The following is a 1,002,425-nucleotide window of genomic DNA, read 5'->3' on the forward strand; positions in this document are numbered from 1 at the left end:
TGTGATGGACATTTGAAAGTCACCCTGCCTTTGACTGTCAACCGCAGTGCTTTGAGGAAGTCTTGGGAAGGCTAGTCTTCAGAGCACAACAGCAGGCCAGAAATCTGTGTACTTGAACCTCTCCTATGTCCTTCCCCAACAGCAGAGGCGCTGGCACGTCACATGGAACGTGCCACATGGCAAACAAAGAAACACAGAGACCAAACTTGATGAAAGTAGGAAATGTATAAGAACAGAGAGAAGTTGTTGAACTCAGTTTGACTCAATCTAACAGAAAATTCTGGTCTTTACACTTCGATGTGGATTTCCCCCTAGATTAGCCTGTTCCCTTTTCACTCTGGTCCTTGGGGTAAAATCAGCTCCAGGTAGAATTGCCCTCCTAACAGCTGTGGGAATGTGGATACAGGTGTGGATTCCCTCTACAATCCACTGCAGCACCTCCTTCCAGAGTTCTCCTTCCCTCAAATCTATTTGTGTAACAAAAACCTTCTTCTGAGGCTGCTGCCTGTTCTAACAACTGTGGGTTTTGTTTTGTTTTTATAATTGTCTTCACTGTGGACAGTTGTATCTGCCTTTCTGTCTGCCGTAACCTGTTCCCTCTCTTTCAACATGGATCAAATGATTTTTTGCGATCCTGGTCTTCTCAGCAGTATATTCAAATAAAAATTTTGTGAACACATTACCTTAAAATTAGACCCTGCTTCATAAAAAATATTAATGTATTTTATATCATTTAGGGTTTTATTGGAGAAGAAAAATCAGGTTAGGTGACATGGACTAAGAGGATTTTAAGGATTTTTTTTTTTAATAAATTTATTTATTTATTTTTGGCTGTGTTGGGTCTTCGTTTCTGTGCGAGGGCTTTCTCTAGTTGCGGCAAGTGGGGGCCACTCTTCATCGCGGTGCGCGGGCCTCTCACTATCGCGGCCTCTCTTGTTGCGGGGCACAGGCTCCAGACGCGCAGGCTCAGTAGTTGTGGCTCACGGGCCCAGTTGCTCCGCGGCATGTGGGATCTTCCCAGACCAGGGCTCGAACCCGCGTCCCCTGCATCGGCAGGCAGATTCCCAACCACTGCGCCACCAGGGAAGCCCCAAGGATTTTAAGGATTTGACATCATGCAGTTGTAGTGCGGAGCTGGTGAAGAGCTCGATGGAAGGCTGCTGCTTCTGCATCAGTGGTGGTAGGTCTGAAGTCACGGTGAGTCAGTGGGGCTGGTGGCCAGGAGAGAAAGCTGGGTGTGAGGCACGGAAGAGCAAGGACAAACTAGGACCCATGAGAACAAAATTCGCAACTAGCTTTTGCTACCTCCAAACTCCATAGCTCATGTGACATAAAAAAGAAGCTAGTGTCCTTCACCATGGAGATGCATGTGCATCTGACCCAGGACTCAGCGAAGCTGAAGAGGACATCTGATGGGAACTGGAAGATGGAAGACTGTGGACCTGCCGCTGCCCACACCAGCATGGTGAGCAGGAGATCAGGCTTCAGTGGTACCTGTTGCCTACTCCTTCTGAACTTAATGACTGTTGCTTCACTCCCACCTTCCAAATCTCATGAAAAGATCTCCTGTGGTCAAAATTAACCTATAATCCTATGAGAGAGGGGATTCTGAGAAACAGTTCCAGCGAAGCTAAACTGATGTAGTGCGAAGCCACTCCACTGGAGTAGAACTTAATGCTCACCAGTAGTGACGCTCCTCCTCGTACTGGACACACAAAGGACACATTTCCCAGCGCCCATTGCAGTTTGGTGGAAACACACGACTAGTTCTTTTTTTTTTTTAGATTTTTTTAAGGGTTTGTATTTTTTTAAGGGTTTTTTTCTGTTTGTTTGTTTGCTGGCCACACAGTGTGGCATGCAAGATCTTAGTTCCATGACGAGGGATCTAACCCGTGCCCCCTGCGGTGGAAGTGTGGAATCTTAACCACTGGACCACCAGGGAATTCCCTAGATTTATTTATTATTGAGGTAACTTTGGTTATAACATTATATGCGTTTCATGTGTACAACATTATATTTCTATTTCTGTATACCCTACAGCCTACCCACCACCAAAAATTTAGTTTCCGTCCATCACCATGCAGTTGATCCCTTTTACCCATTTCACCCCTCTGGTAACCACTACTCTGTTCTCTGTATCTACATGTTTGTTTTTGTTTGGTTTGGTTTGTCCATTTATTCTGTTTGTTTGTTTTTTATATTCCACATATCAGTAAAATCATACTATATTTGTCTTTCTCCATATGACTTATTTCACTTAGTATAGTACCCTCAGGTACTATGTTGTCACAAATGGCAAGATTTCATCTTTTTAATGGTCATTAGTATTCCACTGTGTATCTATACATACCACATATTCTTTATCCATTCATCCATTGATGGCCATTTAGGTTGTTTCCATATCTTGGCTATTGTAAATAATGCCATGATGAACATAAGGGTGCTTATATCTTTTCAAATTAGTGTATTCATATTCTTTGGATAAATGCCCAGAAGTAGGATGGCTGGATCATATGGTAGCTCTAGTCTTAACTTATTGAGGAATCTCCATACTGTTTTCCATAGTGGCTGCACCAATTTACAGTCCCACCAACAGTGTACCAGGGTTCCCTTTCCTCCACATTGTTTCCAACATTTGTTATTCCTTGTATTTTGATGATAGCCATTCTAACAGGTGTGAGGTGATACCTCACTGTGGTTTTGATTTGCATTTCCCTGATAACTAGTGATGTTGAACACCTTTTCATGTGCCTGTTGACCATTTATATTTCTTTAGAAACATTTTTAATCGGGTTGTTTGTTTTTTTGTTGTTGAGTTGATATGAGTTATTTATATATTTTGGATCTTAACCTCTTATCAGGTATAGGATTTGCAAATATCATCTCCCATTCAGTAAGTTGTCTTTTCATTTTGATGATGGTTTTCTTTGCTGTGCAGAAGCTCTCTAGTTTGATGTAGTCCCATTTGTTTATTTTTGCTTTTGTTTTTCTTGCCTGAGGAGATATATCTAGAAAGATATTGCTAAGACCAGTGTCAAAGTTCATACTGCCTATGTTTTCTTCTAGGAGTTTTATAGTTTCAGACCTTACATTCAAGTCTTTAATCCATTTTGAGTTGAATTTTGTGTATGGTGTGAGACAGTGGTCCTAAGTTTCATTTTTTCGCATATGGCTGATATGACTAGTTCTGATTAGTGGATTGGGAGTGCAGTTGATAAGCAGGGGTGGTAGAAAAAAAGTCCCTGTACAACCTCAAGTTCTTTCCCCACCACATTAATCATGGAGGCCAAGATGGAACCAGCCTGAATCCCCAAGTCACTGCTTTGAAGGGAACTACCATGGAGATCCTTGATACACACAGCAGAATTGATATGAGTGAGAAATAAACTTTTGTGTGTTAAGCCATTGAAATTTAAGGGTTTTTTGTTTTTTGTTAAATAAATGAGATTGGGGTATGTGTGATTGTTGCTGTAGCATAACCCAGCCCACCTGACTAATCCAGATATATGTATTAGGCACCAGAAAATTGACCCAAATATACAACTTCTGGGAGGTGTGCAAGAAAAATATAAAGAAAAATCTATGTAGGCAAAATCTAATTATTTATCATTTAAAAACTGAATGTAGTCCAAAGGTCCAGTAAGTTTGGGTGTGTTTTAAAATTTATGATTCAATCATAGGATGGAATGTTATGAATCTATGAGAAGTATGTAAACTGAGGCAACATTTGAAAACAGGCAGGATAAACTTTAAAAATGCTTACAAATTATATGTACACTATTAACTATAGAAAAGCATGTTTCTCAAAAAGACTTAAACAAAATACTCTATAATGGTATTTGTTTTAAAACAGCTATAAGATTATACACTATTTTCCTTTTTTATTTTCTAAGCTTTCTATAGTTTTAAAAATTGCTTTTATAGTATAATAACATTTTTTAAAAAGAAATGAAAGTTGTATTAAATCCAGCAAGTGTTTTCTAGGAACAAGTTTTCCCAAACTCATTTACATTTGTATAGGATCATTGGAATTGTAGATTAAATAAATACAATAGCCACAGTTTATACTGATTTCAACAAGACATTTAAGAAAAGTTGCATGATATTCCTTTGGACAAGATAGAAAATTTGTCCTTGATTAGAGTAGAGTTCTACAAATATGCATGCAAGTGAACAATTTTACCTAACATGAGATTAGGGTAAAATATCCTTGGCCTGTTGTTAGATCTCTGTCCTTGGCCTTTTCCTGACCAACCTTTATTCCAATGTCTGGAATAAAAAAATAGCAAAATTATAAAATGTGGAGATGACATAAAGTGATGACAAAGTAACAATACAGTCCGAAAACTAGAATAGTGAACAAAGCTATTGTGATGAACTTTAACTGGGAGAAATGTAAAGTTTAGCTCTAAAGAGCTCAGTTACATAAATATAGGGTAGAGAAGACAAACATTCATGTAAAAATCAAACAGACCTTGAGATTTTTAATAACTTCTGGCTCTATATTTATATATTCATTTACTTCAACATATGTTTATTTAGTGTCTATTATATTTAAGGAATATTGCAGAAGTCCAGGCAAGATATGATGAGGGTTTTATCTCAAAGAGTAAGCATTGGGGATAGAAAGGCGGGTTGGTTGAATACAAGAAATGTTCAAAAGGGAGAATGTACAGAAGGTGGTGCCCAACTGGGTACTCAAGAAGGAGGAATCCAGAATGATTCTTGGAGGGACTTCCCTGGTGGTCCAGTGGTTAAGACTCCACACTCCCAGTGCATGAATGGGGAAATAGTGATGCTGTTCATTGAGCTGGGGAATACTGAAGGAGTAGGCTATAGGGGGGGAGTAAAAGATAAGTTTATTCTTGTACATACTGAGTTTTAGTTCTTTAAGAGGCATCTGGGAAAGAGTATCTGTTAGACAGTTGGATATAAGGCTCTAGAGTCCATGAAAGATGTCAGGGCTAGAGATAGAAGATGTAAGAGTCATCAAGACATAACATGACAGAGAGACCAAAGAAGTAAATAAATGCTGAAAGACAGAGAATAGACATTAAGAAGAGAAGAAGATCAAGGGTAGAGCCCCAAAGAACATCTAGCAAGAGAAGCCAAAAAGAAGTGAAAAAGAAAAATCAGAGAGCTAATGTGAGAACAAAAAAAGAATGATGTTTCAGAAGTCAAGGGAGGAGAGAGATTCAAAAAGGTACAGAATTTCCTATCAAGTATGTTAGTAGACTGTCAGAGCCTCATACAGCCCCTAACTTTATATTTGTAAACATAAAAACTAGAGAGTAATGCCATACCTAATAATACAATATAGAAACAAAATTCCATCATCACACATAAACTAGATAATACCATTATTAAAGCAAAGAAAAGTCTATTAAGGAATTTTTCTAACTGCATCTGGGCCACTCCCTTGACATGCCATTCTCAGAATCAGTTTGTGGACAGCCTAACGTAAGAAACTAGGGGAAAACTTTGACTCACTCTCACAGTTTGTCCTTACACCAGGATATGGGCTGCTCTCATCTGGAAAAACGGGTGACCATCCCCTTTTACATGAGAGCTATGCTCTGAGTCAGTCAGTCCCCATGTCAACCTTCCCCTTCTCCCTTCTGTTCCCATCAAATCTTCTCATTCTTCCTCTATAGGTAAACGTCCTGTATATAACTCTACAGGAAGTAGAATGGGGCAGGCGAGAAGCAAGGTTCATCTTGGCATGTCTACTCAGTGGAGGAAAACTGTTGTGAGTCTGGACAGGAAGGTTGCTGGGAGTAATACATATATTGCTGCATCTAGAGAATCTAGAATTAGTGTAGAAAGAACGCACTTCTACGAAAATTGCTTGCTAGGCACTGCAATTTGGGCTGCTAGCATGCATATCGACCTGCTCAAGCAAGAGAAGTAAAGTGGGAATGAAGAAAATGTTCTTCTACCAAAGGGAGCTCCATGTTCTCCTTCCTCCAGCATGGCTGATTGAGGGCAGCTAGGAGGGTAGCACCAAATAGGCTCAGTGTAGCACAGGACACCCTACGGAACCAAGTCCTGGCCTCCCTTTCAAGTCAACCTTCACATGGTAGAGATATAACTGAATGCTGAATTAAAAAGGACGTGGCAGCAGAGCCTTCTCTGCATCTGAATTTTTTTAATTGAAGTCTAGTTGATTTACAGTGTTGTGATCATTTCTGCTGTACAGCAAAGTGATTCAGTTATACACATATATATATTCTTTTTCTAATATTCTTTTCCATTATGGTTTATCATAGGATATTGAACATAGTTCTCTGTGCTATGCAGTAGGGCCTTGTTGTTTATCCATTCTATGTATAATAGCTACATCTGCTAACCCCAAACTCCCACTCCATCCCTCCCCGAAACCCCTCCTTAATTTGGTTACATGAAGAATTACAGACAAGTATAAGCTCAGGAAATTTTAAATGAGAAGCATCTTTCTATCACCAGTTCAAACTCACTTCATAATTGCAGGGCCCAGTTTTCTGGCTTCAAGATACCCAACACATGACAATTTACCTGCTTTTCAGTAGTTTCAACATTGTGCTATTGGTTTGACCTGTACCTTGTGGTATGTGCCTTCTCTTGGTTTAAAATAATCCAGCGATGTGTGGACATGCATATAGACAAACACACAAATATTGGATGTACTATTCTACGAAGTTGAGACTGACCTTGTGCCCCACACGATCTTGTTCCTCTAGTGTCACCTTTAAAGACCCTGGGCTGGCTCAGTGAGTGAGCTATGCGGGCAGCCAATCCAACACAGTGTGATGGCCTATTCTGTGAAGGCCATGCCCATCCGTGATTGTCCAGACTCTACTGTCTATCTGATTTAAACTGTCCGTGACTCAATAATCACTTCTTTAAGTTAAAAATAATTGTAAAAAATAAATTTAAATAAATTTAAAAATAAAATAAAAACAAAATAAAAAATTTTTTTTAATTAAGAAAATAATTGTGCTGTGTCTGGAGGATGGGAGATAAAGTGGAACATGCTCTGTAAAAAAGAACTCATGGGAGGGGAAAGGTTAGCTAAGAGAGGTATTCTATGGAGCCCAGAAGAAGGAGCTTGGAGGAGAAAGGAGAGGAGTGCACAGTTGGAGCACTCACAGCTGAGCTAATACTAGTAGCATCTAACATTCCCTGAATGTGCACCAACGGATACTACATGCTGCACATGTTTTAACTTTTAATCTTCCTGTAACGCTATGATATATTTTAATTATCTCTAGTCTAAAGATGAGGAAACTGAGGCATGAAAAAGTTAAGCAATTTGCCCAAAATCCCACAGCTTATACGATCTGAACCAACACAGTCTGATTCTAAAATCCATCCTCTCAGCCCATGGGCTATCCCGTGCACTGAAAAACAAACAGAAGATGTAGGACAAGTCATGCTGGAGGAGAGATGGAAATGTAGCAGTGTCGTTAAATAATTAAAGTAGAAGTAGGAGAGGCAGAGGCAGGAGGAAAGCTAGGCAGCTCTCAGAAGATGAAGATCTAGGACAAATGCCTGAGGGATGGGAGAAAATGAAGACAAGCTCTGCCTCTTCCTACATTTATGTATCCATAAAACATCTGTCAAGGTCACACACTCGTTCAAGCACTGAACTGGGCACTGGAGATACAAAGACAAAATATAACCACTATTCTTGAGAAGCTCACACTTCCAGAGTGAGATGGACCAATGTATATTTCAACACAATGTAGTAAATACTAGGGTTAAAGTATGGAAGGTTCCATGTCCAAAGTGTGGAAAGAGGTTGCACAGAGGAAACGGCATTGAAGAACTGAATGGGAAGTTAGAAGTGGCCGAGGAAAGGGCTCAGGGAGAATAAGCATTTGAAATCTCAGGCAGAGTGAAGGCAAACAAAGAGAGACAAGAAAAAAGGAACTGTGTTCATGGAATGGCCAAAGTTGCAGTGGCTGGTGTGTCCCGGAGGAGTAGTAAGAGCCAGGCCATGAAACTGTCCATGTTATTATCTTAAGAGCAATGGGAGGCCAGCAAAAGCTTTTACAGGAAGCAGAACATGATCATGTTTCGTTTCAGAAAAGTAACTAGAGGCAGAGTGAGGGCTGGATTGGAGAGGAAGAAGTTATCAACAGGAAGGCCAGTTCAGTTAGGTTGCTGCAAATATCCACCCAAGAGAAGGCCTGTGTCAGGGCACTGGTGGTCTACAAAGAAGCATGGACAGCCCAAGAGACATTACTGAGTTAGAGGTCCAGGATTTTAGACCAATACAGGGAGAGTTATTAAGGATTATCTCAAGATTCTAATTTGGAAGAGAGGGTAGATGTCCATTAGCAGGGAGGGAAAATTCTTCACAGTGAGTATGTTTGTGACCTGTCGAGTTTGAGGAAACTACCAGGCATCCAGATGAATATTATAGTAGACTCTATAATTGTTGAGGCAAAATAATATCATCATTGTGATCTCCTAACACCTTATTTTCAATGCCGATAGCTTCCCTATAAAAACATTAGTAACGGATTGTAGATGGTTGGCAACCGAATCAGTTGCCTGAAAGCTATAGATGGAGATGCAATAATCGTAGTGTATTTTGAGTTTAGTTAAGAAGAACCAAGATTTGCATCAAGTTTTACAATGCTTTAACATATGGTATTACTTTTAATCCCCCTAGTAATCCTAAAGGTAGGTATTTAATATCCTTCCAAGGTAATATTTAATATCCTTTCAATTTTGAGGAATTGAAGTCAGTTGTGTTAGTGATCACAGTTAGTTAGCAGTGGAACTACAACTGGACCACCTCCTTCTACCTTTGCCTGTAGAGAGAAACCATCCTCATGAGACTGCAAAGCCACTGAGGTCAGAACTGGTCTTGTTAATTCTTATGATTCTGATGTTTATCACAATGCCCAGAGTATGGTAGCACCGAATCACTGGATTTATTCGTTTGTGGAATGAAGATATGGATGACACACATCTAACATTCTAGAATTCTTTACTTTGTTAAAATAACACGATTACATTCCTGAGTAAATATTTTCTTGGAAATGAAAAATTAAAGATATTAGGCAGGTGTTACTTCTTGTGACAAAGTTTGGGAGAAAGGGTAGATTCCATTAGCTAAAATAACACTGTGGGAGGGGGTAATATTATAAAGAGAATATATAGAAAGAGATATTTCCATATAATCTAATTCATTTCCCATGCTGCTGGCAGGAAGACCCTTTCCTGAATCCCACCTGAACAAGCCTTTTCATTGCTGTCTTTCCAAGGGTGTGCCTATACACCGACTTCTCGTCTTCTCTGCCTGCCTCTCTCTATTTTATTACAGGACATTTTCACTGAGCTATCGAAATTGGATGTGTCAGACACATTAAAAGCAATGGCAGTTGTGGCAAGTTAGTTGATATATTTTAAAATAAACCAAGAGGGCCATGTTGATGTCAGGGGAATAAATTGCTCTATTTAGCAACAAGTGATTTATTTAACGGCAGTAGACAGGGTCCAAGGGATGCCAAGCTGCATACATTTGGGGAAGAGCTGAGCTGTTTTCTCAGAAATCTCTCATATGGGACCAAAATAAGAGCCAGAGAAGTTTGTGAGAAAATTAATTAAATTCTTGATTTGGAAATGACCCCAAGGAATGAATTTTATTTCCCATGTGCTGCAAAATTGACCTCGTAGCATCTCTGAAGGTGAGACACATTCTAGAAGCATCAGGTATGAGCACTGACCCAGACTTCATGGGTTTTCCTCAAACTGCAGCAGCAGCATTTTCCTGGCTCACCTCTGAGGACAAAGCGTGATGTTGCCAAAAGTGTGGGAAGCTGAGAGGCAGAAGTCTGGGACTTCACTCTTTCTTCCTCTCCCCATTCAACCTTGGTTGGTGGCTGCTAGATACAAGGTAATCACTACATGTGAATTGACTGAAATCTAAAGTTGCAGAAGTACAGCACAGCAGCTAAAAGCACGGGCCCCCATTCTAGAAGGCCCTGATTGGCCTCCTGGTCTGCCTCTTATTCACTGGCTGACCATGAACAAGTTTCTGGCCTTTCTGTGCCTCATTTTTCTCATCCATAGATGAAGATAGTAGTAGTACTGATCACATACAGTTAATGTGATGTTAAATGAGTTACTACAATTACAGAGAGGACCACCTGCGATTGTCCCTTCTCTTATCATCGACAATTCCCTCTCCATTGGTTAATTCCCCTCAGCAACACATCTACTGTAATAGCTCCCTTGAAAGAGAATCCTTGATCTTACATCCTTCTCTAGTTTTGACCTTATTTCTTTTCTCTCATTCACATAAAAACTCCTGGAAAGGATTGTACACTTGCTCTTTGATCCATTCCATTCAGACATTTATCTTTACTATTCCAATGAAATTGTTCATTAGAATCACCGGTGACCTCCATCTTGCCTAATCTGAAGGTCAATTCTAAAGGTTCTCTCATGGGATACAACGTTCAGCAGCATTTGACCCATCCTGGATTCCCTCGTTCTGCAACACAACTCTTTCTTGGTTCTTTTCTTACTCCACTTGGCCACTCTTCCTTAGTCTTCTTTGCAGGCACTTCCTCACTGGACTGCCCCAGGGGTCAGTCTCTGGAACTTCTCTGTCCTTTTTCTATGCCCCCTGGATGATTTCATTCAGTCTTCCACTAACTACAGATATAGATTTAAATACATGGCAATGACTCCCAAATCAATACCTGCAGCCCCAGTGTTTCCCCTGGAATCCCCCAGAATCCAACTCTTTTTTCACATCTCCACGGGGATGAACAATAGGTCTCTTAATCTTAATTCAGTCAACCCTCATTGTTCGAGGATTCCATATTTGCAAATTTGTCTATTTGCTAACATTTATTTGTGACTCCCCAAATCAATAGTCATGGTGCCTTCTCAATCATTTGTAGACATGTGCAAAGCTGCAAAAAATTTGAGTCATCCAACATGCACGTTCCAACTAAGGTCACATGGCAACACTCTGGCTTCTTGTATCAGCTCCCACAATGCAAATAAGCATCCTTTAGTGATCTCTTTAATACCACATTTTTTAAATTTGTGGGCTTTTCTTGGTAATTTCACTGTTTAAAATGATTCCTAAGCACTGTGCTGAAGCACTGTCTAGCATTGCTCTGTTCCGCAAGAATGGGGTGATGAGCTCTATGGAGAAAACACATGTGTTACATAAGCTTCATTCAGGAATGAGTGATCATGCTGTTGGCAATGAGTTCAATGATAATGAATAAACAACATATATTAAGTAAGGTATCTTTTTTTTTTTTTAACTTGAGGAAATTAAAGAAGTTTTGAAGTAGATACATGTCATTTTAGATAGCTAAAAAGTGATCCGCTTTTCTACTACATGAGTCTTGGTATCAGGCAAAGGCTACCACTTACTCTAGAAATCAAAAGATCCAGAAACTCACTTTCCCATCCCCTTTGCACCTAGAGTGAGGGGACTTGAACTAGGTTTGAGCATTCAAGCTCAGCAACACTGAATTTGTAATATGGAGTGGAAACAAAGGGACAGGGAAAAAAGAATTTTGGTTGCAAAGTCAGCCAAGGCAGCCATATCAAGACTGCAGCAAATGTATCCTGAATCTGCACCAACTGCATTGTGACCGTGAGCTGTGGCATCCAAAGTTCAGCAGCAGTGATAGGAGCTCATTTTGAGCAAGTGTGGGGATTTGATTTTGCCTGTTGTCTCACTGTATTGCTTTCTTCTATTCCTGCCCATTTTTCAGCTGATTCCTCCAATCTCCCTGGACTTTCTATGTTATTGTCACTTTCCATGCAACCGACTGTTACAAACAAGTGCCCTGGCTTTAAGCAAAGCGATATAAGGGAGAGACCAGAAGGATATACTGGGCAGAGTGATCAGAGAAGCAGAAGGGAGACAGGAGAGTTGAGTGTTGTGGACATAAAGAGACAAAAGACACAACGACATAATGAAATGCAGCACCAACTGGCAAAACGAATGCTGTGGTAGAACCATGAGTGAACAGAGATCACTGAGTATGGGAAATAAGAGATTTTAGTGCCTTTAGTGGGAGTGGTTTCCAATTTAAGATAGAGTTGATGCCAGAGAATAGTGTGAAATGAAAGGGAAGCATGGTGCACAACATGAGGTGTCTTTAAACAGAAGCATAGGTCATGTATTGGTCCATTGACAAAAAGATTGTAATCAAGGTCATGTTTTGATCAGTTGACAAAAATATTGTAATCAGGGGCTCGCTGGAAGCCAACTCTATATTCTCCCTAGGAGCAAGGGTTCAGTATTCACTAATTCAGTGTTCATGATGACTTTGTAGAATATAGCTATTGTGAATGACAATCCATTGTATATCCAAAGCTTATCTGTGAATTCCTCCCACCCCATTCTTAATCTCTGAAAATAACTTCATTCCTCTAGCTGCTTGGGCCAATCAGTTACCTTTGTTCATCTTTTCCTCTTGCCTCCAACATGCAATCAGCCAGTCCTTTCATATCTTCCTTTGAAATTGCTCCACTTCTTACACCTTCATTCTTTCAAGCCTGGTCCAAACCATGATCACTATGATGATGGCAATAGCATCCTAATTGGTTACCCTGCTCCCATCCATCACCATGCCCACCCTTCACATTCAGGTAAGTCAGATCGTGTCATTCCTCCACTGAGAACCTTCCAATGGTTTCTCTTCTTATTCAGAGCAAAGGCCAAAGTCCTCACCATGGCTTTCAGCTACACTGTTACCTCTCTTGATCCTCTAACACATCATGACATGCACGCCCCTTAAAACCTTGCACTTTCTCTCTTTTCTTCAAACATTCGTCCTGCAAGGATTCACATGTCTCACTTCCTCGTCGCCTTTGTGTCTCTCCTCAAATGTCAGCTTATCAGAGAAAGCTCCCCTCGGTACTACTCCATGTAGAGTTGCACCTCCCTCAATCTCTCTGTCCTTTCCCCGCCTGATTTTTCTTCATATCAATTATCACTCAATATATTATATATCTGTTTAATGTTTCCTCTCAATAGAATGTAAGCTTTTCGAGGGCAAGAACTTTACCTGTTTATGTTCACTGCTGTTTCCCCAGTGCCTAAAACGGTACCTGACACAAAGTAAATGCTAAATAAATTAGTATTCTGATTGATTATTTGATTTCTTTTACGTGAAATAGAGATAATATTATTCCTATTTCACACTGTGATTTATCCGTAACAATGTTAAAATATACTTCCGACTGCCTTCCCTCTTTACTGGGCATGCCCCTGGGCCATCTTCAACAAGTTTGCTTAGGGAAAGCACATGCTCACTGCTGCCCTAAGCAACGCATCCCAAGCCAGGTATCAGGAATGGTGAGGTTATCTACTGCCCCGGCCTCTTGGCTTTGGTAAAGGGGATTAAGAATGATGGTGTTGGTTCAGAATATCATCTTGAAAACTCTATGGATCCTGGGCTCTGATTGTCCCATAAATTACCTGTTTTCTTCCCAGCATGAATTATGGAGGAGACAGCTTTCTTCTCAAAGGAAGATGTGCCATTTGAAAAGTTTTGTTCCCACGCAGGGTGCATCACAATGAGATTACCATCCAGCCAACCGTGGAATTGTGACTCAGGACATTTCGTGTAGATTTGATGCTTAAGAAGTTAGCTGCATGATTCCCAGTTGTTAAGGCCCCTGACCAAGAATGTTTGCTTAACTTTGAAAGAAAGGTTTCCTTTGGAACATAACTTCCTGGTGAACAGGATCAGGTATTGCTTAATATATATTAAATGGATACAGAGTAAACCATGGGCTTATGCAGGGTAATTAACTGCTTAGGCAAACTCACTCTTCAGTTTTGGTCAGCAAGCCAAAATTTTAGGCAGTCAGGGCTGGAAGCCACGTGCATTGAGGATCTGTGAAACCACCCACAGAGTCATCATTCTTCCAGGCTCAGGCTCCTCAAACAAAAATCCCACTCTGTTCCCAGGCCGGAGAGCCTCCAGGGCTGGAATTGCTCAAGTCTCAGTTCACAGACATGTCACTGTATTCATTTGCTCCATAGGTATGCGTGCAGGTTGGCCCCATACACGACAGTCCCAGTTAATAGAGACTCAGGGAATTGATGTTTATGGCAAAAAGAACACATGTTCATTGTGAAAAATTTGGAACCTACAGGAAACATCATGAATAAAAAAGGGACTCATAATTCTAAGGCCCAGAAACTAAACTGTTAACAATTTAGTGTATATCCTTCCAGCCATTTATTATATGTGTGGCAGTATGTATAGTTTTAAATAAGTTGGATTATTCTCACATTTTTTCATAATCCTTTTCTACTTACTATTTTATTGTGGACATTTTCCCAGGTCATTAATTATTCTGCTATAGTGATTTTTTGAATAGCTGTCCACTATTCCAACATATAGACGTACTGTATTTTATTTAATAATGCTTTATGGCTTAACATTTAGATAATTTCCAGTTTTCCATTATTAAAGACAATGTTGTGATGAACATTGTTGAACATAAAGTTTGTGTACATCTCTGATTATTTTCTAAGAATAAATTCACTGGAGGAAAATCATACAATCAAAATGTATGAATAGTTATAAGGCTTCAAAAAGTTTTTGGCCAGTATATACTCTTACTCACAGAGGAGGCAAGGGTCCCCTTTCCAGAGGTGGCTTTTAGATGAGGCTACCCTGAGAGTCCCTCTCAGGGTCTCCCTGCCCCTAATGGATCTAACCTGTACCCCCAGAAGCTGCCCCAGGGAAGTAGTGTGCAGAAGGCTGTCTCTGCCCCTCAGGGCCTTCCGGGCTGCATTTATTCATCTCTACAGCTGGGCCAGCTGAAGCATGTGGAGGTCAGGTGATGTGCGTGGGGTCATGCAGCCAGCGGTGACTCAGCCAAACCGCTCCAGCTCCTGAACCTTGCTCAGATCACAAGGTTGAGAGCACTTGCTTCCCTGAGGCGCATTATTCCCAAATAATTAAAAGAGGCCACTTGCACTTGAGTTTGTGCATATTCAGTTTGGGAATGACTGGTCCAGCCCCGTGACTTTGCTAATTGGTGACACTAAATGCTGTACAATCCTGTTTTCCTTTTCCTTTTTGGAACCAGTCAGAGAATGAATTGTAGAGTTTCCCTCCACAACATAATTTGCAGTCCAGCTGTGCGATGGGTGTCTCCAGGTGTCCACCTGAAACTCTCAGACTCAGAGGCATAACTGCTGAACTGGATCAGAACAAAATTCTGATTCATTATGATTCACACATAAAACCCAAGCTGCCTAGTAAGGCACCAGAACACCCTTAGCAACATAAGAAAACCTCTGGTGACACAGATTGGCCCTAAAATGGAGGCCTCTTGTCTACTTAATCCTTCATCCATTAAGGTGGATTAAATTCAGGTGACCCATAAGTCAGCAGCCCTAGTAAGACTGAGTCTTTGCAGATGATTGGGCCAGTATGAGGGATGACTGCATCTGATTCACGATGGGTCCATGCTTCCAATGGTTTGCTGTCCCTGGATTACCCCCTGGAATGGTGCCTATGAATTCAGGGTCCTCCATGGACATTGTGCTTTGTTCTGATATTCAATACTTAGCCATAGACAGTGGGAGTTGAAACCCAGATGTTCCTCTAGTTGCTGGCACCACTTGCACAAGGGGTAAGAGAAAGTGGAAAAGATCAATTCAATTTTTTAAGTAGATATAAGCCTATTCAGATTGCCTATTTCTTCTTGTGTGAGTTTTGGCAGATTGTACGTTTCAAGGAATTGGTCCGTTTCATCTAGGTTATCAAACTTGTGCTCATAGAGTTGTTCATGGTATTTTTGATTATCCTTTTAAGGTCCATGAGATCTGTGGTGATGTCCTTTTTTCATTTATGTTTTTCATTTCTGTGTCCTCTCTCTTTTTTTCTCAGTTAGCCTGGCTACAGGGTTGTTGATTTTATCGATCATTTCAAAGAACTGGCTTTTGATTTCATTGTTTTTCTCTATTGATTTCCTCTTTTCAGTTTCATTGATTTTTGCTTCACTTTTTACCATTTCTTTTCTTCTGCTTCTTTGGATTTAATTTCCTCTTCTTTTTCTAGCTTACTAAGATGGAATCCTAGATGGTTGATTTTAGATCTTTTTTCTTTACTAATATATGCATTCAATGCTATAAATTTCACTCTAAGCACCACTTTCACTGCATCCCACAAATTTTGATAAATTGAGGTTTCATTTTCATTTAGTTAAAAATTTTTTAAAATTTCCCTTAAGATTTCTTCTTTGACACATGTTTTATTTAGAAATGTGTTGTTTAATCATTAGGGAGTATTTTGGAGTTTTCAGTTATTGATTTCTAGTTTAATTCCATTGTGGTCTGATAACAGGCTTGTATGATTTCTAATCTTGTAAATTTGTTAAGGTATAGTTTATGTCCCAGAATGTGGCCTATCTTGGTCAATGTTCCACGTGAACTTGAGAAGAATGTGTATTCTGCCGTTGTTGGATGATGTAGTCTATAGAAGTCAATTATATCCAGTTGATTGATGATATTTGTTGAGTTCAAGAATGTCCTTACTCATTTTCTGCCTGCTGGATCCATCCATTTCTAATAGAGGGTTCTTGAGGTCTCCAACTATATTAGTGGACTCATCTAATTCTCCCTGCAGTTCTATCAGATTTTGCCTCACATATTTTGATGCTCTGTTGTTAAGCACAGAACACACTAAGGATTTTATTCTTGAAGAACTGATACCTTTATCATTATGTAATGTCTTTCTTGACCCATGATGACTTTCCTGGCTCTGAAGTGTGCTCTGTCTGAAATTAGTATGGCTAGTCCCACTTTCTTTTGATTAGTTTTGGCATAGTATATCTTTGTCCATCCATTTACTTTTCATCTGCATGTGTCTTTATATTTAATGTGGGCTTCATATAGGCAGTTATATAGTTGGGTCTTGACTTTTGATCCACTATGACAATCTCAGTCTTCGAACATAAATTTTTATGTGTATTTCTGATGAAATTCATATACATATAACAACATATTTAATATTGTGCCTATCCACTTAAAATCAAATTTATCTTGTTATAAGTTGTATATTAGTACTATTCACATATGTAAGTATATAATCTGATGACTTTTTATAAATATATACAACGTGTAATAACCTCCCCAACCAAGATGTAGGATATTTCCATCTCCTTGGAAAATTCCCTTGTACTACTTTACAATCTCTCTCCCCTCCTTATGACTCTCCAACAATCATTGATGTGATTTCTCTCACCATAGATTAATTTTGCCAATTCTAAAATTTTGTAGAAATGGAATGATACAGTATATAATCTTTTGTACCTGGATGATGTCACTTAGGGTAATGTATTTGAGATTTATTCATGTTGTTGTCTGTATCAGTGTGTTCCTTTCCATTGCTAAGATTCCATTTTATGAATATGCTCCAATATATTTACTCATTTTACTGTAGATGGTAATTTGGGTTGTTTTCCAAGATTTTACAAATAAAACTGCTGTGATTATTTCAATATGTCTTTTTATAGACATGTGCTTCGTTTCTCTTGAGTAGATACCTAGGAGTGAGTGAAATTTCTGGATGGTTTGATAAGTTTGTATTTAAATAAGAAACTGCCAAACTGTTTTCCAAGTTGCTGTACCATTTCGCACTCCCACCACCAAGAGTTCCCGTTGTTCTACATTTTCACCAACACTTGGAATTTTTAGTCCTTTTAATTTTAGCCATTCTAGTGGGTATGAGATATCATCGTGGTATTAATTTTCATATCCCCAATGACTAGTGATAAGTACCTTTTCATGTACTTATTGGCCATTTATAGATCTTTTTTAAAATTATTATTATACACTTCAGGTGCACAACATTATAGTTCAACATCTGTATACACTGCAGAGTGATCAGCCCCACAAATCTAGTTACCATCCATCACCATACATTGACCCCCTTCATCCATTTTGCCCATACCTCAACCCCTTTCCCCTTTGGTAACCACCAATTTATTCTCTGTATCTATGAATTTACTTTTTTATTTTGTTTGTTGGTTGGTTTTGTTTAGTTTTTTTTTTTTTAATTCCACATATGAGTGAAATCATATGGTATTTGTCTTTCTCCATCTGACTTATTTCACTTAGCATACTACACTCAAGGTCCATCCATGTTGTCACAAATGACAGAATTTCATTCTTTTTTATGGCTGATCGCATTTCATTGTATATAGATATACCATATCTTCTTTATCCTTTCATCCATCAGTGGACACTTAGGTTGTTTCCTATCTTGGCTATTGTAAATAATGCTGCAATGGACATAAGGGTGCATACATCTTTTCAAATTAGTGTTTTCATGTTCTTCAGATAAATACCCAGAAGTGGAATAGCTGGGACATATGGAAGTTCTATTTTAAATTTTTGAGGAATCTCCATACTGTTTTCCATAGTGGCTGCACCAATTTACATTCCCACCAACAGTTTACCAGGGCTCCCTTTCTTCCACATCCTTTCCAACATTTGTTATTTCTTGTATTTTTGATAATAGTCATTCTAACAGGTGTGAGTTGCTATCTCACTGTGGTTTTGATTTGCATTTCCCTGATAACTAGTGATGTTGAACACCTTTTCATGTGCCTGTTGGCCATCTGCATGTCTTCTTTGGGAAAATGTCTATTCAGCTCCTCTGCCCACTCTTTAATCAGGTTGTTCAGTTTTTTTGTTGTTTAGTTGTGTGAGTTATTTATATATTTTGGATATTACATCTCTTTGAATATATGATTTGTAAATATCTTCTCCCATTCAGTGGGTTGCCTTTTTGTTTTGATGATGGTTTCCTTCATTGTGCAGAATATTTTTAGTTTGATGTAATCCCGTTTGTTTATTTTTGCTTTTGTCTCCCTTGCCTTCAGGGTGAGATCCACAAAACGTTGCTAAAGCCAACGTCATGAGGTTACTGCCCATGTTTTTTCTAGGAATTTTATGATTTTGGGTCTTACATTCAAGTCTTTAATCCATTTTTATTTAATTTTTGTGTATAGAGTAAGATAGTGGAAAGTATTATTCTTTTGCATGTGTCCATCCAGAGTTCCCAACACCATTTATTGAAGAGACTGTCCTTTCTCCATTGTATGTTTTTTGCTCCTTTGTATTAGATTAATTGTCCATATACATATGGGTTTATTTCTGGGATCTCAATTCTGTTTCATTGAGCTATATGTCTGTTTTTGTGCCAGTACCATTCTGTTTTGATTACTATAGCTTTGTAGTATAGTTTGAAATCAGGGAGCATTATACCTCAAGCTTTGTTCACCTTTCTCAAGATTATTTTGGCTGTTCAGAGTCTTTTGTGGTGCCATACAAACTTTAGAATTATTTTTTCTAGTTCTGTGAGACATACCATTTGCATTTTGATAGGGATTGCATTGAATCTGTAGATTGCTTTGGGTCATATGGGCATTATAACAATATTAATTCTTCCAGTCTATAAGCACAGAATATCTTTGCATTTTTTTGGTATTTTCTTCCATTCCTTTCATCAGTGTCTTAAGGTTTTCAGTGTAAAGGTCTTCACCTCCTTGATGAAATTGGGATTGTTTTCTTACTTTCTCTTTCTGATGATATGTTTTTAGTGTATCGAAACATCACAGATCTCTACTGGTTTTTTTATTCTGTGACTTTACTGAATTCATTTACTAGTTCTGTCTGTTTTTTTTTGTTTTGTTTTTGGTTTTCTATATATAGTATCATGTCATCTGCAAATAGTGGTGGTTTTGCTTCTTCTTTCCAATTTGGATGCCTTTTATTTCTCTTTCTTGCCTACTTGCTGTGGCTAGGACTTTCAATACTATGTTGATTAAAAAAGTGGCAAGAGTGAGTATCTTTGTCTTGTTCCTGATTTTAGAGGAAAATTTTCAGCTTTTCACTACTGAGTATAATGTTAGCTGAGAGTTTGTCACATCTGGCCTTTCTCATGTTGAAGTACATTCCCTCTGTATCAACTTTGTTGAGTTTTTATCATAAATTGATGTTGAATTTTGTCAAATGCTTTTCCTGCATCTACTGAGATGATCATATTTTTAATCCTTCATTTTGTTAATGTGATGTATCACACTTGTTGATTTGCAGATGTGGAACCATCCTTGCATCACTGGAATAAATCTGACTTGATGGTGGTGTATGAGCTGTTAAATGTATTGTTGAATTTGGTTTGCTAATATTTTGTCGAGGATTTTTGCATCTTTGTTCATCAAGGATATTGGCCTATAATTTTCTTTTTTGTGGTGTCCTTGTCTGGTTTTGGTATCAGGGTAATGCTGGCTTTGTTTCCCTTCTCCTCAGTTTTTTGAAAGAGTTTAGAAGGATAGGTATTAATTCTTCTTTGAATATTTTGTAAAATTCACCAGTGAAGCTGTCTGGTTCTGGGTTTTTATTTGTTGGATTACTGTTTCAGTCTCCTTACTAGTAATTGGCCTATTCAGATTTTCTATTTCTTCATGATTCAACCTTGGAAGATTACATGTTTCTAGAAATTTATCCATTTCTTCTAAGTTGTCCAGTATATTGGCATATAATTGTGTGCAGTAGTCTCTTATGATCCTTTGTACTTCTGTGGTATCATTTGTAATTTCTTCTCTTTCAGTTATGATTTTATTTATTTGAGTTTTCTCTCTTTTTTCTTGATTAGTCTTGTTAATGGCTTGTCATTTTTGTTTATCTTTTCAAAGAACCACCTCTGAGTTTCATTGATTATTTTTATTTTTTAGTCTCTATTTCATTTATTTCCTCTCTGATCTTTATTATTTGTTTCCTTCTACTGATTTGGGGCTTCATATGTTCTTCTTTTTCTAGTTCCTTTAGGTGTAAATTTAGACTGTTTATTTGGGATTTTTCTTGTTTCATGAGGTAGGCCTGTGTTGCTATGATCTTCCCCTCTCAGACTGCTTTTTCTACATCCTATACGTTTTGGTATGTTATATTTCTGTTCACATTTGTCTCTAGGTATTTTTGATTTCCCCTTTGTTTTCTTTGATGACCCTTTGGTTATTCAGTAGCATGTGGTTTAATCTCCATGTTTTTGTGGTTTTTTCCCCCTTTTTTCCTTGTGCTTCATTTCTGGTTTCATACCATTGTGGTCAGAGAAGATGCCTGATATGATTTCAGTCTTCTTGAATTTATTGAGACTTGTTTTGTGGCCTAGTATATGGTCTATCCTAGAGAATGTTCCATGTTAACTTGAGAAGAATATGTATTCTGCTGCTTTTGGATGCAGTGTTCTGTTTATATCTATTAAGTTCATCTAGTTTAATGTGTTACTTAAGGTCAGTGTTTCCTTATTGATTTTTTGCCTGGATTATCTATCCACTGATGTAAGTGGAGTAGTAAAGTCTCTGAATATTATTGTATTGTTTTCAGTTTCTCCTTTTAAATAGTTAATAATTTGCTTTATATATCTTGCTATATATATAACATTGGTGCTCCAATGTTTGGTGCATGTACATGTATAGATGTTATATCATCTGCTAAGTTGACACTTTTATCATTATATAATGCTCTTCTTTGTGTTTTATTAGTCTTTATTTTAAAGTCTATTTTGTCTGATATGAGTATAGTTATTCCAGCTTTCTTTTCATTTCCATTTGCATGGAATATCTTTTCCTTCAGTCATTGTGTATCCTTACTTCTGAAATGAGTCTCTTGTGGGCAGCATTTAGATGGGTCTTATTTTATCATCCATTCAGCCACTCCATGTCTTTTCATTGGCAAATTTAGTTTATTTACATTTAAAGTAATTGTTGATAGATATGTACTTATTGCCATTATATTAATTATTTTCTGGCTGTTTTTGTGGTTCCTCTCTGCTCCTTTATTCTTCTCTTTTTTCTATTCCCTTGTGTTTTGGTGGTTTTCTTTAGCGTTGTGTTTAGATTTCTTTCTCATTTCCTTTCGTGTGTTTACCAGATTCTTCCTGTGGCTACTGTGAGGTTCACATGTAACATTCTATGTAAATAACAGTCTGTTTTAAGTTGGTAGCAACTTAAATTGAACACACCCCAAATTTTTACTCCCCCGCCCCACATTTTAAACTTGTAATGACATGCTGTATCTTTTTATTTTATATCCCTTAACTGATTATTGTAAGTTTAGTTAGTTTTACTACTTTTGTCTTTTAAGCTTCATGCTTTTTTTTTTTTGACACAAAACTTAATTTAATAGAAATTTCATTTGTAGTTCTTACATTCTCAGTATGAGCCAAGCTAGAACCCCCTGCCCCACTCGGAACTGGCCCAGTCCTGGGGGTAGGGGAGAAAGGAGAGAGGGAGGTCAGAGCTCAGGCCTTAGGAGCCCCATTCTTTCTCAGTGCTGGGGAGCTGGTGATGCCACCCTCTTCTCCTACCCCCCTGTGGGATCCAGGAAGGAGAGCAGATGGAATCTTGGGCCTGGGACTTCTCCTCCATGCCACACCCCACCCTGAGTCCCCAAGTTGGAGGGGAACTAAGGGATCTGGGGAGATGAGGGGACAGCAGAAAGCAAAGATGTCAAATCAAGAAAGATGAAGGCCAGGGGTGAGGGGTGAAGGAGAATCAGAGACAAAACACCAGTTAAAAAAAAACAAAAAACAAAAAAAACTTAAAAAAAAAAAAGGGAGGGGGAGAACAAAAACAAAATCTACCCCAAATTGGAACCTGCCTGGAAAAAAATGAAAGTTCTCCAGTCTCATAGAGCCATTATTTGGCGCTGCTGGCTCTACAGCAGGAGCACTCAGGCCTCAGTCCAGCCCTGGAGGCGGCAGTGTGGCCCCTACAGCTCATCCTTGGCCTGGCCAGCGGCAGCATCTTCCTCCTCCTCTTCCTCTTTCTCGCTTCTCCTCCTCCTCCTTTAGCCTCTGCTCTTCGTCTTGCTTGTCCTTCATTTGTAATTGATCCACTACTTTAATTATATATTTACCCTTTCCTGTGAGATTTCTACTTTTGCAGGTTTTTCTTAATATTAATTAATGCTATTTCTTTTTATTTTAAAAAAATCCCTTTAACATTTCTTATAGGGCTGGTTTAGTGTTGGTGAACTCCTTAAACTTTTGCTTATCTGGGAAACTCTTATTCTTTCCTTCCATTCTAAATGATAACGTTGCCGGGTAGAGAATTCTTGTTTGGAAGTTTTTTACTTTCAGCACTTTGAATATGTCATTCCACTCCATTCTGACCTGTAAGGTTTCTGCCGAAAAATCTGATGATAGTCTTTTGGGGTTTCTCTTGTATGTAATGAGTTGTGGTGGTTGTTGTTTTCTTGCTGCTTTTAGGATTCTTTCTTTATCCTTAACTTTTACCATTTTAATTATAATTTAATTATAGTGTGTCTTGATGTGTGTCTCTTTGGCTTTATCTTTCTATAAATCTCTGGGCTTCTTGGACCTGGAATTCTGCTTCCCCAGATTAGAGACATTTTCAGACAGTATTCAAAAAAATTTTCTGGACGTTTCTCACTCTCATCTCCTTGTGGGACCCCTATAATGTGAATGTTACTCCATTTGATGTCTGAAATGTCCCTTAAGATATCTTCACTTTTTTATTTTTTATTTTTTTTATTGGAGTAAAATTGCTTTACAATGTTGTGTTAGTTTTGGCTGTACAATGAAGTGAATCAGCTATATGTATACTTATATCCCCTCCCTCTTGGATCTCTCCCACTCCCACCCCCCATCCCACCCATCTAGGTTGTCAGAGAGCACCGACCTGAGCTCCCTGTGCTATACAGCAGGTTCCCACTACCTATCTATTTTACACATGGTAGTGTATTTATGTCAAACCTAATCTCCCAATTCGTTCCACCCTCCCCTTCCCCCCTGTGTCCACATGTCCGTTCTCTACGTCTACGTCTCTATTCCTGCCCTACAACTAGGTTCATCTGTACCATTTTTCTAGATTCCACATATGTGCATTAATATACGATATTTATTTTTCTCTTTCTGGCTTACTTCACTCTGTATGACAGACTCTAGGCCCATCCACATCTCTACAAATGACCCAATTTCATTCCTTTTTATGGCTGAGTAATATTCTATTGTATATATGTACCACATCTTCTTTATCCATTCATCTATCGTTGGACATTTAGGTTGTTTCCATGCCCTGGCTATTGTAAATAGTGCTGCAATGAACATTGGGGTGTTGCGTCCTTTCGAATTATGGTTTTCTCAGGGTATATGCCCAGTAGTGGGATTGTTGGGTCACATGGTAGTTCTATTTTTATTTTTTTAAGGCATCGCCATACTGTTCTCCATAGTGGCAGTATCAATTTACATTCCCACCAACAGTGCAAAAGGGTTCCCTTTTCTCTGCACCCTCTCCAGCATTTATTGTTTGTAGATTTTTATGGCCTTCATTCTGACCGGTGTGAGGTGATACATCATTGTAGTTTTGATTTGCATTTCTCTAATAATTAGTGATGTTGAGCATCTTTTCATGTGCCCCTTGGCCATCTGTATGTCTTCTTTGGTGAAATGTCTATTTAGGTCTTCTGCCCATTTTTGGATTAAGTTGTTTGTTTTATTGATATTGAGCTCCATGAGATGTTTGTATATTTTGGAGATTAATCCTTTGTCCGTTGCTTCATTTGCAAATATTTTCTCCCATTCTGAGGGTTGTCTCTGTGTCTTGTTTATGGTTTCCTTTGCTGTGCAAAAGCTTTTAAGGGTAATTTGGTCCCATTAGTTTATTTTTGTTTTTATTTTCGTTACTCTAGGAGGTAGGTCAAAAAAGATCTTGCTGTGGTTTATGTCAAAGAGTGTTCTTCCTATGGTTTCCTCTAAGAGTTTTATAGTGTCTGGTCTTACATTTAGGTCTTTAATCCATTTTAAGTTTATTTTTGTGTATAGTGTTAGGTAGTGTTTTAGTTTCATTCTTTTACATGTAGCTGTCCAGTTTTCCCAGCACCACTTATTGAAGAGACTGTCTTTTCTCCATTGTATATCCTTGCCTCCTTTGTCATAGATTAGTTAACCATAGGTGCGTGGGTTTATCTCTGGGCTTTCTATCCTGTTCCATTGATCTATATTTCTGTTTTTGTGTCGGTGCCATACTGTCTTGATTACTGTAGCTTTGTAGTACAGTTTGAAGTCAGGGAGCCTGATTCCTCCAGCTCTTTTTCTTTCTCAAGATTGCTTTGGCTATTCGGGGTCTTTTGTGTTTCCATACAAATCGTAAAATTTTTTGTTCTACTTCTGTGAAGAATGCTATTGGTAGTTCAATAGGGATTGCACTGAATCTGTAGATTGCTTTGGGTAGTATAGTCATTTTCACAATATTGATTCTTCCAATCCAAGAACATGGTATATTTCTCCATCGGTTTATGTCATCTTTGATTTCTTTCATCAGTGTTTTATATATAGTTTTCTGAGTACAAGTCTTTTGCCTCCTTAGGTAGGTTTATTCCTAGGTATTTTATTCTTTTTGTTGCTATGGTAAATGGGATTGTTTCCCTAATTTCTCTTTCTGATTTTTCATTATTAGTGTAGGAGAATGTAAGAGATTTCTATGCATTAATTTTGTATCCTTCAACCTCACCAAATTCTTTGATTAGTTCTAGTAGTTTTCTAGTGGCATCTTTAGGATTTTCTACGCATAGAATCATGTCATCTGCAAACAGTGACAGTTTGATTTATTCTTTTCCAATTTGTATTTCTTTTATTTCTTTTTCTTCTCTGATTGCCATGGCTAGGACTTCCAAAACTATGTTGAATAAGAGTGGCGAGATTGGACACCCTTTTCTTGTTCCTGATCTTAGTTGAAATGCTTTCAGTTTTTCACCATTGAGTATGATGTTTGCTGTGGGTTTGTCATATATGGCCTCTATTATGTTGAGGTAGGTTCCCTCTATGCCCACTCCCTGGAGAGGTTTTATCATAAATGGATGTTGAATTTTGTCAAAAGCTTTTTCTGCATCTATTGAGATCATCTATTCCTTAATTTGTTAATATGGTTTATCACATTGATTGACTTGCATATATTGAAGAATCTTTGCATTCCTGGGATAAATCCCACTTGATCATGGTGTACGATCCTTTTAATGTGTTGTTAGATACTGTTTCCTTGTATTTTGTTCAGGATTTTTGCATCCATGTTCGTCAATGATATTGGTCTGTAATTTTCTTGTTTTGTGATATCTTTGTCTGGTTTTGGTATCAGGGTGATGGTGGCCTCATAGAATGAATTTGGGAGTGTTCCTCCCTCTGCAACTTTTTGGAAGAGTTTGAGAAGGATAGGTGTTAGCTCTTCTCTAAATGTTTGATAGAATTCCCCTGTGAATCCATCTGGTTCTGGACTTTTGTTTGTTGGAAGATTTTTAATTACAGTTTCAATTTCATTACTTGTGATAGGTCTGTTTATATTCTCTAAATCTTCCTGGTTCGGTCTTGGAAAATTGTACGTTTCCAAGAATTTATCCATTTCTTCGTGGTTGTCCATTTTATTGACATATAGTTGTTTGTAGCAGTCTCTTATAATCCTATGTATTTCTGTGGTGTCAGTGTGATTTCTCCTTTTTCATTTCTAATTTTATTGATTTGCGTCCTCTCCCTTTTTTTCTTGATGAGTCTGGCTAAAAGTTTATCATTTTGTTTATCTTCTCAAAGAATCAACTTTTAGTTTTGTTGACATTTGTTATTGTTTTCTTCGTTTCTGTTTCATTTATTTCTGCTATGATCTTTATGATTTCTTTCCTTCCACTGACTTTGGGTTTTCTTTGTTCTTCTTTTTCTAGTTGCTTTAGGCGTAAGGTTTATTTGAGATTTTTCTTGTTTCTTGAGGTGAGATTGAATTGCTATAAACTTCCCTCTTAGAGCTGCTTTTGCTGTGTCCCATAGGCTTTGGGTCTTTGTGTTTTCGTTGTCATTTTTTTCTATGTATTTTTAAATTTCTTCTTTGATTTCTTCAGTGATCTCTTGGTTATTTAGTAGTGCACTGTTTAGCCTCCATGTATTTGATTTTTTTTTTTTTTTTTACAGATTTTTTCCTGTAATTGATTTCCAATCTCATAGTTTTGTGGTCAGAAAAGATGCTTGATACGATTTCAATTTTCTTAAATTTTCCGAAGCTTGATTTGTGACCCAAGATGTGATCTTTCCTGGAGAATGTTCGATGTGCACTTGAGAAAAAAGTGTATTCTGCCACTTTCAGGTGGAATGTTCTATAAATACCAATTAAATCTATCTGGTCTATAGTGTCATTTAAAGCTTGTGTTTCCTTATTTATTTTCTGTTTAGATGATCTGTCCATTGGTGTAAGTGGGGTGTTAAAGTCCCCTACTATTATTGTGTTACTGTTGATTTCCCCTTTTATGGTTGTTAGCATTTGCCTTATATATTGAGGTGCTAGCATTTGCCTTATATATTGAGGTGCTCCTATGTTAGGTGCATGAATATTTATACTTGTTATATCTTCTTCTTGGATTGACCCCTTGATCATTATGTAGTGTCCTTCCTTATCTCTTGTAACAGTCTTTATTTTAAAGTCTATTTTATCTGATACGAGTATTGCTACTCCAGCTTTCTTTTGATTTCCATTTGCATGGAATATCTTTTTCCATCCCTTCACTTTCAGTCTGTATGTGTTCTTAGGTGTGAAGTGGGTCTCTTCTAGATAGCATATATATGGGTCTTGTTTTTTTTTTTTTTTTTTTTTTAAACATCTTTATTGAAGTATAATTGCTTTACAATGGTGTGCTAGCTTCTGCTTTACAACAAAGTGAATCAGTTACACATATACATATGTTGCTATATCTCTTCCCTCTTGCATCTCCCTCCCTCCCACCCTCCCTATCCCACCCCTCTAGGTGGTCACAAAGCACCGAGCTGATCTCCCTGTGCTATGCGGCTGCTTCCCACTAGTTATCTATTTTACATTTGGTAGTGTATATATGTCCATGACACTCTCTCACCCTGTCACATCTCACCCCTCCCCCTCCCCATATCCTCAAGTCCATTCTCTAGTAGGTCTGTGTCTTTATTCCCATCTTGCCACTAGGTTCTTCATGACCTCTTTTTTTTTTTTTTTTTTTTTTCCCTTAGATTCCATATATATGTGTTAGCATACTGTATTTGTTTTTCTCTTTCTGACTTACTTCACTCTGTATGACAGACTCTAACTCCATCCACCTCATTACAAACACCTCCATTTCATTTCTTTTTATGGCTGAGTAATATTCCATTGTATATATGTGCCACATCTTCTTTATCCATTCATCCGATGATGGACACCTAGGTTGCTTCCATGTCCTGGCTATTGTAAACAGAGCTGCAATGAATATTTTGGTACATGACTCTTTCTGAATTATGGTTTTCTCAGGGTATATGCCCAGTAGTGGGATTGCTGGGTCATATGGTAGTTCTATTTTTAGTTTTTTAAGGAACCTCCATACTGTTCTCCATAGTGGCTGTATCAATTTACATTCCCACCAACAGTGCAAGAGTGTTCCCTTTTCTCCACACCCTCTCCAGCATTTATTGTTTCTAGATTTTTTGATGATGGCCATTCTGACCGGTGTGAGATGATACCTCATTGTAGTTTTGATTTGCATTTCTCTAATGATTAATGATGTTGAGCATTCTTTCATGTGTCTGTTGGCAATCTGTATATCTTCTTTGGAGAAATGTCTATTTAGGTCTTCTGCCCATTTTTGGATTGGGTTGTTTGTTTTTTTGTTATTGAGCTGCATGAGCTGCTTGTAAATCTTGGAGATTAATCCTTTGTCCGTTGCTTCATTTGCAAATATTTTCTCCCATTCTGAGGGTTGTCTTTTGGTCTTGTTTATGGTTTCCTTTGCTGTGCAAAAGCTTTTAAGTTTCATTAGGTCCCATTTGTTTATTTGTGTTTTTATTTCCATTTCTCTAGGACCTGGGTCAAAAAGGATCTTGCTGTGACTTATGTCATACAGTGTTCTGCCTATGTTTTCCTCTAAGAGTTTGATAGTGTCTGGCCTTACACTTAGGTCTTTAATCCATTTTGAGTTTATTTTTGTGTATGGTGTTAGGGAGTGTTCTAATTTCATACTTTTACATGTAGCTGTCCAGTTTTCCCAGCACCACTTATTGAAGAGGCTGTCTTTTCTCCACTGTATATGCTTGCCTCCTTTATCAAAGATAAGGTGACCATATGTGCGTGGGCTTATCTCTGGGCTTTCTATCCTGTTCCATTGATCTATATTTCTGTTTTTGTGCCAGTACCAAACTGTCTTGATTACTGTAGCTTTGTAATATAGTCTGAAGTCAGGGAGCCTGATTCCTCCAGCTCCATTTTTCGTTCTCAAGATTGCTTTGGCTATTTGGGGTCTTTTGTGTTTCCATACAAATTGTGAAATTTTTTGTTCTAGTTCTGTGAAAAATGCCAGTGGTAGTTTGATAGGGATTGCATTGAATCTGTAGATTGCTTTGGGTAGCAGAGTCATTTTCACAATGTTGATTCTTCCAATCCAAGAACATGGTATATCTCTCCATCTATTTGTATCATCTTTAATTTCTTTCATCAGTGTCCTATAATTTTCTGCATACAGGTCTTTTGTCTCCTTAGGTAGGTTTATTCCTAGGTATTTTATTCTTTTTGTTGCAATGGTAAACGGGAGTGTTTTCTTAATTTCACTTTCAGATTTTTCATCATTAGTATACAGGAATGCAAGAGATTTCTGTGCATTAATTTTGTATCCTGCTACTTTACCAAATTCATTGATTAGCTCTAGTAGTTTTCTGGTAGCATCTTTTGGATTCTCTATGTATAGTATCATGTCATCTGCAAACAGTGACAGCTTTACTTCTTCTTTTCCGATTTGGATTCCTTTTATTTCTTTTTCGTCTCTGATTGCTGTGGCTAACACTTCCAAAACTATGTTGAATAATAGTGGTGAGAGTGGGCAACCTTGTCTTGTTCCTGATCTTAGTGGAAATGGTTTCAGTTTTTCACCATTGAGGACAATGTTGGCTGTGGGTTTGTCATATACGGCCTTTATTATGTTGAGGAAAGTTCCCTCTATGCCTACTTTCTGCAGGACTTTTATCATAAATGGGTGTTGAATTTTGTCGAAAGCTTTCTCTGCATCTATTGAGATGATCATATGGTTTTTCTCCTTCAATTTGTTAATATGATGTATCACGTTGATTGTTTTGCGTATATTGAAGAATCCTTGCATTCCTGGAATAAACCCCACTTGATCATGGTGTATGATCCTTTTAATGTGCTGTTGGATTCTGTTTGCTAGTATTTTGTTGAGGATTTTTGCATCTATGTTCATCAGTGATATTGGCCTGTAGTTTTCTTTCTTTGTGACATCTCTGCCTGGTGTTGGTATCAGGGTGATGGTGGCCTCGTAGAATGAGTTGGGGAGTGTTCCTCCCTCTGCAATATTTTGGAAGAGTTTGAGGGGTCTTGTTTTTGTATCCATTCAGCCTGTGTCTTTTGGTTGGGACATTTAATCCACTTACATTCAAGGTTATTATCAATACGTATGTTCCTATTACCATTTTCTTAATTGTTTTGGGTTTGTTTTTGTGGGTCCTTTTCTTCTCTTGTGTTTCCTGACTAGAGAAGTTCCTTTAACATTTGTTGTAGAGCTGGTTTGGTGATGCTGAATTATCTTAGCTTTTGCTTGTCTGAAAAGCTTTTGATTTCTCTGTAGAATCTGAATGAGATCCTTGCTGGGTAGAGTAATCTTGGTTGTAGGTTTTTCTCTTTTATCACTTTAAATATGTCCTGCTACTCCCTTCTGGTCTGCAGATTTTCTGCTGAAAAATCAGCTGATAACCTAATGGGGATGCCTTTTTATGTTATTTTTTCCTTTTCCCTTGCTGCTTTTAATATTTTCTCTTTGAATTTAATTTTTGTTACTTTCATTAATATGTGTCTTGGTGTGTTTCTCCTGGGGTTTATCCTGTATGGGCCTCTCTGTGCTTTCTGGGCTTGGGTGACTATTTCCTTTCCAATGTTAGGGAAGTTTTCCACTATAATCTTTTCAAATATGTTCTCAGACCATTTCTTTTTCTCTTCTTCTTCTGGGACCCCTATAATTCGAATAGTGGTGCATTTAGTGTTGTCCCAGAAGTCTCTGAGATTGTCTTCAATTCTTGTCATTCTTTTTTCTTTATTCTGCTTCTCAGCAGTTATTTCCACCATTCTGTCTTTCAGCTCACTTATTCGTTCTTCTGCCTCAGTTATTATGTTACTGATTCCTTCTATTGTATTTTTCATTTCAGTCATTGTATTGTTCATCTCTGTTTGTTTGTTCTTTAGTTCTTCTAGATCTTTGTTAAACATTTCTTGTATTTTCTCAATTTGTACCTCCATTCTTTTTCCGAGATTCTGGATCATTTTTACTATCATTACTCTGAATCCTTTTTCAGGTAAGTTACCTATTTTCTCTTCATTTATTTGGTTTTTTAGTTTTTCACCTTGCTCTTTCATCTGTGACATATTTTTTTGTTGTCCCACTTTTTTTTTTTTTTTTTCTGATGGGTGGGATTGTGTTCCTGTCTTACTGGTTGTTTGGCCTGAAGCTTCCAGCACTGGAATTTGTAGGCTTTTGGGTAGAGATGGGTCTTGGTGCCAAGATGAGGACCTCTGGGAGACCTCACTCTGATGAATATTCCCTGGGGTCTGAGGTTCTCTGCTGATCCAGTGGTTTGGACTCGGAGCTCCCACCGCAGGAGCTCTGGCCTGACCCCTGGCTCATGAACCAAGATCCTGCAAGCAGCAGGATCAGTTCAGTTATAACTTCTGTTTGGTATTTTCTTATATTTTCTATCTCTGTGTTGAAGTTCTCACTGTTTTCATACATTTTTCTCCCAAGTTCAGTGAACATCTTTATGACCATTATTTTATTTTATTTTATTATTTTTTTGGAGTATAATTGCTTTACAATGTTGTGTTAGTTAGTTTCTGCTGTATAACAAAGTAAATCAGCTATACATATACATATATCCCCATATCCCCTCCCTCTTGCATCTCCCTCCCACCCTCCCTATCCCACCCCTCTAGGTGGTCACAAAGCACTGAGCTGATCTCCCTGTGCTATGCAGCTGCTTCCCACTAGCTATCTATTTTACATTTGATAGTGTGTATATGTCATTTCTACTCTCTCACTTCATCCCAGCTTACTCTTCCCCCTCCCCATGTCCTCAAGTCCATTCTCTACATCTGCATGACCATTATTTTAAATTGTTTATCAGGTAGGCTGCTTATCTCTGTTTCTTCAGTTCTTTTTCTGAGGTTTTGAACTTTTTCTTTTGATTAGAACATTTTCCTCTGACTCCTCATTTTGCCTAATTCTCTGTGTTTGTTTCTGTGTATTAAGTAAATCATCTACGTCTCCCATTCTTGATGGAGTGGCCTTACGTAGGAGATGTCTTGGGGAGCTCAGAAGCACAATTCCCCCTGACCACCAGAGTCAGGTGCTCAAAGGGTGTCCCCTATGTAGACCGTATGTGCACTATCTAGTTGTGGCCAGGCCATGGCTGTTGCTATGACATGCTGACGGGTGCAGCTGGCTCCCAGAATGGCAGCAGAGCCTAGATGTGGCAGCTGCTGTGTGCTGGTGTGTTGGGCTGATACTCAAATGGCTGTGGGGTCTGGCCACAGTGGCTGCTGGGTGCTGGAGGGAAGGTTATTGCCCAGTGTGCTGTGATGCCCAGCTGAGTTTCAGGGGTGAGGTATGCCCAGTGGAACTGACAGATTAGATGGAAATTTCCAAAATGGTGCCCTCCAGCACCTCCAATACCTCCAGTATTAGCAAGGTAGCCTGAGGTCACAAAGATGATTCCCTCAAGCATCTCAGTTCTCAGGGAGCATCTCAACTGGTTCCTGCCTCTCTAGCAGATGCTTCAAGATGAGTAAGTGGCTCTCCTTCACCTATTGCCCATGAGCTTTTCAATCTGGTATTTTTGTGCTGGTTTTCAGGTCAAGTGAGCCTACACACAAGGCTCTACCAGTGGATTTTTTGTTCTCCTTAGTTCTATAGTTTTCCTAGACATATTCCTTGTTGATTTTCAAAACCAGGTGTTTTGGGGCCTCATCTCCCCTGTGCATTATTTAAGGGTTGGGGCCCCTGGTGTGGAGCCCAAATCCCTCATTCTTCAGAGAGAGGATCTGTATCTTTATGACCCTTCTGATTGTGGATCACCACATCTGGGGTGTGGTCTTTTTCCTTGGTACGATCATATCTCTGTATCTGTGTTTCTCCTATCCATCTCAGTGCTGTCCTTTTACCCTTTGTTGTGGAGACTCTGTTCATTCAATTTTCAAACCTTTTTCAGAGGGAATTATTCCATATGTAGTTGTAGATTTGTTGTGTTCGTGGGAGGAGGTGACTTCAGGAACTTCCTATGCTGCCATCTGTAGCTCTCTCGTAGATCTTTTTTTGTGAACTTTCTGTTCACATCTCACCCATATTTATTTGTGTTACTTCTTACTATTGAGTTACAGGAGTTTTATTATTCTGGGTTCAAGTTATTTTCCAGATACATGTATTGAAAATATTTTTCCCAGTTTGCCTTTTATTTTCTTTTTTTGAAAAGCAGGTTTTAACTTTATAAAGTCCAATTTATCGATTTTTTTCTTCTACAGCTAATAAAATTAATATTTTGTATGAAATTAGGAAAAAGTATTTATCTATTTTTAACACTCTGAATAGTCTAACGTTTACCATTGACCAAGTTCTATATGATAATGAGCAAAGGACAAAGCAAGCAAGCAAGCAAGCAAACTTTTCTTTCAAAAGTTTAACTACAAAGCAACTTAATGCAAAAAGTCTGAGGTTTAGTAAAAGGATCAGAGGTCATAATTAATCATTTTCCAAAGCAGAATATAGCACAATAATATCCACCTGTTGTATACATGTTGCCATGCACTTACAGTCTTGAAAAGGACTCTCTCGTTTAGCTTTCTTGTTTAGCTTTTTCTTCTGCCTGTTGACTCCTTTAAAGGAGGGAATTTGGAACCCATTCTGCTCCCAGAGTCTGTTTCCTTGTGACTGAGGCTATAGAATAACAAAGTAACTACAGGTTTTGTTTGTATTTATTTGAAAATACAATTGAATGGCAGTTTTGCAAATAATGTAGAAACATATAGAAAAGTGGTCTTCTACCTCTTTCATGTTGGACAAAAGCATGGTGCTCATCTAGGCCTTGCTATTGCATAGACTGATTAAGGACAGACAGTGTAACGGATGCCACAAGTTCCGCTGGCTATAAACATCATCAGTTTCCTGCAGAAGCTGAAAGCTCTCCATTAGTGAGTGGACAGGATACTTCCCTTGGGTTAGAACTCAGCTTTCTTTGACTTTCAGCAAATAAATTACCTTTTCTGAGGCTCTGGATTTTCCTTTTTAAAATAGGGATGCTACCTTACATGGTTGTTATAATCATTAAATGATATTACACTTGTGGGAACATCTAAGACAACACCCTGTGTTATCTAACAGGGAAGGTACTCAATAGAGTATGTTTAATCTGAATGAGTTGCATATTCAAGGTTGCTATTTAAACCAAAGGATTCTATTAAGCTACCACAGGCCATTAGCACCTTATTTCAAGGTAGCTTTTCAGATTTGCCTGTTTTCTAGCAAAGACCTTATGGGAATGCACCACTAGACAGTCACTTTTGAGCAGGGAAAAAAGTCATATCCAAGAATGAAGAAGAAAATGTCAAAGACATAGGTATTTCCCAAAGTGGTTTTCATTTCTCGAGTGGGGTTTCACCTTTTGACTGAGGTTTCACACTAGGGCAGCCAGAGTGGATTATGTTGACTGGGTGCCCTGGGAGGGAGAAAAGAAAGCCATAAAGGGCACAGTAAATAGAAGGAAGCAGAATGCAAGATCACCAAGTCAGTGTTTTCTTATTTCACATTTAGCCCTTATCTTAAATCATTTATTATTTCAACAGATCTTTTTCAAATCACAATGGACCTAACATTCTGCCAGATACTATAGATAATTCGAAAACCAGTGCCCATATTCTCCAATAAGTAAACCATATAGATATAAAGTAGTGATTCAAGGCCAAAATTATTGGCACAGACTGTGGTGGTTAAATATCCTTCTAGTGGTATCAAGGTAGGGATTGTAGTAGAGTCGTCATGGGGATTAGAACATAGGCTTATGTCATAACAAACTTGTGCCAAGAGCTATCTGTGATTCACCTTCCACCATCAATGGTCTCCTCACTGCCAGCCAGCAGTCAAAACATAATTTCTGCCTATGTTATAGGACCACTCCTAGGTTGGGTTCCCCAGAAAGAGACATGGAGACAGAGTTTGGCATCAAGATATGCATTAGGGATGAACACCTATAAAGGAAGTATAAAGGAGCAGGATTAGGGAGAGAAATTTGAATGTGGTAGGGAGCCCAAGAGCTAGGATTGCTCATCAGTCATCCTGCAGGGGGGTGAACTAGCTGGGACTTTGTTTTTGCTTTCCTCAGTTATAGATGTGGGCCACTCTTGTAAGGATGTGAGGTCAGGCAAGGCAACTCTCTGCAGCTGAAACAGACTCTGAAGGAGCTGACACTGAAGATTGTTACAGATAACATTGCCCACAGCTGGGCAACAAATCATTCCTTCAAGGGGGATCTGGACAATGTATCTCCAAGTCTACCACAAGACCTGAGCCAAGATGGATACCATGAGGTGTTTTAGATAGATAGATTGATAGATGTATTCAGACACACACACACAAACACACACACACACACACACACACACACACAAGGGGAGAGAGAGAGAGAGAAGAAGGAAGAAGGGGAAGAATTATGAAACAGAGTTAGTATTTTCTATAAATTAAAAAGGCAAATTAATTTGTGAAGATCAAGGATGGCGTGGCTGGATATTTGAAGAAGATGGAGCATTTGGAAATGTCAACTAGGAGGAATGTTTTAAGTCTTCTGACAGAATTTTTAAATTGCCCTACAGTTCAGGTGAAGTTTATAGTGTAAATTTGCAGAAGACAAATCCTATAAGATTTTGAATCTTTATTCCATGGTCTCAAATTGACAAGGGTAGCTCCAGAGAACATAGTGGGTGTAGACTACAGTTTGGGGTTGGCATGATGGACTTGGCAAAATGCCAAATGGATAAAGGCATCTAGGATAATGGGAGCAATGTTATAATAGCTGACTATGGAGCCCAAGCTGAGTGAAGCATCCAGAGGAGTTAGAAGGGCTCCTAGGTGTTGGTGTTGTAGAAAGAATAATAAGTAATTGAAGCTAGCATAAGGGTAGAAGAGGACTTTTAGTTCTTGTGAGTGAATGAAAGAGAGACTAGATGAAGAGGTTGCAATAGAGAAATGAAAGGACCAATTTGAGATCTTGGTTGGGAAATTTCTCATGAAGAGACTCAGGATGTAGCTATGCAGGTAGAAAGTTGGCATGGACTGGAAATGAAGGCTCCTAAAGTCATATAAGGCAGGTGAATGTGAGGTCAACAAGTTGTCATCATCCTTGTCATTAAGAAGATTTTAGTAAAGGCTGGAATAATCAGATTTGAATGTTAGGTGCTGCACAGGGCAAGGTAATAGTTACCATGTCCAACCACTAGGAATTTATCATCAGAAACTCCGGAATGGAGGTGAAAACCAATTTCTCCATTCCTGAAGAAAAGTCCTCACTTGCTTTTTCCAAACTGAGAGGAAACAGAAGAATGTTTTGGTGAAAAGTATTAGGTCTAAAATGCAAAAATATGTTGAAATCTACTTTAGTGGATTGAGGGTCAGAACACACTTTTTAAAAAACAGACATTGAATGGCCTCTTCTTTCACTTTCTGCCACAGTGTCTGCTAGGCAAGGAAAATGACTCATTAATACATTTAATGCCAGAGGCCTGACTCATTCAGAAATCTCTTAACAACCACATCACCAATCTTACTATACTTTAGCTAATGATATTCTGCAGCTCAGGCTGTCAGAATTATGCCTCACACGTGGGTAATGGGTTTTATAGTTTGTACCAGAAGTAGGCTAGTAGTATTAATTTCTATTTTAATGATGTAGAAGCTGAGTTAAGTGAGTCACCTTAGGCTAGACATTGAACAGAGGCTGAAACTGTACTTCTTCTTACCATCAAAATTAGCAAAGTGTCCACAGCAAAACACTGACTTCTAGAGCAGACACTTCAGGTATTGTTTGAGGTCTAAACCCAGTGACTGCACAGAAATAACTGCTACCACATTTGAAGAAGTGACAACATGTCTACTAATGAGAAAGTCAAGGGCAGGAATAATTTTTTATCCAACTTTCTATTTCCTGGGCCTAGCACAGAGCTTGGTAATAAGTATTCAAAAAACATGTCAGATGAATGAAGGAAATATCTTAAATATCAATTTTGTGATTACTGTCTTTCCTGAGAAGACTATAATAAAATGCATGCTTTGTCTCTGAGACAAACTTTGTAGTTCGCAGCAGTGAATTGTACTCAAGTGCAAGTATCAAAGAAAAAGATCTATTGCATTACAGAATTTTCTGTCTCCTTGGTCTTACTCTTTTGATCAGAGTTTGATGCTAATACACATGCAGTCCTGAGCCAGAGGTAGAGAAGGAGCACATGATTCCAAACAGACCTCCAGCTTTCTGGGCTTAGGGTCTCCAAAGCCTTATAATTTTTAATTTTATCATCTGAAACTTAGAAATTTCCATTGCATTTTCTGTGCTCATGAAGTAGAGAATGTAGTGACTCTCAGAGAAGTCAAATCCAATCAATAAATATTTACTGACATCTACAAGAGAGTCATTTGGGGGTTACAGTATGGAAGATATTAGCTTTCTCTCAAGCTGTTTGCCATCTACTTGGGGAGAAAAGATATAAAAAATATGAAAAGGTGACAATAAAAGGGATAAATAGTCAATTCAAGATAATGAACATTGTCACAGGACAGCCTGTGACTATGCAACATTCATCTTCCCCTTCTTGATTCCTACCAGCAGCTCAACTTTATTGAAGTATCCACTCATCCCAGGTGCCAGAGAGGAAGATGACCTTCTCCCCAGACCCGGTTTAGGTCCTAATTAGTAAAGACAATTAACGTGACATTCCCTTTGCTACTGTTATTGGTCCAACAGTGGACATGTGACCAACGCTGGCTCAAGCCAACTGAGGGAAACTGATAGCCACTGCTCGGGGAGAGGGTTCCCATTCTCTGCCACTAGATGTGAACAAAGAAGAGAGTGTAGCCCCAGCTGCATTTGGCAGCCCTCTTATGACCACGAAGAAACCAGACATGGGATGGCAGAGTGGAGAAAATTTGGGTCTCCAATGATGTATTTGAGTCCCTGAATCAACCTCGGAGCCTCTCTTAACTCAAGGCTTCCTGCTACATGAGATAATAAATCTCCTTATTGCTTAAGCTGGCTTGGTGGGGGATTTGTTTCTGAAAGGATCTCAAGGAGACAATGACCAATTGCCAAATGCGTGGGCAGATAATAATTACTGTGAGAGTTCAGAATGGGGAGAGTTCACATCAGGCCAGAGTGGTCAGGACAGTATTCAGAGAAACAGAGCCTTTAAAAATGAATAGAATTGTACAGAAGGAGAGGCCAGAGAAAGACCTTCCAGGCAAAAACCAGGAGATGAAAGGAATTTGAAGAGCAATAAAGGAGTAGAGGGTGCAAAGTGAGAAAGGAAAGGTCAGATCAGACTTTAGAAGACCTTGAGGATCAAGTTAAAGTACCACGGACTCTGATATTTAGGCACAAGGCTACAATAAAGATTTTTGAACAAGCAAATTGTCCCTGCCTGAGCATTTGAAATCAGGTCCACCTACCACCACATTATACTCCTGCTGGTCCATAAAAACAGTTTCAGACATTCATGGGTGTTTTAAGCAAATGGCCCACCGCACCCCACCGTCCCTTCACCTTGACCTGCCCATAATTTGGTCTCATTTTTCTGGCTCCACACTTGTGGCTCTGAGATTCTGACTTTGATCCTATGTCTTTGGCCTCTGCAGATTAATCTCTCATCCTGTTCACCCCATCATTTAGTCTTTGTTTCTTCTGTCTCATGAACTCTGGGGTACTGTGCCTTCTGCATTGGAGCCCCACTGTGTTCTTGTGGGATGCTGTACTTCCTCCCAGACCAATCTCCAACTCAGGTACTCAGGAGAGAAGAGGGGGGAAGATTCAGGTAGAAATGACAGTGCAGAAGTGAGCTGGACAAGGTTGTGCCCATGGTTAGAACCAAGATTGTTTTAAGGGAACTCATGAGGATTTAATATAATGCTATACAAATAGCTCTTAGAAGTTGACAAGAAAGATACAAGCAACCCAGTAGAAAAATGAGTAAATGGCTAACCGACCTGAAAGTGTGCTTGAATTCCTTAAAATGATGGGAGTGCAAATTAAAGAAAAAATGCAATATCACTTTACTAATACCTATTACTTTGGCAAAAGTAAAAAAGAGCTCTACTACCTACTGTTGGTGAGAATGTATGGAAAAGTGCACTCATACATTACTGGAGGAAATATGAAGACTTAAGCCTTATTGGTGAGGGCAAAATGGCAGCATCTTAACATTAAAAATACATGTAGACTCAAATCCAGCAATCTGCTCCTGTTTTAATCTCATAGAAATAAAAGCAGCAATACAAAACACATAAGTACACATAAATACATATTGCAGTGTTATTTGTATGAGGGGGAAAATACTGGAACAAAGAGAATACTCATGAAACGAAGAGGAACTGAGTAAATTATAGAATATTATACAGCCATTACAGTCAATTAGTGCTCTGCCGGTTGACATGGACAGAATTACATGAGGAATAATAATGGCCCTGATTTATCTCGTGCTTACTAAATGCTAGGCACAGTTCTAAGTGCTTCACATGTATGAACTCATTGATCCTCATAAAAATCCTATGAACTAGGTATTATCATAGAGAAGTTGAGTAACTTGTCCAAGGATGCACAGTTAGTAAGTGGCAGAGCTGACATTTGAACCCCTAGGGGTGCAGAGCTGCTGAAATGAGTGGAGTAGGGAGAATAAGAGGGGAAATCCAAGGTTAAAAAAGGAAAAGAAACACGTCAGACTTTAAAAAAAAAAAAAAAAACAGCAGGTATGACATAATAGCATTCATGCATTATAAAACCATATAGTTGTGTGTATAAAGAAACTTGACTTTTTAAAAATGAGAAGTCATGGAATCATAGAACCTTATGGTTGGATGGGGAATATAAAAATCATGTAACACAATCACCCATCTGAGACTTGGAGCACATAGTATCTGTGCTCAGTAGTTGGCTGACATACCAGGATGAGAAACTTAATTATTTTTCACATAACCCTATTTTGAGTCTCTGATTTTTATCAACTAGCCCTTGTTCTATCACTTGGATGTCATACAGAATAAGCCTGTTTTCTCTTCCACAAGGGAGCCCACCAGGTGTTTTAGGAAAGGTATTGTATCACTTCTAGGTATTCCCTTTTCCAAGTGCTGAGTTTCTTCACTGAGGCTTCAACATGGTTTTGAGTTTCCATTAAATTGATCATCCCTTTACAAATATAATCTGGTTTCTCTATATCTCTTTTTCAAGGGTGGTACTCACAGTTGGACACAACACTATAGGTATGGCTGAGACACGTGGTTACCATTCAAGATTCTGACCCTATGTTGATGTAAACCAAAATCATTTTAGTTTTTGTGATCACTGAACCATGCTGTTGGTTCTAAATGGGCTTACTGTCAACTAAAACCACTGTCTTCATCACTGCAAAGCTCTCTGACACACACTTTAAGTCAAGAGTTGTTTTTCAGATGCAAGTGACATAATGGAACAATCTTTGTAGAGAGACTGACCTGGTTTGAATCTTGGCTCTATCGTATCCTATGAGACTTCAGGAAAGTCAATTACTTTATCTAATCTCAGTTTCCTCAACAGTAAGTATAAGGATTCCACTAATGAGTTGCTTTAAGGGTTAGAAGTAAGGTATATTGAAGCTAGTCCATATAAGTACACAATTAAAAAATAGATTTTTTTAAACCAATTTATTGCCATTAGTAGATTTAGGTCACTGTAACAACATTTGAGGGCCATTTGGGATGGAGATTATAGCCTCTTTATGTTAACCCTTCACCACTGCTTTCTGTCAGTTGCCACCAGAAATATCTTCTGATTAATCTTCATCCTTTGGATAAGGTCAGCAACTATTCATGTTTCCATCTAATTATCCTTTTCTCCAGTAGTTCTTTGGCTATTTTGCAGAGAAAGAAGGTAGCTTCTTTCTTGAAGTCAGAACCCTTACCTATTGCCAACATTATTTTATTTTTTCACAGTTCCACAAAAATCACCAATATTGAATTCAGTGATCTCATGAACCAGGAGAGTTGAGCTCATTTACAGCAGATAAGGGAATCATACCGCTTTCTCTCTAAATTCCCATCAATTTCACTTTCACCAAGACATTCTTCCTTGTTAAAGTAGAAGCTGTCCCTGTCTCTGCCTCCACTTACTGACTGATGATTCTGTCAGTAAGACAAGAATTTGTCAGATGCTCTACTTTTAGCCAAATGAGATTCCCTGCAGGTGCCCTCTTGGTTAGAGTAGCCGTCTAAGCTGTGTTGAGATCTGGGTCAGGAAAGTATCCTCTCAGCCCGCTGGGCCCAAGTATGTTCTTCTTGAAACCACCCATATGCCTGTGTGGTGTCCTCATCCTCAAATTTATACATTTCTACACTTTTACAGAGGTGTACAACTTCTTGACAGGTGGCTAAACTGCATCCCCTCCTATAGGGTTAGATATTTTTAAATCTATTGAGCCTAGAAAAGTTTCACTATCCATCAGTCCCCTTCATGTCCCCACTTCCCTCCTTAGTGAGCTTAAATTCCATCATTAAAATAACTGAACAAGCATCTCAGATCTCTTCCTCTTTTTCCCTTCATCATACTCACCTGGTTAAACTCTGGTCCTGACTACATCCTATATTGTGCCCACATCCTTAAATCTTAACGTTCCTGGAAAAAAATCACAGAACCATGCTGAGTAGTCTCACTTAAATTCATGACCACAAACCTCAAATGGGCACACAGCACTGCTTGCCACACCACATCATTTCTCTAGTAGTAGATTTGTCACTCTCCTAAGTTGACTTTTTTCATACAGCTCTTTACTCCTCAAATACCCAGCATCCACCCCTCCTCCCTCCCGCTGACCTTCTACATACTAATGCCCTTTCTGTTTATTTGTATTTGTTGTTGCCCTGCCTTGAATGTTTCTCCCCTGACCCTCTTAACTTCATGATTTACTCCTTCATTTCATTCATGTCTTCGTTCAGGTCTTCCCTAAACAACTTAGCCAGGAGGGCACTCTCCATCACCAACGCTCTTTTTCCTTCATAGTATTTATTTTTACCTGAATTGTTTTATATACGTATTTTCTCTACTGTTAGCTGAAAAAATTTTTTTTAATTTCACTTCCATAATTTGCATATGCATATTCTTAATTTTTTCTGGATGCTCCATCACATTACCATCTATAGTATCTACCCTATTGAGTTTGGATACCTGTCTCCTAAGCCCCCCATCCTGCCGTTTCAAACTATACAGATTGTTCTCAGTGTAGGTTGTGTAGTTATTATCCTAAGTCTTCACCATCTCCTAAGTTGAATCCACCCTTTTCTAGATAACATGTTTTGCTCTTTCACAGTTTACTCGTTCTTTGTGCTGGAGCACATCTTCTGGGAACTAGGGCCTCCAGACTCACAGAGCCCAGAGTTGTAGGGACAGGAAGCACACATTTCCCAAATGGGTCACTGGGAATGATGGTAAGAAGGACCACTCCTACTTTCCCCCTTATTTTCTAGACCCATTTATTCTACCTATTGGAGGCACAGCACAATGTAATGGTCATTGATTTATGGCAGCTATTCTTAACAAGGATTCTCCATGATAATCAAGCCCTAATGCCCTAATGCATCCGTTATATATTATGAATTAACTTTCCTCCTAAGAGCTATGGATCATCCTTGACAAAATTGAGAAAATAGTCAGTCCAGTAATTTTGGGTGTGGCTTAAATCTCTCATGGAATTCTGATTGAGAAAGACTGAGGGTATATCCTCTACCCCAGAGGATGGCATATCTACACAAGGTAGTATCTCCAAGCAGGCACTGTATTTTCAAAAGACCATTTCTTCTTGGTGGTACAGTATGTGATACAACCAGTAGATATTATGGTCAGATGCCCAATGCCACATCTTCTTTGCTATTAAAAAAGTAGTTCTCAAACATTAGTGTACATTAGAATCATTTGGAGGGCTTTTTAAAACACAGACTTCTGGACCCTACCTCAGTCTCATTTAAATCCTTGGGTGGGATCCAAGAAATTGCATTTCTAATAAGTTCCCAGGTGATGATGATGTTCAGGAACCACACTTTGAGAACCACTGCTGTAAAATGAGTTTGTAGATCCAATGTATTGTTATGTAAGATCCCAAATCAATGGATCAGATACTCTATAAACTTTTCAATAGCAGTGCAAGCTGAAGCCCTGGGAAAGACAAACCCACACCCAGAATACATGCCACTCTCCTTTCCAGGTGGAGGGGACCCAATGTAATCAACTTGCCATCAAGCGGCTGGTTGATTCCTTGAGGGATGAGATCATATCATGGGCTTAGAATTGGTTTCTGTTGGTAGCAGATTGGACATTTGGCAGTAGGAGTATCTATATCAGCCTTGGTGAGTGGAAGTCCCTGTTATTGAGTCCATGAATAGCCTCCAACCATGCTACCATGGTACTCCATTCACACACCCATTGTGCCAGCACTGGAATGACTAATGACAGAGGTTTGCTGATGTCAACTAGTTAAGTCATTCTGTCTACTTGATATTTTATGCTTTGTTTGTGGTTGATGCTATCTGGTATGTAGGTAATATGTAATACCAAGATATTCACACTTTGTGTTCACTCCCATACATCCATCCAAATCATTTTCTTGAATTTGTTAAGACTTGTTTTGTGGCCTAATATAAGATCTAGTCTAGAAAATGTTCTCTGTGTGCTTGAGAAGAATGTGTATCCTGCTGCTATTTTATGAAATATTCTGTTTATGTCTGTTATGTACATTTGTTCTATAGTGTGGTTCAAACCCACTGCTTCCTTATTTATTCTCAGTCTGGGTGAGCTGTCGATTGTTGAGAGTGAGGTAGTAAAGTCTCCAACTATTATTTCATTGCTGTTTATTTACCCTTTTATTTCTGTTAGTATTTGCTTTATATATTTAGGTGCTCAAGTTGGGTGCATAAATATTTATAATTGTTATATCTTATGGATGAATTGACACCTTTATCATAGTATAATGACCTTCTTTGTCTCTCATGACCATTTTTAGCTTAAAATCTATTCTGACTCATATAGGTATAGCTACTTCTGCTTTCCTTTGGTTATCGTTTGCTTTGACTATGTCTTTCATTTCTTCAACTTCAGCCTAAGTGTGTCTTTAAGGCTAAGTATAGGCAGCATATTGTTGTATCTTGTTGTTTTTTTGCTTTCCTTTTAGTCATTCAGCCATTGTACATCTTTTGATCAAATAATTTAACTGATTTACATTTAAAGTAATTATTTATAGGTAAGGACTTACTATTGCCATTTTGTTCATTGTTTTCTGATTGGTAGTTTCTTTGTTACTTCCTTCTTTTCTTGCTCTCTTCATTTATGATTTGATGACTTTTTGTGGCAGTATGCTTGATTCCCTTATCATAATCCTTTGTGTATCTACTACAGGTTTTTCCTTTTTGGTTATAGTGAAATTTATATAAAATATCTTATAGTTATAAAATCCTATTTTAAGCTGATAGCAACATAACTTTGATAGCATACTGAAACACTATGCTTTTACTTTTCCTCCCCTCACATTTTAGGTTACTGATGTTACAATTTAAATCATTTCTATACTGTGTGTCTACTAACAGATTACTATAGTTATATTTATTTTTAATGTGTTTCTTTTTTAACTTTTCAATTAAAATTGTAAGTGATTTGCACATCACCATTACAAGATTAGAAAATCTAACTTTGACTATCTATTTACTTTCACTGGTGAGTTTTACACATTCATATGTTTTTATGATGTTGATTAGCATCCTTTCATTTCAGCTTGAAAAATGCCTTTAGCATTTCTTTTAAGGCAGGTCTAGTGGTGATGAACTCTTTCAGCATTTGTGTGTTTGGGAAAGTCTTTATGTTTCCTTCATTTCTGCAGAACGACTTTGCCAGGTATAGTATTCTTGGTTTACAAATTTTTCTTTCAATATTTCAAATATGTCATCCCACTTTCTTCCGGCCTGCAAAATTTCTGCTGAGAAATCCACTGATAGTCTTATGGGGGTCCAACGGCTTCCTATTATACTTAGATAGAAATCCAAATTCCTCACCATTACTCTCAAATATTTGCATGATCAGGCCCTGTCTACCTTTCCAACCTCTTACGATCCTCCAGTTACCTGGCTTATTTTCTGTTTGAAACTTTCCAGGTAGGGTTCTCCTTCGGGGCCATTGTGAATGTGGTTCCTTCTGCTTGGATCATTCTGTGACCACCTCCCCATCCAGGTTGACTGCCCACCACACTACATCTCCACTGGCAGTCTTTCAATCTTCTTTTTTTTTTTTTTTTTTTTGATATGGACCATTTTTAAAGTCTTTATTGAATCTGTTACAACACTCCTTTTGTTTTATGTTTTGGTTTTTTGGCCACGAGGCATGTGGGATCTTAGCTCCCCGACCAGGGATCAAACCGCACCCCCTGCAATGGAAGGTGAAGTCTTAACCACTGCACCGCCAGGGAAGTCTCAGTTTCTCAGTCTTATCACTTTTTTTTTCATAGTACAAATCACCATGTGAAATACTCTTATTAACTGAATTACTATCCTGTTTATGTTTTGTCTCTTTCCCTCCCATTTTTTAGTTAAGCTCCATCATTGAAGGGCTCTTGCCTCTTTCATTCAGTGCTCTATCCTCAGCTCCCCAATAAAGTAGGCACTCGGTTCATATTTGTTGAATAAATAACTCAGTAAGAAACTCTACCCAGTTTTATTAATGTGTATGAAATTAAGCCCACAGGTGTATTTTTGGCACAGCCATAGGCCTTTTAACAAGCTAACCTCCACTCATCACCTCCTAAGCATATACATTAGTCAGTCTGAATAACCCTTTGCAACCTGGAAAAGATCCAGCCTACTTCTTGAACCCAGTCACTACAACCCACTCTGGGATCAAATTCACAAACTCTTTCTGCCTCACTGCCTCCTGACCTCTTGCCTTACTCCCCACCTAAGCTGTGCCCTTGCTTTGAAGTTTCCACAGACCCCCTTGACAGAGGACCAGATCCCCGCATCATCATCTCCAGCTCCCCTTGTGAACTCCTCACACTCTATGCACTGATATGGAAGGCTGCTCCCCATCACACTTGTGACTCACCATGCCTTTTCCTTCTCGATTTCTTCTTTCCATGTTTCTACCTGCCACCCTCCGTGGTAACTGTTTTCCCAGGTTTATCTGTTTTTCTCCTTCCCCCACTATATTGAGTTAAAAGCCTTCTAGTTCTGTCAGTCTAGTCTCTAGGCAGACACATTCTTTCTGTGCCTGTGAAATGTGAACCACCCGTGGCCAAGAACTCAGTATTCCAGTATCTTAAGCCAATGGGTCCCCAATCCAAATCTAGTTCGTCAACACTATCTGGACAGGCAATCACTGATCTCTTAGCTCTTTCTCTTTCATCTCAAATCCATACTCTCAGTAGAATTAAGTGATAAAAATAGCACCTGTATCCCAAGTAATTTGTAGTTGTTGTTCAAGAGTTTATATTCTCTAAAGACTCTTCCCTGAGAGCTTCAGATTTTCTCTGTTTTCAGACTCAAATGCTGCCTCTCTGTTTTCTCTTTGCTGCAGCAGCCAGGTTTCCTGTGGGCAGGTCTGGGCTTTGAGCATCTCTTTACAATCAATTTTGATGCAGGCCAACAATTTCTTTGTCCCCATACTTTCGTATACCTCAGAGATCTTTCCATCAGATATACCAGAACTCTTCATGCTTTAAAATGTAGTTCCTTATAGAGTGAAAATCCCAGAGTCAGGAGATCTGCAGGAGAGCTGAGGGAGAATGAGCAGGTGAACACAAAAAAGAAATGATAGAGGAAAATGAGCCCAATTCCTAGGCAAGAATTATGATGCCCATGGATTATCTGAAAACTTTTAAAACATCCAAATGAAAATGGAAGAATCAATGAGGTCAGCTCATATTGTACTTTTTTGCCTTTTATCTCATACCATAAACCTTGCAGAATAATCTGCCTCTGAATCAAAAATTTTGTTGGAACATCTGCCCCATTTAAGTTATAGCTACAATATTAAACAATAATAACTACAGTACTGGGGAGATGGAACATCAAGCTCTTTTCCAAATTGATTAGTCAGTTTATTTATGTAATTATGAATGCAGCTAATGTTTCAAGCTATAAAGCTACAGCATAAAGTGTCTGAAGAAATAAGTCATTCAAATTATTCCCCCACCAAGAGAATAAAATCCAGCAGCACCATGGGGTTTAGAATCAGACCTAGATTTAAATATCAGGTCTATCAGTTATTAGCCTGTGGCACTTAATCTCTCTGGACTTTCCTATACTCATATATAAGAATGGAAGAGAAGAATCCTTTCTGGGTTGTTCTAAGGATTTAATGACACAATCTATAGGAAAAAGCACCAGCATGGTGCTTGACACCTGATTACTCAATAAGTGTTTACTCTTCTTCCTACCAGAAGACCAGCCCAAACTCTGAGATTTTAGACCCCATATAAATATTAGACATTCATAGCTCTTCCCCTTTAAAAAGGGGGAAAAAAGTAGCTTTGTTCCACCTCCCTAAGAGGTCATTGGTTAGAACAACCCTTCTATGCCTATTCAATAGTGTTTGGAAAGGAGAATCTCAAGTTTTACTGCCAGTGGATGTTTGATGTTGGAACATAGGGAGTGTCATGGTATCAATGTTTCAGCCTAGTGGGAATTTCAATTCCAACTTGAAACCAGAAAAATCTTAATCCTATCCAAAAAGTGTGTACAAAGAAGAGGAACAACAGAAGTAGATGAATCAAAACTCAGTGAGAACAAAATAATTAGGTACACTGATTTTGTTTATTGGATTAGTGATGAAAATCTGGACATTCATGTCAAATCTCACCCCAGGTCCTTAATTTGCTGCGGACAATTTTGTTTAAATTAATGTAAAGTAAAATGTAAAACTAGGGTCTCATTTCAAATCATGGTCTCAGTCATTCTTGGCAAAATATTTAGTTGTCTCATGAAGTTAATGAAGCAAAACCTCAGGAAGGAGAAACCATGGCCATGGCCAGTGTGCCTTCAGTCTCCCCTCCTGTTCCCACAGCAGACATCACACCATGTCACTTATTCCTACTGACCTTGGATGTGGTCTCAGAATTGCAGCCAAAGTTGCAGAGCCCAGGACAAGTGAAGGCAGGTGAGCAGCTCTGGTTACGGGTCTCCTGTCTGTCTAGGTGTTCTATGTTGGTCATGGGTGGAGTTGTCTTCTCAAGGATGAGGAGAAGCAGGCTCTATCAGAGGATGCCAACCCATATTTGCTCCTGATTGGCCCCAAAGAGCTTGCTTCTCTGTTTCTACTCATTTGGCTTGGACTTTTGACCTTACCTCCTTGGCTGTCACTGCCTTTGCTCCTGCTTTTCTGAGGGCCAGGCCTGCCCCTGTGAGGCACCCAGCTCTGCTTCTTCCCCAGCACACACTTAGCTCCAGACCTCACTCCAGATGTTCACTTGGTGCTGCTTTTTCTCACTGAAGAGAGGCCTCAGGACTTCTCCGGCAACCCACTGCTTTCTGCTACTCCTACTGGGCCGAGCCTGCTGTGGCCTTAGCGGGCGGCCACTCTCCGCTGTCCTCACCTCGTCTGATTAACCCAGTTCTGGGAAGCTGCTCTGTGGGACCCAGCCTGGCCCGCCCTGGCCTTGTCCGGCCTTGGCATGGGGGGGGGGTGGTCTTCAGAACCCACATCTTTCCTCAAGGGACAGCCTGTACCTGAGTCAGCCCACGCCAAAAAGGCGGCCTCTTCTTCCTTTTCGGGGTTTGTGGTTCACTCGTTACTCCTCAAGCCTACCACAGTTGCCTTGGCAGCAACACACCCTGGGGCCCGCTGGGAAAATTCCACACTCCGATTTGGCACCTGTCGCTGGTAGCAGACAGGCCTGAACTGCTGGGGAGGGACAGAGCCATGATGAATTAGATATTGAACCGATTGGGGCAGCGGTGGAGTCCCTTTCTATGACAGTGGACGGCAAAGCAGCGTTAGGGAAATGGCTTCTTTTCTTTCTTCTGTTAGCAATCAATCCTTGCGCCCCAGGACGGCCTCAGCTTGGCAGGTTGACACCCAGATGATTTCTGATGGCCTACGTGCCGACCACAAGGCAAGCTTGAGTGCTGCCAACTCAGCCCCACAGAGAATCCCTTCTCTGGGGATGAGAGGTGCCGTTCCAAACCCCAGCAAGCTGGAATGCATCCACTCCTATCCCTTGCATGCAGCTACAGTGAACAGTGGTCAGCCGAAGCAGAAGAGCAGAGGCATGGCCTGTCTGTGTGGGAAATGTTAGTCTATGCTCTGAAATCTGAGACGTGAAGGGAAATTTGGCCATGGAAGAGCTGTGGTTCCAAAACTGATAAAAATGTTCCAAAATCTTGCTCTGTCATATGCTTGATTACACCACTACTCAGGATGACAAATGAGCTTCCATCTTAATTATAGCTTGGGGAAGGATGTATAGACAGTTCTTTGACTTCTGTTTTATTCTGTCCATTCCAAATAGCTACTTCCAAAAGCAGGAGTGTAGCAGAAGAGACATAAATAACACTCCATGGACTGTCTCATTTGCTCTGGAAAATCCCCTAAAAGGTTAATGTTGCATCTCATGCTTCTGGGCATGTGTGGGTCACATGCTGGGAGCTGGGAAGCAGCTCCTGACTCCTGCTGTGGTGATGCCCAACCAGGCGGATAGGGAAGGACACCAGGCAGCACAGACACAAGCTCTGGTAAACCAGTGTTGACTTCAGGATTACATCCATGACTAGAAATCACATGAGGAGAGAACTCTCAGTTTCCTTCCCTGGGAGAAGGATGGAGCAAGAGAGGAAAGGGCACAGTGATTTAACACTTTCAAGGTGTCGAGAAGGGAGAAAACCCCTCAGACAATGTGGAGACAGAAGCCACTCTCTCCAGAAGCTTCCAGAAGATGCTGGAAGCATCTGGATTCCCGAGGACAAAGGACACCTTAATTCCTGGTTGGCACATGAAGAATCTCCAGTGCCAAGTATCCTGACCGAGGCATTCTGTGGCAAGGAGAAAGGAGAGGAGGAAAGAGATCAAATCCCACTGGAGACTGTCTCATGGGGAAAAGCCAAATAGCTGAGTTACTCTATTTCCCTGTAGTCTAAGAGTCCTCACACTTAAGGCAGGGAACCCAAGCCTCACACAACTTCACAGGCAATAGGATGCCAGGGGACCTGGCCAGAGTTGCTTTTCTATGGGGGAGAAAGTGGCTCCATCCTGCTGGAAGGTTTGGGATTCCTTCGGTGACGATGTCAGTGGAGAAGGTATAGAAGTCACCCCCAAAAGAGTTAGAGATGGAGGGTGCCTGTGAAAGTGAGGCGGGGAATGCAGCTGGAGCAGGTTAAAGACAAATATGGCTGTAAATGCAGCTGCCTTAGGCAGGCTAATGGAGAAATGGACCAAGGCCTCTGAGAGCAAGAAAAGCAAGAAGATGCTGTGAGCTTGGCACCATGATGGCCTGGGCGTGAGAACTCACCTCCCCCCATCCCACCTTCTCCTGCCACCTCCCAGCCTCATGCAGTTCTCAGGTTCCAGCGGAGGCGCTTGGATCCATATGAAATCTGCCCCCACTGGTGTGGGAGGCGGGCCGCGTGCCCGGATGCCCTATGACTCACCTGCAGCAGGAGGAGATCATCACTCTCCCATCTGCTGCCCCTGCTCTCAACCTCCAAGTAGAGCTGGCAGCTGGGAAGAGGTCCGGGATCCCAGCCTTCTCCCTCTCTCCTGCCCCGTTCACCAGAAGTGGTGGGCCTCGACCGCTAACCTTACTGCTCTCTGGCTGTCCGGGGTGGGACCGTTGTAGCTGCCGGAGACCCCCAGCAGATGCAATTGCTTGTGAATGATGTTCGAATGAGTCCCTGGAAATAAGGAAGTAAACAATCTGTCTGGGGACTCCAGGACCAGCCCCTCATGGATCAGGAGAGCCTCATCTGCGCTCCTGGCGTAGATGGCCGGGGATGTAGCACAGGCATGGCCATCTGAAGGAGTCTGGTTTTGTCTCTTTGTTTGTTTGTTTGTTCTTAGCCATTTGGGAGGGGCAGACTGTAGCAAATTCTTGTTGTGCTTTTGATTCTGTTAATATTCTTCAACGTGACCACATTTATTTAGGGAATCAGGGACCTCCTGGGGGTCTTCTGGCCAGGTCTCTTGCTGCCAGGGAGGTCTGTGCCATGAAATCAAGACAGACGAGGAATGATTTTTAGCAGTAAAGATTTGTCCTCCTCCCACCTCCAGCATCTGCCAGATGCCCCGAAAATTTCACAGATCAAAGAGTCTCTCTATTAACAATAATATGTACGAAATAAAATTTATAGTGGAAGGTTGGATCGATCTCTTTTAAAAAAAGTTATTGATTGCTTAGTATATACCAGGCACCAATGAGACTAAGGCTTAGAGAGATTTATTAACTTCCATGTAGACATAGGTGGTACGAAGGAGGATCAGGGCTGGAAGCCACATCTTCTCAACTCCCAGTCCAGTGTTCTTACCATAACGCCATAAAGAAGGGAAGGAAATAAGATGTCTGATCTTTAAAATATTAACTATGGAATTTCTTTTAAACAATACAGTTTGCAAAAAATATTTGCAAAAAATATTTTTGCCAGTTAAATTCATAAGAGATCTAAATCGTGTATAATCAGTGCTTCTAAAACTTAAGAAAGCAACATTTTCACAAACAAGGTGAGCCTGGTCCTGATAATTTGGTCTTCTGATACTGTGCTTAGCAAAACCCTTTCTCCTGACCACTCCCGTCTTAATGAGAAAGAAGCCAAATGAGTGGGATCCTGAGGAAGGACGGTCATGGCCTCTCTCATGGTGAGGTAAGCTGGCTATACGGCCATGTGATCCACTGACACACTTTCTTTAAGAATCAGAAAGCAGGAATTCCCTGGCGGTCCAGTGGTTAGGACTCTGTGCTTTCACTGCTGGGGGAACTAAGATCCTACAAGTTACATGGGCTCAGCAAAAAAAAAAAAAAAACGGATCAGAAAACACTTATAATTTCCCCGGCTGAAGCTTTTGAGAGATGGGATCAAAGGCTCTTTCCCAGTTGGTCCTTCTCAGCGCATCTCCTACCTCAGAGTTGGCAAACTTGGTAAAGGTAGGCTGGTACTCTCCCATCCCTCACCCATGACAGTCATAGCTGGCATGGCTGTCTTTCCCACTGACCTTTGGGGTGACACAGAATCCTTCTCAACACAGCACTCAAGACAGCAGCTGTCAACAGAGAGAAGTGACATGTGAACTGACACCTGATTGCCAGCAAGGTTTTACCGGCTCCTTTTCACTCAGAGGGGTGCCAGATGTTCCCACTTTTCTCTGCAGTTTGCTCTTTGCTTCCATTCGACTGTGGTAGGGTTACAAATTTACTTAGGGTACACTGAGATGTGTAGATAAAAAGTAGTTTCATATTGTGCTGTAGTTGCTGTAGTCGCTGTTACTGGACAATGGGGAAGGGACAGAGAAGGATTCTGTAATTTAGACCAGTGCATCTCAAACTTTTATGTGCATCCAAATGAATTATCTAGGGATCTACTTAAAATTCAGATTCTAATTCATGAGGTCTGAAAGGCGTCCTGAGTTCTACATTTCTAATGAGCTCCCAGCTGAAGCTGTTGATTTGGGGCCCACACTTTGGGTAGTAAGGCTTTTAGACACTGCAATAAACTTAGTCTGATATTAAATTTCAATAGTCTCCTTATGTAGCTCTTTGGTCTCTCTTACATTAAATACTTAGTCCATCAGAGGTCCGTTAGATCTCATGGTGGAATGGGAAAATGGTACCTATGAATCCACATGGAATCCTCTGGATCATCCCTAGCCTCTGTTATGCAGTGGCTGGTCTGGACTGCTCTACAGACTGGTGACCACTAAGGTTTAACTAGTCTCTTCTCTGGGCCTGATTGTTTTCAGACTCTCAGAAGCAAATCTGAAAAACTGATCTTGTGAAGATACTATGAATGGTATAGACTTCCTGTGCTGACACAGAGAATCTGTGACCATTTAGTGAATTGTAAACAAGATGGCAGGCTAAAGTTTGGGGTGGGGGGTTTTCAATGCTCTCAAATCACAGGTAGCTACCTAGGGATAAGACCACATTAAAGGCTCAATGTCTCCAAGCCTTAGTTTCTTCTTCTGTAAATCATACCCATACCATAGGGTTTTTGCCATACACAAACTGTACTTGTCAGTGTTTTCCCACAGCTGCAAGGAAGCACAGTGAATCTACTTTTGGTTTCACCTCAATCCAAGCGAAACTTGAACTCTGCTGAAGAGAATGTAAGTTAACATCAAGTATGCCTGAGGATCCTAAACCCCAAATCTTGAGAATTCCAGAGCAAGGGTGAAACTTAACGGCAGGTGATTTTCTACTAACCAAGATTTAGCCATCCATGCATCCATCTCTCTGGCCAGAAACATTCGTTAAGCATTTAAATGTGACACAGGCAGAGCCGTGCACTGAATGTGAGTCCATCGTTTGCAGTAACTGAACATATCACATTCAAGGCCACAATTCAAAGAAACAAATTTCAAGTTGCCTTAATTTAAAAAAGGAATATAGCATAATTTCATTCCTACATAAAACTTGCTTCAAAATGGTCTTAAGTCTTTTTGAAAGCCACTCTAAGTAACACTCTGAAGAGTCCCTGACATTTTCTCTGGATGCTGCAAACCAGAAGCTTTTAGAATGCTCTGCAGATTGCTGATGAGAACTCCCATTTACTTGCAAATTCTCTAGACTATCACAAGTGAAATGCGGAGAGGAGCCAAAGTCTTATAAATAGAAAGCGGTCATTATTGCACTGAAGGAACCAAGTTGCTCAGACCTTTCTACCAAACTAATGAATTCTCCCTGCTCCTTTTTGGGTTGTTTCACATTTTGGAAAGAAGGAGCAGACAGATTGGATGACTTGCCCAAGGCCAGAGAATGTGCCACCACCGGACTTTGGAATGAGACGTATCATTCTTGGCTCTCCGGACCTTTCCCTGACAGCCTTACCTCTTTTTGGCTCCAGGGATACTGGGGTTGCTGTGAAGAGTAAAAGAAATGAGTTAGAAAGAGTCCTGCAGCTGTATTATTTTTATAGTCCTATTGTATGTGACATCTGCCCCTTGTGAATTTGCTCAGTAGCTGAGGAATGCTAAGGATTTCATTATTCAGACAGCAAATAAGGCCTGGCCACCAGTCCTGGAACTGAGGGGAGGGCTGCCAGGCCTTGAGTCTTTGAAAAGGGAATGCCGGTGGGCCTTCCCTGCAAGCCTATCTTGGCTTGAGCCAACTGGGTCAAAGGCAGGCAGCTTAGCCCTCTAGTACAGAGCAGGGAATTAACTCGTGGTGTCAGTAGTCCCAATTTTGGAGGTGTGAGCGGGTGACACACTGTGAATGAGCAAGTGTGTCTCATCCTCAGCACCCCTGCCTCTCCCAAAATGTTGACCCAGTTCACAAAATGAAAATGAGTTGTCTTGCCCAGCACCTTCGTAACCCACTAGAACGGGAAGACAGTCCTAAGGCTCACATCCCTTAGCTGGCTCTCACTAACTCCCAGCCCTTGGCATCCAAGGGCGCTGGATGGATTCTGTTCTTCAGTCAGTCAACACCTGGCTGGATCTGGGACTGGAAGGGACAGTCCAGCCCAAGCCATGCTGCTCTTCACGTCCCTGCACATCACCCAGGGGTTGGAATTCCCCTAGGGAGCCCAGCCTGAGGGATGGCCTCTCCCTGGCAGAGTAAGTTATGTAGGCTCCCTTCCCAGGGCTGTACATCAGCTGCCTGGAGAAATGGCCTTGATGACCTCATGAATGTAACATGCACAGAACCACCCTTAGATCTGGCAGCTGGGCCCCTGCCTCTATCCTGTGCTTTAGAGGTCCCCGCTCTGACCCTTACCCAGATGAGTGAGCGTCCACAGGTCCCACCCAGCACACATACTGTCTATTCTGACCACTCTCCAGGGCACTGGAATTCCTTCCAACAGCTCAAGGCCCATTTTCAGGACCAGCCTTGGGTCTTTTCCCCAGGTTCACCCCTGAATAGTGGACGATAAGTGCTGTGTATGGAGAGAGTGGTGGAGATTGGGGGTTGTACACAAGGGGCTGGGATCTCCACACATATGTACATGAGGCCCCTCCTGAAGTGGCTTTAGAGCCTCTGTGTGCATTCCTGCCCAGGGGCCCATGCAGGCCAGGGCATAAGAAATCCCCAAATATTCTTTTCTGGAATAATTTTCTACTCCCCATCTACTAGGTCAGTTCATCAATTCCCATGGGCTATACCAGCTTCATGCTAATGACATCTTAATTTATATTTTTTCTTTGCTGAACTCTAGAATATCTACTTGGTATTCCCAGTTAGATATATCTGATGTCTCAAACTTAACATGGTTAACACAGATTTCTTGGGTTTTTTTCCCCCCAAGTATTGTGCTCCCATTGTGCTTTTTCATCTTAGTAAATGGTGTCACTATCCACCCAGTTGCTCAAACTAAAGACCTAGGAGCATCCTTACTGGATCTCTCCCCTTCCCCCTCACCCATGTCAAATCCATTGGCAAATTCTATTGGTTCTACCTCAGATCTCTTTCTTCTCTCCCTTTTCACTGCCATCCCTTTGGCCCAAGCCACCAACACCTCTTGCCTGGACAACTGAACTAACTTCCTAACTGGTTTTTCTGCTCCTATTCTTGTCCTCCTACAGTCCATTCTCCTGAGTGACAAAAATGCTCTTCTTTCCATGTAAGTTAGATCATGCCTTCTCACCTGGCCCCTGTGCAAAAGGGGAAAATGTCTTCTCACGCCTTATGGATGTAGCCCTTGCCTATGCCTCCATCCTTGTCTCATGCGTCTCTCCTTCTCTTTCACTGCCTACTCAGGCCCTTCAGTTCCTCCAGCGCCCTCTGCTTTCCCACACCTTATACAGCCAGCAACATCTCCTCATGAGGGTCTCAGCTTAAATGTCACCTCCTCTGAGAGCCCTCCTGGAGACATCCAGCTAAAAATGGTCCCGATCCCTTGCCTCCTGCATTGATTCTCCTTCTTAGCCCTTATTTGTTCCCTGCATAACACATATTTGAAAGTATTATTTTATGTGATTGTTTTCTAGTCCTTCTATCCTACTAGTCTCTAAGCTCTTTAAAGGCAGGGCCATGTCTGTCTTGTTCACAGTTCGGTCCCCTGTGACCAAGACAGTTCAAGGCAAATAGTCAGTGCTGGGGAAACATTTGTTGTACGTATAATGAAGGTGGGGACAGGACTGATGCGTGTGGAAAACATATAAGTAAGAATAGCATCTTTTGCATCCCTCTGGGATCCAGGCCTAGTCATTTTCCCACAGTCCAAGGGTCAACCGCCGATGTCGGAAGATCCCTTTTCTCCTGATCGCTCATGTTGGTTTCTAGATCCTCTGTATGTGTTCTCAGAGGGCCCCTTCTAATCTATAGAAAGAATGTAAGACCCTGGCTAAAGCTGAAGCTGAGAAATTCCGCTGGGCCTCAGAGATCGAGAGAAAGCCATCCCCACCCTGAGAGTGACAGGTCATAGCTCTGCTCACGGGGCAGCCCGGTCCTGAGAGCCTGGTGGGGTTGCTTGGGCGCAGAGATTACAGAAAGCCTCTCTGTTTGGGGTGGGTTTCCTTCGCTTTGTTTCTTTGTGTGCTCCACGGCTTGTTCCTAACTCATGGCCAATCACCACACTGCCAGATGGTGCGAAAGATTTACTGGAATTTCGTTTTCAAATAAACCACAAGCTTGGATGAGTTAATGTTGTTCCACATAAAAAAGCCACAAAACTGGACAAATTAGCGTTGTTTCAAGAAAAGAAACTTGTCCAAGCCGTCAGCTCTGCCCTTCTCAAAGGGCTCTGATAGCTGCACGAAGACACTGGGGGTGGGTCATTCTCGTGTGAGGCCACCACACCAAAGGGTGGGTGGGGAGGGAGCACCCCTCCCGCTCCCGCTGACTCCGCAGAATGACTTGGCAGAGCCGTGGGGAATTTCATTCTCCCGTGGAACTGGATCGTGTCTGTCAAGTTCGTCTCAGTTACACCAAGAGCCCAAGGATGGCAACGGCCTCTTCCAGCCTGTCAGCAGTGGCTGCAGTCCCCCCTCAAACACAGACTGGCTGCGAGCTTTCCTGGACGGCGAGTCACCTGACAGCTGACCAGCAGGGATGTGAGGACAAATGATTTATATGCCACATTTATATGCTGCCGGGGGTGTTCCACGTAGCATCCCCTCCCCAGCAGTAATGGCAATATAGCCTGGTAGACAATGCTTCCAAGTTCAAAACCTAGGTTCTAACCCCAGCTGCACCGCTTACAGCTGTAGGGTCATGGGCAGATTGCAGTTCTCTAAGGAACAATGTTTTCTCGTCCTTTAGATAGAGGTAATAATCCTAAAACGACAGGGTCATCTTAAGAATAAAACTGAGATAAAAATCCTTTGCACTGTGCCTGACATATAGTAAGAGCTCCCTAAATGTGGGAGCTGTATGGGCTGATGATGATGATGGTGTCAGTTTTGTGGCCGCCCGCCAACCCCATCCTTAGAGCACTCAGAGCCAGTCTCAGAGGAGGTGTGTCATCTGCTTCCTGTGGTCAAAATACCATGAAGTAAGTCAAGCCAAGAAAGCAATCAATATAGCTCAACCGAAAGAGCCCTTCTTAAAGAATCTAAAACATCGCCTTTTCTTTTCTTGACCACACATCAGATTAGGTCCCTTCTGACCTTTGTGTTAAATTAGAATTCTACCGTTTGCCTCCTTTTGGAAATTTTATATCATAAGTCTATGTAGAAATACTCTAAAGGGATGTCTGTGATCTGTGTCTTGGAACTTCATTTTGTTACATGGGATAAAGAAATCTGGAACTTATTTGAGCAGAGATTCAGGTTCACGAACTTAATAATAATAACCAAAGTATCTACCATGGATTGAGTACTTTCCAAGCTAAAAAACTTTATATCCTTTATTCTAGTGAATCTCCACTATAAATCTGCAATATTTCCCCCATTTTACAGATGAAAATACTAGAGAAAAATTGTACTAGTTGTAAAAAGCCCAGATCTGCTTCACCGTAAGGTCTGCTCATGCTGTTCTACTTGCTTTTTGGGGTAGAAGTCACTAGAGAGGAACAAAATAACAAAGATAATAATGGTAACGATAATATCACTGTCATTATCATTACTGAATGTTTAAAAACCATTTAAAATGCCTTAGAAGTTTTGCCTCAGAACTCACAACCACCCTATAAGGTGGAGACTCTCATTGTCTCCATTTCACAGATGAGGGAACCCAACAGAGAAGCTAATGGCACATCAAAGCCACTTAGCTGGTGGTAGGTAGCAGAGCTGGGATTGAAGCCCAGGCAGTTTGACCTTGACCTCTGTGCCATGTGACTTCCCAAGGGCAGAGCTTGAAGCCTCCTGAAGCTTTGTGCACTGAGGAAAACGTTCCCAACATCATTCATCAAGCCAGACGCCCTGCCGCATCCCCACAGCATAAGGTAGACCCACCGACTCTGTAAGGGATCCCTGTGTAAGCACGCAGATTTGGGTTGTGACTTGCTAAAGAGGCACAGTAAAGGCTGGGAAAAAGCATCTCAGGGGGCGGGGAAAGGGGTCACGAGAAATCATTTCCTGATGCGAAAACTCTACAAAGTTTGACTGGATTTCTTAGAAACATGAAGAGGGACAAATAATTTTTGGTCCATTTTCTTACAGGGCTTAATTTCGTTTCCTCAGGCTCTTGTTTGTTTTACCTCAGAATGTGATCATCAATAGCATATCTTAATTTCTTTCTTCTTTCTGGCTGAAAGCAAAGCTTTTAACTTCTCAGTTGATAGAAATATGCCCCTCCTCCCACCTCTCAGATTTGGTTCATTTCTTAGGGTTCAGATGAGGTTTGGAGAAAGCTCTGTTCGTTTTGAAGCCTCATGTCTGGGGCCTGGAAGAAGGCTACAACTGCCCAAGATAGGAAATCCCCTGTCAAGTCAGCCACAGGCCTAAATAAACAGTGAATCTCCTCACAGAGTGCCCAGCCGAGCTTCAAATGCCCCCAAGTCCCTTCAGCAGCTCCACATGCAAGTCTGGTGGGAGGCTGCGTTTCAGGGCCCTCTGGGGTGCTTTCCCTTCCCAAGGCTGACGTCCCCAGCCACTGACTCACCGCTCATCCTCCTTTACTAGAAGTTCTGGAGGAAGCAATGCAGGGGAGAAATTCACTGTTTCTGCTCCCTAAATCTGACCATGACTCATTATTCAGCAAACACCAAATGGTTCCACATCCTCCTCCTGAGGAGGAGGGGCCGGGCGGTTACATAAGCAGCCGTGTATGGCTGCTCTTGGGTAATTGAAAGTGAAGCCCTTCTGACTGGAAGCCTGGTTGGCAGGGACGTGACTCTTTCCTCACCCCACGACACCAGTCTTGACGAGGGGAGAAACCTCTCCGGGAGAGGGCCCCCAAAGCCAAGGTGTACCGCGGGGGGGGGGGGTTGTTTTTTGCACAGTAGGCCTGATGGTTGGCATAGCCGGTATTTTCTGCCTTGTCAAAACAGGGCCCTGCCACAGTGTCTCTGATCTTATCTCTTGACAAGCTGGAGCTCAGCTTTGTGAGCAGACTCTACCCGGCACGCTGAACAGAGGAGGAAGAGCGGCGAGGGGCTTCTGTGCCCAGGGGCCAACCAAGAAGGGCCACCCGGGAAGGATCATCTGAGGGAGAGGATTCGCAAGGGCTGCTTTTGTGTAATAAGCTCAGGGCTGTGATCATAGAAAATAGAGTTGAATTGCAAAGCTCAGAGTACAGGAGACAGTTGTTTTTCTGGTTCAGGGAGAAGAGAAGTGACTTTAAATTGCTCTTCGAAAGATACAGAGGGGTTAGACGGATCTTCGCTAGGCTCAGTAATTCCGTGCTCCTTTCCAGCCTGCATTACCAAGGAATGACTTTTGAGGAGCGGTGGGAAGCAAAACAAAATCTGAACATCCATTTCTGGAACCTGCTACACACAGAGAAGTCCTGCTTATAGACACCACAGGAAGTTCCAGCTGATGAAGGGAAAGCTATCTTTTTGAATGCCATCCCTGAGGGGCTTGCGGGTGTATATACCTGGCTTCTTGGACAAGACCACGGTTCTCCTTAACTGGGCGTGGTTGTCTGCTTGAGCGGAGCTGGGCAGGGCCTGCAGGGGAGGGGCGGTGGCTGAGGGAACACAGTGGCCTCCAGCTTGGCAAGGCTGCCATCCTCAAGAGGAATGTTCCAGGAAATGTCCCCAACGCACAGAGAAATGAGATCCTGGAGAAGACTAGCCTAAAGAGCTCAGGAAGGCCAGTAAAACTGGAGCATTTGGTAAGAGATAGAGATGGAATGGCATTGTTGGGTTATCTAAATGTGGTGTGTCGCCATGAGTGGGGGGCTGCCTTGAGGTTCCCAGCCATAGACATGGTATCATAGTATGGTATACTATGATATGATATATGGTATAGACATGGCATCATAGTATGGTATACTATGATTGATACGATATAAGGTATAGACATGGCACCAAAGCATGGCGCACTATGATACGACCTACGGCGTAGACATGGCACCATAGCATGGCACACTGTGATACGACACATTGCGTAGACATGGCACCATAGGCTGAGTTATGTGTCCCCACCCCACCACCAAATTGATATGTTGAAATCCTAACCCACCCGCACCCCTGCCCCAATATCGCAGGACGTGACTATATTTGAGATAGGGCCTTTAAAGAGATAATTAAGTTAAATTGAGGTCATAGGTGGGCCCCACTCCAATATGACCAGCTTCCTTATAAGAAGAGACGATTAGGGCATAGACACAGGCAGAAGGAAGCCCATGGGAAAATACAGCCTGTCCCTTTTATGGGTGGTTCTCGGAAGATAAGCTAAGGCAGATAGAGAGAGAGGGCTTCCTGCCCCCATTACAGTCCTGAGTATAAATGGAGCCGTGGAGACTGGGTTCCTGAGCGTTTTGAGGAAAATTACGAAGGCTCGTACACCCTGGTACAGGGAAGTCAAGAGTCTCCGAGGCCCTGGTGAGGAGACGCGGTGCTGTGGGCCTCCTTCTCCAGGTCGTTCTAACCAGCACTGTCTCAGCAGCGTGCTCAACCCAGGGGCAGCCTCCTCAAGCCCCGCTTTCCCACCCCTGTACCTGGAGCCCGGCCAGGCCCTCCAGCAGCCCCATCTCAGTTAGGGACCTGCCAAAGGAATGGTTTATCCACGTGCCTCGTGTATATCAAGGGAAAGTAATCCTAGGCTCTGGCTGAGAGGGTCTTAGTGGACCCTTCAGGAAGGAAGCCTGCCCGATAACACAGGGTTAGACAGCTGGCTGTTTGCTTTGCTAGAGCTTAGTTTTGTGTTCTCTCTTCTGAGAGGCAGGGGTTGGACACCAGCATGAACAGGATAAAACCCCCGAAGGATTAACGACTGGGTCCCTCCCCCGCTCTCCCACCACCTCCTTCTCAATTATTCCAATTTTAGTCTTTTCTCACCTTCCCTAAATCTGATATTTTAACTAAACATTCTGGTTTTGCCTTCTTCCTTCCTTCCTTTATTCCTTTTTAAAAGTCTATTTTAATGAAATGCCCTCTGGCTCCCAGCAAAGCTCACCTCCACTGTGAGTGCCCCTGGAGTGGGCAGGAAAGGATGAGTCCTAGCTGCCTTTCAAGGCCCCCCATCCCTTCCCCCTTCCACACCGCCCACGCCTACATGAGGATGAGGACAATAGGGCACCAGTGTCTCAGGACGGTTCCCCAGAGCCACTTCCCCTAATACTGCTCTTCCCTCGGGGCTGGCAGCTGTGGGTGGGGCCTGAGAGAAGCTTCTAGCCTCATCATTTTCTTTGAGACAAAATTTAGAGAAGCGTTAAGAAGCAAACAGAGCATAAACCAATGTCTTAGCAAGTGCTGCCATTCAGAGATGAAGTGTATTTAGGAGGAAAAATGCAACCCTGGACCCATAGGTAAGAGCTAAATCCCGACATAAATACCTCATAAACTTGGAACTTCCAACCCAGCCCTGAGAATGCCATGCTCTCCCACGCACTGACGGCAGGCCTGGTCCTCGTCCAGGGAGTTCAGTTGCAAAGCTGGAAACTCCCTGACTTAAAACAATGTCTGGGTGTTTTCTGCTTCCTAGGAGCTTGGAAGGAGAGCAAAAAGTTTAATAAATGTGTTGCTTAATTTGACTTCTCCCACCCTGCATACCTATTGTTTCATCCGGGTTCATTAGATGCGCCAGCCATAAAAGGTGAGCTGTAGAAAACTCGGTGAGGCAAATGAAGATATTACTTCATGGCTCCTGCCCAGTGTGTAGCAGTGTGCTCGGGTATCGTGTAAGACAAGCACCTCCACCCGCAAATAATAGGACGTAGTCCCTGCATTCTTGAACTTGATAAACCAAGGAGTCCAGAGAGATGGCTGATCAACCCTTCAGATGCCTATTTCTTCAAAAAATTTATTTTTCTTTTCCATTATGGTTTATTACAGAATATTGAATATAATTCCCTGTGCTAGGAACTTGTTGTTTATCAATTCTCTATATAATTGTTTGCATCTGCTGGTCCCAAACTCCCAATCCATCCCTCCCCTGTACCCCCTCCCCCTTGGCAACCACCAGTCTGTTCTCTATGTCTGTGAGTATGTTTCTGTTTCACAGATAAGTTCATTTGTGTCATATTTTAGATTCCACATATAAGTGATATCACATGGTATTTGTCTTTCTTTTTCTGACTTACTTCGCTTAGTATGATAATCTCTAGGTCCATTCATATAGCTGCAAATGGCATTCTTTCATTCTTTTTATGGCTAATATTCCTTTGTGTGTGTGTGTGTATATATATACCTACACACACATACATATATATATATATACATATACTACATCTTCTTTTATCCATTCATCTGTCGATGGACATTCAGGTTGTTTCCATGTTTTGGCTATTGTGAATAGTGCTGCTATGAACATAGGGGTGCATGCAGATACGTATTTCTAATACCCGTTTTCTTTTTCTGCTTCACCTGCTTCTTCCTCTTCTTATTTTCCCTATCCTTTAACCTCCCCCTCCCCTTCATCCATTCCTTGCCCTTTCCTCATCCAGGTCCTCCTTTACTGGGCTAGAAGTGAAGAGCACAACAGCTCTCTCATTGCTCTCAGCATCAAGGGTAAAAGGAAGTGACCTGGAGTTGTCTTACCTTCTCAACCCAACTTCTCTTGGCTGAAGTTAGCTTTTAGGAGGAGTAAAATAAGAAGGGAAGAGCAATAGAAGTGGGAACACTTCGTCAAAAATTATTTGCAGGCAGGGAAGCATATAGGTGAATACATAAATGGTAAATCACAGAATTACAGAGAAGGAAGAGGACTTTGAGCCTTGAAAACTTACTCCCTCACTTTACAGATAAGGAAAATGAGACCCAGAAGGTTGGTGATCTTCACAAAAAGGGAGCATTATCATAAAAGGGTCTAAGACTCAGGCCTTCTTGTTTCTAAATCAATGCTCCTTCCCTGGGTAGATTTCCTCCTAGAAGCCAGATAAATATATGTGATTGGGGAGGCCATCCGTGGGCCTAATCCTACCCCACCTTCACCTTTGCCTGCAAGTTCTCTCATCCCATCACATTAAATGAAACTGCCCGGGGATGTCATGTTAAGCTCTTATCTATCCACTATGTCTCCATGTAAATGAGTAATGTGAGAATGGTGGTTTGGAGAGAACACTGAGTTAGGACCACAAGTCCCAACCTGTCTCCTATGATCTGGGCAGAACAATCTGGATCAGTGCTATCCAACAGAGTTATAACATGAGCCACGAGGGAGAACCACTTGTGTAATTTTGAATTTTCTAGTAGTCACATTAAAAAAAAGTAAAATGAAACAGGTGAGATTCATTTTATTTTATTTTTTAAAAAATATTTATTTATTTATTTTGGTTGCACCTGGGTCTTAGTTGTGGGATCTTTTAGTTGTGGCATTCAGACTCCTTAGTTGTGGCATGCGGACTCTTAGTTGCGGCATGCATGTGGGATCTAGTTCCCCGACCAGGGATCGAATCTGGGCTCCCTGCATTGGAAGCATGGAGTCTTACCCACTGGAGCACCAGGGAAGTCTTGAGATTCATTTTAATATATTTTATTGGACCTAATCTATCTTAAATATCATACTAATGGACCATCAATTTAAAAAATGTATCAATGAGATATTTTACATTCTTTTGTTTTGGTACCAAGTCCTTGGCATTTTGTGTGTGTGTTGCACTTACAGCATCTTCAGTTTGGACTAGCCATTTCAAAAGCTCTGTGGCCACACGTTCCTAGTGGTTACCACATTGGACAGGGCAGATCTAGACCTCTTTTCTCATCTGTAAAATAAGAAGCTAAGACCATCAGGGATTTTCAAACTTCTCTACTTAGAGTCCTAGGAATTCTTTAGAGGAGCCTCAGGGAGTGTGTGTGTGTGTGTGTGTGTGTGTGTGTGTGATGGATTTGGGAGGGGTGGAGACAGCTAGCTTTGGATCATCTACTTCCACTTCATGCCAAATACTTCCAGCATTAACTGTTTTAAATATTTGCCTTTGGTGTGAGATTTTGTTGTGAGAAGATGTTCCACAGCTAAATAAAGATGCTAAAAATCCTTGAATAGCATAACCTGTTAATTTCACCGAGTACCCCAGCCTAGCTTCTGGAAGAATGGAAAAGGAGCAAATAGTTACCTGCCAGGAAAGAAAAGGGCTGGGTGACAAGTGTGGGAGTAGCCCAACACTCCAGCTGGTTGTAAAAGTTATGGCTGTGGCCTGTAAACTAGTGTGTCAGGCACAGACTGTCTCCCACCTGGTCAGGTTAATGGATAACAGTTTGAGTTATCAACTTGGGTTTTGTCTGCTAGAGCTGTCCTGGGGCCCTAGCCTTTTCCATAGGCCAGACTGTCTGCAATCTGGGCTGACTGATACACAGAGGTCACAGACGGACAGGCTTTTTGTGGAACACAGTACCTTGGTTCTCTTGCTCCATAAGCACCCCAGCTTGACGACACCCTGCCCATGGAGGCTCCACATGTGGCTCCAAAGATTTTATCCTGTTCTCTTCATTTTAAACTGGAATATACAAGAAAATACACACAGCAGCAGAACAGCTGCAAGATTCAAACAGCTATACCAGCAAAGGATGCAGTGTTGGAGGATATCAGTAAATCCAGGTTCACGGCCAGCGGCCAGCCCACCCACTCACTTCCCAGGGCCACGCCAGGATGAGATGGAGCTCGTGGCCACAGTCCTTTGAAACTCAACTGCTCAGGAAATTCACACATTTTTGTTAGATTATTATTCTTCATTTAATGGGTTATTAAGTAGCCCCACTGAGTTCAGTTAGACACATGGTCCCCACCCTTCTGGAATTTCTTAAATATTATGGTAAAATGAAGATGTCCTTCTCTTCAGTTGGCTAAAAATTCCCAGAATCTTAAGCAAGTTAGAGATGAAAAAATATATAGCAGTCCATGACATGTTTACATTACCAAGGAGACAATTAAAAACATAGCCTGAAAAGGCTATTTCCTCAAAAAATTAAAAATAGAGCTACCATATGATCTAGCAATTCCACTTCTGAGTATTCATCCAAAGGAAATGAAAAGTCTAACCCAAAAAAATATCTGCACCCCCATGTTCACTGCAGCTTTATTTACAATAGCCAAGATATGGAAACACACACACACAATGGAACATTATTCAGCCATAAAAAAGGAGGAAATCTTGCCATTTGCAATGTCATGGATGGACCTTGAGGGTATTATGCTAAATGAAATAAGTCAGACAAAGAAAGACAAATACTGTATGATCTCACTTATATGTGGAATCTTAAAAAAACAACAAATAATGAATTCATGGATTCAAAGAACAAATTGGTGGTTGCCAGAGGTGAGGAGTGGGGAGTGGGCAAAATGAACGTGGTCAAAAGCTACAAACTTCCCGTTATAAGATAAATAAGTAAATAAGTTCTTGGGATGTAATGTACAGCATGGTGACTATGGTCAATAATACTGTGTGGTATATTTGGAGGTTGTTAAGAGAGTAGATTCTAAAAGTTCTCATCATAAGAAAAAAGAAATTTTTAACTTTGTGTGGTGATGGATGTTAACTAGACTTATTGTGACCATCATTTTGCAATACAGGCATATATTAAATCATTATGTTGTGTACCTGAAACTAATATAATGCTATATGTCAGTCATATCTCAATTTTTTAAAAAGTGAGATCTAGTCCCAGATCTATCCCTTAAAAGAACACTTATAATAAAGATGTTTCTAAGAAAAACAAACAAACAAACAAAACATAGCTTGCACATTTCCCACTTTCCAACTCTTCTCCATTTACTTACCTCTCTTTAGTGGTATCTGCTTCTTTGGATCGAGTATAAACAGAAATCCTCTAGATGTTTCTTCAGGTACAAGGGAAGATATGGCCTAAGTATCTAGCAACATACGAACAATAATAGTAGCCATTTATGTGCCAGACATAGTGTTGCACATTTACCCTGACAGGTTGCTTCATTTGATTTTACAATAACCTTCATCAGCCCATGATTTATGAAAGAGAGACTGGCTCAGTGAGGATCAGAGGCTTCCCTGGCATCACAAAGTTAAGGTAGAACTGGGGTTCTAACTCAAGATTAAAGTATATGCCAGAGCCTCTGTGCCTTATGTACAGCAGTCTCTTGTCATCCGATACGTGGCCCAATCTGTGCATTTTTTAAAAAGACAATTCTAGAAAATTTATTAGCCACAGTTGTACAAAAGAGGACAACTAAATATGTTCCTGCTCAGTATTTATTAATTTTGGAGGGGATATTAACTAAATGACATATATTTAGGTTTGATAGACACAGAGAAGGCCCCCATAATCGTTAACTATAATTATTGGTCTGGAAAAACTTACCTCCTGTAGGAAGCCGCTTTCCTCCTTTCTAAGAACAAATGTCTTTCCTTACCCCACTCTTTGATTCCTGCCTAAGGCTTGGACTTATGTCATATTTCTATAGGGGAAAAAAAATGGGCCAAGTGGGTTGAGGAATTATTTTTCTAATATGTGGATTTAATTATATTAAATCTTGCAAAGATTTTCAAATGAATTACACTCAGTTCTACGTTAACAACTTACTTTTCTTGAAGAAAAATAAAATGAAGTAAAACTTAGATTTCCCAGGAAAAAGAGAGTAAAAGCATCATGACCTGAAGGAGCTCACTCCCAGCAGTCTGACAACTCAGACACCTTCTGATACGAATGTGTTACACAAGAAAGCCCGCTGAACAGCACTTGGGCTTCTAAGTATCTGCATTTTAATAGGGTCCTCTTGAAAATCAAACTTTTCTAGATCCCGGTAATGGGACTGTAATGATGGGCTGACCTGTGGTTGAGCGAATGTTTTGGATAATAGTCCTCATTTTCCTAGATGTTCATTTCACAACTTTGCTCTCCTCAAAGCTCCAGTACTTCTTCTGTCCTTCTCTTTCAGCTTATGACTTTTTTCCAATTTCACTGAGAAAAGAGAAGCAATCAGAAAAGAACTTCCACAAATGTCAACCACATCTCCCCACATAATTGCATCTATCACCATATATCCTGCCTTCCTCCATTTACCAAGAGATGAATTGTCTCTGCTTCTATCTAACCCAAGCCCTGTACTTTATCATCCTCTCTCATCAGCTCACTAACATCATTTAATCTCCTCTCTCCTGTATCAACATTTTTTTCCTTTTCTACTGGACCGTTTCCATCTGCATACAACTATGCCATAATTTCACCCATCTTTAAAACAAAAGAAAACAACAACCCTCCCCCAAAAAACCCTCTATTGACTTTATCGATACTCTTCTCTGACTATTGCCATATTTCTCTATTCCTCTTTAAAGGAAACGTCTCAAAAGAGTTCTGTTTATTCATCATTTCCTATACTCCTCCTCCTATTTTTTCTTGACCCCATTTGCACTACAACTTTCATCACTACCACTCAATGAAATAGCTCTTTTCAAAGTAAGCAATGGATAAGTTCTCAGCTCTCTCTTCCTGGACCAAGCTGCGGCACTGAACACAGTTTCTCACCCTCTCCTCCTTTGCTGTCTTCACTTGGCTTCCAGGATGCCAAGCTTTTTGGCTATTGCTCTGTCTTCTTTGATACTTCATCCTCATATCCTCGTTAATACTGGATGCCCTCAAGCTTGGTGCTTGGCCGTCTTCTCTGCTGGATCTCTACTAGAGATGTCATCAAGTTTCGGGGTTTTAAATGCCATCTTTACACTGAGTGTATATCTCCAGACCAGATCACTCTCCTTAACTCCAGTCTTGCGTAACCAACCACCCACTTGGCATCTTCACACAGTTGTTTCAGTCTTCTCAACCATAACATATCAACTTGAACCTGCTCTACACATAGTCTTCCCTCTCTCAGTCTTCCCTCTCTTCCCCTTTATCCTCCCAGCTTCTCAGAGCCAAAACCTTGAAGGCAGGAAAAGGAGGACAAAAATAGTACTTATCTCATGAGCCTATTGCAAAGATTAAATGAGTCAATATTTGTCAAGAAAGTGGAACAGTGCCTGGCATATAATTAGTACTACATAAACTTCTGTTAAATAATTAAAATAAATCATCATCTTTGGCTTTTCTCTTTCTTTCACACCCTGTATCTAATCATCAGCTAATCGTGTTGTCTCTTCCTTAGAAATATGTATAAAACATGGTCTCTTCTCATCTCTCCCATTGCTCATACCCTGATCTAAGCCACCATCACCCCTTGCCAGGATTATTGCAATAGTGTCTTAACTGGTCTCCCAGCTTCTGCCTTTGCCCTACTACAGTCAATCTCAACATAGCAGCCAGAGTAATCCCTTTAAAACAGAAGTCAGATCGTATCACTTCTTTGCTCAAAATCCTTCAGTAGCTCCCCTTTCACTCAAAGTAAAATCAAAGGTCTTAAAATGCCCCGCAAGGCCCTTAATGCTCTACAAGCCACACCACCTCTACCACTCTGAACTAATCTCCATCATGTACCCGCCTCCACTCCGTGCCATACCCACGCACATGCCCTTCCTTCTCTTACATGAATATACCCAGAGTACTCCTGCCTACAATCCCTTGTATATTGTGTTTTCTCTCTGCCTGGGTTGCTTTTTCCCAAGGGAGCTGCATGATTTTTCCCCCCTCCCTTGTTTCCTACAGAGGTACTAAATGTCATCTTGGTAGAAAAGCTTTGGGCGTCCACTCCGCATACAATGGTGACTGCCACCTCCACCATTCCCATTTCTCCCTTTTCTGCTTTTCAGGGTTTTCCAAAGCCCTTACAGATCAAACATCAGTAATTATTTGTTTAGTGGTTATCTCTCTCCCAACTACAGACCCCACGAGGGCAGGAACTTTGTTTTGTATACTGCTGCACTTCCAATATCTAGAACAGCGCTTGGCACAAAGCAGTTGCTCAATAAATATTGGTTGAAGAATTAATGAATGAAGCCCCATTACTAGTGCAGCTGCCCACTTGCTCCCTCATAAGACTGGCTTTTGTGTGCATACAGCCCAAGGAACCCACATTTTGGAAAAGTTCTGAAACATGAGATCCTTCATATTCAACATTTGCTGAGGAAAAGAAAAAGATTTATTCTATGAGTGTGAGTTAAATTTGTCTAAGCATACCTGATAAAGGCCCTCTTCAGCTTGTGACTACCCAACTAACAAATGGCCTGTTTAAATAACGCATTTTCCTCTTTCAAACTACCCTGAGGTCTTTTGATTAGCAATGAAGCTACAAGTGCCAAAAGTACCACCTAGTGGATGAAAGGCACAGCATGAGCAAAAGCTCAGAGATGAGAAATGGGTACAAAAACCTGCTTTGAGGGAAACAGAGTAGAGAGTAGAGAATAAGTTGTAGCAAAGACATGTAATAACTTGAATGCCAGGCTATAGGTTGTATAGTCCACGGAACATGGTTAGTTTTTAAAATCTCAATTGAGTAAACTACTAAAGATTGATTGAGCAATCTTAACGAGCTGTGCTCCAAAGAGAACATAGTAAAGGTACACTTTTGGCCTATAGCAGCTTCTACTGATAAGAATTAAACACCTTAGGCATTTTTTGTTTTTTTATAATAGCTACACTGAGGTATAATTTGTGTATGATAAAATTTATCACAATTAGATGACTGCAGTAAATTTAGAGAATTCAGAAAGCATCACTACATCCACAGGTTGGAGAAATTCCCTTCTATTCTTTGTGTGTTGCGAGTTTTTAATCATGAATGAATACGATGTTTTGTCAAATGCTTTTTCTGTATCTATTGAGATGATCATGTGGTGTTTGTCCTTCATATTTTAGGTTCATTTTCAGATCTTGAACCAACTTTGCATTCTTGGAATGAATCCTACCTTGTCTTCACTTTTTATGTTGCTGGATTCAATTAGCTAAAATTGTCTTAATTATTACTGTGTCTGTATTTATAAAGGTTATTGGTCTGTAGTTTTCTTTTCCTGTGATGTCTTTGTTTGACTTTGGTATCAGAGTAATACTGGCCTCCTAAAATGAGTTGGGAAGTGCTTCCACTTTTACTTTCTGGAAGATTTTTTGAAGGATTGTGATGACTTCTGTAAATATTAGATAGAATTCACCAGTGAAACTCTCTGGGCCTGAACTTCTCTTTGTGGGAAGATTTTTAATTACCAATTCAGTTTCTTTACTTATTGTAGATCTATTTCAATTTTCTATTTCTTCCTGAGTCAGTTTTGGTAATTTGTGCCTTTCTAGGAATTTGTCCATTTCACCTAAGTTGTTGAAATTATTGGCATACAGTTATTCATAAAATTCCCTTTTAATCCTTTTAATTTCTCAGGGAAGAGAATTAGCTCTCAGCTTAAACTTCTCTGTACCATTTGATTTTTTAACTTCTGTTAAAAACATGTATTATGTTGTATTATGTTGACATAAAAAATGTCTAAGAGTTTATAGTTTTTTCAACAAGTGAAGAATCAATGCTTTCTATATGGTTAGTACTAAAGTTGTACCAGCCAATATGACCTAGATATTATCCATTTTTCTTTGAAGAAGTTGTGTGTACTAAGCAATGAAATAAGTACTGTGCTTTACTCCTCTGATACAGAAATCAGATAATTTTCAATGCTGCTTCATTAAAAAAAAATTTTTCCTGCCCCCTCACAGCTATTTTTACTCCTTTTAAGATGTCAGTGTGTGTTAATTCAGAATGCCTTTTTGCATTGGTTTCCTATGGCTGCTGTAACAAATTACCACAAACTGGGTGGCTTAAAACAATAGGGATTTATTCTCTCACAGTTTGGGAGTCCAGAAGTCCAAATCAGTTTCACCTTACCAAAACCAAGGTATGGGCAAGGCTGCAGCCCCCTCCAGAGGCTCTCAGGAAGAGCCCATCCCTTGACTCTTTCAGCTCCAGTGGCTGCTGGCAATCCTTAGCTTGTGGCCACATCACACCAACCTCTGCCTCAGTGCTCACACTGTCTTATCCTCCTCTGTGTCAATCCCCCCTCTCCTCTCTCTTATAAAAATACGTGTAATTATGTTTAGGGCTCACCTGGATAATCCAGGATAACCTCCCCATCTCAAGATCCTTCACTTAATCACATCTGCAAAGTCCTTTTTTGCCCTATAAGATAACATTCAGAGGATCCAGGGATTAGAACATGGATATCTATTGGGGGGCCAATGTTCAGTCTCCCATACTTCTTTAGATTTTTAGTCATTGAGTTAACTTCCAATGTCTATTCAAATGAAGGAACTATCTCTGAGGTAAAAATGAAATTTAAAAATCTAACTTATTTAGGGCTCCGAATCACTGTGAAAATAAAATATGTGATGGCAGAAAGTGTCCACATTTTTCAGAGTTAAGTATTTTGCTTAATTAGAGTAGCTTTTCCTACTCTTTTATGTATACTCTCCTTTTTTTACTCTCTTAAAATATTTTGTCTTTCATTATGTCTTTAAGTTGGCAAAGGATTAATGTGATGAACTGAATAAAAATATATCTACAAGTAATTCATGTTTTCATTTATTCTTTGTTAATAACTACTCTGCCCAAGTCCATCATAATTTTTCTTCAGACATTAACTTTGTTATGTAAAAAATTATGTGTTTGACTTTTGTACATATTTGCTTTAGACAACAAGAAATTCTGTGGGTATGCAGTCTCTGCTTACTTGTAGTCTGAAAAATGCCTCTAATCACTAGGTGTTTAAAACTTCATCCTTTTACAAGAATAGTGTTATGTAATTTTAGCCATGTTAGACATAATCACAGTTCGTAATAAAAATCATCTTCCTTTTCTCTCAGATTTTCCTTTCCTTTCCTTAAAATTCTTGAGGAAGAAAGAAAAAGAAAGAAAGAAAGAAAGAAAGAAAAAGAAAAAGAAAGAAAGAAAGAAAGAAAAAGAGAAAGGAAGGAAGGAAGGAGGGAAGAAAAAAGAAAAGAAAGGAAGGAGGAAGGAAAAGAAGGGAAGAAAGAAAGAAAGCAACATAGTAAAGGAATATTTGAAGGAGTTTCATAGGTAAGCACCCCAAAACATTTACTGTACTTGTTCAAGTCCTTTCATTGACTGGGTCTTCCAGCTTGGTGCCAATGTCCTGGAACAAAGAGAAACCACTGTGGTTAAACAAGTGAGTAAAGCTGAAGGTTCTCGTCTGGGTCTCAGACAGAGACCTGGTACTCTCTGCAAATATGGATAAACCACGCCACTTGTAAATTACTGGTTATTGGTTTCTTAAACCAAGTCGTGCCTTCTCTTAAGGGATATGTAAGCCCTGGGGACTTAATGAGAGAGCCGTCTAGCTTTCTCTTCCCTGTTGTGTCCCTGTTCTAGTCATAACAAAATATCTTAAGAGTGGTCATTGAAAGATTAATGTCCCCCATGACTTGTGTGTGGATGGCTCCATTCCATTTCAGGTATTAATTTTACAAAAAGGCCTCAAGGAAACATTTGCCTTATTTTCCAACATAGCCCTTCCTCTTGCATTTCTGAGAAAGCGTTCAACCTTCTAAATATCAAATCTAAAGTAACATCCAATTATAAATATGGAAAACATTTTCAAAATCTAAACTCAGTTTCTACCCTATGTATCTTCCCTGTGTGTGTGTGTATGTGTGTACGTGTCATATGTGGGAATGGGAAACAGAGAGGTAAAGTTCCTGTGAATACACTGCTTACAAACACTCCAGTGGCTCCCAAACTCTTTTCCCTGGCCTACAAATACCTCTGACATCTGACCCCAACTTACCTCCTCACCCCCATCTGGTAGCAGCCTGCCCCTCTGACACTCTGATCAAGCTTCCTTCATCTTCTTTCTCTTTCTCTGACTGCCTAACCTCATTCCTGGGCATGAACTCTTGCTGTTCCTTCTGCCTGGAATGCTTTTCCCCCCAGATCATTGCATGGCTCATTCCTTCTCATTACTGAGGTGCCAGATCAAATGGTATGTCCTGAAAGTGGTCTTCCCTTACCATCTCAGTGTTACCCTGCCCCTTCGCTCTCTCCCATAAGACTCTGTTCTTCATAATACCTACTGCTATCAAAAATGTTCTATTTATTTGCTTATATTTTGATTGTCTGTTTCTCCTGCATGAATATAAGCTTTGTTAACCTCTACACATCCAGCTCCTAGAATGATGACTAACACAAAGTAAGTATTCAATAAACACATATTGGAGAATTGAATCTTTTACATTTCTTTTTCCTCTTGCCCTTGTTTTTTTATCCTGTGACCAAGAGGCACAGGTGTTCTGGAAAAGCTCAGAGCATTCAAAGATCTATGGATCCAGTTATAATAAAAGGCACCTTGGGGCAGAAGACCAGTTATGGGCTTGGAGTGCTAAGATCTTGAACACTGGGGGATTTGGCGATGAGAGATGATACCCACCCTTCTACCCACCACATTCCCATCCATCCACCCCCATCTCAGCTGGCCTAGCACAGCCAAGAAGTATCTTCCTGGTCACCTCTTCCCCAAAAGACACTTGGAATATGGAGTACAAAAATAATTTAATGATCCAGGTGCTACTGGCCATTTCTAGTAGATGAGCTTTGGGAGAGCGAGAATAAGCAAGCTGGAAAGATGGCACACACGTCCACAGCCACATTACAAGCTCCCTGCCCTGTTCCCACCCTGCAAGTGGTTGCTTGGCTGAGTCACTCTGGGTGGGGGTAAGGCTAGGGCAGAGGAGCCAGCTGCAGGGACAGCCTCCTTCTGGAGCTGTGCTTTTCTTGTCTCAGAGGAGGAGAGCTGGAATGGAAACGTCTAGCTAAATAAAATTGGAGGGTAGGGAGCAAGGATAGTGGTGGTCCTGTCTTTCTGCCCCAGGCTGAATTACTTTCATTCTTGCTCAATTTGAGTTAGGCTAAAAGCAGACAGATTGTCTTTTCAGCCTTTTTTCTCCCTTCAGTAGGTATCCAAAAGCCTAGAAATTGATATAATTTAAAGTTAATGAAAAGAAAGTTCAGCAGCTGCATCGTATTTCATGCCATTCTTTCCTTCTCCTTGGTCAGGCCTCTCCCAGCTCCCGCAGTCTTCTGTTGTGTGGCCAAGGGCACCGCACTGAGCGGAGTAGCCTGTTTGGAGGCCGTGGCAGGCTTCCCCGTGGCTGATTTCATATTAGTCACTTACTTGGCAGGAGATAAGCAGGAGCCGGGTCATTTTTTCACGTTGAGCAGGTGAAGAATCTTTCTAGCTGTTCTGGTGGCATTGACCAATGATGGTGCTTGTTTCTGTTTTACCTACTGCCTCCAAAGTCCAATGTTTTTTAGCTTTAAGTTGCATATTTGATTTCTCTGTCAAATGCAGTGGGGAGGGATAATCCTGAGTGCTTTGGAAGGAGTTTACGGAATTCACCAGCTTCTCCAGTCATTGGGCATGTTGTGTGTTTGCATTGGTGATTGTACACAAGACATAGATGAAAAAGCAGAAACAGTGGAAGGTTCTCTAGCAGCATGGTTCCATTAGCATCATCAGGGATTCCCAGATCACTGTTTTTCTTCCTAGCATAAAATGGCCTTCAGAATCTTCTGGTGTCAGGCCAATTAATTGCCATTGGAAATTTTCTTTACCTCCCCTCCTTACTTTTTTTTGTATTATGTGATATTTCCTGAGAGGTCCACTGCAACCCCACTAAAGGCAAAAGGATTGACACAACACTAGAAAGATTGATGATTTGATGAAGGAGAGAAATGTCTCATTATTTGCACACCAAACCTCTTCATGCATCTAGAAGGGCTGGCTCCAAAATCCTGGCGCTTTTTAGAAGTATCAGCAGGTATCACCCCAGAGGACAAGTCCAGCTTTGAAAAGGACATCACCAAAGGCACAGGAAGGTGACTCGGAAGAAGCAGCTACTGCTTATTGACAAGGAGCACTTGGAGCAGTCTGAAAGTAACCCCGCGTATGAAGACTTGAGGTTGGTGGGACTGTCATTCTCTTTGTAGATCTCATTCCACATTGAGAAAACCCAGTGCATATTAGATACAGAGAGGCTTGCTAAACCAACCAGAGGCCAGACTTTAATCTAAATGTTTGGAGCCTACCAGAAAGTCCTCTAAGAAAGCATGTTTTGGAAACTGCTCTCTGTTTTGCATGTTAATTGTGAGCAAGTATGCCTTGATGGTTACAGCTGGGTTTAGGGATAGAAGAAAGGGTTCCTCCTTGTCCAGTCAAGATATGACTGCGTTGTTTTCCTGAGCACCTCGTTAAACATAATAGAACATTTCCTCTCCTCTTCCATCTCTGGCTTTTATTTTCAGATTTAAAGTGGGGCTGGGAATCAGGGTTCATAATAGGTAATGATAATAATAAGCATAGATTGAGCCCTTAGAATGTTCCAGGCACTGTTTCCAGCACATTACAAACTCTTGCAATCTTCACAATGACCTTGTGAGGTAGGTGCTGTTATTACTCCCATTTTATGGATGAAGGAATGTAGGCACAGAGTAGTTGAGGAATTTGTCCCAAGTGTCTGTAGCTAGTAAATGGTAGAAAAACCTAGACTTGGACCTTTAGCAATCTGACTGGCTCTGGAGTCTGTGTCTTTAATTGAGGCCGACAGCAGCTCCCTCAAGGATTCCAGTCACCAGCATCATCTAATCAGTACCAAGTGCACAATCGCAGAGGGGCTGCTTGGTCTGCCCCTCGGTATTCCCCAGCCACTCAGAGTTACTCCTCTTCAAGTGGGCTCTTGGGTCCCCCTGAATCACCCTTTCCTTTCCTCCACTCACCCGGGGTCATTGAGGTTGGGAGCAGATGAGTAACTTTTATTTTATTACTTTTTTTTTTTTTTTTAACATCTTTATTGCAGTATAATTGCTTTACAATGGTGTGTTAGTTTCTGCTTTATAACAAAGTGAATCAGTTGTACATATACATATGTTCCCATATCTCTTCCCTCTTGCATCTCCCTCCCTCCCACCCTCCCTATCCCACCCCTCTAGGTGGTCACAAAGCACAGAGCTGATCTCCCTGTGCTATGTGGTTGCTTCCCACTAGCTATCTATTTTACGTTTGGTAGTGTATATATGTCCATGCCACTCTCTCACTTTGTCACAGTTTACCCTTCCCCCTCCCCATATCCTCAAGTTCAGTCTCTAGTAGGTCTGTGTCTTTATTCCCGTCTTGCCACTAGGTTCTTCATGACCTTTTTTTTTTTTTCCTTAGATTCCATATATATGTGTTAGCATACTGTATTTGTTTTTCTCTTTCTGACTTACTTCACTCTGTATGACAGACTCTAACTCCATCCACCTCACTACAAATAACTCAATTTCGTTTCTTTTTATGGCTGAGTAATATTCCTTATTTGATTCTAAAAATAAGTTTAGAAGAAATGTCCTGGAATATGTTAGCAAAATGAAGGTGGGGTTTTCACTCTGTCCCAGAAAAATACGAAACCATGCTTAGTCTCCTTGGGCATATTGAGCAGGGATTTCCAATTTGTTGAAGTCAGAGTGTGTGTTACTGCAGGTCCCAATATGGCAAAGAGTAAAGAAAAAAAAAAAAAAACAGAAAGAGAAACTTATGCCAAGACTTATGTTAAATAGAGAAAAAGAGAGAGAGATTGAGCCGAGTAAACTTGAGCAAGTCACTTACCCTCATTTGGCCTCAGTTTGCTTTTCTGTAAAAGGAAGTATGTTGGACGAGAGGCTTCCTACCCCATGAATGCAACAATTTTAAGATAAGACGTAAATGCTAAGGAGAAAGATTTGGGAGTAAACTAAAGAAATTGTAAAACGTTTTCTTTTCCCTTTTCATATTTTTTCCTTATTACAATAAAACAAATGTAATAAATAACTGATCCTGTAAATAACAAGACAATATTTAGAACTTGAGAGCAGACAAACATTTCTCCTTTTTGATTTATGTCAAGGGCCCTGACTGCACTTGGAGAAAAATACAAGGATGTAGAGTTTGGAAGGGAGTATAATCTGGGAGTCAAAGAAGAGAAATACTATTTCTAAAAAACATTTTAAAATCTGATAATTTCATTAAAAAACAAAAACACCTGAAGCCTAAATCCTCTTGCAAAAGGGTACATGGACCTTCAGTAAATCCCAGGTTTCCATAGAACATAGTATAAAAAATCCTGGTGCTTCTGAGTCCCTCACATGTTTATTCACTCTTACCTTCCAACTCTTTTCCATCCAGAACTGCTTTTGTGTTACAGGAGGAAAGAATACAAAACTCTGCAGGCAAATATCCTATCCCCACTCCCAGCCCTGCCCCGCTGTGTTGTGTCTTACCCTGCGTGAAAGAAAAGCAGGCAGACTAGAGTGAACTTGGGGCAGAAGGGGAGGTGATTTGAGGTCAAGGGTAGTATTGGCTGTGTCCTAGTTCTACAACTGTCGGAGTAATGGATGTGGCTTGGAGTGTCTGCTGGTGGTCAGATGAAATCTCACCACATTTCTCCTAAAGGCAAGGGAGGTACCTCCCCCCAACAGGGTAGCTTGCTCATGTCTGTATATAATTTCTATTTTTAATGCACAGGCATGCTGTGAATCTAAATCTCATCTCTCTTAGCTCTTCAGAGTACCCAAGATGTCAATTTATAGAACTCTGCCTACTTCTGGCACCAGCCCCTGGGGCCTCTGGGGCAGGCGAGGTGGCCTGGTAAGAACAGCTTTGAAAAAGTCCTCTGCAGATTTTATCTCTTGGATTCTAGGGCTGACCTTGGCTATCTAGACATGGATCCAAAAAGTTCAAAGATCCCAGTCTGCTATGAGCCATCTTACTGTCACACAGAGGTCCCTACTAGGGCTTAGTCCAGGTCCTGTCCCTGTGTAGAGCCTGGCGCTGGGCAGGGACTCAGCTGATGCATGGGTAGGAAGAAAACAATTCTGCCAGCTAGGTTTGAAGAAAGAAGTCAATGTATCTGTGCAAACACTTAATTCATAAACTCACCAGTGTCTCCAAAGCAGAGATGGTGGGTTGCCCTTCCCAGTGGGTAGTGCCCATGGTTGGAAGCTCTCTGTGACTTTTTCCTCCTTCAAAGGCTACATGAGGTGTTTCTTATCACCTGGGGTCCCCTGTATCTATGGGAGTAGTGGAGTGGCCCACGGTGTGGCTCTGGGCTCTAAAAGTCTTACTCTGGCCCTGGTATGTCATCCAGTGAGGTCAGTGAGCCTCAGGCTTCCCAGGTGCCAGGACTTTAAAGCCCTAATCCAGTCTGCCCACTGAGTAGAGATCATGGCTGGGAAATAAACACAAAAATATCATCTGAATTGCACTTCCAGTGTTCGCAAGGGATAGAGGGATCACTGTTTCGTACTTAGGCTCCAGAAGATGGAAACTATTAATTTGTATGTTTCTGCACCGTGCTTTGCTGTAGGAATTACAGGTGCTACCACTGTTTTCCTGCTTTCCTGATGCACCCCTGAATTTCAATTTGTTGCAGTTTATACTCATCAACATCATCACCATCACTTACACAGCATTGACCATAGGCACTGTTCTAAATCTATTACAAATAATCATTCATTCATTTACTCACTGGTTTATTCTTCACAAAAGCCCTATAATTACCCTTCAGATGAGGAAACTGAGGCAGAGAGGCACAGAAAGGGTAGTTGGCTTGCCCAAGGCCACACACTGGAATTCAAATCCAGGCTAGAACCATGTTCTTAATGACCATAGTATATATATATATATATATATATATATATATATATATATAGCCTCTCAAATGCATATAAACACTGAATTCAAAGAGTCCTTAAAATAGCATTCTGGGATTACCCAAATCTAGTTAAACAGAACTGTGTTTTTGCATATTATTTTCATGTATATACTTAAAATATGTAACCTAAGCTTAAGGATTTTTTTCATTAAATTTTATTTTTATGGCTGCCTTAAAATAATAATTTGATATTTCAAATCTACTCCTATCTCTTGTCCCTTAAATTCCCTACTTTTGACTGTGTCTCCAAAATTCCCCAAGCCAGAAGTATTTTTAGAGATACAAGAGACCAGGAGACAAATAAAAAGGGAGAGTGACAACATTAGAAATCTGTTGGTTTGGTAAATTCCCATGATTTACAGTTGAAGGAATTTTTTTCTTATAAACTTGGGGTAGGATTTGAATGAAGACATTCTAGAAAAAGAATTGTGTACTATTTTATTAATAATCTTCAGATAAGATTATTTAATATTCTGGAGGGATTGGGATTCTACAGTAATTCCTTTGGTAATTTCTTCCATATCTTACACATTCATAGTTAGGAATGTCATTCTAATATGTATTCTAAATCCTTCCTACACAGCAAGGTAGAATTAAAAAGGAAGATGAATTTGTAATGACACTTCCATTAGCTATGATGAGTTGCCTTTTGAGTTGTTCTTGCAGTAAAAGTAGCCCTCACCCATTTTTGGATGCAGGTTGCGTACAAATAAAATGGAAACTATCAGGTTTTCTTACTTGAGGCGGACTTGAACTCCACTTTGTCTCCTGGAAATCAGAAACCATAAGAAGCAAAATTTTTTTCTTATTATTTTAAGGTTGGTTGCGATTTTCAAATTATGTGCCCTAAAATTTTTCCCTGCAATGTAGGCAAGTAGCTCCCACTACTTGTGGGAGCTTGGGCTGCAGAGATCCTTGTGGAAATCACTCTTGTTAAGCCAGAAGGGAAGCCCCCTTCTACTCTCAGCTTTTGCTAACACAGCGAGCTGAAGGTGATGAGAACTGGAGCCATGTTTGCACACGAGACCCAGCACAGCAAAATTTCTTACATGCTTAGATTGGCTGCTGCTGTCCAGAGACCCATGCATTGCACTTGGTAGACTGGTACCTGATACAGAGGCGTTGAGGAAATGGCAGGGGGCAGCTGGCACAGGGGGAAGCAGCCCCTCACCTCTTCTCTCCAGGGTGCCCGCGTATGCTTCACGAGGCAGTTGGAGAGGGCTGCCCTCCACCAAGTTCAGGGAGGGATCCTTTCTGAAAGCTGGGCTGAGGGTTCACACGTCACTGAGCAGGGACAGAAATGTGCCTCCATCTGAAACTAATCACATAGCTTGTCCCAGGTGAGACTATGTCTGCTGCAGGAAGAAATGAGTAAGAGCCTTGAGAGATCCTTGAAAGACTGTGAGGTCCGTGGGGAAGAGAGAGCAGGCTGAAGCAGGCTGTCTCCCCTGTCTCTCCAGCTCCTCTCCCCAGGGCTGCTCTGGCAGTAGAACCAGATGGAAATCTCACCTAATGCAGAGTGTTTTATTTGTCCTGGTCTACACTCCTGCCTTATGCAGTGAAAGCTCCTTGGCCACCCCATGCAGAGGTTCTTCTCGTTTTTAATTGAATCCCGAAGTATATTTTTTTTTCTAGATGTGCCAGCTTAAAGTAATTACTAGAATTCCCAGCAGGGCTCATCAGAGATTCACAGAAAATAAAGATGGAGGAGAAGACCTTACCCAATGGGTTTCTGCCATTCTGCTCAGAAGGTTCTTGCCATCCAGGGCAGGGATCACAGTTCTTGGCATGGTGGGCTATTAATAGGAGCCCTGAAATAAATCCCTGCCCAGCGAGATAAGAGAAACTGATTTCACCACCTGGGTATCTCTCCTCTGGTGACCAGACACCTTCCATTTTCATCAGCTGTTTATCAAAATCAGATTAGTAAGAGAATCATCAGATCAGAATTGTTTATGCCTGTCTCGATCTTGAATTACAAATGACTTTCCTGTGCTGCTTGAGCGAAAAACCATGACCTACAGATGAACCAGGCTTTGTATTTCCTGCACCTTGTCCTGAACTTATAATTCTCCAAAGACCACAGTTGTGAAGTCTCGTTGGTGATCATTGTTCTAAGGCAGGTGAGGCTTGCTCTGTGGGGCTGTGGCTATGTGGGTGATAGATTCCATCTTTGTGATAAGTCATAAGTCACTAATGGGTTATTTTGAGCTCTCCCAAGTGGAAGACAATGGAGCATTTAGTAAGCTGGCAGTTACGTAAGACATCTCTTTCCAAACAAAGAGGAGGCAGGACACCCAGCCAAAGGGTTGAGCACAGGAGGCTGTGTGGTCTGGTGGTTCCAGGGGGAGACGTGGGGTCAGGGCTTCCTGGGTTCAGCTACCAGCCGGGGCTCTGACTCAAGGGGAGCAGAGCCAAGTCTCTTGGCTTGAGGCAGAGAGACTGTAAAACCCAAGAGAGAAAACCACAGGTCTATGCTCAAGGACTCTGGGGGAAAAGCACATTTTGGAAATGAAAAAAAAAAAAAATCACCCTGTTAAGTTACAATTTGGGCCTTTTTCAATAAGACGTGAGCATTTTTTTCCTGTTTATTGCCTGACACATCCTTCTCCAGGCAGCAGCGTGAAGCCAAGCCAGGCTCCGAGGATGTTCTGTGTGGGATGAATAGAGGAGCCCGGAGGTCCGAGCAAATGCAGTCCACCTGGTTGCGTTGTCACCGGCGGTGCTCAGGGAGCCGGGCCCTGGCGGCAACGAGGTTCTGCATGGATTCTTCCCTTTGCCTCCCCATTCTGCCTTCCACAATCAAGCCCTCTCAGATGCTGGAGGAGAGAGCCCTTCCCACAGACTCTGCGCGTTTCCCTTCCACGAGTCTCAGCCGGCGTTTGGTCAGCTGTAATCAGCAGCCCGAGCCTCCGCAGACCCACGCGGGTTCCCAAGCCACAGCCCGAGCCGAGGCCCAGGGCAAATGTTCTCCACGTCCCGCCATCTCTGAAACTCTGTTTCCTCTGCCCAGACAGGGTAGGTGGCTGCCTACAGGGTTGGGTTGGAAGGACAACTGGGCAAGGCTCCCCTCCCGGGCATCACACCTCCTTTCTCTGGACCAGAGACGTTTTCTGATCTTTAGGAATCACTTATGGAAATGAAAACCATACTTATAGGGATCTCTGTATTTAAGGTCTTCACCCCCAGCACAGGAGTTAACAACACCTTAGTTGAGTCTCATAGACATGGGCCAGGGCATGAAGGAGGGGGAGGTTTGGCTGTGGAATGAGGTGGTGGGGAGAGCAGTCTCTTCTCTGGAAGAGAGGGATATGCATCCTAGAAGTGGAGGTGGCCTTCTTGGTCACTTGACCCAGAGCTGTCTGGGCAACGTGGAAATCTGGCAGCGGTGGCTGTGAGGGTTGGAACAGGATGGTTGCTCTTACTCTAAGCCAAGCTAGGCCAAATGGGGTCCAGGTTCCCACTCGTGGTCCACTCATCCACCCCCAGATACACTCAAGATGTCACTTCTCCCTACGTTTGTCCAAGGGGACGTTCCCAGCCACTGGCTACGTATAGCCAAGCTCCCTGTCCCACATTCTAAACTTCTCTATATTAAAATAACTAAGCTTTCTCTCTCCTTTCAGTTGTATAACCATCCTTTGGTCACTTTTGTTGCAATCTAGAAAAAAGTTTTAATAAAAAATTTTAAGTCTACTCTTACCCATAAAGGTATCTGTGGGAACATTGCCTATTTTGTAAGAATATGTGAATTCTATCCTGACTGAAAGAGAAGTAAAAATAATCCATTGAGGCTAGTGACAACTTTAATCCCATAATTTTCAGACTCTGGTCCCTCTACTTGACAGTTCACTCTGGCTGGCACACCACTTTCACACCCGCCCTGGGTACCAATAGTCTATTAAACACATGCCTAGGAAGATGTAAGGAGAAGAGCTGGGGGTGGGTTTCATGAGATTACAATCATCTTCTCTGGTCACAAGTGCCACTGCTTCCTGTGGTCCTTGAGAATCATCCTCTTGCTCTCTACAAGGACACCTGGTCAGAAAGACAACACACTGAGTTTCTGGGGAGAAGGGTCTGGGTAGAAAGCCAAACAGAGTAGACAGTGCACCCCACCCAGAGAGAGATGTCTCCAAAGTGTCCAGGTTCAGAGACCCCAAAGTGCCCACTGACATCTCATTGTTTAGCCCTTCCTCAGGCACTGTCCAAGCCTCCTCCGTAATTCCTGGAGGAGCATCCCGGGGACCCCTGCCTCCTTCTCCAGCAAGATCCATGTGGAAGAGGAAGAAGCAGCACAGGTCCCACAAATGAATCTCCAGACCTCCCCACCCCCCATCCCCCCACCCCTCGCCCCAATCACAGGGTCTTGTTAAACAAAAGGCTTCATGTCTCAGTTGCAATCGTGTATTTGGATTCTTGCCCTAGTATCTGCTTTTCCCCAAGAATAACAGCTGAGTATACATCCCACGGGATCTTTCTGATGACCTTTCCAAACAAGAAAAGACTTCCTCTAAAACCCATGCTTTGGGAGGGATCAATAAACATATAAATATCTGTTGGAAAGAAATAGAAGAATGACTTGTTGTCTCCAAGCTGGCATCATCCCAATGGATTAGTTTTATTTTCATTTGCTTACAATCTGAATTTTAAAAGTGCAATAGCTGATATTAGTCCTGCACTTCATAAATACTAACTTATTAAAGATGAATCTGTCAAATGAAAAAATAATTTATAATAATTTGTCATGAACTACAAAGATAGATAGACCCTGTCAAGGGAAAAAGTAGATTTCTGGCTGTAGTGTTTTAATAATTAAATTTGCCACCAATTTAAAAATTCATATGAGTGTTTTCCTATCCAGCCTGGAGAATGACGTTCCAGCTGGTATTTTCTTACTATACTCAAAAGGAAACCCTTTTATGATTCTTGGATGAGAATCAGTGATCCACAGAGTCAAGCACATTAAAGGTGCTTGATGGTTGGTTTTTAAATAAATGAGGGATTGTATGTTACAACCTAACATGCAGTAGACCGGTAATGTACCAAAGCTCAATAAAGTTTCACTTTTAAAAGTTGGGGTTAAACACGCTTCTGTTACATTAAATTCAAAGGGCTATGAAAATCAGGAGAAATGTCTCCGCTTCTACTTCTGCCTGAGAGAAGGTGGCCACATTCAAGAAACATCCAGATGTGTAAACCAACAAATAGGGATCCAGCCAGCACATGATTCCATGCACATCGTCAGTAAGATTGGTACTATCTTATTTTAAAAGCAGAATTTCTCTTTGAGGCCCATTTGATAGAGTTTCTGGCTTATAAAAAGGAAGTCCCAGAAGGGGAGAGCAATGCAGAGACACTTTTCTAGTTGGATGTGGGGACTGGAGCCGGCATCGAGAAGGCTATGTAGAACCCAGCTGGAAGGAGGAAACCAAATATTTATCAAGCCACTGTTATGAGCCACTTCGCTAAGTGTTATTTCATTTAACCTTTCCCATGAGGCTGTGAGGCAGTTACACTTTTCTCCACTTTACAAATAAGGAAACTAAAGACTAAATGGTTTGTCCAAAGTCACATAGCTAGAAAGTGGCAGTCAGATTTCCAACCCTAGGACCTGCAGCCTTAGGACAAAGGATAGGAAGTCCAGCTCAGACCATGTGTCCTAAATCGTTATCCCTTTCCTTTGGCACTCTACAAGCTTTTCTAACTAAATTAGAGAAAAAGAACCACTGCATTTTACAGTATAATCAACTATTTAAATTGTCTCAGAGTTGGTAAGAAGGAGCCCTTGTTTTCAGATTTGAAATGGAATAGGCTGTCTGTTTTTCCATATAATTCAATGTCGAATAGGATTGCGCCTGTAACATTCGACATGTATCCCATTCTTTAGGCCAAGCTTTAGTTGATATTAATAGGTGTAAATGAAGATCAGCATTCGAAGCATCTTCTGCAAAATTTTTTTTCCAGCTCAGGCTCCCTTTGCCTGGGGAGCATTTACAACCTTGACTTTGACAATGTACCAAAAGAGAGACAGCCCCTGGAACAAAGGAGTCAAAATGCATATTGGTCCTTGTCTATTCCAAGCCCAGATTTTTGCTGTAAACACTAAGTTGAGAGATTTTATGTAGACCAGTTCATGTGCAACGTACCATCACCTTAAAACACATCCAAACAAGGAGTTTTCAGAGATTATGAAAATTTTATTAACAAAGAAAATCTTCAGTATACACACCCCCTTAAAAACAACCACCTCAAACGTGCAGGAAACACTTTGTTTTCTACTCATTATACCCTCAATGCCAGAAGAACAAAACTGCAACACCAAAGTACAGACCAATATTTTCGAAGGGGATAATTGTTTGAGATAATAAAATACTAGAAAATTAGAAGAAACCAATCAAGGTATTCATTTCACAGGCTGAACCACTGAACCTTTATCCAAATGAATGTTTCCACTGTGAGTCAATATATGTAGCCATCGGCTCTTTGTAACACTACCCTGAAAACACAGCGTACATCTAAAAACATGATCAAGTTCTTTGAGTACAGTAAGAACTGAGGGCCAGCCTGATTCACAGGCTGTGTGTATGGCTGCACAGCAATGGTTCAGCGACAATCACTAGAAAATGTAAAGGTATGCTTCATGATAGGATGCAATTAGTTTTTCAGGGCAACTTTTCAGTTCCTTTCTGATCATCATTAACCGATCCACCACTGTCCCATGGAATCTCCCTCGGATACCCTCTACCCCACCCTTTACTAAACAAACCTATAAACATATTCCAGATATACTGCATGCAAGAGAGGAAGTATGAGAATATGAACAGATTCTAATGTCCTGGATACAAATAGGAAACACATAACGGGTTCTTGCTGTCAGAACACACTGATGTCTGCAGCTGAAAGCCCCTCAAAAGAGATTTTATGGAGGTTTAACTCAAGGAAGAAAAAAAGTTAGGCCTGTTACTTGACTACAGTTTCTAGGGCCTGGTGTAGCTATATTTTTAGGAATGGCTCCAGGGATCTGCCTGCACAAATTTGGATGGAGCGAGGGAGGCACAGATGGTGGTCACGTGAAGGCACAGACCGATTGGGTGGGCTCAGTTACAAAGTCTGCACATTTAGGCTGCTGTATTCCTCCTATTTCAAGTGCTGCCAAGTCCCGGCTGTTCGCCTTCTTTCCAAAGTCTTGATTCATTTAATTCTCCTAAAGGAGTGGAAGAGAAGGAGGATTGTGCAAATCTTACTATTTTATGGTTTAGAAGAGACAGTCACCATCTTGGCACCTTGTCAGATTTTAAATGTAACATTTTGCTAAGTGTAAAGCTCGGTATCTGTTCCTTTTCTGTTGCCATTACTGTAACTTCAATATTTGCAAAACACAACCTCAAAATACTTCAAATCCAGCCCAAAGCAGTTTGTTATTCATGCAACACAATTCTCACATGTATCAATACACAGTGAATTTGCAGCACAGAAATCTTTTCTTTCTTTCCTTTTTAATTTTTTAATTTTATTTTTTGTTTCTCCTTCACTTATGGATTTTTTTCTCTCTTTAGGGATTTAAGAATGATTCAAGCACACAATAGCAAAATCCCCATTATATATATATAATGTGTATATATATACACACATTATATATATATATACACATTATATATATGTGTGTGTGTGTATATATATATATATATATATATATATATATATATATATATATATATATATCTCCTGATTATTACCACGCTTATCACCATGTCAGTTCTTACCGGTTGCATTATTTAGAAAAAGGAAGCACATAAGCCAGAGTTATTCTACCATTTGAAATACCCTGTGAATCGCTTGTAAAGCATAGAGCACCTTAGTGTTGCGTAGAATTTAATTTTCTGATAGAAAAGTTTGTAGTGTTTGCTATAAAAAATTGTTTAAGGTATTCAGGGTGTGATTCCAATGATGCCTTATTCATAGTCATTAGCATTAAAGCACTGGTTTCTCACTCTTCAAAAAAGAGCCCACAGATTATCAGTCATTTTCTTTTGTAGGAAACTGTCAAAATCAAAATGGATTCAGTTACTGGAATTTTTTTAACAGGGTACAAAGTATTTTTTTAGGTCATCATCAGGAGGCTTGGTGTGTGTTGATGTAATTTTTGTGTATCAAACCTCTGCTCCAGAGTCATCCATTAAGCCCCCGATGTGCATTTTGGGCCTGAGCTAGTGTGTAGGAAGGCCATTTTTAAAGCAAGTCAATACATAAAAAGGTTTTAACATCTGTTAATCAGGTGTTTTATCTGGAGGGCATAAAATATATTTACAATCCTCCAACTAACTTAACATTTCCCTTTTTATTTGGATATTCATATCATGTAATAATCGACACTATTGTCACAACCGATGGAATTATTCATATACCTCTTAAGGCAAACAAGGACATGATTTTTTTAGAGTAGGATTTAATGATTAGTAAAATATATCAATAGGCAATGTGGAGAAGCAAATTAAGCTCAATTATCTTGAATTTCTGCTTTCAACAGTGCATACTAATAGAGAAAGTTTTTGGTAACATTTATGCTACACGAATTTGCATTCTGAGCTCCTTCCTTAAAACATTGATATTGTTCCAAATTCAATGATAACAATAACTAGAGAGAAAAGTCTCCCACCATAGGGTAGCTGTGCTCTTTTAAGTTGCAGTCACTTCAAAACAAAACCAAAAACTACCCTCCAAGTCAACGGCCAAATGTTCAAATAAGGACCTCAGAAAACATTAGTTTAAGGCTCTAGTTGACTGTGCATACAAATCAATAATAAGATTACATATCAAATATAATTTCATGAATGGGACACTTCAGCATTACTCAATCTTCGTCAAAAGTACTTAGCTGCCAAGAGAGATACTTTACAACATATCACAAATGTGCTAATTGTATAAACATTTCCCATTACAAATGTTCTTGTTTTCATTTAAATGAGTATTTTTAACCTGAGCTATTAATTAAAAAAAAAATTTTTTTTTTCTCCCTTGTAAAGCTTGGCTTTCAGAAGAAAGAATCTTTAAGCCTTCTCTCTTGTGAGAGTAATTTCTCCAAATACCGACAGTGCCATGTAAGTACAGCCAGGGCTCATTAAATAGACTTCTGAGCATAATTATAATTAACAATTAGCTAGAAATTAGTTTTAATGATTTGTTTTAGATAACAGAATAGAAGCATAATGTAATTATTTTTAAACCTTCCATATCATTAAGAATACAACTACCACCAGCTTTCAATTACTGAGAAGCAGACAATCACCCAAAGCATTCACTAAGTGATCTATTTACAGATCCAAAATAAGGGAGCAGAGGAAAAAGGCCAGGGGCCTCAACCCAGGTGTTTGTAATTATTTAGCCTTTTGCAAAGTCTCTTCCTTTTCTACTCTGCTCTTTTAAGCTGTTTCATGCCTTGAAGACATCTCTACCTGGGAAAATAGAGAAAGACACTCTGGCTGTTCAGCTCTCCCCCTCCTCCTGCCCCCTGCCTTTCTCTGAGTCGTAGTGCGGATCACGGCGGGAGGGGGGAAAGGCCTGAAGGAAGATCCTACAAAATTTAGCAAGTGGGTCTGAAACTGTCCAAATCAAACTGGACTAACAGGAAAGAAGATTATATCAGTAATAGATAAAATGAGTATTAGGAATAGACTCCAGACTTTAAAGACAGAGCTATACCGTTCTTTCCCTGTACCGTGTTCTTTTAATATCCCAAAGTCAGTTTAGATCTTAAGAATTAAAAAAAAAAAATACTATGGAAACCTGAAGAAATGCTCTTTCATTTCCTGAAAAATATAAAAATATTCATTTAGAACAGTGAATATTAGTTATGGTCAAATTTCATTTTTTCTTTCCCTTTTTTTCCTTTTTAAAAAAATCTCAGCTAGTCAGGGTGCTGTTTTCTCTCCCATCTGAGAGCAAGAATGTTAGACCTTTGGCTGCTGACCTTCGGAAGTTGTCAGGGAACACACCCTGACACCCACGTAAAAGACCTGGTACCTGTGTTTCCACATCACAAAGCAGGCCAACAAGCACACAAGGCCGCAGACCAAGTTCAGAATCATCTGGATGAGTAAGAACAGTTTGAAAGTGCCAGTGATGCTGGTACAGTCAGTCACATCCCGGTATACAAAGGTCCTGCTGAGGGGCTCGGAGGAGGGCAGTTTGCACTGGCAGGCGTCGAGCGTGGTTCCACAGGTAAACTGTGTGAGCTGTGCATAGTGGTGAGCGGCGAACGCCACGGCCAGCACACAGACCGTCAGGCCAAGGGCGCTCAGCAGAAAGTACAAGAGCTGCAAGAAAACAGAAGAAAACATTTCCAGTTACGGAGAGCGTTGGATGACTATTGACAAAGCTAATAAAGAAAAGCTCTTCTTCTTCTCTCCCAAGAAGTTCCCTGATGGAGGGGCTGTCTCTCCTCAGAAACGTGGTACCCAAGACATGGCAATGGCTCGTTATGGACTGTTAGTGAGCAATCTGATCACAATCTGAAAAACGCTGATCATATTTTCATTCGTCGTACAGATGTCGGGTGTTTTTCATGAATTGAGCCAACAATATTAGCTTGATTTGGGGATGTTTGTATATGGATGTAGCAGGCAGCTTAGATGACTCCCAAACAAAAGAGCCATCCCTGAAAGGCATACTGTGCTTGTTTTGACCTTAACAACTGCTGATATAAAGACTGAAACAAGACTAGGAAGTAGAGAACAAATTTCTTCAATGTAAACACTGTGTTGGCCAAAATTGGCAATGATTGGTCAACTAGCAACATGGGTTAATAAAAAAGACTATATTCAATGGAGTGGTTGCCAAACTATGTCCAGGAAGGCCAGGATCCCCAGTGAGAGGTTGCTGGGAGAAAAAAAAATTATGGTTCCAGAAGGTAGGTGACTTGATCACCTACAAGTCTCATCCCAAGTCCACCTATAACCATGTAGTTTCTGAGCATAAAAATAAGCTGTAAATGGTCCCTCGGCCACCAAGGTTCTGAACACCGTTGGCTTATGTGTTAGCCTTGGAATGGAAAAGTCTGGTTAAAGTTCTAACTCTGCTACTAAAGAACCATGGAATCCCTGAACAACTCAGACATTTACCCTACACCTGAAATATTTTGATCAAAAATTGTGGGTGCTTGTTGACACTGCCACAATGTAAACCATTTTACAGAACAAGAAATCTTGTGATTGGACTTCCCTACTGAAAACCTTTCTCTTAATGGCCCAACCTACTGAGGATCTAGATAAGGAACAGAGTACCCAGCTGTTGGGACTGGTGTACTGAACCCAGTTCTTAGTGCAAGATTTACATTCCCATAGTCAGAAATTGCTCATAGAGCAATTCCGCTGAATGTGAACTCTTCAAAGGAAGATTAGTCACGTCCAGGTCCAGATGAAAGTTGCTCTGAAAAGATTATGCCCTCCCCCCCGCCTCCAACTAACTGCAACTCAAAATAAAAACATGTATGCAAGATTATAAAATATGTGTGCATAAGTCCTCCAGATGAGTGATTTTGCACACAGGGACAATTTCAAATGTTTTCAAGTCTTAAATATAGAATACTTAAAATTTTATTTTTTCTTTCTTGACTGGTGTGTGTGTGTGTGTGTGTGTTGGTGCCCTGAGCATGTGTCTGGTTTGCTTGGAAGCTTCACTGCGGACACAGGAAAAGAGTGGACCCGTTTCATCTTCCTATGGCTGCACGAGCAAAGAGTGCAGGGGTTCTTTGGATCTTCTCATCAAAAATATCTTAAACACACACTCTCTTTTTCATTTTCAAGTCATACGAAGGATCGTCAAATACAACGCACATTTCTTCATCTGTGAAACAGTTTATGGAAACATCTATCTCAGGTACATAACAAGGACAACTCATACTGAACACGTGTAGCCTCCCTTGGAGGAAGGGAACCAGAAAAACACACAGTGGCACCGTTTCAAAAATTTAAGAGGAAATATTTAATCGGTGCTATTGAATGCATCACCTTGGTCCTGCCTGTCGCCCAAATTTTCAGTGGCCATATTTTCTGCAAAAAAAAAAAAAAAGTAGTTCTTGGGCTAAAAAGTATGGATTTATTTTGTGGGGCCATTGGGGCAGAATATTTGAATTATTCTGGGTTGTTTTGAAATATTCAGGCTTGACGACTGACTTCAAACTCTTGATGCCAAGGGCCAAATTAAATTGTGCTGGCCGTGTCGTGCGTGCCTGCCCATGGCAGCTGCATTTCCAGTGCCGGCGTCAGGGAACTGGGAACTATTTGCTCTGGGAACACAGAGACATGAGTGACTATACCAGCAGGGAGGGCCCAAATTAAGGGATAATTTTTCACCTGAGAGTCATCTGCTTAGCAGAATAGCCCCAGTTGGAGTTTTCTTCATACACTTTATTGCCATCAGTGGATGGGACTACGGAGGTCCTGTCATAACTCTCTCCCACACACTGATCCTTAAGATAGAGAATTTCTATAACATCCACCGGGGCATTATCTTGAAACAATGACAAAAATCCGTTTGCTGAAATGAGAGTTTTGTCTCTTCTTGAAAGATAACTTTTGGGCCCAAAGAGCAAAAGATTTGCCCAAGACTTCTACCAAGTACACAGCAGTGCCTGGTGATGGTTACAGGCATGGACTGGGGAGCAGACAGCCTGAGTTAGAATCCCGGTTCTCCCCTCCATAACTATGAACCTTGGGCAAATTAAATCAATCCCATGGGTACCTTTGTTTCTTCATCTAGCACCTAAGTCACAGGATGACTCTAAGGATCAAAAGAATTGATACATGTAAAGGGCTTAGAACAGTGGCTGGTAGGCAGTAGCACTATTTAAGTATTCTTGAAATGAATAAACACATTAGTAGCCCTGGAAAGAGCTGCCAGTTCTCAGGACTTTTAGGATATCAACCCTATACTGGCTTTGTGTTATTCTATGTCACGTGGGAATAACAACACACCCTTGGCTTGTAGAAAGGACGTGAACACTTACACAAGCACAGAGACTGCTCACTTTTAATTGAGCATCTTAAATATGCTAGAAGCCTCAAGAGCACAAACAAAAGCCATGCCCCTCAGCTCCTTTAAATATGAATACATTTTCATTGGTGCATTAGCTCACACATTGTGACTCTGCCTCTCCCACTGCAGGAAAGCATCAGGCCAAGTAAGCAAGAGTGAGCCACAGAATCAAGTTTCTTATCCATTTCAAGACATAAATACAGACTTGATCGGCCAAGGCCTGTGGGCTACATCTGCAGCGCTGTAGCATTTTTCCTTCGCGGCTTTTAACTCAGCTGACAGCAACAAGCTTCTGGGTCAGAATCTGTAATTTAAAATCAAGTGGCTTGTTTTACCTATACGGCACGAATAACTATCAATAAGAGTGTTTACGATGACCTTGGGAAGGCCAGCAAATATATTTTGATACCAGCGGGGCTCGGGACGCATCTGTCTTGCCTGTGTCAGTCCGGGCGGCCGGCACTGCGCAGCGGGCGGAGGCGGGCGCCCCCGGCGCTTATGTAACCACAGCGCCCGGGCGCGCCCCGCGCTCGCCGCCTCTAATTGGTACCCGGCCGCCGCTTCAACGTTCAGAGGCTTCGGGAGGAGGGCGGTTCGGCTTCGATTTAATTACCTTCCCGGTGGCAGGCATGGTAAAGCCCCTCTGCTCCTCGATGTGCAGGAGGAGGCTGCGGAGGTAGCCCGGGGGCCTCCTGGATGTGGGCCCCGGGCCACTGCGCCTGCAATGCCCTCGTGGGGAATGTGCCCGGGAGTGTTTTTGCACGCACACGAACCAGACACGTTTCTGAAAATCATCAAGGTGAGCCCCGAGAAAACAGGGCCAAGAGGATAGGCAGGAGGCCCAATCAGCGGCCGGATGACCCGCCGAGCCCAGGAGCAGAACTTGGGAGCAGAGCCCGGGGAGAAAGATGGAAGGCGCCGGCGGCTTATAGGGCTTGCCAAAGGGCCGCCAGAGAAGACTGTGCTAGCTTGAGATGAAAAGACAAGCCCCCGTGGCCACCGTCTGTAAGGAAAAGGGAAGTGTGTGGGCGTGTGTGGGGGTGTGGGGGTGTGTGTGTGCACGCGCGCGCGCGCGCGCTAGCGCAGGCTGCAGTAAGCGCGGGCATCACCCCTGTATTGCTTGTCCTGACTATCTGGGCGTTCAACAGAAGGACATAAATTCGCCACCAAAGCTTGGTCCAGGGTTATCAACACGTAAGCACTAAAATGCGGTTTTGCTAGTGAGAAACACCTCATGAAGATGCATTTTATTCCTTCTCCCCCAAATGATGTGAGGAGCACAAGGGAAGTCCGCTGTAACCTGCTGTGCCTTTGGAAAACCTGGAGATTGACGGAGCTCATTTTCGACCTGAAGGTAATATAGCGGGCACCTTAGAGAGCTGGCAGCAAGCATCACTAAAGGTCACATTCAGGAGAAGAGACAAGTACCTCTGTATTTGTCAGTGTCTGTCACAGGTGAAAAAAGAAAGATAGTTAATGAGATCTTCCTAGTGGTGAATTCTCAATCTGGCTGACATTGGCAGTGACTTTTTTATTTTTTAATTTTTTTGTCCTTGCTCCTTATTTTAAATGCAGACGTTGAGATGGCTTTAGGGGCCTCTGTGAAGATGTTTCTGCTGTTTGCTGGGATCATGGTGGAGAGGGGGATGAGGGCATTTCACAGAAACTGGTGAACCTAGTTTAGAGCCCTTTTTACCTAATGAATGAAATTCCCATAATTTAACAGATCATTTCTTACTAGGCTTTCAAAAAAAAAATCATCACTAAGCCTTGCAGTTTATTCAGACTTCTACCAAAAAAGTAAACATGCACTGATGTCTGCTCTATCTGGCCTTCTTTTAAGGGACACCCTCAGACAGAAAAAGTAAAATTTCCAAGGTCGGGGGGGGGGGGCATATCCACCAAAATTCTAACTCTATCAATTTTTAAAATAGCATCCATTAAATTTTTAAATTAGAAGAGTTACATCTAACTATTGAAGAACATCTCAAAATTGAAGAAAAAGACTACACAATGTAGGTATTATCCCACCATTCAGAGAAACTATTTTTTCTATGCACATAAGAGCTTTTTGTTTAATTTCCGTAGGATCATAGCATACATTTTGTGTAGCCAGTTTCTTTTTGCTAGTTAAAATAATTTGAATATTTTATTCACTAATTACTCTTTTATGACATGACTTAAATATATATATATATGTATGTATATATGAGCACATTGCTCTTTTATGTCAATAGCTTTTATATCAATTTACTAGAATATACTAACATCTTACAAAGGAGTATCCAGTTTTTATATGTTTTCTTATAGAAGAAAAGAGACAATGTGACTAGACCCCAAAAACAAAACAAAACAAAACAAAACCAACATTACAGAAAGCTTTTTGTTCTCTGCTACAGGAGTTGAAAGAAAATGTAGGAATTTGATTTCTACTAACTCTGATTTCTGAGTGGGGTGTTTATCTCCCTAAACTCTGAAAGGGTGTGTCTGTGTTTCCCTTTGGAGCAGATTCTACTGTGCAGTGAAAATGCTGTGTACTTGAATTGGCTCCAACCAAACGCAGTGTCTCTAAAAAAAAAAGGCACTCAAGGAAAGGCACACACACTTGTTAAACCAAGCATACCCCAACCTCCTGCCTTTGCCCTCAGATTCTTGGCACAGGTCATTTGGATGCACCCAATGTACTTTTTCTGTCTCAGTGATCCCACCTACCAAGGGAAATACACTTAGACTGCTTCATTATTAAAACATTCTAAAAAAAACCCCCAATATGGGGAAGTGGGCACTGATATAGACACTTTTTCCCTGGCCAAGTGTTTTGCTGAACTGATGAATTTTCAATTTTCCTTTTAAGGGCATTGGAGGGCACTTCATATGCTCCGTGCCAATCCAGTTCATGGAAATTAAGACTTAAAAAAAAAAAAATCAGCATTACCTTTGGGGCCTGGATGAATGCCCTCCTAAAACATTTTTTGGCCTGTCTAAAAATGCAATTTCTAGAATAATCAGATATACAACCCCTTAAAAAAGTCCTCCTTAATTTTGTACTCGTGTTTCCTTCTATGTGATGATAAAAGAGAAAGAAAAATGACAACTTACTTTCATGGCAAACTGGATACATGTCCGTTCGTCAACTTGATAGGAGACACAAAGCATAAACAAACCAAGATAGGCCACTAAGCAGACCTGCAATGGAGAACAGGGATGAAAGGTTGTTATCAAGGAAAGCTGTGCATTCTAATGACATCAATCTCAGTGTCTTTCACCAGTAACATCCTTGTTATCAAGGTGTTCATTTCATTTGCTTATCTTTATGTGCTATTTTTCCTCAGCTTGTGGAACAGAGTTTTAAAACTAGGAAAATCAATTTATTTCAATTTAGCCAGTATTTATTAAGTCCTTTTGATGTGCCAGGTGCTGTACAAGGTCCTTCAGCGCATACAATGATGAACAAAATTTCCTCAACCTCAGTAACTGTACGGTCCAGGCCAGGCCACGATAAGTGCACACACTATTCTAAGGCAGGGCATTCTGTGTCAAATGCTATTCAGAGAAGTACAAAAAGAAGAAAAAAATAACATTGAATTGGGCAATTAAAAAAGCCTTCACTAAAGAGGTGGATTTGAAGTGGTCCTTGAAAGGGATGATGATAATAATAATGATCACTACCAGTTACTGAATCCTTGCTTTGTGCTGGGGCTCTTCGAAGGCCTTTGTATGGATTTCTTCAAGTAATCAGCACAAACCCCTATGAAGTAGGTGCTATTATGACCCTCATATTATAAATGAGGAAACAGAAGCACAAAGCTAGTAAATGATGGAACCAGCCCTCAAACCAGGTAGCTTGGGTGAAACAGTATGAGCGCAGGCGGACGCAGGACTGTGTGTGGAAAGAATAGCAAACATGTATCTACAGTTGAAATAACAAAATATAGAGCAGAAAATGTAGGTGGAAAGTCTGGGGATGTAGAACAGATTTAGGAAGTAGTGGGCTTCCCTTGAACATTTCTGAGCAGGGGAATGACATGATTCAAGACATGTTTCTGGAAAATGAGCAGTGGTGTTGGGTGGGTTGGCGATGAGAACATCAGAATCTTATTTTACTAATCTAAGCAAGATTAATCTATCAGGTGAGCCAGAGCTCAGAGGGTGGTGGACAAAGTCAGAGAAAGAGGTGAGAGGAAATGTGTAGTAAAAGTAAAATGTATACATCTTGGCTATTGCATGACCAGTGGGAGGACACTGGAGTGGGAGAAATAGAAAGCCATCTCCAAGTTCTTGAATGTCAGTGATGGAAAGAGTGGGGGGGTGCACCTGACCCAAAGAAGGCTGGCAGGAGGCATGGCAACTTTGAGAGAAAACATACTCAATTTTTAAAACAATTTTTTAAATCGAAGTGTAGTTAATTTACAATGTTGCGTTAGCTTCAGGTGTACAGCAAAGTGATTCAGTTATATATATATTTAGGTTCTTTTCCGTTATAGATTATTACAAGACATTGAATATAGTTCCCTATGTGATACAATAGGTCCTTGTTGTTTACCTACTTTATATACAGTAGTGTGTATCTGCTAATCCCAAACTCCTAGTTTATCTAACCCCCACCCCCCGCTATCCCCTCTGGTAACCATAAGTTTGTTTTCTATGTCTGTGAGTCTATTTCTGGTTTGTAAATAAGTTCATTTATATCATCTTTAAGAGTCCACATATAAGTCATATCATATGATATTTCACTTTCTCTGTCTGACTTACTTCACTTAATGTGATAATCTCTAGATCCATCCATTGTTGCAAATGGCATTATTTCATTCCTTTTTATGGCTGAATAATGTTCCATTATATATATATATATATATATATATATATATATATATATATATATCCAGAGAAAACACTAATTCGAAAAGATACACGCACCCCAATGTTCATAGCAGCACTATTTACAATGGCCAAGACATGGAAGCAACCTAAGTGTCCAGCGACAGATGAATGGATAAACAAGATGTGGTATATAAAACCTACTCGATTTGACTTTCTTTTTAGTGGTGCATTGGAGTTTCTTAAACTGTGATTTAGAGTTTCTAATCAAAGCATACCTATTCACACTCAACTTTGGAAACCTTAAAAGGTTGCTAAGTTCTACTTTAGGATGAAAAACATAAGCAAGAGAATTGCATTTTCTGATAAGCACAATTTTCCTAGAGACGATGTTGGAAGGGTGGCTGAGAGTCACCCAGCAAGTCATTAGATGGCTGGTTTGGTGATACTCATAACTCCTACCCCCAGGGCCAGCTTTGAACCTCGGACCTGCTAGGGTGGTAGAGCTGTTTATTTACAAAGCCAACACAACATTTTAAGGTAGCACCTCTATCCTATTCTCCCCTTGATTACAAAATCAATAAGTGGCTTGTGCCCTCACTGGTTCCCAAGTTGCAGGTTTAGGTTTCCACTGGACTGTGAAGCCAAAAGCCAAGCCTTCCTTGAGTACAGGCTGTTTTCAGGGTTTTCCACCATTAGGACAGGCTGATGGTTAAAAGCAGAGGTGACATTCCTAGTTCCAGAGACACAGCGTGGGCTGGAGAGGGCTGGGTAGAAAACAAAGCAGATAGGACCCACAGAGACAGCTTTTCAGCAGAGCACCAGCAGATGTGGAGGTAATGACACTGAAGTTGTTTGTGTAACCCACAACGTGGCCATATTTCCAAGGCAGGGATGAAGTTCCTTTTCAAAACTCTTTTAAAAATATATCTAATTGAGGTATAAGTTTGATAAGGCCTGTAATGGCTTACTATGTATTTTCAAATTAAGAATTTACGGAACTAGGGACTTCCCAGTGGTAAAGAATCCACCTTCCAATGCAGGGGACACGGGTTCGATCCCTGGTCAGGGAACTAAGATCCCACATGCTGCGGGGCAACTAAGTCCGCACGCCACGACTGCTGAGCTTGCGCGCCTCAACGAGAGAGCCCACGTGCCGCAAACTACAGAGCCCACACACTCTGGAACCCACGAGCCACAACTAGAGAGAGAAACCCGCCCGCCACAACTAGAAAGAAGCCTGCATGCCACAACAGAGAGTCCACGCCGCAATGAGAAGATCCCGCGTGTCTCATCGAAGACCCCTCGAGCTGCAACTAAGACCCGAAGCAGCCAAAAATATAAAGAAAATAAATAAGTAAAAATTTTAAAATGCTTTAAAAAAAAGAATTTGCAGAACTAAAACAATGGAAGAAAGACTTTTTTTGTTTATTGGCAAGAAACCCAATGGAAGCTTCTAAACTTGCTTGTGGGGATGGTTAGATCCCTAAGTACGTGCCTGGGCTCACTTGTTAGCATCTGTCTGCAGGTGCACGGGGTCAGGCTGTCTCCTACATAACTGTCTTTGTCCCTAGAGGCTATTGTGAAGTTGGCAATTGCCAAAACTCTCCCCTTTGTCTTCATGAGAGACACATTCCAACAATCGAGCCTAAATGACCAGTATCTTAAAAATCTGACTCTGCCTTCCTTGAACAAATTTTTCTACTTCAGTAGTGTCTACTTCTGTGAAGCCTTAATTTAGCCTGGCTTCCAGCAAGAAGTTGCACAAGAACATATAACCTCACTCTAGAGTATTTCACTTAGTCAGTCGACAGAACTCTTTTTGAGGCCAGACTCTTTTAACAGCTCCAGGAACTGAGCGGTGAAAAACCAGTCTCAGCCTTCAAGGAGCTCTCAGTTCAGTGGGAAAGGGAGGAGAGTGAGGTTACAATACCATGTAAGTTTTAGGACCGTGTCTGCTGTAATACACTGAAGGGGTGATTAACCTGAAGGCAACTTGAAGAAACTTCCTGGAGGAAGATGGATTTTGAAAGGTAAGCAGAAATTAAGCAGAAGGATGTTAGGAAGAGTAGAGCAAGTACTAGTGGGTACAAAAGCATGGAGAAGTGCAGAGGAAACATTGAGGTCTCCCAGAGCTCTGGTGCAGAGGATGGGAGAAGAAAAAGCCAAAGGTGAGCTTGTAGAGATGGGCAGGAAGTAGGTCACAAGGAACTTTTATTTCAATCTAGGACATTTGAAGAAAGGGAATCATGTGATCATCGTTGCCTTTTAGAATGGTCTTTCCGGCTGTGAAGAATGGATTGGGAAGGAAGACCAGCTGGGAGGCTGTTCTCCATCTATGGAGAAATGATGAGTGCCTGAGCTCAGGTAGCAGTAGGGACCGAGAGTAGGTGTGTTTGAGTGATGTTAAGGAAGCAGAATCCAGGGCTCTAAGAACTGATTAGATGTGAGGGCTGAAGGAGAGGGAGGAGTAAGCAAGGTGCTCAGCTACCTGACTTGAGCTGCCAGGTGGATGGAGTTCACGTTTAGTAAGGCACAAGATACAAGGGGAAGAGCAGAATGGGAATGGAAACCGATAATGCCCACATGAACTCAAATCGCAGACACGTGGGCCTAGAACTCAGGAAAGGGGTCTTAGCTGAACATAAGCCCTTAAAGCAATGGAAACCATCAGAAATGCTGGATCACCCAGAAACAGTCTAGGGAAAACTAAAAAAGGCCAAGGAAGTTACCCAGTTATGAAGAACCACTGAATAGTTTGAACAGAAAGCATCTCAAATACACTTCGTATAACTTTGGTTGTACATCATGACATGTCTAAATACTATGAAACTGATCATCCTTCTGGATTTTTGAAAGTTTCACTTCTAGGTCCTAGTGTAGGATATTTGCTATAAAGCCTGGATCAATCCAACATATTTTATTTTATTTTAATATTTATTATTTATTTGGTTGCGCCGGGTCTTAGTTTTGGCAGGTGGGCTCCTTCGTTGTGGCTTGCAAACTGTTAGTTGCGGCATGCATGTGGGATCTAGTTCCCTGACCAGGGATCAAACCCAGGCCCCCTGCATTGGGAACGAGGAGTCTTAACCACTGCGCCACCAGGGAAGTCCCAATCCAACATATTTTAATTTCTTGGCCTTCTGATAGGGCTCAGTCGGCCCTGGGAGGGGGTGGGGAGTTCATTTTCTTACCTACAGATTTGCAGATTAGACCAATACTTCTTTATCGGAGAGTTTATTGGAGTTTAGAATGCAAGCACTTTATAGAAGAGTAGTATTTATTGAACACTTAAAACTGAAGGCTTTATGGCCACGGGGAGGAAACCAGATTTCTCATGCCAGACTAAGGGTCCTGTTTTCTGAGTGGGCAGGACGTGGGCGCACCAGGAAGACAGGGTGTTCTGGCTTCCCAGGGCGGGGAAGGAGGAGCTCTTGTTAATGAGTAGTGATACTCGCCAGGCCTCTCTGGAACAACATTCTTGGATTCTGCGCCAGGGCTTCCATTGGATATGGTGAGGTGAGGCCCATGGAAGAGGAAAAAGGCAGTTACATAAGATTTTCAAGAAGGCACCCATTGGACCAGGGGCAGACAGGTGGTATCACTGAACACAAAACCAGACAAGACGTGGGTGGCACTGGGAAAACTAGTGCTGAAAGGGCAGCTAGCCCTGAAGAGCTTGTGAACATTTAGTTCATGTACAGATGGATAATTATGTTGATAAGAAAAGCTTGAAAAGATTTTTTAGTGGAAAAAAGAAAAAAATCCCATCATTTTAAACCTGTTTTTGGATGCATGTTTCTGCAATCTGTTTAGCAAGAAGAGGAAACCTAAGTCGCAAACTCCACATTCTGTCTAAAGATGTTCTTTGTCTGCTCAGAGTGAAGACTGCATTCTCTCTTGAGAGTTAGAAAGTTAAGCAGAGTTGAAATGTTCTCTGAATGTTAAATCCATTTCTAGATGTATGAGTCCTGAGTCTTGTCACACTTTGTGTTATTCCTGCAGTGGTACCTTTTGAGGATTGGCTTATTATGAATAAAAAGTGAATGGTGGATGGACCCAGGTCTTGGAGATTTACCTACATATCATTTTTTTCCTTTTCATTTTGGCATGGCTAGAAGGTATCACCCTAAAACATTTTGTGAGAATGCGAATTATTGGTATTTACTTCGCTCCATGTCATATTTATATTCTGGTCTTGTGACATTCACACAACCTCCAATTTATTTGTTTTCTTCTTTTTGTTGTTGACAGAGCTGCTTGACAGGGCTATCTGGAGGATACAACCTCCCCTATCACATGTCTTTCAAGGTTTCTCTCCTCCTTCCATCCCCCCCTTTCATTTGTGTACCTGAAATGTGACTCTATTTCTGTTAATCAATGTTTACCTTTGTATTTAAAGTGCTTTATTTCAGTCAATATAGTAACAAGATGAACTCTCCTCTCATATTTGCACAGCCAATTGATCAACAAGAGATGTAGCAGAACTGTACATATTTCTCTGGATGTTTCTTAAGAGAATTTCTATGGGTTTTCACCTATTTAATAGAATTTAAGGTAGAGTATTAGAAATAATTTTCAACAAATGATAGATATATTGCAATATGTCAAATGAATGCAGTCTCACTCAGGAGAATTGCTTATTAATACATAGTTTATCAGAGATTTAAATAATATACAAAAGAATATTTCATGAGAATCTATTAAAGGATGTTTATTGGATCAAGATTTCAGAAGAATGGGATAGAATATTTTAGCATAACTTAAGCATTTTTACTAGATTCTCATTGCCACTGCCTCTGGTAAGACAATGTCTAAGCTAGTGGTTCAGAGTTACTTGGAGGACTTGGTGAAAACTCCCTTATCTCCAGAATTTCTGATCCAATAGGTCTGGGGTGGAGACCGAGAATTTGCATTTCTAATAAATAAGGCCACACTTTGAGAACCACTAGTCTAAGCTAAAAACATAGTCTTCTAAATGCTGATGCCTAGTATGGGTTTTATCTGAACGGTTAGGGGTTAGGAGTTATACACTGACTAGTGGAGTTTCCTATAGAAGAGTTGTTTATTATAAGTAATAATGGGATGTAACAACAATAGTTTCCCCATAAATAAATTTAGTCATGGTTATCATAGCAAAATTCCTTAAAATTGGAAGGAAAAATCCTTCGTCTTCATCACTTCTTAAATATGACCTCATTCTAGAGCCCGTGGCCTCAGCGAGTGTGGTTGATGGTTTGGGAGCATCTCTAAATCATCACTTAGTGTGATGTGGCACTCTGCTACTGTTGACAGGCAAAGCCCACTCCACTGCAAGCCAAAGCAAAGCAATCATCCAAAACTGGACCATCTCTCCATCGGTGTGCTGGTAAAACGTTTAACAACCAGCTGTAGGGGTGGGAGCTGCTATTTGTAGCACTTGCTAATTTCCATGGTATAAATACTTCTACCAGTGCTGCTTTCAAGCTACCGATGTGAAGTCACTGAGCACAGGGTTGGGAAGAGATGTGCACAATCAGCTTTCACAAGCCCATCAGAGGTGCCCTAGGCACCCCGCACCCCTACCACACTGTCTGCCCATTGGAGTCCCTCCTCTTATTTTAGAAGCATCTGGTTACCAGGTGGGATTAGTTTGTAACTAAAGAGTAAAGTTTGGCACATTACTCTTTATTAGTTGTTTGGAATCCCTGAAACCAGTCTACAGAATCAGTATAAAGGTGCAGGGGAGTGAGCCAGGGAGAAATCCTAGCACTCATTTCCTAATTTGTGAAAATGGAGTAAGAATCGTGGCAACGTAATCTTTGAGATCTTGTTATTCACGGCCACCCCAGTGAAGGTATCACTCCCCAGCTGAGTCGAGCTCAACAACTTTTATTGTGGTAGGCGCTAGGAATATGCAGAATAAGATATGGTCATTGCTCTTTAGAAATTTACAGTTTAAGCCCCACTTTGCAGAGAAACTGAAGCACAGGAAAATTGATTGCCATGGGTAATGCCATCTGACCAGGCTAGGCCAGGTGTAAAAATGAGCAGCCCACAGCAGCTCATTCAAAGCCCCCTTCCTGGTCACTCATCAAAATCTATCATGCTTTCTATAATGTAAGGGACATTGAATCAACTGTGATTTTTTTTCCCTGCTGTGCATTACTTTTTAAAGACAACAAAAAGTTTGGTGTTAATCAGATAGGATTTAAATATGGTAGAATGACGAAGTCATCCCTCCTCACATTTATTATTATTATTAATTATTATTATTTTAAATTGCATTTTAAGGTAAAAGCAAGATAATAGGATTAAAAAATAATCAGATGAGGTAAGAAAGGTAAAAATAACTCTCAAAAGCATGAAACATCAAGTAACAGTTCATTCAACTGGTGGTTACTGCTTCTTTAGTTTTGTTAAAACCAAGTCTAGAACTACAATCAAGGAGACAGTGTTGCATAGTGGAAAAAATGTGGGCTTTAGAGCCTGAATCTTGACCTGCTGCTTTACTAGCTAAATGATCTTGGACAAAGCAATTTAATTCTTCTTAGCCTTGGTTTCCTTATCTATGAAATGGAAACAACAATGCTTTCTTTTGATGGTTAATTCAAGGATTAATGATAATGCAAGTAAAGGGTCTAGTATAATACCTTAACAAATAGCTGGAGAATAACTGGCAGTGATTACTACCATAATTATTATTGCAATTAGAGTCACTCATACATTTATTACAGTAGGCCAAATTTAGAGTATATTTCAGGGGTCAGAAATGTATCACCAACTTAAGCAGGTTTAGAATTGATAACACACATACTGTCTTGGTTACAAATATCGCATAGTCTACTTTTTATTAGCACCAATGGATACTTGGTGTGGTCTTTATATTTATGAAAGAAAAACTAATTAACAAGTCTAGATGGTTTGACATTTTAATGCTAATATTGAGCAGTTTTACGTGCCAGGCATTAAACTAAGCTCTCTTTGTAAATTATCCCATTTGGTCTTCATAAAAATCCTTGACGTAGCCGCTGTTATTAGCCCATTTTATAGATGATGAAACTAAAGCTCAGAAAGGTTTTATGCTCGAGGTCACATAGCAAATACAGAACTCTAAGCTGTACGTGTCCGAGTACAGAGCCTGGCTCTTAACCATTACACATCCCGGTCGCCTCCCTGGAGGAATCTGGACAGCCCTATAAGTGAAGTGTGAACTGCAGAAATTTGGATAACTTTCCATCATCTGCTCCTCTCCTGTGTGGGGTGGCAGGAAGCCCTGGTCCTGAGGTGTCATGCGAAGACCAGTCTTTGAGATCCAGACACTGTCCAAGCTGAGGGAATGGGACACAGCCTTTGAGACTCAGTCTCATCATGTATAAAATAGAAAAAATAATACTTTATAATTTAAGGATCATAAGTAATGTGCCTGGAACAGTAGTAGGTATTATTTTTTTCCATCTCATATGACCTCAAACTGTGCCAGTACAACTTACTCTGAAATTTGAGCTGAAATGAGTAATATATATAAATGTAGCCCTCTCTCACATCTTAGAAATAATCTCATTCTCTTCATTTAACAAGTTTTCATTGTGTATCTACCATGTGCCAGAAACTCTTTGAGACTCTGGAGATACCACAGTTAACAGAAGAGACAAAAGTCGCTGCCTTGATAGCACCAATGCTTTAAAGTGGAGAGGCAGACCGTAAACAAACGAATAAGTAGAAATAGAATGTATCAGTCGTTGAGAAGAGTTATGGAGAGCATAGCACTTACCATCATAGCTTCTTTTTCACACAAACATGACATATAGTAAATAGCAAAATACAAACAATAAATCCTTAAAGTGATATGTTCTCCCTAAAAAATGAATTGGTAATCCTAGCAACCCCTTAAGAAAAGACGGTAGACTCAAGACTGTTTTTTATGAGAACCTTGTTGATTGTTATTCCAACAACACATATCCACTATAAGCTGTCTAAGACCTCACAGGCTCTATAAAAGAGAACACATCCGTGACCCCAGAGAAGGGGCAACAGAGGGTAACTACAAAAATGTTTACAGCAAAATGGGCTGCATCCAAAGGATAGAAACTGAGGCAGTATATCTTAGCTCTGGATCTGACAGACCTAGGTTCAGAACCCACCTCCACCACTTTTTTGCTTTTGGCCTTGGACAAGTTAACCTCTTTGAGCCTCAGTTTCATCATCTGTGGGATGATGACCACAGTGCCTACTTCATAAATTGCTGTGAAGATTATATAAGACAGCATGTGTAGAAGGCTTATTATAGTACCAGCACATATGAAGCAGTCAATACTGATTTGTCAAATAAACGAATCCATTCATTGAGAGACTTGGGCTACTTTTGCTTTCATAGCAAGGACCCACTTTTCAAAAATCTCTCTAATAATGTTAACATAAACAGATTGCAAACACCTGAGAGTTATAAAACTTCTTTTTCTGCGTCTTTTCCTTTCTGCTACAAGACTGTTTATTATCTACTACTCAGGAAATGCCAATCTTGGTAAACATACCAAGCTGTATATGTTTCTCTGATAACACTATTGTTGCTTTACAAAGATAAGCATTTAATTTCTGAAAACAAAATGCCATTCAGCTAAAAATATTTTCTATCCATAACAGATCCAAAATTAATATTACTTTTTTAAAAAAAGTGAAATTGTTTCAGCCAAACTTAGTGCACAGATATTAATAGGAAGTTCCCAAAGTGATAGGCATGTAAAAGTAAAGGTTCCAAATCAACCAGAGTTTGTGGCAGAATTGAACATCAGGATGAGAGAGTAACGTACTTATGGTCAATTAATCTACAACAAAAGAGGCAAGAATATACAATGGAGAAAAGACAGTCTCTTCAATAAGTGGTGCCAGGAAAACTGGACAGCTACATGTAAAAGAATGAAATTAGAACACTCCCTAACACCATATACGAAAATAAGCTGAAAATGGATTAAAGACCTAAATGTAAGACCAGAAACCATAAAACTCCTAGAGGAAAACATAGGCAGAACACTCTTTGACATAAATCGTAGCAATATTTTTTTGGATCTGTCTCCTAAAGCAAAGGAAATAAAAGCAAAAATGAACAAATGGCACCTAATCAAACTTAAAAGCTTTTGCACAACGAAGAAACCATTTACAAAATGAAAAGACAACCTGCTTAATGGGAGAAAATATTTGCAAATGATATGGTGGATAAGGGGTTAATATCCAAAATACATAAACAGCTCATACAACTTAACATCAAAAAAACAAACAACCCGATCAAAAAATGGACAGAAGACCTGAATAGACATTTTTCCAAAGAGGAAATGCAGATGGCCAACAGGCACATAAGAAGATGCTTAACATTGCTAATTATCAGGGAAATGCAAATCAAAACCACAATGATGTATCACCTCACACCTGTCAGAATGGCTGTCATCAAAGAGAACACAGATAACAAATGTTGGCAAGGATGTAGAGAAAAGGGAGCTCTCCTACACTGCTGGTGGGAATGTAAATTGGTGCAGCCACTGTGGAAAACAGTATGGAGGTTTCTCAAAAAACTAAAAATAGAACTACCACATGATCCAGCAATTCCACTCCTGGGTATGTATACATGAAAAAAACAAAAACACTAATTTGAAAAGATACATGCACCCCAGTGTTCACAGCAGCATTAAATACAATTGCCAAGATATGGAAGCAACCTAAGTGTCCATCAACAGATGAATGGTTAAAGAAGATGTAATATAGAATACACACACACACACACACACACCCCCCCACACACACACACAATGGAATACTACTCAGCCATAAAAAAGAATGAAGTTTTGTCATTTGCAGCAACATGGATGGGCTTGGAGGGTATTATGCTAGGTGAAATAAGTCAGACAGAGAAAGACAAATACTATATGATAATCACTTATATGTGGAATCTAAATACAACAAACTAGTGAATATAACAAAAAGGAAGCAGACTCACAGATATAGAGAACAAACTACTGGTCACCAGTGGCGAGGCGGGGAGGGGGCAATCTGGGGGTAGGGGATTAAGATGTACACACTATTATGTATAAAATCAGCTACAAGGATATATTGTACAACACAGGGAATATAGCCAATATTTTATAATAACTATAACCTTTAAAAGTTGTGAATCACTATTTTGTACACCTGTAACTTATGTAATATTGTACATCACCTATACTTCAATAAAAATAAATTTCAACAAGAAAAAAAAAGATGAGGGGTAAACTGTAACTATCTGTTTCTAAACACTACAAACATCAGTATAAGCATTAAAACCTAGAACACTAATCATAATTTTGAAAAAATGTTTCTTCTTGGTTTTTATTAAACTAAGCTCAAAATAGCAGCTTCTTTTCTACTACAAATAAAACTATAGCTAGCAACAACTTTTTATAGATAGTAAGTTTTGCTAAGGAGTGTTTTATTTGGTCTATAATATATTAGGAAGATATTCAATGCCTTTCCATCTGCCTTAGGAATCTACAATCCCGGAGCTTCATTGCTCTACTCTTTCTATTTTTATTTTTCCATTAGAGTAAAAGTTGCCAATGAAGAGCTGTAGTACAGAAATACTCTCTTCATCTAAGGGTTAAATTCCGCCTGGCCCAGGAAGAGTTTGGGTTATGACACACATCCCCATCTGTGCATTTCTACATATTTCTTGGAGGGAACAATTTGGAATCTTTAGTTTGCAAGTTAAGATTATTTTCTAAAGAAGCTGGTAGAGATCCAGGTCAAAATTTCTCAGCAAAAAGGTAATTCTAGATGACGAATTCTCTCACAGAAAATTATTTCTTTGCAGAGACTAAAGAGAAAAGACACTTGCCGAACCGCACCTAAGTTGAGCTCATCTATAACATCCCCTCAATCTTTTTCTTCTCCTTTGTTATTATCATTGTCCTTTTGCCTGAGGAGTTGATACCTGAGAGATCTCTGTCTAATTACTGTAACTTTATGGACTTTTCATATATGAATATGCAAAGACATTCCAACTGAATCAAAATTAACGATTTATGTGCTAATTAATTAAATTAAAAAACAAAAGCAGGCCTATCATCACCTAGAATTATCTTAAATCTAGATCGCTTTGGAAAATAAATTGTAGAAATAAAATTTCTAAGAACTTATGAGGCAACTTCAGGAACTTCAGGAAATTATTGCTCATGCAATTGCCAGCAGCAGAGGATGGATTCACCTGCTTTGCTGTGACAAAAGGTCTGATTGGTTGGTCAAGAAGTATGGAGTGTTAAGAAGCACTTACATACCAGACCGAAGTCCTTTGTTTGGTAAAATACATCCTTTCTAATTCCAAGTGGTGGGTTTTATCATGATTTGAAACTACCCAATAACCAGAATTTTTTATCTATATCTTTATTTTGATATTAATATAGCTATATATCTTTATATATAATCTATCTTTACATATAGAAAGATTATATATGTATAATTCATGATATATAGAAAGATAGACTTTATATATGTATTTAAAAAAATTTTTTAACCAATGTTGCATTGTACTTTGCATTGCTGTGTAGTTTAGGCAGATCTGTTGTACAAACACAAAAAGAGTGCGAAGGACAAAGTGACTGCCCTATTTCTTAGCACACATTGTGTTTTGCAGATGTTCACTTATACCTCTTATGTTGCTTTAGAAGATACTAGAAAACTATCCTGATGGAACTGATAAAAAGGAGTTGGAACTTGTGACCAGCGGCTGGATGAAGGGAGCCTGAATTCCTCAAATCCTGTGGATATAGTGCGCTTTCCTTGATGTTCCTGCCAAAATAAGGCTGGAAAGCTAAGGAGATCTGCAAGAAATGTGCCAGCACAAAGTTGCTACAATTCCTAAGTTCCAAAAACCTTGCTTGAAAATGATTGCAAATAGCTCATAATTTTAAACCAATGAATCTCACAACTGAGTGTTTCATCAAATCACTTACAGAAAACAGAGAGAAAAATCCGACAACTATCCTAGTGCGTGACTTATCATGCAGACATTCAAGTAGAATCTCTTTAGTTTGGGTTTTACTTTAATATTACAATGCAGATTTGCGTATCTGTGCTAAGATACATATTTTACAGGAACTGCTGGGAATTTTGCAGTTACACCCTCAAAAGACTGAATTAGCACAAACAAAAGAATTGTGGAGCAATGAAGTTGGTTATGGATAAAAATTGGGCTTAATAGTCATAGGACAAGAATTGTGCCTTTGAGCTAAAATGTCCTTTTACTTCTTTATCATCCTGGTATAGTACTCTTCCTTCAACCATTTTGAATCCAGTAATATTCATTCTTCAAACTCTGCTCAAAGATCTTCTCTACCCAGAAAGGGTACCCTTTTTGCATTACCCACTTTGTATACATTAGCTCATTTATTCCCTAAAACAGTGTAATAAGAAAAAAAATTTACCTCATTTTATAGAACACTGTCACTTAGAGAGGTTAAGAAACTTTCAAGTTGATCCAAAGAAGATTTTTTAAAGCATCAAGAGGTTCCATTTCTGCATAATATTAAGGACTAAATTATATGAAACCCTTCTCCCAAAAAACACTTTCAAATGCACTGAGCTTCTATAGGCTAAGGGTGGAACCAAGTCCATGGCATAAATGTAGGCCCCTAAGTGGCTACACCCTTAAACTGCTATACCCTAAATGGCTACTAGAAAATAATTAATCCACTAGCACTAAAATTCATCAAGAAAATTGTTCTGTCTCAGCTGATGAGGTGGGGTAGAGATTTTGAGAGTTTTCTGCTACTTGCACAGTCCTGGCAACTATGAAGATGAGAAAGTAGAAAGTAACATGAAAGTGACCCTGAAAAAAACAACAACTGTTTTTTTCAACAAATAAATTGTAAGAGGGAGAGGGAGGGAAGGATGGAGGGAAGAAGAGAGAGAGGGAAGAGAGAAAAGGTAAATCTTTGAGAAAAGGAGATATAAGAAATATATGAACCAATTGCAGTTCGTGGATCTTATTGGGATCCTTATTTTGACAAACTGTGAAGAAATATTCATGAGTTAATCATGAATATTTGAACTCTGATTTGAACCTATTAAGAAATTGTAAACTTGTTAGGTGTGATTGCTATTTTGATTATTTTTTAGTCTTCATCTTTTGACTTACATAGTGAAATATTTATAGATGAAATGATATAATATCCAGGATTTACTTCAAAATAATCCAGTGTGTGGTGTGTGAGTATGGAAGGAGTACAGGAATATACAAATGAAGCAACATTGATCATCACTTAATAATTATTGAAGCTGAGTGATGGGACCATAGGCATTCATTATACTATTTTATCTACTTTTGAGTATGCTTGAAATTTTCCATAATAAATAGGTAAATTTTAAAAAAAGTGGCTCTTGGATCATGATACCATTGGGACACTTGGCAAGACAAACCATCTGGAAGGGTTACATCCTCAAATAGCCCACACCGAATTATCACATATAAAGCCTCTTAGAAAATGAACTCACAGACCAATTATAGCAAACATATGAAAAATCAATTCATTAGTGAAGGCCAGCACTCACATGCATATAAGTTTGTATGCATGTACACACACACATTCTCTCTCTCTCTCTCTCTCTCTGAATTAAAGCCACATGAATTTCAAATAGCAGAACTAACAAATAGAGCCTATAAAAGTACATTCAATATATAACTATATTATTTGTTTACAAAATGATTTTATATTATATATGTGATTTGTAACTATTTTTTTACATAACCATCTACTGTGAACATATTTGAATAAATAACTAAACATATTAAAAAGTACCTTCAAAATAAACAGATGTGAAAGAAGGAATTGAAAACACGAATAAAGAGCAGGGCACTTTTGAAGATACCAGGAATATATTAAAAAACCAACAATAACAACAAAATAGGAGTTCTAGAAATGAAAAATAAAATCATTGGAATTAAAAACTCCTGGACAGGTAACAGGCAGATTAAAGTCAACTGAAAAGGGGAATAGTAAACTAGAAGGTATATCTGAGGAAATAACCTAAAATACAGCACAGAGAGACACAGGGAGATGAAACATAATAGAGGGACTTCCCTGGTGGCACAGTGGTTAAGACTTCACGCTCTCAGTGCAGGGGACCCGGGTTCAATCCCTGGTCAGGGAACTAGATCCCACATGCATGCCGCAAATAAGAGTTCGCATGCCACAACTGAGGAGCCGGCAAGCCACAACTGAGGAGCCAGCATGCCGCAACTAAGGAGCCCCCCTGCCGCAACTAAGACCCAGCACAATCAAATAAATAAATAAAATAAATATTTAAAAAAAAGAAAAGAAACATAATAGAGAGGTTGAGAAATAAGGAAAGTAAAACAAGAATGTCCACACGTACATCTGATAGCAGTTCCAGGCAAAGTGACTAAAGAGAAGAGGGAAACAATATTGGAAAAAATAAATAATGGCTGAATTTTTTTCTAAGTTGATGAAAGACACAAAAATCTTAGATTCAGGAAACATATAATCAAATCCACATGTAGGCACATTGTAGCTAAACTACAACACCCTCAAAAACAAAAAGAAAATCAGAAAAGCAACCAGAGGAAAGAGGCATGTTATCTATAAAGGAACAACAATCAGATATTTACCAAACTGCTTAGCAGCAATAACTGAAGTCAGGAGACAATGGAATGATATATTTTTTTAATGGGAGAAAATAGCTATTAACCTAAGACTAAAGAAATATTTTATAATCATTATCTGGTACGTAGTTATTAAGTAGATTAAAAATGTTTAATGAAAATGGGAAGAAAACAAGGAGAAATAGATTCATCTAATGTTGGGAAATCTGAATACACATCTCTCAGTAATCTTTAGATCAAGCTGAAAAATATTAGTAAGGATGTAGAAAATTAAACAACATGATTAAAAATCTTGATTTTTAAATTGAATACAGAACTGTAAATTTCAAAATGAGAGAATCCACATTTTTTTTCCAAGCGTAAGTGGAATGTTTATAAAAATTAGTCACATACTAGATCACAAAGTAAGTCTCATATAATATCAAAGAATTGATAGTATGAAAAGCACATGAACTGAGCACAAAGCAGTTCAGCTGAAATCAATAATCAAAAGATAAGCAAAAAGGACATTAGAGAAAACCCAAATAACTGGTGAGGTATTCTTTGCTTGCATAGAAAGTACAAACTGAATGAAAATACCAGAAGTATTTTTCTTGGAACTTGAGAAGCCAATTCTAAACTATATAGAATTTATATTCTTCCCTGGCGGTCTAGTGGTTAAGACTTCGCCTTCCCGTGCAGGGGGTACGGGGAAGATGGGGGTCGGGGGGGGCGAGCTGCTTATGCCATCACCTTTATAACAAGATGCATTATAGTGCTATTTTAATGCAGACAGTGTGATATCAGCAGAGTGACAGAGAAAACAATGGGATTGGAGAGGATCACAGACACACTCCTCAAATCTAATATGGAAACTTGATAGATGATAAATGGAAAGAGCAGATCAGTGTGAAAGTACTGAGCATTTACGGTACTAAGACAATTAACACTCCAAAAATAAAATCTGGACATTATCTCACATCCATATGCAAAAAGTAGACCACTTAGATTAAAGATATAAATACAAAAGCAAACCTTCAACATTTTCAGAAAACAATATAGAAAAATATCTTTTTGACCTCAGAGTAGGGGGAGATTTCTTTAAAATATATCAAAGCATATACCATAAAAAGATTCATATAGGTAAATACATTAAAATTAAATCTTTTCCTCAACAAAGCCACCATAAACAAAAGTAAAAGACATGATACCAACTAGGAGAAGATATCTGCAGTACCTAAAACCACAAAGGCTAAGTAACAAAGATAATAAATCTTATAAATCAATAAGTAGGAGAAAAACAACTCATAGAAAACATTTGTTGAATAAATAAAGGATAGAAAACATAATTAAATGGTCAATAAACATATATGTTCAACTCCAGCAGTAATCAGAAAAATATAAATTAAAATAAGATATCATTGCATACAAATAAGATAGGCAAAAACTAAAATTGTCTGCTACTTGGCCATAAGAAATAATGAAATTTTGCCACTTGCAGCAACATGGATGGACTTGAGGGGCATTATGCTAAGTGAAATAAGTCAAACAGAGAAAGACAAAAGACAAATACTGTATGATATCACTTACATGTGGAATCTAAGAAATACAACAAACTAATGAATATAACAAAAAAGAAGCAGTCACAGATAGAACAAACTAGTGGTTACCAGTGTGGGTCAAGGGGCAATATGGGAGGGGGTTGGGAGGCACAAACTATTAGGTGTAAGATAGGCTCCAGGATGTATTGTACAACACGGGGAATATAGCCTGTATTTTTTAGTAAATGGAAAGTAACCTTTTAAAATTGTACTAAAATTTGTTAATTAAAAAAATTAAAGATTTTTTAAAAATTAAAATTGTCTGACAGTAACAAAAGTTGGCATATACGTAGATCAGTGGAAATTCTGACTTGCTGGAGTGTAGATTTGTACAACTTTGGGTTTGCGGTACTGATTTGGCAATATCTAATAAGTTGAAAATGCCTATATCTTAAGACCCAATCATTCAATTCCTAGGAATGTTCCTTTAAAAACTTTGAAATACATGCATAGAGAGCCATGGAATAGAATGTCCATTGTATCACTGTTTGTAATTGCAAGAAAAAAATAATCTTTTGAAAACAACCTAAATTTTCATCAACAGGAGAATGAATAAATTAATTGTTGTATATTCCTATAATGAAATATAGTATAGCAAAAATGAATGAATGATATCCATGAACTATTATAAATAAATCGCAAAAACAATATTGAAAAAAAGATATTATGCTACCATTTATATAAAATTTAAAATATTGAAAACAACATTAATTATTGGTTATGGATATATACATATAAAAAGTATGAAAACATTCATAGGCATGACAGATATCAAATTCAGGATAGTAGATACTTCTGGAAAAGGAGGACGGGGTAGGAGAATATGATTAAGAAAGGAAACAGGTGACTTCAATATACTGCAATGTTTTCTTTCTTAAAAAAATGAAAACAATTATGACAAAATATTAAAACTTGATGAACCTGAGGCTGCTTTATTATTCTGTCTATGCTATTATATACTTAGAAATTTTCATAATTAAAATCATAGGATTGTATAGAATTACCAATACTTGTTCAAACTCACACAAAAATAAAAATAAAAATCATAACCTAAATTTTTTGAAAATGGTAGATCTGGGATTCTACCCACATTTGTTTTATTCCAAAGTTGAAGCCCCTCCTGCAGTTTCAGGCCCCCTCTCCTTGCCTTTTCTGATCCTCCCCGGACAGGATGAATCACACCTTCCTCTCTGCCACCTTCTTTAGAGCACCAACTTAACACTTGGTTTTTCAACTGTATCGTAGCTGGTTGTGTGTATGTGTGCCCTCTCCCAGACACAGCTCCTGGGGGTAACGCAGTTGGCATATGCAAAGACACAGGGAGAATGGCTAGATGTGAAAGGTTTCTGTTTTACAAGTAGGTACTCTTTTGTTGATAGGCTTCTGTTCTGTTGCTTATCAACCACCTAACTCACTCTTGTGGTAACTTATCAGAAACTAATCATCAATAGGTTCTATAAGTACCTACTTTTGCAAAATAATCCATTTTCAAAGAATATAAGAGAAACAAAATTGTGTTTCAGCATTTCTCATGAATCGACACGAGGGGTAGAAGTGCTACCTATTTGTGGGAAAAATAAACTACTACAATTCATTTGTTTCACTTAAAAAATTTTCAAATCCTCAGAAGGGAAAGGAATCTTATAAATGTGGATTTAGCCTACTCCAGAGGTATAGAGATAGGCTGAATTTTATGATTCAGGCATAATTAAGTAGGTTCTCAAATTAGGTCCCACTTCAGAAATGATTGTGCAGATAATTCTACGTTAATACTCCTGGGTCCATCTATTTGAAACAGTACAATAAATAGAATTTGATGAAATGGTACAGTATATAGAAATTATACAGTAAATCAATATAAATTCAATTATAGCAGGAGCGTAAATGAGAGAACCATCCTGTTCAATCTTTAAAAAATATTATCAAATGGCTTTTCTAATTAAGAGCACTTTTTACCAAAAAAAAAAAAAAAAAAACCACACACACACACACAGGATATAATGGAACATTAAGTAATATATAGTAACATTACTTCTTTAAAAAGTTTTTTGTCCTTTTCATCATGAGGTTAGTGTCCCCAGGCAGCCTGCAGCCTCTCCCGCATTTCCTCTCTTCCCTTCCATGGCAACATGGGTTAGCTAGACACTGAGCTTTTTGTGATGTGTGTGTGAGGACGGGGAGAAGGGGAGCGAGCCTTCAGGGAGGTCTCCAGGTGGAAAAGTTTGTGACGCACTAGATTCGGTGACTGAATGAGTATTTATCGAGGGTTCTCGAACACAATAGTTACGGTCACCCTATGTTCATTTTTAAAATTATGTTTGGTCTCAGAGCCCTTAACTCAGAGGGAAACCCTTTCATAGGCATCCCAAACCACTTGTTCATGAAAAGATGATGCGACAAAGCCAACCTGCGTGGGTTTGATCCTTCTGTTTCAGAATCTGAGTATCGAGCGCATGAGAGACAATGCATAAGCTTACTGAACGTGGAACATGTGCACTAAAATGGTTGAATTCTGTCTTTCATCAGTATGCAGTCATGGAGAAGTGATTTTGCATTGGTTATAAAGCGTGTCCACCTTACGGAGACCTCGTTTGCCCTCTTGCTGCCTCTGAAGCTCCACCCCTTCCCTGAGACCGGGATAGTCGCCCTGTGTCCGTCTCCATAGCTGAGCAACCTCCACCCTCCAACAGAAAGGATGAAGGCTGAAATGCTGTTTCCCTTATCTTGGAAAAGTCCCCTTTTATAGCTTTCCTGGCACAGCTAAATGGCGCAGGTAATGGCCTGATAGGTGTGCCACACCTGATACTTTAGAAGGAAGCTGGTAAGTGTTCTGTTTTTCCCTAGCAATAAAGCGAAAATTCTCTCCCTAGTTAGGGTCTAGTTAACACATTAGCAAGTCCTCTTCTTTTCTCCTCACCTGTCATTATCTTCCACACAAGAGAGAGGTCTTGATAACAACCTATCTTAATGGGATTTTAATGACTCATTACAGTGAATGCTGAATCCAACACTTTCACAACAACAGTTGAGTGGGATGCTGATAAAACAGCATCCTCGAGGTTTCTGCAGCCTCTCCCAGGCAGGGGGAGTTGCTCATTTTCTGCAACAACAGAAGCAGCCCCAACCGAACTTCTTCAGCAGAACGTGAGAATGCTTATTTGTGAACAAACCATTTGCTTTCTAACATGCAGTCACTTACCAGCCTTTTGCCAGAGTGAGGAAACACAGCACTGAAACACTCACATTCAGGACTGTGTTAGGCAGTGGATGTTGCTTAGCAACCTTAGATCAGAGAGCATCAACTTTAAATATGCTCAAAAATCAAACCAGCGATATTCCAGCATGTGTCTGGAACCATGGCCTTGCCTTTTGTTTGCTACTCATTTTGGACTCGGATGGGACCAAAAGGTGGCGTATTGGATGGTTCTACTCAGTCTTCTCTAGTTTTTCCCTCTGGGATGGTTTGGATTTGTGCAGCACTTGTTAAAGTAAAGCAGAGACCCTTAGAATTTTTAGGGTTTTTAAGCTGGACAAACAGGATCAAACGAGAAGCCCTGACAGTGTACCTAAGGAGGATCCACCAGGAGCTGCACGCTCGTCCTGGAAGCTGTGACAGCATGAGGCCCCAGGTGGGAGCACCTTCAGGGTTTTATTTTGACCCATTCCACAGAACAAAGAGTGTTCATCTAATTTTCAGAATCATCATCAAAAATGAAAGCATCAGCTGCATATTATACAGAAGACCTGAGAGCTGGCTTCCCTTGAGTTCTAGAAAGACCAAGCCTGAGATCACTGCTCCCAGAGGCCAGAGGGCTCATCTAATTGCTGAAAATCTGAGCATCCGCCACCAGCAGGGCTCAGTCAGCCACCCTCATTTTCTTGCCTCAGAGGCCAAGGTGTCATGTAGCTAGATCCTGATAGCCACTCACTCCCGGAGCAGCCAAGAAAGGCAGAGATTTACTAAATGGTGGGTCCTAAGCCTTAAAGCTAAGGCAACAAATGAAACGCCTAAGCTACCCTTAGAATTGTAGGCACCGGCTACATCTACTTGATTTTATTTTTACTGAAATTTGACAAAAGAAGCAATCCGTAAATGCATTGAAAACACCCTCCTCCATATGTTCCACTACTGACATGAGCCTGAGCCACACCACCCCGCTGCACTGCCAAGTGCCAGCTTACTGGTTCAGAACACTCATCAGAAACATTCAGACTTCTAGCTGTTCCATGAAAGCCACAGGGCCTTCCTGAAGAAGCTGAGAAACACACTTAAGAATCACTGAGGTGGCTGTACAAACTGATATTCCTCACTGAAAAGGCTATGGATTGAATTATGCACACCCGCCCCCAATTCATATGTTAAAGCCTTAACCCTCAATGTGACTGTGTTTGGAGACAGGGCTTTTAGGAGGTAATTAAGGTTAAATGAGGTTGTAAGGGGGAGGTCCTAATCCTACAAGACCGGTGACCTTAGAAGTAGAGGAAGAGAGCGAGATCCCTCCCTCTCTCCAGGCACATGCACCGAGGAAGGACCACGTGAGCACATAGTGAGAAGGTGGCCATCTGCAAGCCGAGAAGAGAGCCCCTCACCAGAACCCACTGTACTGGAGCAGGCTAAGACAGAAAGGAAAATGTATTTTAGTTATTGCCGTATGTGGAAGCGTACACATATGAATTTTAAAATCTACCAGGGTGATCGAGTGAGCTGCCTCTCTCAGTCATCTAACAGTTACTCCTGCCAAATTTTATCTCAATACACTGAGATCTGAGGTAGCATCCAAACCATCTGAAAGACGACATGCCTCTGAAATAGGCTTTTATATAGTTTATGCTACAAATACTGTTCCCAACATCCATTTTTTAAAAGAAGATCACCTTCAGCTTATGAACTCATCATTGTAATAAACCTAGACTTGAATAAACCTAGACTTGAATCCAACCCTGGATCTTAATGGGCTCTTTTGAGCAGCATTTCTCTAGTTTGCCAGGATCTAAGTCCTAAAAATGAACTGTACTTTGCAGTGAAATGGTATCTAATTAAAGTTTAATGACTAGATTCCATTCCTATCCTACAGCAACATAGAAATATGCACACTGAACTCTTCACATTATCTTGTGTGTATCCTTTAATGTTGATGCCAACCCTTCAGGGTACAACACGGGCAAGTGGACCCAGTTAAAGAACACCCTTAATAGAAATGTCATGGACAAGGTTAATGGGAAGAAAAAGTCCAGAAAATATCCATTTCCTCAGACCAAACTGAAAGTGGACATCATAATGGCAATCTATAAAACTATTGGACCAAATATTAGGGAAACCTATGCCATTGCTTTCTTTGTAGAAGGTAAGGATGGTAATATTGGCATCTAGCATTCAGCCACATCAATCCTAATTTGTCCTAATTTATTCAAGTTAGGGGAATGCAAAATAAGTCACATGACTTCTTTCTTTTTTAGATCCTGCAGTCATTTTATAACATGAAATAAAATATCTCAATAATGCTAAGTTAACATGTTCTGAATATTTCTGGAACCCAAGGGCCCACAATGGAGTAATAACACACTCCTTATTATCACCTCTTACTTCTTTTCAACATTATCAATAAACTTAAATTTTTCTATATTGGAAAATACAACTGTATGTTATTTCTCAAACCATAGTTTAAAAATGGATATATGTAAGTTCAAACAGAAACTCTAATAATGGCAAATATGGAATAGAGTTCGGTTTAACACATTGGATACCGTTATGTGTCAGGGATAAATAATGGCCCCATGGACACATAATATACTTAAAGAGAATTAATTGCTTTACTTTTTATTTGATTATCGCCGAATTCTATGCACTACTCTTTCTACCATAAAAAAATAAAACCAAAATGATAATTGTCAATATTAAAAGTTTCTAGAGATTGAATATATCCATAATACAGGTTGAAAAATATCAGAAGCTGTCCCTTTTCCTCCTTTTTTAAAAAGAGAAAGGAAATTCAGGGATAATTTCCTCATTGTATAAGCATTCCCTTGGCCTTTGCATATCTGGCTTAGTATGAAGCTAGCAATAGAAGTGAAAATACATTCTCCTAATGATTCTAAGCATCTAATGATTTTGTTCCAACTTTACTTATTCTTTTTTAATTTTTTTTGTTGTTTTATTATTAACTTTACTTATTCTTTATTCAGTATTCCTAAAATTCTTTCAGAGAGCATGTCACCAAATTCTTGAATATTCCCTTTTGTGTTCATACACTTATTAAAATTAATTTTTTTCCAAATTAATCCAATTACATTCCATTTCTAGACTTACTACAACAACTTCATGTACCTATAAGATAATTATCCTCTCATTACTTATTATACATACTCAGTGGAGACTGAGTTAGGCCATGGGATTGTCACTCCTCAGTTCCTAACTATCCTGTGACAGTTGCTATAATCAAAATTATTTCCCAGTGGTGCTAGAGATGCAATTTTAAGTTTTGGAAGCATATTAAAGCCCCAATATGAAAAATAATGTACTACTATGCAATGTGTTCCTAAAAATATAATTCCAGATTAAATTCTCAAATGTCAATACACATATATAGAAAATTGACATCATTTTTTTGCTTCTTGACTTGTTTAGGGTCTATCCAAAACCCCAGTGCCAAATCTTTCTCACTTCCAGTTTTTCTTCATAACCATGATCAAATCATTTAGGCAAACCATCATGTCGCAGTCTCTCCACTTATAAATTCCGGATAGTAACAATACCTGTTCCTTACTTGCTATATGTCATATATCTACTTGTGAATTTCAGGGTGTATTCTTTTTTAAAATAAATAACCACCCAATTTTCCCTTCCATTAAGTCAAGATTAAAAATAGATTTAAAAAATCTGAATACACCTGCATTTTGAATTCCTTAGAGTAAGTTAACATATGAAAACTGTTATTGAAATTCTTGACAGTACTCTTAATCATTACAGATTCATACGATAAGTTTTATGAATGACATTAAGGAAAGGAAATATTCTTCCCTTTAAGCTCTTTCCTTAAACTTTCTATTGTGATTACTGTAGTATATATCTCAGGGATTTTATTCCAGGGGGATGGGGTATGGGAGGCAATGGAGCAAGAGTGAGGAAAACTAAAAAAGCACAATAAGGCAAATAAATTCCCACTTTCCATGGGAATATTCCCTACAAGGGCCAAGAAACTAACAAACACTAAACACCCCCATTGGGGAAGAGAAGCAAGAGTTTGCTCTTAAATTGACTTCAGATAGAGATGCCAAAGCAAATAAATCACGGTAAGTGAAATACTTTGAAAGGTAAATGGACTTCAAAAATATTTGCGTAGGTTAAATTTTTTAATCGGAAGTATTCATTACTGTCAGATAAGATAAGGCCACATGTCCATCAGGATCTCTGGAGATCTCCTCCTTGTATATGATTCATTATTTTTAGACCAATGCCTAGCTCGTCAGACATCCCCAACAAACGTTGCCAAATGAAAAAAATAAGCCAAAGTTCAAACATGTTATGCTTCACCTAAACCAAAATTGTACTAATTTGAGTAAGAAGTAAGTGAAGGCCCCAAAGTTCTTAGATTTCTTCAATCCTTACACAGTTTTTCATCAATAAGAATTCTGGAATGACGCGCAAACTTGAATGTCTATTCGACCCAGCTACTCAAGCCATTAACAGAATAAAATGCAAACTTCTGTTTCCTAGGATCCCTTGCCCCTAGCCAAGTTCATCCTCAAAGACCCTGTTTCACTTTGTGTTGTCCTTGTGGAGTGACTTGCAACCCTCAAGCCATGTAGAAAGAATTTTGAGAGAAGAATGGCACTTTCACAGGTTACGTGGTGTCCAGAGCAGCTCCATTCTTTTTTTTTTTCCTTTACGGGAATCTTTTGTAATTGAAGTAAAAAGACTTCAGTCATGTCTCTGATGGAGAGTGAGAGGAGTCATATTTACAGGTAGGTAAGAAATAACCTATTTGTTTTTCTAAAATTCCTCTGGACATAAATCTCTGATTGGAGACTACCAATGGCTTTTTTTATAACTAGAATTTCACTGAATATTCATCAAGCCACCCAGATATTGGTCAAGAAAAAGTTGCCTAAGTGAATTTATCCGTATACCTAGATTCTATCATGGGACTGGTGATACCCAAATCCCAAAGTAATGCGATAGCAAACCTTGTAAAATGAAGTAAGTGTCACATGATCAGAGGCAACCAATATAAACAGAAATAGAAGAGTGAAGCAGGTCAAACTGTCGATGGGGCGAGTGCCTCAGTCTGGGGGCCCTGTTTGAATTCAGCGTAAATTCCGGAAACAGGTTTGACTCTGCCTCAGCCTCAGGGATTGACCTGTACTGCTTTGGTCTAACAGGTCTGCTAAATAGGGCAAACTTTCCAGTATTCCCTGGGGGATATACCAGACTAGAATCATTCCACGTCCCTAGGGAAAATGACCCTGAGGAGGCCCTTTTCCCCCAAGTTAATTTTTATAATCCTCCAGAAAGATTCAGAAAGTACTGGACTCATCTAATACCGCTAAGACTGCTAACAGTAACTTGGCTCGCATCAGAGAAAGGTGAGATGGCCAAACTGATATAGCTTCTTCAGGGTTCAAACTGGTCTGGGAAGTGGAGCAAGTCCAAAGTGACTGTTCTGCGTGATTAGAGATAAAATAGAGCCACTGCTACTTCGAAGAGCGCCACTACCAATGACTGCTCCACTCATCGCTAAGAAAAAGGGCGAACTCACTGAACGCTTACCGTGAGCCAGCACTGCTCTAAGTATTAGAACATGTATTCATTTATTTATTCCACAGGACAACCCTAAGAGATAGGAATTATTATTACCATTCTGATTTCATCAACGAAGACACAGAAGCCTAGAGAAGTTAAGTAACTTGCCCCAAGTTATTCAGTGAATAATGGCCGGGCGGGAGCTCAACACCAGGTGCAGTGTTTCCGCTTCTGTACTTCACCACCCGGCCTCCCTGCCTTTTCCCTTCCTTGAAAGCTTGGAAGAGCGCCCCAGGACCAACCACAGACAGCCCGAGGAGAACAACAAGCACGGAGTCTGTGGGAGACGGCGACAAGTTGCCTGCAGCTCTGGCCCAGCTGGGATGAGATTTTCCTTGCCCGGCTCCTCAGGGCCCCTCCTCACTTGTCTCAGGCCATCCCCACTAACTGCTCTGCATATGCTCTCTGTTGAAAGACAAGACTACAGATATCATCAATACAGATGTCACTACAAGAAAACTTCGAGTGGATCCCAGATTATAACTGAGAAAACTGGAAAAAATAGAGAACTGGCTGCAGATAATGCTCTTTGCACCATATCCAGGGAACTTCCAAGGGCAACTAGGAGCATGGGATGCTCCTACAAGGAGCTCATGAAATTTCAGAGTTGCAAGGTTTGTACGTTCCTGTCTTAAACATTAAGACAAATTTTCCCCACCTAATTTGCTTTTTTCGTACTGGACTTTCTAAAGTTGAAATAAACAAAGGTTAGAAAACACATTTGTAAATGATATTCAAAACCACTGAATGAGAAGTTTCGTTCCTTTCTTCTTTGAATTCACCTAGCCTTGAAGAACAGACATTTTTTTCCCTCTGAGTATGTTAACAGTCATTGAAGTGACTAAAATACCCAGTATATCTTAGTGAAAAGCTATTTTTAAAATCACTTGATTTAGAAAACTCCAATCATGATAATTTCATGGGAATTCTCAGTACACAAATTAAAAGTTTTAAATTACTCTGCAAGAATTTGGAGTTCGAATAATCTTAAATAGAAAATACCCGCATCAATGCATACTTAATCAGGTGTTTTTAACATCTGTCCCTGATCCAAAATTATTTTGAGGGTTGTTTTATAAGGTACAGTTCTTGTGGTAATAGCAGTAATGATGCAATGTGAGACTAGGAGCCAGAGGTGTCGATTCTGGTCTCACCTGACTCCACCACTTTTCACCTCTGGGCTTTGAGAATGCCATTTAACTTCTCTTAGCCTGTTTCCTCGTGTCCCCAGATGATTAACAGTTCCCACCTCAAAAGTGTTGCTTCAGGGACCAAATGAAATAATGCACGTGAAAGAGATTTTAGTAAGCCCGAGGCACTATAATAATAAAATTACAAACTAAATGTGGGAGCAGCATGGCCCAATGAGGAAAACGCAGATGTAGTCTGGTGCTAAAAGGAATCAACTTGGCTGATTTGCCAACTTTGCCAACTCATGACCTTCAGTGGGTTTGCGCTTGGTTCTCTCATTTGAGAAATGGAAGGATGATAACTATCCCATAAGGCTGATGTGGGGATTAGAAATAATACGTGTAAGGCCTCTAGCAGGACAGGCCCACAGTAGGTGCTCAATAAATGGCACCCGTTTCATATCAGAGAATCCGTTTAATTAAGACAAGTATGCTGTGTCCAAACACTCACTCACAACAGCTGAGCGGTGTTCTGCTTAGACCAGTACATTCATTAGCAGAGTCCCAAATAAGACTCCTGCCGCGGCCAGCACCCTGGGCTTATCCCACTTTAGATTCCAGTGGATTAAGGCTGTGCTTGCTGTATTCACATTTCCTGCCTTCAACCACTGTTTTATAAACTTACTACCGGAACCTCAGATTTAAAAAATAAAATCAATTCTACCCAATGTGGCCACTCCAAGTACAGGATTTTTCCTAACTTGCTTTTACAGGATGAACTTATTCACTTTTTTGCTACTTCTGCAGGGACGAGGGTGGGGTCCGCGGGCGAGGAGAAGGAAAAAACCGAAGTGAATCTGCTGTTGTTACTGAGGCTGTTCAATGTGACCAAAGTAAGCAGCCCGTGCCTCGCCTCCCCAGCTCCAGCGCGTGAGGGTCAGGCCTGTCGGAGGCGGAGGCGTTCGGAGCCACAAGCAGGACAAGGGCACGAGCCCCGCCGCGCCCGGCCCGAGCAGACCCGGGGCGGCGGGCATCGGTCACCAAGCAGAAGGCGAGTTAGAGGCGTGGAGCCGGGGAAGGGCGCATGCAGGTGGGTTAGTGGTAACTCGACCATGCGGCGTGGCATTCCTGTCTGGCAAACGCGCTCAGGCAAAACAGACTCGATGCTTACAATGATCCCAGCCCAAAATGGAGTGTCTCTGACTAGCAGGGAGGAGCTGATGCCGGCCATGAGAAAGCCCACCACGGTCACGGCGACGCCCAGCGCCAGCTGCAGCAGCGCGAGCAGCAGCGGGAACCGGCAGCCGCAGCACGTCCGGGCCTCCTCCTCCCCGCACTCCTTGGGGGCCCCCGCGCCCCTCTTCGGCCCCATGTCCTCGGGCCCCGCGGCGTCGGCGGCCGGCGGTCCCCCCTGGCTCCGCGCGCCGCGGCCCGGCCGCTCCCTGCCCATGGCGGCTGCGGGGGCGACGGCGAGGGCGGCGCGGGGCGGGCCGCGCTGGCCCTGCTCGGCGAGTTACGGAGGCTGAACAAATATGGCAAACATTTGGAGCGACTCGCCGAGCCTCCGAAGGCCACGGGGAGCCCGCGGCGGCGGGGGAGTCGAGGGGGGTCGCCAACTGCCAACTCGCCGGGCGGGACACAGCGCCCGCCGGCTCGGGCAGGGTGGCCCCGCGCCTCCTAAACCCCAGCGCACTTTAGACAGGCTGCGTGTGCGCGCGCCTGTGTGTATGTGTGCGCGCACGTCTGTGTACGCGGCTGTGTGTGTGTGTGTGGGTGTGTGTGTGTGGTGTATGTCTCCCACTCCAAACCCCAGGATTTTTTCGGTTTTGTTTTTGTTTTCTGAGAGGTGCAGTGCAAGGTGATGAATGTTTAAATCATTTGAGTTTAATTAGCAGAAAATTTAATCCGAAAGAGGCGTTGCTAGGCTCCAAGCTGTGAAGTTCCAGAAGTTAAATTGTTCTTTATTTTCCAAAAAAGGCACGGGCTCTTTCTTTTTAAATTCTGCAATCCTGCTGACAAATCAAGGCATTTTTCCCATTGAGTTATTTGCTTTTGAAATTACTATTTATACAGATGCTGGGCTAATTGGGAACTCTCTCACATGTTTTTTTTTTTTTTTTTTTAACATCTTTATTGGAGTATAACTGCTTTACAGTGGTGTGTTAGTTTCTGCTGTATAACAAAGTGAATCAGATATATGTATACATATATCCCCATATCCCCTCCCTCTTGCGTCTCCCTCCCACCCTCCCTATCCCACCCCCCTAGGTGGTCACAAAGTAAGGAGCTGATCTCCCTGTGCTATGCAGCTGCTTCCCACAAGCATCTATTTTACATTTGGTAGTGTATATATGTCAATGCTACTCTCTCACTTCGTCCCAGCTTACCCTTCCCACTCCCCGTGTCCTCAAGTCCATTCTCTATGTCTGCGTCTTTATTCCTGTCCTGCCCCTAGGTTCATCAGAACCTTTTTTTTTTTTAGATTCCATATATATGTGTTAGCATACGGTGTTTGTTTTTCTCTTTCTGACTTACTTCACTCTGTATGACAGACTCTAGGTCCATCCACCTCACTACAAATAACTCAATTTCATTTTTTTATGGCTGAGTAATATTCCATTTTGTACATGTGCCACATCTTCTTTATCCATTCATCTGTCTATGGACCCTATTTGTTTTTCAAAGCTCTTTTAATCATTTATATAAAGTCCCTAGCCAGTCTTCGCTAATCTCCACAACGGTGCCTACGAGGATTATTACACACTTTGGACGTGGAGGATTTAACTCAGTCCCCGTTTGAGATATTTTTAATGCACCTACAGTGTGCTAGAAAATAAGGATGCTCAAGGTAGATTTGGTCCCTTCCAAAAGTCACCGAACAAATCAATAAAACCGATTATTCTTATTCCCACATACCTCTCCTCAGTAGCACTTAGAGCAAATTTCAGTGAAACCACTCAGAAATGATCCCATCACTTTAGAGTATTTATATCTACTTTGGTATGGTCATTTTAGCATTCAGAAAGCTTTATTTTAAAAAAAAATGATGTTGCCAAGATGCTAGGATAAAGCCTACTCCTAGATTGTTTGCTATCAGCTAATTTAAAGAAAAGCTAACTCCCTGCTTTGTCTCCAAAGAATTAGAAACTAATCATCATCAGCTCTCCCTGGGTACCTTTGAAGGTATAAAATATATTCTTATTTTATGAACTTCAGTGTTTTCCTTATACCTTCCTTCTGGATCAGTGAGAAAAATATGGTCCATGGAACAAATGCAGTAGCTTAAAAAGCAGGAACCAAACTGCACATCCCAGCGCTCCCCCTAGAAGCAGTAGAAACAGCGCTCACTCTCACGAGAGGAGCGGAGGGGCTGAGGAAAGGTCATTGTCAGCTTTGGGGCCATTACACCATTAGGATTTCTAGTGAGAACAAATAATAGCTGGTGTTACATCAAGGTACCCATGTGACTTGTGCCTGATTGAGAACAACCCAAATGACAAAAGAGAACAATACTTGGTTTTTCTACATAAACCAAGAAAACATTTTTAGGAAGCTGAGTACATGGAAGTAATTATTTGTTCTTACGAATAATACAGCTACCAGTTACTGAGTATCTATCTATTCTGTAACAAGCACATGCTAGGTACTTTACATTCTTGACAGTTACTCGTTGTAATTATAGTTTCTTCTTTTAAAGATGAAAAAATGGAGTAGCAGAATCATTAAGTAGCCAGATTATTGGGCCACTCGCCTAGTTAGGGATGTGTGAGGGGAACCAAATGTAAACTCTTGTGGATTACCTGTTTTGTTAATTACTTCTTGTAGGCAAATAAGTGGATGGACTGATTTAAATCATTTGTGATTTTAAACAATTTAATGATCATAGGTGGTACTTCATCTATCACTGAATTAGCTATTAGCCTTGAATCTAAGAGTATTTGAGTACTTTACAAAAATATCTTGATCCAGCACCATAATGTATGTGATAGTTGACTGAGACTGTTATTTCTGTTAATAATTTATAGCTAGATACAAGCTCTATTTGCTGACCATACTGCTGGGCTGTCAGTTAGTTAAGAATAAAATACTCTTAGCCTTTCCCTCAATATCTTAAATTAGATGTTAAGTTAGAATAGGTAAACAAAATAATAGGGTATTCCTGTAGGTTTGTCTTCTAAGTTTCAGAACTAGTGTGGCTTACAGTTGCACATAAATTCTTATAATGAAGGCTTACTTTTAACTGCCTAGGTGAGACAAGTTACAAATGAAACTAGTAGCAGTGAACAACAGCCCAGATAAATTGTAATCCTTCTAGTCTGATTACAATTTTCAGCTTCCAGCAGAGGAAGGCAGTAGTAGTATGGGGAGCCTTACACCTGCTCAGATTCCCAACCACATGCGTGAATCTGTGTCTGAGGGGGCCTGGTCTTTGGCAATACCACAAGGTGATAGTGATGAGGATGGTATTTTCACTTACTTAATGTGAGGAAGTAGAAACAAAGAAGAGGATGACAAGAGTTGTCAGAAGGTTAGTGATGAAGAGTAATCAAGGCTAAAATGGTATCAAAGGGTCTTTAAGGACAACAACAAAAAAGGTCTTCCTTTAATATGTCCTTTCCACAGGAAACATCACCATTTCCAGCTCATCACGTAGTTTAACAGAAATGAACAGGATTTTTTTAGTATTCATAAGTTATAATGTCTCTGTTTTATAGGTTAAGCAATAACCTCTTCAGATATTTATATTACCGGGAAAAAAGGCAAAGTAGAAACAAAGTGTTTTCAGATACTCTACTGGCTGCTCCCATAACTCAAAACTGACAGAGATGGTAACTTAGAAATTACAGGAGAGTAGTTAATATAAGGTTTGAGATTATTTTGATCCTGTGAGGAAAATAACAAAAATAAGCTTAGTATTTCTGTGTTTGCTGCATTTCAAATTCAACATTATTTGGACATATTTATGCTTCAGAAATTCAGAACTGGGGAAAAAAATTAGTGTCATTAACAAGATGTCCTTAGGAAATACGACTAGAAATAATCTCTAAACCAACTTATTTCTGAACACATCATCTTAGATTCAGCAAGAACAAAGAAGATTTCATAGGAAAAATTATTACAGTTTCAAGGTCTGTGTCAAGTCTCTTTAATATGTAATGACATATATTTTAAATGTTCAATTAGATTTGATTTAAGGAAGTATCAAATATTCTACAGAGAACAATTGAGAACTCATTTATGATATGCAGCACCATTGGTCTCCATATCTAAAATAACTCTAGGGATATTGCTGACATGCGTGTGTGTACAACAAATAAAAGAAAATCTAATTTTTTTGTATTTTCTTTATTTATATATCATTAATTCTAAATATTTCTTTTGGCTCAAGTTTTTCTCCAAAGAACTGACCCATTTATGATCTTTGTATGGCAGTTTGTCTCTTCAAGTTAAATGTCATATGTGCAGTGTATTCTCTATGGTTCACATAGGGCTTATAACTTTCTCATTCTATAGAGTGTCCGTAGCAATGCTAACTATGAATCCTTTCCTAATGCATTCCACCTATTTATATGATGTTATTTATAATATCAAATTTTTCTACATGCAATTTGTACATGTATTTTTGTCTATATAATTTCGATGTGTGCACTGCATATGATAAGGTAGAAATAACTAAACTTATTATAATTAAGAAATATAGGGAGAAGAATGGATAAAAAATTGTGGTATATTCATACAGTGAATACTACTTGCTAATAAGAAGGAATGAACCATTGATATAGTCAATGACTTGAATGAGTGAAAGAAATTAGACACAAAAAATAAATACTGCATAATTCCATTTATGTAAGAATAAAAATAAAAAGGTAAAAATCTATGATAACTGAATTTAAAAAGTGGTTGTAGAGTTGGGATGAGAGAATTGACCAGAAAGGAGCAGGACGGGATTCTCTGGGGTGATGGAAGTCTTATATATCTTGGTTTGGGTGGTGGTTACGTGGTATAAACCACTGTGAAAAACTCATTGAACGACACTTAAGATCTGTGCCTATTATTGTATGTAACGATATCTCAATTTTTGAAATGTAATAAGAGGAGAAATACAGGACGTCATTGTATATCCATCAGTTATTAACAATAGAAAAAGTAAAGTTTCTTGTTTTTAATCTAAATTATCTTACTAAACTCTCTTCATTTCTCTCCTGCCATTCTGATTCCTCTGTATTAATTATCTATTGCTGCATAATAAATCACCCAAAGCTTAGTGGTTTGGAATAACAGTAGTTCTTTATTATTTCATAATTTCTGTGGGTCAAATATTCAAATAGGGTATAGCAGGGATCATTTGTTTCTTCACATTTTCTGGGGTCTCAGCTGAAATACTTAAAGACGGGGGCCTGGAACCATCTGAAGTTTTGACTGAGGCAGAAAGATTTGCTTTCAAGGTGGTTCACTCATCTGGCTGGTAGCCTGGCTCCTTTCCATGTGGCCTCTCCGTGCATTGGCCTCTCCACAGGGTTGTTTGAGTGTTCTCACAACATGGTGGCTGACTTCAACAAGAACAAGAGATTCAGAGATTGAGAGAACAAGACAAAAGCTATCCTTTTAATGACGCAGCCTCAGAAGTCACTTAGCAACACTTGAGCCACACTCTATTCTTTAGAAGCGAGTCACTAAATCCAGCCCACATTCAAGGGGAAAAGAATTAAGATCCATGTATTGAAAGAAAGAATATTAAAGAATCAAAGAGTATCAAAAGCATATTTTAAAACCACCACATTTAGGTATCACCACATTGAGATATGACTGATATACAAAAAATTGCACAAATTTAATGTATATATCTTGATGAATTGGATTTTTTATTGCATAGGGAAAGGGCATGTATGCTATACATTCCATGGCTTCATCAAAGACTCCAAAATCTAAGGAATCCAGACTTCTTTCCTTAGCTCTAGATCTGAAAATGTAAATACCTACTTACAACTCCTTTTGAATATCCCAAATGTACCTCAAATTCACCCTATCCTTGAACTCCACAGAGAAATCAAGTAAGATAAACACAAAGTGTACATAGACTTTAGTGGCAAGGTGGTCATTGGTTGCCCTTGCCAAGAGCAATCCATATAGAGTTTCAAGATTCCAGTGAGTTTAAGAGTGAGTGGGAGGTGATGAAGGGGGGAGAAAATTATCTATGGAAAAGCTTAGCTGTGAAGGGAAAGAAAGAGGAAAAGCTATAGCTAAAGGGATAATATAAAGTTGAGGAAAAGTGTGCCTCTCTTTTTTTGGACAATTGATCAGATAAATTCCTTGAGGTGGGAGAATTAGTCAGAAGGAAAGTTCCTTCACAGGCTGAGATAGAAGGAAAGAATGTAAGATTAGATAAAATACAATTAAGTTTGCAGGTGTGTGAGGAAGGCAGTTGAGGGAATTCATATCTTCTGGCCTCCTCTAGGATGTATACACAACAAATATAGTACCAACATTCTCCTAAATGATGCAGATTTTAGATACAGAGCCAGTCTACTTCCATAGCCTATCCCACAGCACATTTTATTGCTATATCTCATAAGTATAGATTTAATGAAACTATATCATTTTCTGAAAAATTTCTCTAAAATAACAAAAACATGATTTTCTGTAAATTACAATAATAATGATGTCTGGAATGTGTATTTGTGTATATATATATATATATATATATATATATATATATATATATATATATATATACACACATACATACATATATTTTATAGGTTACAAAGTACTCAAATTATTACTCTCTAAATCTAACCAAAACCCTATGAAGTCGAAATTTCTTCAGTGGTTAAGTGACTTGCTCAAGGCTACATTTTTTTAACCATTTTTAAAAATTGAAGTATAGTTAATTTACAATGTTGTTAGTTTCAGGTGTACAGCAAAGTGATTCTGTTTTATATATATAATATATATATGTATGTGTATATATATATATATTTATATATATAATATATATATGTATGTATATATATATATATATATGTATTCTTCTTCAGATTCTTTTCCATTAACGGTTATTACAGGATATTGACTATAGTTCACTGTGCTATACAGTAGGTTCTTGTTGTTTATCTGTTTTATATTCAATAGTATGTATATGTTCATCCCAAACTCCTAATTTATCTCCCCCTACCCCCACTATCCCTTTTGAAGGCTACAAGACCTAAGCTCTAAGTTCTCTGCTCTTGCCATTTATATTTTAGCTGAATGACTTGGATTTTTTAGCTTTATTGCGATATGATTGGTACACCACACAAAAATTGCACAAAGTTACTGTATATATCTTGATGAGTTGGATTTTTATTGCATAGAGACATGGCATTAATACATTGCACGCATAAGCAGTCATCTGTGGTAAGGGCAAATGTGTGCTAATATACACGTTAAACATGTTAACATATATGTTAAACATGCATGTTTAGGGCTATGCTCTCAATTCCAATGTGTGGGTTTTCTCCCCACACCACCAAGCAGTTCTCCAACACCACCTGGGTGTCCTACAATTCAACTCAATTCTGACACTATCTAGCCAGAGACAGCATCAGATTCTAGGTGTTGAGGGCTTGGTGCCACAAGACTGCCCCTACTTCAGATATAAATCGCGAGTCCAGATGGTTATCTGTGCTCCTGACCCATTGGTTATAAATCAGAGGTTTCTGCAACCCTTTCCTTGGGCTTGATTAACTTAGGACTCAGGAAACTATTTTACTTACTAAATTGCCTGTTTATTACAAAGGATGTTAACAGACACGAATCAACAGCCAGAGAAAGAGATACATAGGGCAAGGTCCCAAACAAAGGAGCTTCTGTCCTCATGGAGCTTGGGGCTGTGCACGGTGGCATGTGGAAGTGTTCTGGTTCACCAACCTGGAAGCTCTCCGAATTCAGTTTTTTGTTTTTGGTTTTTATGGAGGCTTCATTACATAGGCATGATTGATTAAATCAATGACCACTGGTGATTGGTTCAGCCTGGGGTGGAGGCTCTCTCCTCCCTGGGTGTCTGGAGGGTGGGACTGAGAATTGCAACCCTCTAATCACGCGGTTGGTTCTCCTGGCGGCCAGCCCACACCCTTAGGTGTGTTCCAAAAGTCATCTCGTTAGCATAACAGAAGACACCTTTGTCACTTTCCTCACTTAGGAAATTCCAAGGATTTTAGGAGGTCTGTGCCAGAAATGGGGACAAAGACCAAATATATATCTTTTGTTATAAATCACAGTATCACAAGGGCATAAGTGCTTGGTGCATAGATATCCCTGCCGAGTCCCAGGGTAGTGAGAACAGATGCTGTGTAGAATCTGGACCATAAGCACCGTGAGGACAGACATCTTGCTTTTCTTAATCGTCATTGTTTCCACAGTACCCAGCACAGTGCAAAGAACATTGCATGGCTTTAATAAATATTTATAGATCCTAAATAGTCATACAAGTTACACACAAGATTCATCTGGATTCAGATATTTCTGATATAAACAATATATCTTTAAAATCCTTGAATGCGTATTTTGTTCGTCCATTTTTCTTTTTCTTTTAACAGTTGTCTTTAGGAATAACTCAACCGAGACACTTTGGATGAATTATAATCAGGTTTTCTAAATAATAACATTGAAAACACCATAAAGTCATTTTAAATATCCTATGTGTTATAAGCAAACTATACGATTTTCAATTTGACCACTACTCTTCCTCTTTAGAGTAAGTGAGTCACTGTCTGACTCCAAGCCAGAATGACATCTTTTTTCATTTTCATAATATGCAGGTTTCCATAGACTTACAACTCCCTGCATTTGGTTCCATATCCAGTCATCACCTCCTTTAAAGACATCTTTGGCCCTAAGACAAATATTTATAGGCTGTGTTCTTTTCCTCCTACCATTTTTCTATAAACTCTCTCTCATTTTTAGTGCATCGGTGAGCGCAAACATCGGACTCAGTCCGCCTGTGTTCCAATCCCAGCTCCAATTCTTACCAGCTGTATGATGTGGACATGTTCCCTCGCCTCTCTAAGCCTTGATTTCCTATCTGTGAAATGTGAATATTAAAAGTACTTATCTCAGAAGGTCTCTATGAAGTATAAATACAATAGTTCATTAAGACATGGAGGACATTTCCTAGCATGGATAAGTAATCAGTAACTGTTAAGCTATTATCCTAGCTTATCATTCTTGGCCTACACAAGAGGCTCAATCAGTATTTGCTGAATGGTTAAATAAATAAACAAGTCAACAGATATTCCTTTTGTTTAATTACTTCTATCCCTTGAAACTGAAGGTACCCTGACCAATGCTCCCACCCAGGTGAATCTCAGCACTGCCACAAGCACCCTCGTCTATGCAACAATAGACCTGCTCTTGTCTAAGAAAACCATATTGGAGTGACAAGTGAGTGGTGAGTGGTTTTGTTTTTTTTTTTTTTCTGTCAAATTGTATCAGAAGATATGAAGCCGTTGTAGGGCAGGATAGATATTTTATAAAGTTTCTATTTACAATACTTTTGCAATGTAGCATATAGGGAAATGCCAAGTGCTATTTTATAATCCACACCACTTTCAGCTTAGGTGTATTTGTATGAGCATTATGCTCAACTAGCTAATTATAACTGGAAATTTTGTTGCTCTTTTACTAGCCTAAATCATAAAAGTAAGTAGTAGGTTAGCAGATACTTGTATGCACTGCTTTTTAAGCCAGGGTTGCAGGTCAGAATCACCTGTAGAGTATTTGATACATGTGTTTGTTTTTAATGTCTGACTTAATTATATTTTAGGTGGAGTCTAGGCAGTTAGTACGTATGGGATGTACCCCTGTGATTAAGTCCCACTCTGAAAACCTGCCCAGGACACACTCCCAGCTAAGCTCAACACTCTTGCCATCCCCTAAGGCAGTAAGAAACATTCCTTTGTCAAAGACTGACTGTAACTTTATCATTTTATTTCTTCTTGGTACCTTTTTCTCAGGAGTGAGTGCCTGTACAGCATTCTTTCTTGAGTTCATTCAATAAACATTTAATGAGTGCCTAAGATGGCCAAGTAAGCCAGCAGGCACTGATGGTAAAAGGCAGCAGGTTCCTGCTCTCAAGGAGCCCACATTCAACTGGAGGGAGACAGACACATAAACAGGGAAGTGTAATAAAGTGTTACGTGTGCGAGGACAGAATTGTGTGTGAGGTACAGCAAGGCATGAAGGCACCGTGACTCTACTAGAGAGTGTCACAATCAGTGTCATATGCCTGCATTCCTGGGAAACATGTGGCATAGCAGAGTAATTATTCATGCCTTGTGGGTTTTTATCTATGGGGTGACTCTGGAGAGTGTCAGCTTGGACCTGCTGCTTCAGACTTACAGCACCATGTGTCCCAGCCAACAGCTCCTTCCCTGTGCCTAGTCCTTGGAGAAAAACCTTCCTAGTTTCACTTTTTTGCTCCTCCACCTCAGGGTAGCAAAGGTATAATCAGACCAGGACAAGGCGAGAGGAGGTGACCGACTCTCAATACCCAAGCATATTGCTGGCCCCTAGGAGGATAGCCCTCTCTCAACTCCCCTGAAGACTGAAGAACCAAGGTCTTGCTGGAGTTCATGAACCCCATGCCTGTCAATCATTTTCAACTTTCTTCAACATCTATTTTTTTACTTAGTCATATTTTTTTATCCCTAAGCAATCTGTAATAAACATGTAGTACACCATGCAGATTTTGGGAAAGGGCATTTTTTCAATGTCATGCATTATTTTTTGTCCTGTTCCTAAAAGCCTAAACAATCCATATTTTAAATAAAAAATAACTTAATTTTCTTGTGCATCCTGTTTAGAGAGAGTAGGGGAAGCATGTGAAATGCTTATGGAAGGAAGTTGCTTGAGGTTTAATAAGAATGAAACTAGCACCTAGAAAAAAACTCATCAAGATGCTAAAAGCAGTTGCTTGGGGGCAGTGGGACATGGATAATGTTTTCCTCTTCTTCCTATTTTTCTGTTGTCCTCGAACGGGCACATTACATTATGATGTAACCAAAACAAAACACAAAACAAAACAAACCAAACACCCCCCAAAACCCTTAGTTTTCAAAAGAAACTCACTTCAGTAGAGATTGGGTCTTAGATTTATTTTAGAGTCACCTAAACAATGGAGAATTAGGTACATAATGGATGCTCAATTAAAAAGATATTACACTTGGTAGATTGAGAAATTCTCTCTGGATTGAATCTTCATATATTAATTGAATTTAGTTCCAATAATGAGATGCTGCTAAGATAATATTTTTAAAAGAAAGTTTGTGAAAAGAAGAGATAAGTATAATACACTAAGGTAAAGGCAAAAATTTCTGAAAGTATGAGGGATTATAATAAGCCAGTGGTTCTTATCCCTGACTGTGTATCAGAATCACCCATGATACTCTTTTTAAATGTCTGTGACCTAGACCTTCCTCTAGAAACTCTAATTCAGGAAGTGGGTTGACATACAGCATCTGCACTTTTCAAAGGCTCCATAGATAATCTTGATGCAGAGGTAGGATTGTAAGCCATTATTCCAAATGAAATGAATCAATCAATCCAGGCACCAACTAATGCATCTGAAATGACCTGGGTCCTTCAACTTTGTCAATTAAAAGAAGTTAAACTTTTACTTAGTAAAGCTATAGTTGCTCAAACACTTGGCATTTTTCTTTGGGAAATTTCATCAAAGATGATTTAAGAGCCGCCCAAGATAATCATCCTTATTACTTAATGCTTGTGTAAACCTAGCCTGCTAATTTTATTTTATTAAAGATTGATTACCAGCTTGGGACAGAAATGTAAAGGCAGAGGTAATCACCTTATCCCTCCATTCCCATTATCTGCTACCCCCAGTGAATGCTCGATTAGCCTCTGATGAATGAATGAATGAATGGTTCTTCTTCTTCATTTTCACAGATGAGCCTCCGAGCAGTCGTGCCACTTGCCCACGGACTCACTACTAGTTGATGGCAGTGCTGGGACTCAAAATCAAGAAAGCCCATTCTCAGGTTCTCGAGTCCTCCCATGCTGCCACATGATTTACTCACCTCCAAACAACTGTTGATTGTCCCAAAAGTTAAATCCATCCTTCAAGAATGCTATTAGCTTCCATAGAGAGCATTACAAATAATGTACCACAATTCTATAAACATAATTGACAAAAATACTTAGAGCAGCAGTAACACCGTGTGAGTGGAACGCCTTCCAAAGTGACTACTTCAAAAGAGACACGATCTCTACATGTAAGTTCTGGTTCTTAAAACTCGTAAAATAGATCGCTAGTGGGAAGCAACCGCATAGCACAGGGAGATCAGCTGGGTGCTTTGTGACCACCTAGAGGGGTGGGATAGGGAGGGTGGGAGGGAGGGAGACGCAAGAGGGAAGAGATATGGGAACATATGTATATGTATAACTGATTCACTTTGTTATAAAGCAGAAACTAACACACCATTGTAAAGCAATTATACTCCAATAAAGATGTTAAAAAAACAAACAAAAAAACCCCCTCAGTCTTTGATTTCTAAGTTGCACAATGTACCCTCCACTTATATATTGTTCCAATGAGGGGCATCAATGTGCCAGGTTTAGTTATTAGTTTCCTTCAGGCCAGTATATCACTGGAAAAATTTGGCTCAGATCACCTTACCAAAAAAAAAAGCTAAACTTTGATCTGTAATTAATTGGTGCCTCTGTTTTCACAACTGTACATTTTTAGATAAGACTGCCAGATTGCCTCCCTAATTGGCTTGTGTAAACTGTCCTGTAGAACCAAGAGAAACTGTAGGGGTTTTTTTTAATGCATTTTCACCACATCCCTTTTTTAAGCCACCATTGGGGAAAAAAATTATAACAATAAGACAGGACAAGAGGGCTACCATTGTTGACCAATCTCCCTCCAACAATAAGAATGTTGGAGGAGGACTTTGGTCTTAAATAATAACTTTTGTTTTACAACATAATTTTTGCTGCTATCATGTCTTCAAACAGAAGGTAACACAGAATTCGGATAAACAAAGAAGTGGATAAAATTAAAGTTGCCCCAACTATAATGAGAACAGCTTCTTTGGATAAAAAGGGGGGGGGGGACTGAGTATTAAAGTCTAGGAAAGGAAAAAGATTTTCACAAAGATCACAGTTTTTTACTGATATGACCAAAGTGAGAAAGAAAATAGATCCTCATTAAGCAAAAGTAAAACTTGCATGAGATTCTGTGCAGTGTAAGGGAATCATTCTGGTTTTTGTTAAGCCTGCTTCTTGTCTTCAAACAGTATCTTCCCTGGAGCACAGCCAAACCAGCAAGGATTATGGTGGGTACATCAGTGCGTACATCTGAAAGGACTGGCAGACAATAGAGATTGTTTGCCCCTTGCAAATTTTTAATCCTTCCTTCGAAACCTATAAATTCTGCTACATATCCCTCCAGTTTTATTCTCACCATCAGGATGCTCTATGTGTGCAAACAATCCTTGATAGATGTTTAGCTTAGAGCTGAACTCAACATTTGAGTCCCTTACTTGTATGAGATGCTATACAATTCAGGAGAAAATGAAAAGACAAAACAAATCTAATTTCCTCTCCATTCCTCTCAAAAGATCTCAAACACCTTTCAAGTTTTCTTGTATCTTAAAGTAGTGTTTCTTTCACACCAGAATATCTCTCTGGACTAAAATTATTTAGTTATTAAACCATGAACTTTAAAGTTAAATTTTAGATCCGGGAAAAATATGCTGTGTACCCAGAACATCCAGGGGACTGTTAAATGGGAGGAATCGAATTTCTTAAGTTTAGAGGTGCAGTTTATATTTTGTAGCATGAGATTGTGTATGTCATGTTTTATGATGGTGGGGCTATCTGAGGTGACGTGGGAGGTGAAGTAGAAAGTCCCTTCCCTTGTTGTTGCCTCTGACGAGGTTCTGCAAGCACCCTAGTGTCTAAAGGCGTCGGGACACTCGGTTCATTGTGTCAAGAAAAGAAACCTCACCGCTCTGTGCACGATCGTGTGAATGAATATTCAGCACCTCCAACTCAGATTCACGGCTAATGATCTAGATTCTGAATTTTCAAGGGCCGATTGTGTGGCCTCCTTCTTGCATGCTGCCTTTCTTTTTTTAGTAGTTTCATTATTTGTTCACACCTCCAGGAGAAGAAGTGGAGAAAGAAGATGAAACATAAATTCATCAACTTTTTTCAACTACGTCCTCATTGCCAAACTTCTCTGGTTCCAAGAGGGCTTGTGGGAGAGCACAGAACAGTTGGGGGAGCAATCTTTTGCTGTGCCAACAAAAATGTAACACAGGGCACACTTCCTCACATCAGGACCAACTGAATCCTCTTCAAACAGAAAGACAGCATCCGAAGTTAATATTTGACTATGGCACTGAAAGAAAAAAAAAAAAAAAAAAGCCTGGCTAAACCCAGGATCCAACCATCTGAAGGTTTCAATTACCCAGGTGCTGACCTGAGCAGAGAGACTGCAGCACCGTGTGTGTGTGTGCGTGTGTGTGCGTGTGTGTGCGTGACACATACAGAGTGTACATAGTTGAAAACGGATTGGCTCTGTTGCCTCCTTCCACAGGTAGCCTTAAACTAAGAGGCATGAGATTTAGTTTGTTTGTTTGTTCTTGATGACTTTCATATAGTTTGCTGGCACCATTTTGTAAGCCCTCTTCGGAGGCATTTGGAACTAAGGCCATACACAGGACAGCCAGTGTTTCTGATGCCGTTATGGGTACAGTCATGAGAAACTGAAAGTTCGCCCATGCGGAGCTTTTGTTTATTGGTGATGGTTTGAGGAATACAGAGCCCACAAGCAAAATTGTGAAGTCGAGGGGACTTCTCTTGACACAGGCCTGCCTCTCTTTTGAATCCTCCTGTGTCCTGATGGTACCACCCCTCACCCCCACCCCCATCATAGTGCCTGGCTCCTGTCCCCAGCAAAACAGGAGAGGACGATCCATCAGGACGAGTGAGATCCAGTCCGTAAGTGACAAGCTTAATCTCGTCCACCCCTTCGCATTACCCTCAGTATAAAAGTGCAGACCTCTCAGCCTGACTCCCTTGCTGCCCGCTCCGCCCTCCCCTTCTCTCCTCTGTCTCGTCTACAGCCACACGAGGGTCCCTTCCTTCCACAAGCTCTGCTCCCTTCTTGCTGCTGGGCCTTTGAACACTCTGTTCTCCATGCCAAGAACACTCTCCTTCCCGCTCCCCCAGCCATCTCCCAGGAAGCCGGCCTTGACCCTGCAGCCTTGCTCAGCTCTGCCCCTCAAGCCCTTTCCTAGATTACCCGTGCTTCTCCTTTGAAAGTCCCCATGTCAGGGTTGGTCTTTCATGTCATGTTGTGTTCCCTCCTCAGTTGTCAGCCTGTGAGTGTCTGAGCTCTTACGTGTGTACTGCCGCAGTCCCAGCACAGAGCATGGCCCACAGCAAGTGCCAAATAAACATCTGCCGTGCTCTTAACTACACTTTATTGTTTCCCATGTGTTAGGGATACCCATTGCCCTGACCACATCAATTTCTGCAGGAGTCCTCTTTCTTGGTCCCTCCTCAATGCGCATCAAAGCATGTGACCTTGCATTTCATGGCGTAAAGTAATTGGACAACTGCTAAATAGCTGACACAGGAGATTTGATCCATAGGCCAACAGTGAACTGAGACTTGGGGCCTTGTTCAAATGACAATATGGACCAATCAGATTCCTCTCTGGAAAGTCTGGAATTGGGATATGAGCATTAGTCCCGTCATTAGTGGCTATCAGAGATAGCCAGTCCTGATATACATGATATATAGAGAATTGGATGGGGCCGTGTGCGGTCTTGTACGGTTACTAAAGTAGAGAGCTGGTTGAAGCAGAAGAGCAGAACATATAGTCAGAAACAGACGTGAGAGAGACCATGTGTCACTTAAGACTGAGAGAGACCAACTCCAGCTCCTGATTTTTCTAGTTCCCAGTTTCTGGGATTTCTGTTCCTTGTAACCAAAGGATTTGTGATTAGAACCCATTGCCTCAAGATTTCTAGGCCCCAAGGACCCCAGTTAGTCCTTCCAGGTGAACCCAAGAGGAAAAACAAGCAACACGTGTTGCCTCCCCTCTTTGATGGGAGGGGAAGCAACGGGTGGTACTGATCCCTGGGGGGCTTCTGTTACCTCCACAGTCCCTCCCCGGGGATGACCCTGACTGAGTACCCACATGGCAGCATGACTGCTCAAAGCTGAGCACCTCTAATGACTGGGGATGCAAGCAAAGGTGCCCAGTGGTACAGCTTTGATCTGAGTGTTCAGAGCCATGTAGCAACCAACCCCATATGCCAGGGTTTCACGAGCCTAGGCTGGCATAGCAAGCCACTTAAAAGTGAAGTTCTGGTATTCAGTAATGCCAAAGATTCACTGAGAGACAGAAAGGAATAATACTAATATAATGATGGCGTTGAAATAACGTTTTATGTTTCATGAAACGCTTTTACTTAAACCACCTCATTGGATTCTTGCTGCAATCCTCTATCTATTCGGTCACTGAGCTTTGCTAATTTTATATTCTGAACTTCCTTTGATTCTGTCTCCCTCTGTTCTTGTATTCTTATTTCCTTAAGAATAAAGTTCAATGTGAAGAGCCTTGCAAAGTCACGCTAAGAATTTTGGACTTTATTCTTAAGGTAATGTAAAGCTCTGGCCAAGATTTGAGCAGGACAGTAATGTGTTTAGATTTATATTTTGAATGCATCACGGGGCTGCAGTGTGGATAATGGACTAATGGAGGGGAAGAATGGAAGCAGGCACATCGGCAGCAAGGCTGCTGCAAGCACCCAGCAGAAAGACACCAGTGGCTTGGACAAGGTAGAGAACTGGGTATGCGGGCGGAAAGAAAAGTGCCCAAGGTGGGGATGGTGTTTCCATGATAGAGGATTAAGTGACTTCCAAAGAATATCTAAATCATACAACTTCAATTACTTTTGAAGGAATATCTACTTTTATTCTGATGATTTTATGGGTGTATACATATGTCCAAACTTATTAAATTGTACATTTTAAATATGTGCAATTTATTATATGTCAGTCAAACCTCAAAAAAGCTGTTAAAAATGGGAGAAAAAAATACATGTGGTCAGTATTTGTGGTCTAAGTAGAACCTGAAGAAAAATCAATGTTTAACCAAGATAGTATTTAAAGATCAGGTGTGTAAATAAGTTAGTGATGATGCCCTGGAGTGTGAGTTTGACCTTCAAATGTCTAACATTTTTTTGTGGCTACTGTGAGGAAGTTTCCTGATTTATTTTTACTTCGTTTTTACTAGGTTGTAAACAAGGTGTATTATGTTCTTGGTGACCAATGAAACCCTGGCCATTTCCTCCCTAGGGTACTTTTAACCATGAGAGTTCTGCCTTCCATGTTTTAGGATGTTCCACTAAAATTTATGAACTTAATACAGAAATCGTATGTGTCACATATTTCATTTGAGTTTTTGATAGTCGCAAATGAAATTTTCCTTATCTACCAGTTTTATGATATTAAATAAATCTCCACTTCATCATTCATCCTTGAAGGCACTATTTAAGCTTAATTATCCACATACATGGGCCACAGTCAACATAATAACAAAAAGAAATAAGAAAAATGATCAGGGCAATATATTTTAATGTACCGGGATTTAGCTTCCACATTTCTTGAAACATAAGATTTGAAGGTATAATGGCTAGTCCATCAATCCTTAAAATAGCTTTTTAAGAAAAATACTATGAAGACAATGCTCAGAATGGGAGAAAATATTTGCAAACAAAGCAACTGACAAAGGATTAATCTCCAGAATATACAAGCAGCTCATGCAGCTCAATATCAAAAAACAAACAACCTAATTCAAAAAAAATGGGTGGAAGACCTAAATAGACATTTCTCCAAAGAAGACATACACATAGCCAACAAACACATGAAAAGATGCTCAACATCACTAATTATTAGAGAAATGCAAATCAAAACCACAATGAGAAGAAGAAGAAGGAGGAGGAGGAGAAGGAGAAGGAAAAGGAAAAGAAGAAGGAGAAGGAGGAGGAGAAGAGGAAGAGGAAGAAGAAGAGGAAGAAGAAGAAGAAGAAGGAGAAGGAGAAGAAGAGGAAGAGGAAGAAGAAGAGGAAGAAGAAGGAGGAGGAGGAGGAGGAGAGGAAGAGGAAGAAGAAGAAGAAGAAGAAGGAGAAGGAGAAGAAGAGGAAGAGGAAGAAGAAGAGGAAGAAGAAGAAGAAGGAGGAGGAGGAGGAGAAGAAAAGAATAAGGATATAAGAGTAAAGAGGAAGGGAAGGAGTCATCAGCATACAAAGGAGATCAACAAATATCTGGACATTGGGAAGAGGAAGGGAGCATGTTGACAGGAGAAGCATCCCTGATTATCCCCCAAAAGAAGGGTTCCAGAGTCAGGGTTCTCAGGAGAGCCCTAGGGAGGCTCTGGGCTCTGAATCTTCAGGAAGAGAAGGCAAAGCTCAGAGGAGGACCTGAAAACTGGGGACCTAATTAAAAATCTCTTTAGAGAACAGCTGCACTCACCATCCCTATCTCCACCTCCACTCTTCAATGCAGAACTGCATCCTTACACACCACCCTGACATTTACCCCCATGCTCTTTTCTAAAGAAATGAAATAAATTGAGATTCCTAGTTAGCAGGTCATGCCCCAGAGTAAAGTTTCCCCAATTCTGGAAGTTGGAAGTCACCTGCCAGTCATTATACCATATCCCTTTGTCTAAGCATGAACAGGCAACCAAGGATCACAGAATGTGTAAATAAAATCAACAGCACAAAACAGAAGGATCAAAATGAACAGCCCTCAAAAGGAACAGGGAGAATTGGGGAAACAGAAGAGGACTAGTTAAAATTTTTCATCAGTGTCCTCAGGCTATCAATGAAGATATTGCACCCATAAAATAAGAATTGGAAGCTACCAAAATAGCAGATTGGAACAAGAGGTCAGATGATTCAGAGAGAAAATGAGAGAGATCTCTGTAAAGGAAGTAGATTTCTTATAACTAATGATTAAAAATCAGGATATTTTTGAGTATATGCTGAAAACACATTTGCCTGTTAGGCTGGAAACCTTCTCCAAACCTTCAGCTGTTCAGTGACAGTTCAATCAATAAACAGACAAAATGTAGGAAGAATAACTTGATACAGGACAAAAATGCTATCAGCTTTGACAATGTGAAATATACACTGTCAGAAATAGGGAAGCAGAAGAGAAGGATAAAGATTGAGGTAAGGCTAAGAAAGTTGTACCTTCTTTCATAGGGTAGAGTCATGAGACTGTCTAAAAAGGTAATGGAGTAAAAGAGGGAAAAGAGGTAGTGGGGGAGCAAGTAGAGCCCTAATTATCTTATTTATATTTAAAATACTATATTAGCATCTAATTAGGGATAATACAATATACTGAGCTATAGCCCCATCTTTCACAGCAGGGACCTTTTAGATACTGCCTAACATTTCCAATCAAAGTAGGGGCGTAACCCTGTTATTTAGAGTTGTGATGGGAACTACCCCTGGAACTGGAAACAGCAATGGATAAGAGCAGATATTTACCTCTGGAGAGTGGGAGTGATAAGACCAGGAGATATTTTGCCCACAACAATCCTTCTGGAATATTTGGATTTTTACCATGTTCTTGAATTATTTGCACACATATTTAAAAAATTCTAAAGTGAGTGTATAGATTTCACACTGAAATAAGAAGGATCTATTGCCCATCAAATATTATGAGTGACTCATGGGATCTGGGGCAATTTCACATATTTTATCTTATTTGATCTATAACTAGTGAGGAAGGAGGTGCTGCTTTCTTGTAGCAGGGAGAAACCAAGACTTGGTACATTTAGTTGGCTCCCCCCATGCACCAAGGTGATAAGTGGCAGAGGTAAAGCCTGAGCTGAAGTCCTCTGATGCCACCTTCAATATTCTTTCTTCTGTACCAGTGGTCCTCAAACGTTTGGTTTCCGCATTCCTTTATACTTTTTTTTTTTTGCAATATTCCTAAGATTTATATTTACCAAATTTTAAAATCAAATATATAATATAAATTTAGGGTGAAAACATTTAAGTGTATATGCTCAATGTAAATTAGATCTATGAAATCATATACCAGGGTGTAAACTCATGTATTAAACCTGAATATGAAACAATGACAAACTAGTGTCATGGCAGTTAATCAGTATAGAACCTTGCTGACTTTTCTTTTTTTTTTTTAATTTTTTAACATTTTTATTGGAGTATAATTGCTTTACAATGGTGTGTTAGTTTCTTCTGTATAACAAAGTGAATCAGCTATATATATACATATATCCCCATATCTCCTCCCTCTTGCATCTCCCCCCCACCCGCCCTATCTCACCCCTCTAGGTGGTCACAAAGCAAGGAGCTGATCTCCCTGTGCTATGTGGCTGCTTCCCACTAGCTATCTATTTTACATTTGGTAGTGTATATATGTCCAAGCCACTCTCTCACTTCGTCCCAGCTTACCCTTCCCCCTCCCCGTGTCCTCAAGTCTATTCTCTACGTCTGCGTCTTTATTCCTGTCCTGCCCCTAGGTTCATCAGAACCTTTTTTTTTTTTTTTAGATTTCATATATATGTGTTAACATACGGTATTTGTTTTTCTCTTTCTGACTTAACTTCACTCTGTATGACAGACTCTAACTCCATCCACCTCACTACAAATAACTCAGTTTCGTTTCTTTTTATGGCTGAGTAATATTCCATTGTATATATGTGCCACATCTTCTTTATCCATTCATCTGTTGATGGATACTTAGGTTGCTTCCATGACCTGGCTATTGTAAATAGAGCTGCAATGAACATTGTGGTAAATGACTCTTTTTGAAGTATAGTTTTCTCAGGGTATATGCCCAGTAGTGGGATTGCTGGGTCGTATGGTAGTTCTATTTTTAGTTTTTTAAGGAACCTCCATACTGATCTCCATAGTGGCTGTATCAGTTTACATTCCCACCAACAGTGCAAGAGGGTTCCCTTTTCTCCACACCCTCTCCAGCATTTATCGTTTGTAGATTTTTTGATGATGGCCATTCTGACTGGTGTGAGGTGATACCTCATTGTAGTTTTGATTTGTATTTCTCTAACGATTAGTGATGTTGAGCATCCTTTCATGCATTTGTTGGCAATCTGTATATCTTCTTTGGAGAAATGTCTGTTTAGGTCTTCTGGCCATTTTTGGACTGGGTTGTTTGGTTTTTTGATATTGAGCTGCATGAGCTGCTTGTAAATTTTGGAAATTAATCCTTTGTCAGTTTCTTCCTTTGCAAATATTTTCTCCCATTCTGAGGGTTGTCTTCTAGTCTTGTTTATGGTTTCCTTTGCTGTGCAAAAGCTTTTAAGTTTCATTAGGTCCCATTTGTTTATTTTTGTTTTTATTTCCATTTCTCTAGGAGATGGGTCACAAAGGACCTTGCTGCGATATATGTCATAGAGTGTTCTGCCTATGTTTTCCTCGAAGAGTTCTATAGTGTCCTGCCTTACACTTAGGTCTTTAATCCATTTTGAGTTTATTTTTGTGTATGGTGTTAGGGAGTGTTCTAATTTCATTCTTTTACATGTAGCTGTCCAGTTTTCCCAGCACCACTTATTGAAGAGTGTGTCTTTTCTCCATTGTATATTCTTGCCTCCTTTATCAAAAATAAGGTGACCATAGGTGCGTGGGTTTATCTCTGGGCTTTCTATCCTTTTCCATTGATCTATATTTCTGTTTTTGTGCCAGTACCATACTGTCTTGATTACTGTAGCTTTGTAGTAGAGTCTGAAGCCAGGGAGGCTGATTCCTCCAGCTCTGTTTTTTTTCTCAAGATTGCTTTGGCTATTCGGGGTCTTTTGTGTTTCCATACAAATTGTGAAATTTTTTGTTCTAGTTCTGTGAAAAATGCCATTCATAGTTTGATAGGGATTGCATTGAATCTGTAGATTGCTTTGGGTAGTATAGTCATTTTCACAATGTTGATTCTTCCAATCCAAGAACATGGTATATCTCTCCATCTGTTTGTATCATCTTTAATTTTTTTCATCAGTGTCTTATTGTTTTCTGCATACAGGTGTTTTACCTCCTTAGGTAGGTTTATTCCTAGGTATTTTATTCTTCTTGTTGCAATGGTAAATGGGAGTGTTTCCTTAATTTCTCTTTCAGATTTTTCATCATTAGTGTATAGGAATGCAAGAGGTTTCTGTGCATTAATTTTGTATCCTGTTACTTTATCAAATTCATTGATTAGCTCTAGTAGTTTTCTGGTAGCATCTTTAGGATTCTCTTTGTATAGTATCATGTCATCTGCAAACAGTGACAGCTTTACTTCTTCTTTTCTGATTTGGATTCCTTTTATATCTTTTTCTTCTCTGGTTGCTGTGGCTAAAACTTCCAAAACTATATTGAATAACAGTGGTGAGAGTGGACAACCTTGTCTTGTTCCTGATTTTAGAGGAAATGGTTTCAGTTTTTCACCATTGAGAACGATGTTGGCTGCGGGTTTGTCATATATGGCCTTTATTATGTTGAGGTAAGTTCCCTCTATGCGTACTTTCTGGAGAGTTTTTATCATAATGGGTGTTGAATTTTGTCAAAAGCTTTTTCTGCATCTATTGAGATGATCATATGGTTTTCTCCTTCAATTTGTTAATATGGTGTATCACGTTGATAGATTTCCGTGTATTGTAGAATCCTTGCATTCCTGGGATAAACCCCACTTGACCTTTATACTCTTAAAAATTATTAAGAAGCCCAAAGACATTTTGTTTAAGTGGATCACACCTACTGATGTTTACTGTATTAAAAGTTCAAACTGAGATCTTTTAAAATATTTATTTATTAATCCATTTAAAAACAAAATAAACACCCATATAGTAACATATATATTTTAATAAATATAACTATAATTTCCAAAACAAAACATAGTGAAAATGGGGACATGTTTTTAAATATTTGTAAATCTCTGGATTGATGGAAAACAGCTGGGTTCTCATAACTGCTCTGCACTCATTGTGTTGTGATAGCACGCATCAAGTAGCCTCTGGGAAGACTCCACTGTACAGATAAAAAGGGCAAATAATATCTTAGTATAATTAAGAAAATAGTTTTGAGTTTATAACACCCCTGAAAAGGCTTCATGGACCTCCAGACTCTACTTGGGATTCCACTTTTTCAGGAAGTTTTCCTTGGTCTCCCCAGGAAGAATTCAATCAGCTTCAGTGTTGTTCCCACAGTTCATCCCTTGAGCCTCAAGTTAGTCCTAATGTTTGTATAATAGTTGTTGACAAATCCACGTCCTTTACTAAGCTGTGAACTCATCTCTGGTTCGGTCCCCACCCAGTGCCTAATACAGGGGGATATAGTAGGAAATAATCACTGTGGGATAAATAAATAAACGAAGCCCAACACAATGCACCAAAATACCACAATAGTATGAGCTAGAGTGTTCCGGTAGAGAAGTAGGGCAACCAAGCTAGAATACAGTGGCATTGTTAAGAAGAGCTAGCAAGTTAAATGAATGGGTTTGATTTGCATCTCTGCCACTTACTAGCTGTCTGACTTTTGAGCAAGATAGTACATCTCAGTTTCTTCATCTGTAAAATAAGGATAAAAATAATTCTGACTTGTAAAGTTATTGTGATGGTGACATAATAATTTATGTAAAGTTATTATCTTTATAATGCCTGACAAATTATGAGCACTTTTACATTTATTATTACATCTATCACTGAACGGGCAAAGCTGGCACTCTATCTCCACCCTTTGACTAATAAGTGGGGCAAAAAAGGGGGAAAAATACCTCACTGGGAAGAAGATCTTGCTCAGTGACTATTTATTCAATGAATTTCAAAATATAAAATATCAGATTTTGAACTGAAGCAAATTTCCTCTGGCTTACTTGGAATTAGCAAATCATAGACCACAGGGGAAGATTAGAGTAATGACAATAGATGATTAGAGAATAAGAGGTGAGACATACAATTCATGGATGTTTGTATAGATTTTTCATAGCACTTTGTTACTTTGAAAGGATTTCAATAGTGGTAATCAGTCCACTTGTTTGGATCCTAGTAAATACATGAAAACTCAAATTAGGTCTATATTCTGAAGTCTCCTTTAAGGTCATTGGAGGAAGATGGTCTGATAATGGCTTAGGACAGTTCTTACTTAGAGCAATTGGAAATAATGCCATACATTTTGAAGGCAAGTTTCTTAGTTCAGCTTTATCCTATACTTATTGAGTCACAATGAGAATAATTTATTGCAGTCAATCCTCATTTAACTCCTAATTTTAATGATGTGTAGTAGCACTGAATGTTCACTTACATGGTGTACACTCAGATGTACCAAAAAATGCAGTTTCTTTATTTCATTATAACTTTTCAGATTTCTTAAGTCCCCACATCTTTGGGGGTTGGAGAGTGTGTGGGTGGCCAGTGGGTACATATTTTGTTTAATCTGGAGATGTTAATGCTACCCAAACATTTGCACTATCTCTTCAGATAACTCAGCTTCTGCTTGGATGACTTCAGGTAAGTGCTCAGCCATTCAGAAGTCGCCTCCCTCCTCTGTTCTTCTCTTTGAAAGCTTCTGGGTGTAGAAAAGGGGGCTGAGGCTTTGCAACCTTATAGGAGGAGCTTAGGGGAGATGCAGGGGGCACTGATCCTTGGACTGGTGACTGCTGAGGTGTGACAGGTGCTGTCTGACTTTCGAAGGTGAAATCTTAGTTCCCAACACTGGAATCTGGTTCAGATTATTTGACTCTAAGTCTTCAACTCTTTAGCTTCCCCTCTCCATACCTAAGCCTCTGCTGGTCTATAGGCTCTTTCTGCACCCCTGGGACCCTTCAAGGAGAGTCCCCTTTAAGGTCACATATGTGAGCAGGAGGAAGCAGTTGCTCACCTCTTGACCCGTGTTGTCCTCTGCCCCGATGCCATCTCCTTCACGCCATCTTTGATGTGTATCAAGCCACAGGCTGGAGCTTTTTCTAGGGGCCACAGCCTCTTCTACACTAACCTCAGAAAAGTAAGACATTAGTCCAAATGTCCTTCAGCTTCCATATACCTATCTGGGTGTTTCTAAAACCTTACTTACTGAGCTTTCAACCTCACGTGGGAGATAGGAGTGTGAGTTTGATTATCTGACATCCATCAAACTTCTTGTCTTCCTTCCCTTGGACCAGAAAGGGCAGGATTCAGCCTTTCTGCTTCCTCTGTGTCATATCCTCTTTTCTCCTCCCTCAGCCATCCTCATAGCTTAACTCTCTTAAGGGGGAAGAGCTATCCTCTCTGCACTATGGAAGAAAACCTATGATTTGAATTATCATGGCTTAGTCTTGATAGTTAAAGAAATTTAGAAAGTTCTTTCTTTCTGGGCAAAATCTGGCTTAAATGACTATTGTCTTTTTGAAAATCCTATTTTAATGTCAGAGGCTAAATACTAACCCTAGGAAAGCCCTTCGCATTCATTCCTTCCATAACATTCTTAAATCCTCTCAAGACAAATGGATGCTTCTGGAAGAAATAGGAAAATATATGAGAAAATCTAATTAATATATTTCAAAAATATCCCCCATTATGAGTGATTGTCATTACTCCAAATCCAGGCAATATTATTGGACAACATTAATTTGCATATTAACTGAGAGCTTTCCAACTGCTTTTGAAAGGCTGAAACAGCCAAAATTGTTAGTAGAAAGCAGAATCAATTCTTTGGGAGTTTCAAAACTAATGCTTGCTGAATATAGGAAAACTTTTCAAAAGTTCCCCTAGAATTCCCTAATTCCTGTCAGCTAACGAGACATTTGATGTTGGATGACTCACCATTATCTTGAATTATTTTTTCTAAAACTAGGCTCAGAATCTTTCTTTTAAAAAATCTAGCTTGCTTTCTTTATCTTTTAATCTTGTTAATGGTACAAGATGGTCGTTGGAGAAATGGTACATTTCTCCCAACCTGACAATCATCTTCAGCGCATTTCATTCAAACCACATTTGAATCAGTTATACATATACATAACTGATTCACTTTGTTATAAAGCAGAAACTAACACACCATTGTAAAGCAATTATACTCCAATAAAGATGTTTAAAAAAAAAAAAAGAATAAATTAAAAAAAAACCAAAAAACAAACCACATTTCAATGGCAGGTACCAAGTTAGCCACTGTGGTTTGTCTAGGGCACAAACTCCACCCTCAGGGAAACTTCTATATAACATCCTCTATCTAATCAATCACTAAGTCATACAGATTTTTCCTTGGAAATGCGTCTCATGTTTCCTCTTGTCTCTCTTTTCTACTGTCACCATGTCCTCACATCTGAATCACAGCCATGGCAGTTTGATGGCCACCCCCTCCACACCACCTTCCTCTTGCCGCCCAGAACACATCATCTTCTGATACTTCTTAACCTCACTGTTGTTGGTGCTCAATAAATACTTCTTAGATTTAATTCAGTTTTCCAATCCGCGCACAGATGACTCTGACCAGCATAAGAACTGCATCCAGAGGTAAGGAGAGAGGACGGTCTGTAATGTCAATGTGATTTCATTCATATGGAGCAACCATCCATGCCTGCCCCCTCCTCCCACCGGGTGGTCCACTACTGCCTCAGGATACTGGGTCAGACGGATTCCTCTTTGGATCATTCTGGCATTTTTTGAACTTCTTTTCTTTGTCTTTCTATGGATGCCTTATTGCATAATAATTTCTTAGTGCCTCTTTCTTCAGTGTTTTGTGTCAGCCACAAATTTAATCCTATGAATATGTTTTCCTTGCTATCATTTCATTCTTACTGTCTCAGAATATTGAACCGCAGTGTTAAGGAATGGTGATACTATTGTCTTAAAGACTGCAATGCAATGTGATTAATGGCTATGTTCGTCACTGGGGAAAGAGGGGAAAGAGCAGGGTGTTTGGTATCTAGATTCCAGAACCACTTCCACTTCAGAAAAACTCCCACTTCCCCTTGCTCCCGTGTGAGTTCTTAGATCATCATGAAAAACACAGAATACCACTACATCTCTTCAGAGAAAAACTTGCAGTTTTCTCAGATGGTACGACTGTTGGTAAATAAGCTTATCTTTTTTGAACGGAGGGAAAGTCTTTCATGCCTATTGGCTCCTTGGGTTGGTGGGGGTAGAAAGCAGAGATTTTTTAAAGGAAAGCCTGCTCTTTTCTTTAATAAAGAGAAATATGGTAAATGAGGAGATAAAGACTGAGAAGTTGCTGGAGCACAACAAGCCACAGACACCAATATCAAGGGTCCTCTGCAAACCCCACCAGGCAGTTTCAGTCTTACAGAGAGCTGTTCATTGTCCTTTTGTGTATCCTGATGATTTTCCCAATCTTTTTTGATAAGATTTTTAATATGTAAGTAACATAAACATCATACAGAAAAAAATCAAAATAGAGATGAGAAAAAAAAATCAACAAATACAACTTTTTCTACATATAAATGCTTTCCAGTTTTTTTTCCTCTCATGTATATACCTCAGTAATATTCTAGCCTCCAATAAATGTTTGTTGGATAACTAAACTAATTGAATGACTAAAGGCTATAATCATACAGTTATACAAGTTGGTGCTCTGATTTTTTTTTTCCACTTTAATTAACATAACCATTTTATTTTTCAATATTGTTAGTCATTGCCTTCCTTTGAGTGGATATGACACAACTTACTTAATAATTTCTATATACTTGGGGAACATTTGCATTTTTTCTCAGTTTTTCTATTATAGATAACACTATGATGACAAGAGTATTCCACATTTTGTGGGCCACTTCTTCTGGATAGATTCTCTAGGTCAGGAGTAGGCAAACTTTTCTTGTAAAGGGCCAGATAGTAAATTTGTTTGGCTTTCTAGGCCATATGGTCTCTGTCTCAGCCACTCAGCTCTGCTGATATAATGCAAAAGCAGTCATAAATAATACATAAATGAATGAGCATGTCTGTGTTCAGATAAAACTTTATACATGTGCAATGAAATTTGAATTTATTTAGTTTTCAATGGGTCATGAAATATTAGAGTTTTTAAATTTTGCTTCAACCATGTAAAAACTGTAAAAGACATTCTTAGTCCACAAGCTGTACAAAAATAGGCAGCAGGCTAGATATGGCCAGATGGCCTATAGTTTGCTCTAGAGTCCAGGGATACTGAGTCAAAGGATACACAACCAGCCAGGTCCTTGCTGGTAATTTTGATGGCTACCTTCAACCATATTTCTTGGTTGTTAAACTTCTAAGTTTAGGTATTTAAATAAATAGTCAATGTTTTCATCCTGGACCACATAATTATTAAGAGGCTGTGCAAAAGAGCCATCCTTGCAGTTTGTTACCTCTAGCCAGTAACCATTTTCTTGAAATTGACTTAGAGTGATGAGAATGTATGAGAGATCATCTGGTCCAACCTTCTGCAGTGGCCATCTGAAGCAAGAAAAGCCCTAGTTAAAGGATGCCCAGCAGGAGCATTCCAGAATTTCAGCATCTAACCTTAACCTTCCCAGTTCAAACACATTTCATTCTAATTCTTCAGCTGAACCTGAGAACACCTGGCCAGCTGCCACCTTCAAACACTAAGACAATTATTAACTTAATAATCCCTTTGCATTTCTTTCTCTATCCTGGGTTGATAATGATGAACAAGAACTATTTCCTTTTCTGGATTGTGAAACTGAAGTATAAAAGTACCTGGTTTCTGATTGCATGGTGATTCAGAGAAAAGGAAAACCACATTCCCTGCTTCTAGGGCTAACTGTCATGGTCATAAATTAAAATTTATTAAGCATCTACTGCTTACATTCCATTGTGTGAGGCAAAATGCCAATTAGTCCCATTCATTACAGTACATTTTTTCAGTTTTTTCAATTTATTAAATTGTATCCTGGATGATTAGATTGCTTCAGGCCATAAGTACAAAATTGAAAATATTTCATTAGGACGCATGTAACAAAGCAGCAGCAATTAAAACCTGGTGCATTAAAATATCAGCTTGACAGTTACTATTCTCAAAATCCAGAAGGGGCAAATTTACAAGATGTCCTGAGGGCCAAAGGACTTGGTCAGACCAAGAAAGACAGTGAACTCTTTACAAAGAGGAAACCTTTTCCCCAGAGTTCTCTATAGACCGAATTTGGGGCCCAAGATTTGTGATGGCTTATCTTCCAGAGCTTTTCTAAGTTATTTCTTAAAGATATGAAGAAGGTATTTATTCTTATTCCAACTAGAAGAATCTTTCAAATAAAAATACTCATTCAAGAACTCTTCTTTATATAACCGCCCCCCCCATGCTCTAAGTATTTTTTTTATGAGATGTTTGTATAAACCAGGCCATAAACTACATACAAAGAAAACAGCATTTCTCTTTATGGGAATGTCACAAAAGTTAAGACCAAAGTTACTCATGGCTGAGGATCACTAATGGGTAGAGTGGTATTCCACAGAAATCAGTTTGAAGAGAAGAGTTAGGAGGGGGTTTGCTTATCTGTATCTTTACAAATAAAAGAAGAAATAAAATGTGAGCTTAGTAAATATGTTACTGGTTGTAAATCATATTGAACTGGTGATAAATACTACAGAGAAAAGAGGTAATTTCAAAATAGCTTTAAAAAAATAAATAGCTTTGATTAGACATTTTTGAAGATCAAAATGATGAAACTTAATAGGGACATTTAATAGGATGGAATCCAATAGGAACAAATATAAAAGGATATACCTACAGAGCAATAAAAGTCAACCAAGAATACAAATGCAATATACGAAAGAACTGGTTAAGTCTCCACATGATAGAAAAGAACTCGGGCTCATATTTGACAATGAACTGAATTAAATTAATAATAGAGTGTTATTAGGAGATAAGGCAATATAAATTTAGGATATTTTGATGTTTGTCACCATGTCATAAGTTCAGATGTGTAAAACTCATTCTGTGTTAAACCCAAACAGCATGATTCTGAAACAATGCCTGAGAACTACCTGGAGATTCTTTAAAACAAAGACTCCAGCACCCAACACTGCAAATATGACATAGTAAGTTCTTGAGAAGGGTCTCAAGAATCTGTATTTTAAACAAGCTTGAAACATGATTCGTATGCAGGTTAGTCTCTGGACAAGGCTTTCAGAAGCATTACTCTAGAGGGTGATCAATTCTTTTTTAGTCACTCTGCCTGCAGTTCAGGTATCTACCCTTGGTATGTGGTGCTGATGTGACTTTCAGTTGAGTGATCTGCTTACTGGGCTTTGTACAGACCTGAGAATTAAGGCTATCTACAAGTGATCCACTTCTGTTTTTTATTTTTTTAAAACACAACTCTTTATTAAAACAACTGCTCAAATGATATACACTATGATCAGAATATTCCTCTGTCCTCTGAGCTTCTTGAAAGCAGCGACTGTTTTTGTTCACCCTGGTGGCGTTAGTGCTTAGCACAGTGGAGTTCAATTATATTTTTTGTAGAATGTTAAGCACAATGGTATTGATTTATTAATGTTATAAGATATGCTATATGATATATAACATATCAGTATTAAAGAAATATAAATCTTTAACTGAGTAAAAGAGGTTTCCACTTATATTCAAGCTTTATCACTATGGAAAACTTTTTCTCACTTATTCTTGTACTCCACATTCACTCATTTCTCCAGCTCTGGCTGAGGGCTTCAGAGCCATTTTAGATTACCTTAACAACTGATTATAATTTATCATAAAAAGGTATTGAATGCCTTCTTAAGAACAACACCGTGTCTCACTAGCCTCCCTACAATTAATTCTCAGTCCATTCAGGTCTAAACCTGCCCTCTCAAGAAAAACTTCTTTCCTTGCCCTGCAGGTGGGCTTGGCCTGGCCTGGCACTCCCCCACAGCCCTGCCCTGCCAAACCCAGAAGGCGTGCAGTGCACATAGGGGACACCCCTTGAACATCTGGCTCTGGTGGCCAGGGAACTTGCATTTCTGGGCCCCACAGGGCTGAAGCAATCAGAGGGACAATTCTTGGCAGGCTGCCACCCCAGGGCACTGCACAGACAGCAGACTGAAACACAACACCGGTGTTCCTGTGACCACTCCTTCAAGACGGGAAGAGGTAGCTGCTTCATCTAATACATAGAAACAAACAGAGAGTCAAGAAAAATGAGAGTCAAGAATATGTTGCAAAGGAAAGAACAAGACAAAATCCTGGGGGGCGGGGGGTAACTTAGTGAAATAGAGATAAGTAATTTACCTGATAAAGAGTTCAAAGTAATGGTCATTAAGATACTTACCAATCTTGGGAGAAGAATGGGTGAACACAGAGAGAACTTTAACAAAGAGATAGAAAATATAAGAAAATACCAAACAGAAGTCATAGAGCTGAAGAATATAATAACTGAACTGAAAAGTACACTAGAGGAGTTCAACAGAAGAGACCAGATGAAATTGGAGAAAGGATCAGTGATCTGGAAGACAGGGCAGTGGAACTCACCCAAACACAGCATCAAGAAGAAAAGAGAATTTTTAAAAATCCCCTTAAGGGACCTATGGGACAACATCAAGCAGACCAACATTTGTATTACGGGATCCCAGAAGGAGAAGAGATAGAAAAGGGACAGAAAAGCTATGTGAAGAAATAATGGCTGAAAACTTCATTAACCTGGAGAAGGAAACAGATATCTAGATTCAGAAATCTCACTGAGTTCCAAATAAGTTGAACCCAAAGAGATCCTCACCAAGACACATTATAGGTAAAATGTCAAAAGTTAAAGAGAGAATCCTAAAAGCAGCAAGAGAGAAACAACTTGTTACATACAAGGGAACCCCCAGATTTTTCAGCAGAGACTTTGCAGACCAGATGGGAGTCACATGATATATTCAAGTGCTGAAAGCAAAATAACTTCCAACCAAGAATACTCTACCCTGCAAGGTTATCATTCAGAACTGAAGGAGAGATAAAGAGTCCTCCAGATGAGCAAAAACTAAAGGAGTTCACCACCACTAAACTGGTCTTACAAGAAATGTTAAAGGAACTTCTTTAAGCTGAAAAGAAAGGGTACTAGTTAGTAACAAGAAAACATATGAAAGGAAAAATCTCACTAGTAAAAGGAAATATACAGTAAAGGTAGTGGAGTAATCACTTATAAAGTGAGTATGAAGGTTAAAAGACAAAAGTAGTAAAAATAACCGTAACTACAATAATTAGTTAAAGGATCCACAAAATAAAAAAGATGTAAAATGTGACATCAGAAACTTATAACATGTGGTGGAGGGAGTAAAAATGTAGAGTTTTAAAATGCATTCAAGGGACTTCCCTGGTGGCGCAGTGGTTAAGAATCCGCCTGCCAATGCAGGGAACACGGGTTTGACCCCTGGTCCAGGAAGATCCCACATGCCGTGGAGCAACTAAGCCCCTTCACCACAACTACTGAGCCTGAGCTCTAGAGCTCACAAGCCACAACTACTGAGCCCGTGAGCCACAACTACTGAGCCTGTGTGCCACAACTACTGAAGCCTGCGCACCTAGAGCCCGTGCTCCACAACAAGAGAAGCCACCACAATGAGAAGCCTGCACACTGCAAAAAGGAGTAGCCCCCACTCACCACAACTAGAGAAAGCCCATGCACAGCAATGAAGACCCAATGCAGCCCAAAAAAATAAATAAATTTATTTAAAAAAATGTACTCAAATGTAACTTAGTATCAACTTAAACTAAACTGGTATATATATATATATATATATATATATGCCTCATGGTAGCCACAAAGCAAAAGCCTATAGTAGATACAAAAAACAATAATGAGGATGGAATCTAAACATAACACTAAAGAAAGCCATCAAACCACAAGGAAAGAGAACAAAAGAAGAAAGAAACAGAGAGAAACCACAAAAACAGCCAGAAAACAATTAACAAAATGGCAATAAGTACATCGCTATCTATAATTACTTTAAATGTAAATGATAATAAGTATAGACCTATCTATAATTAATTTAAATGTAAATGGGCTAAATTCTCCAATCAAAAGACATAGAGTAGCTGAATGTTTAAAATATGCTGCCTAAAGAGATTCACTTCAGATGTAAGAACACACACAGACAGAAAGTGAAGTGCTGGAAAAAGATGTTTCATGCAAAAGGAAGCCAAAAAAAGCTGGGGTAGCTATACATATATCAGACAAAATAGAATTTAAAACAAAAATTGTAATAAAAGACAAAGATGGGCACTACATAAATGATAAAGGGTCAATCCAACAAGAAGATATAACATTTGTAAATATTTATGCACCCAACATAAAATCACCTAAATATATAAAGCAAATATTAACAGACCTAAAGAAAGAAATTCACAAATACAATAATAATAGGAGACTTTAATACTCCACTTAATCAATGGATAGATCATCCAACAGAAAATCAATAAGGAAACATTGGCCTTAAATGACACATTAGACCAGATGGACTTTATATATATAACCCCCCCCACACACACACGCAAAAACACACACACATATATATAGAACATTACAAATCATATATGTGATAAGGGGTTAATATCCAAAATATATAAAGAACTCATACAACTCAATAACAAAAATACAAACAATGTGATTAAAAAACAGATCGAGGGTATGAATAGACATTTTTCCAAAGAAGACATACAGATGGCCAACAGACACATGAAAAGGTGCTTAACATCACTAATCATTAGGGAAATGCAAATCAAAACCACAATAAGATACCATATCACACCTGTTAGAATGGCAAGGATGTGGAGAAAAGAGAATCCTTGTGCACTATTGGTGGGAATGTAAATTAGTGCAGCCACTACTGAAAACAGTAGGGAGGTTCCTCAAAAAACTAAAAATAGGAGTACCATATGATCCAGCAATTCCACTCCTAAGTATATAGCCAAAGAAAATGAAAACACTAATTTAAAAAGATACATGCACCCCTATGTTCATAACAGCACTATTTATAATAGCCAAGATATGGAAGCAACCCACCGGTCCATCAACAGATGAATGGACAAAGAAGATGTGGTATATATGTACAATTAAATATTACTCAGCCCTAAAAAAGAATGAAACCTTGCCGTTTCCAACAACATGGGTGGACCTTGAGGGTATTACACTAAGTTGGACAACAAAAGACAAATACCATATGATTTCACTTATATGTGAAATCTAAAAATACAAAACAATCAAACAATCAAAACAAACAAAACTCATAATAGGTACAGAGAAAAGACTGGTGGTTGCCAGAAGGGAGGAGGTTGGAGTGTGGGCAAAATGGGTGAAAGGGTCAAGAGGTACAAACTTCCAGTCATAAAAAAAGTCAGGATATAATGTGCAGCATGGTGATTAGAGTCAATAATATTGTATTACATATTTTGTAACTTTGTATGGTGACAGGAGGAAACTAGACAAATCATTATGTTGTACGCCTGAAACTAATATAATGTTATATGTCATTATACCTCAATTTGAAAAAGAAGGAAGGAAGGGAGGGAGGGAGGGAGGGAGGGAGGGAGGGAGGAAGGAAGGAAGGAAGGAAGGAAGGAAGAAAGGAAGAAAGAAAGAAAGAAAGAAAAGACTGCTTTCAATTTCTTCGTGCTGTGATGCTGTGGTTATATTTGTATTCCAAGTTCCAAGGTCCCAGACCTCATGCTTTCTTGTTCTGTTGGTTAGCACTCCCTCCTCCCCACCCCACGCCCCCGCACACGTTGAAACATACAGTGTTTGATTCTGGTTAATCTTCTTTGCCTAACCTCTCTTGTCCACTCTAGGTAAACTTCCTCCTACCCACTTACCAACTTCATTTGGGTGTCATTCTGTATAACTTGTTTTCAGATAACATATTAACTCATCTTCCCAAGCTTTCAGATCATTACGAAGTTGTATCTTTCTTTTTCCCCCTCCCCATGCCACACGGTATGTGGGATCTTAGTGCCCCGACCAGAAATGGAACCCGCGTCCCCTGCATTGGGAGCGTGGAGTTTTAACCACTGGACAGCCAGAGAAGTCCCTAAAGTTGTATCTTAATGGGATTTCTCCTACCATGAATATTTTAGTGTTTAAACCAAACAAAACTCTTTTAAGACAAGTTTTACTGTGGTTTTCTCATAAAGGCATCCTTGCTCACCACTGAAGTCTGAGCTTTAGTCAACTGTTGTAGTCAGTAAATCATTGTGAAATATACTTGTTAAAGTGGCATGTTTTCAGAAAAAAATTATGTCCCCTGGAGAAGGATTAATGATATTGTTCGGTAGACTAGAATGCTGAGGGTTAGATTTACTTTCTTCAGCTACATGAAGGGCTTCTTGGGAAGAGATGTCTAGTGACTAGTTTTCCATGTATGGAGAGAATAAAGAAGAAATTCAGGGCTTAAGTTAAAGCAAGAGAGCCACAAGTTTAACAGCAGGAGGAACTCAGCTGCAGCAGTCAACTGAGAACAGCAAATTCATTGGATTTTCACTTGCCTAAAAGCAGGACCTGGCTGAGAAGTTCTCTTTAAGCCTTATGGAACTGGATGAATGATAAAAAGAAAGCACAACTACATGGGTGAATATGGAAATGATTTTTCTCAACTTAAAACAAAAAAAAGGAGAATTTGATACCATTGCATGCAAGATGATCAAATGAGATAGCAACAGGTACCCAAAGGACAAATGGGGTGATGACTGAAAGAACTGGCCAGTGACATGTTACACAGAAGGGTGACAAAGGTTTGAACAAACTAATGTGCACCACAATATTCATTTGCTCACTCATTCATTCCACAATATGTACTGGGTACCTACTACATGACAAATATTGTTCTAGGCACTTGAACAAAATATAGATCCCTGTCTTTGTGCAGTTTACATGCTATTAGAGGGACACTAAAAGTAAGTAATAAATATAATACATAAGTAAATCATAAGGTACATTAAGACAAGAAAGAAAGGAAAAAGTAGAGCAGGTTAAGGTGGATTGTTGCTGAACCAAACTTGGGTCCAACTTGCCCGAGCACAGTAAAGTCAATCTACTGACTTGGGGTTATGGTGAAGGAAAGTGCAGCATTTATTGCAGGGTGCCAAACAAGGAATCCAGGGCAGCTAGTGCTTAAAACACCTGAACTGCACAACGGCTTTCAGGAAAGCATTTTTAAAGGCAAGGTGAGGGAGGAGGAGTCCCCAGGGTATGCGATCAGCTCGTGCACAATTCTCTGATTGGTTGATGGTGAGGTAACAGGGCTGTGTCACAGAGGTTCACATTATCAATCCCTAGGCACCAGTCAGTCTGGGGGCTATGTGCTCAGGGTCATCGAGTAGTTAATTTGTTCCACTCGGTGGTGGTTTTAGCATCTGTAAAACAACACAGAAAATGTGCATCAGATACTATTATCTAGGTGCTCCAGAGAGGAGCTAAAGCAGAGGATTTGGAAGAGGGGTCTGTCCTGAGAAGGCCCCATAGTGTCCTGCTAGGTTACAGGATCAGGTGTGGAGAGGTGCGTGCTAAGTTGCAGAATTAGAGAGGTCAGGGCAGGCCTCGCTGAGAACAAAGATTTGAGTAAAGATTTGCAGAAGAGAGGGAGTGAGCCCAATGTCTGTCATTGGGGAAGACTGTCCCAGGCTGAGGGAAGAGCTAACGCAAGGGTTTTAAGGCACAAAGCACTTGAGGGGTTCCAGGAACAGTATGGAGGCCACGTGGCTGGAAGGGAGTGAGAGAAGAGAAAAAAGAGGAGGTTAGAGGTAAGAGGGGTGAAAACAGCTCATGAAGGGCTCTGTAGACCTTGCTCAATGCTTTGAATTTTACTGTGAGTGAAACAGGAGCCATGGCAAGGTTTTAAGCAGAGGAGTGACAGGATGTGACTTTACTTAAAAATGCTCACTCAGACTGCTGTGTTGGGAACAGGCAGAAGCAGAGTGACCTTCCCGGGGCTCTTGCAGTAAAACCACAGGTGGCAGCGGCTCCGATAAGTGAGGGGGAACCAACGTGATAGCAGGTTAGAAAGAAGGAAGAAAAATGGCCCAAGAGCTGCCATCGACAAGTTGTACCTATAAAGGAAAACTTCACACATTCCTTTCTTTTATCAAGGAGACAAAATAAACCACTGCATGTTTACGTTGAATGTTGCTGCTTGCATAATTTCTCAAAATAACTGACAGCATTTGATGTAAAGATGGGTTTGCTCTGGCAGTTATCGTAGAATAGCAGAGTAATTTCTCTTACAACCTAAAACACCGATGTTATTTGTGTTTAGGTGGCAGTGATTACTGCCAGAGACAGAGGTCTGCAAACAAAGTATACTGACTTAAAAATAAATTGGAAATAAAAATAAAAAATAAATTTGAAAGTAGAAAACCATTGGGGGGCAGGGGAAAATGAGAAATATAAAATGAGTGTCCATTTGTATTATACACTATATTGGCAGGAGGGGGTGGTCAATGTCATGCCCATGGTATGAGAACAATCTTTCTTTTTTATTTTTTAATTTCATGATTTATCAAAAATGTGGGTGCTTGTATTGTGTTCTCTTTTTCTCCACTACCCAAAATGAGATGAGAAAACTGAGAACAAAGTAAAACCATTTACTGTGAACAATTAGATAATACAGATAAGGTCGGGGGAAACCCAAATAATACAAATCAGCAAAAGTCCCACTAATAATCACTTTGAACATTTTGGCTTCTACAGTTCCAGCTCTCTCCTATGCTCAAGTATACAGAGTATCTTTTACATATACTTACATAAATAAAATTATATACATACAATTTGAGAAAAGTCTTGTGACAGCATTCAGCTGGGATTCACAGCACCTGGCTTTAAAGGGGCCACTACGTGACAGTGGGCAAATCAGAGCGTCCTAGACATTAAAACTAAATGGGATCCTAATGGTCTGCTTTGGCAGCAGCCCTTCCTGCTGGGGCTCCTCAGCTCTCTTTGTTTAGCTACCTTCCATCCAGCTTCCCTCAGCTAGGACCTTATCTGCCTCTTCTGGTTACAGCAAGAATTGCCAGGGCCCTTCAGAGTCAATGAGCACAGTCAGAGGAACTTCCTGCAGATCTGTGATGCAGGTGGTAAGGAGCTCTGTCATTCAGAGCCTGAAGGTGCTACAACTAAGCTGTTAAACCGTCTCCATCCTGACCAGTTTGTTGCCTGGGGATGTTAGATGTGGCCAGGAAGTTACAGAACCCGGACAGCGTGGCCTCATACACGGTCATGTCCTGGGAAAGAGGAGGTCTAGAACAGGAAACAGGTAAGGATGTACAAATACAGAAAAACTAAAAACAAAAGGAAGAAAGGAGACAGAGTGAGAGGAGGGAAAGGAAGAAGGGAGGAGGGAAGAAGGAGAGAGAGGGGAAGGGAAGGAGGGAAAGAGGGGAAAAGAGAGAGAAGGAAAGAAACGACAAAAGGGAGGGAGGGAGGAAGGAAATACAGCGAGGTGAGGAAGAGACTGAACGGTGAATAGGGATTAGCACTTAATCTTCTCCCACATCAATCTACACTGATCAATATCCCACTTCTGTCTTTTGTGATATTAAAACAAACATGTTTTCTACCTTCTAAAACAAAACTTATTCTCCATTTCTAGTTGCCTTGGATTTGAGATTTTGAGCAAAGAAAAAAGATAAAGTAACTACCCTTTTAGGATGACTTTACCACAGCTCAGAAGGTAGATAATGAGATTTGCGTGCTTTTTCTTGTAAAAATACTTTGAATCCTGAACAAACCGTGTCAAAAGGAGAAATAATCAAGCACATCACCCATCTGGACTCAGGAGATAGCTGATTCTTCATGAAGAGGCTGGCTAGTGGTCAAGGCATTGATTTTTGTCCCCTGATTTGGAGTTGCCATGCTGCCAGTGAGCCACTTAATCTTATTGATACCAGAGAATATTTATTTTATCCAAATGGAATAAAGCAGGGGCGTAGGATATAGGCACGAAGTGTCTAGAAACATTCAACAGTAAACTTTAAAATCACTTTGACTACAATTTCTAGTGTCTCCTACTCATCCTAGTACAGAAACTGGGGCAGGAAAGCTGGGCATTCTCCCAGATTTCCTTGAAGAAGGAGCAAAAATAGTAATCTGAACAGCCAAGAGTGTCAGCATGCATTGATAATTGTGAGTATATCCAATATAAAGTTTTGTGGGCCAAAATGAGTTGATTCTCTTCTAAACGGGCCAGAGTTAATTCAGTCCATTTTACTCAGACATGCTTAAGTGTGAAACAAAGACTCCAGGGTCGGGGAGGGGATGCAGGTCGGGGGTGGCCGTGGTGTATTTCCCAGCTGTCAGTTTACTTCTGTGAATAACATTTAGCTGGCCATCAAAGAATTGCTTTCAGAGGATCACTGTATCCTGGACGGCTGCAAACAAAAGGACCTGCAGTCAAATCCTCAATCACTTTGTGAAGTCAGCGTCCACCTTTGTTAATTATTAGCCCATACAAGGTTAAGGTTCTATATGAATCTGCACCTGGAAAACACTACCACAACCAAACACAGCACTAACAAGACCGAGCTGAATGTCATTTTCATCTGGAAAACTAGGTTGTTTGTATTAAGAACCAGATCATTTTTTAAAAAGAGCTACCGGTATAGCAGAAAGTAAAGAGTCCTGCTCAAGAATATTTCCCCCATTATCTGAATCTCCAAATTCACCATTAGAAACATATTTCTTTAAATTACAAATGGTTCAGTATTAGGCACACTTGATTTAGAGTCTGACATCTACAGTCTAACACTTAGGCACCTCGGGCAAGTCCTCAGACTCTGTGGGCCACAGTTTCCTTCTATGCAAAACGGTGATAATAAAACCTACCTTACCAACTTTGTAGGGTTGTTTTTCATCCCCAGCTATGTGGCTCTCTATCCTATACAGTAACCACACTTCCTGCCAACCACCTCTACAGAGTGTGTCTTCCTGAGCTCCCCTCTGTGTTTATCCCTTTTTAAAATTTTTGTTTTCTCTGAAGCATCTGTTGCAGTCGGCAGTATGTCAGTCAGTATGTCCAACGTCTGGAATCTTTCTTGTCACAGTTTGGGGTTTCTCCAAATCACGTGTTTAACAACTCTTAACGTTTCATGCGATGACCCATGTTGGCCCTTTTGAGCCACTCGGTTGCTTTGTTTGTCACTCAGGGCCTTGAAAAGAGACCTCTTTGACCAAAGGAAAAACAGGTGGTGTGAGCTTAATTATCACCCTGTGGTCCTCCCTTTCTCATTTCCTTTTTTTGTCTTTCTAGTCATGCTTTATTTGCATTTTTTGCCCCACCATTCGAAGGAGATGCCATTTCTGCTCTCTCACACCCAGCCTCAGCGCTTCCTTTCCCAAGGCAGCTGTTCGAATGGAAATACTGTGGGCTTTCTAACGCTGCCGACAGCGGTTCTAATCCTGGCTATGGTATTTAAGAACTCAGTGATTAACGGTGACTTCTCTGCACTTCGATCCCCTCATCTGTGTAAACGGAAATCATGTCTATTTCAAGAGTTCTTGGGTGATGAAGGGAGATTGTATATGTGCTCCTGAGTCCACAAGGTGATCAATAAATATGAATTAAATGTTTTCTTCTTTGCTGTGTCTTACTTTCATTCTAAAATTCTTTAGCATCAAAGTTCTTGGGGCTTCCCTGGTGGTGCAGTTGTTAAGACTCCAACTACCAATGCAGGGGACACAGGTTTGAGCCCTGGTCCGGGAAGATCCCACATGCCATGGAGCAACTAAGCCCATGTGCCACAACTACTGAGCCTGTGCTCTAGAGCCCAGGAGCCACAACTGCTGAACCTGCGTGCTACAACTACTGAAGCCCATGTACCTAGATCCTGTGCTCCACAACAAAGAGTAGCCCCCGCTCACCGCAACTAGAGAAAGCCCGTGTGCAGCAACAAAGACCCAACGCAGCCAAAAATAAATAAATAAAAAATAAATAAAATTAAAAAAAAAAAAGTTCTTTGTAACTCCCTTCCTGGTCCTTTCCCAATCTTCATCATCTTCTCTCAGCTCTTTGGGTGCTGTGGAGGAGCTTTTGTCTCGGAGACCCTAGATGTAAAACTCAGATCTCCTGCCTCCCAGATCCATCTCCACAAAGTTACCAAGTTACCCTGTTAAATGGGGCTAACCAAGGACTTATCTTATGGGTCGTTGTGATTCAGTGCGGTGGTACATGTAAAAAGCTTGTCATGGTGGGCTTCATGTGTGGTAAGTACACGGTTACTACAGTAGTGTTAGCTCTAATCTTTGTCCCCCTGATTCATTATTAAACCTTGCTCTTTCCTTTACATTCATCATGAATGATCTGCTTTCCTGTTCTTCTAACCTCAGATTTCCTCTTTCAGATGAACTCTTCCCCTTTCTGCCAAATCACTCTCTTGCCTACACACCTATCCCAAAACCATTCAAGGGGCATCAGTCTATTACTGGGCCAGGAGACACTTTCTTAAATGTTAAGGTATTTTTCCTTTGAGGTCTTAAAATTGTATGCTATAGCCATTTAGGGATAAAGCCTGGGTCATCTTTACATTTTGAAGGCTTGCTTCTCTCTCATTTTTCCCCTCTACCCCCAATCATGTCCTTCTATTTCAGATACCTGCTCCTATTCCCTTTTTCTGTGGCCCTCTTCTGTGTTCACAATTATTTTTTCTTTAATTTTTCCCCACTTATCTAGTGATTCACCTCTCCTTGATCAATCTGAACCAGTAACTTTAACTCATGATTCACTCTCTATTATTTGACCTATCCAATATTAGAAGAAACAGAAGTCATCCAGTGGCCTGGCTTTATATGATGAATACGCTAGTCATTCATTTAAAAACAGCCAACTGCCAAGTTGTTCTAATTCAATGGTCTTAGAACATGGTTTTGCTTTTTTTTTTCCTCTAAAAAAATAGATATTCAGTGAAGAATAGAGATTCTCCAGTAGTTTGATAGATATCCAGATACCATTCCTAATAAAATTTTCCATCTATGAAAATTGAACTATTCCTGGGTTTTCTCTGTCATTCTATTGTCATGAGCAACCTTCTCACTCACACCTACCATCATGGTGCCCCAATCTCCAGGCCCAAACTCCACTTCTTCCTAACACAATTCTGGCCCAGGATCTGTTATGACTCTGTGTTATTGGACCCAGTTCTATGGTGCTCTAGACATACCCCTGCCCCCTAATCTGCTTGCTGATAATATGCAAATGAACAACACTCTACAGCTTCTAGTAATTGAACTCATAGTAGGTACCAAATTCTGGGCTAAAATGTTTCCATAATCTTTCTCAGTTAATCCTCATAGGTACAATTTTTATTCCTATTTTATAGATTAGAAAACTCAGAGAGTTTAACACCCTATGAGGAAAGTATTACAGTTCTTTCCATTAAACAAATTACAAAGTTGAGGCCTAAAAAGGCTAAGTAATTTGCTTGAGTTCATGGGAATGAGGTAATGTGACAGAGAGTGGTGATATGGGGAGTGGGAGCTACTTTAGATAAAATCGTCAGGGAAGACTCTCCTAGGACATTATATTAGTCAGAGTTCTCCAAAGAAACAAAACCAATACAGGAGATAGAGAGAGAGAGAGAGAGAGAGAGAGAGAGAGAGAGAGAGATGAAAGATGAAGAGTGAAAGATTTATTATAAGGTATTGACTCGTGTGATTATGAAGGCTGAGAAATCTCACCATCTGCCTTGTGCAAGCTGGAGACCCAAGAAAGCCAATGGTATAGTTCAAAGCCTGAGAGCCAGAGAGCGAGTCCAAGTCTGAAGGCCTGAAACCAGGAGCCAAGGATCAGGAGAAGATCCATGTCCTAGCTCCAGCAGTCAGGTGAAGACTGAATTTCTCTGCCTTTTCATTCCATTCAGGCCCTCAAAGGATTGGATGAGGAGCACCCACACTGGGGAGGGCCATCTGCCTCACTTAGTCCACCGATTTCAAATGCTAATCTCTTCCAGAAACACTCTCGCAGACACAGCCAGAAATAATGTTTAACCAGATATCTGGGCATCCTACGGTCCAGTCAAGTTGACACATAATATTAACTATCACAAGTCCACCCCTTGTCAATCTGGCAGCATACACATCTTCAGCCATACTTAATCTCCGAATAAAGACAATAACAAAGTCATAACTCCACTTAACATGATCAACCTATCCTGCGTACAACCTAAAACTTTCTAACCTCTTCCTCAGAAGAAGAGGTAAAGCCCTTGAGTAATGTTGACTCTCCTCCTTGATTTCTCATAACTTAAATACTATGATGTAAAATTAACAGTACTTAAATACTATGATATAAAATCAATACATCTTATGTTACACGATAAGAGAATAAGAGAGGAAAACAAACGAAGATACTTGATACACACACGTATTCATAACTAACTAAGGAGGAAATGCTCATTATAATAACAGCCCTCATTTCGGTGACTGGTCACAGGGTATTTATAACTACCTGCTTCCGCTACTCACTCCATATCCCCCTTGCCTTCAGTAAGCACCAAGCAAAGTAACAACCAGAAGCACCGCTCGAAGTTCTGCCCCCTGAGAGGATTTCCCTTCACCACCGTCCTTCAGGGATGTCCCAGAAAGGGGCTGTAGTGCTGCAGCGGTCCACTTTCCGGTGCTGCCTGCATATCATGCAAAACCATGCAACGATACACCAGGCCTGAGCCTTCTCTCTTCCTCTGTGAACCGATCTTACGGAACTCCCCATGAGGCCTCAGGTACAGTCTGGGAGAGAGAAGCCAGTGCAGCAGGAGTGGGGACCATGGGCATTTGGGCCACTTCTTCATGCAACTTACTTGTGTCTTCAGAGCCTGCTTGGGCCTGATCAGAGATACTCAACTTCCATTTGAGGATGGAGTGCTGCTGTACGGCTTGGTGGGTCAGACAACACCCAGTTCATGATGGGCAGCTCAGGCTGCCTGGTAACTTAGTGGCCCATGGCTAAATGTTCAGTCTCTACTAAGACCCAGGAGCAGGTCAACAACTGTTTTTCAAAAGGAGAGTAATTATCTACAGAGAATGGCAGGGTTTTGCTCTAAAGGATCCGCGCTATGATTCTCCTATAGCGGCTGCTAAATGCCCCAAAGAGCATCCCTATCTGCCACTGACACTTCAAGGACCACTGGATCTGCTGGATCATATGGCCCAAGCAGCTTGCATAGCAGCCTGGACCAGTGGCAGAGTCATCTTTTGTTCCGGGTCCCACTTCAAAACTAGCAGCTTTTCAGATCACTCAGTAAATCGGCCACAGTAAGACACCCCAGATGAGGAATATGTCGTCTCCAAAATCCAAAGAGACCCACTAGGCGCTGTGCCTCTTTTTCACTTGTAGGAGGGGCCAGATGCAACAACTTATCCTTCACCTTAGAAGGGATATCTTGACATGCCCCACACCACTGGACCCCTAGAAATTTCACTGAAAAAATTCGTCTGAATTTTTGTCAGATTTATTTCCTACCCTCTGGCATGCAAATGTCTTACTAATAAGTTTAGAGTAGTTGCTGCTTCTTGCTCACTAGGTCCAATCAACATAATGTCCTCAATTTAATGGACCAGTATGATATCTTGTGGAAGAGAAAGGTGATACAGATTCACCCAAATTAAATTAAGATGTATGGCTGGAGAATTGATATACCCCTGAGGTAGGACAGTGAAGGTATATTGCTGACCTTGCCAGCTGAAAGTAAACTGCTTTTGGTGGACCTTATGGACAAGGTTGGAGAAAAAGGCATTTGCCAGATCAGTAGCTGCATACCAGGCCAAAGGGAAGGTGTTAATTTGCTCAAGCAATGAAACTTCATCTGGTAAAGCAGCTACAATTGGCATCACCACCTGGTTACGTTTACAGCAATCCACTGTCATTCCTCAAGTTTCATCTGCCTTCTGCACAGGCCAAATTGGTGAATTTAATGGAGAGGTAGTGGGAATTAACACCCTTGCATCCTTCAAGTCCGTGATGGTGGCATTAATCTCAGCAATCCCTCCAAGTATTGCTTTCAGCTTACTTTTTTCCTAGATAGAGGGTGTTTTTAGTTTTTAGTTTTAGTGGCACATGGCCTTTCCCACCATCATAGCTGTCACTCCACAGGTCAGGGAACCAATGTGGGAATTCTGCCAGCCTCTGAGTATATCTATTCCAATTACGTATTGTGGAACTAGGGAAATGACCCTAGTTCAGGTCATTTCCCACTGTGGGAAGGACCTGAGCTAAAAATCCATTGGTCTCCTGAACTTCATCAGTCCCTATTCTGACTAGGACCACAATAACTTTTTGGGTCTCCTGGAATTAGTGGCAGTTGAGAGCCAATGTCCAACAGGTTCTGAAAGGTCTGATTATTTCCTTTCCCCCAATGCACAGTTACCTTGGTAAAAGGCCATAGGTCCTTTTGGGGAAGGCTAGGAGAAAGGTTAACACAATAAATTTTTGGTAGTGTACTGGGGTCCTTCCTTGACTTAGTCAGTTTGGGCTGCTATAACAAGAATACCGCAGACTGGGTGGCGTAAACAACAAACATCTATTTCTCACAGTTCTGGAGTCTAGGAAGTCCAAGATTAAGGTGTCAGAAAATCCTGTGTCTCCTGAGGCATTCCAACAGTTTGCAGATGGCTGTCTTCTCTCTGTATCCTCACATGTTGAAGAGCAGAGAGAGGGAGCAAACTATCTTGTATCTCATCTTGTAAGGACACTAATCCCGTTCATGAAGGCTAATTATCTCCCAAAGGCCCCATCTCAAAATACCATTACATTAGAGATTAGGGTTCAACATACAAATTTGAGTGGGACAGAAACATTCAGTCCATAGCATTCCTCAAGGGAACCCAGCCTCCGCTTCATTCAAGAGGCTTTGGGTCTGTAAACTGGCTCAAGTCTGGGATTTGATTAAAGGGCCATGACCCTGTTCAGGTTAGACTTCAGTTCACTTGACCTAGAACTTTCTTGCTTATAAAAAAAGAATTTAGTAGGCATCCTATCTATTGATTTCTAGAAACACCATGATCAACACCATAGCCAACTCCACAGGTCTGCATGAGTCAGTCTATTCTGATTGCTGCTTTGATTCTACTACTCATTACAGTGACCACGCTCACCTTGCCATTGGTGTTGAGTGCCACCACTTGGCCCCGGCCACCATGGGATCCAATAAATCCCACTGCATTTCAGTTTCTCAGTTCAGTGACTACAGTTCTCACTGTGAGGACTGGCCTGCAGAGAACAATCACAGGGCTCTTTAAGGATGTCAGGGTTCCCCTCACAAATTGATTTCTCACGGTATTGGTGAAAGGTGTGTCTTCTGGATTCTCCCAGTATGGGTGAGTGGGTCTTAAATGACAAATCCACTCTAACATTTCAGTATCCCTAAGCCTTTCAATCCCTTCCTCTACTTTAAACCAAGGCAAGGGGGCTTCCCTGGTGGCGCAGTGGTTAAGAATCTGCCTGCCAATGCAGGGGACACGGGTTCGAGCCCTGGTCTTGGAAGATCCCACATGCCGCGGAGCAACTAGGCCCGTGAGCCACAACTACTGAGCCTGCGCATCTGGAGCCCGTGCTCCGCAACGGGAGAGGCCGCAACAGTGAGAGGCCCGCGCACCGTGACGAAGAGTGGCCCCCGCTCGCCACAACTGGAGAAAGCCCTCGCACAGAAACGAAGACCCAACACAGCCAAAAATAAATTAATTAATTAATTAATTTTTTAAAAAAAAGAAAACCAAGGCAAGTTGGGCATTTTCAATTCATTCACTTGGGCCACTTTTTCATCTATGTTTCAGCCAACCAACCAAACTTTCTAACTTCCTGAGCGATAACATTAATTGCAGAGTCTCTGCTTAGTGGTCCATATCAATAATTTCAGTCTGATGCAACCTTGTGTTCCTTTCTCCATTATCCCACATTCTTAGTATCCATTCCAACACATGTTCTCTGGGTTTTTATCTGTATAAATCAGAAAACTCAAGTAGTTCTTTTGGACTACAGCGTACTTCCCTGTGGGTCACGCTTTGTACCTAACATTTAGGGGCCTGCTGGGACCCAAGTCTAGTTATAGGTCTAGAAGCAAAGCAGGTGGTAGGGGTGGGTCCTGAGGAGAAGCAACGTTGTCTTGCATGGCAGCTGCTTCAGGAGAGGCCTTTACAAATTCTCAGGCAATACAGGGTTAACCCCCTCAGACGGGAGTAGAAAGGCCAATACCACTGGGGGCGGGGATGCTGTTGCCAGTGGGGATGAGGACACCACTTCTACTGGGGGCGGGGAGGTTACTCCCACCGGGGTGGGCAGATCACATATACTCGGAGTGGGGAGATCTCTTCCACTGGCAAAGAGGACTAATCAGAATTTAGGAGCTCAATGTCTCCAGCTTCATTAGGGTCTCTCCCAGCTTCATCAGTGTTTTCCCGCATGTCCCCATCCCAGCTTAGAGGATCCAATTCTTTCCCAATCAATGCCCTTACTTTTATGGTAGACACCTTGCAAAGGTGGAAGTTCAACGTACGTTGTAATTCAGCCAGTCACAGGATGAGATTCTGCATTTGATTTTCAGCAATCTCAGCTCTGCATCTCTAAGGGTCTCATAAAGGCACACAGAGAAGCTTTCGGGTCATTTGTACAGCATTTGAGCTGGGAATTCAAATCCCTGAGCTCATCCTCTTCTTTTACCACTTTGTCCAAAGACATTAGGAGCTGCCCACCAATGTCATTATATTTGTTAGTTTTCCAAAAATGTTCAAAAGCATTACATACACAGTCATTCAGCTCTTTGCTTCTTATAAGTTGTTGATTAGGAGTATCCAGGGCAGGTATTTTGCATACCTCTATTACGAAGTCCACTCCATTAACTACCAGTGCTTTCTTTACTATTGGAAATAAAGTCATTAGGGTCTTTAAATCTAAATAGATGAGAAGGCCAATTTCAGAAACCCCAGAACCAACTCATCCATAAAATGCTATTCCCCTAGAACCATTCAGTACCCAAATCTGTATTAGTCAGGGTTCTCCAGAGAAAGGGAACCAACAGGAGATGTATATATATATAAAATATGTAAATATGTTTATATAAATATATAAATATTATATTAATATAATATTTATAATATATACTATAATAATATAATATAAATATATAAATATATTTATATGTTTATATTTATATATATATATATTTATTATCAGGACTTCCCTGGTGGTCCAGTGGTTAAGACTCTGCACATCCATCACAGGAGGCATGGGTTCGATCCCTAGTTGGGGAACTAAGATCCCACATGCCGTGCAGCACGGCCAGAAAAAAAAAAGAAAACAACAACAACAAAAAGATTTATTATAAAGTATTGGCTTATAGAATTATGGAGGCTGAGAAATCTCACAATCTACCACCTGCAAGCTGGAGGCTCAGGGAAGCCAGTGGTACTACTGTTCAACGACCAGGGAAGCAGAGATGCTAGTCTGAGTCTGAAGGCCTGAGAACCAGAGCACCAAAGGCAGGAGGAGCCTGATGTCTCAGCTCCAGCGGTCAGGAAGAGAGTAAATTAATCCTTTTTGGCCTTTTTATTCTATTCAGGCTCTCAATGGACTGGATGAGGCCCACTCACATTGGGGAGGGCAATTGACTTTACTCAGTCAATCAATTCAGATGCTAATTTCTTTGGGAAAATCCTCATATATACACCCAGAAATAATGTTTAGCCAGATATCTGGGCATCCTATGGTCCAGTCAAGTTGACACATAAAATTAACCATCACAGAGTGATTTCACGGAAACCTAATGAGAAGGAGCCAGGACTTGAATGTTGTGAAGGAAGAAGAGCGTTCCCAGCAGAGGGAACAAGGGCCAAAGCCCTGAGGTCAGTACGTTTTAGAAAAGGAAAGGCCAGTGTGGCTGGCATGTAGTGCTTGAGTAGGACAACGGGCAAGATGAAGTTGTAAGGCAGGCTGTAGCCAGATGATGTAGGGTCTTACTGGGCGTCATAAGAGCTTGGGTTTTCTTCTAAGGACAACGGGGAAATGTTAAAGAGTTGAAGATGGGAAGTGATACTGATACAATGTGATGTACATGTAAGAAATATGACTGGCTACTGTAAGGAGAATGGACTGCAGGTATGTGGTGGCAGAGAGAGCAGTCAGGAGGTTTTGCAGGAACACAGGTGAGACGTGCTGGTGATGAGAACTGTAATGGGAGCAGGGAAGGGAGCGATTCAAGGTATGTTTTAGAGGGAGAGTCAACATGATCTGCTGTTGGACTGAAGGAGAGTGATAAGGAAATTAAAGAGATTATTTATGATTTACTATGGTTTTGGCCTGACATAGTGACTTGTGAGAGTCAATGGTTAAATTTTTAGGAATTCTGTAAGCCAGTTGTTAAACATAGCCATTATTAAAAGTTAAATTATATAAATTTATAATTAAATTATATTAAATTTTTAAAAGGTAATAAACTCTCAAAATTCATCACTTCCTAATTGTTTTATTTCTACTACATGTTTACTTATCTAGGATCTTGAAGTCATCTATGGCTACATATCTGTTTGGTGGAAATAGTACGTAATGATGAGCTATTGCACATCTTTTCTACATTCAGTGACATCACATTGGTAGCTTGAAATCAACCACGGTCAGAGTATTTACACCATGGAAATCATAAATTCTGTAATCAGATCTTGACTTACTGTTTTGTTGATTGTCTAAACTTACGAAAATAATGGGGAAAATGTTAGTAATGTCAGTTAGACTTAAAAGTGTGTTGTATCTGTAGTATTGAATTATGAATAGCACAAAATATTGAGAAAATAGTCTTCCAGCATCCAGAAGTATTATCTGATGCAGCACTTCTTCTTTCAATCTAGAGACTAAGCATTACCCAAAAACAATAGTTAAATTGTTGCACTGGAGGAGAAAAAAATCTAGCTGTTTTGTTTTGTTTTGTTTTGTTTTCATTTTCGTTTTCTACCGGGCAGGGGCACATAAGGAAGATTAGATCAGGTATAGACAAATTTTAAAAAATATTTATTTTCTCCATGTCTGAGTGTAATGTGTTAGTGAATTTGCAGACACACTACAAGCAATTTGTAATCGACCCCCTTGGGCCACAGGGATCCTTTAAACATGTTGAAATCTGGGTCTTGTCATGCACAGATATGTTAGATGCTCTGTGTGAGCTAAATTGCAAGGTCCATGGGGGCAGGGAGATTTGTCTGTCCACCGATGTATCCTGAGAACTTTGAACAGCTCCCAATACACACTAGGCATTTAATAAATATGTGTTGAATTTTTTAATTGTGATCGTGAAACTTTATATGAAAAAGTGCCTCCAAACAGAAGTTTAGAGACTCAGCTGAGGATCTTAAGAAGCAGTCATGCAGGGTAACAGCACGAAAAAAATTAACACAATGTATGTGACTATTTTTTTCGTGGTTGAGAAGAGATCTAAATAGGAAAATAATGCCAATACTAATCTGAATATACCAGAATTAACTTTATTTCCTTTACTTTCTCTCCTTGCTCTCATCTTACATCTCCAAAAGGATTTGGTAAAGTTTGATGGTTTCACTTGGGTATTTTAACAAAAGCTGATCTCATGCTGGCATTAAAGCATGATTGTTTTTCCAAAAAACCTGTTCAAAAGACTAACAGGCACTTCAAAGTTCTCTGAGAGAAAGAACGCTCACGGAGATTTTTAAACATATACTAGCCCTTTATTTCCAAGTCCCACCTGAAAACTCCACCAAGATTTGTCTTTCCAGGGCTTGAAAAGCAATGAAGAAGAATTTCTGTATCTTAACAAATTGTGAAGATGACTGTTAGAGCAAATCATTTCTCAACCACTGTCCACACTGGCCAATGAATAGCATTCTTGAGTTCTCTAGTGAGCAGAGCCAAACAAGTGACTTCAGACTTGAGAATCCCAGGAGTGATTTTGGCCTGACTCTGACTTTCCCAGAGGCAAAATTATCCTCATGCAGAATACATCACAAATCCCAATGATGACTCTCTTTCCAGGTTTTAAGAAGGGTCTGAAAAAACAAAAGCCCTATGCCTCCTTCCAAAATCCACTCGCATTTGTAGCACTGGGCCTTATGCTCATTTATTACAAAGTGTCCTGGGCTCAGGGGTCTCAAGGGTCTCCCTTAATACTTTTTTTTAGTAGGCAAGGAGATTATAATGATTTCGATGACTCTCCAAATTAAAAATATACAGGGATTTGCACAAAAAGAAAAAATATGACTTTTCACTTGACTTTTTTTTTTTAAAGGACACATAAACAAGTCCTTTTTGAAGCAGATTTAAACTCTATGCCTAGGAGAAAGAAACAACTTAGTCATTCCTGGGAAAATAAAATCAGTAGCTTAAGTGAAAAAATTATTAAACCAGTTTTATAGCATCAGTATGTAAAACTATAACTGGTCAATAGACTAAAATGTGAGGGTGACATTTTGGGGAGAGCGTCATATAGACATTAACAAAAGCTTTCACAGAAATGTGTTGTTCAGTGTTAGAATATTTACCTCTGTGATGTTACCACAGTGCTTTGTGTGAAGTGTACTGTGTGTGAGATGGGTAAGACAATCACAGCACCCCTGTGCTGCCCCAGAGTCAAATCCACATTTTGCTCTTCCCAAGTGCTTTCTTTCTTTGGGTGAGCTTGGCCTTGAGCCCTCCTGACACAATAAAGAGTGAGCTATAAACCATGGGTGCCCTAGGTTAAGACGGTGTTCAGTCAGCTGGAATTGTCTTCAAGTTTGAGGCAGTGTACCATATAGCATAGTTATGTGCCCATGTTTCTTCCTACATTTGAGAAGACCTGAGACAGTATTGACCTTGGGAATATATGTATCCTAATATAGGAGGATTTAAATTCTAGGACCTCTCCTTAAAAACTTCAGGTGCAGTACGTATGGACTTGTGTGTGTGTGTGTGTGTGTGTGTGTGTGTGTGTGCGCGCGCACCTGTACCTGTGTGCATAGCTACTACATAACCCGCAGAATAAAAGGTATAGTAATTGAGTCATAGGGTATCACATTAGTTGGTTAATAAAGATTACAACACACGCCCCACATAGAATAACACATATTTCCAAAGTATTATTATTATTGCCATTGCTGTTGTTGACAATAGCAAGAGGCAACATTTACTGAGTACAAATTATGTGCCAGACAAGCCATTATGTGTTGGCTTGCTTAATTCTCACAAGAAACTTATGAGCTATATGTGATTATCAGTGAAAGAGAGAGGAGGAAAATGAGGCTGAGAGGTGAAATAACTTGCCCAAGGTCAGAACTAGAAAAAGATGAAGCTGGGCTTCAAGTCTGATGTTTGACTTCTCCAAAGCCTTTTTTTTTATGCTAAAATAAAATGAATTCATTAGGAACAAAATTTATTCTTTCTTTGATGATTTTTTAAAAAGCCCTATTGTCCCAGTGCCTCTGAATCACCAAATTTGGTCACAAATTACCACATACAGTAACTGTATAAAAAATGGAAAGCATTAGGATTTCCAATCCTGAGAATTACAAATGAGTAAACTTCTACTGGATGCTTATGAATACAGCAACACAAGCGAACAGAAATAGTACTTTTGAGGTGGAATTTATAAACGGCTTCACATTTATAGCTAATTTAAAAATAGTTTTTATACACCAAGTAAAGTAGTAAGTCCTGTATTCATCAATTTATACTAAGTGATTCTCCACAAAAGATAAATGTTCCAGAAGGAAAATCTACCACTACTTTATTTATTTATTTAACATTTTATTGGAGTATAATTTCTTTACAATGGTGTGTCCGTTTCTGCTTTATAACAAAGCGAATCAGCTATACGTATACGTATATCCCCATATCTCCTCCCTCTTGCGTGTCCCTCCCACCCTCCCTATCCCACCCCTCTAGGTGGTCACAAAGCACCAAGCTGATCTCCTTGTGCTATGTGGCTGCTTCCCACTAGCTATCTATTTTACATTTGGTAGAGTATATATGTCCATGCCACTCTCTCACTTCGTCCCAGCTTCCTCTTCCCCTTCCCTGTATCCTCAAGTCCATTCTCTATCTCTGCGTCTTTATTCCTGTCCTGCCCCTGGGTTCATCAGAACCTTTTTTTAAATTTAGATTCCATATATATGTGTTAGCATACGGTATTTGTTTTTCTCTTTCTGACTTAACTTCACTCTGTATGACAGACTCTAGGTCCATCCACCTCACTACAAAAAACTCAGTTTCGTTTCTTTTTATGGCTGAGTAATATTCCATTGTATATATGTGCCACATCTTCTTTATCCATTCATCTGTTGATGGACACTTATGTTGCTTTCATGTCCTGGCTACTGTAAATAGTGCTGCAATAAATATTATGGTACATGACTATTTTGTAATTATGGTTTTCTCAGGGTATATGCCCAGTAGTGGGATTGCTGGATCATATGGTAATTCTATTTTTAGTTTTTTAAGGAACCTCCAAAATGTGCTCCATAGTGGCTGTATCAATTTACATTCCCACCAACAGTGCAGGAGGGTTCCCTTTCCTCCACACCCTCTCCAGCATTTATTGTTTGTAGATTTTTTGATGATGGCCATTCTGACCCGTGTGAGGTGATACCTCATTGTAGTTTTGATTTGCATTTCTCTAATGATTAGTGATGTTGAGCATCCTTTCATGTGTTTGTTGCCAATCTGTATATCTTCTTTGGAGAAATGTCTATTTGGGTCTTCTGCCCATTTTTGGATTGGGTTGTTGGTTTTTTTGATATTGAGCTGCATGAGCTGCTTGTAAATATTGGAGATTAATCCTTTGTCAGTTGCTTCATTTGCAAATATTTTCTCCTATTCTGAAGGTGGTTTTTTTGCCTTGTTTATGGTCTCCTTTGCTGTGCAAAAGCTTTTAAGCTTCATTAGGTCCCATTTGTTCATTTTTGTTTTTATTTCCATTTCTCTAGGAGATGGGTCAAAAAGGATCTTGCTGTGATTTATGTCATAGAGTGTTCTGCCTATGTTTTCCTCTAAGAGTTTGATAGTGTCTGGCCTTACACTTAGGTCTTTAATCCATTTTGAGTTTGTTTTTGTGTATGGCATTAGGGAGTGTTCTAATTTCATTCTTTTACATTCTTTTAGCTGTCCAGTTTTCCCAGCACCACTTAATGAAGAGGCTGTCTTTTCTCCATTGTATATTCTTGCCTCCTTTATCAAAAATAAGGTGCACATAGGTGTGTGGGTTTATCTCTGGGCTTTCTATCCTGTTCCATTGATCTATATTTCTGTTTTTGTGCCAGTACCATACTGTTGATAACTGTGGCTTTGTAGTAGAGTCTGAAGTCCGGGAGCCTGATTCCTCCAGCTCCGTTTTTCTTTCTCTAGATTGTTTTGGCTATTCGGGGGTCTTTTGTGTTTCCATACAAATTGTGAAATTTTTTGTTCTAGTTCTGTTAAAATGCCATTGGTGGTTTAATAGGGATTGCATTAAATCTGTAGATTGCTTTGGGTAGTATAGTCATTTTCACAAGCTTGATTCTTCCAATCCAAGAACATAGTATATCTCTCCATCTGTTTGTATCATCTTTAATTTCTTTCATCTGTGTCTTATAGTTTTCTGCATACAGGTCTTTTGTCTCCTTAGGTAGGTTTATCCCTAGGTATTTTAGTCTTTTTGTTGCAATGGTAAATGGGAGTGTTTCCTTAATTTCTCTTTCAGATTTTTCATCATTAGTGTATAGGAATGCAAGAGATTTCTGTGCATTAATTTTGTATCCTGCTACTTTACCAAATTCATTGATTAGCTCTAGAAGTTTTCTGGTAGCATCTTTAGGATTCTCTATGTATAGCATCATATCATCTGCAAACAGTTACAGTTTTACTTCTTCTTTTCCGATTTGGATTCCTTTTATTTATTTTTCTTATCTGATTGCTGTGGCTAAAACTTCCAAAACTTTGTTGAATAATAGTGGTGAGAGTGGGCAACCTTGTCTTGTTCCTGACATTAGAGGAAATGATATCAGTTTTTCACCATTCAGAACGATGTTGGCTGTGGGTTTGTCATATATGGGCTTTATTATGTTGAGGTAACTTCCCTCTATGCCTTCTTTCTGGAGAGTTTTTATCATGAATGGGTGTTGAATTTTGTCGAAAGCTTTCTCTGCATCTATTGAGATGATCATATGGCTTTTCTCCTTCAGTTTGTTAATATGGTGTATCACATTGATTGATTTGAGTATATTGAAGAATCCTTGCATTCCTGGAATAAACCCCACTTGATCATGGTGTATAATCCTTTTAATGTGCTGTTGGATTCTGTTTGCTAGTATTTTGTTGAGGATTTTTGCATCTATGTTCATCAGTGATATTGGCCTGTAATTTTCTGTCTTTGTGACATCTTTGTCTGGTTTTGGTATCAGGGTGATGGTGGCCTCGTAGAATGAGTTTGGGAGTGTTCCTTTCTCTGCTACATTTTGGAAGACTTTGAGAAGGATAGGTGTTAGCTCTTCTCTAAATGTTTGATAGAATTCGCCTGTGAAGACATCTGGTCCTGGGCTTTTGTTTGTTGGAAGATTTTTAATCACTGTTTCAATTTCAGTGCTTGTGATGGGTCTGTTTGTATTTTCTATTTCTTCCTGGTTCAGTCTTGGAAGGTTGTGCTTTTCTAAGAATCTATTTCTTCCAGGTTGTCCATTTTATTGGCATAGAGTTGCTTGTAGTAGTCTCTCATGATCCTTTGTATTTCTGCTGTGTCAGGTGTTACTTCTCCTTTTTCATTTCTAATTCTGTTGATTTGAGTCTTCTCCCTTTTTTTCTTGATGAGTCTGGCTAATGGTTTATCAATTTTGTTTATCTTCTCAAAGAACCAGCTTTTAATTTTATTGACCTTGCTATTGTTTCTTTCATTTCTTTTTCATTTATTTCTGATCTGATATTTATGATTTGTTTCCTTCTTCTGACTGGGGTTTTTTTGTTCTTCCTCTAATTGCTTTAGGTGTAAGATTAGGTTGTTTATTTGAGATTTTTCTTATTTCTTGAGGTAGGATTGTATTGCTATAATCTTCCCTCTTAAAACTGCTTTTGCTGCATCCCATAGGTTTTGGGTCCTCGTGTTTTCATAGTCATTTGTTTCTAAGTATTCTTTGATTTCCTCTTTGATTTCTTCAGTGATCTCTTGGTTATTTGTAGTGTATTGTTTAGCCTCCAAGTGTTTGTATTTTTTACAGTTTTTTTCCTGTAATTGATATCTAGACTCATAGCGTTTTGGTTGGAAAAGATACTTGATACGATTTCAATTTTCTTAAATTTGGTTGTAAGTTTTTCCCTTTCATCACTTTAAATATGTCCTGCCACTCCCTTCTAGCTTGCAGAGTTTCTGCTGAAAGATCAGCTGTTAACCTTATGGGGATTCCCTTGTATGTTATTTGTTGTTTTGCCCTTGCTGCTTTTAATATTTTTTCTTTGCATTTAATTTTTGATAGTTTGATTAATATGTGTCTTGGCATGTTTCTCCTTGGATTTATCCTGTATGGGACTCTCTGTGCTTCCTGGGCTTGACTGACTATTTCCATTCCCATATTAGGGAATTTTTCAACTACAATCTCTTCAAATATTTTCTCAGTCCCTTTTTCTTTCTCTTCTTCTCCTGGACCCCTATAATTCGAATGTTGGTACATTTATGGTTGTCCCAAAGGTCTCTGAGGCTCTCCTCAAGTCTTTTCATTCTTTTTTCTTTATTCTGCTCTGCAGAAGTTATTTCCACTATTTTATCTTCCAGGTCACTTATCCGTTCTTCTGCCTCAGTTATTCTGCTCTTGATTCCTTCTAGAGAATTTTAAGTTTCATTTATTGTGTTGTTCATCATTGGCTGTTTGCTCTTTAGTTCTTCTAGGTCCTTGTTAAACATTTCTTGTATTTTCTCCATTCTCTTTCCAAGATTTTGGATCATCTTTACTATCATTACTCTGAATTCTTTTTCAGGTAGACTGCCTATTTTCTCTTCATTTGTTTGGTCTGTGGGTTTTTACATTGCTCCTTCATCTGCTGTGTGTTTTTCTGTCTTCTCATCTTGCTTAACTTACTGTGTTTGGGGTCTCCTTTTCGCAGGCTGCAGGTTCATAGTTACCGTTGTTTTTGGCGTCTGCCCCCTGTGGGTAAGGTTGGTTCAGTGGGTTGTGTAGGCTTCCTGGTGGAGGGGACTGGTGCCTGTGTTCTGGTGGATGAGGCTGGATCTCGTCTTTCTGGTGGGCAGGACCGTGTCCGGTGGTGTGTTTTGGGGTGTCTGTGACCTTATTATGATTTTAGGCAGCCTCTCTGCTAATGGGCGGAGTTGTGTTCCTGTCTTGCTAGTTGTTTGGCATGGAGTGTCTAGCACTGTAGCTTGCTGGTTGTTGAGTGGAGCTGGGTCTTAGCGTTGAGATGGAGATCTCTGCGAGAGCTTTCGCCATTTGATATTACTTGGAGCCAGAGGTCTCTGGTGGACCAATGTCCTGAACTCAGCTCTCCCACCTCAGAGGCACAGGCCTGACATGCAGCTGGAGCACCAAAACCCTGTCAGCCACATGGCATATCAGTGTGGACTTGACCAGCTGTGTGCAGTGAGGCACAAGGGGCCTCTCTGTCTTCACGGGGAGTCGTGGTCCAAGGCTGGGGTCTGCAGCAATGGTCAGTGCCAAATGTGTCTCTGTGGGACATCATGAGAACAGCTGAATGACATGGTACAGGTTTCTTAACCTCTCTGCAGCCCTGCTTTCTCACCTTCCCTGCAGGGATGAAGAGAGCAGCAGAGGAGTCTTTACTTTTCTCCCTGCACTGGGTACTTAGAAAACTGGAAGGGCATTCAACCTCTACCAGTACTTTAAAATACAAGATAGCTTGACGGTGTTCTAATTGCAAACCTTAAACAGGAATAATGCTTGATGGGGAACAGAGAGAATTTCTGATTTAAAAAAAAAATTCAGGCATTTGCGTGGGGCACCCAGCAGGTCTGAGCGTGTAACAATACAGATGAGAATGGTAATTGCACTAAGATCAGCCAGTAATGAAAGGACAGACACAGCATTTTGTCCACTGTGATTCCTGTAAAGTCTTCATTTATTTTCAAGACATTTCTGAATGCAAGTGTCACCTAAGAGCACAACTGAGAGAATCTCATAAGATAAAGTAAGCTTTTTTAAAAAGAAAAATTCACCATGTTACAATCCTTTGGGTACATGTGTTCACTTCATGTACACACAGTTTAGAAAGCCATGCTTGAAACAAGGTGGAATTGAGTTGAAATAGTATAGAATATGAGGTGCCAAAAACATAAAACCAGAAGTAGAGGAACTATAGCTTGCTTCAACCCCCCAAATTTTCACTTACCTAAACTCTACAAAGCAGCACATCACGTTGGTCTATTTTTTATCATCACACAAGCCTACAGTGTTCATATTTATCTCACAAAGTCAGTTCTAAAGCATTCAACAGGATTACTCACTGTCTTGATTTTATTCAGAACGATTTAGGGTTTCCTCCCCATCAGTGCCCAAAACAAAAACACAAACTAGGCAGTATCTTATTTTATTTACTCCACGATAGCATAAACCTAGGCCATTCCACCTAATTAGAATCTGGGGAAGAAGGCTGGTGACTCCTCAAAGTAAGGCTGAGACACACAAAGCCACAGAGATAACCTGACATTCAGCGAATAAAAAGAAGGGTAGTAAGAGAATGGAAAAGGAGCCAGGGCCAGATCAATACAGGTCCGTAAGAAGTAGACCATATTAATTTATGGGTTGTTATCCACAGATGAGATCTTTGAGTCCCTCCCTTAACAGAAATTCACATAATAGAATTCCAAACCACAAAATAAAATCTATTCATTATCTTATAATCCTTGGCCATTTCTCTTTATGAAGTGAAGCTCTTACTTCATTATATAAATATTAAGATGTATTCTAAACTCCAAAAAGTTCTCTTAGATACAATATAGACATGTATTTTAAATACTACTTTTTAGGTTGAATCAATCAAGTCTTAAGAGTTTAAAGTTACTTGAGCTTATGGCCAGTAAATTAAGAGAGATCATGACTTCACATGCTTCACTTTGACATTTATCATGTCATTTATTAAAATATCCCTTATGATGTGGAGAAATTAAGACCCTCATACAGTTCTGGAGGGAGTGAATGATGTGGCCATTTTGGAAAGCAGACTGGCAGTTCAGTTACCATATGACCCAGCAATTCAACTCCTAGGTGCACACCCGAGAGAACTGGAAGCATCTGTCTACACAAAAACTTGTACATGAGATGTGACCTTCAAGGTGGTGGAGGAGTAAGACGTGGAGATCACCTTCCTCCCTACAAATACATCAAAACTACATCTACAAGTGGAACGACTCCTACAGAACACCAAATGAATGCTGGCAGAAGACCTCAGACTTCCCGAAAGATGCCTGAGGGCGACCTACAAGCAGAGGTGGGGCCAAAACCAAAGCTGAACCCCAGGAGCTGAGTGAACAAAGAAGAGAAAGTGAAATCACTCCCAGCAGCCTCAGGAGCAGCGGCTTAAATCCCCGCAATCAACTTGATATACCCTGCATCCGTGGAATATCTGAAGAGACAACAAATCGTCCCAAAATTGAGGCAGTGGACTTTAGGAACAACTGTAGACTTGGGGTCTGCTGTCTGTGACTGATTTGTTTCTGATACTTATGTTTATCTTAATTTAGTTTTTAGTGCTTGTTATCATTCATGGATTTGTTTATTGCTTTGGTTGCTCTCTCTTTTTTTTTAATTCTTATTTTTTATGTTAATAATTTTTAAAAATATTTTAATTTTTTAAATTTATTTTTTTCTCCCTTTTCTTCTGAGTTGTGTGGCTGACAGGGTCTTGGTGCTCCGGCCTGGTGTCAGGCCTGAGCCTCTGAGGTGCGAAAGCCAAGATCAGGACATTGGACCACCAGAGACCTCCCAGCCCCACGTAATATCAATCGGCAAGAGCTCTCCCAGAGATGTCTGTCTCAATGCTAAGACCCAGATACACTCAACAACCATCAAGCTCCAGTGCTGGACACCCCATGCCAAACAACTAGCAAGACAGGAACACAACCCCGCCCATTAACAGAGAGGCTGCCTACAATCATAATAAAGTCACAGACACCCCAAAACACACCGCCAGACATGGTCCTACCTACCAGAAAGAGAAGATCCAGCCTCATCCATCAGAACACAGGCACCAGTCGCCTCCACCAGGAAGCCTACACAACCAACTGAACCAAATTTACCCACTGGGGGCAGACACCAAGAACAACGGTAACTATGAACCTGCAGCCTGCGAAAAGGAGACCCCAAACACAGTAAGTTAGGCAAAATGAGAAGACAGAGAAACACACAGCAGATGAAGGAGCAACGTAAAAACCCACCAGACCAAACAAATGAAGAGGAAATAGGCAGTCTACCTGAAAAAGAATTCAGAGTGATGATAGTAAAGATGATCCAAAATCTTGGAAAGAGAATGGAGAAAATACAAGAAACGTTGAACAAGGAACTAGAAGAACTAAAGAGCAAACAAACAATGATGAACAACACAATAAATGAAATTAAAAATTCTCTAGAAGGAATCAATAGCAGAATAACCGAGGCAGAAGAACAGATAAGTGACCTGGATGATAAAATAGTGGAAATAACTACTGTAGAGCAGAATAAAGAGAAAAGAATGAAAAGACTTGAGGACAGCCTCAGAGACCTCTGGGACAACATTAAATGCACCAACATTCGAATTTTAGGGGTCTCAGAAGAAGAAGAGAATAAGAAAGGGACTGAGAAAATATTTGAAGAGATTGTAGTTGAAAAATTCCCTAATATGGGAATGGAAATAGTCAGTCAAGCCCAGGAAGCACAGAGAGTCCCATACAGGATAAATCCAAGGAGAAACATGCCAAGACACATATTAATCAAACTATCAAAAATTAAATGCAAAGAAAAAATATTAAAAGCAGCAAGGGAAAAACAACAAATAACATACAAGGGAATCTCCATAAGGTTAACAGCTGATCTTTCAGCAGAAACTCTGCAAGCTAGAAGGGAGTGGCAGGACATATTTAAAGTGATGAAAGGGAAAAACCTACAACCAAGATTACTCTACCCAGCAAGGATCTCATTCAGAGTTGACGGAGAAATTAAATGCTTTACAGACAAGCAAAAGTTAAGAGATTTCAGCACCACCAAACCAGCTTTACAACAAATGCTAAAGGAACTTCTCTAGGCAGGAAACTCAAGAGAAGTCAAAGACCTACAGTAACAAACCCAAAACAATTAAGAAAATGGTAATAGGAACATACATATGGATAATTACCTTAAATGTAAGTGGATTAAATGCTCCAAACAAAAGGCATAGAGTGGGTGAAAGGATATAAAAACAAGACCCGGATAAATGCTGTCTACAAGAGACCCACTTCCAACCTAGGGACACATACACACTGAAAGTGAAGGGATGGAAAAAGATAATCTATGCAAATGTAAATCAAAAGAAAGCTGGAGTAGCAATTCTCATATCAGACAAAATAGACTTTAAAATAAAGACTATTACAAGAGACAAAGAAGGACACTACATAATGATCAAGGGATCAATCCAAGAAGAAGATATAACAACTGTAATATTTATGCACCCAACGTAGGAGCACCTCAATACATATGGCAAATGCTAGCAGCCATAAAAGGGGAAATCGACAGTAACAAAATAACAGTAGGGGACATAAACACCCCACTTTCACCAATGGACCGTTCATCCAAAATGAAAATAAATAAGGAACACAAGCTTCAAATGACACACTACACAAGATGGACTTAATTGATATTTATAGGACATTCCAACCAAAAACAATAGAATATACTTTCTTCTCAAGTGCTCATGGAACATTCTCCAGGATAGATCATATATTGGGTCACAAATCAAGCCCTGGTAAATTTAAGAAAATTGAAATCGTATCAAGTATCTTTTCTGAACAAAACACTATGAGACTAGATATCAATTACAGGAAAAAAACTGTAAAAAATACAAACACTTGGAGGCTAAACAATATGCTACTAAATAACCAAGAGATCACTGAAGAAATCAAAGAGGAAATAAAAAAATACCTAGAAACAAATGACAATGAAAACACGATGACCCAAAACCTATGGGATGCAGCAAAAGCAGTTCTAAGAAGGACGTCTATAGCAATACAATCCTACCTCAAGAAACAAGAAAAATCTCAAATAAACAAGCTAATCTTACACCTAAAGCAATTAGAGAAAGAAGAACAACAACAACCAAAAAGAACCCCAAAGTTAGCAGAAGAAAAGAAATCATAAAGATCAGATCAGAAATAAATGAAAAAGAAATGAAAGAAACAATAGCAAAGATCAATAAAACTAAAAGCTGGTTCTTGGAGAATATAAATGAAATTGATAAACCATTAGCGAGACTCATCAAGAGAAAAAGGGAGAAGACTCAAATCAACAGAATTAGAAATGAAAAAGGAGAAGTAACGCCTGACACTGCAGAAATACAAAGGATCATGAGAGATTACAACAAGCAACTCTATGCCAATAAAATGGACAACCTGGAAGAAATGGACAGATTCTTAGAAAAGCACAACCTTCCAAGACTGAACCAGGAAGAAATAGAAAATACAAACAGACCCATCACAAGCATTGAAATTGAGACAGTGATTAAAAATCTTCCAACAAACAAAAGCCCAGGACCAGATGGCTTCACAGGCGAATTCTATCCAATATTTAGAGAACAGCTAACACCCATCCTTCTCAAACTCTTCCAAAATATAGCAGAGGGAGGAACAATCCCCAACTCATTCTACGAGGCCACCGTCACCCTGATACCAAAACCAGACAAAGATGTCACAAAAAAAGAAACCTACAGTCCAATATGACTGATGAACATAGATGCAAAAATCCTCAACAAAATACTAGCAAACAGAATCCAACAGCACATTAAAAGGATCATACACCATGATTAAGTGGGGTTTATCCCAGGAATGCAAGGATTCTTCAATATACTCAAATCAATCAGTGGGATACACCATATTAACAAACTGAAGGAGAAAAACCATATGATCATCTCAGTAGATGCAGAAAAAGCTTTCGACAAAATTCAACACCCATTCATGATAAAAACTCTACAGAAAGTAGGTATAGAAGGAACCTACCTCAACATAATAAAGGCCATATACGACAAACCCACAGCCAACAATGTTCTCAATGGTGAAAAACTGAACCCATTTCCACTAAGATCAGGAATAAGACAAGGTTGCCCCCTCTCACCACTATTATTCAACATAGTTCTGGAAGTTTTAGCCATGGCAATCAGAGAAGAAAAAGAAATAAAAGGAATCCAAATCAGAAAAGAAGAAGTGAAACTGTCACTGTTTGCAGATGATATGATACTATACAAAGAGAATTCTAAAGATGCTACCAGAAAACTACTAGAGCTAATCAATGAATTTGGTAAAGTAGCAGGATACAAAATTAATGCACAGAAATCCCTTGCATTCTTATACACTAACGACAAAAAATCTGAAAGAGAAAATGAGGAAACACTCCCAGTTACCATTGCAATAAAAAGAATAAAATACCTAGGGATAAACCTCCGTAAGGAAGCAAAAGACCTCTATGCAGAAAACTATAAGACACTTAAAAATGGAATTAAAGATGATACAAACAAATGGAGAGATATACCATGTTGCTGGATTGGAAGAATCAACATTGTGAAAATGACTCTACTACCCAAAGCAATCTACAGATTCAGTGCAATCCCTATCAAACTACCAATGGCATTTTTCCAAGAACTAGAACAAAAAATTTCACAATTTGTATGGAAACACAAAAGGCCCCTAATAGCCAAAGCAATCTTGTGAAAGAAAAGCGGAGCTGGAGGGATCAGGCTCCCGGACTTCAGACTATACTACAAAGCTACAGTAATCAAGACAGTATGGTACTGGCACAAAAACAGAAATATAGATCAATGGAACAGGATAGAAAGCCCAGAGATAAACCCATGCACATATGATCACCTCACCTTTGATAAAGGAGGCATGAATATACAATGGAGAAAAGACACACTCTTCAATAAGTGGTGCTGGGAAAACTGGACAGCTACATGTAAAAGAATGAAATTAGAACACTTCCTAACACCAAACACAAAAATAAACTCAAAATGGATTAAAGACCTAAGTGTAAGGCCAGACACTATAAAACTCTTAGAGGAAAACATAGGCAGAACCCTCTATGACAAAAATCACAGCAAGATCCTTTTTGACCCATCTCCTAGAGAAATGGAAATAAAAAGAAAAGTAAACAAATGGGACCTAATGAAACTTAAAAGCTTTTCTACAGCAAAGGAAACCACAAACAAGAAAAAACGACAACCCTCAGAATGGGAGAAAATATTTGCAAAGGAAGAAACTGACAAAGGATTAATCTTCAAAATTTACAAGCAGCTCATGCAGCTCAATATCAAAAGAACAAACAACCCAATCCAAAAATGGGCAGAAGACCTAAATAGACATTTCTCCAAAGAAGATACACAGATTGCTAACAAACACATGAAAGAATGCTCAACATCATTAATCATTAGAGGAATGGAAATCAAAACTACAATGAGATATCACCTCACACCAGTCAGAATGGCCATTACCAAAAAATCTACAAACAATAAATGCCGGGAACGGTGTGGAAGAATGGGAACCCTCTTGCACTGCTGGTGGGAATGTAAATTGATACAGCCACTATGGAGAACAGTATGCAGGTTCCTTAAAAAACTAAAAATAGAACTACCATACAACACAGCAATCCCACTACTGGCATATACCCTGAGAAAACCATAATTCAAAAAGAGTCATGTACCACAATGTTCATTGTAGCACTATTTACAATAGCCAGGACATTGAAGCAACCTAAGTGTCCATCAACAGATGAATGGATAAAGAAGATGTGGCACATATATACAATGGAATATTACTCAGCCATAAGAAGAAACAAAATTGAGTTTTTTGTAATGAGGTGGATGGACCTAGAGTCTTTCATACAGAGTGAAGTAAGTCAGAAAGAGGAAAACAAATACCGTATGCTAACACATATATATGGAATCTAAAAAAAAGAAAAATGGTTCTGATGAACCTAGGGCAGGACATGAATAAAGACGCAGACTTAGAGAATGGACTTGAGGACACGGTGAGGGAAGGGTAAGCTGGGACGAAATGAGAGAGTAGCATTGACATATGTACAGTACCACATGTAAAATAGATAGCTAGTGGGAAGCAGCTGCATCTCACAGGGTGATCAGCTCGGTGCTTTGTGACCACCTAGAGGGGTGGGAGAGATACGCAAGAGGGAGGGGATATGGGGATATATGTATATGTATAGCTGATTCACTTTGTTTTACAGCAGAAACTAACACAACATTGTTAAGCAACTATACTCCAATAAAGTTGCTTAAAAAAAAAACTTTTATGTGAATGTTAACAGTAGATGATTCATAACAGCCAAAAGTGGAAATAGCCCAAATGTCCATCAACTGATAAATAGATAAATAAAATGTGGTATATCCATTCTATGAAATGCTATTCAGCCATAAAAAGGAATGAAGTATTTATACATGCTACAACATCAAGGAACCTTGAAAACATTATGTTAAGTGAAAGAAGCCAGTGGCAAAGGACAACATGTTATATGTTTCCATTTATGTGTGTTTTCCAGAATAGGCAAATCCATGGAAAGAGAAAGTACATGGGTGGCTGCATTAGGGCTAGGGAGAGAGGAGGGGGGAAATGGGGAGTGACTGATAATGGATAAGGGGTTTCTTTTTTGGGCTGATGAAAATGGTCTAAAGTTGATTATGGTAAAGGTTGCACAACTCTGTGAATATACTGAAAACTAACTGTATACTTTAAATGGGTGGATTTTACAGTATGTGAATTATATCTCAATAAAACTTATTAAAAAATTTACAAACAGTAAGTTTGCCTTAACTCACTGTCTGCATGTTTTAAAATATTAATAGTTATGTGTGGAGGGTGGAGGGCTCCTATTACTACTAAAGTTAATGTGAATCTGCATTTTGAGAAATTATGCAGATGATTAAATCAACTGATATCAAAGAATCATTCCTGGGGGATACAATTTAACAGCATAAATGTCCCTTACACCTCTTAAATTGAAATGGTCCCAACAGAGGTCAGAATGAGTTCCAGATCTGTCTTGAAGGTCAGTGGTAAACAAAAATGGCAAAGCCCTTACATCCTAGAGCTTATACCTGCCTCATATTGCAAAAATTGCTACAGGTTGTATCCTATTCACTGCTAGCTCTTGTTTTGTATTTGTTACAGAATAATGGGAAAACTGAGCTCTGTTCTTGACAGGCTCACAGTCTGAGGGAGACACAATTTATACGTTATAGGTTACAGTTTTAACAGGCCAGTGGGAACAAAGACCATTCCCCGCCTTGCTGTTAAAGAGTAAAGAGCCAGGGGGACTGGCTATTACTACTAGGGCTGCAGCAACAATCTCTCTTAAAGCTCACATAATTTGGGCACTAAAACCTCTTTGGGTCTTTTACTCCATTATATTCACTTGTTCCTGCCTTAGAGCAAGGTGGCCAGGATGAGATTTTTGTGCTCTCGTATACCATGGCAAAATTCTGCATCCTAAATCTCTTACTAAATGAATTGATCTTATTCTAGTATTTGTTTCAATCAGCAAGTCTTTGTTTTAAGGTACATCCAAAAAAAAAAATGCAACTATTTGTTTCACGTGCAAATATATCAGATTTTTATTTCTAACCATTCAAAATGCATACCTGATTATGGACAATTAAAGTAGCAAAATCCTTTGGCAGGTCTCTGAAGTGCCCCTCCTGTACCCTACTTGCCTTGGCTCAGGATTTCCTACAATGTCACCTGAAAGGCACTAGAGAGACAGAGACAGGCTTTCCAGCTTTAAATCTTAGCCTTTTAGTGACTGTGTGATCTTGGGGAACTTAACCTCTCTGAGATTCCTATCCTCCATCTGTGAAGTGGGAATAATAATAATGCCAACCCCATAGGTTATCATGAAGATTAAATGAAACCATATGTATAAAGTTCTTGACAGAATGTCTGTGACCATAAGCATTCAATAAATACTTCTCTATTATGACTACATGAGAACTCAGAATGATCAAGTGTATCAACATGATATACTCCAGTCATCTTGAAGAAATACTTTGCTTAACTGTTTGGTATCATCTATATTTATTCAAATGATTACTATTTTCTTTAAAATATGAATAAATGTTGCTTTCCAAAATATTTGGTACATTCAGTGGTCATATTTGTCATAAGTGTGTATGTGTAAGATATTCTACTGAGAACTACAAGACATGAAAACTAAGTAAGTCATAGTTTCTGCTTTCAAGAAATATACAATTTAGGAGGGAGATAATTAGACCAGAGTACAAAAAAATTTACAATATAACAATCACCATAAAATTGGTACATGTAAGGAATGGAAGTGATTCAATGAAAAGTAATGGCACCCATTTGAGAGGACCTGGAAGAGGCAACATTTGAAATGGGTGCTAAATCACAGGCGCAGATGAAGAAGCCAGTCATCTCTGGCCATGAGAGCACAGTCCTGATTTTTTTCCTTCCTCTCTGACTATTCCATCTTGTTTCCATTCTTGGATTAATCTTCTTCCATCCAATGCATAAAAATTGGTATTCTGCAATGTTCCACCCTCGATCCACTTCTCTTCTAATCTCTATGTCTGCAGAACTATCTCAACTGCTCACATCATGTATGCCATTGACTCTCAAATCTAAATCTCTAGGCTGATCCTTCCCCCAAGCTTCAGATCCAATTATCCAAGTGCCTCTGAGATGTCTCTTCCACCTTCATGGCACCTCAAACATGTCATAGTGAAGTCTGTCTCATATCCTCCTCCTGTACTCCCTATTCTTGTTGGTGGTACCACTCTCTGCCCAGTCACCCAAGCCAAAACCCCAAGAGTCATTCCTAATCCTTCTCCTTCATTCCACACAATAAATTGGTCTCCAATCCCATAAAATCTACTTCGAAAATATTTCTCAGATCTCCCTATCATTCTCCATCTTCATTGCTACTTCCGTAGGGTCTTTTATGTCGACAATGGCCACATCCACCCAACTAATGTCCTGCTCCAGCACCCCTTCCCTTCAGTCTATTCTCAACAGTATCATCAGAGTAAATTTTTTAATTCAAAACTGACACAGCTTACAGCCCTTCAAGGGCCCCTAACTGCCATCTAGACAAATTTACAATCTCTTTGTAGGTCATACAAAGTGCTCTGTGAAGAGGCATTTTCTTACCTTTCACTTTAGGCTCCCAGGTAAACAAACCACCTGCAGTGCCCATAATAACTTCTTATTTCACACCTCTGTGCCCTTGCCCTGCCAACAACCTCTGCTGGAAAATCTACCTGCTCTATTTTTCTTTTAACCTGGCTTTACTTTCCCACTTTCTTTTCAAGATTCTTCCCAGTAGTCATTCCTCTGGAAAGCCTGCCAAGGTGCTTTTCTGATGGATGCCTAGAACACCCCATATGAACCCCTCTCATAGCGTTCATTACACTGTTCTGTAATCATTGTTTCATTCATCTTCTCACCCGTAGACTGTGCATATCCTCAGGCAAGGCACCATGTTGTCATTCATTTTTTCAACAAATATTCACGGAGTGCTTACTAGGTGAACATGGTAGACTAGATCCCTGATTTCATGAAGTTTCTATTTTAATGGTGCGTGTCTGGTAGGGGGTTACAAAGACAATAAACATATTACTAAGACAATTTCAGATCTGGATTAAAGCTATATAGAAAATAAAATGCAGATTAAAAAGTGACTAGGGGATGGTGCCTTTCTGAGGAGGTTTCAAAAATCCAAATGATGGAAAGCCAGCTATGTGAAGATCTGGGGAAGAAAGTTATAGGCAAAGGAATAGCTGGTACAAAAGCCCTAAGAAAGAATCCGCTTGTTATGTAGACAAGATGGAACTGTAGATGGCTAGAGCATGGTGAACAAGTGGAAAGAATGACAGCAGATGAGATCAGATTGACAGGAAGCAGATCTTGTAGGGTCTTATAGGCTCTTGTATTTGTTTCCTATTGTTACTGTATGTAACAAATCGTCAGAAATTTAGCAGCTCAAATAAGGCAAACTTATCTTACAGTCCTGTAATTTAGAAGACTGACATGGTTCTCACTGGGTTAAAATCAAGGTGTTTGCAGGGCAGCATTCCTTTTGGGAGGCTCTAGAGAAGAAGCCACGCCCTCACATTTTCCAGCTTCCAGAGGCTGCCCATATTCCTTGGTTCTTGCCCCCCTTCCTCCATCTTCAAAGCCAGCAGTGTTGCATCTCCCTGATCGTTCTGTAGTTACATCTCCCTTTGACTCTCTTCTACCGCCTTTTCCCACTTTTAAGGACCCTTGTGATTACGCTGGGACCACCTGGATTATCTCCCCATCTCAAGGTCCTTAATTTAGTCACATCTGCAAAGTTCTTTTTGCTGTGTAAGGAAATATTTATTCACAGGTTCCAAGGATTAGGACATGGACATCTTTGGGGGCCCATGATTCTGCCTACCACAGACACAGAAAGAAATTTGGACTTTATTCTAATTGTAATAAATAGCCACTGGATAGATCTTAAGCAAAAGAGTGACGTGAGCTGGGTTATATTTTAAAGAGTTAATTCTTCACAGTGTGTGTAAAGTTAGATAAGGGAAAAAGTGGAGCAAGAAGATCAAATGAGAGTCTCTTCCTAGTCCCAAGGGGAGAGAGTACAACTGACTAGGCTGACAGCACTGAAGATGGTGAAGACTGCCCACATTCAGGAAATATTTTGGTACAGAAAAAACAGGGCTTGCTGTTGGATAGGATACAGAAAGGAAAGAAAGTGAAGGGCCAAGGATGTGTCTTAAATTTGGGGCTCAATCAACTAGTGTACTGTAGAGTCACTGACTGAGAATTGTGAAGAATAGAGGAAGAGTGGATGGATTTGGGGCAGAAGGTGGACATTAAGATGTCTCCGGCTGAGATAGTCAAGTTTAAGATAACTAGTTTAAGATATCCAAGGGGAGTCATCAAGTAGGCAGCTGGATTTATGAGTCTGGAGCTTGCAGTTGAAAATGGAGGTAGAAACATAAATCTGGACGTCATCAACATAAAGACGACATTAAAGCCATGAGCCTAGCTGAGATCATCCAGGGAGAAAAAGTAGGTAGAGAAGAGGGCAAGAGCGTATCCTGGGCAGGCCTTGCTCATATTTATAGCCCTAGCACTTAATCCTGGCACAGAGCGGCCCCTCGATAGATTGCTGATGAACACACGACTAATTCTGGGCTAGCCATTATTAGAAATTAGGTTATATAAACATAACTCAATAAATCATATTAAGAACGAAAGTAACACCATTGTAAAGCAATTATACTCCAATAAACATGTTAAAAAAATAAATAAAAATTTTAAAAATTTTTTAAAAAGGGAAAAAAAAGAATGAAAGTAATAAATACTCAAAACTCATCGCTTCCTAATTGTTTTACTACATTTTACTATTCTCTATGCTCTTGAGATTAATTATGTCTATTGTAGCTTCCCAACCCTGCGTTCAGTGATGTTGCATTGGTAGCTTGAAATTGCTAGTGGTGGGAATGTGTATGCCGTGGAAATTGGCAAGGGCTACAAATTAGGGCTTGGGTTATTATTTTGTCAATTGTTAGACTCAAGAAAGTGAAGGAGAAAATGTTAATCATGCAGATTGAACCTAAAATTGTGTCATGTCTATAGTCATCAGCTTGTGAATAGCACAAAAATTTCAGGAAATATTTTTCCAGAATGTGAAAATTATCTGGTTTAGTAAAGAAGTTGCTCATATCACTGATATGAGTGAGTGAGGTTCTAACAAACGTCTTCATTGTTTCACTTTCACCTTACTCATGAACATAATGACATAACATTTACATAGCAACTCATAACAAATAAAAAATCAACGAACATTCATGTAGGCATTACACTTGTGAATTAATTGCAACCATAGGTTGGCAAGGGATAAAGAGTTTGGCAAAAATCAATAAAAGCATTCAGTGAGAATCAATTGGCTACATGGAGTTTAAAGGAGTAGTCTTTGCTTCATACCCTTCATAGCAGTAAAATGTACAATAAACTATACACATACACACAAACATTTTGTATGCATACATTTTCCCTAGAGAACCAGTTAATCGTTTACCAACATACCACTGCTTACATACAAACCCAATAGGCATATGGTATTGTTTGCAGTATTAAAATTATTATATTACTATCTATTTATGGGAAGTGACTAAAATATTCATAGCAAATTCATGATCAAAATGTTGATAAGTTATGTCATTTGAGTTCCAGTAAAATTAAAATGGATCTGTCAAATATCATAAAACCTAGAGATTGAGGGCTATATCTTCTGTTTATTTGCCTGAATTTGTGCTTGATAATTGATATTTTTTTCTTTCCTACACAGAGGTCTTAGACACCTTAGAAAAAGAACAGGCTAAGAAACTTACTTGGTCGAGAAACAGATGTAGAGAACAAACGTATGGACACCAGGGGGGAAAGTAGGTGGGGTGGGGTGGTGGTGGTGGGATGAACTGGGAGATTGGGATTGACATGTATACACACCAACATGTATAAAATGGATAACTAATAAGAACCTGCTGTATAAAAAATAAAATAAAACAAAATTCAAATTAAAAAAAAAGAAACTTACTTGGCTTTCTTAAAAGACTTATCTGCTGATCAACTATTTGGACCTGATTAAAGCATCTACACTTTCACTAGGCAATACAATACCCACTAACCACATGTGGCTATTTAAACTCAAATTTCGATTTGTTAAAATGAAATAAAATTGAAAAATCAGTGCCTTAGTTAAACTAACCACATTTCAAAAGCTCAATAGCCACATGAGGCCAGGGGCCACCATACAGGGCAGCACAGGTTATAGAATATTTCCATCGTCACAAGAAGTTCTAGTGAACAGCACCGATGTAGAAGATGCTTTCCACATAGATGCTCTACATTATTAACTGAGTGATCCAATTTTACCCTATTTTTTTAAGCTGAAAAAGTTAAAAGAAGTCAAGAATTTAATTTTCAGGAGAAAAGAAACCACCAATGATTGCATATTTGGATATATTTAGATATTAAGTAAACAAGGTAGGGACATACTTCTTGGGCATCTCCTATGTGTTAGACATAATATTAGTCACGCTCACAATAGGTATATAATATCTCCACTTTATAAACAGTGAGGATGCTGGGGTTTGCAGAAGTTCGATGCGTTGCCTTTCACGGTCAGGCAAACAAGGGGTGGCAAAGTTTAACCTTCTGCCCAGAGTTTCAGACTCCAAAGCCCATGTTCCTTCTGGCACCATGAACCTCTCTTCTCTAAACAAAAGTCATGGATGGTGAATAGAAATGTTCCGTTTTCCTCTGGATATTGGGGAGGCCGCTGTGCAGAGAGGCTGTAAAACAAGAGACTGTGGGCACTGACTGTGGAACCCTGGCTCTGCCATTTACTAGCTGTGTGACGTGGGCAAATTGCTGCATCATGTGCCTCAGTTTCCCCCTTTTCTGAATGGCATCATCACAGTTCCCATCTCAAAGGACCATTGAGCAATTAAATGAATTAATATTTGTAAAACACTGAAACAGAGCACGGCACCAAATAACTGCTACAAAAGTGCTTGCTAATATTATTAGGGTAGATGGCATAAAAAAGAAATCAGTCACTGTATCTTCCATGGCCGGATAACAAAACTTGAAACTGAATTTATGCATGTCATTCATTTAAGACCTGAACAAGACTTTAATTTATGACAAAGCATGGGCTGACAGCATCTACCCCACATTCGTGCACAAATATGGAGCTGTGTGACCTCTCAGAAGAGCACTCTGAAAAGTATGATTCAAAAATCATAAGGTTGTGGCCGGTATTGCCTATTTTCAACCAGCACATGAAATAAAACTACATCTCATTAATGGAAAATCACAGTGACAGGTCTGGCCCTCTATTTTATTGTTATTCACCTATTAGTAAAGGAAAGGATAATTGAAAGCAATAGGTTTACCTCTTGAACTTAAAATATGTTACTTAATCTATCAATTATTTTCAAACCATACTCTATGATACCCATAATTTTAACCAGGCAGCTAAAAGAGGACAATAATAGCTACCATTTACTGCTCACCTACCATGCTGTAGGGGTTCTGAATGCATTGTCGCCAGCCTGCACAAAAGCCAGGCAGAGGTAGGCATCGGTACCCCTGTGCTACATTTGAGAAAACTGATGCATTAATAACTTGCCCAAGGTCAGCTAGTCAGGGGAAAACAACATTTGAACGCAGGTCTCCTTGGTCTTAAAGCCAGAGCCCACATCACTCTGCCACCGTAAGCAGGAATATGAAATAATATGAAACAGGAGAGAAATATGTGATGTGTCTATTTCATTACTCTCAGTATGTCTGAGGCAGAATTTCTAAAATATTAAAACACTACAGATCCCAGAAAAATCGTTAGCATTACTATCCAAAATCACAGTAGGCTCAGAAGTTTATGGGCTGGATCACCAAGGACAATGCAGGACTGTTGAGCAGGTGTGAACTCAGGCCCAGGCCTGCTGACGGCTCGCCATCCCCGGGCTGGGTTTGATGGGCGTAGTCTTTATTTTGCAACCTCGTGACCAGGAAAATCCATGCTGTCTGTCTGAATACATAATTAGGGAAATGGGACCTCTGTGTTTCTGCAAGTGTGAGCGCCAGGAGTAAATGCAAAGTTGGTTTGGGGATGTGAGGGTGGAAGTGGTCCTGCCCCTATTTCCAGACTCTCGGGAGCATGACTGACCACCCCGGGGAGAATCACCCTGCATCAGCAGCAACTTATGCCGACCGGGGTCCTGTCTCCCGCGACTTGCTCCAGCTCTCTTTTGTCTGCACTGACCCCTCACTTCTTGTCTCCTCTGTGCCTACCAGTTTGGCATTCTGATGGGTTTGCTTCACTGGCTCCCCACCCTCCCACTTTGTTCCACAGTCTGAGGCTTGACTCCTTCATCCTGGCCCGGCGATTGTCTCTTTCTGCACTCCTGGTAACGGAGCTCCCTGGCACTGCCCCAGGACGCCGTCCCATGATCCATTCAGCCCAGCAGACCTGTAAACACAGCCTGCCATGCCAAACTTTGCACCCCCTCCCCACTTCTGGGCTCGCAGAGCCGTGCCCTGGGTGTCACTTCACCAGCCCACGGTCTCTAGAGCACCTGTGGAATTCAGCTGGGCTAGTTCCAGCCCCTGAAGTCTCTGCCTTGCCCATGCACACTGTGAACGGAAGTAAAATTCTGTGAGTCAGAAACACCAACTTACCAAGACTTGTAGGGAGCACACTGGCAGAGTTTACTGCCTTCTGGGCACAGAACATGTCCATCCTGGCACAGTGACAACAGCCATTCCAGAGGCACGGGCCCTACACCCCAGCAGAACTGCCCACCACTCCACTAAAGACCCTGCCAGGCTCCTGGGGTTCCCACTATATCAGGAGCACCTTTCAATCCTCTGTGCTACCTACTTCCTGATCTTCACGTGCCTGGTGAGGCCAAGAAAGAAATATGCAGCACCCCAAGTGCAGTGAGGGTGCCCCAGCCCAATAGAGTTGCACCAGTATGGGGAAGTCCCAGCAGGAGGGTGGGAGCCAAGACTACACTCTCCACCTCCTGCACCTATGAGGACCCTTCAGATGCTATGTGGCTGGGTTATGACTTGTCCTTCAAGCCTTTTACTGGAACAAGGCTTCAGTTCAGGTGACATCTGAAGGATGAGTAGGAGGAAGAGAGTTGAAGGGAGTTGGGGACATGGGAAAAAGCATTCCAATCAGTTGGGAAGTCGGGACAACGTTAGTGAAGGAACTGAAAGTTCAGGGTACATTAAAAAAAGAAAAATTGAAAGGAAGTAGGCAGGCTGGAGTATAGAAAAGAGGCAGAGAAATGAGAGATGACACAGAGGATGTATAGAGGCAAGTCATACAGTGTCTCTCAGGCCACCCAGAGTTTTTATTTTTATTTTAACCTGATGGAAATGGGAAACAAATGGTTTTGATGAAGGGAGTGACATGGACAGAAAGACTGCTCCGGTCACAGTGTTGAATTGAATTAGGTGTGGTGGAGGGAGAAGGCATGCCTACGCAGTGGATGTGGGGGTGAGATGTCTGTTGTCAACTCCACCCCAGATCCACTGCCTTCTCCATGGGCTCTCATCACAGGTGGGAAGTTGGGAATGACATTTTGCACTCGCTCTTGCCCACACGGGAGTTTAGATGATGCCAATGAGAGGCCCTTGTGCAAGAGGTGGAAAGTGGAAGAGACACACCATGTTTCTCCAGCGGTGTCAGCGGCTGTGTGCAGATGTGAGGTTCACACTGGCTTCCAGGCAAGCTCCTGCAACTCAGCCTCTTCAGCAAGGCAGGCAGCTGAGCTCAATGGCATTCAGGTTACCCTAAAATATCTGGCTGTCAAGATTTCCTTAAAGTTAGTAGCTGGTTTTCCCAACCTTGATTGCCTTAGCTTATGTATCCAAAGGTTACAAATGCTTCTAATTCCCTCTGTTAAATCCCTTCCACTTGAAATACCTAGAATGGTTTCTGTTTTCCTTACTAAACCCCAACTGTTCAAGGGTTAAAGGAGGTTAAGAAGTTCTTGCAGTATTGGGGGTGAGAAATTATGGGGGCTTGGCCTAGGGTATAGGCAGTGAGGATGGAAAAACTAGGATGGATTTAATGTACATTTAAGAAGTGGCATCTAGGGCTTCCCTGGTGGTGCAGTGGTTGAGAATCTGCCTGCCAATGCAGGGAACACGGGTTCGAGCCCTGGTCTGGGAAGATCCCACATGCCACGGAGCAACTAGGCCCGTGAGCCACAACTACTGAGCCTGCGCGTCTGGAGCCTGTGCTCCACAACAATAGAGGCCACGATAGTGAGAGGCCCGCGCACCGCGATGAAGAGTGGGCCCCCGCTTGCCGCAACTAGAGAAAGCCCTCGCACAGAAACGAAGACCCAACACAGCCAAAAATAAATAAATTAATTAATTAATTTAAAAAAAAAGTGGCATCTACAGGACATTGTTATTAATTGGATGGGGGGAATAAGGGAGATGAAGGGGTCAAAAATGACCACCAAGTTTTTGGCTTTAAGGTCAAGCAATCTTGCTAAATTTGCCATACATTCCACGTAGCTGGAAGGGGTGTGGACATCAGGCTGCCCCGAGTGGCCAGCCCTACCAGGGCTCCTTTCCAGATTGAAGCACTGAGGCCAAAGGAGAAGTAAGGAAGTCAACAGTATGATGGTGAAGAAGATGTGCCCTTTGGCTGGATGTAAAAATCTGTACCCTGGATGCTAAGGGCCATTATAATGGCTTATCATCTTTTTCAAAACTGCTCCAACCTGTTCTAGAGCAGAGGAAGTCAGTTAAGCCAAGTTCTGTCCAAATCTCCCCCTAAAAGGAGGCTGCTAGGGAAACGACCAGGCAGCTGGGGTCAGGGTGAGGGCTGAGTGACTGGGATGGAGCAGGAGCTTCTTACAGGAGACGACAGAGGATGCGGAACACCAAGAAGGCAAACCAGTTTAAAAGCCACAAGGCAAAGTTTAGATTCAAATACCAAAGAGAGAAAGTTCAAACACTAAGCTATGAGAAGAGAAGATCACAGTATATGTCATGGGAGATGGCAGAATCAGAGACAGAGCAGATCAAGAGCATATAAAGTTGTATATGCTTGGAGGGGGTGGGTAAGGGGGCGTTCCCACCAACATCAGGAAGTCAGGGCAAATTGGGGGAGGGTAATGATGGTCTCGACAGCTTATGGGAGCGGGGCAGATAGTGTTTTCCTTGCCCATCTTTCCATTCAGGGATGTTTTTATTACAGGAGGACAAGGCTTACCCATAGACTGAGGTCACTGTCTACACCTTCTGGAATGATTTCTAAAGTGCATTCTTGAGAAGCATAGCTGTAAGTGATTCTCAAATGCACCAAAGAGGAGGTATCTGAGTACTGCCTTTGGAATACGTGAAGGCTTTAGGATAACTACTCAGCTTCCTCAGTGATCTCCCTTCTTTAAGAAATTATGATCCATTAGATTCTAAGGTTGTTGAAGACAAGGTTCCATATTGAATCCCTAATGCCCCTCACAGTGTACAACAAATATCAGTTTAACAGATGAAGATAGAATAGCAGATTCCAAGACACTGGGCATCTTTATCCAGTGGGCTAACCACAACCTTTATCCATGTGTCTATCTGTGGAGAAATACACCCAGAATTCCCACTCAAATGTCAGGAACACCACTCCACAACTAGAATGGGATCAAGAACGGCCCCTCTCACCACTTTCTTCATTTCTCAGCAACTCCTCGAAACAGCCTCTGGTGATGGCTCCCAAAGCCTGGAGAAGGGGCTTTACCAAGGGAGGTGAAAGTCTTGGCTGGGGGATCCCCTTGGGGGCTGAAGGGAGAAGGTGGCTGTTAGAACCCTAGACTCCTGCCAGTGACAACCCCAGGAGCACACCTCAGGCCTCGGTTCCCTATTGCCTGGCTTTGCTACTTAGTACTCAGCCAAGACGAGTTATCTAAAGTCTCTAAACCTGAGTTTGTCTATCTATAAAGTGGAGTTAGTGGTGCCTCATTCAAAGAATGGAGAGAACTAACTAATGTTTGTAAGACACCTGCCTTAATACCTGTCCACTAAAATGTTCCAAAGCTGCATTCTCTTCCAGAATTCACCTCCCAATTCCAGCCTTAGAGACTGGCTCTGCTGCTCCCATTCTACTGTACTCACATACCTCTTCTCTCCTCCCTCATTTGCTCCAGAACCCAACACAGTCACAAAGCTCTTCTCCTAATCTCCTGACCCCAAAGCCACTGTATCCTATATCAACGTGTCTCGAATTAGATGAAGAGCAAAATCCAACTTCCTTCAGGTGGGAACAATCAGAAGGTGCATTTTTGCTGGCAGCTGCTCTCTTCAATTCAAATGCCGGGGGCAGAAGGCATAGCTAGAGGACAAATGCCACTACACTAAAAGGAAGACAATCATTTCCCAGAAAACACGCAGCTGCAATTTGCATTCTACTGGAAGTAGAGCAAAGCCTTTTAAATTCCCTCCCTAAGCAGATTTCTGCAATTATTAGAACTTAAAAATACAGATGTTAAAGACCATGGCTTAAGGAGTTAGTTAAATATGCGCAATCGCAGATGGAAAGACTGAAAATTTTCTGAAATTGGTATTAAATACCCTCATACAATAAAGGAACACTGCCAACACATATGGCATAGTGGAGAAAAAACGACCCACTGAAGAAGAAGAAAAAAAAGAAACCGAACAAGCTATTTCCTTTAGTTGGACCACTGGAGAGATGGCTAGTGCCAACCCAATATCCATTCTCTGCTCCCTCTTTACTAAAGAACTCCCTACATTATTGGAGGAGCCTTAAATAAAAAACTGTATTTCTAGTCCCTTATGATAGGATTGGACAAAGCAGAAGTCATTGGGTAGAGCTTATAAGAAAAGCTCTTTAAAGGAGACTTGCTCAGCTGGTAGACACCCTTTTATCCTTCCCTGCAGGAGCTCCAGCAGCCATCTTATGACTATGAGGCAATCTTGAGGCTGGATGGAAGCTGGTGTAGAATGGAGCATAAGTCTGGGATAGTGATGGCACTCTTACTACTTCACATTACCCCTGGAGTCCTTTCCTCTAGACTTCTTTTATGGGACCAAAAAAGAAATTCCTAGTTTGTTTAAGCTGCTGTTATTTTGGCTCAAATGCAGTTCTTAACTGATACTCACACCTAGTGTAGGTTTCCTTGTGAATGAGGATTATAAGTTAATATCAGGAACATAATACTTTTTTGGTAATTATATATGAATTCTTGTTTTAATTTAACTATTGAATAAAATTTATACCAATAGTTCTAAGTGTAGGTTAAATCTAGTCTTTTGTTGCCTTTATAAAGTGCCAGTCTCTATTACAGATAGCTCTCTGAACTGGGTGGACACCATCTGAAAATGGATTCAAGGACCATGTCCCTAACGGGCAGGTGAGGTAAGTGGCTGTTTAGTATATCTTATTCCTATTTGTGTTTCACACAATAACGCAAACATGTATCTCTCTGAAGCATTTCTAAGGATTTTCATCAGCAGTGACAAGGGAAACACAGGAATTAAAAGGCCCCTTCTTCATGCACCGTCTCTTGTTTCCACTATACAGCTAGGCCAGGAGAACCCAGAAAAAGGCAGGGATCACTTTGTGGAAATCCTTATGGGTTTGTCATCTGCTCCTCACTCTACTTTTCCGGTCTCATTCTGGATCAACCTCAATCAGTATGAGAAGCACCTGGGCATGGGAGGCACCAGGCAAATACTTATGAAGAGAAGAGCCAGGGAGATCCCCCTACAGTGGTCTTAGACTCGGCTCTCCCCTAGCTGTCTTTTGTATGTAAGAACTCCAGGAACACTGAGCATATGTTAAATTCGGGACCACATGCATGAGTGTTTATGATAATCACAAAACTACAGATAATTTCAGCAGTAATAAAAGTCATTTCCTATACTTAATATTACCTGCTCTGTGATGCTACGCAAAGACTAATAAGTGTATAAACTTCTTGAGCAATGTTACATAAATATAAAATGTGATTCACGTGTATGTTTACAACCACAAAAACACATTAATTGATAGTCTACAGAAAGACTGAAGTTCTTTTACAAATTAAACAGGGCGCTTCCCTGGTGGCACAGTGGTTAACGATCCACCTGCCAATGCAGGGGACACGGGTTTGAGCCCAGGTCCGGGAAGATCCCACATGCTGCGGAGCAACTAAGCCCGTGCGCCACAACTACTGAAGCCCGCGCGCCTAGAGCTTGTGCTCCGCAGCAAGAGAAGCCACCACAATGAGAAGCCCCTGCACCACAACGAAGAGTAGCCCCCACTCTCCGTAACTAGAGAAAGCCCATGTGCAGCAACAAAGACCCGGACCCAACTCAGCCAGGAAGGAAGGAAGGAAGGAAGGGAGGAAGGGACGGAGGGAGGGAGGGAGGGAGGGAGGGAGGGAGGAAGGAAGGAAGGGAAAGAAAGAAAGAAAAAGAAAGGGATTATAAATAGGGATACTTGTGCTAATTTGCTGAGGATGCAACTAGAAAACCCAGCTTTCTATTCTGGGATTTTAAATCTGGTGCCTTTAGCAAATAGCATTATCAATGGTTTAAAGTCATATTTGGCTTCTGGTGAATAGCAGTGGGGTTTCTCTTCTCCTAAGATCCTCCTGTGAGGCGATGTACCTTCCTCCAGCGGTGTGCCTGAAAACACTAACCTTTCCCCCCTGAGAGCAGTGTGCACGCCCAAAGGAGGGATTCCGAGGGGCTTCACACATCCCTGATCTATCATCCCACTCTGGTCCCCGCCCCCCATGGTCCCCACCTTGATTTTAGCATCAACCCTAAACTTTTTCTTTTAGATTTTCTTACACTGATTGATGACGTTTTCGATGTAAAATAATGTAGAATGACTAAATTCTTGTCCACTACCGAAAACAGAGGTGATTAAGAAAGGCATCTGCACACCTGATGGTACATCTTTGCAGCAGTAAAGGCAGGAGGCTCCACACCCCTGGGCAGATCCAGGGCCTTTAAAGCCATTAGAGATGCACAGGTAGTTTGTCCCAAACACCCTAGTCACCTCTCCAGGAGAGTGGCAAGGCTTGTAGAACCCTAAAAAGGCAGAAAACCTCTTCTCCATGGAAACGTTAATGCTCCCAGGAGAGTTCGCTTTCTGTAGGAAATTCAAGACTTTGCAAGCAAACATGATAAGACCTTGCAAAGTCACAAGGTGACTAGAATGAGTGTCGGGCTTAGAATACTTAGGCAGGGGTGAGGAGAGAGGGGTGGGACCTGGGGTGTTTCCTTTAATTAGAGTCTCTATAGGTAGTGATTTCCCTACTTAACCAAAAAAAAGCAATGGAAGCAGCTCCCCCCCTCATCCTTAAAAGGAGAAAGATGGGTATCTTTAATTGAAATCAAAGCATCACAGAATTCTTTAATTATAGGCTCAAAGGGGTTTTGAACTCATCTTGCAGCTCCTTGGCTTTCAGCAGGACGGTATTAAACCTTCCTGAAAAGATAAGACTCAACCTATTTTTAAACATACCCAAAGAGGACATTCTAGTCTTCTGTTCCTTTGTTAGACAGGGGAGTTTTTTTCCCTTTCTAACCTCACCACAGGTGAACTTTCCTATTACTAACCTGAGCCTTCACATTAGAGTTTGGCTTAGTTTCCTCAGTGGAAATGAACTGCTGGTCATCATTAGCCTTCTTCTAAACTGTACTTCCATCTGTCCATATGTATGAAATTATAACAATTAATTAAGATATTTGGGTTTAAATCAATACATTTGGAGCTAGATGCCCATGGAATTACTGACAAAACACTGCCACCCTTCTTTTTTTCATACCTTTCTCTTTCTCTACCATGAGCTCCAATACATTTGAACACACACACACACTACAACAAATGTGCACAGTCACACTGGTAGATTAAAAAACATCCCTGAAACAGCTAGTTAACATTTAGATCTTGGCCCTCACTATTCACATCAGGCGGTAATAGTGAAGGGCACAGACACTGGAGCCTACTGTCTGTGCTTAAATCCTGGGTCTGGGACCATGGGCATATTTTGTAATCTCCCTATGTGTCTATTTTCTCATCTGAGGAATGGAGACAATAATAGTATCTACCTTATAAGATTGTGGAAAGGATTCATGAGTTACTACATTAAAAGCCCTTAGAATGGTGTCTGGACTCTAATCTTAAATGCTATATATTTGTTAGCTATTGTTACATCCTCCTTGCAGCAAAGGGACATTCGGAGCCTCGATGTTCCAGAAGGCAAAAGTCTGAGAAAGAAAAGAGTAGGACTCAAGTTTAAGGGGAGTGAATAGCAAGAAGAGTGATCAAGGTGAGAAATTTAAAAAGACAAAAAGCAAATAAGAGAACAAAAGCTACAGGGAAAGAGTAAAAGCAGACATTTAATGGGGGAAAAGGTAGAAAGAGAAAAATATAAGGTGAAAAAAAAGAAAAGTAAAAGGGAAACAAGAATAAAAAGGTGGGCATGAAAAAGGGAAGAAGAAGAAAAGAAGGACTGAGAATAACAAAGGAGACCAAACATTAGAAGAGACTCCACTTACAGCTTGAGCTGGGTATCAGAAAAAGAAAGGAGTGAAAGAGAAAACAGAAATGTTGAAACAGAAGAGATGGGGAGAGGGGAGATAAGAGTGGTAACAGGAAAGGCTTCATTTGCAGCAAGGCCTCTTTGCCTTTGAATTAGGGGAAGCTTACATCCAAAATTAACACCTCTGATCTTCTAGACTTCCTTCCCAATTTCTCTTATTGCCTTAGAGTCTGCCCCAGACTTGCCCCCTAAGGTTTGCCCTGATGACCCTTCTGACTTGTGTCTGGTCCGCTCTACCGACAGAGCCAAGATGCAGTGATCTAGTCTTCACTTCATTTTCACTAAATACTCCAGCCATACTTATATTTACACCCTCTTCCTTCTCCAAACCGTCAGAAACCTATAAGGGGAGCTGGTATTTCATTTTTAAAAATTATTCACCTTGACGACATCCCTCCCCCCGCCTCCTCTGCTTCTTTGGTGGGGGGGGGGAGGTGGTCTCAATTTAGAACGAGAGGACAAAACGATACAGTGCTGCAGGGGTATGCCGCTTTTAGGACTACAAATTGTCCTCCCTACCAAAGGGAATTAATCACACAATCACTTGAAAACAAGAGAGAGGCTGGCTCTAGGTATAAAGTAGAATTAGGATTTAAAAAAAAATACTTTTTCTTTTAAGTATTATCATTATTAAATTGCCTTCTTGGTGCAAATAAGCCTCCCTCTTGGAGAAAGTCGAGAGACCTTAAAGGGCCCTCTAAGCAGATGAAGTGGACGGACCGCGAGCGTCTCCTCACGCGGGGGTGAGCTTGGGCCGCCGCCGCCGCCGCCGCCGCCGCCGGAGTCACGAAGCCAGACGCGGCGCGTCTCCGCCCAGGACTCGGGAGACTGCAGCAGCGCGGCCGCGGCCCCGGCGGCTCCTGGAGGCTGGGAAGAGACGCGACTCCTGCAGACACGTGACCTCCTTCCAGCCGCCGCTTCCCGCGACCCAGATCCGTCCCCGGAACCCGCGCTCGGCGGGGCGGGCCGTGGGACACGTAGCGACAGCCCCAGTCCCTGCTGCGCCCCGGTGCGCGTGCATTCGGCGTAGTTCTCCCCTTGGTTCACGCGCCACTGGCAATAAAGAATGTTTCGGGGATCACCCGGGAGAATGCAGGAAGGAAAGACGTTTGGTTTGCCATCTATCTACCTGTATATAGAGAGATTAATATCTATTCTCTCCATCCCCGCCCTGGCAGACCCGAGCGGCGGCAGCGGGACCGGAGACCCGGGAATGCCGCAGGACGCGCTTTCCCCCCGGCCTCCAAGGCCCCTTGCCGTCCGCTGTTCCAAGCGGCAGGGGCAGTGCGCAACTGCGGGCACCTCCCGGTAACTCTCACTAGCAGTGAGTCATGCTCCCGGGGTGGCTCTGGGGAAAGGTAGCCCGGCTGGTGCCGGCCTATGCTTTCCCCGCACCGGGCGCCGCGGCTGCAGGGCGAGCGCGCGCGCGCGCACGGGTTCCCCGCGCAGTGATGTGGCAGCAGCTGCAGGTCGGATCACGTTGCTGGCCCTGTGCTGGTACCCGTTTGAGACAAGATTAAGGAGGGAGGCTTTGGAGGTGCCAGCGGTAGTAAACGTGGGCTCTGCACACTCCCGGAGTCGCTTATCACACGAGGGGGGAGGGGGTGGGGAAGGCACGCAGCGCCACCCGAGGCGCGGCGGAGTTTAGCCAGCGAGTGATAATGCTGCATCGCTTTCCGCGGTAGCCCCTCTCGTGCCACCCCATCCTCTCCCCCTCCCTCCCTGCCGCGTTCCTCGGGGAGCGCCTGAGGCCCCAAACGTCGTCATCTGCGGCTGTGATTAGTGGCACCGCAATTCCGACTGCTGCGGGAAGTTTGGGTGGCCCAGGGACACTGTGTGGCCGAAAGACACTTGGATTGCGACATTCTGACCCACTGGCTACATATTCGTTTATTTTAAATCCTTCAGGGAGCGGATTTCAAGTTGTCCCCTTTCGGGGCAACCTCCAATCAGGGCTAAGGGGTCCCCGCCGGCCACCGAGCGGTGAGCAAACAAGTCTCCAAATTGTCCTTTGGGACTGAAGTTGACCCACCGCGAATTCTCTTTCTCTTTCCTTTTTCTGGTCCAAACCAATAGCACAGTCGGTGGAAAAGCAAAAAGCCACGTTCACGTTCCCGAACCGCAATGACGGACGGATTGAGGGAGTCGCACTTCCGAGCCGAGGAAGCCCTGGCTGCCCTGCACCCCCCGGCGGCCCCCCCGCCCCCACTCCCCCAGCTGACTGCACCGCCCTCGGGAAGATGAATAGCTTGGCTGAAGTTGTTTTTCCTTTCCGGTGGCCCTGATCAGGTGTCCCCGCCCCCTCCCGCCGTTTGCCCTCCCTCGCAGCTTTCTCCAGACGCCCCCTCCCGGCCCGGCCCCTCCTCCCCCGCCCCCCTCCGGGCTGGACCGCGGATGGTACGTTCCGCACGTGAGCTGGGTGCTGGTCTGGCCGGCGACGCGCGTGCCCTGTGGCCAAACACTGCCCGGAGTGAGAGCAAACTACCAGCGCAGTGGGGCCGGCGCGAGTGTGCGTGCGTGTGTGTGCGTGTGTGTGCGAGAGAGCGAGCACGGCGGGAGGAGGGGACCAACCGCTTCACACTTTCAACACTGCACTGAAGAGGGAGAGAGAGAGACTGGAGACGTACAGATCCCCCCAAGATCTCCCAAAGCTACCGTCCCACAGATTATAGAACAGAACCCCAAAAATCGAAACAGAGGAAACGGACAGCGGTGGAACATGGACGAAGGAATTCCTCATTTGCAAGAGAGACAGTTACTGGAACATAGAGATTTTATAGGGTAAGGTGCACGCACCCTTGCGAATATCTGTCTAGGCTTCAGTTTGATTTTTTTCTTCTCCAGAAAGTGGTATGGAGCGGGCGAGGGCAGAGCCCCTCCCCGAATGGATGCCTGATGCTGATTTCTGTTTTGCAGACTGGATTATCCCTCTTTGTATATGTGTAAGCCCAAAAGGAGCATGAAGCGAGACGATAGCAAGGTAAGTGTAAGTTTCTGATGTTCCCCATAACCTGCCTGGATAGTTAATTAGGGCCATTGATTTCACAGCGAAGCTCTGCCCGCAAATATATTCCAGCCCTTGAGCTTCCCCGACTGTGAATTTTAAGTGGTTTGCGGGATACTCTCAAGGGGAGATTAAACATCATACCTGAATTTAAATTGCATTTCAGAACAGTCCAGAGGAAAGAGTTGTCTTGGGCATAGTTTCTCACATAGTGTTTTGTGTTTTTTTTTTTGGTGATGGGGCGGCGGTATTGTAATATCCAGTAAATGAATGTTTAGCTTATTGTTTTCTCTCTTCCATGACTCTCATATATTAAGGATACCTACAAATTACCGCACAGATTAATAGAAAAGAAAAGAAGAGACCGAATTAATGAATGCATCGCTCAGCTGAAAGACTTACTGCCTGAACATCTAAAGTTGACAGTAAGATGCAGATTTTTATTCTTTGCCGGTCTCCAAGGGCGTGTTAATAGCCTGGTACTACTCCCAGAGATATAAGAATAAATGTAAATATCAGATTCCTTACAACCTGTGCTATAGGGTAGAGTTTCCTGCAAACTCAAGAGTAGGTGTTCACAACTGAAGGCAAGAAATCATTTATAACCTGTATTGTGGAAAGCTCAAGAAGTATAGGAATAGTACTTCTTTCAAAGTGTTTGCTTAAGTTGCTGTGCTGATTGGAGAGCCAGTGAAGCCAAATGTGTGTTTTTAAGTCACCAAGTGCCCCCTTCTTTTTTTTGCACTGCAGACTCTGGGGCACCTGGAGAAAGCGGTGGTCTTGGAATTAACTTTGAAACACTTAAAAGCTTTAACAGCCTTAACGGAGCAGCAACATCATAAGATAATTGCTTTACAGAATGGTAAGTCAGTTCAGGGAGGCCAGCCCACCCCGAGGAAGCCGGGCAGCCCACAGAGGAGCAGTGTTACGACTCTTCCCCCAGCCCCACCTCCTTCCTGGGGCCCACGGGCTCACTTTCATTTGTTAAATTGCTTACACTTTCCCTTCACTGGAAAGTGCCCATTTCCCGAAGCATCCTAAAGGCTTTCAGCCGAACTCAGAGGAGTCAGATTTGTATTTAAAGTGGCGGCTGCGCCCTCTCCACTTCGGTTTTTCAGCGGGGAGTAGAGCGCCTCCCCCCCCTCCCCACTCCTCCCACCTCTGGGCAACCGGTGGCTTATATCACTCGAATACGGAGGAAAAACCGAGATCACTTTAGTCAATGCAGGGCCCACGTGATAAGCAGATGTTTTAACGTCGGTATTTTTCTTCTTGCCTCCATTCCTCTGTTCCCCACCCCCGCCCCTCACCCCTTCCTCATCCTAGGGGAGCGATCTCTGAAATCGCCCATTCAGTCCGACTTGGATGCGTTCCATTCGGGATTTCAAACATGCGCCAAAGAAGTCTTGCAATACCTCGCCCGGTTTGAGAGCTGGACGCCCAGGGAGCCGCGGTGTGTCCAGCTGATCAACCACTTGCACGCCGTGGCCACCCAGTTCTTGCCCACCCCCCAGCTGTTGACTCAACAGGTTCCTCTGAGCAAAGGCACCGGCGTGCCCTCGGCCGCCGCTCCCGCCGGGTCCGGGGCCGCCCCCTGCCTGGAGCGCGCCGGGCAGAAGCTGGAGCCCCTCGCCCACTGCGTGCCGGTCATCCAGCGGACTCAGCCCAGCGCCGAGCTCGCCGCCGAGAACGACACGGACACCGACAGCGGCTACGGCGGCGAGGCCGAGGCCCGGCCGGACCGCGACAAGGGCAAAGGCGCGGGGGCGAGCCGCGTCACCATCAAGCAGGAGCCCCCCGGGGAGGACTCGCCGGCGCCCAAGAGGATGAAGCTGGATTCCCGCAGCGGCGGCGGCCTGGGGGGCGGCGCGGCGGCGGCGGCGGCCGCGCTCCTGGGGCCCGACCCGGCCGCCCCGGCCGCGCTGCTGAGACCCGACGCTGCTCTGCTCAGCTCGCTGGTGGCGTTCGGCGGAGGCGGGGGCGCGCCCTTCGCGCAGCCTGCGGCCGCCGCGGCCCCCTTCTGCCTGCCCTTCTACTTCCTCTCGCCTTCGGCGGCCGCCGCCTACGTGCAGCCCTTCCTGGACAAGAGCGGCCTGGAGAAGTACCTGTACCCGGCGGCGGCCGCCGCCCCGTTCCCACTGCTGTACCCCGGCATCCCCGCCCCGGCCGCCGCCGCCGCTGCCGCCGCTGCCGCCGCCGCCGCCGCCGCCTTCCCCTGCCTGTCCTCCGTGTTGTCGCCCCCTCCCGAGAAGGCGGCAGCCGCCGCCGCCGCGACCCTCCTGCCGCACGAGGTGGCGCCCCCTGGGGCGCTGCACCCCCCGCCCCCGCACGGCCGCACCCACCTGCCCTTCGCCGGCCGCTGCGAGCCGGGGAAGCCGGAGAGCTCCGCTCAGGAAGATCCCTCGCAGGCAGGAAAGGAAACCCCCTGAATCCTTGCTCCCCTTAGAAGGGACCCGGGTTCACGCGGAATCATAATAAGTTAAAACACCCTTAACGTTTTCAAGGGAGGAAATGTAAGAGATGCACGACGGGCTTAAAAGAAAACAAAACAAGCAAAAAAAAACCACAGGTGTTTTGTGTACGTTTGGAGTTCCTGTTTTGCTCATCCCTCACCGCCCACCAACCTCCACACACTAACATCCCTTTCTTCTCCCACCAGCTGTAAAAGAACCTCATAGGTATTCTTTTTTCTTTAAAGAGCTCCCCATAGTAAGTTTTGCCTTCTTTTAGGCCACGTTCCATTGTCTTTTAAAATATAAAATATAGAACCAAATTCTCGAGGAAGTGAGAAGGGTCTGCTCTGCGAGTGAGCCCGCTGAACCAGGGTAAGGGAAAGGTGGCGGCGGAGCTGACGTGGAACCGCAGGTAGCGGCTGTCTGCCTGCGTCTCAAAGCTGTCCTGCTTGCTTTAGGAAGATTTCCACAACTAGAAGGAGGACCTTTTAGAATTCAACTTAGTCTTCACTATTTTATAATGTTCAGCTTTTCAAAAGGCGTATATTTTTCAAAGAGGAAGAGGTGAGGATGCAGTCGCTCACTTTGCAGCCTATTCTGAAGTGGTTTGAATGGTGTCTCGTAGTAACTTGCGCTTGTTTAAAGAGATGCGGAGTTGGGCCAACGTCAGAACTAAGTCAGGGAAGGAGATGGATGAGGAAGGCCAGAGTCATTCTCAGTACGTTTGCTAGCACTTTATTGAGAAATTGACCATGAATGAATTCACTCATCTTAATTTCATATATATATATGAAATTGAGTGCATCTATTTTCACCCTGTCATTATTTAATCCATCATGTTTCTAAGTTTATATCATCTTGGTGTTAAAAAACAAAAAAAAGAATGTGCACTGAACTTTAAAGAAAAAAAAAGAAAAGAAAACAAGTCCGAACTGATTTATCCTGTATTCTGTTAATTCACAAGAGTGGAGGAGGAAAGCATTAAACTGGTCCGTTTGGGTTGGAAATAATGTAAAGATGTGGAATGAAGCCCTGTGAGGCCTTCCTATCTCCAAGTGGAGACCAAACCAGATACCAGATAATCACAAAGAAAGCTTTTTTAATAAGGCTTAAACCAAGACCTTGTCTAGATATTTTTAGTTTGTTGCCAAGGTAGCACTGTGAGAAATCTCACTTGAATGTTATGTAAGGGGTGAGACACAACAGTCTGACTATGAGTGAAGAAAATATCTGGGTCTTTTAGTCAGTTTGGTGCATTTGCTGCTGCTGTTGCTACTGTTTGCCTCAAACGCTGTGTTTAAACAACGTTAAACTCTTAGCCTACAAGGTGGCTCTTATGTACATAGTTGTTAATACATCCAATTAATGATGTCTGACATGCTATTTTTGTAGGGAGAAAATATGTGCTAATGATATTTTGAGTTAAAATATCTTTGGGGGAGGATTTGCTGAAAAGTTGCACTTTTGTTACAATGCTTATGCTTGGTACAAGCTTATGCTGTCTTAAATTATTAAAAAAAATAAATAAACACTGTCTGCAAGAAACCAGCTGGTTTAGAAAAGTTTAGTATGTGAAGATAAACTAGAAATTATCTTTTTATTCTAGTATTTTCAGCAATCCACAAATTCTATTACCTAGAATAAATATTGCCACGCTATTTTGTGATTTTAAAATTCTTACTAAGGAATAAAAACTTTAATATACGTACGCTATGAGATTGTCTAATAATTAAAAAGACATAATGGATGCTTGGATAGTTTTAAGATAATCTATGAATATAGGGATAAAAGTCATTTAGGTTCTCAGATACACAACTTTATTTGTCACTGGCTTGATATCACACATTTGCAATCTCTTGCAAGCCTCCAGGCTCTGGCTGTGTCTACTTGCTTGTTCCCAATGTATCTACATGAAAAGTGCAAAAGAAAAACCTACCAGTCACTTCCATGGTGTACGTTAGACCCAGTTTGCTAATGTTTTTATGAATGACGGATGTTTCGCTTTTCGTCTTTGACACCAGGTAGCCTCTGTTGTGTGGTCTGGTGCTTCTCTTTCACTGGATCCCGTATAAATACTCTATCACTTAGGGGTGGTTAATTTCTCGGTATATTTTAGCTTCTTAACCTTTATAAAATAATTCTCTTGTGGGACTTTATCATGGAATTCAAGGAACAGAAATAGTTATTTCTAGACTTTTCTCAAGTTTATAATCAAATGTGTGATTTGATACCAACTGTGCAAAAGATTGTCAGTATTTAGTTTCAATAATGTTCTTCACAAACCCCTTGATTTTTGAAAGGTGTTGAAATAATAGTCAAAATTTATGAGATGTAGAAAAAGTGCTCCCTCTGCTGACTTCATGGCAACCAAACTGCAAGTCATAGAAAGTGGAGCCGGAAGGAACCTCGGAGATCAGCTGTCCAGCCCCTGCCTTTTAAATATGAGAGAAATGAAGCCCAGAGATATCAGATATCTTCCCAAGGCCACAAAGCTACCTGGAGCCAGCACTAGAGGCCAGATCTGTTGTATCCCCCAGTCAGTGACCTACTTCCCGCTGCAGCATCTTGAACCAAATAAACCGAATTTGGGCAGCATTCATGAAACATCATGAATAAATCACAGGAAAAGGAAATAAAAATTAACATTACAAAACCATGTAGGATTTTGAGCATGGTAAGTTATTGAACTTTAGAAAAATATTCTGTCCAAACCAGAATAATGGAAAAAAGTAGCATTTTAAATATTTTGAGTTACATGTTAATGTCATATTGTAATCATGTGTTTCATAGCCAAAAAGATGCAAAGTAAGTCAGAGGATAATAAAATGTTTTAGCATTTGTATAATTTTGGTATAATAAAACAAAAAACCTTAGGGTTGGACCAGATTTTATAGATTAGTTGTTTAGTCCAAATGCCTCTATACTAGCATGGTAATAGGATAAAGTTAGTGAGGATAGAACTGCAAAATAATATTGTCTGTATTGCATCTGAAAAATGTTATTTTGGTCATAGATTTATTTTAATGAACTAAAAGACTGGAGTCATTATAATTTGCTAAGGAGGATTCTATACCTACAGCGGTCAAGTTTAGCCTAAACCCTTTGTATTATATGTGATTTTTCAATATACGACAAATATGAATCTTGAGTCAATAATGTTTTACACATATAGTATTATACGAATTAATTTTACACACACATATCTCTTAGCAAAGTTTATATTGAACTGATAAACATCCTTTCTTCCCGCAAAGAGCTAAGGCCACTTTTAAGGCACTAGAAACTACATTTTAATAGCTCTTTAAAATATGACTGGAGTTTTAGTTCCTATCATTGGGAAAACTATTTTTCATTTAGTTCTCTGTTACTAGCCATACAGGCCATAAATTTTGTTATTGCCCATTACTTGAGATTTGTTCAAAAGTATGTCAAAGAAGCCTCAGGCTGTTCCTGTCTATGTCACAGGTCGATTCTGAACCTCTCCACGGGAGGCGATTGCCATTTGAGGTTCTGGGAAGACAAGGCTGGGCAGACTCGGGGCTTTTACTTTAGACAGAAATGAACAGAGCCCTCATGAACGAGTTAAGCCCATTATAACGCTAAAAGCTGGCTGTACTGTTGTGATCATAGTATTTTATTTCAGAGAGCAATCTGATGTTTTTCATTAAACAAAAATTCTTAATCTATTGGACCCTCAGATCAACATATTTAGGCCCACCCATTGCTCTAACTGTGCTGTTTTAAATAAGTTCAAAATGAATATACAGTGCATGCCTAAGTCCAATGTAAGTTCCAGTTTTTCATAGAATTTAATAGGGGATTGACATGGAAAATTATCACATATTTTCTGTGATTAAGATGGGATTTATACTAAAAAACATGTGCAGCATGTACTTTTAAAAAATGCTCCAGGGACCTCCATGGTGGCGCAGTGGTTAAAAATCCTCCTGCCAATGCAGGGGACACGGGTTCGAGCCCTGGTCCAGGAAGATCCCACATGCCTCGGAGCCACTAAGCCCGTGTGCCAGAACTACTAAAGCCCGCGTGCCTAGAGCCTGTGCTCCGCAACAAGAGAAGCCACCACAGTGAGAAGCCTGCGCACCACAACAAAGAGTAGCCCCCGCCCGCCGCAACTAGAGAAAGCCCGTTCGCAGCAACAGAGACCCAACACAGCCAAAAAATAAAAATAAAATAAAATAAATAAAAATTAAAATGCTCCAGGAAGAGTCGGACACTTGTTTTAAATTGGGTTTCTTGCACTTGTTCAGTGATTCTATATTCAAAACTCCAAACAAATGTAAAACTAAACCTTTTAAAAAGTTGATGTTTTAAAATCCTGAATTCAGTGATGCCCAATTTATGTGGCTTCAGGGAATATGTGCCCCCATGAAACAATGGTTGAGAAAACGGAAGCTTCTATGTTCAGGTGCCAACATTGTTTACCTTTATTACTTATTTATTTTTAGTGAAAAGCTTAGTAAAATATGTTACACATGTCTTAGAAAAAAAATACCCTACTGAGAAAGTTAACCTTTCTCAATAATTCAGGGTCATGATTATAAACATCACTTTTGCACTACACACGTCATCTGGGAGTACTGGCACCTGCACAGAATTCTTTTTGAGTTCTTATACCTTCTTTTTATAGGTTTTTCAGTCTCTTTACTCAGGGTCAGGCTGCCAGCTATCACTTCTTGATGTGTCAGAGCGCCTGCCTAAGTCTTATCTAATTTGCTACTTCTGACTTACTGTGGGCTGGGAAACCATTTAACCAAAACCACACCCATTTGAAATGCATCTAAAATTAGAATAAATAGGTTTTAACAGAGTACCTGAGGGGCACTTCTCTAAATTGTGTGAGCTTGTAGAGGCAGTGACATGTTGATCCCGCCAACTTCTTTTCTCCATTTAACTTTCACATTCTCAGCAAGGTTCCATATCAGAACACTTATGCAAAAGCCTTCAGACACTTTATATATTTTTAATCATTTTTATTACACAAAAAAATGGTTTTATCCTACAGGAACTTCAAAATAAGGAAATTCCTGTGCCAGAAGCAAATTTTGTGATTTGATGAGCACTTCTTTCTCTGATGATGATAGGACCAGGGGACCAAGGGCCTTCAGTGAAAACTGATACTGCATTTTGATTCATGGATGACCCTGGACCCTGCTTCTGGTGTGATATCTCTGCCTCTGGGGTTTGGACATCTTGGGTGGCAGGTCCAGCTAAAGCATTCTGGGGAACTGGCAGGGAGGACGTGCAGGCCCTGACGCTGCCTCTGAATTTAGACGCAGCCATTGGCGATCCTCTGGTGAGAGGTTTCAGACTCCCTGTGGATTGCAACACATTCCTTTCTCCTTGAGCCCACAGTTTGAAGAAATAGTGGGTATGGGGATTCAGGCATTTGTTTCGCTCCTACTATATGTGAGGTGCTGTGTAAGTGCTGGCTAATCAAAGATTAACAATCTCTGAGGATCTCAAAGTCTATTGGGGGTGGCAGACCCACACTAAAATAAATTACAATGAAACATAGTATGTGCTACGCAGGGGTGATTACAATACTTGGGGGTGAAGGTTGCTAACTTCATCTGGGTGGGTCAGAGAAGACCTTGAGAAGTAGCTGGGGTTTACAGAAGGAACAGGAGAGTGAGTCCATCTCCAAAGGGAAGGCTCTGGCACACTCTGGCCCTGTGCTAAGCGCCAGGACAGTTTAACTGGCTATATTCGACTTGAGGTCTGAGCAAGTACTTTCTAACTTCTCAGTCTCTTTATAACTTGACTGCCGTACTGACTCTCACCATCATCTCCTCCTGAGGACCTGGACCATAAGGTGGGATTGAGGGGTCATGATATTTCCTACTGCAAAGAATAGCATTCATAGCCTGATAATATCTAATGAAGTAGCGGGGGGGAAAACAATACCTCATAAGCAGCTCTGTCTCACCTCATCCATCTGTCTTACAAAAAAAAAACAAAAAACACTAAGGGTGACTTCCTCTCCTTAAGTAGGGGCATGATGATTCATGTTCTCCACTCAGTACCCAAAGGGGAAATGAGAGAGAGGAGCCCTAGAGGGAAACAAGGAATCCTAAAGCCTGTTTTTTGAAACCTCTGGGAGGAAGCTGAAGCAGGCAACTAGTCCAAGGTTACATAGCTCAGGAAGTAGCAGAACCAAGATTGGAACAAGATTTTTTGGTTTTTGAGTCCACTGCGCTTTACCCACAGTGTAGTAGTTAGGAAGGCGATAGGCTGTTTTCTCATGAAACAAGTTAAGCTAGTCCATTCGCCGTCTTAAGAGGCAGAGTATATGTTTTTGGTGGACAAGGAAAGATTATCACGGTAATAGCCTTTCCAAATTATGGCATAGAGCATGCAAAAATTACGATGGAGAAATTCTGGAAAAACAATTTTCAACATCCACAGAAAGAGCCAAACAATTTTGTTGTCTACTCAATTTGGAGACATCCAGAAATGTGTCCTCCTTGGTTTGGAAGTCCCCACATGATCTGGTGAGCTTTCCATCTCTGCCTCTACCCCTCCGTACCTAGTGGGTCTATTGAACTCTAAAGGTTCTCCACGAAAGAAGGGATCAAAGCAAGCCATGAATCTGGACAGAGGGAACCTTTAGAATTGAGGAAGTAGGAAAGAGGGCGATCTGCTACAGTTTTTATATGGGGTATTTTTAGGGTGTTGTAAACTTCAGCTACGGTTTCGATTTGAAGTCTTTTACATATGTGTTTGCTCATGTGTATACATAGAATATCAAATGCCTCACAGCAGACACACTGAGTATCCGCCACATAACTCGGTAATAAACTTCGCTTTCATATACGGCTTTACAGGTTCAGCAGTGTTTCAAAAACCAGTTTTGACAGGGGGACTTCACCCTGGATCCAATTCCTGAAGACCTCAGTTACTTAATCCGAAAATACCCTCTGATAGGACATTTTAAAGATACCAGCGTCTCTTTCTGTGACACCTTAAGCAGGGTTTGGTTTTCGAGTATATATTGCGTTAACAGGGCTTATCTGCATCGCTATAACGTAGCTGTGTGATCCGCACGTGACCGAACAGGTGAAGAAACCTGACTATATGCCCACACCCTGCAGAGCTCTGCAGACACAAGTGGGCGCGATAAAGGATCTAGTTCTGAGCTCTGTGTTTGAAGCTTACTCATTTAAAAACTGGAAAACCAACCCTAGCTCTGAAATCGCCGCTTGAGCGCTGCACAGTGAGGGAATTAAAGCCGAGGGGAATAATGTCACCAGCCTGGAGATCTTCAAGGAGCTCTAGGATTGGAAAGAGAGAAGCATTCTTAGGTTGCCTAGCGATAAATCTGCCGATGATATCATTCTCGGGGAGGCCGGCCTCCCCCTCCTGTCCCCGCCCGGCAGTCCTTCCTCCCTCCCCACTCTCCCTCCTCGCCCCCCTCCCACGCCCGGGTTCAAAGTACAGCGGCGCGGGGTGAGGGAGCCTGAGCCTGACTCGGTGCTGTCACGTGCGCCCGCACATGCCTGGGCGCACGCTGCGCGGCACGTGAGGGGGGGCGGGGCGGGGGCCGGGAGGCTCTGGCGCACCGCCTTCTGCGCGTGCGCACTGGCCCCTGCCCCCGCCTTTACCCTGAAACGGGCTCCGGGGAGCCGGCGAGTTGTCGAGTGGAGGGCGGCCAGGTGGAGGGCAGAGGGCCTGGTGCCGAGAGCAGGGCAGGGCAGAGCAGGGTAAGGCAGGGCAGGGTAAGCCAGGGCAGGGCAGGGTAAGGCAGGGCGGGGCGGGGACGGGGACGCGCCCTCCCGACAGCTGCGCCGCACCCTGCCGCGCCGAGTCCTAGCGGGCCGGCCCGAGGTAGTCATTCATCCCGAATTAAAGGCGGCTGCGACTTGGTGCTCCTCGAACCATTCTGACACAGCAGTTTCCGAGCAGCCCTCCCGGCGCGGGTTAGAGGAAGGTCGACAAGCGCCTCGGAGGGCCTTGGGGCGGGAACTTCAAGCCTGGGCCGGCCGCAGCCTGGGGAAGTGACAGGCTGGGGGGTGACACACCGTGACACACCCAGCGGCTCCGGGAAGCGGGCCAGACCCTGGCCTGACCTGGGCTCGTCTTGCTGGAGAAACCCCTGGCAGTGGTTGTGGGTGTGGTGAAGTATCTTTCATTGGTCTCAGTTTTGCAAATTGAATTTCCACTAATTAAGCACTAGGGGATTTAGTTAACTGTGATCAATATATTGGGACTTTCCGGGGAAGGTGTAAAGGAAAAGAAGTGATTTTATGGCCCTGATGGATTCTGCATGGTGCCGTAAAGTGAAGGAAATTAATGTAGTCAGGGGCTGAGGGATGGGTTTTTTAAGTTATATATTTTAAAAAATATGTAGAAACACTTTCTCTTAGGAAAAATGATCAAGTCTCACACTTTCACTTTTTGAAGTGATCACAGGCTGATTTTGTAACACATCTGGAAACGTGCATGTTTATAAAGGATCTGAAATGAGTAATTCCTTTGGAGGAATTTGGGGTTCATGATACCCTTTGGATAACCGGGTGCACACAGCAGTGCTAAAAAGATAGGGAAGCACCGCTACCCCTCTGCAAATTTAGTTTGGGTCATGTGATGGAAAGCGATCTCGGGGATTGCCAGTAATATTTGGACAAGTCAGGTGCCAGTATTTGCTAAGACATCCTAGAGTGGTTGTAAACTCTCCAGCGTAAAGGGCACAGTGAGTGCCACCCTGGAGGCAGACTGGTATGAGCTAACAGACGTTCACAAAGCACAAAACGAATTCATTGTTTGTTGTTTGCCTGGTAATGATATGTATGCATAATGTCCTATAGGTTGAGTTTGAATAACACTTCCCTACCACCCAAACCGTTTGTACAAAACAGCTTAGTTATTAATAACACTCTGAAAGTTGACAAAGCAAAGGTAGACTTCCAACATTTAGTCAACAAATACATATCGAGCTCTTACTATGTGCCAGGCATTGGGGATACAGCAGTGACCCATACAGACAAATTCATCACCCATCATGGTGCTCAAAACTTGCAATAATGCCTCCCAAGTTCCCAGGCATTTGCTAACCAATTATTGTTTATGACAACTAGCAATTATATCCCTCTGCACTGGATTTTTTTCACTTGGAGCTTAGGAAGATGCCAGGCAAAAGGCATCAATTTTCATCCCTTCCTCCCGTCCCCTCTCCCTTCCCTTAACTCTCTGGAGCCATACTAGCCTCCCTGCTCCTCTTCCAACAGGACAAGCTTGATCTTTCTCAGAATATTTGCACTTGCTCATCCATCTGCCTGCAACACTCAGTCCCCAGATGGGGGATAGCTGATAACAACTGCACCCGCACCTTTTTTTTTTTTTTTGGCCATACCACTGGGCATGCGGGGATCATATTTCCCAGACCTGGGATCGAACCCGCGCCCCCTGCAGTGAAAAACGCAGCATCCTAACCACTGGACCGCCAGGGTAGGGAAGCCCACCCCTACCTTTTTTTAAGGTCTCTGCTCAAATGCCACTTTTTCAGAGAGGCCCTCCCTGAGCATCCCGTAGGCAATATATAAAATGCCACCCCTCCATCATTATTTTTGATCTGTTTTTTCTTCATAGCAGGTATTACTCCTGACATTATGTATATACTGATGTATTTGAATACACATATTGTTTGTTTATTGCTTGTCTGTCTCATTAGGATGAACAGGGACTTTTTTCACAGCTATTTGTCTGATGCCAAGAATGGTACCTGGCAATAAATAAATATTTATTTATTTGCCTTTTAAAAATAAACATGTATTGATTCTCAATAGACATTTGCTGGATGAATGAATGAATCTCTGGCAAGCACTTCAGCTTGATGACCTCACCAAAGACAACACAACACTGGCCTCTCAAAGCATCCCCTTCCATGTTAAAGTTCATTTCACCAACACTTACTGAGCAACTGTGTGACACAGAGACATCAAGTGGTAAGGAGTCAAAGGCAGTTAACATCTGATACCTGCAAATGGGAAAAGACTCGGAGTGAGTTGGAAGCTGATTGGATTTTATTGTCGCAATAAAATTATAGATACAGTATTTAAGCATTAATAGAGTTCCCCTAACAATAGAGTTAATATCACTTTCACCTTAGTCCAAATGATTACATCTTATGTTAAAAGAAATTGTTCACTTAACTGAGATAACTTCTTTGAAATTTAAAATTAGAGTCTGATCATTTCTCCATCCCCTGAGTCAGAGAGAACAAACCTGTAGAAGAAGTAAGTGTCAAAACAGATTGTATCTCAGCTCTCAGATGGCCACTGAACCTGTGTGGAACTCAGTGGGACCAACTGAATTCCACCCCTGTTGGAATGTACAACACATGTGACTAGGGCTTGAAGGTCCCAGACGCTTCTGCTCTTCACCGGCTCTGCCAGGTGTGGTAAGCTTTGTCCCTTAGGCAATAAGCTTCTTCAAGGCAAGAGCCAGTATCTGTTTATCAAGAGCCAGTATCTGTTTATCAGTGTATGCTCAGCACCTAACACAATGCCTGGCATACAGTAAGCACTCAATAAACAGCTGTTGAAATCCAAACTCTCCTCCCCATTCCCACAATCATTGTCCTAGTTCCAAGCGTTATCACCTCACACCTGGATTATTGCAGGAACCTGCTCAGTGGTCTTTGTCCAGTCTTCCTTTTGCATGCATTGGCCACACTCCCAGCTCAGTTAACTTTTTAAACACCAGTAGTGCACTAAAGAATAGTTAGGAACAACCCATTACATGAAGAAGGCATGAAAGCTTCAACTTCCCTTCTAGTTTCACTTCCCTTTACTCTGTCCCTTCTCCTATTGCCCCCAACCAGACGATGGGCATCGATTGCGCTTGTTGCACTGAACTACCACAAATTCCTGAATACTGTATGCTCTGCACTCTCAAATGTTTGTCCTTGGGTAGAATAACCTTATTAGGAGGTCTCCTACTCAGTTGTCAAAACTCAGCCCAAATTACATCTCCTCTGTGAAAATTTCCAAAACTCTGGGAGTCAAAAAGTAACCTCACTCACTCCTTTGCTTTGTGTTTTCTTAGCCCTTTCTTTAAATCTCCACTTGGCTGTTTAAACTCTCTCTCCACAAACATGCGTGTGCAAGAAGTTATGTCCTTATTTCTCTCATTAAGTCTAACTTCAAGCCACCGCCCCAAGGGCTGGTGGGAAATAATCTCAGGCATTATGGGCTGTCCCGCTCCCACCCTCCTTAGGATTTTACAAGGACCTGGGATTTTCACAAGGGAAGGACCTGTTCATACTCAGACTGTCTGAGATAATTGTCAGCATCCAAGTTTGCCGCTTTCTGGATGGGTGTCTTTGCTGAGGCGGGAAGAGCCAGGCCTTGGGGCCGTTGAGTCCCCATTCCCGTCTGGGCCTTTGCCACATCAAAGGAACCGCAGACCTGTGACCCCGCTGCCTTATTGCTTCTGCCTCTACTCCTGCCTCCTGACATAATCTCCAACTTTGGAGAGGGTTATAGGGACCAGGCAGTTAGCCTAAATGAGTGACGTTGGCTGAGAATAAGACCACAGAGAACAACAGGGACCACAGTGAATCAGAGGTTGTACCCCCTTCAAAGGGGCAGACGTTACACAGCTCCAACTAATTGTAGCCAGGTGAAAAGGTAGCCCAGGACTGCCAGGTCATTGGATTTTTCCAGGAGAAGCTGAAGTCTAGATTTTAATGTGAAATGTACTCTCAAAATGTTGGCAACTATTTTTAAAAACCTCAAAACACTATTCCTTATAAATGAAGCATATCTGTCAAAGTATTAGCCTGGAGAAGCCCACTTTGAGACCTCTGCTTAAAGAAGGGGGGGAAAAAAAGGCCTGGTGTGAGGTTTCCTTCAAGCATTTAACTCCAAACTTCCCTGATGTAAGTAGCCCTGAAGTCATTCTTGAAAATGGGTGGAGGGAAAAATGCAATGAGAACAGACACCGATAATGTCTCAATAAATCACCCTGTCACGCCTGGGACTCTTCACATTATGTTGTAATTAATTGGGTGTGTCTCCCACACCTGGGCACTCGAAACGCTGCTACTGCTCAGACGGGCACCACCTCCAGCCTCACTTGGCCCTCGCTGCTGTGACTGTTTACTTGTTCTTAGCTCCTTCTCAAGTTTCTTTTATGACCCTCCCAGACCTCTCTCCCACTTACCTCAAGACCTCTGCTTATCTCCCCAGTCTCCCGACTTCATCAGTAGAATTCAAACCATGGGGCATCATCTCCCTAACTTTCACCCTTCCTACCTCCCTCCTCCCACACCCTTGCTTCCCTTCCTGCCACTGCAGAGGGAAAAGTAGCCCTTCTGCCCAGAGCCAGTCCTCTATTTGTGCCACTGATAACTGGTAAAACTCCACTATCCTTTCCACACAGTGGGTCTGGATCTCTGTTAAGGGAGTTCTGTTATTCACTCATCATTGTATTCCTGGAGTCTAGTACACTGCCAGGGACAGGCAAGATGCCCAATAAGCATTTATCGAATAAACACTTTTTTTTTTAAATCTGGGGGCTGTACCACAGTTCCTAAAAATTGTCTAGAGACATAAGACAACTGTTGACACCTGATGCTTCGTGGGTTATTGATATAGAGAGAGTAGTTTCCCCTGACTCTGAGAGTGGGCTAAATTTGGAGGAGATAATCCAGGAGGCAATGTGGCTGGCAGGCTAGGGAGTTCCTCCTGGGTCAGGTTGGTGCCATCCAGCTGTGAGTTTGCCGTATTAATACCTCCTATTTGTCCTTTCTGATTACTGCTGGTGAGGCTGGCCTCTGGCACTTGCTGAGGGGAGCAATGGGGAAGCCTTCACGTCCAAGGTGTCACATTGTTCTCTGTCCCCTCAGGTTCCACCTGAGGACACCACACTGCATTAGCAGATTGTCCCTTGGTGAAAGACGATAGGCACCAAGCTTTCTTATTCCTTGTATGTTTTGAGACATTTTTCTATTTTCTTTTCCTCTAACCTTTACACCTTTACAAAAATATTTTGATGGTATATTAGAGTCTGTATAAATTAATTATACTTAACTTTAATCCTACTCTCATATTCTATTTTACATCTTCCTTATTACCCTGTTCACCTTCAACCTTTTCTTATTTTGAATTTCATCTGTTTAAAATTATTTCATAAATAACTTCATTCTTATTTTATTTTAACAAGTTATTTTAACCTTCTGGTATCCTTTCAAACTTTATTTTCTTGTTCTCATCTTTAGTCAGCGTATTTTATAGTCCATGTTGTACCTTCTGTTTTATGAGTTTTTATAATTCTCCTGGTTTAAAATTTTGCCTTACCATTCCTTTAAGATTTTCTTATTTCTCAGTTTTCAGCTTTTAATTGGTTTTAAATCTTCCAGAATCTTTTAGCATCACATTTTAATCTTTATTCTCTCTTCAATTCCTTTTTGACACTATAACTTTTCTACATTTTTTCTTATTTATTATCTGTCAATCAGTCTAGTCTAATTATTTGTAAGAAGCACATTGAAATTAAGAAAACTTCTCTGCCCCTGCCCCACTTCTGCCAACCGTCACCGTAAGTACTTTTTTTTTTTTTTTTTTTTTTGCATTCATGTTGCCTTTTTGACACAGCATTCTGTGCAATCTTTAGTTTCATATTGTGTATTTTTAAATCTATGGTTTCTAATTGTTTTAATTAATTTCTTTTGGTTGCAAGGAACAAACTTAAATTCCAATTACCTCAAGCGATGGGCATTTGATTGTAAGAATGAATGTGCAAAAGAGGAAGCAGGAATCTCACCCACTATGTAGGCCAGGCATCATGCCTATCCTATGGGACATCCTCAGAAAGAGCTGGAACTGCTGTGGATTTGGTCACTAGAACAAAACAAAACAAAATTCAGAAGCAAATGTAATATCAAAGTGGGAATTTTCATTCTATTGTTTGTTAATACACGTAACCTAACGAAATCTGAATTTCAAAGAAGAGAATCATATGGAGATCCAGGAATAAGAATCAAGCTACCCAAAAGGGAAAAAAAAAAGGTAAAAAATTCAGGTAGCTCCAGATTCCTCCATAGCAATATTTACTACAGAAGACAGAGGAGTACCATTGCTACCCAGAAGTGTGGTACATGAGCCAGCAGCATTGGCATTATCGGGGAGCTTATTAGAAACGCAGAGTTTCAGTTGCCATTCCATAGCTGTTGAATCAGAATCTGCGTTTGACCAGGTTTTCGGGTGTTTTCTAGGCTGCTTCTCTGAACTTTGCTTGCAATTTTCTTTGGTCTTCTTTTTTTTTTTTTCTTTATCCTGAGAAAGCCCGTTTATGTAATTTCTTTGAGATTGGAGATATTTGTCTGCACATTAGAACCACTTGAGTGATTTTTTAAAAACTTGCATGGCTCATACCCTCAGAGAACTTGATAGAATTGGTCTGGGAGGATGGCCAGAAGTCAATAGTTTTTCAGAAGCTCCCAATGTCATTACAATATACAGCTAAGGCTGAAAATCATTGAATCAAGGAAAACCAAATCCATGAACCCGTCTTGAAAAAATTACTGAAAGATGGACACCAGACAACAAAGAAATGAATCAAAATAAAGAGTTCAAAAATGAAGACGCTGGGTTGAAGTAATTATTGAATTAAATAAAAAATAAACTACAACTAAATACCTTGGAATTTTGGTTAAATAATATAATAATTGGAGCTCTAGAAGACAAACATGCTATCGTGTACCCCCTAAATTTCTACTTATGTTTGGTGCACTCTCTCAACAAATCCATTATTTTCTGGGTTTTCTATCATTCATTCTCAGGGGTCCACACAAGTGATGGCTGCTCCATGTCCCGCTTTTTGCCACCTCACCGCGGGCACACGCTTCTTCAGCTGAGAGACTTGACATTGAAAATGGTGACTTACCTTGCCAGTCTGCTCTGGGTTTCTAAAAGGGAGCCAGAAGTATGGACTAGAAAACTAGGGAAAGCCTTGTGATACTAGATCAGAGTTAGAGGGATTAGAGTGAACTCATGATGATATTTATATAAACTGCACAGCTCCTGCCTCTCTGAGGCCCTGCCTTGCAGATTCCAGTGCTTCAGCTGCCCTAACCCCTGATCTCCTCCTGCTTAGCTCAGAGGGACTGCCGCTCTCTGCTTGGATTCCAGATTGCTACACTGCAGTCAGGAGAATTTCCCCAGGCAAACAGCCAGGAGTCATGAGGCTCACCTCTTAGGTTTCCCTGCCTTCAGGGATTGATTGCAGTCTTGCGTTGCCGGCTCTGTCCTGTGTTGCTGCTTCTCCAATGTCTGAAAACACTTGCCTTAGACATTTTGTCTAGCTTTATAGTTAAAGCAAGAGGGTTAGTACCAGATACTTCATCATAGACAAAAGCAGAAATGCTGAACTATATATTTGATAATAGTATTGTATTAATGTAAAATTTCCTGAAATTGATCAGTATAATGTGGTTACGAAAGAACTCCTGTTCTTAGGATATACATGCGGAAGTACTTGGGATAAAGTGTCTACAACTTACTCTGAAATGGTTTAGTCAAAACAATAATAATACAAATAGTATTAATTCGTAGATTTGTAGAGGGAGCAAGAGAGAGAGAGATTGATGAAGTATATATGGAAAATGCTATTGGGGAGAATCTAGATGAAGTGTATATGGGAATTCATCACACTATTTTTGTTAACTTTTCTAGAAGTTTGAAATGTTTTCAAAATAAATAGTGAACAAAACATCCCCTTGAGTGCGGACTGGGCTTAGGCTTCACATCCAAAGTTAGTATGGAAAGAAAAAATAGTAACTTTATAGTGAAGAACCCTGGCAAGCACCACCTTCACTAGGAGATCAAGGTTGACATCACCAGTTGTAAGTCAGGCGGACGTCATGTACCCGCTGATACTACGTGATGAGCAGATTGTCTTACTCAAGATTTATAACCCAAATTAAGAACTAATGGGGATCCTTAAATACACTTTTCCTTAAATGCCTTTTCAAATAGGGTAAATATTAGCCGTTCCATTTACGTCTACCTAATTTAAGTAGCATCTGTCTCTAGAGAAATGAGGATGATATGTGTGTATTTATCAACTTTATTCTAATTTTAGAGTCCTGAGAAATTTATGACATTGCGAAATCAGGTGCTCAGGCCATTGTCCCCCACTACCCAGCCCCATTCATCAGAGTAGTAGTTTGGATCACCCTCGCTGTGTGGCCCCTTTACCTGTTGATGAAGGCCTCTTCTCGTACAGTTGACCCGGCTGGAACCCAGATTACCCGGTTTCAGGGAATGGGTTAGCAGGTTGATGAGTTGGCTTGCCAAGGTTCTGGCCACTTTGAAGGTCAGTGTGACTCCATTCCTTTCTAACCAGCAAACTCTCTGACGCCTGCCTATGGAGAGTAGCGTTCCTTTTCTGGGAAGCTCGTTGTGGTAAGAAACCTAACGTGTTGGTTTTCCTCACAGGGTTTAGCATCAGCCTGCAAGACCTCTGGAATTTTAATACTCACTCCCCTCCCCACATTTGCGGCTTTAGTCATTTTTTCTTTCTGGTTGCTGGGGAATATGTACTTTGGCAAAGGTAAAAAGTGAATTGCCCATCTTTACATCTGTCAAGCTCCAAAGCACTGTTATCAAGCATCCAAGGCATGTTTCAGGAATCTTTTTCCTTCAGTTTGGATCTAGGTTTACAACAAACTGTAGTTGTTTTGTCTTAACCTTGATACTTTCTGCCCAAAGCACATGTGGTTGGTTTGGAGTGCATGTCACCTCTTTCCTCTCACAGTGGGAGAATGTGTGCTCTCCAGCTCACACAGAGAACAAAGTAATTGAACCAGAATAGGGCAAAAATAATGTCTCCTAAATTCTATCTTTGAATTTTCCCCAAGTGTCTTCACTTAGAATACTTCTGATGTACTTACCTTTCTCATTCCTGCTCATGAAATTATATTGATTATATTGACCAGGTGGGCTATTGGGTTTTGGTTCATTATTAATCCGGATATCCCTAGTACCTAGCACCATGCCTAGCATTCAGTAAATATTTTTTTAAATTAGTTAATTCGTCCATTCACTCATTCATTCATAAAATGAATGGCCCTTCTAAAGTTTTAATGTCTCTAATATTGGAAATAGGTAAAATTGGGTGGTATTGACAATTTATTACGCAGTTGAGAAAAGCATTGCATTACCTTTTACTTCATGGGTTGAAAATATTTTTGAGGAAGTTTTATCTTGAGAGAATAGTATACTCTACATTTATTATAAATTGATAATAAATTAACTAGATAACGTTAAATAAGTTTTACAATAGCGCCTAAAGGGATAAACTGGTGAAACATTGTATCATGTTTTATAGCTGAAAAAAATAGTTTTCCAGATGAATATATTCAGTACCCTGTAGGGAGAAAAATGTAGTGAAATGGGTATGAGGTAACTGATGCTCATAACTCTCTTTTTCCTTCAGACACTAAGGTCCCTATGATTGCAGACCTCATGGAGCTCACAAAACTTCCTTGTGGTGCCTGCCAGTGTTATGAGACCAGGCACCACAGAGGCTCAAGGCCAGCTCGGGGGAGTTAACTTTAACAGAGATTGCTACTGGTTATTTCCTTTCTCATGCAGGACAATCCCCTATGGATTCAGCAACTCTCCCCTCACCAGACCTTCTGAAATCCATAGTAAGCAGTAGGTTATTAGATCACAGTAGTGGAATGAGTCTGAAAATGGCATTTCCACCCCCCACCCCCCCCAATTCAGAGATTTTTGTCCTGGGGGTGCGGTGGAAGAGTCTCATCTTGTGACCTTCTTCTGAGTCTTGGTATCTTGGACCGACAGTACTTGCTCACTCACCCTGGAAGGATTTCCATGTGGAGCGCAGCATTCCTGACATGTTACTTTAAGGATATTGCTTAAATCTAAAAGTGCTCTCTCCAATACCCATCTTCAATAGACAAGACATTTCCAGATTATACAAATCCTACATATCATCTAGAGAAAAGTAATGTTTCTAGAATGTACAAATGCAGTAATCAGGATACAGATTATCATCAGGTAATTCTATCCATGTAAAAGTGTTGTCTGGACAGGCAAAGCAAAGGCAAAAATAGGCTAAGGTCTTGGCCTCAGAACTCTTTCCCCTTAAGCTGGGTGCTCAGCATAGCTCACCCCGTTCCATTTGAGCATTTGAATTGTAAATTCTGCTGAGATTCAAAAAGCCTGGGGTGCAAATCCTGGCTCCACCACCTAACTGCATAAACTTGGGAAAATCGCTTACACGTCTTTCTGTCTGTTTCCTTATCTATGTAAAGAAATGGTGATGGTATAAGGTCCACGAGTGTTTGGAGCTCCATGAATGTTCAAATGCTAAACACACATTAGTTGTAGTTGGTTCTTAGGAGGCAGTCTAGCATAGAGGTCAAGAGCATGGACTCTGTAGTGAAGCAGTCTGGTTTGAGTCTCACTTATCAGCATCATGACCTTAGGTGTTACTTCTCTAATTCTGTGTTTTCTTGCCTGTAAAAAGGATGATTTTGATGAGCTAGAATAGCTGTAAGGATTAAATGACATGATCTAAAACCTCCTGTATTTGCATTTCTTTCTGGGTGAGTTCTGTGGCCATGAACTACTGTGGGAAGCCCGGAAGGACGGAAGACAGATGTGGCCTCCACTGGGGATGATGGGCCGGCATAGCCCAGCTGCGCTGGGCCCTTTGTGGGGCCACAGCGCTGCACAGGGCTCTGCAGCCCATTCCCACACGTGAACTCTATGCCAGTGGCCCCCTGTGAGGTGCAGTGGCCCTGTTCTTCCTGCTCCCCAGACAATGTGAACAACCTGCAGCCACTGGATAGGTTGTAAAACTAGTTTTCTTGGTGTCTTGCCATCTCATCAGTTCTCACGTGAGTGTCTTTCTGGGTCAGAGGATCATGAGTTCTTGGGTTCACTGCGGTCAGAGTCAATAGCCACCTAACAGGAAGTTGCCTCACTAACGAGATAATTAAGAATTTCTTTGGAACTTCAGTCTGTTGCTGGGTAACAAACTCCAATATCTAAAATCCACACAGATCTTCCATTTTTCTAACTAGCACAATTGAATATTGCTTAGTCAGGAACATCCTAGGAGTCCCAGGCTGTCAAACACCCTTAATTACATTCAGACTGATTGGCATCTCATACCTGGAGCCCTAAACTGCTAGGCAAGTCACCTGAGTCTAGTCAGGTCATGATGACTCTTCCTGAGTTAGGCAATTGTTCCCACGAACAGTCTTCATGTTTCTGGTGTGGACAAGAGATATGACAGTGGCTATTTGCTATGTGTCTCTTACCATATATGCTGGGCGCTCTGCTAAGCACGTAACGTACTAATTTATTAAATTTATGAGGTAGGTGCTACCATATAAGGAAACCCAGAGGTTAAGCAACTTGCTCCTAGCCACACAGCCACCCTTCCCTAGGCTTGTTTTGCCCTTTGCTAGTCCATACCTGATTTTAGCAACAAGTCAGAGGGACCAAAAAAAAAAAAAAAAAAAAAAAAAAAAAAAAATCCCCATAGTAACACTTAACTTGTCTCTGATAATTGCTGAAGACTACTTCTTTCTATCACTAAATTTACTATAAAGAATTTGATTCCAAACAGTCATATAAAAGAACTTTAAAAACTGGACTAATTTTACAGTCATGTAATTCTGACTCTAAAAAATGTATATTTGTGTCAAAAATAATGTATCATCATTTTATTAATGAGTTTTTTTCCTTAAAAATTGCTTTATCCCCCTAATGTGAAATCTTATTAAAGTTTTATCCTTATTTTTTTCTTGCATGTCTATTCTGATTTTGGCTTATTGAGACCTAACCTGCCTAATATGCATAGGATACAAATTAAATGCTTCCAAAATATCCAGAGGAAAATTTCACCCAGTCAATTGTTTTGTCACCTATAGTAATATCCTTTTAAATCCATTTTTTTTGTTTTGTTTTGTTTTTCCAGAAAGAGCTTTTCTTTAGGGTAGCAATGATTTTGTTGCTATTTAGACACTATCTGTTTAACAGCAAAATGTCTTAACACCTGGTAGGTACTTAGTAATACTTAATGAACAAAATTAATTAATTAATATGTACTTTTCACAATACTATATTTATATCATATCATATGAGAATGCTTAATTTACAACTGTTGGTTTAAAAAATTATTAATCAGAAAAAAATCTGTTCATGGGCTAGCTACTAACCATTTCTTGTTACTGACTATTCCCTTCTGTGAAAACATCAAGGGTAGGGTGGGGAGGGAGGGAGGGATGGTGAGGTAGCTACACATGGAGGGGGAACCCTTAGAGCCTTGGATCTCAAACCTATGAGACTCAAAGCCTCTTTTTTATAACAAATATTTTGTTATCCTCCTTTACTACCCTGAAACAAAATCCATAGAAAATATAGTCTATAATACACATAATTAAAAAAATATATAATACCTTCGCTGTAATATAAAGGAGAAATAAAAGGAAAGAAATATATATATGGAAATACATAAATATAGCTCTACTATAAAACATAATGAAGTAGTCAGATACTTACACTGATAAAATGTTGGAATTTAAGAGATGTAGGAAAATCTGTAAGTTGATTCTTCTTATATTTGACATTACGAATGAAGACTGAAAAGGTATATTTAAATGTACACATAGAATCAACATGAATCAAGAGTTACTGCCACAAACTGTTGCCAGTGCACTTTATTGAGGACTCAGTTCCACAAGCCGAGATGCTGCTGGTGACATGATCTTCAGAGACTTAGTTTCCAGGCTCATAAAATTATACACAACTTTTTCACCAGTAAATTTAAGGCAGGGTGTTAAAAGCTGTGAGACACATGTGATGATACTTTTTCATTGTTTGCAGCTGCTCTGTACGTTGTGGAAGGTTTACCATCCCTGCTCTTCCCTGTATTACATGGTGCCTCTGATCACTGGGACCACTGGAAACACCCCTGCAAATTTCCAAATGCCCCTCGTGGGTAGAACCGCCTTCCTTGAGAAGCACCTCCCTGGAGGTTTGTAATAAGCTGGGATCCTTTTTTTTTTTACTAAGTCTTGCCAAAGAGTCTGGAATACCCAACAGTTGTTTCCTAGTATATTGCTTCATTGAACTTTCAATCCACTTTTTATAAAATTTTTATTTGGGAAATCTTGTTGGAGCAATTGAATACAATATATATGTTTGAGCCAACTCATCTGTAGGGCAATGCCACTCTCACTTCAGGCTAACTGAATAACTTTCCATATCCGGGCAAATATAGTCATCTTTGCAAATTATTTCCTTCAAAAATATGGACTTTATATTCTTGTTTCTATTTAGGACATTCTAATTCTTCAATGATTCAAGGCAAGTTGAGTGAGTGTGGACTTTGTAATGGTTTACTAATCCCTTGTCTTGTCAGTTTCCCTCTGAAATCTGCACACCCTTCATGAGTTACAAAATTATCACTTGACAGCTGCTAAGTGGCCTCAGTGAAATGCGTTGTTCCTTTTGATCAAATCGATAGTGGATAAAAATGACCAATGGCTGTTAGGCTTTACAGAGAAACTAAGTTTAAAACTTTCAAACTACTGTTACTTTGTCACATTAGAAATGAGTCAGGGAGTGTCAGCAAATAAAATACGTTTACTATTATTTCTTTTTTTGGCAAAGAAACACTTTAAGTCCTTGGAGTAAGAGGCCCATACGCTTTCAAATCCAATGCAGCAAGGCAAATTAATATAAAGATAAACAACCAGCTTCTTCAGTAGTGAGTATCTTCATTTTCTCCGGGTCTCTTCAAGTAAGGAATTACCCTAATCCTGCGGCGTTGGAGCCCCAGAAGGTTGATGGACGGTAGCTGCTGCCCCCTAGTGTAGAACTCCTTGTTACTGCACACACTGGGTTGGAATAACCAGAAGCCCACTGCCAAATGCATAGGAAATAAACAAAGGTGCTGTGTTTAAATGATGCAGATAATTGAGAACTTTTTAAAGTATATCATTCTATTAGAACGAGTAGTTATAACACTTTTTTGTAATTGTTTGAAGAAAAAGTCGTTTAAATGTTTTCCTGTCATTGCTTAGAGTTTGACGTTCTCATCATAATTTTCTGCTCTTCCCACTTCAAGGCTGGCTACATAATTTGCAGGGCCCACTGATAAATGAAAATGTGGGATCCTTTGTTTAAAAAACAGGAGAAGAGAGCCATTAAAAGTACTAAAATATGTACCAAAATACTTTTTCCTTTCTTTTTCAACCTCTCCCTTGACTTGTTATGGTGGTTTTTATTTGCTATTTAATGTAAATAATGTAAATTTTTTCTGAAATTTTTAATTAGTTGAATGAATTTTATCATTCATTTTTATACTGTGCAATGCAAATTTTAAGTGCAAATGTAAGAACAAATATAATTGTATTAAGTGCAAATTAACTCACACTGTGAAATTACTGAAACTATACAATTCATATTTTGTAGCTCATACACACTTATGTATTGTGTTCTTCCCAGAACAATGGAAATGGTAAAAAAAAGTATTTCAAATGTTTCTATTTCACCTCCTGATTCATGCACATTCAACCAACATTCTCTGCCTTTGGCTTACTGATGAGTAAGTAAGGACTGAATGCAAAAGGGACTATGGGTTGCCCGATCTTTCCCTTTTCTTCTATGTCAAAATATGCAGCATAAGTGCTTGCCTAGGTAACAGGAGGAGGAAAGAATATGATAGGGTTTCTTGGTCATTTCTGTTTCTTAAAACACTTTTGCCTTCTATTTGCATTAGGAGCAAGTTATGGTTCCAAAGGAAAGAATGGCCTCTCGGGGCTCTCAGTGCCCGCATTTACTCAATCATAGATGTAGCACACTTGGGGACTTTCCTGGAGGTCCAGTGGTTAAGACTTCACCTTCCAATGCAGGGGATGCGGGTTCAATCCCTGGGAGGGGAGCTAGGATCCCACATGCCTTGCGGCCAAAAAACCGAAACATAAAACGGAAGCAATGTTGTAACAAATTCAATAAAGACTTAAAAAAAAAAAAAAGATGTAGCACACTTATCTTGTACTAGCTTTGAATGTCGCTGAACTCCCTGGTGTTGTGGGCCCACTGGAATTCTGTGTTCATGGGACGTGGAGAATGCTGTCTGCAGATGGGGAGCTAAGGAATGATGGACACGCATGTTTTATCTCCTCTGCTCATGTGCTCGCTCCACTGTCGCATCTAACTTCACTTACAATTCACAAGGTCAAAAATCAAATTATCAAGAATTTCATGACAGTGACAGCAGAGCATTAAACCAAGCACAGGGTGGGCCCCTCTGAGTTCAGGACCTTGTACAGGTTGCAGGCCCATGAATCTGGCCTCTTGTAACTTGAATCAGTTCCACAAATGTACACCCAAAATCTGTTTTGCTTGTTTGGACTTCCATTATTTCCAAATGGGAATGTGTAATTCAGGGTCTTTGGGAGAATGTGGAGGGACTTTTCTTGGTGTACAATCACCAGTCAACAGTTACTTGCAGGCAGGGACAGCTGAAGTGGGATTCTGTGGCTGGAGCCTCATGCTTGGGCCCTGGCCCAGGGAGATGGGGGGGAAGGTGGGATGGGGGCGTGGGGTGTGGTGCCATGGTTTCATTCAGAGCCATCGTTCTGAGGTAGGGATAAAGACCATTATTGTACGGATAGTGAGAGAAGGTTTACTATATCTAATGGGGCATGCTCTAAAAGACTAGAGGGATATTTGCTGCAAAGAAATAATTGTGACAAGAGGCAAACTTAAGTTAATTTTTTAAACTTCATAATATTAAGGAATAGATTAGTAATAGTGTTTTTTCAGCGTAACCTTTCAAAATGTGACTAAATATGCCTGGTAGCAGGGCCGAATTTTAGTTGAAAATTTATGAAATCAAGGATTCAATCAAAATGCACTTGTTCTGTGAGTACCAGGCTTAGAGCCCATGCTGAGAGTGAGGGAGTCCAGAGGTAGAAGGCAAAGTTCCTGCCTTCCAAGACCCATCTGGTTTGGAAATCAGAACAATAGCCACGAAATTATGAAGAAACAGTAGAAGGGCCAGTTTTTTTTTTTTTTTTTTTAACAAATTCTCTTGCCTATATATATATATTTTTTTTCCCCCCCCCCGCTATTTATTTATTTATTTATTTAGGCTGTGTTGGGTCTTCGTTTCTGTGCGAGGGCTTTCTCTAGTTGTGGCGAGCGGGGTCACTCTTCATCGCGGTGCGCGGGCCTCTCACCGTCGCGGCCTCTCTTGTTGCGGAGCACAGGCTCCAGACGCGCAGGCTCAGTAGTTGTGGCTCACGGGCCTAGTTGCTCCGTGGCATGTGGGATCTTCCCAGACCAGGGCTCGAACCCGTGTCCCCTGCATTGGCAGGCAGACTCTTAACCACTGTGCCACCAGGGAAGCCCCAGAAGGGCCAGTTTAAAATTTTTTTCTAGTCTATTAATGAAATTTTATCTTACTCAATTTAGACAAAAATCTCTTAAAGACATAGCTTGGTTCCCCACCCTCTCAAAGGGTATCTTGAATGTGGTTTGATTTTTTTCCTTGATGTCCAACACTCATTGGCATTAGCCCGTTAGAATTTTTAAATTATTTCTTCTCCTCCTCCAAGAAATTTCTTTCTCCTGTTTTCTTCCCTGGGTGTGGAGTTATCAGCTCTTCCTTCTCTGAATGATCAGCGTATGTTTCTACCAGACCTTCTATGTGTTTCTACCATTTCTTCATTTGCTGCCTCTCACGTGGTAGAGGCTGAATACCAGCTAATGAAATTGGTATCCAAGTAGAGCTCTTTATTCCTTTGTGTAGATCCATATTTCCAACTGGCATCATCTTCTTTCTGCCCAAAGGACTTCCTTTAACATTTCTTGTAGTGCAGGTATTTTGGCCATGGATCCCTTCAACTTTGTTTATTTCACCTTTTTTTTTTTTTTTGAAAGATGATATTGATCTTCACAACCAGCCAGATGTGAGATTTGTTTTTGAATGCATGTGCCCCTGTTTTACTTTTAATTTTTTTTTCTTTTTAATCATCTTTATTGTAGTATAATTGCTTTACAATGGTGTGTTAGTTTCTGCTTTATAACAAAGTGAATCAGTTATACATATACATATGTTCCCATATCTCTTCCCTCTTGCATCTCCCTCCCTCCCACCCTCCCTATCCCACCCCTCTAGGTGGTCATAAAGCACCGAGATGATCTCCCTGTGCTATGCAGCTGCTTCCCACTAGTTATCTATTTTACATTTGGTAGTGTATATATGTCCATGCCACTCTCTCACCCTGTCACATCTTACCCCTCCCCCTCCCCATATCCTCAAGTCCATTCTCTAGTAGGTCTGTGTCTTTATTCCCGTCTTGCCACTAGGTTCTTCATGACCTTTTTTTTTTTTCCTTAGATTCCATATATATGTGTTAGCATACTGTATTTGTTTTTCTCTTTCTGACTTACTTCACTCTGTATGACAGACTCTAACTCCATCCACCTCACTACAAATACCTCCATTTCATTTCTTTTTATGGCTGAGTAATATTCCATTGTATATATGTGCCACATCTTCTTTATCCATTCATCCGATGATGGACACTTAGGTTGCTTCCATGTCCTGGCTATTGTAAATAGAGCTGCAATGAACATTTTGGTACATGACTCTTTTTGAATTATGGTTTTCTCAGGGTATATGCCCAGTAGTGGGATTGCTGGGTCATATGGTAGTTCTATTTTTAGTTTTTTAAGGAACCTCCATACTGTTCTCCATAGTGGCTGTATCAATTTACATTCCCACCAACAGTGCAAGAGGGTTCCCTTTTCTCCACACCCTCTCCAGCATTTATTGTTTCTAGATTTTTTGATGATGGCCATTCTGACCGGTGTGAGATGATATCTCATTGTAGTTTTGATTTGCATTTCTCTAATGATTAATGATGTTGAGCATTCTTTCATGTGTCTGTTGGCAATCTGTATATCTTCTTTGGAGAAATGTCTATTTGGGTCTTCTGCCCATTTTTGGATTGGGTTGTTTGTTTTTTTGTTATTGAGCTGCATGAGCTGCTTGTAAATCTTGGAGATTAATCCTTTGTCAGTTGCTTCATTTGCAAATATTTCTCCCATTCTGAGGGTTGTCTTTTGGTCTTGTTTATGGTTTCCTTTGCTGTGCAAAAGCTTTTAAGTTTCATTAGGTCCCATTTGTTTATTTGTGTTTTTATTTCCATTTCTCTAGGACCTGGGTCAAAAAGGATCTTGCTGTGACTTATGTCATACAGTGTTCTGCCTATGTTTTCCTCTAAGAGTTTGATAGTGTCTGGCCTTACACTTAGGTCTTTAATCCATTTTGAGTTTATTTTTGTGTATGGTGTCAGGGAGTGTTCTAATTTCATACTTTTACATGTAGCTGTCCAGTTTTCCCAGCACCACTTATTGAAGAGGCTGTCTTTTCTCCACTGTATATGCTTGCCTCCTTTATCAGAGATAAGGTGACCATATGTGCATGGGTTTATCTCTGGGCTTTCTATCCTGTTCCATTGATCTATGTTTCTGTTTTTGGCCCCTGTTTTAATGGAGTAAGTTTTTATTCTACTGATCTTGTGACCTGGACCAATTGGTCCACCACTGTAGATATGTATTTGGTTTTCCTACAGTGGAAGATTCCATGGATTTGGTTTCATTTCTGCTAGACTTTATGAAGAAGTAAAGTCTTGCCTCTTATCAATTATTGAAAGCATTGTATAATTAAGCTGTAAGTCCAAACCACAGGCCCATAAGAATTAGAATGAATCTTAGAATCATGGAGTCCAATCCCTGCCCTAAGTCCACACAAAAAACTTTCGTATTTTAGAGATAAAGAAGCTGTGGCAATCGTGTAAGAATTTTCATTTGCCACATGTATACGACAGAAGCCATATTTTATGTATGAAGATCGTGTTTCTCTGCCTTAGATTATCTGTCCACATCAGGGAGTGTAGTTCCAGTGTCACATCTTTGAAGTGAGTTTTAGGATAGAGCAGGAATAATGAAGAGTAGGTAGCAGCACATTAACCTCTAAACATACAGGGTCATTTCCTCTTAGCCTTAGTTTACAGAGTCCAGGGTTAGTCTGTCTTTGTATTCATAGCATCTGGCAGAATGTCTGACTCATATTAGGTGCTCAATAAATGTTTTTATTGTTGGATGATAAAAGATCATTAAGAATTATCCCTGGTTCAGAGACTGATGCTGGATACTAAAGAATCTACAGAGTAAAGAAACAGCTAAGTAATACGTAATTTGGAAAGGGGATGGTGAAAAAAAAAACTTTTTTTTTTTAATTTAAAAAGATGACCACAATGACTGTGTCATTGTTTTTCTTGAAAGATCTTTACGTAAAATCATTGATCTCTGTTTAAGAGAATACAGCAAATGCAACAGAGCCATAAATATGACCATTAAAAGGTAGGAGATAAAAGTAATTATATGACTTTTTAAAAAAGTGATGAATATTGACAGAGAAGCATAATCCAGAAGTAAGCATAAGGTGACTAATTTTCAGAGCTGGAAGAAATCATAGGAATCATTCTGGTCAGTCCTTTAATTTTACAGAAGATAATGCCAAAGTCCAGAGGAGTGAGATGGCTTTTCAAGGCATCACAGTCAATTGCAGAAATGAGGCCTAGAGCCTAATTTCTCTCTCACTACAACCCTTTCTACTCTTCAGCTCAGCCTGCTCCAAGTATTTCCTCTTCAGTATGGAAGACCAAATAAAAATAGAGACTTGGGGTAAAGATCTAGAACAAAGGGAAAACAAGAAGGTAATTATTTTTATATGCCAAGGGATTTTAAAAATAAATTAAAATCTGAACATGAATATCCATGTCAGGGCTTCCCTCCAATTTGAAAACCTGCCAAGCACCAGAGTTTCTGTGTAGGTAGAATTTTTTAAGTGAAATTTTGCAGCATGAAAACAAATCCCCAACCTTAAACAGATGGGAATTTGTGGGGCAAATACAGCTAATATTCACAATGTCACGAGATCAAGCTTCCAGTTGTGTGAAGACTGCAGGAGCGTAACTTGAGGGAGATTTGGATACAGTAAAGCCAAAACGGAGTCCTCCTGCAGGGGGCACCGGCGAACGGGCAGGGAGAGCACGGCTGTGGCGCACTGCGTCCCCCTGGAAGGTGGGAGCCCCTCTTAAATGAGGCTCTGATCCATCATCACACTCCAGGAGCAACTGGAACAGGAAAGACGTAGTGTCAGGCTTTAACTACGTGCTCCCCGCAGGCAAAATTCCCCACTCTTTCTACACGTGTTCTCGGTGCTGCAGGCTGGTTTGGAGAAAGTTAGGCTTTTTCTTAACCCAATGAACGGTCAACAGAGGTGAAGGAAAATGTATGGAAAATGCATTTTCTCTGAGTTGTGATAAATAGAACAACCAAGTAAAAGAATCATTAAAAAGCACTTCGAGCCATTCAAACGTTGAGAATTTGCTTCAATGACATTATAAGGTGAAGAAATGTAGTTAAACTAATTTCCATTTAGGCAAGAATGTGTTTATTCTCTTTATCTTAGAGATATTAAGCCTAACGGAGTTTTGAACAAATATTTTATTTTATTTCATTGAAATATAGTTGATTTACAATGTTATGTTAATTTCTGCTGTACAGCAAAGTGGTTCAGTTATACAGATATATGCATTCTTTTTTATATTCTTTTCCATTATGGTTTATCATAGGATATTGAATATAGTTCCCTGTGATATACAGTAGGACCTTGTTGTTCATCTATTCTATATATAATAGTTTGCTTCTGCTAATCCCAAACTCCCATGAAATATTTTAATAAGAGGGAACCATGGGCATGGAAGAGAGAGGGGGAGGTAAGCAGATATAGCAGACGGAGTAGACATGTTGAGGAATGTAGCTCTGGGCAAGAGAGAGGAATTTGAGGCAAAGGACACCTGGGCTTTGGAAATGGACCTCGAGCTTGCTTGGTGGATCAAGGACCAGCCTCAGGTTATATAACCCAGGTATCTGGGACAGAGATGGAATTGCTGCATTAGGAATGAGAGGTGATCCTGTCCATTGGAGAAATACTGTACGAGTACAATATATTTACTTGACTGTTCGTGTACCAGAGTCCGCGGATGAAGAATGTCTCCTGCCGTATCAGTAAACGAACGATGTTGCAGCCATCAAGCCTTCAGCCACTGCAGCTGCCCACGACTGTGCACCCTGAGGGGATTCAGGATGGAACAAAGCAGGATACTCTCTAGATAGTTCAGGTGCGTATCAAAGGAATGATTTCAATGAGCCCCAACTCTTGCACCTTCCCATACACAGAAAAGTACTAACTTCATTAACTTGAGGTGTCTGGTTTTCTTAACAGTAATCTTCTGATGTTCCAACTACCTGGGTTTTTGTTGCAAAAACTATACACCCTGGCTCCTCCCTGACCTCTTGGGAGCCGTCCCTCAGCGCTATCTGAGAGGCTGCCTCTCGGGCTTTAGTCCTCAGAAAGTTCACCGAATAAAACATAATTCACACATTTTAGGTTGTGCTTTTTTTTTTTCCCCCAGTCAACAAGTCCATGATATAGATGAAGGTGGAGGAGAAGTGAGAGGTCATGGTTTTGGATATTTCAATATGACCTTCCACATGAGGGTTAAGGCCATTGGGCCACAGATGCTAAGACCTTCTGCAAACAGGCAGACTATTTTCGGTAGGTGCCGAGTTAATATTCATAGAGTATATATTGAAATTGGTGAACAAACAGAGAAAGGGCAAGTGAGAAGGGACCAGTCCAGAGCTATCTCTGTGCCTGCTTCCCCCTCACCACCCCGTCCAGCACCAGTGCTACTGCCAGGAGACTGAAGTCTAGAGGGAGATGAGGTGCCTTCTGGTGTGGAGGACGGGTAGGCGGTGGGACCAGTGGGAACAGATCCATGCTTCTGTATTTCACTTGCTAGTGATTTGACTTGGCTAATGAGTCTTCATCTTCTCATAGGCAAGATGAAATTCATTCATCTTTTCATTCCATTAATATTTATTGACTGCATCTCATGTGCCGGGGCCTGTGATAGGTACTGGAAATAGAGGGGTAACAAAAGAGACACGGTCCCTGCCCTTGTGGTGCTTACAGGATAGTAAGATAGACATTAAATGATCTATAGGAGATAGATATTAAATACTCAGACAAATCACTATCTAATTATGATAACTTCTGTGATAGGAAGTAAAGGATGCTATTAGCATATAATAGATGAACCTAACTGATGGGGGGGGACAAGAAAGGGAGTATGTTAGGTCAAGTTTTTTAGCTAAAGCCAGTAGGGCAGGTGTGACGATTGGAGACAGAGGGGTCTTCATGCAGGGTCAGTCTTTAAGCACAGTGGGCAGCCTGATGTCTCAGGACACCCTGCAGTGAGGGTGTGGGAGTGGGTTTTTAGCCAGAGAGGTTCTGTCCAGTCACACGGAGTAGGGAGACTGGATCCTCGTCTTATGTTTTAGGAGTTATTGACTGTTAATCTGTGAGAAACCACTTCCAATAAAGTCTATCAGAAAAAAAGCAACTCTGGTGGCAATAGAGGGTAAACTAAATGAAACAGGCATAAATTTCTCCAAAACAGTAAAAGTTAAATAAATATCACATTTGTTCTTTTTCTTAATTACATACTATTTCAGTCAGTTTTTGGCATTTTCCCTACCCTCCTTTTTTCCACCCCTCTGGATAGCACAAGAAGCCCTGGACCACAAAATTCAGGGGAAGAGGTGAGGGGCTTGGTCCTCAGTCCCCGTTGCGGGAGAAGCGCTGGAAAGTGGGAGGCTGTGCTAGCAGCTCTGCCCTCCCCACCTCCACGTGGGAGCGTCCCAGCTGCCCTGAAGCCTCAGAAGCCCTGCAGATGGCCCTGCGGCCCGCAAACCTCACGGCCTCTCCGTCTTGGTTGATCCCATCTCCAGGTGTTGGTTATTCCTCCCTATTCAACCCTCGCTCCTCAGGACCAAGCCAGTCTATTTGTTTTGTTGGCCTGTTACCTTTAAATCATACTGTTTGCAGGGCAGTCTACTCCCATCTCAAAATTCTCTTCACTTACCCTAAATCACCCACATACAAAAAGCAATTTGCCACCCTAAGAGGTAAGAAGAGCCCAGATATTCGGATACTTGGTGATCTTTTCATCCTTTCTGGGCATGGAGGCCAGAAGAGCAGAGAAAGGTGATGCTGTTAATATTCTCTAGAAAATCTGGAGTTGCTAAAGATAAAAACGAAAGAAACTAAAAACTAAAAGGCATTGGTTAACTTTGTCCTCATATCGCCCTCTTACCCAAGTATAATTCGTCTAGACTGGTGTCCTATCATCTGCTCTTAGACCTGTCTCTCGAATGTTTTCAGCTTCTGATTCTCCTGGTCTTGCTTTCAAGTCCCTTCTGTCTGTCAGCCTCATAAATGCAGCTGTTCCTCCAGCTCCTGCCTTTGGCCCTCTCCTGGGTGCACTCCAGGACTCCTCCAATGCAGACGCGCATGTGAATAACGTGGGGATCTCACTAACATACAAATTCTAACTCACGGAGTCTGGAGTGTGGCTGGAGACTGCATTTCTAGACAGTTCGTAGGCGACACCGAGGCTGCTGACCATACTGCATAGCAATAACGTATACTTCTCCTTGAGAAACTTACTTCGTCCTTTAAAAATATATTTGTATTTTTTTTGGGGGGGGGCGGTCTCTTGCATTTTCAACTGTTGCCTCAGTGCAGATAGTTTCTGTATGTCCATCTTCAGCTTTGTTTCCTACTCAAGCTTCACACCTGCATATTCAAATGCTGTCTGGAAACATCAGTGTGGATTCTACCAGCATCTCAACAGGACAAGTACAAAACTTGAGTCACCACCCTCTCAATAGCTCCTTTCCCATGGATCCCACCCCCGTGAAAGATATCACAAAGTAGTGGAATTCCAGAACGATGTCTACCAGCTGCCCAGTGCCCTAAACGGACCTGAAAAACATGCCACTGTTTGTTGATTTGTAAGAATCAAGGATATAATTTTGAGGCAAGAGCAAATGAAAAGAAGTGAAAATCTGGTTTGGAAGCATTCTATCTTTATTTGCTTGTGTCATAAAAGAAGAAACAGTCAAGGCAACAAGAGATTTATGGTTAGATAGAACTGGTTCCTAGCAAACAGGTTTTCAAGAATTTGCTTAAAGTTCTATTTGGTAGCTTCACTTGAAGTTCCATTTACCACACTGCAGAGGGGAGCTCTCCAAGAGTGTTTGCTTAGAGAGGACTATGTAAAGGATTGAGACACTGTTTTCTTTAAATCTTATACGTTTATTTGGTGTCAGAGCTCTTGGCAAGAGAGATATGGTCAAATAGCAATAGCGATTCCAGTGGTTTACTTGAGACATACTGGAGAGTTTGTACACAGTGGTATTCAGTAAGAAGAAAGGTTTTTATTTGGCTGCTATTGTATGTATTATAATCTAAATACACACACACACACACACACACACACACACACACACACACACTCTGATGGTTAATTTTATGGGTCAACTTGACTGGGTCTTGAGCCAGATGCCAGGCCTTGAAATTTTTGCTGTGCCATCATTTGAGCAATTTCTCCATATCTGTCCTTGCACTGCAGTCTAGGGATTTTCCATTTATGTCTACCTGGGATTTTTTCATGGGCTGTATTAGACGTATGTTCAGGGCAAAATGGTGACACAAGGTGAAGAACTGTCAATGCTATTTATTAGAGTTTGGAGGGGGTGGATATTCAGGACAGTTTTCACAGAAGATATTTAAGCAGGTCTATTACAACTGCCTTCCACGAGGTTCCTCTAAGACCAATCTCTTCCCACTGCAGCCCGATCACTCCAAGATTGCCAGAGTCAGCTCTCTAAAAAGCAAACTAATCTTAAGGCTCCTTTGACCCTGTTTGGCTCTCAGTTGCCTACCTGATGAGACTCAGTGTCCTTCACAATATGGCCCCAACTCCTATCACTCCCTCCTCATCTTACCTCAACTCAGCGTACTCTACTTTTCCACGACCTCCCAAATGTCCGTATTAGGAGTCTCTGTACAAGGAACCTCTGAAACCTTTCCTATGAGTCCGTGGACTCAAGTTACAGATGGCTTCCATAAACATAGACTGATCAATATGTGGTAGGGTACCTGACAATGGCTTGTTTTTGTGTAAGATCTTGCATTGAAAAACACATATCTTTAGGTTATAAAGCTGCATTAAATTTGGAGAGGATGTCTAACAAAATAAAGCTTCTTTAGATCAAAGATATTCCTTTAGCCACTATTTGGAAAAAAGAGTAGGTCGGGTTTGAATCTATTCATAGAAGTCTATGAATTTAATTTTAATTTGGGAAGGATTAAGGTTAGCTCAATTTGAATTTTAAACATTTAAAAATATCTTCTCCCTTCACTTTATTAGATTTGAGAGGATCGACCGAATGAATAATTGGGAGAAGGGGTTGTCAGCTCACGGCCAGAAAAGGACTGTATATTCCGAGTCAGTTGCTTGGAAACAGAAAGCTGGACTCCACAAGCTCTTCGGGCACCTGGGACTCCGCTTACAGGAGCCGAACGTGGGCTGCGTGGCCCAGGTACCTCCTTTTCATGTCTGCAGGCATGTCACTTTTTAAAAATAAATTTATTTATTTATTTTTGGCTGTGTTGGGTCTTCGTTTCTGTGCGAGGGCTTTCTCTAGTTGCGGCAAGCGGGGGCCACTCTTCATCGCGGTGCGCGGGCCTCTCACTGTCGCGGCCTCTCTTGTTGCGGAGCACAGGCTCCAGACGCGCAGGCTCAGTAGTTGTGGCTCACAGGCCCAGTTGCTCCGCGGCATGTGGGATCTTCCCAGACCAGGGCTCGAACCCGTGTCCCCTGCATTGGCAGGCGGACTCTCAACCACTGCACCACCAGGGAAGCCCAATGTCACCTTTTAAGAGAGGATTTCTGAGGCCACCTACATAAACTTGCAGTCTTTTCCCAACCTTTGGCACTTCCTATCGCTCTTTGCTGCTTTTTTTTCCCCTCCTTTGATCTTATCACAATCAAAAATACTAAATATTTTACTTCTTTGTTCCTCTGTCTTTTCCCCTAGAATACAAGTTCCATGTGAGGAGGGATTTTGGTCTTTTTTGTTCACTGCTGTATCTCCAGTGACCACCACATAGTAGAAACTCAATAAACACAACTGAGTGAAAGCCTACTAATTCTTCCAGAGCCTAATCTACTTCCTCCATGGAGCCTGTCCTGATTTTCCTGCTCACCTCCAATGTGCTCCGGCAGGACTCTGCCCTCCACAAAAGTAACCTCATGATTGATCTGACGTTAAAGCTCACTTCTTCCTTCTGGGATTTATTACTTTCAGAGTGTTTAAAGATGATAAGTATTTTGATCAATTAGGATGCTGCACATGCATCCCAAAACTCAATTCCACACATACAAATTAGGAACGATTTCACTAACAGCAGAAAATGTGAAAAAGACAGGATTTCAGCGAACTATCCGCTCAATGACTCAATAACGGGATGGAGTCCACAAAAAACTAACCAACCGCCCACACTCCCACCCACCCAGTTTAGTTTTAGGCTTCATAACAATGAATCAAGTTCCTGCACGTTGACCTGGTCAAATCACAGATGGAGTTTCGTGATCAGTCCAAGCTGACACATTCTCAAGTGTGGAGACTGGAAATTATACTTATTTGAAAGAACTGCGAATATTTAGCCCGGGAAAGAGAACACTAGATGGCATAAGAGATGCCTTCAAATTTCTGCAGTGCTGTCATATTGGTGAAAAATTGTTTCTTCTGTGAGATCTTAAGGAAAGTTGGAAATTATAAGGAAATCTATTTTGGCTCAATCAAAGGGAGACCTTTTTAGCCCGAGGTGGCCCGTGTGGGTCTAGTCCTTGGGGTTTGGTGGGGATGGTGTGGAAGCCGTCAGGCGGTGCTCAGTGACTGCCACGCTGCGGCCCTCTGGGCTGAGAGGGCGGCTCCTGGTGTATCCTGCACGCCCCTGCTCTCCCCAGCCTCCTTCCGCTTGCTGCTTGTGGCTGCACAGCATGTTAGTTCATCGTGTTCTTTGCTTGAAGTGTCTGTGATTTGCTTTGTTCTTTAAAAACAGCATGATACCAAGTATTCCAATTCCCTTATTTGATTTTCACGCTTTGGGCAGTTGCAGGAAACTTGTAAATATTGGCTTGGCATAAACGAAGGTGGGTCTGTATGGTCCGTTCTCCCTTTGCTTCCTTTCATTCTGGACCACAGTCAGACCTTTCTGTCATCGTGGACACACACTCATGGCAGATGAAGGAAAGTGGCAGATATATCAATAGAACACAAAGTTAAGTATAATGCTGGGAAAACAGGATTCCAACACACCAGATTAAGAGACTGGGGTGTTTAAATTTGGTGCTGCAGAGAGCTTTTCTCCCAAACCACAGTTTTCTTGCAGGAAAGCCTGCAGGGGCTGTCTACAAGGGGGAGAGTCGTTTGAAGGCCCCCCTCTCAAATACATATTTTCTGTGTCTTTATCCTCTCCCTTCCCTTCCTCCTGTCCCAATCTTTTGCCACCCAGCACACAGAACAGAGTATCTGTGACTACTCATCGAGACCCATGGCACCGTTTCCACCATTTCATTTAAGGCTGCGGAGAGCTGTCAAACATCTGGGGTTTCTTGGATTCTTTTTTTCCTCCTCCACCATTTAAACATCATATCCTTTTGCTACTGTCTGCTTCAGATGTCTATGATCTCTTTGGCGCTCCTCTTCCCCGGGCGCACTGTAGGTGCTCAATAAGAACTTGTTACTGAATAAACACCAACAGCCAACTTAGTTCAGGTTACCACCACCTCTGGCCCAGACTCCCGCAGACCTCGTACGCTGTCCTTCGTGCCTCTAGTCTTGACCCTTCTTCAGGCGGTTCTTCATGATGCCAGTCAGAAGGATCTTCCTAATATGCTAATCTGATCGTTTCATTTCCATGCTTAAAACTCCTCTGTGGCTCTAAGGATAAAGTCTAGACTCTTACATGGCAACCAAGGCCCTTCATGATCGATGGTTACCTTCTCTTTTAGCCCTCCCAGCCTCTTCATCTTTCTATCTTCTTGTCTGTGCCGGCAGCCCTCTCCAGTTTATATCCCCTTCTCCAGGGCTTGCCAACACCCTGGGCTGGGGTGAAGCCCTCCTTTAATGGTGGTCGCTAGACTGTAAACCTCCCTGAGGTGCAAAACAAATCATATTAACTTCAGTCCAGTGTCTGGCCAACAAGAGAGGCTCTCTGAATGTCTGCAGAAAGCATGAATGTGTCCAGCATGTTTATGCCCATTTTATAGAACGCCGCTGGTCTTTCTTCAGGGAGGCAAGCACAAACACATGGCATGGGCAGCAGGTGAGGAAGACAGGATGGAAATGAAAATTCTAAAAGTCCAAACTAGGACATAGAATAATTTACATTTTGAATTAATGTTTCTCATTTTCTCTTCGCTTTTATAACATCCTATTATTCATATGTATAATTTCATGAACAAGATCGAACTTCTACTGGTAAAAAATACAAAGATAATTTATATACTTCCACATTGAAAAGTGGTTAAAATGTAGAAGCTGGGCATTGTAAAGCTTATTACTCAGCTTTATTGTGGAATACAGGACAGTACCTTGGTATCCGAAAGGACTAAATTCAAGGACCCTAAGAGCTACTTATCAGTTACGTGATTTGGGAGAAGTTCCTGGATGGAAGAATGCACCTCCTATTGTGCCCGGCAGGTGGGAAGGACTGAATTGTTCCTGCTCTTCCTCTCGCTTGTGGGTTTAAAGAGATCTGGGAATACAGAGCTTCAATACTAAATAATTTTTTCTTTTACTTTTGAAATAAAAGGGAGGCATATTAGTTTCTTAATTCAGTGTCACTCAGATGAAGCAGCTGCCTTGGCAGCAAAAGATAATTCTTTACTTATAATTAACACTACTTTTAGAAAAATGTAATTCTGTGTCACTGATATGCAGACCTTTTCTCTTGGGCATCTTTTAACGGAAATAAAATTACATTTTAAAATATTACATACGTAAGAAACAAACCAGCAATTGTAATGCCCCAGTGAATCCTGAAAATTTATTATTTGGGAGAATATCAGATATTGATCCTTTGTTTTACAGCTCATGATAATAATCAGAAAATATACATTTTGAAATGAAAGTCAAAAGAAAAGAACAATTACATATAATACAGATTACAGATATTTTACTTGTACATAAGCAAAGCAGTACTAAAAGCATATTTATGTGTCCACAGTTAGTGAACATGGCATTTTTCTGTTTAAAGCTGCAGCAACTCAAATCCTCTTCGGGTCAATAAAGAAAGACAGATTGAGAAATACATTTAGGGCTATCACCATGTCTGGCTGTAAACCTATTTTTAATCTTTTCCCTCCCCCCATATATATATGTATATACTTTATTGCCTTTATATTTCTGCTGGTTTAATATAATTAGTATACTAAATAGTTATCTGCATTTATTTGGTTTCTAAAAATATATAAAATGCATTGGAATAGAGCTCCTGCAGCTTTCAAGCAGTCACTGCCCTGGCATCAAAAGCTTACTCTGGAAATGTAAAGCAGCAATACTGAATAAATAGTGATTGTTCTGTCTTCTCCGTGCAGCTGACGGCCTTCAACCAAAACTGAAAAATACTGTAGCAAACAGTATAAACATGCAACTTAAAAAAACTGACATAATATAAAAGTAATACTTATGAGCTAAATTTAATACAATATGGACTAATAAAGACAACTTTAGGTAGAAGAGGGATGTGAACACAGCATCGTTATTTACATATAAGTTAAGGCCCAATTTTTCAAAGGCAATGCACACAAGGAACCGTCCATCTGCCCATGCCCTTTGCACACCTGAAATCAAGAGTTTCTGCTTTTTCCATATTGTCTCCTCAATCCATTATTATAGTTGTAACTTGGAAAGATGTTCACAGAAATGGTTTTAAATGAAGTTTCTTTTCTCTAAAGGCCACTTTGCTCTTATTCACAAAGAAAATTTTCTTTTAACGCAGGTGCAAAATGTATTTATGTTCTGGAAGCAAGTGCTTATTTGTTCTTCTTAGACATTGTTAAAATTCACATTTCACCCTGTAACTTTTACATTTTTACTGTATTAGTCTTGTTTTAGCTCTAGTTTGATTAATTTGAACTACAGAAACTGATGACTAGCTCAGTGATGGCTGAGGGATTTAAATGGGTAACTCCTATTAACACCAATCGAAGTCTCACATATAAATACCCTGTGTATCAGGGAAAAAAAAAAAAAAAGCTAACAAACCAAAATATCTCATAAGAACAACAAAAGGATTGAGGCAAGCCACTACGGATCATCCGCTGAGGATGACAAACACTCAAAAGGGTCAAATATACCAATACTATTTCAAATTATTCCTTGGTAAGAAAAAAAAATCTTCTAATGTATTTAGTACTTGTAGAAAATCACAATAAAACAACTTTCAGTGTAATAATAATTTTAAAAACTTACAATCTAATTTAGTATTCAGAACCTGAATATTCCCCCAGATGCAAAATTTTCTATTTGGTATTTTTGTGTACCATTGCCCACTTCCCCTCCGAAATGTATCCAAAGATGTGGCACTTAATCTAACTCATTTGTATTCACAGTAGATAAAAATAATCAGAAATAGACTAAGATATTTTTAAGATGTTTAGGGAAATGAGTTTTCTTTCCTCTATTTTAAAAAAATACTTAGAAAATATTTCTTAGAGATGTGCTTCCAGAAGTGTTGATAATATAACTGATTAAAAAGTACAGCTGCTCATTGTATTAATCAAATTCACATTTATATACTCTTCTCATCTAGGAAACAGTATTTCTATCTGTAGTTAGGTCTGTGAAGATTATTTGGCAGCTTGAAAATTCAGATGAAGTTGTCAGAACCCTACTACCAGTTTTTCTTTAAAGTTATTAGGTTAATGCTGATAATAATTTACAACAATTAAGTTGGATACTTTGTGTTTTTCATGGCATGCCCAGGCATCATTGGAATTAAGAATTGCGAAGTCTAATATATCTAGGTTTAACATTTTGATTTAAATATAATGTGATCAACTTATAAAAATGTTTTTCTTTGTGAATAAGATCTCAATTTCTCTGAACAACAATAACAAAATGACCCAGTATAGAATGGAACCCTTTAAAAATAAGGCATATATCAGGCATACATAAACCATTATTGTCACAAAATCTACAAATTATTTTGATTTTTTAATTCTAATTTTTAAATATATATGGATATGAAATAACTATTATAAACTGAGAGCAAATGTGTATAGATTGTGGTTATTAGATAAGAATCATTTATTTCTCAAGTTTTTTTTTGCAAAACAATATAATGGCAAGGTCAACTCGATAACTCCAAGAACCCAAAGAAAATATTTTTAGTTGAGGTCTGCCATTTAGCTAGACTAGAAAAGGCAACTATGCATTATTACTTTCAGTCCTCTAGAAGCTTCTATATATTGTCATAGCCATTCTTAAAAATTTTCATTGGAAACCTAAATATAGCAGCATTCTCAGCATTCATTAAACCAAGAATAAGTCAAATGCATTTAAAACATCAAAAGTTGCCCTCATGCATAGGATATAACTTACACCTTTTTATTGTTACCATGGCATTAATATACTAATCCACTTTTATTTTGTTGCATGTAAATAATACAGACAATATGTTTTCCTCAGAATAAAAAACTACTTTAAATTTTAGATTAAAGTCCTAATTATATTGTACCAAATTCTGATCACAGGGAATGTAAAAATGGCTAAGAAGTACCTGACCACATCCATCTAGATACTCTTGTGCATCTTAGTTAAGTCAGTACTCATGGGAGGGGTGTTGACTCATTTTTGGTTTTATAAACAAGAAAATATATGTACAAATGGAGAATAATGTCCTGCAAAAGTCAAGCTGAAAATTAATAAAAACGAACACTGAATTTAACTTTATTTCCTTGGTAAAAAGTAACTAACTCCAATCTACTTTCTATTTAAGTGACTGGAAAAATTGCAATAGTTCATAATGTACACAGTAAATTATGTGCAAGCAATAACTTATCCATGGGTGCTTACACCAATAGATCATACATATAAAGTGGGTTATTTTAAAATAAAAAAATATCACTTAAAGCAACCTTCCTGAAGATATCCTTGGACATCTCTTTTTTTTTTTTTTTTTTTTTAAAGACATCTCTAATTTATGTGTGATGGCAACTCTGAGAATCCATGAGACTAAAATAATAAGGCAGGGCAGAAACAAACACATAATGTATCAGGAAACCCCATGCCTGTTTGGATAGATATTCAACAATTACATTTTTGTTCAACAGTGTCTGAAGCACTGCAAACCTTTTAAACATGTAATTTACTTCATGAAAATATTTCTGTTCTTGTATGTGGTTCATTCATATGCTGGAAATACTGTAAAGAAAAGATTAAACACCAGATTAAAAAGAAAACCTGAATTATCTCACCTAATTAAGCAGTGGCTAGGATGGGTTCACAAGGTAAATGCAAGTCAGTTCTTCTGGAGTCAGTTTCCATGGCGGAGCCCCCTATGACACTTGTGTAGCTGTAATTCAGCAACGCATGGAGTCTGGCAACATGCACACAAAGTCATCATCACACAATATGCAATGTAACTCAGTCACAGGATAAGTATTAATAAAAAATATTAAAACATCAACATTCACTCCTTAATTGATTACATGGAATAAATAAACTAAGCCAGTCACATATTTCTCTTCATTCTGAAGTCACGGTTTTATTTATGTATACACATAGTATAATACTTTCCTAATGCTCTCAAAATGCTACAAATAAAAATGAAGGCTTTGCATTACAGCTGCTGGACAAAAACATCAACACTGTGGATGTGTGAAAACACAGTTTCTTTGTTCTTTAGCATCAGTGCACAGGGTATGGCTCCAAGTGGTATGCAATTTAGGACAGAAAAAAGATACGGTGGCTTGTGAAATATATCCTCTGTTCATCATTGGCACAAAATCAAAGAAGGAATTTTCACTGTCCTTGGTACCTTTACTGGGTCTCTCCCCTGAAGACAGATAATGTTATACATATATGCCTTCAGGATTAAAACCAGACGAGATAGGATTCTGTAGAATACGAAGATTACTGGGGAGCTGCCGAGAGGACCCAGGTCGCTTCAGAGACCCCGACTGGAATGGTGCCTCTAAACAGGAAACAGAGAAAGTCATTTGACGTGCACAGTAACCTGGAGTATTTAGCACTATGAAAAATTAGAACTTTTCCTGCTCTCAAGAACCAAATAATATACAGTAACGATTGCAACCCCCTGTGGGTCCTGGGTGAGAGGAGAGGTTATGTCTGCTTGACCCTCTCAGTTGATAAAATAGTTTTCAGTGATTTGAACAGTTCATGATCTTTTCTTAAAAGGTGAACATTTTGCTTCTCTTTCTGGGTTGTTCAGATTATATGCATATACAGATTTAGAAGTGTCTTTTAATATCAGCACAAATTAATAACAAAGACTTTTACGAGAGGAAGAAGGGGCATTAGGAACAGAGAGAAGCTAAAACTTAATTAATAGACTACGACTCACACACATTTCAGGAAAAGTTTGTAAGGAAGCAGTTTAAAACTAATGATAGGATATCTGGTCATCTAAGTAAATAAATAACCTAAATATTATTGATTTTCCCCAGAAACAGTAAGTACGTCAAAAAATTTTTTAATCGGCCCAAGAATTAGCTTTGAATGGTAGGAGAACATTTTAACCGAATGTAAGCAGTTTATTCCAAGTTAACAGAGAGTAAAGTTTTTCAAAAAGCGATTCCTCAAATCTTACCCCTTTCTAGGTCTGCATGCGAGGCCTCCACTTCGATGGGCTCCGCTGGCAAAACGGTGACTTTCGTCCCTGTCTGCTGGATAAACTGCTGGAGGTTGACTTGCCGCAGCTCCTTGGTCAGCTGCTCCAATTCTTGTTCTTTGTCCTAGATGGGAGTAAAATGCTTTCTAAAATTTGAGGATTCACTATTGGCCAGCTACAGACATCCTGGTGACAGCCCACCTGCTACAAGGGTTGAATGTGGGACACCTTTCACAAGAACGCATTTAACAAACCTGGTTTATATCGACGTCATGGGCTAAGGAGGTCACTTTCACTCTGTGGCATGGGCCAAAAGTTAAGCAAATAAAGGACAACAACTTCTTCAGTCTGTCCTCTTAAATGTCATGCTTTCCTCCGTTAGGAGTATACTATGCACCTGATGAAATAAATATATGTCTATGAACTTTCATGAATAAAACACTGGATTCCATCCATCCTGGTGTTTACAGCAAGCTTGCTAAGCTGTTCACAATTAAACTTCCTTATTATCTACTTCATAACTGACTGCAAAATTTGTAGTCACTTGGTCCATGAGATTCAGGGTTCTTGTTTTTTTTAAACTGTTTAAGTTTTCATGGGATCCATTATTGAGATTTATATTATAGCAAGGAAAGCAAGGAGAGCAAGATTCCCACTATGGGGTTTTTTAATCCTTGATGAGCAGATCTGAGAACTGAGGAGTGCTAAAGTAAGGAGACCAAGTTTGGACGGCCAGAAAGCTCCAAAAGCAAGGAGAGGCATTCTATTGTCAAGTGGACTTTCTTCTCTTTCTCTCCTTTAGGGCACTATAAGAAAAAGTGGCAAGGCCTCATCCAAGCTGGTTGTGTCAGAGGATGTGGTAAGGGTAGGGAAGAGAAAATAGAAAGGAGGGGCTTTTCGCTACTTTGAGTGTAGGGGGTACTTGGAGATATGTTAGTAGTTTGACTATTAGATACTTTTCACAGGTAGTGGGGTTTATTAGTAACAACTGTCACAAACTAGTGTTTCCTGTAATATCAAGGCAATACAATTTCCAACTGCACTCATTTTGTGTTGAAATGAATCCAAATAGTAAAATGCTGACAACTCATACGTTAACAACCTTCTATTATATGAGAAATTCCTGACTTTGCAAATTTTGGTGGTAGTTCTACCTCTCACTATAGTTAGTGGCAGAGAAAGGAAATCACATCAGTTCTCCCTGAAACGTCAGCTTTCTCTGCTTGTGGAACTGTTCCTGCTCTACAGCAGCTCTTCTCAAACTCCAGTGCGCACAGGCACTATTTGGAGATGCTGTTACTGCGTACACTCTGAATTTCTACCCAGTAAGCCTCGCGGTTCGCTCTTTGATCCACGATCACACAGCTTCTAAACCAGCGCTGTCCAATTCAGCAGCCACTGCACATGTGTGCTACTGAGCACCTGAAATGTGGCCAAATGTGACTAAAACAGAAATTTAAATTTATTTAATATTTTTAAACAGCTTTACTGAATATTATTTAACTTTATTTAAATATAAGTAGCCGTATTATAATCAATTGTGTCTCTTTCTCATTTCAGCTGTTAGAAACTGATAGCTCTTTGCAACTCCCATTAACATTACCACACTGTCTTTTCAAGAATGGGTATCCAAGAAATATAAGCTGAGTGATCATGGAGTAAGTGTGAAACAGAAATGTTCTCGTACCCACTAGAGATGGGGAAAAATCAGAGAGGAACCTGCCCCTCTCCTCAGGGAAGCAAAGGACAGTTACGGGAGAGGGAAGGAGGTGGGGTTAGCAACAAAGGAGACGTGATAGATAAGCAGCCAGCTAGCCACACAATCCTTGGTGAACCAGTCCTTGGTAATCTCTTTCAGCTTTGGTTTCCCTATCGCTAAAAGGAGAAGGTCAGATTCGCTATCTCATCATTAGTGTCCATTCCAGCTCTGAGATTCTCATCTCCTGTATCCGATTACCTAATGCTATCACTGCCACAGTAAGAAAAGCTTCTTCCGTGGAAAAGGAGCCGTGTGGCTTCAGCTCTCATCTTTGTTTTGGTCTCATATCTTAGCTTTGTCATAAGTCACAGAAATGCTAAGAAAATGATAAACCAAAGTAAGTTTCTAACTTTAAATGTAAGAGAAAATGAACAATCAGTAAAGAAGATGCCAAAATATATTTAATTCTTTTTTCTATATATATATTTCCAGTCAACTTTCTGTGTTTTATTGAACAGTTTCTATTTTCAGATTCTTTTCCATGACCAGTGATGAAAATAAAGGCATTATCATTTTGGAAAATCAAGAGCAAACCTACAGTGATTTGGAGAAATACAGAGTTTAAGAAGCTTCCATGAGGAAAGAAAAAGAGGAGTTCAGTTTTTTAGATTCCAAATATTTAATTCTTTTAAATAGATGAAACATTCTAATAAAAGTGTTCTTACCTGTAATCGTTTGGTGGCTTGTCCAAGAGATCTTTCCACAGCTTTAATACCATTTTCCAGCCTCAGACTCTGCTGGCCTTGAATGTCAATTTCCCCTCTGACCTTACCAATCTTTCCTTTAACCTCTTCTTCATTGACCTGTGCCTCTTGAACTTCCCGTTGCAATTTTTCTGCTTCAAGACCACTTTCCATAGTCTGGATTTGACCCAAATAGTCCTTTAATTTGCTCTCACATTCTGTTATTTTCTGTCTTATTTCTTGAAGTTGATCTTTCAGCTGTTTTTCATTTTCCTGTTCAATCTGTAATTCATTTTCCCAAAATTCTTCCTCTTCAATTTCTACATCGTTTCTTTTGATCTTTTGCTCCAGGCGGACAATTTCCTCTTCAAGGCTAGAATTATATTTTTGCTCCCAAAATCGTATTTCTATTTCATTTGATTCTAGCTCTTTCTCAATGGATTGGAGCTTCTCTGTCTGCAAACGGATCAGCTTCTTTAACTCATCTGCTGTTGTTTTACAGTTATTCAGCACCTTTTGCTTAAATTCAGTTTCTTTACCTTTTCCAAAAATGTCCATTAACCCTTTGGCACCTCCTGTAAATGTTAACGATTTCCTTTTAGGCTCTCTCCTTTTGATTGCTTTGTCAATCTGAGGCCTCAGTTTAGCTAAGGGGGGCAAACTCTGCCTGCATAAAGTTCTTTCAGGAACTCGAGCCACACCATCCGACGTGGGCCGCTCACTGAGAGACGGCCCTGTTCGACGTAAAATCAGCTGTACGTCACTAGCGTACTGCCCCCATTTGTTTAAGGATATGATAGGATTTTCATGAGGTGCTAAGTGTCTTTCAGTATCTCTCCATTTTTCTATAAGAGTGTACCTTCCAGTTCGACCTAGATAAAAAAAGATAAGAATAAATTGTCAAAAAGGGATACGCAACAGCTAAAATAATGCCTCCAGACATAGGACACTATTTGATAACTGTGTCTTCTTAATTGGCATCAAAGTCCAGCCCATGATGTCTTTAAAACTTTCACTTGAGGGTACTGAACTCCTTAAGATACGTAACACATAAAGCTATGGGATGTGAACTGCATACACTCTTCAGACTCGCTTAGAAACTCATCTTTACACCTTAAACCTCAGTGGGAATCTTAATCTACCCTCTTGTCAAATGCCTGACTGCCTAGACCTTGTTTGCGGCAAGACCTCCAGCTGAAACTAAGGAGGGCACAGAGTGTCCTGCTGGAAGCCAGGAGGGCCTGGTCCCAGGAACCAGGCAGGACTTCAGAACTTGAGCAGACTTCCGCTTGAGGAATCCCTCTGATTTCTCTGCACACCAGGACTTGGGAAGGTTGGAGCCCCCGTCTCTCCCCCTGAAAGGAGACATGGAGACAGTGGAGGACCTGCTACTCAGCTACAGGTGCTGGGTAGGCCTTTCCTTGCCCATACCTTCCTGCATACCTGTGGCAAATAAAAAATCACCTCAGTGAAAACAACCCTCAAAATAGTCTCATATAAAGAGTGGGGCCTGAAGAGAAGTCTTGTTCAGTTTTGATAAGTAATAGCTTCAAAGAGTCTTTTAAAAAACATTAAAAAGGCAAAAATGATATCATTAAAAAACAAAAGTAGAATAAAATTTCATTTATGTTAAAAATATCCTGAATCTAACAGGAATTATGGAAGATAAAGACTCAGAAGACAATATAATGTCATTAGCTTGAATACACTTCCTAAATATTTCCATTTAAGGTGTGTGGGTCAGATGGAAAATATTAATTTTGTTAAGAGTGTCCACTAGACATCTGAAACTAATGTAAGGTTATATGTCAATTACATCTCAATTTTAAAAAAGTGTCCATTAGTAGTTAATATTATTACAAAGAAAAAAACTCACCTTGCCATCTAGCAATTATCATATTGGCATATACAGCTACTGATTTGTCTTCCCTGTCTTCTTTTTTAATTTCATGAGCTTCTGAACCAACAGTAGTATCTCCTCAATTACTGGGCCAATAAATGGAAATCTGGATATGTACTATGAACACCCACATGTGCTATTCAAAAGTAGCAGATGAAGAGTGATACTGCTCTAAGCATATGTGTATGTTCGTCTTTAAGGAAACCTGAATCTTGGGTGCAGCTGAAAAGTTGAAGCTTTGAAAGCAAACAGACTAGAGTTTTAAGCTCGGGTAAATTATTTGCTGGATAAGTAGCCTAACTTCACTTCTAAAGTGGGGAGAGTAGCAGTACCTCATAGGTTCTGAGAGTCAGAATCAGGGCTAATAAGCACCTGCCATACTGCCTGGCCCGTAGCAGGTTTTCAATACATGGCAGCCATCATTAATTGAAAACATTGTTATTCACATGACAAAAGGGCTGACCAGAGACCTGCTTTAAATGGTGACATGATGCGACAACAATCTGACTAAAGGAATCCTTAATCAACTTGCAGCAACTCCCAGCTATGTAAAGCTGGACAGAGTGGAAAGAAAGAATAAGGGCTCTCTGGAGTCAGAAGGCCTGTTTTCAGATCTCGCTCTGCCATATATTTACGTGATTCGCACAAATTATTAAATTTCCTTCAGCTCTGGTTTCTCCATCTACAGAGTGAGACTTGTATTTTCTTACCTGACAATGTTGTAAGAGTTAAGTGAGATATAAAATATAAAAATGTTTTATAACATTGAAAAGTGCTATACAAGTATTAGTTGTTGCTATTATCAAAATACCTGGGCAAACAAGGGGAATGCAATGCCTTATTAGCACACTGGATTTGGCTTCTTAAAATAAAAAAATGTTTCTAAAGATTTTCAAGTTAAAAATTACTGTAATTATACTAAGAAAAACCACCCAACAAATCTTCAAGGTTAAACTCATTCCAGATGTACACACTGCTTCAAAGATCACAGCACTTTGTGTTCCTGGCTCTGCTGTCTATCAACTACTTTTAGGATCTCACTCCTGCTACCTGGACCCTGTGTCCTCATCAGTAAATATGAAGGGTTGGACTAGACCAGTAGAGCCCTCTCTAATCCTACCAGGCCATGAAGCATCTTTAAAAAGAAAACTGAATCATTACATTATATGAGTGAAATTAAAAATTTTAAGGACTCTAATTTAGTCATAATTAAATATAAAGCTGATTTTTCCAATGCTTAATGGTACTGCTACTCTATGAGAATGTCTTGGTAGATTATTTAGGATTGCTTTTACTGCTAGCGTTTCCTTTTTGTTAATAATGCATATTTAGTGCAATTAGGCAAAAAAAAAAAAAAAAATCCATCCAGCAATATAAAAAAGCTTTTTTAAAAAGTAAATGAATTAATACTTTGATTTTATTACAGAAATTGGGTTTTAGATAGCTTATGTAAGAGTTAAATTCCACAATCATTGGAATTTGAATGCCTATACTTGGCAAGGCCCTACAGAACCTGAATACTTCATTTAGACAGATTCCAATTCCTCCTGCAAAACTCCTTTTATTGCAGTTTATTAAGTGGATACATTTAGTTCTACCTTGCATACTATCTTGATGTAGCCCTAAGACTAATAAAAAGGAACATCCATCTATCTATCTATCTATCTATCTATCTATCTATCTATCTATTTATGGCATTTGTAGTTTAAACTGTTTTGGCTACCGAGGCCTGTATGCCACAATTTGTAATGATAAATAAAATATTGACTATACTTCTGAAGAGCTGAAGCAATTGAGTGCAATCCCAAGAATCATTAACTTCATATAATGAGGAAAATCACGAAGAGATTTTAGTGCATCAGTGGAATCTCACTGGACGACTGATATAAATGTACAATAGATAGCTAATGGGAAGCAGCCACACAGCACAGGGAGATCAGCTCGGTGCTTTGTGACCACCTAGAGGGGTGGGATAGGGAGGGTGGGAGGGAGACGCAAGAGGGAGGAGATATGGGGATATATGTATATGTATAAGTGATTCACTTTGTTATAAAGCAGAAACTAGCACACCACTGTAAAGCAATTATACTCCAATAAAGACGTTAAAAAAATTTTTTTTAAAAAAAGGAGATAACAGACTACTTTCACCTAACTTAAAGCGGAATATTTGACTGTGAAGTAATATGAAGTTTTAGAAATATACACCAAAACTCGAATACTCAAATATGAGTCACCCAGAAACATTATGCTCTTATTTCAACCATTTAAAAAACTGTAACCATGTTTTTACAATTTTAGGAAATTTCTCCTTAGAGCCAAAAAAATAAAATCATCATTTAAAAGTGTCACTTCTTGTTATGTATTCAACAAATATATAATGAACAAACATTTGTCAGAAATAGTGTCAGGCCCTGGGAATATATTCTATTAGACACACTGATCATGAATGCCCTTCAGAAATTTTAGTTTTAACTGACATTTGATCTTTTCTTCAGTATGAAATCCTCCTTACCCCAAAGATGAACACTCTATGTTCTTCAAAAGGACATGACAGAGAGCTGGCATTAACCTCTCACAAATTTAATGCTAACATATCCTCCTGTTTCTGGACATATTGTATGTAATACCAGTTAACACCTGACTTATTCTTTATCTATGGTGAATAACCTATCCTACCCCGCTCAGTTTTTCTGATAATAGATACTTTTCTCCTTGAGCTACAAACATTTTGCAATCTTATGCAGAATCTAGTGAACAAAACTAATTCATTCCATAATGACTTAGAATTCTGTAACAGAACTTACATTGTAACATTTTATAGTCTGTTAAATGCTTTTGATGCTTTTATATATATATATATATATATATATATATATATATATATATTTATATTTTAAAGCAATTTCCCAATGATGTACAACTATTCTGAAAATTTGTCAATGAACTTTCTGTAAGTCCTGTGTGTAGCTATTAAGATAACTCTTACCATAGAGTATTTATCTTATGATGACAGTGGTACAAGAATATCTTTTAGTATAACCTGTCAGCTAGCTGTGCATTCAATCCATAGTTAAATCATTCACAGTATACTTAGGATTTTATTATAAATTTACTATGACTAAAAATAATGAAAACATTTTTTGATTTCATAATGATTAACATTTAATATGCCCACTCTTTGCTAGGCTTTGTGCTGGTTACTTTACATAAATAATATTAACCAAAATAATAGCTAACACATCACTATAAACCACTAAGGTTTGGGGGATTATTAATGCAGCATAATCTTACCCATCCTCACTGATGCATGTTGTGAATTACATGTGTTCACATTCATTAAAATAATCTTTTATGGATGTGGAAAATATAGAAGATACTTAGAATTATGGATGATACTTAGAATTATGGATGATATACTACACTACTGCTATAAATATCAAAATTGTAAAAGATGACCTTGGCTATAAAAAAGCAGTATATTTTAGTACTAAGGATTTTTAGTTTTTGTTTCAATGTAATTCAGTCGGTAACTATATTTTCTAACAGTTGTCCATTGAGATTATAGGGGATATAAATAACATAGTATTAGTAGTTAAGAGCAGGGTTCTTGAATCAGACTACTGGTTTGAATCCCAGGACCCTCCTTACCAGCTACGGGCGCTTGGGCATGTCATTTAACATCTCTGTGCCTCTGTTCCATCATCTCTGAAATAGGCATCATAACAGGGCCTTCCTCATAAGACTGCTGTGAGACTGTTAAATGATGTGGAAAATTTAATTCCCAATTCAGTAATGAAAAGGGGGACTTTAAAACTATGAAGCATTAGACTGAAATCTTTTTTTTTAAAACTCATCTGTAGGTACATAAAAAGCATTGCTTATAGTGTTTACTTCTAGGAAGCAAGGTCATGAGTGATTCTTTTACCTTCTTTGTGTTTTGCTAAATTTCAAAATAGTCTACAATGGATAGTACTACTTGTAAACAGATACAAAATTAACCAATTTATAAATTTCTAAAATTGATAATTTATATATGAAATTAAGAGTTAAATGTGACAATATAAAATATATTATTTTCTTTATCTTCTAAAGGATCATATAATCTTAGAGACGAATGGGACATCACCAAGTTCAGCCTGTAATTCACAGAAACTTAAAAAAATTCATTCATTTATTCACAAGTAGGTATTGTGTATCTACTACATGCTAGACATGGTTTTAAGCTATGAGAATAAACAATAACAAAAGAGTGGCAGGCAATACACAACACACTAAGGAAAATTCATTTCCTCATGTCTACTGTCCATTAACCAACAGCTTTAAGGTCAGATATGCTAAACATTCAGAATTTTTTGGATTATAGGAAGGTAGCATAGTGCTATCCTGCAGGTCTGTAGTCAAACACATTGACAATTCTAAAGTAAAATATATCAATTTCATACCAATTGGAATAAATATAGATTAAAAGCAGCCTCAGCCTCACATCAAATCAGATCAGTTTTTTACTACCAAATGAGTTCAAGCCATGCCAGGTATGGCTAACAAATGAAGTATGATAAACTTTAGGCTTTCAAAATTTTTTAGGTTTCCAAAATGTGGATAATGGATTGTGGCCGGTATGTAATATGTCGCAGGGGCGGGGGGGAGCACGATAGAGAAAAATAGAGTATGGCAGGTGGGGAGTATGTGTGCATGTGTGCATGCACAGGCGGTCAGGAAGCAGTGAGCCAAGGGAGTGAATCTGGAAGAGCGCTGGGTGCACAGTATTCTCAGCAGACAGAAGAACAGGTGCAAAGACTAAGGCGGAACTGTCTCCGACACGTTTAAGAGAAAGCAATCAAAAGTGAGTGGGAGGAGATGAGGTTGGAGGTAAAGCAGGGATTCATTTAGGGCCCTGAAGACCATCGCATGGACTTTAACATTTTCTGAGTGAGTCCGGAAACCACTAAGAGGTTTTGAGCAGAAGAGTGATGATGATGCATAGTTTCAAAGTATTACTTCAAAATACATCTGTTGAGACTAGGCTGCAGGAGACCAGGATGATACAGGGAAAGGAGTTGGAAGGCCACTGCGAAAATCTAAGAGAGAAACGATGGTGGCTTACATCAAGGTCGTAACAGAGGCTGTGGAGAGAAGCAACAAGATTCTGGATATATACTGAAGACAGTACAGGGAGGATTTGTTGATGGATTAGTTGTAAGGTATTAGAGCAAGAAAAGAACCAAAGATCACACAAAAGTTTTAGATCTAATCAATTAAAAGCAATAGTTCCCATTTGTTGAGATGAGGGGGAGGAAATCTGAGGATGGGCAACAGTTGGGACACGAAGCTTGCGTTTGGACGTTTTAAGTCTGAGATACCAGTTAGTCATCTTCTAGAACTGCGCTGTTCACTACAATAGCTATCAGCCACGAGCCACATTTAAACTTTAATTAAAAATTCATTTCCTCAGTTACACTAGCCACACTTCAAGTAGGTAATAGCTACATGTGGCTAGTCGCTATTGTACTGGACGGCACAGATACAGAACATTACCATCCTTGCAGAAAGTTCTATGGGGAAGCACTGTTCTAGAAACTATGTTTTGTAGAATACCTACTACTTTAGGCAAAGCAATGGAATAAGAAAGATAAATAAGCAGGACCCCTACTTTGAAGAGACTTCCAGAGAAGAGAAAGAAATATTAACAAATAATAAAACCAGAGATCAGCATAAAATGTGTTTGTTTGAAAACTGATTTTGTTGGGGCAAACTCTATGAAACATGGCTTTTTAGAACAATCCATGCCATCTTGGGCCCCAGCCCCAATCAATTTGTTTGTATTAAATGCTAGCTCTGGTCCCGGTTGAAAAAGATATGGGACAAGATCATCAGAAGTGGGAACAGAGAAAAATTCTGAGTCTTCAGTACTTTAAATGGCACCAGGCAACAAAGCAGTGTAAATCAGAAAACCTTTCCCTCAGTCTCCTTGATTTCTTCCTCCTCTTTTTTTCCTCTCTAATCTTTTGTTAGCTGTACTTTAAGTTCTAAGCTACTTGAGGGCAGAAGTACATTCTTTTCATATTTTTCGATTGTGATTTTGTAAAAGCAAATGCATTTTCTCAACCTAACTTGAGACAGATGAATTGTTTAAGGCTTTCTGTTTCACATACAGATTTGAGAAGTAGTTTGAACTCTATTTTGAAATAATGGCATTTCTGGGATAGCTTATGGGAAAAACAAGGTTGAATATTTAAAATTGGGAATGTTTCAGAAAGCCCAGGGTGTACAGTATCCAACCAGTGCGTTCCTGCTGGGCAGTTTAACCACTTCATGCTAACTGAGTGTGTCAATCATCGTTTCACTTTTAGTTACTGTCTCTTATAATTTGGGAATATGTTCTATTTCTACCACCTAAATATAACCTGTCAAGGTAGTCAAAGATCAGAGGAGAAAGGATTTCCTTCTATACTAGTAGCTAACATTCAAAATCTTTTATCAAATTATGTTCTGTCTTTAGCTCTTTTCTAACTTGATTTGAGTGATTAGTAGCATTGAGTCAGAAAATGTTAGCTGTCATATATATTTGCAGACTGCCAATACGTATACATGTCTTTATATCATGATGGTTTCCTGAAAGTGATTTTAGCTACCCAGAAAAACTCAATAATCCCTAATCATATACATAGTGCCTCCCCCATGGGCAAATATGTGGACTTGAACTTAAGAAGCTATTCTATATGTTGCGTCACTCTAAATTTTTTAGAAACATCTGCAGTTTTGCTCAGTCAGTCCATATGCTGCTATTAGTGTAACTAAACCTTTTACTGTGTGAAGCCACAGAGATTCTGCAGGTGTTTGTTACAGCAGCAATTTTCCCTAATTAATAAACCCTCTATCATTTCTTACAGTATAAATAAGGTCAAAATACTAGAACATTTTCATTTAGTGTTTAGACTCGGAATACCAATAACTTCCGTGACAATGGAGATAAATATTTAAGTGTCTATTAGAAGCATACTGAATCTGAGGCTGAGAAAATTTTATGGCACAACAGAAGCAAGGATCAACAGTGCTCGCTGGTTGCCAGTTGAATCATCTCTCAGGTGAATTCTGAATTCAATGAAGTATTTATGATTCAGCAAGAGAGTTGTTTAGCCAGGTTTGGAGAAATATCGTAAAGCATCTGTACTCAAGTTGTCAACTTTTCAAAGCAGTTCTGGACTGAGTTATTGAGAAAGCAAATATGGTGGGGGGCAGGTTCAGTTAAAGCTTCTTTTTATCAATAGCTTGGCCACAAAGAAGTACACTCTTTAGTCCAAATGGATAAACACACACCTGGTACATCTGGACAGTTTCTCCTTGAAATTCTGTGTAGAGAACATGGTTACCATATGGACAGATGCAGCTTACTGCACTCTTCAACTACCTTGACTTTTCTAAAAACTACTCGTTTTTTTAACCACTGTCCATGGCTTGATTCTCAAATATAACAAAGAATCTTAGATTTGACACTTGCTAATTTTAGTTTTCACTAAGCAGAAAAAACCCAACAATGCTTAATATTTTAATTCAAATAAATTATGTGAGGCTTTCAAAAGGGGCAATGACTAAATAAGTTGGTTGCAAAGAATATGAAATAAAATTAAATGCCTTAACTTCCTCCTCTTTAATAATTAAACTTAAGTCCACAAATATAATACTAGTGCCAAATGCAAGAAAATTTCATGGGATGTGAAAGCCTAGGATTCTCAGCATTGTTTTAATATATGAGTCTGCTATATAGTATTTCAGGAAAAATCAAAAGATGTTAGTATTAAAAGAAAGCCTCTGTCTTTGTATAGGGCTATTGCCAACTTCAAACAGTGCACTTGCCACAATGCAGGGGCACAAGCACCTCTACAAAATGCTAAGGTGCCATCGTGACAGTGACTTGTCTCCATCCTGAGCTAACCTGACACGCTTCCAATATAAACTAGCACTATATAAAAACAAACTTTTGATAAGGAGCTCAAAGACAAAGAGGCACTGAGCACCTAGCATGGTGAACACACAGTTTCCTCCTCAATACAGCTGACCCTTGAACAACGCAGGCGTTAGGGGCGCCAACTCTCCACACAGTTGAAAATCTGCATATAACTTATAGTCAGCCGACCCTCTCTATCTGCAGTTCCTCGTGGATTCAACTAACCTTGAATCGTGCAGTACTGTAGGATTTACTATTGGGAAAAAAGCCCCATATAAGTGGACCCTCGCAGTTAAAACTTGTGTTGTTCAGGGGTCAACTCCACATGTTTGCTAAGTGATGGATTTAAGATGCAAATACAAACTTTAGCCCAAATTACTGGCTTTACTGATGTAGGTGTTTATGCCCTCATCATGTTCCAAACGGATTATGGCAACTAAAAAACATGCATAAAATATCATAAAGATAAACTGAGAGTAAATAAGAAAAGTTGCAACGGGATAAGTGAATAAGATGGAGCCAGTAAGCATGGATTTGACTACTTCATCTTCACTGTGTAAGATTTAAAAAGTACACGTTATCTTCCTAATGAAGAACCATGTCATTTAATTTGTTGCAAATTTCTTTTCTGAAAGTATTCAGAATAAAAAATCGGATTTTCCCTAATGAAGAGTCTGGGAACTTGAAATCTATGTTTTGGCTCAAGAAAACATTTTTAGTTCCAGAAATCATTGTTTAGGATAAACAACAGGTGAGGAGAAGACAGTGCAGACTCTAGACTCAAGATCAGTAAAATCTCGGTGAGGCAGAGAACAAGTATCTTCACAGACTGACCTAAGCTGGAGGCAGGGGACAGTAATAAGTAAAAGTGTGCCTGAGAGATGTATTATGGAACCAAATGAACAAAAACCACAGAACATCTATATTTAAAACAAACAAAAACAACAGGAAGCATAAGCATAAACCACTTTATCTCAGACACCCCGAGAGTTCACTTACCTATCGCTTGAGCTAAGGCTATGACAACTTCCTGGCAAGTTGTGACTTCGGTGACCCCACAAACAATCCTCTGAACTCCGTCCACCCATACTTTAAGTTCCATGGTGCCCCAGCCAGTCACCCAAGGGCCCTGAGACTGGTCATCAAGGCGTCAGGTCATGTCTCTGGCCACGAAAACACGGAAAAGGCAGAGCCTGTGTAGTCAGCTAAAAAGAGGAAAAAACATTTTTAATAAAACAAATCTTACCATTTCTTCTAGTAAGTAAATGGTACCAAAACAAATTTTAATATATCGTAGTCCTACTACCATTAATGACCATGGGCTTACCTATTCACAGAACTGAATTTAGCAGTGTGAATACAACCACGGCCACCTCTCATGACACCGCATGGTACTGCTATTTCCACAATTAGAATATTAATCATAAAGTCACTCTCCATTGACCAAAGAAATCTTATTTACTTGACCAAGCCCTATTGCTCAACATACAAACTATTTTTTTTTACAAAAATTACTTCATTAGGATAATTTCTGAGGTTAAAAAAAAAAAAGTTTTTTTGGTCATTTTAGGAATCACAAATAATTGAACCAGTTTCCGCAGCCTTGCCAGCATCTGTTTGTTCCGTGTCCCTTGCCTCGCTCTCTTGGCCAAGGGACCGAGAGTGTTGTCTTCACCACTGAAACTCCAACACCAAATTCAGCATAAGGCACAGGTATGCAGAAAATATTAGCTGAAGGAAATTAATTCTTTCGTTGGCTGACAACTTCCCCATTTATGAACTGCTTGTCCTCTACCCATTTATTTAACTGGAGTTTGATAACTGTCTTCAACTTTTTTTTTTTCTAAACATCTTTATTGGAGTATAACTGCTTTACAATGGTGTTAGTTTCTGCTTTATAACAAAGTGAATCAGTTATACATATACCTATGTCCCCATATCTCTTCCCTCTTGCGTCTCCCTCCCTCCCACCCTCCCTATCCCACCCCTCTAGGTGGTCACAAAGCACCGAGATGATCTCCCTGTGCTTTGTGGCTGCTTCCCACTAGCTAGCTATTTTACGTTTGGTAGTGTATATATGTCCATGCCACTCTCTCACTTTGTCCCACCTTACCCTTCCCTCTCCCCATATCCTAAAGTCCATTCTCTAGTAGGTCTGTGTCTTTATTCCTGTCCTGCCCCTAGGTTCTTCATGACCATTTTTTTTTTTTAGATTCCATATATATGTGTTAGCATACGGTATTTGTTTTTCTCTTTCTGACTTACTTCACTCTGTATGACAGACTCTAGGTCCATCCACCTCACTACAAATAACTCAATTTCGTTTCTTTTTATGGCTGAGGAATATTCCATTGTATATATGTGCCACATCTTCTTTATCCATTCATCTGTTGATGGACACTTAGGTTGCTTCCATGTCCTGGCTATTGTAAATAGAGCTGCAATGAACATTTTGGTACATGACTCTTTTTGAATTATGGTTTTCTCAGGGTATATGCCCAGTAGTGGGATTGCTGGGTCGTATGGTAGTTCTATTTTTAGTTTTTTAAGGAACCTCCATACTGTTCTCCATAGTGGCTGTATCAATTTACATTCCCACCAACAGTGCAGGAGGGTTCCCTTTCCTCCACACCCTCTCCAGCATTTATTGTTTGTAGATTTTTTGATGATGGCCATTCGGACCGGTGTGAGATGATATCTCATTGTAGTTTTGATTTGCATTCCTCTAATGATTAATGATGTTGAGCATTCTTTCATGTGTCTGTTGGCAATCTGTATATCTTCTTTGGAGAAATGTCTATTTAGGTCTCCTGCCCATTTTTGGATTGGGTTGTTTGTTCTTTTGATATTGAGCTCCATGAGCTGCTTGTAAATCTTGGAGATTAATCCTTTGTCAGTTGCTTCATTTGCAAATATTTTCTCCCATTCTGAGGGTTGTCTTTTGGTCTTGTTTATGGTTTCCTTTGCTGTGCAAAAGCTTTTAAGTTTCATTAAGTTCCATTTGTTTATTTTTGTTTTTATTTCCATTTCTCTAGGAGGTGGGTCACAAAGGATCTTGCTGTGATTTATGTCATAGAGTGTTCTGTCTATGTTTTCCTCTAAGAGTTTGATAGTGTCTGGCCTTACATTTAGGTCTTTAATCCATTTTGAGTTTATTTTTGTGTATGGTGTTAGGGAGTGTTCTAATTTCATTCTTTTACATGTAGCTGTCCAGTTTTCCCAGCACCATTTACTGAAGAGGCTGCCGTTTCTCCATTGTATATTCTTGCCTCCTTTATCAAAAATAAGGTGACCATAGGTGCGTGGGTTTAACTCTGGGCTTTCTATCCTGTTCCATTGATCTATATTTCTGTTTTTGTGCCAGTACCATACTGTCTTGATTACTGTAGCTTTAGTCTGTAGTAGTATAGTCTGAAGTCATAGTATAGTCTGAAGTCAGGGAGCCTGATTCCTCCAGCTCTATTTTTCTTTCTCAAGATTGCTTTGGCTCTTCGGGGTCTTTTGTGTTTCCATACAAATTGTGAAATTTTTTGTTCTAGTTCTGTGAAAAATGCCAGTGGTAGTTTGATAGGGATTGCATTGACTCTGTAGATCGCTTTGGGTAGTACAGTCATTTTCACAGTGTTGATTCTTCCAATCCAAGAACATGGTATATCTCTCCATCTGTTTGTATCATCTTTAATTTCTTTCATTAGTGTCTTATAAATTTCTGCATACAGGTCTTTTGTCTCCTTAGGTAGGTTTATTTCTAAATATTTTATTCTTTTTGTTGCAATGGTAAATGGGAGTGTTTTCTTAATTTCACTTTCAGATTTTTCATCATTAGTGTATAGGAATGCAAGAGATTTCTATGCATTAATTTTGTATCCTGCTACTTTACCAAATTCATTGATTAGCTCTAGTAGTTTTCTGATTCTCTATGTATAGTATCATGTCATCTGCAAACAGTGACAGCTTTACTTCTTCTTTTCCGATTTGGATTCCTTTTATTTCTTTTTCTTCTCTGACTGCTGTGGCTAAAACTTCCAAAACTATGTTGAATAATAGTGGTGAGAGTGGGCAACCTTGTCTCGTTGCTGACCTTAGTGGAAATGGTTTCAGTTTTTCACCATTGAGAACAATGTTGGCTGTGGGTTTGTCATATATGGCCTTTATTATGTTGAGGAAAGTTCCCTCTATGCCTACTTTCTGGAAGGTTTTTATCAAAAATGGGTGTTGAATTTTGTCGAAAGCTTTCTCTGCATCTATTGAGATGATCATATGGTTTTTCTCCTTCAATTTGTTAATATGGTGTATCACACTGATTGATTTGCATATACTGAAGAATCCTTGCATTCCTGGGATAAACCCCACTTGATCATGGTGTATGATCCTTTTAATGTGCTCTTGGATCCTATTTGCTAGTATTTTGTTGAGGATTTTTGCGTCTATGTTCCTCAGTGATATTGGCCCTTAGTTCTCTTTCTTTGTGACATCTTTCTCTGGTTTTGGTATCAGGGTGATGGTGGCCTCATAGAATGAGTTGGGGAGTGTTCCTCCCTCTGCTATATTTTGGAAGAGTTTGAGAAGGATAGGTGTTAGCTCTTCTCTAAATGTGTGATAGAATTCGCCTGTGAAGCCATCTGGTCCTGGGGTTTTGTGTGTTGGAAGATTTTTAATCACAGTTTCAATTTCAGTGCTTGTAATTGGTCTGGTCATATTTTCTATTTCTTCCTGGTTCAGTCTCGGAAGGTTGTGCATTTCTAAGAATTTGTCCATTTCTTCCAGGTTGTCCATTTTATTGGCATATCGTTGCTTGTAGTAATCTCTCATGATCCTTTGTATTTCTGCAGTGTCAGTTGTTACTTCTCCTTTTTCATTTCTAATTCTATTGATTTGAGTCTTCTCCCTTTTTTTCTTGACGAGTCTGACTAATGGTTTATCAATTTTGTTTATCTTCTCAAACAACCAGCTTTTGGTTTTATTGATGTTTGCTACTGTTTCCTTCATTTCTTTTTCATTTATTTTTGATCTGATCTTTGATTTCTTTCCTTCTGCTAACTTTGGGGTTTTTTTGTTATTCTTTCTCTAATTGCTTTAGGTGTAAGGTTAGGTTGTTTATTTGAGATGTTTCTTGTCTCTTAACATAGGATTGTATGCTATAAACTTCCCTCTTAGAACTGCTTTTGCTGCATCCCATAGGTTTTGGGTCGTCGTGTTTTCATTGTCATTTGTTTCTAGGTATTTTTTGATTTCCTCTTTGATTTCTTCAGTGAACTCTTGGTTATTAAGTAGTGTGTTGTTTAGCCTCCATGTGTTTGTATTTTTTACAGATTTTTTCCTGTAATTGATACCGAGTCTCACAGTGTTGTGGTTGGAAAAGATACTTGATATGATTTCAATTTTCTTAAATTTACCAAGGCTTGATTTGTGACCCAAGATATGATCTATCCTGGAGAATGTTCCATGAGCACTTGAGAAGAATGTGTATTCTGTTGTTTTTGGATGGAATGTCCTATAAATATCAATTAAGTCTATCTTGTTTAATGTATCATTTAAAGCTTGTGTTTCGTTATTTATTTTCATTTTGGATGATCTGTCCATTGGTGAAAGTGGGGTGTTAAAGTCCCCTACTATGATTGTGTTACTGTTGATTTCCCCTTTTATGGCTGTTAGTAGTTGCCTTTTGTATTGAGGTGCTCCTATGTTGGGTGCATAAATATTTACAATTGTTATATCTTCTTCTTGGATTGATCCCTTGATCACTATGTAGTGTCCTTCTTTGTCTCTTGTAATAGTCTTTGTTTTAAAATCTATTTTCTCCGATATGAGAATTGCTACTCCCGCTTTCTTTTGATTTACATTTGCATGGAATATCTTTTTCCGTCCCCTCACTTTCAGTCTGTATGTGTCCCTAGGTCTGAGGTGGGTCTCTTGTAGACAGCATATATACGGGTCTTGTTTTTGTATCTATTCAGCCAGTCTATGTCTTTTGGTTGGAGCATTTAATCCATTTACATTTAAGGTAATTATCGATATGTATGTTCCTATTACCATCTTCTTAATTGTTTTGGGTTTGTTATTGTAGGTCTTTTCCTTCTCTTGTGTTTCCTGCCTAGAGAAGTTCCTTTAGCATTTGTTGTAAAGCTGGTTTGGTGATGCTGAATTCTCTTAGGTTTTGCTTGTCTGTAAAGATTTTAATTTCTCCGTCAAATCTGAATGAGATCCTTGCTGGGTACAGTAATCTTGGTTGTAGGTTTTTCTCCTTCATCAGTTTAAATAAGTCCTGCCACTCCCTTCTGGCTTGCAGATTTTCTGCTGAAAAATTAGCTGTTAACCTTATGGGGATTCCCTTGTGTGTTATTTCCCCCTTGCTGCTTTTAATATTTTTTCTTTGTATTGAATTTTTGATAGTTTGATTAATATGTGTCTTGGCGTGTTTCTCCTTGGATTTATCCTGTATGGGACTCTCTGCTTCCTGGACTGGATTAACTATTTCCTTTCCCATATTAGGGAAGTTTTCAACTATAATCTCTTCAAATATTTTCTCAGTCCCTTTCTTTTTCTCTTTTTCTTCTGGGACCCCTATAATTCGAATGTTGGTGCGTTTAATGTTGTCCCAGAGGTTTCTGAGAGTGTCCTCAATTCTTTTCATTCTTTTTTCTTTATTCTGCTCTGCAGTAGTTATTTCTACTATTTTATCTTCCAGGTCACTTATCCATTCTTCTGCCTCAGTTATTCTGCTATTGATTCCTTCTAGAGAATTTTAAATTTCATTTATTGTGTTGTTCATCACTGTTTGTTTGCTCTTTAGTTTCTCTAGGTGCTTGTTAAACGTTTCTTGTAGTTTCTCCATTCTGTTTCCAAGATTTTGGATCATCTTTACTATCATTATTCTGAATTCTTTTTCAGGTAGACTGCCTATTTCCTCCTCATTTGTTAGGTCTGGTGGGTTTTTGCCTTGCTCCTTCATCTGCTGTGTTTCTCTGTCTTCTCATTCATCTTACTTTACGGTGTTTGGGGTCTCGTTTTCGCAGCCTGCAGGTTCGTAGTTCCCATTGTTTTTGGTGTCTGTCCCCAGTGGCTAAGGTTGGTTCAGTGGGTTGTGTAGGCTTCCTGGTGGAGGGGTCTAGTGCCTGTGTTCTGCTGGATGAGGCTGGATCTTGTCTTTCTGGTGGGCAGGTCCACGTCTGGTGGTGTGTTTTGGGGTGTCTGTGGCCTTATTATGATTTTAAGCAGCCTCCCTGGTAATGGATGGGGTTGTGTTCCTGTCTTGCTTGTTGTTTGGCATAGGGTGTCCAGCACTGCAAATACGCATTCATTTTCTAACTGTCTTAAATTTAAGAGTTATTCTAATAATATAAACTTTTTTTAACTTGCTGTGTTTCCCCAGTGTTTGATATTTTGTTTAGCTGCATTATAGGTGAAGCAGAAAATTCTGCATTCTCATATGGTCAAACAATATGCCTTGATTTTTTTCTATTGATTAGAATGTTATTATTAGCCTACTAAAAATCAATTACACACAATTCTTTTTTCTGTGGGTTTTTAAAATCTCAACACTTCCTGTGTTAATAAATCTTTAATCAATCTATGATTTGTTTGTCCATTGTCCTGTGATCTTCCTATTTCTTTGCTGTTTTTAAAAAATAATGTTAAAGTTTATGAGATGTAATAAACATTGATTTAATTAAAGAAAACATTTAATTTGTTTAACGGTTTACAATGGCACTGGCATTTCAGTATTAATTGATTATTTAAAAACTTATTTAAAAAACAATACAAACTTTTCCTATAAAATAGTATTTACTACAAATAGTAAGTTAGTCCTTTTACATTCTGTTAAAGGACCTAAGACAGTTCTAGGGTACCTGGTCACCTGGGTAGATGAGTCAGAACACATGTGAGATGAACGAGAATAAACCTAATTACTTTTTCTAGGGAAGGTACAAATATACTTTTTGTTGGGAGTTCCCTGATGGCCCAGTGGTAAAGAATCTACCTTGCAATGCAGGGGACACGGGTTCGATCCCTGGTCGGGGAACGGAGATCCTGCATGCTGTGGGGCAACTAAGCCCACGTGCCACAACTACTGACCCCATGCGCCTCAACTAGAGAGCCTGCATGCTGCAAACTACAGAGCCCATGCACCCTGGAACCCATGCATCACAAGTAGAGAGAAGCTCCCACGCCACAACGAAAGATCCCACATGCCGCAACTAAGACCCGATGCAGCCAAAAATAAATAAAACAAACAAATAAATAATAAAGAAGTCTTAAAAGAAAACTTTTTGTCATGCTGTAATTTCCCAGAGTGCCGCTTCAGCTCTCTCTGCTTCCACTGCAGCGCCAAGGCGGCTTCACTAACTCCCTTTATGCCCAGAGGAAGGACCATCTGCCCCCAGCAAGCTGATTCCCAAACTGTGTTCCTCAGTTAGGAAATACTGTAAGATGTTAAATTTCTGGAAAAAAGGGCTCCAAGGCCGAGGAAATGTAAGAAATCCAGTAAACAAAGTTTAAAAAGTTCCTTTGCTGCCAGATTTCTTCGAGCATTATATAGGCTGGTGTGCACTCCAAGTGTCAAATAAGAGGCTTATATGCTACTGTCCCTAATCCATTTAGAGAACATTTAAGGAAAGGAAACATAAGAGTTCTGACTTAAAATAAGATTTGTTTCCTTCTCTGCTAGGCACTCTATTTACTAAAAATAGAATATGTATTATTCTTCCTCGGGATAAGTTAAGATGAAAAAATGGTCAAACATTAATATATTGTGTTAAATTAATATATTAAAATTAAATTGTTTTATTAAAAAGAAAAACAGCTGAATTTTTAAAGCTGAATTGAAATTTATTTAATACATAGTCCCTTATGTTTCATTAAAAGATTAAACTTGGACCTTTCAACTTAAAAGCTTTCACACAGCAAAGGAAACCACTGACAAAACAAAAAGACAACTTACTGAATGGGAGAAAATATTTGCAAATGATATGACATAAAGCATGAATATCCAACATATATAAATAGCTCATACAACTCAACATCAAAAAAACAAACCACCCAATTAAAAAATGGGCAGAAGAACTGAATAGACATTCTTCCAAAGAGGAAATGCAGAGGGCCAACAGGCCCATGAAAAGATGCTCAACATCACTAATCATCAGGGATATGCAAATCAAAACCACAATGAGATATCACCTCACACCTGTCAGAATGGCTATCATCAAAAAGAACACAAGTAACAAATTGTTGGCGAGAACGTGGAGAAAAGGGAACCCTCCTACACTGTTGGTAGGAAAGTAAACTGGTGCAGCCACTGTGGAAAACAGTATGGAGGTTTCTCAAAAAAACTAAAAATATAACTACCATATGACTCAGCAATTCCACTTCTGGGTATACATCCAAAAAAACCAAAAACACTAATTCGAAAAGATACATGCACCCCAATATTCATAGCAGCATTATTTACAATAGCCAAGATATGGAAGCAACCTAAGTGTCTATCAACAGATAAATGGATAAAGAAGATGTGGTATACATATCCAGTGGACTACCACTGAGCCATAAAAAATAACAAACTTCTGGCATTTGCAGCAACATGGATGGACTTGGAGGGTATTATGCTAAGTGAAATAAGTCAGAGAAAGACAAATACTATATGATATCACTTATATGTGGAATCTAAAAAATACAATAAACTAGTGAATATAACAAAAAAGAAGGAGACTCACAGATACAGAGAACAAACTAGTGGTTACCAGTTGGTGGGGGGCAATATAGGAATGGGGGAGTGGTCAGTACGAACTACGGAGTGTAAGATAGGCTCAAGGATGTGTTGTACAACACGGGGAATATAGCCAATATTTTGTAATAACTGTGGATGGAAAGTAACCTTTAAAATTGTACAAAAATTTAAAAAAAATAAAAAAGTAAACACTATTATTTTTAAAAAGATATTAAACTTGGGAAACCTAACACAGCAGATTATTAAAAGACAGCAGATCTCATTAAAAGTTCTCCCCACCCCCCAAGAAACCTATTATTTCAAAGAAACTCATGAGGCTCATTATTAAGTTCCATTAAGGTTTTAGTATACCATCACATATTTTCCTATCTGCATTATCACCATTTCACCTTGAACTTTTAATCATTAAGTGAATACAAATGAACATAAAACACATATACATCTGTTAAATATTACAGAGTAGAGTAATGCTGTGGGAAAACACTGAGAATAATACTGCTTAGTTAATATAAACTTGCAGGGTATTTATCCTCTTGATCAGAGACTTCCTACCACGGCTCATCACAGAGAAGATCAGCATCTGCGTTTTAAACACCACTAACAATATCTTTCAAAGTTGAATCCTTAAGGAGGGTAAGAAATGCCTTTATGGATCAGATCAATGAACCACATGGTCCAAAATTTTATTATAGGAGGGCCACTTTTTTTAGAATATGGCTTCTGTCAAGTTTGGGGCTACACTGACAATCATCCCTCCCTTCCCTTATGATCAGGGTTATTCATGAAAGTCATTTGAAGAATGTGTCTTCCCAGCAGAAGCCCCTAGTACTCTCTTTTAGAAGCTGTGACCCTGTTCTTTCCTTTATACCCTCCGAGTCTGACTCCTAAGCTCTGCTCCCAGCCTCAGAACTAGACTAGAGGGGAAAGTGCAAGGCCTACACTGTAGGTGCGTGTGGTGGATTGGTCATCATTGGAACTAAGGACTCAGGAAGCAGAAGGGCTTTGGCATCTCAGTTGGAATTTGGAATACATTTTTCCATGGAAACCTACCTATTTTGTAGGTAGAAGTAAGGTTCTACTGCAAGGGTATTAACAGAGTTCAGTTATTGTCATTGTGAGGTTTCTATATTCAAACCACTATTATTTTAATAATTTTTATAATGAAGAACTAGGTTTATACAGTAACATGTTACTGGGGAACAAGTGTTCTTTTAGCCAAGAATCATTTATTATCTTAAAAGTCTATTGGACCCATGCACTTACAGTCAATTAATCTATGACAAAGGAGGCAAGAATATACAATGGAGAAAAGACAGTCTCTTCAACAAGTGGTGCTGGGAAAGCCAGACAGCTACACGTAAATCAATGAAATTAGAACATTCCCTCACATCATATACAAAACTAAACTCAAAATGGTTTAAACACCTAAATATAAGATATGACATCATAAAACTCCTAGAAGAGAACATAAGCAAAATATTCTCTGCAACAAACTGTAGCAGTATTTTCTTAGATCAGTCTCCCAAGGCAAAAGAAATAAAAGCAAAAATAAACAAATAGAACCTAATCAAACTTAAAAGCTTTTGCACAGCAAAGGAAACCATGAACAAAAGAAAAAGACAACCTACAGACTGGGAGAAAATATCTGAAAATGATGCAACCGACAAGGGGTTAATTTCCAAAATGTACAAACAGCTCGTACAACTCAATATGAAGAAAACAAACAACACAATCAAAAAATGGGCAGAAGACCTAAATAGCTATTTCTCCAAAGAAAGCATACAGATGGACCACAGGCACAGGAAGAAATGTTCAACACAGCTAATTATTTGAGAAATGCAAGCCAAAACCACAACAGGGTATCGCCTCACACCAGTCAGAATAGCTATCATCAAAAGGTCTATAAATAATAAATGCTGGAGAGGGTGTGGAAAAAAGGGAACCCGCATACACTGTTGGTGGGAATGTAAACTGGTACAGCCACTATGGAAAAGAGTACGAAGGTTCCTTAAAAAACAAAATAGAGTTACCATAAGATCCAGCAATCCCACTTCTGGGTATATATCTGGAAAAAATGAAAACGCTAATTCGAAAAGATACATGCACCCCCACGTTCATTGCAGCACTATTTACAATAACCAAGACATAGAAACAACCCAAATGCCCATCAACAGATGACTGGCTTAAGAAGATATGGTATACATATATACAATGGAATATTACTCAGCCATAAAAAAGACCGAAATTGCCATTTGCAGCAACATGGATGGACCTAGAGAATATTATACTTAGCGAAGGAAGTCAGACAGAGAAAGACAAATACTATATGATATCATTTATATGTGGAATCTAAAAAATAATACAAATGAGTCTACATACAAAATAGAAACAGACTCACAGACATAGAAACCAAACTTATGGTTACCAAAGGGGAGAGGAAGGGAGGGAGGGACAAATTAGGAGTATGGGATTAACAGATACAAACTACTGGGAATTCCCTGGCGGTCCAGTGGTTAGGACTCCACGCTTCCACTGCAGAGGGCATGGGTTCAATCCCTGGTCGGGGAACTAAGATGCCTCATGCAACATGGTGTGGCCACAAAAAAAAAAAAAGATACAAACTACTATACATAAAATAGATAAGCAACAATGATTTACTGTATAGAGCAAGGAATTATATTCAGTATCTTATAATAACCTATAATGGAATATAATCTGAAAAGAAAATAACTGAATCACTTTGCTGTACACCTTAAACTAACACAATATTGTAAATCAACTATACTTCAATTTAAAAAAATGTCTATTGGAATTAAGCACCTGAATTTGTGGAGACATGTTCCCCCAAGACCAGTGCTTTAGTAAAGTAATTTATTCAATCCTCATTATTTGTGGATTCCTTATTTGTGAATTCACCCACTCACTAAAATTTATTTGTAACCCCCCAATCAATACTTGTGGCACTTTCATGGCCATTCACAGACATGAAAAATTGGAGTTGCCTGACCTATACATTCCCAGCTGAGGTTGGACAAAATCAGTGCTCTGTCTTGCTTCAGCTTCCATGCTGTCAACAAGTGTCTTTCCTCAGTCTATTTAGTGCCATGCTTTGCATTTTTGTAGTTTTTGTTGGTGACTTCACTGTTAAAACCAGTTCCCAAGTACTGTGCTGAAGTGCTGTCTAGGGTTCCTAAGGGCAAGAAGGTTGTGATGTGACTTAGAGAAAAATAAGCTTTGTTCAGGCATGTGTTATAGCGCTGCTGGCTGTGAATTCAATGTTAGTGAATCAACAACGTATATTAAATGAAGTGTCTTTAAATGGAAAAACACATAAGACAAAGTGATATATTGATCAGTTGATGAAACTGTTGTGACCAAAGGCTCTTGCAAATGACGAGAATTGACTGTGTACCTCTAAATGGTATAACTTCCTTATGATGGCAATCATCAAGCTCCTGGGCAAATCCCATCATTCCCTGGACGCTACACACAAGCATACAGGTGGCTTATTGCCGATTTTAACATTTCCTTCATTGTTAGTTTCGCTCAAGCTCTGACGTTATTGCATATCAAAGAATTCTTTGTAAAAACAGTATACAGACAAACTGGGTTATAATAAAATCTTCACAATCAAGCTAGTTACTTTAATTAAGTCAAATATTAATGCTAGCCCCAGTTCTTTCTGCATCACAGAGAAAGAGATTCACACAATGAACACGATACATTCTGAATAGTACTTATTAGAACTACTAATAATCAGATACTAAAATTATCCTTTGTGTACAAAACTGGTAAAAAAAAAAACAACTACTAAAGGGAGTTTACATTATCTCATTCTAAAACTAATTTGATGTGGGAATTAAATGAAGTTATGTAGAATAACTGCTACCAACTAAAAAAGTATTAACTTTTTAATGTTTAAATATTACTGATGTAAGGAAAAAAATGTCTATGGGTACCTGCTGCCTGAAGATGAAAAACAACCTGGAGAGCATGACAGGATGAAGCACAACGTGGGAGGAGAAGAGGGAGAGTGAAAACACATTAGGAAAAAAAGAGGCGATGAGAAACCAGAATTTGGCAGATACAGGTAACGGTTTTTGGAAAACTGCCTCAGACGCCAGTCATAGGTTACCTGCCCCTGAACTGCAATGTTCAGGTTATGCATGTTTGACACTCTTGTTCTGTATTTTGGAAACTCAGTTAAACGTTAAGTTGCTTTTATCAAGACCATTATTTTGCTATAACGCAGTTCTGCAAATGGTGTCACAGAAATGGGTTGTTACAAAAAGGTACACAATGTCAAAAGCGGTGCTAAGGAAGATGACCTTAGTAATAAAAATAAGAGCCTCCCAAAATGAATTCTTGAGAACAGCAGTCCTGAGAGATGCACCATGGGGAAATAAGGTTCCCCAGTCCAACAATTTTGAGAAACATTTCATAACATGTCATCTCTGGGAGACAATGCGCAGCAAGATAAAGGTTCTGATACCCCAGGGTAGAGAAACTGGTCAAACTCTGTTAAACTTACTCAGTGACTTAGCATGGCGGGTGGGGAGTGGAAGGGGGCACAATGCCTATAAAATATATTTTATACTATAGGATGCAAACTTCTAACTTTTAGAAAATTTGTCTATATGTAAAAATAAGATTTCTACCAACGCTTTAATGTATTTTGAGGCACTCAGAAGTGGTGATGGATACACTGTTTGAAGTTTTACTTGCAGGAACAATACAGAACAAATGAGAATATTTAATAGAACCCTAGCTTTCTCTTTTGCTTATACAAAAAGTCTTCATTGCCACGATAAAGCCATCTCTTCTAAAAATGGGTTTTATATTTTTCTTTTCAGGGACCTGTCTAAATCATAGGATTTTTCTTTAATAGTATGTTTTTAGAAGTTCTCAAAGCTAAGCAGTATGTGCATATTAACTATTAAATCCAATAAACCCATGCTCTTTCCTCTATTACTCATCATCCTCAGATCACAGCATTCAAACACATGCAACGATCTAACATTTCCCAAATATTACATGTGCACATGACCACTCCGCAACCATGGCGAGGAATGGCACGAACACCGACCATCTGCCAAGCACAGTGTCTTGTGTCTCATTTATTCCTCACAGCACAATTCAGTGAGTTAGGTATCACTGGCCTCACTTTAAAGGTGAGAAAAGTGAGTCTCAGAGAGCTTAAATAACTAACTCTCCCAAGGTCACGAACCTTGCAATTTGGGGGCATATATTCAAAACTGGGGTGAATAAAGAAACTAAGGAATGAGTAAGGCAGGCTTCTCCAAAAGGATTCACTGTACCTAAATAAGTGTTCTTAAAATGTCCTAAATTATACTAAGAGAACTCATCTATCACCTCCTGGAAATTTATTTCTATTAATAAACAACAATCAGACAGTAGGTATAAACTTGCCATTCCAGGAGAAAGAGAAGAGGTAAACCAACTGAATCGTGCTAAGAAACTACAGTTTAAATTCACAGAACCTATGATAAATAAATGCTCATGCCAGCAAAATGAGTGTCTCATAGTCAGATTCATTTTTCAATGCCAACAAATTATTCCTCCAGTTTTGGAAAATTATGTCCATATTTATTTTACAGAGGCCTAAATAAAATATGTTTGCATATTTGTATTAATTTTAAACTCTTGCCTTTAATATTAAGCAAAGCTTCTTAGAGATTTCCGGCATTTTCTTTAAGTTCACACCATTAAAAACTACTTCCTGGAATAAGCCATTTTTTCCAAGGGACCATTGATTTAGTGGACATAGCATTTACCAAGGTTCAAATCCTGAGTCTATTACTTAAGATGCATAACTTTTCAAGTGGCATGTGTGAGAAATAGAATGCCTTTTAAAAAAATGTACCTAGTGCGGGGCTTGGCTCAAAGTGTAAATTCAATAAAAGTTTGCTCTGTGTATGGAAGTAAAAATTATAACTCAAAAATTAGAAACTTCTTTTCCTGAAGGAAAAAAATCAATAGAAAAGCAACACTTTGGAAACATTATTTTTATTTTAATAAGAGCACCTGAAAATAAAGACATTTTAGATTATGACACCGTGTACCTAAGAGCAGCCAACACTCTCAAAGTTTTTAAATGGAGATTAGAAATGATAATTGGGATTAGCACCCATATTAAAAAATTTCAATTGCATCTGGTATAAACATGATACAAATCAAGTTAAAGTTATTGATATGAAAATATTGATCCTTCTACTAAGAACCATCTTTTTTAAAAAAATAAACTTTTAAAATAAATATAACTAGTAACGTTAGTATTTTTTATTTAGCATCAAATTTAGTGTTAGAAGAGCCATTATTTTCAGTTGAGTTTCTTATTCAAAGCTCATCTCCAGATAGCTTACGGACAATTATATTTTTCTAAATCACATATAATGTTAAACCTATATCTATGATTTTGAAATGGAGACTTCTTCCATACCCAGAGGTGTAAACCAACAGGTCACAGAGCAGTATCAAAAATCTTTTGGGAGTACAGTACTTCGTCAGGACAGTACTTATTTCTGAACTAACAATCTGAGTAAATTTTGACCTGTCAATTAAAGCTCTGAGCAGAAATACAGGATTTCTATGTAATAACTATAACTTAAGAAAAAGCAAAATCTTTACAGTTACCCATTTTAGAGAATAGAGAGATATATTTCCAGTAACCAAAGCTAATCTCAAAAGCAAGTTCTTATTCGAAATAATTCTTTTTACTAATCTAATACTAAACTGACACCACCAAAAAGTCATTTATTCCCTAGTCCCCTCAAAATGGTTACCATTTGTAAAATCATTCTGATACCCCATGGAAATACAAGGACATGTTTATTAGATTGAATTCTTCTTTGAGTTCTGGCTGACAGAACACTGATAAAGGAAGTGTTTTGCTTAGGAATTTAACCTGGAAATTCATACCTTGAAAAGGGTCACAGGAGAACAAGGCATGGAGAGGCCGGGGAGGGTGGCATGAGACAATGGCCACTCGGTGGGTCTGAAGGGATGTCATAAAAGTGATGGAAATGAACCAAGACCAACACATAAAAATGAACAATTCAGTCTAGGTCAGGGCCTCCAAAAGCCCCTACAGCCCTCATTGTAAGCCAATTCATGATGGTCAAAATCTCTCTAGTCATAGTAACCCTGAGTCAGCTTTCTGGAATGCCACCACTCCACACGAATGCTACTAACCATAACACGTGCACCTTTCTTCTTTTTTTCTGCTATTCCAGCCTTGCCGTATTCTTCTTTCCAAGTCACAAGCCTACCAAAATCACTCAAAAATAATTTGGCTCTATGTGGTGAAAGTTCAAAGGAAGCTGTGGATTCCTTACACCTAGAGATGTCAAGGAGGGATGGGCACATGATGGTACTTTCTCCAGACAGATAAAGGTCGCTCATTTCATAGAGTTCACTGAAACCAAATGGATAAGATATCTTTCCTTTCGGAGCTAGCAACCTGCTGGCCAACAACTAGTATAATCATTTCACTGAACACAGAAGGCTGAGGTCTAGCCAAATTTCATCATTCGATCAAGGTCACATGGATGGATGTTAGCCAATCTTTGGAATAATACTAATTTAGATTATTCTGAAAACTGAAATTAAATGATTAAACTTAATTAAGTGCCCAGTACAGAAGATGTTGAGGGAGTTGCTCTTGTAAAGAACTCTAATGAAAACGGACCATAAAATGGGAGTTGCCTCTGACATAGGAACATTGGCATGAAAAAACTATGTGTTGCTTTTTCTTGATAATTCTCTTAAATGTTCATGGAAGGTGGACCTTACAACTTGATTTTACTGGTACAAAATCTAAGTAAAAAATACAAAAATAATATACCATTGGGTTCCATTTCTTGCTGCAGTATTATTTTAAAAAAGGAACATAAAAAGCCATCTGTTTTGCAATTACATCTTCTGTTGCTGTCCCAGTCTACCTTATGGCCCTTTAGAGGAAGCTGGAGGCATATGTGTAGTGCCAAGTTCTGTGATGGTTTAACTCCTGTTGAGCTCCCAGGACTGGGAAAGATATCACACTCTCCAAGTCTTAATGTGAAAAATCCTGAATTCTGGCATCAATTAAATCGTGCTTTTTACTACGTATGCTATTTCATGGTTCTCTTTCATAATAAGTTCATGAGAAAACTGCCAGTGAGCAATAATGTTATAATGTATTTCTACTAAAAAAAATTACGGAAAACTTGGTGACATTTTAAAAGATAGATGTAAGTACAAATAGATTTGTGTTATTGCTCCGAGAGCAGATACACTTTGGTACCTTGATTGTAAACCAAACCCTTCAAATGAAAACATGTTTTTGTTACTTAATCTAGCAACAACAATAATAAACAGCTAACACGTACTGAATTCTACTATGTGACAGATGCAAAGTTAACTGTGTATATATATATTTATATGTATTTTATATATTATAATATACGTGTGTGTATAAAATTTTATTTAACCCTTCTGATACTCATCTATAGCTCTGTGTGACATGAATTATCATGAAACAAGTGAGGAAACTGGGGTATAGAGGAATCAGTAACTCAGCCAGAGTCACTCAGCCAGCAAGTGATATTAAATTATGTTCAAGGGCTTCCCTGGTGGCGCAGTGGTTGAGAATCTGCCTGCCAATGCAGGGGACACAGGTTCGAGCCCTGGTCTGGGAAGATCCCACATGCCGTGGAGCAACTAGGCCCGTGAGCCACAACTACTGAGCCTGCGCGTCTGGAGCCTGTGCTCCGCAACAAGAGAGGCCGCGATAATGAGAGGCCCGCGCACCGCGATGAAGAGTGGCCCCCACTTGCCGCAACTAGAGAAAGCCCTCGCACAGAAACGAAGACCCAACACAGCCATAAATAAATTAAAAAAAAAAAAATTATGTTCAAAACTTTATAGCCTCCATTCAGGTATAAGGAATCTATTTCCTTAATTTAGTATTTATGACATTCTACAATGAAACCCACTGTTTTACTTAACAGAAGATAAAAATAAATGTATTTTTCATCTACAGACTTCTCACTCATAATATCATAAATATCAAGCCCATTAATTCTGACAAGCCCATTTTTACAGTTATGATGAATTAAGCTCACAAACTTTTCAACAAAACATTGTCTTGACTAATGACTACGAGGGTGACTTTAAATAGGCAAACGTTATATATCAAACATGTTCCTTTTCAGGTATATATTTCTAAGCTAAATTAGTATGTAAACATTTCAAAGCCAAAATAAAATACTTTGGGGAGGAAATAGTAATAAAATAAACATATAAAATTAAGGAAAAAGTGAGCACCCGACTTTCTTTGACTGTCAAAGTGGCTGCTTGACTATAAACCTTTCTACTAACTTCAGTTTTAAGAGTTAATTAACACAGTATAGAAAGGGTAACAGTTGGTCTTTCTTAAATACAAATTGGATTCCACACTCCTGCTCAGAACGCTCCAATGGCTCTCCACTCACTGCCATCAGGACCTGGCTGACAGTGAGGGACTGTAGGGGCTGCTGGAGGCCTTGACTAGACTGAATTGTTCACTTCTGTGTGTCGGTCTTAGTTTGTTTCCATCACTTTTATGACACCCCTTCGTACCAACCAAGTGTCCACTGTCTCATGCCACCCATGGCTTCCTGGCTTTTCCGTACCTTCTTCTCCTGTGACCAGTTGATTAAAGTACTAAATGCCTTAAGAGTACGGAAGGCAGAAATTATATTTGGCAAAATTAAACATGCATGATCCCTAAGAATCTTTGTTAAACTAGAACTATTTCAACTCACAGAAAATTTCAAATGTATCCATTCAAACAATTTGAAAAGGTAGTTTTCCCTTAATCTTTAAGAGCCAAAAATAATTCTGCTTACTCTACGCATTTCCTGAAGAAAATGTAAGTCAGTTAAATAATGAAATCCCTAGATGATATGCAAAAATTGCTGCATCTTTTGGTGATATTTTAAAGTACAGGCATACCTCACAGATATTGTGGGTTTGGTTCCAGACCACTGCAATAAAGTAAATATCTCAATAAAGTGAGTCTCACCAATTTTTTTGGTTTCCCAGTGCATATAAAAGTTTTATTATATTGTAGTCTATTAAGTGTGTAATAGCATTATCTCCAAAAAAACAATGTACATACCTTACTTAAAAAATACTTTATTGCTAAAAAATGCTAACCACCATCTGAGCCTTCGGTGAGTCTAATCTTTTTGTAATAGCAAGATCAAAGATCACCGACCACCATAGCAAATATAATAATAATGTAAAAGTTTGAAATATTGCGAGAATTACCAAAATGTGACATAGAGACACAAAGTGAGCAGATGCTGTTGGAAAAATGGTGGCAATAGACTTGCTCGATGCAGGGTTGCCACAAAACTTCAATTTGTAAAAAAACACAGTATCTAGGAAGGGCAATAAAAGAGGTATGTCTGTAATAGGTATTTTCCATGTAGCGAAATTCTAATTGAGAGTTTAATTATTCCGTGTAATGAAACAAGTAATGCTATTCCATAATGTTCCACACTTTATTCTTCACACTGTCTTTAGTTGTCACTCTCTTTAAAGAGATTCTCTGTGCTGCTCTGCATTTAAGCTGGGGAAGTTTCGGGCTTCAAATAATCCAGGAAGTGTTGTGTTGCTATATGAGCATTCAATATTATTCGAAAAGACAGATGCTAATTTTGAGACGTGCACTGTGAAACTTCAGGGCAAAAGACCTGATATTTATTGTAAACATCATTAGTGATGCTGGTCCTCTACTTGACAATATTCTATTTGGAGAACTGGGCTTAGGCCTAGTCCCTGCCCTTTACTGAAACTACAGTGTCAGGGTGAAGATGGCTGTGACTGGTCAATCAGCAGTCAGATGCAATGAGGAAAGCTATACGTTTAACCTTGAGCACATGAATAAATATAAATGGCTCAACTGTAGGGTGCAGCAACTAAAGCAATTAACTGTTTAAAATCCTAGTACACTTTCCAAGTTAAACTGCTTGTTTAAGGGGGAAAAGGCCCCTAGTGTTTTATGTTCAAATAAATTTATTTGCATTTCATTAGTATATCTGATTTCCACAATGTGTTTATATTTCATCAAGCCCTACATGTTCAGAGTAGAGAGCAAAGCTCAAGCACTGCTAATCCAGCAGTTATCCTGGTGAAGGTCACTTGCAGAAGTATCACCCCATGGAACAAAATGGGTCAGAAAAATGTGGCCAAGGACTACTCCAGCAGTCACTAGAACCCACCCCCTGCCTCAGTGAGATGCAACGTGGGAGGGAAGTAGCAGCAAGGTAATAAGTCACTACTTAGAAGGGAGCTGGGAACGGTACTGCAGTTGAGAAAAGTGGATTTTTGAAGAAGCAGTTTAATTAAAGTATAACATACTACAGAAAAATTCAGCAATTTTAAGTGTGATGAATTTTCACAAGGCAAACACACTTGCCTAATCACTTCCAAGATCAAGAAGAAGCCCTCTCCTAGTCCTGACCCCTCCCTGAAAGAACCTCTATCGTCACAGACTAGTTCTGCCTGGTTTGGGATTTTGTGTAAAGGGACTCTATCGTATGAAGTGGTGGCTGGTTTCTTTGGTGACAGTGTGCTTGCTGAGCTTCATCCACGTTGCTGTTCATAGCAGGTACTTCATTCTTTCTCACTGCAGTAGGGATTCCCCGTTGTACAAATATACCACGATTTATTCATCTATCTTCTGTCGATGGACAGATGGTTGTTTCCAGTTTGGGGCTATTACGAACAATACTGCGTAGCTTGGAGTGGAGCTGCTCCCGTCTGCAACTGCCTGCCAAATGGTCCCTCTGCCTTCCTCCTGTCTCTCCCCCTGCACATCCATTTCATTCATTATTGCTACAGAAGATCTTTTTTTTTTTTTATAAACTTTTTTATTGACATATAACATATATACAGTACACAAATGTTAAATGCAATTACTACCCAGATCAAGATCTAGAATATAATTGACAGGATTAAAATGAGAAATAGATAAATCCACAATCATAATTAATTATGTCAATTTTTATATATTTTGAAGTTGTATCATTAAGGGCATACATGTTTAGGATTGTTTTGGCTTCCTGTTTAATTGATCCTTTTTCATTATGAAATATCTTTTTCATATTTTTCAATAATTCTTGCAGTAAAGTCTTCTATGCCTGATATTATTATAGCTATATTGAATTTCTTTTTGTTACAGTTTATATGGTATATCTTCTTTCATTCTTTTACTTTTTTCTTTTTCTTTTTTTGATAAGAACCTGCAGTACAAACAAACAAACAAAAAAACAACTAATACTAAACTTTCTTTGGGTTATTTGTATGGAAATATGTTAATATAAATGTTTCAGACATTACATGAAATTTCTAAAAATCTTATATGTTCTGGTATAATGTTATAAGTCATAATTCTAGTTATTACTTTAAAATGTATACCTCAGAAATAAAAAACAAAACAAAACAAAAGAACCCAGAAGATCTTTCTTAAACACAAATTTGATTCCATACTCGTGCTTAGAGTCCTCTAATGGCTCGCCACTGCCCTCAGGGTACCGCCTCTTGATCATGTCGCAACTCTCCCAGCTCCCCTTCGCCCTTGTGCCAAGACATTTCAGTTCTTTGGAGACATCATTCTCTCAAGTATCTTTACCCTGCATATGCTGTTCTCCTTCCTTGGAAAATGCTTCTGATTCCTGCATATCCTTGAAGCTCATTTTAATCTCCTTCCAGGCCTCTTTCCCCAGTCTTTCGGCCCCTGTTCTGATCTGGAGGTGTCCACTCTTCCCCGTGCTTCCAAATCACTGTTTTGGTTTTACCATGGCAACTCTCAAAGTGCTTATCTGCCTAACTCCTCTGATTCTCCTTCTACCCCCTTGAACACTTCAGCACAGTGACTGACACATAGTGGATGCAACATATGTGTTTGTTGTATAACACAGGTGCTAACTGCACAGCACAGAGACTACAGTTTACATTTTATTGGGGAGAAAAAGCACAGTTCTAGTGAGAAAGTATAAGTGTGAACTGAGAGGTGATAAAATTGGCATTCAAGTATTTTAAGCCAAGTAAAGCCCTATTGATTTAAACTCTGGAATAACGGTTAAACCTTACCATTAATGACGCTACTGTGAATATTAAACCACGTTGTAAAATTCTTTAATATATCCCAAGGCAATACCTAGAGAAGGAATACTATTGTTTTAATCTACAATTTGTGACTTCTCAAATAAAACATTTAATTTAAATAATTTTAGGGATATTAATTTTTAAATACTCAGTGAAAGGAAATATGCAAGTAAATCATACTTATGAAAGAGTAGATAGAAAAATGATTGCAAAAAATAATGTCTAATGTTCAGAAATGGGAAAAAAAAATCAGTGTAGTATAAAACTCTCCTGACACAGCTCTTTCTCAACACCTTATCACTTAAGCAAAGCTTTTTCCTCTCTAAAAACAAATTAATCAAAATAGGCCAAATGTCACCAGTCAAGAAGAAACACAAGCACCACCCTACAAACTAAGAGGATTTTTAATAAAAAGAATGTAAGGAATCTAATGAAATCAAAACAAAGGAATTGATAAAAGTAAAGAGCACAGACTTCTCAAGCCATTTTCAGATTCTGGTTTATAAATTACCTATCTGAATAACTTGTCTAAGATTATGAAGATAAATAAACCCATAGGTAGACTGTATTAATATCCTCTCCTGCTTCATAGCCTGGGAATATACAGAGTGAACACAACATATGCTCTTTACCCAATTCTTCCTTCAAATATGTTATTTGTTTTCTCAGTCAACGAGTTCTTAAATTGCTATGTTTAGCTTCTTTAGGTGGGGAAAAGATAAACTTTTTTTGACTTATAATTATATTATTTCATGATAGAATTAAATAAACATATACCTCATCTCATTTTTAACACTAGACTCTAAAAGTTCCAAAACATTCACTGTTCATTTTCCTAGTATGATTCTGCCATAAATGAAAAGTTATTAATTAAGTTTTGGATATTTTGAATTTGTAAGAGCAATAAATATTTCTGTAGAGCATCCAGCAAAATTAGAAATTTGCATCTAAAGCTGAGAAGACAGATCTAACACATCAAGGTATCAGAGAGGTGACATAAAGCTGTAAAACTCACTCATATATACTCTAATTATGCCCTTAAATAGTATCTCTTTAGCATTATTGTACAGATTTATATCAGGTTGTCTTATGCTTCCATTTTAAGACTGATCTAGACTTGCAATTTAGTATTTTAATATATGTATCTGTGTATACACATATGCATGCATATATATTTATGTATATGTGTATCTATATTATGTATATGTATATACCTACACACAAGCACCCACATACACACATACACACTCTCTCTCTCCTTAACTATAGTTTAACCTAGAAATGAGGGTTCCCCCTTCTTTCTAACTGTTAATTTTGCGAACATACTGCAGGCTCATTAATTAATGAATTACCCAGTAGATAACTGTTCAAATTATACAATCATCCAATGTCAAAGCCAGGAGATTTATGCATTTCTGATTGCCTAAATGTCCACAAATCTATAATAATATTAATCTAACTGAGTTCCCAAAGAAGCAAAACAGTACAGACCTCTAAGGAACAAACTAAACAATGAAATACTCTGAGAGCCATATGTATGAAAACTAATGCAAGAAAACTCATGGTTTGTGTTCAATGTGATGGATAACAATATACTCAGGAGAGAAGATAGACTAAGTAAATCACAAAATTTTAGACTATGAAAAAAATCACACAGAATAAAACTATGTAAATCACGGTCTAAAAGATGAAATAAAGTATACATGTTAGTTGTATATATTCAGTGCTCAGGAAACAATAAAAGTCAAAGTCCAATAAAGAGCCAGCAGTTACCTCATTAATAAAATGGGAATCAAGGATTCAAGGCCTAAGGAATTTACTGCTGAAGAGGTGGGGGGGAGGGCATTAAGGAGGTTTCCACATTGTAACACAGGATAGATGTTTTCACCATCAAGAGGCATCTATAGCCAGTCAACTGAGGCACTAGTAGAAGCATAAACTTGGACTCCTTTTGAAAGTTTTCCCACTGCTCAAGCTTTACCTAGTAGTGGCAAAATGACGACGAAGTTGCTAATTTTGATTCAAATCCAAGGAACCAATCATTTGTGCTTAGCTACTGAACGAAAAATCTTACATTATGGAGAGAAACAATGTCTTAATTTCTTTTTTTAAAAAATCAAGAATACCAATATGTTTAAAGTTATTATTCAACAATAATTAAAAAAGCAAAAACAATGAGACTCTTACCAAAAACAAAACAAAAAGGCCACTGTTTAAATGAATCCAATACTCAAATTTGTGGAGAGAATGATCAAAGTCAAGGAAACAAAATAATGATTTAATTTTAAACACACGATGCGATTCGCATGCTCTTTGTTAATCCTGATACCACCAGGGTCAGACATTCAGTAACACGCGATTATATAGAAAAAACACAGACAACAAATACTCTTTTTCTTTTTATAGTTACTCCTTAAATCTAGGCAAATCAGGTGTTTTCTCTAAATTAAGCCAGTAGTTATAATCTTTTATTTAAATAAATCCACTCAAGAACTAAATAACAAGTAAAAGAAAAAGTCACCCCTTCAACTCCCAGGTCACAGGCAGATTCCTTTGAAGGCTAAGAGCACTAACATGAGAATCACAGTATTACAAAAACCAGGGGAAGATGACATGGAAATCATCAATTACTAGCACTGCTTACAGACCATGAAGTTTTACACAATTGACCACAGTGTGAGAATCATTACAACCCCGAGATAACACTCTCTGTTTTTTACCCTGAAAAATTCAAACAGTGTTGATAAGTGTTAGATAATTTATAAAATTAGGCAAGGCAGTGATCACTGTCATTTTGTTACACCCCCTCCTACCACCAAAGACAAAACAAAACAACAAAACAGCTGGCTAACTGATCTGCTCAAGAGTTAAGTTAAGTAAGTGAAGAACTCAGGTCTCCCATCTTCAGTCCTCTGCCTCCGGCCCCAATAGGAATCTACCATAAAACACTACCCACTCAGACCCCTATCGTCTCCCCAGATTCATCACAGGGGAAGTATAAGCAGCAGATGAACAAAGAGGCCAGTTTACACCTGCCTAAGAAAACCCAAGGAATGGAGCCTGACCTATCCACTTGGCAAAACGAATTCTTCCACAAATGCGGTGCAGGTCCCCCTCTTGACCCTTTGGAGCCTGACCTATCCACTTAGCAAAACTAATTCTTCCAGAAATGCGGTGCAGGTCCCCTTCTTGACCCTTTGGAGCCTGACCTATCCACTTAGCAAAACGAATTCTTCCAGAAATGCGGTGCGGGTCCCCTTCTTGACCCTTTGGAGCCTGACCTATCCACTTAGCAAAACTAATTCTTCCACAAATGCGGTGCGGGTCCCCTTCTTGAGCCTTTGGAGCCTGATCCTGAGCAGTACGCTCAGTTTCACAAGAGGAGGAGCCTCACAGGAACCCTCAGCCTTGGATCCTGTTTCCAGCTCAGTCACGAGGAACACCCATGATGCCCCTTTCAGTCCTGTGATTCTAATGCCTCACACTGTGAGTGCCATTAAAGTCGTTTTTAAAAGAAAAGACAACTCAAAAACAAACTTGAAGAATGTAAACATTTTCTCGGGGGGGGGGGGGGGGGAATGGGGGGGGTGGGGGGGGAAGTCCTACAATTATGTAGGAAGAATAAACATCTGTGAATGTTCCACAAATCTCTAAGTAGGAAAGACTGACAGAGACCTGAGTGATAGGACGGATTTGTCTTTGGAAACAAAGGAGTAATTTATCAGGCCAATAAATTCATTGTGAAGACACGAAAGTCAAATTAAATAAAACTAACAAGAGACAAAGCAATGTCCCAGTTTTGTGTGCTGGGAGCTGAGGCTTCACTGAGCACTAATTATATCTGGTTGGAAATGAAGCAAATTAAATATGTTCCCTTTTAAATGGTGGGGTTTTTTTTTTTTGTTTTTTTTTTGTTTTTTTTTTAAAAAATCTTTTAAAGAACAAAGCATTTTGAAGTATTTTCCCAAATTAACCTTGGGAATTAAAGAGTAGGTTATACTAGTAATTTTTTTTCTGACATGCCCTGGGTAACAATGATGAAAGTGTACAGTGAAGATGTATTTAAAAGCCAAACATACAGTTCTATAGTTTTGGGCTTTCCAACAACATGCCTCAGAAGCTGGGGTTCTAAACACAAAGTATAAAAATACGTAAGTAATTATGCAGGATCTGCGGTGCTCAGAATCAATTGAGAATGTAAAATACTTTCAGGAAACTGTCAAAACCACGTATTTTAGCTTATTTGTCTTTGTGGTCTTCATTGCATTTTTTTTTTTTTTTTTTTTTTTTTTACTTCTAGTCAGTTCTATTTCCAAAAGGGCTTAGGATGTTCTCCTTTGAGACTCTGATCCTGAAACAAACCTTCACTTCTAAGAATAAAAGTATAACAGTAGGGAAGACATTATTCAGAGAGCAAACTATTTTATTACAGTGGAATTAGTTCATCCCAAGCGCATATACTACATAAAGCCTGTTTACAGACAATCACAACTCAGTACGGTAACTGACAGTGGAGACACGTAGGGTGGAACGACAATATCCCAAAGAGGAAGTGAGACTGTAAGTGTACACACATCACAGGCACTCAAGTTCAGGTCAAGAACTGAGCTGGGCTTGGTTTAATACATACCTGCTTCTCTCTCTCTTTTAAAAACTAAATTGTTTCACACTGAGGTTGGCTGGGCCATTACTTTCCTTTAGTCTCTGACTCTTGGGAAAGTGGTGACCTTTAGAGGCAGCTCTTGATTTCAGGACACAGCCACTCCTCTGAAGCTCTTTCCCCTGCATCCCGTTTCCTTCTCTCTTAATGTGTGTTCATGAACGTGTGCACGCACACACATCCTCACTCCCCCAACACACGCACAAGTTGTAGAGACGCCCACTGAAGCAGTCATGGAGGTCCACCAGCCATACAAACGCTGTCCATGCTATGAAACAGACTTGCTTTTGAAAACAATTACCTAAATGTATTGTGCTAAACTTGTCATTTCAATGCTAACCTGACTGCTGGTTATAAGTCTAATTAAAAAAACAAGACATTTACTAATCAAATACAATTTGGTAATGTTTAAAAGTGGGATGAAGACTTTGACAAAAGAGAAAATAAAATAGGATCTTGGTAGTAAAAAATTATAAACTCTACCCTACTTCTAAAAATACCCCCCCAAAGTATACAACATACAAAAACTATACAAAGTAACTTACATGAAATTTTAAATGTGCTTTTAAAGAGTTCACATTTTTAAGAGCATACCAAAGAGGGTAAGGAGTGGGGTTGGTGGAAGCAGTGATTCACTGAGGTGAGGGAGAGTATTTCATCACTGATATTGTTTAGAATCTCTGCAACATGGTGACAGTAAAAGGAAGAATGGCTTTTAGGAATCTTAGTTTCATTATTGTTTGTTTCTAAATTCTCTAGACAACCGCACTACTGCCTGCACCACCGCAACCTCTTCTACTGTCCTGCCCTTGGTGCACAACAATTAGAGTCCAAATTCAGTTTATAAAGTCGTAATGTCACTGGGCAAACTTTCTCAAACAATTTTTATTAAAAAGGGATTTAAAAAAATCATTAGATAACTAATAGATGATGCTGATAGAAAAATTAGATAAACTCCAAGATATACAGGGGGAAAAAATCAACTTCTGATCAATTAGATACTACCCGATCACACACATACACACACGTTTTAAAAATTCCAATTACCAACCTTCTGGGCTATGTTAAAGACTAGTTTCACAGCCATGTTAGCTTTTTTTAAAATAAAAATAAAACTAAGAATTCCTACACTAAAAAAAGAAAAGTTGTTCTAAGTAGCAAATATATGAAGTTTCTAAAAAATAATAAATCTTGAAAGTATCAAGTTTCCAATAACGGCTGAACTTAAATTTTTGCTAAATAATTTTCTATTTATTCCTCAGTTACAATTTTCCACTTCAGAAAAGAGAAGTCCTTGTCAAAAGGTTTGAGATGAATCTATACACTGAGTCATAGATTTCCCTCTGACACGCACTGCAATCATAGAGGTATGATTTACAAAGAATATTCAGATGGTTTCTATCACCACTGATTTAAAAATTCATTAAGCCAGTTGTTTCTAACTCTTGTCAAAATGTGGGTACAGAAGCAAGAAGAAAGAAACACCATGGAGACCACAGAAACATTTTAATGAAGATATCTGATGTTACCCAAGTTAAATGTAGGTATACAAATCAGCACGTTCTGCTCTTTTCCATAGTAAGTTAATTTGAGAGGCTGAAATGGTTTTTCGCCTTGTTTCCTTCCTATTCCTCCTTGCTGCCTATTAAAAGACGGTAATTTAACAAACTCTGAGGAAAACAGTGCTAGACGACACCGAATTCCCTATCTCCTAACTAGTCTGCTTGAACGTGCTCCACTTCAGAGAGATATTCAGAACTCACTGAAACATACATGCTACATCACCAGGCTCAACTGCTTCTCCCCTTTTTGTTTTAGGAGAGTCTCCCCCACAGTAGTTCTTTAGTAGCAATTACATGCATTTGAAAGGATGCAGACTTCTAGCACTTGAAAGGACCTAGAGATCATCTGGGTCAGGGTTTCTCTGTCTGTTTTCCAGCCCCTACACCACAGGGCCAGGACACACAGTGGCCAAGGGCTGGGGCGGGGGATGGAGGAGATGTGTCCACAGCGGCAGGAGGAAATAGCCCCATGCCCTACCTAGGATTTTTATCACTCTTACTACTTCAAAAACTAAAACTTTTGAGTGGAAATGATCAAACAAATAATCTTCTTAAAAAGATTATTCATTATTTTTTTCTGACAGGCTAAGTAACTCCTTGTCTCCAGCATTTACTGTCTGTATTTCAAAATCAGGGAACTCTGCAAAACTTCCCGCTTCCTTATTAAAATGCAGAGGGGAAAGGGAGGGGAAATCAAACAAGGGTGGGATAAGGTCCAAATTATTTATTATGTCTTTTCTACATAACGTACCCATTAAAATTTGTGATATTGGATTAAGAATTGCTTTAAAGTCCATCTAACTAAAAATACCATATAGCAGATTCACCAACAAGCTATACAATTGTTCTAATTGGTTTGTTGTAGACTGCTTTTACCTTTCCAGGTACTTTCTATTTATTGAAACAGTTTGGTTTTAATTTCTATGTGCATTAGTCGCTATGAACTTTATCCTATTTTTGAGATTTATGCGATAACTCCACTGTTTCCCTATAAACTTTAATGGGCATTTTTCCAATTGTCCAATACCATTAATAAAAATTATTAACTTCTAGAGGTAAGGTTAATGAACTTCTTTTCTAGGCTGTACCAAGGCACTGACCCCCCTTGCATGGGCATGACTGTCTGCCAGTTTTACTCTTGCTTAGTTAAGTTGTACAGTTTAATGATAGTCCATCCCTATCTTCACAGTTGCTTAAGAATAAATCACCTGGGTTGAAAAAGAGCTTTTTCATATACTTAACATTTCTTTAAAAAAAAAAAAAAAAAGGTCATGGGAGGGGGGAAGAAAGCAGAAAATACTGAAAGCATGAAAATATAAAGCCATCCATACCTCATTCCACTAATGATAAGGGCTCAATCTCAGTCTAAATAGCAGATATCAGACTTCCCTGGAGGTCCAGTGGTTAAGACTCTGTGCTTCCTCTGCAGGGGGCGAGGGGTTCGATCCCTGGTTGGGGAACTAGGATCCCACATGCTGTGTGGCACAACCAGAAAAAAAAAAACAAAAAAACACCAGCTATCACGACCACCTCTTAATTTTAGCTTTTTTTCAGGCAAAATGCATCCAAAAGCAACCTGGTTCATTTCCTCATTGATTCCTTCCTTCCTTCACTCTTAATATATACCTGGGCCTCTCTTGCTCAAATCCATGAATGTTTCTCACTGACTTTAGGATAAAGTCCATGTTCCTACCATTGCCAACGTCACTGCAGCCCCTTCCTTAACTACACTTCCCCTTGGTGAGGCAGCCGTATCTCCCTGCCCCACCAGGTACAGTTTTCTCTGCTTAGCACATCTCCCTCCTTCCTACCCACCTCACCAGGTGAGCGCCAGGAATCCTCTGGTCCCCGCTTGATGAGGTGGTGGTAGCAAAGAAGCACCAGCAGACGCTGGGCGCTTCCTCTAGGCCAGGACATAACGTAAACTCAGAACACCGAGGAAATGTTATCACCATGTCCATTTTACAAGCGAGGATGTAGAGGCTTTGAAAGGTTAATTAATTAATACAATACAGTTAGTACAAGATGGAGCTGGGATTTAAACTGAGTCTGACTCCAGTCCTTGCTGTTAATCTTTACCTGGAGGGTGGCAAAACCCACAGGGATCAGGCAGGTTTGCATATTAAAGGCAAGGAAACAGTTTTCACCTCCACAAAGAAATATGCTTAAACGAAACAAAACAAAACCTAATGACCCTTTAAGTTTATTTCTATGAGGGTGGGTAATATTCACTTTCATATTCTATCTACCATAAGAAAACCAACAGCCCTTCCTTCTGTTAACCATTTTCCCTCTAAAATAAGAATCTGGATAATTAATGTGATTTTTCTAGAGAAACCATTTGTATTCTGGAAAATTTTAATGTGCTTTAGGATGAAAGAGTGTGATAATAACTTACTAAAAGCATTCCTTAGGTTAAGAAGGAATATAGTGGAAAAAAATATAAAAGGATATGGAAAAGCTCACTATTCTTGTTGTTTTATGTTGTAAAACCAAAAAATGCTACAAACAATTTGTGGTTCTTCTGTTGCAACCTGAAAGATCACAAGTTTTACTTAGAGCTTTAGTATTTATGTGAACAGATACCAAACGCTTTCGCTCAAAGGAGCTCCAACAGATTCTGTAGCCGCCTGGGAGCTGAGCCACACAGTTTTGGTAAGAATTTGATTTCCAACTTATCCTGTTCTGTCTTATTATGGAGTATTTGGGGGTTGAACTGAACTCTTTAGCAACATTTAACCTGTCCTTATTTTTACCTTAGAGGAAAAGTCACATCTCAAGGATGGCTAAAGTATCTGATATATTTAGTTCCTAACATGTCTGTTTTAATAGAAGATCACACACAACAATTGCTCTCTGTAGGACATCTGTGGGTAAGAAGCTCTTTTAACTGATTAGGTAATATTTTAGTTTTGGTAGTAAAAGATTCCAGATGTTTACTCTAGCAGCTTTTGTAGACACACAGGATTAATGTTAGACACGTCATCCCTGGTTTTGGAACAGGGCCAAAGTATGTACATATGCTGTTTAATTATGTTGGCACCCCAGGCATTTCAAACATTATCAGAATTTCTCAGCTGATATTCCCATTACTAATCATGTTTTAAATAATCATAGAGGAGTAAAGAAATTGGCATTGCACATACTAATGAAATCTATCTAGCCTCTTTTACTTTTAATAGATTTGGAGGTTTTATGGATGAAAAATTCTCTTAGGCTATAAACACAGGTAAATATAACATAAAAACTGCCAGAAAATATTTTCTTCAAAATCTTTGCTTCACACCAGTGTAGCAATTTCCAAATTCTTTTTTGTTATTGTTCTTCTTTCTAAAAGTTCATCTATCCCAAGGGAACCTTTGACTAAGCCGTGAAAGTTTCCCATGAGTCCTCAAACTTGACTTTGGGATATACTTCTCTATACAAACAGTGCTAGAAGTTTGTTTTGAATAAACATTCCAAAGTTCTTTACCTAGATGATTCTGAACAACCTGCTGTGAATCTAAAAGCATACAGACACAGTAGAATTGTTTTATATTAATGACTCAAATTTCTCCCACTTCCTTTTAGGAAAAATGAAGCAACAACAAACATAGTATTTCCACAAATTTTCCAAAAGACATTTAGAAGTTTTAGATGTGAAAATAAATGAGTAAATCGTCACGAAAAAAATGGATGAAGTGAGCTAAAAAAAGTGCTACAGACTATCTTAGAGGAAGGATCTTTTCAGTGAAGCAAGCTCAATGGAAAAATTCCTAATCCAGAGTTTTCCAGATATAAAATTTCCAAGTTTCCCAAGACCATATTTTAGTCACTTACTCTCCTGGGATATGGGAAGTTTCCTTCATGTGCTGTAGGTTGCTGTATCATGCACATAAATTTAAGCTAAACACACACACACATACATTTCATTAAAATAGCATATGATGATGAGAAACAAGATATTTTGGTAAATTTATCTGGAACATATTTATAAGTAAAACATAGGTCAGATCAAACCATTAAAGCATTTTTTCATATTTTGTGAATTTCGTTGAATAAGAAATATTTTCAATAATGATGGGAATAGCTGTAATTTTACATGTATAGCTGATACTGAAATCTCTAGTAAGCCCTCTTCTCTCAAGTTCTCCTACCCCAACTGATTGCTCAGACTTAACAAGCACCTTTAGAAGCAGACACTTGTTTTCCAGTCTGTTACTTTAAACTTTCTCAATCAATTGTTTGCCATGCCAGTGCACCTGGCCCACTGCCATCAAATCCTACCATTCCCTAAGCCTGGCTCAAATCTGGTTTGTACCTCTATTAAGCACCACGACAGAGGTATAAGAAAAGGTGGGTAATCCAGCTCAAGAAATCTATATTGACTTCACAACATCTTGATGAGTAAGGATGGGTTCCAAGTGTAACACAGAGCCAAAATATACTCTGAGAACCCAAGTAAGTGATACAGTTGAAAAGGAAAAGGAAAAGGAAAAAACCTAACCAAATTTCAGTACCTTGGTGTGCTGACATTTTAAAGGTTTGGCAGTTGGCAAAATCAAAGTAACCCAGAAATCTAGCACAATGCAACTCCCCAAATCTACACCTGAGGTATGGAGATTGTAACGCTGGCAAGATAAAAATAATATGAAAGAGACCCTGGCATTGTAAAATGCTTCATTAATGGAGTGGCAGAATATCATAAACTCCCAAATACCTCAAAAAATAGAAGAAAAAAGTTTGCAAGTCAAGATACTGGTTATGAAAGAAAGTTTACTGCATTGTTTTGTCAGGCATTATATCACTGTAAAGAATCTTTATTTATAGTGGAAGCAGCAGCAGTCAAGCAGGTTAGAAATCAGATATTTATACTGCTTCAACTTGCTATCTCTATGATCATGTTGCAGGGGTTGGCAAGCTATGTATAGCCTGCTGCTTGTTTTTGTAAGTAAAGTTTTACTGAAACAGAGTCATGCTCATTCATTTACCTGCTATCTATGGCTTCGATATGCTACAGTGTGGGAGTTGAGTAGTTTTACCACATGGCCAGCAAAGCCTAAGATATTTACTGCCCGGCCCTCTACAAAAACAGTTTGTAGACCCCTGACTAGATGATGAAATGTAAGATAACCTTGATGATATGAAGTGCAGCCATAAGAGGTATGGTAGCAAATAAGCTATTTTTTTCTTCTTTACATTAAGGAGCATTGAGGATTTTCCAACAGTATGTTTCAACAGTGAATATTTTTGATAAAGATAGGAAACAATACTGATTAAAATACAATTATGTTTATTTTAAAATTGTGTAAACACAGTACTTGGATGTATGCTTTCTACGTATGCTATAGTATATTTGTACTTTATAGATCATCTCCATGGTACTGATACTCTGTAAAACATATTTGCAAATACTGGGTAATTAGTACATTCTTTCTGTAACCAACTACACAGTATCTGTATTGTTTTGTTACTATAGGACATTGAAATACTATGTTTCTATAGGAAATAATATATTAAAATAGTGCATCATTTGTATCTGTGAAATTAAGATGTCTTAGATTATCAATAGAGTAGTGGTTAATGGTCCAAGAAATGTAGTAATTAAGCACAGTCTGGCTTTTGACTTAATTGCTTTCTTTGTGCCATAGTTTTGATATTTTGTGATACACAACTGACCTTGAAAACTAACCACTTGCCGGTACAGTATGTGTAAAAAGACGCTTTTTGAGTTCTAACTTTGTTCTAGATGTTAATCTGAAGTTGCTTATCTACTAAAATCTAATTCTAGGAAAAAAGAGAAATTCAAAGATACCTATTTAATTTACAAAAGAGGTTAAATATTAGAATACACTTTTCTACTACATTTAGAGTAACATGGGAATTTTTTGTTTCATACCAAACACCTCAGCAAAAATGCCTATGGAGTGAGTAACAGTTCTGCAGAGCATCACAGGCTGATAATTCTGTGTATGATAGACAAAAACTCAATGGATTACAAAAGAATAGAATCCATCCTATCTAGACAAGCGGTTTTAAAAAGTTGTCCTACAGAGCCTCATAGAAAGTTTTTTGAAAACAAGTAAAATTATGTGGAATGGATTCACTTCTGCTTCTTATAGCCCCATTACTCAGGGTTATAAGGCACGAGAAACAATGCAGGTCTAAACTGTCACACAACAATTCTGAAAATCATGGCTCCTGAACAAGACAGCTTTTTCTTTTCTCCCGAATAAAGCATTCTTTTGATCCTGGGGAAAAACTACCAAGAATTACTTTATCATTAATTGTAACTATATTAATCACTATAACATTTATCAATTACCTATTAAAAAACAAATGAATTAAAATTAACTTTGAGAAAATTTAGACAAACAATAGTACAATCTGTACCCCAAGAGAAAGATACTTTTATCTCTTTTGCCTCATTTTTCTTTTAAAATAATTTTTACCTTTTTTAATAATAGGCTTTTGTTACCCTAAATCCTTTTTTTTTTTTTTTTTTTAAAACAAAGTGAGGTAAAATAACCAAACCAACGAAGACTGACCTGAAAACAAAATTGACAATTTGGTTGCCATTTACTGATGGGCTAAACAAGTTAAGGATAAGTATCTCTGAGGAAGCAACCCAATTAAATATTGGTTAAAGTGTTGATTCAAAGATAAACAGAAGCCAGGAGTATAAATCAGACAGCATAATTTCAGATTGATAGTTTCTTTAACCATTAGGTAAAATTGTTTTTCTAATTAGAATCATCACTAACAATAAGAACTTAAAACTAATAGAAAAGTTTTAAGTTTTAATTATATAAAAGAGTACCAAGGAGATAGTCTTGTTAAGAAATATTCTGTTAAGGAAATATTTTGGATCTTTAATTAAGGCCAAGCATGAGTACAGAACACAGGTGATAAGTAACAAAAGATGCAGCATTTAAAAATGGTGGCAGAGACATTGATTTACTTGGAATGAGTACATGGGACATTACAAAAAATGACAAAACATGAACATATGCACACAATTTGAGCAGAAATGAGATATCTCAAGCTTTAGCTCTTGAATTTGGGGCTTATTGTTTTAGCCAGCAGAGGTCACCCTTCCCCAGAGAGATGAAAAGCAGGGTTTGTGAAGCACTTGCCACTTGTTGTGTATTTGTTATAAGGATATAATTAAAAAAAAAAAAAATACACGTTTGCAACATTCTTCTCTCCCCACCCTAACCATATCTGAGGATGGAACCACCCCCCCACCTTGCCCCTTAATGCAGACATACTGGTACTGGAGAACAGAAGTGAAAATAGCCTGAGAGGCTAACATGATCTACATAACAGAGTTGAGTCAAGCAATGAGGGATGGCTGGAGGGGATGCAGTTCCTGGGAGAAGTAAGATTTGTGGAAGGCTACCATGCTAGTGAGAGAAAATGCAGAGAACTGGATGAAAGAGATTTCAAGAATTTTTACTGTGTATTATAACCATTCCTGGACATTTTCAGCTAAAGGCTGCAGTAAAGATTTATGTTGCTTTTTAAATCTAGTTTTGCACGTCAAACTTAAATTTTATCTACCAAATCTGGCTTTCAGGAAAAAGCAAATTAGCCAGGGCTCTTTCAGGGTTCAACAAACATATATTTACAATCAAACTGGAGAGAAAAAGACCCTGGCTTCGTCATAGTGTCTTGCACAAAATATGTGGTCAGTAAACACTCTTCCCCATTCACCCCATCTCACATGTAATACAAGAAAGAGCTGACAACCGAAAGTTTCAATCTCTTTTGTTTCAATCCCATTAGGTAAGGGCCCCCGTTCTCTCCATTTGCTGCCACTCTACTATAGCTACAGGTAGAAATAAAATTCAAGGGATAGAATAGGTTTTTTATAATTTCATGTATGTGGATTACAGCAGCCAAGAGGCAATTCAGCATAGACCCTTATGATTACCCAGGGGTTTAGAACTTTCCAAAACACAATTTTTCTTATTCCATGTAGCACTAAAGGAAATTACAAAGAAAAGGGTCTTTAGTAGCCCAGAAGTCCTTAGCAGTTTGTGAAATACTTGTTTAGAAAACATTCTTTCATATTCCAACGTATTGGCAAATAAGGCTATTGCACATCATTTTATCTTTTGGATACATAACAACTTTCTTTCCCAACTACAAAGGCAAAATATGTTCATTACAGAATATTCAAAAAATGAAGAAAGGCTCCAAGAAAATAAAATCACCTATAATCCCATAGAATATGCGGAAAGGGAATGAAGTTCTGAATGAAACATTTTCAAATATGCAAAATATTAAATTTATACATGGTTCAAGTTTTTATAATTATAATTCATTTCCATTCAGCTCACAAAATCCACTATAACCTGTCCTCTGTTTACCAATGAAATATTCCTAACAAGTTTCCCAAGAATCTCATGCTTTGTGGGCCATATTTTCATACTGTTCACTCTTTCCTTGTAACTTCTTTGACGTGTCTACAGCATTAGTACTGCTGACCACTCTTTTGCAAACACTCTCTTGTCCTGATTTCTTACACCCTACTTTCCACAGCTTCTCCCATCCATTTGGTCATTCTCCATTAGTCATCACCGTGGGCTGCTCTTTTTCAGGTTAATGTTAACTACTGAACTTCTGGCTCTGTCCTCTATGCCACTCATTTATACCCTCTCCCTGAGTGACCAAAGTCATTGGCACGGCATCAGCTACGAGCTACATGTTGACAGGCCTAACATACAATAGATGCTTAATAAATGTTTAATTTTATTAATGATTTAATGACTTTCAAACCCAATCTCCAGGAAGTTCTTAGCTTCAAGGCAGAACCCCACAGCAGAAGCCTCCTACCTACTACACTTGAGAATGGTAATTGGCTGGTTAATTGTAAAAGTGGGTTAGGCAGTGAACCATAAAACATGACAAACATTTTACATATTTGACATTAATCAAATACGTGTACAATCATCTGCCAATATTTTTAGAGTCAAGGTCATTATATAATGATAATGGGTCAAATTCACCAGGAAGACAAAACAATTATAAACATACATGAACTCAAAACCACAACATCTAAATATATGAAGAAAACACTGACAGAACTGAAGGGAAAAACAGACAGCAATACAATAATAATAATAGGGGACGGCAATGCCCCACTTTCAACAATGGATGGATCATTCAGAGTAGATCAATTAGGAAACAGAGAACTTGAACAACACCACAGAGCAAATGGACCTAAAGACATACAGAACATTCCACCCCACAACAGTAGAATATATATTCTTCTCAAGTGCACATAAAACATTCTCCAGGATAGATAAAATATTAAGTAACAACAACAAAAAATCTTATCAAATTTAAGACTGAAGTCATAACAAGTATCTCTTCTAACCACAATGTAATGAAATTAGAGATCAACAGCAGAAGGAAAACTGGAAAATCCAGAAATATGTGGAAGTTTAACCAGTGGGTCAAAAAGCAAAAGAGAAATTAGAAAACATCTTGAGACAAATAAAAACCACAATATAGCAAAATTTATGGATCAGTAAACTCAGTACTAAGGGGATTGTTTACAGCAGTAAACTCCTATATTAAAAAAAAAAACTCAAATAAACAACCTAACTTTATATCTCAAGCAACCAGAAAAAGAAGAAAAAACTAGGTGCAAATTTAGCAGAAGGAGGGAACCAATAAACATTAGAGCAGAAATAAAAAAATAGAGAACAGAAAAGCAACAGAAAAAAAATCAATAAAAAGGTTTTTTAAAGATTAACAAAATAAATAAAACTTTAGCTAGACTAAGCAAAGAGAGAAGACTCAAATAAATAAAATTAGAAATTATGGGAAGAAATCACAACTGATACCAAAGAAATGCAAGGGATAAAAGATTACTATAAAAAATTATATGCCAACAAACTGGAAAACCTAGAAGAGATGGATAAGTTCCTAGAAATTTACAACCTACCAAGACTGAATCACGAAGAGAGAAAATCCAAGCAGACGAATAATTAATAAGAAGATGAATCAGTAATCAAAAATCCCCCAAGAAAAAAAACCATGCAGAGTATGGTTACACTGATGAATTCTACCAAACATTTAAAGCAGAATTAATGCAAATCCCTCTCAAACTCTTGCAAAAAAATTGAAGAGGAGGGAACACATCCAAACTTATTTTCAGGCCAGAATTACCCGATACCAAAGCCAGACAAAGATAGTATAAGAAAAGAAAATTATACACCAATATCCCTGATGAATGTAGATGCAAAAATCCTCAATAATATACAAGCAATCCAAATTCAGAAGCACATTAAAAGGATCATACACTATGACCAAGTGCGATTTATCCTTGGAATACAAGGATGATTCAGAATACAAAAACCAATTAATATGACATCCCACATTATCAGAGTGAAAGACAAAAATCACATGATCGGGACTTCCCTGGTGGTGCAGTGGTTGAGAGTCCACCTGCCAATGCAGGGGACACGCATTTGAGCCCTGGTCTGGGAAGATCCCACATGCTGCGGAGCAACTAAGTCCATGCGCCACAACTACTGAGCCTGCGCTCTAGAGCCCGTGAGCCACAACTACTGAAGCCCGCATGCCTAGAGCCCGTGCTCTGCAATAAGAGAAGCCACCACAGTGAGAAGCCTGTGCACTGCAATGAAGAGTAGCCCCTGCTCGCCGCAACTAGAGAAAGCCTGTGCGCAGCAATGAAGACCCAAAGCAGACAAAACTAAATAAATAAATAAAATATATTTATTACTTTATTTTATTTTTTTTGAATTTTATTTATTTTTTTATACAGCAGGTTCTTATTAGTTATCCATTTTATACATAATAGTGTATATATGTCAATCCCAATCTCCCAATTCATCACACACCCCCCCCTCGCCACTTTCCCCCCTTGGTGTCCACACGTTTATCCTCTACACGTGTGTCTCAATTTCTGCCCTGTAAATCGGTTCATCTGTACCATTTTTCTAGGTTCCACATATATGCATTAATATACGATATTTGTTTTTCTCTTTCTGACTTACTTCACTCTGTATGACAGTCTCTAGATCCATCCACGTTTCTACAAATGACCCAATTTCGTTCCTTTTTATGGCTGAGTAATATTCCATTGTATATAGGTACCACATCATCACATGATCATCTCAATCAATGTAAATGTAAAAAAGCATTTGACAAAATTCAACACCCTTTCATAATAAACACTCTCAACAAACTAGGAGTAAAGAACATTACCTCAATTTATAAAGGCCATATATGAAAAGCCTATCTATCATCATCCTCAAAAGTGAAAAGCTGAAAGCTTTTGCTCTAAGATTGAGAATAAGGCAGACTCTCACTCTTGCCACTTCTATTCAACATAGTACTGGAATTCCTAGCTAGAGCAATTAGGCAAGAACAAGAAATAAAAGGCATCCAAATCAGGAAGGAAGAAGTAAAATTATCTGTTTGCAGATGTTATTATCTTACATGTAGAAAACCCTAAAGAATCCACACATACAAAAAATCTGTAACAACTAACAGATAAATTCAGTAAAGTTGCAGGATACAAAACCAACACGCAAAAATCAGTTTTCTATACACTAACAATAAACTATCCATAAAAAGAAATTAAGAAAACAATCTCATTTACAATAGCATTAAAGAATAAAATATTTAGAAATTAACCTAACCAAGGAGGTGAAAGACTTGCATACTGAAAATGACAAAACACTGATGAAACAAATTAAAGAATACACAAATGGGAAGACATCCCATGCTCATGTACTGGTAGACTTAGTATTGTTAAAATGTCCAAACTATCAAAAGTGATCTATACATTCAATGCAATCCCTATCAAAATCTCAATGACATTTTTTACAGAAATAGAGAAAAAAATCCTAAAATTCATATGGAACTACAAATAACCAAAAATAGCCCCCCCCAAAAAAAATCTTGAGAAAGAAGAACAAAGATGGAGGCATCACACTTTGTGATTTTAAAAACATATTATAATATATCCACAAGTAAAGAAATGAAATTGGACCCCCAATTTACAACATACACAAAAATCAACTCAAAGTGAATTAAAGATGTAAATGTAAGACCTGAAACTGTAAAATTCTTAGAAGGTAACATGATGGAAGTTTCATGACATTAGGTTTGGCAATAATTTAGATATGGCACCAAAATCACAGGCAACAAAAGCAAAAACAGACAAGTGGGAGTACATAAAACTAAAAAGCTCTGCACAATAAAGGAAAAAGTCAACAGAGTGAAAGGGCAACCTACAGAATGGGAAAAAAATTTGTAAACCATATATGTGATAAGATTTTAATGTCCATAATTTATAAGGAACTCTTCCAACTCGCCAAAAACAAACAAAAACAAAAAACAAAAACAATGCAATAATCTAATTTAAAACTGGGCAAAAAATTTGAATAGATATTTTTCCAAAGAGGACATACATATGGCCAACAGATACATGAAAAACTGCTCATCACTAATCATGGAAATGAGACATTTCCTCTCACACAATGAGACATCACCTCACAACTCTTAGGATGGCAATTATTGAAGCAAAAGAAAAACAGGAAGTGTTGGTGAGGATGTGGAGAAACTGCAACTGTTGTACACTGTTGGCGGGTGCACTGCCATGAAATGGTGCAGGCTCTATGAAAAACAGTATGGAGGTTCCTCCAAAAATTAAAAATAGAACTACCATATGATCCAGCAATCCCACTTCTGGGTATTCACCCAAAATAACTGAAGTCAGGATCCCAAAGAGATATTGGTACTCCTACGTCCACTGCAACACTATTCACAATAGCCAAGAGCTGGAATAATCTAAATGTCCATGAATGGATGAATGCATAAAGAAAATGTAGTATATACATGCAACCAAATATTATTCTACCATAAAAAAAGAAAGAAATCCTGTCATGTTACAACACGGATGAACCTGGAGGACATTATTAAGTGAAATGAGGCAGTCACAGAAGGACAAATTCTGCAGGATTCTACTTAGATGAGGAAGTAAAGTAGTCAAATAGAAGCAGAGAATGGTGGTTGCCAGGGGATGGGGTGGGGGGCAACGTGGAATTGCTGTTCAACAGGTATAAAATTTCAGTCATGCAAGATGAAAAAATTCTATCGATCTACTGTATAACATTGTACTTATAGTTAACAATACTGTAATGTACACTTGGAAGTTTGTTGAGTGTAAATCTCATGTTATTACTAATTTTTTTTAAAAAAAGAACTTCCTTTTTTAATTCTTGCAAGGATTATTTGCAAGGCGAATCTGTAAGCAAAAATTCTCTTGAATTTTGTTAATCTGAAAATGTCAATTTCAACTTTATTTTTGAAAGATAGTTTTACAGGACATAAGATTCTTGGTTGACAATTTTTTCTTTATCATCCTTCTGACCCCCATTGTTTCTGATGAGAGTAAGCTATTAATCTTAATGAGATTCCGTTCTAAGTGAGGGGTTGTTTTTCTTTTCACTGCTTTTAGATTTTCTCTTTGTCTTTCTGCATTTTATAATGATGTGTCTGAGTGTGGATCTCTTTTTGTTCATCAAGCTTTTTGGATGTATAGGTTAATGTTCTTCATCAAACTTGGGATATTTTCAGCTATTATTTAATTCCATTTTTTTTTTTCTGCTCTTCTGTCTTTCCTCTGTCCTTCTAGTACTCCCATTACACCTATGTTGGTGCCCCAATAGTGCCATTCTCTGAGACTCTGTCCATTTTTCTTCATTCTTTATTCTATTTTTGTTTTTTGTTTTTGGATTGCATGATCTTCTGTCAATCCATCTTCGAGTTCATTAGTTGCTTCAGCCAGTTCAAACCAACTGTTGAGCCCCTCTAGTGAATTTTTCATTTTGGTTACTGTACTTTTTATTGTACTTTAGAATTTCCATTTGGCTCTTTTATAATTTCTATATTGATAATTTCTTCATTCTCTCAATTTAATGAGACAGTGTCATCATAGCTTCCTTTACTGCATTAAGCATAGTTTCCTTTAGTGATATGAATAACTTTACAATAGCTGCTTTGAGGTCTTTTCCTGTTAAATTCAACATCTGAGTCCTCTCACAGGCAGTTTCTGTTACCTGCTTCTCACCGCCCCCCCCCCCAACTGTATGAACCACAAGTTCTTATTTCTTTTCATGTCTCATAGTTTTCTGCTGAAAACTGGACATAATATATTGTATGAACTCTGGTTTCTGTCCCCTTCTCTCTGGGACTTCTTTTTTTGTTGTTGTTTGCTGTTTGTTTAGTGACTTGGCTAAATTGTTTCAGAAAGTCCATTTCCCCTGCAGTGTGAAGCCTCCGCTGCTGCTCCTCAGAGGTACAGTCTTGGGCATGCACACAGTCACCAGGGAATGACAGTGTCACGTTAGCAGGGCTCTCTTTGCCCATCTCTTTCCCTTATCTCTATTAAGGTATCTACTTAGCTCTTTGGCTTAAGGAATTGCTGGCCGATTGCTCTACTGTTGTAAACAATGTTCTGGGGCATAGGTTGTTTCACAGTCTGATGCAATTAAGTGTGGGCAGTAGCAGTTTTTTTGGCCAGTCTTTGAGGTTTTTTCTGACTTCAGGAAGGCTTTTCTTAGCTCTTTGCCTGGTTCTCTTTTGTGAAGTAGCTGGCCTATGGTTTAGCATTCTGCTTTTACTAAGAGGATCTACCAGGCTCCTTTTTTTTTGCTTACTGCAGAGATTTCCATTGTTTTTGACAGCGTCCTGAAACTTAAACTTCCCCACACGCTGTTTCAAATCAGTTCCTTTGGGGAGAGCTTTGAAGCTCTCTGTTGTTATAGCTGCCCCTTCCCCTAGGCAAAATCTCTGAGACACTGCTCCAGGGGCTGAGTGGAAGCAGTAGCCTCTGGTCTCCTTGGCTTGCCTCTCCCAGTGGGGAACTTCTGCCCTTGAAGCAAGACAGAGTGACAGCAACTGGAGCCCCAGTATTCTAGGCTCACCATATCTGCAATGGAATCTCCATTCTATCAGTAGGGGCTGGGTGATGGAGCTCCTGACCTCTTGGCTGCACTCACCAGGAATCTAGCCTCTGTAACTCGATGTGGGAGGGGAAGAGAGGTGCTGGCAGCCTACCCTCCTGGTAAGACATGGTATCCTTTCATTGGGAGATGAAAGGAGAGGGAGCCCATTTTCGTAGCCACACCTATTGAAAGTAGAGCTATTTTAATGCTGAGCTGCTGGCAGTGGTGGAAGGTAGGAGCAGATCATGGTTTTGCTGACATACTGGTGTTCTTACCAAATGTTAGCAGAGTTTCTTGGATAAATGTTTCTTCATTTGGTATATATCTGTGGGGCAATACCCAGTGACTTTAATTTTTATTTTATTTATTTATTTTTGGAGAGATTTGGCAGTTCTTTATTTTTTTAACATCTTTACTGGAGTATAATTGCTTTACAATGGTGTGCTAGTTTCTGCTTTATAACAAAGCGAATCACTTATACATATACATATATCCCCATATCCCCTCCCTCTTGCGTCTCTCTCCCACCCTCCCTATCCCACCCCTCTAGGTGGCCACAAAGCACCAAGTTGATCTCCTTGTGCTATGTGGCTGCTTCCCACTAGCTATCTATTTTACATTTAGTAGTGTATATATGTCAGTGCAACTCTCTCACTTCGTCCCAGCTTACCCTTCCCCCTCCCCGTGTCCTCAAGTCCATTCTCTACGTCTGCATCATTATTCCTGTCCTGCCCCTAGGTTCTTCAGAACCATTTTTTTTTTTTAGATTTCATATATATGTGTTAGCATACGGTATTTGTTTTTCTCTTTCTGACTTAACTTCACTCTGTATGACAGACCCTAGGTCCATCCACCTCACTACAAATAACTCAATTTCGTTTCTTTTTATGGCTGAGTAATATTCCATTGTATATATGTGCCACATCTTCTTTATCCATTCATCTGTTGATGGACACGTAGGTTGCTTCCATGTCCTGGCTATTGTAAATAGAGCTGCAATGAACACTGTGGTACATGACTCTTTTTGAATTATGGTTTTCTCAGGGTATATGCCCAGTAGTGGGATTGCTGGGTCATATGGTAGTTCTATTTTTAGTTTTTTAAGGAACTTCCATACTGTTCTCCATAGTGGCTGTATTAATTTACATTCCCACCAACAGTGCAAGAGGGTTCCCTTTTCTCCACACCCTCTCCAGCATTTATTGTTTCTAGATTTTTTGATGATGGCCATTCTGACTGGTGTGAGGTGATACCTCTTTGTAGTTTTGATTTGCATTTCTCTAATGATTAGTGATGTTGAGCATCCTTTCATGTGTTTGTTGGCAATCTGTATATCTTCTTTGGAGAAATGTCTATTTAGGTCTTCTGCCCATTTTTGGACTGGGTTGTTTGTTTTTTTGATATTGAGCTGCATGAGCTGCTTGTAAATTTTGGAGATTAATCCTTTGTCAGTTGCTTCTTTTGCAAATACTGTCTCCCATTCTGAAGGTTGTCTTTTCGTCTTGCTTATGGTTTCCTTTGCTGTGCAAAAGATTTTAAGTTTCATTAGGTCCCATTTGTTTATTTTTGTTTTTATTTCCACTTCTCTAGGAGGTGGGTCAAAAAGGATCTTGCTGTGATTTATGTCACAGAGTGTTCTTTGTATGTTTTCCTCTAAGAGTTTTATAGTGTCTGGCCTTACACTTAGGTCTTTAATCCATTTTGAGTTTATTTTTGTGTATGGTGTTAGGGAATGTTCTAATTTCATTCTTTTACATGTAGCTGTCCAGTTTTTCCAGGACCACTTATTGAAGAGGCTGTCTTTTCTGCATTGTATATTCTTGCCTCCTTTATCAAAAATAAGGTGACCATAGGTGCGTGGGTTTATCTCTGGGCTTTCTATCCTGTTCCACTGATATATATTTTTGTTTTTGTGCCAGTACCATACTGTCTTGATTACTGTAGCTTTGTAGTATAGTCTGAAGTCTGGGAGCCTGATTCATCCAGTTCCATTTTTCTTTCTCAAGATTGCTTTGGCTATTCGGGGTCTTTTGTGTTTCCATACAAATTGTGAAATTTTTTGTTCCAGTTCTGTGAAAAATGCCATTGGTAGTTTGATAGGGATTGCACTGAATCTGTAGATTGCTTTGGGTACTATAGTCATTTTCACAATGTTGATTCTTCCAATCCAAGAACATGGTATATCTCTCCATCTGTTTGTATCATCTTTAATTTCTTTCATCTGTGTCTTATAGTTTTCTGCATATAGGTCTTTTGTCTCCTTAGGTAGGTTTATTCCTAGGTATTTTATTCTTTTTGTTGCAATACTAAATGGGAGTGTTTCCTTAATTTCTCTTTCAGATTTTTCATCATTAGTGTATAGGAATGCAAGGGATTTCTGTTCATTAATTTTGTATCCTGCTACTTTACCAAATTCATTAATTAGCTCTAGAAGTTTTCTGGTAGCATCTTTAGGATTCTCTATGTATAGTATCATGTCATCTGCAAATAGTGACAGCTTTACTTCTTCTTTTCTGATTTGGATCCCTTTTATTTCTTTTTCTTCTCTGATTGCTGTGGCTAACACTTCCAAAACTATGTTGAATAATAGTGGTGAGAGTGGGCAACCTTGTCTTGTTCCTGATCTTAGAGGAAGTGGTTTCAGTTTTTCACCATTGAGAACAATGTTGGCTGTGGGTCTGTCATATATGGCCTTTATTATGTTGAGGTAAGTTCCCTCTATGCCTACTTTCTGGAGGGTTTTTACCATAAAATGGGTGTTGAATTTTGTCAAAAGCTTTTTCTTCATCTATTGAGATGATCATATGGTTTTTCTCCTTCAATTTGTTAATATGGTGTATCATATTGATTGATTTGCATATACTGAAGAATCCTTGCATTCCTGGGATAAACCCCACTTGATCATGGTGTATGATCCTTTTAATGTGCTCTTGGATTCTGTTTGCTAGTATTTTGTTGAGGATTTTTGCATCTATGCTCATCAGTGATATTGGCCTGTAGTTTTCTTTCTTTGTGACATCTTTGTCTGGTTTTGGTATCAGGGTGATGGTGTCCTCGTAGAATGAGTTTGGGAGTGTTCCTCCCTCTGCTGTATTTTGGAAGAGTTTGAGAATGTTAGGTCTTAGCGCTTCTCTAAATGTTTGATAGAATTCACCTGTGAAGCCATCTGGTCCTGGGCTTTTGTTTGTTGGAAGATTTTTTATCACTGTCTCAATTTCAGTGCTTGTGATGAGTCTGTTCATATTTTCTATTTCTTCCTGGTTCAGTCTCAGAAGATTGCGCTTTTCTAAGAATTTGTCCATTTCTTCCAGGTTGTCCATTTTATTGGCATACAGTTGCTTGTAGTAATCTCTCATGATCCTTTGTATTTCTGCAGTGTCAGTTGTTACTTCTCCTTTTTCATTTCTAATTCTATTGATTTGAGTCTTCTCCCTTTTTTTCTTGATAAGTCTGGCTAATGGTTTATCAATTTTGTTTATCTTCTCAAAGAACCAGCTTTTAGTTTTATTGATCTTTGGTATCATTTCCTTCACTTCTTTTTCATTTATTTCTGATCTGATCTTTATGATTTCTTTCCTTCTGCTAACTCTGGGGTTTTTTTGTTCTTCTTTCTTTAATTGCTTTAGGTGTAAGGTTAGGTTGTTTATTTGAGATGTTTCTTGTTTCTTGAGGTAGGACTGTATTGCTATAAACTTCTCTCTTAGAACTGCTTTTGCTGCATCCCATAGGTTTTGGGTCGTCGTGTTTTCATTGTCATTATGTTTCTAGGTATTTTTTGATTTCCTCTTTGATTTCTTCAGTGATCCATTGGTTATTTAGTAGTGTATTGTTTAGCCTCCACGTGTTTGTATTTTTTACAGATTTTTTCCCTGTAATTATTATCTAGTTTCACAGTGTTGTGGTGGGAAAAGATACTTGATACAATTTCAAGTGTTTTAAATTTACCAAGGCTTGATTTGTGACCCAAGATACGATCTATCCTGGAGAATGTTCCTTGAGCACTTGAGAAGAAAGTGTATTCTGTTGTTTTTGGATGGAATATCCTATAAATATCAATTAAGTCCATCTTGTTTAATGTATCATTTAAAGCTTGTGTTTCTTTATTTATTTTCATTTTGGATGATGTGCAATTTTTATTTTTTAATAGTTTCTACCAGTTATGCTTGTTTTGCTGTGGGGGCAGGTCTGCCATTCTGGAAGTGGAGCCGTTCTTCAGTATCTGTATTTCAAGTGCAGGAAGAAGGAAATGGCTTTTGAAGTAATCAGGTGAAGAACTCTCCTAGATTAAAAAATTTTTATTCCATTATATATTATACACAAACAAAAATCTAAGTAATGTATACTGCATACTTAGAATATGCTAGTAATTGTTTTGAGCACTCAGAAAATATTAGCACATTTAGTCCTCTATAAGTTGCATAGGTTGCTTTATCACGCTCATTTTATAGATAGAAACAGAGGCCCAGGAAGTTTCACTGATTTGCCTAAGTTTGCATAGCTAAGAAGTGGAAAAGCAAGGATTAAATAAAGGCAAATTTGCTCCACAGGCTGCTTTTTATTTCACATTTCTTTTTCTATGAATAGATAACTAGATACTTCAAATTTGGTTCATAAAGTTAAAAAAAATCAGTCCTGTTTTTACTTAGGATTATGTGGTAGTCATATTTTTTACCTTAAACATTCTTTGAAAATAGTTTCTAATATTTAGCTCCATAATCTTGTTCCATCTTGCAGTGTAGGAAAATGCTTGTCTCATTATCTCCTATCACTAAATACAATACTGTCTTTTAAAATATAATTGTCATTCTCTTTGTAAAATATTTTCTCTTATGGTTGATTTATCTTATATCTACATTTTATTTTTACATTTGTTTCATTACTTAGTATTTTAGTTCAGGCTGCTATAAGAAAATACCATAGACTGGATGACTTAAACAATAAACGTTTATTTCTCACAGTTCTGGAGGCTGGGAGGTCCAAGATCAAGATGCCAGCAGATCTGTTGTCTAATGAGGGCCCACTTCCTGGTTTGTAGATGGTCACGTTCTTGTTGTATCCTCACATGACCGAAAGATAACTAGCTCTCTGGTCTCTTCTTATACAACCACTAATCCATCATAAGAGCTCTACCCTCATGACCTCATCTAAACCTAATTAACTCCCAAAGGTCTCACCTCCAAATACCATTACATTGGGGTGAGATCTCAACACATCAATTTTAGGGGGAAACAAACACTCAGTCCATGCACTAAGTGAACAACAAAGAATTTTCTCTTACAGTTCTGGGGGTCAGAAGTCCAAAATCAGTTTTGATTTTGGAGCCATGCTCCCTCCAAAGGTTCTAGGAGAGAAGTCTTTCCTTGCTTCCTACCGGCTCAGCAGCAGTTCCTCTGGCAGGGCATGGGGCACAGGTGGCTGCCTCAGTGTACAGTCTTGCAGCAAATGCAGTCTCCCCAGTGCCCAGATCTTGCAGGCAGAGAGGCCAGTAGAAGCAGCAGCTTCCCCAGCACCAGTGTTGGCTGGTTTTACGCGGAGTGCCTCTGTTAAGACACCTCCTCAGCAAGTTCCGGGGGAGGATTTCTGTTTACTTCCATCAACGAGGCACCACAGTGACTTTTCTGCCATGCAGTGAACCACAGCCAGGTTCTCTGCAACAAAGTCTGAACCTCAGTCCCAAGGGGCCTCTGGGTATTCCAACTCAGCCTTCGGGCTAGTGGTTATTAAGATCATATTTTATCTGCTATTCTGTATTCTACAGAGTTCTCTTTACCTCATCAATCTCTCAGTTCCAAGCCCCTGTTATATTTACAGTCTTTTCTTTTAAACTTCCCCTGTTCAAATGACCATGTGGTGCCTCTCTCCTGACCGGACCCAGGCTTATCCAGCAATAGAAAGCATTGTTTTCCAATTCTTTGTGTATCTTAGGATAAATATCCCTACTAACAATTAGCTACACTGATGTAATTTTTTTAAAAATCAGAAAAAGTTGTTTTAAAAAAAATGTATTTTATTTATGTAATCCTATATAGCTTTCAGTACCACACGAAAAACCAAAGAAAAACAAGTAAGGATGTTTTCTCATTTAATATTATTCATCTATAGGAAAAAAAAATCCAGTAAAAAATATGAAAAATGTGAAGCCAGAACTTTCATGAAGAAAATACTTGCCTAGTTTGTGTATAGCAGAGAAATAAAAGAATCAAGTCAATTTTACAAACCACTAGAAATGGAATAAAAAAAGAAATGGCCTCATCTAATGAATGACCTTCAGATGATATTTTCATTACTTATTCTGTCTTGTTAATATGAGTAAAAAATATAAATAAACATTTATATAATAGGGCAGATTCAAATCAAACAGCATAGAGCAAGAAAAAAGGGAAAAAGAAAATATTTTCACACCTTATTAAGTGGGCTGACATGAACAACTGCTAACAAATAACTTTATCAGAAACAAATTATGAAAAAGTTTGCTCATTTTTATACTTTAATTATCTAAAAACAATCTTCTCATTCAATATAAAACATGCACAGAACTTAGCAAATTAATAAATGTCTTTCTCAAAGACTCTTACATGTAGATAATAATAATATCAACAAAAAATATCTCTCCTAACGAACTATCAGAAAGAGAAGTTAAGAAAATAATCCCATATACAACTACATCAAAAAGAAAAGGAATAAATTTAACCAAGGAGGTGAAAGACTGTACACTGAAAACTATATGACATTGATGAAAAATTGAAGAAGACACAATAAATGAAAAGATATTCTGTGCTCCTGGATTGGAAGAATAAAGATTGTTAAAATTTCCATACTACTAGTGATTCCTGTAAATGCAATCCTTAACAAAATCCCAATGGTATTTTTCATAGAAATAGAAGTAAACAATCCTAAAATTTGTATGGAACCACAAAAGACCCCACATAGTCAAAGCATTCTTGAGAAAGAAGAACAAAAAGCTGGAGACATCACATTCCCTGATTTCAAACTATACTATAAAGCTATAGTAATCGAAACAGTATGGTACTGAACTAAAAACAGATACATAGGTCAATGAAGCAGAAGGGAGAGCCCAGAAATAAACCTTTGCATAATTGGTCAATTTATTTACGATGAAGGAGCCAAGAATATATGATGGAAGTAGGACAGTTTGTTCAAAAAATGGTTTTGGGAAAACTGGACAGCCACATGCAAAAGAATGAAACCAGACTACTATTTTACACCATACACAAAAATTAACTAAAAGTGGATTAAAGACTTGAATGAAAGACCTAAAACCATAAAATTCCTAGAAGAAAACATAGGCAGTAAGCTCCTTGACATTGGTTTTGATGATAATTTTTTTGAATCTGACTCCAAAAGCAAAGGAAACAAGAGCAAAAAATAAACAAGGAAGGCTACATCAAAATAAAAAGCTTCTGCACAGCAAAGGAAACTCAACAAAATTAAAAGGCAACCTACTGAATGTGAGAAAATATTTGCAAATGATATGCCTCTGATAAGGGGCTAATATCCAAAATATATAAAGAACTCATACAACTCAATATCCAAAAAACAAACAAAAAAACCCCCCAAAAACCAAAACCAAAATTCGGAAACAAAAAACCAAGCAACCCAATTAAAAACTGTGCAGTGGACATGAGTAGGCACTTTTCCAAAGAAATATGCAGACTGCCAATAGGCACATGAAAAGATGTTCAACAGCACTAATCATCAGGGAAATACAAATGGAAATCACAATATCACCTCACACTTGTCAGAATGGTTATTATAAAACAACAACAAATAACAAGTGTTGGTAAGGATATGGAAAAAAAGGAACCCTGGTGCACTGTAGGTGGAAATGTAAATTTGGTAGAAAACAGAGGTTCCTTAAAAAATTAAAAATAGAAGTACATACAATCCAGCAGTTCCACTTCTGGGTATTCATCCGAAGAAGAAAAAACACTAACTCAAAAAGATATACGCACCCTTATGTTCATTGTAGCAGTACTTATGATAGCCAAGAAATGGAAACAACCTAAAGGTCCTCCGATGGATGAATAGGTAAAGAAAACGTGGTATGTACACACACCATACGTACACACGAATATTATTCAGCCATAAAAAGGAAGGAAATCTTGCCATTTGCAACAACATGGAGGCACCCTGATGGCATTCTGCTAAGTGAAATAAGTGAGAAAAAGACATATCATATGATCTCACTTTTATGTGGAATAACAACAAAACTCCAAGTTTATAGATACAGAGAACAGATTGGTGGTTGCCAGAGGCAGGAGGTGGAGGGGTGGGCAAAATGGGTGAAGGGGGTCAAAAGGCACAAACTTCCAGCTATGAAATAAATAAGCACGGGGATATAATGTATGGTATGGTGACTATAGTTAATAATAGTGTATGGCATATTTGAAAGTTGCTAAGAGAGACCTTGAAAGTCCTCACCTCAAAAAAAAAAAAGTCCTCATTTCAAGAAAAAAAAAATTTTGTTAAGGAGGTGGTGTTAACTTACCATAGTGACTATTTCACAGTACATACAAATATCAAATCATTATGTTGTACACCCAAAGCTAACATAATGTTATGTGTCACTTATACCTCAATAAAATATTAACACATTAAAAAAGCCCACCTTCGTTTCTAACCACCCACCCTGTGCCACCCCTCAAATCCCAAACTGCAACCCTCTGGAACAGACAGCAAGAATATGCAGATTAATTAAGGTAACACTGCATGAAAAATCCTGGACATGCAAGCCATGGTCCAAGATTATTGAGATATGTTAAAATTAGCAAGAAACTAGTTCTTTATCTAAAGGAACACTATACATGAAGCAAAGAAAAAGCACTGGTTAGACATTAGAACCAGGGAGTGTCATAAAATCCCAAAATGAAACAAAACAAAAATACCAATCAATCAAACAAACAAACCCCAAAACAGCCCTTAATAACTTCCAGGCTTTTAAAAGTTTAAAACAAAAGAAAATGAAAGAATTTATCATGTGTTTCAAGGATAAATAGGCTCCTCCAGTCTCTAGTTAAACAAACTCTTCAGTTGAAGGTTCTGACTCTACAATTTTGGAAAGTATGACTGCCTGACAGGCAAAATACAGGATGAAAATAAAGATAATAGTAATTTGGTAACAAATTATAAACTCCAACTGGCCACCAGCACTTCAAAGTAACCATTAGTTAGAGTTAGTGGGGTCTGTGGTCACAGTGTTACAGAGAAGCACTATCTTCTGTTTTTAAAGTATGAAGAGCTAGAACCTTATCAATAAAGAAAAAACAGAAACGGTAGGGACTTCCCTGGTGGCACAGTGGATAAGAATCTGCCTGCCAACGCAGGGGACACGGGCTCGATCCCTGGTCCGGGAAGATCCCACATGCCATGGAGCAACTAAGCCCGTGCACCACAACTACTGAGCCTGCACTCTAGAGCCCGTGTGCCACAACTACTGAGCCTGCGTGCCGCAACTACTGAAGCCCACACGCCTAGAGCCCGTGCTCCGCAACAAGAGAAGCCACCGCAATGAGAAGCCCGCGCACCACAACAAAGAGTAGCCCCCGCTCACCGCAACTAGAGAAAGCCCGTGCGCAGCAACAAAGACCCAACGCAGCCAAAAAAATAAATAAAATTTTAAAAAAAGAAAAAAAAAAAACAGAAACGGTATTACTGAGAACAAGCAGAGTGACTAAAGAAACACAACTAATGAGTTATTTCTCTTAATCTCATTCATTTTTCCAAAAAGCACATTCAAATCAGCATTTTGTATTAACACAATAATGGATCATCTAACTTTAGGTATTATATATTCTCTTCTCCTAACAACATCACTATGAAAATAAATACGGAAAATTTTCATTTCTCTGCAAACTGAGATCGGTAACAAAGTATAATGTTACTTAACTTTAAAGATACACACAAAAGATAAGCAATTTTCCATGACCTTACACATGAATTTGGATAAAATCTCACCGTAATCTCTTTGCTGGTAGAATGGCCTATCTATGAATACATATTTTGACAAATTACTTTCTATTTCTCAGTTTTGTGTCTCAGATTTCAGAGGATAAAAAGGAAGAGTGCATTTTCTAGAAATGTGAACACCAAGCAGCAGACAGGAATGACAATTTAATATTGTAGGTATTACTGGTCTTTGGCTCAAAAACTCTGACCCTGAAAATCCTGTGACAAGATGCTCTTCAGGGGTTTCCCTGGTGGCGCAGTGGTTAAGAAACCGCCTGCCAACGCAGGGGACACGGGTTCGAGCCCTGCTCCGGGAAGATCCCACATGCCACGGGGCAACTAAGCCCATGAGCCACAACTACTGAGCATGCGCTCTAGAGCCCGTGAGCCACAACTACTGAGCTCTCGAGCCACAACTACTGAAGCCCGCACGCCTAGAGCCCGTGCTCCGCCACAAAGAGAAGCCACCACAATGAGAAGCCCGTGCACCACAAAGAAGAGTAGCCCCCGCTCGCCGCAACCAGAGAAAGCCCACGCACAGCAACAAAGACCCAACGCAGCCAAAAATAAATAAATAAAATAAATAAATTAAAAAAAAAAAAAAAGATGCTCTTCAATAATCCCGCGGTGGGTGGAGCCCATTTATATCAAGGGGTCAGAAGAGACATTGGAATGTCTATCTGACCATATGTGGAATTTAAAAAAGTAAACACTATCTTCAGCTGAAGTAGTAGTAAGGTCGAAAGGAAAAAGGACTAACTAACTAAAGCTGTAATCCTAATAATTTCCACAATTTTAACCGAAACACAGAGTTTTAAATTCAATTCTTAAAGGATTAGTACTTTGATCTATGATTAAAATTTAATGAAGACTCCACAGCCAGTTTTTGCTGATTGTAAAAAAAAAAAAAAAAAATCTAATTTCATGATAACAAACTCCATGAACACTGTCAAAATTTGCTCTTTTATTTCAAATATCCATTTGAGAAAAATTTCAAATAAACATAAATCAGTAATCAACTTGTCTTACATTTTTTTTGACATGGAGATGATTTTATGTTATTTAAAATGGAATTTAACCTGTATTAAATTCAATTTTCCACTTCAATCAAGACTTCTATAGAAAAATACTGCATGTTTGCTCTTCCTATAAAATACAGCAATTATCTACCTTATTTATTACTTCCCAAAAGCAAAATCAGCCCAATTTCAACACACCACTGGAATTTAGGAGAAAGTTAATACAGGCACATTTGCAGTTAAGGAGAGCACATATGTTTTACCTTGCCTTCTAAGGCTGTTGGACTACAGATACCAAGGACGCAATGCTGAAAAGGATTATCAGGCTCAGCATAAACACATACCACAATCAATTAATTATGTCTGCTATGAACACAGGCAGCATACACACATGACATATTTCATCATCCCTCCTACGGAAGCTGTTGGTTAAGAACACATTTTAGTGGTCAGACAGCCCTGGGTTCAAATCCTGGTCTCTCCACATATTAGGTGTATGACCTTAGACAGATTACTAGCTTCCTTGGCTCTAAAATGGGAATAATAATCCTTAAATTTGTCAGAGCTAAGTTACAATGAACATGAAGACTTAAATACAACCTGGCATGCAGTAATTACTTTAAAATAGCTACTACTTGTAATATTATAGGAGTTTGAGTCTTTCAGGGCTCATTAGTGACTGATCACTGAATGTGATCTTGAAAGGCAGGTCCCTGCCCAAATCTGCTGCTGTGGTGAGTGAGCTCTCACTCAGCAAGTCACTGGATTTACGGCACCAGCCAGCTGTGGCTGCATCTGCTGAGCAGAGGCACCGGCAGCTCACGCAGGGCACACGGACACAACTCCATGAAGCAACAAAGGGCCAGGGCCACCCTCTCATATTCCCCAAACCAACGCTACAGGTCTGAGGTCTGTCCACGCAATATAGAAATGTGCCATTTACTCAGAATGAGGTTTAGGAAAATAATGGTTACAAAAATAGAACCTTTTTACTCTTCCTGGGACCACTCACCTACCTACCAAGTATGGGATAGGAACTGGTAATCACACTCTTCTAAGAATTTCAGAGTCTTAATCTAGGCCTACTCAACGCCAGCGGCAGTGAAAGAAAACAGACTTCAATCAACATGAAATCTACTTTAATGACAAAGTATATATATATATATATATAAAATGAAAAAAAGACCTTTAAAAATTTAAAGCTAGATAGAAAATGCTTATGATATATAACCAGGAGAATGAACAATATCACTAAAAGGAAACTAGATCCTTTTATTATAAAAAGTAGTTTTCAACAGCTAAAACAGTGTCTAATATGACAATACTGCTTGAAATTCTGACTCCATGATTATGATTTCTAATTAACAGAGTTGGCTACTACTCCAGGTCTTATTACAGTATATGATTTTACTGAGCCTGAGTAAATCTGATTGGAAAGCAATGAAAATGGAAGGACATAGGATTTAAAGAGTCAGCAGACCTGGGTTCACTGCTTATTTTAACCTTTTAACCCTGAACTTCCTTAAACTCATGGATGCTCATTTCTCCATCTGCAGAATACTGATAAGACTATTTCCCTCTTTAGTTTGTTGTGAGCATCAAACTAGACTCTTCTACTTCAAAGTGTTATACGAACACTAAGATGCTGTCCCACCAGGTGACTACTGCTAGAGAAGCCACATCTTACCATGGGTTTATGAAACAGACTTGGATTATTGGGAACAGGAGAGAAGCTGGGAGGGCAGTGCCGTGGGCACACCACACAAGAATAAGTCTGTTCTCATTACTGGGCACAACTGCCAAGCTCCCTGAGGACGAGCCCATGCCAACACAGGCCCTGTGGATAACAGGCTACTGACTGTACAGAAATCTCACCTTTTTTAAAATTCTGGAGATAGTTTCCTTTAATTTGATTCTATAAATTTGGGTGGTGGGACAGAGCATGAAGATGGACAAACTCACATGAAATGTAATATCACAGATAAAGAACGCCCAAGAAGAAACAAATCTGGATACTAAACATAGTCCCCACCAATTTTTAAAAATCCAACTCACTCACGTGATTGGTAAAGATATAAATAAATAACAAAATAATATATGAGCCCAGTTATGTTTAGGTGTCAAGAGTGACATATAGACATGAGGTCAGATGGGAAGATGTCTTCTATTCCTCCATCTGCAGAAATACAAGAAGCTGTTTACAGCCATTGAAAAAAGGCTAAATAACTACAGTTCACAGAGCCAACACTCAAGCGTTCATTGCCGGTTATAATGCTATTTGGGGAAGAAGCGGAGATTGAGTTTCCCCACTTTTAAAATATTAAATGCCTGACAGCTTTTGTTAAAGTATTAACAAGTGCTAAGTGCTTTGAATGTATCAATTTATTTAATTCTCCTAATAATCTTAAGAGACTGGTACTATTATTGTCCCTACTTTTTAGAAGAGGAAGCCATGCCACAGAGAAGCTATAAAACTTGCCCAAGATCACACACCTCATTAGGGGAAAAGCCAAGACCTGAATCTAGGCAGTCTGCAACCCTGAATTAATATATACTCTGCCATCTAATAAAATAAACAATTAAGCAGACTCTATACTTGTTTCAAAAAGCATCTCCTAAAGGCCTACTATTGCTACATGTATGATAACAAAACCTTTAAAGACACTAGATTTAAACAGAAGTTCATGGGTCATCTCCATTTATTAGTTCATTAATCATGTCATCACATTTATTTGACTCAGGTGCTTGTGGGATTGGACGTAAAGAGGAAGCAAGGGCCTAGGACAGTAACTACCACTATCAAAAATAATATTGCTCATCTGGGAAATATCTGACTAGTCTATTCCCATCTTCATAAACAGGATTGATTCTAACCAGTCTCCCTTGTATTCCCACTCCCTGTACCCTGGCCTCGTAGGGACCCAACAGTCCCTTATGTTGCCCCTTGTCTATCCAAAGGCTCCCATCAACTATCTCCTGCTCTGCCATCACCAACAATAGAATTTTGCAGCCCAGAAACACTTTTCTTCTTCATCAAGACCTCTTTATGTTGGTTCCAGTGGCTGAAGTCGACTAGACATTAAGGGGGAAGAGGAATATCTGACTAACTAAAGCACATTAACTTCATCTCCAATTGGTAGTATGAGAAGAGATAATTAGGGCAAAGAGCTTTCCTACGGTCCCTTAAACAAATCACAGTGCCCATTCTCAGGGCTGGGGGAATTCAGGGGTGGCAAGCAAGGCACAAGATGTAAGGAGGCATCATTGTCAAGTGCCAGTACTACCTGCACGACTCTGAGAGTGAGTGCCTCCTTACATTTTGTGCCCTCCTAGGTGCCTCACTTTACTTATTGTAAAGACCTTGCACCATTCTGCCTGCAAGTCTAAACGGTTAAGATGGTCCCAGTGCACAGGAAGGAAAAACTTTAGCTGCTCTCTGGTCACTGCCTAAGGAGAAGCGACTGGTTCTACCTTCCCTTCTAATTTTCCACTAATTTCTAATTTAGTTTCTGGCGAAAATCTAAGCTCTTGTTTGGTGGCTGACCAACTTTCCTAAACAAAAAAGAAACACTAGTGAGTGAGAAAGCCTCTGGCCCCAGGGCCTCAAAATCTATTAGGTATCAATTAGCTCTTCCAGGGTTGCGGCAATCAGCTGCCTAGAAAATGAGCGCTACAGCCACAAGAGTCCCGTGGGGGACCAGGGTGCCGGCCCGCCCATATCTGCTCCAACATCACCACTCTGTCCATTGATTTTTATACTGGATCAGAGAATAAACCAGTAGCTACATTACCATCTTAAAAACAGCAACAACAAAAAACAAAAACAGCTTTCTTCTGATCCCACTTTCCCCACTACCTATCCTTCATTTCTTGTCCCTTTTCATTTTCCTACCTCCCACTCTACTGAGCTCGTTCCTGTCAGGCTCTTACCCCCATACTCCACCAAACCCCTTCATCAAGGTCACCGATCACCTTCATGGCGCTAAATCCAGAGTCAGTTTACCCCCCTCCCCCCTCCTCCCAACACACTTTCTGCTTTTGGCTGCTAGGACACTGCGCTCTCCTGGTTTTCCTCTGTCTTCACTGGTGTCCCTTCTCAACCTCCTCTTCTCTATGCTTTCCTACTGTCTGAGTGTCCCAAATCTGTCCTTGGTTCTCTACTCTTTCTATCCATATTCACACCCTGGGCGATCTCATTCAACTTACCACAACTTGAAATGCCATATACTTGACAATTCCCACATTTATATTTTTAGCTCACCTCAGCCTCACATTCAGATGCCAACACAACATTGGCACTTGGACGTCCAGTAGGCAACTTGAACTCAACATGCCTCAAAAGGAACTCTTGATCTTACCTCCCTAATCTGTTGCACCCACACTCTTTCATCTCAGTTCAAACCACCCAGAATGCACCCTTTTAGGTGCTTAGGCCAAAAGGCCTACAGTTAATCTTGACTCCTCTCTCTCACTACCCATCATCCAATCTGTCAGGAAATCCTGCTGGCTCCACCTCTACCCACCCTACCATACTCTCCCCTGAGTTATTCCAATAGCCTCCTGACGAGTCTCACCGCTTCCACCCGCGCTTCCTCCACCTCCAAATCTCCCATTCCCAACACAGAAGCCAGAAAGAAGAGAAATAAAAGAAAACAAACAGAGACATGAACTTAAATACGTAAATGACAAGACATAATGAAGTACAGTTGACCCTTGAACAGCATGAGTTTGACTGTGTGGGTCCACTTATATGCAGATTTTTTTTCAGTAAATACTATAGTACTACACGATCCACAGCTGGTTGAATCTGTGGATGCAGAACTACGGATACAGAGGGCCAACTATGGGACTTCAACATCCTCAAATTTTGGTATATGAGGTGTGTCCTGGAACCAACCCCCCACGGGCACTGAGGGATGATACTCACACCTATATCATGACTCCAACAGTTATAAGTGCAGGCTGCTAACAGGTACGTTGATAGGAAACTCGAATACTACAAGGGGCACTGCTGTCTAGGACACAGTTTTTTAAGTCAGGGGACAACTCTTTTTCAAGTTCTGCATTAAGTACGTTTTCCCTTAATTTACATAATAGTTTCATTCCTGGAAAACTAATTGTATTTTAAGACAATGCAAAAGTGCTTTGTGTATGTGTGTAAAAAGTTATGTCCAGTTGTGGACTTTCACTGGTAAAGCACAGTGGGCCATTTTTAAGTTTTTGTGTGGGACTGACCTGTGCATGACAGGATGGCTGGCCTCTCTGTCACCCATGCACTAACTGCTGGTAGTACCTCTTCAATCACTGTAGCCACCAGTGATTGAATGTCCTCACAAATGGCATCGCAAATGTCCCAAACACTCTTGGTAGAGGAACCTCTCCTGCTTAGACACACTACTCTAGAAATAAAGCCTACAATCCTATAGCATCTGCTGATTCATAGTTTGATCAAAAGAAGTGTGAGCAACATACTGAAAAGCACAAAGTGCTATCCATCTTGAGCAAGGGAGTAAAATTTATTCAAGATATCCTAGTATACCCATCGGTTCTTAGCCCAGATAGTCCCCTTGTCCTAACATGTTGGTGAGCTTGGCTTTCTTGTGAGATGGCAGTGGGATTATAATAGCTGGCAACTACACATGACACATAACTTGAAACCTTGGGAATTTGCTACTATGTAAACCCATTTTGCAGTATGGGGAAGTACCAGTGTGCAGGGAAGAACACTGGACTGACTGGGAATCAAATGATCTGGGCTGTAACTCAGGTTCTGCAAACAAAGAGATGTATTTACCTATTTGACCGATCTTTACCTACTGGCTAGGCAGCACTGGGACCACAGAGAAGAACAGAGAATTTTTACCCTAGAGAAGAAGTCTAGAGGCAGCAGATCAGTCCCCAAATGCATCTTTCTTTCTTCAACCTCAAATCTGAATCTTTAAAGTACCTTCCAAGTAAAAAATAACATTAAGATTTTATGTATATGCTTGCAAGATGCCATGGTGCTTCACAGGGAAAATACAAAATGAGGCCGGCAAGATGGTGCCAGAACTAAGGTAAAGTCACCCATATGACATCATTTTGCTTTTCACATGAGGATATAAATATAACATTACTATATGAAATTACTACTTGGTTAATAGTAAAAATCACTATTTATATTTCTGCTTTTTGATATAATGGAAAGATAGAGAGTATACATTCAAATGATCCTTGAAAGCAAAATGGAATAGAAATGGCAGTTAATACCAGCCTGTTTTTCTGAAAGCATTATTATTTGTTGTATCAAAAAAGTACAATCTTTAATCATTTCATCCGTCACACAATTCCCATTCTGACAAGGCAAAATTTGCAAAGAATCTGCACAGTAAAACTGTCCAGTGGCTGGAGCAGCTAACAGGAGAAAATGTTAAAGTGAAAGGAACATTAAATCAATGGCCTGGAAACAGTATAGCTTTGAATGTTATCTATTTATACCTATTTTTTAAAATGAGAATATTTTAAAGTAGCAATATCCTTTTGAAGAATAAAGATATGTTAAATATTTAATTTCTTGAGACTATAAAGAAATTATCAAGAATAAAAAGTGTGAATAAATTTTCTCCTTACAGAAATATCTGAAGTTTAGGTTACTTCAAACTATCAATATTTCTACTTATCCTCCAACTAGAACTTTGTTTACTTATCAATAATTTTGATCCTTTCAATTACCATAAAGCCCAGAGCCCCTAAAAGAAAAGCTTGTTTCTATCAAACTAGAATATGAATCTATTTTTTAAAATCAGCCATTTCCTTCCCATCCATATTCATATTCACACCAAGATGTACTTGTTTATCCCCAAACACATCATGCTCCTTATGTGCCTTTCTAGATTTTGCATATGCTATTTCCCAGGCTATTTTAGAAGGCCTTCTGCTGCCTCCCTAAAGACCTACTCACTTTTAAATACTCAGCTCAAATGATCTCCACAAGCATCTCTCCTTAACCTCTGCAGTTACAGTACTTCCCCATGTGCTCCCATAGCACCTCCTTCATTCCACTGTTGTGTAATTTATAACATGACCATAACCATTCACCACCTGTCTATCCCCCAGTAGACTCTGTAAGCCAAAAGACTGGGCAGTACCATGTCGAAAAGAATTGCTAATGAAATGAACAGCTATGGAAAATTATGGTGAAAGGCTCTTACCCTTCTGCAAAAGATCCAAACCTTAAGGTCTACTACTTCCTCCAGATTTGTGTTATTTTTATTTTTATTGCATATTGATTATTTGGCTGCGTCGGTCTTAGTTGTGGCACATGGGATCTTTCGCTGAAGCTCCTGGGCTTCTCTCTAGCTGTGGTGGGCGGGCTCCAGTGAGCTCTGGCTCAGTAGGTGCGGCACGCGGGCTTAGTTGCCCCACGGCATGTGGGATCTTAGCTCCCCAACCAGGGATCGAACCCTCGTCCCCTGCATTGGAAGGCAGATTCTTAACCACTGACCACCAGGAAAGCCCCCAGATTTGTGTTATTTATAAATTAGTATAAGAAAATCAAATTTGGTATGTATATTACGTATATTCTATCAATTTTCAAGGTTGAGCTAACAGATTTTTTCCCAAAAGGAGAAATACATCTCTACCATTAATGTCCAAAACAAGTGCTTCTGATTCACACAACGTCTATTAAATGCATATAAACATTCATACTTAACAGATATTTCCCCTATTTAGATTATGATTCATCCAAAAAAATAGGAAGCACAAAAGAAAAAAAAGCATACCACAGAGAAAGTAGGTGTGGTTACTGAACACCACAATTCATGCCTTTCAATGTCAAAAAGTGCTTAATTGAAACAATGTAGACTAAACCTCCACTGTAAACTGTGGAACCATGTGTGCAGTCAGTTATGATTGCCACCTACAATGTCTGGTCAAAAGAAACAGAAAGGAAGTATGAGAGGTAAGTGCATAATGCAGCAGAAACATCTACACACAAAACTTACCCATCAGTGCCACTAAGGTAATTTGCACAGATGGCGAGGGGATTTAACAGGTATCCAATTTCCAGATGTATACTCCATGCTTTGTGAGATCACAATTTCATTTCATCTTTACAGCCACCCTGTGAGATAGTTATTGTTAACCTCAATTTAATGATTTAATGATTTCTGATAAGCTCAGAAAGATAAATGTGACCTTACTTGTCCCATGTCCACCCTCTCACTCAATGGACAATGGCCCGAGTCCTCTGAGCCTGCACCACAAATCAGGCACTAGGGATATAGGTATACCCAGGGTGACCACTCATCCGGGTTTGCCTGGAACAGCAATGGTTTACATTGTTATCACAGCATAATTACCAACAGTACCATGTTTCACTCTCCAAAGTGTCTGGTCTGAACAATTATATAGTCTCCTTAAGTATAAAAGAGTGAAAGTCTACTTACATAAAAATATATCTAGCCTGTGTCTGAAACAAGACTGAAGCATTTGGGAAAAATGGCACTATTTTAATAAAAATGATGACAGCTATCATTCATTGAATTTTTTACATACAAAGTCCTTTACATATATAATTTACTCTTACCCAACATTCAAGTGAGAAAACTGCAGTTTAGAGAATTCAAGGTCACACACTTAACAATGGGTTAAGCTGATTGGTACCCAGATTGATGAATCCTGATGATATGTGGCAATTTCTGAAACTACAGACACAGCTCTTTGGGATATCCTGGAAGGAAGGGATAAGGATGAAGTGAGCGGCCAGGAAGACTACCAAGGGTGCCTTTCTTGCAAAGTGAGTCTCTTTCCTCTAACTCCTTGGTCTTTAGTGGAACCACTAAGTGGGGTTGTGTGTGTGTGTTTGAAATAGAAACCACTTTTAAAAGAAGCAGGTTTCACACTGGGCAAAAGTGAAGACCATACACAGAGGCAAGTCAGACAGATGAAGGGATGCTCACTCGACACAGGACTCTAGACTGAGCAAGATCACGGGGAGATTTTAATAAGTTTTGAAACTGGAGGTTCAGGATAAGTTTCCCTAAATTTCTAAGAAGCAAGTACACTCCAGCTGAAATGTGAAAGAGAGGAGGAGTGAAAGAGACGGAGTGTATAAGTTCAGCTGTTGATATAACATGGTATTACCTGGCAGTAAAAACTTTGTTTTTCCCATCTGATGTGAACCTTTTTTACTTGGTGAGACTATATGTTCCTTAAAAGCAGAAACCATGAACTCCATCCTCTTCTATAACTTTCACTAAATCCACTTTAGATAAAAGAAACTGCCTTTGCAAAATTAGAAAGAGGGTTATAACATTATTAGTACCTTAGTAGATCTTAAAAACAAAAAATGATTTTGTATATTCTCCCTATTGCATTCAGGTAGATGTAGGCACTGTCTCAATTTACTGGGATAGAAACCAGGTCATAGAGAATGACTCTACTAAAATGATAGTCACCGGTGCAATCAGGAGGAGATGCGATCACAGTCTCACGTAATTACATACTAACCTCATTTTTACAAACTCAGACACATGGAAGAATGCAAACCAGCAATAAATATTCACTGAACTCTGACCAATTCAATGCGTAATCTGATAATCATATCTGCCTTTAAGATTATTCTGGCAATTAAAGGAGTCAACCTGCAAAGAATCCTGTGTAACACACACACACACACACAGATCTATAAATTTAAAAAAACATAAATACATGTTCTTTGTACATGAAGATACCCAAGAAACTGTTAACAATGGTTACCTTTGATTGAAGGATGAAAAATGAAAGGAGGTAACCTTATTTTGCGTTTTATACCTTTCTATACATTTTAAACTTACTGGATTACTTTAAGTTAGTAATTGTTTTAAATACAGACGTTAATCCTTAGTCACAAAGGGGCTGTGGTGCCCACAAATCCATTAGCATTACTGAAAAAAACAAGGTCACCATTAAGAGCCATATTCAGGAAAAACAGCACAAGTAAATTAAACAAAATAATACTTAAGAATTGAGAGGCACAGTATCTCTGAAAGCGGAGACGAGATAGAAGGGAGACTGGTTATTTCCTAAAAATTCCTTAAATTTCCTGCCTGGATATAATCATTGTAAACAAAACAGTGGAGTCAATGGGGAAGTGGAGCAGAGATAAATAATAAATCAAAATATCTATGGAATTAAAATAAATGTCCTAATTCTCTCATTTAATCTATACAGACTTTAACTTTGATTCAATGTCATTGGCAATCAATATTTGAACATTTAAGCTGCTGTGACACTTGATATAACAGGCACAGGGAAAGGGCTAAGATTTAAACCTAGGGACACACTGCTCTTTATCATTCCCAGGGATGCTGGACCCCACCCTTCCAGGGAACACGATCCCGATACACAGGTATATACCACAGTCTAATATGAATGGCAGCCTGTTCAACCCTGCCCAGAGACTGATGATCTTGATTCATTACTTGATTCTGTGTATAGTCCATCTCAATAAATATATCTTTATGGTAATTTTTTTTCAATAAGGCATATGATGAAATCTTAGACATTTGGTCAATCTTAGATTTTTTTTAAAAAATCTACTTTCAAATTTCTGAATACAAATACATTTGTTTTAGAGAATCTGTAATAATAATGTAATATTAGTAATAATAATTATTTTCCTATAATTCTACCACTTGGAGATAATCATCAACACTTTTGTATATTACCTCCTTGTTTATTTTCTGCATAAATACAGTTAAAAAATACAAGATTATAATTTATATTACATCCTTATGCTGTCACTTTTTAGATTACTATCATTTTTCCATTCATTAAATAGTAAAAAAAAAACTATCTACAGATAAAGAAGTAGGTAGACAGACAGACAGATAGATTCCATTATTGACTACAGAGTACTAGTCTACCTTCTAGGTGCATTATATGAGCATTTTGATCTTTCTTACTTCTCCCACTGCCAACGATACGAATTACATATGTCTGCTTATGTTACATTTTATGTACAGGTCACTCATATATATGTCATGTACATGTTTTTTTAATCTTTAATAATGTGATATACTAAATATGATATTAAAATTAAACAAATCTTTAGATCTACATCTGTTTGTATTCTTTTTTAAACTACTAGGAACTACTAACTAATTTTTCTTTTTATTTTTATTTTATACTGGAGTATAGTTGATTAGCAATGTTGTGTTAGTAGCAGGTGTACAGCAAAATGATTCAGTTATACATATACATATATCTGTTCTTTTTCAAATTCTTTTCCCATTTAGGTTATTACAGAATACTGAGCAGAGTTCCCTGTACTATACAGCAGGTCCTTGTTGGTTACCTATTTTAAATATAGCCGTGTATACATGTCAATCCCAGACTCCAAAGAAGACATACAGATGGCCAAGAGGCACAAGAAAAGATGCTCAACATCGCTAATTATTAGGGAAATGCAAATCAAAACTACAGTGAGATATCACTTCACAAGAGTCAGACTGGCCATCATCAAAAAGTCTACAAACAGTAAATGCTGGAGAGGGTGTGGAGAAAAGGGAACCCTCCTACACTGTTGGTGGGAATGTAAATTTGTACAGCCACTATGGAGAACAGTATGGAGGTTCCTTAAAAAACTAAAAACAGAGCTACAAACTAATTTTTTTAATTAGGTGTTGATTATTTTCTTACTGACCTGAAGTAGTTCTTTACATATGGGTATTAACTCTAGTTATATATATGATAATATATATATATATACATATATATAGAATATTTTGTGATTTGACATATGCAAATTTTAATTATTTTATTTTTAATGTAATTACATATATGAATCATTCCTTTTTAAACCTTTGCATCTGTATTTTAGTTTATCTTTCCCTAAACCCAAAATCAGATATTTATGAACATTCTCTTCTAGCATATTTATTACTACATTTTTATATTTATAATTTTTAATCAATAAAACATCCTTCTGGGCTTTCTATTCTGTTTCAAGTATTTGTCTACTTTATCAACATCATATTTTTATTATTATTATTTTTTACAGATGGAGAATATAGCCAATATTTTATAATAGCTTTAAATGGAGTATAATCTATAAAAAAATTGGATCACTATATTGTACATCTGAAACTAACGTAATATTCTAAATCAACTATACTTCAATAAAAAAATTCTGTCTTTGATTTCTGATAACTTGACTGTAATGCATCTTTCTGTGGATTTCTTTGGGATTATTTTATTTGGGATCCTTTTTTTTTTAATTTTTGGATTTTATTTGTTTTTTTATACAGCAGGTTCTTATTAGTTATCCATTTTATACATTAGTGTATATATGTCAATCCCAATCTCCCATTTTAATTAGTATCTTTATATAAATATTTTTTGGCTCTTATTTTATAAATACGAAATTCAGAATCACTGACCTGTGAAAATTTCCTGCTGAGATTTTGATTATATTAAACTTACAAGTCAATATAAAGAGATCGAAAATAATTAATGAATTGTCTTCCATACTGAGTCTCTGCACCCTGAGAGAAAAGTTTAATGGTTTTCTTCCTAAATACCATTCGCATTTCTCACAAAGTTTAATCCTCAGCATACTTTTTGTTGCTACTATGAATGGGCTCCTTTTTTTTCACATTTTGGAACTAGTTATTATTACTATATAGATCATGATATTTCCATTATTTACAATGGAACTTTACTACATTCTATTATTTTTAGTTGACCGTCTTTGTGATTTTTTTTTTATTATCTACAAATAATTTTATCCTCCTTTCCAATAGTTCTTTCTCTTACTCCTTTTTCTTTTCTTAATACACTAACTAGATATTTCAAAGCTATTTTAGATAGTAGTGATGACAGCTGGTATGTTGCTAATTCTAACAGGAGATAAAATTTTTGTGTTTCACCATTATTAGTATTTTGGCTATTAATAGCTGGATCCCAATTTTGTTTATAAAATTATAGATACTTCCCATAAAATAGAAAGTGTAAATATCTCTAAACTGTGAGATAATGGGTGATTTTATTTTCCTTCACATTTTCACAGTAATTATCTAGGATTTCTAAATCTACCTTTCTATATTTTAGAATTCAAATTTTATTGATTTATGTTTTTAAAAAAATCATCCATTTGATTAAGTTTCTCAAACATATGTGGAAAAGATCTACAAAAGTATTATTACTTTTCATGTACAGATAACTACAGTTATATCCCATAACTGCTAATTTTGTATATATTTGTAAAATTAGACTAGCCACAAACACTTCCAATTTATTTTCCAAGTTTCCTAAAATGAATGGACGCACACATCCTTAACTCACTATTTCTCTTAATGTTCCTTGCTTCAGGAGAACATTTTTAACTCCAAATAATCTTGGTTAGCAATCAGTATCTTGCAGAAGGCAAGAGAGAAGCAAACCCTAAAAAGTTTTCTCTTTAGAAATAACATTGTACTGTTCCTTGTAAAAGACAGCAGATCTAAAGATAATGTCTGGATACAAATTTCTCAAAGTAAACTTATTCTGCTAATAAAAATGATACTTCATCCTTTTTATTAAAATACATTCATGCTTATTAAGACTACAGTACAAGATGCCATAAAATAAAATATTAACAATTTGGTATTAGGAAATTCATAACATTCCCAGATCAGAGCTCCATGAAAACCAGATTCTAATACTGTTAATATTAAGACTTGCATGTTAATAAATGTTTGTGGCAATCTCTTCAAGTCCTCATCAAATCCTGTTTCTTTCATATTTCATTAAGTAACCATTATACTGACTCTGTCTTACCATCTGAAATAGTTTGAGATACATTATCAGAAAAATATATCAACTTCCAATATAAACAGCTAAATTTTTCATTTTTACTCTACCAGGGAAGTTTCAAAGCGCTAAAAAATGCAAACTGCTACCCATTTTCTAAAAACAGAAATGAAATAATTAGGTCACAATAGATGGCTTCTTTCTTAGAGAGAAAAAAAAAAGATGATGATGAATGCAACTGGAATGTTTATTGTCACTGAAATTCTTCAGGCCTGGATTCCAAGTACATGTCTTGATGCAGGTTACTATGACAACTTAAATTACAGAAAATATCCCCCCTTCTATCAAGCTGTTTTCTCCACAAGGCCATTTCAAGCCTCCTAAAATCTGTATGCATGGATTACTTATAACAACAATAAACATCTCTTCACAAGTTTTATTCAGAAATGCCCCCATCTAAACCCTTAAAACCAAGAACAAGCATATAAAAATAAATTCCATTAAATCTACACGGGACGGAAAACCTAACCTGAAAATACACATACAAAGCTTAAAATATAAAATGTTGAGAGTACTCTGAAACTACTCCCCATTACCAGAGGCACAGGGTGTATTACCACCATATGCTTCATTACAGAAACTATGGGAAATCACTTGCAAGGCAGTTTTCAAAGAAGATTATAGAACTAAGCCTTGTTTACCATTATTTTCCCCTCACTAATGCTTTTTACAGGAAAGTACCAGAAAAGGAGGGTGGGAGAATATTGCAGTCCTATTTAGAACAGAAAGAGAAACAAATACGCAATCTGTAAAATTTAAACTTGTTTTACCTAATCTGTCTTTTACACAAAACATGGGCTTTATGGTTTGCTCTCACACAGCTTCAATTTTATACTCTCACACAGCTTCAATTTTATAAACCTAACAAAAATGCCTTGTGATAAATAACAGTGCGAATTATTCTCTAAGAGAATAATGGCTTGGGAATAATTGCATCACTATGGAGAAATGTGATTTAGTACAGATATTCTGATTTTAAGACAGTAAAAATTTAAAGTAGCTCCTTTAAAAAAAAAAAAAGGTAGTTTTACAATGTAGCAATACTAAGAATTTCAAAGCTGGTTTTGCTGCTCACCAAAGTTAACATAACTAAAAATTACATGCTTCCTTTGGAAAGGCTTAGGGAACTCATATACCCTGTTGGTATGAGTAAACTGGCTCAGTATCCAGCATAGGCAAAAAAGTTTTGTAAGTTCAAACAAAGCTTTATTTAAAAAAGAAAAAGAGAGCAGTATGCTAAATGCTAAAGGAGTCTCTTTGCTCTCGAAGTCAAGATTCAGACTGTTACTGAGCATTTGAGAACAGCAAAAAATGAAAACTCCTCAGCAGTAAACTCCAAGCAACTCAAATCTCTCTCTCCTACCTGTATTAGTAAATAAGTACTAGTGTTCCAAGAGAAACAAAATAACTGAAGTGTTCAAATCCAAATGTACACAATCCCTACACTTAAAGCTGAAACAGTTCCTTCTTGGTGTAACTTACATATAATGCCTCCTATACAGAAAACAATTAATGTGTAAAAGAAAGATCTGCAGAACAGCTTCATCAATAATGGAAGCTAAAACTAAAATTTAAGTGACTATCCAATCATGGAGAGAACTTTGGTCAATGGAGCTACATAATTCATTTTTTCCTTATGCTTTTCTTCTTTCGACTGTATTACAAATAGCAGGGCACTACAAATAGCAGGGCTCAACTAGGAGTTTTCAGCTCTCACATGGATGTAATGAAATCACCTTATTAGAATCAGACTATCTTTTATTCTCAACACTTGGGAGACTTTTAGTCATGGTTTTCCCTAATGCCCGAGCAATGTAGCAGAGTCCACAGGAGAACTGAACCAGTGAGGATATGAACTTGTGTTTTTAGGAATCCGCTCCTTCCACAGAGTCTAGCAATTACTAGAAGGCTCTAAGGGGAAATTAATTTATGTGAGACCTTCAAAATTCATCATCTGGGCAAAAATGCAAGCACATAACTTTTGCAAGTGAGGGACTAAGGAATTTATGTGACAGCACAGTGGTTGGTGCCCTTAAAGAGTTTATTCACCTGTAAAATGTGAACAGTTTATTCATAAGTCATTCACTTACTGCAAACAAGGTCAAATTATTTCCCCTCCTGAGACCAATAAGTCACTTTAATGTTCAAGAGACAAGAGACTATACACATCAAGCATACAAAAAGCAAGTGGAGAATAATTTAGTTGTATATTCCTACCTCAAGGGATTTTGTGCCCCCTTTATTTAATGAAGCCAATTATTGACACTGTTACAGAGACGGAAGCTCAAACTACAGGATATATTTCAGACTTACCAAGACCTTCTAACCTTTCACTGTTAGAAATACTCCACTGTTTTAAAAGAGGCTGCCGATTTAAAGCATTAGTAGAACAGTGCTCAGGAAGCCCAAGAATGGTGATACACCAGTTTGCGAAATTTTGCCTCAGACCCCAAATTTGAATCTCGAATTTGTAACATAGTGGCAACTATTGCTAACTACACTTTGTACTTATTTAAATAAAGGGTTTATAAATGATGATTCACCAGTGAACACAGTCTCTGAAAGTCTCCCAAGACTTTGAAAAGTTTTCTTAAAAAAGTCACTGTAAGTGATACTCTTCTAGGATGTATGGAAGGAGTACAAATTTTCAGACTCACCTTGCCGTGCTGGAGTGCCCAGGTGGGAGCAGTGTGAGGTAGTCTTGAGGAAGGGTAGAGTACCAGACAGGTATTCTAGGAGGAGCTACACAGGCACCTGAAAAGGTACACAGTGTCCTTACAGTCCTGGCTAATTTTTATCTTAGAAATGCTAAATCACCTCATTTTAACTTCTAATCAAAGAGCAAAATACACAAGCTTTTAGCTTCAAATGGTTTTTCCAAAAAAAATTTTTCCTCCCCTCTTGGGCCCTCTCCGCTAGTCATTTGAATTGCAGTACTTGTGGGGTAGCTTTGTTTGGTTTGGTTTGAATTAGTATTTTTGTGCCTTTGAAAAAGGAATTTTGGTTGCTTCTTTAAAAGGTCATTTGATGGGCCCATGGTGTTCTAGGAAAGACTTTGTGCCTTCTTTTTCTCCTGACCAAAGTTCCCTGCAATACCACAATAATTTCTTGAAAGCAGTTTAGCAGTTAGACATTTGGAAAATTGCCTAAAGCCAGGGCCTAAAAATGAAGTTGAAGTTGAAGAGAACTCAGGTTTTCAGTCTTAAAAAACAAAAACAAAAACATGCCGCATTCTTCCTTGGTGAGTACAACTGACAACCATCGGCTAACCTAAGAAAGAGGGTAACTTGGCACCAGTTCTTTTGACCATTCTATTGCGTGATACTGTGAGAATGTGAAACTCTGCCATGACATTAGTTATAAAGAAAGCCGAAGAAAGAAATCTTGGCCACAAGACAGGAATTGACGCAATTCTTATGTCTGCCACATTCAGACTATGCCCTTAATGCAGATGTTTCTGCATTTATTTATAGAAAGGTTTACTTCAGTAACAAGACCATCTTCCATTAACCATATTTTTTTAATATACCAAGACACTGAACTACTTTTATTATGAATAGGAAATACCACCCCCAAAAATTAACAATCCTTAAGTTCTTAGCTATGAAATAATATGAAATATCAAATTAGAAATAGTGTAAGGGGATTTCCCTGGTGGCGCAGTGGTTAAGACTCCATGCTCCCAATGCAGGGGGCCTGGGTTCGATCCCCGGTCAGGGAACTAGATCCCACATGCATGCCACAACTAAGAGTTCACATGCCACAACTAAGGAGCCTGTGAGCCACAACTAAGACCCATCACAACCAAATAAATAAATATAAAAAAAAAAAAATAGTGTAAGGAGAAAGAACTGGTGGACCCCAAATCTGATGCAAGCTATCAGAAAATATATACATTGGTTGGATTCTTCTCTCACCATGGTGTGTCAGCTTGGATTTTTCTCCCTCTTTCTTAACTCTATAGTTCTTCCAGGCTACTTTGTAGCAAGTTGAGTCTAAAGCATCACCTTCCACTGGAACCCAAAGGTCTAGGAGGAGCTTCAAGCTGTGACAAGACTCCCAATGGATTCATCTGAGGTTAACCCAACCTGGACCCTGGAGTCTCCTCAAATGTCCATTGATGAAAATTCCCAGGCAATTCCAGTTGCCTCTCAACCTATGTCTGAAGTGTTCATAAAGAACCTCTGTAACTTGACGCTCAACCCTAGTACCAAATTGTCATTCATTCTACCAGAATGTCTACCTCAACCAACTGGGCGGTTACTTGGTGAAAACATACCCTATAGGAGAGCGGTGAGGACCGTGTTAACTGATCGGAGAGAAAAGATGGAGGGGCTGATCCAATCTATTAAAAAACGCTACGGCAAAGGAGTTCCTTGGTCTGACTCTCAAAGAGAACCACAGCAGAATGACACTGAGACTCGATCAAGAGAGCAAAGATTTAGATGTAGCTGCCGTTTTTGCTGGTTTCGTAGAGATCCCTCTGAGGATAATTTTTTTTAAATTAATTAATTAATTAATTAATTATTTTTGGTTGCATTGGGTCTTTGCTGATGTGAGCGGGCTTGCTCTAGTTGCAGCAAGCGGGGGCTACTCTTCGTTGCGGTGTGCGGGCTTCTCATTGCAGTGGCTTCTCTTGTTGCGGAGCACGGGCTCTAGGCACGCGGGCTTCAGTAGTTGTGGCACGTGGGCTCAGTAGTTGTGGCGCACGGGCTTAGTTGCTCCGCGGCATGTGGGATCTTCCTGGACCAGGGCTCGAACCCGTGTCCCCTGCAGGCGGGTTCTTAACCACTGTGCCACCAGGGAAGCCCTCTGAGGATAATTATGAGAATTATTACAACAATAAGTATTACAGTAATTATTATGACAGACACAGAGTTGAAGGAGCCATAAACCTTATTCTTGTACTATTTTTTTCTTGCTGGTAATTTTAGGATCATTATGAAGCAGCTTGGGAAAGACTGTGTACCAATATTTTGATAACCTGTAAGTCCTGTGATGTCTTTTTTTCTTGCATCTCTTTTCTACCTTAATGCAGTAACTTATAAGGAATCTATGTAGCTTGCATTTGAATGACTTGAATATACTTTAGTTCACTTTGTGAAACAAATTAACTTGTGTGGAAGGAAAGTGAAGAAAACATTGGGTGACTTGGCCACAGCACTGTTAGAACAGCATGTTGAATTGTAACAAAATTTTTTGATGTGCTGTTTCGGAAAAAAAAAAAGAAAGTATATACATATATACATTTCAAACACAACTGAGGAAGGGGGAAGTTAGTCTAAAGTTTTCCCTTCCAGAGCCGGGTTCTCCCTGCTCAGCTTCTACAGCCCTGGATGGAGACACTGTTTCCAAATCTGGCTACTAGACAAGTAATTCATATAAGTTAATAGTTGTGTTATAGCTGCAAGTGCAAAAGTGCATTAGTGCATGTTTCCAAGTTTTAAAAGAGAGAGAGTAGCAGTCACATTAAAATATTTTTCTAATGAAAATGAATAGGCTTTAAGCCAACTAGATACCATAGAATTCCTGTTTCATCCTCTTCTATCAGATGGGTTAGAGCCATCTGGCTTCAACTAGACCCACCTCCTAAAGAAGCTAGAAGACAGACACACATTTGAAGCTGATGCACCTTTGGTAAAAGAGCCTGTCCACGGACCATTATATCATCCAAAACGTGAGGAAGGGTCAACTCAGCTGGGAGAGAGGACTGGGCGGCGAATTCAGAACCATGTGAGACAAGGCGAAATAGACCAACCACGCTGATTCCCACCTCGGGCCTAGAAGCTATCTGGAATCCAGTTTGGTTGGCAAAGGGATTCTGATTTATCGAATTCAAAATTTCTTTTCCTACCCATCTTTTCTTCTTTAAAGCCTCACCACTCTTTTTAATTTTGTTTTCAAGAAAGTTTTTTGGAAATAGGAAGTGGGCACCTGAAAAGTAGTTTCTGGAATTGACATAATCGTTATCTTCTTTTGTCCATAAAATAACGTTATCACTACTAGAGCCAGACATTTAAAGGCCAAGATGATTATGGTGCTTATTCCCTCATATATAGTTCAAAATGACACTAACTTACATATATGCTGACATTAAAATCTCTCCTTTTCAGATCTTTATAACTGTAAAATTCTGGATGAGTCGAGGCTCTTTAGGATAGGATGGCACGTGTTCCAGTCCTGCCGGTGGCCTGGGAAGGTGGGAAATGCCAAACCGGACAGGAAGGCCTCAGTCCTCAGGACTCAGCTCTGATAGACCGCTCCTCACCTCTCTGGTCCCCGGTGAGGTCTCAATCGTCTCCCCACCAATTACTGCAACCATCCTAACTATTCAACCCATCGTCCACCCTTCAGCCAGACCACTTTAAAAAAGCAAACAAAAAAAGAGCAAATCCTATCATTCTACTGTTTTTAAAAGCCTCCACCAAAGAAGTTCAAACTTCTTTTGTTTGGCCCGTAACTGTAGTGACAATATTTTCCTCACTGCAAATACAAACATAAGATCTGGCAACTGTGAGAGTACTCACAGAGGCGGTAAGAAAGCTGAGACTTAAACTGGGGTGCTCTCAGAGAGTGGACAATGTCCCGATGCTCTACACGAGCCTCTCTGCGTCCTCGCAGAGGATGCCGCTAGCTCATTTCCAGACACCCTCCCGAAGTCACCACATGACATGCCCAGCCTCACCCATGGCTCCACCTCTCGGCCTCTAGCCCTCCTTCATGCTGGTGTCTCGTGCCGAGGCCCCACCAACTCACCCTCCAAGAGACTACCCAAAAGTCTCCCAGCCCCTGGAACCTTCCCCCATCCAAAATGATCATTCCAGGTACTCCCAAGTGGCTGGCTAACACTACTCACTGGCACTGCTTCCTAGATCCTCACAGCCTGATGAGGTAGGCAGGCTGTAATAAGGGAAGATCAGGAAAGAAAACTCAATAGAAAGGTTAAATAACTGGTCCAAGGTCATACAGCTAATAAGTAGGGGAGCCAGGAGCTGAACTCAGGCAAACCGACTTCAGAGCCCATGACCTTCAACAACTGACCTCACCATCTCCACTATGTATCTCTACTGTAATATTTAGCACAGATTATAACAAACTGTTGGCTCTGCTTGAGGGCAGAGACTTTTTGCACTGATATTGCCTAGCACATCAGAGGTGCTCAGTAAATGTCAACTGAGGGCTTGATGAGTTCAGAGGGTTTTACAGAATGGTAACGGGTTGTTGAGAGGTGCTGAGCTTATCATCAGTGAAAGCCCTGCCTAGCTAAATGATTTCTTTTACCTAGATATAATTCTATGACTACATCTCTGAAAAATAGGTATTTATTATATAAGCAATTGAAATGGACCAATAATCAACTTATACCAACATGTGCAATTTGGGAAAAAAGGGATAAAAATTGGAAACCTCTACATTCCAATAATTATATTATTTTTGTTAAAGTTAAAATTAAGGTTATTTAAACATCCACTGGACACCTCTAAATATGTGTAAGGATCAGACATTCTCCTACTTTGGTAGCCAGCCTCCAAGATAACCCCCAAATATCCCTGCCTCCTGGTCTTCATATCCTTGTGTATTCTCCTCCCACATGAGCGGAGTTAACTTGTAGAGCCAGTAGGATATTGTGGAAATGATGTGTGACTTCCAGACTAGGTCATAAAAGACAATGCAGCTTCCATGTTGCTCTCTTTGATCACTTATTCATGTTATACAGACATTCAAGCAGCCCTATGGAGAAATCCACGTGGTAAGGAACAGAGAGGCCTCCTGCCAATAACCAGTTCAAATTTGCCAGGCTTGTGAGCAAACCACCTTGGGAGTGGATCTTCTAGCCCCAGTCAAGACTTCCTGTGGACTACTTACAACACGGGAGGAAATCTGGGCTGCAACCTTATGAAAGATCCTGAGCCAGAGCTGCCCACCTAGGACATTCCTGGATTTCTAATCCAGAGAACCTAGGTGAGATTAAAAATGTTTATTGTTTTAAGTCCCTAAGTTCAGGGCAACTTGTTTGCAGCTATAGATAATTAATATTTCTACTGTCACCCACACAGCCTTTATTTAAATTAGTTTATAAGAATGCAAACAGAAGCTGGTGACGTAAATGAACACAATATCAGGTTATTGCAACTCCTATACACTGAGCACAAGAAAAACAGAATGATTAAGAACAACTCAAGAGCAAAGTAAATTCCAGTTTCAAGAGGTGTTGCCTTTTTTTCTTTCTTTTTTTTTTCATCAGTAAAGAATGCAGGCCCTTCATTTGCTTGTAGATGTCTCTTAATGACTGCTGATTAATTGTTGGATATATTCTCTTCCTCCAAACTAGGCCCACCAGGATGGATAATCAATGGACAATAGGGTCATTTTTATTACTGTAGAAACCAGAAAAGAGCTTATTGCTCTGGCTGTTCAAGTCTCACAGGTGATATAAGAAAAAGTCTAAAGGTTTGGAGGAAGCTACTCTCTACTCTCCAAGATGCCAGAGAAGTTCAAAAAGCACATTTCTTTCTTATTGAAAAGAGAAAACCATCTAAATATTCAACTCTAAATATCCAACTGTAAATAAAATGCGATAGCACATTTTCATAAGTATTCACAAAATAAATTAAAAACACAAATACAAAAATTGGAAAAAAGGGAAGGAACATTCAAAGTTTTTTTTTTCTTCTTCGATACCAAACTCACAGATATCGTACATCTCTGAATATAATTCAGCTCTGCTAAGAGCAACATCCGATGGTAATAAGAAAAGTATCTTGGGTTTTACATATTCCATATATAATGTTAAAACCATAAAATGACTACAGAGACAATGAGGTAGATTTTCTGTGGAAATGAATCCATTATGATGCTATCAGCTACATTAGTTTGTAAAGCAGAGGGCAATGGTAATAACAAAAAAAAAATTCACTTTTAATAAACATTTACTAAGCCCTTACTATATTTAAAATACAGGAGAAATTATAAAGGTAAATAAGATATGTATTCCTTTCTATCAACTGTGCAATATTTGTGAGATGTAACTAATATCTAGTAATAATAATACCAAATAAATGTTTTGGAAGCACCAAAGAGACTTGAAAAAGAAAACCTATAGTAGAGTTCATATCCTGGTGGATATTCAGGGAGCCTTTGTGAAATAAGTCATTATACTTGTATTATGTTGTAAATTTTCTGAGCTTTTTCATATTAATATGTTAGAAGTCCCCAGATGACAAAGCTGAGATTCAGAAAGATTAGATGACTTGATTTGAACACAGTCCCTGCCTTTTAAGAAGTAATAGTAGGCACACAGTAAATAAGTGCCTGGCCACACACTGTACAATCCAGCCACTATTCACAACCCTGTGAGGGTAAATCCTACAGTCCCCATTTGGCAGATGAGGAAACTAAGATTTCAGAAAGATTTGGTACCTTTCCAGGATCACACAGCTAGTAAATGGTGGAGCCTTGATTTGAATTCACGTGCACTTGATTTCAAAGATCCTGCTTTTTTCTGATGGGACCAGACTCCCATCCCAGGTTAGTTCACATAACCCAGGCAGGTCCTAATAAGTGTTCTCACTCTATTGCCCCTTCCCTTTCTGGCCTAATAAACTGATCCATAAACCATAGGAATTCAAATGCATCCTTGTTATTTTAGTCTTCTGATTTGTTATTAAGTGTCATACAGGAACTCAGAAGAATAACAAAGGAGAAGGATACGACAAGCAAAGGACATGATCAATTATTTTTTAAATAGCCGAGCAATCATTTTTCTTTAGGCCAATTTGAGAAATGCATTTTATAAACTTTACCAGACAAGCTATCCAATGATTACTTTCCCCTGGATAACACGTTCATATCCCACACACCAGAGAGTTGTTTTCAGAAGATGAACTACAGAGTTTGGATAAAGTATTCACCAAATTATCTAGGTGTCTTTACTGAAGATCTTTTACTCCAATTGGAGTTGGCAAAAACCCAAAAACACTGTTAAATGCATATAGATTAAATGACAAACATAACCACACTAACAGAAGCTGTGTTTCCCTATAGAACACTTATCAGACAAATGTGATACTGGGACATATTAAAGAAAGGAACAGTATGATCCTTGGTGTGGCCCAGTGATTAGGACAGAACACATGGCTGGGCCAAAGTTTTAAGAGAAAACTTCAAACTGATAGAAATGTTAGGAAGGAAAAAGACCTGAAGAATGGAAAAGGAAGCAGAAGCAGGCTCCTTCTGCAAAGGAGGCATTATAAAGCTGTCTTTACTGCTGCTCAGAAAGTACAAGGCTCTGCAAAGGCACAGTAAGTTTGCAGAAGAATTTAGGCGGAATCGCTATACCCCTCTGAAAGAGCTGCCTTCTGAGATTGGGAAAAACTCAAAGAAGTTAACTGGCTTTTAATTTAAATGAAGTAAACTACAAAGGTTAAAAAAAAACAACAAAAACCCGATAAGGTTGTGAACAGCCCTTCAGCAGATACAGTTTCTCTAAACATACTGAAAGGATTCTTCGGAGGTTTCCACGCTGTTCTGTGTTATTTGTTAGACCCACTCCCCTACTGCACCATGGAATTATGTCTCATTTCTTCTTTATAGTCCCAGCACCCAGCACCAAATCTGGCACCTCAATAAACGAGGATGAAGGGAAGGCCAGGAGGAGGGTCTAGAGAGAGCAGGAATTTGACATGCTATTTCCTGAGGTGGCAATGCAGGCAGCTGGCTGACAAATTTCTCTTCCTTTTCTCCCTACAAGGAAGGACTGGATCAGGGTGGGGGGTAGGCGGGAGGGGGGTTATTTTTTAAATGAAAGAAAACAATTGTTAATTAGCAAACAAACTTGTGGCTTTTTATTTTTGTATTAACAAAAATGAAATCTCAAATGTTGATTTCAGCCACCACTCCCCAATCACCCTGGAAATTTTTCTAAATACTACAGATTGCTCTAGTTAACCTCTTCTTAGCTTATCAGATTTGATTATCCAGCTTTATTGCTATCAATTAACCATCTGTTCAATACTGTTACCAAACAACAAGAAAAGTCCCAAGACTGTTTTTAAAGACCCGACAGTTCTGACTGGAAGGTTCTCGGCATGGACGTTTTCAACTTTCTCCCATTTTTTTTCCTAATGGTCTCAAAAGAACTAATTTTAAAGAGACCCTGCCATAAAGAAGAGTGAGTTCAAATATGAGGGATTTCTTTTTTAAATAACACCAATTAATTTCAATTGACAATGATTTTCATTCTCCATTTAAAACGAGAGTTGGTAGAAAATTTTTAGCATATGTTTAAAAGGCAAAAAATAGAGAGCAAGGAATATTCTACTATTAAAATTGAAAATTACTGTAGTATGTTGGCATGTTCAAGCATGCTTTAAACAACTATCTAATTTCCTAAATTGCACTATTTCAATATTATGTTAATCTTGAATAAATGTCTTCATTTCAGTGAAAAGAAAAGCATAAGCAACAAAGCTACCTTAAGCTGAAGAAAAGAGCATACTACTTATGCCAGGCACTTGTGCAGATCACACTTTACCTATTTCTGAAACCTTATCATTTCCTGCCTTAGTGTTTTAAGGAAGGGATGCCCTTAGATCATTTCTGGAATTACAGTCTCCCACAGTTTTTGGTCCATTTCTGGTGTACTCTCTCCCCTTGCTGAAAGCATATGGTATTGACTGTAATGCTGTGTTAATAATGTCCTCTTTGGCTCCAGGCTCATCAAAAGAAAGCTGAGAGGCAAGACTGCACAGATCACATGACATATCTTTGATTCGGTTCATACCATGTTCCACTTCGTACCAGCTCACTGCCTAGTGATGGACCCCCAGGTACAGGAAAAATGGCAGAAACACACAAGGGTCACAAGGGGGGAAAAGGCAATAAAGAAGGGAAAATTATTAAAGCCAAGAGAAGTGGCAGCAAGTAACAAAGAACTTCATCAGGATTGTGAGAAGCCAATGACCACAGGATACGATAGGTCAGGCACGAGGGAAACTCATGCACGAAGCCAATGGATGTCTAATCTCCACACAATTTAGAAAGAAACTGGGTTAAGAGGAGCGGGCAGCAGAGGTACTCACAGAAGAGGCAAGTTGCCCTGGCGTGACTCAGAAGCTGGCACAGTCTGCACCTCATAGGCCCCAAAGGGCATGTGGAACCCAGGAGTCTCAATGGTCCAGCTGACCCAAGAAACATGAGGTCATCCACACTGTGGATCATGGCTCCACAGAGAAAACTGGCCTTGTCCTCTTCATGTTCTGGAGGTAGCACAGACCATGTCCTAATCCCATCTCTGCTGAAGCGACTTTGGAGCAGTGATAACCTCCTTGAGCCTCGGTTTCTCATCTGCAGAGCAAGCTCTTAGGACTAAGTGCAGCTGTGTGTCTTTTAATTGGCAACATCTCAATGGCCCTGGAAGACGCAGGATCCTGGAGGAGGATGACCTGACGTATGTAAATCATCAAGGTCACTCCTACCTTCTCGGTGCGGGGAGAACCCAACTTGGGATGCTGGGGAAACCAGACTGGATGTAGCTACCTCACCCCTTTCAGACTGAGGGCAGGCTCTGCTACAGGGACACAGAGACCAGGAGAACTGCTTGCCATAAGCCAGAGTTAGGAAAACATTTCTCTAAACACTTCAGTTTATAGCCTTTTCTATGTGCCAGGCCACTGTTCTAAGTACTTTATGCATATTAATTCATTTACTTCTCGTAACAATCCCTCGTTTTCTGATGAGGCAAGAGACTTGAGGTAGTGAGATAACTTACGACCCAGGTCCCCCAGCCAGCAAACAGCAGAGTGTCTGTACATGTGCCCAGCCCTGCTACTGCAGTCTGTGCTCCTAACCTCCCCTAAACACTGCCTCTAGCCAGGACTCGGCAGCTGGCTCTCCTGACAGGAAGGCCTTCTCTCCCCCAAATACCGATTTCAGCCATCCTTCCCTAAGTTCCACATCAGTAAGATGGGGTAAGACCACTTTCTTCCCAATGGAACAGAATATTTTTATGTGAAAATGACTAACAAACATATGAAAAGATGCTCGACAGCAAATGTCATCAGGGAAATGCAAATTAATACAATGGGATCCACTACACACCTATTAGAATGGCCCAAATCCGGAACACCAGATGCTGGTAAGACTGTGGAGCACCAGGAACTCATTCATTGCTGGTGGAATGCAAGATGACACAGTCACTTTGGAAGCCAGTTTGGTGGTTTCTTACAAAACTAGACATACTCTTACCATACAATCCAGCAACTGCTCTCCTTGGTATTTACCCAAAGGAGTTAAAAACTTATGTCCACACAAAACCTGCACATGGATATTTGCAGCAGCTTTATTCATAACTGCCAAAACTTGAAAGCAACCACGATGTCCTCCAATAGATGAATGGATAAATAAACGACATCCAGACAATGGAATATTATTCAGCACTAAAAAGAAATGAGCTAATGAGCCATGAAAAGACACAGCAGAAACATAAATGCCAATTACTAAGTGAGAGAGCCAATCTGAAAAGGCTATACACTGTATAATTCCAAGTATATGACATTGAAGAAAAGGCAAACTATGGAGACAGTAAAAAGATTAGGGGTTGCCAGGGGTTAGGAGAGAGGGAGGGATGAACAGGCAGAGCACAGAGGATTTTTAGGGCAGTGAAAATACTTTGTATGAGGCTATAACGGTGGATACATATCATTATTTGTATGTCATTTGGATACATCTGTCCAAACAGACAGAATGTACAATACCAAAAGTGAACTGTAATGTAAACTATGGGCTTTGGGTGATAAAGATGTGTTATTGTAGGTTAATCAGTTGTAACAAATGTACCACTCCGGTGAGGAATGTTGATAACGGGGAGGCTATGCGTGTGACGGGGGCAGCGGGTAAATGGGAAATCTTAACTCCCCCTTAGTTTTACTGCAAACCTAAAACTGCTCTAAAAAAAATTGTCTTAAATGCCCAACAACAGCTGGCACATTGCAGACACTCAGTAATTGCTAATTTACTCCTTTACTTCAAGTAATCATTACCTAGACAAAGGCCACAATCTGCCCAGCCCTCCATGTTTTTAATCTAGCTAAGGCCCTGGTCAAACTGATTCCCTGCACAGCCAAAGAGCAACCCCTGGACTGAGCCTGCCTCTGCCCCAAAAGGCACTAAACTAAATTACCCGCATGTGTGTCCCTGCGATGGACACAACCTGAGTCTAGAGCTGCCCTCAGGAGCTATGGACAGCAGAGAGCTTGCCTGACCCAGCAATGAAAGATCCCGTTTCTGAGCTGTTATTTGGTATATTACAACATGCCACAGGGTCTACAGTTACAGCATTTGACAGAAAAACACAAAACCTTTAGCAAACTACAGAACAACTGTGGGACTTTTTTTGGAATGCCTTTCTGCACAGTGCAGCAAAAGCACATTACCCTGAGAGTTTACAGACCAGAGTTCACGTCCCTCTTCTACCAGCCAACAGACTGGGGGAAATCAAAACTCCTCACACTCAGAACCCACGTGATCTGCATCTGAAAAATGAAAGGCTCAAGACCAGGTTTATACCACTACCCTGGATGTTCTCCTCTGGACATATTCCAGTTTGTTAATGCTCATAAAATTTGGCCCCCAAAACTAAAGATGCCTTTCCCAAAATGGCCTGATCAGCACAAAAGATTTATTACCTGTGTTGATCCCTCCTTGGCTTTTTTAAAAATTAAATTATTTTCACTGAATGTTAAACAGGTACAAAATATAAAGAATTACAAAGGAACACTCGTGTATCCACAACCAATTTTACAAAGAAAAACTAAATTACTAACACCTCTGAAGCTCCTTTTGACTCTTCCTTATCCACTCCCTCATCCTCCACTAACAGGTAATAACTCTCCTAAATTCTGTGTGTATACTTGCCTTTTAAAAAAGTCTAATCACGTTTGTATCCCTAAACAATATACTATTTAGTTTGCTCAAATCTCTGAACCTCATATAAATGGAATCAGACTATATATGATCTTTTTTGCAACCTGCTTTTTCCACTCAACATTATGTTGATGTCTGAATCAGTGATCCATTCATTTTTCAAAGCTGGGAAAAGGGCCGACATGCACAGGTGTGGGCTGAGGCTGGCTGTTTCCGGGCAGCATCCACTCTGACGGGGTGGTGCCCATGCTGTACTGGTTGTTCATCCTTTTCAGTATCACCCCAGTCCTACAGAACTCCACTGTATAAACCACACCGTAGGGAATTCCCTGGCAGTCCAGTGGTTAGGACTCTGCACTTTCACTGCTAAGGATCTGGGTTCAGTCCCTGGTTGGGAAACTAAGATCCCCACAAGCCGCCCAACGAGGTCAAAAAAAAAACAAAAAAACAAAAAAAAACACCACACCATAGTTATGTTTTATACAATCGATGTTTTGTTTTCTTCCAGATTTTTTTGTGGTGGGCCACATAAAGTGCTATGAACAGTGGTGGCCATATGCTAGGTTGTAGAGTATCCATATTTTCAACTTTATTAAAAGCAGTTACCTTCAAAACTTTGGTCATGACCATTGTGGTTCATAAAATTTCCTAGATTAAATCCAACTTTTTTTTTTTTTTAATGAAAAAGAGTAAATTAGAAAGAAAAAATAGCACAGAACACTACCCTTAGGAGGATATGATCGGTTTCTCAAAACTTTGGCTTAAATTACACACATGTGTCACATGTATACACGTCAGTAAATGAATTCCTTACTATAGGTCACAGTCGAAAAGCTCAGAACTGTCTTACAGTTGACTAATTCTCTCTTTGCCTATGTCAAATTTACCATTAAGCTTGTTTGTTGATTTTTAAATTCCAATTATATATTTAATTTCTCAAAGCTCTATTTAGTTTTTTTCAGACCTCCTTTGTCATTTTTATATTCACTTGCTATTTACTCACATTTTTAACCTTCTCATTTCTTTAAAACAAAGTTATTTTACATTCTCTGTCTGACAACTATATCTGAGATCACTACGTGTCTAATTCTGTTCCTACTATTTTGGCTCGTTCTATTCATGATACTTTGCTTTACTTGTCTGTTTTATAATTTTGACTCTGAGTTAAATTTTCTTGTAGTGATATATTTTGAACTCTTTGAGGCCTGGGTTAAAGCAAGATTCCTCCGGAAAGAATCTGCACCTGCTTCTGCCTTGAGGTACTATGCTGGAACCACTTTACAACTATATGTGTTTGCCCCTTTTTTGGCCTACCCAGGTAGGTCTGAATTAGGACTGTAAATGTGCATGAATGGTGGTTATTGGTTATGAAATATCAGATAGGCAGTTTTCCTTAGAGTCGCTGGGGGCTGGGAGGACGTCAGGGGAAAAGTAGTATTTCTAGTTTTAACACTACACTATGGAAGTAGCCTTTAGGTGGTCCCACATTTATGTGGAGACATCTTCTATTAAACTTTTTTCCCTAGCACGGACTCTGGGCTTTGTCTCCTGTCTCCAAAGCAATAGGAGACCAAGGAAATCAAAGCACACATTTGCTGAATTCAGCAAGGGTTCTCATATTGGATGTTTTGCTTACCTCTCTGAGTTCTCACTTTCACTTTCAGGCCAATGTTTCTTTCTTGCCATTTAAAGCCATATTTTATATAATTTACCTAGCATTTTTATTTTTAGTTTGTGGTGGAAGAGTAGTTTAGAGTATCTAGTCCCACAAACCACCAGAAATGAAAGTTTGTGCTAACTTTTTTATTTTTTAATTTTTTATTTAACATCTTTATTGGAGTATAATTGCTTTACAATGGTGTGTTAGTTTCTGCTTTATAACAAGGTGAATCAGTTATACATATACATATGTTCCCATATCTCTTCCCTCTTGCATCTCCCTCCCTCCCACCCTCCCTATCCCACCCCTCTAGGTGGTCATAAAGCACAGAGCTGATCTCCCTGTGCTATGCGGTTGCTTCCCACTAGCTATCTATTTTACATTTGGTAGCGTATATATGTCCATGCCACTCTCTCACTTTGTCACAGCTTACCCTTCCCCCTCCCCATATCCTCAAGTCCATTCTCTAGTAGGTCTGTGTCTTTATTCCCTTCTTGCCCCTAGGTTCTTCATGACCTTTTTTTTTTTTTCCCTTAGATTCCATATATATGTGTTAGCATACTGTATTTGTTTTTCTCTTTCTGACTTACTTCACTGTGTATGACAGACTCTAACTCCATCCACCTCACTACAAATAACTCAATTTCGTTTCTTTTTATGGCTGAGTGTGTTAACTTTTAAACAGTCAATACTTCCTATTAGCTTATACCGAGCCCATGTTCAAAAAAAAACCATTAGGTCTTCTGCATATGAGCTGTGCTGAGATAAGTTTCCTCATTCCTGTACTTGCATAACTGCTATTATTTTGAATCTAAATGCAGAAATTCATATTCTGACCCGTTAAATTTAGTCTTTAAATGTTTCAGCCCTTATTTTAAGCCATTAAAATCTTTCTGAATTCTCAATCTGTCATTTTCAGATTTTATCTACATCTTCAAACTTTTTCATTCACAAACTTGATTAACATACTTACTATATATTTATTCCAAGTTGAAAGAGATGTGGGATATCATATTATTCAGCATGTGATTCACTATAAAAATGATTTCTGAAAAAAGTGATACATCCAGAAAGCAGCACCCAGTATCTCCAATTTTATACAATAAAAGATGTTTGCCCAGAAATGTGCTTTTCTAAAATCAGTGTTTTATTACCTTTTGCTAAGTGCCCTTTAAGGATGATTATGAAGAATTTTTAGTATAGATCCTTAACTATGCCACCATCACATACCACAAATTAAATGTGATACAGACGTGAGAGTAGGTTAAAGTTAACAAGGAGGATGCCTTTGAAAGCTATGATGTAGAAATAATCAATCAATCATGCTTTAAACGGTGCTGACAAGTAAAACCCTGACAGCAACAGCAAAGATCCTTCAGGGAAGGCTGACAGAGTCACTCTGAGGTGAAGACACCTTTGCTTCAGTGACTAATTTTACAAGAAGCAGCAAAGCCATCCAGCACACTTGCCTCATTCCACCTTTATGAGAAAGGGACCAGCAACTAAAAAACACATTAATGTTATATAGGGTGACCAAATAATTTATCATCCAGGACAAAAGGTCCTATTATTATGCCAAAACAAGAGTGAAGCAGGACTGATCCAGGACAGAATTCACCCTAACAATATACATCTTTGGTCTTTTAATAAAGCAACTGCCTCAGTATTTCCTTATACCGCCCGTAGAGACATTAAAAAGTGCTCATCCACTGCTTATCTTCTACTGGACAAAATCTAAATTTATAGGATAATATGCTAATAATGTCCTTCAACACCCCCTCCCAAATATTATGTTTAATATACTGTTTGTTAAAGTAGGCAGTTTGATATCCTTCGTTCTTAAAATGAGTTTTAAAGGAATTTACGTCATCTAAAAAATTCACTGAATTGAAATATCTCATTCCATGAATCTTTTTTAAAAATTAGCTTGAATTTAAATTATTCTTGCAACGAGATAATCCTGACAGTCCAACATTTACATCCCCTGTGGTGCAAAAATTAAATGAGGACATTTATAAGTACCGCCCTTGCCCTGGCTCAGCCCGGGCAGTGGCTGCAAAGGCTCCTCAGGTAGCCAAGGAGCCCTCTCTCACAAGCCTAGGAGCTCAGCGCTGCCTCCGCCCCACTCCCACCAGCTAACGGGAGGCCAGTGATCAAACCTGCAAAGCACAAAGCCACCTTCTAGTTCGTGGGGTTTTTTTGGGGGGGGGGGGCAAAGTAGTGGTTTTCTTTTTTTAAGGATGGAAATCACCCCAAAATTCCAGACATATGGCTTCTCTGAAAAAAACCTGAAGATCTGTCGAACACTGGTTCCGCCACACGTCCTAAGGGCGTAACCAGCTGGAGCTGGGGGGGTGGTAACCGCCCCCCTCAGGTAAGTTGCGTGCTCTTTAATTTGCCACGGTCCTAACCACTCATCTTGACGCCAAACCCACTCTTCCCCTTAATGCCACCTGCCTGACTGCTGTAATGAGTGCAAATCCCTGCCATAAAGCGTCTGCAAATAAACACGCACCCACACAGACAGAGAAGGCTAACTTACGCAAGACCGGGGCACCGGGCACCCAGAGCCCCCGGCGCCAGCCAGCCAGTCTGCCAGCCGGTCCATCTGAGCTCTCATCCTTCGCTCACTGCAGGCTCTCCCTCACCTCTGCTGCTTCTCCATGTGTTGGCCTCGTTCTCTCAGACTAGCTTCCTCCACTGGGCGTATAGTTAACTTTCCGTAGTTTAAGAAATCTCTCTAAAGCTATTTTCTCATTTGTTAAATGAGTAAATTTACCTTGCAGGATTGTGAAGATTAATGAAAATGTGGGTAAAGGACCCTGCACATATGATAACCATTTAGTTCATGGTTCTTACTATTATTTAGGTCAATAAACCCTAAAGTAAAAACAATAGTGAGCCATTGTAGTAAAACAACTTTTGTAAATCAACCATACTTCAGTAAAAAAAAAATTTTAAAAAAACAACAACTTTGTTTTATGGAATTTATTGAGTTTAAAGAAGTTATAATTTGCTTGCTTTTAAAGACTAGATAACAAAACTACTATATAAATGAGAAAGAATACACTCAGTTATATCACATAACCACATAATGGAGAGAGGGCACCTGTGGCACAGAAGGAAAGTCACTCAGAAGGGCTGGCAAGATTTCCAGAACTATTTTTTTGCTGATTTCCCCATTCTCCTCATTTAGGCAACAATTTCATTTCTCGTAAGGTGCTTTTAATAAAAGCATAGAAATGAGTATGGAAGAAGAGTCTTTCCCACCCATTACAGAAAGCATAACGGTTGCTGCATTTTTTAACCAAAAATACTGACCATGTTACTGTGTATATGTGTTTGCTTTTTTCTTAAAATAGAATATGCGAGGGAAGTCTTTGGTTTTTCTTTCTCTAAAGAGAATGCTGCATATAATTATGAGTAATAGAGCATACTGACCCACCTAGCCAAAACAAATAACAACAACAAAATGTTCACATTTGTGGGTTGAATACCTTGTTATGACAAACTCGCTGGAGACTTAAAGACATGGCATGTTTGCTTAAATCGGTTTTCAACCATGGGGGAAGGGTACTTGGAAAATTTGATAAAAACAGAAAGAAGTAGACCTAAGAATGAAATCCAGCTTCTCATACCTGGTTTTTTAAACCACCACTCTGAAGTGTGCCAGTGTGAACCTCAGTTTAAGGGTCATCTTCTCCAAGAGGCCTTTCCTCATTCTCCTCTCCCACCTCCAACAACGAAAACTGGCCCCTGCCTTCCTGTGTCCTGACTCCACCACAGCAATGGAAACTACATGTGTTGTTGACCCATCCTCCCAACAAGCCTTGTAAGATTTCCGCAATGCGAGGGACTGTCTCTGTGTCACCATCACCCAACACGGGACAAAGAACACACAAGTACAGACCTCTCTCCTCTGCAGCGAAGCTCCAGCATGGAACGGCAGTTAAAATCTACAGTGGTGGAGCCACGCTTGGGTTAGAATCCTAGCTCTGCCCCACTCTTCCCACCCAGATGAGTTTGGGCAAATTATTCTGTGCCTCAATTTTGGCACAGACTACAATGGGAGGAGAAAAGTACAGATTCTATAAGGTGGTTGTGAGATTTAAATGAATTAATGCATATAAAGTGCTTAGGACCAGGCACATCAGATACATTATAAATAAAATGACCATTATTATTTAAAAATCAGCCTACATTTCCTCAGACTCCTCAACTCAATGCTACCTCACTCTTCTGTGGGAAGATCACAAAGGATCTCCTCATTGCGAAAAGTCAAGCCCTTATCCTACATGGCTTCCATCTTCAGCTTCAATACTGCTGGCCAGCTCTTTGTTCTTGAGGCTTTCTCCTTCGCTTTTGGGAGGGCAGGGCTCTCATTCTTTCTCTCTGACTTATCATCCTGCCTGCGCCAGCTGCTAGAGCTCCCCGCCACCTGACTCTCTTCTTTACCTGCTTCCAGGACAAGCTTATCTATTAATTGTTCTTCAACTACTACCACATGTGTTAACTACCACCACATGCTGGTAAGCAGAGTGGAAAATTCAATATACTTTTAGTTTGGGGGATAGCTATAGATTATAGCTACATATAGGCTAAATTTGAATGAAAATTTAGAAAAAAAAATACATGCATGCCATTGTCTCACATCTATTCCACAGGTAATATATCCAACCTATCCCCCCAAATCATCTATATCAAGTTTAACTACCAAACTGCATCTACCACATACTTGAATGTGTAAATATTTGCACAGAGCATTCACCAGGCTGTAGCTTGTTTAAAGTGTTTGTACGTATGGGTGAGTGTGAAAACCTTAGCTTTACCTCAGTAGTAATAGAAATGTTTAAATCTTTAGCCCTCATTTTTTCTTAGAAAATTACACCTGAGATTCACTCAGTCTTCAGGCTGTATGAAGTTGATATAACGCAAACAAGCACTAAGCAGATATGATACACACATGTCCTACGCATGCTGCATTACTTTGGGCAAAACCCACTTTCCACATTTTGTCAAGACTATTCTCTAATCAAATTAATGTGCCTGCTAACAAGCACATTTCTCTATTTTATTGAAAAGAGTACACAAATAGTAATGTAACCTTCCAAGATACCTCAACAGCCTAGATGTGTCTGAACATCTATAATACACTTTTGGAACCATTTCAGCAAACAGCCTGTGATAGATAGTCTGTGACAGTGCTTAGGCTAGGCACTAACCTTGATGGGAGTAGGAGTGCACTGTCCAGGGCAGGTCTGGTAGGCTCCAACCAGGAAGCCCATACTTGAGAGGTTGTTACAACAAACAAATGCTTTAGGGACACTTTGCTCATTACCTACTGGATGGATTTTCTTTGGTGGAATCAGCAGCTTGCTAATTAGCATGATGAATGTTAGAAAGAGGATCACATTGGTGTAATTAAAGGATTCAAGTAAGTGAGCTTGCTCAAATGTTTTAGAGACACTCCACCCTTGAATGAACAGGGTATAATAATCTGGTAAAGCCTAAGCCTCTGATGGTAACTGAAAGACCAAGAATCTCCTCTGCCATGCTGTGTTGTCTGCTTTGAGTAAGCATTTCTCGAAAGCTGTACAAGAACACCTAAAAACACAAAGCTCGGAGCTTATAAGCCAGGCTGTATCAACTGTTTTGTGCCGCTTGCCAGCAAACGTTTACCTAAAAATCATCCGCATGTGTAGTAGCTTACTCGAAACTTGCTTTTAACCTGATAGTGAGGTTGTAAGAGAACAGGGAACTCCCACTGCTTCAAGCCTCTTTGGTAGATACCATCACCTACCTATTCCCTCAAAAAAGACACCTAGGAGTTGGGCAAGACCAAACTGACTGAGGAAGAATGTTTTGGATAGCTGTTATATTAGACAACGCACAGTCTTTCTATGACTTGACTTGACATGGAGAATGTGAATAATGTTTTAGCCTACCATTCTCACAGGTTTGCTGTGACAATCAAATAATTTAAAAGATGTGAAAATAACCTGAAAACCATAAGGCACCATAATCGTGTGCAATATTATTCCAACCTTATTGATTATACTTTGAAACTGAAGGATGCTGGCCTAGTCGTTGCCCTGCCTCTTTCCTGGATGTTGATTTTATCCACATGCCTGCCTTTTTAAGGCCCTCATTCTGTTGCTTTTGAACCCCCTCCCCACCAAATACATGCAGGCACACAGGTTTCTGTCTAAAATCTAAAACATTCTGGACTGCAAATGAAATAAGCAATATTTATTGTCTATTAACACAATTAATATCATTACTAACAAAATTATACATAGTACATATATAATTAATATAATATTAAATAAGAACTCATAAAGATAGGAATGAGGGAGCCTGGAGGTTTTGCAACCACCACTGCAGGTGCTCTTACTAGACAGGAGAGGTTGGCCAGTCTGGCTGCCAGATATATACGGGTATTATATTTAGGCCTCGTCCCAGTCATTTAGGAGCTTAAAAATAACTTGATTTGACCTTAGAATCGAACCAAGTGTTCCAGATCAGCTCTCTCTATTGGAAGCTCAGAAGCCTCTGCATACTCAACTAGAGTCTATTTTATTTTATTTTAATAGTATGTTAGAAGAGTTCCATCTTCATTTCCGAGACAGGCCTGAAAATTTATTGTCATTAATATAATGCCATCTAATTGCATTCACTCAGTGCTGATAAACATGTACTTACTTTTATCTATTCTCTCTTCTGTGCCTTTGTTATCAGACTTGAGGAAATGCCTTCACCTCCCACAATCCCTTCAGAGGCAGAAGGGCCAGGTGGGGGAGTTTAGGCCTGGTCCTACTGGTAACGGGGAGGAGCTGAGGATCTGAACAGATAAGTGTGGCAAATCCTAGTCCCACATCTACCACTAACTACGTGACCTTTCACGCCTCTTCTTCGGGGGCTGCTCTTCTGAAAGAGAATATGGTACAATGACCTCCCAAGTCTCTCCCAGGGTCAACATCACCACATCTCTATAGGAAGTCTGCAGATTTAGTATTCGATGTCAGTGGTCCTTCATTATAAAAACTAGTATCTTTGCCCATACCATAGCTGCCTCACAACCTATTTGTTCTCAATCGTGACTTTTAAGAGGCCAACCCTGTTGCTCTTGACAAAATCAAAGAGTGTATTTATAAAGCAAGATTCTCCATTTTTTTTTGTCTTACAAATATTTTAAGTTGTGTACTTAACTTGGCAAGTCCTATTGCTTAAAAATGATTCACAAAAGTAGTACACACTTAACTCTGTTAGCTTGCTAAATATCTGAAAGACGGGAAAACAATTTTCCTGCTAAATATATGAGATTAAGAATAAAAACTCCGATGATTTGGGTGGATTATTTCCAGAAAAAAAAAATCAAAATTATCAGTTGAATGATAGAGGCTTACTAAGAAGTTAGGCTGCTCCTTAAATAGAGAAAAAATAAATAATAAGAAGGTTATGGGCAAACTCCCATATAAGCCAGTTGATTTCTGTCTGTGTAATGATTATGGATGTAACCCATTATCTCAGCCAATTTCGAAATACTTAACTCACACCCAACGGGATGAATCCATGCAAACATCTCGGCGATGCCGTAACAACACGGCAGGCATGTATTCATCAGCAGTCAGAATCGTGGAGTGGAAGGCCATGGCATAATGACTTAATGGAAGGAACCCTGGACCAAACAGGGCCATGAACTCGCTCTTTCTAATCGCTCCTCGAACTTTCATTGCTGAATCATCTTGGCCTACTCATTTAGGCTTTCTGAACGGATTTCCCTAACTAACTATAAATGGTCTGATCTGACTATTTCCTATAACTGTTAACAAATTATATAATGGACACAAAAGTGGTTGAAAAACTGAACTGTGGGCTGCAAAAATCTAAGGTGAGGAGAACCAACACTGAGGGATTAAGCTTTCGACCAGGGAAACATCCTAAGATTCTAAACCAAAATCACAACTTCCTGGTAATCTGTGCAAAACCAGGAGAGTCCCTGTCACGTGGTGTCAGGATTAGGTGTATTGGGTTTTTTTTGGCCATGCCCTGTGGCGTGTGGGAGCTTAGCTCCCCAACCAGGGACCGAACTCGTGCCCCCAACCAGGGACTGAACCCGTGCCCCCTGCCACGGGGGTGCGTGGAGCCTTAACCACTGGACTGCCACGGAAGTCCCAAGGTGTATTGTTTTGAACACAGCAGGTGGAAGGAGACTAGAGACAGTGATGTTCTGGGTCGGAGGGAAGACCCATAGAAGACTTGTTCATAAAAGCTTGGAATGAAGTCCAGATCCCTCAGTGCATTAGGTAAGACCCTCACTGCTGGGGCCCGGCCACATTTCCAGCCCCGCTTCTCTTTACTCCCAGCCACACACCCACACTGAGTGACTCCAGACAGCACGCTACCTCCCAAGGGCACTCCGAACACCCGCGCTCCTGGGCTGGTCTCCACTGAGCTCCTCTAGCTGGGGGGCCTCTTTCCAGTCCCCGATCACCTGGGCCCACCTTCACACCACTGTCGACCCATCACCTTTCTTTTGGTCCTTCAGTCCTTGATCAGAGTGCACTGTCTTCTAAATAGATTTCTCTGCTTCCCACTGTTGTAAGGAACCAGCCCTTCCTCTTTCCTTTTGCTATTATCTTTGTTATCGTAAGAGGGCTTTTGAAAGTTCAAGTTTTGCTTTGCTAACTCGACTATAAGTTTCTTGAAAGGCAGAGGCCATTTCCTGTCTCTGTATTAGCAACCACAGCAAGAATTCCTTTGACTTAACATGTGCTTCATGAATGTTTGTGGACTGAATATAAGTAAGGTGATCTCTACACTGAATTGGAAGGCACTGAGCCCCAGCTAATTATGAAGCAATCTCAACATTTCCCAATGTAAAAATCTGAAGAGGTAGAACTCTTAATTCAGGACAGAGATGGAAAAACTGTGTTTCTCATAACCAATGTTGGCATCAACAAAAAGCTAAACAGACTTTAGGGCAACGTGATATCCTTTCCCCAGGGGGATAAATTACTCTTATGCTCAGCTCCTGCCATTCCCCACCCAACACTGCACATCTAACTTTAGTGACACCAAGACTATTTGCAGTTCTCCAACAGACCATGTTCTCTGTCCCACACTGTGCCTTCATACCTACTATTCTATCTGTATGGAGTATACAGGGGAGAAAACGCCTTTTCATCCTCAAGTCTTAGCTCAAGAGTGAATTTTCCTCTTAAACCTCCCCCAATTTCCTCAAGGCAGACTTTGGAACACCTTTCCAGTGGCACTCACTTCCAACACCACCCCAGGAACCTACATCTCCATTTCATCCATTATCACATTCCAAAAATTACTTCTTTAAATGCCCAGCCCAGATAAAAAGGATCTAAAAGATAAGACTGGTTCTTTTTTACTTTTGCATAGCCAGCCCGAAGGCATTCAAAAGATACTATCTGAAGGGATCAACAATGAGTAAAGGTGTCTCACAAGCTACCAACCTCATTTATCTACAAATAGCTAACCTTCTACAATGGGTTCAGGATGAGTTGCTCACCCACTGCTTTCCTTGGAAGAGGCCGACAAGCTGGAGTGCATCTCCAGAAGTTTTCACCAGACCTGAGTACCACTCCCATAGAAACAATACCACCCATGAATAGGGCTCCAGGCTAGCCCTTCAAGCCCCATTCTACTTGAAGGGATCTAAAATAGCTAAAATTGTTAGTGATTTTAGGACTCTCACAGCCAGAAAACATAATACAGACACACTTCATCTTACTGCCCTTCACCTGATTGAGCTACACAGATAATGCATTTTTTACAAATTGAAGGCACGTGGCAATCTTGTGTTGAACAAGCTTATGGGTGCCATTTTTCCAACAGCACTTGCTTCATGTCTCTGTGTCGCTTTTACATAATTTTCACAATATTTCAAACTTTTTCACTATTATCATATTTGTCACAGTGATCTCTGATTAGCTATCTCTGATGTTACTATTATAATTGTTTTGGGGCACCATGAACCCTGCTTATAAAAGATAGAGAACTTAATAGATAAATGTGTGTGTTCTGACTGCTCCACCCACTGGCCTTTCCCCTGTTTCTCTCTCTCTCCTTGGGCCTCCCTATTTCCTGAGCCACAACAATATTAAAATTAAGCCAGTTCATTTTTCACAGAACTAGAACAAAAAATATCACGATCTGTATGGAAACACAAAACACCCCGAATAGCCAAAGCAATCTTGAGAAAGAAAAACGGAGCTGAGGGAATCAGGCTCCCTGACTTCAGACTCTACTACAAAGCTACAGTAATCAAGACAGTATGGTACCGGCACAAAAACAGAAATATAGATCAATAGAACAGGATAGAAAGCCCAGAGATAAACCCACGCACATATGGTCAGCTTATCTTTGATAAAGGAGGAAAGAATATACAATGGAGAAAAGACAGCCTCTTCAATAAGTGGTGCTGGGAAAACTGGACAGCTACATGTAAAAGAATGAAATTAGAACATACCCTAACACCATACACAAAAATAAACTCAAAATAGATTAAAGACTTAAATGTAAGACCAGACACTATAAAACTCTTAGAGGAAAACATAAGCAGAACACTCTATAACATAAATCACAGCAAGATCCTTTTTGACCCACCTCCTAGAGAAATGGAAATAAAAACAAAAATAAACAAATGGGACCTAATGAAACTTCAAAGCTTTTGCACAGCAAAGGAAACCATAAACAAGATGAAAAGACAACCGTCAGAATGGGAAAAAATATTTGCAAACGAAGCAACTGACAAAAGATTAATCTCCAAAATTTACAAGCAGCTCATGCAGCTCAATATCAAAAAACCAAACAACCCAATCCAAAAATGGGCAGAAGACCTAAACAGACACTTCTCCAAAGAAGATATACAGATTGCCAACAAACACATGAAAGGATGCTCAACATCACTAATCATTAAAGAAATGCAAATCAAAACTACAATGAGGTATCACCTCACAGCAGTCAGAATGGCCATCATCAAAAAAATCTACAAACAATAAATGCTGGAGAGGGTGTGGAGGAAAGGGAACCCTCTTGCACTGTTGGTGGGAATGTAAATTGATACAGCCACTATGGAGAACAGTATGGAGGTTCCTTAAAAAACTAAAAATAGAACTACCATACGACCCAGCAATCCCACTACTGGGCATATACCCTGAGAAAACCATAATTCAAAAAGAGTCACGTACCACAATGTTCACTGCAGCTCTATTTACAATAGCCAGGACATGGAAGCAACCTAAGTGTCCATTGACAGATGCATGGATAAAGAAGATGTGGCACATATATACAATGGAATATTACTCAGCCATAAAAAGAAACAAAATGGAGTTATCTGTAGTGAGGTAGATGGACCTAGAGTCTGTCATACAGAATGAAGTAAGTCAGAAAGAGAAAAACAAACACCGTATGCTAACACATATATATAGAATCTAAAAAAAAACAAAAAACAAAAAGGTCATGAAGAACCTAGGGGCAAGAAGGGAATAAAGACGCAGACCTACTAGAGAATGGACTTGAGGACACGGGGAGAGGGAAGGGTAAGCTGGGACAAAGTGAGAGAGTGGCATGGACATATATACACTACCAAATGCAAAATAGATAGCGAGTGGGAAGCAGCCGCAAAGCACAGGGTGATCAGCTCGGTGCTTTGTGACCACCTAGAGGGGTGGGATAGGGAGGGTGGGAGGGAGGGAGACGCACGATGGAAGAGATATGGGGATATATGTATATCTATAACTGATTCACTCTGTTATAAAGCAGAAACTAACACACCATTGTAAAGCAATTATACTCCAATAAAGATGTTAAAAAAAAAAAGATGTAGCACATATATACAATGGAATATTACTCAGCCATAAAGAGAAACGAAATTGAGTTATCTGTAGTGAGGTGGATGGACCTAGAGTCTGTCATACAGAGTGAAGTAAGTCAGAAAGAGAAAAACAAATACCGTATGCTAACACATATATACGGAATCTAAAAAAAAAAATGGTTCTGAAGAACCTAGGGGCAGAACAGGAATAAAGACGACACAGATGTAGAGAATAGACTTGAGGACACAGGGAGGGGGAAGGGTAAGCTGGGACGAAGTGAGAGCGTAACAGTGACATATATACACTACCAAATGTAAAATTGATAGCTAGTGGGAAGCAGCTGCATAGCACAGGGAGATCAGCTCGGTCTTTGTGACCACCTAGAAGGGTGGGATAGGGAGGGTGGGAGGGAGGTGCAAGAGGGAGGAGATATGGGGATATATGTGTATGTATAGCTGATCCACTTTGTTATAAAGCAGAAACTAACACACCATTGTAAAGCAATTATACTCCAATAAAGATGTTAAAAAAAAATTAAGCCAGTTGATAACTATACAATAGCCTCTAAGTGTTCACGTGAAAGGAAGAATCGCATGTCTCTCACTTTAAATCCAAAGCTAGAAATGATTAAGCTCAGTAAGGAAGGTATGTTGAAAGCAGAGACAGGCCAAAAATTAAGCCTCTTAGGCCAAACAGCCAAGTTGTGAATGCAAAGGAAAAGTTCTTGAAGGAAATTAAAAGTGCTACTCCAGTGAACAGAGAAATGATAAGAAAGTGAAACAGTCTTATTGCTGATATGGAGAAAGTTGTAGTGATCTGGTTAGAAGATCAAACCAGCCACAACATTCCCTTAAGCCAAAGCCTGATCCAGAGCAAGGCCTTAACTCTCTTCAATTCAATGAAGGCTGAGAGAGGTGAGGAAGCTGCAGAAGAAAAGTTGGAAGCTATGAGCGGTTGGTTCATGAGGTTGAAGGAAAGAACCTCATAACATAAAAATGCAAGGTGAAGCAGCAAGTGCTGACGTAGAAGCTGCAGCAAGTTATCCAGAAGATCTAGCTCAGATAATTCATGAAAGTAGCTTCACTAAACAACAGATTTTCGATGTGGATGAAACAGCCTTCTGTTAGAAAAAGATGCCATCGAGGACTTTCACATAGCTAAGGAGGAGAAGTCAATGCCTGGCTTCAAAGGTTCAAAGGACAGGGTGACTCTCTTGTTAGGGGCTAATACAGCTGGTGACTTTAAGTTGAAGCCAATGCTCCTTTACTATTCTGAAAATCCTAGGACCCTTCGGAATTATACTAAATCCACTCTACCTGTGCTCTATAAAGGGAACAACAAAGCCTGGATGACAGCACAACCAGTTTACAACAAGGTTTACTGAGTATTTTCAGCCTACTCTTGAGACCTACTGCTCAGAGAAAAAAAAAAAAGAGATTACTTTAAAAATATGACTGTTCATTGACAGTGCACCTGGTCATCTAAGAGCTCTGATGGAGATAGACAATGAGATTAATGTTGTTTTCACGCCTGCTTACACAACGTCCTTTCTGCAGCCCATGGATCGTGGAGTAATTTTGGTTTTTAAGTTTTATAATTTAAGAAATACATTTCATATGGCTACAGCTCGCATAGATAGTGATTCCTCTGATGAATCTAGGAAAAATAAATTGAAAACTTTCTGGAAAGGAATTACCATTCTGGATGCCACTAAGAACATTCGTGATTCATGGGAAGAGGTCAAAATATCCATTCACAGGAGTCTGAAAGAAGTTGATTCCAACCCTCATAAATGACTTTGAGGGATTCGAAACTTCAGTGAAGGAAATAACTGCAGATGTGGGGGAAATAGCAAGAGAACTAAAATTAGAAGTGGAGCCTGAAGATGTAACTGAATTGCTGCAATCTCATGACCAAACTTGAATGGGTAGGGAGTTGCTTCTTAAGGACAAGCAAAGAAAGTGGTTTCTTGAAATGAAATCTACTCCTGGTGAAGATGCTGTGAAGATTGTTGAAATGACAACACAGGATTTAGATTGGTATATCAACTTAGTTGATAAAGCAGAAGCAAGGTGAGAGGATTGACTCCAATTCTGAAAGATGTTCTACAGTGGGGAAAATGCTAACACACAGCATTGCATGTTACAGAGAAACCATTTGTGAAAAGAAGAGTCAATCAATGAAGCAGACTTCATTGTTGTCTTATTTTAAGAACTGCCACAGCCACCCCAGCCTTTGCAATCACCACCCTGATCAGTCAGCAGCCATCAACGTGGAGGCAAGACCCTCTATCAGCAAAAAGATTACGACTTGCTGAAGGCTCATATGATGGTTAGCATTTTTTTAGCAATAAAGTATTTTTTAATTAAGGTATGTACATTGTCATTTTAGACATATGCTATTGCACACTTAATAGACTACAGTATAGTGTAAACATAACTTGAAATGCACTGGGAAACCAAAAAACTGGTATGACTTGCTTTACTGCAGTGGTCTGGAACCGAACCTGCAATATTCCTGAGGTACACCTGTATTAATAAAAGTTCCCTGCCTGTTTTGCAGGCTAGACTCTAATCTTAGCCCTCCCTTTTAGCGTAAATACCCTTGGAGAAAGATCTCCTAAGTCCTAAATCACCATGGACTCTATGGCACTCTCTCTGTGGATCAGTCATGTTTCTCTTTTCTACCTCCTCTACTTTTATGATCAGGAAGAATCAGTTTAATATTAGCCCAGATAAAACATGATAAACACATCTTCTGGAGGAAAAACTCACACACTACATGCACATTTATGCTCCCACCGTGGCTGGGCCCTCAACACTGCTGAGCTCGCCCTCCGTTTTCCCTGGAACCGCCAGCTCACCGAGGACTCAGGCGCTACCTGCCCCAAAGCTTCTCTGCTATGCTCAAACTCCCACCTCAAAGCTACGTACTTTCATTTGCAAATAATCCTCACCCCTCACTTCCTAGAGAAAATTAATGGCAACTGGACAGGAGTGCCCTCCCTGGGCATCCATCCTCTCTAACTCCAAATTTTAAATGAAGGACTTCGCCATCCGGCAGACCACCTCAGAGACTCATCATATGATCTCCAGTTAATCCTCATGACCAGTAAGGGAGATACCATCACACCCAGCTGACTGATGGATGAGCAAACTGAGGGTTAAAGGGATTAAAGGATGTGTCCACAGTCCCATGACATCTAAATGACAAAACAGATAGAATCTGGGCCTCTTGACGCTCACTTCACATTGCACTGCACCACATCTGTTTCAGGACAACCTCAACCGACGTTCTCGACTCTCCTCCACACGTCCCATGGTCTAACCTAATCTACCCAAGCGCTTTATAAGTAAACTTGCCTTTGCCTCTTTAAAAAAACAAGTACTATCTTTTTCTGATTATAAAATACATACTCATTATAGGAAATTCTGGAAAACATAAAAAGATGAAAGAGTCAGATTAAAAGTCATCCATAATAAATAATATGAATGAACAATCTACAACTATACACAATATGGATGAATCACACAATACTGAGCGTGAAAAATCAAACACTAAAGAGTACACGTTGTACGATTCCATTTATATAAGGAACAAAAAGCAGTCAGAACTGTGGAATGCCATTAGAAGTCAGCAGCATGAGGGGGCTTGTGGAAATGAGGATAATATTCTATTTCTCAATCTGGGCACTTGTTGCATGGGTATGCTCAGTGTATGAAAATTCAATGAAATATAATTTATGATGTGTAAATGTGTATATATGTACACGCAATTGTACACGTATACACACACACACACACATATATAATATACTTGAAGTCAGATGAAATGTTTATATTTTGGTGTGCTTTCTTCCTGGTGCTTTTTTTTTCTTTTGGTATTCTTGTTTAAAAATTATTTTTTAAATTATGATCACACCGTATATATAAGTTTATATTCCGTCATTTCACCTAACAAAAAGCATATGCATTTACCCAAATTACTATAAATGCTTCATAAATACTTTTAGTGGCTGTATAACAGTCTACCTCATGCCTGTATCAGTGCCCTGCTATCAACCATTTAGATGTTTCCAATGTTTATTATTACAAATACTGCGGTAGTGAATGCCTTTACCCTTTAAGTCATTTAGCCACGCTCTCCTCCTACTCTGCTTTATATATTGATAATATTTATCTCACAACATACGCCGCCATATGTAATCACTTACGTACTTATCATACCCTCATTGTTCATAATAAGATTCCCCAAACCACAGACCCACATCACCCTTCCTCGTACCCTCTACAGACCCTTACTTCTGAACACAGTAGGTACTTATTATTTGTTGAAGTGTTTTCAAAAGCCAAGGAAAACCTTCATTCTTACCAACCTAGATTTCAGTACCACCTCAATCACCCATGTAAAATGAATGTTTCAGTCAGCTATATTCCAACTCTTCATTTAGTCTGCACAGCTAAATGCTTAGAGGCAGTTTAGCATGGTTCCCCTTGAGGGTATAAATACTAGCCACTGTACTGAATTCATCCAACAACTAACAGTGCCAAGTCCCAAGAATCTAATGAGAATCAGACAAGTTCCTCTCATCAAAGAGCTTACAGTTGGTGGATCACTGAATACGGATCTTGCTTTCAGGAGACCCACAGTCTAGCAGGAAAGGTGACGTGAAACAAATCCCAACTCCTCCACTCCTAAGCTTTCAAATCACAAGTATACAGATGGGAACAAATACCGGCCCCAGAGCCAAACTCTGAAAACTTGGCCTGGGTGGGTGCCTTCATGTTCGTTAGTCTATGAATGAAGGTGTTTGCTGTACTTAAAACACATTTAAAATAATTTTACAAACATTATTAACCCCATCATATCTGATAATGTAAAAGTACAGTACATGTTTAAAGTGCTAATAAAAAAAGAGACAATTATGACAGACACAAAAGGAGAGCTAATAAAAATAGTTGAGAATGGTGAAAAATATTTTTCTTTTTTCCTTTTGCATATGGAATGAAGACTGGGAAGAAGCCTGAAGAGCAAAGAATGAATGAGGCGAGGGTGAAAAAAGCTAAACTATACCTATTATAACCTAGCAATAACAATTAGCCAAACAGAAGAGAGATCTTCAGAAGTTTTTCCATCCTGAATACAACAGGATGATCAGAACCAAAGGTGGAAACTTGGTCCAAAGTTAGTTCAGGAGGCCAGGAAACTGTTCTAGAACAGAAAGGCTGAGCACAGCCAGGACTGAGCCCACTGAAGGCTCCTACAAATCAAGAGGTGACAAGTGAACCTGGACACCAAGGGCTACTAAAGAGGTCCCCAGGGCTCCAAAGAGACCATGAAGGAGCTACCTGTCTCAAGAGATTTTTAATGTAGACAAAGCTGCTCCACTTTAGAAAGAGATGCCACACAAAACATCCAGCAGCAAAGGCATGACTGGTTGCAAAGCTTCAAAGAACAAACTTAGACTCCTTGAACTGGATCAGGGAACTGCAAGCTTAGAGTCTTCTTAGTCACTTTGAACCTGTGAACAAATGAGCTTAAGAAGAGCCTCTCGGAAGCTCAGCTGTTTGAAGTAGAGAGCATCTGCAATTACAATGCAAAGGAAGAGAAACACACATGCACATGGTGGAGAAGGAAAGCAAGATGGACTCCTATGGGAGTGAGCACGTCATTCAGGAACAGAGGTTAGCCAGGCTGGGTTTTAGAGCTATAGGGTATTTTGGTACGTAAGGAAGAGGTTGAACCATTTTTTTCATGTGATCAAATAGCATGTTTAGATGTTTCAGCATCAATGTATTAATTTAGTTCTGCTAGAGTCTGGCACATGAGGATGGGTAGGGAGGGAGAGCTGGAGGGCAGCCAAGTAGGGAGGGAGGGCAGCCACAGGGCAGGGGAGCAGAGCCAAATTTCCTGTGGGCTGCAACAGAGTCAGAACTCAACCTTGTAGGCAGTGATGGAGTTGAGTTTTTAGCAAGTCAGTGAGATTTGTGTATCCGAAAGCTCATCTGGTGACTTGTAGAAAATGGGTCTCAGGTAGGCAGACCAGTGAAGCGGCAACAGTCTAAATGAGACATGTTAAATTAGGGTAGTGAATGATGGAGAAATGGAAAAGATTTCCTGAGCTATCCAGAAGGTACAATCACAACCAGATGAATTAGTCAAGGTGAGGTGGCACAGGAAAGTCAAGATTAGGAATAAAGTGGATGATGATGCCAAAAACCCAGGTAGGAAATCAAGGAAGAAGTCAGGAGGCATGCTGATCCAAAGGGATTGCTGTATGGTTCAGTGGAGAGGGGTCTGGAAGTCAGAGTACAGAGCATATCAACAAAAAACATTTTGGAAAATATTCCAGGCAGCTTATAGGCCCTCTGCTGCCCACATAGAACAATGGGTTAAGAAATCCTGGACCTGGGGGGCAGGGACGGAAGGTCTCAAGCAGCAGTTCTCAACCAGCATGCTCCTGGCAAAGTACAAGGGACAAGTCTTCACCACGAAGGATGCCGAGGACCCCTGGCTCAGCCCTTGCCCACTGACCACCAGAAATACCCACAACCTAGACTCTATGACAACCAATCTATTTCCAAATGGTACCTGTGTTTGAGAGCCTCTAGTCAAAAGGGAGAGGAGGCAGCAAAGAAGGCTTAGTCTGAAAGAGCAGAGAGGGAAGGAAAAGCAGATCTCACCCTCCAGCCAATAGGTCATCCCCATTTCCAAACACACCACTACGTGACGATTCTCCCACCTCCACCACTAGCACTTTATCTACTCCATCCCTTGCCTGAATTATTGCAATCATATCCTAACTGGTCTTCTGCTTCAATTCTTTTTTTTTTTTTTCCCCTTTTTATTAAGTCACCATACCGTACATGACATCCCCAGGACTTATAATGTAAGCTTGTACCTTATGACCCCCTTCTCCCATTTTACCCCCCCCACCTCTCCATCCCCACGCCTCATTTGTGCAATTTTTAAAGACTGCACATATAAGTGAGATCATACAGTATTTGTCTTACTCTAACTTATTTCACTTAGCATAATGTCCTCAAGGTCCATCCATGTTTGTGGCAAATGATGGGATTCCTTCTTTTTCCTGGCATAATAATATTCCACTGTATATATATATACTACATTTCCTTTATCCATTCATCCACTAATGAGCACTTAGGCTGTTTCCATGTTTTGGCTTCCTACTTCTATACTTAATTTCCCTTGACAAGCCCTTTCCACGTGACAGCAATGGGAACCTTTTCAATTTTACTAATTTTATTTAATAAGCACTTTTATAATACTTACGATCTGCCATGTTCTGTTCTTTACAAATATTAACTCATTGAAACCTCACAACACTGGGAGATAGGTATCATTCCTACTCCCATTTCACCGATGAGGCCCAGAGAAGTTACTGGACTACCGCAGGGTCACAGAGCCAGTAAGTGTAGAGCTGAGATCTTAACCCAGAGAGCCAGCTCCAGAAGTCATACTCTTGCCGACTACTCCATGTTATTCTCCAATTCATTCACTCCTCTGTTCAAGACCCTTAACAGTCTTCTCACTCAAGAGTAAAAACCAAGATCCTTGTCACAGCCAATAAGGCCCTAGTGTAGGGGTCTCCATTACCTCTTTTACTTCATCTCCTGCAACTGGTCTGGCTGCTCTGACGTGCACACACCCGTATGCGCCTGCTCCAGGGCCTCTGCACTCACTGACCCCTCGACCTCGAGTGTCTTCCTCCAGACAGCTACAGAGTCGGCTCCTTTGTTTCATTATCATCTCTACTCAAATGTGCTCTCCTCAGTGAGGACTTCCTGCCCATCCAATACCAAATTACAACTCCACTCCCACCCCCAGCATTCTCAATTCCTCCACCTTGCTATATATTTTTCCTCCAAAACATTTATCATTAGATAAAGAATGTAAAATTACTCATTCATTTATTATCTAACTCCCCGTAATAGAGTATGCTTTCCATGAGAACAGGAGTTCTATGTGTTTTGTGCTGTTACAGCCCCATGCATGGAAGGGCATGCAGTTCACTTTGAATGAATGAATGAATGAATGAACAAAGAAAGAGTGGTGACAAGGAAGCCAAGGAGAAATTTCAAGACAGAGGGAGGCACTTCCCTGGTGGCGCAGTGGTTAAGAATCTGCCTGCCAATGCAGGAGACATGGGTTCGATCCCTGGTCCGGAAAGATCCCACATGCTGCAGAGCAACTAAGCCTGTGCACCACAACTACTGAGCTTGAGTCCTACAGCCTGCGAGCCACAACTACTGAAGCCCGCACGCCCTAGAGCCTGCACGCTGCAACTACTGAGCCCTCATGCTGTAACTACTGAAGCCTGCGGGCTCTAGGGCCCGCGTGCTACAACTACTGAGTCCGCGTGCTGCAACTACTGAAGCCTGTGCACCTAGAGCCCGTGCTCTGCAACAAGAGAAGCCACTGCAATGAGAAGCCCGCACACCGCAACGAAGAGTAGCCCCTGCTCGCCGCAACTAGAGAAAGCCCGCGCTCAGCAACAAAGACCCTACGCAGCCAAAAACAAAAAACAAAAACAAAAGACAGAGGGAGATCGCTCAACAGCATGAACATGCTAAAAAACCTTTGGTCATATTGGGGTGAGAAGCTTCCATTGATTCTGGCAATTAAGATATTGGTACCTGTGGCAAGACATGTTTCTAAGAAATGGTACCTTTGGAGAGCGAGTTGGCAGGTGAGGTGGCAGAAGTATTAAGCATAGACAGCTCCTGTAAGAAGTTGGCTGAGAGAGGAAACAGCTAGAAGGAGCAGCAATGTCAAGAGAGACCTCAGCATGTTCTTTCCATGCTGAGGGTCAGGAGCCAAGGGAAAGTGAGATTGAAATTCAATGAGAGGAGGCATTACCAATGGAGAAAGGCCTTGGAGATAGACACCTCCAGACTGTGGTGAGTGGGGAGGGTCTTCCATGTCAACTAGCAAATGTTCTACTCCCACCCTTGGATGGTCTACACTGACAGTGCTTTCTCTAACTCAGGTGCTCCCAGCCCATCGGTCTGGACGGACAAAGAGCCCTGAGGCCTGTTCAGACTCCCAGTTCAGACAGCGCTCACTGGAGCTGGGTGAGGGAAAGGTGCTAACTCCTCACTGAGACACTTAATATATGTTCATTTCCATACAGAGACACACACAGACACCTCTTTTATTCCAAACTAGCCCTGAGTGACAAATTAGTAGCCCCATTTAAAGATCAGGAAACATGAGGCTGGGCCAGTATCATAACTTCCCTAAGGCTACCCAGGTCTAGCCAGGCTTTTAACTGAAGTGCACGCTTTCAAATATGCACTGTATGTCCGTACTCAGTAGAATATAACAGGAGAAGAGACAGGTAATCAAGACTAGACAAATTACAATGGAGGGCACGAGCTAGGTTCAGAGATTATAGATCTATTCAAATATTTTAAGCAAAAATAAAAGTAAGAGCTTACTGGGGAATTCCCTGGCGGTCCAGTAGTTAGGACTTCCGCTCTCACTGCTGAGGGCCTGCCTGGGTTCAATCCCTGGTTGGGGAACTAAACTCCCACTTTGATTCTGTGAGCCTTATACTTGCTTTCTATTACTTGTGCATTTGCCTCACCCCTTTGACCATTTTTTTTTGGCCATGCTGCGGGGCATGCGGGATCTTACTTCTCCGATAAGGGATCAACCCGCGCCCCCTGCATTGGAAGTGCGGAGTCTTAACCAGTGGACCACCAGGGAAGTCCATTCGACCATGTTTTAATCACCTTTGTATCTCCTTAGCTGCTCAGTAAATATTTGAATCAAAAAAAAAAAAAAGTAAGAACTTACTTTTCTGTCCAGTATCTACCCATTAGGAGAACCCTAATTTTTTCAGTGTATATACTTATATCTGGAAGAATAACTTAAAGTGATCTTCCAATAATAAAATTACTATAATTAAAGATAAACATGACTTAGCACTCAGAAGTCTATGACAGTTAACAAGAGTGACAAAATATATCACCCACATGAATAAAACCTGGTAGAAAATTATCACAATTCTCCTCTTGTTACAACCTGTATTTATATCCTATTTCTTATCAAAACAAAGAATAAAACATATACTGCTGAATAAGAAAATATCTTTCTCAACGCATAAAACTTGGACAGCACTGGAGTTAACTGTAATGAGATTTGTGATATATCTGAATGTGACAAAAAAAAATTGCCCAAAATAAGTCTTCTAAATCCTATAGCAAGGCTGTGAAATAAATAGGCAATAAATATGATTGGTGCTGAAAAGCTCCAGGAAACTTGTTCAAGGTCACCCAAAGTACCCAGTAAGCATGTATACATGAGGGAAAGAATAACAAGGGCTCCCAACCAGAACTTTCTTTTCGGGCATATGGTGGCTACTTCTGATGCAAATGTCCTGGGGGCACAAAGACCTCCCACAAAGGCAAATCACATGATGTGCCCCTCTCCAGCCCCACTCCTAGTATTTTTATACAAGGAAAATCAGGTCTAAATAAGTACCAACGTGAGGTAAAGGGTCTGGCTAGAGAGGACATCTCTACTTGTCATGCCTTCCCGACTAGAAAATAAAAGGTGGGGAAATGAGGAAACAACAGGGACAACTTCCTTGAGTAAAGCAAATGTATGAAAAGCTTAAGAGTCCTCTTCATGATGTTGACCAGGTGAACTACTCCTCTTTTGTGAGAGCACCTAGCCCAGAACCTGGCACATAATAGGGGGTTAAAAATGCTTTAATCCTCCCTGCTCTGCTCTCCCAACCCAAGGGCATCCAGCTTCTGGCTGGCAAAAACTCAGGGTCCAAACCACAAAGACATGTAACATTTTGGGGAAACCTAGAGGTTGAGTGCAAAGAAATAAATCCTACAATCAACTCCCAAGTTCCCTGTACACTTGGTGACCCACCAGATACCAAACTAGAAAAGAATTGGAATTACTTCACTCTAGGGTGTGAGGGAAAGTTCTAAGAGGAAACTAAAGCCCTAAAGAACTAAAGTCAAAAGAAAATGTGGGTGATTATGTAAGAAGTAGAGGCCAGAAACATTAATAAAGACACAAGTACTTAAGAGTTATAGTACATCAAGCTAGTATTTTGTAAAGAGCAACCACATGACAAAAACACTCAAAGCTTTAAGCCTTCCTTGGCCTTGGAAAGTCATGAGACTTTTTTGGCTAAAGCAAGGAATGCTTTAGTGAGAGGGAAAAAGAACTTCCAGACCTCTAGGTGGCTCCCATTTTTAAGCAACTACCTCTCTACCTTAACTAAATGGCCAAGTGACACTAGTTATTTATGCAAGTCACGGCAATAGTTGGACAGTACTAAACATCCTTAGAACTAAAACTCTCCTTTTTCTACTCCAGTTTGCCCTTTCTTCCTTTGAATTCGAGCACTGGTGCAATCCACAGCTGCTGACTAACATGTTATCATATGACATGTGCAAAATAATGTGACATGGTAAGTTTTTTTTTCTTTCAGTAATCCTGTGCTGATGAAAAAACCATAATTCCTTTAATGATGTACTTAGAAAAAGGATTATCTACAACAGAAAATCACAAGGGTAACACCATTAAAAGGTGTCTCAATTTATTTATGAATTTTCCAGAGTTCCAATGTATTCATTTTACTTGGTATCTGCGAAGGATATTTCATGTTATACATAAAACCAACAAAGAAAGAGTGTAGGAGACAGCCAGTCCGGCTTTTGTGTTAGGAGAAGCAGATTTAACAGTGATAAAGAAGGCAATCAATATACAAATCACAAGTCGTATTACTATCTTATTCATTACAACAATAACTATTTATTGAGCATTTACTATATACACACCAGGCACTGGGTATAGACTGGTGAATAAACCAGGCATTATTTCTGCCCTCAGGGGCAAGAGAGAAACATTAAACAAATAATTCATAATTATAAACTGTGGTAAATATTTAAAAGGAAAAGATAACTGCTATGAGGGAGACAATCAAGGGGTTCTAAGCTGCATGACGATACGGGTGGCCTTCTCAGGGAAGACTTTTATAGAGGCTATCTGAACCAGCACCCAAGGATGAGAAATTACTCAAGGAGGTGGTCCTGAAACAGACCACCAGCAGGAGCCCTGAGGTGAGTCTGCTAGAAAGCTGGATCACGTGGCTGGCCAGAGATGAAAATGGGGGACGGGACCAAATGACACAGGACCTTGTGGGAATGTTGAAGATTTTGTATTTTATCCCAAGAGTAAGAACTCTGAAGACTTGAAACAGCAAGTGACTTCTTTTTTCTCCTTCTGGCTGCTGGTGGAAGAAGGACAGGAAGAGGGGGCAGAGTGTGAGCCGGAGGCCTCTGCAGTGGGAAAGAGGATGGTGGCTTGAACTAGGATGCGAGCATAGTGGAGACTGAAAATCAGGTTTGAAAGAAAATCAGGTTTGAAAGAGATTATGCCCGAAAAGTAGACAGGACTTTGTGACAAACTGGTTGGGTGGGGGATGACAGAACAGAACACAGAGTGGAAGATAACTCCAGCCTTCTGGCCTGAGCCACTCATTAGATGGATGAGATGACAAACTGAGGAGGAACAGTCTGAAAGGTTGAGTAATCATGAGCTCATTTTTCAAGAAGTCACAGATGCTGCCATTTACTGGCTAAGATGGGCCAGGCACCATGTTAGGTGTTCTATTTGTCACAGCATCGCTCTTAGTAATAATATCCCCATTTTGCAGAAAGCTTTGAAGTTTGACATCTCTTTAGGGTTGGAGCAAGCTAGCAGGAGAGAAAACAGGTGATACATTATTTTTAAAATCCAGTCCTCAGAGTTATGATGCACAATGTTTTCCTATCCCACTCCCATCTCCACTCCACTGCTATCTGCAAAGAGTTTTGCTATGTTTTGAACACTAGCAAGATATCCAGGACCCTAATGGTTTACAATAAATGAGCAAAGCCATTATGCCAGGAATCAACCATAATGGAAAGAGCAACAATATTCAACACTGAACAACATTTTTACTCTCATTACCTACATCAACATAAGACAGACCAATTAATGAGTAAGAAACTCTGAAACACTCATCATTTATCAAAATGACCAAGTCATTCAAGTCAAAAATTAATGCAAGCCACCCAGTACAGAGGCTACAAAAGCCAAGCATTGAGATTCACATTAAAAAATCGAAACCTTAATAAAAATAAAATACGAGGCAAAAAGAAATGATACCACAACCTCACAGAATTTAAAATCTGCAATTCCTAAATATCTCAACCGAATGCCAAATTCAGGAAACATGCACACTAAAAACAATCTAAATATTCTCACTTCTTTTTAACTGCTTTCCCCTGCAGCATGCTGACACTTCAGCAAACTGAAATGCCTTTCCTCTCTGCACAGTCCCATGATTTCCTCCCTCTCTGAGCTCTCTGATGTCCCCCTCAGCTACTGAAGCCCCCAAATTAGGTCTTATCAATGAACCTAGAAAGAATTCAATGCATTACTGCCAACTGTGTATCGAGAGTACCGTCTTAAGACTCTTAAAAGGAGAGAAAATGAGGAAGGGGAGGATTTTTGAAAGGTTTTACCGTCTACAGTACAAATTATATTTTTGTTGGGTCTGATCCTTCAAAAGTCCAATCATCAAATTATGTTCAGTCTTCTTTAAGTGGGGTATGGTCACATATAATATTTATAGTTTGGGATAGTTCCCCATGAGGATAAATAGAATTAAAAGTACAATTGATATGCCAGCTAAAAGATAAAATCTCACACAAACCATCCTCCAAAACAATACTGCTCTGTCCTGCCTCCTGATTCCTGTGTGCACGCAGTACCTCTCCCTGCAGAGGGCTAGCTGGCATTCACTACTGCCTCACCCAGGCAAAGGATGGGATGCTGAAAATCCATTAAGAAAGCTTCCCATTTTTCTGTTCCTTCACAACATGACTGCCAACTCCTGGCAACGCAGAGATGAAAGACTTAAGAAAAATGAAAATTAAAAAATAAAAGACTGGGACTTCCCTGGTGGCACAGTGGTTAAGAATCCGCCTGCCAATGCAGGGGACTCAGGTTCGAGCCTTGGCTGGGTAAGATCCCACATGCCTCAGAGCAACTAAGCCCCTGAGCCACAACTACTGAGCCCACGTGCCACAACTACTGAAGCCTGCGCGCCCAGAGCTCAACAAGAGGAGCCACTGCAATGAGAAGCACCCGCACAGCAACGAAGAGTAGCCCCCCACTCACCACAACTAGAGAAAGCCCGCAGGCAGCAACGAAGACCCAACGCAGCCAAAAATAAATAAATAAAACAAATAAATCTAAAAATAAATAAATAAATAAAAATAAAAGATTATCTGGGGCCTCCTACCAGAATGGGTGGTTAATCCCACCGACAGAAAATCAGAAATCTATCCATATTTAAAGGTGCTTCCTGCAGACAAAAGAGATCTAACGAAGAATTGCTGAGACACATTACACTGGAAAATCCATAAATGTTCGTCCCTCTGTGTCACCAGGCTGGAGGAATTTTTTTAACGTAATGCTTTGATGTATTGACAGGGTTAACCTGACGGGTTTAAGTCTGCTATGAAACGTGCCCTGCATCTCTTTCCCGTCTAAATGCCTAAAGATCAGGGGCAATACTGACCCGCAATTATATCCAGCGCTTGCACTGCTCAAGATGCCGTTTGATGCTGAGAAAGTAGTGGTTCAGCAACCAGGCGGCTCTAGGATGCTGAAATAACAACGTAACGCTCGATTACGAGCCCAGGTACTCGGCGTAAAAGATCCTGTGCTACACGAGGACCCCACATTCAAGGCTCACGTCCCTTCGGCTTCAATCTTATTAAGCTTTCCGCGACGTACCCTCTCAAAGTTTCTAGTTTGCTAAACGGAATTACTTTTAAAGTCCCCTCTTCTGGACTCCCCTCCCCAGACGGGTTGGCGGCAAGGGGAAATAGGCACGGAGGATGGTTAATCGTTCAAACAACATTTAAAAACCTGTAAACCAATCATCTTTTCAGAGGAAAAAAATAAGCGTTCACCAAGCAGTCGCTCGGCAAGCGAGCATCCGATTTCCATTTGGAGCGAAAAATGTTAAAGAAGCCAGACATACATTTCCCTTTCCAACAAAAGTGGCCTCTAAACTCCCCGGCCAAGGACACTAGGAGGAAACAGAGGCTGGAAACAAGCTCGTACTCTCGGTCAAAGCGTGTGTGTGCGGCGAGGAGAACGCGCAAAGGGGAGACAGCGGGGAAAAGGTGAACTGGAGGAAGCTGGAGCCCGCGGCGGCGGCGGCGGCGGCGGCGGGGCGGGGGCAGATCGGACGAAGAAATCCGAGGTGCAGAGAGAGGGGAGGGGAAGAGGGAGCCCGGAGGCTCCAGGAGGAGGAGGGAGGGCTCCCGGACGCTGCCCAGAGATCTCGGCCGCCTAGTAAAGTTAATACTTACTCAGTTTCGCAACTGTGCCGCCCCCGCAGGCCGCCCCGCGGGGCCGGCCGGGGCGCTGGGGACGCGGCGGCGCCCGGCGGCCGCCCAGCGCCGGTCCCAGGCCACGCAGCCCGGCGCGCCTCGCTCCCCTGCGCTCCTCCGGCCGCGCGCCCCGCACCGGCGGGAGGCCCCAGCTCCCCGGCGCGCCCTCTCCGCGCACCTCCTGGCCGGCGCTAGGTGAGCGCGGACGCCCCGGGCGGGGGTGCCTGGGTGTGCGAGCGCGCGGGCAGCCGCGGCACCGCCGGCGGGAGCCGCTCCCAGCGCTGCGCCGATGCCGCGGGCCGGCGGGCAGGCGAGGCTGGGCAAGGAGCGGGGCGCCGGGCGCGGTGCGGGACGCCGGGCGAGCGTAGGCGCCGGAGTCCGCGGCCGGCTCGCTCCCGCGGCCGGTGCCTCTGGGCGGGGGGCCGGGCTGGGGGCCGGGCTGGGGGCCGGGCCGGGCGGCTGGCGGCTCCGCCCCTTCGCCGGGCCGCCGGCTGAGCGCGCGAGAGCGGCGGCGCGGGGGCGCCCCCCTCGGCCGGGCGCTCGGGTTACAGCCGCCGCTCCCCTGCTCCCCCGCCCGCGCCTCGCCGGTCCGCCCGCGCCGGGAGACAGTGTAACGGAACTGGGACGCCAGCGCTGCATTGTGGGAGCTTTTAAAGCGGCGGGGAGCGCGGCGCGGCCGCTCGGGCTCTCGGTCCCCCGCCTCATACCCCCCAGCACGGCCCCCACGCCGCCCGGCCGGTCGCACACCCCCAGCCAGCCGAGGCCCGTGGACCCGAAAGCCAGAAATGGTGAGATGACCGGTGCCTCGCTGACTCTTACGGAGCAAAATCTTCCATAGCCCGGGGATGAGACTTGCAAAACTGTCCTCCACCGTCACCCCGGAAAGTAGGAGGCTTTTTCTGCGGACGCTTTAAAAAAAAAAAAAAAAAAAAGGCCCTTCCATCCCCTCAGGACTGGGTTTGAATTGCTTTTCATCTGGAGTGGCAATGATTCAGCGACCCCCTTCTCAGCAGCAGGCAGTGACAGAGACAGGAGACGAAAAACACAGCGAATGAATCAGACGTGAGTAACCAAGTTTAGAAAGAGCTGGGCTCAGATTCAGAAAACCGCTCCCCACTCCACCACATACACACACACACACACACACGCACGCACACGCATATGCACACGCATCTACCTTTAAATATAGCAAATTGTCAATGAAGGAAAGCAATGCTTTTATGTGGAAACGCAGATGTGTGTGTTGTTTTCACCATTCCACCTCTTTTTTACGGCATGCAATTACTCTAGCCACCAGACAGAATCCAGTCTTTGGGCCAGACTTGTGCTCCCACAAGCCCACAACTCAGGAACAGCTATCAGTTTGTAGGGAAATGGGATGAGGATGAATAATGGATGAGGTGCAAGGAAGCATTCCAATTATAAAATGTCCCTTTTGATTCTCCAGACACTCGGTTTTTTGGGTTTTTTTTTTTTTTTTTTTTTTGCTTTTTTAATCATCGAAACGGGAATATTACATTTGAAGCACAACTTGTTACCGCTCGTCTTACTCAGGGCTTGATTTGTTTTGTTTGGAGTTTGGGTTTGTAGGCTTTTTGTTTCTTCCTCTTTTTATTTTGACCTTTAGTTATTGCACAGCTCATTAGTTCCTCTATCTCAGAGGTGAACTGAGGAGAGGGATGGTAAGACTCAACTTTGGCTAATCAACATTTGGAGGATTTGGGGACAAGAAAAGTTCTCTATGATTCAAGTGTAAAGCCCGAGGGAACTTTTTAAGAGACTCTGTAGGGCATGGATCCTCTTCCCTGAGGAGTTTTCCAGCCTTAATGTTAACATTTCCTAAGCTCTCATTCCCTTGTCAACCTTTAACTCCACTGAGTAACGTCAGTCACTGCCTAATTGCCAAATCTAATGGAAAAATTCAGTACCCATCTTCTGGTGCCCTTTGTGGCATTTGCCAATGTTGACCCCTCCTTCTTTTTTAGGACCTTCCTCCCTTTTTTTGCTGTGATAGTCATCCTTCTTTTTTTTTTTATTATTAATTTTTATTGGAGTATGGTTGCTTTACAATGTTGTGTTAGCCTCCACTGCACAACAAAATGAATCAGCCATAGTCATCCTTCTTTTATGGAGGTCTTGAAACAGGGATGAGTGATAACAGGAAGGAGTGTGGCTATTGTTAAACCAGGACTCAGGATCTTACCAAGTAGAAGAACCTTAATCTAGTTTCTGTTGGTCACCAGGAGGGTCCTGACCTCGATTTTATCATGCATCCGGAGGTGAGCAAGTTGACTGACTCATGACAGCTACCTTTCATGTCACCAGCATTTAAATCAAGATGAAATTTGCTATGATTAAATATCTGTGTCCACTATTTAGGGGAAGCACTTACTAGGATCCAGGTACCTGGTGAGGTATCCCCACCTCCAAATCAGAGTGTGCCTTACTGGTGGCTGCAGAAGTCAGTGAAGTTACCTCTGTCCAGCCCGGATAAACCCAGAAAAATCTCTTCCCTACCTCAGCCCCATGTGGTTAATGCATTCTTTCTTCAGCATATAGTATAATTTGTTTTGAGCTTTCTTAGCCATAATCACATCCCTTTTAAGCCTTCCTGAGATCACACCAAATGTCCTTGGCAGGATTTGTAAACAACCCTTACTTCTGCTTTCTAATTATATTCCCTGAAAGTAACCTAACTAGATGAGTGAGTATTCATGCACTTCAAGCCCTGTGATGTAATCAGATTTGATTTTCAAGAAAAGAATCTGAGAGGATGGATTCAGAAAAGAGGAGAATCCGGAGGGAGAGAGACATACATGGAGAGCAAAGAGAATGAACAAGCGGGGTCAGCACCTAGAGACATATTGAATGTATTATCAGTTTCCTACTGCTAACTATAAGCAAGTTACCACAAACTTAGTGGCTAAAAACAATAAGAATGTGTTATCTTACTGTTCTAGAGGTCAGAAATCCTAAAATCAAGGTGGGGGCTGTTTTCCTTCTGGAGGCTCTAGGGGAGAATCCATTTCCTTGCCTTTTCCAGCTTCTGCATCCCTTGGCTTGTGACCTCTTCTTCCATCTTCAAGGCCACAGCATAGCATCTTCAAATCTCTCGCTCTCTTTGTGACTTCTGCTTCATAGTTAGGAGGATGTCTCTTTCTCTAAGCTAGGCAAAGAAAATAGGAATTGATGTAGATACATCTCTAGCCATACATGTTATGAACTGAGTTGAATTATTTGCAGGAAGAAAAGATGTTGTCTTCATTACTAGTGAAATTGTCATTTGGATAACTTTTTTGACTGTGTCATTGCTGAAGTGGTGACTCATTAGTCCAGCTAACCCTTTAACCCTCTGGTGACCCATGTAACTGAAACCCAAGGTGTTAACACACTAAGAAACCAAGTTCACATCTGCTCTTCCTGGGGATAAATTCCTTTCTCTGGAAATCCCTGGCAATTTTTTCTTTATTGTGTCAGTGGAATCATATTGCTAAGCTTGAGAAATATGTATCTGGACCAGCACTTCCCAAACAGGTCCACCAGGGAACATCACCTTGTAAGATGGGATGCTGGGAAGAACAGTTGTACCATGCTCAGATAAGGCCCATGGAACACAGTTGTGACTACAGTTTAGGCCAGAAGAAGCTTGTCAGTGAGTCAGATCCGTTAAGGGCCACGTGCCGGGAAATCCGTTCATGAGGAAGTCCAAGGGAGAAACAAATTTTGTCAGAAACAAGTAGGTATATGTGCTGGAAGGAGTAAATTGTGGACTTCTGAGTATAACTTACACATTTCTTTAGTGGCTAGTCCCACCTATCTTCCCTTCTCTTTTGCTGCTTCTTTCCCCACTCTGTGTTTCACCCAGACTACTTACAGCTTACTAACCTCAAACGGTGGTTCAGGACCACTCCTCAGTTCTCTTACCATGTGACCCTGAAATTGCTTGTTTACCAGTGGAGCCTGGCTATCCTCCTCCAACTTCGCCCCACCCCCACCCCCACCCCCTTCTTAAAGCCAGGGGCTCTGTTGTATTTATTGCTGTATCCCCCATGCCTGACACAGGGCCTGGCTCAGACTGGGAACTCAATTAATATTAGTTGAAATAACAATTAAATGAATGAATGATAGTATAAATGCAGTAAACTCATGTCACCTACTCATCTGTTATACTTGCCTTGGATCTTCTTCCTTCTAACCTATAACGAGCTGAGAGTTCCATTTTCGTCATTAATTTATAAACATAATAAATATGGTATTGTGCTAGTTCTGGGCTTACAAAAATTAATATGACAAAATTAATATTAATATGACCTCACAGGCCATCTGAGGAAAGAGATGCTAAAAGAGAAAATTAGGTAGATAATGCTAGTTGCCTATCCCATGCCCTTTCTCCACTTCTTTCTTAGTAATTGAAACCTGATTTTGTGCCCAGTGAGAAGTTTTCTTTCACAACCTTCCTTGCAGATAGGGCTTACTAAGTATTGACCATGTGGATATGGGCCTTTCAGGAAAACTCATTTGTGTGTCCTCATTTATGAGCAGGGCTGACTCAAGCACTATTTTTGCCTGAAACACAGATGTAATAGCTGGAGTTACAGCAACAATCTTGTGATATCAAGGCTACCTTGAAGCCTGAAGTCATATACTAAAATTTGTACAAATGGGATCATTTAAAGTTATTCAGCGTATCTTACCAAGCCTGCATTTAGTCACTGTTACTGACAAGTTTGGAAGGAAAAAAAAAATCATCTCTCCTCTTCTCTTCAGTATACGTGTGTAGAAGGCAATTAAATGTGGTTTTCTTCACCGTTCCTAGTGAAAATCTTGTACACATACTGAAACACTGCAAAGATCTATAAATATTGTGATTTATTTGACCCACATAAAGGGCCTTTTTAGAAACAACCAACAGTTCTCAGATCTGTAGGAATTTTTAATTTAATGGTAGTTTCGTGTTAAAAAAATAATAAAATGTTTAGAGACCAAGTCATAAATAACTCCTTAAGGGACCCTCCAGTAATTTGATGGAGCAGGAGGGTGATGAAAATTTTATTTTGTTAAATAGCGAAGTACAGTATAGAAAGAAAATAAAGCATAAACTATAAATGGAAACTATAACAGGTTATACCAAAAGGAATAAATACAAATATATTCAGAAATAGGATTTAAAATATGATTGACTTCTTATTTAGGCAGACGTATTTTGAGAGGATAATCCTATGAAAATGAAAGTCTTGGTTTTTTAATTGTAGGCTAGAAGAATGGATTTAGTCAGCTGAGATTAACTATGGGGGACTCCACAAGAGCCTATACTAGGATCCGAATACTGGGGAAAAACAGTGAATGTGGTGCCTGATGTTAAGAAGTTGCATCTTTGTAAATACGTGCAGTAAAATCTGGACTGTCTGGCATTCTTTCCACCTGAATGCCACTCACCAATCTCCCTACACTTCTCCAATGCTATAATTGAGGTTTATAATGATGTCCCCAATATGACTCCTGAATCATAGCAGAAAGATTAAATTATCTTCTGCTTTGCCTTTATGTGTTTAATTATATTTTTATTAATTGCAAACTGGAAATCTGATCTGTTTATAACACTGCTGGATTAACCAGAGCCTCGTTATCAGGGACCCAATCATCCACGGTAACAGAGTTTATAGTTCTTGAAGGGAAAACAACCCAACAACTGATTTAAAATGTGAGATTTATATGATCATAGTAAGAATAATTATTATAAAATAATTTAGAATCATCCAGCCACATTTGAAAGAATTATAACAAATGTATTGATTAATAATAAATGCTACACATCTAATTCTTTTAATAAGTATAATAACTCATATTCTGTAGAAAGAGAAAAATTACCTTAGAGTATGAATAAGTAAATCTTCATTTAGGCGTAGGCCCAGGAATATTATAAATTGAGTTGCGTTGTATGTCCAAATTTGCCTTAGGGTCCTGTCAAGCTGCTCCTCTTCTCACCCTTGGTTTCCTCAAAGATGTATTGCTCTGGTGACAATAAAGGACCTCTAATAAACATGAAATGAGCATGTATCTTAGATCAGGTTCTCTGGAAGCAGAGCCTGAGACAGGCATTCTTGTGCAAGTGACTTATTGAGGGTGTGCCTCAGGAGAAGGGGAACGAGGGAGGTAGCATAGGGTAAGGGGGATAAAAGCAAAGACAAGACAAGGCCTCAGCTGGAGACCAGCTTTAGCATGATCCTGTGGGGAACTCTAGAGCAGGAACTGGGCCAGAGAGTTGGTCCCTTGGGGCAAAGAGACTGGCCTTTTGCACTCCTATTATCAGTCACTCATTGGCTGTAGGTTGGTGGTAACCCCTAAGGCAAGGCACCTCCCATTCCCCCCATGGGCAAAGGCGGTTCTCTGAGAAAGAGGCAGCTGCATTTAGCAGCCAACACTCACAGCAGCTAGGGATGCACGTGCTGGCCCAAGGAAGGGATCTGAGAAGGGTACTGACAGTACCCATGACACATCATATATGGATAGGTTAGAGCTCCACACCCAACCCTTAAGGATCCTGTAACAACTGAAACATACTACTAAAAGTACTGCGGAGACCAAGCACCACGTGTGGCCTTGTCTCTAAAGGAAAGTATGCTCAGAACACAACTAGGGATGTGAGGAGCCCATCTCTTCTTCCAGCACAGGCTTGGGAACTCCCTCTCTCCTCACCTACATTTCGTGCCAAGCAGTGGCAGCTGGTGGTGGCTTCAGGGACTGAGGCGAAGTGCCCAGTAAGGAAGGAACTAAGGATGTTAGGAAAATTTGAGATAGATCCAGACAGGCTGGGATGGGACAAGGGGACCTTTGGGTTAACGCTTATGTCTGAGGCCACTTGCTAACCTCCCCCTTTGTCCTCTTCCACTGGCCCTAGAAATGTACTTGCTTGCTTATCTTTCCTCTGTCAGTCTCTCAGCTGCTCACTAGGGTTTCTATTTCCCCTGGCCGCTGGAGCTGTGTTTGTCTGTCTTCAAACAGCTTTTCCGCCACTCTTTTTTTTTTTTTTTTAATTATAGTTGATTTACAATTTTGTGTTAGTTTCAGGTGTACAGCAAAGTGATTCAGTTTTATATATATATATATTTTTTTTTTCTTTCTCAGATTCTTTTTTCCACCACTCTTAATATAACAAACATTCAACTTCAGCTTTGCAACACCTTCTAATAGTTTGACGGCTAAGTATGATGGTGGGTGTGGGGAAAGGGAATAGAGTAAAAATCCTTCCCATGCTATTCCCCTTCCTAAATGTAGCCCCATGAGCCAGGTGTAGCGTGGGTGCCACGGGTGGGTCTTTGGGAAATACAGAGGCCATGCTGTTGATTCACCTGCATTTCAGGGGAGCACCCAAAGGCTGTCCTGGGAGGTGCTGGGTGAAGGCTCTGGGGTACAGTGTGGGAGTGAAGGGGGCAGAGAGCCCCGGAGGAGGTACACGTGTGGGCAAGTGGTACAGGAGCAGGGACAAGGCTGTGCATAGTGTTCCTCTAGCAAACTTGGGCACTTTCCTTCTCTCTCTCCCCTGGTCCTTCAGCCCCAGACCTTCCGCTGAAGACACCAGTTTAGACTAATGGAAGATACATTGACAACTGAGAATAGGTGAGTGTGAGGCAAGAGTGCAAAATACTGGCTATTATAGGCTCTGAAGGAAGGGAGGAAAATCATAATTTTTTTTTTTTTTCTAATCTGGGAAAGGAAGGGATGTTCCCTTTACCCTAAGGCTGGGGTAGAAATAAATGACTCCCCAGAACTACTGACATTGAGATTACAAATAGTACCACTTTGGCTGGAATCAGAACATTTTCTAATACTGTACTCAAATAAGTAAGGGGTCCGGGTGGCCTCAGCAGTACAGCCCACATGGGTGCCGTGTGACACGGTGGAAGGCAGGGTGGGCTGGTTAAGACATTAATGGTGTCATCGTCTTATGCCTGACATCTTCCAGGAGAGACCCTTCCCTTCCTGCTGCTGCCCTTCAGCCTATGTAGGGATTCCAGTCTTCCTGACCTGTATGGGAGGTAAGGCAACCCATTTAAGTGAAAGAACTTTAAAAGAACTCTAAGGCTCTTTTCTCAGAAAGATTGGGAAGATACCAAGACAGATTTTGGTTCAAGTCCTGACTCTGCTTCTTACTACTTGAGACCTTAGTTTCCTTATCTGCAAAATATAAGGGGTAGAAGAGAAGAGGATAATATTAGTAGCATGTAAAGACTTACTGTGATTAACTGGAATAATGTGTGTAAAGCGTTCAGCACAGTGCCTGGTACATAAGTGTTGTTGTTGCCATTATTATTATTATTATTATCATCATCATCTACAGGCTTGTAGGTGAGAATATACGTTAAACAAAGCCAGTAATTATAATATTCCGATTCAGTATACTCTGTGCCAAACATTGTTCTAAATACCTCTCATATAATAACTTTTTAAATACAACAACCCTATTGGGTATACTGTTATACCCATTTTATAGATTAGGAAGCCAAAACAGAGAGAGATTAAGTAATTTACTCAAGAGTCCATCATTAGATAGCGGCAGAGCTGGGATCCAAACCCAGGAAGTCTGACTTCAAAATCTGTACTCTTTACCACTGTAATTAGAGTGAGGCAAGACTCGAAAAGGGCTGAGAGAATGAAGCATAGAACTGGCAAAGGTTCAGGGTGCAAAGATTAGAATGGAATTGCAAATTGAGGTCTGGGTTAGGCCGGTTCCTTTCACCTGGCGCCCAGAGCGTGCTGAGGGTGAGGGCTGGGGAGTGAAGATCAGGCAGCCCCAGCAGCATCACAGCTTCCTCGTCATGGACTGCTCACCCAGCAAAATAAGTTTACCTACTATTTGAGAATGATTGATGTTTCCAGGTCAGTTTCCAAGCAAATTGGGCACATAACCCACAGGTGAACTACGGCTAAGACAACAGTGTGCATTTTCAAGGACATTCCTGGTCTTACGTGTCTTTTACCAGGTAAGGGACCATCCTAGGAAATAGCCCAGTGAGTGCTAGTTCTTCTGCTTAATAAGCTTTTTCACCCTGGGTGAGTCCCTTTGCCTCCCTGGGCCTTTCTAAGGTGGAAGCATGGTCTGACAGAGGTCTTTCCTCTTCCGCTGTTCCCTGTGTACCCTCCGTGTGTTTATTCCAAGAGGGCCGGACATCCAGGTGGGGCTGCATTGTTCTTACAGCAAGGGCTTCTAGAATTACCTTATATGTCACATCTAGCTCTAATATTCTGAATATATGCATCATAAAGTGAAATAATCGGTGTCACTGAAAGAGAAGAGACATGGCAGAATAGGCTTGCTCCAGCTTCTAATAATGACCCAAACAGCAGTTCAAAAATCCAACTAAAGGGCTTCCCTGGTGGCGCAGTGGTTGAGAGTCTGCCTGCCAATGCAGGGGACACGGGTTCGAGCCCTGGTCTGGGAAGATCCCACATGCCGCGGAGCAACTAGGCCCGTGAGCCACAACTACTGAGCCTGCGCGTCTGGAGCCTGTGCCCCGCAACAAGAGAGGCCGCCGACAGTGAGAGGCCCGCGCACCGCGATGAAGAGTGGCCCCCGCTCGCCGCAACTAGAGAAAGCCCTCGCACAGAAACGAAGACCCAACACAGCCAAAAATAAATAAATTAATTAATTTAAAAAAAAATCCAACTAAAAAAATCCAGGAAAAAAAAAATTGAGTTAGGCTTAATTTGTACCACAAACATAATATTCAGTGAATATAATTCTGTTATTTATTTTTTACCTTATTCTGTGACTTCACTCGTAGCATTCAACTTATATATTGATTTCTAAGCATTGGTTTCCAAAAAAGTCATTATCCTGTGAGCAGTATGGGCCACTAGAGCTTTACAACAAATAAATGGACGAAGAGTGGATGCCCTATGAAGAAATAGCCTCGTGTTACTTGTTGCCCTCAAAACTGGGATGTCCACATACTAATAGGGGTCACGACAGCATGTCAAACTGCAGAAAAAACTGCATAATACTTCAGTGATTCTAGACAGAAGTAGATAACCAATTCAGCCCCGGGTAGCTTCAGAGAGTAAGTCAAAAGAAGGAAACCTTTTTATTCTCCTCAGGGCAGAGATGTTTTTTTGGTTCTGTGTTTTAATTTTAGCACCTGCTGTTCCCTAGGGAAGTGTTGGTTAAAACAAAAACCACTGTTTATTAGAACCAAGTGTCAGAACTTAAAGATGAGTAGCATGTCAGTTTCCCTACTCCTGTAATGAAAGAATAATTGTGATTGTACTCTGGGGGTCCATGTAGGTAAGGGGTCTAGTTCTGTCTGGCCATTTTATGTAGAAGCAAATAAGGGGATTAAAAAGGAGTTATTAAAAACAAAAGCAAAACAAGCAAGACAAAATGAAATATGGGAGCTAAAATTCCAGTCCTTGGCAATCAACCCCCAGGCCTGGGTGTTATGCAGAAAAGGAAACCGTTGGAGACCCCATGGCAGTGTCAGTCAAGGCAGGTGATTTTAATTTCTGTTTTTCTAATAGGCTGGAGTTGGAAAAGGGAAGAAGTGGTGATTTGGGGGAAGAACTACTTTGCACATAACAAATAGTTTACTGTGAGCACTCAAGGACATCCTTAGGGTATATTTTAGAGATAGTGAAAAATTCACATGAATGATTAAAATTCAAATTTCTAAAATTGAGAGAAAATAATTCTTAATTATTTATTTATTAATTAGAATTATTTAATAATTCTAATTTCTTAATGTCAGCAGAAGGTAACATAGGCAGAAGAGAAGATGCGTTGGGAGGTTACATGGCTTTCAAGGAGGGCTGACAGGCTGCTGTACAGGACTCTGATCCTCCTAGGGCGAGCACAGCATCTTGGCGCGCCCTCCTCTCCTTTCAGACTTCCTCTCCAGCAGCCAGTTCAGTAGTTACCGTGCATGTAAGAGGTGCTTGAGTGCGTCTTTTTGTTAGATAAATGAAAAGCAAATTAATGCACTTTTCAGAGCTCCCTTCAGAGGCCCGAGCCTGAGTGAGGACAATTATCAAAAGGATAGACTCTTTGAGAATGAAATATATTGAAGTCTTCTGATGCTGGTTGTCAGTTTCTAACCCTTCTTCATCCTCCTGGCTACTCTCACCCACCCCAGAGGACAGAGCCCTGAAGATGGCTCCAGGTAAACTGTCAAGTGAGTGGATTAGCATCTAGGGTGGGGCCGGTGGGGCTGACTTTGGGCAATTTATTTTATCTGTCTGGGCCTCAGTTTCTGCCTGTGGTGGTGACGGTGGTGGTGGTGGTGGTGGGATGAACTGGGAGATTGAGATTGACCTACATACACTAATACGTATAAAATAGGCAACTAATAAGAACCTGCTGTATAAAAAAATAAATAAAATTCAAAAATTCAAAAAAAATAAAGAATGTTTACCAAATAGAGTGATCTGACCTAGAGTAGGCCCCAGTTCAAGGTAGCCTTTATGCTTACTCTTACTATTGAAATCAGAAGTTTCAGGTCAAAGGCCTGATCTTTTAGTGAGATGCTTTCCCGAATCTGTTTCATGGTGGGACAGGGAGTCAAGTGTGAGACCAGAAACCCAGCTTCTCAGGAGCGGGAGGGAGGGCACTGATGCCCTGGTGATGATTCAGAAATGAGCACCGGTGCCAGGCGGGCCAATATGAGACAGAAAAGTTTCTTCATGTGCTTATTTGTTTTTGTTTTGGGTTCATTCTGCTGATAAACCTCCTCACTCAGAGGTTATTACTGCAAATGAAAAATACTGGTAAACCAGTATTTTGGCATTAGCGTTCTGAGTGAGAGCTCCAGTGGCAGGGAGGGGCTGAGCCGTGGTTGAAGGGTTTCTTTGTGTTGACTGGGAATGCCTGTTCATCACTTTGTAAAGTTGGCTGAGGGTCTTCAGGTTATAGTGGAAAACCTTAAGAGTCACATGGCAGCTTTTCCAAAAGTCTTTATTGCTGGAATTTCACTGGCTTCACGCCCATCCAAGCAGCCTCTGTCAGAAGGAGCCAGAGCAGCTGTGACATGTCTGTTCAGGGCAGTATTGCATAGGCGTGAAGCAGTAGCTCCATCTTCCCAAAACCCAGTAAAGTCCCCTGTCACGGCACAGCTGAAGCTGAAAAAACTTGAATTACTGCCTGCCGAGCTGGAAGGAGTCTTAGAGCTCATCTCATCCAATCCCTTCGATTTCCAGTTGAGGAATCAAATCCAGAGATGTCTGAGGACCTGCTCAAGATAACGCAGCTAATTAGGCTCAGAGTTAAGACTCAAGATAGAATACAAACAAACACTTGTATTTATTAAACTTCATGTCGATTCCCTGTCTCATAAACTTGTATCTCTCTGCAAAATACTTAAGACAACAATAAGCTGGGATAAGAGAAATTTGTGAAATTGTGTTAACATGTTTGGGGTTGTCTTCATATTCTCTGAAACCACAAAAGGCATTTGATTAGTCTGCAGCCAATTTGAGAATTTGTATTTATTTTCAAATGGTGCTTTCATTTTCAGAAGTTAAAGAAATCATTTTTTCGTACTCGGGCTTCAAAAAGGCTGGGTGGGCTTTCGATACCCATGGCGATGGTTCCTTATTGCCAGAGCCACTGTTAGACCAAGTACTGCTTGGAAGGCAATTCGAGGCAATTTCAGAGGAGCCCCATGTCATGTCTCTCTGATTATAGTACGTGTGGTTGTCAAGCGAGAGAAACCACATCCCTTGGTGAGCTCCGCAATCAATGGGCTGTGAGCAGTCAGTCAGGCTCACCGGGAACAGCCTTCCACTGTACTTAAGACACAGGACTTACCCCCGGATCAAGCTGCTCAAAATTGCGTTTCTACTCAAGATCAAGCATTTCAGAAGTCATGCTGTACGCAGTAGGGGAACTATTAAGTTGTAATGAAATAGAACAGCTAGAAAGAAGAAAACAAATGTGTACTTCAAAGATGCAAAGGAGTGTCTTCATCAGGGCCCTGTTCAGATGTATCTTTTCTGCCATGAAGATTCTTCTAATTTTCATTTTGATATGTTTTCCTTTTCTTAATTTTAAACCACGAACTCTCCTTGTGCCAATTAACAAAAAGTGAAATAGAAGTCAGTCACTCCCTAAATTCCTCTTAGATCGCGAACATTCTTTCTCTAGCCGTGGTTGCTTGCATGCTGCCTCTTCTAATCTGAGACCCTCACTGCAGGCAGTAATCAAATTCCTGGAGATGGGGTCAGGGAAAACTCAATTCCAAGTTGTCCCCATCCTTCCCCCCTGAGAGATCATGCCTATGTCAGTCTTGGTTCCTTTCCTCCACCCTCATCTTTGTCTTTCCCTCTGTTTAGCTCTTTCTTTATACCTTGTAGACTAGAGACATGAGCATATGAGATTTTTCCTCCCTTCCCTTCTCTTTCTTGGTTACCTTATAGACTTCTCTCCTCCTACACCTCCGTTCATTATATTCTCCCTCCCATTTTGTTCCAAAAATCTACCTGTAATGCATGGCTGATAAGCATATTCATTTTGCTTATGATTAACCTCGAAGGAGGAAAACACATTTTGGTGTGTTTTCAAACTAAAGAACCACTGCCAGAATACGTCTGAAAGTTCGCTTTGACTTTGCATTAAAGTATTCATTTCCCACTCCCCACGGCCCTCACCTCGTCCTTCTCTAATTAAACTTAATTTCCATATTAAAAATATTAAAAAAAATTATTTCTAGCTCACGTTTTGAGTGCTACACTACCGTGTTGCATTCCATGCCTTTTCAATGCAGATGTACCACAGGAGGTAAATGAGCCCTTTTGAAGTAATTTTGGAACCTGGCCATTTTTAGAACATTGTTTCTATGAGAAAATGAATTCCCAGCTTTTAGAACATGATTTATTTTAAGTTGGGTATTTCCTCTCTGTGTTTGGTACAAAAAAAATCTTTTTGACGTGGTGACATAAAATCAAAGAGAGCTGACTTGGTTTTTACCTTGTTGAATATTTTCATAATAGAAGAAAATTAACCTGTTTATTTCTTACATTTTATTGTGTTTTGTATAACATTCTAGAGACCTTGAAATGCATATTGTTGGTAATTCATAATTTTTCATAACCAGAGATACGCGGAGACTGCAGTTGTACACGGTTTCTGTTTTTCCCCTCTTCCTGGGCACATGGAGAGACTGTATTTTCCAGTCTGCCTTGTAGCTAGGTGTGGCCATGAGTGGGTACTTGCCAATGGAATACGAGTACAAGTGATTCGAGGAACTTCTGCCTTATCTGCTTAAGAGGATCTCCCTGGCCTGAGACTCCCTCTCTTTCCCCCACGTAGCCACCTGGACCAGAGCAACCCTGCAAGCCAACTGTGGATGGCAGAGCTATTGCCAGCCTGGGTCTCCAGTGACTGGCTGGAGCAGAGCTGCCCACCAAGCTGGGACACTTGTCTTGCACTGTTACCTGGGAGACAAATAAACTTCATTGTTCTTTGAGCCACTGCATTTTGGGGCTCTTTTTCTTACAGCAGCTTAGCCTACTCTATAAAACTACTACAAAAATTATTTTACAAGATGTCCTATTGTAAAGTATTTTACCAAAATATACTGAATAATCAAAAACTACATAAGCAAAAAGTAATTTTCTTCCAAAAACAAAACTCTAGACATTTTTTTTGATTCTGCTAGTGTATTTCTCTTATATATTAAGAAATGGATAAGGCTAATTTAATCCTCCATTCAAACATAAAAGTCTGTTTACCAAAGCCAGACATGCTTTCCAAAGAGTTGTTATTTGAAAGGGGTAATATGTTCTGGCCTGCATTATATCTATTAAAGGAAAACAAGTAAAAGAATACCCACCTCAGAAGCACATTTCTTTGATATAGTATCCCATAATAATCCCATTTTAATTAGGGCCAAATTCTGCTTATGATCAAATGCAGTCTCAAGAAACAAAATTCTTCCAGGGTCACTTTATAATACAATAGTGAAAGAAGAATAAAGCAAGGTTAACATCATTGAATTCCAAAAAAAAATTATAAATTGGAATGAGGGTAGAATCACACACATATTCATGGTTTATTTTTTATACCACAATTGGTGTATCTAATGGTACTTCTTTGCTGGATATTTTTGTGTATTTGTTGGTTGCTTTGTTTTTCTCACAAAGTAAAGTAACATTTGTAATTTAGGTTTTTCATAAAGTTCTTCCATTAGAATATATATTAACAAGATAATCTAAAATATGAAAGTTAAAATAAATAGTGCCAAATTGGCCCATGGCTGCAAAAACAAACATCTAAGCCCTGAACGAAGTAGGGATGAATTCATTCCTCAAAATCGTAAAACGGGAGAGGTAGGAAAAGGGGTTACGAAAGAATCTATGACCTTAATAACATTAAAAAAACTAAATGAATATTACAGTATTCTTCGTAGAACTCAGAACTCTGGGTGAATTCTGAGACAAAACATTTAAGAGGATAAAATAGACATCAGCTACAGGAAAATAATCCATTCTCTCTGTACATATTTTTAACTAGTAGCAAATTCATCTCACTTTATTTTTTTAAAATTTTCTTTTGTTTTGTTTGGCCACGCTGCACAGTTTGCAAGATCTTAGTTCCTGGACCAGGGATCAAACCCGCGCCCCCTGCAGTCGAAGCGGGGAGTCTTAACCACTGGATCGCCAGGGAAGTCCCACTTTTTTTTTTTTTTTTTTTTTTTTTAGTTTGGATATCATTACTTTATTATAAAAGAAACACGGAAATTATTTACAGGATGAAAGATTTCAGAACTTCAGTGGCAGCTTCACATGATGCCATTGGGGGAACGGGCAGCTTCACGTGATGCCATTTCAATAGTGACTTATTTTAGTCGACATATTTTCCAAGAATGTCACCATCTCTAAATAAGAAATAATCCTTGTCCTCTAGAACTACTTTGGTGCCTCCATATTCTGGGAGAAGAACTTTATCTCCAACTTTCACACTAACTGGTTGAATCTCTCCACCTTTTCCTTTAGAGCCCGATCCAACAGCTACTACCGTTGCTTGCAATACTTTTCCTTGCGATTTTTCTGGAAGCATAATGCCTCCTTTGGTTACAACTTCGGGTGCACTTCTTTCAACTAATACTCGGTCAAAGAGGGGAAGAAACTTTCTAAATGCCTGTCCTGCCATGACTCGGGTTGCCGCACTTCGTACTCTCGCTCTCTGGCCGCCGCCACCGCCGCAAAAAAAAAGCCCACTTTTTTTTTCTTTAAATGCAAAACTGGACTTTAACTCTGTCTGCCGGTATCAAGATTATGATAATTGTAATCTAGATCTTCTTTATGTATACGATGATGTCTACTTCAACCTTAAACTGACATCTGTGGAACTTTGCTCTAGTAAACATTCCTTCCCCTCTTCCACCAGTTCCTGGCTGCCTGACATAACCAGCCGTCAGACGAGAGAACGAGCTTATAGCATTCTGTAAGGGGGATAGAATGCAATATGGATAGAATGCAGTGTGGGATAGAATGCGATATGGATCATAGGTCTGAAAAGAATCAAGGTTCTTAGGTTTTCTACTTCTCGGTTTCTGTGTTTAAAAATATAAACCCACAGGGACTTCCCTGGTGGTGCAGTGGTTAAGAATCTGCCTGCCAATGCAGGGGACACGGGTTCGATCCCTGGCCCGGGAAGATCCCACATGCCGCGGAGTAACTAAGCCCATGAGTCACAGCCACTGAGCCTGCGCTGTAGAGCCCACGAGCCACAACTACTGAGCCCACGTGCCGCAACTACTGAAGCCTGCGCACCTAGAGCCTGCGCTCTGCAACAAGAGAAGCCACTGCAATGAGAAGCCCACGCACCACAACGAAGAGTAGCCCCCGCTCGCCACAACTAGAAAAAGCCCGCACACAGCAACAAAGACCCAACGCAGGCAAAAAATAAATAAAATTAAATAAATAAATAAATAAAATTGAAGTTGCTTTAAAATATATATATATTATAAACCCGCATTATAGTAACTGACCGCTGTGTGACAATTCATCTAGAGTCTTGGTCCAAAGAGTCTTCTAATGCTGGCTTTGGTGCTACTCAACTCTATGTCAGATCCAAGCTGGGCCTCCACTTCCTTATCTGGACATGGGAATACTTTATTAATATTTGTTTTTCCTAAGCCCACTCTAGAAGAAGTCTGTACCTGCAGGAAATTACACGGCACACAACTCTTCACTTAAAGCAAAAATAAAGACAGCCTTAAAGAGGAAACAGTATCACGATGGGGAGGGAGGAGTAAATGGCTGAGGGGCATGTGACTGTGGCAGTGCCTCTGGGATGGGTCAGCCGGTCGGAGGGCCAAATCCAGCCTGCTGCCTGCTTTGTTAAGAGCTAAGAAAGACTTCTCCATTTTTAAATGATTTTTTAAAATTCCGAAGAAGAAGAGTATTTCGTAATACATGAAAATTTTATGAAATTTAAATATTAGTGTCTATAAATAAAGTTTTATTGAAACACAGACATGCCCTTCCATTTATGTGTTGTGGCTGCTTTCACACCACAACAGCGAGAGTTCAGCAGTCATGACAGAGACCGTACAGCCTGCAAAGCCTAACACATTTACTAGCTGTCCTTTATAGAATTAGTTTTGCAAACCTTCCTCTAGAATGTTCAAGGTAGAAATGTCCAATGGCAGTTGGAATTTAGATTTTTGGAATAATCCACAAGAAGCAGTAGTTTAAAATGTGGGAGTTGAGGAAGTCAAGAAGAGATTCGAGAAAAGAGGTCTGGAGAAAGCACCTGTGGAAGATGACTTTGATAAGTTGGGAGAGGAAGGAATCCCTGAAGGGAGGAAAGAAGGCACAGGTAGAACACGGTGGGTGTCCCAAAAGCCAAGCAAGGAGTGAGTTGGTGACAGCAGACACGTCAGAGAGATCAGGTAAACTGAAGATAAAACAGTTCACTGGATTTGGTGACTAGAGGTCATTGGTGGCCCCCGAGAAAGCGATTTCTAGGAAACAATGTGGCATTTGCCAGTTTTCAAGAGGTCCAGGAGCAAACAGATTTGCCCTGGAAAGGAGGCCAACATTTGTCTGCTTGCTTGCTTGTTGTTTTTCATAGAATACTGAGAGTGTTTGTAGGCCTAACAGAAGCATTCAAGAGATGGAGATGAAGAGAGGAGACAGAGAGCTGAGGAAAGGAATAGAGAAAAGGTTGAAGGGATGCCTAAGTTGAATATAGAAGGGGCACAGCTCCCTCTGAAACAGTGAGGAAGGAAAGAGTGGACACACAAAGAAAATTTGAAGGGGGAGGCCAAAAAGGGCGTGATAACCTTAAGTGGCAAGGTTAACTACATAGAATAAGGAAGCTGGAATAACAACGGGGCATTTCAGGAGGGTAAACCAGTAACCATCGTGCGTGAAGCTGTACAAAGTCCACTGGAGTGTCTGAAAGGACTGCTGAGGAAAAGTATTTGATATGGTTTTGAAGTCTTTCCCAAAATTTTGGTAGCTTAGGTGTGGAGATGGAAAAGAAGTTGAAAGAGGCTAAGATTAACATGAAAGACTCCAGAAGAGGTAACACGTGGAATGACTGTTCAAGAAGACAGTGTTGAAACAACTTGTCCTGGAGTCCAGACTGGTTGGTAAAGCAAGGGAAACCAGAGGGAACTTGACCAGCTAGGATTAGAAAGAAGACTTAAGAAAGAAATGAGACCGAAGTGTCATTTCTGTAAGGTGAAGGAAGTACAAAAGATAGAAATCAATGAAGATAAAATCAGAAAGGAGGACTTCTATCATCACTATCACCAAATGAAAGATCTTGGAATATTGAAAATAAGGTGTGAGATCTGGCTGTCATGGGGACTATGGGAATCTCAGACGAAATCTGAAGATGCAGCTCCTTTATCCTGGAAGGCTCTTGTTCCTCAAGGTTTCTTGTCCATGTATGCGTCCCAGGGTCATGTAGGTGGAAAGTGATCAGAGACCAGATAAGTGATGTCTGAGCTGTTTCCAGTGGGAGTAGATCACAGAGAAAAGTCTTAGCCAGAGAACCTTAACTTGAACCTAAGGGGTTTAGTTGAAACTGAGTAGTCCTTTGGAATGGAGCTGAACAATGACTCAACTCATTGACTTTGGCTCACTGGGCACCCTTTCCCTCCCTCCCAGGGAAACTGAGATTGAATGAATAATAGCTGTGAAATGCTCCTTTGAGAACAAGACTCCTACACACTAATAAGTACTAAATGCTTTTCATTACAATTTAAGTGAATGACTTGCTTCCCCTCAAAATGCGTCATAATGAATGGCATGAGAAAGAATGACATTTCCCCAAAATGTTGCACATTAACACTAATTTATTATAGACTCATGAACATCTATAAATTTTGTTGATTGAAAATTAATTTGCATCAACATTTGAGGAATGGTAGGAGGGAAGTTAATAAGTACCTGAACCATTCAATTATTTGAAGTACCTAGACTTAGCTAAAATTTACTAAAGGATAATTTTAAAACTTATTCATCAAATTAAATTGTGACATTTGGGGGTCATTTGAAATGAAAAACGTCTTTTTTTTCCTCAGCTCCCATTTTACCTCTTCTCCCCTTGCCCCTGGTCCCAATCCCCATCCCATCCTTGCTGCCCCTAGATATTCTTTCAGAGATTCGGCAGTGGTAGGAAGGAAAATATTCACATATTCCAGAAAGCAAATAATTTCTTGGTCTTCATGACATAAGAATACTAGCTTTCCCACAGAGAAGCAAATTGGATGACAATTTTAGGATAATTGAATTGCTTGATGCTTTTCAAGTTGTTCGGAAACCAGTGCTGTGACAACCAGTTTTTTTCAATGCTACCTGTAGTTTCCTGTGGTAGGAGATTTTCTATTTACCCGTTAAAAACAAAACACAGAGCAAAGGCTTGCAGGTTTGTGAGTGGGTTTATGTTATACAGTGGCTTCGAAAATGAAAACTTGGTAAACTAAATTAAAACAAACAGAGTTGCCCAAATTTTCAATAAGTTAGGTATAATAATTTGGGGTGGACAAAAAAAATCTGTATAAGAGAGACCCATAGATCTTAATTTTAAATCATTTGAGGGCCAAATGGTTACCCTTTTCCCCCCCTTTCTGGATGGAGATGGAGGGTATCAGGGCTTTCAGGTGTGAAACAACTGATAATGATACCAAACAAAATGGTTGGTAATCACAAAGAGAGTAAGGCACAAAAAGAAAAGTATCTGGGCAGAGGCAAATCATGGAACTAAGCAGAAACTGAATGATGTTGGCCTCTGCTTCTGAACCTTGACCATGCATCAGAATTACCTGGAGGGCTTATAAAAATACAAATTGCTAGCCCCCCACCAACAGTTTCTGATTCAGTAGATCTGGGATAGGGCCTGAGAGTTTCCTTTCCACCAAATTCCCGAAAGATGCTGACGCTGCTGGTTCTGGGACCACACTTTAAGAACTAAATTTAGGTTGATTTAGGGCAGTGTCTAGAGACAGAAAGAAGAAATACGGAAGTGTGGAAGACAATGATGAGAGATAGAAGAAGCCAATTTATTGGAGGAAATTAAAGGGAAGAAGGAATTAAGACAACAGGTGATGACTAAATTAAAATTAAAAAAGCAAAGGAAGGTAAACTTTAATTGAATGCCAAGCCCTGTGCTAGGCACTTTACATCCACATTCCTGCCAGGTAGGTAAAATAACATCCAGAAGAGGAACAAGGTGTTCAAAAACTTGACAAATATGAGTGGATAATGATGACTATAGTAAAATAGCTTTGCAAGGTCAACACAGTTAAAAAACGGTCCTGAGTTCTAAGCCACTTAAGAGATAGACAAGGAGAAAGATGGAGATCAGAATACCATACTTATTACTGATTAAGGCTGGCAGGGATGATGTGGCTTAGGAGTGCAGCAACTGTGGGCTTCCCAGTGCTGCTGCTCAGAAACAGACCGGTCTATCGGGCCAGGCCAGGTGGACATGTTTCCTCCCGTGGGGCCCTCCCCTTGGAAAATTTCCAACATGGAAGATAAGACATGAGTATGGGCATTACTGTGGCCATTCCTCAAGGAAGGAGAGCATGGCAGGGGCTGAGCTTTGCAAGCCCTATTTACTCTTCTCAAATTTACCATTCAAATAATTTGCTTTTCAGTCTCTGAGGCAGAGTGGTGAAAGAGTAAAGAGGTTGGGAATGTTACATGAACTGAGGTCTCTCTAGATGCAAGGAAAAACATCAGGAGCCTGGAATAAATATCCTTTCCCTATAGGTAGGTGAACCTAGCATAAATGCAGACTCTTTCCCTCTAAAGCCTGCTCCGTTTCAACGATTCTGTTGGTACTTCCCTGGCAGTCTGGTGGTTAAGACTCTGGCGCTTCCACTGCAGAGGGCACGGGTTTGATCCTTGGTTAGGGAACTAAGATCCCGCGTGCCACACTACGCGGCCAAATACATATATATGATTTTGTTGCTTCTAGAAAGAAAGCATGACAAAGATTGGGGAGTAGTAAAGAATCCCAGGAAGATGCAAGATGAAGGAACCAATACCGTATTTTGGTAGCATGGTAACTTGAATTACTGGTGCCCAACAACAGGGGATTGCCTGCAAGACTAAACACTGGAAGTGGGCCTGGCTGGTGGCTGGGTCAGTATCCCGAGGAGAGGCTGGTTGATCTAAATTTCACACGTGGCTTCCGAGTCTGCTTCTCTCTCTGGCCATTTTGACTAGTTTTTGTTTTCTATATTCTGCTGGCCATTTAGTTTGTTCCTTAGGAAAATGGCTCAAATTGACATTTGGACACATTTGGAAAGGAAAAAAAGCACTAAAGAGCAGCCTCATTCTACTTAAACAGTGTGCAACCAGACTAATATTTACAGTAGTTCAACCTGCTATGAGTCCCAACTCATCACATCATCAGAGGTTTGTGCTCCGTGGCCGTAGACGTGCAGAGCCTCTTCAGTTCTCCTTCCGCCCTGTCGCTGCAGTGTCAGCTTGCGCTCCGGGAGTTCCCGCAGCGGTGCGCACGGCCTCCTACAGTGGATGAGGGTGGGCTGTCCCTCATGGACGGCTCTCACCACGTGACTTTCTAATGTGCTCGTGCTTCGTAGAGCACCTCCTTGGCACAGTGAACGTTCTTTTAAGTTGGACTTTGTTGAAATGCCCCTGGAGGCACATTTTAAAGCTGAGATTTTAATTACAGACCAGTAACTACTGTTGCTTCTGTGTCTTTAATTGAGTACCGTATATATAGTTCTAGGGCTCTTGAGGATTTTACCCCAACAGGTGAAGTTTTATGTGTTCAGTGGATTTTTGTTGTTGCTGTTTAAGCGAAAATGTTTGAATTCCGATAATTCTTGCTAGGAACACAAAAGAGGAAGCAGAAGATGCCCAGGAACTCAATAATTGAGTGGATGAAGATGAATATAGGGAAAAAAACAGCAGGAAAATGGTATCTGAACTGACTGAAGTACATAAAATCCTAGAACCTTCACACATTTTTATTACTCAAAGAATTCTATTTTTATTTGGCAAACCAGAGAGTTTATATTAGTTTTATTATCTTATGGTTGGGATGATCAGCACATTTAAACCTGAACTCAAACCTAAACCTGAACCTGAACTCAGACCTATAGTTTCATCAAAATTTTAGCTAAAAACGAGAGAAAAACTTTTAAAATATCTCTTTCAGAAGTTCCAAACACCTATATAAAATTCTTAACACTTGGAAAAATTGTAAATTTACAAGTATTAGTTACCATAAATGAGTCTTCCTGATTATTTTCTTAACATGAGTAAAATGTCTTCAGAACTTTCTTCTCTTGAATATTCACTGCGGTTAATGAGTGTTCAGTGTAGTTTATAAATGATCGTTTAAATACAGAGATAGGAAGAAAATGAAGAGACCAAGCTCCTAGTCTACATTCTGCCATAAACCAGTGGTATGATCTAGGGGCCAGTTAGTGTTCTCATGATTAAAATACCTGTTGTAGAGCATTCAGAGATATCTCATAAGGGTAAAAATGAGGTCATGTATACAAAGCACTGAAAAAAATTGTCTTCTGATACTTGAGAGCTGCTCAGTTGATCTGGAGGACAGACTTTAAAAGCGGGTGGAAATTACAGTCCAGTAGTTTTCAGCATAACATAATAAAACAACTGTATACAGCAGTGGAGTAGATGGTCTTGTGAGAGAGTGAGCCAACTGTCCATGACAGCGTGCATGCCAAGTTCCTATACTGATTGTCAGAGATGCCTTTTGTGACATTAGCTGCTATAATTTATTATTGGACCAAGAGCTCTCTAAAATCCTTTCCAACTTTCAGAGCCTTAGTTCCTGTGTTCATCTAAAAAACTAATCAATGAATTTTGTGGCAGTTGATTCTATTGATTCTGTTTATATGACAGGATACAATCAAGTGGAAAAATATATTCACTTAGGTGTACCATGAAGATCCTAATGTGTTCTCCAGAGAACAGTGATATTTCTAGAGCATGGGAGGGCTGTATGCTTAGCGGGGATTCCTTAGCCCTCCCAGAAATGCCTTCACTAAGCAGCAGTGCTTTAAACAATCATTTGATGTTAGCAATAAAAATCCAATTGAAGTTAGTATATACTATATTATACCGTATTCTTTTTCTTCACATGAGAAATACCTTTGGAATTTAAAATCAAGGAAAGCCTTTCTTTTTCTGAGGAACTAGAATATTTCCTTATTCCAGTAACAAAGCTTTGTAATTTAGTGAGCCCATTGTCCTGGCTGCTAGGAAGCTCAAAGCAGATTTGAAATAACCATGGCAACTCTGACAATTCTCAGAGTTGGCATGCTTACATTATCTCTTTTTCCCTTGGTCTGAATTTTCTTTCTCTTTCATAATGTTTTAAACTGTTAAAAATTTTTTTTAAAGATGGTCATACTTTTAAAGTAGTCACTGTAGATACCTTCAGTTGATTTTGCAAAAAAAGTCTTTTATGCTCTTCTTTCTTTAGCCAACCTTGCTATTTTCCACATAGACACAGAAGCACAAACACAAACACGCCAGTGTACTATTTTCTTCTTTCCAAAATATGCGGAAAATAAATTTAATAAAACACAGTAAATTATTTGCAGCTCTGAAGGGTTTGACAATCAAATAAATCTGATTATGTTCTCCTTGCAGATGATGGCCTATTTACCTAAAGATCAGGATGGTTTGTTCTTTCTTGGTCTTCTAAGGGTTACAGAACCTGTGAAATATATTACTTCACCGTCCTCATGAAGTGTTTTAGTGATGGCCAAGAGGTTTTGGACAGTGACGAATTTAGGACTCTTTTGAAGCTTATGACAAACGTTAATTTGAAGTTCAAAGATGCATAGTCTCTGCCAGTTTTTCTTGCCATTTATTTATTTATTCAAATTTTATTCCTGTACTCCTACCCGCATTCCTGATGACAGCACTTAACCCTTTCATAAAGAAGCTTCCTTTTGTCTTTTTAAGCTCCCTTGGAGTCAACTACTAGATATCATGGACATTCTTTTGCTTTTTCAGAGAACTCTGGAAAGCAAGCAGCTTCCTCTTCATGTCCGAACCTGCCACGGGTCTAACATGGTAAGTTTTTGTATTTCATTTTGATACAGATTCTGTAGGCCCTCTGTTGTAAGCAACTAAAATTTTTTGAAAAGAAGTTATCTTTTTAAAAATTTAAATATAGTTGATGTAAAATATTGTGTTAGTTTCAGGTATACTACATTGTAATTTGACATTTGCATATACATTACAAAATGAACACCACGGTAAGTCAAGTACCATCTGTCCCCATTCAAAGTTACTACAATATTATTGATCATATTCCTTATGCTGTATATTATATCCCTGTGGGTTATTCATTTTATAACTAGAGATTTATACTGTTAATTCCCTTCACCTGTTTCACCCAACCCTCCACCTGCCTCTGCTCTAGCAACCATCCATTTGTTCTCTGTATCTATGAGTCTGTTTTCATTTTGCTTTGTTTGTTTGTTTTGTTTTTAGCGTCCACATATAAGTGAGATCAGACAGTATTTTTCTTTTCCTGTCTGATTTATTTCACTTAGCAAAATGCCCTCTAGTGTCATCCGTGTTGTCACAAATGGCAAGATTTCATTTTTAATGGCTGAGTAATATTCCATTGTGTGTGTGTGTGTGTGTGTGTGTGTGTGTGTGTGTGTATCACATCTTCTTTATCCATTCATCCATCCATGGACACTTAGGTTGCTTCCATATCTTGGCTATTTTAAATGATGCTGCAATGAACATTGGGGTGCATATATCTTTTGGAATTAGTGTTTTTGTTTTCTTTGGGAAAATACCCACAAGTGAAATTTCTGGATCATATGGTAGTTTTATTTTTAATTTGTTGAGGAAACTGCATACTGTTTTCCATAGTGGCTGCATCAGTTACAGTGCACAGGGTTCCTTTTCCACCATATCTTCGCCAACACTTGTTATTTGTTGTCTTTTTTGGATGATAGCCATTCTGACAGGTGTGAGATGGTATCTCATTGTGGTTTTGATTTGCATTTCCCTGATGATTTGAGATGTTGAACATCTTTTCATATGTCTGTTGTCCATTTGCATATCTCCTTTGGAAAAATATCTATTCAGGTCCTCTGCCCATTTTTGAATCAGGTTGCTGGTTTGTTTGATGTTGAGTTGTATGGGTTCTTTGTGTATTTCAGGTATTACCCATTATCACATATATCAGTTGCAAATATCTTCTTACACTCAGTAGGCTGTCTTTTCATTTTATTGGCGATTACTTTCACTAAGCGAAAGCTTTTAGTTTGATATTGTCCCATTTGTTTATTTTTGCTTTTGTTTTGCTTGCCTGAGGAGACAGATCAAAAAAATATACTGCTAAATCCAATGTCAAAGAAATTACTGACTATGGGTTTTTTCTAAAAGGACTTTTATGGTTTCAGGTCTTACATTTAAGTCTTTAATCCATCTTGAGTTTATATTTGTATATGGTGTGAAAAAGTAGTCCAGTTTGATGCTTTTGCATTTAGCTGTCCAGTTTTCCCAACAACATTTATTTAAGAGTCTGTCTTTTCCCAGTTGTATATTTTTGCCTCCTTTGTTGTAGATTAATTTACCATATGAAATTCAGTTTATTTCTGGGGTCTCTATTCTGTTCCATTGATCTATGTGTCTGTTTTTCTGCCAGTACCATACTGTTTTGATTATTGTAACTTTGTAGTGTAGTTTGAAACCAGGGCTTGTGATACCGCCAGCATTTTTCTTTCTCAAGGTCGCTGTGGCTATTAGAGGTCTTTCGTGTTTCCACACAAATTTTAGAATTGTTTGTTCTAGTTCTGTGAAAAATGCCATTGGGATTGCATTAAATCTGTAGATTACATAGGGTAGTATAGTCACTTTAACAATATTAATTCTTCCGATCCATGAGCACAGTGTATCCTTCCATTTGTTTGTATCCTCTTCAGTTTCTTTCATCAGTGTCTGATAGTTTTCAGAGTACACGTCTTTTACCTCAGTGGTTAGATTTACTCCTAGGAATTTTATTCTTTTTGATGCAATTGTAAATGAGATTGTTTTCTTAATTTCTCTTTCCAATAGTTCATTATTAGTGTATAGAAATGCCACAGATTTCTGTATATTAATTTTGTATCCTGCAACTTTACTGAATTTATTGATGAGTTCTACTAGTTTTGGGGTGCCATCTTCAGAATTTTCTATATGTAGTATCATGTCATCTGTAAACAGTGACAGTTTTACTTCTTCCTTTCCAATTTGGATTGTTTTTATTGCTTTTTCTTGTCTGATTGCTGTGGTTAGGACTTCCAATACTATGTTGAGTAAAAGTGGTCAGAGTGGGCATCCTTGTCTTATTCCTGATCTTAGAGGAAATGATTTCAGCTTTTCATCATTGAGTATGATGTTGGCAGTGGGTTTGTCATATATGACCTTTGTTATGTTGAGGTATGTTCCTTGTATGCCTACATAGTTGGGAGTTTTTATCATAAAATTGATGTTGAATTTTGTCCAAAGCTTTTTCTTCATCTATTGAGATAATCATATGATTTTTATTCCTCAATTTGTTAATGTGGTGTATCACATAGATTGATTTGTGGATAAATCCCACTTGATCCTGGTGTATGATCATTTTAATGTACTGCTGAATTCACTTTCCTAGTATTTTGTTGAGGATTTTTGCTTCTGTATTCATCAGTGCTATTGGCTTGTAATTTTCTTTATTTTTTTGTGTGGTGTCTTTGTTTTGGTATCAGGGTGATGCTGGCCTCATAGAATGAGTTTGGAAACAGTCCTTCCTCTTCAATTTTTTTTTTTTTTGAAGTAGTTTGAGAAGGATAGGTATGAACTCATCTTTAAATGCTTGGTAAATTCACCTGCAAGGACATCTGGACCTGAACATTTTTGTGGGAGTGTTTTTGTTTTTGTTTTTTTAATCACTGATTCAGTTTCATTACTGGTAATTGGTCTACTCATATTTTCCATTTTTCTTAAGTCAGTCTTGGGATAGTGTATATTACAAGGAATTTCTCCATTTCTTTTAGCTTGTCTGTTTTATTGGCATATAATTGTTCATAGTAATCTCTTGTGATGCTGTTCATATTTTCTATTTTTTCCTAAGTCAGTCTTGGGAGATTGTATGTTTCCAGGAATTAATCCATTTCTTCTAGGTTGTCCATTTTATTACCATATAATTGTTCATAATAATCTTTTATGAGCCTATGTATCTCTCTGGTGTCAGTTGTAACTTCTCCTCTTTCATTTCTGATTTTATCTATTTGAGCCCTATCTTAGTCTCTATTTCACTTATTTCTGCTCTTTATGATTTCTTTCCTTCTTCTAAATTTGGGTTTTGTTTGTTATCCTTTTCCTAATTCCTTTAGGTTTAAGTTTAGATTGTTTATTTGCTATTTTTCTTATGTCCTGAAGTATGCTTGTATTGCTGCAAACTTCCCTCTTAAAACGGCTTTTGCTGCACCCCATAGATTTTGGATCATTGTGTTTCCATTTTCATTTTCCTCCAGGATTTTTTATTTCCTCTTGATTTTGTCAGTGACCCATTGGTTGTTTAGTAGTATATTGTTTAGACTCCATATGTTGGTGTTTTTTTGCAGTTTTTTTCTTGTAGTTGATTTCTAGTTTTATGCCTTTGTGGCAAAACCTGGGGCCCAGGTTCAGGTTCAATCCCTGGTCGGGGAACTAAGATCCCACAAGCCATGCTGTGTGACCAAAAAAAAAAAAAAAAAAATAGAATATCTAATTTTATAGGTAATTTCCTATTTTTTGACCTGTCACTATAAAATTTTTTTAACTTTATAATCATTATTGTTTTCAAAATTACATGAAGTATTTTTTAGAAGTGTCAGTGCAAGGTTTACAAAAGATTTCTGACACTACTTAAAATTATATCATTTTAAAAAATGACAATAAGAAGTATAACTATGAAAAATTACATTGTAATTTTATGTATTCTTATTCTCACTTGTTTCCTGATTAAATTTGCTAATTAGTTCTGTAAATAATATTTTTAATTGCACCCACTGCTGCCATGTTCCTTGGGATGTGAAGACTTGAAGGCTTTCTGCCTCTTATATCTTATAAAGATTTTGTAAAAAGAATTCAGATGACTCTAAGGGTGATTCATAAACCACACTTAGATAAGGTTAATTTTCCTTCATCACATTTGGGGTGGGGGGATAGTTTTAATCTCTCAGTGATATTTAAAAACTCAAAGGCAGCAAGATTGTATAATTAATTCTGGGTTTATCTTGATAATTTTTTCAGTTGTAAAGTTCAAAAATTATTCTTTTTTTTTTGAATTTTATTTATTTATTTTTTATACAGCAGGTTCTTATTAGTTATCTATTTTATACATATTAGTGTATATATGTCAATCCCAATCTCCCAATTCATCCCACCACGCCCCCTCCACTTTCCCCCCCCTTGGTGTCCATACGTTTGTTCCCTACATCTGTGTCTCTATTTCTGCCTTGCAAAGCGGTTCAGCTGTACCATTTTTCTAGATTCCACATATATGCGTTAATATATGATTTTTTTTTTCTCTTTCTGACTTAACTTCACTCTGTATGACATCCATGTCTCTACAAATGACCCAGTTTCGTTCCTTTTTATGGCTAATACTCCTTTGTATATACGTACCACATCTTCTTTATCCATTCGTCTGTCGATGGGCATTTAGGTTGCTTCCACATCCTGGCTATTGTAAATAGTGCTGCAGTGAACATTGGGGTGCATGAGTCTTTTTGAAAAATTATTCTTCTAAACTAAATGTATATTTTTTTCTTTGAAATTAATATATGGGGAGACACTTTGAAAATAGGTAAATAACGTTATTTCTCATAAAACTTTTACCCAACTAGTTTTAGTATCCGTTGGTGATCTTCTGTCTCCATGATTGTTTTTCTTTATTAGTTGATATTCTACTATAAGGAAGCACTGTCCCTTCTTATTTATTTATTTATTTGGATAGGGACTCACAGATTCTTATTTTATTAAATAGGTTATGATCCATTACTATCATCATTTATTTTGATGCTCAAATTATCCTAGATTTGGCTAGGGGAAGCCCCAGTAGTCCTTCTGTGTCATTTTTACATACCCCGTTATTTTTTGAAAAATCCTTTACTTTTTTGTGAAGTATGATGTTCCAAGCTCATCTTGTACTTTCTCTGCCCCAGCCCTGAAATCAGCCATTTCTCCAAGCAGCTATATTTCGTTTTAGTAGAGAATGATACCAAGACCTGAGTGCTAAGTGTGCTCATTTCTACTCATATGGCATTATTTCCAGGCCCTTTCAGAGGAAAAAAGATAGGTAGATAGATAGATAGATAGATAGATAGATCAAACTATGAGCTCACATATTGGAATATGATAGCTGCAATTCCAGTCCAACACCACAAGCTACATTATACTTTAGTACTGTGCAATGGGTACAAATGTGAGCCACATATGTAATTATAAACTTTCTAGTTGCCATGTTTAAAAAAGTAAAGTAACAATTTAAATCTATTTTAATAATGTATTTATTTAACACAATGTATCCTAATTTTTACCATTTCAACATATAATCAAATAAGACGTTATTAGTGAGATATTGTACTTTTTTTCCCCTTGTAGTAAGTTCTTCCTAAGCTAGTGTATATTTGATGCTTACATCACATCTTCAATTTGGTCTAGCCACATTTCAAGGGTTCAGGAGCCATATGTGGCTAACAGCTGCCGTATTGCACAGCAGAGTCTTCTTACTTTCTGTGTTGGTTATCCCATTCCTCAACAACGAAAAACCTGGCTCCCATTATTTTCAGAAGCCCAGAATTTTGCTCAAGCATGGAATATACGGGAGGTAGCCTCAGAATGGCTAATTTATACTGCTGAAAAAAAGCAAAATTACTAATTAGTGTTTGTTCTCATTTTTTATATCAAAAACATACAGTGAAAGCCATAAGTCTTACCTGTGCAATTTAATGAGTTTTAATCAGTGCCTACACCTGTGTAACCCACATCTCTAGCATTTTCATCACCTGAGAAATGACCCCTGCGCTCCTTCCTAGTCAGTCCTCTGCCCCTTCCAGAGGCAACAGTTTATCTGACCTTTTCCATTATGGACTAGATTTTCCTCTTCTAGAAGTTACATAAATAAAATCACAGTGGATTTTGTGTGTGTGTGTGTGTCTGGCTTCTTTCCTCTTAGTACAACGTCTGTGAGATTCATCCATGTTGCTGCATTTTTTTTTAACTGCTGAAAAGTATTGCATTGTATAAATATACACACTTTGTTTATTCATTGCACTGTTAATAGACATTTGAGTTGTTTCCAGTTTGGGCTAGTATGAATAAAGCTGCTAAGAACATCTTTATCTTAGTCTCTGTGAGGACATGCATTTTCAGTCCTCTCCGGTAAATACCCAGCAGTGGAATAACTAGGTCATAAGGTAAATGTAATAATTTTCTTTTATATGGTTAAATAGTGTTAACACTGAAATGTTATTAACTGTTTTTGAAACCATCGACAATACTTTTATCTACAGTTTGGCTTTAAAAGCTAACTAATGGCATTTATATTATTATGACACTTTTTCATGCTGGGTCAAGTAGTGTGCCAGGATAACATTTTCTCCTTTCCAAGTCCATTATCATTTCACCCTTTCCTCCTTCTGCACTCTCCTCTCCTCTCCTTCTGCCGTGGACTGGACTTCTCTCACTCCTCCTTCAGGCCTCACTTCAGACTCTACTCCTCTTGGAAGCCCATCGTGAGCTTCCCAGTCTGGTGAGATGACCCTCTTTTTCCTCTGTTTCCTCCTATCATGATCTGTCTCACCCAGCATTGTGAACATTGGCGTGTGTGTCAGTCTTCTCTTTTTCATTGTGAGCTCCTTGAGAACAAGAATTGTTTCCCATTTTTCTTTGCATACCTGTTGCCTAAGCATATCTGGCACAGTAAGCCCTCAGCAAATGTTGGTTGAATGAATAATGAAAAGTCAGGTAACTACTTAAGGTCTGTAGTGAGTTAGAGGTAGAACAAGAACTCGAATTGAAGTTTGTTTTTAAATTCATTGTTTTCCTCTTAGTTTTCTGGATCATGCATTTTGTTTCAGCCGAAACAAATGTAAAAGAGATTGTTCACACTTGGTTGAGATAAAGAAACTAATAAATCTTTAGAGGCCAGATGTGAGTATCTCAGAGACAAATAGTTGGCACTAGCAGTGGTACCATTGGATTCCTGTGTGGGTGAACAGCAGAACCTGTGGGTCCAGGACCTCAGGAGAGCCTGTGGAGCCAAGGCAGGTAAAGGATGAGAGCAGGACCCATGGGGATGGGGATCTCCGGAAACACTGGGCCCCTTTTCAGGGCTACTCTTCCTAATGAGAAAGACAGAGCACTGACATCAGTCGCAGCAACAGATACCAGCACAATTTTACTCACAATCTACATTTTCGGTCACTTGGCCAGATTTTTCAGTATCCATGGTGACAGGTTGATCTACTATTTCCAGGGCTGGATTATACTCCAGGGGAAAGAGCTGCATGATGCACAACAGTATTTACAGACATACGTGTGTGGACAATAATATCATTGTCAATCACTGTCAAACAAAACAAACTTTATGGTTGTTTTCTTCCCCAGCCATTGTTCTAAGTGATATTTCAGGCTTCATTTTAAAAACTGGGACTGTATAGTGTTCAGAATTCTTTAGTTCCTGTTGTGATTGAAATGGAATTCTAGCCGTTAAGAGTTGCAGAACAGGACCAAACAAGTAAACAAAACAAAACAAAAACCCAAATGCTAAACATGACATCAAAGCTCCTGATCAATTCACAATCCGTCATCTAACATTTATTTACATTTTTTAGACTGCAGAAGGGTTGATTGAGGCACCTTAGTGAGAACATTACTAATGGTAAACCCAGTATTCTTGGTGTCAACCCAGGATATATTTATATTTTTTTAGACTGCAGAAGGGTTGATTGAGGCACCTTAGTGAGAACATTACTAATAGTAAACCCAGTATTCTTGGTGTCAACCCAGGATATATTTATTTTTCCTCAGAGCAGCAGCACACAGAGTGTGGACAGATGGAAAGAGTTTTTTAAATTCAGTCTCTCTGCCATGTTGATCATAAATAACCACAAGTTTTGATTATAGGACTGGTTTTTGTCCTTCCTGAGAGATAAAACCTCAATGTTAGCCTTCCATTTGTTTTCTTTTTTCCTTCTGCTTTGCCTTATCCTTTTTCTGGTTCAGCCAAGTGTCCCAAGGCATGTTGATTATAAAATGGAATCTGATTTTTTATCTCTAGGACATATTTTGTGATTATAAAACATTAAAAAATACTTATATCCAAAAACGTTTAACATAGTATAATCAATCCTCTTTCAGTTAGTGATACCAGATAGTGTCGTAGCATTAATCCAAAAAAGCAAATTATATTGGTCACCTTCAGCAGCATCACAAACTAATTTGCTGATTTAAAAAAATCAATGACTACAAAAGTATTGATGGAAATACCTGACACCTTCGTAGTATTTGAACTATGCTGGTTTAAACTCTATAAATACAGTTGGTGATGTATTTATATTAATAAATACACAGTAATAGAAATAAATATTACTTTTACAAATGAGTAAGGACCCTGTGCTTTTTGAGTAGAGAGAGACAAAATTCAGCTCAGAAGTTACCCTTTTCATTTGTGCATGTAGACACAACTTATTAATCAGGGCTGGTCGATTTTTCCTTCTTTCAGGCCGTCTTAAAAGGGGAATCATGAGTTAGGAAACACTGAGGGGGCCAACCTAAGGTAGGCCCCAGCTTTGTCTATAATCAAATTAAGAGACATCCTCAAGTTTTTTAAATTGCCTGTTTAAACATATCCCTTGTTTGTTGGTGATTTGCTCCAGATGCCATAAAGAGAGTATACTTTATAGGGCCTGGCTTCCATGGAGATCAATTATGACTTTCCTCAAATTATGAGGAGTTGGTTTTATGAATTGGTTTGTTTGTACATCATTGTCTGAGATGTCTGTCTGAAGACCTTATATGGAGAGGATATAGACATGAGATCCTATATGTTTGAGCTGTTTTTCCACATGTACTGATATATTAAAATTCTATCACATACTCTTCATTTGAGAGTAATTGAAAAAATTTTCAGGTATATTCTCTTTCCATAAAGAAGTAGTTAAATTTATATATATATATATTTTTATAGATTTATTTATTTTTATTTACTTATTTTTGGCTGCATTGGGTCTTTGTTGCTGCACGCAGGCTTTCTCTAGTTGCGGTGAGCGGGGGCTACTCTTTGTTGTGATGCTTGGGCTTCTCATTGCAGTGGCTTCCCTTGTTGCAGAGCACGGGCTCTAGGTGTGTGGGCTTCAGTAGTTGTGGCATGCGGGCTCAGTAATTGTGGCTCACAGGCCCTAGAGCGCAGGCTCAGTAGTTGTGGCGCACAGGCTTAGTTGCTCCACGGCATGTGAGATCTTCCTGGACAAGGGATCGAACCTGTCTCTCCTGCATTGGCAGGTGGATTCTTAACCACTGTGCCACCAGGGTAGTTCCAAATTTATATTTTTATAAAAATATTTTACGGGCAGATATTTCAGTATGTATCTCTAAAAAATAAGAACTCTTTGTAATTAAAAAAAAAAACCTTCTCCTTGTTATAATTCTCACACCTGAAACATTAGTAACATGAATTTAAGTTTTGAAAAGTTGGGAAATAGATTAGGTTGTATTGTATAGTTATAATTGTAAATAATAAGTTGTTATTATCTGGATGTTAGAGGAATTGCCAATGTCAGGTGTGATTACAATCATTGATGAAGAATGAGGGTTATACCTTTCCTGAACCTGATAATATTCTCTGTTGTGACTCTGGTATCAAATAGAATATCTAATTCACACCAATCATTTGATATCTGTACTAAGAAGCAAATGGAAAAAATGGGAAGACAATTTTGAAAGAATTGTGGAGTTATGTCAAAGAAGGGTCTTACTAATGACTGAAAGTCCTTTGTACCTTGATCTTATCAACTCTGTTAATTCTCAAGTTTGAGTAAAACCCCATTATACATTTTCAGTGCCCTATTCCTCAGTTAACGAGTATTTCTTGAGAAATTAGCTCTGTATATTATTTGTCTAATCTTTTCCAAACCCTTAATGCACTTTGGTAGTCTTTTAATTGATCCACATTTGATTTCCTATGAAATTTATCATTGCTTGTGATTCCTCTATCACATCATGTAGAAGATGAGGAGTCAGACACATCCAGATGAGCCCCATGGGGACTACTGAAGGGCAAAAGGGTGGGGCATAAAGCTGGAGGGCACATTTCAGGGGTCAAATAGTACTAGGGACTCATCATCATCATAGCCTAGAGAGGAGATAAAGTCACAACTTCAAACTCAGGACCAGATGGAGAGCAGGAATTAAACAACACATCAATTACAAAGTTATCTGGAAAATCCCCAAATATCCCCAAATGACACATTCTAGATCTATGGGTAAAAGAAGAAATCACAAGAAAATTTAGAAAATGTTTTGAACAGAATGAAAATGAACATAAAACGTATATATAAAAACTTGTTGGATGAAGTCAGAGCAGTTTTAGAAACAAATTTATAACATTAAATGCTTATATTAGATAAGAAGAAAGGTCTCAAAACAAGGATCTCAATAAAACTAGGAAAAGAGAAGCAAATTTAACTCAAAATAAGCAGAAAGAAGGTAATAATGAAGATCAGAGCAGAAATCAATGAAAGAGTAAACAGAAAAACAATAGGAAAAAATCAGTTAAATTAAAAACTGGTTATTTGAAAAGATTAATAAACTTGACAAAACTTTATCCAGACAGAATAGGAAAAAAAAAAAGAGAGAGAAAACACTAATGAACAATATTACAAATGAAAAAGGGAACCTCACTACAAATCCAACAAATTAAATTTTATTTCTTACACATTCAATGAGTCTGTCCTTAATTTTGTTCTCTATCAGCCCCAACATTTAAAGGATGATGAGGGTATATTATAAACAACACATGAAATTGACAAATTCCTAAAGAGGTGCAAACCAGCAAACCTCACTCAAGAAGAAATAGAGTACATGAATAGCCTTATATCAATAGAAGTAATTAATTTGTATTCATTTAGCTGTGTCCATCCTAGATTTGTTTGACTCCAAAGCCACTGTGCAATGAAGTGGTCAAAGCTGTTCAACAAAAACTCTCCTACTCTTCTGCCTACTCACCTTAAAATGTCTCTATGAGCCCATCCAACCAGTTTTCTATCCCTCGGGACTCTGAGGATAAAGTGTTTCTAGTCACTGATTCTCAAATATACTTGGTTTTGCTCATGCAAGCAGGATGAGTTACTTCTCAAATAGGAATAGAATGAATCACAGAAAACTTCACAGAGGAGACAAAAGTTAATTTGGGTGTTAAAATGTAAGGATTAGTGTACATGGGGAAAAGGTAAGAAAAGGTTTCCCAGTTGTAGTGCTATGCTAGGACATTCTTGATGGACTTCCAGAATGGCCTCCATTCATTGGAAGGGTTACTGAAATAGAAACTACAGCCTAGAATGCTTCATTTCTATACCTGGAATGCAGTTGGAAGCCAAGATTAAGTAGAGATTCATTAAATGACAAGAAACATAGTTTATTGGGGGAAAGGTTTATTTTCCTCTAAGGAGACAAGCAAGCATTTGGTCAGGGCAAAGATTTTGAGGAAGACTTTTCTTTTTAAAAGTTATCAAAGGATTGAAGAACAAATTCTGTCATGGATAAATGACTAGTTTGGAGACCTAAAACAAAAGCATAAATAAGTATTTTCTAAATAAAATAGAATTACAATTAGTAGGATTACCTGGGATCAGGACTAGAATTGGGTCTATTTAAAATTTTTATAAATGAGTGAAAACTTCAAATTCACAAATGATATGATATTTTTCTAGGTGGAAAGATGCCAGCTACAAAGGGAAAATCTGAAGCAATATCTCAGAGGCGGAGTTAATGGACAGGAAAGTGGAAAATGGGTTTTTTTCTGACAAACATAGGTTATCATGCATTTATGGAAAAATAATTCAAACTGTATTTATCAAATGATGAGTTTCAGTATTTAGTCACACTTCTGAAAAGGAATCCAGGAGTTACTATAGACTATTCCTATTCTCCTGGTTTTAAAAGGACAATTAAATAAATAGAAAAGGAGAGAAAAAAATGTTTGTGTGTGCTTGTGAAAATATTTTTGTGTCATTAGAAATGTTCCTCAACTTCTAACCAATGTCACCAGGCATCATAAATTGCCTAGAAATGGCAGAGTGTTACATTATACTCAAAATTCCATTAAATTACAGAGAAAAGGAGTCCTCGTTTTAAGAAATCCAGCAGAGTATCTTTGAGTAGATGGCAATGATGAGGCACAGGTTGTAATTTGTAATTACATCTGTGAGTATAGTCACATATTTACTTCTTGATTTCAGTCAGCGTGAAATAATTATGTGTTCCAGATTGGAGTGCATTCAAAGTTCTGTTTAAAAAGTTCATGCAGATTTCCCACTCTGCTCCTAATGTTATGCTCCCCTCCAGCATTCCATAAATGGGCACCCTAGAGATCAGAATAACTAATAAGTAGAACAATTTAAGAATAGCCTCTCGCAAATCAAACTGGAGCAAATGTGAGATCCATCCAGCAGTAACCAAATACATGCTTCCCCAAATCGTATACACCCATTTAAGCTCTGAGTATATTCTATTAACAAATTTAGGTTTGAGCCTCCCTGTAGGCTCTCGTAATGCAGTTTAAGAAGTGAAAAAGGCTTTACCTGTTCAAGAAAACTTAAGTAGAATATTAAACAAAGAATATTTAACCCACATTTCCCTTGTGGAATATGATAGCCATCATTTTTCTTTGGTTTAGTCCTCATACCTCACCTCAGTGCAACATTTAGGTGAGCATAACAATCTTCCTTTCAGCTCTTTTTTCAGCAGCCTGCACATTTGTGAGGTTTTTTTAAAAACATACTTGAAAATCATGGTCATGGCTGCTTTCTCAGATACATCTGTGCTTAGGTCAGGCAGTAAAAATAGTGAATGTTCATGGGGTAAGGTAGGGCACAAGGAGGTTCGATCATGAAAGCAATTACAGGTGATAAAATTCTTCCATTTTCCTGCTCACAATTCTAAGAGGATCATTATTCAGTTGCCCTACCCGTTACTCCGAATCCCTTCATCTTCACATACTGAAGAAGTCTGTGTGACACCTAGTTCAGAAAAGTTCTTGAGGAAAGAGTCTGAGTGGTTTTGGTCTCATAGGAAACAAAGGCTGAACTTATTAAGTATAAGAGTACAAAAGTTCCGTAGGTCCACACTGAATGCATTCCAGTTCAACGGCTTAAATCAGGTAGTCTCTAAAGAATCAGAGATTTGGTCCTTCACACACACTTTTGATACTGAGTGAGTGTCCTTGTTCTGGGCAGAGAGGTAGTCTTCTGTATGGAGTAAGTGGCTCATATCTCTGAGTCCACTGTTTACCTTACATACTGAACTGTGTGTGATGCAAGAGCTCAGCAGAGAGCATCAAACTGTTGAGGATCAGCATCTTTGACTCGGGGAGTGTGCCCAGGGCTTGGAGTGACAACTGCACGTGAGTCCTGGCTCAGAAGAGTGACAGGAGAAGTTCTCTCAACCAACCTGAGTCTCCTGGTTTGGAGGTAGTAGTAATAATAACAACAGCAAGGCTACTCGTCTGGTGGTTTTCCATTATGAAGATGGAAAGGGTTGTGTTTGAAAATACTTTGTAATCTGTAAAACACCCTACTAATGTTCATTATTGTCATTGTTTTCTTGTATTTGATAACAATGCTCATGGCATTGTTATTTCTTAAGCCAATTTTCAGCTAGCCTCTGGATGGATTCTGAATTGTTTGGACAATGAATGGCAATTGATCATTGCCCTCTGCTTTCTATGCACATGTGGTCCAGAATCACACAGTGTAGAACCCTTGGCAGGTGTCCAATCATTGTCTCAGGAGCCAGAGTGGGCTTCTCTTTTGCATCCTACAGCACTGATGTAAGCTCAGATTCCCCTTGGACTCTTTATAGCCCTGCCTTCAATTGCATCACTTAAGCTACACACAAGTGGGGACTTCCCTGGTGGCGCAGTGGTTAAGAATCCACCTGCCAGTGCAGGGGACACGGGTTCAAGCCCTGGTCCGGGAAGATCCCACATGCCATGGGGCAACTAAGCCCGTGTGCCACAACTACTGAGCCTGCACTCTAGAGCCCGCGAGCCACAACTACCGAGCCCGCGTGCTGCAGCTACTGAATCCCACATGCCTAGAGCCTGTGCTCTGCAACAAGAGAAGCCACCGCAATGAGAAGCCTGCGCACCACAACGAAGAGTAGCCCCCGCTCTCCGCAACTAGAGGAAGCTGGCGCGCAGCAACAAAGACCCATCGCAACAAAAAATAAATAAATAAATAAAATTGATTAAAAAAAAAAAGATACACACAAGTGGTTAAGTATTTAATTATCTGGTTTTTGCTTGATACTCAGAATTCATAAAACATTAAAAAAATTCTGTGTGGCCTTGGACAAGTCATGTAATCCTTCCAAGTCTTGTTTTTTTTCACTTCTGAAGGAGGTTAAACTACATATCTTCTGTGTCTTCTCCAACTTAGAATTTTTATGATGTTACTGTAATGTCTCCCTAAATGGTTAAAAAATAGCACCAAATAGGCATGCTATGTGTAATAGGGATTCCCTATTTTTAGAATGGATTGATGTTTTTAGAAACTATTTGGCTAAAGAACTTTCTGTTAACTCAGTGTCACCCACCAACTTGTTGACCTCGGGGTGCTTTAAGTGAACTTAATATTAAGAAAGATTAAATTTTGACACCCACAGGTATTATCATCTCTGTTTCAAGCTTTTCATGAGTATAACCTGTCAGAGTTACTACCCTACAAATCAAAACGGTTATTAACCATCACAATTCCAGGCACCAAATAGGCAGAATAACCCTTTGTCTCCATGGCACATCTTTAGATATGGACCTGAGCAGTTCAGGCCAAGATTTAGGGTCCTGTCTTCTAATGTATTCCTTTATTTGCTAGAGAGAAGCCTTTTCAAAGTGAGGGATCAGAGCCCCAGGGGAGAGTGTGGACCCCTGGAGAGCTCAATGGAGCTGTACTTTTGTCCTTTCTAGCTACTCTGCCCAGGGTCATTACAATCTCAGATTCTTATAAACGTAAAACAAATAGAGTTTTAGGTAGCTTGACACATACACGTACTCTACATATAAACATGTGCATTTACGTATACATAGGTGTGTATAAATGTATGAATGTGTGGATAAGTATTTATTTAATCATTAAATACATTATCTTGGCTCTCAAGAAATTTACTGTCTTGAAGGATGGAGTTAAAAATGTGCAAGTGCTCTGGTAACCTAGGTGTTCCTAAATAAAGATACACACATGGACTATCCAAAATGTTTTATGACAGCTAGCATTTACTGAATATATACCGTGTGCTGGGACTAATTTAAGCTCTTTACATATGTTGGCTCAGTTAATCCTCCTAAACAGCCTTATAAGGTAGGTGCTATTTGATTCATATATATATATGTATGATATAATATAAATATTGAATATATTTGTATGAGGTAGATACTATTATATATTCAACTTATAGGTACTATTATATATTCAAATTTCACAGAGATTAAGGAATTTGCTCAAGGTCATATGCCCAAGCAAGTGGCAAAGAGGTGGGATTCTACCCAGGCAGTTGGCTCTAGAACCAGGTGCTTATCTTCCCCCCTCCAGGCTGCGTCTGTGGTAAACGCAGGTTTCCAGTCAGCCTTTGGTGGGCAGGTACTCTGAGCACGCACCCCCCTGCTCCCTCTGGGTTCTCGCTGAGCAGCTGTGCCCGTGCTTAGTGGATTGTCAGGAGCCTCACCGGCAGCATGGTCCTACCAGATTCTGTCCTTCATCGTCAAAGGACATGGACAGTCTACAAAATCATTGTAGATTGATTTTCTTACATAGGCTCCGAGATGGAGGTACGCGTGCAGGGAGTTAATTGGCGAGAGCTCCTAGGAACACCTATCAGGGAGTGAGGGAACAGGGAAGAGTCAGCATCCACTCGGAGGGGACAGACTTGGACGGTGATGCAGTTGCAGCAGAGGCCCCCGCAGACCCCGTGTGAAGTTCTAGAGCTGAGATCCCCTTCCTGAATTGAGGCAACAGTGCAGGGCCTTAGTATCCCGACCTCAAGTGGTCACGGGATGCAGGCTGCCCGAGGAGAGCAAGGCAGCTCCTTTTGGTTGAGAGCCGTTCCTGGGGAGGGAGTGGACTGTGAAGCAGCCAGCAGGCAACTGTCCCAGCAGCGGAGGGAATGAGAGGCCCAGCCTGCAGGGGGATCTGCATCCACTATAGACCCTCAGCGTCATGGCGAAATGGCAGGTGTTGGCCGTAGTACTTTGAGAAAGGAGTTCCCTGCTGTTCCCTGCAGTGTTCATCTGCCTTGGAAAGGCAGATAGTGTTATGGAGAATGATGTGTATATATGGTCGGGGGGTGGTAAGCAGGAACGAGGAACGAGGGAGAGAATGTTATCTCCCCCTCCCACTTCTTTCCATTCTGTGGGTGGATTACCAAAGCTCTTGCAAAACGAGGTCGGGTGGACTCAGACTTGTCAGTCTCTGGGAGGTTATGATGGATGGGCAATCTCTCCCACTCCCTCTCCCTTGAAGAAAATTTCTCGCCTACTCTCTGGGAAATTAAAGTAATATATCCCTCCGGATGGAAGCTGACTCAGTGTAAAATCCATAGCTCAGGTAAATTCTATACTAAACCTGAAATGGTGAAATGATAAAATAACAAAACTATGTTTCTATAGGCTTCTCCTTTCTCAACAGCGTAGAATTATTGCCCCCTTCTCTCCCCTTCTCTTCTCTCCCCACCCTTGTGTGTGTGTTTGTGTGTGTGTGTTTGTGTGTGTGTATTTTGGGGAAAACATGGAGATTTGTTATATATTTACAGCAATGTTTATCATGTATTGAAAGCTGCCTATGTGCCAGATACTTTATGTATATTATTGCTAAATATCCCAATAACCTGCACAGTAGGTATTAATCACACTGTTTTGTAGAACGAGAAATTGCTGCTCAAAGAGTTTATGTGACTTGCTCTTGATCCACAGCCAGTAGGTGATAGAAGCACTTTGGGCAGATCCTGAATTCACATTGCCTCTCTGTGAAAAGGGGTTTGAAGTTCCTTGTGTCTCATTTGGGGTGTCTTGGGGTAGATGTTAGCAAGACGAAAGGCAAGAAAATGAATTTAGGGGTGGAGAAATAAGGCTGTACTTATGCTTCTGCCCACCTTCTACAGTGCACTTTATGTATCCTGTGTGTGATGGCAGGAGCTAGTTGCTTACACATCCCCAGTAACACACACAATCTTTAACCAGAAAACTTTAATAACTGGTTTTTGCCTTGCTAGAAACAGCCTCTAATCTTCCTGGTAGAAAGTGGTGAATTTTCCTCTCACAGCTGGTATGGGCTTCCATTACAATAGAATAGTTAACTTTTCATTTGTAGCAGGAACTTGAATAGGAATATGCAGAATACAATTGAATAATGTTGTAATCCAAACTCAAAAGAGTTTGCCTTTAAATGTTGTCTACAGGATTTTTCCATCATATCTAACATTGAAGCTGGTAAACTTATCCAAGAACTTAAGACCCTTCATGCTGGTTTTTCATGGGGGACATCTGAAAAGAATGCCATTACCTAAATGATTGCTCCTCAAGGTGAATAAGATCGGCTTTAGTGCCTTCCAGTTAGAGAGGAGGACCCTAATCTTTGCCACTTGCTCCCAGGTCAGGAGCAAAAAAAAAAAAAAAAAAAAGGTCAGTGTGAGGGCACATCGGTCCTTATCTTGGAGCCAGGATGGATAAAGATCTGTGTTCTCCCATCTCCCAAGAGCCTCCCCAAAGATGTTTCTTCCACAGGTTAAGTAAGTTTGGTCTCTGACATGCCCAGCACACAGCCCATGATACTTTTGTCTTAAACAGTACCAGGTTTTAGAAAATGAAGTCAGATTGTCAAATTGAAGCAGGTTAAGTGTTTGTGCAGGTTAAGGCCTTTACTCAAGACATTGAGTTACTGAAAGATTAGCCTTATGCTGAAATACTAAATGGCTGTAGAAGAAATCTGAAAAACGCCATTTAATATTATTAAAGACTTGAAGAGAGAGGAACTGAGTCACGAGAAAAGAAGGAATTGAGGAGCAGGGTCAGTTAACTAAAGACTTAGAGACAAGTTAGGATTCATACTGGAGAGAAAAGGAGGAAATAGAAATGTATTCGTTTTTACTGTAGTCGGTTTTTGTACTGTCTTATATCAGTGGTACACAGATAGTTAAACATTGCCTACAGGTCACTTAAGTGACTAAATAGCGGTGTAGCTTTCTGAACTGTGACCATAGAAAGATGAGTGTATTCTGCTTATGACATTGTTTGGTAAAAGATTACAACAAAACCTTTAGTGACAACATGATACATTAGCCAATACAGCGCAACAGGACAGAAACATAGTAAGGCACACGCACTGAGCAAAGGAGGCCATACCAGGGAGGACCCCACAAAGTACACCTTGAAGAGCGATTTCGTTTAGCACAAACCCCATAGGCATTAGCAGACAACTTAGGACATGAAGACATGAAGGTCTGTGAAATATTAATCCCGTGTAAAGTTTTTAATCTTATAGCAACCTTATGAAGAAAGGTAAGTGTTGTACAAGAATAAAAATCCTGTGCCACGGACAGTGTTGTACCGAGTTCACCCAGCAACCTCTAAGCATGTTATAAACATGTGGTTTTGCAAGGAGGGAAGCTCCAGAACAGAGAGGTTGGCCGTTTTACCTGAGGGCTCACAGCAGGATGAGTCCAGCCAGACTGTAGTCCTTAGTACCTCCTGAAATTATGCTTTATGTTTTCCTTCCTGATCCATTGCTCATGATTTTCCTTCCAGCCTGAGAAGGAATGGTTTGACCTTACCCCACCACCCCCTCCTTCTCCTTTCTTTCAAGTTCAGCGCAAGCCTCATCACCTTCTTTCTCAATCACTATGTCCCACTTCTCCCTTCTGCCATCTTTGATAATGCACAGTGCTTATTGTTTTTAGTGTGTTTGAAAAATCTAGATTGCCATGAAGTTCATCTTGATTCTTAAGATATATCTGTCTTCCCTTAAACAGAAGAAATAGGGATTTACTTATACTCTAAGACTATTCTTATACTTATTTCTGTTTTTACCCAAACTTCTCAAATAATGCTGAAGTCAGAACAGGCAGTCAGCAAATGCATGGTAGTCAATGAATGAATGAATGAATGAATGAAGTAGTGTGTCTATTAGGAATTGTCAAATCATTAGTAACAATTACATGATAATAGTGACTTTTAAAAGATAGGTGTTTATTTTCTTTGACATAAAACAAACAGAAAAAAGTCTGCAAGCAGGAAATCCAGGGCTATATAGTAACTATGCAATATTGTCAATGCCCTCAGGCTCCTTCTATGTTTCTGTCCCACTATCTTTAGCATGCAGAGACTTTTTAAAGGTTTCCTCACGGTTGTAAAATTGCTGCTGAAGTTCCAGCCATCATATCTCAGTAATGAAGAGGGAAGAAAGGGGAAAGGACAAAAGGAAGCAGACCTCCCAGATGAGTCAGCTCCCTTTAAAGATCTTTCTGGGACCCCTACCCAGATGACTACTGCATATATCTCATTGGTTACCTCTATTTGTGAGGGAATCTGAGAAGTGTAATCTTTGGCTATGCACATTGTCATGCTGAAGAAAATTAGATTCTATTAGGAAGGAAGAAGGATATGGGATAGGCAATTACCAATCTCTGCTGTAAGTAGTGGTCAAAGTTGCCTCCTGATTGGGGTTTAATATCTTAGTATGTCTATTAGATTAGATGTCCTCCCAATATAATGCATCTGGGGGTGGGGGAGAATGGGCAAGGCTTTGGAATTTAGACAAGGAAGTATAAAAAGGAGTTATATCAGTCATCCTAGTTGGAAAAGAGGAGTCAAAGATTTGGAGATGTCAAGTTGAGGTTGTAAGGAACTGGAGCTTTTGATGAAGTTGAAAAGCAAGTATCATGGGAATGATAGGCATGAAGGAGCTAGAAAGATAGGCAGCTGTGGTCTGAGGGTGGAACACAGGATTTAAGATTCCAGAGGCTTAGCTGTTCCAGTGAGTGAGGGAAAAGCTTCAGGGCCTGGTTTCCAAAGTACACTGAGGTGAAGGTCATTAGAGTAGAAAAGATTTATAGGCTCCCATGGAATAGAATCATATCTATTGAATGTGCTTTATATATTTCTTAGCTGTGCCGAGCACAGATGGACTTTCTTTTTGCTGTAAAAATAATATAATTACATTTTAGAAAATAGAGGGGGAGAATCCTCACGTTTCCACCATCTGCACAACTCATGTCTCAGTTCCACATGGTGTATGTGGTTGCAACCATAGCTTACAGATGATTGCCTATCCTTTTATTTTAATTCAACATTATAATGTGGGTACTTGGATATTTGTGCTCTTGGATATCACACAGGCATCTCAGGATCAAACTCATTATATTTTATAAACGTTAAAACTTTCTCGTTATAGGTTCTACATCTATCCAGCCACCAATTCAGAAATCTGGAATGATCGTTTACTGTTCCTTTTCTGCCACCCCACATAAGTATAATCATATTTTGTGCATTCTATCTCTTATTTTCCTTCAAATCTATCCCTCCTCTTCACTTCCGTGCTGGCTACATTAGTCACTCCCCCAGCATAAACGGCAGTGGTCTCATAACTTGTCTTCCTAACTCCAGAGTTGCTTCCTCCAAGCCACCCTCTTTTCTCTCAGGGTCTTGTAAAACACTAGTGTTAATAGTACTTGGTCTGCTTAAAGCCCTTCAGTCAGCTCCCGCATTACTTAGAAAAGGGTTAAATTCTTTAATGCGGCAAACAAAGCCCTCGGTAAATGGAACTCAGTCTTACCTTCCTAGTGTCATCTCTTGCCTCTACCGTTCTCCTGCACTCAGCCACACGGAACATTCATTTCAGCAAATGTCCCCATCTTTTACACTGTGCCGTGCTGTCCCACAGCTGTTCCACTTTCTACTGATGATCTGCTGCTCTTCTGCTGATTCACCTACTTCCTGACCTCTAAGCAAACACAGGGGCTTTCTCCCCCCTCTTCCCCTGGTTCTTCCATCACACTGCTATCACCACTCTCATCACATTTTTCTGTGGCTATTCATGTTTCTGTCTCCTGCACTAGATTATGAGTAACTTGAAGGCAGGGACCAGATCTCAAGATAAAATTATCTTCCTAGTGTCTGACATATATTAGATATCTAGGAAATGTTAAAAAAAAAAAAACCAAAACAAAACAGAAAAGCAAGAACCCTCTTACACTGGGTTCCCTGTAGCTCCCATCTTGCACTCATTTCCCTCAACCTTCTTGAACGAATTGTCAGTGCCATGTAGCTCTCCCCTTTTACTTCCTATTCACCTTTCCACCTCAGGGTACTCGATTCCTACTGTCTCCACTTCCAAGAAGTGCTCTTGGAAAAGTCAGCAATGCTGGCATATTGCCAAGCCCCATAAACACTTTCCAGTACTTGACTTAACTGATTTATCACATGCCTTTGACACTGGAACTACTCTCTTTGTTGGAAAGTGCTCTCTCTGTCTCTCTTTCTGACACTGGGCAGTCCTCTGCCCTCTCAAACCCTTTGTCCTCCTTTGTAAACTCTCCTCCTCTTGCCCTTCTCGAAGGTTTGGTCCTTAGTCTACTACTGTCCTTATCTTCTGCTCTCAGTGTAGAAAACCTCCACAGTGTCATTTTAGCTCTGCAGTTTTAACTACCACTTACATTCTAATAAGTCTCTCAACTACATCCGGCCCCCATCTCTCATCTGCACTTCCAATTTGAATATCCAGCTGCCCACTGGACATATATATTTGTATGTTCCGTAACCTCCTTAAACACAGTGCTAACCTGAATTAAACATCTGCCCTCTAGCCTTTCCTCATCACAGTGCAACCCTCCCTCTCCCCACCGAAGGCTCCTTCTGATTCCTTGTGAGAGTCAGCAACACCACCAAGGACCCGGTCAGCTTCCAGCCATCAGTGCTCTCTCTCTCCTCCCTCCCCCCACAGCATTCACCATCTTCAGTATGGCACCGCACCCTACGTCCTCCACTAAGTAGAGAGATCTTTCGAAACACAAATCCCACCTTGTTCTTCCTTATTTTAAACCTTTGAATAGCTTTCTGTCCTCTAGGATTAAGCAGACATTCTTTTTTTTGTTGTTTTTTTTTTTGGCCGGGCCGTGGGCATGCAGGATATTCGTTCCCCCATCGGTGCCCCTTGCAGTGGAAGCGTGGAGTCTTAACCACCGGACCACCATGGAAGTCCCTAAGCAGACATTCTTGAGCAGGGCACAGCCGACTCACCTTGACCTGGCCCCATTTCCATCTCCATTTCACCTACTGCCGCTCCCCGCTTTGCATTTTTATGCTCTAGTAACCTTGAACTACTTGTAATTCTACCTTAAGTCCTTGTCTTGTTTGTGGTGGTCCATCTGCCTGGAAAGCTCTTTAACCCTTATTCGCTCTGATGATCCTAATCATCACCCCAGGTCCCCAGGCTGGACTGCTCTTTCCTGCACATTCTTGCTTAACACTCTTCCTCAGCTCTTACCACTTTATACCGAGATTGTCTTCCTCTGTTACCATTCAGCGCTTATCACTTTATACTGACATAGTCTTTCTATGTTACTTTTCCCTCATGGAAAGGCTAGGGGCTCCAGTTCTGGAATTACTCTCTTTGGGCTCAAACCCTGTTCCACACCTTATTAGCTGAGTGACCTTGGAAAAGTTACTAAACCCCTCCAATTTTGAGTCTCCCCAACTAGCAAAATGGAGATGAAAATAGAATTTAATTTTACAAAGTTGTTAGAAAATTAAATGAGATGCACAGAGCCTGCCTCAAGGTAAAAACTCAATAAATACTTTATAAGCTGATTATCATTCTCCTGCACTTTGCCTTATTCATTCTTGTATCACCAGAGCTAAGCAGTGCTTTGCATACTGTAGGTACTCAACCTACAGTTTTTTAATTGAATGAAATTAAATGAATTAATGAATGAACTAGAGAATATTTATGCATGGTGGCCCATTAAGAGTGTACAAATGAGCCAGACAGAATAAATCTCAGTTAATAAGTGCCAACTTATCAGTCTTACAGGTACGTTCCAACATTCTGTTGTAGAAAAAGGCTGACGTATTTAGTACGCTGGTCGCTGTGAGCACTAATCCCATCCACCCTTCAGGATGGAAGCACTCGCGCCTCCTGCTGCTGGCAGTATGATGCTGACTTCTCGCAGCTGAGTGAGCGTCCCTCTCTGGTCACTGCACTGGGCTGAAAAGAGCCACTTTACCCAAGGTGCTGCCCCTGCCTGCATCTAAACACTGGTTTCCAAGGGGGACCTTGCTTCAACTCTGGACAGCTTTGCAGGGCCATCCCAGCTGCAGAGCTCCCCCGTAGGACTGGGTGAGGCTCTGTTGGGACTTCATTGCAGCCCAATTGCTCCCTCTGCCCGATCCTACCTAATTCCTTAACATCTGTACAAATATTGACCCCAAGAACACACCTTGTAACATCCAGTGCACAGTTTTCTATTTTAGGGTCTGTTTCCTGGAGAATCTAATCTGCAACATTCTGTGAAGGATGAGAGTTTGGTGAATTACTTTTTTTTTTTGGCCCCGCCCCGCAGCTTGTGGGATCTTAGTTCCCAGACCAAGGATTGAACCCGGGCCCTCCGCAGGGAAAGCGGTGTCCTAACCACTGGACCGCCAGGGAAGTCCTGTTTTTAGACACAATGTGTATGACATGTATATGAAATGACTACCAGTATGGCTGGCACCAAAATGGAAGATATGTTGATGATGATTTTTTGGGGGGTGATAGGATTTAGATGGGGGTGCCAAGATAGAAGTGGCTGGTCATGGCAACTCTAACCTCTGGCTCATGCTGTACCTTGAGTAGTGTCAGTTGTGAGTCCTTTAGGCTCTGTGCCCGCTTACATGTATTTTCCATCACTTGTGTCCACTGGGAAATGCAAATGCGGAAAGCAAAAGAAGTCCCCAAGTTTCCCTGCCCATGGCATGCTCCTGGGGAAATTGGTAAACCCTGAGTTGTGATCATGTATCCCCTGGCAGGCAGTGATTGAGTCAAGTGGTGTGCTGCATTTTTATTCCTAAAAACAGGCAGTAACATTAGAAACAATATTACCTGTTCATATTACATTAGAATTTAACTTTAAAAGTATTCGTGATAGAGAAAAACTCACTACATAACTAAAGCTAAGAGGTTTTAGTTATTAAACTTACCACAAGGGTCTAGCTCAGCATAAATTAATTCTTAGCATGGATGGCCAGGACAGGTTGGGTGTTTTTAAAACATAGGGTATATCATAGTTTCTGCTTATGAATTACAAAGGAAACAGCTATACATTTTATTGTGTAAAATACACACACATAAAAAATTAAACTGCAGAATCATACAAACTAAAAAGTGGAAGTCCTCCCCCATCCCATTCCCCACGACGTCACTCTTCAGAAATAGTCACCATTAAGAGTTTGGTGTACATCTCGGAGAATGTATCTCTCATATATTTATATTTATAATAACATGGTGAAAATAACACATAAACATGGATAGTGAATCTAAATGTTAAATTTCTTAAGCTAATAAAGGTAGATATGAAAACCTCTACTCTGTCATCCTTCTGTTCAGTTAAATCTCCTGAGTACATAACACAGGAGCCTCACATTGCTAGAATATTGCCAGTTTTCCTTTTCCTTCTTTCCCAAAACAACTTCCCATGAGAACGCCAGTGGTGGGACTGCTGTGTGTTTCTTCGGAAGTTCAGCTTCTTTTGAAAATGATGATATCTCATCATATTGCAAGCTCATTAGAAGGACTTCTTATTTTCCCCCTTTTATGTTTTTAGTCCCCATGTTTATGCCGCACCGAGATTTGTTGCTTTCATTAGTTCATATCACTTTCGGCTCAATAACAACAGAAAATTAGAAAGTTTCTGCTTCTAACAACATTGCTAGTATTTCTCTTTCAATTTGTTTTTACCTGTCATGACTTGTTCTCTCTCCCATCCCCAAACCAACTGCGTTTCCTGTGTACATGACAGTAAAAGGCCTCAGTCATTACTGCAGAAATCATTAGGAAAGAACTCCAGATTTTGAGGCCTAAAGCCATGAAATGCACTACCATTGAAAATGATACCAGTTTCCTTGGAGAATTCTAAAACATAAAAAATTTGAACATAAAAGACTAGAAATCATCCAATTTCATTTCACTGAAGATGTACTTTTAACAGCACAGCAGAATAATCTGATATGCAAACATAAAACATGTCAGATCTCTGAGTGGCTTAGATTCAAATGCGTTTAGAGACCAGCATCTGGACAGATACGTTTGGATAAATAGATTCAATGATTTGATGAAAGACCTTGACCGAGTCCTTTGCATTAAGAAAGGAAATGTTACTGCTGCTTTTGAATACTTGCAGAAAACTGGGCAGAAACTAGCCAATCTAAAATTGTGCCAGTTATGTGATGAAATTTTTTTAAAAAGGGGGTGTTAGCCAAAGCTGGAATTTTTTTATTAAGAAGTTATAAATTTAGATTTTTCAGGTTTAAATGAAAACCTATGGTCCTTAATTATAGACAGCTACTGTTTTTCTTATAAGAAACAAAGGACTAATTTATATTCGTGTTTTCTTTGTCACTTTATAGACAACCAAGAAGACTGCCTTTTACATGATGCATCTTACAGGCCCAGAACTTTGATCTTAACATGGTCATCCTTCTTAGAACAAAGACAATGGTAGTCAGGGAGGTGGGTAGTGATCTTCAGAATAAAGAAAGGCTACATATTTTTCAATTGCCACCATGTTTTTGTAACCATATACCATCTGCATTTTTTTTCTTAGTCTATTATAATAAGCATATTTGAGCCAGTCAAGCACAAACTTTCATACAGTAAGTGTTTTGAATGCAGTGGCTATTAGACCTTGGCTGTTATTTACTCATACCTAATGCAGTTCACCATGCCTAGATAAATAGAGGACATTCCCCCTGCAACTATCAGCACAGCCGGTGCCTAGGACAACACACAACAAATCTGGCTGCAGCTGCCCCAGGAATCCAAGCCTGAGATTGGCGATTTTACACTGATATTCTGTTGAAACTTCCTGACTCCCATGAGGTTAAAATCTTAGAACATCTAGAGGAAAGAAAGTAAGTACTTCTAACACAGTGCTGGAAAAGGGCCTAATAAATTCTTCAGCATTAACACCAAAATCTGATGCAAATGAATTTAATCTCCATTATATTCAGGGAGAAATTAAAGCTAGTGAATTAAATATGCAAGTCTTCTTTTGTTGAAATTCTCTTTTGCAAATATCACAATAATCTTGCATTGTCAACATTACTGGAAAACTACTTTTTATCTATTTTGAACATATTTCCCTGTTGAACATTTGTACACTTAGAATTTTGATGTTGAGTGCCTTGATTAATTTTCAAGATCCTGAACTCTTTCTTTCATAATATTTTGATTTTAGGAAATAGACAAAGAAGTTTTATATGTATGTGTATGTTATTATACTAGTATCTTTTGAAATAGATAATAAGCTGTTTTAGTTTTGCCATAAGCGTATTGTAAGTCTTTTTCTGCTGTCTTAAAAAGATATGCTAACCATAAGGTTTTTATAAGAAAGCAAAAGAGATTAGGAATTTTTAGACTTTCTATCTAATACCAAAGTATCCACAAGATGATGAGAAATATGTTCTCATAGTAAATATTTTCTGTTATTTTTTTATAGCCAAATGTTTCAATAAGATATTTCAAACTCTGGAATCACTCCTAGTCATATGAAGTCTAAATGTGTATTTCTCAAGTCATTAATTTATTAACACATTGGTGGAGTATATTTATGTAGCCTAGTGTATTACACTTTCCACTGGTACTAAGCCAAGGACACGTTATGGGTTTGTACTTAGTCTAGGGCTCTTTCTTTGAACTAGGGAGAAGGTGTATTTTTGGTTTTGTAATGTAGCTTGAAGTGAAAGCAGAACATGTCTCTTTTCTACCACCATATTAAAAAAATTTAGTATCTTTGATGACAGCAATTCTAGATTGGTTGAATTGTCAAGTTAAAATTCTTAATCCAGGTTCAGAGGAACCAGAGATTATATTATCTGAAAAGGTCAATGGAAAGCTGTAAGACAAGATTTTTCACCAGAGTGTGTATAAATACTCTACCCAATAAAATATTTAATGTAGGGATATTTGAGCCAAGTTTCATTGAACATTACATTCCTTGCTTGGAATGCATGACACAGTCCTCAGTCTACCTGCTACCTTGTGCATGGATTCATTTGAGTTTGCTGGCCTCTACATAAAAGACTGCATTGTCTGGAATTATTTTATTTGCTCAGTGAGACCATATACAGCTTTAAAAAAACCTGGGATGCCAACAATGGTCTCTTCTCCTCCCCACCCTTCTTTTTCTTTTCTTTTCTTCATTTTTTAAAAAAAGCATAAATCTTCCCTGGGGCAATCAAGGGAATGGTAGACAGTCTCCACCGTTTCCTAATTTCCTAAGTGCTACCTACAATGGATTTGGGGGTGTTCTAAAAGGCCTGATGGCAGAACCCCCCGTGTGCTTTCCAAAGATGAATTCTCACCACACACTTCACCTAAGATGGTCCTGAAAATTCTGATGGGGGCATTCTCCCCATTCCCCGCAAAAATGTGACGTCTTTTTCCACTCAGTTAACTAAAGGCTCAAAACTATCTCGTCAAGAGCTGGTGGGACAGTGCCCTAAAGGGGGCTTCTCCAGGAGTCAGAGCACTCAGGCCATGCTGAGTCCACCCACACGGCCCATGGTCTCTGGTGTTTTTCAGTACACTCCTCAAGTGCTTGGTGTTAAAGACTTGGACTGCTCTTTTTTTTTCAGTTACTGATACCAAGAATCATTTTCTAGTCCGAAATGGCTTGGAGAATAAAACAGATTTAGAGAAATATCAAACCTCTATAGAACATTTTACTAAATTCTTACCTCCTCTGGAAAGTCTTAAGTCTTGAAGAATCATATTCTAAAAGGGAAAATAGTGTTTCAAAAGTAAGGAGAAAACCAATTTTCCCAGTTTAAGAATACAAAGGTAGAGGATATTTTTCTCCAAAATGAAAATTAAGGGCATTAGGGTTTAAACTAAAGCTCAGTTTAGTTTATTTCAGTTCAGATCAGCTCAGCACATAATTACTGAACATCCACAGGTGCTGGCATCAAATGAGGTGCTGGAGATACCAAGATGAAGAAGAAACAGTCTCTTCATTCAAGTAAATCAAGGTCTGATGGGGGAGACAGGAACATAAAATGGACACTTTGAAAAATATGGCAAAGGCTATGATGGCGTTGTTCTCAGGATGCTCTAGGAATCCAGACAAAGAGCACTGCATTTAGCCCAGTGATGGATGGGTGGATGGATGCTGTTGGATGATGATAATGCCTAAACTGTGTTTATAGTGTGAAAAGGAGGTTGCAGGCTAAGGGAGACTGGGGTGGGGAAGGGGGAAAGAAGTGAGGTTGGGGAGTTTAGAAGGCAAGTCAGGCAGAAGGAATAACATGAGCAAAGGTGGAAAGACACAGAATGAGATGTGCTAATTGGAGAGCTATGAATATCTATGAACCATGAGTAAATATTAGGAGGAGGAGAATAGTAGAGGATGGGGCTAGAGGGACAGGCCCACTTGGGTCACTAAGGGCTTTAATGAGAGCATGAAGAGTAGAAAGAGAGTTGAACCAACGACGGAACTCTAGGAAGCATTAACATTTAAGGGCTAGGCTGTAATTAGGAGGTACCCAAACTTCTTCAGATGTGACATCTTCTTTGCACGTGTGTATGTATGTGTGTGTGTGTAAAGAAGGGATTAGAGAATGCACTTTAATGCTAAAACAAAACAACTCTTCCCAAGACCCTCAACTCTGAAAATCCTCCAAATTTTGTCATTCATTCTTCATCAGGATAATAGAAGGCTTCTAAGAAATTTAAGAGGCACACTCATATTTTTTTCTCTTCTCAATGTGTGATTTTGAGCATAAAGTTAATTAAGAAGGACCTTGGTTTGCCATACTGAGACCCAAACTACTTCCATTAGAATCTAGTTCTTCATTTCATCTGGGAAAGGCATACAGGTGAGTTTGTTTCACTCTTTTCTGAATAGAAATAAGGCGGCAGTCATTAGTTATTCATTTATTTGGTCAGAAATTTGACAAATATTTAGTGAGCTCCTACAGTGTGCATAACACTGTGGAGGATAGAAAGATGAATAAGACACAACTTGCCTGTGTTTAAACCATCAGTCCCCAACCTTTTTGGCATCAGGGACTGGTTCTGTGGAAGACAATTTTTCCACAGACCAGGTGAGGGGGATGTTTTCGGGATAATTCAAGTGCATTACATTTATTGTGCACTTTATTTCTATTATTATTACATCGTAATATATAATGAAATGATTATACAACTCACCATAATGCAGAATCAGTGATAGCCCTGAGCTTCTTTTCACTTACCACTCACTGATAGTGCTTTGATATGAGTCTGCAAGCAAGTGATTTATTATGGTCTCTGTGCAGTCAAACCTCTCTGTTAATGATAATCTGTATTTGCAGCCGCTCCCCAGCACTAGCATCACCGCCTCAGCTCCCCCTCAGATCATCAGGCATTAGATTCTCATAAGGAGCACACAACCTAGATCCCTTGCATGCATGGTTCACAGTAGGGTTCGCACTCCTAAGAGAATCTAATTCCGCCGCTGATCTGACAGGAAGCGGCCCTCAGGCGGTAATGCGAGTGATGGGGAGCGGCTGTAAATACAGATGAAGCTTCGCTCACCCACTGCTCACCTCGCCTCCTGCTGTGTGGCCTGGGGGTTGGGGACACCTTGTTTTTGTTTTGTTTTTTTTTAACATCTTTATTGGAGTATAATTGCTTTACAATGTTGTGTAAGTTTCTGCTGTATAACAAAGTGGATCAGCTATATGTATACATATATCCCCATATCCCCTCCTTCTTGTGTCTCCCTCCCACCCTCCCTATCCCACCCCTCTAGATAGTCACAGAGCACAGACCTGATCTCTCTGTGCTATGCAGCTGCTTCCTACTAGCTATCGATTTTACATTTGGTAGTGTAAATATGTCAGTGCTACTCTCTCACTTTGTCCCAGCTTACCCTTACCCCTCCCCTTGTCCTCAAGTCCATTCTCTATGTCTGCATCTTTATTCCTGTCCTGGCCGTAGGTTCATTAGAACCTTTTTTTTTTTTTTTTAGATTCCATATATATGTGTTAGCATATGGTATTTGTTTTTCTCTTTCTGACTGACTTCACTCTGTATGACAGACTCTAGGCCATCCACCTCACTACAAATAACTCAATTTCGTTTCTTTTTATGGCTGAGTAATATTCCATTGTATATATGTGCCACATCTTCTTTATCCATTCATGTGTCAGTGGACACTTAGGTTGCTTCCATGTCTCGGCTATTGTAAATAGTGCTGCAATGAACATTGTGGTACATGACTCTTTTTGAATTATGGTTTTCTCAGGGTATATGCCCAGTAGTAGGATTGCTGGGTGATATGGTAGTTCTATTTTTAGTTTTTTAGGGAACCTCCATACTGTTCTCCATAGTGGCTGTATCAATTTACATTCCCACCAGCAGTGCAAGAGGGTTCCCTTTTTTCCACACACTCTCCAGCATTTATTGTTTGTAGATTTTTTGAGGATGGCCATTCTGACCGGTGTCACGTGATACCTCATTGTAGTTTTGATTTGCATTTCTCTAATGATTAATGATGTTGAGCATCCTTTCATGTGTTTGTTGGCAATCTGTATATCTTCTTTGGAGAAATGTCTATTTAGGTCTTCTGCCCATTTTTTGATTGGGTTGTTTGTTTTTTTAATATTGAGCTGCATGAGCTGTTTATATATTTTGGAGATTAATCCTTTGTCCGTTGATTCATTTGCAACTATTTTCTTCCATTCTGAGGGTTGTCTTTTCGTCTTGTTTATGGTTTCCTTTGCAGTGCAAAACTTTTAAGTTTCATTAGGTCCCATTTGTTTATTTTTGTTTTTATTTCCATTTCTCTAGCAAGTGGGTCAAAAAGGATCTTGCTGTGATTTTGTTCTGCCTATGTTTTCCTCTAAGAGTTTTATAGTGTCTGGCCTTAATTACATTTAGGTCTTTAATCCATTTTGAGTTTATTTTTGTGTATGGCATTAGGAATTTTTCCAATTTCATTCTTTTACATGTAGCTGTCCACTTTTCCCAGCACCACTTGTTGAAGAGGCTGTCTTTTCTCCATTGTATATTCTTTCCTCCTTTATCAAAGATAAAGCGACCATATGTGTGTGGGTTTATCTCTGCGCTTTCTGTCCTGTTCCATTGATCTGTATTTCTGATTTTGTGCCAGTACCATACTGTCTTGATTACTGTAGCTTTGTAGTATAAACTGAAGTCTGGGAGCCTGATTCCTCCAGCTCCGTTTTTCTTTCTCAAGATTGCTTTGGCTATTCGGAGTCTTTTGTGTTTTCATACAAATTGTGCAATTTTTTGTTCTAGTTCTGTGTAAAATGCCATTGGTAGTTTGATAGGGATTGCATTGAATCTGTAGGTTGCTTTGAGTAGTATAGTCATTTTCACAGTGTTGATTCTTCCAATCCAAGGACATGGTATATCTCTCCATCTGTTTGTATCGTCTTTAATTTCTTTCATCAGTGTCTTTTAGTTTTCTGCATAAGGTCTTTTGTCTCCTTAGGTAGGTTTATTCCTAGGTATTCTATTCTTTTTGTTGCAGTGGTAGATGGGAGTGTTTCCCTAATTTCTCTTTCAGATTTTTCATCATTAGTGTATAGGAATGCAGGAGATTTCTGTGCATTAATTTTGTATCCTGTTACTCTACCAAATTCATTGATTAGCTCTAGTAGTTTTCTGGTAGCATCTTTAGGATCCTCTATGTATAGTATCATGTCATCTGCAAACTGTGACAGCTTTACTTCTTCTTTTCCGATTTGGATTCCTTTTATTTCTTCTCTGATTGCTGTGGCTAAAACTTCCAAAACTATGTTGAATAATAGTGGTGAGAGTAGACAACCTTGTCTTCTTCCTGATCTTAGAGGAAATGGTTTCAGTTTTTCACCATTGAAAATGATGTTGGCTGTGGGTTTGTCATATATGGCCTTTCTTATGTTGAGGTAGGTTCCCTCTATGCCTACTTTCTGGAGAGTTTTTATCATAATTGGGTGTTGAATTTTGTCAAAAGCTTTTTCTGCATCTATTGAGATGATCATATGGTTTTTCTCCTTCAATTTGTTAATATGGTGTATCACATTGATTGATTTGAGTATATTGAAGAATCCTTGCATCTCTGGGATAAACCCCACTTGATCACAGTGTAAGATCCTTTTAATGTGCTGTTGGATTCTGATTGCTAGTATTTTGTTGAGGATTTTTGCATCTATGTTCATCAGTGATATTGGCCTGTAGTTTTCTTTCTTTGTGACATCTTTGTCTAGTTTTGGTATCAGGGTGATGGTGGCCTCGTAGAATGAGTTTGGGAGTGTTCCTCCCTCTGCTATATTTTGGAAGAGTTTAAGAAGGATAGGTCTTAGCTCTTCTCTAAATATTTGATAGAATTCGCCTGTGGAGCCATCTGGTCTGGGGCTTTTGTTTGTTGGAAGATTTTTAATCACAGTTTCAATTTCATTCCTTGTGATAGGTCTGTTTATATTTTCTATTTCTTCCTGGTTCAGTCTTGGAAGGTTGTGCTTTTCTAAGCATTTGTCCCTTTCTTCCAGGTTGTCCATTTTATTGGTGTAGAGTTGCTTGTAGTAATCTCTCATGATCCTTTGTATTTCTGCAGTGTCAGTTGTTACTGCTTTTTCATTTCTAATTCTATTGATTTGAGTCTTTTCCCTTTTTTTCTTGATGAGTCTAGCTAATGGTTTATCAATTTTGTTTATCTTCTCAAAGAACCAGCTTTTAGTTTTATTGATCTTTGCTATCATTTCCTTCATTTCTTTTTCATTTATTTCTGACCTGATCTTTATGATTTCTTTCCTTCTGCTGACTTTGGGGTTTTTTTTTTTTTCTCTAATTGCTTTAGGTGTAAAGTTAGGTTGTTTATTTGAGATATTTTTGTTTCTTGAGGTAGGATTGTATTGCTATAAACTTCCCCCTTAGAACTGCTTTTGCTACATCCCATAGGTTTTGGGTCGTCGTGTTTTCATTGTCATTTGTTTCTAGGTATTTTTTGATTTCCTCTTTGATTTCTTCAGTGATCTCTTGATTATTTAGTAGCATATGGTTTAGCCTCCATGTGTTTGTATTTTTTACAGATTTTTTCCTGTAATTGATATCTAGTCTCATAGCGTTTTGTTCGGAAAAGATACTTGATTCGATTTCAATTTCCTTAAATTTACCAAGGCTTGATTTGCGACCCAAGTTATGGTCTATCCTGGAGAATGTTCCATGAGCACTTGGGAAGAAAGTGTATTCTGTTGTTTTTGGATGGAATGTCCTATAAATATCAATTAAGTCCATCTTGTTTAATGTGTCACTTAAAGCTTGTGTTTTCTTATTTATTGTCATTTTGGATGATCTGTCCTTTGCTGAAAGTGGGGTGTTTAAGTCCCCTACTATTATTGTGTTACTGTCGATTTCCCCTTTTATGGCTGTTAGCATTTGCCTTATGTCTTGAGGTGCTCCTATGTTGGGTGCATAAATATTTACAATTGTTATATCTCCTTCTTGGATTGATCCCTTGGTCATTATGTAGTGTTCTTCTTTGTCTCTTGTAATAGTTTTTATTTTAAAGTCTATTTTGTCTGATATGAGAATTGCTACTCCAGCTTTCTTTTGATTTCCATTTGCACGAAATATCTTTTTTCCATCCCCTCACTTTCAGTCTGTATGTGTCCCTAGGTCTGAAGTGGGTCTCTTGTAGACAGCATATATATGGGTCTTGTTTTTGTATCCATTCAGCCAGTGTGTGTCTTTTGGTGGGAGCATTCAATCCATTTACATTTAAGGCAATTATTGATATGTATGTTCCTATTATCATTTTCTTAATTGTTTTGGGTTTGTTTTTTTAGGTCTTCTCCTTCTCACATGTTTCCTGCCTAGAGAAGTTCCTTTAGCATGTGTTGTAAAGCTGGTTTGGTGGTGCTGAATTCTCTTAACTTTTGCTTGTTTGTAAAGGTTTTAATTTCCCCATCAAATCCGAATGAGATCTTTGCTGGGTAGAGTAATCTGGGTTTTAGGTTTTACCCTTTCATCACTTTAAATATGTCCTGCCACTCCCTTCTGGCTTGCTGAGTTTCTGCTGAAAGATCAGCTGTTAACCTTATGGGGATTCCCTTGTATGTTATTTGTTGCTTTTCCCTTGCTGCGTTTAATATTTTTTCTTTGTATTTAAATTTTGATAGTTTGATTAATATATGTCTTGGCACGTTTCTCCTTGGATTTATGCTGTATGGGACTCTCTGCACTACCTGGACTTGATCGACTATTTCCTTTCCCATGTTAGGGATGTTTTCAACTGTAATATTATAATATTATAATATCTCTTCAAATATTTTCTCAGACCCTTTCTTTTTCTCTTCTTCTTCTGTCACCCCTATAATTCGAATGTTGGTGCATTTAATGTTGTCCTAGAGGTCTCTGAGACTGTCCTGAAGTATTTTCATTCTTTTTTCTTTATTCTACTCTGTGGTAGTTATTTCCACTATTTCATCTTCCAGGTCACTTATCCGTTCTTCTGCCTCAGTTATTCTGCTACTGATTCTCTGTAGAGTATTTTAAATTTCATTTATTGTGTTGTTCATCATTGTTTGCTCTTAGGTCTTCTAGGTCCTCGTTAAACGTTTCTTGTATATTCTCCATTCTATTTCCAAGATTTTGGATCATCTTTGCTATCATTACTCTGAATTCTCTTCCAGGTAGACTGCCTGTTTCCTCTTCATTTGTTTTGTCTGATGGGTTTTTACCTTGCTCCTTCATCTGCTACATATTTCTCTGTCTTCTCATTTTGTTTAACTTACGGTGTTTGGGGTCTTCTTTTCGCAGGCTGCAGGTTCATAGTTCCCATTGTATTTGGTGTGTGCCCCCCGTGGGTTAAGTTGGTTCAGTGGCTTTTGTTGGCTTCCTGGTGGGCAGGACTGGTGCCTGTGTTCTGGTAGATGAGTCTGGATCTTGTATTTCTGGTGAGCAGGATCGCATCCGGTGGTATGATTTTGGCTGTCTGTGAACTTAGTATGATTGTAGGCAGTCTGTCTGCTAATGGGTGGGGTTGTGTTCCTGTCTTGCTAGTTGTTTGGCATGGGGCATCCAGCACTGGAGTTTGCTGGCTGTTGGGTAGAGCTGGGTCTTAGCATTGAGACAGAGATCTCTGGGAGAACTCTTGCTGATTGATATTACGTTGTGCCGGGAGGTCTCTGGTGGTCCAATGTCCTGAACTCAGCTCTCCCACCTCAGAGGCTCAGGCCTGACACCAGGCTGGAGCACCAAGACCCTGGCTTGTTCAGGGGTCAGAAGATTCCATATGGTTAGGATGTCCATTCTCCTGGGGTTCATATATAGGTTTGGTGCTGTCCGAATCAAAATCCCAATCTGATTTTGAAACTTACATAGAAATTCGGAGGACTTGGAAGACGTGAGAAGTTTGAATCCTAAGCTGGTAGTGGAGAAAGCCAAGAATCAAATCAAATTACATTGCATGACCACAAAAAGGCTCAGGAATTGGCAGCACCAGGTGTCTCATCTCCACTCATCCCTTGAGGCATTTCTTGGTGAGATATCCAATAGATAAGCAGCGCACAGGGACAGTATGATGTCTAAACCACTATGAGCATTGGAGGCTCAGAGACTGAGCCCAAGTTCCACTCTCTACCGCCTTTGGGCCAGAAGTTGGGGACCCCTTGTTTAAACAAAATAATGGCAACACCAGGCAGAATATGATCAGTGTCTCAAGAGATGGTCACTAAATCTGTAGTGATGCTCTTGGTGTGTTTTCTCTGCTACTCTGTAATTATGCTTCGAAACTTCCAAAAAAAACCCCAGAAAACCATGAATCCATTCTTTTTAGTCATAGTGATCTATGGGTACAGATAGAGGAAACCACATGATCTGTCAGATGATTTAAATTAAACCACATGATCTGTCTGAAGGATTTAGGGTAGGAGGGATGAAATTCAGTCAATGCTATTGCCATCTGAGTTATAAAAACAACCCTCTTTGGTAGCTTGTTGAATATACTCATGTTACAAGAGTAGAAAATGCCTGCTTTTAAAAAAGAAATATAAGATCACATGAAGATAATGATATATACACAAATGAATTTGACTTTAGTTCAAACAATGTTTTTTTAACCTAAATGACAACAGATAATTTTATATCTTTAAAAATATTTTTAAAATTAAAAAAAATTTTTTGAACTGCTTTAGAGTTATGTAAAAAGCAAGCAAACAAATGAAAAGCAGAGATTCTTTCTTGCTTTAGCTCCAAAATTGAAGAATCTAATATTTATGGGAGAGGGTAAATTATATTGTCACAGGATTTTAAAATTTTATTATGAATACAAAATAAGCCAAACCAATAAATAGTCAGTTTCTTAATGTCACAAGTGTATATCAACATTTGAATGTGAAACAAGTCCGTATTTCCTTTCTTGAATTATTCATTTTTGATTCAGATATAATGTCTGGTTTATGCAAACCAATGAAAATTTGTTTGCTGTGAGTACATTCTTTGGTGGTATACAGTTAGCCCTCCAGCGAAAGAAGCTATAATTTTTACTTCTCAATTTTGATTTTAATTCACATAATTAAAGAATCGCCTAGTTTATTAAAAGCAATTACATGTTCTACTGGAGGATCTATTGAGTCATCCTTTTGAACACTCATTATGGGAGTAGGTAGTGTTAAATCACAGCTGAGTCTAGGTACTATTTTTCACACAGCATTTGCATCTTTAAGTAATGGTGATTGTGAAAAATGCCTATTTTTGTTCATCAGAGTAAATTTCTTTGACTGCCTAATTCAATAACAGATCTGACAGGGCCTTTGGTGACTGAGTTCCCTCAAGGCTCATGCAAATGGTGGTTTGATGGACCCCTCCCCACCTCATTATTTTGAAAGCCTATTTGGAAATTGCAGTCTAACCCTATAACAGCAAATAACCTGGTTCAGCATGATCAGAATCTCGTATTTCTTGTCTACCCAAATCTGCCCCTCAAAGAAGAGGGCACATTCGTCCAGCCCTGAGTTGATGAGAATTAAAGAAGATTGTAAATGAATAAAGATATATTTGAAAGATCTTATTTTCCCCATTAATTTTGTAACAAAGCTTAATGAACAGTATTACCTATACTCAGCCTTCACATATATATGCTTCTAATGTCACCTTATAAATGCTTTATGTGTTTTGGCTCCTGCCCTTCTTCAGATCCTCCTTAGCAAGTGTCTGATAAGTGCAAGTGCATCTTAAATATAACTCTTAAGTTCATTGCTGAAGTTAATTTTGTCTTCATTTGGCTTTGAGTTTCTCTGGGGAGGGGCTACCTCTGCTATTTCCTTTATAACTTTCCTGATAGCAAGATACATGTTTGCAGACGGGACTCAGTGGATATTACCACCTGTTTGCCCTCAAAACTTTATTAATAAGAAGCAAAGAACTGAAAAATAAGGTTGGTTGGAAGCATGGGCTGAAGCCCAATAGTGGAAGGCCTTATCTGCCAGGCAGATTTGGACTTGATGACGTTTTGTGAGCAGGGTGAGTGGAGCCACAGGAGCTGTGCCAGGGACAGCCAAGCTCGGGAGGTAGACGGGCCATGGGGTTGGGGTGATGAACCAGGCAGTGGGCAACTGCTGAAGTTTAGGCAGGAAGAGTCAAAGGCCATAAATATAGAGTATAAATATCACGGTGAAGGAAAGCCCTGATCATTGAAGTCTGAAGGAAGAGGTGAGATTCACAGAGTAGAAAGAAAATATTTGAGCAAAAAGAGAAAGGGAGAATATTCTAGTGTGCTAGAGACATTAATGGAATTAATGGAATTTCAGCAATGAAAATATTTTTGACAAAAAATTCATTTCTTCCTCACCAGGCTGAATAGGTCTTTTTTTCCTCCCTCCCTTCCTTCCTTGTCTCTCCTCCTTCTCCTCTTCCTTCTTCAACAAACACTGCCAACAAATCCTACATTTTATTTCCTCTGGTTTCATCCACTTCACATTTCCATGCCGCCTGGTGTCTCAGTATGATTTTGTTGACTGGAAATTGCCTTCCTTTGGCCTATTCTTTCTGCAAAATACATTATCAGACCTTAAATAAGTGACACAGAGAAGTTGAAGAACTTCTTTCCTGGAGATTTTTTTCTCAGATAAATATGCAGAATTTTACTGGATTTTTAAAGACTCCTTTTTGTTCCGTGATTTCCCTGAACTCCCTTGGCAGAGGTCAGGAAATTCTTTCAGGCTCTTCTGTCTAAGATTTATGCCTATTAAATAATGCCTAAATCTCTGTAAATGGAGGGAAGTACATGTTGCTTGCTTCCATCAGCATAACCTGCTTCTCTTGCCACACCTTCCTTCCCTGCTCTGTATGTGTGTGTGTTTGTGAGGACGGGAGATAGTTTGGTGAAGGTAGGGTCCCTGGGCCCAGAGATGGGAGGCAAGTGAAGTGTCATTTATCAAAAGTATTAGCATATAGGGCCAGAGGACTGAACACACTCTTGTGTGTCCTAGTCTAAATTGAGTCACCAAGCAAAAGGCTCCATTAAGAGAAAGAGTTTGATAAGAACCAAAAATAAGGGGGGCAAGGTGGCATCAGGAGAGTGGAGCTCTAAATATATTGGATGCTGGTCTGAGAAGTTCCAGAAGAGTAATGCCAATATTGGAGTCATTCTTTAGTAGAGACCAGTGTGACTCAGCGAGGTGGCTAAATTTACCTAAAGGGTTAGAATGGAGTGGAATTGTCTTTCCTGGTCCAAAGTCACCGAAGTAATGAAGCTTAGGAAAAGCACCTCTCCAAAATACATCGTTTTTCATCTGCAAAAAAGGGGGAGAAAATATTCCTTGTTTTATAACTCATCAACTGCTCTAAATCTTTAATCAGCTTTATTCCAGGAAAGAGGCAATTGATTGAACTGTATGATTTTCAAAGACAGTATATTGTTGGCAAATTGAAGATATATAGCTTTATGGTTTAAAGTTCAGTATCTGGAATCAAACAAACCTGGGTTTGAATCTTTGTCTGATATTTATTAGCTTTATGAATTGGGGGAAGTTGCTTAAACTCTGTAAGCCTCTGTTTAATAACCTATAAAAGGAGGCCAACAATAGTACTTATCTCTTAGGATTTGGGGGATAATTTAATGAACTAATGAACATAAAGTGCTTGGAACTATGCCTGACATAGAGTAAATGCTCAATAAATATTAGCTATTGTTACCATTATGATTATTTTCAATCTAATTTTTCCTTCTCTCAGATTAATATCTAATTGCTTCAAATGTCTTTATTATAAGGAGAGAAGTTGGTTAAAAGATCATGTATACTCCCAAATAATTTTTTTCTTCTAATCTAACATTTGGTAGAAATTGTACAAATGAAAACACTTAAAATTCAACACAATAGAACAAAGTATATTTTCTAAGTGGTCTACTGTTGGATCTGACTATTTCCAGACTCCATGTCATGGAAATAGAAATGCTATTCTTAAATGAACGTATTGATTCCTATCTCTAAAATCTCAATATACTAGAGTCAGCTGTCTAATAATTTAGCAATATTTTTTCTTATTTACTAGGTACAAATGACTTTAGCAGATGCTGTGTGAGAGATGAGAAAGAAATGAAAAATTGAATATTGGTCATGGGGCTCCTATTGCCAAGTTAAAGAGATAGAAGATAAATACACAGAAAAATAGAAGAAAAAGTGCAAATGAATATTTTAATAGATGAAATAATTTGCTATTAACTGAATTAGTAAAAGGAAAATAAGTGCTGTTGTTGTTATTGTTAACATTAAAAAAAATTTTTGGTTAAATTATCCATACTCATGGAAAATGGAGACAACACAAAAGTGTACAGTGATGTTCCAAGAGTCCTTCTTTTATTGTTTACTTTCTGTTTCAGGAACTTCCTTTAGTCATTCTTTTAGAGTAAGTCTATTGGTAGACAAATTCTCTTTGTTTTACTTCCTCTTATAATGTCTTGATTTCCTCTTCATTACTGAAGGATACTTTTGTTGGATGTAGAATTCTAGGTTGATGGGTGTTTACTTTCAGCGCCTGAAAAATGTTGTGCCACTTCCTACAAGCCCTCATGGCTTCTGGTAAGAAATTCTGTCATTTGAATTGTTCTTCCCCTATAGGTAAGGCATCATTTGTCTCTTGCTGCTCTTAAGATTTTTTTCTTTGCCTTTGGTTTTCAAAAGTTTGACTATGATGTGTGTTATTGCAGAATTCTTTGAGTTTCTCTTTGGAGTTTGCTCAGTGTCTTGAATATGTATGCATTTTGCCAAATTTGGGTAATTTTCAGCCATTATCTAAAAATGCTTTTTCAGCCCTGCTTCTTTCTCCTGTCCTTCTGGAACTCCAATGAGACAAATGTTAGCTCTTTTGTTGTAGTCCCCCAGTCTCTGTCCTTGGTTTTTGTTTTTTTTTTTCTAGTCCATTTTCTCTGTTGTTCAGATTGGGTTATTTCTATTGTTCTATCTTCAAGTTTACTGATTTTTTTCTCCGTCCTCTCCATTCTCCTGTTGGGCTTATCCATTGAGTTTTTCTTTTCTTTTTTTGTTTATTGCATTTTTCAATTCTAAAATTTCCATTTGTTCCTAATTTGTATCATCATTATAAAAACTGAAAGTTTCTATTGTTTTCATTTTTTTCAAGCATGTTCATAATTGTTGAAGCTATATGGCTGCTATAAAGTCTTTGTCAGATAATTCCAACATCTGTGTTATCTCAGTGTTGACATCTGTTTATTGTTTTTTTCTCCTTCAAGTTGAGATTTTGCTGCTTCTTTTATGACAAGTGACATTCAATTGTATCCTAGACATTTACAATATTATGTTATGAAACTCTGGATCTTACTGAAATCTTCTGGTTTAGGAGACTTTATCTGACACTGTTCCAGAGGGGGAGTGGGTGGGAAGCTGCCTCCTCACTGCCAAGTGGTGGTAGATGTCTAGATTACCCACTTGGTCTCTATTGACACCCAGGGGACAGAGTGGGCGAGGGTAGTCCTATAACTGATAGGTGGGCAGAGGATTCAGGCTCCACTTGTGATCTCTACTGACATTGTGAGGGAGGGGCATTGTTATGGTCAGGCTGGGATGAGATTCTTGACTCCACTAAGGGAGAAGGTGTGCCCAGCAAATCTATAATCCCCTCTCAGCCTTTGCTGACAGTGTTGGGAGTGGGGCTGCACATTTTTCTGTCACCACTGGGGTGGTGTCAGCGGAGGCCATTTGGACTGCCACCTCCACTTTGTGGTAGCAAGGCACCTCTCCCCCATAGCACTGATGGTAGAGACCATGTGGGGAGCAGTAATGAGGTGCCTCTCTCCCTCAGGCCAAGGTGGCTGGGGTAGTGGCAATTATAGTCTAAATGTTTTCTATCTTGCTTGGCTACTCCTTTCCTAGTCCTTTGGTTAGAGAGAATTGTCTCTTCTTGGGGCTTTTTTTCCTCCTCCTTGTGGGTGCCCATTGGCACTTACAGGTGACTGCTTCTCTAGCAAAAAGAAAACCCAGGGAACTCACTTCAGTGTCTTTCCCCAGGTCCTGAGCTGGTCTGCCTCCCCTCTACCTTTCAAAGTCTTCTTATGTTTACTTTATATATAATGACTAGAGTTTTAGTTGAACTCCTTTTGTGCCTATCTTTGAGCCATAATTCATAACTAGTGAATATATAAATTGGTTCTGACTTTTTGTGTTATAAATGAGTCTTCAGTGAACATCTTTACGTCTAAAACCTTAGGATAGATTATTAGGAAAGGAAATACTGACCTGAAGTATGTGAACATATTTAAAATTTTTGATATATTTGCCAAATTGTTTTCCAGAAGGAACATACCCACATGTACTTTTACTAGCAATGTGTAAAAGTACTCATTTCAAAAGATACCCTAGCCAACTTTAAAATTTTCCTAATTTTAAAGGTGCAAATTGGTATGAGAGTTAAATTTCTACCATGGTTTTGAAAGATATGAAGGATTAGCGTGATTTATTATAAAATAATCCACCAAAGAAAAGGTATAACAATAATATCACTTTTTTGAATGCTTAAAAAGTGCCAGGCATGCTGCTGAACCTTTAACATTTTATTCTCATAACAACTTAATGAGGTAGGTATTATGATCTTCATTTTTATGAGACTTGGAGAGTGGAGGTAATTTGCCTAGGTCACATAATTAATAAGTGGTAGAATTGAAATTTAATCCATTGTTCTCCAGCTCCAAATCCCTCGCAAGGATTCACTGTGGGCAGCAATAGTGTGCTGATTTGCTTAAATGATTCACAGGCTCATTCATTGTCAGAAATGAAGGGCAGCATTAGAACATTTCCTCGCTCAGTATCAGCAGATGGCATAAAGGAAAAACCATTCAATCTACTGATTCCAATTTCAATATACAACTATTAATAAGTGGTGATGGAGAGGATCAATCAAGTATGCCAAATCTTCACCTTAATTGTGGGCTATTAAAAACCTTCAAATCAATATCTAGTTGTAAAACATGTGAATGATTTCTTTTGTGAGAACTGCATTCTGTACAAAGTGATCAGATCTGGCAGAAAACAAGCTGAGTTCTGTCAAATTGGGGTTTAGGTGGGGTTGGATGTGACTAATGCTTCAGTATTCGAAGGGATAAAAAAAAGATCTTTTGCTTTTTAAAAATTTTTACTCAAACCCTTTAAGATGGACTTTGATTACCATTAAAGCTCTACTCTGATGAGAATGCTTTGAAATACTCAGCAGAATGAGCCAGCAAGATACTGCCTTTCCAGTCGCATCTAATATAATGATTACAACTTGAATCAGAGCCAAGGGGATTATAACAATTGCACAGGGTCAAATGGCAGGAAAACCGAGTTTTATTCCTCACATTTAGACTGTCATTAGTGAAACCCTGTGGACAGTCTTGAGAGTTCGAAGAATGTCATAAATTACTGCAGGTGATCTTATGCAAAGTGGACAGAGGTGCACAATTACTGTAAAAAGAATTTTTATCTAATAATTTGGAAGTCTTGTTTGAGAATATGTCTGTACACATAGATAAATTAGGCCTGAAAATTCCAGTTCAGCTAATTTACCACAGCTGATTAAGTTGACCCTAAATAAGGAGAGATCAATTATTTCCAGTTGCTGTTCGGTGGTATCATTTGAACAGCCCAGATTTTGCCTTTATGTCACTTGTTGAAAGGGGTGGTATGTGGAAACGATAAGGCCTTGTTAGACATAAATCAGATTATAATAAAAATACTGGAATCCAACTTTAATGCCTGTTGTTACTTGCAATGGGATTTTGATAAAACACAAAGCCTATTATATCTAAAGTTTTAATATTATGTTAATCAGAATTCCTGCTGCTAATTTCTATTTTTATATTGAATTTTTGTTAATTAATGAACAGTGTGTTTATTTAGAGAGAAGACAATATCTTATTAAATAGCTTTTTCATACAAACACAAAGGAAGGATTATTTGACAATCAACACGCAAACAGCATGTATGCATCTGAGAAAGTGTTTGGGGGAATCTTTTGCCCACAAAGTATTGAAAGAGTGTTTGTTTATGCATATATTATATATAAAAATATAAATATATGTATATATATATATGTTTATTTGTTTGTTTATTTATTTATTTATATTGCTTGTTCTCTGTTACTCTGGAAACCATTTAACATTTTCTCCAGGTGAGGAAGCCTGTTATCTCCAATTCTTCATGAATTATTGAGAAAAATGATATGAGTAACACTTCAGTTGTCAACTCTATGCTAGGATGACATACAATGCAATTCGTTGTGACCTTGAACTGAAGGTTAATTCAACCCTGATGAAATTTGTTGAAAATAAAATTAGGAAATATAGTCAAAGCATGAAAAATGCAAAGAATCTGATTAAGTTTTGCTTCCTCTAATGAGATGAGATTTTATGTGTAGGAGCTAAAGTGATTTACATTCAATACATATGTGTTTGTTGCACTCAGAATTGTAAATAAAGTATTTATTTTCGGAAAAATAAAGAATGTAAAATTTGGAGAAATAATATATACAAATACAATGACTCACAACATATTCAGTGGCAGAGCATACCTGTCCGTAGTTCACAATACTTGTGCACTGTTGGGATATATATATGTATATATATGTGTATATATACACACATACTTTTAACTTTGGAAGATGAGAAAATTTGACACTATGTTTTGTTATATGTATTTTAACCATTTTTGGAGAATCAAAATATTGGTGAGTAGAGCTGTAGAAAAAAAATTTATTTCCATGCTATTGGGAAAATAAGTGAACTACTGGGAGAATATATTTACAACTTATATATTATGTCATACTTAATATAAAAGAATACCTACAAATTAATACAAGGAAAAATAATCCCATTGAAAAATGGGCAAAATATATGAGGTAATCTGAAAAAAATTGAACCTCAACTGTAATCAACTGTAATGAATGAGATATTATATATTGCCCATTGAACTGGCCCCCAAAATGTCTAATATCCAGAGCTGGTTGGTGACAGTGTAGGGACATGGCTGCTGTTGATAGAAGTATAGAATAGTATAGCTTTTTAGAAAACAATTTGACAGTATATAAACCATGTAAATGTATATACCCTCTAATCTCACAACTGGACATAAAGAATTTATCCTATAGAAGTATTCATATACATGCAGTAAGTTATATGTATATGAGTTTCATTGCAACCTTGTTCATAATACCAAAAGGGGTGATAACTAAATGTTCACTTATAGGGTAATGATGGCAAAAATTATGGTTTTATAGACTGCTATGAATTCATTAATCAGACAACTTTATATTAGGACCATACAACTTATTGTCCAAACTAGGCTACTTTTGATAGTGAAAAAGGGCACTGTTAATAGTTAATCCAGGAAAATAGGATAAACCCAGACAAATGTCCAAAACACAGTGTTAGGTAAGGAAAATAGAAAGAAAGAAAGAAAGAGAGAGAGAGAGAGAGAGAGAGAGAGAGAGAGAAAGAGAGAAAGAGAGAAAGAAAGGAAGGAAGGAAGGAAGGAGGGAGGGAGGGAGGGATGGCGGGAGGGAGGAAGGAATATATATTTGAATCTTCCAAAACTAAAACTCTGGATGTGCATATTTGTATAAATGCATAGAAAGCATGGAAAAATACACACTAAACTGCTAATATTTGTTAACTTCTGGGGAGGACCATGGAATTAAGAAGAGTGAAGGTGAACTTATTCTTTTAAACTCTATCTACATGTGTATTTTTTTTTTACAGTGAGCAATCATTTATAATTATAAAATGAAATAGCAGTAAAAACCTTCCAAAAATTAACTATTAAAAAAAAAAACCCCAGGCTTCCCTGGTGGCGCAGTGGATAAGAATCCGCCTGCCAGTGCAGGGGACACGGGTTCGAGCCCTGGTCCGGGAAGATCCCACATGCCGTGGAGCAACTAGGCCCGTGCGCCACAACTACTGAGCCTGCGCTCTAGAGCCCACAAGCCACAACTACTGAAGCCCACACGCCTGGATCCCGTGCTCCGCTACACGGCAAGCCACCGCAATGAGAAGCCCGCGCACCGCAGCAAAGAGGAGCCCCCGCTCGCCGCAACTAGAGAAAGCCTGCGCTCAGCAACAAAGACCCAACACAGCCAAAAAAAGAATTAAAAAAAAAAACAAAAAAAACCCCAGTTTTGTATGCATCACCCAATAATTTAGTTTTGTTAATTATGAGGATTGCTTTGGCTGATATGGTCACCTCCAAGTGAAGATCCTACAATGTCTAAGTACAAAGCTGAAGGCAGTGGAATCACTTTCAACAAAAACCTTCCTCAATAGTAGTGAACAATGAGTGTTTTGTTGCTCTCAGATAGAATAGAAAGGTACAATTATGAATAAGCACAAATTTTATATTATGTTAAAGAATTTAACACAGTTTTATAGTCATTAAATGCCAGGTGAAAACTGTTTATAACTTAATTATTCTTATGATTCAAGTTCTAATTATAGTGCCTTATATGAACTTCTGTGTTGATGGAAACAGTTCAGACATATCTGACTTTGCTAGTGACTTCCTGATGGGAAAAACAGTAACTAACTGCAGGGTTCTTTCCATAGTAATGATTTTGCTGGTCAATCCGTTAGTTCTTTGGAACACCACGATTGACAGTTATGTTAGACCAGAAGTTTATTCATTCAGTCTTTTTTTTTTAATTTTTAAAAATATCTTATTGCCAGAGTTTTTTTGTTTTTTGTTTTTTTAATTAATTAATTTATTTTTGGCTGTGTTGGGTCTTCGTTTCTGTGCAAGGGCTTTCTCTTCTTGCGGCGAGCGGGGGCCACCCTTCATCGCGGTGCGCGGGACTCTCACTGTCGCGGCCTCTCCTCTCCTGTTGCGGAGCACAGGCTCCAGACGCGCAGGCTCAGTAGTTGTGGCTCACGGGCTTAGTTGCTCCGCGGCATGCGGGATCTTCCCAGACCAGGGCTCGAACCCGTGTCCCCTGAATCGGCAGGCAGATTCTCAACCACTGCGCCACCAGGGAAGCCCCATTCAGTCTTTTACCATGTGCCTGGTACTGTTTTAGGCACTGGAGGTTCAGAAAAACATTAAAAAATCCCTGCCCACGAGGAACTTATTTTCTAGCTGTGGGAAAGTGGGAGACAGATACTAAACAATAAGTGAAATAAAAGTCTATTAGATTGTGGTGAGTGCCATGGGAAATGTAAATCGAACAGAGAGTGCTGAGTGGGAGGGATATTTTATTTTTAAATAAAATGATAAGGAAAGGAAAATATCTGAAGGAGCTGAGGGAACAAGCCAGGAGGATAACTGGGAAACAAGAGGAGCAAGTGCTCAACGTGCAAGCGTACCTGGAGACTTAGGAACAGTGAGAAGGCCAGCATGTCTGCCCCAAAATGGGGGTGGGGAGGGCTTCCCTGGTGGCTCAGTTGTTAAGAATCCGCCTGCCAATGCAGGGGACACGGGTTCAAGCCCTGGTCCAGGAAGATCCCACATGCCGCGGAGCAACTAAGCCCGCAAGCCACAACTACTGAGCCTGCGCGCCACAACTACTGAAGCCCACGTGTCTAGAGCCCATGATCCACAACAAGAGAAGCCACCGCAATGAGAAGCCTGCGCACCGCTAGGAAGAGCAGCCCCCGCTCGCTGCAACTAGAGAAAGCCCGCCCACAGCAACACAGCCAAAAATAAAAAAAAAAAAAAAAAAATGAGGGCAGGGAATGGACTTGAAGAACTGAGGTCAGAGAGGCGAGAGCCTGCTCTTGTAGGGCCTTGTGGGTCATTATAAAGACTGACTTTTAACAGAGCAAGGTAAAAAGACACTAAAAGATCTTAAGTGAGAGTGAGATGATTTAACTTACATTTTAACAGGATCACTCTTCAAGCTCTTTCTTCTATCAACTGCTTTCATCCATTTAAGAAGCCAACTCACTAGGGTTCTGATTGGTTATTAAATTCTTTTACAGCATGTACTTCCAGGGAAGAGTAGATAAAAGGTATGTTTAAAAATATACTTATATTTAGTTCTTAATGTCAAATAACCACAAATGAAAATAACATTAGACGATTTTATCCAGTGCACAGAACAAGAAAGTGAAAAGGTTTTACTTACATATACTTAGATTCTAAGGAGAAATTCAAAACAATAGGCATGTTGTATAGAAATTAAGAGACATCAAATCTCTTAAATCCATCTTTATTTGTTTATTTATTTTTTCATCTCTATTGCCTCAGCCTTGTTTCAGGACAACAGCATTTCTTCCCCGGAGGATTGTGGTAATCTCTTCCTAACTGGTTAAGGTACTTTAAACTAAACTTCCCTTCTGTCGATACCATAGTTCCGATATCATTTCTTTTCTAATGTACTATAATGGCTTTTCCTAACCTGTTTTTCTGCCTGCATTCTTGCTCTGCCTTCAGTACTTTCAATTGTGTCATCACAGAACTTTTTCTATTATGGAAATGTTATTCTCAACTAAAATTTTTCAATGGTTATATAGAGGGTTCAGGTTAAAGCTTAACTCCTTAGGATGGCAGAGAGGCTTAATGTGTAGTCTCACACTATCAATGTTATCTTTAAAGAACTACTTAAAGCTTCCTGAATGTGCTATGGTTTACCTTGATTCCATGCCTTTTCACATGCTACTTCCTTGGGTCACTTCTACTTGTCATTCAAGACTCAGGCCATGTGCTGCCTCTTTTTGGGAAGTCAGGGTTACCTGCCTTTCCTATAGGCAACCACAGTACATTTTGTAAATATTATAACTGTTGATTTACTCCATTGGTTTATATACTATTTGAGGGGAGAGTCTAAGTATTATTTGCCTTTGTATTTCCAAGACCTAACATGTAGCAGATGATAAATAAATGATCTCTGAAGGAGATAAAGTACCATGAAGAAAGTAAAGAGGGAAGATTGGTATGTAATTTAAACATGACCTCTGTCCTGGATTATAAAGAGAAATGCAGTAGAGATGCCAACAATTGACTGAAGTTATATGAGGCAAAAGAAACTGGGTCAGCACAGTTCCGTGCCCAGAGTTCATTAGCTACTTAAAATAAATCAGAATATTGAAGCAGAATTTGCAAGTTATAGCTGCCTTTACTATTATTGTCATTAGTGTTTCAAATGAAGATTTTTACAATTCATACATATATCTGTTAGATCTACATTTTAATGTAATTTTTTTCCTTAAAATTCCGAAGAATATGAAGGCATCACAGTGGCCTCTTGATAGGTTAGACTAGAGGAAGAACTGCTCCTGTAATAGCTGTTGCTACATTGATTGAAGATCTTTCAGTAGATTTGCGAAGGAGATATGGGAAAGTACTTCTTCTTGTGATAGTCAAAGTCTGTGACAGTTAAATGGAGTTGGGTATAGATAACAGAATGCATTTATTTAATTTAACAAATATTTGACCAGCTGCAATGGGCCAGGTGCTGACCTACGTACTGGAGATACAATTTTAAACTAAAAACAATGCTACCGTCATGTAACTTGTATTAGAATGTTTTTTCTCATTTCCATTCTGTAAATGAGTATGGGGGTAGAAATTGTGTGAGACCAAAACATTCAACAGGTCTGGTTTGCCCTTGAAAATGGAGAAGTGGAAAGAATCTAAAAGCTTAGCTTTCTGTCATACCCCTGGCAATTCTGTAAAGTCTGAACTGAACAAAAGGAAACTTCATTCATACCAGTTTCCCCTGTGGGTGTGCTTCTCTCATGAAACAGAGACATGTTTACTTTCAACATAATATTTTGCAATTCTGCTTTGACTAAATTCCTTCTCCCATATATGGTTTTTGGTGTCTGTGTTGGAATTTCCAGAAACTCTTGGTTTTTTGTTTTTGTTTTACAATTTTTCATCTTCATGAATTAGGCCACTCTATATTTGTGTTAAAATATTTGCAAAGAGAGTAATACTTCCAGCTAGTAGAGTGACATATTGAGGACATATTAAACTTCCTTAGTTAATATTGAATTCAGTGTGGAACTCAAAATGCTAAATAACTTACAACTTTTGCAACTAAGTTATAGGGTAAATGAATAGTCTGTTATGGTAATAGAAATTGTTTGTCACATTTTCCCAATTATTCCTTTGGCATTCATAAATATTCAGTGTACAAATCCAACTAAAGTAGGCAGTTGCTAGGTCATCACCATAGCAGTAACTGGAAGTTACAGACCATGTGTTATATTAGCGAACGGGTACAAAGATTTGGTCAATTCAGTTGGAGGTATATGAAGTGAATTTGATTTTAGTCTTTAATTTCCAGGGAGAATCTGGTGGGGATATTGCCAAAAAAAGGTTGAAAAGAATGATTCAGAACTAGGGTCATAAATAGCAAAGTGTTCTGGAGCTGGTGTTCTTGGCCTGAAGGACAACTTTTATTGCATTACAATATATTTTTTCTATTGCTCTAATATTTTTTCTGTTATTATTACTACCTATTTCTATTTACTAATATATCTCTCTCCATATATATATATCCATATATGTGTGTGTGTGTATATATATATATATATATACATTCCCATTATTAGCCTGTTAAGACAGATCAATGGATTTTTTAAAAATGTTCCCAAATTTACCTCTTATTTGAAAGTGTTTGACATCCCACTTATTTTTGTCTCATTGATTTCTCAATCCATAGCAAAATTTGCTCCCATGATCTTAACAATTGCCCATATTTATGTTTTAGTCAGTTTTCTCTCTTGGGCTCAGACCAACACTTTTTATAGCTTATACGGCACCTCTGCTTGAATAGCCTACAGCCACCTCGAAACCTACCTGTGCAAAATTGCATTCATTATTATCAATCCAACCCCCAAAGCTGTTCCCATCTCCTGAATTCCTAATCTCAGACTTCACCATCCATTAGTCTACCCATAACCAAACTGAGAGTCATTCTTGAATACTACCCTTCTCTTATTTCCCATATCCTAATGGCCAGAGAACCCTATAGATTTTAACTCTAAACTGTCTCCCAACCCTGTATTCACCTCTTCATTACTACTGATGTTGCCTTAGTTTAGGCTTTACATGTGTATTCATACCTCTTTGCTTTTGCACAAAATCTTCTGTCTGCTGTATGTACTTTTCTCCCTTGCCTGCCTGGCAGACTCCTACTAATTTCTAAAGTTCCAGATATCCTCTTCTGTAAAGCCTTCTAACTTGCTTCTACTACTCTGCTACCCACCAGAGTTAGTGTCTTCTTCCTTGCTGCTCCCATATCTTTTCTTAAATTTGAAGTATTGTTGATTTACAATGTTTCAGGTGTACAGCAAAGTGATTCAGTTCACATATACATATATATGACTATTTTTCAGATTCTTTTCTATTATAGGTTATTACAAGGTATTTAATATAGTTCCCCGTGCTATACAGTAAGTCCTTGTTGGTTATCTATTTTACATATAGTAATGTGTATCTGTTAATCCCAAATTCCCAATTATCCCTCCCCCCTTCCCCTTTGGTAACCATAAGTTTGTTTTCTATATCTGTGAGTCTATTTCTGTTCTGTAAATAAGTTTATTTGTATCATTTTTTAGATTCCACATATAAGTGATATATGGTATTTGTCTTTCTGTGTCTTCATTTACTATGATAATCTCTAGGTCCATCCATGTTGCTGCAAATGGCATTATTTCATTCTTTTTTAAGGTTGAGTAATATTCCATTGTGTGTGTGTGTGTATTTATATATATATATGTATATGTATATATATATATCTCACATCTTCTTTATCCATCCATCTGTCGATGGGCATTTAGGTTGCTTCCATGTCTTGGCTATTGTAAATAGTGCTGCTATGAACATTGGGGTGCATGTATCTTTTCAAATTATAGTTTTCTCCAGATATATGCCCAGGAGTGGGATAGCTAGATCTTATGGTAACTCTATTTTTAGTTTTTTAAGGAGCCTCCATACTGTTCTCCATAGCGGCTGCACCAATTTACATTCCTACCAACAGTGTAGGAGGGTTCCATTTTCTCCACACCCTCTCCAGCATTTATTATTTGTAGACTTTTTCATGATGGCTATTCAGAGCGGTGTGAAGTGGTACTTTGCTGTAGTTTTGATTTGCATTTTTCTCATAATTAGTGATGTTGAGCATCTTTTCATGTGCCTGTTGGGCCATCCATATACTCCCACATATTTTGTAACATACCTTTATGTAATACCAATTAAAATTATAGATACTATGGCCATACAGTAATAAATTACTATAAACTTTAATAAGTTAAATTTTAACAACTCAGCCCCTGGCTACTAAACAAATATTTGTTGGGTAAATTAATGAATTAATTAACAAATCTGGCAAGTTGGCAAGTTGTTCAATCTTGAACGGAAAAAAGACACTAGCAAAAGAAGAGGGAAACATCTTTAGGGACTGAATTTTTAGGCAGGAAACTAGTGAAGTGTAGGTCATGTTTCCATTGTTTCTTTTTCATTGGAGGAGGACATGTGAAAGATAAAGGAATCTCTGGGAAGGGAACTACTGGCAATGTAGTTAGTATTCATGAAATGGGCTTAGATACCTGGACCATGACTTAATATCCTGGAAAGATAGGCTCTTGGCTAGAGTGAGATGCATATTGCAAAATGGGGAAGAACAAACATGTTTTCCCAGAGGTTAGCTGACCTGTTCAAGAAGGTTCTACATTGAAAATGTAGAGAAAGCAAAATAAATTCCCAGATAAAGCCATGATGCTGATTTCTTCGGAGGAGAAAAGATAGGATATGGAAAGAAAAACAAGACTGAGGGAGCTTCTCAGTGATTCACATGAGAAAATAATTTAAAAAGACTGAAAATACCACTTAGAAATTCAAATACCAAAACACATGTAAAGCACATGGATTGTAAATAAAACGAATGCACGTTGCAAAATGTATACACATATGGGAAGTACTAAGACTTGCTGGAAATATTTTTATGAAACAGTTTATCTCATGCACCAAATAAATAATTACTAAAAATCTGATAGGAGGGAGTGTATAATAGTATGATATGTCAAGAAAATACACCTTTAAGGATATCCACAAAATATATACCTTACAAGTGGATGAAAGAGGCAGAAATGATGTTGAACTGACTTTACAGAGGCAACAGATGATGTGTTCTTGATATATTTTACAAAACTGGCAGAGAATCAAGATATAGTAGTAATGGGGATATAATCTGGCCATCTGCTGGAAGCCTTAGTCAGCCAAATACAGAGCATCTGACAAGTTCTTGACTTGCTTGATGAAAATTCTGACTCCCAGAGAGTGAAGGAAAATGTCAAAACTCATCCTTGAAGTGGCAGAGCCAGTATGCTAGCATTTTGTATTTTTATGAAAAGGAAAGAAAATGTATATGATTATGTGTTGGATGCATTTTAATACTTATTTTAAAAACCTCTATAGGGACACAGGAGGAACTGGTAACATTGGCTGCCTCTGGGAAAGAGGGCTGGTGGCTGGGGAACAGGTATAGCAGAGATACTTTTAACCTTTTTTTTTTTTTTTACTTTAGAAATTTTGAAGTGTGCAATTTTATTGCTTATTCCAAAGATAAATTAAAATAATCAAAGACACCCCCTAAAAAGAAAAAGCTCCAAATTAACATTTATTCTGGGTAACAGGGAAGGACCCTTTTAAGATAAAACATAACATTTTGCATAGCTTTTATTAAACCATTTATATTGTATTGCAGTCATATAATATGAGTAGACCTCTTAAGCAATTTACCAGATTAACCAGAGAATTCCCTGCTGTCTGGAAAATATACTATTTGATACTGAAGGCACACTGGATGCTCCCAGCTGGGGGTCTCCCTGTCTTGTACTCATGGCTTTGCCTCTCTCCAAGTGGGGTGTGTGCTTAACAAGACTCAGTTGTGTGTGTATTCAAACCTGATTATGTCCATTATACTTGATATTTTAAAACATGTAATTTAATTAAATACTAAACTGATGAGATTTTAAGTGTGGAGTGAAAGAGTTATTATTTCTTGTAAACTTATTTGAATGCTTTGGAAAGACTATAAAAATAAGATGTTAAAACAAGTGCTGTCAGAATAGATTTTGAGCAAGACAACTGTAAAAGACTGGGAAAAAAATCACAAAAGTCTACATGGTTTTAGGACTTCAATACTTCTACAGTGTTGTTACATTTTTACTCTATTTTAAATAAACTGAAAATAGAAATGATAGATGATGTGTTATGGCTCCACAAGAAAGACAATGCAAAATTCCAATCAGCAATCGAACAAAAGGACTTGACCCTCTGTGTTAAAGTTGGATGAGTGAATGTACATTTAAAGATCTAAGTTAAAAATATACACTTCAGTTTTTTATGTGTTATGATTCTCCACTTTAATAGTTTCTGTTTAGCTCACTGACCACAGACCTTATCCTGTGTTGGCTTAAGTACCTGACTCTTCCACAGGACTCTTCACTTTAGAAGAGGGGCCATATCTTGTTCATCTTTGTAACCCTTGTGTATCATATGGATCTTAGAACACAGTAGATGGTCAATAAATGTTGGTTGAATAATTACTGTGCCAACAGAGTTGAGAGTGGCACATGTTTTTGCTTAGTCCTGATACTGGGGAGTCACCAGGCCTGTCAACAAAACTTGAGAAGAGTAGAGTAAACAGCCCCGGGGGAACACTAAATTCAGGAGCTGAGTTAAGAGAAAGAATAACCAGGTTGATGGAAGGAGCTGGACAATCTCATCTTTGATCACTGTAAGAGCTAAAATATGAAGAAAATTTAGAGTCAAAGCCGACAGAAAAGGACAAAGAAACAAGAGGAAAAAAAATCGATATATTAGGAGTTCCAAAGCAAGAGTAAGTTCATCTGAAGTGTTAAGGCCATGTGCTTCTCAACATTCCTCTAATGACCTTCAAGACGAAATGCTCAGAGTGAGCTTTCAACAGATGAAGTTCTGGAAACTGTTAAGCTAGACCTAATTCTATAGGAGTTTGTCGGTAAGGGGAAATGAAAGTTGTCTTGGGATAAAATAACTCAGTCATTTTAGAGTTTGTGATAACCAGGGAGGGGGAAACTTTTCTTAGATGCACCTAATAGACCAGAATTTCCCAAAGTGTGTTCTATGGAACATGAGATTGCAATATTCTCTGTACTGCACAGAGTACATTTTCTTATTTATTTATTTGTTCTCTATTCTCTGTCTCTCCTTCTGGAATGTAATCTCCACAAAAGAACTGGCTCTTCTGGCCTGCCTTGCTCACTGCCACAGGCCCACAGAGTTAAATAGTGCCTGGCACATATTAAGTGCCTCAGGAATATTTATGAAATGAAGGGCCAGGGAACAACATGGAGAGGCAGGAATCCAGACAGCCCCAGAGACAGCAGGGACAGAGTTGCACAAATAGGATGACAGGTGAAGGTCATTGTGAAGCAGAAAGAGGCGTCAATTACCCAAACCTCCACCACCAAATGGGACATTTTATTTATAAACTGAAAATAAACGGAGCTCCTTTTTTGCCCTCTACAAGGCACTGCAGTAGAGACGCAAGGTTCAAGGCATAGATGCCTGGGAAACTGGTGGTAACCTTGTTAGAAATAGAGAAGACATATCTCTATGGAAGGTGAAAAGGCTCATTAATTACTTTTATAGAAATTCTTATCTGCTTAGTTTATAGCAAAAAAAAAGTTCGTTAGCTGGTGAACATAGTTTCAATAATTTAAAAATACAATTTATGAGACTGTTTCATAGTAACTGTAGGAGATACTTTATCACTCCTCTCTAAATCACTCAAACGAACAGACGGACCCATTATGCAATCATCTAAGTACTCTTAATTAAAGAGATAATGTTCATATCATAATCTTTTAAAAAAATGACTAAGTTGTGAAACTTAAGGACAAAAGAAAGAGAAAAGAGTACTTCCTGCCTTTGCATATATAATTCCACAGAGAGCAGTGGCTCTCAACGGTGCTAGAATCACCTGAGAATTTTAAGGAGCAAACCGATGGCAAGTCACACCCCAGAATTTCTGGGGGTGGGGCTCCAGCCTCAGAAATTTTTAACATGCTCTCTGGGTGAGTCTAATGTGCAGCCGGGCTGAGGACAATGAAAGCAAGAGATGTGATGGAGGGGAGTACTGGAGACTGTCTTTTATGAGAGTAAATCTGAACTGTAGTGGGAAGTTGGAACTTAAATCCACATCCACAGTTTCAAATCTGAATGCTCTAAATATGATATTTTATGGGGAACTCTTTAACTTCTCATAATATTAGATATTTTTTTCCATTAAGGATTCAATGTACTGATCTGGAAGTAAACCCTTCAGAATGAATAAGAACTGATCATTAGAGACAGAAGGTCTCTAATGGATGTTTAGCCCACTGTTTAGCCCACTGTTTAGCCCACCGACCACAGACCTTATCCTGTGTTGGCTTAAATACCTCACTCTTCCACAGGGCTCTTAACTTTAGAAGAGGGGCCGTATCTTGTTCATCTTGGAATGAACAAGACCACTCTGGAAGTGGTCACTCTTGGACCACTCTGGAAATGGTCACTATATAGCCAATCAGATTTTTTAATCTTTTTGATGTAAAGATTGTGAGCTGCTAAAATAGTTTATTAATAGAGTTTATTAATAGAAAATTATTAATTTTAATTTATTAAAATTATTTCTCTACAAATACTTGAAATTAAAGTCATGTTATATATTTTGGGATGTTTAAATTGAACTCTGCCTAGTGAAAGGGAGACAGACCAGATGATTAGGGAAATTATTTTCCAACAAGAAAGCTTACTTATTTTATTTATTAACCATGATTAAACTTTGCTGCAGGACTCTTGAAGTTGGTTCGGTGGTACGTGTGGTTCTGGTACTGCAACCACACGTTCCATTTTTAGGAAGATGGCTAACAGGCTGCCCAGTGTGGGTGTGGACAGATGCCCGTTCCCTGACTGCTGTGACAGTGTGGCTGACTCCAATAAAGGGACACTCCATTTCCTTCTTCTACTCCTCCCCTTCCCTGTCAATCAGCTTTCCCAACATCATTGTCAGTCCACTGGGCTACTGTTCTATCCCTACTCTAGACTGAATACTTAATTACATGCCAGGAACATACAATACTGCTACAAGATGATACTATTATTATCTCCGCTTTCTAGATGAGGAAAGAGGGGCGTGGAAACGCAAGACAACTTCCCTAGTCACTCAGCTAGGTTGGTGAGTTGTAAAGCCAACCTTGGAGCTTAGGTCCGTCTGGCCCAGAAGTCCATCTCAAAAGCATTATATTTGCTCTTTCATCCTTTCACTGTGGATGGATTCCCAGGTCACACTCTGAGCTGCTGCCCACTGGAATCAGATCCTGTCTAGCCAGTCTGCAAAATGGAACATTTCTGCCCTTTCTTACTTCCCACTACATGGATCAGTCACCCTGACCGGGCTGACCGTGGATACCACACCCAGGATATGTGGCATCTAGGAAGATCCCACCAAAGGAAAAAACTAGGGATAGACTGGAAAATCAAAGCATGACCCGCTGCCCACGACCTGTAGTTTTGCTTGAAGAGTGAGTCCATCGGTACTTTAGTCTCTCTCAGCAACAATTTCCTCTTATTCCCCCGGAGAAGGGATCATGGTTGCTTTCTGGCTATTGCCATTAGATTTTCCCTCATGCAATGGAGCTAGACACTTCTGCTATGATTTCTCCCATTGGAAGGCCCCAAGAGCCTTCTCCATAATCAGTAGATCAGGTCTCCCTGCAATCTTTATAACCAAATATTAAAAAGATATATATTTAAAAGCAAATGATGGCTGTTACCATTGCTTCCCTAAAAGTATTACAGTTCCATGAAAAGGAGGTGGCTGGCTTTTATCCAGCACTACAAATATTTCAAATTAGAACCATTGACTTATCGAATGCCTTTGCATAATTTACCCTAAGAAGCAAAAATTCACCCACTCAGAACCTGGTTAACTGCCAGGAGAAATAAATGTCATGCTCTTTAAAAAAAGAAAGAAAGAGGGGGAAAAAAATGTTAATTGTTGTTTATGCTGACAAGCATGGTAAATTAGTCCCCTAATGGCATACAGGTATCCAGTGTTGCTTAATCAACATAAAATTATTTGGAGGCTCAGAATATCTGGCTCTGAGTCACATTAGACTCCAATCTCTTCTCATTTGCATCTGAAATGATACTGTTCACAAATGCAGTAGATCTTGTCTGAGGAGACCCACTTAGGTGAAGAGTTCTCTAAAGAACTTATTACCTTATAGTAAAAATATTTTGGATAAATCATGAAGATGATCAATTATATACAATTAAGATGCCTAGGAAAGTACAAGTATGACTTTGAATCAGGATGCTAAATTTGTTTTTGTTACTGACAATTTCAAATATTTTAAAAAGAAACTTACTCAGAAGGTCCAGTTGCCCCAAGTCAATTTTTAAAGAAGTGCTAAGCACATTAGACTCTAGCTGCTGAGTCTTGGGCCTTATACAAGGCTCTTTAGTTGATAATAATATAAGGATTTTATTATAAGTAGGTAGATGCTATACGTAGATTCCATAAAGAAGATCCTTGAAGAGAATATGGTAGCAAGTATACTAAACAGTGTTTGTCCTTTGAAAAGCTTAGTAATAAAGCAAGTTGAGAATGAGTAGGAAATTTACTGGGACTCAAATCTTAGAACTTGGAAAGTGAACAAGAGAATAATGTTTGCTGATCTATTTATTATCATATTAAATTCCATACTTGTTTTCTTAATGTTTCATCACTGCATGTAATGTACCATACTATGGAAAATATCAAGTCAATGCCATAAAGTAAACATTCTGGACTCAGCGGTATTAACAGCTGCACAAATAGATTGAATACTAGAGTGTGTTGTTTAGGGACTCAGGTTGATGGAATGCTATCAGGAGTTAGCACAGTGGACACCTGGTGTTTTGCTTGCTCAGTGTTCCTTCTTCTTAAATATAACACGTCTGTCCTTTTGGGGATCACCCCTCCACTCTGAGTCCACATGGTTCCAATCAGGTGACTATATACTTGACATCAGGGGTGGGGTATATGTTCCAGCCCTAGCCAATGAGAATACAAATCCTCTTGGCCACTGGGATTGCTTCAGATTTGGCTACCTGACCCAAGTCAGGCCAATTAGAGTTCATCTCAGGGCTTCTGGAGCTGCCAGGAAAGATATGCACTTTTGCAACAATGGGGTTGCTGAATTCATGGGATGTAAAGATGAATGAATGAAGCTAATGGTAATTATTTTTAATGTTACACATAAAATATATGCCTGGAAATAAACCAAAAACGAAGAAGAGCTTAGACATGGAGAGAGGCAAATACCTGAGGATGTTTGAACACTTGGATTCTGTTCTACCCAAAGCCTTTGAATCTCCCAGATATGTAAGCCATCATTTTTGCTTTTGCTTCAACTAACATGATAGTATGTTCTGTCCCTTACAAATAAGTTATCTTATTAATACACGTAATTCGGATAGTGGTAGCAATAAGTAGCTATTTTAAAAGTGGCGGAGAAATGTGATAATTAGGCAGAAATTTTAAAAGAAAAAAATGTGTGCACATCAAATAGCACACAAAGCAAGAATATATTTTTATTAGACCATTTCAAAATTTAGATAGGATTATAGAATGTTAGGACTATAGAGATTACTTCTTTCAACTTTCTAGTTTTAAATTTATAAGTATGTAATCTGAGGTCCAGGAGGAAACATCTAAAATGTTCGGTAAAGGCTATTGACAAATGCTTCCATGTGATTATAAAAATGAAAGTGAATATTGGACTGCTGAAGGATCTTAAAAGATTTCAATTTCTCAAGGGCAACTGTGAATATTAGGAACCAAATCAATGCTATTTTTCATGCAGTTTAATCTAGCCTAAAAGAACCTCCGGAGTGAAATAGAATGTGATTACTAATTTTTTTTTTTAATTTTTATTTATTTATTTATTTATTTATTGGCTGCATTGGGTCTTCGTTGCTGTGCACGGGCTTCTCACTGTGGTGGCTTCTCTTGTTGTGGAGCGCGGGCTCTAGGCGCGTGGACTCCAGTAGTTGTGGCACGTGGGCTCAGTAGTTGTGGCTCGTGGGCTCTAGAGAGCAAGCTCAGTAGTTGTGGTGCACAGGCTTAGTTGCTCCGTGGCATGTGGGATCTTCCTGGACCAGGGATTGAACCCACGTCCCCTGCATTGGCAGGCAGATTCTTAACCACTGTGCCACCAGGGAAGCCCCATGATTACTAATTTAAAAAACAGTTAATTCTTTTTCCTTAAAAGTGTCTTTGCTCTTCCTTCAACTAGGAAATATAGCTAAAACTTACAAACAGATATGCATTCAAATACATGAGTCTGTTTATATAATATTAAGATATTAATTAGTTTGTTTACTCTTTAAAGAAATAATAAACACTAACCCTGTTGAAGTGGAACTTTGGTTAAAATTATAGTTAATTATAAATTAACTTTAATTTCTAAGTAACTATCAGTATTTTCCTGTTACAAAGTTGATGTAGTCATTAGGAAAAATGGACATCATGGAGCCCAAACAGCTGGCTGACATAGATAGCTTTAACTCTTCCATAAATTGACTGTTGTGAAATGCTGGCATCATGGCAGAGGATTTGAGGACACTGCATTTGTCTTTTAAAATTACACTTGGGAAAAATAAAACCCAGGTGACTGGTACTTGGAAATATGTTTTGTCATTTATTTTAGTCATTTACTAACTTATAATTGTGAATCTGAATGTTTGTGGAATTATGGGTTGGACTTTTTATGGGCAGATTTGAAAGGTTTCAAAACAGAAAAGGAACTATTCATCCCACCTTTGAAAAACAACAAAACACAATGGAAATATTTCACACCATATGGAGATAATATATAAATATCGAGAGGATTGTGTCAATTCATTGTCAGTATGAACACAGGGCACACTTTCTACTCTTTATCTTTTGTGAAAAATATACATACTAAAACAAAGCTAAGCCCATTGTTAGCTTTAATTACGAAAGGTAACAGGTTACAGCAAGTATGCTCTCCTGAAAAAATAAGGTTATCAAGTCTCATTTCAAATAATCATTGAAAGCTCAAAAATTGAAAAAACACAACAAAGGCATGAACATTGATCAGAAGAAAATATAAATAGACATTGAATGAAAAAGACTGAAGCCACTCAATTCATGTTGGAAACTCCATGATTAGCAGCATTTTTGGTATTGATACATAGACCAGCGACTTGAGCTACTGTAATAATTCGGCAAATGACTGACCACATTCTGTGTTGTTAAAAAGTCATTAAAATTTTGCTCGGCTGATTACATGGTAATTATACAGAAACTGTGGTATGGAAGAGCTATTACTAATAAGCATTGAGAATATAACATGAAAAAATACAAATAGAAGCAGACATGATTATTTATATAATAAAAATGCTGGTAGTATTTCCTCTGTTCAAAGGGTCAAATGAAAATCTTCAGAAATTATGTGGAACTCAACATGAAAACCAGCTCAAATATTAACATGTTGCTAGTCTGTAACGGGCCCCAGACTAGAGCAGGTCTTTCACTGCTGTTTTGGTCTCTACTGTTCCCTTAGGTATAGGCTTTAATAAACAACTTGCTTCAGGTCACACCCTTCCTTAAAAAATCAAATAATATAGAAGTGAAAAATGTTAAAATGAAAATACTCCTTTATTCATGTGTGATTATTCTCAAAGATTTTTCTATATACATGCAAACGTATCAGGGCCAGGACTAGGGAATGGTGAGTGAAGCATCTAGGGTCTAAAATTTACAGAGATACTGAGAATTTTGTGCCCTAGGCATCTCACTCACTTCCCCATAGTCCTGGTCCTGAAACATGTGCAATTACATGTATACAATTTTATACAAATTTATGTACAATATATTTGAAATCAAAATGGGATCGTAGTGTATGGGTGTAACTTGCTTGATTCACTCAGCAATATATGGCAAGCATCCTTCCTTGTGAGTATATATAGATCTGTATCATTTTTTCAAATATCTGCATAATATGTTATAATCTGAATGTAGTATAATTTATTAAATCCCCCCTCTGCTGATGGACACATATCACTTCCAGTGTGGGAGTACTGCTAATAATATTACAATTTTATACACACAGTTTTGTGCAATTGTGTATTTCTGCAGGACAGATTATTGTCAGTAGTGCAACTGTGCATTCAACTAACGTTCACATTTTAAAGGTTTGTGGGTACTGACAACTTTCCCTCTAAACTGCAGCAATGTCAAATCAAACTTTCAGAGATGATGGAAATGTTCTCTGTGTTGTCCAGTATGGTAGCCACTAGTGACATGAGGCCATTGGTCGCTTGAAATGTTGTTAGTGAAACTGAGGAACTGAATTTTAATTTTATTTCTTTTTTTTAAAGTATTTATTTATTTAATTAATTTATTTTCTTTATTTGGCTGCATCTGGTCTTAGTTGCAGCACACGGGCTCTTCATTGTGGCATGCAGGTTTCTCTCTAGTTGTGGCGTGCGGGCTCTAGAGCACGCCAGCTCAGTAGTTGTGGTGCGTGGGCTTAGTTGACCCACGGCATGTGGGATCTTAGTTCCCTGACCAGGGAGCGAACCGGCGTCCCCTGCATTGGAAGGTGGATTCTTAACCACTGGACTTCCAAGGAAGTCCCTTTATTTCATTTTAAATCTAAAATTTTCAATTGATTGTCTTTGATTTTCTTGGTTTATGAGCACTGGCTAGGGCATCCATAAAAATATTGAATAATAGCTGTGTATAAGCAGACTTTTCTTGTTCTGAGCTTTAATCAGAATTCTTCAAGAGTCACATCTTATGTGTGACATTTGTTGTTGCTTTCTGATAGGTTGTCTTCATCAAAGTAACAGAAAGTGCTAGTGGGCTACCCTCAAAGCCATTCTGTAACCTCTAACTATGGATGCTGGAGAGCCAGTTACTTACTTCCTCTGTTAAGGGGAAGTCTGCTGGCATCTTAAGAGAGGGATCATTTGAATCCTCTTAAGGGTTAGGTATCAGTGCGTGTGTGAGTGCAGAGCTTGTTGGCAGTTCTCCTTTTCCTACATCCAGTATTGAAGCCTAGAGCTGTGGCAGCCCTCCTGATAATAAGCAACCAGCATGAGAATGAAGAGCTGACAGCTAAGCATGGTCAAAACACAAGGCTGGAATGAACCTGAGTCCCAAGTTATATTTTTAGCTCACTGACCCAGTTCTGAGACTGTCTGCTTCTGAAATTCTTGTAAAATAAATACAAAAATGTTATTATAGCTTACACCACCATTCACAGAGTTTTCTGTTACTTTCCACCAGAGCATTCTTAACCAGTACTTCAAGTTAAGAACACTTTTTTTCTATTCCTAGTTTTATAAGTATTATTAAAACCAGAAATGAATGTCATGATCAATCACATATCTTTTCAAATATAAATTTCAAAGAACAACAGCAAATACTTAAATAATGCCGAATATGTGGAAGGCATTGTTCTAAGTTTTTACATTTATTAACTAATGTAATCTTTATAAAAACCCTTTGGGGTAGATACTATTATTATCCATATTTAAAAATGAGGAAATTGAGACACAGAGAGGTTAGGTAAATTGCCTAAGGTCACATAGCTAGAAAGTGACAGAGTCAGTATTTGAACCTATACAGTTTGGCTCCAGGATCCTGGATCTTAGTCTACCTCTAGCACTTATTATAGTATTGAAAAAATGATACATGGACCACAGTATGTATTTCTCAATTCTATCATTATTTTATTATTAGTTGTCTTTATCATAAGAGTTACCAACAGAGCTATTTGACTGAACTAATGACAAGTGAATATGAATTATTTTATTATTTTTAATTGAATTATAATTAATATACGTATTACATTAGTTTCAGGTATATTACATAGTGATTCAATATTTTTAAATATTATGAAATGATAATAATAAATCTAGTTCCCGTCTGTCACCAAAGTTGTTACAATATTATTGACTATATTCCCTATACTATGCATTACATCCCTGTGACTTATTTATTTTATAGCTGGAAGTTTGTATCTCTTAATCTCCTTCACCTATTTCATCTGTCCCTCAACCCCCCACCCCTCTGGTAACCACCTGTTTGTTCTCTATATATGTGAGTCTGTTTCAGTTTTGTTTTGGTTGTTCATTTGTTTTGCTTTTTAGATTCCACGTATAAGTGAAATTATACAGTATTTGTCTTTCTCTGTCTAACTTATTTCACTTCACATAATACCCTCTAAGTCCATCCATATTGCTGCAAAGGGCAAGATTTTATCATTTTAATGACTGAGTAATATTCCATTGTATATATGTATACCACATTTTTATCCATTTATCTATCAGTGGACACTTACGTTGCTTCCATATCATGGCTATTGTAAATAGTTCTGCAATGAACATAGGGGTACCTATATCTTTTCAAATTGTGTTTTCATTTCTTCAGATGAAAACCCAGTAGTGGAATTGCTGGACCATATGGTAGTTCTATTTTTAATTTTTTTTTTTTTAGGAAACTTTATACCCTTTTCCATAGTGACTGCACCAATTTATATTCCTACAAACAGTGCATGAGAGGTCCCTTTTCTCCACATCCTCACTAACACTTGTTGTTTCTTGTCTTTTTGATAATAGCCAGCCTGATAGGTGTGAGGTGGTATCCCATTGTGATTTTGATTTGCATTTCCCTGATAATTAGTGACACTGAGCACATTTTCATGTGTCTGTTGGCCATCTGTATATTTCCATTGGAAAAATGTCTATTCAGGTCCTGTGCCCATTTTAAAATCAGGTTGTTTGGTTTTTTTGATATTGAGTTGTATGAATCCTTTATATATTTTGGATATCAACCCCTTACTGGATATATCATTTGCAGATATTCTCCGGTTCAGTAGATTGCCTTTCATTTTGGTTGCTGGTTTCCTTCCCTGTGTGAAAGCTTTTTAGTTTGGTGTAGTCCCCTGTGCTTAATTTTGCTTTTGTTTCCTTTGCCTGAAGAGGCATATCCAAAAATATGTTGCTAAGACCAGTGTCAAAAAGATTATTGCCTATATTTTCTTCTAGAAGTTTTATGGTTTCAGGTCTAACATTTCAGTCTTTAATCCATTTTGAGTTTATTTTTGTATATGGTGTAAGAAAGAAGTCCAGTTTCATTTTTTTGAATGTAGCTGTCCAGTTTTCCCAACATCATTTATTGAAGAGACTGTCTTTTCCCCATTGGATATTCTTACCTCCATTGTCATAAATTAATTGACCATATAAGTGTGGATTCATTTCTGAGCTCTCTATTCTGTTTCATTGGTCCATGTGTCTGTTTTTGTGCCAGTATCACAATGTTTTGATTATTGTAACTTTGTTTTGTAGTTCAAAATCAGGGAATGTGGTATCTCCAGACTTATTCTTCTTTCTTAAGATTGTTTTGGCTATTTGGGGTCCTTTGTGGACCCATACAAATTTTAGGGTTATTTGTTTTAGTTCTGTGGAAAATGCCATTGGTATTTTGATAGGGATTGCATTGAATCTGTAGATTGCTTTGAGGAGTATGGACACTTTAACGATATTGTTTCTTCCAAATGCAATACTGTTGCATTTCTATATACTAATAATGAACCATCACAAAGAGAAATGAAGAAAACAATCCCATTTACAATTGCATCCGTATATTATTTTTGTATCCTGCAACTTTACTGAATTCATTTATTAGTTCTAATAGTTTTTTTTGGTGAATATTAATTCAGTATTTTAATGTCAGTTACATAATTTGCTATAAAAAGAGAGCACCAGTAAAATTCAATCGATCAAGCTTCAAAGCAAATCTTAGTTTTTCATACTCAATTTATTTTCTTAAAAAGTTTGATTCACAAATTCATTTCTTAGACTTTTTTTTTTTTCTGGGACTCGCAAGAATAATATCCTTTTCTTATTCTTCCTAAAGTTAGAGTTATAATAGATGAATTAAGGCAATTTTTCCCAATTCTTTAACATGTCCTTACTTTGGCCAGAATTTCTTTCTTTTTTTTTTAATAACTTTTTTTGTTTGTTTTATTCTGCATTTCTCATATGACAGTCCCAAACCCAACACTTGGTTTTGTTTTCTGCCTTTCTTATTCTGTCAGCATCTATGTCAGCACACTTTTTCCCAATAGCATATGCAATCTGATCCTCATCTGGTGGGTACACATAGGCCCTCAAAGATCCTGGCTCTCTAGCACGGGAACCTGAGTCCTTCCTTTCGACTACGCCCATGTATGTCTGTGCTTGGGGCTCTGCTTTGGTCCCATCACGTTTGAGGTGTCCTTAGGCCAGGAGCACCAAACACGTTATATGCCAACTCTGAATAAATACAGGGGGCTGCTTGGAGCCCAGGGTTGAGGGTAAGATGGCAGGCTGTGTCTGGGTTCCATTACAAAGAATGCTGCGCTTGACTGGCAGTGTCTGCCATGGCAACACCAACTAGACATGTCTGGAATGAGGATATTGGGAGAAGAGGCTACATGCTGGCCACAGGTTTAGAAAGGGACAAGGTGTACGTTCTATCCCTGCCTTAGGTGGTTGTTCTGTTTCCCAGGCTGTGTTGTCTCACTGGCCAGGAGGCTGAGGGGGCAGTCTAAAGACCATGAAGCTGCAAGTGGCTTCCCCAGGCCCTGGATTGGAGAGCATGAGCCCCAAGCTAGAGGGAGCTTGGAAGGGCAGCCTGTGCAGGGCCCTACAGGGGTCTACATGCTGCAGGCCACGCTGGCATTATCTCCTTGTCCTCTGGAGTCAGTTTCATCCAGGCAAAGCCAGCTGGCTGGCTGTCAAAGAGTCAGATACAACTGGGGGGTAAAAACACTTTTCCATGGCACTTACATAGAAGTGTACTGGCTGTCAAAGCGTCAGATACAACTTGGGGGTAAAAACAGTTTTCAATGGCACTTAATCTCTGGATACACTTTCCAAACTAAAAAGGTTTCTCTTCTATGTGCTACTGAGAAATCAAAATAGAGTAAAAGGACAGTCTTACTTTAATCAAGTTCCAGAATGAGGACATACAGCTTAGAAAAGTACTGTCTCAGCAGAAGATGCAAGGATGTGTGTAAAAGAATGTTTCTAGAAAATACCAAAGGCACCAAATATAACCCCAGCTTTGCCTTCTGCTTTTCCTTGATGCCACTCCATACCCCAGGCGGGGAGGCTACTTTGTCCAGCTGACTTTGGGAATGTCATAGTGCTCTGTGAGTGTGTCCAGGTGTCTGATGAAGTCCTCTTCTCTCTGCTTGTGCGTATTAAATACTTTCTTCAGGATTTGCCGCTTCTCCTGCATCTTCCATTTGCCGCTTCTCCTGCATCTTCTCGAAGGCTGCCTGGGCCGGTGTCCACTTGTGCAGGCTGCACCGCTTCTCCTCCTCGTTCTTTTTGCTTGTTCCCATCACATCCAGGAGTTTCACCTAGTCTTTGTCCTTCTTTTTCTTCTTCCGTTTAGTCACTCCGAGCTCTGCGATGCCTTTCAGCTTCAGAGGCCCCTTCTCCACAATTTCTTCCTTTTTCTCCCCCTCCTTCTTTGATCAAGGACAGTGATGCTTTTTTCCTCTGTCATCCAAGAAAAAGTTGCATAGACAGACAAAAAAAGGGAACAAGGACTTAATACTCCCACCTCCTCCTGGGTTTTTATGTCTCATCTCTTTTGTTCTATCTTTACTGTGCATGACTCAACATATGTGGACAATATCTTAAAATCCTGTTGGCACTCCATAAATTAAAATAACAGAGCCTCCTGACAGCAGTAGTTATATAAGTAAATGTAAACCAAGATTATCTATGATGCAGGGCACAATGGGAATTACTTTTCAGCTTTGTATAAGTTGACAATAGAGAATTATATTGATACTTGATAATCTTTAAAGGCATTTGTTGTATTTTTCTTATTTCCTATTCTTTATGTATCCATTGGAAGTATAATGAATTCAAATTAACTAAGTATGATTGTGAAAAAGATAATATTAGTAAGATGACTCCAGTCTAACCATCATCATAGGCTTATTCTTTTACCATCACCTAAAGAAGATAAGGGTTTTTTTGTGTGTATATAAGTATAGTGACATTTAGTTCATAGATTTGTCATCATCATCTTTATTATCATTTCAAGATGATAATGATAATATTATAAATTATCATAATCGTAATTATCACCATTATGTGAGATTTTGTATATTTATCATTTAATATAATTCTTTTTCTAGTGATTCTTTAAAAAAAATTATTGCTAGATGTATAATTAAATGTCAGTGAATCAAGAGTGGCCAAGATGGTGGAGTAGGGAGACCCTGAGCTCACCTCCTCCCACAGGCACACCAAAATTACAACTATTTACAGAGGAACTATTGATGAGAAGGACCTGAAGACTAGCAGAAAATATCTTCTACAACTATAGATATAAAGAAGGAACCACAATGAGATGGGTAGGAGGGGCAGAAATGTGGTATTAGTCAGACCCATACCCCCAGGTAGGCAACCCACAAGTGGGAGGATAATTACAATTGTAGAGGTTCTCCCCAAGGAGCTAGGGGTCTGAACCCCACCCTTGGCTTCCCACTTGAGGGGTCCTGCACTGGGAAGATGAGCCCTCAGAGTGTTTGGCTTTGACGACCAGCAGGGTTTACTTTTGGGAGAGCCAGAGGATTGTAGGAAACAGAAACTCCACTCTTAAATGCTGCACACAAAATTTCACATGCTCTGAGATCAAGGGCAGGAGCAAGCACTTGAAAAGAGCTTGGGTCAAATGCACTTGCTGATCTTGGAGAGCTTCTTGCAGAGGCAGGAGGCAACTAGGACTTACCCTGGGGACATAAACACTGGCAGCAGCCATTTTGGGGAGTTTATTCTACCACAAGGACACTAGTACTGGCAAATGACATTTTGGAATCCTCCCACTATCTTATTCGTGCTGGGACCCGGTTCCACCAACCAGCCAGTTGGCACCAGTCCTGGGACACCCCATGCCAAAGAGCTAGCCAGACAAGGACACAGCCCCAACCACCAACAGGGCAGTTGCTTTAGGACCCCCTGAACCCCCAGCCTCCCTGGGACCTGGATCCATCCACCAGAGGGCCCAGGACCTAGTTCCACCCACCAGTGGGCGGGTCACTAGCCTGGACTCCCAGGGCCCCACAAGTAGTTGCCAGGACATGACCCTACCCACCACCGGGCCAACACCAGATCCAGGACCTGTGGGCACCAGCCCACCAGCAAGCCCACACCAGCTTTGCACCCCTGGGCCACAGCCAGCCACCCCAGGACCTGGCTTCACTTACTAGTGGGTCAGCAATAGACCTGGGACACCCCCAAGGGCTCTGCAGCCAGCCGCCTCATGACCTGACCTCACACACCAGTGGGCCTGGACTGGGACTTTGTAGGCCATGAACAGCCACTTGTGGCAGGAACTGGCCCTGCTTACCAGTGGCCAGCAGCCTCTGTACTCAGCAAGGCCTGCTGACTAACTGGACTGAGGGTCAGTCATGCCTACCAGCATGCCCAGAGTAGTCAGCCCACCACAACAAAAGGCTCACACCGCCCACATAGATGATGCCTCTAGAGCATATAATGCTGGTGACCAGAGTGGAGTGTGCTGCTAAGCCCCATAGGACATCTCCCATATAAGGCCACTTCTCCAAGATCAGGTAGCCAGACTACCAAATACATAGAAATAAAAATGGAGAATTAAGCAAAATGAAGTGACAGAAGAACAAGATAAAGCTATGGAAGAAGAATTAAGTGAAGTGGAGATAAGCAATCTGCCTGATAAAGAATTCAAGGTAATGATCATAGAGATGCTCAAAGAGTTTGGCAGAAGAACAGATGAGAAGTCAGAAGTTTCTAACAACAAGTTAGAAAATATGAAAAAGAACCAAACAGAGATGAAGAATACAATAACTGAAATAAAAATTACACTAGAAGTAATCAACAGTAGATTAATAATACAGAGGAACAGATCAGCAAGCTGGAAGGCAGAGTAGTGGAAATCACCCAAGCTGAACAGAAAAAAGAAAAAAATTTTTCAATGAGGGCACTTTAAGAGACCTCTGGAACAACATCAAGTGTACTAATATTAGCACTAACATTAGGGGTCCCAGAAAGAGAAGAGAGAAGATGGCAGAGAACATATTTGAAGATATAACAGCTGAAAACTTCCTTAACCTGGGAAAAGAAACAGACATCCAAGCACAGGAAGCACAGGGAGTCCCAAACAAGATCAACCCAAAGAGGATGACACCAAGACACACTGTAATTAAAATGGCAAAAATTTAAGATAAAGAGAAAATATTAAAAGCAGCAAGAGAAAAGCAACTTGTTATGTACAGTGGACTCCCATAAGCCTATCAGCTGACTTTGTAGCAGAAACCCTGCAGGCCAGAAGGGAGTGGCACAATATATTTAAAATGTTGAAAGGGAAAAACCTACAACCAAGAATACTCTACCAGCAAGGCTATCATTCATATTTGAAGGAGAGATCAAGAGGTTACAGAGATGCAAGAGCCAAAAGAGTTCATCATTATGAAACCAGCTTCACAAGAAATGTTAAAGAGACTTCTCTAAGTGGAAAAGACTATAAGTAGAAATATGAAAATTATATAAGGAAAAATCTCTTTGGTAAAGGCAAATATTCAGTAAAGGTAGTAGATCAACCACATATAAAGTGAGTAGGAATGTTAAAAGACAAAGGTAATAAAATCAGCTATATCCACAATAACTAGCTAAGGGATACACAAAACAAAAAGAAGTAAAATATGACATCGAAAACAGTAAACATGGTGGTGGGGGAATACAAATGCAGGATTGTTAAAATGCGTTCAAACTTAAGAGATCAGGAACTTGAAATATATAAACACATATAAATTATATATATATATAAACTTCATGATATATATATAAACTTCATGGTAACCACAAACCAGAATCAAAAATAGATACATACACATCAAAGAAAAAGGAATCCAAAAATAACACTAGTCATCAAATCACAAGGAAAAAGAACAAAAGAAGAAAAGAACAAAAACAAACTATAAAATAACCAGAAAACAGTTGACAAAATGGCAATACATGCATACCTATCAATAAGTACTTTAAATGTAAATGGACTAAATGCTCCAATCAAAAGATATGGAGTGGCTGAATGGATACAAAAACAAGACCCGTATATATGATGCCTACAAAAACTCACTTCAGATCTAAAGACATGCACAGACTGAAAGTGAGAGGATGTAAAAGTTATTCCATGCAAATGAAAATGAGAAGAAAGCTGAGGCAGTAATACTTATATCAGCCCAAATAGATTTTGAAACAAAGACTGTAACAAGAGATAAGGACATTACATAATGATCAATGTAATGATCGAGGCAGTAATACTTATATCAGCCAAAATAGATTTTGAAACAAAGACTGTAACAAGAGATAAGGACATTACATAATGATCAAGGGATCAATCCAAGAAGAAGATATAACAATTGTAAATATACATGCACCCCATGTAGGAGCACCTAAACACATAAAGCAAATATTAATAGACAAAAAGGGAGAAATTGACAGTAACACAATAATATTAGGGGACTTCTTTAACACCACACTTATATCAATGGACAGATCATCCAGACAGAAAATCAATAGGGAAACATTGGTCTTAAGTGACACATTAAACCAGATGGACTTAATAGATGTATACAGAACATTACATCCAAAAGCAGCAGAATGCACATTCTTTTCAAGTGTACAATACATGGAACAGTCTCCAGGATAAATCACATCCTAGGCCAGAAAACAAGTCTCAGTAAATTTAAGAAGATTGCAATCATATCTAACATCTTTTCCAATCACAGAACTATGAGAATAGAAATCAACTACAAGGAAGAAAACTGCAAAAAACACAAACATATGGAGGCTAAATAATATGCTACTAAAGAACCAATGGGTTGCTGAAGAAATCAAAGAAGAAATTTAAAAAAAAGAGAAACACCTGGAGACAAATGAAAACAAAAACGCAATGATTCAAAATCTGTAGGATGCAGCAAAAGCAACTCTAAGAGGTATGTGTATAGCAATATAAGCCTACGTCAGGAAACAAGAAAAATCTCAAATAAACAACCTAACCTTACAACTAAATTTCTAAAAAAAAAAAGAAGAAGAACAAACAGAAGTCAAAGTTAGTATAAGGAAAGAAATCATAAAGATCAGAGCAGAAATAAAAATGAAATAGTGACTTAAAAAAAAATAGAAAAGATCAATGAAACTAAGAGCTGGTTCTTTGAAAAAATTAAAAAATGGGCAAAACTTTAGCCAGACTCATCAAGAACAAAAGAGAGGGCCCAAATCAATAAAATCAGAAATGAAAAAGGAGAAGTTACAATCAACACCACAGAAATACAAAGGATAATAAGAGATTACTATGAACAATTATACACAATAAAATGGACAACCTAGAAGAAATGGACACATTCCTAGAAATGTACAATCTGAAGACTTGAATGTACAATCCAAGACTGAATCAGGAAGAAATAAAAAATATGAACTGACCAATTACCAGTAAAGAAATTGAATTGGTAATTAAAAACTCCCAACAAAGTCCAGGCTCAGACAGCATCACAGGTGAATTCTACCAAACACATAAAGAAGAGTTAACACCTATCCTTCTCAAACTATTCTAAAACATTGCAAGGGAAAGAATGCTTCCGTACTCATTCTTCAAGGCCAACATCACCCAGATACCAAAACCAGACAAAGGTATCACACACAAAAAAGAAAATTACAGGCCAATATCACTGATGAATACAGATGCAAAAATCCTCAACAAAATACTAGCAAAGTGAATTCAACAGCACATTACAAGGATCATACAGAATAATCAAGTGGGATTTATCCTAGGGATGTAAGGATGTACAGTATCCACAAATCAATCCGTGTGACACACCACACTAACAAATTGAAGAATAAAAAATTATATGATCATCTCAATAGATGCAGAAAAAGCTTTTCAAAAACTTCAACATCTATTTATGATAATAACTCTCAAGAAAGTGAGTATAGAAGGACCACACCTCAACATAATACAAGCCATATACGAGAAGCCCACAGCTAACATCATACTCAATGGTGAAAAGCTGAAAGCATTTCCTCTGAGATCAGGAATAAGATAAGGATGCCCATTCTCACCACTTCTATTCAACATAGTATAGGAAGCCCTAGCCACACCAATCAGACAAGAAAAAGAAACAAAAGGCATCCAAATTGGAAAGGAAGAAGTAAAACTGTTACTGTTTGCAGATGGCATGATACTATACATAAAAAATTCTTAATACACCACCAAAAATCTACTAGAACTCATCAGTGAATTTGGTCAATTCGCAGGATACAAAATTAATGTACAGAAATCTGTTGCATTTCTATACACTAACAATGAACTATCAGAAAGAGAAATTAAAGGAATAATCCCATTTGTAAATGCACCAAAAAGAATACAGTACCTAGGAATAAATCTAACTAAGGAGGTAAAAGACCTGTACTCGGAAAACTATAAGGCACTGATGAAAGAAATTAAAGACAACACAACCAGATGGAAAGATATACCATGTTCATGGATTGGAAGAATTAATGTTGTTAAAATGACCATACTACCCAAGGTAATTTACAGATTCAGTGCAATCCCTATCAAAATACCAATGGCATTTTTCACAGAACTAGACCAAATAATTCTAAAATTTGTATGGAAACACAAAAGACCCCAATTAGCCATAATTTTCTCAATCTTGAGAAAGAGCATAACTGGAGATATCACACTCCCTGATTTCAAACTATACAAATGAGGTACAGTCATCAAAACAGTATGGTACTGGCACAAAAACAGAACAAAATAGAGAGCCCATAAATGAACCCACACTTATATGGTTAATTAATCTATGACAAAGGAGACAAGAATATACAGTGGGGAAAGACAGCCTCTTCAATAAATGGTGCTGGGAAAACTTGACAACTACATGAAAAGAATCAAACTGGACTACTTTCTTATACTACGTATAAAAATAAATTCAAAATGGATGAAAGACTTAAATATAAGACCTGAAACCATAAAACTTCTAGAAGAAAACATAGGCAATAATCTCTTTGACATTGGAGTTAGCAATATTTTTTTGGATATGTCTCTTCAGGCAAGAAACAAAAACAAAATTAAACAAATGGAAATGAGACTACATCAAACTAAAAAACTTTTGCACAATGAAGGAAACTATCAAGAAAACAAAAAGACCACCTACTGAATGGTCAAAGATATTTGTAAATGATATATCTGACATGGGGTTAATCTCCCAACTATACAGAGAACTCATACAACTTGACATCAAAAAAACCCAAAGAACCTAATTTAAAAATTGGCAGAGTATATGAACATTTTCAAAAGAAGACATACAGGTGGCCAACAGGCACATGAAAAAAAAAATGCTCAACATTACTAATCATCAAGGAAATGCAAATCTAAACCACAATGAGATATCACCTCACACCTATCAGAATAGATATTATCAAAAAGACAACAAATAACAAGTGTCGGTGAGGATATGGAGAAAAAGGAACCCTTATGTATTGGGTTGGCCAAAAAGTTCATTTGGTTCTAAGTAAAACAAAAAGACACATTTTTCATTTTCACGAAGAACTTTATTGAACAACGTATTCACTAACCAAACTAACTTTTTGAACAACCCAATACTATTGGTGGGAATGTAAATTGGTGCAGCCACTATGGAAAACAATGTGAGGTTCCTCAAAAAATTAAAAATAGAATTATCTTATGACCCAACAATTCCACTCCTAGGTACTTATCCAAAGAAAAGGAAAACATTAATTTGTAAAGATATATGCTCCCCTATGTTCATAATAGTCAAGATATGGAAGCAACCTAAGCTCCAGTAGTAGATGAATGGATAAAGAATAAGTTATCTATATAAAATGGAATATTACTCAGCCATGAAAGAGAATGAAATATTGCCATTTGCAACAACATGGATGGACCCTAGAAGATATTATGCTAAGTGAAATAAGTCAGAGAAAGACAAATATGGTGTAATTTCACTTACACGTGGAATCTAAAAAAACAGAACAAATGAAGAAATGTAACAAAACAGAAAGATTCATATATACAGAGAACAAACTGATGGTTGCCAGAGGTGGGATAGAAGAGAAATAGGTGAGGGAAGTTAAGAGGTACAAACTTCCAGTTACAAAATAAATGAGTCACAGGTATGAAATGTATAGTATAGGGAATATATCAATAATTATGTAATATCTTGGTAAGTTGACAAATGGTAGGTAACTAGACTTAATTGTGATGATAATTTTGAAATGTATAGAAATGTTGAATCACTGCTTTGTGTACCGGGAACATAGTATTGTTATACTTCAAAAACAAATATACTTCAAAAACAAATAAACAAACTCATAGAAAAAGAGATCAGATTTGTGGTTACCAGAGGTGGGGGTTGGTTAGGGGGTGGATTGGGATGAAGGCAGTCAAAATGCACAAACTTCCAGTTGTAAGATAAGTAAGCACTAGGGATGTAATGTACAACATGATAAATATAATTAACACTTCTGTGTGTTAATACATGAAAGTTGTTAAGAGAGTAAATCCCAAGTGTTCTCATCGCAAGGAAAAATTTTTTTCCTATTTCTTTAATTTTTTATCTACATGAGATAATGGATGTTCATTAAACGTATTGTGATAATAATTTCATGATCCACGTAATTCAAATCATTATGCTCTACACCTTAAACTTATACAGTGCTGTATGTCAATTACATCTCAACAAAAATGGAAGAAAAAAAATGTCTATGAATCTATACAATTAATCCACATTCTGGATAAACACTACAATCTCAATCTGAAATAAATCCATGAATTATCATATGTCTTTGTATGTCTTTGGCAAATATACACACAAGAGATTATATACCTGTTATCTATTATGTAAATATAGGGTTTACTTTAGCTATGCCAGACAAAGTCAGAAAAATAAAAATGCTGTAGGCAGAAGGATTTATAACATTCACAGGGCCGGGGCAGGGGTGTTAATAATGTTCACAGCCACAGAAGAAATTAGAAAGAGTAAGATGGACCACAACAATGAAAACAGTACAATACAGTGAGAGAAACTGAATAAAGGCAACAAGATTTAGAGACTTGAAAGGGAGGCTGGAAACATTGCTTTGATACAGAATGCAATGGAACCAAGTAAAGAACAAAATAAAAATAAGTTGGTTGAAAAAGGAGACATTCTAGGGAATTCAGGTAAGGAATTTGAGTTTGTTGGGTGTGAGGGTATTTGCAAATGCATATCTCTTCTTCCAGTTTCATGCCTGCAGGAACACAGATGGGAACCTAATAAGATAAAAAAGGCAAGGTCTTTAGTTGGGGGCTTTAAGGGTGTTACCTCGTTATTATTATTCCTGAAGAGTACCAGCTTTCCATGTTCTTTAGTTTTTCTTTTGTTTCGTAATGGCATTTGGGTAAAATTGCCTGTGTAATACCCTCCTAGACACATCAAGTTTTGGAAAAAAACAATACTTTTCTCTTTATGTCATCGCTTCATGGTGGGCGAAGCTTGGGCTTCTCGGTGTGTTTGGACCATTGTCATGCATAGCTTCCTGTGTAAGGAAATCTAAAATTAACTCTGAGTACAAGAGGGCATGAGTTCAAATCCAGATTCTAGCAGTGTACATTTTGGTTCTGTAAGCTTCTGTCTCCTTATATGTAAAATTTGGAAAACAATTGCACCTAACTCAGAGGTTGTGAGATGTGAAATAAGCATAGTGAATGGAACATAGTGAATGTTCAGTAGCTGATATTGGTTCTTTAATATGAACCATCATATAGCCATCAACTCAGTCTTTATCTACCAGTTGCTTTGCTTGATGACTGAGTATTGTACTGATGGGAAAGCTCGTTCTGCCTAATCAAATGTTAACTTAATTCCGGGCATGATGGGGTATTTACCTGGTGTGCTAGTTTAGTTTAGAAAGATAAATAATGTTAGTGCATATTGGTGATAATATTAAAATTACTATAAATCAGGAAAAAACTGTATTTTAAAAGACACCTATTCTTTGGAACTGCATAGAAACCAGTCAGTATGACCTTGTGACTCCAGCAAGATGAGGTTTGGAGTGTCATGTAGTCGTGAGACTACAGGATGAAGAGAGGCAGGGCAGGCAGGGGCAGGGGTGATGCCTCTGGGACCCTTCTCACCTAACCAGATCCCACCAATATTTGAAAATGAGAGGAGATCAGTGAAGAAATGGATAATTCACAGGGCTGCATGCAAAGCAGGTTGGGCTGATAGCTTAATGGAGTTATCAGACTTTCATCGTTCTTCAGATCATCAAGTTCACAAAGCAAATGCAGACGGGCATAGCTTCTGTGATTGCTACCACTTGATTTGAAAGACATTTATTGAGAGAGCTGCTTTGGCAAAGAAAGAGCAAGAGATAATTTCTTAACGTTTAGGACCATGGTTCTTTATCCCCAATACAAATTGTGCATCATAGTCTTTTACAACTGCAATTTTTTACTCGTGAAAGAATGAAAATCTTACTTTATTTATTTTTAAAATTTATTTCTTTATTTGGCCATGTTGGGTCTCAGTTGCAGCATGCGGGCTCTTCGTTGTGGCGCGCGGGCTCCTGAGCGCAGGGGCTCAGTAGTTGTGGCGTGCGGGCTTAGTTGCCCCGTGGCGTGTGGGCTCTTAGTTCCCCAACCAGGGATCGAACCTGCATCCCCTGCATTGGAAGGCAGATTCTTAACCACTGGACCACCAGGGAAGTCCTTGAAAATCTTACTTTAAAAAGACAATAAATTGCTTAGATTTATTTTTGCTTTTAAAGTTCCAGTGACGCATTAACTTTAGTTAAAAGGGAACTTCAAAATCATTCTTTTATTCTATCTTATCTCCCTTGTCTACAGATCTATAATGTACTCAATCTCCATGTGTAGTTTCTGCTAGTTCAGACTCAAGATATATTGCTTCCACTGTATTCTTTAGAATATTCCATGGCAGAGACATCAAATTAGTGTATATATTTTTTCTTCACTTCAACTATATTTATAAAGTCTCACCACATTTTTTTCTTCATCTTAGCTATATTAAATAAAAACATAACAAAAAAAAGGCAGGTACCAAATCCCTAATGCCTACTGTTTGCTTCTTATTTTTAAGAGAACTTCTTACAATAAAATCAGAATCAGAATATAAATGTGTCACCCAGAAATCTCTTAGCAGTATTGGTAGCTTTTCAAACTACACATTAAAATTTAGTCTTGTATTATTTTTTACATATCTTAAGGAATCTGAAGAATTTCTTCACCTTAAGCAGTTTGAGTAAATGGGATTTTGTAGGGTTTTTGGTTGGGATTTTCTCAATAGCCTCAAGGAAGATCTGACTTTCTCATCCATCCTTCTGTATTTAAATGACAGGCATTTAGAGAGATGAGAGGCAGGCTGCCCACTCGGAAGCACCATCTCACCCTTCAGGAAGAGCTCCCAAATTAAGGATCCCAAAGATTCCATACAAGCAGCTACATAGAAATGAAGCTGGCGCTGCAGAGGTGATCTGGATGCAGTAAGAAATGCAGGAAGATGCCCACAAATAAAAAGTAAGTCTGTAATCTCTAATATGTGCTCTTCCTTGTCTTCTTTGGAGAATTTTAAACACTATTAGAGTTCACTCAACTGCTCTCCTCATCCAAGGCTGAATCACGGCTCACGTTTACTAAAGGAAAGTGGATTCTATCTCTTGGTCTTAAGAAAAATTGTTGAGTTTTTTCTCAGTCTCAGTGAAAATGGTAGTTTTCCTAGTGGAGGAATTAGGTGGTATAAATTATTTTGGGGAAATTGAGTTTTATCTTGCAGTCTTGCTCTCTTCCATTTACTGGCTATTTGATCTCAGTCACTTTCTAAATCTCTGTCCACCAGTTTCCTGATCTATAAAACTGAGATAATAATAGTACATATAAGCGCTTGATAATTGTTCTACATTAATAATTATTGTTAAATTAATACGCTGGAGTAACCTCTCTACCTGATGACTTTTGGGTATAAAATGTCTTTGTCTGGTAGGTAAAGGACAGTGACATCAACATTGGGCATTACTGTTGGGCGTGGGATTAAGCTAGGGGTTGAGAAAAATGAAAACATGGTCCTGACCTTAGACACATTAAATTTTATTTTTGTGCATAAAAATATACAGTAAAAAAGTTTTCAGTTTTGAAAATTTATTGAGCTATGCACTTTGTATACTTTTAATGCATATTATCTATCAATAAAAAGGTAGAACAAAAAATAAACAATTTCTATGATAATCCTATAATGTGGAGTGTGAAAAAATGAGGACATTTATAGCCTAGTTGAAATTAGAAATTAGAATTAGTAGCTTCCCTTTTTTTGGAACCACCACACTGATAATAAAGTAGAAATCATCATAAATCACCACTAACCTGGTTACCTTTCGAAAATTGGAGTTGGTTCCCAAACTGGATGAAAATATATGCCTATCTAGGGCTTCCCTGGTGGCGCGGTGGTTAAGAATCCACCTGCCCATCATCAAAAAATCTACAAACAATAAATGCTGGAGAGGGTGTGGAGAAAAGGGAACCCTCTTGCACTGTTGGTGGGAATGTAAATTGATACAGCCACTATGGAGAACAGTATGGAGGTTCCTTAAAAAACTAAAAATAGAACTACCATATGACCCAGCAATCCCACTACTGGGCATATACCCTGAGAAAACCACAATTCAAAAGGAGTCATGTACCACAATGTTCATTGCAGCTCTATTTACAATAGCCAGGACATGGAAGCAACCTAAGTGTCCATTGACAGATGAATGGATAAAGAAGATGTGGCACATATATATATATATAACAGAATATTACTCAGCCATAAAAAGAAACGAAATTGAGTTATTTGTAGTGAGGTGGATGGACCTAGAGTCTGTCATACAGAGTGAAGTAAGTCAGAAAGAGAAAAACAAATACCTTATGCTAACACATATATATGGAATCTAAAAAAAAAAAAAGGTTCTGAAGAACCTAGGGGCAGGACAGGAATAAAGACGCAGACGTAGAGACTGGACTTGAGGACACAGGGAGGGGGAAGGGTAAGCTGGGACGAAGTGAGAGAGTGGCATGGACTTACAAATACTACCAAATGTAAAATAGATAGCTAGTGGGAAGCAGCCGCATAGCACAGGGAGATCAGCTCGGTGATTTTTGACCACCTAGAGGGGTGGGATAGGGAAGGTGGGAGGGAGACGCAAGAGGGAGGAGATATGGTGATATATGTATATGTATAGCTGATTCACTTTGTTATAAAGCAGAAACTAACACATCATTGTAAAGCAATTATACTCCAATAAAGATGTTTAAAAAAAAGAAATGACATTTTCACATTGTAAAAAAGAAAAAAAAAAGAATCCGCCTGCCAATGTAGGGGACACGGGTTCGAGCCCTGGTCCGGGAAGATCCCACATGCCGTGGAGCAACTAAGCCCGTGCACCACAACTACTGAGCCTGCGCTCTAGAGCCCGTGAGCCACAGCTACTGAGCCCACGTACCACAACTACTGAAGCCCACGCGCCTGGAGCCCATGCTTCACAACAAGAGAAACCACCGCAGTGAGAAGCTCGCGCACGGCACCCCAGCGAAGAGTAGCCCCCGCTCGCCGCAACTAGAGAAAGACCGCGCGCAGCAACAAAGACCCAACACAGCCAAAAATAAATAAATAAAATAAATTTATTAAAAAAATAGTTTAAAAAAGAGAAAATATATGCCTATTTATAGGACAACCAAAAGAAATGACTTGCTCTTTCGTGTCTACACTATTTGAATATGGCCTCCAAGAAAGTTTCAAGAAAATAAGTCTTGCAGAGGAATTTGCTAAATTAATCTGTGACCCACTAAAAGCAAGAGAGAGTTTTTCTTCTTACTCTAGCAGAGAAGTCCTGGGACAGAATGCCTGACCCTACTCTTATCGTATGCCTCTCTCTGAACCAGGCATGGAGTCTAGGGGGATGGAGTTGTCACTGCCTGGCTTGTAGCATCACGGGAAGTGAGAGCACTGTGACCAAAAGTCCCCAAGGCAGCATGTTTGGGGAAGGTGGTTTCCTCAAGGAAGTGAAGATAGGCGGGCAATTCGTGTAGCATGTAAAGAAGTTTAGACGTTCTCCTGCTTGATCACAATTTCAAAGTGGAGACGGGGGACTGATTTAAAGATGACAGGTGCAGTTTCGGCAGGACCAATGAGGACAGTAGCTATGGGGAGGAGATGTGATAAGAGTGGTCTGATATTAACATGTAGTGTCTACAGAAGTGACAATGGACTAAAAGTAGGATCCAGGGTTTCCCCAGATATCCAGTTTGGGTGACTCGAGGATAGTGGTGACATTCTTACTGAAAAAAGAGATAAGAAGAGAAGTCAGTTGAGGCAGAAGGAAGATAATGAGTTTAGTTTTGGACATGATAAGCTGTAGAAAATTATAATAAGTTGGGAAAATATAAGTGAAACCATACAGCAAAGTTTTTAAAAAGCTAGATTCTTTCGACAAATCCAAGATTTACGTAATTGAAAACAGAAGGAAAAGAAAAAAGAGAAAGGAGAGTTCAGTAACTGAGTTTCTTCTGGCAAAACAAGTTCATTGTGTAGTGAGTTTTATTTGGGTAATGAAGCAGCTTTAGCCTTCTATCGAGAATATCTTTGTTTCACTGCGCTTTATCATTACTAAGAATACCACTTTAAAGAATATAATGTTTCTCATTTCAAAGTAATTCATACGTTTTAGGGACAATTTGAGAAAAGCAAAATAAAGCAGTTCATCATGTACGATAATAAATATCTTGACACAGTCCCAGGTTTTCAGTCATTAAAAATAACTTTTGCCATTATAAGAAACAGCCTAGCAGTACAGAAGAAGATCACCTAATTAAGATCACTTAAATTTCAGTACCTTGAGTAGCCACTGATAGTATTTTGACTATGTTTTCATGCATTTCATACACACACACTTACACACACATATATACACATGTAGATGCAAATTTATTTAAATGGAGTCATATCACATATACTCTTTTATCATGGACATCTCTATATTTTTTTAAACTATCTTGTTATTATGGTTTTTCTGTGTGTTCCTTCTTCTCTTTTCCATTTCTTTATTCTCTCTCCAAAACAACTTAATTATATATATATATATAATTAGTAAAGTATGTATTTTGTAAATATATATATGTTTATATGTGTGTTTATAATGTGTGATATGAAAATATGGAGGAATCAGTCATTGTTTTAAAATTGTTTTTAAAAACTAGGGTCATATTATAGATACTTTTTGTATTAAGGGGCTTTTCCCCCTTAATAATACATTGTGAAAGTCCCCCCAAGTCAGTTGCATTAGGTATAATGTAAGAGTGTCTCATCTGCTTGAGAGTAACTTTCCTAAGAGCAGGGACAGTATCATATTTGTTTTCTGTAGGACCTAGTATCTCACAGTATATAGCAGGGACTTGAGTATGAATATGCTGATATTATCAATAGTTTGAAGCCAAGCACTTGAGAATAAAAATATCTGGGCTGAGCAATTTGTCAAAGCTTATTTATGTGAAGCATGAAGTAACTTAACACTCCATGAGGCTGATAATACTTTTACTCCCATTTCACACATGAAGAAAATGAGGTGCATAGACTTAAAATCACTTTTCCAAGAACACAAAACCTGTGCATTGCAAGCTACTGCCCTCCACTCTCACAAATGCCAAATGGTTGTTTTGTAAAGTAAATGGTAACCATGATAAAAATCAACATGCTCCTCTCGTAAGAGGGTAATTCATCTTGAGGACTCACACCACATTCTTTGCCTGGAGCTTTTCACGCTTCTCCCATGGTCACAGTTTTCCTCTTTAGAGGTCATCTACGATGTGTAGTGGACATCAATTTTCACATTCCGTTTACAGAGGAGAAAAATGAGACACACTGAGGTTAAGTTATTTGATCAAATGACGTAGGAGAAGTCAGTAAAGGAAAGAGACAGAGGAAACAGTCCTATTGATCCCCAGGCTAGAATTCTGCCTCCCAATTAAACCTGAATTCTGGAAAATCCCACACAGCTTAAGTTTTGTTATAAATGTGAATCTCAGCACTTAATGTATAGCTTTTAAGGGGAAGAAAAGCAGGAAATGTGGTGCCTGGTTTGGAGCTGGTGCATAGTTGGGAATGCAGAGCCAGGCTGCATCTCTCCTGAGCTGGGGGTGCTGTGCAGATGGCCTGCATCAGAGTCTCCCAGGGAGTTTGTTGAAAGGCAGAGCCTGGGTCCAGCCACTGAATCAGAATCTGGACGATGGAGTCTGGAATTTGGGGGATGCACTCTGTGGTATACACTTTTAATAAACATGTCAGATAACTTTCATGCATGCTAATATTTGAGAACAATTGCTGTGTCCTCCAAAGGACCCTCTTGGGCATCCTGGCTTAGTGGGAAAGGCAGCCATTTCCCGTACTACAGGCTCTTGGGGAAGTTACTTAAATTCCCTGATTCTTGGTTTCCACATCTATAAAATGGGGATAATAACACTCATTAATGCATAGGGTTATTATAAAATTAAAAGTAATGTATGTAAAGATTCTGGCACTCAGTGATTAACTCTGAAGGGCATTCAGCCTAAATCATAATAAGAGCAAAATCTTGTGAAGGTATCTTAGAAAGCATGAACCTGATTAATTTTGTGCGGTTTTCGGTTGGGAAAGAATTTTGAAGAAAGGAAGTTAGAAATCCAGTGATATGCAGTGACTAACCCCTAATGAAGGTCAGGATTTTCAAAACCTATGTGAAGCACCATCACTCCCTCACGGCGTTTTTTAGGAAGAGATGGACGGGTAATGTAACAGGAAAGCAGACCCAGGCACAGGCATGGAGAGAAGAGGGCAGCTGTGAAGTACATTCAGATGGGGCGGTACTATTCAGATAATGGTGATAAAACTATGTTGAATTAGGTGCCAAAAGCTGAAGCAGTGATGCCAGACAAACTGGAAAAGAGCGGCACAAATATAGGCCTCTGGGAAAAGAGTAGGGTATGCCAAACTAGAAAAACAAAAAACACAGGACCCTCGTGAATTATAACTTTGTGAATGCCTGTGATAGAAAAAATTCATACGTTTTCTCAAAAAGAGAAGCAAACAAAAAAATGAAATTTAGAAGCAATTCTGATGAATAATGTGAGAAATTTTATCAAGGGAGCTTTTTCGATGTGACTAGGAGTAAGTCACCATCTCCCCTTTAGCTTTAGAGATCTCAACTGTGAAAAGAGTAACTAATTGCTTCTTAAGACCTGTTTCAGTGGGAAAATCCCCTGATTCCGTAATAACATAATAAAATGCTGGCTCTCCTCTAATTTTGTTTAATTCCTATCTGAATTAGGAATTTTAACAAAAGATCATTTCCATTGGTAGGTTTCCTATATTGTGCATCTTGTTTTATGTTCTATTATGCGTCGTTCCTTTCTACAAAACCAAGTTAATCAAATTGTGGGAAGAAAATATGAACAGTTACCATTTTTGAGCGCTTAGGCACTTAGGCTCAACTAACTTAGGCTTAGTTAACTTAGGCTGGGCACTTCGTTAAATCCTAAAGGTAAGTATCAATACTATTATGATTCCCATTTTATTTATGAGGAAATTGAGGAACAGGTTAAAAATCACAAAGCTGGTCAGGGTCACAGGGGGCATTGGACCCATGCCTCAGTCTACGCACTAGTTACAATTTGGAGAGAGGGAGGGACCACTCCCTGTTGTTCGAGGTACAGAATTTAGGAGGGAAGGTCTTGATTCCATCAGCAACTGGAGAAACCTTAACTTGTGTTAGATTCTGTTATACATCCACTCCTGTATTTGCCCTGCTTTCTATTCCTGGAATCATCCCCTCAGAGACCCAAAGGGTAACATTACAGCAATGAAATGAGCCATCTGTCCCTGAATGTTTTGGCTACAAAGTTTTATTTTGGATCCAGTAGGCGGGGGTAAAAAGATCTGACAGGGATTTTGCAGGGTGAAGTCCAGGGCAAAGGTCTGGTAATGACTTTGCTTCCACCCCTGAAGGGCTTCCACCTGCCTGCTCCTTAAGTTTATTTTGATGCTCTTGGAAATATTAGCAGGAAATGATTCTGTCTACTGTCATACTGCTTCACTTTTGTTATCTGGAATGGAGGATAACTTACCTGATGACGTAGAGGGAAAAGAAACAAAATATTTTAAGCGATGGGGCTTCCCTGGTGGCGCAGTGGTTAAGAATCCACCTGGCAATGCAGGGGACACGGGTTCGAGCCCTGGTCTGGGAAGATCCCACATGCCGGGGAGCAACTAAGCCCGTGCGCCACAAATACTGAGCCTACCCTCTAGAGCCCGAGAGCCACAACTACTGAGCCTACGTGCCTAGAGCCCATGCTCCGCAACAAGAGAAGCCACCACGATGAGAAGCCCGTGCACCACAACGAAGAGTAGCCCCCGCTCACCGCAACTAGAGAAAGCCTGCGCACAGCAACGAAGACCCAAAGCAGCCAAAAATTAATTAATTAATTAATTAAATTTTTTTTAAAAGAGAAAAAATTCCTTACAAAATATTTTAAACGATGATAAGACAATTTTCAGTCTGTGGCTAAGAATACTTAGAATATTCTTTATTTTTAAAAATTAAAAAATTATGCTTACGTTTAGCTTCCCAAAAGTTATTTTTGAAGCGAAGTTTTCTGCTTTGATAAAGATTCCCCATTAAACAAAAAAGGGTGGAATTTAACAAGGCTTGCGTTTCAGCTTAGGAAGCCAAGATAGGTAACACATTTAAAAAAATTGAATGCAGGAAGAAAACTTCATTATACTTGCATGAATACATCAATTATTAATCAAAATCAAAATCCATGTTTAATGACCAGAAAAAAAAAAAACAAACTTCCTGACACTGGCCTCAGAGATGGGCTTGAGTGTACAGGAACCAGGGGATGTACTTACCAGGAAACTAGCTAGGAGCAACTTTTGTTCCAGCCATACAGAAAAAAGCACCTCAAAATTCTTACTTCTATTAACTTCTCAGCTTTCAGCAACGTGGCTGGTAATTTACCATTTATAAACCTGGGCTCATCTTAATAACCTCATAGGTTTGGGCATTTGGGCAATATATAGGCATTAAATTGGTTTAGGATATCTACCTAGAACACCTCAATACCATGATTGCCATCATCCCTAGGCAAATAATTCACAAAGCATTTTAACATTTGCTAGTACCTTGTTGTCCACCTGCAAGAGATAAAATCGACCCTTGTGATAAAGGAGACAAGTCATTTTAAATAAGCAATTGAGTAAAATAAATAATGTGATATATTTTTATCACATGTAAATGGAAGAACAAAGTGCATAAAAGTGGCATGGCAAACAAAGGGAATTCAAAAGATTTATAAGGTTAGCCAGGAAAGAACCAATTATTCTTTGCACAGAGTAGGTTTTCTTGTCAGGTGATGTGAGGCTGAGAGAGCTCAATCACAGGGGTCCCCCATCTCAGCAGAGAGGGAGTTCCTGACACTCTGCTTACAGAGTAGCCAAAAGCAGTGCAGACCTGGTCAGGGAAAAGCTACTACATTAGTCCCAGAGGAGCCTGATGGGTGATAGAAGGCAGCAAATAGAGCTGCGTCAAGGGCTCAGGACCTGGGGAACAGGTCAGGAGATGAAGTACAAGATGAGTCCAGGCTGATTTCAAGACATTAGCTATGAATGAAAGAGAGGATATAAAGGTAGTGTCGAATTAAAAGTGTGGAGTCGGCAGGACAGCTGTGGCCTCTTATTTTTTGTAGAGCAAGGTTGGATATTTTAGCACGTTTTCTAAAATCATGTATTCAGGAGAATTGGTTGCTGAAGAATTGTTGCTACTTTCTTCAAAGGACCATGGTTGGTTTCTTTAAGATACTTCTTTGGAGTGTAAACAGTACACCATTTAAACTTTGCAAGTTTCATGTCCAGAAATTTAGACATGATTCTCAATATTATTTCTTTTTTTTTAAAATTTAATTTTATTTTTGGCTGCATTGGGTCTTTGTTGCCGTGCGTGGGCTTTCTCTAGTTGCAGCGAGCTGGGGCTACTCTTCATTGGGGTGCACGGGCTTCTCATTGTGGTGGCTACTCTTGCTGCAGAGCATGGGCTCTAGGCGCGCGGGCTTCCATATTTGCAGCACGCGGGCTCAGTAGTTGCGGCTTGTGGGCTTCAGTAGTTGTGGCGCACGGGCTTAGTTGCTCCACGGCACGGGATGTGGGATATTCCTGGACTAGGGATTGAACCCATGTCCCCTGCATTGGCAGGTGGATTCTTAACCACTGTGTCACCAGGGAAGTCCCTCAATATTATTTCTAACTGCTTCTTCCCGTACTTACAATATCTTTATCTTTTGAGGATATGACAAGCCTAACAACATTTTTATTAATTCTACTGGCTAAGTGTGGTAGGCAGAAATCTAAAAAGGGTCCCTCAAGATTCCATGCCCCCCAATCCCTGGAACCTGTGAAAGTGGTGTATTATATAGCAGAGTTAACCTTTTGAAAAGGAGATTATCCAGGTAAGTCTAATCTAATTACAGGAACCCTTAGAAGCAGAGAGCTTTCTCTTGCTGATGGCAGAAGAGGAAGAGAGTTGCAAGGCAGGAGCAGGAGTTCATACTATTGTTGGCTTCACAATGGAGGGGGTCACGTGACAAGGAATGCAGGTGGTCTCTAGAAACTGAGAGCAGCCTTGGGCTAAAGGCCAACAAGGAGATGGAGGCCTCCGCCCTAGGTAACAAGGAGCTGTCTTCTGCCCACTGTTTGAATGCATCTGGGAGCAGATTCCTCTCCGGAGCATCCGGGTAAGAGCTCAGCCTATGTGGCACTTTGACTTTGGCCTTGTGGAACCCTAAGCAGAGAACCCAGCCAACACCATGAGACTTTCAACTTACAGAACTGCAAGATAATAAATGAATGTTGCTTTAAGTTGCTAGTTTGTGGCAATTTGTCACCCAGCAGTAGATAAACGTGTTATCTGTTATGTCTAGACCAATGGGACTCCTGGCCGAGTGATGGAATAAATAAACCTCATCTAAGCATTCATTCTAAATTTCCATGATCCTGTAGCTTCATCTTCTATGACATTTCTTTTTTTTTTTTTTTTTAATTAATTAATTAATTTATTTATTTATTTTTGGCTGTGTTGGGTCTTCGTTTCTGTGCGAGGGCTTTTCCCTAGTTGCGGCGAGCGGGGACCACTCTTCAGCGTGGTGCGCGGGCCTCTCACTGTCTCAGCCTCTCGTTGCGAAGCACGGCTCCAGACGCGCAGGCTCAGTAGTTGTGGCTCACGGGCCCAGTTGCTCCGTAGCATGTGGGATCCTCCCAGACCAGGGCTCGAACCCATGTCCGCTGCATCAGCAGGCAGACTCTCAACCACTGCGCCACCAGGGAAGCCCTATGACATTTCTTCATTGTCATTCATTCTACTTTGTCGGGCACAGGAGTATGATGAGGCTTCGGTGTGCTCTTCTCTGACAGCCTGGAATGAATGAGGCTGCACTTAATTGCGATTCAGCTGGTGCAGGATTTAGCTGCTGCAGTCAGGTTCCCCTGCTGCCCTGTGCAGTGAAATCACCCAGAGGGTAAAGATTAGCCTCAACTGTCTCTCACTCCTTGAAATTCTTTTCCTTTACTGGGATAAAATGTAAAAAAACAAAAACAAAAAGCAAATTCATCACAGGCTGCTATGATTGGAGTGTTGCAGATGGAAAAACAACTCTTTAATATCAGGCAGATTTTCAAAAGGTTACTGGGGAATGCAGCACTTGTTGCTATTGCACTTGGACAAATGTTCTGGAGAGTTCATGCTGCTTACATTTTCATGAGGGAGCTGTCATTGGGTACATCTCAGTGTGAAAGAGAGGCAAAGCCAACTAAATCTGGAAGGTTGTCCCACCTTCCCTTTAGAACTGGGACTTTGAAACCTTTTAAAAATGTGAACAGAGAAAATGACCTGCTTTGTTTTATCGTCCTTCTCTCCTCGTCGTCCTAAGTGTGAAAAGAGGCAAAAGTCCAAGCAAAAGCTCTATCTTTGGGCCTGATAAACTAATGTCAAGTTACCCTTAAATGTGCTTAGAAGGACACAGCCCCTATCTACTGGGTAGAACCATGGTGTAGCAATCATGAGTCCCAATCCCGGATCTTTTCTTATCAGAAAATTAGAATTTTCTCATCTCAAAAATAGGGAAAACAATGCTTATCTCCTAGGGCTGTCGTGAGTGTTAAGCGGGAAGTGTTTGGAAAGCCTTTAGCACTGTGCCAGGCAGTTGTAAGGGCTCCATGGATCAGCTTTTGCTGTTATTTTTACTTCCTGCTTCTCTGGAAAAGGCACAGAGTTGTGTGCCTGGAGCACACTGGTTAATTCCTGATATGGCTCTTGCAGCTCAAGATTTAATTCTTTTAGCTTCCAGTGAGCAATAGCTAAGCAGCACAAGAATTACAGGACCCTCTGAAGCTGGAGGGTTATTAACTTAGTTAAAATGTGCCAAGCACTTTCAAATACAGCACTACTTTAAGGGCTGTGTTTTAGAAACGATCCTGATAGACATGTGACATTCTGTGTACATGATTATATCTTTGGAAATACACACCTAGTTGACAATCATTCTCAATTATAATATAGGTCGATGTGGAGAGTACAGAGCCTTATAGCAGGATTTTGAAGGTAACTAATGTCTATATCAGATTTTATATAGTTTATAAAGTGTTCCATAGCAATTATTATAATAGTCCTTTTAGGTTATAATAAAGCATCATCATCATTATTATTATCTTCATTATATGAATGACATTAAGATTCAGGAAGGTAAAGTGACTCACCCAAAGTTCTTTAAATTCCTAGGGAATAAGATTCTAATTTTTCTCTCTAAATATCTTTCTGAAGGGCAACTGACTTCTAAGAAATTATTGATACACTTAATTGGGGAAAGACAGATTAATTCTTTTATGCCACCAGAAAACCGAATTAGAGATTATCTCTATATAATACAATGATTTATAACAATCTCAACTGGTTATCAAGACAGGTAAATTAAGAAATCAAAGTTACAAACCTTCAATGTATCTGTACATAGAATATAGTTGAAGAATGGAGTGATGTTGTATTTGCAATATTTAGAAAAATGGTGGAGCCACGCAGTGGGTTTCCTAGGCAGTTCAATTTCTTCCTTTACTCATTCACAACATAAACTTTAGAGAAAAGAGAGACACATTTTGTCATTTACTTTCACTTCTAATTGTTATGGAAAAGTAAACCTCTTGCCTGTAAATTCAGAGAGCTGAAAAAAATTCTGGAGTCGTAGCCACTTAGAAGCTCATTTATAACAGATCCATAATTTCAGCATCGTGAAGTCACTTCATACAGATCTATCTCTTCATCTGTTTTCCTTCCTCTGTACATTTTGAAACAGGCAGAATCTCGGTAATAAAACCACTAAGGGCAATGTTACTACATAAACATTGCAGAGGAAGAAGTCATAGACTGACCCTCTGGAGAGTGTGTTTGAAGAATGGGTAACCTTACCCCATTTCCTTGGTGATACTGTTAGAAATCACAGATTGGTTATGTAATCAAGAAATTTGTGTTGTGCACCCCACTAACTAACTAGCTGTTGCTTCTCCTCCAATAGATATATTCTCAGTTGCTACCCAAGCATCAGTGTTTTCTGTGATTCCCAAAGCACAGGGCCTTGGGCAGTTGTTTGCAATTTGCCACAGGTTGCCTTGCATTAACATATACATTTTGATATCTGTGATAGCAACAGTTCTACATATTTAACTCTAGTGCAATTTAGAATGATACCGCTAAACTTCCGTGGACTTCTGCCTTGAGGTGATGAGATTTAGATAATCTGACACAGTTAGTGAAATCAAAAGGAATCTATCACCTGGGGAAAAGCATAGGTCTTTTAGATAAGTATGAAAGTAATCATAAACCAGGGGAGTCCAATATGTTCTTTCCTTAGGGGTTGGGGAAGGATGGGGGGTGATTTCAGAGTATTCTGGTTTGCACTGTAAAATGGGTACCCAGAGGAGGTTGTTGCAGGGGGAGGTGAGCTGGGATGCGTGCAGGGGGTCCTTGGGAAAGTGAACGGAGGAGCTGAGCTGTCAGCACACATTCTGCCCCTTGGTCTCTCCCTCTCACTCAGTTTGTGGTATATTTTGATGTTATCAGAGCATCTGAGTTAATGAGGAGTTTTGGTCTTTGTGATGACAAGGAGAAATGTACTATGTACCAGGTCTTATTCTGGAGCTGGTGAGGACCAGGGAGTTGCCTGACCACTGCCAAATATCAGTCAGGAGGACTGAGCATCCAACGAGGCAGGAGCAAGAGTCCAGGACCCTTTCTCAAGTGGACCAAAGGGCAGGGGGCTGCCTCAGCGATTTGTCCAGATCAGCCCATATGGAACAGGATGTGAAATGGGAGTTTTCCTGTTGCATCATTGGGGGATTAAAAGCACCACGTACCTCACATTCCGCATTTAGACCGACAGCAGCAGGAAGGCCAGCTACTACCCCCAGGGTGTAGTGGGAGGTGCCAGTGCCGAGAACCGGCCCTGTAACCAACCACCTTCCCTGCTTTCCCTCCCAACTAAAGCCCCCAAGTTAACATGGGGGGAGGGGGAGATAAAACGCTGCCTTTAAAAAGGTGCTGTTCTTGTGCGGAGAAGTTATTCTTTCTGCATATATACATTATCACCTCCCAAGACAAGGAAGGGAGATCCCAAGATAATTGCCAAGACAGTTTGCGGGGTGGGGTGGAGTGAGGGTGGAGAGTGGAGTGAGGGGAAGGGGTACCTGAACTCTTCTGCGCTCTCCAACCCCCGCGGAGCATATAAGTTATCAGTTGATTTCATGCCCTGGATGTAAGAAGCAGTGGCTAAATCAATACCACTGAACCCATTTGCAAGAGGAAAGAATTTTTAAGTAAGTTTTCCTAGGCACACAAATAGATGAACTGCCGGGATAGATTATTCCTCTCATTTCTAGAAAACAGAATAGGAATAGATTCTTTCCACTAGAACAGAAAGAGTTTCTTTCTTGTCATTCTTTATATTGTTTAATGCCCAAAGAGTAAGGCAACGTCTGTAGTTATTTGGATAAAGTGTTGCCACTGAGATTGCCTGCTTTTTGATTTAAAAAAATACATTTTCTTTTTTTTTGATCAAGGAAATTTTGTCTGCCTTCCTACTTCCAACCTGACTAAATGTAATCATCAAGTTGCCAAAATAAGTTACCTTTAAATTGAGAGTTTTATTGGAACAATCAACATAGATGGCTACCACCATCACAGTATGAAGGGCCACAAATACATCGCCTTGAATGCTCGGAGGAACTTTCTGGAAGAATATAAATTTTACTCCCACATGCTTTTGATTTCATAGGCAACCATAACTTCTGGAATTCCTAATAAAGAAGAAAAAGAAAGGTTATTTTTAGTGGATGCTTTTAGAAGAAACAATTCGACATACTCTGCCAGCAGCCTTAAAGGCTGTGCAGGTGCCTCATAAATACCCAGGTTTCACCTATGTTAGGAACACATTTACTGCTTTGATGCTATTAATAATACAGACATTTACTATCCGGTATGACTCCATAGGAGAGCTTACATCAAGCGCACTTAGATCACAGGATCTAAGAAAAGCTGACTTCTGGGTACACTTGAAAAAACAAAGTGATGAGATATACTCTTGGCTGTGGATTAGTGACTATTCATAGATATCAAAGGTTTTTCTTTTTTCTGCTCAAGATCTTCTTATACGAAATGACGCGCCATTTTTTGACTTTTATATATTTATATATTTGAATATATATACACACACATAATCATTTTCAAAGAAGCTCACCATGTTTTAAAACTACTGTTTTCTAGATTCCTTTTCCATAGACTTTTTTTTTTTCTCACACATCAATGAAGGTACTTTTAAAAATAACAACTATAATGAAACATTTGCAGTGAATTACTAAACTCTTCAAAGGGATTCTTTTTTCTCTTTACTTTTGGGTATTCTGGAAGGGTTTGTTTGCCCCTGTCTAATCCACCTCTGGACTCTCCAGGCTAGCTGTGAGAGTAACCTCAGGCCACAGCGCCAAACTTCTTTGCTCCTGACTAGAGGAATTTTTAAAAAAAAAACTATGCACCTTTCGATCATTTTAAAACCAACATCTATATTTTTAAAAATTATATTTAAATAAATTCTTTTTTCTTGTTACTAGGAGATAGAAAGTATTGAACATCTTGTAAAATGAAATGAAGATTGAGCTGTAATTGGATAACTATTTCATGGTATGATTTGATGAAATATGTTTTAATTACCTTATGAAATAAAGCACACGGTACAGCAAAGAAGACATGTGAAATTTTATAGCCATGGGGTTTTCCAAAGTATCTTAAATTTTTTGGTAGTCCTGCAAAGCACTCTAACTACAATTAAAAGAATCAATGTCACTGATGTATTTCCTCAGTTGTTTTTAATTCAGAAAAATTACAAAATGGGCTAATATACCTTCCTTTTAATGCAAGCCTCACCTTAACAGATAAATATATAAAACCGGGAAAGATAGGAGGCCCTGTTTAAGATGCCTTAATTAATCACGAAGGAGTCTTCTCCCAAACCAGTCTTTCCCTGTATGCCTGTGTTTGGGGACTTGGAGACTTTTACACCCCAGAGAAATGCCCAGTAGTGAGATTTGGTGTGCATGTGTGTGTAGGTATGCCTTTCTTCTGTAAAACGGGAGAAAGACTGTGGAGAGGTACCCTCATTCTCAGGGAAACCAGTTTTTAGAAAGAGCACATATGAAAGTGGAAGATCTGGAAATTGAGTCCCTTAAAATTATTTGTGTATACAAACCCCTGAGCATTTGCAAAGCCCAATGTAAAGACCAATTATCTAGGCAGTATCTTCCTTGATCTCTTACAAATCTCTTACAGTTTTACAAGGCACCAAGGAAGTGAGTCTCAATCTACTCTTAGTCCTTGGTTTCCTTGTTGTAGTGAGGTTGACTAATTAATAAACATGTGAATATGACAATGTCAGGATTCCATGGTGTGCTGGTAAATGTTTAACAACTGGCTCCTGGGGGAAAAGGAAGCCTGATTTATAGCATTTGCCCATTTCTGTGGTGCAAATACTCCCACCATGGTCTATTTCAAGCTACACCATGAAGTTATCTGGCTTGCAAAATTCCTGAAATTAGCAGTCAGGTCTCAGGCTCTCATGAGCTGGTCTGAGCCAGCTCTAGCACATCAACGTGTCATGATTTATTAATTACGCTGTTCTGATCAGAATCAGCTGGAAGGGCAGTGGGTTTGCGGTCCCCCAGTATTTTTCAGTATGCATGCTTACATTAAAAAGCAACACCTCTCTTCTGGTTTCCACTTGACACCTCCCTCTCCATCTGTACCATTCTCTGCCCTTGTACCTGGAAAGGTGACTAACCTGTCCTTCCTTGGTGACAGCCCTTACTGTGGTTTCCTCCAAGTGTGTGCAAACCACATTATGCTTCTGGGACCAAAATTAGGCAATTGAACATATGTCTATTTTCTAATATGTTTTAGAAAACATAGTTGTTGTTAAAATGTCTTGTTTTGTTTGTTTCTTTATCTTTGCAATTTGGGTTATATATTTTGTGTACTTGTAAAATACTATTTGAACATGAAGATACCATTATAATTAATGAGTCATGTCCTCTTGATTTAGTCCCTTGGAAGCAGACCCTGAGATAAGTATTTGAGTGCAGCTTGTGCAGTACAGGAAACACCAGTAGGGGAGCAGGGAAATAATACAGGGAAAGGAAGGCAGCCAATAAAAGGTGCATTATTAAGGCAGCTACTAAAGTGAGTGACTAGTGCTTACTTCTCTGGGTAAATTCTAGTAAGCAGTGTAAACACAAGCTTCAGAATTCCCCTGCCTGAGAGGCAGGGAGCCGGGACATGGTTGAGGGCTGCTTCGGAGGTTGTTCATTCCTGGTCCTTCCATTTTGTTAGGTATGTGGGCAAGTTGGCCCTCAGTCCTCAGGCCAGAGATGCAAATATTGGAATTGGAAAAGGCCCAAGCACACTGAAAGGTCAAAGAGTAAGGGTGGGCACAGACAACAGCTGCTGTGTTTAAAAACTTTCACCAAATATGGGTGTGCTTTGTTAGTATTGTTATTTTTGTCTAGAATCTCCAGTTTCTTATACAGCATGTGCATGGCACCTAAGGAGACCAAAATCAAATCAATCACATCTGTTGACCAGGGCTTCTTACATTAGGTGGATGTTCCTATGAGAATCTCATAGGAAAACAGTACCAAACACAAAAGCCAGAGACCCCACTTATTCTTGTTTGGCCACGCTGCAGCATGTGGGTGGGATATTAGTTCCCCAACCAGGGATCGAACTTGCACCCCCTGCATTGGAAGTGTGGAGTCTTAACCACTGGACCTCCAGGGAAGTCCTGACCCTACTTATTCTTTAATGCATCAAAATTTGAGAGTGTTTAGAAGCTGATTCCCAAATACTGGAAGAGGAAAGTCTATTATGAAACAATCATTTGGGGTTCTATGGATCCTGGGATGCCCTCCAAGACTTCCTTTCTCTGGAGGTGTGGCAATCTCAGAAGCATGGAAGCTCCGTGCCCCTTCCCACATACCTTGCCCTACGCATCTCTCCCATCTGGCTATTCCTGAGTTTTATCCTTTTATAGTAAACTGATAAACATAAGAAAATGTTTTTCTGAGTTGTGTGAACGACTTCAGCAAATTAATCAAACCCATGGAGGGGGTGATGGAAACCTATAATCTATATATAGTGGGTCAGCTGAAGCACAGGTGACGACCTGGACTTGTGATTGGCATCTGAAGTGTGTGTGTGTGTTGGGGGTGGGGGTGGGAGGGCCAGTCTTGTGGGTTTAACCTGTGGAATCTGATGCTACCTCCAGGTAGATAGTGTCAGAAATGAGTTGAATTGTAGGACACCCAGCTTGTGTCCGAGAATTGCTTGGTGTGAGGGAAAAAACCCACGCATTGGAATTGGTGTCAGAATCTCCGAAGCAGACATGTGGATGTTCACCAACTCTGCTTAGGCATTTTAAAGAGGAACTCTTCTCCCTTTTTCTGTGACACAGTTTAATAATATTTTGCCTCCTCCTCACTCCCATCCTCCAATATATGTCTTCCTAGATTCTCTGCCATAAACACGGAGTATTTTTAAAATTTCTTTTATACAGACTGTTTTCTCAAAAATTAAATTAGAAATCGTGCTAGTTACAGCAACACTTCCAGGAAGTCTTCACTGACTTCACATCTCTCTGGCTTCCTATCCTCCAGTAGAGGCTTTCCTCATGGCACTTGCCACTTGTATGGAAATGATGTGTTTTGTAATGGTGGCTCCTGCAAGACTGCAGGCTCCACCAGGCGTGGACCTTGTTTTCTCATCTTTGTATCTTCATCCTTGAACAGTGTCTGGTAAATAGTGGGTATCAATAAATACCTACTAAACAAAACCACATTGCTCTTTAGGAGCATATGAAAGAAAGTCAGGAAGATAAACATTCTTTGTGAAACAAAAACATTTATGAGTCCTTTTGAAAAGTGAATGTTCATTTTATAAGCTATAAAAGCTGATAGACTTTCATAAACTTGCATTTGTCGTTAATTCCTAAAAGGATTGATTTGGTTAGTGTTCCTGCAGCAAAAATATTCCAACTATCCATGACCTTGGACCAATCACCTATGTGTGTCTGTGTGTGCTTTTTTTGTTGTTGTTACATCAGAGAATGAACATGGGCCTTTTAAAGGACATTGTAGACAGCGATATGATCTCTGATGATCAAGATCATCATAAAGGCAGTTTGACAATAAATCCCTTAATTCAAAGAATTTTTAGTAAAGATTACATTATTTGTTGAAAGACACTAAAGGCAAGAGAAAATGAGAGGCTAAAAAATAGATGGTGAACTCGTTAAAAATTTCATCCTAACAACTTGTATAAAATTATGCAAAAAGGAAAATGTTGATCTGATGACCTGAGAAATTCCCTTTGTGGAATATGACTAAGAAATGAAAAATTTTCAAGAATGGTTTATGGAAATATGTTTTGTTTCGTTACTGTAGAGTCACACCCTGTATACTCAAAGCTGCAGAAGTTACTGGAAGGTGTTACAAAATTTCTTTCCTTGGAGAATCATAAGACTAGGTTTAAAACCCCTCTACCTGATGGATCCTAAGAGTGGTCTGGCTTAGACTGGAGAGCCCCTTGAGTTTTCTTCAGTCCTCAGAATCTGTGATAGTGCCTGTATATTTCAAGTTGGATTAGAATAAATTTATTTCAAGCATAAATTCATCTTTATAAAAAGAGAAAAGTGCTGCATTTCAGTGATAATGCTACATTTATTTGGGGCTCCTGGGATTCAAAGTGATATGAATCTGAATCATATAGAAATCATAGTATGCAAATGAAGTAGTTGAGATGCTGGAACTTGCTCTCATGATATTAAAATTAATCTTATCAGGGGATGCTGAATGTTAAGCCGGGAAAAAATGTTCTCAAATGAATATTTGATTTCATGTTAGAACAACAAAAATCATCATTTTGTATCTTTGATCCTGGCTGGTAACTTCTTGGGATAAAACAAGGTTTTCTCCCTCCCCTCAGCCCCCTTTCTTTTTTGCCCTAGAGGTTACCTTGTTAGTTCTTAATTTGGTAATATTTTTATGCGGCCCCTGATAGGAGCTTATAAAAAATAGAGGAATTGCTGAGTCAGTGACAGCGTGAAAAGCACAGTCATCTCCCTTTGTGTTTACGAAGAGGAAGAGGAAAAAGAAAGAAGAAAGACTGTATGAAAACATCAGCTTTTAAAAAATGGAAAATGATTAAAGTGCTCTTAAAAATGGCCAGATTTGTAGCCGAAAGACTAACGGCCCCATTTATTCACAGAGGAGACGCGGAGGAGTTATCTGCGCTGGCTAGTGACTCATCCCGCGGAGCTGGAAAGTTCGCCTGAAGATGGGAGAGTAATTTAGTTTCTAGGATGGTTCAGTCTTCTTCAGTTTACTCATAAAGGTGCTAATTAAGGGAAATTGTTATGGTGTTATTTTTTCACTTTAACATCTGTTCCTCATGAGCTGGAACACAGAAAACTAAGTCATTACGTAGTAGCAGCCAGGGGAGCTGGATGGCAGTGATTCTGAGACATTGTCATAATAAATTAGAGTGTCAACCAGAGGCCTGTGTGTGAAAGGATCAGAACCCTATAAATCATGAATTTCACATGTTTGGGTAAATAAACCGTTCATGCCAAGATTAGGAACCACAGCAGCCAATCCAGTAAAAAAAACAGCTTTTGCACAAAAGAGAGATGAGGAAATACTGAGTACATTTTCACTTTTTTTGTTGTTTTCAGAAATATGAATAATATTTGTGCCTGGCATTGTTCTAGGTGCTTCACAGGTGTGAACTCATTTAATTCCCACAGCGACCTCAGATGTAAGGTAGATATTATTTTTATCCCCATTTTACAGAGGTCAAACAAGCAAGCACAGGCATGCCACTTCAATGAGGCATGAAATGGTTAAGTAACGAGTGGTGAGTCTAGGATTCTAACTCAAGCAGTCTTACAACTAAAAATAAAATAAAATATCTTTATGTTTATACTTATATTTAGAGAGAGAAACAATCAGGACATATTGTATAATAGAAACCTGGTAGTCCTTGAATGAAGAGTATACCTCAAACTAACCCAAGTATATCATTCAAGTTTTGCCTAGCAAGAAAATATATTTAGAACTTGGAATTAAAAACCTCCAGAAGCTAGTACTGTGATATTTTGATACTTGCAAGAGTCTCCCCTACTTTATGTATATTCCTTCCCCCACAGCTCCTCACCCCACATTTTATATGACTTCAGGTGTGAAACACTAATTTGAATGTCCAAACTAGGATCCAGGGGAGAAGCTACTATAAAAGGTTAAAACAAACTCTTGCTTCCGTTGTGCACTGCCTGTGGGGAGCTATCAAATATCTAAGAGAAGTTGTAAAATAATACTATCTTGATGATCTATTTTCCACTACTATATATAAAGCCCATAAAGTGTTAATTGTTATTGCTGTTTTCTTTCCATATTGTAGAATGCAGGTCATACAAAGGGACAGTGAAATCTAGTAACTTTTCACTAGCTTTGGAAAAAAGATTGATGGAAAATCGTTTGTAGTACAGAAAAAATGCTATTTAAAAAATATGGGTCCCAAGTAACTTATGCAGCAAACTTGGGAATCTATAGAAACTGAAGATTTTAAGTGTTTGATAAAACTCTCCTATAGTGTGCTTTCAGTTTCAATTTCCTGTCTGTAGGAAACTTTCCTCTGCTGTTTCACTGTTTGTGAAGAAAGTAAGATTTTATCACCCTTTCATTTTCATTTGTGTCTATTTCTTGGCATAAGGAAATCATTCTCTATTGGTATCATATTATTCATTTAATAGGAATCAAAAGGATCCTAATTAAGCTTCTAAATTACAACTTTTCAACTTCTGAAAAATATTATTTATTTTTACTGATTGGAAGATGGTTTGGATACTATCAATCTCGTATGTAGTACCTACCATCACATTTTTTTTTTTTTCATCACATTTATATCATAGTTCATTCCTACTGTTGCCATAGATGATTACAAAAGGGATGGCCAAAGCTTCTCGTCTAAATTATATATGACAGATACAGGATACTTTTGGAAGCTACATCAAAACTATATTTCCATATCTTCTTTGGCATATAACACTTTTTAAATTTAGTTTTTATATTTATTCGTTTCCTTTATTTACTTATCCCAATGTAAGTACTCAGGTCTTCAGCTGTTTCTGTTCCGGGAAGTTTGGAGAGGCTATTTGTTCAAGGTCATTGTGTTACTATGTGATGGCAGGAGATGGTTTCTGTCGCTTACTCCGAAAACATTTAGCCTTTCTCCAAGTAGACCCTGATGCGGTGTATGTTTCAACTTTCCTCTATTCAGTCACACACTTCATGAACAGCCCCAACCTGAGCTGAAAGGGAAGAGTCATAGTTGCTTTAGCTGTGGACAAGTGATGCAGTTCTGGCCAAGGAGACAAACATTATTATTCCCATTTCACAGAACAAGTGATGGGGCTCAACTAGAACCCAGGTTCCTGAGCCCAAGGCCAACCACTGTCTTTCTTCTACACACGGGATCACCTATGGAAAGGGTGCTTATTTTTAATAATGTGTTTGAATATTTATTTACCATCTGTACTGTTGTATGTTGCTGCATAACAATCCCAAAACTTTGTCACTTGCAACAACAAACATCTATAATCTTACACAGTTTCGGAGGTGCAGGAACCCAGGAGAGGCTTAGCTGATGGACCTGGCTCAGGCCTTCTCATATAGTTGCAGTCAAACTTGACTCAGTACCAAGAAATTTTGTGGCAGCTTCCAGAAACAGAGAAAAATAAGGATACAGGGATTTGGGTTAAAAGTTCTCTTAAATTTTCTCTCAGTCTTTCTATTATATCAGAAATTTCCCAATTATAATTTGTGAGATCTTAGGGAAAAAGAGAATAGTTATTGTAAATTTCCATATTTAGCATTTATCATACTATATTGCAATTATTTATATAATGTGTAATAACCTACATTGTTATATATATATGGTCAACTGATTTTTGACAAGGGTGCCAAGACAATCCAGTGGGAAAAGAATAGTCTGTTCAACAAATGGGTTTGGGATAACTGGATATCCACATGCAAAAGAATGAAACTGTACCACTACCTCACACCATATACAAAAATTAATGTAAAATGAAACAACCACCTAATATAGTAAGAACTATAAAACTCTTAGAAGAAAACATAGGCCTAAATCTTTGTGACTTTGGATTTGAAAAGCATTCTTAGATATGATACCAAAATCAGCAAAAGGAGAAACAGATAAATTGTACTTCACCAGTATTTAGAACTTTTGATCATCAAAGGATGTTATCAAGAAAGTGATGAGACATCCTACACAATGGGAGAAATTATTTGCAAATCATATATCTGATAAGGGTGTAGTATTGAGAATATAGGAACAATTCCTATAACTTAATAACAAAAAGACAAACCAATTAAAACATGTACAAAGCACTTGAATAGACATTTCTCCAAAGAAGATAGACAAATGGCCAATAAACACCTGAAAAGATGCTTAACATCATTAGGCATTAGGGAAATGAAACTCAAAACCACGGAGATACCACTTTACATGCAGTAGGACTACTACTATTTAAAAACAAACAGACAAAAACCCCTAAAACCCGTAAAAACTGAGAATAACAAATCTTGGCGAGGATGTGGAGAATTGAAACGCTTGTACATTGCTGGTGGCAATGTAAAATGGGTATACCCACTGTGGAAAACAGTTTGGTGGTTCTTCAAAAAGTTAAATGCAGAATTATCATGTGATCTAGCAATTACACTCCTGGGTATATATCCCAAAGAACTGAAAACAGGTACTCAAATACTTGTACACGATGTCCATAGAAGCACTATTTACAGCAGCTAAAATGTGGAAACCACCCAATGTCCATCCACTGACAACAAATAAACAAATTTAGGATATACGCAAAACACAGTATTATTTGGCCATTGAAAGGATACCTGCTACAATATTGAACCTCTAAAACATTATGCCATGATTTCATTTATGTGAAATGTCAGGAGTAGGTAAATCCATAGAAACAGAAGACAGGTTGGTGGTTGCCAGCAACTGGGGGATGTGAGAATAGAGAGCGACTACTTAATGGGTGAGGGAGTTTCTTTTGGGGCGATGAAAATGTTTTCAAACTAGATAGGGATTGTGATAGCAAAACATTGTGAATGTATTAAGTGTCACTGAATTGTATACTCTAAATGATTAATTTTATGTTATATGAATTTCATTTCAATTAAAAAAAAACCAGAGGCAGTCCCAGACAAACTGGCACAAGCTGGTCATCTTATTCCTATGTGAGAACATTTGTATGCAAAATAACTGTCTTTGAGTTATTCCTTGAAACTACGTAAAATACTTACTGGAACACACTAAGCGCTCAATAAATATTAGCTGATATAAAAAAATAGAAGTGGGAGTTTGAGACAGTTTATAGAGACATGATGCAACACAAACTCTGTATCGTTGGCCCCTAGCACAGTTTCTGATACATGGTACACAGACTCTTAATGTTTTTGAATTGATCCAACTGGGAAGTCTCTTTTCTCTAGAGACATTCAGGAACGGGCTATATATCGCATCACTTCAGACCTCTGAAGATTTGCTGATGGATGCATCAGGGGACAATGAAATTTGGGTAATAACTATTACTCCATACATGAATTCATGTAAAACATTGAAATATTAATGCAATGGAACAACTGATATGGCAGGAAGAGCCATGTTTAGCCTTCTATGAATAATCTTGTACAATAAATCATTTGTCCTCTAGTCGAGAACTTGAACTAAGTAAATCCATGTGTAAACTCTGGGAGTCTCCTCAACTCTAACAGCACAGAAGTCAAAGAAAAGGGGAAGAATCTCATTCCTAAATACAATGGACTTTACTTCAAATAAGGCAATGATACTTTTCCAGATTGTGAGATTTCTGAAATTACTTGCTTCAAGGCTCACAGACTCTTAAACTAGGCCAGGATCCATGAACAGGAACAAGGTCACTTGTTAATCTGTTACAGATAGTATTTGTGCAGAGGAAACTATGCTACTATGTTTAGACCTCTACTCTTATTTTTAACACTACTGCATCTAACAACACATTCCTGGATACTAAATTAATGAGCCTTCCACACATATTCAGTACTTTCCTCTGAGAAGCTCAGAATGTGCTGTGCATTAAGTGAGACTCATTACGGTTCTCACATGGTTATTGTTATACCAGGTTGAGAGGAATAATTACAGTATTTAGTTTTGTAATCCCTTCATTTTATAAGCAGATATTTCACAGCTCAAACAGGATCAGCAATGAGGTTATTTGTAGGTGGATTTCTGCTTATTGCCAATTCTGACAGAGTAAATCCACAAAAAGTGCATTACAAGGAATTTTTGATTTCAGTCACTCTATCCTTCCCTCAAATCTGTTCCCAGTTTCTGGTTTTAACCCATGTCAGTGCATGCCACCAGTGGCCACCCAGATGTTCAAGGTTGGAACCCAAGAGTCACTGTTGATTCTCCCCTTTTCTTGCATCCCGACACCCACTCCTTTGTCAAGCCTCATCTCTTCACTTTTGTCCATCTCCTCTGCCCCGTCTTAGTCCAGCAGCCCACTTCTCTTACCAAGACTCCTGCAACAGGCCCTCTGCTTTTGCTTTTGGCCACCTGCAGTCTGTTCTCTGTAAGTCAACCAGAGCAATCTTTGCAGAACCAGTCACTGGGGTTTCTGCCCCTCACACTCTTTCCAGCTCAGCACCAATTGTGCTGGTTATTTTCCCCAGGAAGTGCTTCCCCATCTTCCTACGTGGCCAAATCCTCATTTAGCCTTGAGTATTCTACCTAAAGTGGGTGTCCACCCCCAATGCACAACAGCCATTATTATCTTTCAGCCCTTGTTTCTTTCATAACATTTCCAATTTTATAATTATTTTATTATTATTTGTTTATTTGTTAGCTTTTCTACCTTTAGAATGAAAGTTGCATCACAGTGGGGCTGCATCTTACTGACTGTGGTAACTCTAGCTTGGTCAGTGAGCCTGGTCACTGCTTAAAGAATGAATGCGTCACTTCTCCTGGGTCCTTCCCACTTCCTCTGCCTCTTCTTCCACAACCTCAGCCCTCATGCCTCTGAAGATTCAGTAGGAGCAGGAAGAATGATTGATAGAGGTTAAACACTCTGTCTTATTTGCCACCAAAAGAATTTTCTCTTTTCTTTTCTTTCTCTTTTCTTTTTTTTTTTTTTGGTTGTGCCATGAGGCTTGCAGGATCTTAGTTCCCTGACCAGGGATCGAACCCAGGCCCTTGACAGTGAGAGTGTGGAATCCTAATCGCTGGACCACCAGGGAATTCCCAGGATTTTCTTATATATTTTTGAAAACTTTTCTTTCCCACTAAACATATGTGTGGGTAGGAAAGATGAGGGTAGGGAAGAGGAGTGTGGAAGAGTTCACATATTTTCCCCCCCAACCTGGGAGATGTAGAAATGAGAAGGGGAAAATTTTTGTAGAAAGTGTGAAAATTAAGGAGATTGGTTCAAGATGGCAGAGTAGAAGGACGTGCGCTCACTCCCTCTTGCGAGAGCACCAGAATCACAACTAACTGCTGAACAGTCATCGACAGGAAGACACTGGAACTCACCAAAAAAGATACCCCACATCCAAAGACAAAGGAGAAGCTGCAATGAGATGGTAGGAAGGGCAGAATCACAGTAAAATCAAATCCCATAACCAGTGGGTGGGTGACTCACAAACTGGAGAACAATTATACCACAGGAGTCCACCCACTGGAGTGAAGATTCTGAGCCCCACATCAGGCTTCCCAACCTGGGGGGCTGGCAACAGGAGGAAGAATTCCCAGAGAATCAGACTTTGAAAGCAAGCGGGATTTGATTGCAGGACTTCGACAGGACTGGGGGAAATGGAGACTCCACCCTTGGAGGGCACACACAAAGTAGTGTGCACATCAGGACCCAGGGGGAAGGAGCAGTGACCCCAAAGGAGACTGAACCAGACCTACCTGCTAGTGTTGGATGGTCTCCTGCAGAGGCGGCAGGAGGTTGTGGCTCACCACGGAGACAAGGACACTGGCAGCAGAAGTTCTGGGAAGGACTCCTTGGTGTAAACCCTCTGGGAGTCTGCCATTAGCCCCACCAAAGAACCTGTAGGCTCCAGTGTTGGGTTGTCTCAGGCCAAACAACCAACAGGGAGGGAACTCAGCCCCATCCATCAGCGGGCAAGGGGATTAAAGTTTTACTGAGCTCTGCCTACCAGAGCAACACCCAGCTCTACCTGCCACCAGTCCCTCCCATCAGGAAGCTTGCACAAGCCTCTTAGATAGCCTTATCCACCAGAGGGCAGACAGCAGAAACAAGAAGAACTACAATCCTGCAGCCTGTGGAACGAAAACCACATTCACAGAAAGAAAGACAAAATGAAAAGGCAGAGGACTATGTATCAGATGAAGGAACAAGATAAAACCCCAGAAAAACAACTAAATGAAGTGGAGATAGGCAACCTTCCAGAAAAAGAATTCAGAATAATGATAGTAAAGAAGATCCAGGACCTCAGAAAAAGAATGGAGGCAAAGATCAAGAAGGTGCAAGAAATGTTTAACAAAGACCTAGAAGAATTAAAGAACAAACACCTAGAAGAATTAAAGAGCAAACAAGCAGAGATGAACAATATAATAATTGAAATGAAAAATACACTACAAGGAATCAATAGCAGAATAACTGAGGTAGAAGAATGGATAAGTGACCTGGAAGACAGAATGGTGGAAATCACTGCCACGAACAGAATAAAGAAAAAAGAATGAAAAGAAATGAAGACAGCCCAGGAACCACTGGGACAACATTAAACGCAGCAACATTCGCATTATAGGGGTCCCAGAAGGAGAAGAGAGAGAGAAAGGACCCGAGAAAATATTTGAAGAGATTACAGTCGAAAACTTCCCTAACATGGGAAAGGAAATAGCCACCCAAGTCCAGGAAGCGCAGAGAGTCCCAGGCAGGATAAACCCAAGGAGAAACACGCCGAGACACATAGTCATCCAACTGACAAAAATTAAAGACAAAGAAAAATTATTAAAAGCAACAAGGGAAAAAAAACAATATACAAGGGAATCCCCATAAGGTTAACAGCTGATTTCTCAGCAGAAACTCTACAAGCCAGAAGGGAGTGGCATGATATATTTAAAGTGATGAAAGGAAAGAACCTGCAACCAAGATGACTCTACCCGGCAAGGATCTCATTCAGATTCGACAGGGAAATCAAAAGCTTTACAGACAAGCAAAAGCTAAGAGAATTCAGCACCACCAAACCAGCTCTACAACAAATGCTAAAGGAACTCCTCTAAGTGGGAAACACAAGAGAAGAAAAGGACCTACAAAAACAAACCCAAAACAACTAAGAAAATTGTAATAGGAACATACATATCTATAATTACCTTAAACGTGAATGGATTAAATGCTCCAACCAAAAGACACCGGCTCGCTGAATGGATACAAAAACAAGACCCATATATATGCTGCCTACAAGAGACCCCCTTCAGACCTAGGGACACATACAGACTGAAAGTGAGGGGATGGAAAAAGATATTCCATGCAAATGGAAATCAAAAGAAAGCTGGAGTAGCAATACTCATATCAGATAAAATACTTTAAAATAAAGAATGTTACAAGAGACAAAGAAGGACACTTCATAATGATCAAGGGATTAATCCAAGAAGAAGATGTAACAATTATAAATATATATGCACCCAACATAGGAGCACCTCAATACATAAGGCAAATGCTAACAGATGTAAAAGAGGAAATTGACAGTAACACAGTAATAGCGGGGGACTTTAACACCTCACTTACACCAATGGACAGATCATCCAAACAGAAAATTAATAAGGAAACACAAGCTTTAATTGACACAATAGACCAGATAGATTTAATTGACATTTATAGGACATACCATCTGAAAACAGCAGACTACACTTTCTTCTCAAGTGCACACGGAACATTCTCCAGGATAGATCACATCTTAGGTCACAAATCAAGACTTGGTAAATTTAAGAAAATTGAAATCATATCAAGAATGTTTTCTGACCACAACGCTGTGAGATTAGAAATCAATTACAGGGGAAAAAATGTAAAAGCACAAACACCTGGAGGCTAAGCAATACGTTACTAAATAACCAAGAAGTCACTGAAGAAATCAAAGAGGAAAGCAAAAAATACCTAGAGACAAATGACAGTGAAAACACAATGATCCAAAACCTATGGGATGCAGCAAAAGCAGTTCTAAGAGGGAAGTTTATAGCAATACAAGCCTACCTCAAGAAACAAGAAAAATCTCAAATAAACAATCTAACCTTACACCTAAAGGAACTAGAGAAAGAAGAACAAACAAAACACACAGTTAGCAGAAGGAAAGAAATCATAAAGGTCAGAGCAGAAATAAATGAAATAGAAACAAAGAAAACAATAACAAAGATCAATAAAACTAAAAGCTGGTTCTTGGAGAACATAAACAAAATTGATAAACCTTTAGCCAGACTCAGCAAGAAAAAGAGGGAAAGGACTCAAATCAATATAATTAGAAATGAAAAAGGAGAAGTTACAACAGACACTGCAGAAATACAGAGCATCCTAAGAGACTACTACAAGCAACTCTAGCCAATAAAGTGGACAACCTGGAAGAAATGGACAAATTCTTAGAAAGGTATAAGCTTCCAACACTGAACCAGGAAGAAATAGAAAATATGAACAGACCAATCACACGTAATGAATTGAAACTGTGATTAAAATTCTTCCAACAAACAAAAGTCCAGGACCAGATGGCTTCACAGGTGAATTCTATCAAACATTTAGAGAAGAGCTAACACCTATCCTTCTCAATCTCTTCCAAAAACTTGCAGAGGTAGGAACACTCCCAAACTCATTCTATGAGGCCAACATCACCTTGATACCAAAAACAGACAAAATACTATAAAAAAAGAAAATTACAGACCAATATCACTGATGAATATAGATGCAAAAACCTCAACAAAATGCAAATAGAATCCAACAACACAGTAAAAGGATCATACACCATGATCAAGTGGGATTTATCCCAGGTATGCAAGGATTCTTCAATATATGCAATTCAATCAGTGTGATACACAGTATTGACAAACGGAAGAACAAAAACCATATGATCATCTCAATAGATGCAGAAAAAGCTTTTGACAAAATTCAACAGCCATTTATGATAAAACCTCTCCAGTGAGTGGGCATAGAGGGAACCTACCTCAACATAATAAAGGCCATATTCGACAAACCCACAGCAAACATCATTCTCAATGGTGAAAAACTGAAAGCATTTCCTCTAAGATCAGGAACAAGACAAGGATGTCCACTCTCACCACTATTATTCAACATAGTTTTGGAAGTCATAGCCACAGCACTCACAGAAGAAAAAGAAATAAAAGGAATACAAATTGGAAAAGAAGAAGTAAAACTGTCACTGTTTGCAGATGACATGATACTATACATAGAGAAGCCTAAAGATGCCACCAGAAAACTACTAGAGCTAATCAATGAATTTGGTAAAGTTGCAGGCTACAAGATTAATGCCCAGAAATCTCTTGCATTCCTATGCCCGAACAACAAAATATCAGAAAAAGAAATTAAGGAAACAATCCCATTCACCATTGCAACAAAAAGAAGAAAATACCTAGGAATAAACCTACCTAAGTAGGTAAAAAACATGTACTCAGAAAACTATAAGGCACTGATGAAAGAAATCAAAGATGACACAGATTGTGAGATATACCATGTTCTTGGATTGGAAGAATCAATATTGTGAAAATGACTATACTACCCAAAGCAATCTACAGATTCAGTGCAATCCCTATCAAATTACCAATGGCATTTTTTACAGAACTAGAACAAAAAATCCTGAAATTTGTATGGAGACACAAAAGGCCCCGAACAGCCAAAGCAGTCTTGAGGGAAAATAACAGAGCTGGAAGAATCAGACTCCCTGACTTCAGACTCTACTACAAAGCTACAGTAATCAAGACAGTATGGTACTGGCACAAAAACAGAAATATAGATCAATGGAATAGGATAGAAAGCCCAGAGATAAACCCACACACCTATGGTCTCCTTATCTATTACAAAGGAGGCAAGGATATACAATGGAGAAAAGACAGTCTCTTCAATAAGTGGTGCTGGGGAAATTGGACAGCTACATGTAAAAGAATGAAATTAGAACACTCCCTAACACCATACACAAAAATAAACTCAAAATGGGTTAAAGACCTAGATGTAAGATCAGACACTATAAAACTCTTAGAGGAAAACATAGGAAGAACACTCTTTGACATAAATCACAGCAAGATATTCTTTGACCCACCTCCTAGAGTAATGGAAATAAAAACAAAAATAAACAAATGGGACCTAATGAAACTTAAAAGCATTTGCACAGCAAAGGAAACTATAAACAAGAGGAAAAGACAATGCTGGAGTAGGAGAAAATATTTGCAAACAAATCAACGGACAAAGGATTAATCTCCAAAATATATAAACAGCTCATGCAGCTCAATATTAAAAAAACAAACAACCCAATCAAAAGATGGGCACAAGACCTAAATAGACATTTCTCCAAAGAAGACATACAGATGGCCAAGAGGCACATGAACATATGCTCAACATCATAATCATTAGAGAAACGCAGATCAAAACTACAATGAGGTATCACCTCACACCAGTTAGAATGGGCATCATCAGAAAATCTACAAACATCAGATGATGGAGAGGTGTGGAGAAAAGGGAACCCTCTTGCACTGTTGGTAGGAATGTAAATTGATACAGCCACTATGGAGAACAGTATGGAGGTTCCTTAAAAAACTAAAAATAGAACTACCATATGACTCAGCAATCCCACTACTGGCATATACCCTGAGAAAACCATAATTCAAAATGACACTTACACCCCAATGTTCATTGCAGCACTATTTACAATAGCCATGGCATGGAAGCAACCTCAATGCCCATCGAGAGATGAATGCATAAAGAAGATGTGGTACATATATACAATGGAATACTACTCAGCCATAAAAAGGAATGAAGTTTGCTCATTTGTAGAGATGTGGATGGACCTAGAGACTGTTATACAGAGTGAAGTAAGTCAGAAAGAGAAAAACAGATATCATATATTAACGCATATATGTGGAATCTATAGAAATGGTACATATGAACCAGTTTGCAAGGCAGAAATAGAGACACGGACATAGAGAACAAACGTATGGACACTAAGGGAGGAAAGCTGGGGTGGGGTGGGGTGGGTGGTGGTGGGATGAATTGGGAGGTTTAAGAATTTGGAAAGAAAGACATAAAAAAGACTCTTTATGGTTTTTCATAAAGTTTTACCCTGAGTAAGTAGCTGTAAGAAATCTCCTTGTCTTCTGATTAATTATATAGTTTAGAGTTATCTTTATTTTTTAATATCAAAAAGAGGTAAAGTGTTTACTTGCTGTGGATTCTTCCTGCTGGTGCAATTTTTGTAACATTTTGCCTACTATCTGGAAAACAAGATTGACCTCTCTGGTTAGAAGCTAATTTTACTTGGGTCATGTAGGCTCTTTGTAGATTCATTCACTAACCACTTACTATATATGTAAAAATGTGCCAGGCACTGTTGGTTGAGCAAGCTTAACCTTTATGCACTGATACCCACTGTCTTCTGCCAGAGTGACTTCTGTTTTGCCTTAAGTGTGCCAGGTTAGGCATGAGATTTAAACTTATATCAGCTTATCATTTGTTTTCTCTCTCTTGACATACTTTCACCCTTTTTACTCTTGTACTTTCACCAGATGTGGTCCATCTCTTCACTTGGTGATGCATCTCATGTGATTCAGCCAGTTTCTTTAACACCCTTTGTCCCATCAAAAAGCTGTATCTTTTAAATTACTTTCTGAAAGAGACCATGTCTCCAGAAACTTTTGGATATGGCATACCTGGTTTAATTCAGAGGATGTATTCCCAAAAATGGTAGGATCATTTCTATGTGGGTTCATTGGAGGACAGCCTTAAGGAGATGCTCTCCAGACAGTCAACATGGACAGTCTCTCTTTGCTGGTCAGTCCTCCAGCTTGCAGTGATGTTTATGATGTTTATGAAGGTCAAAGGACTTTCAAATATAAGTAAGTGCTTCATGATATTTATTCTATGATTCCTAAGTCATTTTCTTGAAGACACATTGTGGTCTGCTTATCTCCTTACCACCTTTTTTAGGTGTAAATATTGCTTGCATACTTTTTGGCTTTTGTCAGATGTTATGGGTCAAAACTGTTCACCATAACACACAATAAATAGTAGAAAGAACAGCCATAGCGTAGTAAACAATACATGTTTTAGAACCCACTCAACTCAGGAAAATGAGGTAGAGTACTCTTTGGCAGAGGACCTTTGCAAAATGGTGAACTAATGCTCTTTAGCCAGGAATATGTGTACAGTACAGTGTGTTGGCTAGATCTCACTGACCGAGAAGGTACCTAGAGCATGGGTGGGGTGGGGCGGGGTGGAGGAGAGACATATATACGCATAAAGTTTATTGTAATGCATATATGTCTGTGTATTACATAGGCACCCATATACACAAGTTACTTTTTAAAAGAAACTATTTCAGAGATTTATAGAAATTTAATGAATCAGCACTGTGTGCAGCATTATCAAATTGGGTCTATGTGTATTCCCTACATATGAATTTCCAGAAAGTGCTTAAATGAATGCGCCCAACAAATTATAATTAGGTTTAGATTGTCCACCTGGTGTTTCATTTCTTTCTGCAATAAAGTTAGTTGATGACATTTTCATTTACAGTTGACAACTGAGAAAACAGAAATCTGGCTATATCATCCAAGGGATTCCACTGGACCCTGCTGCCTCTCAGAATTCAGTGAAACTCAGGTATTTGGACGATGAAACAGTTACTTACAATTTTAGTTTACTTTGCCATGTCATTCCTTACAAATCATCTGTATGCTGCCTTCTAAGTGCCATGTGCTTACTTTTTTTTTTTTTTTTTAAGTTATTTATTTATTTATTTATTTATTTATGGCTGTGTTGGGTCTTTGTTTCTGTGCGAGGGCGTTCTCTAGTTGTGGCGAGCGGGGGCCACTCTTCATCGCGGTGCGCGGGCCTCTCACTATCGCGGCCTCTCTTGTTGCGGAGCACAGGCTCCGGACACGCAGGCTCAGTAGTTGTGGCTCACGGGCCTAGTTGCTCCGCGGCATGTGGGATCTTCCCAGACCAGGGCTCGAACCCATGTCCCCTGCATTGGCAGGCAGATTCTCAACCACTGCGCCACCAGGGAAGCCCGCCATGTGCTTACTTTTAATTAAAATCCTAAAGAAGAAGAACCAGCAAAGTGTATCATCATTATTATTCATGGTGCATTGTTGACCAGACCCTTTATAAAAATGTGTAACACAAAATTGTACATTGTGCATATTTATGGAATTATCCTATAAAGAAACTGAGCTTTTAAAAAATCTAAACAAGCTATACTTCATGAGGAAAAATCTAGTTTATAAAAGAGAAATGTATCAGATAATCTATTGTAATGATTAAGTGAATGAACTTGTTAAAACATGAATTGGCCATAAAATGTCATAAAATGTAGCAGATTAAGCTACTTTTTTTGAAGTCTTGCCAGATTTTTTTAATGAGTTAATATATTGCTTTTTAACAAAGAACTCCTGCAGGCAGAAAAGAAATTATATCTGACTTAAAAATTCCCATCATGCTTCATTCTCTGGTGTACTTTTGCAGCCTTGATGGATTTGTTACATAATCAGCTTTCAATGGCTTCTTTTATTATAAAACAGAGCATTATTGCCTAAAACAGCCCCACTCCCATTTTTTTTTCTTCCCTCAGTTTCTGAAATTACAAATGCATTTAAACAATGATCAAGTCATGCTGCAGCAGGCACAGGGAACAAATGAACAACTGCAGCAAGAAATTGCTAAACTTGGGTCTGAAATGCCAGCATTGGAGAAAAACCTGAGATCAATAGTGCTCAAAAGTGTGAGCTGATGGAAGATAGGATATAACTCCATTGGGCTTCCTACCTGCTATTTATGCTTGCTCTTCACATAACCCATGGACAGTTGGCATTATGGAAAACATTATAAAACAGTTACTTGCCATTTCTAACTATGCTGCGTATTTGCAAAGTGTACAGATGCAGCTGTCATAATTTTTTTTAAAACTACTGGGCTATATAATAATTAGAAAGAGAGATGGAATTTAATTAATGCAATAATAAAAACTATCTGACTTAAAATTTGCTTTACAATCAACCCAACATGTAGTAGATAGAACTCCTTAAACTCAAGGTATCCTTGAACCTTCAGATCCCATTGAAAATATGTTGCTGCTTTTTATTTATTTCAGATCAAACATCTTAACCTTTCTCCACGTATTATATTAATTACCCCCAGACTAACTCAATGTACTTTTCTCAGCAACAAAAGCCAGATTTCTCACTACAAAATGAGAGACATTTTCTTACAATCATGAGTTGTTCAGAATTTACCAAAGATATGAAGGTTATATAAGTATCACCAGCTATTGCTACAAACTCTTTTAATCTAATGTTACTAGACAAAAAGAATAATTCATGTTATCTAGTGATAACGATTCCATAACAATGTGAATATGCTTAATGCCACTGAACTGTACATTTTAAACATTGTTAAAATAGTCAATTTTGTATTATATATATTTTGCTATAATTTAAAAAAAACACAAAAAAATTTAAAGTATAACTATGCAGTGTTCCCTGGACCCCCACTACCAAGTTTAAGAAGAACACTTTATTTAACTTTGCTATCTTATGAGAGTCCTTCTAAGATCTCATCTTTCCACTTCTGTCTTAACAGCCCATCCCTGTCCTGACCTGAATTTTGTGTTCCTATTCCCTTGTTGTATTGTTTAGTCTTGCATGTCAAAGAGCTTTATAAGTGGAATCTCATGCCATGTATTTTTCTGCAATAGCTTTTTTGTTTAATCTTTAATCCCTGAGATTCATTCACATTGTTACACGTAGTTGTATTTCACTATTTTCACTGTTATATAATATTCTATCCCATGGCTATACCATAATCTACTTATTTGTTTATGGTTGATCTTTGGGTTGCTTCTCTTTTATGCTTTTTCTTTTTCTTTTCTTTTTTTTGGTTATTACATGGAGTGTTGCTATGAGCCTTTTTTCTCCCTGTATATATGGGCAAAATTTTTTATAGTGGTATTTTAGCTGTCCCTGGAACAAATGACTGCTCCATTGATTCCCCTACCTCACTGTGCAGAGTTTATTCAGTAGCCGTACAATCTGACAAACATAGAGATGCCTTATTTTGTAGTCAGACGGACCCAGTTTCAAATACTTCCTCCTTCACTTAGCAGATATATGAAGTTAGGTAAGATCTCTGGGCTTCGATTTCCTTATCTCTATCTTGGGACTAATAATAGCTGCCACACAGCGTTTTTGAGTAGATTTAATTAGATAATCTACTTAAAGAACTAATTATTCAATACATGCTCAGTAAATAGTAATTATTAGTGGTATTATAATTACAGAATAGATGGCTGTACCAAGAATCACTGTGCAGAGATACTTCAATTTTATTCAAACAAAGGAGTAGAAATTTAAACTCCAGGGAAGGTAAAACTTCCTGCAGTCAGATCTCAGAGCTAGGAGCAGTAGCCCAAATGAGTTGGTGCCGAAGCACCGAGGCCGACACCCATAAGGTGAGACAAGGGTACAAAATATCCTCACCTTCTCCATTGTCCCCAAATCCCCATTAAACTTTTAGTTAATCCAGCTGTGCCACAATAAGCGATAAGGAATAGAGTAATTAGGGAGATGGTGGCACAAGAGCACATTTTATTCCCTTATTGCACTTGGAGGGTAGAGTGGAATCCTTCCCCATCTCTCTATTCATGTTGAGCTCATGGGTAGCACAGAGATCTTGTGATTAACCCTAAATCGTGAACAAAAAAGACATATTGCTGCCTTTGAGGAGTTTATAATCTAGTTTATAATCTAAGGAAGATAGCAATCCCTATGAAACAATTGGAGAGTAATGAAGAAAAGGTAATTGTCCAACTGTGGGGTTTAATTTAATAGCTACATCCTAGAAAAAGCTAATTGATATAATAAAGCATTATTGATTAAAATTGTCTATATGTTTCAAAATTTACCACTTGTTTTTAAAAAAGGCAAACGTGCTTTTAATCCAGTATTTTGTTTCCTATCCGAATATCATCAGTGGTGGTGCAACCTGATGTCATATCCGCTTCAAGTTAATTTGCTGCATTGTCTTTGTGTTCATCATTATTTTAAAAAGTAGTTGTTCATTTGATTGACAGGAAAGGTGGATCAACTCTTTGCAGCTTAAGTGAATTAACCTGGCCAAGGTTACCTACAGACAGGGAGTCATTTTCACAGACAGATCTGAAATATTTAAACTTGTAGCTCTATACTTCTCCATCCCCCTGCTTTTCCAGCTCAAGTGAATATCTATTTTTGTCTGGGAAGTTTAAGTAAGGCATCGTGTTGGTGACAGGGTGAATGGCTCTCACAAGGAACCTGAACTCTGGCTTCTCAGTGAGAGCCTGAGCCTGCCTCTCCCCCAGGATGCTTTGCTACTTATCAGGGGAACGAAGACAAGTGGATGTAGGTCCCACTGTGCTGCAGCGCCTTCAAAAATACAGCACCTGTGAAATATAAATCAAGACTTCCATTTCTGAAGCAATTGCAACAACTCTTTAGCCCAGAGGATGGGTACAGTTTAAGAAGATAATTTGCAAAAGCCTTTCAAGAGTCATTTTACATTAAGATACTCAGAAAACAAATGACTGAAAGAAACAAAAGCATTGGCCACTCCATTGTAAAATTTAAGATGTATCTCTACTTATACAACTTGTTCTGAAATAAGGCTATTATTCTCCCCAGGTGGCAAATATAGATGTAAACACCCAGCTAGCAAAGTCTTCCTCTCTGAGTGTATAGATTGCCTTGTTTCCAAGAATAATGGTTTAGTGAAGGTGTCAGCTGTCATACTTACAGCCGTCACTCATGCTACATTTGAGATGATGTGCTGTGTGCTCATCCACGCTTAGGGCAGGATGCTTATCATTCGACCAGGGAATGAGGCTTCTGACACTCTTTTTGGCTGTTAAAAATAAAACGCCTAAATATGTGTGCTAGCTCACTGCTGAGTAAACATCTTCATTCACAGTACACCTTTGATAATCTTTCCTGAGGTCATTAGAGGATGTGTGCTCCCTCTGACCACAATTGAAAGCGCTTGGGTACAGCTAGCCTGTCTTCATTGCTTAAAGACGGTGACTGCTTTTAGAAAAGGAAATATTCTGATAAAAATAGACACTCTTAAAAAGAGGTAAACCAGAGCATTGATTTCCACTATAATTCTTGTGTTGTGTTCAGCAAAGCAAATAATTCTACAAGTAATTAGGGCATACCACCTCTTTAAGGTTTTCATATATTCAAGTATTTTTCTCATGTGCTTCCTTCTAAAATAATTGCTTATTATTGAATTAAAATCTGTTGAAATCAAATGTGAAGCTGAATTTGTTTTATACTAGAGAAAGTGGAGAGGAACTATTTCACACTGATTGGCCCATCAGAAAAAACTTTCGATAGAAAGATTTGTTATCATTTTCCCAAAGGATCTATCTTGGGAATCACCATTGGCGTATGTGATGGAATGGCCCAATTGTTTATTATTGAGATATAAATGACACATAACCCTGTATTGTTTTCAGGTGTATGGAATGGCGTAGTTCTGATAAAGGCAGTTGGTTAGGTATCTGGTCTTGTTTTTGCTCTTTCACCTCAACAGATGATGTCACCTTGTTATGGTTCTTCTCTAGTTACTTGATCAATGTCCATCAGGTTTCTAGATAAAGAAATGTTTCCAGAGTTTATGCCTCTGCTTGTGGATAAGTCAGTTTTTAGCATCAAAATGTCAGAGAGCTGTTGTGTTAGAAGATGAGGGACTCCAAACAGCAGGTGGCTGGTGGTTGAGTTTTCAGATGTTTTCTGTGATGCTGAGTCAGAGGGCACATGACAGGCTCCCTCCCTACTCATTACCGAACTCTAGATTTTTCCTCACTACTTGAGTGTGGTGGGGGTCAGTAGCATCCTTGATCCTGGAAGTTTGTTTGAGATGCAAAACCTCAGACCCCACCCTTAGGTCTACTGAATCAGAATCTGCATTTTAAAAAGATCTCCAGATGACCTATAGGCACGTGAAAGTTTGAGAAGCGTTTCTCTACTGAATCAAAGATTCATTCTATTTGGACTTTGCTAACCCCTCCCTTTGCCCTATTACTTTAAGCCATTCCAAATAGTCTTTACTATTCAATTTAATTACCTACAGATAGGGATTACATGTTAGATTCTGCCTTTTCTGGTAGAATATGAACTCAGGATTAAAGAATGGCAATACAAAAACTGGGACATTTATAAATTAAGTCTTAGACACTCTAAGAGTGTTACGTTAAAAATGTATTCTTAATGGATTGGTCTTCTCAAAATTACTGGCTAAATACAATACTTCTTAAATAATGATAATTACAATAATAATATTCATACATGAAATAGGAGAATGAGAATTCTTTTTACCTCAGAATTTCTGTATTTTTTGCTTTTGTTGGTATCATAATTGCCATCACATTGGCAAAGGATCATATTGATTTAAACCTGAAGAAAATAGGTAAATAGATGCCAAAATCTTAGGGAAGGTTCCTGAAGATAATGTCCTCAGCATTTGAAAATTTAAATGAAAATGTTTCTTCTTTTCTCTTCTTGAAGCTGGATACCATAGATAGTTTTTGAGTCACACATGTCTGTGTCACAAAAGGCCTAGGCTTCTTTGGGGGAGTGTCACAGTTCTATTGGCTCAAGCCACATTCAGAATCCTGGGATAGTCTCTTCATTTGACCACCTTAGGATAACATCAGTAATAGTGATTTCAGCTCAAATCTCTGTAAGCATGTTATATTAGATGGGGTCAAAGTTTTATGAAAAGAAAAGAAAAAATTATTCAAAAGTAAGCAAATAGGCAAATTACAGTACTCTAACACCCCACAAGGAAAATTATTTCCTGTATGCTCATCACTATTAATTACTTAGTGTACATTATCTTCAATTCTGTTACATAGGAACCTTTATTCTTAGAGTTCGAGAAACTGAGGCTCGGGAATTCCCTGGCAGTCCAGTTGTTAGAACTCCGCACTTTCACTGCTGAGCGCCAGGGATCAATCCCTGGTCAGGGAACTAAGATCCTACAAGCCGCATGGCACGGCCAGAAAAAAAAAGAATCTAAGGCTCAGAGAAATCTAAAAACTTTCCCAAGCTTATACACATAATAAATGATGGAGCTTTCAAACTGAAGTCTGTACTTCCCACAGATAGGATCTTAATAGGCTACATAGCTGTTAATCACTTGACATATTAATGAGTAATTGCCATTTCAGGCATTAGGGAGAGGCAGCTGCAGGTAGGAGGCTCCTACAATACTCAGCCCTGAACACTGGAGTCCTTGGTACTGCTGGCTAAGAGTAACTCTGTTGAAATGCTAGATTCAAGTGAGCCCAGGTCTCCGAAGGCCCGGCTTGAACTGCCCGTAAGGGGTTTGTGTTCATTTGGCAATTTGTTTTTATAACGACTGTAACTTTGATCAATGCTGCTCTTATATTCTATTTCCTGAAGGTATTTTCTGTATTATTACTCTTTCTCATTTTTATATTCCTCCTCGTAAGTCCCTTTCTTTCCTTGTTATAGGCACACTCAAACCTCCATCCTAAAAAAACAACCACCACCACCCACAAACATTTTTCCTTGACCCCGATTCTCCTTCATACTATTGTTCCTTTGTTCTACATCCCATTACCCTCTCATTCTTCTTGAAAGAGTAGCTTTATCAATTACCGTCTATAAATCATTATTTTTCATTCATTTCAGAACCTGTTACCCTCCAGTTTTCTCTTCCATCACTCATTGAATCAAATGTAACCATGATTAACAAGTTTTATTACGGTAACGTCCAATAGCCTTCCTTATGGAGGAAAACGGAAATGGAAACAGAATATAAACTATGTTTATGGAACATCTACTGTAAGCCATCTTTATGCAGTGAATTTTATATATATTTTCTCATCTAAGCTTCATAGTAACCTTGTGATATTTTATTTATTTATTTATTTTAACATCTTTATTGGAGTGTAACTGCTTTACAATGTTGTGTTAGTTTCTGCTGTATAACAAAGTGAATCCGCTATATATATACATATATCCCCATACCCCCTCCTTCTTGTGTCTCCCTCCCACCCTCCCTATCCCACCCCTCTAGGTGGTCACTAAGCACCGATCTAATCTCCCTGTGCTATGCAGCTGCTTCCCACTAGCTATCTATTTTACATTTGGTACTGTATATATGTCAATGCTACTCTCTAACTTCATCCCAGCTTACCCTTCCCCCTCCCCGTGTCCTCAAGTCCATTCTCTAGGTCTGCGTCTTTATTCCTGTCCTGCCCTTAGGTTCATCAGAACCATTTCTTTTTTTTTTTAGATTCCATATATATGTGTTACTATACGGTATTAGTTTTTCTCTTTCCGAATTACTTCACTCTGTATGACAGACTCTAGGTCCATCCACCTCACTACAAATAGTTCAATTCCATTTCTTTTTATGGCTGAGTAATATTCCATTGTATATATGTGCCACATCATCTTTATCCATTCATCTGTCGATAGACACTTAGGTTGCTTCCATGTCCTGGCTATTGTAAACAGTGCTGCAATGAACATTTTGGTACATGACTCTTTTTGAATTATGGTTTTCTCAGGGTATATGCCCAGTAGTGGGATTGCTGGGTCATATGGTAGTTCTATTTTTAATTTTTTAAGGAACTTCTCCATAGTGTCTGTATCATAAGGAACTATGTTCTCCATAGTGTCTGTATCAATTTACATTCCCACCAGCAGTGCAACAGGGTTCCCTTTTCTCCACACACTCTCCAGCACTTATTGTTTGTAGATTTTTTGATAATGGCCATTCTGACTGGTGTGAGGTGATACCTCATTGTAGTTTTGATTTGCATTTCTCTAATGATTAGTGATGTTGAGCATCCTTTCATGTGTTTGTTGCCAATCTGTATATATTCTTTGGAGAAATGTCTATTTAGGTCTTCTGCCCATTTTTGGATTGGGTTGTTTGTTTTCTTGATATTGAGCTGCATGACCTGCTTGTATATTTTGGATATTAATCCTTTGTCTGTTGCTTCATTTGCAAATATTTTCTCCCATTCTGAGGGTTGTCTTTTTGTCTTGTTTATGGTTTCCTTTGCTGTGCAAAAGCTTTTAAGTTTCATTAGGTCCCATTTGTTTTTATTTCCATTTCTCTAGCAGGTGGGTCAAAAAGGATCTTGCTGTGATTTATATCATAGAGGGTTCTGCCTATGTTTTCCTCTAAGAGTTTTAGAGTGTCTGGTCTCACATTTAGGTCTTTAATCCGTTTTGAGTTTATTTTTGTGTATTGTGTTAGGAAGTGTTCTAATTTCATTCTTTTACATGTAGCTGTCCATTTGTCCCAGCACCAGTTGTTGAAGAGGCTGTCTTTTCTCCATTGTATATTCTTGCCTCCTTTATCAAAAATAAGGTGACCATATGTATGTGGGTTTATCTCTGGGCTTTCTATCTTGTTCCATTGATCTATATTTCTGTTTTTGTGCCAGAAACATACTGTCTCGATTACTGTAGCTTTCAACCATAGTCTGACGTCAGGGAGTCTGATTCCTCCAGCTCCGTTTTTCTTTCTCAAGATTGCTTTGCCGATTTGGGGTCTTTTGTGTTTCCATACAAATTATGAAATTTTTTGTTCTAGTTCTGTGAAAAATGCCATTGGTAGTTTGATAGGGATTGCATTGAATCTGTAGGTTGCTTTGGGTAGTATAGTCATTTTCACAGTGTTGATTCTTCCAATCCAAGAACATGGTATATCTCTCCATCTGTTTGTATTGTCCTTAACTACTTTCATCAGTGTCTTATAGTTTTCTGCATACAGGCCTTTGGTCTCCTTAGGTAGGTTTATCCCTAGGTATTTTCTTCTTATTGTTGCAATGGTAAATGGGAGTGTTTCCTTAATTTCTCTTTCAGATTTTTCATCATTAGTATATAGGAATGCAAGAGATTTCTGTGCATTAATTTTGTATCATGCTACTTTACCAAATTCATTGATTAGCTCTGGTCGTTTTCTGGTAGTATCTTTAGGATTCTCTATGTATAGTATCATGTCATCTGCAAACAGTGACAGCTTTACTTCTTATTTTCCAATTTGAATTCCTTTTATTTCTTTTTTTTCTGTGATTGCTGTGGCTAAAACTTCCAAAACTCTGTTGAATAATAGTGGTGAGAGTGGACAACCTTGTCTTGTTCCTGATCTTAGAGGAAATGGTTTCAGTTTTTCACCACTGAGAACGATGTTTGCTGTGGGTTTGTCATATATGGCCTTTATTATGTTGAGGTAGTTCCTCTATACCTACTTTCTGGAGAGTTTTTATCATAAATGAGTGTTGAATTTTGTCAAAAGCTTTTTCTGTGTCTATTCAGATGATCATATGGTTTTTCTCCTTCAGTTTGTTAATATGGTTTATCACATTGATTGATTTGCATGTATTGAAGACTCCTTGCATTCCTGGGATAAACCCCACTTGATCATGGTGTATGATCCTTTTAATGTGCTGTTGGATTCTGTTTGCTAGTATTTTGCTGAGGATTTTTGCATCTATATTCATCAGTGATATTGGCCTGTAGTTTTCTTTCTTTGTGACATCTTTGTCTGGTTTTAGTATCAGGGTGATGGTGGCCTTGTAGAATGCATTTGGGAGTGTTCCTCCCTCTGCTATATTTTGGAAGAGTTTGAGAAGGATAGGTGTCAGCTCTTCTCTAAATGTCTGATAGAATTCACCTGTGAAGCCATCTGGTCCTGGGCTTTGGTTTGCTGGAAGATTTTTAATCACAGTTTCAATTTCAGTGCCTGTGATTGGTCTGTTCATATTTTCTATTTCTTCCTGGTTCAGTCTCGGCAGGTTGTGCATTTCTAAGAATCTGTCCATTTTTTCCAGGTTATCCATTTTATTGGCATAGAGTTGCTTGTAGTAATCTCTCATGAGCCATTGTATTTCTACAGTGTCAGTTGTTACTTCTCCTTTTTACATTTCTAATTCTGTTGATTTGAGTCTTCTTTTTTTTCGTGGTGAGTCTGGCTAAAGGTTTATCAATTTTGTTTATCTTCTCCAAGAGCCAGGTTTTAGTTTTATTGATCTTTGCTATTGTTTCCTTCATTTCTTTTTCATTTATTTCTGATCTGATCTTTATGATTTCTTTCCTTCTGTTAACTTTGGGGTTTTTTTGTTCCTCTTTCTCTAATTGCTTTAGGTGTAAGGTTAGGTTGTTTATTTGAGATTTTTCTTGTTTCTTAAGGTAGGATTGTATTGCTGTAAACTTCCCTCTTAGAACTGCTTTTGCTGCATCCCACAGGTTTTGGGTCATCGTGTTTTCATTGTCATTTGTTTCTAGGTATTTTTAGATTTCCTCTTTGATTTCTTTAGAGATGTCTTGGCTATTTAGTAGCATATTGTTTAACCTCCATGTGTTTGTATTTTTTACAGATCTTTTCCTGTAATTGATATCTAGTCTCATAGCATTTTGGTCGGAAAAGATACCTGATACGATTTCAATTTTCTTAAATTTACCAAGGCTTAATTTGTGACCCAAGATATGATCTATCCTGCAGAATGTTCCATGAGCACTTGAGAAGAAAGCATATTCTGTTGTTTTTGGATGGAATGTCCTATAAATATCAATTAAGTCCATCTTGTCTAATGTGTCATTTAAAGCTTGTGTTTCCTTATTTATTTTCATTTTGGATGATCTGTCCATTGGTGAAAGTGGGGTGTTAAATTCCCCTGCTATGACTGTTTTACTGTCAATTTCCCCTTTTATGGCTGCTAGCATTTGCCTTATGTACTGAGGTGCTCCTATGTTGGGTGCATAAATATTTACAACTGTTATATCTTCTTCTTGGATTGATCCCTTGATCATTATGTAGTGTCCTTCTTTAATAGTCTTTATTTTAAAGTCTATTTGGTCTGATTTAAGAATTGCTACTCCAGCTTTCTTTTGATTTCCATTTGCATGGAATATCTTTTTCCATCCCCTCAGTTTCAGTCTGTATGTGTTCCTAGGTCTGAAGTGGGTCTCTTGTAGGCAGCATATATATGGGTCTTGTTTTTGTATCCATTCAGCCAGTCTGTGTCTTTTGGTTGGAGCATTAAATCCATTTACATTTAAGGTAATTATCGATATGTATGTTCCTATTACCATTTTCTTAATTGTTTTGTGTTTGTTATTGTAGGTCTTTTCCTTCTCTTGTGTTTCCTGCCTAGAGAAGTTCCTTTAGCATTTGTTGTAAAGCTGGTTTGGTGTTGCTGAATTCTCTTAACTTTTGCTTGTCTGTAAAGGTTTTAATTTCCCTATCATATCTGAATGAGATCCTTGCTGGGTAGAGAAATCTTAGTTGTAGGTTTTTCCCTTTCATCACTTTAAATATGTCCTGCCACTCCCTTCTGGCTTGCCGAGTTTCTGCTGAAAGATCAGCTGTTAACCTTATGGGGATTCCCTTGTATGTTATTTGTTGTTTTTCCTTGCTGCTTTCAATATTTTTTCTTTGTATTTAATTTTTGATAGTTTGATTAATATATGTCTTGGCATGTTTCTCCTTGGATTTATCCTGTATGGGCCTCTCTGTGCTTCCTGGACTTGATCGACTATTTCCTTTCCCATGTTAGGGAAGTTTTCAACTATGTCTTCAAATCTTTTCTCAGACCCTTTCTTTTTCTCTTCTTCTTCTGGGACCCCTATAATTCGAATGTTGGTGTGTTTAATGTTGTCCTAGAGGTCTCTGAGACTGTCCTCAATTCTTTTCATTCATTTTTCTTTATTCTGCTCTGCCGTATTTATTTCCACTATTTTATCTTCTACGCCACTTATCAGTTATTCTGCTATTGATTCCTTCTAGAGAATTTTAATTTCATTTATTGTGTTGTTTGTCATTGTTTGTTTGCTCTTTAATTCTTCTAGGTCCTTGTTAAACGTTTCTTGTATTTTCTCCATTCTATTTCCAAGATTTTGGATAATCTTTACTATCATTACTCTGAATTCTTTTTCAGGTAGACTGCCTATTTCCTCTTCATTTGTTTGGTCTGGTGGGTTTTTACTTTGCTCTTTCATCTGCTGCATATTTCTCTGTCTTCTCATTTTTTTTAACTTACTGTGTTTGGGGTCTCTTTTTCGCAGGCTGCAGGTTCATAGTTCCTGTTTTTTTTGTTGTCTGCCCCCAGTGGGTGAGGTTGTTTCAGTGGCTTTGGTAGGATTCTTGGTGGAGGGCACTTGTGCCTGTGTTTTGGTGGGTGGGGCTGGATCTTGTCTTTTTGGTGGGCAGGGCCATGTCCGGTGGTGTGTTTTGGCATGTCTGTGAACTTAGTATGATTTTAGGCAGCCTCTCTGCTAATGGGTGGGGTTGTGTTCCTGTCTTGCTAGTTGTTTGGCATGGGACGTCCAGCACTGGAGCTTGCTGGCCATTGGGTGGAGCTGGGTCTTAGCGTTTAGATGGAGATCTCTGGGAGAGCTCTTGCCAATTGATATTACCTGGGGCCAGGAGGTCTCTGGTGGTCCAGTGTCCTGAACTCGGCTCTCCCACATTAGAGACTCAGGCCTGACACCAGGCCAGAGCACCAAGACCCTGTCAGCACATAGCTCAGAAGAAAAGAGAGAAAAAAAGAAAGAAAAAAAATTTTTTTAATAAAATTTTAAAAAATTTTTAAATAAAAAACTAATAAAAAAAAGAAGAGAGCAAGCAAACAAATAAACAAATCCACCAATGATAACAAGCACAAAAAACTAAACTAAGATAAACATAAAAATCAGAAGCAAATCAGTTGCAGACAGCAAACCCCAAGTCTACAGTTGCTCCCAAAGTCCACCGCCTCAATTTTGGGGCTATTTGTTGTCTATTCAGGTACTGCAGAGATGCAGGGTACATCAACTTGATTCTGGAGATTTAATCTGCTGCTCCTGAGGCTGCTGGGAGAGATTTCCCTTTCTCTTCTTTGTTCGCACAGCTCCCGGGGTTCAGCTTTGATTTTGGCCCCACCTCTGCGTGTAGGTCGCCCTCAGGCATCTGTTTCTTGCCCAGACAGGACGGGGTTAAAGCAGCGGCTAATTAGGGTGCTTTGACTCACTCAGGCCGGGGGGAGGGAGGCATACGGTAGTCACAATTGGAATGCGGGGCGAGCCTGCAGTGGCAGAGGCCGATGTGACGTTGCAATAGCCTGAGGCGTGCCATGTGTTCTCTTGGGGAGGTTGTCCCTGGATCTCGGGACCCTGGCAGTGGCGGGCTGCACACGCTCCCGGGGGGGTGTGGGTAGTGACCTGTGCTTGCACACAGGATTCCTGGTGGCAGCAGAAGCAGCGTTCGCATTGTTCATGCCCGTCTCTGGTGTCCACGCTGATAGCCACGGCTCACACCCGTCTCTGGAGCTCGTTTAGGCAGTGCTCTGAATCCCCTCTCCTCGTGCACCCCGAAACAATGGTCTCTTGCCTCTTTGGCAGTTCCAGACTTTTTCCTGGACTCCCTCCCAGCTAGCTGTGGTGCACTAGCCCCCTTCAGGCTGTGTTCACACAGCCAACCCCAGTCCTCTCCCTGGGATCCGACCGAAGCCCGAGCCTCAGCTCCCAGTCCCCGCCCACCCCGGCGGGTGAGCAGACAAGCCTCTCGGGCTGGTGAGTGCTGGTTGGCACCGATCCTCTGTGCGGGAATCTCTCCGCTTTGCCCTCCGCACCCCTGTGGCTGCGCTCTCCTCCGTGGCTCCGAAGCTTCCCCCCTCTGCCACCCGCAGTCTCGGCCCGCGAAGGGGCTTCCTAGTGTGTGGAAACCTTTCCTCCTTCACAGCTCCCTTCCACTGGTGCGGGTCCCGTCCCTATTCTTTTGTCTCTGATTTTTCTTTTTTCTTTTGCCCTACCCAGGTACGTGGGGATTTTCTTGCCTTTTGGGAGGTCTGAGGTCTTCTGCCAGCGTTCAGTAGGTGTTCTCTAGGAGTTGTTCCACATGTAGATGTATTTTTGATGTATTTGTGGGGAGGAAGTTGATCTCCACCTCTTACTCCTCCGTCATCTTGAACGTCCCCCCACCTTGTGATATTTTAAATCATCATCATTATTATAATTTAAAACTTAGGGAACAGGTTCAGAGCCTTTAATAAAAATTAATTAGAAATCTGATCCAAACCCAGTTCTATCTGATTCAAAATCCCATCTTCTTTCATTACACAAGGAAAGAAAGGAAGAGAGGGAAGAAGGGAGAGAAATCAGGAAGAATGGAAAGAAAAGATGAGAAAAGGACTGAAGGCAAGTAAGGGAGTAAAGATTTGAATTCAGGAAAGTTTCTCTGCAACAAGCAAGAGAGTCAAATTGACCATTCCATTAATTTCGTTGCTCCTACTGTGTTTTAATTTTATTGTACGGGAATACCTTAATATAGGCCTAAGCACAGATCATAGAAATAGAGGGGAGAAAAATCAGCATTGGTAACAAAAATGTAGTATACTTAATGGAAAGACCTCTGATTCTCTGTTCAATTATGTTTTCTACTGAAATGAAGGTGACATTTAGGGTATCTACTTGCTAATACTGCCACCTTGCTCAACTTTCTGAGGTTTTCACTAATGCCCAAGAAACTAGAATATAGAGCTGATTGATAGTGAAGGAATTTACTGATCCATGTGTGCTATTTAAATTTTCTTGAAATTATTCAAATTTCCCTGGCCTAGAAATCAGGGCGGAATCTCAGGACAGATGGCTTGGTAATGAGTTTTTCACCTCTTTCAGCTGCCAAGCAATTTGGAAATTGCACGAGGCCAGGCTCTGTCAGTGCAGTTCGGCACTTCAACTTGAAGACTAGTCTGACACCAGGAAATTGTCATCATCAGCTAATGCTTAGCAAGTGTGGCACGCCAAGTGTCATGAAAATGGAAAGAAAAAAAATGCTCTGTTCTGATTATAGCTTCCTCACAAGTTTGGGATGCAACTGATTTCTCTGTCGAGCTAGAAATTCAACTTCTATCTCCAGTCCAGGCACCCTTCTTAGTTTTGTTCCCATGTATTTATCTATTGGACATTTTTACTTGGATATCATGCAGATACCTCAAAGTGCCTACGCTCAAAACTGAGTTCTTGACATTACCCAAGAAAACCCTTCTTGCTCCAGTGTTTCCTATCTTAATAAGTATTAATATCATCCAACCATCTAATGGTTCAGACCTGAAATCTCTCTTGATTAATTCCCTCCCTCCCTGCACCATATCCATCCAATCACCAAGGCCTGTTGGTTCTACTTCTTAAACATTTCCTGAATCTGTCCACTTCTCTCCATCCCCATCCCCATCATTAACTTTAGGTCACCATCAAATTTGACCCATACTCGGGTGTAGATCCCTCACTGAAGGTCATTAGCTTTTCCTATTCTGCCCAATCCATTTTCTCTATGGAGCTGGAGTGGTACTATACATCACATCATGCCATTCTCCTGCTGGAAACCGTTCCATGCTTTCCACTGGTTGGGAAATGAAGTCTGAACATCTCAGCATAACTTAGAAGGCTCTTATCCACCTCCTCAGCATCATTTCTTACCAGTTAGTCATTTAGTTAGGAAATATTTATAGTGTTCCAGACCTTGTTTAGGCTCTGGAAATATGGTAGAAACTTACATACTATTGGGAGCACACAGACAATAAGCCTGGAAACAAATAAATGAATAATGATTTTAAGTACTGACAAATATTCACCAGGGAGATATTTGTGGGACCTGCCTCTTATAAACTTTTCCCTATTCCATCTAAACTAACTTACATGTTTCTGACATGTGCTCCCCTATAAGCATATGTTAAAATTGTTATAATTTAGCACCCTTTATTTCTTGCTTATCTATCTTCTATGCTAGATCATTACAGATTTGGCAAGAGCAAAGATTCTTTTTAGATATTACTGTCTGATCCCAGTGCCTAGCTTTTGACTGGCATATGTCAGGTGTCTAATAAATATCTGTGAAATAAATGAATGTTACTTCCTTAGTATGAATTGATTGATAAGTTCTTATCTGGGTGAAAATAAAAAATATATGGTGAAATTAAAAATTGGATGAAAATAAAAAATATAAGCCTTCTGAAATTTGTAACTTTTCAGATATTGTAGGCTTACATGAACTATGTTGAACTTCCCAATATAGAAATTGATTAAACTTATTCACTCCAAAACACTAAATCCTTGCAGATAATAAAATTCTGTGCATTACTGATTTCTTAGCTTTTCTCATTTGCTGAGAAAACCAAATTGAGAAAGATCTTTGGAGAACTGCGAGATGAAAAAAATATGGTCTGTAATTAAAACACTGCAAGGAAGAAACATAGATGGCTTCAGTGGTTGTATTAGCAAAGAAACAAGAAAGCAAGTTGGGATGATCATTTTAGGTGTTGCTATGTTAATAAAGTCAGTTTGTTCAGTACATTTATCTTTCCAAGATTTATACCTATTAATCTGTTTATCAAATTTTAGGTTTTTGCAAGGAGTAGTAGAACGGTGTTATACCCTTCTAAAGGGAAATGCAATGTTCACACGATCTTCCATTTTCAGGATCTGTGGAGAACATTTTGTCTACCTCTGCTCACCACAAAGCAAGAAAATCACAACAAATATCAGCTTGAATAAAGGTTTGGATTAGCTTTTATATGCTTTTTAAAAAAATAGTTTGTCCCACCCTTAAAACAAAGTATTTGGTTACTAATTTTTACGGTTTTATCCTGCTATGGGTGAAAGAAACCTCTGGGAGACTTTGAGTGCCAGTCCTTTATTATTTTCTTCTTAAATTTTTTCTTACAACATCCTGTAGTTTTTCTGTGGTGGTTTAGGGTGTGTATCAGAGTTTCTGTTAGAAACATTAGCTTTCAAACAAAAAATCTTGGCACACAATCTCCAAGAATATTTGTCTTATCAAATTATTTTAAAGATGAATACTGCTTTTTCAATCACCACCATTCCTCACCAAGCTCATTGCTTGCAGATATTCCATTATATATACCTATGGTTGGAAATCAGTTACTGGGTTCCCAAATGGAAATAGTTGCAGACAGAATGCAACTAGACAATATTGTGGAAAAACCATGGGCTTTGGAGTTAAAAGCCACTAGGCCAGTGGTGTGTGATGCACACCACCCCCCTTTTCATCTCTCCTCAATTCCTTATCTAAAATTTACCTCTTGAGTCCCTCAGTTCCAAACCAGTCAAGGACTTGGTTTTGGTTTCTTTGCTACTGCTGGTTTAGCCAGCTTACTGTCTTTGTGGAAACTCTTACTTCTATACAAACTCAAGTATGTAAACCCTTACTGCAAATAGAAAACCTTCCACATATTTCTCAACAACTACAATGTACCCTACACTTTTCTGTACTTTCCTTTAATCTTAGGTAGCTGTTCTCCCATTCCATAGCTTAAAATATGAGTGAAAGATGGACTAGTAAGAAGAACCTGGCCTGGAAAAATATCTAGCTAAGGAATTCTGCAAACCTATGTGGTAGCCGGGCTTTTCAGACAAAGACTCTGAAGTCCCAATTGTTTAAAAAAAAGAAAAAAGTACAAAGATCACAATTACCAGTGGCAACATGGAAAAACCCATAGAGCATGCCACTGGCAAAACTCCTCAGAGAGTTGGTTTCCCAAATATGGAAAATATAAAACAAAACCTTCTTTATTTATGAAAACTATTTGAATTTCTAATTCTTTAGGCCTTACAGGTTTATTATGAAAACCAAATTCAGTTCCCCTAAGGGGTGAGAAAGAACCACTTCCTATTGCATCAAGTTATAGAATAGCACATTTTTAAAGCTCCATCATTTGTTTCTGGGGTAGCATTACATTGTCCTCTTCTGGGTTACGTAAGTCTGCCTTGGCCTTTCAAGCACAGAAACATTTTACCCTTGACACAGTTTGGAATTTGGAACTGCCTGTGAAAACATGAATAGCTTCATTTTTCCATTTGAAAAGTCCCTAAACACAAATTGATAAATTCTCAAAGAACTTCAAGTGCAGAGTTTTCAGACTAGCACTTCAACTACTAAGACCTATATTCAAAGTGTTTGAATTGCCAGAAAAAACACAGCTGTTAGTCTATATCTCAGGCAATCTGTACACCATCTTTTAGGTAGGAGAGATTACAAAATGGGCCAAAGGTTAGATGCAAGTCTTAGAAGAATAAAAAATCAGTACTGGGAGGGCACCTACCCAAAGTGCCAAATATTAGCACTAACTTGGAATATCAGAAGTTTTAAATTACTACCCCCCAAAAAAGTCACAGGCATCCATCAGCCAAAAGTTTTCTCCCAACCTGCAATTCTACTCTTGATAAATGCTCTTGTGTTTTGTTTTCCCTATGATTTAAAGGGTTGTGATGGCCTAGAAACTGGCCACCTGGGATAATTTCATGGCCTTGTGGATGCAGAGTGGTGTCTCATGAGGTCAGGGCAGCTGTGACAGAGACAGTCTCTGACATTTTCATAAACTAAATTGAATTCTTGGCACACTCTGAACTTAGATAGCATGAGTTTCCAGCCCTGCTCCTCCTTAGCTATATCAATTCTGCTTTAATTTCTGTCCTGATAATGTGATAAAATAAAGTGGGCCATTTTTTAGTCGAACTTCAATAATGATCTGAAGTACAACAAACTGCTCAAGTAATAAAGGAGTTTGTTTCTTAAAATGCGAAAAACATCTTTGGCTTTTCTCAGTGTCTTTTATTATTAGAGTATATGTTCATATGTCTAAGCCCCGCCGGGTTAGTTCAGATTTTGACGGTCCGACTGCTATAGAGATAAGATAAGCTTTGGGCTACGTGTAATTTCCTACACTCACACTCTAACTCCTGTCTTTTCTCACCACTGGTGCAACTCCCCAGTGTGTTAGGATATTCTCATGAGAAACCCTGTCCTAGATATTCTGGGATCTGCTAAACAAAACCAGTTGGTTGCTCATATTCTTTCACTTCAATAAACATTTCCTGAGTCTATATATCTACTTTATGTCAGCCTATATAATGTTTTGATTAATCCTCACATAATCCCTATTTTGCAGAGGAAAAAAATGAGTGCAGAGAGTTTAAGTAACTTGGCCAAGGATACACAACAAATAAGCGGCATGCCAAGATGTCAATTCATGCTCTCTGGAACTATTTTTAGATACCATTAATCACTTTGAGATCCCTTAAGCTGACACAATAGTAGCATATATCACAATGGAAGCCATGTGTCTCCGGAGCCCCTGGGACTAGTAACGGGTTCAGTGAGTTCCCAATATGGCCCAGGGAGTGCGTTCAAGGACCTGATTTGCATTTTCTCCCTGACATTGGGTTTTGTGGCTGCTGAAGATGTAAAACTTTGATCAACAATATACCAAACTGATATTTCCATTTCAGAAAACTTATACAACTTGTAATCAATATTAATTACATCAAATATCAAAGTCCTATTATTCCATAGGCCTCAAGAGAATTATAACCAGCACCTAAACATACACATTTCCTAATTTAGAATTTAATGAACTCCCTCCTAGCTTCTTGTTACTGGCTACTTTATTAAATGTAATGAGTGGCTTCTCTCAGGCAGCTCCTTTTTTCAGGATGCAGGTACACTGAGACTCTCTCTTTCTGGCAGCTGTAGCTGCGATTTTAACTGGATTGATGCCACTGTGATCCAAACTTCAGGATCTCCCAATGGAAATCACAGAACTGTTTGAGTAGGGGGAAACCTTAGAAATCAACTAGTCCCAAAGTCTCAAACTGACAGCCCCCAGGCCACAGATGGCCTCGTTGTTTGTTCATCACAGTGATGACCCTAGTTGAATTCTTATAATTTTTTGAATTGGTTGCCAAAATTTTCAAGCAAGTGTATTTCAAATAAAAATCTAAATGTTAGGCTTCTCTTGAAAAATTGGAATATTAGGCAGCACTGGGCCTGCATTCCTGCATAGAAGCCACCAGCCCCAGTGGATAGCACGTGCTTCTGCAGATGGGGGCTGATGTCTCCAGTGTGACTCCATCGGGGCATTCCCTGACGGGCTGGCAGTGTTGTAGTCAATGGTCTGTTGACGTTAATCATCGTGTTTGTATTATTATTATATTCTTGTAGTACAGTTAAGAAGAAAGAAAATATTTCTGTCTTTGTCAGGAATGGGAAAACAAAATATAATCTGAGGGGGTACTGTGTTTAAAAAGAAAGAAGAAAGCAAGTGTCTTTGTGGAAGAGAAGAATGTGCCTTTTGGTTAATATGCAAATGAAGCATCTCGGCTTCAAGTACATTTATGCTATTTGCTTGGCCCTGTAAGCATTTGAGAGCCACAATGTAGTCTTATTTTAGCGATCTGAACACAGTGATGGAAAGAAGTTAAATGGCTTCCCCAGGGCTAATATTTTTAGGCCATAACTAGAGTGAAGGTTTCCTTACCTTTTAGTATACTGCTTGCCATGTGGGAGATATCAAATACTTGAACTAATTTGTGGGCTGAAATCTAAAAAAATTTATCTTAATGTTTTGAAATGTTTTTAGAAAAATAAGGTGAATTAAGACATGATATTAAAGAAATTTATATAAATTTAAAATGGGCACACAAACTGGAGGGTGTAAATTTCATTCTGTGTGGACTTTAGAGTTAGCTAAATCTTTCCTCTTATCAGTACTTAACCAAGAGAGCCTTTTACCATCTTCTGTGTCTGTCAGGTATTGTCCAACTACTGCAGAATTGTACTGCAGTGTATCTCAAATCAAACTATTAGGCTAGAATAAATACTTTTAAGAAAAAGGTTTCTCTCTCTCTCTCTCTCTCTCTCACACACACACACACAAGCTCAGAAAAATAGCCTGCAAAATTTATATTTAATCATTCATATTTTTCAGGGTCACATCCTTTTTTGTCTTTTTCCTCTATTACTATAAGATTTAAATAGCTCTTTGGTTAAATTAAATGTTTCCCTCCTACCCATAAACACTAACAGAGAGTCTCAGGAAAAATTGAAAAATAAAGACATAGAAAAGAGAGGCCTGTTTTCACACCTTAATTTTTTTCAATCCAAATTAATCACAGGGGTCAGCTCTTCAAGGCACAGCTATCTTGAGAAGATATGGGTCCATTCCTTACCTTCTGAAACCACCCAAGAAATCAATCCAGACACTTTTCAAGGTCCTCCAGACACAGTTGTTCTACATCTTAAAGGGAGGTAGGGAAGTTTCTATACATGCCAAGTTTCTAGAACCTGAGTGTACCCTCTTAATATTTCACACTATCTCCCAAATTTTTTATTGATTTCTGTGATTAGTATGATTTTCTTTCATAGGAAGAGATTCCAAAATGACAACCGTGCTTAGAAATCACTCACAACCTTTCTTCATTGCCAGAAAGGTGTTTCTCATGTTTACCCTAGACGCTGCATGAGTACCTTTACAATCATTGCCTCTGTTTAGTCATGTTAAACAGAAAACAGCTGATCACCATCCTCAAAAGAAAATTATTTTTTCCCCTCTAATTAGTCTCACCTCAATCTTCTTTTCTGTCATTTAATAATTGTGGATTTTTAAAAAGTGGTTCAAAGATAAGACCTGTGTGATGTCAGTGATCCCAAAGGAGGGTTAAAATGTGGTCAAGGATCCCGGTGCTGCATTATCCCAGCATATCTGGAGGTCCCAGACCCTTGGGTTCTCCTGAGCAAACACCACAGATTTGGTCCACTCCTGCTGCCCTGCCCTGGTGGAAAGGCCCAAAGGCATCAGTAACCTTGACGGGGAGATATATACCTCAAGATGCCAGCATTTGTTCTTGAGACAGCACATCATGGCAGGAAGAGCACAGAAGGTGGGCCATCCACCCTGGCCTGCATTCCTCCTCTACTACTTGTTTAAATTTAATCAAATTACTTCACTTCTCTCAGCCTCTCTTTCCTAGTATGAATCATGGGGAAATAATGATAATAGTAATACCTACTGTCTTAGGTCCATTCCTGGGGAAATAGACTCTGAGATGGGGATTTGCAGGCAGGGGGTTTACTGTGGACACCCCGGTATCCACATCTGTGGGAGAGTGAAGGAAACAGGACTGGACAGAGGGCGGTGTTGACCTACAGCTCAGTCACAACAAACACCTCAGCTGATGGCACAAGGAGCCGAGGAGCTAAGATGGCCCTTCAGAGTCACCCACCTTGCATCAGTCAGTCAGGGAAGGAAGCATGACCATGTGTGATGTGGCTCTCTTCAGCAGAGGGCAATTCCCGAAGAGTAACACAAGCCCCCAGCACTGCTGGGACACAGGGAAATGAGAGCATCAGTTCTACAGGGGAGGTCAGGACAGGATGCCGTGCACCCACGCCACCTGCCTTGTGCGGTTCTGTGGGGCTTACATAAGAAGCTCCATTAACAGCATTTTATGCAGTGACTGGCACACAGTTTGCTATAAATATTATTCAGTAGACACTTATAAAGAATTCACTATTTGAAGATACTAGAAGAGACACTGAGGACGCTTAGGAAAGTATAAAAATAAATAATGAACAGACTCTGCCCTGAAAAGATCACAGTTAAATGGTGTAAGACCTGAACTAGAAGCTATAGAGAGTCTAACCCTCCTGATCATTGCATACTCCTTTATAATATCCTTCAATGACCAAATGGATACCAAATACTCTCTATAGTGTATTCCTGACCTTAAGCATCTTGTGGTCTCATTGGAGAACCAAGACTTATATGCACGGAGAAACCCAATAACAGCATGCTGTACAATTAAGTGTCAAAATGTGTGGCAGGGACGCTAACTGGTGAGGCAGGCCAAGCTTGGAGAGATGAGGGTGCTGGATTCATCAGGAGAGATTTATGGAGGAATGGATTTGACTTAGACATCGTCACATGCCTAGACATTGGATGGATGGAGGGAATGAGGGAACTCCAGACTGAAGAAGAGAATGAATGAAGGGTCTGGCCATGTCTGTGTGTGGTGAGGAAGTCAGCTGGACAGCAATGGAGATTTTATATTGACACATGCTACTAAACAGACCTCTACTAATCAGTGGAATTGGACTACTTCTGTGACAAATTGTGGCATTTATGCCTAATCCTACAAGCACTCTAGGAGTTTTGAGTAACATGGATGAAACTTGGTAACAGAAAGATTGATCTGTTGGTACTGAATAAGATGAGCTATACAAGGAAACCAATATTATGGGGAACCTCCCAGGTACTTTTTTCAGTCTCTTCTACTGTTTCTGGTAAGTAATCCAGGGGACAGATATTGAAGCTGAGACTAGAGGCTAGAATTGGACACCCAGATATCAGATGCTTTGTGGGGAGGTTTTAGCAGAAAGGTAGTTTATACAGAGGAAAAAGCATAGGCTTTGGATCCAGACTTACAATGTAGGAGTTCAAATCATGATTCCACAATTTATATGACATATGACCTTGGACAAGCTTCATAACCACCCCGCACCTTTATGTTTCCATCTGCAAAATGAAGCCAATTGTTCCCACCTTACCGTGTTGTAAGGACAAAATGATAACAGATATAAAATGCATCAAAGTTGCCTGCTAGACTTACAGAAGATATTCAATAAATGCTATTATTATTGTTGTCAATATTATTATTACACCCGTGTCAGGAGTCTTTCTTCTCTCTCTTCCTTAAACTTATATTTTGGATTTGTCTCTGGTTGTCTGGGAATTCATAGTGCTTAAAATAAAATGTAGCACTTAAATTCCACTCTTAAGGTCTTTTAAGGTCCATCATCCTTTCTCTTGAGTGTTGGAAGGAGCAAGGCTGAAGTTAACTGGTACCTTCTGTTGGTAGATGGAAGTGCCTTGATGAGAGGTTACTGGTAGGAGGCACCACCCTTTAAATTTCAACTCCATACTAATTATTCCACCTTGAGAGCATTTATTTTTGCAAGTCTTGAAGTATTTTCTAGAGCAGCCTATTAAACTGTCAACATCTCCGATGGAAGGTCCCGCTAGATATCTCTGTTCAAACAGGTCCCTCTTTTCCATCTCGCCATCACCTTGCCCTGGAAAGGAGTAGAGCCTGGTGGTCAGGAGCAGACCTGCAGGTCAGGAGCTGTGCCTATTAAAATTAAGTAAAATTAAAAATTCATTTTCTCAGTGGCAAATAGCCACATTTCAAATGCTCAGTAGCCACAGGTGGCTAGTGGCTGCTGTATTGGACAGCACAGATTATAGAACATTTTGATCATCACAGAAAGATCTTTTGGACCTTGCTGCTCTAAAGCCAAACCGACTGGATTTAAATGATGTCTAACACTTATTGTCTGTGTGACTTTACCCAAGTAATTTAAGCTTTCTGTGCCTTGGTTTTATCATCTATAAAATGAGGATATAAGTGTCAACTTTTGGGAGCATTTATGAGAATTAGATGAGTTAATATATATAATATATTTAGCGCAACCCCTAATTATCATCTGGTATTTTCTCAGTAACTGTTAGCAATTACTATTTATCAAAAACCAGAAAAAACAACACCTATTTCAGAAAGAAAACATAGAATGTATAGATGAAGGGTGGGGAGCTCAGAGTAGTTGCCCATTACCTGTGTTCCCAAGGTCCGTATGATACAAAATCATTGTGGGACTCATCATAAGACATTATGATTTTCTATGTCTACGTCTGTTTTCTTTACTAGACTCCATGCCTTGGGAATTCAAGGACTAGTGTCTTATTCCTTTTCATACCCCTGGCACCTGCCATGGGGCCTTGAGCACACATGACACTCAATAAGTACTTTATTTTCAACATTGTTGAACTAACTTAAGTGCTCAAGAACTGGCAGCCTTCTTATTGATTAATATCTTAGTGGGAATAGTAGGATTGGAGTTTTGCTAATTTCAGTATATTTTTAACCAGATAGAGACAATGAACTTATAATTAGGTTTAAGGACAATGGAGAAGAATATTTAAAATCAGGAATGGATGAGAATATCCAGAATGGATGATCACTTCACATGTTGGGGACAAATTGAGAGGAGGGAAAAGAAAGAACAAAGCGAGGAAATAGAGTTGATAAGTTGTCTGGGAGAAAGTTCAAAGACAAATTTTCCCTTCTTCAGCATTTTACCACAGGCATATCCTGAAACCCTAGATATAATTATCTTGGCTGGAATGCCTGGGCTAGAGTAAACAGAAATCTGAGTGTGTCAACAAATTATTTAATTAAGCAGAGTAAGTGGCAATGTGAAAGCAAAATCATAATGTGCAACAGGATGATGTGATTGAAAGCTTCAGCTCTGATGGAATGTAGAGAGAGTAAGACAAGAGAGAAAAATGACACAGTCCTGGGGACCAGACTCTGGACCTGGTTAGCCAATGTGAAAAATGAAACAAGAAATAAGATTTTTTTAATGGAACTCTATTATTCCAGAAAACACTTCTTGAGGATAAATATAAATGTAAAAGCAATTGAGATTAAGCCATCACTTTAGTTGAGCAGGGGTCAGGAGCAGGACTGCCCGTGGCATTAAAAAGGGCCTCAGGATTTGTGCCATCAGCATAAAAGTGGCAGTTACAATTAAAAGCAGAAATGAAATGACTAAGAAGTAGAAAAGCTAGAAATGAACAGATGGCCAGGCAGGCAGCTTGCTAGGCTGCTCAAATTGGGTATATTTTATATTTCATTCCAAGTTCACAAATATTAGGACATTAAAATGCATGAAACATGGTGTGTATCTCATCTTGCCATGTTTTTATTACTAAGTTAGAAAGAATTAGGCTGCACGGAATGTATGCAAATGCATCAGTCTAAGCAAATGCTGAGTCAGGGGAGATCAGGAAGGTCAGCTGGGTTTCTCTTTTCCAAAGAAGAGCCTGGTCAATTGTACACTGAGCAGCCTTTGTGGAGCTATTATTCCTAAAGTGGCCACCTATGTCCAGAAAGACTGTGAAGAAGGTTAGATTGCTGATGACACTTTCTTTAAAGGTGACGGTGGCCAGGCCTGCCGTTTGTTTTCAGTAGTAGGATTAAATTTAGGGAGTGTGTAGAATGTTGTCTCTACACATGGAAGATGTTTTCATTGGACTTTAGTATGTCATTTACCCTAAGCAATCATTAATACAAGGTACTTGCGCTATGATCAGTAGGCCATGGGTAACACCAGAGTGTCATTATGAGACTGTTTTTCACACATTTTCTGCTCAGTCTGAAGCTTACTTCATGGGTTGACTGAGGCCACATGGTGAGAACAAGGTTTTCATTGGTTCACAAGTTTATTGATTAAGAAATATGAGTATGTTTAGACTAAGTGACCTCTCTTCAACTTTTTTGTTTGATCTTGGCCCATGTCTAGGGTTCTGTAACCAGATCATGACTCTGATTCTCTAATGGAAAACTTGTCAAGTTTCTTTCTTTCTGCGTGATGGGGAAACTGCACATGCGTTCTGGGCCACCAGGTTCTCGTCTCTATCTTCAGAATACATAGTGATGCATCCCTGGAAATGAAGAGAAATTTCATCCTCCCCACTTTTCGTTTTTACTTGAACCAAGATAGTACTATATTGATTCAGTCGGTCAGCCATGTAATGTATATATTTTGAGTGCCCACTATGTGCTGGGTACTGAGCCAGGAACTTGGAATAAAAGGGTCTTTACACTTATGTTTTAAAAAAAGACCAACTTTCTCACAGCCTGTGTTTATTAACTCTGACTCCTTTCGACATAATCTAAATGCAGTGTAGAAAAACATCCAAACCTAACACCTATGGAGGCCGCAGCTGCACATATAAAGAAATACCCAAAAGAGTGTGTGCCATTCCCCTATTTGCAACTCTCACCTGCTCTGAGGTATAGCCTAGAAATACTGTATACAGAAAGGGGATGTCTGTAAAAGGCATCATTTGGCTCCCAGGTTGTAGAGTCACTGGGAGAAGAGTATTTAACTTCCTCTGTGCACCGTATTAACAGCTGAAAGGAAAATCACTCTTTGACTAAAAAGAAGGAAACAAAATTGTGTGTGGTCATATATATAATTACATACTTTTATATGTTATACCTAAAGATATAGATGTGTATATAAATTAATATATATTTTTATTATATATGTATAATTTACCTATGTACAAATACAATAGAAAATAACATAAGTTTTAAAACATGGTTAAGGCAGCTTTCATTGTAGGCATGGACTTGAAGAAGTATCATTGTATGTGTGTGTGTGTGCGTGCACATAGGCATGCATGGCCCATGTGGGTGTGTTGGGATAGGAATGGAGGCTAGGGGAGGATGGAGATACCATGAGAAGGAAAGCAGAGCACAGAAACACAGAATTCCTTGGCATCTTCCATCATAATTATTGAATGGGTATGGATGGTACAATAATCATGACCAGTAGAGATGGTAATAGAAGGGACAGGATGCAAAAAAATGATTAGAGGATGTCAAAGTGGTACCTTGATTGCATTAGTAACATATACTGCTGCTAATTTAATATATAATACTATATATTTATATGTAATATATTGGCATATATGTACACAGATAATATATGCATAAATTATGCACCAATAGTAAATAGAAATGTCCTTTACATTTCCAATGTTTAGAAACTGACAGTAAACTTTCTTTAGATGATAGCAGGGTTAAGCCACCTTTATTTATAAATATAAACTATATATCAAAAGTAATTTAAAAATCCACCTGTATGAAATTTGGTATAAAGAATGAGTATATTTTAAAACTGATGAAATATGTATATCATTTATATCCATACCCAGCTATGATTACATGATTTTTTTAAAGCCAATAATTATTTCAGTATTCATCTAAAATATTCTGATTGAATGAGTAGATAAACAAATCTGCGATTAGAAGATGAAAGGAGCATGTATATGTAAAATCATCAAAGAGTGTACTTGAGAAAATTACACAAATGCTTGAGGAAAATTTATGTAAATATCATTTTTTTAGAAGCTTAAATCCAAAAAAGTTCCAAAAGTGGTATATTACATCATAAATATGTATCATTCTAAAAGTAATGCTGAAGGCATAAAGCATTTCTCTTTGGGATAAACAATATTTAATGAAAATAGGAAAACATTTCCAAAGTAACTTGATTGGAAGTGTTTACATCAGCTACAACTGTTTCACTAAAAAATAAGCATAGATATTTCAGTGGAGAGGATAAGTGATGTATGCTTTTTCTTCAACATAACTGGCTTAAGGGTTAGATATTTCAAAGATAGAAGTTGTTTTAACAGCTTAAAAATAAGATTTACAAAGTTGAACAATAGAGTATATTTCCTTTCACTAACTCTGCAGTTACTCTCATTCTCACAGTTGTGGTCTCATGGTCTTAGAACAGAGAGAACAGAAACCATGGACAGAAGCATGGTTAAAAGAGACACTAGGCTTAGGGAATGGCATACCCACTAATGCTATCAACTTGAGATCCACTTCATAAAAATAAATAACTAATACTGAGTGCTTACTACGTGCCAAGTATTGTGAAAGATGGTTTTCATTTATTTTAAAAAGTTAATCCTTCCAAAGCCCTAAGAGAGTTACAATTATTACCCCCATGTTGCAGGTGAAGGAACAAAGACATAGCATGATTTATGTAAACCTGCCCAAGGTTGAGCAACTACAAAATGGCAGAGCAGGATGAAACGTAGAAAACTATACCTTTAACCACTGATCTGGACAGCCAACCATATTAAACCCAACTATAATTCTTTTTTTTTTAATTTAATTTTATTTATTTTTTTATACAGCAGGTTCTTATTAGTTATCCATTTTATACATATTAGTGTATATATGTCAATCCCAATCTCCCAGTTCATCCCACCACCACCCCCCATGGCCACTTTCCCTCCTTAGTGTCCATACGTTTGTTCTCTACATCTCTGTCTCAATTTCTGCCCTGCAAACCGGTTCATCTGTACCATTTTTCTAGGTTCCACATATATGCGTTAATATACGACATTTGTTTTTCTCTTTCTGACTTACTTCACTCTGTATGACAGTCTCTAGATCCATCCATGTCTCTACAAATGACCCAATTTCGTTCCTTTTTATGGCTGAGTAATATTTCATTGTATATATGTACCACATCTTCTTTATCCATTCATCTGTCGATGGGCATTTAGGTTGCTTCCATGACTGGGCTATTGTAAATAGTGCTGCAATGAACATTGGGGTGCACGTGTCTTTTTGAATTATAGTTTTCTCTGGGAATATGCCCAGTAGTGGGATTGCTGGGTCATATGATAATTCTATTTTTAGTTTTTTAAGGAACCTCCATACTGTTCTCCATAGTGGCTGTATCAATTTACATTCCCACCAACAGTGCAAGAGGGTTCCCTTTACTCTACACCCTCTCCAGCATTTGTTGTTTGTAGATTTTCTGATGGTGCCCATTCTAACGGGTGTGAGGTGATACCTCACTGTAGTTTTGATTTGCATTTCTCTAATAATTAGTGATGTTGAACAGCTTTTTATGTTCTTCTTGGCCATCTGCATGTATTCTTTGGAGAAATGTCTATTTAGGTCTTCTGCCCTTTTTTTTTTTTTTTAATTTTATTTATTTATTTATTTATTTTTGGATGTGTTGGGTCTTCGTTTCTGTGCGAGGGCTTTCTCTAGTTGCGGCAAGCAGGGGCCACTCTTCATCGTGCTGCGCGGGCCTCTCACTATCGCGGCCTCTCTTGTTGTGGAGCACAGGCTCCAGACACGCAGGCTCAGTAGTTGTGGCTCACGGGCCTAGTTGCTCCACGGCATGTGGGATCTTCCCAGACCAGGGCTCGAACCCAAGTCCCCTGCATTGGCAGGCAGATTCTCAACCACTGCGCCACCAGGGAAGCCCGTCTGCCCATTTTTTAATTGGGTTTTTTGTTTTTTTAATATTGAGCTCCCTGAGCAGTTTATATATTTTGGAGATTAATCCTTTGTCCGTTGATTCATTTGCAAATATTTTCTTCTAGTCTGAGGGTTGTCTTTTTGTCTTGGTTATGGTTTCCTTTGCTGTGCAAAAGCTTTTAAGTTTCATTAGGTCCCATTTGTTTATTTTTGTTTTTATTTCCATTACTCTAGGAGGTGGGTCAAAAAAAATCTTGCTGTGATTTATTTCAAAGAGTGTTCTTCCTATGTTTTCCTCTAAGAGTCTTATAGTGTCCAGTCTTACATTTAGGTCTTTAATCCATTTTGAGTTTATTTTTGTGTATGGTGTTAGGGAGTGTTCTACTTTCATTCTTTTACAAGTAGCTGTCCAGTTTTCCAAGCACCACTTACTGAAGAGGCTGTCTTTTCTCCACTGTACATCCTTGCCTCCTTTGTCACAGATTAGTTGAGCATAGGTGCGTGGGTTTATCTCTGTGCTTTCTATCCTCTTCCATTGATCTATATATCTCTTTTTGTGCCAGTACCGTATCATCTTAATTACTTTGGCTTTGTGGTATAGTCTGAAGTCAGGGAGTCTGATTCCTCCAGCTCCATTTTTTTCCCTCAAGACTGCTTTGGCTATTAGGGGTCCTTTGTGTCTCCACATAAATTTTAAGATGTTTTGTTCTAGTTCTGTAAAAAAATGCCATTGGTAATTTGATAGGGATTGCATTGAATCTATAGATTGCTTGGGGTAGTATAGTCATTTTCACAACATTGATTCTTTCAATCCAAGAACATGGTATATCTCTCCATCTGTTTGTTTCATCTTTAATTCCTTTCAGCAGTGTCTTATAGTTTTCTGCATACAGGTCTTTTGTCTCCTTAGGTAGGTTTATTCCTAGGTAATTTATTCTTTTTGTTGCAATGGTAAATGGGAGTGTTTCCTTAATTTCTTCTTCAGATTTTTCATTGTTAGTGTATAGGAATGCAAGAGATTTCTGTGCATTAATTTTGTATCCTGCAACTTTACCAAATTCATTGATTAGCTCTAGTAGTTTTCTGGTGGCATCTTTAGGATTCTCTATGTATAGTATCATGTCATCTGCAAACAGTGACAGTTTTACTTCTTCTTTTCCAATTTGAATTCCTTTTATTTCTTTTTCTTCTCTGATTGCCGTGGCTAGGACTTCCAAAACTATGTTGAATAATAGTGGTGAGAGTGGACATCCTTGTCTTGTTCCTGATCTTAGAGGAAATGCTTTCAGTTTTTCACCACTGAGAATGATGTTTGCTGTGGGTTTGTTGTATATGGCCTTTATTATGTTGAAGTAGGTTCCCTCTGTGCCCACTTTCTGGAGAGTTTTTATCATAAATGGGTGTTGAATTTTGTCAAAAGCTTTTTCTGCATCTATTGAGATGATCATATGGTTTTTCTTCTTCAGTTTGTTAATATGGTGTATCACATTGATTGATTTGCTTATATTGAAGAATCCTTGCATCCCTGGGATAAATCCCACTAGATCATGGTGTATGATTCTTTTAATGTGTTGTTGGATTCTGATTGCTAGTATTTTGTTGAGGATTTTTGCATCTATATTCATCAGTGATATTCGTCTGTAATTTTCTTTTTTGTAGTAGCATTGTCTGGTTTTGGTATCCAGGTGACGGTGGCCTCATAGAATGAGTTTGGGAGTGTTCCTTCTTCTGCAATTTTTTGGAAGAGTTTGAGAAGGATGGGTGTTAGCACTTCTCTAAATGTTTGATAGAATTCACCTGTGAAGCCACATGCTCCTGGACTTTTGTTTTTTGGAAGATTTTTTTTTTAATTTATTTATTTATTTATTTATTTTTCGCTGTGTTGGGTCTTCATTTCTGTGTGCAGGCTTTCTCTAGTTGCGGCAAGCGGGGGGTACTCTTTATCGCGGTGCGCGGGCTTCTCATTGTCGTGGCCTCTCTTGTTTTGGAGCACAGGCTCTACATGCGCAGGCTCAGTAGTTGTGGCTCACGGGATTAGTTGCTCCGCGGCAAGTGGGATCTTCCCAGACCAGGGCTCGAACCCGTGTCCTCTGCATTGGCAGGCAGATTCTTAACCACTGCGCCACCAGGGAAGCCCCTGTTGGAAGATTTTTAATCACAGGTTCGATTTCATTGCTTGTGATTGATCTGTTCATATTTTCTATTTCTTCTTGGTTCAGTCTTGGAAGGTTATACCTTTGTAAGAATTTGTCCATTTCTTCCAGGTTGTCCATTTTATTGGCATAGAGTTGCTTGTACTAGACTCTTAGGATGCTTTGTATTTCTGCAGTGTCTGTTGTAACTTCTCCGTTTTCATTTCTAATTTTATTGATTTGAGTCCTCTCCCTCTTTTTCTTGGTGAGTCTGGCTAATGGTTTATCAATTTTGTTTATCTTCTCAAAGAACCAGCTTTTAGTCTTATTGATCTTTGCTATTGTTTTCTTTATTTCTATTTCATTTATTTCTGCTATGATCTTTATGATTTCTTTCCTTCTACTAACTTTGGGTTTGGTTTGTTCTTTTTTCTCTAGTTCCTTTAGGTGTAAGGTTAGATTGTTTATTTGAGATTTTTCTTGTTTCTTGAGGTAGGCTTCTATTGCTATAAACTTCCCTGTTAGAACTGCTTTTGCTGCATCCCATAGGTTTTGGATTGTTGTGTTTTCATTGTCATTTGTCTCTAGGTATTTTTTGATTTCCTCTTTGATTTCTTCAGTGACCTCTTGGTTATTTAGTAACGTATTGCTTAGCCTCCAGGTGTTTGTGCTTTTACGTTTTTTTCCCTGTAATTGATTTCTAATCACATAGGATTGTGGTCAGAAAAGATGCTTGATATGATTTCAATTTTCCTAAATTTACTGAGGCTTGATTTGTGACCCAAGATGTGATCTATCCTGGAGAATGTTCCGTGTGCACTTGAGAAGAAAGTGTAATTTGCTGGTTTTGGATGGAATGTCCTATAAATATTAATTAAATCTATCTGGTCTGTTGTGTCATTTAAAGCTTGTGTTTCCTTATTAATTTTCTGTTTGGATGATCTGTCCATTGGTGTAAGTTGGGTGTTAAATTCCCCCACTATTATTGTGTTACTGTCGATTTCCTCTTTTATAGCTGTTAACAGTTGCCTTATGTATTGAGGTGCTCCTATGTTGGCTGCATGTATATTTATAACTGTTATATCTTCTTCCTGGATTGATCCCTTGATCATTATGTAGTGTCCTGCCTTATCTCTTGTAACATTCTTTATTTTAAAGTCTATTTTATCTGATATGAGTATTGCCACTCCAGCTTCTTTTGATTTCTATTTGCATGGAATATCTTTTTCCATCCCCTCACTTTCAGTCTCTATGTGTCCCTAGGTCTGAAGTGGGTCTCTTGTAGACAGCATATATGTGGATCTTGTTTTTGTATCCATTCAGGTAGCTAGTGTCTTTTGGTTGGAGCATTTAATCCCTTCACGTTTAAGTTAATTATCGATATGTACGTTCCTATTACCATTTTCTTAACTGTTATGGGTTTGTTTTCGTAGGTCCTTTTCTTGTCTTGTGTTTCCCACTTAGAGAAGTTCCTTAACGTTTGTTGTAGAGCTGGTTTGGTCGTGCTGAATTCTCTTAGCTTTTGCTTGTCTGTAAAGCTTTTGGTTTTTCCATCGAATCTGAATGTGATCCTTGCTGGGTAGAGTAATCTTGGTTGTAATTTCTTCCCTTTCATCACTTTAAATATATCATGCCACCCCCTTCTGACTTGTAGAGTTTCTGCTGAGAAATCGGCTGTTAACCTTATGGGAGTTCCCTTGTATGTTATTTGTCATTTTTCCCTTGTTGCTTTCAATAATTTTTCTTTGTCTTTAATTTTTGTCAATTTGATTACTATGGGTCTCAGTGTGTGTCTACTTGGGTTTATCCTGCCTGGGACTCTGTGCTTCCTAGACTTGGGTGTCTATTTCCTTTCCCATGTTACAGAAGTTTTCGACTATAATCTCTTCAAATATTTTCTCAGATCCTTTCTCTCTCTCTTCTCCTTTGGGACTCCATAATGTGAATGTTGTTGCATTTAATGTTGTCCCAGAGGTCTCTTAGTCTGTCTTCGTCTCTTTTCATTCTTTTTTCTTTATTCTGTTCTGCAGCAGTGAATTCCACCATTCTGTCTTCTAGGTCACTTATCCGTTCTTGTGCCTCAGTTATTCTGCTCTTGATTCCTTCTAGTGTATTTTTCATTTCAATTATTGTACTGTTCATCTCTGTTTGTTTGTTCCTTAATTTTTCTAGGTGTTTGTTCTTTAATTCTTCTAGGTCTTTGTTAAACATTTCTTGCATCTTCTCGATCTTTGCCTTCATTGTTTTTCCGAAGTCCTGGATCATCTTTACTATCATTATTCTGAATTCTTTTTCCGGAAGGTTGCCTATCTCCACTTCATTTAGTTGTTTTTCTTGGGTTTTATCTTGTTCCTTCATCTGGTACATAGCCTTCTGCCTTTTCATCTTGTCTATCTTTCTGTGAATGTGGTTTTTGTTGCACAGGCTGCAGGATTGTAGTTCTTCTTGCTTCTTCTGTCTGCCCTCTGGTGGATGAGGCTATCTAAGAGGCTTGTGGAAGTTTCCTGATGGGAGGGACTGGTGGTGGGTAGACCTGGGTGTTGCCCTGGTGGGCAGAGCTCAGTAAAACTTTAATCTGCTTGTCTGCTGATGGGTTGGGCTGGGTTCCCTCCCTGTTGGTTGTTTGGCCTGAGGTGACCCAACGCTGGAGCCTACTTGGCTCTTTGGTCGGGCTAATGGCGAACTCTGGGAGGGCTCACACCAAGGAGTACTTCCCAGAACTTCTGCTGCCAGTGTCCTTGTCCGCACAGTGAGCCACAGCCACTCCCCCTCCTCTGCAGGAGACCCTCCAACACTAACAGGCAGGTCTGGTTCCATTTCCTATGGGGTCACTGCTCCTTCCCCTGGGTCCCGATGCACACACTACATTGTGTGTGCCCTCCAAGAGTGGAGTCTGTTTCCCCCAGTCCTGTCAAAGTCCTGCAATCAAATCCTGCTTGCCTTCAAATTCTGATTCTCTAGGAATTCCTCCTCCCATTACCAGACCCCCAGGTTGGGAAGCCTGACGTGGGGCTCAGAACCTTCACTCCAGTGGGTGGAATCCTGTTGTATAAGTGTTCTCCAGTTTGTGAGTCACCCACCGAGCAGTTATGAGATTTGATTTTATTGTGATTGCGCCCCTCCTACCATCTCATTGTGGCTTCTCCTTTGTCTTTGGATGTGGGGTATCTTTTCTGGTGGGTTCCAGTGTCTTCCTGTCGATGATTGTTCATCAGTTAGTTGTGATTCCGGTGGTCTCGCAAGAGGGAGTGAGCGCCTGTCCTTCTACTCTGCCATCTTGAACCAATCTCCCCAGCTATAACTCTTAATGATTAATTTTCTCTCTGGAAGTCAAAGAATTGTTAAATAACCTGCCCAAGGTTATTTCACAGATTAAGTGTCAGAGCAGGATTTAAACCCAATCTGTCTGACTCCAAAGCCACCTTCCACTGTGCTTTGCTGCCTTTCATTTGAGATGTTGCCAAGTACTTGTGCCACATACCGGCACCTGCAGTTTATTGGGCTGGCACCATCTGGTCAAGGACCCTCCCAGGGTGCCAGCTCATGAGCAGGGGCCAGAGGAGGACCCTTGCCTAAAAGGCCATCCAACTTGTCCAGCTGCAAGTCACAATCTGTTAACTTTGTGCCATGGTGACTCCTCAAGGGACCTGCATTCTGTACAATACAGAGCTGACCACAGTATCTCAAAATGAATTAAAATGTGTGAATAGCTATAAATCATGAGAGGTAGCTTAGAGACAAAAAGTCAAACGGGACCTATTATTAATAAGAAGAAGAATAAGACTATCACATACTTACTGGAGTTTCTACAAATTAAATGAACATTAAGAAATTTATCTGAATACGTATAATCTATTATGCAACTAAAACGTTGACTATTGCTTAGAACCAGATTTTTTAATTAACGTAGCCTTATATGGATAGTAATCATAATACTATCCATTATCATGAATAGTAATCAAAATAAACATTATTCTTTGGAAAAGCATGATGTCAATAATGCACATCCTATGTTATTGAAAAAGAATTCTGCTGCTGCAATGCCAATTATGTCGATCTGCAGCTGAATTTCTTCAGAACGGTCCTTGAGGGTCTAGATACTTAAAATGTGTGTGCATGTTTTACAATAGCTTGAATGTGGGTATGCTGACAATGGAAATAAAAACTTCGGAATTATTAAAAATGCACTCCCCCAAACAGATCACTTTTAGTGAGTACAGAGGCTATTTGAACTTGGCCAAAACTGGTGTTTCATACAGAGAAGGCTGCTGAGACCAAATGCTAGGATTATTACGGGGCCATTAGAGAGATTCTAGATAGAAAGAGTGCAATGAAAGGATAGAATTTTGTGAGACAAATGACCTTTCAGCATTGCTAAGGAATTCTTGTGGTGGATTTTTCTCCTTAATTCAATAGACAGCAAATAAAGCAATAAATCTGAACATGCCCGACTACTAGGAAATCATTTCTCCTGCTAAATGGAGTTGTAATAGGAAGCAGAACTCAGATGGTCAAGCTGATGAAGTTCTGCTCCCACAGGGCCCATCTTTCAGTGGTGAGCTTTCCCGAGAGCCCCAGGGCTGATAAGCTGCTGACTCCTGGAGTCCTGCCCCTGCCAGCTGACATTAAGTGGCCAGACACAGAGCAGACCTGTCCTCCTGCATCAGCCAGCCTCACCCTCTTCCTTTCCCAGATGGAAAGGGACTCCAGGGCAGTCAATGCAGACCCAGTGTGACACAGGGACTTCTGCTATGCACTTCTTTTTTCCCTCAGTCTGTTGATTCCTTTAAGTCTGGAGAACTGGAAACTATCCCTGAAGAAATAGACCTAACCTCTTTCCTGCCAGGAGACACTATAATTTAAGAAAAATGGTCTTTTCTTCCCTAAGGAGCAGATGTTATTTAGATTGTTTTAGGTCTCTCTTTATTCTGGCAAAACTTGTAAAAAAAATACTTGCTACATAAAATAAGCAAAGCCTGTCTAAAGGATACTTTACACCCAATGTTCCCATTATGCACCAATTTACCATTCTTTGTAAGTTATTGCACTAGTAAAGTTGTCACCAAGTGAACCATTTTTAAGGATAGAGTTATAGCTGGGGTCTAGATCCTGGATCAAGTACTTGTTTCGTTTTCCTGTTTTGTTTTGTTTTCCTTCTATCCATAACTTCATTGTTCTGTATTTCAAGAAATCTGATTTGGTTAACCATAGAATTGAATTGTACTGTCACCAGGATTGCCTGTTTTTTGTGATGCTAAAACATTAAGGGATATGTCCTATAAGTGATTTTCGTTAATTGCATGAAAGTTCTCTAAACAACAGAAGAAAAGGCTAATGAACTTCAAGTGAGATTCTTGAAGGACTAATTCACTATTAAATCTACTATTCTGCTCCTTTTCCACGTGTGGTTATCAGACAAATCTTCCTTTCAATGTCTTGCTCAAGGTGCAACCATATCACTGCTTCGCTCTTGAAGTATGTTGTCAACACAAACAAGATCTCTATTAGGAACAAAATTCTTAAAGCCAAAGCCCTAGGAAAAGATGGTGCAAAACAATGTGTTTTCAAGAAACAAACAACCTTGTTTCTAATGAGGCTGTTTATCTGACCCATCGGGAGAGGCTCCCTAGTCCACGGGGGGTGGAGTTGATTTAGTCTGGAAAAGCTGAGAGATCAACTCTGGAGAGGAGCAACCTGGAGTATTGGGCTGGGAACTGGGACACTTGGGTTCTAGTCCTGGATTTGCCAGTAACATGCCATGCCGAGTTAGGCAATGTTACTGTACCCCTCTGGGTTTCAATTCCCTTGTTTATTAGATGAGGAGGGAAAGGCTTTTCAGCACATCTCCATGGTAGTTGCCAGCCTAACATGCCATGGTCTCGGATTGCACTTGAACTAGCATAAATACCTAAGTCAGAAATATTGTTTAATAGTAATTGGAAATACCTTTCACATTCTCATGTACGTGTATTTGGGATTATACAGTGTGTGCACACGAGTGATCTTTTTCTCTAGTTATTTCTAAGTAATCATGAATTTAAGATAGTTTCATTACATTTTTAGTTCTAAGAAAGGAGAATATGGTTGTAGGATAGTTTGGGCAGGTTCTGTATTTAAGGGACAAATCACTTTTACTAAATTCCTACTTAAAATCCTAAGTGGAATATTGTATTTCCAAGGAACTAAAGATCCTACAGGATTTTATAAAAATATTCCTGAATTTTATCCAAGAAGAGGTCTCATTTGAAATTGGTGGGAGTCTATTTCTTAAACAATGATTTTTCTACTTTTTCTTCTAATCAAGTAATTAGAAGAAACTAATTCATTAATTCATTTTGCTATTTCTGAGTGCCTACCAAGTGTAGATCACTGCCAGAAATTGTGAGGATTAGAGAAATAAATAAGACACAATTCCTGCCCTCAGTATAGGATTATGTTTATATACTCACAAGATTCAGACGTTCAAAGAACTAATAGAATGTATCAGTTATTTCCATATTATATTTCTTTTTTTTCTTGTTCCACTTAACCTTATATCAAAGAAGGGAGAAGAAACATACCATTTTTGTAAGACCATATTGATAGGGGGGAAATGCTTTATCACCAGAAAGAAAGTTTTTGTGGTGCAGAGAGGAGTCATCTTTTGTCTGGTGATGCCAGGGTTGATACAGTGCACAAACCATGTCCGTTTTGAAACACAACCTGCCCTAATCCTTAGGCATCTGGGTGTGCCTGACATTCATGTCAGCACTGCTTTGAAGGCTGCTGTTTTGCATCACAAAGCAGCTTAAGAGAACCCTTGCGTAGGAGTAGGGAGCATGGCTATCTATCTCTGCAGCAACTGCAACATGAATTGTCTTTCCATCTATACAAAGACTGAGGGCGTGAGAAATACCACAGGGCAGAGGGTCTGGGGTCCTGCAACACTGGATGGGAGTCACTTTGCTGTACCCTTGGATGGAGTGTGGATGAAGAATCCCTAATCTAGGGCTTCTCTGCTTCCATATTTTTCATGCCAAACTGCATCAGAAATTGGATCGCTACAGCCTATAACCTTCAGACAGTGAAGGCTGGCTACAAACGACACAGTAAACACGAGAAATATGTGGTGACCACACCCAGTTGCAGTGAAAGTCTTGTTTTACTGCTCTTTGGTGGTAAGATTTGACTTTATGGAGTAACTTGGAGGAGAAAGGAGATACGTTAGGAAGTGGAGAATTTCCAGCCGATTAAGAATAGAGTGAAGGTAGTATTGGCTACCCATCTGGTGTTCACAGCACAGACAAACCAGGAATATGTTACCACAGGTTGGAGATGAGGGAAATCAAGTAACCACTGGGGGTTTGAACTGTCCTGTCTCTGTGATTCTGATTTAACTCATCTTTCTAAAGGTCTCTACTGGAGACTTTAACACAGATAAGTGTAGTACAGATTTTCCTAAATTCAGTCCCATGCAATATGAGTTCTTGGAGATTCCAGTTATGCCAGAAATAAGAGTTCTGTGACAAAACAGGTTTGGAAAATGCTGGATACCAGACACTAGACCCTTCCATTGGAGATTCACAATGCGTATTACCAGTGCATTTGACGAAGTTGGTAGCAAAGAAACTTGTTTAAACTTTAACTGAGTATTTCCCAAACATATTTATTTCAAACATTATAACTCTCATTGTCCATAAAACTAGTGTTCCAAAATCCACGGCTTGAGAAATGTCCTGTGGGAAAAGGAACGTGACTTTTTGAGTCATGTCAACTGGGTGGTAAGTCTGCTTAAGCCACGGATTAATTGCTTGAGCTTAAAGAAGCTTGTTACCATGGCAAGCTTCAATGCCTTCATCTGAAAAATGGAGGAAATGCTTTCCCATGTAGGGTCTAATGAGTATTAAAATAATTCTTGTAAAGTGCCTAACAGTACCTGGGCAACAGCAAGTGCTCAATAATTTATTTATAATTTATGACTACTTCTACCAGTTACTGTTATCAGGACTTTTTTTTTTCACTTGGGCACCTAATCATTCCTCTTGTAGTTTAAAATCCACTTCCTTTTGTCTATCTTTGATAGAGATAGGAATAGTGTCACTAATCATTAAAATAACCCCGATTGCATGATTTGGTGAAACAGTTTCCTGGCCCAGCCTTTGGCCATGGGACAAAAGGCCTCAGCTCTGTGATCCCCAACCCCTAGTTTCAGGGAGGAGCTTTACTTTAAACACCCCTCGACAGACCAGAGCTGAGGGGCACAGTATTACAAAGGAGTCCTAAGCAGGGTGCTTGAAGGTAGAAGAACACCCACTCAAACGGTATTTCCCTTCTTTGAACTTCCACAAAATTTTGTTTCAACTCCAGTTATGGGACTAACATTTTAGGATTGGGGGGGGTTGTGTACCTATGCCCCCTCCCCTTACATGCATGACATTTATTGTCTGGATCTGGCATTTTAAATATTTGTTGTCCTGAATGCAAAGATGGTCCTTCCAACCAATCCATAATCTGGGTCCCCAGGTTCATCCTCAGAACTTAGACTATTATCTCTGTTTTGGCTTTAGTCCTTATAGGAGCAAAATTCTAGTTGAGAAAGCCTAGTGCTGTACAGTGTTTCAATAATGCTTTTCTTTGCAAAACACGACTTCTTCCTGAAATGAAAGACTTAAAAGAAAAAATGCATTATTATTGTAATGAGGTCAGGAGAATGCTCAGAGTGGGTATCCACTCTGTGGTCAATGTTCGAGGTGCAAATTGAAATATATTTTTTGTTGATGGCTACTCAGTGCTCTTGTGACTGCATTCTTCTCTCTCTCTTTTGCCAAGAGCCCTTTCTTTGGGGAAGGCATGGTGATTAAGGGCACAGACAGACATGGGTTCAACTGGCCTGGGGCAAGCTGCCTTATCTGATCCTCAGATTTCCCATTTGTAATAGGGGATAATGATTCTAGGGGTCATTGTTAAAAATAAATGTGTATGTAGAGCTTGACACATAGGAAGTACTCAATCAAAGTTAGCTATCATCATAATCTTTTAGAGTTTATTTCTTAACAAATAATCAGATGATTATCATTATATAACTTTTTATATGTGTCGTTTTATTGGGTATTGTGAGATGATTAATACAAAGAAAGCTTCATTCCCACTAGGAGTTTACAGTCTGCTGTAAATGTAATGTAGACATGAGTCATTTCACCTAAACACAGGGAGGAGAAAAGTTTTCTTAATGGGTTCACTGAATCTTCACTGAATTAAGAAATTCGGAAATAGTATGTATTCCACAACTTTTTCCATCAGAGACAAATATAGCCTAAAATTAGAGATACTTAGGAAGGGCTATTTTACAAATTTAAACTTCATTTAAATTTTATACCAGGCCTTTAAAATATTGTATTCATCAGATTACATTAGTGATTCCATAATATTATTATTCTCAGACTGCTTCTGGTAGTTCTTCTATATAGGGATCAACAAATATTTTTGAATAAAGGGAATCACGACTAAATGAAGTTCAGTGATGTTTAGATGGCACAATATATGGGCATGTCATTGCAAGAGAAATTTAATAGCAATAGCTAAAAGAGGGAAACGTTGATGTTGGTAACAATCCAAATAAAGGTGATAAGAGATTAGCTGACAGTAAGGGAAAGTGGGAAACTGACAATGCCAGTTTGCTAGAAGGGATTTATAGGGATGAGTTTTCCTACCACTATTGCTGCTACACAGTGCTTTGGATTTTCACAGCTCTGAGCTTTCCACTTCATTTGAGGGAGAAACATTTCTTACATCAACTAAATCTTTTCATCATTTCTAAATTTAAAAAATGAAGATGAATGATCCATAATTATTCTGGTTTTTTTTTTCTCTAAACCAAAATATGACTTGAATTATGAATGTACCTTTGGTTTTGCTGATTTCCCTTGTAAATTACATCGTTTGGCTCTCTGATAGGAAAGTAGGAAAGAATTGTGGCATCTGGGGTTACAAACAATCAACGTTTGAGAGTTCCTTAGGCTAATATTGCCCAACTTATTTTCATATTATAAACTGAATAGAAATCCTAACTTGCAGTATCTCAAAATGAATTCTTCCTGGGATTCATACAACCAGGGCAAGGATGTTACATCACTTCCTACCCCCTCCAAAACATCCAGACTTTCCTCATGTTAATGAACTCAGTATCTTCCAAACTAGATCAGGTCTCTTCAGCTAAAAATTCCAGATTGACTCTGACTCTCACAATTAAAGCAATTATGTCACTTAGTGCTTTCTCATACAAACAACATAAAGGGAGCCCATATGTTTTGAGTCTTTCTCAAAACTTTCTAAGTTTTCTCAAAACTTTCAGGACAGACATAGCATATCTAACTTTACTGCAAAGATTAACCAGATTATTTAATTTTTTTCTTTGTTAATATATAAAGGCTCACTGTTTCAAAATCACTTGCTTTTCTAACTACAGGTTTACAAGAAAAATAAACGTGTCGTTAAGTACTTAGTAATAGCAGGTGCCAGGGTGAAAAATAACTGGCACTCTCATATGCTGCTGATGAGAGTGTAATTTGGTATAATCACTTCAGAAAGCCATTTTTCAGTATCTGCTAAAGCTGAATATATTCATACCAAATGACACAGCAAGGGTTAAAAAAAAGTACAGCTATGTTCATCAAAAACCATGCATAAGAATGTTCATAGCATCACTATTCATAATAGCCAGAAACTAGTAACTATCCAAATGCCTACCAACATTGGAATGGACAAGTAAATTGAAATATACTTATGTAATTGAATACCCCACAGCAATGAGATTACACAACCCACTGCTACACACAACCATATGCATGAAATGCAGAAAAATAATTTTGGGCAAAAGAAGTACCTGCTGTGTGATTCCATTTATATAAACTTCAAAAACGAAGCCAGGATAGTGATTGCTTTGGGGTGCTAGTGACTGGGAGAGGACACGGAGGGCACTTCTGGGGTGCTGGAGGTGCTCTGTTTCTTAAACTCATCAGGCTGTGCACTTGTGCCTTGTGTACTTCTCTGAACATGTGTTATACTTCCCTTAAAAGTATATTTAAATGCTCTAGTGTCAAAGTTAAGATATTGAACTGATGGCATCCAAATAATGCTATATAAATTAAGATGAAAATTAGTCATAACTTTTTCCAGAAAAATCCTAAATGATTCAGCACATTTATGACTCAAGTTTCATGAGCCTTCCCTTTTACACTGAGCATCATCCTGGACATTTTGATGTCCTATTTCCTTCAATGCATGAATTAGTCTCTTCTCTGTATGTGTCTGAGATGTAGCTCCCCAAGGTAAAGGATAATTAATTTTATACCTTCTGTTTACCAGAAATACCCAAAGGCCATGAATAGCATTTTCACAGTCTTTGCAGAGGTAGGAGAAAGCAATGATGGTCTATATATGACTCCTAACTCAGTTTTGCTATAATTGGATTAAGCAAGATGAAGTATGTAAAAATTGCTTTGTAAACTTAGTGCAATTCAGATGTTTGATGTGATGTGTTTCATTATTTCAAAACATCTCTCAGTAAAATATGCAACATTAAGAAATCCATTAAAAAAGCAGTCAGAAGTGAAATCTCCTTTCAATGAAAGTATCAACTATAAGATACTTCTTATAGATAAGAAGTTAAGATAAGATTTATCTTATCTTAAGATAAGATAAATCTCTAGATGGTGTTTGCCCATTCATGTACATGTGTTGAAAGTGTTTCAACATTTTAAGTGACCATAAAACGAAGGAAATGAAGGTTCTCAGTAAGGAAAAATCACTTACCTTTCTGTACTTTTTGTATTGTTGACATGTCACCATTGAAGATCAAGCATTCTCTGATTCACAGGATGTTATTTTATGTGCAATTCACAATTTCAGTGTGGTATTAAAGAATGAGCACCACACTCTAATGAAGAAGTTTCTTGAGCACCAGACGTGCTTCTATCAGTGGCTGGAGGACCTTGGAAAGGCATTTAGAATGATAGAAAATTAGAGATGAAAAATACTTAGTCTCAACCTGCCATTTTGCAAATGAAGATGCCAAGACCGAGAAATATGGAATAATCATAAAATACTGTTAGTAATGGCTCCAGGACTAGCACCAAATTCTCTAAAAACTAGTATGCCATTATTACTTGGCCCAAAGAGAGCAATTTTTTTAGTTACATAACTTAAAATACAGAAATCAAGTCAATCTCAAAGCCTTAAAACTTACATCTGACTTTATTTTTTTCAATTACTCAATCTTTTTATTTTTATACTTCACTTTTACTTAACTTTGAAGAGTTGATATACAACTATCTAGGCTTTTCTTTTCTGCACTAAAGCATACGTTTCTCTGTATTAGAATTTAAGGATTACACAGTCATACACTCACACACATACAAACATATATATTTTAGCTGAAAAGTAGCTCATTTCATTCCTTGTAGTTGGGATCTCCCATAATTTTGAATTGCGATTCGTTCTAGCATTGAAGATTGGTGTAGAGTTGAGGGTCACGGGAGGACAGATAGTACAGGAAAAATACAAGTTTTCTTCCAGATATCATAAAATTTCTTATATATATATGTCTCATTTTTATCAAAAGTGGAAAAGCAAGTCCCCTTCTATTTCACTGCATAGAATGGTCAATGAAACTTTACTACTTTGAAGTTGTAAGAAGTTTGGTTGCTAAACAAATTGAGAAAATAAAGGCATAACTTTTCATTTTGCCAGAGGAGATGAAATAATATGAGAAAAAGTTTAAAATTAAGATTTTCATCTACACCCTTAAAATATAGTTCTTATCTACTAAGTGCAAAATTTTGTGATGACTAAATGACTTGAAGGCTCAGAAATGGTAAAAAAGCAATGAGAGCTGGTTTTGAGGTAGCATCCTGCCACTTTCATCTTTGGCAAGCCACTTGGTCTCTCCTTCACAGATTTCAAGTGACAATTAGGTAAGATATGTTACATCTGTGAAAGTGCTTTGGAAAGTGAAATATACAATTGTAAAATGGTATTATTGTTATTAACTCATTATATATGCCTGCTGAGAGGCTGGCATCATTTTACAGTGCTGGAAAGTACCTTTTTATTTTGCACCTTCCTCCCTACTTCCAAATTTTCTTCAACATTTTTTGCAAGAATGTTTTCCTGGCTGGCCAAACTTAAATACTCAGTAGGAGAAAACTTTGGATTCCTAGTACATTACAGAGAAAAATAATTAGTTAAGATGAGAAAATTATTTCACAGTTTTTTTTTTAATGTGTATTTTTTTTTTCTTATTAGTCATCCATTTTATACACATCAGTGTATACATGTCAATCCCAATCTCCCAGTTCATCAAACCACCACCCCGCCGCTTTCCCCGCTTGGTGTCCATACGTCTGTTCTCTACATCTCTGTCTCAATTTCTGCTCTGCAAACCGGTTCATCTGTACCATTTTCTAGGTTCCACATATATGCGTTAATATACGATATTTGTTTTGCTCTTTCTGACTTACTTCACTCTGTATGACACTCTCTAGATGCATCCACATCTCTACAAATGACCCAATTTCGTTCCTTTTTATGGCTGAGTAATATTCCAGTGTATTTATGTACCACATCTTCTTTATCCATTCGTCTGTCAATGGGCATTTAGGTTGATTCCATGACCTGGCTATTGTAAATAGTACTGCAATGAACATTGGGGTGCATGTGTCTTTTTGAATTATGGTTTTCTCTGGGTATATGCCCAGTAGTGGGATTACTGGGTCATATGCTAATTCTATTTTTAGTTCTTTAAGGAACGTCCGTACTGTTCTCCATAGTGGCTGAATCAATTTACATTCCCACCAACAGAGCAAGAGGGTTCCCTTTACTCTACACCCTCTCCAGCATTTGTTGTTTGTAGATTTTCTGATAGTGCCCATTCTAACGGGTGTGAGGTGATACCTCATTGTAGTTTTTTTCTTTTTTTAAATTTATTTATTTATTTTTGGCTGCGTTGGGTCTCTGTTGCTGCGCACGGGCTTTCTCTAGTTGTGGCGAGCGGGAGCTACTCTTCATTGCGGTGCGTAGGCTTCTCACTGCGGTGGCCTCTCTTGTTGTGGAGCACGGGCTCTAGAGCGGAAGCTCAGTAGTTGTGGTGCACGGGCTTAGTTGCTCCGCAGCATATGGGATCTTCCCGGACCAGGGCTCAAACCCGTGTCCCCTGCATTGGCAGGCGGAATCTTAACCACTGCGCCACCAGGGAAGCCCATCATTGTAGGTTTAATTTGCTTTTCTCTGATAATTAGTGATGTTGAGCAGCTTTACATGTGCTTCTTGGCCATCTGTATGTCTTCTTTGGAGAAATGTCTATTTAGGTCTTCTGCCCATTTTTGGATTGGGGTGTTTGTTTTTTTAATATTGAGCTGCATGAGCTGTTCATATATTTTGGAGATTAATCCTTTGTCTTATGATTCATTTGCAAATATTTTCTCCCATTCTGAGGGTTGTCTTTTCATCTTGTTTATGGTTTCCTTTCCTGTGCAAAAGCTTTTAAGTTTCATTAGGTTTCATTTGTTTATTTTTGTTTTTATTTCCATTACTCTAGGAGGTGGATCAAAGAATATCTTGCTGTGATTTATGTCAAAGAGTATTCTTCTTATGTTTTCCTCTAAGAGTTTTATAGTGTCCAGTCTTACTTTTAGGTCTCTGATCCATTTTGAGTTTATTTTTGTGTATGGTGTTAGGGAGTGTTCTAATTTCATTCTTTTACATGTAGCTGTCCAGTTTTCCCAGCACCACTTATTGAAGAGACTATCTTTTCTCCATTGTATATCCTTGCCTCCTTTGTCATAGATTAGTGGACCATAGGTGCGTGGGTTTATCTCTGGGCTTTCTATCCTGTTCCATTGAATTATATTTCGTTTTTGATCCATACCATATTGTCTTGATTACTGTAGCTCTGTAGTATAGTCTGAAGTCAGGGAGTCTGATTCCTCCAGCTCCGTTATTTTCCCTCAAGACTGCTTTGGCTATTCGGGGTCTTTTGTGTCTCCATACAAATTTTGAGATTTTTTGTTCTAGTTCTGTAAAAAATGCCATCGGTAATTTGATAGGGATTGCATTGAATCTGTAGATTGCTTTGGGTAGTATAGTCATTTTCACAATATTGATTCTTCCAATCCAAGGACATGGTATAACTCTCCATCTGTTTGTTTCATCTTTAATTCCTTTCAGCAGTGTCTTATAGTTTTCTGCATACAGGTCTTTTGTCTCCCTAGGTAGGTTTATTCCTAGCTATTTTATTCTTTTTGTTGCAGTGGTAAATGGGAGTGTTTCCTTAATTTCTCTTTCAGATTTTTCATCGTTAGTGAATAGGAATGCAAGAGATTTCTGTGCATTAATTTTGCATCCTGCAACTTCACCAAACTCATTGATTAGCTCTAGTAATTTTCTGGTGATATCTTCAGGATTCTCTAGGTATAGTATCATGTCATCTGCAAACAGTGACAGTTTTACTTCTTCCTTTCCAATTTGCATTCCTTTTATTTCTTTTTCTTCTCTGATTGCCATGGCTAGGACTTCCAAAACTATGTTGCATAGTAGTGGTGAGAGTGGACATCCTTGTCTTGTTCCTGATCTTAGAGGAAATGCTTTCAGTTTTTCACCATTGAGAATGATGTTTGCTGTGGGTTTGTTGTATATGGCCTTTATTATGTTGAAGTAGGTTCCCTCTGTGCCCACTTCCTGGAGAGTTTTTATCATAAATGGGTGTTGAATTTTGTCAAAAGCTTTTTCTGCATCTATTGAGATGATCATATGGTTTTTATTCTTCAGTTTGTTAATATGGTGTATCACATTGATTGATTTGCTTATATTGAAGAATCCTTGCATCTCTGGGATAAATCCCACTAGATCATGGTGTATGATTCTTTTAATGTGTTGTTGGATTCTGTTTGCTAGTATTTTGTTGAGGATTTTTGAATCTATATTCATCAGTGATATTGGTCTGTAATTTTTTTTTTTTGGTAGTATCTTTGTCTAGTTTTGGTATCAGGGTGATGGTGGCCTCATAAAATTAGTTTGGGAGTGTTCCTTCCTCTGCAATTTTTTGGAAGAGTTTGAGAAGGATGGGTGTTAGGTCTTCTCTAAATGTTTGATAGAATTCACCTGTGAAGCCATCTGGTCCTGCACTTTTGTTTGTTGGAATATTTTTTATCACAGATTCAGTTTCATTACTTGTGATTGCTCTGTTCATATTTTCTATTTCTTTGTGGTTCAGTCTTGGAAGGTTATACCTTTCTAAGAATTTGTCCATTTCTTCCAGGTTGTCCATTTTATTGGCATAGAGTTGCTTGTAGTAGTCTCTTAGGATGCTTTGTATTTCTGCTGTGTCTGTTGTAACTTCTCCTTTTTCATTTCTAATTTTATTGATTTGAGTCCTCTCCCTCTTTTTCTTGATGATTCTGTCTAGTGGTTTATCAATTTTTTTATGTTCTCCAAAAACCAGCTTTTAGTTTTATTGATCTTTGCTATTGTTTTCTTTGTTTCTATTTCATTTATTTCTGCTCTGATCTTTATGATTTCTTTCCTTCTGCTAACTTTGGGTTTTGTTTGTTCTTCTTTCTCTAGTTCCTTTAGGTGTAAGGTTAGATTGCTTATTTGAGATTTTTCTTGTTTCTTGAGGTAGGCTTGTATAGCTATAAACTTCCCCCTTAAAACTGCTTTTGCTGCATCCCATAGGTTTTGGATCGTCGTGTTTTCATTGTCATTTGTCTCTAGGTATTTTTTGATTTCCTCTTTGAGATCTTCAGTGATCTCTTGGTTATTTAGTAACGTATTGTTTAGCCTCCATGTGTTTGTGTTTTTTACGGTTTTTCCCCTGTAATTGATTTCTAATCTCATAGCATTGTGGTCAGAAAACATTCTTGATATGATTTCAATTTTCTTAAATTTACTGAGGCTTGATTTGTGACCGAAGATGTGATCTATCCTGGAGAATGTTTCGTGCGCACTTGAGAAGAAAGTGTAATCTGCTGTTTGTGGATGGAATGTCCTGTAAATATCAATTAAATCTGTCTGGTCTATTGTGTCATTTAAAGCTTGTGTTTCCTTATTAATTTTCTGTTTGGATGATCTGTCCATTGGTATAAGTGAGATGTTAAAGTCCTCCACTATTATTGTGTTACTGTCGACTTCCTCTTCTATAGCTGTTAGCAGTTGCCTTATGTATTGAGGTGCTCCTATGTTGGCTGCATATATATTTATAATTGTTTTATCTTCTTCTTGGATTGATCCCTTGATCATTACGTAGTGTCCTTCCTTGTCTCTTGTAACATTCTTTATTTTAAAGTCTATTTTATCTGATATGAGTATTGCTACTCCAGCTTTCTTTTGATTTCTGTTTGCATGGAATGTCTTTTACCGTCCCCTCACTTTAAGTCTGTATGTGTCCCTAGGTCTGAAGTGGGTCTCTTGTAGACAGCATATATCTGAGTCTTGTTTTTGTATCCATTCAGCAACCCTGTGTCTTTTGGTTGGCACATTTAATCCATTCCCGTTTAAGGTAATTATTGATATGTATGTTCCTATTAACATTTTCTCAGTTTTGGGGGGTTTGTTTTTGTAGGTCCTTTTCTTCTCTTGTGTTTCCCACTTAGAGAAGTTCCTTTAGCATTTCTTGTAGAGCTGGTTTGGTGGTGCTGAATTCTCTTAGCTTTTGCTTGTCTGTAAAGCTTTTGATTTCTCCATTGAATCTGAATGAGATCCTTGCTGGGTAGAGTAATCTTGGTTGTAAGTTCTTCCCTTTCATCACTTTAAGTATATCATGCCACTCCCTTCTGGCTTGTAGAGTTTCTGCTGAGAAATCAGCTGTTACGCTTATGGGAGTTCCCTTGTATGTTATTTGTCGGTTTTCCCTTGCTGCTTTCAATAATTTTTCTTTGTCTTTAATTTTTGCCAATTTGATTACTGTGTGTCTCGGTGTGTTTCTTCTTGGGTTTTTCCTGTATGGGACTCTCTGTGCTTCCTGGACTTGGGTGGCTATTTCCTTTCCCATGTTAGAGAAGTTTTCGACTATAATCTCTTCAATTATTTTCTCTGGTCCTTTCTCTCTCTCTTCTCCTTCTGGGACCCCTATAATGCGAATGTTGTTGCGTTTAATGTTGTCCCAGAGGTCTCTTAGCCTGTCTTCATTTCTTTTCATTCCTTTTTCTTTATTCTGTTCCGCAGCAGTGAATTCCACCATTCTGTCTTCCAGGTCACTTACCCGTTCTTCTGCCTCAGTTATTCTGCTACTGATTCCTTCTAGTGTAGTTTTCATTTCAGTTATTGTTTTGTTCATCTCTGTTTGTATGTTCTTTAAATCTTCTAGATCTTTGTTAAACATTTCTTGCATCTTCTTGATCTTTGCCTCCATTCTTTTTCCGAGGTCCTGGATCATCTTCACTATCATTATTCTGATTTCTTTTTCTGGAAGATTGCTTATCTCCATTTCATTTAGTTGTTTTTCTGGGGTTTTATCTTGTTCCTTCATCTGGTACATAGCCCTCTGCCTTTCCATCTTGTCTGTCTTTCTGTGAATGTGGTTTTTGTTCCACAGGCTGCAGGATTGTACTTCTTCTTGCTTCTTCTGTCTGCCCTCTCTATTTCACAGTTTAAGAGATCTCATCAAAAACTCCTTGGGTGAGAAGAAATCCAATCTCTGAGTCATAGATCCACCTACAGATATCACAGTGTAATGGTGTTGTCAAACTATCATCCATTTTGTAACTAATAATTTCATGAATTGAAATACATGGAGAAATGTACCTTGTGAAATGTACTTTTGGTGTTGATTGCTATGTTTAGGGATAGATGTATTCTAGGAAGAATATTTGTATTTTTTAATGGCACATATAATAGCATGCTTTGTACTTACAGAAATACAAGGAATTGTCAAAAATCTAAGCACACCTATAGACAAGGCTAATTCAAAGAAGTTCTATTAATGTTATAATGGATTTTACTACTTATAAATGTCTAAGATTCCATATTTGCAAGTCATATTTAACTAATATTGATTAAGTGCCATGGCAAGGCATTCTGCAAGGTGCTAAGGCTTTGTATAGGTGATGAAGTGCATATTTTTCATTCGACCACATTCCTTTCCATCTTATTTCTGAGTTTCTCATTTCTCTAGTTTAGGTTATAACCTCTGGGCAGAAATCATGTTTTATAGTGCAAAAAAGGCAGATGAAGGGAAAAAAGGACATAAAAAAATTTCTTAGTAGAAAGAAAGAAAGAACCTAAGATAATAAAAGCTACAAGAAGGAAGTTTTGGCTCTTAGTTTTATTAATTTATTAAAGGAGCCTATGGATAAAGACTCAATATGGTCAAGATATCAGTGCTTCCCAACTTGATCTATAAATTCAATGCAATCTCACTCAAAATCTTGGAAGGTTACTTTGTGAATACTGACAAACTTATTCTAAATTTAATATGATAGGCAAAAGACCCCGAATATTGAAGGAGAGGAACAAAGTCAGAGGACTGCTGCTATCTGACTTCAAGATTTATTATAAAGTTATAGTAATCAGGATGATGTGGTATTGGTGAAAGCATAGACAAATAGAGCAATGGAACAGAATAGAGGGCCTATAAAGAGACCCACAAAAATATAGCCAGCTGATCTTTGACAAAGGAGCAAAGGCAATACATTAAAACAAAGGTAGTTTTCTCAATAAATGGTACTGGAATAACTGAATATCTATGTGCAAAAGAGTGGATCTCAAAACATACCTTACACCTTTCACAAAAATTAACTCAAAATGGATCATAGACCTAAATGTAAAACACAAAACTATAAAACTCCTTGAAGATAACATGGAAAAAATCTACATGACCTTGGATTTGGCAATGGCTTTTTAGATGCAACACAAAAAGCACAATTCATGAAAAAAAAATTGACAAGTTGGACTTCATTAAAATTAAAAACTTCCATTCTGTGAAAGACACTGTTAAAAGAATGAAAAGAGAAGCCATGACTGGTAAAAATAAATTGCAAACCACATATCCAATAAAGGACAGGTATCCAAAATATGCAAAGAACTCTTAAAACTCATAATAAGAAATAAGAAAACAACCAAATTCAAAGATGGGCAAAAGACCTGAAGAGACACCTCACCAAAGAAAATATACAGATGGCAAAAAAGAATATGAAAAGATTCTCCACATCATAGGTCATCAGGGAAATGCGAATTAAAATAACAATGAGAGGGACTTCCCTGGTGGTCCAGTGGTAAAGAATCTGCCTTCCAGTGCAGGGGACGTGGGTTTGATCCCTGGTCAGGGAACTAAGATCCCACATGCCGCGGGGCAACAAAGTCCACGTGCCACAACTACTGAGCTCAACTAGAGAGCCCATGTGCCACAAACTACAGAGCCTATGCACTCTGGAGCCCATGTCACAACTAGAGAAGAGAAAACCCGCACTCCACAATTAGAGAGAAGCCCACATGCCGCAACAAGTGCCACAGTGAAAAATCCCACATGCCGCAATGAATATCCCATGAGCAGCAACAAAGACATGATGCAGCCAAATAAATAAATAAATAAATAAATATTTAAAAAAGAAATAACAATGAGATACCACTATGCACCTATTAGAATGGCCAAAATCCAGAACACTGACAATACCAAATGCTGATTAAGATGTGAAGCAAGAGGAACTCTCATTCATTGCTGATGGTAATACAAAATGGTACAGACACTTTGGAAGACAGTATGTCAGTTTCTTAGAAAACTGGACTTTTACCATAAGATCTAGCAATCACACTCCTTGGTATTTACCCAGATGAACTGAAGACATGTCCACACAAAAACCTAGCAGTTTTATAGCAGTTTTATTCATAATTGCTAAAACTTGGAAGTTACCAAGATATCTTTCAATAGATGGACAGATAAACAAACTGTGGTACATCCATACAATGGAATATCATTAACAATAAAAAGAAAGGATCTGTTAAGTCATAAAAAGACGTGGAGGGAACTTAAATGCATATTGCTAAGTGAAAGAAGTCAATCTAAAAAGCCTACATAATGTGTGATTCCAACTATATGACATTCTGGGAAAGGCAAAACTATACAGACTGTGAAAAAAATTAATGCTTGGCAGGGGTGGGGGAAGGGAGAGATGATAGGTGGAGCGCAGGGAATTTTTAGGGCAGTGAAGCTCTTCTGTATGATACTATAAATGGGGATACATGTCATTATACATTTGTCCAAACCCATGGAATGTACAACACAAAGAGTGAATTCTAATGTAATATATGTACTTTAGTTAATAGTCATGTATTAATATTAGCTCACAAATTAAAACAAATGTAACACACTTAATGCAAGATGTAAATAATAGGGGAAATCTGGAAAAGGGTGGGGGGATATGGGAACTTTCTGTACTTTGCACCCAGATTTTCTAAAAACCTTAAACTGCTAAGAAAATGAAGTCTATTCATTAAAAAAGAAATAAAAGGATCTCATGTTTAGCATTCATTAGGGGCAATTAGCTATTCATTTGGCAAACATGTTTTTAAGGGTCTTTCTAAAATCTGCTCACTTGTTTGAATTTAGATGAAGGTCATACTGTCTAATTATAAATTGTAACAGTTCATGACAAGAGAGTTCAAAGTTCTTACTACAGCAATCGTATTTACTGTTAAATCATCACACTGTCTTTATGCCAGCATTTTCCAAATTAAAAGCCTAAAGAATGTTAATCCTACAAAATGGTCTTGGAAGAAAGTTTCTATGGTCAAACTAATTAGGGAAATACTGAATAATAGTCCTCTATTGGAAATTCACAATGCATATTTGCATATTAAAATCTCCCAGAAGTCCTGCCCAAAAGAAATCAATTAACTGTATTTAGTTCAGACTTTTTCAATTATTAAACCACGGAATACCGTTTTTGAGTAAAATCTATTAAAATCCATGGAATGTTAGTTCTGAGGAACATACTTAGAAAAGTGCTGCGTAATGCACTTTTGAAATGCTTTATTTCAAATAAATTGGACCTAAATAATTTTTACAGCTGTGCCGAAGTAAAATAAATATACGTTATGGTGTGAATGTTCATATACCCCACGTCCATGCCAAATTCACACCTTGAAATCCTAACCCCCAAAGATGATGGCATTGGGAGATGGGACCTTTGGGAGGTACTTAAGACATGAGGGTGGAACCCTCATGAATGAGATTAATGCCTTATAAAAGAGGCCCCAGGGAAATCCCTAACCCCTTCTACCACGTGAGGACAAAGCGAGAAGGCATCGTCTGTGAACCAGGAAGAGGGCCCTCACCAGAATGCAACCATCCTGGTGACTTGATATTGGACTTCCCAGCTTCCAGGGCTGGAAAAGAGAAATGTTTGCTGCTTAAGCTACCCAGTCTATGATAATTTGTTATGTAGCCCAAACTGACTAACACATAGTATGTACTCTCTTTTTTCTGGCTTCTTTCACCCAGCATAAATATTTTGAGATTCATCCATGTTGTTGCATGTATAGTTCATTCTTTTTCATTACTGAATGTATTTTATTTTATGGCTATACCACTATTTTTTTTTTTTATCCATTAACCGGTTGATGAACATTTGGATTATTTCTAGTGTTTGGCTATTACAATAAAGCTGCTATGCATGTTTGTGTGCAAGTCTTTGTACAGAAATATGCTTTCCTTTCCCTTAATACGTAGAAATGGAAAAGCTGAATTATATGGTAGGTGGATGTTTAACTCTTGAACTGTTTCTCAAAGTCATTGAACCATGTTACAGTTCCATAAGCAAGGTATACAAGTTCTTTGTCAATACTTTGTATGGCTTGTTAATTTTTGCCATTTTAATAGATGTGTAGTAGTATCTTGTTGTTTTTTTAATTTGCATTCCTTAATGGGTAATGACACTGAACATTTTTTCATGTGCTTATTTGCCATTTGTAGATCTTCTTTGATGAATGGCTGTTGAAATCTTTTGCTCATTTTAAAAAACATTGGGTTGTTTGTTTTCTTGCTATAGAGATTAGAAAGTTCCTTATATATTTGGGATATGATTTCTTTGTCAAATACATGAAGTAAAGGTATTTTCACTCAGTCTGTGATTTATCTTTTCATTCTCTCTTAACAGCGTCTTTCAAAGAGTGAAAGTTCTTAATTTTGATGAAGTCTCATCTATCAACTTTTTTTCTTTTATGGATTGTGCCTCTAGCTTTGTATATGTTGTGTGAGGAATGGATGGGAGTATTTGTTTTGGGTTTTTTTTCACATGTGGGTGTTCAGTTATTCCAGCATCATTCATTGAAGATGCTCCCCTTTCTCCACTGGATTGCCTTTACACATTTGTCAAAAATCAGTTGCCCATCTAAGTAACGCACAGAAAACTATCAGAGCTAATAAATGATATCAGACTGTAATTGTGGATTTGTTCATTTCTCCTTGAAGTTTTATCCATTTTGCTTCACATATTTTGGAGGTCTGTTATTAGATGTCTAAATGTTTGGGACTATTATGCCCTCTTGATGAACTGACCCCCTTTATCATTATGAAATGGTTCTCTTTATCCATGGTAACCTTGTCTGCTCTGGTATCAAGGTAACTATGCCAGGGTTCTGATTCACATTAGCAGGCTACATAATTTTGTATCCTTTACATTTAACGTATTCGTAGCTTTCATACCAGAAATATACTTGGGTCTATTTTACCTAATATAACAATCTCTGCTTTTAATTAATGTGTTCAGATCCTTTACATTCAATGTGATTATTTTAATCTATCATCTTCCTATTTATTTTCTATTTGTCCCATATATTCTTGATGCCATTTTCTCTCTTTCTCCCCAATAGTTTTGGATTGAGTATTTTTTTATGATTCCATACCATCTCCTTTGTTAGTATATTAGCTATGGCTAACTTTTTGCATTAGTTTACTTGTTGCTCTAGGATTTATAGCATACATCTTTAACTTATCACAGTTTAACTTCAAGCACTAGTATACTTCAAGTATAAGATCCTTACAAAACATACCTCCATTTCTCCCCTCCAAGTCTTTGTGCTGTTGTTGTCATACATTTTACTTCTATATCTGTTATAATCTCCACAATGCATTATTAATATTTCTGATTCAATCTGTTAATTAACTTTTACAGAGATTTAAATAATAAGATTTTTAAAAAAATATTTACCAAGGTAGTTACTTACCAGTTCTGGTGTTTATTCTTTTTTGCAGGTCCAAGTTTTTATCAGATATCATTTCATTCTGCTTGAAGGATTTCCTTTAAAATATTTTGTAGTTGTGTTGTCTGGTTATTTTCTTCTCCTTTTTATTTGTATGAAAAAGTGTTCATTTTGTCTTTGTTAAGATATTTTCATTGGGTGAAAAATTATACGTTGACAACTTTTTTTTTCTTTTTAGTCCTTTAAAGATGTTGCTTCTGTACCTTCTGGCTTGCATTGTTTCAATGAGAAATCTGTTGTCCTTTTTATCATTTTTCCTCTGTATGTAACATATCACCCACCCACCCCCACCCCCCTGTGGCTTTTAAGATTTACCCTTTAATTTGGCTTTAAGGAATTTTATTATGATGTACCTTGGTAATCTTGTTAATTATGCTAGGAGATTTTTGAAGCATTTAAATCTGTATGTTTATCATTTTTATCAAATTTGGAAAAAGTTTGACCATTATTTCTTCAAATATTTTCCCCCCACTCCTTTGAGGACTCTAATCACACATATATTTGGCTACTTGAAAGAGTCCCATAGTTCACTGATGGTTTTCTTTTTCTATTTGTGTTTCATTTTGGGTGGTATTTATAGCTAGGGCTTCAAGGTCACTAAGCTTTTCTTCTGAAAAGTCTAATCTGCTCTTAATCTCATCCAGTGTATTTTTTTATTTCAACATTATAGGTTTCATCTCTAAAAGTTCAATTTTTGTCATTTTTATATCTTCCATGTCTTTATTTAATATGTTCAGTTTTTCTCCTAGCTTTTTGAACATATGAGGTATAACTGTAATTATTGATTTAATGCCTTTGTCTACCAGTTCTATCACCTGTGTCATTTCTGGGTCAGTTTTGATTGTTTGATTTTTTTCTCATTATACATTTTATTTTTCTTCCCTGCATGCTTTGTAATTTTTGATTGGATGGTAAATATTTTGTAATTTGCCTTGTTGAGTGCTGTATTTGTATTCCTATAATTATTATTGAGCTCTGATCTGGGACATGGTTGAGTTACTCGGGAACAGTTGATCCTTTTGGACCATTCCTTTAAATTTTGTTAAGAAAATGTTTAATCTAGAGTTAATTATTTTCCCCCACTGTTGAGGCAAAATCCTTATTAATATTCTAATTTATACCCCATGAATTATGAAGTTTTCCATTTTGGCTATTGAAATTAGACCCTGTTCCTGCCCCTTTGTGAGCTTCAGACATTGTTCTTCTAATAATTTCTACTGGAAATAGAAATACCCAGTGTGGATACCTTTCTCAGACACATGCCTAATCAGTACTCAGCTGAATACTTGAGAGGGACCATCTACAGTTCTTTAGAGTTCTGTCTTTATGCAGCTCTCTCCTCTTCTGTACTATGCCCTGAGGACTGTAGCCACCTTGACTTCCCCAGATTCCTGGCTCTGTCTCCTTATCTCAGGGAGACTGCCAGACTTTGCCTGGGTTCCCCTTTTCTGTGCTGTGGCCAGAAAATGTTCTCCAAGCAGTAGGCTGCAGCAATTATACTGCCTCACTTTGCTTGTTTCCTTTCTCATAAGGTCATTGTTTTTTGTTGCCTGATGTCCTGTTGTTTCATATATTTTGCCCATCTTCAAAGTTGTTTTAAGTAAGAGGGTAAATCCATGTCCTTTTACTCCATCTTGGCTGGACATGGAAGTCTGAGTTAACTATTTTTAGAAATATTATGACAATTAGATCTTCAATGGAAGAGGAAACTAACATTTACTGAGGCCTTCCTGTTTGGAGCACTATATTCAGTTCACATTATCTCAACCACAATGAGAGATAAATACCAAGAACTAAAACTGTAGGTAAAACAGAGCCTGGAATAGTTCATACAAAATCATATAGCTAGTAAATAGCAGAGCTGAGGTTTAAATCTCAATCTGTTGGGAAAGCCCAATTTGTTTTCTTTTTATACGACACTCCGTATAGACCTCTGCTAATAAATTTTCCTCCTTAAAAGTGAATTTTAACAACCTACCAAAAAACAGTGTTCTATTGGAGCCTATGTGTTGAGGCTTGGCTCATAGAAGAATGTATAATATATGCTTTTCCTAATTAAGCCCAATATGTCACGTTGGTCCCACAGAAAGGATGAGCAAGATACCATAATGCATCTCAATGTGACCACATAAAAGTAAGTCAAAACCTATTTCCCACTGATGGTGGTTTACTAGCATCATCTATATATTCAAAGGCTTGATGCATCATTTTTGTGTACTGCTTGAAGCTGAGACCCTCACACGTTAGTATGCTAGAGAATTTTTACTCCGTAGCCAACGTGCACATTTTTTGTTAGAATTCAAAAAGTGGCGTGATAAAGGCTTTAGCTACAATTAGAATTATGACTATCGCAAAATAATTTCTGGATTCAATAGTTCTGGATTTATGATCACCTAAGAAGGTAATTTTTAAACGAATTTTTCTTATCACAGTAACCCTGTATTGTCACAGGGCAGATGCAGGGTTTTGATCCCCTGGAATGAACCATGAGTGAGGCTGAGCCACTGAGTAGCCATAGAATATCAGTGTTGGCTCTGCTTCCCCTTAGCCTTCCTTGTGGCATTTTTCCTCACTAGAAACCAGTTCTTCTCTATCATCATGCTGTGAGATATTATCTATGTCCCCTTTGTCCTCCCAAACACCTTCCCACAATGAGGCAGAGCCTGGGAACCCGGTCCTCTTACTACTGGAATGAGGGAGTTTTTCAATTTAGACATTGTCCTCATCTGCTCATCATGTGAAGACGAGAAACATTGACATGAGTTGTTGATAATATGCGCCTATCAAATAAGTTCTAGTAAATTCTTCCTAGATGAACGAAGTCCTTCTTGAACATTTAAATAAACGAACAAAGCTATCTGGGTGCCAGTTTCTACACTGACTTTTATACATTCTCTTATAGCTGAATGCATCTACATCTGGTGCTTAAAAACAAGCCACTTGGGGGAAAAGCTGTTAAACATAGAATGTCATATAGATCAAGTATAATGTGGAAATGTTGAACATTAAAGAAGAGAATTGGGAGTGAGTCTGTTAAGGGCCAACTGTCTCTCAACAACATTCCACATTTATAAACACAACTTTTTACATAATTCAAACAACACATGTGCATTACATTTGTACTGTAAAATCCATGACATGAGTAAGCTCTGTGAAAGGACAGTAGCTGCAGCTAGAGGTACAATGAGATAAAAAGTTTCATTCTTTAAAATTACAAACCCCTTATACACCTAGCATAGGTGTCTTGCACAGAGAAAGTGCTAAATAAATGTTTGCTAGATTTGAATCAAATAAGGATTGATCATACCCATGAATACTGAAAATGTTATGGAGAACTTGACTGCTTGTCTACTGATTCTCCAGGTCACCCACTCCCATGATGGCCCCACTGAACAACTCTTACTCTCATGCCCTAGGGCACTGTACTTCTGACCCTTAGACTGAAGTTGTGGCAAAATCCTCATGTTAGTCAGCCTGGTCAGTGGCAGCCAATGATGGTGGTCCATACTTGAATTATCCATATGATTAAATATGTGACTTACAGCTTCTCCAGTACCTCATTAGGACAGCTTGAAACAGTTCTGGTTGTAGTAGAAACTTCAAATTTCATTTCAATTATATGTAATAGTATAGAAGCTCCCTTCGATGTAGGAAACTGGAAATAGTCTCTTCCATTTACCTTTTAGGAAAATGACCAACAGGCAGAAAAGGAAATGTACTCACTAGTTGATACCAAAAATGATAAAATGTGGTTATATGTATGTAGCAGGCTATTAAGCCAATTACCAAGTCTAATTCAAGAACACATGGCAATGCACCTTGTGATTCCTAGATATTCCTGGGAGGGAGACTGCACTTTCTGCACTCAAGCAAATGGGAATTGGAGGCATTGGGATTAGGAAATTAAAATTATTAATTGATTATGTTAGATTGTTATTCCATATCTGTACTTTGACTCCTTCAATTCCTTGAAATCTCTCTGTTTAAATGCCCCTAAGTAGAGAGGTCTTTCTTTTTTTTTTAATTTTAATAACATTTTATTAACCCAATATAGCCAAAATAGTATCATTTAAACATGTAATCAATATAAAAAATTTTAATGAGACACTTTACTCTTTTGTACTGAAGCTTTGAAACCTAGTGTATATTTGACACAGTATATCTCAATATGGACACTAAATTTTCATTGGAAACTTTTGTTGTGGCATGCGAACTCTTACTTGCGGCTTGCATGTGGGATCTAGTTCCCTGACCAGGGATTGAACCCGGGCCCCCTGCATTGGGAGCGCGAGTCTTAACCACTGTGCCACCAAGGGAAGTCCCAAGAGGTCTTTCTTGATCACACTCTATCTGTATCTAGTACCTTACTCTGTTATTCTTCATTCCCTTTCTCCTTACTCTGTTTTATTTTTCTTATTAGCACTTACACCACTTAACACATATTTATATTGATTTGTTTATTTCATTAGAGCAGGGTCTTTGGTTCATTCACTTCTGTATCTCTAGCCCTTAGAATAGAAGCACATAGTAGGTGCTCCATCAATCATTCAATGGATCAATATTAATAAATATAATTGAGTATATGGATGATTTATTATTTATTTAGTACCTGCTCTGAACTAGGCTTTAGGCAGATAGTAAAAGAACCAAAAGTTCTAGATCCTGTGTATCTTCATGAAATTTGCCATTTTATGGGATGATCAAGTGAAGCCTAGGTACTCCGTTTTCTCAATAACCTCTCCCTTTATTCTCTCCTTTCAAAGCCTAGCAGTACTGCCAAGGAAACAATGCCCTTCACAGGTTCACAGACCCTCAGGTTGTCTTTATGACTTCTTCTTTTGAACTTCAAAGCTGTCTTTGATGTTCATTTTAGTGTCTGGAGAAAGCTAGCACATGGTGAGCTTTGCCCTCATATCTGTTTGGCTGACCTTATTGTTCTGCGCTCTCTGAGGCCAGAGGATCCGTAAAGGACAATGACGTATGAAATATTTCTCTGACCCTTTCCTCTTCGAAAACATCCATCCTGACTCACCTAAGTGTCTTGGGTCTGAGGTTAAGCTATTCCCATGACATGGTCTGGAAAATTGCTAAGCAGTTTCTCAGAAGGCAGAGTCCCCTCTTTTCCACAACATCACCATTCCTTCTCTAGAAAATACAGAACACAAGTTAGAAACAGGAAACAGGAAAGCATTTGGCTGACCAGAATAGAATCAGAGTGTTCTGTGTTAAAGAAGAAGGTCGGTGCTGCTGGGGCAGCATGGCACAGCAGAGAGCAATCAACTGAGAGGCCAGAGGACATGTGTTTGAATCTAAGTTCCACACTTGCTGGCTCTATGACCTTGGGCATTTAAACTCTTGACGCTTCCTCTGCTGAATAAATGCCAAGGATAATAGCAGTACTTATCTCCTATGAAAGTTTTGAGGATTAAAAAAGAGAACATATGTAAAATGCACTTAGCACTTGGTACCTAGTCTCACTCAGAAGTTTTCCTGTCATTAACATTAGAATAACACCTCAGACTTCTTAACATTAGACACTTGAGTAAAGCATAATGTAAATACTAGATTCCAGACCAACTTAAACAGCATCTTCACTTAGATTTAAATTGCAGTGTTAAAAATGAGAGATTTGTTTTGCATTTTCCAACTGTTGTATGTCAGTACATGTCTGTAGCTACTCTTTGTATGTGAATATTTGCACGTTTGTATATCAGCGTGTACATCAATGAACTGAGCAGTTGATTGATTGATCAACCAACAGATGTGTATATCCTGATTCCCCCAATCAAGTAAAAAAAATTATCATCAGCTTTCTGCATCTCCCATCTCATACATCTCCACACCTTGGACCCCACAAAATGCCCTACTTGCTTCCTTGAGCTATGGCAACATTTAATTCCTCTACATTTATACAAATTAATAAAATTTATACAAATCAAGTAAAATTAAAAGAGAACCACCATTTGAAATGTCCTATAAAGTTTATCACTTGACGTCACCAGTGTCACTTTCTTATTATTTACTGATTTTAAGTGACCAGTGTTTCAGAGAAAAGAAAATATAATTCCCATTGCTATACCTCAATACCAGGGTGGGGTTTGTTTTATTTATTTTTTACATGAATTATTTTGCATTAAAAGTAAATTATCAAAAAGTAAGAGTCATAACAATGACAACCTTTGCAAGATCTCACTGTTCAAGTTGAACCAAAATAGCACTCTGAGGTAGAATGTGCCCTCTGTACTCTTGACTGTCTGGCTATCAGAGATTAAGAGTTTCTTAAGGCTGACAGAACAGGTACTGGAAGCCACATGGGGTGAAATAAATAAGCTAGAGGTTGAGGTGGACATAAAGAAATAAGTAGGAAGTTTCTTTCACTGCTAAGCAAAGTCAATTTAAATTATGAGGGCATGACCTGGCAGTTAGAAGGTATGACTGATGAGAACTCTCTGTGATCTTGAGCAAATCATTTAACCTATCTGACTGGGCTTCCCATTCTAGAAAACAGGACATGCGAGCTAGGCACCTGGGAACTAAGAAAATTAGTCAGTACTTATGAGGCTATTGGAATATAAAATAGTTCTTGGTAAATGTTACTGAGGTTACTTATATTAGAGAGAAGAAAACTAAAATGATGCAGAAGATTTTAATTAGATAACTCTGGAGGTTCGATTATGGTATTGCAAGTTAATTTAAATCCTCCCCCTCCCTCAATTATTCTAGAATTATCATTGGGAAGATGACAGTCTTCTTGGTCAGTAAATCACTGAATTGAGGAGTCAAAAGACTTGGACTTAAATTCTTGTATTCCAATACTATGGGAAAGCCATTTAATCCTTCTGAGTTTACTCATTTTACATATGAACATATCAATGCCTCACCTGGAAAACTATTGAGAGGACCAAATGAGATAATTTGTGTGGGAACCTTTCGTAGCATTTGATAGAGCAGAAAGAGCACAGACCCTAGAATTAGAAAGACTTTGTTTCAAATTCTCACCTTACCTCTACTCATCCAGGAGACCCTGGGGCCATAATTTACACATTGTGAATCTGTTTCTTCACCTGCAGAAGGGGTTAAACTATCTACCTGAAAAATAGGTTAAGAAGAAGAATGTCTAAAAATTCATATATATTTGGCCTTAGAATATTCATTCCTCCAAGCAATAAAATAATTACCTGTAGAAATTATAATGGTGCAATGAACCTCAAGAAGGCAGCTCCTTTGTTTTTAACTTTTAAAAATTAAATATTTAATAACAAGAAAAGAATAGTTTACATGTGTATAAAAAATTAAGAATTTTAAAATATTAAAATTGACATCTGTATATTGGCCCTTAATGTAAGAAATACAAATTCCATTACAAATATCTTTGAAGTCTTCTGTGGGCCTCTACCCAATGTGATTTCAGCCTCTTCCCCCCAAGGTAATTACAATCTTGAATTTGGGTTTTTCTTTTTACTATATAAGCAAGTATTATCAAACAACAGATTAGTTTTTTTTAAATTTATATTAATGGATTTTTACCACATGACTACTTCTCAGATTTTTTTTTACTCAACCTCATGTTTGTAAGATTCATCCATGTTGTTTAGCTGCAGCTCAGTCATTTTCACTACTGTATGTTATTTCATCACATTTATTCATTCATTCTTTCACTGATAGACTTTTGGTTTGTTTCCATTGTTTTGGTAGTGCAAACAATGCTGCTACACATATTCTTGTATATTGTGATTTTCTTTAGGGTATACATGCAAGTAGGAGTGGAATTGGTGTTTTATAGTTTATATATCTTCATCTTTACTAAAAATGTCAAGTTGTTTTCAAAAGTGGTTGTACCTATTTAGACTCTCACAAACAGTATGTAAGAAGTTTCCATTGATCCACAATCTTGCCAACATTGGTGTTGTCAGACTCTTAATTTTTGCTAATGTGTTAGGTGAGTAATCATATCTTGTGATTTTAAGGTGCATTTTCCTGATGAGGTTGAGCATATTTCATATGTTTATGCCCATCCATGATTTAGAAGTTGATATGTTAAGATTTGCTTCTATACATAAATGGCACGACTGACTCAATGTGCCCGTTATTCCCTCTGAATTTGGTAGAAGTCCTTTTAATATGGAGTCATCTTGAAGTATTCCAAAGTCCTTTCATAAAGAAGAGAGGTTTGTAGTACGTTGCCTGGGAATCTTCTGGCATTATTTTCAATTTGTTGTATCCTCAGCATCTAGCAGAGTCAGAGGAGCCATAGCATATAGTAAGTATGTAATAAACTATTACAAGTAAAGCAAAGTTAAGGTTCCTGGATGCAAACATTTAAGTGATGAAAGGATTCAAATTTTTCTTCAGAATCCCCAATGTGTTCAATGATTCCAAAAAGTTTAAGAACCACTGACACTGTGAATGAGTTATGCCTGCTGAGTGGTTTTAAGGGTTCTTTTCATAGGAAAAGTTAAGAGATCCACTGGAAATGTTTACCTGTTGCAGTTAGAAAAGAGAGAATAAAATCTGTTTCTCTTACTCTGAACCCAACATAAATTATTGTAGTTTAGGATGAATTATCTTAGAACTAATTCTTTTTCAGTAAACCCACAAATAAAAAGAATTGTGTGGTTTGATGAAAATGTTCAAGGACTGTGCATTCACTCTTTTCCTCTTCCCAAATAATTCTGTCCAAATTTCATTAAATTGGGTTGAGCAAAGTAGGGGAATTGGGGTGGGCAGGTGGTAGTAGAATGTCTACAGCATGGTGTCACAGTCCAAACAGAGAGAGGGGGGAATGTGTATGGGGGGGAGCCTGGTTTGGAGTTTTGGGGTGAGGACGTCTGTGCCAGCAGAGGGGACAGACAGTGGTAATAATGAGAGATTGGTTATACATGAAGGATTGATCAAATAAGAAATACATTAAAGATAACGGCAGCTAGGTTCCACACCGTCAATGAAGAGGGAGTACAAAGATGAAAAGAGGAAACTAGAAGGAGTGTATGGTATTGGATTGGAATTGGAAATAGCTGTTTGAACTCATGCTTTTCAAAGTATGGAGCTAGATATAGAAGTAAATATATGTGTATGGATTCATAAGGAGTACGCCTAACACAAATATCTCTGTTTCTAAGTACCATTCTCTACTAAAAAGAACCAGGGCATCTTGAAAAAATGCCTGATCCCAGGTTCAGGGCTGGAGAAGTATTAAATGAGTCTGGCACACATTTATGTGCCAGAAACAAGGATGGGCTCAAAGAATAATGGAGACATGTCAAAAGGACATAGACAGTCATGTACTGCGGGGGAGGGATGTTGATAATGGGGGAGACTATGCATGTGTGGGGCAGGGGGTATGTGGGAAATCCCTGAATGTTTTCCTCAATTTTTCTGTGAACCTTGAAATGCTCTTTTAAAAAGTTGTATTTAAAAGTAAAAAAAGGACATAGACCAGATTGAAGGAGCTCCCAGGCCAAACCTGTGACAATTTGAGCATCAGAATAAATATTTATAGTAATGGATTAAAACTAATGAATCCATTAGTTATTTATATCCATGAGTCCATACTGATATAAATAAATGAAAAAGTTGATCGTTTGATAAAGAATGTGATATTTATATAGTTTCAAAGTACTTTTCCACAAAATGCTTATTAATTTCAAAGGGAAAAAGAGTAGCTTCACAGAGGAGAATTCTGGCAGACACCTTAATCACTGATTTCACATCACCAGTGATGGGACAAGTAGACATGGATAGGATGCAATGTGAAGAACACAGCATCACTTCCGTGATGTTCCTGCCAAAGAATCTAAATCTAATCAGGAAGAAACATTGGACAAACCCAAACTGAGGAGTATTCTACAAAATAATGGACCACCTAGAATCTTCAAAAGTGTCAAGTTTATGAAAATCCAGGAAAGACTGAGGAACTCTCTAGATGACGTGGCAACTAAATGCAGCATGTGATTCTGGACTGGATCCTTCTTCTTTAAAAGAAATTATTGGGACAATTTGCAAAACTCCAATGGGGTCTGGAGATTTGTTTTTTTGTAATGCAGCAATGTAATTTCCTTAGTTTGATGGTTTATTGTGATTAGGTATGGGAGAATAACCTTACCTGAGGAAATTCCCAATAAAGTATTTGGGGATTATCATATCATATCAGCAGCAAACTGTTAAATTAGTTCAGGAAAATAAAAGTTTTTATACAGTTTTTGAAATTTTTCTGTAAGTTTCAATTTGTTTAAAAAATAATAAAGTAGTTATACACTCAAAGAGGCAACATAAATAAAATCAAGACAACTTATTTTAATTAAACTTGTACATAGTATTCAAAGTCCAGTGCTCAGAAAATACATACATCTTAATCCAATTAATTAAATCACATCAGAGATGAGTAGTAACAGAGGGTGATATATGTTTACTGAGCATTAGATCCAGGGAAAGGAAACTATACACTTAAGTATAGACTAAGCAGCCAGACAGTTTGAGTTTAATCTCAGCCCCATCAGTTACTAGCTGTGTCACCTTGGGGACTGAGCCTCAGTCACTCTGATTTATAAAAAGGGAATGGTAATAATGTTTATTTCCTAGGATTTGTGTGGATTCAAGAAAATAATCTTAAGCAATTAGCATAGTGCTTGGTGCCTAGCAAGTGTTTAAAATGGTATTTACTATTAATGTTACTGTTATATGTACTTTTATAATCCTACTTTGCCTGTTAGGAAAACTTACCTATGCTTGCATCATTCTCTTTTCCTTTTCCCGTGTTGACTTTTTGGACAGAAAGGTCACATATATTCTTCTAAGTGTTTCTGAACCTAGAAAGTGGTGTAAAGATAAAAACAATAACAACAAAATCAACATTTTACATACATCATTTCATTTAACCATTTAATCTGTGAGGTTAAGAATACTGCTTTTATAGATGGGGAAACATGTGTAGCATTCAGTATTTTCATGACCACTTTATATATGCTACATAGCAACAAAGGTTATGCTCCTTGGACTCAAGGCTTTCTCTCTGTTTTTCAAATGTAGGCAAGTTTGCCTCTAAAAACCAAGCTCATTTTTTTTAAACAATAAAATATGTCAAGTTTTATTTAATGGTTTTTGGCCATGTTGAAAGTTAAAAACACAAATGGCCTCTTCTTAAGGGGATTACAATAGATTTAAATGAATGAAAAATATGTAAATATATGAAAATGAAATGCCACATGACATCATTAAATTGCGCTACTTCTGTGTTGCTGCTGGATGTCCAAGAGCACAAGCTTCTAAAGTTCATAGAGGAAAGGAAGAGTCAAATTCCTTGGAAGGGAGTAATTGTGTGGTCCATAGAAGGACATTGACCAGAGTTCTCTGAAGTGGGCATAGCCCGGTATCTGTATTGTATCAAGAACCAGTGTTGAGCAGGTGGGGATTTGATTAAACTATTAATCCTTTCAGTGTTATTAGAGGATCCATCAGATGAGACACAGGAGCTGGAAACTGTACACTCCAAATGGAGTTCAGCAGAAATTCTTTGGTTTATAGGTAAGCCAGGAATGAATGACAGCTCCATCATAGAAAACCTGTATTTCAATTCCAAATTGACAGGATAATCAAATTCAAGTTCATCTGGTTGCACTTGAATTGCCAGACATCCAGTTCCCAGAAATAATTCACAGGACCTACCAATTCATCTTTATAAAATAGTGTTCTTTTAGCCATAGCCCCAAAATTAAAACAGCTACATTCCACCAACACTGGCTCTTGCCCACAACACATACAAATCAAGGAAACAAGTAGAAGCAGTGGTCCTCCTAACTCCACAGAGAACTTCACGATGCTTCATCCTGGCCTCAGAGCTCCTCAGGCAACAGGAAGTTCATATACATATGAACTTAACTTATACACACTACTATATATAAAACAGGTAAATAACAAGGACCTACTGTATAGCACAGGGAACTATATTCAATATCTTGTAATAATCTATAATGAAAAAAATATGAAAAGGAAGATATATGAATCACTTTGCTGTATACCTGAAACTAACACAACATTGTAAATTAGCTATATTTCAATTTTAAAAATGGCTAAAGAAAAACAAGCTCTGGAAGCTTTTGGATAGTATGTACAAAAAAAAGCCTGATTCTCAGTGAGAGCTCTAAAAATATTCATTGCCTTGAAGAGTAATATGTTTAAGTGTTACTAATCTGAGTTACTTACCGTAATACGAATTACTTTATCAGATCTTTTATTGAGACAGATTTGATAGGGAAGGCAAAAAAAAAATAGCAAGAGTCTTTGGTGCCTTACAGAATGAGAAGATTGAGGTTGCTGAATTGGTAAAGAAGTATAAAAAGCCAATGACATACATTTCTCTAATAATTAGTGATGTTGAGCATCTTTCCATGTGCCTCTTGGCCATCTGTATGTCTTCTTTGGAGAAATTTCTATTTAGGTCTTCTGCCCATTTTTTTGACTGGGTTGTTTGTTTTTTTGATATTGAGCTGCATGAGCTCTTTGTATATTTTGGAGATTAATCCCTTGTCGGTTGCATCATTTACAAATATTTTTTCCCATTCTGTGGGTTGTCTTTTTGTTTTGTTTATGGTTTCCTTTGCTGTGCAAAAGCAAACAAATTAGGTCCCATGTGTTTATTTCTGTTTTTATTTCCATTACTCTAGGAGACGGATCGAAAAAGATTTTGCTGCGATTTATGTCAAAGAGTGTTCTGCCTAGGTTTTCTTCTAAGGGTTTTATAGTATCCAGTCTTACATTTAGGTCTTTAATCCATTTTTAGTTTATTTTTGTGTAGGGTGTTAAAGAATGTTCTAATTTCATTTTTTTACACGTAGCTGTCCAGTTTTCCCAGCACCATTTATAGAAGAGACTGTCTTTTCTCCATTATATAGTCTTGCCTCCTTTGTCATAGATTAATTGATCATAAGTGCGTGGGTTTATTTCTGGGCTTTCTATCTTGTTCCATTGATCTATATTTCTGTTTTTATGCCAGTACCATAATGTTTTGATGACTGTAGTTTTGTAGTATAGCCTGAAGTCAGGGAGCCAGATTGCTCCAGCTCCCTTTTTCTTTCTCAAGATTGCTTTGGCTATTTGGGGTCTTTTGTGTCTCCATACAAATTTTAAGATATTTTTGTTCTAGTTCTGTAAAAAATGCCATTGGTAATTTGACAGGGATTGCATTGAATCTTAAATTGCCTTGCATAGTATAGTCATTTTGACATATTGATTCTTCCAGTCCAAGAACATGGTATATCTTTCCATCTGTTTGTGTCATCTTTGCTTTCTTTCATCAGCATCTTATAGTTTTCGGTGTACAGGTCTTTTGCCTCCTCAGGTAAGTTTATGCTTAGGTATTTTATTCTTTTTTATGCGATGGTAAATGGGATTGTTTCTTTAATTTCTCTTTCGGATCTTTTATTGTTACTGTATAGAAATGCAACAGATTTCTGTGTATTAATTTTGTATCCTGCAACTAAATCAAAACTACAATGAGGCATCACCTCACACCAGTCAGAATGGCCATGATCAAAAAGTCTACAAACAACGAATGCTGGAGAGGGTGTGGAGAAAAGGGAACCCTCTTGCACTGTTGGTAGGAAGGTAAATTGGTACAACCACTATGGAGAACAGTATGGAGGCTCCTTAGAAAACTAAAAACACAGCTACCATATGATCCAGCAGCCCCACTCCTGGGCATTTATCCAGAGAAAACCATGGTTCGAAAGGATACATGCACCCCAATGTTCATTGCAGCACTATTTACAATAGCCAGGATATGGAAGCAACCTAAATGTCCATCAACAGATGAATGGATAAAGAAGATGTGGTACATGTACACAATGGAATTTTAAGCCATTAAAAGAATGAAATAATGCCATTTGCAGCAACATGGATGGACCTGGAGATTATCATACTAAGTGAAGTAAGTCAGAGAAAGACACATATCATATGATATTGCTCATATGCAGAATCTAAAAAAAAAAATCATACAAATGAACTTATTTACAAAACAGAAACCGAGACTTAGAGAAGGAATTTATGGTTACCAGGGGGAAGAGGGGGGAGGGATACATTGGGAGTTTGGGATTGACACACTGCTATATTTAAATAGATAACCCACAAGGACCTATTGTATAGCACAGGGAACTGTCCTCAATATTCTGTAATAAGCTAAATGGGAAAAGAATTTGAAAAAGAATAGATAGTTGTATATGTATAACTGAACTCCTTTGCTGTACACATGAAACTTAACACAACATTGTTAATCAACTATACTGCAATATAAAATAAAAATTTTTGAAAAGAGTGAAAAAAATTTTTTTTAATTTATTAAAAAAATGCCAGTGGTAAATTTGACCTGACTCAGCCTCTGGTCAAAACATTTTTTTTTAAAATTTATATACAATTATTTTCAGTAAATATTTTCTTGAGTCTTTTCGAGAAAGAGAAGAGAGGGAGGAGAGGAGGATGAATAACTATCTTCCTCTTGATAACTACCCTTCATGTGCTTGGGAACCATGTGTGAACAAACTCTTTTCTACAGTAAGCAAGAGCAGTTGCTTTCCCCATCTGGTCCATTTTCCAATAATTGAACATGTTTGTCATTTTCCTTCAGGATTGCTTCCAAACCTCTCTCTTCTTTGCATGTGAGGCTCCAGACTGTATCCACTATTCTAATGGAAGCCTTGCACAATCCAAATATAGGACTTGGAGAGATAACCCAAGTTTATTCCTCTGTTCATCTCATTACAATGTGAGCAGCATATATGGTTTGTGATTTATCTTCAGATAATTTTATTAAGTATCAATGGGTGTGATTTTGACATGCTGGGGCAATAAGTAACAAAATAAATGGGTAAAAGCCCTCCTTTCTAAGAAGCAAAAATAAATCAGATAATGTGATTTAAAAGGCTCACAAAAAATATTAAGGAATTTTAAATGGTACATGAAAAAGAGGGTTACAGAATAGCAAACCTCAAAATTAAGAAGTTATTAAGCACAATATATAATTAGATTCTTCTCTTTTACCTGTAACAAACAACTTCCCCATTTTATATAGAAATAGTTAACACTAAGGGAAATGAATGAGATTGGAATACTGTCTCAAGCTATTGGAAAATAAGAAAATTAGAGCAATATTCATGAAATTGGTTTATCACAGTTTTTTCTGTTTCTTTCCTGATTTATTTTGCAAAGAAAACACTTCGACAATGTATAAGAAAGATTTAAACTGAAATAATTATAAATTATAATCACGATTTCCTAAATAGCAAAAACATTAACATTTTTTTCCAGCTTTGTTGAGATACAGTTGACATATAACATTGTGTAAGTAATAATAACGTATGTTAGATCGGAATTTCTCCTCTTTGCAGGTACTAACAGCTTAAGAAGTAAAGCAAAAAAATGTTTATCTATTGTTCAAAGAAACATTTTCTTTATATTGTTACAAGTAAGACAAGTCTTTTATCCGAGGTTACCCAACATTTTGATCTCACATAAATAAGACTTAAAATCCAAAGAGAAGCCGTGTTGTTGTAAACAACAGCTATGTTGGATGAACTTGGTCCAGTTTTTGAAAATCAAGGTACAAAGAGATTCCTTGTCCACAGCAAGGCTCTTACACATGCATGAGGAAAATCAGGCCTATGCCCTTCGTTTAGTTGAAGCCTAGGGTAAAAATCCTAGACAGTTAATTTTGTATCAATGAAACCTATTTGTAGAAATAGTGCACAACATAATGAGCATGATAAGGGCTAAGAAAATCATCCCTCTTCCTTTCTTTTTTTCTCCTTCGAAAATCAGCAGCATAAGTGGCCTGTGGACCTCCTCTACTGGGGGAGGTACATTTATACCGATGTTCATTTATAAAGAATTTAGCTTAAAAGGTAAAAAAAAAAAAAAAATTATTCCTAGGTAATCATTCCTTAAAGCAGATTTATTATGAATAGAACATTTGTGTTCTGTGTTTTTGTGTGTTTGGGAGTGTTGTTTTCCCTGGCACGTACAGAAGACAGATTGTTGACAGTAAATGTTTAGTCAAGGGTGAGAATACTTTTGTTTTAGTTACAGATCCTTTCTACCAGCCAAATGATATTTTCTCCTTTCAATCAGTGCCGCAGAAGCTTTTGTGTGTTATATAGCAGTGCTGCTAAATATGATGGAATGGCTGCATCTTTTAATTTAGTCCCAGTAGGAGAATAAGCTATTCTTCTTTTACTAGGCGACAGACGGGGACTTTTTATGCCATGTAAAGCTCAGCTGGGTGAAGCCTTTTGAGAGATGGTGCTATCATGTCGGATTTTCTTGAATCATTTACTAGAGGCAAATGGTTGTCTCCATTTTCTACAAAGCATTGCTTTTGGATTAGAATGCTCTTTGGAAATGAGCCTGTACAGGCAACATGTACACATTTAGGGCATCATTTGACTGCCTTATACTTAATAGGTGTGATGGGACGAATGTAATTAACATATGAGGAAGGTTCTGGCTTGGCCTGCTCAGTTCCCTATCTTTCATGCAAATGAAGGAAGGCTCCACAAATTCCAGGCAATTCTTTGGGCTTTTATGATGGAATGAAGATAAGATAGGCCAAAAGCAAAGCAGATGGGTTTTTGACAGAAAAGAAAAGCATAGAAGAGCCCTTGTGTCCAGGGGTCTGTAGACAATGTATATATCCTTTGGTAGGGGACTCTGGGAAGAAATGATGAACTTTTGGAGGGAATGATGTAGAAACATAATCAGTTCTTCTGAGGAAGAAAAGTGGAAGGCTTCCAGAGGCTTGAGGCATTATAAAATAGGGAAAGAGAGGATTTTAATGAGCTTTGTTGTTTATGTACTTGTATCCTCTTTAAAGATGTTGAAATGTGTACATAAACATCGGACGTCCTATCTGAATTATAATTTTTTGAATGTAACAGCCTTCTGGGACTGAGCCAAGTGACCATGGCTTCCTTGGGATTATATCTGTAGGATAGTTATGAGCTTTTATAATGGGCTTTTTCTCTGGGCGTTTCCTACTTCAGACACATTTTGGTACACTGGAAAATTTCCAGTGACGAGGGGTTTCTGTGGGTATATGAATATCTGTGAACCGATAGGCTTATTTATCTACAAGGCTATGAAGTATTCTCTGTGTCATCAAGCAGTATATCTGCTGACAATGCTATATCATAAAAAAGATTTGTGATATCGTTAGAGATACAAGATGGTGAGTGATGATGTTGGAGCACAACATCTCAAGAGCTTGAAGGTGAACTGGAAAAAAATAAAATCAAGGTTTAGGAGATTTATTTGCCAATATTAGTCTAGAGAAAACTTGGCAGGGTGTGTAGAAACAATTAAATAGACAAGTCAGCTATCAAGTCGCTAGTCTTTCTTTTGTTCAAAATCTTCCTGTTGGGTAGAATCCTAATTGATTACTTGCTGAATTGTATCTCTGAAGTTTTTCTGGGACTTGGACGTTATAGCAGTAATAAAAGATTTTCAAAGGAAAAATCTAAACATCTCTCAAGAATAATTTCCATTTCTAAGCATACATCTCTGATTCTATATAATATAATCAGTTTTCTAACTTTTAAAGTCCTCTCTCAGCCCACTTGTTATAGGAGTCACAGGGTACCACCAACGATCCTGAATCTACCCCAAAGAAAGACAATGGGTTGTAATAATCCCAAAGGTTTAAACCTTCAGTAAGGCTGTGCAGTCACATTGGGAGATCCTATAGCCCTGACTGCAGACAAGGTCCTGGGGACTCTGGGAAGGATGAGAGGAGCCTTGGAGCACAGACTTTTGACCCCAGGTCACGTTTGCGCTTCATCCCTGCTGCTCTCCCTCCCTGCTGCTCTCCTCATTTTATATAATCTGCTTTCACCCATTTTTGTGTACTGATAGGCTGTGTTGTCAATCACAATGAGATGCTTTACATGGAGAACAATGATTTCGCATGAGGTCTACATTACCCTCTGGCTGTAACAAAGAATTTGGAAAAAGAGATTCATGGAGATACTTTTCCTTCTATGTTCTGAGAGCACATTTACACCAATACTTTATGGATACTTTAGTGCTTGAAGTAACCCTGTGAGGTAGGAGTTTGTACTAGTTGGGATAATTCAGGATGCTTTAATAAACACCCCCCGCCCCAACTCTCACTAGTTTAACACAATAAAATAAACACTGGTTTATTTCTGTTTTACACAGAGTCCAAAGTGGTTGGTCCTACCTGGCAGTAGGACTTCCACAAGGTCATTCAGAGACTCAGACACCTTCCAGTCTGTGGTTCTGTCATCCCCTGCGGCCCTGGAGTCCTCTGTTAGATCCTCTGATTTGATCCAGAAAAAAAGAATGTGGAGTGTCACTTGGAAGGTTTGTACTGGCCAGACCCGAAGGTGGCATCTGTCACTTCTGCTCTTATCCTAACAGCCAGCACATCTGGCCACACTCAACTGGCAAGAGAGGCTGGGAAATACAGTCTATGTGTGTGGCCAGAAGGCAAGGTAATTGGGTTTGGTGAAAAACTGGCCAGTCTCTGGCGTAGTGTTACTGTCCCCGCCTTACTGATGGGTAAACTGAAACATAAAGGGGTTAAGTAATACACGGAAGTCACCTAACACGTGGTAAGCAAGAATCTGAACCCAGGAATCTGACCCCAGAACAGCCTTTTAAACCTTTTAAACTACAGGGCTGCCTCCCAGATAATTAATACATGGTGTTTCCCGTTACTTCAAATGAGTAAAACAAGGCTGAGGAAGATAACATGCCTCCTCCTAGTTGACAAAATGCAGCAGACACAGGATTAATATTCCTTTATTCCATGGAATTGCAGTCCCATTTAGGATGAGTGCAGGACCCTCTGATTTCAGTGGCTCTTTTCCTGAGCATCTTTGGGGAAGCGGGGTGTGTGTTCCAATCTCAGTGAGTATTTTAAGGTGAGCCAACTCACTCTATCACCTGAGACCCTTGGTTCCAACAGCATGCAACTAAGGAGGCAAATGATTAAAATTAGGGATCATGGAGTAAAGCAGACAGGCAGAAAGACATGGGGTTAAGAGGCAGAGTCTGGAACCAGGGCTCCCAAATCAGAAAAGTCCAACACTGGCTCTGCCAGCAGCTGGCTGTTCCTACCTCATTTAAATAAATGTCAAGTTTTTCCCTTGGTCTCTGTCTCAGAAAGGGGCATGTAATTCCTTAGTAGGTCCTAGTTTGTTCAAGACAATCTTAGCTTATACTGTTGTTCTAGGATTATTGTTAATAGCACCTCCTTTCACTCTCAGAAGTGTCCTGACTTAGATGATAAATTATATGATTACCCTACTTATGGCACCTGAAGCATCTTCACCCAAATACTACTTGGTAATAAATCTTTTGGGGAGGAGGTCACCCCCTAAACTAATTAAGCTCCATAAGCCTTAATCACAAAGCTTGAAGAAATGTGATTATAATACTGAAGTTTGAATTTAGTTTGATTAGCTTTTAGCTGTATTTTAAAAGAATCCGTGAGTTACTTGTATGTGGGCAGCTCTGCCCCAAGCCCTGCCTTCTTTGTAGAGGGACTCGGCCATCTCTTCAGCACAGCCTGAGTCAACAGGCTACCCTCCAGGCCACACTTTTGCTGTTACATGTAGACCCCCTGGTGGACTGTGGACCCTGCCTCTACAGACAAGGAAAGATCCGGTCTCCAGCTACCATACCAACCTCCCTTCGCTCCCTCTCTGCTTGTACCCCACCTGGAGCGGCGAGAAGCCTTACCCTTCAACTCCCCTTTTTGGCTGGGGATTATCTCTTTTCTTCTCCACGTGGGATTTGGGAAAACAGAAGGGAGCCTCTAACCTCACTTGTTTGCACCTACTCACACCTTGTGGAGCCATGTTCTGTGTAAGATCTGTTCACTGAGAGAAACAAGAAACTACTTCTAGTCTTTAACAGACTTTTATGATCCGGCCTCTGCCTACCTCTTTGACTTCAGCACCTTTCACTCTTTCTCTAGATTGGCAACACTGCCTGCCTTCTTTTTGTAGACTATGCCAAGCATGATCCTGCCATATGGTCTTTGCTCTTGCAGTTCCTTCTGGCTGGAATGCAGTTCCTTCTGGCTGAAATGCTGTTCCCCGGATCTGCTTGAATCAGCTTAAACGTCACCTCTTTGAGAGGCCTTCTCTGATGATCCAATCTAACATAACTTTCACAATCACTTTCTCTGTCAAAATCCTGTTTTATTTCCTTCACAATACTTATCACTATCTAAAATTATTTTGCTGATTTAATAGCTAACTTTCTTTCAAACTCCTCGATAATAATAATAAATAATAGTTACTAGACTTGCTATTGTTTCCAACCCTCTGGAGTCAGTCCCCAATAAGGGTCCTTCTGCCCGGTGTCACTTGCGCCAGTAGAACCAGACCGAGTTCAGTTGAGAAGCAAAGGAAAGCTTTATTCTTTGATCAAAGAATGGAGAGGTGTGGGCCCGGGCTCTAGAGCACATGCTCCCGCAAAGACCATCATCAGGGCTGCTTTACAGGGCTCTTGTCTGAGGAGGGAGGGGCAGAGTTCTCGAGGGTCCCGTGCGGGCGAGTTGCTCACGGTGCCCCAGATCCAAGCGCTGGGCGCAGCATGTCTGCACACGGACTGCTGCCGCCATCTTGAATGGAGGGGTCGTGTGCAGTGCTTCTCCATGTGTCTCCAAGTTGGGGTGTCAGGAACATCAATTCCGTGCTGGAAACTCTAATCCAACACATTAGGTGTAAGATCTCTGCACTCGGCCCCCTACAGGCAAGCACAAAAGAAGGGGTAAGATCTTATCACCTAGATTCCATCTTATTCCCCCCTCCCCGGGACCCCAGTGGGCTTTGTTGATGACACTATGAGCCTAACCCTCTTCTAAGTACTCTACATTGACTAATTTTTAAAATCTTGATAGTCATCCTATGAGATAGGCACTATTATCATTCCCAATTTTTATTTATTTATTTATTTATTTATTTATTTGGCTGCACTGGGTCTTAGTTGTGGCACGTGGGATCTTCATTGCCACGTGTGGGATCTTAGTGGTGGCATGCGGTATCTAGTTCCCTGACCAGGGATCGAACCTGGGCCCCCTTCATTGGGAGCACAGAGTCATAACCACTGGACCACCAGGGAAGTGTCCCATATCATTCCCATTTTATTATTTTTTTAATTTTTAATTTTTAACAAAGAAACTGAGATTAAAAGAAATAAAGTAACTTACCTAATGTTTCAGAAAGAGAGCCAGTATTCAAGCCTCGGCCGTCTGGTTCCAGTGTCTAATCTGAACCACCAGGCAAGGCTGCCTCCCATCAAAGTCATCCCCAGAGGACACAACTTCCATGTCCTGTGTGCCACTGTATCAACTTCTGTGATATTGTGATTTATAATAAGAGATATATATTTGGTCTTTGTCTGGGTTCTGGCACAGGTCTCCTAAAACCATTGGAATTTCCTAAGTGTTGAGAGCAATAAAAAATGTCTTTTGTTAGTAATGAGTGACTTCTGGAAAGCACCTAAGGATGGGGGCTGGTTGCCAGAGAGTGCAATCATGTGATTAGAGGGTTGGAACTTTCAGTCCCACACCCCCTGATCTTGAGGGAGAGAAGAAGTGCTGGAGGTTGAGTTCAGTCACGAATGGCCAATGACCTAATCAATCATGACCATGGAATGAAGCCTCCGTGGAACCCCAAAAGGAGAGGGTTCTGAGAGTTTCTGTGTTGGTGAACATGTGGAGATTTGGGGGAAGGGCATGGAAGCTCTGCACCCCTTCCCACATACCTTATCCTATGCATCTCTTCCATCTGGGCTTTTCCAGAGTTAGAGCCTTCTAAAATAAAACAGTAATCTAGGGAGTAAGATGTTTCTCTGAGTTCTGTGATCTGCTCTAGCAAATTAATGGGACTTGAGGAGAGGGGTCATTGGGACCCTGATCTATAGCTGTTTCAGGGGGAGCGGCAGTTTTGTAGGATTGAACCCTTAACCTGTGGAATCTGACACTACCTCCGGGAAGATAGTGTCAGAATTGAGTTGAATTGTAGGACACTCAGCTGATGTCCGAGAACTGCTTGTTGGTGTAGTGTAGGGAAACTTCCCCCACTCCCACCCCCGCCCCCGCCTCCCGCCATGCCAGCGTTGGCTCTTACAAGACTTGGCTCAATTAATGTTTGTTGAACTTTGAGTGAATAAATGGTGTCATAAAACCTTGACCTTGTTTGATTTTTATAAACAGAGAAGGAAACCTCTCACTTGCCTATCTAATAGAAATGCCAGAGCCGAATATCTTGTTTCAAGAGCAATTGGAGGCAGGGACCCAGCCAGGGATGCCCCTGAAATACAGATGGGGGAAGAGTGCTGCGTAGCCCAATGGCAGATCCTGCATGGAGCTTTGAGAAATTTGTAGGAGTGGCTTTCCATGGGGTTTCTGAGTTAGTCATAAAATAGGCAATCTGGCACCAGGTTACTAATGCCAAAGGGAGCAAGATGCAGACATAGAAGCAAAGCATAGAGTGAACTAACAAATCCCCTCACACCTTCCCCACCGTCAGGGGTGGGCACAGAAAATTAAGCTGTCTTGGATTGAATTTCTACTACTTGCAGCCAAGGGAACCTTCTCTCTACTTCTCTGGCACACCTCCTGGGCTTCCCAGCATTCTGTACAAAACCTGGATCTCTTCACTCATCACATTATGTAGAATTTCACTATTCATCTGTCTCCCGTCCCCTCTAAAAGGTAAAGTCTTTTAACAATACCATGTCTAGTTCATCCTTTACATACCACGACATAGTTAATAACGTATGCTTTCTAATGTTACCTGAGTCAGCCTGACCTGCCTTAGTTCACTTCTCTGAGAATGAAGGAGAGAGTCACACAAATAATCTACGAGTTGTTTTCCAGCTCCATGCGCTGTACAGTCAGGTGAGGACTGTGGATTGCTTTTGTTTTGGATTCAGGCCCTGCTACAAAAAGATGAGTCTTTGTCTGTATGCACTGTGAATCTGGTCGTGGTCCAACTAGTTTTTAACTAGATGAATACACCCTTTCAATGTCATGTTCCTATTTGTCCCCCTATCTCTTACCTGCACTGCTGGTTATTTATGTATTTAATATGCAGATAAAGATGCACCAGCTCATACATCAGAGGCCTGCCCCCTACATCCCTGGGGCCCATTAGAAGCAGATCTGTATATCTTGACTAGAGCAAGTCCCTAGGCAATTCATCTGGGCTGGCCGTGTTATAAGCTGGGGCTTCTCTTTTTTCTTCCCTTTACTTTCTTTGTATTATTGATGTTTGTACAACCCTTGTTCAGTTCTCATTTTTGTGGACATCCGTTATGCAGCCAATCATTAAAAAAAAAAAATCTAAACTGAGTTAAACATATCAACCACAACACTTCCCTCAGTCCCCAGGGAATTCAGACCTATTTCTATAGCTGCTGAATGTAAAAACACTGTGAATTCTACCATTTGTATTATTCTAAAATGAACTATGAATGTGCTGGGAGCCTTAAACAAGTTCTAGGCTTTCTTAATCATTTGCTTCTTTACCACTGAAAACAAACAAGAGAAACTGAACCACTGTGTTTTTACAACATTAATCCTAATATTCATTAACTAAGTAGAAGGCGTTTAGCTCCACACATATTTTGTGCTGGTCAGATCTTTGTTTTTTCTCCCCTCAAATTCACTCATTCAACAAATATTAAATATATATGTTGAATATCCTATGTGGAGGAAGTAAAACTCTCACTTTTTTCATATTGAGTCCATTTGCTGACCATCTTTTGACATGTGCAATTGTCTAAATGTCTTTGAACACGTTCTGTGCCTCCTTGGACTACCTTAGGTCCTCCATTTCTTTCTTCAAATGTGAGACCCAAACAGTATTCTTCCAGGCCCAGCACAGAGTGTATAGAACAAGGGCTTAATGACATTCCTTTCTGGGGAAATTGGAGAATATTTTGTTTCCTGGCACAAGGAAGGTAAGCAACATGGAGTTTTGCATAAAAATGAATGGATGAAACTAAACTCAAAAATTTTCAAGTGATACTGCACAGGCTGCCTACCTTCCCCCTGTTACCATCCCTCTTTTCCTTTGCCATCAGCAGATCCGTTGGTCTGTGTGAGCTGAGAACATTTCTGTCCTGTTTCCTCTCCTCGTCCTTGTGGCTCTCTAGGAACAATATTCTGAAGGTTTTAGACAGAGAGAAAAATTCATGGTCACGGGGTTAAATTTCATGCTGACTCTCATGACAGCTATAATGAGAGGAAGTGGAAAAACAGAGGAAAGTATCCATTTAATTCAACAAATATTTATTGAATATTTTACACCTATCCCGGTTTTAAATACTGAAGTTAAAGAAGTAAACAAGATGAACAATGTTTTTTTCTTATAATGGGAGAAGAAAGTAAACAGACCATTGTAGAAATAGAAAAATATCAGTAAAGTATCTGGGGGGGATTAAAGTGGAGTGATGTGATAGAGCGTGACTGCTGATGACTTCAGCTTGGGAGATCAGGGAAAGCCTCCCTAAGGAGGTGGTTGGGATATTCATGCTTCTCATTTTCTGTGTTTTATGATGTGTTGACATCTTGGGGCCTTGCTAATCCTGGAGAGACTGCCCCCCACCCCGCCCCCCAGGTTGAGCTAATTCCTGGAGAGAGCAGATGACTCCCCGGGGGCATGCCTTTGCTATGCAAACCTGAGTCCATACCTCTGTCACCTCCTTTTATCAGGCTTCTGCAGTGCAGGACACTATTCCCTTCCCCCAATTACCCCAGGTCCGGGTACCAGACAACTAGGAACCACCCCTATAGCCCAAAGCCTGCCAAAGTTACTCAAACTATCCAATCCTAAATTTACTCATCTGCTTACACTGCCTTCCCCATTCCTCCCCATGAAAACCACAATAAAGGCTCAGGACCATGCTTTCCTCTCGCCCTTTTTCTGTTTCCTGACCAACCTCGGTGCTTCCGCATGTGGCTCTTTGTGCCATGCCTTCTATTTCTAGGACCTATAAGTATAAAAATCTTCTTTCCTCATAGTAATCATTTCTATGTCTACATGTCTTACCATACCTAATTAAAACAAATCCTAATTAAAACAGTGATACTTAAGCTGAGATCTGAATGACAAGTAGGACCAGTCACACATGGATGGAGATGAGAGCATTCTAAGTAACAGTGCAGAGACCCTAAGCTTGGCAAGATCAAGGACCACATAGAGGCATACGCCTGGAGTAGGCGCTCCTCTCACTTCCTACTTCTTTTCCTTTACTTTCCAGACACCCATTGATCTCTGATAATCCAAAGATTCTTAAAGGTAAATATCTCTGAGGAAGTCAGATGTCCCACCATCCTTTTTATACAAGTCAACGCTTATATAACTACATGACTGATGAGAAGAACTGAAGGTCTTATTAAAGCAATTCACACTAAGGTGTGAAAGAATCTTTGCTAATGTATTTTCATTGAAAGAGGGAATTTATTAACTGAAACACATTTTTTAATCAGTTACACTCAATAGTTTTGTGTCTTAACATCATTCAAATACCCAACATACACTTATCAAATACATCTCTCATTACACCCAGGTTCTAGGGATGGAGTGAGGAGGAATCATCTTTCCTAAGGAGTAAATGACTGTTGTGATCACTCTTTGCACTTGTGGTTTCTTGTTCAGTGTCCATATTGTCCTTTATATTATAATCATACTCAAAGCTACATGAGGGCGGGAGGTATGTTCAACTCCATATCACTAGCAAAATGCAGTGTCTGGCAGACTGCAGGCATTCTATTGATGACTTCAAAATGAAAATTATTAAACCAAGTTATACTAAGATAAAGTGTAAATATGATAGATAAAAGTAATTTCCAATATTTTAGTCCCTCAGGACCCAGCAAGGCTAAATTTCTTAGACTTATGGGTTTCATTTCTGGCTGAACTTAAAATCAGCCAGGAAGCTTTTAAAATATAACAGTACCAATCCCCATTACAATCAATTGAGTCAGAACCTAAGGGTGGAATCTGGGTATCAGCATTAAAAAAAAATTTCTCTAGGTTATTCTAACACGCAGCCAGGGTTGAGGAACACAGATCTAGGCTAAAAGGCTACAAACAGTAAAGGTTAATGTACCTGGCTGGTGTCTTTAGGCAATGTGAAGAACAGCTATCAGAATTTGCACAGATCACTAAGAAAGTAGAATTCCCCAGCACACAGAGGTTCACAAAGGTCTAGGCTTCAGGGACAATCAGGTAGAGAAAGTCGGGCAGAGAAGCTTTAGACAGAGACCCAAGCTGTGCAACCAAGAAGGAAGAAAGCAGATTGGCATTTGCAGCAAAATGAGTTCTTTCGTGTTCATTTTTAAAGTGCTTACAGGATTTCAGGTGACTGAAGTCACTGGCAGTCATCTTTGCAGAAACACAAATCATAATATTTGAGAAACAAAAAGGTGACGCCCTGAGGGCAGATTTTATATTCATTTTTTAAAAAATGACCTGGAAAATTACACTTCATTTTGCTGCAAGAACTTATTATGCTGACAAATATTTGTAAAATGTTATTTCAGCCCATGAATTTTATTTTAGTAGACATTCAGAGTAAGTCACAGCTTCATAGAGCAAATACCAGCCTTCCTTTCCATTCCCACGTCCAGAGTCTCACCTTTCAAAAGAGAATACTGGATCTCAGTTGACACTTTCTTGTAATGAAATCTGCCATGAAATTTTAAGCTAACAAATGGCTATGATTCACAAAATCTATCCAAACAAATCCTTATCAACTGGAAGCCTTGTTAACGATATGATATCTGAGTTTATCACTAAAAAATTATTTTGGAACAAATTCAAATACCAATTAAAAATCAAAATAAAAAGTCTCATCTTCCATGGTTATCTAGATTATCATTCTGTTAGTTGAATATAAAGTTTGCCCTCAAATAGAATACTACCAAACACTTTTCCAATATGTTTGTAGCCAATTTATATACTCCTGCCAATAAAGTGTGACAATATCACATGCTGGCAAGGATATGAATCAACTAGGATTCTTATATTTTGCTGGCAAGAGATTCTAGGGGATGTATAGTCCTAGTTGTTTTTCTTAATATGACAGATTTATTTATATAAAATCACATACCCCAGAATCCACCCATTTAAAGTGCACAATTCAATGGTTTATAGTGTATTCACAGAGTTGTGCAAGCATATCAAATTTGGAACATTTTTATCATCTCAAAAAAAGAAATCCCATATGTATTAGTAGTCATGCCCCATTTCCCTCCAACTTCTCCAGCTGAAGGCAACCACTAACCTACTTTTGTCTTTGTAGATTTGCATGTTCTGGGCATTTCATATAAATGGAATCATAAAATATGTAGTCTTTTGCAAATGCTTTCTTTCAGTTAACATGTTTTCAACATTTACCCACGGTGAAGCATGTGTCATTATTTAATTCCCTTTCATTGCTGAATAATATTCAATTTTATAGTGTGATAGATGGAATAATGGCCCCCCAAAGATGTCCATATCCTAATCCCCAGAACCTATGCATATGTTGCCTTATGTGGCACAAGAGAGTTTGAAGAAATAATTAAGTTATGGATCTTGAGATGAGGAAATTATCCTGAAGTATCTGGGTGCACCCACTAGAATCACAGGGACATTATAAGAGGGAGGCTACAGGGTCAAAGTTAGAGAGAAAGTGATGTGACTATAGAAGCAGAGGGGGAAAAGGTTTGAGATGCAAGGCCATGAGCTAAGGAACGAGGGAAGTCTTTAGAAGCTGGAAAGACAAGGAAATGGAATTCCTCCCCACAGCCCCGAAAAGGAGCACAGCCTTGCCAACATCATTTAGGACCTCTGACCTCCAGAATTAAAATATAATAAACTTGTGTTGCTTTAAGACACTAAGTTTACAGTGTTACAGCAGCAACAGGAAACTAATACGTATAGATATACAACATCATACATATATGTGCATGTATACATCTATCTCTATACACACACATTTATATTCATATATACATATTCATTAGTTGATGGACATCTGAGTAGTTTTCACTTTATGGCTACTGTGAATAATGCTGCTGTGAACATTTGTTTACAAATTTTTGTTTGGACATGTTTTCATTTGGGGGTATATAGTTAGGAGTGGAATTGTTGCATTATGTGATAACTCTATGTTTACCATTTTAAGAAACTGCCAGACTGTTTCCCGAAGCTTTGTACCATCTTGTATTCCCGCCAGCAGTGTCTGAGGGTTCCATGCTCTCCAAAATTGTCAACATTTATTATTATCTGCCTTGTTTATTATAGCCATCCTGGTGGTGTGAAGTCATCTTACGGTGGTTTTGATTTGTACTTCACTGATGGTTAATGATGTTGAGCAAATTTTCACGTAGTTATTATTCATTTGTATATCTTTGGTGAAATGTCTATTCAGATTTTTTTCATTTATTATGACAAAAAATTAGAAACAAAGTTTCTACAGTGAGAATTGATTAAATACATTAATTAAATACAACAGAATACTAAGGCTCCACTAAAGATTGTGCTTACCATATTTATAGTGTGTTACTTGTATTTCCATATTTATAGTGATATATTTATATTTATAGTTTTGTCAAACAGGTTGCAAAAAAGAATGGTAACATTTTTGTAAACATACACATATTACAAATATCCATAGGAAAAAATGTCTCAAAGGTGTATATCAACTTCTAGCTGTTACCTTTGGATGATAAAATTATGAGATAATTTTCTGGGGTTTTTTTTTTTTTAGCATTTTTTAATTTCTCTGATAAATACATATTACTTGTATTTAAAAAAATAAATAAATAAATAAAGTTTGCCCTCAACTTCTCTCCTTTTTTGTTTCCTAAATATTATGGTTTTTATTTCTGCGAAGATGCCTGCCAATAACGTCAGTCACCTAAAGCTCTCCAAGGACCTTTAAAATGAACACTAAAGAATTCATTATGCTGATAAATATTTGTAAAATATTGTTTCAGCCCATGAATTTAATTTAAATAGGACTTAATAACTGAAAGTGGTCTCAGCATAGGGTCATGATTAAAAGCATGATCTCCTGATCAAATCCTGACTCCACTATTTCATAAAATCAATACCTGTTCAACAAATATTTATTCAGTACTTGCTAGTGATAGGCACTAGATGTTTTAGATGATTGGAAGATATTGGTGAATGAAAGAGATAAAAATCCTTGCCTTCTTGACGCTTACACACTACTGAAGGAGGCTGACAATAAAAACAATAGAATAAACTTAATTTATTAACAAATTGTTTAACACATTAAAAGGTGATACATTGTACATATTTTTTGTATAAGGGGGTGGGGATTCTGGGAGGGTTGGGAGTGGATTATAGTATTAAATAGTGTGGTCACGGTAGCTTTCATTGAGGAGGTGATATTTGAGTAATTGCTTGAAAGAGGTGAGAGGGTTAGCCTTGTGGATATCTAAGGGAAGTGTTCTGGGAAGATGGAAAAGCAAGTGCAGAGCCTGGTAGCAGAAGTTTGCTGATGTGTTTGAGGACAGCAAGGAGGCCAGAGTATCTAGAAGAATGTGAGCAGCGGGGAGAGAAGTACAAAATGAGTTCAGAGAGTTTGGGAGAGGGAGGCAGGTCACAGGGTCTTACAGGCCATTGTAGGGACTTTGGCTTTTCTCCTAAGGGAGGATGGGAGTCCTTGGAGGATTCTGAGCAGAGGAATAGCACGATCTGACCTCTGTTTTAAAAGCTTACTGTGGAAGAGAGTTCCACTTCTGGTGTGACAGTGTGAGAAGCTCCACAGATCCCCTCCCCATGGAAACTGGTAAAAATTATTTTTTAAATCAACCCTTTAAGGTCTCAGGAAATGGTCCAGAGAGCATACAGCAGATAAAGAAACATTTATTCAAGAAATCTACTAAAACTCTGTAAAAACTACAGGAAGTTGTGGTATGAACTAAGATATCTGAGCTCCCTTCCAGCTCAGTGAGATGAAAACTCTGCTCCAAAATTGTACAGCCATGAACACAGGGTTCTCCCTGCCAAGCCCCCAGTTGGAAGGGCTATCTTTTGGGGAGAGGCAATACATAAGCTCTGCTCATCTTGCCTTCAGTTACCTATTGCTGAAGCTAAGTTCCAGGTGAGTGTTGCTGAGAAATGGCGACTCCTTCTGCCTAACCATCATTGATGGGATGGAGGCCATACTGTGGCCACAGCACCACTGAGAATACTAGAGCCCTGATTGCTCTTTCCTTGGCTTGTGGGGTGGGAATTCTGTGCTGAAAGAGGCAAGCCAAGGAGACCTGGGGCTGCTGACTTTCCAACCACTGAATGTGCAGCTTCTGAAGAGGAATGTCACTCAGAGAAAAGGGTGCCATTGTCCCCATCCCTAGCATCAATGACATGACTCAGAGATTTTTGCCTAAGAGGAGGAACAGGCCATAAAACAGCTTGAAATCCCTCCCCAATGGACTGATTCCATTTGCAACAGTGTAGACCTCATTTGCAATAGTTCAAGCCTAAGTTCACTCTCAAAAGCAGTGGAAGTTTTGGTGAAAGTTCATTGGGAGGAGATTGATAGATTCTTTGGAAGTAAAAGCTAAAAAGTAAAAGCTACATAGGCCAGGTAGCTTTCCAGAGACAAATGGGAAAAGAGACAGCTGCGAAGAGCTTTCCTGGGGTCAGAACAAACCTCACATGCTGACTTTGGGAACTATCCCTTTCAAAGGAACCAAATTTGGATTGAATTAGTCTGTGTAGTAATTTATGTACCAATGCACTGTTGAAAACAAGAAAGCAATCAGTCTATAATTAGTGGCACTTGAAGATTCGGTGTGGTCAAGGAAAGAGACAGTCAAAGAGAGCCCTGCCAAAACCACTGTCATCCCAGAGTAACTGTGGGCCTCAGGAAATGTGGGACAGCTTTAAGTGCACCAACATAGTTGTAATGGGAATACCAGTAGGAGAGGAGATAGAGAAAGGAGAAGGAAAATGTTTGAAGAAATAATGGCTGAAAACTAATGAAATTTATTTTAAAACATTAATTAATACATCCAGGAAGCTTAATGATTTCCAAGTTAAGATAAACACAAAAAAATATATACAAGTAAACACATGTCTGAAAGCCAAAGACAAGGACAAAATCTTGAAAGCAGCAAGAGAAAAATGGCTTGTCACTTACAGAGAATTGCAATGGGATTAACAGCTGACTTAGAAAAAATGGAGGCTAGAAGGCAGTGGGATAATATGTTTGAAGTGCTCAATGAAAAAAAAATGTCAAGAATCCTGTATCCAGCAAAATTATTTTGTTGTAATGAAGGTGAAATAAAGACATAAAGACATTTCCAGATAAAGTCTGAGCGAATTTACTGCTAGCAGATTTGCTTTAGAAGAGATACTAAAGGAATTTCTTCAGGCTGAAAGCAAGTGACCCCAGGTGTTAATTGGAATCCACATGAAAAAAACAAAGAGCACTGACAAAGGTAGTTACACAATTATAAAAAACAGTAATAATGCATATTTTTCTCCTTTCTTCTCTTAACTGATTCTAAAAGCAACTGTATAAAATGATATGTATATAATGTATTTGGAGCCCTATAACATGTAGAAATGGAATGTGAGTAGGAGCAAAGATGTATTGGGTTAAGGAAATGACTCCATATGTGAACTCGAATTTACAGGAAAAAATGAAGAGAGCTGATGACAATAAATAAGAAGATTAATATAAGAAAAGCTAAAAGTATACACTTGCTATTCTTTTTCTCTCTCAGCTTCTTTAAAAGACATAAAATTACATAAAGTAATAATTATAACAATGTAATTTTGGATTTGTAACATTGATAGATACAATTAGTATAACAATAATACCACAAAAAGGGGAGAAAGGGAATAGAACTATATAGGAGTAATGTTTCTATAGTTCATTGGGATTAAATTAGTATGAATCTGAAACTACTTCTAATAAATTAAGGTAAGCCCCAGAGCAACCACTAAGGAAGTAACTCAAAAAATATGGTGAGAAAAATCATTAAAGAAATTAAAAAGATACTTTAGAAAATATTCACTGAAGACAAAAGAAAGCAGTAAAGGAGGAAAAGAGTAACAACAACAACAAAAAGGCATAATGCATATAGAAAACAAAAAGTTAAGTGGCAGACATAAATCCGACTATATTTATAATTACCTTAAATGGGAATGGATTTAAAAGTCCCATCAAAAGACAGAGATTGTCAGATTTGATAAAAAAATAAACTAGATCCAACTGTATTCTATCTATAGGAGACACTTTAGATTCAAAAATACAACAGCTTGAAGGTAAAAGTTTGAAAAAAAATAATCATTCAAACATCAATCACAAGAAATTTAGAGTGTCAGACATACTATGCTTCAAAACAAAAAAAATGTTACTAGAGATAAAGAGGAACACTGTGTAATGACAAAAGTCAATCTATCAGGAAGATACAACAATTATAAACATATATGCACTTAAAAACAGAGCACTAAAATACATGAGGCAAAAACTGAAATAGGAAATTCAACAGTTATAGTTGGAAACTTCAATAGTCCACTTTCAATAATGGATAGAGCAACTAGGAAAGAGATCAACAAGGAAAGAGAAGACTTGAACAACATTATAAACCAAGTATACCTGGCATACATCAATAGAACATTTCACCCAACAATAGCAGAATATGCATTTTTCTCAAGTGTACATGGAACATTCTCCAGGATATATCATATACCAGGCCATAAAACAAACCTCAATAGATTTTAGAGGATAAAAATAACAAAAAAACACAAAACATATTCTCTGACCACAGTGGAATGAAATTAGAAATCAACAACAGAAAGAAATTTGGGAAATCCTCAAATACGTGGAAATTAAACAACACATTCCCAAATAATTAATGGCTTGAAGAAGAAATCAAGAAGAAATTATGAAATACTTTGGATGAATGAAAGGGAAGATACAGCATGTCAAAACTTTATGCAGCTAAAACAGTGCTTAGATGGAGATTATAGCTGTAAATGCCTATATTAAAAAAAAAGAAATTCAAATCAGTAATCTGAATTTCCATCTAACACACTGGAAAAAGATCAAACTAAACCTAAAGCAAGCAGAAGAAAGGAAATAATAGAGAAAGGAAATTAATGAAGTAAATAATGGAAAAACACTAGAGAAAATCAATAAAAACAAAAGCTAATTCTTTGAAAAGACTAATAATTTTAACAGACCTTTTGCTAGATTGACCAAGAAAAAAAAAGACTGAAATTACTAGAATCATAAATGAAAACAGGGAACATGTCTACCAACCTTAAAGAAATTAGACAATTTAGATGACATAGATAAATTCCTAGAAAGACATAAAAACTTACTCTGTTTACTGTGTTTAAAATTTCATGTAGAGTAAGTGTGGAAGTAGAGAGAGCTGTTAGTTGTGAATGGCAAGACATGATGCTGACTCAACAAGGGTGGTAGCAGTGGAAGTGGTGAAAAGTGGTCAGAGTCTGAATACATTTGGATGCTAGGGCCAGTGAGATCTCCTGATAGATTCAACGTGAGAATCAAAGATGACTCCTTGTTTTTTCCTGGAGCAAAAAGCAGGAGGGCTTTTCCATCAACTGATAGGGGGGAGACCCTAGGTGCAGTTGTTCTGGGAGTGGGAAGGATATCTTTTATTTGCTCCTTATAAATTCACTGTCTACCCTTCTTCATTTTGTTCTGTGCTCCACGAGGCTGACCTCTACAGAGCTCCTCAGCTCTGCTCTCTGGCTTTCCAGGTATGTTCAATTAACTGGGAACACTAAGAGATTCAAGGGTAGGAGGAGTTGCTTTTAACTTCTTGTACTTCTCCACCAAGGATCACAGCTCCTGTCAATTGACCTTCTATGCCTTTCTGTCTCTCTGTCCCTCCCTCTGCCCCCCAGTGACAACTGCTTCCTTCCTTTACTCCTTTACCCTTCAGGGTTGATGGGACAGTAGTGCCTTTGTTAGCACTGGAGTGTTGTGCTATCTTTTGTGGTTTCCCTACACCCTGTAAATAGCTCCTTTATTAAACTGTCCTCAAATTACCTAAATTAAGTGTGCCACCTGTTTCTTGCCAGAACTATGGCTGATATGGGAAGAAGATCAGAAACTTGGTTTTGGACATAATGAGATATCAAAGGGGGGATGAGAGTAGGCAATTGGTTATTTGAGTCTGGAATTCAGGAGAGTGACATAGCCTAGAGATAAGAATTTGGAAGTCATTAACAGAAAGAAGATATTTAGAACCAGGGGACTTGATGAGATCATTGAGGGAGTGAAAAAGATAGAGAAAAGAAGAAGACTGAGACCTGAATTTTGGACTCTTTAATGTTAAGAGGTTGGATAGATGATGGGGAACCAGCAAAGGAGAAGGAGAAGCAAGGGAGGAAGGAGGAAAACCAAGGGAAGCCAACTGAGGAATGTATATCAAGGAGAGGAGTGATTCACTGTGCCAAATGCTGCTGAAAAGCCAGGTGCAAATGGGACTAAGAATTGACCATTGAATTTAGCAATGTGGAGGTCATTGCTGACCTTGGCAAGAATATGTTCAGTGGTGTTAGGGTAACAAAACCTGTTTAGAGTCTGTTTTAAAGAGAAGAACTTGAGAAAGCAAGTATAGACAAATGAATTTTGCTACAAAGAGAACAGTATATGGTTAGTGGCTAGAGAGGGAAGAGGAATTTTGTTGTGTTCATTTATTTTGTTTTATTAAGATGGGAGAATAACAGCATGTTTGTATGCTAATAAGTATGATTCAGTAGAAAAGAGAAAAATAATAATGTAGGCGAGAAATGGGAGAACTGCTGAAGGATGCCCCTGAATAGGAGAGGGTGGGAGTCTAAGACACAAGGAGAAGGGTCCCCTGAGACAGGAACACAGAGCACATAGTTCATCTATAGTAACAAGAGAGAAGGCAGAGTGTGCAGATTCAGAATTTCTCTTCTGATTGTATTTTCTCAGTAAAATAGGAAGTAATCAGCTGTGAGTGAGCACAGTGGGGAGGGGTAGGAAGTTTGAGACGAAGTTGTGAATGGTTGCCTACGAGTGTAAAAGTTAGTGACCTAAGGAAGTGTAGTATGAATGCTGGCAGCATCAAGAAATTCCTTAAGGTTCACTGTCATGAATTTAAAATGGAATAATGTTCAACTGAAGGGATGCAGTTAGAGAGTAAGCAGGGAGTTGGATTCAACAAGGAGTTGCGGTTTTCTTAAGCAAGATGTGTGACCTCATATATAAAATGGGGATAATAATACTTACCATGAGAGTTGCTATATGCATTAAATGAGATAACACAAATAAAATGCTTATCACAGTATCTGGTACATAGTAAGTACACAATAAACGTGTGCTAGAATTACTGCTATTGTAACACCTAGTAGGGCTAGGAAAACTTCCGAAGTGGAAATTATCTGTTTTAATCGTACCTGTAATGACCAAATGCTTCTGTTGGTTAATTGCAGTTTGGTTCAACTGTTCTTAGCATGTGTCTTCTTACCAGGTGGGGACCTAGAGACTACATCTATGCTGCCTTTATAACACTTCACTTCCGCTAGGCATAAGCTTGCACAAAATAGCTCGGGGAACCATTTGCTCCTCTCTGCAATGCTTCAGTTCCCATTGTAGAGCAATAGTTGGATAACCCAGCTCCTTCTGTTTGTTACAGACTTCTGACATTTGATCTTTTTGCTAAATTCTTGGCAATGGCCTTAAGGCAAGTAGGAATCCAATTGCTTAGATTAGTATAACTTTGAAGTTATTCCTCTGTTTCTAACACTGGTACTCTGAGAATAGGAATTCCAAACAAGCTCAGATAGCTTGTATGCCTTTCTTGACCTTTTCAAACATCATTTCTTTCATTTTGGACATTGATTGTACCTGATTAAGCTATCTATATCACATTTTTGTGACTATATTTACTGTTATTACATCAGGTGCTGCCTGAAGGAATGATGCGGTATCCCCAAGCCAGGCCACTTGGGTGTCTCTTAGTCTGGGGGGGGGGATGGTGGCATTTTCCCAATTGGTGCCCCCAAGCTGCCTGGTGTTTCGGGACAAGGAAGGAGAATCTTGAGCCCCTGGGGACAAAGAGCCTTCCCAGTTCAGACCATTTGCTGTATAGCTGAGTGCCTTTTGCCAGTTTCATTCCTCCTACTCCTATTCTGAAGTCTGTAGGCAGTAAATACAGTTATACAATGTAAATCATTCTCCCTTTCTAAACAACAACAAGTTTTAAAATAATATGAAGAAAACTGACAGTATAATTAAATAAATAAATATATAGAAAGCACTTAATTTTTTTTTAAATTTCAATCTCATGGAAAAGTTGAGTAAAGAACAATGAACACTCATATACCCCTATCTGAATTTATCCACTGTAGAGTTGCCAGGTAAAATGCAGGATTCCAAGTTAAACTTGAGTTTCAGATAAATCATGAATAATTTTTAAGTATGAGTATGCATGCAGTATTTGGGACATACTTATACTAAAAAATTATTTGTTGTCTCTCTGAAATTCAAATTTAACTGGGCATCTTGTGTCTTTTTGGCAAATCTGACAGCCCTAACTTACTGTTAACATCTAACCTCACTTGTTCCCATCTTTTCTCTTATACATTTCTCCTTTGCCAAACCATCTGGGGAACATTAAAAAAAAAAATCTCAAATAGGCCTTGTATACGTATATAAAGAAAATTCATTTTCATTGGCTTTTTTTTAAACTAGTGCTTGCAACTGCGCTTTCCACTTGTTATTGTATAGTGCTAATTCCCTACTCTTGCCCAGACTCCAGGTTAGTTCTAAGTGCACATCCATATGCAGTTACAAAACCACTTCAACACTCATGTCAAAAAACCAGTTGCTATCATGTTGTGAAAATGACTATACTACCCAAAGCAATCTACAGATTCAGTGCAATCCCTATAAAGTTACCAGTGGCATTTTTTACAGAACTAGAACAAAAAATCTTAAAATTTGTATGGAGACAAAAAAGACCCCAAATAGCCAAAGCAAACTTGAGGGAAAAAAACGGAGCTGGAGGAATCAGACTCCCTGACTTCAGACTATACTACAAAGCTACAGTAATCAAGACAATATGGTACTGGCACAAAAACAGAAATATAGATCAATGGAACAGGATAGAAAGCCCAGAGATAAACCCACACACCTATGGTCAACTAATCTATGACAAAGGAGGCAAGGATATACAATGGAGAAAAGACAGTCTCTTCAATAAGTGGTGCTGGGAAAACTGGACAGCTACATGTAAAAGAATGAAGTTAGAACACTCCCTAACACCATACACAAAAATAAACTCAAAATGGATTCGAGACCTAAATGTAAGACCAGGCACTATAAAACTCTTAGAGGAAAACATAAGAAGAACACTCTTTGACATAAATCACAGCAAGATATTTTTTGATCCACCTCCTAGAGTAATGGAAATAAAAACAAAAATAAACAAATGGGACCTAAATTTAAAAGCTTTTGCACGGCAAAGGAAACCATAAACAAGACGAAAAGACAACCCTCAGAATGGGAGAAAATATTTGCAAATGAATCATAAGACAAAGGATTAATCTCCAAAATATATAAACAGCTCATGCAGCTCAATATTAAAAAAACAAGCAACCCAATCCAAAAATGGGCAGAAGACCTAAATAGACATTTCTCCAAAGAAGACATACAGATGGCCAAGAAGCACATGAAAAGCTGCTCAACATCACTAATTATTAGAGAAATGCAAATCAAAACTACAATGAGGTATCACCTCACACCCGTTAGAATGGGCATCATCAGAAAATCTACAAACAACAAATGCTGGAGAGGGTGTGGAGAAAAGGGAACCCTCTTGCACTGTTGGTGGGAATGTAAATTGATACAGCCACTATGGAGAACAGTATGGAGGTTCCTTAAAAAACTAAAAATAGAATTACCATATGATCCAGCAATCCCACTACTGGGCATATTCCCAGAGAAAACCATAATTCAAAAAGACACATGCACCCCAATGTTCACTGCAGCACTATTTACAATAGCCAGGTCATGGAAGCAACCTAAATGCCCATCGACAGACAAATGGATAAAGAAGATGTGGTACATATATACAATGGAATATTACTCAGCCATAAAAAGGAATGAAATTGGGTCATTTGTTGAGACATGGATGGATCTAGAGACTGTCATACAGAGTGAAGTAAGTCAGAAAGAGAAAAACAAATATCGTATATTAATGCATATATGTGGAACCTAGAAAAATGGTACAGATGAACCGGTTTACAGGGCAGAAATAGAGACACAGATGTAGAGAACAAACGTATGGACCCCAAGGGGGGGAAACGGCGGGAGGTGGGGGTGGTGGTGTGATGAATTGGGTGATTGGGATTGACATGTATACACTGATGTGGATAAAATGGATGACTAATAGGAACCTGCTGTATAAAAAATAAATAAAATAAAATTCAAAAAAAAAGAAAACAGTTGCTATCACCAATGAAATAATAATCAAGTGGCCTCTGAACATCACCCTTCTGGAATTAATACCAAAACCATTTTAAGCTAAGGGTAGGCACTCTACAGAAACTCTTTGTATTGACTAAACAATTACCATTGCTTGGTTCTGGTGGATCTTCTAGCTTTTCTCAGTTTCTTTAGTATGAGAAATCTCACCCAAATTCTCTTTTCTTTAGACACATCCATATTTGTAGGTACTTTAATGAAATTGTTAAGAGCACAAGTCCAGGAGTCAGACAGTCATGGGTTAAAATCCTGTCTTTTATAGTCATGGTTAGTTCAAGGAAGTTATTTAACTTCTTTGTGACTCACTTTCCTCATCTGTAACATGGAGTAAAATATATACTTCATGCACCTGTTGCAAGGTGAGCCCTGTGCCTGGCACAAGTATACTGGCAATCATCATGTAGATCGCCACTGTAATTTATCAGACTTTCACTGGAGCCAGTTTTGCATTGTGTCTCCTATCTTACCCTGAAAATAATTTCCACACTGGGTATAAATACTTCAAAACCATAGCTACTGCTCACAACCTTCTTGTTACAACAGACCCAAATAGTCATATATAAAAACAGAGTGGAGGTTAAAGGGGATGAGGTCTAGTTGTGTTCTTAGATCCCTGATGGGGGTCTAAGATACACAGATATGGGTCAGGGACCATCATCTAGATAGAGGTATAGTAGAAAAGGAATTTGACTCCATCATCGACCATATGGTGTGTGTGTTTGTGTGCATGTGTGTGTATTGTGTATGTGTGAGTGTCCACATGTGTGTGCTAGGGATGAAAAATGATACCAAGATATATACAAGTTTATGGGTCATATATGGAAATTGATCTTTCCTCCATACTTCATATTAGATGTTATCAGATCAAAGCGTCCAGCTTGGATCATCAGACCTTTAAAAGAATGTGGAGAAACTGGAACAGATGCAGAGAAAAGAATCATAAATATGCAAATATTATATGAAAAAAATTGAGAGATTTGAAACTGTTTAGCTTAAAGAAAGTCAAGGATGACTTGGTTTGTTTTCAAGAATAAGAAGAGCTTTTCTTAAAGATTCAGATCAGCTATTCCTTGTGTCCACAGAGGACCAAACGAGGGGAAAGGAATCCATTAAAACCGTGTACTGCATGTTTTTTATTTTGTGTAAGGAAGAACTTACTGCAAACTTGGTGATAAAATAGTCGACTGGACTGCTGAGTTAGTTATGGGGTCTGTAATGGGGAGTTTTGTCTTAAATCTTTGTGGATAATCACCAGACCTAGCTATTTTCAATTTGGCATCTACCTAAACCAGGTTGCTGCACCAGATGAATGCTGAAGGTTCTTTCTAGCTTTGGAATATAACTAGAAAATACCAAGGGGCTGCATATATAAGACATGTTGCACCATTAAAAATCTATCTATCGAAGAGGTAGGTCAGCCACAAAGCAGAGGCGAGCGTTTTAGCATGCTCTGGCTGTTACACAGAGCACAACATGAGACCCATCAGTCAGCTTCTAACAGACAATCCAGGTCAGCCAGACTGATGGGATTTTTAGTGTTGATTGTGTTGCATTTGCATTTGCTGTTACGAAAGGGGCAACCAACAATGTCTTAGAATAGTGTGCATGCATTGACCCATAACCGGTGAAACAAACAAAATAAAAAAGGCTGCTGTTAAATTAATAACTCTTAGTATGGATAGGAATGTTTTCCTTATTAAATTCAGAGTGGATTCATTCTAGGAACAATTTTGGTCTAGAGGCTGTCACTTGCTATAGATTACTGACTTTAGTGCTTGGCTGCCAAAATACTTTGGCTCATCTCAAGCCCCAAGAATTGCATAAATTTTTCCTCTCATCATGCTCCAGAGCCATCAACAATATCTCTAGATGTCTTTTCTTCTAATTTTACTTAATTCTTTTGTCTCAAGTCTCCTAAGAATTTCTGTGTACTATTTATATTGTACTATATTAGTTATGGGTCATAGCCATACATTGATTCACATGATCTACATATTAATCACATGATTGTGTGCCTTTGTTCCTTTACTGGGTTTCTATTTTTTCTTAACCTGTCCACAATCTCAGATAAGCATTTTCTGCAAGTCTGTAGTTCTCCTCTCACCCGCACATGGACTGGCACAGATGTTGACAAACGGAATGTATTTTTCAGCCAATGTTTATTGTCTCTGACCAGATCTAAAAGGCTTGATTGTTTACATGTAACAAACAAAACAGAACAATAACAATAATAGTGAAACAAATCAAAACAAAAGCCTTGTGGTTAAAATCAGCTGGGACTTTATTTTTCTCCCACATGAAAAGGTCTGGAAGTGAGAAGTCCAGGGCTGGTGAGGCAGCTGCAGGGTTACACAGTTTTGGATTCCTTCTGTTCAACTACCCTGTCATCCTCAGTGCATGGCCTCATGGTCCAGGTGGGTTGTTGTAGCATCAGCCATCACATCCATGTTCCAGGAGGCAGGATGGAGGAAAAGAAGGGAGAGCTGACTCACCTCCTTCAAGAAAATTTCCTGGAAGTTCCACACATCACTTCTAGTTGATTCTCACTGACTAGAACATAGGTACAAGGCTGCTTCCAGCAGCAAAGGAGGTTGGTAGTTTTTTACTCCAGGTGACAGTGTGCCCCACTATGATGGAGAAAGGAATCAATGAATGACAAACTGGACAATGAGCAGTCTTCAGCCCAGAGCCCAAATGTCGTGTTGGCAAGAGAAGTTCAATACAGATACAGTGATTTAAAATGTCAGCGTGGTGTGGACATTTCCCTTTGGTAACTATGCATCAAAACACTGTGCAGGGCTTCCCTGGTGGTGCAGTGGTTGGGGGTCTGCCTGCCAGTGCAGGGGACACGGGTTCGAGCCCTGGTCTGAGAAGATCCCACATGCCGCGGAGCAGCTGGGCCCGTGAGCCACAATTACTGAGCCTGCGCGTCTGGAGCCTGTGCTCCGCAACAAGAGAAGCCGTGATAGTGAGAGGCCCGCGCACCGCGATGAAGAGTGGCCCCCACTTGCCGCAAGTGGAGAAAGCCCTCGCACAGAAACGAAGACCCAGCACAGCCATAAATAAATAAATAAATAAAAATAAATAATTTTAAAAAAACAAAAAACAAAAAAACACTGTGCATAGTTTATTCATTAAGAGCTACATCCAGAATTCTTCCTGAAAACCTGGGAAGAAGGTGCTGCTATTATGTCTCAAGGTGTACCAAGACTGAGAACCGCACAGTTCATGGTAAAGTTGGCAGTTGAACCCAAGCAGTCAGATCCCTGAACCTGTACTATTAACTGTATCACTGTGTTGTCTGTAAAGTAACATAGAAACATTGCCTTTCTAGGAATTTTTCAGCATAATCTGTGGCAGAACTCTCAGGGACTCTGTGATGCTGCCTTCATTATGACAACACGCATGCACATATTTGAAAAAATTATATCTGTGCCTTCATTTGGACATGATATACAATTTTCAGGAGATCCTCTGAACTCATGTAATTTGTTAGTGGTGACATCCTGCTCCTACCTCATCTTTCATTTGTTAAATGTTGTCTTTATTTTTCGGCTTCCTAGAAATTTGGAACTATGTAAAGTTTGTTTAATTAAGCTCAGTTGATTCAGTGCATTCATTCTTTTGCAGCATTTTATTTTTATAGCTGTAGTTGAGATATATTCATGATTCAAGATGGTGATGTCAGTCTGTTTGGTTGGGGAATGGCCAAATTGTTGTGAAGCATTGTCAACTCAGGCACGTGATTGATGACAGGCTTATTGTAGAAAACAAGATTAACAGGTTTGGGGGGGGTGTTGATTTTAGTTTAGAAAAAGCTGTCCTATTGTTTTGATTGTACGGGGAAAAAAATCAAAATTTTAGTCATTATACAGTGACAGGTGTTTGGCAAATTGGAAAATATACCTTAGTCCTACTGAATGTCAAATTAATAGAATGTTACCTTAGGGGAAAACTAATCTCAAAACAATCTTTTTTAATTCATATTTTTTCTAACTCAATTATTGTGTTTCCTTCAGATGAAATCAAAACCTTCTAATCAAGGGTCCTTTCTATAAATATTTCATGTCACTTGATGCGTGAAATAGCCCTCTTTTTCAATAACTGATGAAGGGTAGGGAAGATTTGATGCTTAGGGAATTCATTATTATTTCAGACTGTTCTTAAAAGGGATTTTCATAGTTCTTTATTTCCATAAGTCATGTCATAGTTTTCCAAAAAGAACTGAAAGAAAATGAAATAAAGATACCGAGACAACTTTTTAAAAATGTTTATTACAGACATTGTCAGACACATAAAAAATAGGCATAATACTATTATGAACTGCCAAGCACCCATCCCCCAGTTTCGACAGCTATCAACATATGGCCAATTTGTTTCAACTTCCCCTCTACCCCCATCTCCTTTCCTTGTACACGTTGGATTATTTTGGAGTAAATCTCAAACATCATCTCATTTATCTGTAAATACTTCATTATGAACCTATGCAAAATATGGATTCTTTGTTTTTTTAAAACATATACCCAAACATAATATCCCTTCTGCAAAAAGTAATAATGATATTGAGAACATGATATGTTTATTCTCTTTTTCTCTCCTCTTTTCAACAGTTGGTATGTTTTAATCAGAATCCCAGCAGGTTCACGTATTGCAGTTGGTGTTCTTTTAGTATATAGGTTCATTTTTCTTCTGTTTATTTTTCTTGCAATTTATTAGTTGAAAAAATATTATAAAGTATCTCACATTGTGGATTTTGCTGATTTGTGTTCCTGTGGTGTCATTTATTATGTTCCTCAGTCCCTTGTATTTCTGTAAATTGATCAGAATCAGGTTTGATGTTTTTTCTTTTTTACAAGAATACTTCATAGATGGTGTTGTGTACTTCTTATTGCATCATATCAGGAGGACATAGTGCTTAGTTGTCTCTCATTTTATGATAAAATTGATCAATTTTTGTTAAGTAATGTCAGCCAAATCTTTTCATTATATAAACTTTCCATTTCATCAGCAATTTTAACAGCCATTTATGATGACCACCTAAACCAATTATTCCATTAGGGATTGCAAAATTGAGATAATCTCATTCTATAATTTCTTCTTCATTTATTAGCTGAAATTCTTCTATAAAGGATAGCTTTCCTACATCAACTATGTGGTTACCTTAAAGTATAGGAAAGGCATATAAATGATTGATTCTTTTCTTCATTAATTTTCAGAATAATAAGCTAATTCCTTAACATCTGGCAATGTTCACCAATAGACTTTTAAGTATTATTGTAAACAAATGGTTTAAAAACACATTTAATATGTTTCAGTCTACTGTTGTTGTTATTCCTTTCTATGCTCAAATTGTCCTGTCTTTGGGCAGTGAGAGCATCTTCAAATTAGATCTTGAGGTTTTTTTTCAGGACTTTCTGGTTCAACCAGATGATCCACGTTCATCTTGTACATTTCTTGACCTAGATCTTGAATCAACTTCAAGATTCCTTTTCATGGAGAATGGTATTTAGAATCTCCAGGTTAGTTGCTGGGTCATCATTTGTTTTCAGACCTTTTCAGTAGTCAAAGCTAAGAAAAGAGTTGAGAAGTTCATACTAATATTTTCGATTCAAATTTTTTTTTTTTTTTGGCTTCGCTGTGCAGCTGTGTGATCTTAGTTCCCCAACCAGGGATTGAACCCGGGCCATAGCAGTGAAAGTGCCGAGTCCTAATCACTGGACCACCAGGGGATTCCTTCGATTCAAATTTTGATTACAGGATTTTTACTTAGTTTCTATTTGTATCTTTTTTTTCTCTTTCACTGAAAACCTTGATTCCTAAATAGAACAGTATAATTATTTATTTGCTTTGTCATATAAAATTTCAGAAGGAAAATATATTTGTACTAACATTATGATTATTGAAAAGACTTTTTTTTTTTTTGCATTCCTTTTGTCCTTAGAATATGTCCCACCAGGGATAAACAGCAAAATTACTGTTTTAAAGTCACCTTGAAATAACACCTCTCTGAGTGGTTAAGTCACAAAACTCAAAAAATAAGTTACTATTTTCTTTTAGCTTTCTAACTTTAGGGATTTATTTTTTAAGTTTTGATTTTTTAGGATGATATAAAGCCTTTATATGTTTCCAAAGTAAAATCTACAAAATATTTTGAAAATCGAACTTCTGTCCCTATTCCCTCACCCAATTCCCATTCTCACTAAAGGTAAACGTTGTTATTAGCTTTTGGTTTAGCATTTCTAAAATAAACAAGTGTGTGTTTGTATTGCTTCTCTTCTTAGCTCTAAGATGGCATAGTATGCACACGCTACACACATTGCTTTTCTCATTTAACAATATATCTTTATGATCACAGATGCATAGTACTCATTTTGTTGGTGTGACCTAAGTTTATTCAAGTAGCACACAATAAATGGACATTTGGGTTCTTCCTGATATTTTACTATTCCAGAAATGTTACAGCCTTCTTTACCAATTACAATTTACTTGACAAATATTTTGTTAAGGACATTTGGATTATTTCAAACCTTTCTTTTTATAAACCAAAGTGTGATAAGCATTCTTGCATATGAAACTATGGTTGTCCTACTAGATTATAAGCTCCCTGAGAGTAAAGCATTTTATGTCTGCTTTGTGCATAACACGAAGCTCATCAATTTGAAGGTATTGATTGATTAAGCTAAATGGGTCTTGAAAAATACATCAGGAAAACACATTCATCTTTTTGGAAAACATATGCGCATCAACATGTTACCGATCTTCAAGACCAACAAAATAAAGATTCTTTTCTACCAAATAGATTTGTCTGTGTATCTTGTTTAAGGAAAGTTTCTATAAATAGAAATTATTCCCAAATAAACACTGGATGAAGTTAAAGGAAAGAGTAGTACTATTACTGAGCAGCTTCCAGACTCAAATTAGTCAAACAGACCACAAAAATTAATTGTGGTTAAGTAATTCAGGGGTTGGGAATAGTGTTAATTTAAACAGGTGGCATTCTTGTCTCAAGGAGCTTATTTTCTAGTGGGAAGACATAAGTGGAAAACATAGATAATAGACACATAATGAAATACATAATGTATTTTAGAAAACTGATAATGGCTGGAAGGAAATCCTCAGGAAGGGGAGTAGGGTGGGATTCAGAGCACAAGTGGTGGGTACAGCCTTGGATAGGACCGGGGGTTGGTGGATTTGGGGAAAAGAGAATAAAGTAGTCCCTTCTTATATCATATGTTTTCCAGGGAAGAATGCAGTGAGAGTGAGTAATGAGAGGGTACTTGAATGGGTGAAATAATTGATTCAGAGAGTGGGAAAGTAAAGTTACTAGGGGAATATAGTTGATATCATGCTTGGAACTTCACTTATGAGAGATTATTTAACAAAAGTTGTTCTTCCAATACCCTCTGTTAAAGGAAATTTCGCTGCCTGTGGTCTGGCCAGGGGGGTTAAGAACATTTTTTTCCCACCCTCACTAGGCTGATGGGAATAATAATTAGCACTGGACTAGTAGGAAATCCATAGGTAACAATGTCTAGTGTGCAGTGTATCACCTTTGACACGAATACCTTGACATACAATGATCTTAGCAGTCAGTTTCCTTTCTTAGGAATTTGGAACTAGGAACCTGAAAGAATGAGGCAATTAGCAGACAGTGCAGAAACTGAAGGAGAACAGTAAGAGATGCTATTAGGTAGAGTCAGGGCCATAACAAGCTAATGTCAGGAGAAAGCAAAAACTATGATTAAGCTGAAGAAATCTATCAGAGAAAACCAGAAAGCATATGCAGAGAGAGGCAAAGAAGGAAGAGAGGTGGAGCAGAGTCTTTCTAGCTGCCTCATTTCCTGAAAACATTCCAGGCCCAATTTCAATTGGCATGTTTCCTTCGAGAAAATCCACTTTGACTTGAACGAGGTTGAGCTGGTACAGTGGACTGCTGCCATTTCATTATACCCAACATCTATGTGCTCTGTTTTGCTAGTAGTACACTGATTCTTCTCTAAGAGAACTATTCTTCCTCACTGAGGTTCATGAAATTTGGATGCAACTGATTTGTAGGTAGCTCATCATTCTTCTCCACCTTACTGCAACTTTCTTGTTTCTAAAATAGAAGGCACTAGAGCTGACCTCTAAGGCAGGAAGAGAAAACACCTGGTACTTGTGTTCCCACCTCCTCTACCCACCCACCTTGGCCTGGCCTGTGAATCACTCAGCCCATATTCTGCCTTAGCAATTTTCATGAGAGGTAAATCCTGTTTGCTTTATCTGCTTGAGGTTTCTTGGAGCCCTCTATTCTGTGATACTTCCAAAGAATAATTTGATGGAATTTAGCATTTCATTATCTTTACCTTCATCTCCTGACATTAATTTCTTTTCATAGATAACTGGTAGCTATTAGGAGAGAAATTTAATCTTAGAATTTTAAAGTTTGTCTAAAAGCTTAGTATTAGTGTATAGGCTATATAAGTGAATTCTGGCAGCTTCTAGTATTAAGTACAACTAAGATAAAGAAATTGTGCCATTACGGTGAATAATTTGCCAAATATTCTTTTCTTAAGAGCCCTAAAATTTGAAACATAGGCTAAAGTGACTGCATCACCCTCTTATAGTCACCCAAGCTTAAAATACGCCATCATCTATGGCTGCTATTAACATCAAATCAGTCACCAAGAACTTTGGCTACATCTGTTCCTTCATGACCATTCCCGTTGCCACCAACCTGGTCCAGGGCTTCATTATTTTGTGCCTAGAACATTGCAATATGGTTACAATTCGTCTCTCTGACTGGATATTTTTTCACTTGGTTCACCATGCACACATGTTCCTATGGCCTTGCTAAGACAATAGACTGTTACAGCATCTCCCTGATCAACACCGAAACTCCATTTCTTAGCTCTACAAATCTCCCTAATTTGGTCCATACCTGCTTTTCACTCCTCTATGTGAGCTTTCTGCCTAGTTCATCAAATAATACAGTCAACAAGTATTTATGGGGCAGCAGGATCTGTGCTATGGCTGGATATGCAACTAGGAATAAGATACTGCCTTTATCAATCATCCCAGAGCAAATATTCTACTGGAGCAGCCAGGCAAGTAAAGAGGAGACAAGGTCCACTGGAGGGAATTCTACCATGGTGGAGAGCATGGAGAATTATAGGACACCAAAGCAGTAGCAACTCACCCGGTCCTGGAGGCCCCAACAAGACTTGTTGAGAAGATGACATCTCACTTGCATCCTGTAAGACAAGTAGGCTGCTCTGTTCATTGGTCCAACCTATGAGAAACACCCTTCAAGATGCGGCTCAAACCTCAGCCCATGAAATACTTCTTCACCATCTGGTTAGTGCCTCTGATCTCCTCTCCCTGCTCTGAGCTACTGTAGCATTCATCTATTCATTCATTCAATCGGCAAACATTTAATGTGTCCTAGTAGGTACCAGGAACTTCTAGGCTCTGAGATACAGCAGTGAATAATTAAGTCCTTGTTCTTGAGAACATATATTCAAATGGAGCAAGGAGATAGTATCAAACACACAAATATATAATATGTCATGCGGTGGTAGCACCTGTGAATTAAGAGAAAACACAGTAAGAAAGAGAAAGTTGCAGGGGTGGGGGAAGTGCTATTTCAGATAGAGTGAAGTCTCTCTGCTAAGGTAACCTTTGAGCAGAAAGATGCATAAAGCTCAGAGAGCTGAGGGAAGAAGTTTCCAGGCTGAAGGACCACTGATCGTAAAGGCCATGCAGCCAGCAGTGTGTGGAGTTGTAGGAACAGTGCTGACCTGGTATCACTCATTTGACTTCTCATTGGCTAGCATCTTAATTCATTATTGTTCTTTTCACATGGCTCAGGGCTGTTCCTCTCAAACCTGTTTTCGGTTTATGGAGGCTGAGAGCTGTAACCTCACCTTCTTTGTAGTGTCTCTACCATTCTTCTTGCTCCTAATTCCCTGCGCTCAGTCCAGTGTCTCTATGAGGCTCTCAGGAAGTGTTCACTGACTGAATGAAGTGGGATTTACTCATGCTCTTGATGCATTATATGTGCTGTAAGGCACCCGTACTCCCCTTACCTGTCTGATAATATAAGAGCACGCTCCGTAACCAGCAAAAGAAAAGGGGGTGTGGTGGGGAGGCGGGTACAGAAACACAGAAACTATCCTCGGAGTATCAATTTCAGGGGCCTGAGAGTCTGCCTCTAGGGCAAGAACTAGAATACTTCTGGCAGTGTTTCTGTAGATTTTAATGTAGTAGGGATGATTTGGGAACCAGAATTGGATGGGTGACTCCAAAAAACTGATTTAGTGAATTGTAGTCTGTAGGTTGATTAAGTATTGATCAGTGACCCAGCTCAGGTCTGAAACAGCCTCAGAACTACCTTCTGAATAAGCCATAAAGTAAAAGAACTGGTCACTGATTTAACTGGCAATCTCATTGGGGAAGCTGTGAAATTCTTTTGGAATAGGAAGTTAAGAACCTTTGAAAATTCACTTAAGTGTTTGATTTTTTAAAAACTGACACTTCAAATATCACTGAGGCAAATAAGATTAATTAAGGAACAGATGGCCCTGAAATCTCCAGATTCATTCTTATTCGAGGCTCAGGAAATGCCTGATTCAATTTGCATTAGGTATTTTAGGAAATGTTTAGCATGTACATTCTTTAGGTGCTGAGTTTGAATAGTGTGGTCTGTGGACCCCTGGGGACCCTGTGACATTGAAACTATTTTGATGTTAAGATGATGATAATGATGCTAAGATGTCATTCTCTGTTTACTGTGTTAACGTCTGCACCGATGGTAGGGAAACCTGCTGGTGTCTTTGCAGGAATCAAGGAGGTAACCCCAGATATCGTGTTCTTCACTGCCATGTACTCACAGTTAAAAAAGATGCAAGTCCTACCATGTCCTTGATGAAGCAGTGAAAATTTATTAAATCTCAGCCCTTGAGTACACGTCTTTCAAATAGTCTGTACACATTAATCACTACTTTTGCATACCAAAAATGGATTATCTATAGGAAAAGCCATGGTTTGAGTTGCAAGCTGAACAACATTTTTACCTAAAAGAATAGCTACAAACTATCATTGTATCAAAAATGAATAAAGTAAGTCTGTCACTTCAAGGAAAATAACTGACATTTGGTACCAATGATAAAATTTAAGCTTTCAAATGAATATGTAAATTTTGGAAAAATTTGCATCTTGAAGCTTCCCAAAATTTAAAATGGATTTTTAGGATGAGATCTGTGTTTATTATGCAGATATTAACAAATGTGATATTTTGATAATCCTTAATGAAATATGTCAACATTTGGGAGATGTGCATAACTCAGGGAACCAATATTTTTCAAATGATCCACACATGTTGTTACAAAAGCAAGCATGGGTAAAAGACCCATTCAAAGTATAACATAGACCAGTGAATTTTATTTTTTATTTATTTATTTATTTTTTATTTTTTATTGGCGTATAGTTGCTTTACAATGTTGTGTTAGTTTCTGTGAATTTTAATGTAAAACAGTATGAAAAGTTCATTGATATGGTTTCAGATTCCACATTGTAATAACCATTCATAAACTAGCATTTGTCAAGTTTTGGTATTGTATCAAAGAAGAATAGCCACAATTATTTGAAAGGCCATTACAACATGGCCTTCCTTTTCCAACTACATATCTGTGTGAGGCCAGCTTTTCTTCATATACTTCAACCAAAGCAACACGTGGCAATAGAGAGAATGCAGAAGCAGGCATGTGGATCCAACTGTCTTCAGTTCACCCAAACATCAAGATATTTGCAAAAATGTAAAAAAGCGACTCCCTTCTTACTAAAATTTTTGTTTTGGAAAATATAGTTATTTCTCATTAAAAATAGGTTATTTGTATTAACATGTAATGGGCTTGTCACTGTTATCTTTTAATTAATTAACAAATATTTAAATATCCTCAGTATTAACTTTTAATATGATAAATATCAATAGACACAAATTGATATAAACATCTCCTTAGGCTATAAACTCTTTAGGATACTTAATCATATAACTGTTAATTATATAATTGTTATATAATAAAATAATATAATAATCTAATCAACAACACAGAAAACCATCTCACTTTCCCTTGTTGGCGTGAATGAATACATAGATAAGAGGATTCTGTACATGCATGGATAAATATTTAGATAGATGCTTTCTCTCTGCTTCAGACTTGAGATCAGAGGGTTGAGTTAATCACAAGCCTCAGTTCATGATTAATGGTCCCTGTAAAGCTCTGGTCCTGTTTTCTTTAAATTCTTCTAATGTGTTTCCTGTAGATCCTTTTTTGTTTTTGCATGTGTACTTGTAAAACATGTATTATGGTTTCATGTTGCATATATGTTTAATTTACATAAATGTGATTTATTGTGATATGTATGTAATTTTATTTCTATTTTTCATGTTAGCATTATATTTTAAAGATCTAGCCACTGCATGTTAATAAGAAAAGCCATACAGACAGAACATCTGATGTGTACATTTTTCTTATCATATGCAGCTAGAGATTTTATGGCAGCATTAGAAAATTTTGCCTTTTAATATGACAAACATGAAAAACTGCCTCTAAGCTGTAAAATTTATATAACCAAATACTAATGACTTTACCGTTTGATCTCAAAGACCATACCACTGAACAGCTTTTATTGATGGTCAGTGTGGGCCGTGTGCTTGTTCACACCATGAGGGTTTAGAATAAACACGAGACAGACTGCAGGGCTTCAGAATCTTGGCTCCACAATTATCTGATTGTGGAGGCAAGTTACTTAACCTCTCTGTCTCTCAGTCTCATTATCTGTAAAGTGGGGTTAATAATCGTACCTACTTCATGCTGTTGACATGAGGATTAAATGAATTAATATTTGTAAAGTGCTGAGAACAGTACCTGGAACATAGGAAGCATTATAAAGGCATTCGTGAAATGAAATGAAATGAAATGAATGACAAGAATATGCCATCTGAGAGCATCAGCTTGTTCGTATGAATCATAATCTGCTTTTCTCGTTAGAGCTTTTCTCCCCTCTGTCTTCCTGAGGAAAATGTTTTGGTAATAAAAGGCCACTGAATGGTCATGGATAGAGGTAGAAGGATCATATTCTTGTTATTTTTATAGGCATTCAGTTTTCATATATCGAAAAGAAATTTTAAAAGCTCCGAGAGTGACATCACATCCTTTGAAAATTTTATATAAAATATTCTAAGTAGCTATTAGAGTCTCATTATAAGAATGAGGAGCAGAGATTCACGAATCAAAAAGATTCATGTGCATTTAGACTAAGAAAAGAAAAGGACTGTATACTTCACATCAAATGTAGTAAGTTACCAAGTTCTTTCGGGGCCACAAGCCATCCTCTTTTTCCCCATCAGGACTTCTATGACTTCACTGTTCCCTCCTGGCCACAGAACACAGAATTTCCAGTCCGGAGTTGTGAAGTCAGAGCAACCACAAGAGCCTCCAGGTGCTTTCCATGACCAAATAATTCCTGGCATGAGGCACTACAGCTTTCACTGCTTTTACCCTTATCACTGATGATGATGTCATTTTGGAAGCACTAACGGAGTATCAGAAAAAGGTGAGCATTTTTAATGGGACTTGAAGAAGGCTTTCAAATGAAAAACCAACCATGGGATGAATTTCTTAATTTGAAAACCAAGCTAAATTTAATTGTTCCAGACTGTTTTCCATTATAGGCTATTGTTAACTTCTTTTCCAGGAGTGCTTGCAATCACTTTTCAGACTGGGCGCCCTGGGATATAGCCAGATTAACTCTGAGCCGTGAATTTTACAAATGCTCTTGTTTAACCTATAATCGATTTAAATAGAGCTATTCCACAAAATGCAAACGTGGTAATTGGTGGAATTTTATTTTTTTGCATGGAACAGAGTACAAGAATAAGCTGGCTTTGACTTTCTGGATCTTTGCACAGCCAGAAGTCTGACAGAATAATCACTGAAGTTCAAATTAGAGCCCCAATGGAAACACAAACAGGGGCCACCACTGTGCCTTTTTCATGCTTCAAAGCTCAGTTCTGGACAGAAATGTGTTCCAGTTAAAATGTAATCCTTTCCAATTCCTTCTGATCACTGGATCATATTGGAAAGAAGCAGCCTGAAGACTACAGTTGCTTTTAATTACCACTGAATGTTGACTGAAATTATCATTTCCTTCCTATGCATTTGTATTTTTATAGAACAAATAAGAATAAAATAAAGACATGGCTTCTTTAAGTATATTTTGAGAAGGATCTTTGCTTAACATTACCCCCTTTGGGTTAGAATTTCTTTGTCAGGATTGGATTTTCCCAACTTACCTCACGATGGATTGCAGAAAGAGCCAGGTCAGTTCAACATCCTTGAATGGTCAAGTTTTAAAATTTAGGTGGCATTTTTAAAATTTCAGTAAGATTCAGGAGAGTTCATGTGCTTCTCTGATTAAAGAATTAATACTGTAAGATACTTTGGACAAGGTTTTTTTCTAACTGTACCATCTTCCTATTTTCCCACACCATTTTGAAAATGAATGCAGAGATTATTGAGAGAGACAAGTAAGAAAACCAAAAAGCCAAAACACCCTCTTTCACCCTAAAGTCATGGTATATTCAATATTTAAAAGTTTACAATAGTTTTGATCTTCATATATTTTTGAAATGCTGTAAATAAAAATGATTCCTCTTCTTAGCTGGAACCTGAGAAATGTATCCTAAAATCCAGTAGTGAATAGTGGCACTAAATTCTGCTCAAAATAGGAATGAATGGCAAACAAGAAGAGATCACAAGCCTGACGTGATTTCTTCTTCAGCGTCTCAATTCTGAACAGCCTACGTGGCTAAGGAGATGTATTCTCTGATACTTTCCTGATTATTTCAAGATTTCTATCACAAATTAAAAAGAAATGTCTCTGGAAATTGATTCTATTGTAGAAAGACACAATCTCTAAAATGAATCCTGTATTTGGGTTTCCCAGGGAGACACTGGCAATAAAGAGAGAAAATTTATATGCATGTCTGGCAAGATCTCATAAAGCAGTATGTTTAATCGATCCACAGAATGTTAATTAATAGCATAAACTGTGGAGTCAGAGATACCTAGGTGGTTCAAATTCATCATTACTAGTTCTGTGACCTTGGGCAAATAATTCAACTCCTCTGTTTGAACTTTCTCACCTGATGAATGGCTAATTATAGCCCCTCCCTCCCTCCCTCCCTCCCTCAAGAGTTCTAGAGTGAATTAAATCAGATAAAATGAAGTATTTGGCAAAGCAACAGAAACATTGTTGGTCCTGAATAACAACTATTGTTTTTATGCTTGGTATATGGCAATAAACAAAAAAGAATAAACTATTGTCCCTGCCTTCAGGAATATTATCCTCTCACTGAGGTTTTGATACACATACATGAAAGTTACATATATTGCAAATCAGGATATGATTCAGTGAGCTTAGTCAAGGCTTTAGGACTCTAGAAAGAAAGAAATTGCTGTGGAATGCACTGGTGTGATAAGGTTTAATGGGGGGCGGGGGGAGAGGATTTGAGTTGGACCATAAATGAAATGTAGGATTCAGATCTTGAGAAAGGAGATATGGTTTATTCCAAATATGAACAGTGGAGGGAAAATGGTCTTGTGCATGGGACTTTGGGGGATGCCTCTAGACCAATGGATATACACATTTGGCTACAGCAGAAGGTCATTCTTGTAAGAGAGAGTATGAGAAGTTGTGGAAAGGTAGGTTCTCTTTAAAGGCCCTGGGGAGTTTTGAGTAAGGGAATGAGATGATAACCATTGAGGAAGATTTACTTGGTTGCTTCTTGTTCAGTGGGCTGAAGGAAGGATCAGATGGAGGAAGGATGATGAATTAAGAGGTAATTTATGTATAGACCAAGATGGAGGTCATGAGCTTGGAAAGAGAAGATAATGATAATACTAAATTAAATAATGAAGTTTACAACCATCACCTGGTTCAATCCTGCCAACAACTCCAAAGAATAGATACCATTATTTTACCCACTTTATTGATGAAAAAACCCAGGCTATCAAGGTTAAGCAATTAATAACCTTAACACAGCTAGACTGTGAAAATGATGGGATTGAAAGTCTGTTTTTCTGATTCCAGAATTCAAGCACTTGAACATTGTGCCCTACTGCCTGCTACTTATGAGAAAATTGGTGTCTAGAAATTTATGTAGTATTTACCTTACAAAGTACAGTTTCTTCTTAGATCACATCCTACCTTGATTAATACTGTGGAAAAAAAGAAAACCAACCAATGAGAAAAGCAAAGTGGGAAATCTTTATAGTGGAGAAAAAGGAAAGGCTGCAGGTGTGCCATGATTGAGTGTTGTTGGCATGGAGAAGCTGTAGGCAAGGCTAGCTAGAAATGGGGCATCTTACGTGATTGATGAGAGGTGCATACCTAACTTTCCCTTGTTGGTACTAAGTTGGAAATGGGGACAAAAATGAGGGAAGCTGTCAGTCATTAATCAAGTCCTGGCCATCTGGGGCTGATTGTTACGGAAGTTATTGTTTAGTTTCCTGGATTGTCGCTAGAGATAGCAATCTGGTTTCCTCAACCAGACTTATAGCTGGCTGGCTTCCTGAGTTGTTTATTATACATAAAGGGTTTGGTTTCCTAGGCAGGTTGTAGATCAAAGTTCTATTTTTATATATGGTCTGGCCTTTTCCTGTTTGTATATTCAACCTCTCAATACTTTTTTAGGGCTTAGTTGCCTTCAAACTCCTCAAGGTACTTTCTGATTCTGGAGAAAAACATTATTCAAGATATATATGTTTGTTAGAAATTTAATTGAAAATGTATTTGACAGCACAAAATTGAAACTGAGTATTTGAGGCTTACAGCCGTACAATATTTTATTCCAGAACCAACAACAGGCCCAATCTACACATGCCTGGTTGTATATCTCAGCTTCATGCCCACCCTCTTTCTATATTTTCCTTGCCTCACAGGGGAGGAGCCTGGGAACTACATTTCCCAGAATCCCTAGCCAAAGAGGAAACTCCATTATTCTACTGTGGCAGCCATAGGCAAGCAGGTGGGGATTGGTGGATGGTTCACATGAGGTTTTGCCAGTGGCTTCCAAGCATTCTCCTAGGATCACTTTATCTGTTGAAACAGCCGAGGTCCGTGGAGGCAGCTTTTCTGATAATCTTGTACTTTTAGATTTCCTGAAAGATTGCAGGGGCTTTCCTGACCTTTGTTCTCCTAGCCCTTGGAATGGTGTAGTAAATCTTTAATTCCCAGTGTTAAACCATGTTTTATTCAAAATCTGTAGAGTGATTTTTGTCTTTCTGACTGACCCTGATTGAATGATCAGACACTATGCCAAAAATAGGGGTATACACAATCCTCTGAGAATGTTCTGGATGAAACTAGAACATGCTTTATTGTTAAACAACCAAGACAATTGAGAGAAAAAGAGTAAATGCTTTAGGTCTCATATATTATACTTAGCTTCTTAATATGGGTGTCTTTCCTTATTTTATCTTCCCAGTGTTCAGCACAAAGCCTAGCACAAAGCAGTCGCTCAATAATGTCTGTTAAATCAAGTTGAATTACATAAACAGATGAAAAGAGGACGAAACAGGAATTTTGAAGCAGACCAAGGCAGAAAAGCAGTTGATCAAAAATGAAAGTAGATACAAAAAGGAAAATAATTAAATCATAAGTGACAGTAAAAATATAACCCTTCTACAAAGAGGAAATTCAAGATCAAAGCATTAATTAGGAACAGTCTTAGAATTATCCTATGGTTTACTTCTGGTTGTATTTTACCTTTTAATGCTTTACCTCACATTCCTTCATGACTATTTCTCTTAACTCCTTCCAGACTATTCTCAAATCCATTCACTTTCTGCCATCTCTATTGTTACTATCCTAATCCAAGCAGTGCTTATCTCAGCTTCTGCAGTAGCCTCCAATCTGGGCTCTTTGCTTGCATTGCAATCCCTCTGATTCATTCTCTAGAGCTGCACCGTCCATAAGGTAGCCACCAGCCACATGTGGCTACAGAGCACTGGAAATGCTCCTCATTTGAATTGAGATGTTCTGTAAGTTTAAAATACATACTGAATTTCAAAGACTTAGTATGAAAAAAAATGTGGGATGTCAACAATTTTTTACATTGCTTATGATAATGATCTGATAGTTTGGATATGTTGGGTTAAATAAAATATATCAGTAAAATTAATTTTGTATGTATTTTTTTACTTTAAAAATATGACTAATAGAAAATTTAAATTTCCTATGTGGCTGCTCTAGACAATAGTCAGTGATCTTTTTAAAACAAAAATTAGGTTATATCATTACCCTGATTTAAACCTTGCCCATAATATAAAAACCAAAATGTGCACTGTTGCCTTCCAGCTCCTGTCTAATGTGGCCCCTGCCCACCTCTCCAGCCCTGTCTCATGCTCCCCACCACTGGTAATGTCGTCCTTCTTGCAGTCCCTCAAAGGCATCCTTCTCCTCTTAACAGCACTTCCTTTTCACATGTTCTCTCCAACCTGAAATGCTTTTCTCATTCTTCACATGTCTGGTTCCTACTCATCCTTTAGGTCTCAGCTGAAATATTACTACAGGAGAGAAGCACCACTTGATACCCTGTCTTAGTCGGCATGAGCTGCCATAACAAAATACCACAGACTGGGTGGCTTAAACAACAGAAATTCATTTTCTCAGAGTTCTGGAGGTTAGGAGTCTGAGATCAGGGTGCTAGCATGGTTGGGTTCTGGTGAGGGCTCTCTTCCTGGCTTGCAGCCTGCCACCTTCTGGGATGTGCCCTCACATGGCAAAGAGAGAGACACAGAAAGCTCTCTGGTGTCTCTTCTTATAAGGGCACTAATCCTAGCATGAGGGCCCACCCTCATGACCTCATCTAAATGTAATGACCTCCCAAAGGCCCCAGCTCCAAATACCGTCACATTGGGGGTTATGGCTTCAACATATGAATTTGGGGGAGGCACAGTTCAGTCCATAGCACTCTCTAACTGTATTAGATCCCTTATTATTTTATCTAACACTGGTGACAACCTGGATTTACAATTGGTGGCTAAAGTTGGGGGGCAAGAGGTAGTTTTGTGGGACTGAGCCCTTAAACTGTGGGATCTGATGCTAATTCCAGGCAGATAGTGTCAGAATTGAGTTAAATTGGAGGACACCCAGTCCAGAAAGTTGGAGAATTGCTTGGTGTGGAAAACCCACACATCTGTGTCAGAACTGAAGCGTTGTGAATAGTAGAAGAGTAGTAGTGTACGTTTTCCATTACTAAAAATATAGTTTAGTTTAAGATAATAAACTAGTTCTAAAAATATAGGACTAGTTTAAGATAATCACAAATATTCTTGTAAGCCTTACGATTCTTTCCCCAATTCCTGCCCTCTCCCTTCCAATATGCACTGTTTTAGAGGTAGTTATTATTATGGGGTCAATTTTTTTTAAAAAGAAAGCTAAAACTAATGGGAAAATAATTCCATGCCTCCATGGCTTTTTCTATTTTTCAACCCCCCACTCTTTTTAAAAAGATCTTTCTTTCTTTCTTTCTTTCTCCCTTCCTTCCTTCCTTCCTTCCTTTTATTGAAGTACAGTTGATTTACAATATTGTGTTAGTTTCAGGTGTACAGCATAGTGATTCAGTATTTGTGCAGATTATACTTCATTATAGGTTATTACAAGATATTTCTTTCAATTACCCAGACAATCGAGGGACTTTGGAGAAAATTTAAATTAAACTGTGCATTAACCTATTGTCATATTTTATAAGATCAGCTACTTTTAACATAAAAATTTCAAACATAATTTATATTCACCAACAATTTTGGATGCATATGTTTTATTGAGAATGAGAATCTCTCTTGAGCCCTGTGTACAGCCAGTCCTGTTCAGTACCAGTGACTCACCTCTTATCAGTTCTTTTTAGACAAAAAGATGAAGTTGGTGAAAGAAGCCTTATAATAACCCTGATTGTCTATACTACATAAAGTCAAATTTAAAGAGATTATGCTGTAACACAAGGTACCATCTTGGGTGCCTGAAAAAGCACCCAAGATAACATGATATATTATAACACATACATATGATGAATATGTTAGTTCTAAAACTTACTGTGTTTTATGAACATACACTTTGCCGTCTGCTTATGTGTATGTATTTGTTAAAAATCAGGACTGCAATTAGAAGTATAACACTGGAATTTCAAAAAGCTGCGTGGAGTTAAGGTTTATATCGTGGGAGAGTGCACCTTTGTCAAAACCTAAAGCCCCACCAGGGCTGAAGGCATAGACATTAAATTTCTGTCACTCAGAATGGGAGAACACAAGGAAGTGATCCCTATTTAAAGGTCTGAAGCATTGAGGAAGACTAAAACTTATTCGTATTGTATCTTCTTCAAGGTGAGTATTATATATAAACACCCCATCTTTTCAAAAGGAAACTTCAGGCCAACTATTCTATTATGCCATTTCTTTGCCAGGTGTTTTTCCTTTCAATACAGTTGTGGTTTGATTTTCCCATGTACTGTCTTAAATGAATTGTCAGCAAGATCTAGTCTCAATAACTTCACACCTGGGCACTGTTACAACTCTATTTCTTTCTACTCCATCTCATTACAAAAACCCATGATAGCTACTGAAGTCTATTTTCATCATTCGTCATTCTATCAGCAGCCTTTTGATGGCCTAGGGTCTAACTAAACCACATTGATCCTAACTGTTCGTTCCACTGTGGAACCTGCAACAAAATACTCCAGGAGACAGATACAACCCCAAGGTGAAAGCTGTGTATTAGGCCCTCTCCTTTTAAATATGCAGCCAAACAACTTGGTACAACCACTCTATAAATTTGATGCATGTCTGCCTTCCAAAAAAAGAGTTCTGATTATTTTAAGTGTCGGAAAGTGACGAAATACTTGTTAATCCAGGTCCTCCCAAATGTAGATGCCAAGATGGGATTAAACGGAAAAATATAATCAGGGAAATGCCTATGAGAGAAAAGGTGAAGGGAGACAGAGAAGGCTGAGATTCCTCTGATCACAATGCAAGGATAGTGAACACGAAGAGGGAAGGAGGGTCGGATGGAAATATCTTAGACTTCCACGTGATCTAAGGTTAAGCAAGGTCCTCAGGGAGTCTTCACGCCAAAACTGGCCATCAGAGGAGTCCTGAATTCCCAGGAATGGCCAGTCTTTGTATCCCTGCTGTGCTCAATCCTTACTGGAAGAAGCCCATGGGAAGCTTGGCCTCAGTACAAACACAGGGATGGATTTGAGAGTATTGCAGCTGGGGCCCTTGATCAAGTTCTCTGTGGTTAGAGGTGGGCAAGGTACTTTCTCATGCCCACTACAATTATTATATTAAAATTTTAAAATATAGTCCAGGATTCAGGAATTAGTTTCATATAAATTATCCAAATCCACCTAATTACAATTTCTATCACAGGAGGACTTTTATATTATTACTGGACGCAATATGAAGTAAAACAATTATTGGACGCAATATGAAGTAAAACAATTATTCCTCAGAACAACATACTTCATAAGTCCAGAGCAAAGGAATCTTACTGCCAAGGTCCCAGTGATGAACTGATTTCATTTACACCTTAAATCTGATTATGTATGGCTTTTAGGCAAAAATAGAAATACATTAGGCTACACTTGTTTTCTTCTTATGGCAAAAGTAAGCCAACAAATGTAACATTGGAGGCCATCTTTCCTGGAATGAAATTCAAGCAGGAATTTGTTACTTCCTTCCCTGTACATAGAACACTCACTAACATAATGGGTCATATCTCCAGTTACGGGTTTACAAAAGGATCAGAAATGCAGTACAAGGACATGATTCTTGTATCGACCTTCCCTAACATAGAGGACTTAACATTAAACTGTAGCTTGGTCAAAGAATTTCTATGTCTGGCTTTAATAGCATGACTCCTATTTTCTAAAATAGTACTGGGTCAGAACTTAAAGAATTCAGAAAAGATAATAAGCCTGCTCATTAGACTAATCTAGATGTTCCCAATTACCTAATATAGTGGGAAGATTGTTGGCCAATCCTTAATAGAGGTCAATTTATATCAGAATTTATAATCAGAGTTTCCTAAATTGCAGTATGTATATCACTCATAGCCCAAGAGAATATTAGAAATAAACAAATTTCATTTTAATACTTAAAATGTTATCTTAATATGTTTTAGAAAAAGTGTCACTAATGCATTGAAACCTTGAGTTTACAGATAAGGTTAAGTAAAAAAAAAAGAAAAATTTAAGACAACTATTAATAGTATGTTGGCAGGGATGTTTGGCCTGAGGTGACCCAGCACTGGAGCCTACCCAGCTCTTTGGTGAGGCTAATGGGGGACTCTGGGGGGGCTCACGCCAAGACGTACTTCCCAGAACTTGTGCTGCCAGTATCCTTGTCCCCATGGTGAGCCACAGCCACCCTCTGCCTCTGCAAGAGACCCTCCAACACTAGCACAGGGCAGACAGCAGAAGCAAGAAGAATTACAATCCTGCAGCCTGTGGAACAAAAACCACATTGACAGAAAGATAGACAAGATGAAAAGGCAGGGGGCTATGTACCAGATGAAGGAACAAGATAAAACCCCAGAAAAACAACTAAATGAAATGGAGATAGGCAACCTTCCAGAAAGAGAATTCAGAATAATGATAGTGAAAATGATCCAGGACCTCGGAAAAAGAATGGAGGCAAAGATCGAGAAGATGGAAGAAATGCTTAACAAAGACCTAGAAGAATTAAAGAACAAGCAAACAGAGATGAACAATACAATAACTGAAATGAAAACTACACTAGAAGGAATCAATACCAGAATAACTGAGGCAGAAGAACAGATAAGTGACCTGAAAGACAGAATGGTGGAATTCACGGCTGCGGAACAGAATAAAAGAAAAAAGAAAAAAAAGAAATGAAGACAGCCTAACAGACCTCTGGGACAACATTAAATGCAACAACATTCGCATTATAGGGGTCCCAGAAGGAGAAGAGAGAGATAAAGGACCCGAGAAAATATTTGAAGAGATTATAGTCAAAAACTTCCCTAACATGGGAAAAGAAGTAGCCACCCAAGTCCAGGAAGTGCAGAGAATCCCATACAGGATAAACCCAAGGAGAAACACGCTGAGACACATAGTAATCAAATTGGCAAAAATTAAAGACAAAGAAAAATTACTGAAAGCAGCAAGGGAAAAACAACAAATAACATACAAGGGAACTCCCATAAGGTTAACAGCTGATTTCTCAGCAGAAGCTCTACAAGCCAGAAGGGAGTGACATGATATACTTAAAGTGATGAAAGGGAAGAACTTACAACCAAGATTACTCTACCCAGCAAGGATCTCATTCAGATTCAGTGGAAAAATCAAAAGCTTTACAGACAAGCAAAAGCTAAGAGAATTCAGCACCACAAAACCAGCTCTACAACAAATGCTACAGGAACTTCTCTAAGTGGGAAACACAAGAGAAGAAAAGGACCTACAAAAACAAACCCAAAACAATTAAGAAAATGGTCATAGGAACATACATATCGATAATTACCTTAAATGTGAATGTATTAAATGCTCCAACCAAAAGACACAAGGTTGCTGAAGGGGTACAAGAACAAGACCCATATATATGCTGTCTACAAGAGACTGACTTCAGACCTAGGGACACATACAGACTGAAAGTGAGGGGATGGAAAAAGATACTCCATGCAAAAAGAAATCAAAAGAAAGCTGGAGTAGCAATACTCATATTAGATAAAACAGACTTTAAAATAAAGAATGTTACAAGAGACAAGGAAGGACACTACACAGTGATCAAGGGATCACTCCAAGAAGAAGATAAAACAATTATAAATATATATGCACCCAACATAGGAGCACCTCAATACACAAGGCAACTGCTAACAGCTATAAAAGAGGAAATCAGCAGTAACACAATAATAGTGGGGGACTTTAACACCCCACTTACACCAATAGACAGATCATCCAAAATGAAAATAAATAAGGAAACAAAAGCTTTGAATTACACAATAGACCAGGTAGATTTAATTGATATTTATAGGACATTCCATCCAAAAACAGCAGATTACACTTTCTTCTCAAGTGCGCAAGAAACATTCTCCATGATAGATCACATCTTGGGTCACAAATCAAGCCTCAGTAAATTTAAGAAAATTGAAATAATATCAAGCATCTTTTCTGACCACAACACTATGAGATTAGAAATCAATTACAGGGAAAAAACCGTAAAAAACACAAACACATGGAGGCTAAACAATACGTGACTAAATAACCAAGAGATCACTGAAGATCTCAAAGAGGAAATCAAAAAATACCTAGAGACAAATGACAATGAAAACACGACGATCCAAAACCTATGGGATGCAGCAAAAGCAGTTCTAAGAGGGAAGTTTATAGCTATACAAGCCTACCTCAAGAAAGAAGAAAAATCTCAAATAAACAGTCTAACCTTACACCAAAAGGAACTAGAGAAAGAAGAACAAACAAAACCCAAAGTTAGCAGAAGGAAAGAAATCATAAAGATCAGAGCAGAAATAAATGAAAGAGAAACAAAGAAAGCAATAGCAAAGATCAATAAAACGAAAAGCTGGTTCTTTGAGAAGATAAACAAAATTGATAAACCATTAGCCAGACTCACCAAGAAAAAGAGGGAGAGGACTCAAATCAATAAAATTAGAAATGAAAAAGGAGAAGTTACAACAGACACTGCAGAAATACAAAGCATCCTAAGAGACTACTACAAGCAACTCTATGCCAATAAAATGGACAACCTGAAGAAATGGACAATTTCTTACATAGGTATAACCTTCCAAGACTGAACCAGGAAGAAATAGAAGATATGAACAGACCAATCACAAGTAATGAAATTAAAACTGTCACTAAAAATCTTCCAACAAACAAAAGTCCAGGATCAGACGGCTTCACAGGCGAATTCTATCAAACATTTAGAGAAGAGCTAACTAACACCCATCCTTCTCAAACTCTTCCAAAAAATTGCTGAGGAAAGAACACTCCCAAACTCATTCTACGAGGCCACCATCACCCGATACCAAAACCAGGCAAAGATACTACAAAAAAAGAAAATTACAGACCAATATCACTAATGAATGTAGATGCAAAAATCCTCAACAAAATACTAGCAAACAGAATCCAACAACACATTAAAAGGATCATACACCATGATCAAGTGGGATTTATCCCAGAGATGCAAGGATTCTTCAATATATGCAAATCAATCAATGTGATACACTATATTAACAAATCGAAGAATAAAAACCATATGATCATCTCAATAGATGCAGAAAAAGCTTTTGACAAAATTCAACACCCATTTATGATAAAAACTCTCCAGAAAGTGGGCATAGAGGGAACCTACCTCAACATAGTAAAGGCCATGTACGACAAACCCACAGCAAACATCATTCTCAATGATGAAAAACTGAAAGCATTTCCTCTAAGATCAGGAACAAGACAAGGTTGTCCACTCTGGCCACTGTTATTCGGCATAGTTTTGGAAGTCCTAGCCATGACAATCAGAGAAGAAAAAGAAATAAAATGAATACAAATTGGAAAGGAAGAAGTAAAACTGTCCCTGTTTGCAGATGACATGATACTATGCATAGAGAATCCTAAAGATGCCACCAGAAAATTACTAGAGCTAATCAATGAATTTGGTAAAGTTGCAGGATACAAAATTAATGCACAGAAATCTCTTGCATTCCTATATACTAATGATGAAAAATCTGAAAGAGAAATTAAGGAAACACTCCCATTTACCACTGCAACAAAAAGAATAAAATACCTAGGAATAAACCTACCTAGGGAGACAAAAGACCTGTATGCAGAAAACTATAAGACACTGATGAAAGAAATTAAAGATGATACCAACAGATGGAGTGATATCCATGTTGTGGGATTGGAAGAATCAATATTGTGAAAATGACTATACTACCCAAAGCAATCTACAGATTCAATGCAATCCCTATCAAATTACCAATGGCATTTTTTACAGAACTAGAACAAAAAATCTTAAAATTTGTATGGAGACATAGAAGTCTCCGAATAGCCAAAGCAGTCTTGAGGATAAAAACGGAGCTGGATGAATCAGACTCCCCGACTTCAGACTATACTACAAAGCTACAGTAATCAAGACAATATGGTACTGGCACAAAAACAGAAATATAGATCAATGGAACAGGATAGAAAGCCCAGAGATAAACCCATGCACCTATGGTCAACTAATCTATGACAAAGGAGGCAAGGATATACAATGGAGGAAAGATAGTCTCTTCAATAAGTGGTGCTGGGAAAACTGGACAGCTACATGTAAAAGAATGAAATTAGAACACTCCCTAACACCATACACAAAAATAAACTCAAAATGGATTAGAGACCTAAATGTAAGAACGGGCGCTATAAAACTCTTAGAGGAAAACATAGGAAGAACACTCTTTGACATAAATCACAGCAAGATATTTTTTGATCCACCTCCTAGAGTAATGGAAATAAAATAAATAAATAAACAAATGGGACCTAATGAAACTTCAAAGCTTTTGCACGGCAAAGGAAACCATAAACAAGGCAAAAAGAGAACCCTCAGAATGGGAGAAAATATTTGCAAATGAATCATCGGACAAAGGATTAGTCTTCACAACATATAAACAGCTTATGCAGCTCATTATAAAAAAAAAAACAACCCAATCCAAAAATGGGCAGAAGACCTAAATAGACATTTCTCCAAAGAAGACATACTGATGGCCAAGAAGCACATGAAAAGCTGCTCAACATCACTAATTACTAGAGAAATGCGAATCAAAACTACAATGAGGTATCACCTCACACCCGTTAGAATGGGCATCATCAGAAAATCTACAAACAACAAATGCTGGAGAGGGTGTGGAGAAAAGGGAACCCTCTTGCACTGTTGGTGGGAATGTAAATTGATACAGCCACTATGGAGAACAGTATGGAGGTTCCTTAAAATACTAAAAATAGAATTACCATATGATCCAGCAATCCCACTACTGGGCATATTCCCAGAGAAAACCATAATTCGAAAAGACACACGCACCCCAATGTTCATTGCAGCACTATTTACAATAGCCAGTACATGGAAGCAACCTAAATGTCCATCAACAGACGAATGGATAAAGAAGATGTGGTACATATATACAATGGAATATTACTCAGCCACAAAAAGGAACGAAATTGGGTCATTTGTTGAGACGTGGATGGATCTAGAGACTGTCATACAGAGTGAAGTAAGTCAGAAAGAGAAAAACAAATATCATATATTAATGCATATATGTGGAACCTAGAAAAATGGTACAGATGAACCGGTTTGCAGGGCAGAAGTTGAGACACAGATGTAGAGAACAAACGTATGGACATCAAGGGAGGAAAGCAGCGGGGGTGGTGGGGGTGGTGTTGTGATGAATTTGGCGATTGGGATTGACATGTATACACTGATGTGTATAAAATTGATGACTAATAAGAACCTACTGTATAAAAAAATAAATAAAGTAAAAAATTTTTAAAAATAGTATGTTGGCAGACATGGCCAAAATCAAATGGTAAAGATGATGTTTTAGGCTGGATAATCCCCACCCACACCCTCCACCAAATATCCACGTACTAATCCCAGAATATGTGAATGTTACCATATATGGTAAAAGGGATTTTGCAGACATGATTAAGTTAAGGATTTTGAGATGGGAGATTATCCTGGATTACCTGGGTGGGCGCATTGTTGTAATCACAAGGATTCTTCTAAAAGAGAGGCAGGAGGGTCAAAGACAAAGGAGTAGGTGTGATAAGGGAAGCAAGAGGTTAGAGTGATGTGAGGAAAGGGCCACTAGCCAAGGAACACAAGTGGCCTCTGGAAACTGAAAAAGACAACGAGTGAATTCTCCCCTGAAACTGCAAGGAGGAACCACTCCAGCCAACACCCTAATTTTAATCCCGTAAGACTCACTTTAGACTTCTGATCTCCCAAACTGTAAGAGAATAAATTCCTCTTGTTTTTAGCCATTAAGTCTATGATAGTTTGTGACAGCAGAAATAGAAAACTAATACAGATGGCAAGCAAATGACTGACATTTGTGAAACATTGCTTTAGCAAGTGTCTGAGTGCGGGTATTTTATGTTGTTGATCAAGGCAATAGTCATAAGCTACAGATACCAGGCTTTGGTGTATTTTGTGTATTCATCATTCGACAAATATTTCTGCATGTTGTTCACTACCCTGGTATATAATTCATCTGGATCTGGAGACGTGAAATCATTTTTGTAATTTAGTGATAATAATTATAATAATTAGGTCAGGTATTGTTCTAAGAACTTTATACATGTTACTAACTATGGGATATTATCTAAACTGTGGGATAGTGTTTGTTATAATCCCCATTTTATAGATGACCTTGCTGAGGAATGGAGAGGTAAAATACTTACCCAAGATCACACAGTTTCGGAATCAGCTTTGAAACTATAGGTCTGTCTCTGTCTGGAGCCTGGATTTTTACCGGGTTTAAGGAGACCTAAATTTCTCTTCCAATTTCCTTGCCTCACTTGGGCTTCAGTCCCCCATTACAATGTTGGATCGCTATCCTGGCTGCAGAAGACAAAGCAAAATAAGATTGGAATAGTTCTACATTCCTTCTGCCATCTGATGACATTAAACAATTTCCTATCCATACATGCTGTCAATTCTGAATGCTCGTCACACAATATTTACTAAGACTGTGTCTGCTAAAAATTTTCTCAGTAGGAAGCTACTTCAAATATAAAATAACATCAGGTAAACAGTTTTTAACAATACTAAACCAAAAAAATCAAAGAGAAGTAGTAAAAATGTAATGTTCAGTTAAAACGCCGTTAATTTCCTTTGCAGGAATTTAGACTAGTCTGTGCTTTTGCTCTTGCTTTTTGGAAAAGCGATAGAGGTTTTCTCCTCTATTTAGGCACTTTGGGCATCAGGTCTCTCTTCTGAAAAGTTGAAGTTGGACTGGAAGATCTCTGTGGTTTCATTCAGTTCTTAAATTCAGTGACATCAAAATATATGTTTGTTTGTTTGTTTGGGGGAAAAAATAATTCAGCGGAATCCTGCCTGTTACTATGACACGGGACTCTGGTTTACCAGTAAATATCCCAGCCGTTTCTGACAAGTGCCTTTGACGCTAGACTTCTTGCTGATCTTATAGGCTACTTATGAAATGGGCTTCTTTTCAGTGGGTGGGACCATTTCGTTGTGGTAACTTAAACGATCTACCTTGCTCCTCTGAACTTCCTACCTCTTGGAGAAAATCGGAAACTGAGTTCTCATTTATTTTAGCTTGATCTACTCTTCTCCAAATACTGCCTGCTTCAGCCACATCAGTTATTAACATCACTTAGCTGGCAGGCTTAGAAATGTCCAAAGTCAAGAATGCTGCAGAAGAAATATGTGCATTAGATATATGGTTGGACTAGATGACTTCTTAGGGTGATGAGCTCAGTTTTCCAGGGACTGTCCCAATGTTAACACTGAAAGTCCCCAAACCCAGGAATCTCTAAATTCTGGGGAAACCAGGATGGTTGGTTGCCCTTTCTGAGGTTCTTTAAATCCTAAGACTCTAGATCAAGTGCTGTCCAGCAGAAGTTTCTCCAATGATGGAAATATTCTATAGCTACACTATCCAATTCAATAGCTTATGTGGCTATTGAGCACCAGACATGTGGACAGTGCAATTGAGGAACTGGATTTTTAATTTAATTCCCTTAAATATAAGTAGCCACATGTGACAAGTGGCTACTATATGGGACAGCTCAGCCCTAGGTGCTGCCATGAAAATGCTCATTAGTGAGATGTGTAGTGCAAAATGGTACGATTGCACACGTGTCTGACACAACCCCCCAGCTTTATGACCTGTATCCATTGTTATACTGACAAGGCAATATAAAAGTTTGTCCGGGAATATTGATAAGACCTACCTTTATCACACTCGAGGTCAAAGGATAGAATGGTCCTTAGAGAAACATGTGATTTAAGTTGTGTAGTAAGTCTGAGTTTCAGTAGGTGGGTAACCACATCCAAATAAAAACACTCTGGTAGTTAGAACTTTGTGGATTTGCTGCTGTGACCTAAAAGCGGTTGTGGATTTTAGGTGTATGAAGAGTGAGCCCTTTTGACCTAGCCTGGTGGTTTAGTGAAGTTAGGGATATTATACCAAATTAAGTTCCAACTTGGAATGAAGGCTGATTTAAATTTTTCCTCTCTAAGAAAAACCCAGGGAACTGAAGTTTGTTTCATTATATCAAAGTGAGCCTTCAGCAGAGAGAAAAGCACAACATTACATCCTAAAGAAGAAAGAGTATTTTCTTGAATTGCAGAATGTTGACACCATACATCTGTTCAACATCAAAGCTGTTGGTTATAAATCTTGCAGATAACTGATCATCCTGAATCCACAAAGGCAAAGTTGAAAGAGAAGTTGGAACGTCAGAGGAGGCAAAGAAACTCCACAGCCCCTGCACGAGCTGAAGCCAGTTACAGTGTGACATAAATCTTAGGTTTCTGCAGGACAGGGCTGTCTATTTAAATGCTAATGTGCAACCTGGCATATCCTAGGAATTAAAGTGCTGAAGCCGGCAGCGGCACTGGAAATTTCAGAGTGTTGTTGAATATTCAGTATCCCTGTGCTAAAGAGCTCAGGTGTGCTTTTAAATGTCAGAGAACAAAACACAGCTCTTACTATGCTCTGCTCTGAATTCTTTGGCCACATTCCATTTTTTAAAGAAAGTATGGGTCAAGGTTTGAATTTTCAGAGATTTTTATTCAGTTGGTCTGATAAGCAAATCAAGAGGTCATCGCCTGTGATTTATACACAGGGTATTAATTAAAAGGCAAATTCAAAAGTTCTTCTTGGTTAAATTTTTTTTAAAGATCTCTTAAAGTCTCAATCATTGTCAGCTGTGAGAACTGAAAATTTTCAGGTATTTAAGGTGAATTTCAGGGTTTTGTCTATTTTCTTACTCTGTATTTATGCAGCACATTAAAGCCATATTAATACAATATCAGTGAGCCAGCAATAGGCAGGCACTTTGAGAGGTAGTAATAACTGTTATTAAAATTAGTGCCTTGAGGAAAGGAAGAAGCTGTCTAAAGGCTGAGTTTCCAGAAGGTCAGTTATATAGGGAAGTATCGTTGCTATATGGATAACTGCTACAGTCTCCAGAGAACATGGCTTCTTGGAATTCATTCTATACTTATATAGTCTTCCACATGTCAGGCATGGAGATAGGTGCCAGGGATGTGATAACAATAATACTAATGAACACTCGTATACTAACTGCCCTGTGAAGAGCACTGTGTCAATGCTTTACATATATTAACTCATTTAATCTTGTAAGGTTGTAAAACACCCTTATGAGGTAAGTATTTATGGATGGGGAAAATGAGGCATGAAGATTATGTAACTTGGCCAAGCTAATACATCCTGTAAGTGACGAAAATGGGATTCAAGCCCAGATAGTCTAATCCCAAATTCAACACTCTTTTAAAACCTCTATACATAGTGCCTTAGTCTTCAATGTTACATTCTACTGTAGTAACATTTTGACCAATCCTCTCTTCCAAATTTCTTTAGGTATTTTTTTTTTAAATAAAATCCTAGTTTTCACTAGCCTTAAGTTTTTCCCCAGAGTGTGGTGACTTGCCTATATTAGATGTCACAAATGTTTGTGGTACAGTGTAGTGTAAGGTTTTGGAGCCAAAGGAAGTGGGATTGGAATCCCAGCTCAGCCACTTCCTCAATGCATGATTTCAGTTTATTCATCTGCAAAATAGAAATAATGGAGTTATTGTGAGGATTCAATGAGATAATGCTATAAGGTTTTTAGTACAGTACCTGGCACATAACCAGCTTGCAATAAATGCTCACTGCTATTGTTTGAGTGAATTATTTGTTTTAAACAATCCTTAAGCATTACTTCCACTTTGAACTAGAAATGAACCTAGAAATATGGAGCCTGAGAGACCTGAGAGGATCTGGGCCAAACCCTAGAGCTGAGAAGTGAGGTCCAGTCAGACAAGAATCCTGATCAATTAATGTCCACTGGAGTTTCTTTATACAGAGAGATCGTTGCTCCCTCCCTCCCTCCATCCCTTCCTTCCCTCTATTACAAACTCACTCCTCACTCCTCACTCACTCAATATACTTTTTATTAAGCACCTGCCAATGTTCCAGGCTCTGTGATAAGGATAAAGCCAGAGCTGGGTTTCAACTCCTGACTCAGTTTATGCTATAGCAGTGGTTCTTAGAGTGTAGACCCTGGACCAGCAGCAGGTTTCCTTGTTGTGATGGTTAATTTCATGTGTTAACTTGACTGGGCCATTGGACACCTAGATGTTTGGCCAAACATTATTCTGGATGTGTCTGTGAGGGTGTCTCTGGATGAGATTAACATGTGAATTGGTGGGCTGAGTAAAGCAGATTGCCCTCCCCAATATGGGTGGGCCTCAATCCATCAATTGAAGACTTGGATAGAACAAAATGGCTGAGTAAGAGGGGACTCCTCCTACCTGAGTACATGAGCTGGGGTATCGATCTTCTCCTGCATTTGGACTTAAACTTAAAAATCGGCTCTACTTGGGTCTCAAGTCTGCTGGCCTTTGTTTTTTTTTTAACCTTTTAATTTTTTAAATTTTCAAATTTTTATTGGAGTATGGTTGATTTACAATGTTGTGTTCGTTTCTGCTGTACAACAAAGTGAGTCAGTTATACATATACATATATCCACTCTTTTAGATTCTTTTCCCATATAGGTCATTACAGAGTATTGAGTAGAGTTCCCTGTGCTATACAGTAGGTCCTTATTAGTTATCTATTTTATATATAGTAGTATGTATATGTCAATCCCAATCTCCCAATTTATCCCTCTCCCTTTTTCTCCCCTGGTAACCATAAGATTGTTTTCTACATCTGTGACTCTTACTTCTGTTTTGTAATTAAGTTCATTTGTACCATTTTTTTAGATTCCACATATAAGCAGTATCAAATGATATTTGTCCTTCTCTATCTGACTTACTTCACTCAAATCTCTGGGTCCATCCATGTTGCTACAATGGCATTATTTCATTCTTTTTTTATGGCTGAGTAATATTCCATTATATGTGTGTATCACATCTTCTTTATCCATTCCTCTCTCGATGGACATTCAGGGTTGCTTCCGTATCTTGGTTGCTGTAAATGGTGTTGCAGTGAACATTGGGGTGCATGTATCTTTTCGAATTATGCTAGCCTTTGGATTAGAACTCACGTTATCTGCTCTCCTGGGTTTCCAGCTTGCTTACTGCAGATCTTGGGACTTCTCAGCCTCCATGACCTCATGAACAAATTCTTTTAAATCAATCAACCAATCAATCTTATTGGCTCCCCCTGAGAGTGGGGCCCTGCAACCTGTGTCTAGCCAAGCCCCCCCGACGTAACTCTGATGTGCCCTAAAGCTTAAGAACCGCTGTGCTCGAGGCACATGTCCCTGATTGACCTGACCAGTCAGGAGGGCAGAATTTTGACACCAGCAGAGTTAACCTCCTGAATCATTACTTATTTTCAGATATCACAAATGAACGTTGCTTGCCTGATCTAGCCCATTTTGACAGCATATCTTCCCTTCAGTAACAGCCAGGAGGCCCTGGTTGTCCAATCTCTCTTAGTGAGTTTAGTGTATATAAATATGAATGTTGGATAAATAAACATATATATAAATAAATATGCTGGCTATTTGTTCTTGGTGTTGTTCAAAATAAATATATTCTAAAGACTAACTGAAACAGGCAAGAAAGCTCGCCTCAAAACCCCCAAGGATTCAAACTGCTTTTATTTTTCATGTGTGATGGACCTTATCTAAGGCAAGAGGGCTACAGGGACGATATGACATTTTTACACTACCCGGAGTTCAACAGAGCCTGCCGGAGTTCCATGGTGCTCCCTCCCTGGGCTCCCGGGTCTCTATTATTCCTTCCCCGTGATTGAACATGCAGCTCTGTTTTGGGGCTCTTCAAGGACAATCAGAGGTGCTGCAGGAATTCACATTCTGCTGTGCTACTAGCAAACCACGTGGTGCGCTGTCCTCAGGGCTGTTCTGGGTTCCTGTGAACTGTTGGTGGTGCCCATTTGCCATTTTCATTGAAAGTAAGAGTCCGTAATGAAAGTCACAGATTTTTTTTGCCTCAAGGAAGATCATCCAGAAAGAGTTTCATTTCTTTCCTAATAGAAGGAGCACTTGAACAGGTAACAGACCTTTTGTGTCAAACACACTGAACTAATACGTGGTCAATGTATAATGTACCCACAGGGGTAAGACAGACCTTCGGTCAAATAGCACACTCTGGAATTCTTTGAAGACAGAGCAGCAGTCTATTTTTTAGTAAATAATGCATTAACAAATAGATTGTAACATGTAATGGGCTATTAATCAAATAGTCCAATCTTACATCATTTGTCATCACCCACATATATTCATTGAGAGCTGTTGTGTACAAGGCAGTGTCAGATGCCATGCTACAGACACACACACACACAAACCTTAAATCATCATCATCACCACCAGGTATATACTAGTGCCTACCACGTACAAGCCAGTGTTCTAGGTAATCATGCACAGACACCCAAAAAATAAAAAGCCCTTTGCTGAGTGCCTTTATTAAGTCACCATATATATGTGTGTGTATATATATATACATGTATATACACACACACTACTCATATCCTCTCAACGTCAATATGAGGCAGGCATTGTTGTTACCATTTTATAGATGAGAAAGTGGCATACAGAATTGTGGAATAATTTGCTCAACATCACTTATTTTGTGAAATGGAAAAACCAGATCTTAAATCTACGTCTTTCTGAATCCAAACTCTGTAAATTTTTTCTGTGCTTCCAGCAGTTTTTTATCTAAGTGGTAAGTCATAACACATACATTAACAAAAACAAAAACAAAGAAACCCTCAACAGAAATGCAAATCTGCAAATACCAAGTGACAGGTGAGGGGTAAGAAGAGTACGTATCAAAGAAACAGATGGACATGGGTACTGTTCTACCAAGGTCTAGCCAGGAAATCAGGAACCACACCAGGCATTTTCATGAAGAAATTGACCAAATGGGTATTGGAGGACTGAAAATGCAAAGGGGAAGGAAGCCAGAGGTAACTGCAGGCGGCAGCTGTAGGAACAAAGATGGGAGTTGGAGTTATCAGGACTTAAAAGCTCGGAGGAGGGGCCCTGCCCAGTAGAGGCAGTCCTCTGAGGAGGGGGCACTGACTGGCTGGTGGGGTAATTCTGAAAGGGAGCGGTAAAGCTGGTCCTGGGAAGCTGGGGGTGGAGTGGAATCTGAAAACCGCAACCAATTGTCACTGCAACTGCTGTGGATGAAAATAAAAAGACATCGCTGGGCAGACCCTCAAAGGAGTAGGAAGCAGCCAGGATGCCCAGAGGAAGCAGAGAGAGAGACAAGGTCCCTTCTCCTCCTTCAGCCTTGCAGTCTGCGGCTGTGAGCAGAGCCTGGCAGGGACCCAGCCAGCAGAGCAGAAATGTCTGCTTCTGAACTGCTCGCTGCTCCTCACTAATGACACCCACCTCCGCCCTAACTGGTTCATGAACTTGGAGGCAGGGCCCCATGTATGCGGGGTTCAGTCTCATTTACACCCTTGGCTCCATTTGGTGCGGCTCCACCCATGATCTTGGCTCAGTTCTCTCTAGTGGATTAAAAAAGGTAACATTTGCTGGGTTGTCCACCACAACTCAGTAACTAGTACCTGAGTCCACTGACTTAACTCTTTTCAATTTCAGGAGTTGCTCCTGATACATTTCCCCCTTTAACAGAATAGATTTTACTCCCACTTGGTATGTATTTCTGATTTCCTTCTCTTTTTACAAACAGAAGCCTGCCAGTGTTTATTTTTTCTTTTTCCACATTATTTTCTTCTGATCAGAACTAGTCATCATTTTTATCCCAAGTTGCGGATGAAATTCCTGGGATCTGGAACTTCAGAGGGAAGGATAGTTATGGCAAAAAGAACCCTCAAGTAAAATAAATCAGCTCTCCAGGCTTCAGACCAGTGCTGGTTCATGATGAACTTTTCTCTAGTGAAAAATAAAGACAATGTCAGGAACTGTGAGAGGCAACAGGGCACCATGGTTAAGGGTGAGGGCCGTGGAGCCAGTCAGCCTGGCTTGAATTCTGGCTCTATGATCTTCTGGATGTTACATATCCTTTCTGCACCTCAGTTTTCTCATCTGTGTAATGGCTGTAATAAAACTAGCTGTAGCAAAGGTACTTATGGAGATGTGTTGTTATTACATGCAAGCATATAGAACAATAAGTGCTCAATAAATGCTAATAATATTATTATTTTTGGACAGGTTAAAGATGCTAATGGCTCTTCCTTGGGAAGGACTGCTTATATTCAGAGATGACATCATTCCTACTATTTTGATCTGAAAATGCTGTTTCTTGCATAAAATGGACTTGACAGTAAATGCAGTGAAATCAAAGTCTTAGAACACTGTAATGAAATACTCCTAAGATATATAAAGAAATGAACAAACATCAAACAAGAATTTGCTCAGGGCTTTTGAGTTTATAAACTAGTAACTTACTCATTCAACGTCAATATACTGGTTGCCAGCCATGTACCTGCCAAACCCTGAGACCGTGCTGGAAATACCATGACGAGCAAGACAGACATGGTTCCTGTTCTCAGGATGGTAACAGTCTACAGGGCTCTTCACATAACTTGTTTAATTTGACCCCCATAATCACCCTGGGAAAGGGTAATACCAAGGGTATTATCACTGTTTTCAAGGGAAAACTGAAACCTCATGAAGGGAAATGTCATTCCTTGCACAGCACAGCAGAAAAAATTTGGGGTTCTTTTTATCATAACATTATGATATACTGTATGTTGGTCTAGTTCTTCTCCCAGGAAACATATCTCTGCTCTTATAATGGAAGCCTGTGGGAAAATGTGCTTAATAAACTTGTATGAAGCTCAGTTTTTCTGGAACACATCTAATCTGTGAAATGAGACTGAGTATAGATCTGGAAGTTTTTTCCCAGATAGAACACTTGGCTCTGGAATTTAACAATTAGGTCTCCAACCATCTTACCTCTTACTATTTGTGGACTGAAGGGTGTGAATTGTATCTTTAATGCCTTCTGACCTCTTCTTTCCACCTTCTTTATGACCTTTCTGCCTCTCCTATCCCCCAAGAGGAGACTTTACTATGCTAATATGCCTTGTGGATCTCCAAGTGGGGGAACAGAGCATACGTTGGTTCTCTTCTCTTTCTATCCATTTATTTTTTTCTCCCATTATCTTTTTAAAAACATTTTATTGGAATATAGTTGATTTACAATGTTGTGTTAGTTTTAGGCATACAGCAAAGTGATTCAGTTATACATACATATGTATTCATTCTTTTTCAGATTTTTTTCCCAAATAGGTTACTATAAAATACTGAGTATAGTTCCCTGTGCTATACAGTAGGTCCTTGTTAGTTATCTATTTTATATATAGTAGTGTGTGTATTTTAATCCCAAACTCCTAATTTATCCCGCCCCTCCCCACCCCACGTTTCCCCTTTGGTAACCATAAGTTTGTTTTTGAAATCTGTGAGTCTGTTTCTGTTTTGTAAAGAATTTCATTTATATCATTTTTTAAAATTAGATTCCACGTATAAGTGATATCATATGATATTTGTCTTTTTCTGTCTGACTTACTTCACTTAGTATGATAATCTCTAGGTCCATCCATGTTGCTGCAAATGGCATTACTTTGTTTTTGTTTTTTTTAATGGCTGAGTAATATTCTATTGTATATATGTACCACATCTTCTTTATCCATTCCTCTGTCAGTGGACATTTAGGTTGCTTCCCTGTCTTGGTTATTGTAAATAGTGTCACAATGAACATTGGGATACATGTATCTTTTCTTTCTTTCTTTTTTTTTTAAAATTTTTGAATTTTATTTTATTTATTTTTTTATACAGCAGGTTCTTATTAGTCATCAATTTTATACACATCAGTGTATACATGTCAATCCCAATTGCCCAATATCTTTTCGAATTCTGGTTTTCCCTGTATATATGCCCAGGAATGGTATAGCTGGATCATGCGGTAGTTCTATTTTTAGTTTTTAAAGAAAACTCCATACTGTTCTCCATAGTGGTTGTACTGTTTTACATTCCCACCAACAGTGTGGGAAGGTTCCTTTTCTTCACATCCTCTCCAGCATTTATTGTTTGTAGACTTTTTGATGATTGCCATTCTGACTGGTGTGAGGTGATAGCTCATTGTAGTTTTGATTTGCATTTCTCTGATAAGTAGTGATGTTGAGCATCTTTTCATATGCTTTTTGGCCATCTGAAGAAATGTCTGTTTACATCTTCTGCCCATTTTTTGATTGGGTTGTTGGTTTTTTGACATAGAGCTGCATGAACTGTTTATATATTTTGGAGATTAATCCCTTGTCGGTCACTTCATTTGCAAATATTTTCTCCCATTCTGTGTGTTGTCTTTTCATTTTGTTTATGGTTTCCTTTGCTGTGCAAAAGCTTTTAAGTTTAATTAGGTCCCATTTGTTTATTTTTGTTTTGATTTTCATTACTCTTGAAGGTGGATCAAAAAAGATCTTGCTGCAATTTATGTCAGAGAGTGTTCTGCCTATGTTTTCCTTTAAGAGTTTTATAGTGTCCAGCCTTACATTAGGTCTTTGATGCATTTTGAGTTTATTCTTGTGAATGGTGTTAGAGAATATTCTAATTTCATTCTTTTACATGTAGCTGTCCAGTTTTCTGAGCACCACTTATTGAAGAGACTGTCTTTTCACCATTGTATATTCTTGCCTCCTTTATCATAAGTGCATGTGTTTATTTCTGGGCTTTCTATCCTGTTCCATTGATCATTGATATAGAGGGAACTTACCTCAACATAGTAAAGGCCATGTATGACAAACCCAGAGCTAACATCATTCTCAACAGTGAAAAGTGGAAAGCATTCCCTCTAAGATCAGGAACAAGACAAGGATGTCCATTCTTACCATTTTTATTTGACATAGTTTTGGAAGTCCTAGCCATGGCAATGAGATAAGAAAAAGAAATAAAAAGAATCCAAATTGGAAAAGAAGAAGTAAAACTGTCACTGTTTGCAGATGACATGATACTATACATAGAAAATCCTAAAGATGCTACCAGAAAACTACCAGAGCTCATCAATGAATTCAGTAAATTTGCAGGATACAAAATTAATACACAGAAATCTCTCACATTCCTATACACTGACAACAAAAGATTGGAAAGAGAAATTAAGGAAACAATCCCATTTACCATCAGATCAAAAAAATAAAATACCTAGCAATAAACCTACCTAAGGAGACAGAAGACCTGTACTCTGAAAACAATAAGATGCCGATGAAAGAAATCAAAGATGACACAAACAGATGGAAAGATATACCATGTTCTTGGATTGGAAGAATCAATATTGTGAAAATGACTATACTACCCAAGGCAATCTACAGATTCAATGTAATCCCTATCAAATCAACAATGGCATTTTTCACAGAAGTAGAACAAAAATTTTTTTAATTTGTATGGAAACACAAAAGACCCCGAATAGCCAAAGCAATCCTGAGAAAGAAAAACAGAGCTGGAGAAATCAGGCTCCCTGACTTTAGACTATACTACAAAGCTACAGTAATCAAAACAATATGGTACTTGCTCCCTTTATCTTTTAAGCAATGTTTCCTAAGGGGTGAGTTGATAACAGTTTAAGATGATAAAAATGTCAAGTCTCAAAGGAAAGGAATTCTGAAGTGACAGGCAAGAGGGTCGATGATTTTAGTATGCACTCTCCCCTCAAATCATAGCACACATTGGCTTTCTGCTCTTTGTTTTAGCTTTTGTTCCATTAATCTCTCATGAAGCTATAGTCACTGGAATAATATATTCATGTTACATCCACACCATGAACTTTTGAGGTAGTATGGCAGGTGCCTTTCATACACAAGCTTATAAATCCTTACAAGAGCCCCAACAGGTAGGTACCTGGTATACAAAAATGCAAACAGAAATTGCCTTTAAATCTCCTTCCTCCTCTGCCTTCTTTTTTATAACAATGTGGAAATTTAATTAAAGAAAGGATTTACAGGTAGGTTAAGTGAATAAGTCACCCAACTAAAAAGCATTGGAGCTAAGATTTGAACCTAGAGCTCTTTGGCAGCAAGGTCTGTGCTTTTCCACTTATACTAGTACTTCTCAAACTTTATACAGCCAGACATGAATTCCACAAGCTATTAAAATGACATCCATGATCAAATATGCTTGTGAAACACTGAATGCAGTCAATTTATTTGGAGATTCACAGTGCATATTTAGCAAATTTAGACATTAAGGACTGCTAAATAGAAGGGAAAAAACCTATTTATTTAGCTTAACCTAGAATTTGAGTTTCTATTTCTTTCCTGGTTTAAATACTTAAAACACTCTCTGTAGGATGAAGAAATGGGGCTCTGCAATGCAGCAGTCAAAACAATGAGAAAACCAGGACAACTGCTAGGCTTAGATAAAAGACCTCCCTGTGGAGCTAGGGTCACTGTCTGGGTCAGGATGATCTGTTAAAATCTAGAAGGCAGTGTTAATTATGGTCTTAGGAACAGAAAGTGTCATGTAGGGAATGGAAAAGGTCCTTTAAAAGGGAGAGAAGTCTAGGTGGAAAGGATTCCATTTAGCTGGAAGTAGAGCTACAGTATGCTAAGTGAGCAGGAAGAGGCTATAATTAAAAATAGAATCATCAGGTTGTAATTTTATATACAGTTATAATTGGGTCCTTTCTCATTTTTCAGCTCAATACCAACAAGAGAGGCTGATTCATTTTCCCAGGGTGACCAACCATCTCAGTTTGCAATACTTTCAGTCTAAAATTGGAAGAGTCCTGGGTAAACCTGGACAGTTGGTTACCCTACATTTACTGAAAAATGATTATTTGCTAAGGTTGTTACTAATACTCAGGTACCACATCCATGTTATCTGAACACATTTTTAAAGTTTGTTAATTTCATCAAGGGAGTTCATTACACAGATAATTGATGATACAGTTTTTATGTAGAGTAAAGCATTCTCGCACATTAGATGCTAATCATATAGTTTGGGATTTATCAGGGACCCATCGAATTTTTATTCTTAGCAAGTCAGATCAGAGGGCAGTGTAATTAATCTGATATTGGCCCCCTTAGTAAAGTAGGCCTGGCCCAAGGAGAACTGTGCCAATTACAGGGCTGACAGGATCCACCTGGGAGGCAGGAAACACCAAGTTTCAAGGTTGCTGCAGCCTCCAGCAAGTGCTCAGCCCCAGAAGTCCATGATGCAAGTTCAGAGAGATTGACAGCCTGAAGCCAGTTGGCCTATGTAAGAGTAGCAGGGATGTGGGCCCTGAATTGGGATGCAAGCCAAAGCTTCAGCTTCTGGGTAGGAGAACTACCAAGAGCAAAGGAGGACCAGTTCTCAAGGGCAAGGCAAGTGCAGGAGGCCCATGGGAACATGTAGGAGGAGTGAGAGGCAATGTGTGGACCTGCACAGAGGGCCTCACACCCAGATGTAGGGCAGCCTGCAAGGTGTTTACTTGGATTACTAGCCTAATCCAAGCCAGTGGACTCCCTTCAAGACATTTATTTTTTTTTTGAATTTTATTTATTTTTTTATACAGAAGGTTCTTATTAGTCATCTATTTTATACACATCAGTGTATACACGTCAATCCCAATCGCCCAATTCATCACACCACCACCCCCACCCCACCCCCCGCCGCTTTCCCCCCTTGGTGGCCATACGTTTGTTCTCTACATCTGTGTCTCAATTTCTGCTCTGCAAACCGGTTCATCTGTACCATTTTCTAGGTTCCACATATATGTGTTAATATACGATATTTGTTTTTCTCTTTCTGACTTACTTCACTCTGTGTGACAGTCTCTAGATCCATCCACGTCTCAACAAATGACTCAATTTCATTCCTTTTTATGGCTGAGTAATATTCCATTGTATATATGTACCACATCTTCTATATCCATTCATCTGTCAATGGGCATTTAGGTTGCTTCCATGTCCTGGCTATTGTAAATAGTGCTGCAATGAACACTGGGGTGCATGTGTCTTTTTGAATTATGGTTTTCTCTGGGTATATGCCCAGTAGTGGGATTGCTGGATAATATGGTAATTCTATTTTTAGTTTTTTAAGGAACCTCCATACTGTTCTCCATAGTGGTTGTATCAATTTACATTCCCACCAACAGTGCAAGAGGGTTCTCTTTTCTCCACACCCTCTCCAGCATTTGTTGTTTGTAGATTTTCTGATGATGCCCATTCTAACCGGTGTGAGGTGATACCTCATTGTAGTTTTGATTTGCATTTCTCTAATAATTAGTGATGTTGAGCAGCTTTTCATGTGCTTCTTGGCCATCTGTATGTCTTCTTTGGAGAAATGTCTATTTAGGTCTTCTGCCCATTTTTGGATTGGGGTGTTTGCTTTTTTAATATTGAGCTGCATGAGCTGTTTATATATTTTGGAGATTAATCCTTTATCTTATGATTCATTTGCAAATATTTTCTCCCATTCTGAGGGTTGTATTTTCGTCTTGTTTATGGTTTCCTTTGCCATGCAAAAGCTTTTAAATTTCATTAGGTCCCATTTGTTTATTTTTGTTTTTATTTCCATTACTCTAGGAGGTGGATCAAAAAAGATTTTGCTGTGATTTATGTCAAAGAGTGTTCTTCCTATGTTTTCCTCTAAGAGTTTTATAGTGTCCGGTCTTACATTTAGGTCTCGAATCCGTTTTGAGTTTATTTTTGTGTATGGTGTTAGGGAGTGTTCTAATTTCATTCTTTTACATGTAGCTGTCCAGTTTTCCCAGCACCACTTATTGAAGAGACTATCTTTTCTCCATTGTATATCCTTGCCTCCTTTGTCATAGATTAGTTAACCATAGGTGCATGGGTTTATCTCTGGGCTTTCTATCTCATTCCATTGATCTATCTATCATGGAGAATGTTCCGTGGGCACTTGAGAAGAAAGTGTAATCTGCTGTTTTTGGATGGAATGTCCTATAAATATCAGTTAAATCTATCTGGTATATTGTGTCATTTAAAGCTTCTGTTTCCTTATTTATTTTCATTTTGGATGATTTGTCTATTGGTGTAAGTGAGGTGTTAAAGTCCCCCACTATTATTGCGTTACTGTTGATTTCCTCTTTTATAGCTGTTAACAGTTGCCTTATGTATTGAGGTGCTCCTATGTTGGGTGCATATATATTTATAATTGTTATATCTTCTTCTTGGATTGATCCCTTGATCATTATGTAGTGTCCTTCCTTGTCTCTTATAACATTCTTTATTTTAAAGTCTATTTTATCTTATCTGATATGAGTATTGCTACTCCAGCTTTCTTTTGATTTCCATTTGCATGGAATATCTTTTTCCATCCCCTCACTTTCAGTCTGTATGTGTCCCTAGGTCTGAAGTGGGTCTCTTGTAGACAGCATATATCTGGGTCTTGTTTTTGTGTCCGTTCAGCAACCCTGTGTCTTTTGGCTGGAGCATTTAATCCATTCATGTTTAAGGTAATTATTGATATGTATGTTCCTATTACCATTTTCTCAATTTTGGGGGGTTTGTTTTTGTAGGTCCTTTTCTTCTCTTGTGTTTCCCACTTAGAGAAGTTCCTTTAGCATTTGTTGTAGAGCTGGTTTGGTGGTGCTGAATTCTCTTAGCTTTTGCTTGTCTGTAAAGCTTTTGATTTCCCTGTCGAATCTGAATGAGATCCTTGCCGGGTAGAGTAATCTTGGTTGTAGGTTCTTCCCTTTCATCACTTTAAGCATATCATGCCACTCCCTTCTGGCTTGTAGAGTTTCTGCTGGGAAATCAGCTGTTAAGCTTATGGGAGTTCCCTTGTATGTTATTTGTCATTTTTCCCTTGCTGCTTTTAATAATTTTTCTTTGTCTTTAATTTTTGCCAATTTGATTACTATGTGTCTCGGTGTGTTTCTCCTTGGGTTCATCCTGTATGCGACTCTCTGTGCTTCCTGGACTTGGGTGGCTATTTCCTTTCCCATGTTAGGGAAGTTTTCGACTATAATCTCTTCATAGATTTTCTCTCCTCCTTTCTCTCTCTCTTCTCCTTCTGGGACCCCTATAATGTGAATGTTGTTGCATTTAATCTGTCCCAGAGGTCTCTTAGGCTGTCTTCATTTCTTTTCATTCTTTTTTCTTTATTCTGTTCCGCAGCAGTGAATTCCACCATTCTGTCTTTCAGGTCACTTATCCGTTCTTCTTCCTCAGTTATTCTGCTATTGATTCCTTCTAGTGTAGTTTTCACTTCAGTTATTGTATTGTTCATCTCTGTTTGTTTGTTCTTTAATTCTTCTAGGTCTTTGTTAAACATTTCTTGCATCTTCTCGATCTTTGCCTCCATTCTTTTTCCGAGGTCCTGGATCATCTTCACTATCATTATTCTGAATTCTTTTTCTGGAAGGTTGCCTATCTCCATTTCATTTAGTTGTTTTTCTGGGGTTTTATCTTGTTCCTTCATCTGGTACATAGCCCTCTGCCTTTTCATCTTGTCTATCTTTCTGTGAATGTGGTTTTTGTTCCACAGGCTGCAGGATTGTAGTTCTTCTTGCTTCTTCTGTCTGCCCTCTGGTGGATAAGGCTATCTAAGAGGCTTGTGGAAGTTTCCTGATGGGAGGGACTGGTGGTGGGTAGAGCTGACTGTTGCTCTGGTGGGCAGAGCTCAGTAAAACTTTAATCCACTTGACTGTTGATGGGTGGGGCTGGGTTCCCTCCCTGTTGGTTGTTTGGCCTGAGGCAACCCAACACTGGAGCCTACCTGGGCTCTTTGGTGGGGCCAATGGTGGACTCTGGGAGGGCTCACGCCAAGGAGTACTTCCCAGAACTTCTGCTGCCAGTGTCCTTTTCCCCACGGTGAGCCACAGCCACCCGCTGCCTCTGCAGGAGAGCCTCCAACACTAGCAGGTAGGTCTGGTTCAGTCTCCCCTGGGGTCACTGCTCCTTCCCCCGGGTCCCGATGCACACACTACTTTGTGTGTGCCCTCCAAGAGTGGAGTCTCTGTTTCCCCCAGTTCTGTCAAAGTCCTGCAATCAAATCCCAGTAGCCTTCGAAGTCTGATTCTCTAGGAATTCCACCTCCCGTTGCTGGACCCCCCAGGTTGGGAAGCCTGACGTGGGTCTCAGAACCTTCACTCCAGTGGGTGCACTTCTGTGGTATAAGTGCTCTCCAGTCTGTGAGTCACCCACCCAGCAGTTATGGGATTTGATTTTACTGTGATTTCGCCCCTCCTACCGTCTCATTGTGGCTTCTCCTTTGTCTTTGGATGTGGGGTATCTTTTTCGGTGAGTTCCAGTGTCTTCCTGTCGATGATTGTCCAGCAGCTAGTTGTGATTCTGGTGTTCTCGCAAGAGGGAGTGAGAGCACGTCCTTCTACTCTGCCATCTTGGTTCCTAATCCAGTTTCTGCTTTATAACAAAGTGAATCCACTATACATATCCCTTCAAGACATTTAATATCAAACTTCTCATGACTGTGAAGAGATCAAGGGCCCCAGGCTTTTTAAATCCTTCCTGTCTGAGAAGGGCATGACTGAACCTATAGATGGGAAGATCATTAGAACCAGCCAGGGGAAGACAAGAAAAGAGGAAATAGGGTCGACTAATTGTCAGGTGCAGCAATGCTCATTCAATTACGGATGACTTGGAAGTTCTGGGAATTAAGCAGAGAAACCAACTTTGAAGTCACAGTAGTCTTCAACCCACTCAATTTGTGAGAAATGTATGTGGAACACCCATTAATACTGTGTTTGCATGCGTTACCCTCTTCAACATCCCTTTTAAGCTCTTCTGGAGAACAGATGCTTGCTGTGGGTAGGATTTCTCATAGACAAAGGCTTGGAGAATGTGGGACTTGGGCATTCAGCTCCAAGTCATCTCACATCAGGGCAAATGTAAGTGGTTGCTTTATTCTTAAAGAAAGAAGAAATGTTCGTTCTCTAAGTCTGTGAGTCTGTTTCTTCTGTTTTGCAAATAAGTTCATTTGTATCATTTTTTTTAAGATTCAGCATATAGGTGATATCATATGATATTTGTATTTCTCTGTCTGACTTACTCCACTTAGTATGATAATCTCCAGGTCTATCCATGTTGTTGCAAATGGCATTATTTCACTCTTTTTAATGGCTGAGTAATACTCCATTGTATACATGTACCACATCTTCTTTATCCATTCCTCTGTCAATTTAAAGTTGAATTAAAAATGAATGTAGAATCCAGGCTGAGTATATTCCAGCCAGGTGTGTTATGTCCAGAACAACTGTAAATGAAGCTCATCATATTGAAATCATGACAAAATTGAACTTATTTGATTGTTGAAGGTTTTGTTACATAGGAGGTATACAAAAAGAGTCACTGTGGTTTTATTAAAGGGAAAATGAGAAATATCAACTGAGGGCATAATGATTTCACCAGGAGTAGGAGAAGAGATAACAGAATCTGAGTTTAAATATGGCACATGTGCCAACTGTATAGAATTTCAGAAGCAAAAGAAGACACTCACCACAAGCTTCTAGATTACAGGCAGAAATCTGTGGAATAGATTTATTTACCTATAGCAGGAATAAGCATTTAATTATTATAAAGGATTACAGAGGATATTTGAAATAATACAACTTCTCACTACAAAATGCATTGCAACTGGTCACCTACAAACTCTCTAGAAAAGATGGTAAAAAAAAAGGCGGGGGGACTTGGCAAAGCTGTCATCCTTATTATTTATCATGTAGGACCTCTTTTACAAAGAAGGTAGTGGTCTGTTTATTTTCCAGTTAAAAAATGAAAGAGTTACTTTCTGAAATTTCAGTCTTGGAGTCCACGGTCCTGCGTATCTTCTGAACCTACATAAAAACATCTGATTTGAAGTAGGCTGGTGTTGAATTATGATGCCGAGAAGAGTGCCACCACACTCTAAAACTTTGCAAAATGAAAGCCCTTGTAAAGTCCCTGTTAAAATATTACTTTTTTCCGTAGGGCATCTTATAGAACACCTCAAATGACTGGAGGGGAAATAAAGAGATTAATCACTTTATAAGCACCAATTAATGTGGCTCTATGCTATTGGTGTCTTACTGGACAATCAATTTTTAAAAAGAAATAAAAGTTTCTAGGACTTACATTGCTATGCTTCAGCTAATGACTGTTTATTATTTCCTGGCTTAACTACTCACTGATTTATATCCTTAAAGCAAAGTCCTAACAATTATTTCTTTTACTTGAAAGTCCAATTTCAGATTTAATACTCTATGGTCAGTTTCTCTGAAAGGGAAGATCTAGAAACAAAGAAGTGGTATAATTTTCCAAAACCGACTCTGTAGATTAAGTTATAAGTGGGATTGCTTTGGGTAGCAACTTTCCCAGATCTCCTTCCTACACCTCTGGGCTTACCCTGTTATTCAATTATTATTCTGTTAAGCTCACCTTTTGCTACTCTTTTTAATATGGATAATGTTAGGGTTTTGCCATCTTTTTGGCTCTCCTCATGTACTTTCTCTGGACCATCTCCTCAATAGCCATTACTTCAAATGACATCTCTAAACCAATGGCACTAAATTTATAGCTCTACCCAAGACTTTCTCTAAAGCTCTTAACTGCCTTATTGACACCTTCCCTGGGAGATTTCAGTCATCTCAAACTTGACATCTCCAAAACTGAACTGGCCATCATCTGCTTCTCTTTTATTCTCTATTTCAGGAAGTGGCACCACCACCCAACACTTATCAGTTGGCCAGGATGGAAAGTTATGTTTAAAGCCTCTCTCTCTTTTTTTTTTTTTTTTTTTGGCTGCACCGTGTGTCTTGTGGGATCTTAGTTCCCCGACTAGGGATTGAACCCGGGCCCTCGGCAGTGAGAGTGAGGAGTCCTACCCACTGGACTGCCAGGGAATTCCCCAGGCCAGAAATTTATGAATTATCTTAGACTTTACTCTCCCTGCAGAATGATCCTCTACAACAAGTATTGCTCACAGTCTACTGTGAAGTTCCTGACAAGTCCCCTCTTGCCATATGTGGCTCTTGATGGCTCCTGATCATCCATCTCACACTGGGTGTTGTCATTAAAGTTCTCTTGCGGTGCTAAAGCTGCATGAAGGTCTGGAGTGAGGTGAGAGGGGATGTCCCCACTACCCTCTGGGTCATGGTGTCTTAAAAGCCAAATCAAGCCTCCAACTCCTCTCTCTCCCTCTCCACCCCTCTCCTTCACCTCCTTCATCCAGTTATGATTCGTGACGCTGAGCAGAAGACAGCTGCCAAACTGTACTGAGAATCATTCCTATATTCTAACTGCAGATGTGTTTCTGGAAACAGTATAGAGGATCCTCAAAAAATTAAAAATAGAACTTCCATATGATCCAGCAATTCTACTACTGGATATTTATCCAAAGAAAATGAAAATATTGATTCGAAAAGATATATGCACCCCTATGTCCACTGCAGCATTATTTACAATAGCCAAGGTATGGAAGCAACCTAAGTATTCATCGATGGATGAATGGATAAAGAAAAAAATATATATATATAAAATGCAATAGTACTCAGCCATAAAAAGAATGAAATCTTGCCATTTGCGATAACATGATACCATGAGTGGACCTAGACGGTATTATGCTAAGTGAAATAAGTCAGAGAAAGATAGGTACCATACGATTTCACTTATATGTGGAATCTAAGAAACAAAGCAAACACACAAAACAAAGTAGAAACAGACTCATAGATACAGAGAACAAACTGGTGAGCACAGAGGGGAGGGGAATGGGGGTTGGGCAAAATCGGTGAGGAGGATTAAGAGGTACAAACTTCCAGTCATAAAATAAATAAGTCATGGGGATATAAGGTAAAGCATAGGGAATATAGTCAATAATATTGTAATAACTTTGTAAGGTGAAAGATAGTTACTGGACTTACACTGTTGTGATCAATTTGTAATGTACATAAATGTCACATCACTCCGCTGTTCACTTGAAACTAATATAATGTTGTATGTCAACTATATATCAATTAAAATTTTTTTATTTGAAAAAAAAGACAGTTATGAGTTCTCCAAAAGACGCTCTGGGATATCCCTTTGTACACATCCAGGATGTCTGAACCCAGTTTAGGCTCAGGCTGGGATATCAATCATCTACTTAGACAAAAGATATGTGCAGCCTGAGATTCTAGACAACTCCTGAATGCCTTTATTTACCAAGTCTAGGATTATGATTTGAGGAGCTGCCTGAAAACCACTGTTCACTTGTCAAAAAACAGCAGTTCAAGCTCATAACATTTGGAAAGTGTTTTGGCATTTACATAAAGAAGTCAGAAAGAGGCTCCCTTCCCATGGTCCCTGCACCTAAGGCTCTTTGCTAAACAAACATGCTGTTTGAGATATGGTTTTTTAAGCCCTCTGCCCACTAGAAAAGAGGACGCTGATCACCCAGTTTGTATAATGTGGTCTTGAGGCAGCAATAACTTGTCCCTGTGGCCCTGCTGAACAAGGACTGAGTCACCCACCGAGTGGGGAAATGTGAGAACGTCACTTGTACCTATTGTCTGGTGATCTCACTAGGAGTCATTGCTGAGTTTCAACCAATTTCCAAGGGATTTTTTTTCTTCAGTGACCATCCTAAGTGTTATAATACTCTCATGAAACAAAAGGCCTGAGAATTTTTTCTGACGTTTTTGTGTGGAAGATAACTTAAGCTTTGCAGAAATTTGTGGCTCATTTCAGAAAGAGTCTGCCCTTTTGTACTAACTAGTATGCATCGTCTTCAATGCCTCAGACATTTCACAGATATTTAGAGAAATATTGAACTTATGATATTATCTGATTAAATGAATGAAAATGTAAGAGTACAACCAACTAAAATTTGGCTTTCTGCTGATAAGCCCACTTGAATCACAATACTTTCAAACAGAGGTCATTCCTTTTTCCCTCCCTACTCCTTGGGGGCAATATCAGCATTTTTTTTTCTTACATTCTACTACTTCCTCTTCTTTTTTCCTTTTCATCCTGAGAGTGATGGGAGCAAGCTGATTTTTTAGAAGGACCAGCCCAGTATCTGAGAGGAGGATGGATGGGAGGGGAGCCTGGAACAGGGAATTAGGCTGGGGACAGATGCCACATCCGGACAAGTTGAGAGCCTGGCTGAGAGAGGACTGGGGGGCCATGTCAGTAGGCTCAGGTGTGGGAGGAGCCAGGACAGCTCTCCTCGGCACAGGTGTGGCTTATGGAGATGGTTGGGGGCAGATGGGGAGGAGGGAGTTGCTGGTGTTGAGATGCCTTTGGGACGTCCAAGGAAAGTGCTCAGAGACAATTGTCTTGGAGGGTCTGGTGTCTGTGAAGCATCTGGGTTTTACTCCCTAAAACTGATCTGAACTTCCCCACAAGTCCCTAAGCACTGGGTAGCCAGGGTGGAGGGTGTAAGGGAAAGCCAATCAATACGTAAACATCACCATTTTTCTTACTAGTTTAAATTATTCAACCCCTTTGGGTCAGTGCTCGGTCTTTGTTTTGTTTCTTAAAATGTAATTTAATTTTCTTTATTTTTCTCTTCCTTATGAAGTCCATAGCATCTGATTATATGAGAGCCCGCCCCCATCTCTGTCTCTGTGGGTCACTTTATTGTCTCCATGTTTTTGAGGAGCAAAGAGAAGTCCCATGTGCCTAGAGAATAGAGAGCTAGGGGAGGGTCTCTGCCAGGTGAGTCTGGGATGTCACAGGGGCCGGATCATAATGACCTGGTGAGCTGTATTGAGAACTTTGCTCCTTCTTCTAAGAGAAATCAGAAGCCTTTTAAGGGTCTTAAAAGGGTGAAACAATACCTGAAGTGTTGGTGTTTTGTGTTTTTTTTAACATCTTTATTGGAGTATAATTGCTTTACAATGGTGTGTTAGTTTCTGCTTTATAACAAAGTGAATTAGTTATATATATACATATGTTCCCATATCTCTTCCCTCTTGCATCTCTCTCCCTTCCACCCTCCCTATCCCACCCCTCTAGGTGGTCACAAAGCACAGAGCTGATCTCCCTGTACTATGCGGTTGCTTCCTACTAGCTATCTATTTTACGTTTGGTAGTGTATATATGTCCATGCCACTCTCTCACTTTGTCACAGCTTACCCTTCCCCCTCCCCATATCCTCAAGTCCATTCTCTAGTAGGTCTATGTCTTTATTCCCATCTTGCCACTAGGTTCTTCATGACCTTTTTTTTTTTTTTTTTTTCCTTAGATTCCATATATATTAGAACTACCATACGACCCAGCAATCCCACTACTGGGCATATACCCTGAGAGAACCATAATTCAAAAAGAGTCATGTACCTGATGTGTTTTTCTAAAGACAAAGACAATGCAAAGAATGGAACTGAGTGAGGCAGGAGCAAATGTGGGAGAGCAGTTAGAGGCCAAGGCAATAGTTAGGGCAAGAGGATGACAGTGGCAACTGTGGTGACAGTGAAGGTGGGGAAGTGTTAGGAGAAAAAGTGGGCAGAACTTGGGGATTATTTAGATGGGGGTTCATAAAAGAGAGAGAGGAATCTAGCGTGATTCCAAGGTTTCTGCGAAGAGCGACAGAGGGCACGGTGGTAGCTGCCTGCGAGAGATGAGGAAGAAGAGCAGGCTTGGTGGAGTGAGGGTTCCCCTAGATTTCCGCACCCATGATTCTCCCACACCTGCCTGGCCATTTCGAACTGCCGCCGCCGTTCCCACACAGTCAACTGCGGCGACGGAGATAATTGGGCCTCTGGTTCCACAACTCACGCATATTACCCACCCTCAGCTGGGCCTCCTGGCTTTTTGGAAAGATTTGTATTAATTTCAAATTATATCTTTTTCTGTTCCTCATATGAAGTTTTTTAAATTTTTTTTAAAATTTTTTTAAAAAGATTTAGGTGTATGTATTTAATTTACCCAATTTACAGATATACTATTTTTTTTTAATTTTTATTTATTTATTGATTTATTTATTTATGGCTGTGTTGGGTCTTCGTTTCTGTGCGAGGGCTTTCTCTAGTTGTGGCAAGCGGGGGCCACTCTTCATCGCGGTGCGCGGGCCTCTCACTATCGCGGCCTCTCTTGTTGCGGAGCACAGGCTCCAGACGCGCAGGCTCAGTAGTTGTGGCTCACGAGCCTAGTTGCTGCGCGGCATGTGGGATCTTCCCAGACCAGGGCTCGACCCCGTGTCCCCTGCATTGGCAGGCAGATTCTCAACCACTGCGCCACCAGGGAAGGCCCCTCATATGAAGTTTTAAAAACATTTTTACTCTTTCCATATTTCCAGTTCTATCTTCCCTCCTCAGTTTTAGCAAACTACCTTGCCTCTTTACTTAAAAATGTAGAGGCCAAATGATGTGATTTTCCTCAAATTTTCTTACGTCCTCTTTAAAACTTCTCTAAACCTTCATTTGTTCTCTTTTCTTTCTTTCCTCAGTGGCAGAAATGTCCCTGTCCCTTTCCTAAGCTTTTTTCTCCACCTGTGTTCTCATACCACCCCATTCCACTTTTTCTGGAACATTGTCTCTTAGACTATCCCCAATCTCATATCTCATGTTGAAGGAAATAGTGTTTTTCTCTGAGTCCAGTATTTATACACTCAATGTAGAAAATTTGGAAGATACAGAAAGGAACAAAGATGAATGCAAAAACCGCCTACGATCTCATACAACAGAGAAAACTACTCTTGATTTCTAATTTTTAAAAAAAATTTCTCTTGCTACTGCTCCCTCCCCTCAGCCTGAAAACATGTTCAATTCGTCTCTTATTTCTTCTCTTGGTTTTCCTATTTCAGTTAGTGGTATTACCTTTTTAATCTTATTATCTTTTATTCAGGCAAGGTAGACAATAGGGAATCATCTCTGAGGCTTCACTTTCCTCAATTCAACATAAAATTCTGCTGATAATATCATACTGATTAATTACTTGTGTCAGGCACATTGCTAAGTACATTGGCTGCGTTTTCCCAATCAATCTTTCACTGCACTGCATTATTCTTGATTTATATGTAAGAAAAAAGAAACTTTGAGGTTCACAGCTAAGTGATGAAGTCACAATTTGAGCTCAAGCCTGTTTATCTCCAAAGCTGGTGTCTTGATGTCTTTTCAATTTGTCCTGTCCTGTCTTTTTCCACTGCCGTTGCTCTAGCTCACATCATCACAGCGGAAGCTCTGTTAGCAGATCCCCAATTAGCCAAATCAACTCATTAACAACACTTTCCCATCCTCTTTCACACTCATCACTGGAGACTAGTAGGAGATTGTCTGCTACACTAAACTTTCCTGGTCCCATCAATTTAGCTGTATGTTTACCAAGAAACAGTTGTATTTTGTTCACAAGCCAGTCAATGCAGTTGTACTTTTCAATATGTTATAGCATTTAATTAAATATTATGTAAACCAATGAAACCTGAGTGTGAAAGAGAGCTGTTCCTATGAAAACTAAGCTGTAATTCTTTGGGAAGACTTGGTGAGAGTGAGTGGCTGAAAATATTATAATTCAAATAAGTATGAGAAAGGTGAACCAAACATAATTGGGAAAAGTTTGTAAACATGTCTTTAAGATTCTGCACTCTGGTCTTTGCTGCAATTTAAAGAAATGGAAACATGAGTGTGGCTCACGTAAGAAAAATGATACAATTCCAATTAGCAAACTTATACTCAGAGGAAGGGCCTTGGCACTCTATTATACAATTGCTGGATGAGTGCACTCATATGTGTCTTAGGTTAAAAATGTAATCTCTAAGGAAAGTGTATATATCTTTTCTTAATTCCCTACTTGTTAAAGCAAATGACTGATCAAATTCAGTCCCTGATTTCATTGAATGGGAGACCTACCACAGTATCTCCCATTAACTCCCAAATAGTAACAGCACGTTTCATCTGATCCCCTAGCCTTCAGTCATCATGTTCTCCATTCAGTTAACAAATATTTCTAGGAGCCTACTAATTACCAGCATTACCTTCTTAAAACTCAGATCTAAGCCTCTCACTCCTCTACTCACAATAACTCAATGCCTTTCCATTGTCTACATAATGAAGCTAAAATTACTTAGCAGAATATTAAAGACCTGCAGGGATCTGATTTCCACCCCCCTTTTTAGCTTCGGCTTCTTAACACAGCACTTCATGTCCTTTAACCTCATCACTCACACCCTGGCTCTTGCCCAAACACATGACACCTTTCAGCATTCATCCTGAGAGAGGCTGGGGTGAACTTTATATTTGCATTTCTCATCAATTTACTCCTTATAGAAAATAGTAGTTAATGGTGAGAAATATATTGTTCATAGAAATTACATATTACAGAAAATGCTAAAAGCATCTGAATAAATTTTGCTGAATACACTTCAAGTTGTAAAGTCAAGAGTATCACACAATTATAGTCTGGGGGTGGAGGTGGGGGAGTGTTAACTTGTCTTTAAATAAGCAGAAGTTTAGATTTCCCTGTACTCAAGATAATTTAGTAAAGGTTAAAAAGTCTGCATAGAAATGATGACTTGACTTTCCTTATCCAGTTGTCCAGTCAGGAAAAATATCTAGTTCCTAGGTGACAAATATCAATGGACGGTTGTCATTACTGTCCTCCGTCTTTTGTCCCTCTCACTCACATTCTTTCCCTGGGAGTCTTACTCCTGTGGGCTGTCTCGGCTGCCACTACTGCAGAGAACTCTTTAAGTGTCCATCTCAGCTAGGGCACCTCTGTCAGTTCCACTCTTCTCTTTCCCATTGCCGTTGTGTATTTTCCATGGCAAAACACCATCCAACACACCAGAGTTTAAAATGGAACTTTCCTGGGACTTCCCTGGTGGTGCAGTGGTTAAGAATCCGCCTGCCAATACAGGGGACACGGATTCGAGCCCTGGTCCGGGAAGATCACACATGCCGCAGAGCAACTGAGCCCGTGCGCCACAACTACTGAGCCCACGTGCCACAACTACTGAAGTCCCTGCGCCTAGAGCCCGTGCTCCACAAGAAGAGAAGCCACCGCGATGAGAAGCCCACGCACCGCAAGGAAGAGTAGTCCTCGCTCGCCGCAACTAGAGAAAGCCTGCGCGCAGCAACAAAGACCCAATGCAGCCAAAAATAAATAAATAAATAAAATAAATATTTTTAAAAATAAAATAAAATGGAACTTTCCCAGCAAACTCACTTTCCTCCACTTCCTGTCTGGGGGACCACCACCTCAAGGTTTTGGAATGATCTCTTTTGCTCTGGGGGATCTGTTTTGCTCTTTGCTCTTCCTTAGGCCACTGTTGCCCATTATTTCTTCCTATAAAGGTTGAATGATTAAGGGCTTTGAAAACTGTAAGCATACTTGCCCCTTTACAGTCAAACTTCTTGAAATATTTGTCCACACTCACTGTATTCATGTTGTTACTTCCTGTTCACGTCTCAACCCAGTGTAATACGGCTTCTGCCCCCAAACTTTTACTGAAGCTGTTTGCATCGAGGTTGCCAATTACTGCCCTGGTGCTACATTTGATAGATGTGTCTCAGTTGTCAACCTAATTCCTTGTAGACTTTGATGTTTAGACCACTTCTTCTACTTGAAATAAATCTTCCCCTCAGCTTCTGTGACCCTTCTTTATCTCACAGGCTACTTCATCATATTGTTCTTTTTAAGCTCCTTTCTCCTGCCTTTTAAAAAGTCTGTCTGTTCTTCAGAGCCCTGAGTCTCCTTGTCTCCACCCTCTATGTCCTCCTCTAAGCAATCTCATCAATTTCCATGGCTTTCCTTACCACCTCTATGTCCACGACCACCAGCTCTGATTCTCCAGCCCCGTTCTTCACCTGAGCTCTCAAGATGCGCTTATCTAACTGCCTCTTGAATATTCCACATGCACATTGACTTCCACCTGCCTGGGACTGAATTTACAAAAATGCAAAAAAATACTCCTTTTTCTCTTTTTTTTTCTTAGCGAATGGTACCACTGATCATCCAGTTACTCAAGCCTGAAACAAAGATACCAGTCTTGACTTCTCTTTCTTCTTTATTCCCTAATCAATATCAAGGTTGTCAACTCTACTTTTGAAACATTTCTTAAATTCCACCACTTTTTCCATCCTTTCTGCACTATTATGGTTCAACCCACGATGATATCTCCCATCGATTTCTGCAGCAGTCTCTAAACGGGTTCCCTGCCTCCATGCTGGCCCCTCTCCAATCTGTTTTCCAGGCTGCAGCAGAATTCCTCTTTCTAAGCATACAAATTTAATCACATCGCTTCCCAACTCTCCTGTTCATGTGTCTCCACACTGCCCTCGGCATTCATTCTAATCTCTCTCACATGGTTTAAAGGGCCCTTTAGTGATCAAGCCTGCTCACCGCTGAAGATGCATCCTTTGCTACCCACTCATTCCTTCCGCGGTGCTTCTCCAAGTTCCCAGACTGTGTCAATTCTCTACCTGTGGACTCCAGCCATCCCCATGAACCTGCTCTTCTCTAATCAGGCTCTCCTCTCTGCTTATGATCTCTGCACCCTCCCCCTGCACTTTATTCATCCAACATACTTTTTGAACAACAACTATGCACCAGGCATTGTTCCCCATGCTTAGACCATAGCAAGGAGCAAAGCAGGCACATCGCTGAATTCACGAGGCTCAGAGGAGTCCACTGGCCACTCAGAGAAGCCAACTTAGGCCATTGCAGTCCTTTGAAATAAGAGGGACACCGGGAGCTCCAAGAGCCCCAATGAGAGCATCTCACTCAGGCTGGGAGCAGGAAGCTTCCTAAGGGCGGTGTTATTTAGAGTGTTAGACCTGAGACAACATAGAAAGGTAGGAAGCCAGGGAGTTTATGAAAGACCTCAAAATGCAAATCTTTCTTATGTCTTCTGCTTTTCCTTCTCCCTTCTCACTCTTCTAACTCTTGTCCCTCTCCACATACCACTACCTCCATTCTTTAAATAAACACTTTTTTTTCTTCACTTGTGGCATCCGTTTTTCATACAGACATTCCCAGCTCTTCAGCAAACCCACCAGCTCCCTTTCTTCAAGTCTCTCCTCAAGGCGAAAATAAGGAAACCTCATCCCTTATTGCAGCCCCGTCATCCATCTCTTGGACAAAGCTATCAGCTAACTTATAGCTAACGAAGGGCATGCCCAGATGTTCTCTTTTTATCCTTCTGCTGTACACGTTTTTCCAATCGTCCATTTGTCTGATCATATTTCCTAATTGTCTACAATGTCAAATTGTCTCTAAGACATGGGCAACCCATGATCTCCCCTCCAAAATAATACAGCACAGATCAGGTTAAGAAGCCTTCTCTCAGAGCCTTGAGATTCCTGTCAGACCTCAGGCTCACCAAAATAGCATGGTGGTAAGCTTTCTAGACTTTCTTGAGCCATAGTTACACCTCACATACAGGAAAAATTAATGATCAGCTAACCCCACGAATCTCTCAACCTTCTACTTTTAAAGGGTCATATCATGTTAAAAAGAACTAGTCCCCTTAGGGTTTGTCATTTTACATAGTCCCTCCATTCAAGAATGGTTCCCATTTTAAATCTAAAATATGGCACAAACGAACCTATCTACAAAACAGAAACTCATAGACATAGAGAACAGACTTGTGGGCAAGTGGTGGGCAGGAGGGAGAGGGATGGATTGGGAATTTGGGGTTAGTAGATGCAAATGATTACATTTAGAATGGATAAACAACAAGGTCCTACTGTGTAGCACAGGGAACTATATTCAATATCCTATGATAAACCATAATGGAAAAGAATATAAAAAAAGAATGTCTATATGTGTATAACTGAGTCACTTTGCTGTACAGCAGTAATTAACACAGCATTGTAAATCAACTATACTCCAATTAAAAAATATACATATAAAAAAGAATGGTTCCCATTTTAAAAGATTTTAATAAGATGAGAAATATCCTAGGATAAATTTGCAGTCTCCCCACCTCCCATCCTCTCCCAGAGTAAAGAAGAGGGTGGCCTTACCTGTGATTGGTCAATGGCTGCAGGTGACTCTGCCTTGCATCAGGAATGTCATTGTTTTCCTTACTCACTACAGCCTGAAGATTTGGCAACAGGGCTGCTGCTTATATATAGAAGGAAGCTAATCATTTCATTCTTTTGTTGGAACATTTTCCTACCCACTTGCAAATAATCTTCCCTTTCCTTTAATGGCTCCTCTCTGAAGAGACCAACAGTACACTTTCATGAGAAGAGCTGCGGTCGGAGCCCAGGAGGAGACAACGGAAGGCTGGGACCAGGGGTCCGGGCTACAGGTCAGTGTCCACTGGCTTCTGACTAACTGGCTCCCAGTCTCTCCAAAGGGAGCTCTTAACAGAGGCAGATGGAGACTTCCATTTAATTCCATGTGGTATAAAAAAATGTAATTGTTTCACCCATAAAGGCAGTCATGTTTCTATAACAATGTCTTCATTCAGGGCTGTAGAGAGTCATTATTGCCAGTTCTTTTGGGGACTTTATGAACAATCATTTTCTTGGTCTGAAGCAAAAGAAGAATCAGAACACAAGGCTCTCTTTTTCCATGTTTGTTTTCGAAATATAAAAAGAGACATCACCTGAGTGCTTTAATCCTGAGCACATTTGTGATGACACTGGAAGTGGGGGTGCTCTATGCATCTCTGACCTGTAAAGTCTTAGCACTTTAATCACTTCTGATGCCCTTTCACAGAGAAATTAACAGGTCAATAAAGACAAGTAAAGAAGGGGCAAGTAATAAACCAAGATGTGGGTACTGATACATAATATATGGCAACTCTTGATAATACAGAATGGCTGGAAATTTCAAGAAAAGGCTCATCCATTCTGAGAGAGATTCTATGTTTATTCTCTAACATTTCCAGTATACATTTGGAAATTTAAGAGCAGAGCTGCCATATATGGGATCTGATCAGAGGTGTGAATAGGGCTGAAATCAGACAGGTTCTTTGGCCAGCAAGCCTTACACCCTGACTTCCTCTAATTCATATATATGGGCTAGTGGAAGCTCTGTTTCAGAGAGTAGGTAATAGAAAATTAACAAATAATCTAAATATTCAATAGTAAGATACTAGTTGAAAAATAAATATATAATCATTGGGACTTGCCTGGTGGCGCAGTGGTTAAGAATCCGCCTGCCAATGCAGGGGACATGGGTTCGATCCCTGGTCCGGGAAGATCCCACATGCCGTGGAGCAACTAAGCCCATGAGCCACAACTACTGAGCCCATGTGCTACAACTACTGAAGCCTGCATGCCTAGAGCCCGTGCTCCACAACAAGAGAAGCCACTGCAATGAGAAGCCCACACACCACAACGAAGAGTAGCCCCCGCTCGCAGCAACTAGAGAAAGCCCGCTCGCAGCAACGAAGACCCAACACAACCAAAAATAAATTTTAAAAAATCATTAAACAAAATCATTAAAGCAATGGTATATATGAATATAACTACATGGAAAAGCAGGTTAAAAATAGAATATAATATATAACCCCATTTTTGTGAAAGAAATATATGTAAATGCACAGAAATACAAATATATACTATATATGTGTATATGTATACGGTCATACAGTCTATCTATTTATCTATTCAGGAAAAAAAATTGGAAGACACACCAAAACGTTGACTGCAGTTGTCTTCATCTGATAAGTTTTTGAGAGACGTGACTTTTTTCTTCTGCTGAAGAAAGTGTACTAACTGTGTGTGTGTGTGTGTGTGTGTGTGTGTGTGTGCGTAAGAGAGGAAGAGAGAGATGGTTATTTTTTATGTGATTTAAAAAAAGTTAAAACCCCAAGTAATGGATCGGGGCTTAAAAAATAACAACTAATAATACCAATAGTTACTTTAAAAGAGATAATTGTAAACTAGAAACCTGAAATAGTGTTTAAAACTACCTGGGCAAGTTAAAAAGAAAGCCTAAATGGTCTGAGGACAAAGTATTATTGAGTGTTTGATTTGTCAGTTTTCCAACTGTAATAACTGTGGCTTTATGACATTTTCATAAGCCAAAAATAGCTGTTAAAGTGAATCATCAGTTTAGAAAGGTAATTATAAAGTAATTCCACCTCTGATATTGATTGTGTTCAACAATTCCATTCAGAAGAGTAATATTATATTCCCGTTACTCTAAGCCATTTGTTACTACAACATTCAAGAGATATAGTATATAAAGGAATTATATATTTTGGACTCTGCATTAGTTTTATTAGGAAAATGGGGGAAAGGAGGCGTGTTTAGATGTGGCTTCCTTTCCCTGACTTCTCCCTTTGGAAGAATTACATTCTGGTTAATCCCTGAGGTAAGAGTCTGAGGCTAATATTTATCAACACATATTAGAGTGTCTACCAGGCATCATATTGGTACATTTAACATCCACACCAATCCTGTAAGATAGGTATTTACCATTTAAGAGACCAAGGCTCAGAGGAATTTCCTAACTTCCCCGTGGTCACACAGCCACTAGGGTGGTGGTCCCAAGATTCATACTCAAGACTTTCTGACACCAAAGACTCGGCTCTTTCCAATTAAGCCACAGTTATAACAGTCCGTGGTGATAGATTATATTGTTTTTTAATATTATTCAATCTCCCCTTTTCTATAAGAAGATTCTACATCCTGCCCCATCGCCTTTGGTCCTGGTTGTGTGGCCTGCTTCGGCCATTGGAGTGTGAGCAGATGTGATGAACGCTACATACTTTAAGAGGCATCATGGGCTTTTGTGATCTCACTTGCTCTTTCCCCTCTGTCATATGAATGTCCCAAATATGGAAGCTCCTTCAATATGGGTCCCAGAATGCGAAGACTCGTGGAGCAGAGCTGAGCAGGGTCTCGGCAGCTGCCAACACAAAGCCGCCAAAATGTAAACAAAATGTGCATTCGTTTTCTATTGTTGCAAACCAATTACCACAAACTTAGCACCTTAAAACCACAATGAATCATCTCACAATTTCTGTAGGTCAGATGTGTGGGCATGGGGCTATCGGATACCGTGCTCAGCGTCTCACTGGGCTGAGATCAGGGTGTCAGCAGCTGTTCTCACTGGGGTTTGGAGTTCTCTTCTGAGCTAACTGGTCATTGACAGAACTTATTTCCTTGTGGTTGTAGGACTGAGGTCCTGTTTTCTTGCTGGCTGTGGGCCAGGGGTTGCTCTCAGTTCCTAGGGGCTGTTCTCAGGTCTTTTCAGTGTGTCATCTTTCATCCTCAAGCCAGTAACGGCACTCTGAATCTCCCTCCTGTCAAGTCTCTGACCAGAAGACACTCTGCTTTTAAAGGGTTCATGTAATTAGGTTAGGTCCACCCAGATAATCTCCTTATCTTCAAGTCAACTGATTCATAAAGAGGAGGTCCCAAGGAAGCCAGCAGGGCCAGAGCCTGTGCAACTGCCAGCTCCATAAGGGGGTCTGGTGTGGTGCTCCTGGGGACCCTGGGTGGTGTGGGAAGGAGCTGGGCGGGAAAGGCCAGCATCAGGACAGAGGCACATGCAGGGGCTGGACCTGGAGGGCAAGGAGCCCAGCACAATCTGCAAAATCCCTTTTCCATGTAAGGTAACACAATCACAGGAGTAACACCAAGGGATGGAGACCATGGGGGCCTTCTTAGAATTCTGCATAGCACAAAGAGAAAACTGTGTTGAAAGCCACAGAGATTTTGGAAGATTGATCTTTACTGCACCAAAACTGACTAATGCAACTGGCTACCTGAAATTGTATGTCTGCGCATATAGAAAAGGGCACACGTATGGACACCAAGGGGGGAAAGCAGCTGCAGGTGGGGGTGGTGGTGGGATGAATTGGGAGATTGGGATTGACATGTATACACTGATGTGTATAAAATGGATGACTAATAAAAAAAAAAAGATGTTAAGAAAAACAAATTTTTTTTAAAAAAAGAAAAGGGCACAATTCATAAGGGGCAGCTCAATGAATTTTCACAAAATGAACACACCTGTACAACCACCACCCAGATTAAACAAATAAACTAAAACAAACAAATAGACAAAACCCAGAAAATTATTAACAACACAGAAACCCCTTTCCATTTCCCAGCCCCTAAGATAACCACAATCCTATCTTCTAACACCATAGATTATTTTTGCCTGCTTTTGAAATCTTACAAATGGGTTCTGACTTCCTTCTATTAATACTGTACCTATGAATTTCATTTCTTTTTTTGCATGCAGTTTTAGTTCCCTTCCTGTATAATATTGCATTATGTATATATTCCACAGTTTCCCATTCTACTGTTGTTGATAGGCATTTGGTTAGTCTCCAGTTTTTAGCTATTACAAATAATGTTGCCCAAACTGTTTCTGCTGAGCTTCTCTCTCTCCCTGTCCCTCTCCCCACCCCCCTCCTTCCTCCCTTCCTTCCTTCCTTTTTTCTTTCTTTCTTGCTTTTCTTTCTCTCTCTTTCTTTTTCTTTCTTTCGGATGCCTTTATATCTTAGATCTAACCTTCCCTCTCCCTAAAAAGGAGGGAACCCAATTTCCTAATGTCAATAACTTTCAAAGTTAATGTTTAATAAACCATCTCTGAAAGATTATTTGGAAAATCCCAACGAATGGATTCAGACCAAGAATGTAGGGAACTGAAGGAAGGGTAAAAAACAAGATATGATTTCATACCCTTGGCTTATCTCAGGGCAGAAACTGCTTGGGCGAGACCAAGATCATTTCAGCCATCACTCTGAGTGGAGCCATGCAGTGTAGTGCGGAATGGGGTAGGCCTGAGGCACCATTTAGGGCTCTGAATCGGTTCCTTCTTCTAGCTGATAACATTGGCAAGTCACTGCCTCTCTGAGCTTCATTCCCTCCGTCTGTCATGGAGGCAGTGGTAACCTTCCATTGAGAGGTTTTGGTTCCTTCTAACACTTCTACCCCTTATTTGGAAAGCAACAACACATTTTGCCCCAGCCCCAGTGCACCATCTGTTCTCTGGTCTTCTCTGCCTTGCTTGTGCCCCAGAAAACTGGCCTCTGTAGACTGCATCACCTGGTTCTCTTATTGATTTGCTTCGAACTGGGTTCAGCCAATGGAAGGCACTGGCAAGACATTGGAGGGAAAGCAGAGAAAGAGGTTGGATTATTCCCCTGCACACACACAGCTCCCTGCCTGCCTCACTGTTGTTCTGGGATGGCTGCATTCCTCCCAGGCCACAGCTCTAGCGACCACTTGTCTCCAGACACCTTTGTCCCTCTTCTACTTCTTTTAAAAATTAAAAAAAAATTTTTTTAAAGATGTGCCATGTATTTTATTTTATTTTTTAATTAATTTTTATTGGAGTATAGTTGATTTATGATGTTAGTGTTAGTTTCTGCTGTATAGCAAAGTGAATCAGTTATACATATACATATATCCACTCTTTTTTAGAATCTTTTCCCATACAGGTCATTACAGAGTATTGGGTAGAGTTCCCTGTGCTATACAGTAGGTCCTTATTAGTTATCTATTTTATATAGTAGTGTGTATATGTCAATCCCAGTCTCCCAATTTATCCCTCCCCCTTCTTTCCCCCCCAGTAACCATAAGATTGTTTTCTATATCTGTGACTCTATTTCTGTTTTGTAAATAAGTTCATTTGTACCATTTTTTTAGATTCCATATATAAGTGATATCATATGATATTTGTCTTTCTCTGTCTGACTTACTTCACTCAGTATGACAATCTCTAGGTCCATCCATGTTGCTGCAAATGGCATTATTTAATTCTTTTTAATGGTTGAGTAATATTCCACTGTATATACATACCACATCTTCTTTACCCATTCCTCTGTCAATGGACATTTAGGTTGCTTCCATGTCCGGGCTATTGTAAATAGTGCTGCAATGAATATTGGGGTGCATGTATCTTTTCAAATTATGGTTTTCTCTGGATATATGTCCAGGAGTGGGATTGCTGGATCATATGGTAGCTCTATTTTTAGTTTTTTAGTTCTTCTTCTACTTTAAACTTAAAGGTGATCATGATTTCTCATTCATTTGTGCTCCACCATCCCTTGTGTTCTTAACCCAGTCCCTATCTCTGTCCCTTTAGTATATTGTCTTCAGGCTTAAGCCATTTTAAGTGGATCAGCCTTTCCTGCAATGCCCCTGATACTAGAGGAGGGAGCCTAATCATATTGTCAAACATGATGGGGAACTGGAAACAGTATCAAAAGCTGGAGGCCTACTATGGAGAACAGTATGGAGGTTCCTTAAAAAACTAAAACTAGAACTACCATATGACCCAGCAATCCCACTACTGGGCATATACCCTGAGAAAACCATAATTCAGAAAGAGTCATGTACCAAAATATTCATTGCAGCTCTATTTACAATAGCCAGGACATGGAAGCAACCTAAGTGTCCATCGACAGATGAATGGATAAAGATGTGGCACATATATACAATGGAATATTACTCAACCATAAAAAGAAATGAAATTGAGTTATTTGTAGTGAGGTGGATGGACCTAGAGTCTGTCATACAGAGTGAAGTAAGTCAGAAGGAGAAAAACAAATACCATACACTAACACATATATATGGAATCTAAAAAAAAAAAGAAATGGTTCTGATGAACCTAAGGGCAGGACAGGAATAAAGACGCAGACCTAGAGAATGGACTTGAGGACACGGGGAGGGGGAAGGGTAAGCTGGGATGAAGTGAGAGAGTGGCATGGACATATATACACTACCAAGTGTAAAATAGATAGCTAGTGGGAAGCAGCCGCATAGCACGGGGAGATCAGCTCAGTGATTTGTGACCACCTAGAATGGTGGGATAGGGAGGGTGGGAGGGAGAAGCAAGAGGGAGGAGATATGGGAACATATGTATATGTATAACTGATTCACTTTGTTATAAAGCAGAAACTAACACACCATTGTAAAGCAATTATACTCCAATAAAGATGTTAAAAAAAAGAAAAAAAAAAAGCTGGAGGCCAAAGAAAACCAGGGATTTAAAGAACCAGAGAGATGAGAAGGAGAAATGATGAATCGTAGTAGAGTCATGTGAGCAGTTTCTATAGCCTCTGCTCAAAGTTCTTTACATGCATGGCATATAAACTTCACGATAACCCTATGAGTTAATATAATTACCTAATCTAGAGGTGAGGAAACTATGCCTTAGAGTGGTTAAGTAATTTGTTGAGATCACTCTTTAGTAACTGACAGAGCTAAGACTTGAATCCAGGACCTTTTACCTCCCAAACCCCTGCTCTTACCTAGAACAGAAACTTACTTTCTATTGCAGAAACAAGAGCTGTGGTTGACTGCTAGCTTTACATACTTTCAAGACTTAGTATGTGGCATGGCTGTGTCTCGAAGACACAGATGGGACAGATAAGTTGGAGATATTTAGCAAGTTTATATGAGTTTGGATGAATACAGAGTTGGAAGGTCGCGATGGGAGCAGCTGGCATCTCTTCTCTGCGTCACTTTCTGCTCTCAAAGCTTTGGCAACTCCCCATTGACCCCCAAATAAAATCCAGCCTCCTTGGCCTGTCCTTTAGGGTTCTCTGCAATCATACCGTAACTTCCCTTTGGGGATTATCTCCCCCGCATCACACACTCAACTTGCTCTGATCAAACTGACTTGTTCTTTGTGGTTCACTTGTTTCTTCATGAAGTTGCCTTCTCTCTATTTTTCTCCTTTGAAATCCTCTTAAGGCTTTTTGTCCCACTTCAAAGCTACTTCCTCCAGACAGATCTTTTCTTATCACCTCCACCACACATTACCACCCCTCCCTCTTCTGAACATTGACAGCTTTGTTTACACTACTTTCTCTGCACATATCATATGCTGCTTGGACTTCTAGTTGCCTACATTCATCTATCTTAGCCGTTAGGAGCTTAGAGGATGGGGAACACAAAGATGAGGAAAACAAAACCCCTGCCCCCAGGGTGGTAAGAACACAAAGAACTGTAAATACCAATGCCTCTGTATATTTGGGGATTTGACTTTAGACAACTGATAAGAACTTTGGGCAGGTAAAAGAGTAAATGTTCACATATAGTTGAGGGAATCAGGGAGGGTTTCTTGGATTAAAAAGACATTTGTATGTACCTGGAACTCTGGTTGGGCTGTCCACCATCATAAGTCGGGGAGGGCATTCTTTGGAGAGACAGAAACCTAAGACAGCTTCAAAAATGTTGCTTTCATTGTGCATCCCAGCATCTCTGGTAATTAATGAAACTAGTAATAGTGTCTATCATTTACTGAGTGCTTAACACATGCCAGACGTTGTGTTAAGTGCTGTTTGTACCTTATTTCCTCTAATTCTCGTAAGAGCCTCCCCATTTTACAAATGAGAAAACCAAGGCTTAAAGAGTTTTGGTAACTTGTCCAAAGTGGCCCACTTAGTCAGTGGCAGAGCTGAAACTTATACCTATATCTAACTGATTAGAAAGTCCAGAAGATGAAATATGAGGCCACATTGCCTTTCTTGTTACCACTTGATGTAATATATATTCCTTCTTTATGCATCTACCACCAATATTCCAGAGAAAATTCAAACCCTCAAAGAGGTATATGGAGCCAACATAATCCTCACATAATATTTATAAACTGACAAATTGTAAGGAGTCTAGTTATTTACAATGGATGTCTGAGAGTTCTTTTTAAAAATAATATTTCAAAACAACGTTCCATTTATCTTCTATTATATTGGGGCATTAAAATTATGCCTCTTTAATCTTAGGTACAAAACAAATTCCAAAATGTCTTTGAGTGATATAGGTTTTCTCTTGAAATATTTTCTAAAAATAAAATATGGTCCCACAGTAATTATGTTAATCACCATTCAAATCATGGTCTCTATTTAAATTCAAAACTGTATCTAGTGAGTTAAAAAAAATTGGTCTTTGATATTTTTATCAGGATAAAAAAATGTCACAGTGCCTCCCAAGTTTACAAATGAAATTATAGGATATGGGCGAAATTTACCAAAAACAATGAGCTTCCATTTTCCAGATGCTCAAGCAATGAGCATTAACATTGGAGTTTCCTGGGTGCAAGTTATAAACTAGTACAAGCTGAAAAGGAAATGTCAGTATTTTTTTTTCTTGTCATAAAACCTTTTTTTCCCAGATGTTATGAAATGTTTCTGTGCCCAGTGTGGGAACAGTAATGAATTTTCATATTAACAAAATATGACCGTGCATCAAGATGTTGACAATTATGTGACGTATAGTCTTCAACCCCAGGATGAATTGAAGAGGCAGTCACCACATTGCACTGTGTTAGCAAAAGAGCCCTGAAGTAAGGTCAGCTTGAGGACAGATTGCTAGCAAAATCTGCTAAAAAAGTGAGAGAGAGAGAGAGAGGGAGGCTTCCAGGGGTAGATTATTTTCTACCAATAGGCAGAAGGATGGCAGGTGTTCACAAGTGTGGTACCACCAATTAGAGTGCTCTTTCTCGGGCCTCTCGGTGGATGCCTTGCTTTGGTGCAGAGAAGCAGCTCTGGAGAACTACAGGAAATGTTAGCTTTAGTAGAGACCCCAGTGCTAGAGATTTGGGGGAAAAAAGTCACATCTGAAAGACATGAAGTTTGGAATTGTCGGGGCTTTGGTTCTGTTCAGAACTAAAAGTAGCCAGAAACGAAAGGGAAATGGAAAATGGAGTCCTTGCAGTTTTATCCGATCGCTATTGTATGCATGCATCAACATATGTACTTTTGGGCAATTAACAAACAGTTTTTCAGATCATATATTCTTGTAAGAAATGTAGAGGGCTGAAAACATCTCCCAGAAGGACCACAATAGCCTATTATTAGACTTGACAGAAATTAGACCATAAAATGGGTAAAAGTTTGATCTGTTTAAACTATTTTTCACTCCCTAGAAAATACTGCCCGCATCATGAACATCAGTGGTCTGATAAATATAACGTATCTCACGGAACAAGACTTAGGGTGACCAACTATCCTGGTTTTTCTGGGACTGAGGAGTCTCCCCAGGACATGTGACTTTCAGTGCCTCTGAAACCACCACTAGCCTGGGGTAGTACCAGGCAAACATAGATGGTTGGTCAGCCAACAATAAGATCAAATGTTTCACTTTCTGTTTCATATGCTAAATTGATATGCAATTTAAAAGTGCTAAGAACAACAAAAAACAGCTCTTTTATTTTTAAGCCACTAACTTCTATTCCATTTTTTAAATTACAGATTTGTTGGAAAGCTAAATGATTTTTTTTTAGAAATAAAATAATGCAATGAAATGTTACCTTCTTTTATAAACTGAAGATGTTTTTTTCATAGCTTATAAGGAGTGATTCAGTCATTTCATTACTTTAAAACACATGAAACCTTTTGCTTTACACATAGAACAAATAAATAAACCAACCCCAAAACGTGAAATGCTATGACTCCTGAAAACTAATACACTGAAAGAGAAGATATAGTGATATGGGCGAGAGCTATTGCATTGGTGATGCCCGTGATCCTGACTGGGGCTCTGTCCTGTGATATGTTGAAAAGAAGGGCTCAAAGAAGCTGAGAAGCAGGGTTGTATTTGGGGATACAGCAGGTAGCTGCACATATGGATTGATGAAAGGAAATGATAGGAAGGGTTGAGTTGCTCAATGCCACTTCCTCGCGCTTGGGCCTCCTTGACAGAGGACAAGCTGCAATTGAAGTGGGAAGAATAGGGGGATAGAACCTAGAAATTCACACCAAGACCTAAAGATCATCCTTTTTTTTTTTTTGTACTTAAGAGCAGTGCTTCGGGCAATTCTGTTTATTGCATTAGAATTTAATAATAGCTTAGTGGTTTTAAAAATACATTTTAGAAGGAACATTGCACATGTTTGTGATTCATGCTAATTCAAAATATAAGGTGTTCTATTTTCATTCCTTGCTTTTATATTGTGCTAATTGTACCTAAATGGAAAATGTTTAACTTTTGTCAAATGAATGGAGCTGGATACAAAGCAAGATGGCAATCGTGGTTTTGATTTCTTTTAAAGGGCATATTTTTACATACACCAAGAAAAATTAAGTAAATTAAATTTACTAAATGTTATTAGTGTAAGTTATTTCCAGGCTGGAAAATAGCAAATTTTAATTTTATTTTATATTATTTCCCATTTCTCTAAAATGAATGTGCATCATTTTTAGAGTAGAACTAATAGCCTTTCAATAAACATTCTTCTTCAAGAAAAATGAAACATTTTGATTACTTTCATTTTCTCTATTAGAGAAAGTGATAAATTAATAAGCAGTTCTTGACTATTGCATACAAATAAAGAAGAAGGCATGATCAATACCCTCAAAAAGTGTAAAATATATCAGGAAAGGCAGACTGAACCTGAAAAAAGAAAATCATAAATTTTAGATTGTGATAATAAAAGTCAATGTTATTCAAGGTCATTCATTAAAAAAGCAATTTTAGTATTATTTTGTGCCATGTACTACATCATACATATATTGAAAAAAAAATCACTGATTATTAGAATCTGCCTGCATTTTAGAGTACAAAATATGTTCCAGAAAGTGCCCCCTTGCAAAAGCTTTATACTTAATTTCCCAAAGCAGCATTTAGTCTAAAATAACCCAATATGTCCCAAACATTGATGAATGCTCAGCCTATCTTCAATCACTTACAACTCTCCATTTGTCATTCATCTCACTAATAGGTGTCTGTGTTGAATCTCCTTACTTATAGAGTCAATGGAAAACCAAACCAAATGTAAAAGGAGAAAAGGACCACATTTGCAGAACTTTAAAATCATCTTTGGATTCTAGTTGGATCTACTTTGATTACAATTCTAATCATTTGAGTCAGTCATTTTCATTTTGAGCTGAGATAGATCACCCATAATGTGATACTTCTCTTTACTCATCTGTAAAATGGAAATAAAGCTGATCACATAGAATGAAGGTGATGCTATATCTTCCACTTGCTGAGAAAAATTACCTTCTCTAAAAAAGTCTTTGTGGGAAAATTAAACATCAAAACAATTATAATGATTGGCCACTAAGTTTTTAAAGGATAAGATAGTCTTTTTTTTCCTCTGCACCCAAATAAATGGAAACATAAAAAACAAGAGACTGTTCCCTAAACAGAAGAACCGAAAATAGTTTTTCACCTTCCCTAAGAAATCAAGCTTGTTATTGTTACTATGGCAACAGGTTGTCAGTTGAAGACTAGAGTTTCTCTGGTCTGCCTGATTATTGAGCAGAGGGAAATAGAACATTTTACTAGTATTATTTTTATTTTAAAATAAATAATCAATGTCTTTATGCTCTCAAATGGTTGGAATACAGGTACAGTAATAAGAACCACACTGCAAAACGAATTTGGGCACTAAATAAGGGAGCTAGGCTCAAGGCACAGAGTATGCCATCTGTGACCTGCTGGTGATCTCTTGGTTGTCTTGACTGGACTCTAAGTCCCTTCACTTGGCCTTGTTGCCCTCTCTCTGGTGGGAAATACTTGGTCAGTAATAACGTGTGGATGAAAATCCATTCCCTCACCAATCAACAAGTACTTATTGAGTGCATACTACATACTAGGTACTATTTCAGTACCTGACACAGTGTTTGAATAAATGGACAAAATTACTACCTGGGCTCACATTCTTGTGGTGGAAACAGGCCAAAACCAAACAGGTAAACCCATGAATAATATCAGATAGTAATAGCAGCTATGAAGAAATATAAAGCATATTAAGTATTAGGAAGATTTTTGAAAGAAGAGGGAAATCCTGAAAAACTAAAAGCTTCAAGAAAACCATAATATCTTAATTTACCTATAACTAGGCCTGATAGATGTAGATTACATATGCATATACCAATACATCAGTCATTTTCTTTAAATGAATATAGATTGAATAGGACCCTCTATGTGTCAGGTACTCGGATCATTGCTGGGAAAAGTGAGACATGGACGCAGATCTAGAGCTTAAAATATTCAAGGCCCTAATACTGCTAATGGAATCCCCAAATTTGAGACCTCCAATTCTTTTAGGACTCTATATTTTGTCCCTCTCTTGAGTAAATTCCTTAAAGTTTTCCAAGTATGTTTTATTGCTCTAAAAAATGCCTTTGGGGTATTTTCATGTAGTTTCTTACAGAAAAAAGAAGGTTCAAATTTTCACTGTCTAGCTTACCATTTTACATAGAAAGTTCTTTTGTGGAACTCATGACTTTGGGAGGTAGTAATGGAAGAAGATATACGTGAATTTTGAAAGAACTTGAACAGTTTTATGAACGGCAGATCCATTCCTAGCAACTAAGAAAAGCTGAAAGGTTTGGAGTGTGCATTCTGCTAAGGAGCCTATAAAACAGAGGTTGCACTGTGGGATGAAGAGAATTGGGAACGGCATACAGTTAGGAAGGAAAACCAAGCCCTCCCTTCCCTGCTGAGGTTGTGCTGGCAATAGATGACAGAGCTGCAGGAACACTGGACCACCCACTGTGTCAATTCCTGTGTTCTTATCTGACTGTATTTATTCTTTATTGTCTCATAAAGGACCTTGCACTGACTTGGCGACTTTGCTGGACAACACGTAGGCGTTATATTTTTATGCGGCCATGAAACAACTGCAGCGATTGCGGTAAGCACACTTATCTGCTTTTTTCATGATCAACGTTGGGCATGGATTATAATTGTTTGCTTTCTTTACCTGGATTGAAGATCATATTCTGCAAATAATTCTAAGGTGCTTTATGAATACTGTATGCAGCCAAATAGAAATGTTTGTTTTACAACAATAGCCAGGGTTGAGCAAAACAGGGTGTTCACACCGAACTCTTGGGAAATCCTGATTCTAGAAACTTGCGCAGATACATTTCTAAGGATTACAAGCTGTTCCTCCTCTAAAGTTTTTTGTTTGTGTGTTTGGGTTTTTTGTTTGTTTGTTTTGTTTTGTTTCAAGTACTTGTTAATCTTCAGACCATCAGGGTCATGTCCTATTGTCCTCGAGTTAATCTTGCTATCCCAGATTGGAACACGACTGTATTGTGTCAGGTGCCTTTGAGAAAGAACCTCATCAAGCTGAACAGTTGACAGAGTTGAGACCTACAGCATTTCTGATGAAACCTTAGGAAAAAACTATTCACATAGGAGCTCGTCGGGCTCTGAGCCCTGTGCCCAGACCTCTCTTTTCCATTCGCAATCCTCCACGTACGCCCATTAATTCTCTTCACACAGAGGCATTTGTGGTCCTTTACAATTCAGAGAATATTGCAGTAGGAGCACCATTAGCACGAGTTCTGGGTGGTGGAACACGGTGTTTCAGCCCATTTCTTCTGACAGTACGGCCTGTACCGAGGCGGGCAGCGGCAGTCCTTTGGAAGATCCTGCCAGTGGGTTAATTAGTGGCAGAACCCACATGTGCACAGGGGATATTATGACATTTTCCCTCTGAAAGATGATCTCTATTCACATTCTACATTCTGAAACATTGAAGTCAAAATGTTAATAAGCTAATGAGCCTGACTATAATTTTTTTTCAGATTTGGAAACTGATTTTATTACATTGTAGAATTAACACATTCTCCTTTTCCCTCTACATTAATTAATTTATTTTGAAATGTACAGACTGTGGAGATTGTGTAAACTGTAATTTACACCATCTCAGCATTGCCCTGTGCTTGCTTCAGGTTTACAGCATTGATCTGCCTCCTTCAAGTTTTCTTTGTTTTCCTTAATTTCCAGCCATGCCTGGATATGGGCTCTTTTGCCTTTCTTTTTTATTTATTCACTTCCACAATCCAGACCAAGGCTCAGCTCTTTCCTTTAGCTGCCATTTAGTCCTCAGAAGAGCAAGGCTCTGCTTTGACTTTTGAAATACTTGTCTGCCTTCAGTACTTTACCAGTTTATATTATTTTGGTCAGGTCATCATGACATACTGCATCGTTTCTTAAGTTGTTTTCTTACATCCCTGCCTGTAATTCTATTTGATTAGATATAAGTGGCAGAGTCACTTTGGCCTTACATTTGAAAAAAATCTGCTCTCTCTCAAGCTGTGTGTGTGTGTGTGTGTGTGTGTGTGTGTGGTGTGAAGGCTGGTGGTGGGGTGATGGGGTGAAGAAGAAAAGCTGGGGAGAAAACATTCTCATGCCTGTGGTATCAGCAGCTTCTCCCAATCCAAGGAAGGATTTGAAATATACCCTCAACACCCTTGCCCTTCCATTCCTGAAAGACTCTGGAATCAAATTGAGCAATCTCCTGTTGAGATTTCCCAGAAAATAGGGAGTTTCCCCAGAAATTGCTTACAGAGCAGCTCGGGTTTCTCTCCAAATCTAGGCAGTCTTGGGCTGCTTGGCAAAAAAAGCAAAGAGATTTCTGGAAGTAGGAATTTGCTCTGGTAACGCCCCACACCTGTCCAGGCTGTTTTTTTTTTTTTTAAATTTAATTTTAAATTTCAGGCTATTCGAAATGGTTAATTTTTCAAATCTCCTCGAGAACCTGTATCATGTGGGGAGGAGGGAAATAATGGGCGAGAGAGGGATGATATAGACGTTCAAATATGATTGATTGAAAATGTATGGAAGTGAGCAAGTCAAGCTCTTTCTTTTCATTGACAGTGAATGATCTGTACACAGTGGGCACTCAGAAAACATTTAATTTTAAAATATTTAATATTTAATGTTTATTGCTTACCAAAACAGCTTTTGGTGGGGATAAAAATATATATAAGCTAAAATGTTTTAAAGTAACTTCCAGAACTCTGTAAAGCAACCATCAGGCAGAGGTGGACTAACCAGCACTCAGCAAGACCCAAGAAAGGGATGGAACGAGGAAGACAGGAAAATCCTGCTTAGCACGTTCTTCAGGGGCCACTGCCTGGGCAGTGAACAGGCATCTCCAATGTTCCACCCTAGTTTGGTTTCATGACCCCAGGCTTTGAAGGGTCACCTTGAAAGATGATCTCAGCCCCAGATGCCATGGTCACTGACCTGGCATGACCTCTCCCACATCTGTGTAGGCCCCTGAGCTAAGGAAGTTTTCACACTCCTGGATCCCAGTAACTCTGTGGGTGTCCCTGTCCTGGTTAGGATCTTCCCACAAGCTCTTGTCCTTGCTGACCCACGCCCAACAGGAAGCATGAAATCGGGCAGAAGCCATTTGCCTCTGTACTCTGCCACATCCCTCAGCCTGCCTCCCCTGTACCCCAGGAAGCATGTCCCCTGAAGGTGCAGTCTGGCCAAGTTCCAAGGCCAATCAAACCAGGACAGAGAGAAGCTGGGAAGTTTCTGTCCTCTCCTAGTCCTCCCACCCCAACCTCAGCAGATGAGGTCTGGAGTTAGTCTTGCAGAGGTAGACAAGAGATCCAGAAATCTGGGGGTAATCACTATGTGACCTGTGCCATACCAGGCCCTTCTGTATGTCTGTGTTTACGCCTTGGACTTCCGTTGAATGTGTCAGTGCCCTGATGTCCCTCCTTACCCTCAGCTCGGCTGGCTAGCTGGGACCCGCCACCCTGCCTCACTTTTACTCAGCCCTGTTGCATTGTCTCCAGTCTTTCAACAGACTGACCACATGGCTCCACTATGAATGCGTGGGTCCCACTCCCCGGAGTCCTGCTTCTTGTTGCTTTGGTGCTCCTGTGGGTATCTACCTAGGCTGGATGAGAACTTGATGCGGCCACACTCACTTTTGACTGCATATTCAGGCTATTGGCTATTTTCTGGGAGATCAGAGCCATAGCTGGGTCAGTTTTCAGGATTGTAGTTCTTGTTTCCTCTTCTTGCCTACTGGCATTTGCCACCGAGGTCCCAGCATACATTCATGCATCTGTGTGCAGGGTTAAGAGCACACGCCCTTCTTTTCTGCCTGTTAGAGCTGTTATCTGACACGCTGTCCAGACCTCATGCTGCCCCTAGCTGGCTGTAGTACTCGCCAGTCCTCTCCAAGCAGGCTGGCCCCGTGGTCCTGACGATCCTAGTTCCTCTCCTGTAACTAGTTATGTCCTGGCGGGATAGAAGGTCCTTTCAAGTCATTATTGTTCTTAGTGATTCTTTTACTTTAGCAGTCAGCCTCCTGGTTTATTCCATCATCTTCACATGACCAGGTGAATCTGGCCAAGTTGCATCAATTTACTGTGCTCAGTAAATGTTTGTTGCCAAGATTTGCCCAATTATGGTGTGCCTGGTAAGTTGTGCTCTCTCTGAGAAACTCAGTGAAAATGAACTGAGCTAAGGCAAACAAATTGGGTGATAGTAAATGGCTTTAAAATGGGTTTATGAAAAATATCAACAGAGAGTTCCTTTATATAGTTTTCTGGTGCATTCCTAACTACTGACAGAGACAGAGAGACAGAGAAACAGTGTCAAGAACATTACTGATAGACAGTTAAGCAGACAGAAAGACAACGTATATTTAAATCAACAGGACTTGATTTCCGAAGTTTTATTCAGTCACAGCTAGTCAGTAAGAGTAGATGAAAGAAAAGCTACATCAGAGACTAATTTGTGTATCACAGATGAAAACGTCTATATTCTCCTTAAACCTCCAACTCCATGTCCTCTTAATGCTGGAATAAAAGTAAGCCACTGTCAATCTCATCCTCCATTTCTTTTTTTTTAATTAAAATTTAAAAAAATAGAAGTATAGTTTGTTTACAATATTATATTAGTTTCAGATATACAGCATAGTGATTCAGTATTTTTACAGCTCATACTCCATTATAAGTTATTACAAGATAACAGCTGTAATTCCCTGTGCTACATCCTCATTGCTTGTCTATCTTACATATCATAGTTTGTGTTTCTTAATCCCCTACCCCTAATTTGCCCCTCCCCTCTTCCCTCTCCCGTTTGGTAACCATTAGTTTGCTTTCTACATCTCTGAGACTGTTTCTGTTTTGCACATACATTCATTTGTATTATTTTTTAGATTCCGCATGTAAGCGATATCATACAGTATTATAATGTCTGTACACTGACTCCTCAGCCTTTTTCTCTGGGATGCAGTGTGGTGAAATGGGGGGATGAATATGGGTTTGGGGCCTAAAAGTCTGTATGTGCCACTTGTTAGCAGAATGGCATATAACTAGATAAATTACTTATCTAGGCGTAAAATAAGTGGATAATCTGTTGAAGGCATCTGTAAAATGAGGACTACCATGTATCATTGGGACCTTTTAATGACCAAATGATGAAATTTCTGTAACAGAACTTGCAGGGTGTCCAGCTCAACACATAGCATTTTCTTATCCCTTCTTTCTTCCCTTTTCATAGTTTCTCCCAAAGGAAGGGAAGAGCATCTCCAAGGCTGTCAAGCCTCTTGTGCTGACCTATTGCCCCAGCTCTCCCACAGTGGGCTCTCTCACACATCTGCCCCTATCCCCCGCTATAAAGCGTGCTATCTCCCTCTCCCCGGGCACTTTCTCTTCTGCCTTTGATGGGTTCTTGAAAATAAATTCTACCTATATTTTTTTCTTAATTTCTGATGATTTTCTGCTTTTCAAAGCCAATATACTAAAATGAGTGGTGTGTTTTCACCACCAATTTTCTCACTACATGTCATCTCCTTAATTCTTAATGGCTTTCACAGACTTTTAAGTCCCTCTAGAAGGAAATTTCCAGAGTCTGGAATGCTGTCCTTCTGGCTTGGTGGGATTACAAGTAACTTTGAAGTGTCGGCCATGCTCATCAGATGATAGGAGTGTTTCTGCATGTACAAAGTGTTAAATACATTAGAAGTATTGTACTGAAAAGGCTGCCTTGGAGAATAAAAGAAGATACAGGGAATTCAGGTCATAAAATTTGAAAATTATGTAATCTTATATTTTCATCAGCACTCAAAAATTGTATTTTTGAAGCAAGATATAATCTCTAAATTGGCCAATATAATATCCTATAGGAAATGAACTTTAGATATATATGAACAAGAAAGACAGAAGGAAAGAAAGAGAGAAAGAAGGAAAAAAGAAAGAAGGGAAGGAAGAAAGTGAATTGTGTTAGTGTCCCTTTAAGAAACATCTGTTATTATTTTGACCTGTTTTGCATAGACTGAAACCCTTCCAGAAGCATCATACATTATACATTTGGTAAATTACAGCACTTTTACCTAATTGCTCCTTTAGGAGCTAATGACCCCATTTGCTGCTTTGTCTAAGACACCTGATGCAATCAGCACAGAAAGGGTGTGCTCAGTCTCACACACTGCCTAGAAAATTTGCATTTAGTTCAAAATTAAATGCAATTTCAAAGTGTCTTTTTTTAAAAAAAATTAATCAATCTAGTATACTGTAGGCATTGCTGAAACAACACATTCGCTAAAATTTGTGAAGGTGACTTTGGTGAACGGATTTTTATCTTTAAATACACTCAGCTTGCTGTATATGCAAAATGACTACTTGTGCAGAATCAACCATGGAAATTCACTGAACATGCCCTTCGCTCTCATAACATTGAAAATCACAGCATAACCTGAAGGACCTCATTTAGTTAAGAAATCAGTGTGTGATTTATACAGGTACCACGTAGAAACCTTATCATGGGTCTATGCCCAGCGTGCTTTTCTGTTATTATTTGTAGAGGTCGATTTGTGGTTTGGATTGTCTTTTATTTTTGAATGAATACTTGATTTCTTGGCCAATAAAAAATGTGTAAGCATCGTATAGTTTAAGAATAACTGTCTGTAAAATGATGAATAGTATAGTTCAAAACTATTTCTCTATTCATAGAATCTGAGAATTGTAGAGCTGGAAGAGACCTAAAAAAATAATATATTCCAATGCCCTTATTAGACAAGCATGCAAAGAGAGGCCCATGAGAGACCAAGTGACTTGCCAAGGTCTGTTTCTCCCTGCAAACTTGTGACCAAATTAGGATAAGAACCTAGTTTATGAGATACTTGTTTCCACGGAAAATACTTATGAAGGGACTTTTAAAGAATTTAAAAATCACTTTATCCAACTCATGATAATATAATGCATAAGTAAACAGACTTATGTTGGAAAACCATTATTCTAATTAGTAGTTTTTTTTGGATATATAGAGTATCCTTTTCCAACTGAATTTTGTATTGTCACATTTCTTTTAAGTGAAAATGAGTAATTCAATAATTCTTGTCATCTGGAGTCTCACAGACTAAGGATTTAATTAGTTCCACTGATAGAAAAAAAATGTCTTAGGCAAGTGTGGTGTATGAAAATTATAATGAGAAAGTTAACCTACATACTATAATCACCTACAAGTATTCGCCATTTATATATAAATATAGCCAGTGGATTGTTAGTTTTGCTAATTACAGACAATATTTATCTATTCATTATAAGATATTATCTACTAGTTTAACCTAGCTTTGGTGGTTATTTATAACTGAAAATAATGAAAGTGGTAGAGTTGAATATAGACTATATTTTAATTCTAACTTTTCACTCACATCAGTCTGTATTACAGTATATACAGTGTTTTATAGTATAACAACTCAGAGGATTTGCTTATGGTGATATTTCTCTGAAATGTGTTTTCTTGCTGCATATTTTTAGTCTACTTTTTCCTCCTATAATAATCAAAGCCAGGGAGTATTGAAAAACCAGGCCTTTGGGTTAACACACATGGGTAGCTGACACCATCAGTCTTAACACAGGCGCCTCTCTAAGGGGCTTCGATAAAATCGCAAGTTACAAAAAAAAAAAAGAAATCCCGGGGCCAGGTTGGGTACTGGCAATCCATCAACAGGAAAGCAGAAGACCATTTAAAAGTAGACTAGATCCTATAAACCAAGATGAACTGGGGAAGATAGAACGATCAAATGACAAATTAGGGGCAAATGAGAGATCAGAGCAACAGGAGAGGGCTGTGAGAGATCCGAGGGAGCTGAGAGGCAGGTAAAGGCTAGGATGGTTTCTGAGCCTATTTACAAACACTGAACTCTAATTGCCACAGACTGTCTGGGAATAACTGACCTGCTCTTGCTGAGCTGGGATAGGTCTGCCACCACACACCATCTATCTAGACCACCATCTTGTCTCCTAGTTTTGGGTTCGCCATATGTCAAAAACATTAATAAACATCTACTGTGTGTATGCGTGTGCAAAGTATTGAGACCACAAAGAGGAATAAGACAAAGTTATAGCTCTTCAGTAGTTCGATCTAGTGAAGGGCAAAGGAAACTCATATATACTGAAAACCTACCATGCGCCAGCCGTGGTGGAAGGATTTTATCAATACATACACCATCTGTGATGGGTTGAATTGTGATCTCCAAAAAGATTTGCTGAAGTCCTAATCCCAGTACCTCAGAATGTGACCATATTAGGAAATAGGGTTGTTGCAGATGTCGTTAGGTACTGGAGTAGGGTGGGACATTAATCCAATAGGACTGGTGTTTGCATAAGAAGAGGAGAAAAGACACAGAGACACAGGAAGATCCCAATGTAAAGACACAGGCAGAGATTATAGAGGGATGCATCTATAAGCCAAAAACACCAAGGATTGCTGGCTGTCACCAGAAGCCAAGAGAGGCATGGAGGAAACAGATTGTCCCTCAGAACCCTCAGAAGGAACCAACCCTGCTGACACCTTGAGTTTTGATGTAGCCTCCAGACTGTAAGACTGTGAACAGTTATTTGAAGCCACCTAGTTTGTGGTACCTTTTGACAGCAGCCGTCAGAAACTAATATACCATCTAATTTAATCCTTATAAGAATTTACATGGTAAGTAGTATTAGCCCCACTTAGAAACTAGATTTTTTTTATAACTACCCTTATTTCAAAAGAAATAGCTTTGGAATTAGATAGAACTGAATTCACATACTGGTCTGCCACTAACTAGCTAGAAACACTTGGACAAATGGTTTAAAATTTCCTAAGCCTACATTTGCCCTTATGTAAAATGGAGATCATCCTACTGGGGTTCATACTTCCTTATTTACACTGGCCGCTAGGAAGCTAAAAACCAAATTTGTAGCCCAAGTATACAGGATCCCAGACATGCTATTTTGTGTGTTTAAAAATCTTTTGGTACCATATAAACTTTTATTAAGCTGCTGTAAATTTTTGAGGGGATAAATTAAGTTAAACATAAAGATAATTTTAGATAAGGCTGATGCCCATAGAATATCACTCATAAATCACACGACAGGATTGATAACATTCCACCAGAGTCTACATGAGTGGCCTCCAAAGCAGGGTTCTACACCCCATGAGATGAGATGATCCATTCAGGTGAAGGAAAAAAATGTTAGAGCTAGCATTTATATTTTTATTTATCAAAAAAAGAAAGGGAATAAGTGTTCCTAATATTTACTAAATTTGACAATCAGACCTCACTTAGTCCGTATCAGGGCAGTCAAGTGTGAGACAGCCGGAGGGGAGTGGGAGTTCATGGCTGACTGCAGTGTACAAACTGGTTCTTCCATGAAGGCGTACTGAAAAATGGTGCACCTGATATGTGCCTACTTAACTGAAGTTCCAAATCACATTGTTTAGCGTGAACTAAGCTTACCCTCACAAAACGGACATGTGGCTTAAAAAGAAGCCTGCAAACAAATGGTAGATAGAAGATAATATTCAAATGCAAGTGAACAAGAAAAGTGCAGGACGGACACTCCTACTCATAGAAAAAAAGCTCTTTTTCAGCTTCATTGTGCAATGACAACAATGATGATTTAATTATATATAACAAGAAGTTAGCCCCTGAAATTCGAAATCATCAGTAAGATTATTTGAAATGTGAATTATATCAACTATCATGAATGAGCCCTAAGTATATACTGTGCTTGACATTTTGTGTACAGTTTGTGTACAAAAATGTTTTGCTTAAAAGTAGTAGTGTACAATTATAAAAAGTTTGATGATCAATTGCCTTAACAATGAGCATATGCTCGTCAACACCCTCTTCCTAAATCTCCCTTTAAGCTTCCTTACAGAATTGTTTCTATAATTACAAAACCAGCATAGGGAGAGTCATCAAAATGTTTTGAAGGATGGATCCAATGTGATAGGTTCAGAAACATAATTTATTAACAGCTTTGATATTCTCTTAGTGTCTCCACTAGCATTGGCCAATGGAACTATATACAATGATAGAAATTTGTATATCTGTGCTGTCCAATATGGTAGCCACTAGCTACATGTGGCCATTAAGTACTTGAAGTGTGGTTAGTGTGACTGAGAAACTGAAGTTTCAATTTGCTTTAATTGTAATTAATTAAAAATTTTAATTTAAATCGCTACATGTGGGTAATGCCTACAATACTGGACAGTACAGCTCTAGAATATGAGGTCCTTGAGAGAGGTTGCTGAGTTCCTTCTAAGATTCCCCAGCACTTAGCACAGTGCCTGGTACATATTTATTAAATGAAATGAGAAATCAGTAAATGCAGCACGTATTATAGGAAGATAAAGAATAACCACCATGGCACACACATATATCATTACAATGACCGCTGCACTCGTTAACCTAATATGTAATGTGGAAGGAGTTTACTTAGGAAAATAATTGTCAAAAGTCCTTTGTTTACAGGCTAATTCGTATAAGGTAAAATATTTTAAAATAAATTTTCTGTATGATTAACCTGGGTTATCAAGCAGATAAGATCTCATAAAACCTATAAAACTTTTTAGAGCCTTGCCAGAGCATGAGAGCAGTAAACTCATGGGCTGACTTCCTTTTAAGGTGACTGCCCCTCTGGGTGAGGTAGGAGCACATCCCATCTCATGCTGGGTGCTCCAAGTCACCACCCCAAGCAGGCACTTCAGGACAGCCATCCTGTCTTTTCACTGATGCTGTAGCTAAGAAAAGCTGGCTGCCTGAATTGTTACTAGGACTCTGTGTGCCAGATTTCCAGGTCTGAGTATAACAGGAGAAAAACTAGGGGAAGCTATTTTCAACAGCCAGCAAGAGCAGGCAGCTCTGGCATTTCCAGAGTCCAGACCCATCACACTAAATGGGAAATGAATGCTGGATTTTTCCCATCAGACAATTAACTGGCTTACCTCATTGCCTTGCTACACTATTAACACCTGACACCAGAAAATGGTCATATTTGTCATCACCACTGATATGAAAGCATAATATTTCTTCATAAATGTGTTAATGAAATTTCTAAGATAATGAAAATGGCATGAATTAAAAGGCTGTTTTTGAGCAAAACATAATACAGTCTGTTGTGAAGTGAAAAAGAACGTTTAAGAGATATATAGTATGATCCCAGGATTGTAGAAATAAATATGCTATAGAATAAAAACAGGAAAGATGTATGGAAGCATAAACAGAGGTATCTCACAGAAGTGGACTTTTAGGTGATTCTTCTTTTGACTTATCCGTGTTCCCCAAGTTTTCTCCAATATATACACATTACTTTTATAATAAAAATAGCACTATATTTTTAAAACTACATTCTCTATCTTGAATAACTAAATAATCCTCTGGTAATAATAATAGTAACATAGTAACAGAACAGGCAAAAAAAAAAAAAAAGAAAGAAAGAAAATGTAGAAACATCCTCTAATTTGTCCTAAAACTTCTACTTTTACTAATTTTCAAAATTATTTGACAGTTGTTATGAAATTGGATGTTTTTACTAAACTCTCAGTCAAGAGGAACCATTTTGGTCAACTGGAGACAGTCGACCCAGTTTCAAGATTTTAAATGAAATAAATTCATTTGAAAATAATAATAATGCATTTTGGGTATATAATACTAGGAACTCAGTAGATCATAGACTAATTTATTTATTCATCCATTTAACTGATGAATGCTGGGAACTAGGCAACCTGCTAGGGATAAAAGAGTGGCCAAGATGGACACAGTCCCTCCATCACAGATTTAACCACATATATGTATGTATATATTTTTACTTATATTGTAACTACTTCCAAAAATGGTTTGTGCTGGATTGTAAAAATTCCGTAAGAAAAATATATATTATTTTTTGGAACACAACATTATGGAATGGCCAAACAATCTATTAGATATAAAGGCATCAAAACCCTATTCTACCATCTTAAAAAATGACACTGTCGTACTTGAGAAGTTACCGGAAGAAAATCCAAATTATTCTCATTCAAGAATACTAGATAAGGCATTTTAAAAATATGCCCCTTTTTTCTGCTTTTTTTTAGTTGATGGGTTTTAGACAAGGTATATCAACCATCTCTCATATGTAATATATACATGCTATGGAGTTTTCATATTAATGAATTATAAAGTTTAAAGACCAAAATGTAAATACTTACTCTGAAAGCAAAGTTTCTAGAGAAAAGCTGGGTTGCACTTACACTTTCTGAGCCCCAGTAGATCCCACCTACTTTATAGGGATTTTCTAAGGCCACCAGGACATTATATTTGAAAGTTTTTGTAACTCGCTACTATTGGGATTTTGTTTTGGCTACCTGTTCAGTTAGTGGTGATCTCTCCCTGACGTATGGTTGACGCTCCCTTGCTGCATATGTTCAGTCTACTTTTTCCTCCTGTAATAATCAAAACCAGGGAGTATTGAAAAACCAGGACTTTGGGTTAATACACATAGGTAGCAGACACCATCAGTCCCAACCCAGCTGCCCCTCGAAGGAGCTTTGAGAAAATCACAAGTTAAGAAAAAGAGATCCCAGGGCCAAGTCGGGCACTGGCAGTCCATCAACAGGAAAGCAGAAGACCATTTAAAAGGGAGATTAGATGCTATAAACCAAGATGAATCGGGGAAGGTAGAACTATCAAATGACAAATAAGAAATCAGAGCAACAGGAGAGGGCTGTGAGAGATCCGAGGGAGCTGAGAGGCAGGTAAAGGCTAGGATGGTTTCTGAACCCATTTAGAAACACTGAACTCTAATTGCCACAGACTGTCTGGGAATAACTGACCAGCTCTGGCTGGGCTGGGTTAAGTCTGCCACCACACACCATCTAGACCACCACCTTGTCTCCTAGTTTGGGGTTCATCATTTATTTAAAAAACATGAATCCAGGTACAGTGATTTTATTTCTGATCTCTAAATGTCACTAGCCAAAAATTAGACCTTCATTCCTATCATCAAAACTATTATATATAATGCAATAACCAAGCCAGGTTTCACCCTCACTCATGATAACCCTATAAGGAGAATCCTTTCCCTGCCCTTCTAGTTGACACATCCTTTTACCACCTACACTCAGAGCACAAGCTTCCTAAATGGATCCCAAACTTCCATGCAGCAGTAGGAACATGGCGCCTTATTTTCCAGAAGTTAATATTTACTGAGAACCTATTCCTTCCAGGCACTTTACATATATTACCTTTCTTCATGTGCATAACAACCCATTGGAGGGAGGTAGCAATACCCCAGTTTAAAAGGATAATCTAGGGCTCGGAGTGGTTAAGAAATATGCTTGAAGGTGTATAGCCTCTACATGTCACAGTTGGGGTCTGAATCAGGTTGCTCTGACTTCAAACCCAAACTCTTTTCCTTATGCTGTGATGTTGCCCTATTGTTCAGATCTAATGTTATGTGGTCCATTTGACCATGTCATTGCTGAATTAGCACATTACCAACTCCCTAATCACATGGCTGCTTCTTAGTCACACGTAACTGTACCCTTTACTAGCAAGCTGGGCACAGCAGGTACTTTGATCTTTTTGAAAAGGCTGCAGTAAATGCAAAGTAATAATGTATGAGCACTTTAACTCTTAAAAGTGGGAACTTGTTCTGATGGTCACGACCCCCTAGTCTTTCAGCTCCCTTACTCTAGAGCCTTCACTGCAATTATTTCTTACTTTTATTGAAGCTTCTGGTCCATTGATGCAGCCACTTTTTCATAATCTTCACTACTCTCTTGGCTTCTCTTTATACCCAGCTTACGATTCATGACCCATTATTAAAATAATCTACTTGAAAACACGCTCAGTTCAAGTACAGGCCCCACTCTTCCTGTACCTGCCTGGCTAGACCCCAATACTACCTGAATCCACTAGCCATCTTCTCTATGCCTGTACCTACTGGAGATTATATCACAATTGTCTGCTGGTTGCACTTTAAATTTGTGATCCCAAGCCTCAAATATGCCCACATTACTGCCAAAGAGCCCTACTATCTTTCCCTAATAAAGTTCCCTTTGGAGTCTTTGAAATAACTGTTTCATATTTCCTCTCGCCTCAAACCTCCCACACTCTCTCCATCCTCATTCTTAGCCGATGACTTAGACTCATGCTTAATTGAAAAAAATCTAAGCCGTGTTACAGGAATGCCTGCATCTTATTAAATCTACACACCTCTCAGTCTCTGTGCCCATATTCTCTCTGTATTCCCTCTTTTTGAAATGGAATAAATATCTTTTCGTATCAGAGGTCAATCCTTCCACTCATACTCAGATCCCACCACTCTCACTTTTCCAAGGATTTTGTTCTTATATTTTGTTCTATTCAACACCATCAACGTCTTTCTCTGCACTGGATCATTCCAGGCAACATACAAACATTTCTATAATTGCTCAAATTATAATAACCAAAACCTTCCCGTGTCATGATTCTCTCCACTATATTTTTCTGTACTTTTCACAGCAAATCTCAAAATATTTCCCCAGCTTTCATTCATTCTTTGGATACTCTGTCAATCTTCTGCTTAACCATTCACTGAACCAGCTCTTGTCAGGGGCACCGACAATCTCATTATTGCTAGAGCCTGTGTATACATTTCTCTCAGCAACATCTGACCCAACTGCCCAATCCTTTTTTGGAAAACTTTTCTCTTTTGGCTTTTAAGACAAATACTCTCCTGCAACTAGGTCTGGCCAGTCCTTTCTTTGTTTCTCCTCCTTTACCTGATCTCTAAACATTGGGATATACCAGAACATAATACTGGGCTGTCTTCTAAATATATAAACAGTCTTTCCAGGTGATCTCATCCAATCCGTAACCTTAAATATCAGCCATTTGTGGAAGACCTCATCTGCCAACCATCTGATACCCTTCCCTGAATTCCAGACTTGTATAATTAACTGACTACTTGTCATCTTCACTTGGCTAACATAGGTTTTCTGTGATACTTTTTCCATCGGAAGCCTACCCAACAGGGATTTCTCCCTTCTTCCTTGCTAACAGAAACCTCGATTTTATGTGGTTACTGGGAGACCATACCCCAGGGTGATTAGACATCCAGGTAAAATTTGATTAGTCATGGCGCAATCACGGTAGCTCCATTCCTACTGTCCGCTATTGGTTTAAAAATTAAAAAATACTGGGCTTCCCTGGTGGCGCAGTGGTTGAGAGTCTGCCTGCCAGTGCAGGGGACACGGGTTCGAGCCCTGGTCTGGGAAGATCCCACATGCCGCGGAGCAACTAGGCCCGTGAGCCACGACTACTGAGCCTGCGTGTCTGGAGCGTGTGCTCCGCAACAAGGGAGGCCGCGACAGTGAAAAGCCTGCGCACCGCAATGAAGAGCGGCCCCCGCTTGCCACAACTAGAGAAAGCCCTCGCACAGAAACGAAGACCCAACACAGCCAAAAATAAATTAATTAATTAATTTTTTTTAAAAAATTAAAAAATAAAAAATACTAATCCTCCCAGACTTCAGACAATACTACAAAGCTACAGTAATCAAAACAGCATCGTAGGGCTTCCCTGGTGGCACAGTGGTTGAGAATCTGCCTGCCAATGCAGGGGACATGGGTTCAAGCCCTGGTCTGGGAAGATCCCACATACCGCGGAGCAACTAGGCCCGTGAGCCACAACTACTGAGCCTGCATGTGTGGAGCCTGTGCTCCACAACAAGAGAGGCCGCGATAGTGAGAGGCCCGCGCACCACGATGAAGAGTGGCCCCCACTTGCCGCAACTAGAGAAAAGCCCTCACACAGAAACGAAAACCCAACACAGCCAAAAATAAATAAATGAATAAAATAAATTTAAAAAAAACACAAAAAAACCCAGCATTGTATTGGTGAAAAAACAGACATATAGATCAATGGAACAGAATAGAGAACTCAGAAATAAACCCACACACCCATGGTCAATTAATCTTCAACAAAGGAAGGAGGAATATACAATGGAGAAAAGACAGTCTCTTGCATAAGTGATGTTGGGAAAGCTGGACAGCTTCATGTAAATCAATGAAATTAGAATACTCTCTCACACTATACACAAAAATAAACTCAAAATGGCTTAAAGACTTAAATATAAGACATGACACCATAAAATTCCTAGAAGAGAACATCAGCAAAACATTCTCTGACATAAATCTTAACAATGTTTTCTTAGATCACTCTCCCAAGGCAAAAGAAATAAAAGCAAAAATAAACAAATGGGACCTAATCAAACTTATGAGCTTTTGCACAGCAAAGGAAACCATAAACAAAAGACAACCTATGGAATAGGAGAAAATATTTGCAAACAATGTGACGACAAGGGATTAATTTCCAAAATATACAAACAGCTCATACAACTCAATATCAAAAAAAAAATCAAAAAATGGGCAGAAGATCTAAATAGACATTTCTCCAAAGAATACACATAAATGGCCAATAGGCAGATGAAAAGATGCTCAGTAATAATCACTAATTATTACAGAAATGCAAATCAAAACTACAGTGATCAGGATGGTCAGGATGGCCGTCATCAAAAAGTCTACAAATAATAAATGCTGGAGAGGGTGTGGAGAAAAGGGAACACTCCTGCACTGTTGGTGGGAAGGTAAGTTGGTGCAGCCACTATGGAAAACAGTATGGAGGTTTCTTAAAAAACTAAAAATAGAGCTGCCATATGATGCAGCAATCCCACTCCTGGGCATACATCCAGAAAAAAGAAAACTCTAATTCAGAAAAGGTACATGCACCCCTATGTTCATAGCAGCACTATTTACAATAATCAAGGCATGGAAGCAACCTAAGTGTCCATCAACAGATGAATGGATAAAGATGTGGTGTGTGTATGTGTGTGTGTGTATATATATATATATATATATATATATATATATATATATATATGCAATGGAATATTACTCAGCCATAAAAAATGAAACATTGCCATTTTCAGCAACATGGATGGACCTAGAAATTATCATACTAAGTGAAGTAAGTCAAACAGAGAAAGACATCATACCATATCACTCATATGTGGAATCTAAAAAATAATACAAATGAACTTATTTGCAAAACAGAAACAAACTCACAAGACATAGAAAACAAACTTACGGTTACCAAAGGGGAAAGGGGGGTGGATAAATAGGAGTATGGGATTAACAGATACAAACTACTACACATAAAATAGATAAGCAACAAGGATTTACTATATAGCACAGGAAACTATATTCAATATCTTGTAGTAAACTATAATGGAAAAGAATCTGAAATATACATACATATATATTCAGTTATATATATAACTGAATCAATTTGCTGTATACCTGAAACTAACACAGTATTGTAAATCAACTATACTTCAATTTAAAAAGGGGCATGTGATACAATTCTGGCCAATGAATTGAAAGGAAAGTCTGCTGCCGAGCCTCCAGGGAAATTTTCCTTGCTATTATAAAATAATATGTAAATCAGATCCTATCTCTTCCCTGTTTATCCCATGCCCTACTGTCTACAGGCCCTCTACAATCAGTCCCTTGCTTACGTTTTTCATTTCTTGCCATTCTTTCCTTTGCTTATTCATCATGCTCCTATTTTTCCAGTACACCAAAGTTTCAGAGTCTTCACCCTGTCTGGTTCCTCCAGTTCTTTGTATGTCTTGCTCCTTCATATCACGCATGACTTAAATGTCGTCTGCTTCCCTTGTTTCTTCCATTATGACTCATTTACTGTTTAACTCTTATCACAATCTAAAATTGCTATTTTTATATGTCTATATTCTTTATTTTCCATCTTATCCACTTATCTTGGAATATACGATCCTTGAGAAGTATATTCTTGAGGGAATATTAATCTTTCTTCAAGGCTATTATCTTGTGTGTTATTTCCAATCCCTAGAACAGTGCTTGGCATATTGTATTTGCTGAATCACTGAATGTGTTCTGACCTCTAATATGGAAAATATGTGATAGACATGACATGACCAAATAGTACACTTGAAAATACAGTCCTGAGAGGTCTGATTTGCAGGCAGTGTATATACATTATTTCAATTGACTGAAATTGAGCTCAGATTGAAATTAATCCAGATATGGCACCAGAATGAAATTAATCCACTAAACATCATCTCAGGTAGCTCTGTCTCAAAATAGAAATTCTTATGAAACAGTTTCTCAATGCTTTTCTTTTCTGAAGTGAGGAGGGGAAAGGAGATCAAAAGATAGGTTTGTTGTTTATGTATTTTTTGAAAGAAAAAGTTATATTTGGAAAATAGAGCTAACATAAAAGCCAGCTATTCTCTGGCACCTGTCAGCAGACATAGCCAGAGAGAGATGGGGTGTCTTAGTCTATTCAGTCTGTGATAACAGAATGCCACAGCTTGGGTGGCCTAAACAACAAACATTTATTTCTCACAGTTCTGAAGGCTGGGAAGTGCCAGCATGATCGGGTTCTTGCCTGGGCCCTTCTCCTGATTCACAGACAACTGCCTTCTACCTGTTTCCTCACATGGTGGAGTGAGAGAGCCCTGATCTCCTCATCTCCTTCCAAGGACACTAATTCCATCATGGGGGCTCCATGACCTGATCTAACCCTAATTACCTCCCAAAGGCCCCATTTCCAAACACCATCATGGTGGGGATGAGGGCTTCAATGTAAGAATTCGAGGAGGACACAAATATTCAGCTTATAACATGGAGGTACTGTGAACAACAAGCTTCCTTATCTCAAGATTCAAACGAAACAAAAATTACCCAAGATTCTTTAACATATGTTATTTTCTAAATGGTATCTAAGTCATAAAATTAATTTGGTTAACACTGGGGACATTTTTTTAAATTATACTTGACTTACAATATTAGATTAGTTCCAGGTGTACAACATAGTAATGTGATCATTTTATTTTTTAAAGTTTTGGAAGAAACTTGGTAGTTGGGTTAAAGAGGAGATTGTGCAGTGAGCAAAAGCCCTTGGGTAGCAAAATTGAGTTTTAGAGTTTCTGATCGCAAGTGCACAATTTTTTAAATATAAATAATCCCAAGCTACGTAAAAAAAATGGAAAGTCCTATTATAATTATATGAAACAGTACAAATAATAATGATATATTTATTACTCAAGAGTAAAGAAGATTAAAATAGGAAAGCAGAGAAAGCTCAATGGACCAGGTTTTCAGCAATTGTTTAATTTCTAAATTGTATATCTCAAATTATTTTCTGTGGAATTCTAGAGTTACATAATGTTTCTCTTTTTTTTAAATTTTTATTTATTTATATATATTTTTATTTTTGGCTGTGTTGGGTCTTCGTTTCTGTATGAGGGCTTTCTCTAGTTGCGGCGAGCGGGGGCCACTCTTCATCACGGTGTGCGGGCCTCTCACTGTCGCGGCCTCTCTTGCTGCGGAGCACAGGCTCCAGACGCGCAGGGCTCAGTAGCTGTGGCTCACGGGCCCAGTTGCTCCGCGGCATGTGGGATATTCCCAGACCAGGGCTCGAACCCGTGTCCCCTGCATTGGCAGGCAGATTCTCAACCGCTGTGCCCCATAATGTTTCTCTTATTGTTTATCACAAAGCTTCATGTGACATAGCAAATATGCATTTTAAATGCTTACCATTGTGGACAAGTAATAATACAAACAGTTATTATATTACTTGCCGAATTAAGGCAAATTCATTTAAATTTAATAAAGATACCTTCCATATTTTGAACGTTATGCTGCTTTCTAAATATACAGTATAGACAAACCTCGTATTATTGCTCTTCACTTTATTGAGCTTTGCAGGTATTGCAATTTTTACAAATTGAAGGCTGTGACACCCCTGCCTCGAGTAAGTCTATCGGTGCCATTTTTCCAACAGCATTTGCTCCCTTTGTGTCTCTGTGTCACATTTTGGTAATTCTCACAATATTTCAAACTTTTCATTATGATTATATTTGTTATGGTGATCTGTGATCAGTGATTTTTGATGTTACTATTGTAATTGTTTTGGGGGCTCCATAAATTGCACCCATATAAGGTGGTGAACTGGACAAATGTGTAGGTCCTGACTGCCCCACTGGCTGGCTGTTCCCCCATCTCTCTCCTCCTCAGGTTTCCTTATTCCCTGACACACAACAGTATTTAAAGTAGTCCAATTAATAACCCTACCATGACCTCTAAATGTTCAAGTGAAAGGAAGAGTTGCGGGTCTCTCACTTTAAATCAAAAGAAATGATTAAGCTTAGTGAGCAAGGCTTGTTGAAAGCTGTGATAGGCTGAAAGCTAGGCCTCTTGCACCAAACACTTAGCCAAGTTGTGAAGGCAAAGGAAAAGTTCTTGAAGGAAATTAAAAGTGCTACTTCAATGAACACACAAATGATAAGAAAGCAAAACAGCCTTATTGCTGATACGGAGAAAGTTGCAGTGGTCTGGATAGAAGATCAAGCCAGCCACAAATTCAGTTATCCAGAAGATCTAGCTCAGTTAATTCATGAAGGTGGCTACATGAAACAACAGATTTTCAGTGTAGATGAAGTAGCCTTCTATTGGAAGAAGATGCCATCTAGGACTTTCATAGCTAGAGGCGAAGTCAATGCCTTGGCTTCAGAGCTTCAAAGCACAGGCTGACCCTCTTGTTAGGGGCTAACGCAGCTGGTGACTTTAAGCCAATGTTCACTTACTATTCTGAAAATCCTAGGGCCCTTCAGAATTATGCTACCTCCACTCTGCCTGTCCTCTATCAATGGAATAACAAAGCCCAGGTGACAGCACGTCTGTTGACAACATGGTTTACTGAATATTTTAAGCCCGCTGTTGAGACCTACTGCCTGGAAAAAAAGATTACTTTCAAAATGTTAATGCTCATTGACAGTGCACCTGGTCACCCAAGAGCTCTGATGGAGACATACAATGAGGTTCATATTATTTTCCTGCCTGCTAACACAACATCTTTTCTGCAGCCCATGGATCAAGGAGTAATTTTGGCTTTCCAAGTCTTACAATTTAAGAAATACCTTTCCTAAGGCTATAGCCGCCATAGACAGTGATTCCTCTGATAAATCTGGGCAAAGTAAATTGAAAATCTTCTGGAAAGGATTCACCATTCTAGATGCCATTAAGAACATTTGTGATTCAAGGGAAGAGGTCAAAATATCAACACTATCAGGAGTCTGGAAGAAGTTGATTCCAACCATCATGGATGACTTCCACAGTTCCAAGCCTTCAGTGGAGGAAGTAACTGCACACGTGGTGGAAACAGCAAGAGAACCAGAATTAGAAGTGGAGCTTGAAGATATGACTGAATTGCTGCATGATAAAACTTGAATAGATGAGGAGTTGCTTCTTAATGGATGAGCAAAGAAAGTGGTTTCTTGAGATGGAAACTACTCCTGGTGAAGATGCTGTGAAGATTGTTGAAATGACAACAAAGGATTTAGAATATTATGTAAACTTAGTTGCTAAAGATGTGACAGAGTTTGAGAGGATTGACTCCAATTTTGAAAGAAGTTCCATGAGTAAAATGCTATCAAACAGCATTGCATGCTACAGGGAAATGGTTCCTAAAAGGAAGAGTCAATCGATGCAGCAGACTTCATTGTTGTCTTACTTGAAGAAATGGCTGTGGCCACCCCAGCCTTTGGCAACCACCGCCCTGATCAGTCAGCAGCCATCAGCATCCTGGCAAGAGCCTCCACCAGCAAAAACATTACAACTCGCTGAAGGCTCAGATGATGGTTAGCATTTTTTAGCAATGAAGTATTTTTTAAATTAAGGTGTGTACACTTTTTTCTAGTTTATGGCACACTTACTAGACTACAGTTTAGTGTAAATACAACTTTTATATGCACTGGGAAACCAAAAGAATTTGTGACTCTATTGCAATATTCACTTTATTGCAGTGGTCTGGAACCAAACCCAAATATCTCTGAGGTATACCTATATTAATAATCTTACCAAATAAGGAATATATTATTATTATTCCCCTCTAACTGATGAGGTAACCAAGACTTAAATAACTTATCTTAGGTCACATTGGTAGTAAGTGCCAGAGACAATATTTGAAACCATTTCTTCCTGACAATGAGCCCCAGAACATTTTCATTGCACCTAGCTTACTATATCAGCTAATAATTTTGTTATTACTGTTTGTTTTTGCAGCCAAGCTACTAGTTTAAAACACCTAACTTGTAAAGGAAAGGAAATTAGGACATAAACATTACCTATTCTTGGTAAAATTACATTTTTGATACCTTAATATAGTTTTATAAAAATAAATACAAACAGAACACTCTTACTTTCCAGACCCATTCTATGGTCATCTATCCATCCATTCAAACCTTATTTGTTGAGCACATAGTATACGCCAGGCTTAGTAGTAGGTGCAGAAACTATTTTTTGTTTAACTTCCCAGTACTGAGCACTTCCTGGTGTCCCATAAATGTTTGCAGTATGAGTATGAACAGAAAACTAAAATACACTTCAAATTAAAGATATCTTCTTTCAGTAGGCTGATATGTTATTACAACTGTGATGTTTTGGATAACTACTAAAATTTTTAACAATTTTGTTGAGATATAAACAATGATCCTTAGTATATTCACGGAGTTGTGTAATCATCACAATATCATTTTAGAACATTTTAATCACCCCCAAAAGAAACGCTGTACCCATTAGCAGTCACTCCTCATTCCCCTCCCTTGTCCCCTAGCTTGAATCAACCACTAACCTATTTTCTGTCCCTATCGATTGGTGTATTCTGAATATTTCATATAAAGGAAGCTTATAATTTGTGGTCTTTGTGGCTGACTTCTTTCACTTAGCGTAATATTTTCAAGGTTCATCCATATTGTAGCATGTACTAGCCCTTTATTTCTTTGTATTGCTCAATAATTTTCCATTGTATGGATGTACTACATTTTGTTTACCCATTCATCAGTTGATAGACATTTGGATTGTTTCCACTTTTTGGTTATTATGAGCAATGCTGCTATAAATATTTATGTACAAGTGTTTGTGTGGACATATGTTTTTATATCTCTTGGGTATATATCTAGGAGTGGAATTGATGAGTCATAAGGTAACTCTATGTTTAACACTTTCAGAAACTGCCTGTTTCCCAAAGCAGCAGCACCATTTTACATTCCCACAAGAAATGTACGTGGCTTACAATTTGTCCACATACTAACCAACACTTATTATTGTCTCTCTTTATTTAAGCTATCCTAGTGTATGAAATGGTATCTCGTTGTGGATTTAATTTTCATTTCTCTAATGACTAATGATGTTGAGCATCTTTTCATGTGCTTGATGGCTATTTGTATATTGTCTTTGGAGAAATGTCTGTTCACATCCTTTGCCCATTGTAAAATTGGATTATTTTTCTTTTCATAGTTGAGTTGCAAAAGTTCTTTATGTATTCTTTGTATGAATACTGGTTGTATTTCCATATAAATTTTAAGATCAACTTCCCAATTTCTGCAAAAAAAAAAGAAGGGTGGATGGAATTTTCATAAGATTGCATTGAATCTGTAGATCAATTTGGGGAGTACTGTCATCTTAACAATATTAAATCTTCCAATCCATGAACATAGGATGTCTTCCATTTATTTAGATCTTTGATTTCTTTCAACAATGTTTTTTTAGTTTTCAGAGTACAAGTTTTGCATTTCTTTTGCTAAATTTATTCCTAAGTGTTTTATTCTTTATGATACCATTGTAAATGGAATTGTTTTCTTAATTTTGATTTTGGATTGTTTATTACCAATGGGTAGAATTACAACTGTTAATTACTAATGGAGAAAAATACAATTGATTTACATATATTGATCATGTACCCCGCCACTTTGCTGAACTCATTTATTAGTTCTAATAGGTTTTTAGTGGATTCCTTAGTATTTTCTATATACAGACTCATGCTATTTGCAAATAGGGGTAGTTTTACTTCTTTCTTTCCAATCGGAATGCCTTTCATTTTATACTGTTGCCTAATTTTCCCTGACTAGACTGGGCTGAAGAAAGAAAGATGACATCCTTCTTGGCCACACCCATCCAGAGCAGAGCTTCCATTTCATTGAACTGGGGGGTGGGGAGCAAGTCGTAGCTCAAATGCTAGAGGCTTGATGTTCTTCATGAGATTTAGTAGATTTTCTTAAATAACTATTTCTCCATTTTCTGTATATCTTTAGGACAATTTCCAGATGCTTTAAAATGTTGTTGTTTGTATAATTTTCATTAGGGAGGTTTTTTTTCACTGAGCAGCGGGTCCATAGAGTTCCTCACACCACCAATGAGAAGTGCTTCTCCTAATATGGAGCATTAATTTCCTACAGCTGCTGTGACAGATTACCACTAACTTAGTGGCTAAAAACAATGCAAATGTATTCTGCTACAGTTCTGGAGGCCAGATGTCTGAAATCAGTTTCACTGGGCTAAAGCCAAGGTGTTGGCAGGGCTGGTTCCTTCTCAAGGCTCAAGGGGAAAATCCACTCCTTGCCTCTTCCAGTTTCTAGAGGTTGCTGGCATTCCTTAGCTTGGGACCACATAACTCAGATCTTTGCTTTCATTGTCACAAAGCCTTCTCTCTGACTCTGACTCCTCCTGTACTCCTTTTAAAAGGACCTTTGTGGTTATATCAGGCCCACCTGGATAATCTAGGATAATGTTATTGCAAGATTTTAAACTTTTGATCACATCTGCAATTTTCCTCTTGACATGTAAAGTAACATTCCCCAGGTTATGGTGATTAGTACATAAACATCTTGGGGCAGGGAGCAAGGGGGAGAGGTGCAATTTTTCAGAATTGTACAATTTTAGTGTTTGGAAGGAGTTTCACCCTTTGTGGATGAAGAAACTGTAGCTTGGATTGTTACAATCATAGTGAAGGTCTTATAACTAGTGCGTGACAGAGCTAGAACCAGATCTCCAGACTCCTGTTTTAGAGCATAACGTCTGAATGACTAAACAAAAATAAAAATATTATTTGTGGATTCTAAGCCGTAGATATAAATTTTAAATCGGCAAATTATGAAAACACAAAATTAGTTTTTATCAAAACTGGTTATCTGAAGACAACTTAAAAATAATATATTCGATTCAATCATTGTATTCAAATTTTACCTTTTATAACATCCCTTGCCTTTTAAAGATAAGGGTTGGTTGCCAGCAAGATGTTTTCCCCGGGACTTCCCTGGTAGTTGGAAGACTCCGTGCTTCCACATCAGGGGACGTGGGTTCGGTCCCTGGTCAGGGAAGATCCCACATGCTGCAGGGTGTGGCAAAAAAAAATAATAGTTAGAAAATTAGGGGTTTCCCTGATGGTCCAGTGGTTAAAACTCCATGCTCCCAATCCAGGGGGCATGGGTTTGATCCCTGGTCCGGGGAACTAGGATCCAGCAGGCCGCATGGCACAGCCAAAAAGAAAAAGGAAAAAAGAAAAGATGTTTTCCCCAAGTTAATTTAATTCATGTTCATGAATATATGCAATAAAACACAGTTATTACCATATGCACTGTGGAATAAACATATGCACATTTAGATAATTTATGAAGAATGTGTCCTTTGGTGATTCCAAATGAGAGAAATTATCCACAATTTCAGAAGAAATCTGGAAAATTTAATTGAATGAACTGTGTGTGATGTGAGAGGGTCTCTTTCCAAAAAATATTTGCACTAATTTAAATTTATAAAGTGTGATTCTCTCCAGTGCTTTTTTTCTAGGGCTGTTTTTTCCCCCAGCTCCTGAAGGACATTCAGAGCATGTTAACATTTCTCTGTGACATAAAATGACCCATGGAAAGAACTGATTAATGATTGCACACAGTACTTTGAGGGAAAAAGTCATCGTGAGAGCTGGAAATGTTCCTTTAACAACAGTGTCTGCGCTTAGAGTTTTTCAAAGCTATTTCACTTAAAAAAAAAAAAAAAAAAAGAAAGAAAGAAAAAAAAGAACACACCTCCTTCCCTCCCTCCCTCCCCCTCTCCCTCCACAGATGCCTTTCTCAGGCACATCATCATCACTCAACAAGAAGTTGAACAATAAGCTATTGTCGGTTATAAGCAGTAGTTACAGAGAAAGAATCTGGCCCTTGAAAGGGATAGATTACACTGCCAAAGAGATTTGATCTGACCTTCTCGTTAGCATGTAAAATTCCCTTTGCAGTATCAGTTCAGAGAAAGGAAAAAAGGTAGCATGGGGGTATTTTCTGGGCACAGAATTTGGGTTCTGTAAAATAGATCCTTCTTTTATTGTAGAATATTCTTTACTAGACGTACAGATTTACTACTATTCTATAAATTGAGTGCAAAAATACATCAAAAATTTTCTCAAATGACTGAATTTAAAGGCTCCCTTTAAAAGAATCATAAAACAAATCTCTTTAATCAAGAAAAGCCATTGTTTGATGTATTCTCAAGGGATGTTCAAGCTCATTGAGAATGTTTTTGAGGTTTCAGGTTGGGTAGGAGCAATTTCTTATGATTATTCTGTTTGAAAGTTCTATCAGCTGCATAGAACTCCTCAGCCTGGAAATAATCATGGAGAAACAGTGACACAGTGCAACATTTGTTTAAAAATTATAGAACAATGTTTCCAATCTCTATGGTACTCTACCCTTTAAGTAATACACACCTTGCCTTTTTAGTGGGAAAGGACAAACCTCTTAGGTTCCAGTAAGTGCTGTTAGGAAATTCAGCCCAGAGAATCACTAGATATATTAATCAAATTGTACTTAATACATGTTCACAAAACATGAATTTTTTAACAATTCCTACTCCTCTGGAAAAGGAGTTTTACTTATTGTTTAGATAAGGGAAAAATATCATTGATATGGAAGCATTTTAAAAATCATGGTCTGTTCACTTAACTTAAAAAATATTTGTTGAATGCACCCCAATGCTCATAGCAGCATTATATACAATGGCCAAGATATGGAAGCAACCTAAGTGTCCATTAACAGATGAATGGATAAAGAAGATATAATACACACACACACACACACACACACACACACACACACACACAATGGAATATTACTCAGCCATAAAAAAGAATGAAGTTTTGCCATTTGCAGCAACATGGATGGACTTGGAGGGCATTATGCTAAGTGAATTAAGTCAGACAGAGAAAGACAAATACTATATGACGTCACTTATATGTGGAATCTAAAAAATCTAACAAACTAGTGAATATAAGAAAAAGAAGCAGACTCACAGATACAGAGAACAAACTAGTGGTTATCAGTGGGGGGAGGGCAAGATAGGGGTCAGGGAGAGGGAGGTACAAACTATTAGGTGTAAGATAGGCTCAAGGATGTGTTGTAAAACACGGGGAATAGAACCAATATTTTGTAATAACTGTAAATGGAAAGTAACCTTTCAAAATTGTACAAAAAAAATTTTTTTAAATTGTTGAACTATAACATATGTACAAAAAATATAGATATCATGAGTATTCAGGCCTATTAATTTTAGCAAATTTAACACACCTATGTAACCAGCACCCAGAACAACCAATTTGTGAAGAGGACTGAATTATTAGTTTTAAATTCAGACTCTTGAAGACTGTAACTTTAAGGAACAAGTTCTGTGCACAGCCCAGGCTGCTGGAGGCCACAACTAGAGGGCGGCAGAGTCACCACCCAGGCTCAAGCTTCTCTGGGGCCATCACCTGGGCCTGTCCTGCTGACGGTGAGGCCAAGGCCCAGGCAGGGCTCTGCCAACCATCAGGCAGAGAAAGTCTTTCTGGACAAAGAAAGTTCACTGCTCAGATGATGACAGGAAGGTAAGCAGTAAGCAGAGGGGTCTGAAAAGAGCAGGTTTAAGAGAATAAGCAGGAGCTGAAAAGATCTGAGCTGGAAGAGGCAGAAAAAGTTCTAGAATCCCTCAGAGGTGGCAGAGCAGACTCTGGGGTCCATTTCACAGAAATTGTTCAGTGACTTCCCTAATATTATCAGTAGAGAAACAGAGGCCGGAGAGGTGTTCCCGGTAGTAGGGATATAAATGGTGGAGCTTGGACCAAAACATCCGTCTCCCAGTGTCCAGAGTTCATTTTGTTCTTTATTATTACTCAAGTCAGATTCTTTTACTACTTTGTATTTCTGAGTTGTGTCGGAAAGATGTGATGGTTCAGGGGTCTGAAAAATACAAGTTGAAAATTAGAGCCAGGCAGCTCTGAAAGCTGTTGGTTGAGGGTTGCTGTGAAATCAGATATGTTATTATCCAAACAGAGCTCATTTTGCTCAGTTGACTAGGAAAAAATGAGGAGTAATGTAAATGCAAAGGACCTAGCTACAGAGATATGTCCATTAACACTCTGCCCTGGCGGGGGGGGGGGGGTGTGTTTGTGTGTGTGTGTATATGTGTGCCCAACAATCTCAGATCTATTGCGGTTATTGTAATGCTATTACGTATTTACTTTTGGTCTACAGAACTCACGTTTTTCCATAGCAACTGAAAAATAGTAGAAAGAAAGTTTCAATTGCAGGGGTAATGTGTGGACACTGGAATGTTTGCCATTTTATTTGCCTTGAGACAGAGGTTATAGATAACTTCTTTTATAAAAGTGAGTTTGTGGTCTGTATGTGTTTTGAAATCCAGGTCACATGGGTAAATGTAATTAGTTTTAAGCTAAAGAACACACACCTGAATAATGCAAACAATGGTCACTTAATCCTCCTTTACCTTGGACAAAAATTAACGTTATTAAAAACTTGTAAAATCTAGTGGATTGGTTTGGGTTGTTCACTTAGCTCCACAGTCAGGCTCTCTAGCTGTGGCTGGCTAGCTTTTTTCTACTTTAAACAAGCAAAGGTCACTGGTTTAATCCTTACATTAACTCTTTAGCTATAGTCTATGTCACAGCTATGGACTGAGTACCTCTTCCTAGTTTTCTGTTTTGTAAATGAATATTTCTGAAGAACGAGGGAAACCCATGAAAACTGGAAGAGTTTAGTAGCTTTGCGGACAGCATGCACGTTAAGACTGATGGCAAACTTTAAGGATAATTTAAGCCTAAGATTTATGATTCTATGAGTTAACCACTTCTAAAAAGAAAGATCACTAACTCAGGAACAACTCAAATTGCATCCTTATTGATGTTGTGTTGGTTATGTCCTTTTCATATGTGAAAGGTGTTTTCTGTGCATGTTGAATGTAAGAACAGTCATGGCAAGCTCCGGGGGTCCAATCCAAGTACAAGTCAAGTTTGGGCTAAAGCTGGGGTGGGCTCTGCATTGCAAAAGCCCAGTGAGAACTGGTGGGTACCTGATGTGCACACCTGCAGCCACGTCCCAGGGAACTCCACGAAGGTCAGATGCAGGGAAGCTACATTCTGTCATCAGGTCCAACTATGAGTGCAGGCAGCAAAGGGCAGGCCAGAGCTTTGGAACAGAGGCTGGCTGAACGCTGGAATGGAATTGGGAGGGAGAGAGGGGGCAAGTGATGTGGGAGGGTCTGGGGCAATTGCTAAAAACAGGAAAGCATGTCTGAGGGTGTGTTTTTAGTGTCTGTTCACCATGTATGTGGGCATGTATGTGGCACACAGGCCAGAGTACTGGATCAGAGCAGAAACCCAACATTATTGGAGAATGAGGTATTTCACTTTGACAGATTTTCCAAATACCTGAAGCAAATCCTTCTAAATGTGTGCATTCAACATTTCCAGAGAAGTCTTTTAAATGGATTGTATGTTTCCTGACTTTTTAAGGCAGAGCGTATGAGTTTAATGTAAACCTTACTAGATGACCATCGCTGACTGTACTGTGCTTTAAGGTAGTGAAGCCTTCAGGTTTATTAAGCTTTAACACACTTCTTGTCCATATAGAAAATATGAAGTCTCCCCCGACTTCCACATTTTTTCAAAAATTGTGTTTATTTATTAATTTTTGTATGTTTTTCCCTCTAGCAGTGCAGTGGTGTTTCTTATTACAGCTAACCCTTCTCAGTGTGCCCATCTCTACTACTGTTCTTCCCTTCTCCTCTTCTGCCAACTTATTTCTGATTTATCTATTTTGGGCTACAAAACAGATGTTTGGATTTGTTAAAATTATGTGTGAAATAAGAAGGGGGTCCTGAAAAAATGTCATATGAATTAAGCATATAAACTTTAATGCATGAATGCCCAACTTCAAACATCTATTTAAACTACTCAGAATCCTCTTAGAGGCTTTATATTTTGTTCTGGTTTTTTTGTTTTGTTTTGTTTTTTAATTTTCTATTGGAGTATAGTTGATTTACAATGTTGTGTTAGTTTCAGGTGTATAGTGTTTTGTTTTTCTCGTAGTCGAGGTTGTCAGTGGTTATCTCTGACTACCTGAGGTAGTAACATAATCTGAAATGTTATTTGGCACTATCCATTTGCTGTCATGTCTTTTCTAGAACTGTGAGTGGCGGAGTGAGGGTTTAACAAATATTTGTTGTAAGAATAACAACATTCATTGATGAATGAAAGCAGGATGTGCAGTTTCTATCCTACAAAATTCAGCTACATGCCCAGTTTAGCAGAAGGTACATATCAGTATTAACTAAGAATGATGTGGATGAAAGCCAGTGATGTCTGAAATCATTTTGCAGGGCTCGCAAACTCAAGGTCAAGGGCAACACAGGCCAGGGCAACTTTTTGTTTTATGTTAGTGCCTGTGGATCATGCATGAATTCTCTAGTTCAGTGATCTCACCACTGCTTTGCTGTTTTTGTACTTGGCCATGTCATATGGTTAGGTTACCTGCTTGGTATACCCTAAGGGTGTTTAGATTTTCAGGTCCCTGAGTTGCTGTCTTATATAATCATTATTGAATATGCTCAGCATACGAAGCAGTACTAGATGGTGAGAAACATGTTCAAAACCCAAGCTCTTGATTTCCCTCCAGTTCCAAGCCTACTTTTCCCAGAGCCTTCCCAATTCAGTAAATGCCCTGCTTCAAATGTCTAAAATCTAAGGGCTGTTCCTCTCTTTCTTTCATATCCCACATTCACTCCACCAGCAAATTATACCACCCTTGAAAGATATTTAGAATTTAAGTATTTCTCATCACCCCTATTGCTACTACTTTGGTCTAACCTACCATTGCCTCTAGCCAGGACTATTGTAAGATCCCCTGACTGGTCTATCTGCTTCCATGTATGCCCTCTTACAGTTCTCCCCACAGGGAGATCCCTTTATTAAGGAAGTAAATCTCATAAGTTCTCTGTTCAAAACCATCTATTAGTTTCCCATCTCACTCAGTATAAAAGCTGAAGTTCTCTCCATGGCCTATAAGGCCCAGCGCTTTCCTTTCCTCCACTTCTCTGATCATCTCTCTTATTACCCTCCTCCTTTTTCACTAGAAGCATCCACTCTGACTCCCTCTTGTCCCTGGAACGCGCCCAACATGCTCCCAGCTCATGGCCTTGGCACCTGCTTTTTCTCCTCTTTGGGCCCCCTCCCCCTGGATAACCAAATGACTCATTTCCTTCCCTCCTTCAGGTGTCTGCCCAAATGTCTGCATTTTAGACAAGCCTTCCACAACTACCCTAGCTAAAATAGCACTCCCTCATCATTTTCTAGCCCCTTTACCCTGCTTTTCTGTCTTCACAACAACTCATTACCTAATTATTAAATATTTATTAGTCTGTCTTTTCCATCGAGAATGTAATCTTCTTGGGTACTCCCTAGTGGTCTAGTGGTTAGGAATAGGCACTTTTATTGCTGTGGTCCAGGTTCAATCCCTGGTCAGGGAACTAAGATCCCACAAGCTGCATGGCCTGGCCCAAAAAAAAAAAAGTAATCTTCTTGAGGGGAGGGACTTTGTTCATTATTGCCTCTCGTGTGTGTAGAATAAGTCCTGATGTTATGGGCTCAATCAACATTTGTTTACTAAACAAATGAGTAAGTGAAAGGAAAAGTTAACAAAGAGATGTATTCATTCAAGAAATATTTATTGTGTGTTAACTACACGTAGACATTGTTCTAGGCCCTTGGAGTACTTCAGTGAACAAACCAGAGGGACCCGATCTTGTGGAGGTTGGATATAGCAATGCATGGAGATGGAGGATACAGACAGGAGGCAGCCCAGGACGGTGGTTAGGAGCCCGACCCTGATGGCAGCTCACCTGGCTTTGAGGCTTCTCCCTGCCACTTGCCTATTTGAACAAGTTACTTAAGCCTCTGATGCTTCAGTTTCTCTCCATCTGTCAAATTGAGGTGAAATATCTGTTGCATAAGGTTGGGGAGAATTACATGACAAGGTGCACATAAAACATTTGACACATGGCAAGGATTCAATAAATTTTGACCATTATTAGAGCAAATGAAGACATGGAAGCAAATAGTAATGGCTTTAGAGATGAATACAATCCACACGAGGTTTTGTGAGAGGACCAAGGTGACCTGGTGCCTGAAACTGCTGTGCTGAGTTTAGACTTTTGTGTTCAACACAAGAAAAGGAGTCAGTTCAGAGAAAAGGCACAGAGAAAAAAGTCAAACTGAATGATTTGCTCTGTGAAAAGCTAGCATGTCCCTGGAGACCATTCAGACGGACCACTCACATAGCAGTAGCAGCAGCTTTTGTTTTGCTGTGGTAGGAAAAGCTAGTAGCTTTACTCCTATCGTGTTGAAGAAAAAGAAATATTTACATTGAAAAGGTACATTTTATCATTTTCTTATGCTTTAGAGAAACAACAACAACAAAACAGATCCATTAAATTTATTTTGCTAACGGTGAAATTTAGAATTGAATACGTAGAACTAAATGGAGTTAGACTGAGAGGGTGCTGAAGTTCCTGTTAACATTAAAAAAGGCCTGTTTGGGTTTTTTTTCTTGTTTTTCTGAAATGTCCTTTTAAAACCTTGTATGGAAAATTGCCATAGGTATTGCTATTCCATCTAAAATACAATCGTACACGGGAACACATCATTTCCTCTGGAAGGGCAGCTCTGTCATAACTGGAAGTAAACTATGGCAATAGCTAAGCTTTTTTTTCTTTTTCTCAGCATGGTACCCCCGAATTTCAAGTAGAGTTAAAATCGAGTCTACATCATAAAGTACACATGGTCACCTATATATGTATTTTACATCTCTCAAATATTTAAAAGCTAAAGCTTTTGGAGATACAGAGTTCAAAGGATTCCCTGAGAAGGGTCAGACACTTCTACTCTGAGTTATTTGATTACAGAAAGAATTTACATATTCGGACAAAAATCTTATAATGAATGCTTCAAAAAAAGGGGGAATTAGCAAATCTGTCTATGATCAGCCTTGGTGAGAATTCTCTTGCATTAGTTATGCCCAGGAAAGCTTGACGGTCCAGTTTGCTAAAACTAGTCTGTCCCTGAGGGGTGAGCAGGAGGGAAAGGCAGGCATGCCAGGGAGGGGCTCCAGGTGGCCCTGCGTTCTGCCCCACCCGCCAAGGGCTGGGAGTTTGCTTTGGAAAAACGACAGAATGGGCACCTGCAGTCTTAGATCATTCTTTCCTGGATCTCAGCTGCGCTACCCTCAGCCAAGCTGCCCTGAAGAACCATCTGGAGATGTGAACATTCTCCTAAACAACTTCTTGGGCAAAGACAGATGCAAGAGGGGTGGGGTGTTAGTCTTTCTTAGCCATTTTATGAGCTGATTACAAAAGGGGAACTTGGAACTTTAAGTTTGTTTATTCTATTGTTTACTTGTACTGGAAAGAAGTGAAAAGAGCTACAATATGTTTTAGCTTGTTTATTGTATATTTTGTCATTTAGAATTTTTATACTTTAAATCAAGTTGATAATCTTTTTCTTCATATTTTGCATTTTGTGTATTATTTGGAGTACAAAGTTGGAAAACTAGTTAACAATGTACAAAATGTTGATGAGCACATCCCACCAACCCAGCAATTCTACTTCTTTGGATATATTCTGGAGAGACTCCTCTGTGAATGCACAGGCAAACATATACAAAGGTGTTTTTTGCATTGTTTTTAAGAGCAGAAAGTTGGGAACAATCCAAATGTCACCGAATAGGGAAATGGATCAATAAATTGGAGCAAGTTACATAATGTTCTTACAATAGTGTGGCAAAGACTGTGACTCAGTCACCAGACTTGTTTTCTCTTCTGGGGCAAATCATTTTACACGGATGAAGATGGATGATGAATTTCACTCATTCACCAGGCGTGTGATGAATGGCTACTAGGTGTTAAGTACTATGCTAGGTGCTGTGGATACAGCGACAGAACATCTGCTTTCACGAAGCTTATAGCCTGGCCATCTTCGTACTTTACTAACTGAAGTATGATCCTAAAATTTATTTAGAGTTGTCTTTAGATCATTTTAGCAGTTGGTTTGGTCTTGGAGTCAATTATTAAATTACACTGACAAATATTCAAGTTAATGTCAAGTGATTTTACTAAGAACAGAGCAAATCTTTGGCTTTCTAGTCAACCTTGGCTTCTCTGATTCTACTGCTGGCCCTTCCTGAAGGTCTCATCACAAGGAGAAAGGAGAGTTGATAAAATCACTCCCACTAGGATCTTTCTAGAGACTTAACATGTTGCTCCAGCCTCTTGGAGCATTTCCTTTTTAAGAGAGAAAATTCTTAACCCAAAGCAATTGTACTGCAAGTATCAAATTCTTTTATCTACCCCTCAGAACTCTTTTCTTTCGTTGAAGTCAGTGATTCTCAGCCCCAGCTGCTCATTAGAATGACCTGGGGAATGATTCTAAAAAACACTGTTGCCTGAGCCCCAGTCAAGACCAATTAAATCAAAATTCCCAAGGGTACAGCCTGGGACTTGGAATTTTCGAAGAGCTCCCCTGGTAACCCTAATAGGCAGGTGTGGTTGAAATCAATCAAAATGTCCATCTCAAGTAAAATCTTGCAGTTAGCTAATGAATAGACAACCACAGAGGGACAAACAGGAGATTGAAAAGGCAGTTCTTAAATTGTGATGGTATTCATCTATAAATGTTAAGATTGGGGAAGTGATTGAGAGAGCAGGCTCTGGAGTCAGACTAGGCAAGTGTGTGTCAGTGATGCACACACTAGCTGTGTGGGCGTGTACATCAATCCCTTGACCTGTGAAATGGGGGCAAGAATAATACCTACCTCTCATAGGACCGTTACGAATAGAAATATTTGGAACAGTGTCTGTCCATTACCATTATATCCTTCCAGCGCTGCTTCAAATTTCACCTACTCTGTAAAACTTCCTTTGAGTCACTCAGAAAGAGTAAATCACTTGCTTCTCTGGCTTCACACTTTCTCCACTGAGAATAGTATTATTTAGCTATTTATCACTTGGCATTGCAGTTGATGTTCTTCCTGTCTATCTCCCTCTTAGGATAGTTTTCTGTTAAGTCTGAGGAAGTGTTTCGCATTAGGGAAGATTACTTTATCACTAAAGAAATAAACATCAATCCTTATTTTACTGGTTTTTTAAAATCACTTTTCTTTTTTTTTTTAATTAAATTAATTAATTAATTAATTAATTATTTTTGGCTGTGTTGGGTCTTCGTTTCTGTGCGAGGGCTTTCTCTAGTTGTGGCAAGCGGGGGCTACTCTTCATCACGGTGCGCGGGCCTCTCACTATCGCGGCCTCTCTTGTTGCGGAGCACAGGCTCCAGATGCGCAGGCTCAGTGGTTGTGGCTCACAGACCCAGTTGCCCCGCGGCATGTGGGATCTTCCCAGACCAGGGCTCGAACCCGTGTCCCCTGCATTGGCAGGCAGATTCTCAACCACTGCGCCACCAGGGAAGCCCATAAAATCACTTTTCTTATTTTAACTCTCTGAGAAAGGAGAAGCCACCAGAAGAGTTCTGCAAGCTACCACCACCACCTCTACCCACCACCTGCATCCATGCCAATACACCCACCTTCCCTCTGTTGCCACGGATACATGACCCACTCTCCTAGTAAAGGCGACCACCGCCACTGGTCCATGAGGTCTCATCCGTTCTTGTCTACTGAGATACCTGCCTTCTAGGCTTGACCAATATCAGTGAAGTGTCTGGTGTTTATGGTGACTCTAAGAGGCAGATGGTCCTCGAGATTGCACAGGGACACTGGAGTTCTATAGAATTCACTTCTTACCTAGGTATTCCTCATTAAAAATAAAGGAAAACCCTATACCCAGAAGGCCTCAACTTTAATATTAACAATAATGTTAATATTAATTTGGGGCCATTATCCATCCATTAACATTAATGTTAATATTAAAGTTAATAGTAATATTAATAGCAGCAAGGGAAAAAGCAAGTCTCAGCCAGAACTTGTGAGTCTTACCAGAATGTGTAAGTTACTGGGCAAGTTATTTAACTTCCCTGATCCTCAGTTTCCTCTTTTGTAAAGCAAATCATTGTAAAGATTCAATGATACAGAGCTTAGCACAAATGTCTGGCACATAGTAAGTGCTCAATAAATATTGGCTATTGTTCATCCAAGTCTTTCCTTAAATATTTCTTTCTTAGAGAGCCCTTCCCTAACCACACTGTCTAAAATAGTATCAGTCATGTCACTCTCTTTTAACCTGCCTTATTTATCTTCTTCACAGAACTTATCACTACCTAACATTATGAGCGTGTGTGTGTGTGTGTGTGTGTGTGTGTGCATGTGTGCGTGTTAGCGACTTCAGATAGAGATGATTAATTATCGGGAATGACATGATTTTCAGGCAATTTATTCATTTATTTTAACAAGAAACATTTGAGTTTCTCCTAAAAATGCTAATTTTGCTGTGTTTCTACCAAATGCCATGGCGTTTTTCTTATTTCTGCAGTTAGCAGTGGAAAGAAAAGCTCTACCTCATTGAACACACACAAAAACCTTTGAATAGGTCCAATTATGTTAAAGGCTAAAATGGTAAAGCAAGCTTAATAGGCATGCTCTACTCCTGAACTGAAGTTTTGCTGTTTCAAGGAAAAATATCTTTGACTGATAAACATTTACTCTTTAATCTACCACATACAATAAAGGGAAAGTGGCCAAAATGGTGAGCAAAGGAAACTTAAATTTATAAAGAACCATTTAAATAAGAAATCAGGTTGGCACAAAATGAGTCTCATTCTAATCTCGTATTTGATGCAAAGCTCTTGTTCTCTCAGGACCTAGAATTAGGATTCAGCACCAAAAATGTTTGCATTTTACTTAACTTACCTGCCCATGTGAAATAATTTCATGGTCAATATGAAGTTAAGTTGGCTTATCAAACCACTTGCCTGGGAAATAGAGTCAAAGAAATGTTTTGGAAGTGCTCATGGCTCTTTGTGTGTGTGAGAGACAGACAGACAGACCGAGATGGCAGGAGGACACAGAAAGAGAGGCAGGAAAGGCAGTGCTCTATTTCTCAATCATATTTTGGGAGTTTTTCCATTAAATTTTTGTCCTTTAAGGTAATATGCTGTAAATGTCCTCAGGTGGAATACTTGAATACTAGCGCTAAACCATTATGTTTGAGCAAACCATGGATAGGATATACTTAACTATCTCAACTCACTTACATAGTCAAGGATTCCACAGTGTACTTGCTCTCACTCCCTCCCTCTTCACTTCACTCCTTCTTTTCACTGCCTGTGCTCAGGTGTCCCCATGCTAAACAAAACCAACAACACCCTCACCAAAACTATCAAACCTCTTCCTTCAATCTTGTTAATCTTCTCCTTCACTTGAATGGCAGTGTTCTTTAACTCATTTATCTTTGTGGTCTCCTCTTCCTTGTGACCTACTCATATCCTAACATCTTATATAATTTCTGTCTGATACCCCACTAAAATTGTCCTTTAATAATATGTATTCTTAATCACCAAATGCAATAGCTTCTCCTCAGTTTTTATTCTCCTTGACTTCCCTAGAATTTGATGATTAAAAAAACTTGACAGAGTTACAGATGTAGAAAACTAACTTATGGTTACCAGGGGGTAAAGGAGGGGAGGGATGAATTGGGAGATTGGGATTGACATGTACACACTACTATATATAAAATAGAGAACTAATAAGAACTTACTGTACAGCACAGGGAACTCTACTCAATACTCTATAATGGCCTATATGGGAAAAGAATATAGAAAAGAGTGGATATATGTATAACAGATTCACTTTGCTGTACACAAGAAACTAACACAACATTGTAAGTCAACTATACTCCAATAAAAATTTAAAAACAAACAAAAACTTGATGCCTCCCTTAACACTCCTACCCTGGATTATAGTAGTTCTCTTCACTCTCCTTCTCTGCTTCTTCTGACTCCTGTAAACCCCTAAAAGTAGGTGTTTCTCAAGGTTCTCTTCTCTCTTTAAAGACTTTGCTTTGAGGGCCTTACCCACTCCCACAGGTTCAACTGTTGAAGGAAGATGGCTCCTCAATTTTCCTTCATTCTTAGCCTCTGCTGCCACCTCAAACTTCTTATGTCCAAAACCAGCCCAACATTTTCCCCTGAAGTTGTGCCTTGAGACTTTCTCCTTATATCTGATTAATGAGACCACTATTTTCCCAGTCCAAATTAAAAGACTTCTGTGGCTTCTCCCTCCCCCCATCTAATGAGATGTCAAGCGCCATGGTGTCTACTTCCCTATACCCCTCCCATCACTCACTGTCTGCTTTATCGCCACTCTAACTCAGCCTCTCATTGCCTTTTTCCTGAGTCATTACCTTAATTTCCTAATAATCTGCCGCCCCCCCCGCCTCCATTCTCTCTTTTTTTAATGCAACTGTAGCCACTGACAGCTGTAAGCCTGTGCTCAGAAGCCTTCAGTGGCCTTGCATTGTCTACTAAACTAAATATAAATGAAGGGGGCCTTAGTCTGCATCAGTTATATTAGGATGTCTATGAAAAGAGAAAGAGGGTTAGTAGACTGTTCCACTGCACATTAATGTCATCGGAATTGTGTCCTATGGAAGTGTTTCACCTAAAGGGGGATATAAGAGACACCGAGTTTAATCAGAATACAGTGATCAGGATGGGGAATGACCAATGACCATATCATATAACAAGTGGTTTACAAAAATGGAGGTATTTTGGCCATAAGGACCACAGCTGGAAAAAAAAAAAGATAGATGACTTTGGAAATGGACTTTGTTCTGTGTGGCCATAAGAGGTAGAACTTGAACAAATAAGTTGGGGCCATAAGAAAAATGGTTTAGGCTCAATATAAAGAGAAAATAGAACCAAACAAAGTTGGGACAGGAACTCTCAAGAGGTAGCAGATTCTGTTATCAGAGGTCGTTATTTAAACTAGATGCATGTGTGAGAATGTTATAGAGTTGACTCAAGAATATAATTTTTTTCAGTCAGGCAGTTGTTTGTTTGTATAGCTCTTTCTTAGTCTAGCAGGCAAGACCAGCCCACTTTTCCAGCTTTCTCTCTCAATTTCCACATGTATCTATGCTATTTCCTAGCTATAATTTCCGTGGCTTACAGTTTCTCCTGTCAAAATTTTACTCATTTTTCAAGGGCCAAATCTTTTTTTTTTTTTTAGTTGAAGTTTAGTTGATTTACAATGCTGTGTTAATTACTGCTGTACAGCAAAGTGACTCAGTTTTACACATAGAGACATTCTCTTTTATATTCTTTTCTACTATGGTTTATCACAGGATATTGAATACAGTTCCTGTGCTATACAGTAGGACCTTGTTGTTTATCCATCCTATATTTAATAGTTTACATCTGCTAATCCCATACTCCCAGTCCTTCCCCCCCAACCCCCCTCCCCTTTGGCAACCACAGGTCTGTTCTCTATGTCTGTGAGTCTGTTTCTGTTTTGTAGATAGGTTCATTTGTGACGTATTTTAGATTCCACATATAAGTGATATCATATGGTATTTGTCTTTCTCTTTCTGACTTACTTCACTTAGTATGATAATCTCTAGCTGCATCCATGTTGCTGCAAATGGCATTGTTTCGTTCTTTTTTATGGCTGAGTAGTATTCCATTGTCTATATTATATGTACCACATCTTCTTTCTCCATTCATCGATGGACATTTAGGTTGTTTCCATGTTTTGGCTATTGTGAATTGTGCTGCTATGAACATAGGGGTTCATGTGTCTTTTTGAATTATAGTTTTGTCCAGGTATATGCCCAAGAGTGGGATTGCTCAATCATATGGTAATTCTATTTTTAGTTTTCTGAGGAAGCTCCACACTGTTTTCCATAGTGGCTGTACCAACTTACATTCCCACCAACAGTGTAGGAGGGTTCCCTTTTCTGCACACCCTCTCCAGCATTTATTGTTTGTAGATTTTTTGATGATGGCCATTCTGACCAGTGTGAGGTGGTACCTCATTGTAGTTTTGATTTGAATTTCTCTAATAATTAGTGATGTTGAGCATCTTTTCATGTGCCTACTGGCCATCCGTACGTCTTTTTTGGAGAAATGTCTACTAAGGTCTTCTGCCCATTTTTCGATTGCATTGTTTGTTTTTTTGTTGTTGAGTTGTATGAGCTGTTTGTATATTTTGGAGATTAAGCCCTTGTCTGTCGCATCATTTGCAAATATTTTCTCCCATTCCATAGTTTGTCTTTTCACTTTTTTTACGGTTTCCTTTGCTGTGCAAAAGCTTGTAAGTTTGATTAGGTCTCAAGGGCCAAATCTTATGTTACCTTTTTAAAGAAAATTTCTCTCCTCCCTTCTCAGACCCCACCATGAATTTTTGAGTTGTTCTTCCACTCCAAAACTTCAGTGTTTCATGTATCCATTTTGAGGCATTTAATATTCTTGCTCATGTTATTGGTGTATATTTCTCCTTTTGCCTAATAGGATGTCAACTTCATGGGGCAGGAATTACCTTTATGTCCTCTATAGGACCTGGTATAATAAAATTCCTTTCTTAATCATTCAGCATACATTTCTTTTTCTTTAGAATTAAAAGACTATACTAAACCATCTCTAAAGAGCCTTCCAACCTAAAAAAAAAAGTCTATGAATCTGGTTCTAGAACTTATTTAATAATGAATGTACAAAGACCTCCTTGTGCCCATATTGACTGTGAGTGCAAAGCGTCACATATGCTGATGTCACACTGGTGTTGTAAGAAAGTTTTTAAAATCTGATTTTGAAAAGTAGGTGACTTTATTTTTTAAGAACTTTTGCAACATTCCTATTGAAATATACAACATATGTTCCTGATAGAATTTTGAACATTAAAAGAATTGCACATCTGGTTATATTTTTATGAAATTAAGTGACACTAAACCAGCACTCCACAAAGTTAAGGTTGTATAATTAAGAACATCCAAAAGGTAAACAGTGAACTCTGGCAAGACTTAAGAAAGGGAACATCTTATTGTGATATATCAGAAATTTTTATCACTCATCTATCTCTACCATTTCTTCCTGCTCTTTATAGCAGTACAGAACCTTTCCATTGTTGCCGATTTCTGCTTGGCAAATTGCTGCCAAGAGTCCAGATGTTTCTCACTGTGCATTTATAGAAACTTGTGCTGTCCGAATTTCAGAAGAAGGGCTCTAAGACTAGGTTAGATAAAACAAGGAAAAAAACAAAACAAAACCCAGAGCAACTTAGAAAACTAAGCCTGAATTTTTTATTTGTTTCAACTATTTCCCCCCTTTCCTCTTCCCATCTGTGTTCGGTTCTCGATGACTCAGATTAGTGGGGCTAAAAGCCAAATTTGTTGAAAGTCATGACCTCCACCTCCAGGAAAATCCAAGTATATGGGAGTCTAGTGGGATGGTTTGATCAGGTCAGAAGAGTCTTTTACTTTTGGTCCTTCTTAGCAAACAATCTTTGGAATCTTTTGACTGTTAGTCATTAAAAGCCCCTTAGAAAAAGTTTCAGAGAAAACTCTTCCATGCGGGTCTGAGGCAAACGTGATGCTACAAAGAAGAGGAATTCCTGCAACTCCCTAACCACGTGGGCACCTCAGGAATGAACAAAACTCAGTGATTTTCCTCAAGGCACGGCTTATGCTTTCTGCTGCTTGCCCCTCTATCCTCTGACTTCCCCTCCCTCTCAGCCTAAACAAGAGAAAGTCATAATGATATGGTCCAAAAACAATCAGCAAGAAGGTTGCGAGTATTTTTCTTTTCACCTCGATGATGCATGCTCTAAAGAAAGAAAAATTTAGGATTAACAAGTTGCAACCAGAGTCATGCTGCCCAATTACAAGTCTAATTTCATACTTTTCTGATGAATTGATGAAGAAGCTAAAATATACTAATATTTCATATGGCCCCCCTTCCTGCTTTTTCTGGTATTATTAATTAATTAAAATAAATTTCTAGATATAAAAGGAGCATGGTTAAAAATAATCAAACTTTCTGATATTACCTAAAACATGCTTTCTAACATTATGGCATAGGCATTAAAGTGTTGACAGACCATTCAGTAAAGAATTAACTTGGTTTTCAGCAAGAGTAGAACATGAGGACTGATGATTAAGTATTGATTTTCTTTTCTTATAAACCTGTATCTTGTGTTTCAAAAGCATTAGCTTTGTTTTGCAGGAGAATTGAATCTTCTCTTGAGCTTTAATCCCCACACATGTATGATTTCTCTGTAGTAACGTGGGTAGGATAATGGTGGCTGCTTTGGGCTCAGCCTTGGTGTAAAACACTTCTGCCAGTGCAGAGACTTACAGAGTAAGTGGATGTGGGGTATCTGCACACTGAATAATTGCTGTATGCAATCTACACTCTCTTAAGTCTAATTGGTAGACCAGAAAGCATTTTTTATAATTATTCCATGTGGAATAGTCTTGCCATAAAGATTTTAAACCTCGTAATCCCTTCCTGGAAACTTGTCTGGTATCTAGAACATCAAAGCAATAATTAGACTCTTTACTCTTTTTTTTTTTTTTTTAATTTATTAATTTATTTATTTATTTTTGGCTGTGTTGGGTCTTCGTTTCTGTGCGAGGGCTTTCTCCAATTGCGGCGAGCGGGGGCCACTCTTCATCGCGGTGCGCGGGCCTCTCACTATCGCGGTCTCTCTTGCTGCGGAGCACAGGCTCCAGACGCGCAGGCTCAGTAGTTGTGGCTCACGGGCCTAGTTGCTCCGCGGCATGTGGGATCTTCCCAGACCAGGGCTCGAACCCGTGTGCCCTGCATTGGCAGGCAGATTCTCAACCACTGTGCCACCGGGAAGCCCTAGACTCTTTATTCTTAAAGTAAACAATTTATAAAATGAAAGATGAGGCATAATCAAAAAAGCTTATGTAAAGTATATGTAATTTAAAAACAAGTAAAGTGGGGACTTCCTTGGTGGCACAGTGGTTAAGAATCCGCCTGCCAATGCAGGGGACATGGGTTCGAGCCCTGGTCTGGGAAGATCCCACATGCCGCAGAGCAGCTAAGCCTGTGTGCCACAACTACCGAGCCTGTGCTCTAGAGCCCGCGAGCCACAGCTACTGAGCCCGCGAGCCACAACTACTGAAGCCCGCATGCCTAGAGCCCGTGCTCCGCAACAAGAGAAGCCACTGCAATGAGAAGCCCGTGCACCGCAACAAAGAGTAGCCCCCGCTCGCCGCAACTAGAGAAAAGCCCACGCGCAGTAACGGAGATCCAGCACAGCCAAAAATTAATTAATTAATTAATTAATTTTAAAAAAATAAGTAAAATGAATGAACTTATATCTACCACCCAGCTTGAGAAATAGAACAAATAGAGCATTAACAATGTCTTGAAGTCACCTGTGTGTCCATCCCCAATCCCAGCCCCCAGTAGGCACCCTCAACCATTACCCTGAGTTTTGTGTTTATCAGTTCCTTGCTTTTCTTTGCACTTTACCACTTACGTATGTATCTCTAACATGTGTGTAATTTTGTGAGTTTTTAATTTTATATAAAAGAAATCATACTTTTTTCCTGGTGACTTGTTTTCCTTAACATGTTTATGAGATTCATTCATGTAGATGTGTGTAACTCCAGTTAATCTATTTCTGACAGTTATATAAATAGAAATGTTATTCTTTCTCCTATTGATCAACATTTGGATTATTTCCACAATTTTGCTGTTATAAATGATGTTGCTATTTACAGCCTTACATATGTATATCTTGGACAGTAATTGCCGGGTTGTAGGGTATACATGTCTTAGCTTTGCTAGATAATGCCCCAGTTGTTTTTTAATTTGGTTTCCAGCAGCTTATAGGAGTTTCTGTTCTTCCATAGCCTCACCAATGCTTGATATTGTCATACTTTTTAAGCACATTTGGTGGGTCTCAAGTGGTATCTCATTGTATTTTTAATTTGTATTTCCCTGATTACTAATGGTGTTGAGCATATTTTTAATGTTTAATGACCACTCAGTTCTGATTTTTTGCCCATTTTTCTATTGGAATGTTTCATTTTTATTTATTGACATGCAGACTTTCCTTTTTAATTGTGGAATGTAGTATACAAACAAAACTACACAAAACTTCTATGTAAAATTTAATAAACAATTTCAAGGAAGTATTCATGTAAGTCCAACCTATGTCAAGAAATAAACATTTCCAGTATATGTAGGGAGGAGATCAAGATGGTGGATGAGGAGGATGCTGAGCTTACCTCCCCCAATGCACACATCAAATTTACACCTATGTGTGGAGCAATTCTCACTGAAAGAACTGGAGACTGGAAGAAAGACTCTTCTACAGCCAAGGCTGTAAAGAAAGACCCACACAGAGTTGGGTAAGAAGGGAGGAGAAGCAATCAGGTCAGGGCCTGCAACCCTAGGAGGAGACACAGAAGAGGTGGGGAATTACACAAGATCAGAGGTCCTCCCTGGGAACTGAGGGATTCAAAACACATATTGGGCACCCCAACCCTGGGATCCAACACCAGGAAAATGAGTCCCCTTTGCTGGTTTAAAAACCAGTGGGATTTACAGGAGGGCTGTAAGAAACCAAGGCTCCATTTGTGAAGAGTGGTCACACACTTGCTTATTTCCCGGAGCAGGGTGGGAGAAGCAGATTGAAACTGCCCAGGGCTCTGGCCAGCAACCCACCCCCATCCCCAGTGCATGCCCCAGCCCCTCTAGCTTCAGTGCATGTCCTCACTAGGGTGAAGTCTGCCATGCCAAGGAGAGTGAACACGTGGAGGGAACAGAGACAGCTCGGACCCAGTACTGCATCTGAATGGGGTGAGGGCAGCCATTGCTGGTGTTCTCGGGGGAAGTGGATCTGGAGCAGTCTGGATCTCAGACTGGCATTCCAGGACCATACCAGCATGTACCCTGGCCCACACTGGGTGCCCACTCTGGCCCCACTTCCTTTAGCACTGTTCCTCTCTGGGGTGAAGGTGCCATTGCCAGGAGATAGGAGCGTGCACACTTGGAACAAAACCAGCTCAGACCAGAACATCAGGGCTTCTGATCCAGCACCTTGGAACACAACCCCAGCCCAGAGAGGGTGGTGACAGCCACTGAGGATAGGAGAAACCCCAGATCATACATGGCTCTAGCTCTAGCATCTCCATCTTCAGCCCCATCTCCCACCAAGGTGAGAGCTGCAAGTACACCCTGGGGGAAGATGTGACCCATGCTCACTTTAGATCCAGCTCTCCACCAAAGCCACTGGGGATATGCAGACTGCATAGGGATGCTCCCACACAAAGAAACCCCTTCAAGACCTGGATAAATGACTGTTTAACCTAATAGAGACAAAGAAAGCTAAACAAAATGAGAAGTTGGAGGAATTCATTTCAAATGAAAGAACAAGAAAAACCCCTGAAAAAATAACTAAGAAAACAAAGATAAATAATTTACCAGATAAAGAGTTCAAAGCATTAGTAATAAGAATGCTAACTGAACTTGGGAAAAGAATAGATAAACACAGTGAGAATTTTAACAAGGAACTAGAAAATATTAAAAAGAACCAGTCAGAGCTGAAGAATACAATAACTGAAATGAAAAAGAAGGAATTAACAGCAGACTAAGTGATACAAAGAATGCATAAGTCATCTGGAAGATAGACTAGTGGAAATCACTGAAACAGAAAAGCAAAAAGAAAAAAATAATTTTTAAATGAAGACAGTTTAAGGGACCTCTGGGACAATATCAAACGTACTAACATTCACATTATAGAGGTCTCAGAAGAAGAGAGAGAGAAAAGAGTGGAAAATGTATTTGATGAAATTATGGCTGAAAACTTCCCATACCTGAAGAAGGAAACAGATGCCCAGGTACAGGAAGCACAGAGAGTCTCAAACAAGATGAACCCCAAAAGACCTGCACCAACATATCATAAGTAAAATAGCAAAAGTTGTTAAAGAGATAATTCTAAAGGCAGCAAGATAAAAACAAAGAGTCACATACAAGGGAACCACCATAATGCTATCAGCTGATTTTTCTGCAGAAACACTGCAGGCCAGAAGGGAGTGGTATGATATATTTAAAGTACTGAAAGAGAAAACCTACAACCTAGGATACATTAGCCGGCAAGGTTATCATTCAGAATTGAAGGAGAGATAAGAAACTTCTCAGACAAGCAAGAACTAAACGAATTCAACAAAACTACACCATCCTACAAGAAGTAAAGTGAAAATGAAAAGCCTACCATAAGAAGTAAGAATTTATAGGAAAGGAAAAATCCCACTAGCAAAGCAAATATACAGTAAAGGTTGTGGATCAACAACTTAAATAAGCTAGTATGAAGATTAAAAGGCAAAAATTGTAAAATCAACTATAAAAGGCAAAAATTGTAAAATCAACTACAACTACAATAAATAGTTAAGGGATAAGGGATAAATATGACATCAAAAACACATAATAAAAAAAAATTTTTTTTAAGTAAAAAATAAATAAATAAAATAAATTTAAAAATTTAAAAAATTTTAAAAAATTTAAAAATTAAAAATAAATAAATAAATAAATAAAAGCACAAAACATGGCTAGGGGGGAGTAAAAACATAGATCTTTTAGAATGTGTTTGAACTTAAATGACTATCAGTTTAAAACAAGTAGATATAGTTATAGGCCAACATGTATGAACCCCATGGCAACCACATATCAAAACCCAACAATAGATATGCAAAAACTAGAGAGAAAGGAACACAAGCATACCACTAAAGAAAATCATTTCATGTGTTTGTTGGCTTATGACCCAAGATATGATCTATCCTGGAAAATGTTCCATGAGCACTTGAGAAGAAAGTGTATTCTGTTGTTTTTGGATGGAATGTCCTATAAATATCAATTAATTCCATCTTGTTTAATGTGTCATTTAAAGCTTGTGTTTCCTTATTTATTTTCATTTTGGATGATCTGGATGCTCAACATCACTAATCATTAGAGAAATGCAAATAAAAACTACAATGAGGTACCCCCTCACACCAGTCAGAATGGTCATCATCAAAAAATCTACAAACAATAAATGCTGGAGAGGATGTGGAGAAAAGGGAACCCTGTTGCACTGTTGGTGGGAATGTAAATTGATACAGCCACTATGGAGAACAGTATGGAGATTCCTTAAAAAACCAAAAATAAAACTACCATATGACCCAGCAATCCCACTACTGGGCATATACCATGAGAAAAGCATAATTCAAAAAGAGTCATGTACCACATTGTTCACTGCAGCACTGTTTACAATAGCCAGGACATGCAAGCAACCTAAGGGTCCATCAACAGATGAATGGATAAAAAAGATGTGGCACATATATACAATGGAATATTACTCAGCCATAAAAAGAAACGAAATTGAATTATTTGTAGTGAGGTGGATGGACCTAGAGTCTGTCATACAGAGTTAAGTAAGTCAGAAAGAGAAAAACAAATACCATATGCTAACACATATATATGGAATCTAAAAAAAAGCAAAAATGGTTCTGATGAACCTAGGGGCAGGACAGGAATAAAGACATAGATGTAGAAAATGGACTTGAGGACACGGGGAGGGGGAAGGGTAAGCTGGGACGAAGTGAGAGAGTAGCATTGACATATATACACTACCAAATGTAAAATAGATAGCTAGTGGGAAGCAGCTGCATAGCACAGGGAGATCAGCTCCATGCTTTGTGACCACCTAGAGGGGTGGGATAGGGAGGGTGGTAGGGAGACGCAAGAGGGAGGGGATATGGAGATATATGTATACATATAGCTGATTCACTTTGTTATACAACACAAACTAACACAACATTGTAAAGCAATTATACTCCAATAAAGATGTTAAAAAAAAAGAAAACCATTAAGCCATAAGGGAAGAAAATAAAAGAAGAAGAAAAGAACAAATAAAAACTACAGAAACAACAGAAAACAAGTAATAAAATGGAAATAAGTACTTACCTATCAATATTCATTTAAATGTCGATGAAATAAATGCTCCAACCAAGAGACATAAGGTGCTGACTGGATTAAAGAAAAAACAAGACCCATCTGTATGCTGCTTACAAGAGACTCACTTCAGAGCTAAAGATACACACAGACTGAAAGTGAGGGGATGGAAAAAGATATTTCCTGCAAACAGATACAACAAGTTTTGTTGTGGTAGCAAAACTCACATCAGACAAAGTAGACTTTAAAACCAAGTCTATCACAAAAGACAAAGAAGGGCATTACATAATGAGAAAGGAATCAGTACAAGACGACAATATAACATTCTTAACATATATATACCTAATATAGGAGCACCTAAGTATTAACAGACATAAAAGGAGAAATTGCCAATAATACATACATATAGACAAATAATTACCATATAGTTTAAGGGCAATAATAGAAGCAGGAACAAGGTGAAAGTCACGTAGAGGAGAAAGTGATTAACTCAGAATTCAGGGTTTTAGGGGAAGGTATCACAGAAGAAGGAAGTGTCCAAACTGGTTTTTAAATGATGAGTAGAAAATTTCCAACCAGAGGAAACAGGCTGGGCAAAAGCCTGGAGGTTACAATGAGTTCAGTGATTCATTATTGCTGGAGCTTTAAGCACAAAGGGGAAGCATGAAGAGAGATGAGGCTCCAGAGAAAGTCCAAGGTCAGATCACAAAGGGTACCCTATGGCTTATCGAGGAGTTTGAACTTTATTCTACAAGCAGTAGGAGGCCCTTTAAGTATGGGGACATGATCAAATCTATGTTTCAGGAATATTACCTTCAAGCTATTGTGGAATTTAGGTTGCTAGCTGTATAGTGGGTACTAGGGTTGGCTTGATTGATAGTAACCCAAAATAACACTACTTTAAAAAACTATGTCCAGAGATCCAGTTCAAGGCTAATATGGCATCAAAGTCCCCATGGTGTCAAAGACTCAGCCTCTTTTTATATTGTTGCTCTCATGTGTGACCCCAATCTAATGTCTAAGATGGCAGTATCCACAATACAGGCAGCAAACTTAAGTAGGGACACAGTAAAAGAGGGCAAACTGTGCCCACCAACTGTCTTCTTAAGAAGATTCCCAGAAACTGCCACATGACTCTTCTACTTACCTCCCATTGGCCAGAGCTTAGTCACATGGTCACACCCAGCTGCAATGTAAGCAGGGAAGTGAGGCAGAACAAAACAGAAACACAGGCAACTGGTAGTTTTTGCCACTGAGAAATAAGACACTGGAAGCAAGGGGGGTGGCCATAAAGAGACTACTGCAGTATTGCAGTGAGAAATAATAGGGACTGTGTTTGTGAAGATGAAGAGTGAAGGCAAGATCTGAGAGCTGTTTGGGAAGCAGATAGTTTAAGAGTTTGTGATCTAGTGAATGGGGTGATGGCTCTTGGTTTCTGGCTTGAGTGATTGAGTAGCTAGAAGTATCACCATGGAGAATTTTCACCATCATAAAACAGATAGAAGGAAAAAAACAAAATGAGAAAGAAAAAGCAAAATAGTTTGGATTTGACTTAAAAGCAAAAGGGGAGATACAAGTATCCAAATAACATAGGATGCTGGGCATTTCCTTCCATTCAAGACAGTGGGATAGGAAAACTTCCAGACCTAACTGACACCAACTAGAAGAAGGACGGAGGGCAAGTGAGTTCATCCTCTGGACCTTAATTTTCTCATCTGTAAAATAAGAAAGTTTCACTAGATAATGTCTAAGTTCTCATCAGCTGTAAAACTATTTGATTCACTAATCAGACCAGTCACCTGTGCTAACCATCAGGATGAAATACACAACCTGGCGTCACTCCAGTCCGTGCGCGTTCCTTGCCAATGGAGAAAAGTAATTGAGGCAATATCTTAAAGTTCAAGTAAACACAATTTCCTGTGTAGTTGTTTCACATCTCCTTTCAACCTGGCTGTTGGAAACCTGGTTTAGTGCAGTCTGGTGGTATTAAACTTCAGCAAATTTACAAAATCTCTCATTAAGGTGGAGGTGGTTTTGCAAATTTCACTTCAAGATCACTTCAAAAGGTTTTACTTGGGGGAAAATGATTACTTTTCCTATTATGTACATAAGTCTACATGTGGTAGCCGAAAATATCTCCCTTGAGTTAAGAAGTATTTTCCCTTTTGGTTGGTTAAGTACACATTGTTCCACCTACTACAAAGGATTAAAATGACTTGTTTCATCACAGAGCAAAGTAATGGCCACAGCATGTTATTTTTGGCAGAAAGAACACTTTGTAATTGCTAATTTCCTATATCCAAATTCAGCTGAAGATTGCAGCCTGAGTCTTCGGTACTTTGCAAGTCTTAACAAGTAGGACCCAAGGATGCTACCAGGCTTTGTAAAATGCCAGTGAATCTAGACTAGCAGGGAGTTTGCTAAGGATGAGCCTTTAGAAAGGAATGTTCAAACCCAAGACCCCAAGTGCCTTATGGAGATGTGAAAGAGTCTGCAGGACACAACTAGTAGACTCAGATGTTTGCTTTGGCCGGTGTCTCTCTTCTCATCTTCATTGTGTTCTGTGCCTACAGGCAGCTGTCCTCAAGGTCAGACTCTTTTTTAAAAAATCAGCAACTTAAATGAGAACCAGTAGTGTTTTCAGCAGGTATAATCCATTTTACTTGGAAAGTGTTTCAACTACTATTTCTTTTGATACAAAAAAGTTTGGAAATCTGATATAAATATAATATTTTTGAACTCATCTCTTAGCACCAAATTTACATTCCTCAGCCAAAGAAAAATATTCTTTACTGAATAAGTATTAGATCTCAGTCTACAGTGAAAACACACATTTTCTAAGTGGCCAAAAGAAAACAAATGCTAATAAAACTATGATGATATAATCAACTTTGAAGCCACAGTTTTATATCCCTCTGGTTCCCAAATAATCTTCAACCCTGTCAGCTGTATTTTTTAATTAATTATTCTTTGCACTTGAAAAACAGATCTTAAAATGCAAATGTCTTTACTCTTTATCAAAGCATTACATTTAGGCCCATTTTCAGGATATGGGACCTGGAGTTCGGGGTTACAGCTGATGCCACCGAAATACTGCATACCTGATTAGGTTTATAAAATATCTTGAATTATGTAAAATCTGTGAATTCTCAAAATCCCAAACACTGTGTAGGACTTTTGCCAGGCAAAAACTTGAGATGTGTGCAAGAGCCACTGTGCTATTTGGCAAAAAGAACAGGCTCGTGTAACCACTGAGCAATACTCAAGGCCAGGGGTTCCCAACCCCCAGGCCACGGACTGACAGTGGCCTGTTAGGAACTGGGCCGCACAGCAGGAGGTGAGCGGCGAGCTAGCGAAGCTTCATCTCTATTTACAGCTACTCCCCATCCCTCGCATTACCGCCTGAGTTCGGCCTTCTGTCAGATCAGCAGCTGCATTAAGTTCTCATAGGAGCTCGAACCCTACTGTGAACCGCGCATGCAAGGGAGCTAGATTGCGCTCTCCTTATGAGACTCTAATGCCTGATGATCTGAGGTGGAGCTGAGGCGGTGATGCTAGTGCTGGGGAGCGGCTGCAAATACAGATTGTCATTAGCAGAGAGGTCTGACCGCACAGAGACCATAATAAATCAACTGCTTGCAGACTCATATCAGAACCCTATCAGTGAGAGGCAAGTGACAATTAAGCTGCATCTGGTGGCAGGCTTTATAGTGGCAAGTACTTCAATTGTACAGCTGCATCTGGTGGCAGGCTTTATAGTGGTAAGTGAGTTGATGTACTTCAATTGTACAGCTGCATCTGGTGGCAGGCTTTCAGTCAGACTCCGACATGTATTTTAGTCTGTGCATGGCCCACCCATTATTTTATTTACCACTTTGTCCATGCCTCTTTCCCACACTGTGCACTTGTCTCAGTCACAGTTTTGGTAAGCCCACAAGCTAACCCTAGCCAAAATGAGTAAAAAACAAACGTCGCTGGAGAGCTTCTTTGAAAAGGGGGAAAGACACAATGATGAGACAGCAGAAGACTCTAAGAATGCCAACAAAAAGAAAGCTGCATTTAAAAGAAAATACCAAGAGTCCTACTTAACTTATGGGTTCATTGCAACAGGTGATTCACATTCTCCAAGCCCGCTTTGTATAATATGTGGCGACCAGCTATCCAATGAAGCCATGAAACATTCAAAACTGCTTCGCCACATGGAGATCAAGCACCCTGCATTAAAAGACAAGCCTTTGGAGTTTTTCAAAAGAAAAAAAAACATGAACATGAAGAACAGAAGGAATTATTGAAGGCCACCACTTCCTCAAATGTGTCTGCACTGAGAGCATCATTCTTAGTGGCTAACTGCATTGCTAAAGCTAAGAAACCCTTTACTATTGGTGAAGAGTTGATCCTGCCTGCTGCTAAGGACATTTGTTGCGAACTTTTAGGAGAGGCTGAAGTTCAAAAGGTGGCACATGTTCCTCTCTCGCCTAGCACCATAACTAGACAAATTGATGAAATAGCAGAGGACACTGAGGCACAATTTTTAGAGAGGATTAATGAGTCACCGAGGTACTCAATCCAGGTTGACGAGTCTACTGATGTTGACAACAAGGCAACAATACTCGCTTTTGTGTGATATATTTTTCAGGGGGACGTGCATGAGGATATGTTATGTGCACTTTTGTTGCCAACCAACACTACAGCTGCAGAACTATTCAAGTCTGAATGATTACATAACAGAAAAACTGAATTGGTCACTTTGTGTCAGTATATGCACGGACCGAGTGGCTGCCATGACTGGATGGCTTTCTGGTTTCACTACTAAGGTCAAAGAGGTCGCTTCTGAATGTGAGTCTATGCACTGTGTCATCCATAGAGAAATGCTGGCTAGCCGAAAAATGTCACCTGAACTTAACAGTGTTTTGCAGGATGTGATTAAAATTATCAACCACATTAAAGTACGGGTCCTTAACTCATGTCTGTTCGTGCAGCTCTGTGAGGAGATGGACGCAGAGCACACACGTCATCTCTGATACACACAACTGAGATGGCTTTCTAGAGGTAGATCACTGGCCACAGCTTTTGAGTTACAAGAGCTGCTCCAGAGATTACTTTTAGAAAAACAGTCACCGCTGGCAGCACATTTCATTGACACAGAATGGGTCGCAAAACTTGCTTACTTGTGTGACATATTCAACCTGCTCAGTGAACTCAATCTGTCACTTCAGGGGAGAACGACAACTGTGTTCAGGTGGCAGATAAAGTGGCTGCATTCAAAGTCAAACTGGAATTATGGGGGCGACGAGTGAACATTAGGATTTTTGACATGTTTCAAACATTAGCAGAGATTTTGAAAGAGACTGAGCCAGGGCCTTCTTTCTCCCAGCTGGTGCATGATCACCTATCTCAGCTTTCAAAAGAGTTTGAGCATTACTTCCCAACCACAAAAGACCCCTGAACTGGGAAGGAATGTATCCGCAACCCATTTGTGAATAATCGACTTTGTCCGTGCTAGAAGAGGATCAACTGCTTGAGATCACAAATGACGGCGGCCTTAAAAGTATGTGTGAGACAACTTCAAATCTCCATACGTTCTGGATTAAAGTCAAGCCAGAATATCCTGAGATTGCCACAAAAGCACTGAAAAGCCTACTTCCGTTTCCAACATCCTATCTTTGTGAAGCAGGGTTCTCTGCAGTGACGGCAACCAAAGCGAGATCACGGAGTAGACTGAACATAAGCAACACACTTCGGGTGTCACTGTCTCCCATCCCCCCGAGATGGGACCATCTAGTTGCAGGAGAACAACCTCAGGGCTCCCACTGATTCGGCATGATGAGAAGTTGTATAATTATTTCATTATATATTACAATGTAATAAGACTAGAAATAAAGTGCACAATAAATGTAATGTGCTTGAATCATCCCGAAACCATCCCCCCACCCCGGTCCGTGGAAAAATTGTCTTCCATGAAACCGGTCCCTGGTGCCAAAAAGGTTGGGGACTGCTGCTCAAGGCCAAGCTTGTCCCTTCCTAGCAAGGTGACCTTGAGTAAACCAGTTAGCCTCTCTCACACAATTTCTGATTGTTTCAATTGTTCTTTAAGTGAGAAAAATCATGAATATGTTGCATATGTTAGATAGATAGTCTATCTATCCAATCTATACCTATCTATCATCTATCTATCTATCTATCTAACATCTATCTATCAATCAATAAACTAGCAGCTTAATTCCTGTAGTTGCTGAAGCCTAAATCCCAGGAGTCATCTTGTCTCCTCACCTCTCACAGCTCACTTCTAATCTACCACTGAATTCTGCCAGCATTTCCTTCCGAATGTACCCAGAATCTGACCTTGTCTCATCGCCTTCATTGCACATTGTTGAGCCCAGCACCACGAGCTCTCCTTTGATGGTGGAATTCTTTTTTTTTTTTTCTTTTAGCTCCTTCAAGCTATTTTCAATACAGAAGCCAACGTGGGCTTTTTAAAGCAGAAGTCAGATTGTTACCAAGTCTAAGCTTATACTGCTTGTCACATGACAGGCCAATAATCTAGAGACAAGTTGTTGGGACAAGGAATAGTGACTTTATTTGGAAAGCCAGCAAGCTGAGAAGATGGCGGGCTCATGCCCCAAAGAACCATCTTGCCTGAGTTAGAATTCAGGCTCCTTTTATACTAAAAGGGGAGGGAGTAAAGTCAAACACTTCCTGGTTCCCATCTGCTTCCCGAAGGATGTGTTCATTTCTTCCTTCCTGCAGTCATTCACAGGTGGGCCTGGTCAGGATGTTTCCTGTGAGCTAAACAAAGGTATTTTAGCTTAATGCTCATTACCTGGGAAGTAGGGTTCCCAGAGATGGACCATTATGTATAATTGAAGCTTATAGGCAACATCCCTTTAGTGATTAACTTGTAATAGAATACAAATGTTCTTCCCTATTACAAGATCCTGTCAGCCCTTGGCTCAGTGACCCATCAGACCCTGAGGATCTGGACTCTCCATCAGTCTCACTCCTCTCCCATCACTCTCTAACCCCTCCCCCCGCCTCTGGTCCCTCTGTCCCAGCCTCACCAGCCTCTTGCCAGACAGCCCTTGCCTCATATCTCTGTATTGTTGCTTCCTCTGCCAGCAGAGGCTGGTTTACTAACCCAAGTTTGAGTTAATAAGGACAAAATATTAGCATTGAATCATTAGGAATGAAAAAGGTACAGTAAATCTAGAGCACATTTAAGAGTGAGATATTATAAAACTCAGTGACAAATTGGAGCAAGGAGATTAAAAAGGGTAAAAATAAATCTATGTTCCTATGTTAACTAAAGATATTTAAAAATATTTTGTTATATCATTAAATAACATTATATATTATGTAACATAAAGTTTTTCAGGTATGGAATTAGTATGCATTTCAAAGTCAGCATTTCAAAGTATCTCCTAACTCTAAAATTCTATAATTAACAAGTACTAAAAAATAATTATGTAAATCAAATACAGATATGCTTTCCCACATAACTGTGCTTATAGAATATTGATGCAGTCTTAATTAAATACCAGACTTAGGTTACTGTATGTAAGAAAAAATATTTTCAGCTATGTGGTCTTATGAGAAGTATTTTTCTACTTCCAGAAATAATTTACTGAGAACCAATGAACTTTTAATTTTCTTGCCTAGTGAGATCTCGTTTTGAGCATTCCACCTTTCTCTTGAGAGACTGGATGTGTGTGTGTGTGTGTGTGTGTGTTGTATGTGTGTTTAATGAATTCACTAGTTCATCCACAAGCCAAAAAATTTAAATGGGTCACCGATTTGGGGCAACTCAGCTACCTATTATTTCTTGTATGCATAAAGTAAGACTGGTATTTTTTAAAAAAGGAACTTGTATTTCAACCTACGTGGATCAGATAAAGAAAGGCTCTCCCTGCCTGTCCCATGACCCAATGCCAAGGAAAAAAAAAAGTTTAAATAGTTCTAACTTATTAATAGCCTATCCAGAGAGCAAGGCTTCTGCCTTTGGATCATGCTGCAGTTTCTTTAAAGCAGTATGTGCACAGCACATTAGAGGAACACTTGTTAAAAATGCAGATGCTTGAACCTCATCCCAGACCTTCTGAAAGGGATCTCTAATGCTGGAGCAGGAATTTGTTCCCCTAGTTAACTTACATATGTTAAAATTTGAAGATTACTGCAAAGAAAGTATATTCCACACTTGGTATGAAAATGGGCACCTAATGAGCATTGCTTGAGGATTCAAAGTAAATATATAGAAAATATTCCCTTAACATATCAGGCATATGTTTTGGGCTAGGCACTAGGCACTGTTAAGAGCACTGGGTGTACAGTTGTTATTATATTTATTGTTATTATTATTGTTATATAGCAGCTTTATTCAGAGGTCATTTATATACAATACAATTCACCCATTTAAAGTGTGCTATTTAACGGTTTTCAGTATATTCAGAGTTGTGCAACCATCCCAACAATTAATTTTAGAACATTTTAATCATTCTCAAAAGAATATCCATAGCCTTTAGCTATAACCCCTCACCTCCCCAGCCCAAGGCAAACACTAATCTAGCTTCTGTCTCTATGGATATGCGGTAAACATTTGTGTACAAGTTTTTGTGTTGACATATGCTCTTAGGTTCTTACATAGAGTGGAATTGCTGGGTCAAATTGCAACTCTATGTTTAACTTTTAGAGCAACTGCCAAACTGTTTTCCAAAGTAGCTGCACCATTTTACATTCCTACCAGCAATGTTTGAGGATTCTGATTTCTCTACATTCTCACCAACACTTGTTATTATCTGTCTTTTTGATAATAGTCATTCTAATATGTATGAAGTGGTATTGATTTGAATTTCCGTCATGACTACGTCAAGCATCATTTCATGTGCTTATTGGCCACTTGTATATATTCTTTGGGGAAATGCCTATTCAGATCCTTTGCCAGTTTTTTAAATTGAGTTATTTATCTTTTTGTTATTGAGTTGTAAGTATTCTTCCATATAGTCTAGATAGTCCCTTATCAGATACATGATTTGCAAATATTTCCTACCATTCTATGGATTTTTTTCATTTTCTTGATAATGTCCTTTATTACACAAAAGTTTTTAATTTTGATGAATTCCAATTTATTTTTTCTTTTGTTGCTCATGCTTTTGGTGTCATATCTAATCATCTGTTTCCAAATCTGAAGTCATGGAGATTTACTCCTGTATTTTCTTCTAAGAGTTTTATAGTTTTAGCTCTTACATTTAGATTTTTGATCATTTGAACTAATTTTTGTGTATGGTTTGAAGTAGGAATCCAACTTTATGCCACTGCATGTGAATGTCCAGTTGTCCCAGCATCATTGGTTGAAAAGATTATTCTTTCCCTCATTGAATAGTTTTAGCACCCTGTAAAAAGTCAATTGACCATAGATGTGAGAGTGTATTTCTGCATTCTCAATTCTATTCTACCGATCTATATATCCATCCTTATGCCAGTACCATACTGCCTTGACTACGGTGGCTTTATAGTAAGTTTTAAAATCAGGAAGTGTGAGTGCTTCAACTTTGTTCCTCTTTTAAAAGATTTTTTGGCTATTCTGGGCCCCTTGAGTTTCCACATGAATTTTAGGTCAGCATGTCAATTTCTACAAAGAAGCTAGGTAGGATTCTGATAGGAATTATGCTAAATTTGTAGATCATTTAGGGGAGTATAGCCATCTTAACAATGTTAAGCCTTCCAATCTATAAATGTAAGATGTCTTTCTATTTATTGAGATCTTATTTAATTTCTTTCAACAGTTTTTTATAGTTTTCACAGTGTATGTTCTGCACTTCTTTTGTTACATGTATCCTTATGTATTTTACTCTTTAATGCTATTGTAAATGGAATTTTTCTTAATTTTATTTTTAATTGCTCATACAAGTATATAGAAATAAAATTGATTTTTGCATATTGATTTGTATTGTGCAACCTTGCTGAACTTCTTTATTCTAATAGTTTTTTAGCAGATTCTTTAGGATTTTCCATATATAATATCATGTCATTTGCTAATAGAGATAGTTTTACTTCTTCATTTACAGTTTGGATGCCTTTTATTTCTTTTGCTTGCCTGATTGCCCTGGACAGTACTTCTAGTACAATGTTGAATAGGCAAGAGTGGACATCCTTCTTTTATGGAGATCTGACCTTAGGGGGAAAGCTTTCAGTTTTCCCCATTAAGTATGACTTGAAAACAAAAAACACAAACAAATATAAAAAGAGTCTTACCCTTATGGAGTTTATAGTCTAATAGAGGAAACAGATAAGAATCAAGTATTTACAAACTCTCTCCTTTTGGGCTTTTTTGGAGGTTTCATTACATATGCATGATTGATTAAATCATTGGCCATTGGAGATTGAACTCAATCTCCAGCCCCTACCACATACCCAGAGGTCTGAGGGGTGGGAATGAAAGTTCCAACCTGCTAATCACACAGATGGCTCCCCTGGCAACCAGCCCCCATCCTTAGGTGGGGTCCAAAAGCCACCTCATTAACATAACAAAAGACATATTGATCACTATCATAACTTAGGCAATTCCAAGGGTTTTAGGAGTCAGTTCTGATTATACTGCTGAGAAATGACCATATGGCTGGTGTTATGTACTAGAGGTAAATTAAAGGCCAAAGACAGCTTTCTCTTTGTCAAAACAGGAACTACTATTTTTTTTGTCCCTAAAGCATCTGGTTTTGAAACATCTGAATTCATCTCCAATGGAGGCATCTCTTTTGCTGACGAAATATGAGGAGCAACTAGGCAGTACAGTTGGTTAGTCAGTTGTCAAGATTGGTAATGTAATCATAGTTATTTTATTTCTCTGACCCTCTGAACCTATTAGGACTAGGAAGGATCATTCTGAGACAAAGAAAACTTGAATACCTCTAAGTCACAAAATTTAGTAGAAAACAAAAATTGTCCCAAATTTATCACTCTTTTGATTAAATTCTATTATTCTAGGCATCTACTTCTAACATGGAAACTTGACAGATAGGAATAATTGATATTAAAAGGCGTTAAATCTAGGTTAGAAAATGTATTGACTTTTATTTTCCCCTGACCTCTTTCCCTCTCTTGAAGGAGTGGTCTTCTATAATTTAATCCTGATTCAGGACCCTTCCATAGTTACTAAGATTTACTTTTAAGTCTTCAGATAATGCTACATTTATATACAGCATCTTTTTCAGCTCTGAATTTGGAGAAATTCCAAAGTCTATGTATATCTGTAGATTCCCAAGAGGTAAACCACAAAGTCAAAGGAGCTTAGTTCAAAGAATAAGGAGGGCAAGTAACCTGAGGCCTCTGTGCCAACAATATTCACTACTTTGGCCAAAACTTCTCAATTATAGGACCTAGGTTGGGGCAGCGAGAAGGAGCAAGGATCCTAAGAAATTTTTCAGAATTATGCAGATTTTTCTTTAGTTCATACCTGTTTCTTGCTGAAGCTGACAATGAGATTATTCTTAATTATAGAATCTTTTAAGTAAGTGATTGTTGTGATTTTTTATAGGTTCCAGAGCAATATTGTCATTTGGAGACAGACCTCCCTAAAGTGAATTATGTCTTTGTATGCAATCTACTGATGAACAGGTATGAAAATAACAGCTGATTTAAGTTAATTGTTAAATTGTAGAATGATAAGTTTGAAAGTAAACTTTGCACATCAACTTGACCATCTTCTGTTGATACAGATATATAGACTGGGCTATTTAGATCTGAATAAATTGTGAAGCAGACAGTACTTAAAGGTGAAGGGAGGAAACCACCAAGTTTTTTGGCCACTCTAGCATCCTTGTTAAGTCTTGAAAAACATGGAGTTAACATATAATCTCCTTTTCCTCAGTAAGGAAACATTTCATATTTGTTGGCTACGGGGCCCATGATGCCAGGGTTTTTATATCTTCACCTGGACAAGGAGGGATAAAAGTAGGGTAGCGAAAGAGATCGGGGGAAATAAAAGTAAACACATTATCCAACCTAGATTTAATCCTTTTTAATATCAATTATTCCTATCTGTCAATTTTCCATGTTAGAAGTAGATGCCTAGGATAATAGAATTTAATCAAAAGAGTTTGGAACAATTTTTGTTTTCTACTAAACTTTGCGACTTAGAGGTATTCAAGATTTCTTTGTCTCAGATCACCCTTCCTAGTTCTAATAGGTTCAGAGGTCAGAGAAATAAAATAACTATGATTACATTACCAACCTTGACAGTTGACTTACCAACTGCACTACCTAGTTGGTCCTCATATTTCTTCAGCAAAAGAGATGCCTCCATTGGAAATGAATTCAGATGTTTCAAAACCAGATTCTTTAGGGATAAAAAAAAAAAATAGTAGTTCCTGTTTTGACAAAGAAAAAGCTGTCTTTGGCCTTCAATTTACCCCTAGTACATAACACCAGCCATATGATTATTTCTCAGCAGCATAATCAGAACTGGCTTAGTAATAGGCATGTTGTCCATCGTGATAGCTTATGTACAGCTTCTCTGGGATGCTACCAGGGAAACTGTACCTCATATGCCTTTTCTTGCTCTTTTTCTGGTTGGAGAGGTTGGTATTCAAAATGGAAAATCTATCTACTAACTTAAATTAGTTCCAAGGAGACCAAAGTTCACTGTTCATGCAGAATTATATCCCATGTCCTTAAATACATGATCTCACTTAGTTCTTGTAACAACTTTGTAAAGGAGGTATCTATTTTCTGTTTTTGAAGAAGAGGAAATAGATCTCGGTTAAGTAGCTAACCAAAGTCACACAGTTTTTGAGAGACAGCTCTCAATTCAATTTGAGGTTTGTCTGATTCCAAAGGCCAGGCTTTTCCAACCTAGTTTCAAGAAGGAAAAGTCCCGAGAGTACCCAAACCACTTGTTATATCTGGCCCCCGAACATATCAAATCCGTAGTGTAGCTTCGATCATAAAAGAGGTTGATGATCATTTGGGTATAAATCAGGCACACTTCATAGTTATTAAGATAAAAGTAATTTTTTAGATAAAAGTAATCTATTTTTCAACGAATTACTATAAAGACTGATTGTCTACATATTATCAATCTCACCAAGCATACAGGGCACATCTGTGGTATTATGCCAGTCCCTGGAGATATGAGGATAAATAAGATAGCCCATACCCTTTATCTCACAGCATCATGATAGAGATAGATCTGAAATAATGTCTATAATCAGGAGTGTCATTCAAGGTGTTTACTAACTATACTGAAAAAGCACCAAGTAATCAGAATAGACACTGACTATCTATAGCTAGTATGGCTGAAGTGCATACTTATTGCCTATCAGCTTTGCCTTTAATAATGTAATTGATACTCAAATAGAGAAATGTGGAGCATAGATGGAGAGGGATGGAGGGCAGGGATGAAGGTGGTCATGTACAACTACAAATGATCTGAACCTTGAAGGATAAGTGGGAGTTTCCATTGGACAAAAGAGGACAGGACATTTTAGGCAGAGGAAACGACTATAATAAAAAAAAGGCTGCATATGAGGTATCTAAAACAGTGAAATTTATAGAATCAGAGTGGAATAGTGGTTGCCAGGGCTGGGGAGAGGGGGATGGGGAGTTACTAATCAACAAGCATAAAGTTTCAGTTAAACAAAATGGGTGTGTTCTCAAGATCTGCTGTACAACGTTGTACCTATAGTCAACAATTGTTGACTCTATTGTACACTTAATTTGTTAAGAGGGTAGATCTCATGTTAAGTGTTATCACAATAAAATAAAATTAAATATAAATAAATAAACAAGCAAACAAACCAAGGATGGGCAGCACTGAGAAATATCTAGTAACCTGCTGTGGTTAGATTATGGGGCTTGTGGGGAGTAATGGCTAGAGATGATGGTGGAGAGTCATTTAGGCCAAATCATGAACTAAGCTAAGGATTTTTTACTTTCTTCCCTGGGCATCAGAGAACTCAAACAATTACATCTCTGCTTCAGACAGTTTTGGTGATACTGTAGAGAATATACTAGAGGGAGACCATTTAGAGGCTATTTCAATAGTTTAGGAGAAATAGGATGTGAGTCTATAATGGTATTGTTGCAAAGAGAAGGGGCTGGAGGCAAGAGACATTTTTGACTATCTGTAATGGCTGATTGAGTATACTGAGGTGGAGAAGAAATAATCAAGGAGTCCAAAGCACTTGGCTTGAGCAACGTTATTGATTTTACTTGAGATAGTACAGGCAGATGGAGATAATATCTCCAGTATGTTTGGAAAGTGAGCAAGATGATTATCTTGGTTCTGTACATAGCATGTCATGCGGAACACCCAGAGGGTGAAATGAAATAGGCAATTGGAAATACAGATGATGGACAGTACCTGTTCTATACCATATGGATGGATATCCATATATATCCATATATATATGCATATGCATATTTTTTTAACTTAATAGACAACTCACAGACTAAGGAGGAAACACTTTAAAACTAAGATATGTAGTTTTATGGTTTGAGTCAATTTATAAATCGCATATCATAATTTATAAATATCAAAAGTATTCAAAAACTAAGTTTGGCTTATTTGGATATCTCATTGAGCTAACAAGTCCAAGGTTAGATCTTGATTGCCTTACAAGTGAGTTTGATTAGCAAATATTCCTGAGACAAGTCTTTGAAAAGTCTTTTTATTATTTTGCTCTAGTGAATTTCAAGATTGCGTGTTGTCGTATAGTAACAGATGGCACATAAAACTCCAGTACTGACTCAGCAAATGACAACCAAGGGAATTGCTCGATATTGATGCATGGTCTGAATCAGCTCTAGTCTACTCTAATGGTAGTGAGTCTTCATTGGAGTATTAAACAACTTCCTCCTTTACATGGTTTGGCATTAAACCAATTCACATATACATGTAATATGTTGTGTGATCAGTATTTCTAGTCATACGGAAAGCATATTCTATTTGTATTTGGTTACCTGTCCTCACGAGGCTCCCCAAGGAAAAAAAGTACAGAGTTGAGTAGTTTGTTTTTGGCACATTCTCACCTACTAGTGTCACTGCTTTCCCAACCTTTAGGCACCTAAGTCGTCAAACTTACTCTGCTTGCCCAAAGGCACCACTAAAGTGTTTCACTCAAACCTGCCCTTTCCGTGTGCCTGGACCACCTTTCCTCATCCTCTCTGGTGTCATTTAAACTCCCATTTAAGGAAACATCATGTTTTAGGGATTTAGTTTTATTCACAGTAGTATAAAAATGATCAGCTAATCTTCCCAGTGTGTGTGTGTGTGTGTGTGTGTGTGTGTACATGCACACATGTACACAGGTGTGGCCCGTGATGTAAAATGTCTGCTTGCATAAATGACCTGCTTCCTGTTGTGCTCTGTGAGATGGGGGAAGGAAGACAACTAAGCAGGTGGACAATCAGGCAGGTGAACAAAGCAAGAAACCTCTCAGCTGAGTGAAGTTGAGGCTCTAGTGGGTAGAAGGAGTCAGTCCATTGGGACTAGAGAATGGGTTCTCACCATCCCCTCCCCAACCCCAAATAGTCTCCCACCATGGGCTTTATAAGACAGAACAATGAGACCAGCACAGACCCTGAAATGCCCTACCCTCTCGGAATCTATTTTCTGAATGCAGGGGTACTTCCTAATGAGTCTCTGGAAGAGAAGCAATTGGTCCCAGTCAAAATGTCAAAGAAAGAGAGGTTTGGTTTTACTTTCTATCTCCTTCACTGAGTTATTTGCAGACCTTCTCAATACTTAATGGAAACAACGTATTACATCAATTCTACGATGATATTTTTTCACAATTTAACACCTCTGAAATTGAGATGCATCGTATGATCAATGGCAATCTATGACATTGGTGTTGCCTGGATTGAATTTCTTATATAAACATTTATTTCCAACAGTTACCTAGGGCCACTACCAACCTGAGACCACTTTAAATTAAATTATCTTCCTGAGTTTTTTTTACAATACATTGGTGGTGTGAATGCAGACCTCATACCTATGTGAGTAATGACTGTGGTTCAAAATCTCAGGGGAGAGTTTTCTTTTCTCTCTTACCAGGCTAAGGTTGAAAAATTCAAGTTGTCCCTTGGGGATCCCGGCTTTATGCCAGGGTCTTTTATTAGATTCGCTATCTTGGATTTTTTTCTTGGTGGTAGATAAAATAATGGTATATCTTATAGCCAAAAGAATTGAAGAAATTTGATATTGGAATTGAAAAGGTTCACCAGGGACAAACATTATTCCCAGTTTCTGACTTCTGAGCAGCAACACTGCCTTCTTCAGGTCTTTACTTGTCTTTCAGAGCCTGCCAACACCTCTCAAAAAGAATCAGGTATTCACCCTCCAGATGAATGATTCCCTGTGCAATTTGTAGGTATAATGGGATTTGTTAATTTGTAATTTCATCAAGTTGTAATTTGTGAGTAAAGAATGTGATAAAGCTATAATTACCACTGTGGTGAATCCGTTCATTGCTTTTGCAAATACTTACAAGGTATCTATTCTGTTCACTGGAGAAGGAGCAAAGATGCCCAAGAAATGGCCCCTGACCTCGGGGAGCTTAGAGTCTATTATGATTGGATAAGGCATGTGCTAAACAACTGTCATGGAATGTAATGTATGTTATGTAATGTAATGTAATGTAGAATGTGATAATGCCATGGGAAAGAAATGGAAAACCTATCCCATGGATATTCAGGAGAGAAAGAAATCATTTTTAGTTTGGGAGAATCAAAAAATACTTTATGGAAGATATGGGTAATAAATATTAAGAACAAAAATAATAATGATTACCATTTAAAATGCTTTGCTTACATTATTTTATGTAGTCCTCTATGAAATAGATGTTAATTCCATTTTCCAGCTGAGAAAACTAGTTTTGAAGACTGAATAGATTTTTAGAGGCAGAAGCGGTGTTGGGAAGGGTGATGCTTATCAGTGGGAATAGTCAGAACAAGGCATGGATGTGGGAAAGCCAGGGGCACATGCAAAGATACCACATAGATCAGTTTGATTGGAGCATCAGATGGGTAAAGGCAAGTGATAAGAGAGATAAAACTGTATTTTGTTTTAGCTGGGTAATGGAGGAATCGATGAGAGTTGTCATGGAGATAGAATAAAATAAACTGATAGATGATTTATTGAATTCTAACAAAGGAGGAATATTTGTCAAAGATGAGGAAGTGATTCAGAGATTGAGTGTCTGGGTGAAAGTAATACTAGGAGAAGAAATAGTGAGCACGAGAGAATACAGGACATCAAGGTCCTGTCCTAATGAGCTCAATTATAAATGTCCTAATACTGTCTGTGCCAATAGAGTAAGAGCTTAGGGGGGAGGGCCAAGCAAGGTGTGGGATGTAATCAGTGGTGGTAGGGTTTATAAAGTCCTGAACATCAAGGCTAATGTCCATGGAAGGATAATCTTAACCAGAGTGCTTCAAACTCAAATCTGGTTCAGGGAGGTACCATGATGTACCAAAAGTGATCCTCATAGCATGGACCTTGGTGACTCATGAAGTAGGTGAAGACTGACTCTCATCAGGGAAGACTTTCAGTGCCCAATGAGAGAAGCTGAGAGCAACACTGAGCCACAAGGAAAAGGACTGGTTTATGCTAAAAGGGTTGATTAAAGCCACTTCTGCCCCACTTCTAGTTACCAATTTCCTAGTGTACAAGGTTGACCTTTAACAAGGATACTCTGCATTCTAACGTCTGGTAAACTGGCATAAAAATTGGGCATTAGAGACCTAAGCAGAAGGACCAGCCAAAAAGCCTTCTGGCTGGGGCTTGTGGTCTTTCAATGAAAGACTGAAATGTTATGCTCTCCACCTATTTAAGGATCTGTTAATTTCAAAGCACCCTGACCTCAGGCACGAGGAAGTCAAGAATTACATTACTTCTAGACCTTGTTTGTTCACAGGGAAGGTAGCTGGTATCTCCTGCCAGCCTGAGTTCTCATTAATTCTAGGACTGGGTTGAGCTCTATTTCCGTCAGGGAGGTCCTTAACAATTAGGGGCAACTGAGTAGGGTTGGAAAAATCTGAAACTTGCAGTAGACAGTTGAAATTGCTGGATTAGTTTAAGAGGAGAGCATAAACTAGAGATTTTAGAGTCATAAAGATACAATGGTTGCAGGTATCTTAAAAAAAGGTGAAATTGTTGAAGGAAATAGGAAAGGGAAAAAGCAAAGAGGGAGGGCCAAAGACTGACACAAGGGGATCCTCTGAACTTGGAGAAAAAGAGGAGGAAGGGGAGTTGGACAAGAATTTGGAGGAAAAGAGGCCAAGAGAGAATGACATCATATAGAAACAGAGCAGGATTAAAGCAGTTAGATGGGTCTACTAGGAGGTCATTGTGATCCCTAAGAGCAGGCATGATTTATCTATGAGGGAACAAATCATATCACAGTGGATTTAACATGAGTAAGCAGTAAGGAAATGAAAGCAGTATAGCTTTCCCCCCCCCCCCCCAGAGATATTTGGCTGTGGAAGGAAAGAGGCAGGGAGGGAGGGAAGGAGAAATATGCTAGCATAGTAGCTCAGAGTTGAGAGAAGTTTTTCTTTTTGATTTTCAAATCTTTGAAATTTTGTCTTTGAAAATAATTTTCTTGAATTTTCATTGTCTTACTGCTTCTGTTTCATGCCATGGGGTTAGATTCATAGGGTCCTGGATTCAGTCCCTGCTGCCATGTATTAGCTTTACCTTTTCCATTAAGCACAAGCTGTATGATTTTGACAAGTTACTTAATCATACATGTTTCATGTGCAGATGAACTGTTTCACTTTGTTTACTTTGTGATCCTTCTTCCCAGGAGAAGATCTGAATAAATCAGTTGTCATCATTCAGTGCAGAACAATACTTCTTTCGAGAATGGCCCACCAAAACCTTCTCAGAGGTGCTAAAATATGTGTACAAGGTTTTTACAAGATAAACGACGATGAATCTAGAATAGTAATACCACCTTATACGTGTATTGTTCTTTAAACATTTACAAAGACCTTTCACAGGCATTTTCTTATTAAGTTTGCATAACACACTGTGAAAGCAGGAGGAGAAGAGTGAAGTAGCCATAAAAAAGCTAGATAATGAGGCCAAATAAAAATTGCCAAGTAACAAAATAAATTTGAATCTCATCTTAAATTTGTCATGGAACATACAGGCTACAGGACCAGCTCTTTTGTCTAAGCACAATACTAAAGAGAATATTTCTTTTATTGACTGAAGCCACCAATATAGTAAATAGATGAACTAAAAGGCATAGAAATATTTTATTTAAACAATATGAGGATAAGGATTTAGTAAGGGCTGCCCAGGTAATTTGGACTAATTCTCCTACTGAAAACAAAGAGAAAAGCTGGGAAAATGTAACAGAACTAAAGACACCAGAAAATTATCAAGTCAGTCAAGCATCAGGATTCCAAGACCCAGAAGAATGAAAAGACCCAGAAAGATAACCCATCTTTACAGCCATATTTGCCCTAAATTTGTCAGGTTATTTAGGAAGAAATGGTTGAGAGAATGAACAGAGATTTTACAGATTTATGGACATGGAGGACAAAAGTTGAAGCTCAAGGTCCAACAAAGAGTAGAAGCACTGGTAACACCTCCCTGCAGACTTCTGGTTGGAACCTTGAAAGTCAAACTGTTGGAACCTTAAAAGTCAAACCCTAGGAGTAAGAATAAACCAGACATAGATTGGCCTTCACAGAAAATGAAACCCAGCTTCAAATCGTCTTAACCCCTGACTGAATTGATTTAGCTAATAAGGACTTTCTAGTGTCCCTAGCTGCCTAATAGATGCTCTCTAAAGGAATGTATCACTTTAGGCCTAAATTACATCATAATTTTTTTATAAACTATGTTTGTTACTCAGTCAAGAATACTCAAGGGCTTCCGTGGTGGCACAGTGGTTATGAATCTGTCTGCCAATGCAGGGGACACGGGTTCGAGCCCTAGTCAGGGAAGATCCCACATGCCGCAGAGCAAGTAAGCCCACAAGCCACAACTACTGAGCCCGTGTGCCACAACTACTGAAGCCCGCATGCCTAGAGCCCATGCTCCACAACAAGAGAAGCCACTGCAATGAGAAGCCCACACACCACAACGAAGAGTAGCCCCCGCTTGCCGCAGCTAGGAAAAGCCTGCGGGCAGCAACGAAGACCCAATGCAGCCAAAAATAAATAAATAAAATAAATAAATTTATTAAAAATAATAAGAATACTCAAAAATATGAGGAAACAATACAGGTGCCTGAACACAGACAGAAATAATAGATATAAGGAATTTATACTACTCAATAGCAAAAATATATATATAAAATAATCTGGTAAAAAAAATGGGCAAAGGACCTGAATAAACATTTTCCCAAAGAAGACATACAGATGGCCAATAGGTACATGAAGAGGTGCTCAACATCACTAATTATCAGACAAATGCAAATCAAAATCACAATGAGATGTCACCTCACACCTGCTAGGATGACTTTCATCAAAAAGACAAGCAATAACAAGTGTTGGTGAAGATGTAGGGAAAAGGGGATCCTTGTGCACTGTTGGTAGAAATGTAAAATACAGACAAAATTTGCAAAAAAATGATGAATTTTCATATACTTCTCTCTGTAATTTTTATAATAAGTAGGGAAAATCAGTAAGGATAAAAATAATTTGAATAACACAATTATTGCAATTAGTCTAATTGAGACATATAAAACACTATACTCAGCAAATTCAAAGTATGCACTTTTCAAAAATACAGAAAAATTTTTACAAAAATGGACCATATGTTTGCCATGAGGTAAACTCAACAAAATTTCAAAGAGCTTAAATTATTCAGAGTACGTACTCTGACCACAGAGGAATTTAGTTAAAAATCACTAACAAAAAAATAACCTGAGCTGATCTCCCTGTGCTATGCGGCTGCTTCCCACTAGCTATCTATTGTACATTTGGTAGTGTATATATGTCCATGACACTCTCTCACCCTGTCACATCTCACCCCTCCCCCTCCCCATATCCTCAAGTCCATTCTCTAGTAGGTCTGTGTCTTTATTCCCGTCTTGCCACTAGGTTCTTCATGACCTTTTTTTTTTTTTTTCTTAGATTCCATATATATGTGTTAGCATACTGTATTTGTTTTTCTCTTTCTGACTTACTTCACTCTGTATGACAGACTCTAACTCCATCCACCTCATTACAAATACCTCCATTTCATTTCTTTTTATGGCTGAGTAATATTCCATTGTATATATGTGCCACATCTTCTTTATCCATTCATCCGATGATGGACACTTAGGTTGCTTCCATGTCCTGGCTATTGTAAATAGAGCTGCAATGAACGTTTTGGTACATGACTCTTTCTGAATTATGGTTTTCTCAGGGTATATGCCCAGTAGTGGGATTGCTGGGTCGTATGGTAGTTCTATTTTTAGTTTTTTAAGGAACCTCCATACTGTTCTCCATAGTGGCTGTATCAATTTACATTCCCACCAACAGTGCAGGAGGGTTCCCTTTTCTCCACACCCTCTCCAGCATTTATTGTTTCTAGATTTTTTGATGATGGCCATTCTGACCGGTGTGAGATGATACCTCACTGTAGTTTTGATTTGCATTTCTCTAATGATTAATGATGTTGAGCATTCTTTCATGTGTCTGTTGGCAATCTGTATAGAGGGGTGGGATAGGGAGGGTGGGAGGGAGGGAGATGTAAGAGGGAAGAGATATGGGAACATATGTATATGTATAACTGATTCACTTTGTTATAAAGCAGAAACTAACACACCATTGTAAAGCAATTATACTTCGATAAAGATGTTTAAAAAAAATTAAATTAAATTAAAAAAATAAAAAGAATAGAGAATGAAGAAACACACTATGCTTCCCAGCTGGCCGTGAGAGCGTTCAAGAGGGTTAGAACAGTACTTGTTAGAGTTTCTATCGGAGAAGCACAAAAGTTGAACTAAACGGCCTATAGAATCCCTCCTGGTTCTAAAGCATGTGATTTTAATGTCATGGAAATAAAAGAAGCTTCTCAAAAAAAATAAAATAAAATAACCTGAAAATCTTCATATGTTTGGAAATTAAGCAATAACTATCTAAAAAATTATGTAAAATTTAAAAATATATTTAAAGAAATGATAATTAAAATACTACATAGTAAAATTTATGGAGTAAAGCTAAAGCCATGCTTAGTGGGAAATGCCATTAAGCCTTAACTGCCTATATTAGAAAATAAAAACAGGCTGTAAAGTAATTATCTAAATAGCCATCTCAAGTATTCACAAAAATAATAGCAAACTGAACCCAAAGAAAGTTTTAGAACGTATAATAAAGAGGATCAAAAGCCAGTGCTTGGTTCTTTAAAAAGACTGATTAAATTAACAAAGGGGAAAATATATAGAAGAGGCAAATAACCAATATCAGTAATGAAAAGGGAGATAACATCACAGATTCCTTTTGAAAAAATTTTGGTAAAAACACAGCCTACCAGAAATCAACAAAGAAGAAATAGAAAATATAAACAGTCCTAAAACTACTAAAGAAATTGAATTTTAAAACTGCCCAGAAAGTAAAGTCCAGAACCAGAATGTTTCACCAGTAAATTCTGCCCAGGATATAAGGAAGTAATAATGCCAATCTTGCACAATTTCTTCCAGATAATGGAAAAAGAGAAAACACTTATCAACTTGTTTTATGAAACCAGCATGATCTTTCGTTCTTTCTTTTATTTTATTTTTTTACGAGGTAATGGCTATAATTCCCTGTGCTATTCAATATATTTTTGTTGCTTATCTATTTTATACATAGCAGTTTTTATCTCTATATCCCATCCCCCTAACTTGCCCCTTCCTCTTCCCTGTCCCCACTGGTAACCACTAGTTTTTTTTCCTATATCTGTGAGTCTGTTTTCTGTTTTGCTACATACATTCATTTGTATTATTTTTTAGATTCCACATATAAGTAATATCATACAGTATTTGTCTTTCTCTATCTTTTTTCACTAAGCACAATATTCTCCACATCCATCCATATTGCTGCAAATGACAGAATTTCATTTTTTTATGGCTGAGTAATATTCCATTGTGTATATATACCACATCTTCTTTACATTCATCTGTTCCTGGACACTTGAGTTACTTCCATATCTTGGCTATTGTAAATAGTGCTGCTATGAACATTGGGGTGCATATATCCTTACAAATCAGTGTTTTCATTTTTTCCAGATATATACCCAGGAGCAGAATTGCTGGATCATATGGTAGTTCTATTTTTAGTTTTTTGACCATAACGTTTTCCACAGTGGCTGCACCAATTTACATTCCCACCAACAGTGTACAAGTGTTCCCTTTTCTCCACATCCTTCCCAACATTTCTTATCTGTAAACTTTTTGATGCTAGCCATTCTGACAGGTGTGAGGCAATAGCTCATTGTTGATTTGATTTGCATTTCTCTAATAATTAGCAATGTTGAACATCTTTTTATGGGACTGTTAGCCATCTCTATGTGTTCTTTGGGAAAATATCTATTCAGGTCTTCTGCCCATTTCCTTATTGTGTTGTTTGTTTTTTTGATATTGAATTGTATGAGCTGTTTATATATTTTGGATATTAACACCTTGTTGGTTGTCATTTGTGAATATTTTCTCCCATTCTGTAGGTTGTATTTTCATTTTGTTGATGGCTTCCTTTGCTGTGCAAAAACTTTTAAGTTTAATTAGGTTCCATTTATTTATTTTTGCTTTTATTTCAGAGCCCAGCATAATCTTCATACCAAAACCTGACAAGAATATTACCAGAAAGCAAGATTAGAGATAATCCATTCTTTCCAAATTGATCTGTAGATTCAGTGCAATCCCAAACAAAATCTAATCTGGTGTTTCTTTTTTAATTGACAAGATGATTCTAAACATTCACATGGAAATCAAAGAACCTAGAATAGTCATGATAGTATTGAACAAATTTTTTGAAAGACCTATATACTATACTATAAAATTACCCTAATTAAGACAGTGCAGTAATGGTGCAAGGACAGACAAATAAATTAATAGAACAGAATAGAGACCCAAACACATATGGCCACATGATTTACAACTGAGGTACTACTGTCTTTCAATGGGAGGAATGCTGTCTTCTCAGTAAAGAGTGCAGGGTCTACTGGATAACTCTGTGAAAAAAAGAACTAAACCTTGAATCCTTCTGCATATTATACACAATAATTAATTTAAGGTGGTTCATAAATATTAAAGGTACAAAAGTAAAACTTCCAGGAGAAAAAATAGTCTAATATTTCCATGGCCTCAATTTAAATACATATTTCTTAAATAGGACACAAAGTCATTAAGAAAAAAGATTGATAAATTGGACTTCATTAAAATCAAGAATCTCTACTCACGAAATGCACCTTTCAGAGAGTAAAAAGACAAATTACAATCTGAGAGAATATATTTGTAATACATAAATCCCGCAAAGAAATTTGAGCTGGAATAAATAAAGAACTCTTATAAATCCAAAAAAAAATAAATAAAGAAAAGAAAAGAAAAGAAAAACATACACACACACACACTCTTACATACAAATAGAAGCAAGAAACTCCTGAAATATCCAGTAATTAATATAATTATTGAGCCATTAGGAACAGGTAAATGGCTAGATAATGCATACTGAGAATGTATTCTACTCCTTGGCCTGGTTCACAGCCCTCCCTGATCTGGTCTCCCCTATCTATCTGACTCTACCTAGGACCGCATACCCAGGCCATCTCTCTGCCTCAGCCATTAATATGCCTACCCCATGTCTACCCCTGGATTTTGATGCTCGCCAGAAAAGTACATTCAACACTGGCTAGTCACAACAGACAATTAATATGTATTTGTTGAGTGAACACATGCATGAAAATATAAGATAATAAATGCCTTCCTTCCTGTTCTCTGCTTTTCCAAATCCTATCTATCCTTTGAGGTCCACACATATCTCTTCTGTGAAGTCTTTTCTAACCACAACAGCAAAAGTACTAATTCTTCCCTGAGTTCTTCTAGCTCTTAACAGAACTATCCTTTGATTTTTATCACATTCTGTCATGCATTATTTTTTTCGTATTCACAGATACTACTGTCCCATCAAAAGAATAAATTCCAGAAGAGCAAGGAACATGGCTGTCACCTATTTATATCATTATAGAGTATCTGTCCAATAGTCTTTTAAACAGTGTTGCTCTGTATTTTTCAGGGAATGATGGAGTATAATGATGAAGAATACAATCTCTAAAGTCAGACAGACCTGAACTCTGGCCCTGGTTCTGCCACTTCATAGCTGTGTGACTCTGGGCAATTATCTGACTGCTCAAGTGTCAGTTTCATCATCTGTGAAAGACGGATAATTACACATCCTTAAAAGGATGAAATGAAATAATATACATAGAGTACTTAACACAAATAGGAAATATATGTTAAATGATAGCTAGTAGTAGTAGTAGTATTCACTATTGATTATGGCTCTGAATTGTAAAAGCATTTACCCAGAAAATAAGGGAGAAACAAGCATGAACACAGAACAATAACAACAAAACTAAGGATAATAGAACAGCCAAAGAAAATTTCCAGTGTATAAAAATGTCCAGTTTGTCTTTCTTCTACTACAGACTAATCTACATGTGGCCAAAGGTTAGAGTTCCATTCCCTCACACTGCATGAATTTTCTCATTCCATCTCAGATGTCTGGTTTCTCACCTCTTTCTAACATGCAGGGTCTCAAACAAATGACACAGGATAATTTCAGACACAGTATTATCCACCCTGATAATTTATTTTCTGTTCCTAGTGAAGGTTAGAGGTGTCCTTTTCTTGCAAAAGACATAATGTGAACCTCGGGGTCCTTAATATCCTTAGGAGCCTCTCATTTCTTCTGTTCTCTCATTTGCACATGAGGAGAAAAGCTGTTAACCAACTTAAATTTAATTTACCAGTTTAAATTTGCTTGTACCTCAAATTGTCGGGAGAATAATGAAAGCAGCTTCATTTATGTAGACAGAACTATCAGGGGGGTTCTCAAGAGTAACGAATCCACCCTTAGTGAACTGTACCCCTCCTTGCCACCTATTGCCATCATCAGTCATGAATAATGCTGACAGTAGCTACAACTGATCAAATTTGTTACGTGTGCCCTTAACCAGGGAAGAAGGGTTGAGGCAGGGTTGAGGCCCCTCCTTGCCTGGGTGTGCTTCCACAGTGAGCTGGGCCAGGCTCCATTCAGTCTTATATTTGTGCCTGATGCCATGGGTAGGGCTCATATTCAGGCTTCTAATAACTCTGTTTCATACTCCTTTAATCCACTGCTGCTCGTACTTGTTCCCACGGGGCACTAGTGTCCCATAAGCTGTAGAGAGGGAGCGTTCGACTGTAATACTGAATAATGATCGCCTTTACCCTGTGTGCAAAAGAAACAAAGTTAATGGATCGCATTTTCTCAATTGAAATTGTTCTCCAATCCTTTTTTACAAGTCTTTGGCTCCAGACACCACTTTGCTGCTTAAGGTTGCCAGTCGATGAGAGAAGAAAATGAAACTGCAAATTCATATCAATAGGAAAACTCAAAACCAATCGTTTATTCTTGGCTCAACCGTTTGTTGGGTGTTTTATTTTGTTTTAAAACGTGTGAGCCGGTGGTTATGAGTTTACATGGTATCCAAATAATATGAAGTGCATTTCTTGTTGCTAGTAAAAATATATAAAAACGGTGTGTAGAGGAAGTAAAAAATATATTGATTTGTATTTTTAAAAATATTTTACAAGAAAATGGTGTTCTGCAAATAAATTTAATGTATGTTCTGGATCTCTGCCTTTCTGAAAAAGTCTGAGATGCCCTGTCTTAGAATAAGTATTTTATTCCTCTAAAGAACATGTGTAGAAATGATTCGTGGATAAAGGCTGAGCCTCAATACGTGTACCCTGTGTGTGAAGTAACCGTGCAGTTATTTATGAACCATTGCTAAAACTGGTACGAATGTCTGAGGATTCAAACCACTGTTTGACGTTTAGTATCACGTATGCAGATATTCTTAGTGCTGTTTGGCAATAGAGTTTTGTGATTGGGAAGGGCCATGAAGGTATTTGAGCAAGCTATCTGAAACTCGAACCTCCCAATAAGTGGTCCTTTATCCTCTCTGTGAACACCTCCTGTAGGACCTTCACATGACCCTGACGTCAAGGTGAAATAATAGCATCTCTGTTCAAGGCTGTGTTATTTACATGTGGTTCTGTGTGAAGGAAATGAAGAAACACAGTATATTTTTAGACTAGTAAGATGCTTTACAATAGGAATTTATACTATAATATGGGTGCAAATGTGAAACTGTATTCCTATATATACAAACTCTTTGAATCTTAGTGGAACATGTCATGTTTTAAATTGTAATCTTCAATTGCATATTACTCATTTTGGAAATTTCCACCCATGGCCTGAGAGAGGAAGAAAATTCTCTTTATATATACAACCTTCATTCACACAAGACATTTTATTTATATTACTGATTTAATAAAAAAAATCCCCTACTGTGCAAATGTTCTCCATATGTGGAGACAGAGGACCAGGATGCATAAAGCCAGTTCTTTGTGTTTTTCAACTTTTAAAAAATTATGGACATATAATATTTTGTCTTTTTTTGATTACTGAATATGGTGGTATTTTGCCACTTTTAATTTTTTCTTAATCAAGGTAAAAGCTCATAATATAAAACTCAGTTTTCATCATCTTATTTTGCCCTATATCTACTCTTATGGGGCTTCAATTTCTCATGCAAAATTCTGGTGTTTTCCCAATAGAGGATAAGGCCAAAGAGAAATGACACAGAATCCGGAAGTCGGGAGAGAGTGATTTGAGACCAGGGCAAAGAGAAAGATCAGGACAAAGCTGGTTCGGGAGTAGGTAAGTGGTTAGGCAGTTACCATGGAAGGAGTTAGGAAGACATTGGACAGGAATTACAGCAGAGAAACAGGGAGTATAGTGAAGGGGATTTTGTAACAAATGGATGTGAGACCAAGTCCTGACTCTGCCATCTATTGACCATATAACCTTGGAAGAGGTATTCATCTCTCTGAACTTCCACTTCCTCATTTGGGAAAATGGGGAGACTCCCATCTTCCAGAGCTGTGGTGAAAGAACCTGTGTGAAGGCTACTGAACCTCATAAACAGGAAGTGTTTCTGCTTTTCCCTTTCAGCTCTATCTTGACTCTGTCCTTCCTGAATTAGAGACAGCCATGAAGATGATGCTATCAAAGTGTGGAGTCTACACATCCCCAAATGATCCTTCCTTTTTACAACAGAGAATTTCAAACATTTATAGAAAAAATAAACATGATGTGTAACAAACCTCCAGTACCCATTACCTAGCTTCAACTATTACAAGTCACTTCCCATCATTTTCATCCACAGCTCCATCCACCCCCTACCCTCTGTATTATTTTGAAGCAAATCTAGACATCATATCATTTTATCTCTAAATGTTTCAGTATGTATTTCTAAACAACAAGGAATCTTGTTTAAAAAAATACAATCATAATACCGTAATACACCTTAAATATTTAACATTTATTCCTTAATATCATTAAATATCCAGAGTACTTAAATTTCCAATGTCTTCTGCATTTTTTACAGTTTGCTTGAATTAGGTTATAAATTATATCCACAAATTACAAAGGGTGTCTTTTAAATCTCTTGATCTATTAGCTAACGTGCTCTTCTGTTCTCTGTATTTTATGTAAGTTAGAGGATTCATCAGATTCAGGTTGATTTTGTTATTGTTGCTATGGTTATTACCTATATCAGATAAGTTATAACAGCCACATGAATACACCAAGTGGTATTGCCATTGATGATGTAATTTTTCCAAACTGATGAACAATTCTTGGAAAAGGTCTGAACAAACCAATCTATAATCTTCCCTCAATGTAAGTAATTGTGTACAAAATAATTAAAAGTGTACAAAAATATTTTGCATTTATATGTAATATGGAGCTAGGCTTTAGGCTCAAATAATTATAAACTATTTTTCATCTACATGAATGTCTGGCAAGTCATGTGGTACATGGGAAAATTCTTTGCCAAGTAGGATTATCTGCCACATTTCAGAAAATCTAGCATTTCTGGATCCTGTCTGCTAAATGCCAGTAGCACCCCACCCCATTAATGACTACTATTAATGTCCCCTCATATTTACAAAATTCCCCCTATGATTCACTTCATCTCCTTTTGAAAACCACTGGCTTAGTTTGAGAAGCAGTAAAAGAGGAAATTGATTTTTATTGCATATATGCTCTAATTTGGGGAAGGGAAATAAGGAAAATATCCCGTGTGGGAAATAACTATTGAAACGTTCACAATTTCAAAGCTTTTCAAAGTTGTTCTCAGTTGACAGAACTTTGTTTCTCCAAACTATGCTGGAAAATGTGGATAGGTGCTCTGATAAAACAAATGAGGTCATAATGACATCATGCTAACATATGTGGTTCAAGTACAGAAATTTTTACAGCTAGGAAACCATCCAGACAGGTAGATTTAGGGAAACTGGGACAGTGGCACGAAATAATAAATCCATTTTAAAATCTTTTCTAAACATAAGTATAAATTTATAAATCTCTTTATGCTGTATTTATGCAATTGGCCTATAATGCTGATAAGGAATTTCTCTTCATCTCTGAGATGAAGAAAATACAGTCAAATGTTTACTCTCCTCTCGTTTACTTGCCTCATTATGTGATATACTTCTTGCCTTTTTCTTTTATTAAAAGAGTTACTTTCTTCATTGTCCTTTGTATTTAAATACTGTTCATCATTCCAAGATGGAAGCATTTTCCTTTTTTTTTTTAAGATATACATCTATATATTTTATTTTATTTTATTTTAACATCTTTATTGAAGTATAACTGCTTTACAATGGTGTGTTAGTTTCTGCTTTATAACGAAGTGAATCAGCCATACATATACATATATCTCCTCCCTCTTGCGTCTCCCTCCCACCCTCCCTATCCCACCCCTCTAGGTGATCACAAATCACTGAGCTGATCTCCCTGTGCTATGTGGCTGCTTCCCACTAGCTATCAATTTTACATTTGGTAGTGTATATATGTCCATGTCAGTCTCTCACTTCGTCCCAGCTTACCCTTCCCCCTCCCCGTGTCCTCAAGTCCATTCTCTACACCTGTGTCTTTGTTCCTGTCCTGCCCCTAGGTTCTTCAGAACCTTTTTTTTTTCTTTTTTTAAATTCCATATATATGTGTTAGCATACGGTATTTGTTTTTCTCTCTGACTTACTTCACTCTGTATGACAGACTCTAGGTCCATCCACCTCACTACAAATAACTCAATTTCGTTTCTTTTTATGGCTGAGTAATATTCCATTGTATATATGTGCTACATCTTCTTTATCCATTCATCTGTCGATGGACACTTAGGTTGCTTCCATGTCCTGGCTATTGTAAATAGAGCTGCAATGAACATTGTGGTACATGACTCTTTTTGAGTTATGGTTTTCTCAGCGTATATGCCCAGTAGTGGGATTGCTGTGTCATATGGTAGATCTATTTTTAGTTTTTTGGAAGCCATTTTCTAATCTAAATTGGAAGATATTTTATCATTATTCCTTGAAGTGGGAATTATTTGTTCATAGTAACTTGCTGGTTCCTGGTACACAGTAGATGCTTATTTAAATATTTATTGAATGAACTTACTCATCCAGTAATCATCATCATTCTATATCTTATTACTCTGTACAATCATTTACTTTCATATGGGTTAATTTTATTCCCATGCCATTATTATCATGACACATTGTGTGGATCTTTTACTCAAGATAGAATCTGAATTAAGTGATTTCTTCTAAATCATATTGCTGGTGTAACTAGAAGAATTTAGAACTCCTGGCTTTGATTGCACTGTTTCTACCAATAGGTTTCTTTTCGCCTTAAAAGTATACACGTTTTCTGTTCCTGCTGCCTAGCTGTTGCCATGTGCTCAAAGAGCATTTGTCAAAACAAAACAAACAAAAAGACAAAAAACAGTGATTAACTCCCCCAATATTTGCATACTAGCCTTAATCCTAAGAAATCCAAAATAGGATATCAAACATTTTGATGGCAAAGTTTGTCTGGTAGGATAAACAGCTCTCTTAAAAGCAAGTTACTGTTATTTGATGTCTGCAAACTGCAAAGCAGGTGCAGCATTAACATAGTAATTGTTCAGAGACTGGAACTTTGTAACTATGGAGACATTACTTCACAGTGTTCTAACAGGCAGTGTTGGCCAGATGTGAAAGTTGTAATCATAAAGGTAGCTTTGCTGGGTTACTGCGCTGCCTCTTGAGTTGCTTCCAGTGAGTGCTACACACCTTCATCTTGATTTGTTTAATATTTTTAGCCAATATCAGTATTGGCTATATCAGTGCTTACATATTCATAGTAGAATCATGGTTCTGGCCCCAGCTTGGTTAAGAAATCATGAAGTCTGGCAGGTACTTTAAGGTAGTTAGATTAACAAGTGAGGTCACTCAAAAAAGAAAATCTGCCTTGAAGCTCAGCTCTATTCACTGACTAATGTCATGATTTGTTTTCCCAGAAAAGAAAAGAGACCTCTCTTCCAGCCAAGATGAAAGACACACAAGCCACTCAGGAAATTTCAGCGGTCCTGCAGAGTGAAGTCCATGAGCAGGAAGATGAAATGGAATATCAAGCGCAGTAAGACAGGCACAAATGAGTTTTAGAAGTTGAGGATGGAGTATCTGACCTCTTTGTTTCAAAACAACTTATAAAAAGTTAGAACTAGAATCGAGTCTACAAATTTCCTAAAATTAATTAATGATAACATACAATTTCCCCAACCACTGTTTTATAAGGTTTAGTCTTTGAGTAATGTAAAAATTCACCTAGACAGATCTCCATCATATCAGACCTGGTTGAGATTCCAAAGCTCATATCTAGCATGTTAATTGTTTCTTTAAGGTAATTGGCAGGCAGTTTCTTTAAAACTACTTTATTAACCTGGGGACAGAGAACTGCTAGAGAATTTTGGTTTGGGAAATGTCTGTGAGGATGTTAAACAAAAGCGACAACTCTTTTTTTACTACTAATGTAAATCATTCTATCAAGTAAAGCATTAGCATTGGTTTTCCAATGTTTTCTAGAAAATGATCTCTAATATTAAATATACACAGTTTAAGGCTAATGCTACTTTAGATCTAGATGCCCTGTGTTTACTGATCAGTTCAAGTCTATTTTTTTTAAAGTTTTTTTTATTAGTTATCTGTTTTACACATATTAGTGTATACATGTCAATCCCAATCTCCCAATTCATCCCACCACCACCACAATCCCCCACCCCCAGCTTTCCCCCCTGGGTGTCCATGCGTTTGTTCTCTACATCTGTGTTTCTATTTCTGCCTTGCAAACCAGTTCATCTGTACCATTTTTCTAGGTTCCACATATATGAGTTAATATACGATATTTGTTTTTCTCTTTCTGACTTACTTCACTCTATATGACAGTCTCTAGGTCCAACCACGTCTCTACAAATGACCGAATTTCATTCCTTTTTATGGCTGAGTAATATTCTATTGTATATATGTACCATATCTTCTTTATCCATTCATCTGTCAATGGGCATTTAGGTTGCTTCCATGACCTGGCTATTGTAAATAGTGCTGCAGTGAACATTGGGGTTCATGTGTCTTTTTGAATTATGGTTTTCTCTGGGTATATGCCCAGTAGTGGGATTGCTGGGTCATATGGTAATTGTATTTTTAGTTTTTTAAGGAACCTCCATACTGTTCTCCATAGTGGCTGTATCAGTTTACATTCCCACCAACAGCGCAAGAGGGTTCCCTTTTCTCCACACCCTCTCCAGCATTTATTGTTTCTAGATTTTCTGATGATGCCCATTCTAACCGGTGTGAGGTGATACCTCATTGTAGTTTTGATTTGCATTTCTCTAGTAATTAGTGATGTTGAGCAGCTTTTCATGTGCCTATTGGTCATCTGTATGTCTTCTTTGGAGAAATGTCTATATAGGTCTTCTGTCCATTTTTTGATTGGGTTGTTTGTTTTTTTTAATATTGGGCTCCATGAGCTGTTTATATATTTTGGAGATTAATCCTCTGTCTGTTGATACGTTTGCAAATATTTTCTCCCACTCTGAGGGTTGTCTTTTCGTCTTGTTTATAGTTTCCTTTGCTGTCCAAAAGCTTTTAAGTTTCATTAGGTCCCATGTGTTTATTTTTGTTTTTATTTCCATTACTCTAGGAGGTGGGTCAAAAAAGATCTTGCTGTGATTTATGTCAAAGAGTGTTCTTCCTATGTTGTCCTCTAAGAGTTTTATAGTGTCTGATCTTACATTTAGGTCTTTAATCCATTTGGAGTTTATTTTGTGTATGGTGTTAGGGAGTGTTATAACTGCATTCTTTTACATGTAGCTGTCCAGTTTTCCCAGCACCACTTATTGAAGAGACCATCTTTTCTCCATTGTATATCCCTGCCTCTTTGTCATAGATTAGTTGACCATAGTTGTGTGGGTTTATCTCTGGGATTTCTATCCTGTTCTATTGACCTATATTTCTGTTTTTCTGCCAGTACCATATTGTCTTGATTACTGTAGCTTTGTAATATAGTCTGAAGTCAGGGAGACTGATACTTCCAGCTCCATTTTTTTTCCTCAAGATTGCTTTAGCTATTCGGAGTCTTTTGTGTCTAGATGTTTTGTTCTAGTTCTGTAAAAAATGCCAGTGGTAATTTGATAGGGATTGCATTGAATCTGTAGATTGCTTTGGGTAGTATAGTCATTTTCACAATATTGATTCTTCCAATCCACGAACATGGTATATCTCCATCTGTTTGTGTAATCTTTGATTTCTTTCATCAGTGTCTTATAATTCTCTGAGTACAGGTCTTTTACCGCCTTAGGTAGGTTTATTCCTAGGTATTTTATTCTTTTTGTAGCAATGGTGAATGGGATTGTTTCCTTAATTTCTCTTTCTGATCTTTCCTGTTAGTGTATAGGAATACAGGAGATTTCTGTGCATTAATTTTGTATCCTGCAACTTTACCAAATGCATTGATTAGCTCTAGTAGTTTTCTGGTGGCATCTTTAGGATTCTCTATGCATAGTATCATGTCATCTGCAAACAGGGACAGTTTTACTTCTTCCTTTCCAACTTGTATTCCTTTTATTTCTTTTTCTTCTCTGATTGCCGTGGCTAGGACTTCCAAAACTATGTTGAATAATAGTGATGAGAGTGGACATCCTTGTCTTGTTCCTGATCTTAGAGGAAATGCTTTCAGTTCTTCACCATTGAGAATGATGTTTGCTGTGGGTTTGTCATATATGGCCTTTATTATGTTGAGGTAGGTTCCCTCTATGCGAACCTTCTGGAGAGTTTTTATCATAAATGGGTGTTGAATTTTGTCAAAAGCTTTTTCTGCATCTATTGAGATGATCATATGGTTTTTATTCTTCGATTTGTTAATATAGTGTATCACATTGATTGATTTGAGTATATTGAAGGATCCTTGCATCCCTGGGATAAATCCCACTAGATCATGGTGTATGATCCTGTTAATGTGTTGTTGCACTCTGTTTGCTACTATTTTACTGAGGATTTTTGCATCTATATTTATCAGTGATATTGGTCTGTAATTTTGGTTTTTTGTAGTATCTTTATCTGGTTTCAGTATCAGGGTGATGGTGGCCTTGTAGAATGAGTTTGGGAGTGTTCCTTCTTCTGCAAATTTTGGAAGAGTTTCAGAAACATTGGTGTTAGCTGTTCTCTAAATGTTTGATAGAATTCACCTGTGAAGCCATCTGGTCCTGGACTTTAGTTTGTTGGAAGATTTTTAATCACAGTTTCAATTTCATTACTTGTGATTGGTCTGTTCATATTTTCTATTTCTTCCTGGTTCAGTCTTGGAAAGTTATACCTTTCTAAGAATTTGTCCATTTCTTCCAGGTTGTCCATTTTATTGGCATAGAGTTGCTTGTCATAGTCTCTTATGATATTTTGTATTTCTGTGGTGTCTGTTGTAACTTCTTTTTCATTTCTAATTTTATTGGTTTGAGTCCTCTCCCTCTTTTTCTTGGTGAGTCTGGCTAAAGTTTTATCAATTTTGTTTATCTTCTCAGAGAACCAGCTTTTAGTTTTATTGATCTTTGCTATTGTTTTCTTTGTTTCTCTTTCATTTATTTCTGCTCTGATCTTTATGATTTCTTTCCTTCTACTAACTTTGGGTTTTGTTTGTTCTTCTCTCTCTAGTTCCTTTAGGTGTAAGTTTAGATTGTTTATTTGAGATGTTTCTTGTTTCTTGAGGTCGGATTGTATTGCTATAAACTTCCCTCTTAGAACTGCTTTTGCTGCATCCCATAGGTTTTGGATCATCGTGTTTTCGTTGTCATTTGTCTCTAGGTATTTTTTTATTTCCTCTTTGATTTCTTCAGTGATCTCTTGGTTATTTAGTCACGTATTGTTTAGTCTCCATGTGTTTGTGTTTTTTACGTTTTTTTCCCTGTAATTGATTTCTAATCTCATAGCATTGTGGTCAGAAAAGATGCTTGATATGATTTCAATTTTCTTAAATTTACCGAGGCTTGATTTGTGACCCAAGATGTGATTTATCCTGGAGAATGTTCCATGTGCACTTCAGAAGAAAGTGTAATCTGCTGTTTTTGGATGGAATGTCCTATAATTATCAATTAAATCTATCTGGTTTATTGTGTCATTTACAGCTTGTGTTTCCTTATTAATTTTCTCTTTGGATGATCTGTCCATTGGTGTAAGTGAGGTGTTAAAGTCCCCCACTATTATTGTGTTACTGTCGATTTCCTCTTTTATAGCTGTTAGAGTTTGCCTTATGTATTAGGGTGCTCCTATGTTGGGTGCATATATATTTATAATTTTTATATCTACTTCTTGGATTGATCCCTTGATCATTATGTTGTGTCCTTCCTTGTTTCTTGTAACATTCTTTATTTTAAAGTCTATTTTATCTGATATGAGTATTGCTGCTCCAGCTTTCTTTTGATTTCCATTTGCATGGAATATTTTTTTCCATCCTCTCACTTTCAGTCTGTATGTGTCCCTAGGTCTGAAGTGGGTCTCTTGTAGACAGCATATATATGGGTCTTGGTTTTGTATCCATTCAGCAAGCCTGTGTCTTTTGGTTGGAACATTTAATCCATTCATATTTAATGTAATTATCAATATGTATGTTCCTATTACCATTTTCTTAATTGTTTTGGTTTTGTTTTTGTAGGTCCTTTTCTTCTCTTGTGTTTCCCACTGAGAGAAGTTCCTTTAGCATTTGTTGTAGAGCTGGTTTGGTGGTGCTGAATTCTCTTAGCTTTTGCTTCTCTGTAAAGCTTTTGATTTCTCCATTGAGTCTGAATTGAGATCCTCACCGGGTACAGTAATCTTGTTTGTAAGTTCTTCCCTTCCATCACTTTAAATATATTGTGCCACTCCCTTCTGGCTTGAAGAGTTTCTGCTGAGAAATCAGCTGTTAACCTTATGGGAGTTCCCTTGTATGTTATTTGTCATTTTTCCCTTGTTGCTTTTAATAATTGTTCTTTGTCTTTAATTTTTGTCAGTTTGATTACTATGGGTCTCAGCATGTTTCTCCTTGGCTTTATCCTGCCTTGGACTCTCTGTGCTTCCTGGACTTGCGTGCTTATTTCCTTTCCCATGTTAGGGAAGTTTTCGACTATAATCTCTTCAAGTATTTTCTCGGCTCCTTTCTCTCTCTCACCTCTTTCTGGGACCCCTATAATGTGAATGCTGGTGCATTTAATGTTGTCCCAGAGGTTGCTTAGGCTGTCTTCATTTATTTTCATTCTTTTTTCTTTATTCTGTTCGTGGCAGTGAATTCCACCATTCTGTCTTCCAGGTCACTTATCCGTTCTTCTGCCTCAGTTATTCTGCTATTGATTCCTTCTAGTATATTTTTCATTTCAGTTATTGTATTGTTCATCTCTGTTTGTTTGTTCTTTAACTCTTCTAGGTCTTTGTTAAACATTTCTTGCATCTTCTCGATCTTTGCCTCCATTCTTTTCTGAGGTCCTGGATCTTCTTCACTATCATTATTCTGAATTGTTTTTCTGGAAGGTTGCCTATCTCCACTTCATTTAGTTGTTTTTCTGGGGTTTTATCTTGTTCCTTCACCTGGTACATAGCCCTCTACCTTTTCATTTTGTCTATCTTTCTGTGAATGTGGTTTTTGTTCTACAGGCTGCAGAATTGTAGTTCTTCTAGCTTCTGCTGTCTTCCCTCTGGTGGATGAGGGTATCTAAGAGGCTTGTGCAAGTTTCCTGATGGGAGGGACTGGTGGTGGGTGTAGCTGACTGTTGCTCTGATGGGCAGAGCTCAGTAAAACTTTAATCCCCTTGTCTGCTGATGGATGGGGCTGTTGGTTCCCTCCCTGTTGGTTGTTTGGCCTGAGGTGACCCAGCACTGGAGGCTACAGGCTCTTTGGTGGGCCTAATGGCAGACTCTGGTAGGGCTTATGCCAAGAAATACTTCCCAGAACTTCTGCTGCCAGTGTCCTTGTCCCAGTGGTGAGCCACAGCCAACCCCCGCCTCTGCAGGACACCGTCCAACATTAGCAGGTTGGTCTGCTTCAGTCTCCCCTGGGTTCACTTCTCCCTCTCCCTGGGTCCTGATGTGCACACTACTTTGTGTGTGCCCTCCAAGAGTGGAGTCTCTGTTTAACCTAGTCCTGTCCAAGCCCTGCAATCAAATCCCACTAGCCTTCAATGTCTGATTCTCTGGGAATTCCTCCTCCCATTGCCAGACCCTCAGGTTGGGAAGCCTGACTTGGTGCTCAGAACCTTCACTCCAGTGGATGGACTCCTGTGGTGTAATTGTTCTGCAGTTTGTGAGTCACCCACCCAGTGGTTATGGATTTTGATTTTATTGTGATTGCACCCCTCCTACCGTCTCATTGAGGCTTCTCCTTTGTCTTTGGATGTGGTGTATCTTTTTTGTTGAGTTCCAGTGTCTTCCTGTCGATGATTTTTCAGCAATTAGTTATGATTCCACTGCTCTTGCAAGAGGGAGTGAACTCACGTCCTTCTACTCTGCCATCTTGAACCAATCTCCCTCAAGTCTATTTTTTAAATATTTGTTCTTAGAGGTCATCTGAGAAATAACTGTTGTCAGTATTACCAATGCAGCGTTGAAATAACATTGAAATGCTGGAATTAAACTTTTATAACTGCCTCTGGTTTAGTGCTAATCAATTACAGAGGGAGCAAAATACCAAGTAAGGGCTTGTAAAATTCCACATGGGAAAGGGAAACCTAGCTAAGCACTAGGAAGAAAATCTCTCATCTTCCAACAGGAGTCTAATAGGTGGGTGAGTGCAGGGCTCAGACAACGGGCTACATCATGCTCATCTCTTCCTGAAATGTTTCAGCTCTTCCAACGGTGTGTGCTGCCATTAGAAATTTCTTATTCAACTACAAAAACAAGAATCCCCTGTGGCCCTAAACTGACGTTCTTTGATCACAACATTTGCAAAGGCTTATTGGGAATCTTTTGTGGAATTAAATTTATTTGGAAATGCTATTGTTTTACCAGTGGAAGAAAAAAATTCAGAGCTTATAAAATGAACATGCTGAAAAGATGTAGCCAGTTGTCTGTAATGAAACCCAGATGTAAGGAACTTTGAAAGAGAAAGGTCCTTTTCCTGCTTATTCTAGACTGTGTCAGGGAAAAATTATGTCATACGATCTGTCTCAGTTTAGACAGAGATGAAATATTTGTCATTTGACAATAGACCTCTGTAGTCTCCTTTTCGTTACCACCACAATCATACTCAAGAGCATATCTTCATGGGTTAGAGGTTTTTGACAAAGATGAGTGGTTGGGGAGTCGGTAGAATGGCACGTGCTCAAGCTTGATAAGTACTGGGCTAATAATAATGCAGTTTCCAAAGCCAATGCCATTTAAGTATTTTTAAAAATTGCCTGAGATATCTGTGCCTTGTGAGAGGCACACTTAGAGAATTCTGATTTTGAATACAGAGCTCTCCAGATATAATATTTCTGATGAAGGAACTTACAAATTATAGAACAAAATGATTGTGAATACCTCTTGGTAAACAAAGAGATTGAGAGTAACATCAGCAAGATGGCAGATTAGGAAGCTTCAGGCCCTTGTTCTGTTATGGAAAAATCTGGAAAAACAAAACCAAAGAACAGAAGACTGGCTAAAATAACATTATAGGAACTCTGGAAAACAAAGAGATCAAAATAGAGACAGTGCTTGGAGGCAAAACACTTAGCTCCGGACTTATAGTGGATAGACATTTGGCCCCCAGGAAGGGAGGGCTTGGGCTGGCCAAGTGTCTGGTTTTTCAGAGAGCTAAAGGGTTGGACCCCAGGACTTTGTTCACAATTCAAGCATTAAACACACACATTCACACACACATGGATTGCTTTGAAGTTACTGAGAAGAGCCTCAATGTGACTCATAAAATGCAGTTGTCATAAGCCTTTTCATGAGCTACTCCATGAGAATATTGTTTTACTTGTAAAATAAGTGTACTGTAGCTTAGGGATTTTGTTTAAATGCTTGCACACTATACTTTTACATTTATAAAAAAGAAAGAAAGGAAAATCTTTATTCATATAGTATAATTTACTTACAAAAATAATACCTGGAAAGTAAGTCTTTCTTCTCCCTCTTTTGTGCTAGTCCCTTCAGCATTCACACATACACATACACAGATACACACAAACATGCACATGTATTTATAGTTATTAATTTGTAAAGTGCATTTGAAAGCACACATTAACTCTAGAATCTTTATAAATACAGGAAAATTAGTTAAACAGCAGGAGAAATTAAAGGAAAAAGTATAGTAGACCATTACATATTAAACAGAAATGATAATCATGTTTTTCATGTTAATGGAAAGGGGAAATATAATAAGTGAAAGAAGTGGGATATAAACGGTTTATAGAGTCTCAATTTTGAGTGAAAAAAATGCATTAAAAGGCCTGGAAGGAAAAAATATTGAATCACTATGTTGTACACCTGAAATTAATATAATATTGTAAATCAACTATATTTCAATAAAAAAATTTTAATAAAAATAAAAAGCATGGCAGGAAATGGTAAAATTTTTAGTTGGTGGAATATAGTAATTTTTATTTTCTTCTTTCAGCATTTATACTTTTGCAAAACTATCTGAAGTAGGAGTTTATTGATTTTTAAATAGAAGAGAGAAAAGCATGACTTGACACTAAAGTGTTTTATTTAGATTGTTAAAACTAGAAATATAAGATGTTCTTGCGCTTGTGTTAGATGCATAATATCTTTGAAAAGCAAAACCCTGAATAATAATGATAATTAATGCTTCTTGTGCTCACAGTCTATCATTTTGACTTTCTCACTTTGTTTATTATACTAATTTTTGTACACAGAATTGAAGACACACGTGACAATCTCCCAAAGACACAGCGATCTTTAGTACATTTTTTTCCAACGTCAACGGAGTCAGATACCACTACACTGCCATGTTCACGGTCATTATCCAATGAAATACCTCTCAGTTACTATCTGTCTAGCCCTCAGGTTAGTGGAGTAACTTTATCAACAATTGGACCAAAGCCTCTTAAACCTGCTCTAGTGAGCCATTCCCAATCAGAAGACAGCTTGGGTAAGCAAAACATGTACCAAGTTTTTTAGGCTACTTTTAAAGCGTATAGTTCAATAGAGTCTTTATGTGCTTAGAAGCCAGAATGATGTTTTATTATTTGTCTCCAATAATACTAATTTCTTAATGTCATATGCAGAATAACTTGACTCTGCTCACCATTGATTCTAGCACTGGAGTCATATTCAAGTCACATAAACATAGGTGGCCAAGTACATCATCTCTATGATTAAAATATCTTGAGTTATCATAATGATTCATGGGTTGACCACTTAGATGCTCTAGAATTGCTAAATGATTAAAAATTCTAATGTATAGCATTAACTGCCCTTCCTCTGAATGCTACCAGAAAGATTAACAATGTCTTATGTATGTTATGCTTTAGGAGACTATGGCTTAAGTAAGGAAAGACGGGTAGATAAGAGAAAGAAGAAATATAAAGTAGGTAATAAAATGGTGGAGAGAAAAGGGAAAAACAATAAAGAATTTGGAGAAGAGGAAAATGAAAACAGCAGTAAAGTTTTGACACTTGCCAACAATGCACTCAGCAGTGCTCACACTATGAGGTGTATGTTCCTCACCACGTTTAGGGAACTCTGAGGGATGTTATCAAGGTTTACTGAAAAGACCACTGTCCTTGGAAACAGAGGACCTAGGTTCAAACCACCTTTCTAGTCCCAATAACATGGGACATTAAGTAAGGTATTTAGCATCTCTGAGTCCCATTTTCCACACCTACAAAATGGGGATTAAAATATCAACTTCACAGGGCTATCCTAAGAATTAAATGAGATATTTATGAAAATCACCTAGCACATAGTAAGTGTGCTCAATAAAATTAGTTGTGAATCCGAATGTATCTGTAAGTACCTTCTCATAGAATAGGCTAGATTTGGGGTCTGTATTACCAGTCAACTAACAAGTTTCAAAATTGTTAGCATGAATACACCCATGACTACCTGAGGTCTTCATTTTCCTCTACCATTCTGTGGACATTTACAGACTTGCTCCTTCCTATCTACATTTCATTTTGTTCCTGGTATTTTCCTAAGCCTTTGACACAGTGTTATACAGGATTTTGATCTACTGCCATTATTGTCATATTCCCTGTGCTTCATTGTTTGTATGCCTAAGATACATTTTTCGAAGAAGCCTCCTAAATTCACAATGACCTTTAGCAATGACCAAAATCTATATGCTTAAAAGTGAAAATACACATTTTACATCTAAGGAGGTAATATTTCTCATCCTTTGGCACTGTATCATCATGGTATATGTTCTATATTTGAGTTGAACTGTGAAAGCTCCTAGTATTGGGGGGGGGGGAACAAATATACTGGTTTCGCCTTGCAAGATGAGAGTTATGCTGGGATGAAGTCTTCTTCAGTTACTGTAGGTTCTGACTCTGTAGATAGATGGCTGAGTCTACCAAGACTTGTTGCATTTGGTTCATTTCATTTCTAGATGAGATAATAACTGGAACTAAAATCAATGTGTCTTCTTTCCTTTTAGAATACAAAGATTTTCATCCCTCAGGATGAGCTATTAAGGATGCTATATATTCTCTTTCCCCAAAGGAATTTAAAGATTAAGCAAATACTCACTTGAATGGGAATGAACTAATTTAATTCCAAATATTTCTTTTAAACAAAATACTCTGAGGAATCCTCTTTAGGAACTATGCGTTTATTCTTTTCCATCTTTCACATTGCTTTGGTTTTGTTAAAGAAATAAGAAGATAAAGCACACTCTAGATTGTCTTAATCCTTTGATGATTTTGGATTCAGGGTCACATTGACCAAAGTCCCTGTGCTACAATAATAGCTATCATTTATTGAGTACCTGCTAAATGCCAGATACTCTGCTAGACACTTACCTATACTATCTTCAATCCTCACGTCACCTCACACAAAGTAGTATTATCCTTATTTTATTTTCAGGAAAACTGAGAATTGGAAAGTTTAAATCATTTGGCTTAGTAAGTGACAGAGCTGGGGTACAGGTGTGTCTAAATCCAAGACACATTGCTCTATCTATTTCATCATGATGCCTGTCTGTAGTGTTACTCTCTCTTTGCAGATACATAATTAGATTTATCCAGCATGATTCTTTCTATGCAAAATCTTGAAACTTATTTTGTATTTGAATCTTACTGCTGAGAATTTTAAAAGAGTAAGAGGTTACTAGAATCTGATTAAGCATTACTGTATCTTTTTAATAAAGTATTTTAGTTAATTAGAGGAAATTTAAGTCTTTACCTGGCAAAATACAAACCATTGGTAGGAAAGGACTCATTTGAGACTTTAATTTATGAGTAGCAATTTGGGGAGAAAAGCTAATACAAAATAGAATAAAGTTGTACTTACATATAACGTACCAAATTTGAGAGACTCAAATGTTTTACCTACTCAAAAACTTATGATGCTTCTAGTACAACTTAATCAGTTAAATTGTAATTATGCTGATGATACAATTGATAGTTTAAGATAACTGCAATAATCTCTAGGAATTGAGTGTCACTAAAAATAATCACTTACTGGTTATTTTATAGACTGGTTTAAAGCTTCTAACTATCCTCACTTAGTTTGACTGTGACAGTAAAATGTATAAAGAATATCATTTTGTAGAAGCAAAGAATAAAGATAGTAGCTTTGGTTTCTTTTAATCTTTTATTTACTTCTCTCTCTATTGTTTCCTTCTTTGGTTTCTTGAAAGGACTCAACAACTTCAAAATTCCAAAGAAACACACTATGCCGGTCCTTGCTTCTCAGCCAGCTGTGACTGGGGAAGGGGAGGATTATTTCCTATCTTTGTTTGGTGATTCAAAGAAACTTGTGCACTCATTCCACACCAAGAAAACTTGGAAGCACTTTTCTATGATTCTTGAAGAAGTAGGCCAATCTAGATCCAGGTAAATACTCTATTTGAATTATTTAATATCTTCTATTGGGGTAAGAGTAATAAATTCGTAGGAAATAAAGTTCTAAACTGTTGTTAGATCCATGATCTCATCTAAGACCCTAAGCAATCCATTAAAATATAACTGTTTCATATCCTGGGCAGTTAAAAGGAATCAATATAACTTTCTAGGGAACCAAACAAGGAAAGTTAATTCTTCAAAGATGCCAGAGAAAACAGCACTACATAAGGCTTACCAATAAAGTTAACTCAATTATTCAAGAAAATTTTCATTATTGGCAAATCATTCAGATGGATTTAGAATCTTTTTGTATCTGTCTTGAGTTCAAGACAGAAGGAAAAAGGTGGACTTATAACTTACTGATCCATTTTTATGGTTATTAGTATCTGTAGAAAAAAAGAATTGATCAGGAAGAAAGTTGATATTAGAACTAAAATAAAAGCTGACTCATCTATGCATTTACTTAACCCTGCTTTTCTTGTTGCACAAACAACAGATTAAATTGTGAATTTTTAGTAATAAACACACATTTAAAAAAATTTTTTATTGAAGTATAGTTGATTTGCAATGTCATGTTAGTTTCAGGTATACAGCAAAGTGACTCAGTTATATATATATATACATTCTTTTTCATATTATTTCCATTATGATTTATCACAGGATACTGAATATAGTTCCCTGTGCTATACAGTATGACCTTGTTGTTTATCCATCCTATGTATACTAGTTTGCATCTGCTAATCCCAAACTCCCAATCCTTCCCTCCCCCACCTCTCCTCCCCCTTGGCAACCAAAAGTCTGTTCTCTATGTCTGTGAGTTTGTTTCTGTTTCATAGATATGTTCATTTGTGTCATACTTTAGATTCCACATACAAGTGATACCATATGGTATTTGTCTTTCTCTTTCTGACTTACTTCACTTAGTATGATAATCTCTCGGTCCATCCATGTTGCTGCATATGGCATTATTTCATTCTTTTTTTATGGCTGATGTATAGATAGATAGATAGATACCCCACATCTTCTATATCCATTCATCTGTCAATGGACATTTAGGTTGTTTCCATGTCTTGGCTATTGTAAATAGTGCTGCTATGAACATTGGGGTGCATGTTTCTCTTTGAATTATAGTTTTGTCTGGATATATGCCCAGGAGTGGGATTGCTGGATCATATGGCAACTCTATTTTTAGTTTTTTGAGGTACCTCCGTACTGTTTTCCATAATGGCTGCACCAATTTACATTCCCACCAACAGTGTGTGAGGGTTCCCTTTTCTTCACACCCTCTCCAACATTTATTATTTGTAGACTTTTTAGTTATGGCCATTCTGACCGGTGTGAGGTGGTACCTCACTGCAGTTTTGATTTGCATTTCTCTAATAATTAGCAATGATGAGCATCTTTTCATGTGCCTTTTGGCATCTATATGTCTTCTTTGGAGAAATGTATATTTACGTCTTCTGCCCATTAGTGATAAGCACATGTTGATAGAGGGTGTTTGAGGACTAAAAGAAGTTGTTAGCCAAAGTTAAGGGTCAAACATAAAGGAAAACTTTTCCCCCTTATGTCAGATTTCCTAAAATCAACCACTTTTGCCACTTAATTGTAGTGAATACCCAAGTGTTATCTCAACCATCTAAAAACACTTCATCAAATTATTCATACAGTATTTACCATGTTAAAAATGATGACTTATTTTCAGCAAAACTTCAAAAAAAACTTATGAATATGGTTTTAAGAAATTTTACTCAAACAGATCATGAAGACCTGCAGGTAAGGATCAAGAGAGAGGCAAGTAAGGTAACAAGGCATTCAGAGGAGAGCTTTCTTCCCAGCAGAGATTGTCTGGGAAGATTTTGTGAAGGAGTTATCATGGAAAGCATCTTGGAAAGATAAGTACATTTTGGATATGCAAATTTGGAGTCTCTGAGAATATTCTAGACCATTGGTTTTCAACTCTACCCACAAAATTGAATCACCTGGGGAGCTTTTAATGTCCTGACTTTACACCAGACTCTTTGAATCAAAATTTCTAGCGGAATTGGACATCATATTTTGTTTTTTTGGTTTTTGTTTTAAATGCCATGGTAATTCTAATGCACAGCCAGGGCTGAACAAAGGAGCAGCATAAACAAAATGAAGGAGGCAGAAAAGCTAAGATCAGATATGAGTATAAGCATGGCTATACTGAGCAGTGCATGAAGAGGTATAACAGGGTTGTAGGCGTCAGGGTTGGAGACAGATCACAGTGAGTGTTGAATACCAGACTATTTAGACTTCACTATGGGCAATGGGAAGCAATGGGAAAGTTTCAAACAAAGGAGTGACAGGATTCTGATTCAGAATATTTGATCTGTGGCAATGAATATATGAATGAATGCTGGATTTTGTCAAATGCCTTTTATACATCTGTTGAGATGATCATATGATTTTTTATTTCTTAAATGTTAAAGCAACCCCACACTCTTAGAATAAACCTCCCTTGGTCAGAATGTTTATCTTTTTCATATATTGCTGAATTCAATTGGCTAAAATTTTGTTTCAAATTTTTGCATCTATGTTTGTGAAGAATATTGGCCTGTAGTTTTCTTTACCTGTTAATGTCTTTGTCTGCTTAGGTATCAGGGTAATACTCAACTCATTATATGAGTTGGTATATATTCCCTCCTCTTTTACTTTCTAGAAGAGTTTGTGTAGAAGTAATATTATTTTTTCCTTAAATATTTTATAGAATTCATCATTGAAGCCATCTGGGCCTGGAGTTATTTTGTGAGAAGGTTTTTACCTACAGATTTTATTTCTTTAAAATAGATGTCAGGATAGTCCGGTTACCTATTTCTTCTTGAGTGAACTTGAGTAGTTTGTGTCTTTCAAGGAATTTGTCCATTTCATCTAAGTTGTCAGATTTATTGTTGTAAAATTATACATAATATTCCCTTATTATCCTTTTAGTATCTATAGAATCTGTAGTAATGTCACATTTCTTATTGCTGATAATGGCCATATGTGTCTTCTCTCTTTTTCCTGATAAATCTTGCCCAAGAGTTATCAATTTTGTTGAGCTTCAAAGAATCAGTGTTTCATTTAATTGATTTTCTCTAATTTTTTTGCTTTGTTTTCTATTCATAGATTTCCATTCTGATCTGTATTCCCTTTCTTCTGCATACTTCAGGTTTCATTTGCTTTTTTTTTTTCTAGTTTCTCAAAGTGGAAGTTGAGATCATTGATTTGAAAACATTTTCTCTTCTAATACAAGCATTTAGCACTGTAAAATTTCCCCTAACTACAGCTTTTAGCGGAATCCCACAAATTTTGATGTGTTTTATTTTCATTTTCATTCACTTCAAAATACTTTTTTTTTATTTAAGTAGAGTTGATTTACAATATTGTGTTAGTTTCAGGTGTATAGCATAGTGATTCGTTTTTTATTATATTCCATTATAGATTATTACAAGATATTGAATTCCTTGTGCTATACAGTAAATTTTTGTTGCTTATCTATTTTAGGTGTAGTAGTCTGTATCTGTTAATCCCATACTCCTAATTTGTCCCTCCCCTGCCCTTCCTCTCCCCTTGATAACCATAAGTTTGTTTTCTTTATCTGTGAGTCTCTTTCTGTTTTGTATATAGATTCATTTGTATTATTTTTTAGATCCCACATGTGATATATTATTTGTCTTTCTCTGACTTACTTCACTAAGTATAATATTCTCTTGGTCCATCCATGTTGCTGCAAATGGCAATATTTCATTCATTTTTATGGCTGAGTAATATTCCATTGTATATATATATATACCACATCTTCGTTATCCACTCTCTGTTGATGGGCACTTGGGTTGTTTCCATCCCTTGGCTATTTTAAATAGTACTACTATGAACATTGGGGTGCATGTATCTTTTCAAATTTGAGTTTCCACATTTTCCAGATATATGCCCAGGAGTGGGATTGCTGGATCATATGGTAGCTCTATTTTTAGTTTTGAAGGAACCTCTGTACTGTTTTCCATAGTGGCTGCACCAATTTACATTCCCACCAACAGTAGGAGGGTTTTATTTTCTCCACACCCTCTCCATCATTTATTATTTGTAGACTTTTTAATGATAGCCATTCTAACAGGTGTGAGGTGATTCCCTATTGTGGTTTTGATTTGCATTTCTCTAATAATTATCGATGTTGAGCATCTTTTCATGTGTCTTCTTTGGAAAAATGTCTGTTTAGGTCTTCGCCCATTTTTGGATGTGGTTTTTTGTTTCTTCACTATTGAGTTGTATAAGCTGCTTATACATTTTGGATATTAACCCCCTGTTGGTTGCATCATTTGCAATTGTTTTCTCCCATTCCATAGGTTGTCTTTTCGTTTTGTTGATGGTTTCCTTTGCTGTGCAAAAGCTTTTAAGTTTGGTTATGTCCCATTTGTTTACTTTTGCTTTTATTTCTTTTGCCTTGGGCGACTGATCTAAGAAAATATTGCTACAACCTATGTTAAATTATGTTCTGCCTATGTTCTCTTCTAGGAGTTATATGGTGTCTTACATTTAGGTCTTTAAACAATTTTGACTTTACTTTTGTATATGGTGTGAGGAAATGTTCTAATTTCATTGATTTACATCCAGCTTTAGCTGTCCAGCTTTCCCAACACCACTTGTTGAAGAGACAGTCATTTCTCCATTGTATATTCTTATTTCCTTTGTCATACATTAATTGATAATAGGTGTGTGGGTTTATTTCTGGGCTCTCTATCTTGTTGCATTGATCCATAAGTCTGTTTTTGTGCCAATACCACAGTTTTGATTACTGCAGGTTTGTAGTACAGTCCAAAGTGTGGAAGAGTTATACTTTCAGCTTTGTTCTTTTTCCTCAGTATTGCTTTGGCAATTCTGGTTTTTTTGTGATTCCATATAAATTTTAGGATATTTGTTCTGGTTCTGAGAAAACTGTCATGGTATTTTGATAGAGATTGCATTAAATCTGTAAATTGCTTTGGGTACTATGGCCATTTTAACAATACTAATTCTTCCAATCCAAAAACATGAGATATCTTTCCATTTCTTTGAATCATCTTCACTTTCCTTTGTCACTGTGTTATAGTTTTCAGCATATAGGTCTTTTACCTCCTTGGTTAAGTTTATTCCTAAGTATTTTATTCTTTTTGATGAGATTTGAAACAGGATTTTTAAATTTCTCTTTCTGTTACTTTATTATTAATGTTTAAAAATGCAAGAAATTTCTGTATATTAATCTTGTATCCTGCTACCTTGCTGAATTCATTTATTAGTTCTAATAGTTTTTGTGTGGAGACTCCATATAGAGTATCATGTCATCTGCAATACTGACAGTTTTACCTTCTTCCCTTTCAATTTTTCTTGTCTGATTGCTGTGGTGTTGAACATCACTTGAAGAGGTGTTTTTATGTGGGAACATCCCTGTGTAGACTTTGTGTGTCCAGCATTTTTGGTGTGAGGACTGCTTTTGGTATGGACATCTGCCATGTCTTTCCTAAAGGTGTGCTGGCCGTTATCCCCTTGATAGGGGTGTGGTTGGTGTTGTAGTGTGTAGAGCCTGTGCAGGTTGTGAGGCAGGACTTCCTCTCTGCTCCATGGCTGTTGCTGCCCTGTCAGGAGCAGGGTCTACTCCCCAGTTGTTGGAGCAGAAGCCCTGAGGATCAGGTTCAATCAGACTCTGTTGCCCTTGAGTGCATGCCCTGCCCCAAAGGAGGTGATTGCTGAAGCAATGAGGTCTGTGCAGTCACAGAGGACCTATGCACCGCTTGTGTAGGTGTCCACGGTTCCACTCAGAAGCAGCACCAAGGTCACTTACCTTTCTTTGTTGTGTTTGTCCTAAATCTAGTGCAAAGCCGTGATGTGAAGTAGGCTGGGGCTGGGGGTTGAGGTATTGTGGCTGCAGGAATTGAGGTGGTTCAGCTGCTGCCTGACATCTGGGCTGCCTCTGTGGCAGTCTTCTTCCAGGACCCAGATCTAGTGCTAAGCTGCAGTATGGAGTGGGCAGAGCCCAGGGCACTCTCACTGGGAGAGCTGCTGTGTACTCCTGAGTGTACTGACAGTGGCCACCGCCGCTCCACCCAGAACACACTCCAGGCTCTCCTTGCTATCTCTGCATAGCTAGATTGAGTCCCCTCCCAGGGATAGTCTGCCCAAGATTCAGCACTTAGCTGTGGCATCAAAATACTTTCTAGTTTCCACTTTTATTTCTTCTTTGATCCTTGAGTAGTAAGAAATCTATTATTTAGTTCCCAAATATTTTACAGATTTTTCCAGTTCTGATGATTTTCCGGATATCTTTTGTTATTGATTTCTAATTCAGTTTCATAGTGGTCAAAGAACACAATTTGTATGACTTGAGTCCTTTTAAATGTATTGAGACTTGCTTTATAGCAGATATTGTCTATCCTGGTAAATGTTCTGGTAAATATATTTATCGTTGAGTGGAGTGTTTTGTAAATATTGATCAGGTCAAATTGATTGATGGTGTTAAGTCTATTGTCTTTTTTTGTTGATTTTATGTCCATCAATTATTGAAAAAGGGGTGTTAAAATTTCCAACTATAATTGTGGATTCGTTGATTTCTTCTCGCAGTTCTATCAGTTTTAGTTTCATGTATTTTGAAGCCCTGTTTTTAGGTGTATAAACATTTAGGATTGTTATATCTTCTTCCAATATAGAATTGATGTCTATATCATTATGAAATAAACTTCTTTATCCATGGCATTATTCTTTGCTCAGAAATCTACTATGTCTAATATCAATATAGCCATTCCAGCTTTCTTTTACTGGTGTTAGCATGGTATATCTTTTTTTATCCTTTTACTTTTAGCCTATTTGTGTCTATATATTTAATATTATGTTTTATATCAATAGGTAGCATGCAGTAGGCTTGCTCTTTCACCTTCTGACAATCTCTGTCTTTTAATTTGGGTATTTAAACAATTTAGACTTAAAGTAATTTTTAATATGGTTGATTAATTCTGTTATCTTGTTATTCGTTTTCTATTTGTCCCAACTGTTCTGTTCTCTTTTTCTTCTTTTTCTGTCTTCTTTGAAATTAATCATTATTTATATTCTATTTTATCTTCATTGTTGGCTGATTAGCTATAGCTCTTTTATTTTAGGGGTTCCTTCCAGGTTTATAGGATACATCTTGAGTCTATTACAGACTACCCTCATGTTATATTTTACCACTTCACAAATAGCATAAGAGCCTTAGAATACTATAATTTCATTTCTCTTCTCCCAGCCATTGTGCTTCTGCTGTCACATATTTTACTTCTACATATGGTGTAAATCCCATACTCCATAGTTATTTTGGTTTAAATAATCAATTTTTAAAAGAAATTTAAATAATAAGAAAAATATTATATATTTACCCTTATGTATTTTCACTGCTTTTCTTTGCTTTTTAGTTCTTTTTGTTTGTTTTGTTTATTTTTTTGATCTATAAATTATATTTCCATCCATTATAATTATGCTAGTACCTGAAAAGAACTTCCTTTAACGTTTTTTGTAGTATGGATCTGCTTATAACCATTTCTTCTTTCACTTTTTTTAGACAGTTTTATTGAGATATCATTGACATAATTGTATATATTTAAGACGTACAACTTCATTTTTTTGCCTTTTGGGGTTTTTTATTGAGGTATAATTGACAAATAACATTGTATAAACTTACACAATGATGATTTGATACTCATATGTATTGTGAAATGATTACCATAATAAAATTGTTAACACATCCTTCACATAATTACCTTTTTTTTTTTCTGGTGAGAACATTTAAGATCCACTGTCTACTGTCTTAGCAATTTTCAAGTATATAATACAGTATTTTTAACTATAGTCACCATGCTGTTCATAACATTCCCAGAACTTATTCATCTTATAACTGGAAGTTTTTATCCTTTGACCAATATTTCCCCCATCTCCCCTACCTTCTATCCCCTGGCAAACACTGTTTTAATTTCTGTTTCTATGAATTCAGCTTTTGAAAATTCCACATATAAGTGAGACCATACAGTATTTGTCTTTCTCTGTCTGATTTATCTCACTTAGCATAATGTGCTCAACATCCATCCATGTTGTCACAAATGGCAGGTCGTCCTTCATTTCATGGCTGAATAATACTCCATTACATATATTTATATATATATATATATGTGTGTGTGTGTGTGTATATATATATATCTATATATATATACATATACAGTTGACTCTTGAACAACACAGGTTTGAACTGCATGGGTTCAATTATAGGTGGATTTTTTTCCAATTAATACTCCAGTACTACATGATCTGTGTTTGGCTGAATCTGTGGATGTGGAATCATGGATATGGAGGGCCGACTATAAAGTTATATGCTGATTTTCCACTGTGTAGGGGGTCGGCACCCCTAACCCCTGCACTGTTCAATAATCAACTGTATTTATAAAATAAATACCACATTCACTTTATCCATTCATCTGTCAATGGACACTTTGTTTCTGTATCTTGGCTATTGTGAAAAATGCTGCAATGAACATGGTAGTGCAGATAACTCAACAAATGGTCATTTTATTTCCTTCAAATACCTAGAAGTGGGATTGCTGGATCATATGGTAGTTCTATTTTTAATTTTTTGAAGAGCCTCCACACTGTTTTCCATAGCACTGCATCAATTTACATTCCCACCAACAGTGCACAGCGTTCCCTTTTCTCTACATCTTCGCCAATACTTATTGTTGTCTCTTTGATAACAGCTATTCTTACAGGTGTGAGGTGATATCTCATTGTGGTTTTGATTTGCGTTTCCCTGTGATTAGTGATTTTAAGCCCCTTTTTATGTACCTGTTGGCCATTCACATATCTTCTTTGGAAAAATATCTATTCAGGTCCTTTCCCATTTTTTAATTGGATTATTTTATTTTTTGCTATTGAGTTGTGTGAGTTCCTTATATATTTTAGATATTAACCCCTTATCAAATGTATGATTTGCAAATTTTTTTTCCCATTTTGTAGGTTGCCTTTTCATTTTGTTGATTGTTTCCTTTGCTGTGCAGGAGCTTTTTAAATTGAGGTAATTCCATTTTTCTATATTTGCTTTTGGTGTGTTAGCTAAGAAATTATTGTCAAGACCAACGTCAAGAAGGTTTTCCCCTATATTTTCTTATAGGAGTTTTATGGTTTTGAGTCTTACCTTTAAGTCTTTAACCCATTTTGAGTTGATTTTTGTGTATGGTTTGTGAAAGAGGTCCAATTTCATTTTTTGCATGTGGGTATCCACTTTTCCAGCATTTATTAAAGAGACTATCCTTTCCTGATCGTGTGCTCTTGGCACTCCTGTTGAAGAGCAGTTGACCATAAATGTGTGGGTTTGTTTCTGGGTTCTCTATTCTGTTCCATTGGTCTATATGTCTTTTTTTATGCTGGTACCACACTGTTTTAGTTACTTTAGCTTTATAATATCTGAAGTCAGGAAGTGTAATACCTCCAGTTTTGTTCTTGCTCAAGAATGCTTTGGCTATTTGGGGTCTTTTGTAGTTTCACATACATTTTAGGATTTTTTTTTACAGCTTCTGTTTAAAAATGCCATTGGGATTTTGATAGGGATTGCATTGAATCTCTAAATCACTTTGACTGGTATGAACATTTTGACAACATTACTTCTTCCAATCCATGAACATGGAATGTCTTTCCATTTATTTGTGTCTTTTTAAATTTCCTTCATCAGTGTTTTGTAGTTTTCAGTGTATAAATCTTTCATTTTTTTGGTTAAGTTAATGCCTAAGTATTTTGTTCTTTTGTTGCTAATGTAAATGGGATCGTTTTCTTAATTTCCCTTTTGGTTAGTTCATTGTTAGTGTACAGAAATGCCACTGATTTTTGTATGTTGATTTTCGCATCCTACAATTTACTGAATTTGTTTTGTGGTGTTCTTAAGGTTTTTTACTTATATGATTATGTCATCTGCAAACAGAGATAATTCACTTTTTCCCTTCTGATTTGGCACCTTTTATTTCTTTTTCTTTCCTGATTTCTCTGGGTAGGACTTCCAGTACTAAGATGAATAGCAGTGGTGAGAATGGGCATCTGTGCCTTGTTGTGGATCTTAGAGGAAGTTTTTCCTCACTGATTGTGTTAGCTGTGGGCTTTTCATATATGTCACTTATTGTGCTGAAGTATGTTCCTTCTTTACCTATTTTTTGAGAGTTTTTATAGTGAAAAGGTGTTGAATTTTGTCAAATGCTTTTTCTGCATCTGATTAAAAAGTGTGATCATGTGGTCTTTGTCTTGCCTTGTGTTAATGGCAACTATAAACACAGGTGCCAATTTTCATAGATAATGTTAGGTAGATGCATATTGGAAGAACTGAAATGCTAAAGATAAGTTTAGTAAACTTTAGAGTAGCAAAAATCTAAAGGCAGATAAGTAAAGTAGCATGGAGCTATCAAGTAGACTCCAACAACTAGAGAAATCAGAGCTTAAGTAATGAAAAATTGTCATTTTTTAAAAAGTGATATAGCCATTTGTCTTTTCAATCTCTATAAATCAAGACCATGCAAAGGCTACTGACAGAATGATTGGTACATCACTCTACATTCTCAGCCAGTCACAACTTAGAGGTTTCAAGTCATTTTCCTACTAAAGAAAAATGGGGAAAAAAAAGATAACTACAAAAGGCTGTGTGATAACAGATTAACAGCCCTGGCTTGGTGAATTTCCATGTATTATGTGAAGTATTTTCCTGTAACTTTTGGCCTTATATCAAAAGGAAGGCAAATGAAGTGGCTAGCCCTGATATGAACAATGGTATTTTTTTCTTTCAGACAAGCTAATTTATTCTACTTATGTGCATAAAATAAAAATTTAACATCAATGAATAAACGTTTCACTTGAATAATGAAATGTTTTTGAAAAGCAACTGTACATATCCAATTACATATATGATAACAAAGGGATAACTGAGCTATTCTAGGGTCTTATCTGGTTAAAAGAAAAACTAAACTACTGCTCATCTTCCCAGGCAGAAAAAGCAAGTCTCAAAAACAAAAAGGAATTCTGTCAAAAAATAAAAACATCCCACAGAGAATTCAGTAACACTAGAATGAGGATGACATAGAGAAATTCTAGGGCTATCAAATAGTAAAAATGTTATATCTACAATTTAGTAAGAACCATAACAGTAATGTAAAAGAAAGGAACAGGTATATATATTGCTTAAAAGTGAACCTCTCTACAAAACAGGCAACCTCATACAATGTAGTACGGGTATAAAGTGAGACCACTGAAGGCAGTTTGGTAGTGTAGATCAAGGTTTCATAGATTGGGACTTACCTGGTGGCACAGTGGTTAAGACTCCACACTCCCAATGCAGGGGGCCCCGGTTCAATCCCTGACCAGGGAACTAGATCCCACATGCATGCTGCAACTAAGAGTTCTCATGCCACAACTAAGGAGCCATGTCACAACTAAGGAGCCAGTGAGCTGCAACTAAGGAGCCCGTGAACTGCAACTAAGGAGCCTGCTTGCCGCAACTAAGATCCGGCACAACCAAATAAATAAATAAATACATAAAGATTTCATAGATTTTACATCTTATATTCTCACAAGTCCTCTTCTAGGAGAGAAAACTCAGAGTGATAGCCTGACATTTGGAGCCACTTTTCTCCTCAAAACAGTTGTCAATTTGAAAGCAGCAGCTAAGAGGCTGAGAAGTTATTCAGAGATTTTGGCAGTCTCACAGGACTGGGTGAATAAAAATTGGCTTGATTCATGGCCTGTCAAGAAGGAGGGTCACTGATAAACACCCCAGGCTTTCAGTTGTAACTTCAAAGGTACACACAGTATTAAGGCTATCTTCAAAATAAACCAGCCTAATTGGGGCCAAAGCCTAGTGTCAAATTATTTCACACCCTGATTGGGTTAAAGTGGTTTCCCCCCAGCGTAGATGGCTGCCAGAAGTTAAAGTAAATCCTCTCTGGATCAAGAAAACATACATAGCTTTAAATTACCTCTGCAATGTTTAATCTATCATACTAGGCACTAAGTCAAAAATAACAAGGCATACAAACAATAAAAGTTGACCCAAAACTAAGATTAAAAATGGACAATAAAAACAGGCCTAGGTGATCCAGATATTATGGTTATCTGACAGGGATTTTTAAATAACCTTGACTAAAATAGTCAAGGAATTAAATGACAAGATAAAAATTTTTAGCATAGAACTGGAAACTAAAAATAAAAGAATCAGTAGGAAATTCTAGAAAAAAAAATCCAGCAACAGAAATTACTATTTCAAAAGTAGATGAGTTTAACAATATATTTGATGCAACAGAAGAGAGAATTATTGAACTGGAACATTCTCAGAAGAAAACATCCAGGCTGAATTATAGAGAGCAAAGAGATTAGAAAAAACAAGCATAAGGAAAAATTAGGCAAGATTCTTAAAAATCTAAATGCTTGTAATTGAAGTCACTAAGGAGAGGAGAGAAGGACTGAGTTAGAACATTATTGGTGGAAATACTGGCAGAGAATTTTCCCAAAAATGAAAGACATCAAGCCACAGGTACAAGCAACACTACCAACTCCCAGCAAGAGAAAACATAGGGGGGAAAAAAAAAAACCCTAGGTACAATGTAGAAAAACTTCTAAAACAGGAGAAGTAAGGAAAATCTTAGTCAGCCAGAGAAAAAGGACACTTACCTTCAAAGGAACAACAAAAAGATTGGTAGCTGGTTTATCAACAGAAAAACAGAAAACAGAAAACTCTGGAATAAATCTCTGGTGAGGGCATTGGGGTCAAAGCTGCAGGCAATATTTTTAGCACCGTGATTCTACAATTCATAAGAAGTGTATGTTAGTTTTCTCTTGCTGTCATAGCAAGTTATTACCAACATAGCAACTTAACATGGATAATACCCACTTATTACCACACAGTTCTTTCAAAAATTTCTGTATATATTTAAATACTATACTATAAATCCATCATAAAAATGTAAAACAACCCTATAGAAATGGACTAAATTATATGAAAGACAATTTTCAAAAGAAAACTGAGTAGCCAATAAGTAGTTTACTCAACTGAACTATAAATAGGGAAAATCAAATTAAAATAACAATGAGATATTTTGTACCCAAGATATTAAGTATTAAGAAGTCTGAAAATTTCAAGTGTTGTGGAACACGAAGAAGGAATAGCGCATGCATAGGCAATGGGTGAAGCATGCAATGACATGAATTATCACAAGTCTTGTGAGAAATTCTTGTGGTTGCAATTTAAGCAAAGATAGGAAGTAGGAAAAAAAAGAAATTAAAGAGGCTGATAGATTACATAGGGCCTTGTTTCCATGCTGTGACATTGGTGTTTTCTCTAGAAAGAAATGGTCAGACTTTGAAGGATTTATCCTTGTACAAAGATTGCTCTGGAAGCAAAATGTTGAATGGTTAGGAGGGAGCAAGACTGGAGAAACCAGTTAAGACACTGTTACACTGTGACACAGAGGTGATGAGAGCCTAATGAAGACAGCAGCAATAGGGATGGAGAGAAGGAAATATATACAGAAGATACTAAAGAGTAATATTAATAGAACATCATCACAGATAAGGCAAGAAGGATAAGAGAGCAGGAAAGTAATAGAAGTTTCAGGCGTGGCCAACAGGATAGATGATGATGAAATTGCCTGGAATAGGTTTTCTACTTTTCTAAAATGATGAATTCATTTTGGGGCATGTTGATTTAGAGGTATCTTTGGGGTCTTTCTTTCTATGGGGTCAGTTGTTTCTATGGGTCTGAAGCTCAGCAGGAAAAGGATTAGCAGTCATCAGTGTATTAATGGTTACTGAAAGCCCTGTTTGTGGGTGATATCAAGTATATAGAGTGTGATGGGAATAAAAGAGGGTTAAGGGCAGAATCCCAGGGATTCACATCTGAGAAATGGATGAAGGAAGAGAAATCTGAAAAAGAGACTATAAAGAAGCAACCAGACTGGTAGAAGAAAAACAGTGGACTTGGGGAAACAAGGAGAGAAGGACCTATCTGGCAGAGGCAGATATCACAAAGACATTAAGACAAAGACTGAGTGGTGGGAACGTAAATTGAACCACTATGGAAAACAGTATGGAAGTCCCTCAAAAAATTAAAAACAGAGCTATCATATAATCCAGCAATTCCACTTTTGTATATTTATCTGAAGAAAGCAAAACCTCTAATTCAAAAAGATATATGCACCGCCATGTTCATTACAGCATTATTTACAATAGCCAAGATATGGAAATGACCTAAGTGTCCATCAATGGATGATTGGTAAGTAAAATGTGGTATAAATATAAAATGCAATATTATTCAGCCATAAAAAAAGAATTAAATCTTGCCATTTGCAACAACATGGATGGACCTCGAAGGCATTGTGCTAAGTAAAATAAGTCAGAGAGAGACAAATACCATATGATCTCACTTATCAATGAAATCTAAAAAAAAAAAAAAAAAAAGAGCTCATCGATACAGAGAACAGATTGGTTGCCAGAAGCAAGAGGTGGGGGGTGGGCAAAATGGGAGAAGGTGGTCAAAAAGTACAGATTTCCAATTATAAAATAAACGTCATTGGGATGTAATGTACAGATAAAATAAATAAGTCATTGGGATGTATTGTACAGAATGGAGACCACAGTTAACAATACTGTATTGTATTGAAAGTTGCTAGGAGAGTAGATCTTAACAGTTTTCCTCACAAGAAAAAATAATTGTAACTATATATGGTGATCAATGTTAACTAGACTTATTGTGGTGATCATTTTGCCTTATATACAAATACTGAATCATTATGTTGTACATCCAAAACTAATATAATGTTATATGTCAATTATACCTCTATTTAAAAAAAGACAAAGACTGAAAAGTTACCACTCAATTTACTAATTGATGATCAATTTAAGAGGGCATTATTCATCTTGGTCTAAGGCAGAAATATACGGTCGTGGGTTGAGGGAGTGAATAAGAGATGAAGAACTCATGCCGTAGTCTTTCCAAAAGCTCGGTTGTGATGGCAGTAGGAAGTGGAAGCCAGAGGAGGATTGTGTTTTTCTTTTTTAAGGTTATAGCAGTTGGAAGATATGTACATATTTGGGGGAAAGAGGCAGTCTAGAGGGAGAGGTTGGTGTGAAAGGAGAAAAATGAATGGGACTGAAACACCAAAGCAGCAGCAGGAGGTGGTAAGCAGAGTTTCACTTTAGATGGGAGAAGGGTTCCTCTTGCACTGAAACGAGGTGGCTGGAACGAAGAGGTCAGTGTGGGCATGGGTGAACCTGCTTCTAAGTGGAAAGCAGGAAAACACACTTCTCTCTGATGGCTCTATTTTCTTAGTGAGATCATTTTCTGACAATAAAACTGGAGATGTGAGGCAGGGATTTGAATGTTGTTGAGGGAATGACAGAAGGTGCTGGCTCAGCTCATGAAGAACAGAGTTTGCTGCCAATCACTAAGGGCCCACATGTGGCTGGAGACCACTAATTCATCTGGTGGCAGCAATCTATACTGTGTGTGTGTGTGTATTTTCTAGCAGTGCTCAACCACCAGGGTGTATACAAAATTTAAACAATTTGAATGGTTGGATCAAACTTCTCTGAGACTTTACTAGTTGAAAAAGAAGAACAAGAACTAACATTTATTGAGAGAACTTGGACATGGCAGTTAATCTCTCTAAACCTCAGTTTCCTTTTCTATAAAGTGGGACTAAAAATAGTACCTGTCTCACTGGGTTGTTGTGAGAATTATGAGATAATACAGTTTTTTTCAAATTTTTGATGGTGAACTTCAGTAAGAAATATGTGGCCTTTTGTGAGAATTAAATGAGTAACTACCAGTCTACAATGCCTTTACCAAAGCATTTGGAGACTTACATGTTTCCAAATTCAGAATTTGGAGGATTTTAAGAAAGTAATATGGTGACTAGAACACATATTACGTAACACCCCAATAGGGCTTGGAGAAGTATCCAAAATCAAACAGTAATCTTTCCACAGCCAAATTTATGAATAGTCACACAAGTCATGAACGAAGACAGTAACTAGCCTCTCCTCAGTTTCAGGTCAGGTTTTGCCACCAAAGGAATTCAGGTCAGATTTTGCTTCAAGTGTGTTTTTTAAAGAAAGCTTTTGGTTTTTCAGATATTTTTGCATTTCGGAATTATAGATATGAAATCATAGATATATTGATAATATTTTAAAAGTGCCTGGCACATCATAAGTATTGGTTCCTATTATTGGTAGGGGTATATTTCATTTTTAAAATTATGGCCCTAACCCACCAAAGGGATTTCATGGTGTATTGGGTTGGCCAAAAGTTTCATTCATTTTTTTTCCGTAAGATGACTCTAGCAGCACTTAGTTGTCTTTAACTTCATTCAAAACAATTCTGTTAGATTGTATGTGACAGCTGTCATATAAGCATGCATTTAAAAAAAGACATCAAAATTGGTGAATTTTTGTGTAGCCATTTTAATATTGAAGATGGAAGAAAAAAACCAACATTTTCGGCATATTATGCTTTATTATTTCAAGAAAAGTAAAAATGCAACCCAGATGGAAAAAAAGATTTGTGCAGTGTACGGAGAAGTTGCTGTGACTGATCGAATGTGTCAAAAGTGGTTTGCGAAACTTTGTGGTGGAGATTTCTTGCTGGACAATGCTCCATGGTCAGGTAGACCAGTTGAAGTTGATAGTGATCAAATCGAGACATAACTGAGAGCAATCAACGTTATACCACGCAGGAGATAGCCGACATACTCAAAATATCCAAATCAAACATTGAAAATCATTTGCACCAGCTTAGTTATGCTAATCACTTTGATGTTTGGGTTCCACATAAGCAAAAAAAACCTTCTTGACCGTATTTCCACATACGATTCTCTACTGAAACGTAATGAAAATGTTCCACTTTTTAAACAAATTGTGATGGGCAATGAAAAGTGGTTACTGTACAATAATGTGGAATGGAAGAAATCATGGGGCAAGCGAAATGAACCACCACCAATCACACCAAAGGCTGGTCTTCATCCAAAGAAGGTGATGTTGTGTATATGGTGAGATTGGAAGGGAGTCCTTTATTATGAGCTCCTTCCAGAAAACCAAGCGATTAATTCCCACAAGTACTGCTCCCAGTTAGACCAACTGAAAGCAGCACTCGACGAAAAGCATCCGGAATTAACAGAAAACACATAACCTTCCATCAGGATAAGGCAAGACCACATATTTCTTTGATGACCAGGCAAAAACTGTTACAGCTTGGCTGGGAAGTTCTGATTCATCTGCCGTATTCACCAAACATTGCACCTTCGGATTTCCATTTATTTAGGTCTTTACAAAATTCTCTTACTGAAAATTTTCAATTCCCTGGAAGACTGTAAAAGGCACCTGGACCAGTTCTTTGCTCAAAAAGATAAAAAGTTTTGGGAAGATGGAATTATGAAGTTGCCTGAAAAATGGCAGAAGATAGTGGAACCAAAGGATGAATATGTTGTTCAATAAAGTTCTTGGTGAAAATGAAAAATGTCTTTTATTTTTACTTAAAAACCGAAGGCACTTTTTGGCCAACCCAATACTTATAGGTTGTGACCCACACTCTGAAAAATGTTAATATATAAATGTTTAACCTGGTCCTTGATACATACTAAGCTCTCGACACATTAGAAGAGGAAAAAATACCATCTTATATTTGTATGTTTTAAGTTTGCAGAATTCTTTTAAGCACATAGTTGCAATTCATGTTCACAGTAACCTTATGAGAAATAAACTAAATAGTTTAACTTTCCTCTTGATCTACTTGAGAGTTTCATGTCTCAGTGTTTCTTGTGAAGAACAGTAGGAAATTTTAATAATAATAATAGTACCTCCCAATGGCATTTTTACCTTGATACCTAAAACATTTTTCCCCCCGCAAAGGGCAATCCTTTTTTTTTTTTTAATTTTTATTTATTTATTTATTTATTTTTGGCTGTGTTGGGTCTTCGTTTCTGTGCAAGGGCTTTCTCTAGTTGCGGTGAGCGGGGGCCACTCTTCATCGCGGTGCGCGGGCCTCTCACTATCGCGGCCTCTCTTGTTGCGGAGCACAGGCTCCAGACGTGCAGGCTCAGTAGTTGTGGCTCACGGGCCTAGTTGCTCCGCGGCATGTGGGATCCTCCCAGACCAGGGCTCGAACACGTGTCCCCTGCATTGGCAGGCAGATTCTCAACCACTGCACCACCAGGGAAACCCACCTAAAGCATTTTTACAGTTTTCTTTATTTTATGTGAAAGATCATTTTGTTGCACAGATAAACAAACAGAACTAAGAAATCAAGCCATTTGCTTAAGGCACAAAATACACTATTTCTACATGGAATTTGTCCAACAGAATATACAGCTTAGGAACAACTTCCAAAGCATATTTATTATTCAGTCCTTAAAGTGAGCTAAAGACACGCTCTTCTGAAGCACCTTATAATCTTTGGGTTTTATTTTCTAGTGCTCTTGGAGACATTAAAATAGCTGAAGTGAATGTCAAAGGTTTATGCGTGAAGCTCATTAACTCTTCCGTTGACAAAGAACTGGAAATTGGAAATCATATTCTCCAACAAAATGTGGATGGACAAACAGTCTCTCTGTACCAATTCCTTCCCAATATCATAATGCAGGCCAATTCCACGGTAACAGTGAGTATAAGATATAAATACTATGAACTAGATTTGTTCAGGAAAAACTCATTTACCCAGTCAGACGATGGCTTAGCACCAGTGGTTTCTTCATCCCTTGATCTCTCTGTTAAATGTGATTTTTTTGGTTGTTGTTGGTTAATTGTGCCACTTTGTCCATCTCTGGATATAAATTAATACCCATAATTAAATTTCCATAGCTTTCTTCAATTTGGCATACAGTACTTTGTGCTTTTATGATTTAACTATCAAAATAAAATACCTAAGTTCCTAAAACTAAACAAACATAATCTTTAAAGAAAAAACAAAGAGAGGGTTTGCTTAGGTGACACTGGAGAGTTCCCCCCTCTTTCTTGGGCTTTACTTTAAACCACATCCAGTAGCTGTTCAGTTACACAGCTTGACATTACATATTATACAGTCATTATATTTTAAAAACCTCACCTGTTTAGAAAGATGTGTTGCAATAACCCTCTGACATTTATAAAACTGTGTTGAACTCCAATGGCAATTGTTATTAACAAACTATTTTCTTACAGGTCTGGGCAGCAGCATCTGAAGCAAAGCACCAGCCACCATCAGATTTTCTTTGGAAGGAACAAAACAGATTTAGGACAAGCCCAAATTGTACAACAATCCTGTGCAAACCTAATGGTGAAGTCAGTGTCCAGTTCTTTTTTTCTTTTGGCTGTGTCGGGTCTTCGTTGCTGCACGCGGGCTTTCTCTAGTTGCGGCGAGCGGGGGCTACTCTTCATTGTGGTGCGCAGGCTTCTCATTGCGATGGCTTCTCTTGTTGCAGAGCATGGGCTCTAGGTGTGCGGGCTTCAGTAGTTGTGGCACGCAGGCTCAGTAGTTGTGGCTTGCGGGCTTAGTTGCTCCGCGGCATGTGGGATCTTCCCGGACCAGGGCTCGAACCCATGTCCCCTGCATTGGCAGGCGGATTCTTAACCACTGCACCACCAGGGCAGCCCCGAGTCTACTGATTTTTAAACAGGGCTAGATATTTTTCACCAACCACATTGTTGTCCTATATGATTTGTAGCCTCTATATTATATGTCAAAAATTTAATAGACATCTTATATGATTCAATGCCTGGGACTTTCCCAATACACTGTTTTCCATTAGAGATTCAGATATGGAACAGACCATTCCTGTGCAGTAGGAACTCATTGAAGGGCTATTTATATGTACATTATCTCCTTTGATTCTCAGATTATTTAAGCATTTTACAAAGGAAGAAAATGGGACTTGGAAAGTTAAATGGCTTGCTCAAGGTCACATGATAGGCAAAATGGCAAAAGTAAAATAAAACCAGACAAAAGAGCCTACAAGGTTCATATGGTCAACATTCCAGAGGTGAAATTAAAACTTATCATTTTATCACATTATCACTGTCATTATCATCAGATGTTTTTAAGCCCCCTATAATACAGGAAGAAATAAAATATTGCCCTTGGCTAGGAAAGGCTTACAATCTAATTGAGAGAGATTGCACTCAAAAGATCATAAACATATTTGCCACGCAAATATCTATGTTTGAGCTGCAAAAAAGGAGAATCCCTAACTGATGAACTGAACCAAAAGTGGGGTTTTCCTGCTGTGATCCATGAAATTAAACCTTTTAAGAAAGATTTCATCTTTCTCTTTCTTTGCTGTAGGCCTAGCCTAGCTGAACTTGCCTTGTGTTGCTTTCATGTCTATTTAGCTGGCAAACAAAGGGTTTTGCAATGGTTACAGCATCAACCCAAACCTCTAATTTTATAAACTAAAAACAGATCACGAGAACAAGTAGAATGATAGGGCACGCTTCGGTGCCTAACTTTTCTCATGTTGAACAAAAACATAATTATTGGTCCCTACACATGACTTTTCTGAATAATTTTTGCACGTGTATATGCACATATATGCCACATATTCAGGAAACCAAAAAAAAAAAAAAAAAAAACCTGCCCACCTAGGATTCTAGCCTGGAGAATTTGGATTCCTCTCCATGTCTTTAGTTCTAATGCCCATTTCCCCATCTCAAATAAGATTAGATAGATAGATAAATAGATAATAGATTCTTAACTATTAAAAATTTAACTTATTAATATTACAACTACTGTTTGCATAGTTCTTTATAGTTACAAAATTCAGTAGCTTAGCTTAACTGAATCTCACCACACCCTCATATAACACCCTCACCACCACCCTCCCCATTTTACATATGAGGACACAGCCCAAGACAGTAGGTGACTAATCTGCCTGAGGTTATGCAGCTTGTAATTTTCACAACTGGAAACTAAGGCCAGGATGTCTTACTACAGCCTCATCGTGTGTTTCACTAATCCTTACACAGTACGTAAATGACATTACAGTTTGACTTTGAAATTTTATTGCAATAAGCCTATGTCATTTTTTAAAAAAAACCTATCTAACTCCAATAGTATTTCATGTTAATAAATCATTTTTGTTAGGCTGTTGCCTGGTACACTCCTATTCACTGGAAGCAAGCATGGGAGAAATTAGAGACTGACATTGAATGTGACAGATGCTCAGTAGTAAGTCCAACATCTCAAAGGCACATGTTTCATTGGCCAGCAGCTACAACTACAACTAAAGAAAAACAAGATCAATCTAAGAAAGATATCTCAAAATATCAGGTGGAACGAGTTCGAGCTTCTCTTACAAGGTAAAAGTTGCTTGTTTTCTTTTTTTTTTTTAATTGAGTCCTTCCCACAATTAATCAGGGCTGAGCTGGTGGGAGTGACTGGCTGACCAGTAGATATATGATGAATAGGTAAATCAATAAAGACCAAAAAACTCCTATTTTGAATAAGACCATAAAACCATAATAGCTTTTATGTTTTAAAACATAAAAACACAGAGCAAGTAGGGTATACTCGTGGGACGATAAAGGCTGGCAATTTCCACTGGGTGGTATTAAGACCCCTCTGGTCATTTCATTCCATAACAGCACTGCTGTTAGAGGTAAGTCCGTGGAGTAGTGCAGAGATGAAGTTATCACCACACCTTTAGCAGTGCTTACGTGGAGGAAGATTTGCATCATCTAGAATTTTCATCTTGGATCAAGAGCTGGCTGTGGCTGAAAGAACAGAATTTATGTTATTCATTTGTAGGCAAATGCTTCTGATGTGACAATGGTGCTGCCCACAAAGTCTAGAAAAGCCATATTCTCTGGTCTTGGAACATGCTTTCACTCTAATTGAGCTTTCATTATTAATGCCACTGTATGCAGTGCCTTTGGGGTTCAATTTGGGCTTAATTTTTCTTTTACAGAGAAAAAGAAATCCCACCAACCCTTTTCCCCAATCGCAGCCCTTGGTGCCACAGTCCCAATGTCTCTGCACACCCTTACTGTCCCCTGATTGATCCTCACAACACCTACATGACTGAACGCAGCTTAGACAGACAGCCCAGGTCTCAGCCAGCCAAGCCTGATCCAGCCAGGTAAGTCAAAGGGATACTTATTCCAGTGGAGAGTAAGTGGTGAGTGTGTGTGTGTGTGTGTGTGTGTGTGTGTGTGTGTGTAGAACTGGTGAAAAGGTGGTTAAGTTGTAAAAGTCTCTAAGTATTAAAAAGTATTCATATCCTCAAGAACAGATGGCCTCTAAAGCAAGTACTGTGAGCTGTTCACTTATTTGCTCTAGCACAGTATCTGAGTGCATCAACGAATCCAAAGAACAGCATGGCCAGCAAGAGTACATACGCTTCTTGAAGTCTGGTCAAAAGTATATTTTGTTTTTCATTAGGCAGGATAAATTGGTCCGATAAGTTAAGCTGTGCTAAAATATATCCATCTTTTCCAAACACACTCTAATATTATTCCCAAATTTTTATTCTTTTTCACCCAGAAATTTCTTATTTAAATCCTCTAAATAAAGCTTTTAGAGTTGGTGTTATTAGCCCAGGATCTGTTAATGGACTTCAGGAAGTCCATGAATCTGGCTAAACTTGGAGAAAAAAATGTAATGCCTATATGATGTTTTCTGGCAAGAAAGTCCATGCGGTTCACCAGATGCTGCCAAATGATTAAGAAGAACTGATTAGACACAGTGCGGATTCTAAGCTGTGGAGAAAGACTTTCATGGAGCAGCTGTATCCTGGTGAGGTTATAATGATTTGCAAACTTATACTTAGCAGAGGGATGCTTTTTTAAATGAAATCTTTGCAGAATCCCAGTATATGAAATGGATAACAGGAGACCCGTCCAAGATGAAGAGTGATTCCCACTACCCACTACATCCATCTTCTTCTTTCCTCCTTCCCTGTGACCTTTGAGACACCTCTCTGGAATCACAGGATTCTGTACACACAGTATAAGAACCACCATCTTAGTATGCTAACACATGTTGGGAAATAGCACCCTCCAAAATAATACCTTTTAGAAGTGGAGTGATGGAAATTCTGTAAATTCCTGAATGTATTCCATCGCATAAAATTAAGTATCCTATATCTTTGTGCCTGAGTTTCTTCATCTGTAAAGTAAGAGACTTGTGTCTGATATTTAAAGAGCTCTTTCAGCAATGTTTTATATACACATATACATTTAATATACATATATATATTTTATAGACACACGTATTTAGTCCTTTATGAGTTAGATTTGAGATTTCGAAGAAGTACATTCATGTTTTTCGCCAATTAATGATAGCCTTCACTGTTTTACTTATTTTGAACAACTTGTTTTCCAAAGAAATTTGACTTCAAATTTTCTTGTTGCACCTTCCTATAGTGATGGCAACTCACCTTGATTATTCAGTAATTTTTTCTATTCAACATAAATTTCACTGTATTTGTATATTTGTTAATAAATTTATTTATTTATTTTTGGCTGCGTTGGGTCTTCATTGCTGCGTGCGGGCTTTCTCTACTTGCGGCGAGCAGGGGCTACTCTTCATTGTGGTGCACGAGTTTCTCATTGCAGTGGCTTCTCTTGTTGCGGAGCACGGGCTCTAGGCACATGGGCTTCAGTAGTTGTGGCTCACAGGCTCAGTAGTTGTGGCTCACAGGCTCTAGAGCACAGTCTCAGTAGCTGTGGCACACGGGGTTAGTTGCTCCACAGCATGTGGGATCTTCCCGGACCAGGGCTCAAACCCATGTCCCCTGCATTGGCAGGCGGATTCTTAACCACTGCACCACCAGGGAAGTCCTGTATTTGTATATTATGTAATGATAATTTTAAAAGAGAGTTGCTTTGACACCTTCAGGGTCTCTGTTCATCATTATATACTTTAAAATTTTTCTATTCATTAAATTTTCAATATTAACAGATGTACATCAGAATTTTAAGAGTTTTTCTTTGATTTCAATTGAGAAAGATGACCACAAAGAGACAGATGTTATGAATGACTTGTTGATCATTGATTGGGTAACAGCAGTCCCTGAATCAACAGTTCATTTCCTTGAAAAAAAATATGTAACATGATTCTTCAAGGGAAAGTTACCTTGTTTGTTAATTAGCCAGTCTCTTTTTAAATTTGCTATCAGTAGCACACTCCTCAATAATTGACAAAGAAAAAAAGAGATAAAACAAAAATTCATCAATTTTACTCATAGTTTCTTCAATCCTGCTTCTTCCCCTCTACAGTGATAAATAGGCTAGTTTGCTGAGTTACAGAAGAAAGAATCTCAGTTGCATGTGACTCTTCTATTGGGAATAGCTGCCTTGTTTTTAACTGTGCCTCTCAAATATATTATAGACGAGCTTAGAGACTAAGATAATTTTAAAGAAACATCTACACATCTCACGCTTACTTTATACCAAGCACATTTTGTTTTTTAAACATGTTAAAATACAGAAAGTATAGAGGATAACGTTAAAAGCACCCATGTACTTATCCTTCAAGATTAATGCATGCTAACATTTTGTCATATTGCTTCACATTACCAAAAATCCCATAAATTTGAAATCCCCTTTGATCTTCTTTGAGTTCTGATATGAAATAGGAATAAGTCATTCTGGTCCTCATTATCACACTTTAATTACATATATATTAATTCATAAAGCATGTGTAGTATAATTGATGTATTTTTAATTTACATAAATGGCACTAAATACAGCACATGACACATAATAGTTTAATACATGTTTGATGAAGGACAGACAGAATAGGAGACACTGAAGGTTTTTAAACGGCATCTTATAGAGTTATATCTGCATTTTAAAGAGAATTTTGGAAGCAGTGTTGAAAATGAAGTGGAGTGGAAAATATTCCAAAATCTAGGAGGAAAGAAGGAAGGAAGGAAAGAATAGAAAAGTAAGAAGAAGAAAAAGAAGAATAAAGCAGGTTAGAAAAGGAGATTGGGGACAAGTCGGTCTGGTAGAGTTATAATTTGAGTCCCAAAAGGACAGGAGAGCAAGACTGGGGCAGAAGTAATATTTAAAGAAATAATGACAAAAATCTCAAAAATTGATGAAAGACATCAAGCCACAGAAACAAGAAAAATAAATTCTAAGCAGCACAAATCCAAAGGAAACTACACCTATATATTATAATAAAACTTCAGAAAACCAAATAATGAAAGTCAGAAGACAATGGAACGAAATCTTCAGTGCGCTAATGTACTAAAAAGAACTACTATCCTAGAGTTCTATACCAAGCAAAAATCAACTTCAAAAAATAAGGTGAAATAAAGACATTCTCAGGCAAACAAAAGCTGAGAGAATTCATCAACAGCAAACCCACATTAAGGAAATACTTCAACTAGAAAGAAAATGATCTTAGAAGGATGCACAGAGATGTCGGAAGAAATGAAAAAAAATGCAGAGTCAAAACATGGATCAACATAAATGAATATTCACTACACAAAACAATGCTAGTATTGCCTCATAGGGTTTAAAATATAGAGAGAATTTAAATACATGACAACTGTATTAGTTCACAGGGCTACCATAACAAAGTACCATAAACTCGGTGGCTTAAAACAACAAATCTATTCTCTCACAGTTCTGGAGACTAGAAGTCAAATCAAGTTGTCACCAGAGCCAAACTCTCTCTGAAGGTTTTAGGGGATTATCCTTCCTTGCCTCTTCCTACCTTCTGTTGGTTGCTGGCATTCCTTGGTATTTCTTGTCTTGTAGATACATCACTCTAACCTCTGCCTCCATCTTCACATGATCTGTGTATCTGTGTCCATACTTCCTTTCTTTTAAGGACACCAGTCATTGGATTAAGGCACACTCTAATCTTGTATGACCTCATCTTAACTTGATTACATCTACAAAGACCTAGTTTCCAATTCACAACTTCAAGGGCTTAGGACTTCAACATATATTTAGGAGGGACAAAATTAACCTATAATAACAACAGCAATAGCACAAAAATTAGGAAGGGAGAAATGGAGTTAAAGTACTCTAAATTCCATGATTTGTCCAATAAGTTGTAAAAGTAACAACTTATATTAGACTTTAGTAAATCAAATATGCATGCTGGAATCTGGGATAAACACTAAAAGAATAGTATACGAATGTTGTGTTTCTGACATGACATATGTCATACTTTCATTATCATTCAGTTCAAAATATATTCTAATTTTCAATGTGACCTTCTTTGATACATGGGTTATTTGGGGATAATATATCACAAACAAAGTGGATTTATTTCAAGAATGCAAAGTTGGTTCAAGCTTTGAAAATTAATTAATTAGTTAACAGAATAAAGAAAATTATAACCATCTCAATAGAAAAATCATTTGATAAAATTCAATACCCACCCGTGAGGAGAGAACCTTAGAAAATTAGGATTATAAAGAATTTCCTTTATATCTACAAAAATCCTAATGCAAACTATCATACTAAATGGTGAAGTAATTGAAGTTTTCCCCTTGAGATTCAGCTCAAGGCAAGAATTCTCTTTATGATTACTTCTGTTCAGCATTGTACTAGAAGTCCGAGTGCAATAAGGCAAGAAAAATGAATTTACAAATATCCCATAATTCATCAGTTTTATTCCCAGGAATCATATATGCCTAACAAATACATACACATGTGGACCAAATGACAAATACAATAATCATAGCAACTCTATTTGTATTAGCCAAAAAGTAGAAGCAATCCAATTGTTCATCAACAATAACATGGATAAATTATGATATATTAATACAATCCCATAAGCAATGAAAACTAACTACCGTTACATGCAATAACACCATTGAATCATATAAGCATGATATTGAATAAAAGATGCCATACCGAAAGGAACATATATTATACGATTCCGTTTATATAAAATTCAAAAACATACAAAACTATGCCATGGTGTTAAAGGTCAGAATAGTGTTATCTATGGAAGAAAGAAAGGAATAGTACTTGAAGGTTACACAAAACTGCTTCTAGAATACTAACCATATTCCATTTCTTGATCTGAGTGGTGTTTACATGAATCACTGTTTTCATCGTGCTGTGCAGTTATGATTTGTGAATTTTTCTGCATGTATGTTATACTTATAAAAGTTTATTTTTAGAAACTTGATGACAAAGAAAAGGAAAATTAGAAAGGGAAGAAAGCATAGTTACAGTAATGAGCACTGACAACTTATACACTGACATGGAAGGAGAAAGAAAACCTATAAAAATAGACTGATGAGCTCTAAATAAATGTGAAGAATATGAGGCTTATTTAGTGTAGGAGAAAAATAGTCTTACCTGAAATATGTCTAAGCATATCAATATATTGCAATGTATTAGTCTTATCATAGTTCATCAGAGCACAGTCATTTCCGGGAACATCTCATGGCAGAGATGGCTAATTACTGCCCTTAAACCATTGTTCCTTGAGACACAAGACCCATAGGTCCAGGGAAAACTAAACTCATGGCCACCAAGAATAAAGCCTGTTTTTCTCAGTCTCTGTATCTAGGCGGAACCACGTGTCTACATTCTGTATGATAGAATGTGAACAGAAATTGTGTACACAGCATCTGGATCATGCCCTTGGACAGTGTGCTCCTCTGTGTCACCTCTGTGCCATGATTACAGGGTGGAGCTGCCATCTTTCAAGTCAGGGATGAAGCCATGTGTTGAGGATAGAAAAGCCATCCTAAATGCCCTGTATTGGCACATCTCCAGACTAAGTGAGAGAGAAACCATCTTGTGTCAGCCATTGTTAGGTCTAAACGAGATGGCCCACATCGGATCACTACCATTTAGTTTCACTTAACAGACTACTGATCAAAAAGAAAACAAAAATCTCAGCTAGAAAGGACATGTTTAAGACAATTAGGTAAATTTAAATATAGAATGAATGTTAGATATTGACAAATCATTGTTCTTTCCTTAGGTATGTTAATTTTATTGAGGTTATATTTGTTGTTCATAGATCCATACAGAAATCTTTACTTGATTCCTAACGGTTTGGTGTGGTATAAGCATAGATAGATAATGCAAATGTGCCAAAATATTAATTAGTGAATCTGGGTGACAGGTATACAGATGTTGTTGTATTATTCCTTCATATTTTCTGTATGTATGGAATCTTACACAATAAAAATTTAAAAAAATAAAAAACAAGAAAGACATTTTTGATAGAATGTATTATGCACTTGGAGATGTTAGAGCAGGAGTCCCCAACCCCTGGGCCACGGACTGGTGCTGGTCTGTGGCCTGTTAGGAACTGGGCCGCACAGCAGGAGGTGAGCAGCAGGCGAGCAAGCAAAGCTTCATCTGTATTTACAGCCGCTCCCCATCGCTCACATTACTGCCTGAGCTCCGCCTCCTGTCAGATCAGCAGCGGCATTAGATTCTCATAGGAGCGCGAACCCTACTGTGAACTGCGCATGCGAGGGATCTAGGTTGCATGCTCCTTATGAGAATCTAATGCCTGATGATCGGAGGTGGAGCTGAGGCGGTGATGCTAGTGCTGGGGAGCAGCTGCAAATACAGATTATCATTAGCAGAGAGGTCTGACCGCACAGAGACCACAATAAATCAACTGCTTGCAGACTCATATCAGAACCCTATCAGTGAGTGGCAAGTGACAATTAAGCTGCATATGGTGGCAGGCTTTGTAGTGGCAAGTGAGTTGATGTACTTCAATTGTACAGCTGCATCTGGTGGCAGGTTTTAAGTCAGAATCCACTTATTTTAGTCCTTGCCTGGCCCACCCATTATTTTATTTACCACTTCTGTCCGCGCCTCTTTCCCGCACTGTGCACTTCTCTCAGTCACAGTTTTGGTGAGCCCACAAATGAGTAAAAAACAAATGTCGCTGGAGAGCTTCTTTGAAAAGGGGGAAAGACCCAATGATGAGACAGCAGAAGACTCTAAGACTGCCAACAAAATGAAAGCTGTATTTAAAAGAAAATACCAAGAGTCCTATTTAAATACGGGTTCATTACAACAGGTGATTCACATTCTCCAAGCCCGCTTTGTATAGTATGTGGCGACCAGCTATCCAACGCAGCCATGAAACCTTCAAGACTGCTTCACCACATGGAGACCAAGCACCCTGCATTAAAAGACAAGCCTTTGGAGTTTCTCAAAAGAAAAAAACATGAACACGAAGAACAGAAGCAATTATTGAAGGCCACCACTTCCTCAAATATGTCTGCACTGAGAGCATCATTCTTAGTGGCTAACTGCATTGCTAAAGCTAAGAAGCCCTTAGTATTGGTGAAGAGTTGATCCTGCCTGCTGCTAAGGATATTTGTCATGAACTTTTAAGAGAGGCTGCAGTTCAAAAGGTGGCACGTGTTCCTCTTTAGGCTAGCACCATAACTAGACAAATTGATGAAATAGCAGAGGATACTGAGGCACAATTGTTAGAGAGGATTAATGAGTCACCGAGGTACTCAATCCAGGTTGATGAGTCTACCAATGTTGACAAGGCAACAATGCTTGTTTTTGTGCGATATATTTTTCAGGAGGATGTGCATGAGGATATGTTATGTGCACTTTTGTTGCCAACCAACACCACAGTCGTTGAATGATTACATAACAGGAAAACTGAATTGGTCACTTTGTGTCAGTATATGCACGGACGGAGCAGCTGCCATGACTGGATGGCTTTCTGGTTTCACTACTCGGGTCAAAGAGTTTGCTTCTGAATGTGAGTCTACGCACTGTGTCATCCATAGGGAAATGCTGGCTAGCCGAAAAATGTCACCTGAACTTACAGTGTTTTGCAGGATGTGATTAAAATTATCAACCGCATTAAAGTACACGCCCTTAACTCACGTCTGTTCACGCAGCTCTGTGAGGAGATGGACGCAGAGCACACACGTCTTCTCCTGTACACAGAAGTGAGATGGCTTTCTAAAGGTAGATCACTGGCCACAGCTTTTGAGTTACGAGAGCCACTCCAGAGATTACTTTTAGAAAAACAGTCACCACTGGCAGCACATTTCAGTGACACAGAATGGGTCGCAAAACTTGCTTGTGTGGCATATTCAATCTGCCCAATGAACGCAATCTGTCACTTCAGGGGAGAACGACAACTGTGTTCAAGTCGGCAGATAAAGTGGCTGCATTCAAAGCCAAACTGGAGTTATGGGGGTGACGAGTGAACATTGGGATTTTTGACGTTTCAAACATTAGCAGAGATTTTGAAAGAGACTGAGCCAGGGCCTTCTTTCTCCCAGCTGGGGCATGAACACCTGTCTCAGCTTTCAAAAGAGTTTGAGCACTACTTCCCAACCACAAAAGACCCCTGAACTGGGAAGGAATGTATCCGCAACCCATTTGTGAATAAGCCAGGTGAATCGGCTTTGTCTGTGCTAGAAGAGGATCAACTGCTTGAGATTGCAAATGACGGTGGCCTTAAAAGTATGTGTGAGACAACTTCAAATCTCCATACGTTCTGGATTAAAGTCAAGCCGGAATATCCTGAGATTGCCACAAAAGCACTGAAAAGCCTACTTCCGTTTCCAACTTCCTATCTTTGTGAAGCAGGGTTTTCTGCAGTGACAGCAACCAGAGCAAGATTACGGAGTAGACTGAGCATAAGCAACACACTTCGGGTGTCACTGTCTCCCATCCCCCCAGATGGGACCATCTAGTTGCAGGAAGACAGGCTCAGGGCTCCCACTGATTCTGCATTATGGTGAGTTGTATAATTATTTCATTATATATTACAATGTAATAAGACTAGAAATAAAGTGCACAATAAATGTAATGTGCTTGAATCATCCCGAAACCATCCCCCCACCACCACCCCCCCACGCCGTCCGTGGAAAAATTGTCTTCCACGAAACTGGTCCCTGGTGCCAGAAAGGTTGGGGAGCGCTGTATTAGAGCACAGAGGCAAGGCACTGCCCACAGCATAATAGAGTCGCTCTTGGAAAGGCTACGGACCCTTTAGCAAAGCAGATGTGTTTGCACTGTTCTGCCGCCATTGTTCCCAGTGCAAGCATGAGCTTTCTTCTTGCTGAAAATAGCTGACAGACTGTGGACAACTTGATCAGATTTCTTCTGTAACTCGAATCAAATGGCAGAAACTAGCCGGCAGAGATTATCCTACAGACATTGCTTTAAGCTAACAGTGTGGAGGTGTGTGCCCTGTTTAAGGCACTGTATTTGCACACTGTCTAATACGCTTGCCTATCATCTGTCATCCATGTTACACACTGCAGTGGCATTCATTTTAATTGTGGACTCGACAGCTGCAAATGTTATTATAGTAATAATAACATAATTATATAATAATTATAATAATAATTATAGTAATAATAACAATAATGTTCCTTAGTTTCTGAGGGTTGCAAAGCCACACTTTAAAAATCAATCTGTTAGAAAACAAAGGAAACTAGAACATAGATAACAGTATGCAGGAATGGAACAGTTAAAATCTCATCAGTGTAAGCTCTATAGTAAGATCACATTTATGGAATTTTGCTTTAGTTAGACTGTGGTTCTGACTCATTACATTTCAATAGATCCAGCCTATCTGTTCTGGGATCAAAGTAGTTTTTTCCCATAAGAATATAATTCCAGAGCTTCCCTGGTGGCACAGTGGTTGAGAATCCGCCTGCCAGTGCAGGGGACACGGGTTCGAGCCCTGGTCCAGGAAGATCCCACATGCCGCAAAGCAACTAAGCCCGTGCGCCACAACTACTGAGCCTGTGCTCTGGAGCCCATGAGCCACGGCTGCTGAGCCCACACACCACAACTACTGAAGCCTCTGCACCTAGAGCCCGTGCTCTGTAACAAGAGAAGCCACCGCAATGAGAAGCCCGCGCACCACAACGAAGAGTAGCCCCCGCTCGCCGCAACTAGAGAAAAGCCCTCACGCAGCAATGAAGACCCAACACAGCCAAAAATAAATAAATTAAAAAAATTAAAATTAAAATAAAAAAAGAATATACTTCCAATCCATGATGGTAACAAAGTAAAAAAAATACAAGTTTGAAATAAATTTTCTTTATGCATCCTACATATTAGTATCTATTCTGTTTACTCGTGTTTAGACCTGTATTGCATTGTTTACATTTACCAGATTAAGAATTTGGAATGTCGAATGTCACTTCTATGACTGGCCAGATTTTCAGTTAATATATGTGTGTGTATGCATATATACATATATACATATGGCAGTATTAGTCAACAATATAACTAGAAATTGTATGAATTGATATATAGAAATTTTAAAATGAAATATCTGACTATCCTGTGGAATATAGAAGGCCAATTACTTGGACCTCTTACAATCACACTGAATAGAAAATAATTACTTGTAGGAACACTACAAAATGCCAAGGGTTTCAGTTCATTTTTTATTATCAAATAATAACATCAAAAAAGTAGGAACTCTTTTATAAAGGAAAATCGTATTAAATCATGTATTTAAAAGTAATGATTTTTCTCTTCTGTTGCTTGATTTCAGAAAATTCCGATTGCAATATCACAATACTTCTGTAGGAGTTTCTTTTTTAAAAAAATAGACAAGTGAGAACCATTTATATGTCTCTTCTTAGAGCTGAAATAAAGGTTTCTTTAATGACCGTATAAAGAATTCCAAGATATTAGTCTTAATGACAGAATGATTGTGTAACTTCATGACTAGGTCTTTTATTTCAAAACATTTCAATATTACAAAACAAAAGTATTTTAAAGTTATGAAAGATTATAATCTCATTTATGGAAATATGTCATTAAGGATCCATTTCTTCACACAGGTAAAAAAAATACTATTTTAGGAAGTCAAAGTATTCAGATTAAAGTTACTAAGTGTTAAATATTTGGGGCTCATATAACCCCAAGAAATTACCATCACACTCTGAAATGGAAACAAACTCCACTACCAGTGATAATCCCGTCATTAAACTTAAAGAAATTATAGAGGGGAATTTTCTATAAGTGTTTTTAGCTCCAAAATACAGTACTTTGCTGAAGAACTCGCTTTCAGGGTGCAATTCAAAACCTTCATCCTCAGGCTAGTCAGTCTGGAAGGACACACATAAAATATTTAATCTGTTTCAGGCCAACAAATTGCTCCAGAAGATGAGAAGTGATGACTAGATTGTTCTATCTAAACCACTGCCTTTGTAAGGAAAATACCTTAGAAGCCTGTTTATATTCCAGGTCCATAACTCACTATTCAGAAAGTTTACCCTGTGATGTGTCAAACAGCACCCTGATTCATTGGATTTAGAACCCTGTTAGTGGCTGAGGGAAACACTGTGTTAACTGGAAACACCCTGTACTTCTGTTACTCTTCCTTGCCAATCACATTTTCACATCCAGCTTCTGGATATTGTTTCTTTGTAATCAAATACTAGCAATTTCACTTGATAGTTCTTCTTCTGAGCTCACAGAGAAAAAGAAAGGGTTGGGTACAACTGAAGAGCTTTCCTGTAGTGTTTTTTTTCCAGAGGAGCTCATTGTTGTCTGTACCTAGAATATTATTTTTCTTTCCTTTCATATTTTACAAGAATAAAATAACATCTCATCGCTGGGCTGGAAGTAATTTGTACTTGGGGTCATCCATCCAGCACTATTTCAGTGTGATACACTTTTTTTTTAAATGTAGGAATTATATTTCAACAAAGTGACTTTCAATCCCTGCCTAAATATATGGAAGTGAAGGAGGCCACCACTCTACCCTGGTGATGAATCAGTCACCTCATTCATCACCAGAGTAGAGGTGCCAAAATTGGCCGGCTAGGCGGTGTCTGCTTCTGTCCACACATCTCCTTGTATATCCCTCCTGATGAAGCCTTATTCCTGTACCTCCCTTCACTAGCTACTTCATCATTGCGGCTGCTGGAATTGTAGAAAGCATTTGAGGAATTTTACAGGCTGGTAAAATTATTCAGCAACTTCAGTTTTTAAAAATATATCTTCCAGATATTTCTTCTCTCAACGTTTTAATTAATTATATCTTGATATTTATGTTTCCTTTTAAAATGACTCATTGAAAACTTGGACTTAATAATCAAATAATACATTTCAAGTGGTATTTAAACTCTTTAGTTCAAGTTACCATTATATACTGTCCTTAAACCTTAGATTTCTTCTTCACATGAAAGATAATCCTTTTGTTGTTAGTTTATTCCATGGTTTGTTTTAATGAGAAAAATCAATGCTTGGCATATAGGACTGGATCCTGCCCATCCCCCTAACCGCCCCCCCACCCTCCTTTTTGGGTTTGCAGAGATCAAGGAAAAACAGGACGTCTGAGTTACAAAAGCAATAGGCAGTCAATTCAACTTTTAAAGGTAAGTATATAAAGATATTGCAAATTTGCCTTCTTTGCAGAAAACTAATGACTAAGATAATTTGTAGATACATCTTTAAGAGCCATCAGAACATGGATTGTTCTCATATATCCTGTAGTGATTAATTTTCTGTTAAATATTTATGTTGCTTTTGGAATCATCAGTTTTTGTCGTCTCTGTTGTATGATAAACTTTTTAAGAATGGGAAACAAAGAAATAGCACATCTTTACTTTTTGCCCTATATCCTCATCCTACCCTTGTTGATGGACAAGTAAGAGTGACTGAAATCCAGAGTCACTTCAAATACTAAAAAATCAATTTTACAACTATACCAGTACATTTTAATTCCTATGAGCAACAGATTATTAATAGCATAACAGAAGTTATTCTGGTTAAAGAGACTGCAGAAGCTCTCTAGTTGTGTGTCTTTTAAATGGTGATGAAAGGGAAGATTAAGAACTCTGGCCTCTGCTACTCAGTTGATAAATGACTTTGCATCATTTAATCAGTCACTTCTTACATTGCCTCATCTTTTTCGTGCTGATATCAACATCTAAGTAATTGAGGAAGATTTCAATGGCTTTCTGTTTTGTAAGTGGTTGTGTTTAACTCTTCCCCAAAGTGCTGATGACAAGGTGATTTTTGGTCAAGGAATCCTTTTGGTCAGTGTTCTTCTCTAGTTGACATCCTTTGTTGCCCTAGTCCATGACTAATCTACTTATATGTCTTCTTGCTCTTTTTTTTTCTGACTAAGCTTTAGATTCACTCCTTGATTTAAGAATAAAGTTACAGCCACCCGATCCCCAACTTGTTAGTATTCTAAACTCTGCTGGCAGAAATGACTTTACTTCTCTACATAGCCTGCTGACCTTGCATGGTCCCACTAGCTACCCACGTCTGTGTACCAACCTTTCCAGTTTTCTCTGATTGCTCAGCTGTTCAATTTCTTTCAGCTTGTCTCTTCCTAGGTTTTTCCTAATCAACATCTATTTTTCTGAAGGTTACCTACTTTTTTACAAGCCCACTCTCTCCATTTCTATAGCCTTATTATCCTTGAGCTTCCAAACTCTTAAACATGTGATGGCTACCTCTTCCTATTCTTCCAAGAACCTTTCTTCTCAGACACTTCTTGTAGAACATTGGGACTGTAAAGGGGTTTATTATAGCCACTTCATTTTAGAGTGAAAGAAACAGAAGTCTGTAGAGACAAGTTACCAAAATTCACCTAGTAATCAACCACAGGGCCAAAATTAAACTAAAGATTTTTTAATTGCAAAAAGCTGAAGAATCCAGCCTTGGCCTCCACTGATATAATCTCTGCTCCCAGAAGTCTTAGAGTTTTATCTATACCGAGATCCATTTCTTCCAGTTGGCATAGCCCTGAGCAGCATGTCGTTGAAATGCAAAGGATGGGATCTGAAATCTGCCATAGACATTAGCAACCAGCCCTTCTACAATTCAATTACCCTTCACTTCTGTAGCCAGAAGGGAATTATACTGAATACTGAATGTGCAGTTGAGTTTTATTATAAACAAAAACAAGGATTTGTTGTTGGTGGTGGTTTTGGTTGGAAAAAAATGTTCTGAATCCTCTCATGGGATATTGAATGACATAATTTTGGCAAAAGTTTTTAGCCTCTGTTGGTCTTCCTCAGTCATTATTCTGCTTAACTACCATGGTCACAGATTTGTTCACTGAACCTCTCTGTGGGAGACTCTTTGGTAGTTCTGATTTTTTTTTTTTTACCCACTCTGTTTTGAAAAGTTCTAGGTTCCTTGGATGCCTTACTTTTGTCTTCTCAGGGCCTCCATCCCCATCTGGTGACATCTTAAGGATGCACCATCAGTGTGCTCTCAGAATATTTCTGAGGTCGTACTAGGAGCAAAGTTTTACTTCATTTGTCAGTGAATAATTTCTGTATTACAGTCAGCTTCTGAGTCTGTTATATCTATTCATGGAAAACTGTTCAGAGACAAAGTCATCATTCAGTTCTCAGTGGTATTCACGACCATTCCTTGGTGACTTGTATTGTTACACATTTGTACAGGATTTCACGGTTTTCACATTATCTTGTTTGAACCTATGAGGTAGGTAGGGCTGATATTATCTCCCTTTTATGGCTGAAGAAACTTCAGCTCAGTGAGATTCAATGACTTTCCTAAAGTCACTTAGATAGTAACTGGCAAAGTGAAGACTAGAATCATCTTAGCCTAACACCAACGCTCTTCCACATCACTCTGCTAATCAAGCATTAAGATTGTCTTGATTGGGACTTCCCTGGTGGTGCAGTGGTTAAGAATCCGCCTGCCAATGCAGGGGGCATGGGTTCGAGCCCTGGTCCGGGAAGATCCCACATGCCGCAGAGCAACTAAGCCCGTGCACCACAACTACTGAGCCTGCACTCTAGAGCCCACGTGCCACAACTACTGAGCCCACGTGCCACAACTACTGAAGCCCGCGCGCCTAGAGCCCGTGCTCTGCAACAAGACAAGCCACCGCAATAAGAAGCTCGCACAATGAAGAGTAGCCCCCGCTCGCCGCAACTGGAGAAAGCCCGCGTGCAGCAATGAAGACCCAACGCAACCAAAAATAAATAAATAAAGATTGTCTTGATCTACAAAAAAGGAGTTGGCTACCATGAGAATCTTAAGACTTCTCCATACACCAAAAAAGATTCAAGTCCTATTTCCAAAATTGCTAAGTTAAGAGTGTCAATTACTGGTACAAACACAGAAAATCAAAGTTCAATCTCTAGATTCTTTAACTGCTAATCACATGTCTATGCTACAATTGAATAACTCCATGCCATTGCACTTGGAGTCACAGCTCTCAAACGCTCTCTTTGCTTAGTTCTTTGCAAGGAATGTGTGAGAGTTCTGCTGTCTGACTAATGGGCAGTGCAGATGGGTAATGCCACAGAATGCTGCAGAAACAGAACTTTCCACAGGTTAGAGTAGAGAACTCTAGCAAGGCCACGTCATGTCCCACCTGCCACATGAACTCTCAGATTGCTAGGAGACATGAGCAATCTAGGATAGAGCATAAAGAGGGAAGAGGGATCAGGGGCAGAAGTGGGGCTTGTTACGTATCACCAGCACTGTCCTCAAGAGTGTGCAGTTGATTAGGACCTGGGAAGACAGCACCAAAATTGCAAGCATGGGATATTGAGTTCACAATTGGCAAAAGTTCTTACACTTAGGAGATACTCTCGTGTATCGTATTAGGATTCCTAATAAAGTACCAGTGATAGCGTCCTTCCATGAACTGATATGTGTTCACACAATACTTAATGTTTGAATGGACCAAATTGGACAACTCAAACACGGGGTGTCCTTCTAGCCCTCCACTGAACCTTCCTTAGGACCCTGACAAGAACCTTCCATAACAATTTCTCCTCCTGGGGACAGTTTTTATGAGTGAGTATTTAACTCATAAATAGTGAGTTTTAAGAGTCAGTATTTAACAGCATAGAAAGGAGGACTAATACTTAATATTTTTTAATATGAAACCTTGCTAAAGGAGTTTTGAAAGTCTAATGATTAAATTTTCTGATGTCAGTGTTTTCTATCTGTATTTTGTTATATATCCCTTCCATATATGTACTAATATCTTTCTCTTCTCTGCCCTTAAAGTGGTCTATTTCCAAAATTCTTCAGTCAGTTGAAATTTCATGAATATTTGTTTCCTATAACTTCTTTCCTTCAAAGTCTGTCAGCTACCCTGTTCTCTGTCTTCCCAGCCTCACCTTACTGTGCCATGGCTAGGCTGTACGGGAGGAATAAAAAGACCTGCAATCTAGACTTTTCACCATGCTGGGTCAGAGGTATTCCATAGTTTAAAGGAAACCACATGCCCATGCAGATGTCTCCAGCTCCATTTCCACAGAGGAGGGTAGAATATAAACATCTCAGGCTGAGGAGTCTCCTGCTAAGTCTCCTAGAGAAGACTCAAGCAATTGCAAACAGAGAAACAAAACTTTCTCTTCTTTGTTACATTTGTGCGCATGTTACCTGGTATATTTTAAATCTGGGGCACATCTTAGATATTTAATGGCAAAGATAATTAGGTACTACTTAAGTACCACCAAGAAGGAAATGAAGGGTGTGAACATTTAGAAACACGTCATTAAGCTGGTTGTCTCAGAATCATTTTGATCTTCGTATTTAAGACCAGAAGTAAATAGTATCCATGACCAGTTAGTGAAATAGCTATGCTGCTTAGGAGTCAAAGAACCCTGCACATCACAAATCAGCATAAGAACCGTAACCTGAACAAGCACACAAGTTACAGAGTTGAGTTAGAAGGAGAGAAAAATGAATAATCCTTTCACCCTGGCAAAAGGTGAGGCATCAGCGAACAATTTCCTCCCTCCTGTTATTGTTCCCCATCCATGAGTATGATATAGATCTGCTATTTCCTGGTCTTCATTTAAGATTAATGAGAATTAAACATCTCTACTTTATATTGCTATGACAATTTCAACATACTTACAGTTTGTATTATATTTCACCATGCATTGCCGTTTTATCTTTTGTTCAGGACAATAATATCCAAGTCTAGAGAACAACACAAGGATGCCTGACATGACGCAGCCTGCCTTCCACACAGGAGAGGAAGCCAGCAGCAAGTGAGAACGTGGTTTCTTTTAGAAAAGATAATTCCTCAGGACTTTCCTGTAACCATTTCTTAAAGCAGGAGAGAGAGTTTGTGGACAAGTTAAAACATTTGTTTTCTAGGCTGTTATGAAGAAAAACATTGGTCAAAAGCAAAACCATCACTGTTTTCATTTTATGCACGTGAAGTTTCCCAGTCACTAATTTCAGTCTTTTATACCCTGCCCAGCTGTTAGGTCGACAACTTCTGCCATTTCTGCAGATGCATTTTCCAAAAGCACATGTTTCAGGAATTCTGAATCTTGTGGTCTGATTCTCTACACTTGGAATCTGTCTCCCGAAAGCATGCGTTAATCTGGCTTCCTAATGGCTGGAAGTAATAGATGAAGTTTCTGTGGAGTAACTAGTTGGGAGTTTTTAAACCTGCCTACGTGCAACTCAAATTCAGCCAAAATAATCTCTTCCACCTCGTGATACTAGGTACAAAATCCCACAGATAGGAAATGTCAAGAGTGTTTTAATTAAATAATGTGATAGAGCTACTTTTTTTTTTTTTTCTTTTACAATGATCACTTCTTAGTCTTTGGAGATCTTATTCGATACCCATCAAGAGTATAGAAGCTGAAAAACTAATGAACTTGCTCATTTTTAATGTTGACCCTCTTTATAGGCAGAAGGTATGATTGCTTCAGTTTCTGAGAACAAATCCTGTCTATACCTGGTAGCCCAGGTTAATTTAATTTAATTTCTGTTTATTTATATAACATATGCAGGAAGATGGGGCATACACATTCTTGGAATGTGAGAAGGAGCAAGAAAAGTGAGGACCTTCCCCCAGTATACTCTGTTTAAAAAAATAAACGTAAAATAACCCAAAAAATGATCATTAGTGGTGATCATTGAGTTTTGTTTTATTATATCCAAATATCAAGGGCTAAAAATACTTTATTTTTAAAAAGTCATGTGCCAAGGAACTCAAACATATACGTATACCAATATTAATAGCAGCATTATTCATAAGAGACAAAAGGTGAAAACAACCCAAGTGTCCATCAGCAGATGAATGGATTTTTAAAATATGGTATATACTCATAACAGAATGTTATTCATCCATTAAAAAAATAAAATGCTAATATATGCTACATCATGGGTAAACCTTGAAAATATTATGCTAAGTGAAATAAGCCAGACACAAAAGGACAAATATCCTGATTCCATTTTTCTGAGGTACTTAGAATAGGCAAATTCATAGAAGTGGAAAGTACAATAGCTTTTACCAGGGGTCAGCAAAAGGAGAATGGGCAATTGTTGTTTAAGGGGTACAGAATCTCTGTTCAGGATGATGAAAAAGTTCTGGAAATAGTGCACAATATTGTGAATGCACTTAAAAACAGTTAAAATGGTAAATAAACAAAACTCTAGTAAATCAGATTGGTATTTCCAAGATGGAAGGAAAGCCATATGCCAGTCTAAAGCATCTGAGAAGAGTTATATTTCTTGACAAAACAATTTGTCATATGCTTTTTGGTTTGAGATAAAAAAGGATTCACATTTAACCCATGCATAATGATGAAGCACAAATATTTTCTAGTCACCAAGCCACACTGATCACATTATTTCTTTAGTCTTTGGACACTTAGGAGTAGACTTCTACCTTTTCAGACAACTCTCAATAACACCTTATGTCACTTTGAACCATTATGTATGATCTTTGAATCACACGTTGGCTAGAGTGTGTAGGCTCTTCTTTTTCATAGTTACCATAGAAACTGTGTAGTCACGGTATTTGAGGAGACAACAAGAGCATCCTAGAGTGTACAATCAAAGTTAACTTATTTCATGGTTCATAATTTCTTCCAGCTGCCTCCATCTGTGATTATCATGTTCAAGTTGGGAGTATAAATGTACAACCCAAAGGGCTCTGGGAACTAAAGCCAATAAGCGAGCTCACCCGTGCAGGCATCCCTCCCAACCTCCTTTCCTCAAAGATTTGTGATAGAAACACATAAAAGAAATGGCATGTGAGCCTCAGGTGTTTCCAATTATTTCCCTCGAATGAGGAGAGGTTTCCTAATCCAAAACATATTTCAGCTCAAATAGTCTTCCTTATATTTGAAGATTGTGTAGCTTCAGAAGAATTTCATCTACATATCTGATTCATTGACACTTCATCAATAACAATATCCCCTCTGAGCTCTTCTGTAAGAACGTTTCCTCTCTGGGTGGTCAAAAATATGGTGCATTTAAGTATTGCTTGTTTTTGTGAAGCGAACTCTCAGAAAGTGTATAACCTTTTGCTCTTGCAAGAAAAAGAGAAATAAATGCTCAGTGTGGTAGATTTCTTGTCAGTGACATCACCATGGAGTGTTCTAGCACAAACCTCAACTATCTTCCTGCTCAAGGGCTATCAGTCTCTCTAGAACAGTATAGGAGGGGGAAGAATGACCTATCTCTGCTGGTATAAATCATTAACTACCTAAGTGGTAATACTCAGGCAAGACTATTCAGGGATTACAAAGAAAGAATGTGGATTTGGAGCATTTTGTTTTCCTAAGTTTCTGAATGAAAGGTATAAGATTGATCATTTAGGCTTCAGCAGCCTTAGACAGCAGTGAGCTTTATCTCATGGTCCCAGAAATTTGCTAGTTCATTGTTGCCTCTGCAAGTTGGCGGCAGCACTCTGCTTATAATCATCTTACAGGAGTAGTGAGGGTTATTTCATAAAACATCTGAGTAATGATCATTGTTAAATAATATTCACTTGGTTCTGAAGAACCTAGGGGCAGGACAGGAATAAAGACGCAGACGTAGGGAATGGACTTGAGGACATGGGGAGGGGGAAGGGTAAGCTGGGACGAAGTGAGAGGGCAGCATGGACATATATACACTACCAAATGTAAAATAGCTAGCTAGTGAGAAGCAGCCACATAGCACAGGGAGATCAGCTCGGTGCTTTGTGACCACCTAGAGGGGTGGAATGGGGAGGGTGGGAGGGAGACGCGGGAGGGAGGAGATATGGGGATGTATGTGTATGTATAGTTGATTCACTTTGTTGTAGGGCAGAAACTAACACACCATTGTGGGGCGGTTGTACTCCAATAAAGATGTTAAAAATAATAATAATAATATTCACTGTTTAGGGAAACAAATTCATCTACAGATGGACGAACTACATGAATTACAATGAAAATAAACCCAAAACTTTACCTACCGCTGAATACACCCCAAAATAGGTGAACATTTTAAGCTCTACCCCAGCACTTTTCCTCTCTCTCTCTCTCTCTCTCTCTCACACACACACACACACGCACACACACACACTTTACTATTTTGGCATGAAATAGTGAAAGAAATTGTGAAAGGATAAACACTGTTCAGATGATGAAGTATTTTTGGTTAATTGCCAAAGAGCTTTGTAGAGGAATCCAAATTTTCAGATCAGTATCAGGGCTAGAGTTCTTTTCAGGGATAAACTCCTACCCTTGGCACTTAATGCCAAGTCCAAGTAGAGGAGGCGTTAGAATCTAGCCATCTGAGTAAGTTTTAAAATGCATGGTAGCAATACAACTTTGTGCTCAGATAATATAAATGGTTACCACTCAATTATCTATGTTTACAAAAATACTGACTTGAAATATATCCATATAGACATATCCATAACATAGCCATATTCTTTGGAATACATTACAAGACAAAACAGATGCAATAGAAATTTTATTTTTAGAAGAGTTTTATTTTTCTTAATATTTTATTTTTCTTAGGCTAAAGACAGTTTCAGCATGTTGAATACCGTGACATTTCATATAAGCCTGTTGCTTATATTTTACCACAGCATGAGAAATGTAAAACTTTTGGAATTGTTTGAAAACAGTATTGTCTGTTCTAAGTAGGTTGTGTTTGTGTCTGTACTGTGGTCCTGAGAAAGAGGGGAAAAGGTTCTCTAAGTAAGAGGCCAACAGGATTGCCGGGCAGCCAAATTTTGCCTTAATATCAACAGATTGCAAAGGTGACTAATAATACTACCTTCTGCCTGAATTACACATTATATTTATATTAGTCAACCAATAATAATTTTAGGTCTAGAAGGAGGAGCATTGTAACCATGAGCAGAAGTACCATAGGAACTGCTTTCCAAGCTTGTGTCTCGTACTTCCTGCTCCGCTGAAAACGGGAACCACAAGGGGCTCGGGGACTGGGGTGGGGTGGGGAAGACATCCATTCCCAAGATGGTTCATTCACATGGCAGGAAAATTGGTGCTGACTGCTCTCCACAAGGCAGCTTGGGCTTCCTCACACAAGTTACTTAGGTTCCAAGAGTGAGTGTCCTAAGAAACAAGAAGTGGAAGCTACCAATTTCTCAAGATCCGGATGCAGAAAATGACACAGCATCCTTCCGCCATGTTCTGTTAGTCAAGCAGTTATAGAGCCCATACTCAAGGGGAGGGGGCATAGACACCACTTCTGTATAGGAGGCCTTATTTTAAAACAACCACTATGAACATTCTCCAGGATAGATCATATCTTGGGTCTCAAATCAAGCCTTGGTAAATTTAAGAAAATTGAAATCGTATCAAGTGTCTTTTCCGACCACAACGCCTGTATGCAGAAGATTATAAGACACTGATGAAAGAAATTAAAGATGATACAAACAGATGGAGAGATATACCATGTTCTTGGATTGGAAGAATCAACACACAGGGAGATCAGCTCCGTGCTTTGTGACCACCTAGGAGGGTGGGGTAGGGAGGGTGGGAGGGAGACGCAAGAGGGAGGAGATATGGGAATGTATGTATACGTATAGCTGATTCACTTTGTTATACAGCAGAAACTAACACACCATTGTAAAGCAATTATACTCCAATAAAGATGTTAAAAAAAAAAAAAACACTATGTATAAATCACCAAGAAAAAAAACATGCTTCTTTTTAACTTGATCTTTCCCTTTTAATCTTAACTGAGCATGTCTGCCCCAATCTTGGAAAATTAAGACATCCCCAATTCACCATCATTCAGCTGGTGAATCCTGATGTTTCAAAGAATCCCAACAAAACAGGCAAGAAACTGTGACCTTACCTTTATTGGGGGTATATTTTCAGCTTACCTGAAACAAGGGAAATCTGAAATACTGCCCTGAAGCAATAATTGGCTCTAGAGATTATAAATTTCCTCTTAATTTCTAGAACCACCTTTCAGGAACGCCTTAACCTTTTCCCCTCTTCCTTAAATCACTAAAATCTATGTGGATTAGCTGGAGACATGTCTTGAAGGGCTTGTAGTTGTCTGTTGAGTTTGTATTTTGCAAACTTATTTTTCTCTGTCATGCATTCTTAATCACTAATTTTTTTGAGTGTCTATTATACGCTAAGCACTGGAATTTTTCAAAATATAATTTGTGCTTTTATGAGAGTCACAGACCAGTGGAAAAGATACATGTAATAAAATAAAGAATCAAAGAAGTACTACAATAAAGCTAAATATAAAATCTTGTGTGTTCTTTGGAGAATGAAGAATACCAGATAGGTGCCATGGAGCTGATTTTAAGAAACAAGTGAAGTTGGTTCAAGCAAATGGAGAAAAGGAAGCTGATCACACACAGAAAATAAATGGAAGTCTCTGGGTGGCTCTGAAAAATGGTCATTCATATTGGTGTGCATTTAAAAGATGGAATAAAAGAAGGAACAAGGAAATGAGGCAAGAAAAGTAGAGTGAACCAAATCATGAGCTTTGTGTTCTGAGGCCAAGTGTTTGAACTTGCTCCCATATGTTATAGAAGGGAAATAGTAATTCCAGATTCTCTGTTGGAATCTGGCAGTACATTGGACGGTGACATATAGAGATAGAATTTATCCCACTATAATACGGCAGTTATTTTTCTAAGAAACCTCAACTTTTCCAAATTTGCTTTTTATAAGACTGGCTTTAAAAAAAAAAAAAAACTTTTCAATGAGAAAAAAACAAATATGGAGTAGAGCATTTCCAGCTATACATGTACATTATAAAACCTAAAAATCATTAAGCAAATATGGTGGTTGATTACACAGAGCTTTGGCTTGAGTAAAGGTCTGTCTCTGTGGTCAGCATGGGCCTCTTAAAATGCTTCTCACCTTCATCACCTACTGTTAGAACAAAGCATACAAATACTCAGAGAAGGCAGCCATGGTCTGTGTAACAGTTCCCCCCGACCCTGCCCAAAAATTCAGTGTTAAGGCAATATCAACCTGTACAATGTAATTCATGTTCCCTAGCTAATAAATGGCATATTGTCAATCTTCATTATGAAAATACGCTATTGGGAAATTGTTCAAGGAGCTGTCTCAGGAAGTGAGGAAGGTATCCTATTAAGGGAAAGGATGGGAGGTATGAACCTAAATCGAAAAGTTGGCTTGAGCTATTCTAAACCTATGTTTTATATAATTTTCAGGTAAAAACTTCATGGGGGATAGGGAGATATTCTAATTTTAAAGACTTTCAAAAAATGTCCTAATAAGATTAACCAATATGCTTTTCTAAAGCTGTCCTATTAGTTTTGCCAAAGTGAAAATCTACGAAGTGAAAATTAAACACATTACAGTTCAAGATCCCACGATGGCTCTTACTCCCCTATAGTTTGAAATCTCAAGTGAAATCTAAGGTGTGTTAAGTCTTCTAGTTGATTTCTGGCCACATGATGTCTCTCCCTTCTATATTTTTGTGCGCATTACTGCTTCAATTAACACCTTATTTTTATGTAAATTGTCAACTCCCTAAATGTTCTCAAGGACTCATTATCCTGCTCCCAACATGTGAAACCCCCATCTCTCCAATATCTCTGGGGATTGTTGATTGTTTAGGGAGTTAAGTCACTAATGACCTCCTGCTGAATTCAACATGGGCTATTCTTGTCTGGCCTTCTGCTGTCCTTTCCCACAGTCTGAACACAACCATCAAGCTGGACATGACCAGAATCCTCCACACCCCAAAGTGCTTCCTACACAAGGCTGTATGTGTCCAGCACACATTGCCTCGGGGCAATAGAGAGGATCTGTGTCATTTAGCCTACAGCATAGCAAGTAACTTAGAATTGAATGTCTAACATCTCTGTTCTGAAGTCTTTTGAGCATTCCCATATAAGACACTGCACCCAATTGCAAAGTGTGGGTTTTTTCCCCACACCAAGCAATTCTCAGACACCAACTGGGTGTCCAACAATTTAACTCAATTCTGACACTATCTCCCTGGAGATATCATCAGATCCCACAGGTTAAGGGCTTGGTCCTATACGATGCCCTCTCTCACTACCACTTCAGACGCCCATCCCAAGTCCAGGTTGTCACCTGTGCTCCTGGACAAACCGGCTATAGATTAGAGGTTCCAATGACCCCGTCCTTGGGTAGATTAATTTGCCAGAGTGGCTCACAGAACTCGGAGAAACATTTTACTTACTAGATTATTGGTTTATTATAAAAGGACATAACACAGGACCGGCCAGATGAGAGAGATGCATAGGGCAAGGTATGGGGAAGGGGCTAGGAGCTTCCATGACCTCCCCCAGAGCACACCACTCTCCTCGAATCTCCATGTGTTCACCAACCAGAAGTTCTCCAAACCCCATCCTTCTGGCGTTTTATGGAGGCTTCACTACAGAGGCATGATTGATTAAGTCATTGGCTGATGGTGATTAATTCAGCCTGTCTTCCCTCCTTGGAAGTCAGGGGGGTAGAACTGAAAGATCCAACCCTATAATCACATGGTTGGTTCCCCTGGCAACCAGCCCCCATCCTCAGACGGTTTCCAAAAGTCACTTATTAACATAACAAAAGACAACTTTGCTCTCATCACAGGAAATCCCAAGGGTTTGGGGAACTCTGTGCCAGGAATGGAAGACCAAATATATATTTCTTATTGTAAATCACAATATCACACCATCTCTGGGAACTTCTCAAGGACATTCCACCTATAAAGGCATATTGCTCCATCAACCTTCCTTCTTAGCCCCATTTCCTTAGCTTCCTAGTCCATTTCTAACTCTCCACCCACCCACCACATCCACAGATGACTTCCCTCTTACTTCTCTTATGGAAAGTCACTCTTTCCAGCTTGTTTTGTTAAATAAAGCCAGTCATCTTCCAAAAGCAACACTGATTTCAAGTATATTAAGTAATGTCTTTTGCACACTACATGACACCCACTGGCCCATTCTCTAATCAGCATTTGATTTTATCAGTATAAAATGCTGAAATGTTACTAGCTTGTGTTCCCTAACAGTTTCATTTGGTAATTATTTTTATAGAGAGAAGAGGAAAACACAGTTACCTACCTGGTACCAGCCACTGAACTAGATACTTTAAGCTCTCATTTCATCCTCAGGCAATATGAGCCCCCGACACCAGCAGTCAGCTGGAATTTGGTTGCAGCTGCTTTACTTACATCTGGCCAAGTGCACAAGGGTTGACTTCTGCCAATTGTCTACTGTATTTCACTTTCTCAAAGGCATGCAAATTTGCCTTTTGGTGTTCTGTAGTGCTAGTCAAAGGTTAGTCTCTAGAGCAGTTGCATTGAATCACCTGGGAGCTTATTAGAAATCCATCACCTCAGAATCCACCCTAGACCCACAGGCTTAGAATCCACATTTTAATTTTATCCCTAGGTTGTCCGTATGCACACTGAAGTTAGAGAAGCACTAATTAGAGTACTCAGTATATTTCTAGGATCACAGAAACTTCACAAATGCTTGTTCATTAAGTTCTATATTCAACTAGGACTGCTGGCTCAGCGTTGAGGATGTCGATGGCCCTATATCTGCCCCCACCACTAAAAAGCAAAATAGTTTAATAGTGCAAAAGTAAAGAGAAAGAAAAGGCTTTAGTTCTAAACTGAAGCTATTCACAAAAACTTAAAAAGTGATTTCCGTATTTCTAGTTCCCTTCCATAGCCCCATAAAATAAGGTTTCCTTTTTCCCATACCTTTGTAAATGCTTCATTTTTAAATTTTGGGAATTTATTTTCTCCTTCTAGACAATAAATTTGTTACTTTTGTTTGTTGGCAACTAAAGAATATACACCTCGTTAAGATCTGAAATTGCCACATGTTTTAGAAATGACGTCCTTGAAGGAAGTATTACAGTTTAAACTTCACTTATGTTAGGAACACTTTATGAACATAAGTAAATGCTCTTTGAAATTGCCAGATGGAGTTTTTGCTAGTTCTTTTGCAGCTAACAAAAAACACTGTAGATGTCCATCATTATCCAGTGTTTCTTTGCTAACTGTGGGTTTATTTGCTTATTTTGCTACCTTTTTAAAAAGGAGAGATTAGAAAAAATACGGGATAGCATTACAGAAGAATAAATTACACATTACAGGCTTATTCAAAACCTTTAAATGTTGAACAAATGTCGGGGGTAGGTGGAGCAGGAAGTTCAAGAGGAGATTTGCTGAACTGGTTTTTAATTTAAACTCAAATAGTTTTTTCAAAAACTAAACTTTCTGGTTTCCTTTAGATTTTATCAGAGAGGTTTTCACAGACTCTCTTTGGTATAAAAATAAGTCTAATATATTACTTTGAATTAAATAATAAATCTATAGCCATATCATAAAGAATTTGAAAGCTATAGAAACAGGTACACTTGAAATCAGTACATAACAATCTTTACATCCTGTTTTTTCCTTCTTTTTGTTTTTCAATAATATCACTGGATTTTCTTATGTAATTTTATCATAAGCATAGTACATGTTGCTTCATAGTCTTCATAATAAACTAAAATGGCCGTTGGGTCGAATCTCGTAATTTATTTATCTATTCACCTATAGGACATTTAAATCATTTCCCAAATGTTTCCTATTATAAACAATGCTTCAAGAAACATATTCATGCATGTTGCTTTTCTACATGTTGGATTTTTTGAGGGGTGTCCAAAAATGCTAAAATAAAATAAATTAAATTAAAATAGAAGAATTTAACTTTAATTGAAAACTCTAATTGGATAAAATATTTTCTAAATATTTTAGAAATGACTCCCCCTTTCTAAATGACTCCCCCATTTTCAAATTAAAAAATTAAAAAAAAAAATCCAGAGGAAAAACTCAAAAGTAACTACCCAGGTAACTTAAACACACTTGCTTTTTTCTCAATAATTACCTGGCGAGTTTGAGGTTAATTCCCTTCCTGACTGAACTTTGCTTTACGTGAACATACACAGTCTTTAGGGTTAGTCAGTACAGTTAAAGCTCTGGGTCCTCCAAGTCTCAGTTAGCTCTTCAGATTACTTATGTCAGCAAAGAAAAGTTTTAACCAAGAGTTAAATGGTTAGAATTCTGATTCATAAATTTCACAGGGTTACTACCAAGGAACCTCAGCTTCATCCATTAACTATTCATTCTTAGAGGACCACACTGATATTTCTTATACCCACTTTATTCTCTGCTGTCGGTCTTCCATTTTGAAGTGGTGTGTCAAAATCCAAGGGAAATAAAATCTCAGACAAATGATGAGCAAATGCTCTAAAGTTAAGAGAAAAAGATTAGTGGAGTGTGGGACAATAGTTTTACAAAGATACTGTCACTGCTTTGAAAACCTTAAAGCTGCCTTCCCAAACTAGATGAGTGATGTAAGTGCAGGCACATTCTGAAGAGCACCGTGGCCGGGCAGCGCTCTCTTCTGTGAACACAGAATTTCGGAGCTCAGAATGCTGTTGACAAATGATAATTAATTTAATTGTGAACAGCTGTTTCCTAAGTCGGTGCCTTCTCAAGTGAGGGGCCTAAACATAAACACAGTCACCAGGCAGGCGCTGGGAGGATGGGACTTCAGAGAACACGCTGAGCTTGCTCTGGAGACGTGAGAGGTACGTTTTCTGAAAAACATGGAAATGAGATAGATTCCACTTTACTTCCTGTCTCTTCATTTTAGGAGGAGCCATTTGCCTGTACCTCTTGAGTTTCAATACTGATTGTCACTTGGGAACATTAGCAAAGGATCTATCCAAAATGTAACCGATTTTGTCCATAAGGAAAAGAGATAAACCCAGATCATTCTCAAAAAGTATAACGAGTCAACAGATAAGTATTAATAATTCCTTATCATGGCAGTTAGAGTTGTGTTAAGTCCTGGGCTTTAATTATTTTTTTCTCATGAAAGTAGACTGTCTTAGAACTTCAAGATTAATGATCTCTGACAACCGTAAAAAATATAATTAGTGGGAAATGTACAGTTAAGGATGCTGGAGACTTATTGAGGCTAGTGTGGTTCTGGGCTCAATATGCAGTGTTAAGTTATTGGGTCCCAATGTTATCTCCTGTTGAGACTCAGCCAATTAATCACTTTACCTCATAACTCTAATGTGTACTGCTGACAACAGCCATTTTACAGCCTGAAGTTTAGAGACTGTGGATTCTTCATTGTTGTTGTTTGTTTTTGCCTCCATTTTACTCTCAAACTTATTCTGAACTGTTTTCCAAATTATTTCACTTCTATCTTATCATCTACAATCAGCTATCTTCCATTACCACAAAGGAAAATACCGCTGAAGAGATTTGGGTTTCAAAAAAGAAGTATTGCTTGACTTGGGGCATTTAAATGGAACCCCAGAGGAATTTATTTTCAATCATATACATACAATATAACACATATATCAGAACATATATATATATATATATATAAAAGAATGTATATAATCAGAAGAAGAAATAATGTATGAATATACGTTGGTGACTTAAGTACACATCCACTGACCTAACTTATTATGTAAACTAAGTGATTACTTAAGTTTTGAATTGAAAGAGGTCTTGGGAAATCTGGCTGCTGAAGAATCTCTCTACTGTCAACAACAGTTACACCAGATACCCTTTTAGGGTTTAAAGGATTTCTACTAGGATTTAGCTATTGTCTATCCAGGCACAGTTTAGCCATGACAAGTTCTAGATTTTACAGGGCCATCCTGATTTCAAATCACTATTCCATTGTCTTTGAATCATGAACATTTCTCTAAAAAAAAAAAAAAAATGCAGCATTTGTGCCCAAACTCTACAATTTGTGATTTACAAATGTCAGACCAAGTTTTGATTTAGAAAATACTTTGGTCATTGTACATATGATTTAGAAAAGTAATATATGAAACTATTTTCAAGCAATGTATTCAACATGGAATGACTGAGTGCCGGCTCTGTTCTCATAGGCTGTTCACCATGCTGGGGGGTATCCTGGACCAGAGCGGGGGCAGGAAACAGACAAAATCTCTGCCTTCACGGAGCTTATATTTTAGTGGTGGGAGACTAACAATGAACAGAATATGTAAGTACATCAACGCAGCAAGTTAGAAGGTACTTTTAGGCTGGAAAACAAAACAGGGAAGGGTGATAAAGAAAGACTGGAGTGGGTTTATTGCAATTTTAAATAGGTTGGACAGGGAAGGTGTCCCTAAGAAGGTAACATGTCAGCTGATACTGTGAAGATGGGGGAACAAGCCAAGTGGAGACATGGAGGAGTTTCAGCAGTAGGGATGGCAAGCACAGGGACTCTGGTGTGGGAGTGTGCCTGGTGTGTGTGAGGAGCAGGAGGGAGGCATGACTGGAACTGGGGAGCATGGAGGAGAGTAGAGGAAGGTCAGATCAGAGAGGCAAGGGGTGAGTGGGTCTTGTAGAGCCTTATGGAATAAGGTACCTTGATGCCTAAGGATTCCTGATTATTTTATTTTTTTTATTTTATTTTTTATTTTATTTTATTTTATATTTTATTTATTTTATTTTATTTTTTATTTTATTTTATTTTATATTTTATTTTATTTTATTCTATTTTATTTTATATTTTATTTTATTTTATTTTCCACGCCGAACGGCTTGCAGGATCTTAGTTCCCCAAACAGGGATCGAACCCGGGCCCCCTACAGTGGAAGCAAGGAGTCCTAACCACTGACCGTCAGGGAATTCCCAGATTCCTGATTTTAAAAAATGTCACAAGCCTCATATCTTCAGGCAACAAGGGAGACAGGTTGCCTGAAGAGGAGGGGGCTCTCTAGCCCATGACTGACCATCATGGACCAATGGCACCTTAGTGGCTCCACTATAACTCGGTCATTATTCACAGATTTCAAATCATTTCAGGATTATGAAGACAAATATATCTAATAATATAGTAATAAATATATATATAGTAATAAAACATAGTACCTTGTGAGTAGCAGACAAGGTGCTGGCAAATAGACTTCAGCAGAAAAGAAAATCAGGTATTGAACTCAGGAGAGGATTTAGGAGGAAGGGAGAATAGGGCTAGGTTTTCAGCAATCCGTGGTATTTGCAAAAGAGCAGCACGAAGTCGGACAATTCTGCATTAGCTGAGGCAGAAAAGCACAGGTCTGTTCTGCAGAGGCCTGTTTTTTTTGACTTGCCTCTTAGCACCCACGACATTATTTCTCCTACCCCTCTACTCAGAGCCGCTGCTAGACCATACGGCACCTTTCTGCCAATTTGAGAAAGGCTCCCCCTCTTCAAGACACTTTGCTTCCATTGGTTAGAAAGTTGTAGCATACTGATTTTGTGAGAAAAAGATGCTTTACTGCCATCTGCCAGAACGCCAGGATAAAACACACGCACTGCGTCTACAGTGGGAGCGTATCCTCCCGAGTTGCACAGTGCACAAGCTGTACGCCCGCTTGTGGCAGCTGTGAAGGTAGAAGGAGTCGTGAATAAGGCAGGGCAGCAGCACTTTAATCTGGGGCTGCCCAGAATGACTGGGGGAAATCTCATGACTATGTTCATTGGTTCCAAAACAAATCCATGTTTTTCCATTCCAGTTGGGCCTCCGTGCTGGTTGCATCCCCCAAGGCAGCTTTTCCAAACTCATGTACTTTTCTCCCAACCCTAGTCTTATCCCTGACCTCTGACTTTTAACCGGTAATTTATCTTCAACTTTTCTTCCTTCCAACTCACTATTCCCTGTCTTCCCCATCCGCCTCTCTCCTCTCCAGAGAAGAAGTTGCCCCTGCTGCTTTCTTCCACAATCTGTGATCTTGATTTTATCCCTACCCATCCCCATTAGAACAATGCTCTATTGGTCATTCTTCTCTGTGTCCTCAATCTTTCCCCCTCTGTTGCCTTCTTCCACTGAGATGAAAGAAGTGCCAGCCTCCTTCATATATGAAAATAGACTTATGCCTCCTCTCTCCCTTCAAGATATCTTTACCATCTAACTTTCTCTTTGATGCCAAACTTCTTGGAAAAAAACAAAGGTAATGTTTCCCCATAGGAAAGCTATGGATTTTCCCCTCAGAAAAAAATGTTCATATCACCTACATACAAAATTTTCACCTGACTTCAGGAGGTTAATGAATCCCCTGAAGCCCCTCCATGGACTCCAGGGTTCTGGAGATGGGGGCAGAGGGCATATAAGTTGCGCTGACTTAGGTCACTCACCTTAGTACAGTGGTGATGGCACTGGATGAGTTTGGCCACCGGTAGTAGCTGCACCTCAGCTACTTTTTAGATTAGCACTGGAAATCCTGAGAGAGTCCCAAAATATCATTTATGTGAATCAGTCCAGTAAATGACACTGAGGACCATATTCCATTACTCAGCCACTCAGGGGTGTGTTTCCTGCTTTCAGTCAGGAATGCTGCCCACCATGCTCACAGATGACTTTCCAATGTGGTTTTAACATCCATGTAAATGAAATATAGAGTCCAAGGAGGTCAGAACAAGGAGAAACCCTAGTAATATCTAGTCTAGATCTCTTAGTTCTACCAGGTCAACCCCACAGCATCCATGTGACCTTGGGCCAGTTTTTAACCTCTTTATTCCTTGGTTTTCTTACCTGTAAAATGGAGAGAGTAAACATACCTACCTCGTAGAGCTGTAGAGCTAATGCATTAAATTACTTGAGAAGGAATGTGAAGAATTTAGCGCAGCGTCTGACACATGGAGCTCAGTAAGAGGTCCCTCTCCTTTTTGTATGATTCTTACTAATCTGGTCCACCCCTGCCCATTACTAGCAAAGTAAGAAAACTCAGGTCCACAAGGCCTATTCCAGTACCCTCCCCACTGTACCACGAGAAGGGAGAAATATCACATGTTTATATGTAAAAGGGATCCAAAACTTTGTAGTACTGTATAAAATTGGTGCATGATAGATACTTGATGAAATAGAGAGTTCTGCCACATCTGCCTTCCAAACTCCTGAGAAAAACAAGCTTATAGCATTGTTAAATGAATAAAATTATTTGCCCTAGATTTCTCTTTTTAGTCAAGTTATTTTGGGTACAAACCTCACAAAAGGAGAGCATGTGCAATTGCTTAGCCATTTTACACTGAAGTATGTATCTTCCCTCATAACTGTGCCACATTTCATTAAATATTCAGTGGAGGCTTTGTATTCCTCCATGGGATCCCTGCCTAACCACACAGCTGAGTGAGTAATACTCTTCCCTGATTTTCAAGATTATTCTTAGCCTACATGCCCATTTTATTTAAATGACAATATTAAACTCGCATGGTTTTAACATATTTATTATTGTTGTTGCTGTTATCGTTGTTATTATTATTATTACAAACACACCAGACAGGTTCAGAGAATGAGTAGTACAGAATCCGAGTCACTTTTCAAAGAAGACTAAGAAACAGTGAGAACTGTATTTCAAAAAAATTTGAATGTTTTAAAGTTTTAAAAATGTGAGTATGCTATATGCTGTAATAGTTATAGTTATTAACTATGTAATATTTAAAGAATAGTCATTTGGTAAATATAAAGTAAATCCAATAAGAGCCATTTAAACTGTTGTTTATTTTCCATTAGTAATTTTAAAAATCTATTAAAATGTAAATGTAAATGTAAAATGAAAGGTAAAGGTTCATCCTCTTACTTTCAGGCAGGATCACACTTAGAAAAACTTGGCCAGACTTTCTTTCCTTTATCCATGAAAATCACCAGAGGAGGCTCTGTCATCTTCCTTTCTTTGCCTCACCAACAAAAACAAAACCAGCCAACAAACCAAACACACTGTCTCTTCCTGCTCTTAATGAAAGTTAAGGACTTATTTTTCCTATCTTTATCTTTTACATTTTGCAAAAACATACTGCTAAATAAAGTGCTCCCAAGAGAATAAGGAGTTTGTCAAGTCAGGCAGGTCTGATGCCGGCGTTTCTCGGGTACAGTTTTTTTGTTTAGGGTCCTCTGTGCCCTTCTCTGCTGTCTACCACATTGCTGCACCACCTCTGAGCAAACCCAGCATTTGCCTAAGATCTTGAAAGTGTCGCAAACACTTTAAATGCCTACCTCTACCCAACATCCTTTTTCCTCCTCTTCCTTAACAAAGCCCCAATTTATACGCAGCAGCAATATGACTGGATAAGGACCGTATTTCCCAATGACATTCTGGCTTTGAGAATGTAATGGAAGTGCTTGTGACTTTCAGGAACTATTTCTAGACAGAGGGCATGCCTTTTTTCTCCTTCTCCCTCCCCCTCCCCCTCTGTCTCCTCCTCCTCCCTCCCTACCTCCTTTTCTCCTCCTTCTCTCCTGCTTCCAGCCTATAACATAGACATGCTATCAACTGGGTCACTAGCAACCATAGTGAACCATGGGGTAAGCATAAGAATGGAAGTAATGTGCTTAGGACGACAGACAAGGGAAACAAAAGCTAGGATCACTGATGCTATCTTAAAGATATCATCTTATATCCCCAGACTGCTTAAGGGAGAAATAAACCATATCAAGTTTAAGTCCCTGTTATTTTGTCTTGTTTCATATTGTTGTTTTGTCATGTGGAGCTAAACCTGATCCTAACAGCTACGTAGAGGCAACATGGACGTTACAGAACATGCAGAGAGAACAGCAGTGAGATAGCGCCATGCACCCCATCCACCATGCCCTCGCCAGGACAACACCAGAATTAGAACACACTCATGGGGAAACAACACTTAAATGAAACTTTAATTGAGGGTTATGAGATATCATGAATTGGTTTAAGGATTTCCTATCATGAAAAGATCATCCAGATTATGGACTATAATGAAATACAGAAAACTACATTATAAATTTCTCTTCTCAACCTAAGTGTCCATTGACAGATGAATGGATAAAGAAGACGTGGTACATATATACAATGGACTATCAATCAGCCATAAAAAAAAGAATGAAATAATGCCATTTGCAGCAACAGGGATGGACCTAGAGATAATCATACTAAGTGAAGTAAATCAGACAGAGAAAGACAAATATCATATGATATCACTTACATGTGGAATCTAAAATAGGATAGAAATGAACTTATTTACAAAACATAAATAGACTCATAGACATAGAAAACAAATTTATGGTTACCAAAGAGGAGGTAGAGAGAGAGATAAATTAGGAGTTTGAGATTAAAATATACAAACTACTATATATAAAATAGATAACTAATAAGGAGCTATTATACAGCACAGGGAACTATACTCAATATCTTGTAATAACCTATAATGGAAGAGAATGTAAAAGAGAATATATATATTATACATATATAACTGAATCACTTTACTGTACACCTGAAACTAACACAACATTGTAAATCAACTTCAATAAAAATTTTTTAAATAAATAAATAAATTTCTCTCCTCAACCAAAGGAGCCTCACCCATAAATGTAATTTTCTTGATACTTAATACTTTCTCAATCCTCTAATCATGTGTTTACACTTTTCTCCCCCTATTCAAAAAGTCAAGGAGAAGATTGTGATGAGTACCATTGATAATATGCATACTAATATTTACTGTTATATGAAAAGAAAATGGTAGTGCTGAAGTGTAACTTAGTTCCCAGAAAATATTTTGCCATGCATTCAATATGTTCTTCTAAAAGAAAAATAGTTGAATTTTTTGAAATAATATAAAGATAATAATAAATAAAGATTTTTTTTTAATTTTTGAATTTTATTTTATTTTTTTAAACAGCAGGTTCTTATTAGTTACCTATTTGATACATATTAGTGTATATATGTCAATCCCCATCTCCCAATTTATCACACCACCACCACCACCCCGTCACTTTCCCCCCTTGGTGTCCATACGTTTGTTCTCTACATCCGTGTCTCAATTTCTGCCCTGCAAACTGATTTATCTGTACCACTTTTTCTAGGTTCCACATATATGCGTTAATATAAGATATTTGTTTTTCTCTTTCTGACTTACTTCACTCTGTATGACAGTCTCTAGATGCATCCATGTCTCTACAAATGACCCAATTTCGTTCCTTTTTATGGCTGAGTAATATTCCATTGTATATATGTACCACATCTTCTCTATCCATTCGTCTGTCAATGGGCATTTAGGTTGCCTCCATGACCTGGCTACTGTAAATAGTGCTACAGTTAACATTGGCATGCATGTGCATGTGTCTTTTTGAATTATGGTTTTCTCTGGGTATATGCCCAGTAGTGGGAATGCTGGAATATATGGTAATTCTACTTTTAGTTTTTTAAGGAACCTCCATACTGTTCTCCATAGTGGTTGTATCAATTGACATTCCCACCAACAGTGCAAGAGGGTTCCCTTTTCTCCACACCCTCTCCAGCATTTGCTGTTTGTAGATTTTCTGATGATGCCCATTCTAACGGGTGTGAGGGGATACCTCATTGTAGTTCTGATTTGCATTTCTCTAATAATTAGTGATGTTGAGCAGCTTTTCATGTGCTTCTTGGCCATCTGTATGTCTTCTTTAGAGAAATGTCTATTTAGGTCCTCTGCCCATTTTTTGATTGGGTTCTTTGTTTTTCTAATATTGAGCTGCATGTGCTGTTTATATATTTTGGAGGTTAATCCTTTGTCCGTTGATTTCTTTGCAAATATTTTCTCCCATTCTGAGGGTTGTCTTTTTGTCTTGTTTGTACTTTCCTTTGCTTTGCAAAAGCTTTTAAGTTTCATTAGGTCCCATTTGTTTGTTTTTGTTTTTGTTTCCATTACTCTAGGAGGTGGATCAAAAAAGATCTTGCTGTGATTTATGTCAAAGAGTGTTCTTCCTATGTTGTCCTCTAAGGGTTTTATAGTGTCCAGTTTTACATTTAGGTCTCTAATCCATTTTGAGTTTATTTTTGTGTATGGTGTTAGGGAGTGTTCTAATTTCATTCTTTTACATGTAGCTGTCCAGTTTTCCCAGCACCACTTATTGAAGAGACTGTCTTTTCTCCATTGTATATCCTTGCCTCCTCTGTCATAGATTAGTTGACCATAGGTGCGTGGGTTTATCTCTGGGCTTTCTATCCTGTTCCATTGATCTATATTTCTGTTTTTGAGCCAGTACCATATTGTCTTGATTACTGTAGCTTTGCAGTATAGTCTGAAGTCAGGGAGTCTGATTCCTCCAGCTCCGTTTTTTTCCCTCAAGACTGCTTTGGCTATTCGGGGTCTTTTGTGTCTCCATACAAATTTTAAGATTTTTTGTTCCAGTTCTGTAAAAAATGCCATTGGTAATTTGATAGGGATTGCATTGGATCTGTAGATTGCTTTGGGTAGTATAGTCATTTTCACAATATTGATTCTTCCAATCCAAGAACATGGTATATCTCTCCATCTGTTTGTGTCATCTTTAATTTCTTTCACCAGTGTCTTATAGTTTTCTGCATACAGGTCTTTTGTCTCCCTAGATAGGTTTATTCCTAGGTATTTTATTCTTTTCATTGCAGTGGTATATGGGAGTGTTTCCTTAATTTCTCTTTCAGATTTTTCATCATTAGTGTATAGGAAAGCAAGAGATTTCTGTGCATTAATTTTGTATCCTGTAACTTTACCAAATTCATTGATTAGCTCTAGCAGTTTTCTGGTGGCATCTTTAGGATTCTCTGTATATAGTATCATGTCATCTGCAAACATTGACAGTTTTACTTCTTCTTTTCCAGTTTGTATTCTTTTTATTTCCTTTTCCTCTCTAATTTCTGTGGCTAGGACTTCCAAAACTATGTTGAATAATAGTGGCAAGAGTGGATGTCCTTGTGTTGTTCCTGATCTTAGAGAAAATGCTTTCAGTTTTTCACCATTGAGAATGATGTTTGCTGTGGGTTTGTCATATATGGCCTTTATTATGTTGAGGTAGGTTCCCTCTATGCCCACTTTCTGGAGAGTTTTTATCATAAATGGGTGCTGAATTTTGTCAAAAGCTTTTTCTGCATCTATTGAGATGATCACATGGTTTTTATTCTTCAGTTTATTAATATGGTGTATCATATTGATTGATTTGCATATATTGAAGAATCCTTGCATCCCTGGGATAAATCCCACTTGATCATGGTGTATGATCCTTTTAATCTCTTGTTGGATTCTGTTTGCTAGTATTTTGTTGAGGATTTTTGCATCTATATTCATCAGTGATATTGGTCTGTAATTTTCTTTTTCTGTAGTATCTTTGTATGGTTTTGGTATCAGGGGGATAGTGGCCTCATAGAATGAGTTTGGGAGTGTTCCTTCTGCTGCAATTTTTTGGAAGAGTTTGAGAAGGATGGGTGTTAGCTGTTCTCTAAATTTTTGATAGAATTCACCTGTGAAGCCATCTGGTCCTGGACTTTTGTTTGTTGGAAGATTTTTAATCACAGTTTCAATTTCATTGCTTGTGATTGGTCTGTTCATATTTTCTATTTCTTCCTGGTTCAGTCCTGGAAGGTTATACCTTTCTAAGAATTTGTCCACTTCTTCCAGGTTGTCCATTTTATTGGCATAGAGTTGCTTGTAGTAGTCTCTTAGGATGCTTTGTATTTCTGCGGTGTCTGTTGTAACTTCTCCTTTTTCATTTCTAATTTTATTGATTTGAGTCCTCTCCCTCTTTTTCTTCATGAGTCTGGCTAATGGTTTATCAATTTTGTTTCTCTTCTCCAAGAACCAGCTTTTAGTTTTATTGATCTTTGCTATTGTTTTCTTTGTTTCTACTTTATTTATTTCTGCTCTGATCTTTATGATTTCTTTCCTTCTACTAACTTTGGGTTTTGTTTGTTCTTCTCTCACTAGTTCCTTTAGGTGTAAGGTTAGATTGTTTATTTGAGATTTTTCTTGTTTCTTGAGGTAGGCTTTTATTGCTCTAAACTTCTCGCTTAGAACTGCTTTTGCTGTATCCCATAGGTTTTGGATTGTTGTGTTTTCATTGTAATTTGTCTCTAGGTATTTTTTGATTTCCTCTTTGATTTCTTCAGTGATCTCTTGGTTATTTAGTCACATATTGTTTAGCCTCCATGTGTTTGTGTTTTTAACGTTTTTTTTCCCTGTAATTGATTTCTAATCTCATAGCGTTGTGGTCAGAAAAGATGCTTGATATGATTTCAATTTTCTTAAATTTATTGAGGCTTGATTTGTGATCCAAGATGTGATCTATCCTGGAGAATGTTCCATGTGCAATTGAGAAGAAAGTGTAATCTGCTGTTTTTGGATGGAATGTCCTATAAATATCAATTAAATCTATCTGGTCTATTGTGTCATTTAAAGCTTGTGTTTCCTTATTAATTTTCTGTTTGGATGATCTGTCCATTGGTGTAAGTGAGGTGTTAAAGTCTCCCACTATTATTGTGTTACTGTCGATTTCCGCTTTTATAGCTGTTAGCAGTTGCCTTATGTATTGAGGTGCTCCTATGTTGGGTGCATATATATTTATAATTATTATATCTTTTTCTTGGATTGATCCCTTGATCATTACGTAGTGTCCTTCCTTGTCTCTTGTAACATTCTTTACTTTAAAGTCTATTTTATTTGATATGAGTATTGCTACTCCAGCTTTCTTTTGATTTCTATTTTCATGGAATATCTTTTTCCATCCCCTCACTTTCAACTGTAGGTGTCCCTAGGTCTGAAGTGGGTCTCTTGTAGACAGCATATATATGGGTCCTGTTTTTGTATCCATTCAGCGAGCCTGTGTCTTTTGGTTGCAGCATTTAATCCATTCATGTTTAAGGTAATTATCTATATCTATGTTCCTATTACCATTTTCTTAATTGTTATAGGTTTGTTTTTGTAGGTCCTTTTCTTCTCTTGTGTTTCCCACTTAGAGAAGTTCCTTTAGCATTTGTTGTAGAGCTGGTTTGGTGGTGCTGAATTCTCTTAGCTTTTGCTTGTCTGTAAAGCCTTTGATTTCTCCGTCAAATCTGAATGAGATCCTTGCCGGGTAGAGTAATCTTGGTTGTAGGTTCTTCCCTTTCATCACTTTAAGTATATCATGCCACTCCCTTCTGGCTTGCAGAGTTTCTGCTGAGAAATCAGTTGTTAAACTTATGGTAGTTCCCTTGTATGTTATTTGTCATTTTTGCCTTGTTGCTTTCAATAATTTGTCTTTAAATTTTGTCAATTTGATTACTATGTGTCTCGGCGTGTTTCTCCTTGGGTTTATCCTGCCTGGGACTCTCTGCGCTTCCTGGACTTGCGTGGCTATTTCCTTTCCCATGTTAGGGAAGTTTTCAACTATAATCTCTTCAAATATTTTCTCGGGTCATTTCTCTGTCTCTTCTCCTTCTGGGACCCCTATAATGTGAATGTTGTTGCATTTAATGTTGTTCCAGAGGTCTCTTAGGCTGTCTTCATTTCTTTTCATTCTTTTTTCTTTATTCTGTTCAGTGGCAGTGAATTCCACCCTTCTGTCTTCCAGGTCACTTATTCATTCTTCTGCCTCAGTTATTCTGCTATTGATTCCTTCTAGTGTATATTTCATTTCCGTTATTGTATTGTTCATCTCTGTTTGTTTGTTCTTTAATTCTTCTAGGTGTTTGTTCTTTAATTCTTCTAGGTCTTTGTTAACCATTTCTTGCATCTTTTCGATCTTTGCCTCCATTATTTTTCCGAGGTCCTGGATCATCTTCACTATCATTATTCTGAATTCTTTTTTGGAAGGTTGCCTTCCACTTCATTTAGGTTTTTTTCTTGGGTTTTTTCTTGTTCCTTCATCTGGTACATAGCCCTCTGCCTTTTCATCTTGTCTATCTTTCTGTGAATGTAGTTTTTGTTCCACAGGCTGCAGGATTGTAGCTCTTCTTGCTTCTGCTGTCTGCCCTCTGGTGGATGAGGCTACCTAAGAGACCTGTGCAAGTTTCCTGATGGGAGGGACTGGTGGTGGGTGTAGCTGACTGTTGCTCTGGTGGGCAGAGCTCAGTAAAACTTTAATCTGCTTGTCTGCTGATGGGTGGGGCCAGGTTCCCTCCCTGTTGGTTGTTTGGCCTGAGGCGACCCAACACTGGAGCCTACCCAGGCTCTTTGGTGGGGCTAGTGGCAGACTCTGGGAGGGCTCATGCCAAGGAGTACTTCCCAGAACTTCTGCTGCCAGTGTACTTGTCCCCATGGTGAGCCACAGCCACCCCCTGTCTCTGCAGGAGACCCTCCAACACTAGCAGGCAGGTCTGGTTCAGTTTCCTATGGGGTCACTGCTCCTTCCCCTTGGTTCCAATGTGCACACTATTTTGTGTGCGCCCTCCAAGAGTGGAGTCTCTGTTTCCCCCAGTCCTGTCGAAGTCCTGCAATCAAATCCCGCTAGCCTTCAAAGTCTGATTCTCTAGGAACTCCTCCTCCCATCGCCGGACCCCCAGGTTTGGAAGCCTGACATGGGGCTCCGAACCTTCACTACAGTTGGTGGACTTCTGTGGTATAAGTATTCTTCAGTTTGTGAGTCACCCACCCAGCAGTTATGGGATTTGATTTTATTGTGATTGTGCCCCTCCTACCATCTCATTGTGGCTTCTTCTTTGTCTTTGGATGTGAGGTATCTTTTTTTGGTGAGTTCCAGTGTCTTCCTCTCGATGATTGTTCAGCAGTTAGTTATGATTCCTGTGCTCTCACAAGAGGGAGTGAGCATACATTCTTCTACTCCGCCATCTTGAACTCCATCACCCAAGATTATTTTTAAATAATCAACTCAAACAAGTTCATAGCAGCAGTGTTTGTAACAGCAAAGAGCTGAAGATAACCTAAATGGCCTGACAACAGAACAGAGAATCTGTGGTACGTCCGTAGGATGAAACATGATACAGTCAAAAAAATGAGCAGCCACACACACACACACACACACACACGTAGGTGAACTCACAAACACAGTGCAGTGCAAAAGAAGGCAGATACAAAAGAGTACTGACTGTATGAGTCCATTTATGTAAAGTTCAAAAGTAGGCAAATCCCCCATATTTGTAGTTAGGATAGTGGTTTCCTTCGTGGGAGCCAGTGATTATAAGGAAGCAGGATGGTGCTTCCAGGGAACGGTTAATGTTCTACCTCTTCATCCTGCACTCACTTTATATAAGGGTTAAGTTCACTTTGTAAAAATTCACCTAACTATAAATTTATGATTTTGTACTTTTATGTATGTAAGACATACATCAATAAGAGGTTTACTTTGATAAAAGCAAATTGACATAAACAAACACCACCTGATTTGATTTTCCCATCCTTGCTTCCCGAATCTAGCTGAGAAGTTAGAACATTCACCATCTTACCCTGCAGCCAGCACCAGGATTTTGAGTGACACAGTAATTACCTCTTCTCCATCCTTGTTTTCCTGGATAGTTCTATTTTTGAACAGAAATCATCTGGTCCCTACAAGTTCCTTTTGTATCTTCTCTAACTTCTCCTCCAGTATCATATTCAAAGGATTATTTTGGGGGCACTCAAATTCTAGCTTTCTTTCCATCCTGGTTCTTCTTTTTCCATTTACTCCCATTGGCAGACAGGGAGCCTCAACTGTACTTTCATCCCACTAAGCGGCAGCCCTAAATGAAAAGATCTGCCTGGTCACTGGTGCTGGCTTCAGCAGTACATATTCTAGATGTGACCAGTCAATGGCTCATACATTATCCTAGCGGGTATTACACTTGGAACACTTTAAATTAGCTCATCTGAAGAGGTTAATAGACTATTTGTTATAGCTTTGGCTTTTAAAGTTCTTTTTTATCATTATTACTATTGTAAGTGTTCTCTGCACTCTTGCTATGCTTTTAATAATTGGGAACAGAGCTCTAAATGCCTCCAAGCCAGGCCCAGAGGACTCTCTAGTCAGAAGGGCATAAGCTAATCCATGGCAGAATCTCTTGGGAGCCTCAGGAGGCCTGCGGACGCAGGCATGATGCTGGAAAGCACAGAGCAACAGTGTCACAGCTGCACCATCTCTTCTTCAGGGAATGAAGAGAGGACTTTGGCCTGCAAAGCTCTTGCCAGGGGTACCCTCATCCTCACATAAATTTCTCTGTGGATAAAATAAATGACAGAGCAAAGGATGTGGTTGATAATGGTTGATACTGTGGAATTGAGAGTGGTTTGCTAAACTTTCTTGACCTTGGAATACTTTATGCAAGTCCATTTAGGTAGAAGGGGGTCTGTCTGCCTGAATGAAGGACAGGAGAGGTGCCTTACCACCTAAGCTGCTCCTCTTCCATCAACAGCTTCTAAATGGGCTCCACTGGGTCACTTGGACACCACTGCACTGAATCATTGTTCTTATAAAGTGATATACTTCACAGGCCACTGGAAGAGCACTTCTAATCCTCCAATGTCAAATCTAATCCTCCAGTGGATGCCTGACTGATTGCATAATAATCCCTGGGAGAGTTGGTCAACATTCAGATTGCCAGACCTGATCAAATTCAGTAGTGGGTCCTGGAAATCTGTGTATTTAACAAGCTCCCTGGGTAGTTCTGATGCACAGACAAGCTTGGGAAGCATGGTCATGGCCTGGACAAAAATCTACACCCATGTTTCTGAAAGCGAGGACCAAGGACCATCTGCACCAGACTCACCCTCATGTCTAAGATGTGCACTTTAGGACTTGGGAGGCTACGCTGACACATGGAGCATGGGGGCTACTTTACTTGAATTGAATGAGGGTTCAGGCCTTCACTGTACTGAAAGCAGGATGCTCTTGGATCTGGAAACCTTTACATGTGGATCCAAGTTCCAGTCCACAGTTTCTCTGATAGAGTCTGTGAACTTAGAGTTGGGCCAAGGCCCCGTCTAAGAGACCCAGTGATGTCTTTGCTCAATTTGCTTACTTTCTTCTCTCCTCTTCCCCCATCCAAGAATCCTTTATCTAGGCTTAGGGTTAAAAAAAAATTGGCTCAAATTGATTCATGTTCTTCTAAATCTCTCATCTTCTTGGATCTCTGTCAAAAAGTCAAGTCCCTTTTTTCTGTGATCTGCAGATGCCTCCTTTACCCAAGACATGAAGTTGGAAAACTCTACCTACTTGAGGTAGAGAAAGGACCTCAGGGTACAGGTAAACTCAGAGGGAATGCACACCAGTTCATGGAAACATCCATTTCTTCAGTTACCTGTTAGGCACCCAGGTATGTTCAGCTTATAAAAACACACCAATTTGTGCAAAAGTACACTTAGGATCTGTGCATTTTTCTGTCTGTATATTATACTTTGATAAAATTTACAATAAAAATTGGTTAATATCTCAAAACATTATTATGGCCATAGATAGATTGGTAGATCAGTAGAGACAAAGATAGAGATACAGATATATTCTGAGCAAAGGTCGTTAATGGAAGTTGTCTCAGTATTGTAATTACAAGTGATTTTTATTTTCAATTCATTTATCCATATCCTTCAAACTGACTATCATGAACACTTTAAATTTTTTTTAGCTCGCAAAGTTTCTAGTCTAAACGTGGACAATAATTAACAGCAAAAGCAACTTCCCCGTCACGTTACCTGGAGGTGACCTTTGGGGGCTGCTCCAACAGGGAATTGTGAGCATATTGTCTTTTCCAATTGTGAGCATATTGTCTTTTCCAACCATCACTTCATGGTTGTGGAGTTCATTTGCACAGGAATACTTTCCATCTCTGGATATATCTGTACACACTTGCTGGAGCCAAAATAAAACTTCAAAGAATTTATAAGAAATAGAATGCTTTTCAGAGGCCCTTGCAAAGTCAGGACTCTGTAAGTATTTGTATAAGAAGCCACTTAATGTCTACTTGACTGATGGGAACTTCAATTGCAATAAGGCAGCTGCTGAATAGAAAAGAAAGTGTTCTTAAAGATGAAAGAGACAATACTCCTGTCTGCTCTCTCCCAAGGGTCAGAGCGATACATCCATGCCAAAGACTCACATGACGTCCTCCTGAATGACATTTAAGGCCAGCGTAACAGAAATTGGAAGCAGGCAGCACCGGCTCTGGTGCCCAAGCAATTTCCCCCTCAGAGCCCCTCTCCTCCCCACCTGCATCCCTTCTCCCACCCAACCACACACCATGTAGTTTCCTATTCTGTTTCCCTTTTTTACCCTCAGCTGGAGGACATTACATGCAATCTTTTCGACAAACACACGTGAAGCAGGGACTCCAAGGGATGAACCGATTAGTGTTACCTGAAGACAGTTAACATGGTCCCTGTGCCCTTCCCTCTGTAAACAGGGAATTCTAGAAACAGAGGCGTTTTCAGAGAGATGGTAGGATGGATATTTCTGGGCATAAAGGAGCTGTCTCCACCTCACCTCAGTGTTGAACGAAGAGGCCTGTCTCCCCACGAAGCCGGCTCCATCCCTCTCTCTTGCTTTTAATCAGTTCACAGGAACGCCAGGCACCCACCTCCTCCGCTAACAGGCTCAGCAGCGAGGTGGCCTCTTGTGGCAGTGGCTTCCGGGGAAGGGTAAGGAACGTGTCCTGCTCCCTCTCCGCCACCACACACCTTCCGCGGTCTGTGAACAGGTAGGGGCGGGATGCACCCTAAACCTCTGCAAACCTCTGTAAAATGGGGAGAACCTCTGAATTTGCAGAGGTTTAGGGTGCATCCCGCCCCTCCCAGACCAGGCAGCTGCCTCCTGAATCACAATCGAGCCTTCAGCACGTGAACGCGATGGTAGAGGGAGCTCTGCACGCCAGCCCACAGCCATACGGCCCTTCAACATCAGTCCTGCCTACTGCTCAGAGCAATGGGTATTTCACTTCTCTGGGCCTCTGTTTTCTCATCTGTAAAATGGGAAGAACGACAGTGCCTATCTTACGGCATTATTAGAGATGAAATAAGTTAAAACAGGTAAAGTGCTCAGCACGGCGTCTTGCAAATTGTACTCAACACGTTAGCTGTTTAAGCATCCAAAAATCATTCCTTTCAGAAAGTGCTACACACGACAGGGGTGAGAACTCCTGGTTAACACCTTATTAGCATTTTGTATTGGGATCTACATCCCACAGTCCTCTACTCGAATGCCGTTCACCAACATGTCATAACTCCATTCACTAGTGCTCCCTACATGCCCGGCATGCTTCACCTGCACTGTCTCCCTTAATCACTCCCTTAAGCACTTAAACAGTGCTGCCGTTCTCCCCATTTTACAGATGACAAACTGAGGTGCAGGGACGTTAACTAAATGCCCATGTTTGCACAGCTACTAAATGCCAGGACTGGGATTCGAATCCAGGCAATCTGGCGCCACATGTCTTGGCCACTGAACTGTTCCACGCCCTGCACTGCCTACTGTGTGCATCTGGGCCAGAAGATACAAATACACGTGGTGGTCTGAGAGCCCGCCTAGCTTTAACACACCTGCCTCCTGCACTAGCCAGGGCTTGAACTCAAATGATGGCCCAGTGATGGAATGTTTAATGTTCTGAGTGCTTTGAAAATTTCAAATATGTTTAACACCCATAGTCTGTAAACTCTTCCCTTGGACAGTCGGGAATAAAAATAGCATAGCTTTTAAACAACAAATCCTTTTAGCAGTTATAGGGGAGGGAATATAATTTTGCCTCTACCCGCCTACGTTCTTTGGTTGAGACCCCCCATAATAAAAGACAGATTAACAGGAAAAAAAAAAACAACAATTTTAAGTATGTACGTACAGGAGTCCCACAAAAAATATGAGATACTAAAAGTGGCCAGAAATTGAGGCTTATATACCATCCTGAGCTAGGAAAAGCATCGGGGAACTGGGACTTCAAAGAGAAGTAAACAAAGCCTTCCCTGTTATGCTCAGGCAAAAAACTTATCTCTGCTGGTAGCTCTCTTCCTGGTACAGGCCCCCTTTCTAATGTAAATTTCCCTTCTACTCTGTTTTCAGAGTTTCTCCTGCGTCTGCAGTTTTTCAAAATAATCCTATGCCAAAGAGGCATATTTTGGGGTGGCATATTCTGTTCCCCTTCACAGTTAATGTATTCTAGGAATTGGGCTGAGTGCTTTACATTGATCCTATCACTTAATTTTCACAAAAACTCTCTGAAATAGGTACTGTGGCTCCACTCATTTTACAGATGGGATTCGGAAAGGGTAAGTAACTTGCCAGAAGTCACATAGCCAGTGATAGCACCTACCTTGTAGGACTGTTTTGGGGATTAAAGGAGATAATGCATGTAAACAAGTGCTTAGAATAGAGCCTGGTGTATCATTTGTGCTGTTCCCAAACTGTTTGATGAGTATTAGTAGGATTCTTTGTCTCACTCTCTTAGGCGAGACCATTCTGATTCAGTCAATGTGGAAAGAGATCTTTACCAACTAAAACAACCGCACTAGTCACCAGCTAGCAGAAAGATTTTTAAATCAGCGGCCTATGAAGAATATCCTGATTCAACAAATTCTCCTTTTAACTCAAATTAGCTTTTGGATCCCCAACTTATTCAATTTAATAAATCTAACAGGAGGAATTTTCAGGGAGAATAAAGTATAGTCACATATCATATATTTCTCTTTTTTCATTTAATTATATTCTTGTTATTTAAAAATTCAGGATATTTTATATCCTGAAATATGTGAGTTCCAACAGAACAGACACTTTATTGGTACTTCTTCCTTTTCTATCCCTTTTCCCAATCAAAGGCTCTGGCTCCATCCTTCCCACTTACCACCTCTCCAGAGCCAACTCAACTATTGCTCCTGGTTCCAACTGGGATATAACTGGCTCCCAACCTCTCCAGTGGGATCCTTGACCAAAGAGGTTATTAGGCAGGCAAACCTTCCTCCTCCTAATATGGACCACCTCTCACAGCATAACTTGGATATGTAATCAGATTAGAAGCCTCCTTCCCATCAGGGGTGAGGATGAAAGGAAGAAGAGTGCAGAGAAAGAACACCCGGTCCGGCCACACTCTGTGTTACCTTCTCCCAGTGTGTGGGAGGGCCAGCACTCAGACCCAGAGAAGGAGAAGCCGGGGTTGGCTCCTTAGTCCCCCTCCTGACCTCTTCTGGGAACCTGTGTCTTTAAGCTCCTAGAGTTTTCCAGAAACAGACTCACAGACATAGAGAACAGACTCGTGGTTGCCAAGGGGGAGGGGGTAGGGAGAGGGATGGAGTGGGAGTTGGGGGTTAGTAGATGCACACCATTACATTTAGAATGGATAAACAACAAGGTCCTACTGTATAGCACAGGGAACTATATCCAATCTCTTGGGATAAACCATAATGGAAAAGAGTGTTAAAAAAAGAATGTATATATGTGTATAATTGAGTTACTTTGCTATATAGCAGAAATTAGCACACCATTCACCCTACTGTCCAGGGAAAGGTTCCTGTCCCAGGGTTCTGAGGGGACGACCAAACACATGACACCCAATCCTGGACAGATGGGATGAACAGTACTAGTCACATAAGCTCACAGCTCAGGGGAAGAAGAAACAGCACCCACACAGGGCCACACGGAGTCTGCAGTCAGGGGCGAGTGAACAACCAGCGGGGGTGGGAGGCAGGCTTTGTAGTATCAAGAGGTCGGGGTGCCCCCTGGTTCCCACAGGAGAATGAATAATCCCACCGTCTGGCAGGAAATTAAAACCCATCCCTTGAGGATAAGCTGAAACTGCGTCTGGTCCCCTTGATAAGAACGGTTGTTTGGCTAGAGGGCCTAATCCGTGAGAGCACAGTGGGAAGGGGGACATGCATTAGGCCACTCAAGGCTGTCCCAAATTTATCAGCCGTCAGGGTAACACATAATATTAATTACAGGCTTTACATCGCAGAAGGTGAGCGCAAAGGGGAGTCTGTGGAGACAGCTTTGGCATACACACTAGGCGAAGAGCAGGTTAAAAACTTGAGAGGCAAAGTCTATCCTGAAGCCTGGATGTCCTGCTTCAAAGCCAGAAACAGAGTGTGATGTTCAAAAGCAAAGCTCTGCTCTCAAGTCTTCAAATGCTTGTCTTACTGTATTCTTCTTTCAGAAGATTCTTGAGACTTTAAACTTAGGTAATTACTTGGGAGAAAATATATTGTTAGGATTATATGTGACACATATATGGAAAGCACATGAATTATAAAGCCTTATATCAATATAGGGTTACTACTTAAGCAGGCCAAGAACAATAGCAAGTGTTCCCGTCTCACTCCGAACTTACTGTGTGCTTCTTGTACACCACCTCTCAGTTAATTCTCACCCTTGTCCTGCAAGGTACGTGTTGTCCTCAGAAGGGAAAAGGCCACAGGGTCAGACGGTTACTAAGTGAGAGCAGGGATTTTGCCTCAAGCCTGCAGACATCTAAACATAATTTTTTGAAATTTTACTTTTAAGTGTCTAGTCTGGGGAAATGAAAAATACTACTGTATCTTTAACTATACAGTATTCATTCATTTTGTCTTTCAACAGATAATATTTGAACAACTGCTATGTGCCAGGCAATATCTCAGTGATGAGAAGTCAAGACCCTCAACTACCTGATTCAAAGAAGTGTGTGGAAGTCTGGACATCCACTTTTGACCATGACAGAGTAACAGGCTGGATTTACCCTCCCACCTTAAAAACTAAAAAATAATGAACAAAATATAGAAAACAGTGGTTTTTAGACCCTGCACAACAGGCAGGGGAGGGCAGGGATCCCTTAGAGAAGGGAAACAAGCAAGGCGAGCCCTACGACAGCCTGGCTTCCAGGGCTCAGCACTGGGAAAGGGAGCCCAAACAACACCGAACAATCTCGCTGAGCTGAAAAGACAGAGTCGAGACTTTGGGGAGGCCAAGGCAGCTACAAGTCACAGGAAAGAACTAGCTGAATGGAAAGGAGGAAGGTGCACAGAGAGACATTTCTGGAGATCTCTTGAGGGCTCCTCGAGTCTCAAGCTGAATACTGATCAGTGCACGCATGTGAAGAAGCTACCAAGACCATGAAAGGACCACCTCAAGAAACCAGCAGGAACATCCCTGGGACTCATGCAAGACTAGGAGTACTTTATGTTCCCACCAGCCAGAGTGGAAAAATGCCCTAATATGCAGGGCATCAGACAGGGAACACAGTAGAAGAATAGCACCTCGGTAGTGAGCCTAAAGGCTACTCTGGTCCCACCTAACAAGGTTCAAAAGCAAGCCTCAAAAGGATCAAACTATTTTCATACAACTTAACTGCAGAAAAAAAGGCTCCAGAATATTTAAAGGAGTATTGCAATATCCAATAAGCAAAAGGTAAAATTCAGCATAACTGGCATCCAATCAAAACTTACTAAGTATGCCAGAAGGCAGGAAAATACAACCCCTGATGAGGAGAAAAAAAACAATCATTCAAGGGAAAGAGTCCCAGAAATGACACAGATGATAGAATTAGCAGACTTGAACATTAAAACAATTATAATAAATATATTCCATATGTTCAAGAAAGTAGAGGAAAGATTTAGCTTGTTAAAAGGAGACATGGATGATATAAAAAAGACTCAAATTAAACTTTAAGACACGAAAAATAAACTGGATGGTATTTCGGGTGTCCCAGGACCACCCACATGCTGGGTGACTCACTAGAAGGGCTCACAGGCTCATTACCACAGAGGCAGTATAGCCACAGCTATGGTTTATTACAGCGCAACAATACACAGCAGGCCCGGCAAGGGGAAAAGACACATAAGGTGGAGTCTGGAGGAATTCAGACACAGGCTTCCCAAGTTCTCCTCTGAAGCTGGAATGGGGAGAGCCAGGAGGATAGTCACAGAGAACATGCTCCTTCTTAAACAAAAATCAGTGTTTCTTCCCAGAGAAACCAGTTTAAGACTCAAAGTGCAAGGTTTTCACTGGAGGCCAGTCATGTTGGCCCTCTCTGCCTGTGTGACGACCCACAACTACCAAAATTCCAGACTCCCAGTAGGAAAGCAGGCGTTCACCATGAATGCACCATCTGTACAATTAATCTAGGCAAGCTGGTAGAGCAGGGTCAGGGCCCAGGTGGGCAAAACAGCCTTATCAATGTATCAATTCCAAAGCCAAGTTCCAAGATAGCGTCCAAGGGCCAGCCCCCCAAGTAGTCCTTCTAAAAGGTGTGCAAACTCTTTCCTGCACAGATGAGATTAACATCAGATCAGTGAGGAATAGAAGTCATCCAAAACAAAAGCAAATGAATATGATGACCCGTAAATTTCTGCCTTGAGCAATCTAGAAAATGATGGCACTAGCAACATAAGAGAGAGCAGGCTTTCTATAATTCTTCTTAAAGTATAATTCATGCACCAAGATAACCCATAATACAGTTTTGTGTAGTTACCAAGCACTAGCCAGGTCTTCAACTGAGTGTTAATTTCTGAAACATAGATAACTGAAGCTTGATAAGGATATCTCCATATAACCAAAAAGCAAGAACAGCAAAAAATTTAGTAAACATTTTAGTAAATGGCCTCTGTCAGAAATAATCAAAGAAAAAAAGAATATAAAAGGATACCATGTATTGATGAATATGAGAGAGTGATGGAGGGAACATTCATCGTCTGTCAGTAAGGCACTTCCTATACAATTATCTGACTTAATCTTCACAACAATTTTAGTAAGAATTATTTTACAGATGAGAAAATGGAGGCTAAAAGGAGGTTTAGTAAATACTACACAAGAAAACACAGTTAGTCCGATGGAGCAAAAAATAGAAGCCCATAACTCTGTCCCCAGATTCTTTGTGCTTTCCATTGTCCTCTGCTTTTATTCGAACTAAGGACAGACAGAATGAAAGAGGCTATTTTTTAAAACAAATATAAAGGTCTTCAAATGAGTCATTTGAACTGATAGAGGAAGCATGTCAGTTGGTAGGAAGGTGGTAGACCAAGAGTGTGAATTCAAAAGCCTGAAATCGCCCTAACCTCTGCTCTCTCATCTGCCTCCTGCAAAAGCAAAAACAATAGTATAAGTAAACTCTATTCCACCTACAGAATTTTCTTTTATCTCTAGAGTTTTATCCCTTTGAAATGAACTAATTCTAGCATAACTAAAACCGTAAGGCCAAGATGGCAAATATGCAATCACTCTTTCCTTTCACAGAAGGGAGACATTGTTCATATATCATGGCCCTTTTCCCCTCTAAAACCAGATATAGCCCCAGAATCCTTCTCAACACATCGTTCCAAGCAGCCCTTTCCAATGATGGGAATTAGAACTCAGAAGGAAACTTCTTTGGCAGGTTTATGCTCAGGGGCATCTGTTATCACATAGCGGTTTCAGTTCAGGTTCTAAACCTTGGCTGCCTGGGCTCAAACGCTAGCCCCACCACTTGCTAAAACTCTAACTGAATTTGAATAATTAACTTAACCCCTCTGTGATTCCATTTTGTCTCTAACTTGGGGATAGTAAGGGTGTCTACTTCAGAAGGTTTTGCGAGAATTAAAGGAGTTCAAATTAATGTAGTGCTTAGACTAGAACCTGGTACCCAGTAAACACTATATGCTTCAGCTGTTGCTGCTGTTGTCGTTTTTATTAAAACCAGATAGATGAGGTTTTGATAATTAGTTTTGGCAATAAACAGAGAGAGAAGGGGCTGAAAGTTTTGGGCAACTGAGCAAGAAGAGGGATAAAAGGAAATAGAGTGGAATAAATCCTTTTTACGATTTTACTGTCTCAGTCCGGCTTATAGGGATGCTTAAAGGGTAGTACATAGAGGCGTGGACCAGACCATCTCTTAAGGCCCTTTCTATCTCTCTAAATTCTATAACATTTTTGTAAAGAAAAAGGAAACTTATACAAGCTCTCTTATCTAAAACATTTCAAATGTCCAACAACGAAGTATTTGGTTAAATATAAGCTCTGACCTGTACATACAATGAAATACCGAATGTCTCCATTAAAATGCATGTTTTAGAATCTTTGATAACTTAGGAAATACCTCATAATATATTAAGTTAAACAATAATACTCCAAATCATATATAAACTATGTTTGTGTTTTATAAAATATATACAGATATTAATATGTGAAAAATATTCTACATGTTTACTTGGTGTATATATTGCCATATTATGCATACCAATGTAAAATATATAAATAAAACTATATATATGTAAAATATATACATATCCTATCCATAGGAAACATGGGTAGACATATACCAAAATGTTAACATGGCTGTATTTGGATGGTAGGATTATAGCTGATTCTTAGTTTTTATACATTATTGTATTTATCAAGTTTCCAGATAAGTATGTATTACTTTTATTTAAATTTATTTTATTTTAACTATATATTTAGCCTTGGTCAAAATGCCAATATTTGTTGGATAAAGCTGACATTTTTTACTTGGCCACAACACGGTGTTAATTCAAAAGACATATCCTATTAGTAAAGGCAGAAATCAATAAAATCAATAAATCAATAAAATAAAAGAATCAAGGTATTTCAACAAATTCATTCACATAATTCGCTTCACAAAAAATCCCAAGTTAATTCCTTTCTATATAATTTAGAGAAAAGTTATTTTTCTTAAATAATTGTGTCTAACTTACATTTCCTTGTATCAGACCAAAACCAATTTTTTAAAAAATCCTTTCCAAAGCCCACAAGTCAAGCACTCAGACTTCAAATAGTGCTTCCCAATTTTCAGCACAAAGGACTATTTATAACAGATGGCTGCGGCCATCTCTGTAATGTTCTGCCTTGTGTTTGCTTTCTCTCCTTCACTGTCTCACTTCCACCTTTGCCCTCAGGTTCTTGCTGTCCTGGGAGTCGGAGTGGTAGCACATAAACTGTACATCAGGCTCTGTTTTCTAGGGGACCGGAGCCAAGAGGTGGTGGGATATAGCCTGGTTTAGAAGCATGGGTGCCTGATGTTATAAATAGTCCTTGAGTGTAATTCCTAACTCCACCACTTAGAAGCTGTATGGCAAGATACGTTTCTTAATGTCTCTGTGCTTCAGCATCCTTATCTGTAAAAGAGATTACAGTTCTTACCTCCTGAATGGTATTGGAGAATAAAATGAGTTAATACAACTAAAGCACTTAAGACAGTGCCTAGCACATAAGAAGCACTTGGAAGAACAAAATTGGAAGCATCATGCTACCTGATTTCAAACTATATTACAAAACTGTAGGAATCAAAATAGTATAGTATTGGCATAAAAACAGGCACATAGATCAATGGAACAGAATAGAGAGCCCGGAAATAAACCCATGCATATGTGGTCAATTCATTTACAGCAAAGGAGCCAAGAATATACAATGGGAAAAGGACAGTATCTTCAATGAATGCTGTTGGGAAAACTGCACAGCCACATGCAAACAAATGAAACTGGACCACTATCTTACACCATACAAAAAAATTAACTCAAAATGGATTGAAAACCTGAACGTAAGACCTGAACCATGAAACTCCTAGAATAAGAAGCTTTTGGTAAATGTTAACTATTACTGTTATAAGTACTAGCATCTCATGGTGCCTACATAAACAGAAACACACCCGTTTAACAAAGAAACAAAGGTGAATTGAGGGACTTCCCTGGTGGTCCAGTGGTTAAGAATCTGCCTTTCAAGCAGGGGATGTGGGTTCGATCCCTGGGCAGGGAACTAAAATCCCACATGCCACGGGGCAACTAAGCCTGCACGCCACAACTAGAGAGCCCAGGTGCTGCAACTACTGAGTCTGCATGCTCTGGAGCCTGTTCACCACAACTAGAGAGAAGCCCACGTACTGCAACAAAGAGCCCACATGCTGCAATGAAAGAGCCCGTGCGCCGCAACTAAGACCCGACACGGCCAAAAATAAAATAAATAAATAAATAAATATTTTTAAAAAGTGAATCGAGCCCTACTATATGTCACGTTCTAAGTATATAAGGACAACTAACACAAGGTCTCTGCCCCTGAAGAATGATGAAGAAGATAAATACAAAGGCAGGTAAATCACAGTATCACACGATAGATGGTCTAATAACAGTAGAAACCAACAGCTGTGAGGCTCCGTGATGGGAGTGAGTAACTGTGTCTCAAGAAACACTTCAGGCCTGAGATGGGTCTTGAAATATGAGTAATAGGAATTTGCAAGTCAGAGTTGTAGCATTGGAGTGGGTGTTCTGAGTCAAGGAAGCAGTATACACAAAAATGAAAATATTCCTCTAGGCAGCTGACAGCATGTTCCATGGGGAGATAGTAAGATATCGCAATTTTCTTCCTATTTTCCAAAATGTCACATCTCACTAGCTCAAACCAGAGCATTTGGTCATCTGTCAATAGGCACTTCGCAAAATGTTTTGGTTCCAGTGACTCACCACCACCATAGACTAATCAACTACTATGACTCATTCCAACCCTCTTGGAATTGTTTCTCTGCAAAGCATATCTCTACATGAAACATGCCAAGTGAGCGACTAAATACTCTTGTTAAGGACTACACCAGAGAGTCACTAAGCATAACTGTCACACTTGCTAGGGTCTGTGCTCCAACATTGATTTCTGTACTGCCAGGGGATTTGTTAGGGAGCAAGAAACTGACATTGAGCCTAAGCAAAAGGTATAGATGAGCAGCCTCCAAATGAGGCAAGGAGTTTCATCTGGCTACTTTTTGATGTGGGCACAAGGCACTATGAAGCAAATACTGCAATGGCACAATTTAAAAGCCAAAGACTCACAAGTAATTATTAACGTTGATGATTCCCTTCTGTCTCCATGACTTCATATAGTCAGAAGGGATGAAGAATTTGAGAAAATCCTGTTCATCTAAACTGTATGATTTTTTGATCATTTAGAATCAGACTTTTCTGTTTTTAGGGTACGTGGACCACATCACTGTTAAGTAACTGTCTTACAAGAAAATACAAAGAGGTGAAAGATATTTTTTAAATATATATGTTGTCTTAGCTTCGTTAAAATTCAAGACTCAGAAAGCGTTCAGAACAAGAGGAGCTTATTATATAGTATTGACAGCATAAAAGTAATGATACCGAACAATTGGAAACAACCTAAATGCCCATCAGTAGGGGAACATATTAATACAAAATGGAATAATCAACCAGGAAACTCTATGAAGCAGTTGAAGCAATTGAACCTGGATCAACTTCAAAAATGTGATGCTGAAGACAAACATGCAAGATGGAGAATACGTACATATGATGCTGTTTTTAAAACACATAAAATGTTACTACATACTTATATGTAAAATATGGGTTGGAAGTATATAAACAAACTCAATAGGGTCGTTTCTCTGGGAAATGAGGAAGGGAATGGAAAATGATGTTGGGGGGATGATGAAGATTAAAGTAGACTTAGCTTTATCTTTAAGGTTAAAAAAAGACAAAGTGAAATGTTGACAGTTATGACTTTTCTGTACTTTTTCATTTCTAACTAAAAATATGTGATTCTTTCTTCTGCTTTACAGCTTACTTTGCATCTTCCTATTTTCTTTACTATCAGAGATATAAATCGATCCTACCATTTGAACTTCAGACATGGACACTAAGTACAACTTTTTATATCAGAGTTCAATTAGAAAAACAGAAACTACTCTGTGCATTTCAAACAGAAAAGAATTAGTACATTGAAGTAGATGCTTTCAAAACCACTGGAGAAGCTGGGAGCAAAAATTGCAGGGGATGGGGGATCATTAGCCTTCAGTATTTAGGTGTAGTTTTGGTCCAGAGAATCAGCAGGTTCCTGCTGCTGCCCATTGGTCTAAAAACTGCAGGAAACCACTGCTAAAAGTCACAGCTGCCTGCAGCCCTGGGGAGGGTAACTGGCAGGGAATTATAGTAGGCAACTGCAAAAACCCACATTTGCTGAAGTTCACACACCTGCCCCTGATGCCTGAGGAACTTTCCTTTACCTTCTAAATCTCATATGAATGCATCTCATTTTCATTATTTAAATTCAATCCAAACCTCTGCTGGAAAGGGAGTCTGGAGATGTAAACCACAGTCTTCTCAGCTCCAGAGGTACAGGAGCTAGCACAGAAAAGGATGGAAATGATGCAAAGTGCCAAGACAATATGTGGAATGCCTTTATTTTGTAAAGGTCAGACATTCAGTTCTTTACTTCAGTCACCATTTTTTCTTAGCCGGGGTTAAGAATAAATAAATAAGTGCTTCACTAACCATTTATCCTGCGTGATCAAATCAGCAAGGAGCCATCCAGTGACAACCCCCGCCCCCAGCCAGAACAGAGTCTTTCTTCTTACCAAGAGTTATAGACCACCTCTTCTCTCTGTGAAGCAAAACTGATTACTAATAAAGCAAGCTTTCCTCTGTCTTAAAATAGGCAAATCCTATATCTTTCCATATTGCCAAATAAATTATGTTATTGTGTCTGCTGACCCAGTGCTGAAGAGCACACAAAAGCAGGATGGCATCAGGGTTTGGTGGAAAGGACACTGAATCCATAGTCCAGAGACCTATATTCTGTTTCCAGCCTTACCACTCACTAGCTAAGAAACATCGGGAAAATCAGTTAGCATTCCTAGAAAGATGAAGTATATCATTACTCAGTGTTTCCCAGCTCTCTAACTCAGCTCTCAAGTTATACTGTTATAGCAATGCAGTAAAACTAAATGTCACTCTTATATGCCATCATTCTCACCTTATCACAATTAATCCAGACTCTAATACCATATTTTTCTTGCAGAGAATGAGTAGTTAAATATTAGTTCCTCTTGGCACTTATAAACTGAATACATCAGATGTGACTTCTAAACCCTGATGAAATACTAGATCTAAGTAACCATCATCAGTGGCTGCTAAAATGATTAGGTAAAAGGCTGATGGTGAACTTTATAACAGATAATCAACTTAACAGTATCTTAATGCATTGATCATTCTTAACATCACAAAAAGAGAGATGTGTAGACACTATGCGCTTCTAGATGGAATGTGCTAAGTACACAACTCTGCCTATGAAATATTAGTGTCCTCTTCCTCCTCCCATCAAATCTGCTTAGGCTTCTAGATCTAAATACAAGATTACAAGAAATACAGACTACAGAAATACTGGATTATAGGAAATACAGAGAAAGAAGTAAGATATTAAATATCAGTAAAATCCAGCAAATGGAAAATTCTATAGGACAATTTCTGTAGGAAGAAAATTGTGTAGGAAGAAATGCAAATGAAGCATATCTTCAAAAAATAAACGGCAAGGTAGAAATGAGAGCAGAAAACCTATAGATAAAGAGAAACTTAATAGTTATATCAGCCAGATTCAATGGGTGAAACTTGTTTATATTTGGGACTCAAACAAGCCAACAGTAAAATAAAACATTTATGAGATAATAGAAGAAATGAACATTGACTAAGTATTTGATAATATTAAGGAATTATTGTTAATTTTAGGGGGGTGAAATGGCCTTATGGGTTGCTTTTACTTTGTTATTGGAGTTTTGTGCTATTTTGGATTTTATAAATCCTTAGAGGGGTGGGGAAATAAGGTGCTGACCTAAATAACTTTGGAAATGAGTGAAGACTGTAAGACTGAAGATGAAAGAAATTATACATAAGAACTATATTTTAGTTGATAACGTTGTTTCCATGGAGGTTGGGTTAACATTTTGGAAACCATTATACATGTATACGGGAATTAAATTACCATATAAATGGATGGCAGATGCCAAGAGCCAGGCTTCTCACTGATGGAGGGGAGATTATAAAGGGGAAAAAGCCTGAATGGGTTTATGTGGTATTGAATTAGAGTTGGAGACATCACTATGAATTCATTTTTAGCTTAATATATATACAGATGGTTACATATAGAAATACTTATTGATATGTGTATACACAGGTGTATTTCTTTGCTCTGTCAGCTGAGAGAACCTTGAAGCAGTAACACCCCAGTAGTGATGATTACATCTAGCACCCAGTTCTAGTACTGTCCCTCAATAAAGGAACCAGAAATGACTGATTCTAGGACTGGGGCTGGAAATACACAATATGGGCCTAAAGCATAGTAAGGAAGTGCTCAAAAAACAGTCAATCACATAAAAAAAACCCACAGTGATGGCTATATGTCAAAGGGACACAGGAACCTACTGAAAGAGCTCCCAGTGGCTAAAACTGGAACAATTGGAGCAACAAATAAATAAGTTAGTATGGGATTATAACTCAAGATATAAGACAAATACCTATGAGTACATACTGCTATAAATAAATGATTGAATAACTAAGTAAATAGGAGAGAATGGACAAACCTCCCAGCCAAATTCCAGACAATCTACATAGATATTTCCCTTCAAGAAGGTGGAACATAATTCCCCTCTCATTATGTAGACTGCACAGAATGTCGTCCTTTCGAAGAGTACAGTATGGAAATAGCAAGGGAAGAGTAGCTTTACAGTGAAGGAAATTGACAGCAGTATGTCAGCCAGGTGATCAAGGTTAACCTCTATCATGATACGTGGTTTTAAAAGTATACACCAGTGATATGATGTGATAAGAAGGGCGCTTCACCTCTGTAGTTTTCTTCCCCAAATTCCATGGTCCCAGTCTACTTCTGAGAAAAACATCAGACAATTCCCAATTAAGGGATATTCTACAAAAATACTTTGACCAGTATTAAAAAAAAAACAGGGAAAATTTGAGAAACTGTTGCAGTCAAGAGGAGTCTAAGGACACATGATAACTAAGCGTAATGCAGTGCCCTGGATAAGATCCTAGAACAGAAAATGGACATTAGGTAAAAACTAAAGAAATCTGGGGCTTCCCTGGCTATCCAGTGGTTAAGACTCCATACTTCCACTGCAGGGCTGTGGGTTCGATCCATGGTCGGGGAACTAAGATCCACATGCCGCGCGGTGCAGCCAAAAAAAACAAAAAACAAAAACTAAACTAAAGAAATCTGAAAAAACTGTGGACGCTAGTTAATACAAATGCATCAGTATTAACTCAGTAATTGTGACAAATGTACCATACTAATGTAAAACAATAATAGGGGAGACTGTCATAGGGTATATAGAAACTCTGTATACTATGGAAACTCTCTGCACTATCATTGCAAATTTTCTATAAATCTAAAACGCTTCCAAAATAAAAGGTTTAATGTTTCTAAAAAAAGTAATGTACAGGAAACAAAAAGTCCTAGAGAATCATTCTGAAGTGCAATGTCTAGTACTTGCCTTAAAATAATCCACTTGGTGGTGGAGGGATTGGAGATAGTGCAAAATGGGAGGAAGCATACATAAAACAAGATTGGTCAAGAGGTTATAATTGATTTAGCTGAAATTGAGTATGCCAGGGGTCACTATTTTTCTGAAGTAAAAGTCATGTTTCTATATTCCCTGTAACAGGAACCACTGATCAGCATTTATTCATGTAACAGTGGGAAGATGAATGAAGTGTGGATTTTTTGGTCAAGGGTAGCCACCTGTTTCTCAGTAAACATTTGGTATTCAGGGTCAAGGAACATATCGTCATGTCCTGGACATAGTAACCGCCTGGTGCATCTGAGTCTAATACACTGAGCTTTCTCACCCAGCAGATCATGGCCATGATGCTTTTAAACCATGTAAAGGACTCCTATCTCAAAGAACAACATGGACATTCATTTACCCTGGAATCTGGTAGAAATTCCAGAAGATCCAGTGGAAATCAATTTGATTTTTAGTTCATGAGAAATTTTATATCATGAGTCTTAACCAAATTAATACACTCTAACATATTTCCTGCAACATACATATTTTATAAGTTTTATTTTAACCTTTACAGTGAAATCCAGGTAAAAATATTAATGCAAGATAGTGATATCCAGTGAATCTACCTAATGGAGAAAATACTTCTGTTTTTATGACCTCTGTCTGGACAGCTGTAAGTTTCTCAGTCGTTGAAGTTCCTTGTTCTTTTGACATAAAATATTTCTAAAGTAGCATTTCTATATGTTGCAGAATGATTCATTATTGATAAGGGTAGAGCAACTTGCTTCATGGTTCAGGTAAGAGAATATATTTTAAATAAAACAATATAATTTATTATGCTAACTCTGTTCTCTCATATTTACCTTTTTTTTTTGGTAAAGGCACGGCTTAAAACAGATTTATTCTAAACATTCAGTTAAATGTGTATTTCTTCTATAGGAAATAATTAAATTAATAAAATTTAGCGCTGCAGTCTTCGTCAAATGCTTTGGTGAATTATTAAAAAATAATGCCTAAATGACCTTTTTGGAAGACATAACCAGCAGAATCAGGAGACAGAATAATGTAGTGCTGTTCTGTGCAAAATGCACTCCACACAACTCTAGTTCTGTGGAGTGTTACTCGCTATTATTTGCTGAGGTGGGGGAAAGTCCTGAAGTCAAACAAGTTTAGAAAACATTGTATTAAACAAGTTATCTACTGTAGGACTTTAACATGCTGGTGGATATCATGAATCTTAAAGAGGGGAAGATAGCCTGCAGCATTTCTTAGATTAATTCGACCACAGAACACTATTTTTTTTCCTGAGTCACCTTACAGCAGTGCCTTTATAGTGAAAGGAGTAAAGTGCAGGGTGGGGAAGGGAGGTGGCACTAGCTCTGGAGGCATGGCAAGTTCAGCCTGCAGTGGAATTCGGACTCTGTCCTTTCAAATAGGATAATGTCAGGCAAGTGGTCCATTCTAAGCTTCATCTTAATCTTTAAGATGATATTCACCTTCAAATAAAGGTGATAATATCTAATTTGCATGGTTTTCATAGGGGCTACAAACAATTTAGATGAGTTCAATTTTAGGTTATGATGTAAAAGTCTATAGAAAATTATAGCTCTCACTGTAGGGGGAAAATGGATAAACTGAAAAGAAGAATAAATGGATGCCAAAAAGTCTAAAGGAATTAACTTCCAGACAGGGAAGAAACTTTTCCTCCCTAGTAGCATCTGCTAAGCTTGGGATAGGTAGATAATTGAGCTTGCCATGAGACAAGGGATTCTTCTTCCAAGGGAAAGGAAAATCTAACACCGTCTATAATAGCCACAGTAGCATGAGTGATATATTTGAATCTAGAGGAATCCACAAAAGAATAAGCAGCTCTCCCCACCAGTCAGTCTTTGCCCATGAGACTTTTGATGAATGCTGGGCAGCTTGGGAAGCTGGGGCACTAGGTTGGAAAGGTAGAGAGAGCTCCCCATAGTGTGAGTGATTAAATCTCCAAGTCAGATCGGGGGGAGCAGCTGTACTAAAAACAGGACAGATCTCATTCTCAACACATTTGAAGCCAGATGGGAACCAAAGCAACCTAAAGCTGTAATCCATTCCCATCCCAACTCAATTCCCGATGGATGTGAAGTGATTAGTCCCTCAACCTTGCTGCCTGGTAAAGGAAAATGTGCCCTACCTGAAAAGAAATATAGTTATGTCAATATCTACAGGTTTTCAATACAACGTCCAGAATAAAATTTTAAAAATTAACAATAAAAAAGGACATGCAAAGAAGTAGGAAAACGTAACTTGTAATCAAGAAAATAATAGAAGTTAAAACTAGAGATGACCCAGATGTTGGAACTGAGAGTAGATATAAGTATATGTATGGCTGATTCGCTTTGCTGTACAGCAGAAACTAACACAACATTGTAAATCAACTATACTCCAATAAAAAAATTAATTTTAAAAAAGAAGCAAGCTAGGAGGGAGGGGCAAGATGGCGGAAGAGTAAGACGCGGAGATCACCTTCCTTCCCACAGATACATGAGAAATACATCTACACGTGGAACTGCTCCTACAGAACACCCACTGAACGCTGGCAGAAGACCTCAGACCTCCCAAAAGGCAAGAAAATCCCCACGTACTTGGGTAGGGCAAAAGAAAAAAGAAATAACAGAGACAAAAGAATAGGGACGGGACCTGCACCAGTGGGAGGGAGCTGTGAAGGAGGAAAGGTTTCCACACACTAGGAAGCCCCTTCGTGGGCAGAGACTGCGGGTGGCAGAGGGGGGAAGCTTCAGAGCCACGGAGGAGAGCGCAGCCACAGGGGTGCGGAGGGCAAAGCGGAGAGATTCCCGCACAGAGGAGCGGTGCCGACCAGCACTCACCAGCCCGAGAGGCTTGTCTGCTCAGCCGCCGGGGCGGGCGGGGGCTGGGAGCTGGGGCTCGGGCTTCGGTGCTAGCCGGGAGGGAGTCCGGGAAAAAGACTGCAGCTGCCAAAGAGGCAAGAGAATTTTTCTTGCCTCTTTGTTTCGTGGCGCGCAAGGAGAGGGGATTCAGAGCGCCGCCTAAACGAGCTCCAGAGACGGGCGCGAGCCGCGGCTATCAGCGCGGATCCCACAGCGACAGGGACGCAGAGGGAAAAACGGAGAGATTCCCACACAGAAGCTCGGCGCCGAGCAGCACTCACCAGCCCGAGAGGCTTGTCTGCTCACCCGCCGGGGTGGGCGGGGGCTGGGAGCTGAGGCTCGGGCTTCGGTCGGATCACAGGGAGAGGACTGGGGTTGGCTGCATGAACACAGCCTGAAGGGGCTAGCGCGCCACAGCTAGCCGGGAGGGAGCCCGAGAAAAAGTCTGCAGCTGCCGAAGAGGTAAGAGACTTTTTCTTGCCTCTTTGTTTCGCGGCGTGCAAGGAGAGGGGATTCAGAGCGCTGCTTAAACGAACTCCAGAGACGGGCGCGAGCCGCGGCTATCAGCGCGGACCCCAGAGACGGGTGCGAGCCGCGGTTATCAGCACGGACCCCAGAGACGGGCATGAGACGCTAAGGCTGCTGCTGCCGCCACCAAAAAGCCTGTGTGCGAGCACAGGTCACTCTCCACACCGCCCCTCCCGGGAGCCAGTGCAGCCCGCCACGGCCAGGCTCCCGTAATCCGGGGACAACTTCCCCGCGAGAGCGCACGGTGCGCCTCAGGCTGCTGCAACGTCACGCCGGCTTCTGCCGCCGCAGGCTCGCCCCGCCTCCTCCGTACCGCTCCCTCCCCCCGGGCCTGACTGAGCCAGAGACGCCGAATCAGCTGCTCCTTTAACCCCGTTCTGTCTGGGCGGGGAACAGATGCCCTCAGGCGACCTACATGCAGAGGCGGGTCCAAATCCAAAGCTGAACCCCGGGAGCTGTACGAACAAAGAAGAGAAAGGGAAATCTCTCCCAGCAGCCTCAGAAGCAGCGGATTAAAGCTCCACAAACAACTTGATGTGCCTGCATCTGTTGAATACCTGAATAGACAACGAATCATCCCAAATTTAGGAGGTGGACTTTGGGAGCAGGATATATTAACTTTTCCCCTTTTCCTTTTTTTGTGAGTGTATATGTGTATGCTTCTGGGTGAGATTTTGTCTGTATAGCTTTGCTCTCACCGTTAGTCCTAGGGTTAGGTCCGTCCATTTTTTGTTTTTTGTTTTTTTTTACTTAAAAAAAAAAATTTTTTTTCCCTAATAAATGTTTTCTTAATAATTTTTTCCTTATTTTCTATTTTTAAAAAAATTTTTAAAAAAATTTTTAATACGTTTTTTCATATTTTTTATTTTAAAAAATTAAAAATTTTTTTTCTTAATAAATTTTTTCTTAATAATTTTTTTCTTATTTTTTATTATAAAAAATTAATAAATCTATTTTTAAAAATTAAAAAAAAATTTTTTCTTAATAAATTTATTCTTAATAATTTTTTTTAATTTTTTATTATAATAGCTTTATTTTATTTTATTTTATCCTCTTTCTTTCTTTCTTTCCATTTTTTCTCCCTTTTATTCTGAGCCGTGTGGATGAAAGGCTCTTGGTGCTCCAGCCAGGCATCAGGGCTGTGCCTCTGAGGTGGGAGAGCCAACTTCAGGACACTGGTCCACAAGAGACCTCCCAGCTCCACGTAATACGAAACGGCAGAAATCTCTCAGAGATCTCCATCTCAACATCAAGACCCAGCTTCACTCAACGACCAGCAAGCTACAGTGCTGGACACCCTATGCCAAACAACTAGCAAGACAGGAACACAGCCCCATCCATTAACAGAGAGGCTGCCTAAAATCATAATAAGGCCACAGACACCCCAAAACACACCACCAGACGTGGACGTGCCCACCAGAAAGACAAGATCCAGCCTCATCCACCAGAACACAGGCACTAGTTCCCTCCACCAGGAAACCTACACAACCCACTGAACCAACCTTAGCCACTGGGGACAGATACCAAAAACAACAGGAACTATGAACCTGCAGCCTGTGAAAAGGAGACCCCAAACACAGTAAGATAAGCAAAATGAGAAGACAGAAAAACACACAGCAGATGAAGGAGCAGGGTCAAAACACAACAGACCTAACAAATGAAGAGGAAATAGGTAGTCTACCTGAAAAAGAATTCAGAATAATGATAGTAAGGATGATCCAAAATCTTGGAAATAGAATAGACAAAATGCAAGAAACATTTAACAAGGACGTAGAAGAACTAAAGAGGAACCAAGCAACGATGAAAAGCACAATAAATGAAATTAAAAATACTCTAGATGGGATCAATAGCAGAATAACTGAGGCAGAAGAACGGATAAGTGACCTGGAAGATAAAATGGTGGAAATAACTACTGCAGAGCAGAATAAAGAAAAAAGAATGAAAAGAACTGAGGACAGTCTCAGAGACCTCTGGGACAACATTAAATGCACCAACATTCGAATTATAGGGGTCCCAGAAGAAGAAGAGAAAAAGAAAGGGACTGAGAAAATATTTGAAGAGATTATAGTTGAAAACTTCCCTAATATGGGAAAGGAAATAGTTAATCAAGTCCTGGAAGCACAGAGAGTCCCATACAGGATAAATCCAAGGAGAAACACACCAAGACACATATTAATCAAACTATCAAAAATTAAATATAAAGAAAACATATTAAAAGCAGCAAGGGAAAAACAACAAATAACACACAAGGGAATCCCCATAAGGTTAACAGCTGATCTTTCAGCAGAAACTCTGCAAGCCAGAAGGGAGTGGCAGGATATACTTAAAGTGATGAAGGAGAAAAACCTACAACCAAGATTACTCTACCCAGCAAGGATCTCATTCAGATTTGATGGAGAAATTAAAACCTTTACAGACAAGCAAAAGCTGAGAGAGTTCAGCACCACCAAACCAGCTTTACAAGAAATGCTAAAGGAACTTCTCTAGGCAAGAAACACAAGAGAAGGAAAACACCTACAATAACAAACCCAAAACATTTAAGAAAATGGGAATAGGAACATACATATCGATAATTACCTTAAATGTAAATGGATTAAATGCTCCCACCAAAAGACACAGACTGGCTGAATGGATACAAAAACAAGACCCATATATATGCTGTCTACAAGAGACCCACTTCAGACCTAGAGACACATACAGACTGAAAGTGAGGGGATGGAAAAAGATATTCCATGCAAATGGAAATCAAAAGAAAGCTGGAGTAGCAATTCTCATATCAGACAAAATAGACTTTAAAATAAAGACTATTACAAGAGACAAAGAAGGACACTATATAATGATCAAGGGATCAATCCAAGAGGAAGGTATAACAATTGTAAATATTTATGCACCCAACATAGGAGCACCTCAATACATAAGGCAAATACTAACAGCCATAAAAGGGGAAATCGACAGTAACACAATCATAGTAGGGGACTTTAACACCCCACTTTCACCATTGGACAGATCATCCAAAATGAAAATAAATAAGGAAACACAAGCTTTAAATGATACATTAAACAAGATGGACTTAATTGATATTTATAGGACATTCCACCCAAAAACAACAGAATACACATTTTTCTCAAGTGCTCATGGAACATTCTCCAGGATAGATCATATCTTGGGTCACAAATCAAGCCTTGGTAAATTTAAAAAAATTGAAATCGTATCAAGTATCTTTTCCGACCACAACGCTGAGACTAGATATCAATTACAGGAAAAGATCTGTAAAAAATACAAACACATGGAGGCTACACAATACACTACTTAATAACGAAGTGATCACTGAAGAAATCAAAGGGGAAATCAAAAAATACCTAGAAACAAATGACAATGGGACACGACGATCCAAAACCTATGGGATGCAGCAAAAGCAGTTCTAAGAGGGAAGTTTATAGCAATACAAGCCTACATCAAGAAACAGGAAACATCTCGAATAAACAACCTAACCTTGCACCTAAAGCAATTAGAGAAAGAAGAACAAAAAAACTCCAAAGCTAGCAGAAGGAAAGAAATCATAAAGATCAGATCAGAAATAAATGAAAAAGAAATGAAGGAAACAATAGCAAAAATCAATGAAACTAAAAGCTGGTTCTTTGAGAAGATAAACAAAATTGATAAACCATTAGCCAGACTCATCAAGAGAAAAAGGGAGAAGACTCAAATTAATAGAATTAGAAATGAAAAAGGAGAAGTAACCACTGACACTGCAGAAATACAAACGATCATGAGAGATTACTACAAGCAACTCTATGCCAATAAAATGGACAACCTGGAAGAAATGGACAGATTCTTAGAAATGCACAACCTGCCGAGACTGAACCAGGAAGAAACAGAAAATATGAACAGACCAATCACAAGCACTGAAATTGAAACTGTGATTAAAAATCTTCCAACACACAAAAGCCCAGGACCAGATGGCTTCACAGGCGAATTCTATCAAACATTTAGAGAAGAGCTAACACCTATCCTTCTCAAACTCTTCCAAAATATTGCAGAGGGAGGAACACTCCCCAACTCATTCTACGAGGCCACCATCACCCTGATACCAAAACCAGACAAAGATGTCACAAAGAAAGAAAACTACAGGCCAATATCACTGATGAACATAGATGCAAAAATCCTCAACAAAATACTAGCAAACCGAATCCAACAGCACATTAAAAGGATTATACACCATGATCAAGTGGGCTTTATTCCAGGAATGCAAGGATTCTTCAATATACGCAAATCAATCAACGTGATACATCATATTAACAAATTGAAGGAGAAAAACCATATGATCATCTCAATAGATGCAGAGAAAGCTTTCGACAAAATTCAACACCCATTTATGATAAAAGCCCTGCAGAAAGTAGGCATAGAGGGAACTTTCCTCAACATAATAAAGGCCATATATGACAAACCCACAGCCAACATTGTCCTCAATGGTGAAAAACTGAAACCATTTCCACTAAGATCAGGAACAAGACAAGGTTGCCCACTCTCACCACTATCATTCAACATCGTTTTGGAAGTGTTAGCCACAGCAATCAGAGAAGAAAAAGAAATAAAAGGAATCCAAATCGGAAAAGAAGAAGTAAAGCTGTCACTGTTTGCAGATGACATGATACTATACATAGAGAATCCTAAAGATGCTACCAGAAAACTACTAGAGCTAATCAATGAATTTGGTAAAGTAGCAGGATACAAAATTAATGCACAGAAATCTCTTGCATTCCTATATACTAATGATGAAAAATCTGAAAGTGAAATTAAGAAAACACTCCCGTTTACCATTGCAACAAAAAGAATAAAATATCTAGGAATAAACCTACCTAAGGAGACAAAAGACCTGTATGCAGAAAATTATAGGACACTGATGAAAGAAATTAAAGATGATACAAATAGATGGAGAGATATACCATGTTCTTGGATTGGAAGAATCAACATTGTGAAAATGACTCTGCTACCCAAAGCAATCTACAGATTCAATGCAATCCCTATCAAACTACCACTGGCATTTTTCACAGAACTAGAACAAAAAATTTCACAATTTGTATGGAAACACAAAAGACCCCGAATAGCCAAAGCAATCTTGAGAACGAAAAATGGAGCTGGAGGAATCAGGCTCCCTGACTTCAGACTATATTACAAAGCTATAGTAATCAAGACAGTTTGGTACTGGCACAAAAACAGAAATATAGATCAATGGAACAGGATAGAAAGCCCAGAGATAAGCCCACGCACATATGGTCACCTTATCTTTGATAAAGGAGGCAAGCATATACAGTGGAGAAAAGACAGCCTCTTCAATAAGTGGTGCTGGGAAAATTGGACAGGTACATGTAAAAGTATGAAATTAGAACACTCCCTGACACCATACACAAAAATAAACTCAAAATGGATTAAAGACCTAAGTGTAAGGCCAGACACTATCAAACTCTTAGAGGAAAACATAGGCAGAACACTCTATGACATAAATCACAGCAAGATCCTTTTTGACCCAGCTCCTAGAGAAATGGAAATAAAAACACAAATAAACAAATGGGACCTAATGAAACTTAAAAGCTTTTGCACAGCAAAGGAAACCATAAACAAGACCAAAAGACAACCCTCAGAATGGGAGAAAATATTTGCAAATGAAGCAACTGACAAAGGATTAATCTCCAAGATTTACAAGCAGCTCATGCAGCTCAATAACAAAAAAACAAACAACCCAATCCAAAAATGGGCAGAAGACCTAAATAGACATTTCTCCAAAGAAGATATACAGATTGCGAACAGACACATGAAAGAATGCTCAACATGATTAATCATTAGAGAAATGCAAATCAAAACTACAATGAGGTATCATCTCACACCGGTCAGAATGGCCATCATCAAAAAATCTAGAAACAATAAATGCTGGAGAGGGTGTGGAGAAAAGGGAACACTCTTGCACTGTTGGTGGGAATGTAAATTGATACAGCCACTATGGAGAACAGTATGGAAGTTCCTTAAAAAACTAAAAATAGAACTACCATACGACCCAGCAATCCCACTACTGGGCATATACCCTGAGAAAACCATAATTCAGAAAGAGTCATGTACCAAAATATTCATTGCAGCTCTGTTTACAATAGCTAGGACATGGAAGCAACCTAGGTGTCCATCATCGGATGAATGGCTAAAGAAGATGTGGCACATATATACAATGGAATATTACTCAGCCATAAAAAGAAATGAAATGGAGGTATTTGTAATGAGGTGGATGGAGTTAGAGTCTGTCATACAGAGTGAAGTAAGTCAGAAAGAGAAAAACAAATACAGTATGCTAACACATATATATGGAATCTAAGGAAAAAAAAAAAAAAAGGTCATGAAGAACCTAGTGGCAAGACGGGAATAAAGACACAGACCTACTAAAGAATGGACTTGAGGATATGGGGAGGGGGAGGGGTGAGATGTGACAGGGTGAGAGAGTGTCATGGACATATATACACTACCAAATGTAAAATAGATAGCTAGTGGGAAGCAGCCGCATAGCACAGGGAGATCAGCTCGGTTCTTTGTGACCACCTAGAGGGGTGGGATAGGGAGGGTGGGAGGGAGGGAGATGCAAGAGGGAAGAGATATGGGAACATATGTATATGTATAACTGATTCACTTTGTTATAAAGCAGAAACTAACACACCATTGTAAAGCAATTATACTTCAATAAAGATGTTTAAAAAAAAGAAAAGAAGCAAGCTAAAATAAACTATTATAAACATGTTAAATAAAGGAAAAGATGGACAAAGTGGCTGAAAATATAAAGAATTTAAGCAGAGAAATGGAATATCTAAAAAGAACTAAATGAACTTTACAGTGTACAAAATTAGGATTTCATGGAATGAGTCAGTGAATTCAAAGACAACTCAAAATAAATTATTCAGACTGAAGCACAGATAAGAAAAATAATTTTAAAAAAGAAAAAGTGTTAAATGGTCAACCTGTGTTCTGGAGTTCTAGAAGAGGAAAAAAGAATGGAGAGAAGGAATATTTAAAGAGATAATGTCTCTGGATTTTCCAAAACTGATGAAAGACATCACCACAGATACAAGAAGCTCAGTGAACCCCAAATAAGATAAATACAAAGAAAAAACTCCTCAAAACATCATGATTAACTGCTCAAGACTGAAGATAAAAGGAAATTTTAAAAGCAGCCAGAGGAAAAAAAAAAAGATGTCATCAAGGGAACAATTATACGAATGCTGGAAGCCAAGAGACAATTAAATGACATCTTCAAAGTGCTAGAAAAAAAAAGAAAGAAAACTGCCAACCTAGAGCTCTTTACCCAGTGAAAATATCTTTCAGAAGTAAAGGTTAAATAAAGACATTTTCAAGCAAAGCAAAGCTGAGGAACATTTTCGCCAGCAGATCTGCAATACAAAACATTCTAAAAGGAGTCCTTCAGAATGAAAGGAAATGAAAGCAAATGGAAGCATGAAATTTTTAAAAAGAATGAAAAGCTCCAGAGAGGATAAACATATGGATAAATGTCAAAGACTAATTCATTTAAAACTTTTTAGAAGACTAGTGACTATTTAAAACAACAAAAATAATTTTAAAAATAACGTGGTAGAGTTTATAACATAGGTTGAAGTAAAATACATGACAATAAAAGCAAAAAGAGTAGTCATAAGGGCAGTTTTAGAGATAAAAGCTTTTTATATTGTTCATGAAGTGGTAAAATGCTACTTATAGACTGTAATAAGTGTAGGTTATGCATTTTATAATCTCTAGAGCAGCAGCTTTCAAAGTACAGTCCCCAGACCAGAAGTATCAGCATCACGTAGAAACTTGTTAGAAGTGCAAAGTATTGGTTCCTATTCCAGACCTACTTAATCAGAAACTCTGGGGCTTGAGCCCAGCAATCTATGTTTTGAATAGCTGTCCAGATAATTCTAATGCAAACTAAAACTTCAGTACCTCTGTGCTAGACCTGGAAAGACAACAGAGAGGAAATTCTTCTCAGTGGTAGACCTGTGAACAGTACAATTGCTCATTGGCTTTGGGTGAAAGGAGAAGTGATCCAAGGTGAGGATATATATAAATCCCTGGGCAGCATCCAATGGCCTGACTGTCTGGCTAGGGAACTGGAAGATGAGAAACAAGAAGTCTTGTGGATAGACCTATGGGTGACAGCATGAAGTGTGAAAACTCGTGCATTATATGTGAATACTGACCAGAAAGCATCTACCACAGAAAAAGCCCTGAACAACCAAGGAGACAAAATGAATAGTCACTTGACATTAGCCAGTCTTTGTCATCGGTCACCCAGAGCAAGCAGGATAGACACATAAACAGAGCAAACATGGTGGTAGAGACAGACGTTATGTGTGAGCCCAAGAGCATGGACCCCACTTACCGAGACCAATCTAGCTACTGCTGCCTTTGAATATCCAACTTGTCAGCGACAGAGACCAATACTGAACCCCCAATACGGCATTATTCCTCAAGGAAGTCAACCAGCCACTTAGTAGCAAGTTGACTACATGGAACCCCTACATCCTGGAAAGGCCAGCCATTCATCCTCACAGGGATACACACACATTCCAGAGCCTCAGCCCGCACTACACTCAGGGGCCTATGGAGCATCTCAACCACAGGCCGGGAAACCCACACAAGGCGTCCAACCAGGAGACCTACTTCACCATGAAGAAGACGTGGGAGTGAGCCCATGACCATGGAATCCACTCGTCACTTCAGTATTGCACCATCCAGAGGAAGCCAGCTTCACAGAATATTAGAACCGCCTCTTCTTGAGAAGCAAGAGACCTTTTGTCATTTTTACTCACTCTATTGACATATTTTGCCATGGAGATGCAAGACGTCGAGAATAGTGATATACAGAGAGAACAGAATGAAGTAATGACATACACAGCAGCAGACACAAGATACTGAGAGTATCCTGATAGATGTCTAGCTTCCAGTTCTTGTATTGGCCACAGTCCGTAAGACATCTCTGTTTCCTGACAATAAATTACCATCACCCCCTATTTTTTGCGTAAGCATGCCTGATTTGGCTTCTATTACTTGCAACTAAAGGATCGTGTCTAATACAATGAATTCTAGAGGCAAACTTTGCACATGAAGAACTTCCAATAAATTATACAATTGTCCCAAAATGGAAAGAACTTCTCTTATCATTTTTAGATTTCAACATCTGTGTGTAAAAGAGACTTCGCCTGTTATAAGTAGGCCCCTGATCCTCTGACAAATATCAGGAAAAGTATGATATGGAAAATGGAATTCTTTCAACTGTTTACCAAATAAAAAATAAGAATGAGTCCCTAACTGTGCAATGATATACCAAAAGAAGATCTGCAAGAATATATAACATTTGATGAGAAAAAAACAACAGATCTAGATTTAGAATTTGTTAGAAACCTGAAAAAAAATTTACAATTTGTTTTTTATTAAATTAATGCACCCAAAAAAGGCTAAAAGTTAAGTATTTGGGGTACAAAACAGAAGAAGATAGCAAATAAAGTATGCTTTGAATGTACATTATTATTAACTGGCTGAAATGAAAACTGAAAAAAATCTCAAAAAAAAAAAAGACAAAATTCTTTGTTTTACTTTCTCTTGATATCCCTGCCAACAATGCCCTCTAGTGGTAAAGTAAGTAGGCACTGAAGAATGGAAAAAATGAAACATAATTAAGCATTGCTTAATTGTTTATGTTCAAACTCATTGCTAACATTTTCATGAAAATATGAACTTTTACACTTCCAGTTGGTAACTGAATGTTATATTTGGCAAGAAAATGAGTCTTTACAAAGTATCACAGCATATACCTTACAGCACAAGCATTTCAAAGCCAATTTTCCCCTGTGGTTTCCCTGAACATATGCCAAACAGCACATGAAAACAGCCATCTGTAATGTCTTAGAGGGGCATTTCTGGGTCACAACTTCCAATGTGTACCTTAAAAGAAAGTAAAATCTACTTTTATTGAGGATGAAATCAATCTCTGGAATACTTCTGCTTTTAAACCCAATTACCTTCAAGAATTATAGCTTCAGACAACAAATGACTCTTGTTACCACTTTCAAGATCTTATCTGAATTCTGAGCTCATCAACTAGACAAAATCCCTTTGCTTGAGAATTCTTCAAACTACAGCTCTCAACTGCTGGGGTGAGCCAGTCAAAACAACAGTTACCGTTACGGGAATGAAATTTCTCCAACCCAGGCTCAGCAAAGAGCTTCCCAAAGGAACTTCAGCTGAAGGAAGAGAAAGAAGACACTGTACATAGCTTACTCTCCTCTAATTCAAACCACCCAATTGCTGGCTCTAGTCTCTGGCTCAAGAGTTCTTTGTCTCTGCAAATTGATCTCCTTTCTCTCCGCTCCAAGCCTCCTTTCCTCACACCTTCCAACTATCTTATGCTCCCTTCAGTAACTAATTATGTGTGTGATTTTGAGAGACACTTAGACCCTTTTGTGATAACTATATATTTGCATGAGAATATTTGCTCTGATGCTCTGAATGACTTTCACTAAGGCAATCTGTTCTGAGATTTCATTTACTTAAATAGTAAGAAACACATCCTCGGATAGCTATGCTGTGCGTTGATAAGGGCCATTAATATTAATATTAATTCCCTTAGAAAGACTGAGATGACTACATTCCGTGAATGCTAAACATTTCCTGGGTCTGCATTGATAAAATGGAATCCAAGTACTAGAAATAAGTGTTTGAAGAACTCTTGCCTTTATGAGACTTTAGACAAAATCCCATGAGGCAACCTGAACTTCAATAACATTTCCTCCATTACCATTGCTGATATACTAGAAATACCTCAGCATTTGGAGTCAGATGACTGGCCCAGGTGTAAACCCCATCATTACCATCGACTTGGCTGTACTTTTCAGTAATTAATTTATAAAAACCACTTAAGAAGTTTTGGGAGGACTCACAAAATAATTAGCTGACAATTTCACCTACACCTAGCACTAGGACAAATGAAAAAATACTATATGCTGCCATTACAAGATGGCAGCATATTGTACTGTGTTTCACCAAATATGCTCTGGAGAATGATCCCTAATTTATTTGACCTTGCAACTCTTTTTTTCTCAGAGCATTTCAGGAAACAAGGGTATGAAAAAACTCTTTAAGAACTGGTAGTTTCTCTGGAAGCTTTCAACTTCAAATGTTACCCCTTAAATTTTCTCAGTTGCACTAGCCACATTTCAAATGGCTACCTATTGGACAGTGCAGAATTGAACACTCCATCATTACAGAGTGTTCTATAGGACAGCACTAGTCTAGAGTTTTCCTTCTAACCTTGTAATCATATTCAAACTCCAACCCCTAAAAATATTCACAAAATACTAACTTTACAGTAGAGAAAACTGTTAAGCAACTCCTTACCTGAGTGATCAAAGATAACAACCGAATAATGGTTCAAATAGACATCATGTACCCCCTGTAATATACATTAAGAAGAACATAATATCTCATGTGGTACTTCTGCCAACAATACATAACCTGAGTCTAATCATGAGGAAACATCAAACACAAACTTAAAGATATCCTATAAAATAATTGGTCTGTATCTTTAAAATATCAAGGCCATAAAAGACAAAGAAAGACTAAAGAACTGAGCCAGATTAAAGGAAAATAAAGAGACATGACAACTAAATACAATGCATGCTCTTTGGATAGATCTTTAGCCAGGGAAAAGAATAACTATAAAGGAAATTATTAGGGCAACTGATAAAATTTGAATATGGACTTTGGTTAGATAGCAGTATTATGGACATGTTAAGTTTATTGATTTTGATTATTATAAGGTAGTCACATAAGAGAAAGTCCTTCATCTTAAGAAATATTACGTTGAAGTACTTCAGAGCAAAGAAGAACTCTCTGAGTTCCAAATGAAATGAAGATAGCATACCCCACCCTCTCTCTCCCACTGAATGCAACTAAGCCCCTTGGAAAGGATGTATGGAGGACTTTGAAAGGGAAATGGTAGCAGGTAGATTGGGAAAGACAAACAGATATCTGAGAGCCACTAAACTGGGGGTGAGTTTCTGTCTTCCTGAAATCTAGTTTCTCCCAGCCTGGACTCAAAGGCAACCTAAAATCCAGAATTATGTACCAGAGCAGATGGAAAGTGCTCCTAAAAAAGTTCTCTCTTTTTTGTCCAAGGAGCAGGAAAATGGCCTCTTATGGGTCAGAAAGATCGAGGGAAATCCTCTGGGTTTTTCTTTCCCTCTCTTGCCCCAGCCCCTGGGTAATCCTACAGTGACACAGAGGCAACAATAGCACAACAAATGCCTAAAACTTAGAGAGAGGAAACCCTTGTCTCTGACCAGAGGAACCATTGATCCAAGAGTGTAAGGGGGAATCCCTGTTGTTCTTTTCTCTCTGATCTCTCACTACTTGGTCCCAGTAGCAGACACAGTTGTGGGAAGAGCATAACAGACCAAGAAAACGAGAGCCATGGCTTTCTAGTTAGAAGACCAGGAAGGGGATGCCTAAGAGCAGGAAAGAGTTCCCTGGGAGAAATCATAGAGGGAAGGAAGTTCCAGAAAGCAATGCCTTAAAACTATGTATGAACTCCTGGGCTCATCTCTGAGTTCTGCATATATGGACCTGACCCTAAATAAACAGCATTAAGAACTGATCTACAAGATGGACCACTGCCTAAGACCCAGACTGGTCACTGGGTGTTACACACATGAGACAGACACAAGTAGCACAGCAAAGGCTTTGAAAACTGCACTGATGTTGGAGTCACAGCCAAAAGGAGGCAGGCTAAGAACTTGCAAGCTAAACCTAAACTGTTCAATTGCCTACTACACAGATTTAAACAAAACCTAAAATCCCATAACATAATATTCAAAATATCCAGGATCAAATCCAGAATTATTCAACATATAAAGAATCAGTAAAATCTTGACATTTCTCAAGGGAAAAGACAATCAACATCCAAGAACAAAAATGTTGAAATTAGACCAAGATTTTAAAATGGTTATTAAAATCATTCTCTAATCAGTAAATGCGAAAACCCTTGAAACAGATGAAAAAATAGAAAGTCTCAGGAGAGAAATAGAAGGTATAAAAAAAGAGCCAAAAGAAAAGGTTAGAACTGGAAAAATACAATGACTGAAATAAAAAACTTACTGGATGGGCTCACTAACAAACTTCAAGATATCAGTAAAAATTATCCAATCTGAACAATAGGGATTTTAAAAGTTTTTGTATAAGCAGAACCTAAAGGACCTATGGGACAATACCAAAAGGTCTAATCTTTGTGTCATTGGAGTCTCCAAAGGAGAACAAAAGGAATCATGTAGAAAAATACTTAAAGAAATAAATGGTTTTAAAACGCCCAAATTTGGCAAAAGATAAACTTGCAGGTTCAAGAAGCTCGTGAACCTCAAACAGAATAAACTCAAAAAAATCAATACCCAGATAATACCATAGCCAAACTGCTAAAAACAAAAGATGAATAAAATATCCTGAAAGCAGCCAGAGAAAAATGGTACCTGATATATAGGGGAATGATGATCCAAATCACTTCATATTTCTCATTAAAAACCATGAGAGGAAGGACCTTCAAGATGGCGGAGGAGTAAGATGTGGAGATCACCTTCCTCCCCACAAATACATCAGAAATACATCTACATGTGGAACAACTCCTACAAAACACCCACTGAACGCTGGCAGAAGACGTCAGACCTCCCAAAAGGCAAGAAACTCCCCACGTACCTGGGTAGGGCAAAAGAAAAAAGAAACAACGGAGACAAAAGAATAGGGACGGGACCTGCACCAGTGGGAGGGAGCTGTGAAGGAGGAAAGGTTTCCACGCACTAGGAAGCCCCTTCGCGGGCGGAGACTGCGGGTGGCAGAGGGGGGAAGCTTCGGAGCCACGGAGGAGAGCGCAGCCACAGGGGTGCGGAGGGCAAAGCGGAGAGATTCCCGCACAGAGGATCGGCGCCGAGCAGCACTCACCAGCCCGAGAGGCTTGTCTGCTCACCCGCCGGGGCGGGCGGGGGCTGGGAGCTGAGGCTCGGGCTTCGGTCGGATCCCAGGGAGAGGACTGGGGTTGGCGGCGTGAACACAGCCTGAAGGGGTTAGTGCACCACAGCTAGCCGGGAGGGAGTCCGGGAAAAGGTCTGGACCTGCCTAAGAGGCAAGAGACCACTGTTTCCTGGTGCGCAAGGAGAGGGGATTCAGAGCACGGCCTAAAGGAGCTCCAGAGATGGGCGCGAGCCACGGCTACCAGCGCAGACCCCAGAGACGGGCATGAAACGCTAAGGCTGCTGCTGTCACCACCAAGAAGCCTGTGTGCAAGCACAGGTCACCATCCACCCCACCCCTCCCGGGAGCCTGTGCAGCCCGCCACTGCCAGGGTCCCGTGATCCAAGGACAGCTTCCCTGGGAGAACGAACGACGCGCCTCAGGCTGCTGCAACATCACGCTGGCCTCTGCTGCCGCAGGCTCGCCCGCATTCCGTACTCCTCCCGCCCTCCCCCTGGCCTGAGTGAGCCAGAGCCCCTTAATCAGCCACTCCTTTAACCCCTCCTATCTGGGCTAAGAACAGACGCCCTCAGGCAACCTACATGCAGAGGCGGGGCCAAATCCAAAGCTGAGCCCCAGGAGCTGTGCGAACAAAGAAGAGAAAGGGAAATCTCTCCCAGCAGCCTCAGGAGCGGTGGATTAAATCTCCACAATCAACTTGATGTAGCTGCATCTGTGGAATACCTGAATAGACAACAAATCATCCCAAAATTGAGGCAGTGGACTTTGGGAGCAACTGAAGTCTTGGGGTTTGCTGTATGCGACTGACTAGTTACTGATTTTTATGTTTATCTTAGTATAGTTTTTAGCGCTTGTTATCATTGGTGGATTTCTTTATTGGTTTGGTTGCTCTCTTCTTTTTTTTTTATTTTTTATTTTAATAACTTTATTTTATTTTATTTTTTTCTTCCTTTTTTTCTCCCTTCTCTTCTGAGCCGTGGCTGACAGGGTTTTGGTGCTCCGGCCAGGTGTCAGGCCTGAGCCTCTGAGGTGAGAGAGCCGAGTTCAGGACATTGGACCACCAGAGACCTCCCAGCCCCATGTAATATCAATCAGCGAGAGCTCTCCCAGAGATCTCCATCTCAATGCTAAGACCCAGCTCCACTCAACAACCAGCAAGCTCCAGTGCTGGACACCCCATGCCAAACAACTAGCAAGACAGGAACACAACCCCACCCATTAGCAGAGAGGTTGCCTAAAATCATAATAAGTTCACAGACACCCCAAAACACACTACCGGACATGGTCCTGCCCACCAGAAAGACAAGATCCAGCCTCATCCACCAGAACACAGGCACTAGTTCCCTCCACCAGGAAGCCTACACAACCCACTGAACCAACATTACCCACTGGGGGCAGACACCAAAAACAACGGGAACTACGAACCTGCAGCCTGCAAAAAGGAGACCCCAAACACAGTAAGTTAAGCAAAATGAGAAGACAGAGAAATATGCAGCAGATGAAGGAGCAAAGAAAAAACCCACCAGACCAAACAAATGAAGAGGAAATAGGCAGTCTACCTGAAAAAGAACTCAGAGTAATGATAGTAAAGGTATCCAAAATCTTGGAAATAGAATGGAGAAAATACAAGAAATGTTTAATAAGGACCTAGAAGAACTAAAGAGCAAACAAACAATGATGAACAACACAATAAATGAAATTAAAAATTCTCTAGAAGGAATCAATAGCAGAATAACTGAGGCAGAAGAACGGATAAGTGACCTGGAAGATAAAATAGTGGAAATAACTACCACAGAGCAGAATAAAGAAAAAAGAGTGAAAAGAATTGAGGACAGTCTCAGAGACCTCTGGGACAACATTTAACGCACCCACATTCAAATTATAGGGGTCCCAGAAGAAGAAGGGAAAAAGAAAGGGACTGAGAAAATATTTGAAGAGATTATAGTTGAAAACTTCCCTAATATAGGAAAGGAAATAGTCAATCAAGTCCAGGAAGCGCAGAGAGTCCCATACAGGATAAATCCAAGGAGAAACATGCCAAGACACATATTAATCAAACTATCAAAAATTAAATACAAAGAAAAAATATTAAAAGCAGCAAGGGAAAAGCAACAAATAACATACAGGGGAATCCCCATAAGGTTAACAGCTGATCTTTCAGCAGAAACTCTGCAAACCAGAAGGGAATGGCAGAAAATATTTAAAGTGATGAAAGGGAAAAACATACAACCAAGATTACTCTACCCAGCAGGGATCTCATTCAGATTTGACAGAGAAATTGAAACCTTTACAGACAAGCAAAAGCTACAAAAATTCACCACCAACAAACCAGCTTTACAACAAATGCTAAAGGAACTTCTCTAGGCAGGAAACACAAGAGAAGGAAAAGACTTACAATAACAAACCCAAAACAATTAAGAAAATGGTAATAGGAACATACAGATCGATAATTACCTTAAATGTAAATGAATTAAATGCTCCAACCAAAAGACGTAGACTGGCTGAATGGATATGGATACAAAAACAAGACTCGTGTATATGCTGTCTACAAGAGACCCACTTCAGACCTAGGGACACTACAGACTGAAACTGAGGGGATGGAAAAAGATATTCCATGCAAATGGAAATCAAAAGAAAGCTGGAGTAGCAATTCTCAAATCAGACCAAATAGACTTTAAAATAAAGACTATTACAAGAGACAAAGAAGGACACTACATAATGATCAAGGGATCAATCCAAGAAGAAGATATAACAATTGTAAATATTTATGCACCCAACATAGGAGCACCTCAATACATAAGGCAAATTGCTAGCAGTCAGGCTCTGCTTCTAATTTTAGTTCTCTTGTTATTTCCATCACATCTGCAGTTATTTCCTCCACTGAAGTCTTGAACCTCTCAAAGTCATCCATGAAGGTTGGAATCAACTTCTTCCAAACTCCTGTAAATGTTGATATTTCGACCTGTTCCCATGAATCACAAATGTTCTTAGTGGCATTTGGAATGGTGAATCCTTTCCAGATGGTTTTCAATTTACTTTGCCCAGATCCATCAAAGGAATCACTATCTATGGCAACAGTAACCTTACAGAATGTATTTCTTAAATCATAGGACTTGAAAGGCAAAATTAATCCTTGTTCCATAGGCCCTAAAATGAAGGTTGTGTTAGCAGGCATGAAAACATGAATCTCATTGTACATCTCCATCAGAGCTCTTCTTGGATGACCAGTTGCTTGCAAATGAGCAGTAATATATTGAAAGGAATCTTTTTTTTTTCTGGGCAGTAGGTCTCAACAGTGGGCTAAAAATATTCGGTAAACCATGTTGTCAACAGATGTGCTGTCATCCAGGCTTTGTTGTTCCATTGATAGAGCACAGGCAGAGTAGATTTAGCATAATTGTGAAGGGTCTTTTCGAAATGGTAAATGAGCACTGGCTTCAGCTTAAAGTCACCAGCTGCTTTAGCCCCTAACAAGAGGGTCAACCTGTCCTTTGAAGCTTTGAAGCCAGGCATTGACTTCTCCTCTCTAGCTACGAAAGTCCTTGACGGCATATTCTTCCAATATAAGGCTATTTCATCTACATTGAAAATCTATTGTTTAGTGTAGCCACCTTCATTAATTATCTTAGGCATATCTTCTGGATAACCTGCTGCTCTTTCTACGCCAATACTTGCTGCTTCACCTTACACTTGTACATTATGGAGATGGTTTCTTTCCTTAAGCCTCATGAACCAAACTGTGGCAGCTTGAAACTTTTCTTCTGCAGCTTCCTCACCTCTCTCAGCCTTCACAGAATTGAAGAGAGTTAGGGCCTTGCTCTGGATCAGGCTTTGGCTTAAGGGAATTTGTGGCTGGCTTGATCTTCTATCCAGACCACTGCAACTTGCTCCATATCAGCAATAAGGCTGTTTTGCTTTCTTATCATCTGTGTGTTCACTTTTAATTTCCTTGAAGAACTTTTCCTTTGTATTCACAACTTGGCTAACTGTTTAGTACAAGAGGCCTAGCTTTCAGCCTATCTTGGCTTTCAACAAGCCTTCCTCACTAAGCGTAATCATTTCCAGCTTTTGATTTAAAGTGAAAGATGTGTGACTCTTCCTTTTACTTGAACACTTAGAGGCCATTGTACAATTGTTAATTGGCCTGATTTCGATACTGTTGTATCTCTGGGAATGGGGGGTCTAAGGAGAGGGAAAGAGATGGGGGAGTGGCCTGTCCATGGAGCAGTCAGAACACACACATTTCTCAAGTTCACCATCTTATATCGGCACCGCTTGCGGCTCCCAAAAACGATTACAACAGTAACATCAAAGATCACTGATCACAGATCACCATAACAAATATAATAACAATGAAAAGCTTAAAATATTGCAAGAATTACCAAAATGTGTCACAGAGATACGAAGTGAGCAAATACTGGTGGAAAAATGGCACTGATGAACCTGCTCAATGCGGGGTTGCCACAAACCTTCAATTTGTAAAAAAATGTATATCTGCAAAGTACAATAAGGTGAAGCACAATAAAACAAGGTAAGCCTGTACATGGTCTTTAACCCATTAACATAGTCCCAAACAGCTCTTTTAGAGATAGCTGATAATGCTGCCTTTACTTAAAATCTTATATCACTTACTATTTACCTTTTCACTTCTCTACATTTCTTTTTCTACTTTCTTCATCCAAATATAAATTCTTATTGGATTTTGCCTAAACAATGAACTTCAATCCATCGTACACTCAGTGGCTTCCTGAAGCATAGATTAGATCGTATTTATTGACTGCCTATGAACCAGAGTCTATGCTAATAAGCATGGGCGATGAATAGTATGAGGGTTCAATGCCTACCCTCACAAATTCAGGTCCAGAGGAACAGACCAATAGGTAAACAGATGATTATAATACACTGAAAATGTTCTACTACAGTTTTCTTATCTATAAAATAGAAACAATAATTATACTTACTTCCCAAAGTGTGGAGAGGATTAAATGAGTTAATAGCTAGTTAAATGCTTAGCATGTGGTCTGACACATAGTAATCATATATTAAATACCAGCCATTAATATAATTAACTCCCAAGTTCCAAGTACAGTGTTATGAACTACAATTGTTCTAATTTTCAGATAGTGAATTTAAATTATTTTTTCAAACCACCGAATGTGTCAAGGAATCTTGAACAAAGCCAAAATTTCGAAGTCTATTTACCCAGATCTCCCATGAAGGATGATGATTCTACAAATAAAATAAACTGTGTCCTTTTAATTTAATTATCTTTTTCCAATATGCTTTTGAAGGTATTTCCATGAGGAATTTCAGCAGAAGATGATTCCCATTCTCTTCTCAATCATGTGGTTTATACAGAGGAACACAGTGACATAATCCCCACATTCTATTTCACTATACCATGCCCTATAATTCTTGCCAGCACTCACAGCTCAGGCATTTTTTTTTCCTCTTCCAATAGTCATACATATTTATTGGCATAAAATGAAATCTCTTCTTCAACAAAATGAATTATGAATATTAGATATAAAAAATAATAGCTACAATGAAAGGGCCATCTGGAAAAATAAGACACAAAACTCCTAACACCCTGAGGATTTGAAAAATAAAATGACATTATGCTTTCCTGAATCCCAAAGATAATCTCTGAAAGTGTCCCAAGGAAAGCCTGGAGGATATGGCTAAGAATCAAAAACGATCATCCATTTCCAAACATGCCCAGAAAAATATGTTTTCTCCAAGCTGCCAAGATAAATGCAAACCAGAAGTTTTTTCTTTTTTTTAATCTCACATTATGGCTTTTTAAATGTGTTCCAGAATAATTTAAAAAATAGACAGGCTGCCCTTATAAATAGGAATGCATCAGATTCTTGCAGTGCAGTGGGGTGGAAACAACAGAATGCAAAGACCTGTGTTCTGAAGTGAGCAGAGCACATAACTGGCTGTGTGATTCTGCACAAGACACTTAATCATTATGCCAAAGCTACAAAAGTTGGAGATAATGACATTTATTTTGCCTATCTTGCCTATTGTTGTTATTGAGAACAATAGCATTTGTGCAGCAATCTAAAAACTTTTTCCTCACAAATACTGTTTTATTTAGTTACTACAACAACCCTGTGAACCAGGTATTATTATTATTATTAGTATCATTATCATCACTACCATATGTTCTTTTGAAAAATGAGGAAGCTGACATTCAAAGAATTTTTAATCTACCTGCCTAAGGTCAGAGTAAGTGATAAAACAGGACTCAACCCAAATCTTCTATCTCTACACGTGTGCTTGACTCACTGGAATATAATTCTTTGAATACAGGACTTCTTGTCATCATATTCTCAGTCTAAGCATCATCCCTGGCACATAATAGCTACTCAGTAAATATCTGATAAACTGAGAGGAACCATACCATTGTGGGAGGTCTGGTTCACCAAATGTCACCAGAAAAACACTAAATTCTATAGGATATGAGGGAAGGATCTGCATTTTTTTTTTAATTTCTATTATTTAAATCTAAAATATTCTAGATTTAAATAATATTCTATTATTTAATCTAAAACATCATACCAAAGGAACATTTATCTCCTTCATGGCTTTTAGGCCTTCTGTTTTAGGGCACATTTGGTTGGTTGTGAGGAACAAAGACCTACTCAATGGGGAAAAAGTGACAAATCTTCCTTACAGAAGAATTTCAAAAATCTGTAGATACTCCCCCAGCCAGGAGGTGGAGCTTAACCCCCCCCAAATCTTGAAGGTGGGCATGATGGCTAATTTTAAATGTCACCTTGACTGAGTCACAGGGTGCCCATATATTTGGCCAAACATTACTCTGGGTGTTTGCATGAGGGTGTTTTTGATGAGATTAACATTTAAATCAGTAGACTGAGTAAAGCAAACTGTCCTCCCCAGTGTGGTTGGGCCTCACCCAATCAATTGAAGGCCTGAATTGAACAAAAAGGCTGACTACCCCTTGAGTAAGAGAGAAGACAGTCAACATCAGTCATTAGGGAAATGAAAATCAAAACCACAATGTGAACACACAATTGAAAGAACACAGAAAATCAGTAAAAATAAAGATGACCTGAAAAACAAAAAAAAACAAACAAAAAACCACAATGTGATATCACTTCATACACACTAGGATGGCTATAATAAAAAATGTAAATAACAAATTTAGAGAGAATGTGGATAAACTGAGCTGGTGGAAATGCAAAATGGTGCAGGCACTGTGGAAAGCAGTTTGGTGGCTCCTCAAGAAGCTAAACATAGAGTTATCATATGACTCAACAATTCCACTCCTGGGTATATACCCAGGAGAATTGAAAACATATGTTCAAACAAAAACTTGTACACAAATGTTCAGAGAAGCATTATTCATAAAAGCCAAAAAGAGGATACAATCAAAATGTACATCAACTGATGAACGGTAAAAAAATGTTGTCCAATTGATTAATGGTTGCCAGTGGCTGGAGGAAAGGTGGGATCGAAAGTGACTGCTAATTGGTATAGGGATTCTTCTTGGAGTGATGAAATATTCTGGAATTAGACTGTGGTGAGGGTTGTACAACCTTGTAAATATACTAAAACTACCGATTTATTGTACATGCTTCAAAAGAGTAAATTCTAGGGTACATGAATTACATTTCGATTTTTTTTAATCGTGTGATGCCAACAATGCAGTGCTTGGAGGGAAATACATATCTTCAAATTTATAGAACAGAAGAAAGGTCCAAGACAATGTTGTAAGCTCCAATCTTATGAAGCAAGAAAAAGAATATTAATTAAAACCATAGTAAAAGGAAACAAGAGGAAAAATCAAATCAATAAAATAGAAAATAAACAATAGGGAAAGTCAATGAAATAGAGACTACAAATTGGGAAAATATGGTATTTGAAAAGAAAAATAAATTTTATGAACCTCTTGCTCAGTTGATCAGGAAAGTAACAGAGAATACAGAAATTAACTGTATCAGAAACAAAACGGGACTCACTACAGAGCTTACAGACATTAAAAAGGCAATAGGAAAATTACACAAAACTTTTGACAATAAATAACTTATAAGAAATGGACAAATTCTTTGAAAGACTCATATTACCAAAACTGGCTCAAAATGAAACAGAAAATCTGAGTAGGTATAACTCTAATATAGGAATTGAATTTATAATTGAAAGCCTTCCCAGAAAGAAAATGCCAGATCCAGATGGCTTTACTGGTGAAGTAATAATATCAATCCTACATAAGGTCTTTCAGAAAACAGAGGAGGAGGGAGCACTTCCCAACTCATTTTATAAGGTCAGCATTACCCTGAAACCAAAACCAAAAGTATTAAAAGAAATTACTAACTAATATGCCATATGAACATTAGTGCAAAATTCTTTAATAAAGTAATAGCAATCCGAATTCAGCAAATAGATCTGGAAAAAGGCAATGACATCTGCTCTCACCACTCCTATCTAATATTGTATGAATGTCCTAGCCCATACAATCAGGAAAGCAAAAGAAACAAAAAGTCTACAGATAGGAAAAGGTAAAGAGAACTGGTTTTATGACAATATGATTACTTATGTAGAAAATCTTAAGAAATCTAAAAAAAAAAAAACTACTAGAATTCATAAGGGAGTTTAGTAATGTCACAGAACACATGTAAAATATCAACTGCTATATATTAGCAATGAACGATTTGGAACTTAATATTTTCAAATAATATTTAAAACAGCATTAAGAAATACAAACTACTTAGGAATCAACTTAAAAGATTGTGAAAGACTGCTACATAGTATTGTTTAGAAAAATTAAAGAAGACCTAAATAAATGGAGGGACATATCATGTTCATGGGTTGGAAGACACAATATCGCTGAGGTGTCAAGCCTCCCCAAATTGATTAATAAATTTAATGCAGTCTCAGTCAAAATCCTAGCTGATTTATATAGAAATGCAAAGGAACTAGATAGGCCAAGACAATTTTGAAGAGAACAACAAAGTTGCTTTTTCTACATGATTTTAAGACATACTCTAAAGCTAGAGTAATCAAGACAGTGTGGTATTGGCGTAAGAATAAACATACAGATCAATGAAACAGAATAGAAGGTCCAGAAGTTGATCTATACATATATGGTCAATTTTTGACAAAGTTTCCAAAGTAATTATGTATGGAAAGGATAAGCTCTTTAACAAATGGCATTGAAACAACTGGATATCCATATGAAAAGAAAGCAAACCTCAACCCTTACTTCATAGCATGTATCAAAATAAACTCAAAATGGATCACAGACCTATGGATAAAAGCAAAGACTATATGAGTATAAGAAAAAAATAGGAGAATATTTTTTGACCCTGGGTTAAGCAAAGATTTCTTAGATATGACAGAAAAAATCATGAAAAAGAGAATTTTAAAATTGATTAATTGGACTTTATCAAAATTAAAAACCTTTGCTCTTTAAAAGATGTTAAGAAAGTAAATAGGCAAACCACAAACTGGGAGAAGTGTTGGAAAAACATATATTTCATAAAAGACATACATTCAGAATGTATAAAGAATACTTTTAAGTCAATAATAAGAAGACAACCCAATTAACAACATGGGCAATATCACTATACACCTATTAAACCAGCTAAAACAAAGGAAAAAGAAAGAAGGAAGGAAGGAAGGAAAGAAAAGTGACAATACCAAATACTGGCAAAAATGCAGAGAAACTGGATTTCCTATACCTTGCTAGCAGGAATGCAAAATGGTACCGCCATTCTGGAAAATAGTTTGGCATCTTTTTGTGAAATTAAACATGCACTTACCATAAACCCAGAAATTGCACTGTTGAGCATTTATCCAAAAAAAAAAAAAAACCTGTGTTTACATAAAAATCTGTACATAAATGTTCACAGCAGCTTTATAAATAGCCGAAAACTAGAACAACTCAAATGTCTTTCAATGAGTAAATGTTAAAACTCTGATACGTCTATCATACGATGGAATACTACACAGCAATAAAAAGGAACAAACTACTGATAGACACAACAACGTGAGTAAATCTCAAGGGAATTATGCTGAGTGAAAAAGCCAGTCTCAAAAGGTGGCATACTACATGATTCTATTTATTCTAAAAGTGATAAAATCATAGCGATAGAAAACAAACACTGGTACTAAAGGATAGGGACAAAGGATGGGATGGATTGTGTGATGGGGTATGCATGAGAGAGTCATTTTGTGGTGATAGAACAATTCTGTATCTTGATTGTTGTAGTAACTGCAAAAATCTTTGTGTAGGATAAAAATGCATAGAACACACACACACATCCACATACCAAAAAAAGGCAGGTTTATTAAAGATAAAGCTGAATAAAGTCTGTTAACAGTAATACCAATGTAAATTTCCTGGTGTTGATACTATACTACAAGCAACATAACATGTCACTATTGGAAAGCTGGGAGAAGTGTACATCAGACTCATTGTACTATTTTTGCAACTTCCTATGAGCCTATAATTATTTCAAAATAAAAAGGTGTTTTTTAAAAATAAAGAATTTGAATAGACACTTCTCCAAAGTATACCTACAAATAGCAAATAAGTGCCTCATTTAATAATGGCAAATAAAAAAATAGCAAAATGCTCATCATTAATCATCAGGAAAATGCAAATTAAACCACAATGAAATACCACTACACATGCATTAAGATAGCTAAAATTAGAAAGAATAACAATATCAAGTATGGACAAGAATGTGGAAGTAACTGGGCCTCTCATAAATTGCCGGAGGTGTAGCCATTTGGAAAACACTGGCAATTTCTTATAACGTTAGACAAACATACTCTTACCATATGACCCAGCAATCCAAATCTTAGGTATTACTCAAGAAAAATAAAAACTGTGTTCACACAAAGACCTGTGCGTGGCAAGTATATAGCACTTTTATTTCTAAAAGTCCAAAACTAGAAACAATTCAAATATTCATTCATTAACAGGAGAGTGAATTAACAAATCATGGTATATCCATACAGTGGAATAATTCAACAATAAAATTGGTGAATCTCAAAAACATTATGCTATGTAAGAGGATCCAGACATAGAAGAGTACATACTCCACAGTTCCATCTATATGAAAGACTTTAGGAAAGGCAAATTTAATCTACAGTGATAAAAAGAAGACTGGTGTTTGCCTGGGACCAAGGGTCGGGGGGGAGCAGGTGATAGATTTGGAAGGAGCACAAAGGAAATTTTTGGGTGATGGAAATGTATCTTGATTGTGTGGATGGTTATATAGATATGAGCATTTATCACAACTCATTGTACTATACATATATAATGTATGCAATTTTTTTGGTAAACTATGGTTCAAAAAAATTGATTTTTTAAAATGTAGACCTTAAGGTCTTCCTGGATTTTCAGAAATGATAGTGAGAGGTAAGTCAAAGAAGGTAATAGTTTTAAGTCTCACTTATTAGCAGAAATGATAGTGCCGTTAACAGACACGTGTCTTTCCGGAACACTAAACTCAACATGAGCAAAATTGAACTAAAAACCTCCTTTCACCACTAGCCCAAAGCTATTCTTACTCGGGTGTTTCCTGCCTTAGTGAACGGCATCCTCAGATATGCAAGGTACAGAACCAGCCAATATTTTTGACACTCCCCTTTTCCCTTCACCCCCCTATCTAATCAATTGTTCAATCCTTCCAATTGTATCTTCTAAACAGATTCCAAGTGTGTTGGCTTCCCTCCATCTCTATTATGACCACACTAGTCCAATCATCATCTCTCACCTATATCACTACTACCTACTGAATCCATCTCCCTGCATCTACTCTTACTTCCAGTATTGGTCTGGACTCTGATTGCAAATGACAGACATTCTATTCAAACTAGATTACTTTTTTTAAAAGGAAGTATATTCATTGCATCACATAACCAAGAGGGAATGAACTATTCATGATTAGATCTATAGATTTGCCTAATTTATTCAGGAATCCATCTTTCTCTCCATCTCTTAGTTATACTTCCCTCTAGGTTGGTTTTAGTCTCAGATGGCTCTCTCCAAATAATAGAAAAGATTACTGATCGGGCTTCCTTGGTGGCGCAGTGGTTAAGAATCCGCCTGCCAATGCAGGGGACACGGGTTCGAGCCCTGGTCCGGGAAGATCCCACATGCCGCGGAGCAACTAAGCCCGTGCGCCACAACTACTGAGCCTGCGCTCTAGAGCCCGCGAGCCACAACTACTAAAGCCCGTGTGCCACAACTACTGAAGCCCGCGCGCCTAGAGCCTGTGCTCTGCAACAAGAGAAGCCACCACAATGAGAAGCATGCGCCCCGCAACAAAGAGTAGCCCCCGCTCACTGCAACTAGAGAAAGCCCGCGTGCAGCAGCAATGACCCAATGCAGCCCAAAAAATTAAATAAATGAATTAATAAATAAATTTTTTAAAAAAGATTACTGATCTTTTCCCTATTGATCTGACCTGATCCTTACAGCTGACAATGCCAGAGAGACAGGGTTTATCTCCTTCCTGAGAATTTGAGCAGATGTCCTGGAGAGGATGTTGATTAGTCTGACTTGGGTCATTGCCCACTGCTGAACCAAACCCTGAGGCCAAGAGAACAGGAAACTCTGATTAGTTACATTTAGATGGATTATGTGCCCATCCCTGTGATGGGGGATGAGGGAGAGTCAAACCTTACCCAAATCACATGGAAGGGGTTCTCCACAAGCAGAGGGGTGCTGGGACTTCCCTGGTGGTCCAGTGGTTAAGACTCCTTTCTTCCACTACAGGGGGCCTGGGTTCGATCTCTGGTCGGGGAACTAAAATCCCACAAGCCACGTTGCAGCCAAAAAAAAGAAAAAACAAAAACAAGGAGAGGTGTACTGTTACCAGAAGTGGAGGGCAAGAAGTGAGCTAGATGAACAAAAATCTTAACTACCAGAGTTTGCTTCCATTCTCCTGACAGCAGTCAGTTATTCTATTTTATTCTATTTAAGTTATTCTCCTGGTTCAAATCTTTCTATGGCTTTTTACTACTCTTAGAACAAAATTCAAAATCTCCCAGGTGACTCAAAGGCCTTCATGTGCCAAGCCTACCTCACCAGACTAAATTTTACATCACTCTCCCTTCATTCTCTATTCCAGAAACCATAGCTTTCGCTCAATTTCTTTAACACATGTTTCCTCACAATCACTTTCCACAGCTATTGATTCCCCTGGAGACACAGTACCCCATAGTGGATATCTAAGCATCTTTAGAGCTCAGCCTGGACACTTCTTCCTTAATGAACTTTTCCTGATCTCCCAGATTAGGACAGATTCCTCCAGTTAAACTCACTCATAGCACCTGTGCATCTCCTTCATAGCATCTGTCTCCGTTGAAATTATAGTCATTAAGATCATTATTGTTAACTATCTGACCTCTCCTGTTCAAATGGAAGTTCCATAAGGGCTGAGAATTACTGCCTCTTCACCACTGTAGTCCAAGCACCTAGCCCGGTGCCTAGAAGAAAACACCCAATTTTTTCTTCAACAAATTCAGTGAGGGACCAGAGAGGGATGATAAATTCGTTTTTAGACAGACTGAATCAGAAATAACGACAAGGCAAGAAGTTAGAAAATTTGTAATAGTTGAAAATGTGGGAATTCCATGGTGAATAGAGTCCATTGTTCCATGGGACTAATGTTGTTCCAAAAAAAAAGAGCAAATATCAAAATATCAAAAATGTATTTTGCTTTCCCAAATGAAGATTGATTTCCACTGAGGTGGTGTGAGTTGATGAATCTGAGAGTATAAAAAGCCCCAGTCCACTCTGGAACTATTTACTGTCTGCACACCTGGTGCTTTACTTATAAGCACAACCCAAACTGGAATGCCAACCACGGGCAAAAAAAGGAGGGAAGAATATTGCAAAAAGAAACCTGAGGAAATTTCAATTTTATTTACACAGGTCATTCACCTTAGAAACTGAAGTCACACTTAGAGATTCAAACAACCCCTGTAACGGGTACATTTTCTACCACCCCTCCCCTCAGTAAACAGCTTTTAGAGACACTAAAAGCACAGAGACTAAAAGCACAGAATTTCTTTGTGAGAAGAGCCCAATGTTCTGCGTCTTTCTCAACACCCTCTTCTCCTCCAGATCCACTCTATGCTAAACACAAAGGTTTTACTTGTTTGGGGCTTAAGGAGTACTTCTCAAGAGAGTAGTCAAAAGGGTGTTTCTGTATTTTCCTTCCTGAGGTGTGTGCAGGGGAAAGAAAAAAAATTCCACAGCTACACTCCCATTCAAAACAGTCCAACAATCATTTTTCTTAATATGTAGCAGTGAGTGGCTAGAGTCCTGGAACTTTCAGGCATGTCAGTTCTTTAACAAAGAAAAATGAGACTGATGTTTTCAAAAAACAGTTTTGATTGTAAAATACAGATATTTGGCTAAATTTTTAAAATAGTAAATGTCCAAACTTATAGGAAAAAATGATGGGGAGGAGGAAAAGGCACAAGAGAAAGGAAACAGCTGTGCTTTAGCTTTACTCCAAAGTTAAACCAAACCCTTTCTAAATTCATAGTTTATGTTGTCAGCAGCAAATGAAAAAACCTCATGACCAGGAGAAAAAAGCAGATGAGAAACCCTTAGAAGAGAGGGATGGTGCTGGGAGGAAAAAAAAGAAAAGATGTGAGCCCTACTTTGAAGCTGGGTTTGGACTTCAACATCTTTTCATAGCTTGTCCTCCGAGAATTTTCTCCACACACAAGCCACATGTGTTACCTACTGTATTTCCAAAGGGCAACAGGAGAATGAAGATTTAACTTGAGCTTAGAAATTGGTGAGGTGCTTGGCCACTTGTCCTCTCCCCTCCTCCATGTTGAAATGTCTTCTTCCTTCCCCTTTCCTGGCTCTTAAGTTGGACAGAGAGATGGGGGAATAGGTCACAGGTGCCTGAAGATCAACCATCATCGACACATCATATATGTGCACAGCCTAAGGGTTTAGAAATGGAAGGAAGGTAGGAAATACCATGCTAACCAGGCCTATACAGGACTAGAGGTCATCTGTATCTGATTTTTAAGTGCACTTGGACTGGTCCTTCATTTTTTCAAACCCTCCTTTTGTCTGCTCATTAATGCTTAAAATTTCAGGCTTAAAAAGCAAATTTTGTGAATGAAAAGGTAATTTGGTTAAATCCTTAAAATTGTGTGAATTATTGTTACTACAGTCTTTTTCAGAAAAGAAATTTTGACAGGTACGTGAAGAGAGAGAAGAAAGGAATGAGGGGGAACTTGTGATGGGCCAAGAGAAAGGGTATAGAAAGGCCAGGCTGGAAGTAGAGAAGACCAACTCTGTTTTTGGTCTCTGCTATCAAATCCATGGTATTTGTAGCAGCAAGGTGTGCCTAGTCTCTAAGATGTCAATGTTAACAGATAAACAATAACACACATTTACACATAATTGTGATTAAAATGTCTAGGCAGTATAATAATCACTATATAAGGAAGTGTGTTACTATGGATCCTGCAACTCAGCGCCAATCCCCAAAAGAGACAATATTTCTCCTGGTTACACACATTAAAATAATGCCAACCAGGGTAATTTGGAAGTGAATCGTGTATCATATACGTACTGCTATGGACCAAATTATGTACCACCAAAATTCATATGTTGAAGTCCAAATTACCAATGTGATGGTATTTGGTGATGGGACCTTTGAGAGGTAACTGCATTTAGATGAGGTCATGGGGTGGGGGCCTAATCTGATAGGATTAGTGTTCTTTAAGAAAGTGACACCAGAGAGCTTGCTGCCTCTTTTTCCACCATGTGTGGACACAGCAAGAAGGTAGCCATCTGCAAGCCAGGAAAAGGGCCCTCACCAGGAACAGAATTGGCTGGTATCTTGACTTTGGATTTCCCAGTCTCCAGAACTGTGAGAATTAGATTTCTGTGGTTTAAGCCTCCAAGTCTATGGTATTTTTTTATGACAGCCCAAGCTGACAAATACAAATTTTGGCACCAAGAAGTGGGATGCTGCTATAACAAGTACCTAAAAATGTAGAAGCAGCTCTGGAACTGGAGAGTGGGTAGAGGCTGGAAGAGTTTTGAGGTGCACGCTAGAAATACAGACGTTAAACGTGATTCCGATGAGAGCTCAGATAGAAAAGAGGAGAGATGGAGAGAAAGTTTCCATCTTCTTAGAGAATACATAAATAATCATGAACAAAATGTTGGTAGAAATATGGATATTAAAGGCCATTCTAGTGAGGTCTCAGAAGGAATGAGGAATAGGTTATTGGAAACTGGAGGAAAAGGGACACTTGTTTTAATGTGGCAAAGAACTTGACTGAATTGCGTTTTATGTTTTGTGGCAGGAAGAATTTATAAGCAATGAAATTGGATATTTAGCCAAGGAGGTTTCTAAGCAAAGTGTTGAAGGAGCAGCGTGGTTCCCCCCTGGCTGCTTATAGTAAAATGCAAAAGGAAGGCAATGACTTGAAGAAGGAATTGTTAAACAAAAAGGAACTTAAGAGATTCAGAAAATTCTCAGTCTATTCATATCGCAAAAAAAAAAAAAAGACAAAGCTCGTTCTGAATGGAACACTAAGGGTGTGGCTGAACAACCATTAGATAAAAAGATCAGGGGTGAGACTCATGGATTTAATCAGCCATCTCAGCAGAAGCCAGGAATAGAGATGGGATTACTAACAGGTGGCACTAAAGGAAACAGGAAAACGTGGGACAGAATGAAGGAAGACTACTGGACTTCTTAGACCCTACAGGAACGGATCATGAGCTATTTGGCTGAGAATATATACTATTCTTAAAGAAAAGGAAAAAATAATGCCAAAGGTGATTCAGATCTTCTTCAGGGTTGCTTCCTCAGTTTCAAAGGCTGGGGCTACCACCTTGGTTTCAACCAGCCAGATGGTCTCTGCCTGAAGCCTCAGAGGTGGGGCCACCCTGCAGAGCCATGGGATTAGGGGTACCTGGAGCCTTGGGAGCATACCTTGCCCAGGAGAGCCTGATGGGTGGGACCACCATGCCAGTGGGTCCAGAAGGCAGGACCCTGCCCCTGTGGGTCTGGAAGGAGGGCATTCAGTCAAAGAGGAGCCTTAAGATTTAATGGAATTTGTCTTTCTAGGTTTTGGACTTGCTTGGGACGCATCATCCCTTCTTTCTTTTCTATTTCTCTATTTTGGTATGGGAATGTCTATCCTATGCCCATCCCACCATTTTATTTTGGAAGCATGTAACTTGTCTGATTTCACAGGTTTATAGCTGGAGAGGGAGTTTTTTCCTCAGGATGAATTATATCTCAAATCTCACCAATTTAGATATTTAAATGAGACTTAGACTTTAGCGTGGATGCTAGATGAGTTAGAACTTTTGCTGCTGTTTGAATGATATGAATGTATTCGGCATGCAATAAGGACATGCATTTTGGAGGGCCAGAGGCAGAATGCTATGGACTGAATTGTGTCCCTATAAAATTCCTATGTTGAAGCCCTAACCCCCAAGTGTGATGGTATTTGAAGATGGGACCTTTGGGACCCTAGGGTTAAATAAGGTCATGAGGGTGGGATCCAAATCTGCTAGGACTAGTGTCCTTATAAGAAGACACACCAGAGCTTGCTACCTCCCTCTCCACCATGTGAGGACGCAGCAAGAAGGCAGCTCTCTGCAAGCAAGGAAGAAGGCTCTCATCAGGAACTGAATTGGCCGGCACCTTGATTTTAACTTTCTAGGCTCCAGAGCTGTGAGAATTACATTTCTGTTGTTTAAGCCTCCCAATCTATGGTATTTTGTTATGTCAGCCCACGAAGACTCATACACATATTAACATGCATCATACACATATACAATGATTCATAATTGCATTCACCCTACAGAAATAACAAGAAGGCATAAAGCTGTGTGTATAAGAATGTTCATTGTAGCAATCTGTAATAGCAAAATAAAGAAACAGCATTGTATTAGTTTCCTAGGCTTGCTGTAACAATGTATCACAAACTGAATGGCTTAAAAGAACAAATGTGTTATCTCACAGTTCTAGAAGTTAGAAGTCTGATATCAAGATGTCAGCAGGACCATGCTCCCCCTGAAATTTGTGGGAAACCTTCCTTGACTCTTCCTAGCTTCTGGTGATTTGCTAGTAATCTCTGGCATTCCTTGGCTTGTAGATGCAGCACTCCCATCCTCTGTTTTTACATGGAGAATATATGTCTTCATATCATCTTCCTTCTGTACATGTCTGTCTCTGTGTCCAAATTTCCTCTTTTTATAAGGACACCAGTCACATTGGATTAGGGCCCATCCTAATGACCTCATTTTAATTTGATTACCTCTGTAAAGACTCTGTTTAGAAATAAGGTCACATTCTCAGGTACTGGGCTTTAGAACTTCAACATATCTTTTTGGGGAGAGAGGGGAAAGGATGGTGCCATTCAATCCATGACAAACATAAATGTCTATTAACAGGGGAATGGAATTCTACATCCCTACAATGGATAACCCTACAGTCTTTAAGGAGGGTTGGGGGGAGGGAGAGAGATAGAGAGGGGGAGAAATGTACTGACCTGGAAAGCTGTCTGAGATATATTATCAAATGGAAAAGGTAAGCATTTCAGACCAGTATGTATAACATGGTCTAAAAGACCATGGAATCCTTATCTGAAATCTGGACTTTGTCTTGACATACCATTTGGAAAAAATGCACCAAAATGTTTAATGGTAGTTAAATTGAAGAAAAGTAAGGGAAGTACTTACACTTTTTACAATTATACTTTTTAAGATAATTGTAGATTCACATGCAGTTGCAATAAACAATACAGAGATCACATGTACTCTTTACCCAGGTTTCCCCACTGGTAATGTCTCACAAAAACATAGTACAATATCACAACCAGGATGTTAATATTGATATAGTCAAAACACAGATTATTTGCATCACCATAAGCATCCCTCAAATTGCCCTTTTATAGCCACACCCACTTTTCTCCCACCCCTATATCCTCCTTAACCTTTGGCAACCACTAATCTTTTCCCCATATCTATACTTTTGTCATTCCAAGAATGTTACATAAATAGAATCCCACAGTAAGTAACCTTTTGGGATTAAGCTTTTTTTCACTCACATAATTCTCTGGGTATTCATCTAGGTTGTTGCATATATCAGTAGTTCATTCCTTTTTATTTCTGAGCAGTATTCCATGGTACCACAGTTTATTTAACTATTCACTTGTGGAAAGACATCTAAATTATCTCCAGATTTTGTTACAAATAATGCTACTATAAACATTTTTCTACAGGTTTTTGTGTGAACAAAAGTATTTACTTCTCTGGGATAAATGCCCAGGAGTACAATGTCTGGGTCATCCAGTTATTGCATGTTTCATTTTCTAAGAAACTGCCATACTGTTTTCCAGAGTAACTATACCACTTTACATTTCAACCAACAATGTACGAGGGACTCAGTTACCCAGCATTTCCTCCAGTAGTTGTCATTTTCTAGTTTTTATTTTAGCCGTTCAGATAGGTGTGTTATAATATACCATTGTGGCTTAAATTTGCATTTCCATAATGGCAAATGATGTTGAACATTTCTTCATGAGCTTATTGACCATCTGTATATACTATTCAGTGAGCTGTCTCTTCATATATTTTTGGAGTGTTTTGTTTTTTTACTGTTGGCTTTTTAGGTTTCTCTGTATATTCTAGTTACTAGTCTTTTTTTTGGATATGTGTTTTGCAAATATTTCTCATATTTACAACTTATCTTTTCATTCTCTTAACAGGGTCTTCTGCAGGGCAAATTTTTAAATTTTGGTGAGGTATAATTTATCAGTTTTTTCCTTTTATGAATTTTACTTATGATTTCAAGTCTAAGAACTCTTTGCCTACCAAACAGTTAAGAGCTAAGAACTCTTTGCTCCCAAAGATTTTGTCCTATTTTTTTCTAAAAAAATTTACTGTTTTAATTTGGCATTTAATTTTGTGGCCCTTTATGAGCTAATTTTTGTATAAGGTGTGATCAAGGCTTTTTTTTTTTTTTTTTGGCCTATGTATGTCCCACTGTCCTACCACCATTTGTTGAGAAGGCTGTTTTTCCTTAATCAAATTGCTTTTGCACTTTTGTCAAAAATCAATTGGGCATATTTGTGTGATTGAGGCAGTTTCTAGGTCCCCTATTCTGTCCCACTGATCCATGTGTCTATCCCTCCAGAGTCTTGATTACTGCAGGTACATCATAAGTCTTGAAATTAGGTAGATGGATTCCCCCCCCCTTTATTCTTCTTTTCCAAAATTGTTTTAACTATGCTTATTTCTTTACCTTTCCATATACATTTTAGAAAAATCTTATACAAATCTACAAGAATTCTTGTAGGAATTGTTATATGAATTATGTTAAATCTGTACATCAATTTGGGATTTTTGTTTTGGGGGTTTTTATCAATGCTCTTTGGTGTTTCTGAGTTGCCGGCTTTTCAGCTCCAAGTCTAGGATATATGAAGCAAAGAGAAAACTCAGAATACTTACCACCATGCTGGTCCTTGGGTTCCAAGGTCCCTAGTAAGCCTGCCTTCTTATCTCTACCTTTCAGATTCTTATGTTTGTTTTACATATAATATCCAGGGGTTTTAGTTGTACATAGTGGGAGGAATAGGGAAATGTACATCTACACCATCTTCCTAGAAATGTAAGTTGTATTTTCATTTTTTTACTTTATATAATAATTTTTTTGTATATGGCCAAATGATTTTTGACGAGGGTGCCAAGACTACACAATGCGGAAAGGTCAGTCTCTTCAAAAAATGGTTCTGTGAAAAATGGATATCCACATGCAAAACAATGAACCTGGACCCTTGCCTTATACTATATACAAAAATTAACTCAAAATGGATTAGAGACTTCAATGTAAGATCTAAAATTATACAACTCTTAGAAGATAATATGGGAAAAAGCTTTAGCACCTTGGACTTGACAATGATTTCTTGAATATAACATCAAAAGCATGGCAACAAAAGCAAAAATAGACGAATGCGACTATAGCAAACCTTAAACTTCTGCATATTAAAAAAACCCAATCAGCAGAGTGAAAAGGCAATCTATGGAATGGGAAAAAAATTTATAAATCATATACCTGATGCAGGATTAATAGCCAAAATATATAAGGAACTTTTACAAATTAACAACAACAAATATCTCTATTTAAAAAGTGGACAAAGGACTTGAATAGACAATTCTCCAATTAAGATATACAAATGGCCAACAAGCATATGAAAACATTACTAATCCTAAGAGAAATGCAAATTACAACCACAGTGAGATATCATCTCACATTCATTAGGGTGCCCACTATTCAAAGAACAGAAAATAACATTTTCATTGGAAGGATGCAGAAAAATTGGAACCCTTGTGCAGTACTGATGGGAATGTAAAACGTTGCAGCCATTATGAAAAACAGTATGGATGTTCATCAAAAAATTAAAAATAGAATTACCATATGATCTAGCGATCGCACTTCTGGGTATATATCCAAAAGAATTCAAAGAAAAATGTCGAACAGATATTTGCATAAAAATGTTCATTGCAGTATTAATCACAGTAGCCAAGAATGTCCATTAACAGATGAATGGATAAAGAAAATGTGGTATATACATACCACGGGTATTATGTAGCCTCTAAAAAGAAGGAAATTCTGTCACATTCTACAACATGGATGAACCTGGAGGATATTATGCAAAGCAAAGTGAGCTAGTCACAAAAGGCCAAAATCGGTATGATTCAATTCATGTGAAGTGTCTAAAGTAGTCAAATTCATAGAAACAGAAAGTAGAATGATTGTGCCAGGGGCTAGCAGGGAGAGGAAGTGGGAATTCGTGTTTAATGGGTACAGATGAAAGAGTTCTAGAGATCTGTCAAACAACAATGTGAATATACTTAACACTACTGAACTGCACACTTTAAAATCTTTTTTTTTTGGCCAAGCGGCATACAGGATCTTAGTTCCCCAACCAGGGATCGAACTGGCTCCCCCTGCAGTGGAAGTGTGGAAACTTAACCACTGGACTGCCAGGGAAGTCCCTCTCTTGAACTGCACACTTTAAAATGGTTAAGGTGGTAAAATTAAGGTTATGTGTTTTTTACCACAATAAAAAAAAGAAGCAAAAATAATAATAATTACTCATAAGCACAGGCAACAAAAGCAAAAATAGACAAATAGGATTTCATCAAACTAAAAGGATTCGGCACAGCAGAGAAAACAATCAACAGAGTGAAGAGACAACCTATGGAATGGGAAAAAATATTTGCAAACCATATATCTGATAAGGGGTTAATACTCAAAATACAGAAGGAACTCAACTCAACAGCAAGAAAACAAATAATCATATTTTAAAATGGGCAAATGACTTGAATAGATATTTCTCAAAAGAAGTCACACAAATGGACAAGAGGTCTGTGAACAGGCGCTCAGCATTATGAATCATCAGGGAGAGAGTGAGAGGGAGGAGAAAATAGGAAAGGAAAAGAAGGGAAGGGAAGGAAGCAATTGTATCACCTTATTATAATGTGTGATACTTAATAGCTGAGAGTTTTACGGTTAATTAATAAAAGAAAACTAAGCAAGCAACAAAAAAGACAATCATGAATGCCAGGGAAAACAAAAAGTTGCTCCAAGAAGGAAATGGAATCATAATCCCCTACATGGCTCAATTGCAAGTAATCTTTACACAGTCCTAATATTATCAACACTGAATATCATCTAACCAAAAATTATGGTAAAATCATATCAATATGATAAGAAAGGGGAAATGGGAGTAAAGTATCGGCTGTAAGTGAGCTAAATCCTCACCTTCCACAGTAAGAAGTCAATTGGTAATATTAAACATTTATTAAAAATCAAGAAATAACAGTATAAGCAGGTTATTCCAATTGTAGAAGTAAATACTAGAAGCTCTAAGAAAATGTTTGCCTCTGGGGAACTGGAATCAGATGTAGGGAGAGTGAGAGATTAAAATCATTTTTAAAAGAATATCACTATTAAATCTTTTTTAAAGTTTTAATTCTTGCTTTTATTACATGAAATCTCAATTCAGAGAATTGGGTTAACTTATTTTAAAATCTCTTCAGTGGGAGTAATTATTATATACTCACATATCTAGTGCTTATATCCGTTTAGCCTTCTGATCCTTAGATATTCTAGGCAATGTTACACAATTATCTACGTCAATATAAATACAATTTAAATTTAGGTGCCATTTTCCACCTTCACTCAAATTTAACATCTATTCAGAAGGTATTCACAACAATTTACTTGACAAATTCTTATCCTAAATAGCTCAAAAATTGCTGTCATCATTATAGTTATTCATTTTATAATTATTTATCTGTGGTAAATGGTCCTTGTATTGGCCCCCAAACCATGACACAACATTTTCAAAGAGTGTTCCTCTATCTTTTTTGCCTAAACCACAGAATGATTATTAAGAAGCACTTAAATAATAATCTGATTGAAGGTTTAACTAACCACCTGGTTCCTTAAATGAGTTTTGGAGACGTGCCATGGTTTTAAACTAGTGCTTCAGTCTGAGCTGTGATCTACTTTTAAAGACTATATAAATTCTAGCACATTGCAGGCATCTGAAAATGAATGAAAAAATCAATTTATGTTCTGGTATCAAACAATTTAAATTTTAGAGTCTGTTGTCACATAATGTGATTATATTTTTAAGTTCTTCTGAAAATCCAACAGTTATTCAAAATTTTAAAAATAGGCTTCCCTCTATAACCTTGGCCAAATCACTTAATCTAAAAACGATGTAGTTTCCTCTTCTTTAAAATAGGAATAATAACCTCACATTGCTCTCTCTCATACTCTGTGTGTCTCACAGAATGATAGTACATAAAATATTAAGGGCAGGAAGTTTCCTTCCCTTCCCCACTTCTGTTTTAAGGCATCACAAAACAATCACGAAGCAGAGAAAAATCTCCCTGAGGATATTTATCTATGAAGGGAAAAATAGTAATATTATACTGGAAAAACCCAGTAAGACGACATTATCAACATTATGTGTCCTCTGAAATGATAAACAGAGAAAGATATAGGATCATTTCTGGGGTATTCTTGCCAAAAATGCAGAATCTCAATTTAATCTTAAGAAAAACCAAAATGAGAGGCATTCTCCAAAGTAATTGGCCAGTACTCATCAGCAATGTTGAGGTCATTAAAGAAAAAGACAGAATGAGAAAACGTCACTGATTGGAGAAGACTAGAGACAACTAAATTTAGTGTGGGATCCTGGAATAAAAACAGGACTTTAGGGGGAAGACTTGTGAAATTTGAATAAGTTTAGTTAATAGTATTGTAACAATAGCAGTTTCCTAGTTTTGATACTTACACAATTATAAGTATTGACCTTAGGGGAAGCCAGGTGAAGGGTATACAGGAACTCCCTATCTTACGTTTGCAACTTAAAAATATATATATATTTCCAAATAAAAAGTTTAAAAAGAAGTATCAGTGAACAAATTCTTAACATTCTTTTTTTTTGACTATTTTTTCTTTTTTTTTGGAACGAGATCTCAATTGTTATGGACTAAATTTTCTTCCAGAATTTCTATGCTGAAGCTCTAATCTCCAGTGTAATGGTATCTGGAGATGAGGCCTTTGAAGGATAATTACAATTAAATGAAGTCATGAGGGTGGGGCCCTAATCTGATAGGATTAGTGTCTTTAGAAGAAGAGAAAGAGGTGTCTCTCTCTTTCTCTCTCTTTCTCTCTGTCTCTCTCTCTCTCTCCCCTCACCCCCCTTCCCAATCTCCACCACCCCCACCCCTAACCATGCAGAAAAGAGGTCACAGCAAGATGACAGCCATCTACAAGCCAGGAAGAGAGCTCTCACTAGAGCCCAACCCTACTGGCACCCTGATTGTGGCCTTCTAGCCTCCAGAACTGTGAGAAAATAGATGTCTGTTGTTTAAGCCACCCAGTCTATGGTATTTTGTTATGGCAGCTGGAGCTGACTCACACACCAATTAAGCTACTAAGTGGTGACATATACCAAAGTGCCGTTCACTGTAGTTCAAATCTAAAATAATGTTCTATAGATCTCAGCTATTTCCTAAAGTATTGCCTTTTATTGAATATAGCTGTGTTCCTACTAAATAATGGAGACTTATTTGGCTCTAAATTACCACTCTTAGGTCTGTCCTTGATAGATAACTGGCTGTTTTTCTCAATTTGTCCCCAAATCCATTCTCCATCCTGCTCTGTGCCCTAGAAGGGTGACCTCTGTGATAGGAAACTCCTCACCCCGACCCCAGGCCCTTGCCCCCTGGCTTCTGGTTGGAGTGTTAATTCCTCCTGTTTATGTGTCTGCTCACCCCCTTCTGGCCACGGCTGGTCCTGCAACAACTATAGCTCTTGTTGGAGGCCACTTCCAAGATCACCACTCTCACCCGCTCTGATAACACCCTTTCCTCTCCTGCCCTCCAGATCTATGAAAGTAATGGCTTCCTGCTGTTACCCCTGGGTATCTTAACATCCCTTCTTGGGTCCCTTAGTCCCTTAATCTACCCACACCTCTGTAAATAATTCATTTAATAAACACATCTGTTTAAAAAATTCCACTGTTAGGCAGAATGAATAAGTCTGGAGATCTAATGCACAGCAAGGTGACAATACTTAATAATACTTAATAATACTGTATTAAATACTTGAAATTTGCTAAGAGACTTGATCTTAAGTGTTCTCACCACACAAAAAAATCATGACCGTGTGAGGAGATGGATATGTTAATTGGCTTGATTGTGGCAATCATTTCACAATGTATATGTATATCAAAACATCAGATTGCACACCTTCAATATATACCAAATTTTTGTTAGTCATTTATATACCTCAATAAAGCTGGGGGGGAAAAAATCCCAGCTGAGTGTGCTGTCAGGATTCTGGCACGGATATGCCACTTAAAATCATTGAGGGGTTTCGATAGGCTTTCTTTTCTTTTTTTTTTTTCTAAAGAGTCACAAGTACTCAACACTTTTGGTTCAAGTCACATAAAACAACATCATGGATAGCACTCATTGCACTATAGATAACATCATTTATTCTTATCATTATATAGTGATTTTGAGATAATCTTCTATGGAAATTTGAAGCTTCTCCTACCCTAAAGACATTTCCCTAAAGCTCTCTGGAGAAATACCCAGTTCTAGTGACAATCTCAGCTCCAAAACACAGCAAAAATGAAAATACCTACTGAAAAAAATGAAAATATCTACCTAAACAGAGGGCTGTGTGTTCAGGGGTGTGGTGGACTTGGGTTCCTATCCTAGTCCCAGGAATTAATAATTGCATGATCTAGGGCTACTTATTCTCTCTGTGTCTCCGTTTCTTCATCTGTAAATTAGACAACAACCTACCTCGAAGAGATGTTACAAGGATTAAATGAGGTAATCTAAGGTTTGCTCTTAGCATAATGCCTTACACATAGTAAGTGCTCATTTTCCTTTTTATTTATTGAATAGGCCTGTTTTATCCATAGTTGATAAAGTATGACCCAAGAGGAAGTAATATTCAGCCTAAAGGATTGTTGAATTATTTACTCAAAGATTTAGTAGATCATGCAGTATTTGTCTTTCTCTGTCTGACTTATTTCTCTTAGCATAAAACCTTCAAGGTCCATCCCTGTTGTCACAAACGGCAGGATTTCCTTCTTTTTACAGCTGGATAATATTCCAGTGTATATATACCACATTTTCTTTATCCATTCATCTGTTGTTGGACACTTAGGGTGTTTCCTTGTCTTGGCTAATGTGAATAATGCTGCAATGAACATGAGGATACAGATAACTCTTCAAGATAGTGACTTCATTTCATCCACCAGAAGTGGGATTGCTGGATCATATGGTAGCTCTATTTTTACAGGAGGAATGGGGAGATGTTGGTCAAAGGGTACAGATTTTCATTTATAAGATGAGTAACTTCTGGGGATCTAACGTAAAGCCTGGTGACTGTAGTTAACAATACTGCATTGTATACTTAAAAGTTGAAAAGAGAGGGCTTCCCTGGTGGCACAGTGGTTGGGAGTCCGCCTGCCAATGCAGGGGACGTGGGTTCAAGCCCTGGTCCGGGAAGATCCCACATGCCGCGGAGCAAGTAAGCCCACAAGCCACAACTACTGAGCCTGAGCTCTAGTGCCCATGAGCCACAACTACTGAGCTCACATGCTACAACTACTGAAGCCCGCGCACCTAGAGCCCGTGCTGCACAACAAGATAAGCCACCGCAATGAGAAGCCCATGTGCCACAACGAAGAGTGGCCCCTTCTCGCTGCAACTAGAGAAAGCCCATGCGCAGCAACGAAGACCCAATGCAGCCAAAAATAAATAAATAAAATTAATTAATTTTAAAATATATTTTAAAAATAATAATAATAATATATTTTTTTAAGTTGATAAGAGAGTAAATAGACCTTAAATGTTCTCAACACACACACACACACACACACACAATGATAACTATGCAAGGTGATGGATCTGTTAATTAACCTTAATGTAATAATTGCACAACGTATACATATATCAAATCATCACATTGTATACCTTAAGCTTATACAATGTTATTTGTCAATTATGCAGGAATCCCTGTTTTCTGAAAGTTTGCTTTAAGCCACTTAGTTTTTACAAAAGACCTACATTAGTACCTGTTTTTGCCAACTGAAAGAAATCCAAAGAGGATTTTCACTTTTATGAAAAAAGGAGAAAAGCAAAAATAGCGATCAGTGTTTTTCAGTGAGCCATTATAGAGGCCCAGGGCACCCAGGGCAGTGAGAGGGGCCCTGCCAATCTCCTTCCCTGGAACTACACTCAGTGTCTCAGCACCAAGCCACCATAGCTTTGTACTGTGTCTGTGAGCATCTGTGCTTTGCCTCAATTTATTTTGTGCATCCATTAGCAAGATGTGTCCTAAGGTAATTGCTTCCTCGCTTTACACCATTTTGGCTTACGAAGGTTTCATAGGAAAGCTCTACTTTCAGATAGTGGAGGAAACCTGTATCTCAATAAAGCTGGGAAAAACAAAACAAAACAAAACAAAAAAGACTTGGTAGAGCTCACTAGCACAATACACAAGTGAGTCAATTACTTAGAAAATGGGAAATAGAGGGAAGTCTTTTTTCTCCTCACAACTCCTATATACCCTTCCTTAATATGGGTAAATATCAAGGAGAACCTGGATATAATATGGGAAGCTGTTAGAGCATCTTGTTCTGCAAAGAGATAGGGGCAGCTGCTCAAGTATTTGGAGAAAATCCAACCCCAACTCATGTTTGGGTAGGGAGATGGAGACGGCAGAACAATCTTAAAAAACGTATTGACTATTTTCCTTTTCTGAAACTCTCCTACTCCAGAATAAAAGGAAAATTGTTCAGGATATCCATTTTAATTTTTGATGGCCTTATTTTCAGATATTTATGGTAAAGAAAAATAATTCCTTTTCCCCTTTATTATAAAAGGAGTACTTACTTGTAATAAATTAAAAAATACTGACATGTATACAGTAAAAAATAGATAGTTGCCCTCTCAACACATACTCTTAAACTAAGAAGTCTCTCTTCTACTTCCAACTTTGATCCTTATGAGTGTATTGAAACACAAATAACAGTATGAACAAAGGGAATTGGAATGCATTACTTTAAAATTAAATTAAAAGATTAAGTTAAAAATTATTCGAAATAATTCTATCTATATGAAAATTCAAGGGACTTCCCTGGTGGCACAGTGGTTAAGAATCTGCCTGCCAATGCAGGGGACACGGGTTCGAGCCCTGGTCCGGGAAGATCCCACATGTCGTGGAGCAACTAAGTCAGTGCGCCACAACTACTGAGCCTGTGCTCCAGAGCCCATGTGCCACAACTACTGAGCCTGCGTGCCACAACTACTGAAGCTCGCGTACCTGGAGCCCGTGCTCCGCAACAAGAGAAGCCACCACAATGAGAAGCCCGCGCACAGCAACAAAGAATAGCCCCCGCTCGCCGCAACTAGAGAAAGTCCGCGTGCAGCAACGAAGAGCCAAAGCAACCAAAAATAAAATAAATAAAAATTTAAAAAAAAGAAAATTCAATATTTATTCATTCATCAAAATGATGTTTCCATCACAGTCTTGGCCTAATTGAACTCTAGCTGCTCCTGGGAACACACCTCCCCACGGTCCTCTCACCTCCTTTTACTTTTTTATATTTATATAAACTGCCATTTCCAAACCATTTCTCCTCCTCTGTCTCAGAAACTCCATCCTTTATGAAGTTATTCCAGCCAGCTTAACCAGCACTTGCCCCTCCTCACGCCGTCACCTATAATCTCTTCAGTTGCTTCAATGAAGAGCAGCACAGAGGTCGCTGTCTCCCTCTTCACGCTGTCTCCCTCTTCACTCTGTCTCTGTCTCCATCTCCAATGACTGCATCACCCACGCGCTGCCCCATTCAACATCAGGCCCCTCAGCGTCTTGATCTTTTTCTCTCCAATAATCCTTTTATTTTCTTCCATTTAATCCCCTCAACCCTAAAGTCATAACTTCTCCTTATTATTACCAATCATTACATCACCTCCTAAAAAGTGATCTCAAACCTTTCCTCTCCTCCCAGTGCATTTCCTCTGGTACCCATTTCAAAAGTGCTTTGGCCTCACTGAGAATTCTGATCTACTAACCCTACAAGTTTTTCAATCCATTATGCACTTTTTTGGCTTCACATCCCTCTTTCCATTTATTGTCTATTTCTCCCCAGTAAAATGTAAGCTCCATGAGGACTTTTTCACCCTTATCTCTAGCGTCTGGAACAGAACCATGCCTGGGTAAAAGAAAGCACTCAATAAACACTAACTAAATGCATAAATGCCTTCTGTGGGCCAGGTGTTTGGCAAGGATAAAGAAACAAAAACTGCCTCTCCTCTCAACAAGTTTAAACGAATGTGTATTATGCATACGTATTAGTGCATGCACACATATTTCAAGTATTTTTACTTGAATCAACTACTTATTCTTAGACTACTTAAAAAATAATTTTAGGGACTTCCCTGGTGGTCCAGTGGGTAAGACTCCGTGCTCCCAATGCAGGGGCCCTGGGTTTGATCCCTGGTCGGGGAACTAGACCCCGCGTGCATGCTGCAACTAAGAAGCCTGCATGCCACAACTAAGAGAGTCCGCATGATGCAACTAAGACCCAGCGCTGCCAAAATAAATAAATAAATAATAAAAATAGTTTGACATTTCGTTATTCCAATGTCCTTATACTACGTTTGGGAAGTCTCTAACTAGCAAGAAAATCTTTGAACTTTCCAAACATATCTTTTAGGTGTAACAAGTAATAGTGTAAGGCTTTTAGAACCCTAAAAATAATTAGCTGTTTTTTTAAATCCATCTGATACAAATAATCTGTCAGTTCAAAAAACACCAGAAAGTGATGATGTGAGCAGTGCACAAAAGGGAACAGTATCCAGTTGTTAGGTGTTTCATGTTATTCCCACCTCTAGCACCAATGAGAGTTCAAATGGCACCATTGTGCAAAACAGAAAGACATGTTTTTGCCATCGCCTGGAAAAATGCTGTAATAACTATACAAATCCACAATGACTACAAGCATGAAAGGCTCCCACTAACGCTGCACAGTTCTACAGTTTAAAAATATTGGTTTAACCTATTATTTCCAAAACATTTGATCATGGAACTTTTCTTTTTCTTCATGCCATTCACACAGATCATGTGGAACTATCATTTTCTGATATATAATTTGGGAAGTATTGCTCTAGGATACCACAGAAAGTGATTAGTATTAAGCCTATGGCTTTCATTTTCCATTTTATGTTTGCAATACTCTCTGAGGGTTTGACCTGGAGTCAGATGGACTTGGATTTGAACCCCAGCTCTGACACTAACTTTGAGCAAGTTAGGTACCCTCTCTAAGGGTCAGTTACCTTCTTCGTAAAATGCAAATAGCAATAGGACTGCCCTTATAAAATAAGGGTTACAAGAGACCTTGGTTGGTCCCTGATATATACTAAATTCTCATTAAATCGTAATTCTACTAATAATATTCTTCAGGCCATCTGATGTATAGGGCAAAATTACATAAAGGGGGGGTGTATTTAAATGAGGATGTGTAACTGTGAAGGAGTAATTTAAAAAGATGAAAGTCAACTGGATTTTTGCTATAAATTCATTTTTACCAAAACAAAAGTATTTTTGGATTACAAGCAGAATTTATGAGCTCCTCAACAGACAGTGTATACAAAACTCGAGTCCTATTTTAATACAGAAAGAAAACCACTTTTGCCAATAGTGAGTATACATACTCCCATATTCACGTGCTATGGGTCATATAATCTCCCTGTCAAGCAAGGACATTGGTAACACGGTTTAGAGACTACCCCTTGGTCAATGGACTGAGAAGCCAGCATTGCAGTCCACTGCAAATTAATTAATTCATTAATCACCCCAGGATCTCAGGGATGTGTTGACCTAACTGCAATGAAGTTGGGCCAATTCATAAGTCTTTTGTCATGTATCCAGCCTGCCCCCTAGCTTGACATGTTTATCAAGTATGTGTGCACAGTAGAATGTGGATAGAACAATTTGTAATTACCACTAAATAAAGGGGGAAAAATAGACAAACAATTGCCAGGCGTATTCCCATGGCAGCAACTTCCAACATTTATTTTCCACCTTTAGAAATGGCTTGAGATGTGGTGATCATATGAGCATCCATGTGAAAAAGATGCAGTTCCTGCACCATTAACTGGGAAAAGGGAGCCCAATTCACAGAGCATCTGGAACACTTGACTTCTGTGAGAGTACTGGGCTGCTCACCCCCGGCTTACACAAGGACAGAGTCTCTCTCTAGTCCTGGAGACTACTTTTTGTAAGTACATTTCTCAGCATAATAATGGTCTCTATTTCCATTTCTGCCTCTGCTACTGAGAGAGAATTGAGAACCACAGACTGATTCATGATCATTATCTGTATGTTTCTATAAAGAGTGGTAAAATGCTTATTGTGAGGAACGCAGCTGAAATGCCCAATTAGCATTTACAGCAGGAGATAGACACCTCCCTTATCTCTTCATATGTGGTTTACCAGTTATCCTCTTACCTCCTAGTGACTCAAAGCTGTACCAGCAGCTAACCTCTGAATGTGTAGCTCTTTCCTCCTCAAGATGAGCAGCTCTAAAAAAGAACCAATGGAAGTAGCAGTCAAGATGTGCAGTTTTCAGTTTACACAGTTACTTGGGACTTTTTAAAATCTGTTTTCATCTGAGCATATTAATACAGACAACAAAGAAATGAATTAGTAAAAGAAATGTAACATTAGAAAAAAACTTAAGGAAAAAGGAAAATACTGTGGAAGTATAATAAATTAACACTATAATAAAATGACAGTCTTTATGGTGAAGAGATGATAACCAAAAAGTCAGCGATTATAAGTGCATTTATACTTGGCCTGGGACATCAGAAACACTAATTAAGACAGAGGGAAACAAGCAGAGAAGCAAAAGGCTGATGTAAGATGATCGCAAGTAGTCTGTGTTCAAATCAGTCCATTTTCATGATTCATATGACACAGCGCTAAAATTATTGGAAAAAGTATTTCGATGATTAAAGCGTTTTTTTCTTACTTTGGTATCTGTTAACGCAGAGAATAACGACTGTAAAACAGGTCTATCTTCTGTTTTAGTATTGGTTTTAAAGCATAAACTGGTATGAATTACTATGGAAATGAGAATGGTATTTAAGGTAGTATTCACAACTGAATGATTCTGCTAGCTTAGCAGTAATGATTAAAATGGCTAGAATTACAAAGTGACTTACAAAAAAGATATTAGTGAAAAATATCTTAAAGTTCACCTTGCCAGCTTTGCGATGGGCCTACCCCCAAGTGTTTCACTTTTCAGGAGCGTTGCCCATAAACTATCCGGCAGCAGAGGGCGCTCTTCTGTCAAAATCCGAAGTTCTTTTTTAAAAGCTTTTAGAGCCGCATACTCGCTAGCATCCAAATGACAGTAGTTAAAAGTGTCAAAAAACGAGTCCGTATGAGCTTTGAGTTTTATTTAAGGGAGAACGACATCGAAGTAGAACATTTATGAAACATAACTGAATGGGACCTTAGATTTTTTAGCAAAAAAAACTCTTCTAAATGATGTATTTGTGTGATTCACGCCACTATTTTCTGAGGACCGACTAGGTGTAAGACACCAACATATACTTTCAGCGTCATCCCCGGATATTGTTACGGGAAGGCTTGTAACCTTAGCATGTGTTGTGTGCGCTTTAAGGGGAGGACATTTTAAAACAAAATGAAGAAACTGGAAGTCATCGTATTTCTCGCATTCAAAAGTAAGGAATTCACTATGTCACAGATTTTACCTAAAATGTTTGCAACAAACGGCAGATACAGTTCCTAGTCTCAGTTTACCTTCTGTAGAGATAAATGATTTTGTAACATCTGAATACTAATATAAAACAATATCTGCACATTTATCACCCGCGATCAATGGCATCCTCTCGACAGAATCCTGGGTGCCAATATACTCCGCAACATCCGGTTGCTTCCCGAATTTCAAAGCGTGGTGTTTTTCTCCCTCTCTGACCCTCTCTGCCACCACCCGCCTTCCCAGAGCCAACCAGCTCCGGTCAGGGCCAAGTTGCTGAACATTTCCAGTCGCTACAAGAGATTCTCTTCCCCTATAGAACCACAGTGGGGAAACTTTCCGCATCGCCGCTTCATACTGGCTAATTGGTGCTTTTTTTAAAAACTTAGCTTTAAACATCTTGCATTTTCCGAACACGCCTTGTTTCGTTTTCAAGCTAACGAGGTCTTACTAGTGATCGTGCAAAAGCCTTTTTTGAACACCCCAAGTCGCAAGTCATTGGACAGGGCTCTAGCTGCGTGTCCAGGTGTCACGTGGTGCCTCCGCGAGCCACCCAGAGCGTTTGCTCCGGTGAAACCCTGCAAACTTTTTCTTTCTGTGGAAAGCAAAAAGACCCAGTCTAAAAAGCGCCGGCCCTCGGCTTGCCAAAACTGATCCTCTGGGAGGCAGCCGGCGTCCCGGAAAACCGGCTGCATGACTCAAGGCTCGAAAGGTTCCCGAGTTCAAGCCACTCTGGACGTCGCCGCCGCCGCCGCCGCCGCTTCGCACTCGTCGCCCGGCACGCGCAGCCGCCACCCCGCTGTCCCCGCCCGCCTGCCCGCGCGCCCCGGGCGCCCGCTGAGGGGGAGGGGCGCACTCGGCCGATGTCGCCGCCCGGTTGAGCAATCCGGCTATGCAAATAGCGGGGTTACGACAGCCAATCGGAGGCCGGCTCTGCCGTGACGCGCGCGCCGAGAGCCCGTAGTATTTATAGATCGTATTTAAAGAGCCCTTGGGAGTCTCCCTAGGCTCAGCTGGGCGGCGGCGGCGGCTGCGGCTGCGGATGCGGCGCTGCAGTTGGCCCTGCGCGAGTGCGGTGGCGGGGCGGTCGCTGCTGGTCTCTTCCCTGTGGGGGTGTTAGGCGTGGAGGAGCGTCCGAGCACGTTCCTCAGTAGTTTTTACCCACTTCCCAGCTCGGCTTCTGGAGATGGGGAGGAGATGCTGCAGCTCCGACAATAATTTTGCTTAAAACAAAGCCAGGGATATGGAATCTCAAAGCTGTAGGGCGGGTGGCGATGGGGAGGGAGACAGAAGGTTTGAACGACCCCGCCCCGGCCCCACATTTGAGCCACAAACCGACGCCGTTTCCTGGTGCTGAGCTATGTGTAGAGGCGGCCTTCCTGGGGGGAAGGGAGAACAATACCGCCTGAAAAGCCAAGAGTCGTGGAATTTGGGGGCGGGGTGTATTCGTGGAAAATAAACTGCAAGATAGTGGCCGTGATTATCTTGGCGTTCAGTCCATTGATCTTCAGACTAACAGGCCAGCGAGCTGCACACTGCAGTGCGAAAGCAGGAAACTGGCATTACGTCAGAGGAGAGAAAGAGACCCAAATTGCAACGGTTGCATCTGCAGGGCTGGCTCTTCTTTTTTCCTTGGAGAGGTTCCGCGGGCTCGGGCCCTCGGTGCTGCCCCGGCGCGGCACTGCGGGCGTTCACGCGTAGGGCGGGCGCTGGCGGCGCCCAGGGGACCCCCGGCCCGGGTGCCCGGAGCCCCAGCCCTGGGCCACCGCATGCCGTCCCCGGCGGGCTCTTTAGGAACCACGACTAATTCCTTTTAAAGCTAGCCCCGCGCTTAGCTGGATGTCCTAAATTCCAGGAGGGAGGGGGGTGGCGAAGCGCACCAAATGTCAGCTGCTGCCCTTAGGAAAGCAGGTGGCCAAGGGGGAGGAATCCCAGCCGTGTGTAGAGCGGGACGGCTTCTCCACACCTTATCAGGGATCTTTTCTCAGTATTGAGGGACATGGTCACAAGAAACTTGTTCTCTGCCAGGGACCCTGATCCTGAGGCCTTGCCACTGCTTCTTAGAAATTTCTTGAGGACAGACACAAAGCAGGAGAATATCGTGAATTTGTACATTCTCTTGGAAAACGTTGAGCAGCCTCACCTGCTCCCTCATTCCTGGCTCAGGGTCATTATAAGGTAAGGGTAGTTACTACCCTTAGTAACCCTGGTAGGGTTACCACCAGTTCTCCTAGGATCCAGGCCCACTCCACCGGTGAGCAAAGCTTAGCACAAAAAAAGGTGGTGACAGCAGCTCATGATTATCTGTGCTGTGTGCTGAGTGCTTTGGCAGACTGTCTCGTTTAATTCTCACAATAGCTGGATGAGGTGAGTGCTATTATCCCCATTTTGCAGATAAGGAAACATTCTGAGAATCAGTGTGTTCCCTACCATGAATGGGAACCAAGCAGTCTGACTCCAAAGCCTGCACTGTCTGTGGGGGCCGGGAGCTGGCTTTGATCAGGGGACCTTCCAGGCTCACCTCACATCACACCGAGAAGGCAAGAGCCTTCATTCATCCCTGCTACCTGTCAACTACAATAAACCTAGTCTTGGGTAAACATGGTGGGTGTCAGGTGGCATGTTTAATCCCCTCAAGTAAGAGAGACTGCTCCTGGACACCCAAATTATTTAAGCCAATTTTCTCATTGCTCCATGTTTGCAACAGTCTTATAAAAGTCGTTTAATGATTAAACTTTACATAGCACTTCATTCCTAGCTCAGGCCATTGGATAATGTCAGATCTAAAGAACTGAGTGAGTTACCATGTAAATTAAGAGAGGGGCCTAATTCAAGGTCGGGTGAGTCCTCTCTTTGCTTTTCCCTTTGGTTGCATTATTCCCCCATCATTATCATCTAGGCAGGAGAGAGAGCCATGGAAGGGAAACTGGTTTTGGCAGATTGTCTGTGATTAGTGTCTGGGAAGGCAAATTCAAAGGAGGAAGAGTTAAAGAGGAGAAAGTTATACCTGTTTATACAATTACAATTTTGTATACTAGAAACAAGTGATTTGAAAGCCAGGAACCTGATGGAGGTTGAAGACCGTTTCTGCCTCATGCCAGCTGGAAAGCCGTAGACCATCTGTGGAATGTGAGACCCAATTTCCCCATCTGTAAAATGGAAGTAACCTGCTACCCATCTACTCCTAGCCTTGCTCCTGACATTTTCCTCTGCTGCCTCTTCTTCCCCCTCTAGTTTTCTGCACGCTCGTGTTTCTCAAAGTTCCCTCCTAGGCTCAGTCTCTTCTTACTCAACACAGTCTCCTGGATGCTTCTACCCAGGTCATGTCCCCTGTTACCATTTGAAGTCTTTCTGTGTTGCCCAGGTCTCTTTCCTGAGCTCCAGATCTATATGCAGGACATCCCCACTTGGACACTTCAAACTTAAATGTTCCAAACTGAACTGCTCGTTATCTGTCTCCCAGCCACCTAGGATGAAAGGTCAGCCCTATCTCTGCACACCCCTACTCAGTTATTCAAGCCAAAGCCTGGCTAATTCCACTTTCTCTTAACCCATATATCCAACTAATGGCCAACTCCTACCATGGGTCAGGATCTTAAGTGCCTTCTGTCTACCAACCCCTAAAACCTCCTCCACCATGCAGCCATATCCCCTCCGTCAGTCCCCTTCAGTGGATCCCATTGCCCTTGGAATGAAGCCTGGCACGGCTTACAAAGCCACTCAAGAGTGGGTCCAGACCTAGGCCTCTAGCTGCTCCCCTTGCTTACCCTCCACCCTTCAGCCATTCTTAAATTCTTGCAGTTTCTTTCTTTCTTTCTTTCTTTATTTAATTTATTTATTTTTGGCTGCGTTGGGTCTTTGTTGCTGCACGCAGGCTTTCTCTAGTTGCGGCGAACGGGGGCTACTCTTTGTTGCAGTGCACGGGCTTCTCACTGCGGTGGCTTCTCTTGTTGTGGAGCACGGGCTCTAGGCGTGCAGGCTTCAGTAGTTGTGGCTCGCGGGTTCTAGAGCGCAGGCTCAGTAGCTGTGGCGCACGGGCTTAGTTGCTCCGTGGCATGTGGGATCTTTCCGGATCAGGGATGGAACCCGTGTCCCTTGCATTGGCAGGTGGATTCTTAACCACTGCGCCACCAGGGAAGTCCCTTGCAGTTTTTCTAATGGCGCCAAATTCTTTTGTTGTTTCTCTGAGCTTTAGCAGAGGCTATTCTGAGAATGCTGCCTGCCGTACCATGTCATCTCATCCACAAGCCCCTTCTTCTGACTAAAAGCTCCTACTAATGCTTTCAGTTCTCATTGTGTCACTTCCTCCAGAAAGCTCTTTGAGCTCCACCCAGCTCCACTGTGGGTGCACCTCCAGCTTGTTCAAAGAACTGTGCTTTCCCATCACAGCACCGCTACCCTGTAGACTGAGTGTCTTTTAACTTAGCTGAATCTGTGTCCTCATTCGTGTAGAAGGGGACTACATCAGAATCATTCAGGGTACTTCATCAGCCTGCACCACAAAACCCCATCCACCCCTCACCACTCCCAGTCTGCCATGAGTGTATCCTAAAAATCAGAACACGATGAGCCCTTGGTACTAATGATGTTCTGTATCCCTCAGGTGTATTAGGGTGGAAGAAAGGTTGAAAACCGCTGCACTAGACTGGCAATTCCGTAAGGAAAGGATCATTATTTCCCGTGTACCTGGTTCAGTGTGAGGCACAGAGTAGAAAACACTCAAGAAGTACTTGTATGATTGATTGGGGATGTGGGGATTAGATCAAATATGTATATTGAGTCCCCAGGACATAACAGGCATTGGGTAAATCTGGATTGTCTTGCCCTCCACTTGCTAAAATAGAGCTTAGGAGTTATCATTTAATGTTTCGTGTCTGCCATCCTTGTCACCCTTTATCCCCTGGTGAGTGAAAGTAAAAGATATTTACAGTAGGTTCCTAGAGCCCTGCCACTTCACTGCAGCTGTTAAAAACAAACAAACAAACAAAAAGCAAAAACAAAACAAACTAAAAAACATCCTGTGGAACCTGGGCCTGATTTTTGACTGACCCTGTTATTAGTAAGCAACCTGCCTCATATTTATTGTTTCTCTGTTGCTGTGGGGTTTTTTTGTTTGTTTCTGTTTTGTTTTGCTGTTTTTTAAAGGAGAAATATGTCTCCCCAGATCCTTTTTTGAGGGGAAGCCATCTTCAGAAAAGGAACTTTGTTCAGATTGTCTTTGAAGAAGTAGGGGGAGTCAAGACCGGAGGTAGAAGGGTGTAAGTTGGAGGCAGATGAGCGCCATGGCTCTTCCCTGAGTCTGGGCGGGGCTCTGCCGGTGGATGGGTGGCTGCGAGGAATTAATGGCCTGGGGTAGTTCTACCCAAAAGAGAACAAGATGCAGCTGGCTTTGGAGTCAGGTCTGCGTTTGAGCTTGGCTATGTGGCCTTGGTCAATAATAGTACAGCTTCACTGGGTCCATCCTTGGTTTCCTCCTTGATAAAGCAGGATTCCATTTGTCCCACAGTATACCCCACTGGTTGACCAATGGGGTATATTTGCAGAAATACCGTGTAAGATGTAAATGTAAAGTACTATATAAATGCAGGGTATTGTTCATATACTAAATAATTATAAATATAAGGTATTAAGTTATAGATTGGAAGTTAATACACATTTATTGTGTATCACGTGGTTAAGTGATAGGGCACAAATATGAGTGAAAGAGAAAAAGAATTTATATTTATTGATCCTGCCAACTTCTGTTCCAAGTGTTTTATAGTCATTATCTCTTCTAACAGCACCAAGATTCTGCCCTCAAGAGGCTCATATTCAGAAAGATGACACAGGTACATATAAAAATCCATATAAAGCAACTATGATAATGTCAAATTGTCAAATGGGAATACAGATGATAGAGCTGTTAATCTGCTAGTCTCTCAGAGGTGAGGGGGAAAGGTGAGGGAGACAAAAAGAAACAACGACATTGGTACTTGGGCCTTGAAGAATAAAGTAGGATAAACAGACCCATAAGGAGGGGAAGGGCATGTCAAGTGCAGGAAACTGCAGTGATAAAAGGATGGAGCTAGGAAGGTGTCAGTCAGTGAGGGGAGAGGTAAAAGTTGCAGGGTATAGTGTGGAGGGTGATGGCAGTGGGTGGAAATAAGGGTGAAAAGTGGAACTGGCACCGATCCTGGTCCTCTTTATATGTCATGCCAAAAAATAAGGATTTTATTCTATAGGTAGTGGTGTCAGACTCCCAGGACATTTTTTTTTTTTGGAGGGGGAGGAAAGTGACATAGGTTTGTCTCTTTTAGAAAGGTAGTGGCCTAGAAGCCAGACAGGAGACAAGGAGGCAAGTTGGGAAGTAATTGCAGTAGTTCAAGCACATGATCACGAAAGCCTAGAAGAGTGGTTTTCAAATTGTGGGTCATAACCCATAAGTGGATCTTAAAGTCATTTTCATGGGTCACACTTGCATTTAGAAAAAATAGGGTTAAATGGAAAAGAAAATATTAAAGAGTCTTATGAAACAAGGATCAGTGTTTCATAAAGCTTCTATTTGATTTACTCGTTTGTTATGCATAAACTTTCTGGGCAACTTGAATTTTTAATAAATTCACTTCTACAATAGATTTAAATCTTCAAAATGAACAAAGTGGATTTACTTAAAATATAGCATGTTTAAGTTTCTATGTTTTAACATAGCCACCATTGTTTTAGATACAAAGCATGACAGGGTTGAAGCCATTGAGTATAATGTTGGGTTTATTACCTGGAGAATAAAAGAAAAAAATGAGAAAAAATGGGTGATTAATTATTAGATTTCAGCCGTGAGTAAGTTTTCTCTTGGTTGCATTTTGCAAATTATCTGTCTTTGACGTGACTTTATTAAAAACTTGAACTGCGGAATGCATGTCCTGTGTCATGATGCAAAATGTGTTTATCAGCGTGGGTCATGGTCAAAGAAGCTTACAAACAATGACTTAGAAGACTGGGGCAGTGGCTGTTGGGTGAGAAAGAAGGATCAAGGTATCAGAGCAATTTCTGAGGTAAAATAAAGATCAGTTAACTAATTGGATGTGGGGATAAAGGAGAAGGAAATTGGGATAACTCATGGGTTCCTAGTTTGGCCTGCCAGGGTGCAAGGGGGTATAGCTCAGTTCACTTCAACCAGTATCTCTTGATAGGAAGTACAGAAACCCAGACGAATGAGGAAGACACGGCTGGGGCTCTTGAGGCACTCCAGCTAGATGAAAGAGACTCATCACAGGGTACGTTCATAAAATAGGGTAAATGTAGGCAGAGGAAGCATGGCCTGGGTCCTCACAGAAGCTTTCCAGAGGAGACACCTTTGAGCGGAGTTTTGAAGGAGAGTTAGCCCCAAGTAGGTAGGTAGGACGGGAACACTGTAACAAAGACCAGAGAGGTGGAACAGCCAGATGATTTTGTGTGAGCGGGTGTGTGAGCCAATGTTGTAAGCAAGTTGGTGTTACCAGAACCCTGAGAAGCTAGAGATCAAGTGGTAAGGAGACAGGTTGTGGAAAGCTTTGTCTGTCGCGCTAAGGAGCTTAGCTCTTGTATGAGAGGAAGAGCCACTGAAGGGGGCTTTAAGAAGGTTAGTAACAAGGTCACAATAAGATGACTGTGTTTTAGAAAGCTCACTCTGGCTGCAATGTAGAAAAGGTCTTTAAGGGGAGATCGACTGAAGATATTAGATCAGTCCAGGTGAGAGATGATGCCTGCATTAGGGCAGTGAGAAAGGGATGAAGAAAAAGAGAGTCAAAAATTGGCAAGGCGTGGTCACTAGTTGGATAGAGAAAATTCTGTCAGTCAGTGTCTGATCAGGAAAGCAGAACCCAGGCCAGCAAGTTTCATAGAAGAAATTTAACATGGGAAGTATTGTAAAGAGTGTTAGAAAAATGGAAGGGCAAATAGGGAACAGTTGGAAACCCCAAGATTAGGAAGAGCAGGGATACTACCCCTAAGACTAGAGGGACCAAAGGGACAGGTGGTGTCCCCAGCGTCCAGGAACTGTGGCTGCTGGGGGGAAGCTGGGCCATGAAAGAGATGCAGTCACCTGAAGCGAAGAGAGGGAAGACATGCCCTCCCCTGGCCCTGTTATCTCTGTTGTCCAAGCCTAGCTAGGAGCTAGTTGGCAAGGGGGCCTGGGAAACGTGGCTTGCTGTGTTTGGCCTTTTGCAGGAAGAGCAAAGCAGAAGGTGATGAAAAAATAGATCCAAGCATAAACAGTCAAATTAATAAGGCACGACAGTAAAGGAGAAGTAGATTAATTCCTTCCTGCCATCTTGCTTGGATTGAGGTTGGATGGTAGTGTCGGAACCTGAGATTAGGAAGCTGGTGGGGATGAAAGGGGTGAGGGAGGAGAGACAGATAAGGACAAAAATAACCTGACTTTTCAACACTCCTTCACAGTAGTATTGCTATATATACACAGGATTCGTAGGTAGAATTTATTTTAAAAGAATAGTTTTAATAAGTGTTCAGAACAGCTTTGTCTTCAGAACAAGTGTCTTTTACAGTAAGATGGGGGAAAGTCCTCAATGCTTTGAAATGCACAAAGTTTTTTCCCCGGTACTTTAACCTTCCCCTAGGTCTCATTTGTAACATTAGTGTTTGCTCTCTATTTAAAAAAATAGGAGGAATTTATTGAATCCTTACCACGTGCCATCCACTGGATGGTTTACAGAGAGTTTACAAACAAAAGATGACATATACTATCTCATTTAAGCCTTACAATAATTTTATGAGGTTGGGATGATTATTCTTCCTTTTCTACAGTTGAGAAAACTGATGTCTGGGGAGGTTCCCCTTCCCACCTAAGCCCCTCAGCCGATAAGTGTCAACTGGGACTGGGACTTCTGGGCTGTCTGACTCAAAGCCTATGCCCTTCACTTGTGTACTACAAAACCTCGCACAAACTCCAAAAGAGTTTAAGTCCAAATAAATAAAACTGTGATAATATAATTGTGTCCACACATCCAGTTGCTTATGGATTAGTGAATATTTCAGTGGATTTTCTCACATCTTGTTCACTATAGATTTTAACAGTTATGGTGCTTTTGCTTCCCAGTCTGTAAAATGGAAGTGTATTAGTCAGGACTCTTGGTGGCAAGTGACAGAAATCTAAGTGCACATAGATTAAACAAAAAAAGAAGCTTATTGGGGCTCACTTGAAATAAAAACTCCCAGGGTTGGTTTGTCTCTGCCATGGCTATACATGGCTCAAACATTGCTATCAGGCTTCTCTTTTACTCTCCATCTCTTGGCTTCATCTCTTCCTTGGATTCATTCTCTTGCAGACTCTCTCCCAGTGGCAAGAAAGGTCATCTTCCATCATCCCAGGTGTACATAGCTTTGCTAGCTGGTTGTCCCAGAAGGAGAAATGACCTCTATTCCCCCGAAACCATGCTAATCTCCAAGGCCCAGCCTGAACCTGTAGCCACCCTGGACTAACCACTGTATCTGGGGAAGGGAGTCCTCTGATTCTCAGGCCTGTGATGGGGCAGGCAGAGCTGTCTGATTGACAGTCCTATCAGACGCCCATGGAGTAGGGAAGAGAAGCAGTTGCTCAGAGCAGGGCCTATAGGGCAACAAAAAAAGTCACAGATTTCCACAACAGGGAACATGTGGAACTCTCATTTTGCCTGCTTGTCCAAACAGAATCCTGGAACTATTTCAAGACCATTGGATAATTGTGCATTTTTTCCTTCATTTGGACTAAGAGGACATTTCCTCACACTTCTTTTTTTTAGTAACACTTTTACTTGGAATTCTAAGGTTCTGTAAGGGCAGAGTTAAAGCATCAGGGTTATATCTAACTCCAGAAGACATCCAGAACCTCTCTAGCAACACCACTTTTCTACTCCCCACTCTGTCCCCTCCAAACTCCCCTCCCATCTTCCTTTGAGGAATCTAAATCGTGACTCTATAGAAACACTGGGTTTCTTGATATGTGTGGTCGTTAGGGTGGTCTAGGGTATAAGACATTGTTCTGGCAATCAGTCGTGCTTTTTTTGAGGGGGGTCAGGAGGAAACAACTAAAGACTCTCATTTTATTATCAAAATATTTCAGAAGATTTCAAAAGAAGTAATAAGTAACATTTGATACAGCCATGTGCTGTTTTGCCATCTTTAATCCTAGCCTCGTTTATTTTAGAAACCAGCCTAAAATGACCAAGTTTATTCTTTAAAACACTGAGACTGTGGCGAGGCAGATACCTCACAGAAAGTAGACAGGGACCCATGAGCCAATCATTTGTTTTTCTCCTGTTGGCATGGAGCCTAGCTTTAAAGCCTAAGTGCTACTACTGGATGTTCAAATCTGTCAGTACCTGTTAAGTATGCCCTACGCAATTATTCACAAAACTTGCTGTAACTTGCTAATACAGCTAGCTAGATGTCTATGTGAATTAGCTATTCTACTTCTGGAAATATCTACAACGGGTACAGTATGCTAGTCTCTCCATTCATGGTTTTCCCCATAATAAGTAATAGGAGTATTTCTTCTTATAATGAAATATTTGAATATTTATCTAGCAATCCATAGACACCACAGGAGTTCCATCATTCAGCCAGAGTTCCACTTTCCTGGTGTTGTTGCATTGTAGAGATTCTCTCAGCTGATCTGGCCAGCTATTTTGGAATCAAAAGGTAGAACCTGTTCTCACTTAAGTGATTTTTGTGGCAAATTTTATGTTCCTATTTATTTAATTCTATGCTGTTACTGTCTAGGTGGTTAGGATGTCTAGATGTATTTGTCTATTTTATTTTTATAGCCAGCTAAGTTACGTATTAAGACCATTTAACCTTCTTATGGCTAAATAAAACCAGTTCCCATTCCTTACCATTTTTATGCCCTATTTTCTAGCTCTTTAATCAGTCTTTGTGCTATGCTCTGTTCCCTTTCTGGTTTCTCCACATTCTTTTAAAAATATGAAGCCTCAGACTGGATGTGAGTTTCTAATATGGGCTTAACCATCCCTACATATATTGGGAAAAATTACTGCATGGTTTTTGCATGTCCTATTTTGGTTAGTATACAGTAGGATCCTGTCAACTCTTTTTAAATAACAGGTCCACACTGCTGACACATTCACCATGACATAACCTGCACACCTAGGTGGTACTGTAAGACTTCCTTTTAACTATTTTAAGTTAAAGCATCATGAAAGTTGTTATGGTGGCTGTAACTACCCTTCAAGAAAAATGTGCTTCAGAATAGGTCATCATCATCGTAGTCTACATTGTAAGGCTATTTTTACTTCTAATAGTTCAAAATCCTTTGCAATAAGTTGTCTAACATCAATTAATTATATGATTTCAAAATAAAATTTTACACTTATATTCCGTAGGTGATTTTAGACCCCCAAGCAAAACTTGTCATGAAGGGCTCGCCTTTTCCTCTAGTACTCTCAAATACTTTGTCCATTAGTTCTTGGGGGCTGTCCCTTTTGGGGGGCTTTGACTTCTCACAGGCCTTGCTTAAGACTTCTCATGACTAAATAAAATCAGTAGACTTTCATAAAATTAGCATATCTCAGAAAATTTTCTCTTCAAAAATATTTTTCACATGGCTCAATCATTTATTGTCCTCCCTCCTACTTCTAACAATCATGCCTAAAATCGCTTTTAAATAGTGCTTATCAAAAGGAAAATAGAGTACATTAAGGGTCCTGATCCATGCTTTCTTATTTCAGGCAATGTTCAGTTTGCATGCAATATCTAGCCTTCTCTTTGGAGTTCATTAGATTACAAATAGACAATATCCATCTAAACAATGTAAATCTATTCCTTTTAGCTAGGCTCAGGAGCCATTTTGGTCATTATATTGATTGACAGTATTGTGCTATCATCCATTTAATTTTTGTCTACAGATGACTATAACCCATTTCATTTCTGTATTGGTCAGGGTTCATTAGCTGAGAATAAAATCTACTCAAGCTAGTTTAAGGAGGAAAGGATTTATTGTGGGGTATTAAATGGCTTAAGAATCATTGAAATGGCTGAAGAAACAGACTCAAGGTTGAGCTTTAAGGACAATTCGCAAAGCCACTCCACTGAACCAGCTACACTACCATTGCCACCATCAGGGAGCTACTGCCACAGCTGCTGGCTTCAGAACCCCTTCATACCCATTACAGCCCAAACCAGTAAAATAGATGCTCCAACCCCTGCCTTTGAAGCTAGTGACTGGACAGCAGGGGTGCTGTACTGATGCTGCCACAGAAAAACTCAGCACCTCCAGAACCGTGCTTGGAAGCAGAGGCAAGAGAAGGATGATTTGCTCTTACAGAACTACACCAGGGAGGGACTTTCCTGGCGGTCCAGTGGTTAAGACTCTGCGCTTCCACTGCAAGGGGCGAGGGTTCGATCCCTGGTTGGGGAACTAAGATCCCGCATGCCGCGCAGCCTCTCTGGCTGACCCTAAAATTCTAGGACCCAACTGCAAGGAATCTGGGAGACTTTCCAGCCTCTGTAGAATCGGCAGGCACGTTAGAAAGATGATGGCAAGGTTGTTGAGCACCAATCTACAAAAGCCATCACAACCACAATCAAATGGCATCTTAAATTCATTGGAATGGAAACAAGTTATACCTCCAAGCCTTGCATGATAAGTGGAACTACTTTTTTAAAATAAAACGACCGTCACTTTCAGGGATAAATTATAAATCAGTTTTGTTATGGATGATGGGAGAAGCCCTTCTTTGTAACTCTTAAATATACCTCCAAAAAGATTTTGATATAAGATTAATATTACATTAGCCTACAACTCTCTGTGATGACTGTTAATGGTCAGTTCTGTCCTTGTGCAACAGTATATGCACATCTGCTCTTTGCATTACGCTGAGGTAGGTATAGTAGAGATTGAAAATGAGTAAACCCACATTGCCCCTTCCTACAACTCACATTATAGTGGGAAATAGAAATAAACATGAAAAGATAGGTTTTTCCAATTGAAAAATCTAGGTTCAATCTCTCCTATTTTACTTAACAGATGTGTAACATTGCCATAGATGGATACACATACCAAGAATAATTATAATGTACATAGTCTACTACCCCAATAAACAGTAAGAAAGTGTTTACATCAAGGGAACTAAGTCAAGTGAACTCTTGTTAAAAATTGCCATATATATATATATACACAGAGAGAGAGAGAGAGGGAGAGAATGAAAAGGAAAATAGTGAGAGAATGGCTTAGTAGGCCTTTAATAAACTATAGCTATTAAGTAGTTGTAATAATAAAAGCAAAGAGGGATAATAGGAGGATGCAGTAAATGATAAATAATCAAGTGAGTGATGAAGGTTAAGTACCCTGTAAAACATTTGATCATCTGCATTGTAGGAGCTAATTTTAGCCTGTAGAGTTAAACCATCCAGATTGGTTTTTAAAAACTTTTTCTCATCAAGTTTTCTACAGTGAAGATAAAAAGTTTTTGGACATCGTAAAACCTCCAATACCTGTAGACTCAATTTTTTTTCATGTCATAATGTATTTTCAGCATCACTCAGTTAACTCTAACAGCATACTCCTTGTTCAAAATTGCTTAATATTTATAATATATTTACTTATATTAGAGTTCAAGCTATAATTTACTTACATTAAAATTTATCTCTTTTAATGCACAGTTCCACTTCGTGAGTTTTGACAATGCACAAAGTCAAGGAATGACAACCACAATCAAGATACAGAACATTTTCTTCAGCCCAGAATGTTCCTAGTGTGCCTCTGTAGTCAGTGCCGTTCTCCCACAGCTCCTGGGAAGCACTAATCTATTTTCTCTTCCTCTACTTTTGCTTTTCCAGAACCTGATTATCACTGGAATCAACCAGTAGCAGTCTTTTGTCTCTGGCTTCTTTCATTATACATATTATATTTTATTTTAAATATTATATTTTCATGATAAATTTTATATTTTTAAATGAAATATACAGTTGGGCCTTGGATATTTAAGAAGCTTTTAACTAACTTGTAAATGTATACATGGAGTTATAGTTAGGGTGCCTTTAGTTAGCTTTGGCCTTTTATTTAAGAACTAACCCTCAAAAACTTTTACATGACAGGCAATCAACAAAGTCTAATTAACAGGATTTTTTTGTTGTTGCTGCTGTTCCAGAAGTAAAAAACTGAACTAAACAAAAAACTGGGATTTTGCATATTTTTGGAGCCACTGTTACATATATAAGGTAACCTATAGAAAAACAATTTCCTCATAATCCTTTGAAAGAATTGAAATGCAAAATATCTGGTACACTTTGTTGCGGTGACAGTAATGTCTACGAAAAGCATGCCTTTCTCACTTGTAAGAGTTTCAGTTTTGCACTGTAGATTTGCCTTGATAGTAACTGCAAACAACTGTAGCTATTCTCTCTTCAGTTTTGAGGGCAAGTTCAAAGTCTGTCAGATTTCTTGTCTGAGCACAGGGTGAAGCATAACTTTCAGCTTAAAAGAGCTTCCTAGTTGTATTTCTTGCAAGAGAATTTCTTAAATGTACCACTGGGGCATCTCAAAATTTGATTTCAGCTTTGGTTGTGAACATGCAACTGTTTAGAAGCAGGAGGAAAACAACATTTGAACTAGAACCATTCTTTTGGTGACTTTTTGCACGCTGCTAATCCTTTAACTGAATGTTTTCAGGGTCATCCATGACAATTTTTAAAAACAGCTTCATTGAGATGTGTTTATATTTCACAAAATTCACCCATTTCTAGTATGCAAGTCAATGTTTTTTAGTATATTTACGTAGCTGTGCAACCATCACCATAATCTAATTTTAGCACATTTTCATCACCCCCAAAAAGAAACCTTGAACCCATTAGCATTCATTCCCCAGTCCTCACACCCCCAGCCCTAGGCTAATCTACTTTCTGAATAACAATGATTTTTAACGTAAGACTTGTTTTTTTAACCCTGTAGCTAAAAAGAGGCCACATTTTAATATTTACTCATGTTAAATTCTGTCATTTTAAATATTAACTTGGCATAATTTGTTGTTACCTTTGTTAGAATGCCTAGATCAATTTGAATTTTTCTGAAACTAGTTCTTTTTTTTTAAAAAATAGATCTTTCCCTTTCTTCCTTCTCTGCAATTTTAAATGCTCTTTCTTTGAATCCTTTGAACATGTAGCTAAGGGACGGTTGGTGCTCAGGAAAGCAAATATTAGCATGAATATTTCCCAAAACCCCTTCCTTTAGCAATTAACAAGAAGTTTACATAACTAAAAATATTTCAGTAACACACATTTTCTCAACAAGTTACTTAGTGAAAGTAAACAACAAAAATTTTTAAATATATGAACAGCATTTTTGTTAAATGTGCTTTTAAAGGTTTATTTCTGTTTAGCGTTTAAAGGAAAACCTGTTGGGTGGGGTGGAGAGATGTTGCCCAACTGCTACTTTGTATTCTTTTACTAGTGACCTCAGCTGACGCCTGAATTTTTACTACTGGCAAAGAAAACAGTGTTTGTAGTTCTCTCTGTAACAGAGATCTCATTGGCTGAAGACAAATGCTTAATTATTAGAAATAGAGTGCCTTAGGGATATGCCTTGCTCAGAATAGTAGACTCAGCAGGAGGAAAGAATCAGAAAACATGTTCCTTTTGTGGTAACTGTGGTCCAATTTGACGTCTTAAAGGGGACTTCAGAGGAAAAGTGGATTTCAGAAGAAAAGGTTGCTATTAAACTTAACTGAGATACATTGGTTAAATTTATTTTGGTTAGTTTATATATTAGTTATTATTGTTGTGTAACAAATAACACCCCCCCCCCAAATTTAGAGGCTTAAAACAACAATAAACATGCATTTTTTCTCACAGTAGTTATCCATAGACCAGGAATTAGGGAAAGGCCTCCCCTGGCAGTTCGGGCTCAGTCTTCTCAAGAGATTCTCTCAGCTGTCCCGTGAGGCTGACCTCATGTAAAGGCCTGACTGGGGCTGATGGTGACCCACTCCCGTGGTTGTCAAGTTGGTGGCAGCTGTTGGCAGGAGGCTTTAGTTTTCCCCCCACGTGGGGCTCTCCGTAGAGCTATTGAGCACCCATGATGTGGCATCTGACTTCTCCCAGAGTGAATAATAAGAGGACAAGGCACAGCTTCAGAGTTTCCTAGTCTCAGAAACCATTACCTCTGTCTTACTTTATTGGTCACACAGAGCAGCCTTGGTTCATTGTCAGAAAAGGCTATACAGGGGCGTGAACACCAAGGAGGTGAGAATCCCTGGGGCCCTCTTGGAGCCTGGCTACAGAGCTTATACTATAAAGCCTTCCAGATAATTTTTGAATGTTACCAGAATGCAAAGGCATTATTTTCTTTTCATATATAAAAAATATGTATTTATATTATACATTAACTATATTACATATTAAATATATGTAGTCATTATATATTTTATATATGTAATATAATGTGTATTATATTACACATATGTAAAATATATATGTAATATTTTCTGTATATATATATAATGTGATCTCCCCAGTGCACAACAAAGGCCTGGTGAAAATACATACCTATTTTAGATTCCAAGGCAGTTATCATCTACTCATTGAAAATATGCTATTCGCCTAGAACTAGGCTAGAAACATATGTTAAGGGACGTGGCAGAAGTGACAGAGTCATCTCAGAATTTTATCTGAAGGATATCTTTGTAACATCTTTTAAGAATGATGTCCTCTGCCAAAAGTTAGACAGGGAATTCAACCCCAGTCCTCAGGTTTATGCCTGTAGCTCCAAAATCTTTGGGGAAAATTCTGTTTTTCTCCTGGTCCTGAAAGAAAGCAGAATGCCACCTATTAGAAACGAGGACATTTTGTCCCTACATATTAACACCAGATATAGTATGACATGTCCCCTTTTCACAGAGAAACGTCGATTCTAGACACGCTTTGTTTTGAATATCGGGATGCATCCAGCATGAGTAGATACACTGGAATTTTCCTATTTTTCTACATTTGCTCACAAGAGAAAAGGAAGGTATGCATCAAACTGCTAACAGAGGGCATGTGAACAGTAACTGCTTATCTGCTTCCCACCTTTCTTTTCTTCTAGAAACAACAACCCACTCTATCTGATAAACCGTGCCTCTTCTTGCTCTTGTCAATTGTTCCAAATGGAAGCTGCCATTTTCCTCTCAATTCTATCTCTTTGGCTGCAGGAATTGCTCAACTGTACTACCCCAGGGCCCCTGGACACAATGATTAGTTCAGAGTTTAGACTGTGACTCAAGTCCAACTAATCAGGGCCCTTGCTGAGGGTTTTTGTAACTGGCTTCTTTTAAGAGGAGAAAGACCTCTTCTCTCCCCAGTCACAAAATGATTCTTGGGCTGCCAGTAGCCAGTTTCATTCCTGGTGGAAAAGAATCAGTCTGAGAGAATGGAGTTAACAAGCAGAGAAAAGTGAAGATGGGGCAGAGCTAGTCATGAGTCCTGGCTTCCAGAGTCCTCAAGGCCAGCTCACACACTTGCCCCTCCGAAAGCTTGGTTATAGGAGCAAATAAATCCCCTTATTTGTTTAAGATGGACCAGATTGGGTTTCTGTCGCTTATATCCATAAGCCTTGATGAATACCTCTTGAGAAGGGGTTTGGGAGGATTCCATTTTCAATTTTATGTATTAATTGTACTACTCAGAATTTTTTTGGCTGCAAATGATAGAAACCCTATTTGAGCTAGCATAAACAAAGAGAGAGTTTACTGGATCACGTATCCAAATGTATCAAGGACATGGGTGAAGCAGGCCTGAGGAATATCTGGAATCAAGGATCTAAATGCCATCAAAACTCTCTGCTATTTTTCTTTCTGGATCTCAGCTGTATTCCTCCTTAACTATGGGCTTGCTTTTTTCACCCAGTGGGGACATGGTCATTGCTGGCAGATTCTAGGCCCACATGTTCACGGTATCAGAGAAGAAAGTTCTTCCTGTCCCATCTTAGGTCAGCAAAAATCTCAAGAAAGGATTCTGATTGGCCTGGTTTGGGTCACATGCCCATTCCTGCACCATTCCTGTGGCCAAGAATGTAGGTACTATTATTACCCAAATTGGTTCGCATGCCCTCTCCTTGAGCCTGTGGCCAGGGGTGTGGGATCACTCAAGAACTTGGCAGTTACTGTTTAGAAGCAATGTCTAGGGTGAGGGAGAAGGAATTGCCCTTTAAATAGAAAGAGAAATAAGGAGAAAAACTGGCTCTGACATAGTCACTGGGGAAATCATTAAAAGTATGGCAACAGATGCCAAATTTTTGTGTTAACCACAACTCTATATTGTTCATATACTTTATAACAGATAAGTAACACTTTGAAAAGACATTAATCTATACTATATGCTTGTTTGGTTTCAGTATTAAATGCTTTTCTCCTGAAGTAATATCAAATTTGTAAGACACCTCAGAAATCATCTGGTTTGACTACTACTAATACAAAATACTTTCTTATGTTGTCCTGGACCAGAGGCTTGAATATCTTCATATTTTCAGTGATGATGTGAAGAATGAGTGAAAATACATTTCTCTGTGAAACAAAAAAATTAGGACATGAGACCTAAAGCATAAGTTGACAAAACCAGGAGCTATTAATTGACCTGCAATCTTTGTATTACCTTGGGAAAATCACAATTTATCTGATTTCCTTTTCTTATTCAAAAATGAGCATAACAATACCAATACTATTAAAGGTTTAATATACCAGTGCGGGGTGGGGAGCGAGGGCTCCAATATCAAATAAATGCAAAATACAAGGAGCGGTTTTAATCATTTCTTTCTACTGTTATGAAAATGATATCATTCCATTAAGGTATAAAATTAGCCTGAAATGTTTAATGCTAATTTAAATTCAATTGGTGTATTCTTTAGTATTTATTGAACACTAACTTGTTCCAGATCCCTTATAGGGTACAAAATGTAGTCTGTATTCTCCTGCACAATTCTTCAGCAAGAGTTTTGTTTGCTGTTCAGGGACGCTGTCTTTTGTCAGTGAAGTGCTTTCCATTGAAGTAAACTGAAATCTTAAAGGTGTAAGTGGCATTCACAATCGTGAACATTTGAAAGAATGCAGATCGACTATAGCTGTCGTAAGTGTTGAGAAGAATATGACATTAAGTATCAAAGCACTAAGAAGGTAAAAACCAATATGAAAGTAAAAATTAAAGAGAGCAATTTTTGCAACATTATGTTTGTCCTACTTGAGTATTCAGGCAGAATAATAATAATAATGAGAATAGTAACAACAACAACGGTCAGTCTCTATAGGTAGGTAAGAAAAGCTGTTTCATCCCTGAAATTCCAGAGGGACTTTTGTACACCTAAGACAAGCTTTTTAGAAAATGGCCTGGGTCCGAGGTAAGGTGGGCACTAGTTGGCTAGGGATTTGCCAAGCGTGCACTTCAAGTATGGGACAGTGGGGACAAACATGAATAAATGTACATTTCAATCCTGGTCTACCTACTGGCAGTGTGAATTTTTTTTTTTTTTAAATTAATAGCTACTCTATTTATTTATTTATTTTTAGCTGTGTTGGGTCTTCGTTTCGTGCGAGGGCTTCCTGTAGTTGCGGCGAGCGGGGGCCTCTCACTATCGCGGCCTCTCCCGTTGCGGAGCACAGGCTCCAGACGCACAGGCTCAGTAGCTGTGGCTCACGGGCCCAGTTGCTCCGCGGCATGTGGGATCTTCCCAGATCAGGGCTCGAACCCGTGTCCCCTGCATTAGCAGGCAGATTCTCAACCACTGCGCCACCAGGGAAGCCCTGGCAGTGTGAATTTTGACCTATGTGACTTAACCTTCATAGACCTCAGTTTCCACATCTAAATTTAAATATATGTACACATATATATTTAGGTATATAAAAATGAATTTAAATATATATATATAACATACATACACATATTTTATAGCAACAACAACTAATTTGCAGACTTGTGTGGGCTACATGAGATGATTATGTGAACTATGGTGCCTGGAATGTAGTAGGCATTCAATAGATATTAGCTGGACTGTATTTATATTATTCTGTCTTGAGATAGCCTCACCTCTCTGAAGGGTAATATGATGAAATCAAGTTGAATTGCACAGTACTTGGATAGATTCGTCACTCAACAGCTGAATTTAGGTGGCTAGAATCATTGTTATAAGCAGATTTGCAGACAGTTTTAAAAATGTATCTTAATGACTTGGTACTAGATTTTTTTCCCCATTTCTTACTGTGTATGGGGGAAAATTTTTAGATTCTATTATCCCTAATGATTACCATCACACAAAATTAAGTGGCTGTCTCAAACTATAAGGAGTCTATGTGACCTCAGGATAAAAAGGATTCCAGGGAAGCTCCTGGGTACTCTGTTTAAATTACCCCATGATTGAAATAGCTATTTTTTAAAAAGAACTCTATCAAAACTGGGAATTTTTAAACATTAGAGTAACAAGTAAAAACGGAGCAAACTCTTGCTTCCACAAACTGTGATAAAGGTTGGGAACCAATGTGTGCCATATAGGAGTTAGCCAAAGTCTAGACATAACAATTATTACATAACAGTGCAAAAAGTATGCGTTCTACTACTTCTTGTTTATTTTTGCCCACCTCCCAAATCCACTTTTTCTTTATTTCATACTAATACATAATTTTGGCTAATTATTACATTCTTTCCTCCACAGCTTAATTTGTAAATTCGAGAGCTAGTAACATCCTAGGTCTAACACGCTGTAGTTTGTTAGTCTTTTCCCCAGATCACTCAGTACTGCGGATCACTCAGTAGCTCTCTCTACTTCATAACAGGATACCCAGTTGTTTGAGCTGATTCTGAGCACTTTTAGTATCAGAGAATCTTTAAAGTATACAGGTACAAACATCTCACTGTATAACAAATGAGAAACAATGCTAATAACCAGTGATCACAATTAATGACAACATTGTGTTTCCTGTGACTGAATCACGATGACAATCCAACAGCTCAAATCTGTAAAGTAACTATATCTGTGCCCTAGTTTGCATAAGATATTGAACAAATCCTCTTTTTTGAAATACCGTCTATGTAAATCAGTTACAGTATATCAAGTAATAAACTCAATGCCTCTTTGAAGCATTTTTTTCTCTTTTTCAATCTAAACTTTCAGTTGAAATAATTTCAAATTTACCAAAATGTTTCAAGAATAATACAGAGAACTTTAAAATACACTTTATACAGATTCAGCAAATTTTTTAAATTTGCTACATATTTTATCACTCTATTATTTTTTGGACCATTTGAATGTAGGTGGCATACATCATGCCCCTTTATCCCTTTACACTTCAGTATGTATTTCCTAAGAACAAGGATATTCTTTGTGTTTAGAATCACAGTATAGTTATCAAATGGAGGAAATTCAGTATTGCTAGAATACTTTAATCTATAGTCGGTGTTGGAACTTTGTCAATGTGTTTAATAATGAACCTTGTAGCATTTTCTCTCTTCAATACAGGACTCAGTGTAGGACCATGCATTGCCTTTGATTGTTATTTCTCTTCATTCTCCTTTAACTTGAAATAGTTCCTCAGCTTTCTTTTGTCTTTCATGACGTTGACATCTTTGCTTTACAAATGTTTGTTTTATGGAATATTCCTCTACTTGGGCTTGTTTGATGTTTCCTTATGATTAGATTCAGGTTATGCATCCTTACATAAGAGATGTTATGTTCTTCTCAAGGTATTCCATCCATGATGGACACGTGATATCCATCTTTCTTCACTGGCAATTTAACTTTGGTAAATTAGTCAAGGTGTAGTCTTATTTCTCCCTGTGTAGTCACTGGTTTTCCCCCGTGTGACTAGTACACAACCTACGGGGTCACATCTATCTTTTAGACCAGGGTTTGCACCATATGTCAAGACCATTATAGAATTTTCAGTTTCTTTTCTCTAAGTATGTAACGATTCCTGCTATATTTGTGTAAAAAAAGTTAACATATCCATATATAACATTCATATCTAATAGAAATCCAGCAGAATATCTAATAGAACATATCCATATATAACATTCATATCTAGTAGAAATCCGGTAGAATATAGAATATAGTCCTGAGACTATAGCCTCTGGACTTGGATGGCTTGGGTTTGAATCCCTATTCCACCACTTTTCTGCTGGAAAGCTTTGGTAAGTTATCTTACCACCCTGTGCTTCAATTTTATCATCTATAAAATTTAGAAGGTAAGAATACTGCCCTACTTCATGGTGTTGTAGGGGAATTAATTGAGTTGATAATATATGCCTGGCACATAGTAAGCACACAATAAATATTGGCCTTTGTATGTAATATATATTTATATTTTACCCATAATACATATTTTAGGGTATTCTTTTAAAAAATACAAAATAGTAACTAAAATCCAAATAATGAGGCAACATTTTTAGATGTAGCCATCATTCTTCCACTACCAGATCCAAAACAAAACTTAGCCAGGTGTATATATTTTTAAACCTCTAAAGCAAGTGTTTTGACTTTCTTATTTATTCATTTCTTGAATAAAATTTACAACAAGCTCCTACAAGGTGCCAGGCACAGATGTAGGCACCGGGTATACGGTGATGAACCAGACATCTCCCGTGGAGATCATATTCTAGTAGAGAATATAGATAAAACACAGCAATGTATAAATTAAGATAATTTCAAGTAGTTCAAAGCGCTCTGAAGAAAACAAAACAGGGCAATGCAATAGAGAAAACCTGGGGTGACAATAATAGACGACTTGGTCAGGGGAAGCCTTTTTATGACCCACACTGAATGCCTCTTCACTGCTTATCTGACAAAAAATGTTATAGACTTTTGATTTGAACTGAAACAAGATCGAACAAATCTTTCCTAGTACATTAAGCTCTCTACGAATAAGACAGTATCATGGCTATGTAATGTGTTTCAGTGTTGGGGACCAGGTGTCAGTTGCGTTGATATTCAATAGTGCTGCTCTTAATTGAAAACGTGCCCCTTTATCATCATCTCTTCTTAATTAAGCTGCTGATGTTGTTGATGACATAGTTCTATTTAGAAACTAGTTGCAGGGGCTTCCCTGGTGGTGCAGTGGTTGAGAATCTGCCTGCTAATGCAGGGGGCACGGGTTCGAGCCCTGGTCTCGGAAGATCCCACATGCTGCGGAGCAACTAGGCCGGTGAGCCACAACTACTGAGCCTGCGCGTCTGGAGCCTGTGCCCCGCAACAAGAGAGGCCGCGACAGTGAGAGGCCCGCGCACCGCGATGAAGAGTGGCCCCCACTTGCCGCAACTAGAGAAAGCCCTCGCACAGAAATGAAGACCCAACACAGCCAAAAATAAATATAAAACTAAATAAATAAATAAACGATTACTATTAATTAAAAAAAAAAAAGAAGAAAGAAACTAGTTGCAGAAACACCTCTTCCTTCCCTCAGGCTATTTTCTGTCTTAGCTGTTATGGATGCAAGTCTTCCTTTAAAATATGCTTCATAGTGTCCAAAAGCAAACCAAAAGCTGAAACTGACCTCATAGCACACATCATCATTCCTTAATTTCTGCAGTCTCCCATTGGCCACCTCCACTGCTACACTGGCCTTAGGCATTAGAACAACCCCAGATTATTTTTTGTGCCTTTTGAGATCTTATTCAGGGTTTCTCCTGTGACCCTCTTGGATGTAAGGTATTCTGGGCTTGAAAGTCAGACAGACTTTCATTCGATCCTGGGATTTACCACTTACCAGCTAAGTGAACTTGGGAGAATTGCTTAACTTCTCTGAGCCTTATCTACAATGTACGGTAATTGCAAAGCTTGGATGAAATTAAGCGGGACTGTATATGTGAAAGCCTAATAGAGTGTCTTGTCTGGAGTTCAAGGTACTCATCAAATACGACGTCCTCTTGCTCAGTTCATACCTCTGGGAACCTGTGTAGAGCTAATGAGTCTCTCTCCAAGGAGTCCCTGAAACTGGTCCAACTCCCTTCAGGGTAGACTTTCTTATCCTGGGAAGAGATCAAATATCTGGATGATGAGGTATTTTCCAAAACTACCTCAACAGGCTAGTCCATGTTTTCTTCCTTTCTTTTTTTTTTTTTTTTAATTATTAGATGAAGAAGGTTAGTAGCTTTATTTATTTATTTATTTATTTATTATTTTTGGCTGTGTTGGGTCTTCGTTTCTGTGCGAGGGCTTTCTCTAGTTGCGGCGAGCGGGGGCCACGCTTCATCGCGGTGCGCGGGCCTCTCACTATCGCGGCCTCTCTTTTTGCGGAGCACAGGCTCCAGACGCGCAGGCTCAGTAGTTGTGGCTCACGGTCCTAGTTGCTCTGCAGCATGTGGGATCTTCCGAGAGCAGGGCTCGAACCCGTGTCCCCTGCATTAGCGGGCAGATTCTCAACCACTGCGCCGCCAGGGAAGCCCAGGTTTTCTTATCCTGAGAACCATACACCCTAAAGCCCAGGAACCCTGAAGACTGCCTGAAGAAAGCTGGGGTTTCTCCAGCTTTCTCCATGAAGGGAAAGCCATGAAGAGCGAGCTTTGTCCGTTCTGACTGGTATATTGCTGTACGTGCTGACACAGCAGACATTCTTGCCCTTTCTAGTTCTGCTCCATAGGAGCTCTCCTCCTAGTTCTTGACAAAGTGTTTATACAGCAGTGCCTTTTAAATCCTAATAAATTTGAATCTAATGGTTTCATCACAATCCTTAGTTCACAGTACTGATGCACCTACCACTTGCATATCTTTTAGTGACTAAAATTCAGTAGGAAATCATAGGATATGTTGGGAATTTTGGAAAGTATTTATGGTAGCCTAAGGCAGCAGCTGGAATAATTTTCTTTTTGTTAAAACTAGATGTTTGGTTCTGATTACAAAATAACACATTCTCAAAACTAGAAAAATTAGAAAGCAAGAAAAGTGATTATGTCTATAGCGTGCCAGAACAGTAATCCAGAACAATATTCCTCAAAAATGTGATGTGCTTCAGAATCTCCTGTTTGCTTGTTAATGGTGCCGCTTCATGGGCCCTCCAGTAGTACTAAATCAGAAGTGACATTTAATGAACTTCACATGTGACTCTTCAGGCAGACTAAAGTCCCATAACTAGGCTCTTACCAGATATTTAATATGTTTCTTGCCCTTCAACTGCTAATTTTTTTTCATGCAAATATATAAAAGCAGGTAAAGATTCTGAAAATGTCTTTTGTAAAATGATTTGCAAGTTTCTGTAAAACAATATACAAGTTTCTAGTGAATTAATGCTTTGCCAGATAAAAGTAGGATTTTCTACAATAAAGGTGTAAGAAAAACATTGATCGACTAGGAAATTAGGTGCCAATTTACATACATTTGCAAACAAATCCCACCCGCCACTTATATGGAGAGGCAGTGGTCTCAAAAGCCTAGAGGGGCACTCACTGAGGTTGCTTGTGTTAGCTTTTTTATTCTGGTTTTAATTCTCATATACCAGGTGTAAGGCTAATAATACACAAAATGCACTCCTTATTCGGGGAAGCTGGGCCCAAGTCTGGCTCCACCCCAGCTTAAGGCATCCACATTTCACCACCCCTGTCCAGTGTCTGTTTTGAGTCCTGTGGCTTTGAAAAAGGTGTGGCAACCAGGGTGGAGATTCCACGAGTGCACAGTGGACAGGCTTATACCTGTAGGCATGGCTTTGTCTCTGTGGGTTTAGGGTACCGTGTACACATATGATGTTTTGAGCATCAGGGCTTGTTGACCGCAGAAATGGTTGACTAAGTCTGATTTTTTTTTTTTCCCAAGCCAAGTTGCATAAAGGGAAAGACTTAGAAAATGGGCTGCAGGGTCAGACAGCCCTGACCTCAAATTCTGACCCCGCCATTCCAAATTATGTGACCTTAGGTCTCAGTTTTCTCATATGCAAAACAAACTCAATTTCTAGCAAGAGGGTAAAGATTAAATGTCATCATGTATATAAAGTGCAAGGCACACAGTAGTCTTGGTAAGTGGTGCTATAATTACTATCCTTTCACTTAAACTTTGAACACCTACTCAAATACAAACCTGAGAAGGGAGGAAGATGAAATGGACCTAGCACTGACAGGTGGTTTTTCTTTTGGAGGGGGAGGGCAGCCAGTCTGAAGGTACTACTAGCCTCTTGATGAGGACTGGGTGACCATACCCAGGGCCAGGCTGTATGCCAGCCCATCAGTGACTGCCCAGTACTTCCCAAATATTACAAAGGACACGTAATGGCTGCAGAGATACAGGGAGAGGAAATCTGAGAATCTAGGGCAAGGCCCTAAGCAATTGTGCCAAACAGAAAATTTTGCTTTCTGCTTTACAATATATACACGTTTATTTTTATATAAAAATGGTGGTTTTTCTCTCCCCAAATCTTCATGGTAAATTGCTACTCTAGGGAGCTGCACTATGTTTATCCTAAAGCCTCAGATGCCCCTGGGTGAGTACGTACACAGCAGTTTGAGAAGCAGCCACCTAAAATCTGAAAGAACAAGCCCACATTCCTTCTTAAGGAATTTAAGTGCTATTTACTCTCCTCTTCCCAGCTTTCCCCACACACCAACTCTACCTCCACCTCCCAGATGCAGCTGAAAAGACACTCTGGATACATCTCAGGGTAACTCTTCCATTGCTCCAAGGAAAAGGACCTAGCTTTTTTCAGCTTTGTATCCTTGTAGTGGAGGGGATACTTAATAAGCACTCAACAAATAGTTATGGACTTAATCAATTAATGAAAGGAAAACAACTGGAAAGGAGCTGTTTTAAAAAAGACCTCTTCCTCACACCCAGGATTGTCCTCTGGGCAAAGAGCATAGAATGAGCCCAACGTTTTAGAGGGAGACATTCTGAATGATGTTAGCTCATATGCATTAATGTGGAACCTGGAAACCTGGTACAAACAAAAGCCTTTGCATTCATCGTATGGCCTTATTATACTTTCTTCTCATATTATATATTTTTAGGGGAAGACAACTTTTAAGTTAAAACTTTTAAATTTCGCAGATAGATCCAGTGTTGGAAAGTGAAGCAAGAGATGAGTTGCTGAAACTGATTCATTTTTGTTTTCAGATTTTTTAGTTTGTCACAGCAGGCAAAATTCAGTCTTACAATGATTTTTCTCAGAAGTTTTCCCCATTAAATAGATAAGTAATGATGTGAAAAAGCAGACACACACACACACACACACACACACACACACACGGACACACAGCTGTTGAGAGAGGAAAGAAGTGAAACCATTATAAGACTCCACTGCTCTGGGAATCTTGCTATATATGGTTTTAAATAGACAATAAGCACCGAAAATTGTTGGATGCAGCAGTTCGGTTCATTTAATTGCAGATACTAGAAATAACAACACAACAAAAATCTACTTTCAGACTGGTTTGCTCATAAAATGTATTACTGCCCTGGAGGTCTGCATTACCTCCTACCTATAGTACCTTAGTCATCCTATATATAGTGCTGAGGCATATCAATATCTTAAAGAAATATATGACCAGAGTTATAAGTGTATTTTTAATTTTCATTTCTATTCTTACTTATCCATAGTCTAATTGCTTTAGGGCCTGTTTGAGAGTCCAGTTCAAGAATTATTTATTGAGCTTCCATTATGTGTCTGGTCTGTGCATACTTAATGATTTCAGTCCCTGATCTCTAGTAACTGACAGTCTAATAGAGAGAGATGTAAGTAAACACATACAATATAGCTCATTTATTAAGTCCAGGTTTCTAAGGCCTTCACTAATTGACCTCATTATTATGTGCTTTATCTTTATTAACAAAATTGTAAGCATGATTAAAAATCTCAAATCCACTTCAAAATGCAAATCTATATATACACTCACTGATGTCTAGGAGGAGGCAAGAAGGATAGGAATTTGAATGTTAGAGTAGTATTTTTCATTGGAAAATATGCAAGATAAATTATTACAGTCCAAGCCTAGCTTTAAAGGAGACGTTTTTTATTTTAGGCAAATACTGTAATAATTCTTTCCCACTGAAATGGAAAGTATACTCCTAAATTAAAAAAAAACAAAACAGGAAATAATTTAAAACCATGACTATTTTCCTCAGAATTTTGCCCCTAATTCAACCTTATTGAATTACTTAATGTTTTCAAAAGTAGGAAATGTCAGCCTTTTCAGGGATGTTTTCTGAAGTTACTTGTCAGTGAATAAGCAAGGAATTTTGAATAAGGTTGCTCCCCACTAAGTATGGATCATTTCTAGGTGCTTCAGAGTATTGTTGAATTTTAATTATTGCCTTTCTCTTGCCTTAGTGAGTGTCACATGGTAAACCTCCATGAACAAAGATCACAAAGACCTCTGTGGTTGAAAATTGATCAAAGAGAATTCATAAAGTCCAGAAAGAAAGGTGTGAAGCTATGAGGTGAATATTATCAGGTTCCTCACCCCAGAGAACCCAGACCTGTAAATGCTCAGTAAGTGTTGAGAGAGGCTAGCAATCTACCTTGAAATTCAGGTGAAAAATAGTAACCATGAAATGGCTTAAGAGCTTATCACACACAGGAACTATGTCCAGTTAGAGATTTTGCTTCCAGGAACCACTGAATGTAGATACTCCAGGAAGAAAATCAAAATACTTTCAAGAGATCTGATTTTCCTGGAGGAAAATAAGGCTGGTGTTCTTTAGCCAAGACATTTATACTCTTGCACCTTTACAAAAAGATCTGCAGAAAGATTTACTCATTAAAACAGTGATTTTTAATTTACTCATTAAAACAGTGATTCAGGCTTGACTTACAAAATGACTGTAATACCTATCCTTTTTGTTGCTGGCAAGCTTGGGTTAGAATCAGGCATTCATATTCATACTTCTGGTTGTAGAAAGGAAAAAGGAAGCTTTAAGGATACTAATGAGCTATTCCATTTCAAAGCTATATTTGAAATTATCTGCTACTCATAGAGTTGTGACGTCAGAAGCTAGACCTCCAATAAATTAAATCTTCAATGAGTTATGGCAGATTTGGGGGAAAATCATGGTGTTCTTGTCCTCTATAGTGCATTGAACTTATTCCTACTGTAAAATTTGCCATACTCTATTTTATTCTTCACTCTCACCATACATTAATCTTTTTCAGGATTCACTTTGCTGTACAGCAGAAACCAACACAACATTGTAAAGCAACAATACTCCAATAAAAAAAAATCTTTTCCAGGGCACAGATGGTGTTTTATTCACCAACGAATTTCCAATGGCTAGTACACTGCCCAGTACATGTTAAATCCTTCAAATAATAGTTGTTAAAGGAACACATGGACATCCATTAATATATAATCTAATGACCACTAGGTAAGCGGTGCTGTGTTACAAGTATGATGGAACACCGTGTTAGGAAAGTTCTCTTTCTTCTAAAAGCCTAGATTTTTATTACCAGTCTGTAATATTAACACAAATATTATTGCTAACAGGATTGTTGACACAATTTGAGCGGTATAAAGAACTGTTTCAGTGATACAAAGAATTAAAGCATTACAATACAAAGGGAGAGAAGATTATGCATTTAATATTTTTGTACAATTCCAAGGTAATCTTGGAAGTTCCTTGCACATTCTTCTTCTTTTTTTTTTAATAATTGCAGGTATCATTAGGCGATTTTCTGAAACATATCTTTACACTCTGGTCCAATGGATTTTTTTTAAATGTCTTCAAGGGAAAGGGGGAGGGGAATAAATTAGGAGTATGAGATTAACAGATACACACCACTATATATAAAATAGATAAACAACAAGGATTTGCCATATAGCATAGGGAACTATATTCAATATCTTAAAACAACCTATCTTAGAAAAGAATCTGAAAAAGAATATATATATATATATATATGTTTAACAGAATCACTTTGCTGTACACCTGAAACTAACACAATATTGTAAATCAACTACAGTTTAGTTTTAAAAAACCAAAAAAACCAAAAACAAAACCAAAATGTCTTCCAGACTGTATCTGGGAAAAGAAATAATAAACATTTGTGGATTTTACACTATGCCCTCAGATGCTGTACTAGATGCATTCTTTATTTTATCAAGATGATCTTGGGAAGTAGCTGTTAAATTCTTATTTCATGGTAAGGAAATTGATATCATTATTTGTAACCTTTCAAGGAATGGAAAATATCTGGACTGGAAGATGTCTAGAGCGTGACTGTGCTCAGTCCTGAAATGTATCAGTTCTGGAAGGTGTCTGGAGCAAATGAAATGCATCCAAACACTGCTCCCCAAGGAACAACCACACGTCACAGCAGCTACTGGAATAAACTCATACAGTGTTGTTGAGTGTATTCCCACAGGGTCTTTTAAATTAATTGAGGTGGAACTAGGACAGTTTAAGCCTTGTGGATGAGATTGCTAGTGGAGAATAGATAAGGCCAAGCTGCCCTGTTTGGGTCACAGAGAAATGCTGGTGTATTCCCCAGGGCTCAATCCTCACAATTCTTTTTTTTTTTTTTTTAAACATATCAAAACACGTTTATTCACATATAGTTTTTTTGTTTTTGTTTTTAATTTTATTTATTTATTTATTTATTTATTTAGCTATGGCTGTGTTGGGTCTTCGTTTCTGTGCGAGGGCTTTCTCTAGTCGCGGCAAGTGGGGGCCACTCTTCATCACGGTGCGCGGGCCTCTCACTGTCGCGGCCTCTCTTGTTGCGGAGCACAGGCTCCAGACGCACAGGCTCAGTAGTTGTGGCTCACGGGCCCAGTTGCTCCGCGGCGTGTGGGATCTTCCCAGACCAGGGCCCGAACCCGTGTCCCCTGCATTGGCAGGCAGACTCTCAACCACCGCGCCACCAGGGAAGCCCCCTCACAATTCTCTATGTCTACAGATATAGATATATCTTTATATCTATAGATAGATATAGATATAAATCCCAAATTTATAAATAATTCGGCTAAGTATATATCCCAAAATTATAGCCCCAACTTGGACCTCTCTTGAGTTCTAGACTCATAGGTAAAATAATTCCTTGACATTTTCACAGCATGTCGCATGTTGGGTTCTTGATATTTCCTCCTCAGATCAGCTCCTCCCACAGTCTCCTTCTCCATCAGTGGCAAGTCAGCTTATAAGGTCATTCATAACTGGCTCTCTGTGACGTCTCTGAACTCATCTCCTACTGCTCTCACCTTTGCTCACTCTGTTCCAGTCACCTGTCCTTCCTTGCTGTTCTTTAAGCACACCTGGCTAGCTCCTGTCTCAAGACCTTTGTACTTGCTGTTCTCTTTGGGGGATACTTTTCCCCTAGATATCTGCATGGCTTTTGCTCCCTTACCACCCTCAAGTCTGTACGTGAATGTCCTCTCAATAAGACCTTCCCATTTAAAATGGAAATTTTTCCCCACCTGACTCCCCAACGTTACCAACACTTTCTACCCCACCTTCTTGTTTTACTTGTCTATTTTGCACTTATCACTATCTAACCTATATAGAATAAAGGAAGTGCTTAATAATTATTTGTATACATGGAGTATTTAATCTCCTCAAGTCTGCTTTACCCACCCAGATCTAATAAATTCCAGAGAATTCTATTGTTAAAGTCATTGCTTTGAGTGAAGTTATAAATACTCAGAAGAATCTGATTATAAAGTAAATGTGCTATTTGAGCAAAGATAACATTAGCCAAGGGGCACCCATTAACACCTTAATAAGCACTGTTTGTCAGATGAGCAGGTTTTTGTTTTGTTTGGGGTTTTTGTTCATTTTTTTTTAAACATTTATTTATTTGGCTGCGCCGGGTCTTAGTTGCGGCATGTGGGACCTTCACTGCGGCATGCAGGATCTTTTTTTTTTTTTAGTTGCACATGTGGGCTCTTAGTTACGGCACGCAGGATCTAGTTCTCTGACCAGGGATCGAACCCCAGCCCCCTGCATTGGGAGCGTGGAGTCTTAACCACTGGACCACCAGGGAGGTCCTGGGCAGGTTTTTATCTAATCAAAAACAAAGCCCTGAGGGATGAGGACAAGTTGGTTAGAGTAAGACCATGTGGTTCAGAACAGGGACTCTGAACGTGAGGGTCCTGAGGAGATAGTTTCCTGGGACCTGAATGGGAGGTGGGGAAGTAGGAAGAACTAAATGGCCAAATTTGCCCTCTAAAATTTTGCCTAGGTCTTGACTATGCCCAAGGGCTACGAATCCTCCCTTCCTTCCCTTTCACCTTTACCCTGTGAGTTTTCTCAGCATCTTTTTATGGTTGTCTCTACTAACCAAGAAAGAATAGTCTCTATGTATTTTAGTTCATTTTCCCAGCAAAAAGAAATAATACATTATTTGTATAATGCCATCTGAGATCTGAAACTTTTTTCAATGTCCACCTATAATCTTCTTGCTGTAGTTTAAGCTCATTCTTTCTTTGCACTCTCTCTAATGGAAAGAAAATATCTGTTTAACAAATAATTCATAGAATATCTCTTCCTATATCCAGAGATCCTCAAATTCTGTACTTAATAGACCAGCTGAAGAATAAAAAATTAGCTTTATTTGCTTTAATGTGGGGCAGAGAGAGGGCGGAATTTGCTGTAGGTACTTCAACCAGTATTTATAAGCCAAATTTAGTCAACCCACTTTGTTGAGACACTTCACCTTGGTTTTCTCTAGTTTAAATATTCCAGACCTTTAAACCTTTTCCTATGGGGCCTATTTCACAACTCTTTAATTAGTTTTTTCATAAAGTCATCTCAATTCTTTCTTTTCTCCCGAATAGCATGAAAACTTTTCAATCAGTAAGTTTCTTTTGAATCTCTGAATTCAAAACATGTATTTATATCCTCACTGAAGAAAATTATGTATCTTTAAATAATTTATTTTCTTTACGTAAAACTCTATTATACCAATCAGCTTATAAGTGTATCATAGGAATAACTCAATCCAGAATAAAGAGTTTGAAACTTCATACATAGACAACCCAGTAGTTATCAAAGGCCTAGACTTGTTCATTTGTATTAATCCTGTGTTAAAAGTCACATTTAAAAAAAAATCTTACAGGGAGGATTTTTTGTGTAGAAAGAATTATTCAGAATTTCTAAACTAAAGTTACAAATTTCTAAACAGTAGTTTTTTAAACTAAGGTGTTAAATTCAGTTTACAAATAATATTCTAAGTTCAGTAAATATTTTCAGTCACATTTGAGGGCCATCACTTAATGTTTGATCTCATTTACAGTTAAAGGAACTCCTTTGAACATCTTAAATTCTATTTACAAATTTAAAATAGTTTTTTTGACACTATAATTTTCTGATTTAACAAACAAAATCTTCCTGGTACCAAATAAACCGTAAATAAAATAAAATAAACTTGTAAGTACAATGAACTTTAAGATCTCTTAGCTACTCTAATATGTATTATATATCACCTCGATAAGATTTCAACTTAAATCACAAGTCTAAATCCGTTGTGTATTAGGGGTTTGAAAGTGGTAACTTAAAAACTGATCTGTTAACAAATTCCAAACATCTCAAAAATACTAAGTATACACAGATTTCCTAACACAAAATATGTTAATACCATGAAAAACTTTCTAAATCTTCTAAATCTTGGAATTGAAAGATGCTTAGCCACCAAGGAAGTAATTATGTCATCCTTCACAGTTTGGATGGTTACCTCCCCATGAAATTTTTACATTGTCTTTTCAGCTTGCCAAAGCTTCTTAAGGACCAGATGGTCCAGGCTGAGACAACATTGGATCCTTGTTTGTAACACTGGAGGGGCATCTGGCATCTAACAGAGAGTTCATCATTTAAAACAAAAGGTGGTCACTTAGCCAAGGACCTTAGATTTGAATCATTTTATCCCCTAATTTTCAAGCCATATTAGGTTTGTGACACCACTCTTGAAACTGCCTCATTTGATTTTGTATTTCTGTGGCTTTCAAGATAACGTAGAGTTCTTTTGAGTCAAACGCTTGTATTCTTTTTATATATTTTTAAAGTTTTGGAGCCACCCAACTCTTGTAGGTATTAAAATAACAATCCATTAAATTCTATCTATGTCTCATGGATTTGTCTGGTTGTTTTATCATAAGTTCTATAATCATCAAAATGACACCTTACAAATCCCTTTCTAAAAATGTATTCCAAGGAAGTATTTATATATGTGCAAAAGAATTTAACCACAGGGATTTCATCACAGTATTATTTTTAGTAGAAAATGACCTAAATGTCAAACAAATCTTTTTTGTTATTTAAAAATCCTATAAAGGCTGGGACCAAAGTTTGTTCATTTTTTGTCTCCCTTTTCATTTAGAATCTACCTAATGGCATTGCACATAGAACGTGTTCAATAAATGCTTGTTAACTGAATAGATAACTGAATACTTTCTTGAATATTCCTATGCAGCAATTTTGACACTAGGAGTATGGCTTAGGAGGACGTTATATTCCAAAACATCTCCGTGAGCCATTCTTTAAAATGAATAATATGTGTTCTACATCTCATGTCAAGTGCTATGCAAACTCACAGCTTTAATCCTCTCCTTATAATAATAGAACATGGCCCTTAGGCCCCTCTATGTAAAATTCTAGATCTGCCACTCCTCTGTAAGATGAGGTTTTGAAAAAAGAAAGAGGAAAAAGAACTTCCTCTTATCGCATCTGTCCTTTAATGGGAGCAGAGAAAGTGGAGAGTGTCCCCAAACCAGCTAAGAGATGCCTCTGCCTTTGTTATCAATTAATCATATCAAAATGTTTCCATATTCCAAAGTTTGTTCAATAAACATGGGTTCCTTTCGTAATGAAGTAAAATAGGCTTTAAAATTATGCTTAATTCTATAATCTGCTTTCAACTTTTTTCACTGGTCGTCTAGATGCTCTTGTTTGTCAGTGGCAGGGGTTTAGACACTCGACTGCAGTGTCACACCACAGGCTTTCGAGGCCAGGGCTCTGCTTGGCTGAAATTCATTGTCCTCGAAAACTTCGCCTATATCACACAAGAGTGAACCTGGAAACTCAGAGAGAGAAAGGAGTCCAGAAAATATCCCAAAGCTTCAGTGACAGGCCAGTTTGGCTCCTGGGAGCTCTGCCTCCATCCTTGAAATGGAAACGCTCACAGGTTTGCAAATTCAAGGTCTTTCCCAAGTCTTCCAGTAGACAGGGTTCTGTTTTCCAAGATGAGGCAGACAGATAACCAGATAACACTATGTGGACGATAAAAGAGGTGTTATTGTCAATGTTGAATAAAGGGGTAAGGTTTACTGTGAATAAACAGAAAGGTCAGCTGGCCTGAAGAGGAAGAGTGACAAATGTGAAGGAGTCAAAGGGGTTCACCACTGTCTGCACTGGATGGAGTTGCTGGGAGTCCTTGCTCCTCGGCGGCCATCCTGGAAAGCTTGCTGGAGGAGACGGAGTTTCAGCAGCTGCTTATCTCAAAAACAGGTATCAAAGATTATCATAGAAATCAGCACAATATCAAATTATGCACCCCCCCCAATTGTGAGATGTTGTAGTAAATGAGAAAATAGGAAATATGTTTCTGGGGTCTCAGTGAAAACCTCAGGATTGGTGAATTAATAGCACCTTGGACCATGATCTTAGAATATGTCTGATGGTCTCCCCCCTACCCATCCCCATTTCAGTCCCACTGTTTACCTGCTCTACTCCCATCTTCACCCCAATAGCTCCTGATCTCCCTCCATGCTTTGACTCCCCCACCCTCTGCGCCTTTCCCCCAGTTATCCATTGGATATTTAAGAACGGAGTATAAATTCATTGTGATATGTGATATGAATATGGACATGTATGTGATGTGCAAGATCGTGGTTAAAGGCAAACACCCATGTTCTAATCCTGGCTCTGCTAGTCTCTCTGAGCCTATTTTATCACAGTTAAAATGAGGATAATCACGCACACTTCCCAACACTGTTGTCAGGATGAAATGAGGTCATGTCTTCGAAAGCACCAAGCCCAGTGCTCAACTTCATGTGTGATTGGATGATAAACCAATATATTTTTCAAAACATGAAAATATGGCCAATAACAGATGAGTTTTTCCATAGTCTGATTATTTTCCTTCATTAGTTTTGCAACAGGTCTCCTGTCAGCTCTTTCTCAGTTCTGAACAAAAGAAATTTTAGTCTTAATAACCACATCCAACTGAAACATGGTGTTAAAAACAATGTACTATACTACTGACTGTGAAAATGCAGAGATTTTGGATTTACGATCCTCCCGTTGAAACCAAGTCCCCCTAAAATGGAGTTCCCTTGCCAAGTTTATGATTAACCTCTCTATCCAAAACTTTATTCCCTTTCTTATCATACCCCAATTCCCCTCAAGATTGAGGAGTATCAAAGAAAAGGGGGGATTGAAACCAAGCAGGACCCTATGGGGCCTTCCTGGGTAAAAAAGCACCTCTGGGTCCCCCGTTTCTTGTTTGCAGAAAAAGGCTTTAATTTTCTAGGCCTTCCCTGAGTCCCAAAGAGTAGACTCAAGCAGTTACTAATTAGAGAAGTGAGGGAATGCAGAAACAAAGGAAAAGCAGTCAAGCAAGATAGCTTGAACAATAGTTCAGTATTAAAACAGGGTCCTACTTCCTCCCCAAGGGATGTGCATACCAATCTGATGTATATCTTTGAGTTGTTCTGCAGAAACTAAGACTCTCACCCAGGTAGAGGATGGTGACTACATGCTGACTACAAGCACATAGACCCCAGATTGGTTGGAACCAGAAGGTTAATGATTAAGATTCCAGAAACATCACCCTGTTACCTCACCACCAACCAATCAGAAGAAAGTCCATGAGCTGCAGCCCTCACCCCAAATGTTGCCTTTAAAAACCCTTCCTTGAAAGCCATCAGGAAGTTCAGTTCTTTTGAGCACAAGCTGCCCATTCTCCTTGCTTGGTGCCCTGCAAATAAATGCTGTACTTTCCTTTACCACAACCCAGTGTCAGAAGATTGGCTTTGCTGTGCAGCAGGCAAGGGGACCCAAATTTGGTTTGGTAACACCATGTGACTTTAGCATGTAGGTCCTGAGATCAAAGAAAAGCTTCTTCCTAAAGCCAAGCTTCTTCCCTTGCCTTTTCTACTGTCTATTGCTCATGCAGCTCTTACCTTTGCAAAGATAAGGCATTTCTCGGCTGCTCTGCACTACATAAACCTTCCCTTACTGAGTACTACTCATAGTACTTGCCATGAAACTCCAACAGAGACTTGGCCATGAAAATAATATTCATCATATAGTCCCTATTTATTGAGCATTTGTATTTGTCTAATCCTTACAACAACACTGCAAAGTAGCTATAATTATCCCAATTTTACAAAAGAAGGCATTAAGGCTAAAAGAGATTAGGTAGCAGTGGTACAGTCTGGATTCAAAGCATGAAGGTTTCACCACACTAACCTACCTTCCAAATATGCTTATTATTTATTCATTTGGTTTTTTCAATTTGTGGGTTAATTAGTTCATTTGTCTCCCTTTCCATAAACTATTAATGGCAATACCTCTGAACAATGGACTTACATTACAATGTGGTTTACTTGTATTTGTTTCATCTTCACTTCAAGTTACAGTCACCTGTTAAACAAAGCTAATGCCCTCCAGTTCTTAGGTGCTGCCATTGTAGACTTTCAGGACAAAGCTAGGGATGTTAAATACTCTCTATACATACTTATTAAACTAACTAAATTAATGAAGAAAAAGGGAAGTCATAATGAGAACCCCAAATCACTGCTATCCTTCAAAGTTTGAACCCAAGAACCTAAGTCAATAGGTATGAATATTGACTGAGAGTCTAGCTCAGTGTCACCAATTTTCCAAATGAAGGACTTGAGTTATTTGTTTTTCATGACGAGGTGAGCCAATGCTGGGCTAACTCAAATCCTTGCTTCTCAAATGTTTTTTAAAAAATAAATTTAAAGTTGATATTTAGTTATAGCCAAACACATTCAAAAGGTAGCAATGACAACCAATTTTTTTGTCACCCAATTTTTTAAAATAGCTTACCTATGTGTTACTTGTTTAGACATTCAGATATTACTAATATATTCTCTTACTGAAATGCTAACTGCCAAGATTCAGCCCACAGGCATATTTTTATAGGCAAGTTAATATCCCTGAAAAATTATCGTAGAAATACACAATAACGCCTACATCCCCAGGGCCAAAATCCACAGCAGCTTCTACAGACCTATGTGCCACAGGAAGTAGCAGTTTTTCCCAAATGAAAAGAACTCATAAAAATCTCAAAGGAAATGAAAACATCTTTTTAAAACATGAAGCATCAAACCATCCAGTCTCATAAGAAGGGAAAACACAGGCTAAAAATACATCCCGTGTTCTTTCCAACCCTGTTTATTGTACTCATAAATAAAAATGTCCTGTATATTTTATTCATGCATATACCATAAATTTTATTCATATTTATTCAATAGGAACAGGGCTAGAGGTTCCTGCCAGTACCATGGCTTTGTCACTTATGCTCATGTGCTTCAGTCCCTATGGTCTTGGTTATTATCAAAAAAATCACGCCTGTGAGTTACAATTGGGTCATAGAGAAATTGCATCAACAGTCAAATATCAAACATTTAGCGCGTGTTTACCACAGGCGAGACACTGTACTAGGCACTGTGGCTATATTCACAATGAAAGATACAATTTTTCTCTCTAAAATAAGAGTGAAACCCAGATATTATTACTAGGTGCTTAATATGGTATAAACAGATAACTGATTTCTATAAACCCTTGAAGACTGAGCCATGAAAAAAAAAATTTTTTTTAAATCTGAGTTAAAAACAATTCGTCAGTCAATATTTCAAGATGATCAGTCCTTGAAATTATGAGATTCTCTCTAGCTGTATTGATTCTAGTACCCTGTATATTGTTGTTTAGAGTGGCATTTGCCAAAATGCATTCCAGTTTGAACTGAATGAAACAAAGTTAACGAGAATTTCTCAGAACCTTTAACATGGTAATGAGTTCCCCAAACATATTCAACGATAGAAGTTTTGTTTTGTTTTGTTTTACAGCACACTTACTAACATCTAATGGTACCTATGTTTATGTCCATGTTTGTCTTCTCAGGAGTCTGGAAGTTCAAAGAGAATTTTTTTTTAATTTTGTGCTTCCTTGGTTACCTAAAACAATTAAAACAAGTATCTTTTAAAAAATCAGAATGACTACGTTATACCTGAGTAGCGTCATATGATTTCAGTGTCCTCATTTCCATTTCTGTTTTATGATGGGGTTAATAGCAAGCCAAGTAAAATCATGATATGTTGCACAAGTAAAGATTTCCCAGTAGTTCGAATAGAGGAAAGTGGTAGGAAAATTGAATCATTACATTGAGCATGGTGTATAGACTGGTTGAAATCAAGAGAAACTGCTCTGGTTGATAACTTATTATCCTAGAGCAGGATTCTAGTGTATATATTGTGTCTCTGTATGTACATTCCAACTTATGACAGTTTACTAACATTAGCATATTTAAAATTGTGAAACTTTACAAAATTGTTCTAATTATTGTATTTTGCAGGACATTATTAAAATTACTAGTAAAACAAAATAATAAGTGATAGTCAAATATCAAAAAGAAAAAATAACTGCAGTGCTATTGGCAGTGCATCAAAGGATTCATCATGTGGGAAAGCAAAGAAATCATGTAGATAAGTAAAATAAAACCCACAAAACCCATCTTTCCACTATTTAATGCAAAAGTGACAATTCAGTTTCAGCAAAACAACATCAACCATTATGTTAATGCTGTGGATTTATATTGTGTCGGTTTTATTTGACTTTGATTTATAAATTTGGTTTGGTTTATTGTCATATGAGAGCCACAATAATTAGGAGTTTTACCTAGTCTTATATACATACTTAAATCATATTATAATAAAGATAATTTGTCAACACTTGAGGTCTTCAAGATTCTTCCTCCCTCTTTACTCAGTTTTGAAAAACAACAGTGATATGGTGAAAAGAACAGTAAAGTTGAAGTAAAAAAGAATCGGGTTCAAACTCAACATTTAAATCTCTCTGAGCCTCAATTATATATATATATATACCAAATATTTGGTGATATGTATATATATATTTCAAATATATATAACTGGTCAGGTATTAAAATCTATTTTTGGTGGGGCTGAAGCTTAATATCACCATTATAGAGTCAACTTCTGGGATAGAAAAATAAATCTGAAGTGTTATTTTTAAAAACTTTTTTATGATTATAATTTTATTATTAAAAATTAGACAAATTTTATAAGTTTGATATTACAGTTCAGGAACAATAATTTCTTAGCACAGTCAGCTGTTAGATTGTTCTAGAGCCTACATTTGTGTTATTGGAGAGACGCCCCCTTTCAAGCAACATCACTCACTTTTCTTGTGCAAAGCAGAAAATGTTTTTCAGTAACATTTTCTGGAAGAAAATTTGTACCTAGGATTCATGGTGTGGTTAAGTCTGAAAAATCCTTCATCTTTTCATAGTTGGCAAGTTATACCAATCATTTTAGCTAGCCTTTTGCATACATTTTTTGAGTCCATGGACTCAAAACCGTAAGAAAGTATCTTATAAAGCAGGGGTCCCCATCCCCTGGGCCACGGACCGCTACTGGTCCTCAGCCCGTTAGGAACCGGGCTGCACAGCAGGAGGTGAGCGGCAAGTGAGAGAAGCTTCATCTGCCGCTGCCCATCACTCGCATTACCGCCTAAACCTTCTCCCTCCGCCGCCTGCCACCGGTCAGTAGAAAAATTGTCTTCCACGAAACCTGCCCCTGATGCCAAAAAGGTTGGGGACCACTGTTATAAAGCATTCTTACAAAGTCTATTGTTTTGAAGTTTGAGTAGTGAGTACAAGGTATGTTTTGAGTAGCTCATCTTTCTCTAAGATTATCTTCTTTCCTTCATGCATGCTATCTTCATCATGAATGTTATTGTACATACTTATAGAGCTTTTTATCCTTGCAGAATTTATATATGGTAACATTGAATATTTTAATTATCCTCACAAGGTACAAAGAAATCCCAAATAGAGGCTTCTTTTTGAAAAAAATAGCCTAAAATGGAATTAAATACTAACAAAGAATTAAATACTATTTTAGAAAACGGTTTTTGTTTAATGTTATGAATCCCCGTTCACAAAACGACTTTATTAGATTAGCATTATGGTATGATGTTAACAATATCTATCTCTCTTTTTCTGTCTTAAGTTACTACTTTTATGTGTCTGAACATTTGTTTGGAAAACATTTGTTATTTTTCCTAAAGCTATCTTGCTAATGTCTCCTTTTAAAAAGTCCACAATCCTTTATCTGGAATTTAAATATCCAAAAGCTCTGAGAAATGAAAATATTTTCGTAACTCATTTTGCTGCAAAATTTGTCTGATCTGATGTGAAGCTTTGTAGAAGTATTCATGCATTTTACTAGGCAGTAATGTGTTTCATTATTTTGTTTCCCAGTCCCCCATTTTTACCCTCTGGAAGAATTGATAGATACAGTACATGTAATGTACAGTATTACCTTCCTAAAATCTGAATATTTCTCCATTCCATGAGAAATTTGGGACAAGGAATTATGGATCTATATTCATAATAACTGTCAATCTTTAAATATTTGAAGTTTATTAATAATTAAAGGACATTTTTGGTACATAAAATTCATAAGCTTACAAACATTATTAATTATTGCAGCATTTTATTCTCAGACGTCAGAATGCATTTATGCTTCAGCTGACAAAATCTGAAAAAGGCACACAAGTGAACTTTTACTCTAAGTACTTTCTAGAATGTTCATATTAAAAGCATTATAATATTTCTATAAATACATATATTACAAATTTCATTATAATATTTTATTTCTAGACTGCTTATATTATAGATATATAATGCATAAATATTATAATCACTTATATTTGAAACTGAATATTCAGATACTAATATTAATCTGAATAACATACCTTGTTTATGTTACTGATGCCACGTTATAGAGTCAGCTATTCTGACTTTCAGAAACGAAAGTTAAGTCTGAAACTGAAGCCACAGTAAATTTTGGCTGAATACTGAGTTTGAAATCAGACTTCAGTGGATCCTAAATTATAAATGTTTGTGTATTTTCTAATTTTTCTCAAAGTACATTATTACATATGTATCTTGAAGTAGTGTGGACCCATAAAATTTAATACAGAAAAAGCATTTGTAACACTGGTGATTGATTACTTTTCAGAAATCAAATTATGGAGCTATCTTCTTCAGTACTTTTCTTTTTTTAATTAATTTATTTATTTATTTATTTTTGGCTGCGTTGGGTCTTCGTTGCTGCACGTGGGCTTTCTCTAATTGCGACGAGCGGGGACTACTCTTCATTGCGGTGCGTGGGCTTCTCATTGCGGTGGCTTCTCTTGTTGGGGAGCACGGGCTCCAGGCACGCAGGCTTCAGTAGTTGTGGCTCGTGGGCTCTAGAGTGCAGGCTCAGTAGTTCTGGCGCACAGGCTTAGTTGCTCCACGACATGTGGGATCTTCCTGGGCCAGGGCTTGAACCCGTGTCCCCTGCATTGGCAGGTGGATTCTTAATCACTGAGCCACCAGAGAAGTCCCCTTCAGTTCTTAAGCATAAATTTACTGAAAAGCAAGATTTTTAAAAACCAAGGCAAAGAATAAGACTATGCCTGAGGGGGAAGGTGGTAGTATATGTGTGGGTGGGAGTAGGGGGTCCATGGATAAGTAGCTTCCTATAGTGTAAAGACCATGGACTTTGCACCCATACAGTCTATATTCAAAATTCACTTCCACAGTTTTCTAGCTGAATGATCTTGGGGGAGTTACTTATTTTCAGACAGTTGGTGTCTTCATTTTTAAAACTGAGACAATAAAAGCTACCTTTCAGGGTTGTTGATAATATTAAACAAGTTAACTTATGGAAATATAAAACACAGAGCCTATCACTTAGTAAACAGTCCATAATGCATGGGGAAATAATTTCTTAAGGGAAAACATTTTGAAGAGGCCAAACGCAAGATGTGATCCAACCTCTGCCTTTACTAAGCAAACTAAATGAATACCTGGGTGATTTTTCTGCCTTGTGCTTGTTACTGTGTCCATCCACGTAATGGGAATTTCTGGAGGCCAAAGATGTCTGAGCTCCTTAAATGAAAAGTGTTGTAACAAAGAAAAGTGATGTTCTGACCAGTTCTTTCAACCACATTGCAAATGTACCATACAGGAAGGCTTTGATTTCACCACCCCCCTCTCACGTTTTCTCCTGAGCTTTTGGCTGAGACGGCTGCTGGATCCAGCTCTTTTCTGTGTTCCTTGGAGAGCTGTGAGAACTGAACCAGAGCAGCCACATACGAACTCTTTCTCTACAACCAGGAAAATCCTGAGAACACTTGTTACACCAATCGTATCGCTAGAAAAATGGAGAAGTGGGGAACACTTTGCAGGAGGTTGGCTGACCTACAGTTTGGGAGAACTGGAAATGTTTCTATTATTGTTATCATCAACAGCCATGTTGTTAGTTACACTGTGCAAAGGTGTTTCTTCTTGTCTTGAAATAGGGCAAATGCAGTGTAAGGAACAATCATTAAAAGTAAAAACGTGCCTCTCATTTTTCCAGCATGAGGCTTTAGAAAATGTAGCTGGTCATCTAAGACAAAGTTTAGTTAAGTGGTTTAACTATCACTTTTAGGAATTCACCAAAAAATCTCATTGGGGGTTATTTCAGTATTTTTATAGCAACAGTTGCCATTATATCTTATTTTGTTTACTTATTTACTGTTTTGCTACAATTGTATCCTCTTTTGGAATTTTCACTTTTTTCATAGAATGTTAAATACATTTCATAAGTTCCAGGAGAAAATGACTACACTTTCAAGAGCTGGAAACTTGCTGTATTTCATGCATGATGCCAACAAAAACAACTAACAAGCCAATAAAGGGAAGACAAGGGAAATACAATGTCTACAATGGGACGTTCAACAAAACTATTGAAGGCAGGAAACGGTGAAACAGGAGGGCTTGGATTACTCTCTCTTCTCATGCCCTTTAGGTGCCCCTCAAGCCATTCAACTTCAGCAGATCATTATTTGCATCTGCTTTTTTGAAGAAGCAGAGATCAGGTAACACGGGCTTCCGTCACATGCTGCCCTTCACCATGAATTTCTTTGGATCTCTGAAGAGAAAGGGGCTTACTTCCCGTCCAGGGAAGACTCCCCATCTACACGTGATCTCATCCTCTCCATTCTTCTCTAGAGCCTTGTTCTCCATCGGTGAAGTTCCAATCACCCTTGCTGACTTAACTTCTCCTCAACCTATAAACGTTCTATTTTCCCCACCCCCGTCCTAATGTCCCATCTGCTTTTCTTCATTACCAACCCTTCACTTGCAAATCTAGGTCTACTCCTTCCACTCTCCTAAAATGGTTCTCCCAAAGGTCCCAGTGGCTTCCAAATCCACTGGCCTTTTTCTGTGTTCTTACCCTCTCTGATCTCAGCAGCATCTGACACTTGACCATCTACTTCCTGCTGAAATTCTCTTCCTTGAAGTCTTGGACTCCCCTCTCTGAACTTTGACCTCGCTATGCTTCACAAACTTTTCTTTCTCTTCTACCCATTAAATGAAGTGCTACTGAGGGCCTTTCTTGACCCTCTTTTATCTTACTGTTTCTGTTCTCTCTTTTGCAGAGCTTATCTCAACTCTTTTGCCTTTTTGCAAATGATTTCTAAAGTTATGTTTCCAATCCTGACTTCTCTCCTCTTTCAACGCCTGAACTTCCAATTGCCTACCACACGCCTCCACACTCCAAAACAATTTAAAATTTAAAATCAAAGCAAAAGGAGTCATACCATCTCTGAAACTTGCTCACCTGGATTAATGCATTTCTAGCCTCCAAGAGCATTTAGGAGCACATTCAGCTCCTTCCTTTCTCTTGTTTCCTCCATGAATATAATCAGTGGAAAAAAAAAAAACAAAAACAGACCTTGGAACCAGATTGATTCGGGTTGAATCCGTCTTCTGCTGCTTTGAACTGTGACCTCAGACTAATTGCTTAATCTCCCTGAGTTTCTTCATCTGAATTAATCAAGCATCCATATTTACCAAACCTACATGTTGCACCAGTTAAATGAGATGTTTTACAAACCGCATGGTACATGCCTGACCTATAAAAATACACAAATAATTTTTCTTCATTTTTCTTTTTTAGTTTTGCTTCCAAATATTCTTTCCTGTCTTAGCATTTTCTCTCTCAATGTCACTGACATTGTCACCACCTTAGTTTCCTGTCTCATTATCACTTGCCTAGATCATTGCAACTTTTTGAAAAATATTTTCTTGCCTGCACACTCTCTCAGCCTCCTGTCCATCCTCCTTACTACTACTAGGGTTCTTTCTAGAACACTGACATAATCTTGTAATGCCACATGGCTTACAGAATAGATTACAAGCTCCCCACGTTGGTATTCGAGTTACTCCAAAACCTGGTCTTTTTCAACTTTCTAAAATCAATACTACATGCACAGCCCCCTGAGCCCACTGCCTTAGCCATACTGGACTCTTAATTAGACATTGTTCACTTTCCCACCTCCTTACCTTTACTCACTTAGTGCTTTTTGTCAGCTAGGATGTCCTAGGACCCAGTTAAGCCATAGAGCCATGAGACCTATTGTCTGCAGTTTAGTGAAGCGGTCCTGAGAGGAAACCATAAGGAGGTAACCTTTATTTAACACAGATATTATGTGCCAGGAACATTTCTAAGTGCTTTGGAAGTATTAACTCATTTTGTTCTTATAAGGGCCATGTGAGTTAGGTACTATTACACTCCTAATTTAAAAGATTAAGAAACCAAGGCATCAAAAAAAAAAAAAGGTTATGTCATGTGCCCAAGGACATAGTAAAGAACTAATAAATAGCAGAGCCAAGCTTCCAATACAGATGGTCCAGATAGTTAAGAGTCTGTGCTCTTAACTAATCGCCATGCTGTCTCTCCTAAACGTTTGCTGGGGCAGTGCCAAGGTCAGCACTTTCAGCTAAGTTTTCCAGTCCAAGTGAAGCTATACACCAACAGGCAGGACCAAGATGGAACGCCAGACAGGTCAGGAATGAGATGCATTGATGTGTGAAGAGGTTCAAGGCTGACAATTGCAAGATGAGCAGACAGGGATGATGTTGAGCAAAGTTCAAGGGCTCATGACTGCTTTTAATGCAGTGTCCGCCGTGACCTCTGTTGTGGTCAAGTGGAGATCGGTTCAGGGATCCAACACAGGCAAGTCTATCTTGTTAACAGTCATTTATGTGTCCCTGTCCCCCATGAGAGATGAGCCTCCAGAGAGGAGGAATCATGTGTTCCTCACCTTTGTAGCCTCCATAGTATCTGATATAGCACATTTATTTAATCAACAAATATTTATCAAGTGCCTATATGTGTTATGAACACTGTAGAGTTTAGGACCATTCCATGGTTCCTTCCCTCAGAGTTGCTTTGGTGTTTTTCTCTAATTTAATCTCTAAATTGTACAAGACATCTGATTGCTACGAGCTTTCTCCACAGTCTTAGCAGAAGCTGTACAAATCACCTCAAAACTGCAAGGCTGTCTGGAAATGAATTAGGGCTGAGACTTAAAGAAACGACTCTGGGGAGTTTTAATTAGAAGTGCAAACGCATCACACAGATTCCTTGCCATTTGGCGAATCAAACCTGATCCCAATAAAATTGCTACACTTGGCTCAATTACAAGTGTTGTGCCTTATCCTTCTCTGTATTCCCCCTGGTGTCTTGCACAGATTCTAAATATAGTAGGTTTGCTATATATTCCAGTTGATAAGAAATGTAAGTGAAAATTTCATACCTGAACACTTTCTCTTTTTTTTTTGAATTTTTGAATTTTATTTAATTTTTTGTATAGCAGGTTCTTATTAGCTATCCATTTTATACATATTAGTGTATACATGTCAATCCCGATCTCCCAATTCATCACACCACCACCCCCAGCCACTTTCGCCCCTTGTGTCCATACGTTTGGAACACTTTCTCTTTTGTCTTTGAAGTTTAAACTTGTTTTCCTCGGGGAAAGTTGGCTGTTACAACAAAAAAAAGTCTGGGTTATTTGTCACAAGTCTCCAACTCTAGAATTTAATAATGGCAGAAAAAAAGTTTGAGATTATTGCCTCCGTTTTACAAGGTTACACAAAGTAAAGTTCATTCTGTTCATTACTGACCAGCAACCTAGACACGCAATGTTTTGCTTCTACTTGGGATAAAAAAGAAGTTTTTATTGCCCTTTCCCCGAAATCATGTAATTATAGGGATTTTGAAGTTACTGGCTCTACTCTCTGACCTTCAGGCAGAACTATGTTTAAAAACCTCCCTGAGAGGCTGAGAATTGGTCCTGTTCTGAGATACCTTTAGAGCAGATTATACAACTACCACCAGTAACCTCCTGTAGTGTTTAAAAGCTGGAGTCATGCTGCTAATCTAATCTTCTCTCTGACATTTCTTTCTCTTCCTCTCTTCAGTGAAGCTTGACAACCACTAGGTAAGTTTGTGTAATTACTTTAGAGTCATTTCTCTTTCTTAAGAAGAAACATGAAAAAAATTTAGGAAATGGAGTTACTGAATTGTATATTCCTGCATGTGGGGCTGTCCTGGACATCAAAGATGCTTACATAGATATAGAGAAAAATTACTTGCATATACTGTGTATTTGAACTTGGAGTACAAATATTTGAGGTTGAGTCCTGCTTCTAACTCTTACTAGCTATGTGGCTTTCAAGGGATATAATAACCTTTAGGAGATTCAATTTCTTTATGTGGGATCATTATATCCCACCAGAGTGATGTTTCATACACTGTGAACTATGTAAAACATGACTGTTGGTGTCCCAAGTATAAACACCCCAATCCTTTCCATTTCTACTTTAGCTTTATAGAAGAGATTATTCTTTATCTTAATTTTATTTTTTTTAAATTATTTTATTTATTTATTTTATTTTTGGCTGCGTTGAGTCTTCATTGCTATGCGCGGGGTTTCTCTAGTTGGCGGCGAGCTGGGGCTACTCTTCATTGTGGTGCGCGGGCTTCTCATTGCGGTGGCTTCTCCTGTTGCAGAGCACGGGCTCTAGGCGCGCAGGCTTCAGTAGTTGTGGTGCACAGGTTAGTTGCTCCGTAGCATGTGGGATCTTCCCGGACCACGGCTTGAACCCGTGTCCCCCGCATTGGCAGGCAGATTCTCAACCACTGTGCCACCAGGGAAGCCCTATCTTATTTTTTAAAAAGATCTAAAACCATATTTCTTTTGGCATGGGAGCATGTCCATTTACCCATAATCCAATATTACTCAATTATCACAGAAAAATTGGAAATTATTCTTGTGTATCTACCTTCTTCATAAGATTGTATGTTTTTCAGGGCAAGGATTCTGCCTTATTAATCTTTATAGCCACCACCGTCGACACAATGTGCAGAGTAAGTATTTAGAAAATATTTGTGGGGTTCAAAAATTGCTTGACTGAATTATTTATACTACTTTAAATGTTAGCTAGTAACCTAAAGGGAGATTTGATGAACCATTAATTACTAGTAACTCCTTAACTCCTTCTCATCTTCAAGTGTATAGAAAAATGTTTTTCTTCCTCTCCCATACATATACCATCATAAAGATACTTAATGTTGAGTAATATAGCATATCCTAAATCACAGAAACTCTTCTTTGCCCTAAAACTGTATGTTCATCGTAAAAGAGAAAAAAAAAAAAAAAAATTCGTGGTTACATAGATCCGTAAGATTAATTATTAGACAAAGAAGCAAGTAAGATATTAAAAAAGAGAAATGACTGAAAGAAGCAAAGCACATTTAAATGGCAAATATTTTACCCCAGGGATCTAGCTAAAGCATTTGAAAATCTTGGGGCCAATTATGTGAAGTCTGGAGACTGTTGACAGGGTAGTCACAGCTATGTGGGTGCTGGAAAAGAATATGTCTTTTCTTTACACAAGCTTCCAGAACTAGTTCTCATGAATGCCTAAAATATTTGTTTTACAAAATCGTGTCAGGAGGTTTCTCCCCCCTTCGCTTTAAGAGAAACTATTGTCCTCTTGAGCTTCTTTTCAAATACAATTTGCTTCATGCTAGTGTGTGTTATTGGATAATTGTAGCAACTTCATAAATTCTTTCAAATTCTTCAGTTTAGCTATGTGATTTAAACCTTTTCCACTTAAAATGCAATTTTTTAAAAAAAGGGTGTACAAGAGAAATTTTATTTTACGTGTTCTTTTTGGTTGACCTTGTCAACCAAAAAGAACTATTTGAGTTCACCTTCCAAGGTCTGGGGGAGAGAATGCACAGAGACATTTTTCCTAAAGATCCTTGGGACTGGGCATCTTACACATTTGTCCAAATGGGCCGATGGTCAAAGAACCTAGGGGGATCCGAGAACCACTAAACAGACAGAGTTTTTAGGATGGGCACAGCCTATTCACAGCAGATGGGCTACAATAAGACCATTCATACCCAAATGCAGAAATTTGTGATTAGTCATAGACTCTTTGCTACTCGTCATGAATGTAACTTTATCATTCCTCCAGGCACCTGATAGGAAATCCTCTTACCATCCCAGGTACAGAGAATTTTCACACAGTTAAAATATGTGCTTTGAATGACAGGTATTGTGCAGAGGAATGTTACATTGTGAGGATTACTCTTCACAGCAAGGGGGACTCTGTGATTAGAGCCTGTTTAAAAACAAGATTTCAGCTCCATCCTCCATCTTGGGAGATTATCTCTCTATCTATTCATATATCTACCTTTCTATCTATCTTTATTCATGGATCACTTTCTCTGGGAGAAGTCATATCATAAGCAACCCAACGGAAAGGACAATGTGGTAAGGAACTAAAGCTACTTGCCAATAGTCATATGGATGAGCTTGAAAGCAAATCCTTTAACCCCAGTCAAGACTTCAGAGACTGCAGCCCTGACTGTTATCTAACTGCAACCTCATACAAAACCTTGAGCCAGAACCGCCCAACTAAGTCAATCCAGATTCCTGACCCTCAGATAATGCCGTTTGCTGTTTTAAGCTGCTAGATTTAGGGATGAATTGTTACACAGTGATAGATTATGAAGGCACAGTGGTATGGCTCTAAGAAATCTAAGAGGAATGTTAAATAGAGGAGAGAGACTTATATCTTACCAAAATCCCAGCTCTTTCTCAGCACATCTTTTGATATCAGGGGTTTTTGGTTGGACCCTAGTTGAGAGATAAGATGGTGGATTAGCTTGTCCTCATCGAATCTTCTAACAAAGGAGGGAAGAAAATGCTTAGTGTGGATAATAGAAACTCAACTGGAGAGGACCAAGTGGAGTCAGGGTCCAAGCTGAGAGAAGCTTTTGGGAATCTATTCAAGAGTGGAAGGGGGGCTTCCCTGGTGGCACAGTGGTTGGGGGTCCGCCTGCCAATGTGGGGGACACGGGTTCGAGCCCTGGTCTGGGAGGATCCCACATGCCGCAGAGCAACTAGGCCTGTGCGCCACAGCTACTGAGCCTGCGCTCTAGAGCCTGCGAGCCACAACTACTGAGCCCGTGTGCCACAACTACTGAAGTGCGCATGCACCTAGAGCCCGTGCTCCGCAACAAGAGTAGCTACTGCAATAAGAAGCCTGCGCACCTCAACGAAGAGTAGCCTCTGCTCGCCACAACTAGAGAAAGCCCACGCACAGCAACGAAGACCCAACACAGCCAAAAATAAATAAATTAAATTAATTAATTAAAAAAAAAAAAAGAGTGGAAGGAATTACCTACCAACATGCAGGAGTAATAGGTTAATAGAGAAACTTGTTTCTCACAAATCTTCCTCTTCAAAAGGGAGAGGAAAATGACCATTCAAGACAAGAAAGGGCTCAACTTGTTTTTCACAAGCAGAGTCAGAGATCATGTAGGGGAGGGGGGCCTGAGAGCTAGGTATTAATGGTGATCTTCTCCAAATAATCTTTTTGCTTTCTGGGGAAAAGAAGAGCACAGAAGTCCACGAATAGCTTCAAGTCAGAGGGAAGCAGGGAAATGGGGACCCAGGGAAAGGGGACTTTAAAAATCTTAACACTAAGAAGTCATTCTCTTACTTGATTAACTAAAATTTCTAAATGTCATATTTCCATGGGAGTGAGGTAAACCAAACAGCAAATTGGGTTACATGTCTTGCTCTGGGAAAACTAACCAGCTAAATAGAATACTCTGTAGGAGAAATTGCCTGACAAAATTTACCCCAGCAGAAGCATGTAGCATGCTCTGATAAATAGAGGGTAGGGTAGATAATGACTGCATCCTGAGAAGTCCAGTGGATCCCAGGAAATAGGACTGATGGTCATGGTAGTAAGGCTGACTCTGAGATCTCAATAAAAGACACTAGTTTAGGAAAGTTTCCCAGAAGAGCAGAATCTTTCTGAGCCCTTTTCTCGGGGATGGTGATAAACAGTGAGAGGTACATTGGAGGCAAGGGGAAAAAGTCATTGAAGACTGAACTATAGACCAAATTATTCTGCCAGTGCCATCCCCAACCAAAGGTTATCCCAGCAGGAGATAAGAGAAATTGAGAAATGAGACACTAAATAATAATCTGTAGGATATCCTAAGAGGAAAAGCAAATGATGAGAAAAAGTTAGTGAGAAGTGTCCTTCTAGCATCAAAATGTAAATTCTAGATTTACTCTTGGGAATTCCCTGGTGGTCCAGAGGTTAGGACTTGGCACTTTCACTACTGGGCCCTGGGTTCAATCCTTGGTCAGGGAATTAAGATCCCACAAGCCACACAGCACGGCCAAAAAAAAAAAAAAAAAAATTAGGTTTATTATTAGGGAAAGTAGCATCATGTTACAGGATTCCTCATCTACTTTTCACATTTGCTAGCCAATAATTTACTTGGACTATAGACAAAGTAATTCATTGATTATGTTATAGAACAATAGGAGTTACACAGTGTTGAGAGGGAAATAAAAAGTAGGCTACAAACAGTACATGCAATAATTCTAATTTTGTTTTTTAAAAGCATGTATGTTAGACACAGGGCCAAGATGGCAGAGTAGGAAGACCCTGAGCTCACCTCCTCCCACGGGCACACCAAAATTGCAACTATTTACAGAGTAACTATCCATGAAAGCAACCTGGAGACTAGCAAAAAGATCCTCTACAGCTAAAGATATAAAGAAGGAACCACAACAAGATGGGTAGAAGGGTGGAGACGCAGTGTATGTAGGACCCCTACCTCTGGGTATGCAACCCACAAATGGGAGGATAATTACAATTACAGAAGTTCTCCCCAAGAAGCATGAGGTCCAGGATCCTCATCGGGCTCCCCTGCCTGGGAGCACTGCTCATCGAAAAGACGAGCCCCAAGAATGTTTGGCTCTGAAGGCCAAAAGAGCTTGCTTTTGGGAGACCCAGAGGGCTGTGGGAAACAGAGATTCCACTCTTAAAGGGCACACACAAAAGAGATGCTCGAAAACTCAGGGCAGAAGCAATAATTTGAAAGGAGTCTGGGTCAAACACACTTGCTGATCTTGGAGAACCGCCTGCAGAGCCAGAATGCAATTGAAACTTACCCTGGAGACATAGACACTGGCAGCAGCCATTTTGGGGAGTACATCCCACAACAAGGACACTTGTGCTCATAAATGCCATTTGGGAATCATCCCTCTAGGTTATTAGTCCCGGGACCTAGCTTTGCCTACAACCCATCGGCACCAGTCCTGGGATGTCCCAGGCCAGGCAGCTAGCTGGAACACAGCCCAACCCACCAGCAGTCCAGCTGCCCTAGGACCCCCTGGTCCCCCAGCCAATCCGGGACCTGGTGCCACCCACCAGGGGTGGGCACCAGCCCCAGGATCCCCTGGTCCCTAGCCCCACCCATTAACGTGATGACACCAGCTCCAGAACCTACAGGCCCTGCAGCCAAAGACCCCAGGACGTGACTCCACCCACCAGCAAGCAGACACCAGCCTTGGGACCACTGAGGCCTTGTATCCAGCTGGGTCAGGACATGGTACACTCACCAGCAGGCCAACACAAGCTCCAGGACCCCATGGGCCCTGACCCTGCCCACCTGCAGGCCAACACCGACTCCTGAACACTTAGGGCCCTGCAATCAGAAACACTGGGACCTGGATCTACCCATCGGTGGGCCAATACTAGCTTCAGGATCTAGCCTCACCCACTAGTGGGTGGGCACAAGCACAGGGACACCCTGTGCCCTGGCAGGCTTACACCAGCTCCAGGACACCTTGGGCACCTCAGCCAGCCTTGTCAGGATACAGCTCTATCCACCAAGGGGCAATCACCAGCTCCAAGTCACCCCAGACCCTCTAGCCAGTCATGTCAGCAATTGACCCTGCCAACCAGCAGGCAAACACCAGCCCCATGCTCTCCCCGGGCCATGGACCTGCCCATCAGCAGGCTAACACTAGCTCCAGGACCCCTAGTCCCATAGCCAGCTACTGTGGGGTCCAACTCTGGCTACCACTAGGCTAGCACTAGCCCTGGAACCTCCTGGGACTCTGTAGCCAGTCACCTCATGCCCAGCTGTGAACCAGAACTAAACCAGGACTCCTCTGGCTGTGCAGCCAGCAGAGCCAGAATCTGACCCCAACCACCAGTAGCTGGCAGCCTATGTACAAAGCAGGGCCTGGAAACCAACTAGACTGGGGGTCAGTCACGGCTACCAGCACACCCACAGTAGTCAGCCCACACAGAAGGGTACCCTTAAATGATATAGCCCAACAGTAGATTAGATAATACGGAAGAATATATCAGCAAACTAGAAGACACAGTGGTTGAAATCACTCAAGCTCACAGAAAAAAGAATTTTAAAAAATGGAGAGTTTGAGAGATCTCTGAGACAACATCAAATGTACTAACATTCATATTATAGGAGCCCCAGAGAGAGAAGAGAGAGAGAGAGAGAGAGAGAGAGAAAAGGGCAGAGGACATATTTGAAGGCATAATAGCTGAAAACTTCCCTAACCTGGGAAAGGAAACAAACATCCAGGTCTAGGAAGCACAGAGTCCCAAAAAGAAACAACTCAGAGAGGACCAGAGCAAGACACATGGTAATTAAAGTGGCAAAAATTAAAGATAAGGAAAGAATATTAAAAGCAGCAAGGGAAAAACAAAAAATTACATACAAAAGAACTCTCATAAGGCTGTTAGTGGACTTTTCAGCAGAAACTTTGCAGGCCAGATGGAAGTGGATGATATATTTAAAGCAATAAAAGGGAAAAGCCTCAAACCAATAATATTCTACCTGGCAAGGCTATCATTCAGATATGATGGAGAGATCAAAATTTTACAGACAAGCAAAAGCTAAAACAGTTCAGCACCACCAAACCAGCTCTACGAGAAATATTAAAGGGACTTCTCTAAACAGAAAAGAAAAGGCCACAACTAGAAGTATGAAAGGAAGAAGCTCATTGGTAAAGTCAAATATACAGTAATGGTCAAGTAGGAAATTTAAAAGATAAAAGTAGTAAAATCATCTATATCCACAATAAATAGTTAAGGGATACACAAAACAAAAGGGTGTAAAATATAATGTCAAAAACAGTAAAGGTGGAGAGAGGAGTGAAAATGCAGGGTTGTTAAAATGCATTTGAACTTCAGAGATTAGAAAATTAAAATATATATATTATATATGTAACTCATGGTAACCACAGAGCAAAAATTTATAATAGACACACCCAAAAGAGAGAAAGAAATCCAAACATAACACTAAAGATAGACATCAAACCACAGGAGAAGAGAGTAAAAGAAGAAAGGAGCAAAAGAACCACAAAAACAACCCCAAAACAATTAACAAAATAGAAACAAGTACATACCTCTCAATAATTACTTTTAATGTAAATGAACTAAATTCTCCAATTAAAATATGTAAAGGGCTGAATGGATACAAAAACAGAACCCATATATATGCTACCTACAAGAGGCTCTTTTCAGATCTAAAGGCATACACACACAAAGTGAGGGGATAGAAAAAGGTATTCCATGCAAATAAAACTGAAAAGAAAGCCAGGAAAGAAATAATTACTTACATCAGACAAAATAGACTTTAAAACAAGGACTGTAACAAGAGACAAAGAAGGACATTACATAATGATAAAGGGATCAACCCAAGAAGATATAACAATTGTAAATATATATGCATGCAACATAGGAGCACTTAAATACATAAAGCAAATATTAAGAGACATAATGGGAGAAATTGACAGTTACACAATAATAGTGGGGGACTTTAACACTCCACATACATCAGTGGACAGATCATCCAGACATAAAATCAATAGGGAAACACTGGCCTTAAATGACACATAAGACCAAATGAACTTAATAGATATATACAGAATATTGCATACAAACCTGCAGAATGCACATTCTTTTCAAGTGCACATGGAGCATTCTCCAGTATAGATCACATGCTAGGCCACACACACACACACAAAAGTCCCAGCAAATTAAATTTAAGAAGATTGAAATTATATCAAGCATCTTTTGCAAATACAATGCTATGAGACTAGAAATCAAATACAAGAAAAAAAACTGCAAAAACACACAGACATGGAGGCTAAACAATATTCTACTAAACAACCAATGGGTCACTGAAGAAATCAAAGAAGAAATAAAAATACCGGAGACAAACACAGGTATTTTTTGTTTCGAAATAAAAAATGCAATGACCAAAAATCTATGGGATGCAGCAAGAGCAGTTCTAAGAGGGAAGTTTATAGTGAGGCAAGCCTACCGCAGGAAACAAGTAAAGTCTCAAGTAAACAACCTAACCTTACACCTAAAGGGACTATAAGAAAGAAGACAAAACAAAATGCAAAGTTAGTAGAAGGAAAGAAGTCATAAAGATCAGAGCAGAAATAAATGAAATAGAGACAAAAAATAAAAATAGAAAAGATCAATGAAACTAAGAGCAGGTCCTTTAAAAAATAGACAAAATTGTAAACCTTTAGCCAGAGTCATCAAGAAAAAAAGAGAGAGGGTCCAAATCAATAAAACTGGAAATGAAAAAAGAGAAGTTACAACCGACACCACAGAAACACCAAGGATCAGAAGAGATTACTATGAACAATTATATACCAATAAAATGGACAACTTAGAAGAAATGGAAAATTTCCTAGAAATGTATAATCTCCCAAGACTGATTCAGGAAGAAATAGAAAATATGAACAGCCCAAATACAATAATGAATTTGAATCAGTAATTTTAAAAAACTCCCAACCAACAAAAGTCCAGGACTAGAAGTCTTCACAGGTGAATTCTACCAAACATTTAGAGAAGAGTTAACACCTATCCTTCTCAAACTATTCCAAAAAATTGCAGAGGAAAGAATGCTTCCAAACTCATTCTACAATGCCAGTAATCACCCTCATATCAAAACTGGTCAAAGATATCACAAAAAAAGAAAATTACAGGCCAATATCACTCATGAACATAGATGCAAAAATCCTCAACAAAATATTAGCAAACTGAATTTGACAACACATTAAAAGAATCATACACCATGATCAAGTGGGATTTATCCCATGGGTGCAAGGATAGTTCAATATCCACAAATCAATAAATGTGATACACCACATTAATAAATTGAAAAATAAAAATCATATGATCATCTCAATAGATGCAGAAAAAGTTTGAGAAAATTCAACTTCCTTTTATGATAAACACTCTCCACAAACTGGGTATGGAGGGAACATACCTCAACATAATAAAGGCTACATATGATGAGCCCACTGCTAACCTCATACTCAGTGGTGAAAACCTGAGAGCATTTCCTCTAAGATCAGGAACAAGACAAGGATGCCCACTTTCATGATTAATTCAACATAGTACTTGAAGCCCTGGCCACAGCAATCAGATGAGAAAAAGAAATAAAAGGAAATCAAATTGGAAAGGAAGAAGTAAAATTGTCGCTGTTTGCAGATGACACAATAGAAAATCCTACATAGAAAAATCTAAAGACACCACCAAAAAACTTCTAGAACTCATCAATGAATTTACTCATAGGTAAAGTTGCAGGGTACAAAATTAATATAGAGAAATCTGTTGTGTTTCTATACGCTAAGAATGAACTATCAGAAAGAGAAATTAAGAAAAACAATCCCATTTACAATTGCATCAAAAAGAAAAAAATACCCAGGAATAAATCTAACTAAGAGGTAAAAACTATACTCTGATAAGACACTGGTGAAAGAAACTGAAGATGACACAAACAGATGGACAGATATACTGTGATCATGGATTGGAAGAATTAATACTGTTAAAATAACTACACTACCCAAGGCAATCTACAGATTCAATGCAATCCCTATCAAAATACCAATGGCATTGTTCAGAGAACTAGAATAAGTAATTCTGAAATTTGTATGGAAACACAGAAGACCCTTAATAGCCAAAATAATCTTAAGAAAGAGGAACAAAATAGGAGATATCACGCTCTCTGATTTCAAACTATGTTACAAAACCACAGTAATCAAAACAGTATGGTACTGGCACAAACAGACGCATAGATCAATGGAACAGAATAGAGAGGCCAGAAATAAATCCACACTTATATGGGCAATTAATCCACAACAAAAGAGACAAAAGTATACAATGCAGAAAAGACAGCCTCTTCAAGAGATGGTATTGGGCAAACTGGACAACTACATGCAAAAGAATCAAACTGGACTACTTTCTCACACAATATACAAAAATAAATTCAAAATGGATTAAGACTTAAATGTAAGACCTGAAACCATAAAACTTCTAGAAGAAAACATAGGTAATATGTTCTTTGCCAGCATCTTAACAATATTTTTTTGAATACGTCTCATTAGGCAAGGGAAACAAAAGCAAAAATGAACAAATGGGACTAGATCAAACTAAAAAGCTTTTGTACAGTGAGGACAACTATCAACAAAAAGGAAAGGCTGCCTATCGAATGAGAGAAGATATCTGCAAATGCTATATGCAACAAGGGGTTGATATCCAAAATATATAAAGAACTCAAACAACTTAATCAAAAAAAATTTTTAAATGGGCAGAGGACCTGAATAGACAGTTTTCCAAAGAAAGCATAAAGATGGCCAACAGGTACATGAAAAGATGCTCAACATCACTACTTATCAGGGAAATTCAAGTCAAAATCACAATGAGATATTACCTCATGCCTGTCAGAATGGCTATTATCGAAAAGACAACAAATAACAAGTGTTGGTGAGGATGTGGAGAAAAGGGAACCCTGTGCACTGTTGGTGGACATGTGAATTGGTGCAAACACTTTGGAAAATAGTATGGAGATTCCTCAAAAAAATTAAGATGGAACTACCCAACAATTCCACTTCTGGGTGGAAAACAAAAACACTAATTCGAAAAGATACATGCACCCCTATGTTCATTGCAGCATTATTTACAAGAGCCAAGATATGAAAGCAACATAAGCACCCATCAATAGATAAATGCATGATGAAGATATGATATATATATATATATATCATGAAATATTACTCAGCCATAAAAAAGAATGAAATCTTGCCATTTTCAACAATATAGATGGACCTAGAGGGTATTATGCTAAGTGAAATAAGTCAGACAGAGAAAGATAAATACTGTATGATTTCACTTATGTGTGAAATCTAAAAAACAAAACAATTGCACAAACATAACTATACAGAAACAAAGTCATAGATACAGAGAACAAATAGGTTGTTGCCAGAGGGGAAGATGGTGAAGGGAGGAGAGAAATAGGTGAGGGAAGTTAAGAGGTACAAACTTTCAGTTACAAAATAAATGGGTCACAGGTATAAAATTTATAGTGTGGGAATATAGTCAATAATTATGTAATATCTTTGTATGGTAGCAGATGACAATTAGACTTATGGTGATCATTTTGAAATGTATAGAAATATTGAATCACTGTGTGTGTACCAGGAACTAACAGTGTTATAGGTCAATTATACTTCAAAAACAAACAAGTAAACAAAGTCACAGAAAAAGAGATCAAATTTGTAGCTACCAAAAGTAGGGGGTGAGGGAAGGCAGAATTAGATGAAGGCAATCAGAAGGTACAAACTTCCAATTAAGATAAAAAGTACTTGACATGTACAACATGACAAATATAATTAACACTGCTGTATGTTAGGGATGTGCTGGAGTTGATTTGTAACAGTCATTTGCTCCTAGTGAGCAAGCAAGAATGCAGCTAGAGTTTTTAGAAGTTTAGGAGAAGTTGCCAGAGTGTTTACAAGGAACCCTGGATGCTTCTCAAATCTGGTGGAATCTTTATTCAGCACAGGTGGTATCATATGTAGCTGTACATGCCTATGGAAACTTAGTGAGGCCCATGTTCAACAGGGAACATGCTGGGTTATTGCTTTATTTACATATCCTTCTCTATAACTTTCCATATCCTTTGCCATTCCAAAAAAATTTTGAGGTGATTTATTGGCTTAGTATATATACTCTACAAACTTAAATCCCCTATTGCACTGTATTTTGCCTGGTCTTGTGTGTGCAGAACAGAAATGAGGCCAGAGGAGGTACGGGAATATTAATCAGCTGAGGAAATTCTATACAAGCATCAAAGTTGGAAATACTTGCAAAATATCCTTCCACTCCTGGCTGAGGGCATAAAGGGACAAGTAGGAGCTTTATGGATTTTTATCCCAAAGTACCATCACCTGCTCCTCCATAATTGTAAAACTCTGTACTACTTCAAGCAATGAGGAAAGATTTGTGACTAAAATAAATACAAATAATTTTGCATTAAAAATTGATATTAGCATGCTGTAATGGAGATTAAGCAGAATTTGGTATCAAAATACCTGAATTCAAGTTTGCCAAACCACCCCATATTTCTATTGATACATCTCCATTTCTTAATCTACAAAGCTTCAAGTTTTTGGAGGTAGGGAAAGAGTTCTTATAAACAAACAAAACAAACAAAATCAGTAACCATAAAGGGAAAGACTGATAAATCGGACTACATTAAAATTAAGAACTTTTTATCAGAACACATCAAGAAGAAAGTGAAAAAGCAAGCCATAAACCAGAAAAAAACAAGCTGTAATATAAATAAATGACAAAGAACTCATATCCAAAATACATGAAGAACACCTACCAATCAATAAGAAAGACACATAATCCAACAGAAAAAAATGGACAAGGGATTTCAACAGATACTTCACAAGAAAAGATATCCAAATAGCAATAAACACATGAAAAAGTGCTCAGTCCCATTGCTAGTAATCAAAAAAATGCAAATTAAAGTGAGATAGTCCTACACACCCACCAGAAAGGATAAAATTAAAGACCAACAATCGCAATACGATAGTGAATAGCAAGAAAAACAAGAACATTTGTATGCCATTGACAAGGGTATAAACTGATATAACCAAATGAAAACAATTTGGCATTACCTAGTAAGCACATATTTTGTGACTAAACAATTTCAGTACCAAGTATATTTACCCTAACTTATGTACATGTGCACTCCAGGACACATGTATAAGAAAGTTCATAAAAACATTATTTGCATTAGCTAACCTGAAAACAATCCAAATTTCCATCAACAGTAAATGGATAAATAAGTTGTGGGGTATTCATTCAATGAAAATACTTCATTGCAATGAAAATGAATGAGCTACAGCTGGAAACAACATTGGTAAAACTCAAAAACATCTTGAGTGAAAGAAGCCATGCACAAAGGAAAACAGAGTTTTCTTTACTCTGTTATTTCTATTTTCTATATAAATCAAGTTAAACAAACAAACAAAAATCATAGTATTTAGGGATGCATAGATGGGTAGTAAAACTATAAAGAGAAGAAAGAAAATGATGGCTGTAAAGTCAGGCCATAAAAGTGGTCACCTGGGCAGTAGAGGTTAGGGTGAGAGTTGAGGAAGGCATGAGGGGATTTGTGGATCTGACAATGGTCCTTGATATGGAGATGGTTACACACGTGATTATGTTAATTCCTTGAGCTACATGTTTTGCATGCTTTATTGTATGTGTGTTATATTTCATAATAAAGGAGTTAAATTTTATTTTAAAGGACCTAATTCTATCAGCCCTATCTGTATCAAATGTCTAAGTTAAATATGAAATTAAAGGCATTTTAAAACTATAAACTACCATATATTTATACTATTGTTGTTTCTATCAATAACAATAGGTGAATACCTATAAAGAAGCAAAGAGCCATTCTTAACAATGCCAATACTAGAATAACATATCCTCAATTGAAAAATCACATTTCTAAGGGCAGAATGGCTACCAGCTGAAAACTCTGTTAAAATAAATTCATACTGTCTAGACCAACTCAGCATCAAAACTGAAAACAGATGACTTAGCTATTTCCTTTTCTTTTTAAATATGACTAGTAATGCTCATTGATATGACTTTGGGGCTAAATATGTGAAAATTAAGTTAGAAAACTCAAGGTAAGACTTGAAAATCAAGGAGAAAAATTCTAATTGAAGATCTAGAAGCATAATTTAAATTATGTTTCTTCCAATTTATTGTGTATAGTTGAGGTTTATTTTAAACAATTACAATTTATTACTATTGATAACATCTATGATAAGATTAATAATAATAAATAGTGTTGAATTTCAGGGGATGTTTTATTTAATATCATTCTGTTTGTGAACTTAATGAGGATCTTTTCTTCAATTATCAATACCCTACCATGTCTGCAATCTGTTACCTATTATTATTAATAAATTATTAATACATTACTACTTTCATTATACTATTCTCTCTTCAGTGATTTAGTGTCATCCATAAAGACAGGAGTTTTTATGGGAGAAATCATTTATATATCTCCTTGGGATTTTGTATATCTCCTAGGAATAATCCTCAACTTCCCCCTTTCTCACTCCACAAATATCAGTCACCTGGGGTGGTTAAGAATCTGCCTGCCAGTGCAAGGTACACGGGTTCGATCCCTGGTCCTGGAAGATCCCACATGCCGTGGAGCAACTAAGCCCGGCGCCACAACTCCTGAAGCCCACACGCCTAGAGCCCGTGCTCTGCAACAAGAGAAGCCACCGCAGTGAGAAGCCCGTGCACTGCAACGAAGAGTAGCCCCTGCTCGCCACAACTAGAGAAAACCTGCACGCAGCAACGAAGATCCAGCGCAGCCAAAAATAAATTAGTTAATTTTTTAAAAATAATATAATCAGTCACCTGGTCCTCCTGATTGTACTTTTGTCTTTTTATTTAAAAGCTCTGGATTCTGTATTTTCTTCTTTCTCACTGACAATGATTTTAGTTCCCTCCTAGGAGTTATTAAAAAGACATCCTAACTGGCTCTTCTGCTTTTAATCTCTCTCTCCTCTAATTCATTCTTCATGTGAAACACTTTCCAAAACAAGGTTTGATTGTGTCAGTCCCTCTCCCTGAAATCCTGATGGCTCATTTCAGCTTCTAGTTTTATCTCCTGCCACCAATCCCTCCCCCCACGTCCCCTGGACTCCAGAGATAACTTATGCTACAATTACACTGAACCTTTGGGCATTGTCCCAACCCAGCCTTCCTGTGTCTGTGTAAGCTTCCCATTTCTTTCCACTGGCACACAGTAGGCATTCAATAAGTGCACATTGGCTGTAAGGCTGTTAGACCCTTATGGAGAGGCTTCTGGCTCCCCCAGGCATTTAATTGCTTTCTGCTTTGGGCTCCCAAAGTGACTTGGTTCCCGTCCTGATTATTGTTTTGTAAGTCTGCAGTCTTTCTTCAAGAATAGCAGTCCCATTTTGTTGATCTTTGTATCTGAATAATACCTAGTACCTGAATAGTACTATATATATTTATTTATCAGTGCCCAATAAAATGTAACTCTTCTTATTTTTCTAATTTTTATGAACGATAAGAACAATGGTAGCAAATGAATAAGGAAACTCCTTGGAGGGACCTGGCAATGGCCACTGCTAGAGAACTGACCCTTTCATTTAAGACTTTCAACTCCATGGACATTCAGTAAATGACAATTAGACATTTCCTCTGTGCCAGGTGCTGGGACACAACAAATCATCATCCCATTTTCACAGCTCTTTATACCTGGTGGAATAATGGACCTACCATAATTGGGTCTGAGAAAAATATTTCCTGTTTGCCTTCACTCATAGGAGATGCCTGGAATGTCCTATGCAGAAAGGATCGGCTTTTCTTTTTCTATCTTAGCCTTTAAAATAGTTCCTTTCATCATAAAGGCTCACACAAGCATTTCTCAGCTTCTCTGTCACTTGACCTGAGGTTTTCAAAGTATCCCCAGAAGAATCTGATTTGAAAAAAGAATCTTCAGTTGTGATGATGTGAAATTGATCCTCAGTCACATGTTCTCCTTTCTCAGACAGCAATACTAACCACGATCCTATTAAGTGGCGCCAATTATGTTTGAGAGTCCATCATGTGACCATGGGGCTATCTAGCCCCATTTGAATGAAATCCTTTAGATTTACAGGCCATCTAGAAAGTAAAATATCACAGACCATCAAGTAAGCTTTACTCTTTGCAATCAGCTCTTAGGGTGAGCTATTCAAGACACGATGCTAAGGCATTCCTTTTGTTTAAGAAAATAATTTTCTTCCCTTCTAATGTAATCGATTTCACATATTTTTTTGCCCTAACAAAAAGACTTTAAGGAAAGGCTTTATGTTAATTATTAAACACACACATATTAAATTCTCATCTTCCAGACCAGGTTGAGAATGAAAGGCAAACATTCGGGTTAATTATCTTCCTACGTATGTCATTCATAGATGGTCAGCGTTCCAAGATTGAGTTGATAAAATCTATATAACATTATAAATACATTGATATAGTTTAGCCTAGCCTCAGGAAGAATGAGTTAATAGCTAACTTTAGATATCACCCCACATTGCCTGAAATTCTCTTCATTTTGTCACATTTCTAAACTTGAGCAAATCCAAGTTTTATTTCAGTTAACAAGTTCTACATTGAGAATATGGACACTTCAAGGGGCCCAGTCATTCTCAGCTTAGTACCATTCAGTATCGGATTGCTTGTCTCCTGGACACATTCTAGTGAAAATTAGCATCAGATGGATTTTCCCCTAGAATCCAGTTGAAAATAGAGGCAGTCAGATAATGAAAGTTTTAATGAATAATGAGCTAGAAGTAGTGGCGAAGTAGAGGGAGGAACACTGTAGAGGGTAGACTGGATCGTTTCTAGTGAAGGGCTTTGTGATACCAAAGGAAAATATAAGAATATCCAGTACTCAGAGGAAAGGTTATTAGTTAGGCTACTTTTAGCAGCAAAATTGGCTTTGAATTCCAGTAGACTACAAACACAGAGTTCAGCTCCACTTCTCTGTAATCTCTTGCCTTTGCCTTTCTCTGCGTGTTGGCTTCACCTGCAGCCTAGTAAAGAAGGCTGTAACAACTCCAGATGCCAATTCCAGATACAACACAACAATATCCAAAGGAAGATGGCACGGTCTCTTCCTGTGTCACTGCAGGAGGGCCAAACCTTCTCCCGAAGCCCCCAAACTTCCCCATTATGCCGTTTTGGTTGGAATTATGTCACAAATGGGTGCCTAAATCAATCTCTGGCCAGGGGAGTGAGAACGCCATGAATGCCTTAGATCAATCAGAATTTAGCCCCTGAAGCTGGAAGTAGAGCCAATATCCCTTGAAGCACCTAGCCCCATGGAGGAGGATGGATACCTAAAAAAGTGGGGGTCTGTTAGGCAGAAAAGTCAAGGAAATTGGTTATTGATTATGCAACCAGTGTCTGCTTGGTAAAGGATACACAATTCTACGAAGTGAAAGAGAGGGGAAGACACAAGAGGGGGAGGGCTCCAAATACAAAATTCATAAGCTTCAAACTTTTGCCTAGAGTTCAACTCTGGTTTTAAATTTATTTTTAATTAATATCCATTATAATTGTACACCAGTCACAGAAACACTTGTCAATAGAGATTTTCTATTTGCCAAGTACCTGTTAATAGAAACAGTCTATTAATAGAATTATTGAATATACTAACTGGGACATGATGCCTCCTTTTCCCAACCGAAGCTAGTATAAAACAACTGATTTTTGCGATAATGGTTTCACAGACAAAATACTACATGTGCCCTGTAATTTAATGAAAAGGTAACTTGATACATGCATGGGTACCTAATATTTTGTGATTTAGTGCTAAGAGGAGATTATATGTTGTTTAATTTAATATTTAGATGCATAGTCATTAGTTACGTTTTCTAGTATTCTGGTATCATGGCTGTTATTTATTCATTCATTTATTTATTCAAATAGTATTTATTATCTATATATTTTATACCAGGTACTAAGCAAAACTCTAAGAATACAAAGTTTGGCAAAAACTGAAAGAATTCTCATGAACAAATAGATGTTTTACATAGTAGGTTTAGAAGGGGTTTTTTAAAACTTTTTATTTTATATTGGAGTATAGTTGATTAACAATGTCGTGTTAATTTCAGGTGTACAGCAAAGTGATTCAGTTATACATATACATGTATCTATTCTTTTTCAAATTCTTTTCCCATTTATGTTGTTATATAATATTGAGCAGAGTTCCCTGTGCTATACAGTAGGTCCTTGTTGTACACACTACTATATTTAAAATGGATAACCAACAAGGATGTAGGTTTAGAAGATTTAATCTCTTGAGGGATACCCATATTTTTAAAATCATCCAAATGTAAACAGACTGCAAGAAGTAAGAAAGAAAGAAAAAAATTTTTAAATAGCCGTATTTTATTCAAAGGGAGAAATGGTCTGGTACATAAATAATATGGTGTTTTAAGAATTATTTTCCGGACTTTCCTGGCAGTCCAGCTGTTAGGACTCGGCAATTTCACTGCCATGGTCCTGGGTTCAATCCCTGGTCGGGGAGTTAGGATTCCGAGGAACAGCCAAAAAAAAAAAAAAAAAAAAATTATTTTATTAAAAGCTTCTTGTGGAGGTGAATTTGCATTTTGGAGGAAGCTATTGGGAAATATAAGGCTCTCAGTCCCTGTTGCCTTATCTCCATAGATGGTAAACACTTAATGTGTTCAAACTGATGATATCATCGACCATTACACCTTTGCAAATAGTTACCTCATTATCAAATGTGAATAGAATAATGAAAGGGGGGAAGACTCACAGAATCTGACAAATATATGCCTGTCCGGCTAACGAAGCATACATTTTAAAGAATTATATTTGTGTTTCATAAAATGTAGGAATTTTGACTGTCAACACCTTGGAGGCAGAGGCTATTTTTTATAATTAGATAATTTATGCAACCCCCTAGTGTTTACTATGATATTTTATATTCAACATTTGCTTGAGTATTTTATACTGAGAAAAAGAGAATTCATTTCTCATTGTCCATTTGTAAAACTCGCTCATTTGGGGAAAAATTCAAAGTACAGTGCTAAGGGTTAGAAACACAAATACAGTTTTGAAAGTACTGGCAACTGGCAACGCATTCAAACAGCAATGTCTGTTTATACACAAAAATCTCAAGTTGACTGACATTAAAGCAGGAAAAGTTATGTAAACTCACAGGGAATATAAGTACATCCTTCATATCTAATTCAATTATATCCAATTCAACTAAATAAATACACTGCAAAATCCTAGCTGAAGCTTAATGAGGGCATAACTAAAAACACTAACAGTTAGAATACAAAGACAATTGAGCAATATTGCTACACAGGATAAAATACAAACTCCTTAGTGTGGCATGAAAGGGCATCACAATCATGCTTCTGATTGCCTTTCGTGCTTCATCTTTTGCCAAACTACCCCAAGTTCCAGCCATTGAACACTATCTAGGATTCCCCACATCCTCACATCTCCCTGCCTTTCCCCCAACATTTCATTTTTAATATCTACAAGCTTAAAGTTTTAAAGAATTTTACAGTGAGCACCCATATGTTCACTACCTAGATTTTGTTGTTAATGTTTTATTGTACTTTTTATCATATATCTACCCATCTCTCCATCCCTCTATCCATCAAAGTAAATTGCAGTCATCTGTAGCCTTCACCCTAAACACTTCATGCATATTCATTAACCAGAGATTATACTTGTTTATGGCCTTTTATTTTCCTGCTAAGGTAAAATTTACATGTAGTAAAATATGCAAATCATAAATGTACCATTCACTGAATTTTGACTAATGCTGTGTAATATGAATCCTTATTGAGATATAGCACTTTACAATCATTCCAGGAATTTCCTTCATGCCCTAGTTCCCAGTTGATTCCAGACCCAGGCTTCCACTGCTCAAATTTTTTCCACCAGAGATGAGATTAGTTCTTCCTGTCAGAGAATTTCATGTAAATGGAATTATGCAGTATACACCCTTCTCTCACCCAGCATACTGTTTTTGGGTATATCAGCAGTTCATTCCTTTTTTATTGCTGAGTAGTTTTCCTTAGTATGGGTATATCGCAGTTTGATTATCCAGTCTCCTGTTGACAGACATTGGGCTGTTTCTGGTTTTGTCTATTACAAATAAAGCTACTATGAACGTTCTCGTACAAGTCTTTCTTTGAACATATGTTTCCATTTCTCTTGGATAAAAATTAGTGGAATTGCTGGGTCATAGGGTAGCTATATATTTAACTTTATAAGTAATAGTCAAATATCTTTCCAAAGTAGTTGTAATAGGTTACATTTCTCTGCCAATGTATGAGAGTTCTGGCTGTTCCACACACACACACCCATCAACATTTGGTACTGAGCACAGGCTTTCTCTAGTTGTGGCGAGCTCTTCGTTGTGGTGCGCGGACTTCTCATTGCGGTGGCTTCTCTTGTTGGGAGCACGGGCTCTAGGCACGGACTTCAGTAGTTGTGGCGCACAGGCTTAGTTTCTCTGTGGCATGTGGGATCTTCCCGGACCAGGGATGAAACCCGTGTCCCTTGCATTGGTAGGCAGGCTCTTAACCACTGCGCCACCAGGGAAGTCTCAGATGTAAGTTTTCTAAATGTTTCTCTAGTCTGTGGCTTACCTATTTATTTCCTTAATGGTATCTTTTAATAATCAGAAGTTTTTAATTTCATGAAGTCTAGTTTACCAAATTTTTCCTTGGCTATTTTTTCCATGGCTATTGTTTTCTGTATCTTGTCTAAGAAACATTTGCCTATTCCCTATGGTTTTTTTTTCCCTTGAAAGCTTTTATGGTTTTAGCGTTCATGTTTAGATCCATAATCTAACTTGATTTATTTTTTGTATACAGTGTGAAGTAAAGGTTGAGAGTCATTTTTTTCCATATTGATATATAGTTATTTAAGAACCATTTGTCAAAAAAAAATTCTTTTTCCCATAGGATTGCTTTTGTATTTTGTCAAAAATCAAATGGTTAGATAAGTGTGCATTTATTTGGGCGCTCTCAATTCTGTTCTATTGATCTTTGTTGATACTTACGCCAGTTACCATAATTTATTTATTATTGTAACTTTGTAGTAAGTCTTGAAATCATGTAGTATAAATGCTTCAAATTTTTTTGTTGTTGTTTGTCTTGCATTCCAGGTCCTTTGTGTTTCCATATAAGTTTTGGAATCAGCTTGTTGAGTTCTACAAAATATCCTTCTGGGATTATAATTTGGATGGCATTGAGCTACAGACAATTTTAGGTCTTGTCCTTTTAAAAAATTTTCTTTTTCTCCATGCTTTTTTATAGGCTAGTCCCCCTCCCTGAAACATACTTTTTCTGTCTTCACTAAAAGGCAACTCCTATTCCTTTTTTAGGACTCAGTTCAAATTGCACTTCTGTTTAATCTTCCCAGCCAGCCCTCTCTGCGATAGAATTAATTGCTTATTCCTTCTTTTGTGCTCCGCAACCAGTTATGCATACTTCAATATAACTTATTGTATAGTCTTAGGATTGCTTTTGGTTACATATCTTTCTTTCCTAGCCTGAAAAGTCATGAGCAGGGACCAGTATTTTATTCAGTGTTATTCCCCATCACCTCATATACTAACTGGCACATAGTAAACTCTCCTTAAATTTTTATCCATTAAACTCTTTATTGTGTGCCAACTATATACCAGAGGTTACATCTTGGCTGAGGAATACAGAAAAGAAACATCTACACAGATAAATGAATAAAATAATGACAGATAATGCTAAATGATATAAAAACAATAAAACCAAGGGAAGGGATAGAAGGGACTGGAGAATGCGATGCAACCACTTTTCATCAGGTGGTCAGAGAAGGACTCCGAGGAAGTGATATTTGAGCTGAGAAATAATTGATAAAAATGGAACATCCATAAGGACTCCCGGGGGGAAGAGCCTTTCAGGCAAAAGGAACAGGAAATGCAAAAGTCCTGAGGTGAAATCAAGCTTAGACCAAGGAAGGGACAATTATTGGGCAATTAAGTGCGTCTAGCAGAGAAGGGTGTCTGGGAAAGCTTCACAGAGCTGAGGCTTGAGAAAATGAGTAAGTGTTACCCTGTCAGAGAAGTCACAGGGAAAATATTCTAGGCAGAGGGAACTCTATAAGGCAGGGAGAAACACATAGTCAAAGGGGAGAGTGGTAGGAGATGAGGTTATAGAGGTTGGCAGAAGCCAAGCAATGCAGGTCTGTGGACCTTAGGAAGGAACTTGATTTTATTCTGTTTGCAAAAGAAAGTTATTAAGATCAGAGGTCTATAGGGCATACACTTCATGAAGACCACTGTGGGTCCTAAGTAGCAGATAGACATGTGTGGGTGATGGGAAGAGTGAAGCCCTGAGACAGCTGGGCGACTGTTGCAGGGACTGGGTGGGAGATTAGGGAGATTTGTACTGGAGTTCCTCAGTGGAATGAATGGAAAGTGGTCATCTTTGGGTTATATTGGAGATGTCACAAACAGTTCTTATCTATGATTGACTATGAGATGTGAGGAGGACAGGATTGAGAATGGGTGCCACTTGTTCTGGCCTGGGTGTGTCATGGGACCACTTACTGAGATGAGGAGAAGGTGCACATTTGAACAGAGAGAGTAGAAAGAGGGAGAGGCCAGGAATCAAGAGTTCCATTGTGGAAATGTTAAGTTTGAGATGCCCATTAGATATCCAGGAAGAGGTGTCGAGTAAATGATTGGATGTATGAGTCTGGAACTCAGAGGAAAGGTCAGAAATGGATGTACTTGGGAGACATAAGCATATGGCAGCTATCCAAGGCCATGTGCCTGGAGGAGATCACTAGAGAGAAAAAAAAGAGGACTGAGGAGCAATGGAGATTGGGAATGAGGAACTACTGTGATAGGATAAAAATCAGAAGCCTGTGATGTCAACAAAGCCCAGAGAAGTAAATGTTTCAACAATGGATATAAGAGGTCAAGTCAAATGTGGGTTGAAAGCTGGCATGTAAGAACTTTGCAAAATGAAATTATTTGGCCACCTTAGTAAAATCCATGTCAGTCAAGTGATATTCACAAAGCCTGATCATAGTGGATTGAAGAGTGATTTCAAGGGAAGAAAGAAGGAGACAGGTAACATGGACAACTTCAAAATTCTGTCCTGAAGGTGATCAAAGAAATCTATAGTAGCTGAAGAGGAAGTCAAAGGATATGTTTTAATCATTTATTTTTTAACATAGATGATATTAAGGCATGTTTGCTTGTACATGGAAATAACCCAGCCATGAGGGAGAAAGTGAAAGAAAAAGAAGATAATTTGGGAAACAAGATCCTTGTTAAGTTCTCACCAAAATTTTTAAAAATTTTCCAAAAAAGATAAATACGTGAGGTGATGAATGTGTTAATTAACTAGATGGCAGGAATCCTTTTGCAATATATACATATATCAAATCACTACAATGTATGCTTTAAATATCTTACAATTTTATTTGTCAACTACAACTCAATAGAGCTGAAAAAATTTACGAAATCTAATAACTGTTCCTTATTTTTTCAAAAAAAGTGTTTTATTAAAACAAAGCAGAAACTGAAAGATACTTGATTTACATAAGGAAAAAAAGGAAGGGAGGAAGCACATCAAATAGTATCCCCTAAACAAAATTTGCTGATTTTTCCTGCTATTTTCCAACTCCTCAGTCTGAAGCATAATTATAAAGATCAACATAGTATTAGTGACATTTTAAAATATACAATCTCTAATTAGTAAATCTCTCATCCATCTCCATTTTCTATCAGTATTTCCCTGTTGGCAATGACTGAAATGCCATGAAATGTTGGCATTCGCTGAAATGCATTAATTGAGAAAGTCCATCTTCATACATGACCCTGGAAAACTGAGAGTCAGAGTGTTCTAAAAAATTGATTATAACTCACTTTTATTTTATTATTTAAACTGTTTATTAAATAGACCAATAAGAAAAAATGACTTTGCTACTTGATTTATGAACATATAAACAGACAATAAACCTCGTTAAAATGAAGAAAGGAAATCAAGAGCACAAAAGGAGGACTTGGCCTTGGACAGGAGAAGAAATATTTATTCCATCATAAGAGGAAGGGGAGCAGAGTATGTGGGAACTAGTATAGGTAGGATGGTAGTTTGGGTGGTGGAAAAACAAAATAAAATAAATGAAGGAGTGAAAAAGTGGTAAGAGACTCCCTAGGACTTGAGGACTGATTGGATGTTAGGAATGGAAGAGGACTGACAAGCACTCAAATGTTTCCAGCACTATGGATGAATGTGCGTGTTTGTTTGGCAGGATGTCCTGCTGACAATACCAGTGATCAGTTCAGTCATTCATTCGTTCATTCTCTCACTCATTCAACAAGAATGAGTATTAACTCCCTGAGGGCAACCATATTTCTTTTATTTAATAACTCTTGAGGGAACTATGCGTAATATGAATATTATATATAATATATCCATTATTTTATATTTATAATTTAGTACAGTGTTGGGTACGCAATAGACTTTCTACAAATGCTCATTTAACATTCTCCTAGTGATAACATCTTATGTAACTATGGTACATTTATCAAAACTATTAACTAAACTACAGACTTTATCTGATTTTGCCAGTTTTTTCCCACTAATGTCTTTTCCCCGTTCCACGATCTAGTCCAGGATACACATGACATTTAGGTGTCATGTCTTCTTAGTCTCCTCCTATCTCAACAGGGCCCTGGTCTTTCCTCATTTTTCATGATCTTGAAAATCTTGAAGAGTTCTGGTTGGGCATTTTGTAGGTTTGCCTGACTTTTTTTCATGATTAGACTAGGACTATGGATTTGGGGAAGAATTCTGCAGAGGTGAATTATCATTGTCCTTGCATCACGACACCCACATGACTTATCACTGATGATATTAACCTTAATCTCTTTGTTAAGGTACTGTGTGCCAGGTTTCTCTGCTGGAAAGTTACTGGGTTTTTTTTTTTCCTTTCCACACTTTGAAAGCAAGTCACTATGTCCAGCCCATACCCAGGGGGCAGGGAATTAAGCTCCATCTCCTGGAGCAGGAGTGTCTAAATATATTATTTGCAATTTCTTATAAGAAAGATTTGTCCCTTATCCACAATTTCTTTATTTATTCAATCATTTATTTAAAGCAGTGTGGACTTCTGGATATTTATGTTATTTCTTGAATTATAAACCAATACTCTATTTTGTTGCTCAAATTTTCCAGCTTTGGTCCTTGGGAGTTCTTTGAGGTTAACTCCTGTGTCTTTTTGACATACTCCCATCCTTTTTTGTTTTTAACCATTCTTCAAAAGCACAATAAATGACAACGCACACAAAAGTGTGTCATATACAATTTAAACACATTGGCATCCTCTGGAAACAATCTATGTTGGCAGGTACCTTTAATTATGGCATTCTCACTAAATACTTCTTGATATCACTGTTTTTGTTTGAAGTTTTGTTTTAAAAACGTGGGGTTCCTTGAAATTTTTCACATGTTGTTCCACTATCAAAAAAAGAACTTGAAAAACAACTGATAGAACAATGAGTATTCCCTATGCTTCTCAGTCTCCTGGAAAGTGAGCAATCTGTTAAAAGAATGCTTTAATGATTTTGTTTTCCTATTAAAAATAATAGCACAGTAAATAGATCTGCTTGGTTGAGAGATGTGACTTAAAGTAAGGAAGGGCCTCATGATCTTGGTATCTTGTTGCTTTAGAAATTCTAGAATAGCACTGCTAAGTGCTCTCATAATGCCTTTCTAAATATTTATTTGAGAGGTTCTTGCAGAGGCTTTTCTGAGCCATCCGGCATTCATGAACATGAGTAAACTGGCAGTCAGGCAATTTTCTGGAGAGAAATGCAAATGCGATGAAGATCTTTGCATCATCTGCAAGTTCAGAAAGAAGCCAGGAAACTGAGCTGGAAGAGGAACAAATGAGTTTATTTAGAAACCTACAGAGTTTAGCAGATTTGTAATTTTAACATACTTAAGAAAAATCTAACAGTGTAAAGTAACTACTTTGTACTAGGCATTAGAACAGACGTGTTCGTCACCTTTCTTACAACTTTAGAGGTTAAATCTTTACCCGAGATCATTGTATTAGGAGTTCTGCTGCAAGTGACAGAAAATCCAAAACTGCAGTGGCAGGTGTAGAAGTTTATTTCTCTCTTGTATAAAAGACCGTGAGCAGATATGATGTTTCAAGCTATGCATGGCCTTGACCTTATGGTCCATGATGGCTGCATATGTACTCTAAGCAAGAGGAAGGAAGAGGAGGTCAAAAAGGGCACCATGCTGCTTTTTAGGAAAATTCCCAGAAGCTTCCCCGTGACCCTTCCATTTACACCCTGTTGGTCAGAATTTAAGCAGGTAGCCATATCTTGCTGCAAATTATGCTGGAAATGTAGTTGTTCCTTTTCTAAGTGTCTCTGTACCCAGCCAAGTTTTCTACATCTACAGAGGGGAAGACAGATATTAGGGACAACCAGAAGCCTCTGCGGTAGTCATAACGGCACAGACGGGATTTGAACTCACATATGTCCTGCCCGCATAGTCTTTCTAAAACAGCTTGGTTCATGGAGAAAAGTATAGGAAATATGTTGAATTGGCCCCATTTTTAGCATTATCAAGTTAACCGAAAAAAGGAACACGTATGCAACAGGGGATGCCAAGAAGCTGAAGAAGTGTAAAATGGGTTTTGAAGCTCCCTTTACATTGTCAAAGAGTAATCTTGGTAAGTCTTCAGGTCCTCCTGGAAAGGAAGAACAGTACTTTGAGGACCACTGTCCATAATCCTAAACTAGACCTGTGCTGTCAGGTAATACAGCAGCCACCTGCGATATGGATATGTGGCTATTGAGCATTTGGTAACTAGTTCAGATTGAGATGAACTGTAAGTTTAAAACATACATTATATTTCAGACTTAGTACCAAAAAAATGAAATACATCACAGTAATTTTTTATATTGATTACATGTTGAGAGTATAACATTTTTTATATACTGGGTTAAATAAAATATTTAAATAATTAAAATAAATTAAAAATTTAACAATGGTTAAATTAATTTCACATGTTTCTTTTTACTTTTTTAATGTAGCTACTGTATTTAAAATTACATACGGGACTCTCATTTGTTGATGTGTTATATTTCTATTTCAGTTTGTCCTACAGCTGTCCTATCATTGAAACAGTTTTTTAAAATGCTCATAGGATCCGTGAGAAAGTCATTTCTGTGGGTTCCAAAAGGAAGGATGTGGCAAACTGGCTCAAATAAATGACCTCAGGTCCTTTCTGGGATCTCTTGCTCAGCTTCTGTGAAATGTCAATGACACTGGCTGATCTCCGGGTAACTTGTGTGGATTGACTAACACTGGGATTGAACTGAGCCTCTCCAAATGACGCTTCTGAAGCATATGGCCCTTGTTATTACTAGATAGATAAGGTGATTTGTTGAGGTTACTTTTTGAAAGCACCTCTATTTGGTTTATTCACATCCACAAGGGGAAATACTTCTGGGTTCAATTCAGTAATAACACTGGTCAGCACAGTCTACTTGAAAAACCTCATGATTTCTTGAAGATGACTGAAATCGAGTCCTCAAGCACATTTACAAGTTGTGTAGTAACTTAATAAGTCTTTGGCTGGCTCAGAAGTATTAAATTCATTAAAGCAATTAGGTGCTCTCTTGTTATCCTCTTATCTAGCTCTAGCTTCAGGTGTCCTTTAGTGGTGATTGATCTACACTTTCCAGTTGAAAGTTCAGTGTTCTCTATGTAGAAAAAGGAAGGAGGATTTGAGGAATTCTGCATTTTTTGGTCCATTAGTATTTTATCATATATTGTCAGCAGTGAGTATATCTCTTCCTTATTCTTCTATTCTGAATATGCTTATATATATGTACATGCATTTATGTAAATATATACATATGTATATAAATATAATATCTTCTTTTTCTGAATATTACATACATGTAGATAGACAAATAGAGAATCAATTTTTATGTCCTTAGCATTTTCATCAAATTTTGTCTCATTCCAGATTTCAAATATTCTATTTGTCCATTCTACCATTGTAATTATCTTTTATTAGCTTCACATTATTCAGCACCTGCATTGTTCATTTGAACTATTTGCAAATGACATTTATACCAAAGTAAAATAATGCATCATCTATAGGTTTCAAAATAAACCTTTGATAAAGGACTTAAAAGGCTTTCTTGTTTAACAAATACTACCCTTGAAGGCAAAAAATTTTAAAGTGTATTAATGATGAAAAGTGAGTGAAAGGAAATGGTGGCAGTGAGGAGAGGCAGTTGTTGCCTATTCAAGGTGGATTAATTTTTTTTTAAAAAATTGCCAACGTGGCTGTTTTTTAGGTAACTGAAGATATTTAATTTTTGTAAACCACTATTATTTGGTTCTTCTCTTCTTCTAGGACCAGCACCACCTATTTTGGGAAGTTTGTCTGCCTTGAACTTCAACATGGTGGTTCTGGTGGTAATGGCTGACTGTAGTACCCAAACCAATGGCCATAAAAATGATGATATGATGCAAGTTGGACCAATGAGAGTTTTTCCCCAGGATTTAGGAAAGAGAGTTGTTCTTCGCCAAAGAAAGCAAAGGAGCAGGGGTGTGCCTGACCATGTGATAGATTTGAGAGCATATCACTGACATGCAAAGAGAAACAGATTCATGGGAAAGACAGAGAGTTCTCAGGGTGTTTGTGTATCTTAGGGTTTTATTAATGTTTCAGGCACAGATACAGCTTACACTTAATGATAATTCAGTTATGTGAGCCAATAAATTTCCCTTTGCCTAAGTGAATTTGAGTTGTGTTTCTGTCACTTGAGAACAAAAAGTGTCCTGACTAATACATTATCCTTTTTGTAGTCAGCCTACAGATGGCTGCCAAAGATCCTCAACTCTGGTAGTCACACCCTTGTGTAGTATCCTCATAGATTGAATAGGAATGTGATCTATAAAGTACAATAGATGTGATGGTCCATGACTCTGTAGCTAGAACATAGAAAGTATTAAGGCTTCTATCTTGGTCTCTCCCATTGATTGCAGAGAAGGGAGCCAGCTGCCATGTTGTAAGGATGCTCAACTAGTCTCAAGAAGAGACCCACATTGAGAAGAAGTAAGGCCACTTGCCAGCAGCCGACACCAACTTGTTACCATGTGAGCCACTTTGGAAGCAGATCCTCTAGCCCCAGAAAAGCCTTCTGATGACTGCGACTTCATGAGACACCTGATTTAAAACCCCCTGCCAAGCCACACCCAAATCCTAAACCCATAGAAACTGTAAGAGATAATGAATGTTTATTGTTATTTTAAGTCACTGGTTTGGGGATAATTTGTTAGCCCAAACAAATGTGTTATCTATATCACAACAGATAACTCATACAGCTTTGAAGGAATATTGGAAAGAAAAGTGAGAAGCTTACTACAATAATATAGTTCTTTCCCAGAGAGATGGTCAGAGACTAAGTTGGTAGCCGCTGATACCCAGTATTCCTATCCTAACTACTTTGCACACTTAACTTGGTATACACATTAGCACCAACCCTCACAGAAGCTATTATCTCAATATAGAAGAAAAATAGCAAATCAACTCATTTGAATTCCATTTCATGACAAAGAATAATCTGTTAGTTTAAATAAGATTCTATATTGACTCAAACATATTAAATCTCAGTTGCTGTTGCTCATAGAAAAATAAATGTTAACTTCTTATAGACGTTTAAACACATTTTTCCCACTGGTCAATATAATAAAGGTAAGACTTTCTGTCAGACAAATGAGTAATTGAGGACTTCTCTTATTATCATCTAAGGAGGACTCTAGTCACTGGATTTTCTGATTGGCTTCTCCATTAGAATATTGGATTTTTAGCTTGATGTATTACAGTATAATACACAAATACAATATAAAGTTTTATTTTTTCATGTGGTGTTTGTAAGCTTGTTAAATAGCATTAAATATTTACTCTTTTTTCCCCTGCTTTTATTTTCCATGTTTTCTAGTTTTGATAATTATTACATGTGTTTTTCTTTTTTTTTATGGAATTCAGTTCAGCTTCAGCTTCAAATGATAGCTCAGCAAATGGTTGTAGGTGGTTGTTCCATTGATCTCGATGTGAGCAGAGGCTTGAAAGCCAAAAGACCCATGTTTGTTTGTGATCCCAGCATTAACCATGGTGCGACTTCACATACCTTCTCTGTACTTATTTCTCTCATTTATCAAATAAGTGCCCTGAACATGTAAAATCCTAAAATTCTATAAAATTGGGAAAGTCACTGAATATTGAATCTTTATTTATCCACCTTGTAAACTGGCACTTCAGAAAAATCATCATTTTTATGTGTAAGGCAATAGATTTTAGTCACACTCGTGTTCTTGATACCTGGAACTGCATTTTGTACAATGATCTCACTGTTGGAAAGATTTTTGAAAAAGAAACATTATCAACAAGGTAAAATGAATGTTTTAAAACATTGTTAAGAAAAAGTACCTAGAAGCCAGGAATGAGTCATAATTATAAAAATGATAATACCTTATATTTGAAAAACACAATATTTTCAAGAAATTATGATTTAAATGACAACTGAATTGCATATTAAATAATCTGTGTGAATAACCCAATGGGGTAATGCCCCTTCCTTATGTTCTTCCTAATTCCTTGATTATACAATGAAAAGTTTCTGGAAGGCTGAATTTTCACAATAATTGTATGGTTCAATATCTATTATACAATATAAATGTTTCTATAGCAAAACTGAAGGTAACTCAGTTAGCGTTTTATTTATGAAAATCCTTCTCTAAACCAGTAATGAAAGATTATCATGACTAGTAGAATTATACTGTTCAGTATTTGATGTGGACAGGAGCGAACATTCATTTAGTTACAATGACCCTGGTGCATTGTATGCTGTATCTTATTAGATCCACACATCAAACCTATGAAGGAGGTACCATTCTCCCTGTTTTCAAAACGAAGAAAGAAAGACAAAAGAAAATAATTAATTTACGCATTTTTATATAACAAAAAAGAGAAGGAACTGGGATTTGACATATATCTCTTAGGATAACTTTCAAACTTTGTGTTAAGCTATGGAATCTTTTCTTAAGGCAAAAGCTTCTGTGCATGTGAAAAAGAGAAAACAGGTAAATTCCTGGATGCTTTGGTTGAACAGCTGGTTTTCCTGCTTCACTTCTCTTCCCGCCTTGTCCCTCCACTGCCCTGGAACATCCCCAGTTTGAAAACTAATGGGTTATGCCATTATGCCTTCTTACTCTAGTTTTTCTAAAGTCAACAATCCTCATTTAGAGTACCAAACCGTCTTCTACTAACAAGAATATTTGACAAACCAGAGTAACACACTAATTCAAGGTAATATTTGTCAAGCTTTAGATATTATTATACAAGGTAGATATGATGATGATAATGATGATAGAATTTACTCTATATATAAATGGCATTTGTTTAGTTTCAAACTGAAATAATAACACATGTGCAGGCCTTTTCAGGCACTCAGCCAGTTTCACTCTTCTCTCCTGAAAAGCGTCAGAGTAGTTCTTTGTGAGAGGTTCTGTATAGGCATATTAACCTTGTGTTTTTGCCATGTAACCCTGCCAATTCGACAGGGATTGACAAGGCCTGGAGTCTGGTGGCCTGTGATGAAGGCTGGCACAAGAGGCGTGCCCTTTCTTCTCTCTTGCAGAGTTTGAGTATGAAACATCCAGGGAGGGTCAGCACTGGGTAAATGCAGAAGTGAGGAGAAGGATGACAGGAAACAGAAGCCATGAGTAAGCAAAGCCATGAGGCAAAGAGAAAGTGAGTGGCATGGAGTCAGTAGCAATAGTTGGAAAAATAAGCAGGTAGAGAGAAACAGACAGAGGAGCTGAGTCATGTGCATGGCAACAAGCCAAGAGCTCCTGTGAGGTCACCAGAGGGTAGCTTATACGACTAGACCAGAGCTTTTACTCAGTTGTTGCTGAGTGGCTAGAACAAAAATCTAGTTTTCCATGAGGCTTCCATGAGACTTTTATCTATCTCTTCTACTTCCCCATATCGTATCCTTTTAAAGAAACCGACAGTAATTGAGCCAAGTGACCATTTCTCTGTTTTTGCACCCCAGAAGAATCTAATTAACACAATACTGAAAGCTTGCACAGTGCCTGGAATATAAGGGGAGCTCCATATATTGTGGCTATTATTATTTTCAAAGAGATTCTTCAAGCAAAAGCAAAAACTGCAGACTAATCCTCAAATCTGAGTCACAGTTAGTTTGGATTTGTAGCTTGGTAGCTTTTATTTCCCCTCCTCCTTTAAAGGTTTTTTTAATTCGAGGAGAGTGCCTAAATTGGATAAGTTTAGGTGTGGAAATAAAACACATGTTCTAACAGTTTGAGAGAGATGGATGAATCTCTTGGGATATGAGGTTTCACAAAATATTTCAAATTATTTTTCAAATATTATTGGCTTGGCAAAAACAAAATGATTCTTTAAAAGAATTTCTCTTTTTAGCATTCAAATGTCCTCAAGGGAAATGTAATGTACATATTTCTAACTCATTTTACATAACTCAGTATTGTTTAATAGGAATTGATTGATGTTTAAAAATTCAATGAGTTTTTTAACTAAGAGGTGTTTCTGGACAGTTGATAGTGCCTTTTCAGAAAAGAGTTGAATTAGATGTTTTTTCAAAAGGGTCTTAGAGCTTGCTTGGCCTTCAAACCTTACCAAATATTTTTCCTTCCTTTGTATAATAGAAAAAAGGAATCTCTGAAAAATCTCCCTTCTTCCAGTTATGAACAAAAATACAGTAATTTGCATTCCCCAAAATTAATGGCAACAGGGAAGAAACCAAATATATTCTTAATCTGGGTGTTAAAAAAAAAAAAGAAAGAAAAGAAAGGATAAAACGGAAGAAGAACAAAGAGAGAGAAAGAAGAAAAAAGAACTAGTGAGATGATAAAGGATTATAGGTTTGTGAACTAAGTGACATGTAATCAACAATCCAAATTTCTCTGTGGCATGCATGCAGTCTCAGAACTAACTGGAGAGCTCAGCCAGTGTGAAATTATATTTTGACTCTACTCCCTTGATACCCTATTTTGCTCCCATTATAATAATCATCAAACTTTATTGAAATCCCTTCATAATGGACCATATTTCCTCTGCACTGTGAACTGTGTGAGGGTAGGGTCCATGTCTGCTTTGTTCTCCATTATCCCTAGAGCCAGCATAATACCTAGCAGAGTAGGTGTTCAAATTATTTGTTGAATAAAACCTTATAACACAGTACTGTCTAGAGGTTAAAAGCACTGGAATCAAATTAGTGTCATTTTCCACTTCTGCAGAGTGGCTAGAGCAACGGTGCCTGCCGCACTGAGTTGTAGGGAGGATTAGATGAAAAAATACATCTATAGTCCTGAGCAAGGTGCTGGGCACATTGGTAGTGTTCAAAAAAATGTCCTCTGTAAAAGTAAGCATTAGTATTTCCCCATAGCAATGAATCTCAGCATTTTTCATTAATAAAAAGAAAAGACAGTTTTTACAAAGGCCAAATGAAGATAGATTTTTTTTTTTTAAACACACATTGTGATGTAGTCATGCACATTTTATCAGCACAGCCTGAAGCATCACTGGTGATGCTCTCTTGTAAATCTCTTTTTTTTATTCCAATTGGCTGGTTGGCCATTCTCACCATTAGTGAGTCATTCTATCTTACTCATTTCTGGCTGAATTCAGTTGGCTGTGGAGCAAGCTTGTCGAAAAGTATGAAGGGTTGTAACTCTAGATTCTTCCAGCCTAATAAGTATGTCAGTTGTCTAAAAGAGTGGCCATGATTTAATGGTTACATAGTCAAGAATTCCTAGAGTAAGATTTTTCTTTTTCCAACACTGGCACAACTCTGACCTTGAACAGAATGTATTCAGGTCACCCTGGAGATGTGGCCACTGCCCAAGTGTCCCTTGGACAAATGACACAGAAATTGAAAGGCCATAAATGACTTGCCTGTAAGTCCAGGAATGACATTAGCCTTTAACTGAACCCAGTCACAAGGCTGGAGGGCCATAATAAGAGCTAGAATTTATCGAACACCTTGTAACTGTGAGATATTTTATAAATATTATTTCTAATTTTTACAACAACCCTATGAAAACCACCCTATATTTCCCACTTTACAGATAAGGAAACCGAAACTCAAATAGACTGTCACTTGCTCAAAGGCTCATAGATTTAAAATCACTGTACTAGGCCATCTTTGCAATTTTTATATAAATCTAAAACTGTTCTGAAATATAAAGTTTATTTTTAAAATAAAATTAAAACATTTCCTTTGTAAACGGAAACCCTCAGGAAAAAAAGTTGATTAAAAAAATAAATTTCTAAAACATAGAATCTGGAAAAAAAAATCACTAGACCTGAGAATAAACCGAGATCTGTCTTGATTTCAGTGCAAAGAGCATATGGTTTGCTGCCTTCCTAGTGCTTGCATATGGGATTTATAATAAGATGAAACCATTATGTGGGTGGGGTCTTTGTTTTGCTGCTGGGTTGTACTCTTTTTTTAAATAAATTTATTTATTTATTTATTTGTTTGTTCTTGGCTGCGTTGGGTCTTCGTTGCTGCACGGGGGCTTTCTCTAGTTGCGGCGAGCGGGGGCTACTCTTCATTGCGGCACGGAGGCTTCTCGTTGCAGAGCACAGGCTCTAGGTGCCGGGGCTTCAGTAGTTGTGGTGCATGGGCTTAGGTGCTCTGCGGCATGTGGGATCTTACCAGACCAGGGCTCGAACCTGTGTCCCCTGCAATCTCAGGCAGATTCTTAATCACTGCGCCACCAGGGACGTCCCTGTATTCTTCTTGAGAACAGGAGTGTTGTCTGTCTTATTCACTGTTCTATCTTTGCCTTTCAAAATAATACACATTAAATATGTATTGAATGAATACATGTCCCCTTCTCCTTGGTGGCCTGTAAGAAGTGCAATGAGTAGATACCACTAATTTATCAAACTTATTGTCAGGCATTGTTTTCATTAAGGTCTTCAACCAACAAACAGTGCAGGCACTTACTGCTTTATTAAGTCCCTTAGGATGGGAGAGACTCTAAGGGGCTCTGAGGATGCACCCCCAGTCTCTCTTACACACACACACTTGCACGCTTTAATATTCTCTCCATTTACTAGTCATACTGTCTAACTTGCACCACTAAAAAATTGCTCCCTAAGTGAATAAATGCTCATTTAAAGAAAGTAATAAAGGGAAAGTCTTACTGCATAGTCAGCCTTAGGAAGGGAAGAAGAACTCTATTAAAGGGCATGTGACAGCTCAAAAGAGCCTGTTGGAGTCCAGGCAAGGAAATCTAAGGAGTAAGATTCTAGACAGTAAGGTAAAGATTGTGTACCGTGGATGCCCTGAGACCTGGGCAACAGTAACTGAGTTCTTCACTCAGGGACTTCACAGGTAAGATGGCGGAACCCACTTCTGCCTGATGGCAAAGCCAGGCCTCGTTCTACTCCATTGTGATTGGACAGTGGCAAACTGTTAGCATGGCTCTGCTCTTAGGTTCTCCATTCTGAGAGAATGGGAGTCACGTCTCACCTGCCCACTGGAGTGCCCTGAGCAATGATACAGTGCCTGTGGATACCAATTGGCAGCTGTAATGATTGTACAGCTTTTACAAGAGTGATTCTTATTCTTGATTCCCTTTACTTCTTTATTTCTATTTTTTAAAGTTATGTATTGTTTTATTTTACAAGTAGCAAACTTATTGCTAAAATTGTTAAATAATTAAAAACTTTAAATTTCACCACCCACTATTTTTCACCATGAATAATTTACTGGATAGCCTTCTGAACACATATGTAAATATTTATTTCTTATTACAAAAACAGGATCATACAATTTTATAATCTATTATTTTCATTTAGCAATATATTGGGAATAAATTATAATAAATATACTTTTGGGACTTCCCTGGTGGCACAGTGGTTAAGAGTCTGCCTGCCAATGCAGGGGACATGGGTTCAATCCCTGGTCTGGGAAGATCCCACATGCCGTGGAGCAACTAAGCCCATGTGCCACAACTACTGAGCCTTCGCTCTAGCCCGTGAGCCACAACTACTGAGCCCACGTGTCACAGCTACTGAAGCCCACATGCCCTAGAACCCACGCACCACAACTGCAGAGCCCACGCTTCACAACTACTGAAGCCCACATGCCCTAGAACCCACGCGCCACAACTGCAGAGCCCACGCTTCACAACTACTGAAGTCTGCGCGCCTAGAGCCCATGCTCCGCAACAAAGAGAAGCCACTGCAATGAGAAGCCCGCGCACCACAATGAAGAGTAGCCCCCACTTGCCACAACTAGAGAAAGCCCGTGCGCAGCAACGAAGACCCAACGCAGCCAAAAATAAAATAAAATAAATAAATAAATAAATAAATGTACTTCTATATCGCCATTCTTAGTGGCAATATGACATTCTTAAGTGACTATACTATATTCTATATTAACAATCTCTTAGTCCATTTTTTGCTAGTACAACTATGCTAAATATATATCTTATTTCTTTTCAAACATTGAACAAGTTTTTACTGAAGGCTGAGGTTAACAGGAGAGAAAAATACTGAAGGCCTAAACCTGGATAGTAGAGTTGGTAACTCTCAGAGTCCACAGGGCCCCCCAAGGGCCTATAGGCCGTCTTTAACCTTAATCATAGTCAGCTGCCCCACTGTAGTTTCCTCATCCCCATCCATCTTTGGATTTATCTTTAGAATAGGCTCTGCCCCTTATTTTTTAGGAAAGCTTCATTACCCATGATCCATCTTCACCTCCATTCTCCCTTTACCTCCATTCCCAGCCAGAAAATGTAATCTTAGCAGGGTAAGATTCAAGAAGAAAAGCTGTATCTCTTGGGGTGACCTCCCTGTTTCAACCAGCTCTTTGGCTTCTGCCCAGCTCTTTAAGGCTTACGCTCTTAGGTGGTGAAAGGGAGTTTCCTGGTACCTCTCAAATTACTTTTTTATGTTTTTAGCCACTTTCATCTCTGCTCAGCCAAGATCCTGAGCCGATCTTGGACTGGCACAGGCCCTGCCACAGTGACCCTGGACCATTTCTTCTGTTCCGCAAACCTGAGTCATCTCCACAAATCTTTCTCTCTTTTCAGGTCCCACATTACCCTTGGGTGGGCCCCACAGCAATGTATTCATGTTTTTTCTAACTTTAGAAATGCCACAGGCCATGTCTCCATTGAACACAGAGAAACAATTATTCAATTCAACACATATTTATTGAATACCAGACACTGAGCAAGACTAAGTTGGAACAGGGGCACTGAATGAAGACATTGAGAGGATAAGAGACATCAAATCATGGAAAACACATAGGCAAGCAGGTCTGAGGAAGGCAATACAGCACACCACTGAACCTCTTAAGACTCCAAGCTACACCAGGGCAGGGAGTTTTTTTGTTCTGCTTTGTTTTGTTTTTATACTGCTGTATCTCCGGCGCCCGAAATAATGACTGGTACATAGTAGACATTTGGTGAATATTTGTTGGATGTATGAATGAACAAGACATGACTCTTGACCTCAAGAAGCTTACATTCTAGTGAACAAGAAACAAAGACCATACAAGAAGAAGTGCTCCTATAGGGATGAGCACAGTGGGAGCAAAGGTACCAAACCCAGTCTGGAGGTGGTTTAAGAAGGCTGGGGACTAAAGAATTTGGTCTTCCCAGTTTGCCAAAGGCTGTAGTAAGGCTGGGATGGTGCAAAAACAAATATTTCTATCTCCTAGCCAAATGGTTCTGCTCAAGAGACAAAATGTGTTGAACTGAAGCAATGTTTTTATTCTCAGTTTCCTACTAGGTGTAGCTATAACTTTAGTTTTTCTTCATGGTTGGGTATACCTTGAACATGCCTATTTCCATTTTATTGTCTATCATTAGAGTCCAAATATAAATTTCTGTAAATAATTTTAATATAACTTTTTTTTATCACTGCTATAAGCATTGTGGTTTCTGATCAAGTATTAAAGTGAAGCAGAGAAGGAGAAGAGGAAAAATAGCAGTATAGCCCCCTAGAACAATAAAACCAGATGGCGGCAGGGGGTCCTGTGGGTTACTGAGTTACCAGGGGGCCCTAATTTCTAAAAAGTGCTCTAAATACTTAAAGGGAACTTTTCTCATCAGAGAACAAACTAGAAGTTTAAAGTAAAGCTGTCAAAGCCTTTCACCACATCATTCTACTCTAAATAAGTGAGGGAGAAAGTTGACGCTCAAGCCCAGTTGCTAGCTGCGCTTCTACTTTATTCTGTTATAAAATAATTTGTATTCTATCTTGAAAATCCCTTGGCTTAGGCCTAAAAAAGAAAAAAGATATATTCTTTTAGGAAAGGAAATTATCTCCTAAATGAAAGCAAATTATGCTGTTGAACATTACATTACGGCTCCTTGTTCCCAAGTAAACACAGAAAGGATTCTCTAGCAGAAATGTTCAACTACGAGAGTACCTCTGACTCTGAACATATTGTTAGCGCTCACAGATTCCTGCAGGAGCAATGCACAGATGGCGTATTATATTGAGATTCTTGAAGGGCACTCCGTGTGTTGATGATACCAGTTTATGTACGTGAGTGACATAGCTTAATTTGCAAATAATAGAATAGAATGCCATTTGGGCTATTAAAGTTTTCATTATGGCAAATGCAGAGTGGTTTGTAAAGTTTTGGGTAAATATGTTTATCTCTGTTAATGGTATGGATGCTTTGCAACAAAGACTTGCTGAATGTAAATTGAGGCTGATGGTGGTCATACATTATGTATAATATTGAAGAGCTGTGCCACAAAAGCCTGCATTTCCTGGGTAACAAAACATTTAATATGGAAACTATGTATATAATTTCCCAAGGCAACTCAAGAGGTTAAAACTGATGGATCATATACTGAAATAGAACTGTCTAAAGAATTCATCCTGTTCTTTTTTTCCAGTGGAAAGGCGAAATATTCATTTGTTTAATTCGTTAATGCTTTAGACTAGAATTATTCTCTAAACAGGGGTGGTGCTGTTTCATAAATTCATAAAATTTTTCTTACTGTGCATGTAACATTCATTCCTCTCATTCTTTCAGTTCAAGTAGCAATGTTTCTAATGAAAAATTTTCCAGCTAAATGTCTAACAGAATAATTTTGTGTTTCTCTTTTCACAAACTAAGTGAATCACACAGGAAGAGCAAATAAATCATTCTCTTTTGGGGTGAAAGCATTCATATTTGATAAGTGATTTGAAAGTCAAATGAGATTTTACATGAACATCTTACATTTTTTATGGACTTATTTTTATTGGTATTCTTTCTGGGAAAGATCATTACTAAAAGAAATACGCAGTTATCAGAAATATGTATGACAAAGTACAGTTATACATAATTTGTGTTAGAGAAACAAAAAAATCTTGCAAAGTGAATGTGAGACAGAACCTAGTGATGAAAGTTTCTAGGAGAGTAGTGTTAAAGACAAAAAAATAAAAATGTTTTGTTTTATGTGCGCATTGGACCACTACCTAGAAATACAATCCAGAAGATATAAAGAAGAAGGGGAAACAACAAATTACTCAGAGAGAAAAATATATATAACAGAAAATGCACTAGTAAGTCTCTGTTTTCAGGATGTCACCCATATCTTAATGTGGCCCCTCTGGAGGGCTGCCAAACCAGAGCTGGACTAGAAATGTGGTTATGTGATCTAAACTTTGTTTCATATTCTTACTCCACCACTGAAGTTCTTTTCTACTACATTTAAATAATCAACTGGTAATTAGCTCAGCATTTCGTATGTATGTAGAGGCCCTAGGCTCTAGTGAAATCTTATAAAACTGTTCATAACATATCACAGTGGAGAAAAAAGCAAACTGACAAACAACCTGCACCTCCTCCCGCCACCTTTGACTTTGCACCCTTCTGGCTAGAACTATATATAAAAGCAGTGAAACTCTATTTTAGTGTGACGGCTGCTGAGAACAGGGGTGATGCACAACTACCTTAGAGAATAACCAACACCAGATTGGACTTTACAGCATTTTGTTGGGAGGTGTAGGATTTATATTCGGGGTATAATCTTGGCACATAGCAACGTATATTTATTGCGCGTCTACTCTGTGCCAGGTACTGAAACTAGTCTCTATGGAGGATGCAAAAATGAATGGAACACAATTATGTCTTCAAGAGGGTTGCAATCCAACTAGGAGATATGAAACATTACAACCAGCTATAATAAAGGTATGTCTGGTGTGAAATTTCTGTTGTCTGATATATTCATAGCCAACTTCAAAGAAAAACAGCTAAAAATTGTTACTTTAGATACACGTGATGCATCCCAATGCTTTGAAGATTGGATTTGAGACCAACACCAAAATCCAGAAGAGGTCTGGGGCACAAGCTCTGCCCAAGACAGGAGTCCAAAATTGGTGAGTCCCTCACCAGCCAGCTTGATTAAGTTCACCTTCCAGAAGTTAATGTGGCTGAAGTTGAAGAAGTAGAGATAAACGGTCACTGTCATTGTGAGAGCAGAAAACTAGAATAAGGAGCAAGCAATGACGTGCTACTTGAGTTAGAATGGGGACAGCTAACTGAGCTGATCGCTAGAGCTGCTTCTAAGCCTGGAGGGTCCAGAGCACTGCTATGCCCTGGGTTCAGGCTCTCCATTGATTTGAGTGTAGAGACTGTGGTTCTTTTTCTTACTTCCCTACAGAGTTTTACAATGTATTCTTTTTTTTTTTAATAAATTAATTTAATTTATTTATTTATTTTTGGCTGCCTTCGGTCTTCGTCGCTGTGCGCGGGCTTTCTCTAGTTGAGGCGAGCAGGGGTTACTCTTCGTTGCAGTGTGCAGGCTTCTCATTGCAGTGGTTTCTCTTGTTGCGGAGCACGGGCTCAGTAGTTGTGGCTTGCGGGCTCAGTAATTGTGGCTCGCGAGCTCTAGAATGCAGCCTCAGTAGTTGTGGCTCATGGGCTTAGTTGCTCCGTGGCATGTGGGATCTTCCCCGACCAGGGATCTAACCCTTGTCCCCTGCATTGGCAGGCAGATTCTTAACCACTGCGCCACCAGGGAAGTCCCTCACAATGTATTTCTATCAATTAGGGGATAACCTGGGTGTGGCTATTCCTCGCACACTGAAAAGACCCTCCTAACACCACAAAAACACGGGAGGGTCAAAGGGTTAAATGAAATACTTAGCAGCAGGATCATTCTTACCTTGTAGTTTGGGCACCAGAAACCTAGAAGTCCCCACAGATATCGAATAAAAGAAGTGGATACAGTATAATGAGAGTTGAGAAGAGTGGAAATTACTCCTTGCTGAGAGAATCAGAGACAAGTTTTTATGGAGACAGTGTCATCTGAACAGAGCTTTGAAGTCAGAGGGTGCCTCGTTGGGAATGAGGGAGGGACTGCTGCTCCAAACATATTCTCTAAAAATGGGACTTTTAAATGGTTTTAAACTTATTATGTTGTCATGAAAGTTTTTAAGGGCAGGATGAAAATACATTGGAGAGGACATTAGGAAAATAGCAGTTAAAGGGTTGTACCGTTTGAAGGTACAGTGGTCCCTCAGCATCTATGGGGATTGTTTCCAGCACCCCTGCAGATACCAAAATGCAAGGATGCTCAAGTCCCTTGTGTAAAAGGGCATAGGATTTGCATATAACCTACACATATCCTCCCATATACTTAAATCACCCCTCGATTACTTATAATACCTAATACAATGTAAATGCTGTGCAAATAGTTGCTGTATATGCGGCAAATTCAAGTTTTGCTTTTGAGAACTTTCCAAAATTTTTTTTTCAAATATTTTCAATCCGAGCTTAGTTGAATCTGCAGATGCAGAACCCGTGGATATAGAGGGCCTACTTTATTCACTGCCCCATAAACCCAAGGAATAGTTCTTACACCTGGGTCTCTACTCCTACCCCATTAGAACCGGTTTTCGCTAATGTTTGAGGACTAGAGAGAATTCAGACATGAAAATAAGAATTCCAGTCAGCAGACAAATTCTTAGTGGCAGGAAAAGTAGGGAAGTAAGGAAGTTTAGCTTCTAATAAAGCACCTGAAGGAGGATACTAGTGGGAAATGAGGTTGGAAAAGTAGATTCAGATTTGAACTTTATTCTGTAGGTATTTGTGCTGTAGGCAATTATGATTTCTAAACGAGGGAGGGATGTCAGCATCGTGCTTCAAGTGGATTAATCTGAAAGTAGCATAGGAAGTGGATTTAAAGAGGGAAAAAAATCATAGTGTACGGGGGCAGGGGTGGGGCAAGTTAAGAACCCAGCGCAAAAGCCCTAGTGAAAGGTAATGTGGATTATCATCAATGTAAAACTAATACTTTCCAGTGTTACTATTTACTATTTGTGTAAGTGTCTTGCATTTATAGGCATCCTCATTATTTATTTATTACAGCCCTTTATGGTAAGTCAGTACCACAGCAATACTACACATCTTTCTTTAATTTATAGAAATAAGATTGCATGCAAGATGCAAAATTCCGTAACAGCTTGTTTCTTCAACAGCACATAAGGAAAAATAAAAACCACTCCACACACTGTTTACTATTTCGGGTAGAGATGTTTCTGAAACCTAACCAGTCCCAAATTCTTTTACAAAGTAATGCTTTTTACTCAGATGCTCTGAGAATTCTTAGATTTGAAAGAAAACCAAAAGCAATCTCAACCTTTGGATGTTGAGTTTCATATGTTAATATCTCAGTGCATAACATTACACCGTTTAGGATTTTACAGACTCACATTTCACCCTGTGAACTTACATGAATCACAGCAGCCTGCCTTTAACCATCTGAAAGCAAGCTCATGATGAATGGTTTTCAAGTGTTCTACTCAAGAAATATTTGAAAAAGACAGCCCAACAGTATATTGATAATGGCATCAAAGCTTTTCTTTTCTTTCTCCTTTTTCTTTATTTTGCAGGATTTCTGCTTTTCCTTACACAAAGAACCAGACCGTTGATTCTCTATATTTTCTCTCTGAGACAGAAACGATTGAAGATCATCACATTCATCATATACTCCCATGGGAACTAGCTGCAACTCCTACTCAAGAAAGCATATGAGAATTCAAATCAGCTTGAGAAGCATGTGCTAAGGATAACTCTGAACATGAATTAAATTTTTTAAAGCCAACTCAAGAATGAAATATCTTAATATTAGTTACAAATGACTTGTGATATTCTCACAACTAAATCATCTCAACACCTTGCTTAGTTGACAGCTGCAGGCCTTGATGACGCCCTCACCAGTAAGCATTACTCAGTGTGATTAAAGCACACACAAAGCATACTCCCACACCATCCGGACGTGTGCACCTTCTCAGTCTTAACTAGACATAGACTCTTATATTTTTTCATTTTTACCTCCGTTTTCTGAACTTCCATTTTTTCAAACTCTATCAACAATTACATACACTTGTATGGAATTTGCTCTTTGATTATGTGTATAAGTATATTTAATCACAACGAATTTTCACTTAGAAAATTCGATTGGTTATTAGTTCATTTTGATTTATTTTCATGAAACTGATTTCAGGCTAATAAGTATTCTAAACCATAAGGAGAAAACAAGAAATATTCAACATACGTTCAAAGGTAGAGTACCTTCTCTCATCTAAAATCATGAGAATTTGCACGCCACTTACAATTTTATCTATTAAAGAACTCATGTGGCTAGTCCTACCATTAACTTTTAAAAAATGATACAAGCTGTACAACATTCTGAAGCCAGGAGAAACAATTGAGTGGAGTGTCCATTAGTCCTCGTTTGTTGATGTAATAGCTTGTTTCAGGATGGTTTTCTGGAAATACATATTTATTATATTTTAGTGTATTTTTGTGGTTGGTCCCATTCTTACCATTCTGACACATGTCAAAGTTCATTTGTTTTTTTACTCAACAGATATTTTTTGAGTGTCTACTCTGTGTTCTAGTGGTGGGAATTCAACAGTGAGTAGAACAGACACAAATCCTAGCTCATGTATAGCTTAGTTTCTAGTTGGGGGAAGACAGACCATGAACAAATACGTAAGTGAAACATACTGTATGACAGATGGTGGTAAGTTCTATGGAGAAAAGAAATGCAAATAAAGAAAAGAGACAGTTCTGAAGTGGAAGTTGCATTTTTAAATTGGGTGGTCAGGGACTTCACTGAGAGAGTGGTATTTCAGCAAAGACCTGAAGGAAGTGAGGGACTGAATCATGGGGTGATCTGAGGGAAGGAGCCTCCCAGGTAGCAGGAACAGCAAGTGCAAAAGCTCTGAGGTGAGCATCTGCTGATCTGTCCAGGGAACAAGAGGAAGTCAGTGTAGCGACAAAAGAAGAGGAGGACACACCATTAGGAAGGTAAGGGGGTCTCTCATGGGTCATTTCGAGGGTTCTGCTTTTGAATGAGACGGTAAGCTATTGGAGGTGTTAAACAGAGCAGTGACAAGATTTTGTTGTGACTGACAAACATCAGTGGATGGGATACAGTAAGAGTCTGCAGTCACTTAACTGATGACTTCTAGAAGGCCAAGGTACTTTATGGAGCTGGGCTAAGATTTAGTGTCTGAGGAGTTTCATAGTTTTGGTATTTTTTCAAAAAATAAGAAAGGAAGGAAAGAAGGAAGTAAAAAAAGTCAAGTATTGTTGAGACATAGAGTAGACACTTTCATTATAACGACATTATCCATACTCCTGACAAACCTGGTAAACTAAAACAACCTGGGGAACATATAGTGCATTTATAGTCACAATAAATAGAGGACAAATTCTTTGTTTTTCTTTACAGCTTTCCTTCAAGCCAGGACAAGCCCTGCTACCCTGTTTGTCAGTTAAACTGTCTGCAAAATGCACAAAAATTATATTTGGGAACATTTCCTTGGTGACCTGGGAAGTTCAATTAATTAACGTCTGTAAAGGGCTTCAAGATCCTGAAGAACACAAAACTGACCTAAAAACAAGTTTTCAATTATTGCAAGAAGTACATTATTTGATGCCTCTGTTTTACCTTTGTATATTATCTTAGCGATAATTTCTCCCACATACCATTATCAGTAGATGCCGTCTAATATGGACTGTATTAGAGAGCCTGTTCTGAGAAGTAAAACAATAACTTTATAAAAGCTAACCATTGCATTGGTCTTTATTAAATTTGACCCTGTTTTACCAGCAAAGATTTAAGAAAGAGTTCTTTTGAACAGTAGTTCTCAAAGTGTGGCCCAGGTACCCCTGGAGGTTCCAGGACCTTTTTAGGTGTTCTGCAAGGTCAAACCTATATTCGTAACAATACCTAGATGTTGTTTTCTTTTCTCACTTTCATTTCTCTTATGAGTGTACAGTGGAGTTTGCTAGATGCTACCTGTGATGTCTAAACAGAGAATGCACGAGCCGATATGAGAATCTAGCTTCTTCTGTTAAGCCAGACATTTAAGAGATTTGCAAACACATTAAAACAATGCTACTCTTCTCACTACTTTTAGAAACATAGTTATTTTCACTGGATATCTGACAAGGCAAATAATCTTCCACGGAGACTAGAAGAATTTAGCAAAAAAAGAAAAAAGTGACTTGCTTCTTTCAACTGAGGACATATGGACACTGAATTAAACACCTGGTCCCAAAGGGTTAATACCCCTAGACTCCAGAATGTTAAATTGATATGCACAAGTAAAGCTCTGTTGAATGCACATTACCACAAATGGAATAGAAGCAACTTACAACTTATCTAATAACTGATTAAGGGGGAGAGACAGGAAGTAGGAAAATCAAGCTTATAATCAATAGGTCATCCAATGAGCACCTCCTTGGGGAATTAAAAGGAAGCAATCTTAAAATATACCTCTGATTTCTAATTTTCTTAAAAACAAAACAAGCATTCAATAAAGTCTTATTGCATTAGGTAGATAGAAATAAAAGCAAGAGACTTTAACTTGCAAAGACCTCACTTAGAGTGGATTATTAGTTCTTATATTTTCTTTAGAGCAACTTATCAGCAAATCTTTATTAAGTGCCAACTATGCGCTAAGCTCTCTCTGGGCGTTGAGGATTCAGTGGTCTCTGGCTCATGAAATTTATATTTCAGAGGAGAAACAGACAAGCAAACAAATGACCAAGATAATTTCAGATGTAAGTGCTAAGTAAAGGAATAAAACAGGCCGCTGTGCTAAAGAGGGATTAGTTGGAGGGCAGAAGTAAGGGAACAGGGTGGGGAGTGCTGATTTGGACCGGGTGTGGGAGAATCTCTTGCTGAAGTGGTGGTGTTAAGCTGACACCTGAAAGGCCGAGGCTCTCTGGCAGGAGAATGCAGGAACCAGGCCCTGGGGAGGAAATGAGCTTGATACCTATGGGAAAGAAAGAGATGGCTAGTGTAGTTGGAGCCTAGTGAGGAGAAGGGTCGTGCGTGGTGTGACCCAAAATAGGTAGAAACTACCTCATGAAACATTTAAGGACTTTGAATTTTATTCTGAGTACAATGAAAAATCGTTGGAGAGCTTGAGCTGGTCACATGATTCAATTTGCATTTTGAAAAGAATCAGTCTGGTTGCTCAACTATGGGACATGATTACAGAGGAGCAAGAGTAGCAGCCAGGGGGCTTCCCTGGTGGCGCAGTGGTTAAGAACCTGCCTGCCAATGCAGGGGACACGGGTTCGAGCCCTGGTCTGGGAAGATCCCACATGCCATGGAGCAACTAAGCCCATGCGCCACAACTACTGAGCCTGCTCTCTACAGCCTGCGAGCCACAACTACTGAGCCCACGTGCTGCAACTACTGAAGCCCGCACGGCCTAGAGCCCGTGCTCTGCAACAAGAGAAGTCACCGCAATGAGAAGCCTGCGCGCCGCAACGAAGAGTAGCCCCCGCTCACCACAACTAGAGAAAGCCCGCGCGCAGCAACGAAGACCCAATGCAACCAAATATAACTAATAAATTAATTAATTAATTAAAAAAAAAAAAAAAAAGAGTAGCAGCCAGGAGACCCGTTAGCAGATGACTGGTCCTCCTGGATGGGGGACTTAGACTACAGGGCTCGCAGTGAGGAACAGGAGAAGTGGACAGATATGGGACGGATGTGCTCTTTGTTTTAAAGAGTATACAAAACTTGTCTGGCTTGTGGGAGGAGTTTAACAAATGGTAGCTCTTACATCACCGCCCCATTCTTAAACACAAAGCTTGAAGAGATTCACCAATTTGTTTTAGTTCACAGGACTAGTAAATTCAGCCAGTGCACCATTCCCACTCTCACTGGGTACTGTTATACCATCCACAAAACACCTTACCTGAGGTCTTTCTTCCTTCTAATCTTTTCTGTCTTTAGCTACCATTGTAATCTTCCTCAAACATTGCTTTCATCATGTTTACCTTGCTGGTAACAGTGTTATATGTATTCATGTAGTTATTGAATAATTGCAGCGAACTAGGCTCGTATGAGTGGGTGGGGTCACACACCTAAGTTATGGTTCTTGCCTCTGGGATTTTATTTTATTTTTTTATTTATTTATTTTTTATAGATCTTTATTGGAGTATAATTGCTTCACAATACTGTGTTAGTTTCTGTTGTACACCAAAGCGAATCAGCCATATGCATACACATGTTCCCAGCCTCTGGGATTTTAGAATTTACTTGGGGAGACGATTAACCCATATGAAATAATAGAGACAGAGAGAGAGATGAAAAAGAGATGGCATAATTAAGAAAGCTTTCAAAAAGGAGGAAGGACTTGTTCTAGATCTTGAAAGAGAGAGAATTTTAGCAAAGAGAAGGGCAAAAAGGCACCTGGTGAAAAAAAGGAGCAAAGACATAATATCCTAGCTTTGTGGCACAGAGTGGAGATTTGCCTGAGGAGTGGAAGGCATCTGCTTTGGGAAAAGGTGGGGGACGAAATCTCAGGACAGGATGGTGCTTGACCACGTGTGCTATATAAAGCTGGGAGCCAAACATTTGGACTTGATGCAGTTATTAAAGATGTATCAGCAAGATTCAGTCTTAGTGAAGGCTTAGCTGGGGCCAGTGATCATTTCCCTCTCTAATTTTCTAAGGTAATTATCAGTCTAGGTATTCGTTAGGAACTTAGCTTGTAACTCTTTGCACTTCTAAAATATGTAATCTGTATGAGTGCAGCCTCTATGCAGTAGGTGCAGAGTAAATGTTTGATGATGATGAAAGACATGTGTAAGGAAGATTCACTTGGCAACAGCACAGCACCTGAACTGAAAAGAAGAAAGCCAGGAGGTAGGGAAGTCCTAAGGAAGCCATTCTAGAAACACAGGTGTGAAGGAAGGAATGTAGAAGAGGCAGATATGAGAAAACACTAGGAAGTATCACTACAAGGAACTTGCATGCAGAATGGGTTAAACATTACGTTTTCAAATCTAAATGTTCTGAAGGATCATGAGAGTGATCAAGTGAGATGGAAAAAATTGGGAGAGGGAATTCATTTGGGGAATAAGTTGGGGAATTTGGGTTTGGACAGGCATCTGAGATGATGACTGGATATTCATTTAGAAATGATATGGGAAATTAGCTAGAGAAGATGAAGTAACTGTGTAGAGACAGGGCTGAAGTTTTGTTATAATTTCATTCACTACAAGAAATAGAGGCCCTACTATGTGCTAGAGGATATAGAGTTAAATGGGGCAGGGACTTCGAGAAATTAACAACCTAGTGGAGAAAACAGATATGCCAAAGAGGAACACAAAAGTCTAATGAAATAAGTGTCCAGAGGAGACTATGTGCTGGATAAGTGAATTCAATAGCACCTATTCAGCGGTACAAATTTCCCACCTGAGAAAACTGATGGAGGGTCCATGAGAGCATCCATAAGTGGTTCCTCCTGTTTAACTTTCCCTGCTCTGTGTCCTGCTGCTTGGCCACCATTGTCTGGATCCAGGATTGGCACCCAAACAAAGGCAATAGTCTCTAAGCAGACATAAAAGAGGCCAGCCACCAATCAGGTGGCCCCATCAGGAAAATTGTGTCCCATAAAGGCCCTCCCTATTGAATAATGAATGACATGCATTCAGATCCTCTCTCTTGGGATGTTTTAAACGAAACTCACAGGGAGTGGTCACTAGAAGCAGAGATAGCAGTAGAAGCTGAGACTGTATGAGAAAGAAGCAGGGGGGCGCTGACTCGGGAGAATGGCAAAATTACTAGAGTATGGGCAATGGATGCTTGTTAATGAGGGCCTGACCAAGGCACCAGAGCCTGTTGTTGGATCACAGGAACTGCAGTTGATTCCTGGAATGGACAGGAGTTCTGACTGATGATATGATACGGTTTTCTAAAGTTTCCTAATTTCCTTTAAATAAACCCTCAGCATTTGCAGTGTTCTGAACATGTCCTGGCATTTTATATCTCATAAGAGCCCAATTAACACAAGGATATTCCTGTTGTTTTGGCTTTGATTATATCACAGGGTATCCCATGAAGAAAAGGGTAGTATGATCTTCATTAAGCAAGATCAAAAGGATGTGTGTGTGTGCATGTGTATACGTGGCTGCCTTCCCAGAAGAGTATAACAGTGAGGGTAGAAACTTCAGTTACATCTTAGAGCAAGCCTGGAAGCCCCAAGTTTATATTTTTTGTTATTCCCTCTCTCTTTTCCCATTGTGATCACCGTGCGGGCCTGTGCACTTGTCCTTGGGGAGGGCAAAGAAAGGGAGAGCCAGAGAGGCTATTCAATGTAGCCACGGGGCTTGAGGAATAGAAATCCCCAAAGCTAGCAGAAAGTGCAGCTGCCAAGGAGAGAGGAATTTGAGTAACTAGATCAGAGTTTCTCAATGTCCAGACTGCCAACCACCAGTTTAGGATCACCTGATTGGTTAAAAATGAAGATTTCCGGTTCACCTTAGACCAACTGAATGGAATATCTGGATCAGGGGCCTATGAACTTGCATTTTTGTAAGTATGCCTGGTGATTCATGAAGTGCTTTCCCTTGAGACCCACTGCTCTAAGCCCTGGGTCAAGGAAAGAGTGTTGGG

The 1,002,425-nt window shown here is 38.9% G+C and overlaps 6 protein-coding genes and 1 pseudogene across 18 annotated transcripts; 3 read left to right on the top strand and 4 right to left on the bottom strand.

Moving 5' to 3' along the window:
* Positions 1-87,915: 87,915 nt before the first annotated feature.
* On the bottom strand, positions 87,916-125,203 carry SSPN (sarcospan). The gene is made up of 3 exons (XM_061204659.1): positions 124,701-125,203; positions 95,678-95,764; positions 87,916-89,859 (listed from the first exon to the last, which is right to left on the bottom strand). Exons 1-3 carry the CDS (start codon positions 124,977-124,979, stop codon positions 89,494-89,496), a joined length of 732 nt encoding a protein of 243 aa, XP_061060642.1. The 5' UTR covers positions 124,980-125,203; the 3' UTR covers positions 87,916-89,493.
* Positions 125,204-209,233: 84,030 nt separating this feature from the next.
* BHLHE41 (basic helix-loop-helix family member e41) lies at positions 209,234-213,083 on the top strand. Its single transcript, XM_061204979.1, has 5 exons — positions 209,234-209,558; positions 209,694-209,757; positions 210,099-210,206; positions 210,532-210,643; positions 211,108-213,083. Exons 1-5 carry the CDS (start codon positions 209,497-209,499, stop codon positions 212,208-212,210), a joined length of 1,449 nt encoding a protein of 482 aa, XP_061060962.1. The 5' UTR covers positions 209,234-209,496; the 3' UTR covers positions 212,211-213,083.
* A 39,965-nt stretch (positions 213,084-253,048) lies between these two features.
* Positions 253,049-379,258, bottom strand: RASSF8 (Ras association domain family member 8). Of its 4 annotated transcripts, none has more exons than XM_061205221.1 (5): positions 379,179-379,258; positions 267,449-267,654; positions 256,587-257,476; positions 254,142-254,286; positions 253,049-253,505 (listed from the first exon to the last, which is right to left on the bottom strand). In XM_061205221.1, exons 2-5 carry the CDS (start codon positions 267,549-267,551, stop codon positions 253,384-253,386), a joined length of 1,260 nt encoding a protein of 419 aa, XP_061061204.1. In that variant the 5' UTR covers positions 267,552-267,654; positions 379,179-379,258; the 3' UTR covers positions 253,049-253,383. The 4 variants fall into 4 exon arrangements, with proteins under 4 accessions (XP_061061204.1, XP_061061206.1, XP_061061207.1 ...); XM_061205223.1 differs by lacking the exon at positions 379,179-379,258 and adding an exon at positions 337,980-338,076; XM_061205224.1 differs by lacking the exon at positions 379,179-379,258 and adding an exon at positions 329,493-329,569.
* LOC133101731 (developmental pluripotency-associated protein 3-like) lies at positions 339,385-354,043 on the top strand. Its single transcript, XM_061206676.1, has 4 exons — positions 339,385-339,793; positions 340,126-340,226; positions 341,479-341,604; positions 353,831-354,043. The coding sequence occupies exons 1-4, from the start codon at positions 339,385-339,387 to the stop codon at positions 354,041-354,043; spliced, it is 849 nt and encodes a 282-aa protein (XP_061062659.1).
* Positions 379,259-379,282: 24 nt separating the features above from the next.
* On the top strand, positions 379,283-796,224 carry LMNTD1 (lamin tail domain containing 1). 10 transcript variants are annotated; one of them, XM_061205231.1, is made up of 12 exons: positions 379,741-380,261; positions 403,680-403,739; positions 482,145-482,323; positions 515,321-515,407; positions 682,007-682,091; positions 761,191-761,309; positions 770,041-770,276; positions 772,989-773,184; positions 791,677-791,863; positions 792,403-792,522; positions 794,321-794,535; positions 795,144-795,318. In XM_061205231.1, exons 6-12 carry the CDS (start codon positions 761,221-761,223, stop codon positions 795,316-795,318), a joined length of 1,218 nt encoding a protein of 405 aa, XP_061061214.1. In that variant the 5' UTR covers positions 379,741-380,261; positions 403,680-403,739; positions 482,145-482,323; positions 515,321-515,407; positions 682,007-682,091; positions 761,191-761,220. The 10 variants fall into 10 exon arrangements, 7 of the variants coding, with proteins under 7 accessions (XP_061061212.1, XP_061061214.1, XP_061061209.1 ...); XM_061205229.1 differs by lacking the exons at positions 379,741-380,261; positions 770,041-770,276; positions 772,989-773,184 and adding exons at positions 379,283-379,394; positions 795,719-796,224 and having other exon boundaries at positions 795,144-795,314; XM_061205226.1 differs by lacking the exons at positions 770,041-770,276; positions 772,989-773,184 and adding an exon at positions 795,719-796,224 and having other exon boundaries at positions 795,144-795,314.
* Positions 394,874-395,394, bottom strand: LOC133100881 (10 kDa heat shock protein, mitochondrial-like). Its single transcript, XM_061205375.1, has one exon. It carries the CDS (start codon positions 395,335-395,337, stop codon positions 395,029-395,031), a length of 309 nt encoding a protein of 102 aa, XP_061061358.1. The 5' UTR covers positions 395,338-395,394; the 3' UTR covers positions 394,874-395,028.
* LOC133101732 (protein FAM32A-like) lies at positions 470,730-472,504 on the bottom strand (annotated as a pseudogene).
* Positions 796,225-1,002,425: the final 206,201 nt, after the last annotated feature.

Source organism: Eubalaena glacialis, chromosome 11, assembly GCF_028564815.1.
Source record: "Eubalaena glacialis isolate mEubGla1 chromosome 11, mEubGla1.1.hap2.+ XY, whole genome shotgun sequence".
Taxonomy (NCBI): Eukaryota; Metazoa; Chordata; class Mammalia; order Artiodactyla; family Balaenidae; genus Eubalaena; species Eubalaena glacialis.

Excerpts from the sequence above, each read along its gene's own strand:
- LOC133100881 (XM_061205375.1), bottom strand. The coding sequence starts at position 395,337 with ATGGCAGGACAGGCATTTAGAAAGTTTCTTCCCCTCTTTGACCGAGTA.
- BHLHE41 (XM_061204979.1), top strand. The coding sequence starts at position 209,497 with ATGGACGAAGGAATTCCTCATTTGCAAGAGAGACAGTTACTGGAACAT. Across the intron at positions 209,758-210,098 it reads TGAAGCGAGACGATAGCAAG|GATACCTACAAATTACCGCA; the intron begins GTAAGTGTAAGT and ends TCATATATTAAG. Across the intron at positions 210,207-210,531 it reads CTGAACATCTAAAGTTGACA|ACTCTGGGGCACCTGGAGAA; the intron begins GTAAGATGCAGA and ends TTTGCACTGCAG.
- LMNTD1 (XM_061205231.1), top strand. The coding sequence starts at position 761,221 with ATGAAAGACACACAAGCCACTCAGGAAATTTCAGCGGTCCTGCAGAGT. Across the intron at positions 770,277-772,988 it reads CCAATCAGAAGACAGCTTGG|GACTCAACAACTTCAAAATT; the intron begins GTAAGCAAAACA and ends GTTTCTTGAAAG. Across the intron at positions 791,864-792,402 it reads AGGCCAATTCCACGGTAACA|GTCTGGGCAGCAGCATCTGA; the intron begins GTGAGTATAAGA and ends ATTTTCTTACAG.
- LOC133101731 (XM_061206676.1), top strand. The coding sequence starts at position 339,385 with ATGGATTCATCTGAGGTTAACCCAACCTGGACCCTGGAGTCTCCTCAA. Across the intron at positions 340,227-341,478 it reads GAGCCATAAACCTTATTCTT|GATAGGATGGCACGTGTTCC; the intron begins GTACTATTTTTT and ends GAGGCTCTTTAG. Across the intron at positions 341,605-353,830 it reads CCTCACCTCTCTGGTCCCCG|CTTGAATTTAAATTATTCTT; the intron begins GTGAGGTCTCAA and ends TTTAAAAATTAG.
- RASSF8 (XM_061205221.1), bottom strand. The coding sequence starts at position 267,551 with ATGGAACTTAAAGTATGGGTGGACGGAGTTCAGAGGATTGTTTGTGGG. Across the intron at positions 257,477-267,448 it reads AGCCTTAGCTCAAGCGATAG|GTCGAACTGGAAGGTACACT; the intron begins GTAAGTGAACTC and ends TTTTTTATCTAG. Across the intron at positions 254,287-256,586 it reads AAGCCACCAAACGATTACAG|GACAAAGAACAAGAATTGGA; the intron begins GTAAGAACACTT and ends ACTCCCATCTAG.
- SSPN (XM_061204659.1), bottom strand. The coding sequence starts at position 124,979 with ATGGGCAGGGAGCGGCCGGGCCGCGGCGCGCGGAGCCAGGGGGGACCG. Across the intron at positions 95,765-124,700 it reads CATTTTGGGCTGGGATCATT|GTCTGCTTAGTGGCCTATCT; the intron begins GTAAGCATCGAG and ends TCTCCATTGCAG. Across the intron at positions 89,860-95,677 it reads GTATCCAGTTTGCCATGAAA|CTCTTGTACTTTCTGCTGAG; the intron begins GTAAGTTGTCAT and ends GTTTTCTTGCAG.